This window comes from Tachyglossus aculeatus, chromosome 4 (genome assembly GCF_015852505.1).
Source record: "Tachyglossus aculeatus isolate mTacAcu1 chromosome 4, mTacAcu1.pri, whole genome shotgun sequence".
In the NCBI taxonomy this organism is placed as follows: Eukaryota; Metazoa; Chordata; class Mammalia; order Monotremata; family Tachyglossidae; genus Tachyglossus; species Tachyglossus aculeatus.
The window spans coordinates 81565247-82718679 of record NC_052069.1 but is presented as its reverse complement, the minus strand read 5'-3'; the positions used below and the strand labels follow the sequence as shown (position 1 = coordinate 82718679).

Sequence of the window (1153433 nt, the reverse complement as noted above, 5' to 3'; positions counted from 1 at the left end):
TGACGGCTTGGATCCAACAGTGGGCTCACAGTCTAAAAGGGGGAGACAGAGAACGAAACCAAACATGCTAACAAAATAAAATAGAGCAGATATGTACAAGTAAAATAAATAAATAGAGTAATAAATATGTACAAACATATATACATATATACAGCAGGGGCTGGAGGGGCCCCTCAGTCTCTGAGGGGCTGACACCGAGCCAGGATGCCGGATGAAGAAAGGGACAGGAGGAGGGAACAGGTCTACCCACTCTGTTATATTGTACTCTCCCAAGTGCTTAGCACAGTACTCTGCCCAAAGTAAGTGCCCAAGATATACCATTGATGGATCGACTGAGGAGAAAGGGAGGGTTAGCCATTCTCAGCCGAAATCTGTGGTCAGGATCTATCCTCGAATTCTTTCTGCTCTATTGTTTATGCTGGGATCACGGCGGCTGAGGAGAAGGGACCAGTCTCCATGTCCTCCCTTCTTCATCCTCACTGGGGCCGTCATCCGCCCAGAGTCTGGTCAGCAGAGAGGAACCTAGGCCATCTGTTTCTGCACTGTCCCCACGGCCGGCCCTTAAATCCCACCAAGAGGGCTCTACCCGCCTCAGCTTGGGACCTAGAGAGGAACAGGCTCCAGACTTCATTTGGTGAATGGGCTTCCCTGGGGCTGGCAGTGAAATGCTACTGGGGCAGAGGAGAAAGATGATATCACCTCTGACTTCCTGGGCTTGCTGGGAGCCACTTTCTTCTCTTGTTCTTAGTCTTTCCTGGACTTCATTTCCTCTTTTTTTTGTTGTCGTTGGTATTTGTTAAGTACTTACTATGTGCCAAGCACTGTTCTAAGCACTCTCTCATTCCCTTCGGTGTCACCCTTGCTCTTGTATTTGCTCTCTCTATTTACCCTTCCCTCAGCCCCACAGCACTTATGTACAGATCCATAATTTATGTTTACATTAATGTGTGTCTCCCCCTCTTGCCTGTAAGCTCACTGTGGGCAGGGAATGGGTCTACCAACACTGTTATATTGTCACATTGTGCTCTCCCAATTGCTTAGTACAGTGCTCTTCACGCAGTAAGCTCTCAACAAATATGACTGACCGATTGATTGACACTACCAAAATGGATATCTCAAGTGTCGCCTCGCCCCTACAGAGCAGGACAGGATTTCCAAGAGGCGACTGATGCATCACAGAACCGCAGTTTCACTTAGGTTGTGTCAGCCAGTCTGTTCTTCTGAAAGCCATGGCATGCCTCCGCAATCCGGCCCCCGACACTGAATAGCAGCCCACCTGCCCCCTGATCGGAGTTCTGTTTTTACTGGGATTCAGACCCAAGGATGTCCAGCAGGCTCAAATGGCGGTGAGTTTTAGACTGTGAGCCCACTGTTGGGAAGGGAGTGTCTCTATATGTTGCCAACTTGTACTTCCCAAGCGCTTAGTACAGTGCTCTGCACACAGTAAGCGCTCAATAAATACGATTGATGATGATGATGATGATGATGAGTTACTCTGCTGATGGTTTCAGAGCTGCCAAGTCCTCAGACCTAATTCCCCAACCAAAGGGCTGGACTTCCATCTCCTTCCCCTCTAGAGTCAGTTCTGGCCACCTTTGGCTCTCTCTGGGGCAAGCATTGCCTCCTTCTCACCTGGCAGAGAGAATGCCAACATCTCCCATTTCCAATACAAAGTTTCTGATCAGCAGCAGGAGTTTATATGATTACAGTAAGGGCCAAACTGAGGGTTTAATTTCTTCTAACTCTGTTGTGCTCTCCTAAGCACTTAGTACAGTGCACTGCAGTGTAAGCACTCAATAAATACTACTGACTGCCCTCTAGTAAGCACCTGGGAAAGGAGAACAATAGCCCCAAAGAGGTTCTCTGCCCACAAAGAGAACCCACTTGGATGGAGGAGACGGGTGCTGATATTTACAAACAAGGAAGTGCATTTGGGTGATGATCCCATGACAAAAATAACCATGGCATTTGTTAAGTGCTTACTATGTGCCAAGCACTGTCCTAAGCACTAGGGAGGATACAAGATGATCAGGTTGTCCCACGTGGGGCTCACAGTCTTAATCCCCATTTTACAGATGAGGCAACTGAGACACAGAGAAGTGAAGTGACCTGCCCAAAGTCACACAGCTGCCAAGTGGCAGAGTCGGGATTTGAACCCATGACCTCTGACTCCCAAGCCCGTGATCTTTCCACTGAGCCACAGCACTAGGCCATTCTCAGTGAATATGCAGTGACTATGAATTCACAAGTCTATTCACCATTAGCCCTTAAGTTTCTTGTGGGCAGGAAAAGCATTCTACCCATTCTACCTCAGTGAACCCAAACAGGCTCTTTGGTTGGGATTCTCTTCTAAGTGCTTAGATGAATCCACCCTGGCCAAAAGGATTTTTTTTTTCCGTTTTTTGTTTGTTTGTTTTTTTAAGTCCAGACTCCAGTCCTGGCTTCCACCAGCCTGCAGAATGTCCTGACCTTTCCCCGGCCGAATAAGTCACTAGTGTGGCCACCGATGGCCTTCGTGGACACCGGACACACAGTTGCACATGATGTCACATACATTATGCAGCCTAACATAATGATGTTACACTCCTCATTGTGCAGAAGTCCTTCCGAGGCCCTTTGAACCTAGAATGTATCTCTGGTGGGGGGGTCCCTGGTCCTAATCAATCACTCTGGAGTCAATGCTTCTCTCCTTCCAGGGTCCTGTGGTTACGGGCACTGCATCTGAGTCGCGAAACTCTGCAGCCAGAGTCACGGCAGAGGGAACTCCATGCTGAAAATACAAATAGGGGACATAGAGGTGGCTGGAACTATAGGCGGCTCAAACAGTCCGGTATAAAGCCAGAAGAGTGGCCACCGTACAAGCTCCACCACCTCGTCAGAGCACTCCCTCCTATCACCAGGTGAAGAGAACACATATGATTGCCAGAGCACCAAATATTCCCAAATAAAGACTGATTCCCATGGAAACCAAACAGCAAGGGAATAGCCAAGGTGGGTGTGATGTCTTTAAGCTCGCTGCCTGCTCTTTTAGGCCGAAGATTTTATTTCTTTCAGGCCTTGGCCACGTGGGCATGTACCGATTTGTCTGACTTGATTCATCTCTGCGGGGTGTGGCAGGAACTGCTGGTCACTCATTCATCTTCTCAGCCTCACCCGCACCATCTGAGGCCTCATCGCCTTTGAACGCTCTTTCTTGTTCTTTGGACATCTATTTATAGAACTTGTTGCCATAGCCCCTCATTTTCCGTCTCACTCACCGCAAGCAGCCCCCTGAATTTGACTTCTAGGGAAGGAGAGGATCACGAGAGGGCGAGGAAGACCCACCGATTTGGATTTCAGTTCCTTTCCTGATCCACTGACTCACCTCATCAGTTTGTGGGGTGACATCTGCCATTTTGGTTTAGTTTGGCCAAGGGAATAAGAATCCAGTTTGCCATGGTGCTTCCTCTCTCCGTTGTTTTCGAAAATGTATTACTATACCACTCGGTGGATTAAACAAGGATGAGTGAGAATACTGTAAAATACCTTGAACTCCAGGGAATAAAAGAATAACTGTAATACTGAAGGATGCTATTAATCATGCATTCTGGGAATCACACAGTTCCTTCAGATGGAACACAGAATGGCAGACACAGTCTTTGTCGCCTGGCCGTTGCAGAATAATAATAACAATAATAATTGTGGTATTTGTTAAGTGCTTAATGTGTGCCAGGAACCGTACTAAGCGCTGGAGTGGATATAAGCAAATCAGGTTGGACACAGTCTCCGTTCCACATAGGGCTCACAGTCTCAATCACCATTTCACAGATGGGGTAACCGAGGCCCGGAGAAGTGAAGTGACTTGCCCGAGGTCCCACAGCAGACAAGTGGCGGAGCTGGAATTAGAACCCATGACCTTCTGACTCCCAAGCCTGTGCTCTATCCATTATGTTATGCTGTTTATTGTAGAGAGCAACCATAAGGCCTCTGTTTTGTATCTGTAGCTCTTACAAGGCACTTGACACTATCAGCAGACCTGGGTTCTGGCCACACTGAGGCCACTTTGGCTGTCCAAAGAAGTTTCACTGAGACCTTCAGGTTACACCAAAATAAAATGTCTGGGCAAGTCGGGGTTTGAGGTTTCCCGTCTGACTCTTTCCCCATCATCGCAGAGGTAAAGCAGTGCAGAAACAAAGAATCAGAGAGCAAAAGAAGCAGGAAAGAGACAACATTTTTGGGGTTCCAATTGAAACCTGCTGGAGAATTTACCTTTGCAGCTATTCACATGACACAGACCCGGATCCTGCTCCCCTCCCCAAGGAATCTTGTCAGAGGATGGCGATGAATATTATCATCATCATCATCAATGATATTTATTGAGCTCTTCCTATGTGCAGAACACTGTACTAAGTGCTTGGGAGAGTAAAGTACAACAAAGTTGGCAGACATATCCCCTGCCCACAACAAGCTTACAGTCTAGAAGAAGAACGGATGGGTTTGGCCAGTTCGAACTACTGTTTGAATGAATAAGCCTTCAGTGTTCCCAAATTCACACTATCCCATGGGACAAGAGATCTGAAAGCTGATATTAGAATATGCTTCCAGTAGTCAGCATAGTGATTATGATGATGATAACAATAATAATAATAATAATGATAATGATAATAATAATGGCATTTGTTAAGTGCTTACTATGTGCAAAGTGCTGGGGGGGATACAAGGTGATCAGGTTGTCCCACGTGGGGCTCACGGTCTTAATCCCCATTTTACAGATGAGGTAACTGAGGCTCAGAGAAGTGAAATGACTTGACCAAAGTCACACAGCTGACAAGTGGCGGAGTCGGGATTAGAACCCACGATCTCTGACTCCTAAACCCGGCTTTTTCTGCTAAGCCATGTTGCTTCTCTGTAGTGGATAAAGCATGGCCCTGGGAGTCAGAAGATCATGTTTTCTAATCCCTGCTCTGCCACTTGTCTGCTGTGTGAACTTGGGCAAGTCACTCCACTTCTCTGTGCCTCAGTTACTTCATCTGTAAAATGGGGATTGAGACTGTGTGCCCAACGTGGGACAGGGACTGTGTCCAACCCTATTTCCTTGTATCCACACTAGCGCTTAGAACAGTGCCCCACACATAGTAAACACTTAACAAATATATTATTGTTATTATTATTATTAGTCCAGAAAACCGTTCCAACTCAGAAGGGGAAGCAGCGTGGCTCAGTGGAAAGAGCATGGGCTTTGGAGTCAGAGGTTAGGAGTTCAAATCCCGGCTTCACCAAATGTCAGCTGTGTGACTTTGGGCAAGTCACTTGACTTCCCTGTGCCTCAGTTCCCTCATCTGTAATATGGGGATTAAGACTGTGAGCCCCCCGTGGGACAACCTGATCACATTGTAACCTCACCAGTGCTCAGAACAGTGCTTTGCACATAGTAAGCACTTAATAAATGCCATCAATATTAAGGCAATGAGCCTGATCATCAGTCTCTGAGATGGTCATTGTGGAGTACACTGGTGGTCACTGAGGGTTGTAGAGGTGACAGCACTCTTTCCCTTAGGCTATGTTCAGTCTATACTTCATGCTACTGCCCGGATCATCTTTGTGCAGAAACATTCTGGGCATGTTATTTCCCTCCTCAAAAATCTCCAGTGGCTGCCTGTCAACCTACGCATCAAGCAAAAATTCCTCACTTCAAGGCTGTCCATCCCCTCGCCGCCTCCTACCTCACCTCCCTTCTCTCCTTCTCCAGCCCAGCCCGCACCCTCCGCTCCTCTGCTGCTAACCTCCTCACCGGGCCTCGTTCTCGCCTGTCCCACCGTCGACCCCCGGCCCACGTCCTCCCCCTGGCCTGGAATGCCCTCCCTTCACACATCCACCAAGCTAGCTCTCTTCCTCCCTTCAAAGCCCTACTGAGAGGGCTTCATCCCCTCTCCATCCCCCCATCTTACCTCCTTCCCTTCCCCACAGCACCTGTATATATGTATATATGGTTGTACATATTTATTACTCTATTTATTTATTTATTTATTTATTTATTTTACTTGTACATTTCTATCCTATTTATTTAATTTTGTTGGTATGTTTGGTTCTGTTCTCTGTCTCCCCCTTTTAGACTGTGAGCCCACTGTTGGGTAGGGACTGTCTCTATGTGTTGCCAATTTGTACTTCCCAAGCGCTTAGTACAGTGCTCTGCACATAGTAAGCGCTCAATAAATATGATTGATTGATTGATTGATTGAGAGCTCACCTCCTCCAGGAGGCCTTCCCAGACTGAGCCCCCTTTTTCCTCTCCTCCTCCCCATCCTCCCCACAGCACCTGTATATATGTTTATATAGATTTATTATTCTATTTATTTTACTTGTACATATTTACTATTCTATTTTGTTAATGATGTGCATTTAGCTTTAATTCTATTTGTTCTGATGACTTGACACCTGTCCACATGTTTTGTTTTGTCGCCCGTCTCCCCCTTCTAGACTGTGAGCCCATTGTTGGGTAGGGACCGTCTCTATATGTTGCCAACTTGTACTTCCCAAGCGCTTAGTACAGTGCTCTGCACACAGCAAGCGCTCAATAAATACGATTGAATGAATGAATGTTATTGTTTGCTCAAAGTGTTTCAGAAAGCATTTTTCACTGCCAAACACCTTCATCCCCCACCCCAAATACCCCCAAGCCCCTTTGCCCGGCCTCTTGGGGCTGCCGTTACACATCCAGGGGAAATCCTGGCCTTCCGTGGCTGATGAATGGGGCCGGGCAGCTTTTAACTACATTCCCAAGCTGGAAGCGAGGCAGAATATTTAGCTAGCTCCCTGCCCCTTCCACCCCCAGTCCCTCAGGAGAGCCAATATGGGGATGGGGATGGTTCTCGCCGCCGCCGTGGGAGCTCGCTAAGCAGTTCGCAGTCCTAAGTGTACGGAGCTTGCCCGGGGGCCTCCGAGGAGCTTCAACGGTCAGCAGCTCGGCTGCGTGACTCACCCGAGGGGCACCACCCAAAGCAGTCCAGCGAGCCCTTGGCCAACAGGCTGGGGCAGAGACGGGTACTGAGTCAGAGCGGAGAGTGCGGCCTAGTGAGTCACCACGAACACTTTCCCAACCAGGTGTCCCCGGGAGATCCACCCACGAGAGCCCCACCCGAGCCCCAGCTGGCTGGAGAAAGCTGACCGGGAATCGCCACGCCGGTCTGTGTCCTTGGATACTTTACTCCGGCCATGGCCACCTTATTCCCCGTGAGGCAGTGGACACGGAGCCGACTCCCTAGTCTGAGGTCCTCGGACGCGAATCGGGGCGTGAATTCAACTCTCCCGTTTCCCACTTCGATTTCAGCATCTCCCTCGTTTTGCTCTTGGAAGCTACTGCCTCCTGAGACTCTTCTCCTGCGGTTCTGTCAGACGGTTTCACACAGAGTTGGCCCAGACCCAATTAATAATAATAATAATTGTGGTATTTATTAAGTGCTTACTACTTTCATCAGTCGTATTTATTGAATACAGAAGCAGCGTGGCTCGGGGGAAAGAGTCCGGGCTTTGGAGTCAGAGGTCATGGGTTCAAATCCCAGCTCCGCCAATTGTCAGCTGCGTGACTTTGGGCGAGTCACTTCACTTCTCCGGGCCTCAGTTCCCTCATCTGGAAAATGGGGATTGAGACTGTGAGCCCCGCGTGGGACAACCTGATCACCTTGTAACCTCTCCAGCGCTTAGAACAGTGCTTTGCACATTGTAAGCGCTTAATAAATGCTATCATTATCATTTATTGAGCGCTTACTGTGTGCAGAGCACTGGACTAAGCGCTTGGGAAGTACAAGTCGGCAACATATAGAGACGGTCCCTACCCAACAGCGGGCTCACAGTCTAGAAGGGGGAGACAGACAGCAAAACAAAAAATAAATAGAATAAACATGTACAAATAAAATAAATAGAGTAATAAATAGGTACAAACATTATATACATATATACATGTGCTGTGGGGAGGGGAAGGAGGTAAGGCAGGATAGGATGGGACAGGATACTACTTGCCAGACACTGCACTAAGCACTGGAGTGGATACAATCAAATTAGGTCAGAGACAGTTCCTGTCCCACATGGGTCTCACAGTCTTAATCCCCATTTTACAGTTGAGGGAACTGAAGCCCAGAGAAGTTAAGTGACTTGCCCAAGGTCACACAGCAGACAAGTGGCAGAGCCAAGATTAGCACCCAGGTCCTTCTGAAACTCAGGCCTATACTCTGTCCACTAGGCCACACTGCTTCAATCAGTGGTATTTATTGAATGCTTACTGTGTGCAGAGCACTGTGATAAATGCTTGGGAGAGTACAATACAACAGAGTTGATAGACACCTTAATAATAATAATAATAATAATGGCATTTATTAAGCACTTACAATGTGCAAAGCACTGTTCTAAGCGCTGGGGAGGTTACAAGGAGATCAGGTTGTCCTACGGGGGGTTCACAGTCTTAATCCCCATTTTACAGGTGAGGTAACTGAGGCACAGAAAAGTTAAGTGACTTGCCCAAAGTCACACAGCTGACAATTGATGGAGCCAGGATTTGAACCCATAACCTAAGCAGCGTGGCTCAGTGGAAAGAGCCCGGGCTTTGGAATCAGAGGTCATAGCGCCACATGTCTGCTGTGTGACCTTGGGCAAATCACTTAACTTCGCTGAGCCTCAGTTACCTCATCTGCAAAATGGGGATTAAGACTGTGAACCCCAAATGGGACAACCTGATCACTTTGTATCCCCCCAGCGCTTAGAACAGTGCTTTGCGCATAGTAAGCGCTTAACAAATGCCAACATTATTATTATTATTATTCAAAGCCTGTGCTCTTTCCACTGAGCCACGCCGCTTCTCTGAAACCTTCTGTTTCCTCATCTGAAAAATGGGGATTTAATGTCCGTTCTCCCTCCCACTTGGACTCTGAGCCCCGTGTGTAGGTAGGGACTGTGTCTGACCTAAAAATTGGTATCCACCCCAGTGCTTAGAACAGTGCTTGACACATAGTAACTACTTAGCAAATACAACAAGACCCACAATAACGGCACACGAAAGCCAAGTCTTTAATATTCCTATCTTGCAACTAGAGGAGGCACCCCTCAGCATCAAAACAAGTCATGCCTGCCGTGGTGTGAGAGACACACTTTGACACGTGTGTGTGTGTGTGTGTGTGTGTGTGTGTGTTTGTGAGTGCCAAGACCCTCTCCCGGATGCAATTAGTCAGAAGCAGTTCTACGCCATACGAGAGTTGACATCTTTCCCCAGCTGAACCCGGGCTTTCTTCCTTACCCCTGGACCCGACGGGAACACCTGTCCACATGCTTTGTTTTGTTGCCTGTCTCCCCCTTCTAGACTGTGAGCCCGTTGTTGGGTAGGGACCGCCTCTAGATGTTGCCAATTTGCACTTCCCAAGCGCTTAGTACAGTGCTCTGCACACAGTAAGCGCTCAATAAATACGATTGAATGAATGTATGAGTGAAAAAGGGAGGTGAAAAGTTTGGAGTGTTTGGCTTCTGACACAGCACATCCCCAGAGTTAGCTGACGACAGTGGGGAAACTGCCCTGGGCCCAGCCTCACATGGGTGAGATACACCCTCATCCATGCTCGCCCTTTTTGACCCACCCTCCCTCCCTCCTTATCCTGCCCTACGGCTAAGCGAGGCTAGAGAAAGTGCTTAGTACAGTGCTCTGCACTCGGTAAGCACTCAATAAATCCAACTGATTGACTGACTGGGGAAAAAATTCCCATACAAATCAATCAATCAATCGTATTTATTGAGCACTTACTGCGTGCAGAGCACTGGACTAAGCGCTTGGGAAGTACAAGTTGGCAACATATAGAGACAGTCCCTACCCGACAGTGGGCTCACAGTCTAAAAGGGGGAGACAGAGAACAAAACCAAACGTACTAACAAAATAAAATAAATAGAATAGATATGTACAAGTAAAATGAATAAATAAATAAATAGAGTAATAAATATGTACAAACATATATACATATATATAGGTGCTGTGGAGAAAGAGCTCTCATTTCCAGTGGCATTAAGCACATTCAATCATATTTACTGAGCGCTTCCTGTGTGCAGCACTGTGCTAAGTGCATGGGAGGGTATAGTGTGACAATGAACAGACACATTCTCTGCCCTCAACAAACTTATGGTCTAGATGGGGAGACAGACATTAGTAATAATAATAATAATAATAATAATAATAATAATAATGGCATTTGTTAAGCACTTACTATGTGCAAAGCACCGTTCTAAGCCCTGGGTGGATACAAGGTGATCAGATTGCCCCACGTGGGGCTCACAGTCTTAATCCCCATTTTACAGATGAGGTAGCTGTGGCACAGAGAAGTTAAGTGACTAGCCCAAAGTCACACAGATGACAATTGACGGAGCAGGGACTTGAACCCATGATCTCTGACTCCAAAGCCCGTGCTCTTTCCACTGAGCCACGCTGCTTCTCACAGATGCATCTATGCTTCTCATAGATGAATAAATTACAGACATTTACATAAGCGCCGTGGGGCTGGGAGGGGGAGATGAAGAAAGGGACTACATACAGATCCGCAGACTTACACTAAAGCTAAGCCATGGCTTCTCACTGAGATCATTCAGTTCTCAGTCCACTTTCACTTTTTTTTTTTAATCTTTAAAGCACTTTGTAGGTGTGAAATAACTAGGTTTGCAGAGTAAAGCCAGGAACAGAGCCCAGGAACAAAATAATAGCCCTGTTTTACAGGATAATGGCTTAGTGTCCAATTTGTCACCCGTGTCATTACATGACTCTCCTCAACTTCATCTGAAAGGACTCGTCTTACACGAATCCTATCCATAGATGCTGCTGCTGAAAAACGTTTGAGAGAATCGACCAAGAAGGATATGGGACCAGTGATCTGTTCCATATATTGACGTATCTGTATGAGTGTGCATACGTTAATAATAATGATGATAATAATAATAGTATTTGTTAAGTGCTTATTATGTGCCAAGCACTGTTCTAAGCTCTCTCCTACCTCACCTCCCTTCTCTCCTTCTCCAGCCCAGCCCACACCCTCTGCTCCTCTGCCACTAACCTCCTCACTGTGCCTTGTTCTCGCCTGTCCCACTGTCGACCCCCGGCCCACATCCTCCTCCTGGCCTGGAATGCCCTCCCTCTGCACATCCACCAAGCTAGCTCTCTTCCTCCCTTCAAAGCCCTACTGAGGGCTCACCTCCTCCAGGAGGTCTTCCCAGACTGAGCCCCCTTTTTCCTCTCCTCCTCCCCATCCCCCCTGCCCTACCTCCTTCCCCTCCCCACAGCATCTGTATATATGTTTATACAGATTTATTACGTATTTAGTTTACTTGTACATATTTACTATTCTATTTATTTTGCTAATGATGTGCATCTAGCTTTACTTCTATTTATTCTGATTACTTGACACCTGTCCACATGTTTTGTTTTGCTGTCTGTCTCCCCCTTCTAGACTATGAGCCCGTTGTTGGGTAGGGAACCGTCTCTATAGGTTGTCAACTTGTACTTCCCAAGCGCTTAGTACAGTGCTCTGCACACAGGAAGCGCTCAATAAATACAGTTGAATGAATGAATGAATGGAGTAGATACAAGGTAACCAGGTTGTTCCACTGGGGCTCACAGTCTTAATCCCCATTTTACAGATAACTGAGGCAAAGAGATGTTAAATGACTTGTCCAAAGTCTCACAGCCGATAAGTGGCAGAGCCAGAATTAATAATAATAATAATAATGTTGGTATTTGTTAAGCGCTTATTATGTGCCAAGCACTGTTCTAAGCGCTAGGGTAAACACAAGGTAATCAGGTTGTCCCACGTGCGGCTCACAGTCTTAATCCCCATTTTACAGATGAAGGAACTGAGGCCCACAGAAGTGAAGTGACTTGCCCAAAGTCACACAGCTGACATGCGAAGGAGCCGGGATTGGAACCCATGACCTCTGACTCCCAAGCCTGGGCTCTTACCACTCAAGCCACACAGTATACATTTTGTGAGGGGGAAAAAAAAAATCCAAGCTCAGATAAGGTCACTGAGACCAGAGATGACAGAATAAGTGGGGTTGGGAGGTGAAACCTCCTAAATCCACTTAGCGTTTCCTAGTCTAGGTATTTACTCTCCTGCTGGGACTACTGACATTTATTGAGCGTCTACCTTAGCGACACCTTGAGCATAATAACTAAGTGTAGGTGTGGATCTCTTCAGGGAAGCAGTTCAAATGACTTATGTATCCAACGCTATGCAGAGGCCCACCAAACCAAACATCACTAAGGGGGATAAACAGCCCTGGTCACTTTATTTCATTCATCCATTCATTCATATTTATGGAGCACTTCCTGTGTGCAGAGCACTGTACTAAGCACTTGGGAAGTACAAGTTGCCAACATATACAGATGGTCCCTACCCAATGGGCTCACAGTCTGGAAGGGGGAGACAGACAACAGAACAAAAAATGGGAACAGGTGTCAAGTCATCAGAATAAATAGAAGCAAAGCTAGATGCACATCATTAACAAAAGAAATAGAATAGTAAATATGTCCAAGTAAAATAAATAAATAAATATGTACAAACATATATACAGGTGCTATGGGGAGGGGAAGGAGGTAGGGCCGGGGGGATGAGAAGGAGGAGAGGAAAAAGGGGGCTCAGTTTGGGAAGGCCTCCTGGAGGAGGTGAGCTCTCCGTAGGGCTTTAAACGGAGGAAGGGAGCTAGCTTGGCGGATGTGTGGAGGGAGGCCATTCCAGGCCTGGGGGAGGATGTGGGCCTGGGGCCGATGGCGGGACAGGCGAGAACAAGGCACGGTGAGGAGATTAGCGGCAGAGGATCGGAGGGTGCAGGCTGGGCTGGAGAAGTGGAGAAATAGAGAAGGGAGGTGAGGTAGGAGGGGGCGAGGTGATGGACAGCCTTGAAGCCCAGGGTGAGGAGTTTCTGCCTGATGCGTAGGTTGACTGGCAGCCACTGGAGATTTTTGAGGAGGGGAGTAACATGCCCAGAGCGTTTCTGCACAAAGATGATCCAGGCAGCAGCGTGAAGTATAGACTGAAGTGGGGAGAGGCAGGAGGATGGGAGATCAGAGAGGAGGCTGATGCAGTCATCCAGTCGGGATAGGATGAGAGCTTGAACCAGGCCAGGGGGAGGACGTGGGCCGTAGCCCTTCAGGAGAATAGACCAGGGAGCTGGACACAGGAATTAGAATGATGATGATGCTATTTAAGTGCTTACAATGTGTCAGGCATTGTTCTAAGCGCTGGGGTAGATACAAGGTAATCAGGTTGGACACAGTCCCTGTCCCACATGGGGCTCACACTCTTAATCCCCATTTTGCAGATGAGGTAGCTGAGACACCGAGAAGTGAAATGACTTGCCCAAGTCACACAGCAGAGAAATAGCAGAGCTGGTTTTAGAACCTAGGCCCTTCCGATTCCCAGGCCTATGCTCTATTCTCCGGGCTTTGCCAATCAATTAATACAATTAATTGATTGATTATCCTCTGGGAAACTCTTCCTCAACTGCTCGATTCATCACTGACAGTCTCAGAGACAGACAGTCATTCAAGAATGGCCGCATGCGGGTGAAGCATAGGACTAATAGGAAATGTTTTGGGGAGTCTGAGTGGCATTTTGGACAGACAGTAAATCTGAAGAAATCCAAAATAATCTATCAGCCTGTATTTGGCCAACCCTAAAAAGCATCAAAGGTGTTCACCAGCAACCCGGAACCAAATTCCGTCACTGATTATTACCTAGGCAGAACACTGTCAAATGTTGCAATAGTAGAAGGCTTAGAAATGCTTAGTGGATACAGCACGGGCCTGGGCATCAGAAGGAAGGACCTGGTTTCTAAAACTGGCTCCGCCACCTCTCTGCTGTGTGACTTGGGCAAGTCACTTCCCTTCTCTGTGCTTCAGTTCCCTCGTCTGTAAAATGGGGATTCAGAATGGGAGCTCTATGTGGGACAGGGACTGAGTCCCACCTGATTATCTGGTATTCGTTCATTCATTCAATCGTATTTATTGAGCGCTTACTGTGTGCAGAGCACTGTACTAAGCGCTTGGGAAGTACAAGTTGGCAACATATAGAGACGGTCCCTACTCAACAGCGGGCTCACAGTCTAGAAGGGGGAGACAGACAACAAAACAAAACATATTAACCAAATAAAATAAATAGAATAAATATGTACAAGTAAAATAGAGTAATAAATATGTACAAACATATACATATATACAGGTGCTGTGGGGAGGGGAAGGAGGTAAGGCAGGAGGGAGGGGGAGGGGGGGAGGATGGAGGGGGCTCAGTCTGGGAAGGCCTCCTGAAGAAGGTGAGCTCTCAGTAGGGCTTTGAAGGGAGGAAGAAAGCTAGCTTGGCGGATGTGGGGAGGGAGGGGATTCCAGGCCAGGGGGATGACATGGGCAGGGGGTTGACGGCAGGACAGGCAAGACCAAGGCACAGTGAGGAAATTAGCGGCGACAGAGGAGCGGAGGGTGCGGGCTGGGCTGGAGAAGGAGAGAAGGGAGGTGAGGTAGGAGGGGGCGAGGGGATGGGGAGCCTCGAAGCCGAGGGTGAGGAGTTTTTGCCTGATACATAGGTTGATTGGTAGCCACTGGAGATTTTTGAGGAGGAGAGTAACATGCCCAGAGCATTTCTGCACAAAGACGATCCGGGTAGCGGCGTGAAGTATGGATTGAAGTGGGGAGAGACAGGAAGATGGGAGATCGGAGAGGAGGCTGATGCAGTAATCCAGTCGGGATAGGATGAGAGATTGAAAGAGTAGGGTAGCAGTTTGGATGGAGAGGAAAGTATCTACCCCAGCGCTTAGAACAATTCCTGCCACAAAACAAATACAATTATTATTTTTATTATTATTATTTAGCACCTACTAAATGCAATGCACTGTGCTAAGAATTTGAGAAGTATGTCAGGACAAAATACATTTTTCCTGCCCACATGGAGCTTACACGCTAGTGATGAATAGACTTGTGAACTCATATTCACTGCATAGTCACTGAGGACTTGTGAACTCATATTCACTGCATAGTCACTGAGTGTGGGTGATGGGAGGGAGTCTAGCCTAGTGCGGTGTCATGGTATTGTCACCAAATTCACTTCCCTGTTTGTAAATATCAGCGCCCATCTCCCCTGTCCGAGTGGATGCTCCTTGCGGACAGAGAACCTCCTTCAGGCCTCAGTCGCCCTTTCCCAAGTACTTATTATAATGCCGGCAGTAGCATTTATTGAGCAGTTACTCTGCAGCACACTGTAATAATAATAATAATGATGGCATTTATTAAGCACTTACTATGTGCAAAGCACTGTTCTAAACGCTGGGGAGGTTACAAGGTGATCAGGTTGTCCCACGGGGGGCTCACAGTCTTAATCCCCATTTTCCAGATGAGGTAACTGAGGCCCAGAGAAGTTAAGTGGCTTGCCCAAAGTCACACAGCTGACAATTGGAGGAGCCGGGATTTGAACCCATGACCTCTAACTCCAAAGCCCATGCTTTTTCCACTGAGCCACACTGCTTCTCTGTACTAAGTATTTGGGAGAGGACAATAGAGTCAGAAGGAGTTAGAAGTTAGCATTAGAGAAGCAGCATGGCCTAGTGGAAAGAGCACAGACATGAGAGTCAGAGGACCTCTGTGACCTTGAGCAAATCACTTAACATCTCTGTGCCTCAGTTATTCATTCATTCGTTCAATAGTATTTATTGAGCGCTTACCGTGTGCAGAGCACCGTACTAGGCGCTTGGGAAGTACAAGCTGGCAACATATAGAGACGGTCCCTACCCAACAGTGGGCTCACAGTCTAGAAAAGTCATCTAATCCGTAAAATGGGGATGAAGACTGTGAGCTCTCTGTGGGACATGCGAGCCCGTTGTTGGGTAGGGACCGTCTCAATATGTTGCCTATTTGTACTTCCCAAGAGCTTAGTCCAGTGTTCTGCACACAGTAAGCGCTCATTAAATACGACTGAATGAGTGAATGACTGTGTCCCACCTGATCGTCTTCTATCCAAAGTACAGTCCCTGGTGCGGAGTAAGTGCCAATACCGCTTAAAAAACCCAAATTCATATGCAGTGAAGAAGGAGCATGGCCTAGTGGAAAGGTCACAGGCTTGGGAGACAGAGGATTTGGGCTCTGATCCCCACTCTGCCACCTGTCTGCTCTGTGACCTTGGGCAAGTCACTTCAAGCAATCAGTCATTGGTATTTATCATCAATCGTATTTATTGAGCGCTTACTGTGTGCAGAGCACTGTACTAAGCACTTGGGAAGTACAAATTGGCAACATATAGAGACAGTCCCTACCCAACAGTGGGCTCACAGTCTAAAATTGCACAGAGCACTAAACTAAGTGCTTGGGAAAGTACAATGAAATAGAGTGGGCAGACATGATTCCTGTCCATAAGAAACTTTCAGATTAGCGGGGGAGACATTAAAATAAATTGCAGATAAATACATATATAAGTACTATGGGGGTGTGGTGACTACTGACACGGTTAAGGAGTACAGATCCAAGTGCATAGGCTACACAGAGGGGAGGGTGAATAGGGCAAGGCCTCTTGGAGGAGATGCGACTTTAAGAGGGCTTTGAAGATGGGGAGAGTGGTGGTCTGTCATATATGAAGAGAGAGGGAGTTTCAAACCAGAAGGACGATCATCAATCATCAATCATATTTATTGATTGCTTACTATGTGCAGAGCACTGTACTAAGCACTTGGGAAGTACAAATTGGCAACATATAGAGACGGTCCCTACCCAACAGTGGGCTCACGGGATCAATGGTGAGAAACGTCCCGCCCCGTCTCTACATGTATATATGTTTGTACGTATGTGTTACTCTATTTAGTTATTCATTCTATTTGTACATGTTTATTCTATTTATTTTATCTTGTTAATATGTTTTGTTTTGTTGTCTGTCTCCCCCTTCTAGACTGTGAGCCCGCTGTTGGGTAGGGACCGTCTCTATATGTTGCCAACTTGTACTTCCCAAGAGCTTAGTACGGTGCTCTGCACACAGTAAGCGCTCAGTAAATACGATTGAATGAATGAATGAATGAATGTTGCCGACTTGTACTTCCCAAACGCTTAGTACGGTGCTCTGCGCACAGTAAGTGCTCAATAAATACAATTGAATGAATGAATGAATGAATGTTGCCGACTTGTACTTCCCAAACGCTTAGTACGGTGCTCTGCACACAGTAAATGCTCAATAAATACGATTGAGTGAATGAATGAATGAATGTTGCCGACTTGTACTTCCCAAACGCTTAGTACGGTGCTCTGCACACAGTAAGCGCTCAATAAATATGATTGAATGAATGAATGACTGAATGTTGCCGACTTCCCAAGCGCTTAGTACGGTGCTCTGCACATAGTAAGCGCTCAGTAAATACGATTGAATGAATGAATGTATGTTTTGTTTTGTTGTCTGTCTCCCCCTTCTAGACTGTGAACCCGCTGTTGGATAGGGATAGTCTCTCTATGTTGCCAGCTTGTACTTCCCAAGCGCTTAGTACAGTGCTCTGCTCACAGTAAGCGCTCAATAAATATGACTGAATGAATGAATGCATGAGAAAGATGAGATCAAGATACAGGGAGTAGGTTGACGTTGGAAGAGTAGAACAACGAGGCCAGTGAGATAACTGATCTTCTCTGTGCCTCGGTTGCCTCATCTGGTGGGTGGAAATGAAATCTTCTTAAAACAGCTATTGTATGTACGTAGCACCGGAGGGAGGTCGGAGGGCAGAAAATAACACTGGCCTAGGAGTCAGAGGATCTGGGTTCTAATCCGAACTCTGCCACTTGCCCGCTGTGTGACTTTGGGTAAGTCAGTTTACTTCTCTGTGCCACGGTCTCTTACACTGTTAAATGGGGATCCAATACATAGACTGTGAACCCCATGTGGGATAGAGACTTGTCTGACCTGATTGTCTTGTATCTACCCCAGTGCTTAGAACAGAGCTTGACATATAGTAAATGCTTAACAGATACCATTAAAAAAAGCCTGTAAAATTCATGCATTCAATCATATTTATTGAGCACTTACTCTGTGCTATTTATTGAGCACTTACTGTGTGCAGAGCACTCTACTAAGCGCTTGGGAAAGTACTATACCACAATAAGCAGTGACACTCTCTGCCCACAATGAACTCACAGTCTAGAGGGGGTAGACAGACATCAATTTAAATATATAAAATTACAGATATATACATAATGGAGATTCAATACCTGTTCTCCCTTCTACTTAGATTATGAGGCCCATATGGGGCAGGAACTGTATCTGACCTGATTGTCTTGTTTCTACCCGAGTGTTTAGCATTCATTGAGCACTTAACAAACACCGAAGTTATTAAGTAGTGGAAATGATAAATAGAATGGAATGCTTAGTAAAATATCCATAAACACAAATGCTAAGAATGGGCACAGGTACATGAATATGTAAATTCAAGAGGAAATTGTCGGGTTGATAAGGTTTGGGATACTGAAAATTAGTTGTTGAAGGCTTGCGGGAGAAGGAGAGATCTTAGCTGGGCTTAGAAAGTGGAGAGGATTTGAGGCTGGCGGATTTGAGGGGAAGGGGAATCCAAGTTCTGGAGACAACGTGAGTAAGGGGTTGGAGATGAGCAGAATGGAAATAGGGTAGAATCAGGCAGTGGTCTTGGCAATTACAAAGATTATGAGCAGAAGAATGTGGGTGAGGAGAGTTGGTAAGTGGGGAGAGCAGGTAGACAGATAAAGAAATCATATCATTTGTTGTGTGCTGGGAGCGTTTCTGCCAACTCTGTTAAATTGCTCTCTCAGTCACTCATTCATTCATTCAATCGTATTTATTGAGCGTTTACTGTGTGCAGAGCACTGTACTAAGGGCTTGGGAAGTACAAGTCGGCAACATAAAGACAGTCCCTACCCAACAGTGGGCTCACAGTCTAGAAAGGGGAGACAGACAACAAAACAAAGCATATTAACAAAATAAAATAAATAGAATAAGTATGTACAAGTAAAATAAATAGAGTAATAAATACGTACAAACATATACATGTATATAAAGGTGCTGTGGGGAGGGGAAGGAGGTAAGGCCGGAGGGATGGGGAGGGGGAGGAGAGGGAGAGGAAGGAGGGGGCTCAGTTTGGGAAGGCCTCCTGGAGGAGGTGAGCTCTCAGTAGGGCTTTGAAGGGAGGAAGAGAGCTAGCTTGGCGGATGTGCAGAGGGAGGGCATTCCAGGCCAGGGGGATGACGTGGGCCGGGGGTCGATGGCGGGACAGGCGAGAGCGAGGCACGGTGAGGAGGTTAGCGGCAGAGGAGGGGAGGGTGCGGGCTGGGCTGTAGAAGGAGAGAAGGGAGGTGAATCAGTGAGTCAATCATATTTATTGAGTGCTTACTGTGTGCAGAACACTGTACTAAGTGTTTGGGAGAATATGCAAGACAATAATAAGAAGACACATTCCCTGCCAACAATGTGTCCGGGGTATCGACCAAACTGAAGGCCTACTGAGCCATAGGTCTTCCCAACTGTCTCCACAGTTCTCAGATTTGGACTAACCATACATCTGTGACCTTGGGCAAGTCACTTCATCTCTCTGGGCCTCAGTTTCCTCACCTGTAAAATGGGGATTCATACTGTGAGCCCCATGTGTGACATGGACTGCGTCCGACCTGATTAGCTTGTATCTATCTACCTCAGTAGATGCAGAGAAGCAGCATGGCTCAATGGAAAGAGCATGGGCTTGGGAGTCAGAGGTCACGGGTTCAAATCCTGGCTCCACCAATTGTCATCTGTGTGACCTTGGGCAAGTCACTTAACTTCTCTGTGCCTCAGTTACCTCATCTGTAAAATGGGGATTAAGATTGTGAGCCCCACGTGGCACAACCTGATCACCTTGTATCCCCTTCCAGTGCTTAGAATCAATCAATCAATCATATTTATTGAGCGCTTACTTTGTGCAGAGCACTGTACTCAGCGCTTGAACAGTGCTTTGCACATAGTAAGCGCTTAACAAATGCCATCATTATTATTACTTGAGACAGTGCCTGGCACATAGTAAGGGCTTAACAAATACCATTAAAAAAAAGTCCTGTCCGAGTAGTGCCATCCATCAATCAATCAATGATTGATCCATCACCATCAACTACATTAAGCGCTTAGTACAGTGCTCTGCACTCAGTAAGCGCTCAATAAATACGATTGAATGAATGAATGAACTACATAAACCACTCATCATGAGTCCATACTAAGCTCAGTCCATACTAAGCTCAGCTTTGCTGGGTGAGACATGGGAGAAGAGCGGATGACAGGAAGGACTTTCAAACAGGGGTCATAGGGTGAGCTGGAAAAGAGGGAGCAAAAAGAGGGGGAAGAAAAAAGTATTTTAGGGCTTTGGATCGTAAAACAAAACTGGGATATAACTGTGGCAGAAAGACCCACTTCTAGAAGCTCCAAAAGGATTTTACCAGTCAATTGATCAATCCAGCATAGTTATTGAGCACTTACTGTGTGTGGAGCACTGTACTAAGCACTTGTGAAAGTGCCACCTGTCCTGTCCCCTCCCAATTGCTCTGACCCGCTCCCTTCGCTCTACCCCCCCAGACCCACAGCACTTGTGTATATATGAACATATTTATAATGATAATTCTATTTATTTTTATTAATGATGTGTATATATCTACAATTCTATTTATTTATATTGATGCTACTGGTGCCTGTTTACTTGTTTTGATGTCTGTCTCTCCCCTTCTAGACTGTGAACCCGCCGTTGGGTAGGGACCGTCTCTATATGTTGCCAATTTGTACTTCCCAAGTGCTTAGTACAGTGCTCTGCACATAGTAAGCGCTCAATAAATATGATTGATGATGATATATGTTGCCAACTTGTACTTCCCAAGCGCTTAGTACAGTGCGTCTCTGATTTCCTTTTAGACTGTGAGCCCACTGTTGGGTAGGGACTGTCTCTATATGTTGCCAATTTGTACTTCCCAAGCGCTTAGTACAGTGCTCTGCACACAGTAAGCGCTCAATAAATACGATCGATGATGATATATGTTGCCAATTTGTATTTCCCAAGCGCTTAGTACAGTGCTCTGCACACAGTAAGTGCTCAATAAATACGATTGAATGCATGAATGAAATCGTAGGCAGGGTTTGCCTCTGTTGCTGAATTATACCTCCTAAGTGCTTAGTACAGTGCTCTGCACACAGCAAGCACTCAATAAATGCGATTGAATTAATGTGAATGAATGTGAAATGTCTCCTGTGCTGGACTATGCCCAGCGAGTAACGCTTTGCCACCACTGGAAAAATAAGCTGAGGCAGCTAAACGAGGAGGGACGGGGTTACAGAGAAAGATCGCCAGATCTAGAAACGGGCAGGCTCACTCCGCGGGGATCGAGGCGGGACTCGAGTTCAGCTTTCTGATTTCCACCATGCGGAGCCTATAATTGAAAGAGGAAGGAAGCATCTTCTTGTAACCAGGAACCCGGAGTCTTGGCCCCAACAGAAATTCCCAGTTTGAGTCCAAGTTTTGGTTCCGGGCTCTCGGCCGGAAGGAAGGAGACAAAATTGACCCAAAAATAGCTTTTCTATTTCTGTTATCATTCCTCGGGGAGTGTAGCAAAGCCAATGCCAGAGGGCCGTAGAGCCGGAGGAAGTGTCGCATCACGGTTAACACCCACGGCTCCTTGGGGACTCCACTGCAATGTTATTGTTACTAATGACATTTAGTGTGTTGCAGAGCATTGTATGGAGCGCTGGGGAAAAGCCAAGAATATTACTGATTCACACAGTTCACGAGGTCCACAGGGCAGTAGAGGAACTGGCACAATAACAATAATAATAATAATGAGATTTGTTTAACGTTTACTATATTCTAAGCACTGTTCCAAGCTGTCCAAGTGTTCCAAGCACTGTTCTAAGCGCTGGGAAAAATACAAGGCAATGAGGTTGGCCCACGTGCGTCTCACATTCTTAGCTCCCATTTTATAGATGAGGGAACTGAGGCCCAGAGAAGTTAAGTGACTTGCCCAAAGTCACACAGCTGACAAGCGGCGGAGCAGGCATTAAAACCCATGGCCTCTGACTCCCAAGCCCGGGATCTTTCCTCTAAGCCACGCTGTTTCTCAGTGCACAGGGAAATAAGTAAAGGAGTAAATGTAGCCAATCACTCCCTACCAAAAAAACCCCAAACCCTTTCAAGCATGTGAAATAATAGTGATAATAATAATGATATATATTATACCCCAAACCCTTTCAACCACCACAACGAGAAGAAAAGGAGCGGTACTGTCAGTGGGTATAATCCTTGGGCGGCTTGCAACTCCTGCCGAAGCCGTTCTATTTCAGTTGTAACTGTTCCAAAAGTTGGAAGAGTAGCTACCCCCATCTCAATGGGACTAAGTTCCTTCCTCCCAATGACAGGTGGGGGAGGGAAGTAAGGACCCATACTCAAAGACTGGGCCATAGTTGTAGGAGTATTTAATTAAGCGCTTACTTGGTGCAGAAGCACTGTACTAAACATGGGGAAGAAATATAGACAGGATCCCTGGCCCCCAAGGGACTCAAAATTTAAGAGTAAGGAGGGGAGTTTTTTAGAGTGAGAGGCATAAGGAAAGACGAAACAAAAACATCAAATGCAAGGATGATGATAAGCAGCTTGGCTTAGTGGAAAGAGCCCGGGTTTAGGAGTCAGAGGTCGTGGGTTCTAATAAATAAATAAATAAATAATTGGCATTTGTTACTATGTGCAAAGCACTGTTCTAAGCGCTGGGGAGGATACAGGGTGATCAGGTTGTCCCACTTGGGGCTCACAGTCTTAATTCCCATTTTACAGATGAGGTAACTGAGGCCCACAGAAGTTAAGTGACTTGCCCAAGATCACACAGCTGACATGTGGCGGAGTCGGGATTCGAGCCCATGACCTCTGACTCCAAAGCCCGGGCTCTTTCCACTGAGCCACGCTGCTTCAGATAGACACAAGATAATCAGGTTGGACTGTGATAGGGCTCACAGTCTTAATCCCCATTTTACAGATGAGGAAACTCAGGCACAGAGAAGTGATTTGCCCAAGATCACACACCAGACAAGTGGTGGAGCCAGAATTGGAACCCAGGTCCTCTGACTCCCAAGGCTGTGGTCTTTCCACTAGGCCACACGGCTTCCTCTCCACCATTGCCTCCTTTTTAGGTGCTGGAAACCGTGAGAGGGGTCTGAGAATGTGAGCCCCATGTGGGACAGAGACTGTGACCAACCCAATATGCTCGTATTCACCCCAGCACTTAGTACAGTGCCTGGCACATAGTAAGCACTTAACAAACACCATAATTCTTATCCTTGTCTGAACCTCTAGTTCATGGTCTTACATGGGGTTAGAACTACGAGTAATGAAAAGAGATCAAAGAAAGGAAGATAAAGGCTAGATAGCACAACAGCTTTCCAATTAAGGGAGGAATAATAGATTACGGATCACATATATTGTCTAGTATTTAGTTCTGTCACTCAGGAAATGTCAATTCTCACTCTCAGCAAAACAAATTTACCGAGTACCTTCTGAAAGCACAACTCAATCTTTAAAAATAAAACTGGTTGAATACGAAAAAGCCGTAACTGGAGCACATCCTTCTGTGGTAAAGGAGATGATCTGTTCGACCTTCTTTTTCACAGATTCTTTGGTTCTATAAATAATGGGTTTTCATTTGTTTGTAAGAAGGTCAGGAATTACCAAAAAATATCCTCACTGAGAGAATCAGCCTTCTTGGACCTAACCATTCCTTATCAGAAAAAAAAAATCTCAGTCTTAAATCCTGGTGATTAGCAGATGGAATAATACATTTGAACTTTAACGATCCTAGTGAGAATGAAGGGATTCTCTACGGAGCCCTTTTCCTCTTGATTTCTCTTCACCGAAGAAGTATAAATCGATATCTCACCCCACTCTTCCCAAAGATCGTGGACATTTAGTGGAGTAATACCATCATTAATCTTGGGGCGCAGGTGACGGGAATGACAGTCAAATGGATGGTTCTCACAAAAGACATCTGCTCTTGCTGGTGACGGTCGTTTCTTTCTGATCTACTTTTGTCCAAAGAGTGAAGACGACAAGGGCTACGGGGCAACTAATAAGGACTTATCGGCAAGGACTGCCTCAAAGCTAGAGAGCCCTCCTGCAATCCTACAGAGATATCATATAAGGCTAGAGAGCCATCTTACAAGGCATGTCTTATGCTGTCGAATCGTCTAAAGTGTCCTAATACAAAGCTAGAGAGCCCTCATATGAACCCAGAGAGCCCTCATGCAAAGCTAGAAAATCCTTTTGCAAGGCTAGAGAGCCTTCCTGCAAGCCTAGGAAGAACTCATATAAGCTTAGAGAGTTCTTCGTTCATTCGTTCAATCGTATTTATTGAGTTCTTGCTGTGTGCAGAGCACTGTACCAAGCCCTTGAGAGAGTACAATATAACAATAAATGGACACATTCCCTGGCCACAACGGAGAGTACAAAATAACAATGAATGGACACATTCCCCGGCCACAACGAGCTCAAGGTCTAGAGGAGCTCACAGTGTCATGCAAAGCTAGACCGTCCTCGGGCAAGCCCTCATTCAAGTCTTCAGAGCCCTCGAAGCAGCATGGATCAGTGGAAAGAGCGTGGGCTTGGGAGTCAGAGGTCATGGGTTCTAATTCTGGCTCCTCCACTTGTCAGCTGTGTGACTTCGGGCAAGTCATTTAACTTCTCTGTGCCTTAGGTGCCTCATCTGGAAAATGGGGATTAAGACTGTGAGCCCCACGTGGGACAACCTGATGGCCTTGTATCTCCCCCTGGAACTTAGAACAGGGCTTGGCATGTAGTAAGAGCTTAATAAATACCAAAATTATTATTATTATTAAGGCTTGAGTCCTCGTGCAAAACTAAAGAACCCTCATATAAGGCTAGAAAGTTCTCATGCAAGACTAGCAAGCCGTTCTGCAAGCCTAGAGATAACTCATATGAACCCAGAGAGCCCTTCTGCAAGGCTAGAGAGCCCTCACATAAGCTTAGAGAGTTCTGCTGTGTGACTTCGGTCAAGTCACTTCACTTCTCTGTGCCTCAGTTACCTCATCTGTAAAAAATGGGGGTTAAAACTGTGAGCCCATTGTGGGACAGGGACTGTGTCCAACCTGATTAACTTGCATCTACCTCAGAGTTTAGAACAGTGCTTGGCACACAGTAAGTGCTTAACCAGTACCATAATCGATTGAGACGGTGGGCCCCACGTGGGACAGGGACTGCGTCCAACTTGATTTGCTTGTATCCACCCCGGTGTTTAGTACAGTGCCTGGCACATAGTAAGAGCTTAACAAATACCATCATTCAATCAATCAATCAATCAATCAATCGTATTTTTGAGCGCTTACCGTGTGCAGAGCACTGTACTAAGCGCTTGGGAAGTACAAGTTGGCAACATATAGAAACAGTCCCTACTCAACAGTGGGCTCATTCCCTCTCTAGACTGTGAGCTCCCTGTGGGCAGGGAATGTGTCTGTTTATTATTGTATTGTACCCTCCCAAGTGCTTAGTGCAGTGTTCGGCACACAGTGAGTGCTTAATAAATACGATTGAATGAATGAATGAATAAACTTAGCAAGTTCATGCAAAGCTAGAAAGTTAGCTTAGAAAGTTCATGCAAGGTTAGAAAAACCTCATATAAGGCTAGAGAGCCCAAGGCTTGAGAGCCCTCCTGCAAGCTTAGAGAGCCTCCTGAAAAGATAGAGAGCCCTCATATAAGTCTAGAGGGTTCCCATTCAAGGCTAGAGAAAACTCATGTGAGGCTAGAGAGCTCTCGTGAAGGACTAGAGAGCCCTCATTTGAGCCTAGAAAGTTATCGTGCAAGTCTAAAGAGCCTTCCTGCAAGGCCAGAGAGTCCTCCTGCAAACCTAGAGAGCCCTCATATATAGGTGGAGAACCTATATACAAAGCGAGAGAGTCCTCATCCAAAGCTAGAGAGCCCTCATACGAAGGTGGAGAACTCATATACAAAGCTAGAAAACCCTCCTGCAAAGCTAGAGAGCCCTCCTGCAAGGCTAGAAAGCCCTCCTACAGGGCAGAAAGCTGACCAACAGTGAGTTTTGTCAATGGCTTCATTTAGAGTGGCCAAAAGAGAGGAGATCAAGAAAGGGTACTGGAAGAGAGGAAGACGTGAGAGAGGGAGTGAGAGAGGGAAGGGTGGGGATGAATCTGGGCTGAGCCGCCAGCAGAAGCCTCGATATTATTGACTCTGATAGCTGCTGGGAGCAGTGTCATTCACATCATTGGTAAAATGTTTCATGTCCGGGGTTGATAGCCACAAATGAGGATTTGATAGCCACAGATGAGAATCCATTTTCTTGAAAGGGTTCAACAACAGACTGGAATTTCTGAGCTGCTTTGCTTCACCTACTGGAATTACGGTTATCGGTTTTACATGGACTGTGACTTTATCTCTAAAGTAGCCCTTCCTCCAACCCAAACCCTCAATAAACAGCAATGCGAGATACACGTGGACATATACACATCTGTGTCCATATCTGTACAAACGGATGCACATATCTATAATTTATTTATTTATTTTTATAGATTAATGTCTGTCTCCCCCTCTAGACCGTAAGCTCGTTGTGGGCAGGGAATGTGTCTGTTTATGTGTGTATGTGTCTGTCTCCCAAGCACTTAATACAGTGCTCTGTACACAGTAAGTGCACAATAAATACGATTGAATGAATAAATGAGAAAACTCATAAACACAGCAGAAACGCAGTTTTGCCTAGTAGATAGAGCAGTGCACAATAAATACGATTGAATGAATAAACGAGAAAACTCATAGACACAGCAGAGACACAGTTTTGCCTTGGGAGTCAGAAGGATCTGGGTTTTAATTCTGGCTCTGCCACTGGTCTGTTGTATGTGAACTTGGGCAAATCAGTTCACCTCTCTGGGCCTAAATTGCCTCATATGTAAACTGGGGATTAAGACTGCGAGCCCCATGTGGGACATGAACTGTGTCCAAGCTGGCTAGCTTGTATCCACCCCAGACCTTAGTACAGGGCCTGGCACATAGCAAGCGTTTAACAAATATCACCAAAAAATAAAATAAAGTAAAGAAAAGTCCTCTCTAGGTCAGAGGTGGCAAGCTCAAATAAGTCTGGGCTACCAGATATGCAAAATGTTCTTCCTCTAGCCTTTTAGATCTACTTCAATTAACTATTAACTTGAATACTATTAGATCTACTTCAATTAACTTGAAAGAAATTCCCACGAATGGTAGGCTGTGTTTGCCTCACCAACAGAACTTGAGGTGCACTGAATGCTTCCACAGGCTCATTAATGTAACTATGTCTGCCAAATATTCCCACTCATATAATAATAATTATAATAATAGTACTTGTTAGCACATACTATGTGCCAAGCACTGTTCTAAGCACAATCAGGTTGTACACGGTCCCTGTCCCACAAGAGGCTCACATTCTTAATCCCCAATTTACAGATGAGCTAACCGAGGCCCAGAGTAGTGGAAGTGACTTGCCCAAGGTCACACAGCAGACCTGTGGAAGAGCCGGAATTCGAACCCAGGGTCCTTCTGACTCCCATACTCATGCTCCAGCCACAAGGAGCCGGCTTTCTCTGTAATTAGCCCCTGAGGTGGGGCTTTAGGAGAAGAGGGTGGGGAATTTTTCCCCCAGGTCTTTTGAATTCATTTGGGTCACAGATTCTGAGTAGGTCGAGCTTCTGAACAGGTTCCAAAGCCTCTTTTTCTAGTCCAATCTTAGACAGACTAAGCTCATCTTGGGCAGGGAATGTGTCTACCAACTCTGTTGTATTGTTTTACTACAGTGCTCTGAACACAGAAAGCACTCAATAAATACCATTGATTGATTGATGGATGGATTAATTAATCAGTCAAACCACAATCATCTCCATCATCAAAGTCCTCTTTAAAAACCTCTTCTTTAAAAGCCATGGTTAAACCCCAAACCCTGGTCGTCTCGTCCTACCAACCATCTTTCACTCCTGGATCAATCAATAAATGGTGTTTATTGAGTGCTTACTTTGTGCAGAGCACTGTACTAAGCATTTAGAAGAGTACAGAACAACAGAGTTCCCCACCCACAATGAGTTTACAGTGTAGGGGATGCATACTGGTTTATTCATTCCATTTATTTATTCAGTTTGAGCTAACTTTCATTTTTTTTTAAGTTGTACCTATGCTTTTTCTCTTATGTACAATTTGTGTCTTCTCCACTAGGTTGTAAGCTCCTTGAGGGCAAGAATCATGTCTTCTACTTTACTTGTATAATCTCAGTTGCCTAGTAGAGTAGGTGTTCAATAAATACTGATGACAATGCTGACAGTGGTCTTGCTTGTCAAAGAGGAAGAAAGGTGGGATGAGTGATAGTGCACCATGGGAAAGAATCAGTCAATGTAAGGATAATAATAATAATAATAATAATAATAATAATAATAATAATAATAATAATGGCATTTGTTAAGCGCTTACTATGTGCAAAGCAGGGTTCTATGAGCTGGGGAGGATACAAGGTGATCAGGTTGTCCCACGTGGGGCTCATAGTCTTTATCCCCATTTTACAGATGAGGTGACTGAGGCACAGAGAAGTTAAGTGACTTGCCCAAAGTCACACGGTTGACAATTGGCAGAGCCGGGATTTGAACCCATGACCACTGACTCCCAAGCCCGTGTTAGTGATAGTGTTTGCAAAACATACCATCTGGATAATTAAGGCCAAAGATTATTTTCCAATTTGGAATTATCTGGAGCGCTCATGCAGATGAACTTTTAAAAAAATCCTGAAATAGATGAAATGCGGAGGCTTTTTTGTCTTTAATAATAGTAATAATGATAACAATATTAATAATAATAACAATAGTAGTAATATTCATATATGTTAAGGACTTACTACAGACACTGTACTAAATGCTGGAGTAGAGACAAGATAATCAGGTTGGAAACAGTCTGTACCAGTACCTGTCCCACATGAGGCTCACAGTCTAAGGTGGAAGAACAAATATTTAATCCCAATTTTACATACGGGGAAATTGAGGCACAGAGAAGTTGCTCAAGGTCAAAGGGCAGGTGGCGGAGCTGGAATGAGAACTCAGGTCCTCCAACCCTCAGTCCTGTGCATTTTCCAGAAAGTCCTGCTGCTTCTTTGGATGATTTGGTGTCCAGATCCTTGTCCTGATGATGAACAGGAATACATTTTATAAATCAGCGATAAAGAGAGGGCAATTCTGGTGTGATTCTGAGCACTTGTTAGGGAGCTGTAGACAGATTCTCTCAGATCAATCAATCAATCAATCAATCATATTTATTGAGTGCTTACTGTGTGCAGAGCATTGTACTAAGCGCTTGGGAAGTACAAGTTGGCAACATATAGAGACAGTCCCTATCCAACGGTGGTCTCACAGTCTAGAAGGGGGAAGTCTTCAATCAAACAATCAATCAATCAATCAATCATATTTATTGAGTGCTTACTGTGTGCAGAGCACTGTACTAAGCGCTTGGGAAGTACAAGTTGGCAACACATAGAAACAGTCCCTACCCAACAGTGGGCTCACAGTCTAGAAGGGGGAGACAGAGACCAAAAGCAAACATACTAACAAAATAAAATAAACAGAATAGATATGTACAAGTAAGATAAATAAATAAATAAATAGAGTAATAAATATGTACAAACATATATACATATATACAGGTGCTGTGGGGAAGGGAAGGAGGTAAGATGGGGTGGATGGAGAGGGGGACGAGGGGCAGAGGAAGGAAGGAGCTCAGTCTGGGAAGGCCTCCTGGAGGAGGTGATCTCTCAGTAGGGCCTTGAAGGGAGGAAGAGAGCTAGTTTGGTGGATGAGCAGAGGGATTGGGGGCATTCCAGGCCTGGGGGAGGACATGGGCCAGGGGTCGATGGTGGGACGGGCGAGAACGAGGCATGGTGAGGAGATTAGCGGCAGCGGAGCAGAGGGTACGGGCTGGGCTGGAGAAGGAGAGAAGGGAGGTGAGGTAGGAGGGGGCGAGGGGATGGACAGCCTTGAAGCCGATGTCTTCAGATGTCTTCTCTGAGCATCCGTGACTCTGTAAGGGCAGGAAGAATGCTTCTCCTTGCTATGTGAGCTGGGGCCTTCTGCTGCTGGGCAGAGGCTCAACAATGTGTCCTGGGCCACACAATTCAGAAAGGGGGCAGTTCCCTACTGGCAGACAGGGGCAGGATTCTCAATGATTTGCTTGCCAACCTCCCTTGGCTCTGCGAAGGGCTTCCCTGGCTTCCTGGACCGGGCCAGTTTCACACACAAAGTGCCACCTGTCGACCTCCTGCAGTGCTGGAGTGCTGCAGTACTGGAGTACTGGAGTTCTACTTCAAGTGACAGCCAGCTCATTCTCCCTTCTGACACTCTCAAGCTGAGCCAGGGGTCCATCTCCATCTCCCAGGATACAACGGTGGATTTGGGGGTCCCAGTATTTCTATCAGTCCGACTTCACCCGAGAGCGGCCTACCTCTTCATTTCGATCGATCAATCAATAATAATAATTTTGGTATTTGTTATGTCCTTACTTTTTGCCAGAGACTGTACTAAGTGCTGGGGTGGGTACAAGCAAATGGGGTTAGACCCAGTCCCTGTCCCAACTGGGGCTCATAGTCTCAATCCCCATTTTACAGATGAGATAACTGAGGCACAGAGAAGTGAAGTGACCGGTCCAAGATCACACAGAGGAGAAGTGGCGGAGCTGGGATTAGAACCCAGGTCCTTCTGACTCGAAGGCCAGTGCTCTGTCCACTGGGCCACCAACTCTTTGGTATTGTACTCTCCCAAACGCTTAGTAAAGTGTTCTACAGACAGTAAGCTCCCGATTAACGCCGGTGACGGATTGATTCGTGGAGAAAATGGGGAGCAGCGAGCCCTACATCAATCAATCAATCAATCGTATTTATTGAGCGCCTACTGTGTGCAGAGCACTGTACTAAGCACTTGGGAAGTACAAGTTGGCAACATATAGAGACAGTCCCTTCCCAACAGTGGGCTAACAGTCTAAAAGATTTATGACCCTATTTATTTTCCACTACATGGGAGGACCCCTGAAAAAGGAGGGGATCATCCATGATGTTCTGTGGTGGGTACTCCTTTGAGGCCTGGTCATTTTAAGAAGATCTATCCTGCACTCCCTTTTCCCATCTCAGCAGAGTATTCACCCCAGAAAGTCAGAAAGCTTGGTGGAAAGATGCCCCCAGGGCTGCAGGATGTATTGAATCTCAGCTAATTCCCTTTCCCCTGCGAAGCAGATGGTCTATCTCACACCCCAGGCATGGGTTGGATTCTCAGAGAACATGCTCATACTGGAAATAGAGGGAAATAAGGTTCATGTTTTAAAAACAATCCTTGGGGGAAAATATTGCGCTGCATTTATAGATACATTTCTTCCAAAGAGCTCAAAGCACTCTACAGACAAGGAAGCGTTCATCCTAAGCAGGTAGCAAGCAATTCATCCCCCGTTTTAAGGACCTGGGAACCTAAAGCTGACATAAATGGGGTGACCCATCCAGTATCCCCCTGAGAATGAGAGTGTAGGGAAGCAGTGCAGCCTAGTGAAGAGAGCACGGGCCTGGGGCTCCACCACTTGTCAGCTGTGTGACCTTGGGCAAGTCACTCCACTTCTCAAGAAACAGCATGGCTCAGTGGAAAGAGCACGGGCTTTGGAGCCAGAGGTCATGGGTTCAAATCCTGACCCTGCCAACTGTCAGGTGTGTGACTTTGGGCAGGTCACTTAACTTCTCTGGGCCTCAGTTACCTCATCTGTAAAATGGGGATTAAGACTGTGAGCCCCCCGAGGGACAACCTGATACCTTGTAACCTCCCCAACGCTTAGAACAGTGCTTTGCACATAGCAAGTGCTTAATAAATTCCATCATTATTATTATTCTCTGTGCCTCAGTTACCTCATCTGCAAAATGGGGGTTCTTCCTACTTAGAATATGAGCCCCATGTGGACCTGATAATCTTGTACGCCAGTGCTTAGTACAATGGTTGACACATACTAAATGCTTAACAAATACAGCAATTATTATTAGGGGAAGCAGTTGGAGGGGTTGGGGGCTGTGGATTCAATGCCACTCTCAGATTGAGTCTTCACAGGATTTCCTGGGGTTTGGGGGGAGGAGGGGAGGGCTCCTCCAGTTTGCCCTTATTTGGCGGGGGTTCACCACCTGAGTTGATTGTCAGGGTTACTCAGATTTCCCTCCCACCTTCCCCTCTTCTTTTAAGAGGGCCATCAGATAATAATAATAATAATAATAATAATAATAATAATAATAATAATAATAATAATGGTATTCCCAGGTGCTGATAAGGGCAGCACATCCCAAGGGTCACATTCATTCACGCATTCATTCAATCGTATTTACTGAATGCCTACTGTGTGCAAAGCACTGTACTAAGTGCTTGGGAGAGTGCACTGCAACAACAGACACATCCCCTGCCTACATTAAGCTCACATACTTGGGAAGGATCCGCTCAGTCTTATGGTAATCAAGAGGAGAAATACTCAGCAAGGGAGGGAGGGAGAGAAAGAGAGGACAGGGTGAGAAAGGAGGTAAGGGCATTACCAACCCAGCCCTGATCCAGACCCTTAATAAACTGTATTCACGGCAATGGAGTTATCTTCCTCCCTCCTTCCTTTCCTACTCTTCCTTTTCCCCTCCCCTTCCCCCCACCTTGCCACATCCTCCTCCTCCTCCCTTCTTCTTCTCTCTCCCTCCTTCTTCCCTCCTCTTCCCTCTCTTTCCCTCCCTCCTCCTTCCTCCTCTTCTTCTTCTCCTCCATCTTCTCTCCCTTCTCCCCCTTCCTCTCCCCTCTCTCCTCCCCCTACTTTCTTACCTTCCTTCCCTCCTCCCCTTCTACCCTCTATTCCCTTATATAATAGGTATATATTATATGTGTGTATATTTTATGCATATATAAATGTGTATGGATTATATATGTAGAACATGTATCTATAGGTATATAGACACATATTACATATTCATTCATTCATTCAATCATATTTATTGAGCACTTACTGTGTGCAGAGCACTGTACTAAGCACATGGGAAGTACAAGTTGGCAACATATAGAGACGGTCCCTACTCAACAAAGGGCTCACAGTGTATAATATGTATATATATATATATACACATAGGTGTATACCCACACATATATACGCACATATATGTGCATATGTGTATAGTATTAACAAACACTATATATGTGTATATATACACACACACACACACACACACACACACACATATATATATGTATGTATATAGTATTTGTTAAGTGCTTACTATGGGCCTGGCACTATACTAAGCAATGGGGTAGATATATGCTAATCAGGTTGGACATAGTCCCTGTCCCAGGTGGGGCTCACAGTCTTAATCCCAATTTTACAGATGAGGTGACTGAGGCATAGAGAAGTGAAATGACTTATCCAAGTTCACCCAGCAGATATGTGGCGGAGCCAAGATTAGAACCCAGGTCCTTCTTACTCCCAGGCCCAAGCTCCATCCCCTAGGCCATACTGCTTCTCCTCTCGCTCCTCCCTCCCCCTCCAACCCTTCTCCCACTCCTCCTCCTCCTTCCTCTTTTCCCTCTCCTTCTCCTCCTTCTCTCTCTTCCCCTCCTCCCCCTCCTCCTATGCTTTTTCCCTCTTTTTCCCTCCTTCTCCCTCTCCCCTTCTCCACCCCCTCTCCCTCCCCTTTCCATTTCTGCTTTTATCCTTTTTATCCTTCTCTTGCCTCATGGTCTTCCTTCTGGGTAATAATAATAATAATAATAATAATAACAATAACAATAATAATAATAATAATATTGGTATTTGTTAAGCGCTTACTATGTGCCAAGCACTGTTCTAAGCGCTGGGGTAGATGCAGGGTAATCAGGTTGTCCCATGTGGGGCTCAGACTCTCAATCCCCATTTTACAGATGAGGGAACTAAGGTAACGGAAGTTAAGTGGCTTGCCCAAAGTCACTCAGCTGACAAGTGGTGGAGGTGGGATTAGAACCCATGACCTCTGACTCCTAAGCCGGGGCTCTTTCCATTAAGCCACGCTGCTCCTCAAATAAATGGTGCCCTGCCTTTTTTGTGGTTGCAAATGGATATTCTGAAAAAATGAAACTGGGTAAACAGACTCCAAAAATAATTTGTACCTAAAATACCTGATTCTAAAAATGTTGCCTTATTTTTCATAGTGCATTTTTTAAAATTTCGGTATCGCTGGTTTGTAAAATGGATTTCGTCTTGTTGACGAATGGATTTCGACACAGCACATCTTCACTCACATGTTGGAACGGGTAGTTGGGCTGTCCTTGTTAGCCTTACAGTCACCGAAAGTTCCCCATTTTTTTTCTGGACTTTCTGTCCGAATGGGGCCGGGGGCTGGTTCGGGCTGGAGCAGATGATGGGTATTTTTGTTGAAGATATTGGTATGAGTGGGATTTAATCCAACTGTGAACTGCCAGCTGGGCCTTCACATTTGGCATGCAATGCTAACTTCAGTGAGAGTTTTGACTGCTTGCTTCTGATTGGAGAGAAACACTCTTTTCCAAAGGTGAATCTCCACTGAGCCACAGTTGGAGTTTAAGTAGGTGCAGGATTTAAATCATAGTAATGATAACCGTAAGAATCATCAAGAGGATTTCTGAGGTGGGCTTAGATTTGGAGTTTTTACTTCTACCTTAAATATCTCCCCTTTGGGACAGGGACTGTGTCTAATCTGCACATACTGCATCTACCCCAGCACTTAGTACAGTGTTTGGCACATAAAAGGTGTTTAACAAATATTTTTGTTATTATTATTATCAATCAATCAATGGTATTTATTAAGAATTTACTGCATTCAGAGCATTGCACTATGCACTTGGGAGAGTATAATTAAATTAATTAAATTAATTAAATTAAATTAAATTAAATTAATTGTACAATTAAGAGAGCTCTCTTCCTCCCTTCAAGGCCCTACTGAGAGCTCACCTCCTCCAGGAGGCCTTCCCAGACTGAGCCCCTTCCTTCCTCTCCCCCTCATCCCCCTCTCCATCCCCCCATCTTACCTCCTTCCCTTCCCCACAGCACCTGTATATATGTATATATGTTTGTACACATTTATTACTCTATTTATTTATTTATCTTACTTGTACATATCTATTCTATTTATTTTATTTTGTTAGTATGTTTGGTTTTGTTCTCTGTCTCCCCCTTCTAGACTGTGAGCCCGCTGTTGGGTAGGGACTGTATGTGTTGCCGACTTGTACTTCCCAAGCGCTTAGTACAGTGCTCTGCACATAGTAAGCGCTCAATAAATACGATTGATTGATTGATACAATACGGCAGAGTTGATAGACACATTCCTGCCAAAGAGCTTGCAGTCTAATATTATTATTATTATCTCTCTTCCACCCTTCTCATCAGTTTCTGAATGCACAGCTGTGCCTTCCCCTGGCTCCATAGATTTAGAAAACCATCTTGTGACTGCATCTAAAAGAATTTAGAAGAGACGTTGCATAAAACAAAACTCCAGATTTTCATGATGTGAAGAGCAGCCAGTTCTTAAATGGTATTTGTTAAGCCCTTAAATGGTATTATTTGTTAAACTCACAGTGTTAATCCCCATTTTACAGATTAGGTTACCAAGGTAAGAAGTTAAGTAACTTGACCAAGACCACACAGCAGACAGATGACAGAGCGGGCTTAAAACTCATGTCCTCTCACTCCTAGGCCCATGCTCTATCCACTAAGCAACACTGCTTCTCTAAAAAATTCAGTTTTATTCTGCAGAGTTTCACACTTTTCCTTTCACCTCTTAATCTACCTGCAGCAGATGCCTCAAAACCTTCTTATAAGATGGACTCAGGACACCAAGACCTTAGAATCACAACCTCTGGTTTCATGAACTCGGCTAAATCTTAACCACGTGCTAGTTCTTTTTTCATTTTGGTGTTGTGTCGTGCCCCAAAACACCATCTCTGCAAGCTCTACTTTCTAGAACAAAAGCCCATCCCTAACGCTCAGCAAAGCTTCCTTCCGTCATTCCCCAGCCTTTACTCTTTCCAGCAGGGTTTTCCCATTTGATTAAATAAATTAAGAGGTCTTCATCCTCAAGAATGGGTAGGTGGGATTGCAGAAGAGGAAAGAGAGATTTTGGGGGGGAACCTCCCCCAGCCCTAAAACTGGCTTCCCTTGACAAGCTGTTCATGGGGTTAAGAAGACTTGGCCTCATTTATCATCATCAGTCATATTTATTGAGCGCTTACTATGTGCAGAGCACTGTACTAAGCGCTTGGGAAGTACAAATCATTTATCTAACCAATCAGTTTAAAGTAAGCCCCTGGGTTCCCAGTAGCTCACAGAAGGGTGCCAGTAATACTTGCTGCTGTCTACCTGTCCGCCTGCCGGAATACGTCAGCTAATCATATTTATTGACTGCTTACTGTGTACTAAGCGCTTGGGAGGGTACAATAGAACAATATAACAGACACATTCCCTGCCCATAATGAGCTTACAGTCTAGAGAGAATATCTCTCAGTAGCTCAACTTGTCTAGCTCTGTTAGATGGGACACACTTGTACATATCCATTCTATTTATTTTATTTTGTTAGTATGGTTGGTTTTGTTCTCTGTCTCCCCCTTCTAGACTGTGAGCCCACTGTTGGGTAGGGACTGTCTCTATATGTTGCCAACTTGTACTTCCCAAGCGCTTAGTACAGTGCTCTGCACATAGTAAGCGCTCAATAAATATGATTGATGATGATGATGATATCCATTCTATTTATTTTATTTTGTTAGTATGTTTGGTTTTGTTCTCTGTCTCCCCCTTCTAGACTGTGAGTCCACTGTCGGGTAGGGACTGTCTCTATATGTTGCCAACTTGTACTTCCCAAGCGCTTAGTACAGTGCTCTGCACACAGTAAGCGCTCAATAAATGCGATTGATTGATTGATTGATTGATTGATTGATGGGAGCCAGGATGACAGCAGGATACCCAACCAGCTGCTGCATGGAGAACTAGAAGGAGCCACTCACAACCCTGTGTGCAGAGAAACAGCGTGGCCTAATGGACAGATAACAGGCCTAGAGGTCAGAAGGACCTGGGTTCTAACACTGGCTCTGCCACTTGCCTGCTGTTTTATCTTGGGTAAGTCACTTCACTTCTCTGTGCCTCGGTTACCTCATCTATAAAATGGGGATTAAGGCTGTGAGCCCCACGTGAGACATGGACTATGTCCAACCTGATTTGTTTGTATCTAACCCAGCACTTAGTACAGTGCCTGGCTCATAGTAAGTGCTTAACAAATATCATAAAAAAACCCTAAAACCCTGGAGAGCACAATAAGCAATCTAAAGACAGGATCGACTGATGGTATTTATTGAATGCTAGACTGTAAACTCATTGTGGGCAGGGGCTGTGTCGGTTATAATGTTATATTCTACTCTCCTAAACACTTAGTGTAGTGCTCTGCACACAGTAGAAAATTAAATAAATGCTACTGACTAATTGATAGACTGGAGAGTTGCTCTCTTAGTACAAAGGTTTTCGGAAGACTGGGATGTAATGAGGTGGAGGTGAACAAACCCACTAGCGCAAAGAGGCTTTATCTTTACTCTTGAACAATGAGGGTAGTGTGTTCATACTACATGGGTAATTTTGGCCACCTTTGCTCTCAAGGATAAATGTGACATGTTTATAGCTATCCTTCAGAGTGTAGAAGATTCTGCTGATGAGTTTACTTCCATGTCTGTGTGTCATTGAGAGATCTTGTCTTAATCAGAGAAGCCAAGGAAATAGAGTTAGATTCCTTTCCTCTCCCTTTGCCATTCTGGATGAGCTTTGCGTCTCCAAATTCATTCATTCAATTGCACTTACTGAGTGCTTACTTTGGGCCGAGCACTTTACCAAGTGCTTAGGAGAGTGCATTATAACAATAAACTCTCCTTCTACAACCCCGTCTACACACTTCACTCCTCTAGTGCTAACCTTCTCACTGTGTCTCCACCTTGCCTTTCTCTCCACCGACCCCTAGCCCATGTCCTGCCTCTGTCCTGGAATGCCCTCCCTCCTCAAATCGGACAAACAGTGACTCTCTCTCTTCTTCAAAACCTTACTGAAGGCACATTTTCTCCAAGAGGCCTTCCCAGAATAAGCCTTCCCTTCCTTTCCTCTTCTCTCACTCCCTGCTGAATCACCCTGACTTGCTCCCTTTGTTCTTTCCCCCTCCCATCTCCACAGCCCTTATGTACATATCTGTCATTTATTTATTTGTATCGATGTCTGTCCCCCCCACACAATCCTCCACAACCTCGGCATTATCCAAGGTTATGAAGCAGCGTGGCTCAGTGGAAAAAGCCCAGGTTTGGGAGTCAGAGGTCGTGGGTTCTAATCCCGGCTCTGCCACTTATCAGCTGTCAGTCACTTAACTTCTCTGTGCCTCAGTTACCTCATCTGGAAAATGGGGATTAAGACTGTGAGCCCCATGTGGGACAACCTGATTACTTTGTATCTACCCAGTGCTTCAACAGAGCATATAGTAAGTGCTTAACAAATACCAAAATTATTATTATTATTATTATCCTCGACTTCTCTCGCTCATTTGACCTGCATAGTCAATCTGTCACCAAACCCTTCAGAACACCTCTAGAATCCACCCCTTCCTCTCTATCAAAACTGCTACCACATTGATTCAAGCATTTACATCCCACATCAGCCTTCTCGCTGACTTCCCTGACTCCTGTCTCTCCCCTTCCATACATCATTCTGCTATCCAGATTATTAAAGAAAAAAAGTTCAGTCCATATTTCCCCACTCCTCACAAATCTCCAGTGGTTGCCCATCCACATCATTATCAAACAGAAACCCATGACTTTAAAGTCTCAATCGGCTCGCCCCCTCTTACCTCACCTCGCTGATTTTCTAATGGGACTCGGCTCACACATTTCATTCCTCTAATAGCAACCTTCTCACCATGCCTCAATCTCATCTATCTCACTGCCAACCCCTTGCCCATGTCTGGCAGGGAACTCCCTCCCCCTTCATATATTACATGCTACCACTCTCACCACCTTCAGAGTCCTTCTAAAATCACTTCTCCTCCAAGAGGTCTTCCCCGACTAAGCTCTCATTCCCCCATCCATCCTCCTTTCTGCGTCAACTATTCACTTGGATCTGTATTCCTTAAGCACTTGATATTCTCCCCAACCTCAGCCCCACAGCGCACATCCTTACGTTCTGTCATTTCCACTTCCCACAATTTATTTCAATGTCTCTCTCCCCCTCTAGACTGCAAGCTCCTGGTGGGCAAGGATTCTATCTACTGACATTATTATATCATACTCTCTCAAGTGTTTAATTCAGAGATCTGCACACAGTAAGCACTCAATAAATCCCATTGACTGGTCTACTGATTGGAAGGTGAAGCAGCATGGCTCAATGGAAAGAGCACGGGCTTTGGAGTCAGAGGTCATGGGTTCAAATCTCGGCTCCGCCAATTGTCAGCTATGTGACTTTGGGCAAGTCACTTAACTTCTCTGTGCCTCAGTTACCTCATCTGTAAAATGGGGATTAAGACTGTGAGCCCCCTGTGGGACAACCTGATCACCTTGTAACCTCCTCAGCGCTTAGAACAGTGCTTTGCACATAGTAAGCACTTAATAAATGCCATCATTAATTAATTAATTATCTTATGGCCAACAGGACATGCACTTGGCTTGTTTGGGTAGTAATGGCGATGACTGGCACTGAACCATTCACAAGCTCTTGTCCGATCTCCCCATGCCCAGCATGACACGAAGGAAGGTGACTGGCAGAGAAAGCAGATGCTGCCTGTGGCCAGGTATGGAGTATCATCATCATCAGCAGCAGTTCTGGAGTACCCATTTTTCCAAGTTGCTTTTCAAATTAAAAACAGAGGCATTAAGGCTGAGCCGATATTACTATAAGCAAATACTGTGCCAACCTCATCTGCTCTTTAAAAGTCAGGTAATGAACACGTATTGTGTGCAAAGCACTAGGGGAATTGCCAAGAATGCAGAAGATCCAGTCTTTTCCCTCTAGGAACTTAACATCAAAAGGGAGAAGATTTGTCACTTTAAGAATGAAAAGCCTTTAAAATTGGAACTAAAAAAAAACCCAAACATAAAAAAAACCCACCACCCTCTTCTTCCTCTAAGTTCCAAGAGCTCCAGGAGATCTCTCCCTTATCAATAGTTCCTCAGCAATCAATCAATCAATCAATCAATGTATTGAGTGCCTCTGTGCAGAGCACTGCATTCATTCATTCAATCATCTTTATTAAGCGCTTACTGTGTGCAGAGCACTACACTAAGCACTTGGGAAAGTACAATGCAACAATAAAGAAAGACAATCCCTGCCCACAATGAGCTCACAATCTCGGGATGGGGGGGAGGGTGTGAGGAGAGACAGACATCAGTACAAATAAACAGACAACAATACAAATAAATAAAATTACAGATATATACATAAGTATTGTGGGGCTGAGAGTGGTGGGAAGAGCAAAGGGAGCAAGTCAGGGTGATATAGAAGGGAGTGGGAGTTGGGGAAAAGTGGGGCTTAGTGTGGAAAGGCCTCTTGGAGGAGATGTGTCTTCAGTAAGGCTTTGAAGTTGGGAGAGTAATTGTCAGACTAGAGGAGGGAGGGCCAGGGGTCGGCAGAGAGACAGGAGGGATAGGTTTAGGAGAGTAGAATAGAATTAGAAGACATAATAATAATAATAATAATAATAATAATAATAATAATAACTGTGGCATTTGTTAATCTCTTACTGTGTGCAAGGTACTGTACTAAGCGCTAGGGTGGATGCAAGCAAATCAGGTTGCAAGCAAATCCCTGTCCCACATGGGGTCACAGTCTCAATCAAGACATGAAACCTGCCCCCAAGGAGTGTACAGTCTAACAGGAGTCTAAAATTAATTACAAATAGGAGGAAGTAATAGAGTACAAACATATGTGCAGAAATGTTCCAGGGGCCCTAAGATCCTATCAATAAATACAATTGACTGACTGATTTATGGGTAGGGCATATGTCTACCAACTCTGTGAAACTGTACTCTCTTAAGCACTTAGGACAGTGCTCTGCACACAGTAAATGCTCAATAAATACCGTTGGTTGACTGACTGATCAGAGGGAGTGAATATCCAAGTGCTTAGGGATCATGGAAGTACTGACATCCCACATTAGGAGTTTCCCACTGTCTTTGAGCCCCTCCTATGGAGAATCCAGTTCCAGAGTGGCCCTACAAGTCAGGTATTCAGATCCTCCCACTTTAAAGTTCAGAACTGCATGTTCATTCATTCGCTACCTTGCTGGTTCAATCCCTCATCCTATCCCGACTGGATTACTGCATCAGTCTCCTTTCTGATCTCCCATCCTCCTGTCTCTCCCTGCTTCAGTCTATACTTCACTCTGCCTCCCAGACTATCTTTGTACAGAAACGATCTGGGCATGTCACTCCCCTCCTCAAAAATCTCCAGTGGTTGCCTGTCAACCTTCAAATCAAGCAAAAACTCCTCACTCTCAGCTTCAAGGCTCTCCATCTCTTCACCCCCTCCTACCTCACCTCCCTTCTCTCCTATAGCCCAGCCCGCACCCTCCGCTCCTCTGCTGCTAACCTCCTCACTGGGCCTCGTTCTCGCCTGTCCCACCGTCGACTCCTGGCCCACGTCCTTACTCCTGCCTGGAATGCCCTCCCTCCACACATCCACCAAGCTAGCTCTCTTCCTCCCTTCAGGGCCCTGCTTGGAGCTCACCTCTGCCAGGAGGCCTTCCCAGTCTGAGCCCCCCCTTTTTCCTCTCCTCCTCGTCCTCTTCCCCTCCTCCTCCTCCTCCCTTCTCATCACCCCCTCCTTCCCTCTGCCCTACCCCCTTCCCCTCCCCACAGCACTTGTATATATTTGTACATATTTATTACTCTATTTATTTTATTTGTACATATCTACTATATTTATTTTATTAATGATGTGTATATAGCTATAACTTTATGCTGATGGTATTGACACCTGTCTACTTGTTTTGTTTTGTTGTCTGCCTCCCCTTATAGACTGTGAGCCCGTTGTTGGGTAGGGACCGTCTCTATAATGTTGCCAATTTGTACTTCCCAAGAAACTTAGTACAGTGCTCTGCGCACAGTAAGAGCTCAATAAATACCATTGAATGAATGAATGAATGAATTTATTGAGCACTTACTGTGTGCAGAGCACTGTTGAAGATAAAATGCTAAAAACAGACAACAGCCTCTTGCTGCTCCTCACGGAGATATTTTTAACGGTAGTGACTCAAATTTCTAATGAACTTCAAATCTTAAATCAATCAATTCATCAGTGGTAATATATTGCATGCTTATTGTATAAAGAACACTGTACTAAGCACTTGGGAGAGTTCAGTACAACAGAGTTGGTAGACAAGTTCCCTGCTCACAAGGAGTTTACAATCTAGAGGGAGAGACAGACATCAATATAAATTAAGGATATGCACATAAGTGCTGTGGGGCTGGGGGTGAGGTGAATAAAGGGAGCAAATCCAAGTGCAAGGGTGACACAGAAGGGAGAAGGAGAAGAGGAAATGAGGGCCACAAAGGCCCCTCAGAAGAGATATGATTCGTCTCCCCCTCTAGACCGTAAGCTCTTTTTGGGCAGGGAACTTGTCTGCTAATCCTCTCGCATTGTACTCTCCTGAGTGTTCAGAACAATGCTCTGCACACAGTAAGTGCTCAATAAATACAACTGATTGATTGATTGATTGATTTTAATTAGTAGGGTTTTTAAGGTGGGGAGAGTGATGGTCTGTCACATGAAGGGAGAGGGGAGAATCCCAAGGCATATTTATTTAATCCCCAGAAGTTCATTCCCTCAACATGAGCAAGGGCACTAAAATGGAGACAAGGGAAAAAAGAATGAAAGATTTAAAAGACTGATTGACAGACTAGGTACCTGTGCAAAGAGGACTGAAATGCATCCACGTCTGGGGGAAAGTCCTACGGCTTGAAATAGTACAAGGCCCTCTGCAGCCACATGTCAAGAGAGAGAATTTGAATGGCATTTTGGGATCAGACCCCTTGAGAGAATTTTTAAACAATATAAAGCAGCACCCCTGGAATCCACCCAACGTCCCAGACTCTCTCCTACTCGTGGACCGTGAATGACTGCCGTTGGGCTAGTTCTTAGTGGCCGCTTGCTCAAGGTACATGATTCTTCTTCTCCGTGGTAGCGAAAGAACACTGATCAAATGTTGAATGGTAGAATCCTCCTTGGTGAAAAGAGACTACTGACCTGGGAGAAATCCTACCCGCTGAAAGCCAGCTGTGGAGTCATTTCAGGGGCTATTATTGATACTATTATATATAATATTAGTAATAATAATAATAGTGGCATTTGTTAAGCTCTTACTATGTGTGTTGGGCTAGTTCTTAGTGGCCGCTTGCTCAAGGTACATGATTCTTCTGCTCCGTGGTAGCGAAAGAACCCTGATCAAATGTTGAATGGTAGAATCCACCTTGCTGAAAAGACACTACTGACCTGGGAGAAATCCTACCTGCTGAAAGCCAGCTATGGAGTCATTTCAGGGGCTATTATTACTATTATTATATATATTATTATTATTAATAATAATAATAATAGTGGCATTTGTTAAGCTCTTACTATGTGCCAGGCAATGTACCAAGCGCTAGGGCGGATACAAGCAAATCAGGTTGGACACAGTCCCTGTCTCAGGTGGAGATCACAGTCTCAATCCCCATTTTACAGATGAGGTAAAGGAGGCACCTCAGAGAAGCAGCGTGGCTCAGTGGAAAGAGCCCGGGCTTTGGAGTCAGAGGTCATGAGTTCAAATCCCGGCTCCGCCACTTGTCAGCTGTGTGACCTTGGGCAAGCCACTTCATTTCTCCATGCCTCAGTTCCCTCATTGTAAAATGGGGATGATGACTTTGAGCCCCACATGGGACAACCTGGTCACCTTGTAACCTCCCCAGTGCTTAGAACAGTGCTTTGTACATAGTAAGCGCTTAATAAATGCCATTATTATTATTATTATTATTAAGTGAAGTGACTTGCCCAAGGTCACACAACAGACAAGAAGCAGAGCTGGGATTAGAACCTTGACTTTTTGACTCTGAGGCCCATGCTCTATTCACTATGCCATGCTGCTTAGATAGATCAGCCTCCAAAATGATACCTCCCAATAAGCTCTTCCATCCAACCTTTGTCCCATAGCCTCCCCAAGTCCCCCTGATCTTCATTGCTCACCCCCTATTTCTAGCCCTCCACTGAGGACAAGTGACGGAGGTGGATAGACATGGGGCATCTCTGGGTGGTTTGCACACCATAATAATAATAATAATGGTATTTGTTAAGCGCTTACTATGTGCAAAGCACTGTTCTAAGCACTGGGGAGGTTACAAGGTGATCAAATTGACCCACGGGGGGCTCACAGTCTTCATCCCCATTTTACAGATGAGGGAACTGAGGTACAGAGAAGTGAAGTGACTTACTCAAAGTCACACAGCTGACATTTGGCAGAGCCAGGATTTGAACCCATGACCTCTGACTCTACAGACCGTGCTCTTTCCACTGAGCCATGGTGCTTCACACCATCCAAGAGATGGTGTGCTTCACACCATCCAAGAGAAGCAGAGTGGCTCAGTGGAAAGAGCACAGGCTTCGGAGTCAGAGGTCATGGGTTCAGATCCCGGCTCTGCCAATTGTCAGCTGTGTGACTTTGGGCACTTCACTTCTCTGTGCCTCAGTTACCTCATCTGTGGGGATTAAGACTGTGAGCGCCCCGTGGGACAACCTGATCACCTTGTAACCTCCCCAGCGCTCAGAACAGTGCTTTCTCCCCCTTCTAGACTTCTCCCCCTTCTAGACTGTGAGCCCACTGTTGGGTAAGGACCATCTCTATATGTTGCCAACTTGTACTTCCCAAGCGCTTAGTACAGTGCTCTGCACACAGTAAGCGCTCAATAAATACGATTGAATGAATGAATGAAAGAGAAGCAGTGTGGCCAACTGGGTAGAGCACAGACCTGGAGGTCAGAAGGACCTGGGTTCTAGTCCCGGCTCTGCTGCTTGTCTGCTGTATGACCTTGGGTAAGTCACTTGGCCTCATCTGTAAAATGGGGATTAAGATTGTGAGCCCTGTGTGGGAGAGGGACTTTGTCCAACCCAATTTGCTTGTATCTATCCCAACGCTTGGAACAGTGCATGACATTGAGTAAGCACTTAACAAATACAACAATTATTATTATTATTATACCCATACGAGAGGACCAGCACATATATGTAGAATTCTGGGTTGATATAAGGTATTGGGATTAAGCCCAGATACCTCAGGCAGTTAGTTTGATTCCAACTAGTCCAGAATATTCTTAGAAGAGGATGTGAGCCTGGTTTCTTTCTGTCTGCCACTCGACTTCTGAAACGCTGCTAAATTGTTAGGAAGCAGAGTGGACCACAGGGAAAAGCCCGGGCCATAGAGTCAGAGGACTTGGGTTCTAATCCCTGTGCTGCCCCCGCCTGCTGTGTGACCTTGGGCAAGTAACTTAGCTTCTTTGGGCCTCAGTTTCCTCATCTGTGAATGGGGATTCAATAACTGTTCTCCTTCCTACTTGGTCTGTGAGGTCTATGTGGGGCAAGGACTGTATCTACCTGGTTACCTTGCGTGGAAAGTTCCACCTCTTCATTTCTGACAGACAATTATTCTCCCCACCTTCAAAACCTTTTTGAAGGCACATCTCCTCCAAGAGGCCTTCCCTGACTAAACCCTGATTTCCTCTTTTCCCACTCCCTTCGGCGTCATCCCGATTTGCTCCTTTTATTCACCCCCCTCCCCACAGCACTTATGTCCATAGCTGTAATTATTTTATACAGATTCATAACTGTCTCCCTCTCTAGACAACTCACTGGGGCCAGGAAATGTGTCTACCAATTCTGTTGTCCTCTCCCAAGTTCTTAGTACACTGCTCTGCACACAGTAAGCGCTCAATAAATGCAACTGATTCATTGATCTCACTGTGTAGAACAGTGTTTGACACATAGTAGGCACTTAACAAATATGATCACAAGAAATAAAGCCAAGAGAAACAGAACTGCTTTAGCCTAAAGGCAAAGGGCCCTGCTCCCAAGACACAGCCTCACTGCTCCGCTTGCTTCTTTTAGCTCTACCTTCCTTTCCTCTCTCTGTCTCTATTTCTTGCATTTCTTAAGCACTTACTATGTTCAAGATATTGCATTAAGCACAGGGGTAGATACAAGATGATCAAGTTGTACATAGTCCATGTCTCCCAAGGGACTCCCAGTCTTAATTCCCATTTTCCAGATGAGGGAACTGAGGCATAGAGAAGTTAAGTGATTTGCCCAAGATCACACAGCAAAGTGGCAGAGCTGGGATTAGAACGCAGGTCCTTCTGACTCAAAAGTCCATTTTTTTTCCACTAGGTCATATTGCTTCTCTCTCTCTCTCTCCTCTATTCTGACTGCATTTTTTCATTCATTCAGTCATATTTATTGAGCACTTACTGTGTGCAGAGCATTGTACTAAGAACTTGGGAGAGGACGACAGAATTGGTAGACACATTTCCTGGCCCCAGTGTTTTTCCTCTTCTGACTCCTTCCCTCTGCGATCCCAGGGAGGGGATAAGGCAGGATCCCAAATCTCTCAGAGTCTCCATCAGTTCTTTCTAACGAGCTGTAGGCTAGGATGTGTCAGGTAGCCCCAGTTTCCTTAGCAACCTCCAAGAGACTCTTCCTGGAAACCGCATGGCATCCTTCTCTTCCACGTCTCGGTCCTCGCCCTTGGCAAATGCACATCAAATGATGTTCCTGCCATCCCAGTGCCAACTGGGCAGCTATTACGAGAAGTTTCCCCCTTGGCAACCTCAATGCAATCAATCATCTGTCTCCCCTGGGAAACTCAGCAGCCAAGCCCGCACATACAGAATTCCACCGGAATTCCACTCTCATCTGTGGAAAAGGCCAGTTCAGATCTCACCCTGGAGTGGGTGTGATTGTCTAACCCAGAATGCTTTCAGGGTGACTCCCAGTGCTTAGTACAGTGCTCTGCACATCATAAGCATTCAATAAATATGATTGATTGATTGATTGACTCAGCTCTACTCAGCACGTATGCTGCCCCAGTGCATCCTCTATTCTTTTTTGTTTATTTATGATATTTATTAAGTCCTTGCTATGGGCCAGGCCCTGAACTAAGCACTGGGGCAGATAAAAGCTAATCACATTGGACATAGTTCATGTCCCACAGGAGGCTCACACTCTTAACCCCCATTTTGCAGATGAGGTAACTCAGGCATACAGAAGAGATGTGACTTGCCCAAGGTCACACAGCAGACAAGTGGCAGAACTGGGATTAGAACCCAAGTCCCACCGGGCCACGCTGTTCCCATTCCTCACATCTCACAGCATCCACCCGGCAGTTCCCCTTTTATGCACTGCAGAAAGTGAAACCCGAAAGGGAAAATGACCCTATTCTCCCTCCGGTATTCCATAGTCAAATGTCAAGCCACGAAGGAAATCCCTAATTCCCCCAACTCTAACAGACTCGAGCACAAGTGAAAGGGTTAATTTCCATTTGCTCCCACACACAGGGGCAGTACATTGTTGTCATCATCTCTGCACACAGTAAACGGCTCAATAAATATGATCGAATGCATTGAATAATAATAATAATAATAATAATAATGGCATTTGTTAAGTGCTTGCTATGTGCCCAGCACTGTTCTAAGCACTGGAGAGGATACAAACAGCGTGGCTCGGTGGGAAGAGCCCAGACTTTGGAGTCTGAGGTCACGGGTTCAAATCCTGCCTCCACCAATTGTCAGCTGTGTGTCACTTCACTTCTCTGTGCCTCAGTTCCCTCATCTGTCAAATGGGGGTTGAGACTGTGAGCCCCCCTGTGGACAACCTGATCACCTTGTAACCTCCCCAGCGCTTAGAACAGTGCTTTGCACATAGTAAGCGCTTAATAAATGCCATTATTATTATTATTATTATTATTATTATTAAGGTGATCAGATTGTCCCACGTGGGACTCACAGTATTCATCCCCATTTTACAGATGAGGTAACTGAGGCACAGAGAAGTGAAGTGACTTGCCCAAAGTCACACAGCTGACAATTGGCGGAGCCGGGATTTGAACCCATGACCTCTGACTCCCAAGCCCGGGCTCTTTCCATTGAGCCACGCTGCTTCTCTAATGAACCACTGTCACCGTATGAGGTAACTGAGGCACAGAGAAATGAAGTGACTTGCCCAAAGTCACACAGCTGACAATTGGCGGAGCCGGGATTTGAACCCATGACCTCCAACTCCCAAGCCCGGGCTCTTTCCATTGAACTACACCGCTTCTCTAATGAACAGTTGTCACTGTTGCCGCAGTCATCGTCATCGTCATCGTCACCTCCACCTATGGATCGCTTACCAATTGGCCAAAACTTCAGTCCAGTTTGGGGATGAGACACACAGTTTCCCTCCCCCTCTTTATATCTCTCTAGATTTGCCTTTCCATTTCTTCTATCACACCGAGGGGTGTTCCCATCTGCATTGCAGCCGGAACCTTGAGAAGCTTTTATTTATTTATCTTATGAAATCTTCCTTTGAGGCCTTAAGTACTTAGGTATTCCAACTAATTAAAACAGAACAAGAGAAGCTGCAATGACAGAACATATTAAAGTCAATCATTATGGCTCTATTTTTCCATTCCTGACTCCTCTTTAGACCTACCTGCGTCCTTCCTCACCTAAAAGCCTCCCAAAAGGAGATGCCTTAACCTCCCTCTGCCACTCACTCCAGGACATAACAACTTTCCCAGGCAGGAAGTCTCACCATGTATATATGTTTGTACATATTTATTACTCTATTTATTTTTTTTACTTGTACATATCTATTCTATTTATTTTATTTTGTTAATATGTTTGGTTTTGTTCTCTGTCTCCCCCTTCTAGACTGTGAGCCCACTGTTGGGTAGGGACCGTCTCTATATGTTGCCAACTTGTACTTCCCAAGCGCTTAGTACAGTCTGCACACAGTAAGCGCTCAATAAATGATAGATTGATTGATTGATTTAAGCTCTCATGCCACAGTTTAAGCTCACTTCTGCTTCTCTTTCATTTATGTCCATCACACTTGAATCTTTAGTCTTTTATTCTTGGTGCAGAATTTCATTTAATTTTCTTCTTTTTTAATAGAGTGTTTTGTTTTCTGTCTTCCTCTTTTCCTCTGAGCATAGTCTCATCTCGTTTGATTCCTCTCTTTCATTTTAGCGCCCTTGTTCCTGTTGAGGGGATTAACTTCTGGGAATTAAATAGACGGCACCCATCTCTCCTCTCTTTCAGGATCCCGGTAGAGGCTTGCTCTTTGCGACTTTTTCCTGATTTAACCCATCTGAACTGAGCGCTCCAATCACTCCAACTCCTTCATAAATTTTATACCCCTGACTCAGTGGGGCTGAAGATTGGGACTTGGGGAGTAGCTACGTCTGTGCCCAAACTAGCTCAAGATGATGTGTTTCCAGCAGCTTAAGGAGTAGTAATAGTATTTAGAAAGTGCTTACTCTGTGCAGAGCACTGTACTAAGTGTTGGGAAAGAATGCACAAATGGGAATTAGATCCCATTATTGCTTTATTCCTGTCTGTGATTTTTTTTCCACAAGAAGTATTAGTGTTAATCTGACATCTTCTATTAACATGTGAGCTCTTAACAGGCTAGAACTGCAACATTTTTTCTCCTGTGTAATTCCTCTGCAGCCCAGTACATTTCCCTTCCTACGGAAGCAGTGTGGCTTAGTGGAAAGAGCCCGGGCTTTGGAGTCAGAGGTCATGGGTTCAAATACCAGCTCCACCAACTGTCAGCTGTGTGACTTTGGGCAAGTCACTTGACTTCTCTGTACCTCAGTTACCTCATCTGCAAAATGGGGATTAAGATTGTAAGCCCCCCATGGGACAACCTAATCACCTTGTAACCTCCCCAGTGCTTAGAACAGTGCTTTGCACATAGTAAGTGCTTAATAAATGCCATTATTATTATTATTATTATTATTACTTTGTAACCTCCCCAGTGCTTAGAACAGTGCTTTGCACATAGTAAGTTCTTAATAAATGCCATCATAATTATTATTATTAGTGGAAAGAGCATGTGACTGGGAGTCAGGCAGTCATCCAGACTCTGTCGCTTGCCTTGGGCAAGTCACTTCACTTCTCTGTGCCTCAGTTCCCTCATCTGTAAATTGGGATTAAGTCCTCCTCCCTGCGATGCAGACTGTGAGCCACTTGTGGGATAGAGACTGTGTCCAACCTGAATATGTGGTATCTACCCCAGTGCTTAGTACAGTGCCTGACACATAGTAAGCACTTAACAAGAAGAAGCAGAATAGTGTCATGGGTAGACTTAGTACAGTGCCTGGCACGTAGTTAAGTGCTTAACAAATACCATCATTATTTTTATTAATATTATTATTATAGACCACAGGCCTGGGAGTCAGAAGGTCATGGGTTCTAATCCCCGCTCCGACACTTGTCTGTCATGTGGCCTTGGGCAAATCACTTCACTTCTCTGCACCTCAGTTCCCTCATGTATAAAATGGAGATTAAGACTATGGACCCCACGTGAGACAGGGACTATGTTCAAACCAATTTGTTCGTATCCACCCCAGCACTTAGTATAGTGCCTGGCACCTAGTAAGCACTCAACAAATACCACAATCATTATTATTATTACAATGAACAAGAACCATTAAAAAATCAAAATAATGAAGTAAAAAATGAAAAATGAATGGGTGAATGAATAATAATAATAATTATAATAATGATAGCATTTGTTAAGCGCTTACTATGTGCGGAGCACTGTTCTAAGCTCTGGGGGGGAAACAAGGTGATCAAGTTGTCCCACGTGGGGCTCACAGTCTTAATCCACATTTTACAGGTGAGGTAACGGAGGCTCAGAGAAGTTAAGCGACCTGCCCTAGGTCACACGGCAAATGTGGCGGAGTCAGGATTCAAACCTAGGACCTCTGACTCCCAAGCCCGTGCTCTTTCCACTGAGCCACGCTCCTTCTCTGAATGAGTAGAAACCATGAATTCTTTTCTAAGTTTAGTGAGCTGATTCTGCTACCCTGCAGTGGTGGCCGGGGACTTCGTCAGGCTGTCTAGGGCTGCCTCTGCAGACTGGTGGAGGGTAGGTGGAGAAGGAAGAGGGGTGGAGAACACATGCTCTAGGGCCTTGCCTCTTTTAAAAAGAAAATAGAAGGGGAGGGGAATCAATCAATCAAAATATGTTAACTGATAATCAATCAATAATATGTTAAATGAGTGCTTCCTGTGTGCAAAGCACAGTACTAAGCACTTGGGAGAATACAATGTAACAGCATTGGTGGATATGTCACCTGCACACAATAAGCAGAATGGGCATGGGTTCAGCAGTCAGAGGGTCATGGGCGTCTCTTTGACTCATTTTGGGGTTGGCCCCGTGATGGAGCACGCTTATTTATTTTACTTGTACATATCTATTCTATTTATTTTATTTTGTTAGTATGTTTGGTTTTGTTCTCTGTCTCCCCCTTTTAGACTGTGAGCCCACTGTTGGGTAGGGACTGTCTCTATATGTTGCCAATTTGTACTTCCCAAGCGCTTAGTACAGTGCTCTGCACATAGTAAGTGCTCAATAAATACGATTGATGATGATGATGATGATTGAAAGCCCCTTGATGGTCTGGGGCTCGCGATGGTCCCATGGGCAAGTCACTTCACTTCTATAGGCCTCAGTTACCTCATCTGTAAAATGGGGATTGAAATTGTGAGCCCCACGCGGGACACGGCCTGTGTCCAGCTTGTATAACTTGTGTCTACTCCAGCTCTTAGAATAATGCTTGACACTTAACAAATACCATAATTATTAATGAGTTCACGGTCTAAGGGGGGAGACAGACATTAATGTAAATTAATAAATCACAGATATGTGCACAAGGGCTGTGGGGCTGAGGGAGGGGTGAATAAAGGGATCAAATCCAAGTGCAAGGACGGCGCAGAAGGGAGTGGGAGAGAGGAAATAAGGGCCCAGTTGGGGAAGACCTCATGAAGGAGAGATGACTTCATTCGCTCATTCAATCATATTTATTGAGCGCTTACTGTGTGCAAAGCACTGTACTAAGCACTTGGGAGAGTACAATATAACAACAAATAGACATAATCCTGCCCACAATGAGCTCACAGTCTAGAGGGGGAGACAGACATTAATATAAATGAATAACTAAACAGATAACTAACAGATATATGTGGGGATGGGAGGGAGGATGAATGAAGGAGCAAGTAAGAGCAGCACAGAAGGGAGTGGGAGAAGAGGAGAGGAGGGTTTAGTCAGGCAATGCTGCTTGAAGGAGATGTGCCTTCAATAATGTTTTGAAGGGAGGGAGGGTAGTCGTCCGTTGGATATGAGGAGAGAGGGCATTCCAGGCCAGAGGTGGGATGTGGGTGAGAGGTCGGCAGTGAGATAGACAAGATGGAGATACAGTGAGTAGGTTAGCATTAAAGGAGCCAAGTGTGCAGGATGAGTTGCAGTAGGAGAGCAGTGAGGTGTGGAAGGAGAAGGAGTGGAATATTATCGGGCCTTTGGCAGAGTCCAAGTCAGGCTTCCTTCAGTGGAGTCCCGAAGTGCTTAGTACAGTGCTCTGCACACAATAAGAAATCAATAAATACGAATAAATGAATGAATCTTCCAGAAAACCCTAGAGCAAGCCTCTCTTTGACTCATGCTGGGGTTGGCCCCATGGGTGAGTGCGCTGATCGAAAGCCCCTTGATAATAATAATAATAATGACATTTATGAAGCAGTATGTGCAAAGCACTGTTCTAAGCTCTGGGGAGGTTACAAGATGATCAGGTTGTCCCACGGGGGGCTCACAGTCTTAATCCCATTTTACAGAGCTGGGATTTGGACCCATGACCTCTGACTCCAAAGCCCGGGCGCTTTCCACTGAGTCACGCTGATTCTCCAGGCCCATGATGGCCCCGTGGGTGAGCCTGCTGGTCTGAGGATTCCCCACGGGTTATGGTCAAGACTTGCCCGAGGGACTTAAGCCTCCTGGGTGGCTTTGTCACTGGTCTGGCCTGCCCACTGCGGACCCCCCAGGCTCTGGACAGCCTCAGCCTGGGCTAGAGATCCTAAAGTCCAGTCAGACTGCACTGGTCCCTGGAGGGCAGATTCTGCAGCCAAAGCAAAGGAAAATCCTCTAGACGGAAAGCTCCTTGTGGGCAGGGAACGTGTCTACCAACTCTGCCTATATCAATGGCATTTAGTGAACGCTTACTGTACACCAAACACTGTACTAAGCACTAGGGAGAGTACAAAACTCTGTTATATTGTACTCTCCCTAGTGCTTAGTACAGTGTTCGGTGTACAGTAAGCGTTCACAAAATGCCATCGATTGGTTGATTGGTAAAACATCCCAGCACTTGTTTGGTCTCCAAGACACTTCGACCTTCGAAAATGAAAGCCCGGCAAGCTGTCAGGTTACAGCGAGCATTTTGAACAGGGTGTCCCGCCATTATGCATTCGTGGGGGTGGGGTGGGGCCCAACATGACTAGAGGACATCAGCAGGATAGTCCGCCCTTACTTTGGGAAAAGCATCATCTGAAAATGAAGCCACGGATTCCTCACACACAGATCCGTGTCAAATCCAGGGATCCAGAAGCATGCCAATGCGAAGCCAGCAGAAGGGAAGTGCAGCCAGAGTTGCAGTGGCAAAGAGGAAATCTCTGGGGTGGTTTGACATGGAACGAAAATGACTTTTCCCACATTTCCCCTCCCCCCTGCCCCTCTTTTTGAGTTGCTGTGGCAGCTCGGGGCAGGGCGGGAGGGAGAGAGTGATGGGATGGGATGACGGGGGGGAGGGAGGGGAAAACCTGTGTTTGGCAGATTTTCCAAGCTCTCCCTCACTGAGAAGCGAGCATTGCACCAAGCACTGTACCATCTTCTTATACTCTGCCATTCCCCCGGCTCTGTAATTTATTTCAATGTCAGTCTCCACTGTTAGGCTGTGATCAACTCGACACCTCTATCCTACTGAACTCTCCCAAGTGCTTAGTAGAGTGCTCTGCGCACAGCGAGTGCTCAATAAATAGGATAGGTTGATTCATTCATTCAGTCGTATTTATTGAGCACCTGCTGTGTGCAGAGCACTGTACTAAGCGCTTGATTGATTGCTGATTAAGCTCAGTTCCCCACCAATCAAAGACCCTCTCAGAGCAGCCAATGCAGAGACTCCTTCAGGAGCTGGAAGTTCAACCCCCACATGCAATGCCTGGCAGCCACCGAGACTGAGAAGCAGTGTGGCCTAATGGAAAGAGCACAGGCCTAGGAGTCAGAGACTCCGTGTGATCTTGGGCAAGTCACTTAACTTCTCTATGCCTCAGTGAACTCATCTGTAAAATGGGGATAAAGACGGTGAGCCTCATGTGGGACATGGATTGTGTCCAATCTGATTAACTCGTGTCCTCCCCAGTGTTTAGTACAGAGCCTGGAACATAGTAAGTGGTTAACAAATACCATAAAAGACAAACAAAAACAAAAATCCTTTCTTGATTCCTTAATGAAAAAAGCCAAAGGTCCTTGACTCTCTCAAAGGTGTAATCATCATCATCATCATCATTATTATTATTATTATTGTTATTATGGCATTTGCTAAGTGCTTACTAGGTGCCAGGCACTGTACTAAGCTCTGGAGTGGATACAAGCAAATCAGGTTGGACACAAGAGGAGCCTCTGGAAGGGTCTAGCTTGTTATTTGGGGCCTGATTATGATTATGATTATTCTTATTACTAACTACTACGTGGCTCAGTGGAAAGAGCTTGGGAGTCAGAGGCCATGGGTTCTAATCCAGGCTCCAACACTTGTCAGCTGTGTGACCTTCGGCAAGTCATTTAACTTCTCTGGGCCTCAGTTACCTCATCTGTGAAATGGGGATGAAGACTGTGAGCCCCATGTGGAACAACCTGATTACTTTGTATCTACCCCAGTGTTTAGAACAGTGCTTGGCACATAGTAAGCTCTGCACACAGTAAGCACTCAATAAATACGATTGAATGAATGAATGAATAGTAAGCGCTTAATAAATACTAACATTATTATTGTTACTATATTTGCTAAGTGCAAAGCCCTACTGAGAGCTCACCTCCTCCAGGAGGCCTTCCCAGACTGAGCCCCCTCCTTCCTCTCCCCCTCGTCCCCCTCTCCATCCCCCCGATTTTGCCTCCTTCCCTTCCCCACAGCGCCTGTATATATGTATATATGTTTGTACATATTTATTACTCTATTTATTTATTTATTTTACTTGTACATATCTATTCTATTTATTTTATTTTGTTACTACGTTTGGTGTTGTTCTCTGTCTCCCCCTTTTAGACTGTGAGCCCACTGTTGGGTAGGGACCGTCTCTATATGTTGCCAACTTGTACTTCCCAAGAGCTTAGTACAGTGCTCTGCACATAGTAAGCGCTCAATAAATATGATTTGATTGATTTATTGATTGATTGAGTGATTGATTGATACTATGGGCACTGTCCTAAGCACTGGGGTAGATAAAAGATAATTATGTTGGGCACAATCCTTTTCCTACAAGGGGCTCCAAGTCTCAGTAGAGGGGAGAAGGATTTAATCTCCATTTTACAAATAAGGGAACTGAGGAACAGAGAAGTTAAGCGACTTGTTCAAGGTCAAATGGCATACAAGTAGCCAAGCCGGGGTGAGAACTTGGGTCCTCTGACTCACAGGCCTGTGCTCTTTTCACTAAGCCATGCTGCTTCGCTATAGTTTGAGGAAATTTTGATATTTTGAGCAGAATCAACAAGCCCCAACCGAGGTCATGCAGGTCATGGGTCGTTGGGAGAGGTCCAGAGCCCCTTACGTATTTTCAGTCAGGAAATCTTAAATTTCCACTGAGCCTTTTCTTGTTCTCTTGCTTGCAGAGTTGAGCCTGGGCACGGAGCCCCTCTGAGCCCACCAGGGAGGGGGTCCTGGTCTGCTCTCTAGGGGTAGCTGCTGAATTCCTTCTCAGACTGAACATCTGGGAAGGAAGACCAGGGTGGGAGAGGAAGATGGAATGGCAGAAGAGGAAGTGCCGGTGTGCTGTTCCTGTTGGAGTGATTTAAAGCGGATGCTTTTTTTTCTTTCTTTCCGTTCCACTTTGAGTTGCTTGACCCAAAGACCCCATGGCAGCATGGGGGCCGGCTTGCCCGTCCCCAGCCTAGTCCCAGAAGTTGAGGGGCAGACTAGACTCTCCACATGGACAGCTCCCACCCAAAGGCCTCGGCGGTGGATGGGCTTCCCGACCCCAGACTAATTCTGGGGGTCTAGGGATAGACTGAGGTCACAGTGGGGGCCAGGCTGCCCATCCCCGGCCTAGTTCTTGGGGTCGAGGGTCAGACCAGGCTCCCCTCGGGACCAGCTCCCAACTGAGGCCACAGAGGGGGCAGGACTGCTCGTCCCCAACCTATTTCTGGGTTCAAAGGGTGGATCGAAGCAGTGAAGCAGTGAAGCAGAGAAGCAGTGTGGCTCAATGGAAAGAGCACAGGCTTGGGAGTCAGAGGTCATGGGTTCAAATCCCAGCCCCGCAAATTGTCAGCTGTGTGAATTTGGGCAAGTCGCTTAACTTCTCTGTGCCTCAGTTCCCTCATCTGTAAAATGGGCGTTAAGACTGTGAGCCCCACATGGAACAACCTGGTAGCCTTGTATCTACCCCAGTGCTTAGAACAGTGCTTGGCACGTAGAAAGCGCATAATAAATGCCATCATTATTATTATTATTAACCCAGCATTTAGTACAGTGCCTGACACATAGTAAGTACTTTACAAATACCATGATTATTGTTATTGTTATCATTAGTATTATTTATCATTATTATCAAAAGAACTTTCCCGAGACTAATAAATTCAACTCTGGGCAGCCTTTGGGAGACAAGTTGGAAAATGACCTAGCGGTCTGCCCACCGGACTGTTCAGGCCTGCCACAACACCAGGACTAGGTTTCGTTTTTTCTGTTGCTTTTTTAAAAAAATTATGGTATTTGTTACTATGTGCCAGGCACTTTCTGAGTGCTGGAGCAGATACAAGCTAATCAGGTTGGACACATCCCCTATCCCCCGTGGGGATCACAATCTTAATCCCCATTTTCCAGATGAGGTAACTGAGGCACAGAGAACTGAAGTGACTTGCCCAAGGTCACACAGCAGACAAGCAGCAGAGGCGGGGATTAGGACCCACGGCTTTCTGACTCCAGGGCCCAGGCTCTCTCCACTGGGAGAGTAGGGTTGAGAGACATGACCCCTGGCCTTTCAGTCTATTGACAAGTACATGACAAGTAATAATAATAATAATAATGATAACATTTATTAAGTGCTGATTATGTGCAAAGCACTGTTCTAAGCGCTGGGGAGGTTACAAGGTGATCAGGTTGTCCCACGGGGTGGGGGGCTCACAGTTTTAATCCCCATTTTACAGATGAGATAACTGAGGCACGGAGAAGTGAAGTGACTTGCCCAGAGTCACAAAGCTGACAGTTGGCAGAGCCGGAATTTGAACCCATGACCTCTGACTCCGAAGCCCTGGCTCTTTCCACTGAGCCACGCTGCTTCTCTTAGTAGGGGAAACAATAGGTATGAAGCTATGAACATAGATGATTTGGGTGGGGTGGAGTGAGTATTAAAGTGCTTGTAGGCCAGAAACCCAATTTATGCTTCTGCTGTACTTTCCCGAGCATTTAGCACAATGCCTTCGCAACTGCTGGATGCTCAATAAATATCATCCCAGGACTTCTACTACTGAACTTACTCCTGGCAATGACCCACCCTCACATAACCCCTACAGTGATTTCTCTCCATTTCTCAATTACTGCGGGTCAGAAACTCCAACCCTCCTATTATAGTCCACCACTGAAATTTCTCCAAACTATCAAGATAAGGCAGTCGGCAGAATGGGCAAGTCTTTTCCAGAGGTGAAATTCATTAATTAATAATGATAGTTGTTAAGTGCTTCCTATGTGCCAGGGCGAATACAAGCAAATCGAGTTACTCGATTTGCAGTTCCTGTCCCACATGGGGCTCACAGTCTTAATGCCCAGAGTTGAATTTATTAGTCTCGGGAAAGTTCTTTTGATAATCATGATAAATAACACTAATGATAACAATAACAATAATCATGGTATTTGTAAAGTACTTACTATGTGTCAGGCACTGTACTAAATGCTGGGTTAATAATAATAATAATAATAATAATAATAATGGTATTTGTTAAGCGCTTACTATGTGCCAAGCACTGTTCTAAGCACTGGGGTAGATACAAGGTTACCAGGTTGTCCCATGTGGGGCTCACAGTCTTAACCCCCATTTTACAGAGAAGTGAAGTGACTTGCTCAAGGCTACACAGCGGACAAGTGGCTGAGCTAGGATTAGAACCCAGGTCCTTCTAACTCCCGGGCCCATGCTCTACCCACTAGGCCACTCTACTAGTTCGGATATTTTGATTGCACACACTTTAGAGAAGACAGATGCATTGCCGGTGCCTCTGCCGCTGCCGGCCGTGATTCACAGCAAGATTAGATATCGAATTTTTTTCATTCATGGCCCAAATAGCCAAATGCTTGGTGTTGATCCAGTAAATCAACTTGCCACGAGAATATACCGGCCACCCCAACGGTCAGTTTCCTTCCTCTTCCCAGACCCGGGGAAGGAGCCAAGAATGAAGTTTCCCCTCAGAATAATTCCCTAGTGGACTTGTCCATACTCACTGCCTGTCCAGGAGAGCTTGTGGTTCCCTCACTCTCTCCCTCCCACTTCCAATCCCTGGCAGTGATCCCATCAGGACTCTGCAAGAGCGGCAGACAAGCCAGGAAAGCAGTCTCCCTCCTCCCAGGTCTTCTCTCGCTTTAACGCGTAAATCACGGGAGACAGGGGAGCTCAACTCTCTGATCGCTTTTGCTGACACCCCGCACTTGTTCAGCTCTGAACAACAGGTTTTAAACCCTGGGCTTAGAAAAGGAACTTTTTACTTCCTCTCCATAAAAGGGTGAGGGGATGAGGCCCGCCACTTTGGGCCTTCCCCCACCCCCTCCGTCTGGGTCCCAAACTCTGACATCATCCTGGACTTTGATTTGTAGGTCCTGTTCTTTGGCCGGCCCCCCGTCGGTGACGGCAGACGTTTCCTGAGAGAACCGTGACATGGGATGGTGAGTCAGGATGCCTGAGCCCAGGCCCAGCAGGGGTTAGAGAGGGGATGAGGGAGAGGTGAAGTGGAAAAACCAGCCCTACTTCAAGTGCTTCCTGATCCCCAGAGACAAATGGGCTCTTCCTCTGGTTACAATCCAGCTTAGCCGCAGGAAGGCCCCCTGGCTGCTCCCACGCCTAGTGAGAGGGACAACCTTCTTCTCCTATTCCAGCCCAGCCCACACACCCCGTTCCACTAACACCAACCAACTCTCTAGACCTCGATCTCCCCGCTGACACCTTGCCCACATCTGGCCTCGGGCCTGGAATGTTCTCCACCTTCACATCCGACAGTCCACCACTCTCCCCATCCTCCAAACCCTCCAAAAATCACGTCTCCTCCAAGTGGTCTCCTCTAAGCCCTCCTTTCCCCTACCCACCCTCCACTCCGCGTCTACTATGCATTTGGGTCTGTATCCTTCAGCACTTTGCTACTCACCCCACCCACTGTCCCACAGCAAGTTATGTGCAGTGCCTGGTACATAAAACACTCCTAACAAATACCATTAGAAAAAAAAAAAAGAGGGTGAAGGATGGAGTTGGGGGAATGGACGTCGGAAGGCGGGAGCAGGGAGACTTCATCCCTCTTTTCCCCACTTGTGGGGTGTGGGAGAAGGTGAGGTTCCCTCAGCAGAGAGCAAAAGGGTAGGCAGAATTATCTGAACTGGGCCAGGTTTGGGGGATGGTGAGGAAGACCAGTGTCTGGATGATGGGGAGTTAACCCACAATGGAAGAGGGATTCCACAGGCTGCATTTTGAGGGAGATACGGGGTGGGAGGAGGGGAAGGGGGTGGCACGAAGTGTGGGGGAGCCAGCTGACAGGGTGCACTGTTGGGGCTGGGTGGCTTGGGGCAGCTCTGAGAGAGAACAGGGATGTGGTGGGAAGATGGCAGGCCCAGGGGGGTCCTGGCGAAGTCTCGGGACCACAAGTACCACAGCTTCCAGTCGCTGGTTGTGAGAGACCTCGATTTCTAATCCTCAGCCCTGAGAGACCGCAGCATCCTCAGCTGGTCCTGAGAAAGGGTGTTCCCAATGTTCCGGGGCTGTGAAGGTTCATGCTGAGAGATTTCAGGGCCGCCAGGCCGAGATCTGAAGGCCAGGGAACAGACTGTAAGGTTCAGCCTGGCGCTCAGAGGAGGTGCGGGGGGAAGGAACTCCCCTCTGGGTTTCTGAGGTCAGCTGAGGCCGACGGGCCACGATCTGAAGGCAGCTGTGAGGAGGCGATGGGATTGAGGAGGGGACATCGCACCCCGAGGCTTCAGGGCTGTGAACTGAAGGATATTTGGCGGCAGACAAATATTTGAGAAAGCATGGATATTAACTGCAGTATTTGTTAAGCACTTGAAATGTGCCAAGCACTGTAGTAAGCCCTGGGCTAGGTCCAAGGTGATAATAATAATAACAATGATGATATTTGTTTAGCTCTTACTATGTGTCAAGCACAGTTTTAAGCACTGGAGTAGGTAGAAGTTAATCAGTTTGGACACAGTCCCTGTCTCACATGGGGCTCACAGTCTCAATCATCATCATCATCATCATCAATCATATTTATTGAGCGCTTGCTATGTGCAGAGCACTGTACTAAGTGCTTGGGAAGTACAAGTTGGCAACATATAGAGACAGTCCCTACCCAACTGTGGGCTCACAGTCTAGAAGGGGGAGACAGAGAACAAAACCAAACATATTAACAAAATAAAATAAGTAGAATAGATATGTACAAGTAAAATAAATAAATAAATAGAGTAATAAATATGTACAAACATATATACATATATACAGGTGCTGTGGGGAAGGGAAGGAGGTAAGATGGGGGGGATGGAGAGGGGGACGAGCAGGAGAGGAAGGAATCGTATTTGCATATATATTTGTACAGATTTATTACTCTATTTTACTTGTACGTATTTACTATTCTATTGATTTTGTTAATGATGTGCATATAGCTTTAATTCTATTTGTTCTGACGATTTTGACACCTGTCTACATGTTTTGTTTTGTTGTCTTTCTCCCCCCTTCTAGACTGTGAGCCCACTGCTGGGTAGGGACCGTCTCTATATGTTGCCAACTTGTACTTCCCAAGTGCTTAGTACAGTGCTCTGCACACAGTAAGCGCTCAATAAATACGATTGATTGATTGATTTAGTACAGTGCTCTGCACACAGTAAGCGCTCAATAAATACAACTGAATGAATGAATAGTACTAATGATAATAATAATGTGTGGTATTTGTTAAACTCTTAATGTATGCCAGGCATTGTGTTAAGCACTGGAATGGATACAAGTAAATCTGGATGGACACAGTCCCTGCCCCACGAGGGGCTCACAGTCTCAATCTCCATTTTACAGATGAGGGAACTGAGGCCCAGGTCACACAGCGACAAGTGGCAAAGCCAGGATTAGAACCTATGCCCTTCTAACCCCCAGGCCTGCTTTTTATCCACTGCGCCATGCTGCTTCTCGTAGAGGCAGTGGGGCAATTGTGCAGAGCTGGAGCCACTCCAAGCAGTAGTCCCAGACCTCTCAGGGCCCGGGGACCACCCTAACGGGCGGCCAGGGAGCCCACCGTGACCCCACAGGCCACCAATTCCCCCCACCCCCAACCCAGCAGCTCTGGAGAGGGGAAGAAGTGGGGTTGGTCAGGGGATGGAGGGAGGGGCATTCGTCTTGGGTCCTCTTCTTGGCTACACAAATAAGACAGTCGTCTCTCCCACCTGACTTTGCCAGTGAGCTTGTCCCAGCTCCCGCTGGCTCCTGAGGCCAGGCAGGTTGAAAAGGTCTTAAAGTGGTTGAAGATCTTCCTTCTGGGGTTTCCTGCCAAGAAGTAATGCCTGCTCTCCAATTAATCAACTAATCAAAGGCATTTAGTGAGCGTTCACTGTGTTCACTATGTGTATTAAGCGCTCAGGAGAATACAACAAAGCAGTGTGTCCTAGTGAGAAACAGCATGGCCTGGGATTCAGAAGGATCTGGGTTCTAATCCTGGCTCCACCCTTGGTTGCTGTGTGACCTTGGGGAAGTCACTTCACTTTTCTGTGCCTCAGTTACCTCATCTGTAAAAAGAATGGAGAATGACTGTGAGCCCCATGGGGGACAGGGACTGTGTCCAACCTGATTAGCTTGTTCGTGTCCCAGCACTAAGTACAGTGCATGTCTCAGAATAAGTGTCTAACACATGCCATAAAAAAACCCAAATCCCAAGCTGATAGACATGTTCCTTCCCCAGATCAACTCATCGGTTTGATTATTTTCCAGAGGAACTATCTGCCGCCAATCACCTTCATCCAAAAGAAGGGCGGGGTGGGGAGAGACGCAAGGAGAGAAATGAAAACTCAAACCAGCCAGCTTTTGGCTTGGTTTGCAGCTCCAGTCAAAGGCTTGGTGAGGGAAAGTGTTTAAAATACTGCTTTTTGCATTATCGGAGGAATTCCATTATCTGGCTCTCCCTGTTCCCAGATTGTAATAGCATTTTCAAAAGGTCAATTTTCTCTCAGCACTGGTGTTCGAACATGTTCAATCCTCCAGCAAACACTTCCAACCCAACAGGGTGGGAGGATTATTGGAAATCCAGGAGAGCCAGTCATTCAAGAATTGTTATTCCCTAAATCCTTGAAATGTTCACTGTCTCCCCTGACAAGAATGAGTGTCCTCTACATGTACGTATGCGTTTAAAGATGATCGTGAACCACTCTGCGGAATCAACCCCTGAATATGGACTGAAAAAATCCAGCAAGACAACAAAGGTGACATAATCCTTCCCCGGGAATGTTACAGCTAGCCAAAAACCCTCACTGCAACACAGAACTGCTGTGGAATTCTGTTCTTTGGGTGGGGCACTGCCCAGGGAAGCATTGATCGGCAAAGAAGTCAAAAATCAAATCAATTTATCCAGAGGAGCTTCGTCCGGAACGCAACTTCAAACTTCAGACCGTGGAACTGCAGTGCTGCCCAATCTCTAAGCGCTTAGGAGAGTGCTCTGCACACGGTAAACGCTCAATAAATAACATTGATGATGATGATTGTGAGACTGTGAGACCTAGACGTATCTTCTCACTGCATGAATGATTCATTCCATCAACATTAGCTAAAGCATTCCATAGGTAACAGGCGTTCTAATCCCGGCTCTGCCACTTGTCTGCTGTATGACCTTGGGAGAGTCACTTCACTTCTCTGGGGATTAAACCTGTGAGCCCCATGTGGGAAGGGACTATGTCCAACCTGATTAGCTTATATCTACCTCAGTGCTTAGGGCAGTTCCTGGCACATAGTAAGCGCTTAATAAATACCATGAAAAAATGCCATATTTGTTCCACAAAAGGAAAGACAAGATTACAAAGAGATAGGTTCTGGGATCATGCCGGTCTACTAGATGCAAAACTCTTCTTAACTCTATATGGCTTGTGACAAGCGAATGATAATAATAATAATTGTGTTAAGCACTTACTATGTGATAGGCCTTCCCAGACTGAGCCCCCTCCTTCCTCTCCCCCTCACCCCCCTCTCCATCCCCCCGTCTTACCTCCTTCCCTTCCCCACAGCACTTGTATATATATATATATATATATATATATATATATATATATATATATATGTTTGTACATATTCATTACTCTATTTATTTATTTTACTTGTACTTATCTATTGTATTTATTTTGTTTTGTTAATATGTTTGGTTTTGTTCTCTGTCTCCCCCTTCTAGACTGTGAGCCCACTGTTGGGTAGGGACTGTCTCTGTATGTTGCCAACTTGTACTTCCCAAGAGCTTAGTACAGTGCTCTGCACACAGTAAGCGCTCAATAAATATGACTGATTGATTGATCCATGCGCTGAGATAGATACAAGATAATCGTGTTGGAAACTGTTCCTGTCCCACATAGGACTCACAGTCTTAATCCCTACTTTACAGATGAGGGAACTGAGTCACAGAGAAGTGAAGTGATGATGATGATGATGGTATTTGTTAAGCGCTTACTATGTGCAAAGCACTGTTCTAAGCACTGGGGAGGTTACAAGGTGATCAGGTTGTCCCAAGGAGGGGCACACAGTTTTAATCCCCATTTGACAGATGAGGTAACCGAGGCATAGAGAAGTGAAGTGACTTGCCCAAAGTCACACAGCTGACAGTTGGCGGAACTGGGATTTGAACCCATGACCTCTGGCTCCAATGCCCGGGCTCTTTCCACTGAGCCATACTGCTGAAGGTCACACAGAAGACAAGTGGTGGAGCCGGGATTAGAACCCTGGTCCTTCTGACTCCAAGGCCTGTGCTCTATCTACTAGGCCACCCTGCTTCTTATATGATGGTAGGATCCCCAAACAGCTACTGTACAGTGAAGTGCAATGAGGGTCTCAGAGCAGGAGAGACAGCAAACATTTCAAGGATTTAGGGAAACTCGGGCTCAGCCAGGCAGCGTGACAGCCGAGCGCTGGGATACAAATCAAGCAGAGAGCTCTCCGGCGTGCCGCAATCAAAAGAGGAGTGGCTCATTCCAGGCAGGAGTTCGAAGCAGATCGTGAGACTGAGGTAAAACTGAAAACACCAGCACTGGAAACAGCGAACGCGTCACCACCCCCCAGGGACAATTGTTGTGCGTGCGTGGTGCGGCGGAGGGGATCGCGGGTTGTGCATCAACCTTTTCAGCCACACCCACACGAGTGGGAAAATTCACTTTCAGAGGCATGATCGCCTAATGCCAAGACAACCAGAGTGAACTTAATGGCTCAGCTATCGATCGCGTGCCGAGCGAGGGGTCCGGGCAGCTGAACGTGGGCCTGCCGTCTTCCGGCTTCCCGAAACCCCGTTTTTATGATTTCATCTGCTGGCCAAGTTCAGTAGCAGTCGGAGACTCAGGCTCCAGAGCGGTCAGTGAGACTACCCTGCTCGGTGGGACACAAGCGAACAGGGGTGGACTTCCACAGCCCGCCCCAACCTTGCGGCCCACAGCTCCGACTCTTCCGGCTCTGTGCTGTGTCACTTGGGGTGGAGGGAAGCCGGTTATTAAGCTGCGTGATTCAGCTCCGGTTTGCTTAGTTCTCCTTCTGCTATCTGCATTTTTTTCTCTCTCTCACAGCAGAGGAAGGAAGGCTTAAGGACGGGCCTGGCCTCTGCAGTTTGTCAAAAGCTCCCCGTGCTGAAGGTTGATAAGAACACGGTCTTTCCTGAGACCTCATTCTAGGGAAAGTGCCGGGGCCTGGCCGGGCGCCGAGCTTTTCCCACTTTACGGTGACTGTGCGGGCGATGGAGGAAGGGGTGGCGGGGGATTGGGGGAGGGGAGCGTGCTTTGCAGAGGGAGTGGATTGCAGTAGCGAAGGCTGTTGCCATGCAGACTGCAGAAGCACTTCCTTGGCTCGGCCGCTTCTTTGCCTCCTCTTTCCCATGAGTCACGCTCCCAGTAAAACGAGGGTTTTCCAAGGCTCCTGGCCCCTGCTATCCCCCGCCCCCAGCCAAACACTGGGGGGACTGGTATCTTAGAGAAGCAGCGTGGCTTAGTGGAAAGAGCCCGGGCTTTGGAGTCAGAGGTCAAGTGTTCAAGTCCTCCACTTGTCAGCTGGGTGACTTTGAGCAGGTCACTTCACTTCTCTGTGCCTCAGTTATCTCATCTGTAAAAATGGGGATGAAGACTGTGAGCCCCCCGTGGGACAACCTGGTCACCTTGCAACCTCCCCAGTGCTTAGAACTGTGCTTTGCACATAGTAAGCGCTTAATAAATGCCATCATCATCATCATTATAGAACAGTGCTCTGCACATAGCGCTTAATAAATGCCATCATCATCATCATTATAGAACAGTGCTCTGCACATAGTAAGCGCTTAACAAATGCCATCATCATTATCATTATCTATAGGGTCTTGCACAATCACTGGGGGAATCTCTGAATCTGAAGTCGGGAATCTTGAGAAGTCATGGGGTTCATCCCTGCCTTCAGGCCAGCTTACATCTAAACCATCCTTGTCAGATGGAAACCTGACTGGAAATCCAACAGTCTCCCTCAGAAAGCTTTCCCTTATTTTCAGGCTTCAGCTCTTTTCTGTCCTCTGAAGAGGTGGGGGTGGCCCCAGCTGACACTCGGAGGCCAACATATGCTTATTGTTATTATTATTGTTAATAATAATAATGATGGCATTTGTTAAGTGCTTACCATGTGCCAGGCACTGTACTAAGCACTGGGGTAGATGCGAGCAAATTGGGTTGGACAAGGTCCCTGTCTCACGTGGGACTCACAGTCTCAATCCCCATTTTACAGATGAGGTAACTGAGGCCCAGAGAAGTGAATTGACTTGCCTAAGGTCACACAGCAGACAAGTGGCGGGGCTGGGATTAGAAACCATGATTTTCCGAATCCCAGGCCTGTGCTCTAGGCACTAAGCTATGCTGTGCCATGTTTGCAATCACTCCTCTCCTCCAGGCTGACTAACCCCGACTGTTTCCTCACAGGCCTCACTTTTCATCCGGGTGGGCCTCCTCTGAATCCACTTCAGGTTCTCTACTTGCAATTGCGGAGTCCAGAGCTTGACAGGGAACGGTCTGAACAGTCAGGTGAGGATGATGGGAGGATGACCTCATTGCTGCCAAATTCCAAGGTCCTGTTTCTGCAGGAACGGCAGCCAAAATGGCTCCGAGGGAAACCTAGTCTTTGGCCTCACCCGCCCTCCCACTTAGGCAACCACCCACCGGCTGCTGCTCCAGCCAATCTCTCCCAGAAGCAGCAGGAGAAGCAGCGTAGCCTAGCGGGAAGAGTATGGGCCCGGAAATCGGAGGACCTGAGTCTAATTCCAGCTCTAATTAATCCCAGTCTAATTAATCCCAGAGCTCTAATTCCAGCTCTGCCAGTTGCTTGCTGTGTGACCCTGGCCAAGTCACTTCACTTCTCTGCACTTCAGTTTCTCCAACTGTAAAATGGGGATGCAATACATGCTCTCCCTCCTACTTCGACTGCAGGACAGGGACTATCCGGCCTAATTAACTCCTACCTAGCCCAGCGCTTAGAACACTGTTTGATGCATAATAAGCACTTAACAAATACCATAAAAGAAAAAAAAAAGGAAAGGAGCAAGATTCAGGCGTGAATCCCAGACTGGACAGATTGCCCACCGGCCTTCCTGCTCTTAGTAATCCACCAATCCACACAGTTTGGGATTTGGCCTTTCACAGAAGCAGACCTGGAATAATATCTGTTCCTAAATAACATGAGCCACTGTCCACTTAGGGAGAAAGTGTCACGCAGAAGAAGCCCGGCAGGAACCCTTCTAATCCAGCTCTCTATTATGCAATCATCAATCAGTAATATTTTTTAAGTGCCTACTGTGTGCGAGGCACTGTACAGAGCACTGGGGGGAGGATAACAGAGCTAGTAGATATGATCCTTGTCTTCAAGGAGTGTGCAGTCTAGCAGAGTAGACAGACCCAGAGATAATTTACAGATAGGAAAATAAAGAAAATAAATAAATTAAATTAAATAAAGGTATATATAGCTACCTTTTTATATATACATATATATATACATATATATATGAATGGAGATATATGCATACATACCTTTTTACATATATATGAGTGCTTAAATAATGGGGTATATTACATATAGGTGATATGGGAGGTAATGAGTACACTAATCCGGGCATCAGTGGCACTGAAATTCTGAAGTGGCAGTTATCGGAGGGGATATAATCTAGGGAGGTTAAAAATTAATCCAGGAAGGCCTCTTGGAGGAGATGCGATTTCAGCAGGGCTTTGAAGATGCGGAGAATGACAGTCGGTTGGATTTGAAAGGGGAAGGACTTCCAGGCAGGAGAATGGACTTGAGCAAGAGCTCGGCTGTGGGAAAAGCTAGAATGCAATCGCAGTGTTTATTAATAAAAAAATAACTGTGGTATTTGTTAAGCGCTTCCTATGTACTAAGGAACTGTACTGAGTGCTGAGATAGATGCAAGATAATCAGGGCCCCCTTGAAGCTCACAGTCTAAGTAGGCATCGAGTCTCCATTTTGCAGATGAGGGAACAGAGAAGTGAAGTGACTTGCCGAAGGTCACACAGTAGACAAGTGGTGGAGTCAGGATTAGAACCCTGGTCCTCTGATTCCTAGGCTTGTACTCCTTCTACTGGGCCATGCTGCGTCTTTAGTTTCAGTTAGCTGGAGAAGAATGAAGACTGTGATCTGTAGTGTAGTGGGAGAAGAGAGAAGGTAACATGTCCAAAACAGAGCTCATCATCTTCCCACCCAAACCCTGTTCTCCCCATGTCTTTCCCATCACTATAGACAAATCTATCATTCTCCTTGTCTTACAACCTCGAAAAATTAGCATTGTTCTCAACTCATCTCTCTCGAAAGCAATATTCAATCTGTCACCAAATCTTGTCAGACCGCCCTTCACAACATCACTAAAATCTGTCCTTTCCTCTCCATCCAAACTGCTACTACACTGATCCAAGCACTTATCCGGCTGACCTACTGGCCTCCTATCTCTCCCCACTCCAGTCCGTACTTAACTCTGCTGCCCGGATCATTTTGCTAAAAAATATTCAGTCCATGACTCCCCACTCCTCAATGACATCCAGGGGTTGCCTATCCATCCGTGCATCAAATAGAAACTCCTAACCATCGGCTGTAAAACAGTCAGCTTGCCCCCTCCCATTGCACTTTGCAGATTTCTTACTACAACCCAGCCCACACACATCGCTCCTCTCAACCTACTCATTATACCTCTACCCTGTCTAACTCACTGCCGACCCTTTCCCATGTCCTTCCTTCTTTCTGGAATAAATATCCTCCCCCTTCATCTCCTGCAGACCATCACTCTCCCCTCCTTCAAAACCTTATTAAAATCACATCTCTTCCAAAAGGCCTTCACCTATTAAGCCCTCTTTTCCCCTACTCTCTCTCCCTTCCACATTGCCTATGCACTTGAATATGTACCCTTTAAGCACTTAAGCTCACTTCACCCTCAGCCCCACAGCACTTATGTACGTATCCATAATGTATTTATTTATATTAATGTCTGTCTCCCCTTCTAGACTGCAAGCTCGCTATGGACAGGGAACATGTCCACTAGTTTTGTTGCAACGGACTCTCCCAAGTGCTTAGTACAGTGCTGTGCATGAACACTCAATAAATACCATTGAATGATTGATTGGTGCTGTGCATAAATACTCAATAAATACCACTGATTGATTGATTGGATAATACTTCCAGGAAAAAGGGGTGGTCGACAGGATTGAAGGCAGTTGAGAGGTCGTGGATTAGGACGGAGTAGAGACTGCTGGATTTGGCAATAAGGAGATCTTTGGTGACTTTGAAGGGCAGTTTCCATGGAGTGAAGCGGGTGGAGACCGGATTGGAGGGGGTCAAAGAGAGAGTTGGAGGAGAGGAAGTGCAAGAGGCAGGTGTAGACAACTTGCTCAAAGAGTTTGGAGAGGACTAGGCACAAACTAGAGGATAGAAGATAGGACGCTAACTAGAAGGAGTTGTGGGGTCGAGAGAAGGTTTTTTTAGGATAGGGGAGACATAAGCATGTTTGAAAGTAGTGAGCAAGAAGCCTGGGCAAGTCACTTAACTTCTCTGGGCCTCAGTTGCCTCATCTGTAAAATGGGGATTAAGATTGTGAGCCCCACGTGGGACAACCTGATCACCTTGTACCCCCCCCCCCAGCGATTAGAACAGTGCTTTGCACATAGTAAGCGCTTAACAAATACCAACATTATTATTATTATTATTATAGATTTGGAGGGGAGGCAGGAGATCTCTTGAAATACTACTTGTAGATGGGAGAGGGGGCAGAAGGAGAGAGGGACTGGAGGGGAGGGGGGAATTTTAGGGAGATCTCACCTGATAATTTCAATTCTATAAACAAAATAATAATAATAAGTATAATACTTGTTAAGCACTTACTATGGGCCAGGCACTGCACCAAGCACTGGGGTAGATTGGGTTGGACATAGTCCCTGTCCCACGTGGGGCTCACAGTCTCAACCCCATTTTACAGTTGAGGGAACTGAGGCAAAGAGAAGTAAAGTGACTTGCCCAAGGCCACACAGCAGACAAGTGGCAGAGTCAGGATTAGAACCCATGACCTTCTGACTCTCAGGTCCGTGCTCTAGCCACTAGGCCATGCTGCTTACATGTTCATTCATTCAATCATATTTATTGAGCCCTTACTGTGTGCGGAGCACTGTACTATGCGCTTGGGAAGTACAAGTCGGCAACATATAGAGACGGTCCCTACCCAACAGTGGGCTCAGAGTCTAGAAGGGGGAGACAGACAACAAAACAAAACACATTAACAAAATAAAATAAATAGAATAAATATGTACAAGTAAAATAAATAGAGTAATAAATATGTACAAACATATATACATATATACAGGTGCTGTGGGGAGGAGAAGGAGGTAAGGCGGGGGGGATGGGAAGGGGGAGGAGGGGGAGAGGAAGGAGGGGACCATGCTGCTTCTATATATAGCCAGTTCAACTTGTAGTTCCCAAGCGCTTAGTACAGTGCTCTGCACACAGTAAGTGCTCAATAAATACAATTGAGTGAATGAATGAATTAGGGGCAAGAGATGGGGGTCGTGGAACAGAGTTTTGAGGAGGGAGTTAAACGTCTGAAACCGTTGGCCCAGGCAATAGCCTTGGGATTCAGTAAGGATGGAGAATCCCCATCATCCCCAGTCATACTTTCTTTCAAAGTACACTCCAAAGCCCCCATAATCAATCAATCAATCAATCGTATTTATTGAGTGCTTACTGTGTGCAGAGCACTGTACTAAGCGCTTGGGAAGTACAAGATGGCAACATATAGAGACAGTCCCTACCCAACAGTGGGCTCACAGTCTACACAGACAATACAAGCAGTATACTCAGCACACAAGGTAGGCCCACACCTTACCTTATAATCCCTCCTTCCATCCTACCACACAAGGTATGCCCACACCTTACCTATGAAACACTTTCCACATCCCTCCTTCTATCCCTCCATCCATCCATCTATCCATCCATCCATATATACACACACCTCCACATTTCCAATTAAAAAAAAACACTCAGCTGCAGAAACACAAAGACTCAAGGTTACTTTATTGACCCATAGGTAGAGAGGCCACAAGTTGGGTTGTATGCCAAGGGAGATACACACATAGAGGCACAGAAGTCTAGTGACCTAGATATAGTCTCCCCCAACACACAAACACACCCAACAAGCCCACAAGGGCAAGAGTCATCAAAAAAAGCAACAAAGTTGCACAGAGCCGGAGGAGACTAGCAACAGAGAGAACCCACTCGAGAGACATAAGAAGGGCAAACAGAAGGCTGCACAATGAGAAACACGTTGCCTCTCCACTCCGACAGGTTGGCTCTTTCTCATAAAAATAATAATAATAATGGCATTTATTAAGCACTTACTATGTGCAAAGCACTGTTCTATGTGCTGGGGAGGTTACAAGGTAATCAGGTTGTCCCACGTGGGGCTCACAGTCTTAATCCCCATTTTGCAGATGAGATAACTGAGGCACAGAGAAGTTAAGTGACTTGCCCAAAGTCACACAGCTTTCTGCTAGTAGACGATAATGTTCATGAAAGAGAGTTAATAATAATAATGATTGCGCTATGCGTTAAGCACTTACTATGTGCCGGCTACTGTCCCTTCTAGACTGTGAGCCCACTGTTGGGTAGGGACTGTCTCTATATGTTGCCAACTTGTCCTTCCCAAGCGCTTAGTACAGTGCTCTGCACACAGTAAGCGCTCAATAAATATGATTGATTGATTGATTGATTGACTCTAAGTGCTGAGGTGGATACAAGCAAATCAGGTTGGACCCAGTCCCTGTCCCAAGTGGGGCTCACACGCTTAATCCCCACTTTACCGATGAGGTAACTGAGGCCCAGAGGAGTGAAGTGACTTGCCCAACGTCACACAGCAGGCATGCGGCGGAGCCGGGATTAGAACACAGATCCTTTTGACTCCAAGGCCCATGCTCTGTCCACTAGTCCACACTAGGGCTCGTCTGTGAATGTCCTCCCACAGTGGCCCAGTCTCCTCAGGAAAGGGTCTTTGACTCAAGCCCACCCAGAGAGGCACCTGCCAATCAACTATGTCCTCCCCGCCACCTCCTCACACTCCAAGGACATCCCTATTCCCTGCTGATTACTGATTACTCTCTATTTATTTATTTATTTTACTTCTACATATCTATTCTATTTATTTTATTTTGTTAATATGTTTGGTTTTGTTCTCCATCTCCCCCTTCTAGACTGTGAGCCCGCTGTTGGGAAGGGACCGTCTCTAGATGTTGCCAACTTGGACTTCCCAAGCGCTTAGTCCAGTGCTCTGCACACAGTAAGCGCTCAATAAATACGATTGATTGATTGATTGATTGATTGTATCTATCCCTCTTCCCCCCCTCCCCATCTCCCGCATCCCACACCTTCCCTTCCCCTTGTGCAGTGACACACACAGCAGTGGGTGCCACGGTTGTGCTTGTGTGCGTTTGCACTGCCCTCTCCTGGGAACCGCATCGAGGAGAGCAATGCTGACCCATCTTTGCCCCTTCCCTCCCTCACGGGGATGTTGAGAAAAGCACAAATCACCGGCTGTGAGGGAGAGGGAGAAGCTGGGAAGAAAGGCTCGTGATTCCTGGGAGCATTCATTCCATTGATTGATGAGTGATGGGAGGAAATACATCCCTCCCTCAGGAATAGGTGGCGAGGGGGGGACAGAAGGAAGGAGAGAGCTGTGCGATTTATAATAATAATAATGGCATTTGTTAAGTGCTTACTATGTGCAAAGCGCTGTTCTAAGCGCTGGGGAGGATACAATCAATCAATCAATCAATCGAATTTATTGAGCGCTTACTGTGTGCAGAGCACTGGACTAAGCACTTGGGAAGTACAAGTTGGCAACATAGAGAGACGGGCCCTACCCAACAGTGGGCTCACAGTCTAGAAGGGGGAGGCAGAGAACAGAACAAAACATATTAACAAAATAAAATAAGTAGAATAAATATGTACAAGTAAAATAAATAGAGTAATAAATACGCGCAAACATACATACAAGGTGATCAGGTTGTCCCACTTGGGGCTCACAGTCCTAATCCCCATTTTACAGATGAGGTAACAGAGGCCCAGAGAAGTTAAGTGCCTTGCCCAAGGTCACACAGCTGACAATTGGCAGAGCTGGGATTTGAACCCATGACCTCTGACTCCCACCCCCGTGCTCTTTCCATTGTGCCATGCTGCTTCTTTATATACTCCCTACATTATTGCGGGCTTTCTTTTTTCTTGTCAGCCAGTAGACTGGCTACAGATGAATCAGCACATTCTAGCCTCTCCCAACAAACCAGGAAATACAGGAATAAAAAACACATTTGCCTCCTTGTATGTTGGAGCTCTGCAGGGACAGGGAGGAAAGTTAAGTGTTTCCTAAGGAAAAAAAAATGTATGGAATGTTTGGAGATAAAAGAATTACACAGCCTGGCTTCTAAAACCATGAAACAAATCTTTCTTTAAGATTACGAGGGAGACTTGGATCATTTCCAAAACTATTTTGACAAATACTTGATGATATTGTAATAAGAAATGTATTGATTAGCACATTTTAGGTTTGTGGGGGTTTTTTTTATAAAGAACAAGACAAATCAAAATCTGACCCTCCACCATCTGCCATGGATGATATTGTAACTCTGCACAAGAATCTCATTAAGCATCTTCTAGGAGAAAGACTTTTCCCAACGGTGAAATATTGCTGTGTAAAAGAACACATAAAAAAAGATCTTGATGTGGGAGTCATTTGATGACAGATAAACCAGTCCTCTTCTTTCTTCCATCCTTCGGGAGTAGGAAGCATTATAATCCTGGGATAACATAGAAGCCCATGATCTTTTAAAATAACCGGTGGCATTTACTAAGTACAGAGCACTGTACTGAGTGCTTGGAGGAGCAAAATACCAATCACATTCTCTGCCCACAACAAGCTTACAGTCTAGAGGAATAAGAAAGAAACCCACCAAAGTTCGTGCAGAGTAAACAAGATAATGAGTCAGCTGTGAAAACACAATTACAACTAATGATTTATATTAATGTCTGTCTCCCCCTCTAAGCTTACTGTGGGCAGGAATGTGCCTGTTTATTGTTATATTGTACTCCCCCAAGCCTTAGTACAATGCTTTGCAAACAGTAAGCTCTTAGTAAGTATGAATGAATAAATAAGTACTTAGTACAGTGTTCTGCACACAGCAAGAGCTCAATAAATACGATTGAAGGAATGAATATGAACCCATTTGGTTCCGGTCTCGTCTATACTAGCCAAATAGAGCGCTCGTATCCATGTGGAGGGCTTCAGGAAGACAGTGAGGCAGCACCGTGATGTCACTGATTGGCTTTTGAAAAGCAAAAAAGAAATGACTTTGTCCCCGTGATGGCTGCGCTCAGGGGGGAAGGCTGACCCGGTTTCTTGGGGCCGTGAAGACGTCACCTTGGAGAAACTGGGTAGAGGAGCCCGGCAACATGGCGAGAAGGTCCTGTACTTGACAAGAATTTGTACTTTGTTGTGGGGCAGGAGTAGGAATAGTAATAATCATGATCAATCAATCAATCAATCAATCGTATTTATTGAGCGCTTACTGTGTGCAGAGCACACAGTATGATAATGATTGTGGTATTTGTGAAGTATTTACTACATGCCAGGCACTGTACTAAGTGCTGGGATGGATACAAGCAAATCAGGTTGGACGCAGCCTCTGTCCCACATGGGGCTCACAATCTCAATCCCCATTTTACGGCTGAGATAACTGAGGCACAGAGAAGTGAAGTGACTTGCCTAAGATCACATAGCAGACAAGGGGCAGAGCCAGGATTAGAACCCAGGTCCTCTGATTCCAAAGTCCAAGCTCTATCCACTGGGCCACGCTGATCCCCACCCTAACTTTACCACCAGTCAAAAGGAACCTAGTCAATAGAACTATGGTATTTATTAAGTGCTTATTATATGTTAAGCTCTGTACTGAGCGCTGGAGTAGATACAAGATCATCATATCCCACGTGGGGTTCACAGTCCAAGTAGGAGGGGGAAGAGGTAGTGAATCTCCATTTTGCTGATGAGGGAACTGGGGCCCAGAAATGTAAAATGATTTACCCTGTATATATGTATATATGTTTGTACATATTTGTTACTCATTTATTTATTTATTTTGCTTGTACATATCTATTCTATTTATTTTATTTTGTTAGCATGTTTGGTTTTGTTCTCTGTCTCCCCCTTTTAGACTGTGAGCCCACGGTTGGGTAGGGACTGTCTCTATATGTTGCCAACTTGTACTTCCCAAGCGCTTAGTACAGTGCTCTGCACACAGTAAGTGCTCAATAAGTACGATTGATGATGATGATGATTTACCCAAGGATACACAGCAGACAAGTGGCGGATCCAGGATTAGAACCCAGGTCCTTCTAATTCTCAGGCCCGGGCTCTTTCCACTAGGCCATGGTGCTTCCCAGGGTCCAGTGACCCTGGGCACTGACCTGGGACAATGTCAGTCCATCAGTGAATCGGATTTATTGACCCCTTATTGTGTGCAGAACACACTGTGAGAGTACGGCATGATAATATACTTCCCAAGCGCTTAGTACAGTGCTCTGCACACAGTGAACACTCAGTAAATACGATTGATTGAATGAATGGATGAATATAACATACATTCCGGAACCACAACAAGCTTACAGACTAGACAAGGCTGGCTTGCCGCAGGATGGAGGCTCGGGGATAGGAAGGCGGCTAAAGCCCGTGGAACTCCTCCGTCAGGCACTGTGGCAACGTCGGAGGGCGTGGGGTGGACTCGAACTTGGGACTGGTGGGCCGTGTCTTGGCGAAACACCGCTCCCCTCCCTTCCCATGCCCATGCGATGTGAGTCACGGAGGGAGGGAGCTGTAGCTTGCCCTCAGGAGCAGTGTGGCCCATGCAACATTTCAGCAGAAAGGGAATTCTAGATGTCTACAGCTCGACTTGTGTAGACATGCCGCGGATGCATCGTGTTGTTGGCTGACAAGGATCTGGGGAGGATGGGGTGGAGGGGTGACGTTATCCAGCCTACAACAGGCCGGTGCAGCTATTGAGGATATAATAGGATCAATCAATCAGTCAGTGGTTATTGTTGAGCAATTGCTGCGTGTGGAACGTGTATTAAATGCTTGAGATAATTCAAAAGAGTTGGTAATAATAATAATAACAGTAAGTATGGCATTTGTTAAGTGCTTCCTATGTGCCAGGTACGGAACTAAGCGCCGGGGTGGATATGAGCAAACCGGGTTGGACGCAGCCCCTGTCCCACATGAGGCTCACAGTGTCAATCCCCATTTTACAGATGAGGGAACTGGGGTCCAGAGAAGTGAATTGACTTGCCCAAGGTCAGATAAATGGCAGAGCCTGGATTAGAACTCGTTAACGGTTCAAATTAGATTAGAACAGGTTAGATCTTCTGACTCCCAGACTGGTGGTCCATCCACTACCCCATGATGATCCCTGCCTTCCAGGAGCTTGCGGATAGGGCAGGGAATGTGTCTACCGACTCTGTGGTATTGTACTCTCCCAAGAACTTAGTACAGAGCTACTTTAACCCAGTGGCATATGCAGTGGACCTTTCTCGCCATTGCCCACTTCCTTCTTCCAGCCTGGAACTCTCAGCTGCTTCATATCTGGCAGACCATCACTCTCCCCACCTTCAAACCCCCCTCCTAAAATCACATCTCTCCCAAGAGATCTTCCCTGACTAAGCCTTCACCTGCCCCATTTGCTCTCCCTTCTGCATCGCCTATGCACTAAATCCCATCGACGATGATGGGATAGGGGAAGCTGCAGAATATAAGGAGATTCATTCATTCAATCATATTTATTGAGCACTTACTGTGCGCAGAGCACTGTACTAAGCGCTTGATATACATAAGTGCTGTGGGGCTGGGGGCGGGGTGAGTAGTAAAGTGCCTTAGGGGTACAGAGGTGATGCAGAAGGGAGGGAGAATAGGGGGTCGAAATGAGAGGTTAGTTGGGGAAGGCTTCCTGGAGGAGATATGATTTTAGGAGGGCTTTGAAGATGGGCAGGGTGGTGGTCTTTTAGACTTTTAGACTGTAAGCCCACTGTTGGGTTGGGATCGTCTCTATATGTTGCTAACTTGTACTTCCCAAGCGCTTAGTACAGTGCTCTGCACACAGTAAGCGCTCAATAAATACAATTGATTGCTTGATTGGTCTGTTATATATCAAGGAGGGGGGCGATTCCAGGCAGGAAGGACGATGGGGGCAAGGCATTGATGGTGAGACAGATGAGAGCCAGGCATAGTGAGTATGTTGGCATTAGAGGAGTAAGGTTGGACTTCAATCAATCATCATATTTATTGAGCGCTTACTGTGTGCAGAGCACTGTACTAAGCGCTTGGGAAGTACAAGTTGGCAACATATAAAGACGGTCCCTACCCAACAGTGGGCTCACAGGCTAGAAGGGGGAGACAGAGAACAAAACCAAACATATCAACAAAATAAAATAAATAGAATAGATATGTACAAGTAAAATAGAGTAATAAATATGCACAAACATATATACAGGTTGATGAGGCCTACCTAATGATTTTGGCAAGTAACTGCAAAGCTGGCTTAACTAGCAAATAATTATGGAGTAGGTATAAAACAGAAAATGTTCCTTAGAGCCCAAAGAAGCTGCTTTAACCCAGTAGCATATGCAGTGAATCGTCCTCATTCATTCATTCATTCAATCGTATTTATTGAGTGCTTACTGTGTGCAGAACACTGTCCTAAGCACTTGGGAAAGTACAACACAAGAATGAACAGTGACATTCCCTGTCCACAACAAGGTTACAGCCTGTGGGGGTTGCGGGGGACAGACATCAATACAAATAAATAAAATGACAGATGTGTACAGAAGTGTTATGGGGTTGGGAAGGGGGAAGAGCAAAGGGAGCAAGTCAGGGCGATGCAGAAGGGAGTGGGAGATGAGGAAAAGTGGGGCTTAGTCTGGGAAGGCTTCTTGGAGGAGATGTACCTTCAATAAGGCTTTGAAAGTGGGGGAGAGTCATTGTCTGGCGGATTTGAGGAGGGAGGGCATTCCAGGCCAGAGGCAGGACATGCACGGGCTGGGAGTTGGTGACAAAACCGCCATTGACCCCTTGCCAACATCCTCCCTCCAGCCTGGAACTCCCTGCTGCTTCACATCTGACAGTCCACCACTCTTATCCACCTTCAAAACCCTCCTAACATCCCTTCGTCTCCAAGAGGCCTTCCCTGAATGACCAAGCCCTCACCTGCCCTAATAATAATAATAATGATAATAATAACATTTATTAAGTGCTTAGTATGTGCAAAGCACTGTTTTAAGTGCTGGGGAGGTTACAAGGTGATCAAGTTGTCCCACGGGGGGCTCACAGTCTTAATCTCCATTTTACAGATGAGGTAACTGAGGCACAGAGAAGTGAAGTGACTTGCCCAGAGTCACACAGCTGACAATTGGCTGAGCCGGGATTTGAACCCTTGACCTCTGACTCCAAAGCCCGGGCTCTTTCCACTGAGCCACGCTGCTTCTCTACTCACCCTACTCACCCTCCTTTCTGCATCAGCTCTCCTATTTGCCCTCCCATCTATGTCACCTGTGCCCTTGGCCCTGTAACCCTTAAACACTTTGATTTTCGCCCCATTCCCCATTTTTATACACATATCCAGCTGTACGTCAATCTCCCTTTCTAGTCTGAAAGCTTGCAGGCAGAAATTGTGTCTACCAACTGTATCTAATTGTTCTCTTCCAAGCAGTTAGTTCAACGCTCTGCCCACATTAAACACACAATAAATAGCCTTGATTGATTGACTGAATACCAGGCAGTAAAAACTGTATTATGCTATGCCACATACCTAGAAAATTATATGCTTTATAGGACCTAATAATAACTGCGGTATTTATCAAGCACTTACTATGTGCCAAGTATTGTACTAGGTACTAGGGAAGACATAAGATCATCAGGTTGAACAAAGTCCCTGTCCCACATGAGGCTCACAGACTAAGAGGAAGGAAGAACAGGAATTGAAACCCCATTTTCTAGATGAGGGAACTGAGGCACAGAGAAGTGAAGTGACTTGACCACAGTCACACAGCAGGGAAATGGTGGTGCAGGGAATAACAATAATTATGGTATTTGTTAAGTGCTTATTATGTGCCTGGCACTGTACTGAGCACTGGGGTGGATACAAGCAAATCAGGTTGGACACGGTCCCTGTACCACATGGGGTTCACAGACTCAATCCCCATTTTACAGATGAGGTAACTGAGGCCCAGAGAAGTGAACTGACTTGTCCACGATCACACAGCAGGGAAGTGGTGAAGCCCGGATTAGAAACCAGGTCCTCTGACTCCCAGACCCAAATTCTTTCCATATAATAATAATAATAATGACATTTATTAAGTGCTTACTATGTGCAAAGCACTGTTCTAAGCGCTGGGGAGGTTACAAGGTGATCAGGTTGTCCCACAAGGGGCTCACAGTCTTAATCCCCATTTTACAGATGAGGTAGCTGAGGCACAGAGAAGTTAAGTTTGTTCTCTGTCTCCCCCTTCTAGACTGTGAGCCCACTGTTGGGTAAGGACTGTCTCTATATGTTGCCAACTTGTACTTCCCAAGTGCTTAGTATAGTGCTCTGCACACAGTAAGTGCTCAATAAATATGATTGATTGATTGATTGATTAAGTGACTTGCCCAAAGTCACACAGCTGACAGTTGGCGGAGCCAGGATTAGTACACTGCTCTGCACACAGTAAGCGCTCAATAAATACGATTGAATGAATGAATGAATTTGAACCCATGACCTCTGACTCCAAAGCGCATGCTCTTTCCACTGAGCCACGCAGCACGGCTTCGTGTTAGTAAGGAACGAACAGGACACCGAAGCCAGGGGCATCATCTTTAGTTTCTTTTCCTTTCTCATCATCCCTGTTGTCCTTGCTCATCCCTCTAAAGCCTCCTCTCCCTTCCCTCCCCACGGCCACCCTTCCTCCGTTACCGCACATCTCAAGTAGTCCCAAAGCTGCAGGGCAGCCGGCATTTTCCACCCCCAGGCATCAATTCCATCCCCTCCTCCTCCCCTCCCCGTGACACCGTCCCACCCGCACAAATTCTGTTCATGCAGTAACCTATTTTAATACAGCCCCGTGAGCTGGATTTCTAGGGCTGGGTTCTGTGGCATGCAAGGAAACTAGCTGGCGTTGGAAGCGATGTAGCCTAATGGACAGAGCGGAGGCCTAGGAATCACAGGGACCTGGATTCTAATGCCGGCTCTACCACTCGTCTGCTGTGTGATCTTGGGCAAGTCACTTCACTTCTCTGGGCCTCAGTTACCTCCTCTGTGAAATGGGGATTAAGACTGGGAGCCCCGTGTCAGACATGAACTGATTACCTTGGATCTGCCCCAGCAATTAGAATAATTCCTGGCACTAGACATAGAGGAGAAGCAGCAAGGAATAGTGGATAGAGCTTCTCTTCCTCCCTTCAAGGCCCTGCTGAGAGCTCACCTCCTCCAGGAGGCCTTCCCAGACTGAGCCCCTTCCTTCCTCTCCCCCTCGTCCCCCTCTCCATCCCCCCATCTTACCTCCTTCCCCTCCCCACAGCACCTGTATATATGTATATATGTTTGTACATATTTATTACTCTATTTATATATTTATTTTATTTGTACGTATCTATTCTATTTATTTTATTTTGTTGGTATGTTTGGTTTTGTTCTCTGTCTCCCCCTTTTAGACTGTGAGCCCACTGTTGGGTAGGGACTGTCTCTATATGTTGCCAATTTGTACTTCCCAAGTGCTTAGTACAGTGCTCTGCACATAGTAAGTGCTCAATAAATACGATTGATGATGATGATGATAGAGCAAGGGATGGGAGGCAGAAGGTTATGGGTTCTAATCCCGGGTTTGTCATTTGTCTGTTGTGGGATCTTGGGCAAATCACTTCACTTCTCCGGCTCTCAGTTACCTCATCTGTAAAATGGGAGTTGATACTGTGAGCCCCCTGTGGGGCAGGGACTGTGTCCAACCCGATTTGCTTGTATCCACCACAGTACCTGGCACATAGTAAGCGCTTAACAAATACTATGATTACTGTTATTATTATTATTGACAAATACCACTTAAAAAAGCATCAGAAAGCCATGCTAAGATCCCATAGTAAGACATGATGTTCATTCATTCAATCGCATTTATTGAGCGCTTTCTGTGTGCAGAGCACTGTACTAAGCGCTTGGGAAGTACAAGTTGGCAACATCTAGAGACGGTCCCTACCCAACAGTGGGCTCACAGTCTAGAAGGGGGAGACAGAGAACAAAACATATTAACAAAATAAAATAAATAGAATAAATATGTACAAATAAAATAAATAAATAGAGTAATAAATATGTACAAAGATATACACATATATACAGCTGCTGTGGGGAGGGGAAGGAGGGGGAGAAGAAGGAAGGGGCTTAGTGTGGGAAGGCCTCCTGGAGGAGGTGAGCTCTCAGTAAGGCTTTAAAGGGAGGAAGAGAGCTAGCTTGGCAGATGTTTGGAGGGAGGGCATTCCAGGCCCGGGGGAGGACGTGGGCCAGGGGTCGATGGCGGGACAGGCGAGAACGAGGCACGGTGAGGAGGTTAGCGGCAGAGGAACAAAGTATATTCGAAGATATAATTACACAGCCTCAGCTAAAAGCAAGTAGGCACAATACATGCATATTAGAATAAAACAAATAGACATTTTATGCATCATTTCATTGCCATATCTGGTTGGGCAAACACTACATGCCCCGCATTCTCTGACTAACCTTGTCTGCTTTACCCTTTCACAGGAGGTCAATTAAGAATTCAGACTTGGGTAGAGTATTAGAATCGGACCACTGGAAAGATTCACTGGCCCTGGAGAAGTCTCTTGCCTTTGAGGCTGATAAGGCGAATCCCTTGCTTTCAGTGCTGCCTGTTTCTTTCCATTAGGGCCTCACCGGTGTCTGCTCAGAGCCTCACAAGTGGACAGGTGGCGGAGAGGCCGGGGCCAGGGAGAGAACTGCGTACCCTCGCTTGCCCTGACCCGTGGAAACCTGCAACCAGGTCAGAAGTTCGGTTGGATAATTATATGAAGATGCCAGTTTGGGCTGGGTTGGAGTTGGAAGGCCATGGGATTAGCAGAGTAGCATAAACTCAGGCCAAGATGATTGCTTATGAGGGCCATGTGGGGAAGATTAAACCTCGCCCTCTGGGCGGATTCGGAAGGCACCAAGACCCAGCAGTCGTCTTACTGCAAGCCACCGTTCTTCTCCAACTCTGCCCTTGCAAACTCCAACCTGGAAAGTGAAGCAGACGAATAGAAAACAGCGTGGCTCAGTGGAAAGAGCCCGGGGTTTGGAGTCAGAGGTCATGGGTTCAAATCCCAGCTCCGCCAACTGTCAGCTGTGTGACTTTGGACAAGTCACTTCTCTGGGCCTCAGTTCCCTCATCTGTAAAACGCGGATTGACTGTGAGGCCCCCGTGGGACAACCTGATCACCTTGTAACCTCCCCAGCGCTTAGAACAGTGCTTTGCACATAGTAAGCGCTTAATAAATGCTATAAAAAAACCCCATCAAATGCTATTTTGTACTCTTCAAAGAGCTTAGTATAGTACTCTGCATATAGTAAGCCAGCAAGCTCGTTGTGGGCAGGGAACATGTTGACCAACTCTGTTGTATTGTACCCTCCTTAGCCCTTAATACTGTGCTCTGCACACCATAAGCACTCAAAACATGTCGTTGGTTGTGATGATGATGCGTGGCTTAGTGGAAAGAGCCCAGGCTTAGGAGTCAGAGGTTGTGGGTTCTAATCCTTGCTTCGCCACTTATCAGCTGTGTGACTTTGGGCAAATCACCTAACTTCTCTGTGCCTCAGTTACCTCATCTGTAAAATGAAGATTGAGACTCCCCTTGGCCTGAAATGCCCTCTCCATCTATATTTAACAGACCACCACTCTCTTCACCTTCAAGGCATTACTTAGGTCACATCTATTTCAAGGGGCCTTCCCAATTTAAGCTCTCTTTTCCCTGGCTCCCTCTCCCTTTTGCATTGTTTATGCGCTTTGATCTGTGACCTTTGGACATCATAATAATAATAATAATAATAATGATGATGGTATTTGTTAAGTGCTTACTATGTGCAAAGCGCTGTTCTAAGCGATGTGAGCCCCACATGGGACAACCTGATTACCTTGCATCTTCCCCAGTGCTTAGATTAGTGCTTGGCACATAGTAAGAGCTTAACAAATATCATCACTATCATTATTAAGCAATCAGTTATATTTATTGAGTGCTTACTATGTGCAGAGCACTGTTCTAAGTGTTTGGGAGAGTACAATACAATGGAATTAGTGGACATGTTCCCTGCTCATAGTGAGCTTACAGTCTAGAAGGGGAGACAAACATTTTTAAGAATAAATAATTCATAATATACAATTTAAAGATCTATGTATAAGTACTGTGAACTTTGGGGGGGAGGGAGTCGTGTATGTCAGATGCAGCGTGGCTCAGTGGAAAGAGCACGGGCTTTGGAATCAGAGGTCATGGGTTCAAATCCCGGCTCCGCCAACTGTCAGCTGTGTGACTTTGGGCAAGTCATTTAACTTCTCTGTGCCTCAGTTACCTCATCTGAAAAATGGGGATTAAAAACTGTGAGGCCCCCCGTGGGACAACCTGATCACCTTTTAACCTCCCCAGCGCTTAGAACAGTGCTTTGCACATAGTAAGCGCTTAACAAATACCATCATCATCATCATTATTATTATTATGTCCAAAGGTCACAGATCAAAGCACATAAACAATACAAAAGGGAGAGGGAGCCCGGGAAAAAAGGGCTTAAATGGGGAAGGCCTCTTGGAATAGATGTGACCTAAGTTATGCTTTGAAGGTGAAGAGAGTGGTGCTCTGGTAAATATGGATGGAGAGGGCATTCCAGGCCAAGGGGAGGACTTGTAAAAGGTGTCGGCGGTGAGACAGACGAAATCGGTGCACAGTGAGTAAGCTGGAGTTACAGGAGCTGAGTGTGAAGGCTGGGCTGTAAGCACTCAGTAAATACCATTGGTGATGAAAAGAAGGTCAAACGACAAAGAGGATTAGATGGAATATTTCAGCATCTGTGAAACACGGATAGAGAAATCAATGACCAGGCAGAGACAGACGGCACCACTCCAGCAAGCTAGGACCTGAAATGGGTCCAAATCTTAAGGCCTTTTGGATGTCCCACACGCAGTTGAAGAAGATGATGTAAAGATGATGTAGAGAAGCTCATCCATCCAATCGTATTTATTGAGCGCTTACTGCGTGCAGAGCACTGTACTAAGTGCTTGGGAAGTACAAGTCAGCAACAGATAGAGACGGTCCCTACCCAACAACAGGCTCACAGTCTAGAAGGGGGAGACAGACAGCAAAACAAAACATGTAGACAGGCGTCAATACCACAGTCCATCTGGCGGTCATTCATTCATCCGTATTTATCGAGCGCTCACTGTGTGCAGAGCACTGTACTAAGTGCTTGGAAAGTACAATTCGGCCACAGATAGAGACAATCCCTACCCAACAATGGGCTCACAGTCTACAAGGGGGGAGACAGGCAGCAAAATATGTAGACAGGCGTCAATACCACAGTCCGTCTGGCAGTCATTCATTCATTCAATCACATTTACTGAGTGCTCACCGTGTGCAGAGCACGGCCCCAAGCACCTGGAGAGTATAAATCGGCAACAGATAGAGTCCCTACCCAACAACGGGCTCACAGTCTAGAAGGGGGTGACAGACAACAAAACAAGTGGACAGGTGTCAAGACTGTCAGAATAAACAGAATTATAGCTATATGCACATCGTTAGAGAAGCAGCATGGCTCAGTAGGAAGGAGCACGGGCTTTGGAGTCAGAGGTCATGGGTTCAAATCCCGACTCAGCCAAGTGTCAGCTGTGGGACTTTGGGCAAGTCAGCGTGGCTCAGTGGAAAGAGCCTGAGCTTTGGAGTCAGAGGTCATGGGTTCAAATTCTGGCTCCACCAACTGTCAGTTGTGTGACTTTGGGCAAGTCACTTGACTTCTCCGTGCCTCAGTTCTCTCATCTGTAAAATGGGGATGAAGACTGTGAGCCCCACGTAGGATAACCTGATGACCTTGTATCTACCCCAGCGCTTAGAACAACGGTTGGCACATAGTAAGCGCTTAACAAATTTCATCATTATTATTATTATTCACTCCTCTGGGCCTCAGTTCTGTGTGGCCTAGTGAAAAGAGCACGGGCCTGGGCGTCATAAAGACCTGGGTTCTAATCCCGGCTCCGCCACTTGTCTGCTGTGTGACTTTAGGCAAGTCACTTCGCTTCTCTGGGCCTCAGTTCCCTTGTCTGTAAAAAAGGATTAAGACTGTGAGTTCCACATGGACTGTGTCCAATCTGATCACCAGTGCTTAGAACGGTGCATGGCACATAGCCAGCACTTAACAAATACCATTTTTTTTTAAATAGTGATTCTGGGGTTTCCAAGCCTCTTGCTTAGGCCTGAGATTCCTTGTTCTGTGGGCCCTATCTCACGGATGGCCAACTAGATAAAACCAATTAGTCCTTTCTCTCGGCTATGTAAGCAAGGGACTGTTTGTAAGTCTACCTTAGCGCTTTGAGGCCATTTGCAGCCACATTAATCAGGCTGGCAGGGCCCGGGCAAGGAGAGGGAGAAGCTAGGGGTGTGCCCTTGGCTAGAAGGATGAGGGCAGGAATCAACTTCCTCTTTCTTTACGACTAACGCCCCGGAGAAACATCATCTTCAGCACGTTTACTCAGTGCTGTCCTGGACTGGTGCCTGAAACAAAGGAAGAAAGACCCAGCCAGTGGCCTGGACCAGTGACTCTATTCAGGGGAGTCTGATGTGCCCATTCATTTGGGTCTTCCTTGAGAAAATACGAGTGGGGGACATCATTCTGTTCCTCAAGGAACTAGACTATATCTACCCCAGAGCTTAAAGCAGTGCTTGACACAGAGTAAGTGCTTAACAAACGTAATACTACTACTACTACTACTATTACTACTATCAATCAATCAATCAATCGTATTTATTGAGCACTTACTGTGTGCAGAGCACTGTACTAAGTGCTTAGGAAGTACAAGGTGGCAACATATAGAGACAGTCCCTACCCAACAGTGGGCTCACAGTCTAAAAGGGGGAGACAGAGAACAAAACCAAACATATTAATAAAATAAATAGAATAGATATGCACAAATAAAATAAATAGAGTAATAAATATGTACAAATACGTACTACTACTGCTACTGCTACTGCTACTAATAATAAAAGTGCTGGGTATATAGTAGGGAAGATGTGCCCTGGGGAGAAAGAGAAGTGACTATGGGAAGCTTCCTGGAGAAGCGGGATTTCAGAAGGGCTTTGAGGCTGGGGAGAGGTGAGGTCTGACAAATCTGAAGTGGGAATGTTTTTAAATTAGTCAATTTATAGTTCGAGATGTCATGATGAAGCTTATTTTGATTTAAATGTTGAGTCCAGAGAAATGAAAGTCACGGTGATGACGTTATCATTTGGGATGTCCCTTAAGGAATGAAACCATCATTAATCAGAAGGCATAGAACACATGAGGGTAACGCAGAATATAGTGCTTAGAACAGTACTTTGCACATAGTAAGTGCTTAATAAATGCCATCATTATTATTATTATTATAGCCGTGGATCGACAAGCGGATAAGATCCAAGTGGAAAGAGCACTGACCTGGGAATCATCAGACCTGGGTTCGCAAGCCGGCTCTTCCGCTAGCACTGTTAGCCAGCCCTGCATGGGACAGAGACTGTGTTGAATTTGATAATCTTGTCTCTACCCCGGTACTTAGTACATTATAAGCACTTAATCAATGTTATTATTATTATTATCACTGGATATGGAAAAGAGGATGGAAGAAGTGAATCAAAACAAGCCTCCTGACGGTGGTGGAGATTGAAGATGATGAGGATGATGGCTTTTATTAAGCGCTTACTATGTGCAAAGCACTGTTCTAAGCACTGGGAAGGTTACAAGGTGATCAGGTTGTCCCATGGGGGGCTCACAGTCTTAATCCCCATTTTACAGATGAGGTAACTGAGGCTTAGAGAAGTGAAGTGACTTGCCCAAGGTCACACAGCAGACATGTGGCAGAGCTGGGATTCGAACCCACGACCTCTGACTCCAAAGCCTGGGCTCTTTCCACTGAGCCACGCTGCTTCTCCCAATAGATTAATAGATTAAAACTATTGACTTTGCCATCCTGTCTAGATTACCGTTAAACCATTTTGCTAAGCAAAAAATCGGCATATGGCATACTAGGGGCAGGAAGAGAGAGTGTTTATTATGGTATCTCTCAAGCACTTTATTTTATACTGTGTATAAAGTAGATTTTATACTTTTAGACTGTGAGCCCACTGTTGGGTAGGGACTGTCTCTATATGTTGCCAACTTGTACTTCCCAAGCGCTTAGTACAGTGCTCTGCACACAGTAAATGCTCAATAAATATGATTGATTGATTGATTGATTATGTCAGGCACTGTACTAAGCACTGGGGTAGATACAGGTTTATCAGGTGGAACACAGCCCCGTTTCGCGTAGTACTCAATTAATCTCCATTTTACATTCATTCATTCATTCATTCAATCGTATTTATTGAGCTCTTACTGTGTGCAGAGCACTGTACTAAGCGCTTGGGAAGGACAGGTTGGCAACATATAGAGACGGTCCCTACCCAACAGTGGGCTCACAGTCTAGAAGGGAGACAGAGAACAAAACAAAACATATTAACAAAATAAAATAAATAGAATATGTTACAGATGAGGGAACTGAGGCAGAGAGAAGTTAAATGAGTTTCCCAAGGCCATAGAGCGGACAAGTGACAGGGCCGGGATTAGAACACAGGTCCTTCCGACTCTGAGGCCCATGCTTTATCCATTAGACCTCAGAGAGTGTTCTCCCACAGTTCTTCTCTGCTCTTGGGGTTCTGGATATATCCCTGCTCTGCCCCTGGTTCATGGCCAGCAGACACTCTTGAGGTGATTGAATAATAATAATAATAATAATGGCATTTATTAAGCGCTTACTAAATGCAAAGCATTGTTCTAAGCGCTGGGGAAATTACAAGGTGATCAGGTTGTCCCACAGGGGGCTCACAGTCTTAATCCCCATTTTACAGATGAGGGAACTGAGGCACAGAGAAGTTAAGTGACTTGCCCAAAGTCACACAGCTGACAATTGGCAGAGCCGGGATTTGAACCCATGATCTCTGACTCCAAAGCCCGGGCTCTTTCCACTGAGCCACGCTGCTTCACTGAAGGCATCAGACCACTGAGGCCTAGGCTTTCAGACATCATTTCCTGCCTCTCCAATGGCCCCAGACCACAGAATCACCACAGTTGTCGAGGAATAACAGACATGAAGACATCAGGGCGTGAGAGGTGAGGATATTGAGCTTCAGAAGAAATTCTGCCTTTGAGCCTGGTAAAAAGACACCATTCTCTCTCAGTAGCACCAACCAAAAGGCCGACTTAGTGTTTCAGCCGGGCTACCGAAGGAACAACTATTCTGTTTAGCCCCGGCCGATATCCGGGCTGGATGAAACCTCAGAGCTGAGCCATATTCTGACCCTTGTCCTGGAGAACCTCTAAGGCCAGTCTGCTAACTAGACAAAACCTGCTTTGAATTTGCATTTTTTCAAAGTGTGAAGAGGGACGTGTTCATTCATTCATTCAGTCGTATTTATTGAGCGCTTACTGTGTGCAGAGCACTGGACTAAGTGCTTGGGAAGTACAAGCGGAGGGGGTAGGGTTGGATCAGAGCTGGTTCGGGAACTGAGTTGGAGGCCTGGGGCAGGAAAGCGGATAAAAAGAGCCCCTGGGGATAGGAAGTTGGGGCTTTTGACCTTGAAGAGGAAAGGGGAAGGACCTCAGCTCTGAAGGAGCTGAAAAAAGACACAGAAGCATGCCTGGTCCCACCAGCAAACGGATAAGCAATTTTTAGTATGACTAAATAATTTATAATAATAATAATAATGGCATTTATTAAGCGCTTACTATGTGCAAAGCACTGTTCTAAGCGCTGATGGATATGTACGTAAGTGCTGCGGAGCTGAGGGTGGAGTGAATATTCATTGATTCAATCATATTTATTGAGCATTTACTGTGTGTCTTACTATAAGCCCCACATGGGACAACCTGATTACCTTGTATCTACCCCAGGGCTTAGAATAATGCTTGGCACATAGCAAGTGCTTAACAAATTCCATAATTATTATCATTACTAAATTGGTACACAGGATTCCTGCCTTTAAGGATCTTACAGTCTAGTGGGGGAGACAGCAGACATTAATAATAATAATAATAATAATAATGGTACTTAAGTGCTTACTATGTGCCAAGCACTGGTTCTAAGTGCTGGGGCAGATACAAGGTGATCAGGTTGTCCCACGTGGGGCTCACGGGCTTAATCCCCATTTTACAGATGAGGGAACTGAGGTACAGAGAAGTGAAGTGACTTGCCCAAGGTCATACAGCGGATTCCCAAGCCCGGGCTCTTTCCACTAAGCCACGCTGCTTCTCCATTCAAACAAATTATATTGCATCAAAGCACTTGTTCCACCAGGGAGTACTTTATTCCCTCCCTCCTGCCCAGAAAGCTCTCCCCCTTGTCATTTGGTAGACCACTATTCTCCCCATTTTCAAAGGCCTACCAAAGTCACTTCTCCTCCAGGAAGCCTTCCCTGGCTAATCTCTCATCTCCTTCCACTACTGAATCACTTCTGCACTTGAACCCTTCACCCTCTGAGAGCTTGGGAACTCGCCACCCCCCACCCCAAACCCCACGGCCATTCACTGCACTTATTCACTTATTCAATCGTATTTATTAAGCGCTTACTGTGTGCAGAGCACTGTACAAATGTACCTACATTTATACTCCATTGCTTTCCCTACCTACTGTAATTTATTCTGGTGCCTGTCTCCACTGATAGACGGTAAACTCCTTGAAGGCAGGGTTCATGTCTACTAAGTACTGAACTCTCCCAAGTATTTAATAAAAATAATAATGGCATTTATTAAGCACTTACTATGTGCAGAGCACTACTCTCCCAAGTATTTAATAATAATAATAATAATGGCATTTATTAAGCGCTTACTATGTGCAGAGCACTGTTCTAAGCACTGGGGAGGTTACAAGGTGATCAGGTTGTCCTACGTGGGGTTCACAGTCTTAATCCCCATTTTCCAGATGAGGTTACGGAGGCACAGGGAAGTTAAGTAATTTGCCCAAAGTCACACAGCTGACAATTAGTGGAGCTGGGATTTGAACCCATGACCTGTGACTCCAAAGCCCGGGCTCTTTCCACTGAGCCATGCTGCTTCTCCTGCTTTGTACTATACTCTGCACAGAGTAAGCGCTCAATTAATATTGTTGATTGATTGATTGAAAACTGGTTTGATTAAAGTTTGAATGAATAAAGTTTGAGAGACGACATGGCCTAGTGGAAAGAGCCAGGGTCTGGGAGTAGGAGGGCCTGGGTTCTAATCCTGCCTCTGCCACTTGTTTCCTGTGTGACCTTGGGCAAGTCACTTCACCTGACTGTAAGCTCCTTCTAAGGCTGTAAACGCTCCCTAAACCGTAAGCTCACCGTGCGTAGGGAATGTGTCTGTTATATTGTTATTTTGTACTCTCCTAAGTGCTTGAGTATTGTGCTCTGCACACAGTAAGCACTCAATAAATATGATTGACTGACTCATTGACAAAATTGTCTCGTTGGTAAAATGGGAATTAAGACTGTGAGCCCCACCTGGGACATGGACTATGTCCAACCTGATTAGCTTGTATCTACCTGGTTCTCCTCTTATCTCTCCAGCTGTTCATTCTCAGTCTCTTTTGTGGGCTCCTCCTCCCCCTCCCATCCCCTTACCGTAGGGGTTCCTCAAGGGTCAGTTCTTGGTCCCCTTCTGTTCTCCATCTACACTCACTCCCTTGGTGAATTCATTCGCTCCCACAGCTTCAACTATCAGCTCTATGTTGATGACACCCAAATCTACATCTCTGGCCCTGCACTCTCCCTCCCTCCCTCCAGGCTCGTATCTCCTCCTGCCTTAAGGGTATCTACATCTGGGTGTCTGCCCGCCATCTAAAACTCAGTGTGTTCAAGAATGAACTCCTTATCTTCCTTCCCAAACCCTGCCCTCTCCCTGACTTTCCCATCACTGTAGACGGCACTACTATCCTTCCCGTCTCACAAGCCGGCAACCTCGGTGTCATCCTCGACTCTGCTCTCTCGTTCACCCCACACATCCAATCCATCACCAAAAACTGCCGGTCTCACCTCCACAATATTACCAAGATCCGCCCTTCCCTCTCCATCTAAACTGCTACCTTGCTGGTTCAATCTCTTAACCTATTCCAACTGGACTACTGCATCAGCCCCCTCTCTGATCTCCCATCCTCCCGTCTCTCCCCGCTTCAGTCTATACTTCACTCTGCTGCCCGGATCATCTCTGTGCAGAAACGCTCTGGGCATGTTACTCCCCTCCTCAAAAATCTCCAGTGGCTACCAATCAACCTATGTATCAGGCAAAAACTCCTCACCCTCGGCTTCGAGGCTCCCCATCCCCTCGCCCCCTCCTACCTCACCTCCCTTCTCTCCTTCTCCAGCCCAGCCCGCACCCTCCGCTCCTCTGCCGCTAACCTCCTCACTGTACCTCGTTCTCACCTGTCCCGCTGTCGACCCCTGGACCACGTCCTTCCCCTGGCCTGAATGCCCTCCCTCCGCACATCCGCCAAGCTAGCTCTCTTCCTCCCTTCAAAGCCCTACTGAAAGCTCACCTCCTCCAAGAGGCCTTCCCAGACTGAGCCCCCTTTTTCCTCTCCTCCCCCCATCCCCCAACCCTACCTCCTTCCCCTCCCCACAGGACTTGTATATATATTTGTACTGATTTATTACTCTATTTTACTTGTACATATTTACTTTATTTTGTTAATGATGTGCATATAGCTTTAATTCTATTTGTTCTGATGACTTTGTCACCTGTCTACATGTTTTGTTTTGTTGTCGGTCTCCCCCTTCTAGACTGTGAGCCCGTTGTTGGGTAGGGACCATCTTTATATGTTGCTGACTTGTCCTTCCCAAGTGCTTAGTAAAGTGCTCTGCACACAGTAAGCACTCAGTAAGTACGATTGAATGAATGAATGAATTAATGAATCTACCTCGGTGTTTAGCAGAGTGACTGGCACGTAGTAAGGACCTAACAAATGATATTTTAAAAAATGAACCTAATTCTCCAGTCTGATTTCCCATTCTTTAATAATAATAATAATAATGGTATTTGTTAACCACATACTACGTGTCAGGCACTGTACCAAGCGCTGGGGTAGATATGAGCAAATCGAGTTGGACACAGCCCCTGTCCCACGTGGGGCTCCCAGTATCAATCCCCATTTTACAGATGAAGGAACTGACACAGAGAAGTGAAGTGACTTCCCCAAGGTCACACAGCAGACGAGTGGCAGAGCCGGGATTAGGACCCATGACCTTCTGACTCCCAGGCCGCCTGATGGATGTGGAACTGGTTACCAAGGAGCTCGATTCTCCAAGCCAGTCAGGTCTACTCTCTGCCCATTGACAGCTGTGTTACTATGGGCAAGTCTCTTGACTTCTCTGGGCCTCAGTTCCCTCATCTGTAAAATGGGGATGAAGACTGTGAACCTCCCGTGGGACAACCTGATCACCTTGCAACCTCCCCAGTGCTTAGAACAGTGCTTTGCACATAGTAAGCGCTTAATAAATGCCATTATTATTATTATTATTATTATTATTATTACTACTCTCTGAGCTGGAGAGCAAAAGGGACAGAGGCTCAAGCACGGTCATGCTTGATGAATGTGTATAAATCTTGACCCCATTTTAGTCTGCAAAAACCGAATCTGTCCTTTGGAATTTTGGAAGAATGAAGCTCCATGGTTTCCAGCATGTTTACTACATAAAACATAGAGAAGCAGCGAGGCTTAGTGGAAAGAGCACGGGCTTGGGAGTCAGAGGACGTGGGTTCTAATCCCGGCTCCGCCACTTGTCAGCTGTGTGACTTTGGGCAAGTCACTTCACTTCTCTGGGCCTCAGTTCCCTCATCTGTAAAATGGGAATTAAGACTATGAGCCCCATGTGGGACAACCTGATTACCTTGTATCTCCCCCAGCACTTAGAACAGTGCTTGGCACATAGTAAGCGCTTAACAAATACCATCATTATTATGGTGATAAAACACCTTCCATCCCTTCAGAAGAAGACAATCTTGACACTCAACCAGTGGATCAGTGTATCAAGCGGAAGAAGCAACGTGGCTCCGTGGAAAAGAGCACGGGCTTTGGAGTGAGAGGTCATGGGTTCAAATCCCCGCTCTGTCCATTGCCAGCTGTGTGCCTTTGGGCAAGTCACTTAATTTCCCTGTGCCTCAGTTCCCTCATCTGTAAAATGGGGATTAAGACTGACGGCCCTCTGTGGGACAACCTGATCACCTTGTAACCTGAACAGTGCTTTGCACATAAGTATGCTTAATAAATGTTATTATTATTATTATTAAGACTTGCACTGTGTCTCTGCCCCTGCCTCTCGCCCGGCCCCTTCACCTCACTCAGCATCTTTTTCTCATCTGGAGATGATCTTGACCTTGCGGAGGCAGTGGGAGAAATGAGAGATAAGAAGGAGCTGAGAAAATGAAGTGCCGTATGAGCACTTAAGCGGCAGTAATCTCTTGGTTGCCTGAATTCCTGTTCTCCAGGGAAAAACAGGCTTGCACTTAGAGCTCGCAATAGCAGCTGCTGAGAAGCACCCACTCACCAAATAACTGTGTAGAGCACGTGACACCGATCCAACTCTGACTCAGATTCCTCAGGGATGGAACGGCGGAAGGCGGACAGGCCGAGATGGCCGGCTCTTTGACGGCTCTTTTCAGGTGACTTGTCTTTGGAAGGCAGGAATCCAGAACAATGACGCCTAAACATATTGTGACACCTATACTTATCGCGTACATACGTGCAAATATGTACACATTTATAATTCTATTTATTTATATTAATGATGTGTATATATCTATCATTCTACTTAATTATATTGATGCTATTGGTGCCTTTTTACTTGTTTTGATGCCTGTCTCCCCCCTTCTAGACCGTGAGCCCATTGTGGGCAGGGATTATCTTTAGGGATATTTTTAGACTGTGAGCCCACTGTTGGGTAGGGACTGTCTCTATATGTTGCCAATTTGTACTTCCCAAGCGCTTAGTACAGTGCTCTGCACATAGTAAGCGCTCAATAAATATGATTGATTGATTGATTGATTGATTATCTCTATTTGTTGCTGAATTGTACTTTCCAAGCACTTAGTACAGTGCTCTGCACATAGTAAGTGCTCAATAAATACGATTGAATGAATGAATAAACTGTCTCCCTGGGTAAGCCACATCTCGCTGTGGGCAGGTAACGTGTCTGCCAACTTTTTTGTATTGAATTCTCCCAAGTGCTTAATGCAGTGCTCTGAGCACAGTAAACGCTCGGTCGATGTGCTATTGATTGGTGTTTTGGAAGCATTTTCACTGAGGCCCAAGAAATTCTGCAAACACATTCTAGAGCTGAGGTTCAGGACCTCAAGTCGCAGCCTCCAGATCCCCACCCTTGCGTCAATCAATCAGTCGATGATATTTATTGAGTGCTTACTATGTGCAGAGCATTTGGGAGAGTACTATACAAGAGAATTAGCAGATACATTCCCTGCCCATAACGAGGTTACAGTCTAGAGGACGAGCTCACAGTCCAGAGAACGAGAGAGGTCAGAGGAAGCAGCGTGGCCTAGTGGAAAGAGCACGGGCCCGAGAGTCAGAGGATCCGGGTTCTAATCCCACCTCTGCCGCTTGTCTGTTGTGTGACCTGGGGCAAGTCACTTCACCTCCCTGGGCCTCAGTTTCCTCATCTGTAAAACAGGGATGAAGACTGTGAGCCCTATGTGGGACAGGGACTGGGTCCAACCCGATTAGCTTGTATCTACCTCCATGCTTAGTGCGGTGCCTGAGTAGTAAGCACTTAACAAATGCCACAATTATTATTATTATCAGGGACTCACTCCCCCACTCGCCAGCTCTTCCAACCCCTAAGGATCAGCACTTGATTGTTTGGTTGCTCCAAAATTCCCTGACTCATGCCATCAGGGGATAAAAAAGGGTATTCAAGTGTAGGCTGGCCACTTCACTCCTGTCCCATCGCCTCCTTTCAGCCTATTAAACCACACTTATTTGACATGAGGTCTGGATGGTCAGACAGTCCTCTTCCATCATGGGAACAAATAGCAGCTGCTCCTGGCCCATACAACGGGAATTGCAGGGAGGAAAGGGGGCACGCAGGGGGGGGCTTGGCGGGGACAAGGAGGAAGCCGGAAATTTCAACGAGGCCCCGCACATAAAGGACGATGTGATTAAGGGATGGAAAAGATCTATTAGGTCATCTCCGACTCCCTAATGATATGAAAATCGCCCCGGGAAGGCGTACGCTCTACAGTTGGCATCATGAGTCGATCCCTTTCGGCCGCCTACATTTCTGGGGAGTGTGGCTGTCATGTGATTTACTTGTTACCTTGGCAACCCCCACTGCCTCATGAACAGAACGGAGTGAAAATCCGCGAAAGGGAGATCACAGTGCAAGACCCTGTGCTTTATAAAATAGCTGATTTGTGGGCAAATGTGTGTGTGTGTGTGCGCTTGTTATTGAAGCAGTGATGGCTTGCTCCTTTATGAGGTAGAGACATATTTTTCTCCTCCTGCTGATTCTTCACTCCCCTATTTTGGAAGCAGCCTCCAAAGGAGAAAGACAAAAATAGCTCTCCCTCTGTCGGTCTGTCTCTCTCTCCTAATGTAATTTTTTTTTTTTTTGTAGTTTGAAAAGCGTGATGCGTTTTCTGGCCATATTTCTTCTGATTCTCAGCCCCTGGGATACGTTTTCACCATAGTAGCTGCTGAAGAAAGCAAGCGGCAAAGCTAAAGAGATTAATTTACTGATCTCTGTCAGAGCAACAGACAGAGGGGTGACTTGGACAGTGAAAGATGAAAGACAAACATCAGATCCTGCATATGGTTAACTCGATTTCAGCGATTTGTTTCTCCCTCTTCCTCCCAAGGGTAGCTGTGACTAGGAGCCGAGGTGTTACATGATACAAAGATTTGGGGGTGAGATATTCTTTATCTGAAGTAAAATGCATTTCAAATGTAATGATCCAACGCAACATCATCTTCATCCATCAGAGCCATGGCAAGCAAACACACACTGGCTCCTCGGCAACATGTTAGTCAGTTGCTGCCTTTTCAACGAGATGGATGATAATAACGGTAATGTTCATTAGGGGCTGATTATGTGCCAACCACCAGGGTAGATAAAATATAATCAAGTTGGATGTAGAATCTGGCCTCACCTAAGTAGGCGAGAGAACAGGCATTTAATCTCCATTTTACAGATGATAAAACTGAGGCACTGAGGCATCTGATCTCCCATCCTCCTGTCTCTCCCCGCTTCAATCTATACTTCACTCTGCTGCCGGGATTATCCTTGTACAGAAACACTCTGGGCATGTCACTCTCCTCCTCAAAAATCTCCAGTACCTTGTGAGCCCGTCGTTGGGTAGGGACCGTCTCTATATGTTGTCGATTTGTCCTTCCCAAGCGCTTAGTACAGTGTTCTGCACACAGTAAGTGCTCAATAAATACGATTGAATGAATGAATAAATAAAATTAGATATACGCATAAGTGCTGCGGGATTAGGGAGAAGGGGAAAGAGCAAAGGGAGCAAGTCAGGGCAAACCAGAAGGGATATGGTGCTTGTGTGTGTGTGCGTGCGGGCATGCGCGAGTGCACGCTCAGGGTTCATTCCTGCTACCAGGGATTGTGTCTGTTTACCGTTGTATTGTACTCGCCCAAGCTCTTAGTAAAGTGCTCTGCACACAGTAAACGCTCAATAAATATGATTGAATGAATGAAAAAGCCTAAAGTAGGTCTCATTAAGGACCACTTTTAAACCAAGGTGGTAGGAAGGTCCACATAATAATGATGGTATTTGTTAAGCGCTTACCATGGGCCAAGCACTGTTCTAAACACTGGGATAGATACAAGGTGATCAGCTTGTCCCATGTGGGGCTCACAGTCTTAATCCCCATTTTACAGATGAGGTCACTGAGGCACAGAGAAGTTAAGTGACTTGCTCAAAGTCACACAGATGATAAGTAGTGGAGCCGGTATTAGAACCCATGACCTCTGACTCCCAAGACCCGGCTCTTTCCATTAACCATATGATCCCAAAGTGCAGTGGCAATGTCTAGTAGTCATCTCCTTTTCCTTCTTCTCATCTTCTCCTCCTCCTCCTTTTCCTTCTCCCCCTCTTCCTCCACCTCCATCTTTTCAGCACCTCCAGGACTGTTGTTTTTATTTTTGTATGGTATTCATTTAAGGACTTACTTTGTGCCAGGCACTCTTCTAAGCACAGGGATAGATACCAGCTAATCAGGCTGGACACAATGTCCCACATAGGGCTCACAATCTTAATCAGTGCTTTGCACATAGTAAGTGCTTAACAAATACCATTATTATTGTCATTAATCCCCATTTTATTCATTCACTCATTCAATTGCATTTATTGAGCGTCACTGTGTGCGGAACACTGTTCTAAGATCTTGGGAAAGTACAATACGATAATAAACAGTGACAATCTCTGCTCACAGTGAGTTTACAGTCTTGGTGGGATAAACAAATAAATAAAATGACAGATCTATACATAAATGCTGTGGGGCTGGGATGGGGGAAGAGCAAAGGGAATAAGTCAGGATGACTCAGAAGGGAGTGGGAGATGAGGAAAAGTAGGGCTTAGCCTGGGAAGGCCTCTTGGAGAAGATGAGGCTTTGAAGAGGGGGAGAGGAATTGTCCGTCAGATTAGAGGAGGGAGGGCGTTCCAGGCCAGAGGCATGACGTGGGCTAGGGGTCGATGGAAACTGAGGCACTGAGGAGTGAAGTGACTTGTCCAAGGTCACACGGCAGACAAGTGGCGGAGCTGGGATTAGAACCAGGTCCTTCTGACTCCCGGGTCTGTGCTCTATCCACTAGGCCACGCTGGCTTCTCTGACCTCTCCTAGGCTGAGTGTGTTAGGAATTTTCAGCCATGCCAGATATTTCCTTTCATAAATGACCCCAGAATGGGCCGGTTAACTGAGGGGTGGTGTGGTGGCTTCTGGGACCATTGCTGTGTTTGTCCAAGCAGTGGTGGTGGTGGTAGTGATGGTAATAATAATAATTATTGTATTTATTAAGCACTTACTATGTACCAAGCCCTGCACTTCCCTCTGGATATAAGATATAAAATAATCATCATCATCATCAATCATATTTATTGAGCGCTTACTGTGTGCAGAGCACTGAACTAAGCGCTTGGGACGTACAAGTTGGCAACATATAGAGACAGTCCCATATAAAATAATCCAGTTGGACATAGTCCCTGGCCCACATAGGGCCCACAGTCTTAATCCCCATTTTATAGATGAGGTAACTGAGGCCCAGAGAAGTGAAGTGACTTGCCCAAAGTCATGGGCTCTAATCCCAGCTCTGCCACTCGTCAGCTGTGGGACTTTGGGCAAGTCACTTAACTTCTCTGGCCTCAGTTACCTCATCTATAAAATGGGGATTAAGACTGTGAGCCCCATGTGGGACAACCCGATTACCTTGTATCCCCTAGAGCTTAGAACAGTGCTTTGCACATAGTAAGCGCTTAACAAATGCCATTACTATTATTATACAGTAGACAAGTGGTGGAGCCAGAACTGGAACTCAGGATGTCCTGATTCCAAGACCCATACTCTATTGACTAGACCATGTTGCTTCCCTAAAGACTATGATTCTTCTGTTTGTGCACCCACGATGGACAGACCTTTACATTAGTGCTAAGGGGAAATTAGAAAAAAAAAAAGTATCCAAGAAGTTTACACCATAGTGAGGGACATAGAATTAATATTAAAATAGACTTGACTAAGCCCTCTTTTCCTTTTCTCCCACTCCCTTCTGCGTCATCCTGACTCGCTCCCTTTATTCATCCTCCCGCCCAACCCCACAGCACTTATCTGTATTTTATTTATTTATATTAATGTCTGTCTTTCCCTCCAGACTGTAAGCTCTTTGTGGGCAGGGAATGTGTTATTTGTACTCTCCCAAGCACTTCGTAGAGTGCTCTGCACACAGTAATCACTCAATAAATACAACTGACTGACTGACTGTGAAATCCACAAGCATTTACACATTTTACAAGGCTAAATGAGAACCTAAAGGTCGGCATTTCATGGGCTTTCATGGAAGTCCCCACGGAAGGGGGAAGGAATGGGAGGCTGATGAAGATGACGTCAGGGAGACACATTCTAGACGAGGAAGAGCATGAGCGTGGTTAGAAGAGACCAGTCAATCAGTCAATCATATGTATTGAGCACTTACTGAGTTCAGAGTACCATATTATGCACTTGGGAGAGTCATAACAATAATAATAATAATAATTATGGTACTTGTTAAGCGCTTACTATGTGCCAAGCCTTATTACAAGCCATTCAGGTTGGAAACAGTCCCTGTCCCACATGGGGCTTACACTCTTTATCCTTATTTTGCAGATGAGGGAACTCGGGTTCAGAGAATAATAATAATAATAATAATAATAATAATAATAATGGTATTTGTTAAGTGCTTACTATGTGCCAAGCACTGTTCTAAGAGCTGGGGTAGATACAAGGTAATCAGACAATCTGATTACCTTAATCCTCATTTTGCAGATGACGTAACTGAGACACAAAGAAGTTAAGTGACTTGCCCAAAGTCACACAGCTGATAAGTGGCAAAACCAGGATTAGAACCCACAACCTCCGACTCCCAAGCCCATGCTCTTTCCGCTAAGCCACGCTGAAGTGAAGTGGTTTGCCCTAGGTCACAAAGCAGCAGCGTGGCTCAGTGGAAAGAGCCCGGGCTTTGGAGTCAGAGGTCATGGGTTCGAATCCCAGCTCTGCCTATTGTCAGCTGTGTGACTTTGGGCAAGTCACTTCACTTCTCTGGGCCTCAGTTCCCTCATCTGTAAAATGGGGATTAAGATTGTGAGCCCCCCGTGGGACAACCTGATCACCTTGTAACCTCCCCAGTGCTTAGAACAGTGTTTTGCACATAGTAAGCACTTAATAAATATCATTATTATTATTATTATTATTATTATTATTATTATTATTATTATTATTATTATTAAAGCAAACAACTGGCAGAGCCAGGATTAGAATCCAGGCCTGTGCTCTATCCATTAAACCACGTAACAAGAATTGGTAGACACGTTTCTTGATCACAGCGAGCTTACATCTAGATGGGGGAGAAGACATGACTATAAATAAATACATTTTGTATATAAAAAATACATTGTGGGTATGTGTGGTGTGGGGAAATGGGGTGTGAAGCATGTGGGTGGGGCGAGAATAGCACACTGTTGGGTAGGGACTGTCTCTATATGTTGCCAATTTGTACTTCCCAAGCGCTTAGTACAGTGCTGTGCACATAGTAAGCGCTCAATAAATATGATTGATGATATGCAGGTTTGTACAGGGAGATGAGGCAGACAGGTAAGGGAGAGGCAAATGGGTAGGGACTGTCTCTATATGTTGCCAACTTGTACTTCCCAAGTGCTCAGTACAGTGCTCTGCACACAGTAAGCGCTCAATAAATACGATTGATTGATTGATTGATTGAAATGATAGAGAATCTTGATGTACAGGGTTAGGAGATTCGATTGTATCTATAAAACAACTGGTTGCTGCTGTAAACATCTAGGAAGCAGCATGGCCTAATGGACAAAGCCTGGGCGTGGAAGTTTGAAGCCCTGGGTTCATTCATTGATTCAGTCGTATTTATTGAGCGCTTACTGTGTGCAGAGCACTGTACTAAGCGCTTGGGAAGGACAAGTTGGCAACATATAGGGACAGTCCCTACCCAGCAGTGGGCTCACAGTCTAGAAGGGGGAGATGGAGAACGAAACTAAACATATTAACAAAATAAAATGAATAGAATAAACATGTACAAATTAAATAAAAAGAGTAATAAATACGTACAAACATATATACATATACACAGGTGCTGTGGGGAGGGGAAGGAGGTTCTAATTCCGGCTCCGCCACTTTCCTGTTGAGTGATCTTGGTCAAGTCACTTAACTTCCTTGAACCTCAGTCCCCTCATCTGCAAAATGGGGATTCAAAACCTGCTCCCTCCCGTTTTCTCGGTGAGCCTCATGTGGGACCTGATATATTTACCCCCGTGCTTAGTACAGTGCTTGGCCTATAGTAAGCGCCTAACAAATACCACAACTAGTATTATTATTGTTATCACCATCATTATTATTGGGAAGGGAATGATAACGTCGAATTGACCCTGGAGAAGATCATTCTTGCTGCCGTGCAGAGGAACCAGGAAAGCAAGAGAAGCAGTGTGGCCTAGTGGAAAGAGCGGAGGCCTGAAAGAGGACCTGAGTTCTAATCCTGCTCTGCCACCTGTCTGCTGTGTGACCTTGGGCAAATCACTTAACTTCTCTGTGCCTCGGTTACCTCATCTGTAAAATGGGGATTAAAAGTGTGAGCCCCAGGAGGGACGTGGACGGTGTCTCACCTGATCATCTTCTATCAACTTCAATGCTTAGTATAGTGCCTGGCATGGACAAATGCTATAAAGTAAGCAATCAAACAGTGGTATTTACTGAGCACTTACCATGCGCAGAGCACTATAGTAAGTGTGACTTTGTGTGACTTTGGGCATGTCACTTAACTTCTCTGTGCCTCAGTTACCTCATCTGTAAAATGGGGATGAAGCCTGTGACCCCCTATGTGGGACAACCTGATTACTTTGTATTGAAGCAGCGTGGCTCAGTGGAAAGAGCACGGGCTTGGGAGTCAGAGGTCGTGGGTTCTGATCCCGGCTCCGCCACATGTCTGCTGTGTGACCTTGGGCAAGTCACCTAACTTCTCTGAGCCTCAGTTACCTCATCTGTAAAATGGGGATTAAGACTGCGAGCCCCACGTGGGACAACCTGATCACCTCGTATCCCCCCAGGGCTTAGAACAGTGCTTTGCACATAGTAAGTGCTTAACAAATGCCTTCATTATTATTATTATAATACTTAGAGCTTTGGAGAGTACAGTACAACAAAATTAGCAGTCAGTTCCCTGCCCATAACAAGCTGACAGTCTAGAGGGGGAGCATTTAACAAATACCATTAGAAACAAAAAGGAAGCAATAATAACTGTGATATTTGTTAAGCGTTTACTATGTGCCAGTCACTATAGTGAGCACTAGGGTAGATACAAGGTAATTGGGTTGGACACAGTCCCTGTCCCACAAGGGGCTCACAGTCCTAATTCCCATTTTACAGATGAGGTAACTGAGGCACAGAGAAGTGAAATAACTTGCGCGAAGCCACACAATAGACAATCAATCAATCAATCAATCAATCAATCGTATTTATTGAGCGCTTACTGTGTGCAGAGCACTGTACTAAGCGCTTGGGAAGTCCAAGTTGGCAACCTATAGAGACAGTCCCTACCCAACAGTGGGCTCACAGTCTAAAAGGGGGAGACAGAGAACAAAACCAAACATACTAACAAAATAAAATAAATAGAATAGATATGTACAAGTAAAATAAATAAATAAATAGAGTAATAAATATGTACAAACATATATACATATATACAGGTGCTGTGGGGAAGGGAAGGAGGTAAGATGTGGGGGATGGAGAGGGGGACAAGGGGGAGAGGAAGGAAGGGGCTCAGTGTGGGAAGGCCTCCTGGAGGAGGTGAGCACTCAGTAGGGCCTTGAAGGGAGGAAGAGAGCTAGCTTGGCGGAGCTGGGATTAGTAATAGGTCCTTCAGCGTGGCTCAGTGGAAAGGGCATGGGCTTTGGAGTCAGAGGTCATGGGTTCAAATCCCGGCTCCGCCACTTGTCAGCTGTGTGACTTTGGGCAAGCCACTTCACTTCTCTGGGCCTCAGTGACCTCATCTGTAAAATGGGGATGGAGACTGTGAGCCCCCCGTGGGACAACCTGATCACCTTGTAGCCACCCCAGCACTTAGAACAGTGCTATGCACGTAGTAAGCGCTTAATAAATGCCATTATTATTATTCTGACTCCCAAGTCCGAGCTCTATCCACTAAACCACCCTGCTTTTCTAACGAGGAGCATCTGGTGGTACTTCAAAGCCTAGGCTAGGACTGCGACGGTGGGAACTAGGAGAAATGGGCTAGGCGGGTAGTTACTGTAGGAACGAAGAAAAATGGGCCAGTCAGGCGGTTACTGTGGAAACGAAGAGAAGTGGGCCAGTTAGAGAGCTTCAACTGGGAAAGAATCAGCAGCATATCCAGCTTAGTGGAATCCTGGATTATAAACAGGAGGTATAAGAGAGATGTCCTATTGGTCATGATGAGGAGACCAGAAGGAGTGAGTTTGGGAGGGAAGACCACCGACTTATTGTCTTATGTCTTATTCATTCAATCAATCAATCAATGAATCAATCACATTTATTGAGCGCTTACTGTGTGCAGAGCACTGGACTAAGCGCTTGGGAAGTACAAGTTGGCAACATATAGAGACAGTCCCTACCCAACAATGGGTTCACAGTCTAAAAGGAGGAGACAGAGAACAAAACCAAACATACTAACAAAATAAAATAAACAGAATAGATATGTACAAGTAAAATAAATAAATAAATAGAGTAATAAATATGTACAAACATATATACATATATACAGGTACTGTAGGGAAGGAAGTAAGATGGGGGGATAGAGAGGGGGACGAGGGGGAGAGGAAAGAGGGGGCTCAGTCTGGGAAGGCCTCCTGGAGGAGGTGAGCTCTCAGTAGGGCTTTGAAGGGAGGAAGAGAGCTAGCTTGGGGGATGTGCGGACGGAGGGCATTCCAGGCCAGGGGGAGGACGTGGGCCGGGGGTCGACGGCGGGACAGGCGAGAACGAGGCCCAGTGAGGGGATTAGCGGCAGAGGAGTGGAAGGTGAGGGCTGGGCTGGAGAAGGAGAGAAGGGAGGTGAGGTAGGAGGGGGCGAGGGGATGGACAGCCTTGAAGCAGAGAGTAAGGAGTTTTTGCCTGATGCGTAGGTTGATTGGTAGCCACTGAAGATTTTCGAGGAGGGGAGTAACATGCCCAGAGCGTTTCTGCACAAAGACGATTATTATTATTGTTATTATCAATTATTATTATGGTATTTGTTTAGTGCCTATTATGTTCCAGGCACTGTACTAAGTGCTGAAGTGGATACAAGCCAATTGGGTTGGACACAGTCCCTGTCCCATGTGGGACTCACAGTCTCAATCCCCATTTTCCAGATGAGGGAGCTGAGGCCCAGAGAAGTGAAGTGACTTGCCCAAGGTCATACAACAGACAAGTGGCAGAGTCAGGATTAGAACTCATGATCTGTGCACTATCCACTACCCCATGCTGCTTCTTGACACCTGTGGAACTTCATGCGGCACTGGGCCATTCGAAGGTAGACACTGCCAGTGGGAGGAAATTCAAGAATGGAGAGGAGGTGAGATGTTGAGGTTGGAAATACGGCTCTGAGAGATGTCTTTGTGGAGAAGCAGTGTGGTTCAGTGGAAAGAGCACAGACTTGGGAGTCAGAGGTCATGGGTCCTTATCCCGGCTCTGCCACTTGTCAGCTGGGTGACTTCGGGCAAGTCACTTCACTTCTCTGGGTCTCAGTTACCTCATCTGTAAAATGGGAATTAAGACTGTGAGCCCCACGTGGGACAACCTGATTACCTTGTATCCCTCCAGTGCTTAGAACAGTGCTTGGCACATGGTAAGCGTTTAAACAAATACCATCATCAGAGCTTAAGGTCAAGACAGAGGTGAGGAGAAGAGATGACAATGTTGAGGCTTAAAAGGAGCCAGAGGAAGGAAGGGTCAAAGAACATGAAAAGCCAAGACAATACAGTGCCCTTAAAGCCAAGGCCAATAATAATAATTGTGGTATTTGTTAAGCGCTTCCTTTGTGCCAGGCACTGAACTAAGCACTGGGGTGGACACAAGCAAGCAGGGTTGGACAGAGTCAGCATCCCACATGGGGCTTACAGTCTCAATCCCCATTTTACAGAGGAGGTAACTGAGGCCCAGAGAAGTGAAGTGACTTGCCCAAGATCACACAGCAGACAAGACCAAGAGGAAAAAAACAGGCCAAAAATGATGAATTCCCGGCAATGTCAAGAACGGCAGAGATGCCCAGCACAATCAGGATACAGAAATAGAGTCAGATTTTGCCAGGAATATTGGTTTCATTTGCAAGAGAAGTTTCAAAAGGGGATGAAAACCAGATTAAAGGCCCTCAAGGAGAAGGCAGGCAGAGAGGAATAACTCACTTCACAGAACGATAACCTAACAGGTCTGTTTTGTTCCTCCACCTGTCTGCTCTGTGACCTTGGGCAAGTCACTTCACTTCCCTGGGCCTCAGTTACCTCATCTGTAAAATGGGGATTGAGACCGTGAGCCCCATGTGGGACGGGGACTGCATCCAACCCGATTTGCTCGTATCCATCCCAGAGTTTAGTAGAGTGCCTGACACGTGGTAAGCACTTAACAAATACTACCACTTTTATTGTGATTATTACTTTGAACTTCCAGTTGGAGCAGTAATTCTATGAGAAGAGCTTGACTTTATTGGTTAATTTCCAACGTTGTTTAAATGCCGATGTTCCGGGGTCTTGAGGAGAGAAAGATGATGCTCCTCCCCAGTGTTTCCTAACTTTCTTTGTTCTGGGACCCAAGGCGGCTTGAGGAGATTCCCTGGGCACCAAAACTCAATCCCCTGACAGAAGACTGTGCTTCTCCTGCCTTCGGCGGCCTGAGAACCACCGAGACACGCAGCAGCAGCAGCCCAGTTGTCTTTCTTTGCCCAGAAGGCCAGATGCCCGCTCTGCAACCAGAAACAACACACTGAGGCAAGGGCCGCGGGACGGATGAGGTAACTGAGGCACTGTACCAAGTATTGGGGTAGATAGAGGCAGACCGAGCTACCCTCGACGCCGGTTTCGAAGTCGACCCGTCTGTGTTCGAGATCCCCGAATCCTATCACGTCCAGGACAGTGGTAGAAATATGCACCTGCAAGATGAGGATTATGAAATCCTGCAGTTTGCCATTCAGCAGAGCCTGTTGGAGTCCAGTAGGAGACAACCTAGCCGCTAACCTCCTCACTGGGTCTCGTTCTCGCCTGTCCCACCGTTGACCCCCGGCCCACGTCCTCCCCCTGGCCCAGAATGCCCTCCCTCCACACCCCCCCTAAACTAGCTCTCTTCCTCCCTTCAAGGCCCTACTGAGAGCTCACCTCCTCCAGGAGGTCTTCCCAGACTGAGCCCCCTCCTTCCTCTCCCCCTCCCCATCCCCCCCGCCCTACCTCCTTCCCCTCCCCACAGCACCTGTATATATGTTTGTACAGATTTATTACTCTATTTATTTTACTTGTACATATTTACTATTCTATTTATTTTATTTTGTTAATATGTTTTGTTTTGTTGTCTGTCTCCCCCTTCTAGACTGAGCCTGTTGCTGGGTAGGGACCGTCTCTATATGTTGCCAACTTGTACTTCCCAAGTGCTTAGTACAGTGCTCTGCACACAGTAAGGGATCAATAACTATGATTGAATGAATGATTGAACCAGAAACTCCTCGAGCTCTCTTGCAACCTCAAGAGACTCTCTGAGAGTCACTGTCCTACCTTACCAACTGGCACATCACACCCAGGGCCTGGCCTCAGGGCCTGGAACTCAGAATCAATTAATCAATCAGTGTGGACCACCCCCTTCTCCACAATACGCTATCCAACCTTGGCTTCACAGACTCCGTCCTCTCCTGGTTCTCCTCTTATCTTTCCAGCCATTCATTCTCAGTCTTCTTTGTGGGCTCCTCCTCCTCCTCCCATCCCTTTACTGTAGGGGTTCCTCAAGGGTCAGTTCTTGGTCCCCTTCTTAGTTCTCTATCTACACTCCCTCCCTTGGTGAGCTCATTCGCTCCCACGGCTTCAACTATCATCTCTACACTGATGACGCCCAAATCTACATCTCTGCCCCTGCTCTCTCTCCCTCCCTTCAGGCTTGGGTCTCCTCCTGCCTTCAGGACATCTCCATCTGGATGTCTGCCCACCATCTAAAACTCAATATGTCCAAGACTGAACTCCTTATCTTCCCTCCCAAACCCTGACTTTCCTGTCACTGTAGATGGCACTACCATCCTTCCCGTCTCACAAGCCCGCAACCTCTTCTAGACTATGAGCCCGTTGTTGGGTAGGGACCATATATGTTGCCAACTTGTACTTTCCAAGTGCTTAGTACAGTGCTCTGCACACAGTAAGTGCTCAATAAATACGACTGACTGAATGAATGAATCCTCGACTCCACTCTCTCGTTCACCCCTCACAACCAATCCATCACCAAAACCTGCCGGTCTCAGCTCCGCAACATTGCCAAGATCCGCCCTTTCCTCTCCATCCAAACCGCAACCCTGCTGGTTCAAGCTCTCATCCTATCCTGACTGCATTACTGCATCAGCCTCCTCTCTGATCTCCCATCCTCCTGCCTCTCCCCACTTCAGTATATACTTCACGCTGCTGCCCGCATCATCTCTGTGCAGAAACGCTCTGAGCATGTTACTCCCCTCCTCAAAAATCTCCAGTGGCTACCAGTCAACCTACGCATCAAGCAAAAACTCCTCACTTTCAGCTTCGAGGCTGTCCATCCCCTCGCCCCCTCCTACCTCACCTCCCTTCTCTCCTTCTCCAGCCCAGCCCGCACCCTCCGCTCCTCTGCCGCTAACCTCCTCACTGGGCCTCGTTCTCCCCTGTCCCGCCGTCAACCCCCGGCCCACGTCATCCCCCTGGCCTGGAATGCCCTCCCTCTGCCCATCCGCCAAGCTAGCTCTCTTCCCCCCTTCAAAGCCCTACTGAGAGCTCACCTCCTCCAGGAGGCCTTCCCAAACTGAGCCCCCTCCTTCCTCTCCCCTTCCTCCCCTTCTCTATTCCCCCTGCCTTACCTCCTTCCCTTCCCCACAGCACCTGTATATATATATATATATGTTTGTACATATTTATTACTCTATTTATTTATTTTACTTGTATATATCTATTCTATTTTATTTTGTTATGTTTTGTTTTGTTCTCTGTCTCCCCCTTCTAGACTGTGAGCCCACTGTTGGGTAGGGACCGTCTCTATGTGTTGCCAACTTGTGCTTCCCAAGCGCTTAGTACAGTGCTCTGCACACAGTAAGTGCTCAATAAATACAATTGATTGATTGATTGCCAATACAGTAGAGTTGGTAGATACAATTCCTGGCCACAGGAGTTTACAGACTGGATGGGGAGATGGGCATTAAAATAAATTACAGATAAGGCAAATGGCAGAATGTAAGGATATGCACATAAATGTGGTGGGGCCGAGGGTGGGGTGAGTATCAAGTTATTTGAGCTCATTGTGGGAAGGGATTGTCTCTCTTTATTGCTGTATTGTACTTTCCCAAGCACTTAGTACAGTGCTCTGCACACAGAAAGTGCTCAATAAATATGACTGACAATGAATGAACGAGAGTGAGTAGGGGAATTGACCACTCCCTTCTCCCCACAGCAATTATGTATACAGCTAGAATTTATTTATATTAATGACTGTCTCCCCCTCTAGACAGTAAGCCTGCTGTGGTCCAGCGACTCTGTTGTATTGTACTCTCTGTTGTATTGTACTCCCAGCGCTTAGAACAGTACTTTGCACATAGTAAGCGCTTAACAAATGCCATCATTATTATTACTCTCCAAAGTGTTTAGTACAGTGCTCTGCACACAGTTAGTGCTCAGTAAGTACAAATGATGGATAGACAGATTGGAGGAGATGTGATTTTAGGAGAATTTCGATGGTGGGGAGAGTGGTTAGACTGTCTGATGTCGAGGGGATTGGAGTTCCAGGCTGGAGGGAGGATTTGGTTCAGGTGTGAGATAGAGGAGATAGAAGTACAATTGAGTAGGTTGGCGTTACAGAAGATAAGTGTGCAGGCTGGGTTAGTTATTCTTACATGAAAACAAATAGTTATTTTCCTGAGCAGCAGACACAAAGCAGCACATTGATGATGGCATCTTCAATCAATCCATCAGTTGTATTTCTTGAGTGCTTATTGTGTGCAGAGCACTGTATTAAGCTCTTGGGAGAGTAAAATATAAAAATATAACATATTCTCTGCCCACAGTGAGCTCACGGTCTATACTGGGAGACAGACATTAATATAAATAAATAAATTATGGATAGGTACCTGGTGCTGGGGGGCTAAGGGGGCGTTGGGGGGGTGAATAAAGGGAGAAATTGAGGGTGATGCAGAAAGGAGTGGGAGGAGAGGAAAGGAGGCCTTAGAGAAGGCCTCTTGGAGGAGATGTGTCTTCAATAGTGCTTTGAAGGTGGGGAGAGTCATTGTTTGTCTGATATGAAGAGGGAGGGAGCTCAGGACCACAGGCAGGATGTGGGCAACAGATTGCCACAAGATAGATGTGATCAAGGCACAGTGAGTAGATTGGCATTAAAGAAGCAAAGTGTGCAGAGTGGGGTGTAGTGGAAGACTGCAAGGTGAGGTAGGAGGGTGCAAGGTGATTGAGTGCTTTAAATAGTACTCTGCACATAATAAGCACTTAATAAATGCCATCATTATTATTATTATTTAAAGCTGATGGTAAGGAGTTTCTGTTTGATGCGGACGTGACTGGGCAACCAATGGAGATTGTCGAGGAGAGGGGTAACATGGACTGAACATTTTAGTAGAAATAGGAATCGGGCAGCAGAGTGAAGTATGAACTGGAGCAGGGGGAGACAGGAGGCAGGGAGGTCAGCAAGGAGGCTGATAAAGTAATCGAGGCGAGAAGGATAAATTCATTCATTCATTCAATCATATTTATTGAGCGCTTACTGTGTGCAGAGCACTGGACTAAGCACTTGGGAAGTACAAGTTGGCAACATATAGAGATGGTCCCTACCCAACAGTGGGCTCACAGTCTAGAAGGGGGAGACAGAGAACAAAACAAAACATATTAACAAAATAAAATAAATAGAATTTTTTTTGCACCATTCAGTCATTAAATCATGTTTATTGAGCACTTACTGTGTGCAGAGCACCGGACTAATAATAATAATAATAATAATAATAACAATAATGGCATTTATTAAATGCTTACTATTTGAAAAGCACCGTTCCCAGCTCTGGGGGAGATACAAGGTCATCGGGTTGTCCCAAGTGGGGCTCAGTCTTCATTCTCTAGGCCTCAGTTCCCTCATCTGTAAAATGGGGATTAAGACTGTGAGCTCCACGTGGGACAGGGGCTGTGTCCAACCGAAGCTGCTCGAACCCACCTCGGCACTTAGTACATTGCCTGGCACGTAGTAAGTGCTGAACAAATACCATTCATTCAATCAGTCGTATTTATTGAGTGCTTACTGTGTGCAGAGCACTGCACTAAGCGCTTGGGAAGCACAAGTTGGCAACATATAGAGACGGTCCCTACCCAACATTGGGCTCAAATACCAGAATTATTAGGAAGCAGCTGGGCTTAGTGGCAAGACCCCAGGCCTGGAAGTCGGATGCTTTGGATTAACATGGTAGTGGTTTGGATGGGGAGGAAAAGACAGATTTTAGTGATGTGAAGATGAACTGACAGGATTTAGGGATAGATTGAATATGTGAGTTGAATCAGAAAGATGAGTTAAGGGTAATGTCAAGATTAGGGGCTTGTGAGACAGGATAGTGGTGTGGTCTACAGTGATGGGAAAGTCATGGGGAAGACAGGGTTTGCTTGGAAAGATAAGGTGTTCTATTGTGGGCATGGTAAGCTTGAGATTGAGGCAGGACATTGAAATACTGTGAGCCCACTGTTGGGTAGGGACCGTCTCTATATGTTGCCAACTTGTACTTCCCAAGTGCTTAGTACAGTGCTCTGCACACAGTAAGTGCTCAATAAATACGATTGATTGATTGATTGATTGAAGGCAGAGCAGAGAGCAGAGACTTTGCCCTGTACTAACTGCTTGGGAGAGTACGCTATAGTAAGTAGATGTGATATGATGGGGTGTTTAAATAAAGTATGTTCTGGAAACTTACTAGGTCAATACCTCTGGGGACGTTTTCAAAGGAAGACTCTAGTTTAAATGCAGTGGAGATGCTTAAACCAGTTTTTTTAAATGGTATTTGTAAGTGCTTACTATGTGTCAGGCACTGTTATAACCCAGGAGTAGATATAAGAAAACCAGATTTGACCTGGACCGTGTCCCACATGGGGCTCACAGTCTTAATCCCCATTTTGCAGACGAGGGAACTGAGGCACAGAGAAGTGAAGTGACTTGCCCAAGCTTCCACAGCAGGCAAGTGGCAGAGCTGAGAGTCCCAGCTTTTGGGCATGCCCAGCTCTCTTCGGGAGCAAAGAGATAAAGGAAGTAGAAAAAGTGGTGGCCAGTCACAGAGATTGTCCCTGAAATGGATTGTACAGAGAGAGGAGGGAAATAGGTGAGGGAAATAGGCATGGAGAAACATTCCTTCTAGGTTCCATCTGAGTGCTAACCCAATCAATCAATCAATCAATCGTATTTATTGAGCACTTACTGTGTGCAGAGCACTGTACTAAGCGCTTGGGAAGTACAAGTTGGCAACATATAGAGACAGTCCCTACCCAACAGTGGGCTCACAGTCTAAAAGGGGGAGACGGAGAACAAAACCAAACGTACTAACAAAAGAAAATAAATAGAATAGATATGTGCAAGAAAAATAAATAGAGTAATAAATATGTACAAACATATATACACATATACAGAATGAAGCCAGATACTGTTCATTCTCCACATACTGTTCACTCTCCCTTCCTCCCTCTCCTTTACCTCTGGCTTTAGAGGCTGATCACGGCACGGCAGACTTGCAAGCACACTCAGGCTGATGGATCTAGACTGAATCAATGTCACTACTGAGCGGAAACTAAAATGGGGTTTCTTCTGTTCCTCTGGTTTCTTTCATGCGTGGAAATGAAGCTGAGAACAGAGGAATTTTAAATTTTTCTAAAGAACTTGCTCTGATTCCCCATGTATACTTGGCCTGAAACCGGCAGGAGACCTCTTGATCAACTTGGTAAGTGGGGCGAGGAGGGGAATCAGTTCTTGGTTTCCATGGTGATCGTTTTGCATCCCCAGTAGAAAAGGTGATTGCCCTGGCCTTCATTTAGTTGTGAATTCAGCTCCGAAGGGTTTTATTCCAACAATGATGCTATCCTATAAAATCTATATGAGGCAGCCTAGAGTGAAGGACAACTGGTATAAGATCATTTGGTGGGCAAAGGACAAAGCTGAAATAATAATAATAATGGTATTTGTTAAGCCCTTACTATGTGCCAGGCACTGTACTAAGCACTGGGATGGATACTAGCAAATCTAATTGGACACAGTCCCTGTCCCACTTGGGGTTCACAATCTCAATCCCTGTTTTACAGATGAGGAAACTGAGGCCCAGGGAAGTGAAGTGACTTGCCCTAGGTCACACAGCAGACAAATGGCAGAGCCGGGATTAGAACCCAAGACCTACTGACTCCCAGCCCCGTGCTCTAGCCTAACCACGAGAAGTCAGTAACTTCCAAGGTTTAATATGGGATCTATATAACAATAATAATTAGGATATTTGTCAAGCACTTACTATGTGCCAGGCACTGTGCTAAGCGCCGGGGTGGATACAAGCAAATCGATTTTTTTTCCTCCCCATCAAGACTGTAAGCTCATTGTGGACAAGCAATTCTGTTGTATTGTACTTTCCTAAGTGCTTAGTGCAGTGCTCTGCACAGAGTAAGCGCTCAATGCACAGCACTGATTGATTGGAACCATGTAGATGTTTGGCCATTTCTTGTCAACACTTTGCCAGTACATAGTTATGCTGGAAACATTCATCACCTACTCCAAAGGGGACATACCTGGACTGGACATTTTTGTTGCTATTCCAATGTGTACAGAGCAGGCAACCCATCCTCAGGCCCGACACATTTATGTACATAACCTTAATTAATTTATTTATATTACTGTCCATCTGCCCCTCTAGACTGTAAGCTTGTTGAGGGCAGGAGATGTGTCTACCAACTGCTGTATTGTACGCTCCCAAGAATTTAGTACAGTACCCGGCACACAGTAAGCATTCGGTGAATGTCACTGACTTATTTTTTTTATGGTATTTGTTAAACACTATGTGCCAAGCACTGTTCTAAGTTTGGGGTAGGTACAAGGTTATCAGGATGGAGGCAGTCCCTGTCCCCCATGGAACTCGCAATCTAGATAGGCGGGACTAGGATTAATCCCCATTTTATAGATGAGGAAATTGAGGTTCAGAGAAGTTAGTGACTTGCCCATGGTCACATAGCAGCCACGTGGCGGAGCCAGGATTATCTCTTCCTTTGCTTCTCACCTCCTAACTTTGGGGGTCCCTCAAGGTTCAGCTCTGGGTCCCCTTCTATTTTCCATCTAGACCCACTCCCTCGAGAGTTCATTCACTCCCATGGTTTCAACTACCACCTCTATCAATCAATCAATCAATCAATCAATCAATTGTATTTATTGAGTGCTTACTGTGTGATGATTCCCAAATCTACACCTCCAGCCCTGATCTCTCTCAATCAATCAATCAATCAATCAATCATATTTATTGAGCACTTGCTGTGTGCAAAGCACTGTACTAAGCACTTGGGAAGTACAAGGTGGCAACATATAGAGACAGTCTCTACCCAACAGTGGGCTCACAGTCTAAAAGGGGGAGACAGAGAACAAAAACAAACATACTAACAAAATAAAATAAATAGAAAAGATATGTACAAGCAAAATAAATAAATAGATAGAGCAATAGATATGTACAGGTGCTGTGGGGAAGGGAAGGAGGTAAGATGGGGGGATGGAGAAGGGGACGAGGGGGAGAGAAAGGAAGGGGCTCAGTCTGGGAAGGTCTCCTGGAGGAGGTGAGCTCTCCCTCTCTCCAGTCTCGCATCTCCTCCTGCCTTCAAGACATCTCTACTTGGTTGTCCTCCCGTCACCTCACACTTAACAGGTCCAAAACAGAGCTCCTTATCTTCCCAACCAAACCCTGTCCTCCCCCTTACTTTCCCATCACCATAGATGGCACCATCCTTCCTGTCTCACAAGCCCGTAAACTTGGTGTCATCTTCGACTCCGCTCTCTCATTCACCCCTCACATCCAAGCTGTCACCAAAACCTGCCGGTCTCAGCTCCGCAACATTGCCAAGATCCGCCCTTTCCTCTCCATCCAAACCGCTACCCTGCTCATTCAAGCTCTCATCCTATCCCGTCTGGACTACTGCACCAGCCTTCTCTCTGATCTCCCATCCTCGTGTCTCTCTCCACTTCAATCCATACTTCATGCTGCTGCCCAGATTATCTTTGTTCAGAAACGCTCTGGGCATATTACTCCCCTCCTCAAAACCCTCCAATGGCTACCAATCAATCTGCGCATCAGGCAGAAACTCCTCACCCTGGGCTTCAAGGCTGTCCATCACCTCGCCCCCTCCTACCTCACCTCCCTTCTCTCCTTCTCCAGCCCAGCCCGCACCCTCCGCTCCTCCACCGCTAATCTCCTCACCGTACCTCGTTCTCGCCTGTCCCGCCATCGACCCCCGGCCCACGTCATCCCCCGGGCCCGGAATGCCCTCCCTCTGCCCATCCGCCAAGCTAGCTCTCTTCCTCCCTTCAAGGCCCTACTGAGAGCTCACCTCCTCCAGCAGGCCTTCCCAGACTGAGCCCCTTCCTTCCTCTCCCCCTCGTCCCCCTCTCCATCCCCCCCATCTTACCTCCTTCCCTTCCCCACAGCACCTGTATATATGTATATATGTTTGTACATATTTATTACTCTATTTATTTATTTATTTATTTTACTTGTACATATCTATCCTATTTATTTTATTTTGTTAGTATGTTTGGTTTTGTTCTCTGTCTCCCCCTTTTAGACTATGAGCCCACTGTTGGGTAGGGACTGTCTCTATATTTTGCCAATTTGTACTTCCCAAGCGCTTAGTACAGTGCTCTGCTCATAGTAAGCGCTCAATAAATACGATTGATGATGATGATGATGATGATGATTGGAGTTATCCTTATTAATAATAATAATAATGATAATAATTATAATGGTATTTGTGAAGAACTTACCATGTGCCAGGCACTGTACTAAGTGCTGGGGTGGAGTCAAGCAAATCAGGTTGGACCCAGTCCTTGTCCCACATGGGGTTCACAGTCTCAATCCCCATTTTACAGAGGAGGTAACTAAGGCACAGAGAAGGGAAGTGACTTGCTCAAGATCACACAGCAGACAAGCGGCAGAGCCGGGATTAGAACCCATAACCTTCTGATTCCCAGGCCTGAGCTCTATGCATTGCGCCATACTTCTTGTCTGTCATTCAACCCACAAATTTGATCCGTCACTAAATCCTGTCAGCTCCACCTTTACAACATTGCTAAAATCCGCCCTTTCCTCTCCATCTAAACTGCTACTACGTTAGTACAATCACTCATCCTAACCCGCCTGGATTACTGCATCAACATCCTTGCTGGCCTCCCAGCCTCCTGTCTCTCCCTGCTTCACTTTGCTGCCCAGATCATTTTTCTACAAAAACGTTCAGGACACGTCACCCCGCTCCTCAAAAAACTCCAGTGGTTGCCCATCCACCTCCGCATCAAACAACAACTCCTCACCACTGGCTTGAAAGCACTCCACCACCTTCCCCGCCCCCCGAACTCACCTTGCTTCTCTCTTTCCTCAACGCAGCCCACACAGTTCACTCCTCTAGTGCTAATCTTCTCACTGTGCCTCCATCTCACCTGTCTCGCGCCGACCCCTCGCCCACGTTCTGCCTCTGGCCTGGAATGCCCTCCCTCCTCAAATCCACCAGACAAATACTCTCCCTTGCTTCAGAACCTAACTGAAGGCCCATCTCCTCCAAGAGGCTTTCCCAGACTAAGCCCCACTTTTCCTCATCTCCCATTCCCTTCTGCATGGCCTTGGCTTGCTCCCTTTCCTCTTCCCCTCTCCCAGCCCTGTAGCACTTATGTACATATCTGCAACTTTATTTGTACTGATGTCTTTCTCCCCCCCCCCGCCCCACCCAATTAAACTGTAAACTCACTGTGGACAGGAAATGTCAATGTTTATTGTTGTATTGTTCTTTCCCAATTGCTTAGTACAGTGCTCTGCACACAGTAAATGCTCAATAAATATGAACGAATGACTGAACACAGGTCCATTGGCTCCCAGGCCCAAGTTATATCCACAGGCCATGCTGCATCTTAATCTCCTGAAAGGATTTCCAAGGTAATCCCAGCAACCTGCGGGAAGTTTCCAGCCTATGACCCTCCCGCAATGCGGCAGCTCTGCATTCATGCACAAAACCGGAGCGGGAGAAGAGTGAGAAGCAAGGGGCCGGTGAACTTCCCTTCCCTGGAGTCTCTCTGGGGACCGATGCCTGCCTCTCTCTCTGCTCCTTCGGGGGCTTCTCCTGGGATACGGTATATGAGCATGGGAAGTAGCGGGGAGCGGGAAAAGCATTGCCAGGGCTGCTCATGCTACGCCACAGAGGTGGCCCTAGCCATCACAGCATAAAAGCCAGGTTAGGACTGCGGATACTGGAAGCGTGAAAGGAGCGAGATGGGGAGATGGAGGAGAGAGGAGGGAACCAGTGCCTCTTCCCTTGGTAACCTGTGAGGGTGTTGTGTTGGCTCATCTGGAGTCGGAATAGAAAGATTTCTGGCTGAGCATGGAAAGGCCTGCCCTCACTCCAGTCAATCAGTCAGTCAATCGATCCTATTTATTCAGCGCTTCCTGTGTGCAGAGCACTGCACTGTTTGGGAGAATACAGTACAACAATAAGACAGTAAACAGACACATTTCCCTGCCCACAGTGGTCCAGGATCTCAACACTTCAAACTGAAGGGAAACAGAGGGGAACAGTGGAGAATCCTTCTTCCACTGTGAAAGAAGGTGTTAATTAGTCCATCCCTGGAAGACTGCTAGGTGGTGGATTCTTCATCCGCTCAACTTTGTTGTAACAGCCTGTTAAAATCCCAGGCCCTGGCAGTGTGGACTCTAGTGGAAATGTAGAGTTGGCACGCTACATATCAGTCAATCAGTGGTACTTATTGAGTGCTTATTATGTGCAGAGCACTGTATTAAACCCACTCTCAGGGTCGCACCTGGAGAGTTTCCAGTACTCTACCAGTCTTCGCTACGGGAGGGAGAGTAAAGCAGAGACTATCCATTCCATTCCTACCTTGGGCAGTGGCTAACGAGTGGAAGACGATCTGCTATAAATCAAAACTCACCCGTGTTGGGCAGCAGCAGCATGGGAGAGAGTCGAGGGTGGAGACTTAAGTTTACTGTGCGGAAAGAGGCAGTAGTAAAGCACTTCTGTATTTTTACCAAGAAAACTGTATGGATCCACTACCAGAATAATAATAATAATTATAATGACATTTATTAAGTGCTTACTATGTGCAAAGCACCTTTCTAAGCGCTGGGGAGATTACAAGGTGATCAGATTGTCCCACGGGGGGGGGGGGGGGGGGGGGGGCTCACAGTCTTAATCCCCATTTTACAAATGAGGTAACTGAGGCCCAGAGAAGTGAAGTGACTTGCCCAAAGTCACACAGCTGACAATCAGCGGAGCCGGGATTTGAACCCATGACCATGAACTCCAAAGCCCGGGCTCTTTCCACTGAGCCACGCTGCTTCTCAATACTTATGTACCTATCTTCTAGACTGTGAGCCCAATCTTCTAGACTGTGAGCCCAATGTTGGGTAGGGACCGTCTCTATATGTTGCCAACTTGTACTTCCTAAGCGCTTAGTACAGTGTTCTGCACACAGTAAGCGCTCAATAAATACTATTGAATGAATGAATGAATCCTTAAATTATGTATTATAAATCATTTATTTATAATTAATTTGATGTCTGTCTTCCCCTCTAGACTGTAAGCTCCTTATGGGTAAGGAATGTGTCCACTTATTCTGTTGCACTGTGCTCTCCCAAGCACTTAGTACAGTGCTCTGCACATAGTAAGCACTCAATAAATGCCCTTGATTGATTGATTGATAGACCCTACAAAGATCCAGGTTGATTCTTCATTAATAGGAGTCACCCTCATCCTATTCAGCAGAAGGCAGAGTCTATACCTCACATCCACACATCCCTCACACACCCCTCACATCCAAGCCGTCACCAAAACTTGCCGGTCTCAGCTCCGCAACATTGCCAAGATCCGCCCTTTCCTCTCCATCCAAACCGCTACCCTGCTCATTCAAGCTCTCATCCTATCCCGTCTGGACTACTGCACTAGCCTTCTCTCTGATCTCCCATCCTCGTGTCTCTCTCCACTTCAATCCATACTTCATGCTGCTGCCCGGATTATCTTTGTCCAGAAACGCTCTGGACATATTACTCCCCTCCTCAAAAACCTCCAATGGCTACCGATCAATCTGCGCATCAAGCAGAAACTCCTCACCCTGGGCTTCAAGGCTGTCCATCCCCTCGCCCCCTCCTACCTCACCTCCCTTCTCTCCTTCTACTGCCCAGCCCGCACCCTCCGCTCCTCCACCACTAATCTCCTCACTGTACCTCGCTCTCGCCCGTCCCGCCGCCGACCCCCGGCCCACGTCCTCCCCCTGGCCTGGAATGCCCTCCCTCTGCCCATCCGCCAAGCTAGCTCTCTTCCTCCCTTCAAGGCCCTGCTGAGAGCTCACCTCCTCCAGGAGGCCTTCCCAGACTGAGCCCCTTCTTTCCTCTCCCCCTCGTCCCCCTCTCCATCCCCCCGTCTTACCTCCTTCCCTTCCCCACAGCACCTGTATATATGTATATATGGTTGTACATATTTATTACTCTATTTATTTATTTATTTATTTATTTTACTTGTACATTTCTATCCTACTTATTTTATTTTGTTGGTATGTTTGGTTTTGTTCTCTGTCTCCCCCTTTTAGACTGTGAGCCCACTGTTGGGTAGGGACTGTCTCTATGTGATGCCAATTTGTACTTCCCAAGCGCTTAGTACAGTGCTCTGCACATAGTAAGCGCTCAATAAATACGATTGATTGATTGATTGATTTACCAAAACTTCCCAGGCAGCAGAAGCTCGGTAGACCAGGAATTCTGGTCCCATTCCCTCCCCGCCCCCCCCTTAATAGTAATAATAATAATAATAACAATAATGGTATTTGTTAAGCTCTTACTATGTGCCAAGCTCTTTTCTAAGCACTGTAGTAGATGCAAGTTAATCAGGTTGGACACAGTCCCTGTCCCACATTAGGCTCACACTCTTGGTCCCCATTTTACAGATGAGGTAACTGAGGCCCAGAAGTCAAGTGACTTGCCCAAGGTCACACAGACATGTGTGGGGAAGTATGGAGAAGCAGCGTGGCTCAGTGGAAAGAGCACGGGCTTTGGAGTCAGTGGTCATGGGTTCAAATCCCGGCTCCGCCAACTGTAAGATATGTGACTTTGGGCAAGTCACTTCTCTGTGCCTCAGTTACCTCATCTGCAAAATGGGGATTATAACTGTGAGCCCCCTGTGGGACAACCTGATCTCCTTGTAACCTGAACAATGCTTTGCACATAGTAAATGTTTAACAAATACTATTATTATTTTTATGTGACAGAGCTGGGATAAGAGCCTAGGTCCTTCTGACTCTGCCTGCGGTTGTTTTTTGTTATTTTGCAACTGGATCTACAGCCATCATTTGTGCTTAGAATAGTGTTTGGTACATAGTAATCGCTTAACAAATACCATCATTATTATTATTTAGACCAGTCTCTACACGGCTGTTAAACACTACTAGCTTTAAGCAACTTGCACCAGGATATGCCTGGTGGCCAGTGCAGCAGGGTGGGAGGACAATACTGAGGTCGAAATGAAATCAAATACTGCTCATAGACAGGAACAGCAGTGACCATCCGTGGGCATAATTTTTATTGTCATGTGAAAAATCTGCTATTTAAACCCACGTAAATCCAAATAATAGTCCCATTTTCCTAACCAACAGATCAAATGTCCCTAGGAAAATAGAGAGAAGAGTGGAGGATGAGGAATAAATGATTCCAGCATTTTTAAACCGAATATCCCATTTTCTGAAATAGAAAGCAATTTAAACAGCTAAATGGAGATCAGGCACAGCAGTCGAAAAATACCTATGCATGAGCAAAATGGTTTTTCCTTTTCAGTGCAGGCACATTACTATTGGAAACATTATTTAACATTTATCGGGTGCTAATGGGTGTTGAGTAAGCCTTTTGCCTTAAAGGCACTGAGTCAATTAACCCCAAATCTTGTGACTTGGAGCAAATTTGGTGGAGTTTAGAGGGCAAGGCAATACAGTAAATGTGCACAGAACTCTAACATCAGGCTTCATCAACAACCATAGCATTTATTGAGCACTTAAAGTAGGTAGAGCACTGGTTTTTTTTTTCAGGCATTTGTTAAGCGCTTACGATGTGCAAAACAGGGGGGCGGATACAAGGTGATCACGTTGTCCCACGTGGGGCTCACAGTCTTAATCCCCATTTTACAGATGAGGTAACTGAGGCTCAGAGAAGCTAACTGACTTGCCCAAGGTCACAGAGCAGACATGAGGGGGAGACAGGATTAGAACCCATGACCTCTGACTCCCAAGCCCGGGCTCTTTCCACTGAGCCACGCTGTCAGGTACTGTATTATGTGCCAGGCTCCGAGGTAGATGCGAGCTAATCAGGTTGGACATTCATTCATTCAATCGTATTTATTGAGCGCTTACTGTGTGCAGAGCACTGTACTAAGCGCTTGGGAAGTACAATTTGGCAACATATAGAGACGGTCCCTATCCAACAATGGGCTCACAGTCTAGAAGGGGGCTCACCGATGGGGTAACTGACAATGTTTGAAGACACGATCCTTATCCTTAAGGGGCTCACGGTCTAGTGGAGAGAGGAGACACTAAAATAAATTACAGGCAGGAGGAGAAATGGAGCATCTAAAATGTGTGCAGCAGTGCTAAGGGGGTTGTGGTAACCTAGTAATAATAATTGTGGTGTTTGTTAAGCGATTACTATGTGCCAGGAACTGACCTAAACACCGAGGTAGGTACAAGATAACTAGGTTGGAAATAGTTCCTGCCCAACACAGGGCTCATAATCCCCATTTTACAGATGAAGGAACTGAGGCCTAGAAAAATGAAGTGACTTACCCAAGGACACATAGCAGACAGGTGGTAGAGCTAGGATTAATAATAATAATAATAATAGTGGCATTTATGAAGGCTTATTCATTCATTCAATCGTATTTATTGAGCGCTTACTGTGTGCAGAGCACTGTACTAAGCGCTTGGGCAGGACAAGTTGGCAACATATAGAGATGGTCCCTACCCAACAGCGGGCTCACAGTCTAGAAGGGGGAGACAGAGAACAAAACCAAACATACTAACAAAATAAAATACAGAGAATAAATATGTACAAATGAAATAAATAGAGTAATAAGTCTGTACAAGCATATATACATATATACAGGTGCTGTGGGGAAGGGAAGGAGGTAAGGCGGGAGGGATGGAGAGGCCGAGGATGCAATCCTTCTCCTTTCGTTGCTGTTAATAATATTCTCCTTCCTTCCTTCGCTGCTGTTAGTAATTCATTCGATCATATTTATTGAGCACTTATTCATTCATTCATTCAATCGTATTTACTGAGCACTTATTCATTCATTCGTTCAATCGTATTTATTGAGCGCTTACTCATTCAAAGCACTGTTCTAAGCACTGGGGAGGTTACAGGATGATCAGATTGTCCCACTGGGAGTCTCACAGTCTTACAGATGAGGTAACTGAGGCACAGAGAAGTTAAGTGACTTTCCCAAAGTCCCACAGCTGACAGTTGGTGGAGCTGGGATTTGAACCCATGACCTCTGACTCCTTCCACAGAGCCATGCTGGATTAGAACCCAGGTCCTTCCGTCTCCCAGGTTCATGCTCTATCCACAAAGTTTAGATGGTGCTGAGGGTAGGAAATAGTAGCCGGGGGATAATAAACAGGGAGAGTAGAGATTCCTTGGAAAAAGCTTCCTGGAGAAGATGTGACCGCAAAAACAATGTAGCCTAGGGGAAAGAGCATAGTCCTGGGAGTCCCAGGACGGACCTGGATTCTAAACCCAGCTCTGTCCAATGCCTGATGGGTAACATTGGGCAAGTCACTTAACTTCGGTGTGCCTCAGTTTCCTCCTCTGTAAAATGGGGAGTAAATACCTGTTCTCCCTCCCATTTATTCCGACGGTTTTGACACCTGTCTAAATGTTTTGTTTCATTTTTGTCTTCCCCCTTCTAATAATAATGATATTTGTTAAGTGCTTACTATGTGCAAAGCACTGTTCTAAGCGCTGGGGAGGATACAAGGTAATCAGGTTGTCCCACGTGGGGCTCACAGTCTTAATCCCCATTTTACAGATGAGGTAACTGAGGCGCAGAGAAGTAAAGTGACTTGCCCAAAGTCACACAGCTGACAAGTGGCAGAGCCGGGATTTGAACCCATGGCCTCTGACTCCAAAGCCCGGGCTCTTTCCACTGAGCCACGCTGCTTCTCTAGACTGTGAGCCCGTTATTGGGTAGGGGCCATCTCTATATGCTGCCGACTTGTCCTTCCCAAGCGCTCAGTACAGTGCTCTGCACACAGTAAGCGCTCAATAAATACGATTGGATGAATGAATGAACTGCAAGTCCACTGTAGTTTCCAAGCGCTTAATACAGTGCTCTGCACACAGTAAGCACTCAATAAATAAATAAATAAATAAATAAATAAATAAATAAATAAATGAACAGGGTCTCTGTCCAACTTAGAACAGTGCTTGACACATAGAAAGTGCTTAACAAATACCATGTGTATATAAATTGTTGCCAACTTGTACTTCCCAAGCGCTTAGTACAGTGCTCTGCACATAGTAAGCGCTCAATAAATACGATTGATGATGATGATGATGATAAAGGGCTTTGAAGGAGAGTTGTGGTCTGTTGGATATAGCGTGGCTCAGTGGCTTGGGAGTCAGTGGTCACGGGTTCAAATCCCGGCTCCGCCAACTGTCAGCTGTGTGACTTTGGGCAAGTCACTTCACTTCTCTGGGCCTCAGTTACCTCAACTGTAAAATGGGGATTAAGATTGCGAGCCCCACATGGGACAACCCGATCACCTTGTATCCTCCCCAGCGCTTAGAACAGTGGTTTGCACATAGTAAGGGCTTAACAAATACCCAAATTATTATTATTATGATAGAAAGCAAGGAGTTCAGGAATGGGCAAAGGCAGAAGTAAACTTTGAAGCTGCAGAGGAGAGAGGTCAGCGATGCAGAAGCCCAGTTTGGGAAACAGCTACATCGAGGTGGTAGCTAAAGCCGTGGGAGCGGATGAGGTCTCCAAGGGTGTGGGTGTAGATTGAGAATAGAAGGAGCCCCAGAACTGGGACTTGAGGGCCACCCACAGATTAGAGGTGGGAGGCGGAGAAGGAACCGGTGAGACAGACTAAGAAGGATCAGCCGGAGACGGAAGCGGAGAACCGGGAAAGAACTGTGTCAGAAAAAAAAAAAAATGGTTATACAGCGCTTCCAGTAGAGAGAAGCAGTCTAAGGTGGTAGAGAAGCAGCGTGGCTCAATGGAAAGAGCCCGGGCTTTGGAGTCAGAGGTCATTGGTTCTAATCCCGGCTCTGCCAACTGTCAGCTGGGTGACTTTGGGCAAGCCAATCAATCAATCAATCGTATTTATTGAGCGCTTACTGTGTGCAGAGCACTGGACTAAGCGCTTGGGAAGTCCAAGTTGGCAACATATAGAGACAGTCCCTACCCAACAGTGGGCTCACAGTCTAAAAGGGGGAGACAGAGAACAAAACCAAACATACTAACAAAATATCTAGAATATTTATTCTAATTTATTCTATTTTTAGAATAAATCACTTAACCTCTCCCCCTCGTCCCCTTCTCCATACCCCCGTCTTACCTTCTTCCCTTCCCCACAGCACCTGTATATATGTTTGTTTATATTTATTACTCTATTTATTTGCGCATCAGGCAGAAACTCCTCACCCTGGGCTTCAAGGCTGTCCATCCCCTCGCCCCCTCCTCCCTCACCTCCCTTCTCTCCTTCTCCAGCCCAGCCCGCACCCTCCGCTCCTCAGCCGCCAATCTCCTCACCGTTAGGCCTCGCTCTCGCCTGTCCCGCCGTCGACCCCCGGCCCACATCATCCCCCGGGCCTGGAATGCCCTCCCTCTGCCCCTCCGCCAAGGTAGCTCTCTTCCTCCCTTCAAGGCCCTGCTGAGAGCTCGCCTCCTCCAGTTGGCCTTCCCAGACTGCGCCCCTTCCTTCCTCTCCCCCTCGTCCCCCTCTCCATCCCCCCCATTTTACCTCCTTCCCTTCCCCACAGCACCTGTATATATGTATATATGGTTGCACATATTTATTACTCTATTTATTTATTTATTTATTTATTTTACCTGTACATTTCTATCCTATTTATTTTATTTTGTTGGTATGTTTGATTCTGTTCTCTGTCTCCCCCTTTTAGACTGTGAGCCCACTGTTGGGTAGGGACTGTCTCTATGTGTTGCCAATTTGTACTTCCCAAGCACTTAGTACAGTGCTCTGTGCATAGTAAGCGCTCAATAAATACGATTGATTGATTGATTGATTGATTGATTTTACTTGTACATATCTATTCTATTTATTTTATTTTGTTAATATGTTTGGTTTTGTTCTCTGTCTCCCCCTTCTAGACTGTGAGCCCACTGTTGGGTAGGGTCTGTCTCTATATGTTGCCAACTTGGACTTCCCAAGTGCTTAGTACAGTGCTCTGCACACAGTAAGCGCTCAATAAATACGATTGATTGATTGATTGATCGATTGATTCTCTGCGCCTCAGTTACCTCATCTGCAAAATGGGGATTAAGACTGTGAGCCCCCCGTGGGACAACCTGATCACCTTGTAACCTCCCCAGCGCTTAGAACAGTGCTTTGCAAATAGTAAGTGCTTAATAAATGCCATAATTATTATTAGGACAATTATTATTATTATATATAATCACATATCATAATTATTATAATATATTAATATAATACATTATTATTAGGAGAATAATAATTCTCCTAATAATATATTAATATAATATATTATTATTAGGAGAATAATAATTATCCTAATAATATATTAATATAATATATTATTATTAGGAGAATAATAATTATCCTAATAATATATTAATATAATATATTATTATTAGGAGAATAATAATTATCCTAATAATATATTAATATGATATATTATTAGGAGAATAATAATTCTCCCAATAATATATTAATATAATATATTATTATTAGGAGAATAATAATTCTCCTAATAATATATTAATATAATATATTATTATTAGGAGAATAATAATTCTCCTAATAATATATTATATTAATATATTATTATTAGGAGAATAATAATTCTCCTAATAATGTATTAATATAATATGTTATTATTATTATTAGGGGAATAATGATTCTCCTATCATTATTAAGGAAGGCAACTGAGAGGGCAAGGGAAAGAAGGACAGGTTGGACCCCATCAGAGTATTTTTTTTAATGGTATTTGTGAAGCGTTTACTATGTGTCAAGCACCATTCTAACCGCTGGGGTAGATACAGTGCTCTGCACACAGTAAGCGCTCAATAAATACGATTGATGATGATGATACGAGGTAAACACGTCGGACGCAGTCCCTGCTCCACAAGGGACTGTTTCACAGTCCAAGTACTGGATCCCCATTTCACAGTTGAGGAAACTGGGTCACGGAGAAGTGACTGGCCCAAGGTCACACAGCAGGCAAGTGGCAGAGTCGGAATTTTAGAACCCCGGTTCTCTGCCCCTCAGGCCCATGCTTTGCCGACTAGGCCACTCTGCTTCCTTTTGATTGATGACCTTGGAGAGAGTGACCTTTTAGACTGTGAGCCCACTGTTGGGTAGGGACTGTCTCTATGTGTTGCCAATTTGTACTTCCCAAGCGCTTAGTACAGTGCTCTGCACATAGTAAGCGCTCAATAAATACGATTGATTGATTGATTGATTGACCTCAGTGGAATGAAGGGGGCAGAAACCAGGGTCGAGAAGGGATTTGGAAAAGAAATAGAGGCAATGGATGGATACAATTTGTCTGAGGAGTTTGGACAGGAGCTCTAGACTGTAAGCTCATTATGGGCAGGGAATGTGCTCACCAACCCTAGCACCGTGGCTCAATGGAAAGAGCACAGGCTTGGGAGTCAGAGGTCATGCGTTCAAATCCCGGCTCCGCCAGTTGTCAGCTGTGTGACTTTGGGCAAGTCACTTAACTTCTCAGTTCCCTCATCTGTAAAATGGGGGTGAAGACTGTGAGCCCCCCGTGGGACAATCTGATCACCTTGTATCTTCCCCAGTGCTTTGCACATAGTAAGTGCTTAACAAATGCCATCATTATGATTACTCTCCCAAGTGCTCAGTACAGTGCTCTGCACACAGAAAGCGCTCAGTAAATACGACTGATTGAATGGGAGCATTGGAGGGTTAGCTGGGGGATACCGTGGGTTTCAGAGGTTTGTTTAGGGGAGGGGAGATATGGGGGCATTAGAAATTTGTAGGGAAGGAGTAGTTAGAGAGTGAGTGTTTGAAGATGGTGGTCAGGGAGGGAAGGATTGTGGGCGCCATTGTTTTCAGGAAGGCAGGCAGGGATGATGTTGATTATGGAATTTGTTTAGCCCTTCCATGTGCTAAGCTCTGAACTAAGCACTGAAATAGAAACAAGACAATCAGGCCAGACACAGACCCCATACCACATGGTGCCAACTTGTACTTCCCAAGCGCTTAGTACGGTGCTCTGCACACAGTAAGCGCTCAATAAATACGATTGAATGAATGAATGAATGAATGAATCACTCTCACAGTCTAAAGAGGGAGAACAGGTAGTTAATCCCCCTCTGAAACAGCCTTTCTAAGGAAGCCAGTGACCTTCTTCTTACCAAATCTGGTGGTTTCTACTCTATCCTAGTCCTCCTCGGCCTTTCAGTTGCCTTTGACGCTGCCGACCGCCCCTTTCTCCTTCAAACATTGTCCTTCCTTCTCTCTGCCCGGTCCTTCTCTGTCTCTTCCGCAGGCTCCTCCTCTACCTCCCACATTCTGTCAGTGGGGGTCCCTCAAGGCTTAATTCTGGATCCCTTTCTACTTTCAATATACACCGGCACCCTTGCAGAATTCATTCTCTCCCAAGGCTTCAACTACCATCTCGATGAGGAAGATTAGAGAAGCAGCGTGGCTCAGCGGAAAGAGCACGAGCTTTGGAGTCAGAGGTCATGGGTTCAAATCCCTGCTTTGCCAATTGTCAGCTGTGTGGCTTTCAGCAAGTCACTTAACTTCTCTGGGCCTCAGTTACCACATGTGTAAAATGGGGATGAAGACTGTGAGCCCCCCGTGGGACAACCTGATCACCTTGTAACCTCCCCAGCGCTTAGAACAGTGCTTTGCACATAGTAAGTGTTTAATAAATGCCATCATTATTATTATTATTCCCAAATCTACATCTTCAGCCCTGACCTCTCTCCTTCTCTGCGGTCTCTCATTTCCTCCTAAGACATGTTTACCTGGGTGTCCCGCCGACACCTCAAACTAAACATGTCCAAAACAGAACTCTTTGTCTTCCCACCCAAACCCTTGTCTTTCATTCAATCGTATTTATTGAGCGTTTACTGTGCGCAGGGCACTGTACTAAGCACTTGGGAAGTACAAGTTGGATGGGCATGGAAGTGAGAAGGATCCCAACTCTGCCATTTGACAGCTGTGTGACCTTGGGCAAGTCACTTAACATCTCTGGGTCTCAGTTACCTCATCTGTAAAAAGGGGATTAAGTCTGAGAGCCCCATGTGGGACACGGACTGTGTCCAATTTGAGTATCATTCAATCGTATTGAGCACTTACTTTGTGCAGAGCACTGTACTAAGCACTTGGGAGAGTGAAATTAACAATAGGGAGACACATTCCCTGCTCACAATGAGCATCCAGTCCAGAGGAGGAGACAGACGTTAGTATAACAGGAGACTGGGAGGTCAGCAAGGAGGCTGTTACAGTAATTGAGGCAGGGGAGGATAAATTATTCTATTAATGATTAAATATGATTTAACGAATTATCATGTAACCTCTCTGGCACTTAGTACCATGCCTAGCACATAGTAGGCACTTAACAAGTACCATAAAAAAAATCCCTAGATTCAGGAGTGCCATTTTCATCATAGTCTTTCCCATCACTACAGACAATACTGCTATCCCCCCATCTCACAAGCCTTGGTGTTGTCCTCGACTCATCCCTATTTAACCCACATATCTGGGTTATCTGTCACCAAATCCCGTCAGTTCTATCTTCACAATATCGCTAAAATCTGCCCTTTCCTTTCCATCCAAACTGCTACTACGCTGATTCAAGCACTTAGTATATCCCACCTTGACTACTGCACCTGCCTCCTAGCTGACCTCCCTGCCTCCTGTCTCTCCCCAGTCCAGTCCATACTACACTCTGCTGACCGGATCATTTTCCTAAAAAAAGTTCCGTCCACGTCTCCCCATTCAAGAACCTCCAGTCATTGCCCACCCACCACCGCATCAAACAGAAACTCCTCACCACTGGTTTGAAGCCCTCAATCACCTTGCCCCCACCTACCTCACCTCGCTACTCTCCTACTGCAATCCAGCCTGCACACTTCGCTCCTTTAGTGCCTCACCTTCTCACTGTAAGCGCTTAGTAGCACTCAATAAATACGATTGAATGAATGTATCGCAATCTCATCTGTCTCACCTCCGACTTCTTGCCCACATTCTGCCTCGGGCCTGGAATGCCCTCCCTCCTCATAATCAACAGACAATTACTCTCCCCCTTCCTTCAAAGCCTTATTGAAGTCACATCTCCTCCAAAAGGCCTTCCCTGACTAAGCCCCCCCTTTCCTCTTCTCCCACTCCCTTCTGTGCCACCTTGACTAGCTCCCTTTATTCACCGTCCCCCATCCTCACAGCACTTAGGTCTATATCTGTAACTTATTTATTTATATTAATGTCTGTCTCCCCCTCTAGCCTGCAAGCTCATTGTGGGCAGGGAATGTGTTTGTTTATTGTTATACTGTACTCTCCCAAGCACTTAGTATGCAGCTCTGCACACAGTAAGCACTCAGTAAATACGATTGACTGAATGATTGACCTTATCTCACTGATCTCCTACCACAGCCCAGCCTGCAAACTTTGTTCCTCTAATGCCAGCTTGCTCACTGTGACCTGATTTCATCTACGTTGCCCATGACCTCCCTCTCCCTCCATATATGCCAGACCACCACTCTCCCCACTTTTAGACTGTGAGCCCACTGTTGGGTAGGGACTGTCTCTGTATGTTCCCAACTTGTCCTTCCCAAGCACTTAGTACGGTGCTCTGCACACAGTAAGCGCTGAATAAATACGATTGATTGATTCAAAACTTCATTCATTCATTCAATCGTATTTATTGAGCGCTCACTGTGTGCAGAGCACTGGACTAAGCGCTTGGGAAGTACAATTAGGCAACATATAGAGACGGCCCCTACTCAACAACGGGCTCACAGTCTAAAAGGGGGTGACAGGCAACAAAACAAAATGTGTAGACGGGTGTCAAAATCATCAGAACAAATAGAATTAAAGCTAGATGCACATCATTAACAAAATAAATAGTAAATATGTACAAGTAAAATAGAGTAATAAACTTGTACAAATATATGTACAGGTGCTGTGGGGAGGGGAAGGAGGGAGGGAGGGATGGGGAGGAGGAGAGAAAAAGGGGGCTCAGTCTGGGAAGGCCTCCTGGAGGAGGTGAGCTCTCAGTAGGGCTTTGATGGGAAGAAGAGAGCTAGCTTGGATATCATCATCATCATCAATCGTATTTATTGAGCACTTACTATCACATCTCTTCCGAGAGTCCTTCCCCAGTTAAGCCCTCCTTTCCTCCACTCCTTCTCCCTTCTGGGTTGTCTTTGCACTTGGATCTATGACCTTTGGACATTTGGTACTTGCCTCACCCTCAGCATCACAGCATTTATTATGTACATATCTATAAACTGTACATTATAAATTATTAATTTATTTAATGTCTAGGTCCTCCTCTAGACTGTGAGCTCACTGTGATGTAGGAGATTCAGCATGGCATAGTGGATAGAGCACAGGCCTAGGAATCAGAAGGTCATGGGTTCTAATCCCAGCTCTGCCACTTGTCTGCTGTGTGTGACCTTGGGCAAGTCACTTCACTTCTCTGTTTGTACATATTTATTGCTCTATTTATTTGTTTATTTTATTTGTACCTATCTATTCTATTTATTTTATTTTGTTAATATGTTTGGTTTTGTTCTCCGTCTCCCCCTTCTAGACTGTGAGCCCCCTGTTGGGTAGGGACTGTCTCTATATGTTGCCAGCTTGTACTCCCCAAGCGCTTAGTACAGTGCTCTGCACACAGTAAGCGCTCAATAAATACGATCGATCGATTGATTGATTCTCTGGGCCTCAGTGACCTCATCTGTAAAATGGGGATCGAGACTGTGAGCCCCACGTGGGACAGGGACTGTGTCCAACTTGATCTGTTTGTATCCACCCCAGTGCTTTGTACAGTGCCTGGCACATACTAAAGTGCTTAATGAATACCATAATAATTATTATTATGGTTAGGGAAACTGTCCACCAAGTCTGCTGTACTGTATCCTCCCAAACGTTTACTACAGTGCTCGGCCTGGGGTCAGTCATTTCATTTCTCTTGGCCTCAGTTCCCTCATCTGCAGAATGGCAATTCAATCCCTGTTCTCCCTCCTGCTTAGACTGTGAGCCCCGGATCGCACCCAATTATCTTGTATCTACCCCAGCGCTTAATACAGTGGTTAGCACATAGAAAGCCCTTAACAAATACCACAATCTTATTAATAATAAGATGAATAAATACCATTGATTGATCGGTAAAGCTGGAAGTCCAGTCCATCCTCCCGCCTTCATACAGGGTCACATCCAAACCATCTCCCTCAGATGGAACACTTTAATAACGACAATATTATCGTTAATAATAATAATGATAATAACGATTTAATAACCATAATATTTAATAATAATAGCATTTGTTAAATGCTTACTTTGTGCAAAGTACTGTTCTAAGCATTGAGAGGGGGATACAAGGTGATCAGGTTGTCCCACGGGGGGCTCACAGTCTTAATCCCCATTTTACAGATGAGGTAACTGAGGCTCAGAGAAGTTAAATGGCTTGCTCAAAATCACAAAGCTGACAAGAGGTGGAGCCGGGATTAGAACCCATGACCTCTTACTCCCAAACCCTTGCTCTTTCCACTGATCCATCCTGCTTCTTTAATGCTTTCCTGTCTTTGAAGACCTCCAAAGAAGGGAAGGAATAATCCAACATTTTGCATCTGACTAGGAATGCACCCACTTGGGCCTTGGGTGAAATAGAACAGTACTTGGCACATAGTAAGTGCTTAACAAATACCATCATTAAATGAGTACCTCTATTATTATTTTTATTAGCTTGATTAAGCAGCACTATATACCAAGTAACATGCTAAATTCTGGAGTCATTGCTCGGTAATCACACCAACTAACAGGTCCTCAGATTCTGTTTCACACAGGGCTCAAAATCTAAGATGTAGGGAAAGAACTGAGGCACAAAAAGTTAAGTGAATTGGCCAAGGTCACACAGTGGGCCAATCACATCGTCTGCTGACTCCAAAACCAATTATTTTTCCACTAGACCACTCTATTATTCCAATTTTCTTCTAGATTGCAAGCTCGTTGTGGGTGAGGGATGTGTCTACCAACTCTTGAATCATACTCTCCCAAGTCCTTAGTGTAGTGCTCTGCACAAAGTTCTCAGTAGATAACACTGATTGATTGATTGATTGATTGATCTTGCAGCTAGGATTGAACATGCAGCTTGCAGCTAGCATGTTACTTGCAGAGAGGTTTTAGGATCTTAACAAGATCACAGAGAAGATCATCATCATCATCATCATCAATCGTATTTATTGAGCACTTACTGTGTGCAGAGCGCTGTACTAAGCGCTTGGGAAGTACAAGTTGGCAACATATAGAGACAGTCCCTACCCAATAGTGGGTTCACAGTCTAAAAGGGGGAGACAGAGAGCAAAACCAAACATACCAAGAAAATAAAATAAATAGAATAGATATGTACAAGTAAAATAAATAAGTAAATAGAGAAATAAATATGTACAAACATATATACATATATACAGGTGCTGTGGGGAAGGGAAGGAGGTAAGATGGGGGGGGATGGAGAGGGGGACGAGGGGGAGAGGAAGGAAGGGGCTCAGTCTGGGAAGGCCTCCTGGAGGAGGTGAGCTCTCAGTAGGGCCTTGGATCGATCAGTTAATCAATCAGTTAATCAATCAATCATATTTATTGAGTGTTTACTGTGTGCAGAGCACTGTACTAAGCATCTGGTAGAGTACAATATAACAGAGATGGTAGGCGTGTTCCCTGCCCACAACGAGTTTACAGTCTAGAGGGGGAGACAGACGTGAATATAAATAAGTTAATTAAAATACAAATATGCCCATAAATTCTATGGGGCCGAGGGAGGGATGAATGAAGGGTGCGAATCGTGACGCAGAAGGGAGATGGAGAACAGGAAATGAGGGTTCAGTTGGGGAAGGCCCCTTGGAGAGGATGTGCTTTTAATAACACTTTGAAGGTGGGGAGAGTGATCGGAAGATTCGGCAGATGCGAAGAGGGAGGGCATTCCAGGCCAAAGGCAGGATGTGGGCAAGGGGACGGGGGGGGGGAGATGGATGAGATTGCGGTACTCTGAGTAGGTTGGCATTAGGGGTGTGAAGTGAGCGTGCTGCGTTGTAGTAGTGAAACAGCGCGGCTCAGTGGAAAAGAGCCCGGGCTTTGGAGTCAGAGGCCATGGGTTCAAATCCCAGCTCTGCCAATTGTCAGCTGTGTGACTTTGGGGTAAGTCACTTCACTTCTCTGTGCCTCAGTGACCTCATCCGTAAAGCGGGGATTAAGACTGTGAGCCCCCCGTGGGACAACCTGATCACCTTGTAACCTCCCCAGTGCTTAGAACAGTGCTTTGCACATAGTAAGCGCTTAATAAATGCCATTATTATTGTAGTAGAAAATCAGGGAGGTAAGATAGGAGATAATAATAATAATAATGATGGCATTTATTAAGTGCTTACTATGTGCAAAGCACTGTTCTAAGCGCTGGGGTAGATACAAGGTAATCAAGTTGTCCCACGTGGGGCTCACAGACTTAATCCCCATTTTCCAGAGGAGGGAACCGAGGCCCAGAGAAGTGAAGTGACTTGCCCAAAGTCACACAGCTGACAAGTGGCGGAGCTGGGATTCGAACCCATGACCTTTGACTCTAAAGCCTGGGCTCTTTCCACTGAGCCATGCTGCACAGGAGATCTGTGGCAGAGCTGGTTCTAGCACTCAGATCTCCTCTTCATGTTCATGATCTAATAAGGCTTTTTTTTCTTTAAGGTTATGATATGTATTTGAACTCACACTGTGCACAAGCACCATGCTAAATGCTGGGGTGATCCAAATCAGATACAGTCCCTGCCCCACAGTTTAAGACTATGGTATTTAATAATAATAATGTTGGCATTTGTTAAGCGCTTACTATGTGCAAAGCACTGTTCTAAACGCTTGGGGGGATACAAAGTGATCAGGTTGTCCCACGTGGGGCTCGCAGTCTTAATCCTCATTTTACAGGTGAGGTAACTGAGGCTCAGAGAAGTTAAATGACTTGCCCAAGGTCACACAGCAGACATGGGGTGGAGCCGGGATTTGAACCCATGACCTCTGACTCCAAAGCCCGTGCTCTTTCCACTGAGCTATGCTGCTTCTCTGGTATTTATTAAGTGCTTACTATGTGCCAGGCACTGTACTCAGCGCTGGGGTGGATACCGGCAAATTGGGTTGGACAGAGTCCCTGTCCCATGGAAGGCTCACAGTCTCCATCCCCGTTTTACAGATGAGGTAACTGAGGCCCAGAGAACTGAAGTGACTTGCCCAAGGTCGCAGAGCAGCCAAATGGTGGAGCTGGGATTAGAACCCAGGACCTTCTGACACCCAGCCCCGTGCTCTATCCACTCTGCCACACTCCTTCTCTAATGTCACTCTAAAAGAGGGGCGACAGATAAAGAGAAAAAAGAATTACAAATTCAACTCAAATTTGTATTTATTGTATGTATTTGTACTTGTTTTCTTGCTCTTTTACCCGTTTTATCCATTAGGCAGTGTGTCCCAAGGAGATTGCAACCTCCATTCTACTGTTTGTTCACCTACCTAGTTTGGTGCTCTACGTTCAGTAGGGGCTCAACCATTCATTCATTCATTCAATCGTATTTATTGAGCGCTTACTGTGCGCAGAGCACTGTGCTAAGCCCTTGGGAAGTACAAGTCGGCAACATATAGAGACGGTCCCTACCCAACAGCGGGCTCACAGTCTAGAAGGGGGAGACAGACAACAAAACAAAACATATTAACAAAATAAAATAAATAGAATAGTAAATATGTACAAGTAAAATAGAGTAATAAACGTATACAAACATATATACCGGTGCTGTGGGGAGGGGAAGGATGTAAGGCGGGGGGGGGATGGGGAGGGGCTGGAGGGGGCTCAGCATGGTTTTGGTGGATAGACCGTGGGCCCGGGAGTCGTATGGACCTGGGTTCTAATCCTGCCTCTGTCACTTGCCTGCTATGTGACCTCGGGCAAGTCGCTACATTTCTCTGTGCCTCAGTTACCTCACCTATAAAATGGGGACTGAGACCGCGAGCCCCACAGGGGACAAGGACTGTGCCCAACCTGATTTGCTTGTATCTACCCCAGTGCTTCATATAGTGCCTGGCACACAGTAAGTGCTTAACGAGAAGCAGCGTGGCTCAGTGGAAAGAACCCGGGCTTTGGAGTCAGAGGTCATGGGTTCAAATCCCGGCTCCGCCAACTGTCACCTGTGTGACCTTGGGCAAGTCACTTCACTTCCCTGGGCCTCAGCGACCTCATCTGTAAAATGGGGACTAAAACCGTGAGGTCCCCCGTGGGACAACCTGATCACCTTGTAACCTCCCCAGGGCATAGAACAGTGCTTTTGCACACAGTAAGCGTGTAACAAATGCCATTATTATTAACAAATGCCAAATTTATTATTATTAAATACTGAGGGGCTGGAGAGAGACTCAGATCGAGAAGGGCCAGCCAGGGGAATTGAGAGTAGGAGGGGCAAGGAGTCGGGGAGAGACCATCTGAAACACCACTGGCTCGCAAGCGCTCTCGGGCCAGCTCTCTCTGCCACCTCTCTCTTTCAACCTCCTTGTCAGCAACCAGGAGGGCTGCGGTGGTCTACAGAGCCTCCCCGACAAGACGCGGAGGTTGTCCGACCTGATTGCATATTATCAATTATATATTTATATTAACGTCTGTCTTCCCCCGTAGACCGCCAGCTCCTTGTGGGCAGGAGAAGTGTATATATGAATATATGTTTGTACATATTTATTACTCGATTTATTTATTTATTTATTTTGCTTGTACGTATCTATTCTATTTTGCAGTATGTTTGGTTTTGCCTCCCCCGTTTAGACTGTGAGCCCACTGTTGGGGGACCGTCTCTATATGTTGCCAACTTGTACTTCCCAAGCGCTTAGTACAGTGCTCTGCACACAGTAAGCGCTCAATAAATGCGATTGATGATGATGGTGATGAAAAGTGTCTACCGACTCTTTCTTACTGTAATAATAATAATAATGGTGATGGCATTTATTAAGCGCTTACTATGTGCAAAACACTGTTCTACTCTCCCAAGAGCGTCATAACGCTGCTCTGCACACTGCAAGCGCACAATTAATACTACTGATCAACCAGTCGATCAATCACTGGTACTTATTGAACACTTATTGTGTGCAGAGCAGTGTTAATGCTACTGATGATGAGCTCCTGAAGCACAGGGAAAAATGCAATCTTTTTCTATCTCAGGTTTTCAGTCCTTCTAGAATCCAGTCTTTCTGGATAGCCCTGGTGATTTGACGCGTTGGCAGCAGGGACTGTCAGTCTGGGGCAGAGAATTCCCCCTCTGGGCCTCAGTTTCCTCACCTGGATGTGGCAGGACTGTGTGGGGTGAGTTCAACAGGCCTGGAGGCGCAACAGTATATAGAGAAGCAGCGTGGCTCAGTGGAAAGAGCCGAGGCTTTGGAGTCGGAGGTCATGGGTTCAAATGCCACATGTCTGCTGTGTGACCTTGGGCAGGTCACTTAACTTCTCAGAGCCTCAGTTCCCTCATCTGTAAAATGGGGATTAAGACTGTGAGCCCCACGTGGGACAACTTGATCACCTTGTATCCCCTCCGGCGCTTAGAACAGTGCTTTGCACATAGTAAGTGCTTAACAAATGCCATCATTATTATTGTTATTATGTATACTGTATATACCTGTATATACACCTGCCTATATGTATATATGTTTGTATGTATTTATTACTCTATTTATTTATTTATTTTACTTGTACATATCTATTCTATTTACTTTATTTTGTTAGTATGTTTGGTTCTGTTCTGTCTCCCTCTTTTAGACTGTGAGCCCACTGTTGGGTAGGGACTGTCTCTATATGTTGCCGACTTGGACTTCCCAAGCGCTTAGTACAGTGCTCTGCACACAGTAAGCGCTCAATAAATACGATTGATGATGATGACTTATTGAACACTTATTGTGTGCAGAGCAGTGTTAATGCTACTGACGATGAGTTCCTGAAGCACAGGGAAAAATGCAAAGGGACTATCTCTCAGGTTTTCAGTCCTTCTAGAATCCAGTCTTTCTGGATAGCCCCTTAACTGCAGGGTTAATATGATTAATAATATGTGGTTTTCTCCTACTCCTCTTCCACGTTTCTCCTGTTACTCTCCTTAAAAGGTGGGGGAGAGTTTTGGGGAAGGGCCTTACAAGCGGAAAATTCTTTTTTGGCCCTCATTTACAAGCACGAAGCCAATATTGGCAGGGATTGTTCCTCGCTCCTGAGATTCCAGCGGGTGAAGCCCAGCTCCGAGGCCACCCTGGTGACCTTGGGTTGGGCTTTTATAGCCATTAATCCAATCACCGGACCCTGTTGTGGCTGCTCCTGCTGCTATACCTCAGCGTGGCTTTTAATTTTTATTAGCTTGATTAAGCAGCACTATATACCAAGTAACATGCTAAATTCTGGAGAGTTTAGAGGAAAGAGCCCGGGCTAGGGAGTCAGAGGTCGTGGGTTCTAATCCTGCCTCCGCCACTTGTCTTCTGTGTGACCTTGGGCAAGTTCCTTGACTTCTCTATTTATTTATTTATTACTCTATTTATTTATTTATTTATTTTACTTGTACCTATCTATTCTATTTATTTTATTTTGTTAGTATGTTTGGTTTTGTTCTCTGTCTCCCCCTTCTAGACTGTGAGCCCGTTGTTGGGTAGGGACTGGCTCTATATGTTGCCAGCTTGTACTTCCCAAGCGCTTAGTCCGGTGCTCTGCACACAGTAAGCGCTCAATAAATACGATTGATTGATTGACTGATTGATTGATTCTCTTTGCCTCAGTTCCCTCGTCTGTAAAATGGGGATTAAGACTGTGAGCCCCATGTGGGACAACCTGATTGCCTTGCATCTACCCCTGCACTTAGAACAGTAATTGGCACATATAAGCGCTTAACAAATGCTACCATTATTGATATTATTCTTATTTTGTTCCAGTGCTTCCACCCTGAGGCAGCAATTTAGTTGGGAATCATCAAGAGCAGTAAGAGGGAAGGCAACTCCTCCTCCCCCTCACCTCCCCAGGACAAATCAGGAGTCTGTCCCAGGATAAAGTCTTCCCGAAAACCCCTTTTCAGTCCTTTACTGAATTGTGCCAAGAACGCACCTTGTCTTTGGCTAGCTGATGTGATTGACCAACAAGTAGTTATCAAATGCTTAGCACAGTGCTCTGCACACAGTAAGCGCTCAATAAATACGATTGAATGAATTAAAGCACTGTGGGCACAGCACTTTACTGCTTGGGAAGAGTACAGCAGAGGTAAAAGACAAGATCCCTACCCTTAAGGATCTTATGATTTAGCACAGCAGAGTAGGTAGAATACAGGCCTGGGGGTCCTGGGTTCTAATCCACTTGCCTGCTGTGTGACCTTGGAAGAGTCACTTCACTTCTCTGTGCCTCAGTTATCTCATCCGTAAATTGGGGATTAAGACTGTGAGCCCCACGTGGGACAGGGATTGAGTCCAACTTGATTTGCTTGTACCCACCCCAATCAATCAATCAATCAATCGTATTTATTGAGCACTTACTGTGTGCAGAGCACTGTATTAAGTGCTTGGGAAGTACCAGTCGGCAACATATAGAGACGGTCCCAACCCAACAGTGGGCTCACAGTCTAGAAGGGGGAGACAGAGAACAAAACCAAACATATTAACAAAATAAAATAAATAGAATAGCTATGTATAAGTAAAATAAATAAATAAATAGAGTAATAAAAATGTACAATCATATATACATATATACAGGACTTAGTACAGTGCCTGGCTCATAGTAAGCGCTTAACAGATACCATTATAAATTTAACAAGGGAGGCCAAGCCGAAATAATTTATGGGGAAGAGGAAGAAGAGACTGGAAAGAGGTTTACGTGACAAACTGATCTCCTTGTAACCTCCCCAGTGCTTAGAACAGTGCTTTGCACATAGTAAGTGCAGGTGCCATCATTAATGCCGTCATTATTATTATTATTATTATTGATAAATGCCATAAAAAAGCAAGTGCTTAAACTGTAGTGTAATAATAATTACATAAGAACAATTGCTTAAATAGTATAGTGTGTAATAGTAATAATAATAATGATTATTATTATTATTATGGTATTTGTTAAGTGCTTACTATGTGCCAGGCACTGTACTAAACACTGGGGTGGATACCAGCAAATCGGATTGGACACAGTCCCTGTCCCATGTGGGGCTCATAGTCTCAATTGTTATGTCCAGAACTGCTGCAGAGAATGGTCATGGGTGTGTAAGTGTTGAGTGGTGCAAATGTGCTTAGGGGGTGTTGCGGATGACACGAACTGAGAAGAAAAATTAATTGGGGAAGGTATCCTGGAGGAGGTGAATTTTAGAAAGACCCTGAAGATAGGGAGAGTGGTTGCCCACCATATTTAAAGGGGGAAGGGAATTACAGTCAAGAGAAAGGGTATGAGCAGGAGGTTGGAAGCAGGAGAATCAGGGGTGAGGCACAGTGAGGAGAGTTAGGAGGTAACAAGAGTGTGAGCTGCAGAGTAGTGATAGAATAATAATAATAATAATAATGGCATTTGTTAAATGCTTACTATGTGCAGAGCACTGTTCTAAGCGCTGGGGGAGATACAAAGTGATCAAGTTGTCCCACGTGGGGCTCACAGTCTTAATCCCCATTTTACAGATGAGATAACTGAGGCTCAGAGAAGTTAAGTGACTTGCCCAAGGTCACACAGCAGACATGTGGCGGAGCCGGGATTCGAACCCACGACCTCTGACTCCAAAGCCCGGGCTCTTTCCACTGAGCCACGCTGCTTCTCTAATGATGGCATTTATTAAGTGCTTACTATGTGCAAAGCACTGTTCTAAGCGCTGGGGAGGTTACAAGGTGATCAGGTCCCACGTGGGGCTCGCAGTCTCAATCCCCACTTTACAGATGAGGTAACTGAGGCCCAGAGAAGTGAAGTGACTTGCCCAAAGTCACACAGCTGACAAGTGGCAGAGCCGGGGTTTGAACCCATGACCTCTGACTCCAAAGCCCGGGCTCTTCTCCACTGAGCCACGCTGATAGAAGAGAGTGGATAAGTGAAAGGGAGAGAAGCTGGAAGCCAATGACCAGGAATTTCTACTTAATACAGAGAAATTCATTCATTCATTCAATCGTATTTATTGAGCGCTTACTGTGTGCAGAGCACTGTACTAAGCGCTTGAGAAGTACAAGTTGGCAACATATGGAGATGGCCCCTACCCAACAACAGGCTCACAGTCTAGAAGGGGGGAGACAGACAACAAAACAAAACATGTAGACAGGTGTCAAAATCGTCAGAACAAATAGAATTAAAGCTATATGCACATCATTAATCTGTATATATGTTTGTACATATTTATTACTCTATTTATTTATTTTACTTGTACATATCTATTCTATTTATTTTATTTTGTTAATATGTTTGGTTTTGTTCTCTGTCTCCCCCTTCTAGACTGTGAGCCTGCTGTTGGGTAGGGACCGTCTCTATATGTTGCCAACTTGTACTTCCCAAGCGCTTAGTACAGTGCTCTGCACACAGTAAGTGTTCAATAAATATGATTGATTGATGATTAACAAAATAAATAGAATAGTAAATATGTACAAGTAAAATAGAGTAATAAATCTGTACAAATATATATATATATATATAAGTGCTGTAGGGAGGGGAAGGAGGTAGGGCGGGGGGGATGGGGAGGAGGAGAAATGAGTAACCACTGAAGATTTCTGAGGAATGGGAATGGAGAGGCATGTGCCCAGTGGCATTTTAGAAAAACGGCCAAGGCAGAGGAGTGAAGTAAGGACTAGAGAGGTGAAACCCTGTAGGGAGAGAGAGATCCGGGCATGCTGACACTGTAGTCTCATTGGAATATGACAAGCCCCAGGGTGAGGACCATCTGGGGGAAGGGGTGGGAGGTAGATTGGGGAATTGTTGTGGAGGGAAAACTAGCATGATTTAGCAACAGACTGAACTGGAGAGTTGAAAGAGAATGAGGTATCAAGGCTAATATGCCTTGATAGAAGCAGCCTGGCCTAGTATTCATTCATTCATTCGTATTTATTGAGCACTTACTGTGTGCAGAGCACTGTACTAAGCGCTTGGGAAGTACAAGTTGGCAACATCTAGAGACGGTCCCTACCCAACAATGGGCTCACACTCTAGAAGGGGGAGATGGACAACAAAACATGTAGAAGGGTGTCATGTCGTCAGATCAAATAGAATTAAAGCTCATCTATAAAATGGGGATGAAGGCTGTGAGCTCCCCGTGGGACAAGCCGATCACCTGGTAACCTCCCCAACGCCCAGAATAGTGCCCGGCACACAGCAAGCGGTTAACAAATGCCATCATCACCATTATGGTTATTAATAAATACGACTGACTGAACCCAGGACGTCCGGCTCGGAAGGCCGGGGCTCTTTGGGGTGGGGATGGGGGTCCTGTGGGGGGTGGGGGTGGATGGGGGGCATGTCCCGGCCTAGTAGTAAGAGTAAGGGCTTGGGAGTCAGAAGATGTGAGTCCTAACCCCGGCTCTGCCACTTGTCTACTGTGTGACCTTGGGCAAGTCACTTAACTTCTCTGTGCCTCAATTACCTCATCTGTAAAATGGGAATTAAGACCACAAGCCCCATGCGGGGCAACCTGATTACCTTGCATCTACTCCAGCACTTAGAACAGTGCTAAGCATATAGTAAGCACTTAATAGCCCGCTGTTGGGTAGGAACCGTCTCTATATGTTGCCAACTTGTACTTCCCAAGCGCTTAGTACAGTGCTCTGCACACAGTAAGCGCTCAATAAATACGATTGAATGAATGAATGAATACAAGCTGGTGGGCTTCAGAAAAAGTGGTGGGGTCAACTGGGATGAAAAAGTTAGGTGGAGGACGGGTGTTGGGAGGAAAGAAAAATAGTTCAGTTTTAGACCTATTGACTTTAAGGTGTTTTTTTTTTTTAATAGTATTTGTTAAGCATTTACTATGTGCCAGGCATCGTACTAAGTACTGGGGTAGATACAAGTTATTCAGGATGGACACAGTCCATGTCCCACACGGGGCTCACGTCTTATTTGTTAAGGGTTTACTGTGTGCCAGGCACCGTACTAAGTACTGGGATGGATACAAGCAAATCATCATCAATCGTATTTATTGAGCGCTTACTATGTGCAGAGCACTGTACTAAGCGCTTGGGAAGTACAAATTGGCAACATATCAGATTGGACCCGGCCCCTGTCCCACACGGAGCTCACAGTCTTAATCCCCGTTTTACAGGTGAGGCAACTGAGGCCCCAAGAGGTGAAGTGACTTGCTCAAGGGCACCCAGCAGACAAGTGGCGGAGCTGGGATTCGAACCCGTGTCCTTCTGACTCCCAGGCCGGAGCTCTAGCCACTAGACCAGCGTGGCTCAGTAGGAAAGAGCCCGGGCTTTGGAGTCAGAGGTCATGGGTTCAAATCCCAGCTCCGCCAGTTGTCAGCTGTGTGACTTTGGGCAAGTCACTTAACTTCTCTGTCCCTCGGTTACCTCATCTGGAAAATGGGGATTAAATCTGTGAGCCCCAAGAGGGACAACCTGATCACCTTGTAACCTCCCCAGCGCTTAGAACAGTGCTTTGCACATAGCGCTTAATAAATGCCATCATTATTATTATTATTAGAACACACTGCTTTGCTTCAAGTGCTTAAGGAGAATCTGTGGAGAAATATCCTGGAGGGAAGAGAACTTCATTAAGAGTTCATCAAAGTTGTTAAGAAACGTGAGACCCGAGAAGAAAAAAAAAAAAAGAAAAAGGAACCTTTCACTACGCCATGGAAACTTGGCTGATGATTTCCTTCGCCTCTCATACTAGTGACCTGAAATGTTTCCTAAAACGCTCCATTGTCCTGCCGCCGGGTAAGCTGGGTTTGGTTTTGCTGTGAGTCCAGCAGACTCCCGGCCGGCTAAAGGCTGCTGCAGCTGGGGTTCCCCCGCTCCCTTCATCATCATCATCATCATCAATCGTATTTACTGAGCGCTTACTATGTGCAGAGCACTGTATTAAGCGCTTGGGAAGTACAAGTTGGCAACATATAGAGACAGTCCCTATCCAACAGTGGGCTCACAGTCTAAAAGGGGAAGACAGAGAACAAAACCAAACATACTAACAAAATAAAATAAATAGAATAGATATGTACAAGTAAAATAAATAAATAAATAGAGTAATAAATATGTACAAACATATATACATATGTGGGGAAGGGAAGGAGGTAAGAAGGGGGGGATGGAGAGGGGGACGAGGGGGAGAGGAAGGAAGCGGATCAGTCTGGGAAGGCCTCCTGGAGGAGGTGAGCTCTCAGTAGGGCCTTGAAGGGAGGAAGAGAGCTAGCTCCCTTCCCATCCATCCCTGTCAGACGGCCTTCGCGCTGCACTGAGCGTCTCGGCGTGAGGAGAAAGGGCTGGGTGGGGTTGGGAAAACCGGAGAGGCAGCCTGTCAATCATATGAGTGTGCCTGGGCCCCTAGGGAGGGCTGACTGACAGGGCAGGGCTAGGAGTGTGGGACTAAATTCCCTTTTCCCTGACTGGCCCAATTCCTATTCATGGGATGCGTGAGCAAGCCTAGCGTTCAGCTGGCCTCACACGATTTAGATCGAAACCAACTCTTTCTACCGAAATATTATCTTCAGTGGCACTTAGATCTGTGTGCTTTAAGTGCTTATTATTCAGCCCGCCCTCAGCCCCACAGCACTTATAATAACGACGGTATTTGTTAGTCGTAATTTATTTTAACGTCACTTCCCCATCTAGGACTGTAAACTCCTTGTGGGCAGGGACTGTGTCACTAACTCCTGATGGACTGTACTCTCCCAAGTGCTTAGTAAGTCTGCACATAATAAGCGCTCAATAAATACCATTAATTAATTGATTGACCAATAACTGGAATTGTCCCGGCAGGTATCCGGGATATGGGCATTTTACCTTTGGAATAGTTCTGAATTGTTACACGGACTACCTCATTTTGGGCCACTTTCCCCCGTTAAGTAAACACCTTAGGTCGCATCCACATGAAATCAATCAATCAATCAATCAATCAATCGTATTTATTGAGCGCTTACTGTGTGCAGAGCACTGTACTAAGCGCTCAGGAAGTACAAGTTGGCAACATATAGAGACAGTCCCTACCCATCAGCATCATCATCAATCGTATTTATTGAGCGCTTACTGTGTGCAGAGCACTGTACTAAGTGCTTGAGAAGCACAAGTTGGCAACATATAGAGACAGTCCCTACCCAACAGTGGGCTCACGGTCTAGAAGGGGGAGACAGAGAACGAAACCAAACATATTAACAAAATAAAATAGATTAGATATGTACAAGTAAAATAAATAAATAGAGTAATAAATATGTACAAACATATATACATATATACAGGTGCTGTCGGGAAGGGAAGGAGGTAAGACGGTGGTAATTCAGGGATTGTGAGGCAGAGTGGCCTAGTGGATAGAGACAGACCTGGGTTCTAATCCCTCCCCCTCCACTTGCCTGCTGTGTGACCTCGGACAAGTCACTTCACTTCTCTGCGCCTCAGTTCCCTCCTCTGTTAAATGAGGATTAAGACTGGTAGCTCCATTTGGGACAAGGATCGTGTCCAGTTTTATTAGCTTGTATCTACCCCAGCACTTAGAACAGCGTCTGGCCCATAGTAAGTGCTTTAAGGAACTTTTCCGCTAATTCTGTTGTATTGTCACCTCCCAAGTGCTTAGTACAGTGCTCTGCATGCAGCAAGCACTCAATAAATGTGATTGACAAATACCATTATTATTCAGTATTAATGCCCCCTGCCCCAGATTCACTTCTGCTTTAATTATTAAGGTATTTCAGCCCATTATGAAAAAAGTATTGTACACAAACTGCCTACTGTCTTCTTTGTGTCCTCTGACGACCGTATTGAACACAGTGCTGTGGTCATATCATAACAGCCAGTCTCTCGGGTGCTACCGCTCTGCGTGTGGAATGATGGAACAGAGGTGACATGTTCACAAAAGCGCTTTTCTCTGTGGGTAGGAGTGTGGGAGACATTCCCATTGAAGCGATATCACTAATTGTTAAGTACAGCATATAAACCACATGAGCAGAAAGAGAACTGGGGAGTTAATGTGAGAAGGATGAGTCACCCACCGCATTTCAAATTCTGGAATCGAACCTTATAAATGGCATCCTTTTAAAGTTTCTTAAAAGTTTACACCAGTTTGCACCCTGTTAGGAAAATATGGAATGTATATTCACCTTCTAAAACATGCTTAAAGCAGTACACTTGCTCAGCTATTTTGCAGCCTAATTCTCTTGTGGTGTATCAAATCAATACCATTTGCGGCAAAATGTTTTCCTTCATGTAAAGCATGATGTACTGCTCCTACCGCTGCTTAGCATCTGTATTCATTTATCACTTTCAAATTGCTTTGTAAACGGGAACTAATCCCCTACGAGTGCCCAGCGATCATCATCATTTGATGAATTACCCCAAGGCTTGCAGAGCAAATGGTTTACCCAACACCGGATCAGTAGAGATCCCACAGCGTGGCCTGGTGGAAAGAGCACAGTTCCGGGAATCGGAGGACTTGGGAGGGCCTGAGTTCTAATCACAACTCCACCATCTGTCTGCTGTGTGACCTTGGGCAAGTCACTTAACTTCTCTGGGCCTCAGTTCCCTCTTCTGTAAAATGGGGCTTCAATACTTATTACGATGTGAGCCCCATATGGGAGCCGATGATTTTGTATCTGCCCCAACGCTTAGTACAGTGCTTGGCACAGAGTAAGTGCTTTACGAATACCACAGTTATTATTAGTATTCGTTCCACTAATCAGATTTTTGGCTTCTAAATGAATCTAGTCCTTCGTGACAGTTTTTACCTCAACCCAGGGAAGGGCCCTCTTGACATACGGTTCAACTAGTATATCCCAGCTCCACCACTTGCCTGCTGTGTGACCTTGGGCAAGTCACTTAACTTCTCTGGGCCTCAATTACCTTATCTGTAAAAAACGGGGATTAAGACTGCAAGCCTCGTGAGGGACAGGGACTGCGTCCAACCTAACTTGTATCTACCCCAGTTTAGAACAGTGTTTGGCACATAGGAAGTGCTTAATGAGAACCATAATTATTATTATGATATCTTTTAGGCTGTGAGCCCACTGTTGGGTAGGGACTGTCTCTATACGTTGCCAACTTGTACTTCCCAAGCGCTCAGTACAGTGCTCTGCACACAGTAAGTGCTCAATAAATACGATTGATTGATTGATTGATTGATCTTGAACCCTACCAAGTCCTGGATCTGCAGCCAACATGGCCTAGTTGGAAGAACTCAAGACTAGGACTGAGGAAATTCACATTCATGTACCAATATTGCCCACTTTGTGACCTTGGTTGAATCACTTAACCTCTCTTGGACTCAGTTTCCTCATCTATAAAATGGGGATGAGATAGATTGCGAGTCCCATGTGTCTGATTGTCCTTAGTGCCTAGTAAATGCTTAATGTCATTATTATTAATAGATCAAATAATGACAGTTATAATTTAAGATGATCTTTGACAACATAAGGACATGTGCAACCAGCAACACACTGTGAACACTCGGTCTTATTTTACCGCTGCAATGAGGATTGGTTCAGAGGACATAACCTATATTAGTAAGAACTGCCAAGCTGTCTCATGAAAATTAGAAAAGAGAGTAGCAGCTACCTAATCATACACAATTTCAGTACCCAAACTGTGACAGAACTGTTTTGAAATAGCAAAGTAAAGGGAAAAGCCTGCTTTGCTGATCTGGTCCCTGCGTATAGGGGTAGAACTCCTATTTAAACAGATGAAAGCTCTTCTTGGGCTCTGAACGGGCAGAATGACAACATTTTTCCCAGCTATTTTTGTTGCTGATACAAAGAGGTACATTTTTACCTGAGAAAGAAAATGGGAAGCAGCACGTCCCAGCGGATAGAGCACATGGCTGGGAGTCAGAAGGACTTCGTTTCTCATCCCGGCTGTGCCACTTTTCTACCGAGTGACCTTGGGCAAGTCATTTCACTTCTCTGTGCCTCAGTTACCTTAACTGGAAAATGGGGATTCAGTCTGTGAGCCCCATGTGGGACATGGATTGTGTCCTACCCCAGTGCTTGACACGTAGTAAGTGCTAAACAGCTACCTCTCCCCTCTCAAAAAAAAAGGTAAAATATTAGATGAGTTGGGTCAAATGCTTGACCAGTTGCTTGGAGGAGCTGCAAAATCTAAAGGAAACAGGGCTGAAGATGGGGAGGAAATCGTAGAGGTCAAAAAGCTCAAAGATGAATCCGGTAGATGGTTGAAAATGAAAGCCCAAGAGTGAAGAAAGGAAGCTAGTCAGAAACTGCGAATAAACTGAGCGTATGTAAGGGCTGTGCAGTCGGTGGACATATGTCCAACAGGTCAAATTCAACAGGCAGTTGTCACAGGTGGGGCTCATAAAGCTTATTTGTCCTCCAGGAAGAACTCATCATCATCATCATCATCAATCGTATTTATTGAGTGCTTACTGTGTGCAGAGTACTGTACTAAGCGCTTGGGAAGTACAAGTTGGCAACATATAGAGACAGTCCCTACCCAACAGTGGGCTCACAGTCTTGTGTTTCAGGGAGCAGCAGGCTTCACAGGTGACATCAAGGTCACAAAATGACAGCAGTCTCCACTCAGTGCACACAGGCCTGGGCTGTTCTTAGGAGAAGCAGCGTGGCTCAGTGGAAAGAGCCCGGGCTTTGGAGTCAGAGGTCATGGGTTCAAATCCCGGCTCTGCCACTAGTCAGCTGTGTGACTTTGGGCAAGTCACTTCACTTCTCTGGGCCTCGGTTACCTCATCTGGAAAATGGGGATGAAGACTATGAGCCCCCCGTGGGACAACCTGATCACCTTGTAACCTCTCCAGTGCTTAGAACAGTGCTTTGCATAGAGTAAGTGTTTAATAAATGCCATTATTATTATTATTATTATTATTATTATTCAGGTAACAGGGGCTTTTGGGACAGCCTGTGCTGAGTTTCAAGGTCTTCAGCTGGCTGGGGTGACACTCATCAATATTCATTTCAGACTAAAGGTCAATCTGTTGCTCCCCAAACACACACACACTCTCTCTCTCTCTCTCTCTCTCTCTCTCTCTCTCTCTCTCTCTCTCTCTCTCTCTCTCACTCATTCCCCCACATTCCCTCTCCCTCTCTTCCCGGCCCCTCCCGAAGGTAGCCCGCAGTGCATTTGAACAATGCCCATTTCTTTCCTGTTGAGTTACTGAGGCACCTCTTTCTTAAGTTAATTCACCTCGAATTATTTGTTTTCACAGTTCACTGTTTATATTTTACATGACTAGCAGCTGTGTGGCCTAATGGACAGAGCACGGCCTTGGGAATCAGAAGGACTTGGACTCTAATCCCGGCTCTGCCACTTGGTTGCTGTGTGACCATCGTCAAGTCACTTACCTTCTCCGTGCCTTGGTTACCTCATCTGTAAAATGGGATTAAGACTGTGAGCCCCATGTTGGACAAAGACCGTGTCCGACCTGAGTAGCTTGTATCTACCCCAGTGTTTAGAAGAGTGCCTGGCACATAGTAAGTGCTTAACAAATACCATTTAAAACAAACAAGCAAACAAGGAGGGCAACCAAGGAGGGCAACCATTACATCCATCCTCCAGTTGTTCCTGTTATTGGGTTGGGCAGACAATTGGTCTGATCCAGGTAATGGCACTGCTTATATTTCTAAGTGGAATGGGTTCTTGTTCTGCCCTCAATCAATCAGTGGTATTTACTGAGTGTACACTGTGTGCAGAGCCCTGTACTAAGTGTGTGGGAGGGGACAGAAGAGTAAGGAGACACGATTCCAGCCCTCAAGGAGTTTACCATCTAGCAGAGGGCAACAAAGAGTAAAATGAATTATGGATGTGGGAAGCAGCAGAATATATTCTGTGGAGATGGCAGGCAGGGTAAGTACCTAAATGTTTTGGGGATTATGGACCATCGTGTCCTCCCTTCACCTCAAGTTTAACATGTCCAAAACAGAACTCCTTATCTTTCCACCCAAACCTCGTCCTCCCCTCACTTTCCCATCACTGTAGATGGCAACACCATCCTTCCTGTCTCACAAGCCCATAACCTTGGCGTTATCCTTGACTCGTCTCTCTCCTTCAACCCACATATTCAATCCATCACTAAATCCCACGGGTTCAACCTTCGTGACGTCGCTAAAATCGGCCCTTTCCTTTCTATCCAAACTGCTACCAAGTTCATCTAATCACTTATCCTATCCCGTCTGGATGACTGCATCAGCCTCCTTGCTGACCTCCCAGCCTCCTGCTGACCTCCCAGCCTCCTGCCTCTCCCCACTCCAGTCCATACTTCCCTTTGCTGCCCAGATCTTTTTTCTACAAACACATTGAAGACATTTCACTCCCCTCTTCAAAAAACTCCAGTGGTTGCCCATCAAACAAAAACTCCTCACCACTTGCTTTAAAACACTCACTCACTGTGCCCCCTCTTACCTTACCTTGCTACTCTCCTACTATAACCCAGCTCTCACTCTTCACTCCTCTAAAGTTTCACTCTGTCCTTCTCTCTATAAGAATTTCATCTATCTCACCGCTGAGCCCTCACTCACATCCTGCCTCTGGTCTGGAACCCCCTCCCTCCTCAAATACAACAGACAATTACTCCCCCTGCCCCATCAACTGAAGGCTCATCTCCACGAGGCCTTCCCTAAGCCCTCTTTTCCTCTTCTCCCACTTCCTTCTGTGTCTCCCTTTATTCATTCCCCTTCCCAGCCCCACAGCACTTATTTACATAACTATAATTTATTTACTTATAATTTACTTATAATTTATTTATTTATCTTTCCACCCAAACCTCATCCTCCCCTCACTTTCCCTTATATTAATGCCTACCTCCCCCTCTAGACTGTAAGCTCGTTGTGGGTAGGGAATGTGTCTGTCTATTGTTATATTACACTCTCCCAAGAGCTTAATACAGTGCTCTGCACCCAGTAAGCACTCAATAAATATGACAATAATAATAATGGCATTTGTTAAGCACTTACTATGTGCAAAGCACTGTTCTAAGCGCTGGGGGGGATACAAAGTGATCAGGTTGTCCCACGTGGGGCTCACAGTCTTAATCCCCATTTCACAGATGAGGTAGCTGGGGCCCAAAGAAGTTAAGTGACTTGCCCAAGGTCACCCAGCTGACAAGTGGCAGAGGCTGAATTCGAACCCATGACCTCTGACTCCCAAGCCTGGGCTCTTTCCATTGAGCCACGCTGCAAATAAATGAATGGACTACATTAGACTGTGAGCCCACTGGTGGGTAGGGACTGTCTCTATATGTTGCCAACTTGTACTTCCCAAGTGCTTAGTACCGTGCTCTGCACACAGTAAGCGCTCAATAAATATGATTGATGATGATGATGATGATGATGACAAACTAGAGAGGGAAAATAGGATTTGGGGATGAGAATTTAGTCAGGAAAGGTTTCCTGGACAAGATGTAACTTTAGCAGGACTTTGAAGGTGGGGAAAGTGGTGGTCTGGCGGATATGAAGGAGAAAGGAGTTCCAGGGAGAAGGGAGACTGTGAGCAAGGAATCAACAGAAAGAGACGAGATCAAGGTACAGGTTGGTATCCAGCGCTTAGAACAGTGCTTTGTACATAGTAAGCGCTTAATAAATGCCATTATTATTATTATTACAGGAGCGAGGCAGGAGAGCTGGGGTATAGCGGGAGAGGAGTGAGGCTAGGTAGAGGGGAGAGAGAGCTGATTGTGTGCGTTAAAACCTCTGGCACAGAGCGTGAATGTTCAACAGGTGCAGCATGGAAGAAGCTTCCCCTGGCGTGGCTCGGAAAGTCAGTCCTCTTTGCCGTCTATCTCATACACATTTTAAAAAATGATGGCATTAGTGAGGAGAGCCAGAAGGAGTCGGGCAGGGATAAGAAGAGGAACACAATCGCTGCCACTGCGACATATCAATCAATCAATCAATCGTATTTATTGAGCTCTTACTGTGTGCAGAGCACTGTACTAAGCGCTTGGGAAGTACAAGTTGGAAACATATAGAGACAGTCCCTACCCAACAGTGGGCTCACAGTCTAAAAACAGTGGGCTCACAGTCTAAAAATGTGTGTGGTTGCAGTTGCTGGCTCCTATCCTTCTCAACTATGAGCCTGTTGGGTCGGGATTGTCTCTATTTGTTGCTAAATTGTACTTTCCAAGTGCTTAGTACAGTGCTCTGCACACAGTAAGTGCTCAACAAATATGATTGATATGAATATGAATATTCATTCATATTTAATATTGAATACTAATGTTCATATTCATATTAATATGGGGGTCAGAAGGTATTGACCCCTTTCCCTCTTCTCACCGTTTCTTCTGGTTTCTGGGTGAAGCCCCGATAATCCCATTTGTCTAGAAGCATTCATCAATACTAATACTCATATTACTACTCACATTAATATTAATATTCAATATTAAATTGTATTGAATATATGTATATGTGTGTATATGTATATACATACATATACATACATATATGTATGTATATGTATATACATATATGTATGTATATGTATGTATATGTATACACATACATATACATACATATATATGTAGATGCATGTATGTATGTATATGTATATACATACATATACATACATGTATGTATATGTATGTATATGTATATACATATATACACGTATATATGTATATATGCTTGTACATATTTATTACTCTATTTATTTATTTATTTATTTTACTTGTACATAACTATTCTATTTATTTTATTTTGTTAGTATGTTTGGTTTTGTTTTCTGTCTCCCCCTTTTAGACTGTGAGCCCACTGTTGGGTAGGGACTGTCTCTATATGTTGCCAACTTGTACTTCCCAAGCGCTTAGTACAGTGCTCTGCACACAGTAAGCGCTCAATAAATATGATTGATTGATTGAATGAATGAATGAATCTCCTCCTGCCATCATTAGCCACAAGAGGAACTACAGGGAACAGCCCTGGGGGATAGATATTCATTCATTCATTAAATTGCATTTATTGAGTCCTGTTTGCAGAGCATGGTACTAGGAGCTTGGAAGAGTATAATACAGCAATAAACAGACACATTCCCTGCCCACAGCGAGCTTACAGCCTAGAGGCAGGGAGACAGACATTAACCTAAATAAATTACAGATATGTAGAGAAATGCTGTGGGGCTGGGAGGGAGCAAGTCAGGGCAACACAGAAAGGAGTGGGCCTTACTAAAGGCACATCTCCTCCAAGAGGCCTTCTCAGATTAAGCCCACTTTTCCTCATCTCCCACTCCCTTTTGTGTCACTCTGACTCGCTCCCTCTGCTCTCCCCCCCCTCGCCCCGCCCCACAGCCCTTATCTGTAATTTTATTAATTTATATTGTCTGTTTACTTGTATTGATGTCCGTCTCCTCCCTCCCCCAGCCAGCCTGTGAACGCACTGTGGGCAGGGATTGTCTCTCGTTATTGCCGTATTGTACTATCCCTAGTGCATAGTACAGTGCTCCGCACACAATAAATACGATTCATTCATTCATTCATGCAATCGTATTGATTGAGCGCTAACTGTGCGTAAGTACAAGTTGGCAACATATAGAGACGGTCCCTATCGATTGAATGACAGATTGGGAGAAGAGTAAAGGGGGAGCTTAGTCAGGATAAGCCTCCTGGAAGAGATGTTCCTTCAATAAGGCTTTGAAGTGGGGGGAGAATAACTACCTGTCAGATCTGAGGAGGGAAGGCGTTTCAGGCCAGAGGCAAGACTTGGGCAATGGGTCGGCAGAGAGATAGGTGACATCGAGGCACAGTGAGGAGGTTCGCTTTAGTGGAGCGAAGTGTGCGGTTGTATTGTAGCCACAGCTATGGTTTTTCTGGCCTATTGGAAAGAACACGGGTCTGGGAGCGGGGGGCCCTGTGTCCTTATCATGGCTCCACCACTTGCCTGCTATGTGTGACCTCGGTCACGTCCGTTTCCTCAGATGGGGATTAAACACCTGTTCCCCCTCCTGCTTTTAGACTGTAAGCCCACTGTTGGGTAGGGACTGTCTCTATATGTTGCCAATTTGTACTTCCCAAGCACTTAGTACAGTGCTCTGCACATAGTAAGTGCTCAATAAATACGATTGATGATGATGATGTGAGCCCATATGGGATAGAGACTGCATCTCATTCAAGCTCTCATCCTATCCCATCTGGACTACTGCACTAGCCTTCTCTCTGATCTCCCATCCTCGTGTCTCTCTCCACTTCAATCCATACTTCATGCTGCTGCCCGGATTATCTTTGTCCAGAAACGCTCTGGACATATTACTCCCCTCCTCAAAAACCTCCAATGGCTACCGATCAATCTGCGCATCAGGCAGAAACTCCTCACCCTGGGCTTCAAGGCTGTCCATCCCCTCGCCCCCTCCTACCTCACCTCCCTTCTCTCCTTCTACTGCCCAGCCCGCACCCTCCGCTCCTCCACCACTAAACTCCTCACTGTACCTCGTTCTCACCTGTCCCGCCATCGACCCCCGGCCCACCTCATCCTCCGGGCCTGGAATGCCCTCCCTCTGCCCATCCGCCAAGCTAGCTCTCTTCCTCCCTTCAAGGCCCTGCTGAGAGCTCACCTCCTCCAGGAGGCCTTCCCAGACTGAGCCCCTTCCTTCCTCTGCCCCTCGTCCCCCTCTCCATCCCCCCGTCTTACCTCCTTCCCTTCCCCACAGCACCTGTATATATGTATATATGGTTGTACATATTTATTACTCTATTTATTTATTTATTTATTTATTTATTTTACTTGTACATTTCTATCCTACTTATTTTATTTTGTTGGTATGTTTGGTTCTGTTCTCTGTCTCCCCCTTTTAGACTGTGAGCTCACTGTGGGGTAGGGACTGTCTCTGTGTGATGCCAATTTGTACTTCCCAAGCGCTTAGTACAGTGCTCTGCACATACTAAGCGCTCAATAAATATGATTGATTGATTGATCTGATCTGATTATCCTGTATCTACCCCAGTGCTGAGCACAGTGCTTGGCACATGGTAAGTGCTTCACAATTATGATTATTCTTATCTCCTCCTGCCAGGGCTGCTCTGAGACAACACCTATTTTGGAGAATCTATTCATGGAGAGGGGGTCAGAAGGTATTGAACCTTTCCCTCTTCTCACCCTGTTTCTTTCAGTTTCTGGGTGAAGCCCCGATAATCCCATTTGTCTAGAAGCATTCATTTAGCTTCCTTAGGGAGCCTAGCACTGTAATATTTTATCCTTTGACGTGGATTCTATGTAGCTGCAAAAGCTGAACACTCGTGCATCTCAGTGGGAAAAACAACGGATATGAACCACTCATTCTTGCTGATATCGACTCCGAGCTGATCTGTATTCAATCACTCCCTTTTTCTCCAGGTCCATAGTACAGGCATTCTTTGGAGGATTCATCAGTCCTGTAGAGAGTTTTGCTGAATTATAACCACCCCAAAAAACTCGTGTGACTGAGGAGTAAACAAAACTCTTCGTGGGTTTCCTGAAGCTTTTGGAAGTAGAATTCCCAAAGGGTGAGGCTAGAACGCTGGAGATTTGGGGACCCTCACTGCATGATGAGAAACGTAAGTGGAGTCCTGTAGTTAGGGATGCCAATGCCAACTGGTTAAACATTCATTAAAACTGTATATATATGAGTGTACTTTTATATGTGTATATATATGTATATATATATATATATATATACACATAAAGCCATAGCTCTGAAAGCATGCTCCCCCTCCCCAAAAATATATATAAGTACATACATATATGCACATGAGTATATATATATATATGAATATATATATATATCATCATCATCATCAATCGTATTTATTGAGCGTTTACTATGTGCAGAGCACTGTACTAAGCGCTTGGGAAGTACAAATTGGCAACATATAGAGACAGTCCCTACCCAACAGTGGGCTCACAGTCTAAAAGGGGGAGACAGAGAACAAAACCAAACATCCTCCCCTCCCAAAATATATATATGTATATATATATATATAAGTAACTATAGCTCTGAAAGCATCCTCCCCCCTCCCAAAATATATATACATATATATATATGTACATATATATATATATGTTTAGTATGCATGAACACTGTATTAATCACTTGGGAGAATCAGCAGACACGTTCCCTGACCACAAGGAGTTTAGAGTTTAGCCAGGGGGAAAACAGAGATTAAAAATAAATTATGGATATTTACTTAAGTGCTGTGGGGCTGAGGGCTGTGGGTAAACAAATTTAAGTTGATCTATGCATTATGTTCTTGGGGCAGCAGCAAAAATAATGACCTGACCCCACTCCGTTATTAGACTGATGTCTATCACAGCCTAACCCCAATGACCACAGTCTGTTCCATATGACACACCAGTTACTTTCCAGATCGGATTCTGAATTAATTTAGCAGTTAATTCACTGAGCCCTAAATAAACGTGGATGGAGAAGTGAAAATAATTTGCTTTTTAAATGCTTGGAAATTTTAGAAGTGTGAAAAATCCAAGCACTGTGACCTAGTGGAAAGAGCTCGGGCCTGGGAGTGTGTTCTAGTTCTAGACTGTGAGCCCGCTGTTGGGTAGGGACCGTCTCTATATGTTGCCAACTTGTACTTCCCAAGCGCTTAGTACAGTGCTCTGCACACAGTAAGCGCTCAATAAATACGACTGAATGAATGAATGGGAGCCGGAGGAACTGGGTTGTAAATCCCAGCTCCACCACATGTCTGCTGTGCAAGCGCTTAGTACAGTGCTCTGCACACAGTAAGCGCTCAATAAATACGACTGATGATTCTGGTCAGGTCACTTAACTCTTCTGAGACTCAGTTACCTCATCTGTAAAATGGGGACTAAGACTGTGAGCCCCACATGGGTCACGGACTGTGTCCGAACTGATAATCTTGTATCTATCTACCCCAGCGTTTAGTACAGCGCCTGGCACAGAGTAAGTGCTTAACGAAAACCATTAAAAAAAATAAAGCATTTCCATCTTGTTAGGAGGCTGATATTATTGATTCTTCATCAACCGGCAAATTCTAGGGCAAAATATGGCATCGTTTCCTCAAAACCATGGATTGGGTCATTAGAATCTAACACTGGAAAGAAATCAACAATGTCAACCTTATTCCTTCCAAAATGGATATTTTCTGACCCCAAACAACATCTATGTGCAGTTTGGATTCAAGCCTTAATTAAAACAAAACAAAACAAACAAGTGGGATGGTCTTGTCTATTCTTCCACACGGCAACATGATGTTACGGCAATTTTGGTGTCATTCTTCTAAGCTCAGTAAGTACTGGCTGTCAGCAGCTCCCTTTAGTCAGTGCTTCTATCAAACATCCTATTCATAAGGCTGGAACTTGGCATTCTTGATTATAGCCTACAAGTTAAATAATGTATTATTTTTGATTTACAAAACAGGCTTAAAATTAAAGATGGTCAATCTCATTAGACCGAACCCAAATCTTCTTCTCCTCTTAGAAAAAGGGCCATAATCTTTGAGTTTTTGAGAAATTCGGGCTTTTTCATGTTTTTCCTCCTACCACCCCCACCCATCATAAATTTTAAAAAAACAACGATAAAACAGTATCCTTAGCTCGGACTAGTGGGATGAAGAAGTTCGGATAATTCAACTAAGTAAACAAACTTTCAACTTAATCATCATTCATTCATTCAATCGTATTTATTAAGCACTTACTGCGTGCAGAGCACTGTACTAAGCGCTTGGGAAGTACAAGTTGGCAACATCTAGAGATGGTCCCTCTAGAAGGGGGAGACAGACAACAAAACATGCAATCATGCAGTGTGGCTTAGTGGAAAGAGCTTATTTATTTACCCACAGCCCTCAGCCCCACAGCACTTAAGTAAATATCCATAATTTGCCCTCAGCCCCACAGCACTTAAGTAAATATCCATAATTTATTTTTAATCTCTGTTTTCCCCCTGGCTAGACTATAAACTCCTTGTGGTCAGGGAACGTGTCTGCTGATTCTCCCAAGTGATTAATACAGTGTTCATGCATACTAAACATATATATATATATATATATATATATATATATATATATATATATATATATATATATATATTTGGAGGGGGGAGGATGCTTTCAGGGCTATATTTATATTTATATATATATATATATATATACATATATATATACACATACAGAGAGGAGTCAGAGGACACGGGTTCCAATTCTGGCTCCGCCACTTGTCTGCTGGGTGACCTTGAGCGAGCCATTTAACTCCTCTGTGCCTCAGTTACCTCACCTGTAAAATGGGGATTAAGACTGTGAGCCCCATGTGGGACAACCTCATTACCTTGTTTCTATCCCAGTGCTTAGGACAGTGCTTGGCACATAGTCAGTGCTTAACAAACACCGTAATTATTATTATTGAGCACTTACTGTGTGCAGAGCACTGTTAGCCTTTGGGAGAGTTAGTAGACACAATCACCGCCCACGAGGTACTTACTAAGGTCAAGAAGGGAAGACAGACATTAAAATTATGGATATAATAATAATAATAATAATGGCATTTGTTAAGCGCTTACTATGTGCATCATCATCATCATCAATCATATTTATTGAGCGCTTACTATGTGCAGAGCACTGTACTAAGCACTTGGGAAGTACAAATTGGCAACATATAGAGATGGTCCACACCCAACAGTGGGCTCACAGTCTAAAAGGGGAAGACAGAGAACAAAACCAAGCATACTAACAAAATGAAATAAATAGAATAGATATGTACAAGTAAAATAGAGTAATAGTAGAGTAATAAATAGAGTAATAAATAATGCAAAGCACTTTTTAAGCACTTGATATGTACGCATGTGCTGTGGGGCTGAGGTTGGGGTGAACATCAAGTGCTTAAATCAATCAATCAATCAATCAATCAATCGTATTTATTGAGCGCTTACTATGTGCAGAGCACTGTACTAAGCGCTTGGGAAGTACAAATTGGCAACACATAGAGACAGTCCCTACCCAACAGTGGGCTCACAGTCTAAAAGATTCAGCAACAGGAGCACAGGCAGTAAAGGAGAGGGAGTAGGGGAAACAATGGCTTAGTTGGAGAAAGGTTTGGAGGAGTTGTGATTTTATCAAGATTTCAAAGTGGTGGTTGGCCAAATATTGATTTATTACTTAAATGTTTGGAATTTTAGAAGCATGAAAAAGGGAACCTACACGGCATAGTGGAAAGAGCAAGGACGAAGGAATCAGAGGACCTAGGTTCTAATCCTGACTCTGCCACTTAATATTGGGCAAATCACTTAGCTTCTGTTAGCCTCAGTTACCTCACCACCTGTAAACTGCATTCACTCAGTTGTATTTATTGAGCGCTTACTGTGTGCAGAGCACTGTACTAAGCGTTGGAAAGTACAATTCAGCAAGAAATGGGGATTAAGACTGTGAGCCCCATTTGGGGCATGGACTCTGTCAATCAATCAATCAATCAATCGTATTTATTGAGCGCTTACTATGTGCAGAGCACTGTACTAAGCACTGTCCAACCTGATTAGCTTGTGTCTATCCCCATTTCTCAATATAGTACCCGGCACAGAGTAAGCACTTAACAAATATCATAAAGATAAAAAAGTAAACAAAATTTTTCAGAAAAATGATCCAGTCAGAAGAGTGAAGTAAGGATTGGAGTGGGAAGATGCAGGAGGGAGGCTCTGCCACACGTCTGCTGTGTGACCTTGGGCAAGTCACTTAACTTCTCAGAGCCTCAGTTACCTCATATGTAAAATGGGGGTGATGACTGTGAGCCCCACGCAGGACAACCTGATTACCTTGTATCCCCCCCAGTGCTTAGAACAGTGCTTTGCACATAGTAGGCGCTTAACAAATGCCATTATTATTATTATTATTATTATTCAACCACGAGGCAACAAGGCTTAGTGAATAGAGGACAGCCTGAGAGTCAGGACCTGAGATCTAATGCCAGCTCCGCCACGTTTGCTGTGTGACCTTGGGCAAGTCACTTAACTTCTCTGGGCCTCAGTTACCTCATCTGTAAAATGGGGATTAAGAGTGTGAGCCCCATATGGGACAGGGACTGAGTCCAACCTGATTAACTTGTATCTACCTCAGCGTTTACAACATAGTAAGCACTTAGGTACCATAAGTATTATTAATTATTAGCCAAGGTGGGATATGCTTGGATCAGTTAAGTGGCAACTTGGTTGGAGAGAAAAGGATGAATTTTAATGATGTTGTGAAGGTAGAACCAACAGGATTTGGTGATAGATTGAAAATATGGGTTAAATGAGGAAGGAAAGGGTAATGCCCAAGTTCTGGGCTTGTGAGGTGGATGGGATAGTGATATTGTCTACAGTTATGAGAAGCAGCATGGCTCAGTGGAAAGAGCCCGGGCTTTGGAGTCAGAGGTCATGGGTTCAAATCCCGGCTCCGCCAATTGTGAGCTGTGAGACTTTGGGCAAGTCACTTAACTTCTCTGTGCCTCAGTTACCTCATCTGTAAAACGGGGATTAAGATTGTGAGCCCCTGTGGGACAACCTGATCACCTTGTAACTTCCCCAGTGCTTAGAACAGTGTTTAGAGAAGCAGTGTGGCTCAGTGGAAAGAGCCCGGGCTTTGGAGTCAGAGGTCGTGGGTTCGAATCCTGCCTCCGCCACAAGTCTGCTGTGTGACCTTGGGCAAGTCACTTCACTTCTCCGAGCCTCAGTTCCCTCATCTGTAAAAATGGGGATTAAGACTGTGAGCCCCCCGTGGGACAACTACTTGAGCACATTGTATCTCCCCCAGCGCTTAGAACAGTGCGCGCTTAACGAATGTCATCATTATTATTATTGATGGGAAAAATCAAGGGGCGGACAGGGTTCGGGTGGGAAGATGAGAAACTCTGTTTTGAACATATTAAGCTTGAGGTGTTGGCAGGACATCCAAATTGAGATGTCCTGAAGGCTAGAGGAAATGTGAGGCTGCAGAGGAGAGAGAGGTCAGAGCTGGAGAGGTGGATTTGAGAATCACCTGCATAGAGATGGTTGTGGAAGCTGTGGGAGCAAACGTGTTCTCCAAAGGAGTGGGTGCAGATGGAAAATCGGAGACCCGGAACTGAGCCTTGAAGGACTCCCACAGATAAAAAGGTGGGAAGTAGAAGAGGAGCCTATGAAAGAGACTGAAAATGAGCCATCAGAAATAGGAGAACCAGGAGAGAACAGTGTCAGTGAAGCCCAATGAGAGGTTGAAGAGAAGCAGCATGGTTTCATGGATAGAGCCCAGGAGTTAGGTGGTCATGGGTTCTCATCCCAGATAATAATAATAATCATAATGTTGGTATTTGTTATCCTGTATTTGTTATCCTGTTATCCTGGTATTGTATCCTGCCCACAAGAAGTTTTTGAGCACTTTAGTAATCTCCCCACACCACTTACAAATAAACCCTTGTTATATGCAACCATTTCCCCTACCTGTAATTTAATGTGCAGTTTCCCCCATTCGATTGTAAGCTCCTGAAGGGCTGGAACCATGTCTACCAATTCTAACGTATTATATGCTCCCAAGCACTGTAGTACGGTGCTGTGCACACAGGAAGGGCTCATTAAATCCCCCTCTCCATCCCCCCCATCTTACCTCCTTCCCTTCCCCACAGCACCTGTATATATGTTTGTATATATTTATTACTCTATTTATTTATTGATTTTATTTGTACATATCTATTCTATTTATTTTATTTTGTTAGTATGTTTGGTTTTGTTCTCTGTCTCCCCCTTTTAGACTGTGAGCCCACTGTTGGGTAGGGACTGTCTCTATATGTTGCCAATTTGTACTTCCCAAGCGCTTAGTACAGTGCTCTGCACATAGTAAGCGCTCAATAAATACGATTGATGATGATGATGATGATGATATGCAAAGCACTGTTCTAAGCGCTGGGGAGGTTACAAGGTGATCAGGTTGTCCCACGGGGGGCTCACAGTCTTCATCCCCATTTTCCAGGTGAGATAACTGAGGCACAGAGAAGTGAAGTGACTTGCCCAAAGTCACACAGCTGACAAGTGGCGGAGCTGGGATTTGAACCCATGACCTCTAACTCCAAAGCCCGGGCTCTTTCCACCGAGCCACGCTGCTTCTCTGTCACTGATCTGTCTCAGATCTGTCCCTCGGCTGCTGTGTGAGCTTGGGCAAGTCAACACACTTCTCTGAGCCTCAGTTACCTCATCTGTAAAACGGGGATTGAGACTGTGAGCCCAACATGGGACAGGGACTATATTCACCCCAGGCCTGGCACATAGTAAGCGCTTAAATACCACAATTATTATTATTAGAATGGAGTAAAGGCCACTAGATTTGGCAAGAAGTAGATCGTTGGTAACCTCAGAGAGAGCAAGTTTTGTGGAATGAAGGGGGCAGAAACCAGATTGGTGGAGGTCAAGGAGAGAATTGGACAAAAACCAAACTGCTCATAAATGTCCACATAAATCCTAATGTTTTTGATGAAAAGTTTTTATTTTTAAATCAGTTTGAAATGAAACTTGGTAAAACCAGAATCTCCAGGACACCACAACTGTTTGCACTGTGTGTTTTCACTCAATGGTTATTACCTATTTGTTCCAGGAAAAAAGAAGTTAGGCTGCTTCGGTTTGGGGGCTTTTTCTTAAAAAAAGAAAAAGAAAACTGTTTTTGATTTGTTCTCCTTTAGTAGCAGCAACATTTATTGAAGTGCTCACTTGGTGCAGTACAGAATAATGAAGTGACATTCTTTGCCCAGAAGGAAGACGATATGGCCCAGAGGGAGGGCATAATAATAATAATAATAATAATGGCATTTATTAAGCGCTTACTATGTGCAAAGCACTGTTCTAAGCGCTGGGGAGGTTACAAGGTGATCAGGTTGTCCCACAGGGGGCTCACAGTCTTAATCCCCATTTTACAGATGAGGTAACTGAGGCACAGAGAAGTTAAGTGACTTGCCCAAAGTCACACAGCTGACAATTGGCGGAACTGGGATATGAACCCATGAACATGGCATGGGCAGGGGGAAAAAGACACACAAACATAAAAATACTTACCGTGTCAAAATAAATGGAAAAGACCTATGAATGCTAAAGAGAATGCAGATAAGTTCACAATTTGCTGGGAAGGTAATCAAGGAAGGCTTGTTGGAGGAGGTGGTATTTTAGGAGGGCTTCGACTGTAGGGAGAGTAATAGCCTGTAATGTGGGGAGGGAGTTTAAACAGGTAAGCAGCATGGCCTAATGGAAATGCATGGTCCTGGAGACCGAGGACCTGGGTTCTAATCTCTTCCACCCTTGTCTGCTTGGGTGGTTTAGGACAAGTCCCTCAGTTTCCCTATGCCTCAGGCACCTAAGATCAATCAATCAATCATATTTATTGAGCGCTTACTATGTGCAGAGCACTGTACTAAGCGCTTGAGAAGTACAAATTGGCAACATATAGAGACAGTCCCTACCCAACATTGGGCTCACGGTCTAAAAGGGGGATTAAGTCCGTGACTGTGATCCCTATGTGGGACTGTGTCCAACGCGATTATTTTCCATGAGAAGCAGCGTGGCTCAGTGGAAAGAGCCCGGGCTTTGGAGTCCGAGGTCATGGGTTCAAATCCCAGCTCCGCCACTTGTCAGCTGTGTGACTTTGGGCAAGTCACTTCACTTCTCTGGGCCTCAGTGACCTCATCTGTGAAATGGGAATGAAGACTGTGAGCCCCCCGTGGGACAACCTGATCGCCTTGTAACCTCCCCAGCGCTTAGAACAGTGCTCTGCACATAGTAAGCGCTTGATAAATACCATCATCATCATCATCATTACCCCAGAGCTCAGTACAGTGTCTGGCCCCTAGTAAGTGCCTAACAAATACCACACACAGACAACACACGAGTGAACTGAGGAGGAAGTTGGGATAGAAGCAGCGTGGCTTAGCGGAAAGAGCACGGGCTTGGGAGTCGGAGGTCGTGGGTTCTAATCCCAGCTCTGCCACTTGTCGGCTGTATGACCTTAAGCAAGTCAGTTAGCTTCTCTGTGCCTCAGTTCCCTCGTCTGTAAAACAGGGATGAAGACTGTGAGCCCCACGTGGGACAACCTGATTACTCTGTATCTACCCCAGTGCTTAGAACAGTGCTTGGCACATAGTAAGCGTTTCACGAATACCAACGTCATTAAGCGTGGCTCAGTGGAAAGAGCCCAGGCTTTGGAGGCAGAGTTCATGGGTTCAAATCCCGGCTCCGCCAATTGTCAGCTGTGTGACTTTGGGCAAGTCACTTAACTTCTCTGGGCCTCAGTTACCTCATCTGTAAAATGGGGATTAAGACTGTGAGCCCCCCGTGGGACAACCTGATCACCCTGTAACCTCCCCAGCGCTTAGAACAGTGCTGGGCACATAGGGAGTGCTTAATAAATTCCATCATTATTATTGAGAAGCAGCGTGGCTCAGTGGAAAGATCACAGGCTTTGGAGTCAGAGGTCATGGGTTCGAATCCCGGCTCCGCCACATGTCTGCTGTATGACCTTGGGCAAGTCACTTAACTTCTCTGAGCCTCAGTTACCTCATCTGCAAAATGGGGATTAAGACTGTGAACCCCACATGGGACAACCTCATCACTTTGTATCCCCCCCAGCGCTTAGAGCAGTGCTTTGCACATAGTAAGTGCTTAACAAATGCCAACATTATTATTATTATTATTATCATAGAACCTCTCTAAACTGAGAGGGTCAAACCTTCATCCTCATCAGTGGCATTGAGTTCTTTGTGCAGGGGACCTCAGTGGAGAGTTTTCTCTTTCCGATTCCAAGTGGCCCCTCAACCGACTCCACAAGTAAACACTCTTCGATTCCACCTCTCCCTAATCATGGAACTAAATGAATTTCACTCCTGGGTGGTTTAAAGTTTAGCCTGTGACACGCAGGTGACAGAGTTCTGCAGTTGGGCCGTTCCATTTCCATAAAGGGGTAGAATGGAGTCATAGATTTTATTTATGATTTAGTAAAACAGACTTACCACATACAAGGAGGAAGAGTGAGCAGTACACACACATGCACTCGCAACCTCCCCTGCCCGCCACCCACCAGCACAAGACTGGTTTTTTTGTCACTCAGACAACCCATAAATGCACACCACCACCGTCTGTGGCATCGTTTTCAAGGATACAGGACAACTCTGTGTGTAAGCACACACAGACATCACCACAACCACCAGATTTACAAAAACCAGGAAGCTTTGTTGTGCGAGCTATGGATGAAGCTTTTAATGATGGGCAAGGCAGTTATGGGCATTATCAATGTCAGGCCAACAGGTGTTCATGAGGTATTGCTCTGGCTCTCTACAAGAGGAAAAGAAAATTTGGTAATCAGATATCATTTGTAAATTCAAGGACACTTAGGGGTTAGATTTCCAGAGGAATAATAATAAATAATAATGGTATTTATTAAGCGCTATGTGCAAAGCACTGTTCTAAGCGCTGGGGAGGTTACAAGGTGATCAGGTTGTCCCAAGGGGCTCATATAAAATTTGTCCTATGAATTGTCTGGTGCTAGAACTTTAGTAAGACTTTACTTATCTTTGTAGGCGTTTATGTTTATCACAAAAGTGATTTTGGAATCATCATCATCAATCATCAATCGTATTTATTGAGCGCTTACTGTGTGCAGAGCACTGTACTAAACAGGAGTGTGACCAAGTAGAAAGAGAATGGGTCCGGGGGTCGTGATATCTGGGTCCTAATTCTGGCTCAACTATTTATTGAGCGCTTTACTGTGGGCAGAGCAGTGTACTAAGCGCTTGGGAGAGTACAAACAACAGAGTTGGTAGATATGTTCCCTGCCTGTTGGGTGACCTTCAGCAAGTCACTTAACTTCTCTGTGCCTCTGTAAAATGGAGATTCAATACCAGTTCTTCTCCTCTAGACTGCAAGTCCCACATGGGACAGGGACTGTGTTCAACCTGATTTAACTTACATCTACCCCAGCACTTAATAAAGTGCTCAGTGTAAGCACTGAGCAAATGCCATGATTATTATTAAATGAAAGAAAAAGATTTGCTGAAGCTTGATGAATAAAGATGGGCAGAATATATAGATAACACATTTTCATGCTGCGTTTCAAGCATTGTTATGTCTAATCCCTATACCACTAGCCTCAGGATGCCTTGCAATTAAATGTAAATTAAATGCACCAGTTTACAACCTATCTTTCCTCTAGAAACTATTTAGTGAATATAGCATGGCCTAATGGATAGAACATGGGCCTCGGAGTCCAAAAGACCTGGGTTCTAATCCCAGATCTGCCATTTGTCTGCTGTGTGACTCTGGGCAAGTCGCTTCACTTCTCGGTGCCTCATTTACCTCACCTGTAAAATGGGGATTAAGACTGCGAGCCCCATGTGGGACGAGGACTGGATCCAACCTGATTAGCATGCCTCTACCCCAGTGCTTAGTGCAGTGCCTGGCTCTCAATAAGTGCTTAAATACCATGGGAAGAAAAGAAATCTCTTTTCTATTAACTTATTTTGGCAAAATTTTCCCAGTTTCAAGGCATGAGGTGAACTGGTTCACAAAGATAGAGGGCTGACAGACCAAATGAAGGACAAAGTGGTTTAAAGGGCACTTTAAGGAGAACACAGAAGACCGTACTATCTAATCAAGCCCCCTGTTTCCTCATCCTGGAGTGGGAGTTTGAGCCTACCTACTCCGGGTACTTTGGTTCAAACCTCAGATGGTATTCCAGCTTAACTTCCTTGGGCTGCAGCGGGAACCCTCTCTCTCTTGCTTCTTCATCTGCAGTGGAGATGGAAAATAACTGGTCAAAATCCTCAAACATTTTCCCCCCCATGGTATTTGTTAAGTACTTACTGTGCGCCCAGCACTGTACTAAGCGCTGGGGTAGATACAAGCTACTCAGGTTGGACATGGTCCATGTCCCACATGAGGCTCACAGATGAGGTAATTGAGGTAGAGAAGTTAGGTGACTTGTCCAAGGCCACACAGCAGACGGACCGCCTCTACATGTTGCCAACTTGTACTTCCCAAGCGCTTAGTACAGCGCTCTGCACACAGTAAGCGCTCAATAAATACGATTGAATGAATGAATGAATGGCAGAGCAGGAATTAGAACCCAGGTCCCACTGAATCCCAGGCCCAGGTTGTTCACTAGGCCACGATGTTTCTAAATTCCAAATTCTTCCCCCTATTCCACCGGTGCCCTGATTATGAACAGGCCCAGAAATCAAGGAAGAGTTTGACCAGTTCGGAGCGTAATGGGAAATGCAGAGGCTGGGCTACTTTTCTCCAGTTCTATCAATTCGCTGGAGGATATTGTAAATTCACACAACTCCATAGCCTCAGTAAATAATCACATGAAGTAAGACATGGAGAAAGGAAGACTAGAAATGTTCACGTGAGAGTAAAATTTATGATCTGCAAGGAACTGCTCGAGTTCAGCCTAAGTTGGAATTAAGATCCCCCATAAAGTACATCTTTCACTCCTAACATCACCCAGTTTGGGAGTTGGGGAACATTCTTCTGACAACGGGCAACCACGTGGATATTTCATGATGCCGTCGGGAAAAAGGGCTGTGTCCATGCCCAAAGCACTCATCAAGGCTCGAATGTTTTCCTTTACATGCCAAATCCTAGTGGTGGTCCCATACCACTTCAACTTCCAATCACAGATTCATATATTAAGAATCCCGTTTTCTAGCTGGATTCCTTCCCTCCAATTTTGACTTTGAGCCCCAAGAGGGATAAGGACAGTATCCCACCTGATCGTTTTGTATCTACCCCAGCCCTGGACAAAGAACTTGACACAAACAAAGCATTGAATATGAATAAAAATGGAGCTAAGACTCCAGTGTGGAGTCTCAAAACCATCATCTCTCCCCCTTTTAGACTGTGAGCCCACTGTTGGGTAGGGACTGTCTCTATGTTGCCAACTTGTACTTCCCAAGCGCTTAGTACAGTGCTCTGCACACAGTAAGCGCTCAATAAATACGATTGATGATGATGATCAGGACTTCCAGGTTTGCTGGGTGGCTGAGGCCAAATTCCAGTAGCCATTTGCCCTCACCAAGAAGACTAGGCCCTTCTCTCCCTGAACCCCAAGAGTTGGGAGTATGAGGAGGAAGAGGAGGTGGCGAGCCTGCACTCCTAACATCTTAAACTCCCGGAAAGTTGTGGCAACTGGGACCAAAGATTATCATGCCGGGTTAAGTTTGCTGCCTTCTCACTGCTTTCGCCAAATTTACTGTTATCCTTCCTCTGTCTCTCTTCCCACCCTCATAGTGAAGAAGTGGGCTCATGGTGGACCAGGAGCCTATCTTTATCACTGCGAGCAATCAGTGGTGGTTTCTGAGCTCTATGTGCAAAGCCCTGCACTAAGCACTTGGGAAAGTATAATACAATAACAGTTGTATTATAACAGTTGTAGAACAGCTGGGAAGGCCGGGTTTCTCGGGCAGGTGGCCCGCGGGTTGCCCGCCGCGCGGCGGTGCCCTTCCGCGGGTGTTACAGCCCCCCGGCAGCAGTGTGGACCACCCCCTTCTTCTCAACACGCTATCCATCCTTGGCTTCACAGACTCCGTCCTCTCCTGGTTCTCCTCTTATCTCTCTGGCCGTTCATTCTCAGTCTCTTTTGTGGGCTCCTCCTCCCCCTCCCATCCCCTTACTGTACGGGTTCCCCAAGGTTCAGTGCTTGGTCCCCTTCTGTTCTCGATCTTCACTCACTCCCTTGGTGAACTCATTCGCACCCACGGCTTCAACTCTCATCTCTACGTTGATGACACCCAAATCTACATCTCTGCCCCTGCTCTCTCTCCCTCCCTCCAGGCTCGCATCTCCTCCTGCCGTCAGGACAACTCCATCTGGGTGTCTGCCCGCCATCTAAAACTCAACATGTCCAAGACTGAACTCCTTATCTTCCCTCCCAAACCCTGCCCTCTCCCTGACTTTCCCATCACTGTTGACGGCACTTCCATCCTTCCCCTCTCACAAGCCCACAACCTTGGTGTCATCCTCGACTCTGCTCTCATTCACCCCTCACATCCAAGCTGTCACCAAAACCTATCGGTCTCACCTCTGCAACATTGCCAAGATCCGCCCTTTCCCTTCCATCCAAACTGCTACCCTGCTCGTTCAATAGCTCATCCTATCCTTACTGGATTACTGCATCAGCCTCCTCTCTGATCTCCCATCCTCGTGTCTCTCCCCACTTCAATCCATACTTCACACTGCTGCCCGAATCGTCTTTGTTCAGAAACGCTCTGGGCATGTTACTCCCCACCTCAAAAATCTCCAGTGGCTACCAATCAACCTACACATCAGTCAAAAACTCCTCACCCTAGGCTTCAAGGCTGTCCATCACCTCACCCCCCCCCCCCGACACACCTCACCTCCCTTCTCTCCTTCTCCAGCCCAGCCCGCACCCTCAGCTCCTCTGCCACTAATCTCCTCACTGTGCCTCGTTCTCGCCTGTCCCGCCGTCTACCCCCGGCCCACGTCCTCCCCCTGGCCTGGAATGCTCTCCCTCCGCACATCCACCAAGCTAGCTCTCTTCCTCCCCTCAAAGCCCTATTGAGAGCTCACCTCCTCCAGGAGGCCTTCCCAGACTGAGCCCCTTCCTTCCTCCCCCCCCTTCCCCCTCCCCATCTCCCCTGCCTTACCTCCTTCCCCTCCCCACAGCACCTGTATATATGTATGTACGTATTTAATACTCTATTTATTTGCATATATTTATTCTATTTATTTTATTAATATGTTTTGTTTTGTTGTCTGTCTCCCCCTTCTAGACTGTGAGCCTGCTGTTGGGTAGGGACCATCTCTATGTTGCCAACTTGTACTTCCCAAGCGCTTAGTACAGTGCTCTGCACACAGTAAGCACTCAATAAATACGATTGAATGAGTGAATGAATGAACAGTTGGTAGACAAGCTCCTTGCCTGCAACAAACTTAATGAAGAGGACCATATGGACCATATGCATCAGGCCTAACTGTCTTCTATCCACTGCTGTTATCATCATCATCATCATCAACAATATCTTCAAATCTCACTCCAGTGGCCACATTTAGTGCATAACAGAGTTTCTTATTACTACAATACTCTCCTCTAATAGCCTAGTCCTACTGGAATAAAGTCAAGTATTTAAAACATAAGAAATCAATCAGCCCAGGACAGAAATGGTGCAAATTGCTAGAGACTTGACATTTGAACGAAATTGCTTCACTTCTTCAGAAGTAACCTGGGGCTCAGCCAAGTGGAATTCAACCAAAGCAGTAAAGTCTACTTGGGAATTTTTGTGGACTTTTTACACTATTCATGGGCAAATGCCTTACAATAAACTCTTAGAAGGGTCAAAGCTTTATGGAAGATTTTGAACCTTAATCTTGTTGTTCAGTGTTCTAACTATGGATGCATAAATAGGGCCCACTCAATTCTGCAGCGTGTTTTCAATAAAGCCTTTCGATTAGAGCAAGTTTCTTTGGACCCACCCACCTCCCACATTTGTTTGGGCTCATTCTGCTGCACTTTCGAAGGAAACACTTGTGCACGTATTCACAGGGTACCTGGAAGGGTGACTACTACAGCAATCCAGGGTGTCTTTGCTTAGGTGATATTAAAAATTTCCCCATAAATGCACACTTAAATAGATTTTTAAACTAGGTTGGACTTTTTCCCTTTCTAAAAAGAGCACAGGGCTGGGAGTCATTCAATCAATCAACCGTACTTATTGAGCGCTTACTGTGTGCAGAGCACTATACTAAGGGAGTCAGAGGCCTTATGTCTTCTATGGGCTGTGGGGCTAGTCAATCAACTTTTGAGACTCAGTTTCCTCATCTGTAAAATGGGAATTCAACACCTGTTCCCCCTCTTTAGCCTTTAAACCCGGGGGGACAGGGACTGTGCCTGATATGCATTTACTGTTATCTACTCCAACGCTTATACAGTGCTTGGCACACAGCAAGCACTTAAATCACTTAAATACCACAATCATTAAATTAAGAAAAAAATCTCATTGCAAAATCGGATTCAACAACATAGAACTTATTTTCTGGTAAGCTTGGAGCCTACTCCAGCTGTGAACACATACTATGTACTCCAAAGTGGAACACTAACTATGGCATGTTTCCGTACGCTGAATCGTCCCAATAAATGAGATTGTATCGTATGTTCCTAGAAACACACATTTTAGCAGCAGTGTGCTTAGAAAAGCACAAGACATAAAGAAAACACTAGTCATTTGATAGTGTAAGATGGTTAACTAATGCTAACAATCAATCAATCAATCGTATTTATTGAGCGCTTACTTGTGCAGAGCACTGTACTAAGCGTAGGGAAGTACAAGTAATGCTATGTAATGAATCACAGATATAAAGATACAGAAAACACGTTATATTCAAAATTTTAAATCCCAAAGTCAGCTTTACCAAGCACATTAAGTCTCAATAAAGTGAAAAACCAGGTAACATTTTCAGACTCAGTAATGCGCAGGTGTCTATTTTAGCACAACTTTGTTTGAAAGCATTAAGTGACACTAAAAAGAGAGGGTAAAAAACAACAACAAAAAAAAGCCACCGCTTAGGCTCAAGACTAAATGGAAGAAATGTGCCAAAATGCTCATATTCAAATCAGCTTTCTAGATTTGTGGAAAAATATTAAAATTTGATAGTAATCTGAGCAAAAATTTCTAACCTTCCTAATTCAGTGTAAGTTTTTTTTTTTTTTTAAATAGTAATAGCAATACTATCCTCTAAGGGCTGTTTGCAAGGTGCAGAGCTCTGAACCAAGTGGAGGGGAGAGGTGCAAGGACATTGATTCAGACCTAACCGTGACTAACAGGAGGTACTGCCTCGATGGTGGGGACATCGGAGGGAGCGAGCCATACAGTGAAAGACTAAATATAGAAAAGCAGTTCAGTAGATCTTGAGCAGACTAGGGCTATTCCCGCACGCTACTCCAGGCAAGGCTGTTATTGGCTCCAAAATGCAATAACCTTCCTAAAACTAGCTGTGGGGAAATAGACTCTCCTCCACCTGTGCTCCACCCCTTGGGATCACTTTATTCACCAGGAAGAAGCTACTCCTTTGCTGCCCACCCCCCTTAATAGACCCCAGAGGGCCTAAGGGCTCCAAGTTAACTTCAAAGTACTTTTTGACACAAACTAAGAGAACGTTATGTCCTTTGGGTGTGAACCAGGTAATTGTTTAGTACGGTTTGGAAGTCTTGGTGGGAAAGCCTGCAGCTTTGACTCTAAGGCAGTTTGCTTTAGATTAAATTCAAAACAAAAGGGCTAGGACCAACTATTCTCCATTGCTCATTACGGCCCAGTCGAGGATAACGTATATTTACTTGGCCTAAAATATAATGCCTTATTTTCTAACGTTTGACTTGGTATGGCAACCCCATGAAAAAAAATCTCAAAATAGGAGACTGCAGCAAAGCCAGCTGAATGTAACTATATTCCTTAAAATAGCTCTAAATTCTAATTGGGTAATTGGGAGAATGTGTAATGGATGGGTCTTAACAACAATCAAAACAGCAACAAGCTCCACATCTACAAACAACCGGCTAAATTTTTAATCTGACTTGTAATTACAAAATGTTTCCAAACATGACATACAGAACTATAAAACAAGTTTTAAAACAGCTTCTTCCCTGGAGATCTAATGCTTCTCTGAAACAACGCACTACCGGTAAAAGCAAACAATTGATCAAACAAGCAGAGTAAACAAAAACACCTTAGTAATGGTCTTCAGTGATATGTGCTTTGAAACGGGACTTCCTTCTTCGACTCTCTGAATGCTTATAATGCCATCAGGAAAATCCTTAAACAATTAAATCAGTGGAAAAAACTTGCAAATTCAGTCTTCCCGTCTCATATCTTCCCTGGGCTCATTTTGAGTTGAAATGGGAGCGTGGGATTTAACCAGCTGCCCAGAGCATTTAAATACGGAGTCCTCTGCTTCCAAGTGACATTCAAAATGCCATCAAGGTCATCTGAGGTTGAAATATTATCAATGGATGTTGTTTATTGCCCTATGCAAACACCAACAGCCTCTGCATAATTCTTAATATGCATTCACACCACACTCCCCCCTCTCCACTCAGCCATAAATTGGGATTCATGCCAGTTCACAGCAAGGGCCAAGAATGTCAGACACCCAACTGCTTTCTCCCGCTCCTAAAATACCCTGCTGATAGAGAGGAACGGGGCGGACTAAAGCGTGTGGAAAGGAGAAAGAAAGGAGTCCGGGTCTCCACTGCCAGAGAACTTCGCTGAAGCGACGGAGTCTGAAATGATTTTAAGGGAGGAACCCCCTCGAGGTAACAAGCAAGAAAATAGATTTTACAATAGTTTAGTTTCTTTTAATGTTTTCTTTAATAATACATTACAGTACACATCTGAGTCTCCAGTGTGTCAGCTGACAGGGGTAGAGCCACGTGAATGAGTGGAATGAGTGGTAACAAGCTTAGCCCACTTCCTAGAGCAATAGACGGGAAGATTTACAAATGCAAAAAGAATAAATCCCCTCCTCAGTGTACTTTAATGAAGCCCTTGAAGACACCGTTACAATTTTGTGGTGGGCTTTGACTTAATCTGGAATAGGACACTTCAAATTACAAAAATATTTAAACAGGGTTCTGTGTGTAAAAACTGAAGATTTCCCTTGAAGAAGGCTTAATAACAAAAAAGTATCAGTTAATAATACTAACAATTCACATACTGGAAGTCAACAAAAGTTATTATGCAACTGCAGCTATTTTTCCTATCTCTGATACAGCTCACAAGAATGAGCTGAACACAGACGTCTTTTATTCAGTTACTAAACAAAATCAAATCTTAAATTGAAATTTAAAGGTGTGTCAGAATCATTTTGAATAAAATGACATTACTACCGAGAAAGCAAGATAGCATAAAGCAGTGTACCTATAGCAACACTAACAATTTTCCCATTTTCAGCACATAACTGAAGGCAAGAATTCTAGGCTTCTGGTGATCAACATTTGGGAAGTGGAAGAGAGCGTTAAATCATGAAAACATTCTAGTCAAATGCTCAGCAAACTCTTTATAGACCCAGCCCCACCCTGTAATTTTTCCCTAAGGTTTATAAGAAGACTTATTTTTATGAGTAGAGATATACAGGGGAGGGTAGAATGCGCACCCACCTAGATGCAAGACAGAACTGTGGTGACGGGTGTTAAAAGGGGCAGCATTTGGTGTCAGTGGATCAAAAGTAGGGCTAAACATAGGTCATGGATACAGATGAGCACTCTGGAGTACCAGTCCAACATGCCATTTTTAGAGGTATTTTACCAGTGAATCTGAGTGGTGTTCATTCCTAGTAATACAGCCCTTTAAAAACTTAAACCACTTGAATTAACGGATTCTCAGTATGAATTTGGAACATTTGATTAGAGCAAGCAAATGACTAAATCCAGTTTCTCTGCCTTTGCAGAATCTCCACAACCACCTGAACGCCCTCATTTAGCATTATTTCCAACATGAATGTGTACTTCTACAGAGTAAAACCAGCCATGTCCTACATATATGCTGCTCTTAATTTTTCAGTGTTTTGCCAACATCCTCCCATGACATCCCCAAAATCATTTATGGGACACATGACCTTGGGGTTTAGGAACTATCCTAAAATGCACGCCTCAAAAAAAAATATTAAAATGACTTCCAAAAGGGCACTTAGCTCAGTTACAAAAGAAATAATTATACTCTTGCTGCTAATACAGATATCTAGTCAATGATCAGGGCAAGACACTCCTGATTTGTCTTTTGGCAATTGAGCATTTTTGAAAATAATATTTTTAAACTAACTGGTGGTTTAATTTCTATTTTCAAATTAACATTAAAAAAAACCACTGTCCATTCAAAAAACTAGAAACAGATGACCTATTACAATTCAGAGTTTCTGTTTTTACATTTATAGCCTAAGTACATCTTACAGAAAATGGTCAGTGATACTGCCTGTTCAAGACAACCTTGCTTCAAGGAGGAATCTGTATCAACTCAGCCTTTTCAGTCATCTTTCCAAAATTCTAAGGGTGTACATATCAACACCTCACATCCACAGTTTATGGATGAGGATTAACTGGCTGAGCCCAGAGTAATTCCCTTTCCGGAAAAAAAAATACCCCATTCCAAACTGTACAACACCGGAAACAGGGAATGAGAAACAGAGGGGGGAAATGGCACATGATCCTTAACGAGGATTTTAAGAAGTTTAATTACTTGAGTTGAGTCCAGAAATTAAGTAATCATTAAACATCCCCCCAAAGCAGCAGTTCAAAATCTAAACCTCATCTGATCACTACTGCCAATTGATGGTAGGAGATTTACTACAAGAGTCTGCTCCAGATTAAAACACACCAAACTTGGTGTCAAGATGGGAATGAAACATTTCCAATTCAAGCTGGTGTCTTCAATAGACTTTTATAAGGCAGGTAACATGGAAAACTGGAACAGAACTGCTACAATAATTTGTCCTGTGAGGTTGTAAAATCAAAGTACTACTTTTATTAAATGAGTTATTTTACACAATATGAACATCAATATAATTACAAGTGTAAAAAAATTTTTTTTCTTATAACAAGAATGGACTGATTTTCAGGATTTCCAAATCAGGACCCAACTGTACATTTACACAGAATTGTCTTTGCATGAAGCCCAAAAGGGAACAGCATAAAAATATGAGTGTTTCTGTAGCCCCTTTATTTTTGCCGATTAACAGTTTGTTAGAAAAGCAGCTGCAGGTTTATTACCTAAGGTTTGAGACAGTAGAAGAGTCAATAGGTGCCATGAATTCACCTACAAGACATAAGAATAACTTTCAATGAATTTAACTATGGCACAATACTTCTCCTATTTACAGCCTTGATTTGCAAAAACCAAGCAAACCAGGCACTGACATTTTCAGGTTTTATACCAAGTAGTCTCCCATTCGATTCATCTTCAGCTAATTTTACTATACGATAATGGGTCTGACCAGTTTGATAATGGACCATTCAAAACGCCTAAGCAAAAGTGTGATTCGTTTCCGGCAGTTACCAGAATTATCCTGTACATGCCTGAATTTTGCCATGAGGGCACCAAATTTTCACTTGGCATTTAAGTGGAATACTCATACTATACTAGTCTGAATCAGTTCTGGGAGCAAGTCTCGAATACAGCTGTATTAACTATTCTTCCAAGTGACAAATATTTTCCTCTCCAGGACCAAGACTGGCCAGATTCATTCTCTCTCTCTCTTTTTTTTTTTTTGCTGCAGCAGTACAACTTTAAAATACTTCTGATGTTTTGAAGAGATGGTGTGAGTGGTCTGCAAAAATGGGCTTTTAGGACAATTATGAAGTTAAACATTAACTTCTGGAAAGGGAATATTTGCTGAGTCTCAGCCAGAAGGGAGAGCTTCTTGTTACAATTACAGGAGTTACGGCCTTGTGTATAACCCCGACATTATCTAACAAAAAAAATTCAATGACCTGTAAACAACTTTATGCCTGCACATCTGCCAGTTCTGGAGGAAGTGGAGTCTTAGGATGTTTGCTCTCAAAGTGCTGTTTGAAGGTCTTGGGGTCCGGCATTTGTGTCTAGTGGGAATGAAGGGGGTTGGGGGAAGGGAGAAAAATAATGGTTAGGTTTGAATCACGGGAAAAAAAAAAATTATCAAGTTTTAAGCTTTAAACCAGAATGTGCTTCCTATTTCAAAGCCCCACTTTCTTAAATTACTTCATATCAGGTAACTATTTCTGTGTTAAGAAATAAGACACAGGCCTGCTGTTCTAAATGTATATTGCTGACCCATATGAGCAACAGCATATTAAGTTAACTAAGATTAAAAAAATATCAGGCTCTATATTACAGTTTATTTCCACTTTCACTGATCCGTGCCATACTAATTTTTTTACTATTAAATTTCACTCCACTCATCAGATTATTCGAAACCTCTCAGTTGTTTAAGTGTTCCTATTTTATCTTGTGAGGACCACAGGCTAAAACAAACAAGCTTTATTCAGGTAATGAGTATTCCCCTAGATATTGGGTGGGACTATTTTATGGAGCAAGTGAATAGTCTCAGCTTTCCCGGCAAAATGACTTTCCAAACATAATCAATCCCTAATCACCTGTGCTCATCTTAGTTCAGAAGTCATAGTCGATCCCACTCAACCACTAGGGAGGACAGAGCAAACCTTTCTTGGCCACCGATCATTTACAAACACAGAACTTAAGACTGCTTAGGAGTTTTTCTGTTTTGAATCTCTACTAACGTAGAATGGCAGAATCAAGTCAGGGAAACACGCAGATTATGGTGAATGGCAAGCAGGGATGATATAGACTAAGTTCCATCATACCATGTTTTTACTTGGCATTTTGGTTATGGGAATGGCCATCTGAAAATGCATGCCTGTTTGGCTATGGAGAAGCCAAACAGAAGAAGAAAAGAAGCAGCGTGGCTCAATGGAAAAGAGGACTTTGGAGTCAGAGGTCATGGGTTCAAATCCCGGCTCCGCCAACTGTCAGCTGTGTGACTTTGGGCAGGTCACTTCACTTCTCTGGGCCTCAGTTACTTCATCTATAAAATGGGGATTAAGACTGTGAGCCCCCGTGGGACAACCTGATCACCTTGTAACCTCCCCAGTGCTTAGAACAGCACTTTGACCATAGTAACCGCTTACTAAATGCCATTATTATTATTATGGTGCAATACGGTGTGGGAAGAAACAGCTTGAACGCAATGTCAGCTTGAACATAAGGCAACCCCTGCACTATAGGAAGACTGGATCTACGTTTCAAGTTAAACACAGGAAAGTTATTCAGACTTTACAAACCACACTAGCTAAATCAGCAAATGGGGAACAATTTCCTTGTAAGGTGCCAGTTTGGGCACGTGCCCATAGAAACCATCTTTACTCTTATATCCGTATTACCAAATATAAGTTAATATTGAAAAACACTAACATATTGTGGTTTTACGAAAAACATGTCTAGGGCCATTAGCCATCTGACCTGCTAGCTCCAGGGAAACATTTCCTTTATCAGAGAGGCCAACACGTCACCCCACTTAAGAAGAGTCGCCCATCAGACGGCTCTGTCTTTCAATTTCCCTTACCCTACAGACAGTGCAGGTGTATATTAAAGCAGCCTTGGCAGCAGCCTTCTGATCGTGTCCTTGTTTCTTCTTTTGTCCAGCTTGCTTTTTGGCATTTTTCTGCTGAGACTGAATCTTCTGCTGTCCACGAGCCATATCTATAAGTAATAGTAAAATGTTTTATATCAAGGCACCAAACTGACTTATTGGTTCAGGGGGATTACTGCAGAAATAGTAACAGAATATTACTAAATAGTGCAACCTCAAATTTAACACTGAATATTTTTCGGGGGTGGGGGGGAGGGAGACGGGGAAGGGGATAATAATTGTAGTATATGTTAAGCATATACTACATAAGCACTGTATTAAGTGCTAGGTTGGATGCATGTAAATTTTGGTTTGCACTGTGTCTCTGTCCGACATGGGGCTCACAGTATCCAGCCTCATTTTACAGATGAGGTAACAGGCACAAAGAAGTGACTTGCCCAAGGCCACACAGAAGACAAGTGACAGAGCCAGAATTAGAGCCCACAATCTTCTGGCTCTCAGACCCATGCTCTAGGTAACGACCGTTAATTTCTCGATCTTTTTTCAAACGGATTTTCTTTTGACCATTTGCAAAGTAATTTTCCCCCCATGGGGTATTTATTACATACACAGTCCTTGCTAAGAAACTCCCATTTATTTGGGAGAAAGAGTTTCAACATCCCAAACATCTAATGCCCAGGTATCCAGATTTGCAATTTGCTTGTCCCTTAAACACTGCCTGGAGGCGGTTTTCAAAATATTTTTGAATTCTGCTGAACAGGTGAAAAATGAGCTTGTTGTGGGCAGGGAATGTGTCTATTCATTGTTATACTGTACTCTTCCAAGTGCTGAATACAATGTTCTGCACACAGTAAGCGCTCAATCAAAATGATTGAGTAAATTAGTCTTATCAGATTTCTCCTCTAGACTGCAAGAACATTGTGGGCAGGGAACGTGCCCACCAACTCAGTTGTACTGTACTCTCACAAGTACTTAGTAAAATGCCCTGAACACAGTAAGCACTCAATAAATGCCATTGATGAATAGTCAATTCACAGTCTACAAAAATATAAGACTAGGGGGAAAAAAAGTCATTTCAGAGAACGTCCCCAAAAAAAGGGTCAAACGTTTACTGAATCAGTAACCCCTTCTAGGCCTGTCATTGGTGGTCTGCCAACCATTTCATGAGAACTCTACTGCCTCAAAAACATCATTATTAAATTACTTAATGCTTCAAATATGAGGGTGTTTACATAAGAATGATTACTTTTCAAACACTTGTTATGAGATGGATAGTACTTCAGAAGGTGCCAGCAAGCGCACCCTGACCACTGTAACTAAAACAAACCGTTCTTTAAAATCTCCCAACCATTTTTAAGCAAGCTTGCAGGGTATACCCAATAAGTACCACAGTTCAAACTTTCAATTCCATCAAAACTATAAATAACGACTTTTAAAGCAACCTGACTAGCAACAGCAGCAACTTAATGCTCTACAGAAAATTACTTTTCAGGGTTGTCATCTCTGACCTGTAAGACTCTCTGACAGTAAGGTCTTTGTGGGTAGGGATTGTGTCTATCAACTCTTGTTGTATTGTCCTCTCCAAAGCGCTTAGTTCAGCGCTCTGCTCACAATAAGTGCTTAATACCATTGATTAATTATACTCTTACCTACTGGTTTCTAGACTGTGAGCTCGTTGTGGGAAGCAATGTATCTGTTATACTGTACTCTCCCAAGCGCTTAGTGTAGTGCTTGGCACACAGTAAGCGCTCAGTACGACTAAATCATCATCAATCGTATTTATTGAGTGCTTACTATGTGCAGAGCACTGTACTAAGCGCTTGGGAAGTACAAATTGGCAACATATAGAGACAGTCCCTACCCAACAGTGGGCTCACAGTCTAAATGAATGTTCTACATGCCTTGTTTCTGATAAGTTAGTTGCTAAGCAAGTGAACAGACGAACACAGGATAATGGATAGGAAATGCCAAAAACCAGACATAAGCATTCTAATGGTCAAACTGCCTTTAACGCTAAAGAATGAATTAAACAGAAACCCGAGAGATTACATGTAAAGCCGCGTTTCCCCATGCCTGCTCCGAACCTCGGTTACACAGTACTGCATGAATATAAACCTCGCTCATCAATCTTGCACGGATATGAATAGCCTCAATGGCAGACGCTTTCCAGGAGGAAGGTAATAAAGCCACTCGAGAGCTCTCGGCGAAGTGGAAAAATCTAGGGATGATTTAAATGAGAAAAATTGGGGGCCAGCATTCCAAAGAGGGTTAAGCTGCCTTGAATGCTTTCGTGTATCACGCGTTGTTAAATGAATAGCTGAGTTTGTTCTTCGTCAAAAGTCAACCCCGCCTTGGCCCTTGTGTGCGCCTTAGAGTCACAATCATACATCGCACTGTTGTTCTTGACGTGTAGGTGTAACCTTTTCCGTTCAATCATTATCTATGCAGTAATACAATCCCTTAATTATGGCGTGGAGAAAAACAAGTAACAAAACTCCTTCCTTTCATGAGATTCCAGCGCTTCCAACTAAAATAAAACAGATACTTCTATTCCAACAGTACGTTTTTATCTAATGTAAATGTACTCGAAAATGGCACAGAACTTTAAAGGAAATTAAAGTTATACAAAAGATTTATCGAAACTTTCTCTCTCTCCTACCAGGAGCCAAGGCAGTACTCCACAGTTCTTAAGCAGTTAAAGAGCCATTTTAACAGAAAACCCCCTCCTTCTCGACACCGAAGACATAGTGTAATAGGACGGTCAAGACAACTCACTCCTGATCAGTGGAACTTAAATTGGGACACCCCCGGAACTCCCATTTCCTTTTCGAAAGCAGACTGAAGACGGTCAAAAACATCTGGTCGAATGCCACCTCCTTAAAACTCATCTGGCTCTTTCACGGCGACCAAGTTTCTAAAATCAAAGCATTACTAGGGTCGCTGACGGGAGAGCAAGCGACCCCCAAATGTGCCAAATTTGGGGATTTCCAACCTGCACCCTCACACGACTCCGCAGTCACTTGAAGCAAATTCCTTCTCAGGTTTTAGTAGTCGGAGTCGGGCTTGGGAATCAGAGGATGTGGGTTCTAATCCCGACTCTGCCACATGCCTGCCGGGGGACCTTGGGCCAGTCACTTCACTTTTCTGTGCCTCACTTTCCTCCTCTGGAAAATGGGGATCAAGTCTGGGAGCCCCACGTGGGGCAGCCTTGGAGCTACCCCAGTGCTTTGAACAGTGCTTGGCACGAGGAAGCGCTTAACAAGTACCATTGTTATCACCATCACCACCTCCTTGGGGCACATGGGAAGAGAAAGAGAAATGGTGTTTGAGGAAGGAGGCGACCGCACAGAGGGCGAGCAATGTGGGGCCAGCTGTTGCCCCTCTGGAAGCCCCTTAAAAAAGACAGAGGGACAAAAAAAAGGGGGAGGAAGAGGCCGTCCCCCACCTCACCCATCTGCAGGCCCAAAAGAACCAGAGTAGTCACCGTCCATGGAGAAGCAGCGTGGCTGGATGGAAAAAGCCCGGGTTTGAGAGTCAGAGGTCATGGGTTCTAATCCCGGCTCGGCCACTTATCAGCTGTATGACTCTGGGCAAGTCACTTCACTTCTCTGGGCCTCCGTTGCTTGTTTTGTGGTCTGTCTCCTCCTCCTAGACTGTGAGCCCACTGTTGGGTAGGGACTGTCTCTATATGTTGCCAGCTTGTACTTCCCAAGCGCTTAGTACAGTGCTCTGCACACAGTAAGCACTCAATACAATTGATTGATTGATAAGTACAACTGAATTGAACGAATGACGTGAGCGCTCAATAAATACGATTGAATGAAAGAATGAAGTGAGTGCTCGATAAATATGATTCAATGAATGAATGGGGATAAAGACTGTGAGCCCCACGTGGGACAACCTGATTATCTTGTATCAACACCAGCGCTTAGAACAGTGCTTGGCACAAAGTAAGTGCTTAACAAATACAACAATACGAAGAAGAATGATGGAGGCTCCGGCCACCCTCTTTCCAGGGTCCGGGAGGGGAGGTGAGGGGGAAGGGGTGGCCCCACGGACTGTCCTCCTTCCATTGCAGAGAAGCAGTGTGGCGCAGCGGAAAGAGCCCGAGCTTGGGAGTCAGAGGTCATTCATTCAGTCGTATTTATTGAGCACTCACTGTGTGCAGAGCACTATACTAAGCACTTGGGAAGCACAAGCCGGCAACATGGGTTCTAATCCCGGCTCCGCCACGTCTGCTGTGTGACCTTGGGCAAGTCACTTCTCTGGGCCTCAGTGACCTCATCTGGAAAATGGGGATGAAGACTGTGAGTCCCACGTGGGCCAACCTGATCACCTTGTATCCCCCCCAGTGCCTAGAACAGTGCTTGGCAACCAAGTAAGCGCTTAACAATCATCTGTAAAATGGGGATGAAGACTGTGAGCCTCCCGTGGGGCAACCTGATCACCTTGTATCCCCCCCCAGCGCTTAGAACAGTGCTTGGCACATAGTAAGTGCTCAACAATCATCTGTAAAATGGGGATGAAGACTGTGAGCCCCCAGTGGGCCAACCTGATCACCTTGTATCCCCCCAAGTGCTTAGAACAGTGCTTGTCACCTAGTAAGCGCTTAACAATCACCTGTAAAATGGGGGTGAAGACTGTGAGCCCCCCCCAGTGGGACAACCTGATCACTCTGTAATCTCCCCAGTGCTCTGCACATAGTAAGCGCTTAACAGATGCCATCATGATTATTATTATTAAAATGGGAATGATGACTGTGAGCCCCACGTGGGACAACCTGATTACCTTGTATCCCCCCCCAGTGCTTAGAACAGTGCTCTGTACATAGTAAGTGCTTAACAAATGCCATCATCATTATTATTATTATTAAAATGGGGATGATGACTGTGAGCCCCACATGGGACAACCTGACTACCTTGTATCCAGCCCAGCGCTTAGAACAGTGCTCTGCACATAGTAAGCACTTAAATGCCATCATTATTATTAAAATGGGGATGATTCCTTCAATCGTATTTATTGAGCGCTTACTGTGTGCAAAGCACTGTACTAAGCGCTTGGGAGGTACAAGTCGGCAACATATACAGATGGTCCCTACCCAACAGTGGGCTCACAGTCTAGAAGGGGGAGACAGACAACAAAACATGGCTCAGTGGAAAGAGCCCGGGCTTTGGAGTCAGAGTTCATGGGTTCAAATCCCGGCTCTGCCAATTGTCAGCTGTGTGACTTTGGGAAAGTCACTTCACTTCTCTGTGCCTCAGTTACCTCATCTGTAAAATGGGGATTGAAACTGTGAGCCCTTCGTGGGACAACCTGATCGCCTTGTAACCTTCCCAGTGCTTAGAACAGTGCTCTGCACATAGTAAGCACTTAATAAATTGCCATTAATTCTTCTTCTTATTATTCATTCAATCATATTTATTGAGCGCTTACTGTGTGCAGAGCCCTGTACTAAGCGCTTGGGAAGTCCAAGTTGGCAACATATAGAGACGGTCCCTAGCCAACAGCGGGCTCACAGTCTAGAAGGGGGAGACAGACAAAACAAATGACTGTGAGCCCCACGTGGGACAACCTGATCACCTTGTATCGCCCCCCCCCAGCGCTTAGAACAGTACTTTGCATATAGTAAGCACTTAACAATGCCATCATCATCATTATTATTATTATTAAAATGGGGATGATTTATTCATTCAACTGCATTTATTGAGCGCTTACTGTGTGCAGAGCACTGTACTAAGCGCTTAGGAAGGACAAGTCGGCAACATCTAGAGACGGTCCCTACCCAACAGCGGGCTCACAGTCTAGAAGGGGGGGGGGGGGGACAGACAACAAAACAAATGACTGTGAGCCCTACGTGGGACAACCTGATCACCTTGTATCCCCCCCCCCCCCCAGTGCTTAGAACAGTGCTTGGCACATAGTAAGCGCTTAACAAATTCATTCATTCAATCGTATTTATGGGGCGCTCTCTATATGTTGCCAACCTGTACTTCCCAAGCGCTTAGTACAGTGCTCTGCACACAGTTAGCGCTCAATACGATTGATTGATTGATTGATAACCTGTACTTTCCAAGTGCTTAGTACAGTGCTCTTCACACAGTAAGCACTCAATAAATACGACTGACTGATTGAAGTACAAGTTGGCAACATCTAGAGACGGTCCCTATCCAACCGTGGGCTCACAGTCTAGAAGGGGGAGACAGACACCAAACCATATTAAAATAAAATAAATAAACAAATATGTACAAGTAAAATAGAGTTATAAGTATGCACAAACATATATACAGACGGTCCCTATCCAACAGTGGGCTCACAGTCTAGAAGGGGGAGACAGGGAACAAAACCAAATATATTAACAAAATAAAATAAATAGAATAGATATGTATAAGTAAAATAAATAGAGTAATAAATCCGTACAAATATATATACAGGTGCTGTGGGGAGGGGAAGGAGGTAAGGCGGGGGGGTGAGCCCACTGTTGGGTAGGGACTGTCTCTAAATGTTGCCAACTTGTACTTCCCAAGCGCTTAGTACAGTGCTCTGCAGACAGTAAGCGCTCAATAAATACGATTGATTGATGGAAAGAGGAAGGAGGGGCTCAGTGTGGGAAGGCCTCCTGGAGGAGGTGAGTTCTCAGTAGGGCCTTGAAGGGAAAGCCATCCCTTCCAACTTGTCCTTCCCAAGCGCTTAGTACAGTGCTCTGCACACAGTAAGCGCTCAATAAATACGATTGGTTGATTCAACAAATGCCATCATTATTATTGCCGAAGGGATGGTTTATTACTCCATTTATTTATTTATTTTACTTGTACATATCTCTTCTATTTATTTTATTTTGTTAGTATGTTTGGTTTTGTTCTCTGTCTCCCCCTTTTAGACTGTGAGCCCGTTGTTGGGTAGGGACCGTCTCTATATGTTGCCAACTTGTCCTTCCCAAGCGCTTAGTACAGCGCTCTGCACACAGTAAGCGCTCAATAAATACGACTGATATTGATGACTAGCTATACAGGTGTTATACAGCAGTTGTATATATGTTTGTACATATTTATTACTCTATTTATTTATTATTCTACTTGTACATATCTATTCTATTTATTTTATTTTGTTAGTATGTTTGGTTTTGTTCTCTGTCTCCCCTTTCTAGACTGTGAGCCCACTGTTGGGTAGGGACCGTCTCTATATGTTGCCAAGTTGTACTTCCCAAGCGCTTAGTCCAGTGCTCTGCACACAGTAAGCGCTCAATAAATACGATGGATTGATTGATGGCTAGCGAAGAATGGGGTGATGACAGTCCTGATTTGCCTTTCGCAACTGGACATTTTGGAGAATGGTATTTTCAAACGGGCTGGCGGTCTGAGGACCAGCCTTGGGGGGGGGGGGGGGGGGGGAGTAGGGGAGGAGGAGGGGGAGGAGGAGGAGGAATGCCCTCCCTCTGCCCATCCACCAAGGTAGCTCTCTTCCTCCCTTCAAGGCCCTACTGAGAGCTCACCTCCTCCAGGAGGCCTTCCCAGACTGAGCCCCTTCCTTCCTCTCCCCCTCGTCCCCCTCTCCATCCCCCCATCTTACCTCTTCCCCTTCCCCACAGAACCTGTATATACGTATATATGCTTGTACATATTTATTACTCTACTTATTTATTTATAAATCAGCAGCATGGCTCAGCGGAAAGAGCCCGGGCTTTGGAATCAGAGATCATGGGTTCAAACCCCGGCTCTACCAACTGTCAGCGGTGTGACTTTGGGAAAGTCACTTCACTTCTCTGTGTGCCTCAACTCCCTCATCTGTAAAACGGGGATGAAGACTGTGAGCCCCCCGTGGGACAACCTGATCACTTTGCAACCTCGCCAGTGCTTAGAACAGTGCTTTGCACATAGTAAGCGCTTAATAAATGCCATCATTATTATTATTTATTTTACTTGTACATATCTATTCTATTTATTTTATTTTGTTAATATGTTTGGTTTTGTTCTCTGTCTCCCCCTTCTAGACTGTGAGCCCACTGTTGGGTAGGGACTGTCTCTATATGTTGCCAACTTGGACTTCCCAAGCGCTTAGTCCAGTGCTCTGCACACAGTAAGCGCTCCATAAATACGATTGATTGACTGATTGACGGCTAGCTATACAGGTGCTATACAGCACCTGTATATTTGCATATATGTTTGTAGATATTTATCACTGTATTTATTTATTTTACTTGTACATATCTATTTATTTTATTTTGTTAGTATGTTTGGTTTTGTTCTCTGTCTCCCCCTTCTAGACTGTGAGCCCACTGTTGGGTAGGGACCGTCTCTATATGTTGCCAACTTGTCCTTCCCAAGCGCTTAGTACAGTGCTCCGCACACAGTAAGCGCTCAATAAATACGATTGATGATGATGATGATATATTTGCACATGTTTATTACTCTATTTATTTACTTATTTTACTTGTCCATATCTATTCTATTTATTTTATTTTGTTAGTATGTTTGGTTTGGTTCTCCGTTTCCCCCTTCTAGACTGTGAGCCCGCTGTTGGGTAGGGACCATCTCTTTATGTTGCCAAGTTGTCCTTCCCAAGCGCTTAGTCCAGTGCTCTGCACACAGTAAGCGCTCAATAAATACGATTGACTTATTGATGGCTAGCTATACAGGTGCTATACAGCACCTGTATATATGTATATATGTTTGCACATGTTTATTACTCTATGTATTTTACTTGTCCATATCTATTCCATTTATTTTATTTTGTTAATATGTTTTGTTTTGTTGCCTGTCTCCCCCTTCTAGACTGTGAGCCCGCTGTTGGGTAGGGACCGTCTCTCCATGTTGCCAACTTGTCCTTCCCAAGCGCTCAGTCCAGTGCTCTGCACACAGTAAGCGCTCAATAAATACGATTGATTGATTGATTGTTGGGTAGGGACCGTCTCTGTATATTACCAACTTGGACTTCCCAAGCGCTCAGTCCAGTGCTCCGCACACAGTCAGCGCTCAATAAATACGATTGATTGATTAATTGATTGATTGTTGGGTAGGGACCGTCTCTCCACGTTGCCAACCTGTCCTTCCCAAGCGCTCAGTCCAGTGCTCCGCACACAGTCAGCGCTCAATAAATACGATTGATGATGATGATGTTTGCACGTTTATTACTCTACTTATTCATTTATTTTACTTGTCCGTATCTATTCTATTTATTTTATTAGTATGTTTGGTTCTGTTGTCTGCCTCCCCCTTCTATTGGGTAGGGCCCGTCTCTATATGTTGCCAACTTGTCCTTCCCAAGCGCTCAGTCCAGTGCTCTGCACACAGTAAGCGCTCAATAAATACGATTGATTGATTGATTGTTGGGTAGGGACCGTCTCTGTATGTTACCAACTTGGACTTCCCAAGCGCTCAGTCCAGTGCTCTGCACACAGTCAGCGCTCAATAAATACGACTGATTGATTGATTGTTGGGTAGGGACCGTCTCTGTATGTTACCAACTTGGACTTCCCAAGCGCTCAGTCCAGTGCTCCGCACACAGTAAGCGCTCAATAAATACGATTGATTGATTGATTAATTGATTGATTGTTGGGTAGGGACCGTCTCTCCACGTTGCCAACCTGTCCTTCCCAAGCGCTCAGTCCAGTGCTCCGCACACAGTCAGCGCTCAATAAATACGATTGATGATGATGATGTTTGCACGTTTATTACTCTACTTATTCATTTATTTTACTTGTCCATACCTATTCTATTTATTTTATTAGTATGTTTGGTTCTGTTGTCTGCCTCCCCCTTCTAGCCTGTGAGCCCACTATTGGGTAGGGCCCGTCTCTATATGTTGCCAACTTGTCCTTCCCAAGCGCTCAGTCCAGTGCTCCGCACACAGTAAGCGCTCAATAAATACGATTGATTGATTGATTGTTGGGTAGGGACCGTCTCTGTATGTTACCAACTTGGACTTCCCAAGCGCTCAGTCCAGTGCTCCGCACACAGTCAGCGCTCAATAAATACGATTGATTGATTGATTGTTGGGTAGGGACCGTCTCTGTATGTTACCAACTTGGACTTCCCAAGCGCTCAGTCCAGTGCTCCGCACACAGTCAGCGCTCAATAAATACGATTGATGATGATGATGTTTGCACGTTTATTACTCTACTTATTTATTTATTTTACTTGTCCATATCTATTCTATTTATTTTATTAGTATGTTTGGTTTTGTTGTCTGTGTCCCCCCCCCTTCTAGCCTGTGAGCCCACTATTGGGTAGGGCCCGTCTCTCTATGTTGCCAACTTGTCCTTCCCAAGCGCTTAGTCCAGTGCTCTGCACACAGTAAGCGCTCAATAAATACGATTGATTGATTGATTGTTGGGTAGGGACCGTCTCTGTATGTTACCAACTTGTCCTTCCCAAGCGCTCAGTCCAGTGCTCTGCACACAGTAAGCGCTCAATAAATACGATTGACTGATTGATTGATTGATTGATTGTTGGGTAGGGACCGTCTCTGTATATTACCAACTTGGACTTCCCAAGGGCTCAGTCCAGTGCTCCGCACACAGTCAGCGCTCAATAAATACGATTGACTGATTGATTAATTGATTGATTGTTGGGTAGGGACCGTCTCTCCACGTTGCCAACTTGTCCTTCCCAAGCGCTCAGTCCAGTGCTCCGCACACAGTCAGCGCTCAATAAATACGATTGATGATGATGATGTTTGCACGTTTATTACTCTACTTATTTATTTTACTTGTCCGTATCTATTCTATTTATTTTATTAGTATGTTTGGTTCTGTTGTCTGCCTCCCCCTTCTAGCCTGTGAGCCCACTATTGGGTAGGGCCCGTCTCTCTATGTTGCCAACTTGTCCTTCCCAAGCGCTTAGTCCAGTGCTCTGCACACAGTAAGCGCTCAATAAATACGATTGATTGATTGATTGATTGTTGGGTAGGGACCGTCTCTGTATGTTACCAACTTGGACTTCCCAAGCGCTTAGTCCAGTGCTCTGCACACAGTAAGCGCTCAATAAATACGATTGATTGATTGATTGTTGGGTAGGGACCGTCTCTGTATGTTACCAACTTGTCCTTCCCAAGCGCTCAGTCCAGTGCTCCGCACACAGTCAGCGCTCAATAAATACGATTGATGATGATGATGTTTGCACGTTTATTACTCTACTTATTCATTTATTTTACTTGTCCGTATCTATTCTATTTATTTTATTAGTATGTTTGGTTCTGTTGTCTGCCTCCCCCTTCTAGCCTGTGAGCCCACTATTGGGTAGGGCCCGTCTCTCTATGTTGCCAACTTGTCCTTCCCAAGCGCTCAGTCCAGTGCTCTGCACACAGTAAGCGCTCAATAAATACGATTGATTGATTGATTGTTGGGTAGGGACCGTCTCTGTATGTTACCAACTTGGACTTCCCAAGCGCTCAGTCCAGTGCTCCGCACACAGTCAGCGCTCAATAAATACGATTGATGATGATGATGTTTGCACGTTTATTACTCTACTTATTCATTTATTTTACTTGTCCGTATCTATTCTATTTATTTTATTAGTATGTTTGGTTCTGTTGTCTGCCTCCCCCTTCTAGCCTGTGAGCCCACTATTGGGTAGGGCCCGTCTCTATACGTTGCCAACTTGTCCTTCCCAAGCGCTCAGCGCAGTGCTCCGCACACAGTAAGCGCTCAATAAATACGACTGACTGATGGCTAGCGAAGAATAAATATGATTGATAGCGAAGAACGGGGGGACGACAGTCCTGATCTGCCTTTCGCAACGGGACATTTTGGAGAATGGTATTTTCAGACGGGCTGGAGGTCTGAGGACCGGCCTTGGGGGGGAGGCCATGAAGGAGGAGGAGGAGGAGGAGGGGAAGGCCGGCGACGGGAAAAAGGGTACTCACCGGGGCTGGGGAAGGTCTGCGTCCGTCCGAGGCACCGGGAGACGCGAGGGACCGGGCCCGGGGCTGAGGAAGGGGAAGGGGATGGGGAGGGACAGCTATGGCGGCCGGTCGGCCGGCCGTCCGCCTCACCGTCCGCCCCTCAGGAGAGAGATCGCCTCAGCCCGCGCCGCGCGACGCACGCCGCCGCCGCCGCCTCAGCCTCGAGGGCGTCACCACGCTGCGGGCGTCACCACGCTGCGTGATGGCGTCACCACGCTGCGTGCGCGCCCCCGCCCCCCCGACGCCTTTTCAGGGCCGCGCGGGCCAATGGCGGCGCGCCGCCGTGACGCCCCGGGGCGGGCGGGCGGAAGTCCCTTCGTTCATTCATTCATTCATTCATTCATTCATTCATTCATTCATTCATTCATTCATTCATTCGTTCGTTCGTTCGTTCGTTCATTCATCCAGTCATTCATTCATTCGTATTTATTGAGCGCTTACTGTGTGCGCAGCACTGGACTAAGCGCTTGGGAAGGACAAGATGGCAACATCTAGAAGCAATCCCTGCCCAACAGCGGGCTCACAGTCTAGGAGGGGGAGACGGAGAACAAAACCAAACATATTAACAAAATAAAATGGGATAGATATGGACAAGTAAAATAAGTAAATGAATAGAGTGATAAACACGTGCAAAAATATACATATATACAGGTGCAGCCATCAATCAGTCAATCAGTCCTATTGAGCGCTTACTGTGTGCGGAGCACTGGGCTAAGCGCTTGGGAAGGACAAGTTGGCAACATAGAGAGACGGTCCCTGCCCGACAGTGGCCTCACAGTCTAAAAGGGGGAGACAGAGAACAAAACCAAACATACTGACAAAATAAAATAAATAGAATAGATAGGGACAAGTAAAATAAATAAATAAATAGAGCAATAAATATGTACAAACGTATCATCATCATCATCCAATCGTATTTATTGAGTGCGTACCGTGTGCAGAGCACTGGACTGAGCACTTGGGATGTCCAAGTTGGCAACATCTGGAGACAGTCCCTGCCCAACAGTGGCCTCACGGTCTAGAAGGGGGAGACGGAGAACAAAACCAAACATGCTGACAAAATAAAATAAATAGAATAGATAGGGACAAGTAAAATAAATAAATGAATAGAGCAATAAATATGTACAAGCGTATCATCATCATCATCCAATCGTATTTATTGAGCGCTTACCGTGTGCAGAGCACTGGACTGAGCGCTTGGGATGTCCAAGTTGGCAACATCTGGAGACAGTCCCTGCCCAACGGTGGCCTCACAGTCTAAAAGGGGGAGACAGAGAACAAAACCAAACATACTGACAAAATAAAATAAATAGAATAGATAGGGACAAGTAAAATAAATAAATGAATAGAGCAATAAATATGTACAAGCGTATCATCATCATCATCCAATCGTATTTATTGAGCGCTTACCGTGTGCAGAGCACTGGACTGAGCGCTTGGGATGTCCAAGTTGGCAACATCTGGAGACAGTCCCTGCCCAACGGTGGCCTCACAGTCTAAAAGGGGGAGACAGAGAACAAAACCAAACATACTGACAAAATAAAATAAATAGAATAGATAGGGACAAGTAAAATAAATAAATAAATAGAGCAATAAATATGTACAAACGTATCATCATCATCATCCAATCGTATTTATTGAGCGCTTACCGTGTGCAGAGCACTGGACTGAGCGCTTCGGATGTCCAAGTTGGCAACATCTGGAGACAGTCCCTGCCCAACAGTGGGCTCACAGTCTAGAAGGGGGAGACGGAGAACAAAACCAAACATGCTGACAAAATAAAATAAATAGAATAGATAGGGACAAGTAAAATAAATAAATAGAGCAATAAATATGTACAAACGTATCATCATCATCATCCAATCGTATTTATTGAGCGCTTACCGTGTGCAGAGCACTGGACTGAGCGCTTGGGAAGTCCAAGTTGGCAACATCTGGAGACAGTCCCTGCCCAACAGTGGCCTCACAGTCTAAAAGGGGGAGACAGACAACAAAACCAAACATACTGACAAAATAAAATAAATAGAATAGATAGGGACAAGTAAAATAAATAAATAAATGAATAAATAAATAGAGCAATAAATATGTACAAACATATCATCATCATCATCCAATCATATTTATTGAGCGCTTACTGTGTGCAGAGCACTGGACTAAGCCCTTGGGAAGGACGAGTTGGCAACATATAGAGACAGTCCCTGCCCAACAGTGGGCTCACGGTCTAGAAGGGGGAGACGGAGAACAAAACCAAACATGCTAACAAAATAAAATAAATAGAATAAATATGTACAAATAAAATAGAGTAATAAATATGTACAAACATATATACGTATATACAGGTGCTGTGGGGAGGGGAAGGAGGTGAGATGGGGGATGGAGAGGGGGGCGAGGGGGAGAGGAAGGAAGGGGCTCAGTCTGGGAAGGCCTCCTGGAGGAGGTGAGCTCTCAGCAGGGCCTTGAAGGGAGGAAGAGAGCTAGCTTGGCGGATGGGCAGAGGGAGGGCATTCCAGGCCCGGGGGAGGACGTGGGCCGGGGGTCGATGGCGGGACAGGCGAGAACGAGGTACAGTGAGGAGATTAGCAGCAGAGGAGCGGAGGGTGCGGGCTGGGCTGGAGAAGGAGAGAAGGGAGGTGAGGTAGGAGGGGGCGAGGGGATGGGGAGCCTCGAAGCCGAGGGTGAGGAGTTTTTGCCTGATGCGTAGGTTGATTGGTAGCCACTGGAGATTTTTGAGGAGGGGAGTAACATGCCCAGAGCTTTTCTGGACAAAGACAATCCAGGCAGTGGCGTGAAGCATGGGGCAGCAGCGTGAAGTAATAATATTTATGGTATTTATTAAGTACTTACTCCGTGCCAAGCACTGAGCTAAGCCCTGGGGTGGTAACAAGCAAGCAGCGTGGCTCAGTGAATAGAGCCCGGGCTTGGGAGTCAGAGGTCATGGGTTCTAATCCCAGCTCCTCCACCTATCAGCTGTGTGACTCTGGGCAAGTCACTTAACTTCTCTGGGCCTCAGTTACCTCATCTGGAAAACTGGGAATTAAGACTGTGAGTCCCACGTGGGAAAACCTGATCACCTTGTATCCCCTCAGCGCTTAGAACGGTGCTTGGCACATAGTAAGCACTTAACAAATACCTTTATTATTATTAATCAGGTCACCCCACCTGGGGCTCACAGTCTTAATCCCCATTTTCTAGATGAGGTAACTGAGGCACAGAGAAGTCAAGTGGCTTGAATTGAGTGCTGACTGCGCTTACTACAGTGCCTGGCACACAGTAATTGCTTAACAAACACCATTATTATTATATTACTGAGCAGTGTACTAAGCACTTGGGAGAGTACAGTACAATAAGCAGACACATTCCCTGCCCACTACGAACTTAAGTCTAGGAGGTTCCCCTAGATGAATTATTTAATAAAAATAATAAATTATAACTGTGGTATTAAGCACTTTCTATATGCCAGGGACTGTATTAAACGCTGGGGGTGGGAGGGTACAAGCAAATCGGGTTGGATATAGTCCCTGCCCCATGTGGGGCTCACAGTCTCAATCCCCATTTTACAGATGAGGTAACTGAGGCACAGAGAAGTCAAGTGGCTTGAATTGAGTGCTTACTGCGCTTACTACAGTGCCTGGCACACAGTAATTGCTTAACAAGCACCATTATTATTATATTACAGAGCAGTGTACTAAGCACTTGGGAGAGTACAGTACAATAAGCAGACGCATTCCCTGTACACTACGAACTTAATCAATCAATCAATCGTATTTATTGAGCGCTTACTGTGTGCAGAGCACTGTACTAAGCGCTTGGGAAGTCCAAGCTGGCAACATATAGAGGCGGTCCCTACCCAACAGTGGGCTCACAGTCTAGAAGGGGGAGACAGAGAACGAAACAAAACATATTAACAAAATAAAATAAATAGAATAGATAGGTACAACTTAAGTCTAGGAGGTTCCCCTAGATGAATTCTTTAATAAGAATAATAAATTATAACTGTGGTACTAAGCACTTTCACTTTCTTTCTTTTAGACTGTGAGCCCGCTGTTGGGTAGGGACTGTCTCTATACGTTGCCAATTTGTACTTCCCAAGCGCTTAGTACAGTGCTCTGCACACAGTAAGCGCTCAATAAATACGATTGATTGATTTCTATATGCCAGGGACTGTACTAAACGCTGGGGGTGGGGGAGTACAAGCGAATCGAGTTGGATACAGTCCCTGTCCCATGTGGGGCTCACAGTCTCAATCCCCATTTCACAGATGAGGTCACTGAGGCACATTTATTCATTCACTTTTACTTGTACATATCTATTCTATTTATTTTATTTTGTTAGTATGTTTGGTTTTGTTCTCTGTCTCCCCTTTTAGACGGTGAGCCCACTGTTGGGTAGGGACTGTCTCTATATGTTGCCGATTTGTACTTCCCAAGCGCTTAGTACAGTGCTCTGCACATAGTAAGCGCTCAATAAATACGATTGATGATGATGATGATGATTCAATTATATTTATTAAGCACTCACGGTGGGCAGAGCACTGTACAAGCAAATCGGGTTGGATATAGTCCCTGCCCCATGTGGGGCTCACAGTCTCGATCCCCATTTCACAGATGAGGTCACTGAGGCACATTTATTCATTCAATTTTACTTGTACATATCTATTCTATTTATTTTATTTTGTTAGTATGTTTGGTTTTGTTCTCTGTCTCCCCTTTTAGACGGTGAGCCCACTGTTGGGTAGGGACTGTCTCTATATGTTGCCGATTTGTACTTCCCAAGCGCTTAGTACAGTGCTCTGCACATAGTAAGCGCTCAATAAATACGATTGATGATGATGATGATGATGATTCAATTATATTTATTAAGCACTCACGGTGGGCAGAGCACTGTACAAGCAAATCGGGTTGGATATAGTCCCTGCCCCATGTGGGGCTCACAGTCTCGATCCCCATTTTACAGATGAGGTCACTGAGGCACATTCATTCATTCAATTATATTTATTAAGCACTCACGGTGGGCAGAGCACTGTACAAGCAAATCAGGTTGGATATAGTCCCTGCCCCATGTGGGGCTCACAGTCTCGATCCCCATTTTACAGATGAGGTCACTGAGGCACATTCATTCATTCAATTATATTTATTAAGCACTCACGGTGGGCAGAGCACTGTACAAGCAAATCAGGTTGGATATAGTCCCTGCCCCATGTGGGGCTCACAGTCTCAATCCCCATTTTACAGATGAGGTCACTGAGGCACATTCATTCATTCAATTATATTTATTAAGCACTCACGGTGGGCAGAGCACTGTACAAGCAAATCGGGTTGGATATAGTCCCTGCCCCATGGGGGGCTCACAGTCTCAATCCCCATTTCACAGATGAGGTCACTGAGGCTCATTCATTCATTCAATTATATTTATTTAGCACTCACGGTGGGCAGAGGACTGTACTGAGTGCTTGGGAAAGTACAATACAACAACCCACAATGAGCTCACGGTCTAGGAGGCTTGGGGGGGAGACAGACATCACAGAGATGTTCTAGGGGGCTTGGGGGGAGACAGACATCACAGAGAAGCCAAGTGATGTGCCCAAGGTCACACAGCAGACAGTGGCGGACGTAGGATTAGAACCCATGACCTTCTGACTCTCGGGCCCATGTTCTACCCATTCTACACCACTCCTCCTGTCGCCTAACCATGGCAGGCCCAGATTTAGAAGCAGCGTGGCTCAGTGGAAAGAGCCCGGGCTTTGGAGTCAGAGGTCATGGGTTCGAATTCCGGCTCCATCACATGTCTGCTGTGTGACCTTGGGCAAGTCACTTAACTTCTCAGAGCCTCAGTTACCTCATCTGTAAAACGGGGATGATGACTGTGAGCCCCACGCAGGACAGCCTGATCACCTTGTATCCCCCCCAGCGCTTAGAACAGTGCTTTGCACATAGTAAGCGCTTAACAAATGCCATTTACCAGTGACTAAAATCATTTTGTTAGCATGTTTGGTTTTGTTCTCTGTCTCCCCCTTTTAGACTGTGAGCCCACTGTTGGGTAGGGACTGTCTCTAGATGTTGCCAATTTGTACTTCCCAAGCGCTTAGTACAGTGCTCTGCACATAGTAAGTGCTCAATAAATACGATTGATGATGATGATGATGATGATACCACATCTCAAGTAGCCTGGGATAGGGAAACCACTCGAAATCCCCCACCCCCAAAAAATCCAAGAATCGAGAGTGTAAAAGTTGTGAACGCCCATAAAAGTTGCGAACTCCTGGGAAAGTTGTGAACTCCTCGTGCGCGGGGAACGTGCCTACCCACTCTGTTGTATTGTGCTCTCCCAAGCGCTTAGTACAGTGTTCCGCACACGGTGCTCAATAAATAGCAATTGTATTTATTGAGTGCTGATGGGGTGCGGAGCACTGTACTAAGTGCTTGGGAGAGTACAATTGGGCAAGTCACATCTTCTCTGACCCTCAGTTCTCTCAACTGTAAAATGGGAATTAAGACTGTGAGCCCCACGTGGGATGACCTGATTACCTTGTATCCTCCCAACGCTTAGAACAGTGCTTTGCACATAGTAAGCGCTTAACAAATGCCATTATTATTATTATTATTATTAATAATATAATGATGTGCAGCTAGCTTTATTTCGATTGATTCTGATGACTTGACACCTGTCCACATGTTTTGTTTTGTTGTCTGTCTCCCCCCTCTAGACTGTGAGCCCGCTGTTGGGTAGGGACCGTCTCTAGATGTTGCCAACTTGTACTTCCCAAGCGCTTAGTACAGTGCTCTGCGCACAGTAAGCGCTCAATAAATACGATTGAATGAATGACTGCAACAGATTGGGTGGGTTTAGTACAGTGTCTGGCACATAGTTAGCACTTAACTGTGAGCCCGCTGTCGGGTAGGGACTGTCTCTAGATGTTGCCAACTTGTACTTCCCAAACGCTTAGTACAGTGCTCTGCACTCAGTAAGCGCTCAATAAATACGACTGATTGACTTAACAAAAACTATCATTATTATTCCCTTCAATGAACTTACAATCTAGAGTAGGGCTTTGAAGGTGGGGAGAGTGGTGATTTACTTGGTTTGAAGGGGGTAGGAATTCAAGAAGTCTCTTAGAAGTCTCTCCCTTCCCTGTACCTTCATTTTTCTCATACAATTCCCAGGTGATTTTATGTATCAAAACAGATCCGACACCTACGCACAAAATCCTTTTTGTTCAACCAGGAGCTCTGTGGAGCTCTCACACAAGCACACTCAGGATACAATGATAGAACATTATCTGCTCCTGGTGAATAACAATCAATCAATCAATCAATCAATCATATTTATTGAGAGCTTACTGTGCGCTTGGGAAGCACAGGTTGGCAACCTATAGTGACGGTCCCTACCCAACAGCGGGCTCACAGTCTAGAAGGGGGAGACAGAGAACAAAACAAAACATATGAACAAAATAAAATAAATAGAATATCAATCAATCAATCGTATTTATTGAGCACTTACTGTGTGCAGAGCACTGTACTAAGTGCTTGGGAAGCACAGGTTGGCAACCTCTAGTGACGGTCCCTACCCAACAGTGGGCTCACAGTCTAGAAGGGGAAGACAGAGAACAAAACCAAACATATTAACAAAATAAAATAAATAGAATATCAACCAATCAATCGTATTTATTGAGCGCTTACTGTGTGCAGAGCACTGTACTAAGCACTTGGGAAGTGCAGGTTGGCAACCTCTAGAGACGGTCCCTACCCAACAGGGGGGCTCACAGTCTAGAAGGGGGAGACAGAGAACAAAACAAAATATATTAACAAAATAAAATAAACAGAATATCAATCAATCAATCGTATATATTGAGCACTTACTGTGTGCAGAGCACTGTACTAAGCGCCTGGGAAGTACAGGTTGGCAACACATAGAGACAGTCCCTACCCAACAGTGGGCTCACAGTCTAGAAAGGGGAGACAGAGAACAAAACCAAACATATTAACAAAGTAAAATAAATAGAATATCAATCAATCAATCAGCGTGGCTCAGTGGAAAGAGCACGGGCTTTGGAGTCAGAGGTCATGGGTTCAAATCCCAGCAACACATCTGGTCCACAAGATTGTGCGTTCGAAAGCAGGATCCGTGTGGACTTACTCTATTACTCTATTGTACTCCCCAAAGCATGTAATAAAGTGCTCTCCAAACAATAAGCCCTCAGTAAACACCACTGATTGATTGATTTATTACTCTGTTTATTTATTTTATTTGTACATATTTATTCTATTTATTTTATTTTGTTACTATGTTTTGTTTTGTTCTCTGTATCCCCCTTCCAATCAATCAATCAATCAATCGTATTTATTGAGCGCTTACTGTGTGCAGAGCACTGTACTAAGTGCTTGGGAAGTACAGACTGTGAGCCCGCTGTTGGGTAGGGACCATTTCTATATGTTGCCAACTTGTACTTCCCAAGCGCTTAGTACAGTGCTCTGCGCACAGTAAGCGCTCAATAAATACGATTGAATGAATGAATGAATGAAGACCTGAGGGAGTTTTCAGGTCAGAGCATTAAGTGCCTATTATGTGCACAGCAATGTACTGATCACTTGGGAGCTTGCAGTAGAGTAAGAAGCCAAGAACCCTACCTTCATCCATTCCTTCCATCTATTTATTGAGCGCTTACTGTGAGATTTACAATCTAGCAGAGGAGATAGACATCATCATCAATCGTATTTATTGAGTGCTTACAGTGTGCAGAGCACTGTACTAAGCGCTTGGGAAGTACAAGTTGGCAACATACAGAGACAGTCCCTACCCAACAGTGGGCTCACAGTCTAAAAGGGGGAGACAGAGAACAAAACCAAACATACTAACAAAATAAAATAAATAGAATAATAAATATGTAAAATATCATAATATGTAAAATATGTAAAATATCACCTTATAACCTCCCCAGCGCTTAGAACAGTGCTTTGCACATAGTAAGCGCTTAATAAATGCCATTATTATTAGTATTATTATTAAAAGGGGGAGACAGAGAACAAAACCAAACATACTAACAAAATAAAAGAAATAGAACAGATATGTACAAGTAAAATAAATAAATAAATAAATAGAGTAATATCAATCAATCAATCGTATTTATTGAGCGCTTAGTGTGTGCAGAGCACTGTACTAAGCACTTGGGAAGTCCAAGTTGGCAACATCTAGAGACAGTCCCTACCCAACAGTGGGCTCACAGTCTAGAAGGGGGAGACAGACAACAAAACCAAACAAACAAAATAAAATAAATAGAATAATAAATATGTAAAATATCGTAATATGTAAAATATGTAAAATATCGCCTTGTAACCTCCCCAGCACTTAGTACAGTGCTCTGCACACAGTAAGCGCTCAATAAATACGATTGATTGATTGATTGCTTTGCACGTAGTAAGCGCTTAATAAATGCCGTTATTATTCCAGCGCTTAGAACAGTGCTTTGCACATAGTAAGCGCTGAACAAATGCCATTATTATTACTGTAGTAGGGCTCTGAATTGGGGGGAGGTGGCGGTCTGTCGGATATCAACGAGGAGGGAGTTTTACTCTATTATCTTGTTTACGTGTTCACCTCCGTAAAGTACAGAGGCCACCTTAAGTTAATAACTAAGAGTCATCATATGTGGACTATAGACCCTTCTGTATATTTTGAATTTTAGCCATCATGCTTCGTGATTGCTCAGGGCCCGGACCGCTCCTCCCAGGTGACTGGCTCCCAAGCCGACCTGACTCCGCGACTAAGCCTGTATAACTATCAAATCAATCAATCAATCAATCGTATTTATTGAGCGCTTACTGTGTGCAGAGCACTGTACTAAGCACTTGGGAAGTCCAAGTTGGAAACATATAGAGACAGTCCCTACCCAACAGTGGGCTCACAGTCTAAAAGGAGGAGACAGAGAACAAAACCGAACATACTAACAAAATAAAATAAATAGAATAGATATGTACAAGTAAAATGAATAAATAAATAGGGTAATAAATATGTACAAACATATATACATCATCATCAATTGTATTTATTGAGTGCTTACTATGTGCAGAGCAATGTACTAAGCGCTTGGGAAGTACAAATTGGCAACATATATACATATATGCAGGTGCTGTGGGGAAGGGAAGGAGGTAAGATGGGGGATGGAGAGGGGGACGAGGGGGAGAGGAAGGAGGGGGCTCAGTCTGGGAAGGCCTCCTGGAGGAGGTGAGCTCTCAGCAGGGCCTTGAAGGGAGGAAGACAGCGAGCTTGGCGGATGGGCAGAGGGAGGGCATTCCAGGCCCCGGGGATGACGTGGGCCGGAGCTCCCATAACAGCTCCATCACCGATTTGATGGCAATAGATAAATGACCCAGCTGATGAGGTGTCTCCATTCCTCATTTTTACGATAACAATAATTCCAGCCATTCAAAAGTGGTCTTTCATCGGTTTACAATAATGTAAATATCAAACGCTTAAAGAATAATCACTGTGATACTGAAGTTCTTCCCTTGTGCCGAGCAGTGTAGTGAGCACTGGGGTGGATACAATATTAACAGGCTGAACACAGTCCCTGTCCCACCCTGGGCTCAATGTCTTACATCAAATATCACAAAATGGTTTAATAATGATGGCATTTATTAAGCGCTTGCTATGTGCAAAGCACTGTTCTAAGCGCCGGGGAGGTTACAAGGTGATCAGGTTGTCCCACGCGGGGCTCACAGTCTTAATCCTCATTTTACAGATGAGGGAACTGAGGCACAGAGAAGTGAAGGGACTTGCCCAAAGTCACACAGCTGACAAGTGGCGGAGCCGGGATTTGAACCCATGACCTCTGACTCCAAAGCCTGGACTCTTTCCACTGAGCAATACTGCTTCTCTGTTTAACACACTCATAGTGCTGGTAACTTCTTCCCTTTGAGTTAACTCAACTTTGCAGCCTTCTATCCTTTGAGTTAACTTTGCAGCCTTATATCCTGGGTTTTCTGGAACTTATTTTTATGTGAGCCCACTGTTGGGTAGGGACTGTCTCTGTATGTTGCCAATTTGTACTTCCCAAGCGCTTAGTACAGTGCTCTGCACACAGTAAGCGCTCAATAAATACGATTGATTGATATCTCCTCCAGGGGGGCTTCCCCGCCTAAGCCCTCACTTCACTAATTTGCCCTCCCTTCCGGGAAGCAGCATGATCTAGTGGAAATAATAATCTAAAATGGTATTTGTCAAGCGCTTACCATGTGCCAAGCACTATTCTAAGCGCTGGGATAGATACAAGGTAATCAAGTTGTCCCAGGTGGGGCTCACAGTCTTAATCCCTGTTTTACCGATGAGGGAACTGAGGCACACAGAGAACTGAAGTGACTTGCCCAAAGTCACACAACTGACAGTTGGCAGAGCCGGGATTTGAACCCATGATCTCTGATTCCAAAGCCCGGGCTCTTTCCACTGAGCCACGCTGTCCTCTGGGCCTGGGAGTCGGAGAACATGAGTTCTAATTCCACCTCTGCCACCCGTCCGCTGTGTGACCTTGGGCAAGTCACTTCACTTCTCTGTGCCTCAGTTACCTCTTCTGTAAAGTGGGGATTAAGACGGTGAGCCCCATGTGGGACAGGGGACTGTATCCAACCTGATTACCTTGTATCTACCCCTGCACTTAAACAGTGGTTGACACATAGTAAGCACTTAACAAATGTCATGATTATTATTATTATTCTGCACTACCTAGGGATGTGGGTCTGTACCCCTTAAGCACTTAGACTCTGCACATAATAATAATAATAATAACAATAATAATAATAATAATAATAATGGCATTTGTTAAGCGCTTACTATGTGCAAAGCACTGTTCTAAGCGCTGGGGGGGATACAAGGTTTAATATAGTCTCAAGAGTGATACAAAACGTCAATTCATTCATTCAATCGTATTTATAATGATAATAATGATGGCATTTGTTAAGCACTTACTATGTGCAAAGCACTGTTCTAAGCGCTGGGGGGCATACAAGGTTTAATATATTCTCAAGAGTGATACAAAACGTCTTGAGCACATAGTAAGCGCTTAACAAATGCCATCATCATTATTATTATTATTAACTTCTCTGAGCCTCAGTTCCCTCATCTGTAAAATGGGGATGAAGACTGTGAGCCCCACATGGGACAACTTGATCACCTTGAATCCCACCCCCGGAGCGCTTAGAACAGTGCTCTGCACATAGTAAGCGCTTAACAAATGCCATTATTATTATTATTTGATTTTCATCCCTCCCCCACAGAACTTAATGTGCATATCTATCTTTAATTGATTTTAATGCGTCTCCCCCTCTAGTCTGTAAACTCTCTGTGGGCCAGGATCACATCTCCCTACTGTATTACATTGCACTCTCCTAAGCGCTTAGTACAGTGCTCTGCCCGTTTTAAATAATAGATAGCATTGATTGTTCGATATTAGCCAGCTTCAGGGCGGCCTCCTCCTGCAGCGTGGCTCAGTGGAAAAGAGCCCGGGCTTTGGAGTCAGAGGTCATGGGTTCAAATCCCGGCTCCGCCACTTGCCAGCTGTGTGGCTTTGGGCAAGTCACTTCACTTCCCTGTGCCTCATTCCCTCATCTGTAAAATGGGGATGAAGACTGTGAGCCCCTCGTGGGACAACCTGATCACCTTGTATCCCTCCCCAGCGCTTAGAACAGTGCTTTGCACATAGTAAGTGCTTAATAAATGCCATTATTATTATTATTATAGTCTGCATCACAGACCCAGCCTAGTAGTTAATCAAACAATCGGTGGTATTTATTGAGCACTTGCTGTGTACATAGCACTGAGCTGAGCACTTGGAGAGTACAAGAGTGAGCCCACTGTTGGGTAGGGACTGTCTCTATATGTTGCCAATTTGTACTTCCCAAGCGCTTAGTACAGTGCTCTGCACATAGTAAGCGCTCAATAAATACGATTGATGATGATGATGATATCCAAAATCCTCGTCCTCAAGAAGTTTTCAATCTAACGGTCAAGACAGACAAGCCTGTACAAAATCAGTGAGCAGAGCGAACCTTGGGAGAAGGGGCTTGAGTAGGGACCTGGGGGGATCTCTAAGCACTCAGAGAAGCAGCGTGGCTCAGTGGAAAGAGCACGAGCTTTGGAGTCCGAGGTCATGGGTTCAAATCCCGGCTCCGCCAGTTGTCAGCTGTGTGACTTTGGGCAAGTCACTTCGCTTCTCTGGGCCTCAGTTCCCTCATCTGTCAAATGGGGATTAAGATTGTGAGCCCCCCGTGGGACAACCTGATCACCTTATAACCTCCCCAGCGCTTAGAACAGTGCTTTGCATATAGTAAGCATTTAATAAATGCCATTATTATTATTATTACTTAGTACAGCGCTAAGTGCTTAGTACAGTGCTCTGTACACAGTAAGCGTTCAATAAATGTGACTGAATGAATTGCATCTCCCACTATTTGTAAACAATTTTTTTGTCAGGCTTCCCCATTAAATTGCAAGCCCCCTGTGGCAAGACTTTTCCTACTAGTTGTATTTTTCCCAAGTGCTTAGTAGAAGGCTTCACACAGGAAGCCTGCTCTTTGTGGGCTGGGGATGTGTCTGTTTAATGTTATATTCTACTCTCCCAAGCGCTTAGTACAGTCCTCTGCACACAGTAAGCGCTCAATAAATCGGATTGAATGAATGGATGAAGAGGTAGGAAAATGCTGGGGGCGGGGGCTGGCACTATGAGAATTCATTCATTCAGTCGTATTTATTGATGAGGGAACTGAGGCCCAGAGAAGTGAAGTGATAATCTCATCATCATCATCATCATCAATCGCATGTATTGAGCGCTTACTGTGTGCAGAGCACTGTACTAAGCACTTGGGAAGTACAAGTTGGCAACATATAGAGACGGTCCCTACCCAACAGTGGGCTCACAGTCTAAAAGGGGGAGACAGAGAACAAAACCAAACATACTAACAAAATAAAATGAATAGATATGTACAAGTAAAATAAATAAATAAATAAATAGAGTAACAAACATGTACAGACATATATACATATATACAGGTGCTGTAATCTCATTTCTCAGTGAGGAAAAGACAAACTAAATTGGAAGTTTCCTCCTTAGATCTTTTTTTAAAGTGTGAAAATTAAAAATTGTGAATTGGTAGGAAATTTAAAGCTGCAGGAGGTAAACCATTAACACCTCAATGCTACTGCTTACACACTTCAATTCTTATGGGTCGTTCTACCGCCTAATTTAAGAGAACATTGAATAGGGCATAAATTTAAAGAGTTATAATTTCTACCCCAGCTAAAGGTCTTTTCTGTTCTTGGTTTTTCTTTTCTTAAAGATGCCCCACAAAAAATAAATGCAGTAGCAGGAGTACGTTACAGCAAGTCCTTAAATGTAAAAAGATTCCAGGGGAAAGAAATATTTGCAGAAAATCGCCCAAGCCTTATTACGTTTATGTTTCTTACTAGATACAGAATCCAGGGAAATACTTAAATATGCAATATGGCAGGTTTTAAGTTCTGGTGATTGTCAATTTAAAAAATGTTTTGAAATCTGAGGGCTTTCAGGAGTGCTTTTTGGGAATTACTAAATGTAATTTGTATTAAATTGGTGTAGAACTTTTTTCTACATAGCAGAACCCCTTGCTTTGAATTGGCCATCAAGGAGTAATGATTCTGTTTCAAAAATATGCATCTTAAGACATTCATTCATTCATTCAATCATATTTATTGAGTGCTTACTGTGAACGGACCACTGTATTAAGCACTTGGGAAGTACAAATCGGCAACATATAGAGACGGTCCCTACCCGACAGCGGGCTCAAAGTCTAGAAGGGGGAGACAGACAACAAAACAAGTAGACAGGTGTCAATGCCAGTAGAAACTATTATGCCAACTATCCCAGATTTAGTGGGGCTGAAATATTGGGAATTTAGCTGAATAAGCAATAGCAAACAGGTGTGATGCAGGTAACCCCACAGTTAATCTGCAATCTTTCAAAGACTTGGGCCAACTCGTTCGACTGGTCCGACGGAACGCAACACTGGCTGCAGAAACGTCGGGAGAGGTTCCCTCATTTTCTCCGTCGTCTCCAAAGATGACTTTACGAAAAGATTTGCCTTAATGTTGAAAAACTGCTTCAGGTGGGTGCGACAGAGATGCCCGGGATGACAGGCCCAGGCGTAGATGCCCAGAGAAATGCAGACGTGTAGAGTGGCCAAGAGATGCAGGGACCTGAAAGAGAAGATGAGCCGGATAAACTGGTTCCAGTGGAAATGGAGGAGGAGGCAGAGCCGTAGAGAAACAGAGAAGCAGCGTGGCCTAGTGGTAAGAGCATGGGCCTGGGAGCGCTTAGTACAGTGCTCTGCACACAGTAAGCGCTCAATAAATACAATTGATTGATTGGAAAAACCCAGGTTCTAATTCCAGCTCCCCCATTGTCCGCTGTGTAAAATCGGGCAAATATTCTCCAGACCTCAGTTCTCTCATCTGTAAAATGGGGATTAAGACTGTGAGCCCTAAGTGGGACATGTGTCCAACCTGATTATTAGACTGTGTCTAACCAGGTGCTTAGTACAGTGCCTGGCCCACAGTAAGTGCTTGACAAATACCATAAAAAAAGAGAAGCAGCGTGGCTCAGTGGGAAAGAGCCCGGGCTTTGGAGTCAGAGGTCATGGGTTCGAATCCTCACTCCGCCACTTGTCAGCTGTATGACTTTGGGCAAGTCACTTCACTTCTCTGGGCCTCAGTTCCCTCATCTGTAAAATGGGGATGAAGACTGTGAGCCCCATGTGGGACAACCTCATCACTTTGTATCCCCCAGTGCTTAGAACAGTGCTTTGCACGTAGTAAGTGCTTAATAAATGTCATCAAAAAAAAATTCCATAAAAAGGAAGGAAAGCACTGAGGGAAGGGAAAAGCTCAGTCAGAGAGACACAGGAACTTACCTAAGGTGTGTGGCTCAGTGCCTCTGCTGTTTCCAACATGGTGGCAACGGACCAAATTAATGGATATAAAGGAAGCTCTCTGAGGGTCCCGCTAGCATTGTCAGCCATCGCAGAACCACGTCTGTGGGAAGAGGGGCTGAAGGGGTGGCAAGCAGCAGCTTCATGGATATTTCATTCATTCAATCGTATTTATTGAGTGCTTACTGTGCGCAGAGCACTGTACTAAGCACTTGGGAAGTACACGTTGGCAACATATAGAGACAGTTCCTACCCAATAACGGGCTCACAGTCTAGAAGAGGGAGACAGACAACAAAACAGAACATGTGGACAGGTGTCGAGTCATCAGAATAAATAGAAGTAAAGCTAGATTCACATCATAAACAAAATAAATAGAATAGTAAATATTTACAAGTAAAATAGAGTAATAAATCTGCACAAACATATATACAGGTGCTGTGGGGAGGGGAAGGAGGTAGGGCGGGGGGGATGGGGAGGGGGAGAGGAAAAAGGGGGCCCAGTCTGGGAAGGCCTCCTGGAGGAGGGGAGCTCTCAGTAGGGCTTTGAAGGGAGGAAGAGAGCTAGCTTGGCGGATGTGGGGAGGGAGGGCATTCATTCATTCAATCGCATTTATTGAATAGACTGTGACTTCTAGGCTGTGACTTCTAGACTTCTAGACTGTGAGCCCACTCTTCTAGACTGTGAGCCCACTGTTGGGTAGGGACCGTCTCTCTATGTTGCCAAATTGCACTTCCCAAGCGCTTAGTCCAGTGCTCTGCACACAGTAAGCGCTCAATAAATACGATTGAATGAATGAATGAATGAATGAATGGTATCTATCGAGCACTTACTGTGTGCAGAGCCCTGTATTTAGTGCTTGGGAGGGTGCGATACATCAGAATTAGGAGACACATTTCCTGCCCAAAATGAGTTTACAGCCTTTCTTCAGGCCTGGGAGTCAGAAGGACATGGGTTCTAATGCTGGCTCTGCCACTAGTCTGCTCTGTGACCTTGGTAAATCACTTCACTTCTTCATGCCTCAGTTTCCTCATCTGTAAAATGGGGATTAAGGCTTGTGAGCCCCATGTGGGACAGGGATTGTGTCCAACATGATTTTCTTGTGTCCACTCCAGTGTTTAGTATAATGCCTGGCACACAGCAAGCAGTTAACTAACTCACTCAGTGGAAAGAGCCCGAGATTTGGAGTCAGAGGTCATGGGTTCAAATCCCGGCTCCGCCACTTGTCATCTGTGTGACTTTGGGCAAGTCACTTCACTTCTCTGGGCCTCCGTTCCCTCAGTTCCCTCATCTGTCAAATGGAGATTAAGACTGTGAGCCCCCGTGGGACAACGTGATCACCTTGTAGCCTCCCCAGTGCTTAGAACAGTGCTTTGCACATAGTAAGCGCTTAATAAATGCTATCATTATTATTATTAACAAATAACACAATTATTGTTATCATTTCTTACCAAACAGTCATGCTACCAGGAGCTACTGACTAATATTCATTCATTCAATCATATTTATTGAGCGCTTACTCTGGGCAGAGCACTGTACTAAGCACTTGGAAAGAACAATTCAGCAATAGAGACAATCCCTGCCCACACCGGGCTTACAGTCTAGAAGGGGGAGGCAGACAATGTAAGATGAATGTGAAATAAATCGAGTTCTACTCAAGTCCTACTGTAGCACACACATAATTACTTTAAAGGTGCATTGAAAATATATGAATAAATTCTGAGGAACATGGTGAAAAGATAAGGAAGAACAGTATTTAACTTTTTGCCCCACCAAAATGTCAGTCCATTGTTGGAATGCCAATACTGTTCTCTGCACGTAGCAAGTTCTTAATAAATGCTATTACTATAACTATTACCATTAGTTACTATATTACAAAATTTTTTGTTATGCAGATAATGAATCATTTTCTCTGCCACCTCGTGGATATTTGGTACAGTGCAGTAGTTGTCTTCATTCTCCTCATCCTAACTTGTTGTTGCCCTTATGTGTTGCCAACTTGTACTTCCCAAGTGCTTAGTACAGTGCTCTGCACACAGTAAGCACTCAATAAATACGATTGATTGATTGATTGATCCCAAGTCCATCCACTTTGAGGCACAGAGAAGCTGAGTGACTTGCCCAAGGTCACACAGCAACTAGTGGTGGAGCTGGGATGAGAACCCAGATCCTTCTCACTCCAAGGCTCGTGATGGATCCACTAGGCCACATGGCTTCTCTTGAGAAGTAGTTACTAATTAGCATTTTTTTTGGCTGATGAAACTGCAATGGTTGAATTTTTCCTTTTTCTCTTTCTTGGAAAGTTCAGCTTCTTTCTGATTGGTGACCTTTTCTAGTGTATCTGTCCTTCTTTTGTGAACTGTTATTGGATCAGGACTTGATTATCTTGATTATCTTTCATCTACCCCAGCTCTTGGCATATAGTGAGCACTTAACAAATACCAAAATTACTATTACTGTATCTAAATTAATGTCCATATAATCTTCCTAGTATTTAGCCTAAGACTGCTGGAGCCCTAGACAACAGCTCACGGTGGGCTGCTCTCCCAGAATCTCTTCATCAGCCCAAAATACCCACCCAGAGAAAGAGTAATCACTCATTCATTCTTTCATTCATTCAGCCAGTCAAGATCTCCGCTCTCTCGACCCCATCCATCTTTCTGAGTGCCTCACACCCCACCTCGCCTCCCTCTCCTCACTACCCAATCTTGATGATCAGATTACTGTTCTCAACTCTACCCTTTCTACTCAGCTAGACTCACTCACTCCCCTTTCCCTTCGCCGCTCTCGTACCACTACCCCCCGGCCCTGGATCACTGCTACTGTCCGCCTCCTTCGCTCTTATGCTCGAGCTGCCGAATGCTGCTGGCGAAAGTCTGAACACCATGCCAACCTCGTTCACTTCAAGTTTATGCTTTCCTGCCTTAACTCAGCCCTCTCCTCTGCCAGACAAAACTATTTCTTCTCCCTTATTGACACCCATGCCCATCATCACCATCAGCATTCAACTCCCGTCTCAGGCCCCCAGTTCCTCCCCCTCCTCCTTCCCTCACCCCTAATGATCTGGCCTCCTACTTCATTAATAAAATTAAATCCATCAGGTCTGACCTCCCCAAAGTCACTCCCCCGGCTTCTAAAACCCCCCGGCTCTCAACACTCTCTGCTACTCTCCCATCCTTCCCAGCAGTATCCTCAGAGGAGCTCTCCTCCCTCCTCTCAAGTGCTACTCTGGCCACCTGTGCTTCTGACCCCATTCCCTCTCATCTCATGAAATCTCTCGCTCCATCCCTTCTCCCCTCCTTAACTTCCATCTTCAACCACTCACGCTCCACTGGTTCCTTCCCCTCTGCCTTCAAACATGCCCATGTCTCTCCCATCCTAAAAAAACCCCTCTCTTGACCCCACCTCCCCTTCTAGTTATCGCCCCATCTCCCTCCTACCATTTCTTTCCAAACTCCTCGAATGAGTCATCTACACACGCTGCCTCGAATTCCTCAACACCAACTCTCTCCTTGACCCCCTTCAATCTGGCTTCTGTCCCCTACATTCCATGGAAACTGCCCTCTCAAAGGTCACCAATGACCTCCTGCTTGCCAAATCCAAGGGCTCATACTCTATTCTACTTCTCCTCGACCTCTCAGCTGCCTTCGACACTGTGGACCACCCCCTTCTCCTCAACACGCTCTCTGACCTTGGCTTCACAGACTCCGTCCTCTCCTGGTTCTCCTCTTATCTCTCCAGTCATTCACTCTCAGTCTCTTTTGCAGGCTTCTCCTCCCCCTCCCATCCCCTTACTGTAGGGGTTCCCCAAGGTTCAGTGCTTGGTCCCCTTCTGTTCTCGATCTACACATACTCCCTTGGTGACCTCATTTGCTCCCACGGCTTCAACTATCATCTCTACGCTGATGACACCCAAATCTACATCTCTGCCCCTGCTCTCTCCCCCTCTCTCCAGGCTCGCATCTCCTCCTGCCTTCAGGACATCTCCATCTGGATGTCTGCCCACCACCTAAAACTCAACAAGACTGAACTCCTTGTCTTCCCTCCCAAACCCTGCCCTCTCCCTGACTTTCCCATCTCTGACAACACTACCATCCTTCCCATCTCACACGCCTGCAACCTTGGTGTCATCCTCGACTCTGCTTTCTCTTTCACCCCTCACATCCAAGCCGTCACCAAAACCTGCCAGTCTCAGCTCCGCAACATTGCCAAGATCCTCCCTTTCCTCTCCATCCAAACCGCTACCCTGCTCGTTCAAGCTCTCATCCTATCCCGTCTGAACTACTGCATCAGCCTTCTCTCTTATCTCCCATCCTCGTGTCTCTCCCCACTTCAATCCATACTTTATGCTGCTGCCCGGATTATCTTTGTCCAGAAACGTTCTGGGCGTATTACTCCCCTCCTCAAAAATCTCCAGTGGCTACCAATCAATCTGCGCATCAGGCAGAAACTCCTCACCCTGGGCTTCAAGGCTGTCCATCCCCTCGCCCCCTCCTACCTCACCTCCCTTCTCTCCTTCTCCAGCCCAGCCCGCACCCTCCGCTCCTCTGCCGCTAATCTCCTCACCATGCCTTGTTCTCGCCTGTCCCGCCGTCGACCCCCGGCCCACATCCTTCCCCTGGCCTGGAACACCCTCCCTCCGCACATCCACCAAGCTAGCTCTCTTCCTCCCTTCAAGGTCCTACTAAGAGCTCACCTCCTCCAGGAGGCCTTCCGAGACTGAGCCCCCTCCTTCCTCTTCCCCTCCTCCCCCTCTCCATCCCCCCACCTTACCTCTTTCCCTTCCCCACAGCACCTGTATATATGTATATATGTTTGTACATATTTATTACTCTATTTATTCATTTATTTTACCTGTACATATTTATTCTATTTATTTTATTTTGTTAATATGTTTTGTTTTGTTCTCTGTCTCCCCCTTCTAGACTGTGAGCCCACTGTTGGGTAGGGACCGTCTCTATATGTTGCCAACTTGTACTTCCCAAGCGCTTAGTTCAGTGCTCTGCACACAGTAAGCGCTCAATAAATACGATTGAATGAATGAATGAATGAATAAATATGACTGAATGATTGAATGAATGTAATGTGTCTTAGATAATGTCAAAGGAATATGGTTCCAGGAAACATATTATTTAGCAGGCATCTGACAAGCTCCTGAGCAAATTGAAGACCATCTTTCGGGTAATTGAAGAGTAAATCTAAAAGATCATATTTATAGCAATGTTTGTGCTCTTCTTCCAATCTGGAGACCTTCTTCTTTTATTATTACATAGGCAAAAAATTCATGAGCACTTGGAAAACCATGTGTGAGAACATTAAGTATTTTTTGATTTCAAATTGTCCTTACCTTGGATATTTATCAAGTACTTAATGACTAAGGAATCACCATCAGTTTTAAGGACCGGTGCAGTATATCTGGAAGGTAGCCACATCAATTCTTCAACTGACAAGTGTATCACTAAAATGACAAAAATCTGCCTGGATCATACTACTTGAGACAAACAGAGCTATATTGACAATATGCTAATCAAGAAGAGAAAATGTCTTTGTTCTCATTGACGGCACACTGAAGCCATAATGAATTTAAACGATAATGTTGTATTGTACTCTCCCGAGTGCTTAGCACAATGCTCTGCATATGGCAAGTGCTCAATAAATACAGGTGATGAGGAGGATGATGATGACGTAAACTCTTAATAAGTTTGATGCAGGAGTCTCCAGAGAAGAGTATTTCTGAAATGTTAACCTCTATTCTCTTCTATCAATCATATTTATTGCAATCAATCAATCAATCAATCAATCGTATTTATTGAGCACTTACTGTGTGCAGAGCACTGTACTAAGCGCTTGGGAAGAACAAGTGGGCAACATATAGAGACAGTCCCTACCCAACAGTGGGCTCACAGTCTAAAAGGGGGAGACAGAGAACTAAACCAAACATACTAACAAAATAAAATAAATAGAATAGATATGTACAAGTAAGATAAATAAATAAATAGAGTAATAAATATGTACAAACATATATATATATACAGGTGCTGTGGGGAAGGGAAGGAGGTAAGATGAGGGAGATGGAGAGGGGGACGAGGGGGAGAGGAAGGAAGGGGCTCAGTCTGGGAAGGCCTCCTGAGTGCTATTGAGTGCTTACTGTGGGCAGAGGAGTATACTAAGCACTTGGAAGAATACAGACATTATCAATTGATCAATTAATCATATTTATTGAGCACTTACTATGTGCAGAGCAGTGTACTCAGCACTTGGAAGAGTACAGTTGACTAGACGTCTAGATTGTGAGCCCGTTGTTGGGCAGGGACCGTCTCTATATGTTGCCAACTTGTACTTCCCAAGCGCTTAGTCCAGTGCTCTGCACACAGTAAGCTTTCAATAAATGCGATTGAATGAATGAATGAATGAATACAATATAACAGAGTTGGTGGACACGTTCCATGCCCAAAATGAGCTTACAGTCTAGAGGGAGAGACAGACATTAATAAAATTACGGATATGTACATGAGCGCTGTGAGGCTTAGGGAGGGGTGAAAATCCAAGTGCAAGGGCAACCCAAAAGGAAGAGGGAGAAGAGGAAATGATGGCCCGGTTGGAGAAGGCCTGCTGGAGGAGATGTGTCTCTTGGAGTGATTGTCTGTTGGATATGATCAATCAATCAATCAATCGCATTTATTGAGCGCTTACTGTGTGCAGAGCACTGTACTAAGCGCTTGGGAAGTACAAGTTGGCATATGAAGAGGGAGTCCATTCTAGGCCAATGGCAGGACATGGGTGAGGGGTCAATGGTGACATAGACGAGATCTAGGTACAGTGAGAAGGTTGGCATCAGAGGAGCCAAGTGTGTAGGTTGGTTTGTAGTGGGAGAGCAGTGAAGTGAGGTGGGAGAGGGCAAAATGATTAAATGTTTTAAAGGCAATGGTAAGGAGTTTCTGTGTGGTGCAGAGGTGGATGGGCAACATGCACTGAATGGTTCTCTTCAACACATAAATCCCCACAGCACTTATGTTCATATCTTCATACTCGGTAGCATCCCCTACTAGTAATTTATTTCAATGTCTGTCTCCCCAACAAGACAGAGAGCTCCTTGAGGGAAGAGATTGTGTCTCTCAACTCCATTGTATTGTACTCTATTGTATTGAGAAGCAGCGTGGCTCAGTGGAAAGAGCCCGGGCTTTGGAGTCAGAGGTCACGGGTTCAAATCCCGGCTCCGCCACTTGTCAGCTGTGTGACTTCGGGCAAGTCACTTCACTTCTCTGGGCCTCAGTTCCCTCATCTGTAAAATGGGGATGAAGACCGTGAGCCCCCCGGGGGACAACCTGATCACCTTGCAACCTCCCCAGCGCTTAGAACAGTGCTTTGCACATAGTAAGCACTTAATAAATGCCATTATTATTTATTATTTATTTATTATTTACTCTCCCAGATGTTTATTACAGTGCTCTGTGGGTGCGCAATAAATACCACTGATTGATTGAAACATGCTTCGCTTACACCAGTGCCCAAAATGATGCCTTAGGGGCTCACGCAATTGTTACACTCCTCTGTTATTCTTATCATTATTTTTCATGATGACAACTAATAACGGGGTGCTTTTATTACAGTTTCCACATTCCATAGCTTGTAAATACCTTGAGGGCAAGGAACATGTATTCTGTTATGTTCTCCCAAGCGCTTAATACAATAGTCCGCACTCAATAGGCACTCAATAAATAGCATTGATAGGTTGACTGACTGACTGATCGACCTGTTGGAAACTGGAGGCCTTCCCAGACTGAGCCCCTTCCTTCCTCTCCCCCTCGCCCCCCTCTCCATCCCCCCCATCTTACCTCCTTCCCTTCCCCACAGCACCTGTATATATGTATATATGTTTGTACATATTTATTACTCTATTTATTTATTTTACTTGTACATATCTATTCTATTTATTTTATTTTGTTAGTATGTTTGGTTTTGTTCCCTGTCTCCCCCTTTTAGACTGTGAGCCCACTGTTGGGTAGGGACTGTCTTTATATGTTGCCAATTTGTACTTCCCAAGCACTTAGTACAGTGCTCTGCATATAGTAAGCGCTCAATAAATATGATTGATTGATTGATTGATTGGAGGTAAGGTATTCTCTGAGGAGCACTCCTGACTGCTTCATCTGGCCTATAAAAATGTGACTTTTTTTTAGCCAGGTGTAAGAATAAATGACATATGATGATGTCCTCTAGACTGTAAGTTTGTTGTGGGCAGGGAATGTGTCTGCTTATTGTTATATTGTATTCTCCCAAGCACTTAGTACAGCACTCTGCGCATGGTAGGCACACAACAAATACAACTGATTGATTGATTATGGCCTAGGATACAGAGTAAGCAGCATGGCCTAACAGAAAGAGCACAAGCCTGGCAATCAGAGGACCTTGGTTCTAATCCCAGCTTCACCACATGATTGCTGTTGTGACTTTGGGCAAATCCCTTAACTTCTCTGTGCCTCCCCCTCATCAGTAAAATGGGGATTAAGAAATGAGCCCCATGTGGGACGCAGACAGTGTCCATCCTGATCAGCTTGCATATGCTCCAGCACTTAGTAAGTGCCTGCCACATAGTAATTGCTTAGCAAATACCATTTTTTAAAAAACAAGTGACTTCAGACAGTAGCCTGCAGACCTAGTAGGGGTGCCACTCTTTCAAGTGGGTGTGTCAACTGTGTTCCAGATTTCTGACCCGTGATTCAGTTTGTACATATTTATTACTCTATTACTCTATTTATTTATTTGTTTATTTTATTTGTACATATCTATTCTATTTATTTTATTTTGTTAGTATGTTTGGTTTTGTTCTCTGTCTCCCCCTTTTAGACTGTGAGCCCACTGTTGGGTAGGGACTGTCTCTATATGTTGCCAATTTGTACTTCCCAAGCGCTTAGTACAGTGCTCTGCACATAGTAAGCACTCAATTAATACGATTGATGATGATGATGATGATGTGTAGCAATGTATTACAATTTGGCCCTGCCTTCCAGAGAGGCTGGTCCCTTAGAAATAGCTATATGTACACAAATGCAATTAGCGCTCAATAAATAAGATTGTATATAGTCTTGTAAACAACCATATGTAGTCAGTCCTTGGACTTACAACACAACTGGTGAGGTGTGTAAACCCAGTAAGCTCTGTCTTCCCTCTTGGAATGTAAGCCCCTTCTGGGACAAGGGCTATGTCAAAATTGATTAACTTAATAATAAGAATGATGGCATTTGTTAAGCACTTACTAATAATTATAATAATGGCATTTATTAAGCGCTTACTATGTGCAAAGCACTGTTCTAAGCATTGGGGAGGTTACAAGGTGGCCTTAGTGGATAGAGCACGGGCCTGGGAGTTAGAAGGTCATGGGTTCTAATCCCAGGTCCGCTACTTGTCTGCTGTGTGGCCTTGGGCAGGTCACTTCACTTCTCTGGGCCTCAGCGACTTCATCTGTAAAATGGGGATTGAGCCCGTAAGCCCTATGCGGGACAGGGACTGTGTCCAACCCGATTTGCTTGTATCGGCGCTTAGTACAGTGCCTGGCACATAATAAGCACTTAACAAACACAATTATTACTATTTACCCCAGCACTGACAAATACCATGAAAAAAGGATCACTGCCGGCGGCAGTAGTGGTAAGCCATGTGTTCTGTCCACTTGGACGACCACTGTCATCAGATCGACACTGTGAGCCCCACGTGAGACAGGGACTGCGTTCAACCCAATTTGCTTGTATTCATCCCGGCGCTTAGTACAGTGCCTGGCACACAGTAAGCGCTTAACAAATATCATCATTATTATTCCACGCCAGCCAGGACTTGGGCTTTGTACCAGCCATATTTCCTTGTTTCTTGACATTGACTAAACTTTAAGTAATCCATTAACAGGAAAAGTAGACACACCTGGAAGTCCATGATCTGGAAACGGTTAGGAACCCTGGAAAAGACCCTTAGCATATCTTTAGGAGCAGGGTTCCTTCGGTCAGTGCTATTTATTGAGCACTTACCATGAGTTCTGTATTAAGTGCTTAGTACAGTGCTCTGCACACAGTAAGCGCTCAATAAATATGATTGAATGAATGAATGAAAGTGCTCAATAATTAAACTGGGAAGGAGAAAAAAGAAACAGAGAGGAAAATTCCTTTCACAAATACTTGAGAACGATGCCAGTGATATTGAGTTGTGCCTTTCCTCTAGTCTGTAACCCCGAGAGTGTAGAAGGCTGACAATACTACTATTACTACTAATAATAACAATAATGGCATTTATTAAGCACTTACAATGTGCAAAGCACTGTTTTAAACGCTGGGGAGGTTACAAGGTGATCAGGTTGTCCCACGTGGGGCTCACAGTCTTAATCCCCATTTTACAGATGAGGTAACTGAGGCACAGAGAAGTTAAGTGACTTGCCCAGAGTCACACAGCCGACAAGAAGCGGAGCCGGGATTTGAACCCATGACCTCTGACTCCAAAGCCCGGGCTCTTTCCACTGAGCCACACTGACCTTATTGTATTGCACCTACTCCAGCACTCAGCACAGTGCTTAGCACTTTATTATCCTCATCATCATCATTACTATCATTATTGTATGGTGGAACACATACTGTGATCTATCAGGCAAGATTTTCAGAACAAACCCCAGATTACAACGTTAGTTTTGAGATCCATGCTTAAAATAGACAAGTGATTTATGTAGGAAATGTACATGGAAATGAAGTAATGTTTGAACCACATGGGAATAAATTGGATGGTGACAAGGTGATAACTCCACTAACTCAGTAAGCTCCTCTTCTAGAGAAGCAGCGTGGCTCAGTGGAAAGAACACGGGCTTTGGAGTCAGAGGTCATGGGTTCAAATCCCTGCTCCACCACTTGTCGGCTGTGTGACTTTGGGCAAATTACTTAACTTCCCTGTGCCTCAGTTACCTCATCTGTAAAATGGGGATTAAGCCTGTGAGCCCCATGTAGGACAACCTGATCACCTTGTAACCTCCCCAGTGCTTTGCACATAATTAGCACTTTTTTTAGTATTCATTAAGCGCTTACTATGTGCAAAGCACTGTTCTAAGCTCTGGGAAGGTTACAAGGTGATCAGGTTGTCCCTCGTGGGGCTCACAGTCTTAATCCCCATTTTACAGATGAGGTAACAGAGGCACAGAAAAGCGAAGTGACTAGCCCAGAGTCACACAGCTGACAATTGGAGGAGCCGGGATTTGAACCCATGACCTCTGACTCCCAAGCCCGTGCTCTTTCCACTGAGCCACGCTGCTTCCCCTTAATAAATGTCATTATTATTATTATTAGACTGTAAGCTCATTGTGGTCAGGGAATGTGTCTCCTTATTGTTCATTCATACAATGGTATTTATTGAGTGCTTACTGTGTGCAGAGCACTGTACTAAGCTCTTGGGAAGAACATATAGAGACAGTCCCTACCCAACGACAGGCTCACAGTCTAGAAGGGGGAGACAGACAACAAAACAAAACATGTAGACAGGTGTCAAAATCATCATCTCTCAAGCAATTAGTACAGCGCTGCCCATAGAGTGAGCACTCAATAAATGCGTTTGAATGAACTCAGTACAGTGCCAGCACTCAGTACAGTGCCAGCACTCAGTACAGTACCTAGCACATAGTAAGCGCTTAACAGATGCCATAAAAAAAAAACTGTTTACAGCACCACCATCCATGTGTTCCAGAATCTCACAACTTTAGTGCTATCTTTGGTGCCTCATTGTCTTTGAGTCTTCATACCCTCTTATTCCATCTGTCGTTGCATTCTGCCAATTCTTTCCCACCCGTACTTCTGAGATCCACCCACACGACCACCACCCTTTTCCAAGATCCCCTCATCTCCCAATTAAATTACTGAATCAGCCTCCTCACTCAACCTTTCCCTCTTCAGTCCATCTTTATTTTCCTAATGGTATTTGTGAAACGCTGACTCTGTGCCAGGTGCTGTGCTAAATACTGGAGTAGATGCAAGTGTATCATGTTGGACACAGTCCACGTGGAGCTCACGGTCTTAACCCCATTTTACAGGTGAAGTAACTGAGGCACAGAGAAGTGAAGTGACTTGTCCAAGGTCACACAGCCGACAAGTGGCAGGGTCGGGTTTAGAACCCTGGTCCTTCTGACTCCAGGCTCAGGCTAGGATATACTGTTTCTCCAGCTTCTTAAAATGTCATGTTCTCACCTCTTCTCTGCTCAGTCACTTCCAGTGGCTACCTATTTCCCTTTATATCTTGCAAAAACTCCAAAAATGCCCAAAACTCCCCACGAGATCTCTTGTTTTTGCTTACAAGTCTTCTTCACTCACTCTCTGTGCTCTTTCCAAGTAAGTCTAAACTCCCCACTACATCTCTTATTTTTACTTCCCTGAATTCTTCACCCATTCCCTATTATCTTCCCAAGCAAAGCTTCTCACCATTCTTCCCTCTCGCTTCTCCCTCCTATGTATAGTTGGCCCTTATTTCAAAGATGACACTACCCATGGGGGAATTCACCTGCAGGTACATGCATGGATGAAAAGGTCAAAAGAACCACAGTCTGGGTTCTCCTTTGTTATGTTATGTTAAACATTTGCAATGCTTACCTCCATTTTCTCTTTTTCTTCCTTTCATTCATTCATTCAGTCATTCAATCGTATCTATTGAGTGCTTACTGTGTGCAGAGCATTGTACTATGTGCTCTCTGTTGACGGCACTACCATCCTTCCCGTCTCACAAGCCCGCAACCTTGGTGTCATCCTCGACTCCACTCTCTCATTCAGCCTTCACATCCAAGCCGTCACCAAAACCTGCCGGTCTCAGCTACGCAACATTGCCAAGATCCGCCCTTTCCTCTCCATCCAAACTGCTACCCTACTCATTCAAGCTCTCATCCTAACCCGTCTGGACTACTGCACCAGCCTTCTCTCTGATCTCCCATCCTCCTGTCTCTCCCCACTTCAATCCAGACTTCATGCTGCTGCCTGGATTATCTTTGTCCAGAAACACTCTGGGCATATTACTACCCTCCTCAAAAATCTCCAGTGGCCACCAATCAATCTGCACATCAGGCAGAAACTCCTCACCCTGGGCTTCAAGGCTGTCCATCCCCTCACCCCCTCCTACCTCACCTCCCTTCTCTCCTTCTCCAGCCCAGCCCGCACCCTCCGCTCCTCCGCTGCTAATCTCCTCACCGTACCTCGTTCTCGCCTGTCCCGCCATCGACCCCCGGCCCACGTCATCCCCCGGGCCTGGAATGCCCTCCCTCTGCCCCTCCGCCAAGGTAGCTCTCTTCCTCCCTTCAAGGCCCTGCTGAGAGCTCACCTCCTCCAGGAGGCCTTCCCAGACTGAGCCCCTTCCTTCCTCTCCCCCTCGTCCCCCTCTCCATCCCCCCCATCTTACCTCCTTCCCTTCCCCACAGCACCTGTATATATGTATATATGGTTGTACATATTTATTACTCTATTTATTTATTTATTTTACTTGTACATATCTATCCTATTTATTTTATTTTGTTAGTATGTTTGGTTTTGTTCTCTGTCTCCCCCTTTTAGACTGTGAGCCCACTGTTGGGTAGGGACTGTCTCTATATGTTGCCAATTTGTACTTCTCAAGTGCTTAGTACAGTGCTTTGCACATAGTAAGCGCTCAATAAATACGATTGATTGATGATGCTTGGGAGAGTATAATGTAACAACAGATAGACACACTCTTTATCTTTCATTCCTTACAAAGCTTTTGCTCGAAAAGAGCGGTTCTTTTCTTGGTAGCGGTATAGCATCCTGGTCTACCCTTAGCATTTGACTCTGGGATGCAGAAGCCTTTTTGTTTGTTTTAAGTGGTATTTGTTGAGTGGTTACTGTGTGCCAGGCGCAATACTAAGCCCTGGGGTAGATACAAAATGCTCAAATTGGACACAGTCCCTGTCCCAAATAAGGCTCACAGTTTTAATCCCCATTATACAGATGAGGTCACTGAGAAAACAGAAAAGTGATTTGTCCAAGGTCCCACAGCAGACAAGTAGTGGAGTCAGGATTAGAACTCAGCATTGTATGAGGCTTTATTTTACCTTATTCTTAAAATGTTTTCAGTTTCAGCTTGAGACACAGTAGTTGTTTGGGTATCCTGCTGTCACTCATTCTCTTCTTAGGTCCCACACAGCATTGCTGCATTTAGGTGAATGTAGCTTTAATATTTAAGACTGGATATCTTCAGGAACTTCATTGTCTTGCTATAGGCCTTCCCAGACTGAGCCCCCTTTTTCCTCTCCTCCTCCCCATCCCCCCCACCTCCTTCCCCTCCCCACAGCACCTGTATATACGTTTGTACAGATTTATTATTCTATTTATTTTACTTGTACATATTTACTATTCTATTTATTTTGTTAATGATGTGCATCTAGCTTTACTTCTACTTATTCTGATGACTTGACACCTGTCCACATGTTTTGTTTTGTTGTCTGTCTCCCCCTTCTAGACTTTGAGCCCATTGTTGGGTAGGGACTATCTCTACATGTTGCCAATTTCTACTTCCCAAGGACTTAGTACAAACATTTAGTACAAGCACTTAGTACAGTGCTCTGCACACAGTAAGCGCTCAATAAATACGATTGATTGATTAGTACAGTGCTCTGCACACAGTAAGCTCTCAATAAATATGATTGAATGAATGAATGAATGAATGAATCTGATCTTATCAATTAATCAGTGGTATTCATTGAGCATTTACAGTGCGCAGAGCACTGTACTGGGCACTTGGGAGAGTACAATACAGCAGAGTTGGTGGACACAGTCCCTGGCCACAATGAGCATACAGACTAGAGGCTATTGAGTTGTCTGTAAGTGACTCTGGTGGAAAAGCTTAAGGGGTTGAAAGTGAAGTCCATATGGGGGCCAGGTTGTATTGATGTCTGTCTCCCCCCATCTAGACTGTGAGCTCGTTGTGGGCAGGGATTGCCATTCTTTATTGTTGTACTGTACTTTCCCAAGCCCTTAGTACGCTGCTCTGCACACAGTAAGTGTTCAGTAAATACTATTAAATGGATGTATGAACTGTCAGTCAGTCAAGGCTAAAAATTTATACTGGCAACAGAGAGGTAAGTGCTGTTACATAATTTTGTTACCTAGGAAACACACTAGCCAACTCTCCACGGAGAATGGCGGCAATCTGGCACTAGGCTCCAAACCAAATTCACCATCCATGGAGCCATAGTGCTGCCCAACCTCTCTGGCTGTGATATCTAGACTGTAAGCCCTTTGTGGTCAGGGATTGTCTCTCTTTATTGGTGTATTATACTTTCCAAGCCCTTAGTTACAGTGCTCTGCACACAGTAAGGGCTCAATAAATACGATCGAATGAAGGAATACAATATACAATATAGCAATAAACAGACACGTTCCTTGCCCACAACAAGCTTACAGTCTAGCGCCCACAGCCAGAGCACTACGGCTCTATGGGCCGTGAATTGGATTTGGAGCTTGGTACCACGTTGCCGCCATTCTCTGTGGAGCGTTGGCCAGTGTGTTTCCTAGGTAACAAAATTCTGTGACAGCACTTAGCTCTCTGTTGCCAATTTAAATTTTTAGCCGTGCGTATGGCTTCCCTGGTGCAGGCTGATACATCCCCTTGCTTTTCTCCCACTTTATCGTCAGCCCGTAATGCCTGGCTGATTCGGTGGAATGGCATACGGTCATCGCAAGTCTCCTGACTGTGGTCCATTGCTTAGGCCCCTCCCCCTGTCGGGAACACCTTTCCCTTCCAAGGTCACCAGGTCATTGCTCTCCCTGATTTAAAATCCTTCCTGAAATCCCACCTCCTCCAAGAGTCCTTCCTAGATTGATATTCTCCTCGTCAGGTCAATTTCTTCCAACTACCACTTTAGTGCTACAGTACATCCAGAGCCCCCAAAAGCCCTCACATATATATCCATTTATGAATGCTTCCATCAAAGCAATTATTTATCTTTTCATTCTCATTTTCCTGCACTTTCCATCTATAATAATAATAATAATAACGCTTAGTACAGTGCTCTGCACACAGTAAGCACTCAATATTGAATGAATAATAATAATAACAGTGGTATTTGTTAAGCTCTTACTGTCTGCCAGGCACTGTACTAGGCACTAGGGTAGATACAAGCTAATCAGAGTGGACACAGTCCCTGTCCCACATGGGGCTCACAATCTTTAATCCCCATTTTACCGATGAGGTAACTGAGGCACAGAGAAGTGAAGTGACTCGCCCAAGGTCACCCAGCAGACAAGTGGTGGAGCCGGAATTAGAACACAGGTCCTTCTAAGTCCCAGGCCTGTACTCTATCCACTAAGCCACACTGCTTCTCTTTGTCCTCCTACCCACCTTACCCACTAGTTTACCAGCTCCTTGAGGGCAGAAATTGTGCTTTTCTCTCCTATGGTATTCTCCCAAATGCTTAGTAAAGGACTTTGCCAGCAGGGTGGGGCAGGGAAGGGCTCAGTAAATACTGGTAAATGATTCTATCCAGCTACCGATTAATAATAATAATTATGGTACTCGTTTGGAGCTTACTATGCTCTAAGCTCTGGCGTAGATATACAAGTTAATCAGATTGGACACAGTCTGTGTCCCACCTTGGGCTTACAGTCTTAAACCCCATTTTACAAATGAGGGAACTGAGGCCCAGAGAAGTGAAGTGACTTGGTCAAAGTCATACAACAGAGCCAGGATTAGAAACCAGGTCCTTCTCACTCCCAGGACTAAGCCATGCTGCTTCTCATTTATGATTATTGTGGAAGGGATGTAAAATGGTATATCTGCTGATCTCCCTTTAAATCCACGAATAACATCATATTCATGACCTTCATCAGAATTGTTGCAAAGGAGCTCAACAAAAATTAATAAAGATCTTTTCTATTTCTGCCTTGCTTCATTGACAGTCTCCAAACTGACACTTCGCTTCTTAAACCCCGTGGGAAGAACAATGAGCTAGGGATACATATTCATAAGGCATACATCTCACTGCATATTTATGAGGAAGCATTAACTGATACCAGAGTTACTGGGTAACAATAATAATAACAATAATAACATTAATAGCATTTGTTAAGCACTTATTGTATGCCAAGCACTGTGCTAAGCACTGGGATTGATACCAAATAATCAGATCCCTGTCCTACATGGGGCTCACAGCCTAAGAGGGAGGGAAAACAGATATTGAATTTCTATTTTGCAGATGAGACAACTGAGGCACAGAGTAGGTAAGTGGCTTGACTAAGGTCACACAGCAGGCAAATGGTGGAGCCAGAATTGAAACTCTGGGCCCTTGACTCCAGGCTATGTTGCTTCTCAAAACCAGACCAGACCCAAGTTCCCCAAATTCCCCGAGAAGCAACCTGATCTCCGCCATCTATACGGAGAAGAAATGGAGATGAAGCTCCTTATTCAGAGAACGGCATTATTTAATTTCAAGAGATAAATGCCACCCATGTAACAGTAATATTAGCTAGAGTTTATGAATCACCTTATTATGTATCACCTTTTCCTGAGGCTGTGGTCTGGAACGGCTTGATAAAACGTAGGAGATACAGGCCTGGGTTGCACCGTGAGAAGGAGGAGATGAGCAAGTGAAAGGTGAAGAGGAAGATTTCTGCCTGTTCTCTCAGTTTGGGCTTTCCCAGATATTCTAGGTTTGTGAGGTGTTTAAAGAAACTTTTTTATGGTATTTGTTAAGCACTTATTCTATGCCAGGCACTGTACTAAGCAGTGGGGTATATACAAAATCATCAGGCTGGACACAGTCCCTGTCCCATAAGGGGCTCACAGTCTTAACCCCTATTTTATGGACGAGGCAACTGAAGCACGGAGATTCATTCAGTCGTATTTATTGAGCACTTACAGTGTGCAGAGCACTGTACTCAGCGCTTGGAAACTACAATTCAGCAACAGAGACAATCCCTGCCCACACTGGAGATGTTAAGTGACTTGCCCAAAGTCACACAGCACAAGTGGCGGAGCCAGAATTAGAACTCAAGTCTTTCCTGACTCCAGGCCCATGCTCTATCCACTAGGCCACATTGCTTCTCAGGGGTCAGAGTAATAATAATAATAATAATAATAATGGCATTTGTTTAGTGCTTACTATGTACAAAGCACTGTTCTAAGTGCTGGAGAGGTTACAAGGTGATTCTGGTTGTCCTATGGGGGGCTCACAGTCTTCATCCCCATTTTACGGATGAGGGAACTGAGGCACAGAGAAGTGAAGTGACTTGCCCAAGATCACACATCTAAGTGGTGGAGTTGGGATTTGAACCACGACAGTGCTCTGTACGCAATAAGCGCTCAATAAATACGATTGAATGAATGAATGACCTCTGATTCCAAAGCCTGGGCTCTTTCCACTGAGCCATGCTGCTTCCCCTAAGAGTAGTAATAATGGCAATTATTTTGACATTTATTAAGTAAATGTACTTAATATTTACATGGACAAAGCTCTGGGGTAAATACAAGGTTATAATAATAATAATATTGATATTTGTTAAGTGCTTACTGTGTGCCAGGCACTGTACTAAGGGGAAGCAGGGGAAGCAGAGTGGCTCAGTGGAAAGAGCCTGGGCTTGGGAGTCAGAGGTCATGGGTTCAAATCCCAGCTCCGCCACTTGTCAGCTGTGTGACTTTGGGCAAGTCGCTTAACTTCTCTGGGCCTCAGTTCCCTCATCTGTAAAATGGGGATGAAGACTGTGAGCCCCTGGTGGGACAACCTGATCACCGTGTATCCTCCCCAGTGCTTAGAAAAGTGCTTCGCACATAGTAAGCGCTTAACAAATGCCATTATTATTATTATTACTAAGCGCTGGGGTGGCTACAAGCAAATCTGGTTGGACACAATCCCCGTCCTACTTGGGGCTCACAGGCTCAATCTCCATTTTCCAGATGAGGTCACTGAGGCACAGAGAAGGGAAGTGACTTGCTCAAGGTCACATAGAGGACAAATGGCAGAGCCAGGATTAGAACCCAAGATCTTCTGATTCCCAAGCCCGTGCTCTGCCCATTATGCCATGCTGCTTCCACAGCATATCAGGTCAGAGTGTCAGCTTATCAGGTCAGATAAAGACCCTGTACTAAAGAGACTCAGTATTTCCCATCAACATTTCACAGTTGAGGAAACTGAGGCCCAGAGAAGTTAAGTGATTTATCCAAGGTCCATCCAACAGGCCAGTGGCAGAGTTGTCTCCTGACTTCTGATCTTGCTTTTTTCAGTAGCCTTTGCTGCCAGAAGCTGAAAAAACTATCGAGCTTCTAGGATCTGAACCAAAATTGGACTGACTGCCTCCCCTCAAGGGTCAAGTTATTCATAGCTGATACCTGGGGAGGGGGAGGAAAGAGCCCGGGTTTTGGAGCCAGAGGTCATGGGTTCAAATCCCGGCTCCTCCAATTGTCAGCTGTGTGACTTTGGGCAAGTCACTTCACTTCTCTGGGCCTCAGTTCTCTTATCTGTAAAATGGGGATTAAGACTGTGAGCCCCCAGTGGGACAACCTGATCACCTTGTAACCTCCCCAGCGCTTAGAACAGAGCTTTGCACATAGTAAGCGCTTAATAAATGCCATCATTATTATATGGAGCAGCAGTGTGGCTTAGTGGATAGAGCATGGGCCTGACAGTCAGAAGGACCTGGGTTCTAAATCTGTCTCTGCCACATGTCTGCTGTGTAACCTTGGGCAAGTCCCATCATTTATCTGTGCCTCGATTTCCTCACTGGTAAAAAATGGGAATAAGAGTTTGAGCCCCAAGTGGGACAGGGACTGTGTCCAACCTGATTAACCTGTATCTATCCCAGTGCTTGGCACACAGTAAGCTCTTAACATGTACTATAATTATTATCATTATGGCCTATGTCATATGAGGGTGTAGAGAACAGGATTCTGCCAGTCTGTCCTATGTGACAAAGTCAGCGGTGACTCCGGACTATTTCATCAGTCTTCACAACCGAGGACAGACTCCCTCTGAGAATTCTAGCATGGATCTAGTGAGCCACTGGATATTCTGGGTTTCCAGAAGGTCCCTTTGGCATGATGCTCCCCAAGGTGGCACAAATTCCCTAAAACTGGCACCATCTAGCCGTTCTGTCATCCTGAACATTTGCCCTGTTAGGTGGAGGTAAGCCCAACCCCGCTCAGAACACCCACTGTAAGGCAGGTAACGGGAATGATTACTTCTTGTTTTGCAAATGCAGAAATGGAGACAGGCTGTGGTTTGTCCATGTCACGCGACAGAAACTACAGCTTCAGCCTTTCGAGTCAAGTGTGAGATACTTGCCACGAGATCCTCCTGCCTTCTTATGATGGTTTTAACGTTCCTTGGGAAAAGACCACAGTCAAGAAGACATTTGCCTCTGACCTGAGTCAATGGGTCAATGAGGACAGAGATCTCTTTGTGGCAAATAGATCTTCAGGGCGAGGGGGTCGGGCGGGGGTCCTGAGGTCACGTTTTCTGAAGGGCTTTTTCACTCTAGTTTGACCTTGTTATTTGTGCACATTTCTATTGACAATTTCTATATTTGCTCTGAAATATTCTCCAGGATGACTCTACTGCAATAAAATTTTTTCTTTGAAATTACAAACGGTTGGCTATAATTACAGCTCCATCTACCTTCCACTGACAGTATTTTGGTGCAATGCAGAAGGAAGTTGACTATACACATTCATCCACATTCGTACCAGTTCTGAATGTCATCCCCAGTGACCTGCCTGGGCCTTGGACTGTCTTATTCCCAGTTCTTACAGGTACCTTCAGAACACTGTGACTAATGAGTTTTCCTGTTTTATTTGAAAAGGCTATTATGATTAAAAAAATAGTGGGAAGACTGTAGGAGATGGCAGTTCAATTAATTAATGATGGTATTTGTTAAGCACCTCTTATGTGCCCAGCACTGTTCTAAGTGCTGGGGTAGATACAAGATAAATCAGGTTGGGCACAGTCTCTGTCCCCCCATGGGGGCTCACAGTTTAAGCTGGAGGGAGTAGGATTGAATCCTCAGTTTTACAGTTGAGGAAACTGAGGTAGAGAGAAGTGTAGTGACTTACCCAAGGTCACACAATAAGCAGGTGACAGAGCTGGGATTAGAATCAAGGTCCTCTGACTCCCAGGACTGTGCTCTTTCTTCTAGGCCACAGTGTTTCTCAGGTGAAAAGATGGAAGTTGATGGAAGCAGAAAAGAGCAGGTTATTCAAACCATGACTTTACTTCTGCATCTATCCTGCACTGGCCACTTTGAGGAACATACACTTTTCCTTAAGAAATTTTGTTTATTTCACCTTGTGACGTAAGTTAATTATCATCTGACTAGTCCATTTGTTGCACAGTTTCTTCAAATTAAGGTTTTATTAAGTACTTACAATGTGCCAAGCACTGTGCTAACCACCGGGGAAGATACGAGGTAATCAGATCAGACCTACTCCCTTTCCCCCAAGGGGCTCATCTAGGATAGAGGGAGGATATTTTATCTCTAGTTTACAGATGAGGAAACTGAGGAACAGAAAGTGTGGCCTAGTGGAAAGACCTTGGGACTGGGAGTTAGGGGACCTGGGTTTAATAATAGTAATGGTATTTGTTAAGCGTTTGCTATGTGCCAAGCACTGTTCTAAGCACTGGGGGAGACACAAGATTATCAGGTTGTCCCAAGTGGGGCTCAGAGTCTTAATCCCCGGTTTACAGATGAGGTAACTGAGGCCCAGAGAATAATAATAATAATGGCATTTACTAGTACTTACTATGTGCAAAGCACTGTTCTAAGCGTTGGGAAGTGAAGTGACTTGCCCAAAGTCACACAGCTGACAAGTGGCAGAGCCAGGATTAGAACCCATGACTCCAACTTCTACTTCCCAAGCACTTAGTACAGTGCTCTGCACACAGTAAGTGCTCAATAAATACGATTGATTCTGACTTCCAAGCCCGGGCCCTTTCCACTGACCCACACTGCACGGTTCGACCGTGCACCTGCTGTGTCACAACTTCTCTGGGCCTCAGTGCCCCCATCTGCAAAATGGGGATTTAATACCTGTTTTCCCTCCTACTTAGACTGTGAGCCCCCTCTCAGGGTCGCACCTGGAGAGTTTCCGGTACTCTCCCGGTCTCGACTACGGGAGGGAGAGTCAAGCAGAAGCATACCCATTCCATTCCCAGCTTGGCCGGTGGCTAGCGAGGGAAAGGCAATCTGCTACAAGGCAAAGCTCACCTGTGCTGGGTGGCGGCGGCCTGGGAGAGAGTCAAGAGCGGAGACCCGAGTTGACTGTGTGGAAGGAGGCAGTGGTCAACCACTTCTGTATTTTGACCAAAAAAACTCTACGGATCCACTACCAGAACGATTGCGGATGGAGGGGGGGGCGTTCTGGGAGAGATGTGTCCATGGCGTCATTAAGGGTCGGAGACGACTCGACGGCATAAGACAAGACAAGACTGTGAGCCCCATGTGGGACTTGATTATCTTGTATCTATCCCAGAGCTTAGTACAGTGAGCACTTAACAAATATTATTTTTATTATTATTAGGAAGGCTAAGTGATTTAGCTGTGGTTACCTTCACAGCAGGCCAGTGGTAGAGCCAGGATTAGCCAGAACCCAATTTTGTGCTCTTTCCACTAGGCCACACTGCCTTCCAACGTCCTTCAGGAAAACATCCCCTCCCTGAGGGTTTGGGCTGCTCCAGAACACTTGGGGTCTGGTTCGACTGGGCCTCTCCAGGCCAGCTGCAGATGGAGCTGAACCCCCAGTGAGGGGAGCGTCTGAGAACTTAGAACTGGCAGTATACCTGAATAACAATAATAATAATGATAACGGCCTTTGTTAAGCGCTTACTATGTGCCAAGCACTGTACTAAGCGCTGGGGTGGATGCAAGCAAATCAGGTTGGACACAGTCCCTGTCCCATTGCTCAGAGTCTCAATCACTGTTTTACAGATGAGGAAACTGAGGCATAGCGAAGTGAAGTGACTTGCTCAACGTCACACAGCAGACATGTGGCAGAGCTGGGATTAGAACCCATGACTTTCTGACTCCCAGATTTGTGCTCTATCTACTATACTATGCCTGAAGGTTTGGGGTGCAAGCATAACCCAGATCTGGTTATGCTACCGACTTGTACTCCCCAAGCGCTTAGTACAGTGTTCTGCACACAGTAAGCGCTCAATAAATACGACTGAATGAAACCTGGCTCCGCCACATGTCTGCTGTGTGACTTTGGGCAAGTCACTTCACTTCTCTGAGCCTCAGTTCCCTCATCTGTAAAATGGGGATGAAGACTGTAAGCCCCATATGGGACAACCTGATCACCTTGTATCCCCACAGCACTTAGAATAATGCTGTGCACATAGTAAGCGCTTAACAAATGCCATTATTATTATTATTTATTATTATGAGAATCGTGACTCTAGATCTAGTGACTATGGATCGTAGCTTTTAAAAGCATGAACAACAATCGGAGAGAGGTTTTTATTCAACCTGGGACCATTGTATTCTATTTATTTTCAAACCTGGTGGCCATAAGACACAGTTTGTTTCCCACAAGTAAAAAGTAGAAGTAGTGTGGCTTAGTGGATTGAGCACAGGCTTGGAAGTCAGAAGGACCTGGATTCTCATCCCAGCTCCTCCATTTGTCTGCTGTGTGACCTTAGACAAGTCATTTAACTTCTCTGGGCCTCAGTTACCTCATCTGTAAAATGGGGACTAAGGCTGTGAGCCCCATGTGGGACATGGACTGTGTATACCCTGATTGGCTTAGAAGCAGCATGGCTCAGTGGAAAGAGCCTGGGCTTTGGAGTCAGAGGTCATGCGTTCAAATCCCGGTTCTGCCAATTGTCAACTGTGTGACTTTGGGCAAGTCACTTAACTTCTCTGTGCCTCATTTACATCATCTGTAAAATGGGGATTAAGACTGTGAGCCCCCTGTGGGACAACCTGATCACCTTGTAACCTCCCCAGCACTTAGAACAGTGTTTTGCACATAGTAAGTGCTTAATAAATGCCATCATTTTTATTACAGTGCCTGGCACATAGTAAATGTGTAACAAATGCCATTAAAACAAAGGCATGACTCTAGAGGAAAGAAACTATTCCAAACATTTTTCTTCAAGCTAGCTTAGGTTTCCTTCAGTAAAAATAATGTATTTTAAGGTGTTACCAAGGAAAAGTGGATCATTTGTTGAACACCTGGTTGTTTAAGCCAAGAAAGACTGTTAGAATTTCAGTCCATCAAAAATCGCAAAGGAGACTGTGAGCCGACTGTTGGGTAGGGACTGTCTCTATATGTTGCCAATTTGTACTTCCCAAGCGCTTAGTACTTCCCAAGCGCTTAGTACAGTGCTCTGCACATAGTAAGCACTCAATAAATACGATTGATGATGATTTAATCTTCAGGGGCTGACAGCAGGAGTCAGGCCCTTTGTGTTTCAGACCCTTAAGTCGGGAATTCCCGGGGTGAGAAGTCTGAGATCCAGCACCAGTGAAGGATGAAGCACCCAGGAGAAAACTCTTCTCTGCCTTCATCTCCTCAGGCAGCCAGACGGGACAGGACCGGTTTCAGACATTTAGCCATCTTGAAGCGAGGAAAATTCTTCTCCACCGATCAATCAGTGGTATTTCTTGAGCCCTTACTGTGTGCAGAGCACTGTCCTAAGAGCTGGGGAGAGCATACTACAGTAGTCGGTAGACCCCATCCTTGCCCTCAAGGAGCTTATCCCTGCTCATTTTGGTTGATGGTATGTTAGGAGTGTGTGTGTACGATATGGAATGTGACCCAGACTGAGCCCCCTTTTTCCTCTCCTCCTCCTCATCCCCCCCACCCTACCTCCTTCCCCTCCCCACAGCACCTGTATATATGTTTGTACAGATTTATTACTCTATTTATTTTACTTGTACATATTTACTATTCTATTTATTTTGTGAATGATGTGCTTCTAGTTTTATTTCTGTTTATTTTGTTGACTCGACACCTGTCCGCATGTTTGGTTTTGTTGTCTAGTCTCCCCCTTCTAGACTGTGAGCCCGTTGTTGGGTAGGGACCGTCTCTATATGTTGCCAACTTGTACTTCCCAAGTGCTTAGTCCAGTGCTCTGCCCACAGTAAGTGCTCAATAAATACGATTGAATGAATGAATGAATAGGGAGTACGATGTCATATGGAAGTATTTTTGTTTTTTATGGTATTTGTTAAGCACTTACTATGTGCCAGGCACTGCGGTAGATGCAAGCTACAGTTTGGACACAGCCTTTAACGCTAACCTTCTCAATGTACCTCAATCTTATCTATCTTGCCTCTGACTTCTAGCCGAAGTCCTGCCTCTGGCCGGGAACATCCTCCCTCCTCACAACTGACGGACAATTATTCTCCCTACCTTTAAAGCCTTATTGATGGCACATCTCCTCCAAGAGGCCTTCCCTGACTAAGCCCTCCTTTCCTCTTCCCTCGCTCCCTCTGCGTCACCCTGACTTGCTCCCTTTCTTCATCCCCCCTCCCAGCCCCACAGCACTTATGTACATATCTGTCATTTATTCATTTATATTAATGCCTGTCCCTCCTTCTAGACTGTGAGCCCAGCGTGGGCAGGGAATGTGTCTACTTATTGTTATATTGTACTCTCTGCATACAGTAAGCACTCAATAAATACAATTGACTGACAGTCCAATCAATCAATCAATCAATCGTATTTATTAAGCTCTTACTGTGTGCAGAGCACTGTACTAAGCGCTTGGGAAGTACAAGTTGGCAACATATAGAGACAGTCCCTACCCAACAGTGGACTCACAGTCCAGACTGTAAACTCATTATGGGAAGGGAACATGTTGGCTAATTTTGCTGTATTGTACTCTCTGGAGTGATCAATACAGGGCTCTGCTCATAGAGCTCAATCAATATGATTGATTAATTGATTAATCTCCATTTTATAGATGAAGTAGGAGAGGCCCAGAGAAGTCTGTCCCAACACTTGACTCCCAGACGGTTTCTCTGGAGAGAACACAGCTCATTCCCTCAGCCACGCTCCAGGGCCTTTGCTTTCCCCTCCCAGGGCCCTGTTCACACTTTGGGGGACAGGGTGTGTGGGAGATTTGTACAGATTTATGACTCTATTTTATTCTATTACTCTATTTATTTTATTTATGTATTACTCTATTTTACTTGTACATATTTACTATTCTATTTATTTTGTTAATGATGTGCATCTAGCTTTACTTCCATTTATTCTGATGACTTGACACCTGTCCACATTCATTCAATCGTATTTATTGAGCATTTACTATGTGCAGAGCACTGTACTAAAAGCTTGGGAAGTACAAGTCGGCAACAGATAGATCTAGCTTTATTTCTATTTATTGTGATGACTTGACACCTGTCCACATGTTTTGTTTTGTTGCCTGTCTTCCCCTTCTAGGCTGTGAACCCGTTGTTGGGTAGGGACCGGCTCTATATGTTGCCAACTTGTACTTCCCAAGCGCTTAGTACAGTGCTCTGCACACAGTAAGCGCTCAATAAATACGACTGAATGAATGAATCGATGAGTTGGGGGGCAGTTTCTCTGACTCGGCTGGGGATTCTGAGGCCCGGCAGAGAGTGGGACCAGTGATGGTGGGGGAAACAGTGGGGCCTCTTGGGCTTTGCTGGTCACCTCCTGAGGCTCTGAGGGGAGTACAGTGTGACAGAAGCCCTCTTCAGAGTCTCCAGGGGCCCAAGGGTGAAAACCCCCACAAAACAGGGAACAGAGTGACGAGAAGAGTGGAGAAAGTCATCATCATCATCATCATCAATCGTATTTATTGAGCGCTTACTGTGTGCAGAGCACTGTACTAAGCGCTTGGGAAGTACAAATTGGCAACATATAGAGACAGTCCCTACCCAACAGTGGGCTCACAGTCTAAAAGGGGGAGACAGAGAACAAAACCAAACATACTAACAAAATAAAATAAATAGAATAGATTTGTACAAGTAAAATAAATAAATAAATAAATAGAGTAATAAATATGTGCAAACATATATACATACATGCAGGTGCTGTGGGGAAGGGATTCTCAAATTCTAGTGCTTTGTTTGCACCATCCGTGGCTATCTGAGAGGTTGAAGTTTTGCTGAGTTGTTATTTTCCACAGCACACAGATATTTTTATCTGAAACAGAAAGGGTAAAACTTACGGTTTTGCAGTTGGAAGAAAATTCACATCTCTCATCTGTATCTGCCGAGGCATTCTGGTCATTGTATCGCATCCCGTGAAACCAGGATTCTCTGATGAACTTCAGTGTTGAACTGCTCAAACTCAGTTTATTGAGTATACAAAATGTCATAGATCAATCCACAACTGCGTTTATCACGGTTGAATTGCATTAAGAAAACAATAATCGGATTTGCGCAAATCTAACTTTATTCCCTTCTCAATTTACCTCCATTACACTGGAGCATAAAATCCGCCTTCGCCAGGAAGAAATCCCACCCCTGCCCTTTTGTGACCTTACCTTGGGCTCTGCTGTGGGTTAGTGTGACTAAAGAGTCTATCCCTGCTTTTGATGTGTAATAGGGAATTCCTCCAAAATGAAACTGGCCCACTAAAGCCTGCAGACTTTTTTGGCAAACCAAGATCTGTCCTGACAAGATTGTCTGAGAGGCAGGGCCCCTCTGCTTTTCATTTTATCTTTCTCAGTCTCCTCTCAGCAATTCTACCTCCAGTTTGTTAGTGATGCTTCCTTTCACTCTCCACTCCCCTACCTTCCTGATGCTTCTCCAGACCTCATTCTCCGGGTCCTTGCCACTTCCCCATACTGTAAGGTCGTTTCAGGAAGGAAATGTGTCTGCTAATTCGGTTGTAATCTCCCTATAATGATAATAATGGCATTTATCAAGCGCTTACTATGTGCAAAGCACTGTTCTAAGTGCTGGGGAGTTTACAGGGTGATCAGGTTGTCCCACGGGGGGCTCACAGTCTTAATCCCCCTTTTACAGATGAGGTAACTGAGGCCCAGAGAAGTTAAGTGACTTGCACAAAGTCACACAGCTGACAAGTGGTGGAGCTGGGATTTGAACCCATAACCTCTGACTCCAAAGCCCATGCTCTTTCCACTGAGTCACGCTGCTTCCCTAGCACTTAGTACAGTGCTCTGCACCTAGTAGGTGCTCAGTGAATACCACTGTTTGACTGATTGATTCCGCAACCCCTTACCCACCCATCTCTTGCTTGTCCTGCCCACGCCCTCTGGTTCTGCTTCCTCTGTTTTGACATTTTTTTATAGTGTTTGTTAAGTGCTTACTATGCGCCAGGCACTGTACTAAGTGCTGGGGTGAATAATAATAATAATAATAATGATGATGATGGCATTTATTAAGTGCTTACTATGAGAAAAGCACAGTTCTAAGCGCTGGGGAGGTTACAAGTTGATCAGGCTGGCCCACAGGGGGCTCACAGTCTTAATCCCCATTTTACAGATGAGGTAACTGAGGCACAGAGAAGTTAAATGACTTGCCCATAGTCACGCAGCTGACAATTGGCAGAGTCGGGATTTGAACCTTTGACCTCTGACTCCAACGCTCGTGCTCTTTCCACTCAGGCACGCGGCTTCTCATAATAATGACGGTATTTGTTAATGATGATGATGGCATTTGTTAAGCCCTTACTTTGTGCCAAGCACTGGGGGGATACAAGGTAATCAGGTTGTCCCACGTGGCGCTCACAGTCTTAATCCCCATTTTACAGATGAGGTAACTGAGGCACAGAGAAGTTAAGTGACTTACCCAAAGTCACACAGCTGACAAATGGCAGAGTCGGGATTAGAACCCATGACCTCTGACTCCCAAGCCCTTGCTCTTTCCACTAAACCAGGCTGCTTCTCTAATATAAGCAGCTTGTGAATACAAGCAAATCAGTTGGACACAGTCCCTGTCCCCCATGGGACTCACAGCCTCAATCTCCATTTTTACAGAAGAGGGAACTGAGGCACAGAGAGGTGAAGTGACTTGCCCAAGGTCACGCAGCAGACAAGTGGAGGAGCCAGGACTAGAACCCATGACCTTCTGACTCCCAACCCGGGCTCTACCCACTAAGCCAGGCTGCTTCTGTCCACTACGCCAAGCTGCTGCTTGTGCATTTTCTATAAGCAGAGCATTGTACTAAGCGTTGGGAGGTTACAATGCGACTTAATTATAATTACCTTAGCCTCCCTAGCCTATCATCATCATCATCAATCGTATTTATTGAGCGCTTACTAGGTGCAAAGCACTGTACTAAGCACTTGGGAAGTACAAATTGGCAACATATAGAGACAGTCCCTACCCAACAGTGGGCTCACAGTCTCAAAGGGGGAAGCCTAAAAGCCTATTCAACTTGTTACTCCCAAAACCTGTTCTCTGTCACACCACTGCTCTCAGTCAATCGAATTTATTCCACACCATGAGCAGAGCACTGTTCTAAGAGCTCGGGAGAGTACAATATAACAGATTTGGTAGACATGTTCCCTGCCCACAAGGAGCTTACAGTCTAGAGGGGCATCAATCCTTTTTCTGTTTCTTTTCTCTGAGTTTCGGAACCCGTTTCATACAGTGCCTGGCAAGTGCTTAATAAGTAAATCATCAATCGTATTTATTGAGCGCTTACTGTGTGCAGAGCACTGTACTAAGCGCTTGGGAAGTACAAGTTGGCAACACATAGAGACAGTCCCTACCCAACAGTGGGCTCACAGTCTAAAAGATATAAAGTAAGTGCTTAATAAGTCCCATTACAACTACTCCAAAGGCCCAGATCCCACCTCTTGAACCCTAGTCACATCCACACTTTCTTCTCTTACAATTGTCCCTCCTGCTCCTGCGGCTCTGCCTCATTGTGGAATATATCTCCCAACTCTGTATTTTACCCTTCCAAGTGCTTAGTACAGTGTTCGGCACACAGGAAGTGCTCAATAAATACCATTGATTGATTGATTCCCTTCATACACTCTGACAGGGGCTTCCTGTGAACCTACAGGGCAAGCCACTTTTCCTTTATTTCCAGGGTAATAATAATAATAGCACTTATTAAGCATATACTGTGTTCCCAGCACTGTTCACTGTTCACTCATTCATTCATTCAATTGTGTTTATTGAGCGCTTACTGTGTGCAGAGCACTGTACTAAGCGCTTGGGAAGATCAAGTTGGCAACATATAGAGACGGTCCCTACCCAACAACGGGCTCACAGTCTAGAAGGGGAAGACAGACCGCAAAAGAAAACATGGAGACAGGTGACAAAACATGGAGACGGGTGATACAAGTTAATTACAAGCTGAATTACAAGTTAAATACAAGTTAATTAGGTTGGACGCAGTTCCTGTCCTACATGGGGCACACACTCTTAATCCCCATTTGACAGATGAGGTAACTACAGCCAGAGAAGTGAAGTAGGCCCATGCTCTATCCATTAATTAATTTATTTATTTTATTTGTACATATCTATTCTATTTATTTTGTTAGTATGTTTGGTTTTGTTCTCTGTCTCCCCCTTTTAGACTGTGAGCCCACTGTTGGGTAGGGACTGTCTCTATGTGTTGCCAATTTGTACTTCCCAAGCGCTTAGTACAGTGCTCTGCACATAGTAAGTGCTCAATAAATACGATTGATGATGATGATGATTAAGCCGTGATGTGTTTGTGGTAAATTTATCCACAGAAGCCTGGTAACGTGGGGCTGGGATAAACGGCAGATAGAGATGGGATAGAGAAGCAGTGTGGCTCAGTGGAAAGAACACGGGCTTTGGAGTCATTCATTCAATCGTATTTATTGAGCGCTTACTGTGTGCAGAGCACTGGACTAAGCGCTTGGGAAGTACAAGTCGGCAACATCTAGAGACGGTCCCTACCCAACAGCGGGCTCACAGTCTAGAAGGGGGACACAGAGAACAAAACCAAACCTATTAACAAAATAAAATAAATAGAATAAATGTGCACAAATAAAATAAATAAATCATAGTGCTTAACTGTGTGCAGAGCACTGTACTAAACACTTGGGAAGTACCTGCTACATAGTAAACACTTCACAAATACCATTAAAACAAAAAACAAAAACAAAACACAGGGGGGCTACGAGAGAAGCAGTGTGGCCTAGTGGATAGAGTGTGGGCTTGGGAGTCAGAATAATAACAATAATAATGATGGCATTTATTAAGCTCTCACTATGTGCAAAGCACTGTTCTAAGCGCTGAGGAGGTTACAAGGTGATCAGGTTGTCCCATGAGGGGGAGGGTCAGAGGTCATCATCATCATCATCAATCGTATTTATTGAGCGCTTACTATGTGCAGAGCACTGTACTAAGCGCTTGGGAAGTACAAATTGGCAACATATAGAGACAGTCCCTACCGAACAGTGGGCTCACAGTCTAAAACTTGAGTTTGAATCCCGGCTCCGCCACGTGTCTGCTGTGTGACCTTGGGCAAGTCATTTAACATCTCTGAGCCTCAGCTCATCTGCAAAATGGGGATTAATAATAATAATAATAATGGCATTTATTAAGTGCTTACTATGTGCCAAGCACTGTTCTAAGCGCTGGAGAGGTTACAAGGTGATCAGGTTGCCCCACGTGACTGTGAGCCCCACGTGGGACAACCTGATCACCTTGTTCCCCCCCCAACCCCAGTACTAAGAACAGTGCTTTGCACATAGCAAGTGCTTAATAAATGCCATTATTATTATTATTATTATAAATCCCTCCTCCCTCTTCCCGATCCCTGCTTCCCAGTCGACTCCCAGGGAGGCCCCTAGAGGATGCGATTCTTGTATGGAGGCGGCAGCAGGCTGGTTAGACACCTCCCAAATTCAGCTCTGCTCTTCCTGCCGATGTTCCCATGAAGGAAGGTACATTCCATTCACAGCAATGCAGAACTAAGCTGCCAAACCCGTGGGTACGGGACCAGATGAAACACAAATGAGTCAGTGACGCTTACGGATGCAGGTGGATTCTGCTGGCATTCTTCAGGTCCAGTCTGATGAGTGATAATTATAATAATAATACTTGTTAAGAGCTATGTGCCAAGCACTGGCAGCGTGGCTCAGTGGAAAGAGCCTGGGTTTGGGAGTCAGAGGTCGTGGGTCCTAATCCCGACTCCGCCACATGCCTGCTGAGTGACCTTGGGCGAGTCACTTAACTTCTCTGAGCCTCAGTTCCCTCATCTGTATAATGGGGATTAAGACTGTGAGCCTGATCACCTTGCATCCCCCCAACGCTTAGAAGGGTGCTTCGCACGTAGTAAGTGCTTAACAAATGCCATTATTATTATTATTACAAGTTAATCAGGTTGGACACAGTCCCTGTCCCACATGGGGCTCGCAGTCTAAAAAGGAGGGAGGAGGATTTTACAGTTTACAATTTTACATTTTCCCCCTTTTACAGTGGAGAAAACCGAGGCCTGGAGAAGTGAAGACAGTCGGCTCACTGTGGACAAGGGAAAGCGTCTGTTATATTGTTATGCTGAACTCTCCCAAGTGCTTCGTACAGTGCTCTGCACACTGTAAGCTCTCAATAAATACGATCAACTGACACACTGACTGAAGTGACTTGTCCAAGCTTACACAGTAGGCAACTGGTGGAGCCGGAATTAAAACCCAGGCCAAGGCTCTTTCCACTAGGCTGTGCTGATTCACCTCTGAAGCCTGCACACAGTAAACACTCATAAGTACTATCGGATGAATGAATGAATGAATGAATGAATGCTGCCTCCATTAGCAAAGCAGCCCCCTCCTCGTTGCCTCTTACTGGCACACCCCAAGCCCCCTTTAGTGTGTTCAGTCAATCAATCAATGATACTTATTGAGCACTAACTGTGTGCAGAACACTGTACTAAAGTGCTTGGTAGACATTTTCCCTGTCCACAACGAGCTTACGGCCTAGAGAGGGAGACGGGCACTAATATAAATAAATAAATTAATTATGGATATGTACCTAAGTGCAGAGGGATGGAGGGGATGGGGGTGACTAAAGGGAGAAAATCCAAGTGCAAGCGTGAAGCAGAAGGGAGTGGAAGAAGAGGAAAGGAGGGCCTAGTCAGGGAAGGCTTCTTGGAGGATGTATGCTTTAAATAAGGCTTTGAAGGTGGGGCAAGTGATCATCTGGGAGAGATGAAGATGGAGGGCGTTTCTAGGGCAAAGGCAGGATGTGGGTGAGGAGTCAGTGGTGAGATAGATGAGATCAAGGTACAGTGAGTAGGTTTTGTGGTGAATCTTTCCACAAAAGCTTGGTCATTTGGGGCTAGGAAACCCCCTCCTCCTCCTCCCTCACCTCGATCCCTGCTTCCCAGCTGACTCCCACGGAGGCTTGGGAAGTACAAGTCGGTAACATGTAGAGACGGTCCCTACCCAACAAGGGGCTCACATTAGAGGAGCAGCAAGGTGAGATAGGAGGGGGCAAGGTGATTGCTTTAAAATCAATTAAAAGGAGTTTCTCATTGTTGCTCAGGTGGATTGGCAACCACTGGAGGTTCTTGAGGAGTGGGGAAACATGGACTGAATGGTCTTCTGGAAAAATGATCCATTCAGCAGAGTGAAGTTTGTAATGAAATGGGGAGAGAGAGGCAGGAGATAAAGGAAGTGAGGACTTTTAGACTGTGAGCCCACTGTTGGGTAGGGACTGTCTCTATATGTTGCCATCTTGTACTTCCCAAGCACTTAGTACAGTGCTCTGCACACAGTAAGCACTCAATAAATACAATTGATGATGATGATGAGGAAGGAGGCTGATGCAGTAATCAAAGCAGGATAGTATAAGTGTTTGGATTAGCATGATGGCAGTTTGGATGGAGAGGAAAGGGCAGTTTTTAGTGATGCGGTGGAGGTTGAACCAACAGGATTTGGTGACAGATTGAATACGTGGGTTGAATGAGAGAGATGAGTCGAGGATGATGCCAAGGTTATGTTCACACTAGGGGAAAGGACTGGCGTTTGGAGAAAACAGTGTAGTTACAGGATCTTAGAAGTGTTTTGGTTCATGGCACAGTTCTGGCAAGTTCAGAGAAATCATTCATTCAATCAATCTTATTTATTAAGCGCTTACTGTGTGCAGTGACTTCATTCATTCATTCAATCGTATTTATTGAGTGCTTACTGTGTGCAGAGCACTGTACTAAGCGCTTGGGAAGTACAAGTTGGCAACATATAGAGACGGTCCCTACCCAACAGCAGGCTCACAGTCTAGAAGGGGGAGACAGACAACAAAACCAAACATACTAACAAAATTAAATAAATAGAATAGTAAATATGTACAAGTAAAATAAACAGAGTAATAAATATGTACGAACATATATACAGGTGCTGTGGGGAGGGGAAGGAGGTAGGGTGGGGGGATGGGGAGGGGGAGGAGGGGGAGAGGAAGGAGGGGGCTCAGTGTGGGAAGGCCTCCTGGAGGAGGTGAGCTCTCAGTAGGGCTTTGAAGGGAGGAAGAGAGCTAGCTTGGCGGATGTGCAGAGGGAGGGCATTCCAGGCCAGGGGGAGGATGTGGGCCAGGGGTGGACAGCGGGACAGGCGAGAACGAAGCACAGTGAGGAGGTCAGTGGCGGCTGAGGAGCTGAGGGTGCAGGCTGGGCTGTAGAAGGATAGAAGGGAGGTGAGGTAGGAGGGGGCGAGGTGATGGACAGCCTTGAAGCCGAGCGTGAGGAGTTTTTGCCTGATGCGTAGGTTGATTGGTAGCCACTGGAGATTTTTGAGGAGGGGAGTAACATGCCCAGAGCGTTTCTGCACAAAGATGATCCGGGCAACAGCGTGAAGTATGGATTGAAGTGGGGAGAGACAGGAGGATGGGAGATCAGAGAGGATGCTGATGCAGTAATCCAGTCGGGATAGGATGAGACTGCACTATACTAAGTGCTTCGAAAAGAACAATACAACAATAAAACAGTGACAATCCCTGCCCACAGCAAGCTCAGAGTCTTGGAGTTGGGAAGTCAGACATATACATGTGCTGTGGGGCTGGAGGAGGGGGCGTGGGGAGAACAAAGGGAGTAAGTCAGGGAGACCAGAATGGAGTGGGAGATGAAGAAAAGTCAGGCTAAGTCTAGGAAGGCCTCTTGAAGGAGATGTGCCTTCAATAAGGCTTTGAAAGCGGGGAAAGTCATTGTCTGTCGGATTTGAGGAAAGAGGGTGTTTCAGGCCAGTGGCAGGACGTGTTAGCAGAGACACAGGCGAGATGGAGGCACAGTGAGAAGGTTAACACCAAAGGAGTGAAGTATGTGGCTCGGTGGTAGAAGGAGAGAAGTGAGGTGAGGTAGGAGGGGCAAGGTGAGTGAGTGCTTTAAAGTCAATGGTGAAGAGTTTTTGTTTGATACAGAGGTGGATGGGCAACTACTGGAAATTTTTGAGGAGGGAAGTGAATTCACCGATTCACCTCCAGAGGGGACTTTGGAAATGCCATTTCTTCATCTGAGCAAGTATCCTTCACAAAGGCTTTTTTGCCATCAGGAGAGCCCTGCAAATTAGTTTATTAGATTGAAAATACTGACAGCACAAAGCAAGGACCAAGAAGATTAACCTTCCCTCAGGTACATTTTTATAGCTCTGGGATTTCTTAAAGGCATATTGAAATGTCTCAGATGAGCAAATCTCAATTTTAAAAAAAGCACCCTAAAATGAACAAATTTAAAGAGCTAGTCTGGCTTAAATTTGCCTTGCAGCAAAATGCACCTGGTTTTAACCAGGATAAAGCTACTATCATTATTATTATTGTTAATTACTGTTATTATTATAGTATTTGTTTAGCACTTACTATGTACCAAGCACTTTCCTAAGCACTGGGGTAGGTACAGGGTAATCAGGTTGGACACAGTCCCTGTCCCACATGGGGCTCACAGTTTCAATCTTCATTTTACAGATGAGGTAACTGAGGCCCAGAGGAGTGAAGTGAGTTGTCCAAGTTCACACAGCAGACAAGTGGCAGATCTGGGATTAGAACCCACAACCTCTGACTCCCAAACCGTGCTCTTGCCACTAGGCTATGCTGCTTTAAAACGAGTCCAATTGCCCCTTCCAGTGGAAAGTGGAGTACAGGTAACGGGGATGGGGAGTAGGAAGAGAAGTGCCTAGATGGCAGTCAGAGGGATTTAGAAGAAGGAGTTGGCCTGCTTAGGGGCATCTTGGGGAGAGAAATGTAACTCCCAGAGGCTATAACTGTGAGCAAAGGTAAGTCTCTACCAAGCCTCTTCACCACTTTCTCCCTTTCCCTTGCCTTCTCCTTGCACATCCTCCTCCCTGCTCTGAATCAGCCCCTGGCTGAGCTAGTTGCCCGGCCTGAATCTGAGCCAGCCCCCAGCTGCTAGCCACAGAGGGGTTTGTCTTCAAGAGAAACCTCGGTCTAATGGTGGAAAAGACGGCTGGCACAAGTGGATAGAAAAACCAAGGTGCTGATTTAGGGCCAGAATGTGTTTCACATGACACTGCAGTTGCGTAGCGTGGCCCTGCTGTTCTTCCGTGGACGCCTCTAGACGCGGGCCAGGGACTCAGTCAGCCTTGCCCATTGGCTCATCTGAGCAGAGGCGCCAGGGGAGAAAACACATTTCTGACAGGGGTGGCAGGCCGACACCAACTGGTTCCTTGCCAAGTGGAAGAACAGTAATTCGTTTTAGAGGCTTATCTTTATAGCTTCATGGACAATGTGGCTGGCACCTTTCACTGGGAGATTATACCAGAAGAGTGGGAACCTGAGGCGATAGTACATGAGGAGAGATGCTGTCAAAATGAAGTAGGAGTAAAAGCAGGAATCCGTTCTGGGGGAACACTGCAGTGGAAAGGAAAGAGAAGAGAGCTAGGGGGAGGAGGATGCTGCTTGAAAGATGTTGCCAAGGTTACAGAGATATGTGAGGAAAGTGATGAGAGACGGGTTTGCAATTGAGAGTAGCCCCGTCTTACAATACGTTCACCAGGAATTTCACGAGCACAGGCCTGGGAATCTGAGGACATGGATTCTAATCCCAGCTCCACCACTTATCTGACGCTTGACCCTGGGCAAATCACTTCACTTCTCTGTGCCTCAGTTGGGATTAAGACTGTGAACCCCATGCGAGACATGGACTGTGTCCAACCTGATTATCTTGTATCTATCTAGGTGCTTAGTACATAGTAAGTGCTCAACAAATACCATTTTCAAAAAATGCTATTTTTTAGTTTTCAAATCCTGACCAGGGGCAAGGCTGAATTAATGCAGTGATTTTAAAGGGTGCAGGCCTGGGCACCAAGCTAAGGGGAACCCCCAGTTGCTGACGCTTTAGTTGTTGATGCTCCTGACCCTTCTTAAATTGGCTGCTGCTTGGGGCCTTCTTAGAAGGAGTCTGTACCAGTCCTTTCTAAGATAGCTGCTGCACATGCTCAGCCATGCCCTGTTCCCACTGAAACTGCTCGCCCGTGAAAGCCATCTTTCATTTCTTCAGAAACTCTCCTCTCCATCATGGGGAGGGGGCTCCAGGAGACCTTCCTCTGGGGAGAAGAGACTGGGAGGGGGGAGAAGCGATGGTGGGGAAATGGCTGGGGAGAAGGGACTGGAGGAAAGGTGGGGAGAGGTGAAGGAATGGAGGAAAAGATAGTGGGGAAGGAACTTGGGGAGAAAGTACTGGAAGAAAAAGGAAGGGGGAAAGAGGAAAGCGGGGAGATTGGAGGCTGAGGAGAAAAGTTGAGGGGAGAAAGGACTGGGGATTGGGGGGCCTTCCTCTGAGGAGAAGAGACCAGGCAGAGGGAGAAGTGATGGTGGGGAAATGGACAGGGAGAAGGGACTGGAGGAGAGGTGAGGAGAGGTGAAGGGATGGAGAAAAAAAATAGCAGAGAAGGGACTTGGGGAGAAATGACTGGAAGAAAAAGGAAGGGGGAAGAGAAAAGTAGGGAAGTTGAGGGGAAGCTGAGGAGAGGAAAGAAAAGTTGAGGGGGAAAAGGTACTGGGTGGGGAGAGTTGAGCTCCCACTCCCAGGCACCACTTGGCTCAATACTCAGCGTTGCCCTGGAATGAATCCGCCCCTCCTGCTATACCCACCATGGTCCACACTTTCCCAGCCAAATGGCCCTGGGGCCAAGGCAGGGCAGCTGCTGCCCAGCCCGGTTCCCTTGAGGCCCACCAGGCTGCCCGGTGGGAGAGGGAGGCCATGGTCATGGGCAGTGGGGCGGGCTGACTAAGAGAGGAGCCTGGATGGCCTCAGGAGCTGCTGGGAGTCAGCTGTGGTTTCCCCTGTACCTCCCTACTCTATGTTCTGACATCTCTTAGAAGTGGGGGGGTTGTGGTGACCCCAAGAACCCCAGTTCACTCAGATGAGGGGGGAGGAGGGCAAGCGGTGGACTTGATTTTCACCAGAGGAGAGGTCATTGCTCAAGCCCCGCTTTTTCTGCTTATCTCAGTCTCTCACTTGTATGCTCGCTGCTACTGTGTGCAGAGCATTGTACCAAGCATTTGGGAGAGTACAATACAAGAGGAAAGGGACACATTCCCTGCCCTCAATGAGCTTTCAGTCTAGAGGGGGAGAAAGATATTAATATAAATAAATAAATTGTAGCTATGTACGTAAGTACTATGGTGCTGAAGGAGGAGTGAATTAAGGGAGCAAATTCAAGTGCAAGGGTGATTCAGAAGCAGGTGGGAGAAAAGGAAAGGGGGGCCTAGTTGGGGAAGGCCTCTTGGAGGAGATATATCTTCAATAAGATGAAGTAATAATAATAATGATGGTATTTGTTAAGTGTTTACTATGTGCCAGGCACTGTACTATGCCCTGAGGTGGATACAAGCATATCAGGTTGGACACAGTCCCTGTCCCGCGTGGGGTTTACAGTCTGAATCCCAATTTCACAGATGACAGAACTGAGGCTCAGAGAAGTGAAGTGGCTTGCCCGAGGTCACACAGCAGACATTTGGTGGAGCCAGGATTAGAACCCAGGACCTTCTGACTCCCAAGCCTGTGCTCTAGCCACTATGCCATGCTGCTTCAAGGTGGGGAGAGTGAACATCTACCAGATTTGAATGGAGAGGGCATTCCATTTTTAGACTGTAAGCCCACTTTAGACTGTGAGCCCACTGTTGGGTAGGGACTGTCTCTATATGTTGCCAATTTGTACTTCCCAAGCGCTTAGTACAGTGCTCTGCACACAGTAAGTGCTCAATAAATACGATTGATGATGATTCCAGATCAGGGATAGGATGTGGATGAGGGGTTGGCGGTGAGATAGATGAAATGGAGGTACAGTGAGAAGGTTGCCATTAGAGGAGTGAAGCGTCCAGAGTGGGTTGTAGTAAGAGAACAGAGAGGTAAGGTATAATAATAATAATAATAATAATAATAAAGGCATTTATTAAGCACTTACTCTGTGCAAAGCACTGTTCTAACCACTGGGTAGGTTACAAGGTGATCAGGCTGTCCCACAGGAGGCTCACAGTCTTAATCCCCATTTTACAGATGGAGGTAACTGAGGCACAGAGAAGTTAAGTGACTTGCCCAAAGTCACACAGCTGACAATTGGCGGAGCCGGGATTGGAACCCATGACCTCTGACTCTAAAGCCCGTGCTCTTCCCACTGAGCCATGCTGAAGGCAGCATGTTGATTGAATGCTTTAAATCCTATGGTAAGCAGTTTTCGTTTGATGCGGGGGTGGATGGGCAACCACTGGGGGTTCTTGAGGAGTGGGGAAACATGGACTGAACAGTTTTGTAGCAAACATTTTGTAGAGGCAGAGAGGTCAGAAAGGAGGCTGATGTGCTGATCAAGGCAGGAGAGGGTAAGTACTTAGAGCAGGGTAGTAGCAGTTTGGATGGAGGGTTGGAGTGGAGTCCTCTGTCACTTCCCATAGAGTATGCTTATCTGCACAGGAAGCAGAGTGACCTAGTGGTTAGAGCACCGGCCTGGGAGTGAGAAGGTCATAGGTTCAAATCCCAGCTCTGCCAATTGTCTGCTGTGTGGCCTTGGGCAAGTCATTTTACTTCCCTGTGCCTCAGTTACCTCATCTGTAAAATGGGCATTAAGACGGTGAGCCCCATGTGGGACAGGGACTGTGTCCAACCCGATTTGCTTGTATCCACCCCAGTGTTTAGTACAGTGTCTGGCGCATAGTAAGCGCTTAACAAATACCATAATTCTTATGATTAGAAGAGGCTGGCAGAGCTGGGGGAAGTGGCGGAACCCTCTCCATAGTCTCCTAGAAATGTCGCCGAGCCCCAGGGAGCCTGCCCAAACAATCCCATCCCAAATTGCTTCTGCTGTGCACTCTCAGATCTAGATCTAATCTCAGATCTAATGGCCGCCTTCCCTTCCACCACTGAGGGCCCCCGATCCTAACATGCTCTGCACCCACCAGGACAGGAATGAAAGCCACTGCTGAGCACCCTCAATGTCCCCCACACCGGGACTGGCACCGTCTCGCCTCCTCCATACCATCAGGGAGACCCCATCCCTCCCTAAATTCCACCAACCCAGTGGGAAAAAGGAAAAACCACCCACAGCAGGAGCCATGTGGGAGTGTCCTGAACTCTGAGGTCCAGGGGCCTGACATTCTTCTGTTCAAGCCATAGCATCCTTGTCTTGTTTTAGGCTGACGAGTTGCCTCCAACCTAAAGCGACTCCATTGGCACATCCCCTTCCTTCCTCTCTCCCTCGTCCCCCTCTCCATCCCCCTCATCTTACCTCCTTCCCTTCCCCACAGCACCTGTATATATGTATATATGTTTGTACATATTTTTTACTCTATTTATTTATTTATTTTATTTATTTTATTTGTACATATCTATTCTATTTATTTTATTTTGTCAGTATGTTTGGTTTTGTTCTCTGTCTCCCCCTTTTAGACTGTGAGCCCACTGTTGGGTAGGGACTGTCTCTATATGTTGCCAATTTGTACTTCCCAAGCGCTTAGTACAGTGCTCTGCACATAGTAAGCGCTCAATAAATACGATTGATTGATTGATCTCTCCCAGAATGCCCTACCTTCATCTGCAATCTGGTAGTGTATCCATTGGGTTTTCTTGATAAAAATACGGAACTGGTCTACTATTGCCGTCTTCCGTGCGGTAAACTTGAGCTTCCTCCCTTGACTCTCTCCCACGCTGCTGCTGCCCAGCACAGGGGAGTTTCGACTTGGAAGAGATTGCCTTCCACTTACTAGCCACTGGCCGAACTAGGAATGGAATAGGTAGGCTTGACTCTCCCTCCTGTAGCCAAGACTGGTAGAATACCAGAAACTCTCCAGGTGCCATCCTGAGGGGGTCACAGCACCCTATTGATTTTGTTTTTATGTTGTGTATTTGTCTGGGTTGTGTTTCATTGTTTCAACATTCCTCCTGGGTCCCAGTCCCGGTGCCTTGTCCCATTTATACTCTTAGATTGGGAGCCCCCAGGGGACAGGGAATCAGGTCTAATTCCCTCCTGTTTATTCTCTCCCAGCACTTAGCACAGTGCCCTGCACACAGTCAATCAAACATATTTATTGAGTGCTTACTGTGTGCAGAGTACTGTACAAAGCGATTCGGAGAGTACAATACAGCAATATAACAGACACATTCCCTGCCCACAATGAGTTTCCAGGTTAGTAAGTGCTTAATAAATAGTTTTACTACCACTGAATGTCTTGTATCTAACCTGGTGCTTAGTGCAGTGCTTGACACATAATAAGTGCTTAACAAATACAATAATTAATTAATAATAATAATAATAATGATGGTATTTGTTAAGTGCTTACTATGTGCAAAGCACTGTTCTAAGCACTGGGGGGATACAAGGTGATCAGGTTGTCCCACGTGGGGCTCACAGTCTTAATCCCCATTTTAAAGATGAGGGAACTGAGGCCCAGAGAAGTGAAGTGACTTGCCCAAAGTCACACAGCGGACAAGCGGTGGAGCCGGGATTTGAACCCATGACCTCTGACTCCAAAGCCCTGGCTCTTTCCACTGAGCCACACTGCTTCTCACTACTACTACTACTACTGCTATGTAAGCTCATTGTGGGCAGAGAATGTGTTTGCTTCTTGTTATATTGTAGTAATAATAATAATGGCATTTATTAAGCACTTACTATGTGCAAAGCACTGTTCTAAGTGCTAGGGAGATTACAAGGTGATCAGGTTGTCCCACGTGGGGCTCACAGTCTTAATCCCCTGTGTCAATGGCTTAGTACAGTGCTTTGCACACAGTAAGTGCTCAATAAATATGAATGAATACTATTACTACTTCTGCTATTCTCACTTTTGCTGCCATTACTACTACTACTATCACTATTACCATGGGGCAAGTCTTCTCCTTTTCCCCTCCATGCAGCAGAAGAGACAGCAGGGAGCTGTGACTCCCGGTTTCCGCACATATTCAGATGGGCAGCCACCATCTGGCTGGAGCAAAACACGGCGCCATTAAATAAATGATGTCTTGTGCCACTTGACATAATGACATTATCATATTCTACTATATGCAGCATGCTGTAAACTCCTTAGAGACACAGCATAACCTAGCGGATTGAACATAGGCCCCAGAGCCAGTAGGACCTGGATACTAATTCCAGGGACCGAGATACTAATTCTGGCTCCTCCCCTTGTCTGCTGTGTAACCTTGGGCAAGTCACTTCACTGCTCTGTACCTCAGTAACTTCACCTGTGAAATGGGGATGAAGACTGTGAGCCCCCCGTGGGACAGGGACTGTGTCCAATCTGATGATCCTGTATCTACTCCAGCACTTAGAACAGTGCCTGGCCCATAGTTAGCACTTAATAACCCGGTATTTCATTCATTCATTCATTCAATCATATTTATTGAGCACTTACTGTGTGCAGAGCACTGTACTAAGCGCTTGGGAAGTCCAAGTTGGCAACATACAGAGACGGTCCCTACCCAACTGCGGGCTCACAGTCCAGAAGGGGGAGACGGACAACGAAACAAAACACGTGGACAGGTGTCAAGTCGTCAGAATAAATAGAATTAAAGCTAAATGCACATCATTAACAACGTTAATGCGCATCGTTATTGGGTAGGGACCGTCCCTATATGGTGCTGATTTGTACTTTCCAAGCCCTTAGATCAGTGCTCTGCACACGGTAAGCGCTCAATAAATACGATTGAATAAATAAAATACCATTAAAAAAACTCACTAGATTGTAAGCTTCTAGGGGGCAGGGACTGTGTATACCAACTCTCCTAAGCACTTAGTACAGTACTCTGAACGCAGAAAATGCTCAATAAATATGATTGATTGAGTAATAATGACATCACAGGAGGACCGCTAAAAATCAATTAGCTTGAGAGTTAATCCAGCCCAGACTTCAGAGTATGCAGAACTGTGGGGAAGAGTCTGACTGCAAATATTCAAACCTACTGGGAGGCAGAACTGTTACTGTTTTTGGAGGAGTTGGAAATCTGTGGGAACTCCATTTCCCCAGAATCCCAAAAGACTACATTTCCCGGAATCCTCTGGGAATTGGAAGATTCAGGGCAGAGATAGGTCTGTCCAATAGAAATTTGGGAGGAGTTAAGCCAATTAGGGAATCGCATAGGGAATCACTTGTTCTCCCCTCCCCCAGGCCCACAATATTCCGTAATTTATTTGTATTAATGTCTGTCTCTCCCTATAGAATGTAAGCTCACTGTGGCTAGGGAATGTGTCTGTTTACTGTTGTATTGTACTCTTCCAAGTGCTTGGTACGGTGCTTTGCACATGGTAAGTGCTCAATAAATATGATTGACTCTCTGACATGGAGCTTTTCAAATACAGGAGAAGAGGTGCTTATGCTCTCCTTCACCCCCCGCATAATAATTATAATGATGGCATTTTTTAAGCGCTTACTATGTGCAAAGCACTGTTCTAAGCACTGCGGGGGGGGGTTACAGGGTGATCAGGTTGTCCCACCGGGGGCTCAGAGTGTTAATCCCCATTTTACAGATGAGGTAACTGAGGCACAGAGAAATGAAGTGACTTGCCCAAAGTCACACAGCTGACAATTGGAGGAGCCGGGATTTGAACCCATGACCTCTGACTCCAAACCTGGGCTCTTTCCACTGAGCCACGCTGCCCAGCATGTTGCTCTATCCCCTCCATGTGGTTGAATTGCAAATTTAATCTGTAGACACAGGCCCAAGCTTGCCTGTCTGTTTATTGTTAATTGTACTCTCCCAAGAGCTTAGCACAGTGCTCTGCACACAGTAAGCACTCAATAAAGACGATTGAATGGGTGAATGAATATTGGAAGCGGGGCAATATTCTATGTGCTATGTACTGTTCTATGTGCTGGGGTAGATACCTGTCCCTGTCCCACATAGGGCTCACAGTCTTAATCCTATTTTACAGATGAGGGAACCGAGGCACAGAGAAGTGAAGTGATTTGCCCAAGGTCACACAGTAGACAAGTGGTGGAACCTGCTTTAGAAGAGAAGGAATTTCCACTTCTCAAATACTCTTCCTTTTCTCCCCCGCACTCTGTTTCAACAACTCTCTTCCCTCTCCAAGGCCAAGAAGGTGTGAATATATGCTTTACCCAGGCACTCTCGGAGTCACCCTCTCTGGCCTCCTACCCCTCTCCTCAATTGAGGGGGTCACAGGGACAAAGCAAGAGCTTCCCCCGCAGTTGGAGACCCTGGGTTCTCTGAATCTCCAGGATCTGTGGATTCCCCAGAGAAGACCGGGGAATGACAGCCCAGAGCTTTCGTTTTCCTTCATCGATTTCTCAAATTTAAGGCTTTTAGCCCCCTCCTAATCATTAGCCAAATCGATAGTCAGGGAGCATCTCTCTGTCTCTGGTTCACTTTCCTTTGAAATGGGGGAAGAGGGTGAAGGAAAGGGGACTGGACTGGGGGAGAGATTAAAGGATAGAAGAGTTAAGGGGGTGAAAAGTGAGCATCTCTCTGTTTCTGGTTCGCTTTCCTTTGAAATGGGGGAAGGGGGTGAAGGAAAGGGGACTGGACTCGGAGGAGAGATTAAAGGATAGGAGAGTTAAGGGGGTGAAAAGTGAGCACTGTGCAAAGCACTACCAGTGTGAATAACACTGATTGGAAACTGGGGGTCCGGGGAAGTGCTTTATGGTTGGTTGTGGAGGGGAAAGAGTAAAGAATGGAAGGCCCTGTAGGAGTTCGGGGAAAGGGAATTTGGCGGTTGAGGGGAACGGGTATTATTAAAAGGAGAAGACCTCCCTTCTCCACCCGCTGTCTGCTATGCCAGCTCTTCTCTCCACTCTCCATTTACATTCAGTCATATTTATCGAGTGCTTACTGTGTGCAGCACACTGGACTAAGTACTTGGGAGAGTACACTATAACAATAAGAAGACGTATTTCACTTCCTCCCCTCACCCATCAGCTTGTGTATAGATTTGTCCCTCACTTAATAATTATGGTATTTGTTAAGCGCTTACTATGTGCCAAGTGCTGTTCTATGCACTGGGGTAGATACAAGGTAATCAGGTTAACCCATTCAGCGCTTTCCGTCTTAATCCCCATTTTATAGATGAGGTAACTGAGGCCCAGAGAAGTGAAGTGACTTGCCTAAGGTCGCCCAGCAGAAAAGCGGTGGAGCTGGATTATTAATAATAATAATAATAATAATAATGATAATAATAATAATGTTGGTATTTGTTAAGTGCTTACTATGTGCAAGGCACTGTTCTAAGCACTGGGGTAGATACAAGGTAATCAGGTTGTCCCACATGGGACTCACAGTCTTCATCCCCATTTTACAGATGAGGGAACTGAGGCCCAGAGAAGTTAAGTGACTTGCCCAAAGTCACACAGCTAAGTGGCAGAGGCAGGATTTGAACCCACGACCTCTGACTCCAAAGCCCGTGCTCTTTCCACTGAGCCACGCTCTATATCCTCTGACTCCAACGCCCATGCTTTTTATACTAAGCTAAACTTCCAGCCTGCTTCCTTCCTAACCTCCCCAGCACTTAGTGCAGTGCTTTGCACATAGTAAGCGCTAAATAAATGCCATTGTTATTATTATTATTCCTCACCTTTCCATTGGGTGAACTGGATGCCCTTTTATAATTCTTTCCATCTCTTTTTTTTAAAATGGCATTTGTTAAGTGCTTATTATGTACCAGGCACTCTATTAAATAGTGGGGTACAAACAAGACAATCAGATTGGACACAGTCCTTGTCGCACATGGAACTCACAGTCTTAATTCCGTTTCATAGATGAGGCACAGAGAAGTTGAGGAGCTTGTCCGAGGTCACACAGCAGACAAGTGGCGGAGCCAGGATTAGAACCCAGGTCCTCTGACTCCCAAGCCTGTGCTCTTTCCGCTAGGCCACACTGATTCTCAGCTCTTTGACTGTGGGCTCTCTATTTGTTTGGACCTAATCTGCTCTCTCCCGTGGCTGACCCCATCAGGAACCATATCATTAATCAGCAACCATATTGTGGAACAGTGATGTACGATTCTGCATATCTTTCTTTCCAGCTATTGATTGTCTGTGACCAAACATTAACTAGTGGGATAACAAATGAGGAATAAAATGAATACAGGACAAGTAACTGATGGTCAAATTCTGAGAGCGGGCAGGGGAGGGAATGGGAATGGTAATTTTTTTTCTATAAATTGGCCTCATTTTTACTGGGACACTCACTATCTCCTCTGGAAAAAAATAATTATAAAGGGTTCTATTCATCATGCCTCGCTAGAATCTGGCAACCAGTCGAACATGATCCCTGAATAGTTTCAAGACATTAGGTTAAAAAAAAAAATGTATTTTAAAGACTCTAGACATTATCATCCTATGCAGAAGTAACAATAATTAGAGAATAATTAGAGAAGCAGGGGAAAAAGCCCGGGCTTTGGAGTCAGAGGTCATGGGTTCAAATCCCGGCTCCACCACTTGTCAGCTGTGTGACTTTGGGCAAGTCACTTCACTTCTCTGTGCCTCAGTTACCTCATCTGGAAAATGGGGATTAAGTCTGTGAGCCCCATGTGGGACAACTTGATTACCTTGTATCTACTCCAGCGCTTAGAACAGTGCTTTGCACATAGTAAGCACTTAATAAACGCCACCATTAATAATAACAGCAATCCATTCATTCCATGCAACGAGTAAATCTATCTACTTCAGGACTTTGTTGTTTTTACAGATAATTCCCTCACTGGAGGGACAGAGAGAATGAAGCTTATATTCTGACTGCTTCAGACTTAATTAGAAACTGAAAAGAAGGGTTTCCAATCACAGGAATTACAATGAAAAAATGGTTTGCACGATAATCAGGGTGGTGTTTTCTGTTTCCCCCTTCTAGATTGTGAGCCCATTGTAGGGTAGGGACTGTCTCTACATGTTGCCGATTTGTACTTCCCAGGCGCTTAGTACAGTACTCTGTGCACGGTAAGTGCTCTGTGAGCCCATTGTTGGAGAAGCAGCTTGGCTCAGTGAAAAGAGCCCTGGCTCATGGATTCAAATCCCGGCTCCACCAGTTGTCAGCTGTGTGATGCTGGGCAAGTCACTTAACTTCTCTGTGCCTCAGTTACCTCATCTGTAAAATGGGGACTAAGACTGTGAGCCCCACGTGGGACAACCTGATCACCTTGTAACCTCCCCAGCGCTTAGAACAGTGCTTTGCACATAGTTAGCGCTCAATAAATGCCATTATTATTATTATTATTAGGGACTGTCTCTATATGTTGCCAACTTGTACTTCCCAAGCGCTTAGTACAGTGCTCTGCACACAGTAAGCGCTCAATAAATACGATTGAATGAATGAATAATACAGCTGAATGAATGAATGAAATTCCAATATCATAACTTTCATGGTCCTGAGCCCCTGTTCTAGAATTTGGGGGACTCAGACAATCAGACAGACCCCACTCTCTGGCACTCTCTCCATAGTGGCTCTTAGTCCCTATGTCCCCCATCAGGGTCGCACCTGGAGAGTTCCCAGTACTCTACCAGTCTTGACTACAGGAGGGACAGTCAGGCAGAGGCATATCCAGTCCATTCCTATCTTGGACAGTGGCTAGGGAGTGGAAGGCAATCTGCTACAAGTCAAAACTCCATCATCATCATCAATCGTATTTATTGAGCGCTTACTGTGTGCAGGGCACTGTACTAAGCACTTGAACTCCACTGAGCTGGGCAGCAACAGCATGGGAGAGTCAAGGGTGAAGACTCAAGTTGACTGCGTGGAAGGAGGCGATGGTCAACCACTTCCTTGTTTTTACCAAGAAAACTGTACGGATCCACTACCGGAATGATTGCAGGTGGAGGTGGGGTGTTCTGGGAGAGATGTGTCCGTGGAGTTGCTGTGGTTCGGAGGTGACTCGACAGCATAAGACATTCATTCATTCATTCATTCAATTGTATTTATTGAGCACTTACTGCATGCAGAGTACTTGGGAAGTACAAGTTGTGGGAAAGACAAGTCCCTATGCACAGGGCTGGGTTTAAAGCAAGTACAGGAGACAGGTGATCTTTGGCGCCCTGCTCATAATAATAATGATAATACTAATAATAATTATGGTATTTGTTAAGCACCTACTACATGCCCAGCACTGTTCTAAGTGCTGGTAGATACAAGGCAGTCAGGTTGTCCCATGTGGGACACACAGTCTTAGTCCCCATTTAACAGCTGAGGTAACTGAGGGACAGAGAAGTGAAGTGACTTGCCCAAGGTCACACAACAGACAAGTGGCAGAGCCAGGATTAGAACCCACGCCTTCTGACTCCCAAGCCCGTGCTCTTGCCACTAGGCCATGCTGTTTCTCAAATGATGAGAAGCGCTTCTCATAAGTGCTTAGTACAGTGCTTTGCACACAATAAGTGCTCAATAATACGACTGAATGAAAGACTGAATGAATGATGGGGAGGGGGATACCAGACCAAGGGTACCAGATCCATAGAGAGGAGGCCCATCCCTCCTCTGCAAATGTGAGGGGCATCTTCACAGCTCTTTGGGCAGGGCTGGCAGCCAAAGTCAAACTTTCCATCCCCCTGCCTACCTCTTGGGGCTAGAGGAGAGCCAAGACTGACTATATATACATATGTACAATATATATATATAGTCTTGGACAAGTCACGTAACTTCTCTGTGCCTCCACTTCTTCACCTCTAAGTTGGGGAAGAAATTTCTGTTCTCCTTCTTACTTAGTCAGTTGTACATATTGCACACCACCCCAGCCGGCCTAGAACTTGGTGGGGTCTCTCTAGCCTCATCCACGCTTCATTCATTCATTCAATCATATTTATTGAGCGCTTACTGTGTGCAGAGCAATGTACTAAGCGCTTGGGAAGCACAAGTTGGCAACATATAGAGACGGTCCCTACCCAACAGCGGGCTCACAGTTTGGAAGGGGGAGACAGACGACAAAACAAAACATATAAACCAAATAAAATAAATAGAATAAATGTGTACAAAAACTCCTCATATGTATGGCAAAAACTCCTCACCCTGGGCTTCAAGGCTCTCCATCACCTCGCGCCCTCCTACCTCAACTCCCTTCTCTCTCTGCACTTGGCTGAGGGCTCCTCTCACCCAGAGCCCATTCAGGACTAGAATAAGACCCCAGTCTTATTCCAGGCAGCCTGCCAGGTTGTCCTGGGGCAGAGCGAGAATCCAGGCCTCAGGATTCACCCTGGCTCGGCTGGTCCACACCGCGTTGGGTGCCCTAACCACTACCAACACAAAAACGGCCAGCGGCAGAGACTGGGAGTCTCTGTCAGGCCAAGGCTTCAAAACACCAGAGCCGTGGACACAAAGCAAGACCCAGAGCCTGGAGAAATAAGGCGGGCAGGAAGCTGGGTAGAAGTCGGTGTGATTTCTGCAAGATAAACAGGTCAGAAGACGTGGGTTCTCACCCCAACTCTGACACTTATCTACTCTGCGACCTTGGGCGTGTCGCTTAATTTCCCTGTGCCTCTGTTCCCTCACCTGCAAAATGGGTATTAAGACTGTGAGCCCCATGTGGGACACGGACCATGTCCAACCTGAAGATATTGTATCTATCCCAGCACTTAGAACAGTGTCTGGCACAAAGTAAGTGCATAACATTATTTATTTTTTTTTTTTACTTGTACCTATCTATTCTATTTATTTTATTTTGTTAGTATGTTTGGTTTTGTTCTCTGTCTCCCCCTCCTAGACTGTGAGCCCACTGTTGGGTAGGGACTGTCTCTATATGTTGCCAGCTTGTACTTCCCAAGTGCTTAGTACAGTGCTCTGCACACAGTAAGCACTCAATAAATATGATTGATTGATTGATTGATTGATTGATTAACAAATACTATATAAAAAAACTCTAGTACCACTACTTCTATGTTTAGATCCATGGTCTTTCCACTAGGTGACAGAGCAGAAGGGAGCCCTTTAGGTTCTCTGTACCAGAGTGCGGGATTCACTCATTCATTCAATCGTATATCACATATCTACTATTATATTTATTTTATTTTGTTAATATGTTTTGTTTTGTTGTCTGTCTCCCCCTTCCAGACTGTGAGCCCGCTGTTGGGTAGGGATCGTCTCTATATGTTCCCCCTCCTCCCGCTCTTCATCCCCCCAGCCTTACCTCCTTCCCCTCCCCACAGCACCTGTATATATGTATATATGTTTGTACGTATTTATTACTCTATTTATTTTATTTGTACATATTTATTCTATTTATTTTATTTTGTTAATATGTTTTGTTTTCATCATCATCATCATCAATCGTATTTATTGAGTGCTTACTATGTGCAGAGCACTGTACTAAGCGCTTGGGAAGTACAAATTGGCAACATATAGAGACAGTCCCTACCCAACAGTGAGCTCACAGTCTAAAAGGGGGAGACAGAGAACAAGACCAAACATACTAACAAAATAAAATAAATAGGATAGATATGTACAAGTAAAATAAATAAATAGAGTAATAAATATGTACAAACATATATACATATATACAGGTGCTGTGGGGAAGGGAAGGAGGTAAGATGGGGGGGATGGAGAGGGGGACAAGGGGGAGAGGAAGGAAGGGGCTCAGTCTGGGAAGGCCTCCTGGAGGAGGTGAGCTCTCAGCAGGGCCTTGAAGGGAGGAAGAGAGCTAGCTTGGCGGATGGGCAGAGGGAGGACGGGGGAGGACGTGGGCCGGGGGTCGATGGCGGGACAGGCGAGAACGAGGTACAGTGAGGAGATTAGCGGCAGAGGAGCGGAGGGTGTGGGGTGGGCAGTAGAAGGAGAGAAGGGAGGTGAGGTAGGAGGGGGCGAGGTGATGGACGGCCTTGTAGCCCAGGGTGAGGAGTTTCTGCCTGATGCGCAGATTGATTGGTAGCCACTGGAGATTTTTGAGGAGAGGAGTAATATGCCCAGAGCGTTTCTGGACAAAGATAATCTGGGCAGCGGCATGAAGTATGGATTGAAGTGGAGAGAGACACGAGGATGGGAGATCAGAGAGAAGGCTGGTGCAGTAGTCCAGACGGGATAGGATGAGAGCTTGAATGAGCAAGGTAGCAGTTTGGATGGAGAGGAAAGGGCGGATCTTGGCAATGTTGCGGAGCTGAGACCGGCAGGTTTTGGTGACGGCTTGGATGTGATTGTTTTGTTGTCTGTCCTCCCCTTCTAGACTGTGAGCCTGCTGTTGGGTAGGGACCGTCTCCATATGTTGCCAACTTGTACTTCCCAAGCGCTTAGTACAGTGCTCTGCACACAGTAAGTGCTCAATGAATACGATTGATGATGATGATTGAATGAATGAATGAATTGCCTAGGGAATTACTCAGGAACATCCTTGCTGCCAATTCCTGTACTCAGGACAGCGTGGCTTAGTGGAAAGAGCATGGCCTTGACATGGGTTCTAATCCCAGCTCCACCACTTGTCTGCTGTGTGACTTTGGGCAAGCCACTTAACTTCACTCTGCCTCAGTTACATCATCTGTAAAATGGAGATTAAGACTGAGAGCCTCACGTGGGACAACCTGATTACCTTATGTCTACCCCAGCACTTAGAACAGTGCTTGGTACCTAGTAAGCGCTTAACAAATACTATTCTTATTATTTATGTCTGATACAGACTGGCCTTCTGGGAAGCTCATCGTGGGCAGGGAACGTGTCTACCAACTCTAATAATAATAATAATAATGATGATACTTGTTAAGCACTTACTATGTGCTAGGCACTGTTCTAAGTGCTGGGGGATAGGATATACAAGTTAATCAGGTTGGACACTGTCCCTGTCCCACATGGGGCTCACAATCTTAGTCCCCATTTTATAGATGAAGTAACCGAGGCCCAGAGACATAAAGAGACTTGCCTGAAGTCGCACAGCCAAGTGGCAGAGCCAGGATTAGGACCAAGGTCCTTCTAACTCCCAGGCCTGTGTTCTATCCACTGAGCCATGCTGCTTCCACTCTATTATCTTGTATTCTCCGAAGTGTTTAGTACAGTGCTCTGCACACAGTCAGTGCTCAAAAATAACACTAATTGATTGATTTAAGACCAGGCCCACCCCTAGAGATAAGCAACTCTCTTATCTCTTATCTCTCTTATCTGGCAGTGTGGTTTGCAATGAGCTTTCTCTGCCTCACTGTGTTGATGTTGCAGAAACACTATGCTTTAATCCTGAGTCCTTAGGACGCCTGCTGTTTCCTGCAGGAGTCACTATGGAAATAGGAAGACACCACGGGGAAAGAAAATTTTCAGGCATGTAATTTAGACAGAAACCCAGAACTTGCTTGTCTGTAAATTTCCTGAAATAAAAACACTCTGTTGTCTTTTCAGAGCAGTCAGACGGGTCTCTGCCGGCATTTTTGCATTTTTATTTAAAAAAAAACCACACACAATAGGTGCAGCTTTTGTAGACTCACAGTTTATGAGATCTTACTTTTGAATTGAATCTGAGGTTTTGATTTGCTGCCTCAAACAGAAGGAAATTTAAGAAGACTATCCCAGGCTTTTCGAATGCTGGGCACATAGTAAGCACTTAAAAAATACCATCATCATCATCATCAAATGCAGATGGTTCACAGGAAGAATGGCTGTATTAAGCCCATGGTCTCCTCAGGAAAGAGGAAGATGAGCTGAAGACAGACCTTGAAAACCCCCCAAACTGGACATAATCTCCCATAAAAGTCCCTGTTAACACCTGAGAAGTAGCTTGCCTAGTTGATATATGTTGCCAACTTGTACTTCCCAAGCGCTTAGTACAGTGCTCTGCACACAGTAAGCGCTCAATAAATATGATTGATTGATTGACAGAGTATAAGCCTAGAAGCCTAAAAGCACATGGGTTCTAAACTCGCCTCCACCACATACCTGCTGTGTGACTTCGGGCAAGTCACTTAACTTCTCTGTACCTCATTTCTCTCATCTGCATAAGAGGGGATTCAATACCTTTTCTCCCACCTACTTAGACTGTGAGCCCCATGTGGGACCTGATCATCTCCTATCTACCCCAGTGCTTAGTACAGTGTTTGGTACCTAATAATAATAATAATGGTATTTGTTAAATGCTTACTATGTGTAAAGCACTGTTCTAAGCAGTAGGGTAGATACAAGCTAATCAGGTTGGACACCGTCCCCTTTCCACATGGGGCTCACAGTCTTAATCCCCTAGCAAACATTTAACAAATATTACAATTATTACCATTACTGGGGGAAGACTTGAGGTCAGTTCTAAACACTGGGAGAAGCAGGGTGGCCTAGTGGATAGGGCACAGGCCTGGGAGTCAAAAGGTCATGGGTTCTAATCTGAGCTCCTCCACTTGTCTGCTGTGTGACCATGGGCAAGTCACTTCACTTCTCTGGGCCTCAGTTACCTCATCATCATCATCATCAATCGTATTTATTGAGCGCTTACTATGTGCAGAGCACTGTACTAAGCGCTTGGGAAGTACAAATTGGCAACATATAGAGACAGTCCCTACCCAACAGTGGGCTCACAGTCTAAAAGGGGGAGACAAAACCAAACATACTAACAAAATAAAATAAATAGAATAGATATGTACAAATAAAATAAATAAATAAATAAATAGAGTAAAAAATATGTACAAACATATATACATATATACAGGATGCATATATACAGGGATGTCACCCGAAAGCCCAAATCGTAGGGAACACCTGCAGGGAACTACGATCAACAGTGGGTGACGGTAAGTAGAGCAGGCCAGGGAGCACAGCTACTTACTTTCATCGCAAACCTTTTCCCGCAGCCGGGGTATTCACACGGAAACGGTCGCAGCTCCTTGTGAAACGAAAGAATGTGGCTCTGGAGGTTAAACACGGTTGTGTAGGTTCTCCCGCAGCCTTCCCTCGGGCAGCGGCACATTTCCCTTTCTGCCTGGTGAGTTTTCTCGTGCTGCTTAAGGTAATCTTTGCGCTTAAATACCCTGCCGCATGTTTCACACTCTAGATGTTCCTTATGGCTCTCGTTCATGTGTTTCAGGAGTTCTGTCCATGTTTTGGCCACAAAGGAACACCCCTTTCTGCAGGAGTACCCTGCATGCATCTTCTCATGGCGCTTCAGACCGCCGGGGAAAGCAAAGTGTTTTCCGCACCCTTCGTGGTGGCACTGGAATAGTGGCTCCTTGGTATGTTGGCACTGGTGAATTTTTAGCTGTTGGTGCTTCTTAAAAGACTTGTCACAGCCTTCGAAGTCGCACGGGTATCGCCTGGCTTGGTTCTCGTGCTTGCGTCCCACGTGCTTCTTCAGGTTTGACTTGGTGGTGAACTTCTGGCCACAGCCAGTGGCCGCACACGTGAACGGCTTCTCGCCGCTGTGCGTGAGAGAGTGGCAGGACAGGTGATAGTCGCGGATGAAGGCTCTGCCACAGCCTTCATGGTCACAGACGAACGGTCTCTCCCCGGTATGCTTGCACAAATGGGCGTCTAGCTTCCAGGCCTTGTTGTAGTTGGCGCTGCAGCTCGGAAAGGAGCAGATGAACCTCTTGGCGAGCAGAGGGGCGACTGAACTGGTCGCCTCCTGCTCCTCCTCCTCGCCTGCAGCCATGGGGCCCCCTTCGTTACCTCATCTGGAAAATGGGGATAAGGACTGTGAGCCCCACGTGGAACACTGGCCATCTGTGTCCAACCCGATTTGCTTGTATCCACCCCAGCGCTTAGTACAGTGCCTGGCACGTAGTAAGCGCTGAACAAATACCATCATCATTATTCAACACTGAACAAATACCATCATCATTATTCAACACCGCTACTGCTATTCCTTGTGGGCAGGGAACATGTTTACCAACTCTGTTATATTGTACTCTCCCAAGCACTTAGTACAGTGCTCTGCATACAGTAAGCCCTCAATTAATACTGTTGATTGATTGAAGTGGTTAAGGGGTGCAAATATGAATGCATAAGGGATGCAGACTATTTACTGCATGTAGAGCACTGTTCTAAGGCTCTGGGAAAGTAATAATAATGATAATAGTAATTATGGTACTTGTTAAGAGCTTACTATGTGCCAAGCACTGTTCTATGCTCTGGGGTAGATTCATTCATTCTGCCATATTTATTGAGCACTTACTGTGTACAGAGCACTGTACTAAGCACTTGGAAAATACCATACAGGAATAAAGAGAGACAATCCCTGCCCTCAACAGGCTTGCAGTCTAGAGGGATTGTGGGGTCGACCTGGGGACTAAGTCCCAGCTCTTCTGACTCCCAGTTGAAGGTTTTACCCACTTCATTTTGCAATTTTACAACAGAGCCGATTGAGTGCTCTATATCCAAAGTAAAGCAAAGATGGAATACCTTGTCAGTACTTGGAGGGGGTCCACCTGACTATTCTGGGTGATCTTAGCCCTAGTGCTCCTCAGGTTTTGTGAGCGAGCTATGACCTCCACTGGGGTAAGAGCTGTTCACAGCCCCACAGAATGCTGCCATTACCCCATTCACTGGGCTCAGGGTTAAGGACAAATGTCCCATCTTTTCATCCTTGCGGGATTCTTGAAGCTCAGGAGCAACTGCCAAGCCAGTTTTAAGTCTGTGGCACCATAGTCTCCAGTCTCTGCAGTTCTACTGCCGAAGACGTCAGGCAGTGCCATCTGCTTCAAATGGGCACAGCAGCAGCCTTAGAGGTGAGGTGGGTCAATGGTAGTCCTTACTGGGCTCTAAATCCTATCAATCAATCAATCAATCGTATTTATTGAGCGCTTACTGTGTGCAGAGCACTGTACTAAGTGCTTGGGAAGTACAAGTTGGCAACATATAGAGACGGTCCCTACCCAACAGTGGGCTCACAGTCTAGAAGAGCCCAGTGAGGGTAACCATCTTCATGGACCTTCCTCGTCCCTCTTTCCTCTCCCTTTTTGTGCCTCAGCCCAAGCGAGCGTCTCTGTCCCCAGTTAGGCAGGTCTGAAAGTTCATTCATTCATTCATTCAATCGTATTTATTGAGCGCTTACTGTGTGCAGAGCACTGGACTAAGCGCTTGGGAAGTACAAGTTGGCAACATATAGAGACGGTCCCTACCCAACAGTGGGCTCACAGTCTGGAAGGGGGAGACAGACAACAAAACAAAACATATTAACAAAATAAAATAAATAGAATAAATATGTACAAGTAAAATAAATAAATAGAGTAATAAATATGTACAAACATATATCCATATATACAGGTGCTGCGGGGAGGGGAAGGAAGTAATGTGGGGGGATGGGGAGGGGGAAGAGGGGGAGAGGAAAGAGGGGGCTCAGTCTGGGAGGAGGGGGCTCAGTCTGAAAGTTAATCAGGTGGGACACAGCCCCTGTCCCACATGGGCTCACACTTTAGAGAAGCAGTGTGGCTCAATGGAAAGCGCACGGGCTTGGGAGTCCAGAGGTCATGGGTGCTAATCCCGGCTCCACCACTTGTCAGCTGTGTGACTTCGGGCAAGTCACTTAACTTCTCTGTGCCTCAGTTACCTCATCTGTAAAATGGGGATTGACTGTGAACCCCATGTGGGACAACCCGATTACCTTGTATCCCCCTTAGTGCTTAGAACAGTGCTTGGCACATAGTAAGCACTAAGCAAATGTCATTATTATTATTATTATTTTATCCCTATTTCACAGATGAGTAACTGAGGCACAGAGAAGTTAAGTGACTTGCCCAAGGTCACAAAGCAGATACATGGTGGAGTCAGGATTAGAACCCAGGTCCTTCAGACTCACAGGCCCATGTTCTATCCACTAAGCCATGCTGCCCTTCAAAGAGTTTTTATTCGATGCTTTTATCGCCAAAGCATCTTACATTAATTATTTACTCCTCGCAACAACCCTGCAAGATAGGGTCCGGGCATTAGTATCCCCAGTTTACAGCTGTGGAAACTGAGGCAGGGGGAGGTAAAGTTACTTACCCAAGGCCACACAGGGAATGGGTGTCAGAGCCGGGACTCGAACCTCTGACTTTCAGAACCACGACTCTCCCCTCGCACCGCAGTAGCCGTAGTAATAGCATTTATTAAGGGCTTATTGTGTGCAGAGCCCTGTACTAAGCTCTGGGAAAGCACACCCAGGTGGGAATTAGACACAATCCCTGGCCCTCAGTACTCACAATCTAAAACACGGTAATAATACTAATAACTGCGGTATTTGTTAAGCACTTGCTATGTGTTAAAAACTTGTCTGCTGGGTGACCTTGGGAAAGCCACTTCATTTCCTCTATCACTAACGGTTAGTAGTCATGATCCTTGCCTCCCAGGAGCTGATGAGGGGGTCTCCCCTGGAAAATAGTGGCCGGAACTCGGTCTCATCCACACGTGCTCGGTGAATCTTACTGACGGTGATTGAGGAAACATGTATCAACTGCCTGGGAGCATTTAGACAGATGGCAAGGGAAGTGAACAGATAATAAATGTGTCATTGGGATTTTCTGTATAAATTAATAATCACTGAGGTGAAACCACAGCCCTGCCTAACATCTCTGGCGAGAAGCAGTGTGGGCTAGTGGATAGAGCATGGAGTTAGAAGGACCTGGGTTCTAATCCTGACTCCACCACATGTCTGCTGGGTGACCTCGGGCAAGACAAATCACTTCTCTGGGCCTCAGTTACCTCATCTGTAAAATGGGGGTTAAGATTCTGAGCCCTATGTGGGACAGGGACTGTATCCAAGCCGATTACCTTGTATCTACCCCAGCACTTAGTACAGTGTCTGGCAGGTAATGAGCATTTAACAGATACTATTATTAATATTATTTTACTATTATTATTCCTAGTGGAATGGGGCAGGAAAAAGTCACTTTCCCAGCTTTTCAAATCCTGGGAAGGTAGAGACAGTCAACATCAAGGATGGTCCTTAATGCTCTGCAGCTTTTCTTCTACTGTGGCTGAATTGCTGTTAAATTTACTCCATTATTCTCTCCTGTGTTTGACCTCCTCCACCTCCAGCCAGGGACTGTCTGGCTTTGCAGCCTCGTTCCATTCCCCAGCTTTTAGAACAGCGCTTTGCACACTGTAAGCTCTGAACACATCCAAAACTGATTACATTCCCCCTTTTTTTTAAATGGTATTTATTAAGCGCTCACTATGTACCAAGCACTGTTCTAAGAGCTGGTGTAATAATAATAATTATGGTATTTGTTAATCAATCGTATTTATTGAGCGCTTACTGTGTGCAGAGTACTGTACTAAGCGCTTGGGAAGTACAAGTTGGCAACATATAGAGACAGTCCCTACCCAACAGTAGGCTCACAGTCTAAAAGGGGGAGACAGAGAACAAAACCAAACATACTAACAAAATAAAATAAATAGAATAGATATGTACGGGCAAAATAAATAAATAAATAAATAAATAAATAGAGTAATAAATATGTACAAACATATATACACTTATTAAGCACTTATTACGTGCCAGGCACTGTTCTAAGCGCTAGGTTAGGTACAAGGTAGGTTGTCCCACATGGGGCTCACAGACCTAATCCCTATTTTACAGATGAGGTAACTGAGGCACAGAGAAATGAAGTGACTTGCCCAAGGTCACACAGCTGACACTTGGCGGAGCCGGGATTTGAATCCATGACCTTCTAACTCCCAGGCCCTCGCTCTGTGTAGATATAAGTTGATCAGGCCGGACACACTCCCTGTCCCCATGGGGCTCACAGTCTAAGCAGGAGGGAGAACAGGGATTGAATCCTCATTTTACAGTTGATGAACCTGAGTCACAGAGAAGTAAAGTGACTTGCCCAAGTCCTGCTTTTCTGCTTATCCTCCTCTCACCTTCCGCTTCTCACCTTCCAATTTCCACCCTCACCATGATTCTGCAAAAGGAAAGCACATCCCAAGCCTCCTTCAACTCCTCCTCACCCGGCCCATCCCTCTCCTCGCTGGGTGTTGTGTAACGTGTGGGAGTGCAGTGGCTGAAATACGCTGAGAGGAAGCTAATGCTGCTGAAGTATGGAGACAGAAAGAGATACCCTTTTCAATCATTATGTTGCTCAAAAGAATGGATGTCGAAAGAAGTCATCAGGGCTGGACAGGACAGCTGACCAAATCACTGAGGAAAGGTCAGGATTGGAATTCTTAAACCAGAAAAGGAGCCTGGAAACAAAGGAGTAGTCACCATTTTATATTTTTTTCAGGGACTGCTTAACAGTGCCACAAATATTTTTGTGTGACTCATCGCTGCATGACACACTGACATATTTTCCCCCACCCCTGCTTTTTTTTTTTTTTTTGGCTGATTACCCTTGACATTTTCTTCTTTCCTCTCCTGCACAGATCCAGAAGGGGAGGGATTTAGCTCTCTCACAAACATGTTCTAGATTCCAAACAGGCTAAGCCACTTCCTGTAGCACAGAGGGGACAGAGATAACATTGAGGAGAAAGGACAGACCGGATCTCAGTCTACTCAGATGTCACAGATGCATCCAGGGCACTTTAAAGACACACACGGAAGTAGTTGAGGGCAAAGGAATGATAATAATTGTGGTCTTTATTAAGTGCTTACTATGTGCCGAGCTCTGTACTAAGCACTGAGGTAGATAAAAGAGTTAGGTCCCACATGGAGCTTTCAGTTTAAGTAGGAGGGAGAACAGGTATTGAATCCCTATTTTGCAAATGAGGGAGGCCCAGAGAAGTTAAGTGACTTGCCCAAAGTCATATAGCAGTTATGTGGCAGAGTTGGGATTAGAACCCAGGGCCTCTGACTCCCAAGCCTGTACTTTTTTTCCACTGTGCCATGCTGCTTCTCAAAGGGAAGGGCCAAAGGACCCAAAGGAAATGCTCAGAGTGGATGCTTGAGATAAATGCTATTAGCTGGCTAAGTGGGCATCCATTTGAAGGGGAAAAATTTGCCCATGTTTCTACCCCAGGAGAAATATACCCGTGAGAGGCATGGGGACATTTCCAAAAAAATGAAAAAGTACCAGGAAAATACAGGATTCCTCCTTCCTTCTTTTTTTAAAAAAAAAAAACATTTTTATGGTATTTGTTAAGCACTTTCTATGTACTAAGCTCTGGGAAAGGTACAAGCTAATCAGGTTGGACACAGTCCATGTCCCATGTGAGGCTCACAGTCTTAATCTCCATTGTACAGATGGGGTAACTGAGTCCCAGAGAAGTTAAATGACTTTCTCAAGGTCACACAACAAGCAAGTGACAGTGCCAGGATTAGAACCCAGGTTCTTTTGACTCCTAGGTCCAAGCTCTATCCACTAGGCCATGCTGCTTTCTCCCTCAAGTTCCTACTTTGCTAAAGCCCCACCTTCACATTAGTTGCTGCCATCCACAGGGATGGAGTTGTAAACTATCAATGCTATTTCTTGAATGCCAGTTGAGTGCTAAACCTTGTACTAAGTTCAGAAGTAAGGCACTGTCTGATGCCCTCAAGAAGCTTAAAGTCTAGTGGCAAAGTCATAAATTATTTACAAATGGTGGGAGTAGGAAGAAGAACAAGGATAGAGCAGGAAAGTAGCTAATATGAATCTGTCTGGATGAAATGCCTAAACAAATAAACTATAAAAATAAATACGAAAATAAATGAAAATATTCTCGTGCATGTAAGTGCTCAGGATGGGGAGAAAATGTCCATGTACTAAGGGTAGCTGTAGGATTGTCTCTACTGAGGTGGTTGTGAAAAAAGCAGGGAAGTCTTCCTGAAAGAGATATGATTTCATGAGGCTTTAAAGTTGGGGTGAGCTATGGTCTGACAGATTTGAAGTGGAAGGGAGTACAAATTGGGAAGAGCATGAGGCAGGGGTTGGAAGAGAGAGAGTCAAGAGGGAAGTACAATTAGAAGGTGAGAGAGAAGCTGGGGAGGAGGATATGGAAAAAGGAGAGCTGGAGGGACAACCTAGAGTCTGCTAAAATTGTTTCTGGGATGCATTCATTCATTGAATCATATTTATTGAGTGCTTACTGTGTGTAGAGCACTGTACTATGCGCTTGGGAAGTACAAGTTGGCAACATATAGAGACGGTCCCTACCCAACAATGGGCTTACAGTCTAGAAGGGGGATTCAGGAGGCTAAAGCCGAGGAATAAGAAGCTCTTTTGGTTGGGCTTCGAAGATGAGGAGGGCCAATGTTCAGTAGTGAAAGACCTGGAAGGAGAAATGGCTCAGTGGAAATAGCATAGGCCCAGGAGTCAAAGGATGTGGGTTCAAATCCTGCCTCTGTCACCTTCCTGCTGCATGACTTTGGGCCAATTACCTTTTCTGTGCCTCTGTTTCCTCCTCTGTAAAACCAGTCAGTGGCATTTATTGAACACTTACTAAGCACTTAGGAGGCTACAATACAACAGAATTGGTGGACATGTTCAGGGCTCATAACAAGCTTACAGTCTGGAAAATGGGATCAAACAACTGTTTTCCCTCACCTTAGAACTGTGAGTCCCAGGAAGGACAGGGACTGTGCTCAAATAAGATTATCTTGCATCTACACCCGTGATTAGTGGAGTGCTGGGCACACAGTAAGTCCTTAACAAATACCACAGTTATAATTGGAAATCCAGAAATAGGTTCAGGTCAGTCCCTGCTCTTGTCAGTGTTCTTTTTATTTTTTTTTAATGGTATTTGTTAAGTGCTTACTATGTGCCAGGCACTGTACTAAGTGCTGGGGTGAATACAAGCTAATGAGGTTGGACACAGTCCATGTACCACATAGGGCTCACAGTCTTAATCCTTATTTTACAGATGGGGTAACTGAGTCACAAAGAAGATAAGTAATTTACCCAAGGTCACACAACTGACAAATGGCAGAGCTGGGATTAGAACCCAAGTCCTTCTGATTTCCAGGCTCATGCTCTATCCACTAGACCGTGCTGCTTCCCTTGTCCTGGAACCAGCTGAGATGGGGCAGTGGCCAACCCTCCAAACAGGAAATGGCTAGACAGGTGGCCAGCCAGCTGTCAGTAGCCTTTAGAGGTATCAGAAAGCAGTCTCATTCTCCAACTAATTTACCACCTCTACCCCTCATTCCCCCCTCCCCTGGGTTTGTGAAGATGAAGACCTTTAGTGGACCCTAGCAGAAAGCACTGGGTTCTAAACCCAGCTCCGCCACTTGTCAGCTGTGTGACTTTGGGCAAATCACTTAACTTCTCTGTGCCTCCATTACATCATCTATAAATTGGGGATTAAGACTGTGTGCCCTGCGCGGGACAATCTGATTACCTTGTCAGCGTGGCTCAGTGGAAAGAGCACGGGCTTTGGAGTCAGAGGTCATGGGTTCAAATCCCATCTCCGCCAATTGTCAGATGTGTGACTTTGGGCAAGTCACTTGACTTCTCTGTGCCTAAGTTACCTTATCTGTAAAATGGGGATTAAGACTTTGAGCCCCCCATGGGACAACCTGATCACCTTGTAATCTCCCCAGCAATTAGAACATTGCTTGCACATAGTAAGCATTTAATAAATGCCATTATTATTATTACTATTATTATTATGATTACCCCTGCACTTAGAACAGTACTTGGCATGTAGTAAGCACTTAACAAATACCATCATTATTATAAGATCCTGATAGGGACCTTTCAGTTTCTTCTGATTTGGTGTCATTATTATTATTATTATGGTACTCGGTAAGTGCTTACTATGTGCCAAGTGATGTTCTAAGCACTGGGGTTGATACAAGTTAATCAGGTTAAACACAGTCCCTGTCCCACATGGGGCTCACACTCTTAATACCCACTTTACAGAGGAGGTAACTGAGGCCCAGAAAAGTGAAGTGACTTGCCCAAGGTCACACAGCAGGCAAATGGCAGAACTAGATTTAGAACATCCTGGTAACAGGGTAGCCTGTGGCAACAATCAGACTGTATAGCCTTGATACCCAAGGATTTCATATGAACAAGTCAGGACTCCTGGCTCCCGTCTAGTTCTCTTTCCACTAGATCTAACCTACAGGTAAAGCATATAAGTGACCACAGGAAACCTGACCCAACTACTCAAGTTTAAATTAGGGAAAATGATATCCATAACACTTCCACTACTTCTGACTAATCTGAATGTCTTGAACTAAAATTCCCTGGATCTTAAGTAACCTCTCTCTCAAGGGCTAATGCACACACTTTGTTCTAAAAATGCAACTTGCTTTTAAACTTTATCCTGACTCACTAACCCTGATTAATTGATGTGCTTAAAAAGCTTCTACATTGCTCACCAAAACCTGCTGGTGTCACCTTCACAACATTGCAAAGATCCACCCTTTCCTCTCCATCCAAACCACTACCTTGTTGGTACAATCTCTCATCATATCCCGACTGGATTACTGCATCTGTATCCTTTCTGATCTCCCAACCACCTCTCCCCTTTTCAGTCTATACTTCACTCTGTTGGCTGGATTATCTTTCTACAGAAACGCTCTGGGCATGTCACCCCCCTCCTCAAAAATCTCCAGTGGTTGCCTATCAACCTTCACACGAAGCAAAAACTCCTCACTATTGACTTCAAAGCTCTCCATCCCCTCGCCCCGTCCTACCTCACCTCCCTTCTCTCCTTCTCCAGCCCAGCCCGCACACCCCACTCCTCTGCAGCTAACCTCCTCATTGTGCCTCGTTCTCGCCTGTCCCGCTGTGGACCCCAGCCTGGAATGCCCTCCCTCCTCACACTGGCCAAAGGGAGCTCTCTTCCCCCATTCAAAGCCCTACTGAGAGCTCACCTCTTCCAGGAGGCCTTCCCAAACAGAGCCCCCCTTTTCCTCTGCTCCTCCTCCCCTCCCCATGGCCCTTACTCCCTCGCTCTGCTCTACCACCTTCCTCTCCCCACAGCACTTGTGTATATTTGCACATATTTATTATTCTATTTATTTTATTAATGATGTGCATATATCTATAATTCTATTTATTTTGATGCTACTGATGCCTGTCTACTTGTTTTGCTTTGTTGTCTGTCTCCCCCTTCTAGACTGTGAGCCCATTACGGGGTATGGATTGTCTGTATCTATTGCCGAACTGTACTTTCCAAGTGCTTAGTAGAGTGCCCTGCACACTGTAAGCGCTCAATAAATACAATTGAATGAATGGATGAACCGTCCTCCTCAAATCCCCCATGCCTGCAGCAAAGGGAGAAGAGTGGTTGGGTTTGGGCTTGCTTCATTAGATACACCTGTGGAAACTGGGAGGGGCAACCTAGGCCCACCTGGGCAAAACCCAGGGAGGTCAAAGGCTCAGTCAGTAGAGGGCTAGGAAGGGGATAGAGAGGTTTTAGTGCTGGAGTGGGTAGGAAAGTACAGTGGGGGTAAAGCTGTGAGCTTTTAAAGTTGAAGACTTTTTCTTCAAGCCTATTTGTGGAGGGCAGGGGGTTGTTAATATTTCATATGTGCCCTGTAAAGAAAAGATCTCCAGTTAAGCTGCTCTTTGCTACAGTATTATAACGTGAAGGGTTGTAATTGAACTCCATTCTGCTCACAACTGTCATGGAGAGGCTTTGGGGATGCCTGGAATTTTCTTTTGGGGGAAATGAGTTGTCTTTATGAGCCCAAAATGCCCCCTGGACTCAGAGCGACTTCGGTGAGAGAGGAAGACTGTTTATTAATGGCGGAAAACGTGCTCCGGAGGAACCCTGATTGACTGTGACTTGAAGCTGTTTGCTAATTAGATAAACAAAGCACTCAAACTTTAAAATGACTTTCTACACTGCGGATGGATCAGGATCCAAATTCGGGTCGGCGGACGGCGCTCAGAGATGCTGGCTCCTGCCGTATTCCAGGTGGTGAGATATATCATTATGACTTCTAAATACTTTGGGTGGAAATTGGCACTTTTTTTCCTCTTTTTATTTTTCACTCTACCCCCACCTTGAATTGACTGCTCTAATGATGTGCATTTCTCTGGTTTGTAGAAGGTTTTGAAGTAAGTTTCCTATAGCACTTCCCTTTTGGTTCCTTGGGAAAAGGGGCTATGTATTAGATGACTACGGCTAGAGAACTGCTTTGCCTACACTGCCCTACTCAAACGCTTCTCTTCATGACTTCCCTTCTCCAAACTGAGAGGCAGTAAAGCAGATAACACAAGTGGATTTCCAGTTGCTTTAACTAACACTTAACAATTCTGTTGGGCAGCAAGCCCTTTGTTACTCAGCTGTTCATCGTTAACAGTAGCAAGCCTTTTGTTACTCAGCTGTTTATCATTAACAGTTGATTGGTAGTTGGGAAGCATTGTCTGCTGTAAAATATGTGTGTTCAGCGTGGTTGTTATCTAACAGTTTTTTGTGCTGGTAATTACGCTTGTTCTTTGTCTTGTAAACTTCCTCACCTAACAAGGGGAAAAAAAAAATAGGGGCTTGGGACAGATATCTGAACTCATATGGCTTAATGCATTGTAGATTAAATATGATGGCTAAAAGCTGAAGGGAGAAAGCACCTATCTGAATCTAAATGACTTGTATTTGACTAGAGAATTCTGGCAACAAAAGCGTTCTCCAGTTTCCCTTAATGAGAGTTACTCTCTAAGGCCCAAGGTATTCTCCTTAATCTAAAAATCACTGAGACACTTAGCCAACAAATCTACATCTTTGGTATAGATTGGACCCTTTTGGAAATTATAACCACTCTTTCAAGCCCTTGCAGTGCATCCTTAATGATCTATGTTAATCAAAAAGGGTTTGTGGAGGGCTATAAGAAAGCAGATGATACATATATAGTAGGACACCAGTCTTGACTATGATTATGCCTCCCTGCCATTTTCATCTGATGATCAGTGAGTGGGATCTGTCTCCCCTCCTCTTTCATTTTGCTTTCCCTATTTCCCCCATGATCCTTCCTATCCGGTGCCACAATTTTTTTTAATTTGGTACCAATCAATCAGTCGTGTTTATTGAGCACTTACTGTGGGCAGGGCACTATACTAAGTGCTTGGCCTCTTCCTTTGTCACAGCTTCCAGGACAACCTGAGCTGTTGCCAATTTGTACTTCCCAAGCGCTTAGTACAGTGCTCTGCACATAGTAAGCGCTCAATAAATACGATTGATGATGTGGAGGCCGGATCGGGTGGGGGAAGGTGACTGTTAGCAGCATGGTGCTACCTGGGGCTGTGGTTGGGGAACGAATGACTTGGCCTTGCAATAATAATAAATGAAAATTTGTGGCACAAGAGCAAAAAGTGAGGAGAATGATGAGACAAAAACTGCTAAGTGATCACTTGGAGGAATCCATGCTGCTTTTTGCAATCGGTAAGCAGAACAGAGGACCTGGCAAGTCATACTGGTTCTTAGCTACTGAGGAACTCTCTGCCAGGTTTCATGGACAACCCGTTCTGGTGGGCAAATCATGAGTGGAAAGAGATGTTACCGTTTTGGGGAGGAGAAGTGGGTCAACCTCTAGAATGTAAGCTCATTATGGGTAGGGAGGGTGTCTGCTAATTGTAGTATTCCACTATAGTGGTAAATCATTTGCTGAACACTTATTGTAGGCAGAGAGCCCTGCACTAAGTGCTTGGCATGTGTTTCTCTGAGAAACGTAGGTATCTTCTGGGTTGTAGTTAAAGGTAATTTTCTTGGGTTTTTTTTTTCTTTGAGAATTTGCTGCCCCCTACTCAATGAAACTTGAAAGTACAGTAATTTAACTGCTCTTGGTAACACTAGTTCTGAGACCTTCCTTGGGACTCCAAATCCCTTGTTCTCTGCTCTGTCACACGAACATGGGGGAGAAAAGCTGTGACTAGGAACTTGCTAGAATGAACCTTGCATAAAATTGGGGATGAGACTGCAAAATCTTCAGAATCAGAACAGGAGATAAGGAATATCAACTAATAGTCATTCATTTAATCGTATTTATTGAGCACTTACTGTGTGGAGAGTACCGTACTAAGCGCTTGGGAAGTACAAGTTGGCAACTAATAATACTAACTGTGGCATTTAAGTGCTTACTAGGTACCAAGCACTGTACTAGAGGAGCAGCGTGGCTCAGTGGAAAGAGCATGGGCTCCAAAAGTCAGAGGTCATGGGTTCAAATACCAGCTCTGCCAATTGCCAGCTGTGTGACTTTGGGCAAGTCACTTCTCTGTGCCTCAGTTACCTCATCTGTAAAATGGGGGTTACGACTGTGAGTCCCCCGTGGGACAACCTGATCACCTTGTAACCTTCCCAGTGCTTAGAACAGTGCCTTGCACATAGTAAGTGCTTAATAAATGCTATCATTATTATTATTATTATTACTAAGCGCTGAGGTTGAAGCTGAAAAATCTGAGCCCCCAGTTTAAGTAGGAAGGTGGACAGGTATTGAATCCCATTTTGCAGATGAGGGAACCAAGGCACAGAGAAGTGAAGTGACTTGCACAAGGTCACACAGCAGGTAAGAGGCGGAGTCAGAACTAGAACTCAGGTCCTCCTGACTCCCAGGCCTGTGTCTAACCACTAGACCACATTGCTTCTCGTGTTTAGTACAAGGTGTGCAAGATTTTCTTTTTTTCTTCATTTATTTAAAAAAAAAATATGCTTTATAGTCTGGTCTAATCCAGTGTGTCTGTGTAGATGTAATTGTCCTTTTTCAAGGATGCTACTACTGATGATAAAAGTCACCTAGGAATGTGTTTGGAATTGAAAGGGCTAATGAAGAAGGACTCATGGTCCCAGCCACCTTATTCATTCATTCAATTGTATTTATTGAGCACTTAGTACAGTGCTCTGCACACAGTAAGCATTTGGGAAGTACAAGTTGGCAACATATAGAGACAGTCATTAGGTGCGTGCATGCACACACTGTTCCTTGTTCTAGCAGTGCCTGACACTTTTCACTTCTGTCACGTGGTCATGGGTTCAAATTCTGACTCCACCAATTGTCAGCTGTGTGACTTTGGGCAAGTCACTTAACTTCTCTGTGTCTGTTACCTCATCTGTAAAATGGGGATTGACTGTGAGCCCCACTGTGGCTCAACCTGCTCACCATGTAACCTCCCCAGTGCTTAGAACAGTGCTTTGCACATAGTAAGCCCTTAGTAAATGCCTCCTCTCCCGCTCCCCATCCCCCTGCCTTACCTCCTCCTCCTCCCCACAGCACCTGTATATATGTATTTATTACTCTATTTTACTTGTACATATTTATTCTATTTTGTTAATATGTTTTGTTGTCTGTCTCCCCCTTCTAGACTGTGAGCCCGCTGTTGGGTAGGGACCGTCTCTAGATGTTGCCAACTTGTACTTCCCAAGCGCTTAGTACAGTGCTCTGCACACAGTAAGTGCTCAATAAATACGATTGAATGAATGAAATGCCATCATTATTATTATTATTATTGTCTCATGACCCTTACAAAGCTTCTTCTCCTAAAGAACCACTTCTTTCCTGCTTGTTGCATGCTCTCTGAGACTCCCAGTTTTTAGCTGGGATGGAGCACTGTCTAAGGTCTTGCTTTTTTCGTTTTCTTTGCCGTCTTTTTTTGCTTTTGGTTTCCTGATTTGAGCTCACCATTTAGCAGCTGTTGGGTTTTCTGCTGTAATCCAACCTAAGTACGGTGCTCTGCACACAGTAAGTGCTCAATAAATACGATTGAATGAATGAAGAATTTGTAAGTGGTTACAAATACCATTAAAAAACCCAATAATAATAATGATGGTATTTAAGCACTTACTATGCTACATGTTTTGTTTCGTTGTTTGTCTTCCCCTTCTAGACCATGAGCCCATTGTTCGGTAGGGACCGTCTCTATATGTTGCCGACTTGCACTTCCCAAGTGCTTAGTATAGTGTTCTGCACACAGTAAATATGATTGAATGAATGATGCTAGGAGAGAAATCAGAGTTACAAAGGCCACAGATTTTTTTTTTCCCTTGAATAGCTAATAAAACCCCTGTGAGTCACGGTTTTGTTTTTTTTCTTCCATGTCTCCCCACTCCTCAAGAACCTCCAATGGATTGCCCACCCATCTCAACATCAAACTCCTTAGCATTGGCTTTAAAGTACTCAATCAGCTCACCCCACCTTACCTTACCTCACTAATCGCCTATAACAGCCCAGCCCACACACTCCATTCCTCTAGGGCCATTTTACTCACTGTGCTCTGATCTCATCTATCTCACCACCAACCCTTTTCCTGGCATGGAGCTCTTTCCCTCCCCTCCCCATATATTCCAGACCACCACTCTGCACCTTCAAAGGTCACATCTCCAAGAGGTCTGCAACTTCAAAGGTCACATCTCCCCAAGTACTTCCCCAATTAAGCCCTCTTTGCTCTGGCTCCCTCTCCCTTTTGTGTCATCTGTGCGGTTCGATCTGTGACTTTTGGGCACTTGATATTTGCCCCAAACCCACAGCACTTATGTGCATATCTTTAAATTATAAGTTATATTAATGTCTGTCTCCCCCTCTAGACCACAAGCTTGTTATGGGCAGGAAATGTCTAATTCTATTGTATTGCACGATCCCAAGCACTTAAAACAAGCTCTGCACATAGTAAGCACTCAAATACAATTAATTCTTCCCAAATAAGGATAATACAGGTTCTCAATCTCACAGGACAGTTGCTAAGCTTCATGATGATTAAAGTTTCATGGGTGAAAAGTGTCAAGGAAGCACAAGTTATTACATTTGTTTAATCAAAGGGCCCACTTTAAAGAATGAGACAAATGTATCAGAATGAATTTTTCAACACTTTCTTCTTTGACCTTCTTGAAAGAGGAATATCTGTGCAGAAAGGGGATAAATAATGTATTCATGGAACTAGCAATCAAGGTAAGGCACATTTTGCGCATCCATCCCCTTATCAAATGTAATTTTCTGTTTGGAACATGATTTTAAGTCCTAGAAGATGGAATTAGGATTGTGATATGTGAGCTGGAATTGCAGTTATTAAAGGATAGGGGAGAACAGGTCTTTAGAATATGCAGCTGTGGTCTGGTGACTTTTTTTCCCCCAAGATAGACATTTGGAAGCATATTTTAACTTCCACAAGCCTGATTATCATGGAGAGGACAGAGAGAACCCTCCTAAACTATCTCCTGTCTCCCAGTGACTTCTTTTGTGATCATGGGCACCGAATCTCCCTCCTCCCCCTCCCCACAAAGAACACTGCACAGCATCCCCTTACTCTCGTCAATAGCGAGAGAACAGAGATGCCAGTTATCAGTTACCCTATGTTAGGCAGGGAGTGGCTAAGGCCCTTAGAAGCCTTACTGAAGGCACATCTCCTCCAAGAGGCCTTCCCTGACTAAGGCCTCCTTTCCTCTTTTCCTGTTCCCTTTATTCATTCACCCCCAGCCCCATGGCACTTACTGTGTGTAGCTGTAACCCAAGTCATTGTCTCTCTCCCTCCTCTAAATTATAGTGTCATTGTGGGAAGAGAATGTATCTGTTTATTGCTTTACTGTACTCTCCCAAGCACTTGGTACAGTACTTTGCACACAGTAAGCACTCAAATGCGATTGAGTGAAACTAAGGCCTGCGTAAGTGAAGAGGCTGACACAAACCTGTCTACACAAGTTTTGGAAAGAGAAATCATCTTTCTGAAATATGTTGGCTACTGTCTAGAGGGACCGTTTCTTACCACTATCAACACCTTCAGTCATCTCTATCCTTCCTACCTTTCATTCATTCAGTCGTATTTACTGAGTGCTTACTGTGTGCAAAGCACTGTACTAAGCACGGTACAAAACAACAAATTCCCTGCCCACCGTGAGCTTTTCTGCTCTCATCCCAAAAGACTTAGAGTAGGTGGTTAAACAAACTCATGATTTTGTGGGGTTGTTGTCCAAATCTGGGTATCTGGTTACCTTAATCAATCCATGGCATTTTTGAGCACTTATTCTATGCTGAGAACTGTAGTGCTTGGGAAAGTACAATACAACAGAATAATGGACACGTTCCCTGCCCATAATGAGCTTACAGGTTAGAGGGGGAGAGGGACAATATGAATAAATTTATATCTATAACAAAGATATGTACATAAGTGTGTGGTTGGAGCAAATATCAAATGACAGATCCAAGTGCATAGTCAACTCAGAAGGGAGAGTGAGTTGGAGAAGGCATCTTAAGGAGATGATGATTATGGTATTAAGCATTTAGAACAGGGCTTGACACATAGTAAGTGCTGGGGTAGATACAAGTTAATCAGGTTGTATGCAGTCCCTGTCCCCCATGGGGCTCACAGTCTAAATAGGAGGGTGTAGGATTTAATCCCCAATTTACAAATGGGATAACTGAGGAATAGAGAAGTTACATGGCTTGCCCAAGGTCACACCGTGGCCATGTAGCAGAGCTGGAATTAGAGCCCAGGTCCTCTGACTCACAAGCCTGCGCTTTTGTCACTAGGCCATGCTGCTTCTCACGACCTTAGCTTATTAATAAGCTTAATTTTCAGCACCAAGAGTGGTCCCAGAGCCAAAAAAGATGAAATCAACATTGGAGAGGCACAAATTGCTATAATAATAATAAGTGCTTACTGTGTGTCACATCAAAGCACCGGTGTGGATACAAGCAAATTGAATTGGACACCTGGGGCTCACAATCTCAATTCCCATTTTACAGATGAGGTCACTGAAGCACAGATAAGTGAAGCGACTTGCTCAAGGTTACACAACAAACTTTATTACTCTATTTATTTTACTTGTACGTATTTAGTCTTTATTTTATTTTGTTAATATGTTTTGTTTTGTTGTCTGTCTCCCCCTTCTAGACTGTGAGCCTGCTGTTGGGTAGGGACCGTCTCTATGTGTTGCCAACTTGTACTTCCCAAGCGCTTAGTACAGTGCTCTGCACACAGTAAGCGCTCAATAAATACGATTGATTGACCCAATGTTCAGCACCAAGAGTGGTCATTCATTCATTCAATCGTATTGAGCACTTACTGTGTGCAGAGCACTGTACTAAGCGCTTGGGAAGTACAAGTTGGCAACATATAGAGACAGTCCCTACCCAACAACTGGCTCACAGTCTAGAAGGGGGAGACAGACAACAAAACCAAACATGTGGAGTGCTTTGGGAATGGGACTGTCTGGCTGAGCATGGCCCTCAAAGCATCACTTCACTCCTACTGCCAGACCCAGTCACCGCCTGAGCGTTCCCAGGACTCTGTCATGCCCACAGTGCTGGGGGAGGGCACCGGGTGCAGGACTGATGGCAAAGTGCCATCATTATTATTATTATTATTAACCCACATGGCTGCGATTAGAACAGGCTCAGCGGTTAGAACAGTGTTTGGCACCTAGTAAGCAAGTCAGAGGTCATGGATTCGAATCCCAACTCCACTACGTGTCTGCTGTGTGACCTTGGGCAAATCACTTAACATCGCTGAGCCTGTTACCTCATCTGTAAAATGGGGATTAAGACTGTGAGCCCCACGTGGGACAACTTGATCACCTTGTATCCCCCCCAGCGCTTGGAACAGTGCTCTGCACATAGTGAGAGCTTAACAAATGCTATCATCATCATTATTATTATTATTAACAAATACCACCATTATTACTGTCCACCCATAGGGCTCCCAAACCTATTAGGAGGCAAACATGAGAAACCAATCACTCAGTGGTATTTGAGTGCTTACTGTGTGCAGAGCACTATATTTAATACTTGGGGAAACTACAATAATAATACTTGTGGTTTGTTAAGCACTTACTATGTACCAGCCACTGCTCTAAGCCTCGGGGTGAATACGAGCCAATCACGTTGGACACGGTCCTTATCCCACATAGGGCTCACAGTCTTAATTCCCACTTTCTAGATGAGGTAACTGAGGCCCAGAGAAGTCCAATGACTTGCCTAAGGTCACACAGCAGACAAGTGGCAGAGCTGAGATTAGAACCCAGGTCTTTCTGACTCCCCGTAGGAGAGAGAATAGGTAGTTAATCCCCATTTTACAGATGAGAAAACTGGTATATAGGAGTTTAAGATCACACAGTAGGCAAGTGGCGGATCAGGGATTAGAACCCAGGTCATCTGGCTTCCAGGTACATGTTCTTTTCAATAGACCAACCTGCTTCTCATATCTTCTACCTCCATTGTGCAGTGCCCTGCATACAGGATATAAATAGTTGTCTTTCATACTTGAAGATGCCACTGATAGAGAAATTCACCTGAGAGTGTCTATGACCCTAATGGCTAGTTGGAAACCCACAGTTCTGTCCTCGTTATGCACACACAAAAGCTGTCCCCCGTTGTGCTGACATGTTTGATATTGGCAAGGCTTGGCGATGTTTTTCCTCTTTGCCTCCATCTTTCTCAATCCTGACAAAGCTCTGCATCAGCAGTAGGGCATGCTGGTGTTATTCGCATTACCGTAGGCACTCAATAAATACCACACTGTCGACAATGACCTGTCGGCTGCCATGGCCTCTAGGTCTGCTCACATCTTTCCCTGCCTTTTTCCATCTCTCTTGCTTGTCCTGTTTTCTACCTCCCCTTGTGGGTTCTCGGACTGTTGGCTCTTTCCCAAAACTCCACCCACTGAAAGCCTGTTGTTCTCTCTTCCCACTTCGGGATCCAGGAAATCCAACCATTTCAGCCTGAAAATAGAATCCTAGTTTCTTGACTTTTGTTTTCTTACTCTAACATTTTTCCTTTGCTACACGGTGATCTCCGAAAATTGAGCTTTGAGGATAGGCTCAAAATGTCTGCCTTCAAACTCCTGCTTATGGTTTCTTCCAACTTGCATAAAGGCTCGTAAAAATGTTACAATATTGCTACTAATTGTAATTGTGGTATTTGAGTGTTATGTGCCAACGAATGTACAAAACACTGTACAAAGTACATGATAATCAGGTCCCACATGGGGCTTATAGTATCAGGGAGCACAGGCATTGAATCCCCATTTTGCAGATAAAGAAACTGAGACCCAGGTCAGTTAAGTGACTTGCCCAAGGTCACACAGCAGGTAAATGGCAGAGCTGGGATTACAACCCAGGTCCTCTGTCTCTCAGGACAATGCTCTATCCTCTAGGCCACACTGCTTCCTTAAGGGCACATGAATTGCATGAAAAGCTAACCACCATCCGGTGCTTAGAACAGTGTCCAGTGCTTAGAACAGTGCTTTGCACATAATAAGTGCTTAACAAATACCACCATCACCCATTGCCCTTAGTTTTTAAAAATCTTATTTTCCAAGAACCTGACTAGTTTGATTCAGGAACTGACTGGGTCCCCAAACTATTTTGCTGGCCTTCTTGATACCCAGCCACTAGCAATCGTTCCTATTTATTGAGCACTTCCTATATGCAGAGCACTGTACTAAGCATTTGGAAGTGCACAATACAACAGAATTAGTGGACATGTTCCCTGCCCACAACGAGCCTTAATTCGAAACTTGGATCTTCCTACCAATTGTATGATTTTCTGTGTGTGTGTGCGCGCGCGTACGCATTGGTCCTTGAACCAACTTAATCCTTAATCCAACTTAATGCTTCTGGGTCAGGGGGGGATAAGGTGAGAGTAACTGAAGATTAAGATGGAATAATTATTTATGGCATTTATGTGCTTACTATGTGCAAGGCACTGTACTAAGCACTGGAGTGGTTACAAACAAATTGGGTTGGACACAGTTCCTTGTCCCACATGGGGCTCACCATCTCAATCTCCATTTTACAGCTGAGGTAACTGAGTCCCAGGGAAGTGACTTGCCCAAGGTCACAGTGCAGACAAGTGGCACAGCCTGGATTAGATCCCATGACCTTCTGATTCCTAGGCCCATGCTCTGTCCAGTAGGCCATGCTGCTTCTCACTAAGCCATGCTATTTAGCTGCCCAACAGTCTGATTTTTGGGGGATGACTTGTAGGCCTGAGGGTCCATGTTTTGTTCCCTCTATTCCATTCATTTATTCATGCATTTAATCATATTTATTGAGTGCTTATTGTGTGCAGAGCACTGTACTAAGTGCTTGGGAAGTACAAATCAGCAACATATAGAGACGGCCCCTCCCCAGCAACGGGCTCACAGTCTAGAAGGGGGAGACAGACAACAAAACATGTAGACAGGTGTCAATCGTCAGAACAAATAGAATTATAGCTATATGCACATCATTAACAAAATAGAGTATTAAATATGAACAAGTAAAATAGAGTAATAAATCTGTACAAATATATACAAGTGCTGTGGGGAGGGGAGGGAATTAGGGTGGGGGGGATGGGCAGGAGGAGAGGAAAAAAGGGGGCTCAGTCTGGGAAGACCTCCTGGAGGAGGTGAGCTCTCAGTAGGGCTTTGAAGGGAGGAAGAGAGCTAACTTGGCAGATATGTGGAGGGAGGGCATTCCAGGCCAAGGGAAGGATGTGGGCTGGGGGTTGGATGGTGGGAAAGGCAAGAACGAGGCCCAGTGAGGAGGTTAGCGGCAGAGGAGCGGAGGGTGCGGGCTGGGTTGGAGAAGGAGAGAAGGGAGGTGAGGTAGGAGGGGGCGAGGGGATGGACAGCCTTGAAGCTGAGAGTGGGGACTTTTTGCTTGATTCGTAGGTTAACAGACAACCATTGGAGATTTTTGAGGAGGGGAGTAACATGCCCAGAGTGTTTCTGCACAAAGATGATCTGGGCAGCAGAGTGAAGTACAGGTTGCAGTGGGGAGAGACAGGAGGATGGGAGATCAGAGAGGTGGCTGATGCAGTAATCTAGTTAGAATAGGATGAGAGATTGAATCAGCAAGATAGCAGTTTGGATGGAGAGGAAAGGGCGGATCTTGGCGATGTTGTGGAGATGAGACCGGCAGGTTTTGGTGACAGATTGGATGTGTGGGGTGAATGAGAGAGCAGAGTCGATGACGACACCAAGGTTGTGGGCTTGTGAGACGGGAAAGTTGGTAATGCCTCCTACAGTGACGGGAAAGTCAGGGAGAGGGCAGGGTTTGGGAGGGAAGACAAGGATTTCAGTCTTGGACATATTGAGTTTTAGATGGTGGGCAGATATCCAGATGGAGATGTCCTGAAGGCAGGAGGAGATATAAGCCTGGAGGGAGGGAGAGCAGGGGCAGAGATGTGGATTTGGGTGTCATCAGCGTAGAGATGATAGTTGAAGCCGTGGGAGCGAAAGAGTTCACCAAGAGAGTGAGTGTAGATAGAGAACAGAAGGAGACCAAGATCTGACCTTTGAGGAACCCCTACGGTAAGGGGATGGGAGGGGGAGGAGGAGCCCGCAAAGGAGACTGAGAATGAATAGCTGGAGAGTTAAGAGGAGAACCAGGAGAGGACGGAGTCTGCGAAGCCAAGGTTGGATAGCATGTTGAGGAAAAGGGGGTGATCCACAGTGTTAAAGGCAGCTGTGAAGTTGAGGAGGATTAGGATAGGGTAGAAGCCATTGGATTTGGCAAGCAGGAGGTCATTGGTGACCTTTGAGAGGGCAGTTTCAGTGGAGTGTAGGGGATGGAAGCCAGATTGGAGGGGGTCAAGGAGAGAGTTGGCATTGAGGAATTTGAGGCAGCGAGTGTAGATGACTCGTTCTAGCAGTTCGGAAAGGCAGGGTAGGAGGGAGACAAGGCGATAACTAGAAGGGGAGGTGGGGTCAAAAGAGGGTTTTTCAGCTTCAGGCACAGAAAGAAACCAGGAGGGCAGGGGTGGTGACCACCAAAGATCATCTGGATGAAGCTCTTCCTTCTCAGATTGTGAAACTCACCAGCCCCTGGGCGGTTGGTTCATGATGGAGGTGGCCCTGCCCTTGATCCCTTCAGGTCAAAGGGAAGTATTTAGCCTGGCTCTGTTCTTACTTGCATGGGCTGGTATGCTGTGAAAGGGGAATTCCCTCTGCTTAGGCTTGAAGTTAGTCCAGAAGGACATTTGACAGGCAAATTTTTTCCAAGATGCTCTGGGGCAAGTTTGTCTTTTCAGGTGACTTTACCTGTTATTATTAATACTTAATAATAATGATGGAGAAGCATGTCTTAGCGGATAGAGCATGGACCTGGGACTCAGAAGAATCTGGGTTCTAATCCCGGCTCCGTCACCTGTCTGCTGTGTGACCTTGAGAAAACCACTTCACTTCTCTGGGCCTCAGTTACCTCATCCGTGAAAAATGGGGAATAATAATAATATTAGTTAAGCACTTACTATGTGCTAAGCACTGGGGTAGATATAAGGTATTCAGGTTGTCCCACGTGGGGCTCAGTCTTAATCTCCATTTTACAGATGAGGTAATTAAGGCACAGAGAAGTTAAGTGACTTGCCCAAAGTCACACAGCTGACAAACAGCAGAACTGGGATTAAAACACACAACCTCTGACTCCCAAGCCCAGGCTCTTTCCACTAAGCCACGTTGCTTCTCTTGAGAGTGAGCCCTATGTGGGACAGGGACTGAGTCCAACCTGATTAACTTGTATCTACCCTAGTGCTTAGAACAGTGCTTTGCACATAGTAAGCGCTTAATAAATACCATTAAAAAAAAAAACCAGTGCTTGGCACATAGCACTTAACAAGTACCATAATTCATTATTAGTTGGTGGGGGTGATAGACATGAGAATGAATGAGGGAGATGTATTACTGAACCAGAGAGAACATAGTGAGACTAGGGTGGAAGCAACATTCATTTATTCATTCATTCAATCGTATTTATAGAGTGCTTACTATGTGCAGACCACTGTACTAAGTGCTTGGGAAGTACAAGTTGGCAACATATGGAGAGGGTCCCTACCCAAAAACGGGCTCATTAGTCTAGAAGGGGGAGATAGACAACAAAACACAACATTAGTATATATGTCTTCTCGTTAAAGTTGTATCTCATAACGATAATTCCAAAACAATACTTCTAACTGTACTAAGACCAGATGTTCAGTTGATGAAGACCATCTATTCACAAGGATGATAATAATGATAATTATTATTGTATTTGCTAAGCGCTTTGTGCCAGGCACCGTACTGCTCTTCTACAACGATTTTCAAATAATATTTTAATTGGAAAGCATAAAACTACTTCTTGAGCACCTACTACGTGCAGGGTTCTGTCCTGAGCACATGACTAATTTTCCACTACACCATGTGTCACAGCTCTTGCTACTTCTAGCACCTGGGACAATTGATTCTCATTAATTTAGATTCCACTATCCAGAATTTCCACTGTTTTGGATGGCAGTCACCACTAGCTTCCTCTTTTTGCCCTTGCCAAAGGACGACAGACTTTGGTCTGAAAATTTGATTGATCTACACGGTGGTTAAACAAACCTCAGTTAAACTGGAAGGCAGGAGTTAGGCAGAGATGATCCAGAAATGGAATCTCTCAGTGTTACGTAGATTAGAGACAAATCAAGAGAGGCAGGTGGTTCCCAGGAAACAAAACCTAAGCAGCACGGCATAGTGGATAGCACACAGGCCCGGGAGTCAGAAGGTTATCGATTCTAATCCCAGCTCCACCACTGTCTGCTGTGTGACCTGAGCAAGTCATTTCACTTCTCTGTGCCTTAGTTACCTCATCTGTAAAATGGGGATTGAAATTGTGAGCCCTGCGTGGGATAAGCAGCGGATAAGTGGAGAAGCAGCATGGCTCAGTGGAAAGAGTGCGGGCTTTGCAGTCAGAGGTCATGGGTTCAAATCCTGGCTCCGCCAATTGTCAGCTGTGTGACTGGGCAAGTCACTTCACTTCTCTGGGCCTCAGTTACCTCATCTGTAAAATGGGAATTAAGACTGTGAACCCTCCGTGGGACAACCTGATCACTTTGTAACCACCCCAGCGCTTAAAACAGTGCTTTGCACATAGCAATTAATAAATGCCACCATCATCATAAGGACTGTTGAGCCTGATTTTGCTTGTATATACCCCAGTGCTTAGTACAGTGCCTGGCACATAGTAAGCACTCAACAAATACCATAATTATTAAATATAACAGACGTTCCCAAGGACACACATCCACTTTCCACCCATACATCTTATTCCTTCCGTTGGTGTACATCAATGAGCAAAGACTCTATTGCTTTTGCATTATAGATCTGTGACTATGCCTCTGCATTTTGACAAAAACAACTGAGACAATTGCTAGTGTCAAAGAATTACATTTATCTAAATATTCCAGGTAAAATCTGTCTAGAAGACAACCGATCCAATTTCTTCCAAAGGGAATCAGCCTAAGCGAAAGGGTTTTTTGTTTTTTTTTTCTTTTTGTTTTTGTTGGGTAGATTTAAGACTTCAAACCAAGAACTTGTTTTTGAAGTCCACTTGACAAAAAGGCCTCTCTTTCATCGTGGATGGTTCCTGGGGCTGACTCTCGGGCCACAGGCTCTGTCCTTCTCTGCTGTCTCTTGTTTCTCCTGACTTCGGAGCATCTCAGTTTGGGAGTCCGGCCGAGGTCTTCAGCTTGGCATCTCCTGGTTCCTCCCCATGACTTTCCCGTCACTGTAGATGGTGCCACCTTCCCTGTCTCATGGGCCTGTGGCCTTGACATTGTCTGTCGCGGGGACATATCAGTTTTGCCTTTTTGTCGTCTCTGAAGACTACCATTTCCTCTTCATCTGGGGTACTGCTGGGCTGACACAAGCACTCATTATTTTCCCCCCCTTGACTGCTGCGTCGACCTCCTCACTGACCACCCAGCCTCCTCTCTCTCCCCTCTCCGGTCCATGCTTTGCTTTGCTGCAAGGATCATTTTTCAGCCCACTTTTTCCCCACACTTTCCCTGGCTTTGCCGATTTTTGTCCAGTCCACCTCCCCCATCACACTCGTGGCACTCTGCTCTCTGTGCCTCCATCTTATCTATCCTGCTGTCATTCCCTTGCCTGCCTTCACACTGCTGCCCGGATCATTTTCTATAAAAACATTCAGGCCATGTTCCCCCCCACTCCTCAAGAACTTCCAGTGGTGTCCATCTACCTCCACATCCAACAGAAACTCCTCACCATTGGCTTTAAAGCACTCAGCCACCTTGCCCCCTCCTCCCTCACCTTGCTATTCTCCTACTACAACCCAGCCCGCGCTTTTCACTCCTCCCATGCCAACCTCTCGCTGTACTTTGATCTCATCTATATCACCACCAACCTCTCACCCACATCCTGCCTCTGTCCTGGAATGCCCTCCCTCTTCATATCTGACAGACAATTACTCTCCCCTGCTTCAAATCCTTTTTGAAGGCACATTCCCTCCATGAAGTCTTCCTTGACTAATCCCTTCTTTCCTCTTCTCCCATCCCTTCTGCATCACTCTGACTTTCTCCCTTTCTTCATTTCCCCCCAACCAGCCCCTCAGCACTAGTGTACTTATGTGTAATTGTATTTATTTGCATTAATGTCTGTCTCCCCCCGCCCCCCTTAGACTGTAAGCTTGTTGTGGACAGGGAATGTCTGTTATATTGTACTCTCCCAAGGACAATGCTTTGCACACAGTAAGCACTCAAATACGATTGACTGTCTTCTCTCTAGGTCCTGGGGCTCCCTTTCCCTTGGTATCCGGGTTCCCTTTTTGGAACCCTTCTGGGATCACATCTCCTCCAGGAGGCCTTTCCAGACTGGCTCCTTTACTTCTCCCCTCTGTGTCAACTGTAGACTGGGGTCATGTGCCCCTTGGGTGTTTTATTGTTCTCCTCAGTCCCACAATACTTATGTAAATATTAATAATAATAATAACTGTGGCATTGTTAAGCACTTACTATGTGCTAGTCACTCAAGTGCTGGGGTAGATACAAGATAATTGGGTTGGACACAGTCCCTGTCCCAAATGAGGCTCACATTCTTAATCCCCATTTTACAGTGAGGCATAAAGAAGTTGACTGATTTGCCCAAGGTCACACGGCAGACATGAGGCAGAGCTGGGATTAGAACCCAGGTCCTTCTGCTTCTCAGGCTTGTGCTATATCCACTAGTCTACACTGCTTCTTCTGTCCTTAATCTATGTCCCCCTGTAAGCTCCTTGTCTACAAGGATCGCATCCACCAACCCGACTTGCTTGTACCCATCCCAGAGTTTAGTATGGTGCCTGGCACATATGAAATGCTTAACAAATACCACAGATATGATGATTACTTTCTCAAGCACTTAGAGTGCTCTGCAAGTAAGAGCTCAATAACTACCACTGATTAGCTGATTATTTTTTTTTATACATAAAACCTTAAACAGGCTTTTCTGCATATTATGCAGTTTCAAACTGCTGTGGACCATTTATATTCCCCCCTCTAAACTGCAAGCTCGTGGTGGGCAGGGAGTGTGTCTACCAACTCTTATATTATACTTGCCCAAACACTCAATACAGCTCTGCACACAGTAAGCGCTCAATAAATGTCATTGATTGACCATCTAATCACCCCATGAACTATCGTGGCTCAGTGGAAAGGGCACGGGCTTTGGAGTCAGAGGTCATGGGTTCAAATTCAGGCTCCACCAACTGTCAGCTGTGTGACTTTGGGCAAGTCACTTCTCTGTAACTGTTTCCTCTTCAGTAAAATGGGGATTAAAACTGTGAGCCCCCTGTGGAACAACCTGATCACCTTGTATCCTCCCCAGCACTTAGAACAGTGCTTTGCACTTGGTAAGCACTTAACAAATACTATTACTATTATTATTATTATTATTATATAGGCAGAGCCTCACTGAGGCAAGAGGAATTTCCCAGACCTGTGTACCTGGAACTAAGCAGATACAGCTTCTCTTATTCACGTCCCCTCCAGTCCCAACCCAGTGGTCCTCTACTTAACCTGTATTTTCAGGTTGGGACCTAGATTTTTGAACAAATGAGAGGCTTAAGGCATCTAACCTCTCTTCGGTACCAAATAGATGCGTATTTTTTTATGGAATTTAAGTGTACGCTATGAGTCAAACACTGTTCTAAGCGCTGGGGTAGGTACAGGTCAATTAGGTCGGACACGGTCCCTATCCCACATGGAGCTCACAGTCTAAGCAGAAGGAAGATCCCGGCTCTGCCACTTGTCTGTTGTGTGGCCTTGGGCAAGTACTTCCCTTCTCTGGGCCTCAGTTACCTCATCTGTAAAATGTATATTGGGACTGTGAGCCCTACATAGGACAGGGATTATGCCCAACCCAATTTGCTTGTATCTACCCCAGTGCTTAGTACAGTGCCCGGCACGATGTAAGAGCTTAACAAATACTGTTATTATTATTATTATTCCCCCATTTTATGGTTGAGGAAACTGAGGCACAGAAAAATCAAGGGACTTGCCAAAGGTCACACAGCAGAACCAGAATTAGAACCCAGGTTCTTTCACTCTAAGGCTTGTGCTCTTTCCATTAGCTCAGACTGCTTGTTGATTTGGGCTTTTTTTTCTTTTTAAGCTGATCTAGTGAAGCAAATTATTTACAGAAATACCAGAGTACCATGTTGAGGATAGTAGATAATTGACCAAAGACACTGGCCCAGCTATGTATTTGCATAAACACATCACCCCTCCAAATAAAATCCCCCAAATTCCAGGAAGCATATTTGCAATTATTACACTTCCAGTTATGGGACTATCTTGAAGTTATACTTCTCTGGCAGCCAGATCAACCCGTAATAAAATCAGAATTTTAAGTGAGGAAAATTAAGAATCCTCTGGCCAAGTGGTTTCCTCAGAAATCAGCTGTGGAGGTGATAATACGTCATTATCATTCCACTTGGATCCAGAAAAAGAGAGAAGAGAGCACAACAGAAGCCTTGGCCAAGGCTTTAAAATCTGTGGCATTTTAGTACAGGACTCAGGCCTCCTAAACCCTCATCTGGCCCATGATCTATTCATTCAGACTCCTGTGGGGACGCAGGGTTAGGAAATAAAGAACAGGCTTCATGCCAGGGGTCAGTTCTGGTCGTGAGGAAGATGGATTCATGGAACTCTGCCTTGTGAAAGACACAAACCAGGTAAGCTGAAAAATCCCTTTGGTCAGCTTTTTTTTTTTAAAAAAAATGTAAGTGAACACAAAATCAGGCAGACCAGGAGGAATTCATTCCTGTCCTTTGTCTGACACAAATAGGAATGTGGTTGATGGGAGCTTGATAGAGATAAGCTGAGAAAACTGTCAGGGGTTAGAAAAGGACCATCCTAGCCATTGGCTAACCATTCCACTAGATTGTCCACTCCTTGAGGGCAGGGACTGTGTCTTCCAATTCTGTTGTCTTCTACTCTCCCAAGTGCTTAGTACAGTCCTCTGCATGCAGTAAGCACTCAATAAATGCCTTTGGTTGATTGGATCAACTCAAAGGATTTGGGTCTAGTGGCCAATAGACAGGACCATGGAGGCTCTCTTGGAGCAATGTTTTAGGAATCTGGTCCAGAAACTACGTAGAACAGCTGTCAAGAGGAAACAGCTTTTAAGTGTGACAGTGTTCCTTGCTGTGATCTTGACCGAGACACTTAATTTTTCTCGGGTCTGTTTCCTCATCTGTAAAATGGGGATTCAATACTTGTTCTCCCTCCCCTTTAGAGTATGAGACTCATGGGGGACAGGGACTTCTGTCCAACCTGATTATCCTGTATCTACAACAATGCTTGGCACATAGTAGGTGCTTAGTAAATATTGTTATATAATACATATAATCTAGTATTTGTTAAGCACTTACTATGTGCCAGGCACTATACAAGGTGCTGGAATAGATACAAGCTAATCAGGTTTGATAGTCCATGTCCCAGTAGAGACTCTTAATCCATAGATGAATCAACTGAGGCCCAGAGAAGTGACTTGCTGAAAGTCACACAGCTCACAAGTGGTGGAGGCCTCCTTCCTTCAAGCCCATGTTCTAATAGGCCATGCTGCGCTGTGTGTGTGTGTGTGTGTGTGTGTGTGTGTGTGTGTGTGTGTCTCTCTTGCACTCTCTCTCTCTCTCTCTCTCTCTCTCTCTCTCTCTAATATTTATGACATTTGTTAAGCGCTTACTGTGTGCCAAGCATTGTTCTATATATTTTTTTTGTGTGTGTATTATATATATATAATATAGTAATGCTTGAGTCCTGCATCAATCTTCACAAGTACTTACAGGTAGTGTTTAGGCCAGGAGTACTGTCACTTCCTTAACAGCCCCAGCCAGTTGGTGGGAGAGGGGTATGTGTGTTGGGGGGTGGAGAGGCAACAAGAGGCCAGATAAGACAGAGGAACAAGGGCAACAGATTTTGCTTGTCTACTAAATTCTTTTCAGATGTGAAGATGAATAACTCTGTTAATGTCTGATTTCATTTAAATAACGTAGATCCATTCTTCAGACCTTGGGCCTCCCCCTTGCACCAAACCTGGGGCCTCAAGAGGGATGACCAGTTTAAACATGAATCTGAACTGTACAGAAGGAACCTCTCCCATGCCTATTGCTTTTCCGTCACTTAGAGAAGCCGCAAATAGTGCTTTTCTGCACGGTTGCCTGTTAAAAGTGGGCGGGAGTCCCTGACCTGCATGTGAATGTATGCTCACAAGCACAATCTGTCTGTTCTCTTCACCAAAGGGGAGTTGCGACCGGTCCATTTGTGAACAAAACTCACATCTCTGGGGAGTTCAGTAGCATTCCTGTCTATGACACCAGGTTTGCCGGTAGGGAATCCTATATATTTTTCCAATACCAAAGTGAGAGCATTTAGGATTGAGAAATGGCCATTGGGATTTCAAACCAGTACCTGGCCCCAGCTGGGTGGTTTATGTCGGGGACAAAGCTTAGTGAGTCAGTAAAGGCAGTCTTCTCTTCCACCACCTTCAGCCCATCAACTCCCCCTGTAGACTGTGACCCTGTTGTGGGCAGGGATTGTCTCTCTCTATTGCTGTACTGAACTTAGTACAGTGCTCTGCACACAGTAAGCTCTCAATAAATGATTGAGTGAATCAACTATCACAAATGTGGTGGCCATCTGAGTCTTCCATCACAGGAAGGGTGGCCATCTGGTTGAACTGGACAGGTCATTTTTCAGTGGGGCTGTCTCCTGTCCAGGTCTGATAATGGCAGTGGAAGCAGCATGGCATAGTGGATAGAGCATGGGCTTGGGAGTCAGAAGGTCGTGGGTTCTAATCCCAGCTCCGCCACATGTCTGCTGTGTGACTTCAAGCAAATCTCTTCACTTCTCTGTGCCTGTTACCTCATCTGTAAAAAGGGGATTGAGACTGGGAGCCCCACATGGGCCAGGGACTGTATCCAACCTGATTTGCCTTTATCACCCCCTGTGCTTAGTACAGTGCCTGGCACATAGTAAGTGCTTAGCAAATAGTATTATTATTATTCCTTCTGCATTTTTATTTAAAAGCCCATCTCTCCCCACTTAGGGATGCTGCTGTCAAGCAGGCTTCAGCTATCTGCTCCCATACCCACCCTGGGCATGAGAAAAAATTTCCGCCTCTCCCATTCTGCATCGGTCTGAATCGAGTTTCTCCGGGGGACCCTGTCTGATCCTCCTCCCCTTCCTCCTCCCTTGTTCCAGATCTATTTTATTCCCCTCTCTGGTTCCTGGTACACAGTAGGTGCCTTTTAACTTTGGCAGAGGTCCAATTTTCAAAGGCCGTCACCCCACTGCTGTGAGACCTGAGGCGGCTGCCTCACTCAACGTCTGAAGCTGCCCTGCTGCAAATCTTGTGGCCAGAATCAGTTAATGAATGGTATTTATTGAGCACTTACTGTGTGCTCTGCACTGTATTAAGCGCTTGGGAGAGCACAATAGAATATTAATGGTATTTGTTAAACCTTGACTATGTGCCAAGCACTGTGCTAAGTGCTGGGATGGATACAAGCAAATTGGGTTGGACACAGTCCCTGTCTCATGCAGGGCTCACAGTCTCAAACCATTTTGCAGATGAGGTAACTGAAGTCTAGAGAAGTGAAGTGACTTGCCCCAGGTCACACAGCAGACATGTGGTGGATCTGGGATTAGAACCCATGTCCTTCTGCTTCCCAGGTCTGTGCTTTATCCGCTACGCCATGCTACTAGAACAGAGTTGGTAGACACATTTCCTGCCACAAGGAGCTTACAGTCTTGGAGAAGCTATGCCCATGTCATAGGCACTAATAATAAGAGTAAGAATTGTGATATTTGTTAAGTTACTATAGAGAAGCAGTGTGGCTCAGTGGAAAGAGCATGGGCTTGGGAGTCAGAGGTCATGGGTTCAAATCCCAGCTCCACCATTTGTCAGCTGTGTGACTTTGGATGAGTCACTTCACTTCTCTTTGCCTCATCTGTAAAATGGGGATTGGCTGTGAGCCCCACGTGGGACAACCTGATGACCTTATATCCTCCCCTGCACTTAGAACAGTGCTTTGCACATAGTAAGCACTTAAATGCCATCATCATCATCATTATTAGTAGTAGTAGTAGTAGTATGTGCTAGGCATTGTACTAAGCACTTGGGTAAATACAAGCAAATCAGGTTGGACTCAATCCCTATCCTACAGAGGGCTCACAGCCTCAACCCCCATTTTACAGATGAGGTAACTGAGGCCCAGAGAAGTAAAGTGATTTGCCCAAGGTCACACAGCAGACAAATGATGGAGTCAGGATTAGAACCCATGACCTTTCGACTACCTAGCCCCTGCTCTATCCACTCTGCTGTAGTGGTGCTCGAGCAAAGTGAGGGACTCTGGCTCCCCCAGAGACATGCTTTAGATTCTGCTCACTTCCCTCCATACAGGTTTTGTATCACGTCATTACATACTATAACCTGTGGAATGCATGCAACATCCATCTATTAAGATTCGGCAAAGGAATATTTGATAGTCATGACTGATTCAGTATCCACCCTAATCACAGTGCACCTAATTACACTGCTGAAGGAGTGGTAATGGAGACCTAACCACTCCTAGACAGTAGGCCTAGACAGTAAGCTCCTTGTGGGTAGGGGTCATGTCCACCAACTCTGTGGTATTGTACTCTCCCAAGTGGTTAGCACAGCACTATGCACACAGTAAGCACTCAACAAATCCCCGTCAGCTCTTCTATACATTCAACTCCCTTCTCAGGCCCCCAGTTCCTCCCCCTCCTCCTTCCTTCACCCACAACGATCTGGCCTCCTACTTCATTAACAAAATTAAATCCATCAGGTCTGACCTCCCCGAAGTCACTCCCCCACCTTCTTCAACCCCCCCGACTCTCAACGCTCTCCACTACTCTCCGATTGTTCCCCGCAGTATCCTCAGAGGAGCTCTCCTCCCTCCTCTCAAGTGCTACCATGGCCACCCGTGCTTCTGACCCCATTCTCTCTCATCTCATGAAATCTCTCGCTCCGTCCCTTCTCCCCTCCTTAACTTCCATCTTCAACCGCTCACTCTCCACTGGGTCCTTCCCCTCTGCCTCAAACATGCCCATGTCTCTCCCATCCTAAAAAAACCCCTCTCTTGACCCCACCTCCCCTTCTAGTTATCGCCCCATCTCCCTCCTACCATTCCTTTCCAAACTTCTCGAACGAGTCATCTACATGTGCTGCCTCGAATTCCTCAACATCAACTCTCTCCTCAACCCCCTCCAATCTGCCTTACATCTCCTACATTCCACGGAAACTGCCCTCTCAAAGGTCACCAATGACCTCCTGCTTGCCAAATCCAATGGCTCATACTCTATCCTACTCCTCCCCCACCTCTCAGCTGCCTTCGACACTGTGGACCACCCCCTTCTCCTCAACACACTATCCAACCTTGGCTTCACTGACTCCGTCCTTTCCTAGTTCTCCTCTTATCTCTCTGGTTGTTCATTCTCAGTCTCTTTTGCAGACTCCTCCTCCCCCTCCCACCCCCATACTGTAGGGGTTCCTCAAGGTTCAGTTCTTGGTCCCCTTCTGTTCTCGATCTACACTCACTCCCTTGGTGACCTCATTTGCTCCCACGGCTTCAACTACCATCTCTACGCTGATGACACCCAAATCTACATCTCTGCCCCTGCTCTTTCTCCCTCCCTCCAGGTTCACATCTCATCCTGCCTTCAGGACATCTCCATCTGGATGTCTGTCCACCACCTAAAACTCAACATGTCCGAGACTGAACTCCTTGTCTTCCCTCCCAAACCCTGCCCTCTCCAACTTTCCCATCACTGTTGATGGCACTACCATCCTTCCCTTCTCACAAGCCCGCAACCTTGGTGTCATCCTTGACTCCGCTCTCTCGTTCACCCCTCACATCCAAGCCGTCACCAAAACCTGCCGGTCTCACCTCTGCAACATCGCCAAGATCCTCCCTTTCCTCTCCATCCAAACCGCTACCCTGCTCATTCAAGCTCTCATCCTATCCTGTCTGGATTACTGTATCAGCCTTCTCTCTGATCTCCCATCCTCCTGTCTCTCCCCACTTCAATCCATACTTCAGGCCGCTGCCCGGATTGTCTTTGTCCAGAAATGCTCTGGGCATGTTACTCTTCTCCTCAAAAATCTCCAGTGGCTACCAGTCAACCTACGCATCAAGCAAAAACTCCTCACTCTTGGCTTCCAGGCTGTCCATCACCTCACCCCCTCCTACCTCACCTCCCTTCGCTTCTTCTCCAGCGCAGCCCACACCCTCCGCTCCTCTGCCGCTAACCTCCTCGCCGAGCCTCATTCTCACCTGTCCCGCTGTCAACCCCCGGCCCACGTCCTCCCCCTGGCCTGGAATGCCCTCCCTCCCCACATCCGCCAAGCTAGCTCTCTTCCTCCCTTCAAGGCCCTACTGAGAGCTCACCTCCTCCAGGAGGCCTTCCCAGACTGAGTCCCCTCCTTCCTCTCCCCCTCCTCCCCCTCTCCATCCCCCCCGCCTTATCTCCTTCCCTTTCCCACAGCACCTGTATATATGTATATATGTTTGTACGTATTTATTCCTTTATTTTACTTGTACATATTCTATTTTATTTTGTTAATATGTTTTGTTTTGTTCTCTGTCTCCCCCCTTCTAGACTGTGAGCCCACTGTTGGGTAGGGACTGTCTGTATAAGTTGCCAACTTGTACTTCCCAAGCGCTTAGTACAGTGCTCTGCACACAGTAAACACTCAATAAATACAATTGAATGAATGAACAAATCCTACTGATTGATCCAGGATCCTGGAGAAGCAGCGTGGCTCAGTGGAAAGAGCCTGGGCTTGGGAGTCAGAGGTCAGAAGTTCAAATCCCGGCTCCGCAGCTTGTCAGCTGTGTGACTTTGGGCTAGTCACTTCTCTGTGCCTGTTACCTCATCTGGAAAATGAGGATGAAGACTGTGAGCCCCCCATGAGACAACCCGATCACCTTGTAACTTCCCCAGCGCTTAGAGCAGTGCTTTGCACATAGTAAGTGCTTAATTAATGCCATTATTATGATTATTACTAGAGCTGTCCCAGAAAAAACTGGAACAATTATCGGCACTGTTCATTCAATCTTATTTATTGAGCACTTACTGTGTTCAGCGCACTGTACTAAGCACTCGAGAGTACAATATAACAATAAACAGACAGATTCCCTGCCCAAAATGAGTTTACAGTCTAGAGGGACTACAGAATGAATACACCCATTACTGCAATAAATACGATTGAATGAATGAATGAATGAATGCAAGCATTCATCTCCTCCCCATTTTGAGGGGTGGGAGGCCCTGGAGGTGTGTGTGTATAAATGCAAAACTATTTCAGCAATTAGGAACTTCCCCAGAGAGGTGAAAAGTTGTTGAATCTGTGCCAGAGAAGTCACATTTTTCCATTTTAGTTTGACTCTTGAAATAACATCCCTACCCAACAGGAATACCAGATAAGTCTCCAAGCCTCTGAGCTTCACACACAATGGCACCGGTGTTCCTCTCTGCTTCAGAATTGGTTGATGCCGTGCCAGGCAGCGGCAGCCACATAAAAGGCTGATCTCTGGTCTTTGATCCTTCTCCTGAAACTGAGCCGACAGGCAAGTACATCTGTTGGGACACTCTTCTAAATGCTTCTGTGGGTTTCTAAATGTATGCCTTATGCCTATTAAAACTTCAGAAGAATGCAAAACCATCAAGCGAGATCTTCTGAAAGTCTCCCCTGCACCGCTCCAGTCTTTCCCGTCCCTTTTCTACTTTTCCTTCCTCAATATCTCAAAAGGAGAGCTCTCGCCTCCTCTTAAAATCCACCCCACTCCACCAGCAGCTGTAACTCCATCCTTTCACACCTTATGAAGACACTCACACCCTCCCTGGCAACCATCTTTAACTGTTCACTCTCCGATGATGATGGTATTTAAGTGCTTACTATGTGCCAACACTGTTCTAAGTGCTGAGTGGGGGGATGCAAGGTAATCAGGTTGACCCATGAGTGGCTCACAGTCTTAATCCCCATTTTACAGATGAGATAACTGAGGCACAGAAAGTTAAGTGATTTGCCCAAAATCACACAATGAATGGCGGAGCTGGGATTAGAACCCATGACCTCTGACTCCCAAGCCCGTGCTCTGACTGACCCACGTTGCGTCTCATGGTATTTAAGCACTTACTATATACCAGGCACTGTATAAAGTGCTGCGGTGTATACAAGCAAATTGATTTGGACACAGTCCCTGTCCCACATGGGGCTCACAACCTCAATCCCCATTTTACAGATGAGGGAACTGAGGCACAGAGAAGTGAAGTTACTTGCCCAAAGTCACACAGCTGACAAGTGGTGGAGCCAGGATTAGAAACCGTGACCTGTATGTAAGTGGAGTGGGGTTGAGGGTAGGGTGAATATCAAGTGCTTAAAGGGTACAGAGCCAAGTGCAAGGATCATCATCATCATCATCAATCGTATTTATTGAGCGCTTACTGTGTGCAGAGCACTGTACTAAGCACTTGGGAAGTAGAAATTGGCAACATATAGAGACAGTCCCTACCCAACAGTGGACTCACAGTCTAAAAGGGGGAGACAGAGAACAAAACCAAACTTACTAACAAAATAAAATAAATAGAATAGATGTGTACAAGTAAAATAAATAAATAAATAGAGTAATAAATATGTACAAACATATATACATATATACAGGTGCTGTGGGGAAGGGAAGGAGGTAAGATGGGGGGGATGGAGAGGGGGACGAGGGGGAGAGGAAGGAAGGGTCTCAGTCTGGATGAGGATGAGGCAGAAGGGTGATGGAGTAAGGGAAATGAGGGCTTAGTCAGGGAAGGCCTCCTGGAGGAGATGGGATTTTGTGTGACTGAGGGGTTGAGGAAACTGGCAGAGAGACCAGTTAGAAGACTGATGATGTCACAGCCATGCCAGACTCTGAGCTCCCTGTGGACAGTGAACATGTCTATCAAATCTATCTAGTCAGTGCTTGACACCTACTAAGCACTCAAATACTGTTAATTAATTGATTGTAGCTCAGCTTTGATATCACCAGAACTTCCAGCAAGGTAGTACTATTAAAGTGGAGATGAAGGGGGTGGATCTAGGAGACATTATGGAGGAAGAATTGGCAATATTTAGTTGTTGACTCACTGGGAAAGATGAAAGACTAGTCTAGACTGTAAGCTCGTTGTGGGCTGAGAATGTTTCTGTTACATTGTACTCTTCCAAGTGCTTAGGACAATGATCTGTACACAGTAAGCACTCCATAAATACGATTGAGTCAAAGATGACCCCAAGGTTGCAGTCTTCTGGGACAGTAAGATTGCTGTGGACAAGGAATATGTCTGCCAACTCTGTTATATTGTACTCTCCCAAGTGCTTTGTGCAGTGCTATCACTCAGTAAGTGCTCAATAAATACAACTGATTTAATCAAAGAAACACTAGGTTCAGGCCAACTTTGCATATTTCAGCAAAATGTCACACTACATCATCACATTATACCACATGTGACTTCACATGTCTGGTAGGAATTCTAGAATGCTGTCAGTTGCCACCCTCTGAATGGCAGAAGGAATGAGAGAATAAACTCAGTGCTGTCAGTTTATTATGTGTTTAGTGCTGAAAACAGGTTGGGTGTCAATCAGTCATATATACTGAGCACATATTGTGTGCAGAGCCCAAAGTACAATATAGCAGAGTTGATAGACACATCCCTTACCCACAACGAGCTTAGTCTAAGAGGGGGAGACATACATTTTTATAAATATAAAATAAAGAAGCATAAGTAATATTTTGGAATTGTCAATTTCTTCATTCTATCTCCATCAGGACATAATTTGTGCTTTTTTTTACAGTCTCTACTGTACCTGAAAATACGTGTTTATTTTAGAGTTCTGAGTATTGTTTTGAGCAGCAATATAGCATCCCATCAATACAGGGAGAACAAGATTTTTCAAGGCACTAAAAAAGAGCAAGTTGAAAAATATTTCTTGAAAAGGTGCAAGAGTCTATTTTCCACTTGATTTGCTAACCTTTAGAAAGCAAGGAAGATAGCTTTTTTTTTTCTTTTGCTCAGCAAATGTGTCTGTCTCTTTTACATTATCCTAGGAGATTCTAAGTTCATCATGCAGTCCAGTTGAAAGGACACCCAGCTTTGAGCAGCAAGAACACAACAAATAATTTAGTGTGGTTTTCAAGTCTCTTTACTTCGTTTTATGGGAAAGCATCATTTATATTAAGATGTGACCATGAAAATAGGAGGCTAAGGCAGCCTGGTGAAAAATGACATTTTGGCTCACTGTCATCAGGATATGTTATTTGATTGCCGGGAAGACATTTCTCCCGAATTTCAGTAAATCCTAATCTCCCCTTGGTCTAGCTTGTTCTCGGAAATAAATTGGACCCTGCAGGAGAACTTTATTAACTCCTCATGTCAGTGAGGAACCAGTTTGGGAGCTGAGCCTTGGAATCCACCTCATTTTCCACGATGTTTAAAGTCTCACTACCCTGGGCCGATAGGTGAGCAGAATTTGAATGAATCAAACCCAACTGTGACTCGAACACTAGCCAATGGCTGTGAGGAGGATTTCGTTCTTGAACTAGTGATTGCAGTTTAACATGCTAGGACTCGGGAGCTTAAGGCTGAGCTTGAGTGGATGCTATATTCTGAGAGAATAATGATAATGGCATTTATTAAGCACTTACTATGTGCAAAGCACTGTTCTAAGTGCTGGGGAGGATACAAGTTGATCAGGTTGTCCCTCGAGGGGCTCACAGTCTTCAACCCCATTTTACAGATGAGGTAACTGAGGCCCAGAGAAGTTAAGTGACTTGCCCAGAGTCACACAGCTGACAAGTGGCAGAGCAGTCTATCCATCAAGACAGTCTGCTGCTGAGAGCAACCTGGGAGAGTTTAAAGACAGAAATAAGTCATTCACAGCTCCTAAAACATCAACCCTCTCTAGGTGGTACAAACCCTGGTAACATTAGATTCTAGACTGTGAGTCCGTCATTGAGTAGGGATTGTCTCTCTTTGTTGCCAAATTGTATTTTCCAAATGCCTAGTACAGTGCTCTGCATTCATCCATTCATTCAATCAATCGTATTGATTGAGCGCTTACTGTGTGCAGAACACTGTACTAAGTGCTTGGGAAGTACAAGTTGGCAACACATACAGTCCCTACCCAACGGTGGGCTCACAGTTTAGAAGACCTGTATAAGTGCTAAAATTATTGACCTGTATAATTGCTGTGGGGTTGTGGGTGAGTTGAATGAAGGATACAAATCCAAATGCAAGGATGATGCAAAAAGGAGAGAGAATAGGGGTAATTAAGGTTTCACTGGGGATGACTGGAGACAGGGCAAAAGGCTTTGAAGTTGGGGAAAGTGGTGGTCTAACATATATGGAGGTGGAGGGAGTTCCAGGACAGAGTCAGGATGTGGGAGAGGGGTCGGTGACGAGAGAATCAAGACAGAGGTACATGAGTAAGTTTGGATTAGAGAAGTGAAGTGAACATGCTAGGTTGTAGTAGGAAATTAGTTAAAGATAGGAGAGGAGAAGGTGAGTCAATGATAAGGTGTTTTTGTTAGATGTAGAGGTAGATGGGCAACCTCTAGAAGGTCTTGGGAAATGGAGAGACATGGACTGCATTTTTTTAGAAAAATGATCTGGGCAGAAGTGACATATGGACTAGAGTGAAGAATGACAGGAGGCAGGGAGGTCATTGAGGAAGCTAGGACAAAAGTAGAAATGAGATAAGATCAGCAGAGTAGCAATTTTGATGGAGAGGAAAGGGTAGATTTCCCTTTTCTTAAGTCAACAAACTGGGGTAGATGTGCAATAATCAGGTCCCACATGAGGCTCACGGTCTACGTAAGAGGGAGAACTGGTATTGAATCACCATTTTGTAGAGGTGGGAACTGAGGTGAAGTGAAGTGAATTGTCCAAGGTCACAGCAGGTATGTGGAAGAGCTGGGACTAGAACCCAGATCATCTGACTTTTGAGCCAGTGCTCTTTACAAGGCGAAAGTCAGATTGGAGAGAGTCACAAATAAATTTGGGGGAGAGGAACTGGAGACAGCAGGTATAGACAATTTCCTTGAGGAGCTGGGAGAGGAACATTAGGAGGTATGGGGAAATAACTGGAGGGAGACATAGGGTCAAGGGAGGGTTTTTTTTTTTTTTAAGATAGGAGAGACATGAGCCAGTTTGAAAGTGTTAGGGGAAAAAGCCATTTGAGAGTGATAGTTTAAGATGATGGTCAGGGAGAGAAGAAAAGAGAGTCAAAAGCTTTGAAAAGATACAAACCATTAGAGTCATAGGTGCAGGTGGAGGCTATGGATTTTGAGAGAAGGCAGATTTCCTCTTGAGATACTGTTGGGGGAAAAATGGGAAAGTTGAAGAAGGGCAAGAGGAAGGAGGGGCTGGAGAAGAGCAGGAAAACCTTTAGGGAAATTATTCATTCATTAATTCATTCAATCGTATTTATTGAGCACTTACTGTGTGCAGAGCACAGTACTAAGCACTTGGGAACTACAAGTCGGCAACATATAGAGACGGTCCCTACCCAACAACGGGCTCACAGTCTAGAAGGGGGAGACAAACAACAAAACAAAACATGTAGACAGGTGTCAAAATCGTCAGAACAAATAGAATTAAAGCTATATGCACATCATTAACAAAATAAATAGAATAGTAAATATGTACAAGTAAAATAGGGTAATAAATCTGTGCAAATGTGTACAAGGGCTCTGGGGAGGGAAAGGAGGTAGGGTGGGGGGGATGGGAAGGAGGAGAGGAAAAAGGGGGCTCAATCTGGGAAGGCCTCCTGGAGGAGGAGAGCTCTCAGTAGGGCCTTGAAGGGAGGAAGTGCAGAGGGAGGGTATTCCAGGCAAGAGAAAGGACGTGGGCAGGGGGTCGATGGTGGGACAGGTGAGAACAAGGTACAGTGAGGAGGGTAGTGGCAGAGGAGCGGAGGGTGCGGGCTGGGCTGGAGAAGGAGAGAAGGGAGGTGAAGTAGGAGGGGTGAGGTGATGGACAGCCTTGAAGCCCGAGGGTGAGGAGTTTTTGCCTGATGCATAGGTTGACAGACAGCCACTCGAGACTTTTGAGGGGATTAACATGCCCAGAACATTCCTGCATAAAGATAATCTGGACAGCAGAGTGAAGTATAGACTGAAGTGGGGAGAGACAGGAGAATGAGAGATCAGAGAGGAGGCTGATGCAGTAGTCCAGTCGGGATAGGATTAGAGATTGAACCAGCAAGGTAGCAGTTTGGATGTAGAGGAAAAGGGCGGATCTTGGCAATGTTGTGGAGGTGAAACTGGCAGGTTTTGGTGACAGATTGGATGTGTGGGGTGAACAAGAGAGCGGAGTCAAGGATGACACCAAGGTTGAGGGCTGCTGAGACGGGAAGAATGGTAGTGCCGTCTACAGTGATGGGAAAGTAAGGGAGAGGGTAGGGTTTGGGAGGGAAGATAAGGAATTCAGTCTTGGACATACTGAGTTTTAGATGACCGGGCAGACATCCAGATGGAGATGTCCTGAAGGCAGGAGGAGATATGAGCCTGGAGGGAGGGAGGGAGAGAGCAGGGGAGAGAGATTGTGCCTGATGGTTTCAATTTTTTCAATAAAGTACATAGCCAGGCAATTAGGGCCGAGAGTTGGGGGGGTAGATGTTTGAAGAGAGAGTTAAACACTGATGAGAAGCAGAGTGGCTTAGTGGAAAGAGCGTGGGTTTAGGAGTCAGAGGACTAGGGTTCTAATCCTGTCTCCACCAGTGCTGTGTGACCTTGGGCAAGCCACCCTCTGCACACAGTAAGCGCTCAATAAATATGATTGAATGAATTGGCATCTAAAGTGCAGATTAATCAATGGTATTGAGCACTCACTGTGTGCAGAGCAATGTACTAAGCACTTGGGAGAGTACAATACAGTTGGTAGACATGGTCACTATCCACAATAACTTTACATTCTAGAGGATGAAGATGCAGTCTTAGATGATCCAGGCAAAATCCAGATTTAAAAAAAAAATGTGCCTATTCTTTGCAGACACAATGGCCAATTACCAGGAAGGTGTGTCTGAGTCCCAGGATAGAGCCAAGCACAGTTTGTTTGTTTTTTTTTTTCCTGGATAAAAGGGAATGACATAATCCGTGGAGGATTCAGGGATTCTGTCCTATCCCTAGACAGAAGCCTGAAGTACGTAAAATCTCGAGAGGCAAAAATCAAGATCTATTTTAAACTGCATAGGTCTGGAGCAAAGTGGTTGTATTTTTGTGTCTGCCCACATGGAAGTTACAGATGGAAAGGGGGAGGGAAGGAACAGGGACCATATAACCCCCATTAACTCTTCAGATTTTAGCTCCTAGGTGCGATGGTCCATCTGCTTACGTTCTTCCACCCCTAATAACGATAAATAAATGCATGTCTAAAAAGTAGCAAGCTATAGGCAGTGTTTCAGAGGGCATGATATTTCTTGTTTAGACAAAAGGAGTGAAGGCCACCTGGTCTGAAATGCCACCATCTCTGGGAAATTTGTCTCTGTATCTGACCACTCTCCATGCTAGACCATTAAGGCTATGTTGGCCCTTTCCAAAATAGGGCAAGGTTTCCAAACTTTGCACCAGATTTTGTGAATATCTATGTGGACTTTTCCACAATTTTTTTTTTAAATTCACATTTCTTTTTAGTGAATGGATGTATTTGGAATCCATGCCAGTGCCCTTACCCTACATGCTGCATTCTCACAGTGCTATTCGCAGGGACCCTTCTTTCAGTGGTCCCTATGTCTTGCACCCCACCCCGATTCAGAGCAGAAATACTAGAGTCTGAGGGGTCTCAGTGCTTGATGTGAGTTACAGGGCTCCCATAGGAAGAGATAGAGAGGAGTGGGCAGGGTGGAAGTCAGCATTTTTTATAAGCAGCCATTCTATTCAATCAATTGATCAAGTTTATTGAATGCTTACTATGTGCCGGGCACTGTACTAAATCTTTGAGAGAACACAATGTAACAAACATACGTTCCCTGCCCAAAAGGAACTTACAGTCCAGAGGGAGGGTGGGAGTCAGCATTTTCTTAGAAGCAGCAATTCTATTCACTCAATTGTTTTGGGTGTTTATTGTGTGCCGAGTATATCATTATCAGTGTTTTTTTTATTGAATGCTTACTGTGTGCAAAGCATGTTCTAAGGACTTGGGAGAGTACAATACAACAGACAACTGTACTAAACGCTTGGGAGACTACAGTGCAACAGAACACTGTACCAAGAGCTTGGGAGAGTATAATGTAACAGAGTTGGTTAGACATGTTTCCCATTTAATTCCTAGATTGGTTCCTGCTCTGGGAAGCCCCATGGCCTAGTGGAAAAAGCACAGGCCTGAGAGTCAGAAGACATGTGTTCTAATCCCAGCTCTGCCACTTGCCCTCTTTTTGACCTTGGGCAGGTCACTTAATTTCTCTGCACCTCAGTTTCCTCATCTGTAAAATGGGAATTAAGACTGTTAGCCCCACATGGAACAGGGATTGTGTCCAACCTTATTAACCTGTATCTACCCCAGCACTTAGTACAGTGGCTAGAATATAGGAAGTGCTTAACAAATTCTATTTTTTTAAAAAATTCTATTACGTCAGCTCTGAAATGGGGTCGCATCGCCTCTTTTCCCCGGCTCACTCTTCCTTCTTCACTGTCTCTGCGACCTTTGGGCATTTGATATTTTCCCCACCTTCAGACCCACAGAAATTAAGTACATATCTTTAAATTATATATTATAAATTAACGTCTCTCTCTTCTCTAGACTGTAAGCTCATATGGGCAGGGAATGTCGACTAATTTTGTTCATTCAATCATATTTATTGAGCGCTTACTGTGTGCAGAGCACTGTACTAAGCACTTGGGAAGTACAAGTTGGCAACCTATAGAGACGGGCCCTACCCAACAACAGGCTCACAGTCTAGAACGGGGAGACAGACAACAAAACAAATCATATTAACAAAAGAAAATAAATAGAATAGTAAATATGTACAAGTAAAATAGAGTAATAAATCTGTACAAACATATAGGTGCTGTGGGGAGGGGAAGGAGGTAGGGTGGGGGGATGGGGACGGGGAGAGGAAGGAGGGGGCTCAGTCTGGGAAGGCCTCCTGGAGGCGGTGAGCTCTCAGTAGGGCTTTGAAGGGAGGAAGAGAGCTAGCTTTGCAGATTTGTGGAGGGAGGGCATTCCAGGCCAGGGGAAGGATGTGGGCCAGGGGTCGACTGCAGGACAGGCAAGAACAAGGCCCAGTGAGGAGGTTAGTGTCAGAGGAGCGGAGGGTGCGGGCTGGGCTGGAGAAGGAGAGGAGAGAGGTGAGGTAGGAGGGGGTGAGGTGATGGACAGCCTCAAAGCCGAGGGTGAGGAGTTTTTGACTAATGCATAGGTTGATTGGTAGCCACTGAAGATTTTTGAGGAGGGGAGTAACACGCCCAGAGCGTTTCTGCACAAAGATGATCCAGGCAGCGGCGTGAAGTACGGATTGAAGTAGGGAGAGACAGGAGGATGGGAGATCGGAGAGGAGGCTGATGCAGTAATCCAGTCGGGATAGGATGAGAGCTTGAATGAGCAGGGTAGTGGTTTGGATGGAGAGGAAAGGGCAGATCTTGGCGATGTTGCGGAGGTGAGACCGGCAGTTTCTGGTGACAGATTGGATATGAGGGGTGAACGAGAGAGCAGAGTTGAGGATGCCACCAAGGTTGTGGGCTTGTGAGATGGGAAGGATGGTAGTGCCATCTACAGTGATGGGAAAGTCAGGAAGAGGGCAGGGTTTGGGAGGGAAGATAAAGGAGTTCAGCCTTGGACATATTGAGTTTTAGATGGTGGGCAGACATCCAAATGGAGATGTCTTGAAGGCGGGAGGAGGCACGAGCCTGAAGGGAGGGAGAGAGAGCAGGGGCAGAGATGTAGATTTGGGTGTCATCAGCATAAAGATGATAGTTGAAGCCGTGGGAGTGAATGAGTTCACCAAGGGAGTGAGTGTAGATAGAGAACAGAAGGGGACCAAGAACTGACCCTTGAGGAACCCCTACAGTAAGACGATGGGAGGGGGAGGAGAAGTCCGCAAAGAGACTGAGAATGAACGGCCAGAGAGATAGGAGAACCAGAAGAGGATGGAGTCTGTGAAGCCAAGGTCAGATAGCGTGTTGAGGAGAAGGGGGTGGTCCACAGTGTCGAAGGCAGCTGAGAGGTCGAGGAGGATTAGGATAGAGTAGGAACCATTGGATTTGGCAAGCAGGAGGTCATTGGTGACCTTTGAGAGGGCAGTTTTGATGGAATGTAGGGGACGGAAGCCAGATTGGAGGGGGTCAAGGAGAGAGTTGGCATTGAGGAATTTGAGGCAGCAGGTGTAGATGACTTGTTCAAGGAGTTTGGAAAGGAATGGTAGGAGGGAGACAGGGCGTTAACTAGAAGGGGAGGTGGGGTCAAGAGAGGGTTTTTTTAGGATGGGGAGACACGGGCATGTTTGAACCCTACTCTCCCAAGAACTTGGTACAGTGCTCAGCACATAGTAAGCACCAATAAATGCTATTGATTCACTAATTGAAGAACTTTTATGTCTGATCCTGTGTAGCCTGCTGATACCTGAAGAGCTTCCATCCTTTAGCTGCTCTAGCATGATGAATGAAGGGAGAATACCAGAGTGAGGAATAGACCCCCATGATTTTCTTTCAAGTGCAAAGGCTCTGTAAACCCATTTACATCTCATAAATGGTTCATTCCTGCACAAAGAAATGGGGTTTTAAAATCTGAAGTGTTCTTAAAGTGACAGAAGTTAGTCATTCTGAGATGTTCTCACCTCATTTTTTGGTCAGAGTGTCTGTCTGACTCCATGATCCTTTAAGCACAGGCCTTGAATCACAATAGTTGCCATCTCACTGTTAACCCAGGAGAGACTTCTCGCACTCTGCCATAGACCTGGCTCTGTTCCATGGCCCAATCTGAACATCGGCCCCAGCTGTTATTGAGGCGGGCTTGGTGTAAATTGAGCCATGTTCCCTCATAACCTGATTCCCAGCTGAGGGGGCTACAGGATGAAGCTGGGCTCCTGAGAGAGAGTGCCTGGTTCCGTTCTGAGAGCCTCTGCTCTAGCCTCCTGTGGGGATTTGGGTTTTGAATGGAGCAGGAAGGACATTCTATTACTCTATTTATTTATTTTACTTGTACATATCTATTCTATTTATTTTATTTTGTTAGTATGTTTGGTTTTGTTCTCTGTCTCCCCCTTTCAGACGGTGAGCCCACTGTTGGGTAGGGACTGTCTCTATGTGATGCCAATTTGTCCTTCCCAAGCGCTTAGTACAGTGCTCTGCACATAGTAAGCGCTCAATAAATACGATTGATTGATTGATTGATTGACAGAGGGGGCCAAGATGATTACAAGGAGCGCTAGGCCCTGACATTGTACTTCTGGTAATTAACTAAACCTCCTGGGAAAATTTTGAAAGGTGATGAATCAATGAAATTGGCTGAAAGTAAACCCAAGCTGTTCATTGCCAGTTGTGTTCATTTCCTGACAGTGGGTAGGAAGCAGCATGGCTTAGTTTTTTTTTTGTTGTTTTTTTTTAATGGCATTTAAGCGCTTTTTAATGTGTCAAGCACTGTTCTAAACTCTAGGGTAGTTACAAGCTAATCAAGTTGGATACAGTCCATGTCCCACATGGGACTCAGTCTTAACCTTCATATTGCAGACGAAGTAACTGAGGCCCTGAGAAGTTAAGTGACTTGCCCAAGGTCATAAGGCAGACAAGTGGCAGAGGTGGGTTTAGAACCCAGCTCCCTTTGACTCCCAAGACCATGCTCTAGCCACTAGGCACACTGTTTCTCCTAGGTGAGAGCACACAGACCTTGAAGTTAGAGGATATGGATTCTAATCCCAATTCTGTCACTTGCCTGATCTGTGACCTTGGGTAAGTCATTTCACTGCTCTATGCCTCAGTTTCCCCATCTGCAAAATGGGGATTCAATACTTGTTCTCCCTCCTACTTAGAATGTGAGTCCAATCTCATGTCCACGCCAGGACTTAGTAGAATGCTCCACACCTAGTAAGTGCTTAACAAATATCAGGCTGTCATGAATAAGTATATGTACCTTTTATCTAACTCTCTTCATCTGAAATATGCCTGTTGTATGAGAGCTGTGGGAGAACCTGAGGAAAATAGTCTGTTTTCTAAGGTGTAGTGTACAAATATGGCTCCAGGAAATGCTTATACCCTCTTTGAGGAACGGAGAGACTGACGGACCTTCACAGGAAGGTGGGATGAAGCCCGTCAACATCAGTCAATAATATTTGAGTGCTGATTATGTGCAGCACACTGTAAGAAGCACTTGGGAGAGTACAGTACAACAGAGTTAGCAGATGGGTTCCCTGATCACAACTTTCCACATCTTCTGCTCACCCAAAATTTACATCTAAATATAAAATATATTATAAATATATTTAAATATATTATATTTATATGAATACAGATATATAAATATAAAATATATTAAATATGAAATAACATCTAAATATAAATATTTGCATCCAATATAAAAGTTTCCTTCTGTAAAGTCATTAGAATCCTGGAAAAGAGATTTTTTTTTCCCCACATGGATTCTGCTAAGGAGAAATAATCATTTTGGGTTAAAAATCTCCCCCTCCCAAAACAGTCTACTGTGTTCCCCCCAAATCACTGGGACTTGAAGACATTACCAGCAGAAATCCACAAAGGGAGAGGGAGATGATTTAAATACCTTAAAGCCTGGGGTCGGGGGTTTATGGTCAATGGGGAGAGGAATGGGTAACCACTGGAGATTTTTGAGGAGTGGGGGAGCTGTAGAAAAATGTTGTGAGCAGCAGAGTGGAGCATGGACTATAGAGGGGAGAGACTCTAGACTGTGAGCCCGTTGTTGGGTAGGGCCCATCTCTCTCTATAGATATAGTTGCCGATTTGTACTTCCCAAGCGCTTAATACAGTGCTCTGCACACAGTAAGCGCTCAATAAATATGATTGAATGAATGGGAGGAAGGGAGGTCAGCTAGGAGGCTGATGCCGTAGTCAAGATGGGAAATAACAAGTGCCTGGACCTCTATGGTGACAGTCTGGATGCCTAAGTGCCTAAGACAGTGTTCTACGCATTGTGGACTTTCAAAAAGTAGCACTGAAGATGATTGTAGTTTAAGACTGTAATTGTCTTTGTCCAGAAACGCTCTGGGCATGTTACTCCCCTCCTCAAAAATCTCCAGTGGCTACCAATCAATCTGCGCATCAGGCAGAAACTCCTCACCCTGGGCTTCAAGGCTGTCCATCCCCTCGCCCCCTCCTACCTCACCTCCCTTCTCTCCTTCTACTGCCCAGCCCGCACCCTCCGCTCCTCCACCACTAATCTCCTCACTGTACCTCGCTCTCGCCTGTCCCGCCATCGACCCCCGGCCCACGTCATCCCCCGGGCCTGGAATGCCCTCCCTCTGCCCATCCGCCAAGCTAGCTCTCTTCCTCCCTTCAAGGCCCTGCTGAGAGCTCACCTCCTCCAGGAGGCCTTCCCAGACTGAGCCCCTTCCTTTCTCTCCCCCTCGTCCCCTTCTCCACCCCCCCATCTTACCTCCTTCCCTTCCCCACAGCACCTGTATGTATGTATATATGTTTGTACATATGTTACTCTATTTATTTTACTTGTACATATCTATTCTATTTATTTTATTTAGTTAGTATGTTTGGTTTTGTTCTCTGTCTCCCCCTTTTAGACTGTGAGCCCACTGTTGGGTAGGGATTGTCTCTATATGTTGCCAACTCGTACTTCCCAAGCGCTTAGTACAGTGCTCTGCACACAGTAAGCGCTCAATAAATACGATTGATGATGATGATGATGATGATGAAGACTGGAAGTCTGGGCATCAGATGGACTTCAGCCTTCAAATTAAGCATAAATTTCTTGAGAGCAGGAATCTTGTCTACCATCTCTAGTGTATTGTACTTCCCCAAGCGTTTAGTACAGTGCTCTGCACACAGTAAATACTCAAATCGTATTGATACTTAATGAATATCATTAATTATTGTTGGCTACAGCATGGCTTTGTGACTACAGCACAGGCCTGGGAGTCGGAAGTTCATGGGTTCTAATCCCGGCTCTGCCAGGGGCCTGCTCTGTTTGACCTTGAGCAAGTCACTTCACTTCTCTGTACCTCATCTGTAAAATGGGCATTAAGAGTGTGAGCCCCTTGTGGGACAGGGACTGTATCCAACCTGATTAACTTGTATCTACCCTAGTGTTAGGAAAGTGCTTGGCACATAGTAAGTACTTAACGAGTATTATTATTATTATTATTATTATTATTATTATTATTATTATTATTATTACAGCTGACATCCTCCTCGCTCGCTCTGTCTGCTCTTGTGCGGTTTCAAGGGAGGCTGCTTGGTATCTGGAGATGGTGTGGCCCTGTTTGTTGGTCTAGAAAGTGGAGTATTGGCCATTGGATCCATCGCTATTTAGCCTCCTGTAGATAGCTGTCCAACTGTCCATCAGTGGTATTCACTGGGGATTCTGTAAAGGGCAAGCAGGTTTTTTATTTTTCCACTTGAAAAATGAATTCCTGATCAGAATCTGGACAGGGAAGTTATAATGCTTGGAGCCAAACACACTTTTGGCTAGTGTCTTGCGGATCTGGATAACTTGTGTGAAATGATGTACGACTTGTCTGACGGAAAGAGCCCATCAGATTAATATTTTGGACTCTCCCAGCCCCTGAATTTGCTGCCACTCTGGAGAGCACCAAGGCAGGGCCTATGGCCCAGGCAGGCTGTAGGGGTTGGCATACCTGCTGTGTGACCTTGGGCAAGTCACAACTTCTCTGTGCTTTTTCCCTCATTTGTAAAATGGAGATTCAAAACCAGTTCTCTCTCCAGTTTACACTATGAGCCCCATATTCATTCAATTGTATTTATTGAGTGCTTACTGTGTGCAGAGCACTGTATTAAGCCCATATGGGACCTGATTACCTTGTACCTACCTCAGTGCTTAATACAGTGCTTGGCACATAGGGCTTAACAAGTACCGCAGTTGTTGTTATGGGAGTCAGAAGGACCTGGTTTCTAATCCCACTCCACTTTACTTCTCTAGGCCTCAGTTTCCTCAGCTGTAAAATGGGGATTAAGACTGTGAACCCCATATGGGATAGGGACTGCATCCAACCTAATTTACTCGTATCCACCCCAGTGCTTAGTACAGTGCCTGGCACATAGTAGGTGTTTAACAAATACCACAAGTGTTGTTGTTATCCCTCTACACTGTAAACTCATTGTGGGCAAGGTATGTGATACAACCTGATTAACTTGTATCTACCCCAGTGCTTGGCATACAAGTGCTTAATAAGAACAATAATAATAATAATTATTATTATTATTACAGCTGACATCCTCCTCGTTCTGTCCACTCCTGTGTGGTTCCTCTGTTGTACTCTCCCAAGCGCTTAGTACAGGGCTTTGCACACAGACGATGAGCTCGTTGTGGGTAGGGATTGTCACTCTCAAGTGCTGTAAGGTACTTTACCAAGCAGTTAGTACAGTGTCCTGCACACAGTAAGCGCTTAATATGACTGAATGAGTCTGTCTCCCCCTCCTAGACTGTGAGCCCGTTGTTGGGTAGGGACCATCACTATATGTTGCTGACTTGTACTTTCCCAAGTGCTTAGTCCAGTGCTCTGCACACAGTAAGCGCTCAAATACGATCGAATGATTGAGTGACTGATTATTAGTCAGCAGCCACGCAAGCAGTGGGGCTCAGTGGAAAGAGCCCAGGCTTTGAAGTCAGAGGTCGTGGGTTCAAATCCCAGCTCTGCCAATTGTCAGCTGTGTGACTTTGGGCTAGTCATTTAACTTCTCTGGGCCTCAGTTACCTCATCTGTAAAATGTGGATTAAGACTGTAGGACAACCTGATCACCTTGTAACCTCCCCAGCACTTAGAACAGTGCTTTGCACATAGTAAGTACTTAATAAATGTCATCATCATTATTATTATTAAAGACTGTGAGCCCTCTGTGGGACAACCTGATCACCTTGTAACCTCCCCAGCGCTTAGAACATTGCTCTGCACATAGTAAGTGCTTAATAGATGCCATCATCATTATTATTATTAAAGACTGTGATCCCTGTGTGGGACAACCTGATCACCTTGTAACCTTCCCAGAGCTTAGAACAGTGCTTTGCACATAGTAAGCGCTTAATAAATGTCATCACCATTATTATTATTAAAGACTGTGAGCCCTCTGTGGGACTACCTGATCACCTTGTAACCTCCCCAGCGCTTAGAACAGTGCTTTGCACATAGTAAGCACTTAATAAATGTCATCATCATTATTATTATTAAAGACGGTGAGCCCTGTGTGGGACAACCTGATCACCTTGTAACCTTCCCAGAGCTTAGAACAGTGCTTTGTACATAGTAAGCGCTTAATAAATGTCAACATCATCATTATTATTAAAGACTGGGAGCCCTCTATGGGACAACCTGATCACCTTGTAACCTTCCCAGCGCTTAGAACAGTGCTTTGCACATAGTAAGCGCTTAATAAATGTCATCATCATCATTATTATTAAAGATTGGGAGCCCTTTGTGGGACAACCTGATCACCTTGTAACCTCCCCAGCGCTTCGAACAGTACTTTGCACATAGTAAGTGCTTAATAAATGTCATCATCATCATTATTATTAAAGACTGGGAGCCCTCTGTGGGACAGCCTGATCACCTTGTAACCTCCCCAGCACTTAGAACAGTGCTTTGCACATAGTAAGCGCTTAATAAATGTCATCACCATTATTATTATTATTAAAGACTGTGAGCCCTGTGTGGGACAACCTGATCACCTTATAACCTCCCCAGCGCTTAGAACAAGTGCTTTGCACATAGTAAGCGCTTAATAGAAGTCATCATCATCATTATTATTAAAGACTGGGAGCCCTCTTTGGGACAAGCTGATCACCTTGTAACCTCCCCCAGCGCTTAGAACAGTGCTTTGCACATAGTAAGCGCTTAATAAATGTCATCATCATTATTATTATTGAAGACTGTGAGCCCGGTGTGGGACAACCTGATCACCTTATAACCTCCCCAGCGCTTCGAACAGTGCTTTGCATATAGTAAGCGCTTAATAGATGTCATCATCATCATTATTATTAAAGACTGGGAGCCCTCTGTGGGACAACCTGATCACCTTATAACCTCCCCAGCGCTTAGAACAAGTGCTTTGCACATAGTAAGCGCTTAATAGAAGTCATCATCATCATTATTATTAAAGACTGGGAGCCCTCTTTGGGACAAGCTGATCACCTTGTAACCTCCCCCAGCGCTTAGAACAGTGCTTTGCACATAGTAAGCGCTTAATAAATGTCATCATCATTATTATTATTGAAGACTGTGAGCCCGGTGTGGGACAACCTGATCACCTTATAACCTCCCCAGCGCTTCGAACAGTGCTTTGCATATAGTAAGCGCTTAATAGATGTCATCATCATCATTATTATTAAAGACTGGGAGCCCTCTGTGGGACAACCTGATCACCTTGTAACCTTCCCAGCGCTTAGAACAGTGCTTTGCACATAGTAAGCGCTTAATAAATGTCATCATCATTATTATTATTAAAGACTGTGAGCTCCCTGTGGGACAACCTGATCACCTTGTAACCTTCCCAGCGCTTAGAACAAGTGCTTTGCACATAGTAAGCGCTTAATAGAAGTCATCATCATCATTATTATTAAAGACTGGGAGCCCTCTTTGGGACAAGCTGATCACCTTGTAACCTCCCCCAGCGCTTAGAACAGTGCTTTGCACATAGTAAGCGCTTAATAAATGTCATCATCATTATTATTATTGAAGACTGTGAGCCCGGTGTGGGACAACCTGATCACCTTATAACCTCCCCAGCGCTTCGAACAGTGCTTTGCATATAGTAAGCGCTTAATAGATGTCATCATCATCATTATTATTAAAGACTGGGAGCCCTCTGTGGGACAACCTGATCACCTTATAACCTCCCCAGCGCTTAGAACAAGTGCTTTGCACATAGTAAGCGCTTAATAGAAGTCATCATCATCATTATTATTAAAGACTGGGAGCCCTCTTTGGGACAAGCTGATCACCTTGTAACCTCCCCCAGCGCTTAGAACAGTGCTTTGCACATAGTAAGCGCTTAATAAATGTCATCATCATTATTATTATTGAAGACTGTGAGCCCGGTGTGGGACAACCTGATCACCTTATAACCTCCCCAGCGCTTCGAACAGTGCTTTGCATATAGTAAGCGCTTAATAGATGTCATCATCATCATTATTATTAAAGACTGGGAGCCCTCTGTGGGACAACCTGATCACCTTGTAACCTTCCCAGCGCTTAGAACAGTGCTTTGCACATAGTAAGCGCTTAATAAATGTCATCATCATTATTATTATTAAAGACTGTGAGCTCCCTGTGGGACAACCTGATCACCTTGTAACCTTCCCAGCGCTTAGAACAGTGCTTTGCACATAGTAAGCGCTTAATAAATGCCATTATTTATTATTATTATTATTATTATCATCATTTCGGAAAGGGAAGATCCACATGCAAGCGGTGTGCTGCAACCTGCTGGTCAGTAGATGGCGCCATTGCGTCACTTGGCCCTCACACGTGCTTTTCTCCTGGTTGACGAGGGCGGCAACTTTTCATTCATTCAATCGTATTTATTGAGCGCTTACTGTGTGCAGAGCACTGTACTAAACGCTTGGGAAGTACAAGCTGGCAACATATAGAGACAGTCCCTACCCAACGGTGGGCTCACTTAGTTTTTCATTCATTCATTCAATCGTATTTATTGAGCGCTTACTGTGTGCAGAGCACTGTATCAAACGCTTGGGAAGTACAAGTTGGCAACATATAGAGACGGTCCCTACCCAACAGAAGGCTCACTTAGTTGTTCATTCATTCATTCACTCGTATTTATTGAGCGCTTACTGTGTGCAGAGCAATCAATCGTATTTATTGAGCGCTTACTGTGTGCAGAGCACTGTACTAAGCGCTTGGGAAGTACAAGCTGGCAACATATAGAGACAGTCCCTACCCAACAGTGGGCTCACAGTCTAGAAGGGGGAGACAGAGAACAAAACCAAACATACTAAAAAAATAAAATAAATAGGATAGGTACAAGGAAAATAAATAGAGTAATAAATATGTACAAACATATATACATATATACAGGTGCTGTGGGGAAGGGAAGGAGATAAGATGGGGGGGATGGAGACGGGAACAGGAAGGAAGGGGCTCAGTCTGGGAAGGCCTCCTGGAGGAGATGAGCTCTCAGTAGGGCCTTGAAGAGCACTGTACTAAACGCTTGGAACATGCAAGTTGGCAACATATAGAGATGGTCCCTACCCAACAGCAGGCTCACTTGTTGAAACCAGTTTCAGTTTCTGAGTTTTAGGATACACGCTGATCTCAGACTTGATTAGCCTAAGCCAGCCTTGCTGAGAACAAAGTAACCTCAGCCCCCCGAGTGTGCGCTGGAAACCCCATCGATTCAGAGCTCAGGTGGTTACCCAGCGCTTAGAACAGTGCTTTGCACATAGTAAGCGCCTAATAAATGTCATTATTATTATTATTACTCTGCAGATGCTGGAACGGGGATTTGGGGGCAGAGAGAAATGTTATTCTACTTGCCCGTCTCTCCCCACCCTAAGTACCAAATAAATCCACTTCTTTCCACATTTCCTTCATACTGCTAACAATCCCTGCGGCCAGGCTAGGGATCAGCCCACTTCAAGCTAGCCTGCACATTTCTCTTTTCTAATGCTAACCTCACTGTGCCTCAGTCTCCTCTATCTTGCCACCACCTTTTGCCCTTGTCCCACCTCTGGCCTGGGTTGACCTCCCTCCTCATATCCAACAAACAATTATTCTCCCCTCTTTCAAAGCCTTATTCATTCATTCAGTCGTATTTATTGAGCGCTTACTGTGTGCAGAGCACTGTATTAAGACAAATCTCCTCCAAGAGTCCTTCCCTGATTAATCCCTCCTTTCTTCTCCCTCTCCTTTCTGCATCCCCCTGACTCACTTCCTTTATTCATCTCCCCTCCTTACCCTCCCTCAGCACTTATGTACATATCTATAATTTATTTATATTAATCTCTGTCTTCCCCTCTGATCTGTATGCTCATTGTGGGCAGCGAAAGTATCTGCTGTATTGTCATTCTACTCTCCTATGTGCTTAGTAAGCACAGTAAGCCGTCAAATATAACTGACGCTGATAGAGCAGGGGCATCCTGCTTCGTACAATGCTCGGTACAGTGCTTGGCATACAGTAAGCACTTTACAAACCACAATTATTATCCTAGGATCTGGTTAAGTGGTGGTGGGGAGATAACAGAAGCCCCCCTGCCCGACTGTAAGTGCTTAGTACAGTGCTCAGTAAATACAATTGAATAAATGAATAACAAGTCTTTTAAGGTCATGGGTGATTTGGGAATCTCATGAGAAAATTCCACCTTGAATCTCCTTCCTCCCAAATGGCAGGGAATGTGTGTACCAACTCCATTATATTGTATTCTCCTAAGAGCTTACTACAGTGCTTTGCACACAGTAAGCACTCAATAAAAAACCACTGGTTGGTTGTCAGTCAGATGTATTTATTGTGTGCTTCACTGCATGCAGAGCACTGTACTAAGCACTTGGGAGAGTACAATATAATAATAAACTGATATATTCCCTTTCGACAACGAGCTTGATTGATTTGGAGGCTACGGAGAACATCTATGTTGCTGTGCAGCTCCCCAAGGCTCTTCTTTCCTTCTTGACAGGCTCCCTTGATCTCTGGCCCCCTCCCAAACTAAACATCTGCATCTTTTCCCCGGATGATGGACCCCCCCAACAAACTTCCCCCAGGACCTGAATGATCTCAGAAGGCCATCCTTCCTCTAACCACTTCCTAACCTGTCGGTAACCCGGCCTGTCAGCAAAGTGAGGGCCTGCTGGGGGGTTCTGATTTATGCCAGGTGTCCAGATGACAGGTCAGAATCGACTGTTTTTTTTCCTCCAAGGAATGGGAAGACCAGGAAAACACTTGCGTAATGGGCTGAGAAAAGTCTGTACACTGTCAGTTCTGCTGCTTTTTACTCCTCATTCCTCTCCTGCCTAAGGTGACAAAAGCTTTCCCATTTTCCAAGCTCTCTGTGCCATTCTGGGACCATAAATAGTCTCCTTGGTAGAGAAACAGCATGGACTAGTGGAAAGAGCTCAGGCCTAGGAGTCAGAGGACCTGGTTTCTATTCTCATCTCTGCCACTTGCCTGCTGGGTGACCTTGAACAAGTCTCCTAACTTCTCTGTGTCTCAGTTGTTGTTGTTGACTTATGCTGTCGAGTCGTATCCGACCCATAGCGACGCCATGGACGCATCTCTCCCAGATCGCCCCACTTTCATCTGCAATCGTTCTGGTAGTGGATCTATAGAGTTTTCTTGGTAAAAATACGGAAGTGGTTTACCATTGCTTCCTTCCTCATGGTAAAAGAGTCTCTGCCCTCGATTCCAATGCCCCTGCGGCCCAGCGCAGGGGAGTTTTGACTTGTAGCAGATTGCCTGCCACTTGCTAGCCACAGCCCAAGCTAGGAATGGAGTGAGTATGCCTCTTTTTGACTCTCCCTTCTGTAGTCAAGACTGGAAGAGTACTGGAAACTCTCCAGGTGCGACCCTGAGAGGAGGTGTCTGTCACCTCATCTGTAAAATGGAGCTGAAATACCTGTCCTCCTTCCTATTTAGACTGTGAGGCCAATGTTGGACAGGAACTATGTCTGACCTAATTGTGAGCCCATTGTTGGGCAGGGACCGTCTCTATATGTTTCCGACTTGTACTTCCCAAGCGCTTAGTACAGTGCTCTGCACACAGTAAGTGCTCAATAAATATGATTGAATGAATTATCTTGTATGTAACCCGACATTTAATACAGTGCTTGGCACATAACACCTTAAGGACTTTTTAGTTATTTTGTGGGTGATACAAGCAAAAATTTTCCCCTAAAATAGAATGCATTTTTCAGTCATCTGTACATCAGAGTTCCAGCACTAAGGATTGAGGGATCTGGTCTTTGAGACATAAGGAAAATGATCACTTTTAACCTAGAGAGGGGTCATTTACTGAGTTTCTGTTCAAGTGAAAAAAGAAACTCTGATGACCTGATCTGTGATATTGGCTTGGGAAAGCCTCTTGTCCGAGTCTCTTCAGCACTCCATATGATTGGGTTCCTGCAGACAGAAGCCCCTAGTAATAGTTGATAACTGTGGTGTTTAAGCTTTTATTATACCCCAAGCACCGTACGAAGCTCTGAGGTAGATCCAAGTCCCCCAGTAGAAGGGAGAACAAGTATCGAATCCCCATTTTGCAGATGAGGGAACTGAGGCACAGAGAAATTAAATGATTTGCCCAAGGTTATATGGCAGGTGTCAGAGCTGGGGCTTAGAATGCAGGTCTCCTGGCACCTAGGCCTGTGTTCTGTGTTCCACTAACACACAGTGCTTCCAAAATTTTACTACTTTAATAAAGTTTCAGATTCTTGTTTGCCTTGAGAAGCAGGGTGGCTCAGTGGAAAGAGCACGGGCTTTGGAGTCAGAGGTCATGGGTTCTAAGTCCACCAACTGTCAGCTGTGTGACTTTGAGCAAGTCACTTAACTTCTCTGGGCCTCAGTTACCTCATTGGTAAAATGGGGATTAAGACTGTGAGCCCCCCCCAGTCACCTTGTAACCTCCCTAGCACTTAGTGCTTTTATATGTAGTAAGTGCTTAATAAATGCCATTATCATTATTATTGTCTACACATGTAGCTGTAGAAATAATCCAGCCTATATTAAGCCAAGAGTCCATGAAGAGCCCATTTCAGGGCAGAACTCTTTTGGTGCTTTACTCTTTGCTATTGGTTTAAGAGGAAAAAGGAGGGTGGGGCCACCGATCTAAATGGCAAGTGGCACTGGGACCAGAGAAAGCTAGCGTCAGCGGGCCCGGCACCTCATAACTTGGTGGTGGCAGGGTGTGTCGTTGGGAGATTGAGAATGGCCAAATCGAGGTAAAAAAACAGTTGTGTTTGAGGGGCCATTCTATTTGAAATGCCTACAACCCAAGGCATATAGACAGATAATAATAATAATAATGACATTTATTAAGCACTTAATATGTGCAAAGCACTGTTCTAGGCCCTGGGGAGGTTACAAGGTGATCTGGTTGTCCCAAGCGGGGCTCACATTCTTAATCTCCATCTTACAGATGAGATAACTGAGGCACAGAGAAGTTAAGTGACTTGCCTTAAGTGACTAAGCTGACAATTGGGGGAGCAGGGATTTGAACCCATGACCTCTGACTCCAAAGCCCAGGCTCTTTCCACTGAGCCATGCAGATGGAATCGAAGTTTGTTTTAGGATGAGTTCAGCTCATTTCATTGTGCTCCGTGAGCTTTTATGGACAGTAAATAGCCATGTTCGCCTTGTTCAGTGGAATAGCCAGATGAAACAAATGCAACAGCTCCTTTAGGGCCTTCGGACTGGGGTTCACCAGGGGTTGGAGGGGAAGGGAGTACAGCTCGTGTGTGGAGGAGTGTACTTCTCTTTAGAGAAGCAGCATAATTTAGTGGATAGAGCACAGGCCTGGGAGTCGAAAGGACCTGGGTTCTAATTCCGGCTCCTCCACTCGTCTGCCTGTTTGATCTTGGGCAAATCACTTTACTTCTTTGGGCCTAGTTCCTTCATCTGTAAAATGGGGATTAAGAGTGTGTGGCCCATGTGGGACAGGAACTCTGTCCAACCTGATTAACTTGTATCTACCTACTGCTTAGAACAGTGCTTGGCACATAGTAAACACTTAACAAGTACCATCATTATTATTATTATTTATGGGTAACTTTGAGGGGGTTTGTGAGAAAGCACTGGAGATTAAACAGGGAGCTTTGGGAGTCAGAACAGAGAGCAGCATCATGGTATAGTGGATATAGCACAGGCTTGGGAGTCAGAAGGTCACGCATTCTAATCCTGCTCTACTGCTTGTCTGCTTTATGAAGTCATTTCACTTCTCTATGCCTCAGTTCCCTCATCTGTAAAATGGGGATTAAGATTGTGAACTCCATGTGGGACAGGGACTGTTCAACCCTATTATCTTGTATCCACCCCAGCGCTTAGAATGGTGCCTGATACATAGTAAGCACTTAACAAATCCTATCATTATTATTAAAATTTGATGGCACAGGGCTACCTCTCCCCTCTCCAGTCCTTATTTCACTCTGCAACCCAGATCACTTTTTTAGTTCATCCTCTAAACTGAAAACTCATTGTGGGCCAGGAACATGTCCACCAACGAGTCTCCCAAGTGCCTAATACAATGCTCTGCGCAGAGCAAGCGCTCAGTAAATACAAATGACGGACTAAAAAAAGTATTCATTCCACCATCTTCCCCTTTTCCTAAAAAACCTCTAGTGGTTGCCGATTCACCTCTGGATCAGATAGGAACTCCTTACCGTTGGCTTTAAAGTACCGTCAGTTCACCCCCTCATATTTAGCCTCACCGATTTCATACTACAGCCCAGCCTGCATATTTAACTCCTACAACACTAACCTACTCATTACTCCCCCCCCACCCCGCCCATCCATCTTGTCATCAATCCCTTTCCCACATCCTCCCTCTGTCCGGGAACTCCCTTCCCCTTCATATCGGACAGAACACCACTTTCCCTACTTCCAAAACCTTATTAAAATCACATCTCCAAGAGGCCTTCCCTAAGTCCTCATTTCCCCTACTCCCTCTCTCTTCTGCCTTGCCTATGCATTTGGACCTTTACTTTCAGCCCCAAGGCACTTATGTGCATAATTCATTCAGTTAATCGTATTTGTTGAGTGCTTACTGTGTTCAGAGCAGTGTACTAAGCATTTGGGAAGTACAGTTCGGCAACAAATAGACAATCCCTACCCAACAACGGAATTTCCCCTCTAAACTGTAAATTCGTTATGGGCAGGGACTTTGCCTGCTAACCCTTTTGTATTATACTCTCCCAAGTGCTTAATACAGTGCTCAGTGTTTAATAAATGCTCAATAAATACCACTGACTGATAATTTATTTTAATGCTTGTCTCACTCTAAACTAGGCAGGGAATTGGTCTACCTACTGTTGTATCGTGCCCTTCCAAGAGCTTAGTACGGTAAGTGCTCAGTAAATACCATTGGATTTTAAAAAAAGGGTAGTTATCAATCAATGATATTGAGTGCTTACTAGGGGCTGTACTAAGCCCTTGGGAGAGTACAATACAGCTCAGTTAGTAGGCACGTTCCCTGTTTGTGACGCGTTTACAGTCTAGATGGGGAGATACTGTGAATAATGTCTGTCTTCCCCTCTAGACTGTAAGATCAATAAATACCATTGTTTAATTAGTCAGTAATGAGCATTAGGCAGCTTTGGGTAAAATCTGAGAGCAAGCATATGAATTTACAAGTGCCAGTCCATGTCGATCACGCCTTCCTTTGAGTTTCCCTTTGAGAAATCCGCTGTGCCGGGGCCTCTGGCATTTGACGTGCCACTTGTCCTTATTGAACCTGAAGAAGGGCCTTCTAAGTGGCTGGAATGATGTGGGTAACTAGTCATAGGCACGGCAATAACAAACAAGGGATAGTTTGGAGATCTCTTGGATTTTTGTTAATATGTTTGGTTTTGCCTCCCCCTTTTAGACTGTGAGCCCACTGTTGGGTAGGGACTGTCTCTATATGTTGCCAATTTGTACTTCCCAAGCGCTTAGTACAGTGCTCTGCACACAGTAAGCGCTCAATAAATACGATTGATGATGATGATATAGCAGGAGAAGAAGATAGCTGGACAGGAGGATGCCATCTTACAGAACCTGGCCAATGGTCCTTTGTATGGCTAGTTCAAACTTCTGTGAGCTCATCGTGGGCAGGGATTCTCACTCTTTATTGCTGTATTGTACTTTCCCAAGTGCTCAGTACAATGCTCTGCACATAGTACTTAATAAATATGACTGAATATTATTGAGACCCCCTTCTACTGTGTGAGATGTGAGAAATACCTATATTCTGAAAAGTTCCTTTCATGGTTTGTCCTTCAGTACAAGAGGAGTATTTGTGTTTCTTTAAGAAGGAAAACAGGTCAGGCTTTCAGTTGTCTCAATCTTAAGAGAATATACCCGAGCTGCGTAGTAGCTAAAAGGGAGACAACTTGGTGCAAGCAAAGCCAGCAAATGACTTTGAGAAGGAATAGTCGGGAAAGTAGTAGAACCAGGAGCATGATATGTATGCCATTATTTTTTTGAGAGATTACCAACAAAATGATAAAGTGATCAAAAAATATTTCATTTTTACATTTGTAATCATTAGGCTGATTTTTAACAAAGCGTAACCAGAAAACTGTTGTTGTGACCACAATAGCACCCACAGAAAATTATTGTTAGCACTCTCTATTGTAGATATTAGGAGAAGCAGCGTGGCTCAGTGGAAAGAGCATGGGCTTTGGAGTCAGAGGTCATGGGTTCAAATCCCGGCTCTGCCAACTGTCAGCTGTGTGACTTTGGGCAAGTCATCCAACTTCTCTGTGCCTCAGTTCCTTCATCTGTAAAATGGGGATTAAAACTGTGAGCCCCCCGTGGGACAACCAAGATCACCTTGTAACCTCCCCAGCGCTTAGAACAGTGCTCTGCACATAGTAAGGGCTTAACAAATACCATTACTATTATTATTATTATTTCTTCATTGCCTTTGGCAGCATCCAGAATGAATACTAGACTGTATGCTTGTCCTCTAAACTGTAAGCTGGCTCATTCATTCATTCAATCGTATTTATTGAGCGCTTACTGTGTGCAGAGCACTGTACTAAGCGCTTGGGAAGTTGGCAGGGGAGGGGGTATGTCTACCAACTCTGTTACTGTGTACTCTCGCAAGGGCTTTATACAGTGCTCTGCATGGGCCTGGGAATCAGAAGGACCTGCGTTCTAATCCCAGCTCTGCCAGTTGCTTGCTGTGTGACCTTGAGCAAGCCACCTCACTTCTCTGTGCCTCTGTTTCCTCAGCTGTAAAAATGGGGATACCTGTTCACCCTCCTACTTAGATACGAGCTGTGTCTGACCTAATCAACTGGTACCTAATCCAGCACTTAGAACAGTGCTTGACACATAGTAAGCACTTAAGATACCACAAAAAAACCCCAAGCCAAGTACTCAGTAAATACAATTGATTGCTATATCAGTGGTGGGAGTTCATTCAATCAATCAATCATATTTATTGAGCGCTTACTGTGTGCAGAGCACTGTACTAAGCACTTGGGAAGTACAAGTCGGCAACATATAGAGACAGTCCCTACCCAACAGTGGGCTCACAGTCTAAAAGGGGGAGACAGAGAACAAAACCAAACATACTAACAAAATAAAATAAGTAGAATAGATATGTACAAGCAGCATGGCTCAGTGGAAAGAGCCCAGGCTCGGGAATCAGAGGTCATGGGTTCAAATTCCAGCTCCGCCGCTTGTCAACTGTGTGACTTTGGGCAAGTCAGTTCACTTTTCTATGCCTCAGTTACCTCATCTGTAAAATGGGGATTAAGACTGTGAGCCCCACGTGGGACAACCTGATCACCTTGTATCCACCACAGAGTTTAGAACAGCTTCGCGCATAGTAAACACTTAACAGATGCCATTATTATTATTATTATTTTTTTTTTTAATTTTTATCATTTTGAGGTCTGCTCTCTCCCTCTTGGTCAGACAATGTTGGAAGCAACATTAATTCTCCCAAACTTCCGATAACTAACAAGAGGAGTCTTGAAGCCAAAATGGGTTCTCTGAGCCCTCACGATAGGGGAGGAGACAATGTATGAAGGACATGGTACTTTCTCTCGGAAAGAGAGGTAGGAGTTGAAAAGAGTACTGCCTGGTATTACACAAGCTGTGCTTCCTGTTTAAGATTCCCTGTGGAATTGTTGTCTTTTGAATTTTAACCTCCGTGAGTCATTCACCACCAGATGCAAACAGTTGTTGGCCTAGCCTTCTGATAAGAGTTCTCCAATCAGTCATTCATTGTTAATTGACGTTATGATCTATTTATCGATATTCTGAAGGAGGGATTTTGGGATCCCCAGAGATATTTAAAGGGATTTTGAACTTTTTTATTTCCTTTGCTTTTCCTCACATTTGGCAATTAATAGAATATCAGCATTCCATTTCAGTCTCTCTTTTTTATGGTATTTAAGCACTTACTATGTGCCAGGCACTATTCTAAACGCTGGGGTAGATACAAAGTAATCAGGTCGGACACAGTCCATGTCTCCAGTGGGGGCTCACAGTCTTAATTCCCATTTTACAGATGAGGTCTCTGAGGCACAGAGAAGTGATGTGACTTACCTGAGGTCACTCAGCAGACACGTGGTGGAGCCGGGATTAGAACCCAGGTCCTTCAGATACCCAGGTCCCTGCTCTATCCACTAGGCCATGCTGCTTCTCATTCATTCAGTGTATTCACTGAGCACGTACTGTGTGCAGAGCACTATTCTGAACACTTGGGAGACTATGGCTTAGAATTGGTATTGATTATTGATTCCTTTTTTTCTGTACCCCAGCTCAGGAACCTTCTCCGTGTTCAATCCCAACAATATTTACATTTGGAATAAGGCCAATATTGGCAGCACATGTCAGCAGGCCCCGTTGGCTGACTGGTGTTCCTTTTGCTGAAGTAGGCATTGCCTCCTCTGTGTGCCCTTCAGATAGACGAGCTTGATCAGTCGGTGCTATTTGAGTACCTACTGTGTGCAGAGCACTGTACAAAGCTTGAGGAGACGGCAGTTAAATTAGTAGACCCAATCCCTTCTCTCAAGAAGTTTACAATCCAGCAGGGGAGACTGAAACTAAAATAAATGCCAAAGAGAAGGAAGAAAGAGCAGGGAATACATAATTAAGTTACTGCTCAAATAATTGGATCTGTAAGAGAGATACAAAAATGCTAGATGCTAGACTGTAAGTTCCCTGAGGGCAAAAAGATGGTGTGAACCAACTATGTTGTATTGTACTCTTCCCAAGAGCTTAGTACAACATGCCACAAACAGTAAGTTCTCCATAAATGCCACTGAAGAAGTATTATGGTCTAGAGGAGAGAGGACAGGCCTAGAAGTCAGGTTCTAATCCTGGCTCCACCACTTGGCTGTTGTGTGACCTTGGGCAAGTCACTTTACTTCTCTGGGCCTCGGTTGCCTCGTCTGTAAAATGGGGATTAGGACTGTGAGCCCCATGTGGGACATGGACTATGTCCACATTGAGTAACTTGTATCAACCCCAGTGTTTAGTAGAGAGCCTGGGACACAGTAAGTGCTTAACAAATGGCATTTTAAAAAATTATTAATTAAACAGGAGACAGACCAACCGAAGATCAGCCTGCCTAGCATTAAACTGGATGAATGGGCACCCTAGCCCTTTCCCTTGTATGCAATGGACCTCACTTCTCGAGCCCCTTTACTCACCTCTTTCCCCCTCCTCATGGTCAATACCAGCATAGTGGTGCAATATGAATCCCAGCTCCACCACCCGTCTGCTGTGTGACTTTGGGCAAGTCACTTAACTTCTCTGTGCCTTAGTTATCTCATCTGTAAAATAGGGATTGAGATTGGGAGCCCCATCTGGGACAGGGACTGTGTCCAACCTGATTTGCTTGTACCCACTCCAGTGCTTAATAAGTACCATTATTATGATGATGATTGAAAGGGAAGATATTCCAAAGCCACTCACCACCTGGGGCAGTTTGGAAGGGTTGCAATGGAAGGCCCCCGTGGTTTACCCCAGGTTTAATTGTTTAGAGTTTGTTCTTGGCCAGTGTTAAAGGAGCAGGGGTCTCCAGAGTTTTGTTCCTTTTTTAAAATTTAAATGGTATTTGCGAAGTGCTTGTTTTGTGCCAGGCACTGTCCTAAACACTGGGGTAGATACAAGTTTATCAAGATTGGACACATGCATGTTCTAGGTGGGGCTCATAGTCTTACTCCCCATTTTACAGATGAGGGACCTGAGGCCTGGAGGAATGAAGTGACTTGCCCAAGGTCACCGAGCAGATGAGTGGCGGAGCCGGGATTAGAACCCAGGTCTTCTGACTTCCAAGCTCTTGCTCTGTCAAGTAGGCTCTGCTGCTTGAGAAGTGCAGTGGCATCCCCGTTTCCTGAGAGGAGGTAGTTCCAAATTGAGTAGGAAGCAGCCCAGGTACCATCCCCAGCGGTAGCTCTCCCTCTTCACCTACCTCTCCCTTCATGTGGAGAAACTCGAACCATTGATACTGCAGGCTCCAGCAAGCCCTGCTTGAAGAGTTCAAGATGGGGCAGTGCATGCTGAAACCTGTTGTCCCAAGGTCCTGCAACTCTGAATCACTGGTAATGCCACTTTACTCTGACAAAGCACCTTTCATCTGAGGATCCCAAAGCATCCTCACCTCTGGGCAACTACATTCTTCTCTGCTTTAGGAAACCTAAGAGGTTTCTGTCAGTTTTCAGCGAATTGTCTTGCCTGGCTCTTGAAGGTGCCACATTCAGGCCCTGGCTTTTGTAATAATAATAATAATAATGATGATGGCATTTGTTAAGCACTTACTATGTGCAAAGCACTGTTCTAAGCGCTGGGGAGGTAACAAAGTGATCAGGTTGTCCCACAGGGGACTTACAGTCTTAATTCCCATTTTACAGATGAGGTAACTGAGGCCCAGAGAAGTTAAGTGACTTGCCCAAAGTCACACAGCTAACAATTGGCGGACTCGGGATTTGAACCCATGACCTCTGACTCCAAAGCCCGGGCTCTTTCCACTGAGCTGTCTCCCTGAATTGGAAGGGTTTGTTTAATAAAGAAGCAGCGTGGCTCAGTGGAAAGAGAACGGGCTTTGGAGTCAGAGGTCATGGGTTCAAATCCCGTCTCCGCCAATTGTCAGCTGTATGACTTTGGGCAAGTCACTTAACTTCTCTGGGCCTCAGTTCTCTCTTCTGTAAAATTAGGATGAAGACTGTGAGCCCCACGTGGGACAACCTGATCACCTTGTATCCCCCTCCCCCCAGCACTTAGAACGGTGCTTTGCACATACTAAGTGCTGTGAGCCCACTGTTGGGTAGGGACCGTCTCTGTATGTTGCCAGCTTGTACTTCCCAAGCACTTGGTACAGTGCTCTGCAAACAGTAAGTGCTCAATAAATACGATTGATTGATTAACAAGTACCATTATTATTATTATTATAAGGCTTTTGATCCTTCCTTTATCGCTTTTCTCCTCCCTGCCTCCATGTGGGACAGAGAGCAGTCTGGTTTGGGTCACTGCCATCTTGGATTTTATGGTGCATGTGCAGGTCTATTTCTGAGTGTGGACATAAAGTTGTCTTGTGCTCAAAGAATCAATCATTTCTTGAGCACTTACTATTTGTAGAGCACTATACTAAGTGGTTGGGAGAAGACAATATAACAGAGTTGGTGGACATGTTAGCTGCCCACAAGGAGCTTACAGTTTAATAATAATGTCGGTATTTGTTAAGTGCTAACTATGTACAAAGCACTGTTCTAAGCACTGGGGAGGTTACAAGGTGATCAGGTTGTCTCACGGGGGGCTTACAATTTTAATCCCCATTTTACAGATGAGGTAACTGAGGCACAGAGAAGTTGTGACTTGCCCAAAGTCACACAGCTGACAGTTGGCAGAGCTGGGATTTGAACCCATGACCTCAGACTCCAAAGGCCATGCTCTTTCCACTGAGCCATGCTGCTGATATAGATGAGATAACTGAGTCACAGAGAAGTTAAGTGATTAAGTTGTGATGCTCAGGCACATGCTCTATCCACTAGGCTACACTGCTTCTGGTCTGCTATCAGTACCCACTTTTCTCTCCAAGTCTTCGCACCCTCCATTGACTCTGATGGGACTGCCCTCTCCCCTTATTTAAAATTCTGCTCAAGACTCTCCCTCTCCACGAAACATCTTCAAGTCAATCCAGCCAATCAAAGGTGTTTACAATAATAATAATAATAATAATAATGATAATAATAGCATTTATTAAGCACTCACTATGTGCAAAGCACTGTTCTAAGCGCTGGGTAGGTTACCAGTTGATCAGGTTGCCCCACGGGGGGCTCACAGTCTTAATCCCCATTTTACAGATGAGGGAACTGAGGCCCAGAGAAGTGAAGTGACTAGCCCAAAGTCACACAGCTGACAATTGGCGGAGCTGGGATTTGAACCCATGACCTCTGACTCCAAAGCCTCTGCTCTTTTCCACCAAGCCGCGCTGCTTACTTGAGTAAGCAGTAAACTTGAGTCTACGCCCTCGACTCTGCTTACTGAACACTTACTGTGTGCAGAACACTGTACTAAGTGCTTGGGAGAGTACAATGTAACAGAAGTGGGAGACACACTCCCTGCCCACAAGGAACTTATAGCTTAGCAGGGGAGACCATTAATTAAAATAAATTATGGATATGTATATACATGCTGGTGGGGTAATCAAAAGCTGAAAGTGTAGTGAAACAAGTGCAGAGGCCTAGAAGGGAGAGGGAGTAGGGGAAAAGGAGGCTTAGTCGGGCAAGCTCCCTTGGAGGAGATGCGATTACAATAAGTCTTGGAAATCAATCAATCAATCGTATTTATTGAGCGCTTACTGTGTGCAGAGCACTGTACTAAGCGCTTGGGAAGTACAAGTTGGCAACATATAGAGACAGTCCCTACCCAACAGTGGGCTCACAGTCTAGAAGGGGGGGGCGAGAGGGGCGTATACGGAGGGGGAAGGAATTCTAGGTCAGAGGATGGACACGAGCAAGGGGTTGGCACGAGATAGATTAGATGGGAGGGAGACTGGGTTGCATTCTCTGAATTGTTATTCATTCATTCATTCAATTGTATTTATTGAGCGCTTACTGTGTGCAGAGCACTGGACTAAGCGCTTGGGAAGTACAAGTTGGTAACATATAGAGATGGTCCCCACCCAATAGCGGGCTCACAGTCTAGAAGGGAGAGACACACAACAAAACAACACATATTAACAAAATAAAATAAATAGAATAGTAAATATGTACAAGCCTAACACTTAGGATACAGTGTTGTTATTATTAATAATAATAATGATAATAATAGTGGCATTTATTAAGCACTTACTATGTGCAGAGCACTGTTCTAAGCGCTGGGGAATTTACAAGGTGATCAGGTTGTCCCCCGTGGGGCTCACAGTGTTAATCCTCATTTTACAGATGAGGTAACTGAGGCCCAGAGAAGTGAAGTGACTTGCCCAAAGTCACACAGCCGACGAGTGGTGGAGCCGGGATTTGAACCCATGACCTCTGACTCCAAAGCCCAGGCTCTTTCCACTGAGCCACGCTGCTTCTCTATTGAGTGCGTACTGTGTACGGAGCACTATGCTAGGCACTTGGGAGAGTAAAATACAACAGAATTGGTAAACATGTTCCCCTCAGGTAGTGGTCAAAGCAGGAATCTTGTCTTATGCTGTCGATGCCATGGACATATCTCTCTCAGAACGCCCCACCTCCATCTGCAATTGTTTTTGTAGTGTCTCCATAGAGTTTTCTTGGTCAAAATACGGAAATTGTTGACTATTGCTCCTTCCGCACAGTAAACTTGAGTCTACGCCCTCAACTCTTTCCCATGCCGCTGCTGCCCAGCGCAGGAGAATTTTACCTTGTAGCAGATTGCCTTCCGCTAGCTAGCCACCGCCCAAGCTAGGAATGGAATGGATATGACTCTTCTTGACTCTCCCTCCCATAGTCGAGACTGGTAGAGTACTGGAAACACTCAGCGTGTGACCCTGAGAGGGGAAAGGCAGAAATAGGACACTCTAAGCTTCCCCTTTCTGAGCTCCACCACCAGGCCTGAAGCAGCTCATCTGGAATGTACGTCCTATTTTCCGGCAGACTCAAAGAACTTTATTAATTAATCAAACCTGCTTACTGTGTGCAGAGCACTTGGGAAAGGACATTACAACAGAGTTGATAGGCACGCTGTCTGCCTATAAGAAGTTTATAGTCTTGATGGGGAAACAGACATTAATATAAATGAATCCATTTGTATTCATCTTACCTCCTTCCCTTCCCCACAGCACCTGTATATATGTATATATGTTTGTACATATTTATTACTCTATTAATTTATTTTACTTGTACATATCCTATTTTATTTTGTAGTATGCTTGGTTTTGTCTCCCCCTTTTAGACTGTGAGCCCACTGTTGGGTAGGAACTGTCTCTATATGTTGCCAATTTGTACTTCCCAAGTGCTTAGTACAGTGCTCTGCACACAGTAAGCGCTCAATAAATACGATTGATGATGATGATGTAGAGAAGTGCCATGGCGCTGAGGAAGGGATGAATAAAGGGTGCAAATCCAAATGCAAGGGTGACGCCGAAGGGAGAAGAAAGACTCTTGGAGGAGATGTGTCTTCACTAAGGCTTTGGACTCATTTAAAAGTGGTTGTTTGTTTAGAAGCATTTCTGAGTATCTGGTGGTTCTCCTCTGAGGTTGGAAATACCTCAAGGATGCTCTGATACACGTCACTATCAGCAACATCTTCTTTGTGCTTGAAACTGTCCCTGGAAAATAAGTCCCTAATGGTGCAATTCATCCATGGGTGCATGTGGGCCTGAAAGGCCATGGTGAGACTCAGATGCCTTGTCTGCACTGGAACGAACACAAGGCCAAAGAGTCAGAAGATCTGTATTCCAAAAGCTTGCTGTGTGACCTTGGGTAAATCACTTACCTTCTCCGTTTCTCAGTTACCTCATCTGTAAAATAGGGATGAAAGCCTCCTCCCTCCAATTTAGACCGTGAGTCCCATGAGGGAGAGGGACTATGCCCCAGCTGATAAACATAGCTAGCCCACTGTTTAGAACAGTGCTTGGCACATAAATGCTTAATAAATATCATCTGTCCCTCGTGCTAGCATGTATGTAGTGCCTGGTACCATTTATGTTTTTCCTCCTTCCCTTTCAGTCTTTTGGAAGTTTCTGGTTGTCACTTCTTTCTGATGCCAAGCTGGTCTATCTTCAATTATTGACTCCAGTGTTCATGAGGGACGCAGCATTGTCTGATGCTCTATTTTACCGGGTCCTTGAAATGTTTCCTCTGCCCTTGTGTTTGGTTTCTCTATTTCAGCTCACCACACAGTAGCATTCGGTACGGTTATCCTTCAAGCTCCTCATACATTCCCCCACCATTTATTGCAGTGAATGTAGCTGACTTTGTCCCAGACCTTCAGTGTTTGTGATTTTTGCCTTGCCATCTCATGTTGGGAAATTCCCCCAAATCAATCCCTCGATCAGGGGGATTTATTGAGCTTTTACCATATGCAGAGCACTGTACTAAGAGCTTGGGAAAGTAGAATACCAGAGAGTTGGCAGATATGATCCCTGACCATAAGGAGCTTCCAGTCTAGAGGGGAAGGCTGACACTATGGAATTGCTCAGTGGATAAGGAGGTGTGCGTAGACAAGTTGCTCAGCAAGAGAAATGGCATGGCCTAGAGGATAAAACACAACCCTGGGAGTCAGAAGGACCTGGGTTCTAATCCTGGCTTCACCGCTTGTCTGCTCTGTGATCTGAGGGAAGTCACTCCAGTTCTCTGTGCCTGTTACATCATCTGTGGAATGGGAATTGAGATTGTGAGCCCTAGGTGGGACATGGACTGTGTCCGACCTGATTATGTCGTGTGTACCCCAGTGCTTAGAACATAGTAAGCACTTAACAAATACCATCAAAAAAGAGAGAAGATTGCACTGCACTCGAGTTCTATAGACCTTAGCTTCATCATGAACTTGATACGCTGGTGCCACATGCTATTTGATGGACTCCCAAAGGATGTGTTGGCTTCCTTGATTCGATTTTTCAGTTTCATGTCTACCACTGGTCAGTGTGCAGGCTAAGTAACAGACATCCATGACCGTGTTTAGCTCTGTGTTGCCAATATACGTTTTGGTGGTATGTATGGCTTCCGCGGGGCAGGCTGTTACCTCAACTTGGTTGTCTTTAGACTTATCATCTGAAGAGCAGCCTGGCTGAGTCGAAAAAGAGCACAGCCTGGGAGTCAGAGGACCTGGGTTCTAATCCTGGCTCCGCCATTTTCCAGCTGTGTGACCTTGGGCAAGTCATTTAACATTTCTGGGTCTCGCTTCCCTCATCTGCAAAATGGGGATTCAGTACCTGTTCTGCCTCCTACTTAGACTGTAAGCCCTGTTTGGAACCTGATGATCTTGTGTACTCCAGTGCTTAGTACCGTTCTTAGCACATAACTGTGGTATTTGTTAAATCTTGCTATTACCATTAACAGGAGGCAGGCAAGGCCGTCTTCACCCCTGGACAAACTGGGTAATTGTTCATAATCATCCACAGCTCTTGAGGAGCCACTGAAGTCACTGTCTGCTCAAATGGCTCATCTCCCCATCTTTCATGGTCTTTACTCCTCTTTGACCTCCAGGCCCAGCTAGAACATCCCTGTCAACGCTCATAGCTACAGACTCTGGCCTTGGGGAGGGCAGAAAGGGGGAAAATATTGCTTTCCCAAACCCCTCAGAGACTTAAATTGGCCCTGCTGGTAGAGACTGTAGATCAACATGGTGTAATAATAATAATGATGGCATTTATTAAGCACTTACTATGTGCAGAGCACTGTTCTAAGCGGTGTAGTGGCTAGACCAAGAGCCTGGGAGTCAGAAGGTCATGGGTTCTAATTCCGGCTCTGCCACTGCCTGCCGTGTGACCCTGGTCAAGTCACTTCACTTATCTGTGCCTGTTACCTCATCTGTAAAATGGGGATTGAGACTATTAGCCCCATATGGAACAGGGACTGTGTGCAACTTGATTTGCTTGTATCCACCGCAGCACTTAGTACAGTGCCGGGCACGTTGTAAGCGCTTAACAAATACCACCATTATTATTGTGTCTCTGACATTCTCAGTAACTCCATTAAAGAAGTCAGTGTTGAGCACATTGTAGGTAATCATTACATACCGGCCTGGCTTAGTGACTCCCGAAATCAGGGACTAATATCAGAAGACACTTCACCTCTTATAGCTTTCTATTTCAACCAATCCTATGAAATCCAATGACTAAGCAAACTGTAAGCTTGTTGTAGGCAGCGAACACATCTACCTACTCTGTTACATTGTACTCTTCCAAGTACTTAGTGCAGTGTTCTACACACAATAAGTGCTCAGTAAATATGATTGATTCCAGTTTCCAGCTTAAACTAGATATTTTATGCTACTCTAAAACTTTGAGTAGATCCACCGAAGTTTAGCTTAAAGGCAGGAAAGATGGTTGACTAAGGGTGAGTTTGGTCTGGATTTTTCACCATCATGAGAAAAATGTTTAGAATGATCAAAACCTTCTGCCATGCTGAATCTGCCCAGCTGTAAGCTCTGCTGTAGACATTAAGCTCATTGTGGACAGGAAATGTATCTACCAACTCTGTTGTCTTGTACTCTCCCTTAGTTCAGTGCTCTTCACACAGTAAGTGCTCAAAAAATACAATTTATTGATTTAAAAATACCCCCACCCAGAATAAGCAATAATATTAAAGACTATGATTCTGCAGGGAAGCAGCATGGCCTAGTGGATGGAGGATGGTCCTGGGAGTCAGAATCAATCAATCAATTGTATTTATTGAGTGCTTATTGTGTGCAGAGCACTGTACTAAGCGCTTGGGAAGTACAAGTCAGCAACACATAGAGACAGTCCCTACTCTAACCCAGCTATGCCACTTGTCTACTGTGTGATCTTAGGCAAGTCACTTACTTCTCTGTGCCTTAGTTACTTCATCTGTAAAAACGGGATTAAGACTGTGAGCCCCTTGTGGGGTAGGGACTGTCCAACTTGATTAGTTTGTATCTATCCTAGTGTTTAGAACCGTGCTTGACACATAATGGCATTTAAGCGCTTACTATGTGCCAAGCACTGTTCTAAGCACTGGGGTAGATACAAGGTTATCAGGTTGTCCCACAGGGGGCTCACAGTCTTCATCCCCATTTTACAGATGAGGGGACTGAGGCACAGAGAAGTTAAGTGAGTTACCCAAAGTCACACAGCAGACATTTGGCAGAGGAGGGATTAGAACCCATGACCTCTGACTCTCAAGCCCGGGCTCTTTCCGCTTAACCACGCTGCTTGATCATTCTAAACATAGTATGTGCTTAACAAACACCATCATTACCATATTACTAACTCATTAACTCTTTGCTCCATAGTGCCTGAAATTTGACAGAATTCTAGAGGCTTCTTTTATTTAAAATCAATCATTATCATTCGTTAATTTATCCTAACTAGACAGACCAGTTTCCAACATTTCCTACTTCAATCTAATCTCAAAAACCTTTAACGTCTAATTGAGAACACAAATGCCATATTGAGAATAGTGATTTAGCAAATTCATTTAACATTTACATCATGGGGCTAATTATAGTCTTTTAGAGGATGCCTACATTTCCCCTGATTTAGTGGACTTATTTACTTTGGTGGAAGTTACTTGATGTTTTCTGCTGACGGGGGTTAGGGTCTTAAACTTTAAAAAGCTCTTTTGGAAGAGGCTTGGTTTTTAGGCAACTGGCAATTCACGGTCCTTATGGAGTCCATCCACGTGGGATTTATGGGTGAGAAAGAAGTGTATATAAATTCATTTATTCATTCAATCGTACTTATTGAGCGCTTACTGTGTGCAGAACAGGTGCTTGGGAGGTACAAGAAGAGAGTTCTAAATAGTGGAGTTTAAGTACTTACTATGTGGTAAGCACTGTACTAAGCTCTGGGGTAGGTACAAGATCATCAGTTGGGACACAGTCCCTATCCTTCATGGGGCTCACAGTCTAAGGGAGAAGGGAACAGGTATTAAATTCCTTTTTCCTCTCCTCTTCCCCATCCCCCTGTCCTTCCCCTCCCCACAGCACCTGTATATTTGTTTGTACAGATTTATTACTCTATTTTACTTGTACATATTTACTATTCTATTTATTTTGTTAATGATGTGCATCTAGCTTTATTTCTATTTATTCTGATGACTTCACACCTGTCCACATGTTTTGTTTTGTTGTCTGTCTCCCCTTCTGGACTGTAAGCCCATTGTTGGGTAGGGACCGTCTTTATATGTTGCCAACTTGTACTAAGCACTTGGGAAGTACAGTGCTCTGCACACAGTAAGTGCTCAATAAATACAATTGAATTAATGAATGAAATTCCCATTTTACAGATGACAAAGCTGAGGCACGGAGAAGTTAAGTGATTCTTCTAAGGTCAATTAGTGGACAAGAGCCAACATAAACGTATCTCTAGACTGTAAGCTCTTTGTGGGCAAGGGATGTATCTGTTCTGTGTTATTGTACTGTTTTGAGTGCTTAGTAAAGTGCTTTGCACATGGTGAGAGCTCAATAAATACAACTGAATAAATGAATGAATGAATTAAAATCCAGGTCCTCTGATTCCAAGGCAAGGGATGCTCTTTCCATTTGTCTTGTCTATGCTGTCTAGTCATCTCCGACCCAGAACAACTCCATGAACACATCTCTCCCAGAAGTTTCCACCTCCATCTTGCAAATGTTCTGGTAGTGTATCCATAGTTTTCTCAGTAAAAATCCCTGCAGTCAGCTTGAGTCTCCAGAAACCTTATCAATCATGAAGAAGCAGCATGGCCTAGTGGAAAGATTATGTGCCTGGAAGTCAGAAGACCTGGGTTCTAATCCCAGTTTTGCTACTTGCTTGCTGTATGACTCAAGGCAAGTCACTTCACTTCTCTGGGCTTCAGTTTCCTCAACTGGAAAATGGGGATTCAGTATCCTTTTTCTGTCCTATATGAACTGTGCAACCATGTGGCACAGGTACTCTGTCGGACCTGAGTAACTTGTATTGGCCCCATTGCTTAGTACAGTGCTGAACACATAGTGAACACTTAGCAAGGAGGAGCAGAAGCAAGGGGAGAAGAGGAAGATGCGGAAAAAGAAGGGAAAGACAACTGTTCCTTTTGGGGGCTAAGGCCTTTTCTCTTCTATTTATGTAAAAGTGAGCCCCTGCTGTCAGATGCTCACTCTGACCTCTGCACTTTTGGCTCTATTCAGTTGAGATCAAACATAAATGGACTCTGCCCTTCTCATCCTGGGCAGAACTTATCTGTCAGTTGAGTATAAGCGGATGTGGTTCTATGTAAATATACATGGGCTTCTGTGGATAAATCTATCTACATATCACTTTTATGCAGACATCTGCCAAGGCTTCCTTCCCACTTCGAGTTTTGAGTTGCTTCCCTCTCTGGATGAACCAGCCTGAAGATGACCAGCAAAACCTAGACCAGACATCTAGAGAAGCAACTGAACAGGGATGATCTGCACCCAGGAAACACTGAAATGGAAAGTCTCCCACATCGATTAGATGGAGAAAATCGAAGCAACTCTCCGTCTGCTGCATTCGTTCATTGATTCAATCATATTTATTGAGCACTTACTGTGTGCAGAGCACTGTACTAAGTGCTTGGAAAGTACAAGTCGGCAACATATAGAGACGGTCCCTACCCAACAACGGGCTCATGGTCTAGAAGGAGAAGACAGACAACAAAACAAAACATGTAGACAGGTGTCAAAATAGTTAGAACAAATAGAATTAAAGCTATATTCATTCATTAAATTGTATTTATTGAGCACTTACTGTGTGCAGAGCACTGTATTAAGCGCTTGGGAAGTACAAGTTGGCAACATATTGAGATGGTCCCTACCTAACAACGGGCTCACAGTCTAGAAGGGGGAGATAGATAACATAACAAAACATATTAACAAAATAAAATAAATAGAATAGTAAATATGTACAAGTAAAATAGAGTAATAAATATGTACAAACATATATACAGGTGCTGTGGGGAGGGGAAGGAGGTAAGGCCGGGGGATGGGGAGAGGGAGGGAGCTCAGTCTGGGAAGGCCTCCTGGAGGAGGTGAGCTCTCAGTAGGGCTTTGAAGGGAGGAAGAGAGTTAGCTTGGCGGATGTGCGGAGGGAGGGCATTCCAGACCAGGGGGAAGACATGGGCCAGGGGTCGATGATGGGACAGGTGAGAACGAGGCACGGTGAGGAGATTAGCGGCAGAGGAGCCGAGGGTGCGGGCTGTGCTGGAGAAGGAAAGAAGGGAGGTGAGGTAGGAGGGGGTGAGGTGATGGAGAGACTTGAAGCTGACAAAATGAATAGAAAAGTAAATATATTTTATATACATATATAAATAAAAAACCTCATACATACTACTTGTGGTATTTGTTACCACAAAGCCATTACTCTGTGTCAAGCATCAGTCTAAGCGCTGGGCTAGATACAAGTCAATCAGGTCAGACACAATCCTTGCCTCATAGGGGACTCAGTCTGAGAAGCAGAGAAGTTATGTGGTCTAGATGATAGACCTGTGACCTGGGAGTCAGAAGGACCTTTGTTCTAATCCCAGCTCCATCAAAGGTCTTTTATGTGACCTTGGGCAAGTCACTTAACTTCTCTGGGCCTCAGTTTCCTCATCTGTAAAATAGGGATTAAGACTGTGAAGTCTGTGTGGGGCAGGCAGGATTTCCTTGTACCCACCCGAGCTCTTACTAAAATGTCTGGCAAACTGTACTTAAACAAATATTATTATTATTATGTGTGGCAATGGGATATCAAAATTCACCCTGAGGTTTCACCTGTGGAACTTTTTGTTGCTATTCCTCAGTTATTTCACCTGTAAAATGGGGATTCTTATTAGACTGTAGATCAGGGCCTAACTGTTTCTAACTGGATTAACTTGTATGTACAGCAGCATTTAGAACAGTGCTTGACACATAGTAAGTGCTTAACAAGTACCATGATGAAGTAGGAGAGAGAACAGGTGTTAAAACCCCGTTTTACAGCTGGGGACAGTGAGGCACAGAGAAGTTCTGTGACTTGCCAAGAGTCACACAGCAGGGATGTGGCAGAACTGAGATTAAAACCCAAGTCCTCTGACTCCTAAGCCTGTGCTCTTTCCACTAGGCCACACTGTTCCTCTCTCTCTATATATATTACATATCTATACATATATCTATTACATATCTATGGTGAAATTACTTATTCATTCATTCAATCATATTTATTGAGTGCTTACTGTGTGCAGAGCACTGTACTAAGCACTTGGGAAGTACAAGTTGGCAACATATAGAGACGATCGCTACCCAACAACAGGCTCACAGTCTTATTAGAAAGAAACTTCGATGATCTTCCTAGCTGTGTTTTTTAGAGCTCTGTGCCTTACAGTGGCAGAGCGGTTTTGTTCTTTCCCTACTAGTACTACTCATCAGCAGAAGAGAAAGATATCTCTTTCTGGGAAATATGGGTTGGAATTAATTGCTGTTGTGTAAAGATCAAGCTTTCAAAGAAAACCCAGGGCCCCTTGTTTATTACCCAGAGATTTATCCCAGTGTTATTACCTTTGCTGATATGAAGTCCAGGCACTATGCTTCCCTTTTGTTTGACTTTATCTGAGCAGAGCCCAGGTGGTGGTGATGCAGAGCCACTTAGAAAAGTGACGCAGAAAGAATAATGTTGGGGAACAAGGAGTTTGATATCTTTTCTGTGCTTTAGTGGAAAAAGTTTCATATTTGTCTCCCTGCCCGTCAAGAACTTGTTTTTTTTATTTGCACATACATACAGTTTCCTTTGCCCGAAAGTGGCATTGCTGATAACTTTAAAAACGTTTTGGAATGTCAGAGTTTGCCGTTCAGGGGTCAATTAACTCTCAGGGCTGATTTCACTTTTATGGATAGATGTGTCTGTACAGATCACTCAAGCACCTAAGAAAGAAGCAGAAAAGAATTGGCTAAATTCTGGCTGTGTAGGGAATGCACCAAAATTTATCCCAACATCAGCATTCAAGATACTAGGGAGTGACAGTATCAACCTTGGAGTAAGGAGCTTTTAATAATTCCAGAAATTATTAAATGCTGAAAACATCATTTTTGAGAAAAATTTAAGACTGAAAAGGTTGGTGCCAGGCATGAATGAGAATGTAAACCACCCTTTAGACTGTAAAATCATTATCGGCAGGGAACGTGTTTGCTAATTATCTTGTATTGTACTCTCCCAAGCGATTAGAACAGCATTCTGCCCAAAGGAAGAGCTCAATAAATACCATTTATTGATTGATAGATATTAGTAGCATTAGCCTTTATTAAGGGCTTACTGTGAGCACTGCACTAAGTGCTGGGAGAGACTAAACAGATGGAAATTAAACCCGGTCCCTGCCCCTCGGTGGCCCACAATCGAAAAGAGCAAACCAAGTGAGGCAGGACTCTCCCATATAAATCCATTCATCTCTTCTGCTCCTTTTAATTTTAGAGAAGCAGTGTGGCCTAGTGGATAGAGCACGGGTGTAGGAGTAAGAAAGACCCGGGTTCTAATTCTGGATCTGCCACTTCTCTGCTGTGTGACTTTGTAAAGTCACTTCTCTGTGCCTCAATTCCCTCATCTGCAAAATGGGGATTCAATATCCATTCTCCCTCCACTTTGACTGTGAGCCCTAGGTGGAACCAGATTATCTTGTACCTATCCCAGGGCTTAGTACAATGCTTGGTGTTTAAGCACTTAATAAAAACCACAGTTGTTAATTAGAGAAGCAACATGGCCTAGTGGAAAGAGCATGGGCCCGGGTGTCAGAGGACCTGAGTTCTAATTCTGGCTCTACTAACTGCTTGCTGTGTGACCTTGGGCAAGTCACTTCTCTGTGCCTTAGTTCTCTTGCTGTAAAGTGGGGATTAAATACCTGTTCTCCCTCCTACTTATACTGTGAGTTCCGTGCGGGGCAGGGACTGTGTCCAACCTAATACCTATCCCAGCACATAGAACAGCTTTTGACACATAATAAGTGCTTAACAAATACTATAAAAAGTGCATACGGAGTGCAAAATGAAAATGCTACTTATGTCTGATATCATTTTAAGATGGCTCTTCCACCTTGAAGTTTGCATCTCCTGCAGGGGCACAGATCATATATTTTTGGAGGTGATTTAGGAGAAAAAGATGGCGTGACTGTTCTAAGTGCTGAGGTTGATAAAAGGCAATCAGGTTGGACACAGTCCCTGTCCCATACAGGGCTCCCAGTCTTCAATCCCATTTTTACAGACAAGGGAACTGAGGCCCGGAGAAGTGACTTGCCCAGGGTCACACAGCAGACAAGTGGCGGAGCTGTGATTAGCACTCACATCCATCTGACTCCCAGGCTGTGCTCTATCCACTAGTCTATGTGCCCCAAATCTTGCCTCCTTGTGTGTGGGCAGACTGGGATTCCAAACTTCCCAGAGTCCTGTGGTGAGGTGGGAGACACAAACCTGCAGGATTTGGTGCCAAATGAATTTTGCCCCGAAGCAGGAGATACAGTTGGACTCTATAAAGGTGAGGCAAAGTCATAAAATGGCCCAGCCCCTTTGATTGCCCGCCACAGGGCTGAATACAGTCACTGATTCTGTGAACTTCTAAAGGGATAGTAGGAAGGATCATCTCCCATTCATTGCATAATCAGGTTGGACACAGTCCCTGGCCCACATGGGGCTCACAGTCTTAATCCCCGCAATTTACAGATGAGGGAACTGAGGCCCAGAGAAGTGAAATGACTTGCCCAGGCTCACCGGGCAGACGTGTGGCAGACAGGGATTGGAATTCTGGCCCTTCTGCCCCCCAAGGCCTGTGCTCCTAGCTGCTAGGCCATGCTCCTTCTCTGCTTCATTCCCTTATGAAAGAAGAAGGCATGATTTCTGAACTTCCTCAGCACCTAAGGACTCTGATGCTGGGAGAGGCAATTAACAGAGAAGGGTTATACAAGAGTGAAACTGCATCTTCCTGCAAATCAACAACATCTTCCCTTATCCCATTTGGCGGAAACTTCAAGGGTTATCAATTCCTGGGCTTTGGGGCATATACAGAGTGCCAGCTGGAAGCTGGGCAAAAGAATTCTTCATCAACATGTGGTATGGGCTACTGGGTGGGAAGGGGCCCCAGACTAGTAGTGCAAAGCCTAGGGCTCCAAGATCACATAGGAGATGTTGATAGCTCGTTGTGAGCCGGGAATGTGTCTACCAATTCTGTTATTTTACTCTCCCAAATGCTCAGCACGCCATACAGTGAGCACTCAGTAAATACTATTGACTGTTCAGCCAGTCAGACATCTGGTGGTAATAATAATGATAATAACTGTGGCATTTGTTAGGTGCTAACTATGCACCAGGTATTGTTCTAAGTGTCAGGGTAGATACAAGATAATTGGGCTGGACACAGTCCCTGTCCCACAGAGGGCTCACAGTCTTAATCCCCATTTTACAGATGAGGGAACTAAGGTTCTAGAGAAGTGGAGTGACTTATCCAAGGTCACAGAGCAGACAAGTGGCAGAGCCAGGATTAGAATTCAGGTCCTTCTGTTTCCCAAGCCTGTGTTCTAGGCACGAGGCCATGCTGCAGCCTGCCCCTGGGGTGCTCTCCCTAGCTACTGCATTCCCCTTTGAAAAGTGTGCCCGATTCCAGGCCTGGGAGCATCAGACACACTCCTGAACTCAGTTTTGTCACCAGGAAGCTGTGGGCAGACTATTTCACCGCCCCATAGAGTGACAGTAAACTGAATGCTAAGGGCTTGATCTTAGTCAGAGATCTGTACTGGATATGTTCAGATCATAAAATATTGCCTGCCACAAACTTTAGCAGGTAGAGGCATCCTAATCTCACTTAGCAAAAAGCTTATTTGAATCTCTATTTTTCAACCTTTCCCCTCCACTCTCACCTACTGCGAGAGTTTCCAAAGGGGCCAACGTCCTGTATAAGGGTGAGGGGCAGAACATCAACACCACCTCCCTACGGAGATCTACATCTGTTTTAAGATTGCCATTTTTAAAAAAGGCTGCCTTCCACAGATCTTAATTTAAGAAATCTGGGAATAACAGGCCAGATGTCTGGCTTCAATCCTCTCCCCCTTCCCCGCCTTTTCCCCTCTCCTCCCCCATCCTCCCTTTCCTCCCCCTACTTCCCCCACCATTTCCCCTTCTCTCCCCGCTTCCCTCCCGGCTCCTTCATTTCTGTCAGGGCACCTTGACATCACAGAAATTAATGGATCTGAGTTAGTCAATGTACATTTTGTAATGAATGTTCGGATGAACATTTTTATGGATGTGGCCTTAGCGCACCTGCATTTTTTTGCAAGAGGGCCACTCCCAGTTTAACTCCTGGCCCTAATGGCACGGCCATTATGAGATGAAAGATGAAATGCAAACAGAAGGCATTTGCTTCAGGCCATTGGCTCAGATTTAATAGAGGATGTTTGCAGGCTTCCAGCCCCGTTCAGCCCACAAGGTTTAACCGCTGTACAAAGAAATGGGAACACTAAAGCCCAGCCGTTTGTTTAGTTATTTGCCGAATCCTGTTTCTAAGGCAGGTGGCCTTATTCTGGCCACTAAATCCTCATTCGAGCCCAACATAAGAACATAGGACAGGGAAATTGTCAGTCCCTAGGTCAGATCAGCAGTCCATCCAGCCCCGTACAGCTAGTCCTGCTGGGATTTACGACACAATCTATTTCTGAACACCATATCTTGGGTTGAAATATTGTCAGAACCGATTTTCTCAAAGGAACAATGGTTAAATTGGGAATTTGATCCTGCAGAGTATGGGGCTGGGAGTCAGAGGACCTGGGTTCTAATCCTAGCTCTGCCACTTGCTTGCTGCATGACCTTGGGCAGGTCACTTAAACTCCCTGTGGCTCAGTTTCCTCATCTCTAAGATGGGGATTCAATATGTTTTCCCTCCTATTTAAATGGTGAGCCCCATGCGGTACAGGGTCTATGCCCAAGCTTCTTATCTCTTATCTAGCCCAGCACTTAAAGAAACAGTGTGGCTTAGTGGAAAGAGCATGGGCTTGAGAGTCAGAGATCATGGGTTCTAATTCCAGCTCTGCTGCTTGCCAGCTATGTGACTTTGGGCCAGTAACTTAACTTCCTAGTGCCTCAGTTACCTCATCTGTAAACTGGGGATTAAGACTGCGAGCCCCACAAGGGACAACCTGATTACTTGTATCTTCCCCAGTGCTTGGCACATAGTAAGTACTTAACAAATACCATTATTATTATTCATTCATTCATTCATTCAATCGTATTTATTGAGCTCTTACTGTGTGCAGAGCACTGTACTAAGCGCCTGGCAAATACAAGTTGGCAACAGAGACAGTCCCTACCCAACAGTGGGCTCACAGTCTAGAAGGGGGAGACAGACGACAGAACAAAACATATTAACAAAATAAAATAAATAGAATAAATATGTACAAGTAAAATAGAGTATTAAATACATACAAACACATATACAGGTACTGTGGGGAGGGGACGGAGGAGGAGGGGGAGAGGAAGGAGGGGGCTCAGTCTGCGAAGGCCTCCTGGAGGAGGTGAGCTCTCAGTATTCATTTATTCTATCGTATTTATTGAGCGCTTACTGTGTGCAGAGCACTGGACTAAGCGCTTAGGATGATGGTATTTGTTAAGCAGAGAAGCAGCGTGACTCAGTGAAAAGAGCACAGGCTTTGGAGTCAGAGCTCATGGGTTCAAATCCCGGCTCCACTAAATGTCAGGTGTGACACTTTGGGCAAGTCACTTCACTTCTCTGGGCCTCAGTTACCTCATCTGCAAAATGGGGATTAAGACTGTGAGCCCCATTTGGGACAACCTGATCACCTTGTAACCTCCTCAGTGCCTAGAACAGTGCTTTGCACATAGTAAGTGCTTAATAAATGCCATTATTATTGTTATTATTACGCGCTTACTATGTGCAAAGCACTGTTCTCAGCGCTGGGGAGATACAAAGTGAATTTCAGTGTTTGGCACATAGTAAGCACAGCAGAGCAAGTGCTTACGAACCATGTTTGGATGCCCAGTTTATGCCCAAATTACTCAGAATTGTGACGCCAATCAGAGAGAAGGGTGAAAGTATAAAATTTATTTGCTTGGCATGATAAGAGGACGTGAGAAGGGTGGTGGATAAAACACTTAAAACTTACTGTGGTGAGCAGGCTCGCAGGCCTTTGTGGTTGGGGGCCAGAAGAGTCCCTGTCTCCCATGGGGTTCTAAGTAGGAGGGAGAGCAAGCATTGAACCTGTATTTTACAGATGAGGAAACTGAGGCACACAGAAGTGAAATGACCTGCCCAACCATGGTCACACAGCAGACAAGTGGCTGAGCCGGGAATAGAACCCAGGTCTTCCAACTCTCTAGACTGTGAGCTTGTTGTGGGCAGGTATTTTCACGGTGCATTGTTCTTTCCCAGGCGCTTAATACAGTGCTCTGCTCATAGTAAGCACTTAACAAATCAATCAATCAATCAATCGTATTTATTGAGCGCTTACTGTGTGCAGAGCACTGTACTAAGCGTTTGGGAAGTACAAGTCATAGGGACAGTCCCTACCCAACAGTGGGCTCACAGTCTAGAAGGGGGAGACAGAGAACAAAACCAAACATACTAACAAAATAAAATAAATAGAATAGATATGTACAAGATAAGTAAATAAATAGAGTAATAAATATGTACAAACATATACATATATACAGGTGCTGTGGGGAAGGGAAGGAGGTAAGATGGGGGGATGGAGAGGGGGACGAGGGGGAGAGGAAGGAAGGGGCTCAGTCTGGGAAGGCCTCCTGGAGGAGGTGAGCTCTCAGTAGGGCCTTGAAGGGAGGAAGAGAGCTAGCTTGGCGGATGGGCAGAGGGAGGGCATTCCAGGCCCGGGGGAGGACGTGGGCCGGGGGTCGATGGTGGGACAGGAAAGAAAGAGGCACAGTGAGGAGATTAGCGGCAGAGGAGCGGAGGGTGCGGGGTTGGCTGGAGAAGGAGAGAAGGGAGACAAACAAATATGATTGAATGAAAGAATGACTCTCAGGGCCATACTCTTTCCACTCAACTATGCTGTTGTTCCATGTTAACAAATACCACTACTTTTCCTAATATAATATTTTTTATCAGGTATTTCACTAACTTTCCAGACGTAGAAGTGGCACTCAGCGCTGTATCTAATTACCAGGATTGCAGGAGTTAAGTTGGCAATCTGCCAGCGTGCTGTCGTTTTTGATAAGTTCCACAGTTCTGCCAGGAGACTCACAACTTCCCCTCTGACTTCCTTTTAGTTCCTCTCCGTCCAACACCCTAGCCACACATCCTACTGCTCTTAACACATTTATCATTATCTGTCTTTTATGTGTTTGCATTTTGATTTGTTTTCTCTATCGCCAACCCCCTCTTCCCCTCTACTCTTGGATCATGAGGCTCTTGGGGGCGAGGGAGAGGGTCTAATACAACTTTTCCCGGTGTTCAGTACACTGTTTTGCTCACAGAGACTTAATTTAGCACTTGATATTAGCCCAACAGCACTCATGTCAATAACCTTACACACTGCCATTTTCCCAAACTGTAATTTGTTTTAATATCGCTTCCCCAACTCTAGACTGTGAGCTCCTTGCGGGCAGGGACCATATCTACCAACTCAACTGTATTGTACTTTACCCAAATGCTTAGCACAGCATTCTGCACACAGTAAAATACTCATTAAAGACCATTAAATGACTGATTAATAAGTACTATTACTATTTGGCACCCTCTGCTTCAGGTTGCTTGTTTACTATCCATTTGAGCCTTGATGTCAGGATTTCCCATTCAGACTTTGTTTTGTACTTTGAACAATAGAACAACCGATGAGCTTTTCCAGGTGCAGTGCTTCACTCTTAAGGGACAAACTAGTGTGGTCTAGTGGATAGAGCATGGGCTGGGAGTCAGAAGGACCTGGGTTCTAATCCTGATTCTTCCCCTTGTCTACTGTGCGACCATGGGCAAACCCGTAACTTCTCGGTGCCTGTTACCTCATCTGTAAAATAGGGGTTCAGGGACTGTGGACTGTGTCCAACCTGAATAGCTTCTATCAACTCCAGAGCTTAGTTCAGCGCCTAGTGCAAAGTAAGTGCTTAACAGATACCATAGAAACAAGATTAACTGAATTAGAAAATTACGCAGTTTCCATTTTGGCTCTAATATGTTTGGCATCCCTGTTTTTTTCTTGAAAAGTGGAGGGCCAGTTCATACACAGGAGTAAATGATTCCTGAAGTGTGAGCTAGGCTCCTTGGAAGTTGAATTTGTTTTTTCTTTCAGACTTCTTATTCCCTAATTGGTAGTACCATGTAGCCCGGTCAGGTGGAGTCAGTCAGTGAATTGTATTTATTGAGCACTTACTGTGGGCAAAGCACTGTACTAAGCGCATGGGAGAGTACAATATATTTGACTGTGAGCCCGTCTTCTAGCCTGTGAACCCGTTGTTGGGTAGGTGTTGTCTCTGCAGAATTATACTTTCCAAGCGCTTAGTACAGTGCTCTGAATACATTTTCTGCCCACAATGAGCTCATTCTGTTCCAACATTTACCTTAAAGAGATGGAAGAGGAGAATAGACTGTAAGCTTGTTGTGGTGAGGGAATGTGCCTACCAATTCTGTTATATTGTACACTCCTGAGTGCCTAGTACATTACTGTGTGTCAGAGCAAGTGTTCAATAAATACCATTGATTGATTGAGAATATAACATTCAAATTGGAAAAAGTGTCAATTCCCTTCCTCCCTCCCCTATCACACCATCTCTTTCATTCTCCTCCTCACTTACCCCTTTCAGTCAACCAATCAACTATATTTATTGACTGAGTATAGAGCACTGTACTAAGCACTTGGGAGGGTACAGTGTAACAGAGTTGATAGACACATTCTCCACTGACAAGCTTACAATATACTCCCCTTTTCTTATTCCCCCCACTTGTATGAGGAGAATGAAAAACACAAAGAAACACCAACACAAGAAGAGAACCAGCATTGCCTGTGGTATTTGTAAAGCACTTACTATGGGCCATTTTACTTGTACTTGTACATACCTATTCTATTTATTTTATTTTGTTAATATGTTTTGTTTTGTTCTCTGTTTCCCCCTTCTAGACTGTGAGCCCACTGTTGGGTAGGGACCTATATGTTGCCAACTTGTACTTCCCAAGTGCTTAGTACAGTGCTCTGCACGCAGTAAGCACTCAATAAATACGATTGATTGATTGATTGCCAAGCACTGGGGGACATACAAGGTACTGGTTGTCCCACATGGAGCTCACAGTCTTAATCCCCATTTTACAGATGAGGTAACTGAGCACAGAGAAGTTAAGTGGCTTGCCCAAGGTCACACAGCAGACAAGTGGCAGAGCTGGGATTAGAACCCGTGTCCTCTGACTCCCAAGCCCGTTCTCTTTCCACTAAGCCACACTGCTTCTCTAGTGGGGTAGAACACGGGCCTGGGAATCAGAAGGACCTGGGTTCCAATCTCGCCTCTGCCACTTGTTTGTTGTGTGACCTTGGGCAAGTCACTTCACTTCTCTGTGCCCCAGTTCCCTCATCTGTAAAATGGGGGTTAAGACTGTGAGCCCCTTGTGGGACATGGACCGTGTCCCACCTGATTAATCTGTGTCTACCTCAGAACTCAGTACAGTGCCTAGTACATTGTAAAAGCTTAACAAATACCATAAAAAAGGTGAGCATTGAGTTGAGGAGCATTGAATCTTTTTAGTTGATGAGATTGCTGAGACTCCCTCTTTCCTCTGAAAATCCACTTGATTCCGTTTCCCCCCACTGTATGCCGAACTTAATTCTGACTTTTTACTGCCACCAGAAGTATCTCTCCTTTGACAGTCTTCTAAAGACTCTTCCTGAGAGAGCAAATGAACCTGGGTTGATGTCCGTCATAATATGCCCTAGTCTTGCTATAGTTTTACAGGAATAAGTTGATTTCAAGCAAATATAGTCTATTCTAATATGAACTTCTAGACTGTGAGCCCGCTGTTGGGTAGGGACTGTCTCTATATGTTGCCAACTTGTACTTCCCAAGCACTGAGTACAGTGCTCTGCACACAGTAAGCGCTCAAATATGATTGAATGAATGAATGAACTTGGAATCTTTAACATTTATTAATGTGTGCAGACATTAAATTACTTGAAAGGAGCGATTTCACCTTATTTGGGCTGACATTTGGATGGTGAACCTTATTTTGGCTTGAGCTTGCTGCCTTGCTCCCTTTGCAATTTATTAAAGCTTAAAAAGATTTTCATCGGTTTCATCAGTTCAACTACTTTCATCAGGGACCCTGCTAAAATGTAAATGTAAATCCAATGTCTTTGGATTCTTTTGTACTCTCCCAAGTGTTTGGAAAGTGCTCTGCACACAGTGGGTGCTCAATAAATATTTCAGATTGATCTGTTCTCTTAACTTATTGGGTCTCCAGTAAGACAGAACCACCAGTTTTCAGAACTAGAGATAGTCCCCTGGCTAAGATGTGTATATACTCATTTGCTCCCATGGCTTCAACTAACACCTCTAAGTAGATTATTTCCAAATCCATCCCTCCAGGCTTGACCTCTCTCCTTCTTTGCAGGCTCACATTTCCCTCCTGTCTTCAGGACATCTCTACCTAGATCGCGCTAGACCCTCAAACTAAACATGTCCAAAACAGGACTCCGCATCTTCCCATATAAACCCTATTCTCCCCCTGCCTTTTCCATCATTGTAGACAACATCACTATCCTCCCTAACACACGAGTCCATAATCTTGGCATTGTCCTCAACTCATCTCTCCTTCAACCTTCATATTCATTTTGTCACTAAATCATGTCAATTCAACCTTGACAACATCTCTAAAACCTGCCCTTTCCTTTCCATTCAAACTCCTACTATGCGAATTCAAGCATTTGTCCTTTTCCAGTCTCCCTGCCTCTTGTCCCTCCTAACTCCAGTCCATTCTTCACTCAGCTACTCAGATCATTTTTCTAGAAAAACATTAGATCTGTGTTTTTCACCCCCTCCTCAAGACTCTCTGGTGGTTGCCCATTCACCACCTCATTAAACAGAAATTTCTTAACATGGACTTTAAAGCACTCAAATAGTTTGCCCCCTTCTATCTTTGCTGCTTTTCCACTACAACCCAGTGTGCACATCATGCTTCTCCAATGGCAATTTACTCACTGTACCTCTACCTCATCTATCTCAACACCTACCCCTTGCCCAAATCTATGTTCTGGTCTGGAACTCCTTCCCCTTCCTCTATGAGAGACCACCACTCTCTTCATCTTCCAAATCCTTCTAAAGTTACATCTCCCCCACAAGACCCCTTCCCTAGTTAATTCTTCTATTCCCCTAATCCCTCTCCCTTCTGCTTTCTTATTTTTTTAATGGCATTTATTAAGCACTTACTACATGCAAAGCACTGTTCTAAGTGCTGGGGAGGTTACAAGGTGATCAGGTTGTCCCATGGGGGGCTCACAGTCTTAATCCCCATTTTACAGATGAGGTAACTGAGGCCCAGAGAAGTGACTTGCCCAAAGTCACACAGCTGACAAGTGGCAGAGCAGGGATTTGAACCCATGACCTCTGACTCCAAAGCCCATGCTCTTCCTACTAGGCCAAATTGCTTCTCATAGTTTGGGACTGCAAACCATAAAGGAAAGGGGATGAGATCATATGACTGTCAAACCACAGCAACAATTACCAAAAAATACTAGGGTGTGGAGCTGGATTGGGGAATGGGAGGAGGGAGCCAGGTTCAGTGTATGGGGAGCAAGAAAGCCACTAGAAACAGGCACACGTATATATACATGTACATATTATTCTATTTATTTTATTAATGATATATAACCTATAATTCTATTTATTTATATTGATGCCTGTCTACTTGTTTTGTTTTATGTCTCCCCCCCTTCTAGACTGTGAGCCCATTGTTGCATAGGGATTGTCTCTATTTTTTGCCCAATTGTACTTTCCAAGCACATAGAACAGTGCTCTGCACATAGTAAGTGCTCAATAAATACGATTGAATGAATGGATTGGGCGACCTATGCAGTACAGGGAGTGTGCCTGACCTTATTATCTTGTACTTTCCCCAGTACTTTTAATAGAACTTGACACACAGGAATCACATAACAAATGCAATTTTTATCATTATTATTATTTTCATTAGCACTATTTTTGTTGGTATTATTATGTCATGGCCCTGTTCTTAAGCAGTTCTATTCATGCCATGTACAGCTGTACTCAAAATCCAAGTGGCAAGACAGAACAATAAGCAATGAAGTAGTTCCAAAATAGCACATTTCATTAAATTTAATAACAATAACAGTTGTGGTGTTTGTTAAGCGCTTATCCTGTGCCAAGCATGGTGCTAACCACCAGGGTAGACAATGGATAAGCAGGTTGCACACAGTGCCTTTCCCACGTGGGGTTCACATCAAAGTAGGAACGAGAACACATGTTTAATAAATACCATTATTATTATTATTATTATTATTATTATTATTATTATTAAATCCCAGTTTACAGGTGAGGGAACGGAGGCACAAAGAAGCTAAGCGGCTTGCCCAATGTCACAAGGGAGGCAAGTGCCAAAGCCAGAATTAAGACCCCAGGTTTGAGCTAGAACTGCTTTGTTCAGGAATTAGGGAGTCATTATCCAACACTGTGAGCCCATTCAGATACAGTGTGATGTGTTGACGGAAGAAATTGCTTGTGAACTTAAAATTAGTTTTGGAATGGGGAAGTACGGCAGTGCAAGAACACATCCCCTGTGTTATAAGAAGAGTGAAAATACTGGAAATGTCATCCTACTAGCATTGAAGCTATTTTCTCTTCCACACAGATTTGTTGAGTGGGTCATCTGTGTGTAAATTCCTTGTGGGCGGCAATCATGTCTATCAGCTCTGTTGTATTCAGTCAATCATATTTATTGAGCGCTTACTCTGTGCAGAAGACTGTAGCAGCATGGCTCAATGGAAAGAGCATGGGCTTTGGAGTCAGAGGTCATGGGGTCAAACCCCAGCTCCGCCAATTGTAAGCTGTGTTACCTTCTCTGGGCCTCAGTTACCTCATCTGTAAAATGGGGATTAAGATTGTGAGCCCCCCGTGGGACAACCTGATCACCTTGTAATCTCCCTAGCGCTTAGAGCAGTGCTTTGCACATAGTAAGCACTTAATAAATGTCATCACTATTATTACTACTAAGCACTTGGTAGAGTACAATACAACAATAAACAACTTCTCTGCTCACAGTGAACTTATAGTCTAGAGGAGGGGGAGACAGGCGTTAATATACATAAATTACAGATATGTACAGAAGTGCTATGGGGCGGGGAGGGGGAGGATGAATAAAGAGAGCAAGCCAGGGTGATGCAGAAGGGAGTGGGAGAAGAGGAAAGGAAGGCTTTTAGGGAAGGTCTCTTGGAGATGGGCCTTCAATAAGGTTTTGAAGAATGGGAAAGTAATAACATTCGGTATGAGGAAGGAGGGTATTCCAGGCCAAAGGCGGGAGGTGGGCAAGAGGTTGGCGGTGAGATAGGTGAGATCAAGGTACACTGAGAAGGTTGGCATTAGAGTAGCGAAGTTTGAGGGCTGGATTGTAGTAGGAGAGTAGTGGGGTAAGGAAAGAAGCAGCAAGATGGAGTGCTTTAAACTCAGTGGTGAGATTTTCTGTTTAATGTGGAGTTGGATGGTATTGTACTTTCCCAAGTACTTAGTACAGTGCTCTGCTTTCAGTAGGAGTTCAATAAATACCATTGATTTATTGATTGTCACCTTCTCTAGACTTTAAACTCCTTGTGGGCAGGGAAAATGTCAATAAATACCATTGAAGGGAATGAGTGGTAGCAGGATACTGCGGATTAGAACTGTGAGCCCTACGTGGAAGAGGGACTGTATCCAACCTGATTATCTTGTATCTGCCCCAGTGCTTAGTACAGTGCCTGGCCTCACACTGCAGGCTTTGCAGACTGGAAGCCAGGTTATGATGTCCCCTCTGCCTTAATACAGAGTGACAGCCAGGAGAGTCTTTGGTTATAGATTGTACTGGTCTACGGGAAACAGTGTGGCTTAGTGGAGAGAGTGTGGGCCTTGGGGGTCAGAGGATTGGCTTCTAATCGTGGGTTCTAAATGTCACAATTATGTTTGGTTTTGTTCTCTGTCTCCCCCTTTTAGACTGTGAACCCACTGTTGGGTAGGGACTGTCTCTATATGTTTCCAACTTGTACTTCCTAAGCATTTAGTACAGTGCTCTGCACACAGTAAGTGCTCAATAAATACGATTGATTGATTATAACCAAATAACTGGTGGGTGGTGGCTAATCAAAAACTCAGGGATCAGAGAAAGCATTTTAAGGACACAGGAAGGCAAAATTTTGACCCACAGCTGAAAACCCGGAGTCAGTGATGTCGTTCAGAGCAATGAGGTGGCATGACAAACCAGAAGGAAGGGCCTGCTTTGGAGCAGGAGTTCCAAGAGGACAGAGAAACAAAGAGGTAAAGGCAGCATAGTGGATAGAGCATGGGCCAGGGATTCAGAAGGTCATGGGTTCTAATCCCAGCTCTGCCCCTTGTCTACTGTGTGACCCTGGGCAAGTCACTTCATTTCTCTGTTCCTCAGTTACCTCATCTGTAAAATGGGGATTGAGACTGTGAGCCCCGAGTGGGATAGGGACTTGGTCCAAACTGCTTTGCTTGTATCCACCCCAGCATTTATTACAGGGCCTGGCACATAGTAAGCACCTAACAAACAGTCTCGTCTTACGCTGTCGAGTCAGTTCTGACACATAGAGACTCCATGGGCACATGTCTCCCAGAATGTCCCACCTCCATCTGCAGTCGTTCAGGTAGTGTACCCATAAAGCTTTCTTGGTCAAAATGTGGAAGTGGTTTACCATTGCCTTATTCCGCATAGTGACTTGAGTCTCCACCCTCGACTCTTCCATGCCTCTGCTGCCCAGCACAGATGAGTTTTGACTTGCAACGGATTGCTTTCCACTCACTAGCCACTACCCAAGCTAGAAATGGAATGGGTATCATCATCATCATCAATCGTATTTATTGAGCACTTACTGTGTGCAGAGCACTGTACTAAGCGCTTGGGAAGTACAAATTGGCAACATATAGAGACAGTCCCTACCCAACAGTGGGCTCACAGTCCAAAAGACTGTGATTGACTCTGATTGACTCTTCCTCTCATAGCCGAGACTGGTAGAGTACTGGAAATTCTCCAGGTGTGATCCTGAAAGGGGACTTAACAAATACCATTATTATTATTATTGATATTATTAATAAAAACAAAAAGCAAGCTTTAAGTGCAGTGAGGTTAGGAATGCGGGCTCGCTCTGGTCTTCAGCCACAAACCTGCCTCTAAATGGATTTCACCATGAGTACGTCAGCCTCGCCTTTGAATAGGAAGGTCATCACTCTTCATATAAGAATGAGCTTCACTTTAGCTACTTGCTCAGGTAGATTTAATAAAACAACGCTGTAGGAACCCAGAGGAAAGCACTGTGGTATAAATAAGCACTAGGGGTTTAAGAAACAGTCAGTAAGTAAAAGGACGAGTGCAGTAGAGGAAATACCAGCTCTGCCCGAGGGATGATGGATTCCCCATCTAGACAGTAAGCTAGTCGTGGACAGGGAACGTGACTACCAACTCTGTTAGACTGTATTCTCCCAAGCATTCAATACAGTGCTCTGCACAAATAAAACTCTCAATAGATACCATTTACTTATTGGGTTGGCTTTATTGAAACAGGAAAGGGATAGCAAGGGAGAAGCTAGGGTTCAATCCAAATTGTTAGAGCCAAACAGTGAGTAGATGAGGAAAAAAGTTCTGAAGATGAAAGTAAAGGATGTAATGAGGGGTCTGAGGAGAATTTTTATCTCGGTGAGTTTTGGCCTTGACAGAATGACTCTCCACTTGCTCTTTCATGTCATTAGAAGGAACAAGACTCTGTTTAGGGTCTGTAAGAGTTAAGCATAAGAGCTGGGACCCTAAAGGGCAAAATCGCCTTAAAAGGGCAGTGCTAATAATTCACAGCATTCCCTTCTCTGGAATTACTGACCCTGGGGGCCCCTCAACATTCTGCCAGTTCCCCAGAGGAACAGGGCTATTTCACTCCCTTAATCGCTATTTAAGGAGCCAAGAGTAGTCGCCAAAGGAGCTCTGGGACTCCAGTCATCAGTTAAGCTGGTGGGAAGTGGTACATTCTCAAATCCTGAAAGCTCAAACCGATTTGCTCCTCCTGCCTGTGGGGACTGTTTAATTTAGGTGCAATGGTCCTGTCCACGTAGGTCCAAAATCCTGCTTTGTAGATCGTGGTTGCTGGCCTAAATTTAGACGCCTTCTTCCATCTGACAGGGGCTCTAAAGGGATACTGAGAGCTGAGAAATGGGTCGCCTTAACAAAGGTGGAGGATTGGATGTGTTCAAATGGGGAGGGCTATCCTACTCTTGGAAGCAGCAAAAACACAATTTCCAATTGCGCCAGGAAACTAGTGGACCTGAAAGATAGGGCCTTGAGTTTTTCTGCTCTCTGATCGGAAAAGAAATAATTGAAGAAACTCCCTGCCCCGATGCCTTCCTCCTGCCCTCTTCATTGGCCATCCTTCCCGTGGGAAGTATACGGAAATGAGATGGTGTCAGGAAGCGTGGCTCTGATGAGGATTCTTTGTGAAGTGGGACAGCAGAGGTAGCTGGAAATGTGTGGGTGGTGGTGGGCTCTCACACTGCAGGCCTTGCAGACTGGAAGCCAGGTTGTGATGTCCCCTCTGCCTTAATACAGAGTGGCAGCCAGGGGAGTCTTTGGTTCTGGGTTGTACTGGTCTACGAGAAACAATGTGGCTTAGTGGAGAGAGTGTGGGCCTTGGGGTCAGAGGATTGGCTTCTAATCGCGGCTCTGCTGCTTGTCTGCTGTGTGACTTTGGGCACTTAACCTCTCAATGCCTCAGTTTCCTTATCTGTAATTAAATCCCACTTCCTCTCACCTAGACTGTGGGCCCATGCAGGACAGGGACTGTGTCCAACCAGTTATCTCTAGACTGTAAACTCTCTAGACTAAGCTCTAGAATGTAAACTTGTTGTGGGCAGGGAATATGTCTGTTTACTGTTGTTCTCTAACAAGCACTTAGTACAGTGCTCTGCACAGGGTAAGCACTCAATAAATCCAATTGAATTAAGGGCTTAGAAAAGTGCTGGGCACATGGTAAGCACTTGACCAATACCACAGTTATTATTATTATGAAACACAAAGTCCCATAATGTGTGTATTCAGTCAGAATAACCTCTTCCTTGGGTGTATTGGAGGGGTCTAGGAATTCGTTTTTGTTTTTTTTTTATAGTATTTGCTAATTCCTTACTATGTGCAAGGCACTACACTAAGCACTCTGTTAGATACAAGCTAGTCAAGTTGGACACAGTCCATGTCCCATATGGGGCTCACAGTCTTAATCCCCATTTTTAATATAAGGCAACTGAAGCACAGAGAAGTTAAGTGACTTGCCCAAGATCACACAGCAGACAAGTGGCAGAGCTGGGATTATAACCCAGGTCCTTCTGACTCCCAAGCCCACGCTTTATCCACTAGATTATGCTTCTGCTCCGAGGTCCAGCCTCATGCCTGGAAATTCCTTCCACTGGTCACAAACAGAACTGGACTGTTCATTATTTCATGGCTTGGCATTTTTTTCTTTATATGTGGAAAAGGGAAATCATTTTTATGAAAGGGAAATATGGTAATCTTAATCTGCATATCTTTTTTAATTGGCTTTTTAAAGTGCCAAAGTAATTAAAATGAATGCTTCCATGCTTAACATCTTCTCTTCCCTCCTCTTTTGTCCATGCTTTAAGGAGATTTACATTCCTCAGGCCCTAAGACACGGCTTCCTGAGAAATTGGGTTTTTTTTTTTAAACCTTCGAAAAAGACAGGAAACATTTTCACCAGCTCTGATGAATTATACTCTCCTAAACACTTAGTGCAGTACTCTACACACAGAAGCTCTCAACAAATACCATTGATTGATTTTTCTCCCCCCATTAGACCTTTAGCTTGTTGTGGGCAGGGAAAGTGTCTACCAGCTCTGCTGTTTTATACTTTCCCAAGTGCTTAATACAGTGCTCTGCACAAAGTAAGCACTCAATAAGTACTACTGATTGATTATAGAAAACTGGGCATACAATTGGCCACATTACATAATTTTCTGAAAGAGCGTACCCTCTTGGTTCCCAGTGAGAGGGGTGGATAAGGATTCCTTTAACGGAGGAAGGAATCGAAAGACAATGTTCAGTGCCAGGCAGAGCTGGGGCATTGCTTCCCTTCCCACGGGTTGAACGATGAGAAATCCGGCCCCTTTAATTCCTTCTTCCACTTACTCTGTTCCCCTGACTCTCTTCCCCGTCAGTTATCTTTAACACAAAAGATAACTTGGGGCATTAGGCAGAAAGGCAGAAGGGTGTAGACAAAGGGGCCAAAAATCAAAAGGGAACAAGTGATCCTGCAAAATGGCTGAAGCCCAAAAAGAACCTCTAGCACAAACGAACCTACTCACTGGGCCTCTATCTCATCTTTCTGACTGCTAACCCTTTGCTCGAGCCCTCCTTTCTGTCTGGAACTCAGGCATGGGCCTGGGACTCAGAAGGTCATGAGTTCTAATCCCAACTCCTCCACCTATCTGCTGAGGGACCATGGGTAAGTCACTTAACTTCTCTGTGCCTCAGTTATCTCATCTGTAAAATGGGGATTCAGACTGTGAGCCCCACATGGGACAGGGACTGTGTCCATCCCAATTTGCCTGTATCCACCCCAGTGCTTAGTACAGCGCCTGGCACAGAGTTAAGTGCTTTTTTAAAAAAGAGAAGCATCGTGGCTCAGTGGAAAGAGCATGGGCTTTGGAGTCAGAGTTCATGGGTTCAAATCCCGGCTCTGCCAATTGTCAGCTGTGTGACTTTGGTCAAGTCACTTAACTTCTCTGGGCCTCAGTTACCTCATCTGTAAATGGGGGTTAAGACTGTGAGCCCCACATGAGATAACCTGATCACCTTGTAACCTCCCCAGCACTTAAAACAGTGCTTTGCACATAGTAAGTGCTTAATAAATGCCATTATTATTATTACCATAATTATTATTAACTCCCTCCCCCTTCATATACAATAGACCACCACTCTCCCACTTCAAAGCTTTACTAAGATATCATCTCCAAGAGGCCTTCCCTAAACCCTCATTTCCCCTCCTCCCTCTCCATTTCCCTTGACATCTATGCACCTGTACTCTAAACATTTGATTCTCACCCCACCCTCAGCCCCACAGCACTTAAGTACATATCCCTGATTTTCTTTAATGTCTGTCTTCCCTGCTAGACTGTAAGCTCCTGGTAGGCAGGAAAAGTGTCTACCAACTCAGTTACATTGTACTCTCCTAGATGTTTAATATAGAGCTCAAATATTAATTGGTTAATAATAATAATTATGGTACTTGATAAGCGCTTACTATGTGCCAAGCACTTAACAACTGCTCTGGGTTAGATACAAGTTAATCAGGTTAGACACAATCCCTGCCCTACATGGGGCTCACACTCTTAATCCCCATTTTACAGATGAGGTAACTGAAGCAGAAAGAAGTGACTTGCCCTCGATCACACAGCAAAGTAGCAGAGCTGAGATTAGAACCCAGGTCTTTCTGACTCCTAAGCCTGTGCTCTATCCACTAAACCATGCTGTAAAATAACCATTTCATAATAATAATAATAATAATGGCATTTGTTAAGCACTTACTATGTGTAAAGCACTGTTCTAAGTGCTGGAGAGGGTACAAGGTGATCAGGTTGTCCCACGTGGGGCTCACAGTCTTAATTGCCATTTTACAGATGAGGTAACTGAGGCACAGAGAAGTTGAATGACTTGCCCAAAGTCACACAGCTGACAATTGGAGCCGGGATTTGAACCCATGGCCTCTGACTCCCAAGCCCGTGCTCTATCCACTGAGCCACGCTGCTTCTCTCATTTCATCCTCATTTTTTTCTTCATTCAATCTTATTTACTGAGCACATTCTGTGTGCAAAGCACTGTACTAAGCACTTGGTAGAGTACAATATAGCATATTTACCCTATGGTCCCAAATATGACCCCAGGTATCTGGATTCAAATTTTGTGCATTCAGCCATAATAATTAGACTCATCTTAGTTTTTGGCTGAGAGTAAACCTGTGTCTCAACCTCATGTTAAATCAGAGCATGGTACTTTTTGAGTACCTACTAAATGCAAAGGTAGAGTACAACAAAAGCCAAACACCCCACTCCCTGGCCTCAATTGGCTTGCAGTCTAATGGGGCAGACACTGACAAAAATTGTTTGCAAAGTGTGGGAACAGGAAGAGCAAGAACAAAGTGGGTGGCGGTGTGAATGGTAGACTGAAAAGGCAAAATAAATGACTATGCAAATAAATATATTTATGTTCCTAAGTGCCGAGGAGAGAAATAAGATACTTCAGCTCTAAGAACCACTGCTGGGTTGCTGCAATTAGGGTTCTGTGTATTAATTGGAGAAGGCTTCCTGAAGGGAATGGAATATCAGGAGAGTTCTGAAGATGGGAGAGCTGCCATCTGTCAGATTTGCAGGGAGGAGGGATTGTGGGCTGGAGAAGCGGTTTGCACAATGAGTCTAAGGCAGGAGATTTGAGAGCAGGATTCAGTAGAAGATGAGTTTATGGAGAGCAAAAAGAGTGAGTTGGGGAGAGGCAGGTGATGCGAGGGAAGGAACTGGGGGTGACTCTCCTTGTAGGTTGAGAATAGTCCCATTTCCTTGCAAGTTAGAGAAGAAGCAAGGTGTAATGGGTAAAGCACAAACCTGGGATTCAGAAGAACCTGGGTTTTAATCCCGGCTCCACCAATTGTCTAGTCTATGACCTTGGGCAAGTTACTTAACTTCTCTGTGCCTGTTACCTCATCTGTAAAATGGGAATAAAATTGTGAGCCTCATGTGGGACATGAAATCTGTCCAACCTGATTATCTTGGATCTACCCCTGTGCTTAGCACATAGTAAACGCTTAGGTCAGCTCTCTCCCTCCTACCTAGAGTCGCTCCTATCTTCCTAACAATAATAATAATAATGGTATTTGTTAAGCACTTTGTGCTGATCACTGTTCTAAACTCTGGGGTAGATACAAAGCGATCAGGTTGCCCCATGTGGGGCTCACAGTCTCAATCCCCATTTTACAGATGAGGTCACTGAAGCCCAGAGAAGTTAAGTGACTTGCCCAAGGTCACATAGCAGACAAGTGGCAGTGGCGGGATTAGAACCCTCGACCTCTGACTTCCAAACCCGCATACTAGACTCCTCTAATGCCAACCTAGAGCACTATGCCTCGGTCACATCTCACTGTTGACCTATTACTCATAGAGAAGCAGTGTGGCTTAGTGGAAAGGTCACAGTCTTGGGAGTCAGAGGTCAAGGGTTCAATTTCCCGCTCTGCCAATTGTCAGCTGTGACCTTGGACAAGTCACTTAACTTCTCTGGGCCTCAGTTACCTCAGCTGTAAAAAGGGGATGAAGACTGTGAGCGTCCCGTGGGACAACCTGATCACCTTGTAACCTCCCCAGCGCTTGGAACAGTGCTTTGTACATAGTAAGCGCTTAATAAATGCCATTATTATTATTATTATTATTATTATGCCATCCTTCTTGCCTGGACTCTGCAAGTCAAAGCCTTACTCATCAAACATCCATCATTAGTATTTATTGAGTGCTTACTATGTACAGAGCATTCATTCAGTTGAATTGAGCATTTACCATGTGCACAGCACCATACTAAGTGCTTGGAAAAGTACAGTGCAGCAGTAGACAGTCCCTGCCCACAACGAACTCACAGTCTTGAGGGAGCACACTGTCTAGGGTATTATTCTAAGTTCTTGGGAGCATGCAATATGAGATAAATTCCATATTCAAAGAAGCCTTCCCAAACAAACCTCTCATCTCCCCACCCTATTAGTCCACTCTCCTGCATTGACGAGAAGCAGCAAGGCTCGGTGGAAAGAGCCCGGGCTTTGGAGTCAGAGGTCATGGGTTCAAATCCCGGCTCTGCCAACTGTCAGCTGTGTGACTTTGGGCAAGTCACTTAACTTCTCTGTGCCTGTTACCTCATCTGTAAAACGGGGATTAAAATTGTGTGAGCCCCCAGTGGGACAACCTGATCGTCTTGTAATCTCCCCAGGTCTTAGAACAGTGCTTTGCACATAGCAAGTGCTTAACAGATACCATTATTATTATTATTATTATTATTATTATTATCACCTATGCATTTGGATCTGTATCTCTTGACCATTTGATTTAATCACTCCACCCCAGAACACTCATACCCATAACCTTCTATTCCATTGTTTCCTCTCTCTGCAATTTATTTCAATGTCTGTCTCACCCACTAGACTGTAAACTCACTAAACCCACTAAACTCTTTTTGAGCAGGGATTATGTCAGCTAACCTGTGGTCAGTGAGTATTCCCCCAAGTGTTTAGTTCAGTGCTCTGCACACAGTAAACACTTAATGCATATCGTTGATAGATTGACATAATTCAGTATTTGTAAACAAAATTGACTTCTCTTCCTTACAAGACTATGAGGTAAATCCCATTAAAAATATATAGCAGCTGAGCAAGTCCTAGGGAAATCTTGCAAAACTTCAATCCAAGGATCTTGGGATCTGTGACCCCCATCCTGTGTTCTCTGAAAACTCTGAAATTAGTTGAAATCCAATTTCTCTCAAGGAATGCTACTTCACTTCTTTTGTAACCACAAGCTGTGGGACAAAGTAAATGATGAGCCTTTCAGGAAACTTCAGATTGCTTTGGTTTGAGTGAGAACACAAAGGGTTTTTTTGTTTGTTTTTGTTACTTATGGCATTCGGTAAGTGTTTACTGTGTGCCAGGCACTTTACTAAGCACTGGGATAGTTACAAGCTAGTCAGGGTGGACAGAGGTCATGTCCCGCAGTCATAATCCCCATTTTACAGAAGAGGTAACTGAGGCACAAAAGTTGAGAGTTCAGTGTCTTCCTGAAAGGGATTTTCCTACTCCTGACACATCCATAGGATCAGAACTTTTGGCAATTTACAGCAGCAATCATGACCGTTACTGAGGATTGCTGAAGATTTAACCACAGAGCCTTGGTGCATATCCACGGATCTAGAGGTTTTTGCAGTCTTCTTGTGGGGTTTAGGGGTACTGGTTAGAACATCTGAACCTGTTGCAGACCAAAATGTAGTCAAGTAGCCTATTCAAGCCAACCAAGTGGCACTGACATAAAAACAAAATCCATCTTACCTACTTTTCTATCCGAGGAATTGGTTTAATAGCGGATGAGGTCCCGAGATTGGTTGCTCAGCCAGAGTCTGTGTGCGATGCCGAAGTCGAATCTGAGCAGTTCACAGGAATGGCAAGTTGCAGAACTGCCAGATCTTCCAGATGTAAATGCAGGTGGCTTCACAGTCTCTTGAATCTGTAAAATTTTGAAACTGCAAAACAAAACATGACACTCTGTGAGAGAACACAACCCTGAGCTTAGCTGGATCTTTTAGGGGAAGCAGCGTGGCTTAGTGGAAACAGCGTGGGCTTGAAAGTCAGACGTCGTGGGTTCCAATCCCACCTCTGCCACTTGTCAGCTGTGTGACTTTGGGCAAATCACTTAACTTCTCTGTGCCTCATTTACCTCATCTGTAAAATGGGGATTAAGACTGTAAGCCCCATGTGGGCCAACCTGATCACCTTGTATCCCCCCTAGTGCTTTGAGCAGTGCTTCACACAGAGTAAATGCTTAACAAATGCCATTATTATTAGTTGTACTTGGATCAACCTGGTTGCAGTTTGGATGGAGAGGATAGGGCAGATTTTAGCAGTGTTGTGAAGGTTCTCTTCTTTCCTCTTCTCCCCACCCTTTCCCCTACACCCTTCTTTCCATTTCCCCCCTTCTTTCCCTTCCTTACCTCCAATCCCTGATGTTTTCCTCTTCTCTAGCCCTGGACCTATCCTGTCCAACCAGATTTCTGTTCACTTTACCCCAAAGTGATTGTTTAGGGAGTTGGCGAGTGGAGCAACAGTGGCATGATGATGACAGAAATGCAGTGAAGCCACATCTGTTGTCCACAAATGGCCAGAGGTCAATGTTATGCACCATCTCTAACTACATTTAAATTCCAGTCCTCAGAATCATTTAACCGAACAACCAACTCTAGTATTTAATACCTAATTCAGCAAGTGTGTCTTTGTATATATAAATATCTATCTTCAGAGATAGATATATGCATAGGTATATGTATATGTGAAGATCTATAATAATTATAAATCATAACTGTGGCATTTAAGTGCTTTCTATGTGCCAGGCACTGTTCTAAGTGCTGGAGTGTGGATACAAACAAATTGGGTTGGACACAGCCTCTGTCCTTCGTGGGGCTCACAATCTTAATCCCCATTTTGCAGCTGAGGTAACTGAGGCACAGAGAAATGAAGTAACTTGCCCGAGGTCACACAGCAGACAAGTGGCAGACCCAGGTTTAGAACCCAGGTACTTCTGATTCCCAGGCCCGTGCTTCTATCCACTAGGCCATGCTGCTTCTCTATATGTGTGTGTGTGTGTGTGTGTGTGTGTGTGTGTGTGTACACACACACACACACACACACACACGTGCACATGTGGATATGCTTGTGTATGTATATATATATATGTATATATGTGTATACACATATATAGACACACATCTTTATATGGTATCAATTGAACAGCCAATTATTTATTCTGACTGCTCAACTTGTAACTATTTTTGTCTGTCCTCTCTGTTAAATGGAAGATCCCCGAAGGCAGGGAACAATTTATACAGTGTCCAGGGAGCAGTGAGCAAATACTATAGGGGCTGCTACTCCTACTTTATGCTGGGGACCCACAGACCTGTCCAAGGACTTTATACTTAACTCAGTTGTAAAGCTTCAGAGGGAAACTTCAAAGGGAACAGGTGGGCACAAGACTCATCAGGGGCATAAATATTGATCCTATGCTAGGTGCCTTGTCAAGCTGTTAAAAAGAATCCATGCCCCCTTGAACGGACAGTAGAATGATTGCAGAATAAGTGACGTGAGGGCCGTAGTAGATTGTCAGCTTCTTGAGGGCAGGAACTAGAAGCACCTTTTCAACTGTACTATTCCAAGCTCTTGAGTCAATGCCCTGCACATAGTAATGACTCAGGAAATAAATGCCATTAATTAATGGATTTCTGAAAGCTTTGTTATAATAATTAAAACATGGAATCCCCAGAACAGCAAATATTATTTTAATGATGACAATCACACCACTTTGCTTAGGAGTGGGCTAAGACTTAAATGTGGTTCCTGCTGTTCCGAGGCTTCTCTTTGTTCAATCTGATCTCATTACTCCAGTTTCTTTTTTTTTAATGGTATTTGTTAAGCACTTAATATGTGCCAGGCACTGTACTAACCAGTGGGGTAGATACAAGATAATTAAGTTGAACACTGGCCATGTCACACTTTTTTTTTAATGGTCTTTGTTAGGCATTTGAGAAATAGCATAGCCTAGTGGAAAGAGAGTGGATTTAGGAGGCAGAAGGACATGGATCCTAAGGGAACTGAGGCCCAGAGAAGCGAAGTGACTTGTCCAAAATCACATAGAAGACAAATGACAGAGCTGGGATCAAAATCCAGGTTCTCTGACTCCGAGGCCCATGCTCTTTCCACTAGGCCATATTGCTTCTCTAGTTAACCTGACATGCTCAACATTGTTTTTCTGCGGCAAGCAGGGATCATGTCTACCAACTCTACTGTACTGGATACTCCCAAATGCTTATTTCAGTGCTCTGTACACAGTAAGCACTCCACAAATACCATTGATTGATTGATGGCAGGGTTTGCCTTCTGCCATGTACATTAGAGGGCCACTCCCTGCCAGATTCCCACTGGATCAAGTAATTTATATGACATACTTTATGAAGACTGTGAGCCTGAAGTGGGACAGGGACTGTGTCCAACCCAATTATCTTGTATCTCCCCCAGTCCAGTGCTTAGACCAGTACCTGGCACATGGTAAGTGCTTTACAAACACCACAATTATTATTTTTTATTAGGAACATAGAATGGGTGGCCAGCTAGGGACCATTTGGAGGTGTCGTACTAGTAAAACTAAGATTCTTTTGGTAAACTGTTTTTATTCCATCACCAAACTGAGCATCTGGAAACAATGCTGGCAGGTTAAAACCACACTCTCCCCAGGTCTGCCCTGCCCCTTATCCCTTTAAAGGTTCTTAAGACTTCCTGACAATGGAGCTCAATCCGAGTAGGCTGTGCTGCTAATATGCCCTTAGGCTCCTTTTTTTTTTCTAGAAACAGCAATTATGTTCCATTTTCCAGCCCTCCGGAATCTCGCTTGAACTTTCGAAAGGCCATCTATGGCAGCTCTAATTTCCGCCCCCATTTCCTTCAGAATGCTCAGAGATGCGTTTTCTGGCTGGGTGGTTTATTTTAATCAATTTTGAGAATCTCAAGCTTTCTTTTAGCCATTTCTGATGCTATCTGTCAGCTTCCCAATTCCTCATCAATTCATCCTATGGTAATTGGATTCCAGATGATGAAAACGTCAGGGTTTTTTTTTGCATACGCAAATCGCAAGCCCTCTAAGTACTGAATATTTTCCCTTGTCCTTATCTTGTGTATCGCAGGACCCTTTCGCATTCCTGAGGAAGAAATCGCTTTAGCCCCTTCGTCTGCTGTGTGAATCGGTGGGTGAACATTCCAGTGTGCTCCAAAATGGCCTTTTCCCTCCTTTGTTCCCTCAACCGTGCTTTGCAGATCTGAAGTTCGTTGGAAAAAATGATTGCCCCGCTTTCCTGTCATTGGTTAATCATACATGGGAAATGCTGGGAGTGTATTTGGATTTGTACTTGCCCCTCCTCTGAAGCGGCACCTTGCCTCTTTATTTCAGTAAAGCCCGGAATAAGCGATTCCTGGCAGATGTGTCAGAAGGTGGCACTCCATACCGTTCTGTCTGGCACAGCAACCTCTGGTCCTAATGCCAGCCAGCAGCTAACGCTTTCCTTCCCCTTCACCCCAATCTGGGAGTCTCTGAGTGGCCTCAGTGAGCCTGGACCGACTGGCCTATGCCAAGGTTGGCCCGCCTGCTCCACCCGTAAACAAGAGAGAGATGCAGGGGCTCGTATGAACAGACACACGATGCTCCTAACTCAGAATGTGAAGCCGCAAGTCCTGTCATTCAGTCAATTGTATTGAGAGCTTACTGTGTGCCCTTGGGAAAGTACACAATAATGGTAATAATAATAATGATGGCATTTGTTAAGCACTTACTATGTGCAAAGCACTGTTCTAAGCGCTGGGGGGCTACAAGGTGATCAAGTTGTCCCACGTGGGGCTCACAGTCTTAATCCCCATTTACAGATGAGGTAACTGAGGCTCAGAGAAGTTAAGTAACTTGGACAAGGTCACACAGCAGACATGTGGCAGAGTCGGGATTGGAACCCATGACCTCTGACTTCAAAGCCCGTGCTCTTTCCACCGAGCCACGCTGCTTCTCAATATACTATTGAGAATCTATTATACTGCTTCTCAGTATAATAGATACATTCCCTCCCCACAACAAGCTTGCACTCTAGAGGGGGAGACTGATATTAATATTGTCTTTTATGCTTTTGAGTCATTCATTCATTGTCGTATTTATTGAGCGCTTACTGTGTGCAGAGCAGTGTACTAAGCACTTGGGAAGTACAAGCTGGCAACATATAGAGACGGTCCCTACCCAACAACGGGCTCACAGTCTAGAAGGGGGAGACAGACAACAAAACAAAAACATGTGGACAGGTGTCAAGTCATCAGAATAAACAGAAGTAAAGCTAGATGTACATCATTAACAAAAGAAATAGTATAGTAAATATGTGCAAGTAAAATAGTCATCTCCGACCCATAGCGACTTCATGGACACAGCTCTCCCAGAAAGGCTTTAAAGGCACTCAATCATTCAGTCAATTGTATTGAGCACTTACTGCGTGCAGAACATTGTACAAGTGTTTGGGAAAGTACACAATAACAGTATAACAGATACATTCCCTCCCCACAACAAGCTTACAGTCTAGAGGGGGAGACCGATATTAATATTGTCTTTTTTGCTGTCGAGTCATCTCTGACCCATAGCGACTCCATGGACACAGCTCTCCAAGAAGGCTTTAAAGGCACTCAATCACTTTGCCCCCTCTTACCTCACCTCACTACCCTCCTACTTTAAAACTCCCTATCAATGGCTCTGATGGTGTCTCCGTAGAATTTTCTTGGTAAAAATACTGAAGTGGTTCACCATTGCCTCCTTCCACATGGTGCAATTGAGTTTCTGCCCTTGGCTCTCTCCCATACTGCTGCTGCCCAGCATAAGTGAGTTTTGACTTGCAACAGATTGCTTTCCACTCGCTAGCCACTGCCCAGAGTGGATTGGGTATTCATTCATTCAATTGTATTTATTGAGCGCTTACTGTGTGCAGAGCACTGTATGAAGCACTTGGGAAGTACAAGTCGGCCACATATAGGGACGGTCCCTACCCAGTAACAGTGGGTTATGCCTCTGCTTGAAACTCCCTCCCATAGCCGAGACAGGTAGAAAGTCTCCAGGTGCAATCCTGAGAGGAGGACATTAATATAAATAAATTACAGATATGTACATAAGTGCTGGGTTTGCTGGGACTTTGAGGGGGGGATGAATAAAGAGAGCAAGTGAGGGCAATGCAGAAGGGAGTGGGAGAAGAGGAAAGGAAGGCTTAATCAGGGAAGGCCTCGTGGAGGAGATGTGCCTTCAGTAAGCCTTCAAAAGGGGGCAAGAGTCATTGTCTGTCGGATATGAGGAGGGAGGGTGTTCCAGGCCAGAGGCAGGATATGGGCGAGAGGTCAGTGGTGAAATAGAGGAGATCGAGGTACAGTGAGAAGCTTAAAGGAAAGAAGTGGGCTGGCTTGTAGTAGGAGAGTAGCAAGGTTAGGTAGGAGAGGGCAAGGTGACTGCGTGCCTTTAAAGCCAATGGTAAGGAGTTTCTTTTGGATGTGGAGATAGATGGGCAATCACTGGAGTTTCTTGAGGAGTGGGGGAACGTGGCCTGAATGTTTTTATAGAAAAATGAACCAGACAGCAAAGTGTAGTATGGACTGGAGTTGGGAGAGGAAAGAGGCAGAGAGGTCAGCAAAGAGGCTGAAGTTTAGCCCCTGCTGATCATCAGGCCATCGCTCCCCCTTTGGACACCTGAAAGGAAAATTCCAGCTCTCTCTCAGCCCTTGTGTATGTTAGTGTACCAAAAGGTTGAGAAGTGTCTAGGATTGCTATGAGGAAAGCAGAAAATGGTGCATTCTGGGTTACCTCTTTCTTTAAACCCAAAGGAATTGTATGTAGGTAGAGCTGGCTTTCTGGGCAGTCTGATATAATTGCTTTATGAAAAGTGAACTGCTAGGCTGTGAGTTGTTTACCTGCCATCAAAAGTGGCTCCCATTTTTGAGAGGATGGCTGGAGAAAAAGGAGTGATGGATCAAAATGAATAATGACATTGGCTGCCTGCTTGTGCTTTAATAAGCTGTTACCAAATGTGGGTGTATGCTTTTCACATTATTCTCCCCTCTACTTATTCCAAGGGAAAATTTAAATAATAATAATAATAATGGTATTTGTAAAGCACTTACTATGTGCAAAGCACTGTTATAAGCACTGGGGAGGTTACAAGGTGCTGGGTTTGTCCCACGGGGGGCTCACAGTTTTAATCCCCATTTTACAGATGAGGTAACTGAGGCACAGATAAGTTAAGTGACTTGCCCAAAGTCACACAAATGACAGCTGGCGGAGCTGGGATTTGAACCCATGACCTCTGACTCCAAAGCCCATGCTCTTTACACTGAGCCACACTGCTAATAATACTTTAAGGCCATCACTATTACTCATGAACACTAGTCAGTACTTAATTTTTTCCTCATTCCTGTTTACTAAGGCATTTAAACAGTCCTTTCTGGAGCCTCTTTATCAAAATAGAGGTTTAAGATTTATATCTGTAATATACATGTAATTTATTTGTTTATCTGTTTATAGTAATATCTGTCTCCCCTGCTAGACTGTGTGCTCACTGTGGGCAGGAATGGGTCTGTTTGTTATGTTGTACTCTCCCCAGCTCTTAGTACAGTGCTTTGCACACAGTAAGTGCTCAATAAATATTGCTGAATGAACAAATGAAAAGAGGGCTGTATCCTAGAAGAAACAGAGAACTAAAACAAGGACCGGGCATACGTGATCAGGTCACTGGACAGGACTCTAGGGAGGAGGGGTAGTTCCTATCATTTGCCCAAATAGTCTTGCAGCGAATTCATTTATTCAGTTGTATTTATTGAGTGCTTACTGTGCGCACAGCACTAAGTGCTTGGGAAGTACAAGTTGGCAACATATAGAGACGGTCCCTACCCAACAACAGGCTCACAGTCTAGAAGGGGGAGACAGACCAAACATGTAGACAGGTGTCAAAATTGTTAGAACAAGTAGAATTATAGCTATATGCACATCATTAACAAAATAAATAGAATAGTAAATATGTACAAGCAAACCTTTGTGTAGGCAGGCTTGTGGAATTCAGAAGGTTAAATGAAGTGTTGAATGGGAGGATCACCAACTTCTCATTGATCAATCAATCAATGGTATTTATTGAAAGCTTACTGTGTGCAAAGCACTGTACTAAGTGCTTGGGAGAATACAATATAACGTGTTGGTAGACACGTTCCCTGCATACAAAATCCTTATAGTCTAGAGGAAGCAGTGTGGTTTAGTGGATAGAGCATGAGCCTGGGAGCCAGTAGGACCTGGGTTCTAATCCTGGCTCTGCCACTTATCTGCTGTGTGACCTTGGACGAGTCACTTAACTTCTCTGAGCCTCAGTAACCTCATCTGTAAAATGGGGATGTATTGGAATGGAATGTAGTGAGCTCTTACTAATAGTAATGATAATTATGGTATTTGTTAACCTCTTACTGTGTGTCAGGCACTGTACTAAGTTCTTGTGTCGATACAAGGAAATTGAGTTGACACAGTCCCTGTCCTATGTGGGGCTCATAGTCTCAATCCTCATTTTACAGATGAGGGAAATGAGGGACAGAGAAGTGAACTGATTTGCCCAAGGTCACACAGCAGACAAGTGGAGGAGTAGAGTTTAGAACCCATGACCTTTTTACTCCCCGGTCTGTGCTCTATCCACCATGCCATGCTGCTGCTGCTTACTGTGTGCAGAGCACTGCATTAAGCAGTTAGTAAGCTCTTCCACTGAATTGCGTGGCTCAGTGGAAGGAGCATGGGCTTTGGAGTCAGAGGTCATGGGTTCAAATCCCAGCTCCACCAATGATTTGCCCAAGGTCACGCAGCAGACAAGTGGAGGAGTAGAAATTAGACCCCATGACCTTTTTACTCCCCAGTCTGTGCTCTATCCACCATGCCATGCTGCTGCTGCTTACTGTGTGCAGAGCACTGCATTAAGCAGTTAGTAAGCTCTTCCACTGAATTGCGTGGCTCAGTGGAAGGAGCATGGGCTTTGGAGTCAGAGGTCATGGGTTCAAATCCCAGCTCCACCAATTGCCATCTGTGTAACTTTGGGCAAGTCACTTAACTTCTCTGGGCCTCAGTTACCTCATCTGTACAACTGAGATTAAGACTGTGAGTCCCCCGTGGGACAACCTGATCACCTTGGAACCTCCCCAGCGCTTAGAACGGTGCTTTGCACATAGTAAGTGCTTAATAAATGCCATCATCATCATTTACTGCATCAGCCTCCTCTCCAATCTCCCATCCTCCTGTCTCTCCCCACTTCAATCCACACTTCACGCCACTGCCTGGATCGTCTTTGTCCAGAAACACTCTGGGCATGTTACTCCTAAAAGATCTCTAGTGGCTACCAATCAACCTACGCATCAGACAAAAACTCCTCACCCTCAGCTTCAAGGTTCCCCATCACCTCGCCCCCTCCTACCTCCGCTCCCCTCTCTCCTTCTCCAGCCCAGCCCGCACCCTCCACTCCTCTACCGCTAATCTCCTTACCGTGCCTCGTTCTCGCCTGTCCGCCGTCGACCCCCGGCCCATGTCATCCCCCTGGCCCGGAATGCCCTCCCTCCGCACATCTGCCAAGCTAGCCTTCTTCCTCCCTTCGAAGCCCTACTAAGAGCTCACCTCCTCCAGGAGGCTTTCCTAGACTGAGCCCCCGCCTTCCTCTCACCCTCCCCATCCCCCCGCCTTACCTCCTTCCCCTCCCCACAGCACCTGTATATATGTATGTATGTTTGTACATATTTATTACTCTATTTTATTTGTACGTATTTATTCTATTTTGTAAATATGCTTTGTTTTGTTGTCTGTCTCCCCCTTCTAGACTGTGAGCCCACTGTTGGGTAGGGACCGTCTCTATATGTTACCAACTTGTACTTCCCAAGCGCTTGGTACAGTGCTCTGCACACAGTAAGCGCTCAATAAATACAATTGAAAGAATGAATGAATACTTTGACTTTGGCCTCATTTAGGAAACATTTTGCCAATGCTGACTTCCTTCCTGCAGATACCGAGGGGAACTGCTCTGGAAAACAATGACACAGTGTTTTGCTGGGTCACAAGTCCCAGAGGAGTGTTGAAAGTAGTCCTAACCAAATACTTGGCACATTTTAGAGGCAAGGTGTTGAGGAAGAAACCCTGTGGCCTAGAATGGGCCTGGGAGTTAGAGGACCCGGGTTGTAAATCCCTGTTCCACTTCCTTGTCTACTCTGTGACCTTGTGCAAGTCACTGAAGCAAGCCTCAGTGCTTCAGTTACCTCATCTGTAAAATGGGGATTAAAACTGCAAGCCTTCTGTAAGACAGGGACCGTGTCCAACCTGATTATCTACCATTTACTACAGTGCCTGGCACATAGTAAGTGCTTAAATGCCATTTAAAATAAAAAAAAGAACAGTGCATTGTTCTTGACTCCTTGATTTGCATAGAATGGGCTATGAGAATGATGAAGGGAGATGTTTGGTGTTTTCATAGGGAGGCAGGATCCAGGCTTCCCTTTCCATTTGTAAGCCCACTGTTGGGTAGGGACCGTCTCTATATGTTGCCAACTTGTGCTTCCCAAGCACTTAGTACAGTGCTCTGCACACAGTAAGCGCTCAATAAATACGATTGATTGATTTGTGACAAAGACCCGGCAGTCTGGCTGGCTGATGGGAACAAACACCGTGTGTTAAAATGTTCCCTGAGTTTCTTCTGTCTGCTGTATTTTATTTCATTTTATTTTTTATGGAATTAAGTGCTCACCCTGTGCCAAGCGCTGTTTTAAGGGCTGGGATAGAAACAATTTGTCAGTTGGACCAGGTTCCTGTCCCACATGGGGCTCACAGTGTAAGTAGGAGGGAGGAAGATTGAATCTCCATTTTACAGTTGAAAAAACGGAGGCAAAGAGACGTTAAGTGACTTTTCCAAGGTCACACAGCAAGTAATTGACACAGTAGGTTTATAATTAGAATTGAATTAGAATTAGAATTGATTTATTTTACTTGTACATATTCTATTTATTTTATTCTGTTAATATGTTTTGTTTCATTCTCTGTCTCCCCCTTCTAGACTGTGAGCCCACTATTGGGTAGGGACCGTCTCTATATGTTGCCAACTTGTACTTCCCAAGCGCTTGGTACAGTGCTCTGCACACAGTAAGCGCTCAACAAATACGATTGAATGAATGAATGAATGAACCCGGGTCCTCCCACGCCCGTGCTCTTTCCACTAGGCAACACTGCTTGGTCACCATGGACTTCATTCATTCATTCAATTGTATTTATTGAGCGCTTACTGTGTGCAGAACACTGTACTAAGCGCTTGGGAAGTACAAGTTGGCAACATATAGAGGCGGTCCTTACCCAACAACGGGCTCACTGTCTAGAAGGGGGAGACAGACAACAAAACAAAACATATTAACAAAATAAAATAGAGCAGTAAATATGTACAAGTAAAATAGAGTAATAAATCTGTAAAAACACTGAGCAGAAGGGCATCCCTTTAGGACCAATAGGTGCCTTTCTTAGAGTACTTCTCTTGCAAAGTGATAGACTTTTTTATATTGATGATGCTCTATTTTCTAAGTAAATTCAACCCAATTGTTACCGAGAACTCTGGTAACCAAACAACCTTTACAATGTTTTAATGTGAGAGATTCTCTGTCAGTCAGTCAATCATATTAATTGAGTGCTTCCTGTGTGTGTGACTTAGTGGATAGAGCACAGTCTAGGGAGTCAGAAGGTCATGGGTTCTAATCCTAGCTCTGCCACATGTCTGCTGTGTGACTTTGGGCAAGTCACATCACTTCTCTGGGCCTCAGTTGCCTCATCTGTAAAATGGGGATTAAGAGTGTGAGTCCTATGTGGAACAGGGACTGTGTCCATCCTGACTAACTTGTATCTACCCCAGCGCTTAGAACAGTGCTTGGCACATAGTAAGTAATTAACAAGTGCCATAACAGAACACAGTACTAAGTGCTTAGAAGAATACAACAATAAACAGACAGATTCCCTGCCCACAACAAGCTTATAGTTGCAGTGGAGAGAGCATGGGCCTGGGAATCAGAAGGTCATGGATTCTAATCCCAGTGCTGCCACTTATGTGCTTTGTGACCTTGGGCAGGTTCCTTCACTTCTCTGAACCTAATTTCCTTCACCTGTAAAATGGGGATTGAAACTGTGAGCTCCACGTGGGACAGGGACTGTGTCCAACCCAGTTTATTTGTATCCATCCCAGTGCTTAGTACAGTGCCTGGAACATAATAAGCATTTACCAAATGCCACAATTATTACCATAGCCTAGAAGATGAGCTTATAGCTCCTGCCAGCAGAGATGCTGCAGAGTGCCCTGGAATTGCTCAGGGTTAAGGATGTCCTCAAGCAGCCTGGAAAAAAGGGAGTCAAATATTTTTGCAGCCACATAAAGAAGCTTCTTTTGAATCCTCTGGAAAAAGATCCATTGAGTCTGAGTGACTCCCAAACAAATAGGCACCCGCAACTTAATTTGTTTGAAAATTAATTTCTTATTTTGAACATGTACCTGTAAATCCAGGCTCTGACCCTATAGAATTTGAGAGGGAAGTGCTCTTTGTGGGTTTCCTAGGAGAAGGCACACAAGGTAGTGTTTTGGTACCTGAACGTTGTTTCTGAAGAGATGCTAATTTGGAGCCAAAGGCCCTATCCATCCTAAAGGGTGCAGGTTCCCTCTAGCCATTAATTTCAGAAGTGACAGTTCTTTCTTACCGCTACCTTGGTATTTTGTGGTAAACTAAAATGATTCTAGGAAGAAATTCCCTGACAAAGACTGACAAGGGGTGGGGAAGGGGGGAGAGTGTGTGTGTAAGTGTAAGGGGGAGAGGGGGTGTTCCCTCAGCAGAAGCTGGGATGGGTAGGGTGAGTGCCAGGATTTCCCTAGAGAGGTACAGGACCAGGCAGTTCATCCCGTGGGAAACCGTTATTTGAGGTCTCGGGCTTGGTGAGGGAGTGTAAGGAGCAGAGCTATTAGCCACTGCCATGATTCCATCCTCAAACGTCTCTACCCTCCTCCACTGCCGGTCAGGTGCCAGAGCTCTTGATTCTAGGGCTGACCAGCCCCATGCTGGGGGGATACACCTGGGGAACTAGGTTCTGGGAAAATGATTCCAACTCCTGGGACTCACAGCTTGCTGAGGGCAAAAACAGAAAAGAGCATCATGCTCCATAAGGCACCATTCTCCTTTCCCACTCCACTCTGCCTCCTCTCCCTCCCCCTGCCCCAGCGTGCTCCCTCTCTCCCTCTCTCCCTCTCTCCCTCTCTCTCTCTCTCTCTCTCCTTCTTCTCCTTCTCCTTCTCCCTCTCCTTCTCCCTCTCCCTCTCCCTCTCCCCCTCTCCCCCTCTCCCCCTCTCCCTCCCTCTCCCTCCCTCTCCCTCCCTCTCCCTCCCTCTCCCTCCCTCTCCCTCCCTCTCCCTCCCTCTCCCTCCCTCTCCCTCCCTCTCCCCCTCTCCCCCTCTCCCCCTCTCCCCCTCTCCCCCTCTCCCCCTCTCCCCCTCTCCCCCTCTCCCCCTCTCCCCCTCTCCCCCTCTCCCCCCCTCTCCCCCTCTCCCCCCCTCTCCCCCTCTCCCCCCCTCCCCCTCTCCCTCTCCCTCCCTCTCTCCCTCCCTCTCTCCCTCCCTCTCTCCCTCCCTCTCTCCCTCCCTCTCTCCCTCCCTCTCCCTCCCTCTCTCCCTTCCTCCCTTCCTCCCTTCCTCCCTTCCTCCCTTCCTCCCTTCCTCCCTTCCTCCCTTCCTCCCTTCCTCCCTCCCTCTCCCTCCCTCTCCCTCCCTCTCCCTCCCTCTCCCTCCCTCTCCCTCCCTCTCCCTCCCTCTCCCTCTCTCTCCCTTTTCCCCCTCTCTGTCTCTCCCTCTCCCTCTCCCTTCCTCTCTCCCTCTCTCCCTTCCTCTCTCTCCCTTCCTCTCTCTCCCTTCCTCTCTCTCCCTTCCTCTCTCTCTCTCTCTCCCTCTCTCTCCCTCTCTCTCCCTTCCTCTCTCTCCCTTCCTCTCTCTCCCTCTCTCTCCCTCTCTCTCCCTCTCTCTCTCCCTTTCTCTCCCTTTCCCCCCCTCTGTCTCTCCCTCTCCCTCTCCCTTCCTCTCTCCCTCTCTCCCTCTCTCCCTTCCTCCCTTCCTCCCTCCCTCCCTCCCTCCCTCTCCCTCCCTCTCCCTCCCTCTCCCTCCCTCTCCCTCCCTCTCCCTCCCTCTCTCTCCCCCTCTCTCCCCCTCTCTCCCCCTCTCTCCCCCTCTCTCCCCCTCTCTCCCTCTCTCTTCCCCCCCACACCCTTTATACTTTTCCTGTACTTGATTTTAATGTCTGTCTTCACTGATAGATTGTAAGCTCCTTAAGGACAGTGACCATGTTCACCAACTCAGTAGTGTCATACATATCCCAGAGCTTAGTACATTACTGGTCCCACAGTAAGCACTAAAGAAATACCCCTGTTGGATTGATTGAGTCAAAACTGAGCAGTGGTGCCAGTTGGTTGTCTGCTTTCTAGGTGGGATGTCGGACTTAGGGTTCAACACAATCATGGTGGGTGGAGCTGGGATAAGTGTGTGGCCAGGGGAGTGGCTTCCACAGGCAAGGTGTTTAGGGTTTTGCAGCCACCAGAGCCCCTCTTAATAATGATAATAATAATAATTGTGGTATTTGTTAAGCACTTAGTATGTGCCAGGCACTGTACTAAGAGCTGGAGTGAATACAAGCAAATCACATTGAACACAGTCTCTGTCCTACATGAGGCTCATAGTCTTAATCCCCATTTTCCAGTTGAGGGAACTGAGGCACAGAGAAGTGAAGTGACTTGCCCAAGACTACACAGCAGACAAGTGGTGGAGCCAAGATTAGAACCCATGACCTTCTGACTCTCAGGCTAGTGATCTGTCCACTACGCCATGCTGCTCCCTTCTGGATCATCGCCTCCCTATTTTCCAGGCCCTACCCCTCCCACTGGGCCACTGTATGCAAGGGGGAGTTTTCCTTGGCATCTAGTTTGTCCTAGTCGCCCCGGTTTAAGCAGGACATGCAGGGGAGAGGAACCACCCCATCCCCCAGCAGGATTTTGCACAGGTATGGTGCTTCATTCAGCATTTTTTCCCAAAGTGCCCAGGTATTGAATCATCTCCCTTCTTCCCTTAAGGGCTTTTCTTCAAGGATTCTATTTTAAGAGTTTTGTATAACTCCCAGAGAGAGAGAGAGATAACGGGAGGATCATGTGGGAACTTTTATTGGGCCTGAGTCACTCAGCGGAGGTTTGTTCTTCGCTGATGTTTCATCAGTTTTCTCGAGCACTTCTGGGAAATTTGGAACAAGTACAGAACAGGATCTAATTTCTTCTCTAACGATTGCTATCTCCACCTTGGGGATTGCCAAGGCATAAAGTGTTAAGCATAAAATTGAGGAGTCCACCCTAAATTTTATATTCTGAACTGAAAAAATCTTCCACAGTCAAAAATTCCTAGCCACCTTTTTACCTGGAGCCAATGACACATCCCGGGAGATGCTGCCAGTTAGACTCTCAGCCAAAACCACCGACTCAGCATCTCCTCGTCTTTCTCCCTCGGCTCCAAAGCGGTGTACCTATTTTGCTCCTCGTGAGTGACAGCTTCCATTATACTTTTGTGTTTCAGTGTCAATGTGTGTATCTCTTACTGATTTACTGATTTTTGTTAGCAAATGAACAGCACATGAATGAACGACACAAGGTAGATTTCTTTGGGGTGAGCCAATTTCGAAATGGAAAAGTGTACCTTAACCACATCCCTCTCCCTCCTCTTCTAACTTCTAAACCAACAATCAATCATTTATTGAGCGCTTACTATGTTCCGAGCATCATACTAAGCACTTGAGGAAGTACAATACAATAGAGTCGATAGGCACGCTCACTGCCTTCAAGGCGCTTAAGTCTGGAGGGAGACAGATGTCATCTAAATACATGTTAGATTATGGATATGTACATAAGTGCTATAGGGCTGAGGGAGGGGTGAATTAAGGGAGCAAATCCAAGTGCAAGGATGACACAGAAGCGAGTGGGAGGAGAGGAAGTGAGGTCTTAGGGAAGGCTTCTTGGAGGAGATGTACTTTGAAGATGGGGAGAGTAATTGTCTGTCGAATATGAAGAAGGGAGGGTATGCTAGGCCAGAAGCAGGACATGGGCAATGGGTCAGTGGTGAGAAAGATGAGCTTGAGCTACAGTGAGTAAATTGGCATTAGAGAAGCAAAGTGTGTAGGCTGGGTTACAAGCCGGATGATAAGGAGTTTCTTTTTGTTGTGAAGGAGGATGGGCAACCACTGGAGGTTCTTGAGGAGTGTGGAAACATGGACTGAACAGTTTTGTAGCAATATGATCCAGATAGCAGAGTGAAGTATGAACTGAATTGAAGGAGGCAGGGAGGTATCTGTTTAGCAGATCTTCAGTATATAGGCACAAGGCACCATTTGCCTGAATGGGATGTGTAAGATTATCATTTTTCAAATCAACTATTTACATATGTTCAACATAAAAAACATCTGATTCGAACTCTTATTATTGGTACATATTTATTTGATAATGCAACTATCTATGGCATCATTAATCCCTTTTAATAATAATAATGATGGTATTAAGCTCTTACTGTGTGCCAAGCACTGTTCTAAGCACTGTACTAAGCAAAGTAATCAGGTTGTCCCATGGGGGGCTCACAGTCTTCATCCCCATTTTACAGGTGAGGTAACTGAGGCCCAGAGAAGTTAAGTGACTTGCCCAAAGTCACACAGCTGATAAGTGGCAGAGGCGGGATTAGAACCCTAAACCTCTGACTTCCAAGCCTGTGCTCTTTCCACTAAGCCACTCTGCTTCTCACTAAGCCACGCTGCTTTCATATTGATTTGGCCTTTTTTTAGGTCTTGAAAGCTCATTAATTCATTGTATAAGCAATACTTCTCATAGGAAATCACACTGGTGCTCTTCATACACTGTATTACTGGAGCCAAATAAGAACACTGACAGCAGTATAGTAAGTTCCCCTTAGGAAATCATGGAAAGTGCATTAGTGATTCCCCAAAATCCAAATAATTGACCAATACAAATACATCTTAAAAGTGATGAAAAATCTCTATCATTCCCAATCAACTGTATTTGAGTGCTTATTGTGTGCAGAGCCCTATTCTGAGTACTTGGGAGAGTACAATATAACAATAACAGAGTTGGTAGACTCAACAAATATACAGTATTGACGGGGAGACCGACATTAATATAAATAAAGAAATTACGGACATGTACATAAATGGTGTGGGGTTGAGAGGGGTGAATAAAGGGAGCTAATCCAGGTTCAAGGGTGAAGCAGAAGGGAGTGGGAGAAGAGGAAATGAACGCTTAGACAGGGAAGGGCTTTTGGAGGATATGTGCCTTCAATAAGGTTTTGAAGATGAAGGGAGTCATAGTCTGTCGAATATGGAGAGAGAGAGGACATTCCAACCCAGAGGTGAGAGATTGGTGGTGAGATAGATGAGATTGAGGTACAGTCAGAAGGTTGGCATTAGAGGGATGAAATGTGCGGACTGGGTTAGAGTAGGAGAACAGTGAGGTAAGGTAGGTGGGGGCAAGATGTTTGAGTGTTTTAAAGATCAAATAGCAGATGAAGTAGCAAGGTAACAATGTACTTATAATGAAAGATATTGAATTAAAATTTTTGAATGTGCATGTAAATCCAGTACTTAATGTTCAATGTGTTATTTTTTGCACCAAAAAGCCCTTTGTGCAAAGAGAGTAGAATGTCATCATCTCTGCTAAATTGGAATTGGCTATTTTTCATTATCCAAATCAAATGCTTCACTGATAGGGGAAGGAAGGTGGTCCTCCAGGTAAATTTTGAATAATAATAATAATAATGATATTTGTTAAGTGCTTACTATGTGCCAAGCACTGTTCTAAGCATTGAGGGAGATACAAGGTAATCAGGTTGTCCCTTGTGGGGCTCACAGTCTTAATCTCCATATTACAGATTAGGCAGCTGAGGCCTACAGAAGTTAAGTGACTTGCCCAAAGTCACACAGCTGACAAGTGTATCCTCCCCAGGGCTGTATCCTCCCAGTGCTTAGAACAGTGCTTTGCACATAGTAAGCACTTAACAAATGCTATTATTATTATTATCATTATTATTATTATTATTAGAGTGGCGGAGCTGGGCTTAGAACCCACAACCTCTGACTCCCAAACCCGTGCTCTTTCCGCTGAAACACGCTGCTTCTCAGGAAGTGAGAGAGACTGTAAGTAATACCATCATTAAACTTTAACACCCAAAGCATGCTAAAAGAAGAGCAGTATAATAGGGATAGCAGAATAACAGGGACAGCAGCCCTGCAGGTAGGCTTAAAACAGAGGCGAGAATTAGCCAGAATGAACCAGCACTCAGTTCTGGGATAAGGGAAAGTCTCTGAACAGCCGTGGTGACCCCAGTCTGTTCGGCCCCTACAGTCACCACCCCACTGCCCAGCCAGGCACCCATTACCGCTCCAGACCCTCCCCACGTCCCTAGTCTGATTTTCAGGGAGAAAGAGGCAATGACGACTGTTTTCTCCTTTAGTTACTACTGATGGCGCCCCTTAATTTAATCTAGCAGCCCTTATTCCAGTTAGTCTCCCTCTCTGCCTGAAGCCTCTCATCTCTCTCTCATGTCTCCTATCATTCTCATCTGCCTGTCTCCCTCTCAAGCCTAACTTCCACCTCCTGTCCATCTGCTCACTGCCCACCCATGAAGATTAGCCCCAGCTGTGGTTGAAGAGTTTGGAAGAGGTGATTGTACAAAGACGGTTTGCAATCTTTTCTTCCCTTCCATTTTCACATTGCCTCGCTAGTCCTGACCTTGCTCCTTCTCTGCCATCTTGCATTTCCTCACTCGCTTCTTTCTCCCTCCCCATTGCCCCGGAGATACTGCCAGGGCAGGGAGAGGGGTTTCCCAGAGAAGAGTGGGGAAACCGTGAGTCCAAGAGGAAAGGCTGGCCTGCCCCTACAGCCTTTGGGGTGACTCCAACTGCAGGCCCTGCTACCCCATGGCGTGCGGGGACAGCTGTCAAGGTGTGAGGGGAACAGGGATGGTGACCACTTTCCAGGGATTTCTGTCCCCAGCTTGATGGCCCCGAGCAGTAATAATCATTGTATAATTTCAGCACTGGTTTAAAAACCCTTTCTATCCAGTCAATCGATCAATGATATTCAGTGAGCTCTTACTGTGTGCAGGGCCCTGAACTAAGCTCTTGGGATTGTATAGTACAACAGAGTTGGTAGACACCTTCCCTGCCCACTATGAGCTTACAGTCTTGAGCATCTTGGCATGGGCTAATTTGCTTAAACATCCTAGGGCTTCATAGGCAAAGAATATAGCAAAGTACAGGTTTTAGTCATTCAACATCAGGAGTGGTTATACAAATTCTCAGTTGGTTAACCTAAAATTGAGGTTAAAAAAGAATCGCGATGCATCTTTTTCCTCTTTGTAAGGTGGAATGTGCCCGCCAGGAACTCTAAAATTAACTTTACCTGAAAGAGTAATGGAAAAGCTTGCAAAATAAATATATTTGAGTGGAAAATCATATTTATTGCCCATCAGTCAATCACATAGTACATACTTCACGCTCTTCCCTCTAGACTGTAAGCTTGCCATGGGCATGAAATTAGTGTCTGCTAATTCCATTGTACTGTACTCTCCCAAGTGCTTATTACAGTGCTCTGCACATAGTCTGCACTCAATACCATTGATTGATTGATTAATGTCTATAATGGCAAGAGAAGGGTAGATAGTTGAGGACAGTATGGATTTGAAATTGCTATACAACCTGTCAGGAAAAAAGAAATATTTTAAATTACCTAAATCCCAGGGTTCTGTGAGGAAATCATTTCCCTGGACTATTACAGAGAAATATGAGAAAAACCAAAGCAAAAAAACCAGTTGGTTCCAGAGAAGCAACATGGCCTAGTAGAGCATAGACCCGGGTTCTAATCCCAGCTCCGCCATGCACCTGATTTTCGACCTTGTTCAAATCACTTTGCTTCTCTGTGCCTCAGTTCCCTCACCTGTAAAATGGGGGATCAATACCTGTCCTCCCTCTTACTTAGCCCTGTGTAGGACAGGGATGGTGTCTGATGATCATCCTGTATCTTCCCCAGGGCTTAGAACAGTACTTTACACATAGTAAGCACTTAAATACCACAGTTAGTATTATTACTGCTACTATTATTATTATTTTGTGGAATATAAAAGTGAAAGAATTAAACCCAGTGCATCCCATCAAAGCAGTGAGATGTGGAGCCTTTCTTTGTCTCTGCCCGCACCAAAGTGCCCATCCGCCTAACCTTCTCTACCAAGCTTGGGATCTGAAGGATCCAGCTGTCTGAGATGAGTCTGTCCCTCTGTGGCCTGACTGTCCTCTTCCATATCCCTATTCCTATCCCTAACCAGAGCCCCCATTTCTCACCCCTGGGAAGTGGAGGTGAGGGCCTCGGCCTCTTCTAGACTCTCCTTCTGGAAAATCTCTCTCTCTCCCGCCCTCTCCTTCCCTCCCCTTCTCCATTCCTCTCTCTCTCTCTACTTCTTCTTCCTCTCCCTCTCCCTCCTGCCTTCCTCTCTCTCTTTCCACCCTCCACCCCCATCTGTGTCTTTCAGTAGTGAGCTCTGCTTTTCCCAAATGCCTTTGGTACTGCATCCTTCAAGCTAAATAAATAAAATCCAGAAAGTTTGCAGTGAAAAGTAGGGAACCTTAGTATATCGATGTCTGTAGGAAGGGGAAAAAAATCCAACCACCTACATCCCAGAACCATTTAAGAAGGATGATTTTAAGTTAAACCCCATGCTGAAATTGCTTCCTTCCAGCCCAGCTCTTGAATCCTGACTTGTCTCTCATATAACTGGTTGCTCTCTCCTTCAGATGCTAATACTCCTGCCAGTCTCACTATCTGACTGCAGCCGGCATCTCTCCGTTCTCTTTCTTTCTCTTTCTCTCACTCTTCTCTCTCCTCCTATCCCCTATCATCTTTGCAGTGTTCCTGCCTTCCTCTCAGACCCAGTGGCTGTCCAACTTTCACCTCCTCCTGTCCTTCTGATTGTCTCCTACCCACAAAGATTAGTTCCAGCTGTGGGTGAATACCTTGGAAGGGTGATTGTTAAAAGGTAATTTGAAGTCTCTTTTCTCTCCATCCATAAGTCTCTTTTCTCTGCAACCATCTTTAAATCACCTGGCTAGTCCTAACTCTATTTTTGCAATTTCACATCTTTTACCTCCAGGACACCTGTGCATCTCCATTTGAGCTGGAACTCCCTCCTCCTTCATATTTGACGAAGAGCCCGGTCTTTGGAGTCAGAGGTCATGGGTTCAAATCCCAGCTCCGCCAATTGTCAGCTATGTGACTTTGGGCAAGTCAGTTAACTTCTCTGGGCCTCAGTTCCCTGATCTGTAAAATGGGGGTGAAGACTGTGAGCCCCATGTGGGACAGCCTGATTACCTTGTAACCTCCCCAGCGCTTAGAACAGTGCTTTGCATATAGTAATCACTTAATAAATGCCATAATTATTATTATTATTACAGCTCTCCCTATATTCAAACCCCTCATGAGATCACATCTTTTCCAGGAGGGCTCCACCACATAATCTCTAACCTCCTTACCTTGAATCACCCAAAAGCCACTTTAGCCCTCCTGTAACACCTAAGCACTCAATAATAATGATGATAATAATAATTATAGTACTTAAGTGCTTACTATGTGCCAGGCACAGTACTCAAGCACTGGGGTGGGTACAAGCAAATTGGGTTGGACCTAGTCCCTGTCCCACATGGGGCTCACAGTCTTAATCCCCATTTTACGGATGAGGTAACTGAGGCAAAGTGAAGTGACTGCCCAAGGCCAAACAGCAGAGAAGAGGCGGAGATGGGACTAGAACCCACAACCTTTTGATTCCCAGGCTCGTGCTGTTGCCACTAGGCCATGCTGCTTCCCGTAATGCTTCTTTCCATAATGCTTCCCATTACTTTACCACAATCTCAGTAAGCACTTAATGCACATCATATATGCTCTACAACTTCTATACGAAATGCACTTGTCTGCCTCTCTTTGACCACACTGGAAGGCAGGGATGATGTCTTCTAACTCTTCTGTACTCTCTCAAGGGCTCCTTACACTGGTATTTGTTAGTATGTGTCAAGAGTATTCTAAGTCCTGGGGTAGATATAAGATAATCAGAGGGTCATAGGCCCGGTCCCATATGGAGCTCACAATCTAAGTAGTAGGAAAAACAGGTACCGAATTCCTATTTTACAGATGAGGAAGTGGAGGCACAGGGGAGTTAAATGACTTGACCAAGATCACAAAGCAGGCAAGTGGCAGAACTAGAATTAGAACCCAGGTCCTCTGACTTGGCTTCGTCCTATGGTCTTTCCACTAGGCCACGCTGCTCCCTCTAGGCAGTGATCATGTCTGCCAGCTCTATTGTATTGTACTAGCCTCTGCACACAGTAAATGCTCAATAAATACCATTGGTTGCTTAGCACAATGCTCTGCACACAGCCTAATGGATGGAGCATGAGCTTGGGAATCACTTGTCTGCTGTGTGGCCTTGGGCAAGTCACTTCAATTGTCTGTGCCTCAGTTCCCTTAACTGTAAAATAGGATTAGGACTATGAGCCCTATGTGGGATTAGGCACTGTGTCCAACTTAATTAGCTTCTATCTACCCCAGTGCTTAGAACAGTGCCTGGCACATAAGTGCTTAGCAAATACTAAAATTATTGTTATTTTTTGATTGGCTGAAATTTACATTTTTCATAATGAATCAAGAAAGTCCTCAAATTGTGTTGGGGGTGGGGCGATTTTGGTCTGTTTTTCTCAAGATATGACAAATTTTATATTTTTGACAACTGCCATGGCTACTTTTTTTGTCACTTTACTTTTCTAATCCATCAGTCATAATGATTAAGCATTTTCTTTTGCAGAACACTGTACTAAGCACTTGGGAGAGTATAATGTATAATGTAGCAGACTTGAAAAGTGAGTTAAATGTCTGGAACAGCTGTCCGGGGCAGTAGGTATAGAAGTGGATTAGAAAGGAGAAAAATTGTTGCCTCTGAAAGGGCTAAGTAGACACAGGTAAGTATGAATTTAAGGTGGACAAAGTCAGAGAGATGTCTGGATTTCCTCTGACAGCGCTCCATAGCTTGGGAACAGGAGCTGGGGAAGTAGATGGTGGAGGTGATCCAGGGTTGTGTGTTAGTGGTATGAGAACCACAGAGGGACAGAAGAACAAGGGTGCAGTGGAGAGGGTGGTATTGAGAGTGTCAGTTTGTGCATTTAGAGAAGAAGGTTTGGGTACAGAGACCAAATGGGGTAGGATGGCTGTAAAATATTGGAGGGGGTGGGGGGTCAAAAGAAAGGAAGTCTCCGGGGTGGGGGAATAAGGACAAATTTTAGGTGGCGAGTGGTTGGGAAAGAGAGCAGGTGAGGAGGTTGTGGTCTGATAGAGAATTTCAGAGCTGGTGATAGTAGACTGTGAGCCTGTTGTTGGGTTGGAACCGTCTCTATATGTTGCTGATTTGTACTTCCCAAGAGCTTAGTACAGTGCTCTGTACGCACTAAGTGGCTACCAGTCAATCTAAGCATCAGGCAGAAACTCCTCACCCTCGGCTTCAAGGCTGTCCATCACCTCGCCCCCTCCTACCTCACCTCCCTTCTCTCCTTCTCCAGCCCACCCCGCACCCTCCGCTCCTCCACCGCTGATCTCCTCACCGTACCTCGCTCTCGCCTGTCCCGCCATCGACCCCCGGCCCACGTCCTCCCCCGGGCCTGGAATGCCCTCCCTCTGCCCATCCGCCAAGCTAGCTCTCTTCCTCCCTTCAAGGTCCTACTGAGAGCTCATCTCCTCCAGGAGGCCTTCCCACACTCATCCCCTTCCTTCCTCTCCCCCTTGTCCCCCTCTCCATCCCCCCATCTTACCTCCTTCCCTTCCCCACAGCACCTGTATATATGTATATATGTTTGTACATATTTATTACTCTACTTGTACCTATCTATTCTATTTATTTTATTTTGCTAATATGTTTGGTTTTGTTCTCTGTCTCCCCCTTCTAGACCGTGAGCCCACTGTTGGGTAGGGACCGTCTCTATATGTTGCCAGCTTGTACTTCCCAAGCGCTTAGTACAGTGCTCTGCACACAGTAAGTGCTCAATAAATATGATTGATTGATTGATTGCTAGGCCCTGCTACTCCTTGAGCTCACTGTGGCAGTGATCATGTCTACCAAATTTTTTATATTGTGTTTTTCCAAGCATTTAGTACAGTGTTCTGTGCCCAACAAATGCTCAGTGAATACCACTGATTGATGGAATGAAGCTCAAAATGACAGTCAGCAACTACAGCAGCAGCAGCAGCATTAGGGAAATGCTAACGAATTGGAAAGCTCAGCTCCATGTTAATGTGTTTCTGATTTTCTCTAGCATAGTCAAAACCTGGGCTCTTTGTCCCTAACATGTCCAATTTTTCTCTGCCTTGGGTTTTTGTCATTTAAGGCATCTCTCACCTACCTCTTTACTGCCAAACATAATAAATGAGAATTTAACGGCTCACAGTCTCTAGGTAACTGGAAATAAATATCCAGGCACAGTGACTTTTATCATGAGATTATTTCTACCTTCACAGTGTTACTAAAATCCACCCTTTTCCTCTCCATCCAAACTGCTACTATGCTGATCCAAGCACTTATTCTATCCGTCAGCCTCCTTTCTGACCTCCCTGCCTCTCCCCACTCCAGTCCATACTTCATTCTAGTGCTTGACATATAGTAAGTGCTTAACAAGTGCCATTGTTGTTGTTATTATTATTATTCTGCTGCTGGGATCATTTTTCTAAAAAAAAGTTCAGTCCAATTTTCCCCATTTCTTAAGGACCTCCCGTGATTGCCTATCCACCTCCGCGGCAAACAGAAACTCCCTCACCATTGGCTTTGAAGCATTCATTCAGCTTTCCCTTTCCTACCTTACTTCACTAATCTACTACATCCCAGCCCGTATACTACTTTAATACCAGCTGTGGTTTAATACCACTGTGCCCCGATTTTGTCTATTTTGCCATCAACCGCTTTCCCACATGCTCCCTCTGGCCTGGAACTCCCGCCCCCTCCATATATGCTAGAACACCCTTCTCTCCACCTTCAAAGCCTTGTTAAGGTCATATATCCTTCAGGAGGCCTTCCCTGATTAAGCCCTCTTTTTTAATGGTATTTGCTAAACACTTACTACGTGCCAGGCACTGTACTAAGCACTGTGGTAGATACAAGGTAATCGTGATGGACACACTGCCTCTCCCACACGGGGCTCACAGTTTTAATCCCCATTTTCCAGATGAGGTAACTAAGCTCCAGAGAAGTGAAGTGAGTTCATTCAATCGTATTTATTGAGCACTTAGTGTGTGCAGAGCACTGTACTAAGCACTTGGGAAGTACAAGTTGACAACGTATAGAGACGGTCCCTACCCAACAATGGGCTCACAGTCTAGAAGGGGGAGACAGACAACAAAACAAAATATATTAACAAAATAAATTAAATAGAATAGCAAATATGTACAAGAGTTGCCCAAGGTTATACAGTGGACAGTGGTGGAGCCGGGATTAGAACCCAGGTCCTTCTGACTCCAGGCCTGTTCTCTATCTACTAGACCAGACTGATTCTTTTTTCCCTGGCTAGCTCTTCCCTCTCTGTCTATACACTTGGGTCTGTGACTTTTGGGTATTTGATACCTGGCCCACTCTCAACCACACAGCACTTATATACATATCTATAAATTATCTGCTATCTATTTTTATTAATGCCTGTCTCCCCCTCTAGACGTAAGCACTCTGTGGACGGGCAATGTGTCTATCTGCTCTGTACTTGCTCAAGAGTTTAGAATAGTGCTTTACACACAGCAAGCACTCAGTAAATTCCATCGATTATAAGATTATAGAAGTCTTTCTTGGATCAAAGTGAAGTTCTGTTCTTTTAAATTCATAATTGGCCATTTTTAGTATTGCCCTTGAAGGGAGTTTCAGTTGCCCTTGAAGGGAGTTTAAGTGCATCTTTGGTCAAGCACCAATTTATCACACTTCTCTGGTCTGGATAACAAGAGGCAGGAACACCTTTCTCAGAGTGAATTCAGTTAATGAGGAAATGAAATTGACATGTCTAGACCAGCAGGAAAACTTTGATACAACCTTCCTCCACCCTTAAATGTGATTTTTTTTTTGTCTTAATTTTCCGGATCCCCCTGGGCAGCTTGAAGAGATTTGTAATTCCAAAAATGACCCTCTCTGGATCCTTCAGGTGTATGCTGGCCCACAGCAAGCTCTGATCGGCAGCTATTTTGATGAAAGGAAGGAGCCCTGCTCAGAAATAGTTGCTCTATTGCCCACAAGAGCCATGGGAGCAGGGCCAAATTAAGTCTCCCATGGGTTCTGAGCAGAGAATCCTTCAGGACAAGCCAATTTTTGCCTCTCCTCATCTCTCTGGGCCTCACCCACATCCCTCCACGAACTCAGTTTCCACCCAATGTTAGTCTTGGGGATCTTCTAGCCCTCTGTAATAATAGTAATAATAATAATAATAATAATAATAATAATGATATTTGTTTTGCACTTGTGTGTTTATCACTGTTCTAAGTACTGTGGTAGATGCAAGGGAATCAGGTTGGACACAGTCCCTGTCCCACATGGACCTCACAGTCTTAGTCCCCATTTTACAGATGAGGTAACTAAGGCACTGCAAAGTTAAGTAACTTGCCCAAGGTCGTCCAGCAGACAAGTGGCGGAGCTGGAATTAGAACCCACATATTCTGATTCCCGAGCCCATGTTCTTGCCACTAGGCTTGAACATGAGCCATAAATTCACTGGGGGCAGGGAATATGTCTTCAGCTCTGTTGTATTGTCCTCTCCCAAGTGCTTAGTAGCCTGGCTCAATGGAAGGAACGCGGGTTTGGGAGTCAGAGGTCATGGGTTCAAATTCCGGCTCCGCCAATTGTCAGCTATGTGACTTTGGGCAAGTCACTTAGCTCTTCTGTGCCTCAGTTCCCTCATCTGTAAAACGGGGATGAAGACTGTGAGTCCCACGTGGGACAACCTGATCACCTTATATCCTCCCCAGCACTTAGAACAGTGCTATGCACATAGTAAGCGCTTAACAAATGCCATCATCATTATTATTATCACTGAGCCCACTGTTGGGTAGGGACCATCTCTATATTTTGCCAACTTGTATTTCCCAAGTGCTTAGTACAGTGCTCTGCACACAGTAAGCGCTCAATAAATACCTTTGAATGAATTCATTCATTGTCAGTCATATTTATTGAGCACTTATTGTGTGCTAAGCACTTGGGAGAGTACAATATAACAAAAAAAACCAGACACATTCCCATCTACAAAGATCAATCAATAGCATTTGAGGGTTTACTATGTGCAGAACATTATACTAAGCCCTTGGGAGAGCACAATACAACAGAATTAGCCACATTCTCTCAGTCAATCAACAATATTTGAGTGCTTCCTGTGTGTAGAGCACTGTGCTAAATTCTCGGGGAGCATAATGTAGGACAGGGACTGTGTCCAACTTGATTTGCTGGTACCCACCCCAGCACTTAGTACAGTACCTTGTACGTAGGAAGCACTTAGTAAATACCATAAAAATAATGATAATAATAACTACTATTATTATTAACAGAGTTGGTAAGCACATTCCCTGCCCACAAGGAGCTTACAGTCTAGAGGGTGAGCCAGACATTAATAAATGAAAAATGGCAAATGAAACGAAACTTGATAATGTCCATTAGAAGTCACTTGGAATTTACTGAGCAACTACTTGTACATATCTATTCTATTTATTTTATTTTGTTAGTATGTTTGGTTTTGTTCTCTGTCTCCCCCTTTTAGACTGTGAGCCCACTGTTGGGTAGGAACTGTCTCTATATGTTGCCAACCTGTACTTCCCAAGCGCTTAGTACAGTGCTCTGCACACAGTAAGCACTCAATAAATACGATTGATTGATTGATTAACTACTGTATGCAGAGCTTTGAATGCTCATTGTGGGCAAGAAATGTGTCTGTTATATTGCACTCTCCCAATCATTTAGTTCAGTGCTTTGCACCCAGTAAGCGCTCAATAAACGTGACTAAATGAATAAATGAGCTGCTTGGGAGAGTATAATGTGGGTGTTGTGGGCAGGGATTGTTTCTCTTTATTGCTATATTGTACTTTCCAAGTGCTTAGTACAGTGCACACAGTAAGCGGTCAATAAATACGATTGATTGAATGAATAAATAAATAAAACTCAGGATATGACCATAAAATGCTGCGGGGCTGAGTATGGAAAGAATATCCAAGCCCCCACGGAACCAGCTCATTTCATTTCCAGGTTCCCTAGGCACTGGCCCCACCTCCCCCCCTTTTCCCTCAGCTTCGGACCCCCAGGTCTCCTCCTCCTCCCAGAGCTAGCTCCTCAACCCGGTGTAAGGTTGTTGGGAGCTGTAGCCTCTGCTTCTTCTCCTCAGCCCACCATAGCCACTTCTCCAGTTTCGGGAACTCCCGGATAAATAATAATGATAATAATGGCATTTGTTAAGTGCTTCCTATGTGCAAAGCACTGTTCTAAGCGCTGGAGGGGGAAAAGGTGATCAGGTTGTCCCACGTGGGGCTCACAGTCTTAATCCTCATTTTACAAAGGAGGGAACTGAGGCACAGGGAAGGGAAGTGACTTGCCAAAAGTCACACAGCAGACATGTGGGGGAGGCGGGATTAGAACCCATGTCCTCTGACTCTCAAGCCCGTGCTCTTTCCACTGAGCCATGCTGCTTCTCTGATAGGATAAAGTCCTGCCTGCTATGGCCCTGCAGGCTCTCCGGCTGGTACCGCTCCTCTTAGGTTTTTTCTGAGAAGGTCATCTGTGGAAAAGTCCGTGGCCATAAAGGGTTTAATAATAATAAAGAAAAGTGACGGTACCTAAGTGCATACTGTGTGTCAAGCACTGTTCTAAGCGCTAGGGTAGATACAAGGTCAACAGTTTGGATACAGTCCCTGTCCCCACTGGGGCTCATGGTCTGAATCTTCATTTTTCAGATGAGGGAACTGAGGTCCAGAGCAGTGAAGTGACTTCACCAAGGTCACACAGCAGACAAGTGGCAGGGGCAGGATTAGAACTCGGGTCCTTCTGACTCTCAGGCTGGTGCTCTATCCACTAGATGATGCTGTTTCTTGGTGTAGAGGGGGAGAGTCTAGAAGGGGAGTGAAAGCTCAATAAATACCACTGATTGATTAACCTTTAGGGATCTCTGGGTCAATAACAGGCAGGGTGAGGGAAGCACCGCTGAAGGGTGCTGGCTAGTCCCGGGGCTTTCTGTTCAGTGCTACGTAACCTTGGCTGCATTCAGTCAGTCATTTATTGAGCACTTACTGTGTTCAGAGCACTGTACTAAATGCTTGGGAGCGTACAATATAACAAAACCATTACCTTTCATTCAGTCAGTCATATTTATTGTGTTACTGTGTGCAAGGCACTGTACTAAGCTCTTGGAAGAGTCCAATATAACAAACACATTCCCTTTCATTCATTCAATCATATTTATTGAGTGCTCACTGTGTGCCAAGCACTGTACTAAGCACTTGGGAGGGTACAATATAACATTATAACAGATTTCCTGCTCACAGCAAGCTGCAGGTCTGGGCATGCCCCCCAAGCCCCACTGATGCACGGATGACCGCTTCAGAGAAGCAGCATGGCTCAGTGGAAAGAGCCCGGGCTTGGGAGTCAGAGGTCGTGGGTTCGAATCCCGGCTCCGCCACTTGTCAGCTGTGTGACCTTGGGCAAGCCACTTAACTTCTCTGGGCCTCAGTTCCCTCATCTGTAAAATGTGAGCCCCATGTGGGACAACCTGATCACCTTGTATCCACCCCAGCGCTTAGAACAGTACTTTGCACATAGTAAGCGCTTAACAAATACCATTATTATTATTATTATTATTATTCAGACTGGAAGGAGAAGAGGGAAGTATTCGCTTTGGACCCAAGTTGAGCCCTGCCTAAAATCACGTGGGTGTCGGGTACCATTTTTGAGATTCCTGTCAGGGTTGGATGTTAAATGTGGCCCAGGCATGTTCTAGGCAGAGAGAGGTGTCCTGAGCATCTTTGTCGCTGAGGCCCCACTAGGATCGGGCCCTGCCCATCTTGGGATTTTCTTCTGAGCATCTCACACCCCTCCTCTGGGGCATTCCCTCTGTGCATCTGGGTGGTGGGGTGCTCAGCAGAGGAGAAGGGTGCTGGAGGCCAGAGTATAGGGTGATGAACAGAAGTCCTGTTCATCACCCTCTGTTCATAGAGAAGCAGCGTGGCTCAGTGGAAAGAGCATGGGCTTTGGGGTCAGTGGTCATGGGTTCAAATCCCAACTCTGCCAATTGTCAGCTGGGTGACTTTGGGCAAGTCGCTTAACTTCTCTGCGCCTGTTACCTCATCTGTAAAATGGGGATTGACTGTGAGCCCCCTGTGGGACAACCTGATCACCTTGTAACCCCCCCCAAGTGCTTAGAACACTGCTTTGCACATAGTAAGCACTTAATAAATGTGATTATTATTATTATTAAGTCCTGGGCTGGGATGATGCAACTACATGGCCCAAAGGCGATCCTGTTAGGTTGGCTCACTGTGTGCAGACTTTAAGAGAATCTTTGTCGTCATTCTGTCATGAATAAGATCATTTCTGGGCACATGGTTGGTCGAATTAGCCTCTGGTTTGAATAAGCTGCTGACCGGAAACAGAGATCTGGGATTAGGAGTGCCTTTGAGAGGGAATCTCTTCCATGCTTTGGCCATAAAATAGAGTTGAGCACCTTTTCTGACCCCTCAGTCAGCCAGTTATATTTATTGAGTACTTACTGTGGGCAGAGCACTGTACTAGAGAAACAGTGTGGCTCAGTGGAAAGAGCATGGGCTTTGAAGTCAGAGGTCATGGGTTCAAATCCCGGCTCTGCCAATTGTCAGCTGTGTGACTTTGGGCAGGTCACTTAACTTCTCTGTGCCTCAGTTCCCTCATCTGGAAAATGAGGGTTAAGACTGTGAGCCCCCTGTGGGACAACCTGATCACCTTGTAACCTCCCCAGAGCTTAGAACAGTTCTTTGCACATAGTAAGTGTTTAGTAAATGCCATTATTATTATTATTATTAAGTGCTAGGGAGAGTAAAATACAGCAATGTAACAGACACTTTCCCTGCCCTCAGTGAGCTTTAGTATAGAGGAGGAGACAGACATTAATATGAAGAAATAAATTATGGTTATGTTCACAAGTGCTGTGGGGCTGGGAGAGGGAACGAATAAAGGAAGCAAGTCAGAGTAATACAGAAGGGAGTGGAGGAAAAGGAAAAGAGGCTTAGTCAGGGAAGGCCTCTTGGAGGAGATGTGCCTTTCAATATGGCTTTGAAGTAAGGGAGACTATTGAGCATTGCTCTAGTTGAGCAACTTCTAGACTGTGAGCCCGTTGTTGGGTAGGGACCATCTCTATATGTTGCCAACTTGTACTTCGCAAGTGCTTAGCACAGTGCTCTGCACACAGTAAGCGCTCAATAAATACGATTGAATGAATGAATGAATGAACTAACAGTGATTAAGTGGGGATAGACATTCCTCTCACCAGCAGGCCATGCGGTTAAGTTGTTTTGGCCAGAGTGGTGAGGGTATGTATCGAGCCACCCATGGAGTGGCAACAAAAGGAATACCTACTGGTCCTCTGCCCAGCTAGATGGATCAGAGGCAGAGAGCAGCAGGGGCACTGGATCAGGGTCTGAGCAGGAAGGGATATTTGTTTCACAGATCAACATGGCCTAATGGGTAAAGCATGGACCTGAGTGTAAGAAGAGCATGCGTTCTAATCCCAGCTCCACCCCTTGTCTGCTGTGTGACCATGGGCAAGTCACTTCACTTCTCTGGGCCTCAGTTACCTCATCTGTAAAATGGGGATTAAGACTGTGAGCCCCGTGTGGGACAGGGACTATGTCCAACCTGATTAGCTTGAATTTACCCCAGAGCTTAGAACAATGTGTGGCACATAGTAAATGCTTAAAAAATGCCATAAAAAAAGAGCCATACAGCATCACCAGACTTCTACCTCTGGGCAGTCTTGAAACACCCAATCCCACCAATTGTCTTCGTGCAAAATTCCTCCCCTCCATTAGCCACGCCTCCAATGAGGAAGGGCCTCTTGGAAGCCAGGCACCTAACCGATCCCATCTCCGTGAGCCACTCAGTGGGTTGATAAAGACTCCGCATGCAGTTTGTCCCTGGATCATAATCAATCAGTGTTCTCTATTGAGCGCTTACTGTGTGCAGAACATTCTACTAAGAGCCTGGAAGAGTGTGATACAATAGATACAATCCCTGCCAGCAAGGAACTTACATAATGGATGATGCCGTACTTTCTGTGCAGAGGAATATGGGCTGAGATACTGGGCGGCAGTGAGAAGGTGGGAAAGGAGCAAAGCTCGGCAGGCCAGTGAGAGGCCTCTCATGTGAAGCTTTCCTGCTGAGGGGAGAGCAGGGAGCCAGGCTCTTCCACTCAGGGGCTCAGCAGTCTTTTCCCACCTGGAGTGAGAACACCAGCCCTGGGATGGCCAAGCCCAGTGGACCCCATCCTGCCTGAATTACTGTATCAGCCTTGCTGACTTTCTGGCCTCCTGCCTCTTCCCATTCCAGTCCACACTTCATCCTGTTGGCCAGAACATTTTTCTACAAAAATGATTCAGTCCATATTTCCCCATGCCGCAAGAACCTCCAGTGGTTGCCTATCCACTTCTGCATCCAAGAGAAATTCCTCATCATTGGCTTTATAGCACTCCATCACCTTGCCCCCTCCTTCCTCACCTTACTACCGTTCTACTACAACCCAGCCCGCACACTTCACTCCTTGTAATGCTAACCTACTCACTGTTCCTCGATCTTGTCTATCTCGCTACCAACCTCTCGCTGTTATCCTTTCTCTGGCCTGGAACGCTCTCCCTCTTCATATCCAACAGACGATGACTCTCCCCACCTTCAGAGCCTTATTGAAGGCATATCTCCTCCAAGAGGCCTTCCCTGACTAAGCCCTCATTTCCTCTTCCGCTCCCTTCTGCATCACCCTGATTTGCTCCCTTTATTTATGCCTCCCTCAGCCCCACAGTACTTGTGTGCATATCTGTAATTTATGTATAATATTAGCGCCTATCTCCTCCTCTAGACTGTAAGCTCATTGTAGACAGGGATCATATCTCCCGACTGTTATGGTGTCCTCTCCCAAGGGCTTAGTACAGTTCTCTGCACACAGTAGCACTCAATAAGTATGATTGATTAGTCCTTCAAGCTCACTCCACCACAGCCTTTCCAGGGATGCTGAGCCTTTGGTGGAAGACCATTCATTCATTCATTCATTCAATCATATTTATTGAGAGCTTACTGTGTGCAGAGCACTGTACTAAGTGCTTGGGAAGTACAAGTAGGCAACATATAAAGATAGTCCCTGCCCAACAGCGGGCTCACAGTCTAATGCCTGTCATGCTGTGCCTTGACTTGCTTGAACCATTGTGGGAATGGGCAGGGGCTTGTTAAATCACTCAGTCTTTCATCCAGCATCCTGGGAATAATAATAACATTGTGATCACTGGTTATTAAAGACTTATCTGCCCAAGGGGCCACTGGAGCTTAGCATAAAGAGGGGGAGATGGGCATAAGGTATTTTAATAGATTCAGCAGATCACACTGTAAACCTCTCTCTGGGTGGATTTGGGGAAGGGCCTTCATTCAATAAATAAATCGTATTTTTGGAGCACTTACTGTGGGCAGAGCACCGTACTAAGTGCTTGGGAGAGTACAATATAACGGAGTCAGTAGACATGTTCCCGGCCCACAAGGAGATGTCTAAAGGATAAGCTTTCGATCTAGTGTATTTACCCTGACGTCCTGGGAGAGCTGGAGAGGAAAGTTGGGGACATGAGGTACAGAGAGATTTGCTTGGGGGGTGGGGGAATCAATCAATTGATTAATGGTATTTATTGAGCATTTACTGTGGGGAGAGCACTGTACTAAGCACTTGTACAGAGAGTACAATAACAACAGAGTTGACAGACACATTCCCTGCTCACAAGGATTATGGGCAGGGATTTTCCCTATTTGCTGAGTTGTACTTCCCAAGTGCTTAGTACAGTGCTCTGCACACAGTAAGTGCCCAATAAATATTACTGAATAAATGTGATCGAATGAATCTTACAGTCAAGAGGGCATGAGTGCTGAGAGTCTGCTGCCTTTAACTATGAGGGGAGAAAACTGGAGCAGGGATGGGGAGGGTGGAAGACTACTGGGAAATTAGTCTTTTTTTTTTTTAATGGTGTTTGTAGGAACTTATTATGTGCCAGGCACTGTTTTAAGCGCTAGGGTAGATGCAAGCTAATTAGGTTGGACACTGTCCATGTCCCCCATGTGGTTTACAGCCTTAATCTCCATTTTACAGATGAGGTCACTGAGGCACAGAGAAGTGAAGTGACTTGCCCAAAGTCACACAGCTGACAAGTGGCAGAACCGGGATTAGAACCCAGGTCTTTCTGACTCCCTGGCCTGTGCTCTACCACTAGGCCATTAATAATAATAATAATAATAATGGCATTTATTAAGCACTTACTATGCGCAAAGCACTGTTCTAAGCGCTGGGGAGGTTACAAGGTGATCAGGGTGTCCCGCAGGGGGCTCACAGTCTTCATCCCCATTTTACAGATGAGGGAACTGAGGCCCAGAGAAGTGACTTGCCCAAAGTCACACAGCTGACAATTATTGGAGCCGGGATTTGAACCCATGACCTCTGACTCCAAAGCCTGGGCTCTTGCCACTGAGCCACACTGCTTCTCAAGGCCATTCTGCTTCTGCCTTTGTTTAAGAGAGTAAACGTGTAACTTTTATTCATCTATTTTATTTATTTATTATTTATTTACCCCAGCTCTGCCACTTGTCAGCTGTGTGACTTTGGGCAAGTCACTTAACTTCTCTGTGCCTCAGTTACCTCATCTGTAAAATGGGGATTAAGACTGTGAGCCCCCCGTGGGATAACCTGATCACCTTGTAATCTCCCCAGCACTTAGAACAGTGCTTTGCACATAGTAAGCGCTTAATAAATGCTATTATTATTATTATTATTCTCCAAGTCCAGTGAGTGGCCTGCCTTAAGCTAGGCTCGCTGCCTTCCCAGATCTTTGGATTCCTCCCAGTGTGTAGTTCAGTGGTCTCCCCTCCAAGCTGGCCTGCTGCACTGCCCCCTGAAGAACAAACCTGGATCAATCAATCAATTGTATTTATTAAGCGCTTACTGTGTGCAGAGCACTGTACTAACTGTACTAACCCGGAATGCTATACCTGCTCTGGAAATTCCCCTCTACTCCAGAAAGGCAGTGGTCAGAGGGGGAAGAGAAAATGAGCACAAAGTTAGTTCACAGCCAGCCAAGTCCCAACTCGTTTAGGGCTTTGTCAGAAGAGGTGAGAATTTCAAATGACGTGTAGGTGAAAAACTGCACTGGCAGCAGTGTGAGCAGATATTCATGACAGAATCTGTCCTCACCTTTGTGGGGACTGTATAGCAAAGGTCTCAATCTTTTTCAAAAACTCGACTCCTACATGTCTCAAAGATTCACCCCCACACCCTCCCCACATACAGGAACACTACTTCTCTCTCTCCCTCCTTTTTCTCTCTTGCACTCTGTCCCTCCTCCTCCTCTCTCTCCCTCCTACTCTCTGTCCTCTTTCCTTCCCTTCCCCCATCTCTCTCGCTCTGCCTCTCTCTCATTGACTCCCTCCCTCCTCCCTCCGTGGAGCTGAGCAGGAGCACCTAGAGCTGGTAAAACCCGAAGCAGCAGCAGCTGTTACTCTTACTATTGTAGCTCCAACCAGCACCTTTCTTGCTGTGCTCCCCAGGGATGAGGAGCAGCCTAGAGCATAGGTCAGAGCAGCAACAGCACTTTCTTTTTTCCCCTGCTGCTGTTGATCTCCCCAGAGTTCTTGCCTCCTCCAGAAGTTCAGCAAGAAGCAGCAGAAAAATGCCAGTAGCTGCTACTGCCATGATAGCAGAACCTTCGAGATATCCCACTTTAAAAGTCCTGACTGTTTATTGATACATACAGGATATCATATTCACACATTAAACAGAATTTACGCATCAAACAGAAACTCCTTCTCATTGCCTTTAAGGCACTAAGTCAGTTCTCCCCCTCCCACCTTACCATCTTTCCTTGCTCGTCTCCCACTACAACCCAGCCAACACACTTTGGTCCTCTAATACCAGTCTTACCGGGCCTCAGTCTGGTCTATCTCACCACCAACTTCTTGCTCACATTCTTTCTCTGGCCTGGAAATCCCTCTTCCTTCATATTTGACAGGCCTCTGCTTGCCTCACCTTCAAAGCCCTTCTAAAATCATATATCTTCCAGGAAGCCTTCCCTGACTAACCTCTCAACTCCCCATCCTATTCACACTCCCTTCTGCATCACCTATGCTCTTGGGTTCATACAACTTAAGCACTTTGATACTTGCTCCAGCCCCACGGCACTTATGTACTCATCCTTATACTCCACTGCTTCGCCTATCTGCAATTTATTTCAGTGTTTCCTCTCCCCCATTTGATAGTAAACTCCTTGCAGGCAGGGATCATGTCTACCAACTCTGTTATATGGTACTGAGCATTTGGGAAAGTATAGTATAACCAACTTGGTTGGCATGTTACCTGCCCACAAGGAGCTTACCGTCTAGATTATTGGAAACCTGTGGATGCCGTCCCTTCTGTGGATCACAGATACATCAGGCACCTACCTAGATTTGGAGAAAGTGGAGGGGATTGAAAAAGGGAGACAGAGAGAGATGATTTCCCTTTGTATTTTGTGGATTACTTTCAGTGGAACACTGATTAACTGAACACCAATCATGTGATCACCTCTACCTGTGCCTCTATTCCCACCACCTCTCACCTCTTTAGAGCACTGCTCCCATCCTCCTCCAGTTCCTTACCACGATCTTCAAACTTTCATTCTTGCATGGCTCCTTCCCCTCTGCCTTGAAATATGTTCAAGTCTCTCCTGTACTAAAGAAACCCGTCTCCATGTGCCACAGCCCTTTCCTGCCATCACCTGTCTCCCTGCTCCCCTTACTTTTTATTTTTAAAGGCATTTGTTAAGCAGTTATATTCCAGGCACTGTAGTAAGCACTGGGGTAAAAGCTAATCAGGTTGGACATCATTCATGTAAACTGTAGACATGAAGCCATCAACTCCTTTATATTGTAAGCTCATTGTAGGCGGGGAATATGTCTGCCAACTCCATTGTGTTGTGCTTAGTACAGTGGTCCACACATAGCAAGCACTCAGTAGGTACACTGATGATGGTGACGATGATCCATGACCCACATGGAGCTCACAGTCTTAATCCCCATTTTACAGATGAGGTAACTGAGGCATAGAGAAGTTAAGTTCCAGTCCAAACTCCCTGAACAGGTTGCTAACATCTGCACCTTCACTTCCTCTCTACCTTCTCTCTTCTTGACGCACTTACAATTTGGTTTTTGACCCCTTCTCTCCCCTGGAATTACTCTGTCCCAGACCACCAGTGCCTTCCCCTTTTTCTTCTTCGAATGCCATTGAGTCGTTTCCAACCCGTAGCGACTCCGTGGACACACCCTCTTTAGAACGTCCCATCTTGTCATAATGTTGTTCTGGTGTGTGTATCCATAGAGTTTTCTTGGTAAAGACATGGAAGCGGTTTACCATTGCCGCCTTCTGCACAGTAAAAACTTGAGTTCTTCTAGACTGTGAGCCCGTTGTTGGGTAGGGACCGTCTCTACATGTTGCCGATATGCACTTCTTAAGATCTTAGTACAGTGCTCTGCACACAGAAAGCGCTCAATAAATACGATTGAATGAATGAGTCCCTGCCATTGTCTTTGATCAATGTTTTGATCGCTTGGAACTTTGACTCTTTCCCATGCTGCTGTTGCCCAGCACAGGTAAACTGACTTCATCTGACACTTTGGTTTAGATGTTTCCACTACAGATAACCCCATATGGCATACCTCTAAGCTTTGTCAGTGGACGCAAACTCTCCTGCCATGATAAGGCATTGATTCATAGGTGAGGGCCTCCCTTTAGCCAGTTCGAAGGCTTCTACTCTGTTCTCATTCTCCCCCTGTAGACTGTAAGCTCCTTGTGGGCAGGAATTGCATCTACAAACTCTGTTGTAATTAAAATTATGGTATTTAAGTGCTTACTATGTGCCAAGCACTGTTCTAAGCACTGGGTAGGTAATAAGGCAATCAGGTTGTCCCACGTGGGGCTCACAGTCTTAAACCCCACTTTACGGGTGAGGTAACTGAGGCACATAGAGGTTAAGTGGCTTGCCCAAGGTCACCCAGCAGACAAGTGGTGGGGCTGGGATTAGAACCCACATCCTCTGACTCCCAAGCCTGGGTTCTTTCCACTAAATCATGCTGCTTCTTTGCTGTTGTACTTTCCCAAGCATTTAGTACCGTGCTCTGACCACAGTAAGCGCTCAGTAAATACCATTAACTGATTCTCCTGGACCTTTCAGCTGCCTTTGATACTGTGGGCCACTCCTTCCCTGTAAACTTTCAGACCTTGATTTCATCAGCACAAGACTCACCCGATTCTCCTCCTAGCTCTCTTGGCCATGGTTTCTCCCTTTCATTTGCTGGCTCCTCTTTCACGTCTCACCAGGTACCTGCAGTATTTTCTAAGTACTTACTATGTGTCTAGCAGAGAAGCAGCATGGCCTAATGGAAAGAGTTTGGGTTTGGGAGTAAGAAAGACCTTGGTTCTAATCCCAGCCTCACCACCTGTCTGCTGTGAGGCCTTGGGCAAGTCATTTCACTTCTCTGGGCCTAGTTACCTCATCTTTAAAATGAGGATTAAAGCCATGGAACCCCAAGTGGGACAGGGACTGTGTCCAATCCAATGTGCTTGTATCCACCCCAGTGCTTAGTAAAGGGCCTGGCACAGCGCTCAAGAAATGAGAAGCAGTGTGGCTCAGTGGAAAGTGCACGGGCTTTGGAGACAGAGGTCATGGGTTCAAATCCTGGCTCCACCAATTGTCAGCTGTGTGACTTTGGGCAAGTCACTTCACTTCTCTGGGCCTCAGTTACCTCATCTGTAAAATGGGGATTAAGACTGTGAGCCCCCCGTGGGACAACCTGATCACCTTGTAGCCTTCCCAGCGCTTAGAACAGTGCTTTGCACATAGTAAGCGCTTAACAAATGCCATCATTATTATTATTATTATTATTATCACAATTTTTTTAATGGTATTTGTTAAACCCTTACTGTATGCCGGGTACAGTTTTCAGATCTGGGTTAGATACGAAATGATCAGATTGGACACAGTCCATGTCCCATATTGGACTTACAGTCTTAATCACCATTTTACAGATGAGGTAACAATTATTATTTTTATTATTATGCACGCTTCTAAATGCTGAGATGGATACAAGTTAATCATGTCAGCACAGTAGCACAGTCCTTGTTACACATGAGGCTCACAGTCTTAAGATTTGAAACCCCATTTTACAGCTGGGGGGACTGAAGCACAGGGAAGTTTGTGACTTGCCCAAGGTCCTAGAGAAGACAAGCCATGGTGCTGAGATCAGAACCCCAAGCTGTTATCTTTCCACTAGACCACATTGTTTTCCTAGGCTATACTCCTTCCCTAATTTCCAGCTCACACAGCCATGAGAGCCCCAAAAACAGTGAGGGGAGTATTCACTCCTGCCACTGTGGGGCCCCAGATCAGATTCATTCATTCATTTAATCGTGTTAAGTGCTTACTGTGTGCAGAACACTGTACTAAGCACAATTACTTGTAATTACAGTAAGTCATTGTACAATTACTAAGCACTGTACTAAGCACAAACCGATCTGGGAAGCACAAGTCGGCAAATATAGAGACAGTCCCTCCCCAACAACGGGCCTACAGTCTAGAAGGGGGAGACAGACAACAAAACAAAACAAGTAGACAGGTGTCAGTACCATCAGAATAAAAAGAATTATAGCTATATCAGATGTTCCAGCTCCCCTCCCATAATAAGAATAATAATTATGGTACTCGTTAAGCACTTACTATGTGTCAAGCACTGTTCTAAGTGCTGGGGTAGATACAAGTTAATCAGGTTGGACCCAGTCACTGTCCCGCAAGAGCCTCAGTCCCCATTTTATAGATGAGGGAATTGAGACCCAGGAAGTGAAGTGACTCACCCAAGGTCATATAGCAGAGCTGGGATTAGAACCCAGTTCCTTTTGACTCCCAAGTCCATACTCTATCCAATAAGTGTCAGGTGGGGTGGGGGCGGGGAGGGGGCTCAACACCAGAGGGAAATGGAGCTTCCACTTGAAAATCATTTCTACCATATCAGCCACACCAACCCCTTGTGCAGACTAGCATATGGATGATTCCATCTTGCTTTCTCATCCCATGGAATTAGGCCTTCAAAATCTGCCCATTGGTAAGAGTCTGACAATGCTGCCCTGCTTCCTAAAATGAAGCCTTTGCTTGCGAATGTCCTACTGGTTCAGTCTGCCCAGCTGTGTGGAGGATGACTGCATAATCTTTTGTTTCTTTGTTTTGGTTGTTTCTTTTCTGGTTCTTGTTATACACTTACTGTGTGTCAAACACTGTTCTAAGTGTTGTGGTAGGTACAAGTTCTTTAGGTTGGACATAGTCCCTGTCCCTCATGGGGGCTCCAGCCTTAAGTAAGAGGGAGATGGGTATCAAATCTCCATTTTATAGTTGAGGAAACTGAGTCACAGAAAATCTAAGTGACTTGCCCAAGGTCACTCAGCAAGCAATTGGCAGATCTGGGATTAGAACCCAGGTCATCCGAATCCCAGGCCTGCGCTCTTTCCATTACGCCATGCTGCTTCTCTTTGGTCGCTGCTGTTCTTTGTTTTCTTTGTTTTTCCATGGGTTCCCGGAGTATCATATCCAGTGTTCTGTGCACAGGAAGCACTCAGTGAATATGACTGAACGAATGAATGATGTCTTACCATGTGGGTGAGGGCCGAGTGGTGTGTGCTGCCATTAGGGGCATTCTGTTCTGTATCCAGAGAGTATATCAATTCTCCTTACCAGCCTCCTAACACTGTGTGCTGCTGGGCACAGAGGGGGATGAGGGCTTAGGCAGGGAAGTGACTTTCCCATCACTGTGGACAACATTACCATCCTACCCGTCTCACAAACCCGCAACCTTGGTGTCATCCTCGACTCCGTTCTCTCATTCACCCCACACATCCAATCCATCACCAAGACCAGCCGGTCTCACCTCCACAACGTCGCCAAGATCCACCCTTTCTTCTCCATCCAAACTGCTACATTGCTGGTTCAATCTCTCATCCTATCCTGACTGGATTGCTGCATCATCCTCTCTGATCTCCCATCCTCCTGTCTCTCCCTGCTTCAGTCAATACTTCACACCACTGCCCAGATCATCTTTCTACAGAAACGCTCTGGGCATGTCACCCCCCTCCTCAAAAATCTCCAGTGGTTGCCTATCAACCTTCGAATCAAGCAGAAACTCCTCACTCTCTGCTTCAAAGCTCCCCATCATTTTGCCCCCCCCACCTCACCTCCCTTCTCTCCTTCTACAGCCCAGCCCGCACCCTCCACTCCTCTGCCACCGCTAACCTCCTCACTGTGCCTCATTATCGCCTGTCCCGCCATCAACCCCTGGTCCACGTCCTACCTCTGGCCTGGAATGCCCTCCCTCCAAATATCAGCCAAACCTGCTCTCTTCGTCCCTTCGAAACCCTTTGGAGACATCACCTCCTCCAGGAGGCCTTCCCAGACTGAGCCCCACCATTCCTCTCCTCCTCATCCCCTCCCAATCACCCCCCTCCCTCTCTCTGCCCTATCCCCTTCTCCACAGCACTTGTGTATATTTATACATATTTATAACTCTATATTATTCATGATGTGTATATAGCTATAATTCTATTTATTCTGATGGTGCTGACACCTGTCTACTTGTTTTGTTGTCTGTCTCTCCCTTCTAGACTGTGACCCCGTTGTTGGGTAGGGATCATCTCTATATGTTGCTGATTTGAACTTCCCAAGCACTTAGTACAGTGCTCTGCACACAGTTAGTGCTCAATATATATGATTGAATGAATGAATATGGGTTTTTTAATAAGGCTTTGAGGGTTGGGGGACTGGTGGTCTGTCAGATATGAAGGGGGAGGGAGTTTCAGGCCAGAGGCAGAATGTGGATAATGGGTCGGTGGTGAGACAGATGAGACTGAGGTTCAGTGAGTAGATTGGCATTACAGGAGAATTAACAGACTGAGTTGTAGCAGGAGATCAGTGACATGAGATAGGAAGGGGCGAGGTGACTGAGTGCTCTAAAGCCAAAAGTAAGGAGTTTCTGTTTGACACGGAGGTGGGCGATTAACCACTGAATATTCTTCAGCAGTTGGGAAAGTTGAACTGAACACTTTTGTTGAAAGGCAAAGGCAGCGACGAATCCTGAATCCATGTGTTTCCTGAAGAGAGAAGCTGGAGGCTCATTGTTGGGTAGGGACTGTCTCTATCTGCTGCCGAATTGTACTTTCCAAGCATTTAGTACAGTGTTCTGCACAGAGTAAGTGCTCAATAAATACAATGGAATTAATGAATGGTTAGTGCTGAATGTCAGTCAGCTTATCAGAGTTTTCTGGTCACAGCCGAGGTCTTACCAGGATGGTTCTTTCTGGACCCGAGCTGAGCAGCCTGCCCACCAGGCACTGACGTTCCCTGCCTCACAGCCTTCTGTGGCAGAGGTGTGTGGGTGAAAAGATTTCGCTTCCACAGAAAATATCGCTGCAGCCTCTCTGCAACCCACTTCCTTTGTTCCGAGCCCTCTTCCCCTGAGCCAGGGAGGATAGTTATTCCAGTGTCTGATCACTGTCCCTTTGTTCGCCAGTACAGAAAGCCCCTCTGTTGAGTCAGAAAGTCTTTCTTCCATTCTGCTGACCTAGTCCGCCAAGTCATGGAGCAGAGAGCAAACTCACTCCCTTCTCTGGACTCAGTGGTCTGACTATATCTGTAGGAGCATGAGAGAGAAGCTGAGAGAGGAAAATAATAATAATAATGATGGCATTTATTAAGCACTTACTTTGCACTTACTTTCTAAGCGCTGGGAAGGTTACAAGGTGATCAGGTTGTCCCACGGGGGCTCACAGTCTTCATCCTCATTTTACAGATGAGGTAACTGAGGCATAGAGAAGTTAAGTGACTTGCCCATAGTCACACAGCTGACAATGGCCATGACCTCTGACTCCAAAGCCCATGCTCTTTCCACTGAGCCACGCTGCTTTTGTACTAAAATCTAACATGCTGTCTCTCAAAGAAGCTTAACCTGAACCACGGGGGGAAAAACTTGGGCTTGGCAAGAAGTCATATAACTTCTCTTTTTGTCTCCTCTAATGATTCCCTCTGGTTTTCAGGGACAATTTCTTAAGCATCTGTAAAATGGGGATACTAGATGTTGACAGGCTTGATAAGGCTGGTGTGAAGATTAAAGGGAGGGTGCTTTAAAAGTGCTGTAATCTCTGTGTCTCTGGGAAGTCAGACATATTCCACTGTCACAAAACTGTCCCTGCTGTCAATAAAAGGCGTTCATTCTGGGTGAACATACAAATGCAAGCTGCCAGAGGGGTTGAGCAGCAGATAGGCCTATGGAAGGAAATTTTCACTAGAAATTTTGTACAGAAAATGAAAGAAAAAGACAGGGTCTCAATGGGATGAATCCAGTAATGTCAGCTACCCATCACATCCCCAACTTCTTTTCCTAAGGGTGGAGACTAAATTTTTAAAGGTGGGGTTCAGTTCAAGTCAGGGGAAAGGAGAAATGGTAATACCATAATCAATCAATTGATGGTATTTATTGAGCACTTACTAGGTGCAGGTCACTGTAATAAGCGCTTGGGAGAGCACCATACAGAGGAATTAGTAGACATGTTCCCTGCCCATTACAAGCTGTGCCTTGTATTTATCCAGTACCTGGCTTCTGAGTGGCTTGTAGGGATTTACAGAAGCAGCTTGGCTTAGTGGATAGAGCACAGGCCTGGGTGTCAGAGGTTCTGGGTTCTAATCCTGACTCTGCCACATGCCTGCTGTGTGACCTTGGACAAGTCACTTAACTTCTCTGGGCCTCAGTTGCCTCATCTGTAAAATGGGGATTAAGAGTGTGAGTCCCATGTAGGACAGGGACTGTCCAACTTAAGTTGTATCTACCCCAGCACTTAGAACAGTGCTTGGCACATAGTAAGTGCTCAACAACTGCTGAAATTATTAATTATTATTATTATGTACAGGCATTAGCTCATGAATTTCCCAGCATCCTGGGAAGTGGTCAGAGGCTAATGATGATTGCCCCCTTCACAGCTTATTCTGTCTTCCTTGAAGGTAGAGTCCCTGCACTCGGGGACAAAACTATAAACTTCTTGTGGGCAGGGAACATATCTACCAATGATTTTACTGTACTCTCCCAAGTGCTTAGTACAGTGCCCTGCAGACAGTAAGTGCTCAATAAATAGCACTGATTAACTAAGTGAATCTTTGATGGGGAAACTTCTTGGTTCTCAAGAAAAATAAATTCATCAAGGTTTAGCCAATTTCTTAGGGCCATCCACACACTCTCCTTCTCCCTCCTCAATCATTATTCTAGAGAAAATCCCAGTCACTTTACAATTACTAAGCATTTGGGACAGTGCTCTGCTCAAGGTAAACATTCAATAAATATCATTGATTGATTACAATAAAAATCAAGAAGGAGACTGTTGCCCTTCTAAATGTTTCTGGTAAGCAAACTTAAACCCTTTCTCCAACTTAAACCCTATCTCTTTTCCTGCAACTCTAGCCTAGCTAGGCAAATGATAACGATGTTATTTGTTACGCACTTACTAAGCTGTCTCTGCTCACAAGATACACTTCCAAACAGTCGCTTTTCTGGCTGATTAATTGCACCTCACTTCTCAAGTGACATTGAATCACTGTCCACCAATAATTGCTTTGCACGGTAGACAATGGAAGGGATTATTTCTAATTAAGCAAATAACTTAAAATCAACAAGACCTCCCTAAAGCAAGGCTGCCTCTAGACTACCTTGCTAATACATGCCTCATAGAACACTCACCCATCAGATCATCCTTACCGCAGATGTGTTATTCCTCTTTTCCCTTTAGAGTATTGGCCTTGAGTTGCCTGGTGTTTGACTGGAGTTGCATGGTGGTGGTTTGAACTCACAGAAAGTAGAGCATGGGATGGAAGGAGAGGTGAGAAGGGAAGCAACCTGGGCTAGTGGATAGAGAACAGGGCCAGGAATCAGAAGGACCTGGGTTTTAATCACGACTCTGCCACTTGTCTGCTTTGAGACCTTCGCTTCTCTGTGCCTGTTACCTCATCTGTAGAATGGGGATTAAGACTGTGAGCCCCATGTGGGACATGGTCTATGACCACCCATTATTGGATTTGTATGTTCCCCAGCTGTTCCCCTCTCAGGATGGCCTGGAGAGTTTCCAGTACTCTACCAGTCTCGGCTGTGGGAGGGAGTGTCAAGCAGAGGCATACCCATTCCCTTCCTAGCTTGGCCAGTGGCTAGCAAGAGGGAGGCAATCTGCTACAAGTCAAAACTCACCTGTACTGGGCAGCAGCGGCATGGGAAAGTGAGGGTGGAGACTCAAGTATATTGGGTGGAAGAAGGCAACGGTAAACCACTTCCATATTTTTACCAAGGAAACTTTATGGCTACACCACTAGAATGCTTGCAGATGGAGGTGGGGTGTTCTGGGAGAGATGTGTCTGTGGAGTCGCTATGGGTCGGAGACGACTCGACGGCATAAGACAAGACCCTGGCGTTTAATACAGTGCCCGGCATGTAGTAAGCCCTTAACAAATACCATAAGAAAAAAAGGAATCCATTCATTGTGTTCGCTTTTCCCTGCCTCTATCCCATTCTGAGATACTCATCTAGCAAGTCATTCTTCTTCCACTCAGGGCCCAAAGCAGTCTCCCTCTGTCCATCCCATACTACAGAGGCCACAGGGATGTACATCTTTTCCCAAAGGAAGAAGTCCAGTCAACCAATCAATTGCTGGAATTAAAATACAGCTTAATTGCTGTTAGAATATTTTCTTATTTTCTTCTATGAGACGGTTTGGTCTAATGGAAAGCCCACTGGGCTGGGAGTCAGGAGACCGGGTTTCTAATCCCAGCTCTGCAACTGATCTGCTGTGTGGCCTTGGGAAAATTTATTGATCACTTTTGGCCTCAGTTTCCTATTCTGCAAAATGGAGATACAATACCCACTCTCCCTACCTATTAGACTCTGAGCCCTGGGTGGGTTGGGGGAGGAAGGTGGAGACAGAGACTGTGTCTGATAGAAATATCCTGTATCTGCCCCAGTGCTTACTGTCTCTGGTACTTCATAATTGCTTAATGAAGCCCATAATGACTATTAAATCAGTGGTATTTATTGAGTCCTTAATATGTGCAGAGCACTGTCTAAGTATTTGGTCTATAATCTTAAAATCTCTTCAATTTTAAAACTCAATATCTCTTGCTGGATGAGACCCCTCTGTCTGGTTAGATGATGGAGGGGGAAGAAGTGTCCAGTCTTGTAGACTATAAGCTTTGGGGTTTTTTATGACACTTGTTAGGCACATACTTTGTGCCAGGCACTGTATTAAGCACTGGGATAGATACAAGGTATTCAGATTGTAATAATAATGGCATTTATTAAGTGCTTACTATGTGCAAAGCACTGTTCTAAGCACTGGGGAGGTTACAAGGTGATCAGGTTGTCCCAAGTGGGGCTCACAGTCTTAATCCCCATTTTACAGATGAGGAAACTGAGGCACAGAGAAGTTGTGACTTGCCCAAAGCCACACAGCTGACAACTGGTGGAGCTGGGGTTTGAACCCATGACCTCTGACTCCAAAGCCCATGCTCTTCTCCACTGAACCATGCTGCTTCTCAAAAAAAAAATAATGATGACATTTATTAAGCACTTACTATGTGCAGAGTACTGTTCTAAGCACTGGGGAGGTTACAAGGTGATCAGGTTGTCCCACAGGGGGCTCACAGTCTTAATTCTCATTTCACAGATGAGGGAACTGAGGCACAGAGAAGTGAAGTGACTTGCCCAAGGTCACACAGCAGACATGTGGCGGAGCCAGGATTCAAACTCATGACCTCTGACTCCAAAGCCTGGGCTCTTTCCACTGAGCCACATTGCACACAGTCCATATCCTACATGGGGCTCACACTATTAATCCCCATTTTGCAGGTGAGGAAACTGAGGCATGGAGAAATGAAGGGACTTGTTTAAGGTCACATAGAAGACAACTGGTGGAGCTTGGATTAGAACTCAGGTCCTTCTGATTCCCAGGCCCGTGCTCTATCTACTAGGCCAAGCGGCTTCATTGTGGGCAGGGAATGTGTCTACCTATTCTGTCATATTGTACCCTCCCAAGGACTTCTCCACACAGTAAGTGCTCAATAAATACTATTGATTGATTGATTGATCCAGAGTAGCCCCAACTCCAACTGGCTGGACAGTGCCTCTGGTCAGGAGGTGATCAGAGAGAGTTTCTGTCAGATTCGGGGGGTGGGAGCAAGATGAATGTCAGGCATGTGGCTTCCTTGAGATGGGGAAAATTCACTTTTCCCTCCTCTTCTCTATGTCATCATTACCTTAAACTGCACATAATAATAATGATAGCATTTATTAGGCGCTTACTATGTACAAAGCACTGTTCTAAGCACTGGGGAGGTTACAAGTGACTAGGTTGTCCCATGGGGGGCTCAGTCCTCGTCCCCATTTTACAGATGAGGTAACTGAGGCACAGAGAAGTTGTGACTTGCCCAAAGTCACACAGCTGACAAGTGGTGGAGCTGGGATTTGAACCCATGCCCTCTGACTTCAAAGCCCATGCTCTTCCCACTGAGCCATGCTGCTTCTTGTAGCAGCGTGACATTTGACATTTAAGTGCTTACTATGTTCCAGGCACTGTACTAAGCGACGGGGTGGATACAAGCAAATCGGGCTGGACACAGTCCCTGTCCTACATGGGGCTCACAGTCTTAATCCCCATTTTATAGATGAGGTCACTGAGGCCCAGAGTAGTGAAGTGACTTGCCCAAGGTCACACAGCAGACAAGTGGCAGAGCTGGGATTGAAACCCAGCTCCTTCTGATTCCCAGGCCCTTGTTATAATAATGGCATTTATTAAGCGCTTACTATGTGCAAAGCACTGTTCTAAGCACTGGGGAGGTTACAAAGTGATGAGGTTGTCCCACGGGGGGGCTCACAGTCTTCATTCCCATTTTACAGATGAGGCCCAGAGAAGTTAAGTGACTGGCCCAAAGTCACACAGCTGACAGGTGGCAGAGCTGGGATTCGAACCTGTGACCTCTGACTCCAAAGCCCGGGCTCTTTCCACTGAGCCATGCTGCTTCTATCCATGCTTGTTTTTTCCATTAGACCATGCTACTTCTCTAATAGCATCGTTTGCACCGCTCTGTGGGACTGTAGCAGACAGTTTATCTCTGCTGCACCTTGACCGAGCGCCCTGGGCAGCTCAGCTCTGACATCCCGGTTTCTACCCAATTAATGAATCAGTTCTGTTGGTGTGAGGCACAATGCTGCTGATGCCATTTTAGGAAAGGGCAGAGAGGCACTAAGTCCTTGCTGCCACCATCTTTATGAGGGGCAAAACCATCACCCTAAAAAGCCAGCCCTTGGTGGAAGGAGGAAACAGTAGACATGTGGAAGAGGGAATCTTACCTGCTGCACTAACACTTACCAATAACTGTCAATAATTGCACACTCATTGATTGGCTCAGTTGATGCCTAACAACTGTTTAAGATTTATTAAGAACCTCAAAGAAGTCAGGATGTGTTTTCTTCCTTTGAGCATTCCAAGAGCTGCATAAACCCAACCTCATTAATCCTCACCATTTTCCCATTTGCTCATGTAATTATCCTCATTTTGATCAATCGTGGTATTTTTTTGAGTGCATACTGTGTGCACTCTAATGATAATAATAATAATGATGGTATTTGTTAAGCACTTACTATGTGCCAAGCACTGTTCTAAGTACTGGGGTAGATGTAAGGTAATCAGGTTGTCCCACGGGGGGCTCACAGACTTAATCCCCATTTTGCAGATGAGGTAACTGAGGCACAAAGCAGTTAAGTGACTTGCCCAAGGTCACACAGCTGATAAGTGGTGGAGCTGGGATTAGAACCCACGACCTCTGGCTCCCAAGCCCAGGCTCTTTCCACTAAGCCACTGGAAAGTATAGTATAATTGGTTTGATTGTAGGTTTTTTAATGGTGTTTGTTAAATGCTTACTGTGTGTCAAACACTGTTCTAAGCTCTGGGGCAGATGCAGGTTAATTATGACACACATCCCCGTCCCACCTGGGGCTCACGGTCTAAACAGGAGATCTCAGGCTTAGAGAAGTTAAGTGACTAGCTCAAGTCACCTGACGAGTAATTGACAGAGGCAGAATTTGAACCCGGGTCCTCCGACTCCCAAGCCTGTGCTCTTTCCACCAGGCCATGCTGCTTCTTGTGATTTTTAGTTAATTTTAATTAGGAAAGATGTGGCTTCTAGAGATTGACACCCATCCAAGGCTCCATTTAGCAGTCGAGCTGAGGACAGGACTTGGCTTGCTCACTTCCTGTCCAGATCTCTGGGTTCTGACCCCATCCAGCCTCTCTGGCTCCCTCAGTTCATTGTCACTCTGAACTGAGATTTCCATAGTTCGAAAACACCTTCACATCTAGATTTATTTTCAGGTAAAGGGTAATAGTAGGTTCTTTAGAGCAGCAACGTTCTGGAAATTTTACTTGTGTATTCGCTTGTCGATTGGGAAAAGAATTGAATGAAAGTATTCTCCTTATGGTCTGTCACTTATCAGATCCCTCTGCCTTTAGTCTGAAAATTGGATTGGATCAGCTGCCAGTCTGAACTTGCTCCTGTGGTCAACTGCTGTTTGAGCATATTTACCATGAATCAGTGCAATTTGCTTTAAAAGGTGAATAAATATCCCGGGAGGATAAATTAGGTTTTCCGTAAATGAAATTTCAGGGATCAAGCCTACCGATTCTGTCGTGTTGTACTTTCCCAAGCTCTTACCAAGGTGTTTTACACACAGTAAACGCTCAACAAATATCACTGATTGAGCCAAGACTCTCATGAGTGACACCACTGATTGATTGGCACCAAAATGAATCCTTAGTGATATAGAATGGTCCTTGGATTCCTCTAGGTTTTTCTGGATATAATAATTGATTGGCCTTCAAGTGCACAACCTCACCTCCAGAGAAGGGAGTCTGGAGGTGAGGTTGTGAACTTGAGAGCCAATCAATTATTATATTTTAGTTGTCTTAAGCTGTCGATGTGTCCTTGGCCCACAGCGACTCTCTGGGCACATCTCTTCCAGAATGGCCCACCTCCATCTGCAATTGTTCTGGTAGTGTATCCATACAGTTTTCTTGGTAAAAATATGGAAGTGGTTTACCATTGCCCTCTTCCACACAGTCAGCTTGAGCCTCCGCCCTCGATTCTCTCCCATGCTGCTGCTGCCCAGCACAGGCGAATTATGACTTGTAGCAGATTGCCTTCCCCTCGCTAGCCACAGCCCAAACTAAGAATAGAATGGCTATGCCTCTGCTTGACTCGCCCTCCCATAGCTGAGACTGGTAGAGTACAGGAAACTCCCCAGGTGCAGTCCTGAGAGGGGATATTTTAGTTAGGAAAGATGATAATAATAATAATAGTGGTATATGTCAAGTGCTTACTATGCGTCAAGCACTATACTATAATCATCAAGTCCCACATGGGGCTCACATTGGAAGTAGGAGGGAGAACAGGTATTATCAACAGAGAAATGACAATAACATGATGGACATTGGAAAAAAATGCATTTTCAGGGAACAAAAGAGAATTCTAAAAATGCTAGGGTTTGTGGTCTAGTAAGCTGGAAGCCCAAATAATATCGTTGCTAATTATGTTGCTAATTTCGAGGTTAATTTAGGCAAGCCATAATCGTGCTGGGCATCAATTTCTTCCTTTGTAAAAGCCAAAGATGATACTCCTCACAGGGATGATGGGAGGTTTCAGCAATTCACTTGGCTATGCTGAGATGAAAGGCAGTGTAAGTACAGAACAAAATAACAAGGGGCCTGCAAAGATGTGGACTTGTTCATTTCCAATTACCTTAAATTACAAAGTACCACTTCACCAAACCCGTAGTGCTAACGGTTAAACCTCGACCTAAACCTCTACGCTGATGACACCCAGATCTACATCTCTGCCCCTGCTCTCTCCCCCTCCCTCCAGGCTCGCATCTCCTCCTGCCTTCAGGACATCTCCATCTGGATGTCCGCCCGCCACCTAAAGCTCAACATGTCGAAGACTGAGCTCCTTGTCTTCCCTCCCAAACCTTGTCCTCTCCCTGACTTTCCCATCTCTGTTGACGGCACTACCATCCTTCCCGTCTCACAAGCCCGCAACCTTGGTGTCATCCTCGACTCCGCTCTCTCATTCACCCCTCACATCCAAGCCGTCACCAAAACCTGCCGGTCTCAGCTCCGCAACATTGCCAAGATCCGCCCTTTCCTCTCCATCCAAACCGCTACCCTGCTAATTCAAGCTCTCATCCTATCCTGTCTGGACTACTGCACTAGCCTTCTCTCTGATCTCCCATCCTCGTGTCTCTCTCCACTTCAATCCATACTTCATGCTGCTGCCCGGATTATCTTTGTCCAGAAACGCTCTGGACATATTACTCCCCTCCTCAAAAACCTCCAATGGCTACCGATCAATCTGCGCATCAGGCAGAAACTCCTCACCCTGGGCTTCAAGGCTGTCCATCACCTCGCCCCCTCCTACCTCACCTCCCTTCTCTCCTTCTACTGCCCAGCCCGCACCCTCCGCTCCTCCACCACTAATCTCCTCACTGTACCTCGCTCTCGCCTGTCCCGCCATCGACCCCCGGCCCACGTCATCCCCCGGGCCTGGAATGCCCTCCCTCTGCCCATCCGCCAAGCTAGCTCTCTTCCTCCCTTCAAGGCCCTGCTGAGAGCTCACCTCCTCCAGGAGGCCTTCCCAGACTGAGCCCCTTCTTTCCTCTCCCCCTCATCCCCCTCTCCATCCCCCCGTCTTACCTCCTTCCCTTCCCCACAGCACCTGTATATATGTATATATGGTTGTACATATTTATTACTCTATTTATTTATTTATTTATTTATTTTACTTGTACATTTCTATCCTACTTATTTTATTTTGTTGGTATGTTTGGTTCTGTTCTCTGTCTCCCCCTTTTAGACTGTGAGCCCACTGTTGGGTAGGGACTGTCTCTATGTGATGCCAATTTGTACTTCCCAAGCGCTTAGTACAGTGCTCTGCACATAGTAAGCGCTCAATAAATACGATTGATTGATTGATTGATTGACCTCCAGCTCCAAAAATCCACAAGTACAGCCAGCCGAAAGGAAATCATCGGGTTCATTCTTCTGCACAGCAATGGAACCACAGTAGCCAGCAGTAGACTCATAGCAGGACCCTCCCTTTCCTCACTATTTTCCTACTTCAAACCAGTCCGCACACTTCACTGCTCTAATGCTAATCTCACTGTACTTAGATCTCGTCTGTCTCACTGCCGACCCCTCACCCACATCCTACCTCTGGCCCGGAAAGTCCTCCCTCCTCAAATCCTACAGACAATTATTTTCCCCCCTTTCAAAGCCTTATTGAAGGCATTACTCTTCCAAGAGGCCTTCCCTGATTAAGCTCTCCTTTTCCCTTCTCCCACTTCCTTCTGCATCACCCTGACTTGCTCCCTTTATTCATCCCCACTCCCAGCCCCACAGCACTTATGTACCTATCAGTCATTTATTTATATTAATGTCTGGCTCTTCCTCTAGACTGTAAGCTCATTGTGGGCAGGGAATGTGTTTGTTTATTGTTATATTATACTCTCCCAAGTGCTCAGCACAGTGCTCTGCACATTTGAGCCCCCTTTTTCCTCTCCCCTCATCCCCCCTGCCCTACCTCCTTCCCCTCCCCACAGCACCTGTATATATGTTTGTACAGATATATTACTCTATTTTACTCATACATATTTACTATTCTATTTATTTTGTCAATGATGTGCATCTAGCTTTACTTCTATTTATTCTGATGACTTGACACCTGACCACATGTTTTGTTTTGTTGTCTATCTCCCCCTTCTAGACTGTGAGCCCGTTGTTGGGTAGGGACTGTCTCTATATGTTGCCAACTTGTACTTCCCAAGCGCTTAGTACAGTGCTCTGCACACAGTAATCACACAATAAATACGATTGAATGAATGAATGAATTGTAAATGCTCAATAGATACATTGAATGAATTAATTAGTGAATGAATGAATGGACAGTGACCTAATGAAACCAGTTCTTAGCTACGTGTACTTTTTCCCTTCAAAAAATAATGTTTCCAGCCTTTATCATTTTGATCGATCCATCTGCCCTTCTCAAACCCTGCCCATCTGCCCTTCCAGAGACAAAGCCGGCATCAATTCTGGTCAAAAGAAGCGGCGTTGGCTCAATGGATACAGCAGGGGTCTGGGATTCAGAAGGACTTGGGTTCTAATCCCGACTCTCCCACTCATCTGCTGTATGACCTTGGGCAAGTCACTTCACTTCTCTGTGCCTCAGTTCCCTCGCCTGTAGAATGGGAATTAAGACTGTGAACCCCATATAGGACATGGTCAGTGTCCAACCTGATTAGCTTGATTCTACACCACTGCTTAGAACACCGCCTGGCACATAGTAAGCGCTTAACAAATACCATCAAAAAAAAAAGGGAAAACCAGAAAGGCAGGAGCTGGATCTCCCCTGCAGCCACTTCCTTGGGCTGTCTGCAGGAGCTATTTATTTTGCTTCTTTTACCTCGCAAATAGCTCCGGGCTCCTAGCCAGGCCTAAGCAGTCATCACTGTGTCTTTAAGAGAAAACCGATTCTCTGGAATGCAGTGTGTGCACATACCTACTTAAGGTCCACAGCCCACACCTGCCGAGCAGGTAACCCAGATTTCTAGCTCTGGGCCTCAGCAGTTGCATTCCAGCTAGGCAAGCTATTACTCTCTAATTGTTACCTGTCAAGCAGGTAAACTAAGCTGTTGGGCCAGGTCCAAACAAGTGTATGTTCCCACGAAATCCTAAACATGCCAACCTTTGACCTTCTCGCAGACTTACCAATAATTTTAGCCGGTGCTGATTTAAACCACGTTTAAGACTTTCTCTGAGGGGGAACGTGGTTTGTTTTTTTCCTCCCGGGGAGGAAGGGGAGGAGGGGGTTTCCTGAGGCTAAAGCAAGAGTTCCTGAAGGTTGGGTGGACCAGTTATGGAGCTCAGGTGTATTAAAGGTACTGGGAAAGTGGTGGCAGTGGCCACTGAGGCCCTGGAAGCTAAACCTCGCTGCCTGGCCCAGTGGTGGAAAAGCAGGTTGCCCATTTGCTCAGGGCAAAGAGAGAATTCCTCTGCCCTGGGAAAATTTCAGAAAGTTAAGAATTAGAAAAACATTTCCAGTTACTTTTAGGGTGACTTTCCTACAGACCAGATACATGTGGCTGCCAGTTCCATGTAAAATAGATAATAAAAATAATGATGGCATTTGTTAAGTGCTTACTATGTACAAAGTACTGTTCTAAGCACTGGGGAGAATGCAAGGTGATCAGGTTGTCCCACGTGGGGCTCACAGTCTTAATCCCCATTTTTCAGATAGATGGGACGGAGTCACCGTGTGCCTTTGCTTCCTAGGGCCCGAGGGGGCAGGAAGGCAACAGCTGCACATTTTGATTAAATTATCCTTCCTCTTGATATTTGCTCCAGGGAATCTGGGAGATGTAGTTCAATGTCACTTCACGTCTTCCAGAGAAAGAGACGGTCCCTGGGAAGAGCCTGAAACATTTTGTTTTGCCTCCTCGGTGTCTTCCCATTGAAAGTGACCAGATGTGCTGAAACAGGAAGGATAATCAGACTTTTGGGGATTCCGATGGGCCACCCAAAAGACCACAGGTCAGAGCCATTAGGGTACCAGCTTTGGCCAGGATAGTGGGAGAGTACTCCCTCACAACACAGGTATGGAGAAGGCGGCCCTGGTCCCAGCTGAAGAAGGGAATGAGTAAGGCCTTTCTTCACAGTGACAAGAGTAGCTGGCACCACTGCCTCTGGATTGATCCCCACAGGGCTCTGGGCTTGACCATCCTTTGGGGCCCTCCCTCTCCTCCTCAATTTTCCTCCACCAGATCCAAGCCCAGCCCCATGCCTTGATAGAGCAAAGGGGTTTAAAAGAGTCAACCACACATGTGGAGTTCTGGAGGAAGCAGGAGACAGAAAGAAACTGCAATCTCCACCTTCTGACTCCTTCCGTCACTGTGGGCGCGTGGTGACCATTTTGGAAAGGTCTATTTTGGTTGCCGTCATCATTAATTATATTTATTCAGCCCTTACTGTGGGCAGAACACCGAACTAAGCTCCTTCTTCATAATACAGGTGGTGTCAGTGAGTATAGTGAGTGTTTTCTGTGTGCAGAAAGCTCTGTATTGAGCAGTAAAAATAACAGGTAAAGTCAGGAGGGATGCAGTTTCCATGCAGTGCAGCAGCAGCTCGAGTCGTATGTCCCTCAGAGGTGGCCCCGGCCTCCCTGTGTTAATTGGCCCAGCCATCCTCACTGCCTCTGTCACCGCCGAGCTAGCTGGGGGTGAGGGTAGGGATGGAAATGCATCATAAGGCCATGGTGGGAATTAATCATGGTATTAAGCGTTTCTATGTGCCAGGCACTATACTAAGTGCTGTCCCCAGTCCGGAAGGACCAGTTCTGGCCTGACCTAGTGGCCGCAGTTGCCCTCACCTCTGGCTGCAGCATTGTTGGGAGTGGGCTGCAGTCGCTTGGCTTGGAGTTTCTTCCAATGCTGAAAGATGGGGCAGGGACTGTAAGATCATTTTTTTTTAATACAGTATTTGTTAAGCGCTTACTATGTGCCAGGCACCGTACTAAGTGCTGGGGTAGAAACAAACTAATCAGATGGGTGACAGTCCATGTCTCACCTTGGTCTCACGGTCTTAATCCCTGTTTTACAGATGAGGGAACTGAGGCCCAGAGAAGTGAAGTGACTTACCCAAGGTCATACAACAGACAAGAGGTGGAGCTGGGATTGGAACCCAGATTCTTTCTGATTCCCAGCGGCCTGTGCTCTATTCACTAGGCCATAATGCTTCTCTCGCTGTGGGCAGGGAACTTGTCTACCAGCTTTATTATATTGTACTCTCCCAAGTGCTTAGTGCAGTGCTGTGCACACAGTAAGTGCTCAATAAATCTCTGGATCAATTCCCGCGGGGCCCTGGGCTTGCCCATCTTTTGGGGCCCTCCCTCTCCTCCACCATGTTCCTCCACCAGATCCAAGCCCGACCCCATGCCTTCACCAGAGAAGCAGCGTGGCTCAGTGGAAAGAGCCCGGGCTTTGGAGTCAGAAGTCATGGGTTCAAATCCTGGCTCCGCCAACTGTCAGCTGTGTGACTTTGGGCAAGTCACTTCACTTCTCTGGGCCTCAGTTCCCTCATCTGTAGAATGGGGATAAAGACTGTGAGCCCCCTGTGGGACAACCTGATCACCTTGTATCTCCCCCAGCGCTCAGAACAGTGCTTTGCATATAGTAAGCGCTTAATAAAATACCATTATCATTATTATTAATAATAATAAATATGATGGATTGATTGAGCAGCAGTTGAGGAGGACAAAAGGCAGTTTCCTGCTTTCCTACGCCTATCTCTCCCTGCTCTCCTATTTCTGGCCCTTCTCTGACTGGTCTACTGGATCCAGATTTGGGGCTAAATGGCCCTTTGGTGGTGGTGGTGGGGGCTCAAGTAGTTGATTTATTGATCCCTTTTGACTTGACACTGCCATGGGGCGGGGGGGGTGTGTGTGTGAAAGTTTTAGGGGAAAGCAGTACAGTTGGAAGGAGGGCTCAGGGTGAGGGCCACTCAAAAGTCTTGTGAGCAAGCAACTTTTCTGAAATGCTTTTTTTTCCCCAAGATCGTTCGAGTCCCAGAGCAGGTTCTGTGACTTTCTGTGGCTAATGGAGTATTGTTTACCGTGTGGGTTTTTTTTTTTTCCCCTCCTCCTGTGGCTGAACAAGTTATTCCACAAACAGCCCTGAGATGGTTCTGAAGAGGTGGAACTGGCACTTCCTGTTCATCTCATCCAGTTGAGGCTTGTCTGGCCAGGCCAAACAGGATCGACTTGCTCGCAAGAGGATCTTCAGCCTAGGTTTCTGCGATAACGAAGAATCGAGTCTGTTCACTATCACTTCCCAGCGCATTTCAGGAAAAGAGCTGTCTAGTGCGACCTCTCCCAAGGAAGTAAATGTTTAATCGGTATCCTAGAAAATGCCCAGGGCTTTGATTTGTGCTTTCAGTGCTGTGGTATCCCACAAAACTTCACAATCGTGAATGCAAGCGGCTCCAGGAAACAGCCCTGGATAAATCGAACAGTCATAGGGTGTAAGCGTTAGGAGAGCCAGAAATAAAAACCATGCTTTTTCATGCTGACTCACTAGCCCTAACCACCAGAAACCATGCTCGCTTGCTCTCTCTCTCCCTCAAATTTATCTGGGAGGTTTGAGAACAGATTTATTAGTTTACTTATTAACAGTAATGGTGGAATTTAAGTCCATCAATGATATTTATTGAGCACTTACTATGAGAGGAGCAGTGTACTAAGCGCTTGGAAGCAGCGTGGCTCAGTGGAATGAGCACGGATCTTGGAGCCAGAGGTCGTGGGTTCTAATCCCGACTTCACTGCTTGTCAGCTGTGTGACTTTGAGCAAGTCATTTAACTTCTCTGTGCCTCAGTTACCTCACCTGTAAAATGGGGATTAAGACTGTGAGCCCCACGTGGGACAACCTGATTACCTTGTATCTCCCCCAGCACTTAGAACAGTGCTTGGCACATAGTAAGTGCTCAACAAATACCATTATTATTATTATAATGCAATGGAATTAGTGTACACGTTCCCTGCCTAACATGAGTTTACAGTCTTGAGTGGAAGATAGACATTAATATAAATAAATAATTTGTAATACATAATTTAAAGACATGTAAATAAGCGCTTTGGGGTTGGGGCAAATATCTAATGTCCAAAGGTCACAGATCCAACTGCCTTGGTGACGCAGAAGGGAGAGGGGGCCCGGGAAAAGAGAGCTTAATCGGGGAAGACCTCCTGGAGGAGCTGTGACCTTAATAATGCTTTGACAGTGGAGAGAGTGGTGGTCTGGCATATATGGAGGGGGAGGGAGTTTCTATGTAGGGGGAGGAGGTGGAAAAGAGGTCGGCGGCAAGATAGACGAGATTGGGGCACAGTGAGTAAACTGGCACTAGAGGAGCTGAGTGTGTGGGTTGGGCTTAGTAGATCAGTGAGGTGAAATAGGATGGGGCGAGCTGATGGAGTGCTTTAAAGCTGATGGTAAGGAGTTTCTGTTTGTAGATGTGGATGGGCAGCCATTGAAGGTTCTTGAGGAGTGGGAAACGTGTTCTTGTTGAAAAATGATCCGGGCAGCTGAGTGAAGTAGGGACTGGAGTGGGGAGAGACAGGAGGCTGGCAGGTCAGCGAGGAAGCTGATACAGAAGTGAAAGTGGGATAAGATAAGTGGCAGCGCTTCGGAGAGGAAAGGGCAGACTTTAGCGATGTTGGGAAGGTAGAACCGACAGGATTTGGGGATAAATTGAATATTGTGAATGGAATGAGAGATGAGTCAAGGGCAAAGCAAAGGTTATGGGCTTGTGTGATTGGGAGGATAGTTGTACTTTTACAGTAATGGGAAAGACAGGGAGAGGACAGGGTTTGACTGGGAAGATGAAGGGTTCAGTTTTGGACATGTTAAGTTGCGGTGTCGGCAGGACATCCAGATAGAGATGTCCTGAAGGCAGGAGGAAATGCGAGTTTGCAGGGAAGGAGAGAGGTTGGAGCTGGAGATGTAGATTTAAATGCTTACTGTTTGCCAAATACTGTATGAAGTGCTGTGATGGATACTAGATTTAAGTAGGAGGGGAACAGGTCTTTAAGCCTCATTTTACAGATGAGGAAACTGAGGCCCAGAGAAATGAAATGACTGGGACAAGGTCACACAGCAGGCAAGGGGCAAAATCAGCATTAGAACCCAAGTCCTCTGACTTGCAGGTCGGTGCTCTTTATGCCAAGCCATGCTGCTTCTCCACAAAGGAGTCAAATTGTTTGAAAGGACCAGGTGTAGAATTGCTTGCAACATCCTGCTTTCCTAAACATTTGCTCCAGGGGTTCTGCTTCTTACTGTCCTGATTTGCTTCCTGATAACACACTCCCAAGAGCGCCCTCGGCAAAGGGCTGTAACGTAGAGGGAAGGTGAACTGGGTGCCGCACATTAATAATAATAATAATATTAATAATGGCATTTATTAAGCGCTTATTATGTGCAAAGCACTGTTCTAAGCACTGAAGCACTTTGTGAAGTGTATGTGCTTCCTTCACCCATGTTAGCTAATACTGGGCAGAATATGATCAGGCAGTTGTTTATTGAGCACTTACTGTGTGCCAAGCACTGTAGCGAGCGCCTAACCAAGAGAATTTTATTAATATGTTGGCTTGCCACGGTGTGATTTCTTTGAGGAGAGGCTTCTCCTGCCCTCAGTCTGTTAGGTGATGTGGGAAGTGGCAGGAGTTCATTCATTCATTCATTCAGTCGTATTTATTGAGCGCTTACTGTGTGCAGAGCACTGTACTAGGTGCTTGGGAAGTGTAAGTTAAAGGAGTTAAAGAGGAAGAAGCTGAGGCCTGGGAATCAGGAGATCTGGGTTCTAATCCCAGCTTCTCTATTTGCCTGGATCCTTACAGGCAAGGACCGTGCCTACCAACTCAGTTGTATTCTCCCAAATATTTAAAACAGTGCTCTGCACTCAGTAAATGCTCAATAAGTAGCACTGATCAATTGCCTGGTCTGGGTCCTTGGGCAAACCACTGAACTTTTCTGCCTCAGTTTCTTTATCTGTAAAATGGGGAATAAATACTCGTTCATTCCCCCTCCCCCTTAAGCATGTGGGACAGGGACTGTGTCTGACATGATGATCTTGTGTCTGCCACAGTGCTTAGGACAATGCTTAGCACGCAGGAAATGCTTAATAAATACCAGAATCATTAGTATCATAATTATTATTCTCTGGTACTAATCCTTTTGATCCTGAGGATACGGCGCTACGAATCAATCTGTAGATTCTGAGGAAAAGTCATGGCACCAAGTAAGCCTTGAGCCTGGGCGGGTGAGCCTCTGTGGATTTGCAGGGGATGCTGAATGAAGAAAAATGTAAATTTTTTTTTTTGATGGCATTTGTTAAGCTCTTACTGTGTGCCAGGCACTCTTCTAAACACTGGGGTAGATGCAAGCTAAAAAGGTTGGACATAGTCCCGGTCCCCTGTGGGACTCCCAGTCTTAATCCCCATTTTACAGATGAGGTAACTGAGGCACAGAGATTTGCCCACACAACAAGCAAGTGGAGGATTCAGGCTTAGAACCCAGGACCTTCTGACTGTAGGCCCACACGCTATCCACTAGGCTATCCTGCTTTTTGTAGAGCTTTGATGACTAAAGTGCTTCTGATCATTGCTTTCCTGCAGACCAGTCAAAGGGCTATTTCTCTACATTATATTCTACATCCTCACTGGGGCAGGTAGATATCGGATTAAACGATACTGGATTCCAACCAGTTTTAGTGTTGAAAAATTATGGAAATGCCCAGAAAAACGAGTCCTTGCACAGAATAAAAATTGGCAGCAGTTTTGTCACTCCCCATATCTCATTTCTCTCAGTGTAGCAGTGGTCAGTGTTCTGCCTAGGTAATGGAATTATATGAGAGCATTCAGCTGTGTTGCCAATAAATTTTGGTTGTGTGCAAGGCTTCTCTGGTGCAGGCTGATAGATAAGTCAGTAAGTCAGTAGATCATATTTATTGAGGGCTAACTGTACTAAGCACTTGGGAGAGTACAATGCAACAATAAACACACATTCCCTGCCCAAAACGAGCTCACGTTCTAGAGTTTCCTTTCCACTCATCACTTGGCTGATGCCTGGTTGATTTGGTGCAGTCGTCTGCATATTTTCTGGGATGTGTGCCTTTAGAGTGTAGTCATTTATATTCACCAATTCTTGATTGGCTGTCTGTTATAATAATAATAATGAATAATTATGGTATTTGTTAAGTGCTTACTACGTGCCAAGCACTGTTCTAAGCACTGGGATAGATACAAGGTAATCAGGTTGTCCCACGCGGGGCTCACATTCTTAATCCCCATTTTAAAGGGGCGGTAACTGAGGCACAGAGACAAGTGGTGGAGCTGGGACTAGAACCCATATCCTCTTACTCCCACGCTCTTTCCACTAAGCCACGCTGCTTCTCGGTCTGGATGATGCTCAAAGTCTGTGGATTTAAAAGCATTTCCCAGAGGCGCGTTAGCATGTTCTAACCCCTCATCATCATCATCATCATCAATCGTATTTATTGAGTGCTTACTGTGTGCAGAGCACTGTACTAAGCGCTTGGGAAGTCCAAGTTGGCAACATATAGAGACAGTCCCTACCCAACAGTGGGCTCACAGTCTAAAAGGGGGAGACAGAGAACAAAACCAAACATACAAACAAAATAAAATAAATAGAATAGATATGTACAAGTAAAATAATAAATAGAGTATAAATAAATAAATAGAGTGTATAAAATAGAGTGCAATAGAGTAAATAGAGTGCAACCCCTGCATCCAGGGCTTCTATTGCATGGCCCATCATGAATTTATTTATATTAATGTCTGTCTTCCCTTCTAGACTGTGGTCAGGGAATAGGTCTGGTTATTGTTATCTCATCCTCTCCCAAACGCTTAGTACACAGTAAGCACTCAGTAAATATGATTGAATGAATGAACGTGCAGAATCAATTGAACGAGATCAGGCCCACTACACACAGAGAAGCAGCGTGGCTCGATGGAAAAAGCCCGGGCTTTGGAGTCAGAGGTCAGGGGTTCAAGTCCTGGCTCCACCAACTGTCAGCTGTGTGACTTTGGGCAAGTCACTTATCTTCTCTGTGCCTCAGTTACCTCATCTGTAAAATGGGGATTAAAACTGTGAGCCCCCCGTGGCGCTGATCACCTGATCACCTTGTAACCTCCCCAGCGCTTAGAACAGTGCTTTGCACATAGTAAGTGCTTAACATCATTACCATCATTATTATAGAGAAACAGCATGACCTAGTGGATAGGGCATGGGCTTAGGAGTCAGGCAGACCTGGGTTCTAATCCTGGCTTTGTCACATCTGCTGTGTGACCTTGGGCAAGTCACTTCACTTCTCTGTGCCTCAGTTACCACATCTATAAAATGGGGATTAAGACCGTGAGCCCCGTGGGGAACATGAACTGTGTCCAACCCAATTTGCTTGTATCCACGTTAGCATTTAGTACACTGCCTAGCACATAGTAAGTAAGAGAAGCAGCGTGGCTCAGTGGAAAAGAGCCCGTGCTTTGGGGTCAGAGGTCATTGGTTCAAATCCCAGCTCTGCCAATTGTCAGCTGTGTGACTTTGGGCAAGTCACTTCACTTCTCTGGGCCTCAGTTCCCTCATCTGTAAAATGGGGATTAAGACTGGGAGCCCCTCATGGGACAACCTGATCACCTTGTAACCTCCCCAGCGCTTAGAACAGTGCTTTGCACATAGTAAGTGCTTGATAAATGCTGCCATTATAGTAAGTGCTTAACAAATATCACAATTATTACTATTATCATCCCTGCTTTACTGTCAGCTCACTGTGGGCAGGGAACATGTCTACCAACTTTGTATCATACTCATAGTATTAATCTCCATTGTACAGATGAGATAAGTGAGGCACAGAGAAGTGAAATAACTTGCCCAAATTCATACAGCAGACAAGTGGGAGAGCAGGGATTAGCATCCAGGTCCTTCTGACTTCCAGGACTGTGCTCTATCTGCTAGACCAAACTACTTCTCAGTGATGGTATTCATTGAGCCTTTACTCTGTGCTAAGCGCTGGGGTAAATATAGGATGGTCGGCTTGGACACATCCACACTACTGTCATTTCAACAGTCACCTCTTCAACCCTACTTTTTTTAACAGGCTCACTTTCCCACATTTTAACGTGGGTGGGACTCCCCATTCTCTTGTCATAACTAGATGCAGGCAGTAAGAAAGTTTCACAAGAGGCAAAGGTTCAGGGGAGGAGAGGGAGAGGTGTGGCCGCCTGTAGGTGGAAGACTTTTCCAAATCTAGGAATGGGAAGATTGGCATTTGAGGAAGAACAGAGCCAAGAGGGGAAGAAGAGACCCCAAAGAGCCATGTAGAACGAGAGGGGGGGGGGGGGGGCAAGGAGAGTGTTAACAACATGGGAAGTGGTAGTGGGGTGAGACAGGAGCAGGGATGTGAAAACTGGGAGAATACCACAGGTCAAGAGTGGAGAGTAGGAGTATGGAAGTCAGGGAATCATAATAATTGTGACACTTGTTAAGCACTTAGTATGCACCAAGCACCGTTCCAAGCATGGGGATAGATACAAGTTAATCAGGCTGGACACAGTCCCTGTCCCACATGGGGCTCACACTCTTATCCCCATTTTACAGAGGTGGTAATGAGGCCTAGAGAAGTGAAGTGACTTGCCCAACATGTCACAGCAGACATGTGACGGAGCTGGGATTAGAACCCAGTTCCTACCGACTTCCGGGCCCGTGCTTTTTCCATGAAGCCAGGCTGGAAGGGCTCTGATTGGGGATTAAGGTGTGATGAGTCGAGGCAGGGGGAAGAGAGAAGAAAATGCATAATTTGGGTTATCTAACTAGGCAGGAGAGAGTGGGGAGGGCAGTGGAGGGAGATGGGGACTGTCCAGAGAGGGAGAAACTGGTGCAGCTTATTGAGCTTGGGGAGGAGGTAATGGAATGAGACAAGTGAAAATGAAAATTGAGGCCAAAAGGGAAAGACACAGCGATCATGTGTGCAAGGAGATAATAATAATGATGGTATTTGTTAAGTGCTTACTATGTGCCAAGCACTGTTCTAACTACTGGGGTAAATAGGAGGTAAGCAGGTTGTCCCACGTGGGGCTCATGGTCTTAATCCCCCTTTTACAGATGAAGTAACAGAGGCACAGACAAGCTAAGTGACTTGCCCAAAGTCGCACAGCTGACAAGTGGTGGAGCCGAGATTAGAATGCACGACCTCTGACTCCCAAATCCATGCCCTTTCCAGTTAATCCACCTTAATTTCACTGAGTTTAATCTGTGCCCCTACTTGCCCAAGGGAAGCATGGTGGATGGGACATGCATCTTGGAGTCAGAAGGACCTGGGTTCTAATCCTGGTTCCGCCATTTGTCTGCTGTGTGATTTTGGAGAAGTCCCTGAACTTCTCAGTGATCAGAAAATAGGGAACAAGATAACCTGCACTCCCTAAAAGCCTCCAAAACCCTTTAACTCTGTGACTCTCTACCCAAGCGGCTTTCTGGGTGAGGGTCCAGAAAGCAAAAATCTCCGTGAGAAATGATGAATAAATCAATGGTATTTGTTAAGTGCTTACTCTGGACTGAGCGCTGTATTAAGCACTTGGGAGATACTGTAAGCTCGTTGTGAGAAGGGAATGTGTCTGTTTATTGTCAGATGGTACTCTCCAAGCACACAGTAAGCGCTCAGTATATACGATTGAAGGAATAAATACAATAGAGTTGGTAGACATGTTCCCTTGCCCACGGTGAGCTTACAGTCTAGAGGCCGATCCAAAAGAAGCCTGTGTTTTAGAAAGGATAGAACGAGGATGGGATGGGCAGAGCCTCTAGCTGGAAACTATTGCTTACGTTCAAGGAAATGTGTCTTAACTTGAACAGTAGAACACTATCTAAATCAATTAGCTGTTGAGAAGAACATTTGAAACGCCAAGTTTTTACCTGTACAAGATGATTGCACTTCATAGTAATATATGGTAATAGTACATGATGGTATCTAAAGAAGCAGAAGCCAAAGATGAATGTAAGTGGGAATTTGATTCTTAAACAAAATAACTTGAAAACTAAAGGCTGTGCTCTGCTCTGCTTGGGGTTCTTAGGAATCTGCAGGGAAAATACCTGGGCATGTTAAAATAGGCTAAGGGTTAAATTCAGTGTGTGGGAGAGCAGCTAATTAGGTCTGGGGGAGTACTGAAAAAGAGAATGTTTATGCCATTCCGTATTTGTCCTAAAGCAAAAAAAAAAAAAAGCTTTTAGCTATTAAAACTTACAAAAAGTGGTTTTCATCAAAGTCTGCAGAAGTTGTTTTTTTAAATGATTATTTTTAACAAAGGAAACTGCGATTTATGTCCTGGGAGGAATAATAAATATTTCCTATCAATATTTAAGTAACATCTGAGGCCTAGGGTGTGACCCAAGGATTAGCTGTCATCTGGAAAAAAATCAAGGATTCAAAAAACAACTGCACACTTTAATCCCAGCAAGTTTCAGTATTGTTGGGGTATTTACTCAGTGGAAACACTTTACACAATATAATAGTCTCCATAAAAAATGGAAATGTGGTTGGGAAAATTCCAGAGTGAGTTTTCAGCATCTGTGGCTGCATGACATCATTTCCGCGCAAGGCATTTAGGCTGAAATAGCGTGGCTGGGATCACTGGTCAACTTGATTGCTTGAATCCACTCTTGGGGAGCCTTTTAATAGATGGTGCCGGGTCAGATGACCACAGCTTTCGGCAAGCCTTTATGATTTCCCTTATTGGAATGTCATATCCTGCCTGATTTTGTCAGGAGAGAGCTCTTTCTCTCTTTGGGCACGTCACGTCACTTCTCTGTGCCTCAGTTACCTCATCTGTAAAATGGGGATTAAGACTGTGAGCCCCACGTGGGACAAACTGATCACCTTGTATCCCCCGCCCCAGCACTCAGAACAGTGCTTTGCATATAGTAAGTGCTTGACAAATACCATTATTATTATTATCAAGTTAATCCACCTTAATTTCACTGAGTTTAATCTGTGCCCCTACTTGCCCAAGGGAAGCATGGTGGATGGGACATGCATCTTGGAGTCCTGGACCTGGAGTCCTTGGACCTGGGTTCTAATCCTGGTTCCGCCATTTGTCTGCTGTGTGATTTTGAAGAAGTCCCTGAACTTCTCTGTGCCTGTTACCTCATCCGTAAAATGGGGATTAAGACTGTGAGCCTCAGGTGAGACATGGACTGTTTCTAGCCGGATTAGCTTGTATTCATTCATTCATTCAATTGTATTTATTGAGCGCTTACTGTGTGCAGAGCATTGTACTAAGCGCTTGGGAAATACAGGTCGGCAACATATAGAGACAGTCCCTACCCAACAATGGGTTCACAGTCTAGAAGGGGGAGACAGACAAAACAAAACATGTAGACGGGTGTCAAAATCGTCAAAAGAAATAGATTTAAAGCTATATGCACATCATTAACAAAATAAATAGAATAGTAAATATGCACAAGTAAAATAGAGTAATAAATCTGTACAAATATATACAAGTGCTGTGGGGAGGGGAAGGATGTAGGGCGGAGGGGATGGGGAGGAGGAGAGGAAAAAAGGGGTTCAGTGTAGGAAGGCCTCCTGGAGGAGGTGAGCTCTCAGAAGGGCTTTGAAGGGTGGAAGAGAGCTAGTTTGGCGGATGGGCAGAGGAAGGGCATTCCAGGCCGGAGGTAGGACGTGGGCCAGGGGTTGATGGCGGGACAGGCAATAATGAGAAACAGTGAGGAGGTTAGCGGCGGCAGAGGAGTGGAGGGTGCGGGCTGAGCTATAGAAGGAGATAAAGGAGGGGAGGTAGCAGGGGGCGAGGTGATGGACAGCCTTGAAGCCGAGAGTGAGGAGTTTTTGCCTGATGCGTAGGTTGACTGCGTAGGTTGACTGGTAGCCACTGGAGATTTTTGAGGAGGGGAGTAGCATGCCCAGAGCGTTTCTGCACAAAGATGATCCGGGCAGCAGCGTGAAGTATAGACTGAAGTGGCGAGAAACAGGTGGATGGGAGATCAGAGACGAGGCTGATGCAGTAATCCAGTCGGGATAGGATGAGGGATTGAACGAGCAGGGTAGCGGTTTGGATAGAAAGGAAAGGGCGGATCTTGGCAATGTTGCGGAGGTGAGACTGGCAGGTTTTGGTGATGGATTGGATGTGAGGGGTGAACGAGAGAGTGGAGTCGAGGATGACACCAAGGTTGTGGGTTTGTGAGACGCGAAGGATGGTAGTGCCATCTACAGTGACGGGAAAGTCAGGGAGAGGGCAGGGTTTGGGAGGGAAGGTAAGGAGTTCATGGCAAAAGCTTAATAAATATCATAAAAACTGACCTGAGCCTGTAAGCGTGTGTGTTTGAGAGAGGGAGAGAGATAGCGAGCGAATGTGTAGTAATAGTAATAATAGTACTTATGGAGCACTCACTGGGTACAATACACAATGCTAAGTGTTTGGAAAGTTCGGGGAATGTGTCTGTTACATTGTTATACTGTGCTCTCCCAAGCACTTAGTACATTGCTCTGCACACAATAAGCACCCGATAATAAGCACAATTGAATTAATGAAAGGGAGGAAGAAACAAAATGATTGAAGGTGATGATGGTGGTAAGGAACAGTCCCTTTGGACTGTAAGCTCCTTGTGGGCAGGGAGCATGTCTACCGACTGCTATATTGTACTCTCCCAAGTGCTTAGGACAGTGCTTTGCCCAGAGTAAGCACTCAGTAAGTACGATCAACTGACTACAAAACAAAGAAATGATATGTTCCCCGCCACAAGAAGGTGGGTTTGGGGAGGACGTCACACACAAGGAAGGAGGGGGACTGCAGGGATCAGAGCAAAGCCAGGGAGATGTCTCTGATGTCATTATTTGCAGTGTGATGTCATGATACCATGGGTGATGGGGGGTGTTGGGTGCAAAATCCATTATCCCTATTCCCGTGGATAGGGGTGGTTACTCCCGCTCTGCTTTCATGACCACAGAGTGACTGGTGCTCCCTTAGAAGGAGCAAGAAAGATCAACGGGCATAAAGCAGTAAGGAAGATTTGGCAGGCAAGCGGAATAAGGAATGTAAGGAAAAATGAGGATTCAAATAGAACATAAATGCCAAGTTGACGCATTTAGTTCTAAACTGAAGAGTTTGGTGGGGTTAGTGCTCTTGTCCTCGCTGGAATCATCTTTCCCTTGTCATCATCATTCGACCGTGGTATTGAGTAGAGTTGCCCTTCAGCTTGAAGGATGTTGTTCTTCACGATGAGTTTTTTTTCCGTAGCATCGCTTGAACCCCATGCCAGTAAAGATGCGGTCGGGCCTGTTTTCTGACTTCTTGCCTTCGGGCATGAGCATTGCCCAGGAGAAAATAATAAATAGGAGAAAGATGTATTCTAACATCTAAAGGTGCCCAGGCATTAATGGTAAAAAGGAGAAAGATGTATTCGAACATCAGAAGGGCATATACTTGAGTCATTTTTATATTAGTGGTGATGGTTTCTGCTGAGCCATCCACACTCCCTTGCCGGTTTTTGAGTGCTCTGTTTGAGCTTAGCACTGTTCTAGAGGTAACTGAGGCACAGAGAAGTGAAGTGGCTTGCCCAAGGTCACACAACTGACAAATGGTGGAGCTGGGATTCAAACCCATGACCTCTGGCTACCAAGCCTGCGCTCTTTTCACTGGGCCATGCTGCATGGCTCAGTGGAAAGAGCACAGGCTTTGGAATCAGAGGTCATGGGTTCAAATTCCAGCTCCACTAATTGTCAGCTGTGTGACTTTGGGCAAGTCACTTAACTTCTCTGTGCCTCAGTTACCTCATCTGTAAAATGGGGATTAAGGCTTTGAGCCCCCTGTGGGACACCCTGATCACCTTGTAACCTCCCCAGTGCTTAGAACAGTGCTGTGCACATAGTAAGCACTTAATAAATGGCATTATTATTATTATTATAGAGGACTAGAAGGGTGAATAAAAGCCCAGTGTACTGGAGAGTTGTGTCTTTACTTGATACTAAAGTAAAAGATTCCAGGCCTGAAAAATCAATTAAATAAAGGCAATAATAATAAGTGGATACGATCTGCTAGACACTGTACTAAATGCTGGGGAAAGATAATCAGGTCAGACACAGTCCCTGTCACACACACAGGGCTCATGGTCTAATGGGGAGGGAGAACAGACATTCTGTCATCGTTTTACAGATGCGGAAACTCAGGCACAGAGAAGTCAAGGGACTTGCCAGGAATCACACAGCAGGCAAGTGGCAGAGCTGGGATTAAAATTTGGGTCATCTGATTCTCAGGCCCAGCCTCTTTCCACTATGCTGCTCCTCTAGACTGTGAGTTCATTGTGGGTGGGGATTGGATCTGTTATATTGTTATAGCATACTCTCCTAAGTGCTTAGTACACTGCTCAACACACAGGAAACACTCAATAAATACGATCGACTGACTTCTCAAGTTAAATTATATTTTAACTAAAACCCAAACTTCTATTTTAAGAATATGATCACTTCTGTAATAATTACGATGCTTGTTAAGTGCTTAGTATGTGCCAAGCACTGGGATAAATTCAAGATAATCAGGTCAGACACAATTCCACCCCTTAACCCCATCCCCTTTCCCTTCTCCACTCCCTTCCCCATCCCCTTCTTCTAGACTGTGAGCCCACTGTTGGGTAGGGACCGTCTCTATATGTTGCCAACTTGTACTTCCCAAGCGCTTAGTACAGTGCTCTGCACACAGTAAGCGCTCAATAAATACGATTGATTGAATGAATGAATGAATATGGGGCTCACAGTCTAAGTATGAGGGAATATAATTTAATCCTCATTTTACAGAGAAGGAAACTGAGGCACAGAGATGGAAAGTGACTTGTTTAAGGTCAGACAGCCGACAAGTGGCCAAACCAGGATTAGAAACCAGGTCCTCCGACTCCCAGGACTGTGCTCTTTCTACTAGGCCATGCTTTTGTGACATAAAGTCATTCAAGAATCTTATGGGCAGAGAATCTATCTGCTAATTCTGTTCTACAGTACTCTCCCAAGCATTTAGTACAGTGCTCAGCCTATATAGTAAGAGCTCAATGAATACCATTGATTGATTGATTCCCCTTCCTAACTAGATATATAGGAAGATCAGTCAGTCAATCATATTTACTGAGTGCTTACCGTGTGCAGAGCGCTATAGTAAGTGCTTGGGAGGACATGGTATAACAATATAACGGATACATTCCCTGCCCACAGTGAGCTTCTCATTTGGCATTTAGGGGGTGGCACTTTGTGGGAACAGGAGAGGAAGGGATGTGTTTGGGAAGAAGGGAGGAAAAGAGGGAATTGGCAATGGGAGGGGAAAGAGCAACTCTTCGCCCGCTGTCCATCCCATCCTCACTGGGCACCAGTGTCGGGCTCAAGTGGCAAGGAGGTACTAGCCACCCAGTTGCATCACCTGGCCCCTGATTTTCCCCGAGAAGGTATTTATTTATACTAATGTCTGTCTCCCCTCTAGACTGTGAGCTCATTGTGGGCAGGAATCATCATCATCAATCGTATTTATTGAGTGCTTACTGTGTGCAGAGCACTGTACTAAGCGCTTGGGAAGTACAAGTTGGCAACATATAGAGACAGTCCCTACCCAACAGTGGACTCACAGTCTAAAAGGGGGAGACAGAGAACAAAACCAAACATACTAACAAAATAAAATAAATAGAATAGATATGTACAAGTAAAATAAATAAATAAATAAATAGGGTAATAAATATGTACAAACATACATATATACAGGTGCTGTGGGGAAGGGAAGGAGGTAAGATGGGGGGAAGGAGAGGGGGACGAGAGGGAGAGGAAGGAAGGGGCTCAGTCTGGGAAGGCCTCCTAATATGTCTGTAGTTGTAGTGTACTCTCCCACGCACTTAGTACAGTGCTTTGCACAAAGTAAGCGCTTAATAAATACGAATGAATGAATGAAGGGGACCGCAGAGACAGCCTGGTGGCAGGCTGCGTTAGTTCAGTGGGCCATCATATACCGCACAGGCCCACACAGACATTGCCCCGCTCTGACCCAGGTTTACCAGCCGCGATCTGCCTGGCACAGCTCTGGCTGCTTCCACTGAAACAACAACCCTCTAGACTGTAAGTTCGTTGTGGGCAGGGAATGTGTCTATCGTTATTTTGTTCTGTTGTGCTCTCCCAAGTGCTTAGTACAGTGCTCTGCACACAGTAAGCCCTCAATAAATACCATTGACTGACTAACCCGGCCCCATTGCCGCAGTGACTGGGTCTGGCCCCACAGTGGCGGCTCCTGCATTGTCCCCAGAGGCATGCTCATGGGGTACTTTCCACCATTGTACTTTCCAAGCGCTTAGTACAGTGCTCTGCATTCAGTAAGTGCTCAATAAATATGATTCAGTGGATGGTGGGCAGGGAAAGTGTCCACCAGCTCTGTTGTGTTGTTGTAATAATAATAATAATAATAATAATGGTATTTAAGTGCTTACTATGTGTCAAGCACTGTTCTAAGCACTGGGTTAGATATCTATAATGGCATTTATTAAGTGCTTACTATGTGCAAAGCACTGTTCTAAGCGCTGGATACAAGGCAATCAGGTTGGACACAGTCCCTGTCCCACATGGGGCTCACAGTCTCAATCACCATTTTACAGATGAGGTAACTGAGGCATAGTGAAGTGATTTGCCCAAAGTCACACAGCAGACCACCTGTATATATGTTTGTACATATTTATTACTCTATTTATTTATTTACTTATCTTACACATATGTATTCTATTTATTTTATTTTGTTAATATGCTTGGTTTTGTTCTCTGTCTCCCCCTTCTAGACTGTGAGCCCACTGTTGGGTAGGGACCGTCTCTATATGTTGCCAACTTGTACTTCCCAAGTGCTTAGTACAGTGCTCTGCACACAGTAAGCGCTCAATAAATACGATTGATTGATTGACTACTCTCCCAAGTGCTTAGTACAGTTCTCTGCATGCAATAAGTGCTCAATAAGTATTATTGATGGGTTGATTGAGGCCACTGGAGAGCACACACCATCATCATCATCATCATCATCATCAATCATATTTATTGAGCGCTTACTGTGTGCAGAGCACTGTACTAAGTGCTTGGGAAGTACAAATTGGCAACACACCACTCATCGCCACTGCTCTAAACCCCCATCCGGAGGCCCGGGAGAGCACCTGCTCTGTCTTCCCTTCTGCCCTGCCTCTGTAGCCAGAGGGAACCAAAAACATAGTTTCCCTATTATCTTCCTCCCCTGCTGGAAGAAGACAAGACATAGAGCTCCCTTCTCAATCCCTTCCTTGCCTCAGGATGGTGAACGCCCTAGCTACATCATCATCATCATCATCATCAATCGTATTTATTGAGCGCTTACTATGTGCAGAGCACTGTACTAAGCACTTGGGAAGTACAAATTGGCAACATATAGAGACAGTCCCTACCCAACAGTGGGCTCACAGTCTAAAAGGGGGAGATGGAGAACAAAACCAAACATACTAACAAAATAAAATAAATAGAATAGATATGCACAAGTAAAATAAATAGATAAATAGAGTAATAAATATGTACAAACATATATACATATATACAGGTGCTGTGGGGAAGGGAAGGAGGTAAGATGGGGGGTGGAGAGGGGGACGAGGGGGAGAGGAAGGAAGGGGCTCAGTCTGGGAAGGCCTCCTGGAGGAGGTGAGCTCTCAGTAGGGCTTTGAAGGGAGGAAGAGAGCTAGCTTGGCGGAGGGGCAGAGGGAGGGCATTCCAAGCCCGGGGGAGGACGTGGGCTGGGGGTCGATGGCGGGACAGGCGAGAGCGAGGTACGGTGAGGAGATTAGCGGCAGAGGAGCGGAGGGTGCGGGCTGGGCTGGAGAAGGAGAGAAGGGAGGGGAGGTAGGAGGGGGCGAGGGGATGGACAGCCTTGAAGCCCAGGGTGAGGAGTTTCTGCCTGATGCGCAGATTGATTGGTAGCCACTGGAGATTTTTGAGGAGGGGAGTAATATGCCCAGAGCGTTTCTGGACAAAGATAATCCGGGCAGCAGCATGAAGTATGGATTGAAGTGGAGAGAAACACGAGGATGGCTGCCCACCCTGCCCAAAATGCTGGGGCTTTTAATGCATAGCTCTTAAGAGAAGCCGTGTGACCTAGCAGAAAGAGCACGGGCCACGGAGTCAGAAGACCTGGGTTCAAATCCCAGCTCCGGAACTTGCCTGCAGCGTGACCTTAAGCAAGCTATTTGACTTCTTTGGGCCTCAGTTCCCTCATCTGTAAAATGGGGATTAAAACTGGGAGCCACCAGTGGGACCTGGACTGTGTCCAACCTCATTAAGGAGGCCTTCCCTCCTCAAATATGACAGACGATTACTGTCTCCAGCTTCAAAGCCGTATTGAAGGCGCATCTCCTCCAAGAAGCCTTCTCTGACTAAGCCCCCACTTTGTTCTTCTCCCACTCCCTTCTGCGTTGCCCTGACTTGCTCCCTTTGTTCTTCTCCCTCTCCCAGCCCCACAACATTTATGTACATATCTGTCTTCTAGACTGTGAGCTCGCTGTTGGGTAGGGACAGTCTTTATATTCATTCATTCATTCATTCATTCATTCATTTAATCGTATTTATTGAGCGCTTACTGTGTGCAGAGCACTGTACTAAGCGCTTGGAAAGTACAAATCAGCCAATAAAGAGAGACCATCCCTGCTTACTACCCTGCCAGGGTTCTATCTGAAGTATCAAGTGCTTAGTACAGTGCTCTGCACACAGTAGGTGCTCAATAAATACGATTGAATGAGTGAATGAATTTACATTAATGTCTTTTAACCCCTCTCTAGACTGGAGAAGCAGCGTGGCTCAGTGGAAGGAGCACGGGCTTTGTAGTCAGAGGTCGTGGGTTCGAACTCCAACTCCTCCAATTGTCAGCTGTGTGACTTTGGGCAAGTCACTTAACTTCCCTGTGCCTCAGTTACCTCATCTGTAAAATGGGGATTAAGACTGTGAGCCCCCAGTGGGGCAATCTGATCACCTTGTAACCTCCCCAGAGCTTAGAACAGTGCTTTGCACATAGTAAGTGCTTAATAAATGCCTTCATTATTATTATTATTAGACTGTAAGCTCGTTATGAGCAATGTGTCTGTTTATTGTTCTCTCCCAAGCGCTTAGTACAGTTCTCTGCACATAGTAAGAGCTCAATGAATTTGATTGAATGAATGATTGAATGAATTTTGTATCTAACCTAGTGCTTTGTAGAGTGCTTAACAAATACCATAAAAAAATAGCTGGTGGTTTTTTTTTCCTGGAGTGCCAACCCAGTAGAGGTGATCATTCCGTTTCCCTGTTGGAATCTGAGTCTTTGTTTTCAGGACCTTGACCAAAATTCAAGCTCTGGCTTACATTACCATATATAATAATAATGATGGCATTTATTAAGCGCTTACTATGTGCAAAGCACTGTTCTAAGCACTGGGGAGGTTACAAGGTGACCAGGTTGTCCCACGGGGGGCTCACAGTCTTAATCCCCATTTTACAGATGAGGTAACTGAGGCCCAGAGAAGCTAAGTGACTTGCCCAAAGTTACACAGCTGACAATTGGCAGAGCCAGGATTTGAACCCCTGACCTCTGACTCCAAAGCCTGGGCTCTTTCCACTGAGCCATGAAAAAACATTGCCAGGACCTCAGGAAATTTTATCTTGTCTACTTTTTGTAGTGATGATTGTTTTGGAAAAAATGGTTGCCTCCATTTTGCTGCTCAACACAAACTCTTTCATCAGTGATTTTTAAAGCTGTACCGTTGCCTTGGAAAATAACTAAAAATAGGCAATTTCAGGGAAGCTCCTTATGGGTAGGGAACGGGTCTACCAACTCTGTTGTTGTAGTACTCTAAGAGCTTAGTACAGTGCTCTGCACACAGTAGTAATAATAATAATTATGATATTTGTTAAGTGCTTACTGTGTGCCAGGTACCGTATTAAGTGCTGGCATGGATACAAGCAAAACGGGTTGGACACAGTCCCTGTCCCATGTGGGGCTCACAATCTCAATCACTATTTTACAGATGAGGGAACTGATGCACGGGGAAGTGAAGTGACTTGCCCAAGAGCATCCAACAGACACTTGATGGAGTAGGATTAGAACCCAAGACCTCCTCTCAGGCCCTTGCTCTATCCACTATGCCATGCTGCTTCTCTAAGCACTCAGTAAGCATTCAGTAAGCACTCGATGAATACAATTGATTGAGTCCATTGACTGGGAGTGAGGAATTGAAACGTGGTAATTCCCAGTGAGCCTGAAGATGGTTGAAGATCCCAGCCTACTTCTGATTCTCTTTCTTTGTGTGTAAGCACTTTGCCTCAAAGCTGATGGGTTTCATCAGAGTGCAGTCACATCGTAATGGTCACGTGTTTTAGGTTTTTGTCCTCTAATCTGAATTTGGACTATTGATTAAGCCTTAATTTCTAAATGCTTTCCCAAGTTCCCCATTGTGAGGTCATCTTAATGTTGGCATTTAGCAGACTAGAGATACACCCACTGTTGGGTAGGGACTGTCTCTGTATGTTGCCAACTTGTACTTCCCAAGCGCTTAGTACAGTGCTGTGCACACAGTAAGTGCTCAATAAATATGATTGATTGATACACATTACCCTTTCCAATTTGCATTAATTTGCTGGAATTGGGAGGCGAATTGTTCAAGTATGAGAAATAGTCTCTAACCCTGCCAAGCAAAATTCCTACACATCATCAAGGCATCCAGTTAGTGACTTTTCCAATTAACACCCAAAACACCTGAAGCTCTGAACATTTTCTGAATGTTTATCTTCCTTTTGAGTCCCTCTTGTTGGCCCTGGCAGCCCACGTAGTTCAAACCATCCTGTTGTCTGGCTGCTCGAAATACAAGTCCTTCAAAGCACGTATTATCAGACTATTATAGGAGGTTGATGCCATTGATCTATGTGGGTGTCCTGCTTATTTGGACTTGCTGCAAATTACAGGTACTCTATTTAATGCAGTGTCTGTGAATCATGTAACCCTAAATAAGGAGCTATAATTTTGTTACGGATGGGGCTCCTGCAAAACTGGGATATTCCCTTGAGGTTTTATTTTTTTCTGTGGTATTTGTGAAGTACTTAGTACATGTCAAGCACTGTACTAAGCACTGGGGCAGCTACAACCCATCAGATTGGACACAGTCCATGTCCCACATGGGGCTCCACAGTCCCAACCCCCAGTTTACAGATGAGGGAACTGAGGCACAGAGGACTAAAGTGACTTGTCCAAGGTCACATAGCAGACAAGTGGCAGAGCGGGATTAGAACCCAAGTCCTTCTGACTCCAGGCCCATGCTCTATCTGCTAGGCCACGCTGCTTCTCTACCAGCCTACCAGAGATACTTTCCAGTCTACCAGTTGGTAGTGGCCAAATCCTAGAGGGAAGTCATTGTTGTGTTTGTCGAGGGTGAGCGGTTTACTTATTTTTTTAATAGCATTTGTTACACACTTACTATGTGTGACACACTGTACTAAAAACTGGGGTAGATAAAAAGTAATCAGGTTGGGCACAATCCCTGTCCCGCATGGGGTGCCACAATTTTAAACCCCATTTTGCATATAAGGTAACTGAGGCTCATAGAAGTGAAGTGACTTGCCCAAGTTCACACAGCCTCCAGGTCGCAGAGCTGGGACTAGAACCCATGTCCTTCTGACTCTCAGGCTCGTGCTGTATCCACTTGGCCTTGCTGCTTCTCATATTTCTTATCAATCAATCAATCAATCGTATTTATTGAGCGCTTACTGTGTGCAGAGCACTGTACTAAGCACTTGGGAAGTACAAGTTGGCAACATATAGAGACAGTCCCTACCCAACAGTGGGCTCACAGTCTAAAAGATTATATAACTTGGGTCTCTTTAGAGTAAAAGCTACGTTGTACTTTCTCCAGCACTTAGTGCAATGCTCGGCACACTGTAAACAATCAATAATTACCATTGATTGATTGATTAAAGGGGTTATTTGCTATATTCCCAGGAAGTATTATTATTAGCTCTTCCACCCTGTTCTATAATTAGTCCTCTTGATCGGTAATGGCATTTACTAAATTCTTACTTTGTTCTGATCACTGAGCTCAGCACTTTGGGTTCTAGAAAGCAACAGTTCAGACATGGTCTGTCGCACAAGGGGTTCACAATCAAAGAGTGGAGGAGAGGTGGATATAAATAAGAATGTTTTATAATTGCCAAGCGCTTCGTACAGTTCTCTGCGCATGTTGAGTGCTCAATAAATGCACTCAACATATACACAATCAATGTTGAGTGCTGATATTAAAAACCCAGAATTCCAAAATTGGAAGCATTAAATGTGGAAACTGTTAAGGGAGCGATCTTCCTTGGGCCCTCACCAATCCGGGCCTAAATCCTTGACGACGAATGGCTCCAACCAGACAGCCTCTGGTGGCCCAAGAAGAATCTTGAAACATTTTGAAAAACTTTGCTCTCTCTGCAGTCTTGTTAGCTGATGGTTTCGGGGTTTTTTAATCTTAGAACAGAGAAGCAGCGTGATCTAATGGATAGAGCATGGCCCTGGGAGTCAACAGGACCTGGATTCTAACCTGGCTCTGCCACTTGTTTGTTGTGTCACCTTTGGCAAGTCACTTAACTTCTCTGAGCCCCATTTATCTCATCTGTAAAATGGGAATTAAGATTGTGAACTCCGTGTGGGACGGAGACTGTGTCAAGCCTGATTCGCTTATATCTACCCCAACTGCTTAGAACAGTGCTTGACACACAGTAAGTGCTTAAGAAACACCATTATCATTATTACCAGTGTCTGGCACATACTAAAGTGTTTAACAAATACCACAATTACTATTGTAAGGTTCATAGTCTAAGTAGGAGTGAGGAGGATTTAGTTCCCATTTTATAGATGTAGTAACTGAAGTACAGAGAAGGGAAGTGACTTGCCCAAGATCACATGGCATACAAGTGGTGGCGTCAGAATTAGAACCCAGGTCCTCTGTCTCCCAGGTGCGTGCTTGTTTTTTGGGGTTTTTTTATGGCATTTGTTAAATGCTTAATGTGCAAAGCACTGTTCTAAGCGCTGGGGGGGCATACAAGGTGATCAGGTTGTCCCACGTGGGGCTTACAGTCATCAACCCCATTTTACAGATGAGGTAACTGAGGCTCAGAAGTTAAGTGACTTACCCAAGGTCACACAGCAGACATGTGGCGGAGCCAGGACTCGAACCCATGACCTCTGACTCCAAAGCCCGTGCTCTTTCCACTGAGCCACGCTGCTTGTTCTACTAGGCTACGCTGCTTTCCCCCTCTAGACTGTAAGTTTTCTGTAGGAAGGGAATATGTCTGTTTATTGTTGTATTGTAATAATAATAATAATGTTAGTATTTGTTAAGCGCTTACTATGTGCTGAGCACTGTTGTAAACGCTGGGGTAGAGACAGGGTAATCAGGTTGTCCCAAGTAGGGCTCACAGTCTCAATCCCCATTTTACAGATGAGGTAACTGAGGCACCGAGAAGTTAAGTGACTTACCCAAAGTCACACAGCTGAGAAGTAGCGGAGGCAGGATTAGAGAAGCAGTGTGGCTCAGTGGAAAGAGCCCGGGCTTGGGAGTCAGAGGTCATGGGTTCGAATCCCGGCTCTGCCACAAGTCTGCTGTGTGACCTTGGACAAGTCACTTAACTTCTCTGAGCCTCAGTTACCTCATCTGTAAAATGGGGATTAAGATTGTGAGCCCCACATGGGACAACCTGATCACCTTGTATCCCCCCCCAGTGCTTAGAACAGTGCTTTGCACATAGTAAGCGCTTAACAAATGCCATTGTTATTATTAGAACTCACAACCTCTGACTCCTATGCCCGGGCTCTTATGTGAGCATTGGTAGTTCAGTGGTAGAATTCTCGCCTGCCACACGGGAGGTCCGGGTTCGATTCCCGGCCAATGCAACCGATGTTTTGGAGAAGCAGCGTGGCTCAGTGGAAAGAGCCCGGGCTTTGGAGTCAGAGGTCATGGGTTCAAACCCCGGCTCCGCCAATTGTCAGCTGTGCGACTTCGGGCATGTCACTTCACTTCTCTGGGCCTCAGTTCCCTCATCTGTAAAATGGGGAGTAAGACTGTGAGCCCCCCCATGGGACAACCTGATCACCTTGTAACCTCCCCAGCGCTTAGAACAGTGCTTTGCACATAGTAAGCGCTTAATAAATGCCATTATTATTATTATTATTATTTCCACGAAGTCACGCTGTATTGTACTTTCCCAAGCACTTAATACAGTGCTCTGCACACAGTAAGCCCTCGATCGAATGAACGAATGGATGAAAAATATTGCCCACAATCGCCTTAATGGAGGCTTGTGAAGGTTGTGTCACTCAAGATAAATTACCAGAGAATAGAGGCCAAAACAGGATCCATCTGTTCTGCCTTAGAGTGCCAGCCTCCAGACAGGGTATCAGTTCTGCATGAAAGTTCCAACTCCTCGGCTCAACCTGGTCTCCCTGCCAATGTGGAAAGACAAGGAACAATCCTGGGACCCTACTATGAGGGGGCTAGAGGGAAGGAGAAATGTTGAGAGCTTATCTTGCCTTATTAGTGGTTAAACTGACAACAGAAGTTATGTCAATACCGCCAAGCCTGAGAATGTTGTTTTTTTTTTTTTTTTAAAAAAAAAAAAGCACACCCTTGTGTTCTCAGCAAAGTGCTGGAGAGGATAAAGGGGAAAGACTCCAGTGCTCAAGAGCAACCCCAGTTCTCCCTCAGGCAATCAAGGTGGAGAACAGAATGTTGTGTAAATAAGGAACAGAGGACTACACCCTGTTCATGCAAGAAAATTCCAAGAATAATTAAACCCAACTGTGGTCTAAAGTACAAACAGAATCGACAGTTGCCTTTGCCATGTGGGTCTTCAGATACATGCAGCATTTATTATGCGAGTAGACCGTGACAATTAGTGGGAAGACCCTCAGCGGGAGGTTTGGAGACCCCAGAGGTTTTTTACCCACTAACTCAGCTGCTGACCTCGGCCGACTTTTCTTTGCCTTTGCTTCCTTGGCCATATCGTAATAATAATGATGGCATTTATTAAGGGCTTACTATATGCAAAGCACTGTTCTAAGTGCTGGGGAGGTTACAAGGTGATCAGGTTGTCCCACAGGGGGGCTCACAGTCCTCATCCCCATTTTACAGATGAGGTAACTGAGGCCCAGAGAAGTTAAGTGACTTGCCCAAAGTCACACAGCTGACAATTGGCGGAGCAGGGATTTGAACCCGTGACCTCTGACTCCAAAGCCCGGGCTCTTTCCACCGAGCCATGCTTAACCTCACAGAGCTATTGTGAGGACAATGGAGATGATCACTGTGAAACCGCACTGAAAGCGGTGCTGTAAAGATACAAGGGAATACTACTGTTTCTGATCAGTCGATCCTATTTATTGAGCGCTGCATGGCTTAGTGGATAGAGCACGGGCCTGGGGGTCAGAATGGTCGTGCGTTCTAATATTGGCTCCGCCACTTGTCTTCTGGGTCACCTTGGACAAGTCACTTCTCTGGGCCTCAGTTGTCTCATCTGTAAAATGGGGATTGAAACTGTGAGCGCCACGTGGGGCAGGGACTGTGTCCAACACGATCTGCTTGTGTGTACCCCAGCACTCAGTACGTTGTGTGGCACACTTAATACCATTATTTTCATTAGTATTATAATTATTATTATGCGATAACAGAGGTGCTTAAATACGGTAATTATTATTAGTATGTGCAGAGCACTACATTAAGGGCTCGGGAGAGTACAATGCAGCAGAATTAGCAGATATGTTCCCTGCCTGTAATGAGTTTACAATCTAGAGATGAGCTCACAAGGTGGGAGCAATGTTCCCCCCTACACTGTGATCCATTTCCCCTCCTGTCCAGAAAGCAAAGTTCACTCCTTTAGCGGAGGCTCCTTGTGCCTGGAGAAGACAGCGGAAAGGGAGGGGGCTTTTGGGCGGCCTAGTGAAAAGATCACAGGCCTGGGTGTCAGAGGATCTGGATTCTAATCCCGGCTTCGCCACTTGTCTGCTGTATGACCTTGGGGAAGTCACTTTACATTTCTGAACCTCAGTTCCCTCATCTGCAAAATGGGGATTCAATGCCTGCTTTCCTTCCTACTTAGACTGTGAGCCCCATGTGGGGACCTGATGATTTTGTATCTACCCCAGCGCTTACTACAGTGCCTGGCACATAGTACGCGCTTAACAAATACCATTTAAAAAAACCCCACTTTTCTTGCCTCTGTTCCCTCAGAAGTCCTTCCCTCCCCAAATCAAATCAATCAATCAATCAGTGGGACTATTGAGCACTTACTGTGTGGAGAGCACAAAGTAAGTGCTTAAATGCCACATTATTATGATTATTATTATTTTGGTTGCAGGAGGGGTCTTATATTTTGGTTTTATAACCTGGGTGTTCAGGGAATAATCACCAAAGTAGATTTCAACACTGTTGTGTGAGTGGCACCTCTTCCAGTGACCTCGCTGTCACACAGGGAAGAGCCTGCACAACTCGGAGAGATGTTGATCATCATCAGTCGTATTTATTGAGCGCTTACTGTGTGCAGAGCACTGTTGATGATGATGATGATAATGATAATCAGGCCAGGAAATGCATTTTTGCAGGACTCAAGAGGATCATTTCTATCATCTCTATTGTACGGTACTCTCCTAAACTCTTCATATGCTTCTCTGCACCCAGTAAATGCTCAGTGAACACCACTGTTTGATTGATGTTCTGCTACTCTCAGTGCTTGATGCTCCAGGTATGCTGTCTCTTTTGACAATGCGGCATTCAAGAAGCTGGAGTTGTCGGATGAACTTTCCCTCATTCCCCGACAATATTCTAGCTAAAATACATTTTGTGGTAGAACTGAAGGATGCTTGCATTTGCATGTGACTTTGGGCAAGTCACTTTACTTCTCTGTGCCTCAATTACCTCAACTGCAAAATGGGGATTAAGACTGTGAGCCCCACGTGGGACAGGGACTGTGTCCAACCCGATTAGCTGGCATCTCCTCCAACACTCAGCATGCTGCTTGACACACAGTAAGCACTTAACAAATGCCGTTATTATTTACTTAACTCATTTTGCTCCTCACAACATCCCCGTGAGTTGGGGAGGGGTAGGTATTATTAACTCTATTCTACAGATGGGGACGTTGGGGGCCAGAGAGGTTGTGACTTGCCTAAGGTCACACAGCAAGCCAGAGGCAGACCTGGGGCAAGAACCCAAGTCCTTTGAACCCCAGACCCTCTCACTTTCCATTACAACACACTTTCAAATTTATCATTCTTTCTGGGGTCAGATCTGAAAGCCAAAGGGAAAGATTCATTCATTCATTCAATCGTATTTATTGAGCGCTTACTGTGTGCAGAGCACTGTACTAAGCACTTGGAGAGTACAATTCAGCAACAGAAACAGTCCCTACCCAACAATGGATCACAGTTTAGAAGGAGGGAGACAGACAACAAAACAAAGCAAGTAAACAGGCATCAGTAGCATCAATATACTTCATTTGCAACATGAGCAGCTGTGTCTGTCACCTTGCTTCCTCTTGGTTTTTTCTCTTTCCAACATTTTCTTCCTTTTTTTTTTTTTTTCCTGTCCTCCTTGGTGATTCTTCAGGCTTAGCTCCAGGGGAAGGCAATCTCATTTAGCAGAGGCTGTCAAAAATTGGCATCTCAGGCAGGGATTTCTGTTGCTCTGAAGAAAGATGAGTCAACTGGAAGGGATTGTCATTTGTTGGCTGGGGGGGGGGCGGGGGCGTTTTTTGACTGTTAAATACTTACACAAGCTATTCTAAAACTAAAGGAACTTCATCTGCCTGTGATCTCCCTGCAGGCTGCCTTCACAGCCCTTACCATTAGAAAATGTGAGGAGAACTACTTCCAAACACCTTGATTTTTAGGCTCTTTCAGGGATTTCTAGTGCAGTTGTGGCAGTAACCTATCTTACACAACACTAGAGGATGTTTTGTTGTTGGCAGTCAAAGAGGGAGTTGAGTTGGCAAATACCTGTCATTGGTTGGAGCTAAATAATCGCAGCCATGACTCTTTGGTGGGAAGGTAAATATAAATTACATATCATTGATTTATTTATATTTGTCTGTCTTCCCCTCTACTGTACTAAGCACTGGGGTAGATACAAGGTAGTCACATTGGACACAGTGCATGGCCCACATGGGGCTCACGATCCTAATCCCCGTTTTACAGATGAGGTAACTGAGGCACAGAGAAATGAAGCGACTTGGCCAAGGTCACACAGCAGACAAGTGGCAGAGCTGGGATTAGAACCCAGGTCTCTCTGACTTCCAGGACTTGCTCTATCCACTGGGCCATGCTGCTTCACACATTGTTGGGGGCAGGAAATGTATCTGCCAACTCTGTTGTATTATATTCTCCCAATTGCTTAGTGCAGTGCTCTGAAATACTCAATAAATGTGATTAGTGCTGCTAAAGGTATGGGCCATGGGGGTCATTGACGCTGACCTCATAAATTCCCATAATTGGGAGTGAAGTTGTTATTTCGACTCCCAGCACTTTTTAGCTTGGGCTCTCAGCTTCCCTCATCTCTGATAAGACTAAGAACATTTGTACAGGACCTAAATCTTGTTCTTTCTTACCTATTAGCATTTTGAAGTCTGCCCATTGCAGTGTGGCCAGAGAAGCAGCACGGCTCAGTGGAAAGAGCACAGACTTGGGAGTCAGTGGTCATGGGTTCAAATCCCAGCTCCACCAATTGTCAGCTGTGTGACTTTGGGCAAGTCACTTAACTTCTCTGTGCCTGTTACCTCATCTATAAAATGGGGATTAAGACTGTGAGCCCCCCGTGGGACAACCTGATCACCTTGTATCCGCCCCAGCGCTTAGAACAGTGCTTTGCACATAGTAAGCACTTAACAAATGCCATCATTATTATTATTTCCTCCCCTAAAAGTCCTGACCCCTTTTCAACCCAGCCATCAAGATAAAAAGTTGGTCTCTCTGCTCAGTGGTAGCCTTGGATTGGGAGCTTGAATGGGTGGGCTTCGTAGTCAGTTCTGTCTCCATTGCATTTCAAAACCCAAGTGTTGAACACTGTGAAATTATTCCAGTAGCACTTCCTCTAGTAGTCCAGATAAAATGTATGAGAATCTTGACTTCCTCCTTTCCTGTTATATTGAGTGGAACTCTATTTCATTATTTATTTCATTGTTTCTCCCTCTAGACTGTAAGCTTACTTTGGGAAGGGAATGTGTCTACCAGCTCTGTTATGTTGTTATATAGTGTACTCTTCCGAGTGCTTAGTTCAGTGCTCTGCACACAGTAAGTGCTCAATAAATGTGACTGAACAAATGAATGAATAAATACGAGAGATTGTCATCATCAGGAAGCAGTAGAGAACTCCAAATCTCACACACTGCTGTCATCAACAGAGGCATTTATTGAACTCCCACTGTGTGCAGAGCATGATACTCTATAGAATTGAGGTACATGTTTGTCCTGGATACTCTCCAAAGGTAATTAAAAAAAAAATCAATCCATATACATTACAGTACAAAGTGGAGAATGTGCATATGCACAACCATGAAGAAGAATATACAGACATTGATGCAGTTGTACAGCCACAGCACAGTTGTACAGTTGTTCAGCACAGTTGTGCAGTCCACAGCAGTGCAGGCAGCAATCCCATTTACTATTCTTTCATTTTAAATAGTAGGCTCGCTGGCACAAATAGAGAGGGCAGCCAACCTTCTTTAACTTAGCCTTAGTGACAGGCTAAGTCATCAATTTAGTCAATACAGCCCATAATAAAAGAATAGAATTCACTTGTTTTATTTCATACGTGGTCAGGAAGGTTATGGGGAGGTAAAGAAGTCAGGTTTAGGGCACTCTACTGATTTTCACCAACAGCAGTGTCTTCAAAATGAGGGGTGACTATCTGTCTGTCTGTCTAGCTAGCTAGCTACAGATCTATAGATTTATCTCTATCTTTATAGATAGAGATTTAGAAGTGGATAGAGCATGGGCCTGGGGCATCAGAAGGTTCTAATTCCAGCTCCACCACTTGTCTGCTGTGTGACCATGGGCAAGTCACCTCACTTCTCTGGGCTTCAGTTCCCTCATCTGTTAAATGGCTATGAAGACTATGAGCTCCATGTAGGACAGGGGCTATGTCTGACCCAATTAGCTTGTACCTACCCCAGTTCGTAGTACAGTGCCTGTCATATAGTAAGCAGTTAATAAATACCATTAAAAAAAAAAGCCCAGCTGACCTGAGTATAGGAACTGGTCTTAGCAGTCTCTTCCAAGTGATAAGCCCAAACGGCTGGTTTTGTTGGCTTTTTCCCTGTTGTCATCTAATCCTACTGTAGAGACCATTGGTAACAAATGATCTAAGTATTTTGTGTCACTGAATTTTATCCACTTGAAAATACTACATTTTGAAAGATCACCTTCCAGTGTCTTTTGACAATAACAATTATGATAATTGCTAAGCAGAGCCCACTGTTGGGTAGGGACTGTCTCTATATGTTGCCAACTTGTACTTCCCAAGTGCTTAGTACAGTGCTCTGCACACAGTAAGCGCTGAATAAATATGATTGAATGAATGTGCCAGGCACTATATTAAGTGCCTAGGTGGATAGAAGCAAATCGGTTAGACACAGTCCTTGTGTCACTTGGGGCTCATGGTCTTGAATTCCATTTTACAGATGAGTTAACTGAAGCCCAGAGAAGTGAAGTGACTTGCCCAAGGTCGCACAGCAGACAAGTGGCAGAGCTGGGATTAGAACCCATGACCTTCTGATTCCCAGGCCCATGCTCTGTCCACATGGCAGTGTCTGTTTTGTTGTTATAATAATAATAATGACGTTTATTAAGTGCTTACTATGTGCAAAGCACTGTTCTAAGCACTGGGGAGGTTACAAGGTGATCAGGTTGTCCCACTTGGGGCTCACAGTCTTCATCCCCATTTTACAGATGAGGTAACTGAGGCACAGATAAGTTAAGTGGCTTCCCCAAAGTCACACAGCTGACAAGTGGCGGAGCAGGGGTTTGAACCCATGACCTCTGACTCCAAAGCCCGTGCTCTCTTCACTGAGCCACGCTTGTTGAAAGGCTAACGTATAAATTGCTAGCAATTGTGAAATTTGTAACATTTCTTTAGTTTGCTTTACTGAATTTCTATTATTCATAGTGATTTAAATGGGTTTTCTTTGCATTTGGTTAAAGAAAAAAGTAACACGATTGCTAGGTCTTTTTTTATCAAGTGCTGTTGTATCCTATTTAATAATAATGATGGCATTTGTTAAGCGCTTACTATGTGTGAAGCACTGTTCTAAGCCTGGGGAGGGGGGGAATACAAGGTGATCACCTTGTCCCATGTGGGGCTCGCAGTTTTAATCCCCATTTTACAGATGAGGTAACTGAGGCACAGAGAAGTTAAGTGACTTACCCAAAGTTGCACAGCTGACAAGTGGCAGAGGGGGATTAGAATGCATGACCTCTGGCTCCCAAGCCCATGCTATTTTTAGCGACTCCATGAATATATTTTCTCCAGTACGTCCTGTCTTCTGCCATAATCCGTAACCTCGTTAATGGTTCTGCTGTTATCGTTGTCATGGTTTCTATCCATCTAGCTGCTGGCCTGCCACTTCCATGTTTTCCCTTGACTTTTCCTAGCATTTAGTGTCTTCTCCAGAGAATTAGTCCTCCTGATTATCTGTCCAAAATATGCTAATCTAAATCGAGTCATTTGGCAATCCAGAAACCACTTTGGCTTAATTTGCTCCCAAACCCATTTGTTGGTTTTACGGGCAGTCCATGGTACTCTCAAGAGCTAGGTCTAACGGGCACTAATCTATCAGGGCATCCTTACTGGCTGAGAATTAAACTGAAGATGGGACTAGTTTTCCACTCAATAGGTGGTCCCTCCAGATCTGGGTTTTGGCACCTTCACCAATCCGGGGAGTCAGCGCGGCTGGTCTTCTTTTGTTCTATTTCTATGAATAAAGAGATGTCTGTCTACTGGGCCGTCGATCCAGAATCTTCCGCAAACATTAGATTCAATTGAAGGAAATGAGGGGAGGAGGGGAGGAGGAATTCCATGCTTTTGAATGTATGTTGGCTTGTGTGTATATGAATGAGAATGGCTTGGCACGGGCACGTTACCTGATTTCAACATACAAACCTGAGTAGGCCTTTCCCATAGTGGAGCTTGCTATGGCATGCAGGTTGCAGGGGTTTTTCTTGCTTGTTCCCCAGGAGAGAGCCAGTTTAGGTCTGCATTCCCCTAAGGAGATTCTCTTATCAAAAGGTAAAGTTTGTGCTGCAAGGAGGCGGGTTGGGCTCCCCTAGGGCAGTTGCTAAAGCTGGGAGCCGAAGAAAGACGGGACTAGGAAAACAGAATGCAAATCTCAAAAGCTTTCCTCCCTCCCGCCTATGGGCACTACACAAACAAGCAGCCTTCTGAATCACTTGTTTTTCTGTTTCCTCCTTTGCAGAACAAAGTAGCCAGTCCTTAGAGCGGTTCCATGGGCCGGGCAACTCGAAACTCTAATTTCTTCCATTTAAGCGACTTTTGCCAGATTTAATGAAAGGACCAAAACAGGATCTAATGGGAGGAGCGATAGGAAGAAATAAAATCACCTTCAAAGTGGCCCCTCAGAGCTGTTTGCTTTCTGCAGTGAACTAGAGAAAGCAGAGCCTGTAATTGAAGGAGCATCTTAAAGCACCCCAAGGTTCAGCACAATGAGAAGAGTTGGTAGCACTTCAACAAGGTGCCTAAAAGACTCGATAAATCATAATGGAGGAAGGAAAAAGTTGGAATCTTTTTAGAAATGCTCCTCAAAGCCTCAAATTCAAAAGACGAAGCCATGGGTGGTAAATCCGACCGCTTGAGAAATACCAAACGTTTCCCACAGTGCTTTTTATTGTAAAACCCTGCTCTTACTACTGTGGGTCATATTATTTGGAGCAATCAGTGGTAATCAATGCCAAATGATAAAGCCCTGGAATACTGGTGTGGGGCCGGGAGGCGGGTTGTGGGGGTGAAGTAAAGCTAAGTATACTGAAAAAGGTTTGAATTTTCAAAAATTGGTACCCCTATTTGCGGGTATTGAACCTGAGTGCAATATTCAGTACCTCAATAGCATTCTGGCAGGCTGGGACGGATAGCAGTGGTGGCCATTCTATAAATTATGAAAGCTCCGACTACCACGTGAATCATTTAGGTAAAAGAGTCAAACGATTAATTATAAGCTGTTTTATTGGCGGGGCACAAGGAACATGCTCAGTGTAGTGTAACACAGTGAAGCAGCGTGGCCAAGTTGAAAGAACACAGGCCCAAGAGTCAGAGGACCTAGGTTGTAATGTTGACTCTGCCATGTGTCCCAGCTCCGCCAATTGTCAGCTGCGTGGCTTTGGGCAAGTCACTTAACTTCTCTGTGCCTGAGTTACCTCATCTGTAAAATGGGGATTAAGACTGTGAGCCTCCCTTGGGACAACCTAATCACTTTGTAACCTCCCCAGCACTTAGAACAGTTCTTGCACATAGTAAGGGCTTAATAAATGCCATTATTATTATTATTATGTATCTGCCTTGTGACCTTGGGCAATTCACCTAACTTCTCAGTGCCTCCTTTACCTCATCTGTAAAATGGGGATTAAGGCTAAGAAGAGTGTAAATAAATACAGAGGCGCTTAGAGTTGGCCAAAGAGATGTGGTTCAGAGTACTGGGAAACTAACTGCGGAAAGCTTATTGGAGGAGGTAGGGTTTTAGGTGGGCTTTGAATCTCCTTCTACAACCCAGCCCACACATTTCGCTCCTCTAGCGCTAACCTTCTCACTCTGCCTTGATCTCGCCTGTCTCGCCGCCGACCCCTGCCCCATGTCCTGTCTCTAGACTGGAATGCCCTCCCTCCTCAAAACCGACAATTTTTCTCCCGGCCTTCAAAGCCTTACTGAAGGCATATCTCCTCCAAGAGGTCTTCTCAGATTGTCCCACTTTTCCTCATCTCCCATTCCCTTCTGCATCACCCTGACTTCCTCCATTTTCTCGTCCCCCCTCCCAGCCCCACAGCGCAGGCGTGGTTTAGTGGAAAGAGCACGGGCTTGGAAATCAGAGGTCATGGGTTCCAGGCCCATCTCCGCCACTTAGCTGTGTGATTTTGAGCAAGTCACTTGACTTCTCTGTGCCTCAGTTACCTCATCTGTAAAATGGGCATTAAGACTGTGAGCCCCACGTGGGACAACCTTCAGATAAGTTACCAGACTTCAGGGTAATTTTTTAGCAAGGTTAGCAATTTTCTATTCCATAATTTGTGATCTGTCAGTGGAAGCTTTCCTTACATTGTTTTGGTGTGATAAGGTTCAAATCCTGGCTCTGCCAGTTGTCAGCTGTGTGATTTTGGGCCAGTCACTTAACTTCTCTGTGCCTCAGTTCCCTCATCTGTAAAATGGGGATTAAGACTGTGAGCCCCCCGTGGGACAACCTGATCACTTTATAACCTCCCCAGCGCTTAGAACAGTGCTTTGCACATAGTAAGCGCTTAATAAATGCCATCATTATTATTATTACCTTGTAATGTGTCTGTTATATTGTTGTATTTCACTCTCCCAACTCTTAGAACAGTGCTTGGGACATCATTACCAAATACCATCATTATTTTATCTATTTGCATCGATGTCTGTCTCCTCCCCTCTAGGCTGTAAACTTAATGTGGGCAAGGAATGTGATTGTTTATTGTTGTATTGTACTCTCCCAAGTGTTTAGTACAGTGCTCTGCACACAGTAAGCACTCAATAAATACGATTGAGTGAATGAATGAACAAATATGGAGAAAGCTGTAATGCTTTTATTTTCCAAAGCATTCTTATTTCATTTTTTTCCCCATATTACTGAGAGATAGGGAGAAGCAGAACAGCAGTAGGAAGGAGATACAAATCTTTGAACTCACCATTTAAACAGCATGAGCTTAGAGCAGTGGGACCCTTCTGGCTAAACAGAAAAGCTATCTTTTTCATTTTCTTGGCCCAGACAACACCCCTAAGTGAGCACCCCAATCAATCAATAGCATTGAACTCTTAGTTCATTTCAATGCAGAGTACAAAAGAATGAGAAGACAGAGGATGTGAATGTTTTAATGGCCCTCTGGCTCTATAGATTGTAGACTTAGTGCAGGTGTCCTGTCTTCCAACTCTGTTGTATTATTCATTCAATCGTATTTATTGAGCGCTTACCGTATGCAGAGCACTGTACTAAGTGTTTGGCAGAGAACAATACAACAATAAACAGATACATTCCCTGCCCACAACCAGCTTACCGTTTAACGGCTACTTTTCCAAGCATTTACTATAGCACTCTGCATGCAGTAAGCGCTCAGTAGGTGCTCAAGAAGCAGCATGGCCTAGTGGGTAGAGCGTGGGCTTGGGAGTCCGAAGGGCCTGGGTTCTAATACTGGCTCCTCATCTTTCTGCTGTTTGATATTGGGCAGGTCACTTAACTTCTCTATTCCTCAGTTACCTCATCTGTAAAATGAGGATTAGGACTGTGAGCCCTATGTAGGACAGGGACTGAGTCCACCTTGATTAGCTTGTATCTACCCCAGCGCCTAGTACAGTGCTGGTACAGAGAACAGAGAAGCAGCGTAGCTCAGTGAGAAGCAGCGTAGCTCAGTGAGAAGCAGCGTGGCTCAGTGGAAAGAGCCCGGGCTTTGGAGTCAGAGGTCATGGGTTCAAATGCTGGCTCCGCCACTTTCATTCAATCATATTTATTGAGCACTTACTGTGTGCAAAGCACTGTACTAAGCGCTTGGGAAGTACAATTTGGCAACATATAGAGACGGTCCCTACCCAACAGTGGGCTCACAGTCTAGAAGGGAAGGTCACTTGTCAGCTGTGTGACTTTGGGCAAGTCATTTAACTTCTCTGGGCCTCAGTTACCTCATCTGTAAAATGGGGATTAAGACTGTGAGCCCCCTGTGGAACAACCTGATCACCTTGTAACCTCCCCAGCCGCTTAGAAGAGTGCTTTGCACATAGTAAGCACTTAATAAATGCCATCATTATTATTACAGTGCCTGGTACATAGTAAGTGCTTAACAAATACCATAAAATCAATAAATAGGTAAATAAATAGGTGAATCCAGTACTCTGCCTTGATGTTGCTGCCACAGCTCACTGTGGGCAGGGAATGTGTCTGTTATATTGCTGTATTTTACTCTCCCAAGTGCTTAGTACAGTGTTCTGCACACAGTAAGTGCTCAATAAATATGATTGCTTGATTGATCGATTGCACCCCGCTATGGAGTTGATGTGCTCATCTCTCTCCCCCCACCTTTACTCCCTTCCATTGCCCTGTCCTGCAAGTCCTGTTTTTTTCAAGTCTGGACAGTGAACAAAAAGCCCCTTTCATAGCCTCTGGGTCCATTCTCTGATAATAATAATAATACTAATAGTAATATTCTAGACTGTGAGCCCGTTGGGTAGGGATTGTCTCTAGTTGTTGCTGAATTGTACTTTCCAAGTGCTTAGTACAGTGCTCTACACACAGTAAGTGCTCGATAAATATAATTGAATGAATTTGTTAAGCATTTACTATGTGTCACTGTAATCAATCAATCAATCAATCATATTTATTGAGCGCTTACTATGCGCAGAGCACTGTACTAAGCGCTTGGGAAGTACAAATTGGCATCACATAGAGACAGTCCCTACCCAACAGTGGGCTCACAGTCTAAAAGGGGGAAAGCAATGGGATCAAGACAAGATAATCAGGTCCCACATGGTATTCACAGTCTAGGAGGGAGAACAGGCATTGAATCCCCATTTTGCAGATGAGGGAACTGAGGTACAGTGAAGTGAAGTTAGTTGCCCAAGGTCACCCAGCAGGTAAGTGGCAGAGCTGGGATTAGAACTCAGGTCCTCAGAAGCAGCGGGGCCTAATGCATAGAGCCCTCTTTTGAAGAGGGCTCCAGGAGAGTCAGGGGGTGGAGTAACTTTTGGGTTTCTCCTGGGACCCTGAGCTCATCGGACCCTGTTAGTGTATTCACTATCAAATTTAAAATAATGATAAAATCCATTTATTTTAAAGCATGTATATGAGAGTATGAGCTTTGAAATGCAGACCTTCACTGCTGGAGGGATTAGTCCTTGGGTGGCCGGGAGTGTCTGGAAGAGGCTTCCCAACCTTTCAATGGCGGCATGACGGTGTTCATCTTGCCCTCACCTGTGTTTGGGGCTTCTCTCTGGGGTGGTGTGAGGGCCAAGGAGGCCCTCTGGTCATTGTGGCCTCTCACCTACTCGGTGACCTTGGGCAAGTCACTGAACATCTCTGCTCCCCAGTTCCCTTATCTAAAAAATAGGGATTCAGTAACCGTTCTCCTGCGTACTTACTCTGTAAATCCCATACAGGACCTAATTATCCTGTGTCTTCCCCAGTGTTTAGTACAGTGCTTCACTCATAGCAAGTGCTTAACTATTATAATTATTATAATGGCATTTGTTAAGAGCTTACTATGTGTAAAGCACTGTTCTAAGCGCTGGGGAGGATACAGGATGATCAGGTTGTCCCACATGGAGCTCACAGTCTTAATCCCCATTTTCCAGATGTGGTAACGGAGGCACAGAGAAATGAAGTGAATTGACTTGCCCAAAGTCTCACAGCTGACAAGTGGCGGAGTCCGGATTTGACCCATGAACTCTGACTCCCAAGCCCGTGCTCTTTCCACTGAGCCATGCTGCTTCTCTGTTATTATTTGCATCTTGGGGGAAGTTGCCTGCCAAGGTCGGAGCCAGGGTGATGGGAGAGTCAAAGAATTTATTCATTCATTCATTCAATGGTATTTATTGAGCACTTACTGTGTGCAGAGCACTGTACTAAACGCTTGGGAAGTACAAGTCGGCAACATATAGAGATGGTCCCTACCCAAGAACGGGCTCATAGTCTAGAAGAGTGGGGGGGCCAGACAACAATTCCCAGCAGAGTTGATGTCAAACAGGTTTCAAAGTGGTTTCATTTTTCACCTCAACTTTCTTTTGGTGGCTAAAGTTGGAGCTCAGCATAAGGGAAAAAAGTCACAGAGGCTGTAGTTGAATCACCCCCGAAAACAAATTCAGGCTCCACCAAGTTTGCTGACCCTAGGAACAGGGGAGGGACAAACAGAATGGAATCCAGCAGTTGCTGAAGCCAGACTGTGAGCCTATTAAGACCTTGAGACCCATGTGGGACAAGGGCTGTGTCCATCCGATTAACTTGTATCTACCGGTACCAGCATTTAGAACAGTGCTTGACACATAGTAAGCGCTTAACAAATGCCAGAACAATAATACTAAGGTGGAGGTCCTCAATTACCTACAGCGGGCTGAATGTGGCCCTAGAATCCTGTGAAACTAGACAAATTGCTGGTACAACCTCTTTGACTCTTTCTCTAGAGATAGTCTCTCTCTCACCTCCTTCCCTTCCCCACAGCACCTGTATATATGTATATATGTTTGTACATATTTATTACTCTATTTATTTATTTATTTTACTTGTACATATCTATTCTATTTATTTTATTTCGTTAGTATGTTTGGTTTTGTTCTCTGTCTCCCCCTTTTAGACTGTGAGCCCACTGTTGGGTAGGGACTGTTTCTATGTGTTGCCAACTTGTACTTCCCAGGCGCTTAGTACAGTGCTCTGCACACAGTAAGCGCTCAATAAATACGATTGATTGATTGATTGATTTCACTAGAGCCTCTCAAAAGAAAGAAGAAAAGCAGCAAGAGAAAATCCAGGCCCAGGTAAATCACTGTAATGATCAGACTTCCCCTGAAACTGTCTGAAAGCAACTACCATCTGTTAAAAAAAAAAAAAATGTACTCCTCAAAGAATTCTGGTCTATTAACATCCAAATGGCCTTAAACAACAATTTGATTACCATATCTCACCAATACCCATTCTCAAGAGCAATTATCTATCATTATCCATGTATTGCCTTACCCTTTTAATTAGGATGATAATGTCCAATGTAAATAAAGCCTTCTTTGCTAATTTCAATTGTGCTGAATGAAAAGCCCTCCTTTTTGACCCGAGGCTCTTTGGACTGAATTTACTCTGGTTCTTGAAGTGTGGAAAAAGTAAACAAGCTTTTGTTAAGATTCCATCCTTCAGGTTGGCTGGACTGAAAGATTGCAGAGTGTTAGAAAGTGCTCTGAATAAAAGAACTTCTTTCTGGTACAACTATGAACCGAGCATTTTGCAAGAATAAAGAGGCTCAGGGAATCCATAAAAAAAGATGTTTGAAAACCTCTGATTGAGTATGTCCAGGTTTTCCTCCAATGTACAATATTAAACTCCACTAATCTAGATGAAAGTGCTTTAGTCTTCCTGGGCTTCTAAATTCAGTAATTGCAAAATGGCAACTTTAAAGTTTTCAAAAGGAGACTGAAATAAATTAACACCGGTGGACTTTAAAAATAAATTCACTTGTGTCACAAAAACAGATCATTTCAACTCTCTCCCAGAAGACTCCAAATGGACAGTCAAATGTTTCTTTTAGACCATATTCCCAAAGTTCTCATATATGTTCAAGACGGCAAGTTTGCAGATATGGTATTTTTTATTTCCAGGAGTGGAATTATGTCTGATGTCTCAAAAAAATGGGCATTTATCACAAGGTGATCAGGTTGTCCCACGGGGGGCTCACAGTCTTAATCCCCCATTTTACAGATGAGGTAACTGAGGGACAGAGAAGCTAAGTGACTTGCCCAAAGTCACACAGCTGACAATTGGCAGAGCCGGGATTTGAACCCATGACCTCTGACTCCAAAGCCCGGGCTCTTTCCACTGAGCCATGCTGCTTCTCTGTATAGGTTTATATTACAGGACCATAAACACCATCATTGGTACATTCTCTCGTCTCCACAAACTTAGTATAATAATAATAATAATATAATGATGGTATTTGTTAAGTACTTATGATGTGCCAGGCACTGTACTAAGCACTGGGGTGGATACAAGCAAATTGGGTTGGACATAATGCCTGTCTTGCACAGGGTTCATGGTCTTTATCCCCATTTTACAGATGAGGTAACTGAGACAGAGAGAAGTGAACTGGTTTTGCCCAAGGCCACACAGCAAACAAGTGGTGGGGCTGGAATTAGAACCCATGATCTTTTGACTCCTAGGCTCTATCCACTCTGCCAAGCAGCTATTAACTATAGTTAATAGTGGCAGGGTGGGGCCTCAAGAGTTCATCTGGTCCAACCCCTGCATTGACCAAACAATGAGGAGCTGGTGCAAGTCCAGCTGAGCTGAAGCCCAACCTCCCTTCCTGCCCTAAATGGAGAGGGGGGAGGAAAGGGGCTGGCACTAGCAGTTTGATGCCCCCCTGCCCCAGGGAAGCCAGCAATCCTTGGCACCTCCTCCAGGAGGCCTTCCCAGACTGAGCCCCTTCCTTCCTCTCCCCCTCGTCCCCCTCTCCATCCCCCCCATCTTACCTCCTTCCCTTCCCCACAGCACCTGTATATATGTTTGTACACATTTATTACTCTATTTATTTTTCTTGTACATATCTATTCTATTTATTTTATTTTGTTAGTATGTTTGGTTTTGTTCTCTGTCTCCCCCTTTTAGACTGTGAGCCCACTGTTGGGTAGGGACTGTCTCTACATGTTGCCAACTTGTACTTCCCAAGCACTTAGTACAGTGCTCTGCACACAGTAAGCACTCAATAAATACGATTGATTGATGATTGATTTCCCTGACGCTTCAGGAGGTTGGATCCCTTTAACTGCCTACCCACAGATGGAGCCTGGGATCCCAGCTCTGCCACTTGTCAGCTGTGTGACTTTGGGCAAGTCACTTCACTTCCCTGGGCCTCAGTGACCTCATCTGGAAAATGGGGATTAAGATTGTGAGCCCCATGGGGGGACAACCTGATTACCTTGTATCTCCCCAGCGCTTAGAACAGTGCGTTGCACATAGTAAGCGCTTAACAAATGCCATCGTTATTTGAAGCAGCGTGACTTAGTGGAAAGAGCCCGGGCTTGGAAGTCAGAGGTCGTGGGTTCTAATCCCAGCTCCACCACTTGTCAGCTGTGTGACCTTGGGCAAGTCACTTCACTTCTCTGGGCCTCAGCTCCCTCATCTGGAAAATGGGGATGAAGACTGTGAGCCCCATGTGGGACAACCGAATCACCTTGTATCTATCCCAGCACTTAGGACAGTGCTTGACATCTAGTAAGCGCTTAACAAATACCAATATTATTATTATTATTATTATCATTATTATTATTATGTGTTGGTAGGCAGTTGCTCCAAGCCTGGCTAGTCTGGGGAGGGAGTGGATGAAGGAACAGAATTATTTTCATCCTCCTCTTCCTCCTCCTTCTCCTTCTCCTCCTCCTCTTCTTCTCCTTCTCCTCCTCCTCATTCCTTCTCCTCCTCCTCTTCCTCCTTCTTCTCCTCCACCTTCCCCTTCTCCTCCTTCTCTTTCTCCTTCTCCTCCTCCTTCCCCTCCCTCTTCTCCTCCACCTCCCTCTCCTTCTCCTCCTCCTTCTCCTTCTCCCCCTCCTCCTCTTCACCCCCTCCTCCTCTTTCCCTCTCCCTCCTCCCCCTCTTCCTTCTCCTCCCGTCCCACCCCCCATCCTTTCTGGAGTTTAGGCAAGGAGGAGAGAAACAGAGGTCTCTGCCCTTTGCAGGGAAGGGCAGGGCCCAGAAAGCAGTTCTGACCACAAGGAACTAACCTACCCTGAGAACTAGATTGAGTTAAGGACCAGACTCAGTCAGTGTAGGGCTCTGTTTCCTCTGCTTCCAATGCTTGTTAGGTAGAAGCAGCATGGCTTAGGGGATAGAGCACAGACTTGGGAGTCAATAGGACCTAGGTTCTAATCCGGGCTATGCAATTTGCCTGCTGTGTGACCCTGGGCAAGTCACTTCACTTCTCTGAGCCTCAGCTACCTCAACTGTAGAATGGAGAGTAGGACTGTGAGTCCCATGTGGGACAGGAACTGTCTTCAACCTGATTAGCTTGTATCTACCCCAGTACTTAGAATAGCGCTGGACATATAATAAGTGCCTAGCAAATACCACGATTATACTATTAGTGGCACTAAATTGGTGACTCACTTTCATGTTTTAGCCCATTATGTCACTTCATTTCTCTGTGCCTCCTTTACCTCAACTGTAAAATGGAGATTAAGATTGTGAGCCCTATGTGGGACAGGAACTGTTTCCAACCTGATTAGCTTGTATCTACCGCAGCACTTAGAATAGTACTGGACATATAGTAAGTGCTTAGCAAATACCACGATTATTACTATTAGTGGCACTAAAGTGGTGACTCACTTTCATGTTTTAGCCCATTATGTCTCTTAGGCTGTTTTCTGCAGAACCTATGTCTAGACAATCTTTCTCCAACTGCAATTATATTTACTGAGAGCTTACTGTGCCCAAAGCACTGTACTAAGAGCTTGAATACGCATCTTGAATCTGGGTATTTCTTGATTAAACTGGCCAGCTTTGGTGAGGGTGAGGCTGGATCTAAAGATTTCAGGTCCAGAAGGGGCAGAAAAAGGTAGGGGGGCAAGAGAGGGAAGAAAAGGAGAGAATTACTCAGTCAGTCACGCAGTGATATTTATTGAAGACTTTATTTTATGCAGAACACTGTATTAAGCACTTGAGAGTGTACAATACAGTTGCTAGACACAATCCCTCCTCTGAGGGAGTTTACAGTTTAACAGGAGAGACAGACATTAAGATAAATTACAGGTAGGGGAAGCAATAGAGTACAAGGATTTGTACATAAGTGGTGTAGGGGTGGGGATGGGGGGTACTTAAGTGCTTAGGGGTGGGGCTGAATGCATGGGAGAGGCAATAGGGAGGGAAAATAGCGTTGGGGGATGAGAGCTTAGTCCAAGATGATTTCCTGGAGAAGATACAGCATAATGATAGTGGCATTTGTTAAACGCTGACTATGTACCAAGCAAAGTACTTAGCACCAAGGTATTTAGAAGATATTCATTCATTCAGTTGTATTTATTGAGCACTTACTGTGTGCACAGCACTCTACTAAATGGTTGGGAGAGTACCCTACAACAATAAAGAGTCACATTTCCTGCTCACGGTGAGTTTGCAGTCTAGGGGGTAGACAGACATCAGTATGAATAAATAAATTACAGCTATGTACATAGGTGCTGTGGGGCTGGGACAGGGGAAGAACAAAGAGAGCAAGTTAGACACAATCTCTTTCCCATGTGGGGCATACAGGGTGGAGAAGGTCCTGGGGGGAGGGGAGGAAAATGAGTTCCTCATTTTAAAGAGGAGGAATCTGAAGCACAGAGAAGTAAAGTGACTTGCCCAAGGTCATCCAGCAGGCAAATGGCAGAGCAGGGATTACAACCCAGATCCCCTGACTCTCAGGCCTATGGTCTTTCCGTTAGGCCAAACAGGGGAGGAGGAGGAAAAGAGAGATGGGAGAAGGCACTCAACTTTGACTGCTGCCATCTTTCCTCCTATTCTGCCGCCACTGGTTGGAAGGAAGCAGTGGCGGCCCAGGCCAAGAGGGGCTGATTGTACTGGAGTGGCTATTCCCTATTTCCACAGGCCAGTTGGAAACGTTGGCAGGAATAATCTGGGCAGGCTGGTTTGGGCCAGCCAGTTGGGCAGAGAACAGAACCACTATAACCTGGGTTGAAGACCTTGGCACTGACACGACTGCTGTGGACCATCACAGGGAATCAATCAATTGTATTTATTGAGCACTTACTGTATGCAGAGCACTGTACTAAGTGCTTGGGAGAGTACAATACAACAATAAGCAGACACATTCCCTGCCCATAAGGAGCTTACAGTCTAGAGGGGGAAGACAGACATTACCATAAATAAATTACAAATATGTGTATAAGTGCTGTGGGGCTGAATTAAAGGAGCAAGACAGGGCAACACAGAAGGGAGTGGGAAAAGAGGAGAGGAAGACTTAGGGAAGGCCTCTTGGAGGAGATGTGCTTCAATAAGGCTTTGAAGGGTAGGAGAGTAATTGTCTGTCAGCCTTGAGGAGGGAGGGCATTCCAGGCCAGTGGCAGGGTGTAGGCAAGGCGGCGGTGGCGAGATGGATGGGATCGAGGAACAGTGAGAAGGATAACATTAGAGGAGCGAAGTGTGCAGTCTGGGATGTAAAGGAGGATAGCAAGGTAAGGAAGGAGGGGGTGAGGTGAATGAGTTCTTTAAAGCCAGTGGTGAGGAGTTTCTGTTTGATGTGGAGGTAGATGGGCAATCACTGGAGTTTCTTGAGGAGTGGGGAAATATGGCTTGAACTGTTTTGCTGAAAAATGATCTGGGCAGCAAAGTGAAGTATGGACAGGGGTGGGGAGAGACAGGAGGCTGGGAGGTTAGCGAGGAAGTTGATCCAGTAATCGAGGCAGGCTAGGATAAGTGATTGGATTAATGTGCTAGCAGTTTGGATGGAGAGGAAAGAGCAGATTTTAGCGATGTTGTGAAGTTGGAGCTGACGGGATTTAGTTGATGGATTGGAATACACCCATCATGTTCAGCCCAAATGGACCAGAACAGCTGGGGGTGCTGCTGGTAGTGATTGCTGTTGCCACTACCAAAATGGGGGAGGAGGAAGAGGAAGTTGGGCAGCTGCCACATCAGTCAATCAATCAATGGTACTTAGACCACACCTACTCAATCGTATTTACATGTATGTATATATGCATATATGTTTGTACATATTTATTACTCTATTTTACTTGTACATATTTATTCTATTTATTTTATTTTGTTAATATGTTTTGTTTTGTTGTCTGTCTCCCCCTTCTAGATTGTGAGCCCACTGTTGGGTAGGGACCGTCTCTATATGTTGCCAACTTGTACTTCCCAAGCGCTTAGTACAGTGCTCTGCACCCAGTGCTCAATAATTACAATTGAATGAATTCATTGAGCCCTTATTGTGTGCAGGGCACTGTACTAAGCATTCGGGAGAGGACAATATAACAGAATTGGGTGACATGTTCCCCATCCACAGTTACTGATGCCAAAGCTTTGCACTTAAGTTTGTACAACAGTTCGAGAGCAAGGAACACATTTTCTGCTCTCAAAGAGTTTATAATCTGATTCATTCATTCATTCAATCGTATTTATTGAGTGCTTACTGTGTGCAGAGTACTGTACTAAGCGCTTGGGAGAGTACATTATAACATTGAACACATTCCCTGCCTACACCAAGCTTACAGACTAGAGGAGGAGACAGACATTAATAGAAATAAATGCTTCTCTTTTTGTTTCCCAAATTTGGAGTTGAAAAATATGAAATCTCTATACCTGTTGTTGCTCTTTGACAGCTTTTCATGTCAGATTTATCCATCGTAGGAATCCCAATCTACAATTTCCTGAACAAATTTTAAATTCAAGATATTCCAGACATACGTGGTTAAACTGTTTGCAAACAGTGGGAGTGGGATAAATGATAGGTATAACCAATAATAGTAGAGGAAATACAGTTGTGGAATTAATCACTGCATATGCAGTTGAATATGCGAATGAATGTAAGTGCTGAGGATGGGTACAAATAAACCATTGAGAAGCAGCGTGGCCTAGTGGAAAGAGCATGGGCTTGGGAGTCATTGCACCTGGATTCTAACCCTGGCTCTGCTGGGTGACCTTGGGCAAGTCATTTTACTTCCCTGTGCTTCACTTACCTCATCTGCAAAATGGAGATTCAATACTTGCTCTCCCTCCTACTTCAACTGTTAGCCCCAAATGGGACAGGGATTGTATCCAATCTGGTTTCGCTGTATCTATCCCAGCGCTAGGCACATAGTAAGTGCTTAATGAAGACCACAACTATTATTATTATAATCATCATTATTTTTATTGTTGGGTCGGCACAACATGGGTATTGGGAATTACTTGAGGAAGACCCCGCTGTCATGCCACACCTCAGCTTGGAGCCCCCCTAAATCCCCTGTGCTTCTCCAAACGAAGGTGCTCTGGGATGGTAGGGAATGTTGTTCATTGTTGTACTCTCCCAAGCTCTTAGTCCAGTGCTCTGCACACAGTAAGTGCTCAATAAATACGATTGAATGAATGAGTGAATCAGATTATAATGACTGCCCTCCCCAGAGCTGGCTGGACATGCTGCCTTGTGATTGTGAGGGTACGAGCTGGGGGCAGGTGTGGCAGCAGAGCCAGAGCCCAGGGAACTGCCCAGTAGCCAGAGCAGAATTCTGGGGGCCTGGCCTACCCCAGTGCTTAGTACAATGCCTGGCACATAGTAAGCACTTAACAAATACCATTATTATTATTGTTATCATCAGTTTCTGTACCTGAAGTTTATTTTAATGTCTCTCTCCCTGAAGAGGTTGTAAGCTCCTTGAGGGTAGAGATCATTCTACCAGCTCTACCATACTCTACTCTCCCAAGCTCTGCACACAGTAAGCGCTCAGTAAGTACGATTGATGGACTGACTTCTACCGGTACGTGCCTGGCAAAAAGTAGGGCTCAATAAATGCTGGGGACGGTGGATCCGAGCGCCACAGCTGTAGAAATGCAGTACACTCCATTCTCATAATGGAGAAGCAGCGTGGCTCAGAGGAAAGGGCATGGGCTTTGGAGTCAGAGGTCATGGGTTCAAATCCCGGCTCTGCCAACTGTCAGCTGTGTGACTTTGGGTAAGTCACTTAACTTCTCTGGGCCTCAGTTACCTCATCTGTAAAATGGGGATTAAAACTGTGAGCCCCCCGTGGGACAACCTGATCACCTTGTTACCTCCCCAGTGCTTAGAACAGTGCTTTGCACCTAGTAAGTGCTTAACAAATACCATTATTATTATTATTGTTATTATTATAATGCTGGAGTTGTGTTCTCACACAGCCCTGCCTTAAGAAAAACTCCTGCTGTGCTACTTCCTGACTGACTTTGCACACATGCCCACAGCCAGGCAGGCCTGAATCCAGACAGATGCACCTTGTTGTTAGAACGTCCCCTCATTCTGCCATCATCTTCTATCCAAATAACCCGGCGAAAGTATGCAATATGATAGAACTGAGTGAATAAGTAGCCTGTAGGCAATGGCAGAGATGGTGCAAATTCGTAAGTGTTATTTGTACTTTCTAGTTTTTGGTTATACTCACTATTGTCAAGCTCAAGCCGTTGTGAAGAAAATATGCAAAGCTGAGGTAAGAACAGCTTAGCTAAATTCCACACTGTCACTTAAGGGTATCATAGGAAAATGAATTACTGCTATTGTAAAACAAAATATGAAAAATAGCGGTTGCCAGAAACAGCAAGTGGAACTGCCATTTTAATGGCTCAGCTAAGTTATAAAAAGCAGCCTACTGAATTTTAAAGTCAGTTACCCAGGTTCATCACACATTTCCCCTTTTCAGAGTTTTTATTGCCCTCGAAGGGCAACAAGCTGAGTTACCCATTACTGGTTCCGCAGCTGGTTCAGTGACAGTTCTGAGCCAGGGACCCCAAGTAGCATTGTTGAAGACGAACAGCAGGTTGGTCCAGAAAAGACTCGTCTGACCTGATCTGCAAGCTTGAAGCTTGATTTTTTTTCTTCCCTCACTTAGGATGTAGCAAAAACAGCATCCTCTTCCCAAATCTCAAAGATGCTACATTAAAAGGAGGTTTACAGTGCCCAGTGCAAAGTCCTTCATTTAACTCCTTTTCAAGTTACATATTGCATCCTTTTCTTTTTCCTTTGGGAAGCACGTGTCGACCAGGAGGAGGCTGAAGACAAGCACCACAGTTTAGAAAAGAACGGCATACAAATTTAACCTTAACAATGACCTCGAGCCACTGTTAATGCAGAATGTAGTCAGTAGAATATAGTCAGCATGTGCTGTTAAAGACAGCTTTGATTTATGCATGACTTATTTGGTCCATGAATAATTGATGAATAATAAATGAATAATAATTTGGTCCATGAATAGTGGTCCATGGTCCACTATTTGGTCAGTTTAGCCCTAGTCCAAGGCTCCAGATGCAAGATTGTTCCCTTCTAAAATGCCCCAGTAAATATTTGCAACAAATTTGACTTACTGAGGATATTTGGCTAAATGCAGCTTCCCCGCTGATTTTCCTGGGACAACTAGGACCATGTTGACTTGAAACCTGCGAGTAGAATAATAATGATAATCATAATAGTTATTAAGCGCTTACTATGTGCCAAGTACTGTTCTAAGCACTGGGATAGATACAAGTTAATGAGATTGGACACAAGTCCCTGTCCCACATGGGGCTCACAGTCTAAGTAGGAGGGAGTAGGATTTTACAGATGGGGTAACTGAGAAGCACAGAGAAGTTGTGACTTGCTCAAGGGAACACAGCTGAACATGTGGCAGAGCTGGGATTAATAATAATAATAATAATAACATTTGTTAAGCACTTACAATGTGCCAAGCCCTGTTCTAAGTTCTGGGGCAGGGGGGGATACAAGGTGATCAGGTTGTCTCAAGTGGGGCTCACAGTCTTCATCCCCATTTTACAGACGAGGTCACTGAGGCCCAGAACAGTTAAGTGACTTGCCCAAAGTCACACAGCAGGCAAGTGGCGGAGCTGGGATTAGAACCCAAGTCCTCTGACCCCCAGGCCCTTGCTCTACCCACTTGGCCAAGTTGTTTCTCTAAATAAAGCTGTAAATGCCTGGAGAGCAGAGATCATTTGTTCTTTTGTACCTTTCTAAGTACCTACTATTTATTGACCTATTCAATTAATTGAAAAATACTCTTTATTGAAATACTCTTTATTGAAAAAGAAACACGTTGCATCTGTGCTCCCAGAATCCCCAAATGGACAACACCCAACTCTCAGTTACTTGGGAAATCACTATCAAGTGTATGGCTTATCCAAACTCTTTGCGTCTCACTCTTCTTCTTCCCGCTCCCAGGCTAAAGGCAATTTCCCAGTTCATTAGGGAAGAGTAAACCTCAATTTTACAACTTGTATTCTGATGAAGGAGAAAGTTGAATCTGTGGACTAAATAGTTTCTATCTGTGGGTTTCAATTACTGTATTCATGTTTTCCCATGTTCTTTAGTTAATATAGACAGCTGAGAGCTGACCGAATGTGGTAATTCAATGTGGACATCATACTGTTGGAAGTCTGGTTTAGCATATTCAGAAAATGGACAGTTAGTGGCTATGATCACTTGAAAGACAACTCGGGAACTAGCTACAAAACACTCTTCCATGGGTGCTTGGCAAAGTCTGGAGTAAATCATTTGGTAAATGTCACTTAGAAATTACCGTTAATAATAATAATAATAATAATTGCGGTATTTGGTAAGCACTTACTGTGTGCCAGGCACTCTACTAAGTGCTGGGGTCGATACAACCAAATCAGCTTGGACACAGTCCCTGTTCCACATGGGGTTCCCAGTCTCGATCCCTATTTTACAGATGAGGTAACTGAGGCACAGAGAAGTGAAGTGACTTACCCAAGGTCACACAGCAGACAAGTGGCAAAGCCTGGATAAGAATGCACGATCTTCTGTCTCCCAGGCCTCTGCTCTATCCATTACGCCATGCTGCTTTTCGTTAATAACATGGACCGATTTTGGTAGAGTAAACATACCGAATAGTGCATTAGTTTTCACAGTGCAATTTCCAGGAAACATTTTTCCTGGAAGAATAAAAATAAAGATGGAACCTGGGCAAGTTTTGCTTCAAAACTGAACTAAAATTCAGGCATTTCTTCTTACTGAAATAGAGACGGTCCATGTTTACATTCCCGCTAGATACTCTACCCCACCGTCTTAAAACCGGGCTTGCTGTCTGAGCATAGGATCGCAACCTGGCTGTAAAATGTTATTTCCTGAAAAATTGAACAGGCTGAAATGAGTTTCAACCTGTTCGTTGGGGAGGAGCCCTATTGAGCGGCCTCCAAGAGGCCTTCCCCGACAAAGCCCCTCTTTTCCTCATCTCCCACTCCCTTCTGCATCGCCCCGACTTGCTCCCTTTGCTCTTCCCCTCCCTTCCTGTCCAACAGCACTTATGTGCATATCTGTAATTCTATTTATTTATATGGATATCTCTTTATACTGATGTCTGCTTCCCCCCCAACCCCACCAGACTATGAGCCTGTTGTGGGCAGGGACTGTCTCTCTTTATTCCTGTATTGTACTTTCCCAAGCATTTAGCAAAGTGCCCTGCACACAGTCAGCGCTCAATAAATACGATTGAATGAGTGAGTGAATGAATGAATGAATGATCGGAGAGATCAAGTGTCTTTTTAGCCCCTGCTTCGATCGAATTACAACGCAAATGTTGATGCCTCCCTAGGAAACGTCCAAAAAAAAACACACTCTGGAAATGGCTCTTGTGGTTGGCCACAATTTTAGGAATCCAGGGTGCTAAGAGTAATAATAATGATGATGGTATTTAATAATAATAATAATAATAATAGTAATAATAATCAATCAATCGTATTTATTGAGCGCTTACTGTGTGCAGAACACTGTACTAAGCACTTGGGAAGTACAAGTTGGAAACATATAGAGACAGTCCCTACCCAACAGTGGGCTCACAGTCTAAAAGATAATAATAATAATAATAACGGTATTTGTTAAGTGCTTACTATGTTCCAAGTACTGTACTAAGCGCTGGGGTGGATACAAGCAAATCAGGTTGGGCACAGTCCCTGTCCCACATGGGGCTCACAGTTTCAACCCCCATTTTAAGGATGAGGTAACTGAGGTCCAGGGAAGTGAAGTGACTTGCCGAAAGTTACACAGCAGACAAATGGAGGCAGGATTAGAACCCACAACCTTGTTAAGCGCTTACTATGTGCCAGACACTGTACTTAGCACTGGGGAGGATACAAGCAGGTCAGGTTGGACCCCGTTCCTGTCCCATGTGGGGCTCACAGTCTCCACCCCCGTTTTACAGGTGAGGCAACTGAGGCCCAGAGCAGTGACTTGTCCAAGGTCACACAACAGACAGGGGGAGAAGCCAGGATTCCCAGGCCCAGGTTCTATCCATTAGGCCGTGCTTCTTCTCAAAGGTAGATGGGCAGGGGATTCCCCCCGACCCCTCGCTTTCCCTCGTTCCCTGACTTTCCCCTCAAACTCCAAACGACCCCAAAAGAGATCAAGGCCGTACATTGGTTTCTCTCAGGGATAAAGAGATTAATTTGCCCTCACGCCATGGGGACTGCCCATGGAGCACAATAGCAGCTTTCTTCCCTCCTCTTTCTTCGTGCTCATCGGGTCCCTTGAGGGACTGCACCCCTCGATCGCTCAGACCCAGGGAGAGGACGGTGGGATGAGGATGATGCCCGGCCAGCCCTCCCCACCTAAGGAACGAGGGGTGTATTCAATTCCAATCACTAGTATTCATTGAGCACTTTGTGCAGAGCGCTGGACTAAGCACTTGGAAAGTACAATACAACAAGAAAGAGAAGATCCCTGCCCACAAAGGGCTTACAGTCCAGAGGGACTTGTAATAATAATAATAATGATGGTATTTGAGAAGCAGCGTGGCTCAGTGGAAAGAGCCTGGGCTTGGGAGTCAGAGGGCATGGGTTCTAATCCCGGCTCCGCCGCTTGTCAGCTGGGTGACTTTGGGCATGTCACTTGACTTCTCTGGGCCTCAGTTACCACATCTGTAAAATGAAGATTAAGATTGGGAGCCTCATGTGGGACAACCTGATCATCTTGTATAGTAAGCGCTTAACAAATGCCATCATTATTATTATCATTATTAAAATGGGGATGAAGACTGTGAGCCCCACGTGGGACAACCTGATCACCTTGTATCCTCTCCAGCGCTTAGAACAGTGCTTGGCACATAGTAAACACATAATAATAATAATAATGATATTTATTATGTGCTTACTATATGCCAAGCACTGTTCTAAGTGCTGGGGCAGATACAAGGTAATCAAGTCGTCCCACGTGGGGCTCACAGTCTTAATCCCCATTTTCCAGATGAGGGAATTGAGGCCCAGAGAAGTGAAGTGACTTGCCCAAAGTCTCACAGCTGACAAGTGGTGGAGCTGGGATTAGAACCCACGACCTCTGACTCCCAAGCCCAGGCTCTTTCCATCAAGCCATGCTGCTTCTTAAATGGCAAAAAAATGCCATTCTTATTCTTATTATTAAAATGGGGATGAAGACTGTGAGCCCCTCATGGGACAACCCGATCACCTTGTATCCCCCCAGCACCTAGAACAGTGCTTGGCACATAGTAAGCGCTTAACAAATGCCATCATTATTATTATTATTAAAATGGGGATGAAGACTGGGAGCCCCACATGGGCCAACCTGATCACCTTGTATCCTCCCCAGTACTTAGAACATAGTAAGTGCTTAACAAATACCATCATTATTATTATTAAAACGGGAATGAGGACTGGGAGCCCCACGTGGGACAACCTGATCACCTTGTATCTCCCCAGCACTTAGAACAGTGCTTGGCACATAGTAAGCGCTTAACAAATGCCATCATTATTATTATTATTAAAATGGGGATGAAGACTGGGAGCCCCACGTGGGCCAACCTGATCACCTTGTATCCTCCCCAGTACTTAGAACATAGTAAGTGCTTAACAAATACCATCCTTATTATTATTAAAACGGGAATGAGGACTGGGAGCCCCACGTGGGACAACCTGATCACCTTGTATCTCCCCCAGTGCTCAGAACAGTGATTGGCACATAGTAAGTGCTTAACAAATACCATCATTATCATTATTAAAATGGGGATGAAGACTGGTTTCATCATTATTATTATTTGCACGTCGTAAGCATTTAACAAATCTGTGGGGCCAACCTGATCACCTTGTATCCTCCCCAGTGATTAGAACGGTGCTTGGCACATAGTAAGCGCTTAGCAAATACCATCATTATTATTATTATTTGCACATGGTAAGCATTTAACAAATCCGTGGGGCCAACCTGATCACCTTGTATCCTCCCCAGTGCTTAGAACGGTGCTTGGCACGTAGTAAGCGCTTAACAAATACCATCATTATTATTATGATTTGCACATGGTAAGCGTTTAACAAATCTGTGGGGCTAACCTGATCACCTTGTATCCTCCCCAGTGCTTTGAACAGTGCTTGGCACAGAGTAAGTGCTTAACAAATATCATCATTATCATTATTAAAATGGGGATGAAGACTGGGAGCCCCACGTGGGCCAACCTGATCACCTTGTATCCTCCCCAGCGCTTAGAACGGTGCTTGGCACATAGTAAGTGCTTAGCAAATGCCATCATTATATCATCATTATTATTATTTGCACATGGTAAGCATTTAACAAATACATGGGGTCAACCTGATCACCTTGTATAATAATAATGATGATGGCATTTATTAATCCCTTACTATGTGCCAAGCACTGTATCCTCCCCAGTGCTTAGAACAGTGCATGGCACATAGTAAGCGCTTAACAAATGCCTTCATAATTATTATTATTATTAAAATGGGGATGAAGACTGGGAGCCCCGTGTGGGCCAACCTGATCACTTGTATCCTCCCCAGTGCTTAGAACGGTGCTTGACACATAGTAAGCGCTTAAGAAATGCCATCATTGTTATTATTATTTGTATGTGGTAAGCATTTAACAAATACCATCATTATTATTATTAAAATGGGGATGAAGACTGGGAGCCCCACGTGGGCCAACCTGATCACTTGTATCCTCCCTAGTGCTTAGAACGGTGCTTGGCACATAGTAAGCGCTTAAGAAATGCCATTATTACTATTATTATTATTATTTGTACATGGTAAGCGTTTAACAAATACCATTAATATTATTAAAATGGGGATGAAGACTGGGAGCCCCACGTGGGCCAACCTGATCACCTTGTATCCTCCCCAGCACTTAGAATGGTGCTTGGCGCATAGTAAGCGCTTAAGAAATACCATCATTATTATTATTATTTGCACGTGGTAAGCATATAACAAATACCATCATTAATATTATTAAAATGGGGATGAAGACTGGGAGCCCCATGTGGGCCAACCTGGTCACCTTGTATCCTCCCCAGCACTTAGAACGGTGCTTGGAACATAGTAAGCACTTAAGAAATGCCATCATTATTATTATTATTTGTACGTGGTAAGCGTTTAACAAATACCATCATTATTATTATTAAAATGGGGATGAAGACTGGGAGCCCCACGTGGGCCAACCTGATCACTTGTATCCTCCCCAGTGCTTAGAATGGAGCTTGGCACATAGCGCTTAAGAAATGCCATTATTATTATTATTATTATTATTATTATTATTATTATTGTTATTATTATTATTTGTACGTGGTAAGCGTTTAACAAATACCACCATTAATATTATTAAAATGGGGATGAAGACTGGGAGCCCCACATGGGCCAACCTGATCACCTTGTATTCTCCCCAGCACTTGGAATGGTGCTTGGCACATAGTAAGCGCTTAAGAAATCCCATCATTAGTATTATTATTTGCACATGGTAAGCATATAACAAATACCATCATTAATATTATTAAAATGGGGATGGAGACTGGGAGCCCCACGTGGGCCAACCTGGTCACCTTGTATCCTCCCCAGCGTTTAGAACGGTGCTTGGAACATAGTAAGCACTTAAGAAATGCCATCATTATTATTATTATTTGTACGTGGTAAGCGTTTAACAAATACCATCTCCTTCCGCACATCTGCCAAGCTAGCTCTCTTCCTCCCTTCAAAGGCCTGCTGAGAGCTCACCTTCTCCAGGAGGCCTTCCCAGACTGAGCCCCCTCCTTCTTCTCCCCCTCCTCCCCCTCCCCCTCCCTCCCGCCTTACCTCCTTCCCCTCCCCACAGCACCTGTATATATGTTTGCACGTATTTATTACTCTATTTTATTTGTACATATTTATTGTATTTATTTTATTTTGTTAGTATGATTTGTTTTGTTCTCTGTCTCCCCCTTCTAGACTGTGAGCCCACTGTTGGGTAGGGACCGTCTCTATATGTTGCCAACTTGTACTTCTCAAGTGCTAAGTCCAGTGCTCTGCACACAGTAAGCACTCAATAAATATGATTGAATGAATGAATAGTAAGTGCTTAACAAACGCCATTATTATTATTATTATTATTATCATTATTATTATTATTATAAAAGCACACGGTAAGCGTTTAACAGATGCCATCAATATTATTATTCATTCATTCATTCAATCGTATTTATTGAGCGCTTACTGTGTGCAGAGCACTGTACTAAGCAATTGGGAAGTACAAGTTGGCAACATATAGAGACGGTCCCTACCCAACATTCATTCATTCATTCATTCAATCGTATTTATTGAATGCTTACTGCGTGCAGAGCACTGTACTAAGCGCTTGGGAAGTACAAGTTGGCAACATATAGAGACGGTCCCTACCCAACAGTGGGCTCACAGTCTAGAAGGGGGAGACAGAGAACAAAACCAAACATAGTAACAAAATAAAACAAATGGAATAAACATGTACAAATAAAATAAATAAATACAGTAATAAATACATACAAACATATATACAGGTGCTGTGGGGAGGGGAAAAAATGGGGATTCATTCATTCATTGTCGTATTTATTGAGCACTTACTGTGTGCAGAGTACTGTACTAAGCGCTTGGGAAGTACAATCCCCAGCAGTGGGCTCACAGTCTAGAAGGGGGAGACAGAGGACAAAAAAAACCCATAACAAAATAAAATAGAATAAACATGTACAAATAAAATGAATAGAGTAATCAATCAATCAATCGTATTTAGTGAGAGCTTACTATGTGCGGAGCACTCTATTAAGCGCTTGGGAAGTCCAAGTTGGCAACATAAAGAGACGGTCCCTACCCAGCAGCGGGCTCACAGTCTAGAAGGGGGAGACAGAGGACAAAATATATTAACAAAATAAAATAAATACAATAAACATGTACAAATAAAATGAATAAATAGAATAATCAATCAATCAATCGTATTTATGGAGCACTTACTGTGTGCAGAGCACTGTACTAAGCACTTGGGAAGTCCAAGTTGGCAACACATAGAGACGGTCCCTACCCAACAGTGGGCTCACAGTCTAGAAGGGGGAGACAGAGGACAAAACATATTAACAAAATAAAATAAATACAATAAACTTGTACAAATAAATTGAATAGAGTAATCAATCAATCATATTTATTGAGCACTTATTGTGTGCAGAGCACTGTACTAAGCGCTTGGGAAGTCCAAGTTGGCAACATTAAGAGACGGTCCCTACCCAGCAGCGGGCTCACAGTCTAGAAGGGGGGGGACAGAGGACAAAACATATTAACAAAATAAAATAAATAGAATAAATATGTACAAATAAAATGAATAGAGTAATAAATGCATACAAACATATATACAGGTATATATATATATACATTTATTATGACTGGAGTAATAAACACGTACAATCATATATACAGGTATATATATATACATATATTATTATGATTTTATTTTGTTAGTATGTTTGGTTTTGTTCTCTGTCTCCCCCCTCTAGACTGTGAGCCCAATGTTGGGTAGGGACTGTCTCTATATGTTGCCAACTTGTACTTCCCAAGCGCTTAGTACAGTGCTCTGCACACAGTAAGCGCTCAACAAATACGATTGATTGATTGATATATACAGGTATATATATACATATATTATGACTGGAGTAATAAATGCATACAAACATATATACAGGTATATATATATATATACATATATTATGACTGGAGTAATAAATGCGTACAAACATATATACAGGTATATATACATATGTTATGACTGGAGTAATAAACGCGTACAAACATATATACAGGTGTATATATATACATATATTATGACGAGTAATAAAGACATACAAACATATACAGGTATATATATATACATATATTACTATGACTGGAGTAATAAAGGTGTACAAACATATACAGGTATATATATATATACATATATTATGACGAGTAATAAACACGTACAAACATATATACAGGTATATATATACACATATATTATTATGACTGGAGTAATAAGTGCGTACAAACATATATACAGATATATATATATATACATATACTATGACTGGAGTAATAAAGGCTTTCAAACATATAGGTATATATATACATATATCATTATGACTGGAGTAATAAACGCATACAAACATATATACAGGTACATATATACATATATTATTATGACTGGAGTAATAAACGTGTATAAACATATACAGGTATATATATATATATATACATGTATTGTTATGACTGGAGTAATAAACGCGTACAAACATATACAGGTATATATATATATATACATATATTATTATGACTGGAGTAAAACGCGTACAAACATATATACAGATATATATATACATATATACATATATTATTATGACTGGAGTAATAAACACGTACAAACATATATACAGGTATATATATATATATATTATGAGTGGAGTAATAAACGCGTACAAACATAAACAGGTATATATACATATACTATTATGACTGGAGTAATAAATGCATACAAACATATATACAGGTATATATATGTATAAATATATTATTATGACTGGCTGACTGACTGAGCGTACAAACATATATGCAGGTATCTATATCTATCTATATCTATCTATATATATATATATTATTATGACTGGCTGACTGACTGAATGAATGAATGAGTGAATGAATGAATGACTGACTGAGGGGCGCCCCCTCCCCGCGGTGAGGCCGCTGCGCTCCCCTCCGGAGCGAATTTACCTGCGCGGGGAGGGAGGGGGCTCACCTGTGCGCGCCTCCACCAATGGGAGCGCAGCAGGGGCCGCGCCGCAGCCAATCAGAGCGCGGCTCGTCCCTCTCTCCCGTATCCTTTAGTGAAAGAATTCGGGCTCCGGGCGAGAAAGTTACCTGCGGGCGCCCAGGTCTACCGCGCTGGGGGTGGGGGGGGGGAGAAAAGGGGGTGGGTGGGTTTTTTGGGGTTTTTTCCCCCCCTCCAACCCTCAGCCACATGTCAACGGGGACGCGGGGAGCGTCCAGTCCGTAGCCCACCTTTCCGGCTAGGCAAGGGTGGGGCGGAGGGGGGGGGGAGAAAAAGGAGAAGAGAGGTGCGAGGCAGAAGGAAAAAAAAAAAAGCAGAATTACCTGTAGCTCTTGTTCTGGTATCTCGGCCGCGCTCACACGCACCTTCCACCTGCACGGACTTGAAAGTCCAGTTTCACCAGAGACTTGAGGCGCCGGGAAAAAAGGGGAGAGAGAGAGAGAGTTCATTGGATCAAACATGTCACAAGAGTCGGACAAGTAAGTGGATCACACGCCGCTGCTGCTGCTGCTACTTTGGGGCTGATGGCAACTGGTTTGTTGTGTTTTTTTTTTTTTTTTTCCTCCCCTCCTGGTGTGTCTGGACCTCGGGATGGTGTGTCTCCGTGAAAAAAAAAAAAAGCCACAAGAACGAGAAGGTTGACGGATTCGATGACAAAACTCGTTTTTCTGCTTCTTTCCCATTAAGAATATCCAGGGTCCCCCCCCCCCCCCTTTAAAAAAAAAAAGAAATCGACAGTAACTGAATTTGTAGTGAGTTGGGTGGGCTGGTTCTTTTTTTCCCCCCTTTTTTTTTTAAAAAAAAAAAAAAGAAAATGTTTGTTTACCCCTCCCCCACGCCCTCTGAAGGCCTCCTGCTTAAGGGCCCTGGGTGAAGTTCTTGGCTTTTGTGTGAGTCCAACAAAGAGCTTTGCCAGTGAAGGAGAAACGGCCATCTTCGGGGACTCGTGTGTTTCGTGTTGGAGTGTGAGCCTGGGTGTGTGTTGTGCGCTTGTGTATGTGAGGGTGCGTGCCTGCCAACATATGGCTTCCTGGCTAGGGCAGCCGGGCCGCCCAACTTTTCTTCCGTGGGTCAGCGGGCCTGTGCCCGGCTCGTCCACCTTCCTTTTTGTTTTTGTTTTGTTTTTTCATTTGTTTATTCGTTTTTCATTATTATTCGGGTTTCCGTGTTCCGGTCGAAAGGCCTTTCAAAAATGGGAGGAACTGATTTCGGACCAGGCCCGGCTGCTTCTTCCCAGTGGCTGGTGGCCCGAACTGGCTCCTTGAGCTGTGTGTCATTTTGGATCAATTAGGGGTTCTGTCTCTCCCGATGAGTGTGTGTGTAAACACACACACACACACACACTCACTCACTCCTACTTATTGAGCACTTACTGTGTCCAGAACTCTGTACTAAGTGCTTGGGAGAGTTCAGTTTGACAATACACACACACACACTCAATCGCATTTATTGAGCACTTACTGCACGCAGAACTCTACTAAGAGCTTGGAAAAGGGCAACATAATAAAAACACACACAATCATATTGTAAGCTTACTGTGTGCAGACTTCTAAACTAAACTCTCAAGGGGACAATATAACAATACATATACACACACAATCATATTTACTGAATGCTTACTGTGTGCAGAACTCTGTACTAAGTGCTTGGGAGATGAAGATGACATTAAAACCATAAACACACTCAATTGTATTTATTGAGCGCTTACTGTGTTTAGAACCCTGTACTAAGTGCTTGGGAGAGTTCAGTTTGACAAAACGCGCACACTCAATCGCATTTATTGAGCACTTACTGCACGCAGAACTCTTACTAAGAGCTTGGAAGAGGGCAACATAATAAAAACACAATCATATTGTAAGCTTACTGTGTGCAGACTTCTAAACTAAACTCTCAAGGGGACAATATAACAATTCATAGACACACACACTCAATCATATTTATTGAATGCTTACTGTGTGCAGAACTCTGTACTAAGTGCTTGGGAGATGACATTAAAACAATAAACACACTCAATCGTATTTATTGAGTGCTTACTGTGTTTAGAACCCTGTAATAAGTGCTCAGGAGAGGACAGTATAACAATAAACGCACACACAGCCCCTCCCGCAAGGTTAAAAGACATGCCGCCCATCCAGGGCCTCTTCGGTTTCTTTGTCCTTCGGTGTTTCTCTTGGAAGCGAAATCAATCAATCACATTGACTGAGCGCTCACTTTGAGCAGGGCACTGTACTAAGCGCTTGAGAGAGGACTCCACAACAATAGAACAGGCACACTCCCTGCCCACAATGAGCTTACTGTCTAGAGGGGGGGGTTTAACGGTCTAAGGGGGGACAGACCAAGGAAATATCTGAGGCCTGTGCCCGTAGCAGTGGAAAATCCAGCCGTTTCCCCTGAGAACCAGGAGAAAGTTTGCATGCAACTTTTAAGGCCAGAGGCCCGAAGGTTATGTGGGATTCCAAGCGTTTAGTACAGTGCTCTGTATACAGTAAGCACTCAATAAGTACTATCGAATTAAGGAATGAATGGGCTGTGGTGCACACCCGGGTTGGAGATCCTTTATCCCCAGTTGGGCAGCTTCCCCCCACGGGTGGCAGGAGGAAGGGGTGAAGTGAAAAGAAAGGGAGAGTGTGGGTGGGGGACTTGGTGTCCCTTCCTTCTCCCTCCCCTTCCATCCTCCTCCCCCCACTTCTTCCCTTCTTCCTCCCCCACTTCCCTGGAATGGGCTCCATCCAATTGGAAATGTCGGCGGGCCCCCTCATTAATTCCATCGTGTTTATCAAGCATTTACTGGGTGCTGAGCACTGTTCTAAGCACTTGGGAAAGTACAGTACAGCAATAAAGAGAGACAATCCCTGCCCACATCGAGCTCACAGTCTAAAGGCGGGAAGGCAGTCATCAATTCACATTCATTCATTCAACTGTATTTATTGAGTGCTTACTAAGCGCTTGGGAAGTACAAATTGGCAACGTGTAGAGACGGTCCCTACCCAACAGCGGGCTCACAGTATAGTTTCACATAAACAGATGTCAATAGAAATAAATGAAACGACAGATATATACATTAGTGCTGTGGAGATGGGGGAACAGCAAAGGGAATAGCAAACTGGTGGTAACTTTGTCAGAGAAAACCACCCCCTTCCCTGCCCTGATGACCTTCCTTCCGAAGGACCAACCGGAGCGCGGTTGAAGTAGCAATGATCATTTTAATTAAGTGGCATCGTTGGTGGTTTTCTTTTTTTGATGGTATTTGTTAATCGCTTACCATGTGCAAAGCACTGTTCTAAGCCCCAAAGAGAGCATTCATGCATTCATTCAATCGGATTTATTAGCGCTTAGTACAGTGCCTGGCCCATAGTAAGTGCATAACAAATAGCATAATTTATTGAGCACTTACTATGTGCAAAACACTGTACGAAATGCTTGGGAGAGCAGAATCATTTCTGCTCTACGGAAATAGAAGATTGTGGAAATGGAAATCAAGTTACTCCTACCTAGCCTTCAGTAAATACCAGTTCCACCCAGAGAAATGTAGTTTTCTCTGGGGTTGAATGCTTCAGTAGTCAGCGATAACTGAAATTCTGGATTTCTTTCTGCTTTAATAATGTTTCTCTAAACAACCAATCAGTTGTATTGATTGAGCACTTACTGTGTGCAGGGCACTGTACAAAGTGCTTGGGAGAGTATAACATAACAGAGTAGGTAGATGCATTCCCTGCCCACGACTAGTTTACAGTCTAGAGGAGCTTAATCTAGATTTTGATCCTCCTTAACTGTATGTGCTTTTCCTCCAGCTCTCTGATCTCTGAGGCAACTAGCGTTTTATTACCCTTGGGTGGTTCTGCCTTGTTTGATTTGTCATACAGTGTATCAGTTTGGAGCAAAATTATTTTGTTTTCTCTCAGTTGAACTTAACATCGATAAGGACAGTGTTTACTGTTTCAACCAAGTGCTAGGACCGATGGAACAAACTACATAGAGTCCTCAGTATTGGCGGGCTGTTTCCGTGACTCCAGAACATCCGGGGACTCCTCTAAATCCTATTTTCCAACCTGTACATACTGTTGTTTCCTAATAGTGTCTCTGAAGAAAGGAAATATTGCAGTAATTGCAGAAGAAAAGCCAATAAACCACAATTCGCATGTGTCTGTGCTTGAACTGTTGAGAAATGTTGCTGAAATCAGAGAGTAACAGAACTTGGAGATTATTTGTCATAATTACCGCCCTCTTTTCTAATGAAGTTGAGAAATGTCTTTTCAGGTGGAGAGCTTTCTAGGGTAATGGGGTGTAATATTTTCGGTAAGCCAATGCCCTTTAGAGAGTTTTGGGATGTCATGGAAGACTTTCGAGACTTTCCACGTAAAGGGAAATAGCGTGACCTAGTGGAAACAGCCCAGGCCTGGGAGTCGGAGGACCTGGGTTCTAATCCTGACTCTGCCACTTACCTGTTGCAGGACCTTGGGCAAGTGACTTAACTTCTCTGGCCCTCAGTTCCCTCATCTGTAAATGGGGATTCGATACATTTTGTCCCTCCTACTTAGACCGTGAGCCCCTTATGGGACCTGATTATCTCGTATGTCCGGTGCTTAGTACACTGCTTGATACATAGAAAGAGCTTATCAAATACTACAGTTACTATTATTATTATTATTGTTATCATATTAATGTCTACCCACCGCCTAGACTGTGTAAGTTCAGCATGGGCAGAGAATGTGTCTGCTAGTTCTGTTGTATTCTCCCAAGTGCTTAGAACAGTGTCTGCACATAGTAAATGTTCGATAACTACCTTTGATTATATTACTATTTATGCCTCACTAGAAAGCTTGGAACAGGGAAGGTTTTCCCAGTTGCGGATTGTTTTAGAATGAAACCAGCATCATGAGAACAATTTTTCTTTGTTCACATTTGTTAAAATCACGTCACCTCTGTTTTATTCTTTAGAATGATTGGATTAAAAAACTTGATCCTTTTCAACAACAGGTATAGCAGTTCCAGTTTTGGACACAAAATACTTCCTTGCTGGGACCCTATTCTTTGTTAAATCATTCTGCTGATATAAACCATTATCCACAACACGGCATTTTTAAGGGTTCACCAAAATTAGATTGGATATTGTAAAGTTATTTTAAATGAGTTATCAATTTGTGGTATACAATATCAGCCCCTCCCCCAGTTTAATGACTTTTAATCGTTGAACACGTCTTACCTTGATTCATTCGATTATATGGAAAAGAAAACAATTTTGGAATTAGAGAGAGATTTTAATTTGATCCCTTTAGAGCAATGTTATTTTCACTGTAAATTTCTATAATGTAAGGAAACATCAAGAAAATGAAAATAATCTTCAATATAATATGATTCAAAAATACTAGAAATAACTATTGTGTAGGTTATAATCCCTCTTCTTTATAATGGTTAAATAATGATAATGGTTGAGAAGCCGCGTGGCTCAGTGGAAAGAGCACGGGCTTTGGAGTCAGAGGTCGTGGGTTCAAATCCTGGCTCCGCCAATTGTCAGCTGTGTGACTTCGGGGAAGTCACTTCACTTCTCTGGGCCTCAGTTCCCTCATCTGTAAAATGGGGATTAAGACTGTGAGCCCCACGTGGGACAACCTGATTACTTTGTATCCCCCCCAGTGCTTAGAACAGTGCTTGGCACGTAGTAAGCGCTTAATAAATGCTATCATCATCATCATCATAACTTGTAGTAAAAATACGATAGATAACCCATAATGTGATCTGAGAGGAGAGACAAGCCTATTGGCGAGTAAGAGGAGGTGGGCTCTTCTGCCCCATCATTTTCTGACCCACTTAATTGACTCTGAGCTTTAGTTTCCTTGAGGGTAGAATGGAGTCAATCATACTGATTGCTGATGGACAGGATGATTAGTAGAGTGTCATAGAGAACCAAATTCAGGCATCATCTTTTCAGCCCTTCTCTATTGACATACCAACCTTTCGTCTGCGTTTCTACCTGCCCTCCTAATCTGGCATTATTTTTCCTCTAAAACAAACAAACAAAAAAAACCCCACTGAGATGTTTATAGAGCACTTCAAGTTTCCCAGAATAAGGATGCCAACCAAACTCAGAACATTTTGGTTAATTATCTTTTCTAAAGTATGTATTATATGGTATAGGATACTCATCTAACTCAAATTTGCCGCCTGGAATTAAAAAAAAAATCAGTTGCCAAAGAGGGGCTGGTATTTTAACTTGCCCACGGGATACCCATTGGAGAAAATAACTCTGTGGAAGAGAATGATGTAATTTGTGCTTGGAAAGAGTTAAAGTAAATTCTTATGTCAGACGGCCTGCTTTATGAAAACTTGTCCCTTCCAAAGAACGAGAGCCTTGCAGGGCAGGGCAGGTGGAGCCTAGAGTTACTCAGAGAGGTGGTGACGGAGGGCTGTAAGATGCTCTTGGCTCTGCCAGGTTGGTAGGAAAGGATCAAGGTCAAGTTTCAAACTTGGATCCCACACATTAGTGAGTTTTGCTAAAGAGAGATTGCCAACCGAGTCCTTTGCAGTCTCCCATTATAAAATAAAATTAGTTCTTCTCTTTCCTGGGGAAAACACCTTGTGAGTGCCAAGATGCCATTTTGTAGCAGAAAGGTGAACCCTGTCTTCTCAGGCAAAAATAGAAAATTGTTACTGTCCCTAGTTAAATGGCTTTTTGATCTCAGGCTAGTGAAGTGGCCTCTTGATCTCTGCCTAGTTTCCTACTGACTCCTGCCTGACTGAAGCAAGAACACAGGGAGCATTGATCATTACTTTATAATGGAGGCAGAATTTGGATTTGCTACAGGAGATTGGGGTCTCCTTACTACCTCAGAGCCAAGTAAGTCTAAATGACACTGACAGTACAGAGCTTGCCCTGCTGCCCATACCCACCACATCAGACTCTGTTTGGTGCCCTTCCGTGACACTTAATTACTCTTGAGAAAACAAAAATTAATTTTTCCAAAGGCGGTCGATCCATACCCAAATAGATCAGTCACACCAAACTTTTCTGTTTTCGTGTGCTGCCTAATCCAGTGTGCCGTGCTAACTTCCCATTCTTGTTTTCAAGTGCAATTAGTCTTAAAGCTCGTGGAATCAGATCATTGCTGGGACTTTAAGAGGTCACCTGACTCTGAATGCTTATGTAATTCACAGGATGACTCTGGTTACGTGTGTCAGTGCCAAGGACAAGAACTGTGGGTTTAGTAGACTCTTACCCAGACTCTTGCATTTGAGTTCTAAATCCTGGCACAGAGATTTGTTTTAAAGCCTAGAACGGGGTGGGATGCAGCGTGGTGTAGCGGATAGAGCATTCATTCATTCAATCGTATTTATTGAGCGCTTACTGTGTGCAGAGCACTATACTAAGCGCTTGGGAAGTACAAGTTGGATGGGCCTGGAAGTGAGAAGGATCCCAACTCTGCCATTTGACAGCTGTGTGACCTTGGGCAAGTCACTTAACATCTCTGGGTCTCAGTTACCTCATCTGTAAAAAGGGGATTGTCTGAGAGCCCCACGTGGGACACGGACTGTGTCCAATTTGAGTGTCCATTCAATCATATTGAGCGCTTACTGTGTGCAGAGCACTGTACCAAGCGCTTGGGAGAGTAAAATTAGCAATAGGGAGACACATTCCCTGCCCACAGTGAGCATCCAGTCTAGAGGAGGAGACAGACGTTAGTATAACAGGAGACTGGGAGGTCAGCAAGGAGGCTGTTACAGTAATCAAGGCAGGGGAGGATAAATGATTCTATTAATGATTAAATATGATTTAACGAATTATCATGTAACCTCCTTGGCACTTAGTACCATGCCCAGCACATAGTAAGCACTTAACAAATACCATAAAAAAAATCCCTAGATTCAGGAGTGCCATTTACATCATAGCATGGAACCAGAAGAGGGATGCTCGTATTCTGCTCTTGCCCCGATCCTGGAAGACAACGTAGCTTTCAATGACACTGGGTCCAGGCTGAGACACCGCAGAAAGTGGCTTGGCAAACAGGTCCAGGAAGAATTCCTGAGCGAGCAGCAACAAGTTCAACAGGAATTCGCACTACAGTTCTAGCAGGCCCAACTGGTTGCCCGGCAACAGTAATTCCTACTCAGTCACAGTCGCCGCTCTATGACCTACGAGACCTTAGATTTTGCCCGGGACTACCTTCTTTGGGGTGGGTAGCCGAGAAGCAGCATGGCCTAGTGGAAAGATCAGAGGATTTAAGTTCTGATTTCGGCTCTGTTGCCTGTCTGCTGAGTGACCTTGGTCAAGTCATTTCATTTCTCTTTGCCTTAATTCCCTCATCCGCAAAATGGGTCCTCAGTACCTGTTCTCCCTTCTGTTAGAGAAGCAGCGTGGCTCAGTGGAAAGAGCACAGGCTTTGGAGTCAAAGGTCATGGGTTTGAATCCCAGCTCCGCCACATGTCTGCTGTCTGACCTTGGGCAAGTCACTTAACTTCTCTGAGCCTCAGTTACCTCATCTGTAAAGTGGGGATTACGACTGTGAGCCCCACGTGGGACAACCTGATCACCTTGTATCCCCCCAGTGCTTAGAACAGTGTTTTGCACATAGTACACACTTAACAAATGCCATTATTATTATTATTATTATTAGTCTGTTTGGACTGTGAGCCCTGTGTGGAACTTATCTCGTATCTACTCCAGCACATAATACAGTGCGTAGCCCATATTAAGTGCTTAATAAATACCACAATTTTTTATTTTTATTTATTTGGACAGGGGAAACCTCTGCCGTTTTGAAAGGTGATACATCATTCTCCCAGGTTTAGGAGTGTTTTAAATAGCTCAGATTTCTTCCTCATCAAGAAAGTTGGTCTAGGGGCTTCAGTATCACCAGGCAGAGTCAATCAATGGTATTTTTGAGTGCTTACTGTGTGCAGAATGCTGTACTCGGTGCTTGGGTGAGTACAATACAATAGAATTGGTAGAGATGGTCCCAGGCCTCAAGGAGCATACAGTCTTGAGGGGGGAAGGCCCCGTGAAGGAAGTCATGATGGAATCGAGTGGGAAAGGTACAAGAAAAACATTATTGATATTTTTTCCCTTGAGAATATTTTCCGTTCCAAGGGGCATTACTCAGCAAATAGGCTGTGCCAGTTAGGAAATGCTCTAACTTGAGATGGGTGTGGGTTCACTGGGGCTGGGTGGGAAGGGCATTTAGAAAGCATATACGATGCTCATTTTGAATTGCCATCTGCAATAATACACCTGATTCTTCCCTTCTGTCATTGTACAAAGTCTTGTTGCGAGTTCATGGAAAATGGTATACATTTCAGTGAATTCTAGTGCATATTGGACTAAAGCATGGGCACGTACTTTGTAATACAGGGAAGCCGTGTGGCTTGGTCGATAGAGCACAGGTCTGAGAGTCAGAAGGATGGGTTCTAATACTGGCTGTGCCACTCATCTGCCGTGTACATCATCTGTAGAATGGGGACTAAGAGTCTGACCCTATATGGGACAGGGATTGTGTCCAACCTGATTCAATCGTATCTACCATAGGACTTGGAACAGTGCTTGGCACATAGTAAGCACTTAACAAGTACCATAATTATTAATATATTGGCAGTCATTCAATCAGTCAATCAGTGATACTCACTGAGCACTTACTGAGTGATTGGAAGAGTACAATACACAGAGTCATTCAATATGTTGATGACATACTTGAAAAATGTTAACAGGTCCACTAAGAACTTTCTTCGTAATTGCTACTGAACACTTACCAGCAGGAACCAACAGAAAGGCTTGGGTTCGCTTCTCTTTGGAGTTGATCATCTATCACTACCCTTCTGGCATATACACCCTTGAAGACACTGAATGCGTCCTTGGGAATGAGTGACTTAAGTTGTTACCCGGAAAAAATTTTGTCACAGTCACCATTCACCTCAAGCTCATATCTGACTTACAATTCCTTGCTTGTTTGTATCTTCTCCCTGCCAGCTTCCAGTGTGAAGCAGGTACATCATCATCATAATAATAATGTTGGTATTTGTTAAGCACTTACTATGTGCCAAGCACTGTCCTAAGTGCTGGGGGGGATACAAGGTAATCAATATTGTCCCATGTGGGGCTCACAGTCTTAATCCCCATTTTACAGATGAGGTAACTGAGGCACAGAAAAGTTGTGACTTTCCCAAAGTCACGCAGCTGACAAGTGGTGGAGCCAGGATTAGAACTCATGACCTCTGACTCCCAAGCCTGGGCTCTTGCCACTGAGCCACAGATGAGTTTGTGTGCATGAAAAGTTTTGACTGTCTAAATTTATATTTTATATCGACCAACTCTGTTGTACTCTCCCAAGTGCTTAATACAACACTCTACACACAGTAAGTGCCCAATAAATATCGATGGATTGACCGAATAGTCTCTTCCCTTTCATTTTGAAAGAAACAAATAACAAAGGCGGTTTTTGTCCTTTCCCTGTGCTAGCAACAAGAATAATAAACATAAGCTCAGAGAACTCATATTTCTCTTCAGGCAGAGAAATCCTTGCCAGTTATCCACTCATAATCCTTGCTCCACCACTAGTCAGCTGTGCAACCTTGGGCAAGCCACTTCACTTCTCTGAGCCTCAGTTACCTCATCTGTAAAACGGGGATTAAGACCGTGAGCCCCACTTGGGATAGGGACTGTGTCAACCCGATTTGCTTGTATTCGCCCCCAGTGCTTAGTCCTGTGTCTGGCACAGAGTAAGCGTTTAGCAAATACCGCAATTGTTGTAACCTGCAGTGCACATTAATGAGCCATGACCCGATATCTTCCCAGGTCCTTTTCAAAATGAAAACCAAGGGAGACCAGAAGAAGGGAATAAAAGCACAAGTATCTGCCAGGTCAGATAGGAAAGAACTAAGGGGCTAGATGGAATTCTGAAGGATGTCAAAAAGACAGGGAAATACATGATTTAATCAAAGAAGATTAATGGGAGTGGTAGAATGGTTTTCATTGAGTTGGGGTGAGACTAGAATCGGTCTGCATAGGAAGACCATGAGGAGCTACAAAGACTTGGATTACTCTGGTCATGAAGCACTTAGAACAGTGCTTTGCACATAGCGCTTAGTAAATGCCATAAAAAAGAAAAAGAAAAGGTCAGCAATATAGAAAGCATTTTATAAAATGTAAAATGCAGAAAATCTCCAAAGTATGAAAAGGAATCCCTTTTTTTTTTAGCCTATCATGTGGTTCAGAGAAACCTGTTAGCACAGAGTGTGTCTGAGGCAAATGGCTAAGTATGTTTCCAGGAAAAGGATCAGGCAGTACACGGGTAAAATAATAGAATTGCAGGTTCACACCACTTATATCAGGGAAGTGACATAGTCTAATGGAAAAAGCCCGGTCCAGGGAGTCAGAGGACCTGGGTTCTAAGCCTGGCTCTGGCATTTGCCTGCTGTGTGACCTTGAATAAGTCACTTGATGTCTCTGTGACTCAGGTTCCTCATCTGTATCAAAGAGGATTTAAATCCTGTTCTCCCTCCTACTTAGATTGTGAGCCTCATGTGGGACAAGGACTTTCTCCAACCTGATTCCCTTGTATCTAGCCCAGCATTTAGAAAGTCCTTGGCAATTAGTAAGCGTTTAACAAATAACATCCTTTTTATTATTAACGCAGTAAGTTACCCACCTTCAGGACACAAGTGATCAGGAAAAATCTCTCTCTCTCATTTTGTTGTCTGTCTCCCCCTTCTAGATGGTGAGCCCACTGTTGGGTAGGGACCATCTCTACATGTTGTTGACTTGTACTTCCCAAGCACTTAGTAGAGTGCTCTGCACACAGTAAGCACTCAATAAATATGATTGAATGAATGAATAGTATTACATTTAAACTCTTCCCCAGCTGCAGAAATCCATTTTTACCAAAAATGATTTATCCAGAGACTGAGAGAGAATCCAGGACAGATTTCTCAGATACAGTATATAGTCCTTGGATTATTTGGTTCCCATTCAAAGAGTATGTTCACTAAAAAGCAAAAGTTATAGCCTTGGCTGCTAGCTTGTAAGCTCCTCCTATGGACTGTGGGATCTTTTTTTTGCATGGTATTTGTTAAGCACCTTCTACAATGCTGAGGTAGATTCAGACTAATCAGGTTGGACAAAATCCATATAATTCATCCAGTTGTATTTATTGAGTGCTTACTGTGTGCAAAGCACTGTACTAAGCTCTTAGGAGAATATAATATAACAAGAAAGACATATTCCCTGCCCACAACGAGCTCACGTAACCCAAATGAAACTCAGTTATTGCAATTCTACTTTCCAAGTGCTTAGTACGGTGGTCTGCACACAGTAAGCACTCAATAACTACGATTGAATGAATGAATAATCCTCATTTTATGGATGAGGTAACTGAGGCATAGAAAAATTAAGGGACTTGCTCAAAGTCACACAGCAGATAAGTGGCAGAATTAGGATTAGAACCCAGGTCCTCTGATTCTCAGACCCGTGTTTTATCCAGTCAATCCATCAATCACTTGTATAATTGAGTGCTTACTATGTTCAGAGCATACTACTAATAAGTGTACTACTAGTACACTCTGTAATAGTGTAGTCTCCCAAGTGCTTAGTATAGTGCACTGCACCTAGTCAGTGCTCAGTAAATACAATTGATTGTTAATTTTTTAGAGATTAGTCCATTTTTATCTCTACCCTTAATCATTCCTTTCCCACTTCCCGAAATGTATTTTTATACCTGAACTATGCCTCTCTGTTAGTTTAACTCTAAGCAGTATTTTTTTTCCCCTGGACTGTAGTCACATTTTTACGTGCAAGGGTGAAATCCAATGTCTGAAGCCAGTTTTTTCTAAATGAAATTTGAGAGAAGCTTTTGATTTATATTATCATTTCAAATTGGGGAATAATTTGAAAATAGTATTAGAACATTTCACTAGAATCTCCACTCGGCTAGTCAGATGGTCCCCAGCAGATCCTTCCGGAAGAATGTCTTGGAACTGTGTCTGATGCTCACCTTTCCAATAATAATAATAATAGTGATTATGGTATTTGCTAAGCGTTTACTATGTGCCAGACACTGTACTAAGCAATGGGATGGATACAAGCAAATCAGGTTGGACACAGTCCCTGTTCTGCATAGTACTCACAGTCTTACTCCCCATTTTACAGATAACTAAGGCACAGAGAAATGAAGTGACTTGCCCAAGGCCACACAGCAGACAAGTGGCAGAGCTGAGATTAGAACCTGTGACCTTCCACTACGATGCTGCCACTAATATAACCCCACCGGAAAAATATCCTCACCTTTGTGTGTGGCAGTGTAGACGTTAAAAAAACTTTTTGCTCATGGGTTTTTAATTTCTTTCCCTTGCTCTCTCTCGCTGTCTTTGGTGCCAATTTTTCATTATTTTATTTTAAATTTTTTTTTTCCTCTTTGCTCTTTACTTCTTTTGAATGTTGACTCGCCCCTACCCTGGAGGGTGGTGAGTAATTGACTCATTTAACTGCTCTTGCAAGCCGATACACAGATCATAGTCAGATTTCTGCTCGTGTCTTCTATTGAAATGGCATAATATCATACGATTTGATTTACTGCATGCATGCTTATTAGAGGTGCAAGGGCAAATGTGAAATTATTTTCACATCCAGTCAGAGGACAGGTCAAAACACAGAGGCCCATGGTGGAAGTCCATTATAGCTACTACCCGCAAAAATCAATCCAACATTGCCCAAACCATTGTCAGAATAATGGGAAATAAAAAGTGAGGTGTAGGTTAGGAATTGCGTTGAAAAAAATAAGTGATGGAAAGCATTCTCCTGGAGATCAGAAGACGGATGTATGAGAAGCAGCGTGGTTCAGTGGAAAGAGACTGAGTCACAGGTTATGGTTTCAAATCTCGGCTCCGCCAATTGTCAGCTGTGTGACTTTGAGCAAGTCACTTAACTTCTCTGTGCCTCAGTTACCTTATCTTTAAAATGGGGATTAAGACTGTGAGCCCCCCGTGGGACAACCTGATCACCTTGTAACCTCCCCAGTGCTTAGAACAGTGCTTTGCACATTGTAAGTGCTTAATAAACGCCATTATTATTATTATTCATTTATTGAATCATATTGAGCGATTACGTTGTGCAAAGCATTGTATTAAGTGCTTGGAAGAGGACAATATAATAGCAAACAGACACATTCCTGCCCACAACGAGTTGGGGAGTAAGATGAGCTCACAAAGACATGTATTTGCAGTGCCTTATGGAGTGCGAGACAATATTCCTTTTTTATCCTTAATAATAATTGTGGTTTTGGTTAAGCACATTTCTAAGTGCTGGGGTACATATAGAGTAATCGAGTTGGACACAGTCCCTGTCCCACATGGGGCTCACAGTCTTAATCCCCATTTAACTGTTGAGGGAACTGAGGCACAGAGAAGCTAAATGACCTGCCCAAGGTCACCCAGCAGACATGTAGCAGAGCCAGGATTAGAACTCAGGCCCTCTGACTTTCAGGCCCACACTCTATCCACTACACCATGCTGGAAACTCATATGAAAATGGATAGAGAGACACAGGGGTAGACGGGTGTGTTGGTTTCTTTCCTTTTTTCTGAGGCAAAATCAGTCGATCAGTGGCTTTTATTGAGCACTGACTGTGTGCAGAACACTGTACTAAGTGCTTGGGAGAGCACAGTGCAGCGGAGTTGGTTAGACACGTTCCCTGCCCACAGCGACCGTACAGACTAGAGGAGCCAACATTCCCTGTTACCCTAGTCCATTCCTACTACTGGAATACCTATGTGACCCTAGATGTAATTTGCCATTCACTAAGCATTAATTTCACAGTCGATTCTTCTTCTCTAGGCTAAAGGGGGAGCGGCAGCTCAAACAGGCTGGCCAGTTGAGGAAAACTGTGTAGACTGAGGTTTTTGAAGCCCTTCTGAACGAAGAAGTTGAAACTTTCAAGTGATTTCCACCTTCCCTTCCTTCTCCTCCCATCCTCACCCCTATAGAGTTTCGTAGAAAGGACCCTATTTTCTGTACATCTGAGAATTAAAAAGTCATTCAGTATTGCCATCAATCAGAGGTATTTAGTGAGCACTTACTGTGTGCAGGGCACTGTACTAAGGGCTAGGGAAAGTACAGTCTGAGTTGGTAGACACGTTCCCGGCCCGCAACGAGCTTACAGTCTAGAGCGGCTAGATCAGCCAACATTGTTTTGCTTTTCTTTGCTTTTTTGTCAAAAAAGAAGGTTAATGAGTAGAGTGAAAAGAGCCGAGTTTTCCAACCTCCTCCTCCCACAGGGCAAACCAGCATCTGAGAACAGTACCTAATTCACAACCCGCCTTTTTTTGTCAGCACGCCCAAATGACTCAGAACAATATTCAAATTCTCCAATCAAAAAGACCACAGTTACAAAGGATTGAAACAAATAGAGGAAGAGCCCTAAGTACTAGGCAGGCTGATCACTAATGTGTTTAAAGAACCAGAACTTTGCCACCGCGTCGAGCTGAGTCACTCAGAAAAAGTGCAGCGGGAGACAGGACACAAAAGTCAGTTGTCCCACTCATTCCTGCCCAAATCCTTGCTTTTTGCAAGAATTACCCAGAAAACGCTTCCCAAATTCACCAAATAATTAGAACTGAAAATATTGAATAATGTAGATTTCTTTCCTTTGTAGATTTTACTTATTTTCATTAATCTTTTTCTCCAATAGTACAGCTACAGGTATTCCTGCTTCAACATAGCAGCTGCTTTTTTGAAAACCTTTGCTTTAATAAAACAAAGTTTTGCGTCAACTGTTGTTTTCCCTAAATGGCTCTTTTCCCCACCTGATCAGAGCCCTACTAAAACGACATTTTCTCCGAGAACCCTCCCCGGTCTAACCTCTCATTTCTTCACGCTATTCACCCTTTCATTCGTTCATTCAATCATATATATTGAGTGCTGACTGTGTGTACAGCACTATGCTGAGAGCTTGGGAAAGTGCAATATAATAATTAACAGACACAGTCTCTCCTCTGCACTTGTGTCTGTGTCCCTTAAGCGCACCCCACTCTAGCCCCACAGCACTTATGTAATTGGGAAACAGTGTAGCCTAATAGATAGAGCATGGGCCTGGGAATCAGAGATCTTGGGTTCTAATGTTGACTCTACCACTTGCCTGCTGGGTGACCATGGGCAAATCAGTGAACTTCTCATGGTCAGTTTTTATCACAGACCATGAATCACTAGAAGGACAGGGATTCATGCCTGTGTACCCTTTCCCGGTGCTTAGTACAGTGCTCAGCACATAGCAAGCACATTATACATAGTATTACTACTACAACAGCTACTAAAATGGGTGATTCTTTCCTGTTCTCTCTCCTATTTGTACTGTGATCACTGTAGGGGACAGGGACTGTGTCCTACTTGATTAACTTGTATCTACCCCAGTGGTTAGTACAGTGCTTGGCACTTAGTGCTGAACAAATGCCACAGTTATCACTGTTGTTTTCCTAATACTTTTCCATTTCCCTTATGTGTAATTTTAATGTCTGTCTTCCCCACTAGATTGTAAGCTCCTTGTGGGCATGGAGCATATCTACCAACTCTATTGTATTTTATACTTCTAAGAGCTTATTACAGCTCTCTGCACACCATATACACTCAATAAATTATCATTGATAGATTGATAAAACAGATGCAAAGCTTCTGTCATTTGACTGAAATTCAAGAAGGCTCTGGAAGATGAAAAAGTCTCTAAAGCTTTTTTTTTAAAGCAGTCTACTCTGTCTGACCCTTTTCTGATGCTTTTCTAACCCATATCAGAAGACATGAACACTTCATGGATAACCAATTTGCAGCTGCTCACAGTCAGCTTCTGGTAAACAATGCATTTTAAACAATTTCTTTTGATTCCCTCTGCAGTGCTAAGGAAGTACTGATATAAAGCTTTGCCACAGCGGAGTCATTTTTCTTGAGACAGTTTTAGCAAGCACTCTTTGCAAGGCCAAATCATACATCTTAGCCAATTCACACCCGTTTTATGGTAACCGTGTTCCCCATTTTTCCGGTTTCTAAAATTTGCCTTCTATTAGAAATGCCCACAAATTGAGGGTTGGTGGTGATTAACAGGTTTCCTCCAGCACCTTTGAGTTTAAAGCACATACAGGTAGTTATTATATGTTAAGAAAATAGAGAATAGCCTTCCCACAACACACAACTTTCCGGATACAATGTGATGCGTGGCCAGAGGAAATGGTTTGTGCTAGTGTGTGGTGTTATTCAAGCTGTGAGCACTCTGTGAGTTTTTGTGAGCAGTAAGCTGTTCAAGAACCCAACACCCATGATGATGATGGTATTTGTTAAGCGCTTACTATGTGCCAAGCGCTGTTCTAAGTGCTGGGGGAGATACAAGGTAATCAGGTTGTCCCATGTGGGGCTCACAGTCTTCATCCCCGTTTAGCAGTTGAGGGAACTGAGGCACAGAGAAGTGAAGTGACTTGCCCAAAGTCACACTGACAAGTGGCAGAGCTGGGATTGGAGCCCACGACCTCTGACTCCCAAACCCAGGCTCTTTCCAGTAAGCCATGCTGCTTCTCCAAGCCGTCTCCCAGCCATCAATCAACGATTGATGATGATCTCCCAGCCATCAATCAATCAATCAACCAGTAGTATTTATTGAGCACTTGCTGTGTGCGGAGTACTGTACTAAGCTATTGGGAGTGAATTCATTCAGTTCAATCATATTTAAGTGCTTATTGTGTGCAGAGTACAAAGCAACAGAATTGGTAGACATGTTCCCTGCCCGTAAGGAATTTAGAGGCCAGAGGGAGGATACAAAGCAGCGTGGCGTAGTGGACGGAGCACAGATCTGGGAATCAGAAGGTCATGGGTTCTAATCCCAGCTCCGCCACTTGTCTACTTTGTGACCTTAGGTAAGTCACTTCACTTCTCTGTGCCTCAGTTACCTCATTGGTAAAAATGGGGGTTGAGACTGTGAGCCCTATGTGGGATAGGGACTGTGTCAAACCTGATTTGTTTCTATTCACTGCAGCACTTAGTACAGTGCCTGGTACTTAGTAAGCACTTAACAGATACTATATTATTTTGTGGGTAAAGGGTCGGCGACAAAATAGATGAGATTGAGGTACAGTGAGTAGATTGGCGTTAGAGGAGCAAAGTGTTTGGGCTGGGTAGGAGATTAGAGAGGTAAGGAAGGAAGAGGAGAACTGGTTGAATTGATGTTAGGAGATTCTGTTGGATGCGGAGGTTGATGTGCAACCCCTTTTAGACTGTGAGCCCACTGTTGGGTAGGGACTGTCTCTATATGCTGCCAATTTGTACCTCCCAAGCGCTTAGTACAGTGCTCTGCACGTAGTAAGCGCTCAATAAATACGATTGATGATGATGATGATGATGTGCAACCACTGGAGGTTTTTGAGGAATGGGGAGACATGGGCTAAACCTTCCTTTAGGAAAATGATTCGGACAGCAGAGTGAAATATAGGTAGGGGAGAGACCCAAAACAGGGGGGCCAACAAGTATGTTGAGACAGTAGAAGCAGCATGTCATAGTGGTTAGAGTCTGGGCCTGGAAATCAGAAGGTCATGGGTCCTAGTCCTGGCTCTGCCGCTCGTCTGCTGTGTGACCTTAGTCAAGTCATTTCACTTCTCTGGGCCTCAGTTCCCTTATTGGTAAAATGGGGATTGAGACTGTGAGCCCCACATGGGCCAGAGACTGTGTCTAACCTGATTTGCATGTATCCACCTCAGTGCTTAGTGCAGTGTCTGGCACGTAGTAAGTACTTAACAAATACCACAATTATTATTATTATCAGTCAAGGTGGGATATGATAAGTGCTTGGATTGGAATAAATAGCGGTTTGAATGGAGAGGAAAGGATGGATTTTTGTGATGTGAAGGTTGAGCCTACGGGATTTGGTGACAGACTGAATTAGATGGATGACTTGAGGATATACAAGATAACGGGTTTGTGAGACAGAGAGGATGGGGCTGCTGTCTACAATGATAGGAAAGTCATGGGGAGGATAGTTTGGGTGGGAAGATAAAGAGATTAGATAAAGAGGCAGCTTGGCCTAGTGGAAAGAGCTTGGGCCTGGCAGTCAGAGGACCTGGGTTCTAATTCCAGCTGCACCACTTGTCTTCTCTGTGACGTTGGGAAAGTCACTTCAGTTCTGTGCATGAGCTACCTCACCTGTAAAATGGAGATTAAGACTGTGAGCCCTGTGTGGCACTGTGTCCAATTTGATTATCTTGTATCTATCCCGGCGCTTAGTATGATGCTTGACACATAGTCAGCGCTTAACAAATACCATTAAAGAAATGACGTTCAGTTTTGTGATGCTGGCAGGACATCCAAGCAAAGATGTCCTGAAGATGGGAAGAAATGCATGACTGCAGAGAAGAAGAGTGGTCACACAGTAAGCGCTCAATAAATATGACTGAATGAACAAATGGATAGAAGTCAGGGCTGGAGAGGTAGATTTTGGGAATCATCTGTGCAGAGGGCGAACTTGAAACCGTGGGAGGGGATGAGCTCTCCAGGCAAGTGGGTGTAAGTGGAGAAAAGCAGGGGACCTAGAGGCTTGAGGGATCGTGTCAGTTGGGGGAAGGGGTCCCTTGGAAAGTTTAGGGTACCTTAGTCTTAGACTTCAGGATAGAGAACCTGAGGAATTGATTAAGGTGCTAGTGGCTGATACTCTGCCACTTAGCTCCTCTCGTCTTTTCCTATAGTGTTAATACTACCACTACTACTGCCACTAATAATTATAGTCCTTGTTAAGCGCTTACCATCTGCCAAGTATCGTTCTAAGCGCTGAAGTAGGTACAAGTTAATGTGCTAGACTGAGCTGTCTCTAGATTGTGAGCTCCTTGTGGGTGGGGATTGTCACTGTTTATTGTTGTATTGTCCTTTGCCAAGCGCTTACTACTCTGCACAATTAAGCGCTTAATAAATGCAATTGAATGAATGAATGCAAATGCTGTCTTCATTCATTCTGCTTTTTCATCTTCAGAGGTCATGGGTTCTAATCTCAGCTCCGTCACATGTCTGCTGTGTGATCTTGGGCAAGTCACTTAACTTCTCTCCATCCCCCTCTCCATCCCCCCATCTTACCTCCTTCCCTTTCCCACAGCACCTGTATATATGCATATATGTTTGTACATATTTATTACTCTATTTTACTTGTACATATCTAGTCTATTTTATTTTGTTAGTATGTTTGGTTTTGTTCTGTGTCTCCCCCTTCTAGAGTGTGAGCCCACTGTTGGGTAGGGACTGTCTCTATATGTTGCCAACTTGTACTTCCCAAGCGCTTAGTACAGTGCTCTGCACACAGTAAGTGCTCAATAAATACGATTGATTGATTGATTCTCTGAGCCTCAGTTCCCTTATCTGTAAAATGGCGATTAAGACTGTGAGCCCCACATGGGCCAATCTGATCACCTTCTATCGCCCTCAGAGCTTAGAACAGTGCTTTGCACATAGTAAATGCTTAACAAATGCCATCATCATTATTATTAAATCCTCCCCCGACTATCCTATCATCGTTAACAGCATCACCGTCCTCTCTGTCTCGCAAGCCCCTAGCCTTGTATTTCCTCAACTCCTCATCTCATTCTCTCCATCACCAAATCCTGCCTGTTCCACCTTCACGGCATTGCTAAAATCTGCCCTCTCCCCTCCATCCAAACTGCAATTATCCTGATTCACGCATTTACCATATCCCGTGTTTACTTCTGTCTCAGCCTTCTCATTGTCCTCCCCGCCTCGAGTCTCTCCCCTAACTTTATGGACCAAACCAAAACTAATCAAAATAATAATGGTATTTGTTAAGCAGTTACTATGTGCCAGGCACTGTACTAAGCGCTGGGGTGGATTCAAGCATATCGGGTTGGACACAGTCCCTGTCCTGCATAGGGCTCACAGTCTTAATCCCTATTTTACAGATGAGCTAACTGAGGCACAGAAAAATTAAGTAATGATAGCATTTATTAGCATTTATTAAGCACTTACTATGTGCAAAGCACTGTTCTAAGCGCTGAGCATTGCTCTCATAATCCCATCCCCACTTCTGCCCAAGTTTTGGGGAGGAAATAAATCGTTTTTGCAAGCATTGGTAGCTACTTGTGCCACCCTACGGTCAGAACACCTCAGATACGGGCTTATGTCATGGGAATTTCCTCTTTGAAATATGCGCATACACCCATGAGAAGTGGAGAAGCGAGTAGGGGATTAACACAATTCACCCAGTGCTGACTGTATGCAGCAGTTGGAAGGGTGCAGTAGAATGAAGAGACTGTCTCAAGTCATCAATGGTATTTATTGAGTGCTTACAGTGTACAGAACACTGTACTAAGCACTTGGGAGAGTGCAATACAACATAGTTGGTGGACACATTCCTTGCCCACAGTGAGTTTACAGCCTCAAGGTCTTATCTTTCTCTCTTTGCTCAGCTATTTTCCTCCTTTTTTTTTTTTGGTCCTCCTGCTCCCCTTATTTCTTGACTTAATTTCCCATGTAATAGCCTCCCTCCTGCTTTGGGGTTGTAAAAATATGCAGAAAAATGGACAGTGATGTGAGTAAATATGGTTTAGATGAAGTTTCTGAAAATCCTATCCTAGTCCTGCCCAACTGAGCTATCTGGACCATATGTAGTTTATATAGTTATAAATAAGGGCTAAAATTTTGGTACTGCATTTTTGGTACTTCTAAGAATTTCACCACACCATATTTCTGAAGTGAACATGTCTTGTTGCTGGAATAAATCTTTTTGAATTCTAGTTCCAAATAATTTTGAAAAACATACTCTGCAATATTTTTAATGGTGCAAAGGAGTGGGATACTTGGCTCATGATAACATTGTTATTAGACTAAGAGCAAATGAAACATGTGGAGAAATGATATATTTGGTGTAGGTCAATTATTGAAAGAAAGCTTGTAGAGAGGTCTTATATTAGAGAATGTTGTCCTACATTTCCTTGTCGAGCAAGCAACCAAGCTAGCATGTCACAAAACTTTACAACTTCCTAAATTTGGTACCCATTTTATCTCAAGCGAAGGAATACCCAATTTAGGAAGCCAAATATCCTTGTTGAAAAGCATTTTCTGATGCTGGGAATCATGTAATTAAAGCTGCATCTGCTGATAGAATCATCTGACGCTATCTATCCCACACAGTTTACCTGCCTCAGGAAAGGTGAGTCACAGAATGGCTTCCAAGGAATTTCTTAGTCTTGTTCGAGGTTAATCTCTTGCCCTTCTTTTTTCAAAATCCTGTCACTGTGGTCTCTCTGTGTCTCAAAAAACAAAACAGATGTTACCAGAAAGTCAGGTTTGTGTGTAAAACAGAAAATTGCTGGAACGCAAGAAATCATTGACACAAGTCACAGGAGTTTTATCACTCATTTGGCGGGTGACGTGAGTTTGGGACCACTGTAGTGGTCAAAATAAGTCTTGAATGTTTTTTGGCTGAACGGAGAATAATTGACTTAGAGACCACTGTCTCTAGACAAGAAGGCTTTTGAATCAGATATAGGTCGACTCAGTTTTGAGAAATGGTTTTGGGGTGTGTGTGTGTGTATGGGTATGAATGTGTACACACACACACACACACACACACACACACGTATAAGTTATATGTATATATAATTTGTCCCTGATGTTTGAGAAAAGTACTACTGACAGAAGAATTTAATTATAGGTCCTTACGGGCAGGGAATGGTCCACTAATTCCGATGTATTGTACTCTCCCAAGAGCTTTAGTACAATGCTTATCATATAATACATGCTCAATAAATACTGTTGATTAATTGATAGATAACTCTATCAAGTGTGAGTGTGAGTCATTGAAAAGTCCAATGCAGGGCTCATAGGTGCAGCCACACCATATACAGTCAAAAGCTGTCTTTGTGGTACTGTCTTGGTTGTTGTTTTAGTGCCTGGTGTGTTTTTTCTTTTCCCTCTTTGCCTCACAATCCTTATGAAACTTCTATTCCAGAACTGCTCCTTACTTGACTACAGTTTGCCATACTCGTCTCTCTGAGGCAGTCAAACCCTAGCTCTCAGGTGAGATGCAGGATCTTCTGGGACTTTTTACCGTTCCTTTAAAAGCATTTTCCCCGAATTCCTTATTTTTGGTTTCACAACTTCAGTTTGTCAATACCCCCGTTGTTTGGGCATCCTCCTGTAGTCCGTTCATCTCCTAGGTTCCACCCAACACAAATATGTTTAGGTGAGCATAACTCCTTCAGTCCTAGGGGACTGGCTTTGTTTGTGTAATTGTTTGTGATCTTATCCTGCCAGTTGATGTTGAATATAATCTGCAAGGGACCTTTCCGGAACTGTTCAAACAGCACGGCGTAATGGATAAAGCATGGGCCTAGGAGCCAGAAGGTCATGGGTTCTAATCCTAGCTCCGCCACTTGTCCGCTGTGTGGCCTTAGGCAGGTCACTTCATTTTTCTGTGCCTCAGTTGCTTCATCTGTAAAATGGGGATTGAAACTGTGAGCCCCGTGCGGGACAGGTACTGTGTCCTACCTGATTTGCTTGTATCCACCCCAGCGCTTAGTACAGTGCTTGATGCATAGTAAGCGCTTAACAAATAATAATAATAATAATAATGATGGCATTTGTTAAGCGCTTACTATGTGCAGAGCACTGTTCTAAGCGCTGGGGGGGATTCAAGGTGATCAAGTTGTCCCACGTGGGGCTCACAGTCTTCATCCCCATTTTACAGATGAGATAACTGAGGCTCAGAGAAGTTAAGTGACTTGCCCAAGGTCACACAGCAGACATGTGGCGGAGCGGGATTCGAACCCATGACCTCTGACTCCAAAGCCCGGGCTCTTTCCACTGAGCCACGCTGCTTCTCTAAATACCATAATTTATTATGAGAAGCAGCATAGCCTAGTGGGAAGAGGACAGGCTTGGGAGTTAGAGGATGTGGGTTCTAATCCCAGTTCCGCCACTTGTCTGCTGTGTGACCTTAAGCAAGTCATTTCAACCCTGAACCTCAGGTACCTCATCTGTAAAATGGGGATTAAGACTGATTGTCTTGTATCCACCCCAGCACTTAGAACAGTGCTTGGCGCATAGTAAGCGCTTAACAAATACCATAATTTATTATGAGAAGCAGCATAGCCTAGTGGGAAGAGGACAGGCTTGGGAATCAGAGGATGTGGGTTCTAATCCCAGTTCCGCCACTTGTCTGCTGTGTGACCTTAAGCAAGTCATTTCAACACTGAACCTCAGTTACCTCATCTGTAAAATGGGGATTGACTGATTATCTTGTATCCACCCCAGCACTTAGAACAGTGCTTGGCACATAGTAAGTGCTTAACAAATACCATAGTGATAATTAATTATTATTATTATATAATGCCTTTGGGACTTCTGAATCTCTCCACCTTAGAGCAGTTTGGACAACACTATAGCTCTCTAGACCTTTATTGTTGTCAGGATCTTAATTCCAGTCTCCTGCCGCACTCTGTCAGTCTTTCAAAGGATGTGCTGGCCTTCCTGATTTAATTTTCTACTTCCTTGTCCCTCATTGAACTGTTGGTCAGTGTGTTGCCTAAGCAACAGCATTCTGCAACAGAGTTTAACTTTGTGTTACCAATATAGATTTTTGGTTGTGTGTGTGTGACATTCTGTTGGTTTTGACACCTGTCTACATGTTTTGTTTTGTCGCCTGTCTCCCCCTTCTAGACTGTGAGCCCGTTGCTGGGTAGGGACCATCTTTATATTTTGCCGACTTGTACTTCTCAAGCGCTTAGTACAGCGCTCGCACACAGTAAGCGCTCAGCAAATGCGATTGAATGAATGAATGAATCCCAGGAGCTGATTGGTACTTTATTCTGGTTTTCGTTAGATGTCTCATCTGGCTAACTGGGCAAAGCAGTTTTAGCATTCAGTCAGTCTGTGGTATTTACAGAGGGCTTACTGGGTGCAGGGTACTGTACTAAGTGCTTGGAAAAGTACAGATGGTAGAGTTGCTAGACATGATCACTGCCCACAGGGGGTTTGCAGTCTACAATCTTTTACGTGTCATCTTGGGTGTGGGCTTCGAGGGTGCATTCATTAAGGTTTAAGCTATTTTTAAATGACGGTTGGCAGGATTTAGGATGTGGCCTGAAATCCGTTGAGTTGGAAGAATTTCCCAGAGAAGCAGAAAGATGGTTTTGGAACATTATTGTTCGGACTTACTAAACCATGTGACACCCAGAAAAATATCTCTTTGGGCACCAGCCATCCCAGGAGGTGGGTGGAAGTCTTTCAGTTAACCGGATACTTGTGCCTATTATAAAGGTTGAAGAATTCGCTGGAAAAACTTCTCCCAACTTTTCCTTTTTAACTTAATAATAACTGTGGTATTTAAGTGCTTACTATAAAAATAATAATGATAATAATGGCATTTACTAAGCACTTACTATATGCAAAGCACTGTTCTAAGTGCTGGGGGGATACAAGGTGATCAGGTTGTCCCACGTGGGGCGCACAGTCTTAATCCCCATTTTACAGAAGAGGTAACTGAGGCCCAGAGAAGTTAAGTGACTTGCCCAAGGTCACACAGCAGACATGTGGGGGAGCCAGGATTCGAACCCATGACCTCTGACCCCCAAGCCCGTGCTGTTTCCACTGAGCCACGCTGCACTGTACTCAGCGCTGGGATAGAAAAAAGATAATTCGGTTGAATGCAGTCCCTGTCCCTCTTGGGGCTCACGGTCTCAATCCCCATTTTACAGATGAGGTTACTGAGGCCCAGAGAAGTGAAGTGACTTGCCCAGGGTCACACAGCAGACAGGTGGCAGAGTCGGGATTAGAACACAGGTCTTTCTGACTTCCACGCCCGTTCTGTATCCAGGTCATGCTGCTTTGTTGTGGGCAGTGCAAGGGGACCATCTCTCCCAGCTCCATTGCATTGTACTCTCTCAAGTGCTTAGGGATTGTGTCTGTATATTGTTGTATTGTAATAATTGTGGTATTTATTAAGTGCTTACTGTGTTCCAAGCACTGTACTAAGTGCTGGGGTGGATACAAGCAAATCAGGTTGGACATAGTCCCCTATGCCAGGTGGGGCTCACAGTCTCAATCCCCATTTTACAGATGAGGCAACTGAGGCACAGAGAAGTTAAGTGACTTGCCCCAGGTCACACAGCAGACGAGTGGCGGAGCCAGGATTAGAACCCATGACCTTCTGACTCCCGAGCCCATGCTCTAGCCACTACACCATGTCGCTTCTCACCCAAGCGCTTAGTGCAGTGCTATGCACTCAGTAAGCACTCCATACGGCTTGTCAGCTCTGTGCCCTTGGGCAAGACACTTAAATTCTCTGTGCCTCAGTTACCTCATCTGTAAAATGGGGATAAGACTGTGAGCCCCACATGGGGCAAGTTGATTACCTTGTATCTACCCCAGTGCTTAGAACAGTGCTTGGCACATAGTAAGTGTTTAGACTGTGAGCCCACTGTTGGGTAGGGACTGTCTCTATATGTTGCCACCTTGTACTTTCCAAGTGCTTAGTACAGTGCTCTGCACACAGTAAGCGCTCAATAAATACGATTGATTGATTGATTGATTTAACAAATACCAACATTATTATTGTTATAAATATGACAATGAATACAGTGCTCAGCACACAGTAAGTGCTCAAGAAATATGATTGACTGCTAGGATCAGAATGGGGCATTGTCGATTCCAGAGATCCAGCCCAAGGCTCTTCAATAGCGGACGAACGATTAGCACAGTATTTCACTGTGCCACTGGAACTGCTTTATTCTATTGTGTTATTGAGGTAAGAGATGCTTCCATGCTTTAGGATTGAGAATCTTTGCCAGTCTTGCATCAGGTTGCTGTCTAACTCTTGCTTAGTACTCATCCAACATACAAAGATGACAGGAGATGCCAGCTACTAGGAGTATTCATACTTGAGAAAGGGCCTTAATGCCACATTTTCTGGAAATAAAGCCCAGAGTTTAGCTAGAACAGACCAGGTGACCTCCAGTTCTGTTTTAGGTCCCGGCGAGCTAATTGTCCATGGAGAGACTGAATGATTTCCAGTCATCATCATCATCATCATCAATTGTATTTATTGAGCGCTTACTGTGTGCAGAGCACTGTACTAAGCGCTTGGGAAGTCCAAGTTGGCAACATACAGAGACAGTCCCTACCCAACAGTGGGCTCACAGTCTAAAAGGGGGAGACAGAGAACAAAACCAATTCCAGTGTTGTTTAATAGTCATTAACTACAAACCATGGATCGATCAATCAATGAATCAGTGGTATTTATTGAGCATCTCTGTCAGGATCGCATCTGGAGAGCTTCCGGTACTCCACCAGTCTCGACTATGGGAGGGAGAGTCAAGCAGAGGCCTGCCCATTCCATCCCTAGCTTGGGCAGTGGCTAGCGAGTGGCAGGCAATCTGCTGTAAGGCAAAACTCCCCTGTGCTGGGCAGCAGCTGCATGGGAGAGAGTCGAGGGCGGAGACTCAAGTTGACTGCGTGGAAGAAAGCAATGGGAAACCAATTCCTTATTTTTACCAAGAAAACTCTATGGATATACTACCAGAACGATTGCAGATGGAGGAGGGGCATTCTGGGAGAGATGTTTCCATGGGGTCCCTCCTCCCCCTCCCCACCCCCCCACCTTAACTCCTTTCCCTCCCCACAGCACCTGTATATATGTATATACGTTTGTATTTATTACTCTATTTTATTTGTACATATTTATTCTATTTTATTTGGTTAATATGTTTTGTTTTGTTGTCTGTCTCCTTCTTCTAGACTGTCAGCCTGCTGTTGGGTAGGGACCGTCTCTATATGTTGCCAACTTGTACTTCCCAAGCGCTTAGTACAGTGCTCTGCACACAGTAAGCACTCAATAAATACGATTGAATGAATGAATGAATGACTGAATGGGGTCGCTATGGGTCGGAGACGACAGCATTAAAGACAAGACATTTATTGAGCACATATTGTGTGCAGGGCACTGTACGAGCACTTGGGAGAGTACACTACTCATTCACTAATTCATTCAAGTGTATTTATTGAGCACTTACTGTGTGCAGAGCACTATACTAATCACTTGGGAGAGTACAGTACAACAATGAACAGACACATTCCCTGCCCACAAACTTACGGTCTAGAGTCCGGGGGAGGCAGACGAGTGGGTAGGCATGTTTCCTGCCCACAAGGAGCTCACCACCTGAAGAAGGTGATCACAGTGTGGAGGGAGAAACGTTAGTCTGGAGGGGGATTTAGTAACTAGTTTTTGAGAATTAGATTTCTTCTGTGGATGGTGTCTCTGTTTCCTTCTTTCTTTCCTCCTCCTCCCACATCATTTTTGAGTATGAGTTCCTTGAAGGCAGTGTTCATATATATGCACAGCACTTTAGACTCTAAGCTCACTGTGGCCAGGCTCATTGTCCTTTCCTAAGTGCTTAGTACAGTGTTCTGCACACGGTAAATGCTTCATAAATGCTATTGACTGCCTGACTGACACCTTCCCAGGGCTTAGAACAGTGCCCAGCGCTTAGAACAGTGCCTTGCACATAGTAAGCGCTTAGTAAATGCCATTATTATTATTATTATTATTTCTCAGTACAGCTGCTGCCTCACTGAATTGTGCTTAAAGCCCTCAGTAAGCACTCAATAAATACCTTGGATTGATAATGATAACTCAGAAAGTGGCTTTGGATTTATGTTCCTCTTTCCGGTGAAGCCTAGAGGTCTTGCCATTCATACGTTCTGTATTTATTGAATTCGAGACTGAAGTGGGTACTGCCTTTGGCAAGAAGCAGCGTGGCCTAGTGGATAGAGCACAGGCCTGAGAGTCGGAAGGACCTGGGTTCTAATCCAGTCTCTGCCACTCATCCGCTGTGTGACCTTGGGCAAGTCACTTCACCTCTCCGGGCCTTAGTTATCTCATCTGTAAAATGGGGATTAAGACTGTGCACCCCAAGTGGGACATGGACTGTGTCCAATCTGAATAACTTGTATCTACCTCAACGGCTTGGCACCAAGTAAGTGATTAACAGATACCATTGAAAATAGTATTTATCAATTTAGTAGAGCTACATAGTATTTGTTAGCTGGGAAGCCAAAAACAAGAAGGAAAGAGTCAGGACAAGGCTGTATCCTGGCTGAGAACTGGGACTCTTAGCAAGCCTTGAACAGCTTGGCATTCTGCTGTCGAGAAAGGAGCAGCTCTTTTTAAGTGAAAGCTTCATAAAGAATAAGAAATAAGGGGGCCAAAGAGAAAACCAATCAAGCGCTGTTTGCAGCTAACAAGGCAACACCACAAGGAGTGGCCTTTTGGGATCCACATTGTGGCCGTGAGCCTCATTGGCCTTTTTATAATAATAATGGCATTCATTAAGCGCTTACTATGTGCAAAGCACTGTTCTAAGCACTGGAGAGATTACAAGATGATCAGGTTTGTCCCTCGGGGGGCTCACAGTCAATCCCCATTTTACAGATGAGGTAACTGAGGCCCAGAGAAGTGAAGTGACTTGCCCAAAGTCACACAGCTGACAATTGGCGGAGCCGGGGTTTGAACCCATGACCTGTGACTCCAAAGCCCATGCTCTTAAGCCGTTCATGGTCCATTGTGTCGTCTTTAAGTCTGAACACACTCCACGTCCACCCGCAGCTTAGATTGTAACTTAATGCTATCTGTTCCTGTGCCTGTAACCCCTTGGCATCAAGTGCTCAGGACTGAGTTTGCCCATATGTGGGCCTACATTCTCATTGCCACCATCACCAGCCTCTCTGGCATCGGAGATAATGGGGCTTAGTAACAAGGGCAGGATGAAGACTTCTGGAAGTCCAACAACACTTGTCTGGTACTTTCGACCGTGAGCCGAGCCCCCATGGGGACTGAACTGTAGGTGTAGACTTTAAGCCCGTTGTTGTACTTTCCCAAGTGCTAAACACAGTGATCCGCACACGGTAAGTGCTCAACAGAAACGATTGGTTGACAGCCGACTTTTAGTAAACATTAAAAAGCAATGGGGCTTGTTGATATTGCCGTGTCCTTAAGGCAGAAACCTTCCAAAACTAATGTAGAGAAGATAAGTATGTGCGTGAAGTCTGGTAGAGGAACAGAAACAAGGGTGGAGGTTGAAGAAAAAGGTTATTGCCATTTCAGCATCTGTGGTGACATCCACGTCCACTTCATATCTCTGATTCCATGTCTTGTTGGGGCAGCGTGTGTGTGTGTGTGTGTCTGTCTGTCCATCCCAGCATCTGTCAGCCAAAGTTTTGATGCAGTGAATGACAACTGTGACTCAGCCACCTTATTGAAACTGGAATTGGGCTTAAGCAAAACGAATCCCATTTGATTTCACTTGAGAGCTGAATGTCATTTTTTATTGAATTTTTTGATTAATTTCATTTACATCCTCTTTAGAGCCTGCAGGTGAGTATTACCACTGTAGAAGCAGCACCTCTGGAGTTGTAAATATTTTTTTTTGGATTTGGCTCCCCTGTTGGAGTGGACGCTGCTTGTATGCTGCACTTCTAAACCTCCTAGAACAATGCACCCGCACCACATAAGCACATAATAAATGCTACCATCATTTATTGTCGTATTTATTAAGTGTTTACTATGTGCAGAGCACTGTATTTAAGCACTTGGAAAAGTACAGTACAACAACAGACAGTGATATTCCCTGCCCACAGTGAGCTCCCAGACCAGAGGATGAGCTCACAGTGTAGGAACATTCTGCGAAGCCGTAGCCTCCTGGTTCTAAACCATCCATTGCATTCTTTCCATGTTCTCCACAGCCGCACCAGTCCATCAACTGTCTGTTTTTAAAAGACTCACCATAGAACCCCTATTAGAAAGAGCACAGCACAGACTTTACATTTTCAGACCTACTAAGGAGTAAAAAGATTCATTAATTTGCTCTGGTATTTGAACGTTGGAGCATAAATTTCCCATTAATGAGAAGAAGAAACTGCTCATTAGCAGGGTCTGATGCAACTATTTGATGTGTCTTGCAACCACAGGGTGTTTTTTGCCAAAAAATTCCGGCTTGATGGTTTGATCCTTCATCAGCAATCTACTGCTTGACTTAACGGGCTGCTACTCTTCTGACAGGGTGGGCTAGAAAGAGGCATATTTTTGAAGTGTGGGAGGTGTTGGCAGAATTTCAGGGATTTTTTTCCCCTTAGAGTTGTGAGGTTTTTTGAGATCCAGCTGAGTCTGACTTTGAGAGGTCATCTAGGGAATCCCCCACCTTCCGACAGGACCACACCATTGCCATCCCATCCAAAGGTGAATCAGCTCAGTTTGTACAGCTCTAGGGTTTGCCTTGTCAAGAGTGTTGTTTTGTTTTTGTTTTTTGATAACAGCTTATCTAAATCCCATGTGTTGCATCTAGTGGAGATGGAGTACAGCCATTTTACTTTATAGCAATAATCAACTAAAGATCATTATTGAAGTACTCTCATGATCTCCTCTGTCCCTGAACTTGGGGAGTTTCAGTACCATTCTGTTTTAATGGTATAAGTGTATGTTCATTACCAGATTTTACTATAAGCCCGAAAATAAAGTATTATTTTAAGTTTTTAAGGGGAATTGTAATTCTGCTATTGCTCTTTCACATTGACAGAGCCACTCATCGGTGCCATTTCCATCCAACATTCTGGGGTTGGCAGGACCAATTAAACTCTGATTGCTCTAATTTTCAAGCATTATAGTGGGCAAAATATCTCCACAAATGAAATTCTGGTGTTGAAGACCAGAGTTCAATTAACCTGTATATAGGATGATCATCTATGAAGCAGCAGTGTAATAGAGCACAGGCCTGGGTGTCAGAAGGGCATGGGTTCTAGTCCCGGCTCCACCACTCTGCTGCGTGACCTTGGGCAAGTCACTTTACTTCTCTGGGCCTCAGTTGCCTCATCTGAAAATGGGGATTGAGACTGTGAGCCCCACATGGAACCGGGATTGTGTCCAACCCGATTTGCTTATATCCACCCCAGTGCTTAGTACAGTGCCTGGCACATAGTTAGCACTTAACAAATACCATAATAATAATAATTATTATTATATTATTATTATTATTATCTGAGGACCTCAAAGGCAGCAAGGTTTAGTGATTGCCCGAGGCAAATGTTGAGGTACCTTTAGTCCTCATTCACTCAATAAGTAATATTTATTGAGTGATTTTGTTTGATGCAGAGCAGTGTCTGGCTCTCTGGAAGGATAGTAAGGCTCTTTGCTCTCAAATAATTTGACTTGCTCACCCCCGTTCCCAGCCCCACAGCATTTATGTACGTACCTGTAATTTATTTATTCATATTAATGTTTGTCTTCCCATCTAGACTGTAAGGTCATTGTGCGCAGGGAATGTGCCTGTTATATTGTTATAGTGTACTCTCCCAAACACTTAATATAGTGATTTCTAAGGAGTAAGTGCTCAATAAATACGACTGACTGATGATTGAATAGCAAGGGAGAATAATAATAATAATAGTAATAATTATGGTATTTAAGTGGTTACTATGTGCCAAGAACTGTTCTAAGCGTTGGGGTAGATACAGGGTGATCAGGCTGTCCCATTTGGGACTCACAGTCTTCATCCACATTTTACAGATGAGGTAACTGAGGCCCAGACAAGTGAAGTAACTTGCCCAAGGTCACACAGCTGAGAAGTGGCAGAGCTGGGATTAGAACCCACATCCTCTGACTCCCAAGCCTATGCTCTTTCCACTAAGCCACGCTGCTTCTCTAACCCATATATCTTTTTACTTTCCTCCTGTGTACTCTCCAAGCACTTAGTACAGTGCTCTGCACACAGTAAGCACTCAATAAATGCCATTGATTGGTTGCTGATTGATTGATTAGGCTCAGACTAGGCCCCCCTTTTCCTCTGCTTTTAGACTGTGAGCCCACTGCTGGGTAGGGACTGTCTCTATATGTTGCCAACTTGTACTTCCCAAGCGCTTAGTACAGTGCTCTGCACACAGTAAGCGCTCAATAAATACGATTGATGATGGTGATGATGCTCCTGTTCTTCTCCCCATCGCCCCAACTCCCTCCCTCTGATCTACCCCCCTCCCCACCCCACAGCACTTGTGTGTATATGTACATATTTATTATTCTATTTATTTTATTAATGATATGTATATATCTATAATTCTCTTTATATTGACGCTATTGATGCCTGTTTACTGTCTGTCTCCCCCCTTCTAGACTGTGAGCCTATTGTTGGGTGGAGATTGTCTCTATTTGTTGCTGAATTGTACTTTCCAAGCGCTTATTACAGTGCTCTGCACACAGTAAGTGCTCAATAAATACGATTGAATGAACTGAATGGAAAGGGGTAAAACCGTTTTTCTTGGGCTGGATAAAGTTATGTCGAGGGAGGGAAGGGCTGCTCTTTACCCTCATAGTTGTTCTCATCTTCATATATGAAGCAAGTCAAATAGACAGAATGCTTGTCTTTTAGGAGCTTTCAGTCCCTGAGATAACTTTGATGTCGACAAGCCATGTTATGTTTATGGTTATGGCCATGTTATGGTTATGTTGCCAACTTGTACTCCCGAAGCGCTTAGTACAGTGCTCTGCACACAGTAAGCGCTCAATAAATACGATTGATGATGGCAAGCATATACATGAACTTTCAGTCCACATTTCCTTGATTGTGACAAAAGTGCATTTAGATGTGGGGAGCTGAAGTTTACGGACAGAGTAATTTCCTGCAACTGCTTCCTGTGATAACCATAGGCCATTAGTTGGGTTTACAATAATTTTTGTACCTTCTGAATATATATTTATGTTTTAGGAGTCATTCATTTTTTAACACAATGCTGCTGATGGTGAGAATTCACTCTTGTGAGCAGATTAGCTTGTCACATCAACAGTGAGCAAACATGGAGAGCCTCCTTTAAACTGTAAACTCATAATAATAATGGCATTTATTAAGCACTTACTATGTGCAAAGCACTGTTCTAGGCGCTGGGGAGGTTACAAGGTGGTCAGGTTGTCCCACAGGGGGCTCGCAGTCTTAATCTCCATTTTACAGATGAGGTAACTGAGGCACGGAGAAGTTAAGTGACAAAATCACACAGCCGACAATTGACGTAGCCGGTATTTGAACCTCTGACTCCAAAGCCCATGCTCTTTCCACTGAGCCATGCTGCATTGTGGGCAGGGAATGTGTCTGTTTACTCTGTTCTATTATACTCTTCAAGGTGTGTAATACAGTACTGTGCATATAGTAAGCGGTCTATTAATATCATCCGTTGATTGATCCTAGCAGGGTGACTGTCAGCCTCTTTCCTAAAGGGGTGAGCAAAGCGTTCTTAAATTGGGCTCCTCAGATATTAAGGGAGGGAGCCAAAAGGTGGGGCTGCTTTGACAGGGAATAAGAAGGCCCCCTGGGCCTGACTACTTGAGTAGCTCTTTAGTTTAGGCTAGTGGAGGATGCACATTAAAATATTCAATGCACAAATACACATCAGAAACTCCTTTAAAATGTAAAATATTTTATCTGAGTGTCCAGTGCAGTTTTTCTACTCATTCTCATTGAGAAGCAGTGTGGCTTAGTGACAAGAGCCCGGGCTTGGGAGTCAGAGGCCGTGGTTTTTTTTTTTTTATAATAGCATTTATTAAGTGCTTACTATGTGCAAAGCACTGTTCTAAGCACTGGGGAGGTTACAAGGTGATCAGGTTGTCCCACGGGGGGGCTCACAGTCTTCATCCCCATTTTACAGATGAGGTAACTGAGGCCCAGAGAAGTGAAGTGACTTGCCCAAAGTCACACAGCTGACAGTTGGCGGTGCCAGGATTTGAACCCACGACATCTGACTCCAAAGCCCGGGCTCTTTCCACTGAGCCACGCTGCTTCTCCAATCTGGGTTCTAATCCTGGCTCTGTCACTTGTCAGCTGTGTGACTTTGGGCAAGTCACTTAACTTCTCTGGCCCTCAGTTAAGTGAGCTCATCTGTAAAATGGGGATAAAGACTGTGAGCCCCATGGGGGATAACCTGATTACCTTGTATCTACCCCAGCGCTTAGAACAGTGCGTGGCTCGTAGTAAGTGCTTAACAAATACCATCATCATGATTCTGTGGTTTTCAGGCTTTTCAGAGAAGCTAGGTCAAGAATTGGTGAGAGTAGAGTTCCTGGGAAACAGTGGTCCCAAGAAAACATCACCTTCTGATATGCAAAGATATTATTATTCAGCACTTAGAACAGAGCTTGGCACATAGTAAGCACTTAACAAATACCATCACCATTATTATTATTATGTAGAGAGTGAAAAGGTTGTTAGACAACTGTCATCTCACACTGTTTTTCTCGGTAACTACAAAGCCCCCTTTTGTGCAGTGATATCCTCTCCTGCTTTGAAGAAGAGGGGGAATAATAATAATTGTAATAATGGCAATTATAGTATTAGTTATGCACTTATTATGTGTCAAGCACTGTTCCAAGCGCTGGGGAAGGTTCAGAATGATTGTCAGATAGAACCCCTGTCCCACACAGGGCTCCCAATCTAAGTAGAAGGGAGAACAGGTATTGAATCCCCATTTGATCAGTTCCCTCATCTGTAAAATGGGGATTGAGACTGTGAGCCCTAGGTGGGACAGGGATTGCGTCCAACCTTATGAGCTTGTAATAATAATAATAATTTTGGTATTTGGTAAGCGCTTACTATGTGCCAAGCATTCATTCATTCAATCGTATTTATCGAGCACTTACTGTATGCAGAGCACTGTACTAAGTGCTTGGGAAGTACAAGTCGGCAATATATAGAGACGGTCCCTACCCAGCAACGGACTCACAGTCTAGAAGGGGGAGACAGACAACAAAACATGTAGAAAGGTGTCAAAACTGTCAGAATAAATAGAATTATAGCTGTATGCACATCATTAATAAAATAGAGTAGTAAAAATGTACAAGTAAAATAGAGTAATAAATACGTACAAATATATACAAGTATATACAAACATATACAAGTGCCGTGGGGAGGGGAAGGAGGTAAGGCAGAGGGGGGCGGCGATAGGAAGGAGGAAAGGAAAAAGAGGGCTTAGTCTGGGAAGACCTCCTGGAGGAGGTGAGCTCTCAGTAGGGCTATGAAGGGAGGAAGAGAGCTAGCTTGGCAGATGTGTGGAAGGAGGGCATTTCAGGCCAGGGGAAGGACGTGGGCCGGGGGTCGACCGGAGGACAGGCGAGAACGAGGCACAGTGAGGAGGTTAGCGGCAGAGGATCAGTCTGGACAGTCCGACAAAGGGTGGAAAGCATTAACCCAACAGACAGGATTTCATTCAGTTTTGCCACATCTTTCTGAAGGAGGTAGGTTTTTATCAGCCAATCTGTCGGGCAGTTTAGAAGCTCATGGGAGGAATAGGCTGTGGGGCTGTGGGCCGTGAGACATTGTCATCAGATGTTTCTAACTTAGTACTTCATTGCTTGAGAGTGTGGAGAGTAGGTACCAGGGCTGTATGGAAACACAAAGTACAGTGCTCTGCGCACAGTAAGTGCTCAATAAATACGTTTGAATGAAAAGTAATATTAATAATGTTTGGGGTATTTGTGAAGCCCTTACTATGTGCCAAGCCCTGTTCTAAGCGCTGGGGTAGATACAAGGTAATCAGGTTGGACACAGTCTCTGTCCCACATGGGGTTCAAAGTCTCAATCCCCATTTTACAGATGAGGTAACTGAGACACAGAGAAGTGAAGTGATTTGCCCAAGGTCACACAGCAGACAAGTGGTGGAGCTGGGATTAGAACCCAGGTCCTTCTGACTCCCAGGCCCTTGCTCTTTTAATAATAATAATAATAATAATAATAATAAGGCATTTATTAAGCACTTACTATGTGCAAAGCACTGTTCCAAGCACATGGGGAGGTTGCAAGGTGATCAGGTTGTCCCACGGGGGGCTCACAGTCTTAATCCTCATTTTACAGATGAGGTAACTGAGGCACAGAGAAGTTAAGTGACTTGCCCAAAATCACACAGCTGACAATTGGCAGAGCCGGGGTTTGAACCCTTGACCTCTGACTCCAAAACCCGTGCTCTTTCCACTGAGCCACGCTGCTTCTCCAAGCACGCTACCTTTCACTAGGCCACGCTGCTTTATTGACTTCCTTTTTATATTGTTCTGTTCCCTAAATTGACTCCGGATCAGAATTTTTTGAGGGGGCTATCTTCCATCCATTTCCACTTTTAATTATTTTTGTACCTACTGCCATCATCTCTCCTTCCCAAACATTTCTCCTATACATTTTTTTTCTCATTCCTGTAGTCTCCTCCTTCCCCTTCTCACCTACACCAAGGTTGTCCAGTTAGAATGAGGAACTAAGAACTTAAGTAGAAAAAAAGTAGCAGTAGATCACTGATGAGATGTACCTTCAGGTTTGTGTCAAAAGAGATAAAAATCCAGGCTGCACAGAAGAATAGTTATCTGATGCTCGAATGTATTTTGGATGTTGTATTCCCTTGTATTAAGTGTTTAATTAATCAATTGTGCAGAACACTGTACTACGCACTTGGGAGAGTACAATACAACAATATAACAGACTCATTCCCTGCCAACAAGACTTTACAGTCTAGTGGGGGAGACAGACATTACTATGTGCCAAGCAGTTGAATAGATACAGGTTGATTAGGTCAGTCACAGTCCCTGTCGCACATGGGGCTCACAGTCTAAAGGAGAACAGGTATTCCATCTCCTTTTTTCAGATGAGGAAACTGAGGCACGGAGAAGTGAAGTGATTTACCCAAACCCACACAGCAAAGTGGCAGAGCCAAAATTGGAAACCAGGTCCTCGGACTCCCAGCCCCAAACTCGTCCCACTAAGAGAGCAGCCTTTCCTGGTGGGTAAAGTACAGACCTGTACTCGGTACTCAGAAAGACCTGTCTTCTCATCCTAACTCCACCACTTGTCTGTTGTATGACCTTGGGGAAGTCATTTCACTTCCCTGGTCCTCAGATACCTCTTCTGTAAAATGGGGATGAAGACTGTGAACCCAGTGTGGGACAGGGACTGTGTTCAACCTGATTATCTTGTATGTACCTCAGCACTTAATGCAGGGCCTGACACACAGTAAGCACTTAGCACTGTCTTTATTGCTGAATTGTACATTCCAAGCGTTTAGTACAGTGCTCTGCATGCAGTAAGCATTCAATAACCCAACATTCTGGCTGAACGGGAGAGGTGAGGAAATCCTTCCCCAACCCCTCCCAATGTGGACCAAGATTAAAGAGTTCACTATGCACAGACTTGGAGAAAATTCTGCCCACATCTTATTTCTAATTTTCAAGCGGTTGAAAAGACCGCTACACCGATAACCAAAGAAATTGTTGACCTGGGAGGGCAATTTAATTGAGAAATGAATGATCCAGATGTTTAGTTAATTGTAACTTCTTCAATAGTACTAGGTGCGGAACATTGTATGTATTTGGGAAGATGCAGTGGAATTAGTACACATGATCTCTGCCTTCAAGAATCTCACATCTCATTCTGAGGAATTGTCACCAATAAGGACCTCATTGAAATTCAGCAGTCCACTCTATCATTTCGAGATGTTGAACCAGTTGAAGTAATTATGGTTTCTTCACCACTAGATAAAATTCTAGGATTAAAAAGCTCTGCATCAATTTTCAAGAAAGCAGATGAATTTATAGAAATGTTGAGGGGTGACTGGAGAGAGGATTCAAATATGCAAGAAGATTTTGCGAAGGTTTTAGCCTGCTCAAAGGTGCTTTAAGAAGATAAGAAGGTTGCTGTTCAGCATAAACTGGACAAATTCTTCTCTCAAGTTGAAAAACTACTACCACAATCTGGACAAGCTTCTACAGCTTCTTGCAAAAAATTTTAATTATCTGAGAATCATCATTATTTTCATATGAGAAGCAGCGTGGCTCAACAGAAGCAGCGTGGCTCAGTGGAAAGAGCATGGGTTTAGGAGCCAGAGGTCATGGGTTCTAATCCTGGCTCCGCCACTTGTGTGACTTTGGACAAGTCACTTAACTTCTCTGAGCCTCAGTTACCTCATCTGTAAAATGGGCATTAAGACTGTGAGCCCCACGTAGGACAAACTCATCACCTTGCATCCCCCCAGTGCTTAGAACAGTGCTTGGCACATAGTAAGCACTTAACAAATGCCATCATCATCATTATTATTATTATTATTATTTATGGACTATTATGTTAGACTTTGAATTAATAAAGATAAAATAATAGTTTAGTGATGTTGATCATTATGTAAACCATATGGAGACTATTCATTTTTTTTCAGATGTTCTGAAACCTATCCTAATATATAACATGGAAGTGCATGGGAAAACACACCCCAGTATATAGCCATTATGAATTAACTATATTTTCAGGGAACAAAACCCAGTTACAGTAAGCCTTTTCTGGGTAGGAGGTGTGTCTTGTTATATTGATTGAACTCCCCCACTTGCTTAGAACCATGCTCTGCCCACAGTAAGCACTTAATAAGTGCAATTAAATGAAAGTCTGAATTATTCATTCATTCATTCAATTGTATTTATTGAGCACTTACTGTGTGCAGAGCACTGTACTAAGCATTTGGGAAGTACAAGTTGGCAATATAGAGTCGGTCCCTACCCAATAATGAGCTCACAGTCTAGGAGGGGGAAACAGACAACAAAACATATTAACAAAATAAAATAAAGAGTAATAAGTGTTTTATTCCTGCTAGGGATAAATACTGCACATATTCTTGGATAAAGCATATGTCTCGTGGGCAGGGAACGTTTCTGCTAACTCTGTTGTATTATACTGTATCAGGTGCTTAGTACAGTGTCCTGCACATAGTAAGCACTAAATAGATACCATTCATTGATATTACTAACTACGGGTGGCAGTGAAATGATCTACTGTATCTACTCCAGTGCTGCATATAGTGCTTAATGATAGCAATAATAATAATGGTATTTGTTAAGCGCTTACTTTGTGGTAAGCACTGTTCTAAGCGCTGGGCTAGTTGCAAGGCAATAGGGTTGTCCCACGTGGGGCTCACAGTCTTAATCCCCATATTCCAGATTAGGTAACTGAGGCACAGAAAAGTTAAGTGGCTTGCCCAAGGACACACAACAGACAGGTAGTGGAGCTGGGAGTAGAACCCATGCCCTCCGACTCCCAAGCCCATGCTCTTTCCACTAGGCCATGCTCTTAGCAAATACCATAATTGTTATTATTAGTAGTATTGTTAATTAGACTGTAACATTATCCCTAACTAGTGTTAATGAATCATTAGTTTCCATTCAGAAAGCTTTCTTCACTACCACTGGAAATAAACCAAAATGTCAAGATTCTAGAGAAAATCCTCCTAACTGCAAGATGTCTATGAGAAAATTGATTACATCTCTAATACTCCCTAAAGACTTCAATTATCTTAAGCTAAAAGCCTGAATAGCACAGTTCCACTGCTTCATATTATCTCTCCCTTTTCCCCATCTTGGAACTTGGACCCACTTCTAAAAAATCCGGTCACCTTACCCCTTTCATTCATTCAGTCGTATTTATTGAGCACTTGCTGTGTGCAGAACACTGTACTAAGCGCTTGGAAAGTACAATTCAGCAATAGAGACAATCCCTGTCCATAATGGGATTACAGTCTAGAAGGGGGGAGACAGACCTCTAAACTAATAAACAGACATCAGTAGCATCAGTAAAAATAAATAGGATTATGGCTATATAGACATCAAAACAAGTAAACAGGCATTAATATAAATAAATAGAATTATAGGTGTGTATATATAAACACAAGTGCTGTGGGGCAGGGAGATGGGTAGAGTAAAGAGAGTCGGGGTGATGGGGAGGGAGTTGAGGAAAAGGAGGGCTTAGTCTGGGAAGGCCTCTTGGAGGAGGTGAGCCTTCAGTAGGGCTTTGAAGGGAGCAAGTGCGATTGTTTGCAGATTTGAGGAGGGAGGGCATTCCAGGCCAGAGGTGGGCTTAGATGGGTTTAGCTATCTTCCGTGTCCTGATTCTTCTCTATTTCCTCTCTGCTGCCAAGGCAGGCACGCCACAATAATATACATCTTATCTATTATGTATATCCTTACCGGTAATTATTTTTTAATCATTTTATGCCTATTATTAACCTTGTTGGAATGTAAGCTCCTTAAGGGCAGGGATCCTATTTTACTTGTATGTTTCCTCCGAAGCTCGTAGGGTGCCCTGCCAACACAAAACTCTCGGGAAGGGCCGTTACCTGAAACATCACTTGGCACACATCTCTCCACCCCTCCAACTCTCCACTGGGTCCCTTTGTCTCTATGAAGCGAGCAAAAGGTCCCTCTACTCGGCTTTGAGGCTTTCCAGCTCACTCCATCTTGCCTTCTGCTCTCTTCGCTTGCTTTTTCCCCTCTTGCTGTCTTCATTCCACCCATGTTAACCTAACTTCTCTGGGCCTCAGTTCCCTCCTCTGTAAAATGGGGATGAAGACTGTGAGCCCCACGTCGGACAACCTGATTACCTTGTATCTACCCCAGTGCTTAGAACAGTGCGTGGCACATAGTAAGCGCTTAATAAATGCCAACATTATTATTATTATTATTAACTGTACTGTGCTTTTGACTCTCTCACCTCCATCCCCTCTCTCCCGCTGTTATCTTGGCTTGGGACTCCATCCCTCTCTCCCTCCCCAGATCCAACAGACCACAGCTTTCCCTATATCAGAGCCTCCCTGAGAGCTCACCTCCTCTGTCATGCCTTCCCCAATAAAATTCCAGCATCCCATGTCAGCCCCAGCCATCTCTAACACTTTCTTATTTAAACTCCTCCTCAGAACTATCATATATATATGTATAATATTGTATGTTCAATTATTTATCTTGATCACTCCGTACATAATCTTATGCTTTTAGATTGTCTTTTAGACTGTGAGCCCACTGTTGGGTAGGGACTGTCTCTATATGTTGCCATCTTGTACTTCCCAAGTGCGTAGTACAGTGCTCTGCACACAGTAAGCGCTCAATAAATATGATTGATTGATTGATTATGCTTGTCCCCCAAGTTACAATGTAAACTCATTGTGGACGGGGAATGTTTCCTTTGCTTGTTTTGTGCTTCGTAAGAGCTCAATCCAGTGCATTGCCCCCAATGAATGATCAATACCTGCTGTTACTACTACTGCCATTCTTTTTACACACACGAGAATTATATGTATGTGCTTACGGAGAGATTTTGGTTATATTCATTGGAAAGACTGAAATCTGACTGACAGTCCCTGTCATACTTTGGACATATTGCTGTACTGTTCTGCATTTGATGTTGGATGGACCTGGTACTGTTTATGATTCTGCCTCTTGGTAACACAACCTCCTTGTAGCCTTTATTCCTAAAGAGCCATCTTTTTCCTGATAATGGCATACATCTGTCTCAGTAGCCCACTGAAGAGGCCACATCAATTAAGGTTGTATTTCAATTTGCTTTTAAATAATTTATTCTGCCCTTCTTACTTATGGCTCTCTTTCTGCCTCGCCTCTCCTCATACAACAGACACTTGTCTCCTGCTGTCTCTCATTCTCCTCAGAAATCCCTCCTCCACAGATCCAGCACTTAGAACAGTGCTTGACACATAGCTCTTTACAATTGCCATCATTGTTGTTATTATTATTATTATTTCTGTGCAGTAGCTCCACTTTGATGACCATAGACCCACTTCATTCCCGGACAGTTGTGTTGTATGTGATTATTGACTTATCATTTGATACATGTGTCAATTTTTATCTTGAGGGTTCTCAAATCAGGGATCTGGGGAAGGGTTGGAGCCAACGGGACATTTTGCTCCCTTCCTTAGAGAAGCAGTGTGGCTCAGTGGAAAGAGCCCGGGCTTAGGAGTCAGAGGTCGTGGGTTCTAATCCCAGCTCTGCCACTTGTCTGCTGTGTGACCTTGGGCAAGTCACTTAACTTCACTGAGCCTCAGTTGCCTCATCTGTAAAATGGGGATTAAGACTGTGAGCCCCACGTGGGACAACCTGATCACCTTGTATCCCCCCCAGCGCTTAGAACAGTGCTTCGCACATAGAAAGCACCTAACAAATGCTATTATTATTATTATTATTATTATTATTATTCCTTACTCCATGGCCCCTAACTCGCACACTACTACCCGAGAAGCGGGTTGGCTTAATGGTTAGAGCACGGGCCTAGGAGACAGAAGGACCTGGGTTCTAATCTTGGCTCCACCACGTGTCTGCTGCGTGACTTTGGGCAAGTCACTTAGTTTATCTGTACCTCAGTTCCCTCATCTGTAAAATGGGTTAAGACTGTGAGCCCTATGTGGGAGAGGGACTGTGACCAACCTGATTATCTCCTGTCTACCCCAGCACTAAGTACCTTGCTTGGCACATAGTAAGTGCTTAACAAATACCATGAAAAACCAGAAATGGGGACAAAGACCAAAACTTGAATTCATGGGCTCAAGGAATACATTCAAATAAGTGCAAAATAGGGCTTTTACGGTTCTCGTAGTTGGAGGAGTTTTCTGGAAGTTATGGAGGGGATTTTAGTGTCCTTCAGGACAATTTTATAGAAGCAGAGAAGAAGCGTAGTGTAGCAGATAGAGCACGGGACTGGGTGTGAGGAGGTCATGGGTTCTAATCCTGTCTCAAACTTGTACTTCCCAAGCGCTTAGTACAGTGCTCTGCATACAGTAAGCACTCAATAAATATGATTGAATGAACTGAATGAATGTCTCCTCCACCTGTCTGCCGCGTGACCTTAGGCAGGTCACTTCAATTCTCTATTCTTCATTTACCTCATCTGTAAAATGGGGATTGAGAGTGCCCCACTGTGTCCAACCTGATATGCTGTGTCCACCCCAGCACTTAGTACAGTGCCTGGCACATAGTGAGCACTTAAGAAAGAACATGGGCTTGGCAGTCAGAGGTTATGGGTTCTAATCCCAGCTCCGCCACCTGTCAGCTGTGTGACTTTGGGCAAGTCTCTTAACCTCTCTGGGCCTCAGTTACTTCATCTGTAAAATGGGGATGAAGACTGTGAGCCCTATGTGGGACAACCCGATCACCTTATAATTAATTAATGGTGGTATTTGTTAAGTGCTTATTATGTGCCAAGCACTCTTCTAAGCACTGGGGTAGATACAAGGTAATCAGGTTGTCCCACATGGGGCTCACAGTCTTAATACCCATTTTATTGATGAGGGAACTGAGGCACAGAGAAGTGAAATGACTTGATCAATGTCACCTAGCAGACAAGCGGCAGAGCCGGGATTAGAACCCATGGCCTCTGACTTCCAAACCCGTGCTCTTTCCACAGAGCCACACTGCTGCTGCTTCTTGTATCTATCGCGCCCAGTGCTTGGCACATAGTAAGTGCTTAACAAATACCATTATTATTATTAATGCCATTATTGTTATCATTATTATCATTAGAGTAAATTGAGCAGGAATGGATTTACTCCACTGGTGATGGGGAATGGTTCTAAGTCAGGGGACAGCATGGCCTAGTGGGAAACGTAGAAGCCTGGGTGTCAGGAGACTGGGGTTCTAATCCTACCTTTGCCACAGGCCTACTGTGTGATATTGGGAAAATCATTTAACCTTTCTGTGCCTCAGTTTACTCATCTTTAAAATGGGGATAAGATACCTGCTCCCCCTACTTTTTAGATTGTAGACTTATAAGAGATGGAGACTGTGTGAATCAATCCATCAGTAGTATTTATTGAGTCCTTACTGTGTGCAGAGCACTGTACTAAGCACTTGGGAGAGTACAGTGCAACAGAATTAGCAGACAGGTTCCCTGGGCATAAGGAGTTTACAGTCTAGAGGGAGAAATCTAATTATCTTGAGTCTACACCTACTTTTGGGCAAACAACAAGGGCTTAAGTAATACCATAATTCTCAGGACAACCAAATTTACTGAGCCGGAGGTTTACAACCTTTCATTCGAAAGAGCCAAACAAAATGAAACATTTGAGCCATTGGTGTGCAAAGAGGCAATCGTTCAATTTGAATAGAAGAGGAGGAGGGGAGGGAGAGGAGAAAATACAAAGGAGATGGGAGGAGCGACTGACTAGTTTATTCCCAGCTCTTTTTGGAAAGTAGGAAGGTGGGTGCCAGAGTGACAAATCACCGTGCTTGCTGCAGCGTGGCTCAGTGGAAAGAGCCCGGGCTTTGGAGTCAGAGGTCATGGGTTCGAATCCCGGCTCTGCCACATGTCTGCTGTGTGATCTCGGGCAAGTCACTTAACTTCTCTGGGCCTCAGTGACCTCATCTGGAAAATGGGGATTAAGACTGTGAGCCCCACGTGGGACAACCTGATCACCCTGTATCCTCCCCAGCGCTTAGTACAGTGCTTTGCACAGAGTAAGCGCTTAGCAAATGCCAATTATTATTATTATTATTATTTTCCCTCACCGCTGCCCACCCTCTTCTCCCATCTCACCGGGGAGGCTGACTCCTTTATTCCAGTTTGTGTGGGGAGTGTGTCACCTGGCATGGAGGCTGGTCTTGTCTCTTGCCCACCATGCAGTTCATTGCTGCCTTGCCAGCGTGGACTGTGCCCAGCGGTCTTGGGGAATGAGTATTCCTCTTCCCTGTGCGGATTGACTGGCCCACCTTGGCTGCGCTGCTACTTTGATGGATGCCTGGCTGGAAGCGGGAGCAGCTCCAGCTTGTCTGCCATCCCTTGAAGCTGGTGGGACTCCCACTGGTCCCTGGACCACCATCTTCACTCCTCCTCGGCCCTCTTCTGGGCTGGGAGGTTGGGTGGACAGAAGCTATATACACATCATTAATAAAATAAATAGAGTAATAAATATGTACAAATATACACAAGTGCTGTGGCGGTGCTGGGGGAAGGAGGTAGGGCAGAGCTCCCCACAGCACATGTGTTTATTACTCTATTTTATTGATGATATGTATCTATAATTCTGTTTATCTATTCTGTTGTTATTGACACCTGTCTACTTGTGTTTTCTTGTCTGTCTCTCCCTTCTAGCCTCTGAGCCCGTTGTTGGGTAGGGACAGTATATGGTGCCGATTTGTACTCTTCAATAGCTTAGTAGAGTACCGGGAAACTCTCGGTGATTAGTAGAGTGTGTATTACAATTTCTCTCCCCTCTCCTCCAAGAGGCCTTCCCCGACTAAGCCCTCCTTTCCTCTTCTCCCACTCCCTTCTGCATCGCCCTGACTTGCTCCCTTTATTCATCCCCCCTCCCAAGCCCACAGCATTTATGTACATATCTATAATTTATTTATTTCTGTTAATGTCTTTCTCTCCCTCTAGATTGTAAACTTGTTGTCGGCAGGGATTTTGTCTGTTGTTATATTTTAGTGCTTAGTTCAGCGCTCTGCACACAGTAAGCGCTCGATAAATATGATGGACTGACTGACTCAGTTTGATCTTCCATCTCTTTTGAATGTGTTTATCAACTCTGTTGTATTGTACTCTCTCAAGCACTTAGTACAGTGCTCTGCATGCAGTAAGTGCTCAATCAACACTATGGATTAACTGGTGATGGCATTTTTGAGATCCCATGGCATCTTCTGAGTGTTTTATCAAATAAGAACTTGAATTCCCCCCGTGATTGTGCATCTCAGCAGATATAATATCCAATCTAGGTGTTTTGTCATTTCATGGCTCTTATTGCAGTGATGACGTTCTCAGTATTTAGGATGAAAGTCAGGTCCTCCTGCTTTTTAAGGCCTGGTGGAAATAATGTCTAAGCCTGAAGGCCTCTGGGAGTGTTCTTCTAATAAGAGAAGTGAAAAAAAAAAAAATCACAGCCGCTAGAGCAATATCAAATCAACAGCATTAGGACATATGTAACCATCAGTGGTATTTATTGAGCGTGTTCTGTATGCAGGGCTCTACAGTAAGCTCTTGGAAAAGTACAGTACAACAGACTTGGTCAACCCATTCCCTGCCCAAATCAAGCTTGCAGTCTAGAAGGAATAAAACAAAAAGTTTCAGTGTGGTACAGGAAATGCAGAAATGTGGAGCAAAGCAGCAGGAGAGATTTTAGCCAGTATATAGTTCCAAACATACAGATTAACAAGTTATTTCTTGTTTAAATAAGATAAGCAGGGGTTAGCCTTATTTCCAGTGAGGTAGTGAAGTAAAACAACAGAAAGCAGGAGAGCTGGATGGGCACCATTTCCTTTCTCTTTGTGTGTGGTATTTGTTAAGCGTTTACTAAGTGCTGGGGTAGGCAATCAATCAATCATTCAATCGTATTTATTGAGCGTTTACTGTGTGCAGAGCACTGTACTAAGCGCTTGGGAAGTACAAGTTGGCAACATATAGAGACAGTCCCTACCCAACAGTGGGCTCACAGTCTAAAAGACACAAGCTAATCAAGCCAGACACTGTACATGTTCCATACGGGGCTCACAGTCTTAATCCCCTTTTTACAGATGACTCTAGACTGTGGGTGGGGAATGTGTCTGTTATGTTGTATCGTATTCTGCCAGGTGCTTGGTACAGTATAGTATACTCTATTCTCTGCTATAGTATAGTCCGCTGTGTGACTTTGGGCAAGTCACTTCACTTCTCTGGGCCTCAGTTACCTCATCTGTAAAATGGGTGTTAAGACTGTGAGCCCCCCCGTGGGACAACCTGATCACCTTGTAACCTCCCCAGCGCTTAGAACAGTGCTTTGCACATAGTAAGCGGTTAATAAATGCCATTGTTATTATTATTGTGCTCTGCACACACTAAGGGCTCAGAAAGTATTATTGACTGACTGATAGGTGAGGTACCTGAGGCCCAGAGAAGTGAAATGACTTTCCCTAGGTCACGCAGCATGGTCCAGGAGTCAGAGAACATGGGTTCTAATCCTGCTCCGCCCCGTGTCTGCTTTGTGACCTTGGGCAAGTCATTTCACTTCTCTGGGCCTCAGGTCCCTCATCTGTAAAATGGGGATTAAGACTGTGAGCCCCGTGTGGGACAATGACTGTGTCCAATCTGATTACCCTGTATCTACTCCAGTGCTTAGAAAAGTGCTTGGCATATAGTAAGCGCTTAACGAATCCCACAACTGTTATTATTATCATTATTATTTACACAGCAGGCAAGAGGCGGAGCCAGAACTAGAACCCAGGTCATCTTGACTTCCAAGCCCATGCTCTTTCCACTACGTCACGCTGCTTCTTGTGGCCTTGTCAAAAGAGCTCTTTCTGAATCCTCGTCCTTGCCCGCCGCTTCTCATCCCATAAGTCCCCATTCCGACTTGGTTCCAGAAAGTGACAGCCCTAAACGCTTTTTTTGGTGGGGGCATTAAAAAAAAAACCACACAGTCCAATTAGGAATGAGAAATAAAATCTAAAAAGTGTGATAGTTTGAGATTTAATGGGAGGAAAATGAATAAGGAACACCGTCTAAAAATGCTGTCGTTACCATCAAATGTTTTGTCCTAGGGAGTCTATTTTCACATCTCAAAATTAAGGCTGCTGAGGCTGAGAATTTAGTTACCTAGGTCAGTGCTCCTATCTTATTTAAATCTGCAGAGTACGCTTTTTAATTTTTCTCTATCAGTCAATAGTATATATTGAGCACTTACTGTGTGGAGAACACTGTTATAATAATGATGGTATTTGTCGTCTTGACTTCCAAGCCCATGCTCTTTCCACTAGGTCACGCTGCTTCTTGTGGCCTTGTCAAAAGAGCTCTTTCTGAATCCTCGTCCTTGCCCGCCGCTTCTCATCCCATTCAAGTCCCCATTCCGACTTGGTTCCAGAAAGTGACAGCCCTAAACACTTTTTTTGGTGGGGACATAAAAAAAAAAGCACCACACAGTCCAATTCGGAATGAGAAATAAAATCTAAAAAGTGTGATAAATAGTTTGAGATTTAATGGGAGAAAAATGAATAAGGAACACCGTCTAAAAATGCTGTTGTTACCATCAAATGTTTTGTCCTAGGGAGTCTATTTTCACATCTCAAAATTAAGGCTGCTGGGGCTGATAATTTAGTTACCTAGGTCAGTGCTCCTATCTTATTTAAATCTGCATAGTACGCTTTTTAATTTTTCTCTATCAGTCAATAGTATATATTGAGCACTTACTGTGTGGAGAACACTGTTATAATAATGATGGTTTTTGCTAAACCCTTACGGTGTATCCAGCACTGTTCTAAGCACTGGGGTAGATACAACCAGTCTGGTTGGACACACTCCCTGTCCTACATGGGGCTCACAGTGTCCATCCCCATCTTCGCAGATGAGGTAACTGAGGCCCAGAGAAGTGAAATGATGTGCCCGAGGTCACACAGCAGACAGGTGACGGAGCCCAGATTAGAACCGAGGTCCTTTTGATTCCCAGGCCCTCGTTCTATCCACTAGTCCACCCTGCTTCTCACCGTACTAAGTGCATGGGAGAGTACAGAAAACACTTGCCCTGCCCTCAGGGAGCTTTTATTGCTGTCATTATGCTGAAAGTATGTTAGTCTCTGCACACAGTAAGCGCTCAATAAATACTATAATAAATAGTCTGTAGCATCCCTTGAAGAAACTTTGGGTCCAGGTTTACTAGCTCCACCATCTAGACAGAGACCAAGAGGATGTTTCAAAAGCTAATGCTTCCAGAATTAGTTAAAATGGGTAAGTTATTGTAGGGCAGTGTCTGAATTTTAATTTTTTCTAACAGTGGAACTTCTCTCACCACTCGTAAATTTTTGCTCAGTGTACCAGAAAGATTTTTTGTTTTCATTAAGCAAAATGTCAAAGTGCTGTGTACCAGAGAGATGATAATCTCTAAAGGAAAACTAAATCATTATGCACGAAAGAAGGCAGCGTAAAAACCTGCTAGGCCTTTAGAAGAGTGGGAAGCAAAGGCTATGTTTTTCCAGGATTTTTTCCACCGAAAAGTTAAAAATTGATAAGTGTGTTACAGGGGAAATATTTAGAGAAGCAGCATGGATTAGTGGATAGATCATGGGCCTGGGAGCAGAAGGACCTGGGTTCTAATGCTGGCTTTGCTACTTGTCTGCTGTATGACCTTGGGTAAGTCACTTACCTTCTCTGGGCCTCATTTACCTCATCTGTAGAATGAGATTAAGACTGTGAGCCCCACGTAGGACATAGACTGTGTCCAACCTGATTAGCCTGTATCTACCTGGCACTTATTACAGTGCCTGGCATGTATAAGTGCTTAACAAATACCATCAAAAATATTGATGAATGTAAGTATAAATTTACCTTAAATATAAATTTAAGAATCAGCCTGACCTAGTGGAAAGAGTCAGGAGACCTGGGTTCTAATCCCAGCTCTGCCACATGCCAGTTGTGTGGGCTTGGGCAAGTCACTTCACTTCTCTGTGCCTCAAATACCCCATTTGCACCCCATTTTAGCCTTCCGTCCTCCTATTTAGACTGTGAGCCACATGTTGGACAGGGATTGTGTCCAGCCTGATTAACTTATATCTACCCCAGTGCTTAGAACAGTGCGAGGCATATAGTAAGTGCTTAACAAATACCATTATCATTATTAGTAGTATTACTATTATTATTATATACCTTCCTTGTAACAATTTTAAGGAGAATACCCCAAAAGATAGTGAAGAAATTTGAAGTGAACAGTCCAACCAGGGGTGACTAGGAAATGAGGGAAGCAGCATGGCTGAGTGGGTAAGGCTTTATTTCTCCGGCCTCAGAAGCCACCGTGGATAATAATGTTGTCTTTTATGTCCTGAAAGCTCAAAGGGATGGGAGAAGAATTAAAGCCAATACCTCTTTTTCAGTACAGCACTAAGGTTACAGTACACCCTTCTCCTTTTCCACTTGTTTTTTTGACATTTTTGTGAAGACCAAAAGTAGGCCTTAAGAAAATAACAGAAAAAATAGAAATGGGAAGAATGGTAAATAAATGCAACAAAGAACACTAAATTGAGCCAAAAAAATTAAACCGTTTTTTGAAAAATGGAGGAAATACCTGTTCTCCCTCCCTACATAGACTGTGAGCCCCATGTGGAACAGGGAATGTTTGACCTGATTATCTTGTATCTATCTTGTGTGTACCTCAGTGGTGTTCTGAGTTTAGTAAGTTCTAACAAATACTATAAAAACAAACAAATAATTAACTGGCTCTACTTAACAAAGAAGGCCAGAATCTATATCAGAGAAGTGGTTATTTGGGATTGAATTCCCCAAATGGCTGAGCTCAGTTTATTACTGACTGCAAAATTTGGGGAAGATGGAAAAATGACATTATCATTTTCATATTTGTGTTTTTCTCTGAAAAAAATAGTGCAGAAACAGTTTCAATTTTTATCTTTTTGGGTGAGAGGAAGGAAGAGAAAAGAAAACATATTCTTCCCCTTGAATGGAACTCTTTCTCCCCCTGCAAATTTATCAACCCGTCCCTTCCCTCTTTCAAAGTCCTCTTTCTTTTTTTATGGTATTTGTTAAGTGCTTATCATATGCCCATATGCCAGGCACTGTACTCAGTGCTGGGCAGTTACAAGCTAATCAGGTTGGACACAGTGTGTGTCCCACATGGGGCTCACAGTCTTAATCCCCATTTTACAGATGAGGTACCCGAGGCACAGAGAAGCGAAGGGATTATCCAACGTAACCCAGCAGACAAGTGATGGAGCAGGGATTAGAACCCAGGTCCTCTGATTCCAGGCCTATGATTTTTCCACTAGGCCACACTGCTTCTCTTAAAAAACCACTTCCACCTCTGAACCCTACCTCCCTGGTCGATTAATCGCACTAGCCAACTCTTTAGCACTTGCATGTATTTTGTCTTATTTCTTCCAATGTAGTCAATTGTTTTTGGTTTCTGTTATTTCCAATTAATCATAATAGTAATAATAGCTGGGGTGTTTCTTAAGCACTTACTATGGGTCAAATACACTTTCTTTTTTACTCCCATTGAATATTTGCCGATGGTGATAACAGAGTCTTCTATCATTATAATATTTCTATTATATAAATAATATAATTAAATTAGTGCCTGTCTCCCCCTCTAGACTGTAAGCTCACTGTGAGCAGAGAACGTGTCTCTTTTATTGTTATATTGTACTCTCCCAAGTACTTAGTACAGTGCTCTGCACACAGTAAACTCTCAATAAATATAAATGATTAATTTATCAGGGATGATGGGCTAGCCTTGGGTCCCCAGAACACAGAACCGTGAGCCCACGTGAAGGTTGTGATGCCAGTGATTTGTGCAGTGCCACTCAGGGTCACGTTCTTGCTGTGGCATTCAGAGCACCGGGCTAGTAGGTGGGCAGAGGTGCCCAAAGGTCAAAGTACCTGTGGGATCTTTGCCCATCTTAGCATGCTGTCCTCACCTATAATCAATCAATGGTATTTATTGAGCGCTTATTGTAAGCTCCTTCTAGATTTTAAGCTCATTATGGGCAAGGAATGTGTCCATTAATTCTGTTGTATTTTACTCTCCCAAGCGCTCAGTACAGTGCCGTGCATGAAGTAAGCGTTCAATAAATGTCATTAATCAATTGAGTGTTTCAGAGCCCTGTATTAAGTGCTTGGGAGAGTACAATAAATTAAGTAGACATAGTCCCTATCCACTGGTACTTTAAGTAAGTTATATGTGTACCATCTCAGTTCGCATTCATTTGTTTGTTTATTCATTCATTCAATCGTATTTATTGAGTGCTTACTATGTGCAAAGCACTGTACTAAGCTCTTGGGAGAGTACAATTCATTCAATCATATTTATTGAACGCTTACATTATATGTAAACTACTCTACTTTTACTGTACACTTCCATTTCTTTTATAGTATTTGTAAAGTGCTTACTATGTGCCAGGAAGTATACTAAGAGCTGGGGTGGTTGCAAGATAATCAGTTTAGAGACAGTCCCTGTCCCACATAGGGCTTCCAGTCTTAATTCTCATTTTACAGATGAGGGAACTGAGACCCAGAGAAGCTGTGACTCGACCAAGGTCACACAGCAGACAAGTGGAGGAGCAGTCCTTCTGTCTCCCGGTCCTGTGTTCTAAGCTCGAGGTGGGCAGGGAATGTGTCTGTTTATTGTTTTATTGTAATCAATCAATCAATCGTATTTATTGAGCTCTTACTGTGTGCAAAGCACTGTACTAAGCGCTTGGGAAGTACAAGTTGGCAACATATAGAGTCTTGTAGTCAATAGTCAACTTGTAGTCTCCCAAGTGCTTAGTCCCGTGCTCTGCACATAGTAAGCACTCAATAAATACAGTTGAATGACTGACTGACTAAACCACATTACTTCATTACAACGTAATTATAACTCGTGATTGAGATTTAAATGTACTCTGTTTTGAAGTTGTTAATGAAGCTGATTCATGAAATAAGATTGGCTACCAGATTATCTAATATAAATGACCCAGATTTGAGGACGGTCTATAAGGTCATTTCAAGTTAATCACCGGCAGTGTGGCTTAGTGGAAAGAGCACGGGCTTTGCGGTCAGACGTCATGGGTTCAAATGCCGGCTCCGCCAACTGTCAGCTGTGTGACTGGGCAAGTCACTTAACTTCTCTGGGCCTCAGTTACCTCATCTGTAAAATGGGGATTAAGACTGTGAGCCCCCTGTGGGACAACCTGATCACCTTGTAACCTCCCCAGTGCTTAGAACAGTTCTTTGCACATAGTAAGCGCTTAATAAATGCCATCATTATTATCCGCAATAAAGATTTTGGTAGCTCTCTGGGGAAGACGAGAGCTGGTATGAAGAAGTAAATGTGTTAATAGCTGCTTTGAGTTCTTGTGGAGACTAATCTTCTCTGTTGAATGACTGTTGTCTGCCTCCTGTTTTAACAGTAATAAACGACTGGTGGCCTTAGTGCCAATGCCAAATGACACTCCGTTCAACACTCGCCGCGCCTACACCAGCGAGGATGAAGCCTGGAAGTCCTACTTGGAGAATCCCCTGACAGCGGCCACCAAGGCCATGATGAGCATTAATGGGGATGAGGACAGCGCTGCTGCTCTTGGCCTGCTCTATGATTATTACAAGGTAGGGAAGCCCAGTGTGGAGCTGGTGAAAGTCCTCTGTAAGTGGAGGCGAAATAGTCACTGCTTCAATCCACTGAGCCATGGCCAAGGAAACTACGTGGAAAACCCTCCAGGGAGTGGAATCCATGGCCTCCACGGATAATTTCTTTCTGTAAGGATAGGCTTATCCCAGGGTGGATGTCAGTCACTCATATTTATTGGGCGCTCGCTGCATACAGGGCCTGTATTCAGTGCTTGGGAGAGTACAGTCCTAATCCCGGCTCCGCCACTTGTCAGCTGTGTGAGTTTGGGCAAGTCACTTAAATTCTCTGTGTCTCAGTTACCTCATCTGTAAAATGGGGATTAAGACTGTGAGCCCCATGTGGGACAACCTGATCATCTTGTATCCTCCCCAGCGGTAAGAACAGTGCTTTGCACATAGTAAGTGCTTAACAAATGCCATTATAATTATAATAATAATAATTATTATTATTACAGTGTAACAATACAACAGACATATTCCCTGCCCACAAGGAACGTACAGTCTAGAGGGGCTGATCCATCTTGCCAGACCCCTCTGTGACCTGTGCTGTCAATCAAACAGTCGATCAGTGGTATTTATTGAGCACTTACTATGTGCAGAGCACTATACTAAGCGCTTAGGAGAGAACAATATAACAGAAGCAGCTTGCATCATGCAGTGCTCCATATGATAATATCAGATTCATCTCACCAGTTTTTTCTTGGTTCTGTCCAATGAAATTATTCCCCAGGCCTGTGGGAAGGACTACAGGCATCTGTTTTACAAACCTGATGGGGAGCCACATTGGCTCCCCCATGTCACTCTCCTGGCAGTTTCCTTTGGGTACCCGGAGAGAGGGAGAAGTGATGGCCAGGTGGATACTACTATTACTGATAATAATAACAACAATATTAACGAGAATAATAATAATTGTGGTATTTGATAAGTGCTTAGTGTGTGCCACTAAGATACAAGCTAATTAGGTTGGACACAGTCCCTGTCCCACATGGGTCTCCCAGTCTTAATCCCCATTTTACAGATGAAGGAACTGAGGCCCAGAAAAATGAAGTGCCTTGCCCAAGGTCACCCAGCAGGCAAGCAGCGGAGCCGGAATTAGAACCCAGGTCCTTCTAACTCCCAGACCTGCTCTATCCACTAGACCACACTGTGGATCTGACAGACATCCCCAGGCTCCCTGATCCTACCTCTCTAGCCAAGCCCAGAGCAATTCTGGGCTCTGCCCCGCTGAGTACCTCCAGGCTGATCTTGCTGGAGTGGGAAGGAAGAGGATGAGATGGCCTTGATTAGCATCCATTAGAGCTCATTGACGTCTCTCCTATCAAACCCAAAGTGGACTCACGTGAGCTGGGATGGGGAGGAGGAAGGATGGCCGTGGTGCTGGTGGGGAGAGGTAGGGGGGTTTAAAACGCCAACCCACCACCCAGGGCCTGGGGATTCAGGCCCTCACAATCCCTCACAGCTCAGGGTCCTAGCCAGAAGCACCTGGAGTGAACCCACCAGGCCCAAGATGATGAAGGGGCGGAGGAACCGAGGCAGCTGGAGCTAGTCTTGCAGGGAGGCAGCCACTTTTCTGACTCTGCCCAACCCTGGAGACTTATATCTACCTCAGCGCTTAGTATAATATCTGTCACATGGTAAGCTCCTAATAAGTATCATAAAATAATGTGTATAATAATACAAAATCTTCAGAAAATGTATCTCTTTTTTTTGGCTTTTGTTAAACTCTTCCTTTTGTGCCAGGCATTATACTAAGCACTGGGGTAGAAACAAGCTAATCAGGTTGGACAAAGTTCGTGCGCCACATGGGGCTCACAGTCTTTGTCCCCATTTTATAGATGAAGTAACTGAGGCACAGAGAAGTTAAGCAGCTTGTCCAAGGACACCCAGCAGACAAGTGGCAGAGCCAGGATTATCTTCTCCTTGGCATAGAACAAATGATGCATTGAAAAATGCTCCATGTTAACACTGAAGTGAGAAAAACACTACAGTATTCATTCCTTAAGGAAATCACAGTATTTCTCTTTAAAACTTCACAAACCGATGCATATGTGATTAAAAGTAACGGTTTAAGACAGAGTCCATTTTGAAACTTCACTGCTGATCTTGTCTGTGTTTTGCAGGGAATGAATATTTAAATTTTGTTCATTTTAAGAAAGAATTGACTTCAAAAATAATGATTAGCAACAATTTATTTCCCCTTGGCCACATAGCAAAACAAAGGCCCACCAGAGAACATCCCAGCCCGTAGCAGAAGCTGCTGTGGATAATAATGTTGTCTTTTGTGTCCTGAAAGCTCAAAGGGATGGGAGATGAATTAAGGCCGGTACCTCTTTCTCAGAACAGCACAAAGATTAGAGTCACCTTTTCCTTTTCTACTTGTTTTTTGACATTTTTGTGAAGACCAAAAATAGGCCTGAAGAAAATAACAGAAAAAATAGAAACATGAAGAATGGCAAATAAATGCAACAAAGAACACTAAATTGAGCCAAAAAAATTTAAAACATTTTTTGAAAAATTCTGTGAATTCATGCACAGTATACAGAAATCATTTAGCGCAAATTGGCTTTCTCTCCAACTAAAACATGCATTTTTATGGCTCATTTTATCATATAATAGTTTACTTTTTCTCTTCAGGAGTTCTTCAGAATCAAATAGATATTTCTTAAAACCGAATCCTCAGGTTAACTCTATGAGGAATCAGTTCTCCTCTGAGATACGAATGGTTTTTACCTCCTAATGTCAAATTTAGAGTAAGATTAGTTTTTCTCTGGAGGTAGAGATCATTATCAATCGTATTTATTGAGCGCTTACTATGTGCAGAGCACTGTACTAAGCGCTTGGGAAGTACAAATTGGCAACATATAGAGACAGTCCCTACCCAACAGTGGGCTCACAGTCTAACAGGGGGAGACAGAGAACAAAACCAAATGGCAGCAAACCTTGTGACTCCCAGGCCCCTACCCTGTCCCCATGCAGCAGACAAATGGCAGCAAACCTTGTGACTCCCAGGACCCTACCCTGTCATCCTCAATCATATTTATTGAGCACCTACTATGTGCAGGACACTGTACTAAGCGCTTGGGAGGTACAAATTGGCAACATATAGAGACAGTCCCTACCCAACAGTGGGCTCACAGTCTAAAAGGGGGAGACAGAGAACAAAAAAAAATGGCAGCAAACCTTGTGACTCCCAGGCCCCTACCCTGTCCCTACGCAGCAGACAAATGGCAGCAAACCTCGTGACTCCCAGGCCCGTGCCCTGTTCCCATGCAGCAAACAAACTGCAGCAAACCTCGTGACTCCCAGGCCCCTACCCTGTCATCATTAATCGTATTTATTGAGCGCTTACTATGTACAGAGCACTGTACTAAGCGCTTGGTAAGTACAAATTGGCAACTTATAGAGACAGTCCCTACCCAACAGTGGGCTCACAGTCTAAAAGGGGGAGACAGAGAACAAAACCCAATGGCAGCAAACCTTGTGACTCCGAGGCCCCTACCCTGTCCCCATGCAGCAGATAAATGGCAGCAAAACTTGTGACTCCCAGGCCCCTACCCTGTCATCATCAATCGTATTTATTGAGCACTAACTGTGTGCAGAGCACTGTACTAAGCGCTTGGGAAGTACAAATTGGCAACATATAGAGACAGTCCCTACCCAGCAGTGGGCTCACAGTCTAAAAGGGGGAGACAGAGAACAAAACCAAATGGCAGCAAACCTTGTGACTCCCAGGCCCCTACCCTGTCCCCATGCAGCAGACAAACGGCAGCAAACCTTGTCACTCCCAGGCCCCTACCCTGTCATCCTCAATCATATTTATTGAGCGCCTACTATGTGCAGAGCACTGTACTAAGCGCTTGGTAAGTACAAATTGGCAACATATAGAGACTGTCCCTACCCAACAGTGGGCCTTATAATACTATGAAAGTGAAGCAGTGTGGTTTAGCAGATAGAGTACAGTCCAGGAAGTCAGAAGTTTAATCCTGGCCCTGCCACTTGCTGCTGTGTAATCTTGGGCAAGTCACTTCACTTCTCTGTGCCTCAGTTACCTCATCTGTGAGCCCCATGTGGGACATGGATTAGCTTGGATTTACCCAAACTCTTAGTACTGTGCCCAACACATAGTAAGTGCTGAACAAGTGTCATTAAAAAGGAGTGAAAAGATAATTAACAGATGTTCTACTTGGTGTGCTCTGTTCTTATTTTGGATACGGGATTTTAAGTTAGTTTCTTATTATATATTTTGTGTATCTTGATAGCTTTCACATGTTTTTTAGCATAATATGTTCATCAAATCTTTCTGACTCTGTAGAATTTGTATAAGACCTGTTCATTTAAGATTTGATCAAAGAAAGGCCATCAGGTTCCTAGACCAGGGCCTTTAACTAATAATAATAATAATAATGCTGGTATTTGTTAAGCGCTTACTATGTGCAAAGCACTGTTCTAAGCGCTGGGGGTAACACAAGGAGATGAGGTTCTCCCATGTGGGTCTCACAGTCTTAATCCCCATTTTACAGATGAGGGAACTGAGACACAGAGAAGTGAAGTGACTTGCCCAAGGTCACACAGCAGACATGTGGGGGAGGTGGGATTCGAACCCAGACCTCTGACTTCCAAGCCCACGCTTTATTCACTTAGGTCTTTCCCAGCAATGCTCAAGAGAGGCAGGGAGCTCAGGACAGATCAGGTGTCCAGCCCTACTGTCTTCCTCTTAGCCAAAGAGTGAGGAACCCTGAGGGAATTTATGCAAGCTTGGGAGGTGATAATTTTTAGGGATTAACCTAAAATTTTTACGAAGAAAACTCTCTGGTTACGCTGCCAGAATGATTGCAGATAGAGGTGGCGTGTTCTGGGAGAGGTGTGTCCATGGTGTCGCTGTGTGTCGGAAAAGACTCAACAGCATAAGAAAAGACAAGGCAAAGTTGCAGAGCATCTGTGGTTGTTAGGTGGAGAGCTGTCACTTGTATTCATCCGTTCACCCCCTGTGCATTTAGTGCCACCCCTTGTTGGCCCCGTGGGTGGGTTATCAATCAGTCAGTCATTTAATAGTATTTACTGAATGCTTACACTGTATTAAGTGCTTGAGAGATGACAGTTTGAGTTGGTAGACACAATGCCTGATCACAGTGAACTTACGGTCTTTACGGAGAGGCAGATATTAATATAAATAAGGAAGTTATAAAAGCTAATTTATAGATATGTACCCAAATGCTGTGGGGTGAATACCAGATACCCAAAGGGCACAGATCTAAGTACAGAGATGGTGCAGATGGGAGAGGGAGCCAGAGAAAAGAGGATTTAATTGGGGAAGACCTTTTGGAGGAGATGTGACCTTAATAAGGATTTGAAGGTGGAGAGAGTGCTGGCCTTCCGTATCCTGAAGAAGAGGGAGTTCCAAGCCACAAGGATGGCATGGTAAAGGATTGTTTCTGCTTGTTCACTCTCCCCTTCTACACTGTATGTTTGTTTGGGCAGGGAATGTGTCTGTTTATTGTTATACTGAACCCCCCAAGCACTCAGTACAGTGTTGTGCACACAGTGAGCGCTCAATCGATATGATTGAACGAATGAATGAATTCCCTTTTGGGAAACAACAGGGCAAATGGGTCAGACTTGGTTCCCGGCTCTAAGGAGATTGGCCCCCGGTCTGAGATAATGCTCCACTGTATACGGTTAGCTCTTGTTAGCTTTCGGTCATGAGCGTGAGCTCTGTTATGCTATTCCTGACAAATGCTTGGTGCTGTTTTCAGGTCCCTCGTGACAAGAGGCTACTGTCCGTCAGCAAAGTCAATGACAGTCAGGAGGATCAGGATAAAAGGTATGATAGCACTGAAAAAAAAAATACCTACTTGAAGCCGATCGGAACTAGAAAGGACATAATGGAACATAAATGCTACACTGTACAGACGTTTGGTTGATCTAGGGTACGATTCTGCAGCTGATATTGCCATCAGAAGATGCATGAACCAAACAATTAGGGGGAAAGTTAAACTTTCCCTCTAATTATCAATAATGGTTCTATGTTTCATGAGTTTGCAGTAATGAATGCCACTGATCTCCTGTGTAGGAAGAAATGTTTTAAAAGTAAAATTAAACCACTCATCTTTAAATTTTAACTTTTTTTTCAGTTTAATGGGAAAGAAGAGTTTGGAACCATCATTTTACTTCTTTTAGAACCTGAGAACTTTTTTTTTAGCATTATTACTAATTTTTTCCTCATGGGGTACATTTCTCAGTGGCTGGTGGGAGTCTTATTCGACTAATCATCTCCCCATTTTACACAATATCTGCAATATTAAACATCTGCAGATGATTCTGATGATGACATGAAACCCTTGATTTGTAAAAGGGACTGAGAAGCTGTGTTGTTATTATTTGTTTTCATTTACATTCACTGAACCAATGAAATGTCCCCATTAAAAATAGGAAATTTTCCCCATGAGAAATATAGTGAAATGTTAAATTTTATATGCAAAGTAGTCCCATTTTTATTCAAATTGTCTTTATGCTGCTGTCAGATTTAAACCTTTATAAGCTATGAGGGCCAGTTTCATGCTAAGACTATCAAAATCACTCTACATGAGTTGAGATTAGATGTGTAACTGTTTACACCATGTCTTTGAACTCCACTTTCAAAAAATAATACATTGATTTGCCAGGGAAGAAGAAAGACACTTTTTTTCTTTGACTGGGTTTAGCAATTTTTTTTTCTACTAAAAATTTGCCTTGTTTTGAATCTTGGTCGTACACAATCCCCATATCCCCACAAAATGAATAATGATAATTGTGGTATATGGTAAGCGCTTACTGTGTACCAGGCACTGTACTAAGTGCTGAACCGAGATAAACCAGCTACTCTCTTCAGGGCTTCCCATCGGATTTACGAAATCCAGCAGAGGTGGCCTAACTGTCACCCTGGGTTTGTCCTGTAGCAAAGCTTTTGAATTTCTGACCAGGATTTTGGCCAAATGAGTTTACATTGTCGAGTTTAGACGGCAACTGAATGATTTCCTGTCGCATTGGATTGCCTACTGGGAGCTTCTCTGCAAGTAGCCCCGGGCTCAGAAATAGATCTGTAAACCTGAGAAAACCCCAGGAATTTTGGGGTCTTCTGCCGGTCTGGACTTGGCTGGAGTCACACCTTTCGTTCCCAAGCACGCCTTTTAAGCTTCCTTTGAAAAAGTGAAGGTGAAAACAACATGGTGGTGTCTTCACCAGTAAATTGAACCACTGTCACCAGCTATTGAATTGTCTGTAGGGAAGCGACAGCGTCAATAATCATCATCATAATAATAATGGCATTTATTAAGCGCTTACTATGTGCAAAGCATTGTTCTAAGCACTGGGGAGGTTACAAGGTGATCAGGTTGTCCCACAGGGGGCTCACAGTCTTAACCCCCATTTTACAGATGAGGGAACTGAGGCACAGAGAAGTTAAGTGAGTCACCCAAGGTCACACAGCTGACAGTTGGCGGAGCCAGGGTTTGAACCCGTGACCTCTGACTCCAAAGCCCGGGCTCTTTCCACTGAGCCACGCTGCTTCTCTAGTAGCATGGTATCTAGTAAGTAGCATGGTAGCAAGTAGCATGGTATCTATTTCTCCCTTCCCTGCCTTTTCGCTTTCACACTGGGGAATACAAAGATTTTGGAGGAAGTTTGTCAGAGCCAGCCGAGCCTGGCCCCAGTCTGTAATCATGGCGTAGTGGATAGAGCATGAGCCATGGGTTCTAATCCTGACTCTGCCACTTGTCTGCTGTGTGACCTTGGGCAAGTCACTTCACATCTCTGGGCCTCAGTTGCCCCATCTGTAAAATAGGGATTGAGAGTTTGAGCCCTACGTGGCACAGGGACTGTGTCCCACCTGATTTGCCTGTACTTACTCCAGTGCTTAGTACAGTACCTGGCATGTAGTAAGCTCTGAACAAATACCACTATCATTATTTTTATTAATTTGCAGAAAAACTAATGACTCAAGACACTTTCTACCCCTGGACTCAGTCATGTGACAGTCCTTAGTGGTGAAAATGGCCCAAATTCAAAATTATAACCGAGAACGGTAACAGGTCTGACCAGCCATGCTTGTGAAGACCCAGAGCAGGCTTCACCTATGGATGACTAGGTCTGAATGGAGTGAGGATGTTATTTGGAAAGGTTTTGTTTTTTTCAGTAGAAAATTTAGCTGCAGCCCCAAATCTGCTTGGAACAATTCTCATGTTAACGACACGCCAGAGAGTACCAGGGCTCATAGAGTGAAAAGTTTCCCTGGCTTTGCAGGGCCCTGCATCAACAGCCTCTCCCATAAATGTGTCCCGGGAATCCTGCCTTCCACCTCTGCCTGTCTGGGAGAGAGCAGGAGCCCTCGGTTCTGGCTGACCCAGACCGATCCGAAAGCGTAGACATGAAAGCAATTCCGTGGCAATTTCTCCTTTTTCCGCTCAAGCCCAAAATGATTGTAACGGGACTGAATTCCAACAGAAATCCCAAGTTCCCCAGCCCCTTTCATTAGCTTGCTTATCAGCCGGGTAAAGTAAACCCCTCTTACAAAACGGGCAAAACCCAGGAATGTTTTTAACCCGGTGTCAGGTTGGCCTGATGCAGGCTCATGAAATGAGTTCCACCCAAGGGACTTTGGGCTTCTTTGGTTTCAGGTAGAAACCCGGGGAAGTCACCGGACCGTGGTAAAAGAGATTTGGGCCTAGGTCACCTTCCCAAGGACTTATTTCACTGCCTGTTCATTCCAACATCCTCTAAACAGAAGTCCTAAGCCTGAGATCCTCAGAGACCCTACCTGTCTCCACCTCTGTATCCTTGTCCCCCAGCATATTCAAAATTTCTCTCAAAGGACTTGGTTCTACGCTCATGGCCGGCTGACTTAATTTTAATCACCTTTGTCCGAATAGTCAGCCCAAAAAGGTTTTAGCTTTTAGTTATTGCAAATGCAGATTCAAATGCAGAGTTCGAGTAAGTGCTCATCAAAATTCAATAGAAACATAAAGAAATAGTGATTTTACATTGTTGGACTAGATAGATGAAGTTTCCCTAGAGAAATGGCACCCTGGGTTGTGCTTAGTTTACCTGTAGCTTGAGCTCGTCCTGTCTATGCTTGCATAATAATAGTAATAATAATAACAATGATGATGGTATTTGTTAAGCTCTTATTATTCTAAGCATTATTCTAAGTGGTGGGGTAGATACAAACTATTCAGGTTGGGCATAGCCCCTGTCCCACCTGGGGCTCACAGTCTTATTCCCCATTTTACACGATAGGTAACAGAGGCCCAGAGAAGTGACATAACTTGCCCAAGGACACACAGCAGAAAAGTGTCAGAGCCAGGATTAGAATCCAGATCCCTTTGACATTCAGGCCTGTGCTGTATCCATGCTGCTTCCTTGTGTATTATCAGGATAATGTCACTTCCCATGGCAAATTCTCTCAAGCCAGAATGATCTGAGCATATCAGGCATGAGGGATTAGGAATCATCTGTATAGTGGAATATAGAACCTGTGCAACTGATCCCCTCCAGTTCATGCCTAGATTGACCTGACAATATCTGGTCAAAGATGAGTTGTCAGGTCATACTAATCACAACACACATGACCAACCAGAGATCTAAAGATGAGGTACAAATTGTAGAAAACAAAATGTCACTTGATCATAATAATGCTAGTGGTGGTATTTGTAAAACGCTTACTATGGGCCAGGCACTGTACTAAGCTCTGGGGTGAATACAAGAAAATTGTGTTGGACGCAATCCGTGTCTCATGCGGGGCTCACAGTCTCAATCCCCATTTTCCAGATGAGGGAACTGAGGGCCAGAAAAGTGATGTGACTTGCCCAAGGTCACACAGCAGACAAGTGGCAGAGCCTGATCATCTTGTGTCTACCTCAGTCTCCCCCTTCTAGACTGTGAGCCCGCTGTTGGGTAGGGACCGTCTCTATCTGTTGCCAACTTGTACTTCCCAAGTGCTTAGTACAGTGCTCTGCACACAGTAAGTGCTCAATAAATATGATTGAATGAATGAATGAATAGAACAGAGCCTGGCATATAGTAAGAAGTTAACAAATACCGTTAGCAAAATTAACAACAACAGTGAGTTGTCCAGCCCCTTACATTAGCTTGCTTATCAGCCAGGTCAAGTAAACACCATTTACAAAACAGGCAAAACCCAGAAACGTTTTTTAACTTGGTGTCAGGTTGGCCTCACTCCTTCCCCTGAGACCAGGCCTTGGGAAGACTCTTCCTTTCTCCCTGTTATTTTTTAAGCGCTTACTATGTGCCAGGCACTGTTCTAAATGCTGGGGTAGATACAAGGTAATCCGGGTGAACACAGTGCATGTCTCCCATGCGGGTCACACTCTTAATCACCATTTTACAGATGAGGGAACTGAGGCACAGAGGAATGGAGTGATTTGCCCAAGGCCACATGGCAGACAAGTGGCGGAGCTGCAATTAGAATCCAGGTCCTGCAGACTTCCAGGCCCGCTGTGTCATCACTAGGCCACACTGCTTCTCTCTGCCTCTCTTACAAAGACTCACTGTTTTCCAAAAGCAAGAGATGCCAGTGGCCACCGCACGGGCCACTGGAGACACGGGGCAAGGATGTGGAGCCAACAGCTCGTGATGAAGAGCTCTTTGATGGTTAGAAGGGTGGGAGCAAAAAAAGAGGAAGATGAATAAAGAAGGAAAATAGGACACCAACAACTATGACCGTTATCTTTCAATCAGTCACAAAGAATGACTGTTCACGCTGGTGACCTGTTTTTTTCCCCCCACTAATAGGTGCAACAGGGAAGTCGGGAAAAACCCTGGGGCAGGCTATATTTGGTTCTCAGTTATTTTGGGTGCCTCCTGTGGTTCTTACTGCGTGACTTACTTGAAAATCCAAGGCAAGCCATTTGATTCTCGTGCCAAAGTGTTGCAAATTTCTTATCTCCCCATACAGGGTTTTCCCCAGGGGAGGGTGCAAAGTATAATTCGGTTCAAGTCACTCACCGGCATCTTTATTTTTCCCCCCTTTCTCTGGGTTTTTTGCCCGCAGCAGAAACTGCCTCGGTCCGAGCGAAGTGCAAAGTAATTTGAGTGGAGGAGAGAACCGAGTTCAGGTGTTGAAGACAGTGCCAGTTAACCTTTCTTTAAACCAAGATCACCTGGAGACCTCAAAACGGGAACAGTATGGCACGAACGTGTCGGAGAGCCCGGCGCCGATGCCCGTGTCCGGGGTCACGGTGGTGAAAGCGGAAGAGTTCACGCCGGTCTTCATGGCCCCTCCCGTGCACTATCCCAGGGGAGAGAACGAAGAGCACGGCCGGGGGGTCATCTTCGAGCAGACCCAGTACGAAGTGCCTAGCATGGCCCCCCACGCCAACTATCTCAAAGACGATCAGCGCAGTACGCCCGACAGCACTTACAGCGAGACCTTCAAAGATGGAGTCTCGGAGGTGAGTGGCCCGCGGGGATTCAAGGCCCTACTGAGAGCTCACCTCCTCCAGGAGGCCTTCCCTGACTGAGCCCCTTCCTTCCTCTCCCCTTCGTCCCGTCTCCATCCCCCCATCTTACCTCTTTCCCTTCCCCACAGCTCCTGTATATATGTTTGTACATATTTATTACTCTATTTATTTTACTTGTACATATCTATTCTATTTATTTCATGTTGTTAGTATGTTTGGCTTTGTTCTCTGTCTCCCCCTTTTAGACTGTGAGCCCACTGTTGGGTAGGGACTGTCTCTATATGTTGCCAACTTGGACTTCCCAAGCGCTTAGTACAGTGCTCTGCACACAGTAAGCGCTCGATAAATACGATTGATTGATTGATCTGACTTGGAAAGTGAGACAGCTGAAAGGCAAGCAGAGGAAATAAGAGCCAGTGGAAGGCTGACTGTTTTAAACCACGATAATGAGCACACCCCAATGGATGTTTGCCATGCACGGCAAATGCACTTCTCTTTTAGACTGTGAGCCCACTGTTGGGTAGGGACTGTCTCTATATGTTGCCAACTTGTACTTCCCAAGCGCTTAGTACAGTGCTCTGCACACAGTAAGCGCTCAATAAATACGATTGATTGATTGATTGATTGATTTTATTTGGGGGCTTTGTTAATATACTTATATACGTGTCTGCTTGTTCCTACGTTGTGCTCTCCCGAAGGTTTAGAACAATGCTGTGCACAGACGTTGTTCTCAATAAGCGAGAAGCGGCGGGGCATAGTGGCTAGAGCTTGGGCCTGAGAGTCAGAAGGTCATGGGTTCTAATCCCAGCTCCACCACTTACCTGCTGCATGATCTTGGGCAAGTCACTTCCCGTCTCTGGGACTTAGTTACCTCATCTGTAAAATGGGGATTTAGACTGTGAACCCCATGTGGGACAAGGACTGTGTCCAACCCGATTTGCTTGTATCCACCCCAGCGCTTAGTACTGTGCCAGGCACACAGTAAGCGCTTTGCAAATACCATAATAATACTAATTATTATTATTAATAAATAAATGAAACTTTTTTTTGTTTCGAGACTGAGCATATTGATGGGCATACTACATGCACTGATGTGCATATAGAGAAGCAGCGTAGCTCAGTGGAAAGAGCCCGAGCTTTGGAGTCAGAGGTCATGGGTTTGAATCCCGGCTCCACCACTTGTCAGCTGTGTGACTTTGGGCAAGTCACTTAACTTCTCTGTGCCTCAGTTCCCTCATCTGTAAAATGGGGATTAAGACTGTGAGCCCCCTGTGGGACAACCCGATTGCCTTGTAAACTCCCCAGCGCTTAGAACAGTGCTTTGCACATAGTAAGCGCTTAATAAATGCTATTATTATTATTATTATTATTATCTCTCATGTTCCAGAGTTCACCCTGATCCTAATCTCAACAATCAGTTGAATTTATTGAGTATATAATAAGTGCAGAGCATTGTACTAAAGCTCTTGGGAGAATACGAGCCCGTTGTTGGGTAGGGACCATCTCTCTATGTTGCCAACTTGTACTTCCCAAGCGCTTAGTACAGTGCACTGCACACAGTAAGCGCTCAATAAATACTATTTAGTGAATGAATGAATACAATATAGCAGTTGGTAGACACATTCCCTGGCCATAAAGAGCTTGCAGTTTAGAGGATGAGCTTGCAATCTAGAGGACAAGTTTACAGTCTAATCCAGAGCAGACACGTTACATCCCACTATTTCTGCCACTGGGCCAGGGATGGAATGGATGGGGTTAAGGTCAATTAACTGATCAATCAGTGGTATTTGCTGAGCACTTACTGTGTGTAGAGCACTGTACTACTACTAATAATAATAATGGCATTTATTAAGCCATTATTTATTTATTATTTATTTTACTTGTACATATCTATTCTATTTTATTTTGTTAGTATGTTTGGTTTTGTTCTCTGTCTCCCCCTTTTAGACTGTGAGCCCACTGTTGGGTAGGGACTGTCTCTATATGTTGCCAACTTGTACTTCCCAAGTGCTTAGTACAGTGCTCTGCACACAGTAAGCGCTCAATAAATACGATTGATTGATTGATTAAGCGCTTACTATGTGCAAAGCACTGTTCTAAGCGCTGGGGAGGTTACAAGGTGATCAGGTTGTCCCATGTGGGGCTTACAGTCTTAATCCCCATTTTACAGATGAGGTAACTGAGGCACAGAGAAGTTAAGTGACTTGTCCAAAGTCACACAGCTGACAAGTGGCGGAGCCGGGACTTACTGGACTGTAAGCTCGCCGTGAGCAGGGAATGTGACTGCTATATTGTACTCTCCCAAGCGCTTAGAGCAGTGCTCTGCACACAGTAGATGCTCAGTAAATATGATTAACTACTTGGGAGAGGACAGTATAACAGAGTTGGTCACCACATTCCCTGCCCACCACCAGTGTACAGTCTAGAGGGCGGAGGAAGTGGGAAGCCTAAGGAAGTGGGAGCCCCCGGATAAGAATGCTTAAGAGGCCCAAACCTCCTTGGGAGGAAGGGGCAGCTTTCTCACTCCCTTCTAACTGTGGCCTCCACATGAGGGCTTCCCCTGGCTCGTGGAGGGTTCCTGCAGGATTTTCCCCCGGCCTGGAATGCCCTCCCTCCACACATCCACCAAACTAGCTCTCTTTCTCCCTTCAAAGCCCTACTGAGAGCTCACCTCCTTCAGGAGGCCTTCCCAGACTGCACCCCCTTTTTCCTCTCCTCCTCCCCATTGTCCCCCCGTCCTACCTCCTTCCCCTCCCCACAGCACTTGTATATATTTGTACATATTTATTACTCCATTTTATTTGTATACATTTGCTACTCTATTTTATTGATGATGCGCATATAGCTATAATTCTATTTATTCTGACGGTTTTGACACCTGTCTATGTTTTTGTTTTGTTGTCTGTCTCCCCCTTCTAGACTGTGAGCCCGTTGTTGGGTAGGGACCATCTCTATATGTGGCCGACTTGTGCTTCCCAAGCACTTAGTACAGTAAGTGCTCAATAAATACGATTGGATGAATGAATGATTGATGTGCACTAGTGCTCATTTATTCACTCAGGCATTCATTCGTATTTATTAAGTGCTTACTGTGTGCAGAGCACTGTACTAAGTGCTTGAGATAGAACAATTGCTTCCGCATGGCTTAGTGGCAGGAACTTGCATTTAGGAGTCAGAGGATATGGGTTCTAATGCCGGTTCCTCCACTTGTCTGCTGGGTGTCCTTGAGCAAGTCACTTAACTACTCTGTGCCTCAGTTCCCTCATCTGTAAAATGGGGATTAAGAGTGTGAGTCCGTTGTGGGACAAGCACTGCGTCCAATCTAAAATTACCTTGTATCTTCCCCAGTGCTTGGCACATAGTAAGCACTTAACAAATACCGTAATTATTATTTACTATCAGACCCAAGCCAGGGCCTAACCCCAGGCTCTGTGGTAGTAGCAGACCTTGGTGAAGGGTTATAATCCAAATAATCACAATTATTAGGGAGGGGATTGTAGGATGTGGGGGTTTGGGGAGGGTGAGGGATAACTCTGAGGCCTTCCTGTTCTGGTTGCTGTTGCCACTCCCTCCATAGAGCCTGTCACCTGAGCACCTCAGGATCTGGGCTTTTTTCCAGCCTTGTTCCCCAGCAGTGGTTCTAATCTCTCCATTTCCACTGGCTGACTGACATTTTAGACTGGTCTCTTAACCCCTCGGTGTCTCACGGTCCCCTTTGGAGAGGAGGAAATGAAAATTTTTACCCCTTCATCAATCGTTCAGCCACTCCGTGATAGTGATCTAGTGCTTACTGGGGGCAGAGCCCTGTACTAAGAGGTCTTGGGGGAGGAAATGAAAATTTTTACCCCTTCATCAATCGTTCAGCCACTCTGTGATAGTGATCTAGTGCTTACTGGGGGCAGAGCCTTGTCCTAAGAGGTCTTGGGAGAGCCCAATACGACTGAGAAGGTAGACACAGTCCCTGCCCACAGGGAGTGTACAGACATTCACATCAGTTCCAAGTGAATATATATGTAAGTGCTGTGGGATTGGGGTAGCATGGCTCCCCCATTCTTAGAGAAACAGCGTGGCTCAGTGGAAAGAGCCTGGGCTTGGGTGTCAGAGGTCATGGGTTCAAATCCCGGCTCTGCCGCTTGTCAGCTGTGTGACTTTGGGCAAGTCATTTAATTTCTCTGGACCTCAGTTACCTCATCTGTAAAATGGGGATTGATTGTGAGTCCCACATGGGCCAACTTGATCACCTTGTATCCTCCCCAGCTCTTAGAACAGTGCTTTGCCCATAGTAAGTGCTTAACAAATACCAAAATTATTATTATTATTATGGCTCAGTGGAAAGAGCACGGGCTTGGGAGTCAGAGGTCATGGGTTCTAATCCTGGCTCCGCCACTTGTCAGCTGTGTGACTTTGGGCAAGTCACTTCACTTCTCTGTGCCTGTTACCCCATCTGTAAAATGGGGAATAAGACTGTGAGCCCCATGTGGGACAACCTGATAACCTTGTATCTGCCCCAGCACTTAGAACAGTGCTTGGCACATAGTAAGCGCTTAACAAATACCAACATTATTAGTATTATTATTATTGTGAATAAAAAAGTGCTTAAGGAGTACAGATTCAAGAAGGGCATAGGAGATGCAGAACAGGGGACGCATAGGGGAAGTAAGGGCTTAATCAGGGAAAGGCTCCGGGAGGAGGTGTGATTTTTAGGAGGGCTTTGAAGATGGAGAGAGTGGTGGTCTGTTAGCTATGTGGTGGGGGAAGAGTTCCAGGCCAAAGGGAGGACCACAGGGAGGATGTGAGCAAAGGGTCAGCGACGATACACAAGATGGAGGTCCGGTGAATAGCGGCGAAGAAAACAGATACCATGTTTGAAGGAGGGAAGTTTGTGTATCCCATAACTGAAAAAATGCAGAAGCAGTGGAAATTGAGCTCCTAAGAGACAGCAGGATGTGGAATCGCGCCCTCTTCAAAAGTTAGAATGACATGACCAGAACTTGTGGTCACAAACAGAATTTGTGCTGGGGCTTGCCCAGGCTCAACCCTGACCCCACAGGCTGATCCTGGGCACCTTTTATCCCCCGTGGTGAGACGCAGCGTGGCATAGTGGAAAGAGCACGGGCTTTGGAGTCAGAGGTCATAGGTTCGAATCCCGGCTCTGCCACATGTCTGCTGTGTGACCTTGGGTAAGTCACTTAACTTCTCTGAGCCTCAGCTCCCTCATCTGTAAAATGGGGATTAAGACTGTGAGCCCCACAAGGGACAACCTCATTACCTTGTTTCCCCTCCCCAGCGCTTAGAACAGTGCTTTGCACATAGTAAGCACTTAACAAATGCCATTATTATTATTATTATAGTGGAAAGAGCCCAGAATTGGGGGTCAGAGGTCATGGTTTCCAATCCTGGCTCTGCCACTTGTCAGCTGTGTGACTTTGGGTAAGTCACTTCACTTCTCTGAGCCTCAGTTACCTCATTTGTAAAATGGGGATTAAGACTGTGAGCCCCACGTGGGACAACCTGATGACCTTGTAGCCCCCCCGGTGCTTAGATCAGTGCTTGGCACATAGTAAGTGCTTAACAAATACCATCATCATTATCAAGTCAGTTCATCAATGGTATTTATTGAGCACTAACTGTGTGCAGATCACTGGACTAAGTGCTTGGAAGAGAGCACAATACAGAAGAGTCAGCGGACACGATCCCTGCCCACAGTGAGCTCCATGGGAGCCCAGGAGTTCAGAGCTGGGAAAAAATCCCTGGAGCTGGGAAAAATCCCTGGAGGGTAGGGAGTGGAGATGGCCATGACTCCCACTCCTTAAGCTCCTCCTTCTCCCTCTCCTCCCTCCAGATAAGCACAATAATAATTGTGGTGTTTGTTAAGTGTTTATTATGTAATAAGCACTGTTGTAAGTGCTGGGAAAGATACAAAATAATCAGGTCAGACACAGTCCCTATCCTATATAGGCCTCACAATCTAAGTAGGAGGGGGGCAGGTATTGAATCCCCATTTTACAGATGAGGTAACTGAGGACCAGAGAAGTGAAGTGACTCACCTTAGGTGACACAATAGGTGGAGCCAGAATTAGAACCCAGGTCTTCTGACTCCAAAACCAGTGCTCTTTCCACCAAGTCATGCCGCTCCTCTAAAGCCCCCAGGGAGGGCATCAGTCTACAACCATTCCTATGAGAGTGCCAGTTTGCTGGTTTTTACCGTCTCGTGTCTCCTCCCAGTAGAAATTAGGCATTAGATGGGATGTCTCATCCGATCCCACTTCCAGCTCAGAATATATTTTCTTATGTGTGAAGTCCTGTTGATTCAAGGCAGTGCTCTAAGATATGGTTAGTCCTGAATTAGCCTTTTCTCCAATCAGAGAGACTTAAGGTCAGGTTGGTACATCAGAGAAGTTGGCACATTTGCCTGAGAGGGGGAACTTTTCCATAGTTGGAGCCCCTTGATCTTTCGTGATGGAATTCAGAGATATGCAGGTGGGCCACTTGGGGATAGGAGACTCTGTCCCAGGCAGACCTCTATCTCTGGTCATAATTCTGTAAAACCTTCTAACCTCCTTGACAAAACCTTCCCTCTCTAGGCTCTAAACTCCTTGTAGGCAGGGAATGTGTCTACCAACTATGTTTTATAATAATAATAAGGGAGGAAAGTTCAGAGAAATGTAGTTACAAGTGAGCTTGAGAGGAGCGGAGAGTGTGAGCTACAGAGTATTGGATGAAAAGAGCTTATGTGTAAGACAGGAAAAGGTGGGAGAGAGCCTTAAAGTCAATGGAAAGGAAAACTTTTGCAATGGAATGCAAAGGAAATGGAAAGTTTTTGCTTGATGCAGAGGGAAAACACGTCTGCTCTGTGACTTTGGGCAAGTCACTTAATTTCTCTGTGCCTCAGTTCCCTCATCTCTAAAATGGGGATTAAGACTGAAAGCCCCATGTGGGACATGGACTGCATCCAACCTGATTAGCTTGTATCTACCCCAGCACTTAGTAGAGTGCCTGGCACATAGGAAGCGCTTATTATCAAATACCGTAAAAAAAAAAAAAAAAAAGATGAGTAGCCACTGGAGGTGTTTGAGAAGTGGTGAGGTGTGTGCCTAGCGATGTTTCAGGAAGGTGATTTGTGCAGCACTGTGGAGAATAGATTCCAGAACAGCTGACGGTTGAGGTACAGTCCCTAGTTGTGGATGGAAATTTGAAGCGGGATCTATCTCTTTAGAGAGTGGGACAATTCACCCCTGCCCCATCTAGGGCTCGGTTACTAACCCAGTCCCGCAGGCAGCAAGTTAAGGAGAAAGACAGAGCTTTGGCTCATTCTGTGTCCCCTGCCATCCTCCTCTCCTCCCCTGACTGCTTGTAATAATTAAATAATAATTATTATTAGAGAAGCAGCGTGGCTCAGTAGAAAGAGCACGGGCTTTGGAGTCAGAGGGCATGGGTTCAAATCCCGGCTCCGCCAATTGTCAGCTGTGTGATTTTGGGCAAGTCACTTAACTTCTCTGTGCCTCTGTTACCTCTGTTGGGATGAAGACTGTGAGCCTCCCGTGGGACAACCTGATCTCCCCAGCACTTAGAACAGTGCTTGACACATAGTAAGCAATCAATAAATGACATAATAATAATAATAATTAGTATTATAATCAAATATTAAATGTTGTCCTCACCACTCTGTGAGATAAGTAGAAAGGCAGTATTATTATTCCTATTTTCCAGATGAGGAAATGGAGGGAAAGAGACTTGCCAACTGTGTTTTATTATACTCTCCCAAGTGCCTAGTGCAGTGCTCTGCTCATGGTAAGCATGTGCTCTGTGTGCTCTGCACACAGTAAATACGATGGATCGATTGATTGATTGGTGGCAGAGCTCAACCTCGAACCCAGGTCCTCCGTAAACTCATTGTTGGCAGGGAATGAATTGTATTGTACTCTCCCAAGCGCTTAGTACAATGCACTGCACACAAGAAGTGCTCAATAAATACGGTTGACTGACTGAGCCTCGTAATAGAGGCATGAGAACATTAATATTAATAACAATCACTGAGCCCCACAGAAATAGGTGCAGTATAAACAGACAGAACATAGACTAGCTACAGTCTTTGGTCTGGGTTTGACTCCTTTCCATTTCACAGTATGATTTTTGAAAATTATGTTAAAAATTCACTAAACCCTTCCATTGGGTTGAGAACATCAAGTGCTGATGAATCATCAGAGGCATTTCAGTGGAAAACTTTATTTCAAAGTTAATCTTTATTTCACATTAATTTTATAAAAGGTTCTTGCAGTTTCCTTTAAGATGTGCCGCTGGTGCATTTTTAAACCCTGTTAAAAGCCCCTCCACTGATGAAGAAAAACTCTCAGACAAGGTTACATGTCACTGGAGCTATTATATCTTATGTATGTGTCTGTAATTTATTTATTTATATTAATGTGTTCCCCCGTCTAACCTGTAAACTCTCTGTGGTTAGAGAACCTAACAACTCTGTCTATTGTACTCTTCCAAGCCCTTAGTACAGTGCTCTTCACTCAGAAAGTGCTCAATAAATACAATTGATTGATTGCTTGATTGGGTAGCAGGGGTTGGTGTTGGATAAGTGTCAGAGCAAACCACTGAAAAAGTTGGCTGTAAATTTTATGTTTTCATTTGAGAGTGGTTTGGGAAAAGCAGAGCTTGCTAGGCTTTACCAGAAGATTACTGTGGGTAGTGGTTCCTCGTGGTTTTTTAAATTTTTGTTGAAATTGAAGATTTAGCTGAAATCACAGTGAATTGGACTGTCATTTGCAAGTCACGTTTCTACCTGATAAGTTTAAAATAGCATATTTGGACAAAAGCACTGGCAGTCTTGCTGGGTTGAAGTCATCCTTTTAAAGAGGTCCATTAAGGAAATTCCAGTTACCATAGATAAAGCTGCTGAACTTAAAATTAATCCTGCTAGTCGGGTCTACATCAGAAAATGGTATTCCTAACTGAAGCCTCCCAGGGAAATTTGTTTCGATCACAATTCTGTAGGGCAGACCTGACCCCAGGTGCACGCTGATGGCCTTTGAATGCCCCTCGCCCCCCTCTCGATCCCCCCCATTTTACCTCCTTCCCTTCCCCACAGCACCTGTATATATGTATATATGTTTGTACATATTTATTACTCTATTTTACTTGTACATATCTATTCTATTTTATTTTGTTAGTATGTTTGGTTTTATTCTCTGTCTCCCCCTTTTAGACTGTGAGCCCACTGTTGGGGAGGGACTGTCTCTATATGTTGCCAACTTGTACTTCCCAAGCACTTAGTACAGTGCTCTGCACACAGTAAGCGCTCAATAAATACGATTGATTGATTGATTGAATGGTGTTAGTTCAGTTGTGTACATAATTACTCTCCCATGCTTCAAAGCCTTATTGAAGGCACATCTCCTCCAAGAGGCCTTCCCAGACTAAGCCCCACTTTTCCTCATCTCCCACTCCCCTCTGCGTCGCCCTGACTTGCTCCCTTCGCTCTTCCCCCATCTCAGCCCCTCAGCACTTATTTATCCGTAATTATGTTTATTTGTATTGTTGTCTGTCTCCCCTCCTCTAGACTCTGAGTTCATTGGGCAGGGAATGTCAGTGCCTAGTACAGTGCTCTGCACACAGTAAGCACTTAATAAATACGATTGATCAAGTGAATGGATGAATAACTACACTCACTCTCATCCCCACCACTGTTACATACACATCCATAAATTATTTCTTCATATTAGCATCTGTCTCCCCCTCCATTCATTCAGTCGTATTTATTGAGCGCTTACTGTGTGCAGAGCACTGTATTAAGCACTTGGGAAGTACAAGCTGGCAACATATAGAGACGGTCCCTACCCAACAACAGGCTCACAGTCTAGAACTGAAAGCTAGACTGAAAGCTGATTGTGGGCAGGGAACGTGTTTGCGAACTCTGTGATGGTGTACTCTCCCAAGCTCTTAGGAAAGTGCTCTGCACACAGTAAGCGCTCCATAAATATGACTGATTGATTGACTGTGTCAGAGAAGCACTTAGCAATACTCAGCTCACTCCAGGAAACCAGAAGCCAGGACTGTCCCCTGATTCACAGAGTAACGTATTAATTTTCAACCTTCCCACAGTTCCCAATTCCATCCTATTGTCAGCTTGGCTGCATTCCAAGCAGTCTCCCATGTCCAAGCAAGCCAGCTATGTGTGGTACGTTGGGACAGGCCTACTTCCACTCCCTCAATTAATCAGTTGTATTTATTGAGTGCTTACTGTGTGCAGAGCAGTGAACACTTTTTGTTATGGTCTTTGATAAGGACTTACTGTGTGCCAGGCACTATACTAAGCACTGGGGGAGGTACAGGTTGATCAGGTGGGATACAGTGGGCCTTTCAGCCATAATCTCCATTTTACAGGTGAGGGAACTGAGGCACAGAGAAGTGATTTGTCCCAGGTCACACAGCAGACAAGTGACGGAGCTGGGATTAGAACCCAAGTCCTTCTGACCCCCAGACCCGGGCTCTATCCACTGGGCCACACTGCTTCTCAAGCACGCGGGAGAGTACAGTATAATAGAGTAGGCAGTCATGATCCATGATCTCAAGGAGGTTGCAGTTTAGGGGGGGAAGACAGATATTAATATAAATAAATACATTATGGATACATAAATAAATGCCATGGGGCTGAGGGTGGGGGGAGTATCAGGTGTTTAAAGGGAACAGATCTAAGTGCCTAGGTGACACAGAAGGGAGAGGGAGTGGGGAAAAGAAGGCTCAATCAGGGAAAGCCTTTTGGAAGAGATGGAATCTTAATAAGGCTTTGAATGTGGGGAGAGTAATGTCGGGCCAGTCTGGAGGCAGACACATCCTGAGATTCAGTCAATTCCCCCAGGTTTAATAGTGATGAGCTTGGTTAAAGCATTGGGCAGAATAATCCCTTCCACTGTGATATTGCGTGGTGTTTGTTGTCCTCAGGCTGTTTTGCTTCCCTCCTTCCATGGCTGCTTCTGTGAAGTCAAAGTGACAACCAGCAGGACCACATTAGTAGCTGGGGTTACTCAATGCAAGCAAATGGGTCTGTGGGCCTGGGTTTTTGTGAACATGCATGAAGAGGAGAAATTGAGCATGATGGAGGGAAATGGGTGAAGAATAAATAGGGAAGGTGGGAGAAAGAACAGAGAAACAAAAGGAACAGGAAAAAAATCAGAGTGAAAGGGGAGGAATAGGATTAAGGAGGAATCGCTGTACATCAGTCAATCAGTAGTATTCACTGCTACAATATGCAGAGCATTGTATTAAGCGCCTGGGAAAGGATAATAAAATTAGTCAACATGATCCTTCCCCTCAAGGAGATTGCAGTCTAGTGGGGGAGACAGATGTTTAAACAGATTTCGGAAACGAGTAATTAATAGAATGTGGAAAGAGCCCGGGCTTGAGAGTCAGAGGTCTAGGGTTCTAATCCCAGCTCTGCCGCTTGTCAGCTGGGTGACTTTGGGCAAGTCACTTCACTTCTCTGTGCCCCAGATACCTCATCTGTAAAATGGGGATTAAGGCTATGAGCCCCACATGGGACAACCTGATCACCTTGTATCTACTCCAGCACTTACAGCAGTTCTTGGCATATAGTAAGCGCTTTACAAATGCCATTATTATTATTATTATCAATCAGTGGTAGTTATTGAGTGCTTACTGTGTGCAGACCACTGTAGTAAGCACTTGGGCGAGTACAACAGAGTAGGCAGACGTTTTCTCTGCACACAATGATCTTGCGGTCTAGAAGATATAAGATTTATTCCTAAGTTATTTGAGGGGTTGGGAATACTTAAACGCTTTGAGGGTGAAGAAGGGTTGAAACGGCAGGCGGGGAAATTGGAGATTACTTGGATAAGACTTCCGGGAGGAGTTGTGAAGATGAAGAGAACTATTGTCTATCGACTGTGTGAAGGGGAGGGTGTGTCAGGCGGGGGTGAGGAGGTGAGTGAGTGGCAGCAGGGGAGATGAGAAAGAGGCACAGTAAGTTGGTTAACTTGAAAGGAAAAAAGGAAAAGGGGTCAAATAAGAAGACAGAGGCAGCAGAAACTCCCAAATCCCATGAGTGTATCCCGGGATTCATCTCTTCTCTCCCTATAAAATTATAAGCCAGTCGTATAGTTCACCATTAATTAGGAGACCAGGTGTAAATTCCTTGTGGGCTGGGATTGTGTCTATCAACTTGATTGTATTGTATTTTCCCAAGTACAGTGTTCTACATACAGTAAGCATTTAATAAATACCACTTCTTGATTGATTGATCCCAATTAAGTGGGACAGACTCAATTTTTAGTCTTCAGGATTTCATCATGATAGGTCTAGGGCAGAAACTCATGAAGGACCCTGCTTTTGGCTAGCATAGTTGGAGAGAAAGAACCCTTCATCTACCACTGCTACAGGCTCTGTTTCAGCCAAACTGGCTCTTATAGTAATAATGATAGCATTGCTGCATCGCTTACTATATGTCAAGTACTATTCTAAGCGCTGGGGGAAGAGTTGGATATAGCCCAGTTCCACATCTAAGTAGGAGGGAGTAGGATTTAATCCCCATTTTTCACCACTAAGGACTGTCGCATGACTGAGTCCAGGGGTAGAAAGTGTCCCGAGTCATTAGTTCTACTGCAAATTAATAAAAATAATGATAGTGGTATTTGTTCAGTGTTTACTGCATGCCAGGCACTCTACAAAGCGCTGGGGTAAATACAAGCAAAGCAGGTGGGACACAGTCCATGTGCCACGTGGGGCTCATACTCTCAATCACCATTTTACAGATGAGGGAACTGAGACCCAGAGAAGTGAAGTGACTTGCCCAAGGTCACCCGGCAGATAAGTGGCAGAGCCGGGATTGGAACCCAGGTCCTCTGACTCTGAGGCCCAGTCTCTTTGCAGGAGGCCACACTGCTTCTTCTAGAGTGGGAATGGGAATTTGGTGATGAGAAGGCCATTTCTGGATCAGTTCTGGTTTGGCTGGGCAAGAAGGTGACTATGGCACTTAATATTTGGAAGATGCACTCAAAAGCCCCATAAGAGATAAACAAATCGCTTCCTGCTTTTATTCTTACTGTCCTTTCTTCAAGTTCCAGGACACCGGAATATATGGATGCCAAATACATGTAAAATTAAACCAGTTTTGTGGCCTCTGTTTTTTGTTACCCAACAAAATTAATGGTATATAGTAACTAATAGTAGAGGAAGGAAGTAATATTAAGGACTATTTCAATCAATCAATCAGTCAATCAGTATTATTGTGTTAGTCTGCCAGGAATTGTCAGTAGCTGTTGTGGGCACCCACTGTTATACTATATGCCACAACAAAGATGATCTTCTTGAAGCCTCTCCCAGGCGCTTAGCTCAGTGCTCTGCATACAGTAAATGTTCAATAAATATGATGGATTGACTGATTGATTGCTCTTCTCACATTTTTTGAGAAGGAGTGTGGCTTAGTGGAAAGAGCTCAGGCTTGGGAGTCAGAGGAAAAAGGTTCTAATCCTGGCTCTGCCACTTGTCTGCTGTGTGACCTTGGGTAAGTCACTTCACTTAGTTACCTCTTCTGAAAAAATGGGGATTAAGACTGTGAGCCCCACGTGAGCCAACCCAATTACCTTGTATCTACCCCAGTGCTTAGAACAATGCTTGGCACATAGTAAACGCTTAACAAATACCATAGTTATTATTATGATTATTATTCTCTGGATCTCAGTTCCCTCATCTGCAAAATGGGGATTCAGTACCTGTTCTCTTCCTCCATAGACTGTGAGCCCCCATTGGACCCTTATTATCCTTGTATCTACCCCAGTGCTTAGAAAAGTGCTTGGCACAGTAAGCGCTTAACAAATCCCATAATTATTATTATGATTATTTTTCTCTGGGTCTCCGTTCCCTCATCTGCAAAATGGGGATTCAGTACCTGTTCTCTTCCTCCATAGACTGTGAGCCCCCTTTGGGACCTATTATCCTTGTATCTACCCCAGTGCCAAATACAATGCTTGGCATATAGTAAGCACTTAACAAATACCAAGATTATTATCTTCCCTCTACTTAGATCCTTCCAGTGGCTTCCCACTACCCCCATATAAGGATAAAGCTCCTTGTGAATAGCTTCGAGGGTCTTCACATACTTTCCCCATCAAACATGGCATCCCTCTTCACCTCCTAACCTCCAACTCCCTCTCTTCATTGTTTTCTTTGTTTTATGAATTAGTTAAGCAGTTACTATGTGCCAGACACTGTAGTAAGCACAGAGTAGATACAAGATAATCAGGGTGGACACAGTCCTTGTCTCACACGGGGTTCACAGTCATAATCCCCATTTTACAGATGAGGGCACTGAGGCCCAGAGAAATGAAGGGACTTGCCCAAGGTGACATAGCAGACAAGTGGCAGAGCTGGGATTAGAACTCAGGTCCTTCCGATTCCCAGGCCCATGCTCTAACCACTAGGCCACTAGTGCTCTAGGTTATCCACTGCTCCACTAGAGAAGCCGCGTGGCTTAGTGGAAAGAGCCCGGGCTTGGGAGTCATAGGTCGTAGGTTCTAATCCCGGCTCCGCCACTTGTCAGCTGTGTGACTTTGGACAAGTCACTTCACTTCTCTGTGCCTCAGTTATCTCATCTGTAAAATGGGGATGAAGACTGTGAGCCCCGCGTGGGACAACCTGATCACCTTGTATCCCTCCAGTACTTAGAACAGTGCTTCACACATAGTAAGCGCTTAACAAATGCCATTATTATCATTTCTCGCCCTTCTAGACTGTGAGCCCATTGTTGGGTAGGGACCGTCTCTATATGTTGCCAACTTGTACTTCCTAAGCGCTTAGTACACTGCTGTGCACACAGTAAGCGCTCAATAAATACGATTGAATGAATGAATCAATACGTTGGGTAGGCACCGTCTCTATATGTTGCCGACTTGTACTTCCCAAGTGCTCAGTACAGTGCTCTGCACACAGTAAGCACTCAATAAATATGATTGAATGAATGAATGAGGAAGGGGTGACTAAAGGGTGCAAATCCAAGTACTAGGGGGACACAGAAGGGTGGGAGAGGAGAGGAAATGAGGGCTTAGTTGGGGAAGGCATCCTGGAGGAGATGGGTTTTCAATAAGACATTGAAGGTGATAGGACGATATGACAGGGAAGGGAGATCGAGGTCACAGGGCGGATTTGGGCAAGGTGTCGGCAATGGGACAGACGAGATGGAGCTCAGAGAGTAGGTTGGTGCCAGGGGAGCAGCGTGTGTGGAAGATCACTGAGGTAAGGTAGGAGGGGAAGAGTTGATTGATAGAAGTACTATTACTACTACTACTATTGTTTCTGGGCATGTAGATACTTCCTCAGGATAAGGTGGGCAGCCTGGGTGATTTTTATCTATGATAAACTTAAGCGCTTAGTACAGTGCTCTGCACACAGTAAGCGCTCAATAAATACGATTGATGGTGATAAACTTTACGGGGGTATTTAGACCACGGCCATGTGTCTCTACATGGTGCAAATAGCCAGGATTACCAAATTTTAACAAAGTTCATTCATTCAGTCGTATTTATCAAGCACTTACTGTGTGCAGAGCACTCTACTAAACACTTGGAAAGTACAAATCAGCCAATAAAGAGAGACTATCCCTGCCCAACAACAGGCTCACAGGTTAGAAGGGGGACACAGGCAACAAAATAAAACAAGTAGACAGCCAAGTTACAGGTTATCTGTACCATTTTCCTTAAACAAGTTGCCAATGTCACTGTTGATTTTTTGACACCAGGTTGTGGTGGTCTTCAAGCGATGTGGGATTCAAATAATGATAATGGTGGTATTTGTTAAGCGCTTACTATGTTCCAGGCACTGTAATAAGCACGGGATAGATACAAGATAATCAACGTGGACACAATTCCTATCCCACACAGCGATTCTCACTCTAAGTAGGAGGGAGAGAAAGTAATGAGTCCTCATTTTCTAGATTAGAAAAATGAAGAACAGGGAAGTTAAATGACCTGCCCATGGTCACACAGTAGGCAAGTGCCAAAGACAGGATTTGAACCCAGGTTTTCTGAGTCCCAGGCCCGTGTTCTTTCCATGAAGCCACACTGCTTCTGGGAGAAGTTTTAAACTCTACCCTAGTGTTTGCATGTAGATCAGTACATCTTGCAAAATTGAATTCCTGGTATAAGCTGTCTTTTTTTTTCATATTATGCGTGCCACACCATAGTATATACTCGGTTGGAAGTCTTCTCATTGTGAAGATTCGCTCTTAGGAAGAATACTGCAATAAAGTCAGTCCTCGAGACTGTAATAATAATAATAATAATGGCCTTTGTTAAGCGCTTACTATGTGCCAAGCATTCTTTTGAGCGCTGGGGTGGGGGGTGGGGGGATACAAGGTGTTGAGATTGTCCCACGTGGGGTTCACAGTTTTAATCCCCATTTTACAGATGAGGTAACTGAGACTCAGAGAAATTAAGTGGCTTGCCCAAGGTCACACAGCAGAGGTGGTGGAGCTAGGATTCAAACCCATGACCTCTGATTAAAGCCCGTGCTCTTTCCACTGAGCCACACTGCTTCGTTGTGGGTAGGGAACATGTCTACCAATTCTGTAATAGTGTACTCTACCAAGTGCTCAGTACAGTGATCTGCACACAGTAAGCACTCAATAAATACATCTGATCGATTGATCTTCCAAGCACTTAGTACAGTGATCTGCACACTGTAACTGGTCAAAAAATGCTATTGACGGATTGATTGATTGAAGCATTTTTTATTCATTTTTAATCTCGATGGCACCACAGTTATTTGGCTTAATTTTCTTTTCAACTGTCTTTCCACTTTTCAGAAATACCGCAGTGCTTCTGTGGGGGCTGAAGAATACATTTTCGAACAGACAGCAAGGTAGGTTTCTAAATGACATTTAGCATCGATTAAGTCACATCAAATAGGACACTTGGGTATCGGCAGAGTAATGCCATAAAATTCACCTAGGAAGAACGTAGAAGCAAATGTTTTGTATGGAAACAGGAGCAGGAGAAGAATTCAGTTATCAACTGTGGACTTTTACAGTGGAATTGCCTTGGTGGATGAAATACCACTGACTTCTCTCTGTCCTATAGTGAGGATGATGTATTTACGGTCTTTGTGGGTCTTTTAAAAACTTATTGTAATACTCAGCTCATCAGTTCATTTGACTTTCTAGCAGGCTTAACACTTGAGGAGTAGAAATGCTGAGCGAAAGTAGCCACAGAATCCACTGTTTGAATACTGAAAGTTTGGGGCCCAAAAATCGGGCCCTTAGAGGAATTTGGAGTGAAATTCGGCCTGCGTGGATAATTGAGGGAAAAGACTACTTAAGAACACCTAGCACTTGTTTAGCTGCCTTGCTTTGAAATTATGTGCTCCTGACCTCAGGTTGCAGAAGTAAAATTTCAGAACAGAGGTATAATAAGGTATAAAAGAAAAACCAGTGTTGACAAAATACATATAAAGATGAAGATTCCATCATAGGCACCTAACAATTTACAACTACTTTTGTTAGGTTAAAAATGACAAGTATTATCAATTTTCATGCCTTAAGCATAAACTGATTGCCGAGGTCTGGAAGAATATTTCCTCTCGGGCAGTAGGATTGCACAATTTACCAGGTGCAATATGTACGGTTTTCTCCACCTAAACCATCTGGTATATAAGCCATTGTTGTAAACCGCATGTGTACCAGCCATGACCTTTGGACCGTTCTGTTCTTTCTAGTCTGACATCTTCTTTGCTTTATGCACCATGTGTATCAAAATTCAACATTTCTGACTTAAGGTTTGACTCTTATTTCCTGCCCCAGGGTTTTTTTAAACCTTTTCAGTGGCTCTTTATGTCATCATTTTAATTTACTTTGTAATTACTTTCACACTTCAGGAAGGGGAAAATGTCTAAATTTGGAAATCGGTTTTAAAAGTGTATTTAAAATGAAAGGAGAAGTATTATCATTTTGCTCATTTATTTGGCAGTATCATGGGCTTTTGGAGTAATTGGTACATTCTAGAAGCCACTGGTTGTTTAAGCGGGAGAATGAGATGGTACAATATGTGTTAGAATACAGCTGTCTCGTAGGGAACAGCCTTTTCCCGCATGGGATATGGAGTCTTTTCGTAAAGTTGCTGTGGAGATCGCTATGTGGTGTTTTCCCAACTTCCTCAATTCCCCCTCTGTAGTTTTATGATTGTGCCAAGTCTGGTCCCTACACCTTTCCTGCAAATTCTTGGTCTCCATTTCGCTCTTTATAGCTTTAAGTGGACTGAATCAGAACACTTGCAAGAAATCCAAAGACCATGGTTGGGGGAAAATTGACCTGAACTTCAGAGAGGAAGTTCTCTGGTGTATACATGGTCATTGCCATATGGTACCAAAGTTTAACCCATAAAAATCGACATAAAAATGCTTGTAAAATGGAGTAGGGGAGAGAAAACTTCTTTTGTTGTTAAATATTATCTTTTTTACAGTTTTCTTCTCCAGGGTGATTGTTAAATTCAGAAGATTTGTCAACATTCATAGGAAAGATTGTGAAATTCACTTGTAAGCAAAAAAAAAAAAAATGGAAAGAAAAAAAGAATGATTCTGATCATGGTTTGTTTTCTGCCCACAGTAGCACATTTCAGTATACGTTGGAGGCCACAAAATCTCTACGGCAGAAGCAAGGAGAGGGACCGATGACCTATTTAAATAAAGGACAGTTCTATGCTATAACTCTGAGCGAGACTGGAGACAACAAATGCTTCAGACATCCCATCAGCAAAGTCAGGGTATGGACCTCTTTTCGCTAGATAAAATACCAACGCTTAACATTGAGTGGCTAAGGCGGGGTGAAAGGGAAGGAACATTTATGTGTTTTTTCCTCAGTTAACAGAAACCGGATTTCCACTTGGGCTCTTCTCTCTGTCTTTTCAAATGTGCAGTGACCAAAATAAGTCTGATGAAATGGTGACATTTGTCCATGTTTGTACTGTTGTTTGAGGGATTTCCTAAGTTTTATTCCTTCAACATGAGTTCCCTGGATTAGCAGCATGGCCTAGTGGATACAGCACGGGCCTAGGTGTCAGGAGGCAGGTTCTATTCCCGGCTCTGCCGCTTCTGTGTGACTTTGGGCAAGTTACTTCACTTCTCTGTGCCTCAGTTCCCTCGTCTGTAAAATGGAGATGAAGACCGTGAGTCCCATATGGGACACAGTACACAGTGTGCACAGTAAGCGCTCAGTAAATATGATTGAATGAATGACAGGGACTGTGTCCAACCCGATAAGTTTGTATCTACTCCAGCACTTAGAACAGTGCCTGGCACAGAGCAGGCGCTTAACAAATACCCTAAAAAGAAAAATGATGAGTTACTCTTAAGTTTCTGGATGCGTAGCTACAAAATCAGAACTTTCTGGGGAGTGGGACGCTGCTCCTGGGGTCATCGTTCAAGGATAGGGTTAAGTGCTGAGCCATTTTCCACTGGCCATTTGGCTAAGCGTCTCGAGTCCCGAGCGGCAGGAGTTTCAGCCCACTCCCTTTAAGCTCACTTCCCTTTAAGCCTTGGGGGGTGATCCCACCATCCGAACCGCCACAGGAGGATGTTCAGATTCATGGGTGTTGATATATTGGTGGGAGGTGGTAGAGGAAACTCGTCTCTGTCTTGGAATCAGGCCAGGAGATGGAATCTGGGCCCCCAAAGTCCCTTTTCACACCAGGGTGTGGACTTCTCTAACAGAGCCTTGCAGAAAACGCACACATTTTCAAAACTCTTCATCACCTGCTCATTGCCCTCACACCATGTCTTCCCTCATTCCGTTGTGTTGCTCTCCAAAATATCAGAAAATAGATCCTGAAATTTTTTCTGCAGCACAGCCCATCAGTCATCACCAACGCCGTCATAATAGTAATTGTGGTATTTTTTAAGTGTTTATTACATGACAAACACTGTACTAGAGAGGCAGTGTGGCTGAGTAGAAAGAGCCCAGGCTTTGGAGTCGGAGGTCAAGGGTTCAAATCCCGGTTCCGCCACTTTTCAGCTGTGTGACTTTGGGCAAGTCACTTCACTTCTCTGGGCCTCAGTTCCCTCATCTGTAAAATGGGGATGAAGACTGTGAGCCCCCCGTGGGACAACCTGATCACCTTGTAACCTCCCCAGCGCTTAGAACAGTGCTTTGCACATAGTAAGCACTTAATAAAAATGCCATTATTCAGTGCTTAGAACAGTGCTTTGCACATAGTAAGCACTTAATAAATGCCATCATTACTATTATTATTGCTAAGTGCTAGGGTAGATACGATGCAGTCAGATCTAACCCAATTCCACGTGGGGCTCACAGTCTCAGGTACTGAATTCCCATTTTTAAAAGGAAAGCAGATTGTATTAGAGTTTCTTTAGGCCCTAGGCACATAGAAGCAGTATGGTCTAGGAGAAAGAACCCATGCCTGGAAGTCAGAGAATCTGGGTTCCACTCCCGACCACACCACTTACCTGCTGTGTGACGTAGGACAAGTCACTTAACTTCTCTGTGCCTCAGTTCCTTCACATGCAGAATGGAGATTCAATACCTTTACTCCCTCCTACTTTAACTGTGAGCCCCATGTGGGTCTTGATTATCTTGTACCTATCCCAGCGCTTACTTTAGGGCTTGGCTCAACAAAGCATGTAACAGATACCACAGTTATTATTTGATGTTTCTGCATGTCTGCCAAAACACTGTGGCTGATCACAGCACCACAGTTTCAGTCACAACCGGTTTTCTTGCTTTGTTTTGGTGATGTTTGATGTGGTTAAATATTTTCCCCCTTAATGGAGTCAACCTCTGTTTTGATGATCTCAAGGAGCTTCACAATTATTAGTAAAGTGTCGTCACCCTCCTGGGAGGGATGGAGGAAGGGAATATTTAGCAGTATCCCTTCATTCAATCTTGGAGAAGGAGCAGTCCTAAGAGGAATGAGAGACAAAGGCTGGCGAAGACCAGTTTGCAAGGAGAACAATAACAATAATAAAACTGTGGTATTTGTTAAGCGCTTATTATATGCCAGTCACTAAACACTGGGGTAGATTCAATATAATCAGGTTGGACACAGTCCCTGTCCCACATGGGGCTCACAGTCTTAAACCCCATTTTACAGATGAGGTAACTGGGAACAGAGAAGTGAACTGACTTGCTCAAGGTCACACAGCAGATGAGTGGTGCAGCCGGAATCAGAATCCAGGTCCTTCTGACTCCCAGGGTGGTGCTCTATCCACTAGGCCATGCTGCTTCTCTAACAAAAGTAGAAAGACCGGTGGTTGGTGCGAAGCCATTCCTGAGTGCCCTCTCTCCCCTTCTGCCCTGGGTCTGTACTTCCATATAAAATCTCCAGACGTGGGCCTCAGTGGTCGGTGGGTAAGGAGTGAAATTCCTCCAGGAATTGGCATAGGTGCCCTTGGCTCGGAAACAATGACTATGGGTTTCCTATTTAAAAGTCAGCGGAAACCTCAGCCCCATCACTGTTGGCGTGTATGACTTCAGGACCCAGAAACAGGGAGGAATGGATTGTAATGGTGGTGGTTTGTTACGTGCCAAGCTCACACTCTCATTTTCCTGCTGGGGCCCGAGTAGACTGTGAGCTCATGTGGACAGGGAACATGTCTGTTATATTGTACTCTCCCAAGTGCTTAGCACAGTGCTCTGAAATTCAATTCAATCATATTTACTGAGGGCTTACTGTGTGTGAAGCCCTATACTAAAGCACTTGAGAGAACACAATACAACGATAAGCAGACACATTCCCTGCCCACAACAAGCTCACATTCTTGATGGGGAGACAGACATTAATATAAATAAATAAATAAATTACAGTTACGTTCATAAGTACCGTGGATACAGAGTGCTTAATAAATACTTTGCCCCTTTTGCTCTCCCCCAAGCCCCACAGTACTTACGTATATATCTGTAATTTCATTTATTTGCATTGATGTCTGTCTGCCTCCCTCTAGACTGTGAGCTGGTTGTAAGCAGGGGATGCCACTGTTTATTGTTGTACTGTACTCCCCCCAACCACTTAGTACAGTGCTCTGCACACAGTAAGCGCTTAATAAATACGATTGAATGAATGAATGAGTGAATAAATACAATTGACTGACGTGTACCGCTAGCAAGTAGGTAGGAAGGGGAGCAACAGATGATGGGTTGCACACAATAGTAACAGTAATTGTGACATTTGTTGACTGCTTTCTGTGTGCTAAACACTGTACTAAGCATGGGGATAGAGACAATAAAGACAGATTGGAAAAGGGGATCTCATCCCACACGGGACTTGCAGCCTAAGGGCGGTTTATGTGCAGGATTGATTCATAGTGCCATAGCACCATGAGTTGATAACTGCCAGTCAGTTACTTTTCCCCAACTACCTTGCTTTTCTCTAACCTCATTCTGGCATCTGGGACCAAATCTTGAAGAAAAGTGCCACCTGACTAAATGGCCAACACCATTCGCAATAATACGGTTTCTAATTCTGGATTTAGGCAAATCAGAGTATTTTATTTGGAATCACAGGAGACTGTTCTTAATTCCCCCCCCCCCCCCCACAAATTTCCATACCAAGAACACGCTATGATTTATGTTAACCGCACTTTCATTAGAGAAGCTTTTGTTTGTAGCATCACAGTACTATTTTTTAATATAAAGGTGAAGCTCTTGGAAGGGAGAATGATTTTTAATTTTGAACTATTGAGTCTGCAAATTTTCATTTTCATTTGATTTCCCAGTTGACTTCGTTTTGCTTGACATGTATTCTAGTGAGCTTAAGAGCCTTTTGAAAACTCTTCACTTTAAGAAGCTTTCTTAACTTTAGTGTAAACCTATAAATGGAAATTAATTTGTTTCCTTGTATGATTTAAGTGAAAAAGTAGATTGAAATGGGGCCAGATTTTGAGTGAAGGCTTGGAGAATGAGCTTCAGTGAAACATCCCAATAGTACTGTAGGAGAATATAACCAAATAAGAATCCTGAATAGGATGAGACCTAAATATTAATACAAGAAAACATTGAAAACTGTGCTCTCCCCCTCTAGATTGTAAGCTTGTTGTGGGCAGGGAATGTGACTACTGACTCTGTTATATTGCTGTACTATACGCTCCCAAATGCTTAGTGCAGTGTTCTGCACACTGTAAGCATTCAATAAATGTGATTGATTGATTCTTTTTCCCCTTTAGCTTGAGGAAGTGTTTTCTTTTGGTACCACATAAACACCCAGTCATTTTAGTTGTGTTTAAGCAAGTAGAAGTTACTCATTTAATCTGAGTTGATTATTATTACAGAAATGAAAGGTTATTATATGTATATGTGTGAATGATTTGGGTCATTTAGACAGGGGGTAAGTCTAGACTGTAAGCTGTTGTGGACAGGGAACGTGCAAAGTCAACTCTGTGACATTGAACCCTCCCAAGCGCTTAGTACAGTGCCTGGCAAACAGTAAGTGCTCCAAAAATACGATTGATTGACTGATTGATTTAGACCTCAATTATCCACTGTTTGTGTAGATTCATGCATTTTTCATTGTAAACTGTTCCTTTCTAACCTGTTGCAGAGAATCACCGGGCTTGGGAGTCAGAGGTCATGGGTTCTAATCCTGGCTCCACCACATCAGCTGTGTGACTTTGGGCAAGTCACAACTTCTCTGTGCCTCAGTAACCTCATCTGTAAAATGGGAATTAAGACTGTGAGCCCCTCATGGGACAACCTGATCACCTCGTATCCCCCAGCACTTAGAACAGTGCTTTGCACATTGTAAACACTTAACAAATACCATTATTATTATTATTATTATTATTATTATTTATTCACCATACCCATTTTCTAAGTGAGTCTTTTTTTTAAAGCAGAAACATGCAACACAATTAGATTTGTTTTGTGTAATTCAGACAGCAGCAGGGTGCCATGTGGAGTAATTTTTCACCTGAGATCCTCTGTTACCGTAGAATCTGCAGATATTTACAGCTGGGTTGGATTTCCTAAGATCCTAAGGAGCCCCTACTTTTTAGAAACGCTCAGCCAACTCTATGCAAATGCTACTCTGAATAGTAGAACTTAACTCCAGCAGACTTCTATAGGTATTATCCCCTTTAGGAATGGAAAAATGCTAATGGCAGAAAGGGCATTTCCAGAACTAAGGACTTCATGGTACCAGCAAAGGCACCGAACAAAAAGTAATCTCCATGTTTCTCTTCTTTGGCAGAGCGTGGTGATGGTGGTATTCAGTGAAGACAAAAACCGTGATGAGCAACTGAAGTACTGGAAATACTGGCATTCTCGGCAGCACACGGCTAAACAAAGGGTCTTGGACATAGGTAAGTGGTCTTGCAAAGGACTTGGTCATCACAGGCCCCCTCCTACCTCACCTCACTAATCCCCTACTCCAGCCCAACCCTCCCACTCTGCTCCTCTAGTGCCAGTTTACTCACTGTGCCCCGATCTCATCAGTCCTGTCACCGAAGCAGCGTGGCTGAGTGGAAAGAGCCCGGGCTTTGGAGTCGGAGGTCATGGGTTCAAATTCCGGCTCCGCCAATTGTCAGCTCTGTGACTTTGGGCAAGTCACTTAACTTCTCTGGGCCTCAGTTCCCTCTTCTGTAAAATGGGGATTAAGACTGTGAGCCCCCCGTGGGACAACCTGATCACCTTGTAACCTCCCCAGTGCTTAGAACAGTGGTTTGCACATAGTAAGCGCTTAATAAATGCCATTATTATTATTATTATCCTCCCCTTGGTCTGGAACTCCCTCCCCCTCTAATTAGGCCAGACCACCACTCTCCCACCTTCAATGTCCCATTAAAGGTCACATTGCCTCCAAGACTCCTTCCCCAAGTAAGCCCTGTTTTTTCCTTGTCTTGTTCTCCCTTCTGCTTTGTCTTTGCGCTTGGATCTGAGATCTTTGGATGTTTGATATTTGCCCCACCCCACAACACTTAAGCATATATTTTTAAATGGTATATTATGAATGATTTGTGTATCTTAACGTCTCTCTCCCCCTCTGGACTGTAAGCTCGTTATAGGTAGGGAATGTGTCAACTGATTCTGTTGTGTTGTACTCTCCCAAGCGTGTAGGACGTGTTCAATAAATACCATTGATTGACTGATTGATAGGTACTTTGTACTAAAGCCAGTGGGAATGAAGGATGGCACAACCTCTCCATCCAAACTGCTACCTTGCTGGTTCAGTCTCGCATCCCATCCCAACTGGATTACTGCATCAGCCTCCTTTCTGATCTTCCATCCTCTTGTCTCTCCCCGTTTCAGTCTGTACTTCACTCTGCTGCCCAGATTACCTTTGTACAGAAACACTATAGGCATGTCACTCCCCTCCTCAAAAATCTCCAGTGGTGGCCTGTCAACTTACGAATCAAGCAAAAACTCCTCACTCTCGGCTTCAAGGCTCTCGATCACCTCACCCCCTCCTACCTCAACCCCCTTCTCTCCTTCTACAGCCCAGCCCTCACACTCTGCTCCTCTGCTGCTAGCCTCTTCAATGTGCCTCGTTCTCGCCTGTCCCACCATCGGCCCCTGGCCCATGTCCTTCCTCTGTCCTGGAATGCCCTCCCTCCACAGATGTGCCAAACTAGCTCTCTTCCTCCCTTCAAAGCCCTACTGAGAGCTCATCTCTTCCAGGAGGCCTTCCCAGCCTGAGCTCCCTCTTTTCCCTCTCCTCCTCCCCTCCCCATCGTCCCCCTCCCTCCCTCCGCCCTACTCCCTTCCCCTCTCCACAGCATTTATATATATTTGTACGTATTTATTACTCTATTTTATTTGTACATATTTACTATATTTATTTTATTAACGATGTGTATATAGCTATAACTCTATTCTGATGGTATTGACACCTGTCTACTTGTTTTGTCATCTGTCTCCCCCTTCTAGACTGTGAGTTCGTTATTGGGTAGGGACCGTCTCTATATGTTGCCGATTTGTACTTCCCAAGCGCTTAGTACAGTGCTCTGCACACAGTAAGCACTCAATAAATACGATTGAATGAATGAATGAATGGCACGTGACCATCTAAGAAACCAAGTTGCTCTGAAGGGCAAGGGTGAGAACTTACTTTCCCCCAGAAATCCAAGAGCACTGTGTACCTTACCTTTAACCTTGTAGATGTTCAGGTAGACCAGAAGACTTTACCTGAAAAGGAAGAGCAGCGTGGCTTAGTGGCTAGACCTCGGGCCTGAGAGGTCAAAGGACCTGGATTTTAATCCCAGTTCCACCAAAGGTCTGCTGCTGTGTGATCTTGGGCAAGTCACTTCACTTCTCTGGACCTCAGTTCCCTCATCTGCAAAATGGGGATGAAGACTGTGAACCCCATGGACGGTGTCCAACCTGATGAGCTTGTAGCTACCTCAGCACTTAGTACAGATACTGACCCCTAGTAAGTGCTTAACAAATACCAAAAAAGAAAAAAAGAGCCCTCTGGATCTGACCAAAAACCGCATCAGGTTCTCATGGCTTGGAGAACCATCCTGCCTTTCCACGGTGGCTCCCAGGTGTCTGAAGCCAAAGAGCTCTACCTCCCTCTAGACCGTAAGCTCACTGTGGGCAGGGAGTGTGTCTGTTATATTGTTCTATTGTACTCTTCCAAGCGGTTAGTACAGTGCTCTACACACAGTAAATGCTCAATAAATACGATTAACTGAGTGACTGCCTGGAGAGTCCCCAAATTCCAGAGGGCCTCCTCACGTGCCCTCTTTCTCCCATCAAGGGGACCTAATAGTGTGCCCTGGAGATAACAGACAGGAGGCTGACACCCATGGCACTCCTCTGTCTATACCCACCCCTTTTGCACAGGTGGGAGAGGTAGGCTTGTACTGTCCTTTTCTTCCCTCAATCATTGGTATTTATTGAGCACTCACTGTGTGCAGGGCACTGTACTAAGTGCTTGGGAGAGTACAGTATAACAGAGTTGGTAGACATGTTCTCTGCCCACCAGCAATGATTATGACTCTCCATGCAAAGAGAACCATAAGTATTTACAAGCTCCTTAAATGTACACAGCATTTCCCTCCAAGATTGGGAAGCAGTGTGGCCTAGCATTCATTCAATCATGTTTATTGAGCGCTTACTGTGTACAGAGCACTGTACTAAGCGCTTGGGAAGTACAAGTTGGCAACATATAGAGACGGTCCCTACCCAACAACGGGTTCACAGTCTAGAAGGGCACGGGTCTGGGAATCCTAGGACCTAGGTTCTAATTCTGGCTCCACTGCTTGCCTACTGTGTCTGACCTTGGGCAAAGTCATTTAACTTCTCTGGGCCTCAGTTACCTCATCTGCAAAAATGGGGATTAAATATTTAAATCCTGGTATAGGTATATCCCTAGGTTCTTCCTTAGGATCTATCTTCTAATGAGCATTTTTTTTTTTACTGATGGAATCAACATGGATAGCCAGAGATTGAGCTCAGACACATTTCCCCTTTTATTCAGAATTAGTGGTGCTTCAGGATTTGAGAAAGAGAGAGAAAGAGAAAGGACTATCTCTTTGTTTCCTGTCTAAGTAAAACAAAACTGGTCCTGTCAGACCAGTGAGGGCAGCTGCTGAAAATTCATCTTTTTATGCCCTCTACTCCCTTGACTGGAAGATCCATTGACTCAGATCTCTTCATATTACTCTTTTCATTCATTCAGTCATATTTATTGAGTGCTTCCGGTGTGCAGAGCACTGCACTAAGAACTTGGGAGAGTACAATACAATAATAGACACATTCACTGGAGCACATGTTGTCTTCAAAGAGATGTTGAGTTTTTCTCCATTACTAAACATCCTGCTCCATTTCCCTGGGCGACTCTATGATTGTCAGGCACTCCCCATCTCCAGGGTCTGGGGGGAAAACCTTTCCTAAAACCCACTCCAGATATTCTTTCCTTCAGTCAGAAAGAAGTCTATTTTTTTTAATGGTATTTGTCAAGCGCTTGCTATATGACAGGCACTTTACTAAGCACTGGGGAAGGTACAAGATAATCAGGTCGGACACAGTCCGTGTCCCACATGGGGCTCACAGTGTTAATCCTCATTTTATAGATGAGGTAATGGAGGCACAGAGACATTAAGTGACTTGCCCAAGGTTACACAGCAGGCTAGTGGCAGAACTGGGATTAAAACCCAGGTCATTGTGATTCGCGGGTCTGGGCTCTATCAGCTAGGCCATGCTGCTGCTTGTCTACATGGCTTATGAGCAAAGGCATCTAGTTGTAACATTACTGAAGTAGCAAAAATCACTCTTCTCAGAGAGCAGAGTGGAGGTCATCCGTTCTCTCTGTAGAATTTACTGAGCTCTTCACCGTGATAACCATCGTACCAGGGGCTTGGAAGACTGCAGTAAAGAAAAAAGATACGGGGCAAGGAGGAGGTTACATTCAAATGGAGAAGGCAGATGGACATGAATTCCTTACAGAAGTCTTTCCCCAGTTAATTTCCCCGACTCTAGCCTGGAGCCCAGCATCATTTACTCTCACATATATAACGATTTACAGGCACCATTCATTTGTTTTCCCAAACTATTGCTAGTTGTTTCTATATTTTTCCCTTTAGCTCCGTCTCTGTTCTGTAAACTGTCAGCTCCTTGAGGGCAGGGAACGCAGCTGCTAACTCCTTTGTACTTTCCCAAGTGCTTAGTACAGTGCTCAAAAACTACCATTGATTGATTGATTGATCGGTTTCCATAATTCATCAGTGAAGTTTGCGAAGTGCACGTTGTGATTTTTTATTTTTTCCAAGACATGAAATGAGTAGTACTTGAGTATTTATGCAAAAGTCTATGGGTAAACATGCAGTAAAAATCAATTACCCTCTTGTGGAATCTCCCTGATTCAGTATAAATTCATTAATGTAGTCCTGGTACTCCTCTGCAATTAAGTGCACAATTCTGGTGAAAATTGGGTTTCTGTCCTTGGTTCAGGGACCAATCCCCCATTTACAACATTGTTTCTATAAGGAAATTTGTTCGTACTTGACACATATTGATTTAAAGAAGGCGTTTTTAAGAACCCATCGTGTATACATCCGAGGTCTGTCTATATGGGCTGTGATACCCTGCAATACAGTCAGTTTACAGTCTTTAAACTATTTCTTGAAATGTTTGCTGCTCCATAGATTGAAGTCTAAATACTCATTTAGATGCTTATTTTAAAAATATACTTTATTGTTTGGAAACTATCAAACTCGGTGTGTAATTCCTTCGTTTTGCACGTAAACTCTGAAGCATATTGGTTGTGAGAAAAGGATCCTTGAAATAATATCAATTAAAAGCAACTGTGTTGTTAGTGAAATTCATTACTTGATTTCTTGGGACAAATTTATACTCCCATCTAATTGCTGATCTTATTTTCTTGGGTGGTAATTATAATATTTAATTAAAAAATAGCATCTTTGCTCTACACCCATTTATTGGTTCAAAAGCAGGTTAAGGCAAGAACCAGAGAGAGACTAATGTGCAAATTATTTTAATAAGTCGGCACCTACTAACTAGAACTAAAAGCTTTCAGAGGAAAGTAGATGCAGCGTGTTTTTTGATAAAGAGTTCTTCCCTTCCCATTTTTTAAGATTGCATTGCATTAGACAAACACATTCAGACTTGAATTGAGTTGGTTGGTAATTATGTAGTAAAGTTGAAATCCTTGAGTCATTCATTGGTATTTTCAAATGGATCAATCAATCAATGGGATTTATTGAGCGCTTACTATATGCAGAGCACCGTACTTAGCTCTTGGAAGAGTACAGTAAAGCAGGGTTGGCAATCGTGTTCCCTGCCCACAACGAGCTTACAGTCTAGAGGGGAGGCAGACATTAATATAAATGAATGACTACACCACATTGCTGTAATTAATAATTTCACACTTACTGTCCCCTCCCCTGGATTTCCACACCTATTTTTTCTCTGGGACTATGTTAATACTAATAATAATGATGGCATTTATTAAGCACTTACTATGTGCAAAGCACTGTTTAAGTGCTGGGGAGGTTACAAGGTGATCAGGTTGTCCCACAGGTGGCTCACAGTCAATCCCCATTTTACAGTTGAGGTAACTGAAGCCCAGAGAAGTTAAGTGACTTTCCCAAAGTCACACAGCTGACAATTGGCGGAGCTGGGATTTGAACCCATAACCTCCGACTCCAAAGCCCGTGCTCTTTCCTCTGAGCCACGCTGCTTCTCTGAATTTAGTAGATTTTACCTACTAATCTCCACAATTGGTGGAGCTGGGATTTGAGCCCATAACCTCCGACTCCAAAGCCCGTGCTCTTTCCACTGAGCCACGCTGCTTCTCTGAATTTAGTAGATTTTACCTACTAATCTCTGTGCTATTTTTTAAGTGCTTAATATGTGCCAGGCACTGTACTAGGCTCTGGGGTAGACACAAGCTAATCGGGTTGGACACGGTCCCTGATCCACATGGGGCTCACAGTCTTAATTCCCATTTTATAGATGAGGGAACTGAGGCACAGAGAAGTGAAGTGGCTTGCCCAAGGACTAGAACCCGGGTCCTCCTGACTGCCAGGCCTGTGCTCTAGCCACTAGGCCATGCTGCTTCTCTAAACTGACGTGTTTTTCTATCTCGCATTGAGTCAAAGGGTGAAGGATGGGCAGGGGATAGAAAGTAGTTTAGAGTGAGATGTGTCCCAAGCTATACCCACTTGGGAATGTGGGACCCCTCACAAGAGTATGTGGTCTTAGTTCACACCTCGTTAAACAGTTTGCTCCCCCACAGGGACTAGGAATTCTAGGAGATCTGTCAGGATTGCAAGTTTCATCTAATGGGGCCTCCGAGAGTTTTGGGTAATTTGGATTTTAATGGGCTCTGAGTTGGCAGTGGAAAGATAATAGTAATAATAATAATAATGGCATTTGTTAAGTGCTTACTATGTGCAGAGCACTGTTCTAAGTGCTGGGGGGGGGATACAAGGTGATCAAGTTGTCCCACGTGGGGCTCATAGTCCTAATCCCCATTTTACAGATTAGGGAACTGAGGCTCAGAGAAGCTAAGTGACTTGCCCAAGGTCACACAGCGGACATGTGGCAGAATTGGGACTCGAACTCATGACCTCTGACTCCAAATCCCGTGCTCTTTCCAATGAGCCACACTGCTTCTCTAATAGTAGTAACGATGGTATTTGTTAAGTACTTTGTGTCAAGCACTTTTTGAAGCCCTGGGGGTAGATATGAATTTATCAGGTTGGACCCAGTCCCCGTCATATGTGGGACTCACAGTCTTAGCAGGAAGAAAGATAGGTGTTGAAGGCCTGTTTTACAGAATGAGGCCCAGAGAAGTGAGGTGACTTGCCTAAGGTCACACAGCAGACAAATCAATCAATCAATCGTATTTATTGAGCACTTACTGTCATCATCATCATCATCAGTCGTATTTATTGAGCGCTTACTATGTGCAGAGCACTGTACTAAGCGCTTGGGAAGTACAAATTGGCAACATACAGAGACAGTCCCCACCCAACAGTGGGCTCACAGTCTAAAAGGGGGAGACAGAGAACAAAACCAAACATACTAACAAAATAAAATAAATAGAATAGATATGTACAAATAAATTAAATAAATAAATAGAGTAAAAAAATATGTACAAACATATATACATATATACAGGTGCTGTGGGGAAGGGAGGGAGGTAAGATGTGTGCAGAGCACTGTACTAAGCGCTTGGGAAGTACAAGTTGGCAACATATAGAGGCAGTCCCTACCCAGCAGTGGGCTCACGGTCTAAAATGGCAGAGCCGGGATCAGAATCCAGTTCCTTTGACTCTCAGGCCCGTGTACTAGGCCATGCTATTTCTCTAAATAGTAGTAATAGTGGTAGCAATATTTACTGAGAAGCAGCCTGGCTCAGTGGAAAGAGCCCGGGCTTTGGAGTCAGAGGTCATGGGTTCAAATCCAGACTCCGCCACATGTCTGCTCTTAAGTGACCTTGGGCAAGTCACTTAACTTCTCTGAGCCTCAGTTACCTGATCTGTAAAATGGGGATTAAGATTGTGAGCCCCACGTGGGACAACCTGATCACCTTGTATCCACCCCAGCGCTTAGAACAGTGCTTTGCACATAGTAAGTGCTTAACAAATGCCATCATTATTATTATTACTGAGGGCCCATTGGGTGCAATGCCCTACTCTAAGCACCTCTCTAAGGAGAGGTTCCATTTAATATAAAGTAATGATAATAATAATAGTATTTGTTAAATGCCTATACTCTGTACCAAGCACCATTCTAAGCGCTGGGGTAGGTACAAGGTAATCAGGTTGTCCCACATGGGACTCATAGTCTTAATCCCCATTTTACAGATTAGGTAACTGAGGCACAGAAAAATGAAGTGCATTGCCCAAAGTCACACAGCAGACAAGGAGCGAAGGAGCCTGGCACTTGACGGACCCAGACCCGTAATGAGAGTGAAGTCCCAACTTGGTGGTCTGTTAAACCAGAGAACCTCAAGGCATCCCAGAGCGTCTTTGCCTACATAGACGCCGATCTTTTGGCTGCAGACCGTAGGGAGAGACATACTGATGAAGTGAAAGTCTCCTTTCAGAGGCTCCTCCCTTCTCCCATTCTGTGGCTCCTCTCCCCGACCGTCATCTTCACAGTCTCCTGAAGAACAGCAGCCTTCCATGTCTGGGAATGCCCTCCCTCCACACATCCGCCAAGCTAGCTCTCTTCCTCCCTTCAAAGCCCTACTAAGAGCTCACCTCTTCCAGGAGGCCTTCCCAGACTGAGCCCCCTCTTTCATCTCCCCCCCCGCCCTACCTCCTTCCCGTCCCCACAGCACCTGTATATATGTTTGTACAGATTTATTACTCTATTTATTTTACTTGTACATATTTACTATTCTATTTATTTTGTTAATGATGTGCATCTAGCTTTATTTCTATTTATTCTGATGAGTTGACACCTGTCCACATGTTTTGTTGTCTGTCTCCCCCTTCTAGATTATGAGCCCGTTGTTGGGTAGGGACCATCTCTATATATTACCAACTTGTACTTCCCAAGCGCTTAGTACAGTGCTCTGCACACAGTTAGCACTCAATAAATATGATTGAATGAATGAATGAGGAAGTTACAGACAGCTTGCGCTTTTGACTATGTGGTTACTAGCCCAAGAGGCCTTCCTCTAAATTGAACCTCCTCATCATATTGCCACTTGCACTGAATTTGATAGTGGAATCTGCAGGATAATGAGGCATGGTTTATCAGGTTATTATTATTATTATTAAGATGGCGTTTATTAAGCCCTTGAGGCAGCATTTCCTAGTGGTTAGATGATGGAATTAGGAGTCAGAAGGATCTGGGTTCTAATTCTGGCTCTGCCACTTGTCTGTTATGTGACCTTGGGCAATTCACTTAAATTCTCTGGGCCTCAGTTATCTCATCTGTAAAATGAGGATAAATAATGATGATAATAATAATATTGATGATGATCGTATTTGTTAAGCGCTTACTATGTGCCAAGCACTGTTCTAAGCGCTGGGGTAGACACAAGGTAAAATCAGGTTGTCCCATGTGGGGCTCACAGTCTTAATCCCCATTTGACAGATGAGGTAACTCAGGCACAGAGAAGTTAAGTAACTTGCCCAAAGTTACACAGCTGACAAGTGGCAGAGCTGGGATTAGAACCCAAGACCTCTGACTCCCAAGTCCTCAGTCTTTCCACTGAGCCACGGTGAGCTACATGTGGGAGATAGACTGTGTCCAACGTGATTAGCTTGTATCTACCCCAGTGCTTAGTATAGTGCCTGACATATAGTAAGTGCTTAACAAATGCCATAAAAATGCTTTTAAAAGAGAGAAATAAAAAAGCCCTTGCTCCCTGTTAATCACTGGAGAAGGTGCTAGGTCGTGAGATCAGACACCATCCCTGCCCCACAAAGCTGATAATCTATTGCCATTTTAAAGATGAGGAAACTTGAGGCCAGGAGAGATGAAGTGACTTACCCAGGGTCACTCAGTAGTCCAGTGGTGGAGCTGGGACCCAAGTCTCCTGACTTCCAGCCCTTCACTTCCCCAATCAATCAATCAATTGTATTTATTGAGCGCTTACTGTGTGCAGAGCACTGTACTAAGCACTTGGGAAGTACAAGTTGGCAACATATAGAGACGTTCCCTACCCAACAGTGGGCTCACAGTCTAGAAGGGGGAGACAGAGAACAAAACCAAACGTATTAACAAAATAAAATAAATTGAATAGATATGTACAAGTAAAATAAATAAATAGAGTAATAAATATGTGCAAACATATATACATATATACAGGTGCTGTGGGGAAGGGAAGGAGGTAAGGTGGGGGGATGGAGAGGGAGAAGAAGGAGGGGGCTCAGTCTGGGAAGGCCTCCTGGAGGAGGTGAGCTCTCAGTAGGGCCTTGAAGGGAGGAAGAGAGCTAGCTTGGTGGATGGGCAGAGGGGGGGCATTCCAGGCCAGGGGGAGGACGTGGGCTGGGGGTCGACGGCGGGACAGGCGAGAACGAGGCCCGGTGAGGAGATTAGCGGCAGAGGAGCGGAGGGTGTGGGCTGGGCTGGAGAAGGAGAGAAGGGAGGTGAGGTAGGAGGGGGTGAGGTGATGGACAGCCTTGAAGCCCAGGGTGAGGAGTTTTTGCCTGATGTGCGGATTGATTGGTAGCCACTGGAGATTTTTGAGGAGGAGAGTAACATGCCCAGAGCGTTTCTGGACAAAAACGATCCGGGCAGCCGCGTGAAGTATGGATTGAAGTGGGGAGAGACAAGAGGATGGGAGATCGGAGAGGAGGCTGATATGGTAGTCCAGACGGGATAGGATGAGCGCTTGAATGAGCAGGGTAGCAGTTTGGATGGAGAGGAAAGGGCGGATCTTAGCAATGTTGCGGAGCTGAGACTGGCAGGTTTTGGTGGCGGCTTTTATGTGAGGGATGAACGAGAGAGCAGAGTTGAGGATGACACAGTACATCCTTGAGACGGGAAGGATGGTAGTGCCGTCAACAGAGATGGGAAAGTCAGTGAGAGGGCAGGGTTTGGGAGTGAAGACAAGGAGTTCAGTCTTGGACATGCTGAGTTTTAGGTGGTGGGCAGATATCCAGATGGAGATGTCCTGAAGGCAGGAGGAGATGCAAGCCTGGAGGGAGGGGGAGAGAGCAGGGGCAGAGGCCATCCTGTCTCTCAATAATTGTCCTTTGTAATAAGGAAGAGTAGGTTTGCTGCTTTCCAGATAGTCAAATTGGCATTGTTTTGGTAAAATAGAATGCCAGTCTTTTTAGACTTTCCCTTCTTAATTACCGAATTCAGTACCTTACAGGATTTAAAAGGAATGCACGAGAAAGGAAAATGGGTATAATTGCCAACTCCACTGGGGCAAGATTGCTTCCACACCTTCTTTGAGTTGGACTCCCACTCCCCTGTTCACCCTAAGCCCCTGACAAGACCTGAGAGTTTCCCGGCAGAACTGAATAAGCACTTAGTACAGTGCTCTGCACACAGTAAGCGCTCAATAAATACGATTGAATAGGTGCTGAGAAGCAGTGTGGCCTAGTGGTTAGAACCCAGGCCTGGGAGTGAGAAGGAACTAGGTTCTAATCTTCTTGTCTGCTCTGTGACCATGGGCAAGTCAGTTAACTTCTCTGTGCCTCTGTTACCTCATCTATAAAATGGGGATTAAGATTGTGAGCGCCATGTGGGACCCAGCTTGTATCTACCCCAGCACTTAGTACATTACCTGGCACACGGTAAGCACTTAACAAATGCCATTAAAAAAAAAAAAGACCCAGAAGAGTGACGTCATATTCAGTTAGCTCATTGCAGACTATCTCTCCCAGTCCTCACCCCTCCCAGAGTAAGTGCTCAATAAATATGATTGAATGAATGAATTCCTCACACTCAAAATATTCATTTATGTTGGCACCTGTGAAGAGGCATACATTAGGTTAAATAGCAGTCAGCACACCTCTTGGATACATTAACTTATTAGTAGTGGAAACATGAGAAGTATCCAATTTTTTACATTCCTACTTTAGGATGAAATTTTTTCTCGAAATCTGGAAGGACGGCATTAAAATGATCGCTGCAAGCTTTCCAAGATGGCTGTTGTTCCTACTACTACTAATAATAATTATGGTATTAAGCGCTTACTATGTGCCAAGCACTGTTCTAAGCATTGAGGGAGATACAAGGTAATCAGGTTGTCCCAGGGGGGGCTCACAGTCTTAATCCCCATTTGACAGATGAGGTAACTGAGGCCCAGGGAAGCCCGTGCTCATTCCACTAAGCCACACTGCCTCTCTAGGGAAGCAGACGTCATGGGTTCTTGGGAGTCAGAGATCATGGGTTCAAATCCCGGCTCTGCCACTTGTCAGCTCCTTGACTTTGGGCAAGTCACAACTTCTCTGGGCCTCAGTTATCTCATCTGTCAAATGGGGATTAAGACTGTGAGCCCCCCGTGGGACAACCTGATCACCTTGTATCTACTCCAGCTCTTAGAACAATGCTTGACACATAGTGAGCGCTTAACAAATACCATCATTATTACTACAATGCAAGGCACCCATAGCAGTGCAGTTTTAATCAACCCTTGGTGTCTGTCAGGAATTAGTACAATGAAATTATATTAAAGAGTTAAATTTCCATTCGCAATCCATCTTGAATTTTGGTTCAGCATAATCTTATGGTATTAGGATGCATTAGTCCAAGAGTAATATCCTGTCAAATTTTTTCAGTAATTATCAAGTAATTTCTATACATATATGGTTATCCACCTGTAATTACAAGTTTTTCTCTAGTGCACTATAACAAATCTCTGACTTAGAGACAAATTTTTAAATTGTTCCCTGTTGATAGTTTTAGTTTCAAGTAATTCTTTTTCTAAAGACGCAAGTTCAAACAAAGCAAAAGCATAAGAAAAAAAAATAACCACCCTCTAGGACTTCCACTTTTTCCTCCTTTCAAGAATGGAAAACTAGTCTGTGAAAGAGTATGAAATGCTAAACTCTGCTACTGTGAATTGTATTTGTAAAAATCCCTTGGCTGTTTGAAATTTTTGAATTTCCCTATCTTCCCAATCAATCAATCGTATTTATTGAGCACTTACTGTGTGCAGAGCACTGTACTAAGCGCTTGGGAAGGACAGGTTGGCAATATATAGAGACGGTCCCTACCCAACAGTGGGCTCACAGTCTAGAAGGGGGAGACAGAGAACAAAACAAAGCATATTAACAAAATAAAATAAATAGAATAGATATGTACAAGTAAAATAAATAGAGTAATAAATACGTACAGAGTAATAAATACGTACATCGCTGATCATGTCCAGAGTGATGCCCAAAGGTTAAAGTCACTCATTAAGAGCAATCCATGTTAAGTCCTCAAGAATATTTTGTGGACCTCAAAAAATACTGTAGGATCCCCAGAATTCACCATAATGACTCACAGTCAAACTAGCGAAAGAAGGCTATCATTACTCTCTGTGCAGGACTGAACCTGATGGGGAATTTGGAACATTGGCCAGATATTATCGGATTTCAGTTCTTGATTCTTTCTCCAATTCTCACGGATGTATTTCCAGGATTATCACAAGAAACATCATGGCTTAGTGGATAGAACACAGCCCAGGTAGTCGTAAGGCCATGGGTTCTAATCCTGACTCTGCCGCATGTCTGCTGTATGACCTTGGGCAAGTCGCTTTACCTCTCTGGGCCTCGGTTACCTCATCTGTAAAATGGGGATTAAGGGTATGGAGCCCATTTGGGACAGGGACTGTGTCCAACCTGAATAACTGGAATCTACCCCAGCGCTTGGAACGGTGCTTGGCACATAGTAAGTGCTTAACAAATATCATAATTATTACTATTATAGTTGCACATCACATTAGAGGACACAAGCGATTGGGAAATTAATAGGGGTTAGGTCACGAGGCCACACTGGAGAAACATCATGGCCTAGTGGAAAGCGAGTCAGGGAGTCAGAGGACTTGGGTTCTAATTCTGCCTCTACCACTTACCTGCAGAGTGAATACCCTGGGCAAGTCACTGATCTCTGGGCCTCAGTGCCCTCATCTGCAAAAGGGGGATTCCATACCTGTTCTCCTTCCTGCTTAGACTATGAGCTCCACTGTGTTCAACCGTATTTATTGAGCTCTTACTGTGTGCAAAGCACTGTACTAAGTGCTTGGGAGAGTATGGTGCCTGCATTTTGTATCTACCCCAGTGCTTAGAACAGTGCTTGATTCATAGCGAGCCCTTAACTAGTTACCACAATTATTATCATTATTATTAGATTATCACACAAACCCATAATGTAAGCCACACCGTCTCTTATAGACCGTGGACAAATCCACTTTCATCTCATGTGTTTAGGTGAGGCAACATTTGATAACATTTAGAGCAGGTGTTTTCATATCTTTTAACAGCTGTAGAATTTATTTAACCCATGTGGCAGTAGAACTGTCTGCTTATGGTCCCTGAGGCAGGATTTTTGATCAGACCGTCGCCGGGGGTACACATGTGAGAACAAGGGATGAGACCGTAGACTCTAGAATAATAATAATAATAATGGTATTTGTTAAGCGCTTACTATGTGCACAGCACTGTTCTAAGCGCTGGAGGGATACAAGGTGATCAGGTTGTCCCACGTGGGGCTCTCTGTGTGCAGGGAATGTGTCCACTGACTCTGTTGTACTGTTCTTTCCCACGAGCTTAGTACAGTACTGTGCACACAATAAATGCTCGATAAATGCCAACTTATTGATTGAAGGGACAAGCATTCCCAAGTTCTCCAAGGACATAGAATTCCAGGACTTAGGGCGTAGGCATTGGCTGTCACCCAGTTTACAAGCTAGAAAGCTGAATGTTATCCCCTCTAGACTGTAAGTTTGTTCTGGGCAGGGAATGCATCTGTTATATTGTACTCTCCCAAGCGCTTAGTACAGTACTCTGCACACAGTAAGTGCTCAATAAATACGACTGACTGACCTCCGTGCAAGTCCTTCAATGCCCGGATTTCCAGGAACGGAACACCTGGAGTTAAGCGGAGTTAACCAGGTCCTTGAATGGGCCTCAACTCCTCTGGGTCATTTCATGCTGAAGTTAATTATTTAGCCAAGAGGTTATTTTTAGGCAAGGAAGAAACTATGCTAAAACAACACATTTTGCCAGATTGCATGCACACTATCAGTATGCACTTGAGAAACTCAGAAGATAAAATTTGTTGTATTGACTTATTTTAAACTTCTTCCTTGAAGCAAAAAGGGTGAATCTTCTAAATTTCACCGGTATTAGCTAAAGGCTTTTGCCTCTTCAGTATATGATTTTAAATTAAAGATACCTCATTTTTTATTTTTCTGGAAGCCCATTTTCTGTTGTAGCCTAAGAGGTTTTTGGGAGTTTTATTTTGGTTATTTTTTAAGACAAAGGATCGTTTTCTGCATGCTACCATCTGAAACTCGTGTGTGCAATATTGTAGTAGTTCAGATTTTTTTTTCAGCTGATACATTGGCTTCCATGTTTTGGCCATTTTTTTGCCAGGATTTCTGTATAGAACCTGATGAGGACTTACAGAACTCTGAGGTCCTGCTATCTAAGTGGAATCCCAAGTGGAGTTAGGTAAGGTTACGGGAGAATGGTGAAACATCAGGCGTTAACTAGAGAGCTGATTCCAGTAATCTTGTCACCATTATCCACAACCGCATTCACTGAGCATCTACTGTGTGCAAAGCGCTGCATTCGTCACTTGGAAACGTACAATGGTAGATCGTTCACCAGAAAGGAATTTATGCGGCGACAACAAACCCAAGTTTGAAATCATGTAAATGATAAAGTTTCTCTTCTTTGTTTACAGAACATGAAACCGGCCAAATTCAGTTTAAGCACCTGCAGGTTATAGAGTCCAAAAAGAGATGGGATCAGTCTGAAGGAGGAAACAATTCCAACATTTCCACAGAAATGGGGCCCAATGTTGTTTTTTTACAACTGAAAAGACAAGCGTTTGAATTACCACTTTAAATACTTTCACTTTCATTCATTCATTCAATCGTATTTATTGAGCGCTAACTGTGTGCTGAGCACTGTCCTAAGCGCTTGGGAAGTACAAGTTGGCAACATATAGAGACGGTCCCTACCCAACAACGGACTCACAGTCTAGAAGGGGGAGACAGACAACAAAACATGTGAACAGGTGTCAAGTCATTGGAATAAGTAGAAGTAAAGCTAGATGCATATCATGTTGAGCTCTTACTGTGAGCAGAGCACTGTACTAAGCCCCTAGAAGAGCACAGTACAACACCAAGACATATTCTTGTGCTTGGCCCATTTATGTGAATCATCAATCGTATTTATTGAGCGCTTACTATGTGCAGAGCACTGTACTAAGCACTTAGTGTGAATATGTGTGTGTGTGTGTGTGTGTGTGTGTGTGTGTGTGTGTGTGTGCAGGGTTTTGTACTGTATATCTCCTTTTTTCAAAGATGACTTTAGAGTCCTGCGGTAGGTTCCTAACCATATGGTTAAAAAAAAAAAAACCTAAACGTGACTGACAATCCATTCCATATTATTTGCCCCTAAGGTTGTTCTCTGTCTGAGTGGAGTGTTGGCCACTTTTAAACTGTCACTGTTTTTGATTCTGTCGCTTGTCATCCCAGTTTTCCTTCCTGCTTAGGTATGTTGCAACCAAATAATAGAAGTCTGGTCCAGTGGAAAGGTCACAGTCCTGGGTGTCAGAGGATATGGGTTCTAATCCCAACTCTGCCACTTGTCTGTTGTGGGACCTTGGGCAAGTCAGTTTGCCTCCCTCTGCCTCAGTAACCTTACCTGTAAAATAGGGATCGAAACTGTGAGCCCCATGTGGGACAGGGACTGTGTCCCAACTGATTTGCTTGTACTTCCCAAGCGCTTAGTACAGTGCTCTGCGCACAGTAAGCACTCAATAAATACGATTGAATGAATGAATTAGCTTGTGTCCAATGCAATGCTTAGTTCAGCCCCTTGCACATAGTAAGTGCTTAACAAAACCTACAATTATGTATTCTTCTTCTTATTATTATTATTATTATTAGTGTTTTCTTATAATTGAGTGCAGTTCTGGTCACTGTCTAGAAGCTGTTAGAAAACCCAACTCTCATCTGGTCTACTCCTGTGTCCCTCTCATATAAACTGCATTGTTTCCTCTGGACTGTAATTTTTTTTTAAAAAAAAGGTGTTTTTTAAGTGTTTACTATTTTCCAAGCACTGTACTAAGCCTCGAGGTAATAATGATAATAAAGTTGGACACCTTCCCTGTCCCGCATAAGGCTCACAGTCTTAATCCCCATTTTACAGATGAGGTAACTGAGGCCCAGAGAAAGCGACAGAGCCAGGATTAGAACCCAAGTCCTCTGGCTCCCAGGTCACTCTGCTTGTTGTGGGCATTCATTCATTCAGTTGTATTTATTAAGCACTTACTATGTGCGGAACACTGTACTAAGTGCTTGGAGAAGTACAGTACAGCAATAAACAGACACATTCCCTGCCCACAATGAGCTTACAGTCTAAGGACTATAGGAACTTTAGAAGCAGAAATCGCTTCTGCCAACTCTGTTGTATTGTACTTTCCTAAGCACTAACTACAGAACTCTGCACACAGTAAGCACTCAATAAATGCCACTGGTAGATGGTCATGAGCAATATGGTGAAATACATTCCAAGACCTCATGGTTGGTGAACTTGTTTGCATTTACTGTGTCTCAGGCGAGACCCGATAAAACCATTCGAGAAGCAAGGTATTCCCTTTGAGGTGTTTCTTCTTGCACATGCGCCTCTGGAGAGCGGAGATTCAAATCCATTTAATGATGCTCAGAGGCTGTGGAGTGGGATATATTTTCCTGGGGGTGGAGAGCATAATCCACGGATCTACCACCAGCTTCGTGGCCTTTTCTAACAGCCTCACGGAAGGCAGTAAGGCTGGATCGCCTTCCCAGCCCTGCTTCCTTTAAGCGGTGTTAAAGGGTCAGCTATGACCAACTGTTGTGCAGCTGTCTTAAATCAGGTTAGCCAGAAGTGCTTAATAATCGCCTGGGTCCAGGTCTTTGGACAGGGTAGACTGTAAGCTTGTGGTGGGCAGGGAGTGTGTCTTTTGTTGTTTTGTACTCTCCCAAGCACTTAGTACAGTACTCTGCACACAGTTAGCCCTCAATAAATACAAGTGAATGAATGACAGTGCCAAATGATTTTGTTGTAGTTCTGCGTTTGTCCTGGAATAATAATAATAATGGCATTTGTTAAGCGCTTACTATGTGCAAAGCACTGTTCTAAGCGCTGGGGGGGTATAATGTGATCAAGTTGTCCCACGTAGGGCTCACAGCCTTAATCCCCATTTTTACAGATGAGGTAACTGAGGCTCAGAGAATTTAAGTGACTTGCCCAAGGTCACACAGCAGACTTTGGCGGAGCCGGGATTCAAACCCACGACCTCTGACTCCAAAGCCTGTGCTCTTTCCAATGAGCCACGCTGCTTCTCAGCTGGAACCATCGTGTTGCCAAGATTATGTGCCCTCTGTTGCATTTTCTTCTGAAGTCATGAAGCTGCTTGGGAATTTAGGGTTTAATTTTTACCATGTCACTGTCTCGGTAACTGCAACCTTGTAACCAGATGGAGTAGGGCCAAGTCATGTCCTTTTCCCAGGTCCAGAGACTCAGCCTGGGACCATCTTTCCTAGCCCTTTCCAGTCTGATGTAGATAGGTTAGAGGTCCTGGATCATATAGTAATAATAGGAATTGTGGTATTTGTTAAGCACTTACTCTGTGCCAGGCACTCTGCTAAGTGCTGGAGTAGGTACGGTCAGATTGGATTGGACACAATCCCTGTCCTAGGTGGGACACCCACTCTCAATCCCCATTTTACAGATGAGGTAGCTGAGGCACTGAGAAGTGAAGTGACTTGTCCAAGGTCTCACAGCAGAAAAATGGCAGAGCCGGTATTAGAGCCCGTAACTTTCTGACTCCCAGAGACCCATGCTCTATTTGCTATGCTGTGCTGCTTTTCATAGTAGAAGTAGTAGTGGTAGTAGAATTTATTGACTGCTCAACAGATGTAACGTGGAGGAGACAGGCATAAACCTAATCTCATTTTGGGCTGGGGATGTGTCTGTTACATTGTTACATTGTACTCTACCAAGCACTTAATACAGTCTATGTACACAATAAGTGCTCAGTAAATACCATTGACCGACTGACTGACTTTAGGCCAAATTGACTGACTAGATAGTTGTTTTTTGGTTTTCAAAGTTTATGCCATTGTGGGTGAGTGTTACCCAAGGTTGTGGATAGGACGGAAATAGCTAACATGGGAATGGCAGATGTCACTACAGTGCATCACAGCATGAACACACAAAGACTGCCCAATTGTTCTGACGTCTGCCATTTTAAGTTCATCCCTATGTTTCTGGTGTTGCCTCTTAGTGTCATAGTTCTTGAGCAGTTTCTGTCCCCAAGGAGCCTCTCTTTTCTTGGCAGAACACAGAATCGGTATTAAACTACATTGTCTGAACCGTGTACTTCACCGCATCCTCTCTCCTCCCTTTGCCCCTCATTCAGCTGTTAGGGTATCTTAATTATAATTGTGGTATTTAAGATTCATTCAATTCATTCAAACATATTTATTGAGCGCTTACTGTCTGCAGAGCACTGTTCTAAGCTCTTGGGTGCGTTTAATATAACAGTAAGAAGTCACATTCCCTGCCCACAATGAGCTTATGGTGTAGAGAAGCTCACTATATACTATCCATTGTGCTAAACTCTGAGGTAGATAGAAGATACTCCCGTCCTGAGCTCTGAGCCCCGAAGAGTCTGAAATTCTGCTCCTCTAGCCACAGTTCCCTACTGAATTGGGTTTTATTTTGTGTATTTGTCTTGTGTTTTTAGTTTTTCATCCTTCCTGACGTGTCTATCTCTAGTCTCTTCTCCCCACTTACACTCTCCCTGCCAGAAAACAGGGATTGTGTCTAATTCTCACCTGTGCATTCTCTCCCAGGGCTTAGTACAGTGCTCTACATACACCAAGCACTCCCCCTTCTAGACTTTGAGCCCGCTGTTGGGTAGGGACCGTCTCTATATGTTGCTAACTTGTACTTCCCAAGTGCTTAGTACAGAGCTCTGCACATAGTAAGTGCTCAATAAATACGACTGACTGAATGAATGAATGAATAAATACTAAATACTAAATTAGTATTAATTATTTAGTATTAGTATTTAGTGTTTATACTAAATAATAAATGTTGTCTGTCTCCCCTTCTAGACTGTGAACCCATTGTCGGTTAGGGACTGTCTCTATATGTTGCTGACTTGTAGTTCCCAAGTGTTTAGTACAGTCCTCTGCACACAGTAAGTGCTCAATAAATGCGATTGAATGAATGAATGAATTACTTAGTGACACCCCATCCCCAGTAGGGCTCACATCCTAACAGGGAGTGGGACCAGTATCTAACTGTCATTCATTTATTAGAGGTGCAAGTCATAATCAGAGAAACATACTTTTGATGATTGTAAATTAATTTCACTCTAGGCTCTTGATGCTTATGATCCTGTTTTATCACTGAATGTTAAATATGGCAGAATAATAATAATGGTGTTAAGCGCTATGTGCCAAGCAGCATTCTAAGCGCTGGGGTAGATACAAGGTAATCAGGTTGTCCGACATGGGACTTACAGTCTTAATCCCCATTATACAGATGAGGTAACTGAGGCACAGAGAAGTTAAGTGACTTGCCCAAGGTCACCCAGCAGACAAGTGGTGGAGCTGGGATTAGAACCCACATCCTCTGACTCCCAACGTGCTGTTTCCACTCAGCCATGCTAACTTCTCATGTTAAGGAACCCTGATAGAACTGATCACGAGATCAGATACTCAGATTAGCATTCAGTCATTTAGAAGGTTGGGTAGCTCTATAAATTCATCTTTGATCTCAAGCTGACTGTCGTATTGTCACTCTGTTGTTTGAACTCTTTGTAAACAAATCACTAGCATCGGAAGGCTTACATGTGGTATTCTTTTTCTCTCTCTCGCTCTGAATTTGCGTGTGCACATATGTGCGTGGATAGGTGCCAACTTTTCATCTTGAGTCTGAAATCAGGAAAGAGAGCAGGGATTTTAGAGAGGGTGGGGATGGGGAGAAGGCAGGGTCCAGAGAGTTTATGGGCCACCAAGGCACCATCTTGGGTCACTTCTGCCGTGATCGGAATCTTACAGGAGTGTTTTTTCAAGAGATGTAGGAGGAGAGAGACTGGAAGTCCAGCTCAAAATGTTTGTCAATGGTATTTATTGAGTGCTTACTCTGTGCAGAACACTGTACTGAGCGTTTGGGAGAGTACAATTAACAGACACATTCCCTGCCCACAGTGTGCCTACAGTCTAGGGGTCATCCCTCCCAAACCATTGGCAGCCTGCATGTGTGCATGCGAAATTCTGTGCTGTACGTTGTGCACCCCTGGCAGTAGCATGCTAGACTGTGGGAATTGTGTAAAGATTTTTGTACTCCATATGCATTTTGGTAGATGAAGCCTTTGGTTCCTCAACATGGCCTAGTGGAAAGAGCACTGGGAATCAGAGGACCTGGAATCTAATCCTGGCTTTGCCCCTCATCTGCTGGGTGACCTTGGGCACATCACTTAATGTCTCTGTCCCTCAGTTCCCTCATCTGTAAAATGTGGGTTAAGCCTGTTAGCCCCATGTGGGACATGGACTGTATCCAACCTGATGATCTTGGATCTGCCCCCATGTTCAGCACAGTGCTTGGCACATAGAAAATGATGAAAAAATACCACTGAAAAAGCCCCCCAAAATACAAAGTTAAAGTTGCAAAGTCGTTCCCAGTTATGGAATCTAATAAGTAGCATCTTTCTGGCCTCTGATGTGCTCTGACTGAATTCTTCCTAGTGCCCTAGGCTATTTCAAGCATTCCAGGTACATTGTTTCACTAGTCCGGACAACATCTCTGCCTGCCAGAGAGAGTCATTTTATATTAATTATACTCTTTTATCTCTGAAAATATATTTAAATCTAATGCTGACTTTTAATTATTTTTTTTGGTAGGAGCATTTTTACCTGGGGCCCAGTCAAAGAGAAGGCATTAGCCCTTTTTTTCTACTAGGGAAATAACACATTCATTCGTGGAAACACACACAGCTGCTAAAAGCCCTTGAAAATAGCCAGGGCTGCCTCTGCTAGTGTTTAGACGGGTTCAATAATTGACCAGTGAATATGGATGTGGGCAGGGTTCGTAATCAGTAAACATGGCCTACCCCTTGTAACATTTCAGAGAAGCATCTGGCTGGAAGTTATTTTCTCTGTGGTTAGAAGCTTCCATCCAGAATAGTTATAATGAGTGGGTAATCGAGGTAGACAAAAAGAGTACATTGGCCTGGGCTCTTTCTCCATCATCGAGTATATTTTTCGATTGGTGACCGCTGCAAATGAGCATGCCTGACTGACAGGCATCAGGGATGTGTCGGAGTGAAACTGCAGTCAAGTTGTCAGTGCCCCCAAAGAATGAGGAGTAAAGTTACAGAATTAAAACAGCTTAAAAGCATGAAAAGAATTCCTGCTTCCTTCCATTCCCCCCCGCAACACCCCTGGCTCTATGTCTTCAGTAGCTGTGTTTGGAGAAGCAGGCTCTGAAAACATTCCAACACGGTTTGGAGAAACAAGGTCTATGGCTACAGATGATGTTCTTTCGGCTTGGATTTGGATGGGAACTTTTTAATGGAAACCAAAAAATTGCATCGCACAGGAAAGACATGATTTTTGTTTACAACTCAGGGAGACTTGGGTAATCTCAGCTCATGTTTGGCTTTAGGCGTTTTGGCGGCATCAGGCACTTATAATATCTGTTCAGTTGAGGCTCAGAGGGACTTGGAAAGACATGACTCTACTGAGCCTCCTGAAGTCTTACCTAAGATCTCCTTAATCCCCCCTGGGTCCCCACTGGGCTGCCTGAAAAGAGCTCATTTCCTGAATCTGTCAGCTCAGCAGCCCTAACGAGTGGGCGTACGAGGAGCCCTGCCTAGCCGAAGCCTCTCAATCAGTCAACCGATCATATTTATTGAATGTGTAATATATGCAGAGCACTGTACTAAGCACTCGGGAGAGTATAATGTAACACAGTTGGTAGACACATTCCCTAATCATAAGGAGCTTACAGTCGAGAAGGGGAGACAGACATTAATATAAATCCATAAATTACCGATATGTACTGTGAGCTCTAGATTGTAAGCTCATTGTGGGCAGGGGATGTGTCTGCTTATTGTTATATTGTACTCTCCAAAGCCCTTAGTACAGTACTCTGCACACAGAAAGTGGCCAATAAATATGATTGACTGACTGCTGTGGGGCTGAGTGCAGTGGTGAATAAATGGTGCAAATCCAAATGCAAGGGTGGTGCAGAAGGGAGTGAGAGAAGAGGAAATGAGGCACAGTGTAACGGAGGTAAGGTCACAGTCACTTAACTTCTCTGTGCCTCAGTTACCTCATCTGTAAAATGGGGACTAAGACTGTGAGCCCCAAGTGGGATAGCCTGATTACCTTGCATCTACCCCAGCGCTTAGAACAGTGCTTGGCACATAGCACGTAACAAATACCCTTATTATTATTATCTCCAAGTGGCCTTCACCAATTAAGCCCTCTTTTCCCCGGGTCACTCTCCCTTCTGCATCTTCTGTGCACTTGGATCTGTGACCTTTGGGCATTTGATATTCACCCCAACCCCACAACACTTTTATTTTGTTAATATGTTTTGTCTTGTTGTCTGTCTCCCCCTTCTAGACTGTGAGCCCGCTGTTGGGTAGGGACCGTCTCTATATGTTGCCAACTTGTACTTCCCAAGCGCTTAGAACAGTGCTCTGCACACAGTAAGTGCTCAATAAATACGATTGAATAAATGAATGAATGAATCTTTAAATTATACGCTATAAATTGCATATTCATATTAATATCTGTCTCCCCCTGTAGACTATAAGCCCGTTATGAGCAGGGAACGTGTCTGCTAATTCTGTTGCATAATAATAATAATAATGATAATGTCATTTATTAAGCACTTACTATGTGCAAAGCACTGTTCTAAGCTCTGAGGAGGTTACAAGGTGATCAGGTTGTCTCACAGGGAGCTCACAGTCTTCGTCCCCATTTTACAGATGAGGTCACTGAGGCACAGAGAAGTTAAGTGACTTGCCCAAAGTCACACAGCTGACAGTTGGCAGAGCCGGGATTTGAACCCGTGACCTCTGACTCCAAAGCCCATGCTCTTTCCACTGAGCCACGCTGCTTCTCTGTACTCTTCCAAGTGCTTAGTGCAGTGCTTTGCACTTCATAAGCACTCAATAAACACCATTGATGGATTGATCGATGCAGAAGAGAGTGTGAAAAGAGGAAGTAGTGGTTTAGGAATGTTTCTTGGTAGAGATGTGCTTTTAATAAGGCTTTGAAGGTGGGGAGAGTGATGGTCATCATCATCAATCGTATTTATTGAGCGCTTACTATGTGCAGAGCATATAGGTCTGTCGGATATGAAGAGGGAGGGTGTTCCAGGCCAGAGGCAGGACAAGGTTGAGAGTGTATGAGTCTAGAATGAGAATGATCTTTGCCCCGGCTAGTCTTCCAATCAATCAGTCAATCAGTTGCATTTATTGAACACGTACTGTGACTGGAATACTGTAAGATAGCGCTTGGGAGAGTACAATGCAACAGAATTAGCAGACAAGTTCCCTGACCACAATGAGTTTTGCAGAGAGTCCTCTTCAGGGTCCCCATTGAAGGCCCTGAGCCTAAATGATCACGGTCCTGGCTGGAGTAGGCTCACACAGCCGTGCAAGAACAATATATAGGCCATTTGTAGACGTTGATGTTCATCTAGGGTGATACTAACAATAGTAATAACAACTGTGATCTTTGTTCGACACTCACTGGGGGCTTACAATCTACTCTGGTCCTCTCTAGGCTGCAAGCTCACTGTGGATGGGGAATGTGTCCATTTATTGTCATATTGTACTCTCGCAAGTGCTTAGTACAGTGCTTTGCATACAGTAAGTGCTCAGTAAATACGATTGAATGAATGCTGAGCACCGCTCAAAGTGCTGGGCTAGCAACAAGATAATCAGGTTGGACACAGTCTCTGTCCCACCTGGGGCTCACAGTCTAAGTAGGAGGGAGAAGAGATATTGAATTCTTATTTTCCAGTGAGACTGAGAGGAAGGAGCCTAAGGACCCGGGACCCTCAGCATTCATGGTGGATGTTCTTCAGGAAGGAGTAAAAAACCTACCTCACTGCCTCTTTCATTCATTGTCATATTTATTGAGTGCTTACTGTGTGCAGAGCACTGTACTAAGTGCTTAGTACAGTGCTCTTCCTGCTCAGCCTCGGATCCTCCCTTCCTAATGGGGAACATTCTCTTCTGACTCCCAGCCTGGCTCTCTCTGATCTTTGGTTTTTCCTTTGCAAAGCTCAAAAACCAAGAGGTTAGTAAATGAGATAAGGTTAGATTTAATGGGGAGGGGAAAGGGGAAGAAGAGCTGGCTAGCATTAAGTATACTACCAGCCAAAAGAGACCGTTACTTGACGATGATAATTTTCTTCTGAAAATGATCTGGAAATGAGGCATGGTCGGAATCAATCAATCAGTCATATTTATTGAGCGCTTACTGTGTGCAGAGCACTGTACTAAGCACTTGGGAAGTACAAGTTGGCAACATATAGAGACAGTCCCTACCCAACAGTGGGCTCACAGTCTTGAAGGTTGCAGATGGTGAGGGAATGGTGATCCATGAAACAACTGAGAGCTGCTTTAGTTCAGGATAAATATTTATTACTATTATTATTTTATTATTATGGCATTAAGTGCTTACTATGTGCCAAGCACTATTCTAAGCACTGGGGTAGATACAGGGTAATCATCATCATCATCAATCATATTTATTGAGCGCTTACTATGTGCGGAGCACTGTACTAAGCGCTTGGAAGTACAAGTTGGCAACATATAGAGACAGTCCCTACCCAACAGTGGGCTCACAGGTTGTCCCACGTGGGGCTCACAGTTTTAATCCCCGTTTTCCAGATGAGGTGACTGAGGCACGGAGAAGTTAAGTGATTTGCCCAAGGTCACACAGCAGACAAGGGCGGAGTCGGGGTTAGAACTCACTTCCTCTGAATTCCAAGCCCGTGCTCTTTCCACTAAGCCATGCTGCTTCTCTGTTGGTGATATCTGTAGCTGTAAGGTCATAGTGGGCAGGGTGTGTGTCTCTCTACTAAGCACTTCGGTGAGTACAACAGAAAAGTTGGTAGACACATTCCCTGCCTACAAGAAGCTTACAGTCTAGAGGAAGCACCCCTTCTTCCTACCCCAAATATCGTTGGACCAGCTTTTGGATTGTGTTATCCCCAAATAGACTGATGCCAGTGTGCTATTTCCAAATCATATAATGAAAATATGTATTACAGGAAAACTGACTGTCCTTTCTATCACCTTAACAGTGGAGCGAGAGAGGGAGGTCAATAGTGGGAAGAATTGCATCTACATTAAAAATTAAACTAATAAAATTCAGTTGAGATGAGGACTTCTCTGGAATTTGTTGCCGTAATAATGGACCAAGTTAACATGTTTTCTAAAACAAATATTAGTAATAATAATAATAATGTTGGCATTTATTAAGTGCTTACTATGTGCAAAGCACTGTTCTAAGCGCTTGGGGGGATACAAAGTGATCAGGTTGTCCCACATGGGGCTCACACTCTTAATCTCCATTTTACAGATGAGGTAACTGAGGCTCAGAGAAGTTAAGTGACTTGCCCAAGGTCACACAGCAGACATGTGGCAGAGCTGGGATTCGAACCCATGACCTCTGACTCCAAAGCCCGTGCTCTTTCCACTGAGCCACGCTGCTCAATGAAATAGTGTGCGTGTGAAATCCTTTATGATCATCATAAATTTAAATAGAAGAAAAGGAAAAGTTAGCCCGAGCCTCTGGAAAATGTTATGAAAATAAGTGTTATAAAGCACTTTCTTAAAACTTTGATCTTCTCGTGTTTTACAGCTGATTACAAAGAAAGCTTTAATACAATTGGAAATATTGAAGAAATCGCCTATAATGCTGTGTCTTTCACTTGGGATGTCAATGAAGAGGCAAAGGTAAGCAGAGGAGTGAATGTTTTAGTTTTTAACCACTGGGTCTGAGGAGTCATTTTTCAAATTGCGTTTTTTCTCCCGGGAAGCAGGATCTTTCCGGTTCTTTGTGTCTGTGATCTCTTCAGGGACATTTCAACTCTTCAGGGGCTGGTTCTTGTTTCAGAGGCCTCCAGGTGCCAGTGACCGCTCAACTATCCAAATATGTCCACCTATTTAACTCAAATAGTAAGGTAAAATGCGCACGGTAATGATCTGTTTTGTTTCCACTCAAGTCGAAAGGAAACCAAAACAGAAGAGTAGTGTGGCCTGGTGGAAAGAGCACAGGTCTGCGAGGGAGCGAGAGGACCTGGGTTATAATCCCAGCTTGGCCAGTTGCCAGCAGTGTGACCTTGGGAAAGGCATCGAACTTTTCTGTACCTCAGTTTCCTCATCTGTAAAATGGGGATTAAAAAACTGTCCTCCCTCCTACTTAGACCATGAGCCCCTTGTAGGACAGGAACTGTGTCCATTCTGATTAACTTGTCTTTACCACTGCCCTTAGAAGAGTGCTGGACACATAGTAAGGGCTTAACAAGTACCAAAATAAAAAATTTGAAAAAAGCAGCATATCCTGGTGGAAAGAGCTTGGGAGTCAAAGGATCAAGGTTCTAATCCTAGCTCCGCCATTTATCTGCTGGATCACCTTAGACAAGTTACTTCACTTCTGTGTGCTTCAGTTTCCTCATCTGTAAAATCTAAGCTGTCCCTCCAGTTTAGATTGTGAGCCCCAGTGGGAAAGGGACTATGTCCAATCTGATTATTTTATGTCTATCCCAGTGCTTAGTTCAGTGTTTGGCACATAATAAGTGTTTAACAAATATGAGAAGTAACTTCTCTGTGCCTCAGTTTCCTCATCTGTACAATGGGGATTAAAAAACTGTTCTCTCTCCTACTTAGACCGTGAGCCCCTTGTGGGACAGGAACTGTGTCCAATCTGATTAACTTGTCTTTACCGCTGCCCTTAGAAGAGTGCTGGACACATAGTAAGGCCTTAACAAGTACCAAAATAAAAAATTTGAAAAAAGCAGCATATCCTTGTGGAAAGAGCTTGGGAGTCAAAGGATCAAGATTCTAATCCTAGCTCCGCCATTTACCTGCTGGATCACTTTAGGCAAGTTACTTCACTTCTGTATGCTTCAGTTTCCTCATCTGTAAAATCCAAGTTGTCCCTCCAGCTTAGATTGTGAGCCCCAGTGGGAAAGGGACTATGTCCAATCTGATTATTTTACATCTATCCCAGTGCTTAGTTCAGTGTTTGGCACATAATAAGTGTTTAACAAATATGAGAAGTAACTTCTCTGTGCCTCAGTTTCCTCATCTGTACAATGGGGATTAAAAAACTGTTCTCTCTCCTACTTAGACCGTGAGCCCCTTGTGGGACAGGAACTGTGTCCAATCTGATTAACTTGTCTTTACCGCTGCCCTTAGAAGAGTGCTGGACACATAGTAAGGCCTTAACAAGTACCAAAATAAAAAATTTGAAAAAAGCAGCATATCCTTGTGGAAAGAGCTTGGGAGTCAAAGGATCAAGATTCTAATCCTAGCTCCGCCATTTACCTGCTGGATCACTTTAGGCAAGTTACTTCACTTCTGTATGCTTCAGTTTCCTCATCTGTAAAATCCAAGTTGTCCCTCCAGCTTAGATTGTGAGCCCCAGTGGGAAAGGGACTATGTCCAATCTGATTATTTTACATCTATCCCAGTGCTTAGTTCAGTGTTTGGCACATAATGTGTTTAAAAATATGAGAAGTAAATTCTCTGTGCCTCAGTTATCTTATCTGTAAAATGGGGATTAAGCATGAGAGCCCCATGTGGGACAGGGACTGTGTCCAACCCGATTAACTTTTATCTACCCTAGCATTTAGAACAGTGCTTGGCACAGTAAGCACTTAACAAGCACCATAATTATTAAGCGCCAACTCTATTATCATTATTATTAAGCAGCGTGGCTCAGTGGCAAGAGCCCGTGCTTGGGAATCAGAGGTAGTGGGTTCTAATCCCTGCTCCTCTGCTTGTCAGCTGTGTGACTTTGGGCAAGTCACTTAACTTCTCTGTGCCTCAGTTCCCTCATCTGTAAAATGGGGATTAAGACTGTGAGCCCCACGTGGGACAACCTGATGCTTGGCACATAGTAAGCGCTTAACAAATGCCATCAATATTAGACAATTTGTGCATTTAGCAGTGGGCAAGCCAAGCAGTGAGGCTTTGTTAGCTCTTTAGAGTGTAAACTGGTTGGGGACCTCAGGGCTTGTGGCAGCCTCGTCTGGCCGGATCTTGGCCAGGGCTGTAACTCACAGCTTCAGTCAATGAATCGGCCAATCAGTGGTACTTATGAATACCTGCTAAGTGCAGAGCACTGTGCTGAGTGCTTGGAAGTGTGCACTACAACCAAATTAGGAGACACATCCCTTGCCCATAGCGAGCTTGCAGTCTTGGGGGGGGCGGGTAGACATTAATAGGAATAAATAATTTATAATGTATAATTTAAATATATGCACATAAAGTGCTGGGGATGGGGTGACTATTAAATGTCCAAATTTCTTAGATCCAAGTGCAAAGAGTAGTTCAGCCTGCTAGATAAAAAGAGCTGAACCTAATTTCCGACCTTCCAGGGCCATAGTAATCTAGCCAGAACCGTTGCCCAATCTAAGTTGCAACTGTAAAATAGTATTATAATTATTATTTTTAATGTTATTTGTTAATTGCTTACTATGTGCCAAGCACTGTGCTGGGATAGATACAAGCTAATTAGCTTGGACACAGTCCCTGTCCCACATTGAGCTCACAGCTTTAATCCCCATTTTACAGATGAGGGAACTGAGGCACAGAGAAGTGAAGGGTCTTGCCCAAGATCAAACAGCAGACAAGTGGCGGGGCCGGGATTAGAATCCAGGTCCTCTGATTTCCAAGCCTGTGCTTTTTCCACTAGGCCACGCTGCTTCTCTCGTGTATGCTTTATTATAGTATAAAGTGCTTGGAAAACAATTGTTTCTTAGACTATCAGCCTCTAGATTGTAAACTCACTGTGGTCAGGGAATGGATCTATCATCTCTCTTGTATTATACGATCCCAAGCGCTTAGTACAGTGTTCTGCATACAGTAAGTGCTCAATAAATACCATTGATTGATTTTTATCTCTTCTGTTGGCTGCCAGTGTTGTAAAGCCCTGAGACAAGTTACCAAGTGAGCCTGTGAAATCTTTCCGTAAGAGTTTGAGGTAGGGAATAGAAAGACAGCCTTTGGTCCTGAATGATTTAAAGTCACTTTCAACAGTCTTCTCTTTTAATTACATTCCGTCGGTGGCATTTATCCAGGATTCTCAGAACGTTCATTTATTTACCACATGAAGATGACAACAGTAGTTCTAAAAGGATTAGAATATCAGATCTGAGCCTTCAAGAAGTTTAGCATCTTCTTGCAGGTGACTGCACTAATACAAACAAACCATTTCCCCAACTAAGCGGAGGTTTTTCTGGGCTTCCTAGTAAGGGGCCACCAAACCGTACAGTCTGTACATCCATTTCTCTCCTCCTAATCCATCATTTTCATCATGCAGATAGCTGAGCCTTCGTTCTTCTGGCCAGCAAGGGACTCCAGGGAGGGGCTGCTCCTATCCTACATCGGTACACCCCCAAGATTCCCAGCCCGGGGACCCCACACCAGCTCAGTCATGCTTGGTTACAGTCACAGAGTCTGCACTTGGGGGAGGAGTTGGGAGCGAGTGACTTTAGAAGATGAAAGGGAATGGGGTCAGACGCTTAGGTAGATGGGGTAGAGGTGGAGAACTGTCTGGAAAACTCAATCAATCTATGGTATTTAGCACTTACTCTGTGCAGATCACTGTACTAAGCATAGAGACTACCAGGAAAGGACTCCAAAGCTGAAATCAGGGTTCAGGGAGGATACCAAACCTGCAGCCTAAGTTGGAGGTAAGAGACAGTCAAGGAGTTGGAACATCCATATGATTTAGTGTCATCATCATCATCAATCATATTGAGCACTTACTATGTGCAGAGCACTGTACTAAGCGCTTGGGAAGTACAAATTGGCAACATATAGAGACAGTCCCTACCCAACAGTGGGCTCACAGTCTAAAAGGGGGAGACAGAGAACAAAACCAAACATACTAACAAAATAAAATAAATAGATATGTACAAGTAAAATAAATAAATAGATAAAAAGAGTAATAAATATGTACAAACATATATACATATATACAGGTGCTGTGGGGAAGGGAAGGAGGTAAGATGGGGGGGATGGAGAGGGGGATGAGGGGGAGAGGAAGGAAGGGGCTCAGTGTCATTGGTCTCCTCATCTTCAAAGCCTTATCAAAGGCAGATCTCCTCCAAGAGACCTCCCCTGACTAAGCCCTGATTTCCTCTTCTCCCAATCCCTTCTGTCACCCTGATTTGCTCCCTTTAGTTACGCCTCTCTCAGCCCCACAGTACTCGTGTACATGCCCATAATTTATTTATTTATGTGTACTTATATCATCTCCCCCTCTAGATTGTAAGCTTGTTGTGGGCAGGGAGTGTGTCTGTCAACTCTGTTATATTGTACCCTCCCAAGTGCTTAGTACTGTGCTCTGCACACAGTAAGCGCTCAGTGAATATGATGGATTGATTGATTTAATGATTATTGATTGCTGACCAGTGATTCCATACGAGGACATCACATATTGGGTGTAGGGTGGAAAGGAACCTCTAGGCTTTGAGAAGTTAGCCAGTTAATTATTCTGTGGAAATTCTTAGAGATTCACACTAGAATTTTTAAAATGGGTGCAAGCACAATATCTCGGTGGCATTGGTTGAACCCTTCCCTGGTGCTCCTGCAACTCTTTCCTTAAATCGGTAACTGGTGGATGCTTTGTAAGAAGGAGCTGGCCATTTATCCATCCCCAAGACCGGGAATTCTCACCCCAAGATCCTACTTTGCTATTTAAGAGCTGTGAGCTCAGATTCCTCTCACTGAAAGCTGCCTTTTTTCCCGGCCATTACATCATCCCAGGGAACAGGAGAATGTCAAACCCTAATTACAGACTCTCCTTTGTTTCAGATTTCTAAGGATATTTTTAAAACCAGACCCATTGTTTCTGTCCAATGTCATTTTCTCCCCTTACAATAATTTCAAGATTAGAACTAACCTCAGCATTACAAAGACCTTTCTCATATGACCCAGACAAACTGCATCAAAGAGAAGCCACTACCAGAGTACTAAGATGCTCGTAACGAGCATTTTGCCAACTTCAAGAACAAGTACCATCTTTGTGTTCTTTCACAGGAGTTCCATATATTTTTTGCCACATTTGATCCTATGCCACATTTCCAGGATGGAGATGTTGTGGACATCATGGAATCCCTTTCTAGGCAAAGACTTCCTTCATTTTCCTCTATCTCCTGGGCAGACAACTTCTATAAGAACAGTATAAGGGGATATTTCATTGATGGAAGTTTTTATAAAGCAAACCCAATCCAAATGCATACTGCTGAATTCCCTCATTCCTCTAATGTTTTTTGTCTTCAGCAAAGGTAGAATATGCCGTTACTAGATCCGAACCTCTTTGTCCAGCCAGAAAATCCCACTGCTTTGTAGACTGCCTTTGCACTTAGGAAGTAGGACGGTGCGGGGGAAGAAGGTATTCCCTTTAGCACAAGATAGTGACATTTCTCACAGTCAGAATTGTTATTATTATTGTTACCTTCGTTACATGTCCGGACTGGAAGTTGTTGGATTTGGAGAGGTCTGTCTAGAATCCATCAATGGTATTTATTTGGCACTTTCTATGCAAATCACTGCACTGAGCATGGGAGAGTACAGCACAGTAGATAGGTAGCCATGAGCTGTGTCCATCTGGAGTTTACAGACTGCAGGAGGAGACAAGAAGTTAAAATTAGAAGTGGACATATACATAAGTGCTCTGGGGGTGAGGTGAAATTCAAGGGACTTAAAGCAGAGAAACAGCATGGCCCAGTGGATAGAGCACAGGGCTGGGTTCTAATCCTGCTGCTGTGTGACCTTGAGCAAGTTATTTAATTTATCTGAGCCTCAGTTACCTCATCTGCAAAATGGGGATTAAGACCGTGAGCCCCATGTGGGACAGCTTGTATCCACCTCAGCTCCTAGAACAGAGCCTGACACGTAGTTAGTGCTTAACAAATACCGTTAAAAAGAAAAAAATAAACAAACATAGCCAACTGCATAAGAAACACTGAGGGGAGAGCAAATGGGGGAAGTGAGGACTTGGGGAAAGAGATGTGATTTTACGATGGTTTTGAAGGTGGGGAGAGTGGTGGTCTCTCAGATTTGAAGGAAGAGGGAACTTCAGGCCAAAGGGAGGTCGTGGGCAAGGGATCGGTGGCAAGAAAGATGAGATTGAGGTAAATTGAGTGTGTTGGTGTTAGAGGAGCCAAGTGTGTGAGTTGGGTGATAGGAAATCAGCCAGGTAAGGTAAGAAGGGGAGAGCTGATTGAATGCCTTAAAGCTGATGTTAAGTAGTTTCTTTTTGTGACAGAACTAGATGGGCAACCATTGGAGGCTTTTTTTGCATAGAGGAGAGATGTGGACTGAGGATTTTTTTTTTTAAATTATTGGGGCAGCAGAGTGAAGTATGGCCCAGAGTGAGGAGAGACAGGAGGCAGGGAGGTCAGCAAGGAGTCTGTTGCAGTCAAGTAGTCTAGTTGGGAGAGGATAAATGCTTGGATCAGTGAGGTAGCAGTTTGGATGGAGGGAAAAGGGTAGATTCTAAAGATGTTTTACGGGATTTGGTGACAGATTGAATATGGGGATTGAAGATGAGACAAGGATAATGCCAAAGTTCCAGGCTTGTGAAGCAGGGACGATAGTGATGTTGCCCACAATGATGAGAAAGTCAGGAAGGACAAGGTTTGGATAATCATAATAGTAATTGTGGTACTTGTTAAACACTTACTATGTGCCAGGCACTGTTCTAAGCGCTGTGGTAGTTACAGGTTAGGTTGGATACAGTCTTTGTCACACATAGGGCTCACACTCTTAATCCCTATTTTACAGATGAGGTAACTGAGGTCCAGAGAAGTGAAGTGACTTGCCCAAGGTCACACAGCAGACATGTGGTGGAGCTGGGATTAGAACCCATGATCTTCTGACTCGCAGACCTGTGTTCTATGGGAAGATGAGGTGTTGGTGGGACATCCAAGAAGGGATATCTTGAAGGCAGGAAGAAATATGCGATTGTAGGGAAGGAGAGGGGTCAGATCTGGAGAGGTAGATTTGGGAATAATAATAATAAATATAACGGTATTTGTTAAGTGGTGTGCGACAGGCACTGTACCAAGCGCTGGATAGATCTAAGCAATCCAATCAGTCCCTGTCCCGTGTGGAGTTCACAGGCTCAATCCCCATTTTACAGATGAGGTAACTGAGGCACAGAGAAGTGAAGTGTCTTGCACAAAGTCACACAGCAAACATCTGCAGAGACGGTAGTTGAAGCCATGAGAGTGAATGAGTTCTCCGAGGGAGTGGGTATAGGTGGAGAATTGAAGGGGACCCAGAATTGAGCCAGGAGGGACTAGCACAGTTAGACTGTCGGAGGGAGAGGAGCCTGTGAAGACAGAGAAGGAGTGGCCAGAGAGATAGGAAGAGAACAGAATCACTGAAGCCAAGGTTAGATAATGTTTCCAGGAGAAGGGTGGCCCACAGTGTAGAGTTCGAGGAGGATTAGGATGGCCATTGAATTTGGCAAGAGAAGTCAGAAGGAATGCCTTCTCTGCTTCCTCAGGGCCTAAGTGGTCTCTTATCATCTTGGAAATTAAGTAAACAAACTTTTCCTTATTATTTTCATCTAATTGAATAATTTTTCATTCATGGAGTTGTTTCGGAGCAGTAAATATGGCTGGTTGTGGGATCATCCTCAGTACACTTTGGGGCGTTATTAATGGGAAAGATGATTTCTATTTCCCTGGTTGGGTTGACCTGCAGAAAAGTACTTGTTTGCAAAGAGGAAGTGGTGTTCATCTGAAACCACTGGCCCTTGTTGGTAAGCACACTGGATAAACCAATTTCCCGAGTCATCGGTTCGGCTGCAGGCAGATGCTGTATTCCCATTCAGAGAACCTTAAGACTGGATCTTCAATAGTGTAATTGTAGGTGATTTATCACCTGGAGCAGAGGCGCTTAGTCAGTTGAAAGGCTATCATTTTTCTGCTTCACCATTAAAGTCAATTTGATCTCTGGGAAAATTAGGGCTTTCAGGGAAAGTGATTGAATGGTGCTTCCTTGTAAAACACACTTCTATTGAATAATCTTCCTCTAAAATGAGCAACTTGAATGTGCGTCAAAGAATAATTTAACCAATAGTTAGGCTATTAGAATGCCAGCAGTTCTTTAAATCCCAAACTGGCCTCACTTCACATATTATCTTTTTTATTGTAATTTCCATTTGATATGGATTGTGCACTGAAAGCCCAGGCATTTTGACAGGGAGAAATTCTTCTATTCAGGTATTCTTGAAGGAATAAGAATAATTTAATTGGTGCTTAAAAGAATGTAAATGGGAACCTTTGCTCCGGAAATTGGATATGTCCACCATATGATATATTTCTTGACCAAAATACTACAAATATAATTTAAATGGTGTTTTCCTCAGATGAGTCTATTCTCTTTTAATGGAATATTTTAAAGGTGGATTAAAGGGGCCATATGGTGGTAGTGTTAGCCACTTGGGCTAACACGCATAGAAGCCGCTTGGTATAGTGACTAGAGCACGGGCCTGAGAGTCAGAAGGTCTTGGATTCTAATCCTGGCTCCGCCACATGTCTGCTGTGAAGTTGGGTAAGTCACTTCACTTCTTTGTGCCTCAGTTACCTCATCTGTAAAATGGGAATTGAGACTGTGAGCCCCATGTGGGACAAGGACTGTGTCCAACCCAATTTGCTTATATTCACCCGAGCTCTTAGTACAGTTCCTGGCTCATAGTGAGTGCTTAGCAAACACCACAATTGCAAGTCACTTATCTTCTCTGTACTTCAGTTCTTTCATCTGTAAAATGGTGATGAAGACTGTGAACCCCACGTGGGACAACCTTGATTACCTTGTATCCCCCCCAGCGCTTAGAACACTGCTTGGCACATAGTAAGCACTTAACAAATACCAACATTATTATTATTAGTGGGAGTGACAGTATTTATTGAGAAGCAGTGTGGACTAGTGGATAGAGAATGGCCCTAGGAGTCAGAAGGATTTGGGATCTAATCCCGGCTCTGCCATTTGTCTGCTGTGTGACCCTGGGCAAGTCACTTAACTTCTCTGCTCCTCAGTTCCCTTATTTGTATAATAGGGGTTAAGACTGTGAGCCCCAAGTGGGATATGGAGTATGTCCCACCTGATTAGCTTGCATATTTACCCCAGACCTCTCAAAGGTCACCAATGACCTCCTGCTTGCCAAATCCAACGGCTCATACTCTATCCTAATCCTCCTCGACCTCTCAGCTGCCTTCGACACTGTGGACCACCCCCTTCTCCTCAAAACGCTATCCAACCTTGGCTTCACGGACTCAGTCCTCTCCTGGTTCTCCTCTTATCTCTCCGGTCATTCATTCTCAGTCTCTTTTGCAGGCTCCTCCTCCCCCTCCCATCCCCTTACTGTAGGGGTTCCTCAAGGTTCAGTTCTTGGTCCCCTTCTGTTCTTGATCTACACTCACTCCCTTGGTAACCTCATTCGCTCCCACAGCTTCAACTATCATCTCTATGCTGATGACACCCAAATCTACATCACTGCCCCTGCTCTCTCCCCCTCCCTCCAGGCTCGCCTCTCCTCCTGCCTTCAGGACATTTCCATCTGGATGTCTGCCCGCCATCTAAAACTCAACATGTTCAAGACTGAACTCCTTGTCTTCCCTCCCAAACCCTGCCCTCTCCCTGACTTTCCCATCACTGTTGATGGCACTACCGTCCTTCCCGTCTCACAGGCCCGCAATCTTGGTGTCATCCTTGACTCCGCTCTCTCGTTCACCCCTGACATCCAAGCCATCACCAAAACCTGCCGGTCTCAGCTCCGCAACATTGCCAAGATCCGCCCTTTCCTCTCCATCCAAACCGCTACCCTGCTCGTTCAAGCTCTCATCCTATCCCGTCTGGACTACTGTATCAGCCTCCTCTCCGATCTCCCATCCTCGTGTCTCTCTCCACTTCAGTCCATACTTCATGCTGCTGCCCGGATTGTCTTTGTCCAGAAGCGCTCTGGGCATGTTACTCCCCTCCTCAAAAATCTCCAATGTCTACCAATCAACCTGCGCATCAGGCAGAAACTCCTCACCCTGGGCTTCAAGGCTGTCCATCACCTCGCCCCCTCCTACCTCACCTCCCCTCTTTCCTTCTACAGCCCATCCCGCACCCTCCGCTCCTCTGCCACTAATCTCCTCACTGTGCCTCGTTCTCGCCTGTCCCGCCGTCGACCCCCGGCCCACGTCCTCCCCCGGGCCTGGAATGCCCTCCCTCTGCCCATCCGCCAAGCTAGATCTCTTCCTCCCTTCAAGGCCCTACTGAGATCTCACCTCCTCCAGGAGGCCTTCCCAGACTGAGACCCCTCTTCCCCCCTCCCCCTCTCCACCCCCCCCGCCTTACCTCCTTCCCTTCCCCACAGCACCTGTATATATGTATATATGTTTGTACGTATTTATTACTCTATATATTTATTTATTTTACTTGTACATATCTATTCTATTTTATTTTGTTAATATGTTTTGTTTTGTTCTCTGTCTCCCCCTTCTAGACTGTGAGCCCACTGTTGGGTAGGGACCATCTCTATATGTTGCCAACTTGTACTTCCCAAGCGCTTAGTACAGTGCTCTGCACATAGTAAGCGCTCAATAAATGCAATTTATTTATTGATTGATTGGTTCATACAGTGCCTGATTCGTAGTTGATGTTTAGCAAATACCATTTTTAAAAAAGAATAAAAAAATACTTAAAAATCCTCCCACTTGGTATAGTGCACTGTACTAAAAAATACCAAACATATCACACCTTTTCTGCCCACAAGGAACTTATGTTCTTAAGGGGGCAGACAAGACAGTGTACTTGCAGAGTAATCAAGTAAATACATAATTGAATAAATGTATATACATATATGTGGAGGATGAGTAAAGCAAGGGCATAAGTGATATTTAAGGTTTATATAACTTGGAGGGCTGGGACTTAATCAGGAAAGGCTTATAGGGGAGTGTTGAGTTTTCAGGACGACTTTGAATATGGGGAGGGCTGTGGTCTGATGGATTTGGGGAGGGAGGTAATTCTAAGCTGGGGGAGCAGCATGAGTGTGGGAATAGAAGTAGGAGAGTAGAGAAAGAGGTCTAGTTAGGAGGCTCATTCACTCAGTCAATCGTATTTATTGAGCACTTACTCTGTACAGAACACTGTACTAAGCACTTGGGAGAGTACAGTATAACAATAAATGGGCATATTCTCTGCCCACAATGAGCTTACAGTCTAGACGTTGCTTAGCAGGAACGAAGAGAGTGGGTTGGGGATTGGTGGATTAAAGGAGCAGATAGGTAAGGTAGGCTGAATACGTGGAGAGCCTGGGAAAAGTTCAATAGCAGTGATCTGTTCATCAGCGAGAATGCCAGTTTCTTTTTTTTTAAGGGTATCAGTTAAGCACTTACTACGTGTCAGGCACCGTACTAAGGACCAGGGTGATTAATTAATTAATTATTGATGACATTTATTAAGCGCTTTCTATGTGCAAAGCACTGTTCTATGCGCTGGGGAGGTTACAGGGTGATCAGGTTGTCCCACAGGGGGATCACAGTCTTAATCCCCATTTTACAGATGAGGTAACTGAAGCCCAGAGAAGTTAAGTGACTTGCCCACAGTCACACAGCTGACAAGTGGCGGAGCCGGGATTTGAACCCATGACCTCTGACTCCACAGCCCGTGCTCTTTCCAGTCTGTGTGCCACATGGGTCCCACAATCACATTTTAAAGATGAGGGAACTGAGGCGCTGAGAAGTGAAGTGACTTACTCAAGGTCACACTGCAGACAAGTGGGGGAGCTGGGATTAGAACCCAGGTCTTTCTGACTCCGAGGCCTAGGCTCTATTCACTAAGACACCATCAGACTATGCTGCTTCAGCCCATAGTTATGGACATCGGACTTTACCTCCCAAACGAGAGGGTCTCGTGGAGCCCCCTGAAACAGTGACAGCCCGTTGAGTATATCATCATCTAAAAGCAGGGCCTAAAAAGAGATGTTCAGATGTAGGCCAGATTGTTGTGCTGACCATTAGTCACTCAATTAATCATATTTATTGAGTGCTTACTTTGTGCCGAGTACTGTACTAAAGGCCTGGTACAGTACATAGGTTGTAGACATGTTTTATAGACACATCCGCTTGCCCATAGCAAGCTTACAGTCTAGAGGGGGAGACAGACATGTTCATAAATTCTGTGGGGATTCATTCATTCTGTTATGTACTGAGCGCTTACTGTGTGCTATACTAAGCACTTGGAAAGTACAGTACAGTACTAGAGTCAGTCCCTGCCCACGCCGGGTTTACAGTCTAGAGGATCAATCAATCAATCAATCAATCGTATTTATTGAGCGCTTACTATGTGCAGAGCACTGTACTAAGTGCTTGGGAAGTACAAATTGGCAACACATAGAGACAGTCCCTACCCAACAGTGGGCTCACAGTCTAAAAGGGGGAGACAGAGAACAGAACCAAACATACCAACAAAATAAAATAAATAGGATAGAAATGTACAAGTAAAATAAATAAATAAATAGAGTAATAAATATGTACAACCATATATACATATATACAGGTGCTGTGGGGAAGGGAAGGAGGTAAGATGGGGGGATGGAGAGGGGGACGAGGGGGAGAGGAGGGAAGGGGCTCAGTCTGGGAAGGCCTCCTGGAGGAGGTGAGCTCTCAGCAGGGCCTTGAAGGGAGGATGAGGGGTGGGGGTGAATAAAGGGAGCAAATCAGCACAGCTTCATCAGACATTAGAAGTTCTAAGGACTAAAAAATTATGGGAAGGAAAATCTTGTTGTCTTGAAGTTTTGATGCCCCCTCGTGGTTTTCAAGAAAGGATCCGCTTGGTAGCCAGGGCAAATGGAGTTTTTATTTCGTTGCTAGGGTGTGGTGTGGATTTAGGAAGTTTCGAAAGAGAAATGTAAATATTTGCTCCTCTTTGGTTTTGAACTAAAAAAAAAAAAAACGCATGCCCTTGTTCCATTTTGAATGCCTGCGGATTATCGAGGAGGTTATGAAGCCGTAGCTAATTCATACATTGTCGATAATCTTAGAAATTTCTGCATTTTACTAAAGAAACCGAACTGTTACCTTGCCTTTTGGCTTAAAATATGGGACCCTGGTGGTTAGAAGCCCAAATTCTGCACAGGTCTTGGTACATAGAGGCGGGCGCGCTGACACTCCTGGATTCAGATGAAAATGGTGAAACCGGTTTAGATTTGATGATCCCAGAATAACAAACCCACTTTCCCTTGGGACAGGAATGCCTGAAAAAAATGGGTGAAAGAGAAATGGTATTAGAAAGGTGCTTGTGCCACTGATTTCCTAATCATAGATGAATGGATCAGATCCCAGCTTCTCCAGCAAAAGTCCAGCTGTTGTTTTGTTTTAGGAACTTACCCATGTTTTAGCATGTTTTAGTTATTTTAGTGATGCTGTTGTTTCAACATTCCTTATGTCTCTGCTGTCCCCTCTCCCACTTTTATGTTTTGATTATGAGCCCTTAAGGACCAGGGGCTAGGTCAAATTCCCTCACGTGGATTCTTTCCTGAAGCTTATTATAGTGCTTTGCACACTTTAAGTTCACAATAAGCGGTATTACCTCTGATACTACTACTACTACTACTAGTACTACTGTAATTAATAATAATAATAATTGTGGTACTTGTTAAACACTTAATAATAAATAATAATAATGGCATTTGTTAAGCGCTTAATATGTGCAAAGCACTGTTCTAAGTGCTGGAGGAGATACAAGGGAATCAGGTTTCCCCACGTAGGGCTCACAGGCTTCATCCCCGTTTTACAGACGGGGTAACTGAGACACAGAGAAGTTAAGTGAGTTGCCCAAAGTCACACAGCAGACCAGTGGCGGAGCCGGGATTAGAACCCATGACCTCTGGCTCCCGAGCCCGGGGTCTTTCCACTGAGCCACGCTGCCAGGCACTGTTCTAAGTGCTGGGTTAGATATAGGTTAATCAGGTTGGACACAGTCCCTGTCCCACGTGGGATTCACAGTCTCAATCCCCATTTTACAGATGAGGTAACTGAGGCACAGAGAAGTGAAGTGACTTGCCCAAGGTCACACAGTAGACAAGTGGCGGAGCCAGGATTAGAACCTATGACCTTCTGACTCCCATGCTCATTCATTCATTCATTCAGTCGTATTTATTGAGCACTTACTGTGTGCAGAGCACTGTACTAAGCGCTTGGGAAGTACAAGTTGGCAACATATAGAGACGGTTCCTACTGAACAACAGGCTCACAGTCTCGCGCTCTATACACTATACCTACTCTTGCTGCTGCTGCGACTACTACTACCTCAGTGATAAGACAGAAATCCCTTTGGGCAGATTTTTAAGCAGAATACCAAATAGGAGGAATGAAAAGTAGTTGTGTTTTTCAACCTCCTACTGGGCTGTGAGACTTAGATCTACCCCAAAAGACACTTTCCCACTTTTGGAGCAGTTTCACCTCTGTCACCTACGGACCACCCCGAGAAGCAGCGTTGCCTAGTGGAAAGAGCACAGGCCTGAATGCTAGGGGACCTGGGTTCTAATCCTGAAAGCAACGTGGTCTAGTGGATAGAACATAGGCCTGGGTGTCAGAAGGACCTGGGTTCTAATCCTGGCTCTGCCACTTGTCTGCTGTGTGACCTTGGGCAAGTCGCTTCACTTCTCTGGGCCTCGATTACCTCATCTGTAAAATGGGGATTAAGATTGTGAGCCCCATGTGGAACATGCACTGTGTCCAATCCAATTACTTTGTAGCTGCCCTGGCGATTAGTACAGTGCCTGGAACATAGTAAGTGCTTAACATGTACCGCAACTATTATTATCATCATTATTATTAGTCTGCCCTTTGGCCTTGAGCAGATCAGTTCACTTCTCTGGGCCTCGGTTTACCTCACCAGTAAAATGAGGATTAAGACTGTGAGCCCCATTTGGGACATGGACTTTCATCAAGAGAAGCAGCGTGGCTCGGTGGAAAGAGCACAGGCTTTGGAGTCAGAGGTCATGGGTTCAAATGCTGGCTCCACCAATTGTCAGCTGTGTGACTTCGGGCAAGTCACTTAACCTTCTGTGCCTGTCACCTCATCTGTAAAATGGGGATTAAGACTGGCAGCTCTGTGTGAGACAACCTGATCACCTTGTAACCTCCCCAGCACTTAGAACAGTGCTATGCACGTAGTAAGTGCTTAATAAATGCCATTATTATAATTATTATTCAACCTACTTAGCTGGTATCTATTCCAGTGCTTAGTACAGTGCCAGGCACCTAGTAAATACTTAACAAATGCCATTAAGAAAGAAAGGCAAGATATTTCTGTTAAAATCTCACATTAGGAATTTAAAATAAAATGTTGAACCTTTTTTTGTATATTTTTAAGTCAAATGGAGGTGATATTACCTCCTTCCTCTCCCTCTCCCTCTCCTTCCTCTCCCCCTCATTCCTCCCCCCTCCTCTCCCTCCCCATCCCCCCGCCTTACCTCCTTCCCCTCCCCACAGCACCTGTGTATATGTATATATGTTTGTATGTATTTATTATTCTATTTTATTTGTACATATTCTATTTATTTTATTTTGTTAATAAGTTTTGTTTTGTTGTCTGTCCCCCCCTTCTAGATTGTGAGCCCGCTGTTGGGTAGGGACCGTCTCTATATGTTGCCAACTTGTACCTCCCAAGCGCTTAGTACAGTGCTTTGCACACAGTAAGCACTCAATAAATACGATTGAATGAATGAATGAAATACCTTTTGCAAATCAAAGCTTAGTGCATTTTAACGGCAAGCTAATAGAAAAATTTGCTGAAGCAAGGAGTTAATGTACCAATTCTCCAACTGGTTGGTCTGTCTGTATCTTAATATATCTCCCTTGAGATGGTGCATTCAAAGGACATTAAACACAGTACAAGGGCACTTGCCTTTTATATGCACCGTGAAGATACAGTGATTAGTCACATGTATCAAGAGATTATTTTATGATGTCTACGGCCGTGAAATTTCCCTCTCACCCTACCCAATTGCCTTCATATATCTATTCGGCATTCATACTTGACAATTGTTTGAAGACCCGGGGCAATACTAGCCTTGACATTTTTGTTACCTGTCAGTTTGGTAGTTTTGTTGGAATAATCAGAATAGAGGTTTTTATCCTATCGTCTAGGTATCTGATTTATGGTTCATAGGCTAGTGAGACCACGTTTTGGCATCAGTCATGAATTCCGTAGACACTCACTGAAGCCAGTCAGTGATACTTATTGAGTGCTTACTCTGTACAGAGCACTGCACTAAGCATTTGGGAAAGTAAAATGCCATAGTGTTGGTAAATGCAATCCCTGCCCACCTGTGTATATGTATATATGTTTGTATGTATTTATTACTCTATTTTTTTGTACATATTCTATTTATTTTATTTTGTTCATCATCATCATCAATCGTATTTATTGAGCGCTTACTATGTGCAGAGCACTGTACTAAGCGCTTGGGAAGTACAAATTGGCAACATATAGAGACAGTCCCTACCCAACAGTGGGCTAACAGTCTAAAAGGTGGGCTCACAGTTAATATGTTTTAATATGTTTTGTTTTGTTCTCTGTCTCCCCCTTCTAGACTGTGAGCCCGCTGTTGGGTAGGGACTGTCTCTATATGTTGCCAACTTTTTCTTCCCAAGTGCTTAGTACAGTGCTCTGCCCACAGTAAGCACTCAATCATCATCATCATCATCAATCGTATTTATTGAGCGCTTACTGTGTGCAGAGCACTGTACTAAGCACTTGGGAAGTACAATAAATGCGACTGAATGAATGAACGAGGAGCTTACAGTCAATAGGAAGCGGCATGGCTCAGTGGAAAACACACGGCCTTGGGAGTCAGAGGTCATGGGTTCTAATCCTGGCTCGACCGCTTGTCAGCTGTGTGACTTTGGGCAAGTCACTTAACTTCTCTATGCCTCGGTTACCTCATCTGTAAAATGGGAATGAAGACTGTGAGCCCCACGTGGGACAACCTGATCACCTTGTATCCCCCCCCCGCCAGCGCTTAGAACAGTGCTTTGCACATAGTAAGCACTTAACAAATGCCATTATTATTATTGTCATTATTAATAGGAGGAGACAGACATTATAATAGATTATGGATGGGGAAATATTAGAGTATAAAGATATGGATATAAATACTGTGGGGCTTGAGTGAATATCAAAGAACTAAAGGGACAAATAGGCAAATGCGTAGTCGACACAGAGGAAACGAGGGCTTAGGCAGGAAAGACCTTAGAAAGATTTCCTTATTCTCCAGTTTTTTAAGGTGACTCTGCCTATGGTGAAATCCTGCCCTCGCGTGCCAGTATGACTGAAAAAAAGAAAAAGATGTGCAATAGGCACTATTCCGTAGTGTTTGTGTGAAAAGATAGTTTCTTGCTGCATAGATGTCTGTAACCCAGAAAGGACCTGCCTTTGCTCTCATAATAGCAATAGTAATAATAAAAATAATAATTGTGGTATTTGCTTATCGTTACCATGTGCAAAGCACTTTATTCAGTGCTAAGGTGGAGACCAACAAATTGGGTTGGACACAGTGGTTGCTGTAGTTTCTTCTTGGCATTCATTCATTCAGTTGTATTTATTGAGCACTTACCGTATGCAGAGCACTGTACTAAGTGCTCGGGAAAGTATAATAGACCAATAAAGAGAGACAGTCCACAACGAGCTCACATTTGCACAAGGCCCTCACACAGGAAGCAGTGTGGCCTAATGGATGGAGAACAGGCCTGAGAGTCACAGGGACCTGGGTTCTAATCCTGACTCTAGCACTTGTCTGCTCTGTGACCTTGGGCAAGTCACTTCACTTCCTCGGTGCCTGTTACCTCATCTGTAAAATGAGGTTTAAGATTGTGAGCCCCATTTGGGACGTGGACTGTGTCCAACCTGACTAGCTTGTATCTAACCCAACACTTGGTATTGTGCCTGGCACATAGTAAGCACTAAACAAGTACCGTTAAAAAAAGCAATCAAACCCCTTCCCCCTCTTCTGCTATCGGTGAGGCTGGCATGTCTGCAGCAATGGTTCCCACCAGTGCCTCCGAACAGAAACCTGAGAAGCAGCATGGCCTAGTGGATAAAGCATGGGCTTGGGAGTTAGACGGATCTGGGTTTTAATCCCGGCTCCACCACTTGTCGTGTGACCTTCTTAACATTTCTGGGCCTCAGTTCCCTCATCTGTAAAATGGGGATTATGACTGTGAGCCCCATATGGGACATGAGACTGTGTCCAGTCTGATTAGCTTCTATCTACCCCAGCACTTACAATGCTCGGCATATAGTAAGTGCTTAAGAAATACCATAAAAAAAATCATCACATTATTCGCATCTGTGCTTCACTACGTATCTTGAAACTATTCATTCAATCGTATTTATTGAGCGCTTACTATGTGCAGAGCACTGTACTGAGCGCTTGGGAAGTACAAGTTGGAAACATATAGAGACAGTCCCTACCCAACAGTGGGCTCACAGTCTAGAAGGGGGAGACAGAGAACAAAACCAAACATATTAACAAAATAAAATAAATAGAATAGATATGTACAAGTAAAATAAATGGAGTAATAAATATGTACAAACATATATACATATATACAGGTGCTGTCGGGAAGGGAAGGAGGTAAGACAGTGGGGATGGAGGGGGGACGAGGGGGAGAGGAAGGAGGGGGCTCAGTCTGGGAAGGCCTCCTGGAGGAGGTGAGCTCTCAGTAGGGCCTTGAAGGGACTAAGGAAACTATTCATTCTACCTTACCTGTTTTCATACATCCCTTTTGGTTCACCATAGCAGCTGCTTGGGCATCCTGCTTCCATCCACTTTCTTTCAGATGTTCCTCCCAACAAAGCTCAAAGCTATGGGTATTTCCTCTAGTCTGGGGAACTGATCCAGGACTTCGTTGTTGGTAATACTGGCCCTGTTATTTGTAGAGTTGAAGTGGCACTAGTTATCATAGTAATAACTGCGGTAGTTAAATGCTTGGTAATCAGATTGGACACATCAAGGATCACGGTGTAAGAAGGAAGGAGAGCAGAGATTTTATCTCCATTTTACAGATGAGGAAACAGAGGCACTGAGAAATTAAGTGACTTGCCCAGTGCCTGTTCTCCCTCCTATTTAAACTTTGAGCCCTTTGTGAGACAGGGACTGTGTCCCACCTGATTACCTTGTATCTACCCCAGTGCTTAGTACAGTGTTTGGCACATAGTAAGCGCTTAACAAATACAGCAGGCAAGTGGCGGAGCTGGACTAGGATGTGGGTCTCATGGCTTCTAGTCCCACTTGTCTTGCCTTATGCCATTGAGTCATTCCAACCCATTAGCGACACCACGGACACATCTCTCCCAGACCGCCCTGCTCTCCATCTGCATTCATTCCGGTAGTGGATCCATAGCGTTTTCTTGGTCAAAATCCAGAAGTGATTTCCTTCCGCACAGTCAACTCGAGTCTCCACCCTCGACTCTCTCCCGTGGCCCTGCTGCCCAGCATGGATGAGTTTTGACTTGTAGCAGATTGCCTGCCACTCACTAAAGCCCAGCTAAAGCCGCTGCCGCTTGGACCGTGAAGGAAAAGAGTGAGGAGGGGGATGTCAGCCTCAAGAGCAGCCCCATACAGAGCAAGTGTGGTGATCCTTGAGCCCAGACCACCGCCTCCCTCCTGGGCTCACCCAGCAGGCTGCCTGGGCAGGCCTAGGGGGAGAGGAACCTCCATTCATTCATTGTCATATTTATTGAGTGCTTACTGTGTGCAGAACACTGTACTACGCTTGGGAAGTACAAGTTGACAATACATAGAGACGGTCCCTACCCACCAGTGGGCTCACAATCTAGAAGGGGGAGAATAATAATCCCATTTTACAGATGAGGGAACTGAGGCATAGAGAAGAAAGTGATTTGCCCAGTGTCACACAGCAGACAAGTGATGGAGCAGGATTAGAATCCATGTCCTTCAGACGCTCTATCCATTAGGCCATGCTGTTTTCCTCTAGCTCACCTCCCTGGCCTCTGGGGCCCCAAAGGGGGAGAAGCAGCAGGGCCTAGTGGATAGAGCACGGTCCTGGGAGTCAGGAGGACTTGGGTTCCAATCCAGGCTCTGCCACTTGTCTGCTGTGTGACCTTGGACAAGTCACTTCACTTCTCTATCCCTCAGTTACCTCATCTGGAAAAAGGGGATCAAGACTGTGAGCCCACTGTGGGACATGGACCGATCCAACCAGATTAGCTTGTATCTACCCCAGTGCTTAATACAGTGCCTGGCACATAGTAAGTGCTTAACAAATACCATTAAAAAAAGATACTTCCAGGCCTTCCCCAGAGCCTGAGGGCAGAAAGAGAGGAACCCCACCGGGTTTATGGTCGAATCAGCGAGCTGCAGCTTGCTGAAGGAAGGCAAAAATTGGGGTCAACAGCACTTTCCACTTGCAGCATCCTACTGGCTCCAAGGGACACAACAGACCAGCCGGGGCTGCCCTCTTTCTCTTTGTTTCCATGGAGCTGATGCCCCTCGTTGACGGGCCTGGGACCATGGGGACGTAGGGTACATGCAAGGCTTCAGCTGAGGCAGGAGCCTAATGAATTCCACTTTGGACAAGTGATCTCAATCAGTGGCATTTATGGAGTGCTTACTTCTTCCTCCTGCTTAGGTGGTAAGTCCCATGTGGGATCCAATTATCTCAATTTTTTTTTAAATGGTATCTGTTAAGCACTTACTCTGTGCTGGGCACTGTACTAAGCACTGGGGTATCTATAAGCCAATCAGGTTGGACATAGTCCATGTCCCACATGGGGCTCACAGTTCTCATCCCCATTTTCTGTTTATTGTTATATTGTACTCTCCCAAGCTCCTCGTACAATGCTTTACACATAGTAAGTGCGCAATAAATACAATTGAATGAATGAATGAATGAATGAATTTTATAGGTGAGGTAACTGAGGCTTAGGGAAGGTAAGTGACTTGCCCAAGGTCACATAGCAGACAGGTGGCAAAGCTAGAATTAGAACCGAAGGCTTATGCTTTTTCTGCTAGGACATGCTGTTTTCCCAGCACTTAGTACAGTGCTTGGGATATAGTAAGTGCTAAACAAATACCATTATTATTATTATTGTATTTGTGTTCAGAGTACTGTACGAACCCGTGGGAGAATAAGCTGATGTGGAGACAAAGTCCCCATGTTAGGGAAAAGGTGTGTCTTTTGTTGAGGTGATCTTTTTTATTTCTGCTTTTCCAGTTCAAATAGGATTTGTCTCCTTTCCCCACCAAAAAAAGCTTTGAGACTGTACTTTGAAGAGAACTGCCTGCTCCATAAAGAGCATGAAATAGGTTGGGTGTGCAAGATGAAACCGAATAGCTTCAAGCAGCCACAAAACTGAAGTATTAGTCTATGACCTTTCCTGCCTCTCCACCCCTTACTCCTTTCTTCAGTTAAAGTTCAACTATTCGGGCTGTTAGTGCAGGAAGGCGAAACTGTGATACCATCCAGCGCTGCAATCCTTCTGCACTCTTAGGTCAAGAAAGCGAGGAAAGGGACGCTGCCAACACCATTATAAAATACCTGATGGTATTGTTAGTCTCTGGGATTGCAAGCAGGCCGCTGCTTCTTTCTTCCCAACACAGTGTAGTAGAGACAGTAAACCCACACATTTTCTTACTGTTTCTGAAGGTCGGGATGTTGTTGTGGTTAAATTGGCAGCCTGGAGAAATTTCTAAAGTCCCCCGCTACCTCAGGTAGTTCTTGGTTGGTTCAGTTACTTAGTGTCCCCAGTGGGATTCTAGTTTATGGTCATTTTGTTTAACCTTTAGAGACCACCCCTGAGGGATGCCTGATGTTTTTAGATCCTCTGTCAGGTTCCTATCATAGTGTCATTTTCTAGTCTCCAGGAAAGCATTGATTATTTCTGGGCTGCTCTCCTGTCTGTCCTTGTGAACTCAAAAAACTAATCACCCCAGGCCCTTTACTGCAGGCCAGGAGCTGACGAAAGCCCGCAATTATCATCCCCCTCTGCTTTCTGGAGCATATACCTATCGTGATGTGCAGACATGTCAGGGGATGAGGCCTGAATTTTAATGGTTTAGAAAATAATGCCAATTTCTGTTCTTTATTTTCTGGTTTCTGGAGTGTTGGTCTGAGGTGGAGTGAGAAAAGTAAAGCTCTAAGAAAGGCAGCATTTGATTAATTGCCCCCATTTAGCAATGTTAAGATGCATTCTCGTCATCATTTTATCATCATCGTAAATGTTATTATTAATGAATACACCACAAGGATGCTGTGAGGATAACGATAAGATCGTCAAAGTGAAATTGCTTTGGGAATAGCATCAGCTGCCAATTCTAAGTATTAATATGATCATTTATTAATCACTCAAAGGGGACAAAGTATTATACAAAGCACTGGGATACTAACCTGAAAATGAACACCCACATACAAGGCACTCACAGGTTAAGTAGGAAGACACCCATAGTGAACAAAAAGAACAAGATTCAGAGGAAAACAGGGTCAAATTGAGCAGTCAGAAATATCAACGGGGGGCAGTCTTGCTCTCCAATCAAGCAGTCCTCGACGGGAAACCGCCACAATCTTCTTAATGCTCTAAATGCTGGAAAGATTGGCTTCCAGCTGCCATCTGCTCTTGTGTGAGTTGGTTGATGTGGGGAAAAAGGTGGGTTTGGGTCAGCTGCATTCATCAGGCTGACTCCTCTAGGCATAAATGTAGCGCACCATTCTTGGCACTAGAGAGAATGCAAAGAAATTTGATCGAAACAGACCCTTGCGGCCAGAGAGCTCAGCAAAAAATAAACTCCAATAAGCTTCTGACTCCACTGTACTCTCCCAAGTGCTGAGTACAAGACTGTGCATGCAGTAAGCACTTGATCAGTGTCATTGATTTATTGACTGATTGAGCATCTGTCATGGGTAGAGTTGGACGGGATGGTGTATTTACAGAGTTTAAAACTAGTCCTTTCTTGCTGAAGTCTGGTGTGGTATCATACTGGTGTCCATCGTGGACTGCAGTTCCGTGTCTCTTTTGAGAACAGTGTGGTGACCATTTGGTTGGGGAGGAAGGGAAGAGTTTGGAGAGTACCAAGGGTATTGTCAAGGTTGTAGGCTTGAGAGATGGGGAGGGTGGTGGGAGTGTTGACATTGATAGGAAAGTAAGGGAAAATCAATCAATCTGTGGTATTCATTGAGCACCTACTATGTGCAGAGGACTGTACTATGCACTTGGGAGAGTACAAACAACAGAATTAGCACTCATGTTCCCTGCCTATAATGATCTTACAGTCTAGAAGGGGAGATGGACATTAATATGAATGAATAAGTAATTTATAATGTACAATTTAAAGATGTGTACATAAGTGCTTTGGGGGTTGGGGCAAAGATCAAATGTCTAGAGGTCACAAATCCAAGAGCATAGACAACATAGAAGGGAGAGCAAGTTGGGAGGAGAAGATATGGAAAGGAAGATGAGGGTATCGGTTTTGAACAAAGTCAGGGTCACATAGCCTGCCAGAGTCTTATTTGAGTACATTTCTCTATATTCTCTACAGTAGTGCCATTAATATTTTAACAATGTGTTATATAACATTAATCATAGTAGTTATTCAGTGACTTCTATAAACCCTTTCCCCTGTGGCGCTCAATTTTCCTTACATGATTCATTGGATTGACTGTAAGTCCCCTCTTCTGGGATACGTGGTTTTGGGGGTTTTGACTATATCTGCAATTTAATGGTTGAGAATGTGATTGAAGGTGACTTCCAGTGTGATATACGATACCTTCCTGCAAGGCAACGTTACTCAAATATGGATCCCTGCCAGACACCCAATCTCTTCCTCTCTTCCTGCTTAGTGAGTCACTCAATCGTATTTATTGAGGGCTTACTGGGTGCAGAGAACTTATAACAGACAGTTCCCTGCCAACAATGAGCTTACCATCTAAAGGGGGAGACAGACATTAATATAAATAAACTACAGGTATGTACATAAGTGCTGGGGAGCTGGGAGTGGGGGATGAATAAAGGAAGCAAGTCAGGGAGACGCAGAAGGGAGTGGGAGAAGAGGAAAATATTTATTTTATTTTGTTGGTATGTTTGGTTCTGTTCTCTGTCTCCCCCTTTTAGACTGTGAGCCCACTGTTGAGTAGGGACTGTCTCTATGTGTTGCCAATTTGTACTTCCCAAGCGCTTAGTACAGTGCTCTGCACATAGTAAGCACTCAATAAATACGATTGATTGATTGATTGATTTAGGGAAGGCTTCTTGGAGGAGATGTGCCTTCAATAAGACTTTGAAGGAGCGGAGGGCGTTCCAGGCCAAGAGGGAGGACGAAATGAAACAAAATTAAACACAACACATAAGTGGCAGAGTCAGAATCAGAACCCAGGTCCTTCTATCTTCCAGGCCCTTGCTCTATCCACTAGACCACGCTCCTTCTTTGAGCTAGTATCAGGTATGAAAATTTCATATGCCTTGGGCTGGTTCCACATGCAGAAGATGATGCTGAGAGTGTAACGACACTGAATGTTGAACTTTCAATAACGCTATGTGGAAAGTGGTTCTTGTCTCCCCTTTAGGAGACATAATATTCTTAACAGTGCACAGTAAGACATAGGAAACTCGGTTTATTTAGAAGTACATGATTTAATAGAGAAAACAATAATCCTGAAATCTGGTTCTGAAACCTTCTGAAATTTCAAGCTAAAGTCAAGGGATTGTGCTTTCCAACATTTTACTTGCTGAAATAATTAAAACTGGATTTTGTTATTGCATTTGCAGTTTTTTAGGCAACCGGCTTCTTTCAGAAGACCCTTTGGATATTCTCAAAAGTTTGTGCTGAGTTCAGCTCTTGAATTTCTTGTATGTATGCCTTTTGTAAAATGACTTCTGATTATTTTCTCTCTTAGATTTTCATCACTGTGAATTGCCTAAGTACAGATTTTTCCTCTCAAAAAGGGGTGAAAGGGCTGCCTTTGATGATTCAGATCGACACATACAGTTATAACAATCGCAGCAATAAACCAATCCACAGGGCTTATTGCCAGATCAAAGTCTTCTGTGACAAGGTGAGTGAAGATGATAGGGTGATACAAGAAACCATTGTTCACGTGTATCTTCTTTCTATCGTTTTCGTATCTGGGGTCTCAAAGTAATTATTCTGCTGATCAGTGTGCTAGGGAATGTTATAGGAAAAGCATTTGTTTAGACTTCTAATTATTGTTATTCACCTCTTATTGGAAAAATGATGATGCTGAGTAGATTTTTTTTGTCATTTTTACTTAAGGTGGCCCACTGGAGAGAGTTGTTGGAGTCATTTGGGTTTGAATTGATGCCTATTTTAAAAGAGGGAATTAGAGATTTGATTGCATTGAGTACAAAAAAAAAATACATTTTGGTCTCAGGAGATTTCGTGGCTTCCTAACCCTCTATTGGATTCTGACCAGTAGAACTGACCAAGACACACCCAGCTATAGTTAATATAGGAAAAATCAATCAATCATTGGTATTTATTGAGATGTGGTATGTGCAAAACACTGTAGTAAGCGCTTGGGAGAGAACAATACAGCAGGGTTGCCTGGCGCGTTCCCTGTCCACAAGAAGCTTACAGTCTAGAGGAGGAGACAGATATTAATAGAAAATACATAACTATGGATATGTGTATAATTGCTGTGGGGCTGAGAAGGGGAGATGAATAACAAGTGCCCCAAGGGCACAGATCCAAGTGAAAACAGTCCAATAATCATTCAATTCAATTCAATCGTATTTATTGAGTGCTTACTTTGGGCAGAGCACTGTACTAAACACTTGGGAAATACAATTCAGCAACAAAGACAATTCCTGCCCACTCAGGGCTCACAGCCTAGAAGACTAACCCTATGGTTAAATGACATTAGTGCTTAGTTTAGAACTCAAAAATAAGGTAATGACCTCTCCGAGTTACTTTAGGACAGAATTTTTCCAACTCATCATTGGGGGATTCCATGGGACCACTGAGAGACAGAGTAGGAAATAGACTGGCAGACAGGTACCAATACACTGAAACACAAACTTGTGAGCAGTGAAAGGGAGGCAGCAAGTGTACTCCAAAACACTGTAAATGTTTTACAGGATTCTGCTGTTTATTGGTACCCTAAATACAGAAAGTCGTGGCCACCAAAATGTGGGGGTCATGATTTACAGCCACAGAAAAATGTCGGAGAAAATTTGGCTTCTGTCCAGACATAGCTGGAAATAAGGAGCTAGATTATCAGATGCACTATTGTTTGGAATGTAAGCTCCTTGTGAGCAGGGAACATATCTATACACTCTATTGTACTCTTGCAAGTACTGAGTACAGTGTTCTTCACACAGTAAATCCTCAATAAATATGACTGGATGATGGATCGAAGCTCATTGTCAGGAAGCTCTAGCCTGTAAGCTCATTGTGGGCAGGGAATGTGTCTGCCAACTCTGCTATATTGTAGTTTGTAAATATGATTGATTGATTATAACTCACGGTAGGGCATTTGGCATTGTGGTAGTGAACCTGGAGTGTGATAACGGATTATTTCTAATCTGATTATTTTAATCAATCAATCAATCATATTTATTGAGCACTTACTGTGTAGACACACTCTTCCTTGAAGAGAACAATAAAGCAGAATAATCTGTTGTGTCTACACTAGCACTTAGCACAGTGCTTGGCACATAGCAAACACTTAATAAATGTCATCATTATTAGTGCTATTGTGTCTTTACCACATGTATATATATATCTATCTATATATAGATATATATATAGATAGATAGATATATATAGATATATATCATTTAAGGTGAGAAATTCCTTAGTTTTGATGGAGTAGACTTGATAGATAAGTGAATATGTTCTGCATAAAAGTCCTCCCGTTTCAATCTCCCTTAAACACTGAATTATTGTTTCAGGGGCAATAGCTACAATTTAAAGGGAACTTTAATGATGGAAATCATAACTATCGCAGGGGATCGCAGTCAACGCACAATTTCATCTTCATTTGAAATCTCTTGACTTAGAAACATGCATTTGAATAAATACTTCGATATACGTCCAAAAAGAGGAAGATGTGAGGCCATGGGGTTTATTTGTGAATCTTTGTGATTGTTCTAAATAGTAATAGTTTTTGCTTTAACTTATGATTCTAAAGTCAAAATCCAAGAAAAAAAGGATGGCAGGAAATTAAATATTTTAAAAACTGGTGGTCTTGAAGCTCAAAAAGAGACTTCTTCATCCCTTCTTTCTCAGATAACAGAGCATGAGCCCTTCATTTTAAAGCAACAGATTTTGTACTTCCAGAATAGATGTTCCAAGCACACCTGCTAATTATTAAACCTCAGTTTGACCTCCAGTTAGCACTCTAATCAAATGAAAGTGAAAATGGCCTTTTAAATGCTTCTCCAGCTTCTCTTATAGCAAGCATATTTATAATGTCTAATAGTGTTCTTTCAAGCAAATCCACGTTCGGGAAACTTTCGTATTCATAAAAGCATACATTTTACTAAATTGAAGCACACAGGTTATTTAAAGATTCATACAATTCTCAAAATAAACCGAGGCCACATTCAGTGCCTATTTAACAGGAAACTAAGACTGTTACCTCTGAGTGATAAAGGAAATTGCAGCATGACCAAAAAAAAAAACCTATGGGTAGATTTTTGCAAGTGTTCCAATTTGTAGATCAGACAGCTATTATGGACTGATAAGTCTGAAGAAAATCAACATCATGTAATAGCCTGTGCCACAGGAAAATCCCACTGGCGTCTAAACAAAAACCTTCCTTGGCGGCACAAAACTAAATACTCTCGCAGAATCCTATTACCTAGGCAGCAAAATGCCTAAGTTCACAACAATAGACAAGGAAATAGAAACTCCAATCAAGACAGCACACACCCTATTTAGGAGACTGTCAGACAAGGGCGGAGAAGTTCAAGGGCAGCCTACCCCTTCAGACCAAATGAAACATGTAGAGTGTTGCCCTACTCTCCAATCTTCCCAGAGGCTCCTGTCCCCACTGCCAGTGCTTCCTAGTCTGCTGTGTGACCTTGGGCAAGTCAATTCACTTTTCCGCACCTCAGTTATCTCGCCTGTAAAATGGCGATCAAGACTGTGAACCCCATGTGGGTCAGGGATGGTGTCCAACCTGATTTGCTTGTGTTAGTAGTGCCTTGCACATAGTAAGCGCTTAAATAATAATGAGAAGCAGCACGACCTGGTGGATAGAGCACAGGTGTATCAGAAGGACCTGGGTTCCAATCCCAGCTCTGCCACTTGTCTTCCATGTGACCTTGGGCAAATCACTTCACTTCTCTGTGCCTCAATTACCTCATCTGTAAAATGGGGATGAAGACTGCAAGCCCCGTGAGGGACAGGGACTGTGTCCAATCCAACATGCTTGTATCCACCCCAGCGCTCGGTACAGTGCCTGTCACATAGTAAGCACTGTGCAAATACCAAAATTAAATTAAATGAAATGCTACATTTATTAAGTGTTTAGTATGTGTCAAGCAGTGTTCTAAGCTCTAGTGCAGATACAAGTTAATCAGGTCGAATACAGCCCCTGTCCCACATGGGGACTCACAGCCTAAGTAGGGGAGAGAACAGGTATTGAAACCCCGTTATGCAGTTAAGGAAACTGAGGCAAGGAGAAGTCAAGTGACTTGCCAAGGTCACACAGCAAAAAACTGGCAGAGTTGGGATTAGAACCCAGGTCCTCTGGCTCCCAGGCCCCTGCTTTATCCACTAGGCAACACTGCTTTCTGATGACCGAGGAGGCCACATCTAAAGTGGGAAGGGAGGCGGATGAGTTTACAGCCAGAGGACAGATGAATATCAAAATAGGGTAGGGCTTTAGGTGATGCAGGTCATTTCAAGATCTTTGGTGTTTGAATGGCATTATTCCTTAGAATTTAGAAAATATATGTCTGCCTATAGAAGTCTAGCAGGAAGGAGATTCTGTGGCCTAATAGATAGGGCCTGGAAGTTAGAAAGACCTGGGTTTTAATCCTGGCTCGAACACTTGCCTGCCTTGTGGCCTTGGGCAAGTCAATCACTTCACTTCTCTGTGCCTGAGTTCCCTCATCTGTAAAATGGGGATTAAAACCGTGAACCTCATGTGGGACAGGGGCAGTACCCAACCTCTCATCAGCATGTATATACTTCAACGCTTAGTACAATGCCTGGCATGTAGTAAGTGCTTAACAAATACCACTAAAAAAGGCATACAGACTCCTTTGCTGAATGCCTAGTTTCCACTCAAGAGCATAGGGCCAGAAATATTGAAGGAGGGAAACCAAGAGGAATAGGGAGATAAAGTGCTGTGAAACTCAAGGTCAAGAGTCAGGTTTCTTGGTCATGCTGGGCTTTAGTTGCCCGACCTGAGGGACGAAGGCAGAACCCGACATTTAAGGTTGTGAATATGAGAAGTGAAAAAAGGGAAACAAGTCAGGGGAAATTGAAAAGGGCTAGAATTGGCAGATCTTCAATCCATGGGTGTGGGTATGTGCTTCTTGTGCTTAGCTTTTATTTGGGGGAAGGAAGTGTGACTTTCTAATATTTGGAACTTGGGAAACAAGCTGTGCCTCTATATAAAAACCCAGCCCCAAACTTAGGGTGATTTGTTTATTATGCCATTTTATTTTGGAAGCCCATATTAAAAGAGATGTCCAAGCTTGTCTTGCTGTTTATCTTAGCAAAGAGGCTACGTGCTGAAGCTGGGTCTTGACAAGGATTCCTAATCTCGTGTAATGCTTCCACAGTTGAGACCCTGACCCTGTCTGAAGGATAGAGATGGTGCCATTTTGTCTCCTTCTCCCTGGCTTGTTTTATCTTCAACATGGTATGCACAGACGGTAGCTCTTGTGCTTTGTTAACATGCCGCCTGAATTTGTCTTGCTGTCAGGGAGCTGAAAGAAAAATTCGGGATGAAGAGAGGAAGCAGAACAGAAAGAAAGGGAAGGGTCAAGCATCCCAAACCCAAGGCAACAACGGTGAGTTTGTCCTCAAGCCTCCTGACGTCCCGCCTCAGAGCATTGATTTCCGGCGAGGTGTTGGGCTGCCACACAGGTGCCTCCCAATCAATCAATCAATCAATCGTATTTATTGAGTGCTTACTGTGTGCAGAGCACTGTACTAAGCGCTTGGGAAGTACAAGTTGGCAACATATACAGACGGTCCCTACCCAACAGTGGGCTCACAGTCTAGAAGGGGGAGACAGAGAACAAAACAAAACATATTAACAAAATAAAATAAATAGAATAGATATGTACAAGTAAAATAAATAGAGTAATAAATACGTACAAACATATATACATATATACAAGTGCTGTGGGGAAGGGAAGGAGGTAAAGCGGGGGGGATGGAGAGGGGGAATCCCAGCATCCCTTGCACCAGTGTTCACCTTGCCGATTTCCTTGACATGGGAGGTCTTGGAAACCAACAGTGGCTTGGGAATTCCTCTGGGGCCCGGAGTTTGGATGGATTTTAGGAGGGAGCTTTGGGTGGGTGGAGTGGCTGGATGGCTAGGGTGGATGGCTAGGCTGGAGAAGCAGCGTGGCTTAGTGGATAGAGCATGGGCCTCGGAGTTAGAAGGACCTGGGTTCTAATACCAGCTCTGCCACATGTCTGCTGTGTGACCTGGGGCATGTCACTGTTCTAGGATAAAGCAAGTGCTCAATAAATATGACTGAATGAACAAATACCATAAATATTATTATTATTATTCTCTGGGTCTCAGTTACCTTATCTGTAAAGTAGGGATAAGAGCGTGAGCCCCATTTGGGACAGGGACGGTGTCCAACCTGATTAACTCATATCTACCTCAGCACTTAGAACAGTGCTTGACAAGTCTATTATTGTTATTATTTCAGGGTGCCCTGGTTTCAGCTGCTTTCCCAGGGCATCTCGGAGGGCCTGTTTCATGCCTTTGAGTCCCATCACAAATATGGGACCACCTGGGAAGAGTTGGCAAACAAGGAGCTGTGCTCAGCCAGCCGGAATCCTCCGGGAGTGCCTGCGGCCCAGAGGAGGTGCTTAAAGCCCCCTTGAATGTGTTTGGAGGGGTTGGAGTCTCTCCAAGCCTCCGTAACATCGATTGGCACGTGGGGTCTTTCTCTGATAGTGCAGCTTCATGGCTGGTCACTTTGCCATTTCACCATCATAGTAATTATGTACTTAATGATGGCATTTATTAAGCGCTTATTATGTGCAAAGCAGCGTGGCTCAGTGGAAAGAGCATGGGCTTTGGATTCAGAGGTCTGGGTTCAAATCCCGGCTCTGCTGATTGTCAGCTGTGTGACTTTGGGCAAGTCACTTAACTTCTCTGTGGCTCAGCACATCTGTAAAATGGGGATTAAGGCTGTGAGCCCCCTGTGGGACAACCTTATCACCTTGCCCCCTCCTTCCTCTCCCCCTCATCCCCCCTCCATCCCCCTCGTCTTACCTCCTTCCCTTCCCCACAGCACCTGTATATATGTTTGTACATATTTATTACTCTATTTATTTTACTTGTACATATCTATTCTATTTATTTTATTTTGTTAATATGTTTGGTTTTGTTCTCTGTCTCCCCCTTCTAGACTGTGAGCCCACTCTTGGGTAGGGACTGTCTCTATATGTTGCCAACTTGTACTTCCCAAGCGCTTAGTACAGTGCTCCGCACACAGTAAGTGCTCAATAAATATGATTGATTGTAACCTCCCCAGTGCTTAGAACAGTGCTCTGCACATAGTAAGCGCTTAATAAATGCCGTCATCATTAATGTACTTGTGCTCCCTTTGCTACGTATTGGAGTAGATACAAGATAACCATCCATTCATTCATCCATTCAATCGTATTTATTGAGTGCTTACTGTGTGCAGAGCACTACTAAGTGCTTGGGAGAGAGCAGTATAACAATAAACGGACACGTTCCCTGCTCACATTCCCTGCTTAGGGCGGACACTGTCCCCGTCCCAAGAAGGTGGGGAAGGAGGTAAGCCCAAAGCCACCCACGAGTGGCTTACTATGGGCAAGCAGATACGATTTTCTACTTGTTCAAAGTCACTATTATTCAAGAATACCCCTGCTTTCTTATTGATAAACTGCATTGCCTAGTGGATAGAGCATGGGACTGGGAATCAGAAGGACCTAGGTTCTAATCCTGGCCCTGTCACTTGTCTACTGTGTGACCTTGGGCAAGTCACTTCACTTCTCTGGGCCTTGATTACCTCAACTGTAAAATGGGAGAATAAGACTGTGAGCCCCATGCGGGGCAGGGATTGTGTCCAACCCAGTTTGCTTGTATCCATCCCAGTTTTTAGTACAGTGCCTGGCACATAGTAAGCTCATAACACATACCATTAGAAGCAGCATGGCGTAGTGAATAGAGCACGGCCTGAGAGTCCGAAAGTCATGGGTTCTAATCCCGGTTTCACCATTTATCTGCTGTGTGATGTTAGACAAGTCACTTTACTTCTCTGTGCCTCAGTTACCTCATCTGTAAAGTGGGGAATTGAAACTGTGAGTCCCACATGCGACAGGGACTGCATCCAACTCGATTTGCTCGTTTCCACCCTAGTGATTAATACAGTGTCTGGCACATATTAAGCACTTAAATACTGTTATTACTATTTTTATTTATGTTCCTCGGCTGGGGGTGGCTGAAGCCAGAGCAGAGCTGAGGTTGGGTCTTGGACAAGGGGAGGGGGATTCAGGGCAATGAACTCCAAAATAAGCTTGCGAATGGGGATTTTAAATCCCGTTAAATCAGCTCTATATAATGATTTCCTATGATCTTGGTCAGCTGCCGATGGGAAGCTGTCAGCAATCCCCTTACAGAAGAAGAGCGACATCACCTTCTTCAAAACAATGACTGATCTGGATTCTCAGCCCGTTTTGTTTATCCCCGATGTTCATTTTGGAAACCTGCAGAGAACTGGACAGGTGAGATCTGAAGTCCTGATTGGTAGGGTCAGCGACAGTAAAGTTTTTACTTTGCAGAAGAGCCCCTTACGTGATACACGTTATTCTCCTTGAGGTGAGAAAAAAGGAGGAGATGAAGAGAAAAAAATATATCTGACACTTCTGAGGTTCAGAGAAAATAAGAAAATGTGTACTGTCAAGAAAAGTTTGGAGCGTGATCAGGAGAAACAGTATGCCCCAGGGATGAGGGTTGAGCTTTGAGTAACAGAGTGCCACCTGATAGCTGTAAAAGTAAAAATGATGATTGGGTTTTTGGAAAATAACTTTGGCAGAATCTTACTTCTTATCTTTCGAATTTGCCCTGAATTGTGAGTACTGGCAGATTCTTACTTCTTATCTTACGGATCTGCCCTAAATTGTGCGTGAGGAAAAATAGGCCCATTGGACATATGGGATGGGGGAAGGAGGGAGGCTAGGGAAGCCTGCTTTTAATGGCTGTGCTGTCCTTTTTTTTAACCTTAAAATTATGGAGTTAGTGGAGGTGCACTTTCATTTGAACCATAAGTCCATGGGCTTGAATGCGCTGTCTGATCAGTCCACCCCAAAACCAGCTAAGCTAAACCAGCTTAGCAAAACATCCCAAAACCAGCTTAGCACCTATCCAGGAGTCTTTCAGAAGTCACTGACTCTAAGAAAGATGTAGGAGGACCTCCCTGAAGGTGTACAAGTAGACTGACCTTTTTCAATAATTCACAACTTTTCTCAACAAATATTTCATCTTGCCTGGAAAATGGTCCTGCCACACAATTACCCAAACAGTTCCCTTGGATTACCCTTCTAGCCACCTACCCATCCCTCCAAGCTAAGAGAAACCATGTTTCTGGCTGGGAAAGATGCCAATATGCCCAGGGGAACAAGCAAAGGGGAATAGCAATGAACGGCAGCACCAACCAAATTTATCTCAAAGAATCATCCGGTTTTGCATAAACAAAATATTACTTTATGAAGCGAAGTGCCCCAAATAGAGATATTTTCTTTGCTGCTTTTGAAATGACAGTTCTGTAAGTGGGGCAATGAACTTCTCATTTTGTTTTGCAGGTGTACTACAACACGGATGATGAGCGAGAAGGGTAAGACACTGGATTCTTTCATTTCTAAGGGGAGAACAATAAGGGACAGTCAGTTCATGCTGGTGGAGGTGGTTCTTGCAAATACTTGTTTCTTCCTCTGGCTGAAGACAGCAGAAGGGGATGTGGACTGGATCCGGGGTCATGGGCCGTATTTAGGTTCATGAACTGGAGCCGAAGTAACGTAAGGGCAGGGGACTCCATGAGGGAGTCCGTTTCTTCTTTCTACTCTCCTTTTTTCTATGTGAGGTGGCCCAGAGATGCTTCTAGTTCTCTGTGTCCTTCTCTCGAGAAGCAGCGTGGTATAGTGGAAAGAGCACAGGTTTAGGAGTCAGAAGATGTGGATTCTAATCCCGGCACCACCACTTGTCGCTGTGTGACCTTGGGCAAGCCGCTTAATAATAGTAATAATAATAATGATGGTATTTGTTAAGCGCTTACTATGTGCAAAGCACTGTTCTAAGCGCTGGGAAGGTTACAAGGTGATCAGGTTGACCCAGGGGGGCTCACAGTTTTAATCCCCATTTTACAGATGAGGTAACTGAGGCACAGAGAAATTAAGTGACTCGCCCAAAGTCACACAGCTGACAGTTGGCGGAGCTGGGATTTGAACCCATGACCTCTGATTCCAAAGCCCATGCTCTTTCCACTGAGCCACGCTCCTTCTCCCAACTGCTTAACTGATCTGTGCCTCAGTTACCTCATCTGTAAAATGGGGATTAAGACTGTGATCCCCATGTGGGACAACCTCTTTACCTTGTATCTACCGCAGCGCTTAGAACAGTGTTTGGCACATAGTGCTTAACAAATACCAACATTATTGTTATTATTATTATTATTATGGAAAGAGCACTGGTTTAGGAGTCAGAAGACGTGGATTCTAATCCCGGCACCACCACTTGTCGCTGTGAGACCTTGGGCAACCCACTTAACTGCTCTGTGCCTCAGCCCACTGTTGGGTAGGGACTGTCTCCATATGTTGCCAACTTGTACTTCCCAAGCGCTTAGTACAGTGCTCTGCACACAGTAAGCGCTCAATAAATACGATTGATTGATTGATTGACTACCTCATCTGTAAAATGGGGATTAAGACTGTGATCCCCATGTGGGACAACCTGTTTACCTTGTATCTACCTCAGCGCTTAGAACATTGCTTGGCACATAACAAGTGCTTAACAAATACCATCATTATCATTATTATTATTATTATTATTCTTTCCCCTTCCTCTTGTCCTTTTCCTGGGCAGGTGGGCAGACATAAACCCATACTAATGAAGACAAGCAACAGCAGTTGGAGGAGGTAAATTAGAGCAGCTGCCGGAGGCAGCATGGCCTACTGGATAGAGCCCGTGCCTGGGAGTCAGAAGGACCCGGGTTCTAATCCCCACTCCTCCACTTGTCTGCTGTGTGACCTTGGGCAAGTCACTAAACTTCTCTGGGCCTCAGTGACCTCATCTGTAAAATGGGGATTAAGATTTTGCGCCCCATGTGGGACATGGATTGTGTCCAAACTGATTAGCTTGGATCTACCCTAGTGCTTAGTGCAGTGCCTAGCACACTAAGTACCTAACAAATCCTTAAAAACAAAAAAAAGACATTCATTGTAGCTACAGCCCAGCCTCCCGGTATTCCTTTTGTGGAACCCAAAGCCAAGCTTTCTCCAGAGCCAACAGATGTGCAGATTCCAGGGAGTTGGAGCTCTGTTCAGGAAACTTAAGTATCCACCGATACCACCCAAAGAAAGACTTTTTCATGTCCATCAGCCGTGTTGTCGTTTGGCAGCATAAAGGGTCAATCCATCAGTGGTATTTATTGAGCGCTTACTGTGCGCAGAGCACTATACTAAGCACTTGGGAGAGTGCAGTATAACAGAGTTGGTTGTCAAGTTCCCTGCTCACAAGAAGTTTAACGTCTAGAGGGTTTTCCTGTCCTCCTCCCCATCCTCCCCGCCCTACCTCCTTCCCCTCCCCACAGCACCTGTATATATGTTTGTACAGATTTATTACTCTATTTCACTTGTACATATTTGCTATTCTATTTATTTTGTTAATGATGTGCATTTAGCTTTAATTCTATTTGTTTTGACGACTTGACACCTGTCCACATGTTTTGTTTTGTTGTCTGTCTCCCCCTTCTAGCCTCTGAGCCCGTTGTTGGGTAGGGACCGTCTCTATATGTTGCCAACTTGTACTTCCCAAATGCTTAGTACAGCGCTCTGCACACAGTAAGCGCTCAATAAATATGATTGAATGAATGAATGAATGAATGATGCCCTGGCAGAGGCAGGAGGTTATGGCGAGGGAGAGGGAGAGAGAGAGATATTTTTGTAATTTGCCGTACAGCAGCATCCCCCTTGGAGCTTCTAATTCAGTAATGGTTGCTAGCGAAATTAGGTAAATGCTGTTTCACAGTTGGAAAGCCTTGCCAAAGGGTGTTCCAGGTGAAATAAAGGCAATTTAAAAAGAAATTCATGATGGAATGAGCGCCAAATCAGACTATCAACAAACTCATCCGTTTTGGAAAAAGGCCTGGACATTTTTTTGTCATCCAAAGTTAGTACACAGTTTTGGAGGGATAGCAGCAGTTTTCTTTGCCCTAGGAGGCATAATGAGTTTAATTCCTACCAAGGTCGAAGTCTGTTCTTGGGAGTTAGGCCTTTGAGAAAGAACAGTCATTCTTTCAAGCCGGCAGGACCTGGTCCAGGAAGTAAATGGTGCTTATTGTTGCTACTCACTGTGGCGGCAGGGCCCTGAAAGACAGGGGGAGGAGAGAAGAGGAGGAATGAGAGAAGGAGTTGGGAGAGGAGGAGGGAAAAATGATGAATGAGTGTGGGAGGGATAGTAAAAAGAAAAAGATGACAAAATCTAGGAGAGAGCTGAGGCCCCGTCAGGATATCTGCTTGGGTGGAGCCAAGAGAAGAGAGTAAAGGGAGAGTGAATCAGCGCCTGTAGCCTACCAGGGACATTGGTGCAGGGTTGGTTGTGGCCTAGTGGATAGGGAACCCGCCTGGGAGTCAGAGGACTTGGGTTCTAATCCCAGCTCTGCCACATGTCAGCTATGTGACCTTGGGCAAGTCACTTCACTGGGCCTCCGTCACCTCACCTGTAAAACAGAGATTAAGACTGTGAGCCCCATGTGGGACAAGGATTGTGTCCACCCTGATTACCTTGTATCTACCCCCATGCTTTGAACAGTGCTTGGCACATAGTAAGTGCTTATAAAATGCCACAATTATTATTATTACTATTATCATTATTATTATTAACTTTAGTGGGCAGGAACAGTTGACAGTTGTGCCAGAGATGTGTTTGCCAGCTACCAGCTCCCCACATGACTGGACTGTCAGTTTTTGGGTTGTTCTTTTTTTAAATGGCATTTGTTAACCACTTACTATGTGCCAGGCATTGTACTAAGCACTGGGGTAGAAAGATACAAGCTAATCATCCCAGCCCCAACTCCCCAAGTCTGGATTGGTGACCTCTAAAGTTTCTGACCACAGGATCCAGTTGGCAGCAGGGCCTTTCCAATCCCCCTGGCACCTGTTTGCCCATTCCAAATGACAGCTCTGGGAATTATTCTTCGTTCAAGGAATTATTCTTCATTCAATTAACACCTCCCTATCCCAGGTCAGGAGGAAGGTACTGAGCTATCAATTAAACAGTTACTGTGTGCTGAGCACTGAGAGAGAATGCACAAGTGGGAATTAGACATGTTCCCTGTCCCTTCCAGGAGTAGTGGGGAAGCAGCGTGGCTCAGTGGAAAGAGCACGGGCTTTGGAGTCAGAGATCATGGGTTTGAATCCCAGCTCTGCCAATTGTCAGCTGTGTGACTTTGGGCAAGTCACTTAACTTCTCTGGGCTTCAGTCACCTCATCTGTAAATGGGGATTACCCATTTACACATGGCTCACATGGCTCAACCTGATCACTTTGTATCCCCCCCAGAGTTTAGAACAGTGCTTTGCACATAGTAAGTGCTTAACAAATGCCATCATTATTATAATAATAATTATTATTACACAGACATGACTCCCATGAGGAGCATCATGGCATCTATTCTATTTATTTTATTTTGTTAATATGTTTTGTTCTCTGTCTCCCCCTTCTAGACTGTGAGCCCACTGTTGGGTAGGGACCGTCTCTGTATGTTGCCAACTTGGACTTCCCAAGCGCTTAGTACAGTGCTCTGCACACAGTAAGCGCTCAATAAATATGATTGATTGATTGATTAGTGGATAGGACACAAGCCTGGGAGTCAGAAGGACCTGTATTCTAATCCCGGCTCCACCACATATCCGCTGTGTGACCATGGGCAAGTCACTTCTCTTTGTCTCAGTTACCTCATGTGTAAAAATGGGGATTAAGAATGTGTGAGCCCTCTGTGGGACAGGGACTGTGTCCAACCTGATTAACTTGTATCTAGCCCAGCACTTAAAACAGTGCTTGGTACATAGTAAGTGCTTAACAAGTACCAGCATTATTATTATTATCATTATAATTGTTGTTACTATTGGTATTATCCTGTTTTCCTCCTGGAATTCTTCCCCAACCCTAGAGTTTGTTTGATGGAAGTAGAGAAGGAATGTTGACTGTATTATTTTAAAAAGGCATTTTATTGTCATTGCTGTTTTACCTCTTGTGATTTCCTAACAAAATTTCCCTGGGTTCTTTTCCAGGAGCAGCGTCCTGGTTAAAAGGATGTTCAGGCCAGTGGAAGAAGAGTTCGGCCCAACGCCCTCTAAGCAGATGAAAGAAGAAGGGATGAAACGAGGTACCGGCCAGCTGGGGGCAAAATTATCCTACTGTCCTTCTCACGGTGGGCATAGCAACCCTTCAGAGAGGATCAGCCTAGGCCGTGAAATCAATCCCATTTAGGAAAAGTACCCAGTGAAGCTCAGGAACACTGGCTGACTGTCAGGGTAGATAAGACTCCTCAGTGTTTGAGCGATGTTCAAGGAAACAGCACCCCTTAGATGGAGAACCAGCAAGGCCTAACAAAAAAAGCACAGGCCTGAAAGCTAGGGGACCTGCCAGCTTTGCCACCGGCCTGCTGTGTGACCTTGGGCAAGTCACTTTTCTTCTCCGTGCCTCAGTTTCTTCATCTGTAAAATGCGGATTCAATCCCTGTTCTCCCTCTTACTTAGATTTTGTGGGACAGGGACTGGCCAACTTAATAATAATGATGGTGTTTGTTAAGCGCTTACTATGTGTCAAGCACTGTTCTAAGTGCTGGGATAGATATGAGCTAATAATAATGAGCTTTCTATGTGCCAAGCACTGTTTTAAGCACTGGAGCACTGTTCTACACACTTCAACACAGTCCCTGTCCCACACAGGGCTCACGGTCTTAATCCCCATTTTACAGATACAGATTTAGAGAAGCAGCGTGGCTCAGTGGAAAGAGCCCGGGCTTGGGAGTCAGAGTTCATGGGTTCAAATCCCGGCTCTGCCAATTGTCAGCTGTGTGACCTTGGGCAAGTCACTTAACTTCTCTGTGCCTCACTTACCTCATCTGTAAAATGGGGATTAAGACTGTGAGCCCCCCGTGGGACAAACTGATCACCTTGTAATCTTCCCAGCGCTTAGAACAGTGCTTTGCACATAGTAAGTGCTTAATAAATGTCATTATTATTATTATTATTATTATTATTACAGATGAGGTAACTGAGGCCCAGAGAAGTGAAGTGACTTGCCTAAGGTCACACAGCAGACAAGTGGTGGAGCAGGGATTAAAACTCAGGTCCTTCTGACCCCCAGGCCCATGCACTATTCACTGGGACATGCTAGGCTCTTTATTTAACCAAGTGCTTTGTACAGTGCTTGGCACATAGTAGGTGGTATGGAAAGAGACTAGATGATGGCTCCAGGTCACAGCCATTTCTTGGCCTCTGTGATTTCAGTGTACAGTGGTTAGCAAATTCTTTTGAATAAATTCCACTTTCTGGAGTTGGAAAAAATGCCCCCCACCCCTCAATACTTTTCAGTTTCTTTCACGTCTGCCCTTCGTTGTTGTCAGTGGTCAGCAGCGAAAGCACAAAAATTGCCCCAGCAGAGCCTCATCCCCCTACATTTCTAACCCAGATTCATACAGTTGTAGATAAAATTAGGCAATTGCCAAACTCGAGCTCTCATTCTCGGGATTTCTCCTATCGCTATTTTTAAACCAAAATCCTTTTGATTCTGAGTTGTAAAAATATACCCGTGGTTCTTTGGAAAAGTCTAAACCCTTGACTTGGAGTGATGCTTGGTGCCCATCTCAGGGAACCTGATCCCTCACCCCCACATCCTCCCCCCAGCCACGCCCCCAACCTGGTGGGTCAAAGAGCAGCTCCATCCCCTTTAATAGCATGATAAATTTGTAATGAAATATTTGTCTATGATCAAAGAAGCACATCCCCATGTAGAGACTGCAATGGAAAGGTCAAACAACCTCCTCTTCATAGCACGTGGCTGTTAAGAATTCAGCTCAGTTCTGGCTTCTTGGAAATAGGACGCACAGACAACTTGAGCTGTTTAAAACCAAGTTGTGGGAGGAGAGATGAGAGCAAAATATGGAATGGCGGAATTCTGTAAAAAGTTCAGATCTTCAGGGAAGAACACCTTCTGGTTGCTGAAGTTGGTCAGGGCCATACTAACGGAAGAATTGTGCCCCCTCCCAAATGCCCCTTGGCCTCAATCGGCCCATCAATCGGTGGTATTTATTGAGTGCCTCTTTGAGCAGAGCACTGTACTATGCTTGGGAGAGGATAATAAAGTTAGGAGACATGGTCCCTGCCCTCAATGAGCTTACAATCTAACCGCTGTTTTTCAGATAATTCTAGATTAAATCATCCTTTGTTTTGAAGCTTAGTTAAAACCAAAGTGTATTTTGGTGATCTCAGGTGTCTGTTTGCCAGCACACATACACCCAATGGCACAAAACGACGTTCACACACATCTCTCAGCAGTTATCAAATCTTGGTCATAGTGCCAACATCTGGAAGAGTCCTGTAGAATTGAAAATCTGGCTTCCGTTCCCCTCAAAATGAGGGAAATTTGCCTGTTGATCTATGACTTAGATCTTCATGGTTATGTCATCTTCTGCTCTGTTATGCCATCCTCTAACAGGGTATGTCTTTTTACATGTTGGTAGCTTGGATTGTAAGTCTCTAGCTGGCAATGATCTTTTGTGTTTTACTCGCTAGCCTAGCACCCATAAGGTTGGTTTAAGATAATGATATGAGTCAGGGGGACTACCATCAATATTAGAAAGAGAGGGGTGAGTGCTCCTTGGCCTCCTCTCACAGATAAACCTCCCTATTTGGCTTTGTGGATTGCAAAGGCCAACAAGTCAGTCCAAGTCAGAAAGGAATTGCCCACCTCTTATAGAGACCTCTCCATAGGCAGGTACCTTACTGCCCAGTTCCATTTTGAGACCTGTCCTCTCCTTCCCTCCCTTCCCTTCTTCCCTCCCCCATTTTATCTTCTCCTCTCCTCTGCTCTCCTTTCACCTCTCCTTCCATCACCTCCCCTTCTTTTTCCTCTCCCCTTCCCCTCCTCTCCTCTTCCTCTCCCCTCTTCTCTCTTCTCTTTTCTTCTCTTCCATTTCTCCCCTTCTCCTCTCTTCCCCTCCCCTTCCATTCCCCTCTCCCTCCCCTCCTCTCTGTTCTTTTCTCTTCCATTTCTCCCCTTCTGCTCCCCTCCCGTCCTTCCTATTCCCCTTCCCCTCACATTCCTTTCCCCTTCTCCTTCACCTTCCCTTCCCTTTCCTCCCTCTTCTCTCTTCTCTTCTCTTTTTCTTCCCTTCTCCTCTGTTCCCCTCTCCTCCCCTCCTTTGACACTCACTCCTATTACTCCTATCCTATGGCTTCAACTGTCACTTCTATGCAGATGACTCCCAAATATACATCTTTAGCATTTCCTCTTATCTCCAGGACTTAGCTACCTAGATATCTGCTAGTACTGTAAGCTCATTATGTTCAAAACTTGTTCAAGTCTAGGAAAGCACTTACAGGACACATTCCAAAGTCACTCCTCTGTAGGTGAGTTTAATCCCCACATTTAAATTATTGATTTACAGAAAGTAGTGATAATGATAGTGGCATTTACTAAGTGCTTATTATGTGCCAGGCACTGTACTGAGCGCTGGGGTGAATACAAGCAAATCAGGTTGGACATAGTCCCTGTCCCATGTGTGGCTCACAGGGTCCATCTCCATTTTACAGATGAGGTAACTGAGGCCCAGATAAGTGAAGTGACTTGCCCAGGGTCACACACCAGACAAATAGTGGAGTCAGGATTAGAACCCATGACCTTCTGATTCCCACATCTATGCCCTATCCACAATGTCATGTCCCCTCCTTGATTTTAAAGCACCTCTTCCTGAAACACAAAAGCAAAGGATTTATGTCTTTTAGGGCATTTGTTCCTATTTCTTTTGTCCTTGAAAATTGCAGGCCTGGATTTTTTGAAGTCAGTTTTAACTAATGTATACATACATATTGACTCATCCAACATTGTACAGAAGCTGCAGTTGATCTCCAAGAATGGATGCCATACATTAATATTATCTAGACACTTGTTAGAATACAATCTGAAAACTCCTGAACATACAATGACTGTAAATGTAAATCTTGAATGAGCGAAGGCTCCTTTTCACTGAGATGCTCAAAAAAGCATGAGAATGTGAAGCACAGTAATAATTGTGGTATTTGTTAAGTGCTTACTCTGTGCCGAGCCCTGTACTAAGTGCTGGGGTAGGGCTTAGTAGATAGAGCACAGGCCTGGGGATCAGAAGGTCATGGGTTCTAATCCCGGCTCTGCCACATCTCTGCTGTGTGACCTTGGGCAGGCCACTTGACTTCTCTGGGCCACAGTTACCTCATCTGTAAAATGGGGATTAACAGTGTGAGCCCTATGTGGGAAAAAGACTGTGTCCAACCTCTCTAACTTGTATCTACGCCAGCGCTTAAAATAGTGCTTGACATTTAGTAAGTGCTTAATAAGTACCATAATTAATCAATTAATATAAAATAATCAGGTCCCACATGGGGCTTAAGGTCTAAGTGGGAGGGAGGACAGATATTGGAGCCACATTTTGCAGATGAGGGAACTAAGGCACAGAGAAGTTACATGAGTTATCATCATCATCAATCGTATTTATTGAGCGCTTACTATGTGCAGAGCACTGTACTAAGCGCTTGGGAAGTACAAATTGGCAACATATAGAGATAGTCCCTACCCAACAGTGGGCTCACAGTCTAAAAGGGGGAAACAGAGAACAAAACCAAACATATGAGTTACTCAAGCTCACCCAGCAGACAAGTGATGGAGTGGGTTTCGAACTCAGCTTCTCTGACTCCTAGGCCTGTGCTCTTTCCGCTAGACCACTCTGCTTCACCTGCAAGCACAAGAGTGCAAGTGACTTGTTTAAAGCCCCCTTTTCTCTTAGGGAGTGGAGGGGGAATGACTTGCAATTCCTTATTGGAACCTGTATTATTTAATGGACGTGGCCTGTTCTGTATCATTTAGACAAATTGTCAGAATCAGGGATTTTTTTTCCCCTGTAAAAATCCCCCAGAATCTCTGATAATACATTCAGTTAATGTATACTGTTATACTTTGGCTAGGAAAAACTAAATGGAAGGAAGAAATGTTCACCCATTTCTGGAACTAACATTATTGAAAAATGTTGAGCATTTGTTTACTGCCCTGCACCATCTCATAGCCAAACCTGGACGTAGAAATTGACAGCTGAGGCATTTTTCTTTAGAGAGAAAAGCAAGAGTTATAATCACGGTAGCCATTAGTACAGTATATTAAAAGGGACAAAGCAAAAAAGACTTGGCCGTCATATCTGAACTTGCGGATGCTGGGTTTTTTACAGCGAGGAAGAAGCGTGGCTCAGTAGAAAGAGCCCGGGCTTTGGCGTGAGAAGTCATGGGTTCAAATCCCGGCTCCACCACTTGTCAGCTGTGTGACTTTGGGGAAGTCATTTCACTTCTCTAGGCCTCAGTGACTTCATCTGTAAAATGGGGATGAAGACTGTGAGCCCCTTGTGATCTCCCCAGTGCTTTGCACATCGTAAGCGCTTTATAAATGCCATTATTATTTTAGAGAAGCAGCGTGGCTCAGTGGAAGGAGCCCGGGCTTTGAAGTCAGAGGTCATGGGTTCAAATCCTGGCTCTGCCAATTGCCAGCTGGGTGACTTGGGGCAAGTCACTTAACTTCTCTGGGCCTCAACGACCTCATCTGTAAAATGGGGATGAAGACTGTGAGCCCCCCATGGGACAACCTGATCACCTTGTAACCTCCCCGGCGCTTAGAACAGTGCTTTGCACGTAGTAAGCGCTTAATAAATGCTATAATTATTATTATTATTATTATTATTATTTACAGCTTTATTTTTTAATCTCTAAGGACATACAGATACTTTGTGTTTGCTTCTACTCAAAAGAACCTAAGTATCGCCATTACTGGATCAGACTAATGTTTTTTCTGATATTTTTATGGTATTTGCTAAGCGCTTATTATGTGTCAAATACTGTTCTAAGCACTGGGGGAGGTACAAGCTAATGAAGCTGGACACAAGTCCCTGTCCCTCTTGGGGCTTTGGGCCCCTTAACAGTGAACAGGTATTCAATCCCCATTTTCCAGTTGAGGTAACTGAGGCACAGAGAAGTGAAGTGGCTTGCCCAAGATCACACAACAGACAAGTGGCAGAGCCGGGATTAGAACCCAGGTCCTTCTGATTCCCAGGCACATGCTTTTCTCACTTAGGCCATGCTGCTTCCTGGTCAACCTGTTCCCACTCCAGGTTGGGTCACTCAGGATCCATGTTTAGCCAGTTAGATGATGTGATTGCTGTTGGTATTTTGACTATTAATGTTATTATTATTTTTCTGACACTGAGGCACAGTAAATCAAGCCTAACTCCTGAAGTAAACAGTAGGGAACTAAAATTCAGTTTTAGATGTCAACAAGCACAGCAGGATATGTTACCTTGTCTGGTGTTTCTTGGAAGGTCCAATGAACAACGCTGGAGCTACCTTTAACTTTTTACAGTATTAATCACAGCTTTCCAATGGGTCATTAAAAAAAATCCAGCCCAAGTGCAAATGGGAAAGCTAAATGAGCACCAATTCTCAGCCTAAATTTAGATAACTTCATATGCTTAACGAATCTCAATCTGCAATATGTATGTGTACGGATACTGCTGACTGTGAAATTCATCTTTGAGAGTGTGGAGAGAGAGAGCGAGAGAGAGAGAGAAAGAGACAGATGGACAGACACACGGACAGAAAAGGCAAATGTGCAACCCATTGCAGTTTGGCGTAGTGGATAGAGCATGGGCTGGGGGGTCTGAAGTCATGGGTTCTAATCCCGGTTCCACCACTTGTGTGTGCTGTGTGGCCTTAGACAAGTCACTTCACATCTCTAGGCCGCAGTTACCTCAACTGTAAAATGGGGATTGGGACTGTGAGCTCCATGTGGGACGGGGACTGTGTCCAGCCTGATTTGCCTTTATTCATCCCAGCGCTTTGAACAGTGTTTGGCACATAGTAAGCACTTAACAAATACCACTTAACAAATACCATTATTATTAATAATAATAATAATAATAATAATTCAAAAAAGCAATCCCTAATTGTGCTGCTATGTTTAATGTTTGCAGATGCCATTTTCTCTCTCACCTTCATGTCTGTCATTCCTTATGACCCCCGGCCCGCGTCATCCCCCGGGCCTGGAATGCCCTCCCTCTGCCCATCCGCCAAGCTAGCTCTCTTCCTCCCTTCAAGGCCCTTCTGAGAGCTCACCTCCTTCAGGAGGCCTTCCCAGACTGAGCCCGTTCCTTCCTCTCCCCCTCGCCCCCCTCTCCATCCCTCATCTTACCTCCTTCCCTTCCCCACAGCACCTGTATATATGTATATATGTTTGTACATATTTATTACTCTATTTTACTTGTACATATCTATTCTATTTTATTTTGTTAGTGTGTTTGATTTTGTTCTCTGTCTCCCCCTTTTAGACTGTGAGTCCACTGTTGGGTAGGGACTGTCTCTATATGTTGCCAACTTGTACTTCCCAAGCGCTTAGTACAGTGCTCTGCACACAGTAAGCGCTCAATAAATATGATTGATTGATTGACTGATTATGAGTGGCTACCAGTGGCTACCAATCAATCTGCGCATCAGGCAAAAACTCCTCACCCTAGGCTTCAAGGCTGTCCATCACCTCACCCCCTCCTACCTCACCTCCCTTCTCTCCTTCTTCTGCCCAGCCCGCACCCTCCGCTCCTCCGCCGCTAATGTCTCCTCACCGGGCCTCGTTCTCGCCTGTCCTGACATCGACCCCCGGCCCACGTCATCCCCCGGGCCTGGAATGCCCTCCCTCTGCCCATCCGCCAAACTAGCTCTCTTCCTCCCTTCAAGGCCCTACTGAGAGCTCACCTCCTCCAGGAGGCCTTCCCAGACTGAGCCCCTTCCTTCCCCACCCCCTCGTCCCCCTCTCCATCCCCCCATCTTACCTCCTTCCCTTCCCCACAGCACCTGTATATATGTATATATGTTTGTACATATTTATTACTCTATTTATTTTACTTGTACATATCTATTCTATTTATTTTATTTTGTTAGTATGTTTGGTTTTGTTGTCTGTCTCCCCTTTTTAGACTGTGAGCCCACTGTTGGGTAGGGACTGTCTCTATATGTTGCCAACTTGTACTTCCCAAGCGCTTAGTACAGTGCTCTGCACACAGTAAGTGCTCAATAAATACGATTGATTGATTGATTGATTATGAAATTTTGGCTCAAAGGAGCAGCACCTTTCTTCATAGCAATGCACTCTGCTGATTTATCTTCAGCCATTGACTCCCAGTTTTCAGTTGGGATGAAGCATTGTCTGAGCCTTGGTTTTACTGTGTTTTTAAAACATTTCCTCTGTTCCCTGTACTTTCGATTTCTTAGACCTCTCAACTGCCTTCAAAACTATGGATCGTTCCCTTCTTTTTTTTTTAAAAAAAAAGGTATTTGTTAAGCGCTTACTATATGCCAAGCACTGAGTTAAGCACTAAGCACTGGGGTAGTTACAAGCTAATCAGGTTGGACGCAGTACCTTTGGGGTTCACAGTTTTAGTCCTTATTTTCCAAATGAGGGAATTGAGACCCAGAGAAGTGAAGTGACTTCCCCAAGGTCGCACAGCAGACTGTGGTGGAGCTGGGATTAAGCACCCAAATCCTTCTGAGTCCCAGGCCTGTGCTGTATCCACTAGACCATGTTGCTTCATCTCCCTTCAAATGCTTTAATATAGTGCTCTTCATACAGTAAATTCTAATTAAGCAAGAATGATTGAGTAAAACACTAGCCAACCTTGGTTTCAGTGATAGTTCTTACTTGGTCGTACTCATACGTTTTTGACTGCTCCTTCTCAGCATCCTTCCCTGGCTCCATTTCCTCTTCTCAACCCTAACATTGGGTATTCCTCCGTGCTCCATTCTGGGACCTCTCCTCACTTTACACTTACTCCCATGGGGAACTTATCCTCTCCTATGGCTCCAACTGTCACTACTATGTAGATGACTCCCAAATCTACCTCTTTAGCATTTCCTCCTGTCTCCAGGACGTTGCTACCTAGATGACCGCTGACACGTCAAGCTTGGTATTTTCAAAACTGAACTCCTCATCCTCTCCTCCATATCCTGTCCTCCACTTAACTTTCTTGGATGTTTATGACTCTTGCATTACCTTTGATGCCTTCTCTTTCGATCCCCACGTTCTTTCTGAGCCACAGACCCCGTCAGTTCTTCCTCAATCAGTGGTGTGTATTGAGTGCTTCCTGTGTGCAGATAACTGTACTAATCATTTGTCAGAGTACAGTGTAACAGAAATGTTTCCTGCCCACCAGGAGCTTACAGTCTAGAGATTCCCCACCACTGGAGAATGTGCCCCTTCTTTTCTATCCAGATGGCCACTGCCCTGGCCCTGGAGCCGGACACATAGGACAAGAGGTTTAGTATGTACCATTTACTGAAGTCAGCATTGAAACATGCCTCAGTGGCAGCTTATTGGATTTTTACTACCCGCTTAGAAATCTGATGACCTTTCCCTCCCTTATCTTTCAGTACTTTTGTACGTGAGGAAAGAGACCGACGAAGTGTTTGATGCTCTGATGTTGAAATCCCCCACGGTAAAGGGACTCATGGAAGCGGTAAGTTGATTAACTCATACATCGACCTTGATCTTGCTCTGCAGATTCGAGTAGCAATCTGTGTATTTAATATGGAACATTGGAAATCAAACCAGCATATGTGGCTCATGAAGTGATGAAATTATACTGTTTTTTGTTGGGTATTTTTTTCTGCTTTATGCTATCATGGCTGGAGACAGGGCAGTCTAGTTCTCAGGTATTTGCAATTGAATCTCCAAAGGACAAAGGGCTCAATTTTTTAAGGAAACCTCTGTTTGCGGTTTAATAGAAACTATAATTTCCAGTGAAATTAGGAGTTTAGTGAGGTTTAAGGCCTGGGAGTCTGCTGGACTGATGCTGCTACTTGTACATTATCCTCTGTGAATATCTGGTGAAATAAGGTGTCTTTTCCTCAGCCCCAATATAGTTAGTCTCTTTGTGCTGATCATTCAGTGTCATAATAATAATAATAATTGTGGTATTTGTTTAGTGCTTCTCAAGTCCCAGGCACTATACTAAGCACAGGAGTGGATACAGTCAAATTGGGTTGGACATAGTCCCTGTCCCACTTGGGGCTCACAGTCTCAATCCCCATTTTCCAGATGAGATAACTGAGGCCCGGAGAAGTGAAGTGACTTGCCCAAGGTCACACAGCAGACAAGAAGCAGAGCTGGGATTAGAACCCATGACCTTCTGATTCCCAGGCCCATGCTTTATCCACTGTGCCATGCTGCTTCCCCCAGAGTCCTCTCACAAACACACAATTGGCCAGGACTCATGATAATTAAGGTTGTAAACCAGCAGTTCTCATCGTATCTCTTCTAGCATTAGCTGTTTGATGAGGCTGTTCTTTTCTCACCGCCTTTCAGGGTGGGAACTGAGAAAACCAGAGAGACAGGGAAGCGGGTAAACTGACCTGTAGTCTCTATCTGTCAGGCAAATGTGAGAATAATAATGTTATTGATAATAGTAGAGTAGATGCAAGATAATCAGGTCCCAAATGGGGCTCACAGTCTAAATAGGAGGGAGAACAGGTATTGAATCCCCATTTTGCAGAGGAGGAAATGAGGCATAGAGAAGCAAACTGATGAAGCATGTGCCCCTGAGTCTTTTTTAAAAATTTTTATTAATGGTATTTGTTAAGCGATTACTGTGTACCAGGCACTGTTCTGTGCTGGCATAGATTCAAAATAATCAGGTTGGACACAGTCCCTGTCTCACATGGTGTTCACAGTCTTAATCCCCATTTTATAGATGAGGTCACAGAGAAGTACCCGAGGTCTCAGTAAGTATATGGTGGAGCTGGGATTAGAACCCAGGTCCTCTGACTCTCACACTGCTTCTCAAGTGATGACGTCAGAAGGAAATGAAAGTAATGCTATTCATTCCCAGAAGTCTTAACCTTATCTTCCTGCAGTAGTCTCTGTTAATGTCAAGGTGATTTATAACCCTGGGGTGGTCCTTGCAGGTTTTGGTCAGAAATGTTCTCCAATTCCACTTGTCCCTCATTCTCTCAGCCTAGTGGATAAAGCTGGGAGAAAGAAGGACCTGGTGCTATTCCAGGCTTGTCTGCTGTGTGATCTTGGGCAAATCACTTCACTTCTTTGTGCCTCAGTTACCTCATTTGTAAAATGGGGATTAAGATTGTGAGTCCCATGTGGGCCAGGGACTGTGTCCAACCTGATTATTTTGTATCTACTCCAGCACCTGGAACAGTGCCTGGCATATATTAACAAATACCATTTTTTAAAAAAAGACTTGGAGGCACATGCATCATGAGTTTGGTGGGCCCATCTGGCTGATTTATGCAGAGCAAGTTTTAGAAATGATAGTACGATAGACCCTCCTGTATTCAGGGCACTCCAGTGGCAAAAAGGGGACAAAGATCAGTTTGTGAGCTCATCGGGGCTGGGGGAAATGCTGGCTGTGGGCTGTGGGTTGAAGAAGATGCAGGGAGGTCTTCTGGCTTAGACCTAAAGCAGTCTTAGAGTAAAGGGGCACCTACATTATGCTCTCGAGGAGCTGCCATCACTCCTGCGTGAACAGGACACTTCTCCAGGGGATGGGGGAAGGACAGGCTAGGCCAGGGTATCTAGCGCTTCCCCCACATCACACCCTAGACATCTCTCGAGATGCTGTAGCTTTCTGGGAGGGGTGGGAAAGAACGAGGAATGGGTTTATGTGAGGCAGCACCTCAGAGCCCTGCAGAATCCAGATATCCCAGGCCCAGGACTGGTGCTAAAATATCCAATTGGACACATCCCAAATTGTATACATAGTTGTCCTTTGCCTTCAACAAAGTCTCCACAGATGGTAAAATTCAATTATGCCTACATCTGCGGCTGAAAAGGGCAAGGCAAGGCTGGACAATGGTTACCCACAAAAGCTGGGCCTTCTTGTGTTCTGTTGTGTGTTTGCCACATGAAGCACTGTGTCCGCTTTTGCCTCCTTGTCTTTTGTTCCTTATGACGCATTTGCTCAAAAAGAGCCACCCTTATCTTGGCAGAAATATGCCACGCTGATCTTTGTGCTTTTCAAGTAGCTGATGAAAATCTTAGTGACGGCATCTCCCATGGTTCCAAGGGAGGAAGCATAGAGGACCCAGAGACAGGAAATGGGCTCAAAGGAAAGACTTTGCCTGGGTGTGAGGAAGGACCGTTTGCCTCACAGAGTTTAAAGCACTGGATGGTCTTCCAAGGAAAGTTGAGGAGTTTCCACCCCAGGTGATCTTTAAGGGAAGATTAGTCAGATCGACCAGTCCCAATGATTTAGAAACTCACCTGCCTGGAAGTGAATACTCTCTTGAGGTCTCCTTCTGGCTCTATGATGAGGAAAGTGGAACTTTTTAGGATATCTGTTAAGCCCTTACTGTGTGCCAGGCATTGTACTTAGTGCTGGGGTAAAGGGACAGTCCCTGTCCCACATAATAATAATACTAATGGCATTTGTTAAGCACTTACTATGTGCAAAGCACTGTTCTAAACACTAGGGAGGATACAAGGTGATCAGGTTGCTCCACTTGGGGCTCACAGTCTTAATCCCCATTTTACAGATGAGGTAACTGAGGCCCAGAGAAGTGAAGTGACTCGCCCAAAGTCACACAGCTGGCAATTGGCGGAGCTGGCATTTGAACCCATGACCTCTGACTCCAGAGCCCAGGCTCCTTCCAATGAGCCACGGGCCTCTAAATCTTAATCTGCATTTTATTGATGAGGTAATTGAGGTACAGTGAATAATAATTATTATTATTATGGTATTAGTTAAGTGCCCAATATGTGCCAGGCAATGTGCTAAGCACTGGGGCGGATATAAGCAAATTGTGTTGAACACAATCCCTATCCCACGTGGGGCTCACACTCTTAATCCCCATTTTACGGATGAGGGAAGTGAGGCCCAGAAAGGTGAAGTGACTTGTCCAAGGCCACACAGCAGATAAGTGGCAGAGCCAGGAGTAGAACGCTTGGCATTCTGACCCCCAGGCCTGTGTTTTAAGTGAGTTATGAAGTCACACAGCAGACAAGTGGCAGGGCGGGGATTCTAACTCAGGTCCTTCTGACTCCTAAGCCTGTGCTTTAACTACTAGGCCAAGCTGCTTCTTGTAATTGGTTTTAAGATTCAACAGTCTTAAAGCTTTTTGCGGAGTTGAGTCATCTAGACTCTCAGTGAGTTTTGGAATTAACCGGGGATTTTACCGATGTCTACTCCCCCTTTCCTTCCCTCTTCCTCCGCCCCACTTCCACTCCCAACCTCCTCAGTCCCACATTTGGGGCAGCTGAGTGTCAGCTGTATGTGTAATTCAACAAGGGCTATTTTCCCTATTTTGTATCGGTCCTCTGGGCCGTGTGGGAATGTTCGGTCACGGTCTCAGCAGAGAGGCCGCCAGGAAGGCAGACTTCCTTCAGTACAGGGGCCGTGTGGAGGTGAGCTTGGTTGTCTCCGGCCTCCTCAGCTGAGGCTCATCTTCAGCAGTGGAAGGAAGGGTGTAGAGGTTGCTTCAACAACCCATCAATGGGTGGTCTTTGACCCATTGATTGATTGGAATCCAGCTAGGGTAAGGTGTGTGAGGAGCACTTACTATCCTCCCCATCTTTGCCGAGGGAGAGAGTTGTAACCTCAGTGCTTAGTAGTCAGTCATATATATATTGAATGTGACTGTATGAGGAGCACTGCACTAAGCACTTGGGAGAGTACAGTATAACAGACACATTCCTTGCCCACAATGAGCTAGTGCTCTGCACACAATAAATACAATTGATTGATTGGGGACAGAGCCAGAGGGTAGTAATAAATATAAATTTACTCATAATTTGTTTATATGAATGTCTGTCTTTCCCTCTAGGCTATGAGTTCTTTGTGGGCAGGGAATGTGTCTACCAACGCTGTTGTATTGTCCTTTCCCAGGCGCTTAGTACACTGTTATGCACACAGTAAGCACTCAGTAAATACAGTGGATTGACTGATAGTGGGTAAGTGGTCCCAGGACTTGTTCCCCGGACCCTCAGCTGAGTGGTCATCTTTTCTAGCCCTGGAGCAGAGCTTCAGACATAAAGCCGTAGCTGGCCCATTTTTGGTATATATGGTTGTACATATTGTATATATATATTGTATATATGGTTGTATATATGGTTGTATATGGTTGTACATATTTATTACTCTATTTTACTTGTACATATCTATCCTATTTATTTTATTTTGTTGGTATGTTTGGTTTTGTTCTCTGTCTCCCCCTTTTAGACTGTGAGCCCACTGTTGGGTAGGGACTGTCTCTATGTGTTGCCAATTTGTACTTCCCAAGCGCTTAGTACAGTGCTCTGCACATAGTAAGCACTCAATAAATACGATTGATGATGATGATGGTATGGTAGCTTAGAACTTGTAGCAAACGGCCTGCATTGTCTAAGCCTGAAAGGACATAACTCACATAGAAAGTTCCTCTCCTTTGCAGGGTGATACTTTACTTTTGAAACTAGTGGAGACCAGGGATAGCTATCAGCTGTAAGTGTCAAATGTGTGAAAGAGTTTCCCAAGTTTTCTGCCACAAATTGTTCATCCCGAGGAAGAGACTAGTGAAATTCCTTAGTATGGGCTTAGGATTCTGAGATGATTTCCTGAGAGGGATGTCACGGTTTCAAAGTGCCGTAGAGGCTCAATTGCTGTCTTGTTCTGGAGGCAGGAGCTGTAGAAGCTGAGCTCTCCGAGGTCTCTTCTGGGATTCTAGGAAATCCTGCCCTGAAGCAAGGGGATGATTTCTCCAGTTCCAGGGAGTGCTTGAGTCGCTGAAAATCCATTACCTAATTTTGGGCTGGTGAGCATTCTGGATTCTTAAGTTCTCTATCTTCCCTTCATGGGTGTTTACAGATATCCGAAAAATATGGTCTGCCAGTGGAGAAGATCGCAAAACTTTACAAGAAAAGCAAAAAGGGGTAAGAAAAAATAATTACCAGATCCAGCTGAAAGAATGAATCACTTTTCCCTCTTGTCTTTCAGCGGTCAACCTTTGCTGGAAATTTCATTGTCTGCATTTCCTAATGTCTTGATTACTTCATCAACCTCCTTGCTGACCTCCCTGATTCTACTGTCTCTTCTCTCCAGTCCATACTTCATTTTTCTGCCCAGGTCATTTTTCTAAGATTCTGTGTCTATCTCCCCATTTCTCATAACCTTCTAAGCACCAACTCCTCCCCATAAGCTTTAAGGCATTTAATCAAACCTCTTCCTCCTATTTATCCTTGCTCCTCGATATCTTCTTTCTTGCCTTTGACTCCTTGATCACCTCCTCCCTGATGCTTGGAACTCCCTCCCGCTTCATATCCAACTGTCCACTACTCTCCTGATCTTCAAGTCCCTCTTAAAATCACATCTTCTCCAGGAGGCCTTCTCTGGTGAACCTTTCATCTCCCCACCCTAATTCTCCTTCCCTTGTGTGTCACCTGAATGTCCCTCTTCGTATCCAACAGACTCCATCTTCAAAGCCCATCTAACATCACATCTCCTATCTTTCATCTCCCCTCCCTGTTCTCCCTCCCTTCTGTGTCAACTTGTGGCATCATAAGTACTTTGATCCCTCTGCAACCCACCTCCACAGCACTTATCCTTAAACTCTGTTGCTTCCCTTACGTGTCTTTTAATTTAATTTAATCCTCCCCCCTACCCCTTATTATTATTATTCTCCACACGGCTTTGGAGGGTTTTTTTGTTTTAAATGATATTTGTTAAGCGTTTACTATGTGCCAGGCACTGTACTAAGTGCTGGGGTAGATATAAACATCAGGTTAGACACTGTCCTTGTCCCGCATGGGGCTCACAGTCTTAATCTCTACTTTACAGAAGAGGTCATTGAGGCACAGAGAAGTGAAGAGACTTGCCCATGGTCACACAGCAGACAAGTGGTGGAGCTGGGATTAGAACCCAAGACCTTCTGACTCTCAGGCCCCTGCTCCACTCACTGGGCTGGATTGAGGCACAACCCAGAGAAAAAAGTGGCCTCTAGCATGAGATGGCAGTAGGGCCCTCTCACGCAGGCCAGGAGCTAGAGGAGTGAGCATTTGAACATCACCTGAGAGAATGCTCTTTTCTGCTTGGGCTGGGCCTCTCTTAGTACACCTCTAAGGTATTATTAATAATGATATTCATTAAGTGCATATAATGCATCAGACACTCCTTTAAGCACTGGGGTAGATAGAAGTTAATCAAATCAGTCGCAGCCCCTGTCCCTCATGGCGCTCACAGCCTCTCAGGGGACAGTGATACCCAGTCAAAAGGCACAGCGGGACTCTGCTGAGATTGGGATCTGGTACTGCCTGCCTACAGAAAATAGAAAGCAGAGCTCCAGGCTCTGCTTCCTTACCCAATCACCAGCATGGTGGCTCTGTGGGGGTCGGAGCAGAATCCGACCCCAGGGGCAAAGAAAAAAGCTTGTGGGTCAGCCATGGACTCAAAATCTCTCTTCTCCCCCCACAACCACATCTATTCTGACTCGTCCTTCTCCCCGCTCTGCCAGGATCTTGGTGAACATGGATGACAACATCATTGAGCACTACTCGAACGAAGACACCTTCATCCTAAACATGGAGAGCATGGTGGAAGGCTTCAAGATCACACTGATGGAAATCTAAGGTCCTGCCACCAGCCTCTCCTTTCAGCTGGAGCGGTCGCTGCATTTCATCCCTGGGAGAACCAAGCCCATCCCCCATCCCAGGCAGACCTTCCCCCCCCCCCAACCCCTTCCACCGCTTCCGAGGAGCTGTTACAGACCACGTTGGGGGCAGTGGGGTGGGAAGGAAGGGTAGGGACCTCCCCCGCTTTACCGACTGTGTCTCAACCTAACCACCACTGAGAGGGCTGAGACCCAACCTTTCCGGCCACGAAGATGCCACAGAAGCTTCTTAGATTCTTATTTATTGCCAACCACTGTCCCAGCACCAAGGGTTGAGGGGGAGAGCCGTGCTCTGGTCGAGACAGGATAAGAACCTCACCTTGGCCCGTGGTGGGGTGGGTCCCCGCATTTCCCCTTCCTCTAAACGACTGACCCCCAGGAAACTACTGATGTGTGTCTTGACGGCAGCGAGGAAAGGAAGGCAGCTGATCTCACACTCAACCTGCTGGCAGTCCAAGGCAGAGGGCAAGACAACCTTGCTCCATCCCTCCCTCCACTTCTCCTCAGCAAGTGGCACGAGGACTCGATCAGTAAGCTGGAATGCAATGTGTAAGTAACTCAGAAAAGTCTCACGTGTGTACATAATGTTTATAATATGCAGTAATATATTTTACCTACTCGACATGGGCATGTTTACTGCCCCTGGGTTGGGGGAGGATCGGCCCCTGGGACGCCCACGGTGTCCAGAGGTTTCCATTTCTGCACCTGCTCAGCTGTCATGTCTTACCGGGGTCTGATCTGGGCCCAAGGCACAAGTGCTGAGATGGCCTCTCCCAGCTTCATGGCACAGTCTTCCCCGGATCTGGAGCGCACCCTCTGCCTCCCTGCTCCCACGCAACCCTTCACGGGGCCTGCTGAGGATGCCGTGCGAGGTCTTGAGGTGGGGCATAGCATTTCTGTTCCTTCTGTTTAGTTCTGCAGCTCTTCCTGGAGCAAGTTGGGTGTGGAGTGAGAACGGTCAGTCGTTTCTATCAAATCCCTGTTTCTGGGCCATCTCCTGGGGGCCAGAAAGGCCAAGAGGGATGTTCCCCTCTTGCTAACCTGTAGATTTCCCCTCAGGGCCGGCCTCCACATGTCAACAATGCTAAGCTGTTAGTCCCTCGAACATCCCAATAATGATACCCCCCCACCCTCCTGCCCACCACCTCTTCATGCTTCGCTCACTCAACTCCTTTATTTGGGCTTGAGAGAAATCAGTTGAATGTTTGTGATTTCCAGGGGACCAGAGAACCTGGGCACCAGTCACTAACCACTGCACCTGCAGGCTTGGGTAGGGATGAAAGTTGTTGGGGGGATTTACCTTTAAGTCTGCCTGCCAGCAAGCCTCCCTTATCAGGCTAAATTTGGACGCTGTAGTCCTTGGCTTTCAACCTGTGGTTGTTCGCGTGGCTACTGGATCCTCTAAATCAAGGTCTCAGAGGAGAAAGGGCCAGCTTCTGGGCCAGGCCAGAGAACCACTGTGCCGCTGAGAAAGGATAGAAATGCTACGGTGAAAATCGCCTGAAAAGGAAAATCTCAAATCTATTGCGACAGGCCTCCTTCTCCCAGGCCCATTTTAGAGAATCTTCACCAAGGGATGGCCTGATCCCTTGAAATTCCAGTGAGATGGAGGATGGCCACCCCACCCCTTTTTCTAGAATGACCGCCAGTGGCCTGGATAAAGCACTTTGGGATGTGAGGAGAAAGAAACCCTGCATTACTGCCTGGTCACTGTTACCGTGAGCTGCATTGTCCTTCCCCTCACCTGCTATCAGGTGGGTCCACAATCCCTCTTGTTGCTGCTGCTGCCGCTGCCGCTCCAGGCCCCACAGAGCAGGGACTTGGGGAGGAAGGGGTAACATTTTGTTTCTATGTGTGTGTTCCTTTGGAAGCTCATTACCCTTTCTGTAGGGCTCCAACAGGCAACACGTTTCGGGGTAGAGATGCTTTTTTATGGACTGAATGTTGCAAACACAGACATGGTTTACGCTGTACCAGTGCCCTGCGTGGAAAAGAGGTTAAAAAATTCCAACCTGTTCCTGACGGGGCCGAGGTGCAGACACTCAATGAAATCACTTATCGCTTTGCCCCCCTGATGGATGCAGCCTGTCCTTGGGGCAGTTGTTTTAACTATGGTATTTTTTAAGTGCTTACTATTTGTCAAGCACTGTTCTAAGCATTGAGGGAGATGCAAGATCCTCAGCTTGGACACATTCTCTGCCCCACCTGAGGCTCACAGTCTAAGCAGGAGGGAGAACAGAGATTGAATGCCCATTTTACAGATGAGGAAACAGACAGAGAAGTTAAGTGACTTGCCCAAGGTCACACAGCAGGCAAGTGGCGGAGCCTGGATTAGAACCCAGGTCCTCTGACCCCACAAGCCCATGCTCTTTCCAGTAGGCCACACTGCTCCTCTTTGTTTCCTAAAAGAAACGTCTTACTTTTCACCTCTCCTTTTTCCTGCATGCCCAACCCCGCTTTAGGGGAAAAGTTGTTTGCCAATGGCACTCACACGCCCAGAAAGAATTAGTGACCTCATATCTGAGCGATCTTTTGTTTTGAAAGGAAAAGAGTGCAAAACGGAACCGGCCTCACACCCACTGAGGGGTTGGTGCCGTCACTCGTCCATCAAACTCTTGCCCCTAATTCCGGGTCAGCGTTAGTCCTGTCCAATCAAGCCCCATATCTTGGAACTGAGGGCAGACCAGCGCAAGAATCAAGCCTTCCCTCCCCTGTCTTGTGTGGTGGGAGGCTCAAGGGGCAAGGGCTGGGCTAGGCTGGGTCCACTGGGCTTGCTGCATCAGGGCGGTGCCCCCAAGACAGCCGTGGGACTGGGGTGGAAGTGAAGCCTGTGCAACATTTCCTGTCCATCTTGTGTACAAATGGGACAGCAAATCAGCACCGGGTGGGGAGGGGGTTTGTGCCAAATTCTGTGAAAAATCCCTTTGTCTGTGGCCAGCGAGGAAGCGTTATGTACAGACTGTCTGCTTTCATATTAAAAAAAAAATAGCGCATGTAACAATAGTTTTGTAAATGGGAGAGGGGGAATCTATGAACTATAAATACAGTTATTTTATTTTTTGTACATTTTTAAGAAGAAAAATAAATATTCATAATGTAAGAGTGAACTGTGTTTGACTTTTTCAGTGAGCCCACCGGTCTATTAAACTGCTCCCGGGGTCCTGCTGGATTGAGCCAAAAGAACTATGCTCTCACCTTCCTTCCCAAAATGCCCTGGGCAGATGCGGCTTGGGTGGTTACTCCTGTCAGATCCAGGCACCATCCGGTTAACCCCAGGCTGAAGTGGGGAGGAAGAGGGAAAAGGAGCCATCAGGGTCCTGAGTCTGCACTCATCCTAATAACTGCTTCACCTTTGCCTTAGTGACAGGGGCTAGGCCTCGCTTTCCCTAACTAAGCAGAAGCCACTTCTTCAGGAAAGAACACAGCAAGACTGGCACAGGACTGTTCTCTACAAAATTTCTCTCTCTTCCAGTTTTGGTAAGACCCTTGGGATAAGGGCTGATTGGACTTCAAGGTAAGGACAGTTGAGAAATTCCAGTTTTGAAAAAGAAAATCATACCCAAAGATGTTTTCCCAAAACAAAAATCTTTCCCATTGGCTACTGAGAAAGAAACAGTCTGGCACGACATGGAAATTCAATAAAAATGTCTCTCTCCCTTCCCAGCATGTGCTTTGCTTCCTCTTTCCTTCCGGTCCTCTGCTTTCCACCTTAGGCCACTGTACCATGCTGCTTCTAGTCACCAGATTCAGAACCATCACTTTCAGTTTTCCTTTAGGTGCGTCTTTCACTTTCCCATCTTTCAAGCAGCCAATCCAGAAGGTCTCTTCCTCCCCCTCTCCATCTGTTCAAGGGGGTTGGGGCCAACTCATTTCTTAATGTCCTCCGCAGTGCCTCTTTTCCTGACAAGGCCGAATCTACTGGGTTTACAGTGAGAGCTTAGAGAGTTTTGCCACCACCAGAAGTCCTGTCCAATCTTATTACCTGTGTTAACTGAGGAGTGGAAGCTGGGATATAGTGGGAGACTAAGCTCGTTATGGGCAGGGAACATTTCTGCCAATTCTGTTGTACTCTCTCAAGTGCTTAGTACAGTGCTCTGCACATAGCAAAGGCTCAATAACTACCAGTGACTGATGGATTGAGAAGAGAGTGAAGAAACAGGAGGGAGAGAGCTGATTATATGCTTTCAAACTAATAGTCAGGGGCTTTGCTTGGTGAGGAGAGGAAAGGGCAATCACTGGAGGTCACTGATGTGCCCAGTGAGATTTTAGAAAAATGACCCAGGGACCAGAATGAAGTGTGAACTAGAAAAAGGAGAGAATAGAGGGGAGGGAGAGGCAGCACAGCAGCTGGTAGTCAAAGTGGAAAATTACAAGGGACTGGCTTGGCATGGTGGTATTTGAATGGAGAAGAAGGGTGGGACAAGGGGGGGCAGGAATCTTAGAGTTATTGTAGAGGAAGGACTGACAGAATTTAGTGACAGACTGAATAGTGGGTTGAAAGAGAGAGGAATCAAGCATAATGTACAAATTGTGGGCTTGAGAGATGGGGCGGGCAGGGGAAATGTTGGTGGTGTCAACTTTGATGGGAAAGTTAGGTGGAGAGATTTGGGAAGAAACTGAGAAGCGCAATTTTGGACATAACAACGAGGTGCCAGCGGAACATCCACATAGATACCCCTTCCCCTACACAGCTTGCAGACCAACCCCCCCCCCCCCCCCCCCCCCCGACTGGACTGTAAGGTCCTTGAGGGCAGGTATAGTATCTACCAACCGTAGTGTTTAGTACAAAGGTCTGTACAAAGTAATCTATCACTGCTTAACTGACTGGTATTCTGGAGGCAAGAAGAGATGTGAGACTGTAGAGAAGTGGGGGAAGGACAGGGGTAGAAAGATACAGTTGGGAATTATCCACATGTAGAAGTCATGGAGGGAATGTAAATTGAGAAGAGAAGGGGAACAAAAACAGAGTCTTGAGAGACACCCACAATTAGGAGGGGCTGGGCTGAGGAGGGGTGGGGGAAAAGCAAAGGAAGAACTGTGGTGAAAGAGAATGAGGTGGATCAGCCAGAAAGGTAAGACAAAAACTAGGAGAAAATTGTGCTAGACGAAACAAGGCTAAGTAGTGTTTCCAGAAGAAGGAGGTGGTACATAACATCAAAGCTAACTAACTCAAAAGGTCGAGTCAGGATGGCAGATTTGTTAGACCTGGCAGGAAGAAGGTCACTGTCCTCTTCTGATTCTCCTCCTATCTCCTTGTTCACTCAGTCTCTTCCACAGGCTCCTCCTCCCACTCTCTAACTGTGGAATCCCTCTAGGTTCAGTTCTTGGACCTCTTCTATTCTCCATATACACACATTCCCTTGGAGAACTTACTTGCTGCCAAGGCTCCCATGTAATAATAATAATAATAATAATAATAATAATAATAATAATAATAATAATAATAATAATAATAGAATATATTTGTTAAGCGCTTACTATGTGCAAAGCACTGTTCTAAGCACTGGGGAAGTTACAAGGTGATCAGGTTGTCCCATGGGGGGGCTCACAGTCTTAATCCCCATTTTACAGATGAGGTAACTGAGGCACAGAGAAGTTATGTGACTTGCCCAAAGTCACACAGCTGGCAACTGACAGAGCTGGGATTCAAACCCATGACCTCTGACTCCAAAGCCCGTGCTCTTTCCACTGAACCACGCTGCTTCTCTGTGATTTCCAAGTTTTCATCCCCCATCCTGATCTCTCCCCTCTGCAGTCTCACATCTCTTCCTGGCTTCAGGAGATCTCTAGTTGGATGTCCCGCCGACGCCTCAAACTTAACATGTCCAAAACAGAATTCCTCATCTTTCCATCCAAACCCTGTCCTTCCCTTGACATTTCCCATCACTGTAGACAACACCATCATCCTCCCTAACAAGCTCAAAACCTTGGTGTTAGCCTCAACATATATTTTTTCAACGCACATATTCAATCTGCCATCAAATCCTGTCGGTTCAACCTTCAAAACGAGAAGATGAGAGAGCCTCCAGGCTGCCTCCAGGCTGAGGCTCCCAGCATTCTGTGGGGTGGAGGGGCCTAGAGTTTAGTACGATTAAAAGCACACCATTTCCTTGGGCAGCCCTTACATAATAATAATAATGATGGTATTAAGCACTTACTATGTGCAAAGCACTGTTCTAAGTGCTTGGGGGATACAAGGTGATCAGGTTCTCCCACGTGGGGCTCACAGTCTTCATCCCCATTTTACACATGAGGTAACAGGCACAGAGAAGTTAAGTGGCTTGCCCAAGGTCACACAGCTGACAAGCAGTGGAGCCAGAATTCAAACCCATGACCTCTGACTCCCAAGCCTGTGCTCTTTCCACTGACCCACACTGCTTACATGAGATGGAACCCAGCGAATCCCTACGAATGACTGAAAATTTCACCCATGAAGGAACTGGAACAAGACAGCAGGATGGTCTGAGATAATGCCAAGTAACTCCATTAGCTGGCCCCATTAGGAAAAAACAATTGTTAAAAGCCCCACATAGGCATCTACGCTTACCTTGTTGACTCTGGACAAAAATTCCCTCCTGCAAGCTAAGGTGTGGGTGGCTGGTTTCCAACACCTCTGAAGGAAGGAGGCTCCAGTGGGCAAAGTCCAGTCACTGCTTAGTCAACCTTTCCACCAGGAAGTTCTTCCTTATCTACATCCCTACTCCTGAAATAAAACATCTACAAAACAGATGACCACAATCTTTTATGTAAAAATCTCCCAAAACAATGCCGCCTCAGTCCTTTTTTTAAAAAAAAAAATGGTATTTGTTAAGCACTTACTATGTGTCAGGCACTGTATTCATCACTGGGGTTGATCCAAACTAGGTTGGACACAGTCCATATCCCACATGGGGCTCAGAGTCTTAATCTCCATTTTACAGATGAGGGAACTGAGGCCCAGTGAAGTGATGTGACGTGCCCAAGGACACCCAGGAGATAAATGGGAGAGCTGAGCTTAGAACCCAGGTCCTTCTGATTCCCAGGCCTGGGCTTTCTCCTATGGGCCATGCTGCTTCTCACGCTGCTTTGTACATCTTTATGGTAGTAATAATAATAATAATGGCATTTATTAAGTGCTTACTATGTGCAAAGCACTGTTCTAAACACTGGAGAAGTTACAAGGTGATCAGATTGTCCCACGGGGGTGCTCACAGTCTTTAATCCCCATTTTTACAGATGAGGTAACTGAGGCACAGAGAAGTTAAGGGACTTGCCCAAAGTCACACAGCTGACAATTGGCAGAGCTAGAATTTGAACACATGACCTTGTAAAGAGTACCTGCTGGAGGATTGGGGATGGAAGACAGGTGTGGGTGGGGAAGGGGTGGGGTAGTGGAGGAGGAGGAGCAGATGAGGATGACAGCTCAGGGAACTGGGGAGAGGCCCGAAGGGATAGGAGAAGCAGAGAGTTTCTTCTCATTACCAATCAATCAATACTATTTATTGAGTGCTTACTAAGCAGGGAATGTGTCTACCAACTCTGTTGTATTTTACTCTCCCAAGCACTTGTACAGTGCTCTGCACACAGTAAGTGCTCTGCTTACCATTGATTGATGGATTATCCGCAGAGCACCAGGCTAAGCACTTGGGAGGGTACAACACAGTCGACCCATTCCCTGCCCAAAAATAGGGGGAGGCAGATGTTACAATAAATTACAGATACACAATTTACCAAGTTTTTGTGGCTCACTGGCTGCACAAGCGGTCTCCATGCCGCTGCTGTTCATCATTGTGATGCCAATTTGTACTTCCCAAGCGCTTAGTACAGTGCTCTGCACATAGTAAGCGCTCAATAAATACGATTGATTGATTGATTGATTGATCCTGTTCTCATTCAGTCTCTCCACCGGGTGTACGGCTGTGGATTTCAGGGGCTGAGAGAGGGTTTGAGGGAGGGGTTTCTGATAGACAAAGGTCTAAGCAACAAGGCCTACAGAGACTGGGTCCTCCAACTCACTGAGAGTGCCCTGACCTAAGAGTCAGCGTCTCGTTCAGTCCGCCACCCCACCTCAGTTCCCGAGACCACCGACCCATGGCTGCATCTGCTGCTGATAGCTATATCCCCATTATGAGAGATAACATAATATGTTATGAGACATATGAGAGCTTGTTATTCCTCTCCTCCACTTCTCTCCTGACCCCTTCCAATCAACCCACTTAACACTATGGAAACTGTCCTCTCTAAGGTCACCAATGACCTTCTCCTTGTCAAGTCCAATATCCTCTACTCCATCCTAATCCTCCTCGACCTCTCAGCTGCCTTCAACACTGTGTATCAACGCCTTCCCCTGAAAATGTTATAATAATAATAATAATAATAATGGCATTTATTATGCCATTATGAGAGAAAAGCATCTCTCATCACAGGTTCAACTTTCCCCATTACCACCCATAATAAGCCACTGCCTCAGAGTCATGGGACAGGGAGGAAGAGGGCAACTTCCAAATAATAACAACAACAACAACGGTGGCATTTGTTAAGCACGTACTATGTTCGAGGCCCTGTACTAAGTTAACTGGGTTGGTCACAGTCTTAGTCCTACATTGGGCTCATGGTCTTAATCCCCATTTTACAGATGAGGGAACTGAGGGCCAGTGAAGTGACTTGCCCAAGGACACCCAGCAGAAAAGTGGCAGAGCTGGGATTAGAACCCAGGTTTTTCTGATTCCCAGGCCCTTGCTCTATCCACTAGACCACACTGCTGTAACCATCACCCCCACAAATATTACTTCCAAGCCCGCCCTCCAAACAGGGGCCAAGCCAGGGTTGCTGGGTGCCTTTGCCTTCTTCCTTGGGCCCGGCCACCTCTGCCACACACTTCTGGCAGAAGGGATCTGATCCCTGGGGAGGAGGAAATGAGAAGAGGAAAAGTCAAGCGGTGACAACCTCCCAGGGCATCATAATACCATTTTAACTTGAAAATTGCCTGAGGAGAAAGTGTTGCTCTGCCAACAAGCAATTATTGAGTGATGCAGTCTAAGCAAGTAGTTGGGAGAGCATGCAAATCAGTCACAAATTTCACCAGGTTACACTTGAGGCTCTCTTTTACACACCGGCCCCCTCAATACCCCCTCTCCTCACACACAGATCTTGGGGGCTGCTGTTGCTCTGTGACTATCAGGAAAACAAGGCCCATTTTAATCGCTGGATCTCCTGACCCTCTTAATCATCCCGGCTGATCAACCTTCCATTTAGCCTTACACTCTGCCATTTCCCCTTTCTGTAATTTATTTTAATGTCTATCTGCCCCTCCAAACCGTAAGCCCTTCATAGACAGGGACTGTGTTTACCCACTCTGTTATACTGTACTCTCCCAATCTCTTAGTACAGTGTTTTGCGCATAGTAAGGGCTCAATAAATATGAATGATTGGTTTGGAGCAATTCTCTCAGTTGGCATCCCACCATTTTGGGAGCTGGCAGGAAAGTGTCATCCCAAGGGGCAATCTGGGATGGGGAGGCAGTTACTCTCCCTGCTTCTGACCACCCCCCCTTCCCCGGCCCCCGTCACTGCTTGCCCCGCCTGCCCAGCTGTTCAGAGCTCAGTGACTGTCTTGAGGCTGAGGGAATCAGATCTGCTTCCACTGAGCCCCTGAATCATGGTCTGCCTCAACAACCATACAGGGCCTAGACAAATGATAACATTATTAGGCGAGGAAGCCCCTAACAACTCCTTTTTGCTGTCAGGACCTGGAGCTATTGGGTTGCTAATAATGGCTCAAAGACTGTTCTGGCTGGAGCAGGAAATCGGACCCTGGGATTCGGCGCTGGGATTCCCCATTTGGGAAATGGCTTCCGTTAGGCCCGGTGATGCTGGGGATAATCTAGAAGTCTGGGGAACGAATGCTCCCTGACTATCCGAACTCCTTGAGCACGTTGTTTACACTCACAGTCTCCACTTCCTCTCCTTCACTTCTCTCCTGACCCCTTCCAATCCACCCCCTTAACACTATGGAAACTGCCCTCTCTAAGGTCACCAATGACCTCCTCCTTGTCAAATCCAATATCCTCTACTCCATCCTAATCCTCCTCGACCTCTCAGCTGCCTTCAACACTGTGTATCAATGCCTTCCCTTGAAAATGTTATAATAATAATAATAATAATGGCATTTATTAAGCTCTTACTGTGTGCAAAGCACTGTTCTAAGCACTGGGGAGGTTACAAGGTGATCGGATTATCCCGGGGGGGCTCCCAGTCTTCATTCCCATTTTACAGATGAGGCAACTGAGGCTCAGAGAAGTGAAATGACTTGCCCAAAGTCACACAGCTGATAAGTGGTGGAGCCAGGATTTGAACCCATGACCTCTGACTCCAAAGTCCGGGCTCTTTCCACTCAGCCATGCTGCTTGGCTTCACTTACACCGTTCTCTTCTGATTCTCCTAGCTCTCTGGCCTCTCTTTCTCAGTCTCTTTCAAGGGCTCCTCCTCTGCCTCCCTCCCTCTCACAGTGGGGGTCCCTGAAGACTCAGTTCTGGATCCTCCTTTATTCTCCTTCTAATCCTACTCCTTCAGAGAACTCATTCGCTTCCATGGCTTCAACTATCATCCCTATGCCGATGATTCCCAAATCTACATCTCCAGCCCTGTCTTCTCTCTCCTGTCTTGAATTTATTCCTGCCTTCAGGACATCTCCACTTAGATGCCCTGAGAAGACCTCAGACTTAACATGTCCAAAACAGAACTCCTTATTTTTCTACCCCAATTCTGCCCTCCTCTGAGTTCCCCATCGCTTCAGATGACACCACCATCCTCCTTATCTCACAAGCCCGTTGGCATTGGCATTAAACTCTACTCATGTCTCTCAAACAATTTTTTCAAACTGTCACCAAATCCTGTTGATTTTACCTACTCAACACCCAGAATCTGCCCTTTACTCTCTAACCAAATTGCCACCATGTTGATCCAAGCACTTATCCTATTCATCCTTGATCACTGTAACGGCCTCCTAGCTGACCTCCCTGTCTTCCTGTCTCTCCCAACTCCAATTCGTACTTCACTCTGCTGCCCAGATCATTTTTCTAAATAAAGTTCAGTCCATTTTTCCCCATTCCTCAAGAACTGCCAATGGTTGGCCATCCACTTCTATATCAAGCAGAAACTCTTCACCACTGGCATAAAAGCACTCAGCTTCCCCCTCCTATCTTACCTTGCTCATCTCCTACTACAAGCCAGCACTTTCACTTTACTCTTCTAACACCAACCTACTCATTGTTCCTCAATCTCATCTATCTCACCACCGATCCTTCCCTCAGGCCTGGAATGCTCTTCCCCTTCATATATGACGGACTACCACTTTCCTCCTATTCAAAGCCTTATTAAAATCATATTTTCTCCAAGAGGCCCTCATTTCCTCTACTCCTCCCTTCTGATATGCCTATGAACTTAGATCTGTACCCTTTAAGCACTTGATATCCACCCTTTCATCAACCCCACAAACACTTATGTACAAAACAAAAATAATAAAGAGGTTATTTGTTAAGTGCTTACTATGTGTCAAGCACTGTTTTAGGCACTGGGGCAGATACAAGCTAATCAGGTTGGACACAGTTGCTGTCCCACGTGAGGCTCACAATCTTTATTCCCAGTTTACAGATGAAGTAACTGAGGGACACAGAAGTGAAGTGACTGGCTCAAGGTCACACAGCAGACAAGTGGTGAAGCTGGGGTTTAGAATCCCAGACCCAAGCTCTATCCACTAAGCCATGCTGCTTCTACATCTATCAGTAATTTATTTTAAAGTCTATTTCCCATTCTGGATTGTGAGCTCCTAATGGATAGGGCTTGTGTCTGCCTGTTCTATTATACTGTTCTCCCCCTAACACTTAGTATACTGCTCTCCAAGGGGTAAGCACTCAATAAACACCATTGATTGATTCTCAAACACTTAGGAAACAGACTTCTCACCCCAAGCTGGCCTTGAAAATGGGGGTTCCTGCTCAGACCCCAATACCTCTTCCCTCAGACCTAGGAACATCAAGACATTATCCCAACTGTCTGGACGGGGACAATGGTTGGAAGAGGTTTTCTTGCCAAGATACTCCTGTCCAGGCCTCTTCACTCCTTCCCCCTCCCCATTCCCCCCACTCTAATTGATTAGCAGCAAAGCCATTGCAAGGCTCTGAGCAACGACTAACAGGGAGGTGCCCATATCTCTCAAAGCTAATCCTTCACTACCAGAGCAACATAACTGGGAAGGGGGCAGATAATAAATAATTGTGGTATTTGTTAAGCACTTACTATGTGCCAAGCGCTGTTCTAAGCACTTGGGTAGATATAAGGTAATCAGGTTCGATGCAGTCCCTGCCCCATAGGGGCCTCATGGTTTTAATCCCCATTTGCAGAAGAGGTAACTAAGGCACAGAGAACTTCAGTTTCTTTCCCAAGGTGACACAGCAGCATGTGCAGAGGTGGGATTAGAACCCACATCCTCTGTCTCCCAGGCATGTGCTCTTTTTGCTAGACCACACTGCTTCCCCTCATGGTAGGGGAGAGGGTGGGGGCGAGGGAATGCAGGGATGGATGGCAGAATGCATGTTCAAATTCAGATTTGGTAGGTAGAGAGAGGATGCAGCTCAACTAGTAGGAGTGTGCGGATAAATGCCATCTTAAGCATTTGGGATTCACTCCACCCTCAGCCCCACAGCACTTAAATATACACAGCCTTACGCTCCGCCATTTCTCCTTTCTGAAAGAGGAGTAAGTAGTGGAGCAGCAGAGTAGACAGCACAGCCCTGGGAGTCAGGAGGTCATGAGTTCCAATTCCGGCTCCACCGCTTGTCTGCTTTGTGGCCTTGGGCAAGTCGCTTCACTTCTCTGTGCCTCAGTTACCTCATCTGTAAAATGGGGATTGAGACTGTGAGCCCCATGTGGGAGAGGGAGTGTGTCCAATCCAATTTGCTTGTATCCACCCCAGCTCTTACTACAGTGCCTGGTGCACATAGTAAGTGCTTCAAAAATAGAAGCAGCGTGGCTCAGTGGGAAGAGCACGGGCTTTGCAGTCAGAGGTCATGGGTTCAAATCCCGACTCCAGCACTTGTCAGCTGTGTGACTTTGGGCAAGTCACTTCACTTCTCTGTGCCTCAGTTACCTCATCTGTAAAATGGGGATGAAGACTGTGAGCCCCCCGTGGAACAACCTGATCACCTTGTAAACCTCCCCAGCGCTTAGAACAGTGCTTTGCACATAGTAAGTGCTTAATACATGCCATTATTATTATTATTACTAAAAATACCAAAAGTATTATTATGATTATTATTAATTTCCTTTCACATCTGCCTTCCCCTCCAGACTGTAAACTCTTCATGGGCAGGGACCTTGTTTATCAATTCTATTGTACTGCGCTTTCTCAAGCACTTAGCACTTAATACAGTGATCTGCACACAGTAAGCACTCAATAGACACCGCTGATTGATAGATTGTTAGTAATTATCGAGCGTCTACTACATCCAGAGCTTAGAACAGTGCTTGGCACACAGTAAGCGCTTAACAAATACCATAATTATTATTATTATTGTTATCATGCTCTGCACTAAGTGCTTGGGGAGAACAATACAAAGAAGTGCCTGTTCCCTGCCACGCGAGGATCTTATACACTAAAGGGATCATGGGGGTGAAAGGGGAAGTGACCAAGAAACCTCGTGCTTGGCATGTCCTCTCTCCCTGTTCATCTGTGAGTCTCTGACGATGGGTCGGGGATGGATCCAGAGTAACTGCCCTTTTCTCCCAGTGGACAAGTGGCCCTGGACCAGCCAGATGTCTTCGCCTCTGCAGCAATAGCCTTGAGACAGGAAAGGAAACAATGAGGAAAAGCAAAGCATTAAAGCCGGAAGGGAATATGAGATTGGCAGGGGGTGGGGGAAGTACTAAGGATGGCTTTTAAAAAGATCTCTTCATAGCTCATCCTTAAGGGGTTGGGTTGGGAGAGGAAAGGGATGGATGGCAGGGGAAGAGAAGCAGTGAGGACTAGTGGAAAGAGCACAGGATTGGGAGTCAGAGGGCCTGGGTCTTTAATCCCAGCTCTGTCATTCATCTGCTATGAGACCCTGGGCAAGTCACTTAACTTCCCTAAACCGTTATCTCACTGTAAAATAGGGATTGAGAGAAGCAGCGTGGCTCAGAGAAGCAGCGTGGCTCAGTGGAAAGAGCGTGGGCTTTGGAGTCAGAGGTCATGGGTTCAAATCCTGGCTCTGCCAATTGCCAGCTGTGTGACTGAGCAAGTCACTTAACTTCTCTGTGCCTCAGTTACCTCATCTGTAATATGGGGATGAAGACTGTGAGCCCCACGTGGGACAACCTGATCACCTTGTAACCTCCCCAGTGCTTAGAACAGTGCTTTGCACATAGTAAGCACTTAATAAATGCCATTATTATTATTAAGACTGTGAGGCCCATGTGGGACCCAGACTGTGTCCAATCCGATTAGCTTGTATCTACCCCCGTGCTTAGTACAGTGCCTGGCACACAGTAAGTGCTCAACAAATACCATAAAAAAAGGGGAAGATGTCTCGTTGCCTAGTAGAAAGACCTTGGCCCTGGGAGTCAGAGAATCTAGGTACTAATCCCGGCTCTGCTGGTCATCTCCTGTGTGACTTTGGGCAACTCACTTAACTTCTCTGGGCCTCAGCTTCCTCATCTATAAAATGGGGATTAAATAATAATAATTTTGGTATTTGTTAAGCACTTACTATGTGCAAAATAAATCCCACTCCCTCCTATTTAGACTGTGAGCACTATGGGGGACCGGGACTGTGTCCAACTTCATTATCTTGTAGCTACCCCAGTGTTTAGTATAGCACTTGGCATAAAGTAAGCACTTCCCAAATGCCCCCCAAACAAACTTAGGCTGTGAACCCTATGAGGGACAGGGACTGTGACTGAGATAATTAACTTGTACCAACTCCAGTGCTTAGAACAGTTTGACATATAGTAAGAGCTTAACAAACACAATTAAAAAATATCATAAAATAAAAAGGTAGGAGTCTGGCTGAGGGATTGGCTACAAAATGCACCCATATCATAGGCCCCTCCTGCTGGGAGGGGATATGAGGGGCCGGGCTGGCTCAGGGGTCTCCATTTCTTTCCCAGGCTTGGTGGTGACATCTGTGCAGGCAGGGAGCTAAAACCTCAGGGGCCACCTGAGACAGCAGCTCCTCCAATAGCCATGGCTTTCACACGGAGATAATACCACTACCACTACTACTAATAACAATAATAGTATTTGCTAATACTAATAATAATTGTGGTACCTGTAAAGTGCTTAGAATTGTTCTAAGTGCTGTGGTAGATACAAGTTAATCAGGTTGAACACAGTTCCTGTCCCACATAGGCTCACGATCTTAATCCCCTTCTTACGAATGAGGTCACTGAGGCCCAGAGAAGTGAAGTGACTTACCCAAGTTCACGCAGCAGACATATGGCCGAGCTCGGGATTAGAACCCAGGTCCCTCTGATTCCCAGGCTCGTGCTCTATCCACTAAGCGACGCTGCTACGTGTCAAGCACTGTTCTAAGCACTGGGATACATACAAGCTAATCAGGTGGGACACAGTCCCTGTCTCGGATCACGCAACAGACAAAAAACTGCCCAAGGCTTAAATCCCAGCACACTATTTACAAACACTGTGCAAATAATAACAATGGTAATAATAACAATGATTGTGCTATTTGTTAAGCACTTACTCTGGGCAAGGCACTGTTCTAAGTGCTGCGACAGATACAAGGTGACTGGGTTGGACACTGTCCCTGTCCCACAAGTGGCTCACAGACTTAATTCCCGTTTTACAGATGAGGAAACTGAGGCCCAGAGAAGGAAAGTGACTTGACCAAGGTTCCGCAGCAAACAAGCGGCAGAGCCGAGATTATAACCCAGGTCCTTCTAACTCCCAGGCTCGTGCTCTATCCACTAGGGCACGCAGCTTCCCTGTCGGAAATGGAGGTGCAATTTTCTAACAGAGTATGCCCAAGTCAATGTTCGTGCAACGAAACCTGGTCAACCACAGAGATGGGAGGGAGCCTGGGGGGGTCTCGAAAATATCTGGAATAAACAGCACCAAACAACCTTTCCACATTTTGTACTCCTTTGAGTTGTGAGGCAATTTATTTCGGTCCTTTACAGATCACAGGTCGGCTTGAATTTGGATGGGGCGTTCCCTGAACACAATAACGACAATTAGCAGAACAGCGCAGAAGTAACACAAAACTTTATATGTTTCAGTATTCTGGGTGCTGCTGATGCCCATTTAACAAATTCCATTAGGGCGCATTTGATTAAAAGTACAGACAAAGTGCTTACTGGCAGCTTCTGGGAAGGATAGAAGAGGATGGTAATCCAGAGAAATAAGAGAAATGGTCAGAGGCAGGCAAGTCAAAGAATCATTTCAATACATTCCATTAAAACGTGTATACGGTAACCATGTCTCCAGTTATTTCTGTCCCGGGTGGCTGCGAGGAAAGAATTATTATCAGGACAAACCTCTGGCCAAGTGTCAGTATGCAGGCTTGCAATGTTAAGCCCAAGTTTTAGCGAATTCATAAATTAAGTGATTCTGACCGGCGCAGAACGGAAGAAGCCCAACATGAGAAATTAGCTTCTGGGTGGCAAGTTTCTGAAGCTGAGGAGAGGGAGAGATGCCATTTGTTGCTGGAAATAGGGGTGCCATGGTAACAGCATCAGGCTCTGACGCTGCCTTCCCTCCTTAGTTCCCTTGGCTCTTTGTCTGAAGATGACTTTAACTTCCACCACCCTGGCCACTCCCATCTGGTTCGCTTTTGGCGTCGAGGCTCGTCCGGGGACTTGAGAGGAGATGCTGAGGCTTCCTTCTCACTGAGGTTACCTCCCCATTGAGGTCACTTGGGATATTCCCTAAAATAACCATCCCCCTTCTTCCTCTGCCTCCACTCCCTTAGACTTCTCCTGCCCAAAATGTCGTGGAAGGAGGGTCACTGTCTCGGATCCCGATCGAACAGACGTGATCCTTTCTAGCAATTCTCTACTCCCTAGGAGGTGAGGAAGCCAAAACGTTTGCAATCAAGGAACTTGGGCCCAAAGGAATCGCTCAAGGTTTCTTCTGGTCAGGGACAGTCCAGGGTCTCTCCAGAGTCCATCGGTGGGGGGAGTCCAGAAATGGCCAGCAGACAGCCATAGACGTCTCCCCCCGGCTCAAGTTGGGCCTTAGTCCCCCGTGGGGGATGAGATGGATGAAAGGAAGAACAACCCCAAACTCGATCCACCAGAGTGGGTTATTCGAGCAACTTCCTATGGACGGCGTGTTATCTGGGGAGGTCTCCTCTGGGACCATCTGTCTCTACAGCTTCAAAAATTCTTTGAGTCATTCCGGAAGAGCTCTGCACACAGTAAGCGCTCAATAAATACGATTGATGATGGGATCTGTTGATTGTTTATTATGTTATTTGTTAAGCGCTTCCTGTGTGCCAGGCACCGTACTAAGCGCTGGGGCGGACACAGCAAATTGGGTTGGAGATGGTCTCTGTCCCACACGGGGCTCACAGACTCAATCCCCATTTTATAGATGAGGTTAACTGAGGCACAGAGAAGTCAAGTGACTTGCCCAAGGTCACACAGCAGACAAGTGGAGGAGACTGGATTAGAACCCAGGTCCTTCTGATCCCCAGGCCTGTGCTCTATCCACTATATCATGCTGCTTATTCCAGGCCCCTCTGCAACACTGCGTGACCAAGCCCTAGCTAACGGGGCTGGTCAGAGACCAAGCCCTTCCAGTCTGCTGAACTACTGCTGAAAAGAAAGATGTTTGGAGTAAGTTTGTTGTGGGCAGGGACCATGTCTGCTGCTGCATTGGACTTTCCCAAACACTTAGTACAGTGCTCTGCACATAATAGTGCTCAATAAATACCATTGATATTGATTGATTGAATTAACGAAACTGGGTCTGTTGTATCTGCTTATCGGGAAATGCTCTATTGTTTCTTCCGCGTTCCAGAGATCGCTACCCAGGTAAACTGCTTTCCATCACCTCAGACTGGTAATCGGAACTTAACCTAGGGTGGTTTTCATTTTATCTTCTCAGAACGAAATGTCACTGGTCAGAAACTTCCAGTGGCCTAGTGGGAAGAGCACAGGACTTGGAGTTCTAGCTCCGACTCTGCCATACACCCGCTGTGTGACCTTGGGCAAGTCATTTCACTTTCCTGTGTCTCCTTCACCTCATCTGCAAAATGGGGATTAAATTCCTGTCCTTTACCCTCTTTAGACTGTGATTCCCCACGTGGGGCAAGGACTGCAGCTGCTCTGATGACATGTACCCCAGCATTTAGCACAGCACTTGGCACATAGTAAACACTTAAATTGCACACTAATAATTAGTATCGTTATTAGACGGTCACCAATTTGAAATGCAGAGCTTCAGCTGCAATACAACATCCATTTCTGAGTCAGTGAGCCCTCCCCTACAGGGGCAAAAATTCACCTTCAATCATGCAAGAAGATCTTAGCTAGACCCTGCCATGTCCACCACTCACCACCATCCGAGGCCTTTGGGACAGTGATAGACCTTTCCAATTCCTCATTTAAAAAACAAAACAAAAAAACTCACGCTGCTCCCACTCCCAACAATGCCAGTAGCGACCATCGGAACCTTTATAGACACTTCTGGGGCCACTTGGGAAATGAAAAAAAATTAAAAAAAAAAAACCCATTGATCTAAACATCCTGCCCTACATCAGACTGTGGCTTGTTTGGGAAGATCCAGAAGTTTGCGGCTCACACCGCCTGAGTCCGGCACACTATCGCCTTGCATTTGAACAGTCGCCAGAAAGCTAAAGGAGTCGACAAGGTACAACCTCTACACCACTGTAACAATGACACGGTCAAAGAATGTGACCGCTCCTTGCCCTGTCAATCCTGCCCCTGGAATGCTATGAGAATATGGACCTGAGCGAAGCTTTGGGCGCCAGTTGCATTTCTTTTTCATTCAGTACAGAATATACATACACCTACCGGTTGGGACATTTGTGCAAACAGAGAATTGTACTTGCAAGCAAGGCAGGAACATTCATTGTTCATTCAATCATTCATTCGATCACATTTATTGAGCGCTTATTGTGTGAAGACCACTGTACTAAGTGCTTGGGAGAGTACGATATAACAATAAGCAGATACATTACCTGCCCACAATGAGCTAGTCTCCCTTACGATAAGCTAAGGAAACAGTCCTCGGTTGTAACACTGCATCAGTACGATCTCCAGGATTTCACCTTGGACACACATCTCCCTTAAATGAGTTGGACATTTAGCCCTCAACAATCATCGTTTTCTGCACGTCTTTCCTTAGAGCTGAGGTTATCAGGGAGGGTCTGACTTGCAATATACAGTATACAAGGATTTCAGATTTCACTTTTAACGTTAAGTGGACTGGTATAAACCTGCCCAAAATAGCTGTTTTGGGGGGGAGTTTTTTTCCCTCTTCTCTATTCACCTTTGAAATGTTCACAGCTTAGAAATAGCAGCCTGAAATTGGCTTGGGGATCAAATGGGGTCACCGCCGGGGAATTTTCCAGGCCTGTAGTGGAGGACAACATATGCCTATGGACTATAACCCCATGCTCTGGGGCAACAGAACCCAAGATATTTGCCCTTTTAACCTTTACTGAGTGTACGTCAGACACATCAGGGAGAGTCACACAGCTGCCTAAAGTCATGTCAGAATCTGCGCATTTCACTCTTTCATCACTGCCGATCGCTAGCTTTGAAAACAGATACATTAACCACCCCCTTCCTCCCCCCACACAAAATAACCCAAACCAAAAAAACTCTAAAACCACGAACGCCACAATGTCCGTGTAAAACAGCACTGTCCGTGCTATCGACAAGCTGATCAGAACATTCAGCATTCTCGTAATCACATCCACGAGGAAAGAAGCTAACAGATGCCACAGAAGAAGGCATATTGGGCCATACAGCGGCAACATCACCATGAATGTTGTTTGGCAAAAAAATTAACATTAATAATAATAATAAAAAACCCAAAATAAGCAGCACTACACTTCATCCAAACAAGGGGGGTGTTCAGAACTGGCCAGCGCTGCTGGGATCACACTGCAGGAGTCGGACTATCGACGGATCACTCTTGGCTCCTCGGATGAATTCTTCCAGGGAGAGTTTTCCTAGAAAACAAGAACATGGGTGAAACTGCCCGCAATAATGAGCATTAATAAAAATAATTAAGTGTCTTCTGTGTGCCAATCAATCAATCGCTTGCATTTATCGAGCTCATATTGGGTGCAGAGTGCTGTACAAAGTGCTTGGGAAAGCAATAATAATAATGATGGTACAGGCACTGTTCTAAGCGCTGGGGTGGATACAGGAAAATTGAGTTGGTTACAGTACCTATCCCATGTGGGGCTCACAGTCTCAATCCCTGTTTTTTTACAGATGAGGTAAATGAGGCACAGAGAAGTGAAGTGACTTGCCCAAGGTCATACAGCAGACAAGTGGAGAAGCAGGGATTAGAACCCATGACCTTCTGACTCGCCGGCCCATGCTCTATTCACTACAATACAGACTTGGTAGACGAAAGCCCTGCATACAAGCAGCGTGGCTTAGTGGAAAGAACACGGCTTTGGAGTCAAAGGTCACAGGTTCGAATCCCGGCTCTGCCAGTTGTCAGCTGTGTGACTTTAGGCAAGTCACTTCACTTCTCTGTGCCTCATTACCTCATCTGTAAAATGGGGATTAAGACCGTGAGCCCCCTGTGGGACAACCTGATCACTTTGTAACCTCCTCAGTGCTTACAACAGTGCTTTGCACGTAGTAGGCACTTAATAAATGCCATTATTATTATTATTATTAGGACGGGCTTGGGAGTCAGAGGACGTGGATTCTAATCCCAGCTCCGACACTTGTCTGCTGTGTGTCCTTGGGCAAGCTATTCAAATTTCTCTGTCCCTCAGTTGCTTCATCTGTAAAATGGGGATTGAGACTGTGACCCCCACTTGGGACAACCTGATTACCTTGTATCTACCTCAAAGCTTAGAACAGTACTTGGCACAAAGTAAGCACTTAACAAATACCATAATTATTATTATTATTAAGGAGCTTACAACATTGTGCAAAGCACTGGGGTAGGAACATATACATTATTTTGCTCCCTACAGTGGGTTCATCATGACGGGATTATCAGTCCTTCCCCCCACCTCCCCTGCACCCTTACTGGATACACCCCTGGAGCTGCCTGTTTTCCCATCAGGAAAGAATCAATCAATCAGTGCTATTTATTGAGCACTTACCTTGCAGAGCACTGTACTAAGTGCTTGGGTACGTACAGTACTACAAAGGTGAGTGACACATTCCCTGCCCATAAGAAGCAGTGTGGCTCAGTGGAAAGAGCACGGGCTTTAGAGTCAGAGGTCATGGGTTCAAATCCTGGCTCCACCAATTGTCAGCTGTGTGACTTTGGGCAAGTCACTTAACTTCTCTGGGCCTCAGTTACCTCATCTGTAAAATGGGGCTTAAGACTGTGAGCTCCCCGTGGGACAACCTGATCACCTTGTTACCTCTCCAGCGCTTAGAACGGTGCTTTGCACATAGTAAGGGCTGAATAAATGCCATCATCATTATTATTATTATTATTATTATTATTAGTCTAGATGTAGCCCCCAAAAAGACCAGAGAAGAATGTTGGAGCTGGATCAGGCTTGGAAGCGGCCCTTAATCTGAGCCAAGGAGGAGGCTGGACTGAACGTTCTGCCTTGGGCACAGAACAGTCTGATTCCCAGTATGTTTAGACACCTTTAGCTGCTGCACTGATGTTTTCTAAGTAGTCATTCATTCAATTGTATCGTCAGCTGTGTGATTTTGGGCAGTCACTTAACTTCTCTGTGCCTCGGTTATCTCATCTGGAAAATGGGGATTAAAAGTATGAGCCCCATGTGGGACACCCTGATCACCTTGTATCCCCCCCAGCACTTAGAACAGTGCTTGGTAAGCACTGAACAAATACCATCATTATTATCATCATTATTATTATTACTGTGTGCAGAGCACTGGACTAAGCACTTGGGAGAGTACAATAGAACAATATTCCCTGCCCACAATGAGTTTAGAGTTTAGAAGAAGTACAAAGGAGGTAAACTGGATCTGTTAACTAGCTCCCTTGAGACCTTAAAGGCTTATTATTAAAGACCTTAAAGCACCTGTATATATGTTTGTACATATTTATTACTCTATTTTACTTGTACGTATCTATTCTATTTATTTTATTTTGTTAGTATGGTTTTTTTCTCTGTCTCCCCCTTTTAGACTGTGAGCCCACTGTTGGGTAGGGACTGTCTCTATATGTTGCCAACTTGTACTTCCCAAGTGCTTAGAACAATGCTCTGCACACAGTAAGTGCTCAATAAATACGATTGATTGATTGATTGATTATTGCAGCTTTTATATATTCATATTCATTCTCTCTCTCTCTCCCCTCCACCCCCCGGAAATTGCAATAAGACTTTAAGAGCACAAGGGAGCTAGTTAGCAGATCCAGTTCACCTCCTTCATACTTCCTCTAGACTGTAACTAATCCCAGCCCCACCACTTGCCTGCTGGGTGACCTTGGGCCAGTCACTTCCCTTCTCCGTGCCTCAGTTACCTCAACTGTAAAATGGGGATTAAGAATGTGAGCCCCGTGTAGGACATGGACTGTGTCCAATTTGATTAGCATGTATCTACCCCAGCCTGGCATAGAGTAAATGCTTAACCAACTCCATAAGGTAAAAAAAGGAAGACAAAGGAAACAGAGGAGGAGAGAATGGGCAGCAAATAGAGATTCCATTTTTTTCCCATGAGGATTTAGGACAAAATCCAATTCATCTAAAGAGTTTGAAACAAACCATCTGTTCAGAATAAGCCTGGATGGCTCTTCTTGGATTCAGGTCAGATAAAAACCAGGGCAGGGGAGAGGTAAATTGTCAGTGACTGGTTCTTGTCACCTGCTGACCACACTCGCTCCCATTCTGTCCACTAGCAAACCATAGGACAGATTGGGGATCTAGCAACTCATCAGCTCATGTAGACCTGAAAAAAAAATTAGTTCTGTTTGGGGTTGTGAAGCAATGATTCTAAGCTATCTTAAATTTGTTTCTCCCAACTCTTGTAGTCATTCAATCATATTTATTAAGTGCTTACCATGGGCTAAGCACTGTACTGTTGTACTCACCCAAGTCTTTAGTACAGTACTGAGAGCTCCTACTGAGAGCTCACCTCCTCCAGGAGGCCTTCCCAGATTGAGCCCCCTTTTTCCTCTCCCCCTCCGCATCCCCCCCACCCTACCTCCTTCCCCTCCCTACAGCACCTGTATATATGTTTGTACAGATTTATTACCCTATTTATTTTACTTGTACATATTTATTCTATTTATTTTGTTAATGATGTGCTTCTAGCTTTACTTCTATTTATTCTGATGACACCTGTCCACATGTTTTGTTTTGTTGTCTGTCTCCCCCTTCTAGACTGTGAGCCCGTTGTTGGGTAGGGACCATCTCTCTATGTTGTCAACTTGTACTTCCCAAGCGCTTAGTACAGTGCTCTGCACACAGTAAGTGCTCAATAAATATGATTGAATGAATGAATGAATGAATACTGTGCACATAGTAAGTGCTCTGTAAACACTATTGATTGATTAGGTTGATTGATCCAAAATTTAAGCTTCAAATCCCTCTAGAAGCACTCATATTCTGAAATACTGTATTGATTTTAAAATATAATCAAAGTTTTGGAAAACTATACATTTTACATAGTCAGAGACCACTTTAATTCACCACCCCAAATCACTGCTGAGCCAAGGAAGCAGAAATACAGCAGAACCCCGGTGATAGAAATGTCCATTTTTCTAACTAACCAGTAGTCCTTCAAGTTGAGGTTTCAACCATTGAACAAAATTGGGTGTGGCTAAATGGTTGACTGAACCATGTAGGTTGTTCAACCTGCCAGATCTTTCCAGAAATGTATAAAGACTAACTTTGTTCATTTGCCCTGTCCTGGAAAATCTTTTCAACCCTTTATTTCCCTCTAGCCGACATCACTTTGATGGGCTTTGACCATTCTGGAGCCTGAATCACGGTCTTCATGACCTGCCTGTTTAATTGGCCAATAGGATTTTTCAGAAAGAAAAGGGAGCTGCTACTCTGAGAAACACCACCAAATATAGCAAATGAGGGCCCAGAGGTTAGGTTAAACACCCTAAAACAATTCTAATTTGGAGGAAAACAGAAGAAATTGGATTGAATCTTCATGATTCACAGATTCCTGTCCTTCTCTTTTCCTCACCAGAGCCACGATAGTTTGGCAACCACGTGCTTTAATCCCAGCTCTCCCACTTACCTGCTCTATGACCTTGGACAAGTCTGTGCCTTGGTTTCCTCATCTTAAAATGACAATTAAATACCTGTTCTCTCTCCCACTTGGTTGGTGAGTCCTAGATGGGACAGAATCTGTTCTGATTTTATTGTAACTACCCAGTGCTTAGTACAGTCCTTAGGGCATAGTAAGTGCTTAACAAATACCGCTGTTAGTATTATTGTTACTATTATTATTATTAAAAGGAGAAATCTGACACCTGCTCCACTGACTAAAACAACTGCCTGATTTTTTCTCCCTTTCTTGAAATCTTCACTAGCAAAGAGAAGATGCCAGATGAGGCAATTCTGTGCTCAGATTAAAATTATTTCCAGAAATTGAGTTAAAGGGGATTTTTTTTTGCTAAAATTATCTGGAAATCATCTTAATTTACCACTTCTCCTTCCTTAGAGAAAATGGGACTTAAATTACTTCCCAGTCTTGAGAAACCCCTGTAAGGAGCATGCTGGGATGCCTAAAGTGAGTTGGATGCATCCCAAATGTTCCCTATTTTTTTTTATAGTATTTATTAAGCACTTACTGTGTGTTAGGCACTGCCCTAAGTGTTGGGGTAGCCACAAGCTAATCAGGTTGGACATAGCCCATGTCCCACACAGGGCTCACAGTCTTAATTACCACTTTATAGATGAGGTAACTGAGGCACGAAGAAGTGACATGACTTGCCCAAAGACACACAGCAGACAAGCGGTGGAGCCGGGACTAGAGCCCAGATCCTCAGGCCTGTGCTCCCACTTCAGCCACTTTGGCCTCACTTTCTTCCTCCATCCTGTCTGGTAGACAGACCAGTATCAGAGATAAGCTTGTTGGAAGCATAATAATAATAATAATAATAATAATAATAATAGCATTTATTAAGCGCTTACTATGTGCAAAGCACTGTTCTAAGCGCTGGGGTAGATACAAGGTAATCAAGTTGTCCCACGTGGGGCTCACAGACTTAATCCCCATTTTCCAGATGAGGTAACTGAGGCACAGAGAAGTGAAGTGACTTGCCCAAAGTCACACAGCTGACAAGTGGCGGAGACAGGATTTGAACCCATGATGGAAGGGATTTCCTAACAGCCAATCAGGAGGCCTTCCCAGACTGAGCCCCCTTTTTCCTCTCCTCCTCCCATCGCCCCCCCCCCCGAACCTACCTCCTTCTCCTCCCCTCAGCACTTGTATATATTTGTGCATATTTATTACTCTATTTTACTTGTACATATTTACTACTCCATTTTATTAATGATGGGCATATAACTATAATTCTATTTATTCTGATGGCTTCGACACCTGTCTACATGTTTTGTTGTCTGGCTCCCCCTTCTAGACTGTGAGCCCACTGTTGGGTAGGGACTGTCTCTATATGTTGCCAACTTGTACTTCCCATGAGCTTAGTACAGTGCTCTGCACACAGTAAGTGCTCAATACGATTGAATGAATGAATATGTTGCCGACTTGTACTTCCCAGGCGCATAGTACAGTGCTCTGCACACAGTAAGCGCTCAATAAAAACGATTGAATGAATAAATGAATGAATTTAGCTTTGCTTTAACACCTGAAATGGAGTGACTCATCAGTGCAGCATGGCTCAGTGGAAAGAGCACGGGCTTGGGAGTCAGAGGTCATGGGTTCAAATCCCAGCTCTGCCAATTGTCAGCTCTGTGACTTTGGGCAAGTCACTTCACTTCTCTGGGCCTCAGTTATCTCATCTGTAAAATGGGGATTAAGACTGTGAGCCCCACGTGGGCCAACCTGATTATCTTGTATCCTCTCCAGTACTTAGAACAGTGCTTTCACATAGTAAGCGCTTAACAAATGCCATCATTATTATTATTATTATTATTTGTCAAATGCTTACTGTGGTTTTGGCATTGTACTAAGCACTCGGGTAGATTCATTCATTCATTCAGTCATATTTATTGAGCACTTACTGTGTGCAGAACACTGTACTAAGTGCTTGGGAAGTACAAGTTGGCAACATATAGAGACGGTCCCTACCCAACAACAGGCTCACAGTCTAGAAGGGGGAGACAGACAACAAAACAAAAGAGCCCAGGCTTGGGAGTCAGAGGTCATGGGTTCTAATCCCAGCTCTGCCACATGTCTGCTGTGTGACCTTGGGCAAGTCATTTAACTTCTCTGAGCCTCAGTTACCTCATCTGTAAAATGGGGATTAAAACTGGGAGCCCCAAGTGGGAAAACCTGATCACCTTGTATCACCCCCAGCAGTTAGAGCAGTGCTTTGCACATAGTAAGTGCTTAACAAATGCCACCATTATTATTATTATTATAGTACCTGGTACATAGTCAGTGCTTAACAAATACCATCAAAAAAAGGAAACCAAGCCTACCTCCTACCCCCAACCCCGCCACCACACAAATGCCCCAGTCACTCCCTACATTTGTGAAGTACACAAAAGTTTGATTATTGGACACATTTTTCCTCTACAAAACCCTATGTAAATCACTGTAAATACCAAACACTGAGAATTAGCTCCAGTGAAACAATATCCTCCTTAGGAAGCTCTAGGAAGGCATTTTCCTGCCTTCTGCAGATCATCTAGCTCATGTACACTCATAACACCGCTCTCAGAGAAATTATTTTTCCTCAAGAGCCACCAAAATTGGAAGGATACCCACACAATATGACCCAACTCAGGTTCATGTTTGTTTTTCCATTGGCCTGGAGGATGTTGACTAGCAGAAAAGATCACTGAAGGCCAAGGGCAATTTATTCTGACCATGAACCGGCCCTGACATGTAGAATAATTGGTGAAATAAATTATTCCTCTCTCTCCCCTTCAAACCAGTCAAGAGTTCCTGAAATTAGAGAAGAGGCATGACCCAGGCATGGGCTTGGGAGTCAGAAGGACCTGCATTCTAATCCCCATTCTGCCACTTTGCTGCTGTGTGATCTTGGGCAAGTCACTTAACTTCTCTGTGCCTTAGTTACTTCATCTGTAAAATGGAGGTGAAAACTGTGAGCCCCATGTAGGACTTGGACTCTGTCTAACCTGATTGGCTTGTATATACCCCAGCGATAAGTATAGTGCCTGGCATCTGGCAAGCACTTAATACCATTAAAAAAAAAAGAAACCGGTCTCAAAGAGAAGAACAAGGAGGCATAGTTTGAGATAAAAGGTGGAACACAAATCAAATAGGCCATGCCAATCCTCCTCTTTTTTTTTTGTTGTCACAATCAATTCCCCAAACAAATGACTCTAAGACTGCAGTGTTCAGTCTAAACCTAGATATCACACACAGCAGGCTTCTTTGTTTCACAGTGCCCTAAGGTCTAAAGACTGTAAACTTGTTGTAGTCAGGGAACTGTACTAAGTGCTCTGCACACAGAAGGCACACAATAAATACCACTAATGATGAAAACCGGCAGCCATTTCTTAGTACCAAAGTGACCCCTTTCTTTATTTGTTTCATCTGCCACTATCTTTAGGCGCACTAACCCTATAGTAACAGCAGCAGTAGCAGCACAAGAGCCAAGCTAGAGGTATGGAACTTCAGACCTACCGTCTCGATTGGTATCCATCTGGCGGAAGATTTTCTCTGTCCTTTTCTCTGGGGTGGATTCATCTTCCGGCATCTTCATTACCGAGGAAACCATCTTATAGATTGCCTAGGTGGTGTGACAGAAGCAGAATACATTTGAATCACTCTCCGGTGTCTAACCAATAATATTATCGGTAATATCAAGGGTCCAAAGCCACATAAGGAGCAAGATTCCCAAAGCAGCAGCCTAACTGCCAGCACTCATTCAAGGGTTCAGATTCAGCGGCACTTGAATCTGTGACCTTGGACATTTGATATGCATCCCACCACCAACCTCACAGCTCTTATGTATAAATCTTTAAAATATTTGTTTTAAATTGTTTATTTATATTAATGCCAGTCTCCCACTCATGACATTAAGCTCGTTATGGACAGGGTGTGTGACTGCTAATTCTGTTGTAAAACATTCAGGACATAGTTCCCCACTCCTCAAGAACTGCCAGTGGTTTCCCATCCACCACCACATCAAAGAGAAACTCTTTTCTATGGACTTTAAAGCACTCAATCACCTTGGCCCCTCCTACATCACCTCACTACTCTCCTACTACAACCCAGTACAAACATTTCGCTCCTCTAATGCCAACCTATTAACTGTACCTCGATCTCATCTATCTAGCTGCCGACCTCTCACCCACATCCCACCTCTGGCCTGGAATGTCTTCCTTCTTCAAATCCAACAGACAATTGGATACTGATGTCTCACTAAAGTCACATCTCCTCTGACAGGCCTTCCCTAAGCCCTCATTTCTTCTTTTCCCAATCCCTTCTGTGTCATCCTGACTTGTTCCCTTTATTCACCACTCCTGCCCCAGCCCCACAGAACTAATGTACATATCCATAATTTAGTTATATCAATATCTGCCTGCCCCTCTAGACTGTAAGCTCGTTTTGCACAGGGAATTTGTGTCTGTATATGTGTCTGTATATTGTTTGCACTCTCCCAAGGATTTAGTACATTGTCCTGCAAACAATAAGCGCTCAATAAATACAACTGATTGAACACTGTACTCTCTCAAGTGCTTAGTACAGTTCTCTGAACATAGTAAGTGCTCAATCAATACAACTGATTGATTAATTCAGTTTCTATTTAAAACTCAAGCATGCTACTTGGGGGTAGGAAAACCTGCTAACCCCAAGGATTGCCCAAGTGAAAAGCCAGGAGAAAAGCAGTTTTCTCAACTCCGGTCAAACTCTGGACTGTGAAAATCAGGCTCAAAAATGTTTTTTCTTGAATCACTGAAGAATCATTTGACTCTTCCAACCCCAAGGAGTCCTATATGAAGATATATCAGTGCTTGCATTTTTGTCTCCAGATTAGACTAACCTCAGTGGGCCTAGGAAATCAGCTTGTAGAGAGATAAGAGCATAATTGAAAACTGTGACTGTCAAGGGAAGTAGCGTGACCTAGTGGAAAGAGCATTGGCCTGGGTGTCAGAAGACCTGGATTCTAATCTCAACTCTGTCACTTACCTGTAGTGTGACCTTGATCAAGTCACTTAATTCTCCGTGCCTTATTTACCTCATATGTTAAAAGGGGATTAGGAACCCTATGTGAGACAGGGACTATGTCCAACCCACTTATCTTGTACCTACCCTAGTGCTTAGATTAATGCCCGGTGCATAGTATGTGCTTAACGAAAAACATTTGAAAAAAAAAAACCAGCTCTATATTTCACCCAACAGTTGCTTCAGCTCTACAATACTGGTAAATAAAGGGAGAGTTTGGGAAACATTTTATTGACAACTTAGGTGATATGACTAAGGCTACGTTTGCACTACAGTGAATAGGAGGATTGTTGCCTGAGTGGAATGATTTCCTGGTTAAAAGAGTAGTAGTAATAGCATTCACTGTGTGCAGAGCCTTGTACTAAGTGCTGGGAAAGAAGAGGTTCTCTGTTGTTTGTTTTTTTGTTTTTTCAATACACACATCATCATCATCACCATTAATCGTATTTATTGAGCGCTTACTATGTGCAGAGCACTGTACTAAGCGCTTGGGAAGTACAAATTGGCAACATATAGAGACAGTCCCTACCCAACAGTGGGCACACAGTCTAAAAATCAGCACAAACTTGTCAGTCCTGAATACTAGACTGATAAAGAAAATACTTTGTTTCCGAATTCAAAAGCCTCAGGCTTTTGGAATCCCTGAAACATAACTGAAAGCCATTCCCATGCCAGGCCCCACTCATTCAGCCCCCTTAGGGAAACAACAGTGGGTACAGGGTGCAGCCCTGAAAACACACAGAGAAAAGTTGCTTTCTGCCAGAAGTTTGATCATACCTATTCTACCTAATTAAACTGGACAGTTCCCGGGGCTTGGTCTTTTTAAACCGAGGGAGAACACTTATACAGGAGGCACCTCGCACTCTTTCACCCTACGGTTGGAAAATTGTCATATCTCTGTCCCCCAAATGGATGGCCGAATACACGTTTGCCTCCCATTTAAAGTGACATTTCCCCGATCTGGCTGTTGTCACAGAACTCCAGCAAGGGGACTCTCCCTGGCAACAGTAGCTCTGAGCTGATGGGACTTCTGACTCTATTCACTTGTTTCGACCTTGACTAACGCTGTTTTGCTGTGTAGGTAATACCTCCGCAGCCAACGAGGGTTAAAAAGTCTTCGGTGGGAAGCAGTATGGCCTAGTGTAAAGAGCACGGTCTTAGGAGTCAGAGGACCTGGGTTCTAATCCCGTTTCTGCTGATTACCTACCGTGTGAACTAGGGCCTAGTGAATTTTAATTCACTTCTCTTCTCTGTGATTCAGTTTCCTCAACTGTAAAATGGGGATTCAAATCCTGTTCTCCCTCCTACTTAGCCAGTGAGCCCCATGTGGGACAGGGATTGGGTCTGATTCATGCATATGTACACTAGCATTTAGAACCATGCTTGACATATAGTAAGCACTTAACAAGTACCATAAAAAACAAAAGGTTGTTGGGAAGCCCCGGATCAGGATCAGTGGACCTACGTCGAGGTACCTAGTGCCATACCAGGGGCTTGGGGGACAGGCAGAAGATGAAAAAAGCAGAGACCCTAGCTTTGAAGACCTTGAAGTCAGGAATGGGTGCTTCTATCTTTATTAAGAGTGGGAGAACATTTGTAAAAATAGATAAATACCCAAAAGCTGAGGTAAGCTGGATTTCATAACACTCAATCAGTCAATGATACTGTGTGGAAAGCACTCTACTAAGTGCTTGGGAAAGTACAACATAACAGAGTAGGTAGACACTATCCATGTCCTCAAGGACATGCTTCTATCGACAAGCTTATAGTACAAGGTAAGTGTTTAACAAATGCTAAAAAAGAAAGTAGTTTGCCATCTAGTGAAAGGGACCTAAGAAGTAACCAGCACTGGTGTGGGAGAGGAGCAGATAAGAGCAGAGCAGTTGGACTCCCACAGTTTCATTGAAAAAAATGATTTTTTTTTGGTCGGTATGGTAGGCACAAAAACTTTCTCTTGGTTGGGAGAGGAAATGGGGGTGGGGGTCTAGAGCCAAAGGTGGGTGGAGGCTTTAATCCCTACATATCCCATTGCTAATCCCTAGTGAATTAAGGCAGCTCCAGGCAGATTGCTGAAAGATAACCAGAAAAGGCAAAGATAGGTAACAATAGGAAACAAATTCTGCCTCCCTAAGCACAATTATTTCCTTAAAACTTTATTGGAAACGAAGTTGGAATGATGCCAAGAAGGGACCATGGTTTGTTCCTGCTTTATTTTTGGCAATGTCAGTGAAAGGAATAACAGAGATATCCTGTTTTTAATTAAACATGAAATGTTCTATTTTTGTCTCCGAGTAAATACAGATCTGCAGTGTCCCAGGGGATAACTCGGGGCTGGGATGCACATGGAGCTGATACCCTTTGGGGATCACTCCTTATCCCTCATTTTTACCTTCTTCCTTTCTTTTCTTCTCGCTCCTCCTCTTGAACCCACCAAGTGGAAAATTCAACAGAAGTGCCATTAACTGGCAACGGCCTCAAATTCAACATTAAAGCTCAATTCATCATTGAATGAAGATGGAAGGGTAAGCTCTAGTACACTAATCCAGGCCTTGTAACAAAATCCAGATCCTGGGAGCCATCCTCCGTCACGGAGGAGTAGGGCTCGGTGAGCCGAAAAGGATGGGCAGTCCCCTCCTGAAGCCTGGTCAGCCAATACTGGGCTGACTGGTGGCAGGGGGATGGATGGGTTGACCACTGACCTCCTTTGACTGTGAAGCGCAAACATAAACCTTTCGCCATTATGTGACCATTTTTTCTGTGGTATCTGTTAAGCACTTACTATGTTCCAGGCACTGTACTAAAGCACTGGGATACATACAAGGTTGTCAATTTGGACATAGTCCATGTCCCCACACTGGACTCTCAGTCTTAATCCCCATTTCACAGGTAACTGAGGACAAGAGAAGTTAAGTGACTTGCCTGAGGTCATGCAGCTGTTCACCTTGAAAAGGTAAGTGAATAAGGGCATTTTCGCATGAAAACCTTTGGAAAAAGTTTGAACTACAATTTTTGGTTCTAATGCTATAAGCCGCAGCCTGAGCTGATTCGGATCCTTGAAAGTGTTCAACATTGTTGTGATTTTCTTAGCCTTATTTTCCAGGGTGGCCGGGCCTTTTCCAGTTTTCAAGGGTGGACCTTTCAGAGCAGAGATGTGGCGTGCCCAGGGCAGGGGACGGAGGGAGGGAGGGTGGCATGCTAAGTTTAGAATGGGGTAGAGGGCAGACGTAGAAGAGTGGCAGCCTGCTGCTCAGGAGGCTGGAAGCAACACAAGGCGAATAGCAGGGGAACTTGTACTGCCTTTAAGATGAATGAGAAGCAGCATGACCTACTGCATAGACCCTGGGAGTCAGAAGGACCTGGGTTCTAATCCTGCCTATGCCACTTGTCTGCTGTGTGACGTCCTGAAGTCAATTAATTTATCTGTGCCTCAGTGACCTCATCCCTAAAAAGGGGATTAAGATTGTGAGCCCTAAATGGGACAGGGACTCTGTCCAACCTGATTAGCTTGTATCTACCCCAGTGCTTAATACAGTGACTGGCACGCAGTGAGAGCTTAACAAATACCACAAAAAACACACGCACACAAATTAGTTGATCATCACTGAACAGGCTGCAAAGGCTGGGAATAGTCCCCCTTCTAGACTGTGAGCCTGTTGTTGGGTAGGGATTGTATCTATCTGTTGCCGAATTGTACTTTCCAAGTGCTTAGTACAGTGCTCTGCACACAGTAAGTGCTCAATAAATACGATTGAATGAATAGTTCAACCAGCCAAGACACTACTAACATCCCCCCAGCCCTTTCATCCTCATCTAATAAGCTAACTGGTAGAGCTCCATTCATTCATTCATTCAATCGTATTTATTGAGCGCTTACTGTGTGCAAAACAGTGTACTAAGCTCTTGGAAAGTACAATTTGGCAACAAATAGAGACAATCACTACCCAACAACGGGCTCACAGTCTAGAAGGGGGGAGACAGACAACAAAACAACACAAGTAGACAGGCATCAATAGCACCAATATAAACAGAATTGTAGATATAAAGGTTGCCAACAGCTGAGAACGCTTTTTACAGAGTTTGTCATGAATCTGTAAATCTCTTTTCACCGGGCCACATCGCTTCTCTTACCTTATCTCCCTTCTACTGGGACTGGGAGGTCAATGTAGGTCATGGACTGTGTTCACGTTGATTAGCTTATATCTATCCCAGTGCTTAAAACAGGTTTGACACATAGTAAGCACTTAACAAATACCTTAAAAAAAAAAAGAGACTCTCATGCCACATTCATCACCTGGAGAGACAGCCCAAGTAACTCAGGATCTGCGAGCTGGAACGAGGATGTGTTTTTGGCTCCAATGACCTGGTTTGTACCCGGAAGGCCAATGAGATGGGGCAGTTAAATGAAGAGAAGACATACCTGCACAATCTCCAGCATTTCTGATTTACTGATGTAGCCATTCCCATCCAGGTCATACATGCTGAAGGCCCACTTCAGTTTCTGTTCCAGTTTCCCTCGTGACGTCACACTCAGGGCTATGATGAATTCTCTGAAGTCTATTGTTCCATCCCCGTTGGCATCAAAAGTGCGGAATACGTGCTCGGCGAATTTGGAAGCGTCCCCATAAGGGAAAAAGTTCCCATAGATTTTCTTAAATTCCTCCATTGACAAATGCCCGCTCGGGCAGTCTCTCAAGAAGCCTTTGTACCATTCCTGGATTTCATGCTCTGTAAAGTCTGTGCTTTCTAGCAAATCCTGCATGACCTCAGGACGCAGCTTACTGTTCTGTTTCCCCATTTCGGTGTTGAAGATTTAGCTATGGATGAAAATGGGGAAAGATACTGTTATAGCCGGGAAGGATTTAGAGGCTTAAACCAATATCCTGTTCTAACACATTCAAAGATTCTGCTGCCACATATGAGGATATCTTCTGTGCCGGGAACCCAAAAACAGAACAGAGCACCTGTCGGAGGGAGCACTACATCCTTTTCATCGGACAGTGACGTTGCTGCCCAATGGCCCAGATAACTCTCTTTTATTGTTATATTGAACTTTCCCAAGTGCTTAGTATAGAGCTCTGCACAAAGTAAACACTCAATATGATTGACTAACTCTTCAGCCAACCCAACTTCAAGGGGCTTCTCACTTGCAAAGCACTTTTTTTATGGTATTTGATAAGTGCTTACTATGTGCCAGGCACTACACTAAGCACTGGGATAAATACAAGCTAATCAGGTTGGACACAGTATCTATCTCACACATGGGGCTCACAGTTTAAATCCTCATTTTGCAGATGAAGTAACTGAGGCCTGGAAAAGTTCAGTGACTTGCCCAAGGTCACAGAGCAGACATACTGTGCAGTCAGAATTAGACCCCAGGTCCTCCTGACTTGCAGTCTTTTAATGATACTTGTACAGCGCTTACCACTGTACAAACGCTGGGGTAGATTCAAACTAATCAGGTTGGACACAGTCCCTGACCCACATGAGGCTTGCAGTCTTACTCCTCATTTTACAGATGAGGTAACTGAGGCACAGAGAAATGAAGTAACTTGCCTGAGGTCACATAGCATCAGGCAAGTGGTGGAGCCGGGATTAGAGCCAAGGTCCTCTGACTCCATGCTCTTTCCATGCTGCTTCTCTTAGATTTAGGGTTGGGAGAGGAGAGGAAGGACATCCTTTCAGTCAGTCATATTTATTGAACGCTTACTGTGTGCAGAGCACTGTCCCAAGCACTTGGGAGAGTACACTAGAAGTGCTCCTGATGGGCTCTGGTTGCAATTGTGAAGGGCTGGGATGGGCTAGTCATTCACCCCAGTCCCTAGGGAGACAAAAGTGCTCCCTACCAGAAGGCTGTAATCCTTGGCCACATACAGGATATCTTGGAAACCTTAGTGGCAGAAGATGCTGCTGCCTCTTTGCCCCGATCCTGAGACACAATGGGTGTGGGGAATTCACGTTAACCAGATACAATCAACCAAAGGTATTTATTGAGCACTTTGTTCAGAGCACTGTACAGTGCTCTGAGTGTTTAGGAGAGTACAATACAACAGAATTAGCAGACACATTCCCCGCCTGTAACGAGCTTACAGTCTAAGATGCAAGATTGAGGGACTTTTTTTCTGCACATTGCTAAAAATCAGGGGGGAATGAAAGAGAGCAGAGAATTGAGGACTTGCAGGACAGGGAGGATGGTAGTGCTAGTTACAGAAATAATAATGATAATAACAATAATAATTGTAGTGTTCGGTAAGGGCTTACTATGTGCCAGGGGCCGTACTAAGTGCTGGGGCAGAGAGAAGATAATCAGGTTGGACACACACAATCCCTGCCCCACAGGAGTCTCACTGTCTTAGGGGGAGGGAGAACAGGTAAGAGAAGCAATGTGACTCTCTCAAGTGCTTAATACAGTGCTCTGCACATCATACACTACTCTGCAATCAATCATCGATCAACTGATTGATTGTGGCTTAGTGAAAAGAGGCTTAAGGATTCAAGACAAACTCCGTTGGTAAAAATCATTCTCAGCAGTCAGTCAGTCAGTGGTATTTACTGACCACTTTCAGTGTGCAAAGCACTGTTCTAAGCACTTGGGAGAATAAAATACAACAATAAACAGACACATTCCCTGCCCACGATAAGTTGACAGTCTAGAGAGGGAGGCAGTGGGCAAACCTGACAGCCCAGCACCTCCCAGGGCTGCGGCTATAACACGCTCGGGATTCCACTCTGGTGTGGTGGCCACCTGTATTTGTGATGTCCAGTCATGCTTTATGACCTTTATGTACAACACAAATTTAAGCTTCATCGTGGCTGATTGCCCATGAAATTACGAACGGATGGCAACTGAGGCAGTGATGCACCCTATTGCCAAGTGCGAAGTTCTAGGAGAAACCTAGCTGCAGCTGCAGTGATAGGGCCAACATTGCTTCGTGAAGCCACGTACCCTTAGTCAGTTGCCAGGGTAGCCACCTCAGTAGCTACCACGGTCTGCACCGCCTACATTAGCCAGTTGTTTTCAAGACTGCTGTTGAGTCCATCCACCATGTGAAGTGCCCCAAGGGCCCTCACGAACAAAAAAAAACAGATCCCTGGCCTCTAACACTTTCAGTTTGATAAAGGAGCTTGCATTCCAAATTCATTTATAATGGAAATGGTGGAATTCTGACAAGGGAAAGCCTAAAGACTGCTAACAAAAGTGAACAGCAGAGCCTTTCAGAAAATATACAAACCCACATTGGGAAGGTTGATTAATTCCAACCTCCATAATCCGCAGAGATGCGAGGGTGGAAAAAACAATCTTCTCTGTCTCCTCCCGCAGGGTTTTTCACATTGTGTTCTAAAGAGCTCCAAGGATCCCCAAGAGGTTTCTAGGGGGGTGGTGAAAGAGTTCAGCAATAACAGCAGCTAATGCCAAATATATGCTACTATCACCCTTCATAAATGCCAACTAGCAACTGAAAAATCCCATTTGGGTAGTGGGCAGGAAAGCAGTGAACTCCTCTGTGCCCTTCTTGGAGAAAGACTTGTCCTGTATAAAGATGACGCTGCCAACTGAAAGGCCGTAGACTCAGTCAGTCAATTGCATTTATTGTTTACTGTGTGCTGAGCACTGTACTAAGTGTTTGGGAGAATACAATACAACAATAAACAGACATATTCCCTGCCTACAACGAGCTTATAGTCTAGATTCAATGTGGCAGACATGGATGGAGCTTGGATTCATTCATTCATTCAATCATATTTGATTCCCCATGGGGTTCTGGTTCAAAAGATTTCAATCCCTCACAACCCCATGTATCTGAGCTTTTGCTCCCTTAAAAATATGGGAGACCAGACTAATTAATTCCCCCAGGATGTTCACTGCTGATATCTATCCCAGAATTTACAGTGCTCAAGGGACAATCGAAGGGAACCCAGAACTGAACCTTGAGGGACCCCCACAGTTTAGGGGTGGGAAAGAGAAAAGGAGGCCTTTCCAGATTGTCCCACCTTTCCTCATCTCCCACTCCCTTCTGCATCACCTGGACTTGTTCCCTTTGCTCTTCCCCCCTCCCAGCCCCACAGCACTTATGTACATATCTGTAATTTCATTTATTTGTGTCTGTCTCCGCACTTCTAGACTGTAAGCTCATTGTGGGCAGGGAACGTGTCTATTGCTGTATTGTACTCTCCCACGTGCTTAATACAGTGCTCTGTACACAGTAAGCACTCAGTAAATATTATTGAATGAATGACTGTGAGCCCACTGTTGGGTAGGGACAGTCTCTATACGTCGCCAACTTGTACTTCCCAAGTGCTTAGTACAGTGCTCTGCACACAGTAAGCGCTCAATAAACACAATTGATTGATTGCTTATATCCCACAATTCTATCACCTCTCCTTCTTGCTAAGGTGAAGCTGACAGAGAGAAGCATGAAAGGAATGTCTTTAATTCCAATTGGTGTACTCACACTTGATGTAACCCTACAAGGTAACCCTTCTCCAGTCACTCAGTTGACTCTTTTTATTCATTTTTTTTCCTTCCAACTCTACCTCTTCCTTAGTTGTCCTACCCTCCTCATGGGTCCTTTAAATTTCCATCCTCAGTGCTTTTCTGGGCCTCTCCTGGAAAGCGCACTGGACTGGGAATCAGGGAACTTGGGTTCTAATCCTGACTCTACCACTTGACTGCTGTGTGACTTTGGGCAAGTCACTTCACTAGGCTTCAGTTCCCTCAATTTAAAATGGGGATTACATGTGTGTTCTCCCTCCCACTTGGAATGTGAGCCCCATGCGAGACACGGTGCGTATCTGAAATGATTATCTTGCGTCTACCCCAGTGTTTGGCAAATAGTAAGCACTTAAATACCACAATTATTATAATTATGATTTTTAACTTCAGTGTTAAAAACAGGAATATGCCTCTTGAAGCTTTTGTCTGTGAACCTTACAGGGAGAGGATTATTCATAATCAATCCAGAGGTAACTTCTCCTTCCCTTCCCCACAGCACCTGTATATATGTATATATGTTTGTACATATTTCTTACTCTGTTCATTTATTTTACTTGTACATATCTATCCTATTTATTTTATTTTGTTAGTATGTTTGGTTTTGTTCTCTGTCTCCCCCTTTTAGACTGTGAGCCCACTGTTGGGTAGGGACTGTTTCTATATGTTGCCAATTTGTACTTCCCAAGCGCTTAGTACAGTGCTCTGCACATAGTAAGCGCTCAATAAATACGACTGATGATGATGATGATGAGGTAACTGCATGGATAATGTCCCAATTCTTAAGATAGGTATGAAGGTACTCCCTCACATCCATGAGCACCAGTTCATTTCTTCCCACAATGCTTGGCTGATAGAACCAAGTGACATGAGTTTCTGCCCATTCAAAATTCATCCTGCCACTCTCTCCAACGACCCTGTGAAGGGCCAGATACTGACATGGCTGCGGAGAACTCCAGGAAGGAATTGGGAAGAAACCTGGAATTGGAGAGTCAGGGAGCGGACAAGCAGGGCAGAATTCCCAAGGCTGGCACCTTCCCGACTCTTCCCTCATCGAGCTCCCTAATGTGAGCTACAGCCAGCCTGAGCCAGGACCCTGGGAGGTATCTGATGAAGACAGCTGGCCAGAACAGATGGAAGAGAGAAGAGACCATCAACATGCAGATGTTAGAGCAGGGGGTAGGCAAGGCGAGGCACACAGTCAACTAGTACAAATCAGGATAAGTAATAGGCAAGCTGAAGGACTAGACTCAAAAAGATTCTTTTAATCACTTGGGTAAAACCACCTCCACATTACAAAATTATACTAGCTTTCTTCCTCCCTTCAAAGCCCTACTGAGAGCTCACCTCCTCCAGGAGGCCTTCCCAGACTGAGCTGACATTTTCCTCTCCTCCTCCCCATCCTCCCCCTCTGCCCTACCTCTTTCCCCTCCCCACAGCACTTGTATATATTTGTACAGATATATTACTCTATTTAACTTGTACATATTTGCTATTGCATTTATTTTGTTAATGATGGGCATATAGCTATAATTCTATTTATTCTGACTTTTTTGACACCTGTCTAGATGTTTTGTTTTGTTGTCTGTCTCCCCCTTCTAGACTGTGAGCCCGCTGTTGGGTAGGGACCGTCTCCATATGTTGCCGACTTGTACTTCCCAAGTGCTTAGTCCAGTGCTCTGCACACAGTAAGCGCTCAGTAAATACAATTGAATGAATGAAAATGTCTTCCTAAAACTGGGATTGCATTTACAGTGCCATCCTTTCTTTCATTTATAAGTTTCTTGGCTATCTTTCTCGCATCCCTTGCTTTTCCTGGGTCCTTTGCTCACTCTCCACTTTCCTCAAAAATAATTCCACATTTTGGCTTTCCTGCGGGTCATTAGCAACCACTCCCATTCAGTTGTTTATCATTCTTAATGGTATTTATGGAGCACTTACTGTGAGCAGAGCACTCTACTAAGCAGTTGGGAGAATACAGATATAACGGAGTTGGTAGATATGCTCCCTGCCCACAACAAGCTTACAGTCTAGAGGGGGGGACAAACATTGATAGAAATAAATTACATATATGTACATAAGTGCTGTGGGGCTGAGGGAGGGATGAATAAAGGGTACAAATCCAGGTGTAAGGGTGATACAGAAGGGAGTGGGAGAAGAGGAAATGAGTGCTTAGGGAAGGCCTCTTGGAGGGGATGGGCTTTTAGTAATGTTTTGAAGGTTGGGATTTGAAGGTCTTAAAAAGGGAGAGTGTTCCAGGCCAAGGGCAGGACATGGGCAAGAGGTCAGTGATGAGATAGACAAGACGAAAAAGATTGTCATTAGAGGAGAGAGGTGTGCAGGCTGGGTTGTAGAAGGAAAGCAGTGAGAGAAGGCAGGATGGGGCAAGGTGATTGAGTGCTTTAAAGTCAATGGTATGGACTTCCTGTTTGATGTGTAGGTGGATAGGAAATCACTGGAGATTCTTGAGGAGTGGGGAAAAGTGAACATAACAGTTTTGTAGAATAGTAATCTGGGCAGCAGAGTGAAGTATGGACTGGTGTGGAGAGGGACAGAAGGCAGGGTGGTCAGCAAGAAGGCTGGTGCAGTAATCAAGGCAGATAGGATCAGAGCTCGGATTAATGTGGTAGCAGCTTGGATAGAGAGGAAAGGGCAGATTTTAGGGATCATCTGCTCTATTCACTGATTCTATCTTCCTGATGTTGTATCTTCCCACCTCCAAATCTAGTCACCCTTCGATTGTAACTTAAATATCCTTTAGATCCATCTTAAAAAATGGTACATTTCATCTATATTCCTAAATCAAATATCCTTGGTAGATATTTCATCCCTTCCTCCCCCACCTACAACTCTATATCTCATTTGTACTTCCACATCCATGTCCAGAATCTATCCATTCCTTTCCCTGACTCCAACCAAAGATCACTGCATTTTTTCAATATCCTTAAACTGGTCCGTCTCATTCCTAAAGAGTACAAGGACCAAAGCTAAAGGAAATCTCATCTCCTTTGGCCTTTCCACCTCCTTTTCTAATTCTGTCACCTTGCTCCTCTTATTCTCCAGGTATCCTTCCTTCCTCTCTCTACTCCAGCTCCACCTTTGACTGCGGACACTTACGGAATCAATTAAAATCAATCAATGGCATTTATTGAGCACTTTCTGTGGGCAGAGGACTGTACTAAGTGCTTGGGAGAGTGCAATTCAAGCACTGTGTCCAAGTGGAAAGAAAATGGGCCTGGGAGTTAGAGGTCCTGAATTCTAATCCTGGCTCATTCACTTGTCTGCTTTGTGAACTTCTCTGTGCCTCAGTCACTTCATCTGCAAAATGGGGACTAAGACTGTGAGCTCCTTGTGGCACATGGACTGTGTTCAAACTGATTAGCCTGTAGCTACCCCAGTGCTTAGTACAGTGCCTGGAACATAGTAAGTACTTAACAAATACCATCTTACCAAAAAACGAAAAACAAAAACATTTGGTAGACAAGTTCCCTGCCAACAAGGAGCTTAAAGTCTAGGGGGAAGACAGACATTAAAATACATTATGGTTGTGTACATAAGGGCTGTGAGGCTGAGGGTGGGATGAATATCAAGTGCTTAGAGGTTACAAATGATCTCCTTCCCAAATCCAATGGCTTCTATTTCACCCTAATTCTCCTTGACCTCCCAGATGCCTTTGACACTGTTAACCACTCCTTTCTCCTGTACACACTATCCAACCTCAGCTTCGCCGACACTGTCCTCTCCTGATTCTCCTTTTATCTCTCTGACCGCTCATCCTCAGTCTCTTTTACGGGCTTCTCCTCTGCCTCCCACCTGCTAACTGTGGGAGTCCCTCAAAGACCAGTCCCGGGTTCCCTTTAATTTTCCATTCCACCCACTCCCTTGGAGAACTCATTCGATCCCAAGGCTTCAACTACCACCTCTATGAGGGCGATTCCCAAGTCAACATCTCCAGCCCTGACCTCTCTTCTTCTCTGCAGTCTCACATTTCCTCCTGCCTTCACTTTGATGACTGTAGCAGCCTCCTTGCTGAACTCCCAGCCTCCTGTCTCTCCCCACTGCAGTCAGTACTTAACTCGGCTGCCTGAGTTTCCTACAAAATCATTCAGACCATGTTTCCCCACTCCTCAAGATACTCCAGTGGTTGTCCATCCACCTCCGCATCCAACAGAAACTCCTTACCAGTGCCTTTAAAGCACTCAATCACCTTGCCCACTCTTATCTCACCTCATTGTTCTATTATGACCCAACCCCTCAACACATCGCTCCTCTAATGCCAACCTACTCACTGTACCTCAGTCCCATCCATCTTGCACAGACCTCTCGCCCACATCCTGCCTCTGGCTTAGATTGTCCTCTCTCTACATATCTGACAGACAATTACTCTCGCCACCTTCAAAGCCTCATTGAAGGCCCATCTTCTCCAAGAAGCCTCCCCAACTAGGACCTCATTTCTTCTTTTCCAATTCCCTTTTGTGTCACTCTAATTTGCTCCCTTTATTCACACCTCCCTCAGCCCCACAGCCCTTATGTACATATTCATAATTTATTTGTTGATATCAATGTTTCTCTTCCCTCTCTAGACTGCGAGCTCGTTGTAGGCAGGGAATGTGTCTACCAACTCTGTTGTATTGTACTTTCCCAAGCACTTAGTACAGAGCTCTGCACAGTAAATATGGTTGGTTGACTGATAAAAGGATAAAAATCCAAGTGCACAGGCACCACAGAAGGGAAAGGGAATAGGGAAAATGAGGCCTTCATCAGGGTAAGCCTCTTGGAGGAGATGTGATATTATTGAGACTTTAACGGTGGAGAGAGTGCTGATCTGTAGTATATGAAGGGGCCAGAGGGAGGATGAGAGCTAGGGGCTGGTGCTGAGATAGAAGAGATCAAGGTACAGTGAGCAGGTTGGTGTAGAAAAATGTGCAGACTGGATCGTAGTAGGAAATCAGCAAGGTAATGCAGGAGGGGGTGAGGGACTGAGTGCTTTAAAGTTGATGATAAGGAGTTTCTGTTTGATGTGGGGGTGGATGGGCAATTTCTGGAGGTTCTTGAGGAGTGGGGAGACATGGACTCAATGTATTTTAGAAAATTGATCTGGGCAGCAGAATGAAGTGTGGACTGAACAGGGGAGAGACAGAGAACAGGGAGGTCAGTGACGAGGCTGATGCAGTAGTCAAGGTGGGATAAGCAGCATGGTCGGAGAAGCAGCATGGCTCAGTGGAAAGAGCATGGGCTTTGGAACCAGAGGTCACAGGTTCAAATCCTGGCTCCGCCAATTGTCAGCTGTGTGACTTTGGACAAGTCACAACTTCTCTGTGCCTCAGTTACCTCATCTGTAAACTGGGGATGAAGACTGTGAGCCCCCTGTGGGACAACCTGATCACCTTGTAACCTCCTCAGTGCTTAGAACAGTGCTTTGCACATAGTAGCTGTTTAATAAATCCCATCATTATTATTATCATTATTATTATAAGAAGGATTTTGGATCAGTGTAGTAACAGTCTGGATGTAAAGGAAAGGGTGGATTTTAATAATGTTCTGCAGGTAGAACTGACAGAATAGATTGAATGAGAGCAATGCACTCCATCAGCTCTTCCCCTCCTACCTTACCTCGCCGATCTACTACACTCTAATCTGCACATTTTACTCCTCTACCACCACCCACTCATTGTTCGTTGATCTCTCCTATCTGGCCGCCATCTAACCCTTGCCTACCTCCTCCCTCTGGTCTGGAACTTCCTTAGCTTTCATATCCACAGAACTCCACTCTCCCCATCTTCAAAGCTTTATTAAAGTCACATCTCTTCCAAGAGCCCTTCCCCAGCAAAGCCCTCATTGTCTCTACTCACCCTCTGTGGGCTTCTTATGGTTCAATCTCTGATTCAATCTCATCATATCCCGACTGGATTACTGCATCAGCCTCCTCTCTGATTTCCCATCCTCCTGTCTCTCCCCACTTCAGTCTATACTTCACGCCGCTGCCCGGATCATCTCTGTGCAGAAATGCTCTGGGCATGTTACTCCCCTCCTCAAAAATCTCCAGTGGCTGCCTGTCAACCTAGGAATCAAGCAAAAGCTCCCCACTCTCGGCTTCAAGGCTGTCCATCACCTTGCTCCCTCCTACCTCACCTCCCTTCTCTCTATCAATCAATCATATTTATTGAGCACTTACTGTGTGCAGAGCACTGTACTAAGCACTTGGGAAGTACAACTCGGCAACACATAGAGATAGTCCCTACCGAACAGCGGGCTCGCAGTCTACAGCCCAGCCCACACCCTCCGCTCCTCTGACGCTAACCTTCTCACTGTACCTCATTCCCGCCTGTCCCGCCGTCGACCCCCAGCCCAGCCATGTCCTTCCCCTGGCATGGAATGCCCTCCCTCCACACATCCGCCAACCTAGCTCTCTTCCTCCCTTCAAAGCCCTACTGAGGTCTCACCTCCTCCAAGATGCCTTCCCAATCTGAGCCCCCTTTTCCCTCTCCTCCTCCCCATCCCCCGCCCTACCTCCTTCCCCTCCCCACAGCACTTGTATATATATTTGTACAGATCTATTACTCTATTTTACTTGTACATATTTACTATTCTATTTTGTTAATGATGTGCATATAGCTTTAATTCTATTTGTTCTGACGATTTTGACACCATCTACATGTTTTGTTCTGTTGTCTGTCTCCCCCTTCTAGACTGTGAGCCTGTTGTTGGGTAGGGACCGTCTCTCTATGTTGCTGACTTGTACTTCCCAAGCGCTTAGTACAGTGCTATGCACACAGTAAGTGCTCAATAAATACGAATGAATGAATGAATGAATGAATGAATACGATGGCAGAGGGAGTTCCAGACCAGAGGAAAGATGTGGGCAAGGGTTTGGCGGCAAGGTAGACAAGATCAAGGAACAATGAGCAGGTGGTGGTAGAGGAGTTGAGTGTGCAGGCTGATCAGCCTGGTACAAATTTTGCAGACTCGTCTGGGTTATTATTTTGAGTAATTTATGACAGTGGGTTTACACAAGCAGGTTTTTATCACAACAAACCCAACCTTTCTTGAATTAAAATACATCTCTTCTCCACATCATTATGAAACCTGGCAGTTCTCTCAGGGACTAAAATTATCCAGAAACTGAAGTCAAACACAGACCACAAACCAGATAAACCTGCTGCATCCACCAGAACCATCCAGCTACTTCCTCCCTAACTTGATGAAAAGTCAAATCCAACCGATTGGGTTTTGTAACCTCCTCATGACTTCAACTCAGGGTTGCTTAGTCATCAAGGAGGAGGTTAGTTGAGGCTAGGAATCGAAAGTAGATCGAATTTGAATTTACTGATCTCCCAACAGCAGGGTGCTGAATTCACTTTGGGAATTTAGAACTGATTTTTAAAGTTTTGCTTTGGGGATGACTTCTGAATTCTCTGATTGTCAGTAGTCATGTCTCCATTATTATATGTTTCTTTAAAAAAAATACTATGGGTCATAGCTGAGCTATGGAACCCTTCAGTTTTTCAGGGCCATTTTACCCTCTAGACGTATTGCCTATCCTTTAGACTGTAAGTTCATGGTGGGAAGGGAATGTGTCTGTTTATTGTTGTATTATACTCTCCCCAGCACTTAGAACTGTGCTCTGCACACAGTAATTGCTCAATAAATATGACTGAATGAATGAATTTCCTCAAAGTACAACACAATTTGATTTTCAAGGAAGTCTTTAAAACACTCACCTTCCTCTAGAGATTAAAATGTGCTTCTCATCTTTCCCAATTAAGCCTTAATTTCCTCTTCTCCCTCCCTCTTCTGCGTCACTCTTGCACTCGGATTTGAACCCTCTATTCACCCTTCCCTCAGGTCCTCAGCACTTAAGCGGCATGGCTCAGTGGAAAGAGCTCAGGCTTGGGAGTCCAGAGGTCGTGGGTTCTAATCCTGACTCCAACACTTGTCAGCTGTGTGACTTTGGGCAAGTCACTTCACTTCTCTGTGCCTCAGTTCCCTCATCTGTAAAATGGGGATTAAGACTGTGAGCCCCACATGGGACAACCTGATCACCTTCTATTCCCCCCAGTGCTTAGAACAGTGCTTTGCACATAGTAAGTGCTTAACAAATGCCATCATCATTTTTATTATTTTTTATATTACCCATAATTGATTTATGTTAATGTCTGTCTCCCCCTGTAATAATAATAATAATAATAATAATAATAATAATAATAATAATAATAATATTGGTATTTGTTAAGTGCTTACTATGGGCCAAGCACTGTTGTAAGTGCTGGGGTAGATCTATTCTATTTATTTTATTTTGTTAGTATGTTTGGTTTTGTTCTCTGTCTCCCCCTTTCAGACTGTGAGCCCACTGTTGGGTAGGACTGTCTCTATATGTTGCCAACTTGTACTTCCCAAGCGCTTAGTACAGTGCTCTGCACACAGTAAGCACTCAATAAATACGATTGATGATGATGATGATGATACAAGGTAATCTGGTTATCCCACGTGGGGCTCACAGTCTTCATCCCCATTTTACAGATGAGGGAACTGAGGCCCAGAGAAGTTAAGTGACTTGCCCAAGGTCACACAGCTGACAAGTGGCAGAGCCAGGATTAGAACTCACAACCTCAGGCTCCCCAGCCCGTGCTCTTTCCACTGAGCCACGCTGCTTCTCTGCTTCTTCTTCTCTACACTGTAAGCTCGGGATGTGCAGGGAACATGACTACCAACTGTTACATCATACTCTTCCAAGCACTTAATGCAGTGCTCTGCACACAGTAAGCACTCAATAAATACGACTGCTTGATAGAGTGATCATCTTTCAACACATTTTGCTCAAATCTCCCATGGCAGGGAAAACTGTGTGGAGCTCCTTCCAGGTTAGCAGTTAACAACCCATAATAATTCTAGTCAACAGCCTATAAAGGCCACAATAGAAAGGCAGTTTAAGATCACCAGTGTTTATGATTTAGGCCAGAATTTTGTTTCCTTCCCCAATTACTGACACTTTACTAAGTGACATGACTAAACTTGAGCAACACATCTGGAGATCATTAGCCTTTTACAACAAAAACCTCCAGGGGTTCAAGATTTCGTTTTTCTCCATATTTTCAAAATAGTAGCTGTTGGTCTGAGGAATCTCCCAATATGGTTTCAATATGTTCCTCTTTGCAGTGATTAGTGGAAGGAAGAGGAAATAACTGAGGTGAAAGGCTCCACTACCCAGTCTTCATGAAAAACCCTAGAGAACCCCGCTGGCATACTCATTTCTTGCCAGGTGTGGGAAACACACCTGAAGACAGATACAAAACCATAATCAGACCCCAGCGAACCCCACTCCAAAATGCAATGTAAACTGGATGCCAAATGACTGACACCAATCTCTCCTTGAGACTCTTCAAAATGCCAAAACAAATGCACTCAAAGGTTGAATCCTGTCCTGCAATTAATCAATCAGAGAAATGGCCAGGCCTAGTAGATAGAGGAAAGGCCTTAGAAAAAGATTGATCTACCTTTTTAAGTCAGAGGTCATGGGTTCAAATCCCGGCTCTGCCACTTGTCAGGTGTGTGACTTTGGGCAAGTCACAACTTCTCTGTGCCTCAGTTACCTCATCTGTAAAATGGGGATTAAGACTGTGAGGCCCACGTGGGACAACCCGATCACTTTGTAGCCTGCCCAGTGCTTAGAACAGTGCTTTGCACATAGTAAGTGCTTAATAAATGCCATTATTATTATTAATCTGTGCTCTACCACTTGTCTGCTGTGTTATCTTAGACAAGTCACTTCAATTCTCTCTGCCTCAGTTACTCCATCTGTAAAATGGGGATTAATACTGTGAGCCCTATGTGGGACAGGGACTGTGCCCAACCTGATTAGCTTGTATCTACCCCAGAGCTCATTATAGAGCCGGGCACATAGTAAGCACTTAAAAATATGAATTTTAAAAATTAATGGTATTTATTGAGTGCTTACTATACAAGGATGATAAAAAAATCAGTGGTATTAATTGAGTGCTTACTATGCATAGAGAACTGTCCTGAGCACTTGAGAAAGTACAACAGAATTAGTGGACAAGTTCCTTGCCCATAACAAGCTTACAGTCTAGAGGACAGGCTAAGCTGTTCTTTGGGGAAAGATATGTTCCTTGGCCATTAGATTCTCTTTCAGGCCCCTAATTTCAGCTCTGGTAAACTCAGTAGCATTTTAACCATTCCAAGTTCCTAAGAGAGAGTTGAATAAATCTCTAGCCTTCATGCCTAGGAAAGAAACAAAACATAAAATGAAAAAAATAAAAACTGAGCCTGCTAAAGGTGAGTTGCCAAAACATTTAAGTAGGGTGCCTTTGCATGAAGATATTCATCAGTCATATTTATTGAGCGTTTACTGTGTGCAAAGCATTAAGCGCTTGGAAGTGTACAATATAACAGAGTTAGTCAACTTAGTTTCACTGATGACAGTGTTCAAATAGTAACTTCTCAAATTGCTTAGGGTCATGAGATTGGCATAAAACAGATATCTAAGAGGATTCAGGATTGTCTAATGCTATGCTACGGGCCTGAGCCTCAGCACAGTTTCCAAGCTGCTTTCTCACAGTGCTAGGACGTGGAATTTCCCAGCTCACATATAATCTCTGAATGCCCCAAAATAAATCTGGTGTTAATATTTACCACAGATGTTAGGAAAAAAATGAAAAAAAAAACCCAAAACGATGAACCACAATGAGCCAACTATGACTAAGAAACTAAAATAGTTAGAAAACTTTTCAGTAAAAAGAAAGGGGAAATGAAATAATCATCCAGTGGGAACCAACAATGAAGTGAGCATATACATACAAGACAATTTACTGAAAGGCTTTTTCTTCTCCTTTTTCTCTCCTTTTGTTGTTGGTGGAGTGACAGGTCTGCAGTGTCTCATATTCACTATGCCTCATATGGTCTTAAATATCCTCTGACTTAATTCCTTGGAGCCAGCAGTTAGATTTTCCAGGGCAAAGCCCATTACTTATACTGGACAGGCTGGTAGCTTTAAGAGGCAAAGAATTAAAGCAATCTCCCAGAGGTTCTCATTCTCCTAAAATGGATTTTGCAAAACACTAGTGGTCTTGAGCAGACTTGGGTAGCAGCCTGAAAACCACAGCCTAGGACAACTCTGGAATCAGCAGGGTTCATTAAATGGCCACAGGTTTTCAGACTATCTGTGGCCATTACGGTGCTAGACTACCCCCGGAGTTTAAATACGAGCCACGTCCCTCCGGAGTTTTCCTCCAGGAGAACAGAAGTAACGACAAGTTTGAGGATGAACCTCACCTGGCGTGTCTTGGCCATTTGACATTTTAGCTTTGGGATTCCACAACACTGACATTGGGCATAACCATTTCTTCCACGAAACATTTTTAGACTAAAATGCAGGAGGTTAGTTTCCTATTCAAAGGGAATAAAAGTTGGTCTGAGGGAGAAATACAATAAAATACATGGGAACCAAAGTAGAAAAATAAAAGCACAAAATAGCAAGAGAAGAGAGAATGGATAATACTTCAGACTTAAGACTTGAATTTGAATAATCTTCTCTCCTGTGTTTGTGGTAAAATATGAAAGCAATTAATAGAACATCACTGTGGGCATATTTCCCTCCATCTCACTTAATGCAAACACTGCTTTTCACTCACAAGATGGCAGAAACCTAACATAGATTGCCATCTGATTTCCTAAAACAAGCAATCTAAAGAAACCATAGGATATTTCATACCTGAGTGTTTTCTTGACCCTAATTGTAATGCATTATGAAACATTATTCTTTCTTGTCTAAAGCATTTATTCGACCAGTATGGTGTGCCCCATAATAGTAATAATAATAACGATGGCATTTGTTAAGCACTTACTATGTGCTAAGCACTGTTCTAAATTCTGGGGGGGGGGATGCAAGGTAATCAGGTTGTCCCACATGGGGTTCACAGTCTTAATCTCCACTTAACAGATGAGGTAACTGAGGCACAGAGAAGTCAAGTGATTTGCCCAGAGTCACACAACTGACAAGTGTCAGAGCCGGGATTAGACCTAGAGGGGCTCTTTTTGATCAAACTCTTCATAAGGAATGAGAGACAAGGAGGAAAGAGAGAAAACAGAACTGGGCACTGCAAACTTCAAATGTGACAACACGGTAAGAGGCAGACGATTTTGTGTCCAGTGTGTCTGGGTCCGTGGATTCTGCATTGGCATTTTCAGTCACACCTGCTTCTAGGTGAATTTCACCAGCAAATACTGGGGACACCTTTATAAAGTGTTTTTTTTTTTAAAACAAATAACTACACACAAACAGGCTTCCACTGCAGCACTTACACATTTAAACAGCAGCCAGCCAATTTTGCACGATGCACTAGAAAGCGGAGGAGAGGCATTTTCTTTTTTCCTAAGACTTGCCCCAGCCAAGCAGAAGGGAATCCATATTATCTGCCCAGGACCAGTAAAAGGCGGAGCCTAGAGCTCCTCCATAATGTTGTCATCCCATCAGCTTGAGTTGCATTCCAGAACACAAAGTCTGCTACAGCCTCAGGCCCTTGACCAATGAAGTGCAATTACTTTACAGCCACACTGTTCAAATTCAAACCCTCAATTTCTGGAGACAATTTAAACAGGATGGTATCTCACAAATGACAAAGAGGGTGGGGGGAAAATCTCTGAAGAAATACCAATAAGTACACGTTTGAAGAGCCTTAGGGAGCATTTCCATTTTTCCACCTGATTCTTCAAAGGGCCAAAACAATCTTAGCCTGCTTTGCAATAGATTTCTGGTCCAGGGTTCACTGGATTAAGATGAGTTAAGAAGCAGCTTGATTCAGCGGAAAGAGCCCAGGCTTGGGAGTCAGAGGTCATGGGTTCTAATCCCGGCTCTGCCACTTGTCTGCTGTGTGACTTTGGGCAAGTCACTTGACTTCTCTGTGCCTCAGTTACCTCATCTGTAAAGTGGGGATTAAGATTGTGAACCCCATGTGGGACAACCTGATTATGTTGTATCCACCCCAGAGCTTAGAACAGTGCTTGGCACATAGTAAGTGCTTAACAAATGTCATCATTATTATTGTTATTGTTATTATTATTATTAGTAGTAGTAGTTTAATAAGGCCGCAACAGAAATACTGATTCTGAATTAGCTTTAAATAGCTTAGTGCTTGGCACATAGTAAGCACTTTATTCATTCATTCAATTGCATTTATTGAGCAATTACTGTGTGCAGAGCACCGTACTAAGCACTTAACAAATACCATTATTATTATTAAGCTTTTACAAATTGACCCCTAGTTGCCTGGGCTGTAAAAATAAAAGGCTTGAGAGAGCTACATTAAGTTAATAACAGACCCCCCTCTGTGAGCTTCCTTTTAGAAAGATCTTAAAGTGGGATCTTGTAGTTTGCAAGGCAGACTTTGAACACATAAGCAACAAGATGCACAGTCATAACATGGAAGTCCCGGTCATAACATGTTTGCAGTGAGAACTCAGCAGGACTCACCAAGCCTGTTAATAATAATAATAATAATAATAATAATAATAATAATAATAATAATAATAATGGTATTTGTTAAGTGCTTACTATGTGCCTGACACTGTACTAAGCACTTTAAGCCCATGAAGCTAGAGGGGACTCAAAAAGAGATGGTAGCAGCAGTCGACTGACTGGAAAAGCTGTTCGTTCATTCATTCGTTCTAGTGTTTACTGTAGGCAGAGCACTGTACCGAGAACTTAGAAGGTACAACAATAAGCAGACACGTTTCTTTCCCATAATGAGTTTACAGTCTAGAAGAGGGGAGACAGACATTAATATAAATAAATAAATTACAGACATGTGCATAAGTGCTGAGGGGCTGGGATGGGGGATGAACACAGAGAGCAAGTCTGGGCGACACAGAAGGGAGTGGGAGAAGAGGAAAGGGGGGCATAGTCAGGGAAGGCCTGTTGGAGGAGATGTGCCTCAGTAAGGCTTTGAAGGGGTGAAGGGTAATTGTCTGTCAGATTTGAGGAGGGAGGGTGTTCCAGGCCAGAGGCAGGATGTGATCAGCAGCAGTAATGGCATCTCTTGGGTGCCATCACCCAAGAAATCAATCAATCAATGGTTTTCATTGAGTGCTTATTGTGTGCCAAGCACTGTACTAAGCTCTTGGGAATATACAGTCTAACAGAGTTGGAAGATACGTTCCCTGAAATCAGGCAGAAAATGCCAAGGTAGCCCAGCCTCAGTATTTCAGATCCATTGTCGAAGGAAAGCAAGAAAGGGAGTCGATCATTCACTCTTCATTGTAGGCTGCCACAAAACCCAGAGTACACTTGGCCACATTTGCCTACCAGCCAGTGAAGATGTGAAGTCCTTTTACCCACAGCAGTTAAAAAAGACTAAGGGGCAAGTGGGGAATATATGGATGTTGCTTATATATCTGTAGTGAATGGAGCATGGTCGTGGGAGTCAGAAGGCTGTGAGTTCTAATCCAGTCTCTGCCACTTGTCTGCTGTGTGTCCTTAGGCGAGTCATTTCACTACTCAGTGCTTCAGTTACCTCCTCTGTAAAATGGGAATTGAGACTGGGAGCCCCATGTGGGACAACCCGATATGCTTGTATCTACCCCAGCACTTACTATAGTGCCTGGCACATGGTAAGCGCTTAACAAATACCACAATTATTATTATTACTATTATTATTCTTAACAGGGTTATGCATCTCAAATGTTTTGCTTCAGTGCTGTGTGAAAAAACCAAGGGAAAGAGAAACAAAGAGGGGAGGGAGGGAGACAGAAAGAGATATTCTGCCTGTCTTTATGTCTAAACCCCTGAACCGAATGGATATTTGTAGCAACAATTCATCATAGACAGCACCTGCAGGTGTTAAATGTTTTCCCCACAGTGTCATTCATTTCTTCAGCTTGGAATCCATTCAATAGGACTGAGAGTTTTAAAGCAATGATGTTCCTCTACTCAAAGAAGCAGTTGAGAAGAACAAGGGAATGCTTGTTCTTCAATCCCTTCCGCTGGCTTTGAAGGAAGGAATGCTGGTGCCAGAGGCCGAACTGGCCCAACTCCAACAAGACTGGAGCAACAGGCTCTGAATCACTTCAGTCATGTAGCATATTGGTTGCTATGGTGACAACCGGTAATGATAATAATAATAATGATTGTAGTTGTTAATCTCTTACTATGTGCCAAGCACTGTTCTAAGCGCTGGGATAGATACAAGGGCAGTTTGTCCCATGTGAGGCTCACAGTCTTAATCCCCATTTTACAGATGAGGTAACAGGCCCAGAGAAGTGAAGTGACTTACCCAAAGTCACACAGCTGAAAAATGGCGGACCGGAATTAGAACCCATGACCTCTGACTCCCAAGCCAGCGCTCTTTCCACTAAGCCATGCTGCTAATGCCTACACCTGCAAAGAGTTCCAGAGTCCAAGCCAACAGGTGACACTAGGTTCTTAGTTTGATGTTTATATTCTAGCACTCCTGGCAAGCTGCCTTAGGAAGGGCTTTTGTTCCTTTGTCCCAGAGCAACTTCACAGAAATCTGGTCTCTTCTGCCTCTCCACTACCTGCCCCTAGATCCTCCTCTTCCCATTTCTGGACTTTTTCTCAAGTACAATAGGAAAGCTCAGAGACAAAAATGAAGCACTTTTTTGAAAGTACGCTTAGCACCCCTATAAAGGCACTTGTCCTTATTCGTTTGCTATTTATCCATTTGTGTCCATCACTTTTATCTGGTCTCACAATCTTTAGATGGTGGTTCTCTAATTTATGTTTAAAGGTTTTCTCCATTAGATTGTAAGCTCCTTCAGACTAAGAATTGGGTCTTGTACAACTTCTAAGCACCTATTACCGTTCCACCAATCAATCATTCAATGGAGTTTATTGAGCACTTACTGTGTGCAAAGCATTGTACTAAGCACTTGGGAGAGTACACTAAGGCAATGATCTTACAGTCTAGAGGATGAGTTCTCAGTCTAGAGGAGCAGAAGCTTATTAAATATTGCAGCTGATGGGACCACCAAGACATCTACATCTAAAAACACCCCTGTGTTTTGTAGTCTCTTTCTGAAATGGAAATCTGCTGTCTTATCACAGAGTATCGATTTTCGTGCTGTTTGTCACTTCCATGAGAATGGATGCCAAAAGCAAGCGGTATCCTTTGGGAATACTATTAGAGATGAAATACTGGGTTAGATAGATCATTATACTGACCCAGCAGGCCATTTCTTACGACACGTCCTTGCTCAATTCTGCTTGGTGAAAGGTAATTTAAGTAACTACCACTTTGAACGGGGAAGACTCAAACATGGAACGGAGCTTTAATTCTATTTGTTCTGACGATTTTGACACCTGTCTACATGTTTTGTTTTGTTGTCTGTCTCCCCCTTCTAGACTGTAAGCCCGTTGTTGGGTAGGGACTGTCTCTATATGTTGCCGACTTGTACTTCCCAAGAGCTTAGTACAGTGCTCTGCACACAGTAAGCGCTCAATAAATACAATTGAATGAATGGATGAATGATAATAATAATAATAGTACTTGTTAATCACTATGTGCCAAGCATTGTTCTAAGCATCAGGGTAGATGCAAGTTGACCAGGTTTCACACAGTCCCTGTCCCACATAGAGCTCACAGTTTTAATCCCCATTTTATAGATGAGGTAATTGAGGCACAGAGAAGTGAAGTGACTTGCCCAAGGTTACAGAGCAGATGTGGCAGAGCTGGGATTAGAACTCAGTTCCTGCTTGCTCCCAGGCCCATGCTCTATCCACTAGGCCATGCTGCTTCTCCCTGTTTGCCTGAAGATAGATTAAGGTGCAGTGAGAATGGTGTACTGGATACAACACAGACGTGGGGGCCAGAAAATCATGGGCTCTAATCCTAGCTCCATTCTTTGTCTGTTGTGTGACCTTGGGCAAGTCATTTCATTGGGCCTCAGCTACCTCTTCTGTAAATTGGGTATTAAGACCACCAGCTCCATGTGGGACAGGAATTGTGTCCAACCCGATTTGCTTGTATCCACCCCAGCACTTAGTACAATGCCTGGCACATAGTAAGTGGTTAATAAATATCATCATAAAAGCAGCATGGCTCAGTGGAAAGAGCATGGGCTTTGGAGTCAGTTGTCATGGGTTCAAATCCCAACTCCGCCAATTGTCAGCTGTGTGACTTTGGGCAAGTCACCTCATTTCTCTGTGCCTCAGTTACCTCATCTGTAAAATGGGGATTGACTGTGAGCCCCCCATGGGACAACCTGATCACCTTGTAACCTCCCCAGCACTTACAGCAGTGCTTTGCACATAGTAAGCGCTTCATAAATGCCATTATTATTATTGTTATCATCATTATTATCAGCCCCTGCTGGGAATAGGAGAGAAAACTTTCTTCAGGTTTTCTGCCTTCCTGAGGAAAAAGGCCCTATGTTTGACAACCCCTTTTCTTCAGGGCTGGCTCCCCTTTTGTGAGCACCTGGCTCCCATTTTCTCTTGAAACTGATAATTTATAACCGCGATAAGAATAAGTAGGATTACATAAGTGGGAGAGGGAGAACCGTGGTGTTTTGGCCTCGAGACTATTGTAAGACAATGGGGAACCATTACAGGCATTATCATTACAGGCATTATCAATCAACGGTGTCTATTGAGAGTTTACTATCATCAATCGGATTTATTGAGCGCTTACTGTGTGCAGAGCACTGTACTAAGCGCTAGTAATATGAACTGAGCACTGTACTAAACACTTGGGAGAGTCCAATACAACAGAATTAGCAGACACAGTCTCTGCCCATAATGAATTTACAGTCTAGAATGGGAGACAGACATTAATATTAATAAGTAATTTATAATATATAATTTAAAGATAAGTGCATAAGTGCTGTGAGGTTATAGGTGGGGCAAATATCAAATGTTGAAAGGTCACAGATCCAAGTGCATAAATGATGCATTATCATTATGTTTCTGAAACCGTACTCTTTGACATGTTTTGGCCACGGGCCCTTAGTACACAATTGAAAGCATTTTGTCAAAGTACAAAAAACAGTAGCGTACTATACATTTTAAGATGTTACCTTCATGTATTTTCTCTAAGGAGAAAGACAATATTAAACATGGGTCCTCACTATTGGGGAAGCAGTGTGGCTCAGTGGGAAGAGCACAGGCTTTAGAGTTAGAGGTCATGGGTTCAAATCCTGACTCTGCCAACTGTCAGCTGCATGCCTTTGGGCAAGTCACAACTTTTCTGTGCCTCAGCTCCCTCATCTGTAAAATGGGGATTAAGACTGTGAGCCCCACATGGGACAACTTGATCACCTTGTAAACTCCCCAGCGCTTAGAACAGTGCTTTGCACAAAGTAAGCACTTAATAAATGCCATTATTATTATGATTATTATTATTATTATCCATAGACAGCAAAACTTATTGCAGGCAGGGAATGTGTCTACCAACTTTGTTGTACTGTATGCTTCCAGGTTCTTAGCACACAGTGATTGCTCAGTAAATATCACTGGTGATATTTCGCTACTCTGTGCGAAAACTTCACCTGTCTGTATCCATTCCATACCTGAAAATAAAATATCTAAATTACCATAACTAATTTTGCTTTGGGTTAGGACAGTGCTTTTGGATCCTGGAGGTTTAATAAATATAAATCATACCAGTATTCCAACAACTACTACAACAATAACCACTCTTATGTTAACCACAGTAGAGCAGGCTATTTTGTAGAGATCAAAACACTAGTGGCAAGGCTATTGTCTACAAACGCCTTCATCTGTGCCACTTAACTAATGATAATAATGGTACTTGTTAAACGCTTACTATGTGCCAGGCACTATTCTAAGCTCTGGGGCAGATATAGGTTAATCAGGTTGGACACAGTCCCTGTTCCACATCGGGCTCACACATCTCCATTTTACAGATGAGGTCACTGAGGCACAGAAAAGTGACTTGTACAAGATCACACAGCAAACATGTGGCAGGGCCAGGATTAGACCAACTTTTCCTCATCTCCCACTCCCTTCTGCATCACCCTGACTTTCTCCCTTTGCCCTTCCCTCCTCCCAGCCCCACAGCACTTATGCCCATATCTGTCATTTATTTTTATTTGTATTTATGTCTGACTCCCCTACTCTAGACTGAGCCATGCTGCTTCTCAGCTAGTGGTCCACCAACCCCACCTACCCCACCATCCTCCCCTAGGGGCAGAGTGGCCTGCCTCAGTTTCCTCATCTATAAAATGGGGATTAAGACTGTGAGCCCCATGTGGGACAGGGACTGTGTCCAACCTAGAGAAGCAGTATGACATAATGAATAGAGCATGGGCTTGGGAGTCAGGAGGTCATGGGTTCTAATCCTGGCTCCACCACTTGTCTGTGTGACCCTGGGCAAGTAACTTCACTTCTCTGTGCCTCAGCTACCTCATCTGTAAAATGGGGTGGAGACAGTGAGGCCCACGTGGGACAGGAAATGTGTCCAACTCGATTTGCTTGTATCCACCCCGGCACATAGAAAACGCTTAACAAATACCATTATCATCATCATCATAATGGTATTAGTTAAGCACTTGTACTAAGTGCTGGGATAAATACAATATAATCAGGTTGGATACAGCCCCTAACCCACACCAGGCTCACAGTTTAAACAGAAGGGAGAACAGATATTGAGTCCCTATTTTACACAAAATGAATCTGAGGCACAGAATAGTCAAAGGACTTTCCCAAGGTCACACAACAGGCAAGAGGCAGAGCCAGAATTAGAACCCAGGTCCTTTGACTCAAAGGCCTGTGCTCTTTCCATGCTACCTCCCCCCTGACCAGAACATGGATACTAATATTAAATATCTGATCTATCCCACAACACGTCCCACGGGAAGCAGTGTGGCCTAGTGGAAATAGTATGTGCCTGAGAGTCAGAGGACCTGGGTTCTATTCCCAGCTCCAGCACATGTCTGCTTTTTAACCTTAGGCAATTTTTAACTTTTAATTTTTCTGTCCCTCAGGTACCTCATCTGTAACATGCAGATTAAGACTGTGAACCCATGTGGGACAGGGACGGTGTCCAATGTGATTAGCTTATATCTATTGCGGCGTTTAGCACAGTGCCTACCACAAAGTAAGCACTTAACAAATACCATAAAAAAAAGCTTTGATGGGTTGGTTAACTGCAGGTATGCAGGTTTCTAGCCGGCATTGTGCCCTCAAAAATGCTATATTGAGCCTGGGGGTGTGCTGAGGGAGGTTTTGGGGATGGGAGGGAAGGAACAGGCAGGGAATTCTGTGAGTGAGAGCGAAGGCTCACCAAACCCGTCAGCGAGATTCCCTCCGGCACCCATGCAGCACCACAATAATCACCCCCATCTGTCTCGGTCTCCGCAAATTTGGTTCCCACAGATTTATGCAAGACACAGATTTCAAAAGCGCTCAAACCCCAGCTAATTAGAAATGAAAACTTCCTCAGCCTTAACAACGTAGAAGACCGTGTGAATGGGGGGAAAAATGATGTTCCCTTGTCAAGGTGTTTTGGCATTTTTCTTGAGACTTTGTGGGAAGGCAATTTTGGGTAACACCATTTGAGGGTGAATTAAAAACAAGCCCTCGGGAATGAAATTGAGGATTTGCTTTCTTGTCATCGTCACAAGATGCCCTTGCCCCATCCTGTTGGGGAGAATTTTCCACTTACGTTGCCTGCAAGAGTTCTACTGAGCCTGGGGTGTCTGTAACACTTATAAACACTGATGGCTTAAGTAAACAGCAGGGTAGCTAGGAGCATTTGCAGGTCTCAGCAGCATTTCTTCAAAAGCTGGCTTTAAATTAAGAGCCTGACAACAGCCATTTTCTGGGAAGAATCTTCTATTCCTTGAAATCACTGACCATAATGGAACAAACTCTCACCTCATCACCCCTCTTAGATTTACCCTTTTCTTTCTCTGCTATGGCCCATATTCTTCCCTGAAGTCTCTCTTCCCTATTTTGTTTTATGGTAATAGTTTAAGCATCTACTTTGTGCCAGGCACTGTACTAAGTAGAGGTACATACAACATAATCGAGTTGGACACAGACCCTGTCTCACATGGAGCTCACAGTTTTAATAACCATTTTATAATTGAGGTAACTGAGGCACAGAGAAGTTTTGTGATTTGCCCAAGGTCACACAGCAGACAAGTGGCTTACTATTGAGAGCTTACTATAAGCAGAGCACTGGACTAAGCTCTTGGGAGACTACAATATAACAGACATATTCCCTGCCCACAACAAGCTTATAGTCAAGTCATAAGCATGGTCAAATCTACTGACCTTAGGGTCGTCACCAGAACTGCTACGAGAGACAGCATTTCCCTGAATGGCAATTTGGCTGATTCATTTTCCCCCTTTGATTTCAAAAGAGCTGGGGCTTGATCCCATATGGAACCAAAGCAACTTGCTTACAACATCCTGTAATGCAGAAGCACTTCAAAACTTTAAAAAAAGTCTTCTAAATTTTTTTTTAAATAAACAAAACTGCTCTTTTCATTAATAATAGAATTGGCTTATAAATACTTCCAACAATGCAGTACAGAACTAATATATCAGTTAGCACCTGGGAAATTCTACGCACAAAGACCTTTAGCAACAAAGAGCTAAGTGCCATCACAAAAATCTGCTACCTAGGCAGCACACAAGACAGTGATGCCAAGGAAGTAATAATAATAATTAATAACTATGGTATTTGTTAAGCACTTACTACATGCCAAGTACTGTATTAAGTGCTGGAGTAGATACAAGGTAATCAGTCTTAATCCCCATTTTACAGATGAGGGAACTGAGGCCCAGAGAAGTGAAGTGACTTGCCCAAGGTCATACAGCAGACAAATGGAGGAGTAGGTATTAGAACCCACATCCGCTGACTCCCAAGCCCATGCTCTTCCACTAAGCCAAAAGAGAAGCATATCCTGTTCAGTACTGGCAGAAAGAGGCGATTGGCATCATAACTGTTAGGCTTCAGAACTAACAGGTCTACAAACCTCTTGGGTGTGAATTCCACTGATGCCTCATCTGCCTAGAGTATCTAACCAGAGTCACGGAACAAAGTCACTCTGTCCTTGTGGTAAAACTATTCCCACTTCACCACTGCTTCACTGTGATGGCCTTCAAGGCCCTACTGAGAGCTCACCTCCTCCAGGAGGCCTTCCCAGACTGAGCCCCCTCCTTCCTCTCCCCCTCGTCCCCCTCTCCATCCCCCGTCTTACCTCCTTCCCTTCCCCACAGCACCTGTATATATGTATATATGTTTGTACATACTTATTACTCTATTTATTTTACTTGTACATATCTATCCTATTTATTTTATTTTGTTAATATGTTTGGTTTTGTTCTCTGTATCCCCCTTCTAGACTGTGAGCCCACTCTTGGGTAGGGACTGTCTCTACATGTTGCCAACTTGTACTTCCCAAGCTCTTAGTACAGTGCTCTGCACACAGTAAGTGCTCAATAAATACAATTGATTGATTGATGGAAATGAAGAGAATAAGTGACCATAAAGTATCTGAAACAGCTTCCACATGATGAGCTGAAATTGGATAATCGAAAACAAGGGGATCAGAGGAAATGTTCTAATAGCAAAGCCTCAGAAAATAAGGGATCTCAACTGCAAACTGGAGATAGCTACAGCAGACTATGGGGACATGCCTTTTAGACTGTGAGCCCACTGTTGGGTAGGGACTGTCTCTATATGTTGCCAATTTGTACTTCCCAAGCGCTTAGTACAGTGCTCTGCACATAGTAAGCGCTCAATAAATACGATTGATGATGCCACAACTAAGAAAAGAGAAGTTCTTTTTGAGCGGAAGCATTAAAAGTATTGTGCCACAAGGAGGCAGTGTGGCCTAGAGGTGGAAAAAGCACAGGCCTGGAGTCAGAGGACCTGGGTTCTAATTCAGCTCCTCCCTTTATCTGCAATGTGACCTTTAACTTCTCTGTGCCTCAGTGACCTCATCTATAAAAATGGGGATCCAATCTCCTTTCCTTCCTGTGACATACTACGAGCCCCATGTGGGTCAGGAACTGCGTCCACCCTGATTATCTTGTATCTGACCCAGTACTTAGAACAGTGCTTGATGCATAGTAAGTGCTTAATAAATGCCCTTTAAACAAACACACACAAACCTAAACTGGGCCAAGTACTGCAGACAACAGACATAAAAGTATGGCAAATCCAATAATTTGCCAAGACAAGTGGCAGAGCCAGGTTTAGGATTCAGGTCCTTCTGAATCCCAGACCTGTGCTTTTTCCACTAGGAAATGTTGCTTCCATGGCCTGAAAATTATGAATGCTGCAATATGTTATGTTTAGTGAACATAACACTAAAGGAAGGAGCATGGGCCTGCTAGTCACAGGACCTGGTTTCTAATCCCGGCTCCATCACTTGTCTGGAGTATTCATTGCATTTAGAGTGCTCTACAAGGTGAGTGGGTACACTAGAATTAGAAGACAGGAACCCTATCCTTAAGCAATCAATTGCATCTATTGAGCGCTTACTGTGTTCAGAGCACTGTACTAAGCACTTGGGTATGTGCACTACAAATAGAAAATGGTAAACTCTATCCCTACCCTCAAGGAACAGGGGAGACAGCCACTAAAATAAATTATGGGTAGGAGGAAGCAATTGAGTATAAAGATATGTACCTAAATACTGTGGAGGCGTGGAATGGGTATTCAAGAGCTTAGGAAGCACAATAGAGCTGCAGTGGCAGTTAAGAGGAGAGATTAGTAAGGGAAGAACATTAATAAGGGCAGACATTGTCAGGGCAATGGGCGACCAGGCCACTATTATTAATCTTTTCAGGAATTTTCAGTAATTACCACTCGCCAATAGAGGAATTTCACTGTCTGTTGTACCTCACACTTGAAAGATAACTCATTCATTCATTTAATTGTATTTATTGAGCTCTTACTGTGTGCAAAGCCCTGTACTAAGCACTTGGGAGAGCATGATATAACAATAAACAGACACATTCCTGCTTGCAACGAGCTCACAGTCTAGAAGGGGAGACAGGCATTAATATAAATATAAATATACATAACTCTGTGTGTGTGTGTACACCTGTGTACCCACGTGTACCATATTTACACAGACCTGATTATTAGCATTTTTTTTTGCTAAAGCCTAAAGTACCAACACTGCAGCCCAAACACAGGGATGGAATAAAGTCGGACTGTATGATACATTATGTTTGCTTAACAGTTGAGCACTTTCACTATGTAAATGCCTATGAAATGTGAACCACTCACATGAACGTTACCTAAAATGCAAACCCACAAACAAACATAGAATCATGCAAGAAGCCTGGTATCCTAAGTCCTAGCAATTCAGATATTAATCCTACATATACTCACCCAATTTACAGGGGTGAAAACAGCACGTACCTGAACATTTTCATATTGTTTATACAAATGGAATTACAATTAAAATGCACAGTCACCTTACAGCAACAGGAGGAGATCCTGATTTATTATAATACATTGCTGGGACTTAAAAAAAAATGTATGTTAAATAAATTCAAAAGAGGAAGTTAAAGCTAAGCCGAAACAGGCCCCAAACTAATGATTGAAAATCCTTTAAGCCATATCATATAACCTGTAATTTGGCTCTGTGTAATGGCTTGAGTAGTCCAGTGCTTAGAACAGTGCTTCGTACATAGTAAACGCTTAACAAATGTCATTATTATTGTTATTATTATTAGTCACTGACCTGGACAGGGAGATGTAGCCATGAAATGCATCAATCGTTCAATCAGTCAGTGGTATTTATTGAGCACTTACTATGTGCAGAGCACTGTACTAAGCACTTAGGAGAGTACAACAGAATTATACATCACGCCCCCTGCCCACAATGAACTGACAGACTACATACACATTAATATCAATAATTTGTAATGTAATTTAAAAATACATACATAAGTGCTGTGGGGGTGGGGGCGATATCAAATGTTCAAAGGTCTCAGATCCAAGTGCACAGACAACACAGAAGGGAGACGGAGCTGGGAAAAAGAGGGCTTAATCCGGAATTGAAGTGTGTTTGCTGTACTAGTGCTTTAGTAATTATGGTAGGTGCCAACCACCAAACTGAAAGGCTATACAGGATCATCAATCGTATTTATTGAGCGCTTACTATGTGCAGAGCACTGTACTAAGCGCTTACAGGATCCAGAAGAGGTGACAAAGGATGCTCTGCCCAAACCGTTACTCCTGTGGGCAGAGCACAGTAGCCAAGTGGCCATTGCCTGACCCTTGTAGGCCCACTCCTGGCTTTTGTGGCTTTCATTCATTCATTCAGTCAGTTAGTCATATTTATTGAGGGCTTACAGTGTGCAGGGCACTGTACTAAGTGCTTGGGAGCATACAATGTTACAACAAAAAGACATTCCCTGTCCACAAAGAACTTACAGGTTAGAGGGGAAGACGGACAATCTAAATAAGCAAATTACAGATATGTGCATAAGTGCTGTGGGGCTGAGAGGGAGGATGAATACAGGGAGCAATCAGGGTGATGCAGAAGGGAGTGGGAGAGGAGGAAAGGAGGGTTTAGTCATGAAAGGCCTCTTGGAGGAGATGTGCCTTCAATAAGGCTTTGAAGCGGGGGCGATTTCTTTCACTAGGTGAGAAGCTGATATTGAGGACAGAAGCTGGAATGGGAATGAGAAGAGAAACAGAGTGGTCTGGTGGATAGACTACTGGCCTGGGAATCAGAAGGACCTGGGTTCCTCTAGCACTTGTCCACTGTGTGACCTTCGACTAGTCACTTAACTTACCTCGGTTACCTCATTATAAAATGGTTACCTCATCTGTACCTCAGTGCTTAGTACAGTGCCTGGAACCTAGTAAATGCTTAACGAATACTACTTGAAAAAAAGAGAGCCCATATAGCCAGGTCTTTCTGCCATCTGCAGGATCAGTGGTTTTAGGCCATGTAAAATACCCTAGACGTGAAAATCTCCTTGGCTCAACTCTGACACAGGTCAATTTGGTTGAGAGATTGGCTGCTAAGAAGTGGGGGAACCTAAGACTTCTCCAAAATCACCCTTCTGGCAACACCCTGTTTTGGCAACAAGGCCAGTAGCCAAGGCCTGACCCTGAATGTCAGAGGCAGTAGATAAAGCTAAACCTGCCTGAAGAACCCAGCTGGGGAGTCTCAACTTTGAAGACTTTACATGTGTGGTCTCCACAGTATGCTTTCTCCACAGAGAACCGACTTGTACTTCCCAAGCGCTTAGTACAGTGCTCTGCACACAGTAAGCGCTCAATAAATACGATTGAAGATGAACCGACAGTGGAAATCCAGACTCCAGGCTGACTTTGGTCTCAAATCCATTGCTACTTGCTATAATTCTGTCCTTCCTTCAATTTAGCAACAAATTTTCACCTTCCTCATTGACTTCCATGAGTATTTCTTCCTTTAAATATTTGGGATTTCACCTCCTTTTGGAAAGTCCCAGTGTTCCCTTCTCTCCCACTGATTACTTTGCCGATTATTTGGACGAAAGCTAAGCCGCCAGGCAGGAATTTCTTAAAAGCTTCCCTTTGCTTCTGCCATCTCCATCCCACCCCCAGATCCATATGCACTGTCTCTTCCTTAGTCATTGATCAGGAGGCATTCTAGCACTTGCTTGAAAATCCAACCCCTCCAACTGCACCTCCAAAACCATCCTTTTTCACCTTCTAAAAACACTTCCAAACTTCTTCCCTCATGACCATCACATTCAACAGTTAGACACGCTTATGGTTCCTTCCCCTCCTCCTTTGAACACTCTGATGTCTTCCCTAGTCTAAAAAACCCCTTATCTGGATCCCATTTCACCATCTGTGGCTATTGCCTCTTTTTTTAAATGATATTTGTTAAGTGCTTACTATGTGTCAGGCACTGTACTAACTGCTAGTGTAGGGACAAGCTAATCAAGTAGGACACAATCCACGTCCCACTTGGAGCTTACAGTATTAATCCCTGTTCTCCAGATGTGGTAACCGAGGCACAGAGAAGTGAAGTGACTCGCCCAAGGTCACACTGAAAACAACTGGCAGATCTTGTATTACAACCCAGGTCCTTCTGATTCCCAGGCAGGCCTGTTCTCTATCCTCTAGACCATGCTGTTTCCCAATTCCTGTCCATACCCCTCAAGTGGGTTATATCCAGCCAATCAATCCATGGTATTTCTTGAGTGCTTACTGTGTGCGGAGCATTGTACTAATTAAACACTTGGAAAAGTACAGTAGAGTTGGAAGACACAATCTCTGACCACAAGGAACTTAAAGTATATGAGGAATTTAGAGCTTAGACAGACATTTAAATAAATTACAGGTTGGGGAAATAGTCTTGTTCATAAGAGCTGTGGGGCTGGACTGAGTATCAAAGTGCTTCAGGAGTATACAGTCAAGTATACAGGATTTTAGGAGGGTTTTGAAGGTGGAGAGGGTGGTAACCTGGAGGATATGAAGTGGGAGGGAGTTCCAGACAGAGGATGTGGGCAAGGGGTTAGTAGTGAGATATACAAAACTAAGGTAGAGAGAGTAGGTTGGTGCTCGAGAAGCAAAGTGTGTGAGCCAGACTAAGGAGTTTTGGTTTGAGGTGGAGGTGGATGGGCAACTACTGGCAGTTTCTGAATAGTTGGGAAAGGTTGACCAAATGGTTTTTCAGAAAAATGATCTGGGCAACGGGATGGGTTACGGACAGGAGAGTGAAGAGGCAGGAGGCAGCAAAGTGGCTGATGCAGTCATCAAAGCAGGATATTTTAGGTGCTTGGGTTTCTGGTATTAATCCACTCCAACTCTCTATAACATTCTCCCTCTAGACTGCAAGTGCCTTGTATGCCAGGATCATCTCTATCTACCCAGTTGTATTGTAATAATGATGGCGGTTATTAAGCGCTTACTACGTGCAAAGCACTGTTCTAAGCACTGGGGAAGTTACAAGGTGATCAGGTTGTCCCACAGGGGGCTCACAGACTTCATCCCCATTTTACAGATGAGGTAACTGAGGCACAGAGAAGTTAAGTGACTTGCTCAAAGTCACACAGCTGACAATTGGTGGAGCCAGGATTTGAACCCATGACCTCTGACTCCAAAGCCCGTGCTCTTTCCACTGAGCCACACTGCTTCTCTACCAAGCACTTAGTACAGTGCTTTGCACACAATAAGCGCTCAATAAATGCCACTGATTGATTGACCTCTACAATCTGGTTCTCACCCTCTTCCCTCCTCTGACTACTCTCTCCAGGATTACCAAGGGCCTCCTTCTTGCCAAATCCAGCAGACTCCACTCTTTCCTAATCCTCCTCGACTTTGCATCTGCTTTTGAAACTGAGGATCATGTTCTTCTAGAAGCACTATCTAACTTCTGTTTTTCTGAGTTCTTCCCCGGTTCTCTTCATATCTCTTGGTTGGTCCTTCCTCATCTCGTTCTCCAGGTCCTCCTCTGCGCCAATTGTGGGTGACTTTCAAAGCCCTGTTCTGATCCCCTTCTCTTCAAAATCTACACTCAACCACTTCCAATGCTTCCATACAAATGGCTATCAATATTTCGATGCATAAGACTTCCATCTCTACCTCACTAGCATTGATCCCTCTGCTCTGCATTCTCGCATTTCCTCCTGCCTCCAGGGCATCTCGACATAGATGTTTCCCTGGCACCTCAAGGTCAGTGTGTCCAAAATTCAACTGCTCACCTCCTCCAGAAACACACACACACACACACACACACACACACATATTCTCTCCTACCCCCAAATTTCCCTTCACAGTTGTCTACAGCTTGGCTCAGTGGAAATGAGCACGGGCTTTGGAGTCAGAGGTCATGGGTTCAAATCCCTCCTCCGCCAATTGTCAGCTGTGTGACTTTGGACAAGTCACTTGACTTCTCTGGGCCTCAGTTACCTCATCTGTAAAATGGGGATGAAGCCTGTGAGTCCCACATGGGACAACCTGATCACCTTGTAACCTCCCCAGCACTTAGAACAGTGCTTTGCACATCCGCCAAGCTAGCTCTCTTCCTCCCTTCAAGGCCCTGCTGAGAGCTCACCTCCTCCAGGAGGCCTTCCCAGACTGAGCCCCTTCCTTCCTCTCCCCCTCGTCCCCCTCTCCATCCCCCCATCTTACCTCCTTCCCTTCCCCACAGCACCTGCATATATGTATATATATTTGTACATATTTATTACTGTATTTATTTATTTATTTTACTTGTACATATCTATCCTATTTATTTTATTTTGTTAGTATGTTTGGTTTTGTTCTCTGTCTCCCCCTTTTAGACTGTGAGCCCACTGTTGGGTAGGGACTGTCTCTATATGTTGCCAATTTGTACTTCCCAAGCACTTAGTACAGTGCTCTGCACATAGTAAGCACTCAATAAATATGATTAATTGATCGATTGATTTGCACACAGTAAGCCCTTAATAAATGCCATCATCATTATTATTATTATTATTATTACCCCACCACCCCCTTCAACTCTAAAGCCAGCAACTTTGGCACACTCCTTGACCCCTCCTTCTCTTTCAACCCACATATTTAATATGGGCAGGGAATGTGTCTGTTATATTGCGATATTGTATTCTCCCACATGCTTCCCTCCCCATCCCCCCTGCCTTAACTCCTTCCACTCCCCACAGCACCTGTATATATGTTTGTATGTATTTATTATTCCATTTTATTTGTACATGCTTATTCTATTTATTTTATTTTGTTAACATGTTTTGTTCTGTTCTCTGTCTCCCCCTTCTAGGCTGTGAGCCCAGTGTTGGGTAGGGACCGTCTCTATATGTTGTCAACTTGTACTTCCCAAGCGCTTAGTACAGTGCTCTGCATACAGTAAGCGCTCAATAAATACAATTGAATGAATGAATGAATGCTTAGTACACTGCTCTGCACACGGTAAGCATCAATAAATGCAACCGACTTACCAACACAATTGACCGACATAGTGTTTCTTTCTTGACAACATGCCCAATATCTGCTCTTTTCTTTCTGTCCAAATGGCTAATACACTAGTTTAGGCACTTATACAGGGAATGTGTCTGTTATATTGTTATACTGCACTCTCTCAAGCATTTAGACAGTGCTCTGCACACAGTAAGAGCTCAATAAATATTATTGATTGATTGATTATAATATCCTGGCTGGACTACTTCAACAGACTCTTCACCAATCTCCCTACTTCCAATCTCTTTCATTCCTCCAGTCCATACTTCATTCTGCTACGTGGATCATTTTTGATGAGAAGCAGTGTGGCTCAGTGGAAAGAGCACGGGCTTTGGAGTCAGAGGTCATGGGTTCAAATCCCAGCTCCGCCAATTTTCAGCTGTGTGACTTTGGGCAAGTCACTTAACTTCTCTGTGCCTCAGTTACCTCATCTGCAAAATGGGGATTAAGACTGTGAGCCCTCCGTGGGCCAACCTCATCACTTTGTAACCTCCCCAGCACTTGGAACAGTGCTTTGCACATAGTTAAGCACTTAACAAATGCCATCATTATTAAAATGTCCTTTCTGCACAGATTTCCCAACTTCTCAAAATCTTCCTTTGGTTGCCCATTCCACTTTGCAGAAATTCCTGACCATTGACTTTAAAGCACTCAATCAGCCCTCTCCCTCTTACTTATCCACTCTTCTCCCACTCCACTCCAGATTACACTTTTCATTCCACTCGAACCAGCCTATTTGCTTTATCTCATTCTCATTACTCACACCATTGACCTCATTTGTGTTCTCCGCACTGCTGGGAACTCGTTCCCCCTTCAGAGCCCTTTAGAAATATCTCCCCTAGAAGGCCTTCCCTAGTTAAAATCGAAATTCCTCATCTTATGTCACCCGTCTTCAGTACCACTGAAGAGCCTGGGAGGAGGAGTCAGGAGACTCGTCCTTGAGTCCTGGTTCCACCACTGGGCTTTTGGGTGACCTTGCGCTAGTCATTTAGCTTCTCTGGGCATTAGTTTCCTTATCTGTAAAATGGGACAAGGAAAATTGTAATCTCAGATCTTATAACCTTGTATCTACTCAAGTACTTAGCTTAAAGTGCTTAATAAATGCCATAATAATACTAAATATTCACATCCCTCATAACACTTATTCATGTAACATTTACTTTATTACTTCCAATCTTTAATTCTCTCCCTTTCTAAATTGTAAGATTCTTCTGGATAGGGATCATGTATATTAATTCTGGGGAACTCTCCCAAGTGCTTAGTAAGTGCTTAGTACAGTGCTTGCCCGCTGTGGAGACGCTAAATAAATACTATTGATTCACTGAACTCTGCACACTTGCCAACTTGTACTTCCCAAGCTCTTAGTACAGTGCTCTGCACACAGTAAGCGCTCAGTAAATACGACTGAATGAATGAATGAATGCACACAGTAGGCACTCAATAAATATGATTGAATGAATGAATGAATGCACACAGTAGGCACTCAATAAATATGATTGAATGAAGTTTCCTGATCCCTAGGTTCTCCCTTCTAGGACAATCAATTCTCAACTCTACAAGTACATGAAATCACAACCATCTACTTCAAAGGCAGAGTGTGTTCTGACATGTTCTCTAGACTGCAAGCCTGTTGTGGGTAGGGAACGTGCCTACAAACGCTTTATACTGTTCTCTCCTAAGCATTTATTACAGTGCTTGACACACACTGTACCATTAATAAGTGCCATGGATTGACTAATAATAGGCATTTTTTTTTGGCTTGAGGAATAACAGAGCTATCTAGCAGGGAACAGATTTATACATCAACCTGTGTTCTTCCAGATTTTTCAAGGGAGACTTAGTATTTTTTTTTCCTCAATCAGAACTAAAAAATGACAGGAAAATTATAGGATGAGAACACAGCTCAGCACTGGCTGCAGAATCAAAAAAATAATTTCCTTGCAAAACTAGTTCTTGTTTAAATACAACTGATTCATAGATTGATACCTTGGATAGGAATATAGCCAGAGAGACTGGAAACAGGATAGAAGATCACAAAGGAAACAATAAATAAAAATGTACCCAGTTAGGAAACAGTACTAAGGGGTGGCCCAGAAAAGAATCTGAGGGCGTTTGTCTTCACTTAAGAGGAAGTAAGCAACAACTAAAGGGAAATAGCAGGTGACAATAGTAATAATGATGGCATTTATTAAGTGCTTACTATGTGCAAAGCGCTGTTCTAAGCGCTGGGGGGGATACAAGGTGATCAGGTTGTCCCACGTGGGGCTCAGTCTTAATCTCCATTTTACAGATGAGGGAACTGAGGCTCAGAGAAGTTAAGTGACTTGCCCAAGGTCACACAGCAGACATGGGGCAGAGCTGGGACTAGTACCCATGACCCCTTACTCCCAAACCCGTGTTCTTTCCAATGAGCCACACTGCTTCTCTGGCTTCTTCTAGACAAGCGATGTCTATGCACTTGGATCTGTGACCTTTCGGTATTTGATATTCACCCCACCCCTCAGCACAGAGAAGTTAAGTGACTTGCCCCCAAATCACACAGCTGACAAGTGGCGGAACTGGGATTAGATCCCACGATCCCTGACTCCCAGCTGCAGTGTGGGGGGCCTTGGGGTCCCTTCTCGGCTTGAATGACAATAAAGCTCTTGGGCATGGAGCGGCTCAGTGGAAGGAAAGCGGGCTTGGGAGTCAGAGGTCATGGGTTCTAATCCCGGCTCCACCGCTTGTCAGCTGAGTGACTTTGGGCAAGTCACTTAACTTCTCTAGGCCTCGGTTACCTCATCTGTAAAATGGGGATTTAAACCGTGAGACCCATGGGGACCAACCTGATCACCTTGTATCCCCTCCAGCGCTTAGAACAGTGTTTTGCACATAGTAAGCGCTTAACAAACACCATTATTATTATTACATATCTATAAATCATATATTATAAATTATCGATTCCTGTTAATATCTGTCTCCCCCTCTTGATTGCAATCTCATGGTGGGCAAGAAACACCTACCAATTCTGTCATATTGTATTCTCCCAAGGGCTTAGTACAGTGCTCTACTCGCAGTAGACGCATCACCATTGTTGTTGGTGATGATAGAGAGGAAAAACCAACGAGACTTGAAGGGAGGCAGTCCAGCACAGGGTTCAAACTAATAAGAGAGCTGGGTTCCCTGGACAAGGGCAGCCATGGTGCAGATTGGAAAGGGTGGGGGCTGAGATGCCAAAACAGGGGCACAGAGAGTCAGTTGGATGCCTACTGTGGGTGCAGGGGAATTCCCCAGCCGGCCCAGAGCTGATGTCCATGGCCATCCTGGAAATGCCATCCCTGGCAATGCCATCCCTGGCACTCACTGTGCACAACTCTCCGACTCCAGGATTCATTCATTTAAATCATTCATTCATATTTACTGAGCACTTATCGTGCACAAAACACTGTACTAAGTGCTTGTAAAGTACAGTACAGCAATAAAAAGAGATAATCCCTGCCCACATTGGGCTTTAATAATAATAATAATAATAATAATAATAATAATAATAATAATAATAATAATAATAATAATAGCATTTATTAAGTGCTTACTATGTGCAAAGCACTGTTCTAAGCGCTGGAGAGTTTACAAGGTGATCAGGTTGTCCCACGGGGGGCTCACAGTCTTAATCCCCATTTTCCAGATGAGGTAACTGAGGCCCAGAGAAGTGAAGTGACTTGCCCAAAGTCACACAGCTGACAAGTGGCGGAGCCGGGATTTGAACCCATGACCTCTGACTCCAAAGTCCGGGCTCTTTCCACTGAGCCATGCTGCTTCCCTTGAAGTCCACAGGGGGAGGAGACAGACATCAAAACAATATAAATACATAGAATTATAGGTATATACATATAAGTGCTGTAGGGTGGGGGGAGAGCAAAGGGAGTGAGTTGAGGTGACGCAGGACAGAAGGGGAACTGAGGAAAAGGGGGCTTAGTCTGGGAAGGCCTCTTGAAGGAGGTGAGCCTTCAGTAGGGCTTTGAAGGTGGGGGAAGAGTAATTGTTTGGCAGATTTGATGAGGGAGGGCATTACAGGCCAGAGGTAGGGTGTGGGTCAGGGGTCAGATGTGGGCCAGGGGTCAGCAGCAAGACAGGTGAGGTTGAGGCACAGTGAGAAGGTTAGCACCAGAGGAGCAGAGTGTGTGGGCTGGGATGTAGACGGAGAGAAGTAGGGTGAGGTGAGAAGGGGCAAGGTGATGGAGAGCTTTGAAGCCAATAATGAGGAGTTTTTGTCTGATACAGAGGTTGATAGGCAACCACTGGAGATTTTTGAGGAAGGGGGTGACATGCCCAGAATGTTTCTGTAGAAAGAAAATCTGGGCAGCAGAGCGAAGTGTGGACTGAAGTGGGGAGAGATAGGAGGTTGGCAGGTCAGAAAGGAGGCTGATGCAGTAATCTGGTCGGGATAGGATTAGTGATTGCAGCGTGGCTCAGTGGAAAGAGCACGGGCTTGGGAGCCAGAGATCATGGGTTCTAATCCCGGCTCTGCCACTTGTCACGTGTATGATTTTGGGCAAGTCACTTCACTTCTCTGGGCCTCAGATACCTCATCTGGAAAATGGGGATTAAGACTGGGAGCCCCACGTGGGACAACCTGATCACCTTGTATCCCCCCAGCACTTAGAACAGTGCTTTGCACATAGTAAGTACTTAACAAATATCATCACTATTATTATTATTACCTTGGTAGCAGTTTGGATGGAGAAGAAAGGGCAGATCTCGGCAATGTTGTAAAGGTGAGGCTGGCAGGATTTGTTGACGGATTGGATATGTGGAGTGAATTAGAGAGCGGAGTCACGGATGACACCACGGTTATGGGACTGTGACACGGGAAGGATGGTAGTGCCGTCTACAGTGACGGGAAAGTCAGGGAGAGGACAGGGTTTGGGAGGGAAGATAAGGAGTTCAGTCTTGGACAAGTTGAGTTTGAGGTAGAGGGAGGACATCCAGGTAGAAATGTCCTGGAGGCAGAAGCATATGCAAGCATGGAGGGAGGGAGAGAGAACAGGGGAGGAGATACAGATTTGGGGGTAATCTGCATAGAGAACAGTAAGTGCCCAATAAATGACTGAATGAATAGTTGAAGCCGTGGGAGTGAACGAGTTCTCCAAGGGAGTGAGTGTAGATGGGGAATAGAAGGGGCCCAAGAACTGAACCTTGAGGGACTCTCACAATGCGAAGGAGACTAAGAATGAATGCTGGGCCACTGTGGGCTGCAGCTGTGTAGCTGTGGGAATCAATAAATCAATCAATGCTATTTGTTGAGTGTGTAATAATAATAATGATAATTGTGGTACTTATTAAGCACTTACTATGTGTCAGGCACTGTAGTAAATGCTGGCATGGATACATGCAGATCAGGGCTCACTGTCTCAATCCCCATTTTATAAATGAGGTAACTGAGGCACAGAGAAGTGAAGTGACTTACCCAAGGTCACACAGCAGACGAGCGGCGGGGCCGGGATTAGAACCCATGATCTTTTGATTCCCAGACCCGTGCTGTATCCACTACGCCATGCTGCTTCCCATACTGTACTGTACCATACTGTACTATGTGTAGAGCACTGTACTAAGCCCTCGGGAGAGTACAGTATCACAGAGTTAGTAGACACATGCCCTGTCCACAATGAGTTTCCAGTTTATGGATGACCAGCAGAATGGTTTAGTAGATAGAGCACGGGCCTGGGAGACAGTAGGACCTGGGTTCTAATCGCGGCTCTGCCGCTTGTCTGCTGTCATGGGCAAGTCATTAAACTCCACTGTACCCCAGTTCCATCATCTGTAAAATGGGGATTAAGACTTAAAGCCCCATGTGGGACAAGGATTGTGTCCAATCGCATCCACCCCAGCACTTAGAATGGTGCTTCACACATGGGAAGCGCTTAGCACAGACCATCATTATCATTATTAAGGGTGCCCACCAACACCCACCGAAACCCCCACCGACCCCAAGAGGAGGGCACAGTCACAGAGCAGTTAGGACGCCATGGGTCCCTGGACCACAGGATCTTCCAGAGCAGAAGGGGACCTTCTCTGCCATGATTTCCACAGCCCCAAACTGCTAGTGGGGCAGAGAAGGAAGTGGTTCTCTGGGAGACACACCGAGGGGACTCCGTTTCTATTCCCACCTCAGCCAGGAGGGAAAATCATGGCTCCATAGTGGCTAACCTCAGGGACAGACCGTGTATGTCTAAGATCTAAGTGAATAGAACAATTGATGAATGAATCGGTCAGTCAGCGGTATTCACTGAGAGCTTATTGTGTGCAAAGAGCTGGGAGGGTACTACACAAATGGGTATGGACAACCCTTGTCCATAAAGAGCTTACAGACTAGAGGGGGAGAGAGATATTAAAATAAATGACAGTTGGAGATAAGTGCTGTGGGGTTAAGGAGGGGTGAATATCAAAGTGGTTAAGGGAACAAACCCCAAGTGCATAGGCTATACAGAAGACGAGTAGGGCTAACTCAGGGAAGGCCCCTTGGAGGAGATGTGATTTTAGGAGGCTTTGAAGATGGGGAGAGTGGAGGGGGAGGGAATTCCAGGCCAGAGAGAGGATGTGGGCAAGGGGTCAGCGGTGAGCAAGATGACACTGAGGAACAGTGATTAGGTTGGTGTTAGAGGAATAATGTGTGCAGGTTTGTTTGGGTGGTAGTTATTATAATATGAAGAATTTCGAGGCTGTAAGCTAACTCTGGGTAGGGAACATGTCTGCTCTGTTGTAATGTACTTTTCCAGGGGTTTTCTGCACATAATAGGCACTCAGCAAATAGCATTGATTATCTGACCACGTCCTTTCTTTCAAAACCTGTATATGTAGGGGTGAAGCCAGTCATCTAGAGGCATGTTATTCAATCAGAGAACAATTATTTTTGTATATTAACTATTTTCATGGAATAAATACTTATTCTAAAATCCAAAAAACATGATCCATTCATAACAATAGTAGAAGGTCACATTAAGTCAGTGAGCTGGGGTATTTCATTGGGATTTTTTAAGAATTTGATTAAGCAAGTCCTACCAATCAATAGAAAACAGTGGACTTTAGTGATTTGGGTACATTACTTTTCATCTAAGGCATTAATAACTGGGAAATTCCTTATGAGAGCAACCAATCCGAATAGCCCCATTATTTCACAGAGCGTGGCAGGAAGGGAAGCAAATGTACGTTTAGAAGCAAAAACAACAAAAAAGCAATACTTTTGTCAATTAGTTATAGAGTCCTAAAACCCAACCATGGACTGAAATCTAGAAAAGGGGGACCTTCATTCATTCTTTCAATTGTACTTATTGAGTGCTTACTGTGTGCAGAGCACTGTACTGGGTGCTTGGGAGAGTACAATACAACAATAAACAGACACATTCCCTGCCCACAACGAGCTTACAGTCTGGGATGGGAGACAGACATTAATATAAATAAATTTCAGATATGTACATAAGTACTGTGAGGCTGGGAGGTGGAATGAACAAAGGGAGAAAGTCAGGGCAATGCAGAAGGGAGCAGGAGAAGAGGAAAGGGGGGCTTAGCCAGGGAAGGCTTTTTGGAGGAGATGTACCTTCAATAAGACCTTGCAGCATGGGGAGAGAAATTGTCTGTTGGATTTGAGGAGGCAGGGTGTTCTGAGCCAGAGGCAGGAATTGGGCAAGGGGTTGGTGATGAGACAGATGAGATCGAGGGACATGGCTACCATATGTTGCTTCCTTATTAATTTAGAATGACACTGGGGTATTAATTTTTACAATGATTTACAGAAAAGAATTTCAATTTGGTTTTCTTACAGATAATAAACCTTCATAACCTACAGCATATCACTCAGTGTTATAAACACATTTCCTTACAGTCCATACTCCTGGGCTGTTAAATCATTCATGCTCTAGAAAGCAGTGGTTTCAATTAAGCGATAATGTTCTTTGAAACTTGGTGACACTAGATCTAGATTAGAAAAAGCAAGTCAATGTCAAATTTTCCTTTCTTCTCATGGAGTCAACATTATGGGAAACAACAGTCTTAATTGAAGTTTCAGCCTGGATGCTTTGTATAAAAAATAGCCACCAGGAAAGACTGGCTCAGAGACCGTTAATGCATGTCACTTAATTGAAAACATTCTTAATTGATATTGTCTTCTACCTTTACTGGGAGAATTTGTTCTAACCATTTTATAGGTGTACAGAACAGATTATTGCCTGGAATTACCACAAAACTTGAATTAGGGATATGATGAATTACAGAGCAATACAAGCCATCCCACTCAATCGATCAAGGGTATTTATTGAGCACTTACTATGTGCCGAGCACTATACTAAAAACTTGGGTGAGTACAGTCAATAGAGTTGGTAGTCACGATCCCAGCCAAAAGAAGTTTACAATCTACAGAATCTTACAGTCTATATTATTTCCATGAATTATATATCAGCAAATAAGCTTCAACGTCTCAATTATGTAAATATATTTTTTCCCCAACAGTTGCCATTTTTAAAGTGTCTTTTACAGGGCCAAACATTTTTTAAAAAGAATAGAAAAATTAATCCAACACAAAAGACTAATCTCAACTACCAGTCCCCCACAGTGCTAAGCACTTAGTACAGTGTTCTGCACACAGTAAGTGCTCAATAAATACGATTGAATGAATGAATGGCCTAGTGGACATATCAAAGGCTGGGAGTCAGAGGACCTACCTGGGCTCTAGTCCTGGCTCTGATACTTGTTTGCTGTGTGACCTAGGATGAATCACTCTACTTCTCTGTGCCTCTGTTTAATCCTCCTCCCTCCAATATAGACTGAGAACCTACATAGACAAGGGACTGTAACCAATCTAATTATCTTGTATCTAGCCCAGCACTTGGCCTAGTATTTGGCACATAGTAAGTGCTTAATAAATTCCATTATTATCATCATCATTATTTTTGTAAATTTATACAGAGGAGCTGTGTGGAAAGAACAAGAGCCTGTGTTCCAATCCCAACTGACCACTGAATGGTCCTGATACTCATATAATAATGATAATGATAATAATTGCAGTATTTGTAATGTGCTTTTTATGTTCCAGGCACTGTACTAAGCCCTGTGGTGGAGACAAGGAAATCAGGCTGGATAAAATCCCTGTCCCACATGGGGATCACAATTTTACATCCCATTTTACAGAAACTGAGGCACAGAAAAATTAAGTGACTTGCCTAAAGTCACACAGCAGACAAGCGGCAGAAGAAGGATTAGAACCCAGGTCCTTGTGGCTCCCAGGCCCGTATTCTATCCATTAGGCCATGCTGCTTCTCTGCAGTTTCACTTGCCTTTATCTGCTGTTGTGGTGGCTCCACAGTGGGCTTCCTTGCTTCTGTCATCATCATCATCAATCATTTTTATTGAGTGCTTACTATGTGCAGAGCACTGTACTAAGCGCTTGGGAAGTACAAATTGGCAACATATAGAGACAGTCCCTACCCAACAGTGGGCTCACAGTCTAAAAGGGGAAGACAGAGAACAAAACCAAACATACTAACAAAATAAAATAAATAGAATAGATATGTACAAGTAAAATAAATAAATAAATAGAGTAATAAATATGTACAAAAATATATACATATATACAGCTGCTGTGGGGAAGGGAAGGAGGTAGGATGGGGGGATGGAGAGGAGGACGAGGGGGAGAGGAAGGAAGGGGCTCAGTCTGGGAAGGCCTCCTGGAGGAGGTGAGCTCTCAGTAGGGCCTTGAAGGGAGGAAGAGAGCTAGCTTGGCAGATGGGCAGAGGGAGGGCATTCCAGGCCCGGGGGATGATGTGGGCCAGGGGTCGATGGCGGGACAGGCGAGAACAAGGTATGGTGAGGAGATTAGCAGCAGAGGAGCAGAGGGTGCGGGCTGGGCTGTTGAAGGAGAGAAGGGAGGTGAGGTAGGAGGGGGAGAGGTGATGGACAGCCTTGAAGCCCAGGGTGAGGAGTTTCTGCCTGATGCGCAGATTGATTGGTAGCCACTGGAGATCAGAGCCACTGGGCATGGCCTAGTGGATAGAGCATGTCTCGGAGTCAGAAAGACCTGTGGGCTAATCCTAGCTCCACCACTTATCTGCTGGGTCACCTTGGGCAAGTCACTTCACTTCCTTGTGTCTCAGTTCCCTCACCTGGCAAAATGGGGATTAAGACTGTGAGCCCCATGTGGGACATGGACTGAGTGCCTGGCACATAGTAGGGCTTTAACAAGCTTTGCAGCCATGGGGCCCCTGTTATGGATTCCGGAAGGCAAGCAACTGATGATTTTGACACCTGCCTCCATGTTTTGTTTTGTTGTCTGTCTCCCCCTTCTAGACTGTGAGCCCGTTGTTGGGTAGGGTCCGTCTCTATATGTTGCCGACTTGGACTTCCCAAGAGCTTAGTATTGTGCTCTACACCATCATCATCATCAATCGTATTTATTGAGCGCTTACTATGTGCAGAGCACTGTACTAAGCGCTTGGGAAGTACAAATTGGCAACATATAGAGACAGTCCCTACCCAACAGTGGGCTCACAGTCTAAAAGGGGGAGACAGAGACCAAACATACTAACAAAATAAAATAAATAGAATAGATATGTACAAATAAATTAAATAGAGTAAAAAAATATGTACAAACATATTTACATATATACAGGTGCTGTGGGGAAGTGAGGGAGGTAAGATGGGAGGTAAGATGGTAAGAGGTAAGATACTTACACACAGTAAGCGCTCAATAAATACAACTGAATAAATGAATGAAGCAACGAAGACTTGCAGTGGTGACAGTGGCTGTACCGGGCTGTCATTCCGACGACCTTTGTCTGCAGCTCTAACTACTCCACTCTGTGCTGCGGAGAAGCACACACCCAGCTCTTCTACAGCACTCATGCTGCATTCTCGAAAAATCTCACGTTAAGGAAGACTTGTGCTGTAGAGCTCACCTGTACCAACTCCACGAGCATGGGCATGTGCGGAAGCGATTTCTTCCATAGGGTGACTTATAGGACTGATTCCCTTTTGCTCTTCCCGCCTCCCAGCACCCAAGCACTTATGCACCTATCTGTCATTTTATTTATTTGTATTGATGACTGTCTGCCCGCCTGCAGATTGTATGCTCACAAGAGCAGGGACTGTGTCTGTTTATTGTTGCATTGTACTCTCCCAATCACTTAGTACAGTGCTCTGCACACAGTCAGCACACTCAATAAATACGATAGAATGAATGAATGGGATGTTGTTGGACGAACGTCCCCTAACTCTAGCAGCACTGGGAGCCAAAATTCACGGTGACAATATGCACCCTGGCATTACTGGGTGTATGAGCTGTGAAGATCTAATAGACAGTAAGCTAGTTATGGTATTTATTAACTCCCAGTTCCCACAGAAGTAGTGATCACCGTCCTTCCCCTCACCTGCCTTGCTTAGCCGAGACCCCCACGCACTTATGTAGAGTCACTTGTTCTCAGACACACAAAAACAGCACAATTCAGGCACAAATAGCACGAGGGTTTCCACTGGACTGTCCTGTTTCAGTTGGCCTGTCCTCTCTTTGGGAGGGATACAGTACCAGGCCCGTTTTAGGGCTGATATTTCATTTTAAGAATAACAATAATGATAATTGTGGTATTTGTTAAGCACTAACTATGTGTCAGGCATTGTAGAGAAGCAGCGTGGCTCAGTGGAAAGAGCATGGGCTTTGGATTCAGAGGTCATGGGTTCAAATCCCAGCTCCGTCAATTGTCAGCTGTGTGACTTTGGGCAAGTCACTTGACTTCTCTGTGCCTCAGTTACCTCTTCTGTAAAATGGGGATTAAGACTGTGAGCCCCCCGTGGGACAACCTGATCACCTTGTAGACTCCCCAGCACTTAGAAAAGTGCTTTGCACATAGTAAGCACTTAATAAATGCCACCATTATTATTATTATTACTAAGCACTGGGGTAGATACAAGTTAATCAGGTTGGACACAATCCCTGTCCCACATGAGGCTCACAGTCTCAATCTCCATTTTACAGATGAGGTAACTGAGGTCCAGAAAAGTGAAGGGACTTGCATAGCAGGCAAGTTGTGGAGCTGCTACTTAGAACCCAGGTTCTAATTCTTTCAATTCTTTCAATCGTATTTGAGTGTTGACTGTGTCCAAAGAACTGTACTAAGTGCTTGGGAGAGTACAGTATTACAACAGAGAGACACATTCCTGCCCACAATGAGCTCACAGTTTAGAGGTGGATTAAATCCTCCTCCCTCCAATTTAGACTGTGAGCCTCATGTGGTACAGCATCTGTGTCTGATCTGTTTCCCTTGCATCAACCCCAGTGCAAAGTGCCTAGCACATAGCAAACACTTAACAAGTACCAGTTAATATAGTAAAAAAAAAAAATGAGTATGTTGGGGGTGGAGGAGCAGGTGTGAATCACACCTTCTGTAAGCACCAGGCTTTTTTATTTCCTTTTTATGGTATTTGTTAAGCAGTTACCAGGGGCTGTACTGAGCACTGGGGTAGATAAAAGGTTGTTAGCTTGGACAGTCCCTTTCCCTCATGGGGTTCACAGTCTTAATCCCCATTTTACAGATGAGGTAACAGGCGCAGGGAAGCAAAGTGACTCTTCCAAGGTCACACAGCAGATCAGTGGCAAAGCCAGGATTAGAATCAGATCCTTCTGATTCCCAGGCCTGTGCTCTTTCCACTGGATAAGCCTGCTTCCCTGTCGGCCTTTCTGAGACTGTTCCCAGACCAAGTAGAGTGTTCAGAACTGGTCCTGGGAGCAGATGAGACTAGATACTCCTGCTGCGCTCGACTTGAGACCCTGCCTGGGAGACCCTTTCTGATTTTTCAGTCAGTCGATCGTTTTTATTGAGCGCTTACTGTATGCAGAGCACTGTACTGAGCACATGGGAGAAAGCACTGTACAAAGTGCTGTATTAAGTATTTTACACTCCCAGGGTTAGCCTCTTTTCTGCAGGTGAGGATGTTTGGATCCAGGCTCTTCGAACAAGACCGGGCGGAGGCATTGTGTGAAAATTAGTTGGCTACTCTCTTAGCTTTGGAAAGTTGGGTGGCATAGAGACCCAATGGGAAATGGGATTAGGAGGCCTGGATTTTCTGTGAACATTCTCACCCTGGCCTGCAGAGCTTTTATAATCCTCTGGAGCCCTAGTGCAGCGTTTCTGTCTAACGTGGAATTGCTCTATAGTAATACAGTATATTACTATAATATAGTAAAACAGTATTATATATAGTATAGTAGTATAGTAGGTAATAACTCATAATTGACAGTCATGTTTTGTTATTGCTTTGTGTTGGAAGTACTGCCAAGTGATTATTAGAGAAGCAACATGGTTCAATGGAAAGAGCACGGGCTTCGGAGTCAGAGGTCATGGGTTCTAATACCGGCTCCACCACTATGTGACTTTGGACAAATCATTTAACTTCTCTGGGCCGCAATTATGTCATCCGTAAAATGGGGATTAGGACTGTGAGCCCCATGTGGAACAACCTGACTACCTTGTACCCCACCAGTGCTTAGAACAGTGCTTGGCACAGAGTAAGCGCTTAACAAATGCTATTATTATTATTATTATCTTGTTTCTCACACCATGTGTGCGTGTGCTTGCTGTGGGTCATGCTTCACTGTAATTGAATAGTTGCTTTTTGGAAGTTAGATAAGTTAGAAAAGGGGGAAAAAAGGCCCTAATGAACTTTGTTTCCTTTCCTTTTTTTTTTTGCCAAGCCTTTCAATAAAACATTTCAGTGTCCAACTCTTGACTAAGGAATGTTCATTTTCCAACAGCATGAAGTCCTTGCTGTTGATTAAGTGAGCCCTTAAAATGATTTTGTCACCCTGGGATGCCATTCACCCTTTACTTTAGTGAGAGTTCACAAATTATAACCCATTCCATTTGATTTCTAAAATAATGGCCATGAACTCTGCCTAACAAATGCTTACCAATGCCAGCAAATACTGCTTAGACAGGCCGTCAAATTAGTTCAAAACACAAATCATACAAATATGCCCCCTGTTGAAAAGGAAATCAAAAGGAGGGCAAAGGAAACATTAGAAATCAGTAGACTGATGGATCGAGGACCATTCTTCTGACTTTCACTTATATGAAAGTCCTTATATGAAACTCCTTACTTTCAGCTTCAAGGCTCACCATCACCTCGCCCCCTCCTACCTCACTTCCCTTCTCTCCTTCTACAGCCCAGGCCGCACCCTCCGCTCCTCTGCCACTAACCTCCTCACTGGGCCTCGTTCTTGCCTGTCCTGCAGTCGACTCCTGGCCCACGTCCTCCCCCAGGCCCGGAATGCCCTCCCTCCACACATCCACCAAGCTAGCTCTCTTCCTCCCTTCAAAGCCCTACTGAGAGCTCACCTCCTCCAGGAGGCCTTCCCAGACTGAGCTCCCTTTATCCTCTCCTCCTCCCCATCCCCCCCTCTGCCCTACCTCCTTCCCCTCCCCACAGCACTTGTATATATTTGTACAGATTTATTACTCTACTTCACTTGTACATATTTACTATTCTATTTATTTTGTTAATGATGTGCATACAGTTATAATTCTATTTGTTCTGACGATTTTGCTGCCTGTCTATACGTTTTGTTTTGTTGTCTGTCTCTGCCTTCTAGACTGTGAGCCCGTTGTCGGGTAGGGACCGTCTCTATACATTGCTGACTTGTACTTCCCAAGTGCTTAGTACAGTGCTCTGCACACAGTAAGCGCTCAATAAATACGATTGAATGAATGAATATGAAGCTAGACCTCTCAGAGAATTCAATGATCTCTCTCTCTCCCACCTAACCTTACTCCTCTCCCACTACAACCCAGGCCCCGCATAGCACCTCCAAAACCAACCCATTTAACCACACCATGACTTCATTTCTCTTGCCGTCGACCACGTAACCTCCTTCCTACTCTCATCATCATCATCATCAATCGTATTTATTGAGCACTTACTGTGTGCAGAGCACTGTACTAAGTGCTTGGGAAGTACAAGTTGGCAACATATAGAGACAGTCCCTACCCAACAGTGGGCTTACAGTCTAAAAGGGGGGAGACAGAGAACAAAACCAAACGTACTAACAAAATAAAATAAATAGAATAGATATGTACAAGTAAAATAAATAAATAGAGTAATAAATATGTACGAACATATATACATATATACTGGTGCTGTGGGGAAGGGAAGGAGGTAAGATGGGGGGAGGGGGACAAGGGGGAGAGGAAGGAAGGGGCTTAGTCTGGGAAGGCCTCCTGGAGGAGGTGAGCTCTCAGTAAGGCCTTGAAGTGAGGAAGAGAGCTAGCTTGGTGAATGGGCAGAGGGAGGGCATTCCAGGCCCGGGGGATGACGTGGGCCGGAGGTTGATGGCAGGACAGGCGAGAACGAGGCACGGTGAGGAGATTAGTGGCAGAGGAGCGGAGGGTGCAGGGTGGGCTGTAGAAGTAGAGAAGGGAGGTGAGATAGGAGGGGGTGAGGTGATGGAGAGCCTTGAAGCCCAGGGTGAGGAGTTTCTGCCTGATGCGCAGATTGATTGGTAGCCACTGGAGATTTTTGAGGAGGGGAGTAACATGCCCAGAGTGTTTCTGGACAAAGACAATTTGGGCAGCGGCATGAAGTATGGATTGAAGTGGGGAGAGACACGAGGATGGGAGATCAGAGAGAAGGCTGATGCAGTACTTACCAATGCCAGCAAATAAACTCTCCCATTTCATATCCGACAGACCACAGATCTCCTACAAGAAGCCTTCCCTGCCTAACCTCACTTGTCTCCATAATAATAATGATGGCATTTGTTAAGTGCTTACTATGTGCAAAGCACTGTTCTAAGCACTGGGGCAGATACAAGGTGATCAGGTTGTCCCACGTGGGGCTCACAGTCTTAATCCCCATTTTACAGATGAGGTAACTGAGGCGCAGAGAAGTTAAGTGACTTGTCCAAGGTCCCACAGCTGACAATTGGCAGAGCCGGGATTTGAACACATGACCTCTGACTCCCAAGCCCGTGCTCTTTCCATTGAGCCACGTTTCATAATACCTGCCCTCCTTTCTGCATCATCTATGCACTTGGGTCTGGTCGCCCTTAATTAACACTACTAACAATAACGGCATTTGTAAAGCACTTAATTTGTTCTAGGCACTGTTCTAAGCACTGGGGTAGATACAAGATAATCGGGTTGAACACAGTCCCTGTACCATATAGAGCGCCTAGTCTTATTCCCCATTTTACAGATGAGGGAACTGAGGCACAGAGAAGTGAAGTGATTTCCCCAAGGTTACACGGCAGACAGGTGGCAGAGTGGGATTCGAACCCATGACCTCCTGCCTCTCAGGAGGCCCATGCACTAGGCCAAGTTGCTTCTGCTTTAATCAATCAATCGTATTTATTGAGCGCTTACTATGTGCAGAGCACTGTACTAAGCGCTTGAACTAAGCGCTTTAAGCACTTTCATGTTCACTCCACCCTCAGGACTACAGCACTTATACTCTGCCACTTCCCTTGTTTGTAATTTATTTTAATGTCTGTATCATTCAGTAGACTGTAAGCTCCTGGAGGGACAGGTTCGTGTCTACCCACTCTATTGTATTATACTCTCCCGAGCACTTAATACAGTGTTCTGCGCACAGTAAGTGCCCAACAAATACCACTGATTGTTTGACTGAGAGGACTCTCCACTCCAGGCTATTCTTTGCCCTGGCTTTCACTACTTTAGTCCATTCCCCACCTGCTGCACATCAACTCTAAAACTTTCTGGCTTAAAAAAAGGCAAGAGAAAGGCTTTCTGGTAAACCCTTAATATCAGTATTCTGCTAGAATAGTGTTCTAGGAGTCAAAATAATAATAATATTGAGAGCTCACCTCCTCCAAGAGGCCTTCTCAGGCTGAGCCCCCTTTTCCCTCTCCTCCTTCCCCTCCCCACAGCACTCGTATATATATTTGTACAGATTTATTACTCTAGTTTTTACTTGTACATATTTACTATTCTATTTATTTTCTTAATGATGTGCATATAGCTTGAATTCTATTTGTTCTGACGATTTTGACACCTGTCTACATGTTTTGTTTTGTTGTCTGTTTCCCCCTTCTAGACTGTGAGCCTGTTGTTGGGTGGGGACTGTCTCTATATGTTGCCAACTTGTACTTCCCAAGCGCTTAGTACAGTGCTCTGCACACCGTAAGCGCTCAATAAATACGAATGAATGAATGAATAATAATAATAATGGCATTCGTTAACCACTTACTATATGCCAAGCACTGTTCTAAGCACAGGGGGGATACAAGGTAATCACGTTGTCCCAGATGGGGCTCACAGTCTTAATTTCCATTTTCCAGATGAGGGAACTGAGGCACAGAGAAGTTCAGTGACTTGTCCAACATCAAACAGCAGACAAGTGGCAGAGCGGAATTAGAACCCACAACCTCTGACTCCCTCCTTCACCACCGGCCTCGTTCTCCTCAGACCAGACACCGTACAGGCCGATCCCCCTCCCCAACCTGAAATGCCCACCCTTGGGCCTGTTTCTTGACTGCATCCACCCCAGAGCTTAGTACAGTACCTGGCACAAACGAAGCGCCTAACAAATGTAATAATTATCCTTATTACTCTCTACTTCTCCTAAAGCTGCTGACCCCCACCTTCTCACAGGAGATGAAACAATTCCCCTTTTTGTAACACGGAATTAGGAACCATTGTGATTACTGTTCTAATTATAGTTCTTCCAAACATAGGTGTGTTTGTTTGTTTTACGGTTTGTTTTGCTCTTTTATGCTATTTGTTTAAGGGCTTGCTATGTGCCAGGGACCTTTCTAAGCACTAGGGCAGATACAAGCTAATCAGGTTGGACACAGTCCCTGCCCTTTTATGGGCCACACAGTGTCAATCACCATTTTACAGAGAAGGTAACTGAGATCCAGAGAAGTGAATTGACTTACTCAAGGTCACACAGCAGACAAGTGGTAAAGCGGGGATTAGAACCCAGGTCCTTCTGACTCTCAGGCCATTTTCTATTTGTTTGTTTTCTCTATTTGGTCTGCGGATCCCACCGACCAGAGCAGAATAAAGCAGAATCGAGGAGCAGCGTGGCTCACTGGAAAGAGCCCAGGCTTTGGAGTGAGAGGTCTTTTAGACTGTGAGCCCACTGTTGGGTAGGGACCATCTCTATATGTTGCCAATTTGTACTTCCCAAGCACTTAGTACAGCGCTCTGCACATAGTAAGCGCTCAATAAATACGATTGATGATGATGGTGGGCTCAAATCCCATCTCTGCCAATTGTCAGCTGTGTGACTTTGGGCAAGTCACTTCACTTCTCTGGGCCTCAGTTACCTCATCTGGAAAATGGGGATGAAGACTGGGAGCCCCCGTGGGCCAACCTGATCACCTTGTAATCTCCCCAGCACTTAGAACAGTGCTTTGCACATAGTAAGCGCTTAATAAATGCCATTATTATTAAAGCCTTCAGTCATAATAGTTAATCTTATTTTGTTATTTTTTTAAAAATGAAGCCATCAGGGCATAACTATGATTAGGCAGTAATCACCAGAACCGAATTAAATCCACACGCATGCCCGGCCTAGGGTAATGGTTTCCCGGAGGACGATGCGAGTCCTCCTGGTAACCGTGGAGTGATCATGGGACCTACCACTACATGCATGTTCCTGCCAGAGTCAATTCTGGCAGATGATGAGAGAAGGTAAGAGATGGGATGCCAAGGCTCCGGAGAGCTTCACAAGAGGATGGTGGGTCCAGGGCAGCTGTCCTGTTTGTCCAATAGGTGTTTTCCCCTCTGCATGAGGGGCACAGGGAGGAATGCAAATGCTCTATTACCCTATTTATTTATTTATCTTGTACATATCTATTCTATTTATTTCATTTTGTTAGTATGTTTGGTTTTGTTCTCTGTCTCCCCCTTTTAGACTGTGAGCCCACTGTTGGGTAGGGACTGTCTCTATATGTTGCCAACTTGTACTTTCCAAGCGCTTGGTACAGTGCTCTGCTCACAGTAAGCGCTCAATAAATACGATTGATTGATTGATTGAATACCCACATCTGAAGAGTGAGGGCACTCATTCACAGACAGACACAGTGGTGTGGCTTGCCTCAGTGAGTGAGAAGAGATAATAAGAAAACAATGATCTTGTTAAAAAACAAGCGAGAGAACATGCAATATGTTCTACTGACAGAACAATTGCTATGATTATTGTTTCCGTTCATTCGTGGAAACATTAGGTTCTAAAGAAAAACAAGCTCCTGGCAAGGGGTCCTATTTTCATTGACCCCTTGAGACTTTAAATGGATTTTTCTCACCAATCCTTTTAATAATAATAATAATAATAATAATAATAATAATGGCATTTGTTAAGCTCTCACTATGTGCAAAGCATGTTCTAAGCGCTGGGGAGGTTACAAGGTGATCAGGTTGTTCCACAGGGGGCTCACAGTCTTCACCCCCATTTTACAGATGAGGGAACTGAGGCACAGAGAAGTTAAGTGACTCGCCCAAAGTCACACAGCTGACAATTGGCAGAGCCGGCATTTGAACCCATGACCTCTGACTCCAAAGCCCGGGCTCTTTCCACTGAGTCATGCTGTTTCTCTTTATTCTTCAATATCTGTATTATGGCCACGGGAGTTATTTCGACCGATGGTGCTCGACTGACATTGTTCCTCACAATCAAGAGCAGTGTGGCCTCTTACTTGGTGGAGCAACGTCAGTTCAGGCCTGGGAATCAGAGGACCTGGATTCTAATCCTGGCTCTGCCACTTGCCTGCCGTGTGACCTTGGTCAAGTCATTTAATTTCTCTGGGCCTCTGTTCCCTTATTTGCAAAATGGGGAAAGTGCTTTTCCCCCTACTTAGACTGAACCTTATATGGGACCTGATAATCTTATATATTTCCCACCATTTAATACAGTGCCTGGCACATAGTAAGAACTTAACGAAAAGCACAAGTTATTATTATGACCGTTAATAGTAATAATAATTATAATACCTTTTCCTGCAAATTATTCTTTCCCCATCAATGATGTACTTTACCGATGGTTAGTCTAAGGTCAGTGTACCATTTTCTAGCATGAAGAGTGAGATTCTGATCTGCTGTTTAATATATTTCATAAATATACATCTAAATGTAATTGCATACCTAACTGTTCTCTGGACTAAATTTTCTCATCTTGTTAAAATAATCCCTTGCTAGAAAAGTGGAAACAAGAAAATCATTTTATCTCATAAAAAAAACAGCAATTCAATAGAAAGGAATAAAAATAGCATAATTATACATCTACACTTTTTTCCTATTAATGATTGTAAAAGTAATCAGAATATTCTGAAGGTTCGTAGTCATGGTAACAAACACTATCTAACTTCGAGAAGCAGCGTGGCTCAGTGGAAAGAGCCCAGGCTTTGGAGTCAGAGGTCATGGGTTCAAATCCTGGCTCCGCCACTGTGACTGTGTGACTTTGGGCAAGTCACTTCACTTCTCTGTGCCTCAGTTCCCTCATCTGTAAAATGGGGATAAGACTGTGAGTCCCACTTGGGACAACCTGATCTCCTTGTATCCTCCCCAGTGCTTAAAACAGTGCTCTGCACATAGTAAGCGCTTAACAAATGCCATCGTTATTATTATTATTATTAAAGGCAAAATCCATAATTAGAATTTGAAGTCAAAAGTCCAAACTAACCAACCTAAGACTAACAGTGCTGGAAAAACACATTGAAAAAAAAAACCCCGGAACTTTGCTTTCTTCCTCCAGGGTTGAAGTTTATGTAATCACTTGGTAAACTCCATCCAACTATAAAACTGGGCTGAGAACGGGGCTGAAAGTAAAATACATCAAGAAAGCCAGCAACAGCAACAGCTAGAACAAGGGGAAGGGATGGAAATGTGACTGGCAGGGAGAGAAGGGATTGAGAGGTGAGCAGGAAAGGGAGGCTACGGGCTGTTGAGTCCGGATCTGTAGTTTGAAGTGCAGCCTCTACTAAATCTCCTCGGTCTTCTGCCAACACGCCCAGAAGGCTGGCACGACCAGACTGGATGTCAGCCAGCCATTGAAGAAGACACAGAGTAAAACTGGAAAGGTGGGGACAAGGCCTGGCCGCATAAATCCCGGTTCCGCCCATTGTCAGCTGTGTGACTTTGAGCAAGTCACTTAACTTCTCTGTGCCTCAGTTACCTCATCTGTAAAATGGGAATTAAGACTGTGAGCCCCCCGGGGGATAACCTGATCACCTTGTAACCTCCCCAGTGCTTAAAACAGTACTTTGCACATAGTAAGCGCTTAATAAATGCCATTATTATTATTATAAATCCATCAGTGGTACCTTTTGAGTGCTTACTATGTGCAGGGTACTGTTCTAAGTGCTTGAGAGAATAAATTACAGCAGAATTAATAGAAACGTTCCCTGCCCATAACGGGTTTGCAGTCTAGAGGGATGTGGTGGGATCCAGGCTCCCCTCTTCCAAACAGCTTAAATAAACAGTTAAATTTGGGCCGGTTCTGTTCTATTTTTGGCACCACTTAGAACCTGTCAAAATCTCAAAATGATTCTTGGAAAAACTCGAAATTGAACAGACTAGGAAGTACCCTGTATTTAAGAAATGAGGGTTAGGAGACGTTGCAGATGTCCGAATCAGGAAGAAGACTGTTTTCTAATAACATCACAGTTTTCAGATTTGACAGGTACCTTTCTTTACATTTCAGGAAGTCAAAATAGTCCTCAAATAAAGTAAATGTGGCCATGCCCTTCATGCAGAAAGACAAATGAAGGCACATTGACTTGTCCATGTTCTGGGCCAAGAAGTAGTGTGGCTCAATGGAAAGAGCATGGGCTTGGGACTCAGAGGTCATGGGTTCAAATGCCAGCTATGCCAATTGTCGGCTGTGTGACTTTGGGCAAGTCACTTAACTTCTCTGTGCCCCAGTTACCTCATCTGTAAAATGGGGATTAATACTGTGAGCTCCACATGGGACAACCTGGTCACCTTGTATCCTCACCAGTGCTTAGAACAGTGTTTTGCACATAGTAAGCACTTAACAAATGCCATCATTACTATTATTATTATTATTATCATTATTATTATTAAAGGAACAAGGATCCTTGATACTTGGCCTCAAGTAGCCACTAAATCATTGAAGGAACCATCAGGAGATCATGCTCTATTTGTTCTGATGATTTTGATACCTGTCTACATGTTTTGTTTTGTTGTCTGTCTCCCCCTTCTAGACTGTGAGCCCGTTGTTTGGGAGGGACCGTCTCTATATGTTGCCTACTTGTACTTCCCAAGCTCTTAGTACAGTGCTCTGCACACAGTAAGCGCTCAATAAATATGATTGAATGAATGAATGTACCAGAAATGATGGGTAAATTTGCTAAGCACTTACTATGCTCCAGGCACATAAGCACTGGGGTGGATACAAGCAAATCAGATTGGAAACAGTCCCTGTGCCACTCAGGGCCCACAGTCTCAAGCCCCATTTTACAGATGAAGTAACTGAGGCCCAGAGAAATGAAGTGACTTGCCCGATGTCACACAGCAGATAAGTGGCTGAGCCGGGATCAGAACCCATGACCTTCTGATTCCCTGGACCATGTTCTACGCACTACACCAGACTGCTTCTCTAATGACTTCTCACCTACATTGCGTGATTTCCCAAAATCCCTGAGTCAAACACAAACTTCCTCAAACAGGTAACTCTCACTTATGGCTCACACAGGTCAGAGGGAATTGAGAGAGGGGGGGAAAGGTATCTAAGGAAATGGACAAAATGCTTTCAAGCTTCTAAAAAAGTAGAAAATAATAATAACAATGGCATTTACTAAGTGCTTACTATGTGCAGAGCACTGTTCTAAGCATTGGGGAAGGTACCAGGTGATGAGGTTGTCCCACGTGGGGCTCACAGTCTAAATCCCTATTTTGCAGATGAGGTCACTGAGGCCCAGAGAAGTTAAGTGACTTGCCCAAAGTCACACAGCTGATGAGTGGTGGAGCCGGGATTTGAACCCATGACCTGTGGCAGCCAGTCATTTTGGAGACATGGCACAGAATCTGAAGCTGCAAAAATGGGGCTCTAAGCACTTACACACACACACACACACACACACACACACACCCCTTTATACCATGTCCTGCTAAACTACGGGGAAAGATGTCTGCAATGGGCTAGCTAGACTGCTGTCCAGAGCTGGACAGGTAGAGAAGCAGTCCTGCCATTGACCCCCGGCCCACGTCATCCCCTGGGCCTGGAATGCCCTCCCTCTGCCCATCCGCCAAGCTAGCTCTCTTCCTCCCTTCAAGGCCCTATTGAGAGCTCACCTCCTCCAGGAGGCCTTCCCAGACTGAGCCCCTTCCTTCCTCTCCCCCTCGCCCCCCTCTCCATCCCCCCCCATCTTACCTCCTTCCCTTCACCACAGCACCTGTATATATGTATATATGTTTGTACATATTTATTACTCTATTTATTTTACTTGTACATATCTAGTCTATTTATTTTATTTTGTTAGTATGTTTGGTTTTGTTCTCTGTCTCCCCCTTTTAGACTGTGAGCCCACTGTTGGGTAGGGACTGACTCTATATGTTGCCAATTTGTACTTCCCAAGGGCTTAGTACAGTGCTCTGCACATAGTAAGCGCTCAATAAATACGATCGATGATGATGATGATGATAGAGCGTAGGCCTGGGAGACAGAAAGAATGGTTTCTAAGCCCAGCTCTGCCACTTGTCTGCTGTGTGTGACCCTGGGAAAGTCACTTAACATCTATGTGCCTCAGTTCCTTTGCCGGTACAATGGGAATGAAGATTGTGCACAACGTGTGAGGCAGGGACTGTGCCCACCCGATTGACTTGTATCCACCCCAGTGCTTGGTGAGGTGATGGCCTGGTACAGCCTGGGTACAATGTCAAAGGGGTCGGGGCTATAATAATAGTAATAATGATGGCATTTATTAAGCACTTACTATGTGCAACGCACTGTTCTAAGTGCTGGAGAGGTTACAAGGTGATCAGGTGGGGCTCACAGTCTTAATCCCCATTTTCCAGGTGAGGTAACTGAGGAACAGAGAAATTAAGTGACTTGCCCAAAGTCACACAACTGACAAGTGGCAGAGCCGGGATTTGAACCCATGACCACAGACTCCAAAGCCCGGGCTCTTTCCACTGAGCCATGCTGCTTCAGGTGGGATGCTACAGGGGTGCGGGGCAGACATGGGGGTGAAAGCAGTTAAAAATTAACTTCCCCATGTGATGCCTGTTTGGATGGGGATCTGGGAGGGGAACATGGTGGTTTGGGACCAAGGCAGGGGTCATTGGAGAAATGCTTCTGGTCCAGTGGTTTTAACAGATTTCTGCATGGTGTCATTGAATCACATCTTGCACTTGCACAACCTAAAGCGATGAAGTTGTGCAGAATGTGACGAGGCAAGAGTGGATTTTTTTCCTAACCAATAGATGGAATTTATTGAGCGCTTACTGTATGCAGAGCACTGAACTAAGCGCTCCGGATTCCTAGTGGCCAAATATCTGAAGCCTACACTGGTCTTGAGGGGCAGAGATCAAGTCTAAACCAAGGCCTGGGCCAACTCCATCCAGAAGGCTGGGTAGATTACCATGAGATCAAGTCTAGAAAGAGAGAAGTGTGGTCTAATGGATAGAGAGCACGGGGCCAGGAGTCAGAGGACCTGGGTTCTAATTCTCGGCTCCACTACTTGTCTGCTGTGTGGCCTTGGGCAAGTTACTTAACTTCTCTGTGCTTCAGTTACTTCATCTGTAAAATGGGGATTAAGACTGTGAGCTCCACTCTAGCCCCAAAGTCACACAACTGACAAGTGGCAGAGCCGGGATTTGAACCCATAACCACCGACTCCAAACCCGTTGTGGGCAGGGAATGTTATGTTATATTGTACTCTTCCAAGTGCTTAGTATAGTGCTCTACACACAATAAGCACTCAATAAATACTATTGAATGAATGACCTGGGTTCCAATCCCAGCTCTATCACTTGTCTGCTGTGTGGCCTTGGGCAAGTCACTTCACTTCTCTGTGCCTCATTCAGCTCATCTGTAAATTGGGGATTAAGACTATGAGCCCCACATGGGACAGGGACTGTGACCAACTCGATTTGCTTGTATCCACCCCCGCGCTTAGTACAGTGCTTGGCACAAAGCGCTTAAGAAATACCATAATTAGTATCACTATTGTGTCCAACCTGATTAGCTTGTATCTCCCCTAGTGCTTAGTACAGTGCCGGGGATTTAGTGAGTGCTTAACAAATACAAAGAGAGAGAGAGAGAGAGACTGTGCCTCTGGAAATTGTGTGACATCACCAAGAGGCAGGATAAAAGGCAAGCCAGAGATCTCCTTATTCTCACTGCCTCCTGGCAAAGGGCAAAAAAGTTCAGTTTATTTAATAAGCAATTAGGCAAACACCCAAATGTCCTCTAGGACAGCCTGATTCCCTCTCGTCATTTCTCTTTAATTTCCCTAGAGCCTAGTACAAGCTCAGCATCAAGTGAGCATGCAATAAACAATTGCTGCTAATGAACATTTAATTGTTCTTCTAAACGGTAAGCTACTGTTGTGTCCCCACTGCCACCACCAAGCTGGCCTTGTAAAACAATTACATTTCAAACTCAGATATGTGTACCTACAATTGCCCATCTGTATCTTAGCTGAAGACCATAAAGCTATCCATTTGAAGAGAAATAGATATCCCTGCTAATCTGAAACTTTTTGGGAGGAATATTACACACATAAACACATTCACACACATACACATGGTCCTTGGTTTTCATGGACTTAATGCTGAGGATCCTATCTATGGGTATAGGTGAAGCCTGAATGACCGATATGCAGTCAACAATCTCTTCCACATTGTGTGTTGTATGCCAAGATAGTGCCTACTGTCCTGAGAGTGACCGCTTCTTAATATCCCAATTTTCAGGACCTCCAATTAAGGACAGAAGTCCCACCAGAAGGTTCACCTGGTTTCTTAGCTTGAATCGCATTTCCCTTAACAGCCCTCCATTTTATTTTATCCTTGAGGGTTCACTGTGCCCTGTTGATTCACTTCATCCCCCCTCCCAGTCCCACAGCATTTAAGTCAGTAGTTTCATGTTTTTATTTTAATGTTTGTCTCCCCATCTAGACTATAAGCTTGCTGTGGGCTGGGAATGTGTCTGTTATATTGTGCATTTCCCAAGGGCATAGTGCTCTGCACTCAATAAGCACTCAGTAAATCCTGACTTCTTGCTTTTGTGCAAATTCTTTCCAATCTCTGAGGCACCTTCCTCCAGCCCATCTTGGTGGTGCATACTGGCCACATTCCTGAAAGCTGCTTGATAGTGTCCCAACCATTTTCTGCTCATCAATCAATGCCATTTATTGAGCGCTTATTGTTTGCAGAGCACTGTACTAAGCACTTGGGAGAGTACAATTTAACAGAATTGGCAGGCACGTTCTCAGCCCACGATGAGCTCACAGCCTAGACATTAACAAAAACAATTTACAATATATTATTTATAAATACGTACCTAAGTACCATGGGGCTGAGGCTCACATCATTACCTGCTGTTGGGTTCCTTGTCTCTAAAGGCTGCTATGATGTCACAGAGTGCCCGGTGAATGTCTCTATTCTTTGCTCTCCGGGAGCTTGATTTTAGCCTTCATGTAGATTTGGATGCTGCTTCTAATAAAGAGCTTATTAGAAGAGCTAATAGAAGAGCTATTAGAAGAATAAAGAGCTAATAAAGAGCTTCTAATAAAGAGCCAGCTTATTAAACGCTTGTCACCCAAAGGCTCAATCCTTCACCATAACTCTCTTTTATTAGTCCTAAAATCATGATGATAATGATAATGGGATTTGCTAAGTGCTTACTATTTGCCAAACACTGTGTTAATCAATCAATGGTTTTACTGAGCACATACTGTGTGCAGAGCACCGTACTAAGTGCCTATGAGAGTACAATTCAACAGAGTTGATAGACACGTTCCCTGCCCACAACAAGCTTACAGTCTAGAGGGGAAGAGACATTAATATAGTTAGTCGGTGAATCACATTTATCGAGGGCTTACTGTTCATTCTTTCTTTCATTTAATCTTATTTATTGAGTGCTCACTGTTTGCAAAGCACTGTACTAAGTGTTTGGGAGAGTATAATACAACAACAGACATGCTTTGGAGTCAAAGGTAGTGGGTTCTAATCCCAGCTCTGTCACTTGTCAGCTGTGTGACTTTGGGCAAGTCACTTAACTTCTGTGTACCTCAGTTACCTCAGCTGTAAAATGGGGATTTTAAGACTGTGAGCCCCAGGTGGGACAACCTGATGACCTTGTATTTACCCCAGTTTTTAGAACAGTGCTTGGCACATAATAAGTGCTTAACAAATACCATCATTATTATTCCCTGCCCACAATGAGCTCACAGCCTAGAGGGGGAGACGGACATTAATATAAATAGTCAGTCAATGATATTTACTGAGTGCTTACTGTGTGCAGAGCATTGTATTAACCATCAGAAAAGCAGCGTGGCTCAGTGGAAAGAGCATGGGCTTTGGAGCCAGAGGTCATGGGTTCAAATGCCGACTCTGCCACATGTTTGCTGTGACACCTTGGGCAAGTCACTTAGCTTCTCTGAGCATCAGTTACCTCATCTGTAAAATGGGGATGAAGACTGTGAGCCCCACGTGGGACAACTTGATCACCTTGTATCCTCCCCAGTGTTTAGAACAGTGCTCTGCACATAGCGCTTAACAAATGCCATTATTATTATTATTATTGTGGGAGAACAGTATAACAATTAACACATTCCCTGCCCACGACAGGCTTACAGTTGAGACCAGGCAATAGACATTAATATAAATACTTAAACTACAGACTTGTTCTTAATTGCTGTGGGTCTGGGAGAGGAGATGAATAAAGGGAGCAGGTCCGGGCGATGCAGAAGGGAGTGGGAGATGAGGAAAAGTGGGGCTTAGTCTGGGAAGGCCTCTTGGAGGAGAGGTGCCTTCAATAAGGCTTTGAATGGGGGGGGAGAGTAACTGTCATATATGAGGAAGGAGGGTGTTCCAGACCAGAGGCAGGACATGGGCGAGAGGTGGGTGGCAAGGTAGGCGAGATCGAGGTTCAGTGAAAAGGTTAGCGTGAGAGGAGCCAAGTGTGTGGGCTGGATAGCAGCAGGAGAGCAGCAATAATTTACAGATAATTTACAGATATGTACTTAAGTGCTGTGGGGCTGAGGGTAGGATGAATACCAAATGCCCAAAGGGTACAGATCCAAGTACTAAGTGCTGGGGTAGATGCGAGCTAATCAAGTCAAACACAGTCCCCAACCCATATTGAGCTAACCGTCTAAGATGGAAGCTGTCAGGCCAATAATAATAATAATAATAATAATAATAATAATAATAATGGCAGTTATTAAGCGCTTACTATGTGCAAAGCACTGTTCTAAGCACTGGGGAGGTTACAAGGTGATGAGGTTGTCCCACGTGGGGCTCACAGTCTTAATCCCCATTTTACAGATGAGGTAACTGGGGCCCAGAGAAGTGAAGTGACTTGCCCAAAGTCACACAGCTGACAAGTGACAGAGCCGGGATTTGAACCTGTGACCTCTGACTCCAAAGCCCGGGCTCTTTCCACTGAGCCACGCTTAGTATCGCTGCTCCCCCAAGTTGACAAACAAAGCAGTGGAACACAGTGAAGATGACTCAACATGGGCATTCCATCAATCAATCAGGGCAACTGGTGAGGGGAGTAGCCAGAGGCAGACCCCTTGCCTTTCACTCAATCAATATTTGTATAAGCAGTTAAACCAATATTTGTATGAGCAGTTAAGTCACCAGTCCATCTGGCCTCACGGGAGCCCAATGAACTCACCCCTCCGCCCTCATTCCCATCATGGCACCACATCTCTTTCCATCCCTCCTCTCATTCTCTTTCGATGTGGCAGTGTCACGACAGCCCCAGAGCCCCCTTGCATGACCTCTTTGGCCTCAGGACACAGAGGTTAGGGGTTTAAATGTGACAGCCCTTCAAGGGGTTGGGATGCAGTGTTGTGAGACTCAAAGGGAAATTGCCGGGATCCCCCTGTTGGATGGGTCTACCTTCACTTTTCATTCATTCATTCATTCAGTTGTATTTATTGAGCGCTTACTGTGTGCAGAGCACTGTACTAAGCACTTGGAAAGTACAATTCAGCAACAAATAGAGACAATCCCTGCCCACACCTCTAAGTTTGGTTTGAAGCCTGTCTCCTGCTGTCACCACGGTCTTTTGACAGTTTCCCAAAGGAGGAGCTAGCCTTTTTCATTGGATTTTCTATTTCCTTGTCCAACGCTGCCCAACTTGCCGCCTGGGAAACAGAATGCTGCGGCAACATTTAGCTCTGTGTAACCGATGAGGACTATTGGCTTTGGGGAGTGTTTACAGACTGAAAAGAACAGGTAAGATTCTTAGTCTGTAGAGATGTGACTGAAGGCTACCACAGTAGCCAGGGTATGAAAAACTTCTCATGAAATCCCTCATTAAGACAAAAGGGCAGCCACTGAAATAGGATGTGGAGGGGTGCCAAGTAAACCTGTGGAATTTACTGTTACAATGGTGCAGGCAAAAAAAATATCTCTAAGCTCCAGAGGGGTTTGGATAAATTCATGTACAAGGTCACGGAGGGTAGCCATCACACTGTTCCTTCAAACAACCTGTAGCAATCCCAAACAAAGATCCAACCCAACTCACACCCTCTGGTGGGACTGGCCTCCCACAGATAACAAAACAAAACCAAAAACGTAGATACCTGGCTCTGGAAGGAACTGATCCTAAAATTAAAATAAGACATATTTGGGTGGAGAATGCTACCAGATGCTACTTCTTAAAAACACACCTATAAAGCATTAAGAAGCAGTGTGGCTCAGTGGAAAGAGCCCGGGCTTTGGAGTCAGAGGTCACGGGTTCGAATCCCGGCTCCGCCACATGTCTGCTGTGTGACCTTGGGCAAGTCACTTCACGTCTCTGAGCCTCAGTTCCCTCATCTGTAAAATGGGGATGAAAACTGTGAGCCCCCCGTGGGACAACCTGATCACTTTGTAGCCCCCCCAGTGCTTAGAACAGTGCTTCGCACATAGTAAGCGCTTAACAAATGCCAACATTATTATTATTATTATTATTATTATTATTATTAATGACATGAAATGCGGCTTCTTTGCCTTTTTCCTCAAAGTTTTACTCTCCCTCCCTTCAAAGCCTTATTGAAGGCACATCTCCTCCAAGAGGCCTGCCCTGATTAAACCCTCCTTTCCTCTTCTCCCATTCCCTTCTGCGTCGCGGTGACTCGCTATCTTTATTCATCCCCCATCCCAGCTCCACAGAACTTATGTACATATCCGTAATTTATTTCTATTAACATCTGTGTCCTCCTCTAGACGGTAAGCTCATTGCAGGCGGGGAATGGGTCCGCTTATTGTTATATTGTACTCTCCCAAATGCTTATTCATCATCATCATCAATCGTATTTATTGAGCGCTTACTGTGTGCAGAGCACTGTACTAAACGCTTGGGATTCCAGTGTTTTGCATTCAGTAAGCACTCAATAAATAAGGCTGAATGAATGAATGATCATCATCAACTGCCGATCCCTCTCCAGCTTTTTTTCCCCAGGGACAATGACCAGACTGTGTTTCTCACCTGGACTGCCATCAGCTAGAGTTGTCAGCTGGCTGTGTCTAGTGGTAGAAATAGCATGGCATAGCGGATAGAGCATGGGCGTGAGAGTCAGAATGGTATGGATTCTAATCTCAGCCCTGCCACGTATCAGCTGTGTGACTTTGGGCAAGTCACTTAACTTCTCTGTGTCTCAGTTACCTCATCTGTAAAATGGGGGTTAAGACTGTGAGCCCCATGAGGGACAACCTTGTATCTACCCCAGTGCTTGGCACGTAGTAAGTGCTTAACAAATACCATCATTATTACAGGAAGCAGCATGGCTTAGAGGAAAGAGCCCGGGCTTGGGAGTCAGAGGTCGTGGGTTCTAATCCTGCCTTCACCATTTGTCGGCTGTATGACTTTGGGCAAGTAACCTCATCTGTAAAATGGGGATTAAGGCTGTGAGCCTCACATGGGACAACCTGATTACCTCGTATCTACCCCAGCACTTAGAATAGTGCTTGGCACATAGTAAGGCGCTTAACAAATACCATCATCATCATCATCATGCAAGGGGCTGGCCAGTGGAGCATTTGCCAGTCCGCTGGTCCATTCTAAACCTTCCCTGCCTGGAGAAAGGGAACGGCAGATGGCCAGAAACAGTGAAGAAGAGTGATGGGTTTGACATAAAAGGCAGATGGTGGCAGTGGGGGAGGAGCTAGGAGCGCACTTTATCCCAAACTAAACCCGAGTTTACATTTAGTTCCAAAGAGGGGCAAAGTTAGAGGAGACTTTTTCCTATACAAAAGTCACGTTTCTTAGCCCTCTCCGACCTGATCCCTCACTAGAGTCATGAAAAGAAAGAACAGATGTTCCAATTCTGAGAAGGGGCGTTTTAGTGTGGCTCTATTTACTTCCTCCTGCTGGATCTGTTTTCATTTCCTCGCACACTACAGATCACAACATTCTAGCAGCTTAACACCACCTGGGGGAAGAAGGGGCTCGCATCTCCGTTCTGATGGAGCCTTAGGAGAGGAGAAACTAATGCAATGTGCCGTGAAATCTCACTGCACCAGGGCTTCTGCACTTTCCAAAATGAGGTCAAATATGTTGGGTCAGTAGTTTTATCAACATGAATGTCTAGCAAACTAAGTGAGAATGCCTGAAATGCAAATACATTCTGAAGTAGAGGAGAATTTTCAACATTTTCAATTTTCTGCTACAGGCCAAATGTTTTTCTAATTTATGCTGAACGATTGTAATGTAGATATATATGCTACTGAATAAATTTAATTTATACCTATGTTGAATTATAGATAGGGTTACTGATTTATCAATCAATTCGTGGTAGTTATTGTGCACTTACTATGTGCAGAGCACTGTACTAAGCACTCAGGAGAGTACAACAGAATTAGCAGATATGGTTCCTGCCCATAACGAGCTTACTTATGTTTGTAAATTTAAATATAGTGGGAATATTATTTTAAACACTAATTATATTTTGTGGTTCTCAGAGAATCTGAAAAGCATCCATTAAAAAGTCTCACTAAACTTAATAACACTAATAATAATAATGATGGCATTTGTTAAGCACTTACTATGTGTGAAGCACTGTTCTAAACACTGGGGATACAAGGTGATCAGGTTGTCTCACATGGGGCTCACAGTCTTCATCCCCATTTTACAGATGAGGTAACTGAGTCTCAGAGAATTTAAGTGACTTGCCCAAAGTCACACAGCTGACAAGTGGCGGAGACGGGATTAGAACCCAAGACCTCTGACTCCCAAGCCCAGGCTCTTTCCAAAGAGCCACACTGCTTCTCTATGAAAGGAGTTAAATAACACAGGGAAATATTAAACATCTATTTTAAAAAACCCTCACTAACCTTACTGGAAGGAGTAAAATACCATAGGGAATTATTACTGCAAAAACGATGGGATTAACATCATTTTACAATCTCCTTAGCCTACCTTTAGATCATTGGGTTTTGTGTCTTTTCGTTATTTGAATTCAATCACAGAATATCACATCAAAGCTAGATCACTGGGTTTGGGGTTGGTGTCTTGTTGTTGGTATTCAATCTCAAAAATCCTCACATCAAAACTAGAAGTTTTGCCACTTCTAATCCCATCTCTGAGAAGCTGAGAAACAACATGGCAGAGTATGGAAAGACTCCAAGACCCCAGAGCAAGCATCAGTGTACTAATACACATAGCAGCTAACTACAAACATCTGAAAAGTGAAAACTCTAACGATAGAAGGGGAGAGAGGGGGAATATTACTGATAATGGCTTAGGCCCCCTGAAATAAGAATAATGGGATGAAACTCAATGTTAAAAATCAGGATAGGAGTTTAAAAAAAAAGACAAAAGCAAAAACCTGAAAATTAGCAATGGCTCAAACAACCACCACCTAAATGAAATTATACTTTCTTGTTTTATTTGTTTAGTGCTTACTACGTGCCAGGCACTATCCTAAGTACTAGAGTTGTTGTAAGCTAATCAGGTTGGACACAGTCCACCAAAATAAATTTTAAATCCAACTGGGCCCAGGGAACTGTCTATTCTTTTAGGCTGTAGATATTCACTTCCATCAGATTTGTCATGTCCATGATACTTAAAAGTGTGGAAAGGATGACTAAATAGTTTACAGTCCAAGAAAAATAATTCATAGGCTGGATGATGCTTGAAATAAATTTGAAACACGGGGAAGTACATAAAAATTGTCAGAGTGATGATCTAATAATGATATTATGATTATTGCTACACAGGGGAAGTACATAAAATTGTCAGAGTGATGATCTAATAATGATATTATGATTATTGTTATTTTAACAATAATTGTGGTATTTGTTGAGCACTTATTATGTCCCAAGTGGTATACTAAGTGCTGGGGTAGACACAAGATAATCATGTCAGACACAGTTGCTGTCCATCTTCAGATTCACAGTGTAAGTAAAAGGGAGAACAGGTATTACATCTCCATTTTACAGATGAGGAAACTAAGGCACAGAGAAGTGAAGTGACTTGCCCAGTTTTCACACCAGGCAAGTGGAGGATGCAGCACTAGAACCCAGGCCCTCTGACTCACAGGACTGTGACCATTACACTAGGCCACACTGTTTCTAAGGGAACTGCTTTACAGGAAAAGTGCTCAAATATTTGGAATATTTCGATCTTGCGGGAGAAAGCACTAGTCATTTCTTTGATAGGAAACAGCTTGATATCCACAAGATGACTTCTATGAGCAGCATTCCGAATCTGTAGATTCATAGGATAATAATTATAATAATTACTCTGACTTTTTTAAATGCTTGCTATGTTCCAAGCACTATGCTAAGCACTTGGGAAGATGCACGATAGACTGGGAACAGTTCTTGTCTCACACTTTGGGTTTACTAACAGGGAGGAAAAACCATCTTTATAATCATCATATTAGGGTAGTTGCTGTGTCAAACATTGTTCTAAGTACTGGGGTGGATACAAGATAAACAGGTCAAGCACAATCACTGCTCTTCTTGGGGCTCAGAGTCTATGCAGGAGAGAGTAGGATTCAGTCTCCATTTTACAGATGAGGAATTGAGGTACAGAAAAGTTAAGTTACATGCCCAAGGTCACACAGCAGACCACTAGCAGAGGCAGGATTAGAACTCAAGTCCTCCGACCACCAGGCCTATGCTTTTTCCACTAAGCCATGCCACGCCCCACATTTAATCCCCGTTTTATTGATAAGGAAACTGACATAGAAAGCTGAGTGACTTGGGCAAAGTCATACTGCAGGCAAGTTGGGGGAGCCAGGATAAGAACCCAGGTCTTCTTACTCCCAGTCCTGAGGTCTTTCCACACTCCACCATGTTGTTTCTCAGCTTCTCATAGATGGGATTTAAAGTGGCATAACTTTTAGTTGGGATGTGATATTCTTTTTGAGGTTGAATACAAACACCAAGAAGGCACCAGGCCCAAACCCAATGACATAAAGTCAGGCTAAGGAGAGCAGAGTGAAATGGTCCTGCCCTTACCATGAAGCAGAATGCACTAGGCGTAATAAACACACTAGTCTCACACCTGAATTTGACTGTTGTCCCCTGCACAGGATTAGGAAAATGAGGGAAACATGAATTTGGGAGATTCCAACCTCGGGTCTCCAAGTATGCCTCTCCTCTGGAGAGTCATCAGAGAATTGCAATAGCAAAGCCACACAGAGATTCTTACAGTGAAGAGTGAGGAAACTGATACTTAAATTGCATACATGATTCCCAACAAATCAATCAGTGGTATTTATCGGGCACTTACTTCCCCTCTTTGTCATCTCTGAACTTGGCTGCATACCCCTTAGGTACCCTGATACTCCAGTCACACAGTAGTTACATAAAAATTATTATTCTCTATTATGTCCTTTATCCCTAATCCACTTTAATGTCAATCTTCCCCTGTAGTCTGTAAACTCTGGGCAGGCAGGGATAATATCTATCAATTGTGTTGTGTGGTACTCCTCCAAGTGCTTAATACAGTGATCTGCACACAGTAAGTGCTCAATATATACCAATAATTGATTGATTAATGGAGCACTGTACCAAGCACTTGGGGGAGTACAAGAGAATCCACTTCACATCACAAAGAAAAAAATTCCCAATTTCAACAGATTTTGTAATTCATATAAGATGGACTGTGCCTACAGGATCAACTGCAAAAAGTAAGTCACTTGAGTGAATAAACTGTTGGTTTAAACATTAGAGAGCACTAGAAACTGCAGCCCAATTAGTGCCAAACTGAGCTGAAAATAGGATCAAAAGGTACTCTTCAACAAAGTCACACAGATTGCACCTCAGCACTAGGCTATATTTCCTACCGGTCTACATTACAATACCCTTTTCTCCCTTTCATCTGTAAACGTAGCATTAGCATAATTTGACACTCAACAGCTATGGAACACAAATGATTACTCATAAGCGTCAATTCACTCCTGACATAAAACACCCACACACATTTGGAAATTATTATTCCCCAGAGAGAACCCCGTTGATTGTTAAGTATACAAAACATTTCTCGTGTCCATCCTGGTTACCTCTCGTTCCCAGTTTGGAAAACATTCCTTTTTAACCACAAATGTTCCCTGATTTTTACTAATTTAATCAAGCAGGAGCCTAGGGGCCTATAGGGTGCTTGTGAGGGTTCATTCAGATTGTCTGCCTAGATTTTCTCAGGTCTAAAAATGGAATAGCACTCTCCCAACCCGACCTGGCCTCAGCCCCAGTTGGGTTAAGCTGTCCAGTGTGACTTAAGCCAGATGGGCAGAAAAGGATGTACATTAGCTATTACCTCAAAGGAGCACACGGCACAATTGCCTGCATTTCCTCGAAGTGGTTCAAATCCCTTCACCTATTTTTCCAGTTCCCCTTCTTTTGGATGTCAGCCCAGGGAGACTACCAGAAAAGTCCAAATGATATATTTGCTAAGTGTTTTGCATTCATTTGAATGCTGATTCTATAAACCCCATCCACCTTCAGTTAGGTAAAGATAAAAGAACATATTAAGTAGGATAACTATCTACAGCTGTAATAGAGACCAGTATCTGAGGCACTGAGGATAGCGGGGAGGTAATGTGGTCAGTGGACTTGTGGTCAGCTTCCATAAGCTACTCCCCTAAATGCAGGTCAGTCCTGGAAAGTGGGGCAGCTGGAGAAAGAGGTACCAAAACAGGGATGTTGGCAGCAAGGCCACAACGCTGATTACTATGATTATTGTTCATTTTCAAGGAATTTATACTTAGGTGTACCAGAACCAAATGCTAAGCTCCTGGAATGTGAAAGCCCTACAGGGCTTGTAACTACAGGCAGAATTAGAATTGGGCCTCATCTGTGGAATGAGAATGAGAGTTAAAAATGTGTCCTCCCTCCCCCTTAGACTATGTGGACCTACTTGGTTATCTTGTATCTACCAGTGCTTAGTACAGTGCTTGGCACACAGAAAGCACTTAAAAATACCACCATTATTTTTCCTGTTACTATTAACACATCTATGAAAAATTTACATATGCATTTATGCAGCAACAACAATTCACTCTGCACTTGAAAGGGTACAAATGAATTTCTCCTCTTCATAATAAAATAATGACTAGAAGAAAAGGGTGCCAGTGTATTTGTTTACATGGACAAATTTAGAACCACTGGAAAATGTTGAGTAAAGTTGCCCACCAAGAAAATCTAATCACCAATTACCAAGACAGTGAGCTATGCCATTTCCTTTGCATCATTTAAGACTTTCAAAGCAAATGTCCTCCACTGAAGTGATAATCAATGAAATTCTAAGCCAAAAGAATAAAATTTTATGATCAAATCCATCAAATGTATCTTATTAGGCAGAAGAGAATTAGTTAATTGTTTCACACTTACCCTTGAAACTCCTTAAATGAGAATGTGAGAGGAAGGGGGATTTATGGGGATTATTAATTTTAGGAATAAAGCTTTCATTGCTGGAACACTTGCTTGATGGTGGCATCTCTTATTGGGCCCGGGAGAAGTCTTTCATGCTCAATTGATCAATATCGTATTTACTGAGCACTTGCTTTGTGCAAGTACTAAGTGCTTGGAAGAACACAAGATGACAATATAACAGAGTTGGTAGACACATTCCCTGTTTGTGTGATTCATTTGAATTGGTGCCACTTCATGATATTTTTTTAATTTCAATTTTCAATTATCTCTACCCTACTTCCCAACTTGCTGAGTTACCTATGTATTTGAATCTGTGCCCACTAGGAATTTAGGTAGTCAGCTCACCTCACCTGCTTTCAGAAGCACTTATGTACATATCTTAAATACTGGGTTCCTTTCCCTGCTTTTAATACCTTCTAGAATGTAGGCTTCTTGAGGGCAGAGGATCATATCTACTTACTGTATTGTACTCTCCCAAATGCTTAGTACAGTGCTTTGCACAGCCTAAGTGTTCAGTGAATAATATTGACTGATTGTCAGTTGCAACCTGGACTTTGGTACAGCAAAATTGGAATATACTGACAGAGATAGCCAATCCCAGCTGCTAGCTGCAACTTGCATTTCATTTGGAGGTGAAGTGTCCTCAAGAAAGTTTATATTTTCAAAAATGGATATCTAAAGATACTTTCAGGAATTTATCAATCAGTGGTACTGATTGAGACTTACTGTGTGCAGAGCACTGTACTAATCACTTGGGAGAGTACAACACAACACAGCTGATAGATACGGTCGATGAAAACAACCCCTCCTGCACACTTCTTGTGGGGTGAAGAGGGGAATGGATGGGTGGAAAAGATGAGAGGAAGAAGGAATGGTTTGGGGGAAAGGGAGAGAAGCAGGATTACCTAGTGGAAAGACCATGCACCTGGGCATCAGAAGCCCTGGTTTCTAATCCCAGTTCTGCCACTTGCCTGCTGTGTGACTTTGGCTAAATCACTTAACTTTTCTGTGCCTCAGTTTCCTTATCTGAAAAATGGAAATTCAACATGTGTTTTCCCTCCACCTTCATTCATTCATTCGTATTTATTGAGTGCTTACTATGTGCAGAGCACTGTAGTAAGCACTTGGGAAGTACAAGTCGGCAACGTATAGAGACAGTCCCTACCCAACAATGGGCTCACAGGTGTCAAAATCGTCAGAACAGATAGAATTAAACAGCTTAAACAGTGAGACCCGTGTGTGTGAGAGGGATTGGGTCCAACCTATCTTGTTCCTGCCCCACACTTAGTAAAGTGCTTGGCACATAGTAAGCTCTTAACAGACATAAAAATTGTTATCATTATTATTTTTTCAATTATTATTAGAGGATAGAGAGGGAAAGGGAAAAAATGGAAGGATAAGACAAATTACTGAGCCATTTGACATAGCTGTTTCCTCCTCCTCCATCTATCAGTGATACTTACTGAGCCCTTTCTACGTACAGAGCACTAAATTAAGCTCTTAGAAGAGTACAAAACAACAGAATTAGCAGACATGTTCCTGCTCATGGAGAATTTACAGCAGTTGTCCTCCTGTGTCACTATCCTGGTTGTGTGGCAATGTCAGAACTGGGCCTTTGAAGCCCAAATTCCAAGCAAAAACCTGGAAGGGCAGTGTTTTCATTGCCCCAAGAGATAGGCAGCTGAAGCCAATCTCTCCCATGATCCCAGCAAGCTTCTTCAACCAAGACAGTGGTGACATCAGCTGCGGTGCCGGTAGCTGCACTTTGCCTTTTTTTTTAATCGCATTTGTTAAGTGTTTACTATGTGCCAGGCACTGTACTAAACGCTGACGTAGATACAAGCTAATCAGCTTGGGGACAGTCCGTGTCTCACATGGGGCTCGCAGTCTTAATCCCCATTTTAAAGATGAGGTGACTGAGGCACAGAGAAGTGACTTGACCAAGATCACACAGCAGACTGCTGCCATGCCACTGCCTCAGCCACTGGGGTCTCCGTTTGACACTCCAGCCCAATCTTCTAGACTGTGAGCCCGCTGTTGGTTAGGGACCGTCTCTATATGTTGCCAACTTGTACTTCCCAAGCTCTTAGTGCAGTGCTCTGCACACAGTAAGCGCTCAATAAATACCATTGAATGAATGAATGTATGGCTCTAGCAGACCCTGTCCTAGCCTATTTGTGAGACTGATCAGGAAACTACAAGGTTTGACCCTCCCACCCAAATCAGGATGTCTGTTCACAGGGTTTTTTTTTAATGGTATTTGTTAAGTGCTTATACACTCTTCCAAATGCTGGGGTAGATACAAACTAATTAGGTTGGACACAGTCCTTGTTCCCCAGGGGGCTTGCAGTCTAAGTAGGAGGGAAAACAGAGGCATTGAGAAGTTAAATGACCAGCCCAAGATCACATAGCAAGCATTTGGCAGAGCCAGGATTAGAACCCAGGTCCTCTGACTCCGAGGTCCGTACTCTTTCCACTAGGCCATGCTGTCTCTCTGCCATTCCCAGTTACCCCCAAGGAGCCCCATTTCTAGTCAATGCCTCAGATTTCTGGGGTGGGCTGGGCCTTGGGAAAGCCAGAATTTTCTTCCGAGTGCACAAATTATCAGCTCTCCGGTTTCATACTATCTACCAATGCTCTCCGGCCTCCTGAGTATATTCAGCGGGATGAAGAGAGGGGGAACCGTGAACAGGGAAAAAAGATGCTCTTTCAGAGAAGCAACAAGGCCGAGTGGAAAGACCACAGGCCTAGGAGTCAGAGGACCTGGGTTCTAATCCTGGCTCTGTCGCATGTCCGCTTGGGCAAGTCTGTTCTGTGCTTCATCTCAGAAATGGTGATTAAATCCTACTCCCTCCTACTTAGACCTTGAGCCTCATGTGGGACAGGGACTGTGTCTAACCTGACTAACTTATACCTACCCCATTGATGATGATGATGGTATTTGTCAAGTGCTTACTATGTGCCAAGCACTGTTCTAAGCACTGGGGTAGATACAAGGTAATCACGTTGTCCCATGTGGGGCTCACAGTCTTAATCCCCATTATACAGATGAGATAACTGAAGCACAGAGAAGTGATCTGACTTGCCCAAAGTCACACAGTTGATAAGTGGTGGAGCAGGGATTAGAACCCACAACCTCTGATTCCCAAGGCCAAGCCCTTTCCACTAAGCCACACTGCTATTGATTCTCTTCGCACATAATAAGCACTGAAAAAGTACAATAATTTCCAGGTTTCTGCCAGGAAGTGGAACCATTTTCAGACGCTGTTTTATGCTAGCCAGCGGCTGATGTGAAACCATACAGAGACTTCGCTTGGTTTCCCGTGGGTTTCCAGGGTTTGCAGAGGTGAAGAAGGCACCTTGACAACCTTTCATAACAACCCATCTTTCTGTTTCAAATGTCAGGCTCTAGCAGGTATAAAGAAGAATGGGTGAAAAACACTTACTCACTTGGGAGATGCTGCTTAAAATAAACACTTACCTGCTCTAACATTAACAAGGAGAATAAACACACACATTTCTCTCAGTCTCTCTCTCTGCCAAATCTGTCCCATGTTCAAACTCACAATCTCTGGAGTGCTGACATGACATGGGTCATTCTGATCCATCCATGTTCCCAGAGGTGTGGAAGACGATCCCTGGATAAAATATGACCCCGAGGGTCACCCCTCTATAGAGAAAGGGCTCCTGAGATCCCCTTCAGAAACCCACACTTAGACACAGACTCTCCCCCCTCACAAACACACACACATATTCTCACAACAGATTTACTAATTAAATAAGTCCTTGACCTTCAGGCCAATTCCACCTAACCTCTACATCAGTTCAAGGGGAAGCACATTGAGTTCTGCCGTAACATATGTTTTCACTTCACATCTAGCTAGAAAGTTGCTAGTGAATTATGGAACGTTTTTCTGAAAACACGAGCCAGCCTGGATACAGCGCGTCACGGTGTTGGAAGGAACACCACCATTCTGGAATCAAAATAGATGAGTTTATAACTCAAGTTTTCCATTCCACATGGTTTTCCAAGAACATCATGGGCTGGAAATGCAGCTTCTTCAAATTAAAGCAAAAGAATCAAGGGGACAAACCTGAAGCGGGTAGCCAAACAACCGGAGGAGTAGCTCGGCACATAGAGAGCACTGAACAAATACCACAGTGGCTATTATTAACTTGATTATTAACCACATCAAACAGCCATTCAGGGCAAGCTTCAGAGTAACTGGAAATGTAGATTGAGAAAATATTTTCAGCCTCGGATTGGCTCGCCCCATGTCCGGAGGTATAGTCACTTTAGGAAACTGCAATTAATCGGTGGTGTTGGCCTGGTGGCAAGAGTACTTATTGTGTGTCAAACACTGTTCTAAGCATTGGGGTCAGACAGAATCCCTGCCCCACATGGGGCTCACAGTCTAATAATAATAATGATAATAATTGTGGTACTTTTTAATGGTATTTAATGGCATTTATTAAGCACTTACTATGTGCAAAGCACTGTTCTAAGCACTAGAGGGTACAAGATGATCAGGTTGTCCCACGGGAGGCTCACAGTCTTGATCCCCAATTTACAGATGAGGGAACTGAGGCACAGAGAAGTTAAGTGACTTGCCCAAAGTCACACAGCTGACAAGTGGCGGAGCCGGGATTTGAACCCATGACCTGTGACTCCCAAGCCTGTGCTCTTTCCACTGAGCCATGCTGCTCTCTATTTATTAAGCACTTACTATCTGCCAGGCACTGTACTCTGTGCAAAGCACTGTACTAAGTGCCTGGGAGAGTACAATATACAGAGTTGGTTCTGATGATTGATTTATGTGCATATCTATACATGATATATTATAAATTACGTATATTCATGTGTATCTCTCCCTCTAGACTGTGAGCTCGTTGTGTGACAGGGAATAGGTCTAGCAACTCCGTTGTGCTGTACTTGCCCCAGCACTTAGTACAGTGCTCTGCACACAGTAAGAGCTCAATAAATACCAATAATAATGAAAGTGGAGATAATTCATTTTATTAATAATAATAATACTAAGCGCAGGGGTGGATACAAGCAAATCTGGTTGTCCCACGTGGGGCTCACAGTCTCCATCCCATTTTACAGATGAGGTAACTGAGGCACAGAGATGTGAAGCGACTTGCCCAAGGTCACAAAGTCCTTCTGACTGGCAGGCCCGTGCTCTATCCACTAGGCCATGCTCCACTCTGTGCTTGCTTTTGCTGACAGTGTTTTCCAATCACACTGTCCAATCAATCCTTTCCTCTCCAAACTACTACCACGTTAATACAATCACAATCACTAATCCTATCCTGCCTAGATGACTGCATCAGCCTCCTTGTTGACTTCCCAAACTCTTACCTCTCTCCAGTCCAGTCCATACTTCACTCTGTTGCTGGATCATCTTTCTATAAAATGTTCAGGACCTATCACTCCCCTTCTCAAAAATCTCCAGTGGTTGCCTATCCACTCCCGTATCAAACAAAAACTTCTCATCATTGGCTTTAAAACCCTCCATCACCTCATCCCCTCATACCTCACCTCACTCCTGTCCTGCAACCCAGCCCGCACACTTTGCTCCTCTGGTGCTAACCTTCTCACCATGCCTCAATCTCTCCTGTCTCGCCGCCAACCCCTGGCCCATGTCCTACCTTTGGTCTGGAATGCCTTCCCTCCTCAAATCTGCCAGACAGTGACTCTCCCCTCCTTCAAAGCCTTATAGTAATAATAATAATGGCATTTATTAAGCGCTTACTATGTGCAAAGCACTGTTCTAAGCGCTGGGGAAGTTACAAGGTGATCAGGTTGTCCCACAGGGGGCTCACAGTCTTAATCCCCATTTTACAGATGAGGTAATGGAGGCACAGAGAAGTGAAGCGACTTGCCCAAAGTCACACAGCTGACAATTGGCAGAGCCGGGATTTGAACCCATGACCTCTGACTCCGAAGCCCGTGCTCTTTCCTCTGAGCCACGCTGCTTCTCAAGGCACATCTCCTCCAAGAGGCCTTCTCTGACTAATTCTCACTTTTTTGCATCTCCCACTCCCTTCTGCATCCCCCTGACTTGCTCCCCCTTTGCTCTTCCCCCTCTCCCCATCCCATAGTACTTATGTATAGATCTGTCATTTTATTCATTTATGTTGACATCAGTTTATTTATATTAAGGTCTGTCACCCTCCTTCTAGACAGTAAGCTCATCATGGGCAGGGATTGTCACTCTGTACTGCACTTTCTCAAGCGCTTAGTACAGTGTTCTGCACACAGTAAGCGCTTAATAAGTACAACTGAATGAATGTATTCTCACCAGGCTGGAAATGGCCTCCGTGCTGGCTGAGGGTGCCTGAGCTGGAATTGCAGGTTTTAGAACAAGATGAAGCTAGTTATGAATCAAAAACAAAAATTTTCAGGACATGTCACCCCGGTACTCCAAAAACTCCAGTGGTTGCCGATTCACCTTCTCATCAAACAAAAACTCCCTACCGTTGGCTTTAAAACACTCCACCACCTTGCCCCCTCCTACCTCACCTCGCTACTCTCCTACTACAACCCATCCTGCAAACTTCGTCTTGCCTATCTCAGCAGACCCCTAGCCCACGTCCTGCCACTGGCCCTCCTACCTCAAGTCTGAAAGACAATTACTCTCCACCCCTCTAAAACCTTAATGAAGGCAAATCTCCTCAAGAAGCCTTCCCTGACTAAGCCCCCCTTTCCTCTTCTCCCACTCCTGTCACCCTGACTTACTCCCTTCTTTCTACCCCCATCCCAGTCCCAGAGCACTTGTGAACATATCTGCAACTTATTTGCTTGTATTGCTGTCTTCCCCCGACTAGACTGTAAGCTCATTGTGGGCAGGGAATGTGCCTGTTTATTGTTGTATTGTACCCTCCCAAGAGCTTAGTACAGTGTGCTGTATACAGTAAGCACTCGATAAATACGATTGAATGAATCAATCAATCAAATGAACAAATGGAGAAACACAAGGAGCAAAAGGGTGAACATCTGTAAACGTGGCCACCTGCCAAGGGGGATTTCCAGTAAAAAAAACACTGTGCTCCATGGCCCCTGATTGCTGAGGGAAGATGGCAGAATTCCCCTTCTGGGCTCTACCCACCTACTGCCTTAAGCAGTGTCATTTCTGAAATCGAACAACTTTTAATTGTGCAGCTCACTCCTTGGGGCCCTTTGCATCACCCAGTGAGAACAAACTTTATCAAGACATTGTAAAGTAGAAGTGATGATAACAGTATTTTTTTAAACGCTTACTATATGTCAAGCTCTGTTCTAAGAGCTGGGGTAGATACAAGGTAATCAGGTTTGACACAGTTCCTGTTCTGCATTGGGCTCAGAGACTTCTTCCATATTTTACAGATGAGGTAACTGAGGCACAGAGAAATTGTGACTTACCTAAGGCCACACAGCAGACAAGACGTGGAGGCGGAATTAGAAGCCAGGTCCTTCTGACACCAAGGCCTGTGCTCTATCCACTAGGCCATGCTGTTTCCAAAGCTGTGCAGAGCACTGCTTAAAGAGTACCTCGCTGGACTTCACCGCAGCATAATTTAGGTGAGAAAGCCTTCCAAGGCAGGGCATAGGAGACAGTAGACTTTTATAACCTACTGACATTTGACCAATGGCAGATGACGGTAGATCAAATCAGTTTTAATGATCTATTCTAAGTCACCTGTGGTTTCAGACAATTTCTCGAAACCCAGGGTTGCATAGCTTAGGGGCAGCTTCAAGTGTATGTGAATTCTGAAAAATGCATTCAAGAACGGTAATAGTGTCGGTTTCTATTCATACAAACTTTGTCTCTCCCTTTCTCTCTCTCTCACACACACACTGAGTAGAAGCTAGACTTACACTCAGACTTAGAGAAGCAGGATGGCTCAGTGGAAAGAGCCTGGGCTTGGGAGTCAGAGGTCATGGGTTCTAATCCTGGCTCTGCCACGTCTGCTGTGACCTTGGGCAAGTCACTTAACTTCTCTGAGCTTCAGTGACCTCATCTGTAAAAGGGGGATTAAGACTGTGAGCCCCACATGGGACAACCTGAATACCTTGTATCCTCCCAGCGCTTAGAACAGTGCTTTGCACATAGTAAGCACTTAACAAATGTCATCATCATCATTATTATTATTATACAAAAGACAACAGCCAGAATTTTGGCTGAAATGAAATTGCTCTAATTGGACTGGTGCTCACTAAACTGGCAAAATTCTTTGGAACCCTACAATCATGTAGCCTTTCAGTAAAAAAGAACAGGGTTGATATTAGGCAAAAAGTTGATGTTCTGTGCCCTCATCATTTCTTTTTGTTTGCTTCTTTAGTGGTACTTGTTAAGCACATAAAAAAAAAAACCCTCTCTTGACCCCACCTCACCTTCTAGTTATCGTCCCATATCCCTCCTACCATTCCTTTCCAAACTCCTTGAACGAGTTGTCTACATGCGCTGCCTAGAATTCCTCAACAACAACTCTCTCCTCGACCCCCTCCAGTCTGGCTTCCGTCCCCTTCATTCCACGGAAACTGCGCTCTCAAAGGTCACCAATGACCTCCTGCTTGCCAAATCCAACGGCTCATACTCTGTCCTAATCCTCCTCGACCTCTCAGCTGCCTTTGACACTGTGGACCACCCCCTTCTCCTCCACACATTATCTGACCTTGGCTTCACAGACTCCGTCCTCTCCTGGTTCTCCTCTTATCTCTCCGGTCGTTCTTTCTCAGTCTCTTTTGCAGGCTCCTCCTCCCCCTCCCATCCTCTTACTGTGGGGGTTCCCCAAGGTTCAGTGCTTGGTCCCCTTCTGTTCTCAATCTACACTCACTCCCTTGGTGACCTCGTTCGCTCCCACGGCTTCAACTATCATCTCTACGCTGATGACACCCAGATCTACATCTCTGCCCCTGCTCTCTCCCCCTCCCTCCAGGCTCGCATCTCCTCCTGCCTTCAGGACATCTCCATCTGGATGTCCGCCCGCCACCTAAAGCTCAACATGTCGAAGACTGAGCTCCTTGTCTTCCCTCCCAAACCTTGTCCTCTCCCTGACTTTCCCATCTCTGTTGACGGCACTACCATCCTTCCCGTCTCACAAGCCCGCAACCTTGGTGTCATCCTCGACTCTGCTCTCTCATTCACCCCTCACATCCAAGCCGTCACCAAAACCTGCCGGTCTCAGCTCCGCAACATTGCCAAGATCCGCCCTTTCCTCTCCATCCAAACTGCTACCCTGCTCATTCAAGCTCTCATCCTATCCCGTCTGGACTACTGCACTAGCCTTCTCTCTGATCTCCCATCCTCGTGTCTCTCTCCACTTCAATCCATACTTCATGCTGCTGCCCGGATTATCTTTGTCCAGAAACGCTCTGGACATATTACTCCCCTCCTCAAAAACCTCCAATGGCTACCGATCAATCTGCGCATCAGGCAGAAACTCCTCACCCTGGGCTTCAAGGCTGTCCATCCATCACCTCGCCCCCTCCTACCTCACCTCCCTTCTCTCCTTCTACTGCCCAGCCCGCACCCTCCGCTCCTCCACCACTAATCTCCTCACTGTACCTCGCTCTCGCCTGTCCCGCCATCGAGCCCCGGCCCACGTCATCCCCCGGTCCTGGAATGCCCTCCCTCTGCCCATCCGCCAAGCTAGCTCTCTTCCTCCCTTCAAGGCCCTGCTGAGAGCTCACCTCCTCCAGGAGGCCTTCCCAGACTGAGCCCCTTCTTTCCTCTCCCCCTCGTCCCCCTCTCCATCCCCCCGTCTTACCTCCTTCCCTTCCCCACAGCACCTGTATATATGTATATATGGTTGTACATATTTATTACTCTATTTATTTATTTATTTATTTTACTTGTACATTTCTATCCTACTTATTTTATTTTGTTGGTATGTTTGGTTCTGTTCTCTGTCTCCCCCTTTTAGACTGTGAGGCCACTGTTGGGTAGGGACTGTCTCTATGTGATGCCAATTTGTACTTCCCAAGCGCTTAGTACAGTGCTCTGCACATAGTAAGCGCTCAATAAATATGATTGATTGATTGATTGATTGATTGATGTGCCAGGCACTGTACTAAGCACTGGGATGGGTACAAGCTAATCACATTGGATTCAGTCCCAATTTGTTGGCCATTAAGAGTTTTCAGGGCCCATTTCTAGAAATGGAAAGGTCCTGAGATTGTATGATTAGTCAGTTGAAATCACGCTATTGAGTCTACATAGGCAAAATGAACCAGAGAATTGAGCAATTATCTGGATAATCCAACCAATACAGACAGTCAATCTGGATCATCCAAGCAAATAAACCTTCATTCTTTTTTTAATGGCATTTATTAAACTCTTACTATGTGGAAAGCACTGTTCTAAGCACTGGGGAGGTTACAAGGTAATCAGGTTGTCCCACATGGGGCTCACAGTCTTCATCCCCATTTTACAGATGAGGTCACTGAGGCACAGAGAAGTGACTTGCCCAAAGTCACACAGCTGACAAGTGGTGTAGCTGGGATTCGAACAGTAAGCACTCAATAAATACAACTGAGTGAATGGGATTCAAACCCATGACCTCTGACTTCAAAGCCCGTGCTCTTTCCACTGAGCCACACTGCTTCTCATTTATTTGCTTGGATTATCCAGGTAATTGTCACCCTGTTTCCTTTCATCATGCCTTTGTAGACCCTTTAGCTTAAAAAGGAAGAGGAGAAACTGGAGTGAGTTCAGAAAAGAACAAGAAAAATAATTAAGAAAATGCCCCTGAGAAGAGGTTCAAGGCAATGAAGCTGTTTAGCTTAAAGAAGAAAGGTGAATAGTCACAATCTGAGTCAACAAAGGTTTTTTATTACTATTATTATTATATTTGTTAAGCACTTACTATGTGTCAAGCGCTGTTCTAAGCTCTGGGATAGAAAGGTTAATCAGGTCAGACACACTCCCTATGTCACATGGGGCTCACAATCTAAGTAGGAGGGGGAACAAGTACTGAATTCTCAATTTACAGTTGAGAAAACCTAGGCCACGGAGAAGTTGAGTGACTTGCCCAAAGTCACACAGCAGGTAGAGTGGGGATTGGAGCCCAGGGCCATGCTCTTCCTACCAGGCCATACTGCTTTTTTTTTCCTGAAGAGGTGGTTGAAATCTCCATAGCCAACGAGAACTGAATGAACAGATACGAGTTTAAAGGAAAACAGCAGAGATCTGGATTGGACCCTAAGAAAATCATCTTGAGAACCAGGGAGATTAGACATGTAGTGGGATAGCAAATGATCTCTTTCCTCAGAGATCTTACAGAACAGACTTCACCATCTGTCCTGGATGGTTGAAGTTACTTTACATGACTGGCTTTGAGGTAATCTACTGAGTTTCCTGCCCAATCTCAGAGTCCACAATTCTAAAATTTTTCAACCCAGTGTGTCCAAAGGACCATTTTGGGGTGACGCTTACCATAACTGAAGCTAGTTCCCATTGAGAGTGCTTGTTCAGACTCACGGAGACAAGATAGTTAATCCCTCAGATTGTTCCTACAAACACTTATGAGGGAATGCACGAGATCCTCAGTTGATATATTGGTCTCCCTGCTGCTCTACAAACTTCTCACGTTGGCAGAAGCGTGGGAGAGCAGCGGCAGACAGTGACAAAGCCTGAAATTGTCTCTTTCCACTCAGGTCAATGTCAGGAGAGCTGAGATTTATTTATTTATTTATTTATTTATTACTCTATTCATTTATTTATTTATTTTACTTGTACATATCTATTCTATTTATTTTATTTTGTTAGTATGTTTGGTTTTGTTCTCTGTCTCCCCCTTTTAGACTGTGAGCCCACTATTGGGTAGGGACTGTCTCTATATGTTGCCAACTTGTACTTCCCAAGCGCTTAGTACAGTGCTCTGCACACAGTAAGCGCTCAATAAATACAATTGATGATGATGATGATGATGGGATCAGCTAAGGAGATAGGTCAGGGAAATAGTAATGTCTTTCTTCTGTACTTCCCAAATGCTGCACACGGCGATCTCTCAGTAAATGACAATGTTTGATTGATTGCCACATCTTTAAAATGGGGATTCACTACTTGCCTACCCTCCTACTTAGAATTTGAATCCATTCGTTCATTCAGTTGCATTTTTTGAGTGCTTACTGTGTACAGAGCATTGTACTAAGCGCTTGGGAGAGTACAACAATAAAAAGACAAATTCCCTGCCCACAACAAGCTTACAGTCAAGAAGGGGAGACAGGCATTAATATAAATGCCTGTCTGAGAAGCAGTATGGCTCAGTGGAAAGAGCCCGGGCTTTGGAGTCAGAGGTCATGGGTTCAAATCCCGGCTCCGCCACTTGTCAGCTGTGTGATTTTGGGCAAGTCACTTCACTTCTCTGTGCCTCAGTTACCTCATCTGTAAAAATGGGGATTAAGACTGTGAAGCCCCCGTGGGACAACCTGATCACCTTGTAACCTCCCCAGAGCTTAGAACAGTGCTTTGCACATAGTAAGCACTTAATAAATATTATTAATAAATAATAATAATAAATAACAGGGTCTGTGTCTGATCTGATTATCTTGTACAGCTCGGCACACGGTAAGTAATTAACAAATACAAGTTTTATTATTATTATTATTATTGTTATGAGTACCGCATCAAATGGGACCTCCATAAATGCTACAACTCCTACTAAATGATGTGTTTCTCTAGAGGGAGCTGGGTCATCTCAATGATGTATTCATTAGTAGCACTGATAGTGGCTAAGCAGGAGGCTAAAAAATCAATGTAGGAAAAGCACACTTGCCTAGGATACACAGGATTATTTGCATTACGTCAGGCTACTGATCTTCACAGCTATCAAATGAATCATCGTGTGACACGAAGCAAAGAGTAGTCGAAATGTTGTGGATTTGATAAGTTCTCTTTTCTGTGATGATATTTTTTGAACAATTTCTGCAAGATGGTTGTAAATATCCTTAGAATTGACTGTGGCTTTAAGTAGCACATAATATATGGTGTGACTCACTGCAGGAAAGAGCGCCAAGCAAGGTCAAACACAACACTGAACATCCACCTCAAAGGATAGAACTTTAAGTTTTTGAATTCAAAGAAAATAAAATTTGGCATTAAAATTTGTTATGATTGTTTCCCGATAAAGTACTTGGAATTAAGTTACATCGTCATCCTCAATGGAGAGTATAATACACCAGAGTTGGCCGAGAAGTGCCCTGCCCACAGTGAGCTTACAGACTAGAGGGGGAGACAGACATTAATACAAATAAATTTATAATGCATAATTGAAGATGTGAACATCGTATAGTTACACCGCAAGCATCAATTCAGAATCTTAATATATTGGTCCTTCTCACACTCTGCTAAAAGAGAAACTGTAGCTGATGTATCCCACAGGTTAGTCATTTCCTGACCCTTCTCATAATAATAATAATAATAATAATAATAATAATAATAATAATAATATTGTTAAGCACTTACTATGTGCCAGGCACTGTACTAAAAGCTAGGATGGATAGAAGCAAATCTAGCTGGACATAGTCCCTATCCCATGTGGGGCTCACAGTCTCGATCTCCATTTTACAGATGAGGTAACTGAGGCACAGAGAAGTGAAGTGATTTGCCCAAGGTCACCCAGCAGACAAGTGGTGGAGCCAGGATTAGAACCAATGACTTTATAGGTTCTGGACCTCAAATTAGAAGCCCTTTAAAAAAAGTGAATTCAATAAAATTGAAGATTGATACAAAGTGAATGAATGTGACAGGGAGTCCTTAAATGAAAGAGCTCCAACTTATAGTGAACTCAAATTCCTATCACTCACAATTTTCATATTTAATATTAGATAAAATCTTAAGGAGTATTATTTGAGAAATTATAGAAAATATTGTGTCAAATACGGTTTCTAATGAAATTTTCATCTGAAAGTGCTTAGAGAAATGCAAACTGACTTCAAAAAATTAACTAGGTGCAAAATAATTACTAAATTAACATTCCTCTAACCGCAAACCTTACTCCTTCCCACCAAGATTGAACAGCAGTAACAGGGACCTGCGGATTTCATGCTTTTACCTGCATTTCTTTATCAAATATCATCTCAGGTATAGAGCATTTTCACGTTTTCCACATTAAAAAAAGAAATCTTTTATCCCGGAACAAACCAAGGGAAAATTATTACGTTTTTCTTCTCCATCTCAAATGTTAGACATTTGGATTGACTTTAAATAACAGCTTGACTACAATGTCATATCTCCATTGTAGTTCAGTTGTCATTTTCAGATAGCTGTTGCTGATGCAATTGACAGGATGACTTCACACTCCCCAGGAGTTTAAAAAAGGCTGAAATGGAATGCTGGACAGGGAATGTTCAAACTGACGTGACAAACTCCTGAAAAATTTTCCGATAGAAAGAAAATAGGAGTCCAATAATGCAGGCAAATCTCCCCAAGCTTTTGAGCGATAATTTATTTTTTTTTATGTCCCATAATGTTCTGGGATGAACACCACATAATTCAACCAGGGTAATATCCACTGTCATAAACCAAGATATACTTAAATATCAAAGGCATCAATTTGCATACAGTGCAGTTCTTTAATATTGTTAATAATACTTATTTAAATATTTTGCAAATATTTATTATTGTTAATAATGCAGTTCTTTAATATTCCAGGGGTGTAGAAAGAGATAGAAAGAGAGAGGAGAGAGAGAAAAGGGGGGATAAGAGAGGGTAAAGAGAGAGGGAGAGAGAAGTTTTGTAACTTCTATATTTTTGTGTCCAAATATAATAATAATAATAATAATAATAACAATAATAATAATAATAATAATAATAATAATGATGGCATTTGTTAAGCGCTTCCTATGTGCAAAGCACTGTTCTAAGCACTAGGGAGGTTACAAGGTGATCAGGTTGTCCCACAGGGGGCTCACAGTTTTAATCCCCATTTTACAGATAAGTAACTGAGGTACAGAGAAGTTAAGTGATTTGCCCAAAGTCACATAGCTGACAGTTGGCGGAGCCAGGACTTGAACCCATGACCTCTGACTCCAAAGCCTGTGCTCTTTCCACTGAGCCATGCTGCATGTTGCCTCCTACTAGGGGGTAAAGGCAACATTAACTGTGGGTATGGCATTAAATAGGTGTCCTTCGGGCAACAGGAAATTTCAAAGAAAGTAGCCAAGGTTTAATACCATTGCTAACAGTGATGATGCTAATAATAATAACACTATGGTGCCTCAGCGGGGCTGAAGGGCATAAACACATAGAGGCAGGTAACAAGGCGTTAGTTCATGATGAGGGCAAGGGGATGAATAGGAGGGAAAATGGAGGGAGTGAAAAGGGATCTGGGATCGATGAGGAAATTCTCCAGCACTTCCTTTGTAGCAGACCCCGTCGTGCTTTCCACCTGCTTCCTAAGCCATTGTGGACAGGGGGATTGACTTGTGTAACTCGTATTAACGCCAAATCAAGCTATGAGTCCTAATCAATCAATCGTATTTATTGAGTGCTTACTGTGTGCAGAGCACTGTACTAAGCGCTTGGGAAGTACAAGTTGGCAACATATAGAGACAGTCCCTACCCAACAGTGGGCTCACAGTCTAGAAGGGGGAGACAGAGAACAAAACCAAACATACTACCAAAATCTTCCACTCCGACGAGAGCATCTTTCTCCAAATCTCTTAGGTGGATGTGTGGTGCTGAACTGGGGCTTCGGGGAATGAGAAAGCTGAGAAGGAAGGAACCGAGGGAAGACTATTCTGTAAAAGCCACAAACTCGGAGTACCAAATCAGGTTTCTGCTGAGGTGCAGCAGGCTGGGTTGGTAGGGAAGGAGGAAGGCAAGCGTCAAATTTGCAGGATAGCTTACTGGGATCTCTCTGACTACCTACCCTCTAGAGCTGTCCTTCGTGTTAGAAGACGGCATTCATTCATTCAGTCGTATTTATTGAGCGCTTACTGTGTGCAGAGCACTGTACTAAGCACTTGGGAAGTACAAGTCGGCAACATATAGAGATGGTCCCTACCCAACAACGGGCTCACGGGCATTACTGATGGTGAGGTCCTGCAGAAGCAGCGTATCAAGGGTTCTAATCCTGACTCTGCCCCTTGTCTGCTGTGTGACCTTGGGCAAATCACGTCACTTCTCTGTACCTCAGTTCCCTCATCTCTAAAACGAGGATTGAGACTGTGAGCCCCATGTGGCACAGGGAGTGTGTCCAACCCGATTTGCTTGTATCCACCCCAGCGCTTAGTACAATGCCAGGCACATAGTAAGTGCTTAACAACTACCACAATTATTATTATTATATCATTATTATTTGCCTGTTATGGGACCTTGGGCAAGTCACTTAACTTCTCCATGCCTCTGTTTTCTCATCGGTAAAATCAGAATGCAATAGCTATCCTTCCTCTTAATTAGACTGTGAGCCTCATTTGTTGCAGGGACTATGCCTGACGATTATTCTGCACCAACCCCAGCACTTAGTAGTTAGTACGTCAGTCTGTCAGTCGTACTTACTGAGTGCTTACTATGTGTCGAGCACTGTACTAAGCATTTGGGAGCGTGCAGTATAACAATAAAGACACATTCCTTGCCCACAGCAAGTTTACCATCCAGAGGGGCAGTCAGACATGAATACAAATAAAATACAGTGCTTGGGACAGAGTAAGCACTTAAATAGCACAATTATTATTCTATAACTGAAAGACCATGTACAACTGACCAAGCGTGGCTCTGTGGAAAGAGCCCAGGCTTGGGAGTCAGAGGTCATGGGTTCTAATTCCGGTTCTGCCACTTGTCAGCTGTGTGACTTTGGGCAAGTCACTTCACTTCTCTGGGCCTCAGTTCCCACATCTATAAAGTGGGGATGAAGACTGTGAGCCCCACGTGGGACAACCTGATTACCTTGGATCTACCCCAGTGCTTAGAACAGTGCTTGGCACATAGTAAGTGCTTAACAAATACCATCATTATTATTATTACTAATAACAGTGACAATTATAAAATGAAATCAGGCCCGTTGCTGCCAATTTTTTTTTTAAATAAGAAAACCCTACTTTGATGGCCTAATATCTTTCCCACTATAAATACGGACTTTTTAACTCACAAATTCCCTCCTTTTGCCTGAAGAAAAGATTTGGGCATTCTACTGTGTCTTCCAAGTACAAGACAGGTCTATTGAACAATCAGAGAGTTTTACTACTGACTTACTTCTGAGTCACTACAACTGGAATCCTGGGTTGGACTGTTCCAATTTCAGACAACTGGAACCATACCCACTGATTCAGTAGGTATGCCACCCAATCACTTCAAACGTTAACAATATTGCTAGGACAATCTGGGCCAACTGGAAAACATGTTTTCTCTTATTCTAAATTATTCCAACTAGTTTCCCAAATTCCAAAATCGCTTCTAACCCCCTGATTGAAAAATCACCTATTCCCGAAGCAAACTGTCCCCCATGATGGAATTGGTAGCTAAGTTACTAGAAGATAGGATGGGAGAGACTCAACCGTAGTTTTGCTTTCAGTTATCATTTATTCTTGGACTGTTAACAACATGGCCTCTGGGATATCTTTGTTGTGAAATAAATGAATGCATACGATACAGTCTCACTAGATGTGACACAATGGAAGCACTTATACAGTCACGGGGAATTCTCTCCCAGAGGCCTAAACTTTCCATCAAACCCAGTTTTTTGTTTAGTTTTTTAATGGTATTTGTTAAGTGCTCATTCACAGGGAATTCTCTCCCAAAAGCCTCAACTTTCCATCAAACCCAGTTTTTTGCTTAGTTTTTTTAATGATATTTGTTAAGTGCTTACTATGTTCCAGGCACTGTATTAAGTGCTGGGGTAGATACAAGTTGCTCAGGTTGGACGGAGTCCACGTCCCACATGGGGCTCATGGTCTTAATCCCCATTTTACAGATGAGATAACTGAGGCACAGAGAAGTTAAGTGACTTGCCTAAGGTCACGCAGCAGGCAAGTGGCAGAACCAGGATTAGAAACCCAGGTCCTTCTGAAATCCAGTCCTGTGCTCTATCCAATAGACCATCCTCCTTATGATTAGGAATTCACTTACTATAAACTATTTGAACGTAAATTAGATCCCCAATGTTATGTCTCCTACAATTAATGCCTTTCCTTTTTTGACATTATCAAATTTTCAACCATACCAATAAGACTGAATTTTCACAAAACTCCCTAGCGGTCTTGTGCCTTGATTTATGCAGTTCTGTAACATCCAAGGAAAAGACACACCCTACAATTTGGTTTGAAATTAAAAGAAGGGGTTCTGGCACCATTGTCGGGGCAGAGTAAGTGCTTAATAAATGTTATTATTATTATTATTATTATTAAAGAGGAAGAAGGCAGGGGAAAACCGGTCAGAACCTATGCCCCCAGAAGCATGGCAAGACTAAGGGGGCAAATAGCAGAGACATGGACCCTCCCTAATTGGAAAGAGATGCTGAAGTGATGGAGGATCAGGAATGTTCTCTTTCCCAGCACCATGAAGAGAATAAGATCTCTCTGAAAAGTAAAGGAAATGTGTCCTCGTCTTTTCCTTCCCTTCCTCCCATCCCCACCTGGAAGCTATGGCTCTATTTCCCCGATCCATAATCTATTTTAATATCTGTCTTCCCCTATTGATCATGTCTACCGATTCTTTTGTATTGTACTTTCCCAAGTGCTTAGCAAAGTGCTCTGCACACCATCAGCGCTCAATAAATACTATTTGCTGATAGCTCAGTAAATACCATTGACAGCTACCAGGTCAACCTAATTCATTCATTCATTCATATTTATTGTGCATACTGTGTGCAGAGCACTGTACTAAACACTTGGAAAGTGTAATTCAGCAATCTGGCTTCTAGATGAATTTACTAATCCCTGTCTCAAAGTCATACTTTCCGGCTCTTTACAACACTTTCTCCATTTCCCCAGAAAATTGCAGTGGAGGGGCTTCACTGCAGTACTTTTGTCTGTCAAAAGACAATACTCTGTCGGCCCTACTGTGACAAGATAAATGAAAAATGTATACATGAAAAGGGTTTGTAAGATATAAATCAATTCTATAAACCTCAAAATGCAACAAACTGTATCCACAAGTGAGATTTTAAAATCAGGTAACACTTTCAAATCTATCCTAAGAAGTTTGAAAGCTTTCAAAATAAGTTTATCTGTGTTAAAAAAAATCCACAAAAAAAATCTTTTCAGTTAACCATTTTCATTTGAAGTGCACAACTGAAAAAAAAATCACTCATTTGTGATCTGTTACAGATCATCAAAAAATACTGCAGGTAAAGGAAAAAGTATACTTTAGAGAAGCAGCGCGGCTCAGTGGAAAGAGCACAGGCTTTGGAGTCAGGGGTCACGGGTTTGAATCCCAGTCTGCCAGTTGTCAGCTGTGTGACTTGGGGCAAGTCACAACTTCTCTGTGCCTCAGTTCCCTCATCTGTAAAATGGGGACTTAATAGACTGTGAGCTCCCCGTGGGACAACCTGATCTCCTTGTAACCTCCCCAGCGCTTAGAACAGTGCTTTGCACATAGTAAGCACTTAATAAATGCCATCATTATTACTATTCAGAAAAAGCAGATTAAACCATTTAGGGTATAGTATGCTGTTAGAAATCAACAGAAAATGGTCATTCAACTGGCTGTTTGTAAATTCATTTTTCCTGGAAAAGACATTCGATTCCAATTGTAAATCTGTTCTTTAAATGTCTATTTAAATGAATATATTTGAGGTTAAAGATTCCTGTTGATGATGCTTCACTCAGGCACAGCTGCTTAAGTAGAATAGCTGTCAATTTCCTATAAAGAAAATCTTCTCCTTTTTGGACCAATATTGTTTATATCACTCGGTTACCAAAAAATAGTCAATGTGACTACTGAACTTGCAATTTTTAAAGTTTGCTTTTTATCTGTCTATGTACGACACAGGATAAAGCAAATATGTGTGGATGTATATGTACGTAGCAGTAAAAGGTTACTATACCCTAAAATTGTATTGGCTTATTTCAGCTATTTTATTTTCTAGGAAGCTTTTCTTTGGTATGGATTTTACATACTCTTATCTACAAAACACTGAAAGCAATAATAAATGCCTTTACACGGAAAGATCGCTAAGCATCCTGAGGGGCATATTAAAGGGAAAACATAAACTTATTTGAAGGAGAAAACACCAACATTTTTCCCCCCCACAGGGCACTCTTCATCTTATGTTCCCTTTGTTGCTAATTAAAAACAGCATAAATTACAATAGCCACAACACTTCAAATCCTCTCAGCTAATTCAGAATAGCCCAATTGAAAAGAAATCAAGTTCCCGAAGTAACAACGCTACAAAACTAAACCAAGAGCACCGCTAGTAGAACAACTCCGGGAATCCAGCAAAGGACTTATCCTGTGGGGTTGTAGGATCTGTATCTCTAAACAATATGCCAGCAATTGTTCAGAAAGAAGCCCGGTTATATTTAATTCCTCTGTTACAGGCCATTGGACCAAATTTAAGCTTTGCGGGCTGCACACCAAATTAGTAACTGGAAGCTGTTTTGCATTTTTCTGATACTACTGGAGTTGCTCATCAAGGCAAACTTGCAGCGGCCGGTGGGGGGAAATCAACCACAATAAGATTTAAAAATAACTGACTAGAATATAAAGCAAACCACGTTACCTCACACAGTAGAAATGACCGACTTTAACAGTCCATGCTCTGGGAGCGCCTGGGAAGCAGCAGCAACAGAGACCCAACAGATCCTCACAAGCATTCGGCTGGGCAGACTCCACCACAGACCCTGCCTCCAGTTTACGTCAGAAACACTATCACATGGCCAGATGAAAGCCAAGAGAGCATTGGTTGTCGTAGCAACCACAGTACGGCTCCGAAATTATTTCAATAGGTCATCTGTCATTCTGGGTGTGTGTTTGTGTGTCTGTGTGTGTCCGTGTATCTGTGGGGGTGAGCTTGTGTGCACACATCGCAATCAGCGCAAGCTGTTCTTTGACAACCTGCACGCAACCAAAGTTCATCTCACAAGGTTCCTCGGCTCTTTTCTCATCGTTTTCAGAAAAAATGTGCTTCCTTCTTCAACGCCCCCAACCCCGTGATAAGATATGGGCCCCCTGACTAAAATCAAACAAAATTTTTCAAAGTCCGCAAACTCTTGAAACCCAGGAAGGAGTTTCTTTGGCTAAATTATTCAAACAAATGATTGAAAATAGAATCCCCAGGAGGGTCTGGGGGAGGAACAACTTCAAAAATAGATGAACTGAGACCCAGAGATGAACTCACAGAGATATGCTGAGGCACGTTAACAGAGATCTTGAAAGATTCTAGTACAGGGAAGAAGACAGGGCAAGATGGAGGGATACAAACTTTGACACATAGTGTTTAATAAATAGGATAATCATTTCTCTAATGGTTTCTGATTCTCCTGGCGTGACTCTTCCTTTAAGCAGAACATATGAGTCAATTTAACAGTGAGCGAAAAAATAACCCAAAAAGTGAGTGCAGCCCAGTAATATCTTCAAGTACCTCACAAATCACTTCAAAAATTACTGAATTTCCATCAACCCCACTGTATTTCTCGATATTTTCTCCTTTTCCAATTGGTCACTTTCTATGGCTATTCACTTCATTAGAGAAGCAGAGTGGCTCAGTGGAAAGAGCCCGGGCTTTGGAGTCAGAGGTCATGGGTTCAAATCCCAGCTCCACCACTTGTCAGCTGTGTGACTTTGGGCAAGTCACCTAACTTCTCTGTGCCTCAGTGACCTCATCTGTAAAATGGGGATTAAGACTGTGAGCCCCCCGTGGGACAGCCTTATCACCTTGTATCCCCCCAGAGCTTAGAAAAGTGCTTGGCACATAGTAAGTGCTTAACAAATACCAACATTATTATTATTATTAGGCTGAAAGCAGACAATGTTTTCCTTAAAGCAAATACACACAGTTACCTTCCAGACACAAATTCCATGAAAACCAAGGGAATAGCAAGGGAACAGATAGATACTAGACTGTAAGGTCATTGTGAGCAGGGAATGTGTCTACCTAATCTATTGCACTGAGCTGTCCCATGTGCTTAGTACAGTGCTCTGCACACAGCAAGTGCTCAATGAATACCATCGATTGATGGATAACTAATCTTTTGCCTAATGTATTTGAGCCCCAGAATGCACGCTTATTATATGATTGTTTCAAGAGATGCCTAAAGAGAATTGACACCTGTCTACTTGTTTTGTTTTGTTGTTTGTCTCCCCCTTCTAGACTGTGAGCCCGTTGTTGCGTAGGGACCATCTCTATATATTGCCAACTTGTACTTCCCAAGCACTTAGTACAGTGCTCTGCACACAGTAAGCACTCAATAAATACGATTGAATGAGTGAATGAATGAATAAGAGGATCCAGGAAGAGGAAGGGGGGAAAAAGGGAAGAAAAGGGGAGAAGAGGTGGAAGGCGGCAAATGCAGTGCTTTGGTTCTCAAAACCACGGACACTTAGTCATGAGGAGGTGATTATGATCTCTGCCTTGGTTTTATTTCAAGACACAGGTTTCTAGGTGACACATAACCCCAAGGCAGGTATAGCCCAGCCACTTTTGCTGGATGGGACCCGAGAGGAAGGTGAATGACAGCGAGTTACCCAAGATGCTCCCGAATTCTGAGCCGAAACACGGAAAGCGAGGCCCAGCTTGCCTTAGTTTGGCTACCAATTAAACTGATGACAGAGGGAGGGGGGCAGAGGGAGAGAATCCAAGCTGATGAGACACTATCTGGGAAGAATTGTGGCCTAGAGGAAATAGCACAGGCTTGGGAGTCAGAGGGCCTGGGATTTAACCCTGACTCTGCCACTTTTCTGATGTTTGACCTTGGGCAAGTCACTTTCCTTCTCTGTTCCTCAGTTTTCTCATCTGTAAAGTGGGGTAAGAAACCTGGTCTTCTCTCAAACTGTGATGCCCATGTGCGATAGAGCTGTGTCCAGTCTGATTAACTGGCTTCCACCTCTGTGCTTAGTACACAGTAAAACACAGTGCTAGGTATATAGTAAGCACGAAAGAAATACTAAATCATTATTATCATTAGCTATCGTAACCTGAATGGCAAGCAGGTGTTCCTGGAGCCAGAGAAAGAGAAGGCAGGATGGGACCTGAAGTAGCCTGGCCAAGCGGATGGAGCACAGACGTGGGAGTCCGAAGGACCTGGGTTCTACTACTGACTCCACCACTTGTCTGCTGTGTGACCTTGGACAAGTCATTTCACTTCTCTGTGCCTCATTTGCCTCAACTGTAAAATAGGGACCAAGACCGTGATCCCTATGTAGGACAGGGACTGCATCCAATCTGATAAGCTTCTATCCACTCCAACACTTAGTACAGTGCCTGGCACATAGAAAGTGTTTAACAAATACCGCTACCCAAACGAAAAAAGGTGAATGGAAGGGGTGAGCAAGAGATAGTGAGGGCAGTGGGCAGGGAGGGGGTTCATTCATTCATTCGTATTTATTGAGCACTTACTGTGTGCAGAGCACTGTACTAAGTGCTTGGGAAGTACAAGTTCACAACATATAGAGATGGTCCCTACCCAACAGCGAGCTCACAGTCTAGAAGGGGGAGACAGACAACAAAACAAAACATATTAACAAAATAAAATAGAATAGTAAATATGTACAAATAAAACAGAGTAAATAACTATGTACAAACATATCTACAGGTGCTGTGGGGAGGGGAAGGAGGTAAGGCAGGGGGGTGGAGGGGAGGAGGGGGAGAGGAAGGAGGGGGCTCAGTCTGGGAAGGCCTCCTGGAGGAGGTGAGCTCTCAGTAGGGCTTTGAAGGGAGGAAGAGAGCTAGCTTGGTGGACGTGCGGAGGGAGGGCATTCCAGGCCGGGGGAGGACGTGGGCCGGGTGTCGATGGAGGGACAGGCGAGAACGAGGCACGGTGAGGAGATTAGCGGTGGAGAAGCGGAGGTTGCGGGCTGGGCAGTAGAAGGAGAGAAGGGAGGTGAGGTAGGAGGGGGTGGGGTGATGGACAGCCTTGAAGCCCAGGGTGAGGAGTTTCTGCCTGAGTTGGCACTGTACCTCCACCAGTGAGGCCCAAGTGGGCAGGGATCTACTCCCACTGAAAGGACTGAAACAGTGGACACTGGAGTCCACTCCCAATAACAACAATAATAATAATAATGGTATTTTTAAGCACTTAATATGCACCAGACACTCTACTAAGCACTGGGGTAGATACAAGCAAATCAGGTTGGACACAGCCCCTGGCCCCTGTGGGGCTCACAGTTTCGATCCCCATTCTACAGACAAGGTAACTGAAGCCCAGAGAAATGAAATGACTTGCTCAAGGTCACACAGCAGACATATGGGGGAGCAGGGATTAGAACATGTGACCTTCTGAGTCCCAGGACCATCTTCTAGCCACTAGACCATGGTGAACTAGCAAGGTGTAATAGAATAGAGTCTATATGCACAAGTCCCCAGTTTGAGCTCCACTGCATTAGGCACATGGGAACATAAAATAGGAGTACAAGATAATAATAATAATAATAGCATTTATTAAGTGCTTACTATGTGCAAAACTCTGTTCTAAGCGCTGGGGAGGTTACAAGGTGATCAGGTTGTCCCACGGGGGCTGACAGTCTTAATCCCCATTTTACAGATGAGGGAACTGAGGCACAGAGAAGTTAAGTGACTTGGCCAGTCACACAGCTGACAAGTGGTGGAGTCTGGATTTGAACCCATGACCTCTGACTCCAAAGCCCGTGCTCTTTCCATTGAGCCATGCCCTCAATGACCTTATGCCCTACTGGTTAGCATCTTTTAAATGCAAATGCAAGTGTCAAAATAGGTAAAAGAATAAGAGGGTAGAGACAAAGATCAAAATGAAAAGTAGCCAATTAAGATAAAGACAGATCTACCTGCAAGTATGGCTACTGAAACGATAAGGTCATGAAGATGGTGTTTAATTGAGGGATGCCTCTTAGAGGTGACAGGTTGGACGATGAACCGTGAAGTGATAGGCCCAAGCATTCAATCAGAAACCAATCAATCAATCAGTGGTATTTATTGATCGTTTACTGTAGGCAGAGCACTGTACTAAGTGCTTGGGAGAGTACCATACAACAGAGTTGGTAGATATGTTCCCTGTCCACAATGAGCTTGAATCTAAAGGCCAGAAGGCAATCTCCACCAGAGTGGCCACTCAGTCAATACTACCGACCGGTTGACTGGAAGAGATGTAGAGAAAGTCACAGTTCTATTTAGTCCATCCGCGTTTGGGATGAAATGACAGGAGCTCAGTTAGGATAATAATAATAATGATGATGGCATTTATTAAGCACTTACTATGTGCAAAGCACTGTTCTAAGCACTGGGGAGGTTACAAGGTGATCAGGTTGTCCCACGGGGGGCTCACAGTCTTAATCCCCATTTTACAGATGAGGTAACTGAGGCACAGAGAAGTGAAGTTACTTGTCCAAAGTCACACAGCTGACAATTGGCAGAGCCGGGATTTGAACCCACAACCGCTGACCCCAAAGCCCGGGCTCTTTCCGCTGAGCCATGCTGCTTCTCTATATACATTGACAAACAATATACATTTTTTGCAAGCTATCGGACTCTCCCAATCGCTTAGTATAACACTCTGCCCAGTAAGTGCTTAATAAATGCTATTGATGATAATGCAATGTCCATGAAGAATCCAGTGTAGAGGTCCTGACATTCTTCCCCTGCATAGCCAAGGTGTCCTGCTCTTTCTGAAACCTCAGTGAGATTCTGGGAGTACAAGTTAATGATGTTTTCAGAGTAGAAATGTCTATTCTCCCTCCGCTATAGACTGTGAGCCCCATATAAGACAAGGACTGTGTTTGATTTGATTGATCAGAGGTTTGATTAGAGGTATAATAACACCTTTGCCAGTGCTTAGCACAGTGTTGGGCATCTAATAATCCCTCAACAAATACCACCCTATTAGTCACTTATTAAGCACCTACATTCACTATGAATGTTTAAGACTGGCTGCAAAAACCTGGGTTAGTGGATGGTGGGGAAAGTTTAATACCAAAATACAATGACAACAGCATTCTGTTCAAACACATTGCGCTCTGAATAGGGGCAGCATGGCTTAGTGGATAGAACACAGGCCTGCGAGGCAGAAGAACTTGGGTTCTAATCCCGGTTCTGGATTTGGGCAAGTCACTTCATTTCTAGGTGCCTCAATTACCTCATCTGTAAAATGGGGATTAAGATTGGGATCCCCATGTGGGACGGCGACTGTGCCCAACCTGATTAGCTTGCATCTACCCTAGCACTTAGAATACTGCCTGGCATAAAGTAAGTGCTTAATAAATATCACAAAAAATATTCAGATTATAGCACCATTTTTAATGCAAGGTAGAAAGTGAAAGAATCCAGAGTGGAGTTATGAGGGTCTTCAAGGATACTGGCTTCTCAATCAATCAATCAATCAATCGTATTTATTGAGTGCTTACTGTGTGCAGAGCACTGTACTAAGCGCTTGGGAAGTACAAGTCGGCAACATATAGAGACAGTCCCTACCCAACAGTGGGCTCTCAGTCTAAACGCATTGCACGGAAAAAGGAAGACCATTTCAAAGGGATGGGGAGCGCATATTTCATATCCCCTGAAAGTAGTAAATAAGTCCTCTTTTGCCCTGTAAAGAAGACCAGGGAAAGACTGCTAGAATATCAAGGTCAAAATGTAAAAGAAAAGGAGAAATAAGGAAAACTAGCCAGGCTTGATTTGAAAATATCTCACAGAATCATGAAATGCGAATCACAGGTTTTTATCCTTTCAAGGGACTAGACCCATATTTTGCTCTTTTCCTACTGAGTCATCTATGATACATAATTACTATGTTTTTCTAAGAACACGGCCACCCGCAACCTTGATGAGGTATCGGAGTCTGCCAAATCAAAAACAGGTGAAGAGGATACTATTGTCGATGACTGGTCAAATATGCATCTGTATAGTTGTTTATTAAGATGGTGCGATTCATTAGGAATAGAATATTTGTATGCAAAGGTCTGGAGAGCAGTTACGTCTCCTGTATTAGGCCCTTAGAAAAGGAAGGAAGGAAGGAAGGAAGGAAGGAAGGAAGGAAGGAAGGAAGGAAGAAAGGAAGGAAGAAAGGAAGAAAGAAAGGAAGGAAGAAAGGAAGGAAGGAAGAACGGAAGGAAGAAAGGAAGAAAGGAAGAAAAGAAGAAAGAAAGAAAGAAAAAGAAAGAAAGAAAGAAAGAAAGAAAGAAAGAAAGAAAAAGAAAGAGAGAAAAAGAGAAAGAGAGAAAGAAAGAGAGAAAGAAAGAGAAAGAAAGAGAAAGAAAGAAAGAAAGAAAGAAAGAAAGAAAGAAAGAAAGAAAGAAAGAAAGAAAGAAAGAAAGAAAGAAAAAGAAAGAAGGAAGGAAAGAAGGAAGGAAAGAAGGAAGGAGGGAGGGGAAGGGGAAGGGCAAGGGGAAGGGGAAAGGGAAGGGGAAGGGGAAGGGGAAGGGAAGGGAATTTTCCCTGCCGAGAACACAATAGTAAAATTGGCAGGGTTCCTTACAGGGAAGATACACTATGGGAAAAGAAAGAAATCTTCCTTGAAAGCCCAAATCAATTACTACTGTTGAAAGAAAAAGAAAATACTTGGCAGACAAAGGGCCTGAAAAACTTAAGAATATGCCTACCCCAGTGATTTTCCGATAAATAAGAATCAAGCTGAATTTTCCATGCCAGGGAATCAATAGGTTTTAGGGAAAACAGACACTGAATGCTTTTGATGCTGTCCTTTGGCATCGTCATCATCAACATCTACAATATTTATTGAGCACCTATTATGGGCAGCACACTAGTGTACATGAAGTACCTTGAAGAATATAATAAACATAAAAGACAGAGTCTCTGTCTTCAAGGAGCTTGCAATTTAATGGCGACAGACATGTATTCATTATTTGAAAACAACTTTCTACTTTGGCATATATTAATGCCCATAAATGACCATCTCCTAGATAGTTGGGATTTGCATACTAAAGGCACCTATGTATTTCCCTTTCACATGACCCTTTACATTTATGCCCTGAATTGCTCCTGGAACAAAATAAAAATTATTATGTAAATACCACTTTAAAGCCATAGTTTTCAACTAGACTACACTATATGTAAATTTGTAGTTCCCAAATATATGCCTTCAATCAAATCAATCAGTGGTGTTTATCACACGCTTACTGGGTGCAGAACACTGTACTAAGTGCTTGGGAGAGTACAGTGCAACAGAGTTGGTAGACACATTCCCTGCCCACAATGAGCTTACAGTCTAGAGGTGGAGCTTACTAAGCCACAGTAAGTACTTTGGGTCCAATTCAACTCCTGAAAAGCATAAGACATGTTTTCATTGAGAGTTTCACATGTGTACTCTTGGAGAAGAGTATTTTAAGAATAGCTTTAAGAATGTTCAAGCTATGCAGGCATCCCTTGACCCAGTACTGAAAAGCAGAAATGTTTATAATTGGAACACTGAAAGTCAAACTCCCTAAGTGGCAACGGACAGTACCCCATGTGCTCCATGAAAGGAATGTGAGATACTCTGGGAACCTTCCAACTTGCCCCTCCCAAGGAAAGGGAAGGGAAGGTCCAGAGTGGAAAGGCAAGGATTTCTTTAATGGTATATGTTAAGAGTTTACTATATGCTGGGCACTGTATTAAGCGCTGGTGTAGATACAACCTAGTTAGGTTGGACACAGTCCATGACAAATCTGGGGTTCACAGTCTTGATCCTCATTTTACAGATGAGGTAACGGAGGCCTGGAGAAGTGAAATGACTTGTGCAAGGTCACACAGCAGAGAAGTGTGTGCCCTTCCTGTCTTCAGCCCCCTCCGATCTGGCTTCTGTCCCCCTCACTCCACAGAAACCGCCTTCTCAAAGGTCACTAGTGATCTCCTTCTTGTCAAGTCCAATGGCCTTTACTCCATCCTAATCCTTCTCAACTCCTCAGATGCCTTCAACACTTTGGCCAGCCCCTTCTCCTGGAAACATTATCCAACCTCGGCTCCATTATCCAACCTCTGCTCTTGGCTTCACTGATACTGTCCTCTCCTGGTTCTCCTCATTTCTCTGGTCATTCATTCTCAGTCTCCTTTGTGGGCTCCTCCTCTGCCTCCCACCCACTAACTGTGGGGGTCCCTCAAGGTTCAGTTCTGAATCCCCTTCTATTCTCCGTCTACATCCAACTCCCTTGGAGAACTCACTGACTCCCATGGCTTCAACTAGCACCTCTATGTGGATAATACCCAAATCCGTATCTCTGGCCTTGATCTCCCTCCCTCTCTGAAGTCTTGCATTTCCTCTTGCCTTCAAAACATCTCAACTCGGATGTCTTCCTGTCACCTCAAGCTTAATGTGTCCAAAACAGAAGGCTTTATCTTCCCACCCTAATCCTGTACTCTTCCCGACTTTCCCATCACTGTAGATGGCACCACCATCCTTCCTGTCTCACAAACCCATAACCTTGGTGTTATCCTAGGGAAGCAGCGTGGCTCAGTGGAAAGAGCCCAGGCTTTGGAGTCAGAGGTCATGGGTTCAAATCCCGGCTCCACCAATTGTCAGCTGTGTGACTTTGGGTAAGTCACTTCACTTCTCTGGGCCTCAGTTACCTCATCTGTAAAATGGGGATTAAGACTGTGAGCCCCCTGTGGGACAACCTGATCAATGTATCCTCCTCAGTGCTTAGAACAGTGCTTTGCACATAGTAAGTACTTAAAAATGCCATTATTATTATTATCATTATTATTATTATTATCCTTGACTCTTCTCTCTCACTCAACCTACAGTCAGTCCATCACTAAATCCTGTTGGTCTCACCTTCACAACATCACTAAAATCCGTCCTTTCCTCTCCATCCAAACTGCTACCATGTTAATACAATCACTCATCTTATCCCTCCTGTATTACTGCATCAGCCTCCTTGCTGACCTCCCAGTCGCCTATCTCTCCCCATTCCAGTCCATACATCACTCCACTGCCCAGATCATTTTTCTATAAAAACATTCAGAAAATATTACCCGCCTCCTCAAAAACACTCCAGTGGTTGCACATCCACATCAAACAGAAACTCCTCACCATTGTCTTTAAAGCATTCCACTATCTTGCCCCCTCCTACCTCACCTCACTACTCTCCTTCTACAACCCAGCCCACACACTTCACTCCTTTAATGCTAATCTTCTCACTGTATTACGATCTCATCTGGCTCGCCACCGACCCCTCAACCACGTCCTGCCTCTGGCCTGGAACGCCTTCCCTCCCCAGATCCAACAGACAATTACTCTCCCAACCTTCAAAGCCTTATTGAAATCACATCTCCCCCAAGAGGCCTACCCTCAGTGCCCCTTTTCCTCTTCTCCTACTCTCTCTGTGTCGCCCTAACTTGCTCCCTTTGTTCTTACCACCTCCCAGCCCTGCAGCACTTACGTACATATCTGAAATTTATTTACTTACATTAATGTCTGTCTCCCCCCTTCTAGACTGAAAGTAACTTGTGGTCAGGAAATTTGTGTCCAACAACAAATTTCTGGTCAACAAATGTGTCCATTTGTTGTTGTACTCTCCCAAGCACTTAGTAAAATGCTCTGCAGACAGTGGGCCCTCAATAAATACAACTGAATGATTGAAAAGTGGAGGAGCTGGGATTAGACCCAGTCCCTCCTGACCGCCAGGCCCCTGTTCTATCCACTAGGCCTTGTTGCTTCTCAGGGTGTGCTAAATATACCAAATTCAATCATCGTGGGGGACAAAAGTGAAATCAATCCTCTCTACTTCCTACTCACAAATATGTATCACTTAGTCATCACCATCCAGAGCACCTCAAAAATGTCTGTCTAAATACTGAGACAATTTTCACACTCTAACATGCTGAAGAAAGATGGGAAACCTTCATATAATAGAGTTTAAAACCATTCACTGGGTTTACACATACCCTCTAGACAATAAACACATTATGGGCAGAGAATATTGCTGTGGTGTACTCTCCCAATAATAATAATAATGATGGTATTTGTTAAGCACTTACTATGTGCAAAGCACGGTTCCAAGCACTGGGGGGTTACAGGGTGACCAGGTTGTCCCACGTGGGGGTCACAATCTTTATCCCCATTTTACAGATGGGTTAACTGAGGCCCAGAGAAGTTAAGTGACTTGCCCAAAGCCAGACAGCCAATAAGTGGCAGAGCCAGGATTAGAACCCATGACCTCTGACTCCCAAGCTAGGGCTCTTTCCACTGAGTCATGCCCAAGCACTTAGTACAGTACCCTGCACTCAGTAAATATGATTTATTGATTGGAGAGAATTCAGGCACAGTCGTTTTTCCTTTCTGCCCTCTCAGTTTCTACATTTCCTTCTCAAAGCTCCTCTTGGCCTCCTCCATTCCCCCCATTTTATTTCCGCTCACTATCATCTCATTAATTTAGCCTCAGCCACCATTTTAGGTGGGAGAGTCAAGGGGAAACTCAGGTGGGAAAGGACAATGCTAGCTTCCATTTACTCCCTCCCCAATCCACCTTATTGCTCTCCAGCACAAGAAGCCACTTTCCAACTTGATTTTTGGCTGAATGTATGTATGGAAAGGCAGCTTAAGGCAAATTTATGTAGCTCTGTACTCTCCTCATGACATTTACTAACCACATTTATTTGTACCATGTGTCTGTTAAATGTTTTTTCAGAAATATATTTCCTTGGTATATGAATCAGCGGTGGGAGAAATCACCTAGAATTCTGTTCTAAGTAAAAAAATCACCCAAAATATAGCGATGCTATTTTTTGGTAGTTCACATTATTAACGTTAATACAAATCTACCAAGTTCCATCAGAGAATCAAGGAAAGGAGCCAACAAAACAAAACACTTGGAATTGAATTGTCTCTTTTGGGAACTTTAATGGGCAGCAGCATCTCACAAATTTCACTTACTGATGTAAGGAAGACAGAACAAAAAGAAACAGGGTTAAAGGACAGCATTACGGACTTGGATTAGCACTGAGAAGAAATTTCCTGCCAGAGAGGATTATTAAATGCACAGAGGGTGACACTGGAGATATCTGAAATCAAGACGGATTCGGTCTGGGACCCAGTGATAAAATTGAATACTTTTCTATCCATTACAGGTTTCAAAAAATGGGTTCCTACTTTAGAGCCACAAAGCAAAACCAGCCGGCTGTCCAGAACTCAGTGTCCTGTTCTTTGGTTGGGCCCAAGAAAAGTGGCTGCCCTGCTTGATATGCCAACCCTGCCTTAGTTTATCAATCAATCAATGGTATTTATTGAGCGCTTATTGGGTGCAGAGCATTGTACTAAGCATTTGGTAGAGTACGATATAACAGGGTTGGTAGATATATTCTCTGTCCAAAAGGACTTTGGTCTGGTTAGGTTGGTTGTGGTCTTTTCTGAGAAGAGGATGGATAAGATTCCTTTTAGCCTAGCGAAGGATCTTATGAGTTTCTTTTGGCTCTGCGGAGTTGGGAAAAAAAATCAATCATATTTATTTAGCACTTATTGTGTGCAGAACACTCTACTAAGAGCTTGGGAAGTACAAATGGGCAACATGTAGTGATGGTCCCTACCCAACAATGGGCTCACAGTCTAGAAGGGGGCGACAGACAAAATAATAATAATAATAATAAAGTAGGCAGGTGTCAATACCAACAGAATAAATAGAATTGTAGCTATATACACATCATTGATAAAATAGAGTAATAAATATGTACAAATATACACAAGTGCTATGGTGATGGGAAGCATTAGGGAGAGTACAATATGATAGAGTTGGTTGACACCTTATCTGACCACAACAAGCTTACAGTCTAGGGGTGCGAACAGAAATTAACATCAAAATTAAATTATAAGTATTTACTTAAATGCTCTGGAATTGAGGGAGGGGTGATTATATGGTGCAAATCTAAGTGATGAAGCAGCATGGCTCATTGGAAAGAGCAAGGGCTTTGGAGTCAGAGGTCATGGGTTTGAATCCTGGCTCCGCCACATGTCTGCTGTGTGACCTTGGACAAGTCACTTAACTTCTCTGAGCCTCAGTTACCTCATCTGTAAAATGGGGATTAAGACTGTGAGCCCAATGTGGGACAACTTGATCACCTTGTATCCCCCCAGCGCTTAGAACAGTGCTTTGCACATAGAAAGCGCTTAACAAATGCTATTATTATTATTATTATTATTATTAAATGAGGCGCTAGGGAAATTCACATACCGAAATAGGATGAGTCATTGGAGGGAAAGAAAGGGAAACATCCATTGGAAAACCAAGGGCTGAGCCAGTAGCTGTCAATCATTTCAACTGCATTGGATATGCCTACTGAGAGGTTTTGGTGGGTTTTTTCTGTTTGTTCATTTATTTTGTTTTTAACTGGTATTTGCTTAGTGCTTACTATGTGTCAAACACTGTACTAAGCGCTGGGGTAGATACAAGTTAATTAGGTTGGACACAGTCCATGTCCACAGTCTGTGTCCCCTGTCCCCCAACCACTCCAACTCAGGCCCATAGCACTTACATATACATCCGCAACTCATTTATTGATATTAATGTCTGTTTCCACCTCTAGACCTCCAGACAATAAGTTCATTGTGGTCAGGGAATGTGTCTACCAACCCTGTTATACTGCACTCTCTGAAGTGCTTAGTACAGTGTTCTGCACACAGTAAATGCTCAATAAATACGATTGACTGATAATAAAATATATTTGTCAGCTCTGGTGGACAGGGTATTTTTTTCCTTGTGAGTAAATCTTCTCATGACTGACAGATGCTGCCCAGAGATATCGCTAAGGCCCAAGATCACCAGAGCAGCACTGGGGTTGAGGGAAAAGCTTGAAACCATGCAGTGTTCTGCTCAGACACCAGAAATATTTTTCCATCTTCCATATTTCAAAGTCAGGTCCCAGAATAAGGAAAACCTTGGTTGTTCTATCTTAATTCAGAGCACAAATATATCCTCAGGATGAGATTTAGGTAGTTCTCAGTACAAAGGTTTGTGATCCAGGTGGGTTTATTTGTGGGTTCTAATCCCAGCTCCACCATTTGTCTGCTGTGTGACCTTGGGCAAGCCACTTAACTTCTCTTTGAGCCAGTTCCCTCATCTGCAAATTGGGGATGAAGACTGTGAGCCCCACGTGGGACAACCTGATGACCTTGTATCTATACCAGCGCTTAGGACAGTGCTTGGTAGATAGTAAGCGCTTAACAAACACCATGATTATTATTATTATTTATGCCCAAGTGCTAGGCCCAATCCACTATCATTTAGCAAACTGACTATTCCTATGTGGGCTGTGTGTATTTTACGGAGGCAATTTTCCTGTTTGCAACCCACATGTACAGGGAGATCAGGCTCCAATGAGGGAAAAGTGGCATCCAACGTTTAGAATAGTGCTTTGTACATAGTAGACTGTGACTTTTAGACTGTGAGCCCACTGTTGGGTAGGGACTGTCTCTATATGTTGCCAACTTGTACTTCCCAAGCACTTAGTACAGTGCTCTGCACACAGTAAGCGCTCAATAAATATGATTGATTGATAGTAAGCGCTTAACAAATGCCATCATTATTATTATTATTATTATTATGTAGACAACCTCAGCATCATTGGAAGCGTGTACTCATTGGAAGCTCTCTCCAAGCTTTTGTCCCGGAATGTCCAGCCCTTTTTCCCCCCCACTGTTCAGCTTAAAGCAGATCTCCCCAGAAATGTCTGCTTGGCCTGCTGACTTGCCCGCAGAAGGGTTGAAGGTGAGAACCCAAGCCAGCCCTGGCAAGAACATGCACCTGAGCAGCTGACCTAACAGCAGCTTTCCTCAGGGCCCCACAGGATGGAGACCTGGGAAATCTGCAATGGGCACAGAGGGCAAAGCTGAGAGGGTCCACCTCTTCTGCCACCTTGGGTGGTCCCTCCATCCTTGGTTGTGAGAGAACTATCAGAGGGGGAGGTGTCACGGTGTTGGGGACCACTCAGAGCAAGAGGGATCAGGGAGAGAGGAAGTGGGGTGGAGACTATCAAAAGCAAGAAGGATTGCCCACCGATCAGATCTGGCTGGGAGGGACCAATCAGATGGCAGAGGGGGTACCCAAAAGAGGGGGCGGGGGGCAAATCACCATTTCCCTGTGGTAGAATCTGAATAATAAAAGGTAGTAGGAAATCAGTGAGGTGAGGTAGGATAGGGCAAGTTGAGGGAGAGCATTAAAACCGATGGTAAGGAGTTTCTGTTTGATCCCCATTTTACAGATGAGGTGACTGAGGCATAGTGAACGTAGGTGACTTGCCCAATGTCGCACAGTGGACGGGCGGTGGAGAAAGGGGCAGAACCCAGGTCCTCTGACTCCTGGGCTTGGGTTCTTACCATTAGACCCCGCGACTTCTTATTCTTAGGCCTGTCTTCCTGGGAGAATGGGTTCTGCGTGTTTACCATGGAGGAGAGTAGTAATATCACAATAATAATTGTACTTGTTAAGCCCTTACTATGTACCAAACACTGTTCTACATTCTGGGGTACATACCAGTTAATTCCCAGACTGAGCCCCCTCCTTCTTCTCCCCCTTCTCTCCCTCCCCATCCCCCCGGCCTTACCTCCTTCCCCTCTCCACAACACCTGTATATATGTATATATGTTTGTGCATATTTATTATGCTATTTATTTATTTTACTTATACATATTTATTCTATTCATTTTGTTAATATGTTTTGTTTTGTTGTCTGTCTCCCCCTTCTAGACTGTGAGCCCGCTGTTGGGTAGGGACCATCTCTATATGTTGCCAACTTGTACTTCCCAAGCGCTTAGTACAGTGCTCTGCACACAGTAAGTGCTCAATAAATACAATTGAATGAATGAATGAATAAACAGTAGCCTGTTTTTTTCCAGAGGAATCAGACTTGAAAACTCGCTGGTGGTTGTGTGCCTGGAGGAAGGAGGAGAGGGAGAGGAGGATGCTTTATAATTCATTCATTCATTCATTCAATCATATTTACTGAGCACTTACTGTGTGCAGAGCACTGTACTAAGCAGCAGCGTGGCTCAATGGAAAGAGCACGGGCTTGGGAGTCAGAGGTCATGGGTTCAAATCCCGGCTCCGACAATTGTCAGCTGTGTGACCTTGGGCAAGTCACTTAACTTCTCTGTGCCTCAGTTGCCTCATCTGTAAAATGGGGATTAAGACTGTGAGCCCCACGTGGGACAACCTGATCACCTTGTATCCTCCCCAGCGCTTAGAGCAGTGCTTTGCACATAGTAAATGCTTAACAAATGCCATCATCACGGGGAAGAGGGGAAATGGGGGGGAGAGGGAAAGAGGGAAGGGAAAGGGGGGAGCAGGGGGAAGGGGAGGAGGGAAAAGGTGGGAGGAGGGGTGCTTTAGCATCCCTGTCTTGGCCAGAGGTAAACATGCCAGCCAGAAAACACAGCATGCCACGCTCTAGAGTTCATGCTGGGGAAAGCCAATCTATGTTATAGAGGGCGGGGACGGAAATTTCTGTTAATAAAAGTAGTAGTAATAATAATGGCATTTGTTAAGCACTTACTATGTGCAAAGCACTGTTCTAAGCACTGGGGGGGATGCAGTGTGATCAGGTTGTCCCACGTGGGGCTCACAGTCTTCATCCCCATTTTCCAGATGAGGTAACTGAGGCACAGAGAAGTCAAGTGACTTGCCCAAAGTCACACAGCTGACAAGTGGCGGAGTTGATTCAAATCCTTACTCAGTGAACTACCTAAAGACCCATCATCAAACCACACCATGGAGAGAATACTGTTAGAGCTAACAGCTTTCTCACATTCAGCTATAAAAACATCAATGTTCAAGGGGAACAAGTACATTAGTTATGGTTATGATTCACACTATTGTCATTTCGGGTTCTTTCAACCCGTTTCTCTGGGGGAGCTGTTTTGGGCCCCACCTTTCATGCATTCATTCGTTCATTCATTCAGTTATATTTATTGAGCACTTACTGTGTGCAAAGCACTGTACTAAGTGCTTGGGAGAGTACAATGTAACAACAGACACATTTCCTGCCCTCAGTGAGCTCACAGTCTAGGGGTGAGATAGACATTAATATACATAAATAAATTACAGATATACAAATAAATATACACATATGTGCTGTGGGGATGGGAGGGAGGATGAATGAAGGGAGCAAGTAAGAGCGGCCAGAAGGGAGTGGGAGAAGAAGAGAGGAGGGTTTAATCAGGAAAGACTTCTTGGAGGTGTACCTTCAATAAGGCCTTGAATTGGGGGAGAGCAATTATCTGCCTGATATGAGGAGGGAGAGCATCCCAGGTCAGAGGTAGGATTCCAGGTCAGGACGAGAGGTTGGCAGTGATATAGACGAGACTAAGGTACAATGAGAAGGTTAATAATAATAATAATAATGTTGGTATTTGTTAAATGCTTACTATGTGCCAAGCATTGTTCTAAGCACTGGGGTAGATACAAGGTAATCAGGGTTTCCCCATGGAGCTCACAGTCTTCATCTCCATTTTACAGATGAGATAATTGAGGCATAGAGAAGTGATGTGACTTGCCTAGGGTCACACAGCTGACAAGCGGTGGAGCCGGAATTAGAACCCACAACCTCTGACTCCCAAACTCGGGCTCTTTCTGCTGAGCCACATCACTTCAGGTTAGCTTTAGAGGAGCCAAGTGTGCGGGATGGGTTGTAGTAGGAGAGTAGCTAGGAGAGGTAGGAGAAATCGAGGTGATTAAGTTCTTTGAAGCCAATGTTGAGGGGTGCTTGTTTGATTCTGAGGCACCTAAACTCTTTTGCCTTAGACAACTTCAAATAAAATCTTTTCTTCAGCTAGCTATCTAAATAGGCACTTTCAGCTCCGTAATATCCACTTGTGCTGGCATTTTTGAGGTTGGGCCTTTCAAGAAACCAAGATGAGACTCATCACTCATGAGATTAAGCAGACAAGTCTCCAGTTTCTTTGAAAAGCATCTGGATATAGCACTGTACTTAATGCTGAAAGAGAAACAGCCTCTGTCCTCTAGGATTTTTACATCAAAAGCAACACAGCCATGTCTACGCATATACAAAGCTTGAAATAAACGGACAGTCACTGAGCACATAACTCTAATAAATGATTTAAGCTAAACCCCCACCTGAAACTCTCAAGTCCATAGAATTACTCCCTTAGGAGCAAAGGAAGGCCCCTCCCCACCTTTATTTTCTGTCTTAAATCAGGGAATTGTGCATTAGTTGGTGCTACTGTCCATTCTACCTGTCTCACCATGCAGTCTACTGAAAAGAGAACGGGTCCAGAAAAGGAGAGAGATGGATTTTAGTTCCAGCTCTCGTCATTTCATCTCTCCAGGCCTCAGTTTTCTCATCTGTAAAATGGGGCTAATAATACCAGCCTCTGAAAAAATGAGAAAGGTTAGCGACAGTGATAATAAGGTGTCTTTAGGGGGAGTTGACGCGGGGAACAAAGTAGCAAGGACCACCCCATCCTCTGGGCTGGCCTGCCCCATCCTAGCTATGGATTTGGAAGATTCATTCAATCGTATTTATTAAGCCCTTACTGAGTGCAGAGCATTGTACTAAGCGCTTCCACTGCAGTAAGTGCCTGTACTGTACTAAGTGCTTTACCCAACCACATTTCAGTTTGCACAGGTGTCCTGGCAGATTTAAAACAATCTGCTCTCCCCTGAACTGGGAGGGAAATCTAACTTATTGTGTGCCAGTCTGTCAGTTAATCGTATTTATTGAGTGCTTACTGTGGGCAGAGCACTCTACAAAGCATTTGGGAGAGTATAATACAACAATATAACAGGCATGTCCCCTGCACACAACAAGCTTACAGTCTCTACTGGGAGACAATCAATCAATCAATCAATCAATCATATAAGCGCTTGGGAAGTACAAGTTGGCAACATATAGAGACGGTCCCTACCCAACAGTGGGCTCACAGTCTAGAAGGGGGAGACAGAGAACAAAACATATTAACAAAATAAAATAAATAGAATAGATATGTACAAGTAAAATAAATAAATGAATAGAGTAATAAATATGTACAATCATGTATACATATATACAGGTGCTGTGGGGAAGGGAAGGAGGCAAGACGACATTAATATAAACAAATTACAGATATGTACACACGTGCCATGGGTCTGAGAGGATGAATAAAGGGAGTAAGTCAGAGTGATACAGAAGCAGGCGGAAGAAGAGGAAAGGAGGATTTAGGGAAGGCCTCTTGGAGGAGATGTGCCTTCAATAAGGCTTTGAAGGTGGAGGAGACTAGTTGTCTCTCAGATATAAGGGAGGGACTTCCAGGCCAGAGGTAGGATGTGGGCAAGAGGGTGGCTATGAGACAGACGAGTTAAAGGCAACAGTGAGAAAGTTAGCAGTGTGTACTGCAGGAGTATTTGTATTTCACAGGGTGCTGTGGCATGGGAGTTGGATTTTTAAATAGAGCATACCCAGGGAGAAATTCTTCCAATTGGCCCTGGAAATTTTATAAAAGTAGCATTCAACTGCATGTTGCCTCTGATCTATATTATTGTCCACTCATGGACTATCTTTGGGTGATCGGTCTCCTTAAAATCTCCCCTGCTCCTCATCAGTCCCTCTTTCCTCCTGCCCCTTCTTTAACACTCTCATCTTTCCCAGAAGTATCTCAAGAGGAGATCTGCCTCCTCTTAAAATCCATCCCCTTCAGCTGCACCCCCAACCCCATCCCACCTTATCAAAGTGTTCGCCACCTCCCTGACTACCACCTTTATTCACTCTCCAATGGCTTCTACCCCACTACTTTCAAACATACTCATGTCTCCGCTATCCTAAACGCCCCCCCCCCCCACCACCACTTGACCCCACGGCTCCATCCAGTTATTGCCCCATTTCCCTCCTACTATTCCTCTCCAAACTCCTGAGCTAGTTGTTTACACCCACTGTCTCCACTTCCTCTCCTCCAATTCTCTCCTTGACTCTCCCCAACCTGGCTTCTTCCCCCTTCTCTCCATAGAAACTGCTCTCTAGAAGATCACTAATGATCTCCTTATTGCCAAGTCCAATGGCTCTCCTCCATCCTAATCCTCCTCCACATCTCGGCAGCCTTCCACACTGTCGACCACCCCCTTCCGCTGGAAACACCACCAAACATGGCTCCACTGGCACTGCCTTTTCATGGTTCTCCGCCAATCTCTCTGGCTGATCTTTCAATCAGTCAATCATATTTATTCAATGCTTACTGTGTGCAGAGCACTGTACTAAGCTCTTGGCAGAGAACAAGTTGGTAAACAGGTTTCCTGTTCACAATGAATTCTTTCTAAACCTCTTTCACAGGCTTCTCTTCTGTCCCCATCCGCTGTCAGGATCCTTCAAGGCACCATTCTTAGTCCCTTTCTTTTCTCCATCTACACTCACTCCCTTGGAGAACTTATTCACTCCCATGGCTTCAGCTACCATCTCTATGCAGATGATTGCCAAATCTACATCTTCAGCCCTGATTTCTCCCCTTCTCTGCAGTCTCACATTCCCTCCTGCCTCAAGACATCTCTACTTGATGTCCTGCCAACACTTCAAACTTAAACAGATCCAAAACGGAACTCCTTATCTTCCCACCCAAACTCTGTCCTCTCCTTGACTTTCTTGTCACTGTACACAGAACCACCACCCTCCCTGTCTCACGAGCCCAAAACCTCGGTGTTATCCTCCTCTCAACTATCTCATTCAGTCCACATATTCAATCTGTCACCAAATCTGTTTGGTTTAACCTTTACAACTTCACTAAAATCCTCCCTTTCCTCTCCATCCAAACTGCTGCCACAGTCATCTAAGCACTCATCCTGTCCCGCCTTGATTACTTCAATCAGACTCCTTGCTGATGTCCCTGCCTTCTGTCTCTCCCCACTCCAGTCCATACATCACTCTGCTGCTCACATAATTTTTCTACAAAACCATTCAGTCCATGTTTCCCCACTCCTCAAGAACCTGCAATGTATGTCATCACCTCTGCATCAAACAGAAGCTCACTTTGCCCCTTCCTATCTTACTTCTCAGATTTCCTTCTACAACACAGCCCACTTTCTTTGTTCCCCTAACAATAATAATAATAATGGCATTTATTAAGCGCTTACTATATGCAAAGCACTGTTCTAAGCTCTGGAGAGGTTACACGGTGATCAGGTTGTCCCACGGGGGGCTTACAGTCTTAATCCCCATTTTACAGATGAGGTAACTGAGGCCCAGAGAAGTTAAGTGACTTGCCCAAAGTCACACAGCTGACAATTGGCAGAGCCGGGATTTGAACCCATGACGTCTGACTCCAAAGCCTGGGCTCTTTCCACTTCCACTGAGCCACGCCGCTTCTCTAATGCCAACCTATCCACTGTACCTCGATCTATCTCACCGCCGACCCCTGGCCAACATCATCCTTCTGACCTGGAACGCTGACGCTCTTCATATCTGACAGATGATCACTCTCTCCACTTTCGTAACCTTATTCATTCATTGAATCGTATTTATTGAGCGCTTACTGTATGCACAGCACTGTACTGAGCGCTTGGGAAGTACAAGTTGGCAACATATAGAGACAGTCCCTATCCAACAATGGGCTCACAGTCTAGAAGGGGGAGACAACAAAACACGTGGACAGATGTCAAGTCATCAGAATAGAAATAAAGCTAGATGCACCTCATTAACAAAATAAATAGGATCGTAAATATGTACAAGTAAAATAAACAGAGTAATAAATCTGTACAAACATATATACAGGTGCTGTGGGGAGGGGAAGGAGGTAGAGCGGGGGGAATGGAGGAAGAGAGGAAAAAGGGGGCTCAGTCTGGGAAGGCCTATTAAAAACACATCTCCTCCAAGAGGCCTTCCCTTTCTATGCCCTCATTTCCTTTTCTCCCACTCTCTTCTGTGTCACCCTTGCACTTGGATTTGCACCCTTTATTCATCCCTCAGCACTTCTGTACATATCTTTAATTCATTTATTTAGTTTACTGTCTGTCTCCCCATCTAGACTGTAAGCTCATGGTGGTCAAGGAGCATGTTTACCAACTCTGTTATACTATACTCTCCCTAGCACTTATTATAGTCCTCTGCACACAGTAAGCACTCAATAAATATGATTGATTGACAGGGAAAAATGTCTCTGGGCAATTAGTTACAGAATTCCTCTCAAATTTACCCGTCCTGGCTTATTTTTCTGGATCGCAAGGTGTGTTTCAGACAAAAGGTTATTTTTGTCCTTTCAGACCCCACGGTGGCCTCCTAGGTTACAGAATTGTAGTTGGGTTTTTTTTCCTGGGCCTTGCATCATTGCTTGGAATATAAATTCCTCTGGGAAACCAGAATTAAGCAATTTTGAGAATGCCTCAGGAGCAAGCAGATGTGCCTTGCTCTCTTCTTCACTGAGGGGATCATGATACATTTTTTTTTCTTTCCGCAGAACATTTGATTAGAAAGGTGCCATTTCAAGCTGTGTTTTGTCATTTTCTTTACAATATTTTCTTGGAATGTTATTTGCATTAGAGAAAATCCTTCCCTCTCCTCCCTTCCCCTTAACGGTAACAGGCTTCATTCCTTAGCAACATCTGAATTACGGGCCAGCTCAGTTCAGTAACCCTTTGAGCTATGTTGTTAACATAAATAACACAGGACTGCAGAAACTACATGCAATGGGAGAGGCTTTTGCTTCTTCAAAAGAAAGAGTTCAATAGAAAAAATTCTGTTTGCTGAATGGCATGGTTCAAAATTAATAGAAAGAGACTCTTCACTGTCCAGCTGCAGAGAAAGCATTGTAAATAATGGAGATTTCAGCTGTAAAGAGTCAAGCTTAGGAAGTCCTATTCACTGAAGCCTGAGGCATTGAAAGAGTCATTGTTCGAGGCAGATCAGGTGGAAATCAAGGGCACATGAAAGCAGCATTATTCGGAAGCCAAAGCGATGCGTGTTTGATAAAGAATTTGACACTAGAAATTTCAATTACGATTTGGTTCTCAGGAAATCATAATTTGTCCTCAAGGTGAAAGATGAACAGACATCATCTGGGCTGAAAAAACTGCCTAGATCAAAAGGATGGCTTGCATTATGATTAAATCAGAGGGATGTCTACTCTGAGTTAAGCAAAGTAGAACGAAGATAAAAACTGAAGCTTCCCCCCTTACATATTCTGCAACAAGAATGGGGAAAAAAATCAATCATTTGCAATGAGAGTATTCACTCTGAGCTCAAAGTGTTTATAGGGAAACAAAAACTGTATTAATAAACGAACAGATATCCTGCTTTTGACAGGAGCAGGACAAACTTCGTGGCTCAGTGGAAAGAGCACGGGCTTTGGAGTCAGAGGTTATGGGTTCAAGTCCCAGCTCTGCCACTTGTCAGCTGTGTGACTTGGGGCAAGTCACTTAACTTCTCTGTGCCTCAGTTACCTCATCTGTAAAATGGGGATTAAGACTGTGAGCCCCCCGTGGGTCAATCTGATCACCTTCCTCCCCAGCGCTTAGAACAGTGCTTTGCACATAGTAAGTGCTTAATAAATACCATTAAAAAAACAACAACTTTGGATCCTATTCCCACCCTTGAAATCAATCAGTAGTACTTATTGAGTGCTTACCGTTTGTAAAGCACAGTGCAAAGTGCTAGGGAGAGTACAATACAGCAGGCATGGTAAACACTTTCCCTGCCCACAGTGAGCTTACTGTCAACAAGGAGGCCAGTTGAACCCTTTCCCCCTACAGAAAAAACAAAACAATGTCCTTGGGATTCAGCAGTGGAAACACTGGTATAAGGGAGGTGATGTGCTTGGGGTTGATAAAATCTGGTTAAACTAAGAGCAGAGAAATGGGAGCTGACAGTTTCCTCCCGCTACTGCTAAGGGCCTCAATGTAGCTTCCGCAGACTGTTACACACTGTGTCCACTTTGCACACACCCTGCACTTGGATTTGCTCCTTTCATTACCCCCTCCTTCAGCCCCACAGCACTTATGTACATAACCATAATTAACTTTATATTAATGTCCATCTCCCCTTCTAGACTGTAAGCTTCCTGTGGAAAGGGAACATGTCTACCAACTCTGCTATATCATACTCTCGTGAGCGCTGTGTACAGTATTCTGCACCCAGCAAGCCCTCAATAAATACCATTTATTGATTGATTGATTGATTGGTGAAATCTTGGGGAATCTTTCAGAGAAACTGCAGCAGGCATAAGCATGGTGGTAGAGGGGAGGAGGAGAGGAAGCAATATGGAAAACTATATCCATGGTAGTCCCTCTGCTTCAGTTGCTCTGAGGACAATATTTTTTTTTTTTTTTTGCCTATTTGGTGTACGTTTGTGGGGTTCCCTCCATAGTAGTGGCAATGTTTAACCTTCATGAGTGCACAGTGTGGATCTTACACTGGCCTCTTCAGCCACACACGCACTCATAGGTGACCTTCACTGTCAGCGATCTCTTCTTCAAATGTGGAGGACTACTTTAGATAGTTATCTATTACACATACAATATATATTACTATATTGCACATCTCAGTGAAGACACTCCTCCCTGCTGAGTATAATAATTCGGGTACTTGTTAAGCACTTACTATATACCAAGGACTGTTCTAAGCCCTGGAAAAAAATATGGAATGCTACGCGAATTTGCATGAATATGTGATGTTAGAGAGTTCTGATGTTTCAAATGCAGAGGACAACTTTAGATAGTTATATATTGCACATATAATGCATATTACTACCATATATACACATACTATACTACTATATGCTCTGCAACTTAATATAGTAGTGGTGGCATTTATTTATTGAGCACAGTGAAGGCTATGTTTTAGATTTCTCTCTCCCTCTTCTTCTGTCCCTCTGTATATCTAAGAACATTCGAACATAAGACTGGGTCAGTGTAATAGAACTACCAGTCTGATATTTGGTTTCCCGGAAGTGCAACTGGATGCTTGGAGAAGTTGTGTTATGGCTTCCTTCCCTGACATCCACTCCAATATTTTTTAGGGATACACCAACTAAAAAAGAGCAGGGATTACGTCTTCTAACACCACTGTAATAATTAGGGTATTTGTTAAATGCTTACTATGTTCCAAACACTGTACTAAGCACTGGGGTAGACACGAGATAATCAGGTCAGACCAACTCCCTGCCCCTCGTCGGGTTCACAGTCTGTGATCTTTCAAACGCTTATTGCAATGCTCAGCACACAGTAGGCTCTCAATAAATAGCATATTCAACTGTCAAATTACCACCCAACCCCCAGCATAAGTCTTCCCTCCACATATTTGAGGAGGAAGTAAAATATTATTTTTGTCAGCAGTGAAAGTGGCATATGGCCAGATAGGAGGAGAAACGTCAGAACTCTCTAACTCGCTACATGCTAATTTGTGTAGCGTTCCATATTTTTTCCAGTGCTTAGCAGATAGTAAGTGCTTAACAAGTACCAGGATTATTATACTCAGCAGGAAGGAGGGTCTTCACTGAGCTGTGCAAACTCTAAGACAGGAAGAGAAGAGGGGGAAGGGAGTTTTCTGGAATTCACTGAATGCTTATAAAACACTTGAGTGCTATAGAAGAGACACTGTCTCAAGTGCTCTATCTTTCTCTTTCTATTTCCCTCCTTTCAATTCTTTTCTTCTTTCCTCCTGCTTCCCTTTTTGCAAGACTGACTTAGTACATGACCCCACAAACAGCCCCTCCCCAGCTTTGGGATTGCCAAAATTATGTGAAAAAAGTAGTGAAGTTATAATGAAAAAATACAGTACTGTTGACTGACTGAAACAACACTAAATTTTCCCTCACAGCACCCAGCTGCCTCTCTTGTAGCTCAGTCTGAATGTCATATATGAATGAGTATTGAGAAGAAGCTTGGCCTAGTGGACAAAGCACAGGCCTAGGAGTCAGAAGGATATGAGTTCAATCCTAACTCTGTCTTGTGTCTGCCGTGTGACCTTGGGCAGGTCATTTTACTTTTCTGGGCATCAGTTACCTCATCTGTAAAATGGGGATTACTGTGAGCTCTATGTGAGACAGGGACTGTGTCCAACACAATTATCTTATTTCTACCCCAATGCTTAGAACAGTGCCTGGCACATAGTAAGCACTTAAAGAACACCCAAAAAAACCCCACAAATCTCATTTGTATTCATTCAATTGTATTTATTGAGTGCTTACTGTTCAACCTTCTTGATCCTGGTGTTGCTTTCTGTTGCATAACTTCCTAGGGGGATGAAATCCATATGTTTACCACTTACTTGTGAAAAAGTTTATTTTGAAACTACCCTTTGTTTTAGATGCTCCCAAAATCACAGTGTGGCTTCAGATCAAAAGATGATACTAGGCACATAAATAATATCAGTAATAATAATTATAATTGTGGCATTTGTTAAGTGTTTACTACATGCCAACTATTGTGTTAAGTTCTGGGGTAGATATAAGATCATCAACCCACATCTCCTACCTCTAGAACTCTGCTCTTCCAATCAATAAATCAATCGATGGAATTTATTGAGTGCTTATTGTGTGCAGAGCACTGTTCTAAGTATCTGGGGAGGTACAATGAGATAAAATAGGTAGATGTAATCCCTGCCCACAAGGAGCTTACAATCTAGGTAAAACATTGGGTAAACCAGGGATACGTATTAACAAACAGTGGAATTTATTGAATGCTTTCTCAGCATAGAGCCTCATGCTAGATCTGGAGAGAATACAATAGAATTAGCAGACATGATCACTGCCTTCTAGGAGTTACAACTTAGTACAGTGCTCTGCACACAGTAAGCGCTCAATAAATATGATTGAATGAATGAATGGGTAAAGCAGGGATATATAATATAAATCAATCAACGATATTTATTGAATGCTTACTCTTGCAGAGCCCTTTACTAACACTGCGGAGAATAGAATAGAATTAATAGACATAATCCTTCCCTCATGGATGCTACAATCTAGCTAGAGAGGAGGCCTGTCCCGTTCAATTTATTCTACACAGCCATGCTGGAGGAAGAAACAAGAGACCTGTACTTAGGAGTTAGACTATAATAACAATAAGAATAATAATTCTGGCATTTGTTAAGCACTTACTGTGTGCCAGACACTGTACTAAGTGCTGGTGTGGACATAAGCAAATTGAGTTGAACTCAGTCCCTGTCCCATGTGAGGCTTACAGTCTCAATCCCCATTTTACAGATGAGGAAACTGAGGCACAAACTGAAGTGATTTGCCCAAGGTCACACAGCAGACAAGTGGCAGAGACAGGATTAGAATTTATAACCTATTCGCTATGCCATGCTGCTTCCTCTGATCATCTAGAAAATTCTTTCAGTTTAACAGATCTCTGGCATCATCCAAACATCTAGAGACAGTCCTTTGAGAAACACCATACTAGATGATTGCATACTGGAGGCATCTCCTGAATAATTGATAATTATAATAATAATAACAACAATATTTGTTAAGCATTTACTATGTGTCAAGCACTGTTCTAAGCACTGGGGAAGATACAAGATAATCAGGTCAGACACAGTCCCTGTCCTGCACAGGGTTCACAGTCTAAGTAGGAGGGTGAACAGATATTGAATCGCCATTTTACAGATGAGGAAACTGAGGCCTAGAGAAGTTAAATGACTCACCCAATATAATAATAATGGTATTTGTAAAGTGCTTGCTATGTGCTAAGCATTGTTCTAAGTGCTGATTACACAGCAAGCATGTGGCAGAGCTGGGATTAGATCCCAGATCCTCTTACACCCAGGCCTGGGCTATTCCCACTAGGCCACCCTGCTTCACAAATAAACACTTTCAAATAATTGGAACCACTTCACAGAGTCAGGGTTTTGGGGGGTGATAAACCAAAAGAAAACTACAGGAAGTTATTGAGGACCCATTCTTCTAAATCTCTTCAAACCTTACACAGTTCCTAGGGAGAAATGAAGAAAATTCAACCCCACTCAACTGTGTCTTGAGGGTACAGATCATGTCTACTAACTCTATTCTCCCATGTGCTTGATACCATGCTCTGCATACAGAAGGCACTCAAACTTTCAATTGACTGATAATTCAACCACTTTAAGGGCACATCTGAATTCAAACTATTTCAAGTGCTTAGTACAGTGCTCTGCACACAGTAAGCACTCAATAAATATGATTGAATGAATGAATTTGCTTCCTCCATCAGCTAACATCAAAAGTTATCATCTCACAGCACAAACACATAATCCATATTAAACACCTACATAGAAAAATGAACCAAAAAAGGTTGAAAAACCACAAAAGGGTTGACTAGCTGATATGCAGATCAGATGAAATCTCTGAAGTCAAGCTAGCATATGAGCCCAATTGTTCTCTGCCTCCTTCAACTATGTCTGTGCAAATATTTATATATGAATATAGTATATGATGCAAGGAAGGCTTGAGACAGTCCTAAAAAAGCATTATAAACATGGGTATTTTTAATGTGTCATTAATAATTCAGATGACTTTGGTATGCTAATATTATGAAAATGTGTCATATTTATTAAAATGTGTTTGCAGAATTTACCTTGCAAATCTAAATAGTCTGTATGATATGTCAGAACAAAAACCATAGGCATACAAAAGCCTCCTTAAAGATTTACAAATGATTCAATTTAAGAGAAGGAAAACACTGCCTAGAGCCTTTGCCTTGAAATACTATATTTTAAAATCATCTAGAGATGTAGTATTTTCTTCAGAACTTTCATGGATCATTTTGTACCCAACAGAGACTTATATCCAGGAACACTTTAAGGAAATGATCCCCACGACTTTCTTTCCAATTTTCAGCTGACGCTCGTCATTTTCCAATTCTTTCATTCGTTCAATCGTTTTCATTGAGCGCTTACTGTGTGCAGAGCACTGTACTAAGCGCTTGGGAAGTACAAGTTGGCGACATATAGAGACGGTCCCTACCCAACAACAGGCTCATAGTCTAGAAAATTAAAGGTGAAGCTACAGATCAATAAAAATCAATGGTATTGAGCGCTTCGTGTGCAGAACATGGTATTAAGCGCTTGGGAACTTACAATACAACAGAGTAGGTAACTACATTCACTGCCTAAAAGGAGCTTACAGTCTAGAGGGAGAAACAGACAGTAAAATAAATGTACATAAGTGTTGTGGGGCTGAGGGTAAGGCAAATATCAAGCACATAAATGGGCCAGATTCAAAGTCATAACGCAATGCAGATGTCAGAGGATATAGAGGGAAGCAGTGACATCCAGTAAAAAGGAGTCAGAAGACCTGGGTTCTAATCCCTGCTCTTCCAGTTGTGTTCTGCATGATCTTGGGCAAGTCACTTCACTTCTCTGCTCCTCAGTTTCCTCTGTAAAATGGGGATTCAATTCCTCTTCTCCCTCTTAGACCGCGAGCTCCATGTGGGACAGGACTGGGTACAACTTAACTTGTTGATTTCTGCCGTTTGGTATTACATATCCCTGCTTTACCCAATGTTTTACCTAGATTGTAAACTCCTTGTGGGCAGGGATTACATCTACCTATTCTATCTCATTGTACTTCCCCAGATACATAGAATAGTGCTCTGCACACAATAAGCACTCAATAAATCCTGTACTTAGAACAGAGTAGTAAGCACTTAATTTTCATTAAAAAGAAACAATGAGTCCTCTTGGGGTAGTTGTAATGGTTTGTCATATATGAAGGGATTTCCAGTACAGGAGGAGGATGCTGGAGGTGATATAGATGAAATTGAGGTACAGGAATAGGTTGGAGTTAAGAGTTCTGAAATGCGTGGGGTGGGTTGAAATAGGAAGTCAACAAGGTATGATGGGATTTGGAAAGCTGATTGGAAGTCCTTGAGGAGTAACAAGCTGCAGACAATGTTTTGTTGGGTTTTTTTTAGAAAAATGACTCTGTATGTAGAGTGAAGTAAGAACTGGAGTGGAGAGAGACAGAAGGCAGGGGGGTCAACGAAGAACCTGTTGTAGTCAAAGTGCGATGTAATAATAGCTTGGATGGAGAGAAAAGGTTGAATTCTAAATATAATAATAATAATAATAATAATGATGGTATTTGTTAAGTGCTTACTATGTGCCAAGCACTTAGTGTTCTAAGCACTGGGATAGCTGCAAGGTGATCAGGTTGCCCCACATGGGACTCACAGTCTTAATCCCCATTTTACAGATGAGGTAACAGAGAAGTTAAGTGACTTGCCCAAAGGCACACAGGTGACAAGTGGCGGAGTCGGGATTGGAACCTATGACCTCTGACTCCCAAGCCCTCCCTCTTTCCACTAAGCCACGCTGCTTCTGTGTAGGTAAAACCAAGAGGATTTGGTGACATTGAAAATGTCAGTTGCATGAGAGAGATGAGTTGTCCACAATGATGGGAAAGATCGAGGAAGACAGGTTTTGGGTGGGAAGGTGACGAATTATGTTTTGGCCATGTGAAGTTTGAGATGTTGGTGGAACATAATAATAATAATAATTATGGCATTTGTTAAGTGCTTACTATATGCTAGGCACTGTACTAAGCACTGGGGTGGATACAAGCAAATCAAGTTGGACACAGTCCCTGTCCCACATAGGCTCACAGTCTCAATCCCCATTTTACACATGAGGGAACTGAGTCCCAGAGAAGTGAAGTGACTTGCCCAAAGTTACAAAGAAGACAGGTGGTGGAGCGGGGACTAGAACTCATGACCTTCTGACCCCCAGGCCTGCACTCTATCCACTACAGCATGCTGCTTCCCCCTCACCCCCCCTCAAAAAAATGCCTTGATTGCACTTTCACTACCAAAGTGCTCTCACATTATTTAGTAAATTTCGACATCCATCCAGACAGAGCTGTCCTGAAGGCAGGAGGAAATGTGAGACTGCAGAGAAGGAGAGAGATCAGGGTTGGAGATGTGGATTTGGGAATCATCCACATTGAGTTGGTAGTTTAAGCCGTGGGAGTGAATCCATTCTCCAAGAGAGTGGGTGTGGATGGAGAATCGAAGGGGACCCAAAACTGAGCCTTGAGGGGTTCCCACTGTTAGGGGGTGGGAGGCAGAGGAAGAACCGGCAAAGGAGACTGAGAATGAGCGGCCAGAGAGACAGGAGGGGAACCAGGAGAGGACAGTGTCAGTGAAGCCGACGTTGGATAACATTCCCAGGAGAAGGGGGTGGTCAACAGCGTCAAAGGCAGCTGAGAGGTCGTGGAGGATTAGGATGGATATCTACACTCTTTCATTCTGGACCTCCAACTCCCACAAAGAACCTCTGTGAAGTTTGAGGTCATGACCTTCAGTCTTGGCTGGATAGAGCATCTGGACCATCACACTTTTCCTAGTTATCCATGGCACTTAGTACAGTGCTCTGCACACAGTAAGCGCTCAATAAATACGATTGATTGATTGGAAATGTAATCCTGACTTTCCAACTGAATTAAATCTATGTTGTGAGAGAAAACATTGATCCATGCCTCAGGTTGATAATAATAATAATAATACTAATAATAATAATGGCATTTGTTAAGCGCTTACTATGTGCAAAGCACTGTTCTAAGCGCTGATAATGGTGACAATATATATATTGATGTCCTTCCCCTGGCCTGGAATGTCCTCCCTCCACATATCCGCCAAACTAGCTCTCTTCGTCCTCTCAAAGCCCTACTGAGAGCTCACCTCCTCCAGGAGGCCTTTCCAGACCGAGCCCCCTTTTTCCTCTCCTCCTCCCCTCCCCAAGCCCCCCACCCTGCCTCCTTTCACTCCCCACAGTACTTATACATATTTGTACATATTTATTACTCTATTTTACTTGTACATATTTGCTACTCTATTTTATTAATGGTGTGCATATAGCCATAGCTATAATTCTATTTATTATAATGGTTTTTGACACCTGTCTACATGTTCTAGACTGTGAGCCCCCTGTTGGGTAGTGACTGTCTCTATATGTTGCCAATTTGTACTTCCCAAGCGCTTAGTACAGTGCTCTGCACACAGTAAGCGCTCAATAAATACGATTGAATGAATGAATGAATGTTTTGTTTTGTTGTCTGTCTCCCCCTTCTAGACTGTGACACCTTTGTTGGGTAGGGACCGTCTCTATATGTTGCCGACTTGTACTTCCCAAGCACTTAGTACAGTGCTCTGCACACAGTATGCGCTCAATAAACAAGATTGAAGGAATGAATGAATAAAACACTATTTCTGCATTGGGAATACTATTTCCAAAACTGATCTGTATGGCAAACTTTCAGTGAATTAAGTCAGTTCTTTCTCTAGACAAAGCCCCGCCACTTGTCTGCTATCTGACCTTGGGCAAGTCACTTTACTTCTCTGTGCCTCAGTTATCTCATTTGTAAAATGGGAACTAAGGCTGGGAGCCCCATGTGGGACAGGGACTGTATCCAACCTGATTAGCTTGTGTCTACCCCTGCACTTAGAACAGTGCTTGACACCTAGTAAGCACCTAACATATTATACCATTATGATTATTATTATTATTATGTGAGTTGGAATTATGTGTTTCATTTATGACAAAGGCATAATGTAAATACATTGCTAAAAGGCTGTGCTCATTGGTGTCTTTGCATCATGAAACCTTTCAGTCGTTCACCAGATTTTTAACCTTTCACTTTATGGAAGCCTGACTTCCCTCCATCAATCAGTCAATGGTATTTATTGAGCGCTTACTGGGTTCAGAGCACTGCACTAAGCACTTGGGAGAGTACAGGATGGTGGACGTGATTCCTGTGCACAACCAGCTTACACCACCTCATGCAGCTCACAACAGTGGCCCTTGTCACACACAGTGCTTTGCTCACAGTAAGCACTCAATAAATCCCATTGATTGATTGATTCCAAGTCCTCCCATGAGCTAGCGCAGTCACAGTAATAATAATAATAATAATGATGGTATTTGTGAAGCACTCACTATGTGCAAAGCACTGTTCTGAATGCGGGGGGGATACAAGGTGATCAGGTTGTCCCACGTGGGCCTCACAGTCTTAATCCCCATTTTACAGATGAGGGAACTGAGGCACAGAGAAGTTAAGTGACTTGCCCAAAGTCACACAGCTGACAATTGGTGGAGTCGGAATTTGAACCCATGACCTCTGACTCCAAAACCTGTGCTCTTTCCACTGAGCCACGCTGCTTCTTCTTCTTCTACAGTACAGCCACCCTCCCCCATTGTACAGCCTGATTAACTTGTATCTACCCTAGCGCTTAATACAGTGCCTGGCACATAGTAAGCCCTTAATAGATACCGCTAAAAACAACAACGATGAAAATATCCAATCAGTGCTATTTATTGAGTTCTTACTGTGTAGAGCCCTGCATTAAATGTTATGGAAAGTATGATAGGGTTAATAAACCTGATCCCTGCCCTCAAATAGTTTATTAATAATAATAATGATGGCATTTATTAAGTGCTTATTATGTGCAGAGCACTGTTCTAAGCACTGGGGAGGTTACAAGGTAATCAGGTTGTCCCATGGGGGGCTCACAGTCTTAATCCCCATTTTACAGATGAGGTAACAGAGGCCCAGAGAAGTGAAGTGACTTGCCGGAAGTCACGCAGCTGACAATTGGCAGAGCTGGGATTTGAACTCATAACCACTGACTCCAAAGCCCGGGCTCTTTCCACTGAGCCACGCTGCTTCTTCATATTCATATATTTACTTGTTCTAAGTCCTTGATTTTTTCTTCTCCATTTATGAACCTTTAGTAACAGAGTAGTATGGTCTAATAGAAAGAGCAGGGGTCTAGGAGCCAGGAGGCCTCTATTTTAATCACAGCTTGATCTCTTGACTTCTGGGTGATCTTGGACTAGTCACTTAACGTCTCTGTGCTTCAGTTTCCCCATCTTTAAAATGGGGATTAAAAACCTATTCTATCTCCTGATTAGACTGTGAGCCCAGCATAGGGCAGATACACAGCATAATCAATCCATCATATTTATTGAGCACTTATTGTGTGCAGACTAAGCGCTCAGGAGACATAATAATTATAATTATAATAATAATGATGGTATTTGTTAAGCACTCACTATGTGCAAAGCACTGTTCTAAGCACTGGGGGGATACAAGGTGATCAGGTTGTCCCACGTGGGGCTCACAGTCTCAATCCTCATTTTACAGATGAGGGAACAGAGGCACAGAGAATAATAATAATAATGATGGCATTTATTAAGCGCTTACTATGTGCAAAGCACTGTTCTAAGCACTGGGGAGGTTACAAAGTGATCAGGTTGCCCCACGGGGGGCTCACAGTCTTCATCCCCATTTTACAGATGAGGGAACTGAGGCACAGAGAAGTTAAGTGACTTGCCAAAGTCACACAGCTGACACTCGGCGGAGCCAGAATTTGAACCCATGACCTCTGACTCCAAAGCCCAGGCTCTTTCCCACTGAGCCACGCTGCTTCCCATTATCATCTTGGACACAGTATCCACCCCAGTGCTCAGCACATAAGTGCTGAACAAATACCACCATGAATTAGAGGTACAATCATGAGCTATAGCCTGTCTTGCACCTTAAAAATGAATTTGAGAAAAATGACAGACTATAGAAATGTAGACTATATAGTAGTAGAAGGGAGCTTAAGATTTCTGTTGGCTAAGCTTCCTGCCTTCAGGCATTTAAATTTTTTAAACAACCCAAAATCATTGCAGGTTCATCTCATCTGGCATGCCATGGATGCTCAGGGACAATAGATGCTTCCCTGCTGGGACAATGGAAAGTGAGGAGAAGATCAGTGAAAACCTGCCAAGCTGATGGATTCAATAATGCCCACTGAACAGGCGCAGCTACAAAATGGGAAATTACACTTAAAATAAACTGGATTAACTAGGAGTTGAGATATTCATCACATTAAATTAAGTGATATGCTATCCAAAAGGCTATGTAGCTATGTTAACTAAGGAGCACTAGACATTACTAACCCATTTAGGAAGCAATTGCTACATAGGAAGCACATAATCTTCTAGACTTCAGTTCAGCATTTCAACAGAATAGATATCAAACAAAAAATTAAAATCCCTCACCACAAACATGTCTTTTAAGAACTCTGGCCTCTACAATTAATTCACTTTCTTTCTATGAAACAGTCAGAAGAGTGCTCTTCTCAAAAGAGGAACATTTAAGCAATTACCAGAATTTACCAAATAAACAATATTAATTAACAGACCAGAACATACCAAATAAACAACACTTGTCAACAGACTGGGCCACACTTTACTTAGTTTTAAAATTATCTAGCAGAAAGAACTGGATACAGATTGGGAATGTAATTTTATTACAATAAATAAGCAACCATTTTTCTTGTAGTTTATTGAGCTTATTCATTGCATCTTTCTTCTTTCGATATTTCTTTAGGATTTAAATGGTTCTTGTCTATTGCATACTCTTCTTTTCCCTTTCTTCATTTCTTCTGAATATTTTTATTAATACAAGAATTTATTTGTTCAATTGAATACATGTTAATTTGGAGTTTTTTTTTATTTTGGTATTTGCCAAGTGCTATGTGCCAGTCACTGTATTAAGTGCTGGGGCAGATTCAAACTAATCAGGTTGGACACAGTCCATGCCCCACTTGGGGTTTAAAGTCTTAATCCCCACTTTACAGATGAAGTAACTGAGGGACAGAGAAGTGACGTGACTTGCCCATGGTCACACAGTCCATGTCCCACTTGGGGTTTAAAGTCTTAATCCCCACTTTACAGGTGAAGTAACTGAGGCACAGAGAAGTGACGTGACTTGCCCAAGGTCACACAGTAGACAAAAGGCAGAGCTGGGATAAGAACCCAAGTCCTTTTGACTCCTAGGTCTGTGCTACATCCAATTGATCAGGTGCTTCTATATAGGATATTCACCATTTTCTTCTGATTTTCTTTTCACAGAAGTGTCATGAAGGTGCCAATTTAAGTTTAGGAAATATCCCATTCATTCAATCATATTTACTGAGCACTTTCTGTGTGTAGAGCCCTGTAGTAAGTGCTTGGGAAAGTACAGTACAACAATAAACAGTGACATTCCCGGCCCACAACAAGCTTACAGTCTAGGGTGGTGGACGGACATCAATACAAATGAATGAAATTACAGATATGTACATAAGTGATGTGGGGCTGGGAGAGGGTAGAAGAGCAAGCCAGGGCAATGCAGGAGGGAAAGTGAGACTTAGGGAAGGCCTCTTGGAGGAGGTTTGCTTTCAATAAGGCTTTGAAGGGAGGGAGGGAGGGAGCGTAATTGTCTGTCAGATTTGAGTAGGGAGGGCATTTCAGGCCAGAGGCAGGATATGGACATGGGGTTGGTGGTGAGCCAGGAGTGATCGAGGCACAGTGAGAAGGTTAACATTAGAGAAGTGAAGTTTGCAGGCTAGGTTGTAGAAGGAGAGAAGCAAGGTGAGGTAATAATAATAATAGTATTTGTTAAGCACTTACTATGTGCCAAGCACTGTTCTAAGCACTGGGGGAGATATAAGGGAATCAGGTTGTCCCACGTGGGGCTCACAGTCTTCATCCCCATTTTACAGATGAGATAACTGAAGCACAGAGAAATTAAGTGATTTGCCCAGGGTCACACAGCAGACAAGTGGCGGGGCGGGTATTAGAGCACATGACCTCTGACTCCTAAGGCCGTGTTCTTGCCACTAAGCCATGCTGCTTCTAGGAGGGGGCAAGGTGATGGAGTGCTTTAAAGTCAATGGTGAGGAGTTTTTGTTTGATACAGAGGTAGATGGCCTACCACTGGAGTTTTTTGAGGAGTGGAGTGACATGTCCTGCACATTTTTGTAGAAAAATGATCTGGGCAGCAGAGTGAAGCATGGCCTGCATTGGGGAGAGACAGGATGCTTGGAAGGTCAGCAAGGAGGCTGATGTAGTAATCCAGGAGGGATAGGATAAGTGATTGTATTAACGTGGTAGCAGTGTGGATGTAGAGGAAAGTGCGGATTTTAGCGATGCTGTGAAGGTGGGACTGACAGCCTTTACTGATGGATTGAATATGTGGGTTGAATGACAGAGAGGAGTCAAGGATAATGCCAAGGTTATGAGCTTGTGAGACAGGAAGGATGGTGGTGCCATCTACAGTGATGGGAAAGTCGGGGGAGGATAGGGTTTGGGTGGGAAGATAAAAGTGGAACTAGCAATGTGTACCTAGATCTCGCCTAACTGCCGATCTCTCGCCCATATCCTCCCTCTGGCCTAGAACACTCTCCCTCTTCATATCTGACAAAGGATCCCTCTACCCACCTTCAAAGCTTTACTGAAGGCAAATTTCCTCCAAGAAGCCTTCCCTGACAAAGTCCTCTTTTCCTTTCTCATCCACTCCCTTCTGCGTTGCCCTGACTTGCTCCCTTCATTCATCCCCCCTCCGCCCTACAGCACTTAAGTATATATCCACAATTTATTTATTTATATTAATGTGTGTCTTCCTCTGTAACCTGTAAGCTTGTTATGGTCAGGAAATGTGTCTGTAGTATAAAGGCTTAATACAGTGCCCTGCACTCAGTAAGCACTCAATAAATATGATTGATTGCTTCTGCTCACATTGACCACACCTTCCTAAGAAGCTCACTACTCACGTTAGCTGTAGATGAAACAGTGGGCAGAGTGGTGGTCTTTGCCACTTCAGTGTCAGGCCTTAGATAGACCTTTCTCCTGAAAATTCAGCTGGTGTGGACCCACTCAAGGGAAAGGGAAAGTGTCTTTTTCTTCAGCAACCTGAGCCTGGGGCCCAGTTCTATCCCACCCTTCATGTCAATCATCCTCACTTCTGAAGTGGCTGCTGGATTTTTGTATTTTTACTTAATGATATTGTGGGATAGTGATCAGAAAAACTCCTATGCTTCCATGGGCACTTTCAGTCATGGCTCATTCATTAAACTGTATTTACTGAGCACTTACTGTGTGCAGAGCACTGTACTAAGTGCTTGGGGAGTATAATATAACTGCTTTAATAGCAGACATTCCCTGCTCACAACGAGCTTACAGACTAGAGGGGCTCTTCAACAGAACATGCATTTGTGCTTTTTAATTATGTACCACGTCCCAAGCCCTTGAGCAGAGTGCAATTTAGTGAACAAAATGAAATTGTAATTACATAATGATAATTTCTAACTAAAATATTGAGATTTCCAAGGAAAAATGCCATCTAGTAAGGCAAATACAATGTAGAATTTAGACTACAAAAACACTGTAGGTCACATTAAGTGACCTAATTTTCATTTCAGGATTATATTGAAGACAACTTGCATAAACTCTCAGGTTGAAAGGCATATCAGATGCTAGAGTGGATTATTGTGTCTGTGGGGATCTTCTTCCCCAGATACCTTTAAGAAGGAATGAAGTTCATGATAGCCTGTTATCTTAGTGAAGGGGTAGCCCATAGGAAAAATCGGGGGGATGGGATGGCACGAAGAGTTGGGGAGAGACAATGAAGTTGAGAACTGAGAGAAGGATGGTAGGGCAGGCAGAGTTGGGTATGTAAGTGAATGGAAGAGGAGAGAGGGAAGCAGGGAGGAAAAAAGGAAAATGGAGGGAGAGAAATAAAAGGGGGAAAATGGAAGGATAGAAGGAATGAAATAGTAATGATGATGGTATTTACTAAGCACTTACTAAGCGTTAAGCACTGTTTTAAGTCCTGGGGAAGATACGAGCTAATCAGGTTGGACAAGGTCCCTGTCCCACATGGGGCTTGCAGTTTTAATCCCAAATAGAAGGGATGAGAAGAGAGGAAAAGAGAAAGAGAGAAAAAGGGTTGGGGTTGAATAACTCACTGAGTCACTTTTCATTAGTACTAATAGTAGTAGTAATGGTATTTAAATAGTAATGGTATTTATTGAGCACTATACTTTAGAATTTCAAAAAGTGCACAGATGCACAAGATGCATTCCCTTTCCAATGAAGGAGACTGGTATTTAATATTTGAGAGCTAGAAATCAAGAGAAGCACAGAGAAGTTGAAGAGACTTGCCCAAGGTCACACAGAAGGTAAGTGGCAGAGCCGAGCTAGAATCCAGGTCTCAATTGACTCTCTGGTGGTCAGGGAGGGATGAGTGAGTGTAACTCTACTGGGGGGGAGTCAGAGGCACAGGTAGAGGGGGTGGATTTTGAAAGCAGGTGGAGGATTTCTTTTGTCTTGAGAGATGGCTAGGAGGCGTCAGAAAATGAGTGTAGCAGCGGAAGATGGGCTTCCCAGCAGGAACCGGTTGTTTGCTGGCACTGGAGAGTAGGCAGAAACCAAGAGCCTCTTCAAGTGATGACAGGAGGTCTTTAAAGGGCTTGCAAAACCCCTCACACGACATAATCACTGTCAGCAGGGAACTACACTTAACAGGAATTCACCATGTACCTATCACTGGAAATTCTGAGTTCTTTTGCTTCAGCCCTTGACAGAACAGTTTGAAATCTGCACAAGCAAACTACAGACAACTGTTGATTTTCACAGGAAATGGGGAACGTGAAATCTAAAGATAATTCAAAACCTCTTTTTAGTCAATAATATCAACTTCCTCGCCCTACCAAATCATTTATCAGTGGCCCCAACAACTAACAAAATGACTTGTTAGTTTCCCCTCCCCACCTCTAACCTCTCTCTGTCCAGGTGCCAATAGGCAGAGAAATGGCTGAAAAGGGAGAAGAAATAGGAGGGTCCTACACCAGCCAGGTGGAAATCGCTTTTTCTGGATGTGACAGAATTTTTTCAAATCCTTTTTATTTTTGTAATTATTAATAATAATAATGGCATTTATTAAGTGCTTCCTATGTGCAAAGCACTGTTCTAAGCACTGGGGAGATTACAAAGTGATCAGGTTGTCCCACGGGGGGCTCACAGTCTTCATCCCCATTTTACAGATGAGGTAACTGAGGCACAGAGAAGTTAAGTGACTTGCCCAAAGTCACACAGCTGACAAGTGGTGGAGCTGGGATTTGAACCCATGACCTCTGAATCCAAAGCCCGTGCTCTTTCCACTTAGCCACGCTGCTTCTCATTGTGTGTTACATCCTTACTTTGTGCGAGGCACCATACTAAAGGCTGGGATAGATACATATTCAATCTGTCACAAAATTCTGTCAGTTCAACCTTTGCAGCACTGATATAATTCCCCCTTTTCCTCTGTATCTAAACAGCTACTATGCTGGCCCGCTCCAGTCTTCACTCTACTGCCTGGATCATTTTTCTAAAAGAATATTTAGTTCACATCTTCCCACTTCTCAAAAAAGTCCAATGATTGCCTATCCACCTCTGCATCAGACAGAATCTCCTCACCATAGGCTTTAAAGAGCTCAATCAGTTCACCCACTCCTATCTTATCTCACTGGTTTCTGATTACAACCCAGTCTGCCAGCTTAACTCCTCCACCACCAAACTACCCACTGTACCTTAGTAAAGTGCTCAATAAATACGATTGAATGTACCTCAATCTCAATTACCTTGCTGCCAATCCCTTGCCCACCTTCTGCCTTTTTCCCTCCAACTCCTGCCCCTTCGATATGACAGATCAGAATTCACATTTGACAGACCATCACTCTCCTCACCTTCAAAGCCTTATTAAAATCACATCTCCCCAAAGAGGCCTTGCCTGACTGAGGACTCATTTCCCCTACACCCCTTATTCCCCATTCCCTTCTGTGTCACCTTTGCACTGTAGTAAAGTTGTAGGAGATGATCAGTGAGGTGAGGTTGGAGGGGACAAACTGATTGTGTGCTTTAAAGCCAGTGATGAGGAGTTGCTGTTTGATGCAGAGGTGGATGGGCAGCCATTGGAGGTTCTTGAGGAGTGGGGAGCCATGGGCTGAACTTTTTTTTTTTAGAAAAATCAGGCGGCAGCAGAGTGAAGTATAGGCTGGAGTGGGGAGGGACAGGAGGCAGGGAGGTCAGAGAAGGGGCAGATGCAGTAATCAAGGGGGGACAGGATAATCAATCAATGGTATTTACTGAGTACTTACTATGTGCAGAGAACTGTACCAAGCACTTGGGAGAATACAGCAGAATTAGCAGATACACTCCCTGCCCAAAATGAGTTTAGAGTCTAGATGAGAGCTCTGATCAATATGGTAGCAGTTTGGATGGAGAGGAAAGGGTGGATTTTAGCAATGCTGTGAAGGTTGAACCAACAGGATTTGCTGGCAGATTTAATATGTGGGTTGAAGAAGAGCAATGAGTCAAAGACAATGCCAAGTTTCTGGGCTTGCGAGATAGGGAGGATAGTGGTATTGTCTATAGTGTTGGGAAACACAGCGGGAGGACAGGGTTTGGGAAGGAAGATCTGGGGTTCTGCTTTGGACATGTTAAGTATACGTTGTCAGTGCGACATCCAGGTAGAGACGTTCTTAAGCTAAAGTGCTTGCTACATTCATGCTAAAACACACATTTCTAGGGCCAAAGAAAAATGATAATAATAATTGGGGTATTTGTTAAGTGCTCACTATGTGCCAGTCACTGCATTAAGCATTGGGGTGGATACAAGTAAAGTGGGTTGGACCCAGTCCCAGTCCCATGTGGGGCTCACAGTCTCCATCCCCATTTGACAGATGAGGGAACTAAGGCACAGAGAAGTGAAGTGGCTTGCCCAAGGTCACACAGCAGGCAATTGGTAGAGCCAGGATTAGAACTCATGACCATCTGATTCCCAGGCCTGTGCTTTATCCATTATGCCATGTTGTTTCTCAAAATGAATAAAGGTTCAGAACAAAGAAGGGAAAACTTTCTTCACACAGAGAATGGTAAGCATATGGAGTTACCACAGAAAGTTGTGCAGGCAGGCAATTTCGGTAGGTTCAAGAAGAGTGTGGGTAAAATCATGAACATATCGTCCATAATGGGCTACGAAAGAGCAAATGAGGGAGAGAGCAGGAAAGCTTAAGGGATATAGGAGCACTATCTGTAACTTATAAGATGGATGATAATGATGATAATGATGATAATAATGATAATGGTATTTGTTAAGTGCTTACTATGTGCCAGGCATTGTACTAAGTGTTGGGGTAGATACAAGCTCACGGTCTCAGTCCCCATTTTATGGATGAGGTAACTGAGGCCCAGGGAAGTGAAGTGACTTCCTTTGTGACCAAGGTCACAAAGAAGACAAGTGGTGGAACAGGGATTAGAACCAATGACCTTCTGACTTTTAGGCCCATGATTCATTCACTCATTCATTCAATCGTATTTATTGAGCGCTTACTGTGTGCAGAGCACTGTACTAAGCGCTTGGGAAGTCCAAGTTGGCAACATATAGAGACGGTCCCTTCCCAACAGCGGGCTCACAGTCTAGAAGGGGGAGACAGACAACAAAACATATTAATAATAATAATAATAATGATGGCATTTGTTAAGCGCTTACCATGTGCAAAGTACTGTTCTAAGTGCTGGGAAGGTTACAAGGCGATCAGGTTGTCCCACGGGGGGCTCACAGTCTTAAACCCCATCCTACAGATGAGGTAACTGAGGCCCAGAGAAGTGAAGTGACTTACTCAAAGTCCCACAGCTGACAATTGGAGGAGCCGGGACTTGAACCCATGACCCATGATCTATCCACTATGCCATTCTGCTTCTCACGCAGCTGTTAAGAAAGGCCACTACTGGAGGCAGAACACTGGGCAGAATGGACTATGTTACTGGTCTAATCCAGTAATGGAATGTCTTATAGTCTCATTTTTTAAAGATATTTGTTAAGCACTTACTGTGTTCCAGACACTGTACTCAGCACTGAGGTAGATGCTAGATAATCAAGTGGACACAGTCCATATCCCAGATGGGGCTCTATAGATGAGGTAATTGAGGCACAGAAAAGTTAAGTGACTTGCCCAAGGACACACACAGCAGACAAGTGGTTGAGCTGGGATCAGAACCCAAGTACTTCCTACTCCCAGGACTCTGTTCTACCCTGTAGGCCACAATGTTTCCCATTTTGACTAACACACCAAAATCTTAAGGTCACTATTATCTTCTCATTGTCACCAGTTTTACTCAGTGTCAATGTACAAGTCTATGGATAGTGAAAGTTTTTGTGAGGACTACAGATCCAGTGTTTTTCCCTAGTGTTACTGGTTCTGCACACCACAATGCTCATAGAGGGATGAATGAAGGGAGCAAGTCAGGGCAACACAGAAGGGAGAGGGAGAAGAGAAAAGGAGGGGTTAGTCAGAGAAGACATCTTGGAGGAGATCTGCCCTTAATAAAGCTCTGAAGGGGAAGAGAATAATTGTCCGTTGGACTCGAGGAGGAAGGGCATTCCAGATTATGCACATATCTGTAATTTACATATATAAATATCTGTCACCCCCTCTAGATAGGAAATGTGTCTGTTTATTGCTATATTGTACTCTCGCAAGCCCGGGGCAGGGAATGTGTTTGCTTGTTATACCGTACTTTCCCAAGAGCTTAGTACAGTGCTCTGCCCTCAGTAAATGCTCAATAAACACAGTTGAATAAATGGATGGATGTCCATTGTGCTGAGTTAACCTTGATCTCCATTATTGCTCAGAGCACCCTCCCAATCAGTTTTTTCCAAACGTCATCCTGACCCCCACTGTTAAAACCCTTCTCACAGGCCATCTCCTCCAAGAAACATTCCCTGATCTTTGCCCCACTCTCAGCTAGGCCAGTGAAACAGCCACACTGACCTCATCAACAGATAACCATTGGACTGAATTGGTTCCTGAAAACCACATCTAGTGTACACCTAAGTCAAAACCAAATTTCCAATAAGACAACTATACACTTTTTCCGAAATTTTGCAGAATTGCTTAGTCAGTTATGAGTGACATAGCCAACGTCATGCATTTATAAGGAGCCTGAAAGGCTCCACCATAAGGCAGCTGACATTTCCTTTGTCACAAGCAGGGGTGAAAGTATTTCTATTCCTATGAGCATAACCAGGCAGAAAAGAAGACTCATGTGATGTCACATGCCTTTCACCAGGCACTTATGCATGTATTTGTAATTTATTTATATTAATGTCTGTCTTCCTCTCTAGACTGTAAGCTCATTGTGGGCAGGGAATCTGTTTTACTGTTGCATTATACTCTCCCAAGTAATCCTGTCAGTACCTCACTAGGAGAGTTTCCAGTACTCTACCAGTCTCGGCTATGGGAGGGAGAGTCAAGCAGAGGCCTACACACTCCATTCCTAGCTTGGGCAGTGGCTAGCGAGTGGAAGGCAATCTGCTACAAGTCAAAACTCCCCTGTCCCGGGCAGCAGTGGCATCGGAGAGAGTCGAGGATGGAGAGTCAAGTTAACTGTGTGGAAGGCGGCAGTGGTAAACCACTTCTGTATTTTTACCAAGAAAATTCTACGGCTACCCTACCAGAACAATTGCAGATGGAGGGGCATTCTGGAAGAAATGTGTCCATGGTGTCGCTATGGGTCAGAGACGACTCAACTGCATAAGACAAGACTCTCCCAAGTACTTAGTACCGTGCTCTGCACACAGTAAGTGCTTAATAAACATGTTTGAATAAATGAATGTAATGGGATGACATCCCAGGTACTGCTTTCTGAAAGCACACTGACGAATCCCTTTGACTCCTCCAGGACACTTACATTTCCCTCCCAGGCCAGTGTGGAGTCTGGCTGAGCCTCTGCGTTTCCGAACACAGCTGTGGGAAGCTGTGGTGGAAGGAGGCTTGGGGCTGAAAATGAAGGAAAGGACACGAAAGATCAATCAATCAATCAATTGTATTTATTGAGCACTTACTGTGTGCAGAGCACTGTACTAAGCACTTGGGAAGTACAAGCTGACAACATATAGAGACGGTCCCTACCCAACAGTGGGCTCACAGTCTAGAAGGGGGAGACAGAGAACAAAAGCAAACATACTAACAAAATAAAATAGAATAGATAGGTGCAAGTAAAATAAATAGAGTAATAAATATGTACAAACATATATAAATATATACAGGTGCTGTGGGGAAGGGAAGGAGGTAAGATGCGGGGGATGGAGATGGGGGCGAGGGGGAGAGGAAGGAAGGGGCTCAGTCTGGGAAGGCCTCCTTCCAATATGAAAGATGAAAGATGGTGGTTTCATACTGGTACCTGACAGGGGACGGCTGGATTGCCCAATATAATACCAGATCTCTGGCCACCCCACCATAACCTCTTTGATCCATTTATTCAAACATGTTTATTAAGCATTTATTTTATGTAAAGCACTGTATTAAGCCCTTGTGAGAGTACCATATAACAATGAGCCACATTACCTGTCCACAACGAGCTTGTGTCTTGTCTCTTGGCCACGCAAAGAGATCTAGTCAACCATCCATTGCCTGCTCAGAAAAGACTAATTGTCAATAAAGCAATCTGACTAAGGACCACCTGTCCCCACTGATCAGATGTAAATTGGAAGTGCTGACCCTCTTGGGATGGGGGGGGCTCCTCCTGCTGATCAGGTGATCTCCCTCCCCCTGCCCTTTTATTGCCCCCCCCAATGCCTTCAAACTATCTTTCCCTTCCCCTCTCCCTTTCCTTCATTTCAGCTTTTAGAAGTGTTTTCTCATTTTCCCATGGCTCCTGCAATCACCCATTTTCCCAGAGCTACTGCCATAAAGGAGGTTAGTGTTGCAAAATCCAAACCGATTGTGTTGTAAAACTAAAACGGAATATAAACGTAGAAACTGAAGTGCTGCTCATCTTCCCTGGAAACATTTTGAAGCTTTGTCTGCACTGTTGTTTTATTTATTATTTACTCATCCAATTGGGCTTATTAGCTACACTCATGTATTCTATTAAAAATCTTTTGTCTTGTGTAAACAACGTGGAATACAAATGCCGGACTTTATCATTAGAATAAATATAAGTTCCTCAAGATCAGAGACAGACAAACATGCTCCCTGCCCATAATGAGCTTGGATCAATGTGGTAGCAGTTTGGATGGTCGTTCATTCTCAGTCTCCTTTGCAGGCTCCTCCTCCCTCTCCCATCCCCTTACTGTAGGGGTTTAAGGGTCAGTTCTTGGTCCCCTTCTGTTTTCTCTCTACACTCACTCCCTTGGTGACCTCATTCGCTCCCACAGCTTCAACTATCATCTCTAAACTGATGACACCCAAATCTACATCTTTGCCCCTGCTCTCTCTCCCTCCCTTCAGGCTCGTGTCTCCTCCTGCCTTCAGGACATCTCCATCTGGATGTCTGCCTGCCATCTAAAACTCAATATGTCCAAGACTGAACTCCTTATCTTCCCTCCCAAACCCCACCCTCTCCCTGACTTTCCCATCACTGTAGACAGCACTACCATCCTTCCCATCTCACAAGCCCGCAACCTTGGTGTCATCCTCGACTCCTCTCTCTCGTTCACCCCTCACATCCAATCCATCACCAAAACCTGCCAGTCTAACCCCCACAACATCGCCAAGATCCGCCCTTTCCTCTCCATCCAAACCGCTACCTTGCTGGTTCAATCTCTCATCTTATCCCGGCTGAATTACTGCATCAGCCTCCTCTCTGATCTCCCATCCTCCTGTCTCTCCCTACTTCAGTCTATACTTCACGCTACTGCCTGGATCATCTTTGTGCAGAAACACTCTGGGCATGTTACTCCCCTCCTCAAAAATCTCCAGTGGCTACCTGTCAATCTACGGATCAAGCAAAAACTCCTCACTCTCGGCTTCAAGGCTGTCCATCACCTCACCCCCTCCTACTTCACCTCCCTTCTCTCCTTCTCCAGCCCAGCCCGCACCCTCCGCTCCTCTGCCGCTAACCTCCTCACTGTACCCCATTCTCCCCTGTCCCACCATCGACCCCCGGCCCACATCCTTCCCCTGGCCTGGAATGCCCTCCCTCCACACATCCACCAAGCTAGCTCTCTTCCTCCCTTCAAAGCCCTACTGAGAGCTCACCTCCTCCAAGAGGCCTTCCCAGACTGAGCCTCTTTTTCCCCTCCTCCTCCCCATCCCCCCCGCCCTACCTCCTTCCCCCCCCCACAGAAACTGTATATATGTTTGTACAGATTTATTACTCTATTTATTTTACTTGTACATATTCACTGTTCTATTTATTTTGTTAATGATGTGCATTAACAGAGGAGGGAGGTGAGGTAGGAGGGGGTGAGGTGATGGAGAGCCTTGAAGCCGAGAGTGAGGAGTTTTTGCTTGATTGCGTAGATTCAGAGAAGCAGCATGGCTCAGTGGAAAAAACACGGGCTTTGGAGTCAGAGGTCATGGGTTCAAATCCCGGCTCCACCAATTGTCAGCTGTGTGACTTTGGGCAAGTCACTTCACTTCTCTAGGCCTCAGTTACCTCATCTGGAAAATGGGGATGAAGACTGTGAGCCCCCTGTGGGACAACCTGATCACCTTGTAACCTCCCAAGTGCTTAGAACAGTGCTTTGCACATAGTAAGTGCTTAATAAATGTCATTATTATTATTATTATTTAACCTTAATTATATTTGTTCTGACAACTTCACACCGGTCCACACGTTTTGTTTTGTTGTCTGTCTCCCCCTTCTAGACTGTGAGCCCATTGTTGGGTAGGGACCGTCTCTATATGTTGCCGACTTGTACTTCCCAAGCACTTAGTAGAGTGCTCTGCACATAGTAAGCGCTCAGTAAATACGGTTGAATGAATGAATGAATGAATGGAGAGGAAAGGGAGGATTTTAGCAATGGTTTGAAGGTTGAATCAACAGGATTTGGTGGCATATACACACACACACATGCACAGACACACACGCACACACAAACATATATATATATATATATATATATGTATATATATATATATATTTTCTCCAATGGTTAGTTACAGTGCTTCACAAATAACAGACTAGGACTAAGTTATGTATTTGTTGCTGATAGTGAATGCAATTCAAGGAGTCGAGAATAGTTATATTCTTCAGTAGCCTATGGACTGAATCTTGCGAGCACTGAGCTATCATGAAAATGCTCAGTTTTCTCATCTATTTTCTTGAAAATGAAGATGACAGTTTGGAAGTCCTATGGCATTTCCTCAGCATTTTATTTATTCAGCCAAAGCCTGTACAGGCAACCTTGTGTGTTTTTTATCATGATTTTTCAGATCAACAGAATGGTAGAAGCTAAATGTCCAGTAAGTTTTCAGGTTCCCATAGCTATTTTTTAATGTATTTCTGATAGAAATACTTTTCTATGAACCAGAAAACCACTCAAAAATGTTAGAAGAAAATTAAAAGGCCAAGCAAGTACTGATGACCCGCTGAAGGCCAGGGCAAGTCAAGCCTTCATTTTTAATACTATGTTCAGTCACAAGGAATCAAAACAATATCTAAACAAGCAGACTGGCACTTGACTGAAAAAGGAAGAGCTCAATTAGAATTCTGCTTTGTTTACTTTTTTCTTATTATTCAACCATGGAATGACTGGGGCTTTGTTTAGGCATCATTCTCCTTTTAAACACACAATCCTGAACTGGCCTAGGCCACAGCCTGAAGCAAAATTATAACAAGAACACCAGAGGTTTAACCTCTCCCCTAAGGTGGGTGAAGGAATAAGGCGACAGGAAATCTGGTCAATTTCGGAAGGGTGGAGGTGAGAGTAAAGGGAAAGAAAAAATAGGAGAGAGAGATGGGGAAAATGGAAGGAGAGGTAGAGGAAGGAGAAGAGAGGGGAACGAGCGGAGACTGAAGGAAAGGGAAGAGGGAGAGAAGGGGAGAGGAGGAGAATCAATCATTTCTATTTATTGAGTACTTTACTATGTACAGAGCACTGTACTACAACTATAGACCTGTAAACTTCTTGTGGGTAGGGAATATGTCTGTTTATTGTTGTATTGTACTCTCCAAGCACTTACTACAGTGTTCTGAACTCCATAAGCACGCAATAAATATGATTGAATGCATGAATAAGAGTTTGGGAGAGAAGGGAGGGGAAGGGCCTAGAGTGTTTGTGGGAGAGGAGAGGGGAGAGAAGAAGAATCAAACAATCAGTGGTTTTTATTTAGCGCTTAACTATGTGCAGAGCAGTGTACTAAGCACTTGGGAGAGAAGGGAGGGGAATAATAATAATAATAACAACAACTTACTATGTGCCAAGCACTGTTTTAATCTCTGGGGTGGATACAAGTTAATCAGGTCAGACACATGGGGCTCACACTCTTATCCTCGTATTACAGACGAGCTGAGGCACAGAGAAGTGAAATGACTTCAAGTTTGCACAGCAGACGCGTGTTGGAGCCCAGGTTCTTCCGACTTTCAGGGCAATGCCCTGGAATTTGGCCCATTCACTTAGCCACACCGCTTTTCCCAGCCCACTTGGGAAAGAAAGGAGGGGAAGGGCTTGAAGTGTTTACTGCTGCTGTCTGGACTGTGCTGGGGGCTGCAACCCTGTGCTCTGGGCAGCGAAGTCCTCACTGCCACCATTCAGTAATAATAATAATAAAGCTATTTGTTAAGCGCTTAACTATGTGCCAGGCACTGTACTAAGCGCTGGGGTAGATACAAGCAAATTGGGTTGGACACAGTCCCTGTTCCATATGGGGCTCACAGTCTCAATCCCCATTTTACAGATGAGGTAACTGAAGCCCAGAAGTGAAGTGACTTGCCCAAGGCCACACAGCAGACAAGTGGCCAAGTCAGGATTAGAATGCATTACTTTCTGACTCCTAGGCCCGTGCTCTAGCCACTATGTCATTCAATCATTTGTATTTATTAAGCACTTATTGTTCGTTCATTCATTCATTCAATCATATATATTGAGCACTTACTGGGTGCAGAGCACTGTACTAAGCGCTTGGAAAAGCACAATACAGCACTAAAGAGGGACAGTCCCTGCCCACAACAAGCTCACAGTCTAGAGGTCGGGGGGGACAGATGTCAATATAAGTAAACAGGCATCAATATAAAAAAACAAAATGACAGTTATATACATAACTGCTGTGGGCGAGGGAAGTGGGAAAAGAGCAAAGGGAGCGAGTCACGGTGACGTGGAAGGTAGTGGGAAATGAGGAAAAGTGGGGGTTAGTTTGGGAAGGCCTCTTGGAGGAGATGTGCCTTCAGTAAGGCTTCAAAAGGGGACAGAGTAATTGAAGAGGGAGGGCATTCCAGGCCAGAAGTCAGATGTGGGCCAGGGATCAGTGGCACAACGGGCAAAGTTCATTCATTCAATTGTATTTATTGAACACTTACTGTGTGCAGAGCACTGTACTAAGCGCTTGGGAAGTACAAGTTGACAACATATAGAGACGGTCCCTACCCAACAGTGGGCTCACAGTCTAGAAGGGGGAGACAGAGAACAAAACATATTAACAAAATAAAATAAATAGAATAAACATGTACAAATAAAATAGAGTAATAAATACGTACAAACATATATACATATATACAGGTGTTGTGGGGAGGGGAAGGAGGTAAGGCGGGGGAATGGGGAGGGGGAGGAGGGGGAGAGGAAGAAGGGGGCTCAGTCTGGGAAGGCCTCCTGGAGGAGGTGAGCTCTCAGTAGGGCCTTGAAGGGAGAAAGAGAGCTAGCTTGGCAGATGGGCAGAGGGAGGGCATTCCAGGCCCGGGGGATGACATGGGCCGGGGGTCGATGGCAGGACAGGTGAGAACGAGGCCCGGTGAGGAGATTAGTGGCGGAGGAGCGGAGGGTGCGGGGTGGGCTGGAGAAGGAGAGAAGGGAGGTGAGGTAGGAGGGGGCGAGGTGATGGACAGCCTTGAAGCCCAGGGTGAGGAGTTTCTGCCTGACAAAAACTCACCAGTCTGTAGAAGAAGAGAAAGGAGGTGAGGTAGGAGGGGGAAAGGTGATGGAGATCTTGTGAGACGAGAAGGATAGTTGTGCCACCTACAGTGATGGGAATGTTCAGGAGCAGACAGGGTTAGGGAGGGAAGATTAGGAGCTCTGTTGTAGACATGTTAAGTTTGAGGTGATGTGAGGACATCCAAGTAGAGATGTCTTGAAGGCAGGAGGAGATGCAAACAGAGGCACTATACTAAGCGCTTGGGAAAGTAAAGTGCAACAAACAGTGACAGTCCCCATCCACAATAAGCACAAAGTCACCACAGCCTAGGCAGCACAAGGCACGGCCACACTCTGAACTGTGGCCAATCAGTCATATTTATTGAGTGCTTACTGTGTGCAGAGCACTGTAGCAAGCGCTTGGGAAGTACAAGTTGGCAACATATACAGTCCCTACCCAACAGTGGGCTCACAGTCTAAAAGGGGGAGACAGAGAACAAAACCAAACATACTAACAAAATAAAATAAATAGAATAGATATGTACGAGTTAAATAAATAGAGTAATAAATATGTACAAACATATATACATATATACAGGTGCTGTGGGGAAGGGAAGGAGGTAAGATGGGGTAACCAAGTGCTCTCCCTGCCAGAACCAGCGTAGTGACCAGGAGGGCAATGGCAGTGTTTGCTCCACTTGGAGAGGGCGGTGTGGAGGGTGACAACCTTCTCTTGATGTACAGATGGACGTTTGTAAGGAGACCAAATGGACAATGATGAATCGGTCAGAGATATTTACTGATTGCCTACTGCGTACCCAGCACTGTATTAGCTCCTGAAGAGGTGGAGGGACAGCCATGTCAAATTAGAAGAGTCAGAGGGAATGGGAAAGATGACAGAGAGAGATTAGCGTTGTCTTGTACCCTCCCAAGTGCTAAGTACAGTGCTCTGCACACAGTAAGTGCTCAATAAATATGATTGAATGAGTGAATGAATGAAGCAGGTGCTCCCTGGAGGCTAGGCAAACTGCAGGCGCTTTGTGAGCAGGCAATATGTCAGTTGATTGCACGGCGTAGTGAGAAGCAGCAAGGCATAGTGGATAGAGCTCAGGCCGGGGAATCAGAAGGACCTGGGTTCTAATCCTGACCACCACTTGTCTGCTGTGTGACCTTGGGCAAGTCACTTTGTTTCTCCGGGCCTCAGTGACCTCATACATAAAATGGGGATTGAGACTGTGAGCCCTGTGTGGGACAGGCGCCGTGTCCAACCTGATTTGCTTGTGTCCACCCCAGCTCTTAGTACAGTGCCTGGCACATAGTAAGTGCTTAATATTATAATAATAATAATAATTATTATTAATAAACACTTGGGAGAGTATACCAGGAAAAAAGGAAGTTACAGTATAATGGGAAATTTGAGAACAAAGGCATACCCTTTTAGAAGCAATGTGATCTATTGGTTAGAGCATGGATAGAGAGTTTGGGAGCAGACAGGGTTTGGGAGGAAAGATAAGGAGCTCTGTTTTGGACATGTTAAGTTTGAGGTAATGGGAGGACAACCAAGTAGAGATGTCTTGAAGGCAGGAGGAGATGCAAACAGAGGCAGAAGTATCTGGGTTCAAATCCTGACCCCACCACTTATCTGCTGTGTGACTTTGGGCAAGTCATTAAATTCCCTGTGCCTCAGTTACCTCATCTATAAAATGGGGATTAAGATTGTGAGCTCTATGCAGGACAGGGACTGTGTCCAACCTGATTTGCTTGTATCTGCCCCGGCACTTAGCACAGTGCCTAGCATATAGTAAAGTGCTTAATACCACACACACACACACACACACACAAAAAGTGTTATTGCCTTGATAACATTGGTCACACTACAAACCAAAGTCAGGGTGACCAGAGAGGATTGGGATGAGGGGAATTTCTGGGGACAAATGTTTGTAGTTGAAGAGGGAAGGACAACGGGCAAGCACCCACACTTTCAAGCTACTGTGGTTGCTAATTTATAGTCACGGATTGAACACGCAGCACCAAAACCAAGACGTATAATAACAATAATACATCCTCCAAGCTAGCTCTCTGCCTCCTTTCAAAACCCTACTGAGAGCTCACCTCCTCCAGGAGGCCTTCCCACAGTGAGCCCCGCCTTTTTTCCCTCTCCTCCTCCTCCCCATCACCACCCCTCCCTCCCTCTGCTCTACGCACTTCCCCTCCCCACAGCACTTGTATATATTTGTACATATTTATTATTCTATTTATTTTATTTGTGCATATTTATTTTATTAAAGACGTGTATATAGCTATAACTCTATTTATTCTGATGGTATTGACACCTATCTACTTGGTGTTTTTTTTTTGTCTGTCTCCCCTCTTCTAGGCTGCAAGCCCGTTGTTGGGTAGGTACCATCTCTATATGTTACCGATTTGTACTTCCCAAGCGCTTAGTAAAGTGCTCTGCACACAGTAAATGCTCAATAAATATGATTGAATGAATGATATAATAATAATAATAATTTCGGTATTTGTTAAGCACTTACTATGTGGCAGGCACTGTTCTAAGCACTGGGGTAAACACAAGATAATTGGGTTGGGCACTATCCCTGTCCCATATAGGGCTCACAGTCTTAATACCTATTTTACATATGAGGGAACTGAAGCACAGAGAAGTGGAGTGACTTGCCCGAGGTCACATAGCATTTTTCATTCATTCATTCAATTGTATTTATTGAGCGCTTACTGTGTGCAGAGCACTGTACTAAGCGCTTGGGAAGTACAAGTTGGCAACATATAGAGACGGTCCCTACCCAACAGTGGGCTCACAGTATAGAAGAGGAAGAGCCAGGATGGCCCTCCCAGAGTCTGGGATGAGTGACATTAACCAGGAAGAGCCTGGATTTCCTTAGGAAGAATTCCATGAGCTTCACATTCCACAAAGGCCATGTCGCTACTTGTGTGAAATTCATTCACATGCAAACACAGACAACTGAACAGAAAAGCAGATAAAGAGGCTTCTCTCGGCTGAAAGCCTCTCTTCATGGACAAGACTGACCTGGGTTACAATAAGGGGCTGCTGAATTCAGGATAATTGCTCTAGCCTGCTGGCGGGTGTTCATGGGACTGCCTAAGGAATGGAGCAGATGAAAAACCTGATTGTTTGCTTCTTTCGCAAGAAGGTCAATGCAAACTCTCCATTATCTGATTAAAGGAAAATTAAACAAATATTTGGGATTTTCCATGAAGTAGGAAGCAGAAAATGGAAAGCATTTTGAGTCGTTCCCTGACTAGAAGTGAAACTCCAGGGCATTTGAGCGATAAAATGAGCTGCTCCTACATTCTCAATAAACTGAGGAAAATCAAACTGCTGACTTGGTCAAACACCTACGCAAATAGGTATCACTGTACTCATTTTTAATCAATGTTTTGGAGAGAAGCAGCATGGCCTAGTCCATAGAGCACAGATATGGAAGACAGAAGGTCATAATAATAATAATGATGGCATTTATTAAGTGCTTAAAACGTGCAAAGCACTGTTCTAAGTGCTGGGGAAGTTACAAGGTGATGAGGTTGACCCACAGGGGCCTCACAGTCATAATCCCCATTTTACAGATGAGGGAACTGAGACATAGGGAAGTTAAGTGACTTGCCCAAAGTCACACAGCAGACAAGTGGTGGAGCCCATGACCTCTGACTCCAAAGCCTGGGCTCTTTCCACTGAGCCACACTGCTTCTCTAATAGATCCCGTTATGGATTCTAATCTCAACTTTTCCAGTTGTCTACTGTGAGGATTTGGACAAGTCGCTTCACTTCTCTATGTCTCAGTTCCCTCATATGTAAAATGGGGATTAAGACCGTGAGCCCCATGAGGGACAGGGACTGTGTCCAACCCAATTCGCTTGTATCCACCCCAGTGCTTAGTACAGTGTCTGGCACATAGCAAGCGCTTAACATTCATTCAGTCGTATTTATTGAACATTTACTGTATGCAGAGCACTGTACTTAGCGCTTGGAAAGTACAATTCAGCAACAGAGACAATCCCTACCCAAGGCTTACAGTCTTGAAGGGGGAGACAGACAACAAAACAAGTAGACAGGCATCAATGCCATCAAAATAGATAAATAGAATTATAGCTATATACACGTCATTAGTAAAATAGAGTAATAAATATGTGCAAATATACACAAGTGCTGTTGGGAGGGGAAGGGAGTAGGGCAGAGGGAGGGTGAGGGGGGTGATGGGGAGGGGAGGAGAAGCAGAGAAAAAGGGGGGCTCAGTCTGGGAAGGCCTCTTGAAGGAGGTGAGCTTCAGTAGGGCTTTGAAGGGAGGAAGAGAGAGAGTTTGGCGGATGCGTGGACAGAGGGCATTCCAGGCCAGAGTAGGACGTGGGCCAGGGGTCGATGGCGGGACAGGCAAGAACGAGGCCCAGTGAGGAGGTTAGCGGCAGAGGAACAGAGTGTGTGGGCTGGGCTGGAGAAGGAGAGAAGGGAGGTGAGGTAGAAGGGGACAAGATGATGGAGAGCTGTGAAGCCAATAGTGAGGAGATTTTGCTTCATGCGGAGGTTGTTAGGCAACCACTGAAGATTTTACCACACTTATTATTATTAAAAAGATACAGAAGCAGCATGGCCTAGTGGCAAGAGCACTGATCTAGTTTCCAATCCCACCTCTGCCACATGCCTGCCGTGTGAATGTGGGCAAGTCACTTAACTTCTCTGGGTTTCAGTTCTCTCTTCTCCCTCCTACTAACAGTCTAAGTCCCATGTAGGACCTGATGATCTTCTATCTATTCCTGTGCTTAGTACCACATGGTTGCTCTGTTTCCAAAGGTGATGTTGCTGGAGGTTGGAGGATGAGTGGGAAGGGGAAGAGAGTGGGAGAAAAGAGAATGGAGGGAAGAGGAAGTGAAAGGAAAGGGGCCATGATGGGCCAGCTCTGGCAGAGAGATTAGTCTCTTCCCCGCCTCCTTTTTCTTTGCCCCAAGGACATGAGAAGGCCGTGACCAAAGCACCTGCACAGGGGCAGAAGGTGCAACACAGCAGTCCCTCCCTCCCTCCCCACCTGGACCCCTCAGTCCCCTTCCAGGGGGCAGCAGGGTGGTCTCCCGGGCCTGGAACGCCCTCCCTCCTCAAATCCAAAAGACAATTTCTCTCCCCCCACTTCAAAGCCTTATTGAAGGCACATCTCCTCCAAGAGGCCTTCCCTAACTAAGCCCCCCTTTCCTCTTCTCCTACTCCCTTCTGCACCACCCTGACTTGCTCCCTTTATTCACCCCCCTTCCCAGCCCCACCCAGCTTATGCACATACTCATAATTTATTAATGTCTGTCTCCCCCTCTAATAATTATGGTATTTGTTAAGCACTTACTATGTGCCAGGAATGCCCTCCCTCCACACATCTGCCTAGCTAGCTCTCTTCCTCCCTTCAAAGCCCTACTGAGAGCTCACCTACTCCAGGAGGCCTTCCCAGAATGAGCCCCCTCCTTCTTCTCCCCCTCCTCCCCCTCCCTACCTTACCGCCTTTCCCTCCCCACAGCACCTGTATATATGTTTGTACGTATTTATTACTCTATTTATTTTACTTGTACATATTTACTATTCTATTTATTTTATTTTGTTAATATGTTTTGTTTTGTTGTCTGTCTCCCCCTTCTAGACTGTGAGCCCGCTGTTGGGTAGGGACCATCTCTTTATGTTGCCAAGTTGTACTTCCCAAGCACTTAGTACAGTGCTCTGCACACAGTAAGAACTCAATAAATATGATTGAATGAATGAATGAATGAACAGGCAGTATACTAAGCACTGGAGATACTCTAGATTGTAAGCTTGCTGTGGGCAGGGAATGTGTCTGTTTATTGTTATATCTTACTCTCCAAAGCACTTAGTCCAGTGCTGTATACATGCCCTGATTTAGGATTTCCCTCTCAATACCATGCTCCTAAACTAATATAAGGCTGAGCTGGGCTACAAATTTCCAGAATAACAACTTGAGGGTTGTAATGTTCCATTTCCCAAGGTTAAGGGGATGGGAAATGGGATACTTTAAGCACTAACACTCTAGCAGTAGCCTCCTATGAAGGAAAATGGTTAAAAATCTACAAAGCCCTTTCTCTTCCTTAAAAAAGTGAATAATGTATGAACGCTGTTGGGTCTCTGGCCGCCAGCCACGTATCCTTTGATCCATTCTGAGTTCTGCAGGCCGTAGGAAGCCCCTCTCAGAACTCACAAGCCCCAGTCAGCAGCCAGTTTTTTTTTTCCCAACGTACCAAATGGATCAGGCCTCTGATCCCACTCACAAAATATTTTTGATGCCAAGGGCATCTCACCCCGTTGTCCATTAAACAAGTCGTTAGTTTCACTTCTGAAGGCTTTTCCCACTGGGGAAGTAATTATATCTTGTGGATATGCATGACCAAATCATTATAAAGACACCATTTTATAGTCTTTCCTTTTGGAAGAAGGATGAAAAGGAGAGGGGAGAAAAAAGAGGAAAAAAGGACGGGAGCTGGGGAAAAAGAAGGCAAAGGATGGACCTATGACCTGTATTTCAACTATGTCAAATCAATTCTCTCAAAAAATGGTATCATATGCTCTTAGAGCAGGAAATCAACAGGAATCCCACCATCAGGCAGAGCTAGGTTAAAACTTGGATGAATGTGTAGCTACTCTATTTCTAAATCTCTCCAGAGAAGGGAATTCCAAACTTCAGCTTGGAAACTCATTGCAGTATTCAACTACTTGCTTTAGAAGTGAAATCTTTGCTCCTTTCTTTGCGTGAGAGTTTTTTTTTTTTTAAGTAGTAGCACTTTTGGGGAGAAAGTGGAATAGAAGATAGAATGTAATACCAAATTATTAACTGACCAAGCCAGAGCTCCTTCACCTAAGTATGAAAGAGACCTAATTCAATAGCTTCAGCTGTCCTTCCAGGAGCTGGGTTTTCACTAGGCCAACAATTACAGTCGGGCCCTTTAAATTCAAATATATTTATCGAGTGCTTACTGGGTGCAGAGCACAGTACTAAATGGTTGGGAGGGTATAGTAAAACAATAGACATACTCCCTCCTCACAGCGTTCATACAGTCTAGAAGGGGAGGCAGATATTAACATAAAAAAATAACTTATTTGACTCCCTCATCTGAACAAGTGAGTTACTCATTTGCAAGTTTGAGAAAGACTTAAATAACAACCCAAAAGTGTGGGAGCTGCATTTAGTTACAATTTAGCCCCAATTCACTTACGACAACTGTGGTGCTCCTTTCCCAGAACAAATTCAGCCTCCTCAGTTGGTTCTTATGATTTACTGGGTTTCCAGGAAAAACACAACCCTTCAGCTTTAATAATTAATTGTCGGATTTGTTCATTTAATTCTGTTTATCGAGTGCTTACTGTGTGCAAGACACTGTACTAAGCACTTAGAAGAGTGAATATAACAACAAACAGATACATTTCTGACCACAATGAGCTCACAGTCCAGAGGGGGAGACAGACATTAATATAAATAAATACATAAATAAATACATTACTATTTATTTATTTATTATAAGAAGGGTCGTTTTAATCCTATAAATGATGGACTATTAATAAAAATAAATCCAACAACAATTTTAAAACATTCTAATGCCATGCTAACTTGCTTTGCAATCAGCCCATTTTTATTTATGACACTCCCTACTCTCACAGCAAGTACCGTCTCTCTTCTCTCCCCCCCTTTCCCCTGCTACAACCCTCGGCCCCCGTCCTTCCAGCCAGACAAGCCTGGGAACAGCTTCTTGGTCAGAGCACCCAATGTGGCCTCGAGTTGATATCCAGTAGGAAGTTTCCACTTTGGTTTCAAGAGATGCCCGAATTTAGGAGTTCCATTTGTTTATTATGTAAACGTTTGTGTGTTTTCATAGTTGTGTGCATGCAGCCTGGAAACCTCGAAAATAATCAGTCTTTACAAGCACGCACCTTTTGGATCCCCAGAGTCTGGAGGATATCCGGGTCAGGGCAGGGACTCATCTAAGATGATCTTCCTCACGGTCTTGGGAAGTAAAAGGAAGCACTCAACCTCACCTTCCATCCCTCCATGGCTTTTTTCCTTTATCCCAAGCATCTGGGTCCAGGGAAGGAAGAATTTGGGGAGGGGCACAGGCATCAGAAGCCAGTGCCCTAAATTTTGAGGGTCTATCCCACCCATCCTCTCCTTAGGCTTTTCTGGAACATTTATATTCCCTGCTAAGACAAAGATGCCAGGACATTATCACACAAAGGAAAAGATGAAGATGCCACTCAGCCCAGAGGAGTGATCAAGGAAGAGTTGAGGAGATAGAGAGGAGCAAGGCGAATAGATGAGTGGGGTGAGAGAAGGGGAGACACAGCCTCGTTTGCTGGGCCCTATGATGCCTTTTCATTCGATCATATTTATTGAGCACTTACTAAGCAAACACATTCCCTTCCCACAGTGAGCTTCCAGTCTAGAGGACAAGCTTATAGTTTAGAGCTTGGGAGCTACCAAAGGACCTCCTAAACTTTGAACCCCTCAGACAGTGTCACCATCCTCATAATATGATTAATTGTGGTGTTCGTTAAGTGCTTACTCTGTGTCAAGCACTGTACTAAGCACTGGGGTAGACACAAGATAATCAGTTTGCCCCAACAGGCTTGACCTGGACCACAGAATATAACCACCATTACTCTCTGTTAGGTCACTGTGGTAGCATCAGAAGAGATGCTACATCAGAAGCATCACATCATCAGTACATCAGAAGAGTCTGCTCCATCACTCTTGCCCCTCCCCTCCCTATCATTCATTCAATTGTATTTATTGAGCGCTTAATGTGTGCAGAGCACTGTACCCTATCCCCTTCCTTTCTTCTTGTTCCCTTCTGGTCTCACCCACTTTTAGGTCCCACCCCGCCACCCTGTTCAGGGGCAAGGAAGAGAAGACTGATATCAAACAACAGGGAGCATGACTAAATGGGGTCATCATGAAAAGCAAGGTATGCTCTGGGATGAATGCGTCTATTTTGTTAATTACGTGCATTTAGCTTTAATTCTATTTGTTCTGACGACTTGACACCTGTCCACATGTTTTGTTTTGTTGTCTGTCTCCCCCTTCTAGACTGTGAGCCCGTTGTTGGGTAGGGACCGTCTCTATATGTTGCCAACTTGTACTTCCCAAGCACTTAGTACAGTGCTCTGCACACAGTAAGCACTCAATAAATATAATTGAATGAATGAATGAATAAAATGGAGTTCTGCCAGAATTGGAAACAGAATTACATCACCCAATTGGACAATGCAGCATGGGAAGCAGCGTGGCTCAGCGGAAAGAGCCCGGGCTTTGGAGTCGGAGGTCAGAGGTTCGAATCCCGGCTCCACCACAAGTCTGCTGTGTGACCTTGGGCAAGTCACTTAACTTCTCTGAGCCTCAGTTACCTCATCTGTAAAAATGGGGATTAAGACTGTGAACCCCATGTGGGACAACTTGATCACATTGTATCCCCCCCAGCACTTAGAACAGTGCTTTGCACATAGTAAGCGCTTAACAAATGCCATCATTATTATTATTAATGCAAGAGGACAAGCATCAGGCCCAAGCCCAGCCCCCTGGCTGACTCCCTGCCCCCTCCATTCTCTTGATACCCAGGGCCCACCCTACTTCCTCCACAGCAGCAGGGAAATACAAGTGGCAGCAACACTTCTTGCCTTCCACCAACTCAGTGGGAAAGAGGTAAAAACCTCCACAACAGGAGCCCACCATAAAACACCGGGGAAGACGGGTGGCTGCTCCAGCGAATGTTACGGCTAAGGGAGTGTCCTGAACTTCGAGTCCTAAGACCCTGAAATTCTGCTCCTCGAGCCACAGCACACTACTGATTTTGCTTTGATGTTGTGCATTTGTCTGTGTTGTGTTTTAAGGTTTCATGGACTTTAAAGTATTCTAACAGCTCAGTTCTTCTTCGCTGATTTTCTACTGCAACCCAGGCCACACATTTTGCTCATCTAACATCAACCTACTCACTGTACCTTAATCTCATCTTGCCCGCCACTGACCCCTTGCCAACGTCCTCCTTCTGCTCTGGAACTCCCTCTCTCTTCATAGATGACAGACCACCACTCTCCCCACCTTTAAAGCTTTATTAAAATCACATCTCCTCCAAGAGGCCTTCCCCAACTAAGCCCTTATTTCTCTTATTCCCTCTCCCTTCAGCATCACTTTTGCACTTGAATCTGTAACCTTTAAGCACTTGATATTCATCCCACCCTCATTCATTCATATTTATTGAGCACTTACTGTGTGCAGAGCACCATACTAAGTGCTTGGGTAGTACAAGTCGGCAACATGTAGAGATGGCTTTGTCTCTCTGACATGAGACGATATGAGTCTGGGAGGTCAGTGAGGAGGCTGATATGATAATCAAGGAGGGATACAATACATGCTAGAATCAGTGCAGTAGCAGTCTGGATGGAGAGGAAAGGGAGGATTCTAGAAATGTGGTGAAGGTAGAACTGACAGGATTTAGTGACAGACTGACTCCACTGATTGAATTAGAGAGATGAGTCAAGGATAATGCCTAGATAACAGGCTTATGAGACAGGGAGGAGAATGGTGGTGTTGTCTAATAATAATAGTAATAATGGTGTTTGTTAAGCGCTTTCTATGTGCCAAGCACTGTTCTAAGTGCTGGGGTAGATACAAACAAGGTAATCAGGTTGTCCCACGTGAAGCTCTGTCTTAATTCCCATTTTACAGATGAGGTAACTGAGGTACAGAGAAATTAAGTGGCTTGCCCAAAGTCACATAGCTGACAAATGGCAGAGGTAGAATTAGAACCCGTGACCTCTGACTCCCAAGCCTGTAGCCTGTGCTCTTTCCACTAAGACATGCTGCTTCTCTAGTGCGTCTACAGGGGTGGGAATGCCTGGGGGCCATCAGGGCTTGGGTGGAAAGATTAGGAGCTCTGTTTCAGATATATCAAATTTAAGGTGTCAGTGAAACATCCTAAAGGAGATGTCCTGAATGCAGAGGAAAATTGAGACTATAGAGAATGTGAAAGGATGGGGCTGAAGAAGCAGATCATCACTGAGCAAAACACTGAACCAAGAACTTGGGAGAGCACAATATAACAATATCACAGAGTTGGTAGACACTTTCTCTGCCCATGACGAGCTTACAGTATAAAGGATTAATGCAGAATCTTCAGGAGGATGGGAAAAGACATACACAGCAGCTCCCAGCCTGGCTAGATCTTCCAGAGTTGAATAGGTGAACAGGAGCTGATGAGGGAATAGCTGAGTTCTAAACTAAGCTCTGCCATTTGCCTGCTGTGTGACCTTAGGTAAGCCACCTAACTTCTCTGTGCCTCATTGTTGCCAACTTGTACTTCCCAAGTGCTTAGTACAGTGCTCTGCACACAGTAAGTGCTCAATAAATACGATTGAATGAGTGATTTTGTAAAATGAGGATTAAAATACCTGTTCTCCCTTCCCAACAAACCGTAGGCCCTCTGTGGGACAGGGTCTGTGTCTGACCCTGAGTTATGAATCGAGTCATGTTCATCTCCTCTGTCATTCAACGCACATATTCAATCCTGTTGCTTTAATCTTCACAGCTTTGCTAAAATCTACCCTTTCCTCGCCATCCAAACTGCTACCACATTAATCTAAGCACTTATTTTATCCCGACTAGATTACTGTATTAGCCTCCTTGTTGACCTCCATGCTTTCTGTCTCTCCCAACTCCAGTCTATACTTCACTCTACTGCCTGGATCACCTTTTTACAAAAATGTTCAGTCCATGTTTCCTCACTCCTCAAGAACGTCCAGTGGTTGCCGTTCCAGCTCCACATCAAACAGAAACTCCTATCGGCTTTAAAGCACTCAATCACCTTGCCCTTTCCTACCTCACCTCCCTACTCTCCTACTACAACCTGGCCCACACACTTGGCTTCTCTATCGACAACCTACTCACTGTACCTCGATTTCCTCTATCTTGCCGCCGACCACTCGCCCATGTCCTGCCTCTGGCTTCGAATGCCCTCCCTCTTCATATCCAATAGACGATCACTCTCCCCACCTTCAAAGTCTTATTAAAAGCACATCTCCTCCAAGAAGCAGCATGGGAAGCAGTGTGGCCTGGTCGATAGAGCACGGGGCTGGAAGTCAGGAGGACCTGGGTTCTAATCCTGACTCCACCACTTGTCTGCCGTGTGATCTTGAGCAAGTCACTTCATTTCTTTGTACCTCAGTTACCTCATCTGTAAAATGGGGATTTGACTGTGAATCCCATGTGGAATATGGACTGTGTCCAACCTGATTATCTTGTATCCACCCCAGTGCTTAGTACAGTACCTGGCACATAGTAAGCACTTATAATTTTTTTTAAAAAAGGGACCTTCCCCTGCAGCCCTTATTTCCTCTTCTCCCCCTCCCTTTTACATTGCATTGTCCATGCATTTGGATTTACACAGCATTTATGTATATATTCATAATTTATAGTAATGTCTGCTTCTCCCTCTTAAGCGTAAGCTCATTGTGGGAAAGGAACATGTCCACCAATTGTTATATTGTACTCTCCCAAGTGCTTAGTACAGTGCTCTGCACATGGTAAGTGGTCAATAAATATGATTGATCCGATTATCTTGTATCAAGAAATCAAGAAACTAGTCAGGAAATGCTTCTTATCTGCCAAGAACCTTTTCCAACTCCCCAGGTTATGGCATTACTGAAAGTCTTTGATGCATCTTTCAGGACCTGTTGTATGGTAAATACTGAGCTCTTGAAGCATATACTAAAAACATAAACATATATATATATATATATACATATATATATATATATACACACACACAAACATATATATATATATATATATATATACAAACATATATATACACAAACATATATATACACACAAACATATATATATATACACACACAAACATATATATATATATATATACAAACATATATATACACAAACATATATATACACAAACATATATATATATATATATATACAAACACATATATATACACAAACATATATATATACAAACATATATATATATATATATATACACACACAGAAGGTTCTGAATTGAATCTCAAGAATCACAGAACTGGACTTACAATAAGCTGGAAGATAACCAAGATTAAGTACCAACCTATATCCAAAAAAATCCTATATACAAGCAAAGATTTTTCACTAGCAACACAGAAATGAATGTCACAGAATTCTGCAATTTTGGCAGTGCACTATTCAACAGGGTACATATAGAAAAAAAAGGAGAAAACAACCAAAGAGCCCAGCAAGTCTTTGGGAATATCAAGTAACCGAATTTAGCAATGTTGGGGCCTCAGGTTTCATACTCAGTTCAAAGTCTGTGCAATTGAAATGCTGTCCAACCTTCTATATGGTTCCTTAAGCAGTTCCACTAGGGTCACCCATGAGTCACACACAACAGAAAATGACAGGACAAGATTCCCAATATGGTCTTGGAATGCAAACAATTCCAGCATAGAGGCAATGTTTCCCGGGGTAGGATACATCAAGAGAATGAATAATGGTTAACTGGAGAGTGAACTGAAAGGGAGCAAATGCAAGCACAGATGCCAGAAAGAACATTTTAAATTCAGAATGAATCACAGTCTCAAACAATGCAATTTTGCAGTGGAATCATGGAACACTAACACTATCTTTTTTTTTCTAATAATGCTTTTTCTTTCACAAAGGACTTTCATAATGACTATCTTATTATATCCTCACAACATCCCTGTGGGACCAAGGCAGGAATGATGGTCCTCATTTTTCCAGATGAGAAACCTGAGGTTAAGCAACTTGCCCCAAGTCCAACAGCAGGGCAGGACTAGAACTCAGGTCTCCTAACTCCCAGACCTTACCTCTTTCAAACAATGTAAAGCTCGACAATCAAGATATGGTATTCATTGAGTGTTTACTGTGTGCAGAGCACTGTACAAAGAACTCACTTGGAAGAGTTCAATACAATAGGGTTAATATGTGTGATAATAATGATGGCATTTATTTAGCGCTTACTATGTGCAAAGCACTGTTCTAAGTGCTGGGGAGGTTACCAGGTGATCAAGTTGTCCCACGGGGGGGCTCACCATCTTAATCCCCATTTTATAGATGAGGTAACTGAGGCCCAGAGAAGTGAGCCCACTGTTGGGTAGGGACTGTCTCTATATGTTGCCAACCTGTAATTCCCAAGCGCTTAGTACAGTGCTCTGCACACAGTAAGCGCTCAATAAATATGATTGATTGATTAAGTGACTTGCCCAAAGTCACACAGCTGACAAATGGCGGAGCCGGGATTAGAATCCCTGCCATGATCTCTGCCTTCAAGGAGATTAGGCTCTAGTGGAGGAGAAAGCCATTAAAATAAATTACATATAGGCAGAACAAGAGAGTATATACAGAATAATAATATATACAGAAGTGTTGCGAGACATCAAAATGCTTTTAAGAGGTACAGACCCAAGTACATAGGCGATGTATAAGGAAGGGTGAATAGGGCGGGTAAATGATAGGTTAGTCAAGGAGGGCTTCTTGGAGGTGATGGGAAGAGTGGTGGTCTGTCATATAATAATAATAATAACATTTATTAAGTGCTTACTATGTGCAAAGCACTGTTCTAAGCGCTGGGGAGGTTACAAGGTGATCAGGTTGTCCCACGGGGGGCTCACAGTCTTCATCCCCATTTTACAAGTGAAGTGACTTGCCCAAAGTCACACAGCCGACCACTGGCGGAGCCGGGATTTGAACCCATGACCTCTGACTCCAAAGCCCGGGCTCTTTTCCACTGAGCCACGCTGCTTCTCTGTCATATGAAGGGGGAAGGAGTCTCAGGCCAAAAGGATGGAGGTTGGGGGTGGCAGAGATGAGATTGAGGCACAATGAGTAGGTTGACACGGGAGGAGCAAAGTGTGTGGGTTGGCCTTACCTCCTTCCCCTTCTCACAGCACCTGTATATATGTATATATGTTTGAACATATTTATTACTCTATTTATTTTACTTGTACATATTCTATTTATTTTATTTTGTTAATATGTCTTGTTTTATTGTCTGTCTCCCCCTTCTAGACTGTGAGCCCGCTGTTGGGTAGGGACCGTCTCTATATGTTGCCAACTTGTACTTCCCAAGCGCTTAGTACAGTGCTCTGCACACAGTTAGCGCTCAATAAATACGATTGAATGAATGAATGAATAGAAGGGGGACAGTTGATTAGTGAGTGAGTGAGTCATAAGCACAACTCTATTAATAATAATAATGGTGGTATTTGTTAAGCGCTTACTATGCGCAAAGCACTGTTCTAAGCACTGGGGGGGCTACAAGGTGATCAGGTTGTCCCACTTGGGGCTCACAGTCTTAATCCCCATTTTACAGATGAGGTAACAGGCACAGAAAAGTTAAGTGGCTTGCCCAAGGTCACACAGCTGATAAGTGGCGGAGCCAGGATTCGAACCCATGACCTCTGACTCCCAACCCCTCACTCTTTCCACTGAGCCATGCTGCTTCCCCATTCTACTCTCCCAAGCGCTTAGTACAGTGCTCTTTCTGCAAACAGTAAGCACTCAAATATCACATGGTTGGCCGATTAGGTTGCTTTCCTTGAACAAAAGTTTGGAGAAGATTGAGATACAAAGAGCCAGGTTCAAAAACAGCCGGAGGTTCTGCAAGTAGCAAACGTGTGGGCAGAGCATATACATGCAGAGAAACAGTGTGGTTCAGTGGAAAGAGCACGGGCTTGGGAGTCTGCGGTCATGGGTTCTAATCCCGACTCTGCTACTTGTCTGCTGTGTGACCTTGGGCAAGTCACAACTTCTCTGTGCCTCTGTTCCCTCATTTGTAAAATGGGGATTAAGACTGTGAGCCCCATATGGGACAACCTGATTACCTTTTATCTACCCCAGCACTTAGAACAGTGCTTGGCACATAGTAAGTGCTTAACAAATACCACCATTAGAGAAGCAGTGTGGCTCACTGGAAAGAGCCCGGGCTTTGGAGTCAGAAGTCATGGGTTCAAATCCCGGCTCCACCACTTGTCAGCTGTGTGACTTTGGGTAAGTCACTTCACTTCTCTGTTCCTCAGTTCCCTCATCTGTAAAATGGGGGTGAAGACTGTGAGCCCCGTGTGGGACAACCTGATCACCTTGTAACCTCCCCAGCATTTAGAACAGTGTTTGGCACACAGTAAGCGCTTAAAAAATGCCATCATTATTATTATGCATTTACACTGTGGAGAGCACTGTGGCTGTTCCCTGGCCTTTTCACCACACTAGTACACAGATTACCCCACTGTCAATTGCCTCAATGGAAAACCAAGTACACGCATCCACATATACCTAACGCTCTCTCTCCAAGTATGGTGCATGTACACACACCATATGTACTTTAGACTGTGAGCCCACTGCTGGGTAGGGACTGTCTCTATATGTTACCAACTTGTACTTCCCAAGCGCTTAGTACAGTGCTCTGCGCACAGTAAGTACTCAATAAATACGATTGATGATGTACTTACATAACTGCCTGACTTTTTTTGCATATTTTGGGGGGGCACAAAAACAGGGAAAAGGGCTGTTATGAGGGGAATTACAAATCCCAATAAAGAGATCCAGAGGCTATGAGAGAATAAAAAGGAAGGAAGAAAAAGGGAGGAAGGATGAGGGCAAAAGAAGTAAGAGTCACTTGAAACTGAATAGCGTATTCTATTGCAATCCCCTGAGTGCTACACACAATAGGCACTCAGTGAATTATGGTAACTCCTCTTCTCAACTCCTCTTCCTGTCCAGGAGCTTGCCCTTTCCAAAGAAGAAACTTCCCATCCCTTGTGAGCTTGTATTTACTGTGACCTTTCTAAACTTCCTTCCCCTCCACGCCCATTTTTCCAAGAAGAAACCCCCCTACGGCCAGCTCTGTATTCAGGGCTTTAGCTCGCCCTGACCCTGCTCCTCTCCCTATCTCAGCAGGCATTCTTATAGATACCGCTTACAAAAATAATCTTTTATTTCCTTCTCAGAAATTTGGGGAGGGAGAGTGCTTATACAATCATAAGAGTCAATAGGGTATATATCTTTGCTGTATATACAGACATATGTATAATATTTCCAATGGAAAGTCCCTGCTGCTTCTGAGAAGCCCCAGCTTGGGACAATGAAATGGAAATTTATTCATTCAGTCTATCTTATTTATTGAGCGCTTACTGTGTGCAGAACACTGTACTATGTGCCTGGGAAAGTACAATAAACAATCACATTCCCTGCCCACAAGGGGCTTACAGTCTAGAGAAGAAGAGTGGCTCAATGGAAAAAGCATGGGCTTTGGAGTCAGAGGTCATGGGTTCAACTCCCAGCTCCTTCACTTGTCAGCTGTGTGACTTTGGGCAAGTCACTTCATTTCTCCGGGTCTCAGTTACCTCATCTGTAAAATGGGGATTAAGACTGTGAGCCCCCTTGGGACAACCTGATCACCTTGTAACCTCCCCAGCGCTTAGAACAGTGCTTTGCACATAGTAAGAGCTTAATAAATGCCATTATTATTATTAGAGGAAAAATGGTATTTGTTACACACTTATTATGTGCCAGGCACTGTACTTAGCGCTGGGATGGTTACATACAAATCAGATTGGACACAGACCCTGTCCCAACTGAGGCTCATAGTCTTTAACACATTTTACAGATGAGGTAACTGAGGTCCAGAGAAGTGAAGTGACTTGCCAAGGTCAGACAACAGACAAGTGGCGGAGTCAGGATTAGAACCCATCAATCAAGCAATCATACTTATTGAGAGCTTACTGTGTGCAGAGCACCGTACTAAGCGCTTGGGAAGTACAAGTTGGCAACATGTATTGCCATGACCTACTCCCAGGCCCGTTCTCTATCCACTGTGCCATGGGGCTTCCCCATCTGGGATTACATCTTTAAAACAGTGCTCTGCACATAATAAGTGCTCAGTAAATACCACTGTTTTTTTATGCACTCGGAGTTGTAACCTTTAGACATTTAATATTCACGCCATACCACTTATGTACATACCTTTTTACTATATTTTAGAAATTATTCATTTATATTAATATCTGCCTCTCCTTCTAGATTGCAAACTTGTTATGGGCAGGGAACATGTCAGCTAACTCTGTTGCATTGTACTCTCCCAGTAGTTTAGTGCACTGCTCTGCATATAGTAAGCGCTCAATAAAATCGTTCAATCAATAGTATTTATTGAGCACTTACTATGTGCAGAGCGTTATACTACGTGCTCGAGAGAGTTCAATACAAAAGAATTACCATTAATTATGCACTCCAGGGCAGAAGGGGGCAGAGAGGAGAAAGGCTTTCAGATAATCTATTTGCTGGAAAATATATAGATCATTTAGAACCTAAAAGACATAGGGAATGAAACCTCCCAACAATCAAAATCCACAGATGCTTCTGATGGTTTCAGAAAGAAATGCAATTTGAGTTGATCAAAATGTGTTTCTACAAACAGCTTGGTTTAGTGGATAGAGCACAGGCCTGGGTGTCGGAAGGACCTGGGTTCTAATCCTGGCTCTTCCATGTGTCTACCGTGTGACCTTGGGCAAGTCATTTAACTTCTTTGGGCCTCAGTTACCTCATCTGTAAAATGGGGATTATGAGTGAGAGCCCCATGGGGGACAGGGACTGTGTCCAACCTAACTTGTTCCTACCTCAGAGCTTAGAACAATGCTTGGCACATAGTAAGCACTTAATATTATTTATTGTTTGCTTTTGGTGGGTAGTAACTGCCCAATGCCTAGAGGACATTCTAAAAGAGAGAAAGTAAACAGTGAATGCCAAATAGAAATAAAAAAAAAATTATTTTTTACTGAGTAAAGTCACACAATATACTCTTGGTGGAGGTGCTTATGAAAATCAACGCACAGATGATTCAGTCACAGAAGATAATTTTCTGTGCTAATAGGCAGGCTGGGAGCAATGTACTGAGAAATGTTCAGCTGTCTTTCTCTTCTTAAGACACAACTAACTTTCAGCTGTTAAAACTTCCCCATGGGACCCCATAGCAGCCTGTTTAACCTCTTTTCCTCCAACCCAGTATGAGGTTAAGAAACAAAACCCATTCACAACCCTGGCCCTCTCATCTTCCAAGGCATGGAAGAATCCACGTTGATCTCATGGGTCACCGCAGAAGACACGGCAGATGCAGAAGGAAAAAAGGAAAAGAGGGGTGCTTTTAGAAGCAACTGGGGTTTAAAGACATTTATTTCTGAAAGAAGTAACATCTGCTCTGCTCATCCCTGGAATGCAAGGAAAGAGAGAATGTGAGAAGAATAATATCAAATGCATAAAAAGGAAGCCTTTTGTTCTAGCTGCTATTTCTCAAAAAGATGAAAGCATTCTCCTGGACCAAAATGGTCCCTCCCCACTGTCGGAATGAAAGTAGGAAGAACTGACTGATGTGAACCCTGGCTGACTGTGGCTGAGATGGGAGATTTGACATTAAGAAGCAGCATAGCCTAGAGGAGAGAACACAGGCCCGGGATTCAGGAGGACCTGAGTTCTAATCCCAGCTCCATCATTTGTCTGCTGTGTGTCCTTGGGCACTTAACTTCTTATGCCTCAATCACCTCCTCTGTAAAATGGGCATTTTGACTTTGGGCCTCATGGGGGAGGTGGACTGTGTCCAATTTGATTAGCTCGAATCCACCCCAGCGCTTAATACAGTGTCTGGCACATAGTAAGTGCTTAACTTTATTCATAGTAATGCCTGTCTAGATTGTAAACGTTTTATGGGCAGGGAAGGTGTCTACTAATTCTGCTGTACTGTACCCAAACAGTATAGTGCTCTGCACATAGTAAGTGCTCAATACCATTAACAAATAAACTTTAAAAAAAAATTAAACAACTGCTGACACTGACAATTTAGGATGTGGTACCAACTGTCTGTAGCACTTGAGAATGATATTATTATAGGTGATAATTTTTTTTAGTTTGTGAATATACCAATTTAATAACTAACAATTGCTTGTACAATGGATATGCAATACGATTGATTTATAATGACCTTTTTCCATTGTTGCGTTTCATTGCAACAACATTTCTTGAGTTGGAGGATCTGGCCTCCAATTCCTCTCTGTCATTTGTCCACTGCTGCCTTGATAAAGTCAACTTCTCTGTGTCTCAGTTTCCTCACCTGTAAAATAGGGATTCAATTCCTGTTCTCCCTCCTACTTAGACTATGAGCTCCAGGTGGGAAAGGGACTGTGACCAATTCATTCATTCAAGTGCATTTATTGAGAGCTTACTGTGTGCAGAGCGCTGTACTAAGTGCTTGGGAAGTACAAGTTGGTGACATATCTGATTATCTTGTACCTACTCCAGCGCTTAGTACAGTGCTTGGCACTCTATACATGCTTAACAAATAACATGATTATTATCATTATTGTGTGCAGTGCTCCGTACTAGCCCTCAGGACATAAATTCCTGAAAAAAAACTGCCAAATATAAAAATGGTAAAAAAGAATATGTACACAAATGAAAAATGAGAAACACAAAAGTAAATAGTTGAATCCTATACTTCACTCAGCCTACCGCATCCTTTTTCTACAAAAACATTCAGTCCATTCATTCATTCATTCAATCGTATTTATTGAGCGCTTACTGTGTGCAGAGCACTGTCCTAAGCGCTTGGGAAGTACAAGTTGGGCAACATATAGAGACGGTCCCTACCCAACAACGGGCTCACAGTCTAGAAGGGGGAGACAGACAACAAAACATGTGGACAGGTGTCAAGTCACCAGAATAAATAGAAGTAAAGCTAGGTGCACATCATCAGCAAAATAAATAGAATAGTAAATATGTACAAGATACGTTTGCTTCGGATAGGTCTGCTTCCGTTCTAATCTTGTTCTTCCTCCTGCTCCCTCTGGGGGTAAATCAGGTTTGTCTACCTTGTGTCCCCGGTCAGACAGTAAGTGCTTTATACATTTATTTATATTGGTGATTCCCCACTCCTCAAGAACCTCCAGTGGTGGCCCATCCACCTCCACATCAAACTCCTTCCCGTTGGCTTTAAAGCACTCAATCACCTTGCCCCTTCCTACTTCACCTCTCTGCTGTCCTATTACAACAGCCCGCACACTGCACTCCAAACTACTCACTATACTTCCTTATCATCTATTTTGTCACCGAGCTCTAACCAGCATCCTGCCTCTGGCCTGAAACACCTTCCCTCTGTATAGCCAACAGACTCGTCCCACTTTCAAAGCCTTAACGAAGGCATATCTCCTCCAAGAGGCCTTCCCTGATTGAGCCGTTTCCTCTTCTCACTCCCTTCTGCGTCAGCCTTGCACTACTCCCTTGATTCACCCTTCCTTCAGCCCCGCAGCACTTTTGAACATATCCATAATTTATTTATATTAATGTCTGTCTCCCCCTCTAGACTGCAAGCTCGGTATGGGCAGGGAATGTGTCTACCAACTCTATTTGTTATATTGTACACTCCCAAGCACTTAGTACAGTGCTCTGCACACAGCAAGAGCTCAAAAAATATGACTGATTGAATAAACATTTAACAAATCAGTGGTCAGACAGACACCTGAGGGATAGTATGACCAAATATGAGGCCCTTGTTGCCTACTCAATAGTTGGAGAACCTAAAAATGCTGAACTGCATTTGTTGTTCCTAGGTAACTTGCATTCTTGGCCTGCACTTAAACCAACTTGGAGAAATCTTTCAGGATGCTTTGTATAAAGCTCCCCTGAATGCAAAATGGGCCCAGTCATGCCCCTAAGGTCAGATAAAGATAGCTAGAGAAGGAGTGCAACTATGTGACTGATTCCTTCTTATCAAATGCATTGAGTGCTCACTGTATGCAGAGCACTATACTAAGCACTTGAGGAAATACAATATAATGATCACATTCCTTGCCCACAATGAGCTTACAGTCTAGAGGACTCTATGTTGATTATGTTTACAACTCTCAGTGCCTAATGCTGCTTTTGTTTCTTCCTCTGAGTGCTTTGATTCATTCAATCGTATTTATTGAGTGCTTACTGTGTGCAGAGCACTCTACTAAGTGCTTTGGAAGTACAAGTCGGCACCATATAGAGACGGTCCCTACCCAATAATGGGCTCAGTCTTCTGCTTTGGTCTTCCCACCAATGACTATACCCTCACACTGTGGGAAGTTTTGTTTTACTGGATAGCATTTCAGTCAATCAATGGAATTTATTGAGAGCTTACTGTGTACAAAGCACTGTACTAAAGTCTTGTGGGAATATAATGCAATAGAGTTGGTAGATAAGTTCCCTGCACAGAAGCAGCTTTCAGTCTATTGTTGAAGGCACACCTCTTCCAAGAGGCCTTCCCTGAGTAGGCTCTCATTTCATCTTTTCCCACTCCCTTCTCTGTCACCCTGATTTGCTCCCTTGAATTACCTTCTCTCAGCCCCACAGCACATATGTATATATCCATAATTTATTTCTAGTAATGTCTCTCTCCCCCTCTAGAATGTGAGCTTGTTGTGGGGAGGGCAAGTGTCTACCGACTCTGTAGTATTGTCCTTTCCCAAACGCTTAATACAGTGCTCCGCACACAGTAAGCACTCAATAAGTATAATTGATTGACTGGGGACACAGAAGTTTAAGTAAATTATGGAGATGTACATAAGTGCTGTGGGGCTGGGAGCGTGGGGTGAATATCAAATACTTAATGAGTATAGATCAATCAATCAATCATATTTATTGAGCGCTTACTGTGTGCAGAGCACTGTACTAAGCGCTTGGGAAGTACAAGTTGGCAACATATAGAGACAGTCCCTACCCAAGGGTGGGCTCACAGTCTAGAAGGGGGAGATCTCAGTGTAAAGGTGATGCCGAAGGGAAATGGAGTTGTGTGTGCTTTTAATAAAGTTATGAAGGTGGGAAGAGTTGTTGCTTGTCATATATAAAGGGGGAGGGAATTCCAGGTCATAGGCAGGGCTTGGGTGAGGGGTCAGCAGTGAGAACGAGGTACTGTAAGTAGGTTGGACTGATGTAAGCATGCTGAGTTATAGTATGAAACAAGCTTACTTAGACTCTGGATTCCACTTTGCAGCTGTGTGACCTTGAACAAGTCATTAAACGTTTTTATGCCTCAGTTTCCTCATTTGCAAAATGGGGAATCAATACCTGTTCTGCCTCCCACTTAGACCGTGAGCTTCATGTAACACCTGATTATCTTGTATCTTCCCCAGCAGCAAGTATAATGCTTGGCATATAGAAAGCACTTAAATACCACAATTTTAGTTTTCTTATGGATAACCATAACTGAACACATCATTCCCTCCACCAAACTTTCCCACCACAGTTGACACCACCATGATCCTCCTAGATTCTCAAGCCAGTAACCTTGGCATTGCTCTTGACTCCTGCTCTTCAATGCTCTCTGCTGTCAAATCCTATAGGTTCTTCTCTGTGCCTCAGTTCCCTCACCTGTAAAATGGGAATTCAATACCTGTTTGCTCTCTGACTCAGACTGTGAACCCCACGTGGGAAACTGATTATCTTTCATAAGAATAATTATTATCATTATTATGGTATTTGTTAAGTGCTTACTCTGTGCCAAGCACTGTTCTAAGCACTGGGGTAGATACAAGGTAATTAGAGAAGCAGCATGGCTCAGTGGAAAGAGCACGGGCTTGAGAGTCAGAAGTCACGGGTTCAAATCCCAGCTCAACCGCTTGTCAGCTGTGTGACTTTGGGCAAGTCACTTAACTTCTCTGTACCTCATCTGTAAAATGGGGATTAAGATTGTGAGCCCCACATGGGAGAACCTGATCACCTTGTATCCTCCCCAGTGCTTATAACAGCGCTTTGCACATAGTAAGTGCTTAACAAATACCAAAATTGTTATTATTAACTAGGTTGTCCCACGTGGGGCTCACAGTCTTTATCCCCATTTTACAGATGAGGTAACTGAGGCACAGAGAAGTTGTGTGGCTTATCCAAGGTCACAAAGCAGACAAGTGGCAGAGGCAGGGCTAGAACACACGCCCTCTGATTCCCAAAGCCCGTGGTCTTTCCACTAAGCCATGCTGCTTCTCCCACTGCATTTATCTAGCCCCACTCTTGGTACAGTGCTTGACACATCCCCATTTTATAGATGAGGAAACTGAAGCACAGAGAAGTGACTTGCCCAAAGTCACACAGCTGACAAGCGGCAGACCTGGGATTAGAACCCATGACCTCTGACTTTCAAGCTTGTGCTCTTTCTAAGCCACGTTACTTCTCTGAAACCTTGAAGCACTTGATATTCACCCCTCCAGCCCCACAGCACTTATGTACATACCCGTAATTCATTTATTCATATTCATGTCTGTCTCTCCATCTAAAATATAACCTCCTTGTGGGAAGGAAACGTGTGCCAACTCTGTTGCGCTGTACTCTTCCAAGTGCTAACTACAATGCTCTGCACTCAGCAAGTGCTCATTAAATAGAGTTGAATTATTAATCCATCTTCCCTACTGGCAGTTCAGCAATTCTGTGCCACCAAAGCACTTTCAATAGACACAACAACCTTCTGAGGCACTTTGGTACTTAATTTACAGACTGTATTGCTTCAGCACTAACATGTGTGCATGACCCTTTTTCTTTTCTGTTTTACCTGTAAACTAGTTTAGCATCCAACTCCCTAATAGAGACAAATTTTACTACTAATCCTATTGTACTTAGAACAGTGCATTGTACACTCAAAAATATTACTGATTAATGTTTAACTCCAACAGAAAAGTATAAGTATGTAAGAATCGGGAATACTACTGCAATGTTTTGAATGGAAAGCATTTTACACCCCTTCTAATATTATGCAGCATTTGAATTCATTTGCAAACTAATGTATTTCTATAAGTCACAGGCTCAGCATTCATTATAATGAAGAGGACTCATTTCTACTCTGAATATTAAATATAGCCTTCAATAGTAAAGGGAAAGCAATTTTCTGTATCTGTCAGCATTCCTTGCAAAACTCGAGGAGGCACTGAACTAAATCTTGATGCTATAAAATGTAAAGTATTTGAACTTGGAGTGGGTGGGGGAAAGGGAGGAAAGAAACCAAAGGTGGGTGTTTTTTTCTGGAATTTGTTAAGCACCTACTATGTGTCAGACTGTTCTAAGCACTGGAATAGATACAAGTGAATTAGGTTGGACATAATCCCTCTCCTGAATGGGGCTCACAATCCAAGCAAGAAGGAGAACAGGAGAACTGAGGCACAGAGAAGTTATGTGACTTGCCCAACCAAGGTCACATGGCAAGCAGGCAGGATTAGAATCCAGATCCTCTGACACCCAAGATCATGCTCTTTCCATTAGGCCATGCTGCTCCTCTGGCCATTCTGCAACTGTCTCTTTTAGAAATCTTTAAACATCTTTCCAGTAATTGGTAACCCACCTTTTTTCTGTGATAGAGTGATAGAGCCCCACACATAGAGAAGAAACCCAACTCTGAGACTTGAAAAATGTCTACAATCCAGAGAAATTAATAAAGAATGTCAGAATTAGTTCAAATCAAATAGTCAACAGTCCCTTCGGGACTGAACACCAACCAAGGACCTCAAGTATTCTACTTTTCCCCACCATTCCATGTCACTTCAAGAGTACACACTCTGCTCATGACTCTCCCTACGGATCTTGCCACTTTCCCTCCATGAGCTTCCTCCTCTTTGGATTGAAGGAGAGAAGAGAAGGGGTGGCAAGATCTCAGGGCTCATATTTCCCCAGCCTGGGGCTTCTAGTGCCAGACCATCTTCAACAACACTACCCTAAACAAAAGCCAACCAAAATAGCAGTCCGCAGGCACGTGCCAATCTTTTTTTGTTCTAAATGAGGAATGATAATCTCCCCTGCAGGTGTTTTCAACCCCATCAATCCTCAGGCTTGAGTAAGATTCCACCATCAATAGATTCTTTGGAAACAAAGAACCATCTTGTATGTAGGTGCAACATTTCTGAAAGTCAAACTCCCTCAATCACGTGGCTAGCCTGATCAGCTAATAATAATAATGATGGTATTTGTTAAGCACTTACTATGTGCAAAGCACTGTTCTAAGCACTGGGGAGGTTACAAGGTGATCAGGTTGTCCCACAGGGGGCTCACAGTTTTAATCCCCATTTTACGGATGAGGTAACAGACACAGAGAAGTGATTTGCCCAAAGTCACACAGCAGACAGTTGGCAGAGCCGGAATTTGAACCCATGACCTCTGATTCCAAAGCCCAAGCTCTTTCCACTGAGCCACGCTGCTTCTCCAGCTGCTAATTTTTTTTAAGGTGTTTGTTAAGTGTTTACTAAGTGCCAGACACTGTTCTAAGAGCTGGGGTAGATACAAGTTAGTCAAGTTAGACATAGTCCATGTCCCATATGGGGCTCACAGAATTAATCCCCATTTTGCATTTGAGGTATCTGAGGCCCAGAGAAGTTAGGTGACTTGCCCAAGGTCACAAAGTAGACAAGTGGTGGACTCAGGATTAGAGCCCATGTTTCCTGACTCTCAAGCCCATACTCTATCCATTAGGCCACACTGCTTTCCCTGATTGAAAGCGTTTATTGCAAATGATACCTATAATGAATTCAATTGTATTTATTGAGTGCTTACTGTGTGCAGAGCACCATATTAAGCACTTGGAAAGTCCAATGAAGCAATAAGGAGAGAGAATCCCTGCCCACAGTGAGCTAAGTCTAGATGGGGGGAGACAAACATCAATACAAATAAACAGCCTAGGTTAAGGTCACTCTTGTCTGCTGTGTGACCTTAGGCAAGTCACTTCTCTGCCTCAGTTGCCTCATCTTGTAAAGTGGGGGTTGAGACTGTGAGCCCCACATGGGACGATTATGACACCTGTCTACATGTTTTGTTTTGTTGTCTGTCTCCCCCTTCTAGACTGTGAGCCTGTTGTCGGGTAGGGACCGTCTCTATATGTTGCCGACTTGTACTTCCCAAGTGCTTAGTCCAGTGCTCTGCACACAGTAAGCGCGCAATAAATACGACTGAATGAATGACAGCCTGTGTCCAACCTGATTTGCTTGTATCCACCATAGTGCTTGGCTCATAGTAAGCTCTTAATATTACTCTATTTTATTTGTACATATTTATTCTATTTATTTTATTTGTTAATATGTTTTGTTTTGTTCTCTGTCTCCCCCTTCTTGACTGTGAGCCCACTGTTGGGTAGGGACTGTCTCTGTTGCCAACTTGTACTTCCCAAGCGCTTAGTACAGTGCTGTGCACACAGTAAGCACAATAAATACGATTGAATGAATGAATGAATAAATAAGTGAAATTACAGATGTATACATAAGTGCTATGGATCAGGGAGGGGAGTGAGTCAGGGTGATGCAGAAGGGCGTGGGAGATGAGGAAAAGTGGGGCTCAGTCTGGGAAGGCCTCTTGGAGGAGATATGCCTTCAATAAGGCTTTGAAGCAGCGGTTGTCTGGCAGATTAGAGGAAGGAGGGCATTCCAGGCCAAAGTTAGGATGTGGGACAGGGGTTGGCAGTGAGACAGGTGAAATGGAGGCACAGGGAGAAGGTTAGCAACAGAGGAGCGGAGAGTGCGGGCTGAGTTATAGAAGGAGAGAAGGGAGGTGAGGTAGGAGGGGGCCAGGTGATGGACAGATTTAAATCCAATAGTGAGGAGTTTTTATTTGATACAGAGGTGGATAGCCAACCACTGGAGATTTTTGAGGAGGGGAGGTGACATGCCCTCAACGCTTCTGTAGACAGATAATCCAGGCAGCAGAGTGAAGTAAAGACTGGAATGGGGAGAGACAGGAGGTTGGGAGATCAGAAAAGATGCTGATGCAGTAATCCATTCAGGATAGGACGAGTGACTGTACTAATGTGTACTATGTTTCCACATCAAATTTTTCCACATTTGTCCTCACAACGACCCTGTGAGGTAGGCATGAAAGCAGGTATTATTATGCACACTTTGCAGATGAGGAAACTGAGGTACTGAGAGGCTGGGTGATTTACCCAGAATAAACAGCAGCAGGTCAGCTTTCATGACTCCAGGCTGCCTCCTCCCAAGTACTCAGAGATGGAGAGTGGCTCAGTGGAAAGAGCACAGGCCCAAGTCAGAGGTCATGGGTTCTAATCCCGGCTCCATTGCTTGTCAGCTGTGTGACTTTGGGGAAGTCACTTAGCTTCTCTGTGCCTCAGTTACCTCATCTGTAAAATGGGGATTAAGATTGTGAGCCCCACGTGGGACAACCTGATCACCTGGTATCCCCCCAGCACTTAGAACAGTGCTTTGCACATAGTAAGCACTTAAATACCATCGTTATTATCATTATTATTATTAATGTGGTAGCAGTTTGGATGGAGAGGAAAGGGTGGATCTTGTTGATGTTGTGAAGGTGAGACCGACAGGATTTGGTGACAGATTGGATATGTGGGTTGTGAGTCCAGGCAAACCGGATACCATGTTAAGGGTTGAGGAGTGGCTGTATTCTCACTGTGTGCAGAGCACTGGACTAAGTACTTGGGAGAGGGGGAGACGGACATTATAATAAATTCCATGTATACTTCTTGACATTGACCAGGAAGTGCATTCAGAGGGGATTGTGTGTGTGTGTGTGGTTGTTCATTGCAACTGTAGGATCACAAGAATTCAGCTTCAGTGAAAGATCTCTCTGGGGCCCAGAGAGAGAAGTCAGTTCTCAAGAGAAGAATGAAGCTGAGGTGCACTGGGGGATGTGAGTGGTTAAGTAGGAGGGAGAAAGCTCTTTGAGTACCTTAAATCTAATGGTCCAGAATTTCTGCTTGATGCATCATCATCATCAATCGTATTTATTGAGCGCTTACTGTGTGCAGAGCACTGTACTAAGAGCTTGGGAAGTACAAGTTGGCAACATAAAGAGACAGTCCCTACCCAACAGTGGGCTCACAGTCTAAAAGGGGGAGACAGAGAACAAAACCAAACGTACTAACAAAATAAAATAAATAGAAGAGTTATGTACAAGTAAAATGAATAGAGTAATAAATACGTACAAACATATATACATATACACAGAATGTACAGAACAGTTTTATATTTTACTTTTCTTGACGTTTCAAGACTTGACTTTTCTTTACTTTTACTTGACAGGTGTCAAATCGTCAGAACAAATAGAATTAAAGCTAAATGCACATCATTAACAGATTAAATAGAAAAGTAAATATGTGCAAGTAAAATGAATAGAGTGATAAACGCTACTAGAGAAGCAGCGTGGCTCAGTGGAAGAGAGCACGGGCTTTGGAGTCAGAGGTCATGGGTTCAAATTCTGGCTCCGCCAATGGTCAGCTGTGTGACTTTGGGCAAGTCGCTTAACTTCTCTGTGCCTCAGTTACCTCATCTGTAAAATGGGGATTAAGACTGTGAGCCCTCCGTGGGACAACCTGATCACCTCGTAACCGTCCCAGCACTTAGAACAATGCTTTGCACATAGTAAGCGCTTAATAAATGCCATTATTATTATTACTATTACTAGAGAAGCAATATTGGCCTAGTTGAAAGAGCGTGAGCCTGGAAGTCAGAGGACCTGGGTTCTAATCCTGATTCTGCCACTCGGCTGCTGTGCAACCTTGGGCAACTCATGTCACTTATCTGTGCCCCGAGTTCCCTCATCTGCAAAATGGGAATTCAATACCTATATTCATTCATTCAATTGTATTTATTGAGTGCTTACTGTGTGCAGAGCACTGTACTATGCACTTGGAAAGTACAAATCAGCAACATATGGAGACGGTCCCTACCCAACAACAGGCTCACAGTCTGGATGGGGGAGACAGACAACAAAACATGTATACAGGTGTCAAAACCATCAGAATAAATAGAATTATAGCTACAGGCACATCATTAACAAAATAAACTAGTAAATATTCATTCAATCGTATTTATTGAGCGTTTACTGTGTGCAGAGTGTACTAAGTGCTTGGGAAGTACAAGTCAGCAACATACAGAGACGGTCCTTACCCAACAACGGGCTCACAGTCTAGAAGGGGAGGACGGACAACAAAACATGTAGACAGGTGTCAAGTCGTCAGAACTAGTAGAATTAAAGCTAAATGCACATCATTAACAGATTAAATAGAAAAGTAAATATGTACAAGTAAAATAAATAGAGCGATAAATCTGTACAAACATATACAGGTGCTATGGGGAGGGGAAGGAGGTAGGGCGGGGGGATGGGGAGGAGGAGTACCTGTGTACAAGTACAATATGTACAAGTAAAATAGAGTAATAAATCTGTACAAATATATACAAGTGCTGCTTACACTGTGAGCTCCATGTGGGACCTGATTATCATATATCTACCCCAATGCTTAGTACAGTGCTTGGCATGTAGTAAACACTTCAGAGATACCACGAATATTATCGTTACTAGCCACTGCTGCTCTCTCCCCGTGGTTCTGGTCACCTTGCCCAAGCTGGATGGCACAGGAAGAGACAGTGGGGAGCGACAGAAGCCAGAGGGAGTGAGAGAGGGTTGGGGACAAAAATAATTTGCAGGGGGCCAGAAATGCACCATCTGATCATGCCAGAAATTTGCATTTGTGTTCCCAAAAGCCAATCAGTCAGTCGACAGTGAGCACTTTCTGTGCACAGAGTACTGTACTAAGCACTTGGGAGAGTAAACTACAATATAACAGACACATTCCCTATCCACAACAAGCTTACAGTCTAGAGAAGGGAAACAGACATTAACAGTTAAATTTCAGATACGGTCATAAGTGCTGTGGGGCTGGGACAGAGATTAATAAAGGGCATTCAATTGTTCAATTCAATACTTATTTTGAATACTCTGTAAATCCAGTTTTGCTCTGTCTGGCAGTAGCTGCCATGACAGTAGCTGCGGCCGCCACGTCTGAAAAAGGCCAGGAACTTCCCTCATCCTCTGTTTCCTCAGAAGAGCAGTCAGTGCTGCTGCATAAGGCAGGAGACTGACAACCCACAGTGTATTTACTGAGTGCTTAATGTGTGCAGAGCACTGTACTAAGCTCTTGGGAGAGCACAATATAATCAACTCGGTGGACATGTTCCCTACTCACAGTGTTTACAGTTTAAGTTCCCTCTGGGGATCCACTTTATGCTTGTCAGAACCATGTCAAATCATGTCATTCCCTTTTCAGGGGCACTTAATCTCTGCATAATAGCCAAAAGACATCATTCCAGGTTAAAAAGAAGAAAAATCAGTGTGAGGGTGTTGGTAATGTTATCACAGTACCAATAAGTCATGAGCTTATTTATAAAGTCATTGGCAGGGGACAGAGAAGGTGGATAATCTCATTAAATGGTGATGAATGAGGAGAGCAAAATGAAAACCTTTTGAGACCTGGATTCCTGAGTGTTTTGGGGATTTTTTTTTGGCCAAACCCTAAAGCCATTAGCTGTTTATCAAATTTCTAAAATGTTTATGTCGTCTTTCTGGTCTCGGGAAACCTGGCCCGTGGTGTGCTCTATTATGGTTTGAAAACCGGGGAAATAAAAGCAGGAATATGAGAAAAACTCAGAAAGACTGGGTGACATTAATCTCTCAGGAGCAAAGCAGTACCACCCTGCTGCTCCAGGCTTCTGAGATCCCTTCCTTTTGCGACACACAAGCCCTCTTCCATCAGACTGGGCCAAAGTGTTTAGGGATGTTCATATCCACAAGGAAATGTCCATTTGCCTACAAAGAATTCTTTGTGCGTAGGTGCTTAAATGAAGCACCTGTCCCACCATTAATGATTTCTCAAACAATTATGTGACGCTCTTTATCTCTCTGAGTGCTTTGGAAGCCATGAATTGCAATGGGTACTTGAGAGAAAAAGGGCTAGAGTAGTCAAACAATAAATACTGTAAAATCAAAAGCTTAATGTGGGCTTTACGTACAAAAGCCTTACTTATTCATCAACCAGACTTACTTGTTCTCACTAAGCCAGTCGCTTAGGTTCTACCTAAAACACAGAAAACAGTGAGTGTTAAAAACCTACTACACTAACTGTTTCAGGTCAGATTTTTTTTTTTTAAATGCCAAATTACCAGCCTCTCAAATTGCTGTCAAGCCAGCTCTAACACAAGAGACTGCCTTTATGTGATAAATGCACTTCTGGAAAGGACAACTCAATAAACCTACCACTTCATATGTGTTTCGTGGACTCGTTTCAGAGTTCTTGCCTCTGTACACAGGAGGCATTATATTAAGGACTCGGAAAAGCTGACTCTGCTAAACCACAAACGCAAACATGATTTCTACCGTGTGTCTGCACAAAAACAGACAGTGCGACAATAGGATGGGGGAAGGGGAAGATAGAAAAAACCCTCCAAAATTTATCTAAGAACATCAGAAAGAAAGTGACCTTGAAAATGTAAGTTCAGAGGCATGTTATCTCCTCCACTTTGGAAGCAAACCAAAACCTAGAAATGAATAATGTGGTAAGGGTTTGCAATAGAAGCAGATAAGAATGCATCTTATTTGCTTTCCACTAAATTGATTCTCGTGTATCTCCTGGGTCCATTCTGGGAAAGGATGGCATGGCACAAGCCAACTCAGCACCAATAATAATAATAATAATAACAGTTGAATTCATTAAGTGCTTATTCTGCTCCAAGCACTGTATTAAGTGCTAGGGCAGATACAAGATAATCCGGTCAAACACAGTCTCTGTCCCACATGGGGCTCCCAGTCTAAGTAGAAGGAAGAATAGGTGTTTCATTCCCATTTTACAGATGAGAAAACTGAGGCTTGGAGACAAGTGACTTACCCAAGGCCTCACACAGCAGGAATGGCAGAGCCAGGATTAGAACCCATGTCCTCCGTCTCCCAGGCCCATGCTCTTTCCACTAGGCCAAGCTGCTTCTCATATTTGTAAAATCATCTTTGTCATCTCTAATTCATGGACCTAAATGGGACTGTCTTCCTTCTTCCTCCTTGCACTTCCTCCAACGGAGCAGGAATCGCAAGACTCCTGGAGGAATCCTGCAGGGAGTTAGTTCCATGTTCCCAGAGCAATGCAAATTGGGAAACAGAAGGTTCAAAGTTTCCCAGGTGCAATAGTCCTTCTGATAAAAGCATCATAAGGAGATGTGAGGCTTTGTCATCAACATCAGTGGTATTTTGGGGGCAGGGGGTGAGGGAGTGGTTACTACGAACAGGGCACTGTATTAAGTGCTTCCAGGGGTACAATGCAGTAGAGTTGGCAGACATATTCCCTGACCACAATGAGTTTACAGTCTAGAGTGGGGAGACAGACATTAATGAATATGCCCTCAAACACCTCCTCTGCCTCCCTCCACAGAGTCAAGCCAAATTAAAGATACTTTCTAAGAATAAGACTGCTTTGGCTACAACTCCAAGTAACCTCCATTACTTCTGCAGAAGACAATCTTGCCTTGAATGACCCTCTATTTCATATTTACTCCTGCATCTGATACAATCCTTGACAAAGGTTATGGGGTTTACCTCCTTATAAAAACACAAGAATAGAATTGAGCTGACAGGGACATTGCAAGGAGCAGTGAGGAGATCAAAGATGGATTGTCCACCTAATTGTCCTTTTAGACTGTGAGCCCACTATTGGGTAGGGACTGTCTCTATATGTTGCCAACTTGTACTTCCCAAGCGCTTAGTACAGTGCTCTGCACACAGTAAGCGCTCAATAAATACGATTGATGATTGTCCAGTAAAGAGGCAATTTGGAGGGATGCAGCAGCAGTCTATAGGGGGATAAAACCCAAAAAACTCATGGCTGCCTTGCTTGGAGACTGCAGTCTGGACTCCACTAGCATGGAAGCAGAAAGGAACTCGGGGGAATTGGAGCAGTGGTGACTGCCTTAACTTTCCACTTCCTGCCACTGGTGAAGGTCGAATCTAGCTCGTGAAATTGAAAAGGGGAAATGGCCAGAGCCAGTGACGATGATGGTGATCATTTGAGAAGCAGTGTAGCCTTAGGGGATACAACACAGGCCTGGGAGTCAAAAGACTTGAGTTCTAATCCCGACTCCACCACTTTTCTGTGGTGTAACCCTGGGCAAGTTATTTCACTTCTCTGTGCCTCAGTTACCTCATCTGTTAAATGGACATTAAGTCTAAGAGCCCCAAGTGGGACACGGACTGTGTCCAACCTGATTAGTTTGTATCTACTCCAGTGCTTAGTACAGTGCCTAGCACATGGTAAGAACTTTAATTCCATAAAACAATTGATCAATCAATGAATGGCATTTATTGAGTGCTTACTGTGTGCAGTTTGGGAGACCACACAATACAACAGAGGTGGTAGACATGATCCCTACCCACAGGAGTTTACAGTTTGGTAGGGAAGACAGACATTAAAATAAATCATGGCTATGTAATAATAATAATGATGATGATGGTATTTGTTAAGCACTTACTATGTGCCAAGCACTGTTCTAAACACTGGGGTAAGTACAGGGTAATCAGGTTGTCCCAAGTGGGGCTCACAGTCTTAATCCCCATTTTACAGATGAGGTAACTGAGGCACAGAGAATTTAAGTGACTTGCCCAAGATCACGCAGCGGACTAGTGGAGCTGGGATTAGAACCCGCAACCTCTGACGTCTAAGCCTGGGCTCCGTCCACTAAGCCATGCTGCTTCTCAGGGGAAGCAGCATTATGTATGGTATGTACATAATTGCTGTGGGGCTGAGGGTGGGGTGTATACCAGGGGCTCAAAGGGTACCTATATTTAATGAGCACTTACTACATCCAAGCATTGTGCTAAAACCTGAGGAAGACGCCAGATAATCATATTGGACAATTTTTGTCCCGCACAGAGTTCACAAACTAAGAGGGAGAGAAACCGGGAATTTTGTCAGTAAGGGAACTATGCCGTGGTCACATGGAACCTTCCAAAGATGGCACCCACACAACTTCTCTCAAAGATGGCAGCATGACTGTCCTTCTCAAAGCGATCCATTGTGGAGGTTGGGATCTCGGAGCTGAACTGCTCAGAGGGTTTGGGTGAGGGGTGATGATGTAGAAAACTCTTCCAAAAATGTTGTGTATGACATGATTACATTACAGGTCATCAACTGTGAGCCCACTGTTGGGTAGGGACCGTCTCTATATGTTGCCAACTTGTACTTCCCAAGGGCTTAGTACAGTGCTCTGCACACAGTAAGCGCTCAATAAATATGATTGATTGATTAAGCACTTAGTGTGTGCAGACCACTGTACCTAGCACTTGAGAGAGTACATATTTGATAGACACATCCTTGTCCACAGTGAGCTTACAGTCTATAGGGAGAGACATACGTTAATATAAATTATGGATATATACTTAAACCCAGTGCTTAGAACAGTGCTTTGCACATAGTAAGCGCTTAATAAATGCTATCATTATTATTATTATTATCCTGAGGGGCTGAGGGTGAGGTGAATAAAGGATGAAAATCCAAGTGCAAGGGCAATGCAGAAAGAATCTTCTGGACTGTGGGCCCGTTGTTGGGTAGGGACCGTCTCTATATGTTGCCAACTTGTACTTCCCAAGTGCTTAGTACAGTGCTCTGCACACAGTAAGCGCTCAATAAATACGATTGAATGAATGAAGAAGAAATGATGGCTTAGTCAGGGAAGGCCTCTTGGGGTAGATGTGCTTTTAATAAGGCTTTGGAGGTGGGGAAGGTTATCGTCCTTTGGATATGAGAGGGAGGGCATCCCAGGTCAGAAGGAGGACATGGGCGGGGGTCGGCAGCGAGATAGATGAGATCGAGGTATAGTGAGTAGGTTGGCATTAGAGGAGCAAAGCATGAGGGCTGGGATGTAATAGGAAATCAAGGAGGTATAGTAGGAAGGGGCAAGGTGATTGAGTGCTTTAAAACCTACGACAAGGAGTTTCTCTTTGCTGCGGAGGTGGATGGGCAACCATTGGAGGTCCTTGAGCAGTGGGGAAACATAGACTAGTTTTGTAGAAACATAGTTTTGTAGAAACATAGTTTTGTAGAAAAATGATCCAGGTAGCAGAGTGAAAAATGGATTTAATAATAATAATAATGGTATGCGTGGTATTTGTTACGTACTTACTACATGCCAGGCACTGTACTAAAGCTGGAGAAGATACAAGCCAATCGGGTTGGACACAATCCCTGTCCCATGTGGGGCAGTCTCAACGCTCATTTTAAAGATGAGGTAAAATCTGTCTAGTCCCTTTTAGTCTAATCTAGTCCCTTCTAGACTGTTGGGTAGGGACTGTCTCTATATGTTGCCAACTTGTACTTCCCAAGCGCTTAGTACAGTGCTCTGCACACAGTAAGCACTCAATAAATACGATTGAATGAATGAATGAAGTAACAGGCACAGAGAAGTGACTTGTCCAAATTCACCCAGCAGAAAATGGCAAAGCTGAGATTAGAACTCATGACCTTCTGACTCCGAGGCCCATGCTCTATGAAGTGGGGAAGAGACAGGAGGCAGGGAAATCAGCAAGGAGGCTGATGCAATAATCAAGGTGCGATAGGATAAGTGTTTGGACAATAATAATAATAATGACGGCATTTGTTAAGCGATTACTATGTGCAAAGCACTGTTCTAAGCGCTGGGGGGATACAAGGTGATCAGGTTGTCCCACGTGGGGCTCGCAGTCTTAATCCCCATTTTACAGATGAGGTAACGGAGGCACAGAGATGTGAAGTGACTTGCCCAAAGGCACACAGCTGACAAGTGGCGGAGCTGGGATTAGAACCCATGACCTCTGATTCCACAGCCCGGGCTCTTTCCACTGAGCCATGCTGCTTCTCTGATGAAAGTAGTAGCAAAGATGGGAGGCAGGAGGTAGCCTGACAGCATACTACCCACCTTTCCTACTTTCCTTGACTCTTCAGGGTGAGCTGGAGCACAAGGGAAATCTCCAGTGCAACGCTCTTCTGCTGGCCCCTTTCAGTACTGCCCTCTTCTCTGACAAAAACCTCAATCACCTCCAGGCTGTAAGCTTGTTGTGAGTGGGGAATATGTCCGTTTTCTGTTGTATTTTACATTCCCAAGTGTTTAATACATAATAATAATAATAATAATGGCATTTGTTAAACGCTTACTATGTGCAAAGCACTGTTCTAAGCGCTGGGGGGGGGATACAAGGTGATCAGGTTGCCCCACGTGGGGCTCACAGTCATCATCCCCATTTTACAGATGAGGTAACTGAGGCTCCGAGAAGTTAAGTGACTTGCCCAAGGTCACACAGCAGACATGTGGGGGAGCCGGGATTCGAACCCATAACCTCTGACTCCAAAGCCCGTGCTCTTTCCACTGAGCCACGCTGCTTCTCTACATGCTCCGCACAAAGTAAGCGCTCAATAAATACAATTGAATTCATTCATTCAATCATCTTTATTGAGCGCTTACTATATGCACAGCACTGTACCAAGCGCTTGGGAAGTACAAATCAGCAACATATAGAGATGGCCCCTACCCAACAACGGACTCACAGTCTAGAAGGGGGAGACAGACAACAAAACAAGTAAACAGGTGTCAATACCATCAGAATAAATAGAATTATAGCTATATACACATTATTAATAAAATAAATACAGTAATAAATATTTACAAATATACACAGGTGCTATGGGGAGGGAAAAGGGGTAGGGTGGGGGGGAGAGGAAAAACTGGGGGAGGCTCAGTCTGGGGAGACCTGAATGACTGAAGAACCAGGGTGGCCCTTGAATAGTATTTCATCCTCCAGGCTACTTAGAGCTTGGCTTTCAGATCCCTTCGCCCCCTCATCGAGTTCATTCTGCTTTCCCATCTCATTATACACCACTGTGCCCTCTCTCCTCGGGTTACCGGGGCAACAGATGCCCTGTTGTCTTCGATGTTTTTCCTCGCCATTACGATTCCCCTCTCTTTTCTGGCACCTTTTAGGCTTTTTCCCTCCCGCTCGGTTAAGTCAGGATGGAGCTATTTTTTTTCCAAAACATCCAATTAGCTAGAGCACACAAAGGACAGAGTCCATAATTCATTAGTGATTGTAAGACAAAAGCAAAACAAAAACGTGTCCCCCCCCCCAAACCCACCACTTCGCCCGCCTGTAACTTGGAAAGTTGGGAAGTATAGCATATGGGACAACAGGGGAAAGAGGCCTGTGCCCAAAAAGAAAGCCAATTAGCGAAACAAATGGAAACCAAGCTCCTCCTTTCCCCCTAAAACCAGTACAGAAGAGGGGCTGATGAAACTCCCTTCTTGTCTAGCAACAATCGCTGAGTAATCTGACCAACTGGAAGAGATTTCTTCTCTAGTTTGGGTCTTTGCATCTGTCTCTCTTAGCTCAACAAATGCATGTCCTATGGCAGCTCAGACCACCAAATCCCACATGGGAGGCTACTGGTTCTGCAAGCGGACAGAGCATGAGCCTAGGAGTCAGAAGGACCTGAATTCTAAAACCAACTCTGCCACTTGTCTGCTGTGTGACCTTGGGCAAGTCGCCTGACTTCTCTGTGCCTCAATTACCATATCTTTTCAATGGGGATTGAGACTGTGAGCCCCAAGTGGGACATGGACTGTGTCCAGCCAGATTAGTTTGTGTCTACCCCAGTGCTTAGTACAAAACCTTGTATACATATAAGGGTATTTAAGTGCTTACAATTATCTGTCTGCCCAGTATAGCTATTGAACTGGATGACTTTAGGCCTGGATTTTTATTTTATTCATTCAATCATTTATTGAGCACTTACTGTGTGCAGAGCACTGTACTAAGCGCTTGGGAAGTACAAGTCGGCAACATATAGAGACAGTCCCTACCCAACAACAGGCTCACAGTCTAGAAGGGCAGACAGACAACAAAACAAAACATGTAGACAGATTATTTTAAGCAACCAGCTTCTGATCCTTCCATGCTTTTTTCCATGAGCGCCACAGTTCAGAAGTGATTTCCAGGCTCACAAGGATCTGGAAGGGGAAAATACAATTGCTTGGGCGCAAGGAAGAGAAGCAGCGTGGCCTAGTGGATAGAGCACAGTCCTGGGAGTCAGAAGGACCTAGTTTCTAATCCCAGCTCTGACACGTGTCTTCTGTGTGACCTAGGGACTAGTGACAAGTGACTTAACTTCTCTGGGCCTCAGTTACCACATCTGTAAAATGCGGATTAAGACTGTGAGCCCCACGTGGGACAGGAACTGTGTCTAAACTGATTAGCTTGTTTCTAGCCCCACACTTAGAAGAGTACCTGCCACATAGTAAGTACTAAGCAAATATCATTTTTAAAAAAGTGAAAAAAGACAGGGTCCCACCTGAGAGAGAAAAAAAAGCACACAAGGTCCAAGTGGCTTTGGATGGATTTTTGCAAAACATTGCCTATATTGTCTCTAGACTGTAAGCTCACTGTGGGCAGGGAACACTGAAAAGCACTGTGCCACGATGGGTCTGCGAGTCAGAAAGGCCAGCGTTCTAATCCCAGCTCTGCTACTTTTCTGCTGTGTGTCCTTTGCAAAGTCACTTAGCTTCTCCATGCCTCAGTTAGCTTATCTGTAAAATGGGGATAAGACTGTGAACCCTATGTAGGACAGGGATTGTGTCCAAGCTAATTAGCTTGTATCTATTCCAGCATTTAGTACAGTGTCTGGCACAAAGCATTTGAAAACCATTAAAAAGTGCCTTCCAACTCTACTTAATGTAAGCATTTAAATACTGTAATCATTATTACTGTCACACTCCCTAGCACTTAGCACAGTGTTCTGCATGAAGTAAGCACTCAATAAATATCATTTGCAGTATAAATCAATTTGAGCAAGTATTATCAGGATTGTCCACATAAGTCCTGATTCTAGAAGGCAGTGCCAAAGCATTAGAGAGGAAGTGATGTTTCTGAAAACGGGGCTATTTTTACTCTGAGTTACCGCAAAAGAACTTGCCTGCTTGATTAACTAAGTTGTTATGTTTTCCATTCTTGATGGATAGATGGACTAAATTCAGCATGTTTCTACTCCTTAGCAAGTACTTGAAAAAGTGTATGTCAATTCTCCTCATCTCTCCGGTCGTTCTTTCTCAGTCTCTTTTGCAGGCTCCTCCTCCCCCTCCCATCCTCTTACTGTGGGGGTTCCCCAAGGTTCAGTGCTTGGTCCCCTTCTGTTCTCAATCTACATGCACTCCCTTGGTGACCTCATTCGCTCCCACGGCTTCAACTATCATCTCTACGCTGATGACACCCAGATCTACATCTCTGCCCCTGCTCTCTCCTCCTCTCTCCAGGCTCGCATCTCCTCCTGCCTTCAGGACATCTCCATCTGGATGTCTGCCCGCCACCTAAAGCTCAACATGTCGAAGACTGAACTCCTTGTCTTTTCTCCCAAACCTTGCCCTCTCCCTGACTTTCCCATCTCTGTTGACGGCACTACCATCCTTCCCGTCTCACAAGCCCACAACCTTGGTGTCATCCTCGACTCCGCTCTCTCGTTCACCCCTCACATCCAAGCCATCACCAAAACCTGCTGGTCTCAGCTCCACAACATTGCCAAGATCCGCCCTTTCCTCTCCATCCATACCGCTACCCTGCTCATTCAAGCTCTCATCCTATCCCGTCTGGACTACTGCATCAGCCTTCTCTCTGATCTCCCATCCTCATGTCTCTCTCCACTTCAATCCATACTTCATGCTGCTGCCCGGATTATCTTTGTCCAGAAACGCTCTGGGCATATTACTCCCCTCCTCAATAATCTCCAGTGGCTACCAATCAATCTGCGCATCAGGCAGAAACTCCTCACCCTGGGCTTCAAGGCTGTCCATCACCTCGCCACCTCCTACCTCACCTCCCTTCTCTTCTTCTACAGCCCAGCCCACACCCTCCGCTCCTCCGCCACTAATCTCCTCACTGGGCCTCGTTCTCGCCTGTCCCACCGTCGACCCCCAGCCCACGTCATCCCCCGGGCCTGGAATGCCCTCCCTCTGCCCATCCACCAAGCTAGCTCTCTTCCTCCCTTCAAGGCCCTGCTGAGAGCTCACCTCCTCCAGGAGGCCTTCCCAGACTGAGCCCCTTCCTTCCTCTCCCCCTCGTCCCCCTCTCCATCCCCCCGTCTTACCTCCTTCCCTTCCCCACAGCACCTGTATATATGTATATATGTTTGTACATATTTATTACTCTATTTATTTTACTTGTACATATCTATTCTATTTATTTTATTTTGTTAGTATGTTTGGTTTTGTTCTCTGTCTCCCCCTTTTAGACTGTGGGCCCACTGTTGGGTAGGGACTGTCTCTATATGTTGCCAATTTGTACTTCCCAAGAGCTTAGTACAGTGCTCTGCACATAGTAAGCGCTCAATAAATACGATTGATTGATTAATTAACATTACCAAAAAGGCAGAGTACAAACCAGTGATTGGTTCTTTAATTAGGTTTCTTCCAATCAAAATAAGGAAATTATCTCTGTTAGATTTGAAACCTACAAGTTTATGAAACAGCAAAAATCCACGCTTTTTTCTAAGAAAAAAAAAAAACAAATTTTTAACCGAAACTCTTCAGTTTTCCATTTCAAAGACACTAATGAGACTAGAAATCATCAAGATTCTATCACCACAATATCAGGTGGGTCTCAATTACTGGTCTGCGGAGGTATCCTACGTTCCCTGGTAAGATAAAATGAATTTGAATTTGAAATGTACTGATTTCTTTTTGCCTTTAACTTAAATACAGTTGAATACCTAAATGACATTCATAACTCTGGGATAGGAGGCAAAATATTACAATTAAAAACATAAAAATGTTAAAATAGCTTCCCAGTGCTAGTGAAAGCTCCAAGTGAATGTTTATATGGCATTTGCCAGTGATTCATTAACTGCATGCAGGTTCCCTTAAGAACCCACGTTGCTGAAAATGCTTCGTATTGTCCTTATCTTTTTGAATACTACTATAGGAGAATAATATCAGCAGACACCAAAAGCATTTCCTTGTCATTTTTAATTTTATAGAGGCATTCTTCACTCATGCTATTTGACAGTTTTTATGAGATTCCTGCAATGTGCATTCCACTTAAAGAGATTTATTTGACTTCAAATGTAGGCTTCTTTGGGTAACACAGTAAATATGTTCTGGAAAAATAAAACTCAATTTCATATTATTAAGTGCATCAACTTACATTTGTTCCAAGTTTTATCTATTTTATACCTCATATACTAACTTTTATTACAATGCCTGGCACATAGTAAGTGCTTAAATTACCATAACACAAAGAAGAACCAGAAGCAGCATGGCTCTGTGGAAAGAGCCCGGGCTTGGGAGTCAGAGGTCATGGGTTCTAATCCTGGCTCTGCCACTTGTCAGCTGTGTGACTTTGGGCAAGTCACTTAACTTCTCTGAGCCTCAGTTACCTCATCTGTAAAATGGGGATTAAGACTGTGAGCTCCATGTGGGACAACCTGATCACCTTGTAACCACCCCAGCGCTTAGAACAGTGCTTTACACATAGCAAGCGCTTAACAAATACCATCATAATAATAATTATTATTACCTATTTGAAGAAGAAGCAGCATTGAAAGAGCATGGGCCTGGGAATCAAAGGACCTGGGTTCTAATTAATCAGTGCTATTTTTTGAGGGAACATATCTGCCAACTCTATTGTATCGGACTCTCCCATGTGCAGAGCACAATAAGCTTACAGTCTACAGGGGGAGACAGACATTAACATTAAATAATTTAATATCACAGCTCTGCAACTTGTCAGCAAGTCACTTAACTTCTTAGTGCCTTTGTTTCCTCATCTGTAAAATGGGGATTCAATACCTGTTCTCCCTCCTATTTAGACTCTGAGCCCCATTGGGATTCTGTTCAACCGGATTAACTTGTATCTAGTTAGATACAAGTGCTCAGAACAGTGTTTGACAGGGGGAGTGAGGAGGAGAGGGTGGGGAAAAAAGCCTAAAATATGAGTTGCTCATCAGGTCAACATGCTAACATCATAGGTCTCAGGGCAGCTGTGGAACAAGGATTAGTGCTATCTTTTTGTTGGCAAACAATGAATTTCTGGGATGTGGGTAGGCTCCTGGTATCTTAGCTATGCTCATTTTAACACAGCTCTTCTGGGTGGAGCATGGGAAGGGAAAGACCGACAGCAGGAGACACAGACAGTTTCTGGACGGACAACTGAAACTGGGAGACCATAATTCACTCATATATTCATTCATTCAATCATATTTACTGAGTGTTTACTGTGTGCAGAGCACTGTACTAAGCGCTTGGGAAGTACAAGTCGGCAACATATAGAGGTGGTCCCTACCCAGCAATGGGCTCACAGTCTAGAACTTATGCATTCAAATGTATTACATTCAATCACTTATTGAACGCTTACTCTCTGCAGAGCACTGTACTAAGTGCTTGGGAGAATACTATAAGTCAGGGTGGTAGAGGGAATGTTTGAAGGACACGGTAAAGCAAACCAGCTCTGCCACTTGTCTGCTGGCTGACCCTAGGCAAGTCACTTCACCTCTCTGTGCCTCAACTCCCTCATCTGTAAAATGAGGGGTAATAATAATAATAATGATGGCATTTGTTAAGCGCTTACTATGTGCACACTGTTCTAAGCACTGGGGAGGTACAAGGTGATCAGGTTGTCTCACGTGGGGCTCACAGTCTTAATCCCCATTTTACAGATGAGGGAACTGAGGCACAGAGAAGTTAAGTAACTTGCTCAAAGTTACACAGCTGACAGTTGGTAGAGCCAGAATTTGAACCCATGACCTTTGACTCCAAAGTCTGTGCTCTTTCCATTGAGCCATGCTGCTTCTCTAAGTAAGACTGTGAGCCCCATGTAAGACCTGGACTGTGCCCAACCTGATTGCCTTGTAGCTACCCCAGGACTTAGAACAGTGCTGGAAATAGAGTAAGTGCTTAACAATTACCATAAAAAAAGATAAAGGTGCATTCCAGCTGAAAACTGGGAATAAATCGCTGAGGACAGACAAGCCCATTGGCAAACAGCTATTAACAAAGTAGGGGGCATAAGCTTTAGGAACAAGAAATAGGAAGCAAATGAAAAAACAGTTGCCAGATGCTGCCACCATAAAACACAACTCCCCAAGGGACTGCAATTTTGTGGGCATGATTACGGTTATGTCAGCTCACTCTAGACTGTAAGCTCCTTGTGGGAAGGGAATGTGTGTTTAGTACAGTGCTCTGCACACACAGTAAGCACTCAATAAATATGACTGAATGAATGAACAACTATTGTACTCTTCCAAGTGTTTAGTACAGTGAAGCAGCATGGCTCAGTGGAAATGGGTTCTTATTCCACCTCTGCCACTTGTCAGCTGTGTGACCTTGGGCAAGTCACAACGTCTCTGAGCCTCAGTTACCTCATCTGTAAAATGGAGATTAAGACTGTGAGCCCCACGTGGGACAATCTGATCACCTTGTATCCCCCCACAGAGCTTAGAACGGTGCTTCGTACATAGTAAGTGCTTAACAAATGTCACCATTATTATTATTATTACAGTGCTCCGCAATCAATAAATACAATTGACTGACTACCTGCAATCAATCACTGGAAATTATGGAGTACTTTCTGTGTATAGAGCACTGGATTAAATACTTGGGAGAATACAGTACAATAGAGCTCATAGACACAATCCCTGCCCATAAGGAGCTTTCAGTCCAGAGGGGGAAACGAGTTAAAATTAATTTCAAATAGATGAAATGGCAGGGTCTAAGGATATGTACATAAGTAAGTGTTGTAGGGGCTGGGGTGGGTCGCTTGACCCTTCTACATCAGATAGATTTCCCCCACCACCACCTCAACTACCACCCCAACTCCCTCACCCATCTCCAACCCCACTTCTAGCCATGACCCGTCACCTCACACCAAAAGGCTATTTTTGTGATCTCCTATTAGAGTCTTTTCAAAGTATTATGCTATTAAGACACCTATGGAAGAGTTTTCATTTAACAAGGCAAATGCAAGTCAATTTTAAAAAACCCATCACTGACTTTAACAGTTAACTGAATCTCAAATTCATATACGATCTAGCTAGCCTCTTTAAAAATGTCACTAGTATTTGACTACTTTCAGATTAAAAAAAAAAAACCCACCATCTAAAGGGAACATTTACCATGGAAAACAGACTATTTGTAAACTATTGTTAATAAAGCTTAAAACTGGATATGATGTTTCCAACACAGAACTGAAACCAAAGTTACGTGAGTCACTGACGATGCTTTAATAAAAGATAAAACTAGACATTTTCATCACTCATCTCTCATCACTTTCAGCAAAAAAAAAAATGCATAACCTTAAAACAAAAGTGAAGTTAATTCTGAAAACAGGACTGTGTCTTTATAATGAGTATAATCTCACGTGAAGAAATTCAAGTTTGTTTTTTTACACTGTGGTTTAAGTACTACAATTGGTATAGTAATTTTCATGTTCTTTATTCTAATGTACTTAACATAGAAAAGTTTCTGATAAGTCTCTTGTTCAGAGAGGAAATAAGGTCCTCATAAGGCAGAAGACCGAAGCAGAAACTCAGATTGCCCAAGAGATTCACAGAATTTAGAGATGGTACAATTCAACAACTTTAGCTATTACTAAACTAACTGAGGTCAGTCCTGAAGATGAGTTCTATATTATATGCTCACTGCTAGTTGACTCAGTCCACTTTCAAATACCCCCAAAAAGTCTAAGCCCTCGAAGAATATTTTTCAAGAACTCTGCTTCAAGTGTTCCCTGATGAATTTCATCCCATGATTCCAAGATCTATAATACCTAATTTACAAACTGCATAATTCTTCCCCTCCTGTCCAAATATAGATTAGTTACGTATTTCCCGTGGGGGTCGCCTGTCTTACTGGAAATCCTCCCCACTGCTTAAATAGTCGTACTGCACAGAGAACAGTCAACATTATGTGAGTGGATAATGTAATAAAAATGGCATTTGTTAAGTGCTAATTATGTGCCAGGGGTGGATACAAGAAAATTGGTTTGGTTGGACACAGTTCCTGTCCCACATGGGGCTCACAGCCTTAATTTCCATTTTACAGATGAGGGAACTGAGGCACGGAGTAGTTAAGTGACTTGCCTGAGTGACTTAAGTGCTTCTTAAGCACTTCTATTTGACTTGTTATATATATAATAATAATAATGGCATTTGTTAAGCACTTACTATGTGCCAAGCACTGTTCTAAGTGCTGGGGGGTACAAGGTAGTCAGGTTGTCCCATGTGAGGCTCACATTTTTAATCCCCATTTTACAGATGAGGTAACTGAGGCACAGAGAAGTTAAGTGACTTGCCCAAAGTCATACAGTTGACAAGTGGTGGAGCCGGGATTAGAACCCATGACCTCTGACTCCCAAGCCCATGCTTTTCTCACTGAGCCATGCTGCTTTGCTCTTCTACCCCTTTTCTACTCAGCCCACTTTTTTTTCCAAAGTATTTGTTAAGTGCTCACTATATGTTCTAAGAGCTAGGATAGGTACAAGTCAATTAGTCTCTGTCCCACATGGGGCTCAGTCTATTTCAACTCCCAACTACAATTTCCATAGTCATTTATGTGACTTGTAGCAGCTGTTCATGATGGAATAGCAAAACAGCAACAACAATCATACTTGATCAATTAGCAAAAAAGAGCAATATTAAATCTTATTGAGCAATATATTGTTATACTCTACAAAGGGCATAACTGAACCTTCAAATACTGGGAAATGTCTTTTCTACTGCTATTGGCAACTTGCAGAACCAGAGAATTTGTAGGTGGCATGTTTGGCTGAAAATTACTCATTTGCGAAGGAACGCTTAAATCTGGCTTGGCCACTTAACGAAAGATGCAGAACAGACAGAAACCTTAAAACAAAAATCTCTCATCAATGCTCAGCTGGCAGAAAGAACCCACTTAGTACCACTGACTATCATATGTTAGCATCTGATGTTTAGTAACATTAGTATCACAATGCTGATTAATATGAGAACTAGAAAGCAAACCTCATACACAGGATTCAAGACATACTAATTACTCAATGAGATGGCAGATGTAGAATATTCCAGAATTTAACAGTCTCAAACATAATGGTTTTTTTTAAATTGCAATCACTAAAGGGAATTCCCAGATAGGAGAATAACCATTTCTACTAATAGGCCTTTTGTGTACGAAGCAAAATATACACAGACTCATAAGAAAAACTTTGGCCCTTACTGTATAGTAAGCTCATCTCTCTCCTCCATGAATTACCTATTGCAAATGCACTTTCAACATTTTTTTTTGCAGAGTACAGCCCTGAAAGCATTTGTAAAATCCACAGCTCACCAAAATACCATCAGCCCCTCTCCTTAATCAATCGTATTTATTGAATGCTCCCTGTGTGCAGAGCACTGTATTAGCAGCAGAGCCAGTCTGTTCCCAGAGCAAAATCTTTCAGTCCCCATCCTTAGAACACATTTGATTTTGCTGGGGAGGGGAGGAGGGAATAGAAACAGGGCATTTCACTAGACCCTCATATTACTTCGGTGTGACACAACACTTTTGCTTCTGAAAGGACCCTCAAAGTCAGCAAAATAGTATTGACTAAGGTCACGAATAGAACATTTTTTCCCTAAAAAAGTCGAACCTTTAATTTCTGGCATAAACGGACATACAGTAGCATGGATTCTGTCAGTCATGATAATGAGTAGAGAAATCACTACTCAGTTGAAGTGGAGAGTTTAAGACATCTATAAGGATTATATTGTGCACTGGAGGCTATGCTGTTTTAAATGAGAAATGAAAAACACTACCTGTCAAGTATCATTTAGCATTTTACAATTCAAATAAATTTAAGGAAAAGTGGGGTGGGGGGGAAGAGATGACATTCATATCTCCAATATAATGAGCTCAATGGCTCAAATTTTCCTTTTGGGAGGATCTTTAACTTTTCCAGACCACTAGGGCATGATACAGAGACTGTTACAGAAAGCCTGCATCACAGAGACTCTGGGAGGAGGAGGACAAATAATCCCTTGATTAATAGGTCGTATTTATTGAGCACTTACCATGTGCAGAGTACTGCACTAAGCATTTGGGAGAGTACAAGAGAATTAGCAAACATGTTCCCCACCCAAATCGAGCTTGTGGTCTAGAATATATTGTTATTCAAGCTACATTGGTTGATGTCCTCAAAAGAATCCAGCGACTGTCACTGATACCTTTACCGCTTTCATTCATTCATTCAATCTTATTTGAGCGCTTACTGTGTGCAAAGCACTGTACTAAGTGCTCGGAAAGTACAATTCGGCAACAGAGACAATCCCTACCCAACAACGGGCTCACAATATCACAAAAGCAAACTAAAAGCCACCCTTTCTAATCAGACCTATAACTGCTCTTAGGCAGGCTTGCAGCAAGCTTACTACTGGAGTTGGCTAAAGGTTGGGGAAACCTTGAATCAATTAGGAGTTTGTGCTGAACACTTACTGGACACATGACCGTGTACTAAGCTCTTGGGAAAACACAATTAAGTGTATTCATTCTAAGACTACTATTTTAAATGCATGTCTTGATGGGGGAGTGAAACTTCCAGAATGAGATAGACTGATTTAACAGCGGTCCAATTAACAGACCTCATTCACATTTCTTAATTACTTTAATGAACTCTGTTATTGTAAGACCTGGTTCAATCCTTTCAGAGATGGCTGCTCCGGAGCACTCAGACTCAAGGAGATGGAGGAGTGCCATGGGGTGTGGGGGAAAAGGGCCCATGTAGCCCAAGCTACACTTGCATCTGTGCTTAGTACAATGCTCTGCACACAGTAAGTGCTCAATAAATACAATTGAATGAATCCGTGACCTTAGAGTATTTGATTTTCACCCCACCTTCAGGTCCAACTTTAAGGTTCACTGTGCCCTGTCAGTGCACCTCATCCCCCTTCACAATCCCACAGCACTTTGTACATATCTGTAATTTCAGTTATATTAATGTCTGTCTCCCCATTCTAGAATGCAAACTCATTGAGGGTAGGGAATGCATCTTTTATTGTTATATTGTACTCTCACTAGAGCTTAGTACAGTGCTCCGCACACAGTAAGTGCTCAATAAACACCATTGGCTGACTTAAGTACCCACCTATAAATCATCTAGCATAAATTATTTATTTATATTAATGTCTGTCTCCCCCTCTAGGCTGTAAGCTTACTGTAGGCAGGGGATGTGTCTACCAACTCCTGTACTGTACTTTCCCGAGCGCTAAATAGATGCTCAGCAAAGAGGAAGGGCTCAATAAATACCACGGAGGATGAGCTCTTCTTTAATGTACCCCACATTGCTGCCTTCACTCTCAGCAGAGCCAGAAACCAGCCTGGAGAACAGGAGTGGCTTTGGGGCATAATATGCTAAATTGGAGATATCAGGATTGTTGCTACAAATGGATTTTCCTTGAGGTGCTCTCCAATGTTTTACTACTGGATAGGGATTCCTTGAAAAAAAAAATAGCTGGTAAAGATGAGTACTCAGAAAAAGAAATGTCAAAGCTGAAACATTTAAGTTTTAGAAGCCAGGAGGGGCAATTACGCCCTTTGGGATTCTGTCCAAGTCCTGGAAAGACATTAGGCAGAATCCATTCAGCCAGGGTGGCAGCAGGAAGGAGGAGAAGTAATAATAATAACAGTATTTGTTAAGTGCTTACTATGTGCAGAGCACTGTTTTAAGTGCTGGGGAGGTTACAAGGTGATCAGGTTGTCCCAAGGGGGGCTCACAGTTTTAATCCCCATTTTACAGACGAGGTAACTGAGGCCCAGAGAAGTGAAGTGACTTGCCCAAAGTCACACAGCTGACAGTTAGAGGAGTAGGGATTTGAACCCATGACCTCTGACTCCAAAGCCTGTGCTCTTTCCACTGAGTCATGCTGCTTCTCTAAGGAGGTAGGAGGATGCCCAGACTTTTCCCTCACCCTCCTTTTTATTGGTGGCAATGGATGCTCCCGTTGTCCTCTAAGGATTATAAACTCATTATGGTCAGGGAATGTGTATGTTTATTGTTATACTGTACTCTCCCAAGAGCTTAGTGCAGTGCTCTACACACAGTAAGTGCTAAATACGATTAACCAACTCATCAAATGAATTTTTGAGTGCTTACTACATGCAGGGTATTGTATTAAACACTTGGGAGAGTACAATACAACAGAATTGGTAGACATTTTCTGCTCACAACCACCTCACCACCATTACAGCTGAACTGCTTAGAGAAGCAGAAAAGTCCAGTGGAAAGAGTACAGGTCTGCAACTTACTTGCTGTGAGACTTTGGGCAAATCACTTAACTTCTCTGGGCCTCAGTTTCCTCAACCATAAAATGGGGATTCAATCCTACTCCCTCCTACTTAAGAGTGTGAGCCCCACGTTGGACAGGGACCATGTCCAACCTGATGAAACTTGTATCTACCCCAGGGCTTAGAACAGTGCTTTACACAAAGTGAGCACTTCAAAAATACCATTTAAAAAACAGCAAACCACCCCCCCTAAAAAAAACCCTGGCTCTCCTGTTTCTGCCAGAACTAGAAATACATCATCCTGCTGGCCCAGAAATGTCCACTAATGGCCAAGGAGTATTGGTTGCAGTGCCCTCCGGGCTTGCAGACCCAAGCAGAATTGGCTCTTCCATTTGGAAAGGCTCAGTTCTGCTGGGGGCAATTGGATGGTGCAGAATTGTGGTATTTGTTATTAAGTGCTTTCTTTATTGTAGGTACTGTACTAAGCACTGGGGTGAATACAAGCTAATCAGGTTGGACACAGTCCCTGTCCCACATGGGGCTCACAGTCTTAATCCCCATTTTACAGGTGAAGTAACTGAGGCACAGAACAGTGACTTGTCCAGGGTCACACAGCAGCCAAGTGGCAGAGCCAAGATTAGAACCCAGGTCCTTCGGTCTTCCAGGCCCTTGCTCTATCCACTAAGCCATGCTGCTATTCTTAAACTGAGAAGCAGCATGGCTTAGTGGAAAGAGCCCGGCCTTGGGAGTCAGAGGTCAAGGGTTCTAATCCCACCTCTGCCACTTATCAGCTGTGTGACTTTGGGCAAGTCACTTAACTTCTCTGGGCCTCAGTTACCTCATCTGTAAAATGGGGATGAAGGCTGTGAGCCCCCCATGGGACAACCTGATTACTCTGTATCTACCCCAGTGCTTAGAACAGTGCTTGGCACCTAGTAAGTGCTTAGCAAATACCATCATTATTATTAGAGAAGCAGCGTGGCTCAGTGGAAAGAGCACGGGCTTGGGAGGCAGAGGTCATGGGTTCTAATCCTGCCTCCACCACTTGTCAGCTGTGTGGCTTTGGGCGAGTCACTTAACTTCTCTGGGCCTCAGTTACCTCACCTGGAAAATGGGGATGAAGACTGTGAGCCCCTCGTGGGACAACCTGATCACCTTGTATTCCCCCCCAGCGCTTAGAGCAGTGCTTCACACATAGTAAGTGCTTAACAAATGCCATCATTATTATTATTAAACCCTGGTGATAGAGGACAGTGGCAGGGGAGGAAGAGGATGAGGATGTTGGATCAATGAATCTCCTTCCTCCCTATGTCTACCCGACTTCCTTCTCCCTTGCAGCCTCCCCAACTACCCTTCCCTCCCTTTTTTTTATTCATTCATTCAATCATATTTATTGAGCACTTACTGTGTGCAGGGCACTGTGCTAAGCGCTTGGGAAGTACATGGGGGTGGTCCACCATGTCCTGCTGACCCCCAGGGAACCCCATCTTTTTCATTTAAGGGAACAATGTGGAGGGAGTAGAATGTTAAAGCAGAGTAGGAGTCAAGGAAATTTCATTACACATCAAACCTCACCTCACCCAAATAGAAACATTCATTTGTTAGTATTATTTTCCACAATTATCTCATTCTTACCATTTAATTAAAAAATGTCATCTTTCAAGGTAAATGCTTACTTAAATCTATTAACCTCACTGACCCCTTCTCAATGAATAGTCAGGCCAAATATTACTGAGAACTATAGCACTCTTCCAACCTGCCATTAGATATCTGTTATAATCCAAGGAATCATGTGGCATATGGAAATGAGCCTTTTTAAAAGTGCCAAAGAATCCTCATCCTTGAATATCCCCAAATGGCATCATTAGTTTCCTTAATTATTCAATGAGAGGCTTTCTACTCAACATCATTAACTTAGGAAGATAGTAATGCTCCTATCTTAAGAGGAAATGTAATTTGGTGGCAATGCACTGAAATTGATGAGCTGAAATCAAATTTCAAAGGACTAATTTTAATAGAATTACAAAAATTGTGTCTATACATAGAACAATTCCCATAAAGAGTTTCCACACAAAATGAGTGAAATGAGGAATGTTAAAAGGGGCTTTTGGCCTTTTCTCCCATGAAGCAATGTCTGAGATTTCTAAATCTCAGTAGGGTCAGTCAGTCAATCAATCAATCATGTTCATTGAGTGCTTACTGTGTGCAGAGCACTGTACTAAGCACTTGGGAGAGCACAACACAATAAATAGGTATTCCATCCAACTTCTGTCCATACAGACAAGGAACTAAGAAAAGCTGACTGGAAGAGAGGAAAAGTTTCTTTTACCGCATCATCTTATGTCACGAGGGTTAAGAATATCAAAGGGCATCTTTGATATTTGCTCAGGAAACCAATCCACCAGGGTTTCTTCAGCATCAAACAACAAAACGAACATTTCACTTAACAAGCAGGGCATTTGCATCATCATTTATAAGAGTACTCCTTCACACGGACTCTAAACTGAGCCTTTCATTAGGTGGGTAAAAATGACGACTCACCAATCCAATTGGGCAGTTCCACAGCTCTCGAAGCTTTCCAGAAAGCCACGGCAGCTATTCTATCTGGCAGCGCAACAGTCCTGAAATTGAGATCATTCCTAATTAATGAATATTTAACTTCAATACTTAGCAATTTAACCAGAAAAAGGATACGTTTTTATTCTCTACAGTCATTTGGCAAAGAGGAAGCACGATGCAGTGATAAATGCAACAATAAAAAGCATACCCTCACTCTTCCCACACCCACCCTGCCTCAGATCCAACTGGTTTTGTTCACTAACTACTTACGGGATGCATTTGCCTAAGAGGTTAATGAACTTGGCCCACTGTAACGGAGAATTTTTTCTGATAAGATCTGAAGGTTGACCTACTTTGGACAACTGCCACAGTCCTATCTGATTCCAGGACACACAGATCTTAATTACTAATATTCCTTGTTTGGTCCCCAAATCTAGAGACCTCTAAAAATTAATTCACCCAGGAAAGAAAGCACTCAATAAACATCACTGATTGAGAGGAATACCACCTAGGTGATGGAAATACACTAATCTCATTAGCAAATTATCTGAAGATTATGCATGTACCTAAAATTTTAACTAGATGTCTAACAGTAATTAAACAAGAAAGTTAACTAAGACACAACACTAATAATGGGTCTGTTTATTGTTATGCTGTACTCTTCCAAGCACTTAGTACAGTGCTCTGCACACGAGTGCTCAATACAATTGAATTAATGAATAATAATTATCCAAAACGTGTAACCTAGATTCATCTAGGTGGTCTTAAAGTCTTTATATTTGGTGTATATATGATCAATGGCATTTATTAAGCGTTTGCTGTGTGCAGGACGTCGTACTAAGCACTTGGGCAAAATACAATAAAACAGAGTAGGTAGACATGTTCCCTGCTTAAAGTGAGCTTACAATCTAGAAGAGGAGCTTACAGTTTTGAGGAAGAGATTATTGGGAGAACTTATTGTCACATGTGAGATGAGCTCTGTTGGCCATTTTTAGTACAGCATATAATGATTGCCTGGATTCTCCAAACTCAGAAAATAAATAATTTATATGCTGCTTCCAGCTTGACAGCTCATCTCAGTGATCTGAGTAACAAGGTAGAGGAGAAGGGGCATAGCCAGGATTAGGAGGGATTTTGGTTTGTTCTCTGTGAGGATTTTTGTTTCCAAAATTCAGCACACTGAATATGACAACTTGCCCCCCTGATAACATATGTCTTTCTGGGATGAATTTAGGCATAAGAAAACTTAGCTATTCTTCCCCATCGTCGCCAAAGATGGTGTGATCGTCCTCTTTCTCCTTCTCTGCAGTCTCCTATTTCCTCCTGCCTTCAAGACATCTCCACCTGGATGTCTCGCTGACCCTCAAACTTAACATGTCCAAAGTAGAACTCGTCATCTTCCCACCCAAACCCTGTCCTTCTCTTGACTTTCCTATCACTGTAGACAGCACCACCTTCCTCCCTGTCTCGCAAGTCAATAAACCTGGCATTCTCATCTCATTCATCCAATCAATGGTACTTTTTAGGTGCTTACTATGTGCAGAGCACTGTACTAAGTGCTTGGGAGATTACAGTACAACAGAGTTAGCAGACATGCTCCCTGCCCACAATGAGCTGACAGTCTAGATGGGGAGACAGACATCAGTATAATTTATAATATATATATATATATATATATAATTTAAAGATATGTACCTAAATGCTATGGGGCTGAGGGTGGGGTGAATATCAAATAACCAAAGGTCACAGATCCAACTGCACAGATGACACAAGAAAAGCAAGGGCCTGGGATCAGGGCTTTCTGCCCACCCACCCTCACTGCCTATGTGGCTGCGCTGAGCGTGGCTCAGTGGAAAGAGCATGGGCTTTGGAGTCAGAGGTCATGGGTTCAAATCCCTGCTCCTCCAACTGTCAATCAATCAATCGTATTTATTGAGCGTTTACTGTGTGCAGAGCACTGTACTAAGCACTTGGGAAGTACAAGCTGGCAACATATAGAGACAGTCCCTACCCAACAGTGGGCTCACAGTCTAGAAGGGGGAGACAGAGAACAAAACCAAACATACTAACAAAATAAAATAAATAGAATAGATATGTACAAGTAAAATAAATGGAGTAATAAATATGTACAAACATATATACATATATACAGGTGCTGTGGGGAGGGGAAGGAGGTAAGTTGGGGGGGATGAAGAGGGGGACGAGGGGGAGCTGTATGACTTCTCTGTGCCTCAGTTACCTCATCTGTAAAAATGGGGATTAAGACCGTGAGCCCCCTGTGGGACAACCTGATCACCTTGTAATCTCCCCAGTACTTAGAACAGTGCTTTGCACATAGTAAGTGCTTAATAAATGCCATCATCATTATTATTATTACTATTCTCTCTACACTCATCCCTGATGGCCTCTGCCCCTAAACACCCACAGTGCCAATGGGAGTGCCTGGGGTGTCAGAGGACCACAGGGATAGTTCGAAGAAGATGGTGACAATTGCTCTGCTGTTCTTTTCAGGGTCTGGGCCATCTAGACTGTAAGCTCCTTGTGGGCAGGGAATGTGTCTGTTACATTAATAATAATAATAATAGCATTTATTAAGCGCTTACTATGTGCAAAGCACTGTTCTAAGCACTGGGGAGGTTACAAGGTGATCAAATTGTCCCACGGGGGGGCTCACAGTCTTAATCCCCATTTTACAGATGAGGTCACTGAGGCCCAGAGAAGTTAAGTGACTTGCCCAAAGTCACACAGCTGACAAGTGGCGGAGCCAGGATTTGAACCCATGACCTCTGACTCCAAAGCCCGGGCTCTTTTCCACTAAGCCAGGCTACTTCCCATTGTACTCAGGTATTTAGTATGGTGCTCTGCACACAATAAGCGCTCAACAGATAACATTGCCTGATTGATACAGAAGGGAGAGGGCAGGGGAAAAAGGGGCTTCATTGGGGAAAGCCTCTTAGAGGAGATGTGACCTAAAATGCTTTAAAAATGGGAAGGGTGGTCGTCGGGTTTATTTGGAGCAGGAGAGAGCTCCAGGCTAGAGAGAGGATATAGCAAAGGGGTCCGCAGCAAAATACATGAGATGAGATCACTCAGCCTATTATTCAATATGTCATCAATGGGTTTTGCCTCCCAACATCGCTAAAATCTGCCCTTCCAGAATGTTACCACATTAATAATTATAATTGAGTATTTGTTACATGCTTACTATGTGTCAGGCATTGTACTAAATGCTGGGGTGGATACAGGCAAATCAGATTGGACACAGTCACGGTAACCCAAGCACTCTTCCTATCCAGCCTCCATTACTGATTCAACCTCCTTGCTGACCTCCATCCCTTTCTCTCCCCCATCAGTCCGAACTTCACTCTGCTGCCTGGATAATTTTTCTACGAAACCTTTCAATCTATGTTTCCCTTATGCTCAAGAACCTCCAGTGATTCCCATCTACCCCCGCAAACAGAAACTCCTAACCATCAGCTTTAAAACACTGTCAGCTTGTCCCTTCTTTACCTACCTAATTTCCTACTGTAGCTCAGCCCACACACTTAGCTCTTCTAACGTACTTCAATCTCATCTATCTCACTGCCAACCTCTCGCCCTCATCCTGCCTCTGGCCTGGAACTCCCTCCTACTTCATATCTGCCTAGACAATCACTCTCCCCACCTTCAAAGCCTTGTTAAAAATCACATTTCATTCATTCAATCGTATTCATTGAGCGCTTACTGGGTGCAGAGCACTGTACTAAGCACTTGGGAAGTACAAGTTGGCAACATATAAAGACGGTCCCTTCCCAACAGCGGGCTCAAAGTCTAGAAGGGGGAGACAGACAACAAAACAAAACATATTAACAAAATAAAATAGAATAGTAAATATGTTCAAGTAAAATAGAGTAATAAATATGTACAAACATATATACAGGTGCTATGGGGAGGGGAAGGAGGTAAGGCGGGGGGATGGGGAGGGGGAGGTGGGGGAGACGAAGGAGGGGGCTCAGTCTGGGAAGGCCTACTAATATTTGTAGTTCCAAATATTTGGAACTACATATCAGTACATTTTGGGTTAATTGTTTTCAATCTAGAGTCCCATCTTAGTTTTGATGATCATTCATTCATTCAATCGCATTTATTGAGCGCTTACGGTGTACACAGCACTGTACTAAGCGCTTGGGAAGTACAAGTTGGCAACATATAGAGACGGTCCCTACGCAACAGTGGGCTCACAGTCTAAGAGATGATCGCTTAAGTAGTTTCTCCATCATCTTTTATTAACCCATCTTAAGTAATTAAAATACTAAGAGAGAGGAAAATAGGTTGGATTTTTTTTTTTAGTCTGGTCTTCTGACTACCAAGCCCATGCTCTTTCCTCTAGGCCGCTCCCCTTTATACCTCTATCTGGAAAAAAAAACCCTTTGAGTTTGCGAAGGGCATCTCAGAAGTGTAACTTCATAAATCCTCAAATCTCACTTCAGTAAAGAAGAGGCCTTTCCCAACTAAGCCCTCATTTCCTCTTCTCCCACTTCTTTCTGTGTTGCCTTCCATCCACCGGCAGCAAGTGTCCCAGCTACAGTACTCTGAGATTACAGGCATTGATTGCTGCCTTCAACCTGTGATTTACAAGCATACGAAGGGCAGGAATCAATCCAATTTTCCTCTGGACCCTGCTTTATGCTGGGGAAGATACCTCGGCTGCAAACTCCTTGTGGGCAAAGAATGTGTCTACCAACTCTGTTATTTTGTACTCTCCCAAGTGCTTAGAACAGCACTCTGCACATATTTATTAATACCATTGATTGATTTTGCAAATTGCAACCCCTCCCTCCCCTTCTCAGGGTCACACCTGGAGAGTTTCCAGTACTCTACCAGTTTCGACTATGGGAAGGAGAGTCAAGCAGACGCATACCCATTCCATTTCTAGCCTTGCCCGTGGCTAGCGAGTGGAAGGCAATCTGCTGCAAGTCAAAACTCCCCTGTCCTGGGCAGCAGCGGCATGGGAGAGAGTCGAGGGCAGAGATGCAAGCTGACTGCATGGACGGAGGCAATGGTAAAAACATTTCTGTATTTTGTACCAAGAAAACTCTATGGATACACTACCAGAATGATTGCAGATGGAGACAGGGAGTTCTGGGAGAGATGTGCCCATTCTGTCGCTATGGGTCAGAGACGACTCGACAGTATAAGACATCCCTTCCCTAGGTAGTGGGTGTGTGCAGAACACAGGCAAACAGGCTTTCCTCTTTTCAAAGAAAACAGTTAAAAAGCATTCTAACAATGCTTGTTAAAGCTATCAGGAGATCACATGTTTACACCAGCTCAAGGTCACAAGAGAAAAAAAAAATTCAACTTGTCATCAATTGCAAGTTTCTCCCTGGTTACCTATCCTCCCCTTAGCTAGAATCCAGGTTTCAGTATTCCAGTGATCTTTATCAAGATTGGGTCCCTAGCTCTTTCAGCATTCAGTGCCATCAGAGAAGCAGCATGGCTCAGTGGAAAGAGCACGGGCTTTGGAGTCAAAGGTCATGGGTTCGAATTCCGGCTCTGCCAATTGTCAGCTGTGTGACTTTGGGCAAGTCACTTAACTTCTCTGTGCCTCAGTTACCTCATCTGTAAAATGGAGATTAAGACTGTGAGCCCCACGTGGCACAACCTGATCACCTTGTAACCTCCCCAGCGCTTAGAACAGTGCTTTGCACATAGTAAGCGCTTAATAAATGCCATTATTATTATTATTATATCTCCAGTATGTTTTTCAGTCTGAGGGGAGAGTCTTTAGTGCTGCCCATGTGGTGCACAGTGATGCACAAGATGGCTGCCATGCACCAACTGGATGGGAAAGCTAATATAAGCACTTAGTATAGTGTTCGGCGCATAGTAAGCAGTCAATAAATATGACAATGAATGAATAACAAGGCACCAGTAGTGGATTGGCTAGTGGGTGCAGGCTTATAAATGTCAAAGAGTCCCAGTGGAGGTGCAATTTGCACAAGAGGTTTTGTTTGGATTTTAACTATGTCTGGGAGTCCTAACAAATCTACAAATCCCTAGCCTGGTGGATAGAGTATGGCCCTGGGAGTCAGAACGACCTGGATTCTAATCCCAGCTTTGTCACTCGCCTGCTGTGTGACCTTGTGCAAGTCACTTCACTTCACTTCCCCTTCTAGACTGTGAGCCCACTGTTGGGTAGGGACCGTCTCTATATGTTGCCAACTTGTACTTCCCAAGCACTTAGTACAGTGCTCTGCACACAGTAAGCGTTCAATAAATATGATTGATTGATTGGGCCTCAGTAACCTCATCTGTCAAATGGGGATTAAGATCGTGAGCCCCATATGAGACAGGGACTGGGTCCAATCTGATTTGCCTGTGTCCATCCCAGCGCTTTGTACAGTGACTGGTGCATAGTACGTGTTTAAATACCACCATTATTATTAGTACTAGTAGAAGGGGTTGGATTCTGATGAATTAAATGAATTGAATGGTGTCGTTGTCTCCCCTATGATTTATATTTGCCAGACTTGACACCATTCATTCATTCAATCGTATTTATTGAGCACTTACTGTGTGCAGAGGACTGTACTGAGCGCTTGGGAAGTACAAATCGGCAACGTATAGAGACAGTCCCTACCCACCTTCTGAGCCAGCCTGCTGCCTGTCCCTGGTGCCCATCCACGCACTTCGTGCCCATCTACGCAGCCACGATGGAGGTGCACATGTGGACATCGGGGTGGATGCTGAGGCCTTCGGGCTCGAGTCACAGGCCAGCTGGGATGGAGGAACGAGTCACCTCCCCTTGCTGGGTTGGGCAGTGGGCAGCCTGGGGGCCGGATATAGGGAAGGAAATGCCCCAGGTAGGCACTGGAGGAGCCAGGACAGAGCTGCTGCAGTTTGATCCCGCCACTCGGTCCAACAGAGGAACACACAAATGTGACCTCCCCAGCGCTTAGAACAGTGCTTTACACATAATAAATGCTTAATAAATGCCATCATTATCATTATCATTAACTTGTCCCCCGTGGACATCCATGTCCCTCTACCTGACCTCTTGCAATCAGCCTTCTTCCTTTCTTAATGAGCTTCAGAGGAAGTCCCACCTCCCTATTCTCTGGTGCCACTCCCTGGTCAGAATCAATCAATCATATTTATTGAGCGCTTACTGTGTGCAGAGCACTGTACTAAGCACTTGGGAAGTACAAGTTGGCAACATATAGAGACAGTCCCTACCCAACAGTGGGCTCACAGTTTAAAAGGGGGAGACAGACAACGAAACCAAACATACTAACAAAATAAAATAAATAGAATAGATATGTACAGGTAAAATAGAGTAATAAATATGTACAAACATATATACAGGTGCTGTGGGGAAGGGAAGGAGGTAAGATGGGGGATGGAGAGGGGGACGTGGGGGAGAGGAAGGAAGGGGATCAGTCTGGGAAGGCCTTCTGGAGGAGGTGAGCTCTCAGTAGGGCCTTGAAGGGAGGAAGAGAGCTAGCTTGGCAGATGGGCAGAGGGAGGGCATTCCAGGCCCGGGGGAGGACGTGGGCCGGGGGCTGATGGCGGGACAGGCGAGAACGAGGTACGGTGAGGAGATTAGCGGCAGAGGAGTGGAGGGTGCGGGCTGGGCTGGAGAAGGAGAGAAGGGAGGTGAGGTAGGAGGGGGAGAGGTGATGGACAGCATTGAAGCCCAGGGTGAGGAGTTTATTTATTAAGCACTTACTATGTGCAAAGCACTATATAACAGACACATTCTCTGCCCACAGATCATCTTGGAGAAGCAGCGAGGCTCAGAAGAAAGAGCAAGGGCTTTTGGAGTCACAGGTCAGGGGTTCAAATCCCGGCTCCGCCAACTGTCAGCTGTGTGACTTTGAGCAAGTCACTTAACTTCTCTGGGCCTCAGTTTCCTCATCTGTAAAATGGGGATTAAGACTGTGAGCCCCCCCATGGGACAACCTGATCACCTTGTAATCTCCCCAGTGATTAGAACAGTGCTTTACACATAGTAAGCGCTTAATAAATGCCATTATTATTATTAACTTCACCTGACATCATCGTGCAAAATGCACCCATCTGCCATGGAACCTGATCCGGGAACCAGAGGGAGAGGCTGGAGGCAGGGACATCCGTGAAGAAGCTAATGTAGTAATCAAGCTGTCTGGACCAGCATGGATGGAGAGGAAGAGATGGATCTTGGAAGTGTCGCAGAGAAAGAAACTACAGGATTTTGTGACAGACTGAGTAGGGGAGGTTGAAAGTGAGGGAGAAGCTAAGGATAACACCAAGGGTTGACAGATGGAGAGGATGGTAATGTTGGTGACAGAAAAGTTAGGTGGAATAGATGACTTAAGAGTGAAGATGGAGAGTTTGATTCTGGACAAAATGGGCTTAAAACTGAACTGCAGAATGATATGTAGAAACAGGACAGGGCAGAACAAATGTTAGAAAACATATTGGAGAAAAATCCCAGACCACGTGGGTAATCGACCACTGTAGCCAATCACCTCGCCTGAGGTGCAGCAATTAGGAAAGAAGGCTTGAGGAAATAGATACATTTTCAATTATTCCTGTTGTGCAATCCCACAGGCTAGGGACAGTGTTCTGTACACAGCAGGTGCTCAGTAATTAGCAACGATTAACATGAGCCCTGCCACTGGCTATCAAACCAGCCCAGCAGAGAAAAATCTTTACATGCCGGGAATGAGAAAAGGAGTATCATTCCAGTCACAGCTCGGCTATCTTTCTGTGGTGTGACCTTGGATAAATGATTTAACTGCCTTGCTCAAAATCTACTCCCATCCCTTCTCACCTTATCAAAGCACTTGCCCCCTCAACACTTTCTTACCTCTTTAGCTGCAATCCTCAGCTGCTCTCGCACTAATGGCTTAATCCCCAATGTAGTCAAACATGTTTATGTCTCCCCTATTCTAAAAACCACTCCTTGACCTCACAGTTTCCTCCAATTATTGTCCCATCTCCCTTCTATCATTCCTCTCCAAACTCCTTGCGTGAGTTGTCTACACTAAACTTCCTCCACTTTTTTCTCCTCTAATTCTCTCCTTGATCCCTTCCAATCTGGCTTCCACCCCCTTCACTCCATTGAAACTGCCCTCTCACGGGTCACCAATTATATGCTTCTTGCCACATCAAGGGGCCTCTACTCAATCCTAATCCTCCTTGACCTCTCAAGCTGCCTTCGACACTGTGGGACATTCCCATCTCCTGGAAACATTATCCATCCTCGGCTTCACTGACACTGTCCTCTCCTGCTTCTCTGCCTACCTCTCTGGATGGCCATTCTCAGTCACTTTCATGGGTTCCTCCTCTGCCTCCCACCCCTTAACTAAAGGAATCCCTCAAGACACAGTTCTGGGTCCTCTTCTAGTCTCCATTTACACCTGCTTCCTCGGAGAACTCATTTGCTCCCGGGCCTCAACTACCATCTCTACGTGGATGATTTCCCAATCTACATCTCCAGCCCTGATCTCTCTCCTTTTCAGACTCACATTTCCTCCTGCCTTCAGGACATCCCTACTTGGATGACCCACCAATACCTCAAACCTAAGATGCCCAACACAGAACTCCTCATCTTCCCACCCAAACACTGTCTTCCTTCTGACTTCCTTGGTATTATAGAGATCACCACCATCCTCCCTGTCTCACAAGCCCCTAACTTTGGTGTTATTCTGGATTCATCTCTTCCATTCACCCCAGATATTCAAAGTGTCACCATGTCTTGGCAATCAATCATATTTATTGAGCACTTACTCTGAGCAGAGCACCACACTAAGCACTTAGGAGATTTCAACCTCCACAACATCACTGCCCTTTCCTCTCCATTCAAACTGACCCTATAATGATCCAAGCACTTACCCTACCCTGCCTCGACTACTGCCTCAAGCCTCCTCACTGACCTTCTTGCCTCCTGTGTTTCCCCACTCCAGTCCAAACTTCACTCTGCTGCCTGGATCATTTTGCTAAAAAGTGGGTCTGTCCATTATTGAACAGCTAATCCAAGCGGCTCCAGCTTCACTTCCTGAATCACCAGTTAATTTCTGAACTCCCAGTCTTCCTCTCTGAGACTTGGAGGGCCCCCAACAAAATTATTTCCCTCTGGGCTGATGGCTGGTGTGGATAATTCAGATCAGAAGAGGGCCTAGGAACCTGGGATGCATGTTGTCAATCTGGCATTGCCACTTAAGAGGCTTTGGAGAGAAGCAAATCCCCTTTTGGATGGTGGGAGTCATTGAGGGGGGTTGAGGGGAGGAGGTCAAAGCAGCCCCTGGAATTCTTCCCTGGCCAACAACATCAAAGACTGTTAGCTAGATGTAAATTGGAAGGAATAAATGCCCCAGTCAGACTGATAAAAACAAGATGATTTTGAAAGTTTTCATTATTAGGGTACTTACTAAATACTCTGAGCCACACACTGCACTAAGCAAAGAGATAGAAGCAATATATTTATTGAGCGCTTACTGTGTGCAGTGCACTGTACAAAGTGCTTGGGATAGTATGATATAACAGAGTTAGTGGACAAGTTCTCTGCCCTCAGTGAGTTTACAGTTGAGAGGGAGGATACAGGCATTAATATAAATTACAGATATGTTTGGAAGTGTTGTGGGGCTGAGGGAGGGGTGAATCAAGGGTGCAAATCCAAGTGCAAAGATGACACAGAGGGAGTGGGAGAAGAGGAATGAGGATTTAGGGAAGGGATCTTGGAGGAGATGTGATTTCAACAAGGCTTTGAAGGTGGGGAGAGTGGTCATCTGGTCAGATATTCATGTATTCATTTAGCGCTTACTGTGTGCAGAACACTGTACTAAATGCTTGGGAAAGTACAATGCATCAGTAAATAGTTATAATCCCTGCCCACAATGAGTTTACAGTTGAGAGAGAGGGAGACAGATGTCAATACAGATAGACATCAATATAACTAAATAAAACTACAGCTATATATATAGGTGCTGTGGGGTGGGCAGAGGGAGGAAGAGCAAAGGGAGTAAGAGTGGGAGATGAGGAAAAGCGGGGCTTACTCTGGGATATGAAGAGGGAGGGAGTTCTGTGCCAGAGGCAGGATGTGGGCAAAAGTGAGATAGTCAGTGAAGTGTGTGGGCTGAGTTGTAGTATGAAATCAGCAAGGAAAGGTAGGAAGAGGCAAGGTGATTGAATGCTTTAAAGCCAATGGTAAAGGAGTTTCTGTTGGATGCAGAGGTGGTTGGGCAACCACTGGAGGTTCTTAAGGAGTGGGCAAACATGGACTGAATGGATTTATAGTTGGCTTCAGAAACAGATAAACAAGTCAGGCGTGTTTATCATGACTAGTAGACCCAGCTGTAAAATGGGGCCAGGAGGGACATATAATCTGTAGGAGTTAATCCTATTCTTCCCTCACAGGATTAAGTTTGCTAGAAGAATTGCATCATGGCCAAAGGGATAGCAGCCCAGAAAACCAAATAAGCACATTACTTTCAAATTTCATCATGCAGTAAGGACATAACCTCACTGCCAAAAGGGCATTAAGCAAACCAGAAGCATGGCAGCCGAGCCAAATCACATATTCTCACTTAGCTCTCTGGTCTCTTCCCTCCTCCTTGCCCCTGCCTGGAATTCCCTCTTTGGCCCCCCGACTGAGCTGAGGAGAGATGAGGAGCAGGAGACCCTTCTCTGCCTTTCTTCCCTTCTCCCACTCCTTCCCATTCCCTGCCAGTCAAGCAACCCTCGCAGGACCAAAACAGCTGTGCCATGTAATTCCACCAGTTTCTGAGAATACTGAACACTGGCCCAGTTTTCATGATACCAACAGTTATTTCCTCATTGCTCCCTCAAATCCAGAGATTCTGATCAGTCACTATCATGCTTGACAGAAAGAAAGCCAAGTTCTCCTCATCGCTCATTCCTTCTTGGATTCTGCATGGCAGGAATAGTCTGGGATACGCTCTTCCCCATTCCCATTCCTAATTAGTTGAGCACTTAATAATAACAATAATGGCATTTGTTAAGCACTTACTATGTGACAAGCACTGTTCTAAGCACTGGGGTAGATACAAGGTAATCAGGTTGTCCCATGTGGGGCTCACAGTCTTAATCCCCATTTTACAGATGAGGAAACTGAGGCACAGAGAAGTTAATGATTGCCCAAAGTCACACAGCTGACAAGTGGCAAAGGCAGGATTAGAACCCTTGACCTCTGACTCTCAAACCCATGCTCTTTCCACTAAGCCACGCTGCTTCTTAAAATCTAAAATCCTCAAAATCAAAATCCTCAAAATGTAATCCTGACTCTGTCACTTGTCTGCTGTGTGACCTTGGGCAAGTCACTTCACTTCTCTATGCCTCTGTTTCCTCCTCTGTAAAATAGGGAGACTGTGAGCCCCATGTAGGACATGGACTGTGTCCAACCTGATTAGGTTGTATCTACCTGAGTGTTTAGTACAGTGTGTGGTACATAGTAAATACTTAAATATATTTTAAAAATTAAAATAAAATGAAACAGACCATCTTTCCAAATAAGAATTGAATGATAAAGTACTGTCATATTGTACTCTCCTAAGCACTTAGTACAGCTTTCGGGCACATAGTAAGTGCTCAATAAATACAATCAACTTATTGATCTCCTCCAAGAGGCCTTCCACTACACTGTACACTCCCAAGCACATAGTACAGTGTTCTGCACACAGTAAGCCCTCAAATTGGATTGATTGTGCTCAAGGCCCTACTGAGAGCTCATCTCCTCCAGGAGGCCTTCTCAGAATGAGCCCCTTCCTTCCTCTCCCCCTCGTCCCCCTCTCCATCCCCCGAATCTTACCTCCTTCCCTTCCCCACAGCACCTGTATATATGTATATATGTTTGTACATATTTATTACTCCATTTATTTATTTTACTTGTACCAATCTATTCTATTTATTTTATTTTGTTAGTATGTTTGGTTTTGTTCTCTGTCTCCCCCTTCTAGACTGTGAGCCCACTGTTGGGTAGGGACTGTCTCTGTTGCCAGCTTGTACTTCTCAAGCGCTTAGTACAGTGCTCTGCACACAGTAAGCGCTCAATTAATACGATTGATTGATTGAAGATCATCAGTGAAGAAGTTTAATTGTTGTAGTCTAGACTGTAAGCTCGTTGTGGGCAGGGGATGACGTCTGTTTATTAGCTTAGCACAAGCATTCAGTACAGCGCTCTGCACACAGCAAGTGCTCAATAAATACGATTGAATGGAATGTAGTCAAACGTACTGAATTCCGCAGTTGATCACCAGTCCACGTGGACAATTTTAGTCTTGCACGCTCGAGATACCCTAAAGCTTCCAGACTCTCCGGTACCCTGGGCTTCAAGCCTCAGCATCTCAAGAAACTCCTGCTGCAATTCTAACTATGCAAACGTAGGCAGGAAGTCATCCCTGAGGAGTGAGAAACCAATCTTGTCAACAGCAGGAGAGCAAGCTCTCCCCATCCCCCCCGCCCTACCTCCTTCCCCTCCCCACAGCACTGGTATATATTTGTACAGATTTATTACTCTATTTTACTTGTACAGATTTACTACTCTATTTTGTTAATGATGTGCATATAGCTTTAATTCCATTTGTTCTTATGATTGTGACACCTGTCTACATGTTTTGTTTTGTTGTCTGTCTCCCCCTTCTAGCCTGTGAGCCCGTTGTTGGGTAGGGACCGTCTCTATATGTTGCCGACTTGTGCTTCCCAAGCGCTTAGAAGAGTGCTCTGCACACAGTAAGCGCTCAATAAATACGATTGAATGAATGAATGAAAAGCTTAAATGGCAGCAGAAAGAAAACTAACGGGATCATGAAGACAATAAATTCAAAAAATCAACCCAGCAGAAGATATCCTAGAACAGTTGTAACCCCAAAAGGTGTAAAAATCACAAACCAGGTCCACTCAGATTCATGTAACCCAATTTTTTTTTTTTGCAACTACTCTGGCTTGGAAATTTATGTAGATTTTGCTGACAATCAATTGTATTGAGAACATAGTGTGTGCTGGGCACTTTATTAAGCACTTGGGAGAGTATCATATATAATAGAGTTGGTAGACATTCCCTGTCCGCCGATTTAGAGTCTAAGCAGCATAGCATAGTAGATTGAGAATGGGCCTGGGTGTTGGAAGGACCTGCATTTTAATCCCAGTTCTGCCACTTGTCTATTGTGTTACCTTGACCAAGTCACTTAACTTCTTTGTGCCTTTGTTACCTTATCTGTAAAATGCCATTTAAGACTGTGATCCCCATGTGGCGCATGGGTTGATTCCAACTTGATTAGCTTGTATCTTCTCCAGTGCTCAGTACAGTGTGTGGCACATAGTAAGCTCTTTACAAATGCCATTAAAAAAAAAAAAAGACAGTCTCTTCTCATTTGCCTACCTTGCTTATTCCTTCCATTTTTATGGTACATAAATCAAAGTTCTGTTGCTGTCACAATTTATCTAAAGAATTTCTCCCCCAACGATAGACCTGGAGACCAACTGTTGATAAGTGGCAATTTTGCTGGGCTGCTGAACTTGACCAACATTTGTTCAATCAATCAATGGTATTTTTTGAGCACTTCCTATGTGCTGAGCATTGTACTAAGTGCTTGGGAAAGTAAAATATAATAGAATTAGCAGACGTGATCCCTGCCCATAATGAGTTAACAGTCATGAGGGGGAGACATATTAATATAAATAATTTATAACATGCAATTTAAAAATATGTAAATAAGTGCTGTAGGGTTTGGGCGAATACCAAATGATGATGATGAAGGTATTTGTTAAGCATTCACAATGGATCAAGTGTCAAGCAGTAGTGTGCCCTTTAATTCATTCATCTGTACTTGAGTGCTTACTGTGTGCAAAGCACTGTACTAAGCACTTGGGAGAGTACACTATAATAACAAGCATTTAGTACAGTCCTCTGCACACAGTAAGCACTCAATAAATACGACTGAATGAACGAACAAGCAGACATACTCCCTGCCCACAATGAGCTCACAGTCTAGAGGAGGAAACCCAGATCATCATGAGTGGTGGGTTTCACCTTCAAGGCATAAAAACAAAGGAACAGTGGCCTGTCACAAGTAACAAACGTTCAGTTATGGATATAAGGAGTAATAGCAAGAAAAATCTGGAAAAATACAGATGAATAAAGCCCACACACACATTAAAACACAATGAGACTTCATCACTGAAACTTCTGTCTGAGAACGGATTATTTTACAAATCCAATCTGAAAATCAAGGCCAACTCTTTCATTATTACATACATAACAATTGGACTGACCCTTCATAACCAGTACTGAATGTGTTCAAAAATACACACATAAGCATGAGTTATGCAAGTCTAAACGAACACCAAACAAAAATATGCACTCTCACCATTAGCAAATCAAACCAAAGGGCAGCTCTCTCTTCCTCCCCTACTACAGGATTATAGATTTTCAAATAAAAATACACATATAAATTGGAAAAACTAGGCCTCTGGTAAAACCCAGCTAAGCCTTAAATATAATATGGGATAAAAGGGAAGGTTGGCATTACTGGCTGCCAGCATTTAAGAAGTTTTTACCTCTGTAAATACCCTGGACTACATTCACAACCTGCTTGTTATGACCTTCTAAGGAAGACAAATGTGACCATTCTCTTCTTCCACTTAATGGCTCCTCTTAGCAGGGAAAGGTTATTTCTATTTACTCTTACTCAGAATTCAGAAAGGACACATCTCAGTTCCTTCAGAGAAACAAAGGGGGAAAAAAGGCTCTCACTTTTATTTGCTAAATGAGATATTTAATCACCGGTCACTGGAGACTGGAAGGTTATCGCTACTGCTCGTTGTGCACTTTGGCCAAAAAGGAAGAATCAGTCTACCTGTCTGGTGCTTGACTGTGGTTTGAGGAAAAAAAATGAAAGGCCTGGAGGTGCAAGAGGGAGTGGGGGACGGCAAGTGGGAGTCACAAATCTCTTAGAATAATATGAATTAGAACTGGAAAAAAGTCTTGGACCACACACACTCATTCATTAAGCACTTACCATGTGCCAAGCACAGCCTTAGCTCATCATCTAGACTGTAAATTCATTGTGGGCAGAGAAGGTGCCTGCTGTATTGCTGAATTGTATTCATTCATTTATTCAATCATATTCAATCACAGAGAAGCAGCTTGGCTTAGTGGAAAGAGCACAGGCTTGGGAGGCAGAGGATGTGGATTCTAATCCCAGCTCTGCCACTTGTTTGCTGTGTGACCCCGGGCAATCACTTAACTTCTCTGAGCCTCAATTACCTCATCTGTAAAATGGGGATTAAGACTGTGAGCCCCACGTGGGACAACTTGATTACCTTGTATCTACCCCAGTGCATAGAGCAATGCATGGCACAAAGTGCTTAACAAATACCATAATTATTATTATTATTATGTTTATTAAGCACTTACTCTGTGCAAAGCACTTTACTAAGCACTTGGGATTGTACAATGTAACAGACACATTCCCTGCCCACAATGAGCTCACAATAATAATAATTATGGTATTTGTTAAGTGCTTACTATGTGCCAAGCATTGTACTAAGCGCTGGGATGGATTCAAGCAAGTTGAGTTGGACACAGTCCCTGTCCCACGTGGGACTCACCGTCTCAATCCCCATTTTACAAATGAGGTAACTGAGACCCAAAGAAGTGACTTGCCCAAGGTCACACAGCAGACAAGTAGCGGAGCTGGGATTAGAACCCAAGACCTTCTAACTCCCAGGCTCAGGCTCTATCCACTATGCCATGCTGCTTCTCCAATACTGTCCCAAGCACTTAGTACAGTTCTCTGTACAGTAAGTGCTCAATAAATACGACTGACTAAGCACTGGAGTTGATCAATCAATCAATCATATTTATTGAGCGCTTACTGTGTGCAGAGCACTGTACTAAGCGCTTGGGAAGTACAAGTTGGCAACATATAGAGACAGTCCCTACTGATACAAGCAGGTCAGGCCCAGTCCCTGTCCCACATGGGGCTTACAGTCTAAGCAGGAGGGAGAATGGGTATTGAATCCCCATTTTCCAGATAAGGAAACTGATTACTCCTGAAAACATGCATTTTTAAAGCATGGCTGGCATTTCCTCCCTCATCCCCTAGAGCATATATCATCAATCGTATTTATTGAGCGCTTACTGTGTGCAGAGCACTGTACTAAGTGCTTGGGAAGTACAAGTTGGCAACATATAGAGACAGTCCCTACCCAACAGTGGGCTCACAGTCTAAAACAATCTGTCAAACAAACAATATGTCAAACAATCTTACTTTGAGGTGGTCTGCTACCTGCAAAGGACAGGCGCCCCCCATTCTTCCACCATTACTGCTCCTGCCCCAGATTGCTCGTTGTTTCTGTGGAGCCGTAAATGAGATCCTCTACCTACCCCCGATGAGGAAGGCACAGGAATGTGTGTCCTAAAATTGTTTGCCTCCAGAAGCACCGTGGCCATGTGGGACAGGGACTGTGTCCAACCTAATTAACTTGTAGCCATCCAGTGCTTAGAATTCCGTCTGACACATAGTAAGTGCTTAGCAAATACCATCATCTTCATTCAACAAGTCTCCCCACGTGGGACAAGGATTGTGTCCAACCTAATTAACTTGCAGCCATCCAGTGCTTAGAATTCCCCCTGACACATAGTAAGTGCTTAGCAAACACCATCATCATCATTCAACAAGTCTCCCCCAGATTATCTTGAGTGGTGGATTTTATTTTCCTGCCATAACACAAGAACAGTTGCTTGCCACAAGTAATGACCCTGGGGATACAAGGAGCAAGAACAACTGAAATCTGCTTCTGCTTGTCTTTAATTCTGCTTTCAGGCCCTCTGTACCAGCAGCGCTCCCATTTCCCAGAACAAGGAGCAGATTGAGCTGTCCCTTTCTCTTCCCAGAGAGTCACTCTCTCACTAGCTCTTTCCATCCCATCACCAGGTCCATCTTTGAATTTCAATCAATTGCATTTATTGAGCATTTTCTGTATGCTTGGGAGAGTACAACACAAGAAAAACATAGACACAATCCCTTCCCACAACAAGCTTATGGTCTCGAATCTTTCCCTTCCTTGCTTAAGCTATTAGGCTCTAGAAGGAAAGTTTTTGTTTTGTTTTTTCTATTTTACACCATCCCAAATGTCAAGCAAGGTATTTGATTTAGGACTTGTTTTGGTCTCTTGCCTGAAATAAAGCTTCCATCTGATCTCTTAGAAGATTAAAAAATGGGAGGGGAAGAACAAATGCACACAATAGTCACTATTTTGGAATCATTTTTTAATTGAATTTATTCAAAATTGCTTTCTGCTCACCCGGTTGGCTAAGACGAAGGTGGCAGTCAACTGCAGGGAGTAGTAGAGATGGGATGGGGAAAGAAAAACTGGAAGAAGACATATCAGCCCTGTGGGCTTATAGGTAAATTGGTGCTCCCTCTCTCCTACTTCAGTTAATGGGCATGACACAAAATGTGGTTAAGTAATCATGCTCCATCACCAACCCCCTCATCGGGGATGGTGAATAACTGGATTTCCAGTCCGTCCTGAGGACAAGAACAGGCAGATTTTCTGACTCGAGAGGAGTCAGCATGATTGTAATTAAGTGTTTATTATGGGACAAACACTGTTCCAAGTGTTGGTTTGGATTCAAGATGATCAGGTCCCACATGGAGCTCACACTTTAAGTAGGAGGGAGAACAGGATTATAACAAGAATAATAATAATAGCATTTATTAAGTGTTTACTATGTGCAAAGCACTGTTCTAAGCGCTGGGGAGGTTACAAGGTGATCAGGTTGTCCCACGGGGGGCTCACAGTCTTAATCCCCATTTTACAGATGAGGTAACTAAGGCACAGAGAAGTTAAGTGACTTGCCCAAAGTTAAACAGCTGACAATTGGCGGAGCAGGGATGTGAACCCATGACCTCTGACTCCAAAGCCCAAGCTCTTTGCACTGAGCCACGCTGCTTCTCTAATCCCCATTTTGCAGCAGAGAAGCAGAATGGCCTAGAGAATGGAACACGAGCCTGGGAGTGAGAAGGACCTGGCTTCTAATCCTAGCTCTACCACTTGTCTGCTGTGTGACCCTGGGCAAGGTACTCAACTTCTCTGGGCCTCAGTTCCCTCATTTGTAAAATGGGGATTAAGACTAAGAGCCTCACATGGGACAACGGTTGCCTCTGACCTGATTAGCTTGTATATATCCCAGTGCTTAGCAGAGTGCCTGCCACATAGTAAGTGCTTAACAAATACCACTAAAAAAAATCACTGGGATATATACAAGTTAATCAGGTCAGAAGCAAGCCTTGCCCCCATGTGGCGTTGACAGGACAAGTAGGAAGGAGGACTGGTATTGAATCCCCATTTTACAGATGAGGAAACTAACAAAGAGACATGCAGTGGCTTTCCCAAGGTTACACACCAGGCAAGTGGAAGAGCCATGATTAGAACCACAGTTCTCCTACTTCCAGGCCTGTGGTCTTTCCATTAGCCATTCTGCCGCTCGATGAAGGCCCCAGTACAAGTTCTGGTCTTTGCCTGGGCAAGATTCTCGCATTAGTCTTCTGTCTGTCTCCCAGACTCCAGCCTCCCTCCTCTCTGATCTCTTCTCCATGCTGCCGTCCAATGCCTCCTCCAGAGGCATCATCCGGACCACATCACACCTCTCCTTCAAACCCTCCACCTGCTTTCCGTGCCCCTCAGCATCAAAATCTCCTCATAGTTTCAAAGCTCTCCAAGCTCTATCTCTTCGGTTTGCTGGGCAGATGCATACCCTCAACCTCAGCAGTGAGGCTTGGGCCTGATCCAGTTGCCCCCATGGGGCTTTTAAAGCCCTCTGAATTTCCCCTTTCGCCATCTTAGGAAGGGCAGCAACAGCTAAGGATGGCGGGACGTGGGGGAAGGGGACACCTGTATATATATTTGTACGTATTTATTACTCTATTTTATTTGTATTTATTCTATTTATTTTATTTTGCTAATATGTTTTGTTTTGTTGTCCGTCTCCCCCTTCTAGACTGTGAGCCTGCTGTTGGGTAGGGACCATCTCTATATGTTGCTGACTTGGACTTCCCAAGCGCTTAGTACAGTGCTCTGCACACAGTAAGCGCTCAGTAAATATGATTGAATGAATGAATGAATGAATTAGCTTCTGGCTGAGTTTCCTTCACCACATTTCTAGGCTAGGCTTGGCAACAGTTGGCATGAATAATAATAATGATGTTGGTATTTGTTAAGCGCTTACTATATGCAAAGCACTGTTCTAAGCACTGGGGTAGATACAAGGTAATCAGGGTGTCCCACGAGGGGCTCACAGTCTTCATGAAGTTCTTGGGCTGCCAATGAGCACCAACAGAAGCAGCGTGGCTTAGAGGGTAGAGCACGGTCCTGAGAGTCAGAAGGACCAGGGTTCTAATACTGGCTCCGCCATCTGTTTGCTGTGTATGACCTTGGGCAAGTCGCTTCACTTCTCTGGGCCTCAGTTATCTCATCTGTAAAGTGGCAATTAAGACTGTGAGCCCCATGGGGACAGGTATTGTATCCAACACAGGTTGCTTGTATCCACCCCTGTGTTTAGTACAGTGCCTGGCACATACTAAGTACTTGACAAATACCACAATTATTATTATTAACAGAGCCAGCCTAGTTGGAACTCAACTTCACAAAGCTGGTCTTGCCAGGAGAATGGTGGCAACAGGAAAACATAGTTCAAGTGGATTAAAAAGTAAGATAAGATCAATTTAAGAAGTAAGGTCAATAGTATTTGGGTGCTCACTGCGCGCAGATCACTGTACCGAGCACTTGGAAAAGTAGTAATAATAAGAATAATGGTATTATTACTAGTACAATACAATAGTATTGGTAGATACAACCCCTGCCCGCAATGAGATTAGAGTCTATAGACTCAAGACTCAAGAAATGTTGGAGCCCACAGATGAACAATTCAAGAAGGCAGGGTCTTTGAGAACGAGGAAACGCCAAGGGAGATGGAAAGGGAACATAGAAAGGTAGAAGTCTAACCAGGAGACAGACCCTTGAAAGGACCAGATTTGTATATGTAAAGTCTGGGAAGAAAGCAGGGGGTCTTTACGTTGCCGTAAATACACAATACAAAGAATCTTACAGAAACAGTGGTCCTTGTGACCCTCCTTGGCTTGAACTAAAAAATCCATAGGGGCAACCACTCACATGCAAAACACTGATCGTACATGGATCCCCTATTTCTCTCCCCCCTCAACCAAACCTCCTTGCCGTACTTCACATTTAATTCTGCCTCCATCCCTTCACTCACACTTTCTTTAATAGTACTTGTTAAGTGCTTACTATGAGGTAGGCACTGTTTTAAGAGTGGGGCTAGATGCAAGCTAATCAGGTTGGATACTGTCCATGCCACACATGGGGTTCACAGTCTTAATCCCCAATTTACATGTGACATGTGAGGCCCAGAGAAGTAAATAATAAGAATAAGAATGATGGCATTTATTAAGCACCTACTATGTGCAAAGCACTGCTTGAAGCACTGGGGAGGTTACAAAGTGATCAGGTTGTCCCATGGAGGGCTCACAGTCTTAATCCCCATTTTACAGATGAGGTAACTGAGGCACAGAGCAGTGACTTGCCCAAAGTCACACAGCTGACAGTTGGCGGAGCTGGGATTTGAACCTATGACCTCTGACTCCAAAGCCCGTGCTCTTGTCCACTGAGCCACACTGCTTCTTAAAGTAAAGTGACTTGGCCAAGGTCACACCAAAGACAAGTGATGAATCTGGATTAGAACCCAGGTCTTTCTGACTCCCTGGACTATGCTCTATCACTAGGCCATGCTCTTCCCCAGCTCAGAATTCCTTCCCTCCCCACATTAAACAGTCCATAGCTCTCCCACCATTTAAACCCTCAAACCACATCATCCAACAAGCCTTCCCTATTTAATTTTCCATCATCTTGGACCTATCATCCCTTAAATCTAGCCTAGCACTTAATAGAACACATGCATAAAATATCAAACAATGGTATTTATTGAGTGCTTACTGTGTGCAGAGCACTGCATTAAGTAATTGGGAAAATACAACTGAGTTAATAGGCATGATCTTAGCCTACATATGTCTGTTCAATTCATTTATTTTGACCATTCATTTGTAGAACACGAAGCCGCATGGCCTAATGGAGAGAGTGCAGGCTTGGGAGCCAGAAGGACCTCAGTTCTAATCCCAGGTGTGCCACTTGTCCGCTGTGTGACCTTGGGCAAGTCACTTAACTTCTCTGTGCCTCAGTTACCTCATCTATGAAATGGGGATTAAGACTGTGAGTCCTATGTGGGATGGGGACTGTGTCCAACTCGATTACCTTGTATCTACCCCAGCGCTAGGTGCCTGGGAAAGTACCTGGCACATAGTAAGAGCTTAGCAAACACCACAGTTTAGTATTATTAAATATCTTATGCTTGGTCTCTCACTGTGTGAAGGAAACATGTCACTTTGTTATTCTGTAATCCCAAATCACTAGTACAGTGCATCATCATCAATCGTATTTATTGAGCGCTTACTGTGTGCAGAGCACTGTACTAAGCGCTTGGGAAGTACAAGTTGGCAACATATAGAGACAGTCCCTACCCAATAGTGGGCTCACAGTCTAAAAGTGGGCTCACAGTCTAAAAGCACCCAAGTGGGTGCTCGAAAAATACCACTACCTCCGACTCTTCTGGAAATTTTTGTGTTTGTTTATAGCCAATTGAACAGTTAAGGGAAACTATTATCCTGTTCTCAAAAAAAAAAAAAAAACCAAAAAAACCCAAACCCCAAAATTGCATTTAGAACTCACGGGGAAAACCAGAGAGGCAATCTAATTCTGCCTAATATGCTTTCAAAATCATACAGCACGATAACTCTTAGAAAAACTGTTTAAAAGATAATCTAAAGCAATGAATTTTTATGCATAGAAAATGTCATTTTCATTAAAACAAATTAAGGAGGATGTAGTGGATTGCTGAATTTCCAAAAACCCTCCCCTTTTCTGAGCTGTTTCTATTGGATAAATAACTAGTGGAAATCAAGTGGGGAAAGTATCTAAATTGGCATGTTAAAAGACTTTTGACTTCAAAACATTAAAACAGGTGCCTTATTCTTCCTGGGTTACATAATAATTGTATTTGTTCAGTATTTATTGCTTGAAGAGCACTATTCTAAACTCTGGGTAGATATACAATGATCTGTAGGATACAGTCCCTGTCCCACATGGTGCTCACAGTCTATGTACTGGTATCTACTAAGTAGTATCTACTACTATTACTACTATCTACTAAGTAGTAGTCTAAGAAGGGAGGAGGACAGGTATAATGATTGTGGTATTCATTAAGCACTTACTATGTGCCAGCCACTGAATGAAACGCTGAGGTAGATACAAGCTAACAGGATTGGACACAGTCCCTGTCACATATAGGGGTCACAGTCTTAATCCCCATTTTACAGATGAGGTAACTGAGGCCCAAGGACCTGCCCAAGGTCACAAAGCAGACAAGTTGTGGAGCCAAGATTAGAACCCAGGTCCTTCTGACTCCCAAGCCCGTGCTCTACTCACTAAGCCATGCTGCTTCTCACTGAACCGGGAATTGAATCCCCAGTTCACAGAGGAGTAAAAAGCCACAGAGAAGTTCAGTGTCTTGCCCAAGATCACACAGTAGAGAAGTGTCAGAGTTAGGTTAATAATTGAAATTCATTCGTTCAGTCGCACTTATTCAGGACTTACTGTGTGCAAAACACTGTACTAAGTGCTTGGGAGAGTACAAAATAACAACAGACACATTCCACGCCCACAACGTGCTCACAGCCTAGAGCACGGGACAGAAGTTAATATAAATAAATTACAGATATAGAGATATATAGAGATATATATATATAGATATATAGATATATAGATATAGAAATACATACGGGCTGTGGGAATGGGAAGGAGGATGAATGAAGAAGCAAGTAACAGCAGCAGAGAAGGGAGTGGGAAAAGAGGAGAGGAGAGCTTGTTCAGGGATGGCTTCTTGGAGATGTGCCTTCAATAAGGTTTTGAAGTGGGGGAGAGCAATTATGTGTCTGATATGAGGAGGGAGGGTGTTCCAGGCCAGAGATAGGATGTGGACGAGAGGTCAGTGATGAAATAGAAGAGATCAACGTACAGTGAGGCTAGCATTAGAGGAACAAAGTGTGCTGGCTGGGTTATAGTATGAGAGTAGCAAGGTGAGGTAGGAGGGGGCAAGGTAATTAAGTGCTTTAAAGCAATGGTGAGGAATTTTTGTTAGATGTGGAAGTGGGTGGGCAACCATTGGAGTTTCTTGAGGAGTGGGCGAACATGGTCTGAACGGTTTTGAAGGAAAATGATCTGGGCAACAGAATGCAGTATGGATTGGAGTGGGGAAAGAAAGGAGGCAGGGAGGTCAGCAAGGAGGCTCATACAATAATCAAGATAATCAAGGCGGGATAGGATAAGTGTTTGCATTAATGTGGTAGCAGTTTGGATGGAGAGGAAGGGGCGATATTGTGAAGGTAGAACTGACAGGATTTAGTGATGGCTTGAATATTATAGTAATAATAATTCTGGTATTTGTTAGGCACTTACTGTGTACCAAGCACTTCACTAAGCACTGGGGGGGATACAAGCATAACGGGTTGGAGACAGTCCCTGTTCCACGTGGGGCTCCCAGTCTCAATCCCCATTTCACAGATGAGGTAACGGAGGAACAGAGAAGTGAAGGGACTTGGGTCACACAGCAGGCAAGTGGCACAGCTGGGATTAGAACCCAGGCCCATGTTCTATTTACTACACCAATGTGGGTGGAACAAGAGAGGGTGTCAAGGATAATGTCAAGGTTATGGGCTTGTGAGAGAGGCAGGAAGGAAGGCCCTTACTGAGAGCTCACCTCCTCCAGGAGGCCTTCCCAGACTGAGCCCCTTCCTTCCTCTCCCCCTCATCCCCCTCTCCATTCCCCCATCTTACCTCCTTCCCTTCCCCACAGCACCTGTATATATGTATATATGTTTGTACATATTTGTTACTCTATTTAATTATTTATTTATTTTACTTGTACATATCTATTCTATTTATTTTATTTTGTTAGTATGTTTGGTTTTGTTTTCTGTCTCCCCCTTTTAGACTGTGAGCCCACTGTTGGGTAGGGACTGTCTCTATATGTTGCCAACTTGTACTTCCCTAGTGCTTAGTACAGTGCTCTGCACACAGTAAGCGCTCAATAAATACAATTGATTGATTGATTGATTGGTGCCATCAACAATGATGGGAAAGTGAGAGGGAGGACAGGGTTTGGGTGGGAAGGTAAGAAGTTCAGTTTTAGTCATATTAAGTTTGAGATGATGGGAGGACATCCAAGTAGAGGTGTCTTGAAGGCAGAAGGAAACGCAAGATTGCAGAGAGGGAGAGAGATCAGGGCTGGAGATCTAGATATCATCAGCATAGAGGTGATAGTTGAAGCCGTGTGAGCAAATGAGTTTTCCAAGAGAATGTATGTAGATGAAGAATAGAAGGGGACTCAGATCTGAACTGTGAGGGACCCCCACAGTTACGGTACAGGAGGCAGAGGAGGAGCCCGTGAAGGAGACTGAGAATGAACGGCCAGAGAGATAGGAGAATCAGGAGTGGGCAGTGTCAGTGAAGCCAAGGTTGGATAATGTTTCCAGGAGAAGAGCGTGGTCCACAGTGTCAAAGGCAGCTGAGAGGTCGAGAAGGACTAGGATGGAGTGGAGGCCATTGGATTTGGCAAGGAGGAGATCATTGGTGACCTTTGAGAGGGTGGTTTCTGTGGAGCCAAGGGAACAGAAGCCAGATTGGTGGGGATCAAGGACAGAATTGGAGGAGAGGAACTTGAGGCAGCAAGTGTAGACAACTCGCTCAAGGAGTTTGGAGAGGAAGGGTAGAAGGGAAGGTTGCTTATTTTTTTTTAGGACAGTGAAGTTATGGGCATGTTTAAAATAAATAAAAGAAATGTGGAAGATATTCCCTATTAGAATTTTTAAATATTCTTTTTATCATTTAAGGGGATGAATTGGAATTTCTTTAGAGGAAACATGTGGATTTTATCTAAGCATGAAATGCAATGCATATTTCTTCTACTCTAAATGACAAGGAGCAGAACCCATCCTTTATTATGGCTAAAAGTTTTGAAGATAAAAGACCAAAAATTTTTCTGACAATAACGTATTTTCTCTTCTCACACAATAACAATATAGAGGACTAAATCTGGGCATTTTTAATGGATCTGGTTTTCTACAAAAGAGTAGCTAGAGGCATTAGATTTTTCAAATGCTATTTTAAAACTGTGGAGTGAGGCAGACACTTCTGAAGCAAAAACATTTTTATTGAAGACTTATCAAGCTGCCCATTCTTCCTTCTCCGGACCCTCTCATCTCTCAGAAAGCCTTCATTTCCAACAAACTTTTTTCAACTTTAAAAGTGACATTCTGGCCTTTCTTCATTATCACAATAAGAAATCAAAGCAGGAAGAATTTGGATATTCTAAAAATTCAATCACAGATGATCCAGTCACATGCCCAAAGAAATAACACATTTCCATCTTTGTAAAGAAGGTTGTCTTGGTGAATGTCAGAAGAGTAGGAGTGATTTGCCTGAGACTACTGCAGTCATTTTTAATCATAATAAACAGCTCAGAAACTTGAAGTACGGAACTGAAACCAGGAACACAAATTCAAATAAGGCCAGCTCTCAAAGAAATCAATCCGTACCTAATAAAAGCCAAGGACAGGTAAAATTCTGAAGCGGCTCAGCCTTCTCAGCTTCTCTGTCACTTTTTCTCCCTAGGTAAACACCTCATTTTTATATCTTTTCTCTTTTTCTCAGCCACGTTATTGATGGAAATAGAAAGGGCCACAGGATTTCAGAGGAGTATTGATCAGGGTTTTCAGAAAACTACTCCCACCATTACTCCTGGTTTCTGTGTGGGATCGGGAAAGTAGAAGTGACTCTGGAAGCAGCATGGAGTAGCGGGAGCACAGGCCTGGGAGTCGGAAGGTCATGGGTTCTAATCCTGTCTCCTCCACTTGTTCAATGTGTGGCCTTGGGCAAATCACTTTACTTCTCTGGGCCTCAGTTACCTCACCTGCAAAATGGGGTTGAGACAGTGAGCCCCACATGGGACAGAAAATATGTCCAATCTTATTAGCTTGAACCCACCCCACTGCTTAGTACAATGTCAGAGAAGCAGTGTGGCTCAGTGGAAAGAGCACGGGCTCTGGAGTCAGAGGTCATGGGTTCGAATCCCGACTCCACCACAAGTCTGCTGTGTGACCTTGGGCAAGTCACTTAACTTCTCTGATCCTCAGTTACCTCATCTGTAAAAATGGGGATTAAGACTATGAGCCCCACTTGGGACAACTTGATCACATTGTATCCCCCCCAGTGCTTAGAACAGTGCTTTGCACATAGTAAGCGCTTAACAAATGCCATCATTATTATTATGTCTGGTACACAATAAGCACTTACCAAATGCCACAATATTTGGCAAAAAAGGAAAAAAATATCCCCCTCTTGGGTGGAATGGGAACGAGCCCAGAAGAGCAGTGTGAAAAGCAGCACGGCCTAGTGGATAGAGGACAGGTCGGAGTCAGAAGGACCTGGGTTCTAATCCTGATTTTGCCCTTTGTCTGCTGTTTGTCTTTGGACAAGACACTTCACTCCTCTGTTCCTCAGTTCCTTCATCTGTAAAATGGGGATTAAAACTGATCCAGCGCTTAGAAGCGCTGAGAACAGTGCTTTGCACATAGTAAGCACTTAAATACCATTATTACTATTATTATTATCTGCATGTAGGACATGGACTGCATCCAACCTGATTAGCTTGGATCTATCCCAGCACTTAGTACAGTGCCTGGCACATAGTGAGATCTTAACAGATACTACAAAAGAAAGGGGACTGACAGGGCCAGAGAAGTGGGGAGGAGGAGAAATGAAGGGAGGAAAGGCAGAAAAAGGGATAAAGGGCTAATGGGGTGGGGATTAGAGAGGCAGTGCTCCCCTGATTCCTTCATCGGGGTCTCCTTTAATGCTTCCAGCAGAGAGACTGACCAGGAGAGACCCACAGAGCCAGGACTGTCAGAGCTCTTTGCCCAAGTGGCAGTGGGCATTGGCCAGCATGGCCAAGTGCATGGGAGTCCAAAAGATCTGGGTTCTAATCCCTGTTCTGCCCCTTGTCTTATGGATGACCTTGGTAAGTCGCTTATAATAATAATGGCATTTATTAAGCGCTTACTATGTGCAAAGCACTGTTCTAAGCGCTGGGGAAGATTACAAGGTGATCAGGTTGTCCCACGGGGGGCTCACAGTCCTCATCCCCATTTTACAGATGAGGTAACTGAGGCTCAGAGAAGTTAAACGACTTGCCCAAGGTCACACAGCAGACATGTGGCGGAGCCGGGATTCGAACGCATGACCTCTGACTCCAAAGCCCAAGCTCTTTCCACTAAGCCACGCTGCTTCACTTCTCTATGCCTCAGTTACCTCATCTGTAAAATGGGGATGAAAAGTGAGCCCTGTGTGTAATAGCTAGCTCTTAGGACAGTGCTTGGCACATAGTAAGCACTTAAATACCACAGTTATTATTGATATTATTACTGGTCTGGCCCTATCAGCTCTAGCCCCTCAAGGAACTTCCTGGCCTTCAGCCCTAGAGATTTTACAGCCCCAGATGAGAGCAACAGGCCCAAGATTATCAGATCCTGGAGGGCACTGAGTGAGGCTACCAACTCTATTGTCTGCATTCATTCATATTTATTGAGTGCTTACTGTGTGCAGAGCACTGTACTAAGCACTTGGGCAGTACAAGTCGGCAACATATAGAGACGGCCCCTACCCAACAATGGGCTCACAGTCTAGAAGGGGGAGACAGACAGCAAAACAAAACATGCAGAATAAGCATTCAGGAAGAACCATTAAAATGATTGATTGTTGAAGCCAGTGCTAATCGCACTTCTTAATCTTCTAAAGTCTGTACAGATCGGCAATTCCCATTTCAACAGAAAAATCTGATCTTGTCTTGGGGAACAAAGAAGCAGCAGTGTCTAGTGGAAAGAGCATGGGCCTGAGAGCCAGAGGACCTGGGTTCAATCCCAAACTCTGCCACCTGCCTGCTGTGTAACCTTGGATAAGTCACCTAACTTCTCTGTGCTTCGGCTTCCTCAGCTTTAAAATGGGGATTCAATACTTTCCTATTCTTCCTCCTACTTAGACTTCAAGCCTCATGTGGTCCAAGGACTGTGTCTGACCTGGTTATCTTGGATCTATCCCAGTGCTTTAAACAATGCTTGACACATAGTAAGTGCTTAACTATTACCATAGTTATTATTAGGACAAGTCTGAATGTCTTCCATCAGCAATAATGTACAGACACTACGTACTGCTTACGTAAAAGTGGAACCAAAAACGGACACGTCACATCAGTTAACTATAACTGCCACATCACAAACGACAGACTCCTGTCTAACCTAAAAAATAAACTGAAAAAGTCCATTTATCCATTGAAAAGAATAGCACCCTAATAAAAGGCCAAAAAAAAAAATCAATGGCACATTGCAGTTTCAAAAGTAATTTTTTACTCTAACATTTAATAATACTTTCAGGATGGCCAGAGCCTATGCAGTTCAAAGAATCTGCATTCCAGTCTGATTTTCCTTTTATTATTTTAGAACGAATGACCACTGAGGCTAACCTGTTCTAACCCGTTAGTCATAATGTCAACAAAGCCAATTAATAGAAATCTAGTTCCACACGAAGGAACCCCGACTGCAGACACTGTTAAGGATCAAATACTGTCATCAGGAACTTAAATTCTACTCCATTTGTACCTAGAGTCCCAGTTCAAGGGAGCCCAACAATTTTCTGTGTTGGCATTTTTAGGGGAATGAAAAGGAGCCATAAGTATCTGTGATGATCCTCACTCTCACCACTGCTAAAATCCCTCTGAAAATGCAACGCTGACAATGAAGTATTGTTCTAAGAATCAGCAGATGCCCAAAGAATGGTCCATGATTACCCAGGGCCTAAACCATTTGTCCCCTCTGACTCATATTATCAAACTTTATTACCAGAGCTGCAATGCTACAATCAATGGGAGCTGTTGCAGCCTGAAAAATCGGATTCATTTTAAACTCTTCTGGAAGCACAGTATGGGGCAGTGAGGGAGGGAAGTAAATTAAAACCTGTCAGAAAGAAAATGGATAAAACCAGTTGCAAAAAGTGCACTTGGAAGCTCCTTAGACTATGTGACCATCTGGCAGAGGAAACACGGTGAACAATATTTAGAAAGAAAACAAGAGTATGTATTGGCAGGCTCCTTAAAAGATGGAGAAAGCACAACAGCAAAAACCCAAACAGCATTTCTGAGACCCCTATTGTTCTCCATGCTGTGTCTGAGCTACCACACTTTACTGTGGCTCCTAACAAGTTCCCACGCCCCAAATCAAGAGTGGCATTCAGCCTATTATGGGAGATCAGGCAGCCTCCTGGTGTGCCCAGGTGGAAATGGAGAGGATGGTGGAAATCCATTTAGTTGTTTGGGAACCATGGAAATGCCACTGCCGGTAAATACCTGTTTATTTGGCAGGCATAAACACATCCATGTTTCACTGGTTTCTTCCAGAACAGAAATGGGGCCACTTCCTGGGAAGTGAAACAAAGGCACCTCGAAAAAAAGTGCTGGGGCTCAGCTTCCTCAGCAGCACTCTCGGCTGGTGCCAGTCATTCCCTGCTAGCCCTGATGGCTGATTCTTCGGTCTTAACAGGGAGAAAGGTAAATTTGTTGGAGTATGCAGAATCCCCCGTCCATCTGAACTGCTACTGTGCTGATCCACTCACTTCTCCTATCCCACCTGACTACTGCATTGGTCTCCTCACTGACCTCTCTGCCTCCAGTCTCTCCCCTCTCCAGTTCTTTCTTCACTCTGCTGCCCGGATCATTTTCTGTACAAACTGTTCAGTCCCTATCTCCCCACCAATCAAAATCTTCCAAGAGTTGCCCATGCACCTCCATATCAAACAGAAGCTCCTTACCACTGGCTTTGAAGCACCCTATCACCTTGCCCCCTTCTACCTTACCTCTCTGATTTTCTACTCTGACCCAGTCTGCACTTTTAGCTCCTCTAATACCAATTTACTGTACCTCAATCTCATCTAGCTCACTGCTCACCCTTTTCCCATGTCTTTCCTCTGACCTGGACCTCCACAGACGACAGAGCAATCAATCAATCAATCGTATTTATTGAGCGCTTACTATGTGCAGAGCACTGTACTAAGCGCTTGGGAAGTACAAATTGGCATCACATAGAGACAGTCCCTACCCAACAGTGGCCTCACAGTCTAAAAGGGGGAGACAGAGAACAGAACCAAACATAACAACAAAATAAAATAAGTAGGATAGAAATGTACAAGTTAAATAAATAAATAAATAGAGTAATAAATATGTACAACCATATATACATATATACAGGTGCTGTGGGGAAGGGAAGGAGGTAAGACGGGGGGATGGAGAGGGGGACGAGGGGGAGAGGAAAGAAGGGGCTCAGTCTGGGAAGGCCTCCTGGAGGAGGTGAGCTCTCAGCAGGGCCTTGAAGGGAGGAAGAGAGCTAGCTTGGCGGATGGGCAGAGGGAGGGCATTCCAGGCCCGGGGGATGACGTGGGCCGGGGGTCGATGGCGGGACAGGCGAGAGCGAGGTACAGTGAGGAGATTAGTGGTGGAGGAGCGGAGGGTGCGGGCTGGGCAGGAGAAGGAGAGAAGGGAGGTGAGGTAGGAGGGGGCGAGGTGATGGATGGACAGCCTTGAAGCCCAGGGTGAGGAGTTTCTGCTTGATGCGCAGATTGATCGGTAGCCATTGGAGGTTTTTGAGGAGGGGAGTAATATGTCCAGAGCGTTTCTGGACAAAGATAATCCGGGCAGCAGCATGAAGTATGGATTGAAGGCATGAAGTATGGATTGAAGAGCACCAACCTTCCCACCCTCAAAGCCTTATTAAAATCACACCTCTTCCAAGAGGCCTTCCCCAACTAAGTCTTCATTTCCCCTCTCCCTTCTGCATCGCTTGTGCATTTGGCATTTGTGCATTTTAGACTGTGAGCCCACTGTTGGGTAGGGATTGTTTCTATGTGTTGCCAACTTGTACTTCCCAAGCGCTTAGTACAGTGCTCTGCACACAGTAAGCGCTCAATACGATTGATGATGATGATGATTTGGATCCGTACTCTATAAGACTTGATGTTCACTCTACCCTCAGCCCCACAGCAATTATGTGCATATGCATAATTTATATTAATTTAGTAGTAATTAGTAGAGAAGCAGCACGGCTCAGTAGAAAGAGCATGGGCTTGGGAGTCAGAGGTCATGGGTTCTAATTCCAGCTCCACCACATGTCTGCTGTGTGACCTTGGGCAAGTCACTTAACTTCTCTGAACCTCAGTTACCTCATCTGTAAGATGGGGATGAAGACTGAGCCCCACGTGGGACAACCTGATCACCTTGTATCACCCCCTGAGCAGTTAGAACAGTTCTTTGCACATAGTAAGTGCTTTACAAATGTCATAATTATTATTTTATTATCAGTAATAATAATGGTCCTTGTTAAGCACTTACTATGTGTAAAGCATTGTACTAAGAGCTGGGGTAGATATAAGATAATCAGTTTGGACACAGTCATCCCACATGGGGCTCACACTCAATCAAGCAATCATATTTATTGAGCGCTTACCGTGTGCAGAGCACTGTACTAAGCGCTTGGGAAGTACAAGTTGGCAACATACTCATTCCCCATTATACAGATAAGGTAAGTGAGGCCCAGAGAAGTTAAGCGACTTGCCCAAGGTCACAAAGCAGACACGTGGTGGAGCACAAATTAGAACCCTTGTCCTTCTGGCTCCCAGGCCCCTGCTCTAACCACTAGGCCATGCTGCCATCTTCTTTTTTTAAATTGTAAACATCTAGTGAGCTGGGAACCTGTCAACTAAGTCTGTTGCATTGTATTCTCCCAAATGCTTACTGTAGTGCTCTAAACACAGTAAGCGCTCAATAGATACCTTTGATTGATGGACTAATTTTGAATGAGCCATGAATGGCTGGGGTAGTAGGATAGGGTGTTGACTGGCTGTTATTGGACAGGATTCAGACTGACATGGTGGAAGAAGGAGCAAATTGGCCAGATTGGGTAGTCCTGCCGGATGGGAGGAGTTGGGGCCCCTAGAGCAAGGGGCCTGTGCAATCGCCATAAAAGTCACCCACGACTGCCCATAAAAGACAGAGCTGGAGGAAGGGAAAGAAGTCCAAAGATGCACAAATCATCATCTATGGGACATCTGCCACTGCTGCCTTCCACTGACTCAGTCAACTGTATTTATTGAGGGCTAACAGTGTGAAAAGCACTGTACTAAGTTCTTGGGAAAGTACAATACAATAAAAAACAGTGACAATCCCTGCCCCCAATGAGTTTATAGTACAGAAATGGGGAGACAGACCTCAATACAAATGACAGATATATACATAAGGGCTGCGATGGGGCTGGGAGCGGGAAAGAACAAAGGGAGGAAGTCCGGGTGGTCCAGAAGGGAGTGGGAGAAGAAGAAAGGGGGGCTTAGTCAGGGAAGACCTCTTGGAGGAGATGTGCCTTCAATAAGGCTTTGAAGGGGTGCGGGGGGAGAGCAACTGTCTGTCGCATTTGAGGAAGGAGGGCATTTTAGGCCAGTGGGCAAGGGGAGGCGGCAAGACAGGCGAGATGGAAGCACAGTGAGAAGGTCAGCACTAGAGGAGCAAAGTGTGTGGGCTGCGCCGTAGATGGAGAGAAGTGAGGTGAGGTAGGAGGGGGCACGCAGGCAAAATCAGTCTGACAGGGTATGTGTCTACCTCTCTTACATTGTACAGTGCTCTGCACACAGTAAGCACTCAATTAATGCCATTGATTGACTTATCAAGTGCTTACTGTGTGCACAGCACTGTATGAAGCGCTTGGGAGAGTCCTAAAGACAGGAATAGCTTTTCTCAGGACCATCAGTAACCTCATGGAAGCCCCTCTTCTTGGACAGAGGTTTCGGGGGGGTAACTGAAGAATTGTAAAAGCAGAGAGTGGGTGGAACGTCAGAGCCAAGTATCCAGAAGACACCTCATGCTATCAGGAAGAAGCAACAGGGCCTAGTGGAAAGAGCACAGGCCTGGGAATCAGGAGATCTGGGTTCTAATCCCAGATCAGCTATTTGATTGCTGTATGACCTTGGGCAAATCACTTAACTTCTCCGTGCCTCAGTATCCCCCATCTGTAAAGCAGGGATTCAGTACAAGTTCTCCCTTCAACTGAGACTGTGAAACCCAGGTAGGTCAGGGACTGAGTCCGATCTGATTGTATTGCATTTATCCCATGCTTAGTACAATGCTTGCCACATAGTAAAAACTTAACAGATATGATGACAATTATTATTAGGATCCCAGGAAACTCAAGGAACGATTATCTGCTCCGATCAGCTTGCCCTCTCCCGTCAAACACTGCAGGAGGGAGGCCCTGCCCAACTTCATAACTTTGGATTATTTGCCTGGACCAGTGAAGAAGCCATGAATTTGTCAATCCAAGCACTGCTTAGTTGACATTTATCATTGTCAGTGGTTTTTATTATTCAATTTTAAACTGCTTTCACTTAGTTTACATTTTTGATTATGCACATGGTCTTCCCCATCTAGGTTGCAAGCCCTCTCTGGCCAGAACTTTACAGTTTAAATTTTCTTGTATTTGCCCTATCACTGAGTAAAATGCCTTGCACAGCGCAGATAATTAATAAATGTTAGTAAATAACCACTGAAATATATTTTATAGGCATATAACTAAGGATAATTGTACTATTTTCTCTGGTGCTTTCTGAGAGCTGAGCTGAAGACCCCAGCGAGTTTAACAACAGAAAAAGTAGTGTGGGTCTATTAGCAAGAGACTGTGAGCCCATGTGGGACAGGGGCTGGGTCCAACCTGATTAACTTATACCTACCCCAGTGCTTAGAACAGTCCACGGCATTCAGTAAGCACTTAATAAGCTCATCTCGAGACTGTAAACCCATCTCTAGACTGTAAACTCACTGTGGGCAGGGAACGTGTCTACCAACTCATGTCATAATAGTAATAATAATAATAATAATGATGGCATTTATTATTAAGCACTATGTGCAAAGCACTATTCTAAGCACTGGGGAGGTTACAAGGTGATCAGGTTGTCCCACTTGGGGCTCACAGTCTTAATCCTCATTTTACAGATGAGGCAACTGAAGCACAGAGAAGTTAACTGACTTGCCCAAAGTCACACAGCTGGTAAGTGGCAGAGCCAGGATTTGAACCCATGACCTCTGACTCCAAAGCCCGGGCTCTTCCCACTGAGCCACGCTGTACTCTCCCTAGTGCTTACTCCAGTAAATGCCCAATAAGTATGATTATCAATAAATGAAAATAGTTCTGATAATCAAGTTTATATACCAGCCTGCACCCTGAAATGCCCACAATGAAAGATGTTCATTGGCAACACAGCTCAATCCAAGCATTTATCCTATCCCACCTTGATTACTTTAACAGCCTCCTAGCTGACCTCCCTGCCTCCTGTCTCTCCCCACTTCAGTCCATATTTCATTCTGCTCTCAGATCATTTTTCTACAGAAACATTCAGGCCATGTTTCTCCACTCTTCAAGGACCTCCTGTGGTTGTCCCATCCACCTCTGCATTAATTCATTCATTCATTCACATTTATTGAGTGCTTACTGTGTGCAGAGCACTGTACTAAGCGCTTGGGAAGTACAAGTTGGCAACATCTAGAGACGGTCCCTACCCAACAGCGGGCTCACAGTCTAGAAGGGGGAGACAGACAACAAAACAAGACATATTAACAAAATAAAATAGAATATGTACAAATAAAATAGAGTAATAAATACGTACAAACATCTATACATATATACAGGTGCTGTGGGGAGGGGAGGGAGATAAGGCGGGGGGGATGGGGAGGGGGAGGAGAGGGAGAGGAAGGAGGGGGCTCAGTCATTCATTCATTCAATCGCATTTATTGAGCACTTAATGTGTGCTGAGCTCTGCATCAAACAGAAACTCCTTACCATCATCTTAATAGCATTCAATCACCTTGCCCCTTCATACCTCACCACTCTCCTACTATATAACCCAGCGTGCACACTTCGCTCTTCTAATGCCAACCCACTCACTGTACCTTGATCTGTCCACCTTGCCCCAGACCTGGAATGCCTCCCCTCCTCATATCCAACAGACAATTACTCTCCCCACCTTCAAAGCCTTACTGAAGGCACTTCTACTCCAAGAGGCCTTCCCTAAGCCCTCATTTCCTTTTCTTCCACTCCCTTCTGTGTCACCCTGACTTACTCCTTTTATTCATAGGAGCGGATGAATGAATTCATTCAGAGATGAATGCTTCATTCAGAGAAGCAGCATGGCTCAGTGGAAAGAGCGTGGGCTTGGGAATCAGCGGTCATGGGTTCTAATCCCAGCTCCACCACTTATCAGCTGTGTGACTTTGGGCAAGTCACTTAACTTCTCTGTGCCTCAGTTACCTCATCTGGAAAATGGGGATTAAGACTGTGAGCCCCATGTGGGACAATCTGACTGCCTTGTATCTTCCTCAGTGCTTGGCACATCGAAAGTGTTTAATACCAAAATTATTCATTACTATTATTACTATTATTAGATTCATCCCCATTCCGAGTCCCACAGCACTTATGCACATATTCGTAATTTATTTATACCAATCTCTGCCTCCCCCTCTGGAATGTAATCCCGCTGTGGATGGGGATTGTTTCTGTTATACTGTACTCTCCTAAGTGCTTAGTACAGTGCTATGCACACAATAAGTGCTCAATAAATAATGCTGGCATCAATATACTTATCTAGGCAGTATAGTTTCCAACTCTCCAAGTTAGACAAAGAATTTAAAAATTGAATCAAGACCACCATGTCTTTTGGTAGACTTACAAAGTCTGGGAGTAACAGGGAACTTAACTTCATTCCCCGTATAGAGTCTACATAGCTGTTGGAATAAGCCAAAGGTTTATCTGTTTTCTAGAACAGTTTCAGCAGCATTTCCCGCAAGCCATAATTGACGGCAGAGAGACCAGCTGACTTTTAAAAAAAAAACAAATAGTATTTGTTAAGCACTTACTATGTACCAGGCACTGTACTAAGTGCTGGGGTAGATACAAGTTAATCAGGTTGGACAGATTCCCTGTCCCACATGAGGCTCACAGTCTCAATTCCCATTTTAGAGATGAGGTAACAGACATAGAAGCATTAAGTGACTTGCCCAAGGTCACAGAGTAGACAAGTGTCAGAGGCAGAATTAGAACTCAGATCCTTCTGGCTCCATCCACAAGCCATGCTGCTTCTTATGTAGATTGGACTGCCAAGCAACACCACAGATGTCAAATAGTAGTGTAGCAAGAGATGGTCTGCTTATGGTCAGTGAGGAATGATGTGTAGGTCTTCAACCATATCCACACATACGGGTAGGATCTGACCATAGGAGACATTACTTTTAAATATGAAGGATGGCTAAATGCACACAGTGCTTTCTGGATTAAACATTCAATGGGTGGGAGGAAATTGACGGAAACCAGGCGCTGTGCCCTAGTGGAAAAGGTGTGGACCTGGGTTCTAATCCCAGTTCTGCCACTTCTCTGCTGCATGACCTTACACAAATCACATGCTGCTAAGTAAGGCTCAGTGGATAGAGTACAAGCCTAGGAGTCGGAAGATCATGGGTTCTAATCCCAGGTTTGCCACTTGTCTGCTGTGTGACCTTGGGCAAGTCACTTCACTTCTCTGTGCCTCAGTTACCTCATCTGTGAAATGGGGATTAAAACTGTGAGCCCCCTGTGGGACAACTTGATCACCTTGTAACCTCGCCCAGCGCTTAGAGCAGAGCTTTGCACATAGTAAGCGCTTAACAAATGCCATCATCATCACTTCACTGGGCCTCACTTACCTCATATGTAAAATGGGGATAGAGAATGTGAGCCCCATGTGGGACAGGGACTGTGTCCAACCCGATCTGCTTGTATCCAACCCAGCACTTAGTACAGTGCCTGACACATAGTTAAGCACTTAAATACCATAATTATAATTATTAGTATCACTCAGATTTTTTGCACCTGTTTCCTCAACTGTAAAATGGGAATTCATTACCTGTTCTCTCTCCCACTTAGACTGTGAGTCCCAAGTGGGACAGGGTCTGTATCCAACTTGATCAACTTGTATTTACCCCAGTGCTTAGATACATTGTAAGCACCTGAATAACAATAAAATTGTAATAGTAATCACAATTATTATTAAAACTCTTGCCAAAATTGGGAAATGGCAACCTCGATCCTAACTCTCACCCTTAATCCTCCCACTTGAACTGGTTAATCTACCAGAGCAGCTGGTTCCAGCCTCCTTAAACCTCTTGGGATTTGCCTTCCCTACTAGACTGTAAGATCCCTGTGGCAGGAGATGCTTCAGTTCTTTATTCTGAACTTTCCAAGAGCCTAGTACAGTGCATTCCACCAATAGGCATTCAATAAATACTTCTAATACTACTACTTCTACGAGAGAAATTAGGTCAGTTCCCCAGTGAGAAACAGCATGGCTTACTGGAGGGAGCACAGGCCTGGGAACCAGAGGATCTGAGTTCTAATCCTGGCTCTGCCACCTGTCTGCTTTGTGATTTCGGCTAAGACACTTAACTCAGTCTCTGTGCCTCAGTTTCCTCAGCTGTAAAATAGGGATTCAATTCCTGTTTTTCCCTCCTGTTAGACTGTGAGCCCCATGTGGGACAGGTACTCTGACCAATCTGATTAACTTGTATCTAATCCAGCACTTAGAACAGTGATCACATAGTAAGCACTTAAATGCCATTAAAAAAAATTCTGAAATTGTGCAAATAAGGTGGCTAACAGGATTCTCTCTATGATTAGGAAGCATTTCGCTTTAGAGCCTATGTTCCCCTAACCCCCCCCCCCCCCCCCCCCCGCCCAAAACTTACATATATTCTTCCCTTTTACTATTAAAGTGCCCACAGTGGTAATAATAATAATAATAATTAAAAGTGGTATTTCTAAAGCACTTACTATAAGCCAAACATTTCTCAAAACACTGGGTAAGATATAATATGGTCAACTACAGTCCCTGTCGCACCCAGCGCTAAGTAGGAAGGAGAACAAGTATTGAATCCCCATTTTACAAATGAGGTAACAGGAACAGAAAAGTGACTTACCCAAGGTCACACAGCAGGTGATGATGGTATTTATTAAGTGCTTACTTAGCTTAATCAGGCTGGACACAGTTCCTGTCCCACATGGGGCTCACAACATTAACCCCCATTTAACAGAAGAGGGAACTGAGGCCCAGAGAAGTGAAGTGACTTGTCCAAGGTCACACAGCCGATAAGTGGTAGAGCTGGGATTAGAACCCAGGTCCTCCGACTCCCAGGGTCATTCTCTTTCCAATAGGCCACACTGCTCCTCTAGAACCCCTTACTCCGCATTTGCTTCTCATGTATAATTACCCCCTTCATCTCAAATCGAACGAGTCTTACATCTCAAATCAAACCAGTCTTTTAGATCCGGGCAGCAGAGTGAAGTATGGACTGGAGTGGGGAGAGGCAGGAGGTTGGGAGGTCAGCAAGGAAGCTGATGCAGTAATCTAGGTGGGATAGGATGAGTGATGGTCTTAACATGGTAGCAGTTCGGATGGAGAGGAAAGGTTGGTCGAAACCCAGCTCTGCCAGTTGTCTCCTGTGTGATCTTGGGAAAAATCAATTTAATTCTCTGTGTCTGTTACCTCATCTTTAAAATGGGGATTGAGACTGTGAGCCCCATCTGTGACATGGACTGTGTCTAACCCTATTTGCTTGTATCTACCCCAGTGCTTAGTACAGTGCCTGGTACATAGTAAGGGCTTAACAGATACCATCATTATTATATTATTATTTTTAGTATCTGTCTCCCTTGCTAGACTATAAACTCCTCGATGACAGGAATCACGTCCACACTTTTACTATACTCTCCCAATGCTTGCAAGTGGCAGAGCCAGGATTAGAACTCAGGTCCTCTGGTTCTCAGGCCTGTGCTCTCTCCAGTAGGCCATGCTGTTTCTCATTTCTCACTGACCTAATTTCTCTCACAGAAGTAGTAGTATTAGAAGTATTTATTGAATGCCTATTGGTGGACTGCATTGGATTTGCTCCCTTTACTCACCCCCAAAGCACTTAGGCGCATATCTGGAATTTATTTATGTTAATGTCTGTCTCCTCTTGACTGTAAGCTTGTTGTGGGCAGAGAAAGTGTCTACCAACTCTGCTATATTGTACTTTTCCAAGTGTTTAATACAGTGCTCAACACACAGTAATCACTAAATACATTTTATTGATGCTTAGTACAGTGTTCTGCACACAATAGGCACTCAAATACTACTAACTGAAAAGTAGTTCCTCCCAAGAGCTAACTTTGTTACTTTAATAGGTATGCAATTCATCCTTTAATTTGACCATAAATATAATAATAATAATGATGATAATGATGGCATTTGTTAAGTGCTATGTGCAAAGCACTGTTCTAAGTGCTGGAGTAGAAACAAGGTAATCAGGGTGTTCCACATAGGGCTCACAAGCTTCATCCCCATTTCACAGATGAGGGAACTGAGGCCCAGAGAAGTTAAGTGACTTGCCCAAATCACACAGCTGAAAAGTGGTAGAAGAGGGATTAGAGCCCATGACCTCTGACTCCCAAGCCCGGGCTCTTTCCACTAAGCTGCTTCTCCTTATCCTAAAATAGCTCCTCTTTCTCATTTATTAGATCAGTGACCACAATTTTACACCAAATACCTATAGGAGACAGATTTCCTGAGATTCCTCAATGACATAAGTGTCTACACATCGCTGAACCCTGCAGAGCTACTTGAGCTGGAAATAGGAAGGAAACCCCATTAATGATTACATCCTGTGCTCTGAATGTTGGCCAGCAATAAGACCTACAGAAACCCAACTTCCAAATCAACAAGTCAGAGCTTGCTAAAATACTCTGACTCAATAATACGAGTTAAAGAAATTAGAAACTTTCAAGGACCCAAGAGAGACACAGCTGAATTTAGTAACGGCTGGAAAGATGACTGCAATATGATTCACCAACCACTTGTCATACCTCACCTCGCTTCAACTACAGTATCAGCCTCCTTGCTGACCCGTTTCTAAATACTAATGTGTTTCTAAAAAAAAAAAAAAAAAAAGATAGTTCTGCTCAGATCTGCCCACTCCTGAAAAACTTCCAATGGTTGTCCATCCACCTCCACACCAAGCAGAAGTTTGACTGTCAGCTTTAAGGCACTCAATCAGCTCTCTCCCACTTATATCCTCCTTCCTCTCCCATTACAATCCAGCCCGCAGACTTCACGCATGTAACACCCTCCTCCCTAAGTGTGTCTCGATCTCATTTCTTGCCATCAACTCCTTGGTCATATTCTCCAACCCCTTTCATATACGACAGGCCAGCACAATCTACAGCATCTTCAAAGCCCTACTACAATCATTATCTTCTCCAGGAGGTCTTCCTTGACTAACCTCTCTTCTCCCCGCCTACTTGCCTTCCCTTCTGCACCACTTGGATATGCAATATTAGTAGAAATAATAATAATAATTAGTACTTGATGAGCACTTACTTTGTGCCAAGCACCATGCTAAGAGCTGGGGTAAGAAAATCAGGTCCCACATGGAGCTCATAATTTAAGTTGGAGGGAGAACAAATACTGAATCTCCATTTTACAGATGAGTTAGGCACAGAGAAGTTAAGGGACTTGCCCAAAGTCACACAGCAGGCAAGTGGGAGAACCAGGATTGGAACCCGGGTCCTCTGACTCACATGCCAGTGCTCCATCCATTAGGCTAGGCTGCTTCACTAAGAACTTTAATCATTATTATTATTATTTAATACCCCCTCAACTCCCACAGTTTTGCTCAAATCCTTATTATACTCTGCTGCTTCTCAGATTCATAATTTATTTTAATGTCTCCCCACCACCACTAGACTGTAAGCCTCTAGAGGGCAGGGATCATGCCTACCAACTCTATTATACTCTCCAAAGGGCTTAGTTTGGTGTTTTGTACACCTTTGGTGCTCAATGAATACCAGTGATTAATAGCACAAGAAGTATAGGAGTTCAGGGCAGTGATGCTGTTCGACTGGCCCCAAAAGGTCAGAGAAGCCTGTGTCGTTCTTCCTGTCCCAGAATGGAGTGCTCGCCATGCTAGGCAGACCCCAGCAGGACCTTTGCCATTTTCAGGATTCCAACACAAAGTAGTGTTGTCTAGTGGAAAGAGCACCATGCTAGGAGTTAAGAGATCAGGGTTCCAGTCCCAGCTCTGTCACTCTCCTGCTGAATTACCTTGGGTATGTCATTTGCCCTTCTTACGTCTTAGTTTCCTCACCTGTGAAATGGGTCTAAGATACTTGTTCTTTCTACTCCTTAAATTGCATCTACCTTTAACAACCTCACACACGGGCCGACATACAAGAAGAGCTGGCCATGTTCATTTTTTCTGCTGAATGTGGGTGAGTGCACATACATGCACACAAACCTGCCACAGAAGCTTGTGAAGAGAAGCAGGTTGTGATAAGGAGTGAGAATAGAAGCATCCTCTCAACTTTAACCACAGATTTTTTTTTTTTTTTACATATGACAGTTGGTTATTTCAGCATTGCCTAAAGTCTAGTCTAGACATACAGGATAGGGAATAAAGCTAATTTGTTGCAACACATAAAAATCTGCCAAGTTAGGCAAAGATTCACAGTTCTCTAGATAAGCAAGAAAAAAAAACACAATAGGAACTTTTGGACGTTTCTTGAACACAAAGGCCTCAGAGGGCTCTTGATAAAAATGATCTTGTTTTTCCAGTATAGCTGCCTCTGCAATATCACATTTAAGTGGATAAATTTCACTTTTCCTACAATGGTAGAAAAGGATGGACTTAAATTGTGAGCAGGGAATGCGTCTACCAAGTCTGTTATATTCTACTCCCAAGTGCTCTGCACACAGTATGTGCTCATTAAATATGACTATGAGTCAAAAGCAACTGGTGGTAAAGGGGAGGGAAAGAAACCAAGTTTCAGTTCACATAGTTCACTTATATCCTATCTGTGTCTCCCTCAATGGAGGGCAAAGATAAAGGACTTTAAGTGCCGTGATATACTTTCAATACTATAATCCAAGGCCCAAGCTTGAACTCAAAAAAGTAAAATACCTGAGACTTGTGAGAATGAGAGCAATGAAAGGCAGATACATACACAGTTGGAAGTCTTCAATCCTTCTAGTGCTGTCAGTTCCAAAGTGAATTTACATCCTACCAGGAGACTGAAGGGTGAAGAACTATGAAGGTGAGCCCTTCTGGACTCTGTTATATTGTACTCTCCAAGTGCTTAGTACGCAGTAAGTGCTCAATCAGTACAAACGATTGAACAAACTATGAAGGTGAGCCCTTGTAGGCAGAGAAGGTGTCTACCAACTCTGTTATATTGTACTCTCCAAGTGCTTAGTACACAGTAAGTGCTCAATCAGTACAAATGATTGAACAAACTACTTCTGAGGCTGCAGAACGATTGCAGTTTAGGGTTGTGGTTCTAATCTGGAATGGCTTTTCAGATTGGAAAGAGGAGGTTAGGGAGACAGTGCCTGGTACCAAGAATGAGCTTGAACGGTGCTGAGAGTAGGAATAGTCTCAGTTAATCTCAAGAGTTTGTTCTTTAAAAGTCAAGGCCATTGCTCTCGAAATGGTGCTCACTCACAAAAGCCCCAACCGCAGCTTGAGTTGTAATGTGCTAGAACCACCCCCAAATTAAGCAAAAACCACTAACTGCCTATGGAACACTCAAAGAAGGGGCTGGTAGCTAACACTCTTATTAGTAGCAAGGCAGTTGTGGTTATGTATATATGTTTGTACGTATTTATTACTCTATTTATTTTACTTGTACATATCTATTCTATTTATTTTATTTTGTTAATATGTTTGGTTTTGTTCTCTGTCTCCCCCTTCTAGACTGTGAGCCCACTGTTGGGTAGGGACCGTCTCTGTTGACAACTTGTACTTCCCACGCACTTAGTACAGTGCTCTGCACACAGTAAGCGCTCAACAAATACAATTGAATGATTGATTAAGGGAGAATCAGTAGTCAGTCCTCTGGATTCCTAGTCACTAGGTACAGTCAATTTGGGACATATTCCTGCATTTTAGCCAACAATATGAGCATGTGCATGATCTGGAATTCTGGGGAATACCTATAGAATCTTAAGATAAGACCACACCAAAAGAATAATTGGATTTTAAGATAAAATTTCTGTTATACCAGAAACCAGTGGTGCAGTAATCTCCTCACCGTGCCTCGTTCTCACCTGTCCCGCCGTCGACCCCCGGCCCACGTCATCCCCCTAGCCTGGAATGTCCTCCCTCTCCACATCCGCCAAGCTAGCTCTCTTCCTCCCTTCAAGGCCCTACTAAGAGCTTACTTCCTCCAGGAGGCCTTCCCAGACTGAGTTCCCTCCTTTCTCTCCCCCTCGTTCCCCTCTCCATCCCCCCGTCTACCTCCTTCCCTTCCCCACAGCACCTGTACATATGTATATATGTTTGTACATATTTATTACTCTATTTATTTTACTTGTACATATCTATTCTATTTATTTTATTTTGTTAATATGTTTGGTTTTGTTCTCTGTCTCCCCCTTCTAGACTGTGAGCCCACTGTTGGGTAGGGACTGTCTCTATATGTTGCCAACTTGTACTTCCCAAGCGGTTAGTACAGTGCTCTGCACACAATAAGCGCTCAATAAATATGATTGATTGATTGACAAATAGGGGCAGTGTGACCCTCTGCCTTCTCCCATGCCATGGGACAAAGCAAAACCCACTCAGAACATGGGCAACCCCTCACATGGATATACCTGGTGACTCCTCTGCTGCCCGCCTTCTATTTCTCCTTGACTTCTCCAACCTCCTGCACCACCCCACCTCACCCACTCACCAACTTGGTCACACCCTTGACATCATCTACCGCTGCACTATCTCCACCCTCACCAACTCTGAAATCCCTCTCTCTGACCATAGCCTTTTCACCTGCCTCCTCTCTCACACTCCTCCCCCTGTAAATCTATACATCAATCGTATTTATTGAGTGCTTACTGTGTGCAGAGCACTGTACTAAGCACTTGGGAAGTACAAGTTGGCAACATATAAAGACAGTCCCTACCCAACAGCGGGCTCACAGTCTAGAAGGGGAAGACAGACAACAAAACAAAACATATTAACACAATAAAATAAATAGAATAAATATGTACAAGTAAAATAGAGTAATAAATATGTACAAACACATATACAGGTGCTGTGGGGAGGGGAAGGAGATAAGCCGGGGGGGGTGGGGAGGGGGAAGAGGGGGAGAGAAAGGAGGGGGCTCAGTCTGGGAAGGCCTCCTGGAGGAGGTGAGCTCTCAGTAGGGCTTTGAAGAGAGGAAGAGAGCTAGCTTGGCAGATGTGCAGAGGTAGGGCATTCCAGGCCGGGGGGGTGGGACGTGGGCCTATCTACATCTATAAATCTACTTATTTGTTAGGCCAACCTATTAGCCTTCCAACCAGATTAAAGATTGGGTCCCCCACGCTGCAGTGGGAGGTGACCCTACATTCAAACTTTTCATGGGAACATTTCAATCCACAAGTCCTCTTGCCTCACCCATGTTTTTGCCAGATATATATTTGCCTTATGAAATCTGGATTTAATACCCAAGTATTTTCAGAGATTAGGACCTGCAGCTTCCTCGGGATTATCTTCAAATGAATTGGGGCACAGTGTAGAGTGGGAAAGTTCAGCCGTTGGCATCTTGCTTACATAAGACACGAGAGTCGTGAGTCACCCCAAATCCCATCCTACCAGGCAGCAGCTTGAAGCCTTTCAGACCGTCACATCTCCAAGCTGAGAAACACATAGTTAAAGGAAAGGTAACCAAAAAGTTAAGGGAGAATGATCGCTAGGTGTCTGGAATGTGGCATTTCTTTTCAATCTGTTCTTTTAATAGGGTTCTGCTTTCTTTCCCTGGCCAACCCCACAGTAGCATCTGCCTGGGCAGGGATTCAATACCATCACATTTCTGAGCTTCTCTTTTTTCCCCTCTGTGCAACAGAGCTAGCAAATGTCTTACAATGTGATACAGTACAGACAGTAAAATACTTCCTATACCTAGCAGGAAAAAGACACCTGAGAAATAGTGTAAGGAAATAATTTTTAGCTGCTTTCGACGATTCTTATCAGTTTTGCCTACCTACCCCTCATCTTTGCTGTGCTGAATGTTACTCTGGTCTGAAACACTTACTGCATCTCCAAAAGTTCCAGAAAGAGCATGGGGCTGAGAGTCAGGAGGCACAAGTTCTAGTCCGGGCTCTGCTCTTTCCCTGCTGTGTGATCTTGGACATATCCTTTAACCTCTCTGTGCCTCAGTTTCCTTCTCTGTAAAATGGAGGATAAAATATTTGTTCTCCCACTCAAGCTGTGGATCCCAAGAGGAACAGGGAATACATCCAACCTATTTTCTAATCTTGCATGTGTCTGAGATCTAAGCCCAGTGCTTGACACATAGAAAAGACCTAACGCCACCATTGAGTGGCAAGTAATTTAAGAGATCAGCATCAAAAGTGATACATCAAATGCTAATGAAGTAACCTAACCAATCATTTAGAGAGGCAGCATGATTTAGTAGAAAGGAGTTAGAGGTCGTGGGTTCTAATCCCGATTCTGCTACTTGTCAGCTGTTTGACTTTGTTTTGACTGTTTGGCAAGTCCTTAACTTCTCTGTGCCTCAGTTACCTTATCTGTGAAATGGGGATTAAGACCGTGAGCCCAATGTGGGACAACCTGATTACCTTGTAATAATAATAATAATAATTTTGGTGTTTGTAAGCACTATGTGCCAAGCACTGTTCTAAGCGCTGGGGAGGATACAATGTATAGCATGGGCAGGAAAGACCACTGAGGCATTCAAGAAGTGGTATGGCCTAGTGGCAAGAGCACAGGCTTGGGAATCAGGGGATATGGGTTCCCAGCTCTAGGGGAGACAAGCACACATGGACTGTCATATACATAAGATAAAAATTCGAGGACGGATTCAAGTGATTGAAAAAGAATCAAGCAACTAAGTACTGAGTAGACAAGCATGGTGTAGTAGATAGAGTATGGGCCTGGGAATCAGAAGGTCATGGGTTCTAATCCCAACTCCACCACTTGTCTGCTTTGTGAACTTGGGCAAGTCACTTCACTCCTCTGTGCCTCAGTTACCTCATCTGTAAAATGGGGATTAAGACTGTGCACCCCACATGGGACAACCTGATTATCTTGTATCTCCCCCAGGTCTTAGAACAGTGCTTGGTACATAGTAAGTGCTTAAATACCATAATTTATTATTATTAGGTCTTGGTTAATGGTGTTCATTGATTGCTTATTGCAGGCAGACCACTGCACTAAGTGCTTGGGAAAATACAAGTTGGAAACTGCAATCCCTGCCTTCAAGAAGTTTACGGTCTATGGATCATGGCAATACTTCACACCGCTGCCTGGATTGTCTTTGTCCAGAAACGCTCTGGGCATGTTACTCCCCTCCTCACAAATCTCCAGTGGCTACCAATCAACCTGCGCATCAGGCAAAAATTCCTCACCCTCGGCTTCAAGGCTGTCCATTCCCTCACCCCCTCCTACCTCACCTCCCTTCTGTCCTTCTCCAGCCCAGCCCGCACCCTCCGCTCCTCTGCCGCTAATCTCCTCACCGGGCCTCGTTCTTGCCTGTCCCACCGTCGACCCCTGGCCCACGTCCTCCCCCTGGCCTGGGATGCCCTCCCTCTGCTCATCCGCCAAGCATCCTCCCTTCAAAGCCCTACTGAGAGCTCACCTCCTCCAGGAGGCCTTCCCACACTGAGCCCCCTACTTCATCTCCCTCTACTCCCCATCCCCCCCCCGCCTTACCTCCTTCCCCTCCCCACAGCACCTGTATATATGTACGTTTGTACATATTTATTACTCTATTTTACTTGTACATATTTATTCTATTTATTTTATTTTGTTAATATGTTTTGTTGTCTGTCTCCCCCTTCTAGACTGTGAGCTCGCTGTTGGGTAGGGACCGTCTCTATATGTTGCCAATTGTACTTCCCAAGCACTTAGTCCAGTGCTCTGCACGCAGTAAGCGCTCAATAGATACAATTGAATGAATTAATTAATGAATAGAGCAGAGTGCTGGTACTATGTTGTGGCCACTTTAGCCATAAATGGGCCCTACATGAACAAATGTCCTGCACTCACTTTGCAGTAAACTGCACCCCACCTTTCTGCACTTGCTGGGATGCAGCTAGGCCTTGTGCATAGAGCACAGGCCTGCGAGTCAGAAGGACCTGGGTTCTAATCCCGGCTCCGCCACTTGTCTGCAGTGTGACCTTGGGCCAGTCACCTCAATGGGTCTCAGTTACCTCATCTGTAAAACGGGGATTAAGACTGTGAGCCCCATGTGGGATACGGACTGTGCCCAACTTGATTAGTTTGTATTAGCTGATTAGCTTAGAACAGTGCTTGGAACTTAGTAAGCACTTAAAAATAATAATAATAATAATAATAATGGCATTTATTAAGCGCTATGTGTCAAGCACTGTTCTAAGCGCTGGGGAGGTTACAAGGTGATCAGGTTGTCCCACAGGGGGCTCACAGTCTTAATCACCATTTTACAGATGAGGTAACTGAGGCACAGAGAAGTTAAGTGACTTGCCCAAAGTCACACAGCTAACAATTGGTGGAGGCAGGATTTGAACCCATGACCTCTGACTCCAAAGCCCGTGCTCTTTCCACTGAGCCACGCTGCTTCTCTACATCAACAGACACATTCCCTGCCCACAGTGAGCTTACAGTCTAGAGGGCTAATGGGTCTCCTGGAGCAACCCCCAGCTCTCACCTTCTTGACACAGAGCAGGGGGCTGGGGAGAAGACATTCTGTGTATAAAGTGAATCCAGTTATTCATAAAAAACCATCATCTTTGGGAGCCAGGAGGGGTTTGGACCCTTTTCTGGGTTCTCTAATAATAATAATAATAATAATAATAATAATAATGGCATTTGTTACGTGCTTACTATGTGCAGAGCACTGTTCTAAGCGCTGGGGGGATATAACATGATCAGGTTGTCCCACGTGGGGCTCACAGTCAATCCCCATTTTACAGATGAGGTAACAGGCTCAGAGAAGTTAAGTGACTTGCCCAAGGTCACACAGCAGACATGTGGCGGAGCCGGGATTCAAACCCATGACCTCTGACTCCAAAGCCCGGGCTCTTTCCACTGAGCCACGCTGCTTCTCTAGACTGTAAGCTCCTTGTGGGCAGGGAACGTGTCTACCAACTTGGTTGCATTGTACTCTCCCAAGCGCTTAGTACAGTGCTCAGCCCACAGTAACTGTTCAATATATGCCACTGATTGATTGAGCACCTGGGGTCATGGGTCATGATTTATAACCTGGGAAATCAGGATGAGGCAGGAAGCATTTGACAATTATAGAGTCAGTTTGCACCCGACTCACTAGGGCACACGTAGCTTCGGATGCAGAGGGGTTTAAACACCTGATAACGGAGCCAATTCCTAATTACACCATGTCTGACCACCCGAACCCCCATTTCCCCTGCAATGCCTTCTCTCTTCCAGCCAGTCAACTATTTTACTGCTTGTAGTGCTTCCTGCAGCGGGTGGGCAGGGATAGAGAAAGGAGATGAAACTCAAAAAACAATCATTTTGGCTTCTTGTTATCCGCTTTGGTTAAAAGGGTCAGTGCTAGAGGAAACTGAAACTAACAGCTAAAATGAGGTTTGGGGATTCTCTTTGGAAGTCAAATCAGCCATGCTCTCCTCATTCTGCCACAGGAAATTGAGCTTTGGCTGCATCTGTTCTTCATTCGTACTCTAGCATTACAACGAATCTGGTAAATGAACTTGGCTGGAAACGTTCAGATCTCATTCACTAACCCAACTAAATAGTTCACACTTCCTGATCACGAATGCTTCCATCTGGCAGCAGACCTGTTGAAAGGGGATCAGATTTGCCAATTGCCTTTCCATTGCCAAGATGTGTCCCAGTTTTTAGTACTTCCCTCATTCAATTATATTTATTGAGCACTTACTGGGGGCAGAGCACTGTACTAAGCGCTTGGGAGGGGACAACAATAAACAGACACACTGTCTTCTCTCATGCATTACTACACTCCATTCCATTCTGTAAATCTCCAGCCCCGTGGCCACTCTAGGAAACTGCTCTCGATAAAATTCCAGATTTTCCAAGTTCCACTCTATTAGGATTACTCGACTTCAATCTCAGCTCCCAAAACTGACTTCTATCCTCCCATATGTATTTAGCTCCTCCTGCTCAGCACTGAACACAGGCTCAAACCCGAGAGATTTTTACTTGAAAGGTGACTCATATGCTTGATAATGCAGAGTCCCTGTACTAGAAGCAGCGTGGCTTAGTGGAAAGACCCCAGGCTTGGAAGTCAGAGGAAGTGGGTTCTAATCCCGACTCCGCCACTTGTCTGCTGTGTAACCTTGGGCAAGCCACTTATCTTCTCTGTCTTCAGTTACCTCAACTGTAAAATGGAGATTAAGACTGATCCCCACATAGGACAACCTGATTACCTTGTATCTACCCCAGCACTTAGAACAGTGCTTGGCACATAGTAAGCACTTAAATACCATAATTATGATTAGGCACGACGACAGAATCACAAAGGGGGAATACAAGACATGCCAACTGTGCCTTCTGAAAGATTTCTAATGTAATAGGGTTGGGGGAGGGGGGTGATTAATCATGGAGCCCTTACTGTGGGCAGAGAACTGTACTAAACCCTTGGGAGAGCACAACAAAGTTGCTAGACAGATTTCCTGGCCACAACAGGCTTGCAGTTTAGAGGTACACAAATATATACTTGTCACTGTGTGACCTTGGGCAAGTCACTTAACTTCCCTGTGCCTCAGTTCCCGCATCTGTAAAATGGGGATTAAGACTGTGGTCCCCTTGTGGGATGGGACTTTGTCCAACCTGATTAGCTTTTGTCTACCCCAGAGCTTAGAACAGTGCTTGACACATAATAAGCACTTAAATACCATCATCACACATTAACACAAGTTCTGACAACTTATCTTTAGCAAGATGTAAATCTCCTTGAAGGCTGCAGTCAAGAATCCCTTTAGATTATAAGATTTTTGTGGGCAGGGATCCATGTCTATCAACTCTGTTGTACTCCTCCAGGGTTTAGTACAGTGCTCTGCACACTTGCACACAGCAAGTACTCAAATGTCATTTATTACAGGTAAGAGAGGTGAAAATGGATTACTTCAGACCTACAATAGAGGCTATATGGGAAGGAAATTTGCAGCATTCTGGATTTTCTTTTGAGAAGGGAAGAAGGAAAATCCAGAACTGGAAGTCAATGAAAAGCTTCTGGGAGTGATATTTTATGGCCAGAGTTTAAAGTAGAGAAGGGAAATGATATGAAGCTGGGAAGAGAAACAAAAAAGTCATGAAAAATGGGCAGCCAGAGAGTAAAGGTGAAAATATCTGCCATTGCCCTTAATGAAGCTACAGCTGGGCCTGATGAAAATGTGAAGACAAAATGTGACATTTTATAAAAATAAACTCAGTGTTCTCTTGGGGAGGAGACAGACACAAAACCTGGTCCTTCTCTCCCAGGTCTGATAGAAAGGTGAGCTTCCTCAGACTCTGAGAAATAGGCTACTGATGGGGAAGAAGTCTCTCATCCCATAATTAACCTGGTGGGAAGGTATGCCAGGACAGTGGGGGTTATTAGCGTGGCTCGGTGGAAAGAGCACCAGCTTTGGAGTCAGTGGTCATGGGTTCAAATCCCGGCTCTGCCAATTGTCAGCTGTGTGACTTTGGGCAAGTCACTTCACTGGGCCTCAGTTACCTCTTCTAGAAAATGGGGATTAAGATTGTGAGCCCCCCGTGGGACAACCTGTTCACCTTGTAGCCTCCCCAGTGCTTAGAACAGTGCTTTGCACAGAGTAAGCCCTTAATAAATACCATCATTATTATTATTATTATTTTGGAGTCAGATTGCTTCTGAATCAATGTCATAATTATTGAGCACTTGCTATGTGCAGAGCACTGAACTAAATGTTTGGATTGGCCAAGGACTCCTTGTTATTTTCTGGCATTTGTTAGCACTCACTGTGTGCCAGGCACTGTACTAAATGCTGGGGTAGATACAAACCAATCAGGTTGGACACAGTTCCTGCCCCACATGGGGCTCACAGTCTTCACCCCCATTTTACAGATGAGGTAACTGAGGGACAGAAATTAAGTGATTTGCCCAACGTCACATAGCAGACAAACAACGGAGCTGGGATTAGAACCCAGGTCCTTCCAACTCCCAGGCCTGTGCTCTATCCACTGTCATGCTGCTGCATCTTATTATTATTTTTATTATCATTATTAACAAGGCATCCCTAATCTCACAAGATGAGTGAGTCTAAATCATGCACCTGTGTACCCATATGAACCAGCTAATTTTTAAGATACTTGCTGGGGTGGTTTGCCTCAGGGAATAATAATAATAATAATAATAATAATAATAATAATAATAACATTTATTAAGCACTTACTATGTGCAAAGCACTGTTCTAAGTGCTGGGGAGGTTACAAGGTGATCAGGTTGTCCCATGTGGGGCTCACAGTCTTCACCCCCATTTTCCAGATGAGGTAACTGAGGCGCAGAGAAGTGAAGTGACTTGCCCAAAGTCTCACAGCTGACAAGCGGCGGAGCCGGGATTTGAACCCATGACCTCTGACTCCAAAGCCCGGGCTCTTTCCGCTGAGCCAAGCTGCTTCCCCAATGTCCCAACTAGTCCTTTGCTCAGAAACCTTCACCACTGATGCCACAGCAGTGTGGCCTAATGGAAAGAGCAAGGGCCTGGGAGTCAGAAGACCTGGGTTCTAATTCTGGCTCTGCCCCATCCCTACTGGGAGACCTTGGGCAAATCACTTCACTTCAAATCAAGCAAAAACTCCTCACCCTGGGCTTCAAGGCTGTCCATCCATCCCCTCGCCCCCTCCTACCTCACCTCCCTTCTCCAGCCCAGCCCGCACCCTCCACTCCTCTGCCACTAATCTCCTCACTGTGCCTCGTTCTCGCCTGTCCTGCCATCGACCCCCGGCCCACGTCCTTCCCCGGGCCTGGAATGCCCTCCCTCTGCCCATCCGCCAAGCTAGCTCTCTTCCTCCCTTCAAGGCCCTACTGAGAGCTCACCTCCTCCAGGAGGCCTTCCTAGACTGAGCCCCTTCTTTCCTCTCCTCCTCCCCAACCCCCCTACCCTGCCTCCTTCCCCTCCCCACAGCAATTGTATATATTTGTACAGATTTTTTTACTCTATTTTACTTGTACATATTTACTACTCTATTTTGTTAATGATGTGCATATAGCTGTAATTCTATTTATTCTGATGGTTTTGACACCTGTCTACATATTTTGTTTTGTTGTCTGTTTCCCCCTTCTAAACTGTGAGCCCATTGTTGGGTAGGGACCACCTCTATATGTTGCCGACTTGTACTTACCAAGCACTTGGTACACTGCTCTGCACACAGTAAGCTCTCAATAAATATGATTGAATGAACTTCTCTGTGCCTCAGTTCCCTTCTCTGCAAAAATGGTAATTTGATACCTGTTCTTTCTCCTACTTAGAGAAGCAGCGTGGCTCAGTGGAAAAGAGCCCGGGCTTTGGAGTCAGAGGTCATGGATTCAAATCCCAACTCCGCCAATTGTCAGCTGTGTGACTTTGGGCAAGTCACTTCACTTCTCTGTGCCTCAGTTACCTCATCTGTAAAATGGGGATTAAGACTATGAGCCCCCCATGGGACAACCTGATCACCTGGTAACCTCCCCAGTGCTTAGAACAGTGCTTTGCACATAGTAAGTGCTTAACACATGCCATCATTAATATTATTATTATTATTAGACTGTGAGTCCCATGTGGAATCTGATTATCTTGTATCGATTCCAGTGCTTAGTACAGTGCTCGGCACATAATAAGCACTTAAATACCACAGTTATTATTTATTATAGCCCCAGCAGTAGAACTGGGACCAGAACCCAGGCTTCCTGACTCCCAGAGCAATGTTTTCCAATCAGTGGCACCTACTGAGGGAGAAGCACTGTATTATGTGCTTAAGAGAATACAATAGAGTTGGTAGACATGATCCCTGCCCACAAGAAGCTTAGAATCAAAGTGGATCAACAGCAAGACTCCACGAACCTTAAAGGTGTAATGAAGCTAAACCTCAAATATTTGGGGTCAGCATGGAACAGTGCAGTCTGGCATGTTGCAATCAAAAATGGGCAACTGTGCCAGAGAAGAGCCTTGGGAAAGTCATGAAAAAAGGAAGAAAATAAGAAGAAGAAGAAAAAAAAAAGGTGTCAGTTTCTGTACTGAACACATGCAGCAATGCAATGAAGAGCAGTATTTGCATATGCATGATGTGGCAAGTTGTTAGTCATACAGAGGTTTACTGGCCACACCAGTTAAGAGAAAATCTCACTTTCATTAACATCACAATAATAACTGTGTATCAGTTTAAACCCTAAGTGCCAAGCACTGTGCAAGCAATTAGATTGGGATTAGAATTTTCTAGTTTCTAGACTGTGAGCCTATTGTTGGCTAGGGACTGTTTCTATATGTTGCCAATTTGTACTTCCCAAGGGCTTAGTACAGTGTTCTGCGCACAGTAAACGCTCAGTACAAATGAATTAGAACCCAGGTCCTTTCGATTCTCAGGCCCGTGCTTTGTCCATCAGGCCAGGCTGCTTCTCTAAGACTGAAGCACTGTACTCAACTCCTGGTTTTCCCACACACCCTAATGGAAAAATACTGAGACAAAATGCTAACTCCATTAAGAGCAATTAAAGGCAATGAGGGTTTGTAGTCTACTGCTTCCTCCTACCAGTAATTTATATAGATGTCTCTCTCCCCAACCAGATTGTAAGGTTCTTTAGGGCAGAGATATCTTCTAATTCTATTGGGCTCCCCCAAGTCCTTAGCTCAGTACTTTACACACAGTAGGCACTCGAAAATAATCATAACGATGCCATTCGTTAAGCTCCTACTACCTGCCAAGAACTGTACTAAGCACTGAGGTTGTTAGAAGATAATTAGGTTGTGCCAAGAACTGTACTAAGCACTGAAGTAGATAGAAGATAATCAGGGTGGACACAGACCTTGTCACACAATACTACTGATTAATGTATAAATTAAAGGAAAATTAATACATTGAACAACAGCTTCTAAAATCAGTTTATGCATGAGTTCCCCCAAACACAGCAGATCATCCACCAAACTTGAGAATCAAGTTCTAAAGCAGTCCTAGAAAGTCAATCATTTCTATAATTCTATTTGTTCAGATGATTTTGACACTTGTCTACATGTTTTGTTGTCTGTCTCCCTCTTCTAGACTGTGAGCCCGTTGCTGGGTAGGGACAGTCTCTATATGTTGCTGACTTGAGCTTCCCATGCACTTAGTACAGTGCTCCTCACACAGTAAGCACTCAAATACGATGGAATGAATGAATTTCTGACAAAATAAAGGCCCAGAGAAACACTAGTGGCCATTTCTATGATTCTAAAGTTCAGAATTACAAGCTAGGCAGGGTTGTTCTAACTTATCTACCGACTCTATGAAATTCTACTTCCCCAAGCACTTAGTACAGTGCTCTGCACAAAGTAAGCATTCAGTAACTATGACTGATTGACTAATTAATTGGTCGACAGCTCTGTGACAGATTTTCATTCCAGGCTTCTTGGCCACTTTGGTGGGCAGGGAAGGTGGCTGTTATATTGTTACATTGTCCTCTCCCAGGTGCTTAGTATGGGGCTCTGCACACTGTAAGTGCCCAATAAATACAACTGATTGACTTAGTAACTACTTTTTTTTTTTTTTAACCCCAATGATAGTCCAAGAAAAACCTGGACTCAGTTCAAATATTTCAAGCTTGAGTGAAGGGGCACATTGTTATCGGTTTGAAAATGAACTGTGCTTCCAGAGTTCTGGGAAGCAAGGTTTCCACCTGACTCCTCTAAGCACAAACTACAGCTAAATTATATTAGAAGAATGCAGTCCCATTCTATAAGGTTAAAACTCTCAAAACATATTTGACGAAATGCTCCTGCCACAGCTCAACACAGTGCATTCACTAAGCAAAGGGAAACTGAAAACTGATGAATGCATGAAAAAAAATTTGTATCCAAAAATAAATGAATCAGACAAAAAAAAAACCCTAACAGAGACCTTTGAAGAATAATAAAGAATTCTTAGTGAACCTCCAGCATAAAGGCTTATATTCTGGTCAATTTAACGTTATCTGAGAAATGGCTTCTGATTACTGCGCCTGGGGGGAGTCGGGGACAGGGGGGAACGGGTGGAGAGAAGAGTGACTGTTCTGAAGAGCAATTTATTTAAATGGGAAAACAGAAAAGAAGAACAAGATGATTAAATATACACACCCTATTTAGACATAACAAGCCTGTCAGGAATGTAGAGAGAAAATAATTGTTCAGCAGATGGGGACTAAAAATCAAAGTTGATAAAAAAAATGTATAAACCTTAATCTGGAGCCAATCAGATGATGGAAAACAAGAAACTGCCCAGGGCCTTGTGCACAATATCTAGGGAATCGGCTAAAATAAGCAATAATAAACTAATGATCTGACAGTAATTAATATGAATTTGAGGTCCTAATGCTAAGTAAAACATTAAGGAAAAATGAAAGACCAGCTCCTCCAGCTAAGGTTTGCTATCTCAGTCAGGCTGAATCTTGGCCCTTTGATTCTCAGCCTGGAGAATATTTGTTTTCCCACCAAAAATAGTTTGATTCTGTTCGGTGATGGTGTAAACATGAAAGTGGAAACAGTACTTTAGGAATTTAGCACAAATCGTTTTCCTAAGGAGAACTTTAAAAAAAAAGATAAAAGTCTATAGAGCAAGTTTAAATATGGGGTTCAGTGGGCTGAACTTTTCACATTGTCTTGGCTTGCAAAGTGCCTGACCCTCACCAGATTTTAAAGAACGCTTTTTTTTTTCTGCCCAGTAAATTTCACGAGTTCTTTTAAGGGGTAAAAAATGAGCATCAAGATTCTGAAAATAAAACCTCAATCTTCCCCCCACTGTCCTTTAGAACTGTCAGAGTTTCTGCACATTGTTTAATTTCCCATCATTTTGATTTGGCAGCTCCAGTGACCATTGCCTGTTCTGCCGCTGCATGGCTATGGCTATTGTCAGAAGAAAAAACACAAGACCAGTTCTGACAAAAGCTTTTAGAAGAGCTACTAGAAAATGCCTTCTGGAAAGCCTTTTTCAGAATACTAGGCCATGGGCATCTACTCCAGTGCTTGGCACACAGTAAGCACTGAATAAAGATGATAACAGTAATGAAAAGATAATAATAATACTTACAGGATTTGTTAAGTGTTTACTATGTGCCAAGCACTGTTCTAAACACTGGGGTAACCAGGTTGGACACAGTCTTTGTCCCACATAGGGCTCACACACTTATCTCCATTTTATAGATGAGGCAACTGAGGCCCAGAGAAGTTAAATGATTTGCCCGAGGTCACATAGCAGATATGTGGTGGACCCAGGATTAGAACCCAGGTTCTTCTTACTTCCAGGCCCGTTGGCTATCTGCTACACCATGCTGCTACTCTGCTCACTCAACCAATATTTGAACAGGAAAGTCACATTTCCCTCAGCCCATTCTCTAGGGAAAAAAAAAACCAAACACACCTCACTTTCCAGTATTCAGGCAACTTACTAAAAAATATTTTGCTCAGAAATTTCAAATTCCTTAACTGCATATTTTCAGGTATGGAGAATAGAGAATTCTCTGGTCAGTGAAACTGGCATTCAGATTCTTCCTTAGTGAGTGAACTGATTTCAACAGTCTAAAAAGGGCCCTTGGAAATCCCCAGCCCTTGCTGCCAGGGCCACTTGTCTGCTGTATGACCCTGGGCAAGTCAGTTAACTTCTCTGTGCTTCAGTTCCCTCATCTGTAAAATGGGGGTTAAATCCTTTTCCCTCTAACTTAATACTCATAGTATTTGTTAAGTGCTTACTACGTGCCAAACACTGTTCTAAGAGCTGGGGTAGATACAAGGTTATCAGGTTGTCCCACGTGGGGCTCACAGTATTAATCCCCATTTTACAGATGAGGTAACTGGCACATGGAAGTGAAGTGACTTGCCCAAAGTCACACAGCTGACAAGCAGTGAAGCCGGGATTTGAACCCATGACCTCTGACTCCCAAGCCCTTGCTCTTTCCACTAAGCCATGCTTAGACAGTAACCCCCAAATGGGACAAGGACTCTGTCAAACTTGATTATCTTGTATCTACCTCAACACTTCGTACAGTGCCTGGCATATGGTAAATACTTATATGCTATTTTTTATAAAGAATTGCAGTGCTCTGGGAATCAGAAGAACCTGGGTCCTAGCTCCAGGTCAGCTTGGCATGCAAACAGCGGTGAAGGTTTCTGACCAAAGAATCAACTGGATATCCAATGAGGCAGAGCAGCCCAGCAAAAAGTCCTGAAGTAACAGCCAGCTAATACAGACAGAAAGACCACAGCGGTTCCCAAGGCAACCAACTACCTTCTGGCTCACGATGCTACAGCTCAGCACCAGCACTAAGCTGCCGTTCTATCAGCTATGTGTCATGAACATTAAAAAACCTTCATGAGTGCTGGGAAAGGTGTTACCCCACCACTCACTGCACTTTATGCCCCGGCAGGGAGTTGACTGGCAGGGAAGAAACGGTGCAAATTGTGTTGCACAAATCGCTATTATATGCAATCCCTCCAGTCCTCAAGTCTCAGGATCGAGGTTTGTCCAGTTTTCTCAAGGGGAGATGCCATTTGTTTTGTACTCTCCAAGCATTTAGTACAGTGCTCTGTGCACACTAAGTGCCCAGTAGATACGATTGAATGAATCACTGACAATTGGTAAGATACTGTGGGTAATAATAATTTGTAGTATTTGTTAAGCACTTACTGTGTGCCAGGCACTGTACTAAGCGCTGGGGTGGATGCAACAAATTGGGTTGGACACGGTCCCTGTCCCACATGGGGCTCACAGTCTCAGTCTCCATTTTACAGATGAGGAAACTGAGGCCCAGAGAAGTGAAGTGACTTCCCCAAGGTCACACATCAGACAAGTGGCAGAGCCAGCATTAGAATCCATGACCTCCTGACTTCCAAGTCCATGCTCTATTCATTACGCCATGCTGCTTCTCAAAGCACTGAGTAGAACACTGCATTGCCCTATGAAAGTACAATTTGTCATCTACACTCGCTGCCTCCAATTCCTCTCTTCCAACTCTCTCCTGGACCCCCTCCCATCTGGCTTCTGCCCCCTCCACTCCACCAAAACCGCCCTCTCAAAGGTCACCAAAGATTCCCCTTCTAGACTGGGAGCCCACTGTTGGGTAGGGACCGTCTCTATATGTTGCCAACTTGTACTTCCCAAGCGCTTAGTAAGAGCTCAATAAATACAATTGATTGATTGATCGATCTCCTTCTTGCCAAATCCAGAGGCTCCTATTCCATCATAATCCTCCTCGACCTCTCAACTGCCTTTGACATTGCGGACCATCCCTTTCTCCTCAACACGTCATCCAACCTTGGCTTCACTGATTACACCCTGGTTCTCCTCATCTCTCTAGCCATTCATTCTCAATCTCCTTTGCAGGCTCCTCCTCTTCCTCCCGTTCCCCAACTGTAGGGGTTCCTCAAGGGTCAGTTCTTGGTCCCTTTCTATTCTCCATCTACACTCACTCCCTTGGTGAACTCATTTGTTCCCACGGCTTCAACTATCATCTCTATCCAGATGACATGCAAATCTATTATCCCCTCCCCTGTTCTCTCTCCCTCCCTCCAGGCTAGCATCTCCTCCTGCCTTCAGGACATCTCTACTTGGATAATAATAATAATAATAGCATTTATTAAGCACTTACTATGTGCAAAGCACTGTTCTAAGCACTGGGAAAGTTACAAGGTGATCAGGTTGTCCCACGGGGGCTCACAATCTTAATTCCCATTTTACAGATGAGGTAACTGAGGCACAAAGAAGTTAAGTGACTTGTCCAAAGTCACACAACTGACAAGTGGCAGAGCAGGGATTTGAACCCATGACTACTGACTCCAAAGCCCTTTCCACTGCGCCACGCTGCTTCTCTCGATGTCCTGAATGCTTCTCTCTGGATGTCCTCCTGCCACCTAAGACTCATCATGTCCAAGACAGAGCTCCTTATTTTACCTCCCAAACCCTGTCCTCTCCCTGACTTTCAAATCACTGTGGACGGCACAACCATCCTCCCCATCTCACAAGCCCGTAACCTTGGTGTCATCTTTGATAACACTCTCTTTTACTCACACATCCAATCCATCATCAATGCCTGCCAGTCTCACCTTCACAACTTTGTCAAGATCTGTCCTTTCCTCTCCATCCAAACCACTACCATGTTAGTTCAATCATTCATCCTATCCCGACTGGATTATTGCATCAGCCTCCTTTCTGACCTCCCAACCTCCTGCCTCTCACCACTTCAGTCCATACTTCACTCTTCTGCCTGGATTATCTTTCTACAGAAACGTTCTGGGCATGTCACCCCACTCCTCAAAAATCTCCGGTGGTTGCCTAACAACCTTCGCATGAAGTAAAAGCTCCTCACAATTGGCTTAAAAGCTCTCCATCAACTTGTCCCATCTTACCTCACCTCCCTTCTCTCCTTCTACATCTCAGCCCACACACTCCACTCCTCTGGCATTAACCTTCTCACTGTGCCTCATTCTAGCCTGTCCCACAGTCAACCCCTGGCCCATGTCCTATCTCTAGCCTGGAACGTTCTCCCTCCTCAAATCCGCCGAACAACCACACTTCCTCCACCTTCGAAGCCCTACTGAAGGCTCACCTCCTCCAAGAGTCCTTCCCAAACTAAGACTCCCTTTTCCTCAGCTCCCTTTCCTCTACCCCACCGCCCCACAGCACTTGTGTGTGTGTGTATGTGTATATATATACACATATCTATAATTCTATTTATATTATTGTCTGCTTGTTTTGATGTGCATATATCTATAATTCTATTTATATTGATGCCTGTTTACTTGCAGCATGGCTCAGTGGAAAGAGCATGGGCTCTGGAGTCAGAGATCATGAGTTCAAATCCTGGCTCCGCCACTTGTCAGCTGTGTGACTTTGGGCAAGTCACTTAACTTCTCTGTGCCTCAGTAACCTCATCTGGAAAATGGGGATGAAGACTGTGAGCCCCCGTGGGACAACCTGATCACACTGTAACCTCCCCAGTGCTTAGAACAGTGCTTGGCACACAGTAAGCACTTAATAAATGCTATCATTATTATTGTTTTGATGTCTGTCTTCCCCCTTCTAGACTGCAAACCCGCTGTGTGCAGGGATTGTCTCTATTGCTGAATTGTATTTTCCAAGCGCTTAGTACAGTGCTCTGCACACAATAAGCACTCAATAAATGATTGAATGAATTCGAGTTAGAAGATGTGATCTCTGCCCTCAAGGAGTAGGGAATTGGAGAAGACAGATACAATACTTTACAAATGAAAGAGAAGGTGAAAATGATGATTTAGATGAGTAAGTGCTTAAATAGTATGATAGACATAACAATTGCGGTTTTTGGTCATCACTTACTATGTGCCAAGTACTATACTCCTAAGCACTGGGTTACAAGATAATCATGTCAGACACAGTCCCTGTCTCACATGGGGCTCATGTATATAATAATCATGGTATTTGTTAAGTGCTTACTATGTGCCAAGCACTGTTAAGGAGCATTTAGGAGCACTTAGTACTCTAAAGAGCTTAAGGAACAAGGAGGCTGATGCAGTAGTTAAGGCAGGAGCATAAGTAACTGGAATAAAGTGGGGGATGTTTGGATGGAGATGAAGGGGAGAATCCAAAAAACTGTGGAGGGGTCACTGACAGGATTTAGCATTCAACTAATTATTGTATAAAGCATGAGCCTGGGAATCAGAAGGACTTGTGTTCTCATTCAGGCTCTGTCACTTGACCTTAGGTAAGTCACTTAACTACTCTGTGCCTCAGTTAAATCATTTGTAACATGGGGATTAAGGTTGTGAACCCCATGTGGGACAGGTGTCATGTCCAATCGGATTAGCTTGCATCTATCCCAGCGCTTAATACATTGCCTGACACATAGTAAGTGCTTAACAAAATACCATAAATTGAAAGAGATGGACAATGTCAGTTACAAACTTCAGACACTGGGATTCATTAATTCATTCAATCGTATTTATTGAGCACTTACTGTGTGCAGAGCACTGTACTAAGTGCTTGGGAAGTACTAGTTGGCACATATAGAGACGGTCCTTACCCAACAACAGGCTCACAGTCTAGAAGGGGGAGACAGATAACAAAACAAAACATGTGGACAGGTGTCAAGTCATCAGCATAAATAGAAATAAAGCTAGATGCACATCATTAACAAAATAAATAGTAAATATGTACAAGTAAAATAGAGTAATAAATCTGTACAAACATATAAACAGGTACTGTGGGGAGGGGAAGGAGGTAGGGAGGGGGATGGGAAGGAGGAGAGGAAAAAGGGGGCTCAGTCTGGGATGACTTTAGTAATGTCAACTGTGGTGGAAAAGTGGGTGGAGGGCAGAATTTAGAGTATAATAGATGGGTAGTTAAAAGGGTGGAAGGAATGTGTGTTCAGAAATCAGTTCTCAGAGTATGAAAATTAGAGCCAAAGCAAATCTCCTCTAATTCTCTTCTGGCAAAAGAGCATTTGCTCCTGAGGCAGGGATTTGTTGGGCGAGGAGACACTGGCTATAACATTAATGCACTTTCTCACTTTGTACCTGGAAGTCCTTCAGCATAGCAATACAAGAAGCCTTGTTTACGAAAGCCCCAAAACATTTGAGAGACAGAAATAAGAATTGGGTGTAGGTCCTCGCTTTCTTGGCTGATTTTCGAGGAGATCTGATTACCCTAACTTGACTCTCGTCATATCATTGCCTCAGAATTTATGTTTCTGCCCACAATATGTTTCTTTCATCTCTGTCCGTGTTCCTGTGTGATATTTATATGCACGCATTTCTGACCAGCATCAGATCTAATTTGCAATACATCTATACTAGTGATGTGCTTTGTGCTTATTGAATCCTCCCTCCACAAGAGTGCAAACTCTTGAACGGTGGAGACCAAACCATCAGAGTCTTTCTGGAAAAGGGCTCTGTCCATCAAGGTATTATTGATTGCTCAAGATTTCTGTCCAGATCAGACAACAGAAATTCAGCCTATTTCCACTTCAGCAACTCAAAGTAGACAATCTATTTCATTTTATTATTAATAATAATGGTACTTTTTAAGAGCTATGTGCCAAGCACTCTGTATTAAGCACTGGGGTAGATACCAGATAATCCCTGTGGCTCATAGCGGGAGGGAGGAGGATTTAATTCACACTTAACTGATTAGAAAACTGAGGCACCAAAAAATTTAAGTGGCATGCCCAAGGTCACACAACAGAGAAGTGATAGAGCCAGAATTATAACTCGGGTCCTCTGACTTCCAAGCCCGTGCTCTTTCAAATAGGCTATGCTGTGCTGCTTTTGTTATCTTAGACACAGACACACAAAAGCAAACACACTGTGTATGCCTACTCAGATTATTCTGCACTATTCTGTGCTCACTCTGATTTATTTATCCCTTAAAAATGACTTCTGGTTTCCAAGAACTAAACAAAGGAATGCTCTTCAAATTAAAAGCTGGATGCTAAAGGAAACTGATGAACCAGAGTGTGTGGTTGGCTTCTTCCCCTGTTCATTCCAGTGTATGTAGACAATAGAGACATCCAAACAGCCACAGAAATGACCTGAGAAACCACAGGAGGAAAAACAAAACAGAACAAGAGGTAAAGACAATTCACCCTGCTCTTCCACCTGCATTTATCTAGTCCACTTCTCCCTACAAAGCTCTAATCAACAACCTGCTGTAATCACCTCCCATCCTGACACTCCCTCATCTTTCCAAGCTCTCTCAAGAGACAAGCTCTCACCGGCTTTCAAAATCTTAACCCTTTCCTCTGCTTACATCTCCTTACACCCTTAAAAACCCACTTGCTCTATTTCTTCCCTCCATAAATGCCATCTTTAACCTCTTATGACTCCATCCCATCTTCCTTCAAAACATGCTCATTTCCATTTTACTTAGAAAAAAAAAAAAAAGGTTTTTCTGGGTCCCATGGCATTACACAGCCAATCTTCCTGCCCTTGTCCCTATGCTGCTCAAAGTGCTCAAACACCCAAGACCTCTGCATCTTTTCCCCATTAGTATCTCATTCCTATACCCTTCTTGCCAATCAACGGTATTTACTGAGCACTTACTTTGTGCAGAGCACTGTACTAAGCGCTTGGGAGAGTACACTGTTGACACATTCCCTGCCCTCTACAGGCTTACAAGTCTAGAAAAGGAGAGTCTATACAGTGGTTTCCACTACAATCTCTCCAAGATCACCTTCTTACCAAATATAATGAGCTCTACTCTATCCAAATCATTTCCAACCACAGATTTTTTAAAATATTTATTAACTGTACTAAGCACTGGGGTAGTCAGGTAATTAGGTTGGACAGTCCATGTCCCACATGGAGCTCACAGTCTTAATCCAAACTTTACAGGTGAAGTAACTGAGGTCCAGAGAAGTGAAGTGACTTGTCCAAGGTCACACAGCAGACAAATAGCGGAGCCAGGACTAGAACCCAGGTCCTTCAGACTCCCAGGCCTGTGTTCTATCCACTAGGCCACACTGTTTCCCTATGGAAACAGTTCTCTCTCCCCCCCTCTTTGGCTGTTTGATTTGTTTTCCCCCCACTGACTTCTCTTCCAGCTCTCATTTCTCCTGCTGATGATGTCCCTCAAGAGTGTCCTGGATCCCCCTCCCATCTCACTTCACACCTCCTCCCTTGGGGAGTTTCCCGACTCCCAGGGTTTAAGCTACCACCTCTGTGTGGACAACCCCCAAATTTACTTTGCTACTATCAATATCCCTGCAATCTCTCATTTCATCTAGTCCACAGGACTTCTTGTGTCCCACAAGCACAATAAGTCCATTTCCACTTTTTTCTGCTTATGTTGTAGCTTTTTTATGGTATTTATTAAGTGCATACTATGTGCCAGACACTATTATAAGCACTGGGGCAGGGAAAAGTTATTAAGGTTGGACAGAGTCCCTGTCCCACGTGGGGCTCACGGTCTTAATCCCCATTTTACAGAATAGTTAGCAGGCACAGAGAAGTGAAGGAACTTGCCCAAGGTCACACAGCAGACACTTGGCAGAGACAGGTTTAGAACCCAGGTCCTCCTGACTCCCAGGCACATGTGTTATCCACTAGGCCACTCCACTTTTCCATTTGATTGCCAATTCTGAGGATAAAGATTGTGTCTTCTTCCACATTTGTATTCTCCTTAAAGCTTAGTGCAAATGTTCTGGACATGTAAGTGCTTGATAAATATCACTCATTGATTGATACACACACTACATATAGTCTTTCATACATACTACTTCTACTCACAACCTTGGCAGGGGGCTTAGATTGAAAAATGTCCAGCAGGATTTAGTGTAATTAAGGCACAGCAAACCCAAGAGAAAGATCCTTTCTCATCCCCTAGATTAGAAATTAATCAGCAGTTCCCTTCCGCCTTCACCCATACCTTCCCCTCCTTTCTACTACTGCAACCGATTACAGCAAGTATGGAAAGAAGGGGAACCCCTCCTTCAAATTTACATTTCTTCCAAATGGCATAACCTATTACCATTCTGAAAGGGAACAGCAAAAGGTTTTTCATAAAGCAATCCTGAACTGCCTTGGTTTTCTTTTTTTTTTTTTTGGCTCTGAAGCTCTGAAGATGAGAAATAACTGTGCTTTAAATGGCAACAAGAAAATCCCTTTGTCCTCTTCACATACTCAGCATGTGGGTTGATCCCAGCCCCACTACTGGCCTCTTCTGTCCTCACCATCTTGATAAATAATAACAATAATAATAATAATAATGATAATAGCATTTGTGATTTAAACACTGTACAAACACTCCTCATCCCCCCGCCATACCTCCTTCCCCTCCCCACAGCACCTGTATATGTTTTTACATATTTATTACTCTATTTTACTTGTACATATTTACTATTCTATTTATTTTATTTTGTTAATATGTTTTGTTGCCTGTCTCCCCCTTCTAGACTGTGAGCCCACTGTTGGGTAGGGACCATCTCTATATGTGGCCAACTTGTACTTCCCAAGCGCTTAGTACAGTGCTCTGCACACAGCAAGCACTCAATAAATACGATTGAATGAATGAATGAATGAATAGGGCAGATGTAAAATAATCAGGTCAGACACAATCCTTGTCCCGCATAAGTCTCAGTTTAAAAAGGAGGGAAAACAGGTACTGAATCCCCATTTTACAGATGAGGAAACTGAGGCCCAGAGAAGGTATGTGACTCATCTGAGGTCACATAGCGGGCATGTGGCAGAGTCAAGATTATAACTCAGGTCCTGGAACTTTCAGGCCCTTCTTGCCCCATGCTCACAGTGAAGTCAGAGTTTCTGTAGACCCCCAAGAGGAGGCAAAAGTATCTCCCTATTCCATTAAACTCCACTAATTTTCCATCTCCAGTGCCAGTGCCATGCCTATCAGGGCCCCCATAAGCCAAAACACAACTGAGGCAAGCACTGGGCTCTCCTTCCCAAAGCGGTGGATAGCTAAAAGGCAGAACAGTGCATCACCTGAAAACATTCAAAAAGCCCAATGGGCAGATTCAGCCATCAAAGAACCAATGATCATTGCTTATAGAGCCCACAGGCTTGTGGAGAAACAATCCAAACAAGATTTTATCCACTTGGCCCACCCTAAGTGTTACAAGGAGAAGCAGCGTGACCTAGTGGATAGAATCAATCAATCGTATTTATCGAGCGCTTACTGTGTGCAGAGCACTGTACTAAGAACACAGTCCTGGAAGTCGAAAGGCCTGAGCTCTAATCCCAGCTCTGCCAATTGCTTGCTGTTGTGAACACGGGGAAGTCACTTAACTTCTCTTTGCCTCAGCTCCCTCATCTAATAATAATAATAATTATGGTATTTGTTAAGCATTTATTATTTGCCAGGCACTGTACTAAGCACCAAGGTGGATACAAGCAAATCAGGTTGGACACAGTCCCTGTCTCATATGGGGCTCACAGCTTCAATCCCCATTTTACAGATGAGGCAACAGGCACAGAGAAGTGAAATGACTTGCTTAAGGTCACACAGCAGACAAGTGACAGAGCCAGGATTAGAATCCATGACCTTCTGATTCCCAAACTCGTGCTCTATCCATTATGCCACACTGCTTCTCCAGTAATTATTCTGGCACTTGTTAAGCACTTACTGTACTCCAAGCACTGTTCTAAGCACTGGGGTAGATTCAAGTTATGTTGGATACAGTCCCTGTCCCACATAGGGCTGACATTCTTAATCCCCATTTTACAGATGAGGTAACTAAGGCCCGGAGAAATGAAGTGACTTGCCCAACGTCACACAGCAGATGAGGCAGAGCCGGAATTAGAACCCATGACCCTCTGACTCCCAGCCCATGCTCCATCCACTAAGCCATACTGCGGAGATAAAAAGAGTGAGCCCAATGTGGGACATGGACTGGTCAACCTATTTGTTGAGCAGTGCTGATCACTCCACTAAGAGCTTGGGGAAGTAGCATGGCTCATTGGAAAGGGCCCAGGCTTTGGAGTCAGAGGTCATGGGTTCAAATCCCAGCTCCACCACTTGTCAGCTGTGTGACTTTGGGCAAGTCACAACTGCTCTGGGCCTCAGTGAACTCATCTGTAAAATGGGGATTAAGATTGTGAGCCCCACATGGGACAACCTGATCACCTTGTATCCTCTCCAGTGCTTAGAACAGTGCTTCACACATAGTAAGCGCTTAAATACCAAAATTATTATTATATTAGAATTAGTGGACACTTTCCTTGCCCATAACAAGCTTACAGTCCAAACTGATTAGTTTGTATCAACCCCAGTGCTTATTACAGTAACTGACACATAGTATTTAAATACCAGATTTTTTAAAAAAAACTGTAATGCTATGAAACCTACATACACCAAACAACCTTGAGAAATATCAGATTTTGATGAAACAAAGTAGAGTGACAGGTACAGGAGAACAAAGCTAGAAGTAGACTGCCCTTAACCCTTTGAATCCCCAGGGAATGAACACACACACACACACACACACACACACACACACACACACGTGTGCTAGTTACTTCCCGTGCATGCAGATCCATCTGGAAATCTACTTGGGGATAAGCAGTCTAGTTGTGAATGAAAACCAAGCTATCACAAGCCTGTGACTTTATTCATCCAATCACATTTATTGAGTGCTTTACTGTGTGCACAACACTGTATACCAGGTGCTTGGGAGAGTAGAATACCACAACAAACAGGTATTCCCTGCCCACAATGAGCTTACAGAATAGAGGGGGAGACAGACATTAATATAAATTACAGATATGTACATAAGTGCTGTGTGGTTGGGAGAGGGGATGAATAAAGAGAGCAAGTCAAGGGAACGCAGAAGTGGGTGGGAGAAGAGGAAAGGGGGGCTTAGCCAGGGAGGCCTCTTGGAGAAGCTGTGCCTTCAATAAGGCTTTTGAACGGGTGAAAGTAATTGTCTTTCGAATTTAAGGTGGGAGGGCATTCCAGGAGAGGGGCCGGCGGCAAGATAGTGGAGATTGAGGTACGGTGAGAAGATTAGTATCAGAGGCCAATTCCAAGAAAAACAAAAAAAATGCGTTCTGAGAAATCCCACTCAGTTTTTGATTCCCTTTAATAGTTCTCTCATTGTTTAATCTAGAGGGAGAGGGCCCAGCAAAACATGAACCAGTCAGAAGTAAGCAATAAAACACGCACATTGACAGAAACAGAATTCTGTTATTTGCAATAATGCTAGCCTACATCTCTTTTTATATCATACTTATATAAAACTCAGCCACAAACACTTCTTCCTCCCTCCCTCTCTCAGAATCATGTTATATAACCAGTTGAAGCACTTCACAAAAGGGAAAATGGTAATCCTTCTAGGAACTACTGGGAAGTTCTGGCTCACCAACTAAGATTTAATTGCAGCCACTCTTACTGTTTAGGTGATAGAATCATATTAATTGTGACCGAATAACCCAAATGGTTGTCTTAAATGTGCTTATGACAACTGCAGCTGCTCAAACATTAATGGTTCCGCCAATTGTCAGCTGTGTGACTTTGGGCAAGTCACTTAACTTCTCTGCGCCTCAGTTACCTCATCTGTAAAATGGGGATTAAGACTGTGAGCCCCACGTGGGACAACCTGATCACCCTGTAACCTCCCCAGCGCTTAGAACAGTGCTTTGCACATAGTAAGTGCTTAATAAATGCCATTATTAATGGTATTTGAGTAATTATTGTGTGCAGACTACTCTACTAAGCACTAAGGAGAGTACTATATAATAATAATAATGGCATTTATTAAGCACTTACTATGTGCAAAGCACTATTCTAAGCACTGGGGAGGTTACAAGGTGATCAGGATGTCCCATGGGGGGCTCACAGTCTTAATCCCCATTTTATAGATGAGGTAACTGAGGGCCAGAGAAGTGAAGTGACTTGCCCAAAGTCACACAGATGATAATTGGTGGAGTCAGGATTTGAACCCATGACCTCTGACTCCAAAGCCTGTGCTTTTTCCACTGAGTCACACTCCCTGCCCACAATGTGCTTACAGTCTATAGGGGGAGATAGACATTACTATAATGTCTAATTTACAGACCTGTATGTAAGTGGTGTGGGGTGAATACCAAATGCCCAAAGGCCACGGATCCAAGTATGTAGATGACACAGAAGGGAGAAGGAGTTGGGGAAAAGAGAGCTTAACTGGGAATGGCCTCTTGGAGGAGATGTGACCTTAATAAGCCTTTGGAAGTGGGAAGAGTGGTGGTCTGACATACACATCATCATCAATCGTATTTATTGAGCGCTTACTGTGTGCAGAGCACTGTACCAAGCGCTTGGGAAGTACAAATTGGCAACATATAGAGACAGTCCCTACCCAACAGTGGGCTCACAGTCTAAAAGGGGGAGACAAAACCAAACATACTACAAAATAAAATAGAATAGATATGTGCAAGTAAGGGTATACACATGCCCTAGACAAGCGGGATTTGGCCTGATGGATAGAGCACGGGACTGGAAGTCAGATCAACCTGAGTTCTAATTCCAGCTCTGCCACTTATCGGCTGTGTGACCTTAGGCAACCCACTTAATAATAATGATGGCATTTATTAAGCGCTTACTATGTACAAAGCACTGCTCTAAGCGCCGGGGAGGTTACAAGGTGATCAGGTTGTCCCCCAGGGGGCTCACAGTCTTAATCCCCGTTTTACAGATGAGGGAACTGAGGCCCAGAGAAGTGAAGTGACTAGCCCAAAGTCACACAGCTGACAATTGGCAAAGCCAGGGTTTGAATTCATGACCTCTGACTCTAAAGCCCGTGCTCTTTCCACTGAGCCAAGCACTTACTATGTGCAAAGCACTGATCTCAGCGCTGGGGGGGATGAAATCAATCGTACTGAGCGCTTACTTTGTGCAGAGCACTGTACTAAGCGCTTGGGATGTACAAGTTGACAACATATAGAGACGGTCCCTACCCAACAGTGGGCTCACAGTCTAGAAGGGGGAGACAGAGAACAAAACCAAACATATTAACAAAATATGCAAGGTGATCAGGTTGTCCTACGTGGGGCTCACAGTCTTAATCCCCATTTTACAGATGAGGTAACAGGCTCAGAGAAGTTAAGTGACTTGCCCAAGGTCACACAGCGGACATGTGGTGGAGTCGGGATTCGAACCCATGACCTCTGACTCCCAAGCCCGTGCTCTTTCCACTGAGCCACACTGCTTCTCAACTTAACTTCTCTGTGCCTCAGTTACCTCATCTGTAAAAAGGGGATTGAGACTGGGAGGTTTATGCGGGACAGGGACTGTGTCCAACTTCCCCAGCCACCAGTTCTTCCTGCAGCTCTTTGGAGAGGGGGATGCTCATCCCCCTCTCCATCCCCCATCTTACCTCCTTCCCTTCCCCACAGCACCTGTATATATGTATATATGTTTGTACATATTTATTACTCCATGCATTTATTAATTTATTTTACTTGTCCATATCTATTCTATTTATTTTTATTTTCTTAGTATGTTTGGTTTTGTTCTCTGTCTCCCCCTTTTAGACTGTGAGCCCACTGTTGGGTAGGGATTGTCTCTATAAGTTGCCAACTTGTACTTCCCAAGCGCTTAGTACAGTGCTCTGCACACAGTAAGCACTCAATAAATACGATTGATTGATTGATTGTACATGCATGGCAAGGTTCTTCACCATATGAATCAAAAGCATTTGAATATCATTCAATGGAATTAGTAGATATAATCCTTTTCCTCGAGGAGCTTACTATCTCAGAGGAGAATACGTTCTTCATACCTTTATCCCCAATAACATACTCTGTTGTAATGTCCAGCCCATTAAGTATGCCATCTTATTTCCAGGTGACATGATAAAGTTACTCAAAAGTATTTATTGAGCACTTATTGTGTGCAGAACACTGTACTTTTTGGGACAGTACAAGACATATTCCCTGCCCGCAATTAGCTCACACTCTAGATGGGGAGACAGACATTAATATAAATTACAGATATGTACATAAGTGCTATGAGACAGAGTGGGCTAATAATAATAGTAATAATGCTATTTGTTAAGCACTTACTATGTGCTAGGCACTGTTCTGAGAGCTGGGGTAGATGCACTATGATAAAGCCGTGATAGGTACAAGCAAATCAGGTTGGATACAGTCCCTGTCCCACAGTCGGGCTCACAGTCAACCTCCATTTTACAGATGAGGGAACTGAGGCACAGATAATTTAAGTGGCTTGCCCAAGATCACACAGCCCGCAAGTGATGGAACCGGGATTAGAAACCAGGTCCTTCTGACTCAGGCTAAAGGGGAACAGATCCAAGTTCATAGATGCTGCAGAAAGGAGGGAGAATTGGGGAAAAGAGGGTTTAATAATGTGACCATATTTAAATAAAATGAAAATATAACCTATACATTCTGCCTTTTTCTTTTACTACAGCAATATACCCCACTGAGCCAAATTAGAACCAAACCAGAGGTGGTCAGAAGGAAATTCCATGAAAATGCACATCATGCAGTAATGCCAAGAGTTACAGGCAGATCATGTCGGCATAAGGGTGATAAGAAATAGGAGATTCAATTTTAGCAAAACCTCTGTGAGCTTCAGAGATAAGGCTGATAATGGCAGAGCTGCAAGTAGTCATTGTTAGTGTTCTCCAGGGAACAGGTTAAATAGGTAATCAGTGTAGAAGGGGTTAATAACAGGACCACTTTTCAGGCTAGGGGGAAAAGAGCACCTTCAGCAGAGACAACATTTACGATTCATCAATAGGCACGAAGCAAGCTGCTAAACATAAAAAAGAGATTTTCAAAAGCATATTAGAAGAGACAAAGTACTAATTGTGTATTTGGTGTATGAAAACCATCACTATGATTTACTGTGAGTGTACTACATGCACAAAATTGTGCTCTGCACTTAGGAAATACTACTCCTCTAAATCCTTACGTTACAAATGGAGATCACCACCTTCTTACCTTCTGGTGAGAAAGTTCTCAGTGGCTCAGCAGCTGTGAATGGGTCAGCGCCCTGATATCTCATATTATTATTATTATTATAGTGATGTGTTAAGCTCTTAGTTCCAGGAACTGTATTAAGCACTGGGATGGGTACAAGCAAATCAGTTTGGACACAGTCCCTGTCCCACAGTCTTAAACCCCATTTTATAGATGAGGAAACTGAGGCCCAGAGAAGTGAAGTGACTTACCCAAGGTCATACAGCAGACGAGTGACAGAGGAGTGGAGATTCGAACCCAAATACTTCTGACTCCCAGGCCTGTGGTATATCCACTAGGCCACGATGCTTCTCATAAGGAAGTGACAAGTGACAAAAAGCAGCAAAGGGAAATTAAAGAATGCAAAACAACCTACAGCGGGTAGAGAATGATTCAGGTGTAATTCTAGCAATCTGTCTTCTTGGCAGCAGCAACCTTTTTCCCCTCACTGGCTTAAATGCCACCTAAAAAAACCTTCCTGCCAGGCCGGCGATTGGATCTGTCAAGAATCCAGAGGAGCTGAACCCACACATTCAGCGCTAATAAGGAGAAATATGGCAATTTTGCCAGGCAGACCAGATCACTGAAGCACTTTCATGTACCTCCACTCTGAAACATCGCCCTGAGGAGATGGTGAAACTGCTGGATGATTTGAGGAATGGGGCACCGGCAGTTTCTGAAAGGCAGACCCTTCCTTAATGGGATCGGCTTCACAGTCAGCCATCTAATCGGTCCCAAGGAGCATTACGCCTGCAAATGGCAATTAAGTCGAAGGCAAGGTGAGTTCTCACAGGCAGAAGATGAAAGCATGTACCACACTCAGGAGAAGCAAGGACCAGTTAGCCAAGATCTTACAGCTAAAGATCAGAAACCTCAAGGCTGAGAGAGGAAAAACTGGAGCAATCAATCCAAAAAAAAAAAAAAAATTAAATCAATGGTATTTATTAAGAGCTTACTGTGCATTCAGAATCGTATTACATGCTTGGGGCAGTACAATGAGCCTGTCTTCTAGACTGTGAGCCCGTTGTTGGGTAGGGACCATCTCTATATGTTGCCAATTTGTACTTCCCAAGTGCTTAGTACAGTGCTCTGCACACAGTAAGTGCTCAATAAATACGATTGAATGAATGGATAAATGGTAAACACATTGTTCCCGACCTACAAGCTTACGGTCTAGAGGGGGGAAATGGACATTAAAATAAATTACAGATCTGAACATTAAAAAAAAGGTATTTAAGAGAGTATATAGTATTTACTATGGGCCGGGCACTGTACTAAGCCCTGGGGCAGAACAAGCAAATCGGGTTGGACACAGTCCCTAGCCCACGTGAGGCTCACAGTCTCAATCCCTATTTCACAAATAACTGAGGCAGAGAGAGTGAAGTGACTTTCCCAAGGTCACATAACAGGCAAGTAGCAGAGACAGGATTAAAACCCATGTCCTTCTGAGTCCCAGGCCCTCGCTCTACCCATTATATCATGCTGCCCCCCACCCCCTAGACTGTGAGCCTATTGTGGGAAGGGATTGTCTCTATTGCTGTATTGTACTTTGCAAACGCTAAGAACAGTGCTCTGCACACAGTAAGCTCTCAATAAAATCAATTGTATTTATTGAGCGCTTACTGTGTGCAGAGCACTGTACTAAGTGCTTGGGAAGTACAAGTTGGCAACATATAGAGACAGTCCCTACCCAACAGTGGGCTCACAGTCTAAAAAAATAAATAAGATTGAATGAATGAATGCAGCTTCTCAAAAGTGCTGCTGGGTTGAAGGTGGTAAAGGATACAAATCCAATTGAAAATCCAATTGATTTGGGAGTACAGGACATGAGGACTTCATTAGGGAAGGCCTTTTGGAGGAGCTGTGATTTTACAAAGGGTCATGTCTATGGTTGTTTAAATGAACGATCACGACCTTCCACATAATTTTATTTATTACCAAAGGATGATGAACCTTAAGCCCACTGATTCTGTACCCTGAATAAAAAATACCTAGTGTTGAACAGCTTCCCAGTATCCGTTTATCACAATCACCCGGGAATGGCTTCTGGCTGTTCCAAAGTACAGTCACAGCCATTTTTTTTTTTTTTTTTTACATATGTGGCATATCCTGTCATCTCGTATTTACTGAGCACCCAAAGAGCATAGCTCTGTTGGGCTTCGTCCTGCCTTCATCATCATCAATGGTATTTGAGCACTTACCATGTGCAGAGTACCATCTTAAGTGCTTGGGAGAGTTCCTTGCCCATGATGACCTGATTAACTTGTATCCACTTCAGCACTTAGAAGAGTGCTTGATACATAGTAAATACTTCATATCACAATTAAAATAATAACGATGATACTACTGAATGTCATTCCTACAAAGGTCAACTTTAGAGAAGCAGCATGGCCTAGTTCATTCATCCATTCAATTGTATTTATTGAGCGCTTACTGTGTGCAGAGCACTGTACTAAGTGCTTGGGAAGTACAAGTTGGCAACATATAGAGACAGTCCCTACCCAACAACAGGCTCACAGTCTAGAAGGGGGAGACAGACAACAAAACAAAACATGTTAACAAAATAAAATAAATAGAATAGTAAATATGTACAAGTAAAATAGAGTAATAAATCTGTCCAAACATATATAAAGGTGCTGTGGGGAGGGGAAGGAGGTAGGGCGGGGGGGGGAGAGGAAGGAGGGGGCTCAGTCTGGGAAGGCCTCCTGGAGAAGGTGAGCTCTCGGTAGTTGATAGACCATGGCCTGGGAATCAGATGTTTGGCTATAAAGCACTCAATTACCTTGTCCCCTCCTAACTCACCTCGTTCCTCTCTTACTACAAACGAGCCCACACACTTTACTCCTCTAATGCTAACCTACTAACTGTGCCTCAGTCTCCTCTATCTCACTGCCAACCCCTCACCCACATCCTGCCTGGGGGTTCTAGCCTGGAACCCCCTCCTCCTCCTCAAATCCTACAATTACTCTCCCCTTCTATGGAAGGCATATCTCCTCCAAGAGGACTTCCCAAACTCCCCTTTCTCCTTCTCCCACTCCCTTCTTTTTCACCCTGACTTGCTCTCTTTGTTCTTCCACAGCACTTATAATAATAATGATGGCATTTATTAAGCACTTACTATGTGCGAATCACTGTTCTAAGCGCTGGTAAAGCTCAGAGCCCAACAAAGTCTGATGACTGAGGCCCTTTCCACTAGGCCACACTACTTCCCTAGGTACTGGGGTAATAATAATTATAATAATGGCACTTGTTATGCGCTTTCTATGTGCAAAGCCCTGTTCTAAGTGCTGGGGAGGCTACAAGGTGATCAGATTGTCCCACGGGGGGGCTCACAGTCAATCCCCATTTTACTAATGAGGTAACTGAGGCACAGAGAATTTAAGTGACTTGCCCAAAGTCACACAGCTGGCAATTGGCGGAGCCGGGATTTGAACCCATGGCCTCTGACTCCCAAGCCTGGGATCTTTCCATTGAGCCACGCTGCAATTTATCTATTTATATTAATGTATTTCTAACCCTCCCCCAGACTGTAAGCTCGTTGTGGGCAGGGAATGTGTCTATTGTTGTATTGTACTCTCCCAAGCACCTAATACAGTGCTCTGCATACAGTAAGTGTTCAATAAATACGATTGAATGAAGAAAGGCCTGGGTTCTAATCCCAGCTCGGCCACTTGTCTGTTGTACGATCTTGGGCACTTCACTTCACTTCTCTGTGTCTCAGTTCCCTCATCTGTAAAATGGGGATTAAGATTGTGAGCCCCATGTGGGATAGGGACCATGTCCAATCCAATTTTCTTGTACATACCATAGCTCTTACATACCACCATTATCACTAGCTAAAACTGGACATCTGCAAAAAGATAACCCGGCTACATACATACTACATGACTTGGTCCTCAGACCAGTGTTAGCCCTCATCTTCATTAAATGACCCCAGATGATGGAATTCATTCAGTAGTATTTATTGAGAGCTTCCTGTGTGCAAAGCACTGTACTAAGCGCTTGGGAATTGAGAGAATGCTCAGGAAATGTGCAAATGTTCCTAACTTTACTGTACTGTTGGATAGCAAAGTCCCGGGCCTGACAAGCTGGGAAGGGAACAGGTGCGCACATCCCCAGAAGCTCAAGAAACAGTGTGACCCAATAGATAGAGCACAGGCCCGGGACTCAGAAGGACCTGGGTTCTAAATCCAGCTCTGCAACCTGTGTGCTATGTGACCTTGAGTAAGTCACAACTTCTCTGTGCCTCAGTTACTTCATCTTTAAACTGGGGATTTAGACTGTGAGCCCCATGTAGGACACAGACTGTTTCCAACCTTATTAGTCTGTATCTATCCTAGCATTTAGTACTCATTTAATCACCTAATATCATTTAAAAAAATGTTCCTGGAACATTCTGGGAAGAGTCCAGCACCTCTGCCAATAGTGGGAAAGCCCTCCTCACAGGCCCAGGGAGAGGATTCAGTTCATCTCTGACAGAAGCTAAAAAAAAATCCATCAGTTGGAGCTTCCTGTGGCATACTATGCCTGCCCACTCTCCACCGGCCCAGCCAGAAGTAGTTCTATATGTTAAAGAATTTCCTTCCATTTAATCTATACTAGGGATAAGAGGGAACCTAAGGGTGATTCTTAGACTAAACCCCTTTCTCCAGTCATTTCTCCAAACAAAACTTTCAGGCAACATCATGGCCTAGTGGGAAGAGCACAGGCCTGTGAGTTGGAAGACCCGAGTTCTAATCCTACTCTGTCAATTGCTTGCTCTGTGACTATGAGAAGCAGCGTGGCTCAGTGGAAGGAGCCCGGGCTTTGGAGTCGGAGGTCATGGATTAAAATCCTGGCTCTGCCAATTGTCAGCTGTGTGACTTTGGGCAAGTCACTTGACTTCTCTGGGCCTCAGTTCCCTCATCTGTAAAATGGGGACTAAAACTGTGAGCCCCACGTTACACAACCTGATCACCTTGTATCCCCCCAGCGCTTAGAACAGTGCTTTTCACATGGTAAGCACTTAAATGCTAACATTATTATTATTCTCTGTGCCTATTACCTCATTTGTAAAAAGGGGATTAAATCCTCCTCCCTCCAATTTAGACTGTGAGCCCATTTTGGAGCAGGGACTGTGTTCAATCTGATAAACCTTTATTTACCTCAGTGCTCAGAACAGTACTTGACACAAAGTAAATGCTTAAAAACCAAAGAAAACATCAAACCTGGTGCCCGATTTCCATAAATCGGATCACCAACTTGGCACTTGCACTTCTGAACCTCAGAGGCATAAAATATTACCTTGTAAACCTCAACTCTGGCACTTTCTGTAATAACTTTCCATTTATGGTACTGATTAAATCCCAACTTTGGTCATTATTGTATTTGGGAATCTAGCTCAGCCGTGATCGTACAAGCCGACAGAGAACTCTCATCAGGGTCACAGCTGGAGCTTCTTATCCCACATTTTTTTTCTTATCTTTGGCTCTCAGGGAATAAAGGGTGGTTTGAAACCTTGGACCAAGCTCTGTGACTTGCAGCTCAGTCATCCTGATTTTGATCTAATGAAATAAAGGCTTCTGAGTCTAATAACCATTAACTCTTCAAATGCTATTTCTGTCGCTATTGATTTTGCTCTCCTGTCTTGTGGATGGAATCTGGGAGCGGAGAGGACAGAGCAAGGCAGGACATATCTGGTCAATCTGCAAGTGCAGAAAAGTCAAGGAGCAAACAAATTCTTCAGGAAGTGATTTCCTCCAGGCTGTCATAGATTGCTTGCACCTCCTCAGTAAGAAAAAAAGGTATTACCATTGCACTTGGGACCTAACAGCATCTCACAGAGTAGATCAATATCTGGCAATGAGACAAAGATGTATGGGTCACTGCAGTCATGTGAAGTATAGAGTACTGGAATGACCACCTGATGTGTTCCACACTTGTTCGGCAATAAAACCAGTGAGATGAAGCCAATTAAGATGACTCAATGGCCAACAGAGAAGCAGAGCACCTTGGTGGCTAGATCAAGGGCCTAGGAGTCAGAAAGATCTGGGTTTTAATCCCAGATTTGCCATACATGTGCTGTGCGACCTTGGACAAGTTACTTCACTTCTCTGTGCCTCAGTTACCTCATCTGTTAAATGGGGATTGAGACTGTGAGCCCCATGTGGGATATGGACTATGTCCAACCTGATTATCTTATATTTACACAAGTGTAGAGTCATTCATATATCATATTTATTGAGCACTTATTGTGTGCAAAGCACTGTGCTAAGTGCTTGGGAGAATGCAACAATAAACAGAGACATTACTTGCCTACAACAAGCTTACAGTCTAGTACCTGGCACATAGTATGCACTTAAGATACCGTTAAAAAAAAAGTTAAAACATCCAAGAGAATAAGCAGCATGGTACAGAGGATAGAAAACAGGCCTGGGAGTTAGAAGGTAATGGGTTCTAATCCCAGCTCCATCACTTGTCTGCTGTGTGACCTTGGCCAAATCACTTCCCTGTACCTCAGTTACCTTATCTTCCCTCCCAAACCCTGCCCTCTCCCTGACTTTCCCATCACTGTTGATGGCACTACCATCCTTCCCGTCTCACAAGCCCGCAACCTTGGTGTCATCCTCGACTCCGTTCTCTCATGCACCCCTCACATCCAAGCCATCACCAAAACCTGCGGGTCGCAGCTCCACAACATTGCCAAGATTCACCCTTTCCTCTCCATCCAAACAGCTACCCTGCTCGTTCAAGCTCTCATCCTATCCCGTCTGGACTACTGCATCAGCCTCCTCTCTGATCTCCCATCCTCGTGTCTCTCCCCACTTCAATCCATACTTCACGCCGCTGCCCACATTGTCTTTGTCCAGAAACACTCTGGGCATGTTACTCCCCTCCTCAAAAATCTCCAGTGGCTACCAATCAATCTGCGCATCAGGCAGAAACTCCTCACCCTGGGCTTCAAGGCTGTCCATCCCCTCGCCCCCTCCTACCTCACCTCCCTTCTCTCCTTCTCCAGCCCAACCCGCACCCTCCGCTCCTCTGCCGCTAACCTCCTCAACGTGCCCCGTTCTCGCCTGTCCCGCCGTCGACCCCCGGCCCACATCATCCCCCTGGCCTGGAATGCCCTCCCTCTGCACATCCGCCAAGCTCGCTCTCTTCCTCTCTTCAAGGCCCTACTGAGAGCTCACCTCCTCCAGGAGGCCTTCCCAGACTGAGCCCCTCCTTCCTCTCCCCCTTGTTCCCCTCTCCATCCCCCCTGTCTTACCTCCTTCCCTTCCCCACAGCACCTGTATATATGTTTGTACATATTTATTACTCTATTTATTTATTTTACTTATACATATCTATTGTATTTTATTTTGTTAATGTTTGGTTTTGTTCTCTGTCTCCCCGTTCTAGACTGTGAGCCCACTGTTGGGTAGGGACTGTCTCTATATGTTGCCAACTTGTACTTCCCAAGTGCTTAGTACAGTGTTCTGCACACAGTAAGTGCTCAATAAATATGACTGATTACCTCATCTGTAAAATGGGGATTGGGAATGTGGGTTCCACCTGGGACAGAGACTGTGTTCAACTCGATTTGCTTGTATCCACCCCAGCACTTAGTACAGTGCCTGGCACACAGTTAGCCCTTAAATACCTCATTATTATAATCACCACAACAGGCCTCCCAACAGCACACAGCAGTCCTGACAACTGGCGCAAGGAGCCCCAGTTATGGAAAAGGTAAGCAGGCACTTTGCAGAGCTACTTCCAGCCTATGGATGTGGCAAGGTGACCACTTCTGAGACTGGCTCAGTGAAAACAATGATGAAATTTCAAAACCGCTTGTAGCAAAACAAGAACGGCAAGGACAGTACCTCATAAATCCAACCAAAATGAGGCCATCAGCAGGTGACCCCTTACCACGTTCAACAAGGGGCTATCCTGCCTCTACTTAGTTCTTGCCCAAGCTGTTCATCATAAACATACTCCTGCCCCTTTATTATAAGTTCCACAGAAGTCTTCCAGACTCCTGCATTCTCCATGCTGGGACTCTTTATCCAGGAATTGGTTCTGCCCATCCTCTCCCAGCTGGTCCCAAGGCTCCTGAGCTCTGGCCCTGTGGATCCCAGGGCTCCCTCCTCACCACCATGCTGATCCTTGTCCAACAGGAGAGGCTGTGGCAGTGGCTCCTCTTCCCGTCAGTCAATTGTATTTATTGTGGGATTATTGTGTGCAGAGCACTGTACTAAGCGCTTGAGAGAATACAATACAAAAACATAACACACACTCCCTGCCCACAACCAGCTTACAGTTTGGAGGGGGAGAGAGACATTAATATAAATAAATTACAGATGCGTACATAAGTGTTATGGAGCTAGGAGTGAGGTGAATAAAGGGAGCAAGTCAGGGAGATGCAGAAGTGGGAGAAGAGGAAAGGAGGGCTTAGTCAGGAAGGTCTCTTGGCCTTCCTCCTCCTTTGCCCTCTCCTTTGTCCCTTCTCTTGGCTCCACTGTGATGCCAAGGAATCTGTGGCCTGACCCAGCCAGATCAGACAGGTGTGTGTATCCCCAAGTCTGCCTGTGAGAGCATGTCCATGTATGTACTAATAGACATGTGAGCCCAGAAAAGCAGGCCTGGGCATGTACAAGCAAATAGGAGTTGGGACAGATCTGGGCGTGTGTATGTTTGTGCAAGCATGTTCAAGTTGCCATGTGTGTATGTCAAGAGGGAGGGGAATAATTTAAACCAGGAGGCATAATTTCCTTAAAGGAAGAGGAAAAAAAATATCAAAATTGATATAGACTGGGGATTTGTCTGCAATAAGAGAAGGTGGAGAAAAATGTTCACATAAAACATTCTCTCACCTTCTTTCCCCACCACCTAACAGTTCAATAGCAAAAAACATGACCTCAAGAAAAAAAAGCCGCTTGAGGATAAAGCATTACCAATCATCAGATTAAAGCTAATGAAATGAGTGGTGATTGACATCTGTCCCCTTCAAGAGTCACATCCGTGAGCTTCTGAATTCTGCAGCAGTCAAATCGGGGTGAACGTTCACTTGTTTTTATCTCTGTGTCTAATGATGTCACAGCAAATACATACTTAAAAAGCAGTTTCAACTTCCTTTGCTTAATAGCTCCCTAGCTTTAGGTGGGTGGCTCTAATGTGTAGGAAACGGTTCTTTGGAAAAAGGCTTCTTTTTCTTACAGGACTTTTCCAAAATTCAATATCCAGTGACAAACACCTCCGCACAGTACTAAATTAACCCAGCAATAATCTTTGTTGTGCAGCAGCATGGCGTAGTGAATAGAGCATGGGGCTCGGAGTCAGAAGGTCATGGGTTCTAAACCTGGCTCTATCACTTGTCTGCTTTGTGACCTGAGGCAAGTCGCTTTACTGGGCCTCAGTTCCCTCATCTGTAAAATGGGAATTGAGACTGTGAGCCCCACATGGGACAGGGATTGGATCCAACCCGATTTATTTGCATCCACCCCAAGCTCTCTGAGTTGAGGATTCAATACCTCTTAGATTGTGAGCCCCATTTGGGGCCTGGAAATGCGCCTACTAAAACTGTGGTATTAGTTAAGTGCTTACTATATTCCAGGTACTGTAATAAGCACAGGGATAGATACCAGATAATCAAGGCCCACGTAAGCCTCACTGTCTAAATGAGAAGGCAGAACAGGTATTTCAAATGAGGGAACTGAGGCAAAGAGAAGTTGAGTGACTTGCTCAAGGACACACAGTAGTGAGATTAGAACTCAGGTCCTCTGAGTAGTAGTCATCCCTCTTCAGATGAAAAGAGCAGCTACAGACACTGAAAATCCTGAATCCACGAGGAAAAAAAAAATCCTGAAGCACAGGCAAATCAAGAGCCCATGAAAGGTTTATATGAATTGATTTCTTATTGGTCTTCCGGCAGTTCTTATCTGGTTTTAATTAGCCAATTACCCTTTTTAAAAATCATTAATTCTAAAAATTCCTACTTAGAGAAACTTCCAGGCAGCCCCCACTAGCTCCTCAGAACAGCACCCTGTGCAAGCAGACACACACTTCTCCAAGCTGATAGTTTCATACCAAAAAAAAAAAGGAAAACCTTCTCTACGATAAGTATTTGCAGCCAATATTTCTTTCCCTTTGTAAGAAGCGGTGACTAGATATGATTTAGAGAGGAAATAAAATAAGCCGATTGGGGCTAAACCTTTTCTTAAGGAGCTGAAAACAGAGTAAGCAGAACACAACCTTTTAAGCATTCAAGTTGTTGAGTAAACAGATAAGAATTCAACGGGAAAATTATTCACCCTTTCTCAGGGGGCTGAAGGCCCTCTGGTATACAGTACTATTTTAATCGGTCCATTAAGCACACTCTTTCTCCACTGCTGTGGGTGGAGAGAGGAGGGAAGGAAGAGGTATCTGAGCTCCCCAAGACAATGTTCCTCTCCTTTTAAAAGACGAGTGAAGAATGCTGCTTTCAAATGCTTTGAAATACTAGTTTCCCTAAAATAGAATCTAGAAGGGCAGCATTGCTTCAGTTATTTTCCATGTAAAAATGACAAAATCAGCCTTGGCCTTTGAAACTATCTATGATTATTTTATCAAGGATGCTATGGAAGGCACATGCCAAAGGCACCTTTTCTTACCGCCACCTCCATCCTTTTTTTCCTCCTTCTTAAACAGCATTGTATTAAACAGTTACTATGTGCAAGGCAATGTACAAAGCACTTGAGTAGATAAATACCACAGTTATTATTAGGGGGAGCAGAGTGGCTCAGTGGAAAGAGTGCCGGAAAGAGTCAGAGGTCATGGGTTCGAATCCCAGGTCTGCCACTTATCAGTGTGACACCTTGGGCAAGCCACGTAACTTCTCTGTACTTCAGTTACCTCACCTGTAAAATGGGGATTAAGACTGAGCCCCAAGTGGAACAACCTGATCACCTTGTATCCCCCCCAGCACTTAGAACAGTGCTTTGCATATAGTAAGCGCTTAACAAATACCACTATTATTATTACTATTATTATTAAGTGATTTGCTCAAGATCACCCAGAAAACAAGTGGCAGAGCCAAGATTAGCATCTTTTTTAAAAAAATAATGGTATTTGTTAATCACTTACTATGTGCCAGGCACTATAAGTGCTGGGGTAGATACTAGGTAATCAGGATAGACACAGTCCCTGTCAATAATATTTATTGAGCGCTTACTGTGTGCAGAGCACTGTACTAAGCACTTGGGAAGTACAAGTTGGCAACATATAGAGACAGTCCCTACCCAACAGTGGGTTTACTGTCCCACATAGGACTCACAATCTTAATCTCCATTTTACAGATGAGGCAACTGAGGCACAGAGATGTGAAGTGACTTGTCCAAGGTCACACAGCAGACATGTTATGGAGCCAGAATTAGAACGCAGGTCCTTCTGACTCAAGCCCATGCTCTATCCACCAGGCCAGACTGTTTTTGATTCTCACCTGGTGAGCTCTCCCATAGTACTGGGCTTTTATGGGTCAGTTACCCCTTGCCCTAGTGACATCACTAAGATAAAATCTTAGTTTAACTAATGGTATTTGAGTGCATTCTGTGTGCAGAGTACTGTATTAAGTGCCTGAGATCAAAAATATTGAGTACTTACTATATACAGAGCAATGTACTAAGTGCTTGAGATCAACGGTACTTATTGAATGCTTACCTATACAGAGCACTGTACTAAGCCCTTGTTAGAGTACAATATGACAGTGTTGGTAAATGTGATCCCTGCCCACAGGCAGCAGCATGGCTTAGTGGATTGAACCCAAGCCTGGGAGTCAGAAGGACGTGGGTTCTAATCCTGGCTCTGCCACTTGTCTGCCCTGGGACATTGGGCAAGTCGTTTCACTTCTGAGCCTCCATTACCTCATCTGTAAAATGGTGATTAAGACTGAGTCCCATGAGGGACAGAGACTGTGTCCAACCCAATTAACTTGTATCCACCCCAGTGCTTGACACATAGCATTTAACAAATACCACAATTATTATTATTATTACAGAGTTTAGTGCCTCAAATTGTCCTTCATGACATTATTTCACTTGAGAAGTGAAGATAGTCAACCCATGAATCTTGTGTCCAGATGTCACTGTTCAATAAGCAATCAACCTTGTTCTGGATAGTCAGCCTCACCCCGACTATTAAAGAACAGTTTTTCCCTCCTTTACACTCACTTCCTGGGGGCCCTTAAGTTTCTGTTGATGGGCTGAGCATACAACACACTCAGAAAGATTCGCTGCCAAATGTAGAGAGCTCCCGGACCTGCATTTCAAAGTGACCAAAATATACTTCAAAGTAAGCATTCAATATGGTCTAGAAAAAAAAAAATAGCCACAATAAGCACGCATATGTCTGAATTCTGTTCTCTATTTTAGTGCTTTTTGCCCTTCTTGACGTTCATGATTGTCATATAGCAAACAGCAACTAAGATCTGGGCTTGAGTTCTGTGTGCTGCTGGCAATGAGCTCACTAGCCAAAGGCTGCGCTGGAGGAAAATGCTCATTGGAAAACAAATTGGATTTCACACAATGACTAAACCTGCCCAAGCACCAGAAATATAGATCATCAGACCCATATTTCCAGGGTGTCAGTGCATCAGCCCAGCTTTTTTCCCCGGTTTGGATGAGCAGGGGTGGCTGTGGTCCTTTTATAGCAGCATTACTCAGGTTAACATCTGTCATTTCAGGGACAACACATAAAAGGCTCTGATAGAGGAGCCAAACATGTATAAAATGAGAGAACTAATGAGAAAAGCCAAGAGGCAAATTAAAGATCTAGCTAATCAATCGTATCTGAGTGCTTACTATGTGCAGAGCACTGTACTAAGTGCTTGGGAGAGTACAATATAACAGAGTTGGTAGATATATTCCCAACCCACAAGGACCTTACAGTCTGGGCCGGGGAGGGGTGGGGAGGATGAGAAGACAGATGTTACTCTAAATAAATTACGGATATGTACATAAGTGCTGCGGGACTGAGGGAGGGATGAATAAAGGGTGCAAATCCAAGTGCAAGGGTGATGCAGAACAGAGTGAGATAAGAGTAAATGAGATCCTAATAACAATAATAATGAAGGGCCTCCAGGAGGCCTTCCCAGACTGAGCCCCCTCCTTCCTCTCCCTCTCCCTCTCCTCCCCCTCCCCATCCCCCCACCTTACCTCCTTCCCCTCCCCACAGCACCTGTATATATGTATATTTGTACGTATTTATTACTCTATTCATCTATTTTACTTGTACATACTTATTCTATTTATTTTATTTTGTTAATATCTTTTGTTTTGTTGTCTGTCTCCCCCTTCTAGACTGTGAGCCTGCTGTTGGGTAGGAACCGTCTCTATATGTTGTCAACTTGTAATAATAATAATAATAATAGCATTTATTAAGCGCTTACTATGTGCAAAGCACTGTTCTAAGCGCTGGAGAGGTAACAAGGTGTTCAGGCTGTCCCACAGGGTGCTCACAGTCTTAATCCCCATTTACAGATGAGGTAACTGAGGCACAGAGAAGTGAAGTGACTTGCCCAAAGTCACACAGCTGGCAACTGGTGGAGCCGGGATTTGAACCCATGACCTCTGACTCCAACGCCCATGCTCTTTCCACTGAGCCATGCTGCTTCTCTAAAGGAACTTGTACTTTCCCAAGCGCTTAGTACAGTGCTCTGCACACAGTAAGCACTCAATAAATACGACTGAATGAATGAATAATAATATTAATTGTATTTGTTAAGTGCTTACTATGTACCCTGCATTAGGCCCTGGGGTAAATACAAGTTAATCGGGTCCCGCATGGGGCTCACAGTTTAAGTAGGAGGAAGAATAGGTACTGAATCCCCATTTCGCAGATGAGGGAACTGAGGTACAGAGAAGGAAAGCGACTTGCCCAAGGTCCCATAGCAGACAAGTGGCAGACTTGGGATTAGAACCCAGGTCCTCTGACTCACAGCCCTGTGCTCTTTCCACTAAGACATGCTGCTTCGTTCTCCCAAGCTCTTAGTACAGTGCTTTGCACATAGTAAGTGCTCAATAAATAAGATTGAATGAATAAATATAGGACTTCCCACACCACACCTTTAACAGGAAGTTTTGCTGCATACAATTCCTGAGTTGCTTTTAAATCAATGGTTGTTGCCTTCTCTTCTCCTCATCTTTCCCTTCTTGGGCCAGGATTTGATGGACAGTTTTTACAGACATTTTACCCAAATAGGAAGAGACAGACTGTTTCATTATTTTCAGGATTTTTTCCCCTCAAGAACAGGCAAAGAAACATGCTTGCTAATTCTGTTGTAGTGTACTCTTCCAAGTACTTAGCACAGCACTCTGAGCATGGTAAGCGCTCAATGTGAATGACAAATGAAAAAGCATTGGTCTATTTCAATGTGCCCTGCCAATGCCACCGGGGCCCAGAGTCAGTCACAACAGCAGCCAAAACCAACATATCCCAAACCTCGTTTGGCATCCAGATAGGCCTCTTGGGTAAATCAACACTGCTACATGCCTATTGGAGGCCATGATTCAAAAGTCCAAATAAACAGTTTTGCTTAGTGTTCTTTATTCCTTTGCAGCCCCCATTCATTCATTCAATTGTATTTATTGAGCGCTTACTGTGTGCAGAGCACTGTACTAAGCGCTTGGGAAGTACAAGTTGGCAACATCTAGAGATGGGCCCTACCCAACAATGGGCTCACAGTCTAGAAGGGGGAGACAGACAACAAAATGTGTGGACAGGTGTCATCAGAATAAATAGAAGTAAAGCTAGATGCACATCATTAACAAAATAAATAGAATAGTAAATATGTACAAGTAAAACAGAGTAATAAATCTGTACAAACATATATACAGGTGCCGTGGGGAGGGGAAGGAGGTAGGGCGGGGGGGGGATGGGGAGGGGAAGAGGAAAGAGGGGGTTCAGTCTGGGAAGGCCTCCTGGAGGAGGTGAGCTCTCAGTAGGGCTTTGAAGGGTGGAAGAGAGCTAGCTTGGCGGATGTGCGGAGGGAGGCCATTCCAGGACAGGGGGAGGACGTGGGCCAGGGGTTGATGGCGGGACAGGTGAGTACGAGGCACAGCGAGGAGGTTAGCGGCAGAGGAGTGGAGAGTGAGGGCTGGGCTGTAGAGAGAGAAGGGAGGTGAGGTAGGAGGGGGCGAGGCGATGGACAGCCTTGAAGCCAGGAGTGAGGAGTTTTTGCCTGATGCGTAGGTTGACTGGTAGCCACTGGAGATTTTTGAGGAGGAGAGTAACATGCCCAGAGCGTTTCTGCACAAAGACGATCTGGGCAGTGGCGTGAAGTATATAGACTGAAGTGGGGAGAGACAGGAGGATGGGAGATCAGAGAGGAGGCTGATGCAGTAATCCAGTCGGGATAGGATGAGAGATTGAACCAGCAGGGTAGCGGTTTGGATGGAAAGGGCAGATCTTGGCGATGTTGCAGAGGTGAGATCGACAGGTTTTGGTGATGGATTGGATGTGAGGGGTGAACGAGAGAGCAGAGTCGAGGATGACACCAAGGTTGTGGGCTAGTGAGACGGGAAGGATGGTAGTGCCGTCTACAGTGATGGGAAAGCCAGGGAGAGAGTGGGGTTTGGGAGGGAAGATAAGGAGTTCAGTCTTGTACATATTGTGTTTTAGATGGTGGGCAGACATCCAGATGGAGATGTCCTGAAGGCAGGAGGAGACACGAGCCTGAAGGGAGAGAGAGAGAGAGCAGGGGCAGAGATGTAGATTTGGGTGTCATCAGCGTAGAGATGATAGTTGAAGCTGTGGGAGCGAATGAGTTCACCTTTTCTACCTCACTTTCCTACCAAACTTTTGTTCTGGATCTTGCCTATTTAGGGAGTCAGTCACTGAACTATCATTACAAGTTCAGGAAACTAATTGGATTGGAACTTTCTCAGACAGGAATAATGGAAATCATAAAAAAATGCAGGTTTCTAAGTTTATAGCTCATCCTCTGGACTGTAAGCTGGTTTCGGGCAGAGAATGGGTCTGCCAATTCTAGTGCATTGTACTCTCCCAAGAGCTTAATACCTGCTCTGCACAAAGTAAGCGTTCAGTAAATATCATCGATGATGATCAAAAGGAGGAACAAAATGATACCAGAGACAGTTCATGTTCTGGATAGAGCACAGATGGAGTCAGAGGACCTGGGTTCTAATCCCAACTCTACAATTGCTTTCTATGTGTCACTGGACAAGTCATTTCATTTCTCTGTACCTCAGTTTTCCTGTTCTGCCACCTACTTAGACTGTGAGCCCTATGCGGAACAGAGGCTGTGTCCAACCTAATTCACTTGTATCTACCCCAGAACTTGGAACAGCATTTGACACAGAGTAAGCACTTAATACTATAAAACAAAACAAAAAAGCAATGCTAACACTGACAATGTCCACATCCCCGAGGTAGAATATATGAAGCCTACAGCCGACTAAAGATCTGTCCAAGATTACCCAAATGCCAGAAATGATTCCAAGAGCAAAGCCTCTCTAAAGAGTATCAGTCAAGATGAAAAGATTTAAACAGGGTTTCGGGGAAAAAAAAAAAATGAACCCAAAGAGCATACACAAACATTTCTACAGAATGCCAGAACAAGATACAAGGAATAGCACCAGAGAAAAGAACACGGAGCAAGGAAATTTTTTGAGGTAAGTGCAGAAGGCAGCCTGACAGAAATTGATATTGAAAGCATTCAAAGTTAAAAAAAATAAAATATTAATATTGAAATATCAAACATTTTTTGAGGACTTACTGTGTGCAAAGCATTGTACTATACACTAATAGGAGGAGTGTGCTTGGATAGTATACTTTTCAGGGAGAAAATTATTTCATATGAATTAAGGCAGTCGGGAAAGTAGAGTATAGCTACAGACAGCAAGACAAGTTCACTTAGAAATATTTTCTTCTTGAGCTATCTTTTTAAAAAGCAGGCAGTGACTCAGTGAAGTACATAATATGTATTATAAATCAGGCATGGCAGGTTCATCATCAGGTCATATTCATTTAGAGAGGGTTTTCTATGGTTGCCTGCAGTGGGATTTAAGGTTCTTTATTGCTTCAATAGCGCTAGTGTATCAAAATACATCTGCTGATGGAATTCCATGGTTACCTTGGGGTGATTTCATGCCGGAGTCATGTGCTAATCAAGTCAGTATATCTAGATATTCAACACTAACCACTGAATTTGGTAACTTACATTTATGTCCAAGTTGAAATTAGGAATCATTTACCCGAGGAAAGAAATCAAAACAACATTCTATTTAGTGGCAGGAGGATCTGTGTCTCAATTGCCACAAAACTTCCCCTTTCTACCAGAAAAATAGATACCTTTCCGGCACCTAACGTGGCACTGGTGATACTTCTTTGTTCCTCAGACTGGATAGAGCACAGCCCTGGGAATCCGAAGGACTTGGGTTCTAATACAAGCTCCATCACTTGTCTGCTGAATGACTTTGGGCAAGTCATTTCACTTTTCTGTGCCTCAGTTCCCTTACCTGTAAAATGGAGATTAAGACTGTGAGCCCCATGTGGAACATGGACTGTGTCCAGACTGATTTGCCTGTATCTACCTCAGCACTTAGTATAGTACCTGGCACAAAGTAAGCTCAAATACCATTACCAAAAAAAAAAAATTAAAAAGGATTATGCAGAACACAGACATTGCCTGGTCTTGCTTAGCAGCATGAGAAGAGTCAGGCAGAGAAAGATTCTCTGAGCAGATAATGGAACAACCATTACCAGATAATTATAAAGTGCTTACTATGTGCCAGGCACTATACTAAGCACTGGTGTGGATACAAGCAAATAGGGTTGAAGAGTCCCTGTCCCACATGGGGCTCAGTCTTAATCCCCATTTTACAAATGAGGTAACTGAGGCCCAGAGAAGTGAGGTGACCTGCCCAAGGTCACACAGCAGACAGGTGGTGGAGCCAGGATTAGAACCCAGGTCCTTCTGACCTGGATCTCATGGGTAGAGAAGCTGGGCTGAGCAGTTTCCCTTCTTTCTGAACTGTTCACAAAGCAGGTGAGGTGAATGAGAAGTTATGATGAGGTCCTGGAGGATAGGTATCCAAACACGAACACTGCTCTCTCGTAGGCCCCATTGGTCTCGTGGGAGAGTTTCAATATGGCTAGCTTTTCAAACAAGAAGTGAAGACTCGCTCTGGAGCCCCAGAAAGGAAATGTATTGTGCAGAACATGGGCATTGAAGACTTGGTTGCTGCTCCAGCTCATGCAAGAGAAGCAGCGTGGCTCAGTGGAAAGAGCACGGGCTTTGGAGTCAGACATCATGGGTTCAAATCCCGACTCCGCCAATTGTCAGCTGTGTGACTTTGGGCACGTCACAACTTCTCTGTGCCTCAGTTACCTCATCTGTAAAATGGAGATTAAGACTGCGAGCCCCAAGTGGGACAACCTGATCACCTTGTATCCTCCCCAGCGCTTAGAACAGTGTTTGGCACATAGTAAGCACTTAATAAATGCCATCATTATTATTATGACACGGTTGGCACCTGAAAGCAGATCATGAGCCTCATGAGGTCTGAGGAACCCAGGAGGTTACAAATGGCCCCACAATGGTCACAGGACATGATGGCCAGGAGGATCTACTCAGCCCATCCTTAAAAGACAAAGGGCAACTGGGCTCCACCTGCAATGTGACAGGTGGCTCTTCTCCAGAAAGGAAGTTGCCATCTTCAGGAAATCTAGTGAAGTGAAATATTGATTCTTCAGAGAGATCTGGTTAAGCAAAAAGTTAATGAGGGTTTGGAGTTGGGACCCTGAGCAGGTCAAGATCATCAGGATGGTGCTTGCTGTGATGACAGACTGTAAACTCTTGGTGGGCAGTAAACTTGTCTACCAACTCAGTCATACTGTACTCTCCCAAAAACTTAGTACAGAATTCTGCACTCAATAAGCACTCAATACCAGTGTATTAACGACAATATACATCAGAAGGATGATGGAGCCCAGGAAACTAGGGTATCCAAATTCATGAAAGTCTCAGGAGAATGAAATCTGTGGTTGATGTATCTCTCTGGGCCTCCGGCCCACATCTACATTTCATCCCTTTATCTTCAGTGGGCTGAGGAGGTAATAGATCGTAGCCTGACACAAATGAGCCTAAAGGTTTGAAAGAGCTCCAGCCCATAAAGTCCTACAAGGCTGAACATAATGAGGGAGAATCTCATGTGGAATTATTTTTTGATAATCTCAATATTTATAACTCACTTAACTGCTCTGGACCTCAGTTTCCTCATCTGTACCAAGGATGATATAATTGTGAGCCCCGCAGTGACTGTGCCTGATCTGATTCTTTGGTATAATAATGATGGTATTTGTTAAGTGCTTACTATGTGCCAAGACTGTTCTAAGTATTGGGGTAGATACAAGGTAATCAGGTTGTCCCATGTGGGGCTCACAGTCTTAATCTCCATTTTACAGATGAGGTAACTGAGGCCCAGAAAAGTTAAGTGACTTACCCAAGGTCACATCCGGTCTCTTGTCACTAGGCCATGCTGCTTCTCCTTATGTACTCAGTTGCTTGGTACATAGTGATTAATAAAAACCAATAGTATCACCTCCAGGAAGAAAGAAAAGAGTATTAGTTCCAGAAGTTTCCATGGGCTCTCACTACTATCTATTGTTGGCAAGATCTTAGCCAGAGTCTTTCTGGACCAACTACCAAAGACCATCAGAGTAACATGGTATTAAACATTGGTATTTATTGAGCAATTACTATGTGCACTGAATTAAGCTCTTGGAAGACAGAGTTGGTAGATACATTCTCTGCCCAAAAGGAGATTACCGTCCAGTTGGTGAGAAAGACATTGAAATGAGTCACAGACAGGACCATCACAGACAGGGTCTTTGCATTGTGACAGGTGAAAGAAATATGCTGGGTCAACAACAAATATAAAGTAACTGGAGAACTTACAAAATCATTTACACAGTGCTTAGTTCATTTTCTGGCAAATAGTAAGCACTTCAATACCATTAAAAAAAAAATTGACACCATGAGTAGACCTGAACTCTGCCAACTAAAAGAGTTTGGTTACCTCCAGAAGAATACAGCATTACCATTTAAAACTGCCCCAATGATGTGGCAGCATTATGGTATCAAAATTCAGACCAAACTAAATGGATAAAGACCAATAGCAGCGTATAACCTTCTGTAGAGCTGGATTTAACCAGACAGCTTACCTAATTCTGTGGAATTTACAGCTGCACTTACATATAAAACTTGAGATGAAGTGGTAAGATAGGATCACAAAGAATGAAATGTGGGGAGACTCCTCTCATTCAACCCACAAATTCAGTCTATCACTGACTGATTTCAGCCTCGCTAAAATCCAATCTTTCCTCTCCACACTGCTACCACATGAATCCAAGCACCTATCCTAACCCACCCAGATTATATCAGTCTCCTTGCTGCCTTCCTGCCTCCTGTCTCTCCCCACTCCAGTCCATATTTCACTCTGCTGTTTAGATCATTTTTCTACAAAAACATTCAGTCCATGTTTCACCACTTCTCAAGAACCTCCAGCAGTTGCCTATCCACCTCCGTATAGAACAGAAACCCCTTACCATTAGAAAGCACATCTCCCTCAATCTCACTACTCTCCTACTACAACACAATCCTCACACTTTGCTCCTCTAATTCCAACCTATTCACTGTACCTCAATTTCATCTCACTGCTGACCTCTCACCCACATCCTGCCTCTGGCTTGGAAAGTCCTCCCTTTTCATAACTAACATACGATTACTCTCCCCAACTTTAAAGCCTTATTGAAGGCACATGTCCTTCAAGAGGTCTTCCCTGACTATGCCCTCATTTCCTCTTTTCCCACTCCCTGTGTCACCTTGATTTGCACCCTTTGTTCACCCCCACCCTCAGCCCCACAGCACTTATGTGTAAATCTATAAGTTAGGTATTTATATTAATGTCTGTCTCTCCATCTAGACTGTAAGCTCATTGTAGGAAGGGAACATGTCTGTTACACTGTTTGTACTCTCCCAAGTGCTTAATTCAGTGTTCTGAACACAGAAAGCACTCAAATCCATTATGTTGAGTGCTTACCATGTGCAAGGCACTGTACTAAGCCCTTGGGAGAATACGAGTCAGAGTTGGTAGGCACACTTCCTGCCACAAAGGGGAAGGCAGATATTAATGCAAATAAAAAAAATTTACTGTTATGCACATAAGTTCTGTGAGGTTGAGGGTGGGGTGAACACCAATTGCCCAAAGGTCACATATCCAAGAACATAGATGATGCGGAAGCGAAAGGGAGTTGGAAAGAGGGCTTGATTCGGAAAGTCCTCTTGGAAATGTGATGTTAATAAGGCTTTGAAGGTGGGGAGAGTGGTTGTCTGGTGAATATGGAGGGGGAGGGAGTTCCAGGCCAGAGGGAAGATGTGGGAAAGTGGGTGGTAGTAAAATAGATGAGATTGGGGCACATTGAGCAAGCTGGTGCTAGAGAAGCCAAGTGTGCAGGCTGGGCTGTAGTATAAGATTAGCGAGGTGAAGGAGAGAGTAGGCTGATTGAGTGCTTTAAAGCTGATTATAAGAAGTTTCTGTTTGATGCGGAGGTGAACACTGTGAAAACATTACCACAGTTTTAAATTTCCTCAATTTCAATCCAAAATACCCTACCCAATGTCTTGGATTGAATATGCATTTACATAAAGCAGGGCATAAATTAAAAAGATTAGGATGGAGTATAAGCCATTGGATTTGGTAAGAAGGAGATCATTGGTGATCTTTGAGAGGGCTCTTTCTGTGGCGTGTAGGGGGCGGAAGCCAGATTGGAAGGGGTCAAGGAGAGAATTGGAGGAGAGGAATTTGAGACAATGGGTGTAGACAACTTGCTCAAGGAGTTTGGAAAGGGGTCACAAGAGGGAGATGAGGTGATAACTGGAGGGACCCATGAAGTTTGGGAGGATTTTTTAGGCTAGGGGAGACATGAGCATGTTTGAAAGTAGTGTGGGGAAAGCCACTGGAAAGCGAACAGTTGAAGGTGGTGGTCAGGGAGGGAAGAAAAGAGGAGGCAAGTGCTTTGATAAGGTGTGAAGGGATGGGGTCAGAGGCACAGGTGGAAGGGGATAGTCTTGACTTTAGAGTGGAGTGGGCCCTTCAGGCTATAAATGGAGAACAGACTAAGGGTAAGGCAAGGTCTGCCACCTGCTCCCCTGCCAGTTCTCACCATGGCAGCAAGATTCATCAAGGAAAAACCGTGGCAACCTTTCATTATCTGAATCCATCCCTTCCCCTCTCTGTGGCCCATCAGAGGTTTGGGTCAGGCCACTAGGGAATACATCAGCATTGATGCTCCCAGTTGCCCTCTGGAAGGAAAAAAAACATGCAAGAGGCAGGGAGAAAGAAGGGGAAAAGAAGTATGAGATTTACAGATAGAATAAAAGGAGGAGGGGGGGAAGAGAGAGAGAGAGAGAGAGAAGCAAAAGGTAGGAAAGTGGAATGGAGAAAATCTTAAAAAAATCAGAGGGACTGAGCAAAGTGACAAGGAGGACAGAGGGAAGGCTCCAAAGTTCCTAAACAGGACTGCCTTTATATGGGTATTTGTTAAGCACTTACTGTGTGCCAGGCACTGTACTAAGTGCTGGGGTGGATACAAGCTAATCAGGTAGGACACAGTCCCTATCCCACAAGGGGCTCACAGTCTTAATCCTCATTCTACAGATGGGATAACTGAGGCACAGAGAAGTGACAGAACTTGTCCAAGATCATGCAGCAGACAAGTGGTGGAGCTGGGATTAGAACCTTTATTCATCTCCCCTCCCAGCCCCACAGCATTTCTGTACAATCTACAATTTATTTATATTAATGTCTGTCTCCTCTTCTAGACTGTAAGTTCATTGTGGATAGGGAATGTCTTTGTTTTATTGTTATATTGTACTCTCCCAAATAGTAGAGTGCTCTGCACACAGTAAGTGCTCAATAAATACAATTTAATGAGTCAGTGAAACAAGGTCAGACTGGAAGACTGGCAGAGGAAAAGGAGATGTGAAGCTGGACTCCAAAATGGGTAAGAGGGACAGGATTTCAAAGACAGAGGAAGGGAACCAGATAAATGGAAAGAGGAAGAAACAGGCTAAAAAAAAATTAAGGAACCTAGAGCAAAGGAGGAGTGTGGCAAGAGTGATGAAAAGTTTTAAGGAAAGAAAATAGAGGAGGAGAAAAAGTACAATTTCTACCTAACTTAGGTGAAGGCTAGGTATTGTGGGGCTTTAAAGAAAAAAAAAAAAGTCAAGCTGGACCCACTCACCTAATAAATCTAGACTGAATCATTGCTTCCTTGGCTAAGAAACAATGGCAAATTTCCCAGCCAGCCTTGAATTCACAAGGGGCAGAAAATGTCAGGTTTGACAACTGCATCTGAGAGAGCTGTTACCTGCTGGGTTGAAATAAAGATAGAGAATCTCAAGTGAATGGGAAATGGGTTGACCTTACGAAAAAAAATCCTTTCCAACTGGGAGAGATTTTCTCATAACAATCACATTTTAATTTGACACTAATGAGATTGTAAAAAGTCTCAAATACTCTTCCCAAAAATGATGTGCCTCCATTTCTTAACACCAACTCTTGAGAGGTATCTATGCCCAGTCTTAGAAAACAGAATACTAAAATATTCTAGCACTTGTCCTTTTCCACAGGCCTTAATCAATTCTAGACTGTGAGCCCGTTGTTGGGTAGGGACCATCTCTATGTTGCCGACTTGTACTTCCCAAGCGCTTAGTACAGTGCTCTGCACACAGTAAGTGCTCAATGAATATGATTGAATGAACCACAGGCTGACATGGTGTATAAACTTCAACCCAGTAGGGACACAACAGAGGGTAGACACAAGAACGGCTTCTGAGATGATGGCTCCTCTCTTGGGATGGCCCTCGAGGCAGGAGAGACAAGCAAGTGACACCAAAATTGGCACGACCTCACTTTTGTACATTTTTTTTTTAAATGGTATTTGTTAAATCTTTACTATGTGCCAGGCACTCTACTAAGCACCGAAGTAGATACAAGATGATCAAGTCAAATTCAGTCACTGTCCCGCAAGGGGTTTACCGTTTAAGTAGGAGGGAGAACAGGAATGGAATCCTCATTTCACAGTTGAGGAAACTGAGGCCCAGAGAAGTTAAGTGACTTACCCAAAGTCACACGGCAGGCAAGTGGCTGAGCTGGGATTAGAACCCAGGTCCTCCGACTCCCAAGTCTATGCTTTATCCACTAGGTCATGCTGCTTTTGTCCCTTATCTTTGAACGTTCACCTACCCGACTGCACATTTGGTCAAATGTTTTTCCCACTAGGTCATGTGGCTTCCCATGCTGCTGTCTTCAGCACTTGGCACTCTTCATCACAGGACATTATCATTTGTTGTCCTGCCTTACTGCTTGATGTTAAGTAGCATACAAATCTGGCACTGCTCAAAAAGACAGATGAGAAGCAGTGTGGTCTAATGGATAAATGGGCCTGAGATTCAGAAGGACCTGAGTTCTAATGCCAGCTCTGCCCCGTGTCTGCTCTGTGACCTTGGCAAGTCACTTCTCTATCCCTTACTTACCTCATCTGTAAAATGGGGATTATGGCTGGGAGACCCACGTGGGATAGGGAATGAATCCAATCTGATTACCTTGTAATTACCCCAGTGCTTAGTACAGTGCCTATCAGGTAGTAGGCAAATACCATAAAAAAATTTAAAAATGGTGTGTGTTTAGATCACTCAGACAAAGAGGCTGGATACTACAAATACCCTAGGAACGTTTTTACATTGTTCTCAAATGATGCCACACTGGCACCACATTCTGCCAGTTTCGATATGCTGTCCCAGTTAACCAGTGCTTTGTTGGACAGGCAGTATGCTAAATAGTGGAACTTCATCCCAGCTTTCAATTAATCATATTTGTTGAGTGCTTACTGATTGGTTACTCTATGCACAGCACTTGGAAGAGTACAGTATAACAGTTGGTAGACAACAAGTTTACAGTCTAGAGGGGGAGACAGACAATATAAATTATCGATACATACGTAAGTGCTGTGGGGCTGAAGGAGAGACAAATAAAGGGAGCAAACAGCTTTCAGCTGGGTTGCCATAGGAAATCCTTGGCTGTATTACTAAAGCAGGGTAGGTACCAGCTGGTTCATGACCTCCATCTTCTTCAGACTACAGGCCAGTCCCAGAGTGTTTTCTGATGCTGAGGAGGTTTGGAATTGTGTGCACATCTTCCTGAAGCTGTTTCTAAAGGACAGCCAGCAGGACATTTTCTGCTCAAGTTGAAGTTTTCTAGACAATTGTTCTCCCCTTCTACCTTGCAAGTTCTTTGTGGCAGTTACAACTACAGTGGTCTACACACACTAAGGGCTCAATAAATATGATCGGTCCCTGCACTCAAGAAACTTAAAATCTAGTGGGGGAGGTAGACAATAAAATAAATTGTAGATAGAAGCAGAAGAGTATACGAATACATATGTAAGTGCCATGGGGTGAGTATCCATGGTTGTGGATATCAACTCAACTGCACAGGAAGGGAGAGAGAGACTAGGGTGGGGAAATGTATGGTTACTCAGGGAAGGCTCCCTGAAAGACATATGATTTTGGTAGGGCTTTGAAGATGGAGGAGTAGTGACCTAATCTTTAGCAAATCTCTATCCACAGTGACCTTTATCATGATGCTAACAAGGGACATGTTCCTACTGGTGGCAGGAGAGCCAAAACCTCTCCACACCTAAGAGATTTTCTTTAAGGGATGCTCACCTAGGAGAACACCTGATAAAATAATAACCCCAACCCCAAAACAGCACAGGATTCTCATTGTCCTAGACCTTTACTTAGGAATGTGGTCCAAGCAGAAGGATGCCTCATTCTCCTTCCCCGAATTATTATTACCAGATAATAACAGTAATTATTATGGTATTTACTAAGTGCTTACTATGTGCCAGGCACTGTTCTGAGCACTGGGGTAGATACAAGCTAATCACAGCCTTAATTCCCATTTTATAGATGAGGTAACAGGCACAGAGAAGTTAAGTGACTTGCAGACAAGTGATGGAGCCAGAACTTGAACCTTCTGACTCTCAGGACTGTGCTCTATCTACTAGGCCATGCTGCTTCTCATTTATTCGTGTTCCTGGGGAATCCTCAAAGAAACTTACATAATAGCTCTGCCCAGAAGAATGTGCTTCAGGTAGATGAGAAAAAGATGGCATGAAAACATAACAGGATAATACAGCCAGGAACAAACAGATAAGCTTTCTTCCATTCCCTACTGAGTCATCCTTGAACTTGGATTTGCTCCCTTTATTTACCTCTCCCTCAGCCCCTTAGCACTTATGTACATATCCGCAATGTATTCATATTAATATCTGTCTGCCCCTCTAGACTGTAAACCTTCTTTGGGAAGGGAACATGTCTACCAACTCTGTTACATTGTAATCAATTGTATTTATTGAGCGCTTACTGTGTGCAGAGCACTGTACTAAGCGCTTGGGAAGTCCAAATTGGCAACATCTAGAGACGGTCCCTACCCAACAGTGGGCTCACAGTCTAGAAGGGGGAGACAGAGAACAAAACCAAACATATTAACAAAATGAAATAAATAGAATAGATATGTACAAGTAAAATAAATGGAGTAATAAATACGTACAAACATATATACAGGTGCCGTGGGGAATCAATCGTATTTATTAATCGTATTTACTCTCTCAAGCCCTTAGTACAGTGCTCTGCAAACATAAGCACTCAATGAATAGCGCTCAATAAAATAAATGAATAAATGAATGAATAAATAGAGTAATAAATACGTACAAATATATATATACAGGTGCTGTGGGGAATCAATCAATTGTATTTATTAATCGCATTGTACTCTCTCAAGCCCTTAGTACAGTGCTCTGCAAACATAAGCACTCAATGAATAGCGCTCAATATATATGATTGAATGACAGTGATTGATTTTCATGAGTCGTCCTTTATAGCTGTAAACTCTGAGACACTTCAGAAAAAGAGAGCACAAGAAGAAAGTACATTCCCCATCCCTCAGAGTCATCGCCTTGTCCTTGCTCTCTTGCCACACAATACTGCTAACTAAAAATGGCATTTGTTAAGCCCTTAAAAGGTGCTAAGCACTGTACTAAATGCTGGGGAAGATACAGGATTATCAGGTCCCATATGGGGCTCAGAGTCTAAATAGGAAGGAGAACAGCAACTGAATCCCCTTTTTGCAGATGAAACAACAGGCCCAGAAAAAGTAAGTGATTTGCCCACGGTCACATAGCAAACAAGTGGCAGAGCCAGGATTAGAATAATAATAATAATAATTCTGGTATTTGCATAAAACTCTTACTCTGTGACAGGCACTGTATTAAGTGCTGGGGTGGATACAAGTAAATTAGGTTGGACACAGTCCCTGACCCATGTGGGGCTCAGTCTCAATCACCATTTTACAGATGAGGCAACAGGCACAGAGAAGTCACAGTGAATCCCCAAGGTCACACAGCAGACGAGTGGCAGAGCGGGATTAGAACCCATGACCTGACTCCCATGTCCATGTTCTATCCACTATGCCAAGCTGCTTCCCAAGCCTGTGCTCTGTCCATTAGACCACACTGCTTCATAAAGAAAACATTTTCAGGTCTATGAGCTGGAACTGCTCTTTTCGGCTTTGATCCTCAGACTCAGGACAAACCAGGCTGCAAAATGATCCTGAGGCAGGTTCATTTCAATTTGCTATTAGTGTTTTAAAATTTCCTTGTGCTAATGGAAAAAGACATGCTTGTGAGAATCAAAGCACCTAGGTTCTGGTTACAGTTCTGCTACTCACCTGCTGAGTGAACCCAGGCAAACCACCTAAAAGCTCTGGGCTTCAGTTTTCACATCTGTAAAGTGGGGACAATAACTCCTTCTCTTCCTATCTCACAGGGATGTTGGGAGGACAAAATGGGGTCAGTAATGGAAAAATACATGCAGAAAGAAAGCAACCAAATTCAGAGTATTTTTTTTTAAACAATCAAAACCTGAGAAGAAGGTAAGGACCCTTTCTCCCAGCCCCTCATCTGCCCTTTTGGTCAACTGGGATAAAGAGGCCATATGAATCTATTCAAAGGAAATTATATAAACCAAGAGAATCAATGAACAACAACCAAAAAAGGACGTGTTATCATTACACTAATTTCAGTAGACAGTATCCATTAGTGTAATAAAAATGTTACCCCTTGGGATGTTTCACCTCCTAAATGGATGAGAAGGTAAGAGCATTAACATTGATTATTCCTTTCAGTGACCATACTGTATCATCTCAACTGCAAGCCAGTCAGAGAATGCCAACTCACAGGAACCTACAAAAATCACCCCTTGCGGCAACATCACTTTGGCAAAGATGAGTGGAAAGGCAATTCCCTTTTAAATTTGACAAGACTGGCTCCAGAGAAATTGGATTTTATCTATTTAACATGCCCAGTTTTTATTTGTCCTAACCCAAAATGATCATTCCAAAGGCTCCATTGTGAACAGGTAATGGATCTACCAACTTTTACATTGTATGCCCCCAAGTGCGTATTCTGCACACCGTAAGCTGTTCAATAAATTCCATTGATTAACTGATCCACTACAAATAGTCCTCTTAAAAATAAAAGCATACACTAGGCATCCATCATGTACTTAAGCTCAGGCTGAAGGAGAAAGTGGCAATGATGGAGAGGAGGGAATAGCCATAATTGCCATGCAAAACCTACAAATTCAGTTGTCATCTACAGTTCTAATTCCATCTCTGCCACCTATCTTCTGCATGACCTTGTGCAAGTCACTTCACTTCTCTGTGCCTCAGTTACCTCATCTGTAAAATGAGGATTAAGACTGAGCCCTATGTGGGACAGGGACTGTGTCCAACCTGACAACCTTGTATCTAACCCAGCGCATAGAACAGTGCTGGGCATATAGTAAGCATTTAAATGCCATCATTATTAATTGTACAAGAACAAAAGCTGCCTGGCAAACACCTCTGCTGGGAAAATTCACAACTGCAATTGCTCTCTAGCCTTCATTTGGGAAAAGGAGAAACCTCTGGATAAAGAGAAGGGATTCCTTTACTGAAAACCTGGGCCAAGGGACAAAAGTCAATGATGATGCAATACTGACTTCCTTCTTGTCGGCTCACTTGACTGACTTCGGTTTTCACATTAGAATAAGCTATGAAGGATGAATTTGGGTAATAATAATAATGGCATTAAGTGCTTACTATGTGCAAAGCACTGTTCTAAGCACTGGGGAGGTTACAAGGTGATCAGGTTGTCCCATGGGGGGGCTCACAGTCTTCATCCCCATTTTACAGATGAGGTAACTGCGGCACAGAGAAGTGAAGTGATTGGCCCAAAGTCACACAGCTGACAAGTGGTGGAGCCGAGATTTGAATCCACGACCTCTGACTCCAAAGCCCATGCTCTTTCCACTGAGCCACGCTGCTTCTGGCACTGCACCAGAAATTCTGGTGCCATTCCATCCCAGCTCCCCAAGGTGGATTTAACCTCCCAGATCTGCCCTAATTGAGTGTTTTAAACCCTCTTCAAAACACTCAATCACCTGTCCCCTCCTACCTCACCTTGCTACTCTACTATTACATCCCAGGCCACACATTTCGCTCCTCTAATGCTAACATACTCAATGTATCTCCATCTCACTTATCTCACTGCCAACCTCTCAACAACATCCTGCCTCCGGCCTGGAATGCCTCCCCCCCTTAAATCTAACAGACAATTACTCTCCCCCACCTTCAGAGCCTTATTGAAGGCACATCTCCTCCAAGAGGCCTTCCCTGACAAAGCCCTCCTTTCCTCTTCTCCCACACCCTTCTGTGTTGCCCTGACTTGCTCTTTTTAATCATCCCTCCTCCCAGCTCCACGCACTTATGACCATATCTGTAATTTATTATATTAATGTCTGTTTCCCCTTGTAGACTGTAAGCTCGTTGCGGTTGGGGAATGTGCCTGTTTAGTATTGTACTCTCCCAAGCAGTTAAATACAATGCTCCACACACAGTATGTGCTCAATAAATTTGATTGAAGGAATTAATCAAAGGGAGCACATCAGATAATCTGACCACCCAGCCTCCTCTCCATCTACACTCTAGTCTATACTTCACTCTGCTGCCAGGATCGTTTTTCTACAAAAACGTTCAGAAAATGTTTCCCCACTCCTCAAGAAACTCCAGTGGTTTCCCATCCACCTCCACAAACAGAAACTCCTCATCATTGGCTTTAAAGCACTCCATCACCTTGCCCCCTCCTAACTCACCTCACTACTCTCCTGCTACAACGCAGCCGGCACACTTAATAATAATAATGATGGCATTTATTAAGCACTTACTATGTGCAAAGCACTGTTCTAAGTGCTGGGGAGGTTACAAGGTGATCAGGTTGTCCCACAGGGGGCTCACAGTCTTAACTGCCATTTTACAGATGAGGGAACTGAGGCCCAGAGAAGTGAAGTGATTTGCCCAAAGTCATACAGCTGACAATTGGTGGAGCTGGAATTTGAACCCATGACCTCTGACTCCAAAGCCCGGGCTCTTTCCACTGAGCCACACTTCACTCCTCTTGCCTACATCCTCCTTCTGGCCTGGAACACTTATATCCTTCCTCTTCCCCTCGTCCCCCTCTCTATCCCCCCATACTACCTCCTTCCCTTCCCCACAGCACCTGTATATATGTACATATGTTTGTACATATTTATTACTCTATTTACTTTACTTGTACATATCTATTCTATTTATTTTATTTTGTTAGTATGTTTGTTTTTGTTCTCTGTCTCCCCCTTCTAGACTGTGAGCCCACTGTTGGGTAGGGACTGTCTCTATATGTTGCAAACTTGTACTTCCCAAGCGCTTAGTACAGTGCTCTGCACACAGTAAGCACTCAATAAATACGATTGATGATGATATCCGACAGACAATGACTCTTTATAGTCCTTACTGAAAGCACATATCCTCCAAGAGGCCTTCTCCATCTGAGCCCTTCCTTCCTCTTCTCTCACTTCCTTCTGCACTACCCTGACTTGCTCCATTTATTCAACCCTCTCAGCCCCACAGAATTTATGCACACACCTGTAATTTATTTCTATTAATGTCTGTCTACCCCTCCAGATTGTAAGTAAGCTCGTGGGCAGGGAATGTGTCTGTTATACTCTCCCAAGCACTAAAACAGTGCTCTGCACACAGTAAGCACTCAATAAATACAATTGTCTGTGACTGACCATGGTGGGGAAGAGAGTGGGAGTCAAGCATGTCCAGTACTCCAAGTTGGGGAAGAAGGGGCCAAGCACATCAGGTACTCAAGTTGAGGGGAGGAAAAAGGGCGATTACATCACATACCCCAGGTGGAGGGGAGGAAGGGGCACAGACAGGGAACTTGTTGGCATATTTCCTCTGCCCATGCTCTGTCATCTCTGGCTCCAGGGAGCGCCTCTGTATTTTATCCAGGTCGAGGCAGTAACAAAGAGAAGGGTGGCTCTGTTCCCCACCCACAAGCTTGGAGAAAGCCTCTAAAGTGTTCATTACCCCAAATCTGCCAGCTGGCACCCCACAGTTTCACTGCTTGGCCCACAGAAGGTACTGCAAGTTTAAGGCAATCAAGGTCAACTGGTCTGTCAGTCAATGACCTGATTGTCTGAAACTGGTTTAGCTGGAGAAAGGCAATTCAGCAATCAAAAGAATCTGAGCCCTTTTTCCTCTGATCAGAACACTATTAAATGCTTGGACAGTACAATAGAGTGCTGACAGTTAAGATGTACTTGGAAACGGATTCGCAGAGATGAAGAGTTATATTTTGTGGACATATTAGTTTGCAGTCTCTTGGCTTACCAAGAGAACTGCAAATCTTTCACATTTTTCTATGACATCAAAGTCTGTTGGATGCCACTATACTGAGGTAATCTCATTTGAGCAAGTCTTGAAATACTGTATAGAAATAGAAGTACCTGTTTTCTGAACTTCTTTAAACTGAGCCCCTATTCCTTGGACTATTTAAGGAAAAAAGTCTTTGGAAGTTAATGCAAACGGCGAGCAGGAATCATGTCTTTATTCCTTAGCATTGTTTTCCTCAAAATATATATATATATATCTCCCACTGCACTTAGCAGTCAATCTTATTTGAGGGCTTAACATGTGTAGAACACTATACTAAGCACTTGGGAGCATACAACAATGTAACAGACATTCCCTGCCTATGTGTTTAGAGGGGGAGACAGGCATTAATGTAAATAAAATTATAGGTATGTGTGTAAGTGCTTTGGGGCTGGGAGTGAGAGAAGAGGAAAGGAGGGCTTAGTCAACAAAGGCTTAAGTATAACTTGGTGCAAGTTTGACACCTTTTTAGTTTTATCATACTTCCCCATTGTGCTCCATAAGTGATTAGCATGCTCTCTACTTAAATGAGCTTAATATCCCAGCACAGTCATCCATGTTTAGACATTCCAAAACATATATATGAACAATAAGAGGACAGCAATGTTCTTCGCCTCTTCCCTCACCAGATTATTAGAGCACACACACAAAGCAAAAAAATCTCAACTAAATGCACAGCCTCAGTGTACCTTTTACTACAGGACTGTGAAGAAATAAGCAGCTTTTTGGTGTCCATTTTCATTAAAAGCTATTGAGGTGCAGTTTTGCAAAAACAGTGCATTTTGGTTGTTGATCTTCCCATAGGGATCTGCCAGGTCTGTGCTCTGTACTGCAATAAAAGACTGATGAGAATTAGATTAAGATCAAAGAAGGTTTCCCTAGTGATTATAAACCTTCATCCAAGAAGGAAAACAGATCTGTAACTGTTCCGTTTTCTGTTCCCTCCATCCCCAAATGAGGTGAGTTTCTATTTCCTCTTCACTCGAGCTGACTAGAACAAAGCCGATCCGGCCAGCTAAATCACTCAAACATAACCAGGCCCTAAATTGGGCAGTTCTGCACTAACACATTTCAGTGTTTTCCAGAGAGAGAGGGAAAAAAATCAAGAATATCAAATAGAGTCCTTCTGGTACCTATCCCTTCCTCAGCTACCTGCTCTAATCCATCTCTGCAGATGAAATAATTAGTGCAGAGACCAAAGATTCTCAGTATGTCTAAAAAAAGAAAGCACACTGTCTCATTGTAGAACAGAAGCTTATTACCTGAAATAAAAGTATGATAAAACACGGATTCAAATGTAGCACATGTCCTGCTAGGCTGTTCCAAAAAGACAGTCTACAATCCATTAACTCTACTAATGGCTTTTCTTCATTGAATTGCAGTAGCAAAAAAAAAAATCAATTATATTGAACACTTACTGTGTGCAGAGCACTGTACTGAGTGCTTGGGAGAGTAGCAGCGTGGCTTAGTGGAAAGAGCAGGGGCTTGGGAGTCAGAGGATGTGGGTTCTAATCTCAGCTCTGCCACTTGTCTTGTGTGACCTTGGGCAAGCCACTTAACTTCTCTGTGCATCAGTTACCTCATCTGTAAAATGGGGATTAAGACTGTGAGCCCCATATGGGACAAGCTGATTACCTTGTATCTACCCCAGCACTTAAAACAAACAGTGCTTGGCAAATAGTAACTGATTAACAAATGCCATAATTATTATATAAACAGTCTAGAGAGGAAAATAGCCATTAATTTAAATAAGTTACAGTTGTGTACGTAAGTGCTGTGGGTCTGGGAGGATGAATAAAGGGAGCAAGTGGGTGACAGAAGGGAATGGAAGAAAAGTGCTTAATCATGAAAGGATTCTGTAGAATACACATATAAAAGTTTTATATGACATCAATTAAAGATGATGTCAAATGGTAATATCCTACCTGTGCATTTGGGTGTGACTACAAAATCAATTGTATTTATTGAGCACTGTGTTGAGAGCACTGTAGTGAGTGCTTGGAAGAGCACAACAATATAACAGACATAGTCCCTGCCCACAGTGAGGATCTTCACATGCTCAACTATTAATCCATTTCACACAGAATACTTTGCAAAGGTCAAATACCCAAACTATCTTTACATTTCTGAGTTACTAGCAAGCATGGCACTGATTAGAATGCACACCATATGTTCACTCTAAAGACTCCGTGCTGAATTTCCTGCACATCTAATTCTAACCACCCTCTGAATGATTCAATTGCCCTCTTCCTCTCTCAACTGTATCCTTGGAAGTCTTCTCCTTCCCTTCCTTCCACTTTGTGCTGCATTTCTTGAGCTCTTACTGTGTGCACAGCATGTACAAAGCACTTAGGAAAATACAACAGAGTTGGTAGGTTCTACCTTTGCCCAAAAGGAACTTAAAGTCTACAGGGGTAGACAGATATTAAGTTACAGATAGGTGAAATAGTAGAATAAAAGGAGAATCAATAGTATTTGAGTGCTTCCCATGTGCAGAACACTGTGCTAAGGGCTTGGGGAACTGCAACTGACTACGGACTACAACAGACTACTTGCTCCCTGCCCATAACAAGCTTATACTCTAGAGAATATTTACAAAAGTGCTATGGAGTTGCTTCTATATCATGAAGCTGGTATCTTTTCCATTCAATCATATTTATTTAGTGCTTACTGTGGGCAGAGCACTGTACTAAATGCTTGGAAGGGTTCAAAACAATAGACATTATCTGCCCTCAACGAGCTTACAGCCTAGTGAGTGGAGACACATTAATATAATAAATTACAGATATGTTAAGTGCTGTGGGGCTGGGAGGGGGAATGAATAAAGGGAGCAAGCCAGGGAAATGCAGAAGGGAGTGGGAGAAGAGGAAAGGCGAGTTTAGTCAGGGAAGGCCTCTTGGAGGTGATATGCCCTCAAGAAGGCTTCTTGCCTTCCTCCATCTGTTCAATCATAATTACTGAGTGCTTACTCTTTGCAGAGCACTACACTCAGCACTTGGGAGAGTACAACAATACACAGACAGATTCTCTGCCCACAACATGCTTAAAGTCTACAGTCTTCTTCTCTCAGCCAACAGCTTGTATCAGGGGAGAAACCAGCACTGGACTCTTACCTGCTCTTCCTCTCCTCTGTAGAATCACCACAGCCTTACTCCATTTTTCTCTTTCATCCAACAGCTCCTGGAAATTCCTGAGGAATTCTTTCTACCAGCCTTTATTGCTGGAAACCCTCCTGTTTTCAATCTTCTACAAGTTCCCTAAGACCCTTTCCCAGTTCAGAGAGCCAGGGTGAGACTGTGGGGCACAGAAGCTACCGCCCTCCACTCTCCTGAGCCAACACAGACACAATCACTCCAAAAAAAAACTTCAATCAACTGGCAAAGAACACAACGTTGAGAGCTCTTTATAGGGTCTGCAGGGTCTTAAGTGTCTGCAGGTGGGGCCCACCAGGTGCTAACTATTAGCAAGCCAGCCTTTAGTGAAAATCCAAGGCCCAAATTGACTAAAAGATTGTCAGTCAGATTTATTGAGTGCTTACTGTGTGCAGAGCACTCTACTAAGCACTTGGGAGAGGACAACATAGACACATTCCCTGACCACAGTGAGTTTACAGTCTAGAATGGGAGAAAGACGTTAATATTAATAAATGACAGACATGCACATATGTGCTGTGGGTCTGGGAGGATGAATAAAGGAAACAAGTCAAGGTGACGCAGAAGGGAGAAGAAAAGAAAAAAGAGCTGAATCAGGGAAGGATTCTGTAGAATACACAGATATACATATGTTATCCCCTCTCAGGATTGCACCTGGAGAGTTTCTAGTACTCTACCAAACTCAGTTATGGGAGGGAGAGTCAAGCAGAAGCATACCCATTCCATTCCTAGCTTGGCCAGTGGCTAGCAAGCGGAAGGCAGTCTGCTACAAGTCAAGACTTACCTGTGCTGGGCAGCAGCGGCATAGGAGAGAGTCGAGAGCAGAGACTCAAGTTTACTATGTGGAAGAAGGCAGTGGTAAAGCACTTCTGTATTTTTACCAAGAAAAAACTATGGATACACTACACAAATGCAGATGGAGGGGGGTGTTCCGGGAAAGATGTGTCCAGCGAGTCGCTGTGGGTAGGAGACGACTCAACAGCATAGGACAAGACATATGTTAGATACAAATGCACACATACCCACCTGTCCTTCACAATCAGAGATGATGTCAAATGGTAACATCCTATCCTTGCACATGGTTGTGACTACAAATCAGGCAATCAATTGTATTTATTGAGCACTACGTGCAGAGCACTGTACTAAGCACTTGGGAGAGAACAGTGGTAAGCTGGGAACGTAGAAACTGCAATTTGTGCAGTCAGATTTTAAGAAAACAACACATTAGTTTTTAGAAATTAACTTTGACAATAAAAGAGGATAAAGTGAACTCTGCAAATTAACATGTACTCAAGGATATAGAGCCTATCGGTCATAGGCCTAAAGAGAAATTTAATAAATCCCACTTAACTTTCCATTAACCCTTTTTGTTAGGATTTCATGAGAATTTGCTTTTGTTGTCTGTCTCCCCCTTCTAGACTGTGAACCCATTGTTGGGTAGGGACCGTCTCTATATGTTGCCAACTTGTACTTCCCAAGCGCTTAGTACAGTGCTCTGCACACAGTAAGTGCTCCATAAATACAATTGAATGAATAAATGAATTCTCAATCTGCTCAATCAGTGGTACTGATTAAGCTCTGACTGTATACAAGGCACTGTTCTAAGCACTGAAGAAAGTGTAATACAGAGTTGGTAGATTCTACCTTACCCACAAGGAATTTACAGTCTACAGGACTAGGCAGATATTGTTACAAATAGGTGAAATCATAGAATATAAGGATAATCAATAGTAATTAAGTGCTTGGGAGAGTATAACAGAGACCCTGTCCACAAACAGCATACAGCCTAGAGTGTTCCTCACTCAGCCAGTCTGTATTCATTCATTCATATTTATTGAGTGCTTATTGTGTGCAGCCTGTATCAGGGGACAAGCCAGCACTGGGCTCTTACCTCCAATTCTCTACCTGTTGCTGCTGCTGTTCCTCCCTCTGCTCTCTACCATCTTCACCACCTTGCTCCATTTTTCTCCTTCATCCAACAGCTCCCGAAAATTCCTGAGGTGCTCTTTCCGTAAGCCTTTCTTTTTGGAAACCCCCATGTTTTCCCTCTTCTACAGACTCCCCAAGATCCTTTCCCAGTTCAGATAGCTAGGGTGAGACTGTGGGGCAGAGAAGCTACTGCCCTCCACTCTCCTTCTGAGCTAGCTTAGACCCAAACACACACCAAAAAACCCCAAACCAAAATAAAAAAATAAAAACCCAGCAAAGAAAACAACGTGGAGAGCTCTTAATAGGGTGATAATGAAAAGTGCCTACAGGTGGGGTCCACCAGGTGATAATCGTTAATTAGCAAGCCAGCCCTCAGTAAAAATCCAAGTTCCATGATCTTTGATTAGGAGCTGTATGATATCCATTTTCTTCACATATCCCCGTCATCAATCTATCAGTCAGTCAATCGTATTTACTGAGCACTTACTGTGGGTAGAACACTCTACTAAGCGCTTGGGAGAGTACAATATAACAATCAACAGACACATTCCCGGCCCACAACAAGTGTACAGTCTAGAGGGGGAGACAGACATTAACAAAAATAAATAAATTTCAGATAAGTGCTTTGGGGCTCATATTTATTGAGTGCTTACAATGTGCAGAGCACTGTGCTAAGCACTTGGAGAATACAACAGAATTCCCTGCCCATAACAAGCTTAGAGTGTTGCGATATAACTGTTTCCATGTTTGAGAAGCTTTTCTTATGGTATTTGTTAAGTGTTTACTATGTATCAGGCACTGAACTAAGTGCTGGGGTAGATACAAACCAATCGGGTTGAACACAGTCCGTCCCACCTGGAGCTCACAATCTTAATCCCCATTTTACAAATGAGGTAACTGAGGTACAGAGAAGTTAAGTGACTTGCCCAAAGTCACCCAGCAGCTACGTGGTGGAGCCTAGATTAGAACCCAGGTCCATTCATTCAATCGTATTTATTGAATATGGTCCATCTGTATTTGTACATATTTATTACTCTATTTATTTATTTTACTTGTACATATCTATTCTATTTATTTTATTTTGTTAATATGTTTGGCTTTGTTCTCTGTCTCCCCGTTCTAGACTGTGAGCACACTGTTGGGTAGGGATTGTCTCTATATGTTGCCAACTTGTACTTCCCAAGCGCTTAGTACAGTGCTCTGCACACAGTAAGCGCTCAATAAATATGATTGATTGATTGATAAATTGTTCTCTGTCTCCCCCTTCTAGACTGTGAGCCCACTGTTGGATAGGGACTGTCTCTATATGTTGCTAACTTGTACTTCCCAAGCGCTTAGTACAGTGCTCTGCACACAGTAAGTGCTCAGTAAATACGATTGATTAATTGAAGACAAGTCCATCTGTTTCCCAGGCCCATGCTCTATACACTTGGCAATGCTGCTTCTCTGGAAGCAGAAAGATCATTCCTGGACCTATTTGTTGATTTGTTGATTTGTTGCTTTGCTAGTTGAGATGAGTGATGTGGATAAAACTTAAAATACTAGCTATAAGGCCAGCTCTAAATCAGCACTGAGGCAGTGTGACCCAGTGGGAAGAGCCTGGGACTGGAAGTAGGAGAACCTGGGTTCTAATTCCAACTCTACCACTTGACTTCCCAAGCGCTTAGTACAGTGCTCTGCACACAGTAAGCGCTCAATAAATACAATTGATTGATTGACTGTGGGCAAATCGACTTCATTTCTCTATGTCTCAATTCCCTCATTTGTACAGTGGAGATTAAATATCTGTCCGGTTTTACACTGGGACCTCCAGGTGGGTCAAAGGCTGTGTCCGATCTGATTCGTGGCTCAGTGGAAAGAGGTCATGGGTTCAAATCCCCGCTTCGCCAACTGTCAGCTGTGTGACCTTGGGCAAGTCACTTCACTTCTCTGGGCCTCAGTTCCCTCATCTGGAAAATGGGGAAGAAGACTGGGAGCCCCCCGTGGGACAACCTGATCACCTTGTAACTTCCCCAGCACTTAGAACAGTGCTTTGCTTTATATATGTATATATGTTTGTACATATTTATTACTCTATTTATTTATTTTACTTGTAAATATCTATTCTATTTATTTTATTTTGTTAGTATGTTTGGTTTTGTTCTCTGTCTCCCCCTTTTATACTGTGAGCCCACTGTTGGGTAGGGACTGTCTCTATATGTTGCCAACTTGTACTTCCCAAGCGCTTAGTACAGTGCTCTGCACACAGTAAGCACTCAATAAATACGATTGATTGATTGATTGATTTGTACATAGTAAGCGCTTAACAAATACCAAAATTATTATTATTATTATTCAATCGTATTTATTGAGTGCATACAGTGTGCAAAGCACTGTTATAAGCACTTGGGAAAGAAGAAGCGTGGCTTAGTGTGCTGTTTTTAGACTGTGAGCCCCCTTTTAGACTGTGAGCCCCATGTTGGGTAGGGACTGTCTCTATATGTTGCCAACTTGTACTTCCCAAGCGCTTAGTACAGTGCTCTGCACACAGTAAGTGCTCAATAAATGCGATTGATTGATTGATTGATCAGTGGAAAGAGCATGGGCTTGGGAATCGGAGGGCGTGCATTCTAACCCTGGCTCTGCCACTTGTCTGCTGTGTGATCTTGGACAAACTCCTTAACTTCTTTGTGCCTGCTACCTCATCTGTAAAATGGGGATTAAAATGGTGAGCGCCACATGGGACAGCCTGATTACCCTGTATCTACCCCAGCACTTAGAACAGTGCTTGGCACATAGTAAATGCTTAACAAATACCATAATTGTTCTTATTATTACAATATAACAACCAACAGACACGTTTCCTGCCCACGGTGAGATTACATGGAATCTACTCCAGCCCTTAGAACAGTGCTGGGAACACAGTAAGTGTTTCCTAAATCATCATCAATCGTTTTTATTGAGCACTTACTGTGTGCAGAGCACTGTACTAAGCGCTTGGGAAGTACAAGTTGGCAACATATAGAGACGGTCCCTACCCAACAGTGGGCTCACCACAATTATCATCATAATACTATAACCTCCATAGCTGATCAATGAGGACCAGGAAAGCCACGCTTTCCCCCAATCCCAGAACAGGGCTGCCTCCCTTATCTGCATTACCCCCACTTCTGAAGAAAATACTTGTCCTGCAAACAGGCACAGAAAAACATTATGAGAGCCCGGGCCCGGGAGTCCGAGGACCTGGGTTTGAATCCCCTTTCTGCCAGTTTCCCTCTGTGAGACTTTGGGCAGGTGATTTTAACTTCTCTGTGCCTCCGTTTCCTCATCTGTAAAATGGGGATGGAATGCCTATTCTCTCCCCATGTGGGACCGGCACTGGGTCATCATCAATCATATTTATTGAGCGCTTACTGTGTGCAGAGCACTGTACTAAGCGCTTGGTCAAAGCGATAGGTCAAACCTATCTTGTATCTATCCCAGTGCTTAATACAGCACTTGACACATAGTAAGCACTTAACAAATACAGTAATAATAATAATAATAATAATACTCTTCACCTGAATTAGAGAAGCAGCGTGGCTCAGTGGAAAGAGCCCGGGCTTTGGAGTCGGAGGTCATGGGTTCAAATCCCTGCGCTGCCACTTGTCAGCTGTGTGACTTTGGGCAAGTCACTTCACTTCTCTTAACATCCCCCCCATCTTACCTCCTTCCCTTCCCCACAGCACCTGTATATATGTTTGTACATATTTATTACTCTATTTATTTATTTATTTATTTTACTTGTACCTATCTATTCTATTTATTTTATTTTGTTAGTATGTTTTGGTTTTGTTCTCTGTCTCCCCCTTTTTAGACTGTGAGCCCACTGTTGGGTAGGGACTGGCTCTATATGTTGCCAACTTGTACTTCCCAAGCGCTTAGTACAGTGCTCTGCACACAGTAAGCACTCAATAAATACCATTCATTGATTCATTGATTGATTGATTCTCTGTGCCTCAGCTACCTCATCTGGAAAATGGGGATTAAGTCTGTGAGCCCCACGTGGGACAACTTGATTACCTTGTCTCTACCCCAGCGCTTAGAACAGTGCTTTGCACTTAGTAAGCACTTAATAAATGCCATTATTATTATTATTATTACAGTTTAGTGACTGGAAATACCCCTTTGGACTGTAAGCCCATTGTGTGTGGGGAATGTGTCTACCAACTCTCTTATACTGTACTCTCCCAAATGCTTAGTTAGTACTCTGTATGCATAAGCACTCAATAAATACCATTACTGAGAATGATGATGGTGATGGCCCAGAGGTGGTGGTGATGATGTAAGCTCATCTTCTAGACTGTAAACTCACTATGGGTAGGGAATGTGTCTGTCTTACTTGTACATATCTATTCTATTTATTTTATTTTGTTAGTATGTTTGGATTTGTTCTCTGTCTCCCCCTTTTAGACTGTGAGCCCACTGTTGGGTAGGGACTGTCTCTATATGTTGCCAATTTGTACTTCCCAAGCGCTTAGTACAGTGCTCTGCACATAGTAAGCGCTCAATAAATACGATTGATGATGATGTCTATTGTTATATTGTACTCTCTCAAGCACTTAGTACAGTGCTCTGCACACAGTAAGTGCTCAATAAATACGATTGAATTGAATTGGTATTTGTTAAGCGCTTGCTATGTCTGAAGTCCTATTCTAAGCGCTGAGGTAGATACAAACTAATCAGGTTGGACACAGTCCCCAACCCACATGGGGCTCACAGTCTTAATCCCCATTTTACAGATAAGGCAACTGAGGCCCAGAGAAGTGAAGTGACTTGCCCAAGGTCACACAGCAGACTCGTGGTGGAGCCAGAATTAGAACCCATGATCTTCGGACTCTCAGACCCGTGTTCTATCCATTCCATGACGCTGCTTCTCTGCTATATGGCCTGGCCCTCTTGCTGCAAACCAAGCCTGAATGCAAGCTCATTGCGGGCAAGGAACATGTCTGCCAAGTGTGAGAAGCAGCCTGGCCTATAGCAAAGAGCACAGGCCTTAGAGTCGGAAGGATCTGAATTCTAAACCAGGCCCCACCACTTATCAGCTGTATATGGCCTTGGGCAAGTCACTTCTCTGTGCCTCAGTTACCTCAACTGTTAAATGGGGTTTCAATACTTGTTCTCCCTCCTACTTAGACAGTGAGCCCCATGTGAGACAACTTGATTACCTTGTCTCTACCCCAGTGCTTAGAACAGTGCTTTGCACATAGTAAGCGCTTAATAAATGCCATTATTATTATTATTATTACAGTTTAGTGACTGGAAATACATGTGGGTCCCAGACTGTGTCTGACCAGACTGATCCCTTCACCTTAGAAAGTGAGCCTTTATGTGGGACAGAGACTGTGTCTGAGATGATTGTATCTACTCCAGTGCTTATTACGGTACTTCACACCTAGTAAATCCTTAATAAATATCACAGTTTTTATTATTAATTCCCCATCCCCCCCGCCTTACCTCCTTTCTTTCCCCACACCACCTGTATATATGGTTGTACGTATTTATTACTCTATTTGTACATATTTATTTATTTTATTTTGTTAATATATTTTGTTTTGTTGTCTGTCTCCCCCTTCTAGACTGTGAGCCTGCTCTTGGGTAGGGACCGTCTCTATATGTTGCCACCTTGTACTTCCCAAGTGTTTAGTACAGTGCTCTGCACACAGTAAGTGCTCAATAAATACGATTGAATGAATGAATGAATGAATGAATTTGTATCTACCCTAGAGCTTAGAATAATGCTTGGACACACAGTAAGCACTTAATGGATAGATGGTGGGAACACAAAGGAAGACCCAGCAGTCCCTGACCAAAAGAATTTTCTCTCAGAGTGGGTAGATGTCTTCCTGTCAACCTCTAGTCCTGCCTGCAAATTAGCTCGCTTTCAAAAATTAAGATATTGTCTCCACTGTCAAGCCAAACATTTAAGTGGGGAAACTGAAAGGGGGGGCTCCACTGAAGCTGGGAGAGCAGTGATCAAAATCTTCCTGAAATAGTCCTCTTAAAAGAGAATGAATAACATCATTTGAGGTAAGATTACTGTCAGGTTGAAAGTCTGAGCGGAATACGCTCCAGGCTGATTCCAAGCATGACGGCTGGCTCGGCGCGGAGCCCGGGCTATAAATACAGAATCACCCGTTCTCCGAACCAGTGGTAAACCAATCTCAAAAATAAATCGTATTCACCCTGCACGGCAAATACTGTGTTCAAAGCCGGAAAAACTCAGAATGAGCTTGACAGGAACAAACCTAAATGTCACCCAGTTCTGCTGTGAGGGAAATGATGTCCGACAAGAGGCTGATTGGACAGAACCCAGTGTCATTTCCTCTAATTAAGAGCCCCTCAAGGAAATAAAAATAGCCATAAAGCGCAGTCAGAAAAGTAATCAACAGCAACCATTAACCGTCAACTCTCAAATTCTGTTTGAACCATATGCAGGGAGCGGGATTTTCATCATCACCTTCAAGTATTAGCAGCAAAGCAAATGCCAGAAGCTGCAAAACAATCACCGTAGGCCAAGAGTTCAAAGGCACCTATAATACATTTGTCACGGATTTCTATGGTGAAGGGAGTGGGGAACATATATAATAAAAAATGATAACGCAATATAATTAAAACGGGATTTTTTTGAGCAATCCCTTGCAACTCAGGGTCGCACCTGGAGAGTTTCCAGTACTCTACCGGTCTCGACTATGGGAGGGAGAGTCAAGCAGAGGCATGTCCAGTCCATTCCTAGCTTGGGAAGTGGCTCGCGAGTGGAAGGCAATCGGCTGCAAGTCAAAACTCCTCTGTGCTGGGGAGCAACAGCATGGGAGAGAGTCGAGGATGGAGATTCAAGTTGACTGCGCGGAAGGAGGCAATGGTAAACCACTTCTGTCTTTTTACCCAGAAAATTGTACGGATACACTACCAGAACAATTGCAGATGGAGGTGAAGCACTCTGGGAAAGATTATAATAATAATAGTAACAATACTGCTGGTATTTGTTAAGTGCTTGCTTACTATGTGCCAAGCACTCTTCTAAGCACTGGGGTAGATACAAGGTAATTAGGTTGTCCCACATGGGGCTCACAGTCTTTATGCCCATTTTACAGATGAGGTAACTGAGGCACAGAGAAGTTAAGTGACTGGCGCAAAGTCACACAGCTGACAATTGGCAGAGCCGGGATTAGAACCCATGACCTCTGACTCCCAAGCCTGTGCGCTTTCCGCTAAGCCACGCTGCTTCTTAAGATGTGTCCATGGTGTCGCTAATGGGTCGGAGACGACGCCAACGGTGTAAGACAATCCCTTGCAAAAGTACTCCATGGGTAAGACCACACTTCCTTATAAATTCAGTGTCCTTGCTCTCTTATTGAAACCTTCATTTTTATTTTCCCTGAATCAAGTTCACTATAATTATCAACATTGCTGTTGCTAGAAATTAGGAAGTTTCCGTCTTTGTTCATTCATTTATTCTTTCAATGGGGTTTATTGAGTGTTTACTGTGTGCAAAGCACTGTACTTAAACACTTGGGGGAGTAGAATGTAACAATAAACAGATACAGTCCCTGCTCACAACAAGCTTACAGTCTAGAGGGGAGGACAGACATTGATATAAATAAGTGACCTAACAGTGCAATGGTCTTACAGCGCACGGGATGTACCCAAACCAAAGGCTGGACTCAAGTAACTGTTGTTCAACACAGAGAGCGGCTGCTACTCGAACCCAGTGGGAGAACAGATCATCTGAAATGAGGATGGAGAGCCTCAGCAATACTACCAGCATTTACCAGTGCTTAATAATAATAATAATAATAATAATAACGGCATTTATTAAGTGCTTATTACTTGCAAAGCACTGTTCTAAGTGCTGGGGAGGTTACAAGGTGATCAGGTTGTCCCATGTGGGGCTCCCAGTCTTAACCCCCATTTTACAGATGAGGGAACTGAAGCACAGAGAAGTTAAATGACTTCCTCAAAGTCACACAGATGACAAGTGGCAGAGCCGGGATTTGAACCCATGCCCTCCGACTCCAAAGCCTGTGCTCTTTCCACCGAGCCACGCTGCTCCTATGTGCTAAGGGCTGTACTAAGCTCTGAGATAAATACAAGCTAATCAGGATGGACACAGTCCCTAACCCCCATGGGGCTCACAGTCCTAGAGAAGCAGCATGGTTCAATGGAAAGAGCATGAACTTGGGAGTCAGAGGTTGTGGGTTCTAATTCCGGCTCCGCCATTTGTCAGCTGTGTGACGTTGGGCAAGTCACTTCACTTCTCTGTGCCTCAGTTCCCACATCTGTAAAATGGGGATTAAGACTGTGAGCCCCCTGTGGGACAAACTGATTACCTTGTATGCCCCCCAGCACTTAGAACAGTGCTTGGAATATAGTAAGCAATTAACAAATACCACCATCATCATCATAATTCCCATTTTACAGATGAGGTAATTGAGGTCCAGAGAAGCCCAAGGTCACACAGCAGACAAGTAGCGGAGCCGAGATTAGAACCCAGGCCTCTCTGATTCCCAGGCCCCTCGTGCTCTATCCACTAGGACACGCTGTCAGTCAGTCTGCCAGTCAGTCATATTTATTGAGCACAAACTGTGTGCAGAGCACTGTGCTAAGCGCTTGGGAGAGTACAATACAACAAAAGGTATGTTCCCTGCCTGCAATGAGCTCACAGTCTAGAGGGGGACACAGACATCACAGCGTGGCTCAGTGGAAAGAGCCTGGGCTTTGGAGTCAGAGGTCATGGGTTCAAATCCCGGCTCCGCCAACTGTCAGCTGTGTGACTTTGGGCAAGTCACTTAACTTCTCTGTGCCTCCGTTACCTCATCTGTAAAATGGGGATGAAGACTGTGAGCCCCCCATGGGACAACCTGATCACCTTGTAACCTCTCCAGTGCTTAGAACGGTGCTTTGCACATAGTAAGCGCTTAATAAATGCCATCATTGTTATTATTAATATACATAAATAAATGACAGATATGTACATAAGTGCTGTGGGGCTGGGAGGGAGGAACGAATAAAGGGAGCAAGTCAGGGTGTCTCAGAGGGAAGTGGGAGAAGAGGATAGGAGAACTTAGTCAGGGAAGGCCTCTTCAAGGAGATGCTTCTCTTCAAAGCTACTTCTATTCATTTTCTCATTTAAGTGAGAGGAGAAAAATGGAAAGAAACAAAAAACCCATCACCAGCCACCCAGCCAACAGAAAACCCGAGTGAGAAAAGTTTTGGGGAACCGAGCCTCTGTGTAAGTCATAACCTCTCTCCAGGCTCCTCACTGGAGAATGGTGACATTTATGGCGTTGCAGCACTGGCAAATACCAATTTGTTTTACATGTGCAACTTTCTGGAACAAGTGCCATCTGCTGGGGTATTTTAAATGATTTAAAAAGAGAGAGGATGGCAATGGACTAGAAATACGATTATCCAAACAATCTGGGGCAGAGGGTAGATCAGATAATCAAAGGTTTGGGCCACTGAACCAAAGTGAATTTGACTCTCTTGGCCATGAAAACAACATTCACTCCTCCAAATAGGTATGTCCCGTTTTCTTACCTGGTGTTGATCGATTGTCTTCCGCTGTGGACCTTCTAGACTGTGAGCCCACTGTTGGGTAGGGACTGTCCCTATATGTTGCCAACTTGTACTTCCCAAGCGCTTAGTACAGTGCTCTGCACACAGTAAACGCTCAATAATTACGATTGATTGATTGATTGTGGAGTTTCTACTTGATACCATCAATCTGCCCAAAACAAATATTCCCGGCCTTAGGTTTTATACTGTATGGCAGTAAAACCTCCACTGATGAGTGACGTGAATGACAGACAGTGGGATTAGGAATTCTCGATACCCTTCCCGGGCCACCATCTTTGCATTCCCCTTCATTGGTCTGGGGCAGTCTAGAAACCAAACAGCTCTTCCCCCTCAGATTTTCCACCCTTTGCCCAGATTCCACCCCCCCATTTCTATTAAGATTGTCACTTTAATGGCTTATGGAAGAATAGCCAAACATTCAGAAAGGATAAGCACAAGACAGAGAGAGAGAGACGGATAGCTTAAATGCACAACCGAGATGTAAGCAGACCCTGCAGGATACAAACATCCAGGTACATGGGATAGATATGCCAAGGGAGAGATACTGCATTTCACAGACAAGTTGTCTGAGAGAATTTAGGCTTTGGGAATATTAAAATGAAAATAGAGAAAACCTCATTGTGTCCGTATTGTTCTTGTTGTTGAATGCTTTTAGAGGGCCACTTATGGCCCAGGATCTGGAGGTTTTTCTGGAAGAGTCTTGAAATCCCGGGGGCTTAGGCTCAAGCTGAGTCAAGCCCAAGACATGTGAAACCTTCTCGCTCAATCCAGCAAGTCCTGACCATGCTTTTTTTTAATGGTATTTGTTAAGCGCTTACTGTGTGCCAGGCACTATACTAAGTGCCGAGGTACATGCAAACTCATCAGGTTGGACATAGTTCCTGTCCCACATGAGGCTCATGGTCTTAATCCCCATTTTACAGTTGAGGGAACTGAGACACAGAAAAGTGGCATGACTTCTCCAAGGTCACACAGCAGACAAGTGGCAGAGCCGGGATTAGAATCCAGACCCTTCTGACTCCCGGTCCCGTGCTCTATCCACAAGGCCACGCTCTTTATACTTCTGGGAGCTCAATGCTGGGTCCACCAGCAGTTGTTTCTGTGACCTTCATCAGCTATATTTTCCTGGAGCCACGCTCCCTCTAACCCTGGACCAGCTGGATGACATCCAAATCCCTGCTTAGGGCTCAGGAACCCTTTGGAGCTTAAATCATCAGCCAACCCCGGGTCTTAACTCAAACCAGCTCCCCTGAGAAATATCCTGGACAGCTCTGAGCAGCTGTCGAAGCTTCCCAAACCCCGGGGGTGGGCACTCAGGGGAGGACAAGATGGAGAGTAAATTTGTTGTGGGCAGGGAATATCATCAATCGCATTTATTGAGCACTTACTGTGTGCAGAGCACTGCACTAAGCGCTTGGGAAGTACAAGTTGGCAACATATACAGTCCCTAACCAATAGTGGGCTCACAGTCTAAAAGGGGGAGACAGAGAACAAAACCAAACATACTAACAAAATAGAATAAATAGAATAGATATGTACAAGTAAAATAAATAAATAAATAGAGTAATAAACATGTACAAACATATATACATATATACAGGTGCTGTGGGGAAGGGAAGGAGGTAAGATGGGGGGATGGAGAGGGGGACGAGGGGAATATGTCTATTGTACTCTCCCAATATTATTACTATTAGTATTGCTTATTACAGTGCTTTGCATACAGTAAGTGCTCAATAAATATGACTGAGTGAATGAGCCAACTTCGCCCTGGGAATCTGCAGGAAGACACCAGAGCTCGAAAATGGCAGTCAGCGATGGTTGCTCTTGTTTTTTGTATCCTTTCCTCCTGAATCTAGACGAGACCCCCACCGCAACATGCATTTACTGTGTTTTGCTAACCATTACAGAGACACCACCCCAATCTCTACAAGCCATCAAAGGGGTTTCACTCTGGGCCCGGGGAAGCTCCTCGAGAAAGAGATGAAGAAATCGTACTGAAATTCTGGCTTGGGAAACAAAAATAAAAGTTGTTGCTGAGCAATTTCCATAGAAAAGGTCAGAAGAAAAATAGCGAGTTTTATCGCTCTTAAGAGAGTCTTCACCTTCTGGCAAGAATACAAGAAACCTTAAATCATAATGCCTGTTGTCTTGGCTGCATTTTCTGAGTATACTATATACTAAGCTCCCTGTCCATCATCTTTTCATCAAGATTGTTTCCTATTATGAACCTCAAATCCAGTCAATCTGTTTTCTCTCTTCTCAGATCCCACATCTTTTTTGAGAACTTTGGCCTAGAATTGCTATTCTTTGGGAATTTACAAAGAAAAGCCAAGTTTAAAGTGGGATAACAATTCATACTTTCTCCTCTGTGAAGCTCTGCCACCCAAATCCATCACGTAGCGGCACTCAAAAATCCCACAAGTTCTTTCTTTAATAATTGTAAAGTGCCTTTTATGCAATCTTGTACAGCACCAAATTTCTGTTTTTGGATTGATCCATCCTGAACATCTTCAACATCCCGTCCACACAAATCACACATAAAGAATATTTGAGGTAGGTGAGAAGTATTAACACACATTTGTAAGTAAGAAAAGTAAAGACCAGGGAGAATGCATTGTTTTACCAATCTGGATCAGAACTCAGGTCTGTTAACCTCAGTCCAACATTTTGATCCGAAAGATGAGGTTTCTTAATCCCCTTCTCTAGCTGGACTAGGGAGTTTTAAATTATAGTCTAAAGGACAGGAAAGACATTGTCTGACAAACACCTATAGTCCAGCCGGATAACAGGTCAGATGCAGGAAAAAGCAATGCAGGGGGCTACAAGAAGTCCACTTTGGCTAGCCCAGAGGGCAGAAAAAGACCTGGCTGAACTAGCAGGCATTTGTAAGATGATTTTTAGCAGGATTAACTGGATGCAGTGAGGTCTGCAGAGGAGTGAGGCCAAGAAAGGAAAAGCTATTTCACCCCATTTTGTGGGGAGAATGCTAAGTAATGGGGTGGGCAGGAGAGACAAGAAAGGAATGGTCATTTAGTTGGGGCCTGGTTCACAGGAGACAGGGAGGAAGTAAGGAATATAGCCTGATATAGCAACTGCAAATATTTTGATTCAGTCCACAAAGCACCCTAAGAAGGTCTTAACTGCCTTGGATGACATTTTTTTCAATTTGACACTATACAGCCCTCCCTGCAGAGAGCAGTTTTTAGTTAACTGCTGATTTCAGAGATCTGACAAGGGTTCATCCTAATCCTTTCTGCCATTTTTCCAAGACTTTCAAAGAAAAATGTATCTCGGTTGGCTGACTGACAAGGTGCGCTTGTTGATAAAATGGAGAAGACGTAAAGTGTTTAGATACACGGTGTTTGTTTTATAATCACCCACAGAACATATTAAAAAAACCCCTAAAACTAAACACCTTAGGAAGTAAAGCAAAGCAATTGAATTTGCACTGTTTACTCACTCCACTGCACAGCCGTAATTTATTCATCCTCAATTTATTTATTTATAATTAATGTCTGTCTCCCTCTGTAGACTTTTAGGTCCTTGTGGACAGAGAATGTATATACCAACTCTGTGACACTGTACTCTACCAAGCACTTAGTACAATTCTGTACACAAAGTGCTCAATAAATACAATTGATTGATTGAGGGAGCGCTTACAGCACTTTCATTTCAGCAGGACCTGTGCTTGGTTTCTTTCTGTGGCAGACTTGATGGGAGCGGTGAACCACCCACATCAGTCAATCAATGATCTTTACTGAGTCCTTGCTGTGTGCAGAGCACTATACTAAAGAAGCAGTACTAGAGAAGCAGCGTGGCTCAGTGAAAAGAGCCTGGGCTTTGGAGTCGGAGGTCATGGGTTCAAATCCCGGTTCTGCCACTTGTCAGCTGTGTGACTTTGGGCAAACTTCTCTGTGTCTCAGTTACCTCATCTGGAAAATGGAGACTAAGTCTGTGAGCTCCACGTGGGGCAGCTTGATTACCTTGTATCTACCCCAGCGCTTAGAACAGTGCTTTGCACATAGTAAGTGCTTAATAAATGCCTTTATTATTATTATTATTATTAAGCACTTGGGAGAGTGCAATGCAATGGTGTTGGAAGACATGATCTCTGCCCACAATGAGCTATCGACTCTGTTATGTTATAATCCCCAAATTCATCATCAGTCGTATTTATTGAGCGCTTACTGTGTGCAGAGCACTGTACTTAGCACTTGGGAAGTACAAGTTGGCAACATATACAGACAGTCCCTACCCAACAGTGGGCTCACAGTCTAAAAGGGGGAGACAGAGAACAAAACCAAATGTACTAACAAAATAAAATAAATAGAATAGATATGTACAAGTAAAATAAATAAATAGAGTAATAAATATGTACAAACATATATACATATATACAGGTGCTGTGGGGAAGGGAAGGAGGTAAGATGGGGTATGGAGAGGGGGACGAGGAGGAGAGGAAGGAAGGGGCTCAGTCTGGGAAGGCCTCCTGGAGGAGGTGAGCTCTCAATAGGGCCTTGAAGGGAGGAAGAGAACTAGCTTGGCGGATGGGCAGAGGGAGGGCATTCCAGGCCCGGGGGATGACGTGGGCCGGGGGTTGATGGCGGGACAGGCGAGAACGAGGTACGGTGAGGAGATCAGCGGTGGAGGAGCGGAGGGTGCGGACTGGGCTGTAGAAGGAGAGAAGGGAGGTGAGGTAGGACGGGGCGAGGTGATGGAGAGCCTTGAAGCCCAGGGTGAGGAGTTTCTGCCTGATGCGCAGATTGATTGGTAGCCACTGGAGATTTTTGAGGAGGGGAGTAATATGCCCAGAGCGTTTCTGGACAAAGATAATCCGGGCAGCAGCATGAAGTATGGACTGAAGTGGGGAGAGACACGAGGATGGGAGATCAGAGAGAAGGCTGATGCAGTAGTCCAGACGGGATAGGATGAGAGCTTGAATGAGCAGGGTAGTGGTATGGATGGAGAGGAAAGGGCGTATCTTGGCAATGTTGCGGAGCTGAAACCGGCAGGTTTTGGTGACGGCTCGAATGTGAGGGGTGAATGAGAGAGCGAGGTCGAGGATGACACCAAGGTTGCGGGCTTGTGAGACGGGAAGGATGGTAGTGCCTTCAACAGAGATGGGAAAGTCAGGGAGAGGGCAGGGTTTGGGAGGGAAGACAAGGAGTTCAGTCTTGGACAAGTTCTAATTAGAGTGCTCTGCACACAGTAAGAACTCAATAAATATGACTGATTGATTGATTAGGAAGAAGCTGGCAGGGGGCACGGGTATAGTTTGTAGCAGGGGAAGAGAAATAAAAATTCCACTCTCGGAACATCACTTCCTTGACACAAATTTGTAGTAGGTAGAAAGAGTACGGTCAACCAACCCCCACCCGCCTCCCCTGACCTCCTGGGGAAGAAAACCCCCATCCTTTTCCCCAGCCAATAAAACATGGGCCACTGAGCAGAGTCAGCATGAGTAATTGAGTGAGGACTCTTTCACTGAGCACCAAGTTAACTAATTTAAAACAATATTAACAGCAAATGCCATAAACTACAAGCGCCAAACAAATGCTACCACTTCCAAAGCACTTTTGAACACATCCTTGTTCTGTGCTGCTTCCTCTGTCCAGAATTTATTTTGATGTCCATTTCTCCCACTAGACTGTAAGCCCTTTGATGGCAGGATTATGTTTATCAACTGTATTGTATTCTCTCATACACTTAGTACAGCGCTCCACACATAGTACACACTCGATAAATACCACTGATTGAAGGCATCTGAGCACCCTCAGTATGCAACAAAGAATTTGGAGCATAAACAAAAGACATAGTCTCTACCCTCAAGCATTTGACAATCTAATAATAATTGTCTTGTCTAATACTGTCACGTCATCTCATCCCATAGCGAGTTCTTGGACACATCTCTCCCAGAACGCCCTACCTCCATCCGCAATCATTCTGGTAGTTTATCCGTAGAGTTTTCTTGGTAAAAATATGGAAGTGTTTTGCCATATAATTGTGGCATTTATTACTATGCAATAAATTATATTTATTCATATAATAAATTACTATACAATTACTATGTGCCAGGCACTGTACTAAGTGCCGGGGTGGATACAAGCAAACTGGGTTGGACATAGTCCCTGTCCCACATGGGGCTCACTGTTTCAATCAAGGCCAAGTCAAGATAAACCCAGAGAGTTAACACACATTTAAATACATGAGAGCACATTCATATGCTCTGCAAAATAGACCTCCATTTACTGGCTTTCACCATTATTTTTTAAACAGACTGTCTCAAAAATACTGACTCTATACATATTCTCTGCACGCTGTAAGTACTCTATAAATATGATTGAATGAATGAATATGAATGAAACACTAAGTTTTCCATAAGCCCTGGGAGAGTATTAAGCTGACATGGCATCCCAAGTTTTATATGTGTCTAATAAACAAGAATGTATATGTGTATGCTTGCATAGACATACATATGGGTACATCTATGTTGGTATGAATCAGAGGTTTTGTGGGAAGCAAAGGAAATGTATTTCATTTTTACTGTTTCGTATAATGAAAACAATGATTTTCTTTAGATCCCTGACTCCCTGAAAGGATGAGGAGTGTGAGTGGATACAAAGTTAGAAAAAGGGGGTGGATGAAAAATAAGGCTAAATCCAACAAATTCAATCACCGATGTTCCATTATCAGTACCTGAGTTTAATGCTAGCCATAGCAAAACAGCAAATCCTTCCCCCAAAATCCTCCAACACCATCACAAGGCCAGTGTGACAGAGAGCAGAAATCTGAACAGTGCAAAACCCAAAAAAGTCAAAAGTAAATGCCAAGAGCTTTCCCCGATATAGTTTTGATCCTCACCTGTGGCGGGGTTTGCTGAGTAAACTATGTCACAGGCAACTTCCCCAGATGGTTTTTGGATTACAGACATCACCGAAGGTTCCAAATTCCCCAAATGTTTCTCTCTGGGGTAGAAACATTCACGTTACAAATTTTAGGATGACAAACTGAGTCATGTGAAATGAGCTTTACATTATATTTTTTTAATGTAAATGCTAAGTAAATGTTAAACATTTACTATGTGCCAGGCACTGTACTAAGCACTGGGAAAGACACAACCTAATCAGGTTGGTCACAGTTCATATCCCATGGGTGGTGGTGGGGGGGTCACAATCTTAATCCCCATTTCACAGATGAGGTAACTGAGGTACAGAGAAGTTAGGTAATTTGCCCAAGATCACACAGCAGACAAGTGGCACAGCTGGGATTAGAACCCAGGTCCTTCTAACTCCCAAGTCCCTGCTCCACCCCCTAGACCACGGCCCTAGAATATTCATTCATTCAATCGTATTTATTGAGCAATTACTGTGTGCAGAGCACTGTACTTAGCGCTTGGGAAGTACAAGTTGGCAACATATAGAGACGGTCCCTACCTAACAACGGGCTCACAGTCTAGAAGAGGGAGACAGACAACAAAACAAAACATGTAGACAGGTGTCAAAATCTTCAGAACAAATAGAATTATAACTAGATGCACATCATTAACAGAATAAATAGAATAGTAAATATGTACAAGTAAAATAAATAGAGTAATAAATCTGTACAAATATATACAAGTGCTGTGGGGAGGGGAAGGAGGTAGGGATGGGGGAGATGGGGAGGAGAAGAGTAAAAAGGGGGCTTAGTCTGGGAAGGTCTCCTGGAGGAGGTGAGATCTCAGTAGGACTTTGAAGGGAGGAAGAAAGCTAGTTTGGCGGATGTGTGGAGGGAGGGTATTCCAGGCCAGGGGAAGGACATGGGCCGGGGGCCAATGGTGGGACAGGTGAGAACGAGGCCCAGTGAGGAGGTTAGTGGCAGCAGTGGAGCAGAGGGTGCAGGCTGGGCTGGAGAAGGAGAGAAGGGAGGTGAGGTAGGAGGGGGCGAGGTGATGGACAGCCTTGAAGCCGAGAGTGAGGAGTTTTTGCTTGATTAGTAGGTTGACAGGCAACCACTGGAGATTTTTGAAGAGGGGACTGACATGCCCAGAACATTTCTGTACAAAAATAATCTGGGCAGCAGAGTGAAGTATAGACTGAAGCGGGAAGAGACGTTCCATAGGTTCATGCTGATTAGAACATCAGACACCTGGGCATCACTAGGAACTACGGGCTGGACCACTGTGCATGCTTGATACCATCCCTGATAAACCTAAATCTCCAATAATACAACCAGGCTCAGTCCAACTCAAGTTTGCATGGCTCAATCAATAAAATATACTGAGTGCCTACCGAGTGCAAAGCATTGCACTAAACACTTGGGAGAGTTCAATAAAGGGAAAGACCTAGGCCCTGGCCTTAAAAACTGTGGACCACTCCCTTCCCCTGGAAATATTATCTAACCACAGCTTCACTGACACTGTCCTTCTTGGTTCTCCTCTTATCTCTGTGGCTGCTCATTCTCAGCCTCTTTCATGGGCTCCTCCTCTTCCTCCCACCCTCTAACTGTGGAATTCCATCAAGGCTCAATTCTGGTCCCCATGGAGAACTCATTCGCTCCCACAACTTCAACTACCATCACTTTGTAGATGATTCCCAAATCTTCCTCTCCAGCCCTGACCTCTCCTCCTTCTCTGCAGTCTCAAATTTCCTCCTGCCTTCAGGACATCTCTTCTTGGATGCCCCCACTGACAACTCAAACTTAACATGTCCAAAAAAAAACTCATCTTCTCATCCAAACGCTGTCCTCCCCTTTACTTTCCTGTCACTGTACACACTTCCACCATCCTCCCTGTCTCACAAGCCCATAACCTTGGCATTAGCCTCAATTCACCTCTCTCATTCATTCATTTGCATTTATTGAGCACTTACTGTGTGCCGAGCACTGGACTAAGCACTTGGGAAGTACAAATCGGCAACGCATAGAGAAGGTCCCTACCCAACAACAGGCTCACCGTCTAGAATCAACCCACACGCTCAATCTGACATGAAATCCTGTTGTTTCTATCTTCACAATATCTCTAGAATCTCTCCTGGCCTCTTTATCCAGACAGCTACCACAGAGATAGAATAATAATAATAATGGCATTTATTAAGCACTTACTAAGTGCAAAGCACTGTTCTAAGCACTGGGGAGGTTACAAGGTGATCAGGTTGTCCCATGGGGGGCTCACAGTCTTCATCCTCATTTTACAGATGAGGTAACTGAGGCCCAGAGAAGTTAAGTGATTTGCCCAAAGTCACACAGCTGACAATTGGCGGAGTCGGGCTTTGAACCCATGACCTCTCTCTGAGTCCAAAGCCCATGCCCTTTCCACTGAGCCACGCTGCTTCTCAAGAAGCACCTTGACTAGTGCATCAATACCTTCTCCCCATTCCAGTTCATTCTTCACTCTGCTGCCTGGCTCAATATTCTAAAAAAAAAACAAAAACCATTCAGTCCATACCTCCCCGCTCCTCAAAAACCTCCAATGGTTACCTAGCTACCTCCGCATTAAAGAGAAACTCCTTACCATCTGCTATAAGGCCCTTTATCAGATTTCTCCCTCCGATCTAACCTTGCTGATCTCCTACTACAACCCAATCAAAACACTTCACTCCTCTACCACTGAACTTCTTTCTTTATCTCAAACTCATCTATCCTTCCACCTTCCCACATTCTTCCTCGGGCCTGGAAATCCCTCCTCCTTCATATCTACTTTCAAGGCCCTCCTGAAATAACCTCTTCTCCAAGAGGTCTTCCCACACTAAGCTCTTTAATTCTCCTACTTGCCCTCCCCTCTGGATTGATGATGAATTTGGCTGTGAAGCCCTTAAGCATTTGATACTCCCCCAGCCCCAAAGTGCTTATATAAATATTCTTATACTCTTCTATTTCCCCAATCCATAATCTATTTTAATGTCTCTTTCCCCCTGTAGACTGTGAGCTCGCTGTGGACAGAGTTTGAGCCTACCAACCCTGTTGTATTATATTTTCCCAAGCACTCAGTAGAGTGCTCTGCACACATTAAGAGGTCAATGAATACCACTGGTTGATTGATTATCATCTAATGAGAGAAACAGACCCCAAATGATTTACATAAAGCAACAGAAGGCAGGTAGAAGCCTGCTTTTCCAACTTTTCCAGAAGAGGATAGGTTATGACAATTTCTGCCTGAGGACCACGAGCCTAGGTTATGGCAATTTCTGCCTGAGGACCATGAGCCTGGAATGAGGAGATTTGTGAAATATGTTCCCCACAAGTAATAATAATTATTGCGGTATTTTTTAAGCACTGACCAAGCACTGAACTAAGCAATGGGGTAGATATAAGATAATCAAGTCCTATATGGGGCTCACACTCTAAGTAAGAGGAAGACTGAATTATTGAATTAAACTCTCCCAAGCACTTAGTACAGTACTCTGCATTCAGTAAGCGCTCAACAAATACTGTTGGATGAATGAATCATAATTTTACAGGTGAGGGAACCAAGGCACAGAGAAGTTAAGTGACTTGCCCAATGTCACACAGCTGATAAGTGGTAGAGTCAGGATTAGAACCCACAACCTCTGACTCCCAAGCCCATGCTCTTTCCACTAAGCCACGCTACTTCCCTAAGCACTTGGGAAGGTACAACACAACAGAGTTGGTAGACGTGTTCCCTGACCACACTGAGCTTACAGAGAAGCAGTGTTGTTTAGTGGATAAAGCACAGGGCTGGAAGTCAGAAGGCCGAGAGGTCTAATCCCGGCTCCACCAATTGTTTGATGTGTGACCTTGACAAGTCACTTAACTTCTCTGGTTCTCAGTTCCCTCATCTGTAAAATAGGGATTAAGAGTGTGTGCCCTAGTGAGACAATAATTGTGTTCAACCTGATCAACTTGCATTCATTCATTCATTCAATCGCATTTATTGAGCGCTTACTGTGTGCAAAGAACTGTACTAAGCGCTTGGGAAGTACAAGTTGGCAACATATAGAGAATGGTCCCTACCCAACAGTGGGCTCACAGTCTAGAAGGGGGAGACAGACAACAAAACAAAACACACTAACAAAATAAAATAAATAGAATAAATATGTACAAGTAAAATAAATAGAGTAATAAATATGTACAAACATATATACATATATACCGGTGTTGTGGGGAGGGGAAGGAGGGGGCTCAGTCTGGGAAGGCCTCATTCATTCATTCATTCATAGAGACGGTCCCTACCCAACAATGGGCTCACAGTCTAGAAGGGGGAGACAGAGAACAAAACAAAACATATTAACAAAATAAAATAAATAGAATAAATATGTACAAATAAAATAAATAAATAAATAGAGTAATAAATACGTACAAACATATATACATATATACAGGAGGTGAGCTCTAAGCAGGGCTTTGAAGGGAGGAAGAGAGCTAGCTTGGCGGATGGGCAGAGGGAGGGCATTCCATGCCAGGGGGAGGACGTGGGCCGGGGGTCGACGGCGGGACAGGCGAGAACGAGGTACGGTGAGGAGGTTAGTGGCGGAGGAGCGGAGGGTGCGGGCTGGGCTGGAGAAGGAGAGAAGGGAGGTGAGGTAGGAGGGGGCGAGGTGATGGACAGCTTTGAAGCCTAGAGTGAGGAGTTTTTCCTCACTCTGGGGTAGTTGCATCTACCCCAGCACTTAGACAAACATTAATATAAAGAAATAAATTATGGATATGTACATAAGTGCCATGGGGCTGAAGTAGGCATGAATAAAGGGAGCAAATTCAAGTTCATGGGTGATGCAGACGGGAGTGGGAGAAGAGGAAATGAGTGCTTAGTCTGGGAAGGCTTCTTGAAGATGTACCTTCAATAAGGTAAGCATTTAAGCACTTCAAAATTCACCCCGCCCACAGTCCCACAGAATTTATGTATATATATTCTACTGTTCTTTCCCATATCTGTTATCTATTTTAATGCCATGTCTTAGCAGATAGAACAGGGCCTCGGAGACCTAGGTTCTAATTCCGGCTCCATTTATCTGCTGTGTGACCTTGGGCAAGTCACTTCACTTCTCTGGGCCTCAGTTACCTCATCTGTAAAATGGGGTTGAAGTGTGTGAGCCTTTGTGGGTCACGAACTGTGTCCAAACTGATTTTCTTGCCTCTACCCCGGCACCTAGATCAGTGCTTGCCACATGGTAAGTATTTGACATGAACTGCTATTATTATTGCATTTCCCTCACTGGACTGTAATCTCCTTGTAGCCAGGAATGACATGAATGAAATTTATTGTATCGTACTCTCCCAAGCGCTTGGTGCAGCTCCCTGCACACAGTGGGTGCTCAGGGAATGCTATTGATTGATTAGTTAATAATAATAATAATAATGACATTTATTAAGCGCTATGTGCAAAGCACTGTTCTAAGCACTGGAGAGGTTACAAGGAGATCAGGTTGTCCCACGGGGGGCTCACAGTCTTAATCCCCATTTTACAGATGAGGTAACTGAGGCACAGAGAAGTTAAGTGACTTGCCCAAAGTCACAGAGCTGACAATTGGCAGAGCTGGGATTCGAACCCATGACCCCTGACTCCAAAGCCCATGCTCTTTCCATTGAGCCATGCTGCTTCTCTATTAATTGATTTTTCCCTGGCACTTGGGCCCCAGATGGCCAGAGGGGCTAGTGGTCAGGCCCATCCCCTGGCACATCACATAAGTTCCATGTTGGAAACAGGCAGGTCGTGGTTGAGCAGCAAAATTAAGAAAACTCCCCAAACTCCGCAGCTTCGTTGCCTCGCTTAAGGAGTGGAAATGAGTTGATGATCGACTGCAGGCCTTTCTTCAGGTCTGTCCTCCCTCCCCTCATTAGCATCTGCAACATTTATTCCACTATGTCCTGTTGAGGAGCAAATGTGTAGAATGGCATCTTATTTTCACGCCTCTCTCCCCTCAGGGAAACTTCAAAAGTCTTTTTCACTTCCTTAATAAGGACCATCTTTGTAAAGTTGACTGGTAAGGGTAACTCACTGAAATATTTATCACATCAACCCTGCCAGTTTAGCACCTTGTTCTGAAAACTGACTTAATTTTTGCCTTCTTTGAACGATGCAAAACAAGTGACATTAGTGTCACAGTAAGTTCAGGTTGGGATGAAGTTCCCATTATAACCCTTCAAAACTTTGTCTTTGGAATTTCAGTGAGTTTATTAAGTAAATTCCACCCTTCCCCTAGTCTACCAGCTCTGTGTTCAGCCCCATCCAATCTAGAGTTCATCCTCTGCACTTCACCGTGACGGCTTTTAACGCTAATCCTCAGTGCCTTCCTTCTGTTAAATCTAGGCAATTCTTATCCTTCTCGGCCTCTCTGTTGCTTTTGATACTGGCCATTGCATTATGATTACTAATTGTGTATTAGTTGAATTTCCTTTGTTTCTTTGTTAATTTCATGCAGATAGTGCTCTCAAATGCAGGGTCCCCCTATAGATGGGAACACTGGCTCAAGATGAGGAAGGCAAAGGAGTGGGACAGACAGATGGAAGCTCCTAATAATAATACTAATAATGATTATGGTACTTGTTAAGCACTTACTATAGAGAAGCAGCATGGCATAGTGGATAGAGCTCGGGCCCGGGAGTCAGCAGGTCATGGGTTCTAATCCTGATTCCACCACTTGTCTGCTGTGTGTGACCTTGGGCAAGTGACTTCACTTCTCTGGGCCTCAATTACCTCCTCTGTAAAATGGGAATTGAGCCTATGAGCTCCATGTGGGACAGGGACTGTGTCGAACCTGATTTGCTTTTGTCCACCCCAGAATTTAGTTCAATGCCTGGCACATAGTAAGCACTCAAAAAATACCATAGTAATTATTATTATTATTATTTGGTAATTCCCTCATTACAGTTCTCTGCAGAAAGTCAGTACAGTACATAACAAATGCTCCTGGAGAAGATGGTGTTTTCTTTGGTGCTTTTCCTATGGAAGTATCCTATAGTATCAGCCTGACTCAGTGGATAGAGCATGGGCCTGGGAATCAAAAGGACCCGAGTTCTAATCCTAGCTCCGCCACTTGTCTGCTTTGTGACCTTGGGCAAGTCACTTCACTTTTCTGTGCCTAAATTACTTCATCTGTAAAATGGGGATTAAGATTGTGAGCCCATGTGGGACAGTAACTGTGTCCGACCCAATTAGATTGTATGAGAAGTAGCACGGTGTAGTGGACAGAGCACCGTACTGGGAGTCGGAAGGTCACAGGTTCTAATCCCAGCTCGGTCACTTGCCTGCTGTGTGACCTTGGGCAAGTCACTTCCACTTCTCTGGGCCTCAGTTCCCTCATCTGTAAAATGGGGATTGAGCCAGGATCAGAACTCAGGTCCTCTGACTCTCAGGCCTGGGCTCTTTCCACTAGTATTTATCCTACAGTCTTGTTCTGTTGCTGTTTTGGATTGTTGAATTTCAGTTTGTTTTTATTGCTCTTTCTATAGTTTTTTTAAATTTGTCTACATGTCCATCCTTTCCCATTTAGAACATGAGCCACCTGGGAGTCAAGGCCAGTGTAATTTATTCTCTTGAAATTATCCCAGTGCTTTGAATCGTGTAAGCACGTAATAAATCTTACTAATAATGTTAGTAATAGCTTTGACACATTTTCAAAGCACTTTTTTGGAAAGCTGGGGCAATGAAGACATTTACAGATTCAGAGTTAATCCACCTCACAAAAACAAATCCTTTAGATGTTACTAAAATTTAACGGCATCTACTTCATACAATGTACAGTGCTTGGCTTATTTCTTCAATGATCAAATTACATTTTCTCTTGGGCTATTTTCAATCATTCTTTTAATTTGTGCTTTTGTTGACAATGTAGTAGTTAATTGAAGCAACTCCTTTTTCTTAACAAAAATATTATCCTTCTGCAGGAGGTCAGCTATTTCCGGGATAGTCAATGAAGTTATCTGCTAAATCTGTTGTACTGTGCTCTCCAAGGCACTTAGTACAGTGCTCTGCACATGTAAGCTCTCAATAAATACAATTGATTACTTTGATTGATCTTTTAGACTGTGAGCCCACTATTGGGTAGGGACTGTCTCTATATGCTGCCAACAGTGCTCTGCACACAGTAAGCGCTCAATAAATATGATTGATTGATTGATTGATTGATTGAGGTAAATATTACAATGAACTGCTCCAAGGGCCACTGCTAGCTGTGAGCACCAGGAATTCTGCTAGTAGTTTAATCTGCAATAGAAACCATCTTTCGAAGTGGACAGGGCACTTTTTCCATGAATTTTTCTGTATCTTTTAAAAAATGAGTTGAAATGTTCTTTTTCCCCTCTCTCTCCTAAAATGCTCAGGCCAGGAAGAGCTACAAACATTATTTCAAAACAAGGTTTAGGAAACCTTTCCAAACCAAAAAGCCCTATGTAGCAAATAGAAGAAGCACAGCCTAGTGGAAAGAGCAGTTTCTGAGAGTCAGAAGGCTTTGCCACTTGTCAGCTGTGCGACCCTGGGAGGTAACTGTGATATTTGTTAAGCTCCTACTATGTGCCCAGCACTGTACCAACCAGCGTACATACAATACAATCAGATCGTTCATTCATTCATTAAATCGTATTTATTGAGCGCTTACTGTGTGCAGAGCACTGTACTAAGCGCTTGGGAAGTCCAAGTTGGCAACATATAGAGACGGTCCCTTCCCAACAGCGGGCTCACAGTCTAGAAGGGGGAGACAGACAACAAAACAAAACATATTAACAAAATAAAATAAATAGAATAAATATGTCCAAGTAAAATAAATAGAGCAATAAATATGTACAAACATATATACAGGTGCTGTGGGGAGGAGAGGAAGGAGGGGGCTCAGTCTGGGAAGGCCTCCTGGAGGAGGTGAGCTCTCAGTAGGGCTTTGAAGGGAGGAAGCAAAACCATTCCCACTCTGCAACGGGCCCAGCTGTTCCATCTCCAAGGGTGCCAAGCATAGACAGGAAACTAATAGTCCTGGTACCTGTTAGGCGCTTTCAGCTCGAGTGTAGAACCAGTTCTCGTCATAAGGCGCCAATTCTTTGTGTTTGGCTAGCTTGACCGTGTCCACCCATTCGGGGAACTTTAGCTTCCCTGACTTTTTGAGGAAGGCAGCCAGGGCTCGGACGAACTCCCGCTGGTTCACGTCCTTCACAGTGACTCCTGGCATGGGGCGGCCTCCACGCTGCCGGGCAGGGAAAAGGCCAGGCACAGACCGTCACGGAGAGAGGGAGTTTCAGGCGAAAAGGGAGAGATGACCCTGTCGCCACCACCACCAGTACCACACTCAGGCCTTCAGCGGGACTGAAGTGCATTGTAGGTGTTTAATAAATGCTGTTGATGGCAAATTTTAAGACTCTCGTAGGCAGTCAAAAGTATTTGATCATCCCACCTAAATCAGAAGCGTCACTTCCCTTCTCACCTTCCTACCCTCTATGACTCCGGTGCCTCCAAACAATCCAAATTTCTTTGACACCTTCCAGGATGCCATTCCCACGGTCTTCTCAGGTGCTCTTGAACAATCCATCCCCTTTGGCAGCAAACAACTGCCTGGTGTTACTTAGGTATTACTCACTCCCGCTAATGAATAACTCCCAGGACTTCAGGGGCCAATCAGTAAGTTATTGGCCTAGTCAAGACTTGTCTTATGGGTTAAGAAAAGTGGAAATTTGGAGATTAGATTTAGACTTTTTTAATGAAGGCTTAGGGTTCTTTTACACTCAAATTTTTTAAAATCTAAGAGGCAAGAAAAGAGAAAAAATCAACCAGTCTTGACAGAACATCACTCTGCCTAACTCCCTGGACCTAATATCGGCCTAGTCAAGACTAGTCTTATGGGTTAAGAAAAGTGGAAATTTGGAGATTAGATTTGGACTTTTTTAATGAAGGCTTAGGGTTCTTTTACACTCAAATTTTTTAAAATCTAAAAGGCAAGAAAAGGGAAAAAAACCAACCAGTCTTGACAGAACGTCACTCTGCCTAACTCCCTGGACCTAATATCGGCCTAGTCAAGACTAGTCTTATGGGTTAAGACAAGTGGAAATTTAGAGATTAGATTTGGACTTTTTTAATGAAGGCTTAGGGTTCTTTTACACTCAAATTTTTTAAAATCTAAAAGGCAAGAAAAGGGAAAAAAATCAACCAGTCTTGACAGAACATCACTCTGCCTAACTCCCTGGACCTAATATCAAAGTTGAAAGTACTCATAATAGGATGTCTTTATTTTGTGGGTTTTTAATTCTCTGGTTCTTGCATAATTGCCTTTCTCATCAAATCTAGTCAAAAGCACAATAGAGGCAAGCTCTTGACAATCAATTGATCAAAAGTATTCATTTAGCTCAAAACCGCATGAAACGCTAAACTGCACTAAAGAACCGTTCTGACGATACAACAGAATTAGTCAGTATGATACCTATCCTCAAATTAATTTATAACCTATTGAGAGAGACAGATACTAAAATAAATTAGAAGTAGGAGGAAGGCTGATGATATTTAAAAATGATGAGCAACTCACTAGCATGAGTCTGCCACCAAGAGTTTGGTTTTCACAATGTCAAACAATAATAATTATTATTATTATGGTATTTGTTAAGCGTTTACTATGTGCCAAACACCGTTCCAAGTGCTGGACAAAGAATCTAGAATCTCTAGATCATCCAGTTTAGTGTTTCTGTGAGACACTATTGATGTGAGGAGTAGTCAGTTAATAAATCAGTGGTATTTAGTGAACACTTACTGAATGCAGAGCAATCAATCAATCGTATTTATTGAGCACTTACTGTGTGCAGAGCACTGTACTAAGCACTTGGGAAGTACAAGTTGGCAACATATAGAGACGGTCCCTACCCAGAGCACTGTACTAAGCGCTCGAGAGAGTACAATACAACAGAGTTGGTAGACATGTTCCCTGCCCACAAGAAGCTTATCGTCTATATCGGGAGACAAGCACTTAAATAAATCACGGATACATACATAAGTGCTCTGGGGCTGAGGGTGGGGAGAGGAGTAGGGGAAAGGGACTGTCTCTACATGTTGCCAGCTTGTACTTCCCAAGCGCTTAGTACAGTGCTCTGCACACAGTAAGCGCTCAATAAATACGATTGATTGATTGATTGATTCCCACCACAGGATGCTGGGAATGGGGCATAGGAGTCTCACAGACCTGTAGACTGAAATCTCATCGTGGGCAGGGAATGTGGCTACTGACTCTGTTATACTGTATTCTCCCTAGTGCTTAGTACAGTGCACTCCACACTGTAAGGGCTCCCCAAAATACGACTGAATGAATGACCTGTTTGGGTCTCTTTCCTGGGCTTTAGATAGTAAAGAATCCGTAGGCTCATGATGCACATGACTAGGCCATGCAGTGGCAAACAAGATCAACATGAAGGCTCACGGGATTCCCTAGTGACGTTCAGTGGGGAGTGCCTGACTAGCCTTCTATGATTTGAATTTTCAACTCCCTCTTCAGCTAAAGCTCTGCTTTGCAAAATAACTTCAATTATTTCCATTTTTCCTGAGAGGTCTTATTTCCCTTAAATTATTTCAAGGCTCCAAATTCCCTATATTTTGTTTAAAGTGGGGACAGCAAACTGGGTATAGCTTTCTCAAAGACCTTAATATGTTCCCTTCTAATCATAATTATGGTATTTATCAAGCGCTTACTAAGAGCTAGGTTAGAGTTAGCTACTAAGAGCTCCCTGGTCCTAGACCAGAATGCTCTTCAACTCTCCTGAAAAGTCCTTGGGCATTATCACAGGACCACCTTTTCAATGCAGCACACTGTCTTACCTAGGCACCAAGAGAAGTTACAGCGGGACAAAACTCATTACAAAATCAGAAGTACTAGCCATTTTTCGTAAATTTTAAATAAAAAGAAACTCCTTTAAGACATTCAATCAGCTTTCCCCCCTTACCTTTCCTTGCTAACATTTTACTACCCGCATGTTTCGCTCTTGTAACACCAAGCTACTCATCGGACCTCGATCTCGTCTTTCTCCCCACCAACATCCCGCTCGCGTCCTCCTTTTTTTATGGCATTTATTAAGCGCTTACTATGTGCAAAGCACTGTTCTAAGCTCTGGGGAGGTTACATGTTGTCCCACGGGGGGCTCACAATCTTAATCCCCATTTTACAGATGAGGTAACTGAAGCACAGAGAAGTGAAGTGACTTGCCCCAAGTCACACAGCTGACAATTGGCAGAGCTGGGATTTGAACCCGTGACCTCTGACTCCAAAGCCCGGGCTCTTTCCACTGAGCCACGCTGCTTCTGCTTCTCTTTCTGGCCTGGGACTCCCTCCCCATTAATATCTGACAGACTTGCCACCCCCCCCATCTTCAAAGCCTCCCTAAAATCACATCTCCTCCAAGAAGCCTTCCTCAACTAAATCATCACTCCCCTATTTAACCTCCCTTCTGTGTTACCTTTGCACTTAAATCTGTAACCCTTAAGCTCTTTGATTTTCACACCACCCCTACAGCACTTATGTACATATCCATCTGTAATAATATTGTGGTTTTTGTTAAGCATTTACTATGTATCAGACACTATACTATGTGCTGGGGTAAGTATAAGCTCATCAGGTTGGACACAGTCGCTGTCCCCCATGGGGCTCACAGTCTTAATCCCCATTTTACAGATGAGGTAACTGAGGCCCGGAGAAGTGAAGTGACTTGCCCAAGGTCACAAAGCAGACAAGGGACAGAACTGGGATTAGAACCCAGGTCCTTCTGACTTCCAGAAGTCTGAGGCCCCTGTGGGACAACCTGATCACCTTGTAACCTCCCCAGTGCTTAGAACAGTGCTTTGAACGTAGTAAGCACTAAATAAATGCCATCATCATCATTATTATTATTATTATTATTCCATGCCCGGGCTCTTTTATCATCTGCCTCCCCTTCTAGTCTATAAACTCCTTTGGGCAGAGATTGTATCTACCTACTCTGTTGCATTCTACTCTCTCAAGCGCTTAGTACAGTACTTTGCTCAATTACTGATTGATCCTTTGCTACCAAGTTGTGTCTCCAAACCTAAACCAAGTAATTCTTCCAAGTTAATGAAAATACCTCCTGCTCCAATTTAGGCCCATGTTGTCAATTTTACCCTCACTTTAAAAAAGGTACGAGCTCACTATTAATTTTCCAGTAGCCTTCTATGATTTGAGTTTTCAACTCACTCTTCAGCTAAAGCTCTGCTTTGCAAAATAACTTCAATTATTTCCATTTTTCCCGAGAGGTCTTATTTCCCTTAAATTATTTCAAGGCTCCAAATTCCCTATATTTTGTTTAAAGTGGGGACAGCAAGCTGGGTATAGTTTTCTCAAAGACTTTAATATGTTCCCTTCTAATCATAATTATGGTATTTATCAAGTGCTTACTAAGAGCTAGGTTACATATAAGGCTATTGGTCACAGTCCCTGTCCCACATGGGGTTGTCTTATCCAATCAATCAATCAATTGAATTTATTGAGCGCTTACTGTGTGCAGAGCACTGTACTAAGTGCTTGGGAAGTACAAGCTGGCAACATATAGAGACAGTCCCTACCCAACAGTGGGCTCACAGTCTGAAAGGGGGAGACAGACAACAAAACCAAACATACTAACAAAATAAAATAAATAGAATAGATATGTATAAGTAAAATAAATAAATAAATAGAGTAATAAATATGTACAAACATATATACATATATACAGGTGCTGTGGGGAAGGGAAGGAGGTAAGATGAGGGGGATGGAGAGGGGGAAGAGGGGGAGAGGAAGGAAGGGGCTCAGTCTGGGAAGGCCTCCTGGAGGAGGTGAGCTCTCAGTAGGGCCTTATCCCCATTTTACAGATGGGGAAACCATTAAGAGGAATCAAATGACTTGCCCAAGGTCACACAGTAGGCCAGTGGTGGAGCTGAGATTCGAACAAGGGTCTCCTGACTCTAAGTGCTTGCTCTTTTTGCTAATTCATGCAGCTCCCTGCTTTCCAAGTCCTATTGCTTATTGTTTTAACTTTGAAAATACAATTCTGGTCATCATGCTCCTATAGTAACCTCCTATCAACCCAAGCCAAGGACTAGATGGACTGGTCCTCCCATCCTTTCTTCGGAAGCAGCACGGCTTAGTGAATAGAGCGTGGGTCCGGGAGTCAAAAGGACATGGGTTCTAATCCCGACTCTGCCACATGTCTGCTGCGTGACCTTGGGCCAGTCACTTCACTTCTCTGGGCCTCGGTTACCTTATCTGTAAAATGGAGATTAAGACTGTGAGCCCCATGTGGGACAGGGACTGTATCCAACCTGACTAACTTGTATCTACTCGAGTGCTTAGAACAATGCTTGGCATATAGTAAGCACTTGAATATGCAATTATTACTCTAGAATGTAAGTTCATTATGGGTAAGGAATGTGCCTGTTAATTCTATTGTGCTCCCCTGAGCATTTAGTACAGTGCTCTGTCCACAGTAAGTGCTCAGTAAATACCTCTAACTGATTGACCATGCTTTATAGAAATTTTTAGCTCCCATTCACCTCTCCTTATATCATTTATATATCTAACTCTCTCCTTATATCATTCTTTCCTCTAAAAGTAAATTTACCCTCCCTTGACCCACTTAATTTCATTTTGTTTCTCTCTGCCAGTTCTACAGCTCATCAAAGTTATATTGAATTGCAGTAGTAATCTCTGGAGACCCAGTCACTCCATCCAATTTGTATTTAGTACATCTTAAACTGTACTGCACTTTAGAGTACTTTATGTTTCTTTGCAAATTTAAAGTATTGAATACAGCAAAATAGCAGTGAGTGGCATAGTGTTCTGCTAGTGGTGGACATAAAAGAGAATTTGTAGAGAAAAATCACTATCATGGTGGTATCATAAAAGCATTTACCCCCAACCCACTAATTGTCTTTGAATCAATCATTACTGTAGCACAATTTTCCCATAACACTGGACTGTAGACTGTAAGCTTCTTGTGGGCAGTGAACAGGGCTACAATTCTGCTGTACTGTACTCTCCCAAGCGCTTAGTACAGTGCTCTGCACACAGTAAACACTCAATAAATGGCAGTGATTGATTGATTAAAGAACCCATACGTCATTCCAACATCCACATCTGAAAAAGGTTAACTAGTACCTTGCTCCAGGGCTAATCCCTGTAGAATTCTACTCAAGATCAATCAATCATATTTATTGAGCGCTCACTGTGTGCAGAGCACTGTACTAAGCACTGATTACTGCCCCTTGGCAACTGTCCTCCAAATCAACAACTCCTGCCTAGCATCAGTACAATCCACTTAGACCTTATTATGGTAACACACTGACTGAACAGGGAAAGAATTGTAAGAAAAGAAATAAGCCAAGGCTACTTACTTGAATACATTTATAGTCTTAAGTAAGATTGAGGGATCTGCACCATTCATTCAATCGTATTTATTGAGCACTTACTGTGTGCAGAGCACTGTACTAAGTAGTCCTCAAACCTTCTGAATCGTTGAAGTGAAAAAGTAAAATCTTAGGCTTCTAGATCCTATAAATATACTTTCTAGATTGCCAGATCCTGGAAGTTTTGCATTGGCAACATTTTTTTTTCATGTTTAGAGCTTCCTATAAGGAAATTCCTCCTCCTCACTGAAGCCTTGAAAGAACTATTTATTTATAATAATACCTGTCTCCCCCTTAAGATTGTAAGCTTTTTGTGGGCAGGGGACATTTCTTCTGACTCTATTATACTCTCCCAAGCGCTTAGTACAGTGCTCTGCACACAGTAAGTGGTCAACAAATACAACTGATTGATTGATTGATTGAGATATTTGGATGAAGTGGAGGCAGACACTAGAGAAAATTTAATTTTTATTCTCTGCCATTTAAAAAAAAATAGTACTTCCCATTTTGTTCCCCAAGTACCCTGAGCCTTAACAAGGTCAAGAGTTGTTAAGGAAACTCTTCTATGGAAAAATTGGAATTGAAACTATCCCCACAGCATACGGCAGTACATTCCCAATAGCAGGGACAAAGGGAATGAAGTTCAAAAATTCATTATGTAGAGGAACCCTGGTTTCTTGTTTTAAGGGCTAAATGCCCTCTTAGAATAAGAGCAGGATAATCAATCAATCAATCATATTTATTGAGCGCTTACTGTGTGCAGAGCACTGTACTAAGCGCTTAAGCCTCCTCCCCCCTCAGTGACTCGTAAACTACTTCACACTGGGTTTCCACACCAAAACAAAAACCCTCTCAAAAGTAGTCATGCTGTTTGAAGATGATGTTATCACCAAACAAAAACAACAACAGATGCACACTTTGGACTTATGACTTCAGGACAGAGAACCTGTGTAAAGGAATTATTATTATTACTATTCATAATATTTTAAAATTATATTTGTTAAGTGCTTACTCCGTGCCAGTCACTCTCTTACAGCCTTAATCCCCATTTTACAGGTGAGGTAACAGGCATAGAGAAATGACTTGCCCAATGTAATAATGGTATTTGTTAAGCACTTACTAGGTATTTATTGAGCACTTACTGTGGGCAGAGTGCTGTACCAAGCATTTGGGAGAGTACAAAGCAACAGAGTTGGTAGGCATGTTCCATTTCCACAAGGAGCATGGCTCAGTGGAAAGAGCTGGATTTGGGAGTCAGAGGTCGTGGGTTCTAATAATAATAATAATGGCATTTATTAAGTGCTTACTCCCGGCTCTGCCACTTGTCAGCTGTGTGACTTTGGGCAAGTCACTTAACTTCTCTGTGCCTCAGTTCCCTCATCTGTAAAATGGGGATTAAGACCATGAGCCCCACAGGGGACAACCTGATCACCTTGTATCTCCCTCAGTGCTTAGAACAGTGCTTTGCACACAGGAAGGGTTTAACAAATACCATCATTACTAAGGAGCTCACAGTCTCATCTTGACGCACAATCCGCTATGTCAAGCTCTGTTCTGAGCTCTGGAGTAGGTACAAGTTAATTAAGTCAGACATGGTCCCTGTGTTCACAATCCAAAGAAGGAGGGAGAACAGGTATTGATAATGGTGATTTGCACAGTGCCACGGATACTTTCCCTGACAGTCTTGCTCTGCTTCAACAGGGAGTGCAACCAGCTAAAAGGGAGGCGGGAAGATAGCACATACCATTTTTTGTTTTTTTAGCATAAGGGATCAGCAGATTCGAAAAGGGGGAAAATTATTGGTAATGAAGTTTCATTCATCACAGCCTGTAGAATCAAATTTGCTATTTGAGGTTACAGACGCACACTGCCCAAGGCTCATTCCTTCATTCCTGCAGGGTTTCTAGGAGAGATTTTTCTGGCAACTCTCTCTCTAATGAGCTGTATGATGTGTTATTTATACTGCAGATTTATATTGTTGCTGGAGAAACGTGAACAAAACTGCTGTGGAGAGGCAATGTCAGAAGCTGGTCAGCTTCTACTTCCATTCATTCATTCAGTCGTATTTATTGAGCACTTACAGCGTGCAGAGCACTGTAGTAAGCACTTGGGAAGTACAAGACAGCAACATATAGAGATGGTACCTACCCAACAACGGGCTCACACTCAAGAAGGGGGAGACAGACAACAAAAACATTCCACTCCAACCTTCTGTCACAACTTCACAGTGCTTAGCTGCTGTTTGTGTTTGGGCAGTAATGCATGCCTGTGGCGTCTTTCTCATCATCTGTGTTTACACATGTATCTGAGGGAAAAGTCAGTTTTTCTTAAGCCACGCACACTGAAGGGAGTTTGGGAAGCAAACCGTCAAGCCCAGCATTTCAATCTCCTGTAGCGCAATGCATGACACCAAATCACTCAACACTGAAACACAACATTAAAAGTTGGACAAAAATAGAGCTGTCAATGCTGTATGTGAATGTTTGTCATGGACTCGGAAAAAAAAAATCTGCTTTGCCCGAATTGAGAATTGAAGCCACTGCTTCTTCTCAAGCTAACACTTCCTTATTCTCTCAAGAGAAAAAAGGAAAGGGCTGTACTTGATGGAAATCCCATCAGCAGCAGACATCAGAATTTAATGAAGACTTTTCGGGCTTGGACAAAGGAGGCAGTCTTTATGTTAAAGGCCAGTTCTCCTATAGGAGGCTTTTTCAAAGTATCAATGGCAGGATCTGTTTTGCAAGCTACCTCAGGCCTCAAGGCCATTCTTCATCAGTTCTCACAGCACCCAGAATTTCTGTAGCAATGTCCCTTTACTCAACAAAAGGCTCAAATAACTTTCAGAATGTCTCAAAGATTCTCCAATCCTGTTCACCCTCACTCCTCCCTTCAAATAATAAATGGCTTACATCCTCAAACTTGGACACAAGAAACACATTTTCCTAGGAGGAGATCACCCCAAAGCATCTGCAGCAATTATTGTCAATTCCCACTCAAAGAAGTCTATCCCTGATTCTCAATATTTTAATGGAGTGGTGAGGCAGTATGGCATCATGGACAGAGCACAGGCTTGGAAGTTGGGAGGGCTTGGATTCGAATCCTGGCTCGGCCACTTGTCTGCTTTGTGACTTTGGGCAAGCCACTTAACTTCTCTGTGCCTCAGTTACCTCATCTATAAACTGGGGATTTTGAGCCCCCTGTGGAATGGGGACTGTTTTCAACCCTAATTGCTTGTATACACCCCAGTGATTAGTACAGTGCCTGGCACTTATTAAGCACTTAACAAATGCCAAGATTAGTGATGGGAAGGCTGGGGAGTGAGACGCGCTTCTCAAAAGGAACAGTGGTTGGAAATGGGGATTGAAATTGTGAGCCCCACGTGGGGCAGGGACTTTGTCCAAACCAATTTTCTTGTACCTTCCCTAGTATTTAGTATTCATTCATTCATTCAATCGTATTTATTGAGCACTTACTGTGTGCAGAGCACTGGACTAAGCACTTGGGAAGTACAAGTTGGCAACATATAGAGACAGTCCCTACCAAACAGTCGGCTCACAGTCTAGAAGGGGGAGAAGAGAACAAAACAAAACATATTAACAAAATAAAATATATAGAATAAATATGTACAAATAAAATAAAAAATAGAGTAATAAATACATACAAACATACATACATATATACAGGTGCTGTGGGGAGGGGAAGGAGGTAAGGTGGGGGAGATGGAGAGGGGAAGGAGGGGGAGAGGAAGGAGGGGGCTTAATCTGGGAAGGCCTCCTGGAGGAGGTGAGCTCTCAGTAGGGCCTTGAAGGGAGGAAGAGAGCTAGCTTGGCGGATGGGCAGAGGGAGGGCATTCCAGGCCCGGGGGAGGATGTGGGCCTGGGGTCGATGGCGGGACAGGCAAGAGCCTTGAAGCTGAGGGTGAGGAGTCTCTGCTTGATGCGTAGGTTGATTGGTAGCCACTGGAGATTTTTGAGGAGGAGAGTAACATGCCCAGAGCATTTCTGGACAAAGACAATCTGGGCAGTGGCTCACAGAGTACAGAGTCTCACACTTAGTAAGTGCTTAATAAATACCAAAATAAAAGTTTCAGAAGAGATTCTTCTTTTTATGTCATCTTGATGCCTAACAGTTTGTTGCGCTGATGAGATTGTTGGATGACTGTGAGCCCGTTGTTGGGTAGGGACCGTCTCTATATGTTGCCAACTTGTACTTCCCAAGCGCTTAGTACAGTGCTCTGCACACAGTAAGCGCTCAATAAATACGATTGATGATGATGATGATGATGATGATGATAATGACTGTGAGCCCGTTGTTGGGTAGGGACCGTCTCTATGTGTTGCCAACTTGTGCTTCCCAAGCGCTTAGTACAGTGCTCTGCACACAGTAAGCGCTCAATAAATACGATTGAATGAATGAATGAATGAATGAATGAATGAATGACTGGGGAATTAGCACCTCTTCTCCCTTCCTGTGTCTGCCCTCTGGTGGAGGAGTTAGAAGGGATTAACGAGGCCATGCTACATTTTTAACTGGACAATCACCCCTTCCTAGAAAACCACTTTTGTGCTCTAAAAATGATTATGACAACCTGATTCTTCCATATCACGTATTTTGGACTACACATTTGGGACAGAAGGCTGTCAGGGAATCAGGGAATGTTCTTCTAATAAGAACATATAATAAGAATAGAGATAATAAGAATAGAGAATTCTCTAATAAGACTAGAGAGTGTCTCTAGACAGATGGGCTTGAGACGTCAGAATATTAATAATAATAATTTCGGTATTTGCTAAGCGCTATGTGCAAAGCACTGTTCTAAGCGCTGGGGAGGATACAAGGTGATCAGGTTGTCCCATGTGGGGCTCACAATCTTAATCCCCATTTTACAGATGAGGCAACTGAGGCACAGGGAAGTTAGGTGACTTGTCCAAAGTCACACAGCTGACAAGCGGTGGAGCCGGGATTTGAGCCCACGACCATTGTCAGAAGACAATGGTTCTGCTCAAGATGCGCATGATAAATAATAATAATAATGATGGTATTTGTTAAGCACTTACTATGTGCAGAGCACTGCTCTAAGCGCTGATAAAGCACCAGTCACTCCCAGAATGGGGTTTGTCAGGATTCAAACCCATGTTACAGGAGACCGGAATGTACTTTGAAAATACACTGAGCAATTTTCTGCTGTGATTACTCCTCTGGATTGCCCCTCTACATTGTAAACTTGCTGTGGGCAAGGAATATGTCTTTTATATTGCTGAAGTGTACTCTCTCAAGCGGTTAGTACAGTGCTCTGCACACAGTAAGTGCTCAATAAAGACTACTGATGGATTGCTTTTTCTTTCTCAGCTTACCCAATTTTTACATAACCAATATGGTGACTTCTCCCATGGTTGCAAATGGACAAGCCTTACTTAGTCCAAGGGTGGAGAACCTGCACAGACTAATGAATTCTAGTGCTGAAGCTCTGGACGGAGGCAATGATACTCTCTCTGTCTGCCATTCATGGCCCTTGGAAGCAGTGGAGGCAACAGGCAAGAAGACAGGCAGTGGTCATCATCATCATCATCACCGGTGTTGAGTGCTTACTGTTTGCAGAGCACTGTACTAAGCGCTTGTACCACAACAGAGTTGATAGACTCGTTCTGAGCTTACCGTCTTGAGGGGGAGACAGACATTGAATAATTTGTAATATATGATTGATAGATTGGTAGACAAGTGCTGTGGGGCTTGTACCACAGCCGAGTTGATAGACTCGTTCCGAGCTTACCGTCTTGAGAGGGAGACAGACATTGAATAATTTGTAATATATGATTGATAGATTGGTAGACAAGTGCTGTGGGACGGAGGGTGGGTTGAATATCAAATGCCCAAAGGTCACAAGTAATAATAATAATAATAATAATAATGGCATTTATTAAGTGCTTACTATGTGCCAAGCACTGTTATAAGCACTGAGGAGGTTACAAGGTGGCCAGGTTGTCCCATGTGGGGCTCACAGTCTTAATCCCCATTTAACAGATGAGGGAACTGAGGCCCAGAGAAGTTAAAAGTGACTTGCCCAAACTCACACAGCTGACAAGTGGCGGAGCTGGGATTTGAACCCATGATGTCTGACTCCAAAGCCCGGGCTCTTTCCACTGAGCCACGCTGCTTGAAGAGTTGACATAGAAGGAAGAGGGAGCTGGGGAACACATGTCACTTCACTTCTCTGGGCCTCAGTTCCCTCATCTGTAAAATGGGGATTAAGACGGTGAGCCCCCCGTGGGACAACCCGATCACCTTGTATTCCCCCAGCGCTTAGAACAGTGCTTTGCACATAGTAAGCGCTTAATAAATGCTATCATTATTATTATTATTATTATTATTGCTAGCTGTGGGTAAGAGTTTTACCTAAAAGATCCATTTATAGCCAAAAGCAGGGGCCATAGCAGCGTAGACCTGCAGGCAGCTGTCAGGGTTGGTGCTGTGATCTCTGTCACCCATGATAGCAGCGTGGCTCACTGGAAAGAGCCCGGGCTTTGGAGTCAGAGTTCATGGGTTCGAATCCCGGCTCCACCACTTGTCAGCTGTGTGACTTTGGGCAAGTCACTTCACTTCTCTGTGCCTCAGTTACCCCATCTGTAAAATGGGGGTTAAGACTGTGAGCCCCACATGGGACAACCTGATTACCTTGTAACCTCCCCAGCGCTTAGAACAGTGCTTGGCACATAGTAAGCGCTTAATAAATGCCATTATTATTATTATTATGATAGCCTGAGAAGTGGCACGTTAGCCTAAGTGCCCTGATCTGTGCCCACCTTGCTAACCTGGGCACTCTTGTCTCTGCCGATCATGTTAGCCTGCGCGTTCTGGTCTCTGCATTCATGGTTAGCCTATTTTCAGGACTCAAGCTGATCCAATCCACTTGCAAGACACAACGGAGCTCTTTGCTCCGAAACCTTCACCAGTGATCAGCATTGGCCCTGTGAGTAATTCCTCTACCTCTAATCAATCAGTCAGTTAATCCCTGGTATTTATGGAGTGCTTAGTGTGTGCAGAGCACTGTTTTAAGCTCTTGGGAGGATGCAATGTAACAGAATTGGAAGACAAGATCCCTGCCCACAGTGCTTAGAGAAGCAGCGTGGCGCAGTGGAAAGAGCCTGGGCGTGGGAGTGAGAGGTCATGGGTTCTAATCCCAGATCCGCCACTTGTCAGCTGTGTGATTCTGGGCAAGTCACTTCACTTCTCTGTGCCTCAGTTACCTCATCTGTAAAATGGGGGTGAAGACGGTGAGCCCCACGTGGGGCAACCTGATTACCCTGTATCCCCCCCAGCGCTTAGAACAGTGCTTGGCACATAATAAGCACTTAACAAATGCCATTATTATTATTATTATTACTAATACCCACACCCCTCTGGTTGTTTCACCCCCTTACCCCACCTTAGAGGTGGGGTGAGGTGGTTTACACAGGCATCAGTCTAGCACAAGAACATCGTACTCGAGGAGTAAAATATAGGGTTAACCAGAGGAATGTGGGGGGGATGGTACTTGTGAGCTGACAAGTTGGGCCTGGGGGGGCCCAACACACACTTTACCTAACACTCTGATATGGTATTTGTTAAGCACTTTACTAAGTGCCAGACACTGTACTAAGCTGAGGTAGATACAAGCGAATCGGGTTGGACTTTTAGACCGTGAGCCCACTGTTGGGTAGGGACTGTCTCTATATGTTGCCAACTTGTACTTCCCAAGCGCTTAGTACAGTGCTCTGCACACAGTAAGCGCTCAATAAATCTGATTGATTGGTTGATTGATTGATTGACACAGTCCCTGTCCCACATGGAGCACACAGTCTCAATCCCCATTTTACAGATGAGGGGATTGAAGCACAGAGAAGTGAAGTGACTTGCCGAAGGTCACACCGCAGACAAGTGGTGGAGCCGGAATTAGAACCCATGACCTTCTGACTCCCAGACTCACGTTCCATCCACTACGAGCTGTCTGTCTGCCTGCCTGTCTACCTCCTTGACTCTCTCTCCTTGTCTGCCTGTCCCTCTCTCTGCCTGTCTACAGGCCTGCCTCTTATCAGTCCTGCAGACAGTCAATTGGGCCCAAGGCAGGAAGAGATATTTATCAATCGATAATCCTTGGATGTCCAATGCACATTTATGCTGGACAGTCAAACGGTATATGAGACTGTGGAAAAATCTAGGGAATTGAGCCTCAGCCTTGAGTCATCATCATCATCATCAATCGTATTTATTGAGCGCTTACTGTGTGCAGAGCAGCTGACGCCAGGCCACCCGGAACAGTGTGAGAACGGGAGTTCTGCTTGAGAATCTGGGGCTCCCTCAAGCCCGAAGGATGTTGTTTTGGTATTATTCCTCTTTTATATCCAGCTCTTTGGGACTTATTCTCCTATTTGTATTATTCTCCTATTTGTTTAGGGATTGACTGCAGTTATCCTAACAAATCCCTCTTGCCACCCTGCAGCAGAAGCATTATAATGTCAAATGCTTGCTTAACCATATTGTGAATTAGATTGTCTCTGTTGCCGAATTGTACTTTTCAAGCGCTTAGTACAGTGCTCTGCACACAGTAAGCGCTCAATAGATAATAATAATAATAATAATGATGGCATTTGATAAGCACTTACTATGTGCAAAGCACTGTTCTAAGCGCTGGGGGGATACAATGTGATCAAGTTGTCCCACGTAGGGCTCACAGTCTTAATCCCCATTTTTACAGATGAGGGAACTGAGGCTCAGAGAATTTAAGTGACTTGCCCAAGGTTACACAGCAGACTTGTGGTGGAGCCAGAATTCGAACCCACGACCTCTGACTCCAAAGCCCATGCTCTTTCCACTGAGCCACGCTGCTTCTCTGATAATAATGACATTTATTAAGCGCTTACTATGTGCAAGGCACTGTTCTAAGCGCTGGGGAGGTTACAAGGTGATCAAGTGGTCCCAAGGGGGCTCACAGTCTTAATCCCCATTTTACAGATGAGGTAACTGAGGCCCAGAGAAGTGAAGTGACTTGCCCAAAGTCACACAGCTGACAAGTGGTGGAGCCGGGATTTGAACCCAAGACCTCTGACTCCAAAGTCCGTGCTCTTTCCATTGAGCCACGCTGCTTCCCTATGATATGACTGAATGAATGAATGAATGAATGAATGAATTAGAAGCAGTGGGGTCCAGTGGATAGAGCACAGGCCCGGGAGTCAGAAGGAACTGGGTTCTAATCCCAGCTCTGACACTTACCTGTGGTGTGACCTTGGGCAAGTCACTTCATCACTGCTCTGAGCCTCAGTTAACTCACCTATAAAATGGGGATGAGAACTGCGAGCCCTGTGTGGGAGAGGGACTGTGCCCAATCCAATTACCTTGAATCTACCCCAGTACTTAGAACAGTGCCTGGCACATAGCAAATGCTTTACAAATGTCACAGTTGTTATTATTATCAACATTATTATCTTTGAATCTTCATCTCACATGTACAGTACTTCAGAATCCAAGTAACCCAGGATCTTGTGACCCCTATTTCAAGACAGGTGAGTGGGGAGGGTCAAATACAGCATTCTCCAAATACGTTTGAATAATCTTCTGCGCGCAAAATTAAATCATCTGCTCTAAGACAGAGTTTCACCTGCTGAAATGACAGCCTAACTCCTTTGTTATTTAACTGTTAAATTTGGAATCGCTCCCTGAACACTGGGCCAATATTTGGAATTTGTTTTTATGGTATTTGTTAAGTGCTTACTATGTGCCAGGCACTGTATTAGGCACTGGGGTAGATAGGAGATAAATTGAGAAGTATTTTAATCAAGATATTTTTTCCTCACTTCTACCAAACATATACATACACACCCAAATCACATTTTCCATTATATGCTTTGGATAAAAAAACTATGGAAGAATTAGGGAACAGTCTTCCCACAACATGAGTTTGTTCTAATATAATACAACCTACAGATGAGTATAAGATTCATTGTAAGAAGAAACTATCGTGTACCTTGGAATGGCATTAATGAAGGTGTGATGCCACTATACTTTCCAGCCTCTGCCTCAACCTGGCTATGAGAAGCAGCTTGGCTCAATGGAAAGAGCCTGGGCTTTGGAGTGAGAGGTCACGGGTTCAAATCCTGGCTATGCCAACTGTCAGCTGTGTGACTTTCGGCAAGTCACTTTACTTCTCTGGGCCTCAGTTACCTCATCTGTAAAATGGGGATGGAAGACTCTGAGCCCCAAGTGGGACAACCTGATCACTTGTAAGCTCCCCGGCACTTAGAACAGTGCTTGGCACATAGTAAGCGCTTAATAAATGCCATTATTATTTTTATTATTATATCGTACCAATCAGTGCTTTGTGTTTCTTTGGGCTTTAAAACTTTACAGTATATAATACAATAAAATAGCAATAAATTGCAAGGGTGTAAAGTTTTCAGCTAGTGGTGGAAATAAGAACGTGGGAATTTCTATTGAAAAGTTAGTCATGGAGGTATCTTTGAACCCCCTGCTCCTGGCCCATTAATTCCCATGAGGTTTTATGCTGCTGTTGTCTTTTATGGTATTTGTTAGATGCTTACATGTGCCAAACACTTTCCTAAGCACTTGGGGTAGACACAAGGTACTCAGGTTGGACACAGCTCCTGTCTCTCATTGGACTCCCAATTTAAGTAGGAAGAGAACAGGTATTTAATCTCCATTTTACAGTTGAGGAAACTAAGGCACTGACACTGCCTTCCTCTGGTTCTCCTCCTACCTCTCTGGCTGCTCCTTCTCAATCTCTTTCTCCAGCTCCTTCTTTGCCTCCTACCCCTAATTGTGGGGGTCCATCAAGACTCACTTTTTCATCCCCTTCGATTTTCCATCTACACCCACTCCCACAAGGAACTCATTTGCTCCCATTGCTCTGACTACCATCTCTACCCAAATAATTGCCAAATCTACTTCTTCAGCTCTGTCATCTCTCCTTCATTCAATCCCATTTATTGAGCGCTTACTGTGTGAAAAGCACTGTACTTCTCCGAAGTCTTGCACTTCCTCCTGTCTTCAGGACATCACTATTTTGATGTCCTACCGACACTTCAAATTTAACGTGTCCAAAATAGAACTCCTCATCTTCCCACTCAAATCCTCTCTTCCCTGCAACTTGTCTATCACTATTGACAACACCATCATCCTCCCTGTCCCAGAAGCCTGTAATCTTGGCATTATCCTCAACTCATCTCACTCATTCAACTCATATAGTCAATCTGTTATGAAATCCTATTGGTTCTATCTTCACAATATCTCTGGTCTCTGCTCTTTTCTCTCTAACCAAGCTGTCACTGTTTTTTAGTATTTACGTACTTTTATTTTACCTGAAAACACTGCCTTTTTTATTTATATGTTTTATTGTTTCGGACTTGAGACGATAGCTTTGATTCAGTTCTGGTCTAAGAAAGTTAAACCTGTAAGTCTGTAGAGGAAATGATTTTTGCTTCATTAATATGATTTTTTTGTGCATGCAAAATATAAGCAAAGATTCGTGATTATAAAATGCCTATTATTTATTGATTTCCTTTGAAAACCCAGAAAGAAACGTTAAGGGTATGTCAAGGGGATTGGTGGGGGGAGGGAAGGGGGGAATTGTGAAGCGAAAGGGAATACTTTAAATCAGCATTGCAGATAAATTAATGAAATCTATGGGCCTGCAAATATTTTCACTAGATCCAAAGTAAACCAGGGCCACTACCTGTCTCTTCCTTCTGCTCCTAATGCTATCTACAGCTTTCGGCAGATTGAAGATAACCATCCTGGGAGTCAGAAGGTCATGAGTTCTAATCCCAGTTCTTCCACTTGTCTGCTTTGTGACCTTGGGCAAGTCACCTCACTTCTCTGTGCCTCAGTTACCTCATCTGTAAAACAGGGATTGAGATTGTGAGCCCCATGTGGGACAGCCTGATCACCTTGTATTTACTCCAGTGCTTAGAACAGTGCTTGGCATATAGTAAGTGCTTAACAATAATAATAATAATGGCATTTATTGAGCACTTACTATGTGCCAAGCACTGTTCTAAGCACTAGGGAGGTTACAAAGTGATCAGGTTTTCCCACGGGGGGCTCACAGTCTTAATCCCTATTTTACAGATGAGGTAACTGAGGTCCATCATCATCATCATCAATCGTATTTATTGAGCGCTTACTGTGTGCAGAGCACTGTACTAAGCGCTTGGGAAGTCCAAGTTGGCAACATATAGAGACGGTCCCTACCCAGCAGTGGGCTCACAGTCTAAAAGGGGGAGACAGAGAACAAAACCAAACATACTAACAAAATAAGATAAATAGAATAGATATGTACAAGTAAAATAAATAAATAAATAAATAGAGTAATAAATATGTACAAACGTATATACAGGTGCTGTGGGAAAGGGAAGGAGGTAAGATGGGGGGATGGAGAGGGGGACGAGGGGGAGAAGAAGGAAGGGGCTCAGTCTGGGAAGGCCTCCTGGAGGAGGTGAGCTCTCAGTAGGTCCAGTGAAGTGACTTGCACAAAGTCACACAGCTGACAAGTGGGGAGCAGGATTTGAACCCCTGACCTCTGACTCCAAAGCCCGGGCTCTTTCCACTGAGCCACACTGCTTCTTAAATACCACCATCATCATCTAAGCACTTATTTCCCCTTGACTACTTCATCAGCCTCCTCACAAAGCCTCCCTGCCTCCGGCCTCTCTTCTCTCCATGCCATACTTCATTCTGCTGCCCAGATTGTATTTCTAAAATAATGGTTCTGCCCACCTCTCAAAACCCCCTCAAAACCACTCCTCAAAACGCCCCAGTGATTGCCTATCCATCTCCACATTCAGGCAGAAACTCCTTACCATTGATTTTAAGGAACTCAATCAGCTCTCTCCTGCTTAACCTCGCTTCTGTCCCACTGCAACCCAGCCCAAAACCTTTATTCCTGTAATGCCAGGCTATTTGCTGTGCCTCAATCTCATCTCTCTCACCACTGACCTCTTGCTCAGTCCAACGATCTCCATAAATCTCCTTCCCCTTCATATCCAACAGACCAGCATTCTCCCCAACTTACAAGCCTGTGTCAAGGCCCTACTGAGAGCTCATCTCCTCCAGGAGGCCTTCCCAGACTGAGCCCCTTCCTTCCTCTCCCTCTCCATCCCCCCACATCTTACCTCCTTCCCCTCCCCACAGCACCTGTATATATGTATATATGTTTGTACATATTTGTTACTCTATTTATTTATTTATTTTACTTGTACATATCTATTCTATTTATTTTATTTTGTTAGTATGTTTGGTTTTGTTCTCTGTCTCCCCCTTCTAGACTGTGAGCCCACTGTTGGGTAGGGACTGTCTCTATATGTTGCCAACTTGTACTTCCCAAGGGCTTAGTACAGTGCTCTGCACACAGTAAGCGCTCAATAAATACGATTGATTGATGATGATGTCCAACTCCATTTGCTTGTATCCACCCCAGTGCTTAGTACAGTGCCTGGCACATAGTAAGCACTTAATAAAAACCATCATTATTATTATTATTACTAAAATCATATCTCCTCCAGAGAGGGCCAGGAGGCTAGAGAAGCAGCGTGGCTCAGTGGAAAGAGCACAAACTTTGGAGTCAGGGGTCATGGGTTCGAATTCTGACTCTACCACATGTCTGCTGCATGACCTTAGGCAAGTCACTTAACTTCTCTGAGCCTCAGTTATCTGAGAAGCAGCGTGGCTCAGTGGAAAGAGCCCGGGCTTTGGAGTCAAAGGTCATGTGCTCGAATCCCGGCTCTGCCAATTGTCAGCTGTGTGACTTTGGGCAACTCACTTAACTTCTCTGTGCTCCAGTTACCTCATCTGTAAAATGGGGATTAAGACTGTGAGCCCCACGTGGGACAACCTGATCACCTGGTAACTTCCCCAGCGCTTAGAACAGTGCTTTGCACATAGTAAGTGATTAATAAATGCCATTATTATTATTATTATTATTATTATTACTATTATTATTATTATTATTAAAAGATGGGAAGGCAGCATGCCCAAATTAGAAGATTATGGGCCTGAAAGTCAGAAGAACCGGGGTTCTAATCCCCAGTCCCTGACTTGTCTGCTGCTGTGTGACCTCGGGCAAGTCACTTCACTTCTCTGTGCCTCAGTTACCTCATCTGCAAAATGGGGATTAAGACAGTGAGCCCCATGTGGGACATGACTCACTTGTATCTTCCCCAGTACTTAGTACTGTGCCTGGCACATAGTAAGTGCCTAAAAAATACCATTTTAAAGAAAGGCAGGGTGGACAATGGCAGAGGCACTAAGCTTAAAAAAATGAAAGAACATTAAAAGAATATGGAAGTCTCAGGGGAAATGAGTTGAAGGATCACAGAGACAAGGGAGACCCGTATGGGGTGCAGGAATTAAGGCAGAGGAAAGCCATAAATCAGGAATTCAAAAGCAGAGAATCAATTAATCCATGGTATTTATTGAGCAAATGAGATGGGAACCTAGTCAATCAATCAATTGTATTTATTGAGCGCTTACTGTGTGCAGAGCACTGTACTAAGTGCCTGGGAAGTACAGGTTGGCAACATATAGAGACAGTCCCTACCCAACAGTGGGCTCACAGTCTAGAAGGGGGAGACAGAGAACAAAACCAAACATATTAGCAAAATAAAATAAATAGAATAGATAGGTACAAGTAAAATATATAAATAAATAACTAGAGTAATAAATATTTACAAACATATAGTCAGGCTGAAGTACCTGGGTGAAAGTGAATCCAGTAAAGGGGAAAGATGTGCCCAAGTGACCTCATCCGGAAGCGATTTCTCCTCGTAGCCATGAAACCCTAGGCAGCGTATATGCGAGTCAATAATTCAGAAGCTCTGCCAGGGGAAACCACTGGCTTGGTAAAGAAGCAGCGTGGCTCAGTGGAAAGAGCCCGGGCTTGGGAGTCATAGGTCATGGGTTTTAATCCCAGCTCCACCAGTTGTCAGCTGTGTGACTCTGGGTAAGTCACTTAACTTCTCTGGCCCTCAGTTACCTCATCTGTAAAATGGGGATGAAGACTGTGAGCCCCACGTGGGACAATCTGATCACCTTGTATTCTTCCCAGTGCTTAGAACAGTGCTTTGCACATAGTGAGAACTTAACAAATGCCATCATCATTATTATTATTAATAAATGAATTCATATAAACAAACTTTTAGGGTTTAAAAAGTCTATTGAATTTTGGGGGTTGAGAGTAGGGCTGGCTGAGATGCAGGAAAATCTGAGTATGGGCGGGAGTTCAATTCAACTCAAACAAGATTCTTTCATTACTTTATAATTACACAAAACACTACCTTAAAATTATCCCATAAATCACTATAAAGAGGTTCTTTCCAATGGGGAAAAAAAGAGATAACTACAACCCTGATGAAAAAAGACTCACAGAAAGAGAATGCAGCTTCTACAGAGACCTAGGTCTCAGTTCAATCGGGGCTCTGCCCTAGAGCAGAGCATTTAACTACTTCATGATTCAGCTTTTGTATCATCCTCTAAAAAAAGTGGATGTCTTAGAATTTAGCTTTATCGAAGTGATGCTGTAATGTCTAATTTGTACTGTAAAAAATGAGTTGAGATCCTTTAATGAACAATGCTGGGAAAGTCATTTTCTCCTTTTGGTTCCATAAATTGCAAACTGAATACTTCACCAATTAGATAGTAAGCACCTTAATGGCACACACCATGCTTTTTACTTTTCTTGCATTCTCCCAAGTGCTTAGCACATTTATATATATATATATATATATATATATATATATATATATATATATATATATATATATATATATATATACAGTAGTAAATCAATGGTATTTATTGAGTGCTTATAATGTGTGCTTAGGAGAGTACAATTCAACAGAGGTTGTAGACATTGTTCCCTGCCCACAGAGAGCTTAGGGTTCAATAAATGCTTCTGAATGAGATATTATTGAAGAAATATCATCTATAGACATGTACCAGTATTACTAAGTATTAATAGCAACAGTATTTACTGAGTGAGTACTGTATGCAGTGCACTGTATTTAGCATTTAGGGAACATATAAAATGTAACAAAAATGTAAAAAGCTGAATCTCTGCCTCTGAGGTGTTTATAATGTAATGGGGGAAATAATAATAATAATAACAATAATGATGGCATTTGGTGAGCACTTTGTGTCAGGCACTGTTCTAAGTGCTGGAGCACAGTTAGATGGTAGATGTGAATTAACAAATACAGAAAAGAGTGACAGAATAAAATGCCAAGGTGACTAGATAAATCAATAACCAATAAAAAGATAAATACATGTGTACTGAGGAAGCTGATGGGAGAGAAGAAGCAAGAAAGTGAGAGAATCAATCAGGGAATAGCCTCTTCAAGGAAGCAGGTTTTTTAGGACTTTGAAGGAGGGGAGAGACATGGTTTGATGAAGCCCCGTGAGGGTGGAGATTATTCTCTCAATCACTCGTATTTATTGAGCACTTACTGTGTGCAGAGCACTGTCCAAAGCACTTCGGAGAGTACAATATGTCAGAGTTGGAAGAAAGTGTTCCCTGCCCACAACAAGCTCACAGTCTAGGCAGGGAAAAGGCCAGAGTGGTATGTCTGAAGGAGAGTCACTGATGCTCGCTTGAAAGGCCAGGCGCTGTATCACTGAGGCTGAAATTGCTTCTTTTTAAAGTGATTTAAAATTTGGTTCAATCAGTGGTATTTATTGAGAACTCACTGTGTGCAGACCACTGTACTAAGTGCTTAGGAGACACAGTAAGCTCTTTGTGGGCAGGTAACGTGTCTACCAATTCTGTAGTATTGTACTCTCCCAAGCATTTAAAACTGCTCTGCACAGTAAGTGCCCAATAACGATTGATTGAATAGGTGAGTACAATACGACATAGTTGGTAATAATAATAATAAAAATGGCATTTATTAAGTGCTTACTATGTGCAAAGCACTGTTCTAAGCACGAGGGAGGATACAAGGTGATCAGGTTTCCCACGAAGGGCTCACAGTCTTCATCCCCATTTTACAGATGAGGGAACTGAGGCCCAGAGAAGTGACGTGACTTGCTCAAGGTAACACAGCTGACAAGTGGCAGAGCCGGGATTGGAACCCACGACCTCTGACTCCCAAGCCCCGGCTCTTTCCACTGAGCCACGCTGCTTCTCCTAGTAGATGTGATCCCTGCCCCAGAGGAGTTTGGAGTCTACTTGGGGAGATTAACTTTAAAATAGATTAGGAATAGGGGAAATAATAGAGTATAAGAATATTTACATAACTGCTGTAGGGCTCAAGTGAGTATAAGGGATATATGCTTAAGGGATACACAGACAAGCACATAGTGGATGCTGAGGAGAGAACAAGTACAGGAAGTAAAGTGAGCCCACTGTTGGGTAGGGACTGTTTCTATATGTTGCCAACTTGTACTTCCCAAGCGCTTAGTACAGTGCTCTGCACACAGTAAATGCTCAATAAATATGATTGATGATGATGATGAAGTAAAGGGGGTTAGTCTATCAATCTCCACTTTGGTGAATTGGCCAGAGAAATGGATCCACTCCATCCTTGCCAGCCCAACCTTCCCCTCTTTCACAAGGTTTCTGGGCCCCCTCCTGCTCCCCAAGCTCGCCCGTCTCCCCAACTCAAACAGCATTGCAAAGTGAATACAGCACATGCCTGGGAGTCTGAAGATCATGGGTTCCAATCCTGACTCCGCCATTTGTCTGTTGTGTGACCTTGGACAAGTTACTTCACTTCTCTGGGCCTCCGTTCCCTCATCTTAAAAGTGGGTATTGAGACTGTGACAGGGACTGTGTCCAACCCCATTTGCTTGTATCCACTCCAGTGCTTATTAATCAATCAATCAATCAATCGTATTTATTGAGCGCTTACTGTGTGCAGAGCACTGTACTAAGCGCTTGGGAAGCACAAGTTGGCAACATATAGAGACGGTCCCTACCCAACAGTGGGCTCACAGTCTAGAAGGGGGAGACAGACAACAAAACCAAACATATTAACAAAATAAAATAAACAGAAATGGAGAGAAACAGAGAGGGGGCAGAGAAACAGAGAGACAGAGAAAGAGAGGAAGAAATAGAGAAATGGAGAGAGAGAGAGAGAGAGAAAGAGAGAGAGAGAGAGAGAGAGAGAGAGAGAAGGGGCAGAGAAACAGAGACAGAGAAAGAGAGGAAGAAATAGAGAAATGGAGAGAGAGAGAGGGCAGAGAAGCAGGCAGAGACAGAAAGAAAAACAGAGACAAACAGGGAAACAGAGACAGAGAAACAGAGAGAGGCAGAGAGAGAGAGAGAGTTAATGCAAGTTAATCAGGTTGGACACAGTCCCATAATCCCCATTTTACAGATGAGGTAATCGGGTCACGGAGAAGTTAAGGGACTTGCCCAAGGTCACATAACAGAGACAGGATCTGTTCAGGCTCAGATCCTTCTGATTTCCAGGCCCATGCTCTTTCCAGTAATTCAATCAATCATATTTATTGAGCGCTTACTGTGTGCAGAGCACTGTACTAAGAGTTTAGTAATTCTAATTTATAGATCGTCTGTAGAACGTCACTTGTCTCCCTCTTCCAGATTTACCCTCCCTCCAGCAGCAGTGCCTGGCACATAGTAAGCACTTAACAAATACCATCATTATAATTCTAAATCAATTTTCAAACCGTTTTCATATTTTTACATCTCCAAGGACAAGCTTCAACTCTTAATGCCACAACTCCTTCCTCTAGACTGTAAGCTCCTTGTGGGCAGGGACCATGTCTACTGACTCTGTGATACTGTATTCTCCCAAGCGCTCTGCACACCGTAAGCGCTCAGTAAATACCATTGACTGATTGACTGCACAACCCCTGCTGCCCCTGGCAGGAGTGAGGCAGGGCCAGATTGGTATGGGACCATGGAGAGCAGGGAGCAGAGGGGTCTGGAAGGAGTCCTTCCCCTCCCCACAGCACCTGTATATATGTTTGTACAGATTTATTACTCTATTTTACTTGTACATATTTACTATTCTCTTTATTTTGGAGAAGCAGTATGGCTCAGTGGAAAGAGCCCAGGCTTTGGAGTCAGAGGTCTGGGGTTCAAATCCCGGCTCCACCAGTTGTCAGCTGTGTGACTGTGGGCAAGTCACTTGACTTCTCTGTGCCTCAGTTACCTCATCTGTAAACTGGGGATTAAGACTGGGAGCCCCCTGTGGGACAACCTGATCACTTTGTAACCTCCCCAGCGTTTAGAACAGTGCTTTGCACGTAGTAAGCGCCTAATAAATGCCATTATTATTATTATTATTTTCTTAATGATATGCATTTAGCTTTAATTCCATTTATTCTGACGACTTGATACCTGTCCACATGTTTTGTTTTGTTGTCTGTCTCCCCCTTCTAGACTGTGAGCCCATTGTCGGGTAGGGACCGTCTCTATATGCTGCCGACTTGTACTTCCCAAGTGCTTAGTACAGTGCTCTGCACACAGTAAGTGCTCAATAAATACTATTGAATGAATGAATGAATGAATGAATGAATGAATGAATGAATGAATGAGTCAGAGGCCAGGGGTCCAAGAAGATCTGGGGCTGGGGGTAAAAGTGGAGGAGGAGACTCAGAAAAGGCCCAAAGGTAACAGCAGCAGGAGAAGGAGGTGACCTCAGAGAAGGACAGCCATGCCAACCACCCTCACTCCCTCCACCTGCTCTTTTTCTTTTTTCAAAAAATGGAATTAGTTAAGTGTTGTGTGCCGGGCATTGTATTAAGCGTTGGGGTAATCAGGTTGGACACAGTCCCTGTCCCACATGGGGCTCACAGTCTTAATCCCCATTTTACAGATGAGGAAACTGAGGCCCGGGGAAGTGAAGGGGCTTGCCCAAGATCACACAGCCAACAAGTGGCGGAATAGGAATTAGAACCCACGTCCTTTTGACTTCCAAGCTTGTGCTCTATCTACTGGCCACGCAGCTTCCTCTCTTCCCGTTAGGCCAGTGCTCTGCCCAGAGTAAGCACTCAATAAATAACATCGATCGATTTCTTGATTGATTGATCTCACGAGGGCCAGGGGGGTGGTAGGGGATGGGGGGATGGAGGTGGGCCCGACCTCCATAGAGAGGGACCAGGGAGCGGCAGGTCTTGCAGCAGAGGTGGGGTCTGTTTCAGTGGCACTGTAGAGGGGGAAAGGGTTAATAAAAGATAGTTGAGTCGGACACAGTTCCTGTCCCTCATCTGGTGCACAGTCAAAGTAGGAGCACTTAGTACAGTGCTCTGCACACAGTAAGTGTTCAATAAATACGATTGAATGAATGAATGAAACATTGACTCCCTGTTTTACAGATGAAGCAACTGAGGTCCAGAGAAGTGAAGTGACTTGCCCAAGATCACACTGCAGGCAAGTGACACAGCTGGGATTAGAACCCAGGTTCTTTGACCCCAGGCCCGCACTCCTTCCACTAGGGACTAGGGGAAGCAGCATGGCCTAGTAGATAGACCTGTCAGTCAACAAGTCAGAAGGTCACGGGTTCTAATCCCGGCTCTGCCACTTGTCTGCTGTGTGACCTTGGGCAAATCACTTGACTTCTCTGGGCCTCAGTTACCTCATCTGTAAAATGGGGATTGAGACTGTGAGCCCCATGTGGGCTGTATATATGTATATATGTATATATGTCACCTGTATATATGAATATATGTTTGTACATATTTATTACTCTATTTATTTATTTATTTTACTTGTACATATCTATTCTATTTATTTTATTTTGTTAGTATGTTTGGTTTTGTTCTCTGTCTCCCCCCTTTTAGACTGTGAGCCCACTGTTGGGTAGCGACTGTCTCTATATGTTGCCAATTTGTACTTCCCAAGTGCTTAGTACAGTGCTCTGCACATAGTAAGCGCTCAATAAATACGATTGATGATGATGATGATGATGTGGGACAGGCCCAGTTTACTTGCATCCATCCCAGCGCTTAGAACAGTGCCCAGCATATAGTAAGCGCTTAACGAATACCATAATAATTATTATTTATCATTAAGTTTAGGGTGCAGGAAGAGGGAACAGCAAGGGTTCAAATCCCGGCTCCGCCAATTGTCAGCTGTGTGACTTTGGGCAAGTCACTTCACTTCTCTGGGCCTTAGTGACCTCATCTGCAAAATGGGGATTAAGACTGTGAGCCCCCCGGGGGACAACCTGATCACCTTGTAACCTCCCCAGCGCTTAGAACAGTGCTTTGCACATAGTAAGTGCTTAATAAATGCCATCATTATTATCATTATTATTATTATTATTAAGTCAGAGAGCAGTAGGGAGGGGGAAAGAGCGGGAGATGCGGGTGAAGGCAGGTATGGACTCTGAGACAGGGCTAGGTTTACATAGCTTGGCAGGAAAAGTAGGTTAAATACAGAGCTTTGGAGACTCCTAGGAGTGACAAATGGGTACATGAAAGATTTACAGTCATGCACCCATTCACATCCACACACCCTACTAAATCCAAACATGTGCAGAAACTGAGCACAACCTCCTCTTAACATCTCTAACAGTACAGATGAAACAGCCAATCCATCAAAAAACAATATCAATCCATATAGTTTTTTTATGGTTTTCCCACCGTTGGCAGCTTTAAGATCGTTTTCTCCCCTTAGAGAAAATGTTCCTTGGTTCCTTAGACTGGTGAATGACAGGACTCACAAATTTCTACAATTTCAGCACACAATGTTGAAGGAGCTGTTTGAAAGATTACCGCTGAAGGCTATGACAGTGAAAGAAAGGAGGCAAATGCCGTGTCTTGATCTTTCTGCCTTTGGAATTTAGGCTGAACGTGTAAACAGAAATCTATTTATTCATCTCTATTTGAGAAGTAAAGATATAGACAAATGTGCCTTCAATTCCACAGTCAAGTCTATTTCTGACAGTATGAATGAATGAAATTCATGGCAGTAAGGAATGAATGAACTTCATAGATAAGCAGCATGACCTAGTGGAAAGAGCATGGGCCTGGGAATCAGAGAAGCTTTCTGGTTCTGCAAATTGCCCTCTCTGTGACTTTGGGCAAGTCACTGAACTTCTCCGTACCTCAGTTTCCTCATCTGTAAAATGGGAATTCAAACCCACTCTCCCTCCTACTTAAACTGCGAACATCAAATTAGGAACTGTGTCTGACGTGAACCTCATATGGAATAGGAACTGTGTCTGACCTGATTAATTTGTACATACCCCAGGGCTTTAGAATAGTGCATGACACACAGTAAGTGTTTCACAAATACCATAATCAAATACCACGATCATCATAATTACAAAACTTCAGTTTAACCAATATTTTCATTTTCCTCTCCTCCCAAACATTTGTCCCCAAACTGTGGACAAGTAGTAAATGGACTGGTTGAGTTTCACCTCTCTTCCCCACTTAAAGTCTATTCTCTTATGGCTATGTCAGTGAGCAACGATTTGGTCAAAAAGCAGTCCAGGGGAGGAAGGAACTGGGAAGTGAAGGGTCTGGATAAGTCATTCAATTAATTGATGGCATTTATTGAGCACTTACTGTGTAGAGCACTGGGGAAGCAGCGTGGCTCAGTGGAAAGAGCCCGGGCTTTGGAGTCAGAGGTCATGGGTTCAAATCCCGGCTCCTCCACTTGTCAGCCGTGTGACTCTGGGCAAGTCACTTAACTTCTCTGGGCCTCGGTTACCTCATCTGGAAAATGGGGATTAAGACTGTGAGCCCCCCGTGGGACAACCTGATCACCTTGTAACCTCCCCAGTGCTTAGAACAGTGCTTCATAGTAAGCGCTTAATAAATGCCATCGTTATTATTATTATTATTACTAAGTGCTCGGGAGGGAACAATACAGAAGAGTTGGCAGTCATGATCCTTCCCTCGGGGAGCTTACAACTAAAATGGGTAAGGCAGACATTAAAATTAAAATTAAAATGAGAAGCAGCTTGGCTCAGTGGAAAGAGCCCGGGCTTTGGAGTCAGAGGTCATGGGTTCAAATCCCGTCTCCGCCAATTGTCAGCTATGTGACTTTGGGCAAGTCACTTAACTTCTCTGTGCCTCAGTTACCTCATCTGTAAAATGGGGATTAAGACTGTGAGCCCCACGTGGGACAACCTGATCGCCTTGTAGCCCCCCAGTGCTTAGAACAGTGCTTTGCACATAGTAAGCGCTTAACAAATACCATTAAAAAAATAATAATAATAAAAAATAAATTACAGATTGAAGCAGCAGAATGTCAGGATATGTACCTGTGGGGTTGAGGGTGGGTTATCAAAGGGTTTAAGCAGTCTAGAACCACTATACTGCAAAGGCAGGACCAAAGTGTAAAGACCATGAATCCCATTTGGGATTGGGACTGTATCCTATCTGATTAACTTGTATCCACCCCAATGTCTGGTACAGTGCTTGACACCTAGTAAGCATTTAACAAATACCGTAATAATACTAGTAATTTACCCAGTGCTTAGTACAGTGCTTAACACCTAGTAGGCATTTAACAAATACCATAATAATAGTAATCTACCCCGTGCTTAGTAATAATAATAATAATGGCATTTGTTAAGCGCTTACTATGTGCAAAGCACTGTTCTAAGCGCTGGGGAGGTTACAAGGTGATCAGGTTGCCCCACGGGGGGCTCACAGTCTCAATCCCCATTTTACAGAGGAGATAACTGAGGCTCAGAGAAGATAAGTGACTTGCCCAAGGTCACACAGCAGACATGCGGTGGAGCTGGGATTCGAACCCATGACCTCTGACTCCAAAGCCCGTGCTCTTTCCACTGAGCCACGCTTAACACATAGTAAGCACGACTATGATTATTAGGCGAGACCCAAGTCCAGGCTGAAGTCAGAAGGATCTGGGTTCTAATCCCAGCTCTGCCACTTGTCCGCTGTGTGACCTTGGGCAAGTCACTTCACTTCTCTGAGCCTCAGTGACCTCATCTGTAAAATGAGGATTAAGACTGTGAGCCCCATGTGGGACAGGGACTATGTTCAACCTGATTAACTTGTATCTACCCCAGTGCTTAGTGCAGTGTCTGGCACATAGTAAGCGCTTAACAAATACCATTGAAAAATAAGTGCCTAGATAATCAACCCCTTGATATTGAAAGCAGATTGTACCTTCTCTGCCTATAAGAGAAACAGGACTCAGATGACTCTGGTCAGTTCTTGAGCACATACACTGTCTCTATATGTTGCCGACTTGTACTTCCCAAGCGCTTAGTACAGTGCTCTGCACACAGTAAGCACTCAATAAATACGATTGAATGAATGAATGAATGAATGAATGAATGAAATATCTAAAAGAATGTGCAGGTGAGCATATCCTTCTCAGACTTCTCAACCCTGTCTCTCAAGTGTATTTACATTACCATGCATATGCTTTTCTATTCATTCATTCAATCGTATTTATTGAGCGCTTACTGTGTGCAGAGCACTGTACTAAGCACTTGGGAAGTACAAGTCGGCAACATACAGAGACGGTCCGTCCCTACCCAACAGCAGGCTCACAGTCTAGAAGGGGGAGACAGACAACAAAACATATTAACCAAATAAAATAAATAGAATAAATATGTACAAGTAAAATAAATAGAGTAATAAATACGTACAAACATATATACATATATCATCTGCAAAATGGGGATTAAGACTGTGAGCCCCATGTGGGGCAACCTGATTAACTTGTATTTCCCCCTCTCCCCCTCATCCCCCTCTCCATCCCCCACATCTTACCTCCTTCCCTTCCCCACAGCACCTGTGTACATGTATATATGTTTTTACATATTTATTACTCTATTTATTTATTTTACTTGTACATACCTATTCTATTTATTTTATTTTGTTAGTATGTTTGATTTTGTTCTCCGTCTCCCCCTTTTAGACTGTGAGCCCACTGTTGGGTAGGGACTGTCTCTATATGTTGCCAACTTGTACTTCCCAAGCGCTTAGTACAGTGCTCAGCACACAGTAAGCACTCAATAAATACGATTGATTGATTGATTGATTGATTGATTGATTGATTACCCCAGTGCTTGGAACAGTGCTTGGCACATAGTAAGCGCTTAAAAAATACTATAATTATTATTATTATTATCAAATATCCAAAGGTCACAGATCCAAGTGCATAGAGGACACAGCAGGGAGAGAGGGCAGGGGAAAAGAGGGTTTAATTCGGGAAGGCTTCTTGGAGGAGATGTGACCTTAATAAAGCTTTGAAGGTGGAGAGAGGGGTGATGTTTTGTTTTTTTGTCTGTCTCCCCATTTTAGACTGTGAGCCCGCTGCTGGGTAGGGACCGCCTCCAGATGCTGCCAACCTGGACCTCCCAAGCGCCCAGTACAGTGCTCTGCACACAGTAAGCGCTCAACAAACACGATTGAATGAATGAATACATGTTTGCATGCATCCACTACTCTATTTATTTTACTTGTACACACCTATTCCGCCTACTTTGTTATATTTCATTATTAATAACAATAATAATGACTCTATGCCAAGCTGTACTACCAACTGGGGTCAATACAAGATGGTCAGGTTGGACACAGTCCCTGTCCTTTGTTAGGCTCACAGTCTAAGTAGGAGGTAGGTCGCCGACTTGTACTTCCCAAGCGCTTAGTACAGTGCTCTGCACACAGTAAGCGCTCAATAAATACGATCGAATGAATGAATGAATGAACATGTATTGACTCCCCATTTTACACATGAGGAAACTGAGACCCAGATAAGTGAAGGGATTTGCCCAGGATCACACAACAGGCAAGTGACACAGCTGGGATTAGAACCAAGGTCCTCTGACTCTCAGGCTCGTTTTCTTTCCACTAGGCCAAGCTGCTTCCCAATGCACAGGTTTATTATAGAATCAGAGCATCAAAAGATGGTTTCATAGAGATTTGTAATTAAAATGGCCTAACTCTTACCCACCATCCCCTCAAAGTAAAGTAAAAAAATTAACTGCTGTTGCCAACACCCCGCCAACTTTATCATAAATTATAGTGGTAGGTAACTGAAGGCAAGATGGCCTAGGGGAAAGAACATGGGATGGGGAGTTGGGAGATCTGGGTTTTAATCCCAGCTCTGACATTGGCCCTCTGTGAGGCCTTAGGAAAGCATGCTTAATCTCTCTGGCCACAGTTTCTTCATCTGCAAATAATAATAATAATAATAGTATTTTTTAAGCACTTACTATGTGCAAAGCACTGTTCTAAACCCTGGGGAGGTTACAAGGTAATCCGGTTGTCCCACGGGGGGCTCACAGTTTTAATCCCCATTTTCCAGATAAGGAACTGAGGCCCAGAGAAGTGAAGTGACTCGCCCAAAGTCACACAGCTGACACTTGATGGAGCCAGGATTTGAACCCATGACCTCTGACTCCAATGCCTGGGCTCTTTCCACTGAGCCATGCCGCTTCTCGGGGAGAAGAGGGAGAGGGTACCTCTGAGTCCTGTGTAGGATCGGGTCCATGTCTGATCTTTCTTGAATCTATTAAAGGGTTTAGCACAGTAATTGCCCTAGAATAACTGCTTAATCATCATCATCATCATCATCAATCGTATTTATTGAGCGCTTACTATGTGCAGAGCACTGTACTAAGCGCTTGGGAAGTACAAATTGGCAACATAAACACCATGATTAATATTAATTATTGCTGAGCTTCAGACAGAGAGACTCTCCTCTATGCTGTAAACTCGTTGTGGGCAGGGAACATCCATTATACTGTACTCTCCCAAGTGCTTAGTACAGTGCTATGCACAAAATAAGTGTTCAGTAAACACCACCGGTTGATACTCATTGGGGGAAGCAAGGGACAACGTAAACTCATTGTGGGCAGGGAACATCCGTTGTACTGTACTCTCCCAAGTGCTTAGTACAGTGCTTTGCACAAAATAAGTGTTCAATAAACACCACCGGTTGATACTCATTGGGGGAAGCAAGGGACGACGTTTCTGGGTCTGGATGATCAGCCTTAATCCCAAGAAGAACACTGGCCATCCACTCTGGAGTCCGGGGAAATATTTCCTTGGCTGTTTCCCTGATGGCTGTGTTCCCTGTGTCTCTCTGCAGGAAATAAAAACTCACGGTCGGCTTCCAAGCTCCCGACCATCTGGCCCCACTTTATCTATGTGTCTCCTCACCCACTATTCCCTGACTCCCTGTTCACACTTCCCCGAAGCCGACTTTCCAACTGCACCTCGGTCTCCACTTCTCCCGCCCCTCAATCACACCATTCCCCCGGCTTGGCTCTCCTTCCCACATCAGATGCACCACAGCTCTCCCCACATTCAAAGCCCTCCTAAAATGCCACCTCCTACTCCAACATTTTCTTAATCAATTTCCCTCAGCACTCTGAGTCGTGTCATCCCTTCAGCCAGCATGTTTGACTCTGCAATCAATCAATCAATCGTATTTATTGAGCACTTACTGTGTGCAGAGCACTGTACTAAGCGCTTGGGAAGTACAAGTTGGGCACACATATGTACATATTGATTATTCTATTATTCTATTGATTTTATTAATGATGTGCATGTATCTATAAGTCTATGTATTTTCATCCATCCAATCATATTTATTGAGCGCTTACTGTGTGCAGAGCACTGTACTAAGCACTTGATGCTATTGATGCCTGTCTACTTGTTTCGTTTTGTTGTCCGTCTTCCCCCTTCTAGTCTGTGAGCCCATTGTTGGGTAGGGATTGTCTCTGTTTGTTGCCGAATTGTACTTTCCAAGCACTTAGTACAGAGCTCTGCACACAGTAAGCACTCAATAAATACGATTGAATGAATGCTTTGCACATAGTAAGCGCTTAACAAATGCCATTATTATTATTATTATTATTATTATTATTATTATTATCTTCCTTAGCACTCAATTTATTTTTTATGCTTGCCTCCCCCATTAAAAGTGCAAGTTCCTTGCGGGCACGAAACAGGTCCCCTCATTATTCTCTACTTCCTCAGTGTCTAATACAGTGCACCCCACCAAGTGAGTGTTCAAGAAGTGCTGCTTTTACTACTGCTACTAAAGGAGAAAAATTCGTTCAATTCTAATTCTGTCAAAGGCCCATGAGAGCAACCCTAATTCTGTCAAAGGCCCATCAGAGCGAGACGCTGCAATGAAATACTGACTGAGCTGTACTTCCCCCAGAGGCGCAGTGGATGACTGTGTAATTAGACTGTGTAATTCTAGACTGTGAGCCCACTGTTGGGTAGGGACCGTCTCTAGATGTTGCCAACTTGTCCTTCCCAAGCGCTTAGTACAGTGCTCTGCACACAGTAAGCGCTCAATAAATACAATTGAATGAATGAATGAATGAATGAATGACTCGAAGCCGGCAGAAGTCCCAGCAGCACTGGGGAATCAATCAATCAATCAATCGTATTTATTGAGCACTTACTGAGTGCAGAGCACTGGACTAAGCGCTTGGGAAGTACAAGCTGGCAACATATAGAGACGGTCCCTACCCAACAGTGGGCTCACAGTCTAGAAGGGGAGAAGTGAGGCTGAAGGCGGCATCCCCCGGATCATTCTACTCAGGTCAGAAGCTGGTCACCTCAAGAGATCAGTGGCTCACTACCCCTTTAACTCCAGAGACTAGAGATATGGTCAGTAACAGAATAAGTCTGAATTTGCCCCACCACTTGCTGATAAATCACATTTTCTCTAGTAAATCAATCAATCAATCAATCATATTTATTGAGCGCTTACTGTGTGCAGAGCACTGGACTAAGCACTTGGGAAGTACAAGCTGGCAACATATAGAGACAGTCCCTACCCAACAGTGGGCTCACAGTCTAGAAGGGGGAGGCAGAGAACAAAACCAAACATATTAACAAAATAAAATAAATAGAATAGATAGGTACAAGTAAAATAAATAAATAAATAGAGTAATAAATCTGTACAAACATATATACATATATACAGGTGCTGTGAGGAAGGAGGTAAGATGGGTGGGATGGAGAGGGGGATGAGGGGGAGAGGAAGGAAGGAGCTCAGTCTGGGAAGGCCTCCTGGAGGAGGTGAGCTCTCAGTAGGGTAGTAAATGATACTACCTTCAGATGACACCACTAAAATCCTTAGAGAAGGAGTGTGGCTCGGTGGAAAGAGCATGGGCTTTGGAGTCAGAGGTCATGGGTTCAAATGCCAGCTCTGCCACTTGTCAGCTGTGTGTCTTTTCTAGACACTTAACTTCTCTGGGCCTCAGTTACCTCATCTGTAAAATGGGGATTAAGACTGTGAGCCCCATGTGGGACAACCTGATCACCCTGTAACCTCCCCAGCACTTAGAACAGTGCTTTGTACATAGTAAATACTTCATAAATGCCATTATTATTATGTGATAAATCACATATACTTTCACATTTTCTTTAGTAAATGATACTACCTTCAGATGACACCCCTAAAATCCTTAGAGAAGGAGTGTTATATATTATGCCATTATTAATTATTATTATGCTATTATGCCAATAATTATGCCATTATTAAGAGAAGCAGCGTGGCTCAGTGGAAAAGAGCCCGGGCTTTGGAGTCAGAGGTCATGGGTTCAAATGCCAGCTCCGCGACTTGTCAGCTGTGTGACTTTGAGCAAGTCACTTAACTTCTCTATGCCTCAATTCCCTCATCTGTAAAATGGGGATTAAGACTGTGAGCCCCCCGTGGGACAACCTGATCACCTTGTAACCTCCCCAGCACTTAGAACAGTGCTTTGTACATAGTAAGCGCTTAATAAATGCCATTATTATTATTATTATTATTATTATTATTATTATTATTGAGGAGTCAGGGAGAGCATTTCATGGGTTAACAGAACACCTCCTCCAAGAGGTCTTCAGCGTGGCTCAGTGGAAAGAGCCCGGGCTTTGGAGTCAGAGGTCATGGATTCAAATCCCAGCTCCGCCACTTGTCAGCTGTGTGACTTTGGGCAAGTCACTTCACTTCTCTATGCCTCAGTTCCCTCATCTGTAAAATGGGGATGAAGACTGTGAGCCCCACGTGAGACAACCTGATCACCTTGTAACCTCCCCAGCACTTAGAACAGTGCTTTGTACATAGTAAGCGCTTAATAAATGCCATTATTATTATTATTGAGAAGTCAGGGAGAGCGTTTCATGGGTTAACATCACACCTCCTCCAAGAGGCCTTCCCCGACTAAGCCCTCCTTCTCCCTCTACCTTCTACATTGCACTTGGATTTGTACCCTTTATTCACCCCCACCCACAGCCCCATAGCAGTTATGTACTTACCTATAATTTATGTATTCATGTTAATGTCTGTCTCCCCATCTAAACTGTAAGCTCATTAGGGGCAGGGAATATGTCTAAAAACTCTGTTATATTGTACTCTCCCAAGTGCTTAGGATAGTGCCCTGCACAGAGCAAGCACTCAATAAACATGATTAATTGAATGATTGGTTCAATAGAGCTTGCTGTGAAACGTCAAAAGGAATGCTGGGTGTTTTATTATTATTGTCAATAATTAACAATATGAATTAATAATAATAATTGTGGTATTTGTTAAGCACTTACTTTGTGCCAAGCAGAGTGGTAGATGCAAACACATCAGAGTCTCATATGGGGCTCGCGATCTAAGAGGGAGGGAGCACAGGTATTTAATCCCCATTTTACAGATAAATCATTCATTCATGCATTCAATCATATTTATTGAGCGCTTACTGTGTGCGGAGCACTGTACTAAGCGCTTGGGAAGTCCAAGTTGGCAACATCTAGAGACGGTCCCTACTCAACAACGGGCTCACAGTCTAGAAGGGGGAGACAGACAACAAAACATGTGGACAGGTGTTGTCGTCAGAACAAATAGAAGTAAAGCTAAACGCACATCGTTAACAAAATAAATAGAATAGTAAATATCTACAAGTAAAATAGAGTAATAAATCTGTACAAACATATATACAGGTGCTGTGGGGAGAGGAAGGAGGTAGGGCAGGGGGATGGGAAGGAGGAGAGGAAAAAGGGGGCTCAGTAAGATCAAGGATTCTTACTGCATGCTTACTATGTGCAGGGCACTGAAGTAAGCACTTGAGAAAGTACAGTACAGTAGAGATAGCAGGCGTGATTTCTGCCCAAAGAAACTTAGAGTTTACAAGTGGAGACAGACTTGAAAATAAATTAAGGGCAGGGGAAACATGGAGTATAAAGATGTGTACATAAATACTGGCGGGGGCTGGGGGGAATCGTGGTAAGTGTCAAATAATAATAATAATAATAATAATGTTGGTATTTGTTAAGTGCTTACTATGTGCAAAGCACTGTTCTAAGCGCTGGGGTAGGATCAAATAATAATAATAATAATAATAATAATGTTGGTATTTGTTAAGCACTTACTATGTGCAAAGCACTGTTCTAAGCACTGGGGTAGGTACAAGGTAATCAGGTTGTCCCACGAGGGGCTCACAGTCTTCATCCCCATTTTCCAGATGAGGGAACTGAGGCCCAGAGAAGTGAAGTGACTTGCCCAACGTCACACAGCTAAGTGGCGGAGCCGGGATTTGAACCCACGACCTCTGACTCCAAAGCCCGGGCTCTTTCCACTGAGCCACGCTGCGCTTGAAGGGTACACAGCCAAGTGCATAATTGACACAGATGGGAGGGAGGGTAGTAGGGATTGTCTCTGTTGCCGAATTGTACTTTCTAAGCGCTTAGTACAGTGCTCTGCACACAGTAAGCGCTCAATAAATGTGATTGAATGAATGAATGAATGAATGAATGAAATGAGGACTTAGTAAGGGAAGCCCTCTTGGAGGAGATGTGATTTAAGAAGCAGCGTGGCTCAGTGGAAAGAGCATGGGCTTTGGAGTCAGTGGTCGTGGGTTCAAATCCCGGCTCTGCCAATTGTCAGCTGTGTGAACTTGGGCAAGTCACTTAACTTCTCTGGGCCTCAGTTACCTCATCTGTAAAATGGGGGTTGACTGTGAGCCCCCCGTGGGACAACCTGATCACCTTGTATCCCCCCAGCACTTAGAACAGTGCTTTGCACATAGTAAGCGCTTAATAAATGCCATAAAAAAAAAGGACTTTGAAGGTGGGGAGAGTTGTAGACTGTCAGGTGTGGAAGGAACCACGATCTCCTCTCCCTCACCACCAACTCCTTGCCCACACATTCCCTGTGTCCTGGAATTCCCTTACCCTTCTATCCAACAGACTACCACTCTCTCCATCTTCAAAGCCTTATTAAAATCACATCATCATCATCAATCGTATTTATTGAGCGCTTACTATGTGCAGAGCACTGTACTAAGCGCTTGGGAAGTACAAATTGGCAACATATAGAGACAGTCCCTACCCAACAGTGGGCTCACAGTCTAAAAGGGGGAGACCTTCTCCAAGAGGCCTAACCCAACTAAGACCTCATTTCCTTTCCTCCCTCTCCCTTCTGTGCCACTTATGCACTTAGATCTGTACTCTTCAAACACTTAGGAAGACGTCCATAATTTATTTTAATGGCTGTCTCTCCATCTAATCTGAAAGCTCCTTGTGGGCAGGGAAAATGTCTACCAACTCTACTGCACTGTAGTAATAATAATAATACCAGTGGCATTTGTTAAGCGTTTACTATGTGCCAAGCACTGTTCTAAGCGCTGGGGGGGATACAAGATGATCAGGTTGGCCCACGTGGGGCTCACAGGCTTCATCCCCATTTTACAGATGAGGGAACCGAGGCTCACAGAAGTTAAGTGGCTTGCCAAAGGTCACACAGCAGACATGTGGCAGAGCCGGGATTAGAACCCATGACACCTTTTTCCTCTCCTCCTCGCCATCCCCCCACCCTACCTCCTTCCCCTCCCCACAGCACCTGTAAACATATTTGTACAGATATATTTGTAGAGATTTATTACTCTATTTTACTTGTACATATTTAGTATTCTGTTTATTTTGTAACTGATGTGCCTATAGCTTTAATTCTATTTGTTCTGACAATTTTGACACCTGTCTCCATGTTTTGTTTCGTTGTCTGTCTCCCCCTTCTAGACTGTGAGCCCATTGTTGGTCAGGGACCATCTCTAAATGTTGCCGACTTGTATTTCCCAAGCGCTTAGTACAGTGCTCTGCACACAGTAAGCGTTCAATAAATACGATTGAATGAATGAATGAATAAATGACCTCTGACTCCAAGCCTGGGCTCTTGCCACTGAGCCATGCTGCTTCTCTACTGTACTGTACTCTCTGTACTCTGTACTCTCACTGTAATAATAATAATAATAATGATGGCATTTATTAAGCACTTACTATGTGCAAAGCACTGTTCTAAGCGCTGGGGAGGTTACAAGGTGATCAGGTTGCCCTACATGGGGCTCACAGTCTTCATCCCCATTTTACAGATGAGGGAACTGAGGCACAGCGAAGTTCAGTGACTTGCCCGAAGTCACACAGCTGACAAGTGGCGGAGCTGGGATTTGAACCCATGACCTCCGACTCCAAAGCCCGGGCTCTTTCCACTGAGCCACGCTGCTTCTCTACTCTCTCAACTGCTTAGTACAGAGCTCTGCACTCGGTAACTCCTCAATAAACACCACTGATTGATTGATTGGCTGAATTCCAGGCCAGAGGGAGGATTTGGGCAAGGGATCGGGACGGGATAGAAGAGATCAAGGTACAGAGAGTAGGTTGTTGTTATAGGAGCGAAGTGTGCAGACTGGGTTGTAGTAGGAGATTAGTGAGGTAACATAGAGGGGGACGAGCCGACGGAGTGTTTTAAATAATAATAATAATAATAATAATAATAATAATAATGGCATTTATTAAGTGCTTACTATGTGCAAAGCACTGTTCTAAGCGCTGGGGAGGTTACAAGGTGATCAGGTTGTCCCACAGGGGGCTCACAGTCTTACTTATTTTATTTTGTTGGTATGTTTGGTTCTGTTCTCTGTCTCCCCCTTTTAGACTGTGAGCCCACTGTTGGGTAGGGACTGTCTCTATGTGATGCCAATTTGTACTTCCCAAGCGCTTAGTACAGTGCTCTGCACATAGTAAGCACTCAATAAATACGATTGATTGATTGATTGATTGATTGATTAATCCCCATTATACAGATGAGGGAACTGAGGCCCAGAGAAGTTAAGTGACTTGCCCACAGTCACACAGCTGACAAGTGGCAGAGCCGGGATTTGAACTCATGATGTCTGACTCCCAAGCCCGGGCTCTTTCCATTGAGCCACGCTGCTTCTAGCTGCTTTAAAGCCAATGGTAGGAAGTTTCTGTCTGATGCAGAGGCGGGAGGGCAATGAATGGAGACTCTGGAGGAGTGGGGAGATATGGACTGCTTGGTTTTTCACAAAAATTATCCAGGCAGAAGAGTGAAGTATGGACTGGAGTGGGGAGTGACAGGGAGGTCAGCATGGAGGTTGATGCAATAACAATAATAATGATAACAATAATAATAGTAATAATAACAATAATAATAATAATGGCATTTACTAAGTGCTTACTATGTGCAAAGCACTGTTCTAAGCTCTGGGCTGGATACAAGGTGATTAGGTTGTCCCACGTGGGGCTCCCAGTCTTCATCCCCATTTGACAGATGAGGGAACTGAGGCCCAGAAAAGTGAAGTGACTTACCCAAAGTCACACAGCTGACAATTGGTGGAGCCGGAATTTGAACCCATGACCTCTGACTCCAAAGCCCGGGCTCTTTTCCACTGAGCCACGCTGCTTCTCAATACTAGTCTGCCTGGGATAGGATAAGTGCTTAGGTCAGCGCAGTAACAATTTGGGTGAAGAAGAAAGGGTAGATTCTAGAGATACTGCGAAGCTAGAATCGACTGGACTTTATGACACTGAATGTGTGGGATGGGTGAGAGAAATAACGCAGAGAGAGGGAGGACAGCGGGCTGTCTACAGTGATGGGAAAGTCAGGGAGAGGACAAATGAGGAAACTGAGGCACAGAAAAGTTAAGTGACTTGACCTACCTCACACAATAAATACGATTGAATGAATTGAATGAATGAATGAATGACACTTCCCCGCCTCCTCCTCCCCATTGCCCTCTCCCACAGCTGAAAGTCTCCCATCTTTCTTCTCCCTCCTCCGTCCCACCTCCTCCCCTTTCCTCACCCCCTTGACCCTTTCCTTTTCTCTGCCAGTTAGACAAAATTATTCACCGGAGAATGAATAGTAATAATGTTGATATTTGTTAAGCGCTTACTATGTGCCAAACACTGTTCTAAGGTAATCAGGTTGTCCCACGTGGGGTTCACAGTCTTAATCCCCGTTTTACAGATGAGGTAACTGAGGCCCAGAGAAGTTAAGTGACTCCCCCAAAGTCACACAGCTGACCAGTAGCGGAGCCGGGATTAGAACCCACGACCTCAGACTCCCAAGCCCGGGCCTGGAACACTCTCCCTCCTCTTATCAGACAGATAATTGCTTTCCCCTTATTCCAAAGCCTTACTCCAAAGCCTTATTGAAGGTATCTTTCCTCCAAGCCTCTTCTAGACTGTGAGCCCACTGTTGGGTAGGGACCGTCTCTATATGTTCCCAAATTGTACTTCCCAAGCGCTCAGTACAGTGCTCTGCACACAGTAAGCGCTCAATAAATACGATTGAATGAATGAATGAATGAAAAGGCAAGTGGCAGAGCCAGGATTAGAATCCAGGTCTCCTGACTCCCAGTCTGTTTTTTAATGGGATTTCTTAAGTGCTTACTATGTTCCAGGCACTGTGCTAAATGCTGATGTAGCTATACGGTCGGACAAAATCCATGTTCCACAAGGAACTCACAGTCTTAATCTCCACTTTACAGATGAGGTAGCTGAGGCACAGAGATGTTAAGTGACTTACCCAAGGTCACACAGCAGACAAGTGATGGAGCCGGGATCAGAACCCAGGTCCTTCTGATTTACAGGTCCATGTTCTATCCACTAGGCCCGTCAACCAAACAATTAATCAAGCATATTTACTGAGTGCTGACTATGAGCAGAGCAGGACGATATGTGCTTGGGAGACACTCTGCTTCTCCTTTGTTCCTTTGCAACTGACGTTGGGAACATTTAAGGACCAGGGTGTAGTTTCTAGTTTGAGAGGATCAAATTAAATGGTCAAAACGTTAATAAAACAAGGGTAGAAAGGACTTGTTTGCGCACACCACTAGGACAAAAATATTTCATGCTTGGTTCTCTCTTTTAAAATAGTCTTAGGCTTTTTGGACAGCTGTGAAAGGGGTGTCTGATTCTGCTCAGTTCTGAATTCCTCCTAGATGGGTTACATCTCGTGGCTGAGACCTTTTTTTATTAACTGAACTCATAAACTTCAAAACTCCCCTCTCCAAACAAGGAAGCCCTCAGCACGGGGCAAGTGGGGTCATTTTTTTTTTTACTCTATTTATTTATTTATTTTATTTGTACATATCTAGTCTATTTATTTTATTTTGTTAGTATGTTTGGTTTTGTTCTCTGTCTCCCCCTTTGAGACTGTGAGCCCATTGTTGGGTAGGGACTGTCTCTATATGTTGCCAATTTGTACTTCCCAAGCGCTTAGTACAGTGCTCTGCACATAGTAAGCGCTCGATAAATATGATTGATGATGATCTTAGGATGTGGTCCTAAGGCAGAGAGAACCTTTAGAAAGAGCACGTTTTCCAAAGCAAACGTTGTGTTTCGCATTCAGAAGAATTCCCATTTCCCTTTATTTTTAGTTCCATTAACAGGTATGATTTATGTACATGCTAAGTTTTGGAATAGAAATTGATATACGAGAGCTGACATGTTGTAGGAGGCAAATCTAATTAGCCTTCTCCACGTGTCAATGTTTTAAGTCATTTTTTTTTTCCTACAAATTTGAGGCTGGGGACATATTCTCAGCCCCTGGGGAGGCTGAAACAATGAGAGAGAAAGCCCGTTCTGTGTTGCCATAGTATCCGTCTCTGCTCCTTCTCTCTGAACATCTGATAGCACTTGTACTAAAGCTTTGCATCCTTCACAATACTCTGAAAAATCTCTGCACTCTTCACCGTCACAACCTCTTCACTCACTCACCCTTTGAGCCCACTGTTGGGTAGGGACTGTCTCTATATGTTGCCAACTTGTACTTCCCAAGCACTCAGTACAGTGCTCTGCACACAGTAAGCGCTCAATAAATATGATTGATTGATATGCATGCATCTCATTGCAATTATGGAATTCATGATGGCTTTAAGGTAAAACCAGTCTTTTCTTGCATTATTATGGAAGTATGGGTGTCCAGGTATCCACATGGGTCTCACAGTCTTAATCCCCATTTTACAGATGAGGTAACTGAGGCCCAGAGAAGTTAAGTGACTTGCCCAAGGTCACTCAGCAAGCAACTGGAAGAGCTGGGATTAGAACCCAGGTCCTCTGATTCCCAGGCCTGTGCTCTTTCCACTAGACAACACTGCTTCATCTCATCACCCCCTCTCTCCCCACAACCTCCCTGTCAGAGTCACAGACAGATAGGAGAAGGGAGGGGATGGGGAAGAGGAGGACATGCTGTAAGCTCATTGTGGGCAGGGAATGTGTCTGTTTATTGTTATACTGTACTCTCCCACGTGCTTAGTAAAGTGCTCTGCACGCAGTAAGTGCTCAATAAAGTGCTCACACACTCCTTTCCCCTGTAAATCCATATTACTCCCTCACAGAGATCTCCGCTCTCTTGACCCCACCCATCTTTCGGAGCACCTCACACCCACCTTGCCACCCTCTCCTCTCTACCCAGTCTTGATGATCAGATTACTGCTCTCAACTCTACCCTTTCTACTCAGCTAGACTCACTCGCTCGCCTTTCCCTTCGCCGCTCTCGTACCACTAACCCACAGCCCTGGATCACTGCCACTGTCTGCCTCCTTCGCTCTTATGCTCGAGCTGCCAAACACTGCTGGCAAAATTCTAAACACCATGCCAACCTTGTTCACTTCAAGTTTATCCTTTCCTGCCTTAACTCAGCCCTCTCTTCTGCCAGACAAAAACTATTTCTCCTCCCTCATTGACACCCATGCCCATCACCCCCGCCAGCTCTTCCGTACATTCAACTCCCTTCTCAGGCTCCTGGTTCCTCCCCCTCCTCCTTCCCTCACCCCCAACGATCTGGCCTCCTACTTCATTAATAAAATTAAATCCATCAGGTCCGACCTCCCCAAAGTCACTTTCCCCCCTTCTCCAACCCCCAGGCTCTCAACACTCTCTGCTACTCTCCCATCCTTCCCAGCAGTATCCTCAGAGGAGCTCTCCTCCCTGCTCTCAAGTGCTACTCCGGCCACCTGTGCTTCTGACCCCATTCCCTCTCATCTCATGAAATCTCTCACTCCATCCCTTCTCCCCTCCTTAACTTCCATCTTCAACCGCTCACTCTCCACTGGTTCCTTCCCCTCTGCCTTCAAACATGCCCATGTCTCTCCCATCCTAAAAAAACCCTCTCTTGACCCCACCTCACCTTCTAGTTATCACCCCATCTCCCTCCTACCATTCCTTTCCAAACTCCTTGAACGAGTTGTCTACATGCGCTGCCTAGAATTCCTCAACAACAACTCTCTCCTCGATCCCCTCCAGTCTGGCTTCCGTCCCCTACATTCCACGGAAACTGCCCTCTCAAAGGTCACCAATGACCTCCTGCCTGCCAAATCCAATGGCTCATACTCTGTCTTAATCCTCCTCGACCTCTTAGCTGCCTTCGACACTGTGGACCACCCCCTTCTCCTCAACACGCTATCTGACCTTGGCTTCACAGACTCCGTCCTCTCCTGGTTCTCCTCTTATCTCTCCGGTCGTTCATTCTCGGTCTGTTTTGCAGGCTCCTCCTCCCCCTCCCATCCTCTCACTGTGGGGGTTCCCCAAGGTTCAGTGCTTGGTCCCCTTCTGTTCTCGATCTACACGCACTCCCTTGGTGACCTCATTCGCTCCCACGGCTTCAACTATCACCTCTACACGGATGATACCCAGATCTACATCTCTGCCCCTGCTCTCTCGCCCTGTCTCCAGGCTCGCATCTCCTCCTGCCTTCAGGACATCTCCATCTGGATGTCTGCCCGCCACCTAAAACTCAACATGTCCAAGACTGAACTCCTTGTCTTCCCTCCCAAACCCTGCCCTCTCCCTGACTTTCCCATCTCTGTTGACGGCACTACCATCCTTCCCGTCTCACAAGCTTGCAACCTTGGTGTCATCCTCGACTCCGCTCTCTCGTTCACCCCTTACATCCAAGCCGTCACCAAAACCTGCTGGTTTCAGCTCCGCAACATTGCCAAGATCCGCCCTTTCCTCTCCATCCATACCGCTATCCTGCTCGTTCAATCTCTCATCCTATCCCATCTGGACTACTGCATCAGCCTTCTCTCTGATCTCCCATCCTCGTGTCTCTCCCTACTTCAATCCATACTTCATGCTGCTGCCCAGATTATCTTCGTCCAGAAACGCTCTGGGCATATTACTCCCCTCCTCAAAAATCTCCAGTGGTTACCAATCAATCTGCGCATCAGGCAGAAACTCCTCACCCTGGGCTTCAAAGCTGTCCATCACCTCGCCCCCTCCTACCTCACCTCCCTTCTCTTCTTCTCCAGCCCACCCTGCACCCTCCGCTCCTCTGCCGCTAATCTCCTCACCGTACCTCGTTCTCGCCTGTCCCGCCATCGACCCCCAGCCCACGTCATCCCCCGGGCCTGGAATGCCCTCCCTCTGCCCTTCCGCCAAGCTAGCTCTCTTCCTCCCTTCAAAGCCCTACTGAGAGCTCACCTCCTCCAGGAGGCCTTCCCAGACTGAGCCCCTTCCTTCCTCTCCCCTTTGTCCCCCTCTCCATCCCCCCAACTTACCTCCTTCCCTTCCTCACAGCACCTGTATATATGTATATATATTTGTACATATTTATTACTCTATTTATTTATTTATTTTACTTGTACATATCTATTCTATTTATTTTATTTTGTTAGTATGTTTGGTTTTGTTCTCTGTCTCTCGCTTTTAGACTGTGTTGGGTAGGGACTGTCTCTATATGTTGCCAACTTGTACTTCCCAAGCACTTAGTACAATGCTCTGCACACAGTAAGTGCTCAATAAATACGATTGATGATGATGATAATAAATATGAAGGATAAATGAATGAATAATGAATGTGGAACCAGCCATCATATTTCTAGCAAATTCCTCTGGGTGGTAGACAGGAGACCTCACTCACATAGGGGCCACTAGGGCTGCCTAGAGATTGGCCAGTCAGTCAATCAGTCACATTTATTAAGCATTTACTGTGCACAGAGCACAACATAGCACTGTAACATAAACATCCCCTGCCCACAATGAGTTTACAATCTAGAGGAGACAGACATTAATGTAAATAAATAAAATTACAGATATGTACATAAGTGGTGTGGGGCTGGGAGGGGGGATGAATGAAGAAAGCAAGTCAGGGTGACGCAGAGGGGAGTGGGAGAAGAGGAAAGGGGGGCTTAGTCAAGGAAGGCCTCTTGGAGGAGCTGCGCCTTCAGAGAAGCAGCCTGGCTCAGTGGAAAGAGCACGGGCTTTGGAGTGAGAGGTCATGGGTTCAAATCCTGGCTCCGCCAATTGTCAGCTGTGTGACTTTGGGCAAGTCACTTTTAATTTTTCTGTGCCTCAGTTACCTCATTTGTAGAAATGGGGATTAAGATTGTGAGCCCCCAGTAAGACAACCTGATCACCTTGTAATCGCCCCAGCGCTTAGAACGATGCTTTGAACCTAGTAAGTGCTTAATAAATGCCAGTATTATTATTATTCAATAAGGCTTTGAAGGTGGAGCGAGTCATTGGAGTCAAAATAGGGGGAATGAGGAGGATGATGCAGCCTGGCCTAGTGGCAATAGCCCGGGGTTGGGAGTCAGAGTTCGTGGGTTCTAATCCCGCCTTCGCCACTTGTCTGCTGGGTGATCTTAGACAAGCCACTTCCCTTCTCCGGACCTCAGTGACCTCATCTGTAAAATGGGGCTTGAGACTGTGAGCCCCACGTGGGACAACCTGATTACCTTGCATCTTCCCCAGTGCTTAGAACAGTGCTTGGCACATAGTAAGTGCTTAACAAATACCATTATTATTATTATTTGTGATATTTGTTAAGCACCATTATTATTACTATCATGCAATAGCCAAGCCAAGATATGACAAGGGCCTGGACCAGCGTGGTGGCATTTTGAAAGGAAAGGAAGGGGCAGATCTGGAAATAATGTTGTGGAGAGACAAAAAACGGTCTCTAGTGACAGACTGGATATGGGAGTTGAAAGAAAGGGTGGATTCAAGGGAAATGCCAAGATTGCATGCATCAGAGGTGAGAAATACGGTGGGGTTTCAACTATGAGAGGAAAATTAAGTAGAGGAGAGGATTTGGATGGAAAATTGAGTTGTTATAGACATATTGAGCTTGAGGAGGCAGTGGGACACCCGTGAAGAGATGTTCTGGAAAGAAGAGGAAAAGAGAAATTGTAGCCAAGGTAAGAGGTTAGGGCTTACAAGGGTAGATTTGGGAGTCTTCTGTGAAAAACAGAGCTCTTCATCTTCCTAGCGAAACCCTGTCTACAGGATGATCCCCAAATCTACTTTTCCGGCTCTGACTTTCCTCCTCCTCTGCAGTCTTGGATTTTCTCCTGCCTTCAAGACACCCCTACTTGGATATCCCACCAACACCTCAAACTTATCACATCCAAAACAGAACTCATCTTCCCACCCAAAACCTGTCCATCACTGAAGACAGCACCACCAGCCTCCCTGTCTCACAAGCCTGGAACTTTGGCGTCACCCTCAACTCATTTCTTTAATTCAACATTCACATTCAGTCAGTCACCAAATCCTGTCAGGTCAACCTTCACAACAACTCTAAATTCTCCCCTTTCTTCTCCATCTAAACTGTGACCATGTTGATCCAAGCACTTATCCCATTTTTTTAACGGCATTTATTAAGCACTTACTATGTGCCAAGCACAGTTCTAAGCGCTGGCGAGGTTATAGGTGATCAGGTTACCCCATGGGGGGCTCACAGTCTTAATCCCCATGTTACAGATGAGGTAACTGAGGCACAGAGAGGTTGAGTGACTTGCCCAAAGTCACACAGCTGACAATTTGCAGAGCTGGGATTTGAACCCATAACCTATGACTCCAAAGCCCGGGCTCTTTTCCACTGAGCCACGCTGCTTTTCTAATTCTAATTCCCATTCTGCTTTGACTACTGCATCAGCCTCCTCACGGACCCCTGAGCCTCCTATCTCTTCCCCACCCCAGTCCGTACTTCACTCTGCTGCCTGGATCATTTTTCTACAAAACCATTCAGTTATCATCATCATCATCATCATCATCAATTGTACTTATTGAGTGCTTACTATGTGCAGAGCACTGTACTAAGCGCTTGGGAAGTACAAATTGGCAACATATAGAGACAGTCCCTACCCAACAGTGGGCTCACAGTCTAAAAGGGGGAGACAGAGAACAAAACCAAACATACTAACAAAATAAAATAAATAGAATAGATATGTACAAGTAAAATAAATAAATAGAGTAATAAATATGTACAAAAATATATACATATATACAGCTGCTGTGGGGAAGGGAAGGAGGTAGGATGGGGGGGATGGAGAGGGGGACGAGGGGGAGAGGAAGGAAGGGGCTCAGTCTGGGAAGTCCTCCTGGAGGAGGTGAGCTCTCAGTAGGGCTTTGAAGGGAGGAAGAGAGCTAGCCTGGCGGATGGGCAGAGGGAGGGCATTCCAGGCCCGGGGGATGACGTGGGCTGGCGGTCAATGGCGGGACAGGCGAGAACGAGGTACAGTGAGGAGATTAGTGGCAGAGGAGCGGAGGGTGCGGGCTGGGCTGGAGAAGGAGAGAAGGGAGGTGAGGTAGGAGGGGGCGAAGTGATGGACAGCCTTGAAACCCAGGGTGAGGAGTTTCTGCCTGATGCGCAGATTGATTGGTAGCCACTGGAGATTTTTGAGATTCAGTCCATGTTTCCCCACTCCTCAAAAACCTCCAGTGGTCACCCATCCACCTCTGCATCAAACAGAAACTCCTTACCATCAGCTTTAAAGCACTTAGTCAGCTCTCCCCTCCTACCTCTATTCTCCGCACCTCATTCTTGTCTACCTCGCCACCAACCTCTTGCCCACATTCTCCCATCGGCCTGGAATTCTCTGCCCCTTCATATATGCCAGCCTACCCCTCTCCCCATCTTCAAAGCCTGACTAAAATCACATCTCCTCCAAAAGGCCTGCCCCAACTAAGCCCACATTTCCCTTACTCCTTTCTCAGTTGTGTATACACAGAGAAGCAGCATGGCTCAGTAGAAAAGAGTCCGAGCTTTGGAGTCAGAGGTCATGGGTTCAAATCCCGGCTCTGCCAATTGTCAGCTGTGTGACTTTGGGCAAGTCAACCTCTCTGTGCCTCAGTTCCCTCGTCTGTAAAATGGGGATGAAGACTTTGAGCCTCCCGTGGGACAACCTGATCACCCTGTAACCTCCCCAGTGCTTAGAACAGTGCTTTGCACATAGTAAGTGCTTAATAAATGCCATTATTATTATTATTTGAATCTATACTTTTTAAGCACTTGATATTCACCACACCTTCAGCCTCATGATGCTTAAGTACATATCCGTCTGTAATTTATTTTAATATATGTCTCCTCCTCTAGACTGTAAGCACCTACTGGTCAAGGAATGTGTCTACCCATTCCTCTGTAGTACTGAACTCTCCCAAGCACTTAGTACAGTATTCCACACACATTAAGGACCCAATAAATACAATTGGTTGATTGATTGATTTGATTTGGTAACAGAGAGATCACTGATGATCTTGGAGCAAGTGATCTCAGTGGAGTAAAGAAGGCAGAAACCAGATTTTGGGAGTCGAGAAGGTGTTTGAAGAGACGATGTTGAGGCAATGGATGCTACAATGGAAGCTAAGGAGTTTGGTTAGGAATGAAAGGAGGAGGATGGGGTGATAGCTGGGAGGTGACATAGGATCCAGAGAGGGTTTGTTCATTATATAGGAAATGTGACCATGTTTGAAGGTAAGGAACCATCAGAAAGTGAGTGGCTGAAACTTGTGGTCAGTGAGGTAAGTAGAGTGGTCACAAGCACTTTGGGGTGATGAGAAGGGATGAGGTCTGATGCTTGGATAGAGAGGGTAGATTTTGAGAGTAGGCAAAAGATCTCCTCGAGACATGAGCGAGTTGGGGAGGGAGGCCGTTAAGGAAGAGATGGGAAGACTCTGGGGATCTCACACCGGATCGACTGATTTTGTCAACAAGGTAATTGGCAAGGTTGTCAGGGGCAGGGGAGCAAGGAGGTGGGGACAGTGGACATGGAAGTCAATCAGACAGGAGAAGTAATGTTGTAGAACAGAAGAGAGAGCCTTGTCCTACGGTGAAGTCAATCTAGTGCCTGGATTTCCTCCTACAGAGCTCTATAGCAAAGATGCAGTTGTGATGAAGCAGTCAATGTAATTATCAACCAATCAGTGGTATTTATTTAGCACTTACTGTGCACAGAGCACTGTAATAAGTGCCTGGAAGAGTACAACAGAGTCAGTTGATATACTCCCTGCTTACAATCTAGAGGACACATATTTGTACATATTTATTACTCTATTTATTTATTTATTTTACTTGTACATATCTATTCTATTTATTTTATTTTGTTAGTATGTTTGGTTTTGTTCTCTGTCTCCCCCTTTTAGACTATGAGCCCACTGTTGGGTAGGGACTGTTTCTATATGTTGCTGACTTGTACTTCCCAAGCGCTTGGTACAGTGCTCTGCACACAGTAAGCGCTCAATAAATACAATTGATTGATTGATACATCACCAAGTCATGCACAAACAACTCAGGCAGTCAATCAATAGTATTTACTGAGTTCTTACTGTGTGCAGAGCACTCTACTTAGTGCTTGGGAGAGTACAATCCAACAGAGTGTAGACACTCTCCCTGTCCTCAAGGAGCTTACAGTTTAGAGGATAAGGAAATGGGCAAATATCTAGTACATCCTTTTGCAGATGGGGAAGGAGAGGAGTTAAAGGGCTGGACAATTAGTTCTTCCCTACCAATGACCATGACATTTAGAAATATCCTTCCCCAAAACGAGATGTTTTCAATACTTCAAGGAAACTACCTTATGGAGGATACAGAGTCGTTACATTCCCATTTCTGCTTCAGACCTCTATTCACACTACTATTTAACTTGACTGAGTGACAGCAGTGAGAAATGCTATGGGAACAAAAGAGAACCCCCAAATCTCTACCAGAGTGGGAGGCACTCCAGAGAAAATCAGCAGAGGACAAGAAAAAGAGTAAATCCCAGAAAGAGAAAGGGTCTTCCAACTTTGGCAGCCTGTGATTTTTCTAGCCATCCTGTTTTTTGGCATGATGGAACAAGTTGGGAGGAAATGCCACACAAAAGCAGGTGAGATATGTGGTGGGATATCCAGAGTTTTCAGACTCAGATATCTAAGAGCTGAGATTGGGAAAGTTGGTGCATGGGTGTGTCAAAAATGGCAAAAAAAAAATGTGATTAAACTGAAAACCAAATGATTTCTATGGGAGGCCGGAGTAAGCATCAGAGACCAGCCAAGCGTCGCTTATTTACTTGTACTCACCCCATCGCCAGTACCTTTAACAAGCCTATGAAAATTGAAGTCTATTATTTCTGGGATTTTCTGTTTGCAGACCATGACCAAGGGCTTGAGAGTGTTCCTAAACTAAAGCTTAAATAAATTGAAAAGTTTTTCATATAATTGAATTTCACCGTATTTGTTCACTGTGAATAGACTGCCTGAAGATAATAATAATAACCTGCATTTGTGGAGTGCTTTCATTTATCTCCAAAGTGCCTTCCCATAAAGTACTGCACTTTACCCTCACAACATCACTGTTTAAGTAGGAGAAAACAGGTATTAACCCCATTTTACAAATACGGAAATTAAGGCACAAAATCATCAGGTTTTTTGCTAAAGCACCCACTCAGCAGGGCAGTAGCAGAGATTCATTCATTCATTCATATTTATTGAGCGCTTACTGTGTGCAGAGCACTGTACTAAGCACTTGTGGGAAATTAAACCCATGACTCCCACCTTCCAGTCTCTTTTTTTTTAATGGTATTTGTTAAATGCTTACTATGTATCAAACACTATGCTAAGCATTGGGGTAGGTACAAGACTGTGAGCCCATTGTCGGGTAGGGACCATCTCTATATGTTGCCGACTTGTACTTCCCAAGCGCTTAGTACAGTGCCCTGCACACAGTAAGCACTCAATAAATACGATTGAATGAATGAATGAATGAATGAATGAATGAATGAATGAATGAATGAATGAAAGAAAAGATAATTAGATTGGACATAGTCCCTGTTCCACTGGGCTCACAGTCTAAATCACAGGATGGAGGAGTCAATTTCTATAAAATGGAAAAATCTGCAAAAATCCATTTTACAAATGAGGTGACTGAGGCACAGAGAAGTGAAGTAACTTGGCCAAGGTCACACAGCAGACCAATAGAGTCGGAATTAAGACCCAGATCCTCTGACTCTTTGGCCCACGTTCCATGGCCCATGAAACTAGGTGACACTGTTTCCTTGTGCTCTTTCTTCTAGATAACATACGTCCCCAGTGTCCTGTAAAATTAGTATAAAACTTTAACCACATATGTCAACAAAGAGCAGTCCACATTCTGTAAACACCAAGACAAAAAAAAATTAAGCACTGTGTGCACTACATCAGTTACTAGCTGTGAGAGTTCTTTGAAACGACACAACAAATGCATGTGCCTAATAAGGTGTCCATAAAAATGTGTATGATGAGAAGGCAAGTATTCAGTATTACTGCCTAATGTTAACAGGTCACATATAAATTCTCTTCCAAGACATACTACTCTTAATATTCAAGAAATACAAATTTAAAAAGAACTTGAATTACTATCTAGGCTTGGTATGGGTCAATCAATCAATCAATTGCATTTATTGAGCACTTACTGTGTGCAGAGCACTGTACTAAGCGCTTGGGAAGTACAAGTTGGCAACATATAGAGACGGTCCCTACCCACAGGGGTCACAGAAACCCCTTCAAATTAAAGGATACTGGCAGCCCTTAGATTTAAGACACAACTGGTTCCTGAAAAAATGCATCTCAAGCGTTGAAAATTTGAACTATATTTTATCATGGGAAAACTGTTATAAATGGAAGATTGGTTCACCAAAGTCAGATATTCAATTTTTACCAAAATTATTCAGAATTGCATATGCAATTATAGATGAGCAATAGAATTGCATAATATTGGAGTTAGAAAGGTTCCAGGAGTGGCATGAACATAGGAGAAGCGTGGCCTAGTGGATAAAACACGGGCCTGGGGGAGTCAGGAGGACTTGGGCACTAATGTCAGCTCTGCCACTTGTCTGTTGTGTGACCTTGGGCAAGTCACTTGTCAGCTCTGTGCCTCAGTTACCTCATCTGCAAAAAATGGGGATTAATAATGTGAGCCCCATGTGGGACATAGACTGGGTCCAACCTAATTAGCCTGTATCTACCCCAGCCCTTAGTACCGTCCCTGACACATGGTAAGTGCTTAACAAATACTATAAAAAGGAGTTCCAAAAGGAGCCTACATTCTAATAGGGAAGAAAAGTAGATACAGATACAACACACACAGTGGGAAGCAGAAAACCAGATATAACTGGCAACAACAAAAGTAATGATACATAAATTACTAGAATACAAGAAATTCACCAGCAGAATGTCGAGTCAGAGAGACTTGGTATAAATAACAGACATGAATAAATACATAAACAGACATTCACACGGAAGATAATGGGATGACATGACTGGAATAAAGAAGGAATTAGTAATTATGTATTCACTATTTTTATGGTACTTTATTATGTGCTTTCTCTATGCTATGCAATCAGGTGGAATACAGTGCCTGACACAGAGTGACCACTTAAAAAATACCCCAATCACTCTAGGAAATTCTCACATTAGACATAGTCCCTGTTCCACACAGGTTTTCCAGTAAAAGGGATAGGGATTTGTACTTCCCTAGCGCTTAGTACACTGCTCTGCACACAGTAAGCACTCAATACGATTGAATGAATGAATAGGGAGAGCTTGTATATTTTCTCCATTTTCCAAATGAGGAAACTGAAGCACAGAGTGGTCGAGTGACTTTCCCATGGTCACACAGGAGGCAAAGCTGGAATTAGAACCTATGTCTCCTGACTCCCACCCTATGCTGGGAATTCCATTAGCTCATGCTGACACCCAAGTAACAACAGTAATAATGAAATAATACTAATTGTGGTATTTGTTAAGTGCTTACTATGTTCCAGGCACTGTGCTAAATTCTGGGGTAGATACAAGGTAATTGGGTTGGACATAGTCCCTTATCCACGTTATCCACATTGGCCTACAGTCTTAATCCCCATTTTACAGAGGTAAAACTGAAGCCCAGAGAAGTGAAGTGGCTTGCCCAAAGTCACACAGCAGGCAGGTGACAGAGCCGGGATTAAAACCTAAGTCCTTTGACTCTCAGGCCTGTGCTCTATCCGCTAGCTCATGGGTCTGCCCTTAAAGGGGAGAAACTGAGTCTGACTTGCTCAAGGAATCACCCAGAATGGAACGTCACAAGACAAGCGTTCCCAAACTACGTTGCTTTTTATTTTTTTTGTGCTCACTCTCCCAAAAAGATCATGCAACCACATGGCTTCAGCATCCACCTTTATGCTGATGACTTCCTAGTCCACCTCATCAGCCCCAACTTCTCACCTGCCCTCTAGACTCTAAGCTCGTTGTAGGCAGGAAATGTGCCTGTTATGTCGCTATATCATACAGTGCTCTGCACACAGTATGCACTCAATAAATACCATTGAATGATTGGGAGAGACAGCAGGTGAGGAGGAATCCCTTCTTTGACTCTCCCATATTTCCCCGCATTATCTCAAGAGAAGATCTCCCACTTCCTCTACCTCTGACTCGGACCCAATCCCTTCATACCTTTTTAAAACACTGGCCTCCTTCCTTCTTCCCTCCCTCACCACTGTCTCCAACTGTTCATTCTCCAGTGACTTCTCTCCAACTGTTTTCAAACATGCTCAAGTATTTCCAAACCTAAAAACACTCCTCCTTTAACCCCACAACTAACGCCAGTTATCGCTCTTCTTACCATGCCTCTCCAAACTTTTGAGGGAGTTGTCTATGCCCACTGCTTTTACTTCATTCATTCAATTGTATTTTTTTAGCACTTATTGTGTGCAGAGCACTGCACTAAGTGCTTGGGAAGTACAAGTCGGTCTCTTCTCTTTCAATTTTCTCCTTGCCCCCCTCCAATCGGTCTTCTGGCCCCCTTCACGCCACAGATGCTGCCCCCTCAAAGGTCACCAATGATCTCCTTCATGCCAAATCCCACGGCCTCTACTCCACCCTAATCCTCCTCATCCTCTCAGCTACCTTCCTCCTCTCTGGCCATTCATTCTCGGTCTCTTTAGCTGGTTCCTCCTCTGCCTCCACCCCCTAACTGTAGGAGTCCCTCAAGGCTCAGTTCTGAATCCCCTTCTATTCTCCATCTCCATCCATTCCCTTGGAAAACTCATTTTCTCCCATGGCTTCAACAACTACCATCTCTATGCAGATGATTCCCAAATCTGCAACTCCCACCATGATCTTTCTCCTTCTCTGCAGTCTTGTATCTCCTCCTGCCTTCAGGGCATCTCTACTTCGATGTCCCGCCGATGCCTCAAACTTAACATGTCCAAAACAGAACACTGTCCTCTCTCTGACTTTCCCCATCACTGTAGACAGCACCATCATCATCCCAGTCTCCCAAATCCATAGTCTTGGTACTAACCTTGGCTCCTCTCTAATTCAACCCACATATTCAATCTGTCACCAAATCCTGCCAGTTCAACCTTCTGATAGCTAAAATCCACCCTTCCCCCTACATCCCTACATTCTATCCTAATCCTCCTCGACCTCTCAGCTGCCTTCGACACTGTGGACCACCCCCTTCTCCTCAACACGCTATCTGACCTTGGCTTCACAGACTCCGTCCTCTCCTGGTTCTCCTCTTATCTCTCCGGTCGTTCTTTCTCAGTCCCTTTTGCAGGCTCCTCCTCCCCCTCCCATCCTCTTACTGTGGGGGTTCCCCAAGGTTCAGTGCTTGGTCCCCTTCTGTTCTCATTCTACACGCACTCCCTTGGTGACCTCTTTCGCTCCCACAGCTTCAACTATCATCTCTACGCTGATGACACCCAGATCTACATCTCTGCCCCTGCTCTCTCCCCCTCTCTCCAGGCTCGCATCTCCTCCTGCCTTCAGGACATCTCCATCTGGATGTCTGCCTGCCACCTAAAGCTCAACATGTCGAAGACTGAACTCCTTGTCTTCCCTCCCAAACTCTGCCCTCTCCCTGACTTTCCCATCTCTGTTGACGGCACTACCATCCTTCCCGTCTCACAAGCCTGCAACCTTGGTGTCATCCTCGACTCCGCTCTCTCATTCACCCCTCACATCCAAGCCGTCACCAAAACCTGCCGGTCTCAGCTCCGCGACATTGCCAAGATCCGCCCTTTCCTCTCCATCCAAACCACTACCCTGCTCATTCAAGCTCTCAACCTATCCCGTCTGGACTACTGCATCAGCCTTCTCTCTGATCTCCCATCCTCGTGTCTCTCTCCACTTCAATCCATACTTCATGCTGCTGCCCGGATTATCTTTGTCCAGAAACGCTCTGGGCATAGTACTCCCCTCCTCAAAAATCTCCAGTGGCTACCAATCAATCTGCGCATCAGGCAGAAACTCCTCACCCTGGGCTTCAAGGCTGTCCATCACCTCGCCCCCTCCTACCTCACCTCCCTTCTCTCCTTCTCCAGCCCACCCCGCACCCTCCGCTCCTCTGCTGCTAATCTCCTCACCGTACCTCGTTCTCGCCTGTCCCGCCATCGACCCCTGGCCCACGTTATCCCCCGGGCCTGGAATGCCCTCCCTCTGCCCATCGGCCAAGCTAGCTCTCTTCCTCTCTTCAAGGCCCTACTAAGGGCTCACCTCCTCCAGGAGGCCTTCCCAGACTGAGCCCCTTCCTTCCTCTCCCCCTCGTCCCCCCTCCACCCCCCCATCTTACCTCCTTCCCTTCCCCACAGCACCTGTATATATGGATATATGTTTGTACATATTTATTACTCTATTTATTTATTCATTTTACTTGTACATATCTATTCTATTTATTTTATTTTGTTAGTATGTTTGGTTTTGTTCTCTGTCTCCCCCTTTTAGACTGTGAGCCCACTGTTGGGTAGGGACTGTCTCTATATGTTGCCAACTTGTACTTCCCAAGTGCTTAGTACAGTGCTCTGCACACAGTAAGCGCTCAATACGATTGATGATGATGATGATCCAAACTACAATCACATTGATCGAAGCACTTATCCTATCCTGCCTTGATTACTGCATCAGACTCCTTGCTCATTGCATTCTGCTGCCCAAATCATTTTTTTTAAACTGTTCAGTCCATGTTTCCCCACTCCTCAAGAACCTCCGGTGATTACCCATCTCCTCCACATCACACAGAACCTCCTTGCCTCTGGCTTTTAAGCACTTAATCAACTCGCACCCTTCTTACCTTACATCACTCATCTCCTACTACAACCCGGCATAATTACTCTGTTCCGCCCACGCTAACCTGTGCCTCAATTTTGTCAACTCACCACAGGCCCATCTCCCACATCCTGCCTCTAGCCTGAAACTTTCTCCCCCTTCATTTCTGACAGAACACCACTCTCCCCACCTTTAAAGCCTTATTAAAATCACTTCTCCTCCAAGAGGACTTCCCTTATTAAGCCATCCCTCTTTTCCCCTACTCCCTCTTCCTTGTGCACCACTTCGCACATGGATATAGACTCTTAATTCACCCACCTCACAGCACTTTTGTAGATATCCCAATTTATTTTAATACCTGTCTCCCTCTCTAGACTGTAAGACCTTGTGGACAAGGAACAGGTCTACCAGCTCTGTTATACTGTACTCGCTCAAGTGCTTGATACAGTGCTCTGCACACAGAAAATGCTCAGTAAATACCATTGATTGATTGATGTGAATTTGCTTAGAATCATAACATCTGTTTCTCTTAAATGGTTGTTATCCTGCTTCACTACCATGAGAAGCAACAGAATGAGCATGGTCTAGTGGAAACAGCATGGACCTAGGTGTCAGAATGATCTGAATTCTAATCCCCACTCCACCACTTGTCTGTTGTGTGACCTTGGGTAAGTCACTTAATTTTTCTGGGCCTCAGTTACCTCCTCTGTAAAATGGGGATTAAGACCGTGAGCCCTATGTGGGACAAGGACTGTGTCCAACCCAATTATTTTGTCTCTACCCCAGCAGTTAGTACAGTACCTGGAACAAAGTAAGGACTTTACAAAGACCATTTGAAAAAAAAATACCTTTAAGTACTGCAGATATTTTTCAGCCCTAGGGTTTAGCTAGTCACAGTGAATCTCTATTGTTTTCAATGCCATTTGTAGGAGGGGGAATTTTTGAAGTTACTGGATAGGGAGAGGGGCATAGCTCAATTTTATGGGTGCTCCACCCAAGAAAAAAAAATCCCTGGAGCAGATTGGTAAGGAGGAGAGTCTTAGATACATTGTCTGACATATTTTGTGCACTCCTGAGTGCTTAGTACAGTGCTCTGCACATAGAAAGTGGTCAATAAATACCATTAATTGACTGATATTCAGTCTGAGGAAGGCCTTGGAGTGCTGATGTGATCACCACTTCACGGAGCCCTCTGTGATCAGATGGACATAGCCCTCATCCTTGAGTGTAGCTTTTCAAATCCAAAGCAGGTCAGAAAGAAACAATTATATTCTGTCCTTTAGCTGCTCTGATGCACATAGGGACCGAACTGATCCACAGGGCCACAAACAAACTGGGGCAAAGCTAACACAAGTCAGATTGAGGGAATGTCAAAATGTTTATGGATATACCTGACACTATCTCTCATTCATCCATTCAATCATATTTACTGAGTGCTTACTGTGTGCAGAGCACTGTACTAAGTGCTTGGAAAGTATAATACAGCAATAAAGAGAGACAATCCCTGCCCACAATGGGCTTACAGGTAGGAGGGGTGTGGGGGGAGGTTGTTATCAAAACAAGTAAACAGGCATCGATATAAATAAATAGAATTATAGATATTTATATAGATATTGGTATATATATATATATATATATATATATATATGTATACATATATACATAAGTGCTCTGGGATCTGTTCCTCGGGGTATCCTGAACTCTGCCTCACGGCTGCAGCATGGTAAAATGGGGGGAAAGGAATGGTGGACATTTTGCAGGAATCATTTCTGACAACTGAAAGGGTTTTTTAGAACTTCTTTTGGGGCTGGAAAAAACACCCACCAACCGGAGTCTAGAGGTTACTGTTTTTTGTCGGTCTCCTGTGGCTACATATTTCCTGAGCGCTGCCTTTCGTAGAGACGATAGGAATCAGATTGAGTTTGCTAAATCTCTTTCTGCTGAACGTTTCGGAGACGACTTATCTTAAAGAAGCACATGGTTTCCACTTTAGCCCAGTGTACCAATTCAGTCCTACAGCACAAATACAAAGTTGTTCTTTTCCTCTGGAATACTGCAGCTTGAGCATATGGGAATGGACGGACACACACACAAACACTAAGAGTCTGAAATTTAATGCTGATGGAGTGCCAGTATCTGACTCGTGGAATGCAAGAAGGTGCCTAGCAACTACAAAGAATCGAACGGCAAACCAGAGTGGATTTGATAAAGTCCTGTTAAAAATAGTAATCTCTATCTCAAGAAAGCAAGGCTTGCCTCAGTTAAGAACAACTATTTGCAATGGATTTATACCCCAAAACATAAAACCGCATCCACAAATCAACTGTAATAACTACCCCCTTCCCTCTTGCTGCCAAGGGCCCCTGGTCCCAGCAAGCTCTGGAGATAAAAATTGCTTCCATTTGCACCTGTTGAATGAGGACTCCACAAACCCCTGGGAAGGCTAGTGATTGCAGGTGGGCAGGTGAACCCTGAGCCTCGAGGAGCCTAAAATTCTGCTCCTCTAGCCTACTGATTTTATTTTTATTTTGTGTATGTCTGTGTTGTGTTTTAATGTTCTATCACTCCTGACATGTCTGTCTCCAATCCCTTCTCCCCTCTTAGTTTGTGATCCCTCTTCCACCCCCTTTCCCCACACCCCAAAAAGGGATCAGGAGCCATGTCGAATTCCCACCTGGGTATTCCCTCCTAGTGCTTAGCACAGTGCTCTCTGTACACAGCAAACATTTAATAATGATAATAATAATAATAATGGCATTTGTTAAGTGCTTACTATATGCCAAGCACTGGTCTAAGCGCTGGGGTAGATATAAAGTTATCAGGTTGTCCCACGTGGGGCTCACAGCCTTAATCCCTATTTTACAGGTGAGGTAACTGAGGCACAGAGAAGTTAAATGACTTGCCCAAGGTCACACAGCAGACAAATGGCAGAGTCAGGATTAGAACCCATAACCTTCTGCCTCCTAGTCCCGTGCTCTATTCACTATGCCATGCTCCTTCTCAGTAAAAGTAATAGTATAGTAATAGTATAGTAATACTATTACCACCACTAAACAGGGCATAAATATATACTTGATAATTACTTCCCAACTTGTATTTGCAAAACAGTGCAATTTGCTATTAAATCAAGGGCCCAGCACCCAGTTTTCATTCAATTTAAATCCCTTGGCCTGTTTTTTGTTTGTTTGCTTTTTTATGGTATTTGTTAAGTGCTTAATAAGCGCTGGGGTAGATACAAGATAATCAGGCTGGACACAGTTCCCATCCCACATGGGGCTCACAGTCTTAATCCCCATTTTACAGATGAGGGAACCACAGGCCTGTTGATTACCAGTGGAGAGAATCTTTGCAGACTAGACAGGCAGGCAAAACATTACAACGGTTTCTGGAAAAACAAGAGTCATCTCATCCAATAAATTGTGATGGAATGTGTTGGGGTATGGGCATCTGCAAAAGTGTCAATTTATATGCCAAATTCCTGGAAAAAAATGTGATGAATGTCCATTAATAGCTAGACGATTCAATAGTCCGCCACCAGCCACAGGGACTGAATTCCAGTCCAGTTCTCTTGATGATAATAATAATAATAATGGTATTTGCTAAGCGCTTACTATGTGCCGAGCTCTGTTCTTAGTGCTGGAGTCGATACAAGGTAATCAGGTTGTCCCACATGGGGCTCTCAATCCCCATTTTACAGATGAGGTAACTGAGGCCCAGAGAAGTGAAGTGACTTGCTCAAGATCACACAGCAGACAAGTGGCGGAGCCAGGATTAAAGCCCATGACCTTCTGACCCCCAGGCTCATGCTCTAACCACTATACCATGATGCTTTGTCCAAGCCTAAATTGCTGCAAATTAGCCTCAAACTTTCCTTTGCTACTTGGACGTCACAAATCCTGACCCCCCTGTAAAATGATCAATTTCTCTTTTCCTTTCTCTGACACACTTCAATAATAATAGAGTTCCACCGTTGATCCAGAGGAAAAAGCACCGCTCGGGGAATCAGGAGAACTTGGCTCTAGTCCCAGCTCTGCCTGTAGCCGTATTTGTTAAGCTCTTACTATGTGCCGGGCATTGTACTAAGTGCTGAGGTAGATACAAGATAATCAGGTTGGACACAATAATAATAATAATAATAATGGCATGTATTAAGCACTTACTATGTGCAAAACACTGTTCTCTGCCCCACATAGGGCTCGCACTCTCAATCCACATTATACAGATGAGGGAACTGAGGTACTCTCCTATAAATCAGTGTTTTACTGCGACAGAAGAGTTTGCATATGCCAATGAGGCTTAGCGCTATGCCACTGAGAGATACTCTCTTGCTAGGGCTACCCGTAATGGAAAGGTCTAAAATGAACTGTCAGACAATGTTGATTCACCTGTGCTGGGCAGTAGGGGTATGGAAAAGAGTCAAAAGCTGATGATTGAGTGGTCAAAATGTTTATCAAAGACTTACGTTTTCACTGTGCAGAAGAAACGGTAAGCCACTTCCACATTTTTACCAAGAAAACTCTATGGATACACATACCAAAACAACGGAGGCACAGAGAAGTGAAATGGCTTTCCCAAGGTCACACAGCAGACAAGTAGCAGAGCTAGGATTAGAACCCAGGTCCTTCTGGCTCCCAGGCCCTGCCCCTCAAGGAGTTTAAAGTGTAGATGGATTGTAACAGATTCCTAGGACTGTCGGTCTTTCTCAGAGACAGTCCCCATCCTAATCAGTAATACTCTACAAGGTGTAGAAGCTCTTTAACAGAACAAATCTCACCGAGCTCATTATCCACCCTAAGCACGAGAATCCAATTTAAAAATATATTCTTACATTATAAGATTTCCTAGGAAATATTACAAATTGATCTCCTCACCAGTTAAAGTAGTCCCCAGGAAGATGCAAAATGCTCCCAGAAACGCTCAGATTTAAAAGCGCAGGCACCAGTTACCCAAAGCAAATTTCACATACACAGGGTGATTATTTTTAGTCATGGAGTACAGTCAAAAATTTTTGAAAAGCAAAATCGACTGAATGCCAAACTGGTAGACAGACCGATGAGGCACTTATTTTGGCATCTTTTAAAAACCTCATTCTCGATATTTCCAGGCACAAAAACGCAAAACTAAGATTCCTCCTTTATAGTCCAGTATTTAGAAAAGATGACGACAGCAGGTCTGGAGCTCCCATGCCCCTCGTTTCACTGTAGATCCCTGGTTCAGTCTGACTACACAACAGGAGGCAACGTGACCCCCTATTTGAGTGCAACCTGGTAGAGGAAACAATCAATCCATCGATCAATCATTCATATTTATTGAGCGCTTACTGTGCACAGAGCACTATACTAAGCGCTTGGGAGAGTATGATATTACAGAGTTGATAGACACATTCCAAGCCCACAACGAACTTAAGGTCTAAAGCAGGAGAGAGACATGAATGTAAATGTTACAGATATGTACCTAAGTGCTGTGGGGTTGAGGGAGGGGTGAATAAAGGGTGAAAATCCTATCACAAGGGTAATGCAGAAGAGAAGGGGAGAGGTCAAAATGAGGGCTTAGTCAGGGAAGGCCTCTTGGAGGAGATGTACTGTTAATATGTTTTTGAAGAGGCAATTGCCTCTGAAAGAATACTTGAAAGCTCTAATGGGAAATATAGTAAGGAATCAGCAACAGCCTCTTTCTCTTTTCTGGGCACTCAGGCACTGTGAAGGCTGTTGCATTGTGTTATGCTCTGTGACTGATGAACTGGATATTCTAAAACATGAGAGTTGCTAGTACTAGATGCACATCCAGTCCAGCAGCATTTTGTGATGATGATGATAGTATTTGTTAAGCACTCACTATGCATCAAACACTATTCTAAGTGCTATGGTAAATAATAATAATAAGGTCTTACTATGTGCCAGGAATGGTACTAAGCACTGGGGTGGATGGATACAGGCAAATCAAGTTGGACACAGTCCCTCTCCCATGTGGGGCTCACAGTCTCAATCCCCATTTTACAGACGAGGGAACTGAGGCCCAGAGAATTGAAGTGATATGCCCAAGGTCACACAGCAGGCAAGTGACTGAGCTGGGATTAGAACTCATGACCTTCTGATTCCCAGGCCTGTGCTCTATCCGTGCTGCTTCTCATACAATCTAATTGGGTCGGACACAGTTACTGTCCCACAAGGGCTCACAATCTTAATCCCCATTTTACAGATGAAGTAATTTAGGCACAGAAAAGTGAAGTGACTTGCCCAAGGTCATATAGCAGACGTGGCGGAGCCAGGATTAGAACCCGGGTCCTTTCGATGCCCAGGCCCATCCACTGAGTCAGGCTGATACTATAGGATACTTCCATAGGAAAAGCACCAAAGAAAACATCATCTTCTTCAGGAGAATTTGTTATGTACTGTACCGACTTTCTGCAGAGAACTGTAATGGGGAAATTACCAAATAATAATAATTATTATTATTATGGTATTTTTTGAGCGCTTACTATGTGCCAGGCATTGAACTAAATTCTGGGGTGGATAAAAGCAAATCGGGCTGGGCACTGTCTCTGTCCCACATGGTGCTCTTGGTCTCAATTCCCATTTTACAGAGGAGGTAACTGAAGCACAGAGAAGTGAAGTCACTTGCCCAAGGTCACACACAGCAGACAAGTGGTGGAGTCAGGATTAGAACCCACGACCTTCTGACTCCCGAGCCCGAGCTCTATCCACTATGCCATGCTGCTTCTCTATAGTAAGCACTTAACAAGTACCATAATTATTATTAGTTTTATTATTAGGAGATTCCATCTGTCTGTCCCACTCCTTTGTCTTCCTCATCTTGAGCCAGTGTTCCCATCTATAGGGGAACCCTGCATTTGAGAGCACTATCTGCATGAAATTAACAAAGAAACAAAGGAAATTCAACTAATACACAATTAGTAATCATAATGCAGTGGCCAGTATCAAAAGCAACACAGAGGCCGAGAAGGATAAGAATTGCCTAGATTTAACAGAAGGAAGGCACTGAAGATTAGTGTCAAAAGCAGTCACGGTGAAGTGCAGAGGATGAAATCTAGATCGGATGGGGCTGAACACAGAGCTGGTAGACAAGGGGAAAGGTGGAATTTACTTAATAAGCTCACTGAAATTCCACAGTCAAAGTTTTGAAGGGTTATAATGGGAACTTCATCCCAACCTGAACTTACTGTGACACTAATGTCACTTGTTTTGCATCATTCAAAGAAGGCAAAAATTAAGTCAGTTTTCAGAACAAGGTGCTAAACTGGCAGGGTTGATGTGATAAATATTTCAGTGAGTTACCCTTGCCAGTCAACTTTACAAAGATGGTCCTTATTAAGGAAGTGAAAAAGACTTTTGAAGTTTCCCTGAGGAGAGAGGCGTGAAAGTAAGATGCCATTCTACACATTTCCTCCTCAACAGGACATAGTCTGGACTACTGCATCAGCCTTCTCTCTGATCTCCCATCCTCATGTCTCTCTCCACTTCAATCCATACTTCATGCTGCTGCCCAGATTACCTTTGTCCAGAAACGCTCTGAGCATGTTACTCCCCTCCTCAAAAATCTCCAGTGGCTACCAATCAATCTGCGCATCAGGCAGAAACTCCTCACCCTGGGCTTCAAGGCTCTCCATCCCCTCGCCCCCTCCTACCTCACCTCCCTTCTCTCCTTCTGCAGCCCAGCCCGCACCCTCCGCTCCTCCACCGCTGATCTCCTCACCGTACCTCGCTCTCGCCTGTCCCGCCATCGACCCCCGGCCCACGTCATCCCCCGGGCCTGGAATGCCCTCCCTCTGCCCATCCGCCAAGCTAGCTCTCTTCCTCCCTTCAAGGCCTTGCTGAGAGCTCACCTCCTCCAGGAGGCCTTCCCAGACTGAGCCCCTTCTTTCCTCTCCCCCTCGTTCCCCTTTCCCCCCCCCCACATCTTACCGCCTTCCCTTCCCCACAGCACCTGTATATATGTATATATGTTTGTACATATTTATAACTCTATTTATTTATTTATTTATTTTGCTTGCACATATCTATTCTATTTATTTTATTTTGTTAGTATGTTTGGTTTTGTTCTCTGTCTCCCCGTTTTGGACTGTGAGCCCACTGTTGGGTAGGGACTGTCTCTATATGTTGCCAATTTGTACTTCCCAAGCGCTTAGTACAGTGCTCTGCACATAGTAAGCGCTCAATAAATACGATTGATGATGATGATGGTAGTGGAATAAATGTTGCAGATGCTAATAAGGGGAGGGAGGACAGACCTGAAGAAAGGCCTGCAGTCGATCATCAACTCACTTCCACTCCTTAAGCAAGGCAATGAAGCTGAGGGGTTTGGGGAGGGTTTCTTTCATTCAGTTGTATTTATTGAGCACTTACTGTGTGCAGAGCACTGTACTAAGCGCTTGGGAAGTACAAGTTGGCAACATATAGAGACGGTCCCTACCCAACAATGGGCTCACAGTCTAGAAGGGAGAGACAGACAACAAAACAAAACATATTAACAAAATAAAATAAATAGAATACTAAATATGTACAAGGTGTTTACTGTATGCCAAGCACTGTTTTTTGCACTAGGGTAGGTACAAGGTAATTAGGCTGTCTCAACTGGGGCTCACAGCCTTCATCCCCATTTTACAGATGGTATCTATTAAGCGCTTACTATGCGGCAAGCACTGTTCTAAGCGCTGGGGGAGATATGGGGTAATCAGGTTGTCCCACGGGGGGCTCCCAGTCTTGATTTTGCTGCTCAACCACGACCTGCCTGTTTCCAACATGGAGCTTACGTGATGTGCCAGGGGATGGGCCTGACCACTAGCCCCTCTGGCCACCTGAGTCCCAAGTACTGGGGGAAAATCAATTAATCAATTCTTGTATCCCCCCAGCGCTTAGAACAGTGCTTTGCACATAGTAAGCACTTAACAAATGCCATCATTATTATTATTAATAGCATTCCCTGAGCACCCCTGTGTGCAGAGAACTGCACCAAGCTCTTGGGAGAGTACAATACAATCAAGTTGGTACATGTCATTCGTAGCTACCAGGAGATTGCAGTCCAGTGAGGGAAACATAATAATAATAATAATAATAATAATAATAATAATAATAATAATAATAATAATAACAGTTCATGTCAAATGCTTACCATGTGGCAAGTACTGATCTAAGTGCCGGGGTAGATGCAAGAAAATCAGGTTGGACACACAGTGCCTGACCCACATAAGGCTCACACTCTTCAACCCCACTTTACAGATGAGGTAATTGAGGCCCAGAGAAGTGAAGTGTCTTGCCCAAGGTCACACAGCAAATAAATGGAGCCAGGATTAGAACCCAGGTCTCCCAGGCCCTGTTCTATCCACTAAGACATGGCATTAAAATAGATAACAGATACAGGGAAGAACAGTAGAGCATATATACATAAATTCGGTGGGACTGCGGGTGGGGTGAATTTTGAAGTGCTTAAGAGCTTACCTTATTGAAGGTACATCTCCAAGAAGCCTTCCCAGACTAAGCGCTCTGATCCTCTTCTCCCACTCCCTTCTGCATCACCCATGAACTTGAATTTTCTCCCTTTATTCACGCCTACTTCAGCCCCACAGCACTTATCTACATATCCATAATTTACTTCTTTATATTAATGTCTGTCTCCCCCTCTGGAGTGTAACAATAGTTATAATTATGGTATCTGCTAAGCATTTATTATGCATCAAGCACTCTTCTAAGTGCTGGGGTAGATGCAAGTTAATCAGGTTGGACACAATTCCTGTCTCACTGGGGCTCACACTCTTGATCCCTATTTTACAGATGAGGGAACTGAGGACCAGAGAAGTTAGGTGACTTGTCCAAGGTCACACATCAGACATATGGTGGGGCCGGGATTCGAACCCTCGGCCTTCTGACTCCCAGCCCTGTGCTTTATCCACTAAACAACACTGCTTCTGTGTAAGCTCACTGTGGTCAGGGAACACATCTACCAACTCTGTTGTGTTGTACCCTCCCAAGCGCTTAGGGAAGCAGCGTGGCTTAGTGGAAAAAGCATGGGCTTGGGAGTCAGAGGTTGTGGGTTCTAATCCTGGCTCTATCACTCATCAGCTGTGTGATTTGGGGCAAGGCGCTTAACTTCTCTGTGCCTCTGTTACCTTACCTGTAAAATGGGAATTGAGACTGTAAGCCCCACGTGGGACAACAGAGAAGCCACGTGGCTCAGTGGAAAGAGCACGGGCTTTGGAGTCAGAGGTCATGAGTTCAAATCCCGGCTCTGGCAATTGTCAGCTGTGTGACTTTGGGCAAGTCACTTATCTTCTCTGTGCCTCAGTTACCTCATCTGGAAAATGGGGATTAAAACTGTGAGTCCCCTGTGGGACAACCTGATCACCTTGTAACCCCCCCCCCCAGCGCTTAGAACAGTGCTTTGCACATAGTAAGCGCTTAATAAGTGCCATTATTATTATTACCTTGTATCAACCCCAGCGCTTAGAACAGTGTTTTGCACATAGTAAGTGCTTAACAAATACCACCATTATTATTATTACAATGCTATGCACACAGGAAGCACTCAATAAATACAACTGATTGATTGGGTACACATTTCTAGACTGTGAGCCTGCTGTTGGGTAGGGACCGTCTCTATATGTTGCCAACTTGTACTTCCCAAGCGCTTAGTACAGTGCTCTGCACACAGTAAGTGCTCAATAAATTCATTCATTCATTCAATCATATTTATACTATTAATTTAATGAACATTCAAGTGCATAGGCAACATAGTAGGGAGAGTGAATAAGTTGGGGAAAATTAAAGTTTGTCAGAGAAACAGGAATGACTCATCTATGGATGATTTTTTTTTTAATTCCTGGAAATTCAGTCCCCCTGCAGAAGAGAATAGGAAAGGAATCTGACTAACGATTAGTCAAATTCTGAAGTATTCTACCATCCACAGTGAAAAGTCAAAGGGGCTCAAGCAGTGGATGGAAAATATTGCAGTCAAGGTATGTAGGAGCAAAGATAAGGGGAAAAGTAAAAAGGTAGCTCTTTTCACTAAAAGTTCATGTATCATTATAATCCTACATTCAAGGATTTTCTAAAGTTCACAGTTGCTACTCATTAGCCCCTGCATCAGACCTGAAGAAGAACAAATGTCATGAAGTATATCAGTGGCATTAACTATCATATATACCACAAAATACAGGACCTGAGTTCTAATCCCAGCTCTGCCACTCGTCTGGTATGTTACCGTGGGCAAGTCACTTAACTTCTCTGTGCCTCAATTAGCTCACCTGTAAAATAGGGATAAAGACTGTGAGCCTCATGTGGGACAGGGACTGTGACCTGCCTGATTAACCTCTATCTACCCCAGTGACTGGAACAGTGCCTGGCACAATCAATCAATCAATCAATCGTATTTATTGAGCGCTTACTGTGTGCAGAGCACTGTACTAAGCGCTTGGGAAGTACAAGTTGGCAACATACAGAGATAGTCCCTACCCAACAGTGGGCTCACAGTCTAAAAGGGGGAGACAGAGAACAAAACCAAACATACTAACAAAATAAAATAAATAGATATGTACAAGCAAAATAAATAAATAAATAAATAGAGTAATAAATATGTGCAAACATATATACATCTATACAGGTGCTGTGGGGAAGGGAAGGAGGTAAGATGGTGGGGATGGAGAGGGGGACGAGGGGGAGAGGAAGGAAGGGGCTCAGTCTGGGAAGGCCTCCTGGAGGAGGTAAGGCACAGAGTAAGCACTTTACAAATACCATTAAAAAACAAAAGCAGTGGTTGAAATATGGGCCTACAGCCTGCCTGGAAGAGCATCAGACCACTCATATTATTCACTTGATAAAAACAAGGTTGGAAATACCCAAACCTCAACGAGATGGAAGAGGCTCTTACCTCTAGGCAGAAAGATAGCCCTTTTGGGGAAGTTGGCTCTCATCTTGCACACTTTTTTTTAAGGCACTTGTTAAGCACTGTATGCGCTCAATAAATATGATTAAATGAATGAATGAATGTGTCAGGCACTGTACTAAGTGCTGGGGTAGACACAAGGTTGCACATAATCCATGTCCCACATGGGGCTCACATTCTTACTCCCCACTCCCACCTTAGAAGCAGCGTGGCTCAGTGGAAAGAGCAGGCTTTGGAGTCAGAGGTCGTGGGTTCAAATCCTGGCTCCGCCACTTGTCAGCTGTGTGACTTTGGGCAAGTCACTTCACTTCTCTGGGCCTCAGTTCCCTCATCTGTAAAATGGGGATGAAGACTGTGAGCCCAACGTGGAACAACCTGATTACTTTGTATCTACCCCAGTGCTTAGAACAGTGCTTTGCACATAGTAAGCGCTTTACAAATACCAACATTATTATTATTATTATTATACGTGCACTCCAATAGGTTGTCTTGTCTTGTCTTATGCTATCAAGTGAATGTGTCCGGCACTGTACTAAGTGCAGGGGTAGACACAAGGTTGGACATAACCCATGTCCCTCATGGGGCTCACATTCTTACTCCCCACTCCAACCTTATACGTGCACTCCAATAGGTTGTCTTGTCTTATGCTCCCCCTCGTCCCCCTCTCCTTCCCCCCATCTTACCTCCTTCCCTTCCCCACAGCACCTGTATATATGTATATATGTTTGTACATATTTATTACTCTATTTATTTATTTATTTATTTTACTTGTACCTACCTATTCTATTTATTTCATTTTGCTAGTATGTTTGGTTTTGTTCTCTGTCTCCCCCTTCTAGACTGTGAGCCCACTGTTGGGTAGGGACTGTCTCTATATGTTGCCAGCTTGTACTTCCCAAGCACTTAGTACAGTGCTCTGCACATAGTAAGTGCTCAATAAATATGATTGATTGATTGATTATGCTAGCACGTTATTGCCAACCCATAGCAATGGCATGAACACATCTCTCCCAGAACACCCCACCTCCATCTGCAATTGTTCTGGTAGTGTACCCACAGAGTTTTCTTGGAAAAAATATGGAAGCGGTTGACCGTTGCCTCCTTCCACGCAGTCAACTTGAGTCTCCGCCCTCAACTCTCTCCCACGCCGCTGCTGCCCAGCACAGGGGACTTTTGGCTTGTAGCAGATTGACTTCCACTGACTAGCCACTGCCCAAGCTAGGAATAGAATGGATATGCCTCTTTTTGACTCTCCCTCCCACAGTTGAGACTGGTAGAGTACTGGAAACTCTCCAGGTGTGACCCTGAGAGGGGTCTCCAATAGGTTAGTGAGCACAAAACCCCATTCCATTCGACCCAAGGCCACTGTCCAAGTCTGACCCATAACTGAACAGCGAAAGATTGGGGTTTTTTTGTTTGCCTTGTTTTTTTAATGGCATTTATTAAGCATTTACTGTGTGCCAGGCAATGCACTAAGCGTCTGGGGGTAGACAGAAGCAAATTGGGTTGGACACAGTCCCTGTCCCATATGCCCCACAGTCTTAATCCCATTTTGCAGATGATGTAACTGAGACATAAAGACATTAAGTGACTTTCTGCCACCCATCATCTGGGGACGGGTTCATTTGGTAATCAGCACGGGGTGTAATCCTTTGGAAATTTTCTGAATATCAGAACATGATTGTTTTCCATCAATATAAAGGATTTTAACAGTTTTGTCCTCAAATGCACCAGAGCTATTTAGTTCTTTTAAAGACTAACCTAAGGGCAAGCATTCATTCGAATCTCCAGCTTTCAGGCTCCATTAGAATTGTGTCACTTTTGGTTTTTACTCTCTTCCTTAAGTGGCTTTAAATTTCAGCTTCACACATTTAACCTCTGATGTATTTTAATGGAGACCCCAAAGGATTTGAAAGCCTGGCTTGTTAATAATAATAACAATGACGGTATTTGTTAAGCGCTTAACTAGGTGCCAGGCGCTGTACTAAGCGCTGGGGTTGATACAAGCAAATGGGGTTGGACACAGTCCCTGTCCCACGTGAGGCTCACAGTTTCAACCCCCATTTTACACCTGTATATATGTATATATGTTTGTACATATTTATTACTCTATTTATTTATTTATTTTACTTGTACATATCTATTCTATTTATTTTATTTTGTTAGTATGTTTGGTTTTGTTCTCTGTCTCCCCCTTTTAGACTTTGAGCCCACTGTTGGGTAGGGACTGTCTCTATATGTTGCCAACTTGTACTTCCCAAGCGCTTAGTACAATGCTCTGCACACAGTAAGCGCTCAATAAATACGATTGATTGATTGATTGATGAGGTAACTGAGGTCCAGAGAAGCGAAGTGACTTGCTCAAGGTCACACAGCAGACAAGTGGCCAAGCCAGGATTAGAACCCATGACCTTCTGACTCCCCGTGCTCTATCCACTATGCCATGCTGCTTCTCAGCATGTTTTCTTTATCCTACTGATCGGGTACATACTATTGGTCTAAGAACAGAACAAAGGACAGGAAAACTGACAGACAGCTGAGGGGCTGAACACGCTAATCAATCAATCAATCAATTGTATTTATTGAGCGCTTCTTGTGTGCAGAGCACTGTACTAAGAGCTTGGGAAGTACAAGTTGGCAACATATAGAGACAGTCCCTACCCAACAGTGGGCTCACAGTCTAAAAGGGGGAGACAGAGAACAAAACCAAACATACTAACAAAATAAAATAAATAGAATAGATATGTACAAGTAAAATAAATAGAGTAAGAAATATGTACAAACATATATACATATATACAGGTGCTGTGGGGAACGGAAGGAGGTAAGATGAGGGGGATGGAGAAGTGAGTGTTTCACAGTCAAATCAAATCAAATCGATATCTGAGTGTTTACTATGTGGACAGTACTGAACTAAGCGTTTGGGAGAGTACAATACAACCGTTGGTAGACACATTCCCTGCCCACAAGGAGCTTACATCCTGGAGGGGGAGACCGACACTAAAATAAATTACTGCCATGGAAGAAAGTGCTGCTAGGCTGAAGGTGGGGTGTTATCTATGCATAGATCCAGGGGCATAGATAACCCAGAAGGGAGAGAGAGTAGGGGAAATGAGGGGTTTGTCAGGACAGTCAAACAATCAATCAATCAATCAATCGTATTTATTGAACGCTTACTGTGTGCAGAGCACTGTACTAAGCGCTTGGGAAGTACAAGCTGGCAACATATAGAGACAGTCCCTACCCAACGGTGGGCTCACAGTCTAGAAGAGGACAGGCCTCTCAGAGGAGAATTATCATATTCACCTAAGGGGAGGAACTACATTACTTTTTCAAATGTGTACAAAACCAACGAACTTCACAGTTAAGCATTAACTTTCCATTCCTCTGAAGGCTGGAGTTCCAGGAGAATTTCCTGATTTGAGAAAGTAGGAGGGAAAGTTATGTGGGGATTTTTTATTCTCCTCTTCGGCAATATTTACAGAAATCTCATAAGACACATAACCATCCACTTGGATCTGGGTCAGTGTGTGAAATTTATTTTTGAAAATTTTTCATCAAATATCTGGTTTCTGTGTCCCTGAATCCCTTGTAAATGAAGAGGCTTAAATAAGGGGTCCCATCTGATTACCTTATTTCCACCAGACTGCTTAGTACAGCACTTGGCACATGATAATAATGATGACGGTATTTATTAAGCACTTACTATGTGCCAAGCACTGTTCTAAGAACTGGAATGGTATTTATTAATCGCTTACTAAGTGCCAAGCACTGTTCTTAGAGCTGGGGTAGATACAAGGTAATCAGGTTGTCCCACGTGGGGCTTACAGTCTTAATCCCCATTTTCCAGATGAGGGAACTGAGGCACAGAGAAGTTAAGAGACTGAACCAAAGTCACACAGCTGACAAGTGCTGGAGCTGGGATTGATAATAATAATAATAATGGCATTTATTAAGCGCTTACTTTGTGCAAAGCACTGTTCTAAGTGCTGGGGAGGTTACAAGTTGATCAGGTTGTCCCACGGGGGGGCTCACAGTCTTCATCCCCATTTTACACATGAGGTAACTGAGGCACAGAGAACTTAAGTGACTTGCCCAAAGTCACACAGCTGACAATTGGTGGAGCTGGGATTTAAACCCATGACCTCTGACTCCAAAGCCCGGGCTCTTTCCACTGAGCCATGCTGCTTCTCCGTTTAAAATAGCAAGCACTTAATGGATACTATTATAATTATCTTTGCGACCCTCTCAGATATTATACAAAAAGGAACCCAAATGTAGACTCTGTGAAAATTAATCAAATTACATTTGATGTTTTAAACAAAATTCTCAGTATTCAATCTAGGCTGTGAGCCCACTGTTGGGTAGGAACCGTCTCTATGTGCTGCCAACTTGTACTTCCCAAGCGCTTAGTACAGTGCTCTGCACACAGTAAGTACTCAATAAATACGATTGAATGAATGAATAAATATGGCAACTGTGGTCTCCACTACAGATAGGATCTTGGATAAGTCAAGACATAACTGCTCATGTGGAAAAGGAATTTCTTTTTGGAAGGTGGTGGGTAAAATGCACAATAAATAGAATGAAAGTGTGAGTGCCCATTAGCCTTTCAGTATGGGCTAAAACAGTGAAGAGAACAGAATGCATTAAGACTAGCCTAAAAAACTTACCAAAAAATTTCAGGCTAAAAAAAAAGCACAGTAATTAAGGTCAAAGCATATTTTGGAAGGGTAATTTACTAGTGATTTTCCTGGAACACGTATAACTTTCTGACAGAAAGAAAAAACACCCAAATTCAGACCTCCCTTAATAAAAATAAATAATACTATGTATTATCAAGGGAATAAAGAACTCACTTACTGAAGGATATTCAAGGATAAGACTAGACTTTCATTAAGGAAATTTTGAAGACAATGAAGTCAACCCTTCCACAGGCACGGAGATGGGCTAGGTGTCTCTCTGGGGTCATCTCTTCCAAACCAAAAGTTTTCCAAGGACCATAGACAAGGTCAGAGGAGAACATCAGAGACAAATCATATATTTGAAGGGCCAGAGGACAATGTACACAGTGTCGCTAAAGTCACACACAACAAAAACTCAAATGCAGGAAGAAGAGATGTTTGTTTCTCAGTGAAATAAGAACCCCAGAAATGTTCTCACACACCACTTGACAAACTTTCTTAACACTCCCTCCCTTCAGGTTCTCCCTCTTCTGCCTTGAGACTTTTAGAAATGCAATCTCTAACCAGCCATCCCTGCCTTATCCCTTAACGATCAATATATCGTATTTATTGAGTGCTTACCGTGTGCAGAGCACGCCTGGGAGAGTGAAAAAAAAAAACCTCTTCAAAGGATATCATCATCATCATCAATCGTATTTATTGAGCGCTTACTATGTGCAGAGCACTGTACTAAGCACTTGGGAAGTACAAATTGGCAACATATAGAGACAGTCCCTACCCAACAGTGGGCTCACAGTCTAAAAGGGGGAGACAGAAAACAAAACCAAACATACTAACAAAATAAAATAAATAGAATAGATATGTACAAGTAACATAAATAAATAAATAAATAAATAAATAAATAAATAAATAAATAAATAGAGTAATAAATATGTACAAACATATATACATATATACAGGTGCTGTGGGGAAGGGAAGGAGGTAAGATGGGGGGGATGGAGAGGGGGACGAGGGGAAGAGGAAGGAAGGGGCTCAGTCTGGGATATCTCCCAAAGACCAAACAACCAATCAAGGTGGGATCGGATAATATTTGGATTATAAATTGGTAGCCAGTTGGATGGAAAGGAAAGGATTTGAGCGACTCGGTGAAGGTTGAACTGACAGGATTTGGAGGCAGATTGGATATGTGGGTCGAATAAGGGAGATGAGTCAAGGATCATGCCCAGGTTATGGGTTTCCTCTTACATCTTCTCAGAACCAAGCTTCTCTCTAGCCGCCGAGGCAGATTTCCCAAAAGCTACTGAATCTGGCCTGAGGTGTCAAATGTGGGACAGGGAGGAGATAGGCTGGTTGGGTAACCATTTTTCAGCTCCTCAGTCTGATAAATAAATAGACTTTGCAGTTGTGGATTACAGTCTACATATTCTTTGGGCACATTGCCACACAACTGGTTTTCAGCGCAAAATGCTGTGGGATTTTCTGTTCAACCGTGTGATGCAGCAGTGAACTCACACTGGGAGAAACACGACTGACAAAGAAAGAATACTCTCCCCTGTTCCCTTCTAATTCAAGGGAAGCAGCATCGCATAGTGGATATAGCACAGGTCTAGGAATCGGACGTTCATAGGCTCTAATGCCACTTTTCTGCTGTGACCTTGGGCAAGTCACTTCCCTTCTCTGTGCCTCAGTTCCCTCATCTGTTAAATAGGATTAAGACTGTGAGCCCCCATGTGGGACAGGGACTGTATCCAACCTGACTGACTTGTATCTACCCCACTGTTTAGAATCAATCAATCAATCAATCGTATTTATTGAGCGCTTACTATGTGCAGAGCACTGTACTAAGTGCTTGGGAAGTACAAGTTGGCAACATAGAACAGTTCTTGGCTCATAGTAAGTGCTTAACAAATACCACAATCATCATTATTTTTCTTAGTGTTTGTGTATGGTTCAATGATCTCCACCCTGATCAAACTGCATATGCTGATGTCAGTTCTACAGGACTCTAGATACGTATGAAGATTACACATATGCAATCTTCAGAGGTACTGGGATCAACTGGAGAAGCAGTGGGGCCTAGTGGAAAGAGTGCCGGCCTGGGGGTGGGAGGACCTGGGTTCTGATTTCTGCTCTGGGCCTCAGTTCCCTTATCTGCAAAATGGGAATTAAGACTGTGAGCCCCCATGGGACAACCCGATCACCTTGTAACCTCCCCAGCACTTAGAATAGTGCTTTGCACATAGTAAAAGCTTAAAACATGCCATCATTATTACTAAAATAATTATTAAAATAAGAATTTTAATAATCGTTCTCGCCCGTCCCACCGTCTACCCCCGGCCCACGTCCTCCCCTGGCCTGGAATGCCCTCCTCCGCACATCCGCCAAGCTAGCTCTCTTCCTCCCTTCAAAGCCCTACTGAGAGCTCACCTCCTCCAGGAGGCCTTCCAAAACTGAGCCCCCTCTTTCCTCTCCCCCTCCTCCCCCTCTCCATCCCTCCCGGCTTTCCTCCTTCTCCTCCCCACAGCACCTGTATATATGTATATATATTTGTAGGTATTTATTACTCTATTTAGTTTATTTGTACATATTTATTCGATTTATTTTATTTTGTTAATATGCCTTGTTTTGTTCTCTGTCTCCCCCTTCTAGACTGTGAGCCCACTGCTGGGTAGGGACTGTCTCTATATGTTGCCAACTTGTACTTCCCAAGCGCTTAGTACAGTGCTCTGCACACAGTAAGCGCTCAATAAATACGATTGAATGAATGTATGAATGAATGAATGCTCTGCCACTTGTCTGCTGTGTGACCACGGGCAAGTCACTTCACTTCTCCGGGCCTTGGTTTCCTCATCTATAAAATGGGGATTAAGACTGTGAGCCCCAAATGTGACAGGAACTGCGTCCAACCCGATTAGCTTGTATCTACTCCAGCGTTTAGTACAGTGACTGGCACATAATAAGCACTTAACAAATACCGTTAAAAGAAAATCAATGCTATTTATCAATGCTACCGGGGCAATTGATGTTTCACAGTAAGTAAGCCTTTTTTCTTCAACCATCAGAACCAACTCTGGTGTATTTTGTTGGCCATATCCACGCAAATTCCCAGAGGATACCATCACAGAGAAATGGCTAATCATTATATGGGTGGAGGATTGAGGTTTGATTTTCTTTTCTCAACAGGGCTGCTGTGGTGTTGCTACAGAGCTCTGGTTTCCAGGAGCTAAACATTCCGATGTTTCAGTGGTATAGTGGCCACTTTTTGACACGATGGTTTCATTCCTTCAATCGTATTTATTGAGTGCTTTCTATGTACAGAGCACTGTACTAAGCGCTTGGGAGAGTACAATACAACAATAAACAGACACATTTACTGCCCATGAAAAGCTTACATTCTAAGGACAGCATGAGATTGGAGTGTCTGAGACAACAGATAGGCTCTCTCTGTCTCTCAGTTTCCTCTGCTATACAATGGAGATTAAATCCTACGTTGATTGTGATCTCCATGTGGGACATGGACTAGGTTCAGTTGGATTATCTTGTATCTTATCCAGCGCTTAGTACAATGCTTGGTATTAAGCATGGCTCAGAGGAAAGAGCACGGGATTGGGAGTCAGAGGTCATGGGTTCTAATAATAATAAATAATGATGGCATTTATTAAGCGCTTACTACGTGCAAAGCACTGTTCTAAGTGCTGGGGAGTTTACTAGGTGATGAGGTTGTCCCCCGGGGGGCTCACAGTCTTAATCCCCATTTTACAGATGAGGTTACTGAGGCACGGAGAAGTGAAGTGACTTGCCCAAAGTCACACAGCTGACAAGTGGTGGAGCCGGGATTTGAACTCATGACCTCTGACTCCAAAGCCCGTGCTCTTTCCACTGAGCCACGCTGCTTCCCAGCTCTGCCACTTGTCCACTGTGTGACTTTGGGCAAGTCACTTAACTTCTCTGTGCCTCAGTTCCCTCATCTGTAAAATGGGGATTAAGACTGTGAGCCCCATGTGGGACAGGCTGATTATCTTGATTATCCTCCAGGAGGCCTTCCCAGACTGAGCCCCCTCCTTCCTCTCTCCCTCCTCCCCCTCTCCACCCCTGCGCCTTACCTCCTTTCCTTCCCCACAGCACCTGTATATATGTATATATGCTTGTACGTATTTATTACTCTATTTCATTTGTGCGTATCTTTTCTATTTATTTTATTTTGTTAATATGTTTTGTTTTGTTGTCTGTCTCCCCCTTCTAGACTGTGAGCCCGCTGTTGGGTAGGGACCGTCTCTATATGTTGCCGACTTGTACTTCCCAAGCGCTTAGTACAGTGCTCTGCACACAGTAAGCGCTCAATAAATACGATTGATTGATTGACTGATTGTATCCCCCCAGTGCTTAGAACAGTGCTTGGCACGTAGTAAGTGCTTAACAAATGCCATCACTATTATTATTATTCATTCATTCAGTTGTATTATATAGTACGTGCTTAATAAATACTGCTTATTAAGGGTATCTATACTGTGAGCCCATTGGGTTGGGATTGTCTCTATCTGTTGCCAAATTGTACTTTCCAAGTGCTTAGTACAGTGCTCTGCACACAGTAAGTGCTCAATAAATACAATTGAATGAATGATTTACTGGTTCTAATCCCCACTCCACTGCATGTCTGCTGTGTGACCTTGAACAAGTCATCTTCTCTGTGCCTCAGTTACCTCATCTGTAAAATGGGATTAAAACTGTGAGCCCCAAGTGGGCCATGGGCAGTGTCCAACCTGATCATCTTATATCTAACCCAGCACTAAGTACAGTGCCCAGCACATAGTAAGTGCTTTGCAAATACCATTTTAAAAACATTACTTTGTTATTATTATAATTGTTATTTTGATTATTAATCAGTCGGTCAATGGTATATATTAAGCATAATCCCCATGTTTCTCTGCATCCAAAGCCAGGGCAATGGGCCACTAACAATCTTCAGGCCACTGCTCTTGATACCCTGGTTTTAATCCAACAGCCCCATCCTTTGCTCTGGACTCTTCTCTACTTTCTTGAAGCTGGGTAATCATCTATACCAGAGTTGTAATAACTTGGTTGGGCTCTGATAACCTCGTGATAATGCCTCAAAAGTCATTAAAAATCCCTACCCCACTGAGGCATATCCTTTCAAAGGCATGTCCCTGACTTTCCCATCACTGTAGACAGCACCACCATTCTTCCTGTCTCACAAGCCCACAACCGAAGCATTATCAACTCATCTCTCTCAATCGAACCACATATTCAATCTGTCTCCTTCCCTCCTCCTTCCCCATCTCCTTTCCCATCTTCTTCCCTCCTCCTTTCCCATCTCCTTCCCTCCTCCTTTCCCTTCTCCTTTCCCATCTCCTTTCCTCCTCCTTTCCGATCTCCTTCCCTCCTCCTTTCCCTTCTCCTTTCCCATCTCCTTCCCTCCTCCTTTCCTTTCTCCTTCCCTTCTCCTTCCCCATCTCCTTCCCTCCTCCTTTCCTTTCTCCTTCCTTCCTCCTTTCCCATCTCCTTTCCTCCTCCTTTCCTTTCTCCTTCCCTTCTCCTTTCCTCGTCCTTTCCCATCTCTTTCCCATCTCTTTTAGACTGTGAGCCCACCTTTTAGACTGTGAGCCCACTGTTGGGTAGGGACTGTCTCTATATGTTGCCAACTTGTACTTCCCAAGCGCTTAGTACAGTGCTCTGCACACAGTAAGCGCTCAATAAATACAATTGATTGATTGATTGATTGATCTGTCTCCAAATGCTGTCGGTTCAATCTTCAGAACATCACTAAAATCCGCCCTTCCTCTCCATCCAAACTACTACCATATTAATCCTACCACTTATTCTATGCTGCTCTGAATACCACATCTGTCCCCTGGCTGACCTCCCTGCCTCCTGTTTCCCCCAACTCCAGTCCATACTTCACTCTGCTGTCCAGATCGTTTTTCTACAAAAACGTGCAGGACATGTTTCCCCACTCCTCAAGAGCCTCCACTGGTTGCCCATCCACCTCCGCATCAAATAGAAACTTCTTACCACCAGCTCTAAACTACTCAATCACTCTGCCCTTTCCCACATTTTCTCAATAATTTCCTATTACAACTCAGCACGTTCACTTTACTCCTCTAATGCCAACCTACCTTTAAGACTGTGAGCCCTATGTGGGGCAGGGACCGTGTTTAATCCAATTTACTTCACATCTACCCCAGCACTTAGTATAGTGCCTGGCACTATTATTATTATTGAGGGAGAACAGGAATTTAATCCCCACTTCACAGAATCTTACTCCATTTTACTCTATTTGGAATTTTTTTTCCATTTTTCCCTCTGACAATCAAAATGGAAGCTCCTAGGGGCATAGAACTTGTCATTTCCTTGTTAGGTATTATCAATCAATGGTATTTATTGAGCACTTACTACTTATCTTGCCACAGATCCTGGGCAGGGAATCTGCCTTCCAACTCAGTTAAACTGTTATACTGTATTCGCCCAAGTGCTTAGTACAGTGCTCTGCACACTGTAAGCATTCAATAAATATGATTGATATGATCACTCACATCCTGCCCCTAGCTTGGAACTCCCTCCAGCTTTATATCCTGCAGATGACCACCCTCGCTATCTTTATAGCCTTATTAAAATCACATCTCCTCCAAAAGGTCTTCCCTGATTAAGCTCTCATTTCCTCTACTCCCTCTCCCTTCTGCAACACCCTCTCACTTGTATTTGCACTCTTTATTCACTCCGCCCTCAGGCTCGCAGCACTTATATACATATCCTTAATTTATTTATATTAATTTCTGTCTCCCCTTCTATACTGTAAGCTCCTTGTGGTCTGGAAATGTGTCTACCAACTCTGTTATACTGTACCCTCCATGGGACAACCTGATCCCCTTGTAACCTCCCCAGCGCTTAGAACAGTGCTTTGCACATAGTAAGTGCTTAATAAATGCCATCATTATTATTATTATTATTACTCTCCCAAGCACTTAGTACAGTGCTTCGTGCACAGTAAGGACTTAATAAATTCTATTACTTGATTAATAAATTCAAGTGATAACATCTTCTTTCAAGGGCACCAAAAGTGTCTCTATTGAAGAATGGATGAATGAAGAATACACCCTAGAAGTGTCCCAGATTTACATGTACAATATTGACCAACAATAGCTTAAATCAGAAGAGGACTGGAACTTATACACCAGCTTTTAATACTGAGCGTTGGTGCAAAGGAAACAGGGATTTTAGAAGCACATACAGCAAAGTATGGACTGTAAGCTTGTTGTGGGCAGGAAATGGGTCTACCAACTCTGTTACTTTGTAATCTCCCAAGTGCTTAGTTACAGTGCTCTGCACACAGTAAGTGCTCAATAAATACGATTGATTGATTAGGAAGAGGGAAGGCCTGAAGTGGAGAAGGCTTCAGAGAACAGACAGGCTAGAAAATCACAATTTGAGGAATTTTCAACTTTGACTGGGTTGAAAGTGTTTCCTTCAGACTTGTCAGAGAACTGGGATAAAGTGGGAGTCAGGAACAAAAGATCTCAAGTCAAATAAGTCAGGCATCTCCAGAATTTATGTACTCATTATTACATTACTATCATTATTATAGATATTATTATATCTGTCTTCAGCATTTTCATATATAATAATGTCACAAAAATCCCTGTCCCAGTATGGGGGTTCACAGTCTAAGTAAAAGAGTTCTAATGACCTGGGTTCTAATCCTGGCTCTGCCAACTTGTCTGCTGTGTGGCCTTGGGCAAGTCACTTCGCTTCTCTGTGACTCAGTAACCACATCTGCAAAATGAGGATTAAGACTGTGAGCCCTATGTGGGACAACCCAAATTACCTTGTATCTACCCCAGCACTTAGCATAGTGCCTGGCACATAATAAGTGTTTATTATTATTATTGAGGGAGAACAGGAATTTAATCCCTACTTTACAGAATTTTACTCCATTTTACTCTCTTTGGAAAATTTTTCCCTCCGACAATCAAAATGTACGCTCCTAAGGGCAGAGAACTTGTCATTTCTTTGTTAGGTACTATCAATCAATGGTATTTATTGAGCAGTTACTATGTACAGAGTACTACCCATTTAGTATAGTGCCCAGCACCCCTGGGTGCTTAATAAATACTACTATTTTATGTCCAGGATTTTCATTTTAGGCATCCAATTTCCCTCTGCCATGGCTCTAGCTGTCAAGCCATCGGAAGCACGGCTTGAAAATGACAATCCCGCTCACAGAAACTTGGGAGGGAAGCCAACAACTCTGAAGTAGTTGCTGTGGGGAGGAAGATGCAGGTGAGAGATGGGAAGGGGGAAGAGGGGGCCTGGAGAAACATTTAGGCTCCAGTGAGCCCCCTTTTTCCTCTCCTCCTCCCCATCCCTCCAGCCCTACCTCCTTCCCCTCCCCACAGCACCTGTATACATGTTTGCACATATTTATTACTCTATTTTACTTGTACATATTTACTATTCTATTTATTTTGTTAATGATGCGCATTTAGCTTTAATTCTATTTGTTCTGACGACTTGACACCTCTCCACATGTTTTGTTTTGTTGTCTCTCTCCCTCTTCTAGACTGTGAGCCGGTTGTTGGGTAGGGACCGTCCCTAGATGTTGCCAACTTGCACTTCCCAAGTGCTTAGTACAGTGTTCTGCACACAGTAAGCACTCAATAAATACGACTGAATGAATGAATGAAATGAGCAAAAAGCATATGCCTTGAGTAGGACGGGCAACATCACGCACAGTGCAGCGGGGCCTAGTGGAAAAACAGCATGGCACAGTGGAAAGAGCACCAGCTTGGAAGTCGGAGGACCTGGGTTCTGATCCCAGCACCTCCACATGTCTGCTGTGTGACCTTGGGCAAGCCACTTCACTTCTCTGGGCCTCAGTTACCTCGTCTATAATGGTATGTCTCATCTATGATTCATTCATTCAATCGTATTTATTGAGCGCTTACTGTGTGCAGAGCACTGTACTAAGCACTTGGGAAGTACAAGGCAACACACAGACATGGTCCCTACCCAACAACGGGCTCACAGTCTAGAAGGGGGAGACGGACAACAAAACGAAACATGCAGACAGGTGTCAAAGTCGTCAGAACAAATATAAAAAACAAGCGCTTAGTCCAGTGCTCTGCACACAGTAAGCCCTCAATAAATGCGATTGAATGAATTAAAGCTATATGCATATCATTAACAAAATTAATAGAATAGTAAATATGTACAAGTAAAATAGAGTAATAAATCTGTGCAAATATATATACAAGTGCTGTGGGGAGGGGAAGGAGGTAGGGCAGGGGGATGGGGAGGAGGAGAGGAAAAAGGGGGCTCAGTCTGGGAAGGCCTCTTGGAGGAGGTGAGTTCTCAGTAGGGCTTTGAAGGGAGGAGAGAGCTAGCTTGGCGGATGTGCAAAGGGAGGGCATTCCAGGCCAGGGGGAGGACGTGGGCTGGGGGTCGACGGCGGGACAGGCGAGAGAGAGGTACAGTGAGGAGGTTAGCGGCAGAGGAGCGGAGGGTGCGGGCTGGGCTGTAGAAGGAGAGAAGGGAGGTGAGGTAGGAGGGGGCGAGGTGATGGACAGCCTAGAAGCCGAGAGTGAGGAGTTTTTGCTTGATTCGTAACTTGACAGGCAGCCACTGGAGATTTTTGAGGCGGTAAGTAACATGCCCAGAGCATTTCTGCACAAAGATAGTTTTGACACCTGTCTACATGTTTTGTTTCGCTGTCTGTCTCCTCCTTCTAGACTGTGAGCCCGTTTTGGGTAGGGACCGTCTCTATATGTTGCCAACTTGTACTTCCCAAGTGCTTAGTACAGTGCTTTGCACACAGTAAGCGTTCAATAAATAAGATTGAATGAATGAATGAATGTGATTTGCACGACAGTTTTAATATTGATGGTGTTTTTTATGCACTTACAAGTGGAAAGCCCTGTGCTAAGTAACTGAGGTAGATACCACATCAGACTGAACCCAGTGTTCATGACCGAAGAGGTAGTTTGTCCCCATTTTGTAGATGAGGAATTCAAAGCACAGAGAAGCCAAGAGACTTGTCCTAGATCATACAACAGACTCAGGGCTCGAATCCAGATCCCCTGACTCCTGACCTCATGCTCCATCGGCTAAGCCCTGCTGCCTCCCCCCAGTGATCTTTGTAATGTGCAATTACAATATTTTAGCACATCTGAAGACATGAAAGCACTTTCCAAACATTTAATGAAATCTCACCCCTTTGATATTTGATTGAATTCCCCAAATTTAAAAGAGATGAGATAATGAGGCCCCAAAGTCACGGTGAGCCTGCCGAAAAAGTTAGGCTGTACATCAGAAGAAGAAAAAGTTAAAACCTGGAACTCCATAGTCCTTCGTTCAAGCTTCTGATGATACTCTGTCCATCAAAATCCAGCGGCAGCAGCTACAATAGCAAATTGGAAACTGACTTCATTGCTCACCAAAACACTTCCCCAGTCCACTGCACACTCTTACAAAAATCATCATCGGCAGCCACCCACCTGCCGTTAAAAAAAAAAAATCACGGAAAACGTGTTCACCTCTCCTTTCTACCAATTACTACTTACAAAAGACCCTAGTCTCCCGGTGGGCTGTGTGCAGGCCACCGTGTTCGCTGTTTTGACGTTTAGCTTAGATTTTCATTCTTCCTAACAAACCCCAGCCAATGCCTCATATTTAAACCCCCCTTCACCAGCCTGGTCGCCAGACACAATTTGGTGGCTTCCTATGAAGCATTCGTTTCGGGGTTGGCCTGCGATATTGTCCAGAAATAATGCGTCGGGTCACCCTGTGTTCTTCCCAATAGCACAAAATATTGTGAGATGGAGCGCTAAATATGTCCCCGCTGGTTTTAAGTGCCGGATCCTGCCGTCAATATTGTTTCATTCCTCTGAGGGCTGCTCATGGAGCTTCAGGGGAACCTTGAACAAATGGGATTGAAGTGCCGCCTCTGAGGCTGGTGATGTGAAGAGAATCAGGCGGGTGTTTCCACTGACAAAAGCACAAGCCTCAGGGGTTCCACTTCATCCAGAGAGCAGGGTCGCCAAGAAAAATCGGAGCCTCGCCTGCTGTCTGGGGCGGAAGGACTCTTGGATCTCAAGAAACAACAATTCCCGGGGGAAAAGGGAAATGGTTTCACCAGTGGGCCCCTTAGACTGTAAGCTTGTTGCGGGCAGGGAACATTATCTACTGACTCTGTTATACTGTACGTTCCCAAGTGTTGAGTACAATGTTCTGCACACGGCAAGCAGCGAAGAGAAGCAGCATGGCTTAGTGGAGAGAGCAAGGGCTTGGGAGTCGAGGACGTGGGTTCTAATAATAATAATAATAATAATAATAATAATAGCATTTATTAAGCTCTTACTATGTGCAAAGCACTGTTCTAAGTGCTGGGGAGGTTACAAGGTGATCAGGATGTCCCACGGGGGGCTCACAGTCTTCACCCCCCATTTTACAGGTGAGGGAACTGAGGCACAGAGGAGTTAAGTGACTTGCCCAAAGTCACCCAGCTGACAAGCGGCGGAGCCGGGATTTGAACCCATGACCTCTGACTCCAAAGCCCGGGCTCTTTCCACTGAGCCGCACTTGTTCTCATGCAAGTACCACAGTTATTATCATTATTATTAGTATTATCATTAATTGGGCTGCCCCTTACTTGTCTGCTGTGTGACCTTGGGCCAGCCACTTAACTTCTCTGAGACTCAGTTACCTCATCTGTAAAATGGGGATTAAGACCGTGAGCCCCACGTGGGGCAACCTGATCACCTTGTATCTATCCCAGCTTTTAGAACAGTGCTTGGCACATAGTAAGCGCTTGACAAATACCATAATTAAGAAGAAGAAGAAGAAGCTCTCAATAAATACCATTGTTTGATTGATTGGCCCCCTTGGCCGCCAATGGTTCCTGCACATTTGTAACTTTTGTGGGCATTTTGCAATGTGTTGCTCCCTTGCCAGCTTGCTGGCCCCCTGGCTGCACTCCATGCCCCATCAGGGACTGACTGATGGGCTACTGACTGACAGGGATTCATGCATTCAATTGTATTTATTGAGCACTTACTGTGTGCAGAGCACTGTACTAAGCGCTTGGAAAGTACAAGTCGGATGGGAGGGAGAATAGCGTGCAGCAAAACAGCCAGCATACTAATCCATTTCTTGGGGCAGGTTTTCAGACCTGAAACAGGATCGAGGCTGGTTTATTGTTCACATTGAGGGATTATATCGGTCTTGTTGGAGACTATCATTGCCTACTGAGTAATCACTCAGTCAGTGCCATTCATTGAGCAGTTACTGTGTGCCATCAATCAATCAATGGTATTTTTTTGAGTGCTTACTATGTGTAGATACTTACTAAGCCCCTGGAAGAGTACAATACAATAGAGTTGGTAAACACTTTATTCATTCATTCAATCGTATTTACTAAGCGCTGCATGCAGAACACTGTTCTAAGTGCTTGGAAAGTACAATTTGGCAACATATAGAGACAGTCCCAACCCAACTGCCTACATTGAGCTTACAGTTAAAGGGGGAGACGTTTGATCAATCAATCTATCAGTGATGTTTACTGAGTGCTTACTCTGTACAGAGCACTGTACTAAGCACTTGGGAAAGTATAATACAGCAGTAGTAGCCAACACATTCCCTGCCCATAACGAGCTTAGAGTCTAGAGGGGTAGACAGGCACTAATATAGATAAGTAATTTATAATATATAATTTAAAGATACATACAGGAATGCTATAAATATAAAATGTAAATAATTTACAAGTATGTAAATAAGTGTCGTGAGGCCAAGGATGGAGTGAATAGTAAGTGTCCAGAGGTTACAGATCCAAGGACATAGGTAAAATAGAGGGTACAGGGAGTCAGGAAAAACAGGGCTTACTCAAGGAAGGCTTTTTGGAGGAGATGTGTAAGGTTATGATCAACCAATCAATCGTATTTATTGAGCGCTTACTGTGTGCAGAGCACTGTACTAAGTGCTTGGGAAGTACAACTTGGCAACGTATAGAGACAGTCCCTACCCAACAGTGGGCTCACAGTCTAGAAGATGGTAGGGAGGGTGGTGGTCTGACGCATATGGATGGGGAGGGCGTTCTGGGTCAGAGGGAGGATGTGGGAAAGGAGTCGGCCATGAGATCGGGACACAGTAAGGAAGGCTGGCACTAGAGGAGTGAAGCATATAGGATGAGCTGATCACTGAGGGGAGGTAGGAGGGGGCAAATTGACTGAGCGCTTCAAACCTAATGGTAAGGTGTTTCCATTTGATGTGGAAGGGGATGGGCAGCCATTGGACATCCTTGAGGAGTGGGGAACGTGATACAGAGTACTGCACTAAGTGTTAATTCAATTCAAATCAATTCAATCATATTTATTGAGCACTTATTGTGTGCAGAGCACTGTACTAAGCGCTTGGGAAGTACAAGTTGGCAACATATAGAGAAGGTCCCTACCCAACAGTGGGCTCACAGTCTAGAAGTAGCACCAACTCCATTGTACAGAGAAGCAGCAGTGTGGCTCAGTGGAAAGAGCACGGGCTTGGGAGTCAGAGGTAATGGGTTCTAATCCTGGCTCTGCCACGTCTCAGCTGTGTGACCTTGGTCAAGCCTCTTGACTTCTCTGGGCCTCAGTCACCTATCTGTAAAATGGGGATTAAGACTGGGAGCCCCACGTGGGACAATCTGATCATCTTGTATCCTCCCCAGCGCTTAGAACAGTGCTTTGCACACAGTAAGCGCTTAATACCGTCATCATCATCATCATCATCATCATTACAGAGTTGGTAGATGTGATCCCTCCCCACAAGGAGCTTACAGTTGACACGGGGAGATAGTGAAATAGAAGCAGCGTGGCTCAGTGGAAAGAGCCTGGGCTTTGGAGTCAGAGGTCATGGGTTCAAATCCTGGCTCCAGCAATTGTCAGCTGTGTGACTTTGGGCAAGTCACTTCACTTCTCTGGGCCTCAGTTACCTCATCTGTAAAATGGGGATTAAGACTGTGAGCCCCTCGTGGGACAATCTGATCACCTTGTACCCTCCCCAGCACTTAGAACAGTGCTTTGCACATAGTAAGCACTTAATACCATCATCATCATCATCATCATCATTACAGAGTTGGTAGATGTGATCCCTCCCCACAAGGAGCTTACAGTTGACACGGGGAGACAGTGAAAGAGAAGCAGCGTGGCTCAGTGGAAAGAGCACAGGCTTTGGAGTCAGAGGTCATGGGTTCAGATCCTGGCTCCAGCAATTGTCAGCTGTGTGACTTTGGGCAAGTCACTTCACTTCTCTGGGCCTCAGTTACCTCATCTGTAAAATGGGATTAAGACTGTGAGCCCCACGTGGGACAACCTGATCACCTCGTATCCTCCCCAGCGCTTAGGACAGTGCTTTGCACACAGTAAGCACTTAATAAATGCCATTATTATTATTATTATTATAGATAGAAAAAATATTAGGGTATAAGGATGTATGCACTAGGATAAGGTATACTAGGATAGATATACTAGGATACAGTCCCCCTTTTAGACTGTGAGCCCACTGTTGGGTAGGGACTGTCTCTATATGTTGCCAACTTGTACTTCCCAAGCGCTTAGTACAGTGCTCTGCACACAGTAAGCGCTCAATAAATACGATTGATGATGATGATGATGATTATAGGTATATGAGGTATAAGGATGTGTGTATTAAGGTATAAGGATGAAAAGCTGCACTGTGTAGTGGATAGAGCAGCGGCCTGGGAATCAAAAAGTCATGGGTTCTAATTCTGACTCCCCCACTTGTCTGCTGTGTGGCCTTGGGCAAGACACTTCACTTCTCTGTGCCTCAGTTCCCTCATCTGTAAAATGGGAATTAAGACTGTGAACCTCATGCAGGACAGGGACTGTGTCCAACCCGATTTCCTTGTATCCACCCCAGCGATTAGTACAATGTCTGGCACGTAGTAAGCGCTTAACAAATACCACAATTATTACTAATTACTATAATTATGTCTCCCTTATTAGGCTATCGGCCCTTAAATGGCAAGGATCACATCTTTTATTTTATTTTCTGTTCATTCCCCAAGTGCCTAGTGCAGCACACTGCACCTAGCAGGCACTCAGTCGATACTGTGATAGTGTTGGGGCTCTCCCAGGCCACATTCTCCCCTCTTTAGACTGATTTCAGGACCCCCAAGAGGGCCAAGAGACCCACTCCAGTCCACCCAGCCAAGGAGGTCCAGGTTATCCTGGGGATTCAGAGAGTTTGGGGCATCAATCCATTCCGGGACAGCAGATGGGATGGATAGGGGAGAGGAGAGACGAGAGAGAAAGGAGGAGGAAGGAAACTCTGGAAATTCCCAGGGAGGTTACAGTCAATCAATCAATCATCATCATCAATCACCAATCGTATTTATTGAGCGCTTACTATGTGCAGAGCACTGTACTAAGCGCTTGGGAAGTACAAATTGGCAACATATAGAGACAGTCCCTACCCAACAGTGGGCTCACAGTCTAAAAGGGGGAGACAGAGAACAAAACCAAACATACTAAGAAAGTAAAATAAATAAATAAATAAATAGAATAGATACGTACAAATAGAATAGATATGTACAAGTACAATAAATAAATAAATAGAGTAATAAATATGTACAAACATATATACATATATACAGGTGCTGTGGGGAAGGGAAGGAGGTAAGATGGGGGTTAGGGTATTTATTGAGCGCTTACTGTGTGCAGAGCACTGTACTAAGCAAGGGGCCTTCCCTCTCTGTTTCCCCTCCTGCTCCCCAAAGATCCATCACTGGTCTGAGGAAATCTTGGAGGCCAACAGACCCTGACTGACCTTCAACACTGAGTGGTTATGCACGACAGACGGGCCAGAGATTTTTCCATTTAAGGACTCTCGTTGTGAACCCAGGAAGAGTAACCGAGTTTTCCAAATAGCTGGCTGACTCCACGGCAGATGGCCCTTCCAAACAGGAGCACTTGGGATCAGTTCTGCATCAACCGAGCCACCCTCCCAGCCAGGTTCCAAATCCAACTGAAGCGGGGGAGATGGCGGCAGCAGGACCCCCAACTTGGGGGGCTTGGCTTACCACTGGCCTAACCTGATGAAAAGTGGGTGATTTTGAAAAGTCATCCTCTGACCCATTCTGTAAAATGAGGATAAAGAATATGAGCTCCATGTGGGAAAGGGACTGCATCCAACCCGATTTGCTTGTATCCACCCCAGAATTTAGTACAGTGCCTGGAGCACAAAAGCGCTTAACAAATACCACAGTTATTATCATTATCATTATTCTAGCCAGACAGGTTTTGGCCCTAAATCTCTCGCTCATCTGGGAGACAACAATTTTCTTCTTTCCAGCTTCCTGAAGCTTACTTAATTCTATCCCTTGTGAATTTGCTTTTTCTGTTCTTGCACTTTGGTGCCGTGGGGAAAACGGCATCTCAAATTTGAGATATGGGAAAAGTGAAGCAACCAGAAAGGGCAGAATTACAAGAGAAAAACACTTCTCAGGAAAATAAAAGGGTAGGAAACAGGCATATCCCAAGTCTGTTTGCCCTGCCACAACACTGGAAACCAGGATTTGGAATTCTACCCTTGCAGACCTGGACAGGGAGATTTCTCTCCCAAGCTTGACCCAACCAGCTCTTGGAGTCCAATGAATATGGCAGTTGAATGAATCTGGGAAGACTCCATGCATGCTATGATATTTGGAGGAAACTCAATCTCATCTAACACTTCAATCATTCAATCATATTTATTGAGCACTTACTGTGTGCAGAGCACTGTATAAGCATTTGGAAGAGTACAACAATAAACAGACACATTCCCTGACCACAATGAGCTTTCGGTCTACAGGGAGCTTATTGAGCACTTACTGTGTGCAGAGCACTGTACTGAACACTTGGGAGAGTACAATGGAACACTAAACAGGCACATTCCCTGCCCACAATAAACTCACACTCTAGAGGGGGAAACAGACATTAATATAGACATTAAATCATTAATACTTCTCAGCTCTAGACTGTAACCTTGTTGTGGGCAGGGAACGTGTCTGTCAACTCTGTTGTATTATACTCTCCCAAGTGCTTAGTACAGTGCTCTGCACATACGGTAAGGTCTCAATAAATACCACTGATTATAGACCAATAAATACTCTGGGCAGGCATGAAGCCAACATACATGCATGATAAGCGCTCAATAAATACCAATGATGATGATATATCACCCTCAGCAAACTACAGAGCCAACCCTCCCTCCTTTCCCCATTCCATAATCCCTAATGCCAGGCACGGTTCACTGGCACTTCCTGGGACATTTTAATAGTAACAATTATGACATATGTTAAGCACTTAATGTGGCACTGGGGTAGATACAATACAATAACATCAAGATCAGATTAGAGTTTTCTCACAGCTAGTAAAGGACACCATAAATAGAAGGCTTTGTAGGTTTTGTCCTGTTTTATAACACAGGAAAAAAAAGAGTATGATTATAAAATCACATTGCAACCACTCTATAGATTAAGTGTTGGTGTCACCAATCCAGAGAGGCATGTGTGTGTGTGTGTCTTTGTTCCTTAAAGATTATGTTCTGGAGTGAGTGCAGTAATGTGTAGGGGGGCAGAGAGGAGACAATGTTTGGAGTGGGAAGAGGATGAGAGGGGAGAAAGGGGAAAGAAGGGAAGTACTACATAAATTGAACGGCTTTTCTTAACTTCCACAGCCAAATTCCCTCTTTTGATAAAGGAAACAGCTTGGTGTCGGTCCCTGAGATGATGAAAAATAATTCTGCCCTCTGAGCAAAAAGCAGCGTGGCTCAGTGGAAAGAGCATGGGCTTTGGAGTCAGAGGTCATGGGTTCAAATCCCGGCTCCGCCACTTGTCAGCTGTGTGACTTTGGGCAAGTCACTTCACTTCTCTGGGCCTCAGTTACCTCATCTGCTAAATGGGGATGAAGACTGTGAGCTCCCTGTGGGACAAACTGATCACCTTGTAACCTCCCCAGTGCTTAGAACAGTGCTTTGCACATAGTAAGCGCTTAATAAATGCCATTAAAAAAAAAAGGCCAAGCCCGACAAAGAGACTTTAAAAAACAGAAGCCTCAACGATCAATTCTCGTTTACCTGAGATTCCATAAACCTGACTACGGGGGTTGGGGAACAGTGGGGGTTTAGGATCCCAAGGAAGAGGGGTACTGAAGGCAAGATAAAGTGTTTTGGTTTAGCAATATACAAAGAAACATGTTCTGTCTGGGGTTTTAATTCTCTAAGAGGATACAGGCAAGGTAACCAGGGTTCCACTAGGAAATGAAAGAGGTTTGGGTCCAGGGTCTCCGTCTCCGTCTGACCGAGGAGACGATTGCCTAAAGCCAACCGCCTGAGAGGACAGAAGAGAGCCACAGAGACCAAGGTGGTGGTGGTGGGGGAAGTGTGTGTGTGTGTGTGTGTGTGTGTGTGTGTGTGTGTGTGTGTGTGTGTGTGTGTGTGTGTGTGTGTGTGTGTGTGTGTGTGTGTGTGTGTGTGTGTGTGTGTCTGTTCATTCTAGGCACCCAGGATTTATTTGTATTGGAGACTTGGCTTGTAGCTGGCTATTATTTAATTAATCCTAACCCTGGTCCGCTATGTACTTGTCTAGGAATTTGCTCAATAACCTCTCTGGAGTCACACACAAAAACAACAAAAAAAAAACCTAGGCCAAATTGTTCTTTCTGGATACTCCAGGGAATGCCAGCACTTAGTATAATGCATGGCACATAGTAAGCGCAGGAGCCATCCCGCACCCTCTGCTCCTCTGCCGCTAATCTCCTCACCGTGCCTCGTTCCCGCCTGTCCTGCCATCGACCCCCAGCCCACGTCATCCCCCGGGCCTGGAATGCCCTCCCTCTGCCCATCCGCCAAGCTAGCTCTCTTCCTCCCTTCAAGGCCCTACTGAGAGCTCACTTCCTCCAGGAGGCCTTCCCAGACTGAGCCCCTTCCTTCCTCTCCCCCTCGTCCCCCTCTTCATCCCCCCATCTTACCTTCTTCCCTTCCCCACAGCACCTGTATATATGTATATATGTTTGTACATATTTATTACTCTATTTATTTATCTTACGTGTACATATCTATTCTATTTATTTTATTTTGTTAGTATGTTTGGTTTTGTTCTCTGTCTCCCCCTTCTAGACTGTGAGCCCACTGTTGGGTAGGGACTGTCTCTATGTGTTGCCGACTTGTACTTCCCAAGCGCTTAGTACAGTGCTCTGCACACAGTAAGCGCTCAATAAATACGACTGCTTGATTGATTGATTGACCCATCCCACTGAGCATTAGGAAGCACCTTAGATCACAATTCACTCAGGCAGCCTGGAAATCAGGGGCATTGCTTAGAATCTTATTCTCAGGTAATCAATAAGTTGACTGTAAGCTCATTGTGGGCAGGGAATGTGCCTGTGTACTGTTGTATTGCAGTCTCCCAAGAGCTTAGTACAGTGCTCTGCACACAATAAGCACTCAATAAATACGATTGACTGAATAAATGAATGGTATTTATTGAGCACTTAGGTGCAGAGCACTGTATTAAGCACTTGGGAAAGTACAATGCAACAGAGTTGGTAGACACCTTCCCTCCCCACAGCGAGCTGAAGTTAGGAAAGCACCGATTCACCTCCACTGTGAGCCCACTGTTGGGTAGGGACTGTATATGTTGCCAACTTGTACTTCCCAAGTGCTTAGTACAGTGCTCTGCACACAGTAAGCGCTCAATAAATACGATTGATGATGATGATGACCTCCATCCTAAAATTCTCCAGCTGCTAGTGTAAATCAGAAATCCCAGGAGCTGCTTAGGCAATAGTCACTGAACTTTTCTTTCTTCCTATGGAGGAGTGAATCTTTCTCCTCAGAGACTGAATTCACCTGAAGTCAGCTCTCAACAGCAGGTCCTTCTCACCGTATGGGTGGGAGAGAAATAGCTAAGGTGGTCAGAAACATTAACGACTGTTTTTCTAGTCAAAAATGATTCAATGAGATTTTTCATGTTTTGTGCATGGTCATGTTAAAAGAAAGCTGTCACAATAGGATAAATCAATTTGCTTAGAATTCCGATCCAGGGGTTAAAGCTCTTTTATGAGTCATTTCATTTAGCTGCTTGGGTCAAAGCACCTTTCATTTAGAAAGCTACACGTCAGTAATAGCAAAAGTCTTGTAATGCAAACAACCCCATCCACTGTTTCCACTGTTCATTTTAAAAAAAAATCAGCATTCTTTGACTTTAAGTCCATTTGCTACAGAACAGATGGAAAGTCAAGACAGGTAGTTGCATTCTCTATCTGCCTCCACTTTTCTCCCCTTCAATTTTTTACCCACCAGACACAGATGAACCAGGAGGAGCAAAATAAACTGGCTTCTTTGTGTTTTTTAACTTCCTCACCTTCTTTATGAGTTCTGGAAAACGTTCTACCAAATATTTGGGATCTAAGGTACACTGAGCAAAGCAATGCTCTAGGTGCCATCTGTATAGACCAATCAATCAAGATTGAGTATTTATTGAGCGCTTACTGGGTGCAGAGCTCTCTGTTCTAAGCACTTGGTAAACTATGATAGAGATAGGAGATATGGGCCTTGCTCTAACGGAGTTTACTAAGAGGATTTCTATTTATCTGTTACTTTATAATACAAGCACCTATGGGGCTGTTGTTTCTCCCTACACCCCACCATTAGAGAAGCAGTGTGCCCTAGTGGATAGATGAACCTAGGGGTCAGAAGAACCTGGGTTCTAATCCCAGCTCCAGCACGGGTCTGCTGAGTGACCTCGGGCAAGTCAGTTAACTTCTCTGTGCCTCAGTTACCTCATCCTGTAAATGGAGATTCAAATTGTAAGCCATACGCGGGACATGGACTGTGTCCATACTGATTAGCTATTAATAACAACAATAATAATAATAACAATATTTGTTAAGTGTTTACTATGTGCCAGGTACTGTTCCAAAGCGCTGGGGTGGATACAGGCAAATTGGGGTGGACACAGTCCCTGTCCCACGTGGGGCTCACAGTCTTCATCCTGATTTTGCAGATGAGGTAACTGAGGCACAGAGAAGTTAAGTGACTTGTCCAAGGTCATGTAAATAAGTGGCAGAGCCAGGATCAGGACCCATGACCTTCTGCCCCCCAAGTCCATGCTCCAACCACTACACCATTCTTGTATCCCCAGCGCTTAGTACAGTGTCTGGAACACAGTCAGCACTTAACAAATACCATAAGAAAAAAAAACTGCCTGCATTTCAGTAGAGCACCTAAAGTATCAGGAAGAAACAACACTAATCTGCAATCAACTCTGCATCAACCGTTCAGGGAAAAAGCGAATACCAGTAGAGATTGACGACTAAATATTTGATTCAGCCTGCTTTCTCCAGAGGTTGAGCTTCCCTGGAGCAAATCACAAAGCCTCCCCTCCCCAGACCCCCAGCTTCCCTTCTCCTATCCACAATCACATCAACTGGTCCACCGTGCTACCTGCGAAAAATAGTGTGGCTTAGTGGCAAGAGCCCGGGCTTGGGAGTCAGAGGTTGTGGGTTCTAATCCCAACTCTGCCACTTGTCAGCTGTGTGACTTTGGGCAAGTCACTTAATTTCTCTATGCCTCAGTTGCTTCCTCTGTAAAATGGGGATTTAGACTGTGAGCCCCATGTGGGACAACCTGATCACCTTGTAACCCCCCCAGCGCTTAGAACAGTGCTTGGCACATAGTAAGCGCTTAACAAATGCCATTATTATTAAAAGGAATATCAGACTGGGCCCTCCAGGGAAGCACCGTAAATGCTTGGTGACTGACTATCCTTGAGTAAGTGTTACTGAAGAGAGTCTGAACCTGTGGCTCTAAAGAACATAACCATTTCAACCCTATAATTTGAATGAATAAAAGAAACCCCTTTGACTAAAGAAGCAATAAGGAAAAAAAAAACAGTCTTCAAGATGACAAATGGTTAACCAAAGATCTATGTATTTCCTCCTAGATGACCCATCCAGAAAAGAGAAGCCAGACTCTTTGGATCCACCAGGGTGTCTGTTTCTAATGGGGCTGCAAAATTCATTTTCACATCAGGTCTGCTTCTGAATCCTGCATCTCTGACACAAATCATTCACTAGTCAATGAGGGAATGCAGGCCTGCAATCACCATAATGGGAATTCAGGTTAAGCCCCCTCATGGAACCAAAATCTGTTTGACACAGTAATTCTGATTTAATTAACACTGATTCTCAATGAAAATGGACTCTAATAGGGGAGGCAAACATGAAAATATTTATGGACAGACTAAGCCAAATAAAAAATTGAATATGCATGAATATATGCTCTCCAACACTTAGTACAGTGCTCAAAAAGGGGCTCAATAATAATAATAATGGCATTTGTTAAGTTCTTACTATGGGCCAGGCACTGTACTAAGTGCTGGGGTGGATACAAGTAACTTGAGTTGAACACAGTCCCTGCCCGCTGTGTGGCTCAGTCTTAATCCCCATTTTACAGATGAGGTAACTGAGACACAGAGAAGTGAAGTGACTTGCCCAAGGTCACCCAGCAGACAAATGGTGGAGCCAGGATTAGAACCTATGGCCTTCTGACACCGGCCTGTGCTCTATACACTACACCATGCTGCTTCTCTAAATACTGATGGTGAGCCCCAAATAGCTGTTTCGTGTATGGGTGCATATACAAATAATATAAACATATATCATGTGTATGATATATGAATATGTATACATATGTATATAGTTTGCAGGACAGGAGTTGTTGTAAGCAAAGGGGCAAGAGCAAAGCCTCAAACAATATGACATCATGACTGAAAACTGGGAGATAACAGGAGGAAGCAGATTAGCACAAGGCATCCCAATTATCAAAGGAACGACTCTTTGGAGCAGAAGACCCAGGAGGATCATGAGGTAAAGAGTCCAAGGCAAAAAGTTTCAGGCGCTATCACAACACAACAATAGACAATTCATTTTTGTACAGTGTGGTCGGGACCACGGGACCCGCATTAGGCTGTTCAACTCCACACATCCACACCTCTGCGTAAATTAAGCAATCGGTGGTGTCATCTTTGAATAAGGAAGGGACAGACACACACAAATCCTCAGAGGCCAAGTGTGCGGGTCCAAGTTGCTATGGAGCAAAGGACAGATTCAGAGGAGATTCTAGCCATGTCCACAAGAATCCTAAAATATGATATAAGAATACATGGCCAAGACAAACACAGAGAAGGGTGAGGCACATGCCCAATTTATGAGGGAGAAGGTGCATTGGCGACAGGCTTGATTGCGGAGTTGAGTTTTCTTAAGCTGTGCTTTTAAAGAAACTGTAATGAGTATGTAAGCTTTAGATTGTAAACTCATTATGGGCAGGGAAGGTAACTAATTCTGTTGCATTGTATTCTCCCAAGAGCTCTGTACAGTGCTCTGGACGTAATAAGTGCCCAATAAATACCATTGATTGATTAATTGATGTAGAAATGGGGAAGGTTGTCTCCAGCCTAAATATGGACTGAGAACAAGAGCTAAGAGACAGAATAAGAAGAAAAGGATGTTGAGTGGGCTGCACCTGTAAAAAAGAAAGTTTCTTCCTCTCTCCCAAATGATGGCAGAGGACAGTGGATGAATTCCAATTCCGTCTTCTGCTTTGATCCAGTCCATTTGCTCAATATAGGTTGAATCTCCCCCTCTAGACTGTAAGCTTGTTGTGGGCAGGGATCAGGTCTACCAACTCTGTTGTAATGTACTCTCCCAAGTACTTAGTACAGTGCTCTGTACACAGTAAGTGCTCAATAAATATCACTGCTTGATTGATAGCTAACATTTAGGTCACTGAGATTGTTTCTAGTTCTGGGTTCAAATTGTGCTACGCATTCTGCTGATGCTCAAGAAAAATCCAGGTACTGTACCAAAAACTAAGTATCCCCTGCTGAAAAATTTGTCTTAGCTTATGTTGTCGAATCGATTCCAACCCATAGCGACTCCACGGACACATCTCTCCCAGAACGCCCCACCTCCATCTGCAATCGTTCTGGCAGTGTATCCGTATAGTTCTCTTGGTAAAAATACACAAGTTGTTTACCACTGCCTTCTTCCACGCAGTAAATTTGTGTCTCCACCCTTGGCTCTCTACCATACTGCTGCTGCCCTGCAAGGGTGAGTTTTGACTTGTAGCATATTGCCTGCCACTTGCTAGCCACTGCCCAAGCTAGGAATGGAATGGGTATTATAATAATAATAGCATTTATTAAGCGCTTACTATGTGCAAAGCACTGGTATGCCACTGCTTGACTCTCCCTCCCGGAGTTGAGACTGGTAGAGTACTGGAAACTTTCCAGGTGTGATCCTGAGAGGGGACTGAGGAATTTACCGTAAGGTTTTACACAAACTGTAGTTTAGCAAACCTCACCAGGAACATGCTCTTGTTAAAAAATAAGCACTACAGTGGGAAATCCAGTCAATCATACTCTTCCAGCCGGATGGCTCCTAGGACTACAGGTTGAAATGGAAAAATGCTCAAAGCAAGACAGCAGCTCAGATTTCTCTGAGGTTAAAAAAGCAGGTGAGTTACTCCCTGGGAAACAGAACAGACACCTCGTTGCGAGCAGGGAATGTGTCTGTTTATTGTTATATTGTACTCTCCCAAGCGCTTAATACAGTGTTCCGCACACAGTAAGCATTCAATAAATGTGACTTACTCAGAGACCCTGAATCTCTCTTCAAGTGGGGCAAGGAGACTGGTCACCCCTGGTTTTAAGCTGCCAGGATGGGGCCTCCAGAACCAAGTTTGGTACCCCTTAGAGTACCTCATCCAGAATGTAAGGATGGGACATCTGGGAGAGCTGGGCTAGGATCACATCATTTTCAGATAGGTACCGTGCTGTCAGGTGAGCAAAAGTCTTTTCTGCCCAATCTTATTATCTTTCATTCATTCATTCAATCATATTTATTGAGAGCTTACTGTGTGCAGAGCACTGTACTAAGCGCTTGGGAAGTATATACCCCCGCGCTTAGTACAGTGCCTGACGCATGGTAAGAGATTAACAAGTACCATAAAAAAAGATGACACCACTATCAAGAAGACTTAACAGTGTATGTGATAATAAGAATAATAGCAATAATAACAATAATAATAATCAATGTGGCATTTGTTAAGTGTTTACAATGTGCCACGCACCGTTCTAAGCACTGGGGTACATTCAAGGTAGCGGTTCGGACACAATCACAAGCAGCGTGGCTCAGTGGAAAGAGCCCGGGCTTTGGAGTCAGAGGTCATGCGTTCAAATCCGGCTCCGCCAATTGTCAGCTGTGTGACTTTGGGCAGGTTACTTGACTTCTCTGTGCCTCAGTTCCCTCATCTGTAAAATGGGGATTAAGTCTGTGAGCCCCATGTGGGACAACCTAATCACTTTGTATCCTCCCCAGTGCTTAGAACAGTGCTTTGCACATAGTAAGCGCTTAATAAATGCCATTATAAAAAAAAATCCACGTTCCACACGGGGCTCACAATCTTATTCCCCATTTTACAGATGAGGAAAGGAGGCCCAGAGAAGTTAAGGCCCAAGGTTACAGAGCAGACCGGTGGAGGAGTCGGATTTAGAACCTAGGTCCTCTGACTCCGAGGCCCACGCTCTTTCCACTAGGTCATGCTGCTTCTGACTACAGAGGTCCACACCCGTACGTAGATGGGTTTGAGGGAACTAATCTCCTCCTTTTCTTTCCCAGTCTCCCATCTGGGCAAGAGTTTGAGTCATTTCTTGCGGTCTCCCTTTCTTGACAGAGTCATGGGAATCTAGGACCCAGTCTCAACTGATACAAGCTGTACACAGCCAGACCACCAGCTCTCATTCAGGGGCAAATGAAGCCAAGAGAAAATAAAAGAAAACATGTACCTTTCAAACCAAAGCTGAGGATGCACTCCTGAAATCAATCCCTTTTGACCCCTTTTTACTAAATGTTTTCCATGCTTTATTTTACCAATAACTGCCAAATATGAAATGTAAACACAAATGAAAATTAAACTTAGGCAAAGAAAGAAGCAGAGATTACCCTTTTAAGTAGAGGCTTAAAGGATCATCTAGTGAGCTATCCCATTTTAAGGTTTACTGCACTCACAAAAAGAGATTGCAAGTACTTATAAAGGTAAACAGTGATAAAGCTCAATTCTTAAAGTCTGAATAAGGTAAAGATTAGGGTCCTGAATAAAAGAGCAATAGATCTTAACAAGAGAAAGGTGTGCCTGGGGAGAATCAATGGGCTTCACCACCCTCCTTTTCCAGGCCTCAAATAACCTAGAAAATGAGAAAATCCATGTCATTTTTATATCCTCTATTATTGCCCCAAAGAAGTGAGAGATACACTGATTTGTGCTCAGTCATATATAGGAAGGAAAGTTGGATAAGACTGTTACATCTCGCCACACTGGTGTTGCTCCCTACCCACAAGGTGCTTATAGTCTAGAGAGTTTCCTGGCCTGACATTCAATTCAGAAAAATTCAAAAATTACTAGTTTTCCAGTTTTTTTACATTAAAGGCACCCCCCCCCCCCCCCCCCACCAAACCTTCAGATTGTCTCTTGGTTTCTTGGGCAAGACCTGTTAAGTTTTTCAGGAGAAATGGATGAGGAAGAGGCAAATATTCTGGGGTGTTATATCACCCCATTTGGGACTGGCAAACAAAGATAAAACTGTGAAGGGATGATTATAACTTCAAAAGTAAAAGCTTCTTGAATGGAAAATCAACAGATTGCTGAAGCTTCTCCGGGGCTGTCAAGGTTACCGGGAACTGTCAGGAGACTTAATTTAACTGGTTCCATACTTTTTCATTGGTTGCTCCATTCTAAATTGGGAAATGGAAGAAAAACGCTTGTGCTCAACCTTAACCCCATTCCAGGAAGCGGCAAGTAAATTAAAACAAGTCTTTTTAATGAAACTGAAGGTTAAGCCTAAGGAATTCAGGACATAAACTAAATAACATGACCTTACTTATTGCTGGGGGTGAGTGCCTAATAGCTCCCACCAGTCTCTGACAGGAAATGAAAACGACATGCAAATGAAGGAGAATTAATTATCCAAAAGAAGTATTAAGCCTCCACTCCTCATTAGCACCGGCAGGATGTTGGTTGGTCATCATAAGTTCCCAACTAATTAGCATTCTGCGGATCACAGGTTGGAGAAATGCTAGTCCAGGGAAGCTTGAGGGAAGAATAGCGCTCTGCACATCAATCAATCAATTGTACTTATTGAGCATTTACTATGTGCAGAGCACTGTACTAAGCACTTGGGAGAGCATGATATAAGAGAATTAGCAGAGGTTTCCTTCCCAAAATGAGCTTAGAGTCTCACATAGTAAACATTCGATAAATACCACTGATGATAATAGTGGAAGAACTGGGAAGGCACAACCGTGGTTTTCCAGTTTTTTACATTAAAGACACCCCCCCCCCCCCGCCCCCCACAACCTTCAGATTGTCTCTCAGTTTCTTGGGCAAGACCTGTTAAGTTTTTCAGGAGAAATGGATGAGGAAGAGGCAAGATGAGATGAGAAATTAGTCAGGGAAGGCTTCTTGGAGAAGATATGATGTAAATGGGATTTTGAAGATTGGAGAAAACAGTGGGTCTGCCAGATGTGAAGGGGGAAGGAGGTCTAAGCAGGAGCGAGGGTTGCAAGCAAAGGGTTGGTAATGAGAGCAAGGGACGGTGGGAAAGTCGTTTTTGGAGGAGTGAAACAGGCAGGTTGGGCTGTAGTGGGAGAGGAGTGAGGATGAGTACTGGGGAGAGAGCGGAAAGAGAGCCTTCAACCTAGGCGAGGGTGAGGAGTTTTCCCATAGGCCAAAAATGGTAATAACAGGTTGCTTGAAAGGATGCTGCCTCGGAGAATCCCTTCTGCTGTTTGAGCCCTTAGTCTTCAGTCATGCATCATGTGCTGGACGGAAGCCACCTGCCTCAGGTGGTGCACAGTTGTGACACCTTCCTGCCTCTCCTCCCACAAGTTCTCCTGGGTTGGCTTGCTCTCCCACACCTCTCCCACCTGGTGCCATTCCCCTGGGCCTCCCTCTCACCTTTAGTTCCCACGGATATTGTTTCACCCTGCCACGGCTGCCCAGGCCCCTCAGCTTTCCCCGGTCCCCTAGTCTTCGAAGGCCACTCCAGTCCCTCAGCCTCCCAAGGCCGCACCAGCCCCCCAGCCCCCATCTGTCTGCTGTGTGACCTTGGGCAAGTCACTTCTCTGTGCCTCAATTACTTCATCAGGAGACTGGGGATGAAAACTGGGAGCCCCATGTGGGACATGGAGTGTGTCCAACCTGACTACCTTATATCTACCCAGGAGTACAGTGCCTGGCACGTATTAAGTTCTTAACAAATACCATAAAAAAGGTTCTCTAAATATCAGGTTCATGCTCTTTCCACTAGGTCATTTAGTATAAATACATAAGTGTTATGGGTACATTGACATGGCTTATTAAATTCATTCATTCAATCATATTTATTGAGTGCTTACTGTATGCAGAGCACTGTACTAAGCGCTTGGGTACTGTACTAAGTGCTTGAATTAAATGAGCAAAGGCAAAGCAAGGACATCTCCCAGAGAGCTGCTGTTCCACTACCTGCTCTAGATTGTGAGCTCATTATGGGCAGGGAATGTGTCTGTTTGTTGTTATATTGTACTTTACCAAGATCTTAGTACAGTGTTCTGCACACACTAAGCACTCAATAAATACAGTGGAATGAATGAATAAATGAATACCACTGCCTGCCCCAGCCAACCCTCTCTCCATATGTGTTATCAGTCACTTGGGGCCCAGGACTTGCTCCCTTTATTCATCCTCCTTCCCAGCCCCACAGCACTTATGTACATAGCTGTAATTTTCTTTATTTATATGGATCAATCAATCAATCAATCAATCGTATTTATTGAGCACTTACTGTGTGCAGAGCACTGTACTAAGCACCTGGGAAGTACAAGTTGGCAACATATAGAGACAGTCCCTACCCAACAGTGGGCTCACAGCCTAAAACGGGGAGACAGAGAACAAAACCAAACATACTAACAAAATAAAATAAATAGAATAGAAATGTACAAGTAAAATAAATAAATAAATAGAGTAATAAATATGTACAGACATATATACATATATACAGGTGCTGTGGGGAAGCGAAGGAGGTAAGATGGGGGGGATGGAGAGGGGGACGAGGGGGAGAGGAAGGAAGGGGCTCAGTCTGGGAAGGCCTCCTGTCAGTCTGTGAGCTCACTGTGGGCAGGGAATGTGTCTGTTTATTGTTATATTGTACTCTTCCAAGCACTTAGTACAGTTCTCTGATGATGATGATGATAATACTTGTTAAGCACTTATTACGTGCCGAGAATTGTTCTCAGCACTGGAGTAGATACAAGGTAATTAGGTTGTCCCAGGTGGGGCTCACAGTCTTAATCCCCATTTTACGGATGAGGTAACTGAGGTACAGAGAAGTTAACTGACTTGCCCAAAGTCTCACAGCTAGGATTAGAACCCATGACCTCTGATTCCCAAGCCCATGCTCTTTCCACGAAGCCACGCTGCTTCTCTACACATAGTAAGTGCCCAATAAAGACAATTGAGCCACTGAATAGCTGGATGTCTCGCTCACTCCAAACTGCCACCACTCCTGGACAAGTAGATGCAGCACAGGACCTGCTGAGCATAGGATATTTGCTGACCCAGCCTGACATTTGCCAATCAGTGAATCATATTTATGGAGCATTTACTGTGTGCAGAGCACTGTATTAAGTACTTGGGAGAGTACAACACAACAAAGTTGGTAGACATACTCCCTGCCCACAATGTGAATAAAGTCCTACCTAAATAAGGCAACCCAGTATTGGTCTCATGGTTTGCTGAGGAGGAAGAAGAGGTGTTTGCAGTACCGCTGGTGACTGAGCAGCCCTATTTAGGAACCCCCATATTACCCAAAAAATGCTTTACTATTTTTGTGTGTGTTTACAGTGGGGAAGAGACGGTCTTTTGGATTTATACTGACTGAAGAATAAGGGATGAAACTTCACCAACAGCTGCCTCATCTTTGTACATGACAAAATGCTAAACACATAACAGCGTTCATTTTTCATAAAATAAACGGGACATCAGTCACAACATTAAAACAAAACACAAGATCAGAATCAGATAGCGAATTCGGGGTTATAATTAATCTCTGATTAGATTTCTAACAAAAAAAGCCCGACTTCTGCAAATTGAAGAGAAATGAAAGAAAAGTAATTTTCAACTTTCCCTTTTAACAAAGAACGGGCTTTTCAGCTCATTATAATTCATCTCTGATTCGATTTCTAACCAAAAAAAAAGCCCCTTGGCAAATTGAAGAGAAACGAAGGAAAATGAGTTTTCAACTTTCCCTGTTGGCAAAGCACAAATTTCTCAGCTCATTCTGACTGCCGCGGTTCACTCAAAGGGTTCCCTGGGCACTTGTTGCAGCTGGAGATGGCAAGGAAGCAGAGCGGCTTGCTATGAAAGTAGCTGGCTCTCAGCCGTCCAGCCATCCTGTATCTCTCTGCAAACTTTAGGATTTGGACCAAGGCCCAGGGCGATGGGAGTCAGGAGGAAGAGCCATCTCGCTTACGGTAGTTGTCTGGGAATAATAATAATAGTAATAATGATGGTATTTGTTAAGCACTTACTAAGTGCAAAGCACTATTCTAAGACTGTGAGCCCGCTGTTGGGTAGGGACTATCTCTATATGTTGCCAACTTGTACTTCCCAAGTGCTTAGTACAGTGCTCTGCACACAGTAAGCGTTCTATAAATACGACTGAATGAATGAACGAAGTGCTGGGGCCGGGGGTACAAGATGATCAGGTTGTCCCACGTGGGGCTCACGGTCTTAATCCCCATTTTACAGATGAGGTAACTGAAGCCCAGAGAAGTGAAGTGACTTGCCCAAAGTCATCCAGCTGACAAGTGGCGGAGCTCGGATTCTAACCCATGACCTCTGATTCCCAAGCCCGGGCTCTTTCCACTGAGCCACGCTGCTTTGACACGTGTTCCTTCTAGACTGTGAGCCCACTGTTGGGTAGGGACTGTCTCTATATGTTGCCAACTTGTACTTCCCAAGCGCTTAGTACAGTGCTCTGCACATAGTAAGCACTCAATAAATACGATTGATTGATTGTTCCTATTGGCCTGGAGCACCTAAGGGGAGGGGGGACCAGCAGACCCTGAAGAAGAGGCTAATAATAATAATAATTATGGCACTTGTTAAGTGCTTATTATGTGTCAAGCACTGTTCTAAGCTGTGGGGTAGATACAAGTTAATCAGGTTGGACAGAACTCCTGTCCTGCTTGGGGCTCACACTCTTAATCTCCATTTTACAGAAGAGGTAACTGTAAATGGGTACATTGACATGGCTTATTAAATGAGCAAAAACAAAGCAATGCCTGCTGCTAAGGACATCTCCCAGATAGCTGCTGTTCCACTACCACTGGCCGCTCTAGATTGTGAGCCCACTGTGGGCAGGGAATGTGTCTGTTGTTATATTGTACTCTCCCAAGCGCTTAGTACAGTGTTCTGCGCACAGTAAGCACTCACTAAATTAGTAGCCAGGTTCTCTGACTCTGAGGTCCATGCTCTATCCACTAGGTAACACTGCTTCTCTTTGCTTGATAAATAATATTACTTCTACCACCTGCCACGGGCCAAGTTTCATTCAGAGACCACTAGCGGCTGGGAAAGCCATCTTTCCCTTGGGCCAGAAGGAAATCAAAGTGGAGAATCGGGCAGTGGAGGAGAAGATGATGCTTTTCCCCTCCACATACAGGAGATAACATCCCATCCCTCCTCTCCCCCACTGGCCACCTAAAAAGAGAGATGAGACCATGAAGCCCATCTCTCAGTTATGGAATCATGTCTCTTCTCTCCCAGGCAGCTCCGGTAGTTCCAATCCCAGCTCTGCCATTTGTCTGCTGTGTGACCTTGGGCAAGTTACTTAACTTCTCTGGACTTCAGTTAGCTCATCTGTTAAAAAAAAAAATGGGGATTAAGATGGAGATCCCGGTGTGGGACCTGGACTGTGTCCAACCTGATGATCTTGTATCTACCCCAGGGCTTATAGTTCAGTGCCTGGCACACAGTAGGTGCTTAACAAATACCAACTAACTCTTAGAAGTCAACCAGAGCATGCCAAGCTGCATTCTGTGCTTTCTCATTAAGCTGAGAGAACCCCAGTATCTACCAGGAGAGACCACAAAAGTTTGGCTTTCGTAGGCAAAACACAACAGAACCTCCCACACAGAGACAGAGCACGTTCATCTCTGCTTTCTTTGCAATGAGAATAAATTGAGGAATTAAATCCATACTGTGGGGATTGTCTCTTTTCCTATTTGATAAAATCAGAATGCAATTTTTTTCAAAATCCCATTTACTTATTTTTTTTTTTGGTAATGGTATTTGTTTAAAGCATTTACTATGTGCCAGACACTATACTAATCAAAGGGGTAGAAGCAAACTAATCAGGCTGGACATAGTCCATGTCCCACATGGGGTTTACAGTCAATCCCCAGGGAGAACAGGCATTCAATCCCCATTTTACAGATGTGGTATCCGAGGCACAGAGAACTTGAATGAGTTGCCCACGGTCAGCAACAGGGCAGGGCAGGGATTAGAACCCAGGTCCTTCTGACTCCCAGACTGGTGCTCTATCCACTAGGCCACGGATTCCGTTCATTAATTGGAAGACAGTAATGTTATTAACTGGAGCAGTTTTAATGGAAGGAAAATTTAACCCAAGTCCCCTTGTCTGACTAGGGTGGGAGATCAGAAAAAGGTCAACAGGAATGCCTAAGAAAACCCACAAAGGAAGCAATCTACTTGGATGTTAACATTCTTTTGCAGATTTCATCTAGGAGCGCTGATTGCCTTATGCTGTAGATGATGCAAAAGCAAACTGTCACAGAAAGCAACTGTGGGTTCACGAGAGTGTACATAGCAAAGGCAAGAACTCCAAATTACTTTCTAATTTTATTTTTAGCTATTGTGGTTGACCATATAAGCAGCCCAAATGCCCAGAGGAAGAGAACAACTGCAAGTATAACAGTAGAAAAAAAAATCCTGTCAGTTTTAAAACAGCAGACACTTGCGCGGTCATCCCCAGAGCCCAACTTTATTTATAAAATACGGCCCTCTCAAATCCCTGGGCATTTTTAAATAGTTAGCATTCTCCCCCAAAATAACCACACAATAACAAAAAGAGTCACCCTTTTTTCGGTGGCGGAGAGGGGTATGGCATTTGATAAGTGCTTACCATGGGTCATGCACCATTCTAGAGAAGCAGCGTGGCTCATTGGAAAGAGCCCGGGGTTTGGAGTCGGAGGTCATGGGTTCAAATCCCAGCTCCGCCAATTGTCAGCTGTGTGACTTTGGGGAAGTCACTTCACTTCTCTGGGCCTCAGTTACCTCATCTGTAAAATGCGGATTAAGACTGTGAGCCCCAAGTGGGACAACCTGATCACCTTGTAACCTCCCCAGCACTTAGAGCAGTGCTTTGCACATAGTAAGTGCTTAACAAATGCCATCATCATCATTATTATTATTATTCTAAGCACTGGGGTAGATTCAAGTCAATCAGGTGGAAGATAGTCCCTTTCCTACATGGAACTCTCAGTCCAAGCAGCAGGTCAGATGGGTATTTGATCCCCATTTTACAGACGAGGTACCTGAGGCACAGAGAAGTTAAGTGACTTGCCCAATATTTCATAATTGCTGGAATTAGGATGAGAACCCAGGTCTACCGACTTCATTGCCTGTGTTCCATCCACTGGGCTACGCTGCTTCTCACATAAGCCAAATGGCCTTGGGTCGTCACTTACCCTGGGCTACCCCAAAAGCTAGCAATAGCCACTTAGCTTTTGTCCTCACCCTGAACTCCAGTTTATCTCTATCTGTTGCCGAATTGCACCTTCCAAGTGCTTAGCACAGTGCTCTGCACACAGTAAGAGCTCAATAAACACAATTGAATGAATGAATGAAAGAATGAGCCATAATGATGGATGACGATCAGGTAATATAGCCAAATGAAAGAACACTGCCACCAGAATAAAAGCTCGGAACCAAAGAAATTGACTCTTGGAGAAGAAGTCTTTTATTTTTATTTTAATGTCCATCACCTCCTCTAGACTGGAAGCTCCTTGTGGGCGGAGATCGACTATCAACTCTATTGCACTGTACTTTCCTAAAAGAGCTTAATACAACGAGAAGCAGCGTGGCTCACTGGAAAGAGCCCAGGCTTTGGAGTCAGAGTTCATGGGTTCAAATCCCGGCTCTGTCAGTTGTCAGCTGTGTGACTTTGGCCAAGTCACTTAACTTCTCTGTGCCTCAGTTACCTCATCTGTAAAATGGGGATGAAGACTGTGAGCCCCCCATGGGACAACCTGATCGCCTTGTAATCTCCCCAGCGCTTAGAACAGTGCTTTGCACACAGTAAGCACTTAATAAATGCCATTATTATTATTATTATTATTATTTGCCCACACCGTGGCCTAGAGGAAGCAACACAAGTCGGGGAGCCAGGGGACCTGGGTTCTAATCCCAGCTCTGCCACCTGCCTTCTGTGAGACCTTAGGCAAGTCACTTAGTGCCTCCGTTTTCTCATTTGTTAAATGGGGATGAAGTACCTGTTCCCTCTCTCCCCCTTAGTCTGTGAGCCCTATGTGGGACAGGGACTGTATCAGACCTGATGATCTCAAATCTATAGCAGAGCTAAGTACATGGTAAGCATTTAACAAACACCACAATTACTTTTATTTCGTTATTATTACTATTACTATTATTAATAATAATAATAGGAACACCATTGATTGATTAAAATCAGAAGGCCCAGGGCTTCAAGTTCCTCAGAAAAAAGACAATATATCAATTCAATAAATTATAATTGACAATATACCGAGACTAGTTTTCGGGGATTCAAGCTCCATTCTCAGATCTATTGAATGTTGATTAATCCCCCTTCTAACAAAAGTAGGAAGATGCCCTTTCAAAACGGCCATTTCCACGTCTAAATTGATTAGGTGGTGAAACAGGCTCAGGGAGGTTAAGTCACTTGCCCAAGAGCACAGAGATAACACAGTCTTCTAGACTGTGAGCCCACTGTTGGGTAGGGACCGTCTCTATATGTTGCCAACTTGTACTCCCCAAGTGCTTAGTACAGTGCTCCGCACACAGTAAGCGCTCAATAAATATGATTGTTTGATTGATTGATTGATTGATTGATTGAACCCACAAGCAGTAACCTTGCAAGGTTCCCACCAGAGCATTACTGGACACTCCTAGGAAAATTCGGAGGCCAGAAAAATGGCATTTTCTCCACCCCTCCTAACAAGGCAACAGCTTTTTTTGTCCCTAGACTAGAGATTAATTCATCATAATCCTCTCAGGGTTCCAAGGTTCTAATCCTGCCTCTGTTACTTGCCTGCTCTGGGATGTTAGGTAACTCACTTCCCTTCTCTGCCCCTCAGTTTTCTCATCTGTGAAACGGGGATCAAGTCCTCCTCCCTCCAACTTAGAATGTGAGCCCCATGTGGGACAGGGACTATATCCAACCTAGTTGTATCACTGTCAATCAATCAGTGGTATTTATTGAGCACTTACTGTGTGCAGAGAGCTACACTAAGCACTTAGGAGAGTCAAGAGAGTTGGTGGACACGTTCCCTACCCACAACAAGAGAAGCAGCGTGGTCTGGTGGATGGAGCAGATAGATCAGGCCCCAGGAGTCAGAAGGATCTGGGTTCTAATCCGGACACTGCTACTTGTCTGCTGTGTGACCTTGGGAAAGGCAGTTCACTTCTCTGGGCCTCAGTTACCTCATCGGTAAAATGGGGATTAAGACTATGAGCCCCATGTGGGACATGGATTGGGTCCAACCTGACTAGTTTGTCAGAGCTTAGTATAGTGCCTAGCACACAGTAAGCCCTTAACAAATATTTTTTAAAAAATCGAGCTTACAGTCTAGAGATGCGAGATCAGTGCTTAATATAGCATCTGGCACATAGTAAGTGCTTAAAAAGTACCTTCAAAAGAAAAACAAAAGACAAAGGACAAGAGCAAAACTTTTTCTCTCCCAGCACTTAGTACAGTGCTCTACACACAGCATGTTTAGAACAGTGCTTTGCACATAGTAAGCCCTTAATAAATGCCATTATGATTATTATTATTAATAATAATAATAATAAACATGACTGATTGAAAGACCTTTCATTCTCCAGCTGTGGCCCTGCCCTCCACAGTGCCAGGCCTGGACTGGCAAGAGCCCCCACAATTCCACCCTAAACTACCCAGCAAGAGCCAAGAGGAGAGAGCTAATAATAATAAAAATTGTTAAGCGCTCGCTATGTGCCAAGCACTGTTCTAAGCATTGGGGTAGATACAAGTTAATCAGGTCAGACACAGCCCAGGATACCCTAAACTACCTAGCAAGAGTCGAGAGGAGAGAGAAGCAACAACCCAGGGCTCCTATCCACCCGTCACCTGCATAACCTGAAGTAACTGACAACCTGTGAGGTTGGTATCCCCTCGCTCCCACAGGAAGGGGGGACGTATTGACAAGGAGTCTGTCCAATTTTGATCTCAGCTATTCATTTTCAGGCTATTGAAAACTTGACATTGGCGAATTTTTCTCTGTGCATCTGTCTTCTTTCTCCTCCAAGATTATGAGCTCCTCTGGAGCCAGATATCTGTCTCTGTCACCTCATTATCTCCGCTGCACTCAGTAATGACGAACGGAGGCAGTGCCTGACCTTTCATCCTGGACCCCTGCTAGAATGTGAAGCTGGCTTCCAGAAATATCAGCCCTAGCAGAGTTGTGACTGTGTAAAACAAGATTACTTTAAAAATTTTTTTTCATTAGGGGAAAAAATAATGTAAAATGAAGTTTTGTTTTGTTTTGTTGTTTTAAGACCTGAAACGTAAAAGGGCTTGGGAATGAATGACTGACTTTCAGATTTTGCAGCGGGGCAGTTAAAATGTTTTTTATCTTCTCTACCTTTTTTTGGGGGGGAAGTCACAAGGTATCGGAAAAAAAGGTCCTCCTTTAGGTCCCAATTTATACAACTCGCAGAAGCTAGAAATAAGACAGATGTCACTTCTGGTTCCTTGAGTAGTTTCATCCATGTCATCTAAGTGCCATATTCATTATCAACAACAACAGAATTTACTGAGCACTTACTATGTGCGGAGCCCTGTTCTAGCACTTAGAAGAGTATAATACTCAAAATCAAATGTCAAGACACCGCCTCCCCATAGCACTTATGAAAGTTTCCTACATTCTACTATTTTGCCTATCTGCAATTTATTTTAATGTGTATCTCCCCCCTCTATACACTCCTTGTGGGCAGCGATCGCACCTTCCAATTCTTAGTACAGTGCTCTGCACAAAGTAAGCATTCGATAAATACCACTAATTGATTGCCTGATAGGACCACAAATAATAAGGTCCAGGAATGTAATTAGCTAAACAACCATGAAGTACAGCTCATTTCAATACCACTTCTCAGATCAGGTAATTCTAAGAGAATAGGCAAGAGCAGACTATTCAAGCAGTTGATAGTAACAACAGTAATGGTAATTGTGGTACTTACTATGCGCTAAGCGATGGGGCAGTTACAATATAATCCGATCCCACATGGAACGCACAATCTCAGCAGGGGGGAGAACGAGCATTGCATCCCCATTTTGCAGATGAGAAAACTACGGCCCAGAGAAGTTCAGTGTCTTGGCCAAGGTCACACAGCTGACAGGCAGTAGAGCCGGGATTAGAACCCACGTCATCATCATCATCATCAATCGTATTTATTGAGCGCTTACTGTGTGCAGAGCACTGTACTAAGCGCTTGGGAAGTACAAATTGGCAACATATACAGTCCCTACCCAACAGTGGGCTCACAGTCTAAAAGGGGGAGACAAAACCAAACATACTAACAAAACAAAATAAAATAGAATTCCTCTGACCCCCGACCCCTGCTCTTTCCACCTGGCCACACTGCTGATGGGAGACAAAGTGGAATCACCACTAGTGGGAAAGGGAAAAGAAACAGTTTAAAGATATGCTGAACCAGTTTCCACTGATGCACTCTATCGGGGGGAGAAGGGGAATATTGAGAAACAGCAGCAGTAACTGACCCGTCTGATGTGCTGCCTTCAGAAATTTGGCTCGCTTCCAAAAAGACACTTCAGAAAGTTCACGAAACTTGAAGATAGTGGAATACGGCGCTAGGCTCTGAAAATAGCAAAAGCGCAGAAAAGGCCAATCTTTTGTAGAGTGCAGGAGCAGGGAGTAAGTACACCCATCAATAACCATCAGCCGCACCACTTCTAAGTTGGAAGGGCAACTATAAATGTACCTAAAATTCACACCATAAAAGTAGGACAAGGAACAAATTTATCATCAAACAAAAAAAAAACCCAACAAATGAATGATCTAGCGACACCTAAAAATAAAACTTCTGTTTTATCGTCCTTTAAGAAACTAGCAAGTAGTCTCTTGAAAATATCACCCAGGCAACGAGGAATATGAAGAGAAAAATCTGACGAAAATATAAAGGGGTTTGGGGAAAATGGAAGAAACTCTATCTATCTTTCACAAATATAAAATACTGTGAGCCTCATAAGGGACATGGACTGTGTCCAACCTATCTTGTATGTAACCCAGTGCTTAGTACAGTGCCTGGCACATAATAAACACTTATCAAATACCATAAAAGATAAATAAATAAAAATAACCCTTAGAGCCAAAGAATTGGTCATTGGTTCATTCATTCAATCTTACTTATTGAGCGGTTACTGTGTGCAGAGCTCTGTACTAAGAGCTTGGGAGAGCACCATATAACAATAACAGACACATTCCCCGCCCACAACGAACTAACAGTTTAGATGGAGGGAGTAAGCATAAAATGTACTCTTCTTAAGGAGGGTGAATAGAATGGATAGAACATTTTGAGGTTTTTCACTTTCCTTTCTTTCAAGATAGTTTATTTGTCTTTGGTACGCCACAAGTAGGCCCCTTTGGTTGCCACCTTCTATAGAACATTTCTTGCAGGTCTGTCACAGATCCTCCTAGCAAAACGCAAAGCCGAGTTCACACTAGATAATAGCTCCTCTCCAGTTAGCCTGTTTTAAACATTTATGGACCGTAGTTTAGCCTGAGTTTCAGAAACGTCTTGCTGCTATTCTACTGCTCGTAAAACAAATTTCGTTAGCAATATGACACACCCTTTATGACAACTAAACCGATTCTGATTTTAAGGAAGGTTTTTAACTCACATCTACAGGGTGTTAACCTGATATCATTTCTCTTAGCATAGGCTAACTTCACAGATTAAGCGCTTCACAGACTATTAAGTGCTTACTATGTGCAAAGCAGTGTTCTAAGTGCTGGGGAGGTTACAAGGTGATCAGGCTGTCCCACGGGGGTGCTCACAGTCTTAATCCCCATTTTACAGGTGAGGGAACTGAGGCCCAGAGAAGTGAAGTGACTTGCCCAAAGTCACACAGCTAATTGGTGGAACCGGGATTTGAACCCGGTTCAACTCCAAAGCCCATGCTCTTTTCCGCTGAGCCACGCTGCTTCTCGGGGCTGGCCTGAGGTCATCCAGGAGACAAGCGGCCAGATCAAAAAATGAGGCTAGGCAAAAGCAAAGATTCGTCCAGAATCACTCTCAGAGGTGGCCCTACACATGTGCAGTAGCCACGGCCTGGCCAGGCTGAAACCCGGGAAAAAGGAAGCAAGGAAAACCGGGGAGGAACCGTGCCCTGTCCACACTCAACCTGGTTCATTAAATCAATCAATCAGTGGTATTTACTGAGCACTTACTATGCACAGAACACTGTACTGAAAACTTGGGAGAGCACAATACAACAGAATTAGCAGACACGGCCCCTCCCCATAACGGTTCCGGCTGGTGTCCTCAGTGAGAAGCAGTGTGGCCTAGTGGACACAGCACAGGCCTGGAAATTGGAAGGACCTGGGCTGTAATCCCTACTCCGTTATGTCTGCTGTGTGACCTTGGGCAAGTCACTTAGCTTCTCTGGACCTCAGGTACCTCAATCAATCAATCAATCGTATTTATTGAGCACTTACTGTGTGCAGAGCACTGGACTAAGCGCTTGGGAAGTACAAGTTGGCAACATATAGAGACAGTCCCTACCCAACAGTGGGTGCACAGTCTAAAAGGGGGAGACAGAGAACAAAACCAAACATACTAACAAAATAAAATAAATAGAATAGATGAATGAGGATTAAGAGTGAGAGCCCCATGTGGGACAGGGACTGTGTGCAACCTGATTAACCTCTATCTACCCTAGTATTCAGAACAGTGCTTGGCACACGATAAGCACTTAACAAGTACCATAATTATTATTATTATCCTCATCATTATTATTATTAGCTCTGCCATCTTGGGATCCATGGAGCTTATGAGCCTGGCCTATGCAGGGATCCATATAGTAGGAAGGGCTGCCATTTAGGGATCAGAGCCCAGGAAGGACCCGGGATTCTCCACATCCTCCCTGCCCCCCGACTTCCTTATCTCCTCGAGGGCCCAGAGGCAAGTTCTGGGTTAAGGAAGTGTCCATACCAGCTCCTATACGGGCACCGGGTGCTAGGCAGGATTAACGGACTGTGGTCTGAGGCCCCCACATAAGCCCAGACTGGGCTGTCTTCCCAGGGAGGCTGGGCAGTTTCACACCAAACTCTTGAAATGCTCCACCTCCTCATTGGAGCCCCGATGGGACTGTCCAAGCAATGGTCCCTGGGTACATGGGCGTTAGTAAGCTTCAGGTCCAAAAACTGTTTGCAAAGTCGGCCCATTTGGTGATCTCGACCCCTTGTTCTGAAGCTGAGTCCACTTCAAGAGTCTGGTCCAAAAGCTGGCTCCTTATTCTTATTTATTCTATTTATTTTATTTTGTTGATATGTTTTATTTTGTTGTCTGTCTCCCCCTTCTAGACTGTGAGCCCGCTGTTGAGTAGGGACTGCCAAGATACATTGCCAAGATCCACCCTTTCCTCTCCATCCATACCGCTACCCTGCTCGTTCAAGCTCTCATCCTATCCCGTCTGGACTACTGCATCAGCCTTCTCTCTGATCTCCCATCCTCGTGTCTCTCCCCACTTCAATCCATACTTCACGCTGCTGCCCGGATTGTCTTTGTCCAGAAACGCTCTGGGCATGTTACTCCCCTCCTCAAAAATCTCCAATGGCTACCGATCAATCTGCGCATCAGGCAGAAACTCCTCACCCTGGGCTACAGGGCTGTCCGTCACCTCGCCCCCTCCTACCTCACCTCCTTTCTCTCCTTCTACAGCCCAGTCCGCACCCTCCGCTCCTCCACCGCTGATCTCCTCACCGTACCTCGCTCTCGCCTGTCCCGCCATCGACCCCTGGCTCACGTCATCCCCCGGGCCTGGAATGCCCTCCCTCTGCCCATCCGCCAAGCTAGCTCTCTTCCTCCCTTCAAGGCCCTATTGAGAGCTCACCTCCTCCAGGAGGCCTTCCCAGACTGAGCCCCTTCCTTCCTCTCCCCCTCGTCCCCCTCTCCATCCCCCCATCTTACCTCCTTCACTTCCCCACAGCACCTGTATATATGTATATATGTTTGTATAGATTTATTACTCTATTTATTTATTTTACTTGTACATATCTATTGTATTTATTTTATTTTGTTAGTATGTTGGGTTTTGTTCTCTGTCTCCCCCTTTTAGACTGTGAGCCCACTGTTGGGTAGGGACTGTCTCTATATGTTGCCAACTTGTACTTCCCAAGCGCTTAGTACAGTGCTCTGCACACAGTAAGTGCTCAATAAATACGATTGATTGATTGACTGTCTCTATATGTTGCCAACTTGTACTTTCCAAGCGCTTAGTACAGTGCTCTGCACACAGTAAGCGCTCAAGAAATACGATTGAATGAATGAATGAATGAATGAGCCCACTCTGAACTGCTTGAACTCTAACCAGGCCATTTTGACAACCAAAAGGATCACCTATTAAAGGTCCTTTAAAATCCTACTCTCTAAATCCTGTCACTAAAGGGCAGTGATCTTCCCACCAAAACACTGTCCTCCCCCTGATTTTCCCATCACTGTAGACGGCCCCACCATACTTCCTGTCTCACAAGTCCATAACCTGAGCAGTATCCTCGACTCCTGTCATTCAACCCACATATTCAATCCATCACTAAATCCTGTTATTCATTCAATTTTATTTATTGAGCACTTACTGTGTGCTGAGTGCTGTCAGTTCCACCTTCACAACATCACTAAAATTCACCCTTTCCTCTTCATCCAAACTGCTATCATGTTAGTACAATCACTTAGAGCCCACTGTTGAGTAGGGACTGTCTCTATATGTTGCCAACTTGTACTTCCCAAGCGCTTAGTACAGTGCTCTGCACACAGTAAGCGCTCAATAAATACGATTGATTGATTGATTATCCTATCCCACGTGGATCACTGCATCAGTTTCCTTACTGACCTCCCAGCCTCCTGCCTTCCCCACTCCAGTCCATACTTCACTCTGCTGCCCAGATCTTTTTTCCTACAAACACATTTAGGACATTTCACTCCCCTCTTTAAAAAACTCCAGTGGTTGCCCATCCACCTCCTCATCAAACAAAAACTCCTCACCATTGGCTTTAAGCAGCTTGGCTCACTGGAAAGAGCACGGGCTTTGGAGTCGGAGGTCATGGGTTCAAATCCCGGCTCCGCCAATTGTCAGCTGTGTGACTTTGGGCAAGTCACTTAACTTCTCTCTGCCTCAGTTACCTCATCTGTAAAATGGGGGTTAAGACTGTGAGCCCCACATGGGACAACCTGATCACCTTGTAACCTCCCCAGTGCTTAGAACAGTGCTTTGCACATAGTAAGCGCTTAATAAATGCCATCATCATTATTATTATTATTATCACCTCACCTCACTTCTCTACTTCTACAACCCAGCCTGCACACTCGCTCCTCTAATGCTAACCTGCTCATTGTGCCTCAATCTCACCTGTCTCACATCCTGCCTCTGGTCTGGAACACCCTGCTTCCTCAAATCTGCCAATTACTTAGCCCCTTCAAAGTCTTATTGAAGGCACACCTCCTTCAAGAGGCCTTCCCAGACTAAGCCCCGCTTTTCCTCATCTCCTACTCCCTTCTGCATTGCCCTGACTTGCTCCCCTTTGCTCTTCCCCACTCCCAGCCCCACAGTACTTAGGTACATATCTATAATTTCATTTATTTGTATTGATGTCTGTCTCCTCAGGCTTAGGCTCTTAACTCGTTGTCAGCAGGGAATGTGAATGTCTATTGTTGTATTGTACTCTCCCGAGAGCTTAGTACAGTGCTCTGCACACAGTAAGCACTCAATAAATACAATTGAATAAGCCTAAAAAAGTTGGCACACCTTAATTTTAAGACCTTTTCAGAAGTAGTTAACTATTTCTGATTTTCATAGTTCCTCCCTTTATACTACCTGCTGTAAAGACCTTGAGTTACTACCCCCACTCTTTTTTTAGTGGCATTTGTTGAGCACTTACTATGTGTCAGGCCCCATACTTAGCACTGGGGTGTATACAAGCCAATCAGGTGGGACACAGTACTTTAGCTACTTTAATGTCCGTCTCCCCCTCTAATTTATAAACTCATTGTGGGGAGGGTATGTGTCTGTTTATTGTTATATTATTATACTCTCCCAACTACCAGAATGATTGCAGATAGAGGTGGGGCATTCTGGAGAAACGTGTCCACGGTGTCGCTATGGGTCGGAGACAACTCGATGGCATAAGACAATGACAAAAGCACTTAGTACAGTCTTCTGCACACAGTAAGCACTAAAAAAAACCGATTGATTGACTGACTGACCAACACAGTTCCTGTCCCACATGGGGCTCACAGTCTCAATCCCTATTTTATAGCTGAGGTAGCTGAAATACAGAAAAGTTAAATGATCTGCCCAAGGTCACCCAACAGACGAGTGGTGGAGCTGGAATTAGAACCGACTCTTAAACTGCACTGTTGACTTTCCTCTCAGGGCGACCTCAGGAGGGGACCACAGGAGTCCCCAGAGAAAATTGGTTACCCGACTCAGAGATCTCGGATACAAGGACATTCATGAACCACCTCAAGTTCTGGGTAATGTTCCCATCCCATCTTCCCTCCCCTACCCAATGGCCCTAAAACCAGGGAATGCTCAAATCCTGCCAGAGCTCTACAAATCCCCTGGCACTCAGAAGCCCCCCAAGGGTCTTCAGGCTACCCAAAGTTACCAGGGGGGATTGGGGACTCTGGGCCCTATATCCCTCTAGATTGTAAACTCGTTGTGAGCAGGGAACATCTCTATCAATTCTGTTATATCATCAATCGTATTTATTGAGTGCTTACTGTGTGCAGAGCACTGGACTAAGCGCTTGGGAAGTACAAGTTGGCAACATAGAGAGACAGTCCCTACCCAACAGTGGGCTCACAGTCTAAAAGGGGGAGACAGAACAAAACCAAACATACTAACAAAATAAAATAAATACAATAGATATGTACAAGTAAAATAAATAAATAAATAAATAGAGTAATAAATATGTACAAACATATATACATATATACAGGTGATATACATATAAATAAAATGACAGATATGGGCATAAGTGCTGTGGGGCTGGGAGGAGGGAAGGGCAAAGGGAGAAAGTCAGGGTGATGCAGAAGGGAGTGGGAGATGAGGAAAAGTGGGTCTAATTCCGGCCCTGCCACATGTCTGCTGTGAGATCTTGAGCAAGTAACTTCACTTTTCTGTGCCTCAGTGACCTCATCTGTAAAAAGCGCTTAGTACAGTGCTCTGCACACATTAAGTGCTCAATAAATACCACTGATTGATCGATCCTCTTGCAATAGGACTCAATAAATACCACTGATCGGTCAATCAGTGGTATGTATTGAGCACTTAATGTGTGCGATTGATCCTCTTGTAACAGGACTCCAAGAGGAGGCTCTTAATCAACAGAATCATCTCCAATGCAGAGCAGCCATCTCAAGTGCCAACCTCGACCCAAATGACACTGCCAGGATGACTGCTATTCAAGGCAGACGCCACTTACACGTCCTCAAAAGGCGAATCCGGAATACCCCTCCCTCCCATGGAGGGGAAAGGGCAAGCAGAGACAGGAAGAAATGTTTCAAGCAACGGTATTTATTGACCTCTAGTGAATGATTTGGTCCCTCTTCGAACTAAAACAAGCACATTTTTAAACTCCTTAATCTATCTCTTTCAAGTTCCATGCCTTTCCTCCACCAGAATGCAAAAGGTTGAACCCTGCTGGCTTAAACTACACCGCTGCCTGGGGACAGGTGTTCATTCAATCATATTTATTGAGTGCTTACTGTGTACAGAGCACTGTACTAAGCACTTGGGAAGTACAAGTAGAGACGGTCCCTACCTAACAACGGGCTCACAGTCTAGGTGTTCTCTAGATCAATCAACCATACTTATTGAGCGCTTACTATGTGCAGAGCACTGTACTATGCACTCAGGAGAGTACACTACAACAGAATTAGCAGTCGTGTTCCCTACCCATAACGATCTTACAGATGGTTGTGCACACAGAAAGCGCTTGATTGACTGATTGATCTTGTGAGGACCTTCCAGCTCTGATTTTATGATTGCCCTTCTGTTCAGAACCTGCCCATTTATTTTTCTGTACAAAGCTTCAAGAGTTTTGTTTTGAATTTGGGGGAGAAGGTGGGGCGTGGGGAGACACTCTCACTGGGAGCAGAGGCATCGGCTGACCCTCCCCTCCTGGCTCACTTCTAGGGAAGCGGGGAGGGGAAGAGGGGAGTATAGGATCAAGTTTAAAAAACGATGTCAGAATGTAGATGCTCCCTTTCCCTCCCTTACCTGGGCGAGTGGAAAGAGTGGAAGCCCGAGGAAGAAGCAGTGTGGCCTAGTGGGTTAAGCACAGGTCTGGGAATCAGGAGGACCTGAGTTCTAATCCCTGCTCCGCCACTTGTCTACTGTGTGACCTTGGGCAAGTTATTTCATTTCTCTCAGCCTCAGTTACTTCATCTGTAAAATGGGGATTAAGATTGTGAGTCCTATGTGGGACGGGGACTGTGTCCACCCTGATTACCTTGTATCTACCCCAGTGCTTAGTATAGGGCTTGGCTCAGAGTAAGGACTTAACAACAAATACCATTATTATTCATCTCAGCTTCTCCACTTGTCTGCTGCATGACCCTGCAGCGTGGCTCAGTGGAAAGAGCCCGGGCTTTGGAGTCAGAGGTCGTGGGTTCAAATCCTGGCTCCGCCACTTGTCAGCTGGGTGACTTTGGGCAAGTCACTTCACTTCTCTGAGCCTCAGTTCCCTCATCTGTAAAATGGGGAGGAAGACTGTGAGCCCCACGTGGGACAACCTGATCACCCTGTAACCTCCCCAGCGCTAAGAAGAGTGCTTTTCACATAGTAGGCGCTTAATAAATGCCATAAAAAATTCAGTGAACAGTGAAAGTGCAGTGCCTCAGTTCCCTCATCTGTAAAATGGGGATTCAGTATCCACTTTCTCTTCCATTTAGACTGTGAAGCCCACATGAAACATGGACTGTGTCCAACCTGATTATCTTGTATCTACCCCAGTATTCAGCATAGTGCGAAACACGACAATTACCACAATTACGATTACTAAGGCAGAAAGAGAGGCTTCATGATTTTTCACTGATCAGAGGTACAGAGCCTGGGCAGAGGGGTGGGTAGCCTAAACCAAAACAGCATCTGAGAGCCCAGAAGGGCCCCTCCTGGCTAACGGAGGCCAAGGATGAATGAACCTCGCTGACTTAAAACCACCTCAGAAGGCTTACCTTGTTCTTATCAACCATTCAAAGCCAACATCATCAATCAGTCATGTTGCCCACCCACCTTCACATCAAACAAAACCCCTCACCACTGGCTTTAAGGCACTTAATCACCTTGCCCCCTCCTACCTCACCTCGCTACTCTCCTACTACAACCCAGCCCGCAAACTTCATTCCTCTAATGCTAACTTGCTCACTGTACCTCGATCGCGCCTATCTCGCAGTCGGCCTCTTGCCCGCATCCTACCTCTGGCTTGGAACGCCCTCCCTCCTCATACCAGACAGATAATTGCTCTCCCCCACTTCAAAGCCTTATTGAAGGCACATCTCCTCCAAGAAGCCTTCCCTGACTAAGCCTTCACATCCTCTTCTCCCATTCCCTTCAAGGCACTACTGAGAGCTCACCTCCTCCAGGAGGCCTTCCCAGACTGAGCCCCCTCCTTCCTCTCCCCCTCATCCCCCTCTCCATCCCCCCCATCTTACCTCCTTCCCTTCCCCACAGCACCTGTATATATGTATATATGTTTGTACATATTTATTACTCTATTTATTTATTTATTTTACTTGTACATATCTATTCTATTCATTTTATTTTATTAGTATGTTTGGTTTTGTGCTCTGTCTCCCCCTTTTAGACTGTGAGGCCACTGTTGGGCAGGGACTGTATATGTTGCCAACTTGTACTTCCCAAGCGCTTAGTACAGTGCTCTGCACACAGTAAGTGCTCAATAAATACGATTGATTGATTGATTGATTGTTGGGTAGGGACCATCTCTATATGTTACTTCCCAAGCGCTTAGTACAGTGCTCTGCTCACAGTAAGCGCTCAATAAATACGATTGAATGAATGAATGCACTGCTCGTACTTGCTACTTCGTTCATCCTCCCAACCCCACAGCAGACATGTATATATTTGTAATTTCTTTATATTTATTTATATTAATGTCTGTCTCCCCCTCTAGACTGTGAGCTCTCTGTGGGTAGGATTGTGTGTGCTGTTATATCGTACTACCCCAAACGCTTAGTACAGTTGTAGGCAGGGATTGTCTCTCTTTGCTGCTAAATTGTACTTCCCAAGCACTTAGTACAGTCCTCTGCACATAGTAAGCGTTCAATAAATATGGTTGAATGAATGAATGCTTTGCAAACAGTACATACTCAATAAATTTAATTGAGTGAATCAGTCATATTTATTGAGCGCTTATTGTGTGCAAGCATTGTACTAAGTGCTTGAGAGAGTACATGCTCTGGACCCACAATAAGCATCACGGCCTCTTCTACTCCTTTCTTTCATATTCTTTATCAGGTTTGTTCCATAAGCCCCCTTTCTCCCTGCTCTCCTTGTTTCCAAACCTTAAAGTCCCTAATTGGCCGCAGTCCTCCTGCGGGGAGAGGTAGAAGCCCTGTTTGCAATCAATCAATCAATCAATCGTATTTATTGAGCGCTTACTGTGTGCAGAGCACTGTACTAAGCGCTTGGGAAGTACAAGTTGGCAACATATAGAGACAGTCCTGATTAGCCACAGGAATGAAAGGTGTTCTCAAGCAATCTACCGCTTGACACTATCAAGCACTCCATAGCAAAACTAGCAGAGCTAAGAAAACTTCAAACGAACTGAGGAGCAGTGCGGCATACAGCACGGGCCTGGGAGTTGGAGGACCCAGGTTCTAATCCTGGCTCTGCCACTTGGCCGCTGTGTGACCTTGGGCAAGTCACTTCACTTCTCTGGGCCTCAGTTTCCTCATCTGTAAAACGGGGATTCCATACCTGTCCTCCCCGCTACTTAGACTGTGAGCCCCGGGTGGGACAGGTACTGTGTTCGACCTGATTAATTTGCATCTAACTACCCCAGTGCTCAAAACACTCCTTGACACACAGTAAGTGCTTATTGCTAATAATAATCACCAGGTTTCCATGGGGGAGGCTGGAATTCTAGGTGTCCTTTATAATAATAATAATGGCATTTATTAAGCCCTTACTATGTGCAAAGCACTGTTCTAAACGCTGGGGGGGTTACAAGGTGATCGGGTTGTCCCACAGGGGGCTCACAGTCTTAATCTCCATTTTACAGATGAGGTAACTGAGGCCCAGAGAAGTTAAGTGACTTGCCCAAAGTCACACAACTGACAATTGGCGGAGCCAATAAAGGTAATGTTACCTTTACGACTGATCAGCATTTGGGCAAACCACGTTTAGCCATGGGTAAAGCAGCTTGCATACACCCCCCAGCCTTAGAAATGCTGCAGGAAAATAGTTGGGACAAGGAGACCTTCAGACAGCAGGAGATTTTATCTTTCTTCCCCCCCAACCCCCCTGCTAGTCCAGCAGCAAGAAACCTATGCATTTCCTGCGGACAGAGCCCTCACGGCCCTCCTTGGCTGACACCGCCCACTTTACACATCCTGCTTCTCTGGGAGCTAAAAATAAACCAGTGTACATTTGAAGAAAAAAAAAAGAGAAAGAAATTCAGCACATTCTCCTGCTCCCTGGGTCCCTTAAAATGTGACGAGCAAACCTTTCCTGTACTGCACCACAAGCGAGCAGACCCAGGCCACTTCCTCCGCTGCCCACTCCCTTCCCCTCTGGTGCTGTCAAACTCCTTCCCCCCTCCAAAAGCCCCCTCCCACCCTCCTCCACTTCTTCCCACTGGCTGGGGGGTGGGAGGGGGACCCTCGGGGGGGTGCCTTTCTAGGGATGCTCTTCACCCCTATGGGAGCACCTCCCAACTTCCCCTTTTTGCAGCAGCTGCTGCAATAGGAGCAACAGGAGCCCACCCTCACCCCCTCCTTCTGCCCCTCTGGGTCAAGTTTCCCTCCCCCACTCCTGGAAGCCTACCCTCTCCTCTCCCTTGGCTGCCCAGGTTGGGGGAAAGAGAGCAGGGCAAGAGAGGGAGGGCGAAGCTGGAGGGGAAAGTTGTCCCCAGGGGAGAAGGAGGGTTTCAGGGTCCTTCTGCTCCTCCAGGATGGGATGGGATGGGATGGGATGGTACTCACCGCCCCGGTGGCTCCTGCTGCGTGGGGACCCCGGAGAGCCCTGCCACCCGCCCACGCAGGACCAACCGCAAGCTCTGTTGCTGTTGCTGCTGCTGGCCAGGTCCGGCAGATCTCTCTCTCTCTCTCTCTCTCTCTCTCTCTCTCTCTCTCTCTCTCTCTCTCTCTCTCTCTCTTCCTCTCTCTCTCTCTCTCTCTCTCTGACCGAGAAGGGGATGGAGGGGATGGATGGGCCGCGTGCCCACACTGTGCCCCTCCTGTGCCCTCCCTGCACCCACACTGAGCCCCACACGTGCCCGTGTCGTGCCTCTCCTGCGCCCACGCTGTGCCCTCCCTGTGCCCCTCCTGCATCCTCCCTGCACCCACACTGAGCCCCACCTGTGCCCATGCTGTGCCCTCCCTGAGCCCACCCTGTGCCCTCCCTGCGCTCACTGTACCCCTTCTGCACCCTCCCTGCGCCCATACTGGGTCCCTCTTGTGCCCTTCCCCTGACCCAAACTGTGCCCTCCTCATGTCCACACTGTGCCCTTCCTACACCCATGCTCTGCTCCTCCTGTGCCCACGCTGCGCCCTCCCTGCACCCATACTATGCACCTCCTGCACCCACACTGTGCCCTCCCTGCACCTGGCCCCGAGCCCCCCATGATCTCTGGCTCCTTTACCACAGGAGCTGTCCCCCCTCCCCTCCAAACCCACACACTCCCCAGGATTGGGGCACCTGGGTGAGGAGGTCAGGCTCCAGCCGGGTCTCAAAGAGCAGAGAGGCCCCAGGGCAGACTTGCAGAGATGCTAGGGCTCCAGATGGAGGACCAACCTACACATCAAGCAAAAACTCCTCACTCTCGGCTTCAAGGCTGTCCATCCCCTCACCCCCTCCTACCTCACGTCCCTTCTCTCCTTCTCCAGCCCAGCCCGCACCCTCCGCTCCTTTGCCACCACTAACCTCCTCACTGTACCTCCTTCTCGCCTGTCCCGCCATCGACCCCCAGCCCACATCCTCCCCCTGGCCTGGAATGCCCTCCCTCCTCCCTCTGCACATCTTCCAAGCTAGCTCTCTTCCTCCCTTCAAAGCCCTACTGAGAGCTCCCCTCCTCCAAGAGGCCTTCCCAGACTGAGCTCCCTTTCTCCTCCTCCCCATCCCCCCCACCCTACCTCCTTCCCCTCCCCACAGCACCTGTATACGTTTGTACAGATTTATTACTCTATTTTACTTGTACATATTTACTATTCTATTTATTTTGTTAATGATGTGCATTTAACTTTAATTCTATTCATTCTGACGACTCGACACTTGTCCACATGTTTTGTTTAGTTGTCTGTCTCCCCCTTCTAGACTGTGAGCCCATTACTGGGTAGGGACTGTCTCTATATGTTGCCAATGTGTACTTCCCAAGCACTTAGTACAGTGTTCTACACACAGTAAGCGCTTAATAAATAAGACTGAATGAATGAATGGGGAGGAAGACAGTAGAGGTGTGTGGGGCAAAGACTTTCAGGGGTCTGGAGGACCTAAGGGTGACCCCAAAGAAACCATTCAGAGCCCACTAATTCCCACCACCACCCCTGCCACCCATTCATCTCAGGCGACAACCAACTGAATCTTCAACCCGTGTGCTTGAGGTCACGCTTTCCCGCACATGGATTGGTTCACCTCCATGGCACTCAATCAGATCCTGGCCATAATCAAAATCCTTTGCTGGAGAAGCAGAGTGGCATAGTGGACAAGCCACAGGACCCAAGAGTCAGAAGGACTTGAGTTCTAATCCAAGCTCCACCACACGTCTGCTATGTGACCTTGGGAAAGTCAATTTACTTCTCTGGGCCTCAGTTACCTCATCTGTGAAATGGGGATTAAGAGTGTGAGCCCAAGGTGGGACAGGACCTGGGTCCAACCTGATTAACTTGTATCCACCCCAGCATTCAGTACAGTGCTTGGCACATAGTAAGCACTTCACAAATATCATAATAATTATAATTAACATTTTATGAATTTAGTCACTGTCCTAAGGGAATCAATCAATCAATGATATTGAATGACTTCTCCCTTTAGATTGTAAACTCACTGTGTGCAGGGAAAGTGTCTATCAACTCTGTTATACCGTACTCTCCCAAGCACTTAATCCAGTACTCTGCATCCAGAAGTGCTCAATAAATATGACTGAGTGCACACTGCCTAGAGAGCACTGTACTAAGCATTTAGCACCATACCATTGATGCAATTGAAAAGACTTATCTTTAGAGAGCTCCTTTGGTCAAAATTCCATCACTCTCCCTCCCTAATATAGTTTCTAGCTTTTATATCCTTTAAAGCAAGTTTTCCAAATTAAGTTGTGAGGGGTCCATATTTTCAGGTTATCTGGTCCCTCCTTTCTTAAAGATGGTAAACCATGATTGCCTTTTTCGGGTCTCTAGACACCTGGTTGGCAGACCTCGTTACCAACAGCGCTTAGGGCAATGCTCTGAACACCCTGGGCACTCGCTTCACAAATGTTCTCAACAACAAGGGTGAATTAGCGTACCACCAGCTGATCCTGATATTGTCTGCTTTGGAAACTTCCATGTAGTATCAAATGGAGAAGCAGCGTGCCTCAGTGGAAAGAGCCCGGACTTTGGAGTCAGGGGTCATGGGTTCAAATCCCAGCTCCACCAATTGTCAGTTGTGTGACTTTGGGCAAGTCACTTCACTACTCTGGGCCTCGGTTACCTCATCTGTAAAATGGGGATTAAGACTGTGAGCTCCCCATGGGACAACCTGATCACCTTGTACTGTACTAAGCGCTTGGGAAGTACAAGTTGGCAACATATAGAGACAGTCCCTACCCAACAGTGGGCTCACAGTCTAAAAGGGGGAGACAGAGAACAAAACCAAACATACTAACAAAATAAAATTAATAGAATAGATATGTACAAGTAAAATAAATAGAGTAATAAATATGTACAAACATATATACAGGTGCTGTGGGGAAGGGAAGGAGGTAAGATGGGGGGGATGGAGAGGGGAATGAGGGGGAGAGGAAGGAAGGGACTCAGTCTGGGAAGGCCTCCTGGAGGAGGTGAGCTCTCAGCAGGGCCATGAAGGGAGGAAGAGAGCTAGTTTGGCGGGTGGGCAGAGGGAGGGCATTCCAGGCCCGGGGAATGACGTGGGCCGGGGGTCGATGGCGGGACAGGTGAGAGCGAGGTACGGTGAGGAGATCAGCGGTGGAGGAGCAGAGGGTGCGGGCTGGGCTGGAGAAGGAGAGAAGGGAGGTGAGGTAGGAGGGGGCAAGGTGATGGACAGCCTTGAAACCCAGGGTGAGGAGTTTCTGCCTGATGCGCAGATTGATTGGTAGCCACTGGAGATTTCTGAGGAGGGGAGTAATATGCCCAGAGCGTTTCTGAACAAAGATAATCCGGGCAGCAGCGTGAAGTATGGATTGAAGTGGAGAGAGACACGAGGATGGGAGATCAGAGAGAAGGCTGATGCAGTAAGAGGATGAGAGGATGAGGTGTCCAGCCCCATTAGAGGTAGGATCAGGGCCATGGAGGGCAGTGCCACCCAGATGCTAAGGGTCCGAGGCAAACAAAAATGGAGCCCCTAATCATAGCGGACAATGAGTGGATCTGGGGCAGCTATCCCCATGGCCTATTTGAAGTGGCCTTATGAGAGTGTGTTCAGCCCCGGTTTTCCATAAGCATCACCAAAACGGAGCAGGTTAGGAAGGCATTGCCCCTCTTACTTCACTTCGCTGCTCTCCTACTGCAGCCCACACTTCGCTCCTCTAATGCCAACCTTCTCACTGTACCTCTATCTCATCTATCTTGCCGGTGACCTCTCGCCCACGCCCTTCCTCTAGCCTGGAACACCCTCCCTCTTCACATCCTTCAGGGGAAGCAGCGTGGCTCAGTGGCAAGGGCACAGGCTGCTTGGGAGTCAGAGGTCATGGGTTCTAATCCCGGCTCCGCCGCTTGTCAGCTGTGTGACTTTGGGCAAGTCACTCAACTTCTCTGTGCCTCAGTTACCTCATCTGGAAAATGGGGATGAAGACCATGAGCCCCACATGGGACAACCTGATCACTTGTATTCTCTCCAGCACTTAGAATAGTGCCTTGCACATAGTAAGTGCTTAACGAATGCCATTATTATTACTATTATCCTACAAACAATTACTCTCCCCGCATTCAAAGCCTTACCGAGGCACATCTCCTCCAAAAGGCCTTCCCTGACAGCCCTCCTTTCTTCTTCTCCCACTCCCTTCTGTGCTGCCTTGACTTTCACCCTTTATTTATCCTCCCTCCCAGCCCCATAGCACTCAGCACTTAGAACAGTGCTTTGCACATAGCAAGCGCTTAACAAATGCTATTATTATTATTATTATTATGTAAATAACTGTAACTTTACAGCCCTCTAGATTTAAGCTCATTGTGAGCAGGGAACGTGTCTGTTATATTGTGCACTCTGCACATGGTAAGCATTCAATATATACGATTGTCTGATTTTATGTGTAGGCAGCAGCAGTAGCCCTATGGTGAGATGCCAAGGGCCCCGCTAACCCTGTTGACCAAGGGGACAAGACTTCCACAGGCCTGGGAGAGGAAATAGGAAAGACCAAAGCAATTTGTGAAGAAGAAGGAGTCACGAGTCTCCCGCTCTAGACTGTGAGGTCATTATGGTCAGGGACCATAATTCTGTTGTATTGAACTCTTCTTAGCATTTGTTCCCCTCTCAGAGTCACACCTGGAAAGTCTCCTGCACTCTACCAGTCTCGGCTATGGGAGGGAGAGTCAAGCAGACACATACCCCTTCCATTCCTAGCTTGGCCAGTGGCTAGCGAGTGGAAGACAATCGGCTACAAGTCAAAACTCACCTGTGGGAGAGAGTGGAAGGTGGAAACTCAAGTTGACTGCGCGGAAGGAGGCAATGGCCAACCACTAACGTATTTTCACCAAGAAAAATCTACAGATACACTACCAAAACGATTGCAGATGGAGGTGGGGTGTTCTGGAAGAGATGTGACTACTACGTCGCTATGGGTTGGTGCTCTGCACACAGTAAGCGCTCAATAAATACGATTGATGGTTGTTGATGATGATGATGACTCGACAGCATAAGACAAGCATTTGTGAAAGTACCCTGCACCCAATAAGTGCTCAATAAATACCATTGATTGATTGGTTGAAAGTCTACCAAAAGGGCTGGAGGGACCTGAAATTCCCAGAATGATATGATAAATGATCAGATTACTATTTCTTGTGATATTTTGTTCAGTGCTTACTAGGTGTAGGCACTGTACTAAGTGCTGGGGTAGATACAAGCTAATCAAGTTGGACACAGTCCATGTCCCGCATGGGGCTCAGTCTTAATCGCCATTTTACAGATGAGGTAACTGAGGCACACAGAAGTGAAGTGGCTTACCCTAGGTCACACAGCAGACAAGTGGCAGAGCAGGGATTATAATTTATTCTATTTATTTTATTCTGTTAATATGTTTTGTTTTGTTGTCTGTTTCCCCTTTCTAGATTGTGGGCCCACTGTTGGGTAGGGACCATCCCTATATGTTGCCAACTTGTACTTCCCAAGCGCTTAGTACAGTGCTCTGCACACAGTAAGCGCTCAATAAATACAATTGAATGAATGAATGAATGAATGAATGAACCCACATCCTCTGACTCCCAAACCCATGCTCTATCCACTAAACCATGATGCTTCTCTCTTGGTTTATCTAGGATTAAATCAAAGAGGTTTAAATGTGAATCAAGCAATGGTATCTATTGAGTGCTAGAGGATGAGCTTACATCAGTCAATCAATTACATTTATTCAGCGTTTACTATGTGCACAGCACAGCACTAAGAGCTTGGGAGAGTACAATACAGAGTTGATAGACACAATCCCTGCCCACAGCGACATGAATTCCAAGAGCTAGGGAAAACAAACATAGCAGGCATAAAAATCTGGAATTTTTGGAGAGTAATTTTGGGAATGAGATGAATATCATTTTCCTTCCTTAGATACTCTAAGTTACAACAAAAGTATTCCTTGGCTTTTTTTGTTTTGGGTGTGGTTTTTTTTTACCATTTACCTTCCATGGAAACAAGGGTATTTTGTAGGAAAATGAAACTTCAGCCTAACATTTGTGTTTACAGAGCTATCTTATTATGAACATCCATTTAGTTTAGCATATTTACATATTTCCAATATGTGTCAAACATGGATTATTTTCTTCTTCCTTATACATTATCGTTACTGCTTTTATTTTTGCAAACTACATTTTAATTGCACTGAAGAACAATGAGACAATTTGTTTCTTTTAACTGAAAATAAATTTAGAAAGTGTTTTAGAGTACCTAAATAAAACAAACCGCTCCTCTGTTCCTAGGACAACGCACTGATGTATGTATATAAAGTCACCTGAGAGATATACAAATAACCTTTTGGGGAAAGCTAGTCTGTAAACTCAAGGTATTGTTATTTCATCCATCTACATTTTTGAGGTGCTATTACTTTGGCTGGCTGTTAACGTTTGTAATTTTATATTGTCAGTTGACAAAATGTATTGTGTACCCATTACTGCCTACAGATAACTCAGGTATTAGAGTTTCTAGATGATCACTCTCCCCACCTTCAAAGCCTTATTGAAAGCCCATCTTCTCCAAAAGACCTTCCCTGACTGAGCCCTCATTCCCCCTACTCCCCCACTCTTCTGCATCGCCCTTGCATTCACACACTTTATTCACCCTACCCACAGCACTTATGAATCTTGCCATATTGTATTTATATTAATAATAATAATAATAATAATAATAATAATAATAATGGCATTTGTTAATCAATCAATCAATCGTATTTATTGAGCGGTTACTGTGTGCAGAGCACTGTACTAAGTGCTTGGGAAGTACAAGATGGCAACATATAGAGACAGTCCCTACCTAACAGTGGGCTCACAGTCTAAAAGGGGGAGACAGAGAACAAAACCAAACATACTAACAAAATAAAATAAATAGAATAGATATGTACAAGTAAAATAAATAAATCGAGTAATAAATATGTACAAACATATATACAATATATGTTACTATGTGCCAAGTACTGTTTTAAGCACTGGAATAGATACAAGATAAGCAGGTTGTCCCATTTGGAGCTCACAGTCCTCATCCGAATTTTACAGATGGGGTAACTGAGGCACAGAGAAGTTAAGCGGCTTGCCCAAGGTCACACAGCTGATAAGTGGCAGAGCTGGGATTAGAACCCACGTCCTGTGACTCCCAAGCCTGTGCTCTTTCCACTAGGCCAAGTTGCTTATGTCTGTCTCCCTTTCTAGACTGCAAGCTCCTTATGGACAGGGAACGTGTCTACCAACTCTGTTATATCGTACTCTCCCAAGCACTTAGTTCAGTGCTCCAGACACAATAACTGTTCGGTAATTACGATTGATTGATCAATCCAGATCCCTTTACAGGCAATGAAGAGAATTACAGAAGAAAACACAACCTTCCAGCAGACAATCAATCCCATAACTTTTACAACATGAATCAAACACAGGTTTCCTCCAGAACTCAAATCTCACCAGATATCACTCAGAAAGTGTCGCTTTGCTTTATCTTGTCATATTACATTTTTATGCCACACTTTATATTTGCAGAAAGCTTTATAATCCAATTGAGTATTTATTCTTCACAAAGTCCTTTGTCACTGTTCTTTCTAATGTTATACATAGAAGAAATTGATTTAGAAACTCACTGACTGGGTTGACAAATTAAAGGCACAGCCAAAATGAAACTTTCCAGCCTCTGAGGCCTGGTTGGTTGGTTATGTATCCCAACAAACCACTTTGTCTCTCTGCCTGAATCCTATAATCTCCATAATCTTGGATTTTCCCCCAAATATTATCTCCAATTTCATTTGTGATTAAATTATTAAGTGGTAATATAGAAAAGACTGACCTACCATTTTCCACATGGATGACTCCCAAGTCTACTTCACCAGCCCCGTTCTCTCCTCTTCTTTCCAAACTCGCGTTTCTTCCCGCCTTGCCCTTGGCTGTCTTGGTGTTTTCCTAGACCATTGAGAACCAATCGGGAAAAAATGGAGTAAAGCAGGAGAGTTTAGAGTTGTATGTGATAAAGAAGTGTAGTTTAAAGGGAAAACCTGCCATGTGTGTGCACTTCAAAAACAAGTACAAGCTAGTGTCACCAAATACCATACGAATATGAGCTTCCGAGAATGTCACATCACGGCCAGCAAGTTGAAATCAATACATTGTTCTCCTTAAACGGACCCACACAGAGATAATTAATTCTGCCACTGGCCCAGGAGGTGATGACATGCCATGGTGACTAGCTTTCCACAAGTCCCCAAACGGGACACTCCTGCAATTCGACAGCTTTTCTGGATGCTCCCCATATTCCCCTCGCTGTCCTGAGACACGGGCCTGCCTGACTCTTGCCCCACTGGCCGGTTCCCAGGAGTTTTCAAAGAGGGTGGTACCACAAGTAGCAATGTGCCTGTCCCTGGCATGGCGGAAGAAAGGGAGTTTAGTTTCAGGGCCCAGGAATTACACTTGCTGCCCTCTTTGATAGCTCCCTGGGAGACTGGGGAGAGACGAACAACAAGATCTGGAAGAGAAGAAAAGCTGCTGTTAAGAACAGGGCCAGGCAATGGTGGAGTAGAGGTCAACCCATCAATCAGTGATAAATTTTGAGGGCTTACTCTGTACAGAGAGCACTGTTCTAAGCGCTTGGGAGAGAACAGTTGGCAAACATTCCCTGCCCATCACGAGGTTGCAATCTAGAGGTCACAAATGAATCAGGGTTTCCTCTGTTTCCCAAATAGCCTTGGAGAAGGAGTGGAGAAGTAGAATCAAGAGTTTGGATCTTGGCAGAGGTGTAAGGAACTGATTTTCAAATATTTGGCTAGAAAATATACTAGGTTGCCATTTTTAATTCAGATGCACAATATATCTTGGTTTGTAACTTTAAACCATGCTTTAAACATTTGGTTTAACTTTGAAACAACCTTTGAAAACTAATTCCAGTACATCTTCAAATACTGCCACGTTGGTGCAATCTTTGTTCAGCCCATTAAATCTCCATTCTTCCAAAATGAATGTGTAACATGATGAAGAGTTAAGGCTTCTGTAGGAACTGGAGAATTTATAAAACTTCCTACAATGTTTTTTTGGATGAGGACTGTTTTAGTTGTCATTTAGTTTTATGTTTTGGTAAGTGTAAGTGGTAAACTGTGAAGAATAATAATAATGATAATAACTGTGGTATTTCTTAAGTGCTTACTATTTACCAAGCAGGGTGCTTTTCCCTGGAGTATATGCATGATAATTAGATCAGATCCAGTCCCTGTCCCATCTGGGATTTCTGGTCTTCGGAGGTGGATACTATCCCAGATCAGGAAACTGAGGCTCCAAAAAGTTAAGTGATTTGTCCAAGGTCAGATGGAAAGTAGGAGATGGAGCTAGAATTAGAACCAAGTTTTCCTCAATCCCAGTCCTGTTTCCCATTTTTAGTTTCCCATTCAATTCCTTCTTAAAGATCATCATCGTTATTATTATTGTTATTATTATCATAGACTCTAGACTGTATGCTTTGAGGACAAGGACTGTCTTTACTAACTTTGTTATACTGTACTTTCTGAAGCACCTAGTACAGTGCTCTGCACAGAGTGAGCACTCAATAAATACCATTGATTGATGGATTCATTATGCGCTCGCTATGTGTCAAGCACCGGGGTAGATACAAGTGAATTGGGTGCAAGGGGCTCACAGCAAAAGTACTCATCTGGAAGGCACTTCTCTTCTGGCTTTTGGATGTTTACTGACTTGGAAGAGGCTGAGAAGTGGTCATCCAGGGCCTCACATCTTCTCCTAGACTTCCTCCTCCTCCTTCTCACCGCCCCCGCCCCCGGCACTTACTTCAGCCAGCACCAAAATAGCACTGCAGTTCTCCCCGAGAGCCGCAAACGTGGTGGATGCCTGTCTGGAAGCGGCTATATCTATATATAGTGTGGTTAATGACTTAATCGTGGACTTTCAATTGACTAATACCGGGCTCCTGATTTGTTTTTCCTGATTAGCCCTTCAGATCCTTTTCATCTGCCCCCCTCCAGCCCCTGGAGGCTAGGTTCGAGTCTCTGACGGGCCAGGGAGAAAGAACTTGCCTTTGGAAGCGAAACCACTCTGCAAAGCCTCCGCTGGGGTGTCAGAGGGGACCTGAAGGGAGGGGGCCATCGCGCAGGGGAAATTTGCAGGCATAAAGGCTTCTGAAGCCGAGTTTCTCGTTTGCCAGGATGCTCGTCCCACTCAGGGCTTTAAATAGCCAGCCTTTCGCAATTGTGTATCTCTCATTTATCGTTCTAAGTGGGGGTTTGTGTTACTGAATGTACACCTGGGTTCCTAGGCTAAGAAAGAGGTCCTTGAGTCTGTATATTTCTGGAAGCCTAAATCTACCTGGGAGACTGATTCACAGTGAGCAGAGCAGTGGAGACTTGATTAAGCGGCAGTTAAGCTTCAGCCTGATTCTGCCACCCATTTGAGGCTTGGGAAAATGCTACCTTTTTTCAGTTTTTACCTCTTCTCGGCCCCACCACACTGAGGTGTGAATTAACCAGTTCCCGGTGGTAAAAACCCATCATAATCCCAAGTACCAATCCCTTTAAAATAGAGATGGTGAACCTGTCCAGGCTATGATCGGTGAATCGATTACGTCTGGGCTAAAATCATTTGAGATTGTGTATCCACAAAGTTTTCTTGGTCAAACTATGGGAGTGGTTTACCACTGCCTCCTTCCACACAGTAAACTCTCCACCCTCGACTTTTTCCCATGCGCTACTGCCCAGCACAGGGAGTTTCGACTTGTAGCAGATTGCCTTCCACTCGCTAGCCACTGGCCAAGCTAGGCCACTGCTTGACTCTCCCTCCCTTAGTCGAGACTGGTAGAGTACTAAAAACTCTACAGGTGCGACCCTGGGAGGGGAATTGAGCTCCTACTGTGTGCAAACCATTGTACAAGGCTCTTGGTGGAGCATAATAAAAAGAAGAGACAAGGTTTGCACACTTGAATTACTTACAGATTAATGGAGGAGGTTCCATCCTGAGGGGAAGTGTTCCATGACCTCCAATGGGAATTGCATTGGTGGCAAGAGCACTGGCTTTGGACTCAGAGGACATGGGTTCAGCTCTGCCACTTGACTGCTGTGTGATCTTCTCTGTATCTCAGTTACCTCATCTGTAAAATGGGGATTAAGACTGTTAGCTTGTATCTACCCCAATGCTTAGAACAGTGCTTGGCACATAGTAAGCGCTTAACAAATACCATCATCATTATTATTATTATAAGCTCGTTGTGGGCAGGCAATGCATCCGTTTATTGTTGTATTGTACTTTCCCAAGCGCTTCGTACGGTGCTCTGCGCACAGTGAGCACTCAATAAATACGACCATGAATGAATTGCACTGCTCCAAAGAAAGCCAAAAAGAAAAGCTGTGGATTTACTGAAAGATTCTGAAATTCTCTTGTTAATCGTTAAAGCAAGAAAGCATAAAACTAAGCATCTAGGGAATCGTTTTAGTGTTAAAGTTAAAGGTAAGTGCAATCAGGCTTGTGTTTCATATTAAGTAAATTGAGCCTAATATTTTACATGCTTCTGTCAAGGCTGAGTGTCCCATGGACAAAAGTATTCGTTCAGTATGTGGTGGTTTGCATAGAAACTGACAGCTGGGGGTCGTGGGTTTGAGTCTTATCTTGGCCACAGCCTCGTTCGAGTTCTCTGAATTGGTTTCTTATTCTCTAAACACTGGGGGATGATTCCTGTAGAGCTAGGCAGTGTATGAAAATGGTCCTCTGTGACTTTTTAATAATAATAATTGTAGTATTAGTTAATATGTGCCAGGCACTGTACTAAGAGAAGCAGCGTGGCTCAGTGGAAAGAGCCTGGGCTTTGGAGTCAGAGGTCATGGGTTCAAAATCTCTGCCAACTATCAGCTGTGTGACTTTGGGCAACTCACCTAACTTCTCTGTGCCTCAGTGACCTCATCTGTAAAATGGGGATTAAAACTGTGAGCCCCCCATGGGACAACCTGATCACCTTGTAACCTCCCCAGAGCTTAGAACAGTGCTTTGCACATAGTAAGCGCTTAACAAAATACCATTATTATTATTATTATTATAAATGCTGGGGTGGATACAAGCAAATTGGGTTGGACACAGTCGCTTTCCCACGTGGGGTTCACAGTCTCAATCTCCATTTTACAGATGAGGTAACAGGCCCAGAGACGTGAAGTGACTTTCCCAGGGCCACACAGCAGACAAGTGGTGGATCCGGGATTAGAACCTTCCGTCTCCCAGGACTGAGCTGAACGGAAAAGTATAGCTGTGGCAGTGGGTGGGAGAATCGGAGTAGCCAAGAAATGGGCAGTGAAAGAGAACAGGATATGGCAATGATGGGGGGGATTTAGGGAGGAATGACAGGGTGGCTGGGGTAAGCCTCCCTGAACATTCCCTTGGTCCTTTCACAGTGGATGCTGATTATTTATTACAGTGCTCTGCACATAGTAAGAGCTCAAGAAATAGCATTGATTGACTGACTGATTAGCCAGATTCATTCATTCATTCATTCAATCGTAGTTATTGAGAACTTACTGTGTGCAGAGCACTGTACTAAGCGCTTGGGAAGTACAAGTTGGCAACATATAGAGACGGTCCCTACCCAAAAGTGGGCTCAAAGTCTAGAAGGGGGAGACAGACAACAAAGCAAAACATATTAACAAAATAAGTACAAGTAAGCCAGATGCTCCTGGGACCCTCCTCATTGCATGCGTAGGATCACTGATAACTTTTATCATGTGTCTCAAGGGGATTTGGGAAGATGAATAACCTGTATATGTGTATATATGTTTGTATATATTTATTACTCTATTTATTTACTTTACTTGTACATATCTATTCTATTTATTTTATTTTGTTAATATGTTTGGTTTTGTTCCCTGTCTCCCCCTTCTAGACTGTGAGCCCACTATTGGGTAGAGACTGTCTCTATATGTTGCCAACTTGTACTTCCCAAACTCTTAGTACAGTGCTCTGCACACAGTAAGCGCTCAATAAATACGATTGATTGATTGATTGACAGTGAATTGTCTTGAGGTTCTTGATCAAAATACTCTCAATTTAAAGGCACTCAGTATTGTACCGTGCTTGAGGCAGATGCAGTTTGGTCGGTTAAAATAAGTGTTGCCTTGTTTTATTAGCATAACTATGTGGTTTAATGGATAGAGCACGGGTCTGGGAGACAGAAGGACCAGGGTTCTAATCCTGGCTCTGCCATTTGTCTGCTGTGTGACTTTGGGCAAGTCCCTTAACTTCTCTGAGCCTCAGTTCCCTCATCTGCAAAATGGGGATTAAGACTATGAGCTGCATTAGGGACACAGACTGTGTCCAACCTGATGGGCTTGTGTCTACCCCAGTGCTTAGTACAGTACCTGGCACATACGTAAGAACTTAACATATACAATTAAAAAAATTACAGGTGCCATTTTTTTCTATCATGAGTCAATAACCACACGAGTGCAGGGGCAAAATCCCAGCACAAAGCCAAGACCTGTGACTATGCAGCCTCTAGAACCATCTCCGGGTTGAGGGATCTGCAGTGGTTTGAACTTTGCCTGGAGCAATTGAATAATAATAACAATAATAATAATAATGGTGGTATTTGTTAAGCATTTACTATGTTGCAAAGCACTGTTCTAAGCACCGGGGAGGTTACAAAGGTGATCAGGTTGTCCCACAGGGGGCTCACAGTCTTAATCCCCATTTTACAGATGAGGTAACTGAGGCACAGAGAGGTTAAGTGGTTTGCCCAAGGTCACACAGCTGACAAGTGGTGGAGCTGGGATTCGAACCCATGACCTCTGACTCCCAAGCCCGCGATCTTTCCACTGAGCCATGCTGCTTCTCCTAAATTAGAGGGGAAGTACATTAGAGGACTTCTCATATCTAGGCAGCATGGCCTAGTGGACAGAGCACAGGCTTGGGAGTCAGAAGGACCTGGGTTCTAATCCCAACTCTTCCACTTGTCTACCATGTGACCTTAAGCAACTCACTTCACTTCTCTACGCCTCAGTTACCTCATCTATAAAATGGGGATTAAGCCTCATGTGGGACAGGGATTGTGTCCAACCTGATGAGCTTGGATCTACCCCAGTGCTCAGCACAGCCCCTGGCACACAATCAGCACTTAACAAATACCAAAAACCAATGAATAATACCACAAAAAATGAAAACCAATTAAAAGTCTCCTTCTGGAGTCCTTCCCGACACTTCCCAAGGTCAACCATAAAGGAGTCGATATTCTGAATCCAGGTAGAATGGAACATCCTTTGAAATTTTCACTATGTTTTGTTTTAAAGAGGGGACTGGAAGATGTTTGGGGGTCCCCCAGCACCCCTAGGTGGGAACTATCAGGCAGATTCCATATCAATCTGCTGCCATGCTCAAGAGCGCAATTTTAATGGGGGATTAAGACCTCTCTGCCAGACCTTGAATTGTCACACGAAACCATTAGTAACCAATCTGTTCTGAAAACTGTGACACGAATTGTGAAGTCCACAAGTCTAAAAAGAGAAATCTTTAACTCTGTGAAGGATAAACCTAAAGTCACTTTTACCAACCTAACACAAACAGGGCTGTGTCATCCACACAGGGATGATGTAGTTGGTACAAGCCTTGTCTCGAGACTCACCTCAGAAACATGTTCCACCCTGACTGCCTTATTGTCAAAGAGCAATCAGCATCTTACTAGGCTCCTTCCCACCTATTCCAATCAATCAATCAATCAATCATATTTACTGAGTGCTTACTGTGTGCAGAGCACTGTACTAAGCGCTTGGGAAGTACAAGTTGGCAACATATAGAGACAGTCCCTACCCAACAGTGGGCTCACAGTCTCAAAGGGGGAGACAGAGAACAAAACCAAACATACTAACAAAATAAAATAAATAGAATAGATTTCAAAGTCCACGGAAATCCATGGTTAGTACAAAGCCACCTGCACTCAACCAGGTCAACCAGGAGGATAATAACAATAATAATAATAACAACAACTGTGGCATTTGTTAAACACTTACTATGTGCCAGGCACTGTACTAAGGGCTGGGGTATATACAAGATAATTGAGTTGTACACAGTCCCTGTCCCCACAGGGCTCACAGTCTTAATCCCCATTGTACAGATGAGGGAACTGAGGCACAGAGAAGTGAAATGACTTGCTTAAGGGCACACAACAGATGAGTGGTGGAGCCGGAATTAAAACCCAGGTCCTCTGACCCCCACACTGTGCTTTTTCCACTAGGCCATGCTGAGTTGGAAAAACACTATCTCAGAGAAAAAAACCCAAAAAACTACTTTTCTGATATCTTTGAACCCTTCTCTGCCTAACAGTGGCAAAAGGCACCAATATCAAATCCTCCTTGTGCCATTAGCTGGCTAACCTTCAGGTCACCCCTGGGGCACCTGAGGGAAATGTAAAGTTCCAGCAAACTGCTGTTGTGTGAAACTTATGCTAGCCCAGTCACAGATATTTATGTTGCTCATGTCCCCATTCCAAATGGCTGATGAGCTGCCATCCCTAACCCCAGGCCAGTTGCAATTAAATATGGTAGAAAGTCAATTATCTGAATTAATTGGTCCAGATAATAAACGGGTCAAATAACTGAACAGAAATGGGCTCCCCAATTTTAAAGAGTAGCAATCTTGTTCGGTTATTCCTATTTTTTCATATCTGACCTAGCCTTGTTTCAAATAAACCATCAGTTCAAGTGAGGAGGGCACGGATCCTTGGGTTTCCCCGGCAGTTCAAGTCACAGTCTTTCATTAGGCATTCACCTCTAGACTGTGCTTAGTACAGTGCTCTGCATATAGTAAGTGCTCAATAAATATGACTGATTGACTGATCTGATGGCACCAGCCTTAGCACGATGCAGGGGGAGGAAGAATCTTCCAAGTCTCACCCTCTGGGCCGGTGAAAATCAAGCCTAAAGGTAAGACAACCTTTCACCAGGCTCCTGGCTGGATTGAAGTCACAATGTTGAGATGCCATTGGCCCCGCCCATTTTCTGACTTTTGTGAGTGGAGTGGAATAAAAATAGGAGAAGCAGTGTGGCCTAGTGAAAAGAACACAGGCCTAGGAATCAGAGGACCTGGGTTCTAATACCGGCTCTGCCAATAGCTTGCTGTGTGACCTTGGGCAAATCACTTAATTTCCCTATGCCTCAATTTCCTCAACTGTAAAATGGGGATTAAATACCTTTCCTCCCTCCTACTTAGACTGTGAGCCCCGTGCGGAACAGGGACTGTGTCCAACCTAATTGACTCGTGCCTACCTCAGCACTTAGAAGAGTGTTTGGCACATAGTAAGCGCTTACCAAATACCATAAAAAAGTTAGCCAAACCAACCCGGCATCCCTTCTCAATCCCCTTAATAGCTATTGAACATGGCAATGGTGGGCTCCATGACTCTCTCTCCTCCCAAAGGCTTCCCCTTCCGCCCACCCCACCCTCCAGGGCCAGGGAAATTATCCTGTTTCAAGTCCATTGATCAAGGCTGGTCCCTGGACATTCTGGAAATGAAAAGGTTGCAACTCGCTCCCTTAGGGCTGTGCCTGAAGCGAGGTGGAGGGACTACCACGGACAGTTCCTGGCCTATGCCTGAAGCAGAGGCAAGGGCAGGGGTGGTCTTTGACAGCGAGGAAGAAAGGAGGAGAGGCAGCTTAAGAAATGAACCTGGAAGTTGGAAATCCTCCACTAGTGTATTTGCCCACCAACTTCGACAGCAGGCAGGCTGAGAACTGAGGTCCAAGTTAAACTCCCCTGTTTCTTGACTCTACCTCATGTACCCCTATCCTAAAAAAAAAATCCTTCCATGACTCCAAGGTTCCCTTCCGTTATTGTTCCACCTCCCTCTTACTATTCCTCTTCAAACTCCTTGAGTAGGTTGTCTGCATCTGCTGTCTCCACTTCTTCTCCTGCATTTCCCACCTTATCTCCTTCCAATCTGGCTTCCACCCGCTTCACAGCACAGAAACTGCTCTCTCTCAGGTCACCAATGATCTTCTTATTGCTAAATCCAACAGCCTCAACTCCATTCTAATCCTCCTGGATCTCTCGGCTTCCTTCAATGCTGCGTACCACCCACGTCTCCTGGAAACATTATCCAATCTTGACTTCACTGACATTGCCCTCTCCTGATTCTCCTCTTCGCCCTCTAACCGCTCATTTTCAGTCTCTTTTTGCAAGTTCCTCCTCTGCCTCGCACCCTCTAACTGCGGGAGTCCCTCAAGACTCAGTTCTGGGTCCCCTTCTATTCTCCATCTACATGCACTCCCTCGGAGAACTCATTCACAAGGATGGTTTCAACTACCATATCTATGAGAATGATTCCCAAATCTAACTCCCGAGGCCCAACCTCTCTCCTCTGAAGTCTCGCATTTCCTCTTGCCTTCAGGAGTTCTCTACTTGGATGTTCTTCTGACGCTTCAAATTTAGCATATCCAAAACAGAGCTTCTCATCTTCCCACCCAAACACTGTCTTCCAATCACTGTAGTCCCTCCTCCTCGTCTGACAAACCCATAACTTTGGCATTATTCTCGACAGATACCTTACTCATTCAACCCACGTATTCAATCTGTCAACAAATTCTGTTGGTTTCACCTTCACAGCAACGCCAAAATCCACCCTTTCCTCTCCATCCAAACTGCTACTATGTTGATTCAAGCACTTATCACATCCCACCTTGATTACTCTATCAGTCTCCTCACTGACCTCCTTGCCTCCTGTCTCTCCCTACTCCAGTTCATACTTCACTCTGCTGCCCAGATCATTTTTCTATTAAAAGTTCAGCCAGCGTCTCCCCACTCCTCCAGTGGTTGCCCCTTCACCTCTGCATCGAATAGAAACTCCTAACCATTGGCTTTAAAGCACTTAATCAGCTTTCCAAGCGCTCAGTACAGTGCTCTGCACACAGTAAGCGCTCCATAGATACGACTGATTCCCTCATAACCCGCCTCACTCACGTCCTACTGCAACCTTGCCCACATATTTTGATCCTCTAACTTCAGGGATTGTCTCTGTTGCTGAACTGTACTTTTCAAGCGCTTAGTACAGTGATCTGCATGCAGTAAGTGCTCAATAAACACAGTTGAATGAATGATTGAATGAATAATGTAGGAATTTATGTAGTGGGTCGTAGGTGAAAGGGATGAAGGAGGGTAAAATGGTTAAATTTCATTATATCTAGAATATTCATCCTTCACCTGAGTGCAACTCCTTCTCAAATCCTCTCGTCCTCCTAAATTTCCCATCACAATCAAAACTGCCACCATCCTTCCACTCTCTCAAGTATTATCCTCGATTCCTCTCTCCCTTTCAACCCCCACATTCAGTCCGTCAATAAATCCTGTTGGTCCTTTTTTTTCACATGACCAGAATCCATCCCTAGCGCTTAGTACAGTGCTCTGCACACAGTAGGTGCTCAATGAATTCGATTGAATGAATGAATGAATCCCTTCCTCTCCATCCAAACGGCCACCACAATGGGCCGAGCGCTTGTCATATCCTGACTCAACTGCTGTGGGCAGGGATGGTCTCTTTTTATTGCTGAACTGTACTTTCCAAGCACTTAGCACAGTGCTGTGCACACAGAAAGCTCTCAAAAAATAAGATTGAATGAATGAATTAGCCTCCTTGCAGACCTCCCTGCCTCCAGTCTCCCCAAGCAGCATGGTCTAGTGGTTAGAGCATGGGCTTAGAAGTCAGAAGGTCATGGGTTCTGATCCTGACTCCGCCACTTGTCAGCTGTGTGGCCTTGGGCAAGTCACTTCACTTCAACATGCCTCAGTTCCCTCATCTATAAAATGGGGATGAAGACTGTGAGCCCCATGTGGGACAGGGACTGTGTTCAACCAGATTAGCTTGTATCTCCCCCAGTGCTTAGAACAGTGGTTGGCACATAGTAAGTGCTTAACAAATGTGATTATTATTATTATCTCCAGTCCGCACTTCACTTTGCTGTTACGATCATTTTTCTAAAACACCATTTTGGCATCAATCAATCACATTTATTGATCGCTTACTTGTGTGCACAGCATTATACTAAGCACTTGGCAGAGTGCACCTCAGTTCCCTCATCTGTAAAATGGGAATTAAGACTGTGAGCCCCACATGGGACAACTTGATCAGTTTGTATCCCCCCCAGCGCTTAGAACAGTGCTCTGCACATAGTAAGTGCTTAACAAATGCCAACATTATTATTATTATTATCATTATTATTATTATTATTATTATTATTATAACAGACACATTCCCCGCTCACAAGAAGTCCACAGTCTCCTTTTTCCTCCAAATCTTCCAATGGTTGCCCACTCCTCTCTGCATCAAACAACGTGGCTCAGTTGATACAGCCCGGGCTTTGGAGTTGGAGGTCATGGGTTCAAATCCCAGCTCCGCCAATTGTCAGCTGTGCGACTTTGGGCAAGTCACTTCACTTCTCTGTGCCTGTTCCCTCGTCTGTTAAATGGGGATTAAGACTGTGAGCCCCACGTGGGACATCCTGATCACCTTGTATCCCCCCAGTCCTTAGAACAGTGCTTTGCACATAGTAAGCGCTTAACAAATACCAAAATTATTGTTATTATTATTCTCTGTGCCTGTTACCTCATCTGTTAAATGGGGATTAAGACTGTGAGCCCCACGTGGGACATCCTGATCACCTTGTATCCCCCCAGTGCTTAGAACAGTGCTTTGCACATAGTAAGCGCTTAACAAATACCAAAATTATTATTATTATTATTCTCTGTGCCTGTTACCTCATCTGTTAAATGGGGATTAAGACTGTGAGCCCCACATGGGACATCCTGATCACGCTGTATCCCCCCAGTGCTTAGAACAGTGCTTTGCACATAGTAAGCACTTAACAAATACCAAAATTATTATTATTATTATTATTATTATTGTTCTCTATGCCTGTTACCTCATCTGTTAAATGGGGATTAAGACTGTGAGCCCCACGTGGGACATCCTGATCACCTTGTATCCCCCCAGTGCTTAGAACAGTGCTTTGCACATAGTAAGTGCTTAACAAATACCAAAATTGTTATTATTATTCTCTGTGCCTGTTACCTCATCTGTTAAATGGGGATTAAGACTGTGAGCCCCACGTGGGACATCCTGATCACGCTGTATCCCCCCAGTGCTTAGAACAGTGCTTTGCACATAGTAAGCGCTTAACAAATACCATTATTATTATTATTATCAAAAAATGACTCCAGACCACTGGCTTTCGGGCACTCAATCTTCTCTCTCCTCACTACTTATCCTCACACCTCTCCCATTACACTCTACCTGGCATGTTCCTCTCAAACGTAGCAACTCACTAGTTACCTAATTGCCATCTCTCGCCGCTTAGCTCTTCCTCCCTCCGCCTTCGCATCCAGCAGACCTCCACTCTCCCTATCTTTGAGGCTCTTCTGAAATCACATCTCCTTCAGATGGCCTTCCTGGATTAATCTCTCATTTCCCCAGTCAGTCAATCAAGGTTGTTTATTGAATGCTTAAGGGGTGCAAAGCACCCTATTTCCTTCCCCTATCTCCACTTCAGCATTTTCACATCACACATACACCCCAAACCCTTCCTGGAGCACTTATGACATATCTTTACCCCAATCCCTCCGGGAGCACTTATCATATATCTTTATTTTAGAATCTGTCTTCCCCACTAGATTGCAAGAGTCTCAAGCACAGAGATCATTTGTATTAACTTTATTGAACTCTCCCACGTGTTTAGTAGAATGTTTTGCTCAATGTAAATGTTTTCAAGCACTCACTTGTGCAAAGACCTCTCATAAGCACTTGGAAGTATGCAATAGAGTTAGTAAAAACTGCAAAGCACTGAGTAAGCACTCAGTTAGCACTACTGATTGACTGCTTAATTAGATTTTCTGTTTTTGAGGCAGACCCATGCAACATTTTGGAAAATACCTCCTTTTCACAGTTATCTCTTTTCATGAGAGAATCAGCGTGGCTCAGTGAAAAGATCCCGGGCTTTGGAGTCAGAGGTTGTGGCTTCAAATCCCGGCTCTGCCAATTGTCAGCTGTGTGACTTTGGGCAAGTCACTTAACTTCTCTGGGCCTCATCTGTAAAATGGGGATTAAGACTGTGAGCCCCCCGTGGGACAACCTGATCACCTTGTAACCTCCCCAGTGCTTAGAACAGCGCTTTGCACATAGTAAGCACTTAATAAATGCCATCATTATGAATAACAAAACTAATAATGCCTCTGATTCATACGGCACTTTCATTTTCCCAAAATGCTTTTACATGACTTACTTCATTTTGCCTTCTCAACACTGCAGTGAGGTAGTGGGAGGCGGGAATTGTTTTTCCCATTTTTCAGGAGAAGAAACTGAGGCTCAGAGATGTCTTGAAAGATGTCTCCGCTGGAGAGCAGAGTCTTGGAAAATGATCCCAAGCAGTGTTTTCTAGATGCTTCAAAATCTTGGTGGCAGATTGTTTTCTGTGGGGCAAAGGAAACGTGTTTCAAAATATCCTTAATCCACCAGGGTTTCCTTCCTCTTGACTGCCAGGAGCAT

The 1153433-nt window shown here is 44.4% G+C and overlaps 4 protein-coding genes and 7 non-coding genes across 20 annotated transcripts; 7 read left to right on the top strand and 4 right to left on the bottom strand.

The window, feature by feature from the left end:
* Positions 1 to 164540: 164540 nt before the first annotated feature.
* On the bottom strand, positions 164541 to 189464 carry ZNF706 (zinc finger protein 706). Of its 7 annotated transcripts, XR_005450348.1 has the most exons (6): positions 189317 to 189464; positions 177431 to 177567; positions 175803 to 175910; positions 175083 to 175128; positions 166005 to 166096; positions 164541 to 164644 (listed from the first exon to the last, which is right to left on the bottom strand). XR_005450348.1 is itself a non-coding variant. In XM_038744741.1 (4 exons), exons 2-3 carry the CDS (start codon positions 177563 to 177565, stop codon positions 175815 to 175817), a joined length of 231 nt encoding a protein of 76 aa, XP_038600669.1. In that variant the 5' UTR covers positions 177566 to 177567; positions 189317 to 189464; the 3' UTR covers positions 172661 to 175128; positions 175803 to 175814. The 7 variants fall into 7 exon arrangements, 2 of the variants coding, with proteins under 2 accessions (XP_038600669.1, XP_038600668.1); XR_005450347.1 differs by having other exon boundaries at positions 175083 to 175910; XR_005450350.1 differs by having other exon boundaries at positions 166030 to 166096; positions 175083 to 175910.
* A 37896-nt stretch (positions 189465 to 227360) lies between these two features.
* Positions 227361 to 227498, top strand: LOC119928003. Its single transcript, XR_005450965.1, has one exon. It is a non-coding gene; the product is annotated as a small nucleolar RNA SNORA7 (small nucleolar RNA).
* A 14371-nt stretch (positions 227499 to 241869) lies between these two features.
* LOC119927094 (transcription factor IIIA-like) lies at positions 241870 to 260138 on the bottom strand. Its single transcript, XM_038745635.1, has 6 exons — positions 259317 to 260138; positions 258012 to 258040; positions 254795 to 254981; positions 248568 to 248695; positions 243268 to 243353; positions 241870 to 241976 (listed from the first exon to the last, which is right to left on the bottom strand). Exons 1-6 carry the CDS (start codon positions 260136 to 260138, stop codon positions 241870 to 241872), a joined length of 1359 nt encoding a protein of 452 aa, XP_038601563.1.
* Positions 260139 to 404553: 144415 nt separating this feature from the next.
* On the top strand, positions 404554 to 404689 carry LOC119927461. Its single transcript, XR_005450462.1, has one exon. It is a non-coding gene; the product is annotated as a small nucleolar RNA SNORA7 (small nucleolar RNA).
* Positions 404690 to 409679: 4990 nt separating this feature from the next.
* Positions 409680 to 409817, bottom strand: LOC119927450. Its single transcript, XR_005450452.1, has one exon. It is a non-coding gene; the product is annotated as a small nucleolar RNA SNORA7 (small nucleolar RNA).
* A 28189-nt stretch (positions 409818 to 438006) lies between these two features.
* Positions 438007 to 438077, top strand: TRNAG-GCC. The gene has a single exon. It is a non-coding gene; the product is annotated as a tRNA-Gly (tRNA).
* Positions 438078 to 472189: 34112 nt separating this feature from the next.
* Positions 472190 to 646160, top strand: GRHL2 (grainyhead like transcription factor 2). 2 transcript variants are annotated; one of them, XM_038744851.1, is made up of 16 exons: positions 472190 to 472372; positions 525571 to 525766; positions 531541 to 531608; positions 536835 to 537231; positions 554063 to 554118; positions 555857 to 556013; positions 561447 to 561558; positions 588246 to 588340; positions 613537 to 613695; positions 618544 to 618631; positions 621424 to 621563; positions 622641 to 622672; positions 627344 to 627438; positions 636767 to 636852; positions 642190 to 642254; positions 643832 to 646160. In XM_038744851.1, the coding sequence occupies exons 1-16, from the start codon at positions 472353 to 472355 to the stop codon at positions 643944 to 643946; spliced, it is 1881 nt and encodes a 626-aa protein (XP_038600779.1). In that variant the 5' UTR covers positions 472190 to 472352; the 3' UTR covers positions 643947 to 646160. The 2 variants fall into 2 exon arrangements, with proteins under 2 accessions (XP_038600779.1, XP_038600778.1); XM_038744850.1 differs by having other exon boundaries at positions 536832 to 537231.
* Positions 646161 to 662274: 16114 nt separating this feature from the next.
* On the bottom strand, positions 662275 to 1132577 carry NCALD (neurocalcin delta). Of its 3 annotated transcripts, none has more exons than XM_038745843.1 (5): positions 1132530 to 1132577; positions 872140 to 872219; positions 677870 to 678266; positions 671908 to 672013; positions 663930 to 664163 (listed from the first exon to the last, which is right to left on the bottom strand). In XM_038745843.1, the coding sequence occupies exons 3-5, from the start codon at positions 678245 to 678247 to the stop codon at positions 664066 to 664068; spliced, it is 582 nt and encodes a 193-aa protein (XP_038601771.1). In that variant the 5' UTR covers positions 678248 to 678266; positions 872140 to 872219; positions 1132530 to 1132577; the 3' UTR covers positions 663930 to 664065. The 3 variants fall into 3 exon arrangements, with proteins under 3 accessions (XP_038601772.1, XP_038601771.1, XP_038601770.1); XM_038745842.1 differs by lacking the exon at positions 1132530 to 1132577 and adding an exon at positions 1131815 to 1131901; XM_038745844.1 differs by lacking the exons at positions 872140 to 872219; positions 1132530 to 1132577 and adding an exon at positions 769550 to 769645 and having other exon boundaries at positions 662275 to 664163.
* LOC119927709 lies at positions 876977 to 877114 on the top strand. Its single transcript, XR_005450686.1, has one exon. It is a non-coding gene; the product is annotated as a small nucleolar RNA SNORA7 (small nucleolar RNA).
* On the top strand, positions 980720 to 980857 carry LOC119927726. Its single transcript, XR_005450702.1, has one exon. It is a non-coding gene; the product is annotated as a small nucleolar RNA SNORA7 (small nucleolar RNA).
* A 3930-nt stretch (positions 1132578 to 1136507) lies between the features above and the next one.
* LOC119928069 lies at positions 1136508 to 1136645 on the top strand. Its single transcript, XR_005451025.1, has one exon. It is a non-coding gene; the product is annotated as a small nucleolar RNA SNORA7 (small nucleolar RNA).
* The last annotated feature ends 16788 nt before the right edge of the window (positions 1136646 to 1153433 follow it).

Excerpts from the sequence above, each read along its gene's own strand:
- LOC119927094 (XM_038745635.1), bottom strand. The coding sequence starts at position 260,138 with ATGGCTGCAGGCGAGGAGGAGGAGCAGGAGGCGACCAGTTCAGTCGCC. Across the intron at positions 248,696-254,794 it reads TGTGGACCAGCCGAGCCAGG|ACCTATCTCTGCCCTGAATC; the intron begins GTGAATCCTGAG and ends TCTATTGGACAG. Across the intron at positions 243,354-248,567 it reads AGTAACAGTTCTGCCTCCCA|CCTGGTGGGCCTCAAGGGAA; the intron begins GTAGGTTTGAAT and ends CCCACCGGGCAG.
- NCALD (XM_038745843.1), bottom strand. The coding sequence starts at position 678,247 with ATGGGGAAACAGAACAGTAAGCTGCGTCCTGAGGTCATGCAGGATTTG. Across the intron at positions 672,014-677,869 it reads AAATGCTGGAGATTGTGCAG|GCAATCTATAAGATGGTTTC; the intron begins GTATGTCTTCTC and ends CACACCACCTAG. Across the intron at positions 664,164-671,907 it reads GATGGATACCAATCGAGACG|GAAAACTCTCCCTGGAAGAA; the intron begins GTAGGTCTGAAG and ends CTTGTTTTCTAG.
- GRHL2 (XM_038744850.1), top strand. The coding sequence starts at position 472,353 with ATGTCACAAGAGTCGGACAA. Across the intron at positions 556,014-561,446 it reads ATCCCATCAGCAAAGTCAGG|AGCGTGGTGATGGTGGTATT; the intron begins GTATGGACCTCT and ends CTTCTTTGGCAG. Across the intron at positions 588,341-613,536 it reads ATGTCAATGAAGAGGCAAAG|ATTTTCATCACTGTGAATTG; the intron begins GTAAGCAGAGGA and ends TTTCTCTCTTAG.
- ZNF706 (XM_038744740.1), bottom strand. The coding sequence starts at position 177,565 with ATGGCTCGTGGACAGCAGAAGATTCAGTCTCAGCAGAAAAATGCCAAA. Across the intron at positions 175,911-177,430 it reads ACACCTGCACTGTCTGTAGG|ACACAAATGCCGGACCCCAA; the intron begins GTAAGGGAAATT and ends CATTCCCACTAG.